This window comes from Scyliorhinus canicula, chromosome 11 (assembly GCF_902713615.1).
Source record: "Scyliorhinus canicula chromosome 11, sScyCan1.1, whole genome shotgun sequence".
Taxonomy (NCBI): Eukaryota; Metazoa; Chordata; class Chondrichthyes; order Carcharhiniformes; family Scyliorhinidae; genus Scyliorhinus; species Scyliorhinus canicula.
Window position 1 is genome coordinate 55429464 of NC_052156.1, and position 1052119 is coordinate 56481582.

General features: G+C 46.0%; 1 protein-coding gene and 1 non-coding gene across 6 annotated transcripts; one reads left to right on the forward strand and one right to left on the reverse strand.

Annotated features, from left to right (window-relative positions):
* Window positions 1–206692: 206692 nt before the first annotated feature.
* On the forward strand, window positions 206693–898188 carry LOC119973093 (chemokine-like protein TAFA-1). 5 transcript variants are annotated; one of them, XM_038810605.1, is made up of 5 exons: window positions 206693–206867; window positions 208372–208492; window positions 666001–666141; window positions 800806–800930; window positions 849292–849404. In XM_038810605.1, exons 1-5 carry the CDS (start codon window positions 206847–206849, stop codon window positions 849298–849300), a joined length of 417 nt encoding a protein of 138 aa, XP_038666533.1. In that variant the 5' UTR covers window positions 206693–206846; the 3' UTR covers window positions 849301–849404. The 5 variants fall into 5 exon arrangements, with proteins under 5 accessions (XP_038666533.1, XP_038666532.1, XP_038666536.1 ...); XM_038810604.1 differs by lacking the exon at window positions 849292–849404 and adding an exon at window positions 896530–898188 and having other exon boundaries at window positions 206700–206867; XM_038810608.1 differs by lacking the exon at window positions 849292–849404 and adding an exon at window positions 896530–898188 and having other exon boundaries at window positions 206702–207068.
* trnam-cau lies at window positions 328564–328636 on the reverse strand. Its single transcript has one exon. It is a non-coding gene; the product is annotated as a tRNA-Met (tRNA).
* Window positions 898189–1052119: the final 153931 nt, after the last annotated feature.

Genomic DNA, 1052119 nt, shown 5'->3' on the forward strand with positions numbered 1-1052119 from the left:
TTTTCTAAAATTGCTAACACCTCCTCCTTTTGAACCTCAATTCCATCTAGCCTGGTCGACTGAACCTGAGTGTTCTCCTCGACAACATTGTCTTTCTCCAGTGTAAACACTGACGAAAAATATCCATTTAATGCTTCCCCTATCTCCTCTGATTCCACACACAACTTTCCACTACTATCCTTGATTGGCCCTAATCTTACTCGAGTCATTCTTTTGTTCCTGATATACTATAGAAAGCCTTAGGGTTTTCCTTGATCCTATCCGCCAACGACTTTTCGCGTCCTCTCCTCGCTCTTCTTAACTCTCCCTTTAGGTCCTTCCTGGCTAACTTGTAACTCTCAAGTGCCCTAACTGAGCCTTCATGTCTCATCCTAACATAAGCCTTCTTCTTCCTCTTGACAAGTGCTTCAACTTCCTTAGTAAACCACGGCTCCCTTGCTCGACAACTTCCTCCCTGCCTGACAGGTACATACTTATCAAGGACACGCAGTAGCTGTTCCTTGAAAAAGCTCCACATTTCGATTGTACCCATCCCCTGCAGTTTCCTTCCCCATCCTATACCTCCTAAATCTTGCCGAATAGCATCATAATTGCCTTTCCCCCAGCTATAATTCTTGCCTTGCGGTATATACCTATCCCTGCCCATTGCTAAAGTAAACATAACCGAGTTGTGATCACTATCACCAAAGTGCTCACCTACATCTAAATCTAACACCTGGCCGGGTTCATTACCCAGTACCAAATCCAATGTGGCCTCGCCCCTTGTTGGCCTGTCTACATACTGTGTCAGAAAACCCTCCTGCACACACTGCACAAAAACTGACCCATCTATAGTACTCGAACTATTGTATTTCCAGTCAATATTTGGAAAGTTAAAGTCCCCCATAACAACTACCCTGTTACTCTCGCTCCTGTCAAGAATCATCTTTCCAATCCTTTCCTCTACATCTCTGGGACTATTCGGAGGTCTATAGACAACTCCCAACAGGGTGACCTCTCCTCTACTGTTCCTAACCTCGGCCCATACTGCCTCAGTAGACGAGTCCTCAAGCGTCCTTTCTACCGCCGTAATACTTTCCTTGATTAACAATGCCACACCCCCTCCTCTTTTACCATCTTCTCTGTTCTTACAGAAACATCTAAATCCTGGAACCTGCAACAACCATTCCTGTCCCTGCTCTACCCATGTCTCCGAAATCGCCACAACATCGAGATCCCAGGTACCAACCCATGCTGCAAGCTCACCCACCTTATTCTGGATGCTCCTGGCGTTGAAGTAGACACACTTCAAACCAGCGTCCTGCTTGCCGGTGCCCTCTTTCGAACTTTTAACCCTATCCCTGACCTCACTACTCTCAACATCCTGTACACTGGGACTACAATTTAGGTTCCCATCCCCCTGCTGAATTAGTTTAAACCCCCCAGAAGAGCACTAGCAAATCTCCCCCCCCAGGATATTTGTACCCCTCTGGATCAGGTGAAGACCACCCTGTTTGTAGAAGTCCCACCTACCCCAGAATGAGCCCCAATTATCCAGGAAACCAAAACCCTCCCTCCTGCACCATCCCTGTAGCCACGTGTTCAACTCCTCTCTCTCCTTATTTCTCACTTCGCTAGCACGTGGCACGGGTAACAACCCAGAGATAACAACTCTGTTTGTTCTAGCTCTCAGCTTCCACCCTAGCTCCCTGAATTTCTGTCTCAAATCCCCATCTCTCTTCCTACCTATGTCGTTGGTACCTATGTGGACCACGACTTGGGGCTGCTCCCCCTCCCCCTTAAGGATCCCAAAAACACGATCAGAGACATCACGAACCCTGGCACCTGGGAGGCAACACACCAACCGTGAGTCTCTTTCGTTCCCACAGAACCTCCTGTCTGTTCCTCTAACTATGGAGTCCCCAATGACAAGTGCTCTGTTCCTCTTCTCCCTTCACTCCACTACACCAGTCACCTACGAATGGTTAAGCCCAAAGGTTTGTCCATCCTTGAAATATGGACTGAAGGCTTTTAATACCAAAGTTCACTTCAGCGCCGTGTGAATATATTTCTCACAACATACCACAATACAACACATGCATCTATCCAAAGATCACCAGTTTTGCTATTGATGAAAAGGTAGCTGAGGACTACTTTTGATTTACTCATGCCAGATTAGACAGCTGACATCGCAGAACGAAAGCAACAGTCACAGATCTTGAGATGAGAATGTAACTCAAGGAAGCGCTCATTACAACAAGGAGAAGTAGTTTTAGAGCACAGCTACACCACTGGTGAGCAGTGGGTCCCTGAGACGGTATTGGCTCAGACAGGTCCGACATCCTACACAGTTCAAACGACAGATAAACTCATGTTGAGACGCCATGCAGATCAATTATTGTCAACATGCTTTTGTGTGCCAGTGCCAGAACTACCTCAACAGGTAAGTGTCTTCACTCTATCGGGCTGTGTACATTCTCATTCATCTGGGCAAGAAGAGATTGCATCAGAAGTACCTGCTACTACTAGTCATCCCTCGGAAAAAGGGACTTTACCGACTGTACGTATCCCAGAGTAGAGGTATCTACTCGAGAATTTGAAAATACATCTAAGATCGAGAATGACAAAGAACCAGAAGTGCGCAGGTCACAGCGAGAAATAAATGTCCACCTTATCATCTATCTATTGGCTATGTTATTACAATGTAATAATATGATGCCTGCACTTGTACATAGAGATTAGTTACGTTGGACCTTAGAAGTAAAGGGGGAGGGAAGTTATATATGTGGGTTTTGTAGTTGTGTGCAATGTTTCTTTAAGATCCGAATCATATGACATGCATGACGTCATCAGATACTTTGCGAGCTTTTGGGGAGTCCAGTGCCAAGTTTTGTCCAGTGAGACCTATTCAATTAACCTCTGTTAATCCTCCGGCAAACCTATATGCTTTGGCAATTCTATTTGTTTTGTACAACAGGAGAGATGTAATGGGGGGAGGTGATGAGGGGGAAGGTTGGGGAGGAAGTTGGGGAATGGGAGGATCGAGAAGGTAAGAGGCGAGGGATGGGTCAGAGAGGGATGTGGGATGGTTGGGAGGGAGGAGGTGAGGGGGAGGGAGGTGTATAGTGAGTGGGTCGGGGAAGGAGGAGGTGAGGGGGAGAGTCGAGGGAGAAGGAGAGAAACAGGGTGGGGGAGGGAGGAGATGAGGGGGAGGGTCAGGTAGTGAGGGACAGGTGGAGGAGGGAGGTGATGAGAGGGAACGTAAGGGAAGGTGAAAGTAAGGGGGATAGTCGAGGAGGAAGGTGGTGAGAAGGGGGTGGAGGTTGGGGGAGGCGAGGGGGAGGATCAAGGAAGAAAGAGGCGAGGGGAAGATCAAGGAGGGAGGGAGGTAGTGAGGGGGAGGTGGAGGGTCAGGGAGCAAGGTGGCGAGGAGGGGGGTCAAGGAAGGAGGTGGTGAGGGGGATGACCAGGAAGGGAGATGGTGAGGGCGGAGGGTCAGGTAGGAAGGTGGCGAAGGGGATGACCGGGTAGGGAGGTGGTGAGGGAGGAGGGTTAGGTAAGAAGGTGGCCAATGGGAAAGTTGGGGAGGGAGGTGGCGAGGGAGAGGGTCAATGAGGGATGTGGCAATTGGGAGGATAGGGGAGAATGTGGTGAGGTGGAGGTTTGAGGAGGGAGGTGGCGAGGGGAAAATTTGGGGAGGGAAGCGACAAGTGGGAGGGTCAAGGAGGGAGGTGGTGAGGGAGAATATCAAGGAGAGAGGATGTGAGAGGAGGATCGAGGAGGGAGGTGGTGAAGGGGAGGGTCAGGGAGGGAGGTGGTGAGGATGTGTGTCGAGGAGGCAGGTGGCGAGGGGTTGGGTAAGGGAGGGAGGTGGCGAGTGAAGGGTCAAGTAGGGAGCTGGTGAGGGAGAGAGTTGGGGAGCGAGATGGTGAAGGGGAGGGTCAAGGAGGGAGGTGGCGAGCTGGATGGTTGGGGAGTAGGTGGGTTCTGGAGTATTTTTTCCGGTGAGATGGGTTGTAGGGTATCTATTCAGTGGGGTGGGTTGTAAGGTATCTGTTCAGGTGGGGTGGGTTGTAAGGTATCTGTTCAGGTGGGGTGAGTTGTAAGGTATCTGTTCAGGTGGGGTGGGTTGTAAGGTATCTGTTCAGGTGGGGTGAGTTGGAGGGTATCTGTTCATGTGGGTTGTAAGGTATCTATTCAGGTGGGGTGGGTTGTAAGGTATCTGTTCAGGTGGGGTGGGTTGTAGGGTATCTGTTCAGGTGGGGTGGGTTGTAGGGTATCTGTTCAGGTGGGGTGGGTTGTAGGGTATCTGTTCAGGTGGGGTGGGTTGTAAGGTATCTGTTCAGGTGGGGTGAGTTGTAAGGTATCTGTTCAGGTGGGGTGGGTTGTAAGGTATCTGTTCAGGTGGGGTGAGTTGTAGGGTATCTATTCAGGTGGGAGGGTTATAGGGTATCTGTTCAGGTGGGATGGGTTGTAGGGTATCTATTCAGGTGAGGTGGGTTATAGGGTAACTGTTCAGGTGGGGTGTGCTGCAGGGTATCTTCAGGTGATGTGGGTTATAGGGTATCTGTTCAGGTGGGGTGGGTTGTAGGGTATCTATTCAGGTGGGATGGGTTGTAGGGTATCTATTCAGGTGGGATGGGTTGTAGGGTATCTATTCAGGTGGGGTGGGTTATAGGGTATCTGTTCAGGTGGGGTGTGCTGCAGGGTATCTGTTCAGGTGGGGTGGGTTATAGGGTATCTGTGCAGGTGGGGTTGGTGTAGCCATCTCAGATGGCCATCTGCAAAGAACCATGGGAATTATGGCCAACCCAGGACTCCGACAGACTAAGAGCTTGTGTGTGTATTTGCAACCCAGATAGCTAGACGTGATCGAAACCCATGCTCATTTGCATTCTAACGGCCCATTTCCCCAGAACAATAGGACTGCACTCAAGAAACCGATACAGATACAGACTAAGCGGCGCCATTCCCTTTACTCGGGGATCCCAAACAGCCAAGGTCAATAACCACTAAGGACACGCCCAGCCATCAAGGCACCCGCCCCTTTATTGGCTAAAATCGAAGGCAATGATCGAAGCCTGTCGAATTATTGGGTCCAAGTTAAGGACCTCCCCAAAGAGTTTAACTTAGGTGAAGTTGAACTTGTAGTGTTTTATGTCAAAGTAATCCTTGTGTGTAAATAAACCATCTTTGAACTTGAAATGACTATCTGGTTGTGTGGTCCTTTCATTGATATCCAGTAAAGCCTTGTGGTGGTATCATTTGATACCTGGCGGCTCTAAAGAGCATCATTATTAATTAGCAACATTATTCCGGTGCTGATTGGCAACATTATTGGTGACATCTGACAGGACTCGAATTAGAAGTGATTTTGTCACTCCGAGGGAACCCACAAACTTTGCAATCCAATTGCGTGAAAGAGAAAAAACCACAAGTGCAAGCCCATATCGACCAAATCACCAAATTTCGGAAATGTGTACTAACCTGCACGTGCACTAACTGGGATATAAAGTAAACTCGTTAGATTGTGTCAAAACTATCGAGGGAATTGTGAACCGGAAAATAGCTTAGGCCATACCCACAGTTCAAATCGCCGCCTTTTCCTACTGTCCCAAATTAAAGGTAGGGACAGAGAATTCAAAATAGTGCAGGAGAAATTAACGGTAGGAAACAGAGATTAAAAGTAGAGCTTGAGAGATTAGAAGCAATGGCCACAAAAGCAGCGGAACGTTTAATGAACCCACAGGAACCCGAGGTCACAGTGACCAACAGAGCAGAGCAGTGCCCCATTTGGGAAGAAGAGTTGGGGAAGTACTTAAAGGGGAAAGGATGGCCCCATTGGTCCAATTTTTGTTCAAATGAAGAGTCAGGTCCAGGAAGCAAAGGACAAACATGGTGGGACAACCTAACTGAGGTGCATAAGAAAAATGCAGCGTAAGTGCAAAAAGCCGATGGCAATAGTGTCCTGTTTGGCACAGTTGCGAGGCACAGAGGAGGTCGTGAGGACGCTCCGCAGGCAGCTAGTTGAAAAAGACGAGAAGAATGAGGGAAACAATACTGAAAGTGAAAAGATTATTGAGCAACTCCGGGATCAGTTGGCAGCTAAAGATAAAGAGATGGCTGATGTCAAATGGGCACACCAATCTTGTTTAGTTTACCGTAACAACTTTCAGACCCAGTACGATAAAGCCTACCAAGATACACAGTGCGCAGTCTTGGTACGAGAAGAGACGGAACAGCAAGGAGCACAGTTAACGAGACAATGCCCAGATTTAAAGGCAGCTTTACGAGCGCTCCATAGCTCCACTGCAGAACAAAGACAGAGCACAGTAGACCATGCAAAATGTGGACAACAAATAGAGAAGTTGCAGTCACTGCTTTCAGTGCAAAACGGATTTAGAGAAACCTTTGGACAAAATTTAGATGAGGAAGGTGCCCCCAATTAGCAAGAACTAAATGAAACCGCCCAGAGATATGTGGAGAACACAGAAAATCACAATAGAGGCCCCCATGCCCAGAAAAGGAAAGCACCCGCACAGGCAGCACACACTCTCATGAATCCGGTCACCACACAGTGCAAATCATTGGATTGGGAGGGGCCAGATTGCGTTTACACCACCCCATTATCCATCACCCAATTGAGAGATGCCTGCGCTAAAATTGATCCATTCAAACCCACCGCAGACCCGCATAATTTCTTTGAGAGAGCACAGTCTAGATGAAAGGGAGGAAGTTAAACTTGTAGTAACGAGCCTTGACCAGTCCATCAGCTCAACTTTACCAGAACCCCAGAATGTAGGAGGAGGAACCCTACAGGAGATGAAAACGGCCATTTTAGATGCGATCGGGTACAACAAGGGAGACCCAGTAGAAGGTTTAAACCGCTGTAGGCAAAAGAAGGGAGAGCATCCAACTGCATTTGCAGATCGCTTTTGGATCCATTTTAAAGCTGTATTTGGGGATTTGAACCGCGCACACTTAAATAACGACGACTAAATGGTCCCGCACTTTAGTCTCCCATGCCAAAGAAGCAGATCAAAAGGCTTGTGTGAATTACGACCTCGCAGACTCCACACACAATGAAGTTTGGGTTTTAAAGCGACTCTCTAGAGCTTGGGAACAATCCCTACACAGGAAGGCAGATCAGGAACAGGTAGAAGCAAATATGCACCCAGTTAGAACTAACCAGAACCCAGCATGGATAAATGAGCACCCCAGGGCACAGGCACCACGAGGTTGCTATAATTGTGGACACATGGGACATTACACCCGCGAATGCCGACAAAACCCCCGAACCAGCAATGCCACCAACAACCAAACGCCCCACCTAGGAACAATGTTAGGCCCATACATAGTGTTAGAGCCCGTTCAGATAATTCAGCAATCAACACCACAGATTGACGGTGTTCGGACTCCCCAACTTGGGTCTGCGACACACTCTGGGACAAATCAGGCAGACCAGTAGTCACAGGTACAGTCCAGGGACATCCAGTAGAATTTCTTTGGGACACAGGAGGGTCCCGCTCTTTAAACTCCTCCACAATGTTCCAGCATGACAAATGGCCCACCACAGACACCATCACCCTTAGAGGATTTACCAGACATGTACAGCAGGAATACATCACAGTCCCCGTAGATATTCAGATAGGAACCATAAGCACCAGACACCCCGTTATTTTAGTCAACGTGCCCCAAACAGCCGAGCACATTCTAGGAATTGATTTTATGAGCTCCCACAACCTTTACTTTGATCCCGTGAATAGATGTGTATGGAAAATGGCCAAAGCAGCGAGAGCCCCCGCTACGCTCACAGTAGGGGACTATGAACATAGGATTTGCTCAGTAGGGGACTATTGGTTTGATCCGCAAACAATTATTACAGGCCAGACAATTAGAGAGGTCCTCAGAAAACATAAAACTTCCTTCGCCCAACATAAACAGGATTGTGGGAAGATCCCAGGAATGGTCACAATTTCAGGTTCCGATCCTAAGCCACAGAAGCAATACGGTTTCCCACAGCAAGGCGAGGGTGAGATTTCAAAAGTCATCATTAGCTTATTAGATCAAGGAGTAATTCGGCTGGTACCCTCAACAAATAATGCCCCAATTTGGCCCGTGAAAAAACCCAATGGTTCTTGGTGACTGACAATAGACTACCGAGAACTTAACAAGGTCACGAGTCCCGAGACCATGCTCAAGCAGGGAGTACAGGCAAAGTACTTCACAGTGCTGGACATCAGCAATGGCTTTTGGTTCATCCCGCTAGACAAGACCTATCAATATAAGTTCACGTTCACATTTCAAGGGCAGCAGTATACGTGGACATGCCTCCCGCAAGGATTCCACAACTCCCCCTCCATTTTCCACCGACAATTGGCCAACGGACTTTCCAAATTTTCCCGCCCGAATGCCTTATGCAGTATGTGGAGGACTTACTCCAACAGACGGACACAAAGGAAGAGCATGTAAAGCTTCTTTCGGAATTACTAGGTCTTTTGCAATCCATTGGATGCAAGGTCAACTCCCAAAAAGCCCACATCTTAAAAGAAAAGGCCCTTTATTTAGGCACCATTATCATCCACGGGAAGAGAGAGATCGAACAGAAGCGAATTGAGTGAATAGTTAAATTGCCCCTGCCCCACAATCCCACTGCACTCCAGTCATTCTTAGGATTAGTTGGATATTGGTTAGGAATCTCAGAGTTCCTTAAAATGAACCCCCCCCATGGGAATGGCTTCCTCAGCACACAGACACCATCGATGAATTAAAACGCGCCCTGGGCACAGCCCCCGCTTTGCAAGTTCCAGACCCACACTCTCCCTATGCCATAGAAGTAGCAACCACTGCCCGAACCCTATTATCAGTACTCCTACAGGAAAGACATGACTGCTGAGGATCTGACGCCTATGCCTCACGAATTTTGGATCCCGTAGAGCAAGGATTTACAGCCTGCGAATGGCACTTGCTTCCAGTCTTTTGGGCAGTACAGTATTTTGCATACATCACAGGCCTTAAGCCAGTGACATATGCAAAACGGTTTTAACCGAGCACACCCCAACGGAGCTATTGTTAGATGGTAGGTTAAAGGACGGTTCAGTCAGCCAGATCAGAGCAGCTGGCTGGACACTGTTATTACAAGGAAGGGACATTACAGTCAAACGTACAAAGACCCACACATTTTTAGCAGATAACCTTCAGTATGCAGGGACCCCACATGAGTGCCTGATCATAGCAGCTCAACACCGCACAGGACCCTTTATTCCGAAGTCACTGCACACACGAGCAGGCAGTAAAACGCAGAATCCACACACCATAGACAATGCTTTAAAGATTTATGTAGACGGCTCCTGCATAATTGAAAGTGGAAAGAGAATAACAGGTTGTGGCATTTATGTAGAAGATGCACAGGGATATGCATTAGAAGAAGTCTCTCTAAAATCGCCAGGCTACCTAGGATCGCAAGATGCCGAATTTGCAGCGATAGCATATGTACTGCAACACCCAGATTCTTTCCCGACCCCCCCAGACATACATTCGGACAGTTTATATGGATGCAATAGTTTGACAGAATTCCTGCCCCTGTGGAAATCATGAGGATTCGTATCCATGATGGTAAACCTCCACCCTCAGCCCCGTTGTTGAAGCATATTCTTAGGACAGTTAAAGACCGCACGTATGGTATAATCAAAGTGAGAAGTCATCATTGTTCCTCCCCAAGTGGTAATGTAAAGGCAGACGCCTTAGCCAAGGCAGGATCACACCACGGTCACTTTTGGCAACCCCCGAAAGTGAACCAATACACGCAGTCCAGGTTGCTCAGACCAATATTGAGGATCTATCCCAGGCCCAAAAGGCAGTCAACACTCTCAAACAAGTTTTAGACGGCAACTTCCCAGCCCCCTACGACAAATGCAAGGACTCACTGACGGTACAGGATGGTAGAGTTTTGAAAAATGGAATTTATGTGGTCCCCACCCAGGACAGAAACCTGATAATTTGACAGTTTCATGACGGACACGGACATCAGGGGATAGACAATATCATTGCCCATTTAAGACCTTTGTGCTGGTGGCTCGATTTAAAATCCGATGTCACGCATTATGTTAAGAATTATTTAAGTTGTACACAGAACAATCCTGAAAGGTACTCCAAGAATGAACAATTGACCTGTTAATGGCCCTTGGACAAATTTGCAACTCGACTACATTGGCCCCCTCCCCCCTTGCAGAAATGGTTTCAAGTGCGTATTAGTGGTAATCAACACCTTTACAAAATGGGTAGAAGCATTTCCCTCCCGCACAAACACGGCAAAGGCCACAGCTAAGACTTTGACCCAACAGATATTTACACGCTGGGGACACCCCCACAGCATTGAGTCAGACCAAGACTTCCATTTCACTGGCAGAGTCATGCAAAATGTTTTAGCGATTTTTGGAATCAAACAAAAATTTCACATTGCGTCTCACCCCCAATCCAGCGGCATTGCTGAGAGAATGAATTGCACTTTAAAAGCACCATTATAAAGATGATGCTACAGAATAATACCACATGGGACACAGTCCTCCCATTTGCTCTTATGTTTATTCGGAACACCATTTCCAATTCCACAGGTTTCACCCTCCACACTCTCATGACCGGACCACCCATGAAAGGGATTGAATATTTATTAGGTCTCGATTTGGCAAGGCCCACAGTCACTGCCCTCACCCATGAAAAAGCGGTCCAACAAGTCACAGACAATATTAAAGCAGCACAACTCGCTGCAGCTGTCCGACTAGGCGCTAGAACAAAGCAGAGTAAGGCCTGATTTGACAAATCTGTCCACCCCGTAGAGTACACAGTTGGTCAGCAAGTGATGGTTTCCCTGTACAATCCCAGTTCGTTCCTCTCCCCTAAATTTGCAGGACCCGACCCCATTTCGGACAAAGTAAGTTTTCCCTTCTCTGCTTTTCATTGTGGTTTAAAGAATGCCCTTTGCCACAGCCTGTACACTCATCCCTTTACCTTCCGCAACCCTCTGGTCGTTGTGTACAAGATAACGTACCCCAATGGTAAAACTGGTTGGTTCCACATCAACCAGCTCAAAGTCTATGGAACCCAATGTAGCCACTCCCACCACATCCCCCTAGCAATAGCAGATGATTCTGCCCCGCCCATCGACAATCTAGTCCAACCCTTCCCCAGCCCTGACAGCATGTCCACGCCACAGACCCGACCTTGTCTCTGCCCACAGGTACGACCTTCCATCTTGAGCTTGACTCCGACGACAGCGCCAGCCTCACTGAATTGATCACGATCAATGACACTGGTACAACCTCCCGGCCCCAGTCACTCCAGCCCCCGGTACCACGACCAAGACAAGTTTGGCCCCCTATACCCCCTTCCACAGCCAGAGCCAGAGCCACCGCCACCGCCTGACAACAGTAACTTCCCCTTCACCGCCACCGCCCCTACGCCTCATGACAAACGAACTGCTTTTTGGCACCGCGACAACTCTTGTAAACTGGTTAGACATGACGATTCAGATTCCACGACGCCCCACGCGGCCGTGGTACAAAAACGGCAGACACAAGTCTGGCAACCAGGAGATGGTGATGATTCTGATTCTGATTCTGGTTATGGTAATCCTTTTACAACGCTTTTTGATACAGAACCTGAGGTGTCCAGATGATGAAAAAAAGACGCCGCATAAGAATTACGGTGTCCTACTTGCTGATGGAGCCTGCCCGCTTTTTTATTTTCCTTCTTTCTTTCTTCTTGTTACATGGTTTTAATTAATGTCGGCCTGACACCCAATTTCTTGATACAGTCATAGTTACTCTTCCGATGCCATTTTCTGACCAATGGCCGTTAAAGAACAATTGTTGGACCTCACAGGTGTTACAACTTCTTTCCGCTCGTTTAGGTCACCCAGGTAGGGAATAATGGCAATAATCCCAGCCCTGCCTGAGGACCCCAAATGCTTCCGGTCAGTTAAGCTCGGGTAGTGGAGCAACAGCACTGATCACCGCCCTACCCGGGGATTCCACCCATTCTTGCCCAGCCGCGGCCCACATGCACCTCACGTTCCCGTCACTTAGAATACTCTGGGATGGTTCCCTACACTTTGCACTGTCTTTGGCATGCCTAAGTTTTCCCTTCTCTGCTTTTCATTGTGGTTTAAAGAATGCCCTTTGCCACAGTCTGTACACTCATACCTTTACCTTCCGCAACCCTCTGGTCGTTCCCTGCCTGCTATTTACACGTTTGACACACTTGGTTGTCACATATGCTGCTACACGCGAACTACCTCTGGACCCTGGGATGACAAAACTTTATAAAACTGGCCGCCTGAAAATTTGGCTGGCTAAGTTGCGCCTCAACCACCACTGGTTGCAAGTAAAGAAAAGACGAATCGGAGAAATTGTCGGCCCACTCCCCGCATCGACCACAAGCTGCGAGAATCTCTGCACTTACAAAGACATTTTTTTGGCAATGTCTTGTCTCTCAAAATGTTATTTCCAAAAAAAATGAGGGAGTCACACATGGTGACGATTCTAATGGGTAATTGAAGTTAAGGAGAGAAAGACAAATAAACAAGATATTAACCGAAGATAATAACAGATATTATGCTTGCACCCCCAGGAATATACGGAAAACGGAAGACAGAAAACAAGATGAAGAGAGGACTGATGACCTACATTGTGATCATCGCTGGACTCCTACAACTGCGCACGTTACAAGCCTCTGTACCACACCAGCCCTGAACACCACAACACAGCATGACACCCGTAGCCCAGACACCACACCACACATAGAGATAGACACTGATACCCCCACTTGGTGCGACAACATTGCCAAATGGTACCCCCTTTCACACACAGTAGAGGCCCTTCTGGTAATTGCAATAATCCGCAGTGTCATCCAGAAACTTAGACTCTGCAAATGACGAAAAACAGCCTCCCGCTCCCTGATATATACACTCCCAGCCACCTTCTTTGGAGTTCACTCAACTCAACAAACACTGTAATCGCTGATAAAAATAAAGACCGTATACCTCTGTAACTTTGATAGATTAAGTAGAAATGTGATGCTGCAGTTTTGAAATCTTGTATTGTACATAAGTTCTTTTTGGTATTTGCCAACAGCATGACAGTAGTTTAGATAGTGATAGTTAGATGTTCCCTTGTGTGATTAAGTTAAACGTGTAATAGTGAAATATTTATAGTGACCCATTAGAAATTATGAATGTATGATGTATTATTGAATGTGTTAGGTAAATGTTCCAAACATAAGACAGGGTAGTGCAGAACCTGTCCTTGACTAAGGATAACTGGCACATCAGGGATGGATAAGGGATCAACAGTGTGATCCACCATGCTTTGCGTTCAGGATCAAGAGGACGGGATGTAGCCATCTCAGATGGCCACCTGCAAAGGACCATGGGAATTATGGCCAACCCAGGACTCAGACAGACTCAGAGCTTGTGTGTGTATTTGCAACCCAGATAGCTAGATGCGATCGAAACCCATGCTCGTTTGCAGTCTAATGGCCCATTTCCCCAGAACAATAGGACTGCACTCAAGAAACCGATACAGATACAGACTAAGCGGCGCCATTCCCTTTACTCAGGGATCCCAAACAGCCAAGGTCAATAACCACTAAGGACACGCCCAGCCATCAAGGCACCCGCCCCTTAATTGCTAAAATCGAAGGCAGTGATCGAAGCCTGTCGAATTATTGGGTCCAAGTTAAGAACCGCCCCAAAGAGCGCAAAACCCCAGGGGGATAAGAAGAAACACAGCCATGTGCTCGGTCTCTCTTGGATCCGGCCAATGCCAACCCAAGTGCAGCATAACGACTAGACAGACAAGTTCAAGACCAACGATTGCTAACAGACGGATGAGCCCAGGAGAAACAGAGCCACTTCTTCCACCCAGCGACGCAAGATCCAAACAAAGGCCTTGTCCATCTGCATAGAGCCGGTTGCCCTGAAATTAAGTAAAGGTTATTGTAGTTGTTAGGTGTAGTTTAACTTGTAGTGTTTTGTGTTGCATGTCGAAGTAATCCTTGTGTGTAAATAAACCATCTTTGAACTTGAACTGACTAACTGGTTGTTTAGTCTTTGATCGATATCCGGTAAAGCCTTGTGGTGTATCATTTGATACCTGGCGACTCTAAAAAGCATCATTATTAATTGTCAACATTCCTCCGGTGTCGATTGGCAACATGGGTCATAGGGTATCTGTCCAGTTGGCGTCAGTTTAGATTTTAGTTCAATGGGGATGATTTCTGCATGTGCACAGGTTGCAGGTGTCACCTTAATTGCGACTCAGTGGGAGTTTGGATCCCTTGCAGGAGTGGGGGGGTAGATTATCTTTGTTTGCTTGTTGTAGGGTGGAACTACAATCTTGCTCAGTTGGGAGAAGCTGATTTCCACTCAATGTATAGAGGAATGAAGAGAGGAATGAAGATCAGTTGGGCCACATTATCTGCTGATTTTGGATGGGGAGGTTTTGCCTCATGATTTTGGACCAACTTGTTTTTCAATTCCTTTCCTTGGTTCAGTTAGATGACCCCTGATGCACTTTGTCAGGTGCACAGACAGATTTTCAGTCTGCATCTCACATCCTTCGGACTCTCGATGAAAAGTAACTCCAGCTTCATTTCCTGCGGCCACATGTCTATCACTTTCCCAATCTATATTTGTGTGGTCATGGTTATTCTGAACTGTAATGCGTGTGGGAGATGGGGTCGGGTAGGGAATTGACTCCTCTATTAAGTAGCAGGGGTCTGTTGGGTACTTCATTGATATTTTGACTGGTTCCAATGAGAATGTAGAATGCGTGAAATTGTTTCTTTAATGTTGCTTGAAATTATCTATTTAATGTTGTGGGAAGACTGGCTCAACAGATTACTCCTTTGGGATTCCATTACATTTTGATGTACAGCAACAGAAACAGGCCGGTTGGCCCAACAGTATTTATCCACCACACTTCCTCCCACCATATTTCACCTCATCATCTCAAATTCCCTGGGGAGTACAGTCAGTGCCAAGTCCCTGACTCCACAGGTGGGTCAGCTGTACAGGTGGGTACAAAGAAGACTAGAAGAGCAATAGTGATAGATGATTTGATAGTTAGAAGTCTTACAACACCAGGTTAAAGTCCAACAGGTTTGTTTCAAACACGAGCTTTCGGAGCACGGCTCCTTCTTCAGGTGAATGGAAAGGCTTGTTCCAGAAATGTTTATATAGACACAGTCAGAGATGCCCCGGAATGCGAGCACCTGCAGGCAATCAAATCATCAAAGATGCAGAGAGAGAGGTAACTCCAGGTTAAAGAGGTGTGAATTGTCCCAAGCCAGTTCAGTCGGTAGGCCTCTGCAAGTCCAGGCTTGTTGGTGGGGGCCGAATGTAATGCGACATGAATCCCAGATCCCGGTTGAGTCCGCATTCATGCGTGCGGAACTTAGCTATAAGTTTTTGCTCAGCAATTTTGCGTTGTCGCGTCTCCTGAAGGCCTCCTTGTAGAATCCTGACCCGGAGATCAGAGGCTGAATGTCCTTGACTGCTGAAGTGTTCCCCAACTGGAAGGGAACAGTCCTGCCTGTTGATAGTCGCACGATGCCCGTTTATTCGTTGTCGCAGTGTCTGCATGGTCTCGCCAATGTACCACGCTTCGGGACATCCTTTCCTGCAGCGTATGAGGTAGACTACATTGGTCGAGTCGCACGAGTATGCTCCGCGTACCTGGTGGGTGGTGTTTCCACGTGTAATGGTGGTGTCCATGTCGATGATCTGGCATGTCTTGCAGAGATTACCCTGGCAGGGTTTTGTGGTGTTGTGGTTGCTGTTCTGAAGGCTGGGTAATTTGCTGCAAACAATGGTTTGTTTGAGGTTGCGCGGTTGTTTGAAGGCCAGTAGTGGGGGTGTGGGGATGACCTTGGCAAGATGTCCATCCTCGCTGATGATGTGTTGGAGGCTGCGAAGAAGATGTCGTAGTTTCTCCGCCCCAGGAAAGTACTGGACAACGAAGGGTACTCTGTCAGTGGTGTCCCGTGTTTGTCTTCTGAGGAGGTCGGTGCGGTTTTTTGCTGTGGCGCGGTGGAACTGTCGATCAATGAGTCGAGCGCCATATCCCGTTCGTACGAGGGCATCTTTCAGCATCTGTAGGTGTCTGTTGCGCTCCTCCTTGTCTGAGCAGATCCTGTGTATACGGAGGGCTTGTCCATAGGGGATGGCTTCTTTAATGTGTTTCGGGTGAAAGCTGGAGAAGTGGAGCATCGTGAGATTATCTGTGGGCTTGCGGTAAAGCGAGGTGCTGAGGTGACCGTCCTTGATGGAGACGAGTGTGTCCAAGAATGGAACTGAATTTGGAGAATAGTCCATGGTGAGTTTGATGGTGGGATGGAACTTATTGATGTCATCGTGTAGTCGTTTCAGTGATGTCTCGCCGTGGGTCCAAAGGAAAAAAAATGTCATCGATGTATCTGGTGTATAGCATCGGTTGAAAGTCCTGTGTGGTGAGGAAGTCCTGTTCAAACTTGTGCATGAAGATGTTGGCATATTGAGGTGCAAATTTGGTCCCCATGGCTGTTCCGTGCGTCTGGATGAAGAATTTGTTGTCGAAGGTGAAGACGTTGTGGTCTTGAATGAAACGGATGAGTTGCAGAATTGCGTCTGGAGATTGGCAGTTGTCGGTGTTGAGGACTGAGGCTGTTGCAGCAATGCCGTCGTCATGGGGGATGCTGGTGTAGAGTGCCGAGACATCCATTGTGACGAGGAATGTTCCTGGTTCAACTGGTCCATGGGTGCTGAGTTTCTGTAGGAAGTCCGTCGTGTCGCGACAGAAGCTGGGTGTACCTTGTACGATGGGTTTCAAGATGCCCTCGATGTGGCCAGAGAGGTTCTCACACAGGGTCCCATTGCCTGAAACGATAGGACGGCCTGGTGTGTTGGCCTTGTGTATTTTCGGGAGGCAGTAGAGATCTCCAATGCGGGGATCACAACTTCCCCAAAACTTCCCCAAAACAGCAAAAACTTATAGCTAAGTTCCGCACGCATGAATGCGGACTCAACCGGGATCTGGGATTCATGTCGCATTACATTCGGCCCCCACCAACAAGCCTGGACCTGCAGAGGCCTACCGACTGAACTGGCTTGGGACAATTCACACCTCTTTAACCTGGAGTTACCTCTCTCTCTGCATCTTTGATGATTTGATTGCCTGCAGGTGCTCGCATTCCGGGGCATCTCTGACTGTGTCTATATAAACATTTCTGGAACAAGCCTTTCCATTCACCTGAAGAAGGAGCCGTGCTCCGAAAGCTCGTGTTTGAAACAAACCTGTTGGACTTTAACCTGGTGTTGTAAGACTTCTTACTGTGCTCACCCCAGTCCAACGCCGGCATCTCCACATCATTGATAGTTAGAGGAATAGATAGGCATTTCTGCGGCAGCAGATTTGAATCCAGGATGGCGTGCCGCCTCTCTGATGCCAGGATTAAGGACTAAGGGGTACAGAGCACCCTGAAGGGGGAGGGTTAACAGCCAGAAGTTGTGATTCAAATTGGTATGAATGACACAGGCAGAAAGGGGGACGGGATCCTCCAACTAGGTAGGAAATTAAAAACTGTACCCCAAAAGTGTTAATCTCCGGATTACTCCTAGTACGATGTGCGAGTATAGGAGGATGAAGCAAATGAATACGTGACTGGAAAGATGGTGCATGAGGGAGGGTTTTGATTCTTTGAATATAGGGACTGGCACTGGGGAGATTAATTCTATACCGGTCAAATGGATTGTTCCTAATTAGAACAGGGACTGAGCCCCAAGTGGAGCATTTTGCTTGTGCTATTAGGGAGAGTTTAAAACTAACTTGGCATGAGTGTGGGAGGCAAAAGTTTTTTTGATTTTTGAAAATATTTTTATTGGCTTTTCTCATAATTATAAACAGTTGTTACTTATATACATTACATTTTTCTTGCCCGCGCTAATTTGCTTTATTTAAAAGTTAATATCAGAGAGGAATACCAAGTTGAACAGAGTACTGTGAAAGATTGATAGCTCTAGAAAAAGGAAGAGTGAGTTAATAGGTGGGATGAGATTAAGAAAGAAAGCGATTAAGTGAGATCAGGATTACTGTGCGTTTATGTGAATGCAAGGAATGTGATAAATAAGGCTGTTGAGTTACAAGCACAGATTGCCATGTGGAATTATGATGTGACTATCACAGAGTAGGTCAGGACTGGGTGCTAAATATTCCTAGATACAAGGTGTTCAGGAAAGATAGGAAAGGTGGTGGTATTGATTTTTAAAATTTATTCATGGGATGTTGGCATTTCTGGCTGGGCCAGAATTTATTGCCCATTCCTGAGGGCATTTAAGAGTCAACCACATTGCTGTGGATCTGGAGTCCCAGCTATGCCAGACCAGATAAGGATGACAGATTTCCTTCCCTATAGGACTTTAGTGAACCAGATGGGTTTTTATGACTGTAAACAATGGTTTCATGGTCATCCTTAGACTTTTAATTCCAGATTGTTTTATTTAATTCAAATTTCACCATCTGCTCTGGTGGATTTTGAACACCGGTCCCCAGAGCAGGGTTTCTGGATTACCAATCCAGCGACAATTAAGAAGATATTGTAGTGCTTATGAGATAGAGAATGTTCCAGAGGTGTCAAGGACTGAATCTATTTGGCTAGAGCTAGGGAATGAAAAAGGTGCTCATTACTCATTGTTATCCAGAAACCACCAGCTAGTGTGAAGGATGTAAAAGAACAAATTTGCAAGGAAATTACACAGAGGTGCAAAAATTTTAGGGTAGTTATAATGGGGACTTTGATTATCCAAGTGTAGACTCTAATAATAGTAGCGTAAAGGGCAGTGAGGGGCAAATAAGAGAAGCAAAGACAATGTACTAAGAGATTGGCAACCAACATGAAAGGAATCCCAAGTCTTCTATAGGCACTTAAATAATAAAAAGGCGAATGGGAAACCAGAAACGGGATTTACACAACATGGATAGAGAATTGGCAGTGACAGGAAACAGGGAGTGGTAGTTAATGGATGATTTTTGAGATGAAGGAAGATTTGTTGTGGAGTTACCCAGGGGTCCGTGTTCTTCCTGTTCCTGTTATATAATTGGGCAGCACGGTAGCACAAGTGATCAGCACTGTGGCTTCACAGTGCCAGGGTCCCAGGTTCGATTCCCTGCTGGGTCACTGTGCAGAGTCTGCACATTCTCCCCGTGTCTGCATGGGTTTCCCCCAGGTGCTCTGGTTTCCTCCCACAATCCAAAGACGTGCAGGTTAGGTGGATTGGCCATGATAAATTGCCCTTAGTGACCAAAAAAGGTTAGGAGTGGTTATTGGGTAACGGGGATAGGGTGGAAGTGAGGGTTTAAGTGGGTCGGTGCAAACTCGATGGACCAAATGGCCTCCTTCTGCACTGTATGTTCTATGCTCTATGTTCTATGTTCGATTAATGACCTAGGCCTTGTGGTAGAGAGTGCAATTTCAAAGTTTGCGGGATGATACAAAATTTGGAATCATTGTGAAATTTGGGAACAGTGCTAGAACTTCAAGAGGACATAGCATGTTGGTGGAATGGGCAGATGAAGATCAATCGGAAAAACACGAAGAGACAGTGGGCTGAATTCTCTATTCCCCCAGCCGCGTGTTCTCAGAGGCATGCCATTCGCTGGCGGCAGGATTTTCTACTCTTGTCGCTTGTCATGAGAGTTCCTAATGAAGCAATGAAGCCACTCCACACCAGCAGGAAAACCATGGGCGTGGGTGAGCTGCTGGCGGGAAAAGAGAATCCCAACGGACGGAGAATTCCAACCAAATAAAATAACGGGCGCAACTCTAAAGGGGGTGCATAGAACATAGAACGATACAGCGCAGTACAGGCCCTTCGGCCCACGATGTTGAACCGACATGGGAAGTCAAAAACTAAAGGCCATCTAACCTACACTATGCCATTATCATCCATATGCTTATCCAATAAACTTTTAAATGCCCTCAATGTTGGCGAGTTCACTACTGTTGCAGGTAGGCCATTCCACGGCCTCACCACTCTTTGCGTAAAAAACCTACCTTTGACCTCTGTCCTATATCTATTACCCCTCAATTTAAGGCTATGTCCCCTCATGCTAGCCACCTCCATCCGCGGGAGAAGGCTCTCACTGTCCACCCTATCTAACCCTCTGATCAATTTGTATGCCTCTATTAAGTCACCTCTTAACCTTCTTCTCTCTAACGAAAACAACCTCAAGTCTATCAGCCTTTCCTCATAAGATTTTCCCTCCATACCAGGCAACATCCTGGTAATTCTCCTCTGCACCCGTTCCAAAGCTTCCACGTCCTTCCTATAATGAGGCGACCAGAACTGTACGCAATACTCCAAATGCGGCCGTACCAGAGTTTTGTACAGCTGCAACATGACCTCATGGCTCCGGAACTCAACCCCTCTACCAATAAAGGCCAACACACCATAGGCCTTCTTCACAACCCTATCAACCTGGGTGGCAACTTTCAGGGATCTATGTACATGGACACCGAGATCCCTCTGCTCATCCACACTACCAAGAATTTTACCATTAACCAAATATTCCGCAGTCCTGTTATTCTTTCCAAAGTGAATCACCTCACACTTCTCTCCATTAAACTCCATTTGCCACCTGTCAGCCCAGCTCTGCAGCTTATCTATGTCCCTCTGTAACCTGCAACATCCTTCCACACTGTCTACAACTCCACCGACTTTAGTGTCGTCTGCAAATTTACTCACCCAACCTTCTGTGCCCTCCTCTAGGTCATTTATAAAAATGACAAACAGCAACGGCCCCAGAACAGATCCTTGTGGTACGCCACTCGTAACTGAACTCCATTCTGAACATTTCCCATAAACCACCACCCTCTGTCTTCTTTCAACTAGCCAATTTCTGATCCACATCTCTAAATCACCCTCAATCCCCAGCTTCCGTATTTTCTGCAATAGCCGACCGTGGGGAACCTTATCAAACGCTTTACTGAAATCCATATACACCACATCAACTGCTCTACCCTCGTCTATCTGTTCAGTCACCTTCTCAAAGAACTCGATAAGGTTTGTGAGGCATGACCTACCCTTCACAAAACCATGCTGACTATCCCTAATCATATTATTCCTATCTAGATGATTATAAATCGTATCTCTTATAATCCTCTCCAAGACTTTACCCACAACAGACGTGAGGCTCACCGGCCTATAGTTACCGGGGTTATCTCTACTCCCCTTCTTGAACAAAGGGACCACATTTGCTATCCTCCAGTCCTCTGGCACTATTCCTGTAGCCAATGATGACATAAAAATCAAAGCCAAAGGCTCAGCAATCTCTTCCCTGGCTTCCCAGAGAATCCTAGGATAAATCCCATCAGGCCCCGGGGACTTATCTATTTTCACCTTGTCCAGAATTGCCAACACTTCTTCCCTATGCACCTCAATGCCATCTATTCTAATAGCCTGGGTCGCAGCATTCTCCTCCACAACATTATGGGCGAAATTCTCCCAAAACGGGAGAAATCGTCAAACTGCCGTAAAACCCGGGCGGGTTTTACGGCATCGCGCCCCTTCCCGACGGGGGACCGATTCTGGGGGACCGGGCTAGCAGCCCGACGTCGGAGGCTCCGACAAGTCGGGCTTAACGAAAATCGTTAAACCCGCTTGTGGGACTTAGCGCCGGCTGACGCGTCATATGACGTCAGCCGCGCATGCGCAGGTGGGAAGACTCCACCCGCGCATGCGCGGGCGACGTCATCGCGTTTTTGCGCGAAACCCGCGCATGCGCGGTCCGGGTTGCCCCTCAGCCGCCCCGCGTATTGATACTGCGGGGCGGCGGAAGGACAAATAGTGCGCGGGCATCGGGCCCGCTGCCCGCGATCGGTGGGCACCGATCGCGGGCCCATGGCACCCTTGGCACGGCCGTGGTACTGCCGTGCCAATCGGTGCCATGGTTATTTTTTTCCAGGTAGTCACGACGTTTTTACGAACGGCAGGACCAGGTGTGTTTGCCGTTCGTAAAAAGGTCGTAAAGGGCTGGGACTTCGGCCCTTCTAACAGCTGTGAATCGCTGCCGGCCGTAAAAAAACGGCGGCAGCGATTCGTGTCGGGATTTCGGCGGGGGGGTGGGAGAATAGCGGGAGGGCGTCAAAAAAGTCGGGAAGGCCCTCCCGCTATTCTCCCACCCGTCGTGGGGGGCGGAGAATTTCGCCCTATCTTTTTCCTGAGTGAATACTGATGAAAAGTATTCATTTAGTATCTCGCTTATCTCCTCAGCCTCCACACACAACTTCCCACCACTGTCCTTGACTAGCCCTACTCTTACCCTAGTCATTCTTTTATTCCTGACATACCTATAGAAAGCTTTTGGGTTTTCCTTGATCCTACCTGCCAAAGACTTCTCATGTCCCCTCCTTGCTCGTCTTAGCTCTCTCTTTAGATCCTTCCTCACTTCCTTGTAACTATCAAGTGCCCCAACTGAAACTTCACGCCTCATCTTCACATAGACGTCCTTCTTCCTCTTAACAAGAGATTCCACTTATTTGGTAAACCACGGTTCCCTCGCTCGACCCCTTCCTCCCTGCCTGACTGGTACGTACTTATCAAGAACACGCAATAGCTGTTCCTTGAACAAGCTCCACATATCCAGTGTGCCCAACCCTTGCAGCCTACTTCTCCAACCTACACATCCTAAGTCATGTCTAATGGCATCATAATTGCCCTTCCCCCAGCTATAACTCTTGCCCTGCGGGGTATACTTATCCCTTTCCATCACTAATGTAAAGGTCACCGAATTGTGGTCACTGTCTCCAAAGTGCTCACCTACCTCCAGATCTAACACCTGGCCTGGTTCATTACCCAAAACCAAATCCAATGTAGCCTCGCCTCTTGTTGGCCTGTCAACATATTGTGTCAGGAAACCCTCCTGCACACATTGTACAAAGAACGACCCATCTAATGTACTCGAACTATATCTTTTCCAGTCAATATTTGGAAAGTTAAAGTCTCCCATAACAACTACCCTGTTACTTTCGCTCTTTTCCAGAATCATCTTCGCCATCCTTTCCTCTACATTCCTAGAACTATTAGGTGGCCTATAGAAAACTCCCAACAGGATGACCTCTCCTTTCCTGTTTCTAACCTCAGCCCATACTACCTCGGAAGAAGAGTCCCCATCTAGCAACCTTTCCGCCACCGTAATACTGTCCTTGACTAGCAGCGCCACACCTCCCCCTCTTTTGCCCCCTTCTCTGAGCTTACTAAAACACCTAAACCCCGGAACCTGCAACAACCATTCCTGTCCCTGCTCTATCCACGTCTCTGAAATGGCCACAACATCGAAGTCCCAGGTACCAACCCATGCTGCCAGTTCCCCTACATTATTTCGTATACTCCTGGCATTGAAGTAGACACACTTCAAACCACCTTTCATAAACCATAAGTCTATGAAAGTGACGGGACTGGTTGAGAGCACAGTTAATGAAGCCTACAGTATCCTAAACTTTATTAGTAGGGGCAAAAAGTCCAAGAGCTAGGAAGTTATGTTGAACTTGTATTAGATACTAATTTGGCTTCATCTGTGTCCAGTTCTGGGCGCCACACTTTAGGAAAGATGTGAAGGAATTGAAAAGAGTGCAGAAAAGATTCACAAGACTGGTTCTAGGGATGAGGAACTTCAGCTTTGAAGATAGATTTGCAGGAGTTCGGACTGTTTTCCTTGGAGAAATGAGAGGAGATTTGATCGAGGTATTCAAAATCATGAAGGGTATTTACAGAGCAGATAGGGATGAACTGTTCCCATTTGTGAATGGATTGAGAACAAGAACAGACTTAGGGCTGGATTCTTCCGCCCCACCCGCTGCAAGATCGCCACGGGCGAGACGCAGACAATGGAAAAGTCTATTGACTTCGGGGGGGATTTTCTGGTCGGCAGGCAGGCGCAGCCTGAGAATTCCGCCCTTAAGTAAATTGACTAAAGATGCAAAAATGACATGAACAACATTTGGAGGCTGAGAGTGATTAAGGTCTGGAATGCACTGCCTGAGAGATTCAATGGAAGTATTTAAAAGGAAACCAGACTGTTATCAGAAAAGGAAGAATGTGCAGGGTTACGGGGAGAAGGCAGGAGATTGCAACTAAGTGAATTGTTCATTGGGAGAGCCGGTGCTGGTATGATGGACCTCATGGCCTCCTTTTGCGTTGTGACAATTCTCCGATTCTATGATCCTTTATCCCTTATGTACATATTGAGTCCCTCCTCAAATCCATCTGTGCCATTCGCCTCAACCACAATAATAATAATAATCTTTATTGTCACAAGTAGGCTTACATTAACACTGCAATGAAGCTACTGTGAAAAGCCCCTAGTCGCCACATTCCGGCGCCTGTTCGGGTACACGGATGGAGAATTCAGAATGTCCAAATTACCTAACAGCAAGTCTTCCGGGACCTGTGGGACGAAACCGGAGCACCCAGAGGAAACCCACGCAGACACGGGGAGAACGTGCAGACTCCACACACACAGTGCCCCAAGCCGGGAATCGAAACTGGGACCCTGGAGCTGGGAAACAACAGTGCTAACCACTGTAAGAAGTTCCATAGTTTCACCTTCTCTGGGTAAAGAAGCTTCTCCTAAATTACTTGTGAAATTTACTAATGGCTATCTTATATTGGTAGCCCCTAGTTTTGGACTTCCCAACAGATTGAAACTCTGTTGCTCCCCTTCACAAGCTTACAGATGTCCATCTGACCACCTCCCAGAATGTTTTTTCAAGAGAAAGTATCCCCAGCCTCTTCAGTCTTTTCTGATAGCTGCACTGTTTCAGTTCAGCGCTGTGTGCTGTAGTCTCATCAAGTAATAACTGGTTAATGAATGTTCTCTCTTTTTCAGAAAGAGAACATTGCTTCCTTGATAACCTTCTGCTAGATTCCACAGAGGACAACCGAAAAGAGTGTAGACTTTCTGTGTGAATTTTATATTCAGTCTCGAAGTTTCAACCTTGCTGCTTAACTGGTTGATCTGAGAAGAATGTAAATAATCAGAAACTGTAAAGTTTGAAAGGTACTAAACAATGAGGAATGAATAGTGCTGCTCATTCTTTTATGAGAAAGATGATGGGCTCAATTTAACGGAAAAATTTCCAGTGCCACTTTAGTGGGTGACATTAGTGGACAGGCTTCTGGGCACAATCTGGAGGGCACCACATAGTTGCTGATGCACATCAGGTGAGGCAGGAACATCCAAGGGAGTCAGCAGTTAGAGATCTGCTGGATTCCAGGATCAGCTGAGTCCTGGTCAGATGCTGAGCCTCCGGACAAGGTTATCCCAGAACTGATGCAGATGCTGGAACACAGCTATGAGTTTTAGGAAGGATGTCAGCAACATTGCAGTAAATGCTGATTTGAGGAGTTCCAAAGGCTACGGGCACAGGAGATGATGCCGACAATGTTTGGCATTGAGGCCAATACTGCTAGGGTGGCGGCTTCAGTGGAAAGCCTGGAGCGCAAGGTCAGTGTCTTGAGTGGTGGTGTGCAAGGTATGGCTCTGTACATGACGGCCATGGCTGAGGGCCTTGTCAACATGACCCAGTTGATGATGGACATGCCGCAGATGCAAGTGGATATTGCCATGTTGACATGCGATTCCCCCACTCGCCGCATCCCAGGCACAGTGGTCCAAGATCAAACGCCCCTGATGCAGACCCAGTTCAGAGATGGGTGCCAGTGCGCTGTCAGCAGAAAGACAGGTGTTAAACTTTGGCACAAAATGGGGAGCACCAGAGCTTACTGTAGTGATATACATAACTGTATATAAGAACATAAGAACATAAGAACATAAGAACATAAGAACTAGGAGCAGGAGTAGGCCATCTGGCCCCTCGAGCCTGCTCCGCCATTCAATTAGATCATGGCTGATCTTTTGTGGACTCAGCTCCACTTTCCGGCCCGAACACCATAACCCTTAATCCCTTTATTCTTCAAAAAACTATCTATCTTTACCTTAAAAACATGTAATGAAGGAGCCTCAACTGCTTCACTGGGCAAGGAATTCCATAGATTCACAACCCTTTGGGTGAAGAAGTTCCTCCTAAACTCAGTCCTAAATCTACTTTCCCTTATTTTGAGGCTATGTCCCCTAGTTCTGCTGTCACCCGCCAGTGGAAACAACCTGCCCGCATCTATCCTATCTATTCCCTTCATAATTTTAAATGTTTCTATAAGATCCCCCCTCATCCTTCTATATTCCAACGAGTACAGTCCCAGTCTACTCACCCTCTCCTCATAATCCAACCCCTTCAGCTCTGGGATTAACCTAGTGAATCTCCTCTGCACACCCTCCAGCGCCAGTACGTCCTTTCTCAAGTAAGGAGACCAAAACTGAACACAATACTCCAGGTGTGGCCGCACCAACACCTTATACAATTGCAACATAACCTCCCTAGTCTTAAACTCCATCCCTCTAGCAATGAAGGACAAAATTCCATTTGCCTTCTTAATCACCTGTTGCACTTGTAAACCAACCTTCTGTGACTCATGCACTAGCACACCCAAGTCTCTCTGAACAGCGGCATGCTTTAATATTTTATCGTTTAAATAATAATCCCGTTTGCTGTTATTCCTACCAAAATGGATAACCTCACATTTGTCAACATTGTATTCCATCTGCCAGACCCGAGCCCATTCACTTAACCTATCCAAATCCCTCTGCAGACTTCCAGTATCCTCTGCACTTTTCGCTTTACCACTCATCTTAGTGTCATCTGCAAACTTGGACACATTGCCCTTGGTCCCCAACTCCAAATCATCAATGTAAATTGTGAACAATTGTGGGCCCAACACGGATCCCTGAGGGACACCACTAGCTACTGATTGCCAACCAGAGAAACACCCATATATCCCAACTCTTTGCTTTCTATTAATTAACCAATCCTCTATCCATGCTACTACTTTACCCTTAATGCCATGCATCTTTATCTTATGCAGCAACCTTTTGTGTGGCACCTTGTCAAAGGCTTTCTGGAAATCCAGATATACCACATCCATCAGCTCCCCGTTATCTACTGCACTGGTAATGTCCTCAAAAAATTCCACTAAATTAGTTAGGCATGACCTGCCTTTTACGAACCCATGCTGCGTCTGCCCAATGGGACAATTTCTATCCAGATGCCTCGCAATTTCTTCCTTGATGATAGATTCCAGCATCTTCCCTATTACCGAAGTTAAACTCACTGGCCTATAATTTCCTGCTTTCTGCCTACCTCCTTTTTTAAACAGTGGCGTCACGTTTGCTAATTTCCAATCCACCGGGACCACCCCAGAGTCTAGTGAATTTCGGTAAATTATCACTAGTGCATCTGCAATTTCCCTAGCCATCTCTTTTAGCACTCTGGGATGCATTCCATCAGGGCCAGGAGACTTGTCTACCTTTAGCCCCATTAGCTTGCCCATCACTCCCTCCTTAGTGATAACAATCCTCTCAAGGTCCTCACCTGTCATAGCAATACACTACAACTAAGTAACCACTCGAGGGAGCACCAGAGAAACAGGAAGTCAGCACACGCTTCACAGGAACAGCAGCTGGTGAGCAGGACACAGGCAGCCAGCTCAGATGTAACATAGTATAAGTGCTGGAGAGAGAACAAACTCATACAAATAAAGCATCTACTTCAACTGTAAGACTACGAGTTTTATTCAGACACAAGGAATAATACATGGTAGCAGGTTGCCTTCAGAACGCTTACCCGAAGGTTACTCAAAATGCAGACAAAGCAAGATCGAAAACAGAAGAAAACTCGTATGTGGGGAGACTTCGCTGAGTCAATGAAACTCGTTGGAACTCCACCACCGCTGAAAACAACCGGTAAGTTAAGTTGTAGATGGAAAATTTTTAAACAAACGTTTGAACTATATATCATAGCTAATGAATTGAGCACGGCCTCAGAAGAAATGAAAATAGCACTTCTACTATCAGGACATGAAGCTAGAGAAATCTATAACTGCTTTAATTACTTGAAAGGTGAAGACAACACCAAATTAAATGTAATGCTTAAAAAATGTGAAGATCACTGCAACACCAGTAACAATGCTGCTTTAAGACATTTTAGGGGCTTGTTTAGCACACAGGGCTAAATCACTGGCTTTTAAAGAAGACCAAGGCAGGCCAGCAGCACGGTTCAATTCCCGTACCAGCCTCCCCGAACAGGCGCCGGAATGTGGCGACTAGGGGCTTTTCACAGTAACTTCATTGAAGCCTACTCGTGACAATAAGCGATTTTCATTTCATTTCATTAATTTCAATTAGATGTAATGCTTAAAAAATTTGAAGATCACTGCAACACCAGTAACAATGCTGCTATATTCAATGCTTGGAGATGAAATTGCACAGCGAATGAGTGATGCAGAACTCAAACAATCATTATCAGAACAGAAAGGTTTAACGCTGGAAATCGCAATTGACAAGTGCAGATCGCAAGAAAAAAATAACTACGTTTTTAGCCAGAATAAATGCCGATAAAGTTCTTTTCCACGGGTCTGAAGAAGGTAAAATGACGTCTGAGCACATTTTAAACTACCCGGGGAACAAAAGACACAAATCTGAGTCTGCGCATGCGCAGGAAACCACAGCCGCGCATGCGCAGTAGGAAACAGCCGTTTTGGAAGCAGATCGTTCTGCACATGCGCAAGCTGCGCATGCGCAGTTGAACAGAAAGAGCACACAGTTCAAAGAGGGATCTGCACATGCATGAGCCACGCACGTGTGAGCCACGCATGCGCAGTTTCCATAAAAGGAACAGTAAGGAAAAATCGATTTGCACATGCGCATTCGATTCCTACACTTTACATCACGAGTGCCATGACATCAGATGACTCAGACCATGCCCACTTAAAAGGGGAAATGCCCGAAAATTACAAACGAGACTGTTAAAGACACAAAACCAACAAATTTAACCTCAAAAGGGACAACAATGCCTGACCTTCTTCCAGCAGTAGAACATAACTTTCGCAGCACCCTGGAACACACAGTTTGCACCACCCAAAGTGAAGAGCACAATGACAAATCCGAAACCAAAGAAGATGATTTGTTCATTGAATGTGAAGGGGACAATAACAAATCCGAAACAAAAAGATGATTTGTTTATCAAAAAATACAACTCAGACATGGCTGAGTTATTTGGATATGCCAATCATAGCATCAACAACAAGGTTGAAAAGCTCAACACGATTCTACTCATGGTAGATGAATCCAATACCTTGATGCAATGGCAGATCGTCGATACATTGGATGACAGCAACCTGTCAAATACACAAGAAGAAGAGAACGCCACACAGCGCGTACTGAACGACTCAGTTGAGAGAGCACGGATTGACTCCACAGAGAGAACACTGCACAGCTCCACACAGAGAGCAATGAAAGACTCCACACAGAGAGCAACACAAGCCTCCACAGAGAACTCATTGACAGACTCCAAAATGGAAGCAACTAAAGATTCCAGAGAGAAATCCATGCATGAACAAGACCATGAAAGTCTATCAACCTTTTCTGAACAACCAGAAGCAGACTATGAAAGTCTACCAAGCTCACATAATCGACAAGAAGACAATGTAAGTCTACCCACTGTATGTGAGACAAGTGACGAAGAAATCACAATTCCCATACAAGATGTGCAAGATCACAGTGAGACTGATAGATCTCAGCTCGTCTGTACAAAAGAACTTGACAATCAAAGCACAACCACTCATGAGTCTAGTGACACTGCATCAATTGAAACCTCATCTACTCTAAACTACCCACAAGAAAATTAAATCTTGAAGATTTTGACTCCAGAAGAGGAGCACCAAGAAACCAAAGATGATTCAAATGAACCAGAAATTACTCCAGAAGAGGAGCACCAAGGAAGCAAAGAAGATGAATCAAATCCACCACAAATGACTGATGTCAGCAAGATCAATACAACATTAGATCATTCTCAATATCCTCAAGAAGAAACGCTCAAATGAAACATCAGATACCACAAAGGACACTGACACCAATTCATTTGAGTATGACTCAAACTGTCCACATGGAACAGTCATTGAGCGCAACAAGAACAACAAAATCCACAAGAAGCACAACAGAAACAACAACAATAGCAACAACAAAAACAACAAGCAGAACAACAAAAATTACAACAAAAACAACAACAAGAAGTATAAAAAAGACAACAGCAACAACAAGCACGACAAAAACAACAAGTACGTCAACAAAAATAACAAGGATGAAACGACAGAAACAACAACAATGAAACAACAACCTGTACAACATGGGTACAACTCTGCATATAAAGGACAATGCAACAGCACACTCCAAAACAATAACAAGAGAACAAAGACAACCATGGCATGACAACAAATCACACAAATTCACATTTGCTCCGGAACAAACAAGCACACCAGCTTTCAAGGCAGATGACACACATCAGTGGTTCGACCATTTGAACACCTTGTGATGATTTGTTGCTAACGTAAAAATAAGAACACTGACGATATGCACAAAGAAATTACAATATCACCATCACCACGTCAACAACAGAAAAAAAACTCAACCGAATAAATTCATAAAGTTTGGACTCAATTTTTTAAAATTAAGATTGGACTCATAAATATTAATTGGCTTTGTATAATCATCAATATCGTCACAACTTGTACATATCATCATTTATCTATCTGTTTTGTACAATTTTCTTTAACAAAGTACAGAAAATATGTAAAAAGAAAAAAGGGGGATGTACAATGATATGCATCATTGTATATACACAAGGGGTTAATGTAAATACACTACAACTAAGTAACCACTAGAGGGAGCACCAGATATGTACATATATATAGAAAAACAGGATGTCAGCACATTCTTCCCAGGAACAGCAGCTGGTGAGCAGGACACAGACAGGCAACTCAAATGTAACATAGTATTAGCGCTGGAACGAGAACAAACTCATACAAATAAAGCATCTACTTCAACTGCAAGACTACAAGCTTTATTCAGACAAAAGGAATAATACACTTACCTCACAGCGAGTTATCATCACTATCTGCCTTGTATGCTGACAGTGCTGACACAGGCCCATCACCCTGGGGTGATGTTGCACAAACCCTGGACCTTGGGAGGAAGGAACAGGATAGTTGGGGGTGGAGGGGAGGAAGGAGGGAAATGGGTGGCGACAAAGGAGGGAATTGGGGAGAAGGAGGAGTTTGGGGAGGAAACAGAGGACTTTGGGGAAAGGATGGGAATGGGAAGGGTGTGGGTGAGCTGACGGACAAAGCCTCATGTTATGAGAATCTGGTGAGGATGAAGGCCTTCCTGGTCCTCTGGGCATTCCGGACCCTCGCCGCCGCCTGTCTTCCATCCTCTGGCTCCTCCTGAGGGTCTTTCCTGGGCTTATCATCCATTCCTTTCTAGTCTACCTCCTTCTCCTCCTTAGACGAGGCCACATATCCCACCTCCTCCAGCATGTTGCCCCGCTGTCGTGCCAAGTTGTGGAGGTCACAGCAGACCACCACAAAATGGGAGACTATCTGGGCATGTTAGTCAGTGCACCACCAGAGCCGTCCAGGCATCAGAACTGCATTTTGAGCAGTCCGATGGACCGCTCAATGACAGTGTCGATCGCAACATGGGTCTCGCTCTCTCATGTCTCTGCCTCGGGCTCCACCCTCTGCACGGGCTTCATCCGCAAGGACCTCAGCCGGTAACCCTTATCCCCCAACAGCCAACCCCTCCTCCTGGGGTGGTCCTCGAAGGTGCTGGAGATCTCCACATATCCCAGGATATAGATGTCATGTGCGCACCTTGGGAAGCATGCACAAATGTGCATGTTGTGGAGGTTGTGCCTCACACCAGTTGAACACTCAGTGAGTGGAACCCCTTCCTGTTAATGAAAAGCACTACTCGATTCCCTGGTGGCATGCATGCCATCAATTACCCCCTGGACTTGGGGCATCCCAGTGATGGAGAAGAATCCTGCAGCCTAGGCATCTTGGTGGACTTGACCCATCTCAAAGTCTATATAGTCAACTGCCCGGGCATACAGAGCATCCGTGAGCTTACAGATGTACTTGTTGGCTGTACCTTGTGAAATACTGTACAATTCCCCACTGCAGTAACCTTCACGGCCACCAGGGGTGGGTGTCCTCCTCCTTCATGGGGTGCCACGTCTGCGAGGTGCCACACTGTCTCTCTGTTGAGATGGAGTTTCCTGCAGCAGAAGCTGTCCATCATCATCTTGTGAGACTGACAATGGCTGTACACCTAGGGCCATCGCTGCATCTTCCTCCGGGTTCCTCCTTGGCCAAATGGGCAGTTGGGTCTTCAGGTTGTGCAATGGCCCCCTGCACATAGGGTGCTGTCACCAGCCTGCGTCAATGCTGCTGCCATCTCCGGCGTCTGGCCACCTGGACTGTCTGCAGCATCCCAAGGGCATCCTCTGCAGGACCGACACCACCATCCATTTTGGTATCTGTAAGGAACTGGAGGAGAGAGACTGACAATCTGTTCGGGCTTCCACCCCGGGACCTTCAAATTGCTCAAGCCTCCCCCAACCTTACGTGTTCCACCTTCTCTCAGAGTGCCATCCAGTGAGCCGGTTGTGCTGGAGAACCTCACTCTGTACACTCCAGCCATATCTGGAACCTCTGGACCCCAGATCCCTGCTGAGAACATTAGGGAGACTGTGCTCAGGTGTTCTCCCCAATCCTCATACTGACCCTTTGATCAGGAGAATATCCCCGGTGCTGAAGCTCAGCCCTTGAGTGTTTGATTGTTGGCTGCTGCCTCAATGATGCTGATACTTCTCGAGGTTAGGCAAACTGTTCAGGCTTCAAAGTTTGATTGAATGCGATGCAATAATTATCTTCTGAGACGTGACACGTGTACCCAAGAGAATCCACTTGAGAATATTCTGTTTATAAAATGGTCAACGGGAACAAATATTTGAAAAACAACTACGTAACATTCCACATATCACACTAACCATTAAACAACAAGGAAACATCACTGTTCCATATTGGTACTAATACAAAGCTAAATTGGCTCATTTTCACATAAACAACGGCATCACCTGACACAGTTTCCTCACCAGAAATGGAGGAGAAGCCTGAGAATGTGTTATCCTGTCCAGAACCTTGTCATAGAAATGATCTGTCCATCAATAGTGTGACTTGTTCCACGTCTCAGTGCCATTCTCCGTCCAGGAGCTGCAGCTGCGCAGACCCTCCCACACGGCTCAATCACACAGGAACCAAATCCAGGCATCTACATATTCCACTGGTGCTCAAGGTGCAGTTGAACACCCTTGACTTCCAGCATGTTTAACCCCTGGTGATGTGCCAGTTACATGCAGCACTCACCACTATAGCAACAAGGGCATCAGCAATCTGTGAAAGCATTTCTTCAACAACAACATCAGTTGGCCCATTCAGATCAACGTCTCGCACCTGGTATCCACAGCGGCTTTTTTGCTTCAAACTGGATTACCTTCTGGACTCATAAGTTCCCCTGACCCCAGTGTTCCAGGACCCAGGTATCTGAGAAAAATTGTTCTTCTTTCTGGCTGCAGAAAAGGAGTGAAACAGCAACAGCAGTCTCCAGGCATTGCAGCCACCAGCAGGAGCAAGCAGCAAACACAACCTGCAAATATTTTAAATTATTGACAGTATCACAATTAAAAAAAACAATACAATGAGGACACCAACCACTTGGCATCCAGAACACACTCAGCTCCCCCCCCTCCCCCCTCCTCCCCCCTCCCCCCTCCCCCTCCCCCCTCCCCCCTCCCTCCCCCCTCCCCTCCCCCCTCCCCCCTCCCCCCTCCCCCTCCCTCCCCCCTCCTCCCCCCTCCCCCCTCCTCCCCTCTCCCCCTCCTCCCCCCTCTCCCCCTCCCCCCTCCTCCCCCTCCCCCTCCTCCCCCCTCTCCCCTCCCCCCTCCTCCCCCCTCTCCCCCTCCCCCCTCTCCCCCTCCCCCCTCCTCCCCCCCTCCCCCTCCCTCCCCCTCCCCTCCCCTCCCCCTCCCTCCCCCCTCCCCCTCCCCTCCCCCCTCCCCCCTCCCCCTCCCCCCCCTCACCCCCCCCCTCCCCCCCTCACCCCCTCCCCCTTTCTCGCTAGGGAGCCAGTTAATCGCAGGAGGCTGTTACATGCCACTTCAATCTCACTAATGAGATGGATATTAATGCAAATTGCGGTTCATAATATGCCCACGATATTTGGGTTAGATCCAGAACTTTCCATCGGAAATGGGCAGGTTACATGGCAAACCTATTTGCACCCGGCGAGAATCTCAATTTTGGCCTTTCTGCATTGCACCAGGTGCGGTGCAGCAGGTGCAACGCCGTGGGTAAATCTCATCAGATAGCTTTGAATGTAAAATATAATGTATTTTTAAATTAGTCTTTTGAGTTATGATCACCTAATGTCATTTACAGTAAATGTAAGGAGCATGATAAACCCTCTCTTAAGACCTCAGGTCATCATTCAATTTGTATGTTAATATCGATGAGGCATTTCATGTTTAAACTTCTAAAAATTGTATTTCACACAGGGTGCAGCTAGGAGACCTGTTCTGCTAAACCTTACTGAGGGAATTAACAAAGAGAACAAAGAACAACGCAGCACAGGAAAAGGCCCTTCAGCCCTCCAATACTGTACCGATCATGATACCAACCTTGGCCAAAACCCTAAAAAACAAAAAGCAATATAAATCATTGTATACTCGTCGGCCTCTAGGACCTGCACCACCTCTGCTCACTGAAGCTGAGGTTAGGGACATCCTGGACGGTATTCTCCAATCCCGCGCCGGCTCGCCGATTCTCCAGCACCGATTTTCGGACACCTACGGGATCACCGCCGCGATCGGGCCTTGACTGGCTGAGGGCCCGCCGAGTTCAGCCGAATCCCACCGCCGTGGGTTACGTATGGTCCCACCCGGCGGGACCTCGGAGTTCTGTCTGTAGGGACCGTCCTGATGGGGGGGGGGACAGCGGGGAATCCGACCCTGGGGAGGGGGGGCTCCATGGTGGCCTAACCCGCGATCGGGGCCAACCCATCTCCGGGCAGGTTAGTTCTGCGGGGGCCTATGTTCCTCTGCGCCGGGCCCCTGTAGGACTCCGCCATCGTGCCCTGGAGCTGGCGTGGAGATGGGAACTCACACGCATGCGTGAGCCCGTGCCAGCCATGGCGCGCTTGCGTGAACTCATGCCAGCCATGGCACGCATGCGTGAACTCTCGCCAGCCGTGGCGCGCATGCACGGACTCACGGCGGTCGTGGTGCACCGGCGTTCGGGCGCCGGAGCTGCGGACACTACTCCGGCACTATACTAGCTCCCTAGGAAGGGGTAGATAGCTGCCAGCTTATGCCCGTTGACGCCGGAGTGGCTCGCGCAACTTTTCACGCCAGCATCAGAACTTGGCCGCAGGATTGGAGAATCCCAACCCCTACATAAAGAGTCACCATTCCCTCTTGCATCAAGGCCTTGGGCTGGATTCTCAGTCCCGCCATGCAGGGTGCTCCGTTACGCCGGCTGGTCAATGGGGTTTCCCATTATGGGCCAGCCCCACGCCGTCGGGAAACCTCTGGGCTTCCAGTAAAACGGAGCATCCCGACAGCGGAGAATCCAGCCCCTTGTTTAAGTTGGGTGACAGTTCATTCCCAAAATGACTGAACAGAAACTGTAGTGCGAGGACTGACCGTTGCTTTTTTGTGACCCTGTGTAATAAACAAACCTTCTACTATATTCTCTGCAGAGTCACAGTAGTCTGTTCGGGATATATAGCGTTAACTACATTTAAAAAATATCCAGGAAGACCACTGGGGTAATTGCAGATTTTATGAAACTATTTTTCAATCCTTTTAATGTTGTAAATGAGTCCAAACACCTAAGCAGAGATCCCCTTTGACATTGCATTCAATGTGAGATGTAGTCAGCATTTTAATTTGGTTGGTTCGCAAAGTGTTGGCTATAAAGATACCAATCTCATGTTGTACCATGAATACCTTCAGTTTTACTGTGATTGAAGATGAATATTACCATTAACGCAAGCCTTAAATAATATACTAAACAAGAAATATGGACATGTTGCCCCATGTTAGTCCAACAACATGGTTAATTGCTATTCTTTTAAATGATCAATGATTGTCAATTAAATGTTGGCACATTGAAAAGCGATTGCATTATGATTTGGTTAACCTTGAAGTGGGGTAACTAAAATAATACAACATTAATTGCTTTAAAGTAGGAAAATGTAGTTAGGATCATGATCAACTTTAAAACAAGTTATTAGAGCTCTTTCTCAGCATGATGATGTGCGAAAGTAACAATCACAAACTTAATGACCTTCACTGAATGGGGAAGCAAAAGTGAGATAAGAAGCACTGACTTCAGCCTTCCATTAGTTAAATTACAGCTGCAGCCAGTACAATGTTGCTTCAGAAATTTATAGTGTAACGGTGATAACCGAAAGATATAAATATGTTACACAGCCTTGATACCAGTCAGGCATTTTGTTGGAGCAGAGCTATGTCTCTCGAATATGTTTCTCAATAAAGTTTCAGTTATTGCAATTTACAGACTTGAGTGGTTTCAATCTATGGCCATAACAACCTATATTAATAAAATGGGACCACCCTAATCCCAATATTCCCTGACACATAAATTCCAAGGATTTTCTCATGTACATCTCAAATTCAATAAGGCTGACATTAGGGCCATAACTTCCCCTCCTGGATAAATAATGCCAATTTTAGCAGTTTTATTGAAGAAGCGAAAATAAAGTTGCAGAGGAGTTTTGGTTCCCCCCCACCCCGCAGTAGGTTAATTGAAGTTCCACTGCATCATCGGAAGGATCTATTCAGTCATAAGTCTCCTAAGTGGATAAATAGAAGAGTATAAATGCGAATCTTGGAAGAGGGGTCAGTGAAGGGGGTGGTGGTTGGGGGTGGGGGTTGGGGGTTGGGGGTTGGTGCGGAGGGAGAGTGGGGGACAATGAGGAACAGGAGAGAAATAGAGGAAAATTCCACTTACTCCAGATCCCTTTACACTCTTGATTCAAACAATGACAAGATCTGAATTCTAGATATAAAGTGAGAGTAATTGCCCTTGACAGGACTATGGCATTCCCCTCGGAGCCCTGATAATACTGCAGCTTACTGGTTGGAGCCATACAAGCACAAAATAAGATGATTGCAGTTGTTGGAGGCCAATAACATTAACCTTAGAACATTACTGCATGAGTTACGCATGTTAGTGTTCCAGGCCCAACCATCTCCAGCTGCTTCCGTAAATTATAGGCCAGGGTTTTACTGATTACCATGAGTTGAGATTTCTTTGGGGGGAGGGGAGCAGAAAAATTGCAGGGGGCCAGGCTGGATCAACTCCTCATGGGCTCCCACCACCTGAGAATTTGTTTTTTTTTGTGGATTATGCTTTCTTTCACTGTTTGCTTATTTTGACTGCTACATGAGCTATTAAGAGGATTAAGACTTTTAAAGTGGATATTCATATATTGTTTGTTTTGACAAGTTTATGACCTTTTCACAGACTTCCTGATGTTTTCATAACGCTTGTGAGTTCTGTATATCATGGATACTGAGTGAGTGATTTGGGGGAGGATGTGGGTGTATGGGAGTGAGGGAACATGGGATTATAAAGGGTGTGGGGATGTATGGGATATGGGGATTGAGAGGGTAGGAAGTGAAGGTTTAGGCCTCACACTCATCTTCAGAATTATACTGTTATATTTATATCAGTGAATGGAGGTGGGGCTTCTACCCGGTCCATGGTTTAGCTTAGTTGGCTAGACATAGAACATAGAACACACAGTGCAGAAGGAGGCCATTTGGCCATCGAGTCTGCACCGACCACCCAAGTCCTCACTTCCACTCTATCCTCATAACCCAATCACCCCTCCGAACCTTTTTGGTCACTAAGGGCAATTTATCATGGCCAATCCACCTAACCTGCACGTCTTTGGACTGTGGGAGGAAACCCACGCAGACACGGGGACAATGTGCAGACTCCGCAGAGACAGTGACCCAATGGGGAATCAAACCTGGGACCCTGGCACTGTGAAGCCACAGTGCTATCCACTGTGCTATTGTACAGTGCGGGATCAATTCTTGTACCAGCTGAGGTTGTTCAAGAAGGTCTGCCTTCTCAAACTTGTCCCTTGCCTGAGGTCTGGTGATCCTCATGTTAAATCACCACCAATCAACTCTCTCCCTCAAAGGGGAAAGCAGCCTATGGTCATTTGGGACTATGTCGACCTTACCATTAACTATTTCAGACAACATTGTTGGTGGCAAACGGATGTTTGTATGATGTTGTCTTCATTGCTCTCATGCTTTGTTTGTAGATCGGGTTAATGAATAAATTAAATCAAAAATATCCATTTCTAGACCCTAATTAACATTGGTGACATCTTCACTCAGCCTGCCCAGCAATTATTCTCATTTTCATCTTTCTGACCAGTATCAAAATCTTTCTGTGGCCAGGTGACAGCCTTAATATTCTTTAGCAGTGGTTCCTATCCCTGCAGTGTACCACAACCAATTTCAGATTCCCCAACTCAGACATTTTTAGGACAAGCACATTGCCCCAATTCCAAAGTACTCCAAAGCTCCAACTAGCCTCAGTTTAATAAAAACCTTACTAATGTGCCTCTGCCCGTCTCAGAGTCCTGCCTATTATCTATCACTCTATGGTCTCCTTAAAGTTTATGGGTTAGCACAGTTGCTTCACAGCTCCAGGGTCCCAGGTTCGATTCCCAGTTTGTGTCACTATCTGTGGAGCCTGCACGTTCTCCCCGTGTCTGCTTGGATTTCCTCCGGGTGCTTCGGTTTCTTCTCACAGTCCAAAGATGTGCAGGTTAGGTGGATTGGCCATGCTAAATTGCTCTTATGTTAGGTGGGGTTACTGGTTTATGCGGATAGGGTGGAGGTCTGGGCTTAAGTGGGGTGCTCTTTCCAGGAGCTGGTGCAGGCTCGATGGGCTGAATGGCCTCCTTCTGCACTATGATTCACGTGCTATCGTGCCGTCTATAAACAAACCATGATTGCAATGGGCAGGAATCGAACCCGGGTCAACTGCTTGGGAAGCAGCTATGCTCATCCCTATACCATCAATGAGACCAGGATATTAAGAATAACTTTTCCCCAAACTAAGGCAGATTAAAGTCAAATCTGGCACAGAAAGAGAAATAAAAAGATAGTTGAGGAAAAATACGAAGGAAGGAAAAGTTTTTAAAAAATGAATAATCAAGAAATCGCGACAATAGTTTATTTTAAAGGTATTTATGGTGTTAAATACCAGTCCTAACTTTTTGTGAGATGTTTACTGGGCAATTAGCATGAAAATATAGCAGTTTTTTGAAACTTATGGGGCATCGAAGGCGGACTGTTGTTTTCTAAAGGTGAACAGTGGAATGTAACCAGTCTCCCAGCAACTTGTGGCAATTCACAATTTATGAAGTATCTCTTTTTTTCTGTAAGTTGCTTTTCAACTTATTAATTACGACATATAAATTGAATCCTCATTATTTGGGCAGCAAAGTCTGGCTTAATGTCCGCAATAATTAACTTCTCATCTCATTTCTTTCAGCTATCGAACTTAGGGATGCATTACTGTGCATTAACACAGAATTTCTCCATGCAATCTTTGCAGAGGGAGTCCAGTATAACAAACATACTTGATATTATTTACATACTGAAATTTATAGATTCTAGAAAGAAACCATTAGTTCATTCATCCGCTAAATATGTGTTGCCTTAGTTTGTCATGTTGGAGTTGGGGTCAGGTCTTCCAGCCTGAATTTGTGTTCTCTATAATCGGACCTGCCTGGATAGTTCGAACTAGCCTGAAGTAGCAGCATTGATTGTGATAACAAATTCTCAAGCAATATGCCTGTTAGACAGAAGCTGAATTGATTTCATGAGCCTGTGCCCAAACATTTCAGACTCTTTGGTGCCAAAAGCTCAACTTTTACATTGTCAATAGTGAAACATAATAATACATAGCAGTGCAGCTCAAATAACTCACGAAGAATGCAGTGAACAACAGCCTTCGATGCTTTTTATGGCTTTACCGTTCAATGAACTTTCAGGCAGAATTTGTAGATTCCCTAGTGTCTTGAAGGAGAGCATATTGTAGGTATATTTCAAAATGTTCAATCGGGAATTGTCATTTCATTTCTGAATTCAAACAAAGTGTTACAAATTTGATTCCAAAAGGCCTGGGAGTGTAGGAGGTTATACAGTTCATTTAATTGTGCTTACCTTTTTTTAACAACTATTAGTTATAGAACATAGAACATAGAACAGTACAGCACAGAACAGGCCCTTCGGCCCTCGATGTTGTGCCGAGCCATGATCACCCTACTCAAACCCACGTATCCACCCTATACCCTTAACCCAATCCCCTTAACCTTACTTTTTAGGACACTACGGGCAATTTTTAGCATGGCCAATCCACCTAACCCGCACATCTTTGGACTGTGGGAGGAAACCGGAGCACCCGGAGGAAACCCACGCACACACGGGGAGGATGTGCAGACTCCGCACAGACAGTGACCCAGCCGGGAATCGAACCTGGGACCCTAGAGCTGTGAAGCATTTATGCTAACCACCATGCTACCGTGCTGGTAACATGGTTATCATAATTAATGTTTTGCTTTGTATTTAATCCAGAAAAAGTAAGAAATCAACGCTGCTTTAATAATTTCTTGTCCATGCAGTTCAACCACCGTACAGAGCATTTTTAAAAAATTTAAAGTATCCAACTCCTTTTTTTCCAATTAAGGGGCAATTTAGCATGGCCAATTCACCTACCCTGCACATGTTTTGGGGTGAGACCCACGTAGACAAGGGGAGAATGTACAAACTCCACATGGACAGTTACTCGGGGTTGAACCTGGGTCCTCAGTGCCGTGAAGCAGCAGTGCTAACCACTGTGCGACCATGCCGCCCGCCTGTACAGAGCATTTTATCAATCTCGTTTTATCTCTTACTTTGTGAAAATAAAACGGTAACAATATTCAGTTAGTATAATAAAAGCTGTGAGAAATGCTTTGAACCAGTTGGGCCACCAAATTTCCATCCAATTCTTTTATCAATATATTTTGCAACAAGACTTAAATGTATAAAATATTTATAAAAATACAGAAAAAAATATAGATCTGTGCTAAATTTCATGGTGAATAACTACATTAGGAAATATAAGTCTGCAGATAATAATCTGAATGGATGCTGTTTAATATTTATGCACCACAATCTTGTTCTGATCCAGATATTCTGATTGCAAGTCTGATTATTAGTTAAGCACTTAAAGATAAATAAAATTGATCCAAAATGCTGAAAAGATTTAAAACCTGTACATAATCACATTAAAAGCCAACCGCCTGGGAGATCTACTTGTTTTTTTGTATGAGGTGGCTTGGGATTTTTAATTTTGACCTGATTTAACATATTTTGTACTGAAATGTACACCTTTGGATTTAATTTGGAAAATGGAAGCGTGTCTACTGATTAAACAAATCATGTCTGCTCCACTTCACTTCCTTTCTGCTCCTTGAGTGCCACCGTCTAAAATTATAGCACGTAAATATTATTCCTCAGAAAATAATAGGAGATGATGCTATTTAATATTGATGAACTTGTAATAACCAGCATGGGACACGGTGTGTGCTCCTTGGGGTGTATGGGCTCCCCCGCTATGGGTGGGGTAGCGTGAGTGTACCTGTATAAAAGATTAGCCGGTGTGGAACTGACCGAGAAGAGAGTACCCGGTGACATTAACCAGGCCTCATGTATGTAACTGTTGTAAAATAAATGTCTTTACATTTTATCTCATTGGGGGCTCCCTGTGTCATATTAAACTGTCGACGAGAATAAAATTGGAGCTGTCAAAGTGCTACCTTTCCAGATGAGCCACCTTCACAAATTTCTTTTTAGACTACGGTACATAGTTGGTTGGGTGGCATTGTTCATGTTTGGGCAGGTAGTTGCTTTTGATAATGGTATGGATGTCTGGAATGTGATGCTTTTTCAGAGCCAATAATGTCACGGAAAATAAGCACGTGGCCAAGGTTATGTAGCCGGCCTGTGGAGCACAATCGTTTAGAGTGGTCCGGGGCCTTACATTTCCGGCAGCACCGGGCATGGTACCATTTGGTCTGCTCATCAAATTGGAGGTACAACATTCCCACATGACCCTGTCTAACATCATTTTACGATTCTGGCCTGATGCAGTGAAGTGGTTCGCTGGGGAATCCGTTGCCGAGTTTGCTGCTAGACTCCGGCGCATTTTATGAGTACAACATTGCATTGGCTGACATGCTCCATAACCGATTGGTCTGTAGGATGAACAACAGTGACATTTAATCAAGTTGATGAAAGTTACTGTGTGGCTGGAAGCCTGACAAATTGATACGCTAAGGGGTTGTTTGCTGCAGGAGAAGACAACTAGGGTTCTGATGAGATGCCATTCATTTCTGTCTTTGGCAGGTGGGGCTCTGCTCATCTGCGCAGTATATTAAATAAGGGTAACTACAAAGACATGAGGGAGGAGCTGACCAGAGTTGATTGGAAAACTAGCAGGGAAGACAGTGGAACAGCAATGCCAGGAGTTCTGGGAGGTTAGTCGGGAGATACAGCAGAAATTCATCACAATGAGGAGGAAACATGCTAAAAGGAGGACAAGGCATCCATGGTTGATGAGGGAAGTCAAGGACAGCATTAAAGCAAAAGAAAAAGCAGACAAAGTGGTGAGGATTAGTGAGAAGCCAGAGGATTGGGAAGCTTTTAAAAGCGAGCAGAGGACAACTAAAAAAGCAATAAAGGGGGAGAAGATGAAATATGAGTGCAAGCTAGCCAGTAATATAAAAGAAGACAGGAAGAGTTTTTTTCAATATATAAAAGGCAGGAGAGAGGCAAAAATACACATTGGACCACTGGAAAATGTGGCTGGAGAATTAATAATAAAAAACAAAGAAATGGCAGACAAACTGAATAATTACTTTGCATCAGTCTTCACAGTGGAAAACATCAGTAGGATGCCAGAGCTCCAGGAGAATCAGGGGGCAGAGGTGAGTGCAGTAACCATTACTAAGGAGAAAGTTCTGGGGAAACTGAAAGGTCTGAAGGTGGATAAGTCACCTGGACCAGATGGACTACACCCCAGGGTTCTAAAAGAGATAGATGAGGAGATTGTGGAGGCATTGGTGGCGATCTTTCATTAATCACTGGCGGCAGGAAGGGTCCCAGAGGACTGAAAAGTGGCTAATGCAACACCTCTGTTTAAGAAGGGCGGGAGGCAGAACAAAGTTCTGACACAGCCTGACTTCGGTCATTAGTAAGATTTTAGAATCCATTATTAAAGATGAGATCGCTGGAGTACTTGGGAGTGTATGATAAAATAGGACTGAATCAGCACAACTTTGTCAAAGGGAGGTCATGTCTGATAAATCTGTTAGAGTACTTTGAGGAGGTAACAAGGAAGTGAGACAAAGGAGAACCAGTGGACGTGATTTATTTAGATTTCCAGAAGAACTTTGACAAGGTGCCGCATTGGAGATTGTTAAATAAGTTAAGAGCCCATGGTGTTAAGGGTAAGATTCTGGCATTGATAGAGGATTGGTTGACTGGAGGAAGGCAGACAGTGGGGATAAAGAGATCTTTTTGAGGACGGCAGCTAGTGACGAGTGGTTTACCTCAGGGGTCAGTACTGGGACCACAACTTTTCACAATATATATTAATGATCTGGACGAAGGAACTGAAGGTGCTGTTGCTAAGTTTGCAGATGATATAAAGATCTGTAGAGAGACAGGTAGTATTGAGGAAGCAGGCAGGATGCAGAAGGATTTGCACAGGCTAGGAGAGTGGGCAATGAAGTGGTAAATTAAATACAATGTGGAAAAGTGTGAGGTTATGCACTTTGGAAGGAGGAATTTAGGCATAGACTATTTTCTAAATGGGGAAATACTTTAGAAATCAGAAGCACAAAGGGACTTGGGAGTCCTTGTTCACGATTCTCTTCAGGTTAATGTGTAGGTTCAGTCGGCAGTTAAGAAGGCAAATGCAATGTTAGCATTCATGTCAAGAGGGCTAGAATACAAGACCAGGGATGTACTTCTGAGGCTGTATAAGGCTCTGGCCAGACCCCATTTGGAGTATTGTGAGTGGTTTTGGGCTCCATATCTAAGGAAAGATGTGCTGGCCTTGGAAAGGGTCCAGAGGAGGTTCACAAGAATGATCCCTGGAATGAAGAGCTTGTCGTATGAGGAACAGTTGAGGACTCTGGGTCTGTACTCGTTGGAGTTCAGAAGAATGAGAGGGGATCTTATTGAAACTTACAGGATACTGCGAGGCCTGGATGGAGTGGACGTGGAGAGGATGTTTCCACCAGTAGGAAAAACTAGAACCCGAGGGCACAGCCTCAGACTGAAGGGACAATCCTTTAAAACTATTTCTTCAGCCAGAGGGTGGTGAATCAGTGAAACTCTTTGCCGCAGAAGGCTGTGGAGACCAATTCACTGAGTGTCTTTAAGACAGAGATACATAGGTTTTTGATCATTTTTTTTTTTTTTTTTTTTTTAAAATAATTTTTATTGAATTTTTCAAAATACAAACATTTTAACCCCCCCTACATTTACATTTAAATTATAACAAAACAAAGTCAAACCCCCCTACTTAACAAGAAAAAGAAAAAGAATCCCCCCCCCCCTACCCGCGCCCCCCCCCCCCCCCCCGCCGGCGAACCGACAGTCAGACCAACTTATCATTTCTAGCAGCGTCCTCGGGCAGGCCTTGCCCGTGCCACCGCCGCTACCGTACTTCCTTCGTCGTTTTTCCCCCCCCCCCCCCCCCCCCCCCCTCCCCCCCTCCCGCCCTCCCCTCCCCTCCCGGGTTGCTGCTGTCATGGCCTCAGTTTCTATCTCTGATCCAAGAGGTCTAGGAAGGGTTGCCATCGCCTGGAAAACCCCTGCACCGACCCTCTCAGGGCGAATTTGATCCTTTCCAATTGGATAAAGTTTGCCATGTCGTTTAACCAGGTGTTAACACTCGGAGGCCTTTCGTCCCTCCACTGAATCAGGATCCTCCTCCGAGCCACCAAGGACGCAAAGGCTAATATTCCAGCCTCCCTCGCCTCCTGTACCCCCGGTTCCACCCCAACCCCGAAGATCGCAAGTCCCCATCCTGGCTTGACCCTGGACCCCACCACTCTCGACACCGTCCCTGCCACCCCCTTCCAGAACTCCTCCAGTGCCGGACATGCCCAAAACATATGTGCATGATTCGAAGGGCATCCCGAACATCTAATACACCTGTCTTCACCCCCGAAAAACCGACTCATCCTTGTCCCCGTCATGTGGGCTCTATGCAGTACCTTAAATTGAATGAGACTTAGTCGCGCACATGACGACGACGAGTTAACCCTCTCCAGGGCGTCTGCCCATGTCCCGTCCTCTATCTGTTCCCCCAGCTCTAACTCCCACTTATCTTTCAGCTCCTCTACTGGTACCTCCTCCACCTCCTGCATAATCTTATAGATGTCCGAGATCTTCCCCTCCCCGACCCAGACCCCTGATAGCACCCTATCACTCACCCCCCTGTCGGGGAGCGCGGGGAACCCCGCTACCTGTCGTCTGGCAAATGCCTTCACTTGGAGGTACCTGAACGTGTTCCCCGGGGGGAGCCCAAATTTCTCCTCCAGCTCTCCCAGGCTCGCAAACCTCCCCTCTATAAACAAGTCCCTCAGTTGTCTAATACCCGCCTTCTGCCAGCTCTGGAATCCCCCTCCTGTGTTTCCCGGCGCAAATCTGTGGTTCCCTCTTAGTGGTGCCCCTATCAGACCTCCCACTTCCCCCCTGTGTCGCCTCCACTGCCCCCAGATCTTGAGGGTGGCCGCCACCACCGGGCTCGTGGTATACCTCGTGGGAGGGAGCGGCCATGGTGCCGTTACCAGTGCCCCTAAGCTTATGTTGCCGCAGGACGCCCTCTCCATGCGCTTCCAGGCTGCCCCCTCCCCTTCCATCATCCACTTTCGTACCATCGATGTATTTGCCGCCCAGTAATATCCGGAAAGGTTGGGTAACGCCAGCCCTCCACTATCCCTACTCCGCTCCAAAAAGACCCTTCTAACTCTCGGGGTGCCCTGTGCCCACACATACCCCATGATACTACTCGTTACCTTCTTGAAAAAGGCCCTGGGGAGGAAGATGGGCAGACACTGGAACAAAAACAAGAACCTCGGGAGGACCGTCATTTTAACTGACTGCACCCTCCCCGCCAGCGACAGCGGTACCATGTCCCACCTCTTAAACTCCTCCTCCATCTGCTCCACCAGTCTGGAAAAGTTCAACTTGTGGAGGGTCCCCCAGTTCCTTGCCACCTGCACCCCCAAATACCTAAAACTTTTAACTGCTCTTTTGAAGGGGAGCCTCCCAATTCCCTCCCCTTGGTCTCCCGGGTGTATTACAAAGACCTCACTTTTCCCCAGATTTAATTTATATCCCGAAAAGTCCCCGAACTCCGCTAGTATCCCCATTACCTCCGGCATTCCCCCCTCCGGGTCTGCCACATACAACAACAAATCATCCGCATAGAGCGAGACCCGATGTTCCTCCCCTCCCCTTGTCAGTCCTCTCCACCCCCCTGAACCCCTCAGTGCCATCGCCAACGGCTCAATCGCTAATGCAAAGAGTAAGGGAGATAGGGGACATCCCTGCCTAGTACCTCGATGGAGCCCAAAATATTCTGACCTCCTCCCGTTTGTTACCACACTTGCCATCGGAGCTGAATAGAGCAGTTTTACCCACTTGATAAATCCCTCCCCAAACCCAAACCTTTCCAACGTCTCCCACAAGTATTCCCACTCCACCCTGTCAAATGCCTTCTCCGCGTCCAGCGCTACCACTATCTCCGCCTCCCCTTCCACTGCTGGCATCATAATCACATTTAACAATCTCCGAACATTTGTGTTAAGTTGGCGTCCCTTCACGAACCCCGTCTGGTCTTCATGGACTACCCCTGGCACACAGTCCTCTATCCTGGTTGCCAGGACCTTTGCTAACAGCTTGGCATCTACATTTAAGAGGGAGATAGGCCTGTAGGACCCGCACTGGACCGGGTCCTTGTCCCGCTTCAAAATCAAGGAGATCAGGGCCTGCGACATTGTTGGAGGCAGAACCCCCCCCTCGCGCGCCTCATTGAAGGCTCGCACCAGCACTGGACCCACCAAGTCCACAAATTTCCTGTAAAACTCCACCGGGAACCCATCCGGCCCCGGCGCCTTCCCCGCCTGCATCTGGCCTATCCCTTTAATTAGCTCCTGCAGCTCTATCGGCGCCCCCAACCCTTCCACCAGCTCCTCCTGTACCTTTGGGAACCCCAATTTGTCGAGAAAGTTCTTCATTCCCCCTCTCCTCTTCGGCGGTTCAGACCTATACAATTCCCTATAGAAGTCCCTAAAGACCCTATTCACCTCTTGCCCCTTCTGCACTACATCCCCACCCCTCTCTCTCACTCCCCCAATCTCTCTGGCTGCATCTCGCTTACGAAGCTGGTGTGCCAGCATCCTGCTCGCCTTTTCCCCGTACTCATACGCCGCACCCTGCGCCCTTCTCCACTGCATTTCCGCCTTCCTAGTGGTCAGTAGGTCGAACCTGGCCTGCAAGCTACGCCGCTCCCTTAATAGCCCCTCCTCTGGCGCCGCCGCATATTTCCTATCTACTTCTAGGAGCTCCCCCACCAGCCTCTCCCTTTCCTGCCTCTCCTTCCTCTCTCTGTGTGCCCTTATGGAGATCAGCTCTCCTCTAATCACTGCTTTCAAGGCCTCCCAGACCGTCCCCACCTGCACCTCACCTGTGTCATTCGTACCCAGATAGTTCTCAATGCCCGTTCTGCACACCTCTTCGTCCGCCAACAGCCCTACATCCAGGCGCCACAACGGGCGTTGGTCCCGCGCCTCCCCCATGTCCACGTCCACCCAATGTGGTGCATGGTCCGATATCGCAATGGCCGAGTACTCCGTGTCCTGCACTCTCGGTATCAGCCCCCTGTTCAATACGAAAAAATCGATCCTAGAGTACACTCTGTGGACGTGGGAGAAAAAAGAATACTCCCTCGCCCTAGGCCTACCAAATCTCCATGGGTCTACCCCTCCCATCTGCTCCATGAACCCCCTTAACACCTCTGCCGCTGCCGGCCTCCTATTCGTCCTGGAACTCGATCTATCCAGCCCAGGGTCTAACACCGTATTAAAGTCCCCTCCCATGATCAGGCCCCCTGCCTCCAGTCCCGGGATGAGGCCCAGCAGGCGCCTCATAAAACCCGCGTCGTCCCAGTTCGGGGCATACACATTTACCAGTACCACACTCTCTCCCTGCAGCCTACCCCTCACCATCACGTACCTGCCCTCCTTGTCTGCCACCACCTCTGCCGCCACAAACGACACTCTCTTTCCCACCAAAATCGCCACCCCCCGGTTCTTGATATCCAAGCCTGAGTGGAACACCTGTCCCACCCACCCCCTTCTCAGGCGGACCTGATCTGCTACCCTCAAATGAGTCTCCTGCAGCATTGCTACATCAGCCTTCAGTCCCTTCAGGTGTGAGAAGACCCTTGATCTTTTGACCGGCCCATTCAGCCCCCTTACGTTCCACGTGATCAATCGGGTCGCAGAGCGACCCGTCCCTACTCCCTGTCGATTAGCCATGTCTTGTCCCTTGCTCGCCCCGGGTCATCCCTTCTTTTCTGACCCGCTTCCCATAGCGATGGCCCCCCCCCCCCCCCCCCCCCCCCCACCCCCCCCCGGCTCTCCCCTTCTCGTCCCTGGTCTTTCTAGCAGCAACCCGGTGTCCCCCCCCAGTCCCCCCCCCTTTCCCCCCCCCCCCCCCCCCCCCCCCCCCCCCTGGCTAGGACCCCTCCTAGCCGCGATGTACCCCACATCGTACTCCCGAGAGTCAGCTGGTCTCCGCTGACCCGGCTGCTCCTGCCACATTCCGACTCCTCCCGGTTCACCCCATCTGCGCCCGTGAAAGATCCCCTTAAAACCCCCGAGAAAGACCCGCATAATCAACCCGCTCCCCCCCGTCCCGTCTCCCCAACTTAACGATATACATACAAATACCCAATGGCAACTAAATACATAAATACTTAACTACATACTTAAATAACAAAATAATTAACTAACTATCAACTAACCGCGTGCCCAACCATCACCCTCCATCAAACAGTATAAATAACCGCAGATAACCATAACCCGAAAAGAAAAAAAAGAACCAAAAAACCCCCCCAAGCACCCAAAGAAAAAGGGTAAGAGGGGTAAATAACTAAGGGAAATTGGAAACGGGAAAAAACACCCCATAAGAAGCCAACGACCCACAATAGAGATTTCAACAGTACAAATATACAGAAACACCCAACAACTCGAAACCTTCAAAATATTCAGAAAAGTCAACCGTTCGAGAAAAAACACCCCAAACACTCCACGAAACTGTTACCCAGTTCCGACCTGGCCTGAAAAAGAAAAGGGCCACTTGCACAATCAAGAGTCCCCCGGCGGCTACGACCGCTGGTGCTCCCAGGTTTTAGTTCGTGTCCAACTTTTCCTCTTGTACAAAGGTCCAGGCCTCCTCTGGGGACTCGAAATAATGATGTTGGTCCTTGTAGGTGACCCACAAGCGCGCCGGTTGCAACATTCCAAATTTGATCTTTTTCGCGTGTAGCACCGCCTTTGTCCGGTTGTACCGGGCCCGCCGCTTTGCCACCTCCGCACTCCAGTCCTGGTACACCCTTACCGTCGAGTTCTGCCACTTGCTGCTTTTCTCCCTTTTAGCCCACCTCAGGACTTTCTCTCGATCACTTAGCCGCTGGAACCGCACCAGCACCGCCCTCGGGGGCTCGTTTGCCCTAGGCCTCCTGGCCATGACCCGGTATGCCTCTTCCAATTCCAGGGGCGCCGGACCGGCCCCTTCCCCCATCAGGGAGCTCAACATCTCCGCCACATATCCCGGGAGATCCGACCCCTCCAGGCCTTCTTCCAGGCCCAGGATCCTCAAATTTTTCCTCCTCATCCGAGTGTCCAGCTCCTCGAAGCGGCTCTGCCACTTCGTGTGGAGTGCCTCGTGCACCTCCACCTTTGCCCCGATGACTGTGGCCTCCTCCTCCCTCGCGGCCATCTCCTGCTGCAGATCTTTAATCGACGCCTCTTGGATCGCCTGGGCTCCCACCAACCTGGTGGCCGTCGCGTTCATGGACTCTAAGAGTTCCACTTTCATCTCCGTGAAAAAACGGAGGAGAGCGGCCTGCTGCTCCTCCGCCCATTTCTTCCACTCCTCCGGTGCACCGCCGGCCGCCATTTTGATTTTCTTCCCCCGCTTTTTTTGGGGAGCTGCTGCCGTTTTTCTTGCCGCTCCACTCCGGGTACCGACCATAAAATCGGTCTAGTTCTCCTCAGGGGACCTTCCCCCACCGGGATTCGTTTTTTCAGCGCCGTTGGGGCCCTCCAATTGGCCCAAAAACACCTTTGTTGCAGGAGCTTCCAAATGTGCGGCTTAGCTAGTCATAGCCGCAACCGGAACCCCGGTTTTTGATCATTAAGCGGATCATGGGTTATGGGGAGGAGGCAGGAGAATGGGGATGAGAAAAATAGCAGCCATAATTGAATGGTGGAGCAGACTCGATGGGCCGAGTGGCCTAATTCTGCTTCTATGTCTAATGGTCTTATGGTAATCACTGGCGAAATGCCCACCAACCAGTTCTACTCATCCGTTTGGTGGTGATCGACTGGTGCTGAAATGCTTTTGCCCTCCAGCTGTTGCAAGTGCTGCACTGGTTTCTTCTTCTTCGTCTTTCTCGGGATTTTCCTATTCTTTGTCATCTTCGCCTCCTCATCATCCTTCAAGAGGATCTTCAGACTTTGGGGGAGGGAGGGCGGTGGGAGGAATGTAATAAGCAGCACGGGACCTATGGTGTTGGGATGATTGTTTCCCCATGCTCCTCGGGGAATACGAGCTCCCAATTAGGGGCGGGGTAGCTTATCCATATCTGTATGAACAGTCGGCCAGTGTGGAATCGATGAACAAGAAAGTCGTACCCATTGAGGTTGACAGGGCCTCATGTATGTAACTGTTGTAAAATAAATGTCTTTATTTTTAATCTCACAGGGGACTCCCTGCTCCTTATTAAAGATCTACTACCTTATTCTGACACAAATACTCAAAATGTGTCAGATTAGTTTTTAAGAACTCCATGTGGCCTAAATGTATTCAGACTAAGGGCAGCACGGTGGCGCAGTGATTAGCACTGCGGCCTCACGGCACCGAGGTGCCAGGTTCGATCCCGGCTCTGGGTCACTGTCAGTGTGGAGTTTACACATTCTCCCCATGTTTGCCAACCCACATTCTCTCGACAACCCAAAAATGTGCAAGCTAGGTGGATTGGCCATGGTAAATTGCCCTTAATTGGAAAAAATGAATTGGGTACTCTAAATTTTTTTTAAAATGTATTCAGACTATGGGTCAGCAAGGGAAAGGACCTTGACAGGATCGCATCTAGCCTAAGCCTGTGTAGTGTAAAATAAATGTGATTAACCTTCAGCTCAAGTTGAAATAAAAGAATGAAAGAAGAATTCTGCAAGCAGACAATGCAGGCAGATCATCACGTGTGTTGTTAATTTAATGCTAGTGGTGCCTTTTTGGAACACCAGCCCTTGGCTAACTCCCTCAGGTGTGGATGGGGTCCCACTAATTCTAGATAAAGAGATCATCAACAAATTTCAGGTTCCTGGCTTCACAATTGCTTCTGGCTGTTGCTTCTTTTCTACAACAATTTGTTACCTTTTATCGTTGTTTCATGTTACAAATGTCCACAGGGAGTGGTGTGACAGGTGCTGAAGGACTTATTTTCTGACTTTAACTGCACAAACCAGTTTCTCCCAGACATAGTGCATGAGCAGCAATTCTCCTGGGAATACAGAATGGTTGAATGAACAGAGGCCAAGTAGAACAGGAAAAACTGACAGAAGACACAGGAGGATGAGACGGAGAAAGGTCCACAGCAGGAGCCTATGTCCACCCAGCATGTTCAGTATGCATTTCTCCGATCTGACCCTCAATGAGAAACGATTTGAGAGATGTCTGCACTTCAGTAACGATGTCCTTACCAAAATATGCTCTCTGCTGCCACCACAGCCCAGCTTTAGAGCAAGGTAAGGACCAATGGCTATGAAAGTGGCTTTTGCTGTGAACTTTTATGCGTTTTGTTCCTTCCAGACTGCAGTTGGAGATACTTGCAACATCGTACAGTTTTCTATCCACTGTTACGTATCGGAGGCCATTGAGGCGCTTTAGACAAAGAGAACTCACTGTTTTGGCAAGCCATGCTACAGTTGTATAGAACCTTGGTAAGGCCGCACTTGGAATATTGTGCATAATTCTGGTCACCACACTACCAGAAGGATGTGGAGGCTTTGGAGAGGATGCAGAGGAGGTTTACTAGGAAGTTGCCTGGCCTGCAGGGTGTTAGCTATGCGGAGAGGCTGAATAGACTCGGAATATCTTCATTAGAACGAGGGAGGTTGAGGGGGCTATCTGATAGAGGTGAACAAGGTTATGAGATGCATAGATAGAGTGGATGGGTAAGCACTCTTTCCCAGGGTGGAGGGGTCAGTCACTAAGTGACATAGTTTTAAGGTCCGTGGGGCAAAGCTTCGAGGAGATGTGTGAGGCTGCTTTTTTACACAGAGGGTGGTGAGTGCCTGGAACGCGTTGCCAGGGAGGTTGTGGAAGCAGATACATTAACAGCGTTCAAAAGGTGTCTTGGCAAAGACATGGATAGGATGGGTATAGAGGGATATGGCACAAAGAAGCTCTGAGGGTTTTGGCCAAGGGTGCTATCATGAATGGTACAGGCTTGGAGGGCCAAAGGGCCTGTTCCTGTGCTGTATCGTGCTTTGCTCTTTGTTTGTTTGTACATATTGTTCTCTCTTACCAGAGACAAGCAGGCAGAGCAAACACATGGCTTGGCTGGGTTTTCAGGTTTCTCCATTTTTACAAGGCCACAAAGGAGTCCACACAGAGTAGTTCAAAGAAACTTTGTTTATTTACAATAACTAGATCCCACTGGATCTGCCTTGCTGGTTCCAAACTTGCTGGCTTTATATACCATACAATTATGGATTGCATCGAATCCCCCCTTCCCCTTAACGGGGGAATTCGAATTCTGTTAAGGTTCATTGGGAAGTTAATTGTTCACACCCCATAAGATCTTTGTGGGTTACAGCACCCCTCTCCCCTCTAAAGTCCGAAGAATCCTCTGACGTCAGCGGGGAAGAAGGGCTCCGGACTCTCTTTGCATTAGTCTGGGGATTGTGCATCTGAGGTGCCGGATTGGGTGGCGTGAATCTGGGAGGCGAATGTCGCTTCTGAGACTTCCTGTCTGGTCCAGCGATCGCACGTCCCGCAATGACCAGGCCCGCCCTCAGCGGATCCTGGGGATGTCTCTCTTCGGAATAACTCACCCTTCAGCCCAACAGGTCAGGCCTTTATAATGTCAGCCTAAGACATGGTAGTGGTCCAGGGAGGGTTCCCGTGCCAGGAGGGGGTGCAAGGTGTTTACTTCCATGCCCTGTATTTCCTGCATCCCTCACTGTGCTTTCCCAGGACAGGGACATTTGTATGGCCTACTGTAGGTTCAGGGGAGGTTCAGCCAATTGTTTCTCCTGTGTAGCTGCATTATTAATGCCGCAAACTAAACGATCCCGTAACATTCCTTGCAGGAAGATAGCGTATTTGTAGAGCTCGGCAATCTTCCGCAACCTTGACACGTGCTCGGTGACGGATTCAACCCTGGTCCTCTCCGTGATATTAAAATGATGCCACTGTACAATAACGGACAGAGTTGCGTTAAAATGCTGCCTCACTCAAGCAATTTGTTGCTCAAAGCTTTGTGTGTGGGGCGCTGATGGGTACATAAGACTTTGTATCACTCCGAACGTAAGTGCACCACAGGCAATTAGCAAAATGACTGTCCGCCGATCATTCTCCGTGATATTGTTTGCCCTGAAAAAGTAGCACATTTGCTCCGCATATTGATTCCACAAGCATAATGAAGCAAAGTTTCCAACCTTTAACCAACAGGGACCTGGACGTGGCTTATCAGATGGTGTAGCAGGGTCAATAGCTATCCAGTTTGACACTCGTTGCCAGTTTTGTAAGGCCATTCTAGTTATTATTCATATCACATAGTATTTCCCAACTGGGTTTACCTTGCCGGTGCCAAATAGGCTGACTTTATATACCATACAACTATGGATTGTTTAGAGGTTCCCCTCTCCCTTAACAGGGTAGCTTGTATTCCGTATGGCTCACGGGGAAGTTCATTGTTCTCTTGTGGGAGAGGTGGCACAGAGGTTAGCATTGTTGCCTCATGGCACCAAGGACACGGTTCGGTCCCGGCCCCGGGTCACTGTCCATGTGGAATTTGCATATTCTCCCGTGTCTGTGTAGGTCTCACCCCCACAACACAAAGATGTGTAGATAGATGGATTAGCCATGCTAAATTGCCCCTTAATTGGAAAAAAATAATTGGGTACTCTAAATGTTTTTTCTAAATGTTCTCTCGTGGGTTCTAACATCCATGTGCAGGATGTTTCTGGCAGCACACGCATTGCTTTGCACACGCTGCATGCCAATCCTGTCCTGTATCAGAACTGAAATTCCACTACTTTAATGTCCAACTGGTGTGTAGCATAGGCAGTGAAGCATGTATGTCCATGCCTGGGACCCAGGCAGCAGTCATGATGGCTTCATTCTGCAGCAGTCCATTGTAGCAGTTGCAATTGAGCTAAATGTCAAAGAGTGCTGGGCAACAATGACGATCTAGTCATGATGTGGCTCATGACTCGGATGCACAACTCATCATATGTCCATTGCAAGCAATAAGACCCATGCTGCTCTATGAAATATGATCGAGTAAACCATATAAAAGCAAATTACTGTGGATGCTGGAATCTGAAAGGAAAGAGAAAATGCTGGAAAATCTCAGCAGGTCTGGCAGAAGCTCTTTTCTCTCCCTACAGATGCTGCCAGACCTGCTGGGATTTTCCAGCATTTTCTCTTTCGTTAGAGCAAACCATAGATGTGTTGAAATATTGCTTCTGCTGCATGTACCCTTCCGAGGAAGCACTGAAGTATTCAGCACACTGGGTATCAAGATTTGTGGTGGCCTGCTGTAGGTTTGGGAGAGCCTGGACCCCATGTTTCTTGCACCTGGCCCTTAAGAGGTACAGGCTGACTTTTGAATGGGGCACGAAGAATCTCCACCGAGTTTGTTCAAAACAAAAATGTATTTTAGTTTACAATTACTATTATATACAGCTCCAGGAGTTCCCGAGTGGGTTTTCTCCAGTCAGTGCCTTCCTGACCGACTCTATAGAAACTGGAAATCGTTAAAAGTCTCCCGTGTCCTTAACGGGGGGCTTGTATTTAGCAAGATCCACAGGGTAGTTAATCATCCTACCCCATAACACCCCTACAGGTTATAACACTGACTTTATTTAATGTAAGCTAGTTTTAAATGGAGATTGAGCCCTCTGCTGAGTCGTGCAGCCAGTCAGCAGAACCTTTACCACGAGGCAATAAGCTACCAGTTGAATTAGCAGACAGCACAAAATTTGGGTGGTATCTGCATCAGAAGAAATGGGCACAAATTAGTCCTGCATTGCAATACCCAGGCACTTTTTCAGGGGCTATAAAATTTTGCACTCTCAGTACTTTTAGTCAATGTGAGAGTGGGATGCAAGTCAGACTGAAGACATCAAACATGCTGGGGTGCCAAGAGGTAGATCATGATGATACGAACAAGGATCTTAAGTAGGAAGCCTAGATTATAAATGAGGTGGTCGTTGGATAGGATGAAGATAACGAATGTTATTTTTTTCAGAAAAGGGATGATGACAACACATTTCTTGACATTTGGTGAAATGGATATTATCTGAGGAAAGGGGAGGAGCTCCCAATTTTAGTTCAATGTTGATGAGCTGGTTGGGAACATAGACTTTCGGGGAAATGAGTTGACAAAGGTGGTTGGGATCATGGAGAGAAGTCACAAAATACTGTGAACTGAGGGCAAGGGAGCAAGAAAGCCAGTAAAGTTGACAGGATTGCTGATGTCTTGGCAAGAGCGCATTAAAAGAGAGGGAAATAGACAGTGGAGAAGGCTTTGGCGGGGAAGCCTTTTGGTCACTTTGTTGCAATAGCATGAGGTAGAAGATTTTGATGTGGACAAGGAAATGTGCCTTGTGAAGGAGAATAGTCTTGTCAGAGATCATGTACATGGAGGTGCAGATGCTTGATGTGATGGCAAGGAAGAGAGAAGGAATGGGTGTGAGTAGGAGAGCCAACGTCAATCTGAATTTGTTTGAGGGCAGGAGGAAGGAGTGGGCAGCACGGTAGCATTGTGGATAGCACAATCGCTTCACAGCTCCAGGGTCCCAGGTTCGATCCGGCTTGTGTCACTGTCTGTGCGGAGTCTGCACATCCTCCCCGTGTGTGCGTGGGATTCCTCCGGGTGCTCCGGTTTCCTCCCACAGTCCAAAGATGTGCAGGTCAGGTGGATTGGCCATGCTAAATTGCCCTTAGTGTCCAAAATTGCCCTTAGTGTTGGGTGGGGTTACTGGGTTATGGGGATAGGGTGGAGGTGTTAACCTTGGGTAGGGTGCTCTTTCCAGGAGCCAGTGCAGACTCGATGGGCCGAATGGCCTCCTTCTGCACTGTAAATTCTATGTAAATTCTATGTAAATTGAAAAATGCAAATACATTTGGATAATGGTCACTGATGATGAGAAGGTGTTTAGTACAGAGGCCACCTAAGGTCATAATTACATTATTAGAAAGTTGGACAATGGTAGAGATTTCCTTGATTAATGATGACACCTACTCAAGCAAAAATAAAAAGGGAAAAACTTGAAACTTGTTCCAAATACTGACTGATTTATTATTCTTTCTATTATTTTCTGATTTTGATGTACATTTTTGGGGGATTTTTTTGGATTACTTTTTACCCATTTCCATGGGTTTAGTTAAAGCACCGAAGGAAGAAGGTGAGATAGGGACATCACGGGACATAGTTTATTATGGGACATTTCTAGGTTTATGTGAGTGGGTAAAACAGTGGAAAATGGACTGACGGTGGTGACTATGCTGTGAACAATCGCACATTTAGCAGCTCCTACTCTTGGTGGTTTTTTGATGGCTTTTAAGCTGGATTTTCGCGGAACTTTTTTCTAACGTAGGTGGATAAAAGTGAGAGGAGGAGAAGGCGACCCCTATCCTATGGAATTACGCTCTAAAAATAATCGCAAAAGAAGGAATCAAAAGTTGGTTGGAAGTGAGGATTTGAGCTTGATGACTGCAACGGCAAAGAAGCGAGAATCAGCCCCGTCGGATCAATGGTCGATGGATCAGTTGGTTACATACCTGGATGAAAAGTTCACCCGGCACCGTAAGGAGTGTGCGGAGGACCTGACCAAGGTTGTAGCCTCGATTAAGGAGGTTGTTAACCGGATGGAGGTGACAATGAAGGCCCAGGGAAAGTCGATCCAAAAGCTACAGGAGCAGGCGACAGACCAAGAGGAGCAGTCCACTGGGATGGCACTGCAAATTGGCATTTTACAGGATCGGCAAAAGTGGCTGCTGGAAAGGATGGAGGACCTGGAGAATCATTCCCGCTGGCAGAACGTTCGGATTGTCGGTCTCATGGAGGGAAAGGAAGGATCGGATGCCGGTGCGTATGTGGTGAAGATGTTCGAGAAAATGATGGGGGCAGAGGCATTCGACAGGCCGTTGGAGGTAGACCAGGCTCACAGGGCACTTACGTGCAAGCCCCAGGGTCGTGAGCCCCCAAGGGCATTGGTGGTGAGGCTACACGATTCCTGGACAAGGAACACATCATGAGATGGGCTAGGGAAATGAAACGTTTCGTATGGGAAGAAGCCGAGTTCCGGGTTTACCATGATTTGGGATCAGAACTTGCAAAGAGAGGGCGAGTTCCAATAAAGTTTTTTTATAAATATATATATATATATATATATGTTTCTTATCTTGTGTACATAATGGTAATTATCGCTTGTTCAAAAACCCAATAAAAAAACATTTATAAAAAATAAAGTTAAAGCGGCGCTGAATGCGAAGGGAATAAATTTTGGACTACTCTACCCGGCCTGTCTTTGGGTAACCTACGAGGAACGGGAACTATATTTTGGCTCGCTGGAAGAAGTGGTGGGCTTTATGAAGGACAACAACCTGGGGGACCCATAAGGACTTAAAAAATAAGAAAACTGGTCGGTAGCGATTTAAATCAAAAAGCTCTGTGGTGCACTGTAACTTGCATTGTTCTGACCGGGAAGAGAAGGGGGGGATTTGAGTTATTTAACTTTGATCTTTCAGTGTATGTACTGAGGTACAGTTTCTTCCTTTTTGTTTGCGTTTGCAAAAAAAGGACACAAAAAAGGAAAATTTAAATTAAAAGAAAAAGGGAGGGGGTGAAGAAAAGCTTTCAAATTAAGATGGTCTAGGAAGGAAAGGCATCTGTTTGAGTTTTTACATGTATAATTTTTTTCTGTCTCTCCATTTATCCTGTTTGTTTACACTTCCAATGTTTGGGGCTTTGTTTGAAAGTGATGGGATTGATAAGGGTTCTAAAGAGGGAGGGGTAGGTCGTTGAGCTTGGACTTTAAATGGATGGTGTCCTTGCTTTTTGCGCTTGGCGCTATTGTTTTGTAAACTTATGTTAAGAGCTGGGGTGTAACGATCCAGCAACCGGTAGACTTTTAGGCATCGTGGTGGAGTTGCTAGGCTAGCTGGTAAGGCTGGCTCATGGAAGCGAAGTGGGGGGTGACCTGAAAAGTGACGAGATGGGGGGGGGGGGAGGGGGTGGGTGGGGGGGGGGGGGGACTGCTGATGATTAGGGGAATTCCAGGAGGCTGGGGATGGAGACTAGATGGCAATTGCCACCGAGGGGTGGATCTGGGGAGGTGCTGGCCATGGGCTAAGGGCTGGCATAGGAAAGGCCATGGCTGATCGACAGGGGAGGGGGGCAAGAAAACCCCTGACCAGACTGGTTACGTGGAATGTTCGTGGCATGAATGGGCCGGTCAAGAGGGCCCGTGTGTTCGCATACTTGAGACAGTTAAAGGCGGACGTGGCCATGTTACAGGAGACACACTTGAAGCTGGGGAATCAATTTAGACTGAAAAAGGGATGGGTCAGGCAGGTGTTTTATTCAGGTTTAGACTTTAAAACAAGGGGGGTGACCATCCTGATTAACAAAAGGGTAGCGTTTGAGGTGGGGAAAATGAAGACAGACCCGGGAGGCAGATTTATCATGGTGAGTGGGAAACTGGAGGGAATGGCAGTGGTGTTGATGAATATATATGCCGCAAACTTGGACGACGTTGCGTTTGTTAGGAAGATGCTGGGAGAAATCCCGGACCTCGACTCGCACCAGTTGATGATGGGGGGTGCTTTTAACACGTCTTGGATCCTAGGATGGACCGGACGAGTTCTTGGTCGGGGTAGGTATCAGCAGTGGCAAAAGAGCTGCGGGGGTTCATGGAGCACATGGGAGGTGCTGATCCGTGGAGATTTGAGAAGCCAAGGAGCAAGGAATATTAATTCTACTCCCATGTTCACAAGGTGTACTCCAGGATTGATTTTTTTGTATTGGACAAAACATTATTAGCGGGGGGAGTGGACACAGAGTATTCAGCAATCGTAGTATCGGACCATGCGCCACATTGGCTGGACCTACAGGTGAACACGGGAAACTCTCAGCACCCACACTGGAGGCTAGATGCAGGGTTGTTAGGAGACAATAAGATATGTGAGCGAATGAGGAAGGCCATTCGGGGGTATATAAAAACCAACGACACAGGAGAGACCACAGCTGGGGTGGTATGGGAGGCATTGAAAGCAGTCATCAGAGGGGAATATATTTCGATTCAGGGGATAGACAATACCATTGCTCATTTAAGACCTTTGTGCTGGTGGCCCGATTTAAAATCCGATGTCACGCATTATGTTGAGAATTGTTTAATCTGCACACAGAACATTCCTGAAAGGTACTCCAAGAAAGGACAATCCATAGGGCGAGGGCTGAACGGGCCGAGCTCGACAGGCTAGTCGGAGAAATCTTGCATGTGGATAGGAGATATGCGGAGTCTCCAAATGAGGAGCTCCTGAAGGAGCGTCAGAGACTTCAAATGGATTTTGGGCTCCTCTCCACAGGCAAGGTGGAGGGACAGCTGAGGAGGGTAAAAGGGTCAGAGTACGAATGTGGGGAGAAGGCGAGCAGGAGGTTGGCACATCCTGAGGAAGCAGGTGACGGCGGGAGAGATAGGGAAAACTAAGATTGTGAGGGGGAAAGTAGTGAGGGACCCGGGGACAGTTAGTGACTTGTTCTGTGAATTTTATAGCCGGTTATACGAGTCGGAACCCCCTGTAGGGGAGGAGGGAATGAACCAATTCCTGGAGAGGCTAGAGTTCACAAAGGTAGATGAGGAGCTGGTGGAGGTCTTGGGGGCCTAATTGGGCTCGGTGAAGTGATAGAAAGATTGGGGGCAATGCAATCAGGTAAGGCCCCGGGACCTAACGGATTCCCAGTGGAATTTTATAAAAAGTTTTCGGGGCTAGTGGGGCCGCTGTTAGTCAAGGCTTTCAATGAATCCAAGGAGTTGGGAGTGCTGCCTCCAATGCTATCACAGGCATCAATCTCTCTCATCGTGAAGTGAGACAAGGACCCGGAGAGTTGAGGATCGTACAGACCAATTTCCCTTTTAAATGTAGATGCCAAATTACTGGCAAAGATCTTGGCCACCAGAATAGAGGATTGTGTCCCGGAGGTAATAGGTGAGGATCAGGCGCGGTTTGTGAAGGGCAGGCACCTGACATCTAATATTAGACGGCTTCTCAATGTTATAATGATGCCAGCTGAGGAGCGTGAGGCTGAGGTGGTAGTAGCCATGGGCGTGGAGAAGGCTTTCGACCGAGTGGAGTGAAAGTACCTATGGGATATTTTAGGAAGGTTTGGGTTCGGGCAGGGATTTGTGGACTGGGTCCGGCAGTTGATCAGGCCCCTGTGGCAAATGTGAGAACCAACCGAACCCGGTCAGAATATTTTAATCTCAGGAGAGGGACAAGGCAGGGATGCCCGCTCTCCCCATCACTGTTTGCCCCGGTGATAGAGCCTTTAGCAATGGCCCTTAGAGCATCAAGTGCATGGCGGGCAATAGTGAGAGGGGGGTGGGGGGGGAGGGGGGGGGGGGGGGTGGAGCACAGGGTTTCTCTTTATGTGGATGACTTGCTGCTTTATGTTACAGACCCGGTGGGGGGGGTGACCAAAATCATGGAGGTACTGGGAGAATTTGGACAATTTTCAGGCTACAAGCAGAATATGGGAAAGAGCGAGATGTTTGTGATCCAGGCACGGGGACAGGAAAGGAGACTGAGGGAGTTACCTTTTGGAGTGGTGGCGGGGAGTTTCAGATATTTAGGGATTCAAGTGGCTAAAGAGTGGGAGCAGCTCCACAAGTTAAATCAGGGCAAAGTGGTCAAACAAATGAAAAGGGACTTCCGCAGATGGGACATGCTCCTGCTGACGCTGGCGGGGAGGGTCCAGATGGTGAAGATGACGGTCCTCCCAAGACTGCTTTTGTTTTTTCAATGCCTTCTGATTTTTGTCCCAAAGGCTTTGTTTAGAAAAATAAGTGTGCCGATTACAGGTTTTGTGTGGGCGGGGGAAACCCCGAGAGTAAAGAGGGCACTCCTGGAATGGGGTCACGGAGAGGGGGGCTTGGCCCTCCGGAGCTTTATTACTTAATGCTGGGCGGCCAATATATCGATGGTCAGGAAGTGGGTACTGGGGGAGGGGTCGGCCTGGCAGTGAGTGGAAGCGGTATCCTGTATGGGCACGAGTCTGGAGCCTTTACTAGCAGCGCCCCTGCCGTTTTCGCCGGCTCTGTGGTGGTGGCAGCCCTAAGAGTGTGGGGGAAATGGAGGCAGCACATGGGATTGGAGGGGGCATCAGTGTGGTCTCCGATCTGTAATAATCACTGGTTTGTCCCAGAAAGGCTGGATGGGGGCTAGAAAAGTGGCAACAGGCCGGGATTGAGAGATTTGGGGATTTATTTATCCAGGAGGGCTGTCCGGCCTTGGAGGCACTGGAGGAGGAGTTTGAGATACCGGGCGGGAATGGGTTTCGATAACTTCAGGTCCGGGACTTTGTCGGGAGGCAGGTTCCAAGCTTGAAAAGAGTTAATTCATCTTCCTCCTGTGCCAGACTTAGCCTGATCCAGTTCAAAGTGGTCCACAGGGCCCACATGACGGTAGCCTGGATGAGCAGGTTCTTTGAGGAGGTGGAGGATAGATGTGAGCGGTGTGGGGGTAGTCCGGTTAACCATGTGCATATGTTCTGCGCATGTCCGAAATGGGGGGAATTCTGGCAGGGATTTGCGGAAATCATGTCAGAAGTCCTGGAAGGGAGGTTAACCCTGAGTCCAAATCTGGCAATATTTTGGGTATCGGATGATCCGGGGGCCAAGCAGGGGAGGGAGGCCGATGCCCTGGCCTTCTCCTCCCTGGTGGCCTTGAGACAGATTTTGCTGGGATGGAGGGACCCGGAGCCCCCAAAGTCATGTGTGTGAGTCAGTGATATGGCAGGGTTTCTCAGTCTGGGAAAAATCAAGTTCGCCTTGAGAGGATTAACTCAGGGATTTGCCCGGGGATGGCAACCGTTCATCGACTTCTTCAAAGAAAATTGACTGCCAGCGGTGAGGGGGAGGGGGGGGGGGGGAGAAAATAGGAGGCATGGCAGTGTTAGATAAGGACAGGGAACTCAGTATACAGGTAGTTAGGAAATAGGGCGCTGGCTGTTGGGAACATTGTGTTTTTTTAGGGGTTTTTTTATTACATGTGTCGGCCCACGCGGTTGTTTAAGAAATGTTAATGTGTTAAATTGTGAAAATTTCAAATGCTTCAATAAAATATTTTCTGAAAAAAACAGTGGAAAATGAATTGCAATGTAACTAAGTACAAGGTCATCCATTATGGACCATATAAAGATAGATCTAAGAATATTTTAAATGTTGAAATGCCAGCAACAGTAAAAGTTTAGAGCGATTTAGAGGTGCAGATCACCAGAATGACACAAAGAAAAAATATTCAAAATGTCTAATGGAATGATAGCCTTTATATCTAGAGGATAGAATATAAAGTGGAGAAAGTTTTGCTATATCCATACCAAAGCTTGGTTAAAACCTGGGACGAAATTCTCCGACCCCCCGCAGGGTCGGAAAATCGCCCGGGGCCGCCGAAAATCCCGCCCCCGCCATGGCAGAAATTCTCCGCCACCCGGGAATTGGTGGGGGCGGGAATCACCCCGCGCCGATCGGCGAGCCCCCTGTGGTGATTCTCTGGCCCGCAATGGGCCGAAGTCCCGCCACTGGGAGACCTCTCCCACTGCCGAGGTTTGAACCACATCTGGTGGCAGGGGGATCGGCGGCGCGAGCGGGCCCCCGGGGTCCTGGGGGGAGCACGGGTCGATCGGACCCCGGGGGGTGCCCCCACGGTGGCCAGGCCCGCGATCGGGGCCCACCGATCGGCAGGTGGGCCAGTGCCATGGAGGCACTCTTTCTCTTCCGCCGCCGCCACGGCCTCCACCATGGCGAAGACGGAAGAAAGTCCCCCAGCGTGCATGCGCCGGTGGTGACGTCAGCGGTGCATGCGCGAACCGCGAAGGCCTTTCGGCCAGCCCCGGCGGCGGGCGGCGGGCGTCAAAGGCTGCTGGTTCCGGTTTTGGCACCAGTCGGCGTGGTGCCAACTGCTCCGGCGTGGGCCTAGCCCCAAAGGTGCGGAGAATTCCGCACCTTTGGGGATGCCCGACGCCTGAGTGGTTGGCGCCACTCCCCTACGCCGGGACCCCCCGCCCCGCTGGGTAGGGGAGAATCCCGCCCCTTGTGTTTGCACATTATATAATGTTTTGGCATTGCACGTTAGAAAGGATACCAGCCTTGGAAGCAATACAGTGCAGATTCGCCAGCAAGTTGCCAGGTCTCCAAGGGCAATTAGAGATAGGCAGTGAATGCTGACCGAGCCAGTGAACCGACAACTTTTGAATGAATTTTTTAAAAGGTTTAAGTTCTGAAGAGAACGTATTTAAGTTAGTGTTTGGTTCACTAAGACTTTTTAAAAATGTATTCATGGTGCATGGGCCTTGCAGGCCCATCCCGAATTGCCCTTGAGGGGATAGTTAAGAGTCAACCATGTTGTTGTGGATCTGGAGCCACATGTAAGCCAGAGCAGGTAAGGATGGCAGATTTCCTTCCCTAAAGGACATGAGAGCATCAACAGTGCTAACCACTGTGCTATGTGCTACCCCTGTACTTTCTTGCATGTAACACACATGGGCTTTGCACCCTGATTTGCACTAGCACAATTAGAAGGCAATATCTCAAGAAATCATCTTCATACTGCTTTGTTCCTGATTTCATTTTTTTCTTCGGTTGAAACAATCTATCTTCAGTTCTTCACAGTCCTGTTGCCTTGCCTTGCTCACAGCTAGAAAATGAAGGAAGCCCTCCTCCGTGAATTTGCGGCAAAAGCACGGACATACAGGGCGCGTGATGTCAGTGTACGTTTTGGGCACGTGACCTGCTCTCTGCTACTGTTTCTGGCTGAAAGGCTGCGTTGTTCCATGTAAAATTCGTTTGCAGCCTGCATTCTCAATTTAATAGCCAGCCGCGGCCTTTGGGTACTTCTCCCATGATTGGGAAAACTCTGACGCATGGCTCCGTGACCCTCCCGACACCTGCCTGCGACCCACCTGTGAGTCGTGACCCGCAGTTTGAAAAACCCTGGCCTCGGACAAGGGAACATAGCCAGATCATTCAGGAGAGAAGTTAAGAAACACTTATTCAGGTGTGAACACTCCCACAAAAAACAAACATTGAGGTTTCAATTCATCAGTATGCTGACATTTCAAACCTGAGATTGATAGATTTTTGCAAGCCATGGGTATGAAGGGATATAGGAATAAGGCAGTGGATACAGAGCAGACATAATCCCAATGGATGGCAGGATAGAATTGATGGGCTGAATGGTCTTCTCCTGTTCTGATGTTTCTAAATATAAGTGGGTGTAAAAACTTGCATGGCCAGTGGAAACATTTATGTGAAGCTCTGGGGGACACACAAAACCACTTTAAGGATGGAACGTGCTGATTAAGAACAATAGTTGGGAAAGTTCTTGAACCATTTATTCCCAGTGTTCCAACTGGGTTATTCTAATGTTTTCCATGGAGTATCTATCTGTTCCTGAAAATAGTCCAACGTCCTTGTCCTTTGATTAACCCTGTATCTCCCACCTCATGTCCTATTGTCTTGGAATGTGTGATCGTGTCATTCATTTCCTCTATCCTGTTAAAAAAATAATTCCTGTTTCACTATTTCTGAGATTTACAAGTTTTAGACTGAAGACAACTTATCAAATCATTTCTGATAGCACAGTGGTTTTCAACTTGGAGCCCATGGCCTCCTCTGGATCCATGCAAATGTTTCAAGGGGTCTGCTAAAAACAAGTACCGTGTTCTACTGACTTTGAACAATGTATAATTTGGAACACACTCCGATAAGTTGCAGCTGGAAACAAGAATGAGCAAAGTTTTAAGTGAAATTTGAAAGGATGGTACCAATGAAAGCTTTGGGAGGTAATGATTCTTCTGCATGTGTAATGACCCTCACGGACCTACAGAGATGACCCAGTTGATCTTCCTGTGGGACTCATTGAATACGAGCTGGGTCGAGGGTCAACAGCTGGAGCTCATAGCACCAACCCTTAAAAACCGCATTGGGACTACAGCCGATATGCTCAAATTGAAAAGGAAGGACTGGCGTGATCTTCTCAGTTAAAAAGTTTCACCAATATGTCAATGGACATAATTTCGCATTAATAACGGACCACAAGCCCTTACTCGGCCTTTTCGAAGATGATAAAACGATACCGCTAATGGTTTCAGCCAAGATCCAGTGATGGGCATTGCTGTTGGCAGTATACAAATATACTTTAGAGTATATATGTAGATTGAGCATGTGGAAGCCCTTAGCCGACTCCTGCTGCCTATATCCCCCATCCCCACTGTCGCGGACAAGGTTGTGTTGCTCTATACTTCATGGACACGTTACCTGTCACGGTCTCACAAATTTGTGCATGGACTCAAAAGGACCCTACATTAGCAAAACTGTGCCACATCATAATACATGGGGAACTACAAGAGAAACCACCAGAAAAACTGCGAGCATTTGCGGCGAAGCAACAGTAGCTTAGTGTAGAGGACGTTGTCCTCCTGTGGGAAGTACCTGTGACCACCTGAGGCAAGGCTAGAAAACTGTTTTGCAGGACTTGTACTGTGGACATCTGAGGGTTTCCAAAATGAATGTGCTTGCTAGGAGCGACGCGTGGTGGAAAAGGCGCAATGGCGATATTGAAAGGTTCGTGCAGCAGTGAGCAGCACACCAAGAACATCAAAAGCTCCCGCAATCAGCCTTGCTCCACCAAAGGAATGGCTGGGGCTCTCTTGGATGCCTTTGCATGCTGACTTGACTGGGCCCTTACTCGGGTCAATGTGTGTGCTGCTGATCGATGCCTAGTCTCAGTGGATGAATATATACCTGATGCCTTGCACCACTTCACTGCACCAATCATTCAGCATCGATGGTATTCCAGAGGTGCTTGTTAAGACCCTTTCACAAGTGAGGAATTTCGGGGTTCATGCATCAGAATGGGGTGAAACTCATTCAAATCACCCCTTATCGACAGTCTGGCCTAGCAAGCAGTGCGGACCTTTAAAAAACAAACTATGGAATCAGTTGAATCAGCTGGCACGTTTCTTATTTCATTATCGTACCAGGCCGCATGTTAGCACTGGGATAGCACCAGCAGAGCTACTGATGGGTTGATGGCTCTGAACCTGTCTACGCTTTACATTTCCCAACTTTGAAGGAAAGGTGGAAAAGAAACAAGGGCCATGATTCGGCGACCCCATTGTGCCTGGCGCAATTCCTGACGCCATGGGTGAATTGTGCGTGAGCCCCAAATTGGGCTCTGCACCAGGCTGATCCCGAGTCACGTGACTTGCTCCGCCTGCCGTGATTTGGATCCTACCCAAGTTGGTGGGGGTTGGTGGGGGAGTCCAAAAAATGCGGGGGGGGGGGGGGGGGGGGGGGCGTGGTACCTGAAAGGTGGGATGGGGGAAGATTGAGGCTGCCGGACAGGAGCCCTGATCTGCAAGGCCCTCATGGTGGGGAGAAACTCCCCGAGGCCAAATAAAATGGCAAAATGCCATTGGATAGTGGGATGTTTCTCGGCGCTGCAGCCGTCAAGAAAAACCCACTAAACATGCCGCCGACATGGCGGACCCACACAGCGAGCCCACGTGGAGTAAGGTAAGTACCCCCCAGTTCACGATGACCCGCCGATCGTTGGCTGCTGATTGCAGGCTTGACACCACTGAGGCCCCCCCCCCGGAGTTAGATTCTCCCCGACCCCCACCAGGATCGCCACCGCGGCCGCAGGTCTGAGCTCCCGCTGGGTGGTACCAGAAGATCCCGGCCTATATGTCTGGAATTTTGAGGACAGCACCAAGTGGATAGTACAGAACATAGTGTAGGAGTCAGACCCAATCTCCTGCATGATCAAAACCAGAAAATGGACTGTAAGCAAGCATGTGGACCATCTCAAAAGCAGGGAACCCACACCAGAGGTAACCCTGCCTGACAAATCAATCCATCACCCCTTGCCTACCATCTATCAACCAAGGACCACAACTCTCCAGGGAAGGTCCAGGTCAACGTGAGAGGGAAGATTCAGCAACAGATATGGATACGGAATCCTCAATACATTCAGAGGGCAGCATGGTCAGAGACGGACCTCCGACAGGACAACCCTGCCTGTCGTTGTGAAAAAGAAAATGCACAACAGCGGGCAATAATGTAGAGACTTCCTCTACACCCAGTGACATTGGGACAGAGGCCCATCAGCTGGAGTTCATGGATTCAACCCTTGGGACTGGCATAACCGGTAGTCCCAGTTGTAGTCTATGTTCTGTATGCCGTGTTGCAGCCTTTTCTTCTGACTGAAACTAAACTGCTGTTTTGATTCACCTTCTCAGGTCTCCCGAGCTTTTATACTATGACTGAGATGGCTGACTTTTTCTGGGTGCAGTCGCAGCACATCTAATCCATGAATCACCCAGGATCCCAGGGGCAAAACATAGGGAAGAGGTGAAGAGCCATTTGGGAGTTGGTACAGATATAGCACCAACATCCAGGCTCATTTCAAAACCTCATTTCAATTAAGAATTTTCATCAATTCAAAAAATGAAGGAAATTCTCACCTGAAGCATCAACTTTGATTCTCTCTGCAAATGTTGCCAGACCTGATGAGTATTTTCAGCATTTTCTGATTTTATTTTAGATTTCCAGCATTTAGAATAATTTGCTCAAGAATTTTCTTCACTGGTATAATGTGAAATTGAGTATTGTCTTTACTTGGAGTGCGTTTGAGGACTCGTTTCGAGATAAGTCCCAAACTCACCAGGACTCGGGTTAGCTGATTTTAAATCAAATTAACAGTAATGTTGAACTGGAATGTTACACCCAGAGACAGTTAATTTATTTTGCTGTTGTGGCCTCCAATGGATGACAAATGAGCCTTAATTAGAATCCACAGAATCCCTACAGTGCAGAAGGAGGCCATTCGGCCCATTGAGCTTGCACCGACCCTCCGAAAGAGCACATCTGCCCTATCCCTGTAATCCTGTAACCCTACCTAACCTGCACGTCTCTGGACAATAAGGGGTAATTTAGCATGGCCAATCTACTTAATCTGTTTATTTCTGGACTGTAGGAATAAACTGGAGCACCCGGAGGAAACTGAAGGCACGGGGAGAATATGCAAACTCCATGCAGACACCACCCAAGGTCGGAATCAAATCCGGGTCCCTGGTGCTAAGGAGCAGCTGTGCTAACCATGATGTCACTGTGCTGTCCATTCTTCTGCTTGGTGGGGTTAGCAATGCATTCCAGGTTCTATGGGTTGACAAGTTGATTCTACATATTAATCATGCCTTGACTAAATGGTGTGAACTGAAATTAATGTAGGCAGTCTTGCCTGGTAATTCATACCTACAATGTAATTTTGGGAGGTCTTGTGGTGTACTGGTAGCGTCTCTAGATCTGGGCCAGAAGCTCCAGGTTCAAGTCACACATCAGGCCTTGATGGCCACAGAAGGTGGGTGATAATGTGGTCAAATATATTAGTTATCAGCCTCTAAATCCTTTCAATACACCTGATGGTGGCAGGTGGTAAGAGTGGGAGAGTTTCCTGGTCAGTCATATTGCAGAAGGAAATGGCAAAGCACAGCATTACTGAAGTTCATGTTCGCCAAAACCCTCTTAGGGCCTGACAAGTAGTGGAACTTTAATTTAAATATAAATATAAGAACATAAGAACTGGGAGCAGGAGTAGGCCATCTGGCCCCTCGAGCCTGCTCCGCCATTCAATGAGATCATGGCTGATCTTTTGTGGACTCAGCTCCACTTTCTGGCCCGAACACCATAACCCCTAATCCCTTTATTCTTCAAAAAACTATCTATCTTTACCTTAAAAACATGTAATGAAGGAGCCTCAACTGCTTCACTGGGCAAGGAATTCCATAGATTCACAACCCTTTGGGTGAAGAAGTTCCTCCTAAACTCAGTCCTAAATCTACTTCCCCTTATTTTGAGGCTATGTCCCCTAGTTCTGCTTTCACCCGCCAGTGGAAACAACCTGCCCACATCTATCCTATCTATTCCCTTCATAAGTTTAAATGTTTCTATAAGATCCCCCCTCATCCTTCTAAATTCCAATGAGTACAGTCCCAGTCTACTCAACCGCTCCTCATAATCCAACCCCTTCAGCTCTGGGATTAACCTAGTGAATCTCCTCTGCACACCCTCCAGTGCCAGTACATCCTTTCTGAAGTAAGGAGACCAAAACTGAACACAATACTCCAGGTGTGGCCTCACTAACACCTTATACAATTTCAACATAACCTCCCTAGTCTTAAACTCCATCCCTTTAGCAATGAAGGACAAAATTCCATTTGCCTTCTAAATCACCTGTTGCACCTGTAAACCAACCTTCTGTGACTCATGCACTAGCACACCCACGTCTCTCTGCACAGCGGCATGCTTTAATATTTTATCGTTTAAATAATAATCCCGTTTGCTGTTATTCCTACCAAAATGGATAACCTCACATTTGTCAACATTGTATTCCATCTGCCAGACCCTAGCCCATTCACTTAACCTATCCAAATCCCTCTGCAGACTTCCAGTATCCTCTGCACTTTTCGCTTTACCACTTATCTTAGTGTCATCTGCAAACTTGGACACATTGCCCTTGGTCCCCAACTTCAAATCATCTATGTAAATTGTGAACAATTGTGGGCCCAACACGGATCCCTGAGGGTCACCACTAGCTACTGATTGCCAACCAGAGAAACACCCATTAATCCCAACTCTTTGCTTTCTATTAATTAACCAATCCTCTATCCAAGCTACTACTTTACCCTTAATGCCATGCATCTTTATCTTATGCAGCAACCTTTTGTGTGGCACCTTGTCAAAGGCTTTCTGGAAATCCAGATATACCACATCCATCGGCTCCCCATTATCTACTGCACTGGTAATGTCCTCAAAAAATTCCACTAAATTAGTTAGGCATGACCTGCCCTTTATGAACCCATGCTGCATCTGCCCAATGGGACAATTTCTATCCAGATGCCTCGCTATTTCTTCCTTGATGATAGATTCCAGCATCTTCCCTACTACCGAAGTTAAGCTCACTGGCCTATAATTTCCTGCTTTCTGCCTACCTCCTTTTTTAAACAGTGGTGTCACGTTTGCTAATTTCCAATCCACCGGGACCACCCCAGAGTCTAGTGAATTTCGGTAAATTATCACTAGTGCATCTGCAATTTCCCTAGCCATCTCTTTTAGCACTCTGGGATGCATTCCATCAGGGCCAGGAGACTTGTCTACCTTTAGCCCCATTAGCTTGCCCATCACTACTTTCTTAGTGATAACAATCCTCTCAAGGTCCTCACCTGTCATAGCCTCATTTCTATCAGTCGCTGGCATGTTATTTGTGTCTTCCACTGTGAAGACTGACCCAAAAAACCTGTTCAGTTCCTCAGCCATTTCCTCATTTCTCATTATTAAAACTCCCTTCTCATCCTCTAAAGGACCAATATTTACCTTAGCCACTCTTTTTTGTTTTATATATTTGTAAAAACTTTTACTATCTGTTTTTATATTCTGAGCAATTTTACTCTCATACTCTATCTTACTCTTCTTTATAGCTTTTTTAGTAGCTTTCTGTTGCCCCCTAAAGATTTCCCAGTCCTCTAATCTCCCAGCAATCTTTGCCACTTTATATGCTTTTTCCTTCAATTTGATACTCTCCCTTATTTCCTTAGATATCCACGGTCGATTTTCCCTCTTTCTACCGTCCTTCCTTTTTGTTGGTATAAGCCTTTGCTGAGCACTGTGAGAAATCGCTTGGAAGGTTCTCCACTGCTCCTCAACTGTTCCACCATAGAGTCTTAGCTCCCAGTCTACCTTAGCTAGTTCTTCCCTCATCCCCTTGTAATCTCCTTTGTTTAAACACAAAACACTCGTATTTGATTTTACTTTCTCACCCTCCATCTGTATTTTAAATTCCACCATATTGTGATCGCTCCTTCCGAGAGGATCCCTAACCATGAGATCATGAATCAATCCTGTCTCATTACACAGGACAAGATCTAGGACCGCTTGTTCCCTCGTAGGTTCCATTACATACTGTTCTAGGAAACTATCGCGGATACATTCTATAAACGTCCTCCCCCTGTGTGCGTGAGTTTCTTCCGGGTGCTCCGGTTTCCTCCCACAGTCCAAAGATGTGCAGGTTAGGTGGATTGGCCATGCTAAATTGCCCGTAGTGTCCTAATAAAAGTAAGGTTTAGGGGGGGGGTTGTTGGGTTACGGGTATAGGGTGGATACGTGGGTTTGAGTAGGGTGATCATGGCTCAGCACAACATTGAGGGCCGAAGGGCCTGTTCTGTGCTGTACTGTTCTATTTTCAAGGTTGCCTTGACCGACCTGGTTAAACCAATCGACATGTAGATTAAAATCCCCCATGATAACTGCTGTACCATTTCTACATGCATCAGTTATTTCTTTGTTTATTGCCTGCCCCACCATAACGTTACTATTTGGTGGCCGATAGACTACTCCTATCAGTGACTTTCTCGCCTTACTATTCCTGATTTCCACCCAAATGGATTCAACCTTATCCTCCATAGCACCGATGTCATCCCTTACTATTGCCCGGATGTCATCCTTAAATAACAGAGCTACACCACCTCACTTACCACCCACTCTGTCCTTCCGAATAGTTTGATACCCTCGGATATTTAACTCCCAGTCGTGACCATCCTTTAACCATGTTTCAGTAATGACCACTAAATCATAGTCATTTACGATGATTTGTGCCATCAACTCATTTACTTTATTCCGAATACTACGAGCATTCAGGTAAAGTACACTTATGTTGGTTTTTTTACCTGTTTTGAATCTTAACATCTCCAGTTTTATTCCTTTTGTTATTACTGGGCCTATTCACTGAGCTCCCCTCAGTCACTGTACCTTGTACTGTCACCCTTTTAGATTTTTGACTATGTCTTCTCTGCCTTGCACATTTCCCCTTACTTCCTTTTGCTTCTGTCCCTGTTTTACTACCTTCCAACTTCCTGCATCGGTTCCCATCCCCCTGCCACATTAGTTTAAACCCTGTGGCATCTGTGCCAAAATATCTTGGTCAATTCTTATGCACGTGAAGGAGATTGATATTGGCACCGAGGAAATTAATGATTAAACAGTTCATAGTCTGGCATAATGGCCTGGAAAATTCAGGGAGGGCAGTGGGCCAGCCCTGGGCATAAAATATGGGGGCCAGCACTCCCCTGCATTGTTGACTTACCTCACAGCTATTTAATTGGCTTGAGGCAGGACTCCCACCCATGTCTAGGAAAGAAATCCTGCCTTGAGTGCTGCCAGTCAGCAAATGGAAGCTCTCTAGATCCCAGGAGCTCCATGCTGGAAAGGAAAATGAAATGAAAATCGCTTATTGTCACGAGTAGGCTTCAATAAAGTTACTGTGAAAAGCCCCTAGTCGCCACATTCCGGCGCCTGTCTGGGGAGGCTGGTAGGGGTGGCTGCTGGTGGGATGACATCTAGTCCCCAGTGGAAATTGTCAATGGAGCCAAAAGTAAAGGTTAGTGGGGTTGTATTGACAGGGGCTAATTGCACATTTGATGTGGGTCTCTTCCGCCTCAAGTTAAATCCCAGTGTCAGCAGGAGGGAGACCCTTAAGTGGACATTGGTGACCCTTAATATTTCCAGTGGCTCCTGATGCCTCCCCTGCCATGGGTATAATTGTGGCATATTGGGGTAGGCAGGTTGGTGCTAGGAGCAGCGCCCATGGCATGACACCCTATTTTATATCCTTCCACCTGCCAACCCAGAGCCACACATTCCACCTCAGCATATCATTGAGCCCACTATTCTTTCCAAAACACAAGAGAAAAACCCTGCCCAGTGATACTTATTTTCAGAACTTATGACAGAACAATCTACTGCATGCAGTAACCATGTCAGTGAGAATATTGAGGTTAAACTGTCACCTCTTGTACAATAAAAGCTATTAGAAGAGCTCATTGACATTTCATCAGGTAGCTCCCTCAATATGAAGTTCAGAGAAGTGCCACTGGGGATATTTTGGTGTGAAGACTCCAATAAATGTTACACTGCTGCAGCACTGGAAATGTCGGTCTGCTATCATACTTATGCAAAGCTGAATTTTCATTAATGATGGCCCACACCTTCCTGGCTCTCCAGTGTCGGATTTAGAGGGTACCCCAAAGAATTCCTCTCGGTTGTTTCCAAGTAAGGCCGATAATTGTCCAGAATTGCTAACTTCCCCTGGATAATTACGCTGTGCTGCAACCATCTGACAAAGTCATTTAAATCACTAACTTTGATGGTTCTGCCAGTTTTACACCAATAGTCAATCTGAAAGAGTTAGAAGAAATAAAAACACTTCTAACTTCGACGTAACTAATTTAAACACCCAAACTGAGCCCCACACGGGACACCCCCCACAATCCAGAATCCAGCCCCTTAATTAATCAATCCCAAGGGTATACCCCCCCCCCCCCCCCCCCGCCCCCCCAACCAGGTAGACCCGCCTCCAACACTGGGGAGCAGACACACACAGAACAGATCTAACCACCCCCACACCCTGAGAAGATCCCGCCCACCACCCCCACACCCTCACCACCAAGTGGACCTGACACCACCCATCCCGCCGATCCAGACAAGCCAATTTTCATCCACTTCTCTGGACTCTTACCTTCTCCCTGGCCGTCAATTTTAGTTTTCCAGCAGCCAGTGCACTAAAAAAGGGGGCTTGGCCTCCCTGAGTTCACTGGAGTTGCGCCGTGCTGTGGCCTTCGGTCATTCTTTCGCTGCAGGCTCCAAGCAGCTCCAGCCAGCAGAGTCTTTCTGATCTGGTTTGTGCACTTTAAACCTTTGTAATTCCAACGGGCCATGACCTTGAGCCACTGGGTTGACGTTATGACCGTGTTGTTTTACAGGGAATCCATAGAATATTTACAACACAGGAACCCCAGGAGGAAAACGTTTGAGAACTCCTGTGACTCGGCATCCTTTTAACACACAAGTTTAGCCTTTGTTTAGATGGATAGAATGTATAATAAATCATTTGAGTTCTTTTGACTTTATGCTTCCGCTTATCCACTGTGAACCTTTGCCGCTTTTCAGTATACCCAAACCGTTAATAACAGCATCAGGGTCATATATGCACTTTTGTGAATTCTTAAGGCCCACAAACCACATTATTAATGCTACTTAGTGGCTGATAGTGGATTATAAATTATGTAGTAACAATAAAGTTCTGATAACTTGAAAGTAAGGAACAAATGCCATAGGCGGGCATACGTTCCCTTATTGTATAACGTCCCACAAATTTCTACACTTAACGGCAGTTTGATTTCTGAGCCCCTCAGTTTTGTACAGAAAGTTCTGGAAATGGTTAAAGTAGCAGTTTCTCAGCAAATCTGAGCTACAACTAATCACTTATCCTCGTGAATAGTCATTATGGTCTTTCTAGCCAATCATTTGGATTGTTCGCTTTAATACAAAAATGAAGTCAATCATTGATGACTCAAATCATTCTATTCATCATTAGAAACTCTATTAATGAATGCTACTAAACAACTGGTCAGATGGCAAAAATAATGCAAAGGGCTTGTGGGTGTGCTGAGGAAGTGAATGGCTTTGTATTATGGTGAGTTTGTTCTTTTCCTTCTTAGACAATAACACTGATTATCAATATGCTGTTAATGCTTGCTTATCCTTTCCTGGCGATTCTCTTTTTGGTCATGCTCAGTGTTCCATTATGTAGAAACAAAACTAGTGAAAGCCAATTCTGCAAAGGAACCCCCTCATAGTACCACTAATGCAGAAAAAAAATCTTATACTGTGGGGTTTTTCCTTTTATTGTTTGCCAAGCAGCAGTTCATGTACCTGATGGATGTAATAATTTTTCATGACACAACAATACATTCTCTTTTATTTGATATACTGGTTAATAGTTCACTCAGTCTCTGCTGGGACTTATTATTTTCTATTTTTGCTAGGAATGGATCAACATCTCCAAGCTGGAAAATATAAGTATGGATCCTTTTGTTTTCGATTTTGACTTTGCTGATTTCATCCACAAATGTAGAGTTGTTGGACCCATCGGGCTTTACTTTTAAAAGAAATTACCTGAATATGTTGCAATTCTTTCAGAAAAGCATCATATTCTTTTGTGAGCTTATCTTCATCTATGTCTTTAGAATGTCTTGTCTATCAAGGCATTGATTTAAAAATTTGAGCTGTCAGCACCTGTCTCTGCCCATTTATTCTCTGTTCTAATTGTACCAATTCCGAATGAGAGCTGGATGTTAAGAGACCAAGATATTGGATGTTGAACATAGAACATAGAACGTACAGTGCAGAAGGAGGCCATTCGGCCCATCGAGTCTACACCGACTCACCTAAGCCCTCACTTCCACCCTATCCCCATAACCCAATAACCCCTCCAAACCTTTTTGGTCACTAAGGGCAATTTAGCATGGCCAAACCACCTAACCTGCACATCTTTGGACTGTGGGGGGGGAACCAGAGCACCCGGAGGAAACCCATGCAGACACGGGGAGAACGTGCAAACTCCGCACAGTGACCCAGCGTGGAATCGAACCTGGGACCCTGGCGCTGTGAAGCCTCAGTGCTATCCACTTGTGCTACCGTGCTGCCCAAATGCTATGTTAACCAATAGATGCAAAATTCATTCATTTCTAGAGTATGAAAACCCGCTGATGTTTAAAAAAAAATAATATCTCGGGCAGCAAGGTGGCACAGTGGTTAGCATTGCTGCCTACGGTGCTGAGGACCCAGGTTCGAATCCCGGCCCTGGGTAATTGTCCATGTGGATTTTGCACATTCTCATTGTGTTTGCATGAGTTTCACCCCCACAACCCAAAGATGTGCAGGATATGTGGATTGGCCATGCTAAATTGCCCCTTAAATGGAAAAAATAATTGGGTACTCTAAATTTATAAAAAAGAATATCTGCAGAAGAAGTCAAGAGATTGTGGCAAAGGATTATGTTAGTGAACATGTTGTGAACACCAACTGAGCTGAGTACAGTTTCCAACCAGTCAATTCCGAATGTTCGCTGTGAGCTTTCAGAATGGCTTGCCAGTGGTTATTATCATTTATTTTTAAAATATGCGTTTAATGCCTGGCCAGCAATTTACGTTGCCCACTCCTAGTTTCCCTTGAGAAGATGGTGATGAGCTGCAGATCATGTGGTGCGGGTGCTCCTCCAGTGCTGTTAAAGAAAAATTTCCAGGATTTTGACCCAGCAATAGTGAAGGAACGTTGATATAGTTCCCAGTCAGAATGGAGTGAAGCTTGGAGGGGTACTTGGAGGTGGTGCTGTTCCCATGAAGCTCCTCCCACTTGTCCTTCTAGCTGATAGAGGCAGTTGCTGTTCAAGGAACCTTGGTGAGTTTCCACAGTGCATCTTGCGGATGATAAACATTGCAGGTCAGTGGATGTTGAAAGTGGTGGATGGAGTGCCAATCAAGTAGACTGCTTTGTGGCATAGATCAGGTCTGGCATAACCAGAAGAGAGCAGCGTTTTTTGCATTTTTGGAAGGGTGGAAGAGTTGGTGGACTTCTGACCTGCAGGCCACTTCTTAATGCTGGCCTGCCGGTTGAAAGGAGAGATGGGAGGTGGGATTCTCTCAACGGGCGGCTAAGTGCCGACGCCGGAGTAAAAACGGGAGTGTTTTACTCCGGCATCGGTGCCCATTCCGAGACCCCATTCTGCGGTCCACAGGGGGCTAGAACAGTGCTGGAGCGGCCTCCGGCGCCCCAGCTGCAGGTGCCGGCCTGAACCCGGCGACGCGGGGTCCGTGCATGAGCAGTTGAACCAGCACCAACTAGCGCATGTGCAGTGGCCTTCTTCCCCGCAGCAGCCCTGACGTCAACTGGCGCAGGGCAACAGGAACCAGCGTGGAGGAAAGGAAGCTGGGGTGCGGCGAGACCGGCCAGCCGATCAGTCGGTCCCGATCGCGGGCCAGGCCACTAAGGAGGCCCCCCCCTTCCCCCCGGGGTCGGATCCCCCCTCCTCCCCCCCCCCCCCCCCCCCACAGGCAGCACCCGGACCCTTCAACACCAAGGTCCCGTCGGCTCAGAGAATGTTAGAACGGCGCCGGCGGGACTCGGCTTTTTGGTGACGGCTGCGCGGCGCATCCGGCCTGGAGAATCGCCGCGCCGGCCCATGCTGGCCTGGGCCGGAGAGTCAGCGCATATCCCGACCAGCGCCGCGCCGACCGCGTGGGTGGCGATAGCGTAGATTCTCCGCATTGTGGAGAATTGCGTCCCGGCGTCGGTGCGACGTGGTGCGATTCGTGCGGCACGGTGCCGATTCTCCGACCCGGCGGTGGGGGAGGGGGGAGAATTCCGCCCGGGGCTTTTAGTGGTGGTGTGTGCACAGTACACCGGTAAGGCACCAGCTGCAATGTGGGTTACTGAGGTCCTCCAATATTTCGACACTGCCTAGATAGTCCTTCGGAAATAATCGAGGACAAAAAGGCAGGCCTTCTTTCTTTCTGGTGGGTGGTCTGTGGTCTGATGACGTATCCAACAGCAGTTGAGAGAGCTGACTGAGCAAGTCAATGCCAGCACCATTTTTCCTGGAACCTGGTGGCTGTGCATTTATAAACTTAATGGGTTTACCAGGATTGCCAAGGTGAGATTACTTTTCGCTTGTTTCTTACTCTCTCTACAGCACTAGAGCACTGCACATTTTCATTAGTACTTGCGATTTTTCCCTCCCTGCTTCACAAGCCTCATCTCCAACAACAATGGGAGTCTCAACTATAGTTCATCTGGTTTGGAATTAAACACTCAACAGCAACTTCCCTTTTCCCCACACTTGTTCCTTTTTCTTTGCAGCATACAAACTACACCCGGCTGCCTCACACATCTTTTCTCCTTTGCCTGGGATACGCGGCAGGATACCCCTACCCGAAGGGGCTAAAATGTAGGAGGAGGGAAAAAAGTCAATTGAAGAAGCAAACAATGAAGAAGAAGAATAACTACCTAGTATGGATAATCTGTTTTGAGATTTGGGGGCAAGGATCAGTTCTGAATTATTGCAATCAGAAAGCTATTGCAATGGTATGGAAAGTGAGAATGCAGAGGTATTCCCTACGATGTTCATTACAAAGACATTGTCAAATTCTCGGCCAGCTGTGTATCACTGAGTTTGGTTAAAAGATAAACTGTTTTGAAATAACATTCTTAACGCTGGCATTTGCATTTACAGATTAAGCATCTTTTTTTACATCAGATTAATGCAGAGGCCCATTATATTTGCATTTTTAAATAGAATCATTTAAATATTGCTGAGGTCTTCCTGATTCTGCATTGGTCAGATTGTTGTGACTTTCCTCCCATTCACAGTAATGGACAGAATATTACAGGCTCGTGACCACAGAAATCTATGACCATTAATTAGATTGCAATTGTTAGACGAACAGTGGCAGGGTTCTGGGGACTGGTTGGTCATTTATGGGACTGCTCATAATAATTGATGGTTTATTTAATTTTTCTCAGATAGTCTCAGTATGATGGTCTAATAGCCATAAAAAGAGGACAGTTCAAGGGATCTAAGTTTGAATGTCCAGTTTCAACTCACTTCACAATTTAGCACCCTCCAGGGTGTTTCCAGTTCTTAGATTATGGTAGTGGACGGCTTCATCTTATGGTGACCGTCACAGAGTGATACACAGTAGCCATGGGGAAGTCAGCATTGCAAACTGTGCACATTCCTTTTTTTTTAAATAAACAATTTTATTGAGGTAGTTTTTGGCTTTATAAACAGTTACAGACATCATCAGAAAGGAAGCAAAAAAGGCAAAAATGTGCAAACATCCACATACTTTCAATACTTCCACCGTAACATATTGCACAAGCCCGCTCCCCTCCCACCGGTACTACCCGCCATATTTTCCCTCCTGCTCTACTCTACCCCACCCCCCCTCCCCCCACCCCCCTGCTGACGCTCACTCTCCCGCAAAGAAGTCAATAAATGGTTGCCACCTCCGGGTGAACCCCTGCACAGATCCCCTCAAGGCGAACTTAATTTTTTCCATCCCCAGGAAACTCGACATGTCCGCAAGCCACCACTCAGTCTTCGTGGGCTTCGAGTCCCTCCACGCCAATAATATTTGTCGCCGGGCTATCAGGGAAACAAAGGCCAACACATCGGCCTCTTTCTCCCCCTGGACGCCCGGGTCTTCCGAAACCCCAAAAATTGCCACCCCTGGACTCATCACCACCCTTGTTTTTAGCACCTGGGACATGACCCCCGCAAATCCCTCCCAGTACCCCCTCAGCTCAGGGCATGCCCAAAACATGTGAACATGGTTCGCTGGTCCTCCCGCGCACCTAGCGCATTTGTCCTCTATCCCGAAAAATTTGCTCATCCGAGCCACCATCATATGGGCCCGGTGAACGACCTTAAATTGGATCAGCCCGAGCCTAGCACATACCGCGGTCGAGTTTACCCTACTCAGGGCCTCTGCCCACAGCCCATCCTCCATTTCCCCGCCTATCTCCTTCTCCCATTTAAGTTTCAGTTCCTCTGTCTGGGACCCTTCCTCCCTCATGAGCACCTTATAAATACCCGAGACTCTACCCTCCCCTTCGTCCCTCCCAGAGACTATTCTGTCTAGGATCCCCATTGGCGGGAGGCGCGGGAAAGATGGGACCTGTCTACGAACAAAGTCCCGCAACTGTAGGTATCTAAAATCATTTCCCCTTACCAACCCACATTTCTCCTCCAAGCTCCTCAAACTCGCGAAGCTCCCTTCCAGGAACATATCACCCACCCTTCCCGCCCCTGCTCGCCGCCATATTCGGAACCCCCCATCCATTCTGCCGGGGGCAAACCGATGGTTGTCGCAGATTGGCGCCCAGACAGACGCCCCCATCTCCCCCACATGCCTCCTCCACTGGCCCCATATCCGCAGGGTCGCCACCACTACCGGGCTGGTGGTGTACTTGGCCGGCGGCAGCGGTAGAGGAGCCGTGACCAGGGCTTCCAAACTGGAGCCCCTGCACGAAGCCGCCTCCACCCGCTCCCAAATAGACCCCGTACCCACCATCCACTTCCTTATCATAGCGATGTTGGCCGCCCAGTAATAATTGACCAGACTCGGCAAAGCCAGCCCTCCCTCGCTGCGGTTCCTCTCCAACATCGCCTTCTTCACACGCGGAGACTTTCCCGCCCAGACAAAGCTCATGATCAGCCCGTTAACTCTTTTGAAGAAGGACTGTGGGATAAAGATCGGGAGGCACTGAAAAATAAACAAAAATCGAGGGAGGATTGTCATCTTTACAGTCTGCACCCTCCCTGCCAGCAACAGCGGGAGTGCATCCCATCTCCGAAACTCTCCCTTCATTTGCTCCACCACCCTGGCCAAATTTATCTTATGCAGCCTGCCCCAGTCTCGTGCCACCTGGATTCCCAAATACCGGAAATTTTCCTCAACTAGCCTAAACGGTAGCCCTCTCAATCTGTTCTCCTGGCCCCTTGCCTGGACCACAAACATTTCACTCTTGACCGTATTTAATTTGTATCCTGAGAACTGGCCGAACTCCCTCAGCATTCCCAGTATAGTTCCCATCCCGGCCACTGGGTCCGACACGTACAGGAGCAGGTCGTCTGCAAAAAGAGAAACCCTGTGTTCAACCCCGCCCACAACCATCCCCTTCCAACCCTCTGCGGCTCTCAGCGCAATCGCCAGCGGCTCTATGGCCAGCGCAAACAGCAGCGGGGAGAGCGGGCAGCCCTGCCTGGTCCCTCGGTACAACGTAAAGTACTCCGACACTTCTCTGTTGGTCCTGACGCTGGCCCTCGGGGCCTGATATAATAATTTGATCCAATCCACCAATCCCTCCCCGAACCCAAACCGTCCGAGCACCTCCCATAGATAGTCCCACTCCACCCGGTCAAAGGCCTTCTCGGCGTCCATTGCCACCACTACCTCCACCTCTCTACCCGTCGGGGGCATCATTAGCACATTGAGCAATCTCCTCAGATTGGCCGCCAGCTGCCTACCTTTCACGAACCCCGTTTGATCCTCCCCAATCACCTCCGGTACACAGTCCTCCATTCTACCCGCCAGTACCTTTGCCAGGAGCTTGGCGTCTACATTAATCAGGGAGATTGGCCTGTAGGACCCGCACACCTCCGGGTCTTTACCCCGCTTCAATATCAGAGATATGGTGGCTTGTGACATTGTCGGCGGCAGGGTCCCTCTGTCCCTTGCCTCATTGAAAACCCTCGCCAAGACCGGGCCCACCAGCTCAGAGAACTTCCTATAAAACTCTACTGGGTATCCATCCGGCCCCGGGGACTTCCCCGACTGCATGGCCTTTAGGCCCCCCAATACCTCCTCTACTCTAATCGGGGCTCCCAGCTCTTCCACTCGCCCCCCCCCCCCCCCCCCCCCCAACTGTTGGGAATGTTAACCCGTCCAGAAACCTTTTCATCCCCTCCGGTTCTTCCGGCGGCTCCGAAGTATACAGCTTACGATAGAAGTCCCGGAATACCCTATTCAATTCTGCCGGATCCTCCACTTTGCGCCCCCCCTCGTCCCTCACTCTACCTATTTCCCTGGCCGCCTCCCTCCTCCTGAGTTGCTGCGCTAACAGTCTGCTAGCCTTTTCCCCATACTCGTACACCACTCCCCTCGCCTTAACTGTGCACATTCCTGATGGAAGGAGTGCAAAGGGAACAGGAGAATTCAATAAAGAAACAGGTTTGAAAAATTAAACTGTAAAATGAATTGGATTTAGAATTGCTTTATTTTTAGTTGTGACTGGAGACTTGGGAAATCTTTGTGAATCATCTGTATTGCCTTTTACCCAAACGTCAGATGTTCTCTTATTGTTCTGTGGTGCATTGCACTTACTACCATGTAGATGTAGTTTTTATTGCAAATGCAGCTTCATTGAAATATACAAATTTCTATATATTTCCAAATCATGAGTCAGTCATCACTGAGTCAATACTTTATAGGAACCTTTTTCTCCCGGACAGGAATTCCACAGATAACAATGACAGGACAAGAAATCTATTCAGGTAGTTCAAGAACAGCTTAATGGCTTTCCAATGTTTGATTTTTCCATTAACTTTCCCATTCCCACCCAGGGAGAGGATGTGAAGATATAGTTTAGACAGAGGATTGTGCCATTTGTTTGATTTCACAAGATAGTAGAAGAACCACGATTTAAAGGGAGCTTAACATTCTCGAGAAAATATCTAACTACAGCTGTAGTGCAATCACTGTCTTTGCTTTGCAACATAATAAATATTTCAACTGCCTTTATTTCAGGGAATTCGCCAAGCTGTTTTATTACACTCAGAAAGTACTCTTCGCACATAGTAAAAAGCAGATAGATTTTGAGTCCAAAATAAACTTCTGAAGCAGAATTATTCTGAACATAGTTGTCACTAAAAAGACAAAAGCAGTCAAGATCCCAAAATAATTCACAATGGGTCATACAATTTCTCTGGAGAAACCTTTTCCCTTGGAGGAGGGATCAATGACCAGGGGCATAGATTTAAGGAAAGGGGCACGAGGTTTAGAGGGGATGTGAGCAAAACGTTTTTTTACCCAGAGGGAGTCTGAAACTCAATGCGTGAAAGGGTGGTGGAGGCTGAGACCCTCATAACATTTATGAAGCATTTAGATGTGCACTTGCGATGCCAAGGCATGCAAGGCTATGGGCCAAGTGCTGGACAATGAGATTGGACCAGCTCAGATGTGATGGGCCAAAGGGCCATTTCAGTGCTGTAGATTTCTATGACTGCTTTGTGGAATGGATGGCACAGTGGCAAGGTGGTTTGCACCACTGCCTCCCAGCACCAGGGACCCAGGTCCAATTATGGCCTTGGGTGACTGTCTGTGTGGCATTTGCACATTCTCCCCATCCTCCTCAGGGAGCTCTGGTTTCCTCCCATAGTCCAAAGAAGTGAAGTTGAGGATGGATTGCCCCTTAGTGTCCAAAGATGTGCAGGTTAGATGGGGTTACAGAGGCAGGGTGATGGAGTGGGCCTAGGTAAGATGATCTTTTGGGAGGGCCGGTGCTGACTCGATGGGCTGAATGGCCTCCTTCTGCATTGTAGGGATTGTATGATTCTATGTTCTATGTGTAATTGCTTGTGTTACCATACAAACAAAAAGAACAGCTTGCATTGTTACGTTGATGTCAATATGGTGTAACTATCTTCACTGTTTTAAAAGGTAAGCCTATTTATAAGTCATTACTTCCTAGAAAGTTCAGCGTGACTCAATTAAATCAATAGTATTAACAAATCAAATGTTATCCAGCACCATGTGAAGAATTTTACATGGAAAGAATTGAAGTAAAGTGCGCCTTGTACAACTATGTGAAGGTCTTGTGGAACAGAGTGTGCTTGCCTCTGAGCCATTGCAGGACTTGATGGAAGCTGCCTTCATAGCATGATCAAGCAGGTTGACTATCAACTACAAAATCCTGCCAACATATGGCAACGGCAAGCAGTAAGCGCAGGGGAAATTCCTGATCAGCCTTGGGAAATCGGAACCTCTATCAGCACTGTCCAGAGTTTAAGGCTATAACATACATGTAAAAGTGAATGCTGCCACAGCAACTTGGACTCTTTGGTGGGGTAACGCGGAAGAGTGGCAGTTGGCTGGATATCCGGTGTGGATCACATTGGTGCCAACAGCATGGGGTTCAATCCCTGTTCTGCCTGGGGTGGATTTGGGAGCTGCCTCCTTGCAATACCTGTGATGAAGGTTGTGGCACTGTGGATTGGACTTGTCTTCGAGCAGAGAACTGAAGAAGAATTCAATGCTGCTACACATTCTGTTCTTTTGTTTTCAAGTTCTTTTTTGCTTTGAACAAAGAATCTGTTTGTGGTAGTATGGCTCCTTTTAAGGGGGCAGGCCTGGCAAGTCATGTGACGGGCTTGGGACCAATAATGTGGGAGCGTGTGAACCCTGGCCAATAGCAAGTTAGCGCGGGGCCCTAGGAACAGAATCACGGGAAATGTGAACCCCGGAACCATAGAGATACAACCTACTCTATTGTTTGCTGTGCCTTTATATATGTACCAGCCTTTGCTTTTCGTTAATAAACCCCTTTGTTACTACTGGAAGCCTCCAGGGTGTTGTCTCAAGCCACCACATTGGCAATGAAGTGAAGGATCGATCGCAGCTGGCAGTACTCCATGATTCGAGGATGGTAGGAAGGAGCAATTAGAAAAGAAAGACCAATGAGAGTGAGGAACCATCAAAGCATGAGCAAAAATGTATATTATTGGTAGACCTGACCCGTTTGACCAAGGGCTTGAAGATTGGAACCAATTCATCGAAAGGCTCCGCTATTTCTTCACTGTGAACGAGATAACAGGGGAAGGCAAGTAGATACTTCTGTGCCCCAAACGTATAATTACAATTTGATAAGGAACCTCACGTCCCCAGAGGCACCTGACTCAAATACTTTTTCCTAGTTAGTCAAGTTGGTCGAACCAACAGGCCCTCAATTATTCTCCAGCGGTATAAATTTAATTCCACTGTCAGGTACCCTGAAGAGTCCATCTCAGCCTTCCTAGCCAAGCTTCATCAGCTCGCTGAGCACTGCGGGTTTGGGAGCCCACTTAACGATATGCTGCACAACCGTTTGGTTTGTGGAATCCATAATTTCAACATCCAAAAGAAAATCCTGGCTGAAACTACCATAATATTGGAAAAAGTGATCAAGAGAGCTCAGGCGACAGACTGCGCCACTGAGCTCCAAAGTGTGGCCGAAGGGGAAGTCAATCAATTAAGAGGTGGTATGGCAGCAAGGTATGTAGCAGGGTCAACAGGTGCAGCAAGATACAATAATGTTTTTCTAAGTGAACTGGGTTGGATAAAACGCGTGAAGGCCAAAATTGATGTCAATCTGGATTTGACACCCAAGTTTCTTAGAACCAGACCAGTTCCCTATGCCCTTGAATCAGAAGGTCGAAGTTGAGTTTAAGAGATTAGAAGAATGGGCGTAATCAAACCGGTTCAGTTTTCCAATTGGGCAGCCCCCATAGTCCCGGTCCTCAAGCCGGACTGATCCACAAGAATCTGTGGAGACTACAAATTAACAATTAGTCAGGCGGCCCAGATGGATAGGTATCTGATCCCTAGGATCGAAGACCTCTATGTCAAGCTGGCAAGGATGATCTCAACCACACATACCTACAATTGGATTTGGATGAAGATTCCCAGATGCTCATCAAGATAAATACACATAAGGGTATATTTCAATACACAAGGTTGCCATTTGGCATAGCACCAGTGTGCGCTATCTTCCAGCGTATGATGGAAAACCTCCTTCAAGAGATTCCCAAAGTGATGGTCTATCTTGGTGACATTTTAGTAACTGGGACTACTCTTGAAGAGCATATGTCCAGCTGGAGGAGGTGCGAAAAAGGTTTTGGGATGTGGTTGTCTCCCTCAAATGCAAAATATGAACTTTCAGGCCTTAGGAGTGGCATATTTAGGATTCTGTGTAAATACAACAGGTTAATATCCCCTCAAGGAGAAAGTCAAGGCTATCTGTGAGGTCCCAACAGCCAAGAATATAACTGAGCTTAAATCCTTCCTCGGCAAGGTAAATTATTATGGTAGGTCCATTCTGAACTTAGCCACAACATTGGCAACATTACACTAGCAGCTAAATAAACACCAGTGGTGCCAATGTGAGGAGCCACAAGAAGAAGCTTTTTACTTGCTGAAGCAAGCTTTTCAATCTTCAAACCTTTTTGTTCACTTTGACCCTGGGAAAGCGATTGTTCGCACATGCAATGCTTCTCCTTATGGAATGGGCCAGTAGTATGCCACAAAATAGGGGATGGTTCTGAGTGACCTATCGTTATAATCACTGACCATAAGCCACTGTTGGGCCTTTTGAGGACAAAGCAATAACAACAATAGCTTCTGCAAGGGTAAAGCGTTGGGCCTTGCTGTTGGTGGCCTACAACTATGCCTTCCAACACAGACCAGGCACAAAGATTGCCAATGCAGATGCATTGAACCATCTGCCCCTACTGAAACGCATGCTACCTTCACCAGTACTCCAGGAGATCATATTGGCCTTGAATTTCTTGGACATATTGCTGGTGATGGGCGGACACATTTGGAACTGGACTCAGTAGGATCCCATATTGTTGAAAGTTAAGTGTATGATGGCACTATGAGAAATCTGAGCACCTTCACCTGCATTGACATGGGTGGACTAGGACAGATTGTTGGGTGATGTGCACACTTAGGAATTTGAAGCTGTCAACCATCTCCACCTCGGCACCACTGATGCAGACAGGGGTGTTTACAACACTTTGCTTCCTGACGTAGATGACCAGCTCTTTAGTTTTGCTCACATTGAGGGAGAGATTGTCATGGCACCATTCCACTAAATTCTCTATCTCCCTACTCTACTCCCTCCTGAACATGCTGGTATGCAGATATATATATGACGGCAGGAATTGATCACGCGTTTTATCCAACCCAGTTCACTTAGAAAAACATTATTGTATCTTGCTGCACCTGTTGACCCTGCTACATACCTTGCTGCCATACCACCACTCATCATTGCAATTTGATAAAGAATCTCACATCCCCAGAGGGATATAGTTGTTGATATTTGTTGATAAAATTTGTTTTCCTGTTTATGAGGTTGATGGCGGATTTTTATTATGGGAACTGTACAATGAGGATTGTTTAATCGATGAAGTGGGCAATGTCTTTTTCTTTGTCCTGGCCGGGGAATGCTCCACAACCAACAAACAAGTCTAGCAAACAGGAGTGAAATGGGGAGAGGATCTGCAGTCATTGAACTGGTTTGTTCAGGTTTGGCAGGCTTAGCGTCTGGGTTGGGGATTGTGGTTTTGGATCTGAGGTTTGGTTTCAATTTATGTATTTGGATGGGGTATTAGGTGGGAGTGGGAAGAAAGGGGAGGGGTTAGTTTACTGATGGTGATGGAAGGACTTTCTTTGTTTTACTCGAGAGTTGGTTGATTTGGCAGCCATCTTGGGAGAGCCTCTGGCCTGTACTTTTTGAATATTTACCGAGCAGCCCTGATGGTGGAAATGGCTGATTCCAGGATAGGGGGTGAGGTTGGGAGACCCGCAATTTGTTTTGTCACCTGGAACGGTGTCCCAGTGAGGAGGTTGAGGGTATTTGCTCACCTAAGGAATCAAAATGCTGATGTGGTGTCTTTGCAGGAGATTCACTTGTGGGTAAGAGATAAGACAAGCTTAGGAGGGGGTGGGTGGAGCATGTATTTCACTGGGGCTTTGATGTAAAGGCCCGAGGTGTGGCAAGTTTGATTAATAAGCAATAAGCGGGTGCCCTTATCGGTCACCAGAACTGCGGTGGTCAGTGGGTCTCTGCCGAATACATTGGTGGTATTGGTAAATATCTATGAGCCCAATTGGGACGATTTGGCATTCATTAAGAATCTGTTGGCTCCCATTCTAGATAGATTCCATTTAGTTCTGGAAGGGGGCTTTAATTGTGTGCTGGATCCTAAAGTGGACCGGTCCAGGCCTAAATCATTAGCTCTATCAGGAGTGGCAAAGGTGCTTCTGGCTTTTATAGAGGAAATGGGGGTGTGAGGCGGAGCGCAGGCTGTACCAAAGCAACAAGGAGTTTTCATTCTTTTTCCATGTGCATAAAATCAATTCCAGGATTGAATTCTTTCTACTGGGTCAGTACCTGCTCCTGTGGGTTAAACAGGTGGAATATTCGGCAATAGTAATCTCTGATCATGCTCCACACTTTGTGGACCTGGTGCTGGGTATGGATCCCATTCACCGCTCACTGTGGAGGTTAGATCTGAAAAATGAAAATCGCTTATTGTCACGAGTAGGCTTCAATGAAGTTACTGTGAAAAGCCCCTAGCATCTGGCATTATTCATGGAGAAGGCATTTTGTGAGTGCTTGTCTGTGACCATCGAGGAATATATTGGGTTTAACAGGAACGATTCAGTCTCTCCCTCCATATCATGGTACGCCCTTAAGCTGGTTGTAAGAGGGGAGAAGCTCCTGTAAGGTGCATTTAGGTAGGACTGTGAGTGTGGAATGGCAGTGGCTGGCAGTGCTGTTTTGGAGATGGATTACCGCTATTTAGAGGACCCCACTCTGGAATTGCTGGCAACTAGAAAGCAGCTGCAAATACAGTTTGATCTGGTGTCCATGGGAAGGTGGTGGGCCAGCTACGGTGCTCAAGGGGGGTGGTGTGGTAGTCTGTGGAGAGGTATTACGGTATCTAGTAATGCTGGACCACCATTGGTAGATAATGTATGCTTTCCATTGGTCGAGCCTGTATGGTAGCTCCGTCCTGCAAGGCGGGGTATAAGAGCCCGTGCCGCCCCAGCAGCTTCCTTTCTGTACGTGAGCTGCTGGGGGAAACATCTAGCTTATTAAAGCCTTCAGTTGGACTACAACCTCGCGTTAGTAGTCATTGATCGTGCATCAGGTGGTTTATGGTTTGTGAGTATGGGGAGAAGGCAAGCCACCTTTTGGCTTTCCAGCTGATGCAGCAGCTGGATTTACGGGAGATCGTACAGATTAGGGACGCTTGGGGCAGCTTGATTTCTACCCAGAGGGAGGTCAATGCAGCATTTGAGATTTTTTTTACAGGGATCTCCATAGGTCAAAGCCCCCAGGGAGTTGGTAGGACACGTTGGAGTTTCTAGATTAGATTTTCCTTCCCGATGATGGAGAGAGAGAGAAGGGAGGACAGAGTTGGAGGCTCCATTATGCCCTGAGGATGTATTGAAGGGAATGAGGCTGATGCAAATTGGTAAGGCCTCTGGCCTGGGTGGGTTTCCCATCATATTTTTTATTAAATTTGTGGGCCAGTTGGTGCCAATGATAGTAGATACGTTCAATGATTCTTGGCTCGAGGTTCATTGTCTGATACACTTTCACAGGCCTCTATCTCCCTCATCTTGAAAAAGGATAATGGGCGGGATTCTCCGCGAACCGGCGGGCGAGGAGTGGCGTGAACCACTCCGGCGTCGGTCCGCCCCAAAGGTGTGGAATCCTCCGCACCTTCAGTGGCTAGGCCGGCGCCGGAGTGCTTGGCGCCGCACCAACTTGCGTGAAAGGGCTTGGTGCCACGCCAACTGGCGCCGAAGAGCTTCTGCCAGCCGGCATGAGTTGGCATATGGGCGGGAGCGCCAGCCTGTGCTGGCGCCATCCCAGCGCATGCGCAGGGGGGTTCTTTTCCGCACCGGCCATGGCGGAGGTTGACAGCGGCTGGTGCGGAGGGAAAGAGTGCCCCATGACACAGGCCCGCCCGTGGATCGGTGGGCCCCGATCGCGGGCCAGGCCACTGTTGGGGCACCCTCCGGGGCAGATCCCCCTGCGCGCCCCCACCCCCCCCCCCCCCGAGGATTCTGCAGGCCACCCATGGAGCCAGGCCCTGCCGTAAACGGGCGACCACTTGGCCCATCGCAGGCTCGAGAATCGCCGGGGGAGGGGCGCTGCCAACGGCCCCCCACCGGCACGGCGCAATTCCCATCCCCGCCAAAACCCCGGCACCGGAGAATTTGGCAGCCGGCGGGGGGGGGGAGGGGATTCACGCCCCCCCACGGTGATTCTCCGACCAGGCGGTGGGGGTCTGAGAATCTTGCCCAATGAGTCCATGGAATGTGGATCAGAAAGGCCCATCTCTCTTTTGAATGTGGATGCCGAACTATTGGCCAAGGTGCTGGCGCCGCGATTGGATGCCTATGTCCCAGAAGTAATTGCAGAAGACCAGGCTTTGCTCAGGGAGGGCAGTTATCAGCTAATAGATGGCATGTGGTGAATGTTTTCATGTCACCCTCTCCAGCCCCGAACCAGAGATGAATATCTCAATGGATGCTGAGAAAGTGTTTGACAGGGTGGAACGGGAGTACCTTTAGAGGAGCTTGGGAATTTTGGATTTGGCCAGAAGTTTATTTCATGGGTTTGGCTATTGTATAGCACCCCTATGGTCAGTATACTCACTAACATGATGAGTTTGGGGTATTTCCTACTGAATAGGGGTAGGAGGCATGGTTGCCCATTGTCGCCGCTCCTGTTTGCGCTAACAATAGAACTTTGGCCATAGTGCTGAGGTCTTGGGGTGAATGGAGGGGGATAAAGCAAGGCGAGGGAGCATAGGGTATCTCTATCTGCTGATGACCTTCTCTTGTATGTTATGGATCCAGTCTCCTCTCTGGATAGAATAATGAAGCTACTGAGGAGCTTTGGTTCCTTTTCGGAGTATAAATTGAACCTGGAGAAGAGTGAATATTTTCCGGTTAATCCCCTGGGGAGTGTGTTGTTCCTCGTGTCTTAATAAAGCTCACAGTCTCAAGTGCGGAGAAGATGCTTTATTGTGGGTTCGTTCAGTTTCCAGAGCTCGACCTAGAACTACCTTCCAGTGCTAACTACCAGCTTTGCTTGCTGTGTGTGTCCTGCTTACCAGCCCCCCTGCTGTGAAGAGTGTCCTCACTTCCTGTCCTGATCTATTTATCTGGCTCTCCCGTGCTCCCTCTAGTGGTCGCTCAGTTGTGTTGCATCTGGTTAACTTGTGATCACCACATCCCCCTTTTTCTCTTAACATATTTTCTGAACATCGTTAAAGAAAATTGTACATCCTGTCCCAGTGTATTTATAGCTCTCCCGCTCGTGTTTGCTCTGTTGTTTTTGTATCTGGTCAATCTACGATCACCACATCCCCCTCTTTCTCATTACATAGTTTCTGTACATCATTAAGGAAAATTATACAAAACAGTAACTTATGATATGCGTATCTATACAAGTGATGATGCTATTGCCTTGGTTAACAAAGCCAATGTATTTATATGTCCAAACTTAATAAACACATTTATGAGTCCAAACTTGATGAATTTGTTCAGAGCTTTTTTTTTTTTTCTTTTTTTGTTGTTGATGACGTGGTGATATTGATATTGCAAGTCCACTGTGAATGTTGTTGGTGTTCCTTGTTATCTTAAGTACCCAATGCGTCATCCCGAGGTGTTTGCATGGTCACATCACTGATGTTGACTGGCATGGACTTTTTTTTTTTTTGTGCTTGTGGTGTTGATTTATTGTCTCATCCGCCTTGGATGCTGGTGTGCTTGCTTGTTCTGGAGCAGACGTGAGTTTGTGCAATTCGTTGTCATCCCATGACATGTTTGTAGTCTTGTTATCGTTTTGCAGTGTGCTGTGGCATCGTCCATCATGTGCCAAGTAGTGCCATTGTGTACAAGTCGTTGTTTCATTGCTGTTGTTTCTGTCGTTCCTGTTTTTGTTGTTTCCGTTGCCGTACTTGTCGCTGTTTTTGTCGTTTCCGTCTTTGTTGTTGTCGCTATCTTTGCTCCTGACTTTGTTGTGTTTGTTGCCATTCTTGTTGTTTCTGCCTCTGTCGTTGTCGCTATCTTTGCGCCTGACGTTGTTGTTTGTCTTGTTGCGCTTCATGTTGCTTTTATTCTTGCTGTTGTCGTTCTCGTTTCTGCTGTGCTTCTTGCTATTGTTGTTGGTCTTGTCAGGCTTCATGTTGTTTTTGTTCTTGCTGTGTTTCTTTTGACTTTTGTTTTTCTTGTTATACTCTATGAGTGTCCCGAGTGGATAATTTGAGTCATTGAGCATTCCGTCTCGCGAGTGGTGCGAATGATCTGATGTTGCATCGGTGCAGGTGACATCAATCAGTTGTGGAGAATTGGATTCCGCATCTTTGCTTTCTTGGTGCTCGTCTTCCGGAGTCAAAGTCTTCTTGATCACATTTGACGCGGTGTCTGTGGACTCTCGGCGCTCCTCTTCTGGAGTCCAAATCTGCATGATTTCAGTTAACGTGGTTTCTCTAGACTCTTGGTGCTCCGCTTCTGGAGTTAAAATCTTCATGATTTCTGTTGATGTTATCTCACTGGACTCCAGGTGCTCCTCTTCTGGAGTCAAAATCTGCATGGTTTCTTTTTGTTTGATGTCTCTGGACTCCAGGTGCTCCTCTTCTGGAGTCAGAATCTGCATGGTTTCTTTCGGCATTGTCTCTGTGGACTCCAGGTGCTCCTCTTCTGGAGTCAAAATCTGCATGTTTTCTTTTGGCGTTGTCTCTCTGGACTGTTGGGTGGCCCGACTCTGTGCTTCTGTACAGACAAGCTGAGAACTGTCAGTCTCACTGTGATCCTGTACGTTGAGTGTGATCACCTTGTCACTGTCTTCGCATGCAGTGGGCAGAGGTGCATTGTCTTCTTCTTGTTCCTGTGAGCGTGTTGGACTTTCATAGTCCGCTCTTTCTTCTTGTTCCTGTGAGCGTGTTGGACTTTCATAGTCTGCTTTTTCTTCTTGTTCCTGTGAGCGTGTTGGACTTTCATAGTCCGCTCTTTCTTCTTGTTCCTGTGAGCTTGGTAGACTTTCATAGTCTGCTTGCGGTTGCTCAGGTACAGCGGGTTTACCTTCATGGCCTTGTTCATGCTTGGTGTCCGCCCGGGAGTGTTTGCTTGCATCCCTGTTGGCGTCTTTCATCACTCGCACTGTGGAGCCTGTCATCGCTCGCTCCGTGGAGTCTTCCTGTGCTCTCTGTGTGGCGTCGTCTTCGTCTTGGGTATTGCTGTCATCCAATGTATCGACGAGCTGCCATGGCACCATGGTGTTGGATTCATCCACCATGAGTAGAGTCGTGTTGAGCTTTGCAACGGTGTCGCTGATGCTGTGATCAGCATGTCCAAATAACTCCTCCATGTCTGAGTAGTATTCTTTGAAACCCATTTCATCTTCGTTGGCTTCTTCTACCACGAGTTGATTCGTGTTGAACTTTGCGACCGTGTCGCTGATGCTGTGATAAGCATATCCGACTGACTCAGCTGTGTCTGAGTAGTATTCTCCGAAAACCAAATCATCCTGGTTGGATTCTTCTACCACGAGTTGATTCGTGTTGAACTTTGCGACCGTGTCGCTGATGCTGTGATAAGCATATCCGACTGACTCAGCCATGTCTGAGTAGTATTCTTTGAAAACCAAATCATCTTGGTTGGATTCATCTACCACGAGTTGGTTCGTGTTGTGCTTTGCGACCGTGTCGCTGATGCTGTAATAAGCATATCCGACTGACCCAGTCAGGTCTGAGAGGTAATCGTCGAAAAACAAATCATCTTTTGTTGTTTCGGAATTCTTTTTGTTCGCTTCACTGTGTGTGGTGAAGGCAGCTTTTTCCAAGGTTTTGTGCAAGTTGTTTTTCACTGTTGGTTTAAGTTCAGGCGTTTTTTTGTGTTCTGAGGCAAGAAAAATTGGTTTTACCACTTTAAGTGTCTTGTTTTCAATTTTCGGGCATTTCCCTTTTAAGTGGGCGTGGTCAGGATTCTCAGACGTCATGACGTCACGCGTAGGAACGACTTGCACATGCGCAAATCGGCTTTCTTTCCTTGTGCGGTTCGGTGTCCATTGCGCATGCGCGGCTTGCGCATGCGCATGACGGTCCGCGACGAAGACTTTTTTTGACTGCGCATGCGCGGCTTGCGCATGCGCATAACGATCGGCGCCGCGATCTTTTGTAAACTGCGCATGCACGACTTCCGGTTCCGGCGCATGCGCGACTTCCGGTTCCGGCGCATGCGCGACTTCCGGTTCCGGCGCATGCGCAGACGCGATTTGTAGTTCTTTGCTTACCAGAGACTGCAAAATGTGCTCCGACGCCATTTTATCGCGGATTTCAGCGTTTTTTCTTTCTAAAAGTTGTAAGTTACCTTTTCTTTCCGATCTGGACTGGATTTCAGCGTTTTGGCTTTGTGAAAAATTCATGTTATTTCTTCTTTTTGATCTGTACTGTGCATTCGCGATTTCCTGATCTTTTTGTGATTTTTTAAGTCTTGCATCACTCAGTCTCTGTGCAGGTTGGACTGTGAGCATGCCTTGCTGTTCAAATTTCTCACAGTACTCTTCAAATTTGTTTAGTAACGTTTGTAAGCTGTTCCTGTCTTCACCTTTTGAGTGTTTAAATCCATTATACACTTTCCTATTGACAGGCCCTTCGATGAGAATTGCTATTTTAATTTTGTCTGAGGCTTCTGCAACATCATTAGCTATGAGATAAAAATCGAACATTTGTTTAAACCTTTTCCAGACATTTCTTACATTACCAGTCGTGTCCAGCTGAGGTGGGTATCCATGCCACATCCTCGAATTAGCGATGTCTTCCCCAGTCAAATGTCCAGTATGAGATTTCCATGCCATTTTGTGCTTTCTGTATCTGCAGCTGAGTTGTCCTGTCATAAGCGTCTGAAATCACTCCTGGGTACCATGTGTTGTTCCTCGTGTCTTAATAAAGCTCGCAGTCTCAAGTGTGGAGAAGATGCTTTATTGTGGGTTCGTTCGGACTCACCGGGGCTGCAGACTAGGGTAAAGGCAGATGTTCTTGCCTTTGCCTCACTGATAACCCAGAGTTAGTCCTGTTGGGATGGAGACCTTCTGCTCTGTCCAGTTACTCAGCCTGGATGGGTGACCTCATGGAATTTTTATATTTGGAATAGGCCACTGACACCGTTAGGGGGTTGGTAGAGGGTTTCTACCTGAGGTGGCAGCCATTCCTTTCTGACTTTACAGAGTTAATCACCATCAGCTGTTATTGAGGGGGTGGGCAGAATGGTTATTAATATTGGGGATAGGTTATTTTTGTCTTCCTTTATGTGGGTTTTTATATGTTCGGCTGAGTTTTTATTTCTGTACGACATTGTACCATATGATATTCGTTTTCTGGGTGTTTGATGTTAATGTCGTATTTGTTATTAATGAAAATTTTCAATAAAATATCTTTAAAATGTATTGTAGTTGTAGTTGACCTACTTTTCCTCTCATGGCCTGAATCTTGCACTTGTCGGGCACATGGGGTCGGCAGGCCCAGAGGCAGACGCGAATTGTGCTTCTGGCTGAAATCAGCCCCCGAATGTGGTTTGATGCTGGCTGGCCTAATAACGAGAAAGGCTCAGCGCTGCCAGAGGTAGGGGCGGGAGGGGTGGAGCAGGAAGAGGGCTGACACCAAGAATAGTGAGGGTGCAGGAGCATGTTTCTAACAAGCTCCCTGGAGGCTGACAGCTGCTGTAGAGCTTCCACAGGGAGTTACAGACCTGTACAAATTAAATGAGATGAAAAAAATGCAGAAAACTGTGTCTATATAGCATATTCAAGTACGCAATGGCACAACTCAAAAAACCTCAGTCCCCAGATACCATTTTCTTATTATATTTCACCTTGGACATTTCATCCCACCGTGGATTGTGGTTGTAGCGAAAATGGGAAGGCCGCATGGCCAATTGGTCTGTCTGCCAGCTGTAAAAGTGGACCAGCCACATCAAATCACTTTCAATTGACTTCATAATGGGCTTAATTGCCATATAACTGGTGGTGGCCGCGTTTCCGACTGGAAAGAGGCCAGCCCAGTGGAGATATTGCACGAGTGCCGGATGATGTCGGGACGCATGCCCGACATCTTCTCGTGACATTTCACGTGCTGTCGGGTTGGGCACGTGTCCGCTTAGATGTTGTAAAATTCTGGCCCACGTGAATTTACCCATTCTGTACCGAACCATCTCCTGTTTGAAGAGAGTGCCAGGATATGGAATTTCCGATTAGGATTTCATTGAGATCTTTAAAGATTCGTTCTGTGGGCATCGCTGGCATTTATTGCCCATCTCTAATTGCCCTTGAAACTGAGTGGCGTCCAAGGTCACTTCAGGGGCAGCTATGGGATAAAATACACTGCTGGGGGTTTGGAGTCACATGTAACCCTAATAGGTGGTGATGGGAGCTGGTTTAGCACAGTGGGCTAAATAGCTGTCTTGTAATGCAGAACAAGGCAGCAGCGCGGGTTCAATTCCTGTACTGGCCTCCCCGAACAGGCGCGGAATGTGGCGACGAGGGGCTTTTCACAGTAACTTCATTGAAGCCTAGAGAAGGAGATGTATTACATTTGGTGTTCGAATATTTCACCAATAGTTGTATGATCATCACTTGAAATGAAAATGGAAACTTCACATTGTTGACAGACCACAGGCCCTCAACGGCTATTTTTGGGCAACACAAAGGTATTCCTTTGGCTGCTAGTAGACTCCAATGATGGCCTATAATTCTATCTGTACATTCCTATGAGCTCAAATACAGTCAGTCAGAATATCATGCCAATATGGATGCATCATCACGTCTGCCTTTACCAGCTGGTCAGATACTACCTAGTCATGATATTAATAATTTTTTATTATGCACAGATTAGGAATGATCCAGTGACTGTAGCTCAAGTCCTAAGACATATCAGCAATGATCCTGTGATTAGGAAGATACTGGAAATTGTATTAAAGGAGAGAATGGCAGGAAAACATTCAGAATTGAAACTGTCCATTTCCAGCAAACTCAAATTTACAGCACAGGGCGGATGTCTGTTGTGAGGGATGAGAGTAATTATTCCACCAAATGTGCGACAAAGAATATTAGAATAGTTACATAAGGACACCCGGGTATACGTTGAATGACGGAACTAGCACAAAGCTACCTTTGGTGACCAGGAATTGATGCCCAGATAGAAGAAAAAGCAGGAATGTGCTAGTCACGTTCATGGGTAAGGAACACATCGCGGTAATCCCTATTGTATCTATGGGAGTGGCTTCAAATTCTATGGCAATGTCTGCACTTTGACTTTGCTGATCCATTCGAGGGGCACATGCTCATGTTCATTATAGACGTACACTCCAAGTGTCCTGAGGTGGTCCTATTGAAGTCAACCACTGTGGACCAAGCCATTGAGAATCGCTGAGATTCGGAAAACAAAAGCAGATCGTAAGCGACAATAGGCCACAGTTTGCAGCCAAAGAGGTCGAAGTCTATTTAAAGATGTGAGGAGTTCAACATATAAAGTCAGCACCTTACCACCCATCCATGAATGGTTTAGCCGAAAGATTTGTCCAGTCCTTGAAACATGCACTAAAGATTCCAAGGCAAAGATTCACTTCATCGAGATGTGAACAACTTTTTAGCAACGTACTGGAATACAACACATGCGACTACGCAAAATTCCCTAGCTTTGTTATTGATGAAGAGGAAGCTGAGGACTACCTTTGATTTACCATTGCCAGAGGAGACATATGACATAGGGAGAATGAGTGTTAGCACACAGCTACACCACTAGTGAGAAGTGGGTCTCTGCTACGGTATTGGTTCAGATGGCCCCAATCACCTATGTGGTCCAAGCAACAGATAAACTTGTGCGGAGATGCCAAGCGGATCTATTATTATCAACACGCTTTAGTGTGTTGTTGCCAGAACTACCTCAAAAGGTAGCGGTCTCCCTTCCATCTGACTGTTTGATTTCCAGTCCATCTACAGAAGTGGAGATTGCATCATAAGTACCTGCTGCAACTAGTATTTCCTCAGAAAAAGAGACTGTACTGCCTTCTAGCGTAGGGACATCTACTAGAGAACTTGAAAATACATCTAAGGACAGACAATCAGTGAGAAATAAACCCCCATCTTATTGATTGTGTTATTACATTGTAATAATTTGATGCCTGCACTTGTGTACATATGAAAATTATTATGTTAAAATACTAGTTATTAGTTGTGTTGGATCTTAGACTTAAATGGGGAAAGATGTTACATTTGTGGATTATTGTGATTGGTTGCTTTTTTTAAAAAAATAGTCACATGACATGCGTGATGTTATCGGCGACTTCGCGGGCCATAGTCCTTAGTCTAGTACTAGCCTTTGTACAATGAAGACCTATTTAATAAACCTCTGTAAATGTTGCATTAAACTCACATGTATGAGCAATCTTTTTGTTTTGTACTGTTAGTCTATAGGTACAATAATAAGCCCTATGAAATATAACATATTAAGTAGGCCGTAAGGAAGGCTGATGTATGTGGCCCTACATAGTGAGAGAATGTGAGTACAGGAGCAGGGATGTCTTGCTGCAGTTATACAGGGCCTTGGCAAGACCATACCTGGAATATTGTGTGCAGTTTTTGTCACCTTATCTGAGGGAGAATGTTCTTGCTGTCGAGGGAGTGCAGTGAAGGTTTACCAGAATGATTCCTGGGATAGATGGACTGATGTATGAGCAGAGGTTGAGTCAGTTAGGATTATATTTTCTGGAATTTAGAAGAATGAGGAGGATTTCATGGAAACAGATAAAATTCTAACAGGACTAGATGCAGGAAGGATGTTCCCGATGGCGGTGGAGACCAGAACCACCTATGTATAAGGATACAGGGTAAACTATTCAGGACTGAGATGGAGAGAAATTTCTTCACCAAGAGAATATTGACCCTGTGAAATTCGCTATCATAGGGAGCAGTTGAGACAAAATATCGAATGTTTTCAAGACTGCAGCAGCTGCAGAGTTGAGAAAGACCCTGCTATCCAACGACACCTTGCCATTTCTTTTGCCCTTGATGAGGAAAGCCCAGTCAACGCCACATTTATATCATTTCCTGCACTGGCGAGCTCAGCTACTATTCGCAGATTGGGGCGGATCTTTCCACTCCCCTCAGCGACCCTACCGCCATTCCTCCCATTTCACCCAACTTGCCTCTTCCAGGGTACTCGAGCCCCCCTCGCCCCCCCCCCCCCCCCTCCTCACCCCACGTCTAATGGGCAAGGCACCCCTGGGCCAGACCCCTGACATGGGAAACCTGGCACTTGGGCACTTTGACACTGCCAACCTGGTACCCTAGCAGTGCCTCTCCCACCCTGGCAGTGCTAGGTTGGTGCTGCCAGGGTGCCTGGGTTGCAATGCCAAGGTGGCAGGCTGGCAATGCCAAGATGCGCAGGATCCAGTGGGAGTGCCAGGTAACCACCTTGCACAATCCCCGACCACCTGGGGGTCTCCAATGACCTGGAAGATCCCAACCCAGCTGCCGCTATGACCAGGTTTGTGTGGACCAGGGTTAAATGGCGCCCTGGAAAGGTATCCTAGGCATGGCGGTGAATCCCAGGTGCCGGAAGAATCCGGCAAATGCATATTTAAATTAGCCTAATGACTGTTTTAAACACGCATATCTGGATCTCGCCTCGCGAGAGCAAGATCCAGATTGTGACATCTCGCGAGATTCCGTTAAATCTTGCAAGACACTCCAAACGTCGCGAATCTCGCGAGAGGTCTCTTGTGAGATTTAACGGCCTTGTCCCGACACTGAGTCAGACACGACAAGAATTGCGCCCATCATCTCTTTTCACTGAAATAATTGGCTATTGGTTCAAGAGGGATGGCTTTAATTTCTTGAATCACGCGTCAGTTTCTGGGGAAGGTGGGATCTGTACAAGTCGGATGGGTTGTAACTGAACAGGAACGGGACCAACATCCTTGAGGGGAGGTGTGCTAGTGCTATTGGTGGGACGGGTGTTAAACTAATTTGGCAGGGGCCTGGGATACAGAATGGAGGTACAGTAGGGATAATGCACACCCAAATATAATAACTAAGTCAGTGGAGCAAAGATTGACATGTTAAGGCACAAGGGAATATGGCAAGGCTGGATATTTTATTTTAATGCAAGGAGCCTTACGGGTAAGGCAGATGATTTGAAGATGTTGATGAACATATGGGAGTATGATATTATTGATATCACAGAGACAGGGTCAAACGAGGGGCAGGACCAGCAGCTCAATATTCCAGAGTATAGAATTTTCAGGTGAGGTGGGAGTGAATAAAAAAGGATGTGCATTATTGATCAAGAAGGCAGAACCCGGATGTGGTCCAATCAATTTCCAACAGAACCAATTTTTGTTGGTAGGGTAAAGGGGGCTGGATTTGATTTGCACAGGTGGAAAACCTAAAATCAACAGAGTCATTTGAACTCAGTGCTGAATTCAAACTAACCCCATTTTGACTGTTGCAAGGACCTTAACATGTAGTGTGGGAGTATTGAATTAATGGAGTAGGCACGAGGTGGCAGTTCATGGTGGCTGCTGTCTTTCTTAGTCCCATGCTTGATGTGAGTGGTGTGTCTCAAGCTATATAACCACTTTTCTGTTTCTAACAGAGGACAGCATGGTGGCACAGTGGTTAGCACTACTGCCCAATAGTGCCAGGGACCCGGGTTCGATTCCGACCTTAGGTAACTGTGTGTAGTTTGCACATTCTCCTTGTATCTGCACAGATTTCCTCTGGGTGCTCTGCTTTCCTCCCAAAGTCCAAAGATGTGCAGGTGAGGTGGATTGGCCATGTTAAATTGCCCCTTAGAGTCAAAAGGTTAGGTGGGGTTACGGGTATCAGGTGGGAGAGTAGGCTTAGGTGGGGTGCTCTTTCAGAGGATCGGTGCAGACTCAATAGGCCGAATGGCCTCCTCTTGCACTCGAGGGATTCGATGATTCCATGATCCCATATAGACTAAGGCTAAATACCTCACCTCAGAAAGTACTACTCTGCCAAAGCATACAAAGGGTTAGGTAATATAATTAAGATTTTTAACCTTGAATAATTTGCATTTTTTAATAACTAATTTCTTTAACTTTACTTGAGATTTTGTGAACTGTATAGAAAACATGTGCGATTAAGTGGCAAAGGAAGCTTTTCATTGGTGAATCTTGCTGATGCAGCAAGTACGGATGATCTAAAAAAAGAGCCTTCCCATCAACAGAGGAGGTCTGTGTCATGGCCACAGATTTCCTGCCCAACTCCATTGCTATTAACACAATGTTTGAGAGCACAAAGTTGGCATGGGCGCATTTCAAAATTAAATTTCACTTATAAATATTTCACATTACATTGGTTTCACTTTATTCTTGTGTGCATCATCGTTATTTATTGCGACAAGCTTAGCCAGAGAGCTTAACGTGCTGGCACACCTCAGGGTTGGCATGCAGTGATACTTACAAAGGGGATAGGGAGAATTCCTTTATTATGGAAGAAGCAATGTGGTATTTTTTGTTCACTCTTTATTGCAGATCATGTTGGTGTCCAGTGTTGTAATCGCCACTCTGTGGGACATGGCTGGACTTGCAGATTCGGCTGGCCCTCTGTTATAACCCGACAGGGGGCCCAGGGGTCTGCAACATCAGAGTCCCTCTGGCCTCAGCTGAATATGATTTACCCAGATGAGGGGGCAGGGCTAACCCCCGCTTTTCCTAGGACTGATGGGGAGAAATACCCCGGTCCGGGTGGAGGCCGTGTGAGAGACCCTTCAGGGAGTAGGAGGAGTTGAAAGTAAGGAGAATAAAACTGAATGTTTCTACAGTAATCGCTTCCGAGTGTTCACTTGCCTGAGACTTTACAACCTCCTTTCTCTGCATTGTAAAGGACCGAAATCACTCTCAACAGGAACAACATGAAATGTTACAGGTGAACTAAATGTCCTGTAAGGACTCTGCCAGTCACCCTGAGATGTACACACATTTGGACAGTACTGACACCGCCCATTATGTGCCTCATTTTTTTTACCTTGACTGACTGTCCCCACACCCAAAACTCCAGGAATTTTCCCACTTCTCGCCACCATGCCTCTGACTCCACCCTCTGTCCTCCCCTCTTCCACCACTCCATGCCACTCCACATGTCCTCAACCCCACTCCACAATACCCCTCACCACTGGTTCACCCTTGCCAGTACCGAGCCTCCATGCAAGTTGCCATTTTCCTTCTCTTTTACCTTGTGATGTAGAGTTCAGCAAAGAAAATTTATCACCTTACACACAACTTCATAAGGCTGACTGGTGCCACCTTTAAATGACTGTTAACTGGGTTGCAGTCACTTCATTAAAAACTGTTCACTTCATTAAAAACTGTTTCATGCCAATAAGAATTCATGGCATGCAAATGTGTTAGAATTACAAACCCACTGTAGGCCAGCATAATGAGCAGAATTAGGCCACTTGGCCCATTGAGTCTGCTCCATTATTCAATCATGGCTGATACTTTTCTCATCCCCATTCTCCTGCCTTCTCCCCATAACCCCTGATCCCCTTATTAATCAAGAACCTACCTATCTCCGTCTTAAAGACACTCAGTGATTTGGCCTCCACAGCCTCCTGCGGCAAAGACCAATTTATTCCAAGTCTTTGCTTCCTGTCTGCTAACCAGCTTTCTATCCATCTCAAGACACTACCCGGAATCCCATATGCTTCAACCTCACGTAGCAATCTGCTGTGTGAGGCCTTGTTGAAAGCCTTCTGAAAGTCTAAATAAACCACAACCACCAGTTCCCCTTGGTCAACTCTACTAGTTATATCTTCAGAGTTCTAGTAGATTTGTCAAGCATGATTTCCCTTTCATAAATTCATGCTGACTTTGTCTGATTACACCACTACTTTGAAAATGCTGTGCTATGAAATCCTTGATAGTGGTATCTAGCAGCTTCTTTGCTACCAACGCTAGGATCCCAAGGAATCTGTGCTAGGACCCTAATTGTTCACACAATATATTCCACAAAAACACTGGTGACTACCACTTCATCAATCCGCCTAATTAAGTTACCCTGCATGCTATGTTACCTGTTATTACAGGTTCTATAAAATCCCTCCCATTGTATGGTGGCACAATGGTCAGCACTGCTGCCTCACAGTGCCAGGAACCTGGGTTCAATTCCGTCTTTGGCGAGTTTTCACAGTCTCCCCATGTCTGCGTGGGTTTCCGCTGGGTGCTCCAGTTTCCTCCCACAGTCCAAAGATGTGCAGGCTAGGTGGGGTTACGTGGTTGGAGAGATAGGGGGGGGGGGGGGGTTAGGGTGCTCTTTCAGAGCATCAGTGCAGACCTGATGGGCTGATTGGCCTCCTGCATTGTAGGGATTCTGTGTGTATGTAGGGGGAGAAAGAATTTGAAAACACTTGATTTTACTTGTTGCCAAAGCTTAGAATTTTAAAAACATCTTCAACTATTTTAGTATGCAGAATGAGTGACTTGTGCTTTCCAATAGATTTCCTCTGAGGATTGTTCATGTGTAGTTTGGGACTTGGAATTAGATTCTTGATGTATACTGCAGTCTTGAGACAGTGAGTTTGCCCATGACTGTAATATCTGAAATACAATGAAGAAATACATCAAATAACTTGCATGTGCTAAATAATATTACATACCTTACTCATACTGAGAGATGTGCCTCATATTTGGGAAACAATTTATCTACCACTTTTCCAAACTTGCTTAAAATGCAAATAACTTCATTTTCATCTCTCCAGTTCTCAATTATTGACACCAAAGTAATATTTTTGACTCTACATAATGGATTAGTAAAAATTATATGTAGTTTCATAGTTTCATTCATTTATTGTTCTGTTCAACTTTCTGCAAAATAGTTATTTGTTTCTGTTATTTACAGCTATATTTTCTCTCCTAATTTCAAACATTAGATTTGTAGTTTTTGCTGACACAACCATTAGTGCCTTTGATGTAGCACTGCACTGGGGGAGCGCTCCCCATTGTCAAGTCACCAATTGCCAGGATCCTGAACAGATTGCTATCTGTCATGTTTTGGAACTAGCTGATTTTTTTCTGGCCACAGACTCTGAGCACAAAAGCTGTATATCCATTCTGTCAGCCAGAAAACAGTGAACTGGGTGCCTTACCATACATCACAAGGCCAGAGGAATTGCTTTTACACCTTTACCTTGATTTACTTTCTAGGAATAGCTAGGGTAGCAGAGCGGGCTTTGAACTAAATAGTGGGGGCGAGGAATCAAGTGAGGGAAGATGTGTTAAATTAAAGCGAGAGAACAAGGCATGAGAGAAAGACAACAATAATGGAATTGATAATCTGATTGTGGCAGGAAGGGACGGAGTTTAAGAGTGTATAAGGATCAAGGGTCGCAAAGGTTGTATTGCCTGCCTGGTGCCAGGGTCCGAGACATCTGCTCTGGGCTGGAGAGGAACCTGTGGTGGGAGAGGAAGCATCCAGTGGTCATGGTCCATGTAGGCACCAATGACAGGGATAGAATGAGGAAGGAGGTTCTGTGCTGGCAGTTTGAGGAATTAAGCAGTAAGTTAAAGAACAGAACCTCCAAGGTCCAAGAACTGTAGGCTAATTAGATTGACATCTATTATTGGAAAGATGTTGGAGTCAATAATTGAAGATGAAATAGCTAATCATTTAGGAAAGCTGAATATGATCAAAGCTAATCAACATGGTTTTATGAAAGGTAAATCACGCAAAATAAATTTCCTCGAATTCTTTGAGGATGTAACAGGTAGAGTAGATAGAGGGGAACCTGTAGCTGTTGTATTTAGATTTCCAAAAGACATTTAACAAGGCGCCACATAAGAGGCTGGTGAATAAAGATAGAGAGGCTTTCTTGCAATTGTACAGGGTGTTGGTGAGGCCTCACCTGGAATACTGCACACAGTTTTGTTCCCTTACCTAAAAAAAGGATATAGTAACATTGGTGACAATCCAAAGGAGATTCACCAGGTTAATTCCTGGGATGAGAGGGCTGTACGATTAAGAGAGACCAAATAGTCTGGGTTTGGAAGTTAGAAGAGTGAGGGATGACCTGATACAAACATTTAAGATCCTTAAGGGGCTTGACAGGGTAGATGGTGACATATTTACACTGGTGTCAGAGTCTTGCGCAAGCGGACATAGCTACAAGATATTTACATACGGTCATTTACAACTTAGATGCGGAGAAATTCCTTTTCGCAGAGGATGGTGAATCTCTGGAATTTTCTGCCCGGAAGGATGGTGGAGGCTGGATCATTAGAAGTATTTAAAGTGGAGGTGCCCCCACGGTGCCTTGGCCGGCGATCGGGGCCCACTGATCCGCGGGCGGGCCTGTGCCGTGGGGCACTCTTTTCCTACGCGTCGGCCGTGTCAGCCTCCGCGATGGCCGACGTGTAGGTGAACCCCCCCCTGCGCATGTGCGGGGATGATGTCAGCAGCTGCTGACGCTCCCGCGCATGCACGGACTCGCGCCGGCCAGTGGAGTACCTTCGGCACCGACTGGCGTGGCGCCAAAGGCCTTCCACACCAGCCGGCGGGGCGCCAACCACTCCGGTGCCGGCCTAGCCCCTGAAGCTGCGGAGGATTCCGCAACATTGGGGCGGGCCGACGCCGGACTGGTCCCGCCGGGTATGGGAGAATCCCGGCCAAGATGACAGCACAAATGGAAGTAAAAAGATTTAATTGATGTGGTTGTAGGACGACCAAGTTTGAGAACTGAAAGTTTAAGCATATTTGACATTGAGGAAGGATAGGCAAAAAGGAAACGGAAGTGAGGTCGTGCTGCTAATAAAAGGTAAGATCAGTACATCAGTGAGAGAAGAACAACATCAGAAAATCAAGATTTTGAATCCTTAAATGGAGCTCAGAAACAGAAAGGGACAGTAAATATTTTCAGTTGTGTACAGGCCACCAAACAGTAGTAGTAAGGTAAGGCATGGTGTTAATCAAGAAATTAGAGGTCCACCCAACAAAGGTAATACAGTAATCACGAGGGACTTTAATCTACATATAGACTGGCATTATGACACCCTAGGCTAGTGCGCAGTCAATTCCATCCCTACTTGCCCCAGAGTCTCAGCACCAGTGAAAATATATTTATTTAAATACCCAAGGTCTTCGGTTGAGTCTAATAAACTACAGTCACTAGGTTTATAACTTTAAAACACGAGTAACCTTTTATTATGGACAGTGGGCTGGATTCTCCATTATTGGGACTATGTTCCCATGCCGGCGTCAAAACGATGGAGTTTCACGCCAGAAATACTGGCATGAAAGGGACACAAATTCCTAACCCTGCAGTGGGCTAGCAGGGACCCGGCGTAGATCTAACAGCTTTTACTGCAGATACGAGCCGTCACACTTCCGGGTCGAATAGCAACAAGCTGCTGGTTTTGATCTTCAGTTTCCACCTACAGATAGCTGCCAGCAGAGCGAGAAAACAGCTCCTTTCACTCCTGAGGTCTGTTCACTTTTGGAAGATTCTTTCAGAAATATCACCCAGCAGGAACCAACCGCTGACTGTTGTCAGGCATAACACTGTCCATGGCCAACCCATTGGTTGCCAATTAAGAAATCAGATTGATTCCCTCCAAAATCAGTTCCTCCCATCTACTTGGTGCTGAAGAGTCTGCCTTCTCTTAAACACAAAGCCTGAGAATACAGTACACTAGCAAGCTGTCTGTTTGAAACTTCTGATTCCCTCTCTCTACTTAGATGCAGATCTCAATTATTGATCCACGGACCAAAATAAAATAAAATAAATGGGAACAAAGGAAATAGACAGGAAGGATTCTTGGGGAAACCTAATTATCACTAATGCTGTGGAGGATGGATTGCTCGAATGTCGATAAGGTGGTTCAGTTTCCTACAATAGTATTTTGAGGAACCAAGAAGAAAATTGACTATTTTTGCTATAGTATTTTGCAACGAGAAAGGGATAATTAATAGCCTTGTTGTAAAGGAGCCTTCAGGGAAGAATTACCACAATATGATAGAATTTTACATTAAGCTTGAAAGTGATGCAGTTCAATACAAAACCAGAGTCTTAAATCTAAACTAAGGAAATTACAAAGGAATGTGGGCAAAATTGGCTGTGGCAGATTTGGAAACTACATTAAAAGTTATGATGGTCGATAGACAATGGCTAACTTCAAAGAAATAATACTTATTTTTAAAAAATGAATATAGAGTACCCAATTCATTTTTTTTTCAAATTAAGGGGCAATTTAGCATGGCCAATCCACCTACCCTGTTATATTTTGGTTGTGGGGGTGAAACCCACGTAAACATGGGAAGAAGGTGCAAACTCCACACTTACAGTGACCCAGAGCTGGGATCGAACCTGGCACCTCGGCGCCATGAGGCAGCAGTGCTAACCACTGTGCCATCGAGCTGCCCTAAATAATACATAGTTTACAGCAAATTTGCATTCCTCTGAGACACAAAAAAACAACAGGAAGGGCGATCCAACCATGGTTAGCAATATTAGATCGAAGGAAGTGGATTCTAAAATTGCTAAAAATAGTATTAAACTGGAGGATTGGGGGCATTTTAGAATTCAACAAAGGAGGACGAAGAAACTGATAAGGAAAGAAAAAATAGAATACCAAAATAAATTAGCAAGAAACAAAAACACATTGTGAAAACTTCTTCAGGTGTGGAAAAAGAAAAGGATTAGCAAAGACAAATGTGGATCCACTACAGTCAGAGCCAGGAGAAATTTATGCTGGGATAAGGACATGGAAAGGAAACTAAACAAACACAAAGCATGGTACAAAAAAACTCCCAGGAATATGAGAGAACCAAGAAACTAGTGAGCATGGAATACATTAGTGTCAGTAAAAATAATAATACTGGAGAAATGAATTGGATTTAGGACATTGGACATAGGAATTAGGAGCAGAAGAGGGCAATTCAGCCATTTGACCCTGTTCCGCCACTCAATCAGATCATGGCTCATCTCTTCCTGGTCTCAAACTTAGACTTAAACATGATAAATCCCCAGACCTGATGATGATTTACATCTCAGAGTGTTCAAAGAGGGAGGTAGCTATAGAATAGATATATTGGTGTTCCTGCAGATTGAAAGGTAGCAAATGTAACCCCACTAGTTAAGAAATGAGGGAGGGAGAAAACAGGAATAAACAGCGATTGGATTCTCCGTTCCTGAGACTAAGTCTTGATGCCGGGACAGGATTCATGGACTTCCACGACAGCAAAATTGCCACCTCACCTGAACCGATTCAGCGACTGTTCAGGGGCTAGCACCTGCTCCACCTGGAACACAATCTATTCCAATGAGAAAGGTTGCCGGATTCACCGGATTTGGGATTGACACTCAGGAGGCCGACAAGCTGCAGCACATATACACACTTCACTCCCCACACAAACCATCTCAGCCAACAAGATGTAACTGGTTGCCATGGAGCACGCCCATATGGCTGATGGGTTCGCTGGTGCCAGAGGGCACCTAGGAGGGTGGCCTCAGGTGGACACCCATATGACCTGTGGCCCTAGGTTCGCCGTGGGCAGTCAGCAGTGTGCCCAGCTGCGGCAATGGTGTTCTGTGCCTATCCATCCTGACCCCACAGCCCACCTCCTGGCTACCCCCCAGTACTCCCCCAATCCCTGGCAGAAGCCCCCCGGCCAATGGCACAACTGTCAGCAAACTATGGCGATGTTGGACACTTTCCATACCCGCTCTCCCCCCCTTAGCAGCTACGGTGAAATTTTATAAGCAGTTTACAGCGTCACTAGCACTGCATTCAGCGGAGATGCTCAATGACTCTCTGTCACAGGGGGGAATTGACAGCCACTTTTGTGCAAGTGCTATGTCCCTGATTCCAAAGAAGACGAGATTCTGGTGGAGTGTGGGTCTTTTAGGCATATTTCTTTACTGAACACCAATGAAAAGGTGTTCGCTAAGGTCTTGGTTAAGTGTCTGGAGGGTTGTTTGCCAGAGATAGTCTTCAAGGACCAGACTGGCTTTGTTAAGTGGCGACAGTTGTCAGCCAATATCAGGCGGCTTTTGAAAGTGGTTATGTCCCCATCTAGGGAGAAGGTGCATGAAGTAATCATCTCAAAGGATGCAGAGAAGGCTTTTGATCGGGTGGATTGGAGGTACCTCTTTGAGGTTCTGGGACAATTGGGTTTTGGGCAACTGTTATCTCCTGGATGAGACTATTATATACTGCTCCCATGGTGAGTGTCAGGGCTAATGCGGTGAGTTCAGGATATGTCTGGCTGTACAGGGGCAAGAGACCGTTAAAGCTGGCCAAGACAAAATTCAGATATCTAGGGATTCAGGTGACTTACAATTGGACCTTGCTGCACAATTTGAATGTGGCCAGTCTGGTGAAGGGGGTGAAAGAGGACTTGAAGAGGTAGATTTCCTTGGTTGGAAAAGTACAAACGATCAAAATGGACATTCTGCCAAGATTACTTTCAGTGTTCCAGTCTCTCCCGATCTTCCTCCTCAAAACCTTTTTGTTAGGGTGGACAAGTTCATCTCGGCCTTTCTGTGGGCGGGCAAGACACCCAGGATTTGGTGAGCCTTTCTGCAGCTGGAACGGCTGGCTGACCAAATTTAATATTCTACTATTGGCCGGTGAATATTTAGACGGTGCAATGGTTGTGGGGGGGGGGGGGGAGCAGAGGCCGGGGTGGTGGCAAATGAAAGAAGTCTCCTGCGTTGGGTCATGTTTTATTTTATAAATTTAGAGTGCCCAATTATTTTCTTTCCCACCCAATCCACTGAACCTGCACATCTTCGGGTTGTGGGGGTGAAACCCACGCAGACATGGGGAGAATATGCAAACTCCACATGGACAGTGACCCAGGGCTGGGATTCGAACCCGGGTCCTCAGGTTGTAGTCCCAGTGCTAACCACTGCATCATGTGCCGCCCTGGGTCATGTTTAAGGGCATTGGTCGCTGTCCCTCTCCCGTTTTCCCCGGCCAAATTCACAATGAACCTGGTGGTAGTAGTATCACTTAAAACCTGGAATCAGTATGATGACATTTTAGATTGGGGCATATGTCAGAAGCCATAGATTTGCATCTTCTGAGGGGATCGAGAGGATTTCCTTGATGGGGACAGGGCAACATGCTAGCACAGTGGTTAGCACAGTTGCTTTGCAGCTCCAGGGTCCCAGATTCGATTCCCGGCTTGGAATCAATGGGTCAATGTCTGTGCAGAGTCTGCACGTTCTCCCCGTGTCTGCGTGGGATTCTTTTGGGTGCTCTGGTTTCCTTCCACAGTCCAAAGATGTGCAGGTTAGGTGGGGTTGCGGGGATAAGGCAGGGGAAGGGGTATAAGAAGGACGCTCTTTCAGACGGTTGGTGCAGATGGGCTGAATAACCTATTTCTGTGCTGTAGGGATTCTATGATAGAATTGTCACCCTGGCATCCGAGTTGAATTTAATTTTTTTTTAGATCACCATTTACCAGGATGTCAGTATTCAATCTTGGCAAATCACAATCTATGACCTCATCCAAGAAGCATGGCTGTGCCTCTTCTGAGTTTCAGTCTCAACCTCATATATCTTTGAGCTCTGTGCGCGGTGCTGGAGTTTTAACTGGCAGAGTTTGCCAAAGGGTCCCTGCCTATTGAGTGTAAACACTGGGCTGTACTCACAGGAAATGATCTCTCCTGTGAGGAATGTATTGCACCGCAACACTGCAAGACTCTTCTGCTGGAAGGGTGAGGGACTGCTTTTCCTGACTTGGATTTCCCTGCTTCTTTGCGACTTGATAATCTGAACTGAAGGTTGGCATCTGGCCCATGTCGTAATCTCTCTCCTTAGGACAGTCTATCTGGATTGCCTTGTCTAGGGTGAGATCATCTTTGCCTGTCAGAGGTCAAAGTCTGAATCATCTGCAACATTAAGCACTATTTTGTTTCAGATCGGGACAGGCCGCGTGCAATGTGGTTGCTGAATCTCGCCTTAAAGTCTGGAGAGGACAAAATCTAGATTCATATCGGGTGTGAACCATTCTACAATTCAACCGGCCTGCTCTCGATGGCGAGATCCGGATCAAGCCCAGAAATGCCAAGAATATTGTTAACCCTCATTTGCATTCAGTTCAATATCATTAACGAGCTTGAAGTCGAATTCAGCAGCCTCCCTGGAATTACACTACTCCGCAGCTGAAAGTTACATGGGTATCGTTTCGTACTCCTTTTCAAAAACGTGAACCTGGCTCAATGACTTCTGAGGCAAAATCAGGAGGTGGGTACCCATTTCACTTTCCAGCATGCAGCTCCGGGAGGGGGGGGGGGGGGGGGGGTGGAGAGGGAGGGGGGTAAGGGGGGTAAGGGGGGGGGACCCTTCAGGGTGGTTGGGCTTGGTCGGGGGGGGAGGGGCTGAAGCATTCCATGTTGTGGCTTGCCTCTGCTGCGACTTCTATCCTGAAATTCAAGTTCACTCCCTTTGGCTGTGAGCAGCCTCCAGCTTCACAGCTGAAGGTGATTTCAAATGAGGACTTAGTCTTTTTAGGTGTGAGACACCTCACGCTCATCAACTCTCAAGTTCCGCTTCCAGGGCACATGTGCCTTGCCTCAAAGGATGATCAGTGCTTTGCATGTCCAGCAGACTGTGATGTTTGAACAGTGCGCCTGAACTCTAGCAGTGCCAGCATAATAGAGGCAACGGCCAACAACCAAACACTAAAGAGCAGGGCTTCAGAATTGAGGATCCTCTGGCGATGGTAGGGTAAGTGCATGGATGAGTGGAGGGCAGTTGAGCACGGTCTCCCAAATGTTCCCAGTCGAGGTCAGGAGTCTGGGGTCTAGTGGCTCCTGATGTGGCTGGGGGTGAGTGTGCAAAGCAAGGTTTGCCAGCTGGCTCACTGAATGGCATTCTGAGAGAAGGCAGGACAATAGTGGTAAGGGTGGTGGAGGCTTGGGAGATTTGAAGGTCTCAGGAAGGAAGCCATAACTTCTCACCAATCTCTCTCCTTCTTCAATTCCTTCCAGATATAAATATAACAATGTTTGCTGGATTGATCCCACAGAGGCTGTGCTGTGCTTGTGGTAGCTGAGGCGGGAAGACACCGTAGGAAGCAGCAGCGACAACGCTGGCTGGAAGCAGCACGTCACGTGCAGGGGGCTGCTGCACATTTTGAAGGCCACCCATCAGGCTGAGGAGGGGCCCAAAACAGGAGGCCAGCGATGACCCACTGGCATTCAATGAGCTGATGGACACCATGTGCCGCACAAGACTACGTCTCAGCAGAGAGACAGCGCAGCACCTGTGCCACCTCCTCATAGACATGGCACCCTATGGTGGAGGAGGAAAGATACTTATGGTGGCCGTGAAGGTCACTGCAGTCCGAAACCACTATGATACTGGGTTATTCCAGGGCTTGAGCGGGACCTGCGTGGCATTTCCTAATCTTCCACCCACAGGTGCATCCAGGAGGAATGGATGCCCTGTGATCCTGGGCATTAGGCTGTATCTTCCTTGAGCTGGACTAGGCCCACCAAGATGCCTGGGCTGCAGGAATTGCTGTCTTCACTGTGATGCCCCATGTCCAGGGTGCGATTGATGGCACGCATGTGATTCTTCGAGCACCGGGGCATCAGGAAGTGCCCTACATTAACAGGAAGGGGTTTCAGTCGCTGAATGTTCAGATCGTTTGCGACCACCGCCTCCGAATTATGCACGTGTGTGCCTACTATCCGGGGAGCGCGAATGACAGCTACATCCTGGGGCACTCTCAGATCCCCGGTGTCCTCGACGACCACTCCAGGATGATGGGTTGACTCATCCCACCCCCACAAATTCCTTCATCCCGCCCGCCCCTAACCCTCCCTCCCTTCCTGCAACATCCCCCTCCCTCTAGCCATTGCTGTCTCCCCTAAACACCCCCTCCTTCTCGCCTTCCACTTCCCCATTGCCCTCTACCACAACCTCCCCTCACTCCTCCCATTGCCTTCCTTACTAACTTTCCCCTTCCTCCCCCCATTGCATCTCCCCCGCCCCCTCCCCATTGTCCTCTCCCCAACTTCCCCGCCCTCTCCCCATTCCGCTCCCCCTAATTTCCCTGCCCTCTCCCCATGCTCCTTTCCTTAACCCCCCACCTTTCCCCTATTCCCCTCCCCATCATACCACCCTGGTCACCCTGGACCCCCTTCAAAGTTCTGTGTAACACTCCAGGGTAAAGGGCCTGTGTTAGCACTATCAGCATACAAGGCAGGAGAGTGATGTTAACTTGCCGTGAGGAAAGCTCTGGTGCTGCTCAGTTTCTGCTAAAGTTTGACTCCTGTCTTCTGACAGCATTCTCAGACCCATCCTCTGAACGAGGTCTGCATCGGAGGCTTTTGATATGGACCACTGTATCCGGAGGGGAGCAGAGAGCAATAGGGGCATAGGCACGGGCAGACCTGCTGTAAAGATTAACGTGACAGAGGCTTCACATGTATGAGGTTGACATGTTTTAATAGTGAGCATTTCACTGTGACAGATTTCCATACCTCCTCGCTACAGGTAATGACTCCACCCAGTGCCCACTCAGTGCTCCTCACTCTTCTTGATCTTCCGTGGTCTTCCCATATGTTTAGGTGTCCTCAGGATGTACATCAGAGTTGGAGGCAGCCTGTTGATTTCCGTGCCCTGTGACGTTTGATGCCCTTGGCCGATGTCCACTGGACGGCCTGGAGCCGGAGAAGGTCCCAGCCAACTAACCAGTGTCACTGGCATCATTGTGCCTCCCTGTTCTACCCCGTGCCCTTGAGATGTGCCCATGTCAGGGGGGGGGGGGGGGGGGGGGGGGTGGATTTGGAAGAAATGGAGACTGCCATTGTCCCCTTGGTTGGCAGACTCCGGGTTGGCCTCCAGCACTTCGTCCTCCCTGACGGTGCCCCTAGCGCCCTGGGGGACTCCATGGGAAGGAGGAGCAGCTGGAGTGAACTCCAGAGGCCTCCGAGTCATCTGGCGCTGCCAGTCCTGGAGGCTTCTCTTGTTTGCACTATGGTGTTGACACCGTCAGCGATGCTCCTCAGTGACGGGGCCATGCTTTGCAGTGCCTCCTACCATCCTACCTGATTGCTTCCCCCCTGTTTCCCAGCCATTCCTGGGGTTGGTGGTGAGGGATGGGGGAAGGGCGCATAAAGTTCAGATCGATTGTTTATGATATCACAAGGACATTTAGTGTGTCACCTGCACAAGCCACAAAACTGACTTGTATTGGGAGGTTTTATTTTTTACTAGAAACCACTGTTTTTGCAAGAGGAGGACATTTAACTGAAGGATTACATAGGATATTATTTCTCCAAGGGAAGCATTAAATGGTCAATTGTGCAGCCCACATCTTCCCTTCCTTTCCCATTCAGTGTAATTATCTTGGAACAGATAGAAAATAGGTGGTATTTCTAAACTACCCCCTCAGATGCTGGGTTACTAGTGGCGAAGTAGTCATCCACACAATAATTTACTTTTCAAGAATAATTCTTTCCTCGAGAGTGCAGACTCTACAAGACATGTGGAGACACACACGTAGGCGAGGCAACTACAGTTCTACACACCCACACTTATGCTAAATCACCTTCTACTGGATCTTTACTGTGGATGAAAAATCATCAAATCCACAAATCAATCACTGACTTACAAGAAAAACCACATTATCCACGGATCGGGATAGGGCATCCGCGACGATCAGCTCCTTACCCGGTGTGTAGACGAGTTCAAAGTCATATCGGTGGCGACGAAGAAGAATTCGCTGTAGCCGAGGTGTCATGTCATTTAAATCCTTTTTGATTATGTGGACTAAAGGCCTGTGGTCTGTTTCCACCGTGAACTTTGGCAGGCCGTATACATAGTCATGAAACTTGACCATTCCTGTCAGGAGACCCAAGCACTCCTTTTCTATCTGGGCATACCGTTGTTTGGTCGGAGTCATGGCCCTGGAGGCGTATGCCACTGGAGCCCAGGACGAGGAGTCGTATCGCTGGAGGAGCACCGCCCCAATGTCGTCCTGACTTGCGTCTGTGGATATCTTGGTATCCTTGGTTGGGTCAAAGAATGCCAGTACTGGGGCTGTGGTGACCTTCACCTTCAGCTCAAGCCACTCCGCTTGATGTGCGGGAAGCCACTGGAACACTGTCAACTTTTTTACGAGATGCCGGAGGGCTGTGGTGTGGGATGCCATGTTGGGAATGAATTTCCCAAGAAAATTCACCATCCTGAGGAAACGGAGGACCGCCTTTTTGTCCTCTGGGGTCGTCATGGCACTGATTGCCAGAACCTTGTCAGCGTCAGATTGCACACCCTGCTGTGAAATGTGGTCACCCAGAAACTTGATAGCGGACCTACCAAATGAGCATTTGGCCCTGTTGAGCTGGAGGCCGTTTTCATGAATCCGCTGGAAAACTTGTTTGAGGCGAGCGATGTGATCCTCGGTCGTTGTGGACCAGGTGATCACGTCATCCACATAGACTCGCACCCCCTCGATGCCCTCCATCATTTGTTCCATTATGCAATTAAATACTTCAGAAGCTGAGATGATACCAAAAGGCATGCGGTTGTAGCAATACCTGCCGAACGGAGTGTTAAACGTGCACAGCTTGACTGGACCCGTCCAGCTTTATCTGCCAGAACCCACGGGAGGCGTCCAGCCTGGTAAAGAATTTGGCTTGAGCCATCTCACAGGTTAACTCTTCACGCTTCGGGATCGGGTAGTGCTCGCGCATGATGTTGCGATTCAGGTCTTTGGGATCAATGCAAATGCGGAGTTCATCAGAGGGCTTCTTGATGCAGACCATGGAGCTGACCCAGTCTGTTGGTTCCATGACCTTTCAGATGATACCCTGGTCTTGGAGCTCTCGTAACTGCGTTTTCAGACGATCCTTGAGAGGAGCCGGCACCCGGAGCGGTGCATGGATGACTGGGATGGTATTCGGTTTGAGCAATATCTTGTAACCATATGGGAGCGTGCCCATTCCATCAAACACGTTGTGGTCTTGCGTGAGAATGTCGTCTATCTCAGCCTGGAGATTTACATTGGGCGAGGCAGTCGCCGGTGTTGAGGACATGGCATGGACGCGCTGGACCAGATTTAGGAGTTTGCATGCGCGAGCATCGAGGAGGAGGGATGCCCCAGGCCGGACGATCTCGAATCGTAATGTTGCTTTGATTGCCTTGTGAGATACACCAAGCTGACACGATCCACTGGCAGCTATGGCATTGAAATTGTAGTCAAGTAGCTGGCAGGCTGGTGGAAGAATGCTAGGTTGGTCTTGGATGCTGTCAAGGTCCGACTGTGCTATGAGGTTTGTAGATGCGCCAGTGTCCAATTTAAATCGGATGCGAGACTGGTTAACCGTGACGACAGCACACCACTCGTTATCAAGAACCACAGTGAGGATTGAAAGGCGGTTTGCAGGCACGGTGGAGGCCAGCTCGCGCATGGTGATTCTGCCCACCCGGTACGGAAACTCGAGGCAGTCAGCATCAGGGTCCGTTGGGCTGTCGGGATCCGAATCCTGCATGCCTTGTTGTACACAGCGGACACGTCTGTGCTGCAGCTGGGATCGCTGGCTGTTGGTCGGTGGAGCGGACCTGCAGAAGGCCGCGTAATGCCCAGGCTTTCCACGCTATAGACATCGCCGTCCTTTGGCTGGACATTGCAGCTTTAAATGGGCGGAGCCACAATTTGGGCACGTCATGACGCTGACGTCAGCGCATTCTGTGCGGTCGGCCGACGTTCGCACATGCGCATCGGGGTCTTCGGCCTCGTCGTTCACCTGGTCGTGGCGCGCATGCGTAGGGACCCTGGTAAAGCGCGCGAAACGGCCACTCTCCTCGATGCTCAGGCCTAGCATTTTTGCGATGGCCTGCACCCTTTCTGCCTCGTGGGAGACTAGTTTTGCATTTTCTGCAACCCTGATGCGGGAGTAACGATTCCTGGCATGCTCATGGACAACGCACATTTCGATGGTGATTTTGAAGAGCTGCTCCCGCAGGACCCCGAAAACAATCTGACCCCGGATCATGGAATCAGCCGTCGAGTCATAATTACATGACTGCGCTAGGATGCGGAGATGGGTCAAGAAGGACTGAAAAGGTTCATCCTTACCCTGAAGCCTATGTTGTAAGCTCTCATCCACCTCAATGTCGCAGTGGTTGTAGAATTTCAGCAGAACCGTCTTGAACTTCGTCTTGTCTTCGCCATTGGCAAACGTGAGCGAGTCATAGAAGTGGATGGCGTGGTCCCCCGCAGTCGACAAGAACAGCGCGATCTTTCTGGCATCCGATGCTGCCTCGAGGTCGGAGGCTTCGATATACAGGAGGAACTTCTGTTTGAAGACTTTCCAGTTGGTGCCGAGGTTGCAGGAGATCCGGAGTTGCAGAGGAGGTTGGATTTTTTCCATGCCGCTGGATTGCTGCGTGCTGGTCTTTCCAGATTTACTCAAGGTAGGTTCGTCAGAGTTAATAGCTCTCTGGTACCATGATGTGTTTGCTGTGCTGGTCTAACATCGACTGCAACTGAATGCAGTAAAACGAGAAACAGGCTTCCGACACAGGAGGTGGTCCAACACTGTTTCATTGAACCTGTTGATTGCTGTACATAATCTGCTGTGGGTTGACACTCTATTAACCTAACTGATAACCTCCTACTGGCTTAACCAGACTAGCTCTCTACCACATGGCGATGATGTTCATTGGCCTTTGCACTGTGACTATCTCCCAAGCCGTGTCCTGTGATAGAGAGAGAGCCTTAATGCCCTGTGGGCTTTATAGTGGTGGTGTCCTGTCTGGTGATTGGTTGTTCTGTGTCGTGTGTGTTTATTGGTTATCCTGTGTGTCAATCACTGCCTGTCTGCATCTCATGATATACATGAGTGGATATTATGATAATGGAGACTGTGCACAGGTGCCCTCCCCTGATCCACACACTCACCCTTTGGTTGCAAGGATATCCCCAGTGCTGAAGATCAGTTCTTGAGTGTTTGATTGTTGGTTGCTGCCTCTATGGTGTTGACGCTTTTGGAGCTCAGGAAAAGTTTGATTGAAATGCAATGTAATAATCATCGTCTGAGACATGGCATGTATACCCACGAGAATCCACTTGAGAATATTTTGATTATTAAATGGTTAGCAGTACCTTTATACAAAGGGATGAAATCCAAATGAAGTCCATAAGTCGCACTAAAAGGATAAGGCACCGTGCCATACACACACAAGTACCTTTCTGGTACAGAATATTGGTATAAACACAAAGCTGCAGCAGTTAATTTATTCAAAGAAACCTCACACGCTGTATCAACCCTCGCATGTCCTCAACAAAATGGAGGATCCTTGCTGTGTGTGGTGGATTTACGTATCAGTCTCTGTTCATTATCCTCTGTTGTACAGGCCTTCTTATATGGCCTAAGTTCATTGGAACCAGAGCTTGGTATCCACATGTTCCACTGGCCTTCAAGGTGCAGTAAAGCAGTTTTGATGTCCAGTGTGTTTGACCCTTGGCAACAGGCTAGTCGACATATTGCACTTACGACACATAATAAAATCACCAGAAACCCGCAAAAGCATTTCTTCAATACCTTCATCAAGTTACTCATTCAGATCAGTCTGTCAGTCTCTCTCTTCCTCCTGTAGCTCCCAGCAGCTGACTCCCCAGCCATGGAAAATTGCTCTGACCCAGAGCAGACCAGAAGAGAGAAAGTGCTCCTCTTCCCCTTTTCCAGCTCTGGCAGCAGGGCATCTTACTAACCTCCCTTCCTTTACTCTAGGCCATAAAAGCAAATAGGTGGCAGCAAACAAACACACAGCTTCAAGGCAACTGCAGCTGCAAGCAACAACGACAGCAAACACCGCTCATTCGGATCAATCTGCCTCTCTCTCCATTTCTTGCAACTCCCAGCAGGAGATGTCTCAGCAGTGGATAGACATCCGCGCCGATCGGCGGGCCCCCTGCAGGGATTCTCCGGCCTGCGATGGGCCGAAGTCCCGCTGCTGAGAGGCCAATCCCGCCGCCGTGGTTTCAACCACCTCTGGTGGTGGCGGGAATGGCGGTGCAAGTGGGCCCCCGGGGTCCTGGGGGGGGGCGCGGGGCGATCGGACCCCGGGGGGTGCCTCCACGGAGGCCAGGCCCGAGATCGGGGCCCACCGATCGGCGGGCGGGCCAGTGCCGTGGGGGCATTCTTTTTCTTCCGCCGCCGCCACGGCCTCCACCACGGCAGAGGCGGAAGAGGACCCCCCCTACCGCGCATGCGCCGGTGGTGACATCAGCGGCAGCTGACGCACCGGCGCATGCGCAAACCGCGAAGGCCTTTCGGCCAGTCCCGATGCCGGCCGGCGGGCATCAAAGGCCGTTGGCGCCGGTTTTGGCACCAGTCGGCGTGGCGCCAACCACTCTGGCGCGGGCCTAGCCCCCAAAGGTGCCGGGACACCCCCCCCCCCCCCCCCTCCGGCTTGGTAGGGGAGAATCCCGGCCCATATCTCTGTATCAAGGAAATCTAACATTCCTAGCCCCGGAGAGGTGTCTAATATCCTGCATCTGGGGAAATAATGTTCTCCTTTTTGTATTTACCACAGTCTAATCAAAGGGCTTAACCTTGGTACCTGGTAAATCCATCACTTTGCTGCCCAACCCCCTTTGCGTGTCTGGTATCCAGGGTCCTACTAAACCTTTCCCAGCCCAAATGACTAATACTACATAATTTCCTTAGTAATCTAGCTTGTCCATATCTCATATATTCCACCTATGGGTGGAAATTTGAGGTCTCACTCCACAAAGCAAGAAACCTATCAGGAAATTATGAAATCTTTGCTTGTGATTTTCCATTCGGTGACAGTAATGGGTGGCAAATTGTGCACAATTTTCTGATAAGCCTCCACTTTGTAAAGGCTCTGTTGGTAGTGTCAGAGCTTCTGAAAGTGCTTCCTTGTGTCCTTCTTCAATTGAGACATCAGTGCCACATTCCCAGCTGTTTCCTTGCATTGAAGTACACTGACACCTAATGATTAAAAGCCACAGGGGTTAAGTTCTGAAACTACAGAACGTTACTCTCATTCTCCGTATTAAAATTGAGATGCTTAAAATATTTTCTCTGACATCAAAATATTTCATTCCTTTTCTCGAAACGATTCAAGGCAGAAAAGTTACCTTCTGTGATTCTTTAATTCCTTATTGCATTTCTGAATGATCATCGGTCAAAAGTGCTGTCACATTTGGCTTGAAGATTTCTCGACCTGAGGAATACAGCAAAGGTTTTGAAATGAAAGGAAATGGAATGAAATGAAAATTGCTTATTGTCACAAGTAGGCTTTAAATTAAGTTACTGTGAAAAGCCCCTAGTCACCACATTCCTGCGCCTGTTCGGGGAGGCTAGTACGGGAATATATGAAAGCGACTGCTTCATTCCAACAAACTGCAAGAAGGATCTGAGGGAGCAGCGTGCTCTCATGGACTGTAAGTGTTGTCTTTATTTTGATACTACCTTTACTTAACAAATAGGTAATATCTTCAATGCTGAACATTATATAAGTGTAAATGGTTCATTGTTCTGTGTAGTTTCTTAATTCCTGAGATTATTAATTCTGTAATATTCAATTACTGGTTTGGCATGAGTTTTGCAAGATACCAGAATGATATTTGCCAAGTTAAGATATGAGTGTTTAATATTTAAGGATTCACTCTTCCACAAACCTTTCAAGTCTACTTTACCACTTGTTTGCACCAGCATAGTTTGAATAAGATTTCCAAGTTGAGGACTGGAATAGTTACAACTGAAGTGATCTCTTTCTGCCTTTCTTCCATCATTATACATCTCTCTGTGAACAACTAGAAGCTGCCCGAGAATTGTATGTTTTGTACAACTCATGCTCTTTTATATGCCTCTGCCTCAGTGGAAAGAGGTCATTATCTGAGGAATTCTCTTGCTGAAGATGCTAAGAGTCTGATGGATGTGGTCTCACAGGACAAACAGCTGCTAGTTATTATAGGGCTACACTTGTACCCTGTTGATTTACAAGACCATTACATTGAGCTGCATAATCCTTTAGAAACCTTTTGCACCATTTGAAAATAATACATTCGAAAGAATTAACGTATGCTTATTAGGTTGCATTCTCTGTGGGTTCTGTGGGTTCAATAAAGGGGATAATCATTCCTGAAATATCACCATTGCCTTCCATACCCTTTATTTCCCTTCAGTCATGTCTTCGCTGCAGTATCTAGATTGGGGCAGTAATATGAACATGTAGATGCACACATGACAGACACGAGTGTATGATTCTGATTGTCAGTATTTTAAGGATTTTCTTCCCCGTTAGCATTTGTTGAGACAGATCAACATGGGATTGGACCCCTTTGCTTCAATACCCTGATACCCATGTTGTGTTCCGAATGGAGTGATTCTGACTGCTACACATTTTCGGTTGAAATGCTCAAGAGAATTTTCAACTTGTGTGGGAGAACCAATTAGTGTCAGGGTGAAAGCTAAGCTGAGACTGAGACTGGAATTTCCCATTCTCCGATCACAGAGTTCAAAGGAACTCTGATGGCCAGGGATGTACTGATTTCCCACCAGAGCTCTTTGGGCCACACAATGCCTCTTATGTATGTGATGGGACATAATATAATCATATGCAAATGATGGAAATGTGTCACCCAACATATATTCTTTCATGCGTTGCAATAGGGGATGCCAAGAATGACACAGCGAGGATCATTGAAAATTGTAATGCCCCAGATGTCAATGCAATTGACCACGTTGATTAATTACACTGTGCTAGTGCCAAATTCAACAAAATATCTCAATTTACTCTGCAGCACACAGGCTCTCAGACACGTTACAAACCTAAAAGTCTCCTGCAACCAATCTTCCAAGCAATCTGACTGACTGAAAGCTCATTCCATAACCTGGAAATTCTGGGCCACAAGAGTGAATGAACACAGAGATGGTAATGCTGAAAAGTTTAAATATGGGTATTCAAAATTATTTTGAGAATAATATTTGGAGGCATGAATAGGAGACACTTCCTCCTCTGGTCACAGAAGCACTGGGGTAAATAGTGGGTGATCTGTATACTGATTACATAAATGCAAAATGGATGCGAGAGCAATTGCACACATTTTATGTTCCAGCTGACTCCAAAATGCACACTAAAATATTGAAGAAATTACCTCACCCAGTTTTGCTGTATGATTGCACTTTTTTCCACTTTTTCCCAAACAAATATATTTTGACTGGGTGAAAATATGACAAAGTTTCAAAAGATAATGTTTTTTTTGTAATCAAGCTGAAGTACCTTTCAACTAATGTGCAATTTAAGTCATTTAAATGTGTGTAACATTATTGCATTGATGAGAATTCTGTAAATTATTATGAAAGATACAATTTTTAATTGAACTCTTCCTGTAAGATTGATTTGAAGCATTGTTCAAAAAAATCTCTATTATTATCATCTATTAAATCATCGAATTCGTTGCGGGACTTCAGCAGGATAGGTGAGGGAAATTCCCCTCACAGAAGCCGGGGAACCCGATGTCAGGCAGGTGAGTGCCTGATTGGGACTTAATCCTAATGGTCCTCCTGAAACTGGCCATGGGCAGGTTGGCACCCGTTTTCCAGCCTCTGGACAGGCACCCCACCATAACCATGAATGTCCATCCTTTTATTCCCAATGTACTGAAATCTGAATTAATATGTTCCGAGTTCTTATTTCAACATTTCTGGCAATTAAACATGATGTGTATACGTGTATAGACTTCGAATAATATCAACCGAATATACTTAAAAGTATATGTCTATATATTTGTTTTTTAAACTATTCCCTGTTTCACTAATTATACAACTTCAACAGTGAGATTTGCACACTTGGCATAATTATAACTGGCTTTTTGAAAAAAAACCTATGGGCGCTGTAGTTCTATCATTGTGTTGTAATTCACCGACTGACCGTTAGGAGTCTCATTAGCATAGAAGTGAATTAGAGTCAGGTGACCTCAGACTGACTGGAGAGCTGGACGAGAGAGGTTGCTTGTGCATGATTGTACTGTTATTCATCCGTTGTTTTGTATTTAGTTAAACCACAGTTAATAAATTGTTTATAGCTTTAGCTACAAGTGTTCTTATAATACAAATCAGGCCATCCGACAAGAACATTACAGGCGATTCAGCAACCCCGTAGTGCCCGGCGCAGATCCGGGCATAATGGGTGAATTGCACGAGAGTTCCAAATCGGGCTCCCCACCAGACTGATCACGAGTCACTCCTCCCAGTGCAATCTGGATCTGTCCCTCGCTGGGCAATATCCAGATCTGCATATTTCAATGGCTGGACGCTGGATTCACCTGGCACCCGGGATTCAACGGCCGCGCCTGCGAGACCCCACCAGGTCGGTTTAGTGCTGGTCAACACAAACATGGATCATGCATAACTGCACCTCGGCTGAAGGGGGGGTGTCTCGCAGGCTGTTGGAGATCTCGAGTGGTCGGGGACAGGGAAGGGTGGTGCTCTGGAATTCCCTCTGGCACATGCGCAACTTGGCACTGCCAGTCTGGCACCCTGGCAGTGCCACCCATGCACTGATCGGGTGGCAGGTGGTATGGCCAGGGTGCCCTGGTGCCAGGCTGCACTGCCAGTGGTTTGGCACGGGGGCCTTGCCAATTAGAGAGTGGTGCAGGAGGGTTCACACAGGCCTCATAAAGGCTGGGTAGGTGAGTGGGGGTCAATATCAGGAAATCCCTCTAAGTACAGCGTCGGCGAAGAGAAATTCCACAAAGCCAAAACAAAATGGCACAATGCCGTTGGATAGATGGATGTTTCTCGGTGCCACAGCCGCTGAGAAACACCCAGCTAAATGCACCCAACAACGGCCTTAATTTTATATGCGCTTAACATCGTGCCCTGTATCTAAATAGCAAACTGATTTATAAAGCCTACCTAGTTTCCTTACAGGATTTGGTGTAAATTCAAATTCTGAATAGACTTATAGACTTATAGAACAGTACAGCACAGAACAGGCCCTTCGGCCCTCGATGTTGTGCCGAGCAATGATCACCCTACTCAAACCCACATATACACCCTATACCCGTAACCCAACAACCCCCCCCCCCCTTAACCTTACATTTTAGGACACTACGGGCAATTTAGCATGGCCAATCCACCTAACCCGCACATCTTTGGACTGTGGGAGGAAACCGGAGCACCCGGAGGAAATCCACGCACACACGGGGAGGACGTGCAGACTCCGCACAGACAGTGACCCAGCCGGGAATCGAACCTGGGACCCTGGAGCTGTGAAGCATTTATGCTAACCACCATGCTACCGTGCTGCCCCTGGTTTGGTTTGGGTTGGTTCTGTGCTCAAAGAAGCTCCAATTTCTTTCTCACAAATTAGTACTTAGCAGACTGAATTCTGACTGGCTCAAACTCTTTCTTGAGCTTGTGATCAGATGGCTGATGCTCATCCATTTCCAGGATCATGTGATCTATGTGAACTTTTCTCGCCTTTCCCTCAATTTCAGCATCTATCCTTTGCTTCCACTAACATAAGCCATCATTCCCATATGCCATATGTGTGATTTGTTGGTGTTTTGGAGATTGTTCTCTGCTCTGATCTGGGCCATGTTCTATATCAGTCAGCAAAGCATTGGGGCAAGTATCTCAACTTCAATTTCAGCGCAGTTTCGATCGCTCTCACTCAGCTTTCGCAGACACAAACATTTTCAAGCCACGATGTGCAAAAATGCACCTACACCTATTGATGTTTACCAAGCTTGTCCTAATCACCATTTCCTGTGCATGGTGGCTGACCACATCCACCCTCAGAGCTAATTTTAACAGCACAAATAAAGACAGGCACAAACCCTTGTTAATTAGCGGATGAGTTTATTGCATCATTGCACGATGCACATACTCTGGTAACCTGGATCTCACCAACACAATATCGGAATGTACTACAAGTTGGTTTAATCCAGAAATGTTTCAATTGATGCTCACTTGAGAAGTTACCCTGAAGACCAACCATTCTTGTATTTCTTCTTGTAATGCAACATCCACTCTGTCAGCCATGACCCAGGTATTGGATATTGTGCTGTTCTGTCAATTACCTCTAGATTGCACATTGAATCTTTGCAGCAATTTCCGAACACTTTATCTTTGTCTGGCATTTCTTCAGACCCTTCAGTCTCAGAAAAGGCTGCCAAAAAAATGAACTGAAATGCCTTTAGAATCTATATACAGACGGCAAGAATTTTTCATCTTCAATTTCATCTGCACTATAATTTTCTGGTCACCACGTTAGGTCAGCTTCCTACAAAAGGTCATAGGTTGAATAATTATAGAGGGGCGGGAGAGGCCAGCCCGCCGATCCGTGGGCCCTGATCGCGGGCCAGACCCCATCGGAGCCCCCCCCCCCCCCCTCCCCCAGTGAAGGAGCTACCCTCCCCTCCCGCACAGGCTACACACCCCCCTCCCGACCGTTCGCGCAGAGTTCCCGCCGGCAGCGACCAGGGGTGAACGGCGCCCACAGGACTCTGTCGTATCGGTGCGGCTGCTCGGCCCGTCCGGGCTGCCCATGGCCGGCGCCAAACACGCAGCGCAAATAGCGGCAATTCTCTGCACCTCGGAGAATCACTCGCCAGCGTCGGGGCGTCATGGCACGGTTGCGGTGATTCTCCAGCCCGGCGCTGGGCTCGGAGAATCGCCCCCTGATTCTTTGCCAATAAGGGCACGTAGAAATACAAACCATCCAACTAATCTTGAATTTGGGTGTGTAAATTGCTGTTGAATTTGCTGGCTGTACATCTGATTAGCACCTAATGGGGAATGGCACAAGTCCCGTGCTTGTTAGGTGAATTGGACATTCTGAATTCTCCCTCAGTGTACCCGAACAGGCGCCAGAATGTGGTGACGAGGGGATTTTCACAGCAGCTTCATTGCAGTGTTAATGTAAACCTACTTGTGACAATAATAAAGATTTTTATTATTAAGCATCTCAGTGATTGAACAAAGTGGCTGAAGACAAGGCAGAGGAAGAGTGGGATATATTTGGGAAGGTGGGAGGTGAGATATCTGAATGCTGGAATGCTGAGGTCTGTAGAGTTGAGAGAAACACTGGGCTGCATGACAGGAACTCAGAGAGAGAGAGAGAGACAGAGGAACCTTAACAGTAGAGGAGGGGATCCATCAGAGCAAGTTGGAGAGGGGAGAAAGAGCCGTATAATGCAATGAGGAAAACAAGTCTCAGTAGCCCAGGGAGGGAGAGAGACTAATCCAGGCAGGGCGAGAACAGTCCCAAGAGCAGCTCAGAGAAAAGATCCTGCAACGGATTACAGGAGTCGGCTGAGGTCCAACAAAAGGAAGACTCTGACAATTGAACCAAATGGGCACATCCTCATTCAATGTGGAAAGCCGTCAATTCTGGGTCTAGATTTTCACCCGAAGCATCCGCAACAAACAGGGAAGTATCCTGGCTTACCCCATCCACTTCAGGAAAAAGGTTATGAATGGAAGGATCTTCACGTAAGAGCGGAGGAGGTGAGCAGGTGGCAGGTGTCAGTGCAGAATGGTGTCGGGCGCATGAACCTCAGATGCAACTGCATCTTAGTTGTTCGCTTAAATATTAGACCCTCTAGCCCTTACGCTATGCACCACCCCTCATCACTTCACCCATTCCTCAAGTCCATACTTGGTTATTCATGCTAACCCATGCCTGTGACCCCTTAACCCCCCTCAGATGGGAATGGCTGGGGCTAACTAACAGGCAACTCATGCCACCCACCCTTTGTTTTTGCACCCTCCATGCCAACTCACTTAGTATTCACCATTGGCAGATCTCAGAAGCTATGCTGAGATTACATAAATTAAGTTCCAAAAACCTATTGCAGACTTCTCGATATAAGAAATACTTTCATACATGAAAGGCCATTCAATACAGTTAAGGCGGGATTCTCAGGCCTCATTACACTCTCACTCAAGCGAAACGAGGCCGGTAAATAGTGGAGCGGCCGAAAACTAGAACTGCGCCAGGAGCCAAACAGTTTGCGATACAACCAGCCCACTCCCAAGAGCAAAATCAGGATCTTGCCGTAGCGTGGTGAAAATCAGTTATCACCACTTAAGCCCCATTTCCAGACAATTAATGGGAGCAACCCCATTTCCAACGGCCTCCCATCATCCATCGGCCTCTCCAGCAAGTGGTCACGCTGGCGCTGATTAATACATTTTAAAAACATGAACCTGGTGGAAGGACTTCTGTGGGGAGCCGAGGAGATGAGTAGCCATAGATGCTCACAGACAAAGAGCCCTGGGGTGCTGGGCTTGCCGCCCCAGTGCTCAGCGAGGGGGATGCGGGACACTCGGCTGGGTGGGGGGGGTGGGGTAAGCCTGCGGAGGGGCTGGCCGCCATGGGAAGGCGGGCGATGCGCTGTTGCATGTGATGACCTTGAGACGCAAGCTACGCAGCGCCTCAGCCTTTCCCATCTGAGAGTGGGACATGTCCCACAGAGCCTCATCAAGGTCAGCCTGGTGCGAGGTCACATCCCCCAGGGTGCCGGACAATCTGCCGAGATCCTCAGCCATGGCCGTCACCGACTGCGAGACTCCTTAGACACCTTCACTAATGGTGCTGACTTTGTGCACCAGGCTCTCCACTGCAGTTGCCACCCTAGGAGTGTTGGTCTTGGTGCTGTGCATTGCCGGCGACATCTCCTGCGACGTAGTCTCTGGGACTCCTCCAATCAGCTATGGATCTGCTGGAGTGTCACTGACATCTCCCTCTGAATGTCCAGGCTGTACCCTATTGTCTCCATTTGCCTTGGGTAACCCTGCACCAAAAGCTCAGCATCAGGCTGGGACCCAGCTGGGTCCTGGGATCCAGCAGACCTCCGACCGCTGTCTCGCCTGGGGGTTCCTCCACCTGATGTGCATCAGTAGCTGTCTGGTGCTCAGCAGATTGTGCCCCAGGAGCCTGACAAGCGTTTCCTATTGAGGTGCGTGTCTCTGCGTTGGCAGAGGGTAGGGATGAGAGCTGTGATGCATCGATCGTATCTTCCTCGGAGCTCCCCTCGGAGGTGTTCTCCTGGGAGGTTGGAGAGAGATGGCCACCCGGGATGGGCCCGTGCCTTCGGCTGAAGGACTTCCGGGTGAATAGACATGTGGTCAATGGGAGGGATGGGTCAATTAGTAAGGCAATAACAACTCACGTTTGACAGGTCCTCTGGGTGGGGCCCAGTTGATCTCCACCTCAGTGGCTTCCGCCAACCTCCGCATTGGTGATTGCTCTGTCCTCGATCACCCCCGTCATCACCAGGGTCTGTTCCGCGAAGGTGCTGAGGATTTACGCTCCCCAGGCTTACAGCCGCCATCTCATCTCAGGTGACACTGGCCGCCCTGTGGCTCATCGTCCGGGAACCTCAGGGGAACAGGACATTCCTCCTGGCCTCCAATGTATCTAGGAGCGGCGCCATGTCCGCATCGCTGACTCTTGGACCCAGTCTTCTCGGTGTCATGGATGCAAGCTGACTGAGTTTGGCTGTGCAAGTGCTGTTTAAGTGCTGCTCAACCTTGTTAGCATGGGTGGCAAACAGGGTCCCGGCAAGTCGCCTGGCGAGCCTTCATTTACGACGAGACACCCGTGAGACCCCGTTAAATGGACCATTTAATGTTGAATAGCGTTGCTGGCCTCTCTGGGCTGAGAGCCGGGAGGCACGCAGCAATTCCCGCTCACCACCACACTTTGAAATATTTCCTCAGAATCGTGCTCTTAATTACCATAAAGTACTCGGGTTTTATTTAAAAACTCCCACATCAAAGACAGATAATCCTTTAATAACCTTTTTGAGCTGTCAATCAAATTATTGACCTGCAGCTCCCTCCCTACCACTATGATAATAGCAGGTTGTGGAAAGCATTTAGATTTATGTCAACATTATGATAGCATTTAGATTTATGTCAACAAACGTCTATTGAAACTGGGAACGACCCTGCTATCAAATGTGGCTCTTGTCATTTTTTTCTGGCCCAGGTCGGGAATGCATTGCTGAGGCTGCACTTACCTCATTTCCTGCACTGCCAAGCTGAACTGGTCAGTGCAGGAAGAGATTGGATGCCATTTTTAAATGCAGCCCGATCTGTCAAACCCCCCTCCAGACACCCCACCATGTCCTCCAGTGCCCCCCACTGCTCCAATCTATCTCTTAGGGGGTCATTGAGCCCTCCTTCACCCCACTTCTTGAGGGCAGGGCACCTGTGGGCCCAATACCTGGCACAGGCAACCTGGCACCAGGGCACCTTGGCACAGCCAGTCTGGAACTCTGGCAGTGCTCTTGCCAGTCTGGCAGTGCCACTGATAGACCGTGGCAATGCCAGCCTCCCGCCTAAGTGAGGCTTGGTCCACATTTGTGTGGAGCAGTGCTAAACAGCGCCACAGCGAGGTCTCCCATATGCGGGCATTCGTTCCTGTGCCTCGGAGGAATTGGGCGCTGATATATATAAATTAACTTAATGGCTGATTTAAATATGTAAATCTGGATTTTGCCATGCGAAATCTCAGGCACGAAGAGACCATTTGAATGTGCCCACTGATAAGCAGTTATTTTACAAACTGTAAAGGACCATTTAAATAACAAATAACTTGACAGCTTGACAGATCTACAGACCTCATGACTTATCTGAAAATTTGTAACTCCAACACTGCGGGATAATTCCTTTGCTGCAGCAAATATAGGATTCTCCAAAAATGGGGCTATGTCCCCACGCCAGCGTCAAAACGTTCCTTAAGAAAGTCCTGAGCGATTCTCCGGGGACCGAAGAATTGCTTCAGCGGCGCCGGTCCCGATTTCCGGGTAAACGGCCATTCTCCGCCACCGCACCGAACGCGATTTTGGCGTGGAGGCTCGGAGAATCCAGCCTCCGATCTGTTTGAATTTAGCACTGGGTTAAAATGACCGTGCTGAGTTCAGGTTTCCCACATGTGGGAGTCACGTCCTGCCTCTGATTTCCATCACCCCCTCCCCCCAGCTCTCTCTGTCACAGTGGCAAAAATGGCTTCTGCAGGATATGGAAACGGGGCTTCCAGGTGTGGAATCTGTCGCCATTTTGGATAGGCCACAGAGTCTCCATGGTTCTGCAAAAATCCAGACAACGAGTAGTTAATCTACACCAGAAATAAGTACTCAAAGGCACTGAGCTGTGTCTGAATTTGTAATGTATAAAGTTGTGCATTATTTGGTGAAATAATTATGCTATAACATACAGCTCAAACTGTATCTGTAATGTGGTAGAGTCACAGAGTCATAGTCAGTATGGCACAGAAGATGCTATTCAGCCTGTCGACTTGATGCAAGTTCTTTGTAGATCAATTCAATTCCCCCACTCTCCTCGAGTATACCTTTAGGTTTATTCTGCCAAGTGGCCATCCAATTTCCTTTTGAAATTATTCATCGTCTCTGCTTCCACCGTCATCATAGGAAGCAAGTTCCAGGTCATTACTATTCGCCGCAGGAAATATTTCAACTTCACAAACCTCCTGCATCTATTGCCCAAAAGTTTAAATCTGTGTTCCCTTTTTTCCAACAGCAAACAAATTAAGTAATGCGACCCCACTTTAAACCTTAATAAAATTATTGTTTTTTTTTAACAGTCTTTAACTCTTGTGGAGTAGGTTCTTAAAAATATTAATAGCTGACAGTCCCCGCAGCCTGCAAAGGTTAAACACTGTGGAGAAAGATCATTTTTTCATTGAGGTACAACATTTTTATACAGATTGTGAATAATCAAGAAATAAAAATGCTCTTTTACTATTTACTTGCACAAGTTCACAAGATAAATACAAAACACAAAGACTGCTTCATCTCAGTTCGTTCATTCAAAATGAAATAGCTCGTCTGTCCATCATTGTATCCAACTGGTTCTTGAATGCCTCAAGGGATTTTCCTCCATTACTTTACATGGAAGTCTATTTCATGTGTTGGTTAATCTTGATATGAAGGAATTCTTCCTTACATCAATACTAAATTTTTATTTCATCTCTTCTGCCTTACCTTGAAGTACTGCTTCAGATTTACCTTCCCCATGCCATTTAATATTACATATTGCTCTTGGATTTGCTCAACATTCTCTTCTTTCCGGACTAATTAGCCTGGGTATTTAGAATTCCCACAGTTCGACTCACAGACACAGAGGAGCAATTTTAACCCATTACCCTTCCAACCAATTTCCAGGCAGGCAAGGCGTGTTGGGGTGCATGCTACAATTAAAATATCATGAAACGTAACTGTAAACCCCCACCTATGCAAATGTTTAAGGTGCCAGTTTGTGAGGAGTATCTATGCATAGTAGCATAGTGGGGGCAGTACGGTAGCATAGTGGGGGCAGTACGGTAGCATAGTGGAGGCAGCAGGGTAGTATAGTGGTTAGCACAGTTGCTTCACAGCTCCAGGGTCCCAGGTTCGATTCCCGGCTTGGATCACTGTCTGTGCAGAGTCTGCACATTCTCCCCGTGTCTGCGTGGGTCTCCTCTGGCTGCTCCGGTTTCCTCCCACAGTCCAAAGATATGCAAGGTTAGGTGGATTGTCTGTGCTAAATTTCCCTTAGGTTAGGTGGGGTTACGGGGATAGGGTGGAGGTGTGGGCTTTAGCGGGGTGCTCTTTCCAAGAGCCGATGCAGACTCGATGGGCCGAATGGCCTCATTCTGCACTGTAAATTCTATGATCTATGCTCTATTTTCAAGATCCGGGACACTTCACCTGGAAAATAGACTCTCAGTGCAAAATTTTACTGGGACCAATTGGGCTCCTAAGGGCTTAGGAAACCTACCACTAAGGAGAGGTCGGTGCAGCTGGATGAGGCAGGTAAGTAATGTTATCCAGCACTGCTTGTGAATCAGGAGGAATGGGACTGTTTTCCTGGTCCCACAAGCAAATCCATCCACGATCTTTGCCTCCCTCGCTGCCATATTTCCATAATTTCCTCCCACCTCCTCACTGCCATTCTCTAATTCCAGACCTCCTCATCCATATCCCAGTCTTTCCTGCCTTCCAGGCTCAAAACATCTCCAGACTACTAAATGGGAGAAAGACATGCAAGAAATGGTGATGGTGCCTTCCTATTAAATTAGGTAGATGACATGTTTCTAGGGTTTGGGGATTTTGTCCCAGAAAACATTTCCTCCCCTCCAATCTGCAGGAAGTATCAGAGCAACAGAATACACTTTCCAAGTCTGTTCACACGTTTGGTTGCTTTTTGCTATGTTAAGTGCTGAGTTTGCCATTTTTTCCAGGTCTCTTTCCACCTCACTTTCATTTAGTTCTGCACCATTAACAGCATATGCATGTCATCCAATTTACCGTTCCATCTGTAATACCATACACTTATCTGTAATAACATTCACTATCTTCACATTTACGGAATTTATCTATCTCCTTTTAGAGGTCACCAAAGTCTTTTTTTTTACAAATCGGCTCCTCCAACCACTCTCCTAAAAATTGGCATAATTTGCTCCTTGTCAAGGTTATGTTTAGCTTTTGAATCAGAATTCAAGACAGGTTGATGTGATTGAGGGTCCCAGCACCTCTTCTGGATGTTTCACCCAGCCTTCCCTCTCACTAAGACATCTCTCTAACCAGTACTGCTGTCCCTTACCTTACAGGCAAATTTTATCTGAATTCCCACAGTTAATTCTTATCATACTTTTTGTGAGGGCTCTCATCAAAGGGTTTATGAACAGTTATAAACAACATGCTATAAGGTTTACCAAAGCAAACTTCTTCAAATGCCATAAATCATAGATTATCATAGAATTTACAGTGCAGAAGGAGGCCATTTGGCCCAACGAGTCTGCACCAGCTCTTGGAAAGAGCACCCTACCCAAGGTCAACCCCTCCACCCTATCCCCATATCCCAGTAACCCCACCCAACACTAAGGGCAATTTTGGACACTATGGGCAATTTATCATGGCCAATCCACCTGCCCTGCACATCTTTGGACTGTTGGAGGAAACCGGAGCACCCGGAGGAAACCCATGCACACATGAGGAGGATGTGCAGACTCCGCACAGACAGTAACCCAAGTCGGAATCGAACCCGGGACCCTGGAGCTGTGAAGCAGTCGTGCTATCCACAATGCTACCGTGCTGCAATATCAGGATTCTTCTATTCAGAAGCAATCTTGGCTCTTCGTTATTTTACAGATAATCCTTGTTTTATTCCTGATGATCGATTAAATTATCTTAAGAATTATTCATGTAAAATTAATGGGTCCATAGTTTTAGTAGATTAGATAAGTCAAATTTCCTGAATAGGGGTCTGAATTAACTTATGTCCAATTTGCAGGGGCATCACGGTATCACAGTGGTTAGCACAGTTGCTTCACAGCTCCAGGATCCCAGGCTTGATACCCGGCTTGGGTCACTGTCTGTGCGGAGTCTGCACATTCTCCCCGTGGGTTTCCTCCAGGTGCTCTGATTTCCCCCCCACAGTCCAAAGATGTGCAGGTTAGGTGGATTGGCCATGATAAGTTGCCCATAGTGTCCAAAGAAAAAGGTTAGCTGGGGTTACTGAGTTACGGAGATAGGATGGAGGCTTGGGCTTAAGTAGGGTGCTCTTTCCAGGAGCCGGTCCAAACCCGATGGGCCGAATGGCCTCCTTCTGCACTGTAAATTCCATGAGTCTATGATCCCAACAATCCACGACGCACGTAAAGTAACATAACATTTGAGAAATTTATTCTCTCATCTCTCTCTCTGTACCCAAAGCGGGCAGCACAGTGCTTAGCACAGTTGCTTCACAGCTCCACGGTCGCAGGTTCGATTCCCGGCTCGGGTCTCTGCCTGTGCGGAGTCCGCACGTTCTCCCCGTGTGTGCATGGGTTTCCTCTGGGTGCTCCGGTTTCCTCCCACAGTCCAAAGATGTGCAGGTTAGGTGGATTGGCTGTGATAAATTGCCCCTAGTGTCCAAAAAGGTTAGGTGGGGTTACTGGGTACGGGGATAGGGTGGAGGCGTTCCTTTTTTTTTATAAAGTTTTTTATTTAACACAAATTTGTAACAGTTACAGAGAGAAAAATGGCCCTGTTCAAAGAGCCTTAACATAGTGAAAACGAACAGTGGGAAAGAATAAACATGTTAATAAGTGTTGAAGCCAAAGATCCTTCCATAAGGCACTTTCCCTGCCAGCTCTGTTTGCCCATGCCACACGTGTTCAACTAAACTAATGTGGCCCTAACCCTCTTCCCCCTCCCCGCCCCCCTCCGCCTGGTCTCCCCTACTCCCCAAGGCCTGACCTGCCAGGTCAGCCCTGCGCTTGGCCCTAGCCCGCCCCGCCCTCCCTCCGATCTCCCTGGTGCCCCCTGACCTACGCTGGCCACACTGACCCCTGCCCTTGGCGCCTACCTGTCTCCCGTCCCAGCGCTCAGGCCCTCCCCCCCCCCCCCCACGCCAGGGACCCATTAACCTAATTGTATCCCACCGTGCCCTTTCAAGTCCCGTGACTAGCCCCTAGCCCATCCCCCTATCAGAGGCCCCGATCTCGCGCCAAAAGGTACCCAACCACAGGCCCCCCCCCCCATTGCCGTCCCCCCAAAGGACCCTAAATAGTGCGCCCTCCAGCCCCCACTCTCTGTCCAGGCTGAAAACACTCTTGGATAAAACATTACAGTACAGGATAGTTTAACAAACCGCCACCACACAAAAGGTCTGAGAGCCCCAAGTCCTTTAGTTCCAGTCCAGCTTCTTCTTTTAGTAAAAGTCCTAATCAGAGCAATTTTGAGTTAACAGGTCGCCGCCACTGTACAGCACTGAAAGAACTAAGTGCCCATTAGTTCAAGTCCAGCTTCTTGTCTTTAATAAAGGTCCAAACCTGTTCTGGTGTCTCAAAATAGTAGTGGAGTTCCTCAAACGTAACCCAAAGCTTTGCAGGATATAGCATTCCAAACCTCACCTCCTTTTTGTAGAGGGCTGCCTTTACCTTGATGAATCCTGCACGCCTCTTGGCCAGCTCCGTTCCCAAGTCCTGGTAAATGCGCACCTCGCAGTTCTCCCATCTGCTGCTCCTCTCCGCCTTGGCCCATCGCAGCACACGTTCCCTGCAGCAAGCCGGTGAAAGCGGACCACCAAGGCCCTCAGTCGGTCGCCCGTCCTGGGCTTCCTTGCGGGGGCTCTATGTGCCCCATCCAACTCCAGGGGTTGAGGGAAGGCCTCCGGTCCCATCAGCGCCTCAAGCATACCCGTCACGTATGCGCCCCCATCTGACCCCACGCAGCCCTCGGGGAGGCCAACGATTCGTAAATTCTGCCTCCTGGCTCTGTTCCCCAGCTCTTCAAGCTGCTCCTGCATCCTCCTCTGACGGGCGTTCAGCTCCTCCACCTCGTGCTCCAGCTCCGTTACTGTGCCCGCCTGACTGGAAAGCTTCACCTCGACCTCCCTGAGCGCCTTCCCTTGCGCCGCCTGTGTCTCGACCATTCGGTCCATCACCGCTCTCATCGGGTCCAGCGTGTCCCTCCTCAGCTCGGCGAAGCAGTTCTTGAAGAACTCCATCTGCTCCTCCCTTGGCCAGTGAGCCTCCGCTCCCCGGTCCCCGCCGTCCACCATGCTTGGCCGCCCGGCCTGGGGTCCCTGCTGCTCCCGCTTCGATCCTTGCCGCTCCACTTGACCACTTCTGGTCCAGCTGCCCATACCCCGGGAAGGAAGCCTCTTCCCTATCGTCTCCTCCACCGATTCAGGCTGCCAGGTCCCAAACAAGTCCGTTGACAAAGGTCCGTTTGCCCATCTCGGGCGGGAGCGATCCGACCTGCGACCTGTCTCCTCGAGGGCGCCACCGGAAGTCGGTGTGGAGGCATTCCTTAAGTATGGTACTCTTTCCAAGGTCCGGTGCAGACTCGATGGGCTGAATGGCCTCCTTCTGCACTGTAAATTCTATGATTCTATGTACCCCAGGATAAATAAAGGATGATGGTCAGACTTCAAATGCTGCAGGCCAATTCAGAATGGTTGGCAGCCCCATTGGGAAAGGTAGACATTGCTGAGGCAGCTGGGAGAATGCAAGACCACTTGAAAATGGAGGTTCCCTTGGAGAGGTTGTGTGTGTATTGGGGGGGTAGGGGTGGAGGGGGGGGGTTGCGCGTAGTGGGGGGGAGTTTAAAATTAAATGTCAGAGGGGCCAAGCTGGTAATCATCTCTGATTGTAGGAGAACCCCTCCAGTAGCAGGGTCTGGTCCACAGGTATGAATGTTTCTGCCCTTGATCCTTCTGAACTACCATAGGGAGGATCTATCCATTGGTGACCCAAAATGTTCCTCAATACTGGCCTTAAATACACAGACTGGCTGTCCACCACTTTGCAGCAGATAATTTGAATGTTGCCCAATCCCGAGGAAACATCCCTGGTGGCAGGAATGCAGCAGCAAGCTAGAGTGACATAGCCTCCAATTGTTAGGGCTGGGAAAAATCCTGTCCCTTATACTAATCCAGAACTTGTACCTTATTAATGTTAAAATGTGTAAGCATGTTAAGTTTATCTTCATCTGTGAAATATATAATGCAAAAAGATCGAACGATGGGCAACTTGGTTGGTGGATGTGATGTGAATAATGCAAAGGTTGCAGGTTCAATCCTCATACAGTCTATGAAATGTCTTTGAGGTAAATGTATTCACTAGCATGGTGGATTGGGAATATTGTCCAAATGGACTTTCAGAAAACCGTTGATCTGAGATGCACAAGATATGGTTGGCACAACGTGAAAGCATAGGGAAGTAACTTTGTGACATAGATTGGTAATTGTTCAGGAAATAACAAAGAGTAAGGATAAAGGGATGTGACAAGTGGCATTTTCCAAGGATGTGTACTAGGCTCTCAGATTTTTACTATATATACTTTTTAACTATATCTTAATGGTTCAAATGACAGAATGTTATTAGGGGCAGCACGGTAGCATGGTAGCATAAATGCTTCACAGCTCCAGGGTCCCAGGTTCGGTTCCCGGCTGGGTCACTGTCTGTGCGGTGTCTGCACGTCCTCCCCGTGTGTGCGTGGGTTTCCTCCGGGTGCTCCGGTTTCCTCCCACAGTCCAAAGATGTGCGGGTTAGGTGGATTGGCCATGCTAAATTGCCCGCAGTGTCCTAAAAAGTAAGGTTAAGGGAGGGTTGTTGGGTTACGGGTATAGGGTGGATACGTGGGTTTGAGTAGGGTGATCATTGCTCGGCACAACATCGAGGGCCGAAGGGCCTGTTCTGTGCTGTACTGTTCTAGTAATAGAAAGTTGTATATCCAGGTTTGAAGGTGAGATTAGATTAAGAGGCACAGCAGGTTGTTTCAATAGAAGGAAGACATTTCTAAAGGGACATTGAATTGATGCCCTCACTCAATTTCCAGCTTTAGAGATTCTAGTGGAAATAAAAGCTCAAGTAGAATATCCTGGAGAAAGCCTGCTGAATTTTTCTCTACCTGCTTCGTCAAACAAATAAGGCTGAGCTTATTCCTCCAGTATCAGCTTTTCAAATAATCTAGTTTTGTGTCTACTGACACCATATTGTTTTTCAGTACCTTGAAGAGAGATCTAACTATTATTCTACCCTAGGACAGCCTTCTCTTTGCTTGTAACCTTGGCTGAATTTTTGATCCATTTTTGACGAGACAAGACCACATTCAAGATCGGCTTATTTGGTCCGGTTAATATCTTTTTAAAAAATACATCCATTGGTTTACTCACAACCATTGCCCAAACTGAAGGAGAGACAAATATAACCGCTGACAATGAGTGATTGGGTTATGGAAGGCAGGGATTGACTGGCTCCATCGAAAGGCACAGGATTCTTCTCAGTAATCCAGAGGAAGAATGGGTAGATGTTTCTTAGGAGACAGGGCTCTGCATTATAGGTACAGCAGTTGACCCTAAGAAATCATCTCCTTTGCGGGGCCTTTCTGGCCATTCACACCAATGGGGCCTTCTGGTCCCGCTGATGGCGCACCCGTGCCACGGCGGTGAGGGGTGCATTCAACGGGAAATCTCATTGGCAATGGCAGGGCCAGAAGACCCCGCTATTAACAAATGGCAGGCCGCCTCCCACTGTTGCAAAACAAGTGAGTTGCCCCAAGCCAGTTATAAAAGGGAACCAGGGTAACTGTACTGTATGAACTCAATGAGTGCGCACCTCCATGCACCTTTACACCATTGTTTTTCTCATAGATAGACTTCAGCCCCAAATATGGTGCACCTTCAGCAGTTGAACCTCTGACTATTAAACAATGCTGCCCACATATTTTCACTACCCCATTGCGAACATTTTGTTCATTTCTGTGCCACCACAACAATATCTGTTGCAACATTTGGCATTCCTGTCCAACTGTTTTAAGACCAAGTGTAGAAGTGCTGGCTTCCAATGACTGGCAACCAACGACTTGGAACAATAACAGTTTATTGAATAATCTGAGAAACTCTTACATGCTGTGTGTCTGCCCATGCTCTAGGGGGAACGCATGTGCTACCAACACGTGACCCGTTATGTACCCACGTCAACCCAGCATCCGCCTGACCACCAGTCTACACCAAGCTCTTTGGGAACGGCTTTACTGTACTCGTCACCTGTTCAAATTAAGAGGAGGGATTCCCATCGTAAAATTTAATGCAGCTTACCTCCTGACTGCAGGCAGGGCTGTTACAAACAATAAGGTTCGTGGTATTAAAAATAATGGATAGAGAGAGGGGAACTGTGGAAGTTGCCCACAGTTTGAGACTGCAAGTAAAGTCAAAGCTCATTGTCTGTATGCCAAAGATGCTGTGCCCTTCACAATGCATTGCTTCAGTAAGAGAGTGGGAGGAGGTGGTGCAAGAGCTCACAATATTCATATGCACACACATCCACATCTTTAACACTGAAGCCTAAACTTATCTATTTTGAAACACTTCTGATGTAATCAAAATGAAAGCCCAAAACTGCGTGGACATTGTTTATTCTCCCATTTTCATAAGGTTGAGCACGAGGAGGCATTTGGTTTTATTCCAAATGCCGAAGATCTATATTCTATCTGTTTGAAAGAATGTGACAAATGGAACTGGTGATGGATTCAGCTATATATGGTTCAAAGGTTTATAAGGAAGCCCTTCAAATTATAAATATCAAACAATAGAGATTGTGGAGCAGAGTAAGTGGAACAGCTTCATGGCCGCGGTAGCACAACAAAGCAAGTGTCCTTGCCCAATGCCACCGCATTCTTTTCCTTTGAGTCTGTACTTGCTTATAAACTGCAAAATATCTGCTCCTTCCAGTTCTGGCGAACGGTTTTCAAGATGACACTCTGGGCGGAATTATCTTCAAAATTATCAAAGTCTGATTTCAGGTGGGGAAAGAGGCATTGATGCCACTGATGACAGTGTAAGAAGTCTGACAACATCAGGTTAAAGCCCAACAGGTTTGTTTTGAATCACTTGCTCTCAGAGCACAGCTCCTTCCTCAGGTGAGGAAGTTGCTGCGCTCCGAAAGCTAATGATTCGAAACAATGATTCGAAATTGCATTCAGCGAACGGCCACAGAATTCAAATTCCCGACCAAATCGGGTGGCGCCACTTTCACGATGCTCTTTCCCCTCCAAAGCAGTGTACTCTAAGAGTACGCTGCGCCACGTATCAACGGCCTCGGGCCATTGCCTGAAGCCCAGCCCCCGATGCCCCCCCCCCCCCCCCCCCCGCCCCCCCCCCGACTGGCCGAGTTCCCGATGGCGCAGGACGCGTGTGGTCTCATCCATTGGGAACTCGGCATGGCGGCTGCAGTCTCAGTCCGCAGGCAGGGGGGGGTACATATATTCGGGGCATGGGGCACTGTGGTGAGGCGGTCCGGAACACGTGGGCTGGTCTAAGGGGGAGACTATTTCGCGGGCCGGGTCTGCAAGCGGCCTCCGCCATGAAGCACAGTGTGGCCACAGACCCGGCAATTCTTCAGGCCGTATCGGCAACTTGCACCGGGGTGCTCTATGCTGCCCCCCTGCTAGCCCCCAGCAAAACAGGGAATCGGTGGCCATTTTGCGGCAGTTTTCCAAACGCCACCTTCCCACGCCGGCTTGGGGACGTAGCCCCAGAATTGGAGAACCCAGCTCAAGGTGTTCAGTCCAGGGCTTCCACCCTCTGCTTTGTGTGACCTTCCCAGGACATCGATGGCGTGCCTTCGCAGTGATTGAACTGATAAGTCATGTCTGTATCTCAATCAGAATGATAACATTCTGTAGAATTTGTGAAGGTGTGTGAGGCCATTCCCAACTTGGATTCACATGAATTGATAGTGGGTGGAGACTCGAACTTGGTGCAGGAGCCAAGATTGGACAGGTCACGGCCACACTCGCTTGTCCCGTCAGAAGGTGTTGGTTGGACTAATGCCGAAAATGGGAGGGCTGGACCCTTGGAGGTTTCTGCACCCAGGGCAGCAGGAGTACTCTTTTTTTCTCCTCGGTCCAGAAGATTTATTCGCGAATTGACTTTTTTGTTGTGGGGAAGGCTTTGTTGGCAGGGATTAAGGGGTCGAAACTCCTGGCAGTTGCGATATTGGACATGCGCCGCAGTGGGTGGATATGGTGTTGGAGGGGGTGGGGCAGTGCAGAGGCCGGGGTGGAGATTAGATGTGGGGCTGTTGGGAAACCGAGGGTTCTGTGATAAGATTGGGAAAGTAATCGAGGAATATGTGGGGCTCAATTGTACGGGGGAGGTTTCGCAGGTGGTGGTTTGAGAAGCTCTAAAGGCGGTGGTGAGGGGGGAGGTGATCTCACTTAAGGCAAATGTGGATAAGAAGGAGAGGGTGGAGCAACTAAGGGTAATACATGAGATGCTGGAGGTAGACAGGAGTTATGCAGAAGATGGGGATCCAGCGAAGTTGGAAAAGAGGAAGGAGCTACAGGCAAGTTTTGACCGACAAGAAATTTAATGATGGATTCATGGTGGAGTATTGCAAGGAATTTAAAGATAAGTTGGTGCCGCTCATGGGGGTGTTTGAGGAGGCAATAGGGAAGGGGGTCTTACAACAGACTTTGGGGCAGGCATCTATCTCCCTGTTGTTCAAGAAGGATAAGGATCCGACAGAATGTGGGTCGTTATAGGCCCATATCACTTTTGAATGTGGATGCAAAGGTGTTGGCGAAGGTATTGGCGGGTAGGTTGGAGGAGTGCCTCCTGAAGATGATTAGGTGAAGATCAGATTGGGTTTGTGAAAGGGAGGCAGCTATTTTTGAACATTAGGAGGGTATTGAATGTGGTAATTGCACCGGCGGAGGGGAGGGAGACAGAGGTGGTTGTGGCATTGGAAACTGAGAAGGCATTTGACCGAGTAAAGTGAGGGTATTTGATGGCAATTCTGGAGCAGTTTGGCATTGAACCATGATTTGTAGTTTGGGTAAGGCTGCTGCATAGTGAGCCGAGGGCAAGTGGCTGCATGAACAATATGAATTTGGGATATTTTGCTCTGCACCGTGGGGCCAGACAGGGATGTCCTATGTCTCCCTGATGTTCGCACTTGTGATTGAGCCGTTGGTCATCACTTTGAGGAGTTCGGAGGTGTGGAAAGGGATAGTGCAGTCGGGGGGTGGGATAGAGCACAGGGTATCTTTGTATGCAGATGACATGCTGTTGTATGTATCAGAACCGAATGGATCGATGGGGGGCATATTGGAGTTGCTTCGAGTATTTGGCTCTTTTTCGGGATATAAACTTAATTTAGAGAAAAGTGAATATTTTGTGGTGTCTCGGCCAGGTGTGGGCAGGGGGGGGGGGGGGGGGGGGGGGGGGGTGGGCTACAATTCCGTAGGTACAACATTACTAGTTTGGTGGAGAGGATGAAAGCAGATCTGACATGGTGGGATGGTCTCCCTCTGTCACTGGCAGTACAGGCAATTATAATGAACGTGTTGCCGCCTTTTGGCTATTTTTCAGTGCCTGTCGATCTTTCTGCCAAAGGCATTTTTCAAGGAGATTGAAAAGATGATTACCTCATTTATATGGGGGGTGGGAAGGTGGCTAGGATTAGGAAGGTGTTGCAGAGAGGACGGCAGTCAGGGGGTTGGGTCTTCCGAATTTACTATGTTATTACTGGGCGGCGAACGCGGAGGAGGTGAGGAGCTGGATTAGAGGGGGGGAACTCCCAGTGGGTCAGGATGGAGGTGAGTCTGTACAGGGGTTGGGGCTGAGGGTATTGGCAACAGCGCTGCTCCCGATAGCCCCAGGGAAATACCCAGGGAGCCCGGTAGTACAAGCAACATTGAAAATCTGGAGGCAATTGCGGAAGGACATTAGGCTGGGGGCAGGGTCAAGGGAAATGCCAATTTGGGGAAACACAGATTTGAGCCAGAGAAGTGGGATGGGAGTTTTTGGAGATGGGAGAAGGGAGTTAGGACACTAAAGGGTTTATTTCCCGGTTTGCGGGACTGAAGGAGCTGGAGGCGACATATGGGTTGGAGCAAGGGGAAATGTTTAGGTATATGCAGGTCCGGGATTTTGCTAAGACGGAGACACAGAGCTTTCCGGTGGCACCGGCCTCCACACTGTTGGAGGAGGTGCTGATGACAGGGGGAATGGAGAAGAGGGTGGTATCGGTGATTCATGGGGCGATTCTGGGAGGAGAAGGCACTGCTGGAGGGGATTAAGACAAAGTGAGAGGAGGAGTTGGGAGAGTGCATGGAGGAAGGGTTGTGGTGTGAGGTGCTCCGGAGGGTGAATGCCTCAACTTCGTGCGCAAGGTTGGGGCTGATACAACTGAAGGTGGTGTATAGGGTGAACCTCACAAAGACGAGGATGAGCCAACTCTTTGAGGAGGTAGAGGATGTTTGTGAGCATTGAGGGGGGTGGGGGGGGGGAGATCATGTTCATGTGCTTTGGTCCTGTCCAAAACTGGAAGGGTTTTGGTGGGAGGTTTTCAGGGTAATTTCGAAGGCGGTGCATGTGAAGCTTGAGCCGGGTCCTCTGGAGGCCATGTTTACGGTATCGGATCGGTCGGGGTTGGAAGCGGGTGCGGAGGCAGATGTTTTAGCCCTTGCCTTGCTGATCGCCCAAAGGCGGATCCTGTTGGGGAGGAGGTCAGTCTCTCCACCCTGTGCCGCGACATGGCAGGGGGATCCGTTGGAGTTTTTAACACTCGAGAAGGTGAAGTTTGAGTTGAGTCACAGGGTTGTGGTGGCGGTGGGTGGGGGGGGGGGGGGGGGGGGGGGGGGGGGGGGGGTGCGGTGTTGGACTGTGCATTTTGTTGTTGATTATGTATGGGTGGATGGTGGATTCCTGATTCCTTTTCTTTGATGTTTGCATTTAAAATGTTGGGGGCTGTTTGGGGGTTGGTGGGAGGAAGGGGATTGTTGACTAGGGGGTTTGACATTGTATTTGTTATTGTTGATTGTTTGTTGTTGGGTTTAAATTTGGATGAAAATGTGAAAAAGAAGAATAAAAAATTTTTTTTAAAAAGAGAATGATAACATCTGCCAGAATGTACTGGGCTGGCTTCACAGACTATGGCCATTCTCGCAGTGCTCTGTCTGCATATTTGAAGTGTGGCTGCCCCTCTCCATCCCAACAGCTTCTGGCTCTGTCTGTGGTTCTCAAGTGTTTATCTCACGTAGAATGCCATAGGATCAGGGGATGTAAAACTTTCGCTGCTTCATTGCCATGATCGATCTGGTCATTAAGAGTAAGGAAGCTGCCATCAGACAGGCAGGAGCCTCGGTGAGGATCTGTGGACTGTCTCACTGCAAGTCCTCATCATTTCCTGGAATATAGGGACAATGGGCAACTGCTGCCTTGTCACAGAGTTTGTGCCCTACCATCAAATGCCTGTGATACCCTCATCCACTGCCCATTCCCTCCCACTTCACCCTCCATCAACCTCCACTGAAGCCCCATCTTCTCCCCACTCACCCCATCTCCTGCTATTCACCCCATTTCCCCCCAGCTCACCACCATCCCCACCTATCCCCCACCAACTCCTCTTCCCCAAGAAGATGTGGCGTCGTTCTACAAGAGCTGAGCTCCCCGTGGCGCTCTGCCCGCTTGGCGAACGCCTTTTGAAACTAGTCGTACATCACGCCACTGTGCACATTTTATTTTCCAAGGGGGCATGATTTTGCGTAATGGGCCTGATAATGATATGCTAATGTTTTATAATGACATTCCCAACCTTGAACGGTGGGAACAGTGACCTGCTACTGATGCAGGGAGGGGAAATTGCAACCTGCTTTTACGTCAACAGGAAACATATCTAAGCCTTCTCACCACTAAATCGAAGAGGAGCAGAAAATCCCAGCCTCTTTTTCTCTCTCCATAGCTGCTGTCAGACCTGCTGAGTGCTTTTCTGTTTCTCGGTCTGCTGCACTGCAGCATTTGTTTTTTTCCTCTTAAATCTGTTGTTTTTCATTCACCTCAAATGTAACAATATCACAGGAACATCTGTCCAGCAGCAGTTTTGCTGTCACTGTATTACCATTCTTAGCTGTGCTCAAACATTTCATGCGGGTACCATGGTAACACATGAACTCATTTTCTTTATGTAGAGGCACTCCAGGAGGATTTTATCTGCCAGAAGAAACAAGCAAGATGGTGGTTCATCACAAATGCATGTCTTGCATTGCATAAAATAAAAGCTCATGAGGGTAACACATTGGCATGCGTTGAAGATTGACTAGCTAATAGGAAACAGAAAATTGGCGTAAATGGGTCTTTTCTGGTTGGCAGGTTGTGATGAATGTTGTGCCACAGGGATCAGTGCTGGGGCCCCAACTTTTACAATTATTATGAATGACTTGGATGAAAGGACTTACCGGCTGCTAAATTTGTTGGCCTCACAAAGGTAGGTAAGAAAGTAAATTGTGAAGAGGGCAAAAGGACAAAGGGACTGAGATAGGGTAGCACGGTAGCATTGTGGTTAGCACTGTGGCTTCACAGCACCAGGGTCCCAGGTTCGATTTCCTGCTGGGTCACTGTCTGTGCGGAGTCTGCATGTTCTCCCCGTGTCTGCGTGGGTTTTCTCCGGGTGCTCCGGTTTCCTCCCACAGTCCAAAGACATGCAGGTTAGGTGAATTGGCCATGCTAAATTTCCCTTAGCGTCCAAAAAAAGTTAGGAGGGGTTATTGGGTTATGGGGATAGGGTGGAAGTGAGGGCTTAAGTGGGTCAGTGCAGACTCGATGGGCTGAATGGCCTCCTTCTACACTGTATGTTCTGTATTCTGTGTTCTGTATAGGTTAAGTGAGTGATATAATCTGGCAAATGGAGTATAATGGAGGAAAATTTCCATTTCAGAAGGAAGAACAAAAAAGTAGCTTATTATCTAAATGGTGAGAGATTGCAGACTCTAAGATGCAGAGGGATCTGGGTGTCCTAGTGCATGGATCACAAATGGCTGCTACTGTATACAGATACCAGAAGTAATTAGAAAAGCTAATAGAAAGTTATTGTTTAATGCAAGGGGAATTAATTACAAAAGTAAGGAGGTTATGCTTCAGTTGTCTAAGGCATTAGTGCGATCACATCTGGAGTATTGTGTACAGTATCGGTCTCCTTATCTAAGAAAAGATGTAAATGTGTCAGAAACAGTTCGGAGAAGGTTTCCTACTACTAATAATAATCACTTATTGCCACAAGTGGGCTTCAATGAAGTTACTCTGAAAAGCCCCTAGTCGCCACATTCCGGCGCCTGTTCGGGGATGCTGGTACGGGAATTGAACCCACGCTGCTGGCTGTGTTCTGCATTATAAGCCAGCGATTTATCCCACTGTGCTAAACAAGCCCCTAGATTAATATCAGGAATGGCCGAGGAAAGATTGGAGAGGTTAGATTTGTATCTACTAAAGTTTAGAATAGTAAGAGATAGCTTGATTGAAATCTTTAAGATCTTGAGAGGTATGGACAACGTGGATGTGGAGATGGGAATTTGTTGGAGAATCAAGCACTAGGGGTCACTCGTTTAAGACAGAGATGAGGAGAATTCTTTTCTTTCTGAGGGCCGTGAGTCCTTGGAACTTTTTTCCTCAAAAGGCAGTGGAAACAGAGTCTTTGAATATCTTTAAGGCACAGCGAGATAGATTCATAGAATTCCTACAGTGCAGAAGCCATTTGGCCTTCAAGTGTCCATTAACCCTCTGACAGAGCACCCTACCAAATCGCCCTGTTCCCGTAATGCCACAACCCCACCTAACCCACACATCTTTGGACTGTGGGAGGAAACTGGAGCATTCTGAGGAAACCCACACAGACATGGGGGGGAAAGTGCAAACTCCACACAGTTACCCAAGGCTGAAATTGAACCTGGGTCCCTGGCGCTGTGAAGCAGCAGTGCTAACCACTGTGTCACCATGCCACCCCAAGATTAACAAGACAGTGAAAGGTTTTCAGGGTAGGCAGGAATGTGGGATTGAAGTTACAAACAGATCAGCCATAACCTTACTGATTGTTGGAGCATGCTCGAGGGGCCGAGTGGCCTACTCCTGCTCCTAATTCGTATGTTCATTTGTGTATGTACATACTCCTGAACACACAAACCACTAGTCAGCTGAATTAAACGAGGGAGTTCTTGATGAAGGCAACAAAAAAAAAAGCATAGGAACAGAAACAACTAAAATATGTCCAAGGCCCAGGGCCTGGTATTCTCCACTGCAGGCTTCATGGATTCTTACCTCCATGGAGGGCACTTTGCTAGTGAGTAGAACTTTTTTGTGCAGTTCTTTGAGAATTGACCAGGAGGAATATGGGAGTGCTACTCTGACATTCAGTGTTATAACGTAACAGGGATGGGGAAATATTACAATTCCATGGGCACTAGAGTTGATTAGATATTACAATCTGTTCACAACTATTTTTCACTTATGATTTGGAAATACTAGGGGATAAGTTTAAGACTAAGAATGGGTTTTGCAATCTGTGGAAACCATGGGTGAGATTTTAACTCTTTTCAAAACCCTTCTAATTTACACGGAGTAAAAAGGCTGCTGCCACAGGATTAAATAAATGGTAAGGAATGGATAGAAGCAGCCAACCAGCATAACTAGAATGGTAGCAGTAGTTTTGAGGCCCACCTTGTGACCCAGTTAAAGAGTTATAGCACCACCATTATGCCAAGTAGCACCCGTTGTGCAACAGTCAACAAACAATATATTAACTCATGGTGCCAGAAGCAATAAAAGGCTTTTTCATTTTAAAAAAATGATTTAAAGTTCATGATTGGCCTATGTAGCTGAGTGCACAATGCAAGACAGCCCTTAAATATAACCTCTACCCTTCGCCACTATTTTAGAAATGCATGGATGACATGAGAGCAAGATATTTCTGTGTTGCTGAGATGTTTTCCAATCTTAGAGATCTAATATGAATATGTCTCTCCCAATGACGGGTATACATAGTCAATATTCACCATCATATCCCAAGTCAGAGAATTCTGTTATTTCCTGAAATCAAGGAATGCCGAGGAGAAAATATACTCTGGCTGCTCTCGCTGGAGGATCTTTACAGAGCATAGTTAAATTCCCATCAATTGAGAATATTGATACACCAGTCTTTCTGTTTGTCCGTCATGCTCAATTATTTCTTCTTCCTCCTCCTCGGTCAAGACTTCAAGCTGACCCTTTCGTTGCACAGTTCTAGTGGAATTGTGCAAGATACAGCAAATGCAGATCATTTTGAGCACCATGTCAGCATTATGAGGAAGTCTCTCTGATGTCTTTGCAACCAGCTTTATATTCCATCAGGTTTCTTGTACTGGTCTGAACCTCATTGCATCTCTAATTGGACTCGTATTGCAGAGATGGTCATCTTCATTGTCATGTGCAGGGTCGTCCCTTTGGTCGGTCTTGTCTAGTGGTAGTGCTTAATGAGAAGGCATAGCTCGATAAATACTTGTTCTGTTGTGCAGATAGTATAGGGCAGTCTTTCAGATATCCCCAAGTCGTTGTGCCTTCAAGGACACTTAAAACTAAGTAAGAAGTCTTACAACACCAGGTTAAAGTCCAACATGTTTGTTTCAAGCTCCTTCCTCAGGTGAATGAAGAGGTATGTTCATTCACCTGAGGAAGGAGCAGTGCTCTGAAAGCTAGTGTTTGAAACAAACATGTTGGACTTTAACCTGGTGTTGTAAGACTTCTTACTGTGCTCACCCCAGTCCAACGCCGGCATCTCCACATCATGACTTAAAACTAAATCAGCTGACATATGGGTGCCTCGGGTTTAATCACATTTGCCTTTGTTCCCTCTGCCTGATTGAGTCATTTTCCAAACTCCAGTCTAGCACAGCCATTTATGTGGCAGGTAGAAAGGAAAAGTTGAACATTATTGTTGATACCAGTAACACAACCCTCAGCAGCAACAGGTGAAATATATGCGCTAAAAGAATGTTGCAATGCAAAAATGCAGCAGCATATACCAGCATCTAATTATTCACCAAAGATAATGCAGATACAGATGTGCATAGAGCATAAAAGGGAAAGCATTCAATAAAATGTTGTTCCTTCTTTTCAGAAACAGCAGCCTAAAGAGTAGAACAGGAACACCCTTTTACAAATGCATAAACATTGCCAAAGTATACAGATGAAAAAGATTACGAACTTCAGTGGAGGACCAATTTGTATATGACTGCCTATATTTAAGAGATCTAATGGGACACTTTGCAAAGCTTCAAGAACTTTACTCGCAGATAGGCAGAATACTTTGTTTCATTGGCAGTGACTCTGTATGACTCTCACATACATATACACAGAGATTCACACATACAGAGATTCACACATACACATAAAAGCATGAAAGAGAGCTTTAAGGTCAAAAACAAATTCGATAGGTGTAGGATTTTATATTTCACAACACTTCTCAGATTATAACATGTTTTTAACTAGATTGATTTAGAATGACTTATTTGCAATTATTTACCTGACTGAATATCCTGTTCTTACTATTTGATGAGTGTATACCAGTTGTGCAAAAAAGAATCACCAATTATTTTGAGCAATCATACTTTATATCTAATTGTAGTTTGCATATACCATATTGAATGAACACCTAAAACCTAAAAATTCTGTTTCTTCCTACTTCAGAGGCTGGGTGTTGTGCAATCTGTTATCGATGAAGTGTCATTGGTACTTTCTTACTCCGCAATGTAAGCATCTAGGTGATTTTTGGTCTCCAGCTCAATTACATTGAGCTAGTCCTTTCGTCCTTGCAGAAAACTTAAAATTACTATTTTACTGCTGACAAATTGAACAATAGGTATCATTCTTATCATTTCTACCTCAAGCAGAGTAAAGTGAAAAATTGAGCATTTTATGTGCATTCTGCACAGCCATCATTTCAATTTGATTGACACTGTTAACAGATAACTCATTGACTTCACATACCTGGAGAATTTATTAGCAACTTGGAAATAAGTACGAAGGGACATATAGAGAAACCCATAGGAGTCTTAAAATGGCATTTATCAGACCTGTCACATCTTTGCTGGTTATAATGGAAGCATTTCGGTTTCATTTTGCCATGTCTATAGAGAATAACATTTTGCAGTAAAAAGAAGAAATTTTTAACATTTATCATGTTTTCGAAATAAAATAGCCTGAAAACCAGGGACATTTTCTATTTATTTTTAATCTAATAGTATAATATGCAATTACTTAAGGTTTTCGATCATGCCAAGCAATGGTTGCTCTATGTTACTTAAATTGTCAGATATAAAATTTTAAATTTTAAATAAAAATCTTAAATGATCTATTGAAATATTTTAAGGTAAAAGTCAATTTGTTACTCATTTGAGCACATTGGCGCTGTGTGGCATTTCTTCAAAAATGTGCAGGTCAGATTATTTTCTCAATGCGTGTAAACAGTACATTTCTTTAAGAAATATTCCTTGTGTTCCTTTCTAACTCATCCCACATTCAGCCCATAATTTCATTGAATACTGCGTTCATCACATGAACAACATTAATCATGTTAATCAAACCTAATGGAACTTAATTCAGCAGAGCAATTTGCAATGAGCTAATTATGTTTAATGAGCCATCATTAAGCCACATATTGAGTATAATACAGGGCTCCCTCCACCACATGTAACTTTGAATGAACAAGGTGTCAAAATACCTCATCAAAAATTGTTAACAAGGCCTTCTTGAAAGCTCGTCCATTCCATACTGGGCAATTTTCTGCTATTTATACTAAACCAATTAATTAATTCATAGTGGGAGTTTTCTTTGACCTTGTATATCTTTTGCCATTGCTTGTCAGATGCTGCTTTAATCATAAGAAAAAAAATGTGAATAGGAGCAAATGATCACGATTATTTAACAAATATTTGGAAGAAGTGTGCACATACGTATGAGATATAATTTTATTCAACTTATACCAATAATGGAATCTTAGGAATTGGCTTTGTTCTGAGGACTAATTTCATTGGTTATGCATTTGAGTTTTCCACTAGGCAAAATAACTGCTGAATACTTCACAGCAGGCAAGGGCTCAGACTTAAATGCTTTTCACCCAAGTACCAATATGCAGAAAAATGCAAATACTGGAAATCTGAAATGAGAACAGAATATTCTGGAAACAACCGGCTGGTTATTTAGCATCTGTGTAGGAAACAGACAGGTTAACATTTTAAATGTAAGCCTTCATCACAACGGCGTTTTCCATCTTTCCTTTCACCCAAGGACTGACTGACATGTTCTATTTTACTTTGTAGTTTTCCCTTCTGCCTATCTCCTTTTTTATCTCATATTCTATTGTCTGCCTGATCCATCTCTTCTCTCCGACCTGTCTTCTTACCTGGCAGCACACCATTGACGTCTGATATTGGGGTATTTCCATTTGCCAGTTTTTTTTCACTCTCCACATTATGTGTACAGATCATTTTAAAAACAGAACATGATCTTAATCAGAAAAACGTAAAGGTTTTAAACAGAAATGGAGCATTGGGTGACACTGACTAACAGCAAAAGACTTGACATCTGGGTCAAGGAGGTGGTTACGTATCATTCATTAGCTCAATTCTCTGTAAAGTCGGTTGGTTATTATGCAGCCACTACTTTCATTATTGACTCTGAAGCAAGTTCTTACTACCTCAGTGGCAGGAATGTGAAATATAAATTATCACTGAATATTTTATTCTGGGATCTGTTAAAAAAGGAACGAAGATCAAATCATGCCACTGACTATAGATTAGTACTAATGACACTGGATTATGTTTTGTTTCACCAGCATTGAATACTGAAATCACATATGGCTGTGGCAATCACAATTAATTACAAGACTACACAATCATAAAAGAAAATCATTATCAGTAGAACATCCTTCGGTTGTCAGTGAATGAAGGACAATAGATGTGTTGAAGTGGTACCCTGATAAAACTGTAACTACAAGAGTATTCACTAATTAGTATTATGCCAAATATAATTGTTAAGATTTATTTACTTCATACAGTTAATGCTATTCCAGTGCGAGGCATATGGTAATCACACATAGTTACTAACAATGCTATTTTCTGCGTTTTCCCTTGGCATCATGTCAGCAAAGGAAACACATTTATAAATCATATTCGGTAATTTAAATAGATAGATGTTAGACTGTTTGACATAAGTAAGTCAAAGCAATACTGCCATTAATACATTGTGTAAAGTATTGGGTACACTTGAAGGAGCCATAAATCCAAGATTTTCAGAGGAACAGGATGATCTCATAACTTTGATAGGGCAATTAGAAAATAAAAAAGATGATTTATTTCAAGATGAGACTGGGAAATGTTACTGTTCAGTGGCCGCTTTTGCCTGCATCACGGGAGGTTAACATGCAGGTGTAAGCAAGCATTTAGGAAGGCAAATTGTATCTCAATAATATTGTTAGGATATTATTACAATGAATTTATTACCATTGGGTTTCAGTATAAAATAAGTCTTACCACAATTTCACAAGGGCGTATAGATGCCGCCCTCAATCAAATGCTATCTTGATGTTAAGAGAATTCACACTCACCTTATCTTCGGAATTGATTCTTTTTTCCATGATTGGTCCAAGGCTGTAATGAGATCTGGAGCATAGTAATCTTGCCTGAGCCCACATCGTACATTATTGAGCATGTTATTAGTGAGGAACAATACCATCACCATCCCCTTCCATTATTTCACTTTGATTGAGAGTAGACCAAGGGGGCAATAATTGGCCAGATTGGATTTGTCCATTTTGTGGACAGTAGACACATGGGAAATTGTCCACTCGGCAAGTTTTAACTTGTGTCGTGCTGTGTGGATTAGTGCTTGGACCTCAGCTGTTTTACTATCTATAATCAATGACTTAAACAAGGGACCGTATCCAAGTTTCCTGAAGATACAAACCTGAGTTGGAAAGCTGTGAGGAGGACACGGGTGATATAGATGGGTTAAGTGAGTGGTCAAGAAGTTAGCAGATGCTTAACTTCTGGGGAAATGTGAAATTATCCACTTTGGTAGGAGGAATAGAAAGCAGATTGTTTTTTAAGTTGAGAGACTAATAAATGGTAATAGTCAGAGGAACGTGGGGTTTCTTGTACACAAATCACAGCAAGTCAACATGCAGGTAGAACGAACAATTGATCTGCTATCTTTTATTGCAAGGGAGTTGGAACATAAGTAAAGATACCTTGCTGCTTTGGTGAGACCACAGCTGGAGAACTGTGTATAGTTTTGGTCATCTTACTTAAGGGAAAATTTACTTGTTTAACTCAAAGATCCACTAAATTGCTTCATAAGTGGAGGGGATTGTCCTACAAGGAGAGATTGAGAAGAGGAAGGCTATATTTCTTAGAATTTAGAAGAATGAGAGATGACTCCTTTCAAACACAATGGGCTGGATTCTCCAATTTTGAGGCTATGTTCCCACGCCGACGTGGGAACGGTGGCGTTTTACGACAGAATAAATGGTGTAAATCGGCCACCGATCCTCCTTTTGGCTGGGGGCTAGCAGCAAGGCAGCGTAGAGCACCGGGCTCTAGCTGCCAATATGGCCCGGAGGATTGCCGGGTCTGTGGCCTTGCATGTGCATGCACGGCAGCAGCCTGCAGCTGCAGCATTGTGCAACATAGCGCTGGCCGCCCGCAGACCCGGCCTGCGAAATTGTGCCGCCCCTTTGGCCGGCTCGCGTGCCCCGGATCACACACCAACAGTGCCCCCAGCCCCTGGCAAAGTCCCCCTGCCCGCGGATCGGCCCTCCCTCAGCTGTGGTGGTGCTGGACTGAGTCCGGTGCCGCCAGGCCGAGTTCCCGACGGATGAGACCAGACGTGACTGAAGCCATCAGGAAGTCGGCCAGTCGAGGGCGAAGTATTGGGGGATGGGCCTCAGGCAATGTCCTGAGGCCGATGATACAGCGTGAACGATGCTTTGGATGGGGCAAAGCATCGCTAAAGTGGCGTCACAGCCCCCCCTTTTGGTCGTGAACGGGGATTCTCCAGCTGACACCGAACGCGATTTCAGCGTCAGAGACCGAGGAATCCCACCCAACATTTTTAAGAGGATTGACAGGGTAGATAGTAGGAGGATGATTCCACTGGCTGGCGTATGTAGAACAAGCAATTATAGTCAAAAGATAAAGATTTTGGAATGTGCCAAGGAGACATTTCTTCACTCAAAGGGTAATGAATCTTGAGAAGTTTCTACCCCAGAGAGTTGGGTATATTTATGATAGTGATTGTTAGATTTTGGAGTCCTAAGGGAATGATACGGGATACGGATAGTGTGAGAAGTTGAAGCTTATTAAATGATTTTGTAGGTATTGAGAGTTGAGTGACCCACTCCAGTAATAAAAATGGAAAATGCTGGAAAGACTCAGCAAGTCTGACAGCATCAGTGGAGAGAGAAACAGAGTTAATAGTCGAAGGTCTCTGTCTTCACCGCGGCATGTTTCTCTGTGGTGGGAGGCGGATCTCCATTGGCTGGTGCCGGGATCTTCTGATTCTACCACTGTAAATGGGATTTCTCGTTGAATCCACCCCATGGTTCTGGAATACTCACAGCGGTGCTGTGCCGTCGGCAGGATTGGACGATCACACCGGCATGAAAAGCCAGAAGATCTCATTCAACACTTTTAAGTCTGTGGGCAGAATTCTCTCACCCTTGTACCATGGCAGCAGCAGGAACATGAAGTTTTTTATTCTGCATGGGAAATACAGCAAATCTTTTGGCCCTGACATCATTAATTATGCAACCGGGTGTTTTGCACCATCTTCCATGGCGGGGAAGGGCTGATGCCACACAATCTGCAATCATACCTAGGAGCCATATTGAAAGGACGGCAACATCACTGACCCACCTTGGGAGAATAAAGATGGTCCTACTGAGAAAGAAGATGGATCTCCATTTAGATTCTGAGGCTAGAAGATGCCCACCCCCCGTCAGAACACTGAAGCGAAGATCCACCAGTAGCTGCTCCCCTCACGCACTGCTGTGATGATCCAGGCTCCAGGGTTGCCAGTGGGCACCATCCTAAATGCCATTGTTCAGCTGAGTCCTGATATCTGCATTCCACAAGACATCTTTCGCACCAGTGTGTTTTCTCACTGGTGCGTGGAGGGTCAGGAGTGGGTGGCCGGGCCCTTGTCTGAATCCCATTAGTAGAATGCAAATAAGGTTAACACCAGGCTCCAACAGGTTTCCCAATCCACCATGAGGGGCACTATCAGAAGATCCCATGGGAAATTAACGGCGGCACAAGGCGACTTTGGGACTTACTGCAAAATACTTTGTCCCCCCCCCCCCGGCAACTAAACATTGAACCAACCGGGCTGGGCATGAGATAATTCCACCCTCATGTTCAGAGCACTGACCTACTCCAACTCCTATTTCTTATATTCTTATGGAGGAGGTGGGCATCCGTTGTTTAAACCACCTAAACTTATCAAATCCTATGATCCATTTTGAAACTTGTTGGTACCTAAATAGTGAATATATATTTTGTAATCCATCAGGATAACAGAAAGTTGTTCCATACTATTGTTAAGAATCCTGCTGATGTTGAAAGGGTAACTTGGAACATTGGTTCCTAGTGGTGTAGATTTTCATCTTGGTATACAGTGGGAAAAGATTTGCAAACCATGGAGAAACAGTCCAATTGTTTTTGGATCAATTAATGACAAATATAGCTCAACTTAAAAGAGAAACAAATGACTATAATAAACTACAACAGTGCACTTAACTACATTGATGGCAGTACACACACAGTATTACATGAAATTATCTCTTTGCTCCTAAACAACATTTCATATATTATATAAATCTATAAACTACATCCAGCACATAATTACCATGTACAGGTTATTTGTGCACGTTTGGGAAAACCGTTTTCAATTTCCCTTTCGATTCGAGTTTTTATAGCTTCCTATTTAGCAAAATTTTGTTTTCAGGGGAGACAGTTTTCTGCAGCTGGATGTGGCGCTGAGGTTAGCTGCATCTACTGTGTCCTTTCTTCAGTTATTATACGACTGGAGAATCCCACCCAGAGTATCTGATTGCAACTCTCTGATAGCCAGAACTAGGAAGCTTATTGCCGCACTTTGGCTCCAGCTGACGTTGAAGGGCTCTGTGAAATAACGGGCGGGATTCACCGCAATTGGCGAATTGGCCCAACGCCGGCTCCAAGAATGGCGTGAACCACTCCAGCGTCAGGCCAACCGGAAGTTGCAGGGGGTCGGAGATCCCGCCCCTCTGAACTTTAATACAAAATGCAGAGTGCAGTAGACTTTACATTTCTATTCTGTAAATTAAGGAGACCTGCATTTGAAATCATATTGTAATTATTCGAATGCTGAAGTAATCATAATTTTGCAACTCTTTTTATTTACTTTATATTTTATTTCTATTTTCATTTTAATGATTGCCTATGACTACGTCATGAAACTATCATCATAATTTAGTACTTGCCACCAGAATGCTTTTTCAATAAAGCAATTAAAACAATTTAGACCTGTGGGGGTGATATTGTGCCCGCATTCACCATCAGAGAGAACGCAACGCAGGCACAAAATCAAGAGTCAGGAAGGTGATTCCCGCCGGCGGGATCTCATTTCCTGATGTTTCCCATCCCCCATCAATGATGTAGCGAGGTTCCCGCACTCATTGACATACATTTTAATGGACTTACGTATTATTAAAGAGCCTATATGCCACATGATTCCCCCCCTCATGGATGTCACAACAGCTTCAGGGAGACAGGATACAGTCGAGGGGTTCCTGCCTAAGGTCATAAGAGACCCGTGTGGGGAGGGTTGGGGATGAAGAGGGGCATGGCTAGGTACTGTCCCCAGCTCTGCTCCAGCACAGGTTGGCACTGACAGGCTGACACTCCCCAACCAGTGGCGTACCACAGGGATCAGTTCTGGGTCCTCTGCTGTTTGTGATTTTCATTAATGACTTGGATGAGGGAGTTGAAGGGTGGGTCAGTAAATTTGCAGATGATACGAAGATTGGTGAAGTTGTGGATAGTGAGGAGGGCTGTTGTCGGCTGCAAAGAGACATAGATAGGATGCAGAGCTAGACTGAGAAGTGGCAGATGGAGTTTAACCCTGAAAAGTGTGAGGTTGTCCATTTTGGAAGGACAAATATGAATGCGGAATATAGGGTTAACGGTAGGGTTCTTGGCAATGTAGAGGAGCAGAGAGATCTTGAGGTCTATGTTCATAGATATTTGAAAGTTGCCACTCAAGTGGATAGAGCTGTGAAGAAGGCCTATGGTGTGTTAGCGTTCATTAGCAGAGGGATTGAATTTAAGAGCCGTGAGGTGATGATGCAGCTGTGCAAAACCTTGGTCAGGCCACATTTGGAGTACTGTGTGCAGTTCTGGTCACCTCATTTTAGGAAGGATGTGGAAGCTTTGGAAAAGATGCAAAGGAGATTTACCAGGATGTTGCCTGGAATGGAGAGTAGGTCTTACAAGGAAAGGTTGAGGGTGCGATGCCTTTTCTCATTAGAACGGAGAAGGATGAGGGGTGACTTGAGGTTTATAAGATGATCAGGTGAATAGATAGAGTAGACAGTCAGAGACTTTTTCTCCGGGTGGAACAAACCATTACAAGGGGACATAAATTTAAGGTAAATGGTGGAAGATATAGGGGGGATATCAGAGGTAGGTTCTTTACCGAGAGAGTAGTGGGGGCATGGAATGCACTACCTGTGGAAGTAGTTGAGTCGGAAACATTAGGGACCTTCAAGCGGCTATTGGATAGGTACATGGATTACGGTAGAATAATGGAGTGTAGATTAATTTGTTCTTAAGGGCAGCACGGTAGCATTGTGGATAGCACAATTGCTTCACAGCTCCAGGGTCCCAGGTTCGATTCCGGCTTGGGTCACTGTCTGTGTGGAGTCTGCACATCCTCCCCGTGTGTGCGTGGGTTTCCTCCGGGTGCTCCGGTTTCCTCCCACAGTCCAAAGGTGTGCAGGTTGGGTGGATTGGCCATGATAAATTGCCCTTAGTGTCCAAATTCTATGATCTATGATTAACCACGGCACAACATCGTGGGCTGAAGGGCCTGTTCTGTGCTGTATTTCTCTATGAACCTGGCAGTGCCAATCTGGCACCACCAATCTTACAGTGCCAACCTAGCAGTGCTAATGTGTTAGGGCAGTACCAGGGCGGGCTCTCTGGGGAGGCCATTTTGGGGGGGGAAGGTATTTCACATTATGTGTGGTGGGGAAGTGGAGAGCTCCAAGGCCTTTGAAGGGCGGGGACTTAGCAGTGACAAGATAGAGGCCTTTGAGGGGGGGTGGGCATTTGATGTGACTTTGCAGTGATGGTGAAGCGGGTACTGAAGGGGGAATTATGCAGTGACGGGTGATGAGTTGGCATGGGGGGGAGCGCGATGGCAATACTGCCACCTTGGTTTTTTTGGGGGGGAAGAGCCCTCGGTAATTGTGGGGTGGGGAGGACCCCTGATAATTGTGCCATTGAGGAGGAGAGCCCCAATACCTTTGTGTCGGTAAAGGGGGGGGGGGGGGGGGGGGGGGCTGGAGTTTACGGTCAGTTCTGATTGGTGCGTCCTTTAAAAATGGCGCCCTGATCTCTGTGTAGCCGTCCTTGCTGGCTCTATCAGGCCCCATCCCACCTGATTGACATTGTAAATCCTTTTTTTTGTCAGAATGCTAGAAATCTGGTCTGAAAACTCAAGATGCATCTGGAGAGATACACACCGGTTTTCAGTCACAGTCTGACACTCTGACAAAATTATGGGAAAATTCTGCTCTATATTTATCTAAATCTATCAATCCATGCTCACCTAGGCTGGGACATCATGTTGAGATACCAAATAGTCACAGAGCTCAGGATATTACAAATTTCTTTCCATCAATTACTTGGAAGTAATCTGTGACTATGAGATTGATGTTAGCAGCAGTGATTCTGTTTAGTTACTTTTGAACTTTATAGAGCTGGGATTGTCCTTCACTGAAATTTTGCTGCTTCCACCTAGGAAGTACGAACAACAGCAGCAGACATCAAAGTCACAAATTGTGGTCTTGATTCCCACTCCTGTCGTGTTAATCACCCTGGGGTAACACGGACTGCAACTGGATGTAGTTGTACTTGAAAGTAGACTTCAAACTCTGGTGTTGGTTCAAAACGCTTTATTGAACTTGTTAAGCAGTGCACACAGTTCGTTGTGGGTTTGACACTGTACCAATCTAAGTGTGCTTACTATAACTAACTAGGCCAGACTAGCTCTGAGCCACGTGTAGAAGGTGCTAACTGATATATATACCCTGACTGTCACTCCAGTTATCACCAGTGGAAAGAGGCAGAGTGCTGATGCCTCGTGTGGGAGACAACCTTCTCGTGTTCTGCCTGGTGATTGGTTGTGTTCTGTCCTGTGTGTTGATTGGCTGTACTGGGTGTCTGTCACTGCCTATCTATATCTTATTATGTGCATGAGTGCATATCATGACAACTCCCACTGCACATCAAAAGACAGATATATTCTAAAGTCTCAGCATACCAAAAGTGCATTGGATTTTGGAGATCCATAAGTAGTATCCTTACATTGCACCTTGATGCTTGTTATGACTATGGTAGGTGAGTAAATGGCTGTTTTGTCAAATTTCTGACCACCCTGGTTCACCATATGATATCGTCCTTTGCACAGCGAGGGAATTCCCCACCTGATAGTTAGGTTTCTTTTAATTAGTTTAATGACCAGGAAGAGATGTCACTTTCTTGGAAACTTTATGATTATTCATCTCTCTTTGAAGATTAAAGAAGTTTGAAAATGTCCATGGGCAGGATTCTCCATTGGCGGGATCCTCTCCTTCGCAGCACACTCACGCCCTCGGATTTCCCGATGGCCTGGGGGTGGCCATAATGGGAAACCCCATTGGCCGGCTGCCGGGACTGAGGATCCCACTGCCGGTGGGGGAGCACCACGCAAGAAAGTGTGTCTGGCGGGATGGAGGATCCCCATGGCTATGCAAATTCTACATGGCACCAAACAGTGTTCCCCCATTTTATCCTGTCCTATGTATTGGTCTTTTTCTTTAAGTCCATAAATAATCAGAATAACTTAGTTTCCTTCAGTGAAAACGTGTCAAATTACAAACCAGTTCCATAATTTTATTCTCCCAATCCTTCCTCCTCAGCACTCGGAATTGTTTCCAATTCAATCCAAAATACTTAGGTTGGCCCTAACTTCTGCAGTCTCATTTCAATAAATATTTGGACACAAGTTCCAGTCCCTTATCCTTGGATATTTCTTAATTTGTAAGTATGCTATGCAGAGTTGTCCAATGGTCTGGACTTTGCAGTTGGTGGTGGACCAGCTTGTTCATAGTTTATTATATTTCGAGATACCCAAAGATTTTTAGTGGATTTTTTGAGAGCAACTTTCCATCATGAATTGACTGATAGAGCACAGTACCCTCTGGAACCTGTGTGCAACAGTGTGGACCTTCAACTAATCAAAATGAAGAATCCTCACTGAGACAGGCAGAGTGTAAACCAGGAACCAGAAAGAGTCAGCTAGAATACGGAATTCAATGTAAAATCATGTACAGAAATACCGAAAAAAAAATAAAAAAGAGAAAGAAATATGGGATTAAGACAGATAAAAGCGACAGAATGAAAATGTATTAAAATGTATATATATGACTCACCAAAAATAATTAAAAGCTGCAAGAATGAGTCTCCCCACTTAAAAACGTTGATTTGCAGTGCCAAAGAGGCCACTTTTAAAAGTTCACATGCACTTAAATGGGCAAGGCCTAACTCTTTCAGCTGTATTTATTGGATAAGCACCCCAATTTCATATCTGCACATTTTAAGATTGAAACCAATCAGTGAAGTACCTCTAGAGCAGGTGCAGAGCAAATTGGACCAGAAATTCACAATTTTAGTCCTTTACTACTCCTGCACAGGAGTGGGATTCTCCCTTCGGGAGACTAAGGGTGGGATTCTCCCCTACCCGGTGGGGCGGGCAATCCCGACACCGGGAGTGGCATGAACCACTCCGGCGTAGGTCACCCAGAAGGTGTGGAATCCTTTGCACCTTCAGGGGCAAGGCCGGCGCTGGTGGGGTTGGCCAAAGGGCATAGGTGCCGTGCCAACCGGTGCTGAAGGGCATCCGTCGGCCGGCGCAAGTTGGCGCATGTGTGGGAGCGGCAGCATGTGCTGGCGTCATCCCAGCGCATGCACAGGGGGGTTTGTCTCCGCGCCGGCCATGGCGGAGGTCCACAGCAGCCGGTGTGGAGGCAAAGAGTGCCCCCACGGCACAGGCCCGCCCGCTGATCGGTGGACCCTGATCGCGGGCCAGGCCACCGTGGGGGCAGCACCCCCCACGGCCAGATCCCCCCGCGCTTCCCTGAGGACACCGGAGGCTGCCCGCAGAGGTCCCGCCGGTAAGTACCTGGTCTAATTTACGCCAGTGGGACCGGCATAAAATGGGCAGCCGCTCGGCCCATCGTGGGCCGGAGAATCGGGGGGGGGGCGCTACCTGCGGCCGCCTACCGGCGCGACGCAATGCCTGTTCCTTCCAAAACCCCGGCGCCGGAGAATTCGGCAGCCGGCAGGGGCAGGATTCACACCGCCCCTCGTCGATTCTCCGACCTTGCAGAGAGTCGGAGAATCCCGCCCTAAGTCCCCATGCCCGCTGAAAAACGGGCGGAAATCACTCCGGACATTTTCCGTGAAAGTTTGGAGGCGGGATTCTCCAACACTCAGCGCTGGAATCGTGACTGGTGCAGGGGCAGAGAATAGCCATTCACGCCAGAAATCCGGCGCAAAGGCGCTTCCGCAATTCTCCATGGACCAGCCAGGCATGTGCGGAAGACGCTGCGCCGGTCAGTGGCCGTTAAAACTGACCCCCGTGGCGATTCTCCATGCTCAATGGACCAAGTTCCGCCGAGTCCCACTGTTGTGGTTCAAATGTGGTCCCAACTGGCGGGACCTCGGCGTTCTAGCGGCACAGGCCATCCTAGTGAGAGGGCAGGGGGATCCGACTCCGGGGGGGGGGGCCTCCACGGTGGCCAGGCCCACGATTGGTGGCTACTGATCGTCAGGTGCGCTCATTCCGGGGGAGGGGGGGGCTATGTTCCTCCGCGCCGGGCCCCTGTAGGGTTCTGCCATGTTGCGCGGGGGGTCTGGCACGAAGATGGCCGCCGAGCGAATGCGCGGACCCACGGCCGGCTGCCTTGCGCATGCGGGGCTGCGCGAGTATAACTGCAGGGCCCCTGGAGCTGCGGGACGCACACTGGGGCTCTGCTAGCCCCCTTGAAGATGGAGAATCACTCCGAACTTTCTGGGAAAAAGTCCAGAGTGATTCTCGCCCGTTTTCCGGCGGGCGTGGGGTCTTAGTCCCCAGAAGGGAGAATCCCACCCCGGGCTGATGCTCCCTCTTCAAGGGGGCTAGCAGTGCCCTGCAGTTACGCCCGTGCGGCCGACCATGGGTCCGCGCATGCGCGCAGCGGTCGTCTTCACGCCATCCCCCGCGCAGCATGACGGAGCCCTACAGGGGCCCAGCGGGAGGAACATAGGCCTCCCCAGAATGAACACACCTGCCGATCGGTAACCCCTGATCGTGGGCCTGGACCCCGTGAAGGCACTCCCTCGGTGTTGAGTACCCCCCCCCATCCCCCCACCCCCTACGAGGATGGCCCCCGCAGCCAGAACGCCAAGGTCCGCCGGGTGTGACCACATGCGAACCACACTGGCAGGACCTGCTGGACCACAGTGGGCATTCGGCCCGTCGAGCGCAGAGAATCGCCGTGGGGGCCGCTTTCAACGGCCTCCAACTGGTGCTGCGTCCCCCACGCGCGCTCCTGGCGGGTCTGCAGAGAATCGCGGAAGCGCCATTGTGCCGGATTTCCGGCGTGAACAGCTATTCTCTGCCCTCCGCACCGGGCACGATTCCTGCACGGAGGGTCGGAGAATCCCGCCCCAGAAGTTTTTGTCTTATTTATATTCTAATAATTGCATTAGTCTTGCCAACACTTCTATTGCACCATTATTCCTATAATGCTGCAGTTTTCACCTGCCATTGTTATTTTCCCCAAAAGTCAATTATTTAAACAGTATAGGATGTGATCTAATGGCTGCGTTGTGCAGAGCGCAGATCCATGTGAGCCGGGGAGAGGCCGAATTGATTTCCAATCGAAGCGGCCCGCTCCCGTTGGCGTGATCCAGATCCCGCCTAACGTGGTGAGAAACCAATCATCACCAATTAAAGCCAATCTTCATATTGTTAACAGGATGGATCCCCTATCTAATGGTCTCACATGATTTAACCGCCTCCCCAGCGAGCAGTCATGAGGGCAGCCTTTCGCATACCTATTAAAAAATGTGAGACCAGCACAATGGCTGCTGTGGGGACTAGAGGAGGTGAGTAGCCATCTTAAAAATTGGTCAAACAGCCCGGGGCACTGGAGCTACTGCCCCAGTGCTCAGGGTAGGGGGGGAGCCACCGGAGCCACGGTCCTGAATGGGGTGAGGGTAGGGAACCATGGGTGGGGAGGGGCGGGGGGGTCATCCCTGGGCCGGCAGAGTGAGGGGCTCAGCACCTGCAGGTCCAAAAGGCCACCCCCCCCAGATTTTGTACATCCATACCAGGGGCAACTCCAGCCGCTACCTGTCCGTCCCACCGAACGCCATCGAGGCAGAGCCCTGTCCGTGGTAATATGGTGAAGGTCACTATAACGCCCTCAGACCATAGCGGCCTTCGGCTGCACAGCTGAAGGCTATTGCCAATAGGGAATTAGCATTGTTAGTTATATGAGCAAGTCACAGCTCTCAAGTGGATTTCCGTGGGTAGATGTGACGTGTCACAGGCGAGAGTTACTGCCTAGCAGCCCAATCAGACTGAGAGGCCATCTCGCCTGAACATTGGAAGCATCAACACCACAGTGATAGCAACCAACAATCAAACGCCCAAGAGTTGGGTCTCAGCACTGGGGATGTCCCTGCGAGGAGAGAGTGAGTGTGTGGATCGGGAAGCTAACCAGAGCTCGGTCCAAGGAATGTTCCCAGCAGGGGTCTGGGGTCCAGTGCATGTGCAGGGCGGGGCCCCCAGCACAACCAGCTCATTGGATGGCACTCTAAGAGATGGCAGGGAATGGGGGGAGGCCATAACTGATTTTCCATCTCTCATCCTCTCTAATTCCTTACAGATACCACATTATGGATGGTGTTATGCATCCCATAGCAGCTGCCCTCACGGTGCTGGTGGCATCTTCCCGGGACATCCCAGGGTGACTGGATGGCTCTTGAGGAATAAGGGGTAGTCGCTGAGGTCCTGACTAATGATGCCAGTAGGGAGGCCAGTTACCGATGTGGAGACAAAATATAACGAGGCCCATATGTTCACCCGGGCTGTCATTGAGCGGAGCATCGGACTGCTGAAAATGCGTTTCCAGTGTCTTGTCTGCTCTGGTGATGCATTGCAGTACACATCCCGGAGGGTCGCCCGCTTTGTAATGGCCTGCTGTGCTCTCCACAACCTGGCATAGTAGCGGGGCGATGTGCAGGAGGAGGAAGAGCAGGGACATGCAGTCCATCTGAGAAGGACGACAAGGAGCGGCCGGACCAGGAGGGGCTGAAGGACAAGCACAGGGAGAACCCGTGGGAGCAGTCGGAGGATGGGGGGGCAGGCAGCAGCATCAAGGGTCCAGCGCGCTCAGTGGACCAGGGAACCTTCATGCCTGTTTCTCATAGGACGTGTCTTCGCCCATCAACTCACCCCATCCCCCCTTCCCCCTTCCCACGCATCGTCCCCCCCCACCCACCTAAGCACTCTGTCCCTCCCTCCCTCCCAGGTTCTGTGCAGCATCATACCAAAGTGATGGGAAGCGCCGGTACTGTCAGCTGATCAATATACAAGGCATGAGGGTGAAGATAACCCGCTATGAACCGAGCCATGCTGTTTCTCTGCAGGCCACTCACGACCATCACCAGCACGTGGTGTGCTTTTGCAGGGGTGGGGGATTAGATCTCGGACTACTATGCCCACGGGGCTGGAGCTGGGGTAGGGCGGAGGGCAACGGGGTAGTGGTGAGTGCAGGCCAGCTCATAGCGTGGAATAGCATGACAGAGGCTTCACATGTCTCGGGTATATTAATAATAATCTTTTATTGTCACAAGTAGGCTTACATTAACACTGATATGAAGTTACTATGAAAAGCCCTAGTCACCACATTCCAGCACCTGCTCAGGTACAGAGACGGAGAATTCAGAATGTCCAAATTACCTAACAGCACGTCTTTTGGGGCTTGTGGGAGGAAACCGGAGCACCCGGAGGAAACCCACACAGACACGGGGAGAATGTGCAGACTCCGCACAGACAGTGACCCAAGCCGGGAATTGAACCTGGGACCATGGCGGTGTGAAGCGACAGTGCTAACCACTGTGCTATCGGTGTATAGTCGTAACCCTAACTGTCCCGAGCTACCGATAGTGTCCAGCTTGGTCCTGGGATTCAGCAGATCTCTAACTGCTGTATCCCATGGACGTTCCTGCCTCCACCTCATATGCATCAGCAACTGGTGGTGCTCATAAGATTGTGTCCCAGAAGTCCGTCCAATACCGACTCTGCACTGGTGGAAGGTGGGGATGACAGCTGTGACGCCTGAATGGAGGCATCCTCAAGCTCTCCTCCACGGTATTCTCTCGGAAGGCAGAAGGGGGGTGGGGAGCACCCCGGATTGGCCTGCACCATCGGATGGACATCCTGTGGGAGAATGAACATGTGGTTAGTAGGAGGGAAAGATCATTATGTCTGGCATGAACAATTCACCTCTGACAGGTTATCTGTTTGTGGACTGGTGGATCCTCACCTCTGCGGTGCAGGCCAAGCTCGACGTCAGTGACCGCTGTGTCCTCGGACATCTCTGCACCCTCGGGCATCTGTTCCTTGCAGGGCATGAGAACCCTGATATCGAGCACCTCACAGCCCTTTTGGGCCCTCTCCCTCTGATTTTGTGCCAACTTCTCCTGTGGGACAGAGAGGGCATTGTGAGCCGCATGCTTCATGGGGGTAGGGCTGTTATGTCGAGGCACCCCCACTGGGCATGGGTGTGGTGTGCTGGTGGGTGCCAGGGTGTGCTGGGGCACAGGTGTGATATTGTGCAAGGGGGAGGGAGGGGGTGGGAGTGTGGGGCCAACCTCCGGGTTGTCAGGGTGGCTGGTGGTGGAAGGTGGGACCGGTGCCAATGGGCCAATGCCAATTCAGCCATGTGGCCCGATTGAGGTTGTTGAGCTTCTTACGCCACTGTATGGGGATCCTCCTGGTAACACCCTGTGCAGGCGGCACCAGCTGATCTGTGGCTGACCCTCTGATTCCCTCAGGGGAACAGTGTGTCCTGTCGCGTCTCCACCATACCCAGCAGTCTGCTTAGGTTGGCATCTCTGAATCGTGGTGCAGGTCTCTTTTGTGGCATGCCTGCATGCTGTCTGGGGTTTGCTGGGAGGGAGCGGTTTAAGAGCTGCTCTACTTCATTAGTGGAAAGCTCGCTGGCACGGTCCAAGCAAATCAACTGCAGGACAGCCATTTCCGGGGAGTGGCGGGTGCCCCATGGGACATCATTACCGGTCCTAATTGTCGTTGGATACCGGTCGCGGTCTCATTGGGTCGACCGTCGGGAAACATTCGCCAAATCTCCCTCGCAACTGCACTTAGAGCATTTCCCGTAAGATCGCACCCATAGTGAGAGGTTGTTTATAGGAATTAAAACGGCAAAGTAATCACACATATGATTATGATAACAAACCTGACAGTTTCATGGTCACAACACTTTTATATTTAGTAGGGTATGTAAGGTAGGTTTTGCTTTTCAATATCAGAATGAATATTGATCAATATTGATATTGATATTGATATATCAATATATATATTAATATATATATATATATATATATCAATATATCAATATCAATATTGATCTATGATCTGCTGTCAAAATAACAGAAAGGTTAAGGGTTCTCACCATTATTTGTGTGCAAATGCTATAGTAACTTCAAGCAATGGTGGCTGCCTGATTAAACACAGAAATATGAAAGTTACTACCCAAGATATGCACTCCACATTAGGTCTGCACAATCAGCACATCCCCATTTGCGTTTGATTGTGTGAAGTTTCTGCACTTGTCTGTGCACATAAAATGACATCTTGCTCTTCTCTGTCCAACTTTTAAAAAAATTCCAGTTGAGCGGGGCCAATCCACCTACCCTGCACATCTTTGGGGTTGGGTGGGTGAGAGCCACGCAGACACGGGGAGAATGCGCAAACTCCAACCAGATATGGGATCGAACCAGGTCCTCAATCACTGCTGCCCACTAACTTTTTAATGCTATGATTAAGTGTTAATTAATACCAGTCAATGTATTGGGTACTGAAAGTTAACTATTAGTGCAGAGTCTCATTCCTTCAGATTTTAATTGTTAGAGATTTTACAAAATGCAAATTATAAATTACATTTATTTTTTATTTTTCCTCCTTCTCCCTCTTAATTCTTGTCTTTCACGTCCTGTACCTGATTTGAGCTTAAATTAAATCTGCTTTATTTTTTAAAAATTTAGAGTACCCAATTCATTTTTTTCCAATTAAGGGGCAATGTAACATGGCCAATCCACTTACCCTGCACATCTTTGGATTGTGGGGGCGAAACCCACGCAAACATGGAGAGAATGTGCAAACTCCACACGGACAGTGACCCAGAATCAAACCTGGGATCTCGGCCCCGTGAGGCAGCAGGGCTAACCCACTGCACCACCGTGCTACCGTTGCTTTATTTTCTTTCTCAGTCTTTGTGATGTTAATTGTTTCAGGGGAGACGGTGGTATAGTGGTATTGTCACTAGACTGGTATTCCAAAGACATGGGGTTGGATTCGCCGATCGCCGACACCAAAATCACGTTTGACGATCGGCTGGAGAATCTCTGTTTACGCCGGAATCGGGGGTGGCTCCGGTTTGCGATGCTCCGCCCCCTCAAAAACAGCATACTCAGGGAGTAGTCCACTCGCCGTATGGACGGCCTCAGGACGTCACCTGAGGCCCCCTTTCGATGCTCCACCCCCGATAGGCCGAGTCCCCGACGCGTCACTCACGTGTGCTCACACCGTTCGGGGACCTCGCGTATCTGCTGCAGACTGAGTCCTGTGCCACCATATTCGGTGGGGGAGCCGTTTCGCTGGCGAGGGGGCTTCGGTGGAGACTGGGGGGACTGGTATGGGGTGGTCCTGGGTGTCATAATATACATCTATGTATATAATGGAGTGCAGACAGGCAGTGATTGACACACAGGATAACCAGTAAACACACAGAGCAGCCAATCACCAGACAGGACACTACCACTATAAAGCCAGAGGGCACTAGGTTTCCCGCTCTCTCGGGACCAAACCTCTGAGACAGTCAGAATTCGTGACCTAGCCAGTGCAAACACCATGTGGTGGCTAGTAAGTCTGGTTAGGCTAATACCAGGTCTCCAGTCAAGTCAGCATAGTGTCAACCGACAGTTGAACATGTATAATAGTTAAGACGTTAAATAAAATTCTGTTGCATCTTCTCAAGTGTTGGAGTTCTGTGTCTCGCTACACTGCATCAAGTGCAGTCCACATCGACCCAGCCTGCCCAACACATCACTAGGGTGGCAAGGCTGGTGCAGGGGGGCAGCTTTTGCTGGCGCAGTCCGCATGCAGCCGGTGCCATGTTGCACAGCGTGACCACTGCAGGCCGCTGCCGTGCACATGCGCGGCCACGGACCCACCGATTCTCCTCCCGTATCCGCAGGTAAAGCTTTGGGCTTTATGCTGCGTGGTTCCTAGCCCCCCAATGGATGAAGGATCGCTGCCAGGGCGGCGCCGACTTTCTGGTCGTAAGACCAGACGGATCTTGCGACATAGCCACAGAATCGGAGAACCCAGCCCCAGGTCAATGCTCCAGACAGATGGTGCAATTTGAGTTCAATAGAAATCTAGAATTAAAAGTCCAATGAGGACTATGAACCTATCTGGTTTACGAATGTCCTTTCGGAAAGGAAATCTGCCGTCTTTACCTGGCCTGGCCTACATGTGACTCTTAATTGCCCTCTGAAATGGCAATTATCCTCGCTGTACTGTGATCAACTTGCCACAAAACAATTTAAAAACCTAAACTTGCAGAAGCCATTAGATGCCCTAATACAGCAAATTACATCTGTTAAGTGCTGTTTAAAATGTGCTGAACAGTATATATTTGGCACACAAAAATATTGTTCAATGTGTCTGATAGCTTAGTTCAATTATCTCTGCCCATATTTGGTCATTGTATTTTGCTTTTATGTTATGGCTGGGAAAATGTACATTGCAAAATTTAGATTCATAGAAAACACAGCAAACATGCAAAAATCACTGGGTTACCATCATTCCTGCAGACTATGAACAGATTTGTACCCAAAATGAATTAAAACACACCTAAAATTATAAATTATGAAACCAATAATTCTGGCAACATCAGATTATTGGCAGTTAAATCCAATCTGCCATAAAAAATTACTAGCATCTTTCATTATCGGCAAAAGGATTTTCATCACTTTGAAATTAGATGTTCACCTCATATCTCAACTCTTCCTTGTTAGTCTGTAGATAGGATATCTCTGCTATTTACATTTAATAGTATTTCTACCTCCTTTTGAGGAAAACAGCTCGATTTTAGGATTACATAAAATTAAAACATAGAAACAGGTCTATTGGCCCAACTTTCCATGTCATTGTTTATCCTTCACATAAGCAATGGTGCTAATCTTATGTTCCAGTCCTGTTCATCTCCATTTCTTTTATCCACAGCCTGAATCTTCATCCTGGAGTAGGTAGCGGGAGTTGGGAAAATTCCCAGCTTGACCTGCCCGCCTCAGGAAAGGCACAGTAGTGGGGCGTGTGCAGGCTGGAGTCGAGCTAGCCGGCGCGGTAAAATGTTCGGAGGCAGCCACAGGGGCTTCCAGGTGTTAATGCGGGCTGTTCAAAAAACCCACCTCAATGCTGTGGGACTTTGTCCAAGTTGAAGCAAAAACAGAAAAGCCCTCAACCCTCACACGACCTTGCCTCCCACACACTCCCCATCCATGCCACCTCATGCCCTTTCCATCCACCTATAGCCCTTCGTACCTCTCATGCAAATGTATGCCCCTTCACACACCAGGATTGCTTATATCTGCTCTGCCAAGGTATGCCACTCTTCCCACCCTCTACGTCCCCCTCATTTTTCATACACTATATTATTACATTCCACCTGTACCCATAACCCCACAAACCCAGTATGCCAAGCTATGGTAATCCACCCCGCCTCCATGCCCCTTCATGCCTCCAGTGCCAACCTGTGCCTCTCTATTCACCCCATGACTCCTCATACCCTCTGAGTCATCTATTATGTATGCTTGACCGAGAGGCCAGGCATCCATTACTCTTTTTTAAACAGCTGCACTCCAGAAAATATAAGATTCTGCCTCTCTCATCTCTGCAGTCAATTTCACAATTTTTATTTACACATGGTTAAGCAGTTTCAAGGGACTGTGGTTTCTGTTATTGGTACTTGAAAGAGTGTGGATGATTGACAGTTTTATTGCCTTGTTGTGAAATTGCCTTTTTTAAGCATAGTGGAAAATAATGACTGGATTATGTTTTCAAGTTTTTTTACACATCCTACTGTCACTATAAGTTTCATTGATTCTCTACAGGATATAATGGTCAATGAGCATGGAAGTGCCATAGATGGCATAGGGGGTATCAGGGGCCACAGGGGTAGGTGGAGCACCATAGTTCATTTAGAGGGCCGGCGCAGACAGGTTGGCCAAATTGCCTCTTCCTGCATGGTAACAGTTCTTGGCATAGGGTTATGGGGGTGGATAGGGGCCTCATCTTGGCACAGGAGTATGAGGAACTCATGGTTCAAAAGATCCCCTCTTGAAAACTATGGTTCACAATTCTGCTGATGGACCGTGAACCATAACTCATTAAAGACCTAGCCTGACGACAGGAAAATTGCAGGGGAATAGGACATGTCTAACTCCACAATGGAGCCAGCCTGGTCGGAAGTGCCAGATGCAGGTTTTTGACAGGGACCAAAAAGTGCTCTTTAACGTCATTCCCGGAAATCAGATAGCCCAGGAAATGGGATTGGGAACCCTGGAACCGCCAGCCATTTTTAATGGCCACCGACTCAGTGAAAATTTATCCTCGCATATCTAACTGAAACATTGGCAATGTTTCTGCTTCAATCACTAAGTCCAGTCATGCATTCCAGACTCAATTCACCTCATAAAATAGCATATTTTGCTCTTGGTCTTAATTTTTTTAACAATTAATCTTATGCCTGTGTCTTTTCATTCTGGATACCTTTACAATTGGCAACAGTCTGCTTGTATTTACTCTGTCCCACATCGTCATTACTATCAGAACATTCCAGAATCTCTTTGGTTCAAAGAAAAAAATGACTCAGCTTTTCAAGTTTTTCTTCACATTTGTATTTCCTCATCGTCGAGTGAAGCTAAAGTGTCTCAGTGTCCTCTGATATCCTGGGACCCAAAGTTGCTTAATTGTTTTTGAGGGAACTTCCTTTATTCTAAGATAAAGAGGCAGGCAGGTAATGAACTCTCAGGCTTCTGTCAAAAGCACGTTAAAGGTGGCTGCTTGTTACTTGAAGGTAACACATCAGCCATTGAGATAAACATTCTCTGACCTTCCCTTACCTTCTTACCTTTCTTTACTTTGTGGCTTGATTAGAATTGCTAACTTAATTTGAGGATAAGCATACATTCTGCCGCTCCACACATAGTGATGATGGTGCATCCTGTGCCCCAATGCAAGGCACAGCCACCTGGAGCAGTTTGAAAATCTACATCTTCAAATCTGCCTGTAGTTTGACCCAATTTCCTGACAGTGTGTTCTACACTCTTACATGCAATAGACACAGTTGTTACACATGATCTTGAACATGGCTGCTGTGAAAGAAAAAAAAAATCACTTCTATAAATCACAAGTGGGAAAAAGTTAAAGAAAATCAAAGGGCAAAACAACGCATGCTGTGTGAAGCAGCTGGCTAGAGCAACAATGGCATAAGCCCAGGAATAGATTATCATCCCTCTCCCTCAGGCGGAGAATGATGTGTGGCATGCAAGACCGAAAAATGAGAGAAAATATAATGAGAGATTTTAAATAACGATATGTTAAGGAGGAATAATAACTATATTAAATTGCACTGCTAAATTAAAATGATATGAGATAAGATTCTCAAATTATATAATCTGAGCAGTAAATATATTGCATTAATTATACAGGGCCTTCTGTCATTAAAAATAGTCATGCAATAATTAAAGAAAACCTATTGGCTACTTTAAATGGGATAAGCTTTCTGATTCTGGCAGGTTAAAATAAACTGGAGACGCTATTATTAAAGAACTATCATTGGTAAAATGTATTGCCCTTCAGGCCCATGTGGCTTGGAGCTCTAACGAAAATGAGAGATTCCCAATGTGCATTCCATGGTCCCCTATCCTCTGCTAATTAAAGATCAGAAAGGAAACAGATTCATTCTGCTGGTTGGCATCCAAAATGCAACTTACCACAGTTATTATTTTTTTAAATTCCTGGTTTGTGTGTCACGACAATCAAGCAAAAGTGTTTCATTGAACAATTATGTTAAAAGCACAAAAGATTTAACAATGTTCTCCCAATTGCCTCAACTTAATTCTCTGAACAAAGTCCCTGTCAGCTTTATCCTTCCTTGACCAAAGATAAATGAAGAATTTGAGTGATCATTGTTTATGTCAAATTGAACATTAGATTATGGACTAATAACTGTTTGAAAAAATTATAAATATCTGCAGAAACTCTTTGGTAAAATAACTAATGTCAAATTGATTAATAACAGAAACACTGATCTTCACTTGCCCAGTTGATCATTCCATAATTGTACAGCCCAATGGGAAACTGAGCCCTGGGGCTGGATTTTATGAGCAAGTATTCCTGGCCTCACCTCCCTTCCCTCCATGCCTTGTTAGCCCACCCCACCCAATGGAAAAGTTAGTTGTGAGGCTGTTGACTCCGAATCTGGATCCCGCCCGAGCAATATTATGAGAGGGGCAGCCTCAATTAACTTTTGCCCTCAGGGAAGAAGTCCTGCCCTGGAGAGCTGCCCAACAATTTGACTGGCTGGCAGCACTGTAGTGCCAGCACCACCAGGTTCAAGTGGTGCACATTGCTGGGGCTCCAAGCAGTCGCAAGGAAGGCGAGTCAAGGATCTCGGATTCAGAGGCAAATCTAGAATTTTGGACGGGCCTGGTTGGGAATCTCTGGGGAGTGCTGGGGGGTTTTGGTGTTGAGGATGTATTAGGGACTGGGTTAGAGGGACAGTGGATAGGTGGGGTGGGGGCTCTCCTCTTGGGGGTAGGGTATCTTCAATTGACACGGCGAGCGCCTAAAGGAATAACAAGGAGTAACATTCCTTTTTGCCTGGCAGTAACCCACACCGTGAAAGCTGTTGGGCTACCCACCTTGTTGCCCATCTTCTTCTGTCACACATAAGATAGTGGTGAAAGTGAAATTGGCTGCTTAAGGGTTTCAATAGGGTGTGTGGGCTGCCTGATATCTTCCCCACCCATCATAATTCGTAATAAAAGAGTCAGGTCTGGGTGGATGGTAAGACATTAGGGAGACCATCTGCCTTACCTTTCGAGCCTCTCTCCACGCCACCACCCCCCCCCCTCCGACCCTCGCCCACTCTTCAAATATACCAATGAGGATGGTACAATTCATACCATTGAGACTGGCTAGACGCAGATTCAGTCTCCAGCCTGGGCTGAGGTTGTTAATCTCAGGCAAGGATATAGCAGCTATATTAAAGAATGAAAATAGTTGGCCAGGGTTCAAAGTGCTGGTCGCAATCCTGTGGCTTCTGCTGGACTGTGCTCTATGTGTGGACACCAGGTGGACCGAGATTGGCGCATCTGTCATGTTCTCATGATCAAATGGCCTACTGACACCAACTGTCAAGGCTCACACATGAAGAATGGCAAGATACGGGAGAGTAGCCTCAGAAATACACCCCAATATCAATCAGCTCCTTCAGGAGAGGAGGGGTGAAAGTGGAGAGAAATAAGTTGAGCAAGGAAAACCCAGATTGTTGTAATTAAGCAGATTCTTAAAACGATGCACAAAATCATGCTCAAGAGGATTAGTAACTTGCCAACATTCCTATTTTAAACTGTACATGTTGTCATTTTGTAAGGGAAAGTATAATGATGTTCAAAGAAAACATCAACAACCAAACTGAAAAACCGCACATAAATCTTATTTTCTTGTTCACTGACAGCATCTCATTCAACCAGCAGATGAATCTTGTACTTCAGTGACATTATAATTACACTGATAGAACTACTGTAGGTCTTTGCCTCCTGTACAAACATTGAATAAAATTGACAGAAACGGGTAAATAATTTTGACAACTACATTAATATAGCAATGTTAAAATCTTCAAAGTACGATGTTGCTTTGTGAAACAGCAACATTAATTTGTTTTGGTGAAATGGCAACTTAATTACTCCTACTGCCTTATAATTCTCACTTCATACATTTCTGTATCAGCAATCACATTAATTTAATAATTAATGACAATGTTGCAAAACTATTACAATAAATCAATAAATTTTTATTCATGTATCCATGTCATCTGCATGCAAAGCATCATTTGAAATGATGAGCAACATTATTGATTCCTCTTGCTTAACTGTCAAAACCCATGTCAATAGAAAGAACATTTCAATGGCTTTACTTCTGCATTCCTCTGAACAAATAACGATATACAGAACTTGATTGCATCGAGTGAAAGAAGATCAGATAATTTGTAATATGGCTGACAGTTTAAATAGTTGTGTTTGTCAGTGTGCTTGCAGGCTTGGGCATTCTGAGAAATTGGTTTAATTCACTTTTATTAGACAGAATTTTGTTTCCTCTCTCAGACATTGGGGCAATTTTAACCAGACCCAGCTGCCATGAAACTGACGAGAATCAGGTGCAATTCAGTTTTACATCCCATCCATTTTTACTTTCCATTGAAGTCAAATATTGCATTGAGTGCAAAATCAGCATTCCACCTAATCTCATGGGTTTCCTCAAAGGCACATTAGATTAGAATTATCTCCATTACAAGGTGGAACAGTGGTGCAGTGGTTAGCACTGCTGACTCATGGCGCCGAGGACCTGGGTTCGATCCCGGCCCTGGGTCACTGTCCATGTGGAGTTAGCACATTCTCCCCGTATCTGTATAGGTCTCACCCCACAACCCAAACGCAGGGTAGGTGGATTGGCCACGTTAACTTGCCGCTTAATAAAAAATCAAGAATTATCTCCATTGCTTTTACACTGGGTCACTGCAGTACCAGTGGGCAACAGCAAGTTACAAAAAAGAGCCTTTGCGGCACCACTGTAGTGGAGGACCAGTGTTGTGCCATGTAAATTGCACGTAACTGATTTATGACTGCTTTACACTGAAACATTGCTATTGATCAATTTCCTTAGTCACTTGCACCACTACCAATGTTCGTCTGCTGAAATGCCCATTTTCATTGTTCCGCCTCATGTTCCAAAGATTAGTTCAGCTAAGCTTCCTGCAATAAAGCAGACCATGGATTGATGTAGATTTACATCCCAAATTTATGATGCAGCAGGATCAAGTTCACCTGATATCAATGCAATTGAGCAATTTCAGCTACAGGAGAGGCCCCAAACATTGTAGATTTATTTTAAGCTGTTGTGCAGAAACTTTTCTTGTAATTCACTCTGATTTCTTGGGCTGGATTATTGTCTGATGATGGAGGCGGGATTGGGTCAGGAAGCCCTTTTTGGAGACTTTCGACAATCCTGAACATTGGGTTGGAGCCTTGCCAATTGGTGGTGATTTTGGATGTTTCGGTTGTGCCAGAGCTGTGGACAGGAGCTGGGGCTGACGACCTGGCCTTTGCCTCACTGGTGGTAAGGAGGCAGATCCTCATGAGCTGGAGATCGACTACCCCGCTAAGCACCTTTGTGTAGCTGGGTGACATGATGGAGTTTTTACACCTCGAGAAAGTTAAGTTTACCGTGAGAGGGTCAGTGGAAGAGTTTTACCGCAAATGGTGGCCGTTTATATTGTACTTTAAAGAGCTAGTCGCTGTTAGCTGTTCGGAGGGATTGGGGGTAGGGTGGGTGTGGGGAATTTTGTCATTATGTTCTACTGTTGAAAAGGAAGATGGGAGTGCGGGGGGAGCTTTTACTGTTTAAATGTTAATCTGAGTTTTTGTAGGTTTTGTATTAAAGTTGTTAAAAATATTATTAAAAATATTTCCAAAAAAGGAATGACAAAAACTTAGAGTTTTCTTTTTGCAGTCATTTCATATTTGTAGTGCCTTCCCAAACCCTGCTACTTTTCTGTGGTACTTTTTCGGGTCAAGAAGGCTGTGGACCGTGACTCAGTACACTTTTTCTGAAGCTGGCTTCTCCATGATGAGGTCTGTGAAGAATTTTATTTTCGTTTCCCCCTGCTATTTTCATCTGCTGGTGTAGGATTTGGAAACCCTAAAAACAATCCACCTCATTAGAGAGTTTGTGACCACCGTGGGAGTTGCAAACATTCTGATGTGTTAACTGTTAGATATTTTGACAACGTCAAACATCACCCTACATGTGGAATGTAGAATAGTTTTAACTGCAGTGACTCATCATACAGTTCAGTCCTGATAATATAACTTTACCATTATGTTGACCAGCATTGTTTAAGTGTTGAGTACATAGAGGGCTTTCCCATTAGGGAAAAAGAAGTGACATAACGCATTCATAGCTGTAGAAAAATCTGTTGGTAACTCCTCTATTATGTTTTGGATGGAGGTCGTTATGTCTTGAAAACTTTACCTTTGGAAAAAAACGTTCTATTGTTGAAAGTTAAAACAAATAGAACCACCTGCTCCAATCCATTGATTTTCAGGAAGTCTGCTTCGAAATGGAAAACAAAAAGACAATTTGCTACTTAGAAAAAAGACCTTCCGTTTTTCAGTTTCAATTTTTTACATTTTCAAGAGTTTGTTTTGATAGTTGTGGTTATAATGAATACTTGGCTGAGTTTCAACAGCTTTACAACCACTTGGCTCAGCTGGGGGCTGTGTTCACAGTTTGATTGACATTTAAGATGCTGTTAAAGGATTAACTGTCTTTAACATGGTAAATGAATAAGCATTTGTTTGCTTTTATGGCATATTGACCACTTGAGATGGCTTTTATGACTGAAGGATTGTTTTCCAATATTGTGCGTTTGTATGACAGCCCAACAAATTGTTGGAAGTTTTTTTTGTAGAAATTCTTTCTACTTTAATATTTTTAGCTAGAGTTCTTTTGTACTTTAATTTCTCCCTCCTTTTGTTTTTCTTAGCCATTCTTTGTTTTTCATACTTTGTCGAATCTTCTAACCTGCCATTCATCTTCAAGAAATTGCACATTTCCTTCTCTCAATTTGACACTAACCTCAACTCCCTTTGTTCGCCACCTATGGCAGGATTTTCCATGCTCTGGTGGCATGTTTTGCAGTGGCAGAGGTGGCCTGCATGGCTGGATCCACTGGTACTTCTGCTGTCAATGGTGCTTCCCGTTTTATGTACCCCCCCCCCCCCTCCACTGCCACTGGGGAACCCGTGGCCAAAGTTCACTGTTGGTGGGACCAGAAGGTCCCGCTGGTGAGAATGGCTGCAAAATTCCAGCCCTAGAATATTCTTTCTCACTTTTCTGAGAGTTAGGAAATATCTCCTCAAATGTCTGTCACTGTGTCTCTCCTGACATCCTTAACCTAATGTCCCAGTTCACTTTAGCCAGCTTTGACTTCATACCCTCATAAATTGTCCTTCTCTAAATTCAAAACATTAATCTTAGCCCCACTGCTAACTCCCACGAACAGAGTGTGAAATTTAATCATGTTATGATCACTGCTAACCTTTGTTAGGTCATTAATTAATCCTGGCTCATAGCACATTATCAGAACTAGAAAAACCTGCCCTTGGTTGGCTCTAGCACATGCTGCTCTAAGTAGTTGTCCCAAAAGCACGATTAGATCATCTTCCAATCTGCCTTTGCCAATCCGATTCGCCCAATCTGTACGTAAATGAATTATCACCATACCTTTCTCACAGACCTCCGTTATTTCTTCTTGTATACCCCATCCCAGGTGTGCACACATCAACTAACTTTGTTTGGGTAGCAGAAAGTAGAATAATGGCTACTTGTGGGGTTTACCAAATGTGTTTTTGCCCGAAGCAGAACACAGACATTGGTGCCTGTTTGGCAGGAGCCCACAGCAAAAGGGCTCTCTGAGTTTGTGTGTTGTGAGAACTGTCCATTGTCAAAGTTTGATAATCTTACCCCTGCTTTCTTGTAGCCTGTCAGCAGTGGTGGCGTGGGAAGGATGCTGCAATTGCATGGTACTCAGGTCTAAGCATTCCACAGAGGCAATGCCAACTTGGATAACACGATGAGGACCAAAGCTACTAAAGGATCCCTATGCCACCAGCCTGTTTTGTGGCATTATCAGCAGCACTGTTCCCCTGGGTTTGTGGCATGTGTGATAGGGCTTGATAGCCTTAAGAGTGAACATCGAGTGCATATCTGTTACCTGAACCAAATGATTGTTGCTATAATGCAAGTAGAAATTGTTATATATTATATTTTATATTTGTGACAGGAATGTTAAGAAATGACTGGGTTAAGGTATATATTTGCTGCAGTAATATTAATATAGAGCATAGATTGAGATATGCAGATTGTGAGCAGGACTCTCCAATAATGGGGTTGTGTCCCCACCCCGCGAAAAAAGGGGCGCGAACCACTCTGGCGTCAACGGTTCCCGATAATGGCGAATGCTACCCTTCCTGGGGGGCTAGGTTGGCGCCGGAGTTGTCCCCGCAGCTCCAACCGCCGCGGAATGTCTGGCGCGAGTTCGCGTATGCGCAGAACGGCCGGCGTGATTCCGCGCATGTGCGAGGGTTCCCTGCTCCGCGCCGGCCCCCGGGCAATATGGCAAGCCATACAGGGGCCCGGCGTGGAGGAACATAGGCCGCCATGGAACCAGCCCTCCTGCCGATCGGTTGGCCCCGATTATGGGCCAGGCCTCCATAGGCTCCCCCCAGGGTCAGGTCCCACCCACCCCCCCCCCCCTCCCCCCCCCCCCGTCGCCCGTCCAGGACAGCCCTCGCAGACACACCTTCCAGGTTCTACTGTGTGCAACCTGAGTAACCCACGCCGGCGGGACTCAGCCAAACCCGGCGGCCACTCGGTCCATGGGAGCCCGGAGAATCGCCGGGGGAGGCACTTTCAATGGCCCCCGACCAGCGCGGTGGGAATCCCGTGGGTGCCTGTGAATGGGGCTGAATTGGTAAGCTGGCGCGGGGCGCAATTCTTGCATTTCCCCGGGGATTCTCCGATCTAGCACGGGGTTGGATAATCCCGGCCTGTGTGTCTGCAAAAGCTGTAATTAAGAAGTTGTAAAAGGTGAGATCATGATTGATTCTTACCATTTACATGTTTACATAGAGAGGGCTAATCGGTTATTATGATGATTTCTGGAGATTCTCTGGGGTAGATAATGTATGAGGGGTGGAATTTAGTCCTAGCTAAGCAGGACATGTGACATATTAGTGTGATACAGATGATATAATTAATGGCCAGAGTCAGGTCTGCCTATACTTTTGCAGTTAGCCATAGGATTTTAGTATGACAGGACAGAAAAATTGTAAGTTGAACAGCAGCAGTTTTGCCATATGCTGCTAGATTGAGCAGAATATGGTTCTGCTCCTTAAAGGGGATCTCTCTCCAAAAGTCTTAATACAACTAAGCAAGTGATCTGTTTGTTTGCTGTATTTAAAAGGAGCATTAGAACTGTATTAGTTGCTTAATTGGAGTTATTAGCAGGTAAGTTTAAGTTTTTCTTTGTGTTTGATAATTGTTTAACAGATAATTTCAAAGCTGTTTCCTTTGGTATTAATGTGGTTAATTCTATGTTTAAATTAAAATTTATTTTAACATAAAAGATACCTGTTGGTCAGAGTCATCTGGTGAAGTATTTTTCTCATAGTTTTACAAATAAACAAAATTGTTTGCGGTTACAATTTTAGCAGCAGATGCGAAAGTAAACTCAATGACCTTTCTTTTTTTCCCAACTGGTTAACTATTCATTGAAAAGCTTTTTCTTGGATGTTAATGGGAATAATTCTCTGTTAACAATAAAGTTTTTTTTAATATAAAAGATCCAAGCTGTCAGTGGTATCACTCCTGAAGTGAAGTATCCTTTCCTCACAGTTTACAAATTGAAAGATTGTTAGGGTCCCGTCCCATTTTGAAATATAAATTGGGGTTTGTTCCGGGTACCGTCACACAGCCATGATCTAAAAAGAACAAAGCTCCTGGGCAGGTTTGGATCTGTACTCCTGTGATTTACCCCAGCAAGCCTCTATTCCTGGCCATTTTGATGGTGAGCAGTTACTTGATAATCAATCCCAGCTTCTGATTTTAAAATGGTCATCCCATCTGGGGTGCCATTATAAGACTTCAGGGGCGGGATTCTCCGACCCCCGTCAATCTCGCCCCCGTCGTGTCCCAAATTCTCCGCCCCCGAGATTTGGCAGGGGCGGGAATCGCGCCGCGCCGGTCGGCGGGCCCCCCGCGGCGATTCCCCAGCCCGCGATGGGCCGAAGTCCCACCGCTGACTAGCCTCTCCTGCCGGCGTGGGTTAAACCGGCCAAACTCTTACCGGCGGGATTGGCGGCGCGTGCGGGCGCCGGGCGATCTGACCCTGGGGGGTGCCCCCACGGTGGCCTGGCCCGCGATCGGGGCACACCGATCGGTGGGTGGGCCTGTGCCGTGGGGGCACTCTTTTTCTTCCGCCATTGCCATGGTCTTCACCATGGCGGAGGCGGCAGAGACCCCCTCCCCTGCGCATGCGCCGGTATGATGTCAGCAGCCGCTGACGCTCCAGCGCATGCGCGGCTTATGCCAGCCGGCGAAGTCCTTTCGCCCCCGGCTGGCGTGGTGCCAAAAGCTCCGGCGCGGGCCTAGCCCCTGAATGTGAGGGCTTGGCCCGAAAAGGTGCGGAGACTTCCGCACCTTTGGGGTGGCCCAACGCCGGAGTGGTTCACGACACTCCAACACGCCGGGACCCCCCGCCCCGTCGGGTAGGGGAGAATCGTGGCCCTGGATCTTGACCTCTCTGAAACCCAGTAGGTATGGACACTGGATGCTTTGAATATCAAAATGAATTCATTGAGTTCAATTAATATGCACAAAAATGATAGCTGACAACCAGCAGTAGTCAATCTGTGGTGGCCTCTGGCTCTTGCTTCCAAAGGCTAAAGGGCACTGTGTTCTTCTGGATATCTTCTCTCAATGCATACTGACCCAGGACTCATCCTCAAACATTGACAATTATATCTCAAACTTTGCCTCTTTTATCCCTCTCGAGGAGCCATACCTTCTACAAGGTCGTCCTGGTTTTCAAGTAATCTAATTGGCTCTCACTGATCTCAACATTAACCTAAAATTTGTTAACAATTTGACACATACATCAAGCGGACGTTTCCGGATTTTCAAACTAGCATCAAAATCAGAGTCTATATTAGAACATAGAACATAGAACAGTACAGCACAGAACAGGCCCTTCGGCCCTCGATGTTGTGCCGAGCAATGATCACCCTACTTAAACCCACGTAACCCGTAACCCAACAATCCCCCTATTAACCTTACACTACGGGCAATTTAGCATGGCCAATCCACCTAACCCGCACATCTTTGAACTGTGGGAGGAAACCGGAGCACCCGGAGGAAACCCACGCACACACGGGGAGGACGTGCAGACTCCACACAGACAGTGACCCAGCCGGGAATCGAACCTGGGACCCTGGAGCTGTGAAGCATTGATGCTAACCACCATGCTACCGTGAGGCCCTATTATAACCTAAGTCATTGAGTTTTCATTTTCATTGTAGTTTCATGAGTGGTTGTTTTAGCTATTGGGTCAAGAACTCAATTTTGCAGATTTGCAGTTTGAAGCCACTTTTTATAACCATGTTTCAAAAAAGGTTCATAAAAAGGCATTACAGAAAGTAATTTCAAAAATCGTAATTCACTGTATTTCAAGAGGTTATTTAAATACATAATAAAGTTTAGTAAGAGAGCATTTTTGAGAACTTAATGCCCTTTGAAGGCATTATTTTGCAGTTAGCTCTCCCCTCCTAGGTAATTCGTTTTTTGTAAGATTCTTCTGTAGGAATTAAGTGTAGCAGTTTCAGTGGGATTTTCCACTCTCTCCCGTGGCATGTTTTCTGGTGGTGGAAGGAGCTCACCATAGGCCAGCGGTGGGATCTTCCAGTCCCGCTGATGTCAATGGCACTTTACGTTGTCCACCGATGATTCCACCAGGTAGCCTGCCAAGAGTGATCACCCTCAGCAGGACCAGGAGATACCAGCAGTGGGAAGGGCCAGAAAATTCAGTCTAGTGATACGGATTTAACTTGGATTAGGATCACTTTTTAAAATATGAGATTACTAATTAACTTTGCCTCATTGCACAATGCTGGACTTAAAATAATGTGATGGATATAAGAAATAGTCATATTATGTACTCTGTATTTTTGTAATAATGTTATTGAAGCCCAGGTTAAAATGCTTACAGGCAGTGGGAGGAAATTCTCCGTTGGCTGTCGCCGAAATCACGAAACGCGATTCAGAGGGGAATAGGTTCCATTTCTAAAATCACAGCGGGTACCGTCACTTCGACAGCGGAGTCAATGTGGTCCAGAACGCACGTAAACACTGTTTGCATATCATTAGCGGGTCTGACAGGCTATTCTCCATTGCCATCACGATGTTCTGTCTCCAATGGGCCAATTTCTTGACAGTGCGGTTTTAAAAATCATTAAACTGCTGTCATGGCTGCTGAGGGAGACAGATGGAGTACAGAAAGTGTTCAACATCACCATAGTTTTCTAATACGCCATAGTTTTCTCATAGTTATGCATCTGGCCGGGCTTCTGCCAGGGCCGGGTGGAGTAGCGGGGTGGCCACGAGGTGGGCTGTGGGGTTGGGTGGACGGAAAGGCAGCCATGCAGGTGCGCACACCACTGACAGCCCACTGTGAACTTACGGTCACAGGTTGAATGGGCGTATGTCCCCCAGGTGCCTTCTGGCCCTAGCCGACCCATCAGCTGCATGGGTGTGCTCCAGCGCAACCAGTGCAATATTGTTGGCTGGGATGAGTGCGTGTGGGGATTGCAATGTGTGTATGAGGCTGCAGCTTGTCAGTCTCCTGAGTGTCAATCACGGACCCAGCGAATCCCGCATCATTTTTCATTGGAATCGATTTGTGTTCCACGTGCAGCTAGTGCTAACCCTGCACAGTTGCTGAATCGATTCAGGTTGAACGCCAGTTTTGCTGTTGTGAAACTCCGCGAATTCTGCATCAGTGTCAACACTTGGTCTCTGAAACAGAGAACCCCCCATAGAGCTGTGATTAAATATGAGGTAATCAGTAATTTGTGCAGTGGAAGTGTTTTGCTAATAGATAGTAAAAATCATTTTACCTGTTTGCAGATAGCGAGCTAATGTAATGTTGTACCATTTCTGAGGCTGGCTAAACAAATCAAGGCACATCTCGTAACAAGAGGCAAAAGAATGCTGTGTGCTTTGAGAGCCACTGGTATAGCTAATGGGAGGGGCCAGGTCTGTGGACTAAGGTTGCGTCCAGGGCCCTAAGCTGAGTAGAAGGTTTTCAGCTTGTTTCTAAAAAATGTTTATCTCTCCACTACGGATTCCGCACCAAGATAAACAAGTATATAAGTGGTATTTGAAATATAGGGTTGATTAATTGAAATGTAGAGGCTCATTTCAGGGAGAATGTTAAGATGTTGCACCTGTTAACATAGAGCATAGAACGATACAGCGCAGTACAGGCCCTTCGGCCCTCGATGTTGCACTGACATGGAAAGTAAAAAAAAAAAACTAAAGGTCATTTAACCTACACTATGCCCTTATCATCCATATGCTTATCCAATAAACTTTTACATGCCCTCAATGAAGGCGAGTTCACTACTGTTGCAGGTAGGGTATTCCACGGCCTCACCGCTCTTTGCGTAAAAAATCCACCTCTGACCTCTGTCGTATATCTATTACCCCTCAATTTAAGGCTATGTCCCCTCGTGCTAGCCACCTCCAACCGCGGGAGAAGGCTCTAGCTGTCCACCCTATCTAACCCTCTGATCATTTTGTATGCCTCTATTAAGTCACCTCTAAACCTTCTTCTCTCTAACGAAAACAACATCAAGTCCATCAGCCTTTCCTCATAAGATTTTCCCTCCATACCAGGCAACATCCTGGTAAATCTCCTCTGCACCCATTCCAAAGCTTCCACGTCCTTCCTATAATGAGGCGACCAGAACTGTACGCAATACTCCAAAGGCGGCCGTACCAGAGTTTTGTACAACTGCAACATGACCTCATGGCTCTGGAACTCAATCCCTCTACCAATAAAGGCCAACACACCATAGGCCTTCTTCACAACCCTATCAACCTGGGTGGCAACTTTCAGGGATATATGTACATGGACACCGAGATCCCTCTGCTCATCCACACTACCAAGAATTTTACCATTAGCCAAATATTCCGCATTCCTGTTATTCTTTCCAAAGTGAATCACCTCACATTTCTCCACATTAAACTCCATTTGCCACCTCTCAGCCCAGCTCTGCAGCTTATCTATGTCCCTCTGTAACCTGCAACATCCTTCCGCACTGTCTACAACAGTTAACTGTTAAGGTATTTCTTTGTTGCTTCATTCTGTGTTCAAATTAAGGTTTGTTTTGAAATAACAGTTGTTTACTGGTCACTGTTATCACTCCTGTGGTGCAGTAACATGTCATCACAGTTTTACCGAATGCAAATAGTTGAGTTCTAATCTGGGATCTCAACCAAAATTGGGATTCCCATCTGCACCCATAACAGTAACTATTCCTAGTCCACGATTCATTTTTTCCAGGTAACAGTCAAAAAAGCATTGCAAAAACCTTTCTTGTACTATCACTGCCACAATGTCTTTGTGTTATCACCATAGCTCCAATTATTTAGTGAAAATACAAATAAGCACTTAGATCCTTAGGAACAAGGCCCACACACGGTGCTATGACTGCTGACCTGGCTCTGAATGATGCACATCACAGCAGATGAGCAGTGAGGGGGACCATCTGCTGGGGCTGGTTTAGCTCACTATGGGCTGGTTTAGCTGACTCGCTGGCTTTTAAAGCAGACCAAGCAGGCCAGCAGCACGGTTCGATTCCCGTACCAGCCTCCCCGGACAGGCGCCGGAATGTGGCGACTAGGGGCTTTTCACAGTAACTTTATTGAAGCCTACTCGTGACAATAAGCGATTTTCATTTTTTCATATGCTACTGGAAGGCCCCTTCAAGGTGCCTGCATTGACTAGGGAATTCTGCAGTGCATTCTAATGAGGGTGCAAAAATTAATTTCATTTTACGGAACGGCTCAGTCTGGCCATCCCTAGAAAGAAAGCTCTGGGACCTAAAAGATCTCAATCTACAGGTCCCAATGTCAGTTCAGATTAATCCTTTCCATGGGTGTTGCCTGGGTCGCTCACAGCAGAGGATTTTTGCAACTGGACATAGGGGGCTGAATTCTCGGCCTTCGGGAATCTCCGTTTTGCAGGCATCCCAAGGGTTTCCTGATGGCATGGGACTGCCCCACAATGGGAAACCCCATTGACCAGCCGTTGAAGCAGAGAATCCCGACAGCATGCCGCACCAGATTTCACGGAGAAACCCGACCAGGTTCTTTCATACACCCAATCAGTTGTAGATTTTCAGAAGGCATTGCGCATCCAAGTATATACCAATGCAAATGATGCCAAATTTCTTCAGTCACATGACCAAATGAGAACCAGTTGTCTGGATCATCCCAGTTTGATTGTGATATAAAACTGTAACAGGTCAGAGATGTAAAGTGTGCATCACAGCTCCAGGGTCCCAGGTTCGGTTCCCGCTTGGGTCACTGTCTGTGCGGAGTCTGCACATTCTCCCCGTGTGTGCGTGGGTTTCCTCCGGGTGCTCCGGTTTCCTTGCACAGTCCAAAGATGTGCAGGTTAAGTGGATTGGCCATTCTAAATTTCCCTCAGTGTCCAAAATTGCCCTTAGTGTTGGGTGGGGTTGCTGGGTTATGGGGATAGGGTGGAGGTGTGGGCTTGGGTAGGGTGCTCTTTCCAAGAGCCGGTGCAGACTCGATGGGCTGAATGGCCTCCTTCTGCACTGTAAATTCTATGATTCTAAGTGTAATCCAATACAAGAACAAAACAAGTGAACAAAAGAAAATAATCTAGCTTCAATTAAAAACTAAACCTAAAATAAAGAGGACTTTCAGCCAGGAAATATAAATAGTGAGATCGAGACATTTCTCTATTAAATTGCATTTCTGGCTAATAATGGAATTAGTGACTAGTCATGATTCATACTTTGCAAATTATAACTCTGTAAATGCACTTTGAAATGTAATAAGGAAATAGTCAAGGACAGACAGGCCTGCATAAAAATGAGATGCAAAAAAGTGCGTTGATAAACTGTGTATCAATGTTCAGTAAATGTTATGACTAGTGTTTACAATTCATCACTTTTTCCACCTCACAGAGCACAGCAAATGGCAGGTGGGTGATGTGGGACAGCAACGGGAGCCACTCAGTTGGAGTGGACTTAAGCATCTCTGACACCGTGCTCGCGGTAATGTTTAGCTGCACTTTCATGGTCATTGTATGGTAGCTGCAGACGTTTGTGTAAGGACAGTATTCCCATTGAATAATGAGAACCAATAATAATAAACACAGCAAGTGCTGGAAATACTCAGCATGTTTAGCATCATCTGTGGTGAAAGAAACAGAGTTCACTTTTTGAGTCCAACATGACTTCTAAACAACAGTGGACTTGGATTGTGTCTATAGGTATGTAAAAATAAACACCGGAATACTCCGTTGGCAGGATCCTCCAGTCCACTGGCAGGGCACCCCACCCCGCAGGTTTCCCGAAATTGTGGAGTGGCCATAATGGGAAACCCCACTGGCCGGCTGCTGGAAAGGAGAATCCTATTTCTGCAGGGGTGCGCTGCGCTGGAAAATGTGGCTGGCGGACCGAAGAATCCTACCCAAAGTGTTTGCTGCGACAAATGTGGATCCATTACAGGTACAGTCAGCAGAATTCACAGTGGGGAATCGAGAAATGACAGAGAAGCAAAATTATTACTTTGTGTCTGTTTTCACGAAGCAAGGTGCAAGAAATCTTCCAGGCATAGAGAACCAAGGAAACAGGAAGAATGTGGATGTGAAGGTAATTAGTATAAGAAGGTTGGAAAAATTGGAAAAATTAATGGAACTGAGAGTATGATTCTCCGGCAGCGTTGCACTCAAGCGAGAGCACAACATGGCTGGAGAATGCCGGGAGAGGTTTCCAGCGAGCAAGCTGACAGGCTCCGCATCTCGCGAGATTCTGCAAAATCCCATAAGACATCGGAGTTGTAACTCTGCCCCAAATGGGCATGACAAAACGGCTCTCCCGGAAATAGGTCATGCTGCTGGCTGGGGAGGCTTCCGCGAGGGCCGGGTGGACTGGTGGGGGCTGGCTAGTGGGTGGCCAGGGGGGCACTATTTAGCAGGCCAGGTCCACACATGGCCGGCGCCATGTTGGACGGTACAGCCGCTGCAGGTCATCGCCGTGCGCATGCGCGGCCGTGGACCCGGCCATTCTCCAGCCGTTTTTGGCGCGGGAGCTGGGTGTTTTACCCAGCACAGCTGCTAGCCCCTCGACGTTCCCAGGATCGGTGAGGGTTTGGTGCCAATTTTGGCATCGTAAACACCACAGTTCCCATGCCGATGTTGGCACTTAATCTCAAAAATGGCGATACCAGCAGGACTTCGGAGAATCACGGGGGGGGGGGGGGGGGCACGGAGCCTGTCGGGTGGCTCACTGCAAGCCTGTCCTGGCATTCGCCAGCCGTGTTGCACTGAAGCGTGAGCGCAATACGGTCGGAGAATCACGCCCGATATTATGCATCCCAGACTGATAAAGAGGGTTACTGTAGAGATGATGGATGCATTGGTGATCACCTTGCAAAATTCTATAGATTTTGGAGTAGTTCCTGAAGATGAGCAGCTGGAAAATGTCACCGCACTATTTGAGAAGGGAGGGAGGAAGAGAAAACAGACCTTGTTGGCCTCACATCAGTGGTAGGGAAAATGCTGGAATCTATGGGATGTGATAAATGGACACTTGTACAATCATGATCTGATTGGGCATAATCAGCATGGATTTACAAATGGGAAATCATGTGTGGCGAAGTTGTTGGAATTTTTTGAGAATATTACTTACAAAATTGATCAAGGAGAATTGATGGATGCAGTATATTTGGATTTCCAGAAGGCTTTTGATAAAGCCCCACATGCGAGTCTAATTAGCAACATAAAAGCACATGGGACAGGAGATAACATGCTGGCATGGATTAAGGATTGATTAACAGGTAGGAAACAGAGTAGGAATAAATGGGTCGTTCTTGTGTGGGGAGGCTAGTGGGGTACCGCAAGGCTCAGTATTTGGGTCCCAGATGTTCACAATGTATATCAATGATTTGGATGTGGGGACCAAATGTAATATTTCCAAATTCATGGATGATACAAAACTAGGTGGGAACTTTGTAATGAAGATGTGAAGCTACTACAGGAGGATTTGGACAGACAGTGAGTGGGCAAGAACATGGCAGATGGATTTTGATGTGGAAAAATGCGAGGTAATCCACTTTAAGAGAAGGAACAGATGTGCAGAGTATTTTCTAAATGGTAAGAAATTAGAAACAGTAAGCGTATAAAGGAACCTGGGTGTCCATGTCCATAAGTCACTGAAGGCTAACATGCAGCAAGCTATTAGGAAAGCTAATGGAATGTTAACCTTTATAGCAAAAGGATTTGAGTCGAGGAGTAGTGAGGTTATGCTTCAATTGTATAGAGGCTTGGTTAAACTGCATCTGGAGTACTGTGTGCAGTTTTGATCCCCTTACCTCAGAAAGGATAGTATTGCCACAGAAAGAATGGGGCCAATGGGCGGAATTCTCCGCTCCCACGCGGCATCGGGAAGGCCGTCGTGAACTCGGCCGAGTTTCACGACGGCCTCGGAGGTCGCTCCTCGCACCTTATTCAGCGCCCCCCCCACCCCCCCCCCCCCCCCAGGGGGCTAGGAGCGGCGCTCCGTAAATCTCGGCCACCGGGCCATGACACTGCGACAATGACGCGATGGCGGCGCCTAAGTGACGTCAGCCGCGCATGCGCAGGTTGGCCGGCTCCAACCCGCGCATGCGCGGTTTCCGTCTTCCCCTCTGCTGCCCCACAAGACGTGGTGGCTTGATCTTGCGGGGCGGTGGAGGGAAAAGAGTGCGTCTCTTGGAGAAACCAGCCCGACGACCGGTGGGCACCGATCGCGGGTCAGTCCCCTCCCGAGCACAACCGTGGTTCTCACTCCCCTCTCTGCCCCACACAAGCCACAAACAAACCTTTGGCGCCATGGTCACGATAGCAGCGACCAGGTGTGGTTGCCGCTGACGTGAACAGGTCGGGAACGTCAGGCCGCTCGTTCCATGCGGGCCGGAGAATTGCCGGTCGCCGAAAACCGGCGAGCGGTGATTCACCGAGCGGGGAGTGGGAAAATCGTGGGGGGTGCCAGGGCGGCATGTTGTGAGTCGCCCGGCCCTCCCGCGATTCTCCCACCCGGCATGGGGAACGGAGAATCGCGCCCAATGTTTCCCAGATTTGTTCTGGGGAATGGCAGGATTTCCTTATGGAGAGAGATTGGGCAAACTGGGGCTGTATTTTCCAGAGTTTTGAATAATGAGAGGTGATCTCATTGAAACCCACACTAAAAGTAATAGGCAGGGTAGATGAGGGTAAGATGTTTCCCCTGGTTGGGGAGTCTTAAACCAGGGGGCACAATTTCAAAATAAGGGTGATGCTACTACAGACCGAAATTAGGAAAAATTTATTTACCGAGAGTTTGGGAATCTTTGGACTTTTCTACCTCAGAGGGCTGTACAAGCTCAGTCGTTGTGTATGCTTAAAGCAGAGATTGATAGGTTAGGTGGATTGGCCATGATGAAATTGTCCCTCAGTGTTCAGCAATGTGCAGGTTAGGTGGGGTTACCGGGTTAGGCTGGGGGAGTGGGCTTAGGTAGGGTGCCCTCTCAGATAGTTTGGCAGACTCGATGGACTGAATGGCTTCCTTCTACACTGTAGGGATTCTATGGTTCTATTCTATGGATATATTTCTGGTTAACAATAATGTAAAAGACTAAGGGACCTCAATGACCCCATAGTGGGGTATGGAGAGGGGGAGGCGGACAAGGTTGGATGGCTGTGGGGAACGAAAGAGGAAAAATGCTGGAAAATCTCAGCAAGTCTGGCAGCATCTGGAGGGAGAGAAAAGAGCTAACGTTTCGAGTCCGATGACTCTTTGTCAAAGCTAACAGACAGAGAAAGTGGGAAATATTTATACTGTGGAGTGTGAATGAAAGATGAGTCATTGCCACAGAAACCCAGGGAAACCGGGTGCTAATGGCCACAGATACCAAGGGGAAAGAGTGTTAAAACGGCGATGCCACTTTCCAAAATGGTGCTATTTCTCTCTTGGATGGCTGTGGGGACAGGTCACCCTCATGCTTGGGTTGTGGAGAGGAAGAGTCACAAGAACATTTAATGATGGGCAGAAGCTGCCCCTCCGGGGTCAAGGATTGGGAGTGCTGCCCATGTCTGCGGGGGATCACGGTGTCCGTGGGTGGGGGTTGTGGCGGACCCTTAACCTCACTTTGAGTTCTGGCCACTGGAGGAGCCGTTCTTTCTGTCTATTTTAGTTGACCACTGCAACCAAAAATTCAAAGGGCACCATTCTCCCAAACAATTTCTAAGGGTGCGATCTTCCGGCCTTATTACACTTGCGCTCAAGGTAAAGAGGACGGTGAATAGCGGGAGAGGCCAAAAAAAACAGGAACCTCGCCAGGTGCCAAACAGTTTGCGATGCAACCAGCCCACTCCAATAGGCAAAATCGAGATCTCACCATAGAGTGGCAAGAAACTAATTATTACCACTTAAGTCCCATGTCCATACGATTAAAAACAGCCACCCTTTATCCAATGTCCTCCCATCATTTAGTGGCCTCCCCAGCAAGTGGTCACGCTGGCGCCGATTAGTACTCCTTTTTAAAAACGTGAAGCTGATGGAAGGGCTTCTGTGGGGAGCCGAGGAGTAGAGTAGCCATCTTTGCTCTCAGGCAAAGAGCCTCTAGGTACTGGACTTGCTGCCCCTGTGCTCAGTGGGGGTGGGGGTGGGGAACTCTCAGCTGGGGTGGGGGGGGGACCCACCGCAGGAGTGCGCTGCCATGGGAGGGTAGGAGGGAGGTGCTGGGGGGCGGGCAATCGCTTGTACCACCATCATGCCAAACCCTGGATTCCAACGCCATTCTGGGGACAACTCTTGTCCCTGCCTGTTTGCCCCACCGATCACCCATATCCCCCCCAACTGCTGAGGACTCTGGCTGGGCGGCTGAAGGCAATCACGAATAGCGAATTGGCAATCGTGGTTAAGTGAGCACTTGACACATGCCACATGGATTCCTATGGATTGGTGGGCCATGTAGCATGTGGGAATCATTTCCGAGCATCCCAATCACACCTTGATGCCTGAACACTGTGCTTGAACACTGCGGGAGGCAACACCACACACACAACATCCGAACACCCTGGGGATGGGACACAGCTCCGGGGACATGTCCACAGCCAGAGAGTGGGTGAGTGCCATGGAGGGTTTGTCTGGAGTGATGGGCAAAGGGTCCGGGGGCCAGCCTGCATTGAGGACGAAAGTGACAGAGGCATCATAATGATTGTGAAAGAGTTGTTTAATGTGCTGTACAATATCCCATTCCCAATAGTGCTGCCCCCAAGCCCTCCCAGTCCCCAACTGCACCCCCTCCCCACCTCCTATCTACCCCCCTACCCGATGCCCTCAGGGATGCTCACCGTGCCTGACCCCCCCCCAGCTCTTCCACTACATCTTGGTGTTTCCCCAGGATGCATATCTAAGGTGGTGGCAGCCAGCTGCTTACCTCGTCCCGTCGCCCTCAATGTCCCTGGTGGGTTTCGTCTGGGGGCTCTGGGGCCGGAGGGCCCCGGCTCACTTGTCGATTGCAAGTGCCACCCTGTCCCGTGTGCTGACCCCGAGACACGGCCTCAACAGAGGGGTGGGACTCAGGGGAGCAGGTGGCCACCGTCGCCTCTCCGTGGGATGAGTCCGGGTTGTAAATCAGCGCCCCCTCCTGGTCGGTACCCTTAGAGGCCCTGGGGTTCACTTTGGGATGGAGAGGCAGCTGGTTCAAGCTCCAGCTGCCCCTGCATCATCTCGCTCTGCCAGCCCTCGCGGTTCCCCATGGTCCGCACCATCGATGACCTCGGCGATGCTCCTCAGTGATTGGGCCATGTTCTGCAGCGCCTCTGCAATGCCCGCCTGCGACTGGGACAAGCTCCGCAGCACCTTGGCTATTCCCATCTGAGAGCAGGACATGTCTCGCAGAACCTCATCAAGGTCGGCCCAGCAAGGGAGGTGGGGGGTAGGCGTTAGTGTCTCCTCACTCGTGTTGCCCAGTGTAAGTCGTTGACCTTTTTATGGCACTGTAGGCCTAACCGCCTGGTCACACTCCCTGAACTGACAGTTATCACCACCTCATCCCAGGCAGCACTGGCTGCCGTGTGGCTCACCCTCCGGGACCCTTGGGGAAACAGGACACATCCCTTCTGGCCTCCACCACGTTCAGGAGCCTCCCCTGTTTAGCATCCCCGAATCTTGGGGCTCGTTTCCCCAGCGCCATTGTTGCGAGCTGGCTGGGGTTGGCTGAGCAAATACAGTTTAAGTGATGCTTGACCTTGTTAGTGGGGGGCTGGCGAGCATGGTCCTGGCGAATCAGCTCCTGCTTGTGGACGGACTGGAGGTGTTCTGGAGAACGATCACCCAGTCTGACTTTGGCTCCCCGATGTGGAGTAAACTGCATTGGGGGCAGCGAATTCAATTGACCAGATTGAAGGAGGTGCACATGAAGCGCTGCCTCACCTGAACATAGTGTTTAGGCTTTTGGATGGTGAGCAGGGAGGAGGTAAAGGGACAGGTGTTACACCTTCTGCTATTGCATGGGATGTTGCCATGGGAAGGAGGTGAAGTGTTGGAGGTAATTGAGGCGTGCACCAGGAAAATGATCCAATGCTGATTAGACGAGTGAGGGGAAAATGTGTTTGGTGCTGGCATTATGCTGGAGTTAGTGGAACTGGAGAAGATGATCCTTTCAATGTGAAGGCTGATGGGGTGAAAAAAGAGGACAAGGGGGATGTATCCTGGTTCTGGGAGGGAGGGGAAGGTGTGGGAGCAGAGGTGCAGGAGATGGGTCGGACACAGTTGAGGGCTCTGTTAACCACAGTGTTTGGGAAACCACGATGAAGGAAGAAGGAAGATTTGTCAGGAGCACCATTTTGGAATCTGGTATCATCAGAATAGATGCAACAGAGGTGAAGGAACTGAGAGAATGGGATGGATTTTTGGGAATGTGGAGTGTGAAGAGCTGTAGTCAAGGTAGCTGTGGGAATCGTTGGGCTTGTAATGTATGCTAGTGGACAATTTATCCCCAGAAATGAAGACAGAGAGGTCAAGGAAGGGAAGAGAAGTGTCAGAGATGGACCATATGAACATGATAGAAGGCTGGAAATGGGAAACAAAAGACAAGAAACTGGAAGTAAGTCTTGTTCAAGTCAAGATGCACAGTTCCAAATATAATGTGAAGAATCTTTGCAGGAATATTCACCTGGATACTCGTGATATTGAGATTGGGAAGGATAAATAGATAAATACTGCTGTTCTGAACAGGTATTAAGGATGAATACATGGCCATGAAAGCCTCGATATAAATTTCTCTGCTTGAGTAGCTTGATCACTGTAGAATGGAGTGCCAATACAATAAAGCTGTTGCTATTAGCCTTCTAATCTTTTCAGCAAAAAGGATCAAAGGCAGATGGTTGGAGTTTGTAGGGGTTCCAAAGGGTTAGTGAATGTTGTTTTGAGAAAGAAGGATGAATTATTAAAGGGATTTAAATACCAGCAGGAGACTGAAGCCAAGATATGTTACTGGAACTTGGTGCAGAATGGCATACAGTGAGTAAAGTTTTGAATGAGCTTCATGCTTACAGAGGGTGGAATGCAGGAGGCCAGGACACATAACCAAGTTGAAGTGACAAAAGCCTGAACCAGTGGAATATGGGCGGAGGTCAGGTGGAGGTGAGAAATTGAAGAGAAGTGGAAGTAGGCAGTCTTTGTTATGAGACAAATTAAGGTTGGTGGATTATCTTGGGATCCAAATTGATGTGGAGGTTATAAATGTTCCAGTTCGTACTGAAACAATGCGCCCAGTGGAAGAGATGTGTAGTTATTAGATATTATTATATAATCTAAATATTGTTGCTTTGGTCTTTCCAATGTTTAACGGAAGGAAGTTACGGCTTTCCTAAAATGGGATGTTAACCAAAGAGTCTGACAAGGAGATGGCAGAAGGGTAAAAAGAGATAGTGAAGGCATTAGAATTGGCCATCATTAGCAACTTGTACAAATGATGGAGAGGAAATATTACAGACTTTAAAATTAGAGGTTGTTTTGTTAAGATGATTAACAGGGCATGCAACATTGTGAAATATATCATTTCCCTTGATTTCAATAGCAGATTGATGCTTGGACAAGAGCAGACAAACCAATTATTTGATTCGCTGTATTAAACATCGGTAGCTGGTCTGGATAATGTGGAGGATCCTGTGAACCTGTGGAGTCATAAGCAACATATGGTTGACGCTATGAGAGTAGCCTGTCCTGCATATGGTGATAATGTTAGTGCCACAGTCAGTAGTAGCTTCAGGTGAGCCCATCTGTTGTGCACACAAATAGTGAAATGGGTACATCGCTCATGAATGCTCTCTGTGCTCACTTTGGAGGCTCTATGAAACAAAATCTTGGACACTATAGCCGCTGACGATTTCTGAAGACATTGCCATAAAATATTTGTTGGCCATCCAGACATCCTTTGAAATTATATTATGGGATGCTGGATAGTATGGGAACTCCATCTCAAGCAATTGCAGATGAGCAGTAGCAGCAGAGAGGTCACCTCTCAATCTAGCACCACACTCCACACAGTTCACATAAGCTGAACTTTAAAGCAAAATGCCCCAGAAGAACAGTACAAGACATTCCAGGCACAACTATCTCTACAAAACCATACACAGAAGGCCTTGCCATCATATGCTTCCACAGTTGCTGCTACCTGTGGAAGCAGTCCATTAGGTGGGTCACGCAATATGTCATCACATCACAGAAATTAAGGTAACAGGATTGCATTGTATCATACACAATGTACTAATGCGGTAAATACATATCTGACACATCTTTGCATAATTTGACTGCATGCATTTGAAATAATCTTCATGCATTCAAAATTCCCAGTCAGTAGCAAAATCTCAAAACCATACAAAGAAGATCACATAGTCAAGATCATTAGAAACATTTTACTAGCTCTAATGTTTATATGTCTGTAACACACTGTGCTGGTTTCCATTGGAAACATTATCCATCATTGCCTGCTTCGTCAGTTGCCTATGGACCACTGACTAATAAGCTGCTGGTTGAACGTACATTCTCCTTCCTCTTCATCCTTATCTAACTGCTGCTTCTCCTCATCTAAGTGATGTATCTAATGCCGTAAAATTGTGAACAATGCAATAAACTTCAATTATTTTGCAAACTATTTCTGTGTTGTAGTGCAAAGATCACCCTTTTCACCCAAGAGATCCAAGAATCAAAAAGATTATTTTAACACATTGAAGGCCTGCTAGGTCATTCTACTAATTTTCACAGGAGCTTCTGGCGGTTAATCGCTTCTGTGTTCTGAGGACTCTGTAAAGCTGTAAGTTATCAATGTCTCAATAATTATGCTGGAAAAATGTTGGAAAAATATCCCTTTCTGTTCCGATATGCCATAGCATCGTCCACAAGTTCAAAGACAATTGCAGGGATACAGTTGATTAAACCTTGTAGCTGAGGAAAGCTATCTCTTGAGGGAAAATTACAGTTGGTTTTCCTGGTGCAGCTGGTGTTTTTACAGGGATTGGATGCAGTTGTAAGAGGTGCAAAAAACAGCATCTGTGGCATCCTTGATTTCAGGGGGCAATGCAAATCGATTCAGTACAAATCTATCCCCCGATGGGAATTGGAAAGACTCCGAGATAAAGCTCAGCAAAGTACTGATGCTAAAGGCTGGATTCCCCTCTAAAGTAGCAGTTGATTATGGGGTTTTTGGGGGCAATGGTCAAGGGAGGGAAATGGCTAATACTGCTTCTCCTTGCACCTACCAATTTTTAAAAAGTCAATGGGCTGGGTTCTCCGCCCTGCCGCACCCCATTTCAGGTTCACCCCACTGGTGGGATGCTCCGTTACGCCGGCCAGTAGGATTTCCCATTGTGGGGCAGCTCCACGCCATCGGGAAACCCCCGGGCTGCCAGCAAAACTGAGCATCCCGCCGGTGGAGAATCTAGCCCAAGATCTTTTGGGAGTAATTCTAGTGGGTGGAAGTGCCCATTGAAATATTGGTGCCATATTCAAAACGCAATTTAAATTCTGCCTTGATGGCTGACATCAGATTTTCCAATACTTCTCCTCTGTGATCCATGCATTGTTAAGAATTCTGGTACATAAGAGACATTCATAGAATCATAGACTCCCTAGAGTGCAGATTGAGGCCATTTGGCGCATTGAGTCTGCACCGGCTCTCCGAAAGAGCACCCTATCTAGGCCCAATCCCCCACCTTATCCCCATTACCCCACCTAATTTTTTGGGATACTTAGAGGCAATTTAATGTGGCCAATCCACCTAACCTGCACATTTTTGTACTGTGGGAGGAAAACGGAGCACCTGGAGGAAAGCCATGGGGAGATGTGTGCAAAATCCACACAGTCACCCGAGGTTGGATTCGAAACTGGGTCCCTAGGCACTGTGAAGCAGCAGTGCCAACCACTGTGCCACCGTGCTGCCCACTCAACCTATCAAGGTGGTTGCTGACAGTTGGACATGCATTTAAAAGGAACTTCAGAGAACCTTGAATTCACGGGTAGCACAGCACTACTGCCTCACAACGCCAGGGGCCTGGGTTTGATTCCAGCCTTCGTTGACTATGTGGAGTTTTCACATTCTCCCTGTGACTTAATGGGTTTCCTCCGGGTGCTCCGGTTTCCTCCCACATTCCGAAGATGTCCAAGTTAGGTGGATTGGCCCTGATCAATGCGCGGGCCTATGGGGATATAGCAGGGGAGTGTGCCTAGGCAGAGCTCTTTCAGAGGGTCACTGCAAACGTGACGGACTAAATAACCTCCTTCTGCACTGTCGGGATTCTATGGAATGGGTTTGTTTTTCAGCAGTTGTTAGTGGTAGCTTTTGGTTATTATCAAAGCAGTGTTGCCAGATTATGCTCCACAGCAAGACATTTGGCTCCCATACAAGCAATGTTTATAAAACTGGAAGATAAAAGTCAACATCAGCAGGGTCAAAAATAATTAGTAACAGATCTGCCATATCTTTTGCACCCAGTTTGAAGAGAAAATTAGCAGAATGTATAACAAGTAACTGATCGAGTACTGGCCATTTCCTTGCTCTGCTCCAACCTGCTGATTTTAAACTTTACTTCTTGGGTGTCACTTGCAAACATCAACCAATCATCACACTCTGAACAGAAATTACAGTTTAACAAGTAATCGCCCTCATCATTCAGAAACCATGGAAGATAACATTTCTACATAGTTCCATATAGTAATTTCATCACTGGCCCAAGTGTTCCAGTAAAAATAAATGATTGCACTCCTTTCAAGTCATTTTTGGTCAGTTCCCATATTCAAAACAGAAAAAGATAGTGACAAACTTCAACTCATTCATTTCTCTAGGTCATTGTGTGGCAGGGGGATCATGAATAACTGCACATTGGGTTAATTAATAATCTGAAAGTATTCCAGGTGTGACTTATCATTAGGGCATCTCGACTTCCGCATTGGGAACATATTTGAGAGCAACTGAAATAAAGGTACAATAACAATTGCAACGATTGCGTGAGTTGTGAAGTCACGTGAGCTCCATAGGTATGGAAAAACTGTTGGTTATAGGGTTACCAGATTAAGAAGGTGATCAGACAGCTATGCATAATCTTTGTTTTCAACCAGCCAGCCAATTGTCAATTCAGGCAAATATGTTACCTCCTGCACCATGACTTTTATTTGTTGCAACAAACTTTGATGTAGCATCTTATCAAATGCTTTCTGAAAAATCCAAGTACAGTGCATCTATAGGCTCTTCTTTATCCACAGCATATGTCACTCATTCAAAAAACTCGAATAAATTGGTTAAACGTGATTTCTCTTTCATAAAATCATGCTGCCTCTTCCCAATTACCTTGAACTTGTCTACGTGGGGTGGCACGTTGATGCAGTGGTTAGCACTGCTGCCTCACAGTGCTGAGGAGCCGGCCTTGATCCCGTCCTCACATTAATGTCCATGTGGTGTTTGCACATTCTCCATCTAACTGCATGGGCCTCACCCCCACAACACACAAGATGTGCAGGGTCGGTGGATTGGCCACGCTAAATTGCCACTTCATTGGAAAAATATAATTGGGTACTCTAAATTTGTTTTTAAAAAAAGAACTTGTCTAAGTGCACAGCTCTTTAATGATCGATTCTCGCACCTTCCCCACACCAGATATCACTGGCCTATCCCCCCTGCACCTCCTGATCTATAGCTTTTACTGGAATGTTTCTTGTATCCTCTTTTGTGAATGTAGAACCAAAGTATCTGTTAATTTAATCCTCCATTTACTTATTACCTACTATTAACTTTCCATTCTTACTCACCAGGGGGCCAACAGAGACATAACTTACATTTTTTTCAGTTTAAATGCATGTAAAAACTTTTGCTATCTGTTTTTACATTCCTAGCTAGCTTCCTCTTGTACTCTAATTCATTTCTCCTGATTAACCTTTTAACCATTCTCTACTGTATCCTGACAAATCATCTGACCTGCTACCCTTCTTTGCACAGCTATATGTTTTTTGCCTTAAGTTTGATGCTTCCCCCAACTTCTTTAATTCGCCATGGATGATGGGTCCTGCTTTAGAATTTTTGTTTACAGCAGGAATTGTGAGTACTCTGAAACAGCCCCTTAAATGTCTACCACTGTTTTTATATGCCCCAGCATATCACCCCAGTTCGCTTTAGCTAGCTCAGCTTTCAGGCCCACATAGTTGCCCTTAAGTATGCTTAAAATATTAGTCTGAGACCTACTCTTCTTGTAAAATTCAATCATATTGTGCAAATTGCTACCAAGATGTGCCTTTACTCTGAGGTCATTCATTAATCCTGTCACATTACACAATTTCAAGTCTGAAATAACTTGCTCTCTGTTTAGTTCCAGCAAGTGTCTTTCTAAGAAACTATCTCAAAAGCATTCTAGAACTCTTCATCCAGGTTACTACTGCCAATCTAATTTTCCAGTTTATATGTAGATTAATGTCACCCACGATTTTTGTCATTCCTTTCTCACAAGCTCCCAATATTTATTCTTGTATACTTTGCCCTACATTGTGGTTACTGTGAGGGTTCTTGTGGGCTGCTCTCACTAGTGATTTATTTCCCCTACTATTCCTCATCTCCACCCAAACCGATCCCATATCCTGAAGCAGTCATCTCCAACTATTACACCAATGCCATCCGTGTTTAGTTATACTAACTGGAATTTGAATATATGCCTGTGTATACTATCATCAGGCAGTGTTTGATGTGTGGTATAGAAATCTTTCCATGGTCATAATGACTGGATAAAAGATATGGATAAGCCGAAAGCTCCTAGAGGCCCACAGAGATGCATCTATTTCTGAAGCACACATAACGAAAGGAACACGTGGGCAACCAAAGAGATTGTCAATGACTTATTTTAGTCGAAACATTCTTTCACATTTGGTTGATGTGACTAAGATTAGTGATTAGAAGCATACTCATGTCATTCTTGGATCTGAACAACTTCAAAAGCTTACCTGAATAATGACACTTCTCTCTCAGTATATGGAAACTCAAGATAATTAATTGGAATTGGAATTCTACACTGATCAGCTAAAGACTCTATTTGCATTTTTGATCATTCTTGCCCAATATAAAGGAAAGATTGAAAATTTCAAGAAATAAATATATAATCAATGAAATGTTTCCATGGAATCATAAGAGACATTTAGATTAAGAAGGCTCTTCTGCTATATTAAACCATCTTTCTCAAATACAATCCTTACCATCTTCCCTTTACAACATCTATTTTCCTTAAATAAATCCACAACATTGCCCACATTTAGGTACTCTTTCCCAACTGTTGACTGTAATTTGTGAGAAAGACTTGCATTTATCCAGCAACTTTCATTGCCACCAGATTTCCCAAAGTGGTTTAAAGCCATTTAAGCACTTTTGAGACAAAGCAACTGTTGCAATGTAGAAAATACTGCAGGCAATTTGCACAAAGCCAGCTCTCACAAACAGGAATGTGATCATTTATTTTATGATATTGATTGAGTGAGAAGTGTTGACCAGGGCAACAAGTTCCCTTCCTCTTTGTAATCATGTCAGTTTTACATTAAGGTGAGAGAGCTTCAGAGCTGGGATTAAAGCCTGACCTCCAACAGTGCAGAACTCCTTCAATACTGCACTGGCAGCGCTGCCTTGATTTTTGTATGAAAGCCCTGGAGTGAGACTTGAACCCGTAACTTTGTTTCCCAGAGGTGAAATTATTACCAACTGAGCCATGGCTGGCAAAAACGAATTCTTGACAGTTTTGAATTATGTCGAGAGAGGAAAATTGTCATTTTGGAGGAATTTGTGGGCATGTGAAATTCCTGGAACAGCAAAGAACAGTCTGTTGTAAAAACTCTGCAGAGCTGTGAACTTGGCTTCCAAGAGTGTGTATGCTGCAACATATGCAGTTTTGTAGGCAGCATTAATTTTTAACATACTTTTTTTGTCGAAGTGCGATTGGAGCATGAATTACGTCAGCTTGTCATGGATATTATGTGCAATGTGCTGAAAAGTTTATCCAAAAAATTTTTCAGTGGTGACAATGTCACATTAAAATTCAGTTTAACACCAGGCAATAAGCATTTTTTTTATTTACTACTGGAATATTCCAATTTCACCTGACATATTGATACACAACAGCATTTATGCATGAAATGTAATATTTAATCTGAAATGAACGATGAAGTAATTTTCTGGAAAGATCAGACAAGTCAGGTTGCCTTTTTACTGTGCGAGGAGTGGTACAAGCATCTTCAGCAGTGTAGTTGTGAACTTGGCACAGGAAATATCTACAAGCTTTTTTCCCCAAAATAATGGAAGTGTCAACTCATCGTCTGCCTCTTGCGGAAGGGTTAGACTAGTGGATGCTTGCAAAGTATTTCTTGGAATTTTAAGGCACCATTACTGCCTTGCATCCATTTTAAACAAAAATACACATTCAACGGCTTTTAAAATTCATTCCATGCTTTTAAACATTATCACTCAAACATCACAGGCAGGAAACCATGACGTTTAGTTGAAATTATGCTCACTCCTCTGTTACTACAAGTAGCTTCACACCATTGTGTGTAAGGCTTTGCTATTAAATTCTTGTGGTGGTCCCACAACCCCAACATGCATGAAGGAATTGAGTCTTCAGGAAATCCAATATATTACATGAAATATTTTCTATGGGGAAAAATTGCTTTCCCTTAAGTACAGCTTCACACATTGTTTGAGTCTCAGGCTGCTTTATCATCAGCCTGTATGTACATTCATACCAGATATGTGGCTAGGGAAAAATGCAAAGTTCCTTCATACCATCACATAAGTTACATAAATAAAATATGAATTAATTTTAAAATGGTCTATTTTTAAATTGAGTTACCAAATGGAACAAATCAAAGTCATCAGTGGGTTGATCCATCTTTCCACTAGTGAGGCAGATCCTAACCACTCATGATCATTTCATTCATCAGTTGTTCAGTTGTCCTAACTATAAATATCATAATTAATTGATGCTTCTGAGACTTAACTGATACGTTGGTAAGTCCTGTTATAAAATAATATTGGCGCGCGTATACGCTGGTGTAATAACATGTTAACCAAAATTATTAATTCCTTCACTGCTGCTGTCAAAGTTGGTCATTTTGGTACAGTCAACCTTGTAACCAATAGTGGAGAATTAAAGCAATAGCATATTTTCCGACTGATATCAGTGATGAAATATTTAGCAAGATGTTTATCTTTCGTTGTGGGATGGTCTCTCAAAGCTAATAATGATTCTTTCCCATGCCTTGCAGATTGAAAATAATAGCCTTCGGGCTGACGCAGACCATTAATTTCATACTCAATCTCTGCCCCGGAGATTTCAAGATGTTGGTCAGCTACATTTCGAGAAGGAAAATAAACAGTGTGCCATACTGGAGGAGCATTAATTAACTTTCAGTACTTATATTAATTTTCACACAATCAATGACAACAGATGGATTATTTTAATTTTGAAAAATACCCCTATTGGTGGTAGGGTAGGATAAGAAACAATGCAATATAGTACTCCTCAATGCTGGACATATGTGCACTCATTCAAAGCTTCTGTGTAATACACCTATCATAATTTACTGAAGGTAAGAGGATTATTTGTATTGCCATCTACTTTGACAAATACTACATGGTGTAAAACAATTGGAATACATTGTAGATAAAAATTGATTATGTGCCCACCTTTTTCATTTGTGCATTGTGGCATGTGCAGTACTTCTGGCGAGCAGCGAAAACCTTATAATATGAATCCAAGGAGTTTTGGAGAAATAAACACAAGCAAAAAATAAAGTAATTGATATAAAGGTTCCACATTACAGGCCTGCTGTTCCAACTTCTGAAAGGACTTGTTGCAACACTCCACAGAATAGGCAAACAATGAAAATGTTTTGCCTCAACATTCTACAATAGCAAAATCACCAAATTCTCCTATGTTTAAAAACTTGTATTCATCCATTAGTGTTTAGGATTTAGCCCGACTGAGCTGCAAAATCTGATTTGTCAATATTAATTTTTCAATTTCATTTCCCGTCCACGTGCATTATTTACTTGCATCAACTACTTTTAGCTGACAGATTATAATTATACAAAAATTCATTACGCTGACTGATCTCAACAATATGTTCCATGGCGGCTTGGGGCTACAACTGTGGTCTAGTGATAAAACAAGAAATAAAGTAGTTTGGTGCCAGTACATTTTCCCATGTTGTCATTGAATCATGTTTAATAGCTTCCTTCATGGCAGCTTTACCAATTTACTTGCAATGACACCCCATTCACCTCACGGTTCCAGATGCCCCAAAGGTTTATATAAATGACTTACATATACACATGCTGTTCAAAAAAGTCATTTTTTATTTCCCCAGTTCACTTTTGTTGGCTGCACTGCAGTTAATATTTACAGTTTACCATAATGCATAATAATGAGAGCAAACAGTCTAATTATACACCAGCTTTCATAAATGAATGACATTCTATTAGATTATGACTCATTAGTATTAATAAGTCCCTTTATAATGAACTGCAAAATGGTGAAATCTATTGCCATTCCAATTAACGCTACAGCTTTTGTAATGTGTTCATGGATAGATCCTCACAAGCCATAGTCTGTCTCAAAGTTGATTATGTGAAACCATGAAGATGTTACATCTGGGTTTACTTTTCGTGTAATTGTAGATTTGAATCAGCCAGCAAATGTAAAGCTTAGTTTATGAATTATTATCTGAAGCATGTGTTTGATCCATTCTGAATCACAATATTTTTGCTGGGGTGTTGTTGTATTAGGAGTCTGGAACTTGCAGTCCAGCTGACATAGTTACATAATTACACTGAATGTTGAGTTTCCAGCAAGTCACATATTTTTCGCAAATGTTTATTAGAATTACCCAATATTGTTATTGCATTTTTGCATGAGTGGGGGAGGTTGACTTACCTGCAAGCGGCAGGTGGCAGATTGAAGGAATTAAATGCTGATCTTTGTCCACATCTCAATAGCTGTCTAGAAGAGGCCTCCTAGCAGCAGATAGGGAGGGGGAGGGGGAGGGGGCAGGGGTGGCATTGTGCTCCAGACTAGTTTAAAGACCACTGCTGCCTACCTGGCTTCAGCTGCAGACCACTCTCTATGATAGTGGGCAAGCTGCCGAATCTATTCCATGCTGGGCGCCCCCTTCCTCACTGACCTTGACTGGCTTCTTGCTCCTGTTTCTGGGGCTCTTATAACTTGCCATTTGGCCATTAAATAGCTAGCTTGGGGAAACTCACAGACGAGTGACACTTTCCCACCCGCATTTGAACCTGATGGCGAGGTTATGAGGCCCAAGGGGAAAGTTATGCCCCAGCTTTTTATAGAATCATAGAATATGTAGAGTGCAAAAGGAGGCCATTCGGTCCATCAGGCCTGCACTGACCCTCTGAAAGAGCATTCCGTCTAGGCCCACCATCCCACCCTAACCCCGTTACCCCACCTAACCTTTTGGACATTAAGGGGCAATTTAGAATGGCCAATCCATCTAACCTGCATTTCTTTGGACTGTGGGAGGAAACTGGAGTACCCGGAGAAAACCCACTCAGACATAGAGGAGAATGTGCAAACTCCACAGTCACCCAAGGTTGGAATTGTCCCCGAGTCCCTGGCACTGTGAAGCAACAGTGCTAACCATTATGCCATCTTTACAACTTTTTACTACCCTGATCATTGCATACACAGTAATTATGGTGTTATTGGCTAATTATGACCATCAATCAATATCAATTATACCCCAACAGATGATGAGGAATTATCTCATTCCTTTGGAAACTGTATCCAAAATCATCTGTTCTTCAATAGATTGTTACACTTATCATTCCTAAATTATTCATATAATCTGTTCCAAAATATGGTCTGTATTTACATTCAATTTACATTGAATGCATCAGTATTATCTATTTCCACCATCATCCTCGGGAGTCAGGTCCATTGATTTACCAGGAACTCATTGAAATAACGCCTCCCCAGATTAGTTGCGAATTTATCCACTTTCAGGGGCCGGCCGTACGGTGTGATTCGACTTCTGGACAAGGGGAACAGCTTTGTGCAATCGTGCATCAGCATCCCAAAACGGGAACTATTATCATCTCGCAGCCTTCTCCATTCCAGTGAGAACATGTCCAATTTACATCACTGTTCCTCATAACCCCAGTCCCTCCTGTTGCTCCACTCGTTCTGATTGTTCTCTTCTGTATCATCTCAATAGCTGCAATGTTCTTCCTCAGCTGAGGTAACTATTGCACAATATTCCAAGCAATGATTTCTACAGTGGCAAGATTACTGTCCCGGCTCAATATTACACTTTTCATACATCTCAACATTAGATTTGCTTCACTCGCGGCCAGTAATCGATTGTTACAACTGGCACAAGAGATTAGTTTGAAGTGAATGAGTTTACAGATGAATACGCACAAACACTTGCGGTACTGACACCGTGCACTGATGGCCATATTCACATGACGTGCATTAATTAGTGATCAACTATTGAGACATGCTCTACATGTTTTTAAAAAGTGATGGACAAATTGGAGTGAGTTACCCCACATCCCCTTGCTAAAATGATGCGACTTATTGGCTGTAACTTTTTTAAAAAACTTTCTCAAATGCAGTGAAGTCCCAAAATACTCCTGAAGGGTCTGCTCGCGCCCCACACAGATCGAAAGTTGTTTGCTCCTTATTCTCAACCTTCCAATGTGGGATAGCCGCTTTTAGTTTTACCATTTCCCTCTCCTGGTGGACTGTCGATGTTGTTTCATCTAACACAGGGGGCACTTCATCAAACTTCCCGAGACGCCGACTTTGCCTCCAATACTTCTACACAAGTGAATCCAAAATCAATGGGAAATCCAATTAGAGATGATGAATAGATAGCAACTCAGATTGAAATTTTAATAATTGATTTGATAAGTAACATTTGACGGACCATTCGAGAGTGCAAATGCAATGTGTTTTTCGTAGGGAAATCAACTAAAAGTCAAATTTCCCGCGTTTCCTTGCTGATTCTAGTGTTGTGTCTTCATGGAAACATTGATATTTTGCTCCAAATAACCTATTACAAGATGCACATGTTAACCCTACGTGCAATCCCGCCACTTGAAAGGTGCCTTGCGGTGCAGGCAGCCGCGAATGTATTGATATAGCATCATGTTGCTGCAGCTTGGGCTGAATTACTGTCTAACTATTCCCGGTCCGGGTGGGAGCTCTACATCCTTAGCGGGGGGGGGGGGGGCAATAAGCAGCAGGCAGATAACTGCCCCATTATAAAGAGGTGCAGGGTGTCCCTCGCTCGCATCCGCACATCCCGGCATCAAACAACATCAACAACAACAAAAGTTCAATTCTGTACTGGAACAGAGGCAGAGAGAGAAAAACCAAACACAGAAAACACAAAACACACAAAAAAACATTTTGCCTTCTGGCCAGCTGACTGCGTAAGTGTGGAAATGTTCTGTTTTTGTCACACTAAGTTCCAGCCACTGCTCATTTATCAACTCAGTGAGCATCTTTCCCCACAGGGCCCCGGGGATACATCATCTCCGGAGCTATCACCATCTGATTTGCTTTAATATAAAACCAGATTCCCCCTCCCGCCCCCCACTCCCGCGGGAAAGGTGGATATTGCTGGCGGCACAAAATGGACATTGACAGCCAGACTCAGTGCTTTCGCAGACAGTCTCGCTTTAAGACGCGGTGTTACTGCCAATGAAGAAAGATGCCTGAAATTCAAACAGGGTTAAGTAGGAGGGAGGCCAAGGACAGTGCAAGCAGCGCGCTCTTTGGTTTCGGGTGATGAAGAAGTTGTGCTGTATCGTTTGATCTGCTGCTCCAGCCGCTTGGATTAACGTGCCAGGACATTTGTATCGACTTTGTGCAATGCATGGAGAGGGGTGATTGGGAGGTGAGGAAGGAGCGGGGATGCAGTTGGGTGTCCTTGACGAGAGGTAGCGGCAGCCACTCCCGCATGGGAAGCAGCTGGCGGCCTCTCTCTGGGCAAGTTCACGGTTCACATTTGGCTGGAAGCTGGGAGTGATAGTCCGGAGGAGGAGCTCCCTCCAGCCATCCCTCTCCCAAGGGGCGGCCCACTGTCTCACTCTTCCAGGTAAGGAGCGAGCGGGGCGAGAGAACCAAATCCCGGGGGTGGGGAACAGGAAACAATCCCAAACACCCACCCACACACAGACCGCTTGTGTCCCTGGGTCCGGGGCAGAGAGAGATTGGAGTTTAACACAAAAGGGGGAGGGGTTATCCCGGAGTCCAGCTCAATGAATGCAGTAAGTGGGACTGAAATGTGACTACATTAACACCTGAATAAACACACGGCTCCCGTGCACACAGAAAACTTGTGTTAGTTACAACGTCAGACATTACAGGACATTTGTCAACTTTGACATCCAGATTTCCTCTTTGACGCCAAACGAAGCGATAGATCTGGTCACTAAACTTCTGAATGGAATGGAGTGTGAGTGCTGAGTTAGCCGCTGTGCTGGGTCAGTCTGCTCCCTCCCCTCTCCCTCTGTGTGGGTTCCAGTGGATGCAGTTGATTCCGGAGGAGCGCAGGGGATGATGCTGACAGGCGGGTATCTCCCCCTTTAAGGGCTCAGGAGCGACGGCGGGACCGGGGAACAAGCAGACGATTTGAAGACTCTGAACAACAACCTCCCCACCCCCTGCCTCTCCGCCCCCCCCCCCCCCCCCCCGCCCCCGGAACCAGTGGTGCTCAGTTGAATCGTCCCGGCTCAAGTCATCTGGGCAGCTCAAGCACTCGGCCTCTCCCGCCCCGGGCAAACCTCCGTGGAAATACCTCCTGACACAGAATTGCCAAGCGACTTCCCGGGGGCCGGCCGCGGATCTTTCTGTTCATTCAAGCTTGACTTGTGCTGAACCATGGAATCTACCTCCAGAACTGAGTAAAGTGTCTGGCCTGGAGATGCTTCCAGCCAAGACGTGAGAGAGAGAGAGAGAGAGAATAATGTCAAGTATTTTCTGATAACCCAATTAGTCGGCAGCTATTTTTTCGCGGGGAAAGCACTGATGAAGCATCGGTCGTTGCGGCATTCCCACACACACTCGCCTCTTTCCCATAGGTGAGTGTTGCCTTCCTCAGTATTAAAGAGCGGAGGAGGAGAGCGCCGAGTCTGGAGCAGGCGTTTCAGCTTCTTAAAAAGCAGCTCAGCGAGCCCGCCAGAACCGAGCAAACCCCCCCTTTTCTAAACTTTGTCGGCAGTTCCTGCTTCAGCCATCGACCGGGGTTGGGGGTGGGGGGGGGTCTCTCACTTGCTCTTGTTGATATGCAAGGATTTTGATTCCCAGATTGAAGACGGGAGCTTGGAGCTTGCTCGGTATTGCAGTCTGCGGGGGAGCTGGAGACGGTCTAAGTTTCTTTCATACTTCCTGCTTTGCAGAGGGCCGCGATGCTATCGACAATGTCTCTGCTGCTCTCCATCTGCATCACAGCCTGCGCTTTGCTGCTCAGTCACGGAGCTCTCCCGCCAACACTTGAGCAACTTTATCTCCATCGGCCAGGTAAGAAGAGCACTTTGGGCCATGTGTAACTGGGCGGGGGGGATGTTGTGTGGAGATGGCCAGCTCCCGTCTGACCCGGTTCCTCTTTGCAAGCCAGCCAAGGCGATCGAAGCGGCGCGGAGAGATTGCAACTTTGAGCACATTGACAGGACGTTTGGGCAAATGGACAGAAAGATCCTGGGGGCACCGCTGGAGAAAAAAAAAGAATAGACGAGCGGTGGGAATGACCCAAATAGGGCGGGGAAATGGGAGCCGAGATTTGGAAAGGAGTGGAGCCAAAGGGAGGTTTGGAGGGGGTGGGGGAAAGAGAGGTGGGATAAGGGAGAACGGGATTAATTATTGGAATAAGGCAAGGTGCACTGGAAGATGCGGTACACACGCCTTGAGAAGCAGGGGTTCAAACACCGAGAGCTATTTTTGTGTGTGTGTGTGCAAATGTTTCCATATTATTTCTGGAAAGTGGACAGGATTGGGATAAAGCTGATCAAAAAGCTCAGCGCTTCCTGCTGTGAATGGCCGGCAGATAACAGCTCTGCACCAAGGCTGTCCAAGATTGATGAGATTCAACCCCCCCCCCCCCCCCCAGCAGCTCCTTCCTCCCCCCCTCCCCCCCCCCCCAGCAGCTCCTTCCTTCCCCCTCCCCCCCCCCAGCAGCTCCTTCCTTCCCCCTCCCCCCCCCCCCAGCAGCTCCTTCCTTCCCCCCCCCCCCTCCCAGCAGCTCCTTCCTTCCCCCCTCCTTCCCTCTCTCTAGATACAGTCCAATACATGTGAGTGCAATGTGACGTGCCCCCGGTCCTCCACCTGTCCAGCAATGAAGCGAGTGCCAGTTCAATGACAACCCATTGGTGCTAGTTCCCTTTCTGCTGCCGAATCAGCTGACACACACACACACACAGGGGAATGGATCAAACCGCGGCTGTAAACTCGCTCCGGGGACAATTCACCCGACACTGGCAGCTGACCACTGATCGATGGCAGCGGGAGCCTCTCGGCCCTTCCGGCAGATTATAGCCCTCCCGCTTCTGCCCAAACATTACAAAAGATCGGCACTGCATTTGGCAGAGGGTTTCCTGCATCCGAACATTATCGACACATCCTCGAACCGATGCTGTCCTCCTGTGTTTTAAATAGAGAGGGGGCAATTTGCAGAGCGAAAATCCATTGATTGACGTTATCGATTTTCACTGGGCGGGATTGGTTTGCATTGACATTTCCATGTCTGCACAGAGACAGGAAACTTTGTCCAGGGGAATTTAACAGTGGGAATAATTGGCGATCAGTATACTTCCAGGCTCAGTTAACAGGCGGAATTTTAACCTGTCTTATTTAGCACAGAAAATGCGGTAACCCCCCCCCCCCCCCCCCCACCACCACCTCTTCCCGAATACAAAACATCTACAGAATATAACAAGCATGAGGCATTAGCATTTACAACAGCAATGATCAAAGTGTAACCATTGCAAGACAAATGGGTCATTGGTATTTTTTTTAACCAGTAATAAGATTTCCACAAGATACAAACTAACTGACAAATCAATCGACACGGGCAGATGAAAGGTTTCTGTTGCGACCATTTGTTTGGTGGAACATATTAAACAAGTCGCCTGCTTCAGAGCCCAGAAATAGCGGCCACGGATGGACATGTTGGAGAGAATTACTGCTGCGCACATAGTTCAACTGACCAGTTGGATAAATGTGAGATCACCTTCACTTCTGAACTACAACCGCCCGGGTCCCAATCCCATTTCACAAGGGAAATCACAAGCTGGAACTTTAAAATGTTCCTTCGGGACAGACACCTCTCCGACCGCTACCTGTACCTTGCTACCTGCACCAGTTGACATTTTGACTGTATCCACATGTTTTCAATGTTTGTCCGAAATCCCCTCCCCTCTGCCAATAACTGACTCACAGGAGTGCAGTGAATTCCGTATACCTCTGTTCTCAAAGACAGATACCTGGGGAGACTCAGCCATACAGAACTCTGCTACCTGGGCGCATTCCTTCAGAAGCTTCTTCAAAATATCTTTGCCACCCCCAAATGATGTAAGTCAGCCCTACCCAATTCTCACTTCGCACGGCTGCATGTTGCCAAATCGGCGTTCACTTTGACAAATTCGCATTACTAAAGCTATACACAGTTGTTTGCTCCGAAGGATATATTTGCATTATACACCATACTTAGCTAGCAATAAGCGACATGCCTGTTTTTCAACAAGTGTTCTGATAATGTCAAAAACTCCAACAGAGACAGTTAATGAACATCACGATAAATCCCACATTCCATTCTAGTTAGTGGCAGGGTATTATAGATGAATGGTCAGCACCACTCATGGTAATTTAGGGCCAGAAGGTGTTTGATATCATTAACAGCATCACTTGGAGTGTCGCTGGCCAAATTCGATTTTGGTTAAGGGACTAGGACCACATATTTTAGCCATCAACTTATTTTTTTCCAGTCTGTTCATGGGACAGACTAGAGAAATCTCCGACTCTATCCTAGCTGTCACTGAGAACAGAGGTACATGGAACTCCCATGCACTGACCGCACTCCTATGTGACAGTCATTGGCAGAGGGTGGGGGGGGGGGGGGGAATTTGTTGCAACAGCATTGAAAACAAGTGGATACAGTCAGAACGATTACGCTCACTGATTGTTCATCTTGGAATTTAGATTTGAGAGATTTGGTTTAGTTTTACACAGGTTTGTGCGGCTGCGAGATGTATTTCTGGAGTTGGTAATTGAAACAGAAATCATGTCAGCATCTAATAGGTAACAAGAAAAGGCAATCAAAGAAAAATGGAGTTAAAGAGATATAGTAACAAGGCTAACATGTGCCTATTAGGAGGACTGCTGCTAGTGTGGATGTTAAACATCTGCCCCAATAGTTGGGCTGAATGGCATGTTTATGTAATGTAGTTGCTATGTCTGTAATTTTCCCTATTACATATATACAGGGTCAATTATCTAACATATTATAACATAAAACATGCTGCAATTATGTTGTAAATAAATAGCACATAAGCCATCTCAAAACCTAAAATCAAACTTGTCGAATAAATAATAATTCCCAGAAGCACATTTTTAAAAATGTATTTTTTCATGGATTGTGAATGTTACTGGCTAGGCCAATATTTGTTGTCCATCCTTAATTTTCCTTGAAGAGGTGGTGGTGAACCATCTTCTTGAACGGCTGCAGTTCATGTGGTCTTGGTACAACCTCAGGTCTGATAAGAAGGGAGTTTCCAGATTTTGACCCTGCAACAGTGGATGGGATATAGTTCCAAGTCAGGATGGTGTGTGGCTTACAGGGGAACTTAAAGGTGGTGATGTTCCCATGCATCTGCTGACCTTGTCCTTCTAGGAAGTAGTGGTCACAGTTTTGGAAGGTGTTGTTGAAGGAGCCTTGGTGAGTTGTTGCAGTGCATCTTTGTCTATGGTAATCACTGCTGCAGCTGTGTGTCAGTCGTGACCTTTTAAGGCGGTGAATGAGATGTAATTGAAGCAGGTTGTATTGTCCTGGATTGTGTTGAGGTTCTCGTGTGCTCATGCAGGAAGTGGAAAGTATTCCACCACACTCCCAAATGATGCCTTGTAGAAGGTGGATAGGTTTTGGGGAATCAGAAGGTCAGTTACTCAGCACAGAATTCCCCACCTTTGATCTGCTCTTGTAACCAGCTAGCCCAGTTCAGTTTCTGGTCAATGGTAACATGCAGGGAGCTGATGGTGGTTGATTCAGCCATGATGATGCCATTTTATGAAATGAAAAATGAAAATCGCTTATTGTCACGAGTAGGCTTCAATGAAGTTACTGTGAAAAGCCCCTAGTCGCCACATTCCGGCGCCTGTCCGGGGAGGCTGGTACGGGAATCGAACCGTGCTGCTGGACTGCTTGGTCTGCTTTAAAAGCCTGCGATTTAGCCCAGTGAGCTAAACCAGCCCCTATGTTAAAGGGTGATGGTTAGATTCTCTCTTATTGCAGTTAGTCATTGCCTGGCACTTATGTGGCGTGAATATTACTTGCAACTTATCAGACCATACATCACTGTTGTCTAGGTCTTGCTGCATTTGGACACAACCTGCTTCAGTATCTGAGGAGTCATGACTAGCACTGAACATTGTGCAGTCATCAGTGACCATCCCCACTACTGATCTTATGATCATGGGAAGGTCATTGAGGAAGTAGCTGAAGAGGTTTGGGCCCAGGACACTATGCTGAGGAACTCCTGATGTCTTGGGATTGTGATTTGTCTCCAGTAAATCCAACCATCTTCCTTTGTGCTAGGTAGGGCTCCAACCAGTAGAGAGTTGTCCCCAGATTCCCATGGACTCAATTTGTGCCAGGGCTCCTTGATGCCACACTCAGTCAACTGCTGCCTTGATGTCAAGTGCAGTCACTCTCACCTCTGAAGTTCAGCTCTTTTGTCCATAATTGAACCAAGGCTGTAATGAGGTCAGGAGCTGAATGGTCTTGGTGGACCTAAAGCTGAGTGTCAGTGACCAGGTTATTGCTGAGTAAATGCTGCTTTATTGCACTGTTGGTGACCCCTTTCATCTCTTTGCTGATAATCGAGAGTAGACAAGTAGGGTGAAAATTGGCCAGGTTGGATTTGTCCTGGTTCTTGTGGACAGGACATACCTGTCAATTTTTCACATTACCTGGTGGTTGCCACTGTTGTTGCTGTACTGAAACAGCTTGGCTAGGGGTGCAAATGGTTCTGCAGAAAAGGTCTACAGTCCTATTGCTGGAATTATGTCAGGGCTTTTGCAGTATCCAATGCTGTCATTCATTTATTGCTATACTGCGGAGTCATGAAATTGACTGTGAGGCTGGGAATCTGTGATGCTGGATACCTCAGGGAGGAGGCACAGTTGGATCAGATGGTTGCAAATGCTTCAGCCTTGTCTTTTGCACTGATGTGAAGGACTCTCCATAATTGAGGATGGGGATGCTTGTAGAGCCTCTTCCATCTTAACTTTTAGTTGCTTAATTGTCCACCATCATTCATAATTAGATGTGGCAGATCTTCAGAGCTTTGATCTGATCCATTGATTGTGATATTGTTTAAGTCTGCCTGGCTTCCACTGTTGGCTTGCAAATAGTTCCTTATTGTAGCTTCACCAGGTTGACACCTCATTTTTAGGTATGCCTGGCGCTGGACTTGGCATGCTCTCTGGCACCCTTTATTGAACAGGTTGATCACTGGCTTGATGGTAATGATAAAGTGGGGGAGTATGCTGGGCCACATGATTACAGGTTGGGTGAAAACATTTCTGCTGTTGATGGCCCACAGTGCCTCTTAGATGTCTGGTTTTATGTTGCTAGATCTGTTGTCCATCTATCTCATTTAACATCTTGTGTCGCAGTGATAGTGTACCTACCTTTAGATCAGAAGCTCTGGGTTCAAGTCCAATGCCAGGACTTGTTAGCCATGGAAGGAGCATTCATAATGTGGTTCAATGGGATTACGATCAGCTCATGAATTCTTTAACCACTTCCCCATTATTTCCCAAAGGAACAAATGTGGGTATGTGAAGATACACTTAAAATAATTAGCATGGTGGAAGTGCCACACAGCATAATGGAGGGTGTCTACAATGTGAAGACAGGACTTTATTTCCACTATGTGGTGGTCACTCTTGGCAATAGTATCAAGGCAGGATGTATCTGTTACCAATATATTGGTGAGGATGAGGTCAACTGGATTTTTCCCTCTCTGGTTTCCTCCGCGTCACCTACTGCAAGCCCAGTTTAGTAGCCATCAGGACATGGCATTTTCTATCAGTTGTAGTACATGGTTATAGACATTTAAATCACCCCGCCCCACCCCATACAGAGTATGTTCTGTGCCCTTGTTACCCTGAGCATTTCTTCCAATTGGCGTTCAACATGGAGGAGTACTGATTCATACTGAGTGGGGCTGGAGTGTGGGCTGGTCGGTGGGGCGAATGGTGTGGGGTGGAGGGCGGAGACAATGGTTAGGATAAATTATATAGAATAAGACAGCTGGCAGTGGGTTTGAGATTATGTTGTTAAGCATATCTCCTGTATCACCTATAGCAAATTATATCATTTAAAATCCTTGGTGTTTTTGCCTTGTGATACACTGTACCCGAGACATTTGCAATATACAATGCATAAATTACCCAAGTTATTGTCAGTAATTAACTATTGATTTTTCCCCCAAAATATTTGGAATGATTATAACACGATTGTTACATTTTCAGTTTGGATTTGATCAAATGTCAAATACATTGAGCACAGATGTTTACTACATGTACTAAAAAGTAATAGCTACTCTGAAATGATTTCAAGTCCAATCTTACCTGTAGTTCAGATGGTGGTTCTAATTATTCAGGTTTCCCTGTTGTAATTCCTGCCATTATTATGCCATGATTGAAGAGATTATTACCTTGCACTCAGTGTTGAGTATCCATTACTCTCAATATGATATTCTTCAAGCCTTATAATTAGGGTTTATCAAGTCAGAGTTTAGACTTGTTCATATCAGAGATCAGGCATAATGCATTCATACCTTATCACAAATGTTCACTGATCAGAACTTAGGAGCTTCTGGATAGTAGAGAATCTGTGCCACATGATAGCAATTTTACAAAGGTGATTTTGTGTTGATAAAATAAATATAGCTCATAAAGGCTTTGCATTTATAATGAGACTCCTTCCCGTTCAAAACACCTTGCCTGTTGGAAATAATTACATGACTTGTATCACAGTGCTGTCACAGATAAATAACGGTGATGTGATGGCATTTTTATACAACACCTTTGAACATAGTCAAATATCCCAAAGCACTTCAGAATAATTTCATGGGAAAAAAACCACACCCATCCCAAAAAAAGAGACAGCTGACTAAGAATCTTGGCTGAAGAGATGGGTTTTATGGAGAGTCTTAAAGGATAAGAGAGGGATAGGTGGAAGTTTAAGTGGATAATTCCGGAATTTAAGATCATGAGATCTGAAGGAACGGATGTCAATAGTGGGATGAAGAAAGTTGGATTTGGGAGATCAGAGTTGGAAGAATGCATAGTTCTTGAAGATTGTACGGCTGAACGAGGTTACAGTGAGAGGCAGGGAAAGGTAATGAGAGCAGGAGCATTTGTATTTTTTAAAAAAATAAGAGAATTTTAGTTCAAGACATTGGTGGGCCAAGAGCTCAATGTATGTCTGAGTGACCAGGACTGAATGTGAGTTATGATATGGGCAGCAGAGTTTTGATGAACTCGTATTAATGGAGAGGGAAAGATGTTAATGGAGAGTGGAAGATGGGAAACCAGCCAGGAGAACATCAGAATAATTGAGCCTCAAGGTAACATAAGTGATATGATATAATAAGTGATGATGGCAAGCAAACGTGTATATGTCCCACTCCATTAGTTAATTATAATCACTCTCCATAGGAATATTCATTGTACCTCACTGCTGACCATGACATTCTAGCTCTGATGTCTACATGCTTGAATTAAAACAGAAGGATTATTGCTGTGATCTTCCAGTCTCTGGATAGTGGACACCGGATCTAATCCTCAAGATGTGATTTAGAACCTCTTGGAAGTCCCGTCAGATTGACTCCTTTGGAATTCCATGGGAAGTTTGAACTCCCAATGGGTAATTCCCCAGCTCCCTGGAACCCACTGGAATATGTCTCCAACTTTGAGTTAGAATCGATGTCTTCAGGCTGTTACCTGAATAATTTCCCAGGAAACATTGGATAGAAAAATCTTTGTGTAAATCCTGAGTAACTTATACAAGTGACCCTCACTCAAACTGACCCCACCCACTAACCTTGTCTGTACTCGCCCCCATCATCTGACCTTGGTCTCTCCCATTCCCCTCCCAGACCACTGACCTGACCTCACTGCCCAGCTGCCACTTCACCCATCTTACCTACATTGCTCGCCCACCCTACCCTTATATGCACGTATCTTCTCTCCTTAGCTTTTCAAAGAAGTAAAGGGACATTTAAACTCTTTACCTGCCAGAACATGGCAGCAGTTGATGCTGTAAAAAGGGGGCAAGGCTTCTGTGTAGACTCCCTTCACTAATGTCTGATGTCTCCACATTTTCATGTGCTGATTAAGTTTGGAAGGATCCTCCTTTGGAAGATTGCCCCCCTCCAAAAAACGGAGGAAGGTAAGTAAGTATTTTTATGTTGGGGCTTGGCGTCCAATCTGGGTCAGAAGATTTGGGCCATTATTTTTTAACAATATAAATTAATTGAAGCTGCTTTGTGAAGTCACATCAGTGCCAACCTGACTTGTCAGTGCTGCTTCTCTATTTCAATGTTATAAAGAGTGGAAGCATCAGCTTTTCTTTCGTGTTATCTATGTTTAATTTTAAAGGTTTACTATGTGGTATAAATAATATTAAACCAAGAAATGCCAAACGTTGTTGGAAACAAGATTTTTCCCACACATATGAAACTATTACCATCCAACATCTGATTGTTCAGAAGAGTAATGACACACCGTAGCGCACAACCTAATTCAAGATAATGTATTTAACAGCTCGTTCAGAAGCAGTGCCACACAAGTTGTTCACATGGAACTGCTGGCTGTCTTTGCTTTTCCACAATCACTTAATGTTTGAATAGTAAAGCAAAATTATTATCTTGTGTCTTTTGATTTAGTCAGCTCTGTGTCCATAAATAAGTGCAAGATATGCTGGGACATTTATTACCATATTCTGTGTCCTTTATTGCTTTGTATGTTGAAATTCCTATGTCTATTGCTTAATTAGATTCAGCTTAAAACTCCGATGGATAATGAATATATTAGGTTAGTTACGTATTATGGAAAGCTCCATGAGTGAGAGTGATCAGATAACTTAATTGGTTACATAATTCACAGTGGTTATAGTTATCCAAGCAGCAGAAATATTTATTATATCTAATACAGACATCTATTGATTTGTAACAGTTTCCCAATAGGCAGAGCCAACCGAATTGTGTTGGAGTAATATAGTCTCAAATACAAAATAACAGAACATCGGCTTGTTTGCAAATGACGATCAGGGATATTACAAATGTAAATGGCTAATGTCTAAAATGTTAGAAAACACTTCATAACAGTATGCAAACAAAGCAGATGTTCTGGCGGATTAATCTGATCGTGTAAAATACCACACAACATTTTGCAGTATATTCATTGGCTGTAGAATTATTGAGACAATTGTTTTCTCTGGAGCAGGTAGTGTTTAGCTATTTTAGAAATGGCTGTTCGGTGTACACATTGTTGGTGCGAGCCTAGCAGTCCTATCTGAGGATGAAAATGTCATATTATATCTCCTGGTAATAGACAGAAAAGCAGCCTATTCGTTTCATATAGTGTTAGATCTTTTCATCATTTTATATTATGTTTCTGTTATTGAAGAGAATCATAATAGTTGGAATATGTTAAAAAGATTTATATGAAAAACAAGTATTAAATATTTAATAGAAATAACGACTGCATATGGAGATTATAATGACAAGTATAGATGTAGATTAGTGTGTCAGTAGTTGTAAAGTCAACATAGTCCCATATGACCATAGGCTGTTTTCCCCTTTGGGGAGGAGAGCTGACTGGATGTCATTTAAGCTGAGGATCACCACACCTCAGGCGAGGGGCAAGGTTGAGAAAGCAGGGCCTTCATGAATTACCTCAGCTGGTACAGGAATTGAACCTGCACTTTTGGCCTTGCTCTGCATAACAAACTAGCTGTCTAACCAACTGAGTTAAACTGGCTCCCTCAGTATTTTTATGAATAATGTGTGTTCTGAGAGCAAGAAAACATTGTCTTATGGAATATAACCACTTAAAGTTGGATTATGTTAAATTAAATGTTGCTTACCTTTGAGAATTGGGGAGAAGTTTCAGTTTTATCTTCTTGAACCTTTTTATGTAATCTTGCCTTCACCTGTCACAGTTAGTTCGTGATAGTGTATGGCAGTATGGATTATACATGATCTCTTGGAAGCAGCAGCAGGCTTGATGGTGTGAATGTTTTTTTTTCCAGTCTATTCTCACAAACTGACAGTATATTGAAGTATTAGCAGCAGCTGTCTGTTTTAACACTGGGATTCCTCTCCTGGCAAATGGTTACTGATGATTTGATCAACCTTGGAATATGGACACATAACATGTATGTTACTGGACTAATAATCCAGAAAGCCAGGCTTATGATCCAGATATACAAGTTCATATTTCACCACAGCAGCATTAAATGCAAACTTGAATTATTTGTATATATATATTAAAAGTTAGTCTCAGCAGTGGAGAAACTACCAGCATGTTTAAAATTAAACAAAATCTAATGTCCTATCGACTCTGGCCTACATTGTCTCCAGATTTACAGCAATGTGATTAATGTAATTACCCTCTGAAACCATTTAGCTAGATGCAAGAAAGTACCTCAACATCATCTGTCCAAGGGCAGTTTGGGATGGGCAGTAAATGCTGGCTTTTCCAGTGATGCCCATATCCCATGAATTAAAATAATTACATTTTACTATGTAAAATGAATGATCAATATTAGTTCATAGAAAATATTATTCAATATTCCTCTGATTCCTTCTTTAAGAATTACTTTGTGTTTTCTATGTGTGAGAGTGAGAGGCGAAACATCTTAGTGTGGGAGCGATAGTGCAAAAGTGAGGGAAGTTCTATGAGGTTGCTAATTTAGTTCTTTAAGTAATTACTTGTTCCACAAAATCATTGAAGTTTTGTACATGTCTAACGTCACAAAGACATGAGAGTAATTTCAGTTATTCTTCAACATTTAACATTCTGGAAGAATCATTATAATAACTGACTTTCTGCACGTTTTTATAATGCGGTTCAGCTGATACTGTGATAACACAAGCCTGTTGCACTTTGGGATATGTCGTGAATCGGAATGTTGGATTCTCTGTCCCTGCTGGCAGTGCACCCCTGTCCGTGCATTTCCCGGCGTCGTGGGGGAGCTTCAACAGAAATCCCATTGATCCATGGCGGGAAGATAGAAGCCCACCGCCAGCTAACGATGCGTCACTGAGAAACACATGGCTGGGGACCGGAGAATCCCACCCTTCAGCTTTGTACTCAAATCTGGCTATTTGGAAGACTGATTAAAACAAATCAAAATTATAATGCATACAAGTAAAAAATCTTTTGAATCATCTCAGAACACTCTCATAACGTCAGAATGCCAGAAAAAACGTAGTTGGTGGATCTTCTTTTACTGACACATTACATTCGCTGTTTGGTGCTATCTGCTCCAAATGCAGACATCCTCTCTCAATAAATTTAGCATTCCAGTGTAGCACACGTACAATTTATTATGGATCGAGTGAAGCCATTTGTCAGTGTGCAAAATATCCCAGTGCTCTGATCAGTTAGTGGAGGCCTAGGCAATGTTATGGCTCTTTCGCTGTCAAGTTGTCTCATCTCATATTGTTAGCATTCACTTAGGGAGAGTCAGCATGACAAAAATGTACCACTTTGTTTATAGCATCAAAATAATTGACATGAGTCTGCAGAATCTAATATAGTTATAAACATTGTTGAAATGTTAGATGTAAATATATGAGAAATATGAATTAACAAATCATGCAAGATATATTAATGAAACAAGGATTAACGCAACCTATCTCAGTAAATTTATTTAGTAAATGAATGAATGTTGTGGCAACAAGAGCAGGTCAGAGGCTGGGAATTCTGTGGCTGGTAAATAACTTGGCTCATTACTCCCCAAACCCTGTCTACCATCTACAAGGCACAATGTCAAGAGTGTGATGGAATGCTCTCCACTTGCCTGGATGAGAGCAGCTCGAACAATACTCCAGAAGCTTGACACCATCCAGGGCAATGCAGCCCACATGATTGGCACCTCATCCACCACCTTTAACATTCGCTCCCTCCGCCATCAATGCACAATGGTAGTGTCTACCATCTACAAGATGCACTGCAGAAACTCACCAAGGCTCCTTCAACAGCATTTCCAAACGTGAGCAGTGTTTTGTTATGCTCTTGACATAGCATAAGCTGCTTCCTTGATGTGCATTCTGACAAAGGAAGGTTCAGACTTGGAGATAACTTTAACACATTTATTAAACTGTTAACAATTCTCCTACTTGGATTCGACTCTCCTGTTAATCCTGCTATAGCTACTCAGACTATCTAACCAGTCTGCTACAATCCACGTGGTGGGTGTGATGTGTTCAATCAACCCTGTGTACTCACTAAGTGTCTCCACATGTGTGCTGTGTCCTTATATATGGGTTGGTGTAATGCCCTCCTGTGGTAGTGTCACCTGTGTATGTGTGTCTTGAATGCCCATTGGTCGTGTCCTATCTTACTGACCCATTGGTTGACTGTATTAATGTCATGATGTCTCTGGTGCTCCCTCTAGTGGCTAGCTAGGTGTAGTGTGTTCACATTAACCCCATGTTATTTACAATGTCCTAGTGTATCTACATTAACCCCTTGTGTATTTACAGTGATGCATATCACCACAACCAGTACCACACAAAACAACAAGGGCAGCATTTACAAGGGAACACCACCACATTGCAAGATCCACTCCAAGCCACATGGCATCCTGACTTGGAACTATGTTGTTGTTCTTTCACTGTCACTGGTTCAAAATCCTGGAAGTCTCGTCTAAACAGCACCATGGATATCCCGACACACATAGATTGTAATGGTTCAGGGAGTGGCATATCACCACCTTCTCTAAATAATAATAATATAATATAGTATAATATAAAGCAATTAGGGATTATAGTACTTTATCAAGTGCTTTTTGAAAATACAAATAGATTGTACTCACTGGTTCCCACTGCCAACTACAACCTCAAAAACCTGACAGATTTATCATACCCAATCTCCCTTTCATAAATTTGTGTTGACCTGCTTATTCATACCACAATTTTCTCAGTGCCCTGTTACCATATCCCGAATAATAAATTCTAGCATTTTACATATTACTGATGTCAGGTTAACTGGGACATTGTTTCCTGGTTTCTCTCTACCTCCTTTCCTAAATAGCATGATTATGTTTTCTATGATCCAATGCATGGGGATTGTTCTAGAATCTGGGGAATTCTGGAAGATTAAAACCAGTTTATCCATTCCCTCTCACCACCTCTTAAACCCCAGGATGTAGGCCATCAGGTCCAGAAATGTTTTTGATTTTACTCCCATTCATTTCATCAGCATTTTTTAAAGTAATACTGTATTTCTACTCTCACTAGTTTCTTTAAATTCTTCACTCTCACTAGAATCTTGGGCCCGATTTTCACGTGGAGGGTGGACTAATCCCTCCATCTCAAGACTGCTAGAAGCTGGGAATTTCCGGGGGTTCAGGTCTGCAGTTGCCTGGAGGTGGGTCTGTCACTAAGACAGAGTTGGAGGCAGGCTGAGTCCAGAGCAGGCAGATTAAAAGGGCCACCTCTGTTCCCAAATCACCTTGGCCTCGTGGTTCCAAGGCAATCAGTATCCCAACAAACAAAGTTGAACCTTCTGACCACTTTAAACAGCTACTGTTTAAACAAGGCTGTGATAACAAGGCCTCTGAGTTCTGGTCACAAAGTTGTTAATAGGAGACCATTAACGACTTTGTGACCAGAACTCGGAAGCCTTGTTATCACAGTTTAAAACCATTGAATAGCCCATAAATCTCCGAGTGATCAAACAGACATTTTGTTCTTACAGCTGCTTTAATGCACTTACAAAATGATCAGGCAGTTGACTTGTAGCCAACAGCCCATAACACCCATTGAATTAATAAACAAACTTTAGAACTGCTACCTCAACAGATGTCCAGATTGAATACGTAAAAGTAACTGGAAAATAGTTCTTTACACTTGGCCATCATTTCAGCTGTCTGCCCTTTCAGTATTGTGGAATATACAGTACCTTTATATCCATTGGATAAACTTTTTTGTTAACACATCTGAAGGCCTTTCCACATTTACAATGTTGTTCTTTTAATTACAGCTAGCTTATTGAACACTGATACAACCTTACTAAACACAGACACAACCTTAGTGAACACTGATACAACCAATGCATTTTGGAAGGTCTAATGCAGATAGGGAATATATAGTGAATGGTAGAACCCTTAAGTCTATTGACAGTCAGAGAGATCTAGGTGTACAGATCCACAGGTCACTGAAAGTGGCAACACAGGTGGAGAAGGTAGTCAAGAAGGCATACAGCATGCTTGCCTTCATTGGCCAGGGCATTGAGTATAAAAATTGGCAAGTCATGTTGCAGCTGTATAGAACCTTAGTTAGGCCACACTTGGAGCATAGTGTTCAATTCTGGTCGCCACACTCCCAGAAAGATGTGGAGGCTTTGGAGAGGGTGCAGAAGAGATTTACCAGGATGTTGCCTGGTATGGAAGGCATTAGCTATGAGGAGAGGTTGAATAAGCGCGGTTTGTTCTCACTGGAATGTTGGAGGTTGAGGGGCGACTTGATAGAGGTTTACAAAATTATGAGGGGCATAGACAGAGTGGATAGTCAGAGGCTTTTTCCCAGGGTAGAGGGGTCAATTACTAGGGGGTATAGCTTTAAGGTGTGACGGGCAAGTTTTTAAAACATAAATTTAGAGTACCCAATTCACTTTTTCCCAATTAAGGGGCAATTTAGCGTGGCCAATCCACCTAGCCTGCACATCTTTGGGTTGTTGGGGCGAAACCCACGCAAACACGGGGAGAATGTGCAAACTCCACACGGACAGTGACCCAGAGCCGGGATCGAACCTGGGATCTCGGCGCCGTGAGGCCACAGTGCTAACCCACTGCGCCACCGTGCTGCCCTTTGATGGGCACGGTTTAGAGGAGATGTACGAGGCAAGTTTTTTTACACAGAGGCTAGTGGGTGCCTGGAACTCACTGCCGGAGGGGGTGGTGGAAGTAGGGACGATAGTGACATTTAAGGGACATCTTGACAAATACATGAATAGGATGGGAATAGAGGGATATGGACCCCGGAAGTGTAGAAGATTTTAGTTTAGATGGTCAGCATGGTCGGTGCAGGCTTGGAGGTCTGAGGGCCTATTCCTGTGCTGTACTTTACTTTGTTCTTTGTTCAGTGCTCCAGCATTTAATGATGAACTGTAAAGGAAGAAAAACCATGAAACTTATCTTTTAGTCTCTTTGAACGTCCATCTGTGGCTCTTCGTCTACACAGATGTGCAAAATCCAACAGCTGCTAAAGTTTGGCTACTTCAATGGAAGTCAAAAAATCGTACCTGGCGTGGGATCTCAATGAGCCCACAAATCTGTCAGTTTCATCCTTAATAGAAGCGAGCAGTCTAGGGCCTGGTCCCTACCCCACCTTCTGAAAATGGCCAAGTGAGAATGGAGGCAGGACCAGTAGCTTCTTACTCTGTGGCCATTTTTGTGAGCGCCTCTTCTGTTTGGTCCTGATTGGGTCTTTGAAAATTTAGTCCTCAGTCTCCCACTCTTTCCAGAATATTGATTGTGTCTTCTACAGTGAATCTCTTGCAGTGAATACATAGTATTCCTTTAAAGTCTTTGCCATTTCCTTAGTCCCAAGAAATTATCATTGGTAATATGCCTCGAAGAAACCCAGGGCTGGATAATCTGGTGCCCTAGCCACTTATTCCTCGGCAGTGCACCATTCGCTGGTGGCAGGATTCTCTACTCCCACCACTTGTCAATGGGATTTGCTGTGGGGAGGGGCCGTTTTTTTTTTTTACAATGTTACATTAGAAGCTCCGTTGTTCGATTCTTTTTTAAAAATAAATTTAGAGTACCCAATTATTTTTTCCAATTAAGGGACAATTTAGCGTGGCCAATCCCCCTAATCTGCACATCTTTGAATTGTTGCGGTGAAACCCACGCAGACACGGGGAGAATGTGCAAACTCCACAGAGATAGTGACCCTGGAGCCGCGATCAAACCAAGGTCCTTAGAGCCATGAGACAGCAATGCTAACCACTGCACCTCTGTGCCGCCCTTCATTATAAGATTCTTGAAAGAATTCCAGGCCTTAATAGTTTTGGAAGATTGTAAAAATTGTATAAGTCAAGAATGGCATTGCTGGTTACTTGGTTGTGTGTTCTTTGCTTTTGCTTTTAAATAGATTGAACTATACATTTTAGCATGAATGATTGACCTTGTGATATTTAGTACTTTTTGTAGTGTACATGAGAACATTGCGATCATCCCATCTAGTCCTCTATACCTCATACTGTCGTAAAAGTGTAAATGTTAATCATCGTAACAGCATTACTTTATCATTAATCTCCTAATCACTTTCATACCCCACATTATCCAAAAAATGAAAAGTCTCTGAATTACTGCTTTATCTGCTGAAAGACTGAACTTTATTAAAGGGTGGCATGGTAGCACAGTGGTTAGCACTGTTGCTTCACAATGCCAGGGTCCCCGGTTCGATTTCCAGCTTGGTTCACTGTCTGCGTGGAGTCTGCACGCTCTTCAGTGTCTGCGTGGGTTTCCTCCGCTTGCTCCGGTTTCCTCCTACAATTCCCGAAAGACATGCTGTTAGGTAATTTGGACATTTGAATTTCCCTCTGTGTACCCGAACAGGTGCCAGAATGTGGCAATGAAGTTTCTCAGTAACTTCATTGCAGTGTTAATGTAAGCCTACTTGTGGTAATAAAGATTATTATATTATAAAATGCCTTCTTGGAGTGAACTATATGTACACTGTGTTTCCTGAGTTAGTCCCCTCTCATGAGGAATACTGATAGCTTTTATTGCTGTCCTGACCATCAGTGTTGTGTGTGCTACATAACCTGAGGCTAAATGCCCATGTACTAAACTGTACCTGCTGATGAATGTTTTGATGCATGGTGAGGGTATGTTGGGTAATACAAGTTAAAATCAGAAATGCCAATGAACTTACTGTAAAAGCAATTTACTTTCGATCACGGTGGAACAATCCACCTTAAGGAATTAGGAAGAAAAACAAACTGAGGGTCGGCCTGAACATTTTAAATTTCTCAGGTAAAAGGCTGGACTAATAGTTACTGAGGTGCTTCCACTGTGTGATGCCAATTTATCTGATTCTTGTCTTGGTTTCCTTTGACACTGGTGCCATTTTAAGCAACATGAGTTTTGGGTCAAGTCACTGACCTCATAGATTTGGAACGTCCCTGGTTGAATCAATTTTGTCAGTTTGCGATGTCTGTGCTGGCATGCAGCTTGTGATTATTGAAAAATCAAGGTGTCATGCATGAGAGACGGTTTGGGTGTGAGATCTGTGAGGCATGTTGAATGATTTGAAAAATGACAAGCCTCAGGAGGTCCCAAAGCATTCTATAACCAATTAAGTAATTTTACGATGTAGTCACTGTTGTAATGTGAGAAAACACCAGGCAATTTGCTTATGGTTAGGTCTTAGAAAGTGCATTGAGACAAATTGGAACATTGGTTAAGGAATAAACATAGGAGGAGACTCCTGTTTGAATAGGCTCTGTTAATGCTCACTTGAGCAGGCATATCTGGCTTTGAGTTCAAGTCTCATCCAATAGTAACAATTCCAACAGCACAATTGTCCCTCAGAACTGCACGAACCAGTCTTGATTATGCAATTATGTCTTGAGTGAGGCTTGAAAACCATGGGTGGGATTCTTCAATCATGGGACTATTTCCCACCTCCAGCGCCAAAACGCGGGCGTTTCACTCTGGACTTTCCTGAAGAAAGTCGAGAGTGATTCTCCTTTCTGAAGGGGGAATACCAGGGCCCTGGAGTACTCCTCGCAGCTCTGGCTGCGGATACGGGGCCCTGCACTTCCGGTCGGGAGTCCACGCATGCGCACTCTGGTAACCTTCGGCGGCCACCCTGTGCGACATGGTGGACTCTCACCGCGGAGCGGCCTCGAAAATATAGGCCCCCTCAGGATCATGCATGTCCGCGGATCGGTGGCCCCCAATCACTAGCCTGGCCGTCTGTCAAACCTCCCCTCCGGTGAAGGAACCACCATCCCCACCAGGGTGGCCGTGGACTGACTCCGCAGCCGCCACTGGCCATTCCCGACAGGCAAAATATGGCTAGAACCACACCGTCGAGAACTCGACCAGTTTTCGTCAGAGAATCGCCCCGGGGGGGGCTCTGTCAATGGCCCCCTATGGGCGCTGCATGGACCACGCGTGATTCGCAGTGATTCTCCAGGGACCGGAGAATTGCGGGAGCACTGGATTTTGGTGTCAACACCCATTTTCTGCCCCAGTGCTGATCGCGATTTCGGCATGGAGGCTCGGAGAATTCCGCCCCATAACTCTCTACTTCAAAGATGAGAGTACAATCACTGAGCATTAAAGTGGCAAAGATTAATGTGACCTGTTGTCCAAATATAAAAGAAAATGGCCCCCCTGAAAACCTGAATACAATCTAATGCAAGATATACCACATAGCCACCTGGCTTCATGGTTCAATTAAGTAATTTTGAAATGTAGTCGCTGCTGTGATGTCAGGAAACACCAGGCAAATCGTGCATTGCTAGGTCTTACGGTTCTAGTGGTGTGTTGGAAAGGAATGGTGAATTAGGGCTATATCAGTTGGTGATGATTGATGGAGTGTCTGTTTTGCGAGATTGAATCAGATGCAGGTCTACACTGTCAATGAAAATGGCACGGATCCATTTCTCTCAATAGAAATAGCATTGATTTAGAACTGGGACAATTGGGGGTTCCTGCTGCTCAGTTCAAATAATCTGTCATAACATAGACCAGATAGCAAAGATTTGTGCATGCACCATTTTTTGTGTAAGAAATGTTTTTCCTTATCAATCATGTTGTCAGACTTTTTGACAATGGAGAAAGCTTCAGAGTATGAAGTTTATTTGTTTGGAGTGGTAGTTCTGTGACTTGAGTATACTGTCAATTTTGTCAATTCTCATCTTAATAAGAAAGGAATATTCTGGAACAAAAATTGTCATTTTGATTTATATGACCAGCCTAACGGTTCAAAATTAAAGCAAATACGTAATTACCCACATCCGTCGATTCATTCCCTTGTTTCTGAGGTATTAACATTTTGGGTTGGAGCACTTTGGGGTATTTTCCTAACACCTTGCCCAAACCACCGGAACCCATCTGGAGGATGTTCTGTCAGTGCAACTGTAGATGGTGTGACCAGTCATGGCCCAATAGATATGGCACACCAACTAACACCTGTAAACCACCGGGGGTGGTAGTAATACCTGCGATATCCAGCGGTTTCCTGTGTAGGTGGCATACCTTGCCTGGGTGTCCGTCAAAGACAAGGTCTGAATCCCTAGTTTAATGCAGTAAAACGTTTTTTGTCCGACTATGGAGACTGTGGTGAATTATAAAGACTAATAATCCACACTGTATTGTACAACATGTGTTGAGCCTGTACCTTGTACTAATCATGTGTAGTTGCGCAGCTCTACCCATAGGGGGAGATGAGGAGCTTGTACTGGGCTCCAACCTTGGCTCCAACCATGGCTCCGCCCATGGCTCCTCCCCTAACTGGAAGTATAAAGGTTGCTGTTGTGAGCCTGCCTGCCAGTATCTAGAGTTCATCTCGTCACAGGCAGGCTCTGTTGTAAGATGATTAAAACCACTGTTCGCTTCTAACCACGTGTCGCGTGAATTGATGGTCTCATCAATTTAATCGTCTTAAGAAACAGTAAGGAATGACCATGGAATCATCCCTCAAACCTGATCGACTGGAACTCGACCCACAGGATGCAGAGGCGAAAGAAATGTTTTCACACTGGCTCCGATGTTTTAAGGCCTACCTGGCTGAAGCAAGCACTACAGAAACTACGGAGGAGCAGAAACTCAGCCTACTGCACGCAAGGGTGAGCCATCGTATATCTACTCAACTTAATTGTACCGGCTCATATACAGAGGCCCTGGCCCTACTCGACAGAATGTACGTGGGGCCCGTCAATGAGGTCTATGCGCGCCAGGCTCTGTTGTTAGATGATTAAAACCACTGTTCGCTTCTAACCACATATCACGTGAATTGATGGTCTCATCAGAGACCACCATTCCAATGTCCAATTCCATATGGAGCAGATGTCCATTCACTCACACTGCAGCTTTAATGGGGGCCACTCGGCGGGCTGCCATGCAATTCAACTGCAAGCAGTTGCCCTCCTTGTCCAGCTCAACTGGATGGAAAATACCAGCCCTAGGCTGACATCTGCCTCTGCAGGGTGTCTGGCCAACTGGTTCACTGGCGGGCTGTATTCCTGCCAGGGTTGGCCCATCTTCTGCACCCCTCACTGGCTTTCCTGGGATAGCATAATTTGGATGGCCTGCTGCAAGATCAGGGAAGGCACTGCTAGCAGTTTCTTCCGAGAGACCACATTGTCAATGCCTCAAACCAAGCGGTCAGGTAGCATTTCAGATAGGACAGTTCCATATTCACAGAATTCCAGGATTTTATGTAATCTCGACAAAAACACGGTGACCGATTCACTGGGGGTCCATTTGGCAGCGTTAAACTGGTACCATTGTGCTATAATGGATCGGGTCAGGTTAAAATGTTGCTCTACTAAAGCCACAAGTTCATCAAACATTCTATTGCCTGGGGATGCTGGGTATGTAAGGCTCTGTACCACTCGGCATGCCACAGGCAGTTAGCACTCGTTCTCTGTGATATTGTTGGCCTGGAAAAAGTAACGCATCCTTTGATTCCAATCATCCAGTCTGGCATCAAACACATCCAAACGTCCAAAAAGAGGCATGATGAAAGCAAATTACCAACCTGTATCCAAGCGGTATGGGGAGGTGGCAGCATTGATAGCTATCCAGTTTTTATCCTCATCGCCAGTTTTGTAAGAACATTAAAATGTCCATACCGGGTAGGTGGAAACAAAAAGTTACTTTATTTTACAGTCCAATTATATACAGCTCCAGGAGCTCCCTACTGGTTCTCTCTAGTCGGTGCCTTACTGGTCGACTCTATTTATACAAAGCCAAGTATTGTTAAGGCTCCCCTGTTCCCTTTATTGGGGGAACTCATATTCTGCAAGATCCACAGGGTAGTTAATCATTCCCAACCCATAAGACCCATGCGGGTTATAACACAATTGTTCACTTATATTTTGTGCTTGGCAACTTATTATACATGTTTTCTTCCAGTAGTCATGAGAATGGGAAAGATCTTCCATTGGACTTCACAGATGTTGACAATCTTTCCATTCAGAAGTATACTAGACTTTAGTACACAAATCTAAATAGCTGTGGCTATATTAATTGTTGTGAAGGAGAGAGCTCAAATGTACTGCCTTGAGGATTACAAGTCATTAAACATATTTTGGGAGTTTATTACATATTATTGTTTGAAATAAGCTGAGGGAATAATATTTATTGGTTGAGATTTGTAAGTGGAATGTGATTTCATAACAATACACTGCTAATGCTGTATTTTGGGAAAATCATACCAAATGTCTTCAATTCACACAAAAGACTTTCAAAAATTAACACAAGCAGCTAATTAAACAATATTTTGGTTGTGCAAGTACTCAAAGGATTTTCAATTGATTTGTCAAGTTTTTACAACAAATTTGTGAATATATATGGAAAATAATCAATTAAGATTTTCACTGGCAAATCTAGTAGGAGGTCTGGACACAAAATACTTAATGCAGTGATTTCCCCACAGACGCATGAATTTTTCAATTTAACATAGGTCATTTATGTGGCTTGAAGATGACTCTAGAATGTTAATAGCTTTAGTGGAAAGCACAGCATTCTAATCAGCATTTCATATTAACAGCTATTTTAAATTTACATGTTTGATTTTTTTTTTGGGTTGCAAGGCCATTGAAGCACTGGCTACAGTATGTTCACCTTGGATTACTTTAATCCACCTATGACAGCATTGTGCTGCTCAGAGCCTGATTTTCCTCGCTATTGGATTAATTCTCCCTTCATCTAACATAACTTACTTAAGACTTTGCTTCAGTGGACATGAGTTAATAACAATATTTTTGGCAGGTGATTGCTTTTGAGAGCAGCCCATATCTGAATTGTATACCAGAGGGTATTATTGAGATGTATTGCTATCATCCATTCTGCCCAGGTGGAGGACAAGGCAACAAAATATATCTTAACATGCACTGCAAACCCAGCAATATCCTTGTGCCACTGCAACCATTCAAATCTATTCCTTTCTTTCAAAAGGTAACTCACATCGTACATACCAAGATGACAAGATGTTCAAGATGTTAACTGGGGAGTTCTCTTGAATATTTGATTAATTATATTTACCGGCATTGGAATTGAGGTAACATGGGAAAGGCAGAATGTTCTGCAGCCTTCCACTGAATCAATCGGTTACCAGCAAAATGCTGTGGTTGCTGGAAATTGGAATTAAAAACAGAAAATTCTGACAATAGTCAGTACCTTGGACCGAAACTGTGGCGAGAATTCACAGAATTAACATTCCAAGTCAATGACCGACTGTCAGAATTTTTCTGGTTCAGTTGGGGACCAAGGGCAATGTGTCCAAGTTTGCAGATGACACTAAGATGAGTGGTAAAGTGAAAAGTGCAGAGGATACTGGAAGTCTGCAGAGGGATTTGGATAGATTAAGTGAATGGGCTCGGGTCTGGCAGATGGAATACAATGTTGACAAATGTGAGGTTATCCATTTTGGTAGGAATAACAGCAAACGGGATTATTATTTAAACGATAAAATATTAAAGCATGCCGCTGTTCAGAGAGACTTGGGTGTGCTAGTGCATGAGTCACAGAAGGTTGGTTTACAAGTGCAACAGGTGATTAAGAAGGCAAATGGAATTTTGTCCTTCATTGCTAGAGGGATGGAGTTTAAGACTAGGGAGGTTATGTTGCAACTGTATAAGGTGTTAGTGCGGCCACACCTGGAGTATTGTGTTCAGTTTTGGTCTCCTTACTTGAGAAAGGACGTACTGGCACTGGAGGGTGTGCAGAGGAGATTCACTAGGTTAATCCCAGAGCTGAAGGGGTTGGATTATGAGGAGAGGTTGAGTAGACTGGGACTGTACTCGTTGGAATTTAGAAGGATGAGGGGGGATCTTATAGAAACATTTAAAATTATGAAGGGAATAGATAGGATAGATGCGGGCAGGTTGTTTCCACTGGCGGGTGACAGCAGAACTAGGGGGCATAGCCTCAAAATAAGGGGAAGTAGATTTAGGACTGAGTTTAGGAGGAACTTCTTCACCCAAAGGGTTGTGAATCTATGGAATTCCTTGCCCAGTGAAGCAGTTGAGGCTCCTTCATTACATGTTTTTAAGGTAAAGATAGATAGTTTTTTGAAGAATAAAGGGATTAAGGGTTATGGTGTTCGGGCCGGAAAGTGGAGCTGAGTCCACAAAAGATCAGCCATGGTCTAATTGAATGGCGGAGCAGGCTCGAGGGGCCAGATGGCCTACTCCTGCTCCTAGTTCTTATGTTCTTATGTTCTTATGTTCTTATGTTACCGACCTGAAGAAGTAGCTTTTTCTCTCTCCACAGATACTGGCTGCCTTGCTCAGTATATCTACCATTTTCAGTTAGTAAAAATATAATTTTTGTGTACTTACTAAAATGCAACTCCTCGTCTTGATTTATTTTACTCCATTTGTTATACAAATGTAATTATTTTTTTAAAAGTTTGCCTTTAGAGTGCTGAATAGTGTCAATGTACAATGCCAATTGTTATGCCTTTTGGTTCGCATAAGTTAGAAATAATCACGCTTTAGACTCAAAATGCTAGAGCTTCATCTTGCTGCTCTCCAAGTGACTGGGGACTGATAGACTGATACATCACTGTTCTAGGCCAATCATCCGCGGATTGTTATTCCTCTCCTATTTTTCTGCGCCATGCTGGAGCTCCCCATTTTTGGCTGGGCCTTCCAATCCTGGTTTCTTCAAAATGCTTCCTCATAGTGTTGGTTCATCAGGGAATGATGAATAATGTCCCCAGTCTGGCATTAACTGCTGTATTCTGGTACATGCTCACGAGCACAGAAATGCTTTGGTCATTTAAACAGCTTTTCTGTGTGTTATTGAATGAGGTTATGGGTGGATGTGTAGGGTGTAAATGGATAGTGTGGGTAAGGTAAGTGACATCTGGATTAGATGGGTAGGGGGTAGTTGGGACAAGTTAGCTAGCCTTGTCTGGTCAGGTTTGGTCAGTGATGGATTGAACGCAGTGAGGGGGCGGAAGTTGGGTGATAGGGGCAGGTCCGGGCAGGTAGTGGGAGAGTTGGAGGATCGGCGAGTGGGGAGATACCAGGTGAGGGGGCTGGCCAAGCGGGTTGGAGTTCAGGGGAGGGGAGTCGGGTTATGGAAGCTAGTCAGGTTGGGTTGGGAGCTATCAGGGTGGAGAGAGTCATTAGCGGGTATAGTGGGGGTGGAGGAGAGAAGGAGGAGTAGTCAATAGTGCAGTTATCCAGGAGTTAGATTAGGATTTTTCTGCCTAAGATTTCCTGGGTAACTATTCAGGGAAGTAGATCTGAAATGTCCGAAGTCTCCAACTCTAACTCAAGAGTTGGAGATTTTTTCAGAATGTCTGAGGGAGCAGAGAAATTGTCCTTCAGAAGTTGCAACTTCCCAGGCAATTCCCATGGAGTTAGTACATTGGGATTTCTGAGGGGCACCAAAGCACAACTTGAGGGGTATTCTGACAGTATGGGGCGGGATTCTCCGACCCCCCCAGGGGGAGGTCAGCGGGCACCCCGCGGCGATTCTCTGCCCGCGATGGGCAGAAGTCCCGCCGCTGACAGGTCTCTCCCGCCGGCGTTGATTAAACCACCTACCTGACGGTGGGATTGGCAGCGTGGGCGGGCTCCGGGGTCCTGAGGGGGGTGTGCGGAGAATTCCGCATCTTTGGGGCGGCCCAACGCCAGAGTGGCTCCGGGGTCCTGGGGGGGCCAGGACCCCCCACCCCGCCAGGTAGGGGAGAATCCCGGCCATGGTCTCTGACCATTCGGAGTCTGGGAGATCTGGATCATTGATGTCCGGCACAGGACTGCAGTACAGCAGTGACTGTGGCACCTCAGGATCTATGTTCACAAAGCAATTTGTTCCCCAGTCTTTAATATGGCTCCACTTTTTTTATTTTTCCAGTTTAAAGTAATTTGTACTGGAAAAGTAAACCGTGTATCAAGTGTGTATGTGGATTCATATATAAAAGTAAGGACCTGTATTTGAAACAAATTTCACAGTTAGACTTGTTGGAAACCTTTTAGATATTATTATCTTCAATCAATCTGCAAGAACAATGAAGCAATAGCAAGCACTAATAATGATAGATGGACAGAATACTGGTATGAAATGGACTAATTGAGCATAAACTGATAAGAGTTCAGATTTCTGCCCCCATTTAACAGTTGTTTAAGTTTAATTTTCTGCAAGTAATATCTGACAGCCTGAGTTAATGGTTTGACATCACAACTTTATTTGTCATATTTATTAACGGGCAATGAATTAAACAGAATTATTTTTATGTGTGAAGATAATTTCCAAGCCATTTTAAACGGCAAACTGCTAAGCGCTGTTGAGTGTTGCAAATACTTTTATTTTTCATGGCAAAGTTCCCTTCAAAGTATCTCCTGAAGGAAGGGTGAAAGTGTCACCTGAAAATTGAAATAGAATTTCCACTGACCCTTCCATGGGTGCCCTTTGTGTGTCTCTCTATGAGGAACAGTCAGCAGTAAAAAATGGTAACTATTCATAAAGTTTAACTAGCACTAAATGGAAAGGTACCCTATTGTGCAAGAAAATGCTTAACATAAATTATGATCTAATTAACATTTGCATAATGATATAGACTTCCTACGGCTTGTAGTGCTAATTAGCAAATGACAAATGAGTAAGCATTAATATTTCATTACGATCTAAAGTACTAAAAGCAAGATTTACAATGAAAAGTAAAACTGGTCTGAGCAACATGCATACAAATAAAATATTACCAAGTGTTCAACATATTTTGGTTGCTTTCATTCTTCTGTATTTGTACTTTTTCGCTCAATATGTACTACTTAAAATAATTCATTTTCTCCATTTTTGTCAGAATGATTAATGGTTAAAAGTCCAGAGTTCATCAGTTATGCCTTAATAGTATAAAATTCCCAAAGGATAAACATAGTTTATAACAGCTAATACTGCAAGAAAACTAGCCATAATTAAAATTACATTACACATTATTTATTGTTATCTCACATCAAAACAAGAGTTGCAATGTTACAAAAATACGAATGCACAGTCACATTCCATTAAGCCAGTCCGACCATATATTTTGCGTTGATTCAAAAAACTTGTGATATCTGCCAAGAAGCAACCCATTCAACATTATAGAAACATAGAAAATAGGAGCAGAAGTAGGCTTTTACCGATTCGAGCCTGCCCTGCCATTCAGTGTGATCATGGCTGAACCTCTCTCTCAACACCATACTCCCATGCTCTCCCCATATCCTTTGACCCCTTAAGAGTCTAGAAATCTATTTCCTTCTTAAATGTGTTAAGTGACTTGGCCTCTGCAGCTTTCTGTGGTATAGAATTCCACAGGTTCATCAACTCTGAGTGAAGAAGTTTCTCCTCACCTGAGTCCTAACTGGCCAACCCCATATCCTGAAACTGTGTGCTAGAACCTCCAGCCAGAGAAAACAACGTCCCTGCATTCAGTCTGTCCAGACCTGCCATAATTTTAATGTGTCAATTACATCCCCTCTCTCATTCTTCTAAATTCCAATGAATACAGGCCCAGTTGATCCACATGACGTCTCATACTACTACCCTACCATCTCTGGTTAACCTTCTCCGCACTCCCTCTATGGCAAGTATATCCTTCTTTGATGAGGTGACCAAAACAACACACCAAAACTCCAGGTATGGTCCCACCAAAGCCCTGTACAGGTTCAGTAAGACATCCTTGCTTCTGTACTCAAGTCCTCTTGCAATGATGGCCAGCACACCTTTTGCCTTCCTAACTGCTTGTTATACCAGCCAGTTTGCTTTCAGTGGAGGTACAGATCTTGGAGATAATCTTATGAGGTTTCAACTGTTCATTGGTCAGATTATAACTGTAAGTGGTACAAAGAAAACACTTAGAAATTGCCAATGTTGGATCTTTGAACCTTCTAATATTCTCAGCGAATTATGTTTCATCAATCCTCTTACTAACATGGCATTTTACTGCTACTTAATTGCCAGTACATGAAACAGTAGACACAAGTTTAATTTTGGGATGCCACCTTTTGTAACTCTGGTGCTTGTGGTATCATTTGCAATAAGATACTGAGCATTATCATAGAGCAATGCATACTCTCAGAGATACTGAATGATATTAATCTACATGACATATTACTATCAACAGTCACGCTGGGTGTGTGGAGGTGCCTGTAGACTCTGGGGGGTTGAGGGAAAAGGCCCCGTGGCAACCTGGCAATGCCAAGGGGTAATGCCAACTGGGAAGTGCCATGGGTGCACAGGAAGGGGCAGTATCAAGAGGACACATTAAGGGGCCACTACCAAGGGGCAGATGCCGGGGGCACTGGTAGGTGGCTCTGGCGGGGGATTTACCCACCTCTGGAGAGGGTTCCTCTTCTGCGAGTGGGGGTTGGGGGAGTTCCCCTTGTCCGCTTGGGAGTCTGATCTCTGGGGGATTTCTGAATCCCGGTGTTGCCGGCATCTTTAGACGTTGCACCTCCAGTTGGCTCCCCCTCGCCAGCACTTTGAAATTGCACAGAGTGCTGTTTAATCAAGTGAAAAAAGGTATCTGTGAAGCTGGTGAGCTTCACACAACTTTTCTTGCCTGATCCAACGTTCTGTGCAAGTTTGGGAGAATAGCACCCTATGGTCGGGATTTACCAACCACCTCGTGTTTTTCGATGGGGGAGGCGTCTGTCAGCGGAATATACCGGTCTCGCCGTTGTCAATGGGCTTTCCCGTTGACAGCCCCCGCCAGTCGCTGGGAAACCTGTGCGCTGGCATGGGACCAGAATTTCCCACCGGCGTGACCAGCCGGTAAATCTCGCCTCATATTTTAATATTTCACATTCTCAAGGTTCCATCTCAATATGATCCCACTTGCTGAGACTGTCATGTTTACCTTGAGAGTTTTCAGCACTTGGATAGCAATGACACATTACAGAACACTAGCTTTTACCCCTGAATGACCATCATCTAATGTCAGAGTCAGGCTGTTGCTAATTTAATAATTGCCTCCAGCTATTTCTGGGTTACTTTGATTGGTTCTTAGGCCAGGTGATCACATGGCCTCGGTTTTTCAGACAAGATACAATGGAGTTGTTTCCTGGTGTCTCTTAATTTGATATTGAACAAGTTCTTTACTTGCTGAGTGCTGGACCCTTTAAGGTTATGATGTGCCTTTCCCAGAGACCTTTATCAGGAATCCAAAAGTTCCATTGTTAATACAGTTTGTCTGAAACTGCACTTTCTCTCACACACACATAGTTACAATGTTGTGCAGCATGGTAGAATAGTGGTTATCACAGCTCCAGAGTCCCAGGTTCGATTCCTGGCTTGGGTCACTGTCTGTGCGGAGTCTGCATGTTCTCCCCGTGTCTGCGTGGGTTTCCTGCGGGTGCTCCGGTTTCCTCCCACAGTCCAAAGATGTGCAGGTTAGGTGGATTGGCCATGATAAATTGCCCTTAGCATCCAAAGAAAAAGATTAGCTGGGGTTACGGGTTAGGGTGGAAGAGTGGGCTTAATTAGGGTGCTCTTTCCAAGAGCTGGTGCTGACTCGATGGGCTGAATGGCCTCCTTCTGCACTGTAAATTCTATAATTGAACTTAATCAGCTTTAAATGAAAACCCACACTATCTAACATGACTACTGATACGTGAATTGTAACTTCAGGCTCATTACACAATCTGGGAGGAGATGGTAATGTAGTAATAACGTCAACTGGACCAGAGGCCCAGACTAATGCTGTGGGGACATGGCTTTACATCTCACCATGGCAGCTGATGGTATTTAAATTCAGCTATTTAAAATCTGGATTTCAAGCCGAGGCTGAAATTCTCCAGCCATTACTCATGACACGATCATAGAATAGAATTCCTAAGGTGCAAAAGGCCACTTAGCCCATCAAATCGGCATTGACTCTCCAAAAGAGCACCCGACCTCAGACCACTCCTCCACCCGATCTCTGTAACCCAACCTAATCTTTGAACACTGAGTGACAATTTAGCATGGCCAATCCACCTAATCTGCACATGTTTGGACTTTGGGAGGAAACCGGAGCACCCGGAAGAAACCCAAGCTGACACAAGGGAGAAAGTGCACACTCCACACAGACAGTCCCCCAAGGGCGCAATTGAACCTGGGTCCCTGACGCTGTGAGACAAAAGTGCTAACCACTATGCAACCATGATGGGATCTTCTGCTCTTGCTGACAATGATCCCCCTGGTGCCCTGGCAGCAGAGAGTGCAAACAATGGGTAAACCTATTGACTGAAAGATCCCGCTGCCGTCAATAGTGGGCTGCCTCCGTTGTCACAATTCAAACTGTGGGAGTTGAGGAGGATGGGGTGTGGAGGAATCTCATCTAAGTCTCCGTTATGGGTGACCATGAAACTATCATTAGTCTCCTTTTTAGAGATGAAAATTACCTGGTCTGGCCTTCATGTGACTCCATACTCCAGGCAATGTGATTGACTCTTAACTGTCTTCCAAAATGTCCTGGCAAGCCTCTAGTTCAAGAACAATTGGGGATGGGGAGCAAATGATGATTTTTTTCAGCAATGCCCATATCCCATAAAAGAATTTTAAAAATCATCTGTTTCATGACTGTTACTATTTCAGTACAGCAATTTTAGTAATACATGTGGTCAATACAGAATATAAAATTATTTATTTAGCCACATATTATATCAATATGGCTTCCTTTACCTTGTTAGTTATTACAGAGGATACAGTATAAAAATTGTCCAGTTTAAAAAAAAACTGCCCAGGCCTACCTACAGTTTTGAATGTACCTTTAGCACAGCAAAAAATGTTAGGTTATTCATCTTGCACATTTGAAGGAATTCACTAACTCTGGAAAAAACTCCCCTGTCCCGAACTTGGTGTTCAGAAATACTGAACAATAAACAAGATGAGAAAGCCTGTCTGATTTATTGACAATCAATGATAGAAATAGAGTAAAAATGGATTGGATTACAATTTCCCTATTCATTAAACAACAGTAACAATGGAACAGGAGAGCAGAGCAGAGAGTATTAGTTCTAAACTCTGGTAACCTTCGCAAATGACATCTCACTTGGGTTTACAAGACGTCTTTTTTGGATTCATTTCAAAACTGTGGAGCAAATGGATTTATTTCTCGGGAAATAAAGAAAATAATAATGCCAGGAACCGATGAGTCAAAGCATAAAAATGCAAATAATTGACAGCTGTAGTCCTCAAAACAAAATATGTAGAAAACAACATAATTCCATAAACCACAATAATCAGAAGCCATTGCCAGTACAATAGCTAAGACATGTTGACCTTGTATTTACTCCTTCACTGTAAACTGTTTTCGAAATAATGGTGAATATATTTTTGAAGGACATCTGATTCAACACAACTTTTGTCATATAGATGAAAAGGCAACGGTTTTCCATTCACATATGATAATATTTGTCACCAGCATGAGGACAGTGTATCAATCTTGACCTAAATCTGTTACTTAAGTACCACACAAAGTACATACTAAATGCTGAAGTGCCTATTGCTTGCCTTCACTATCTTTAAGTTACGACAGAATATAATTATTTTCGGTCATGGCAGTCAATTTTCGCATCACAATAACTTTTCGCACTTTTCACTTTTTCAAATATAATAGGCGGAATTCCCCTCAGCCCTCGCTGGCAGGTAGGAGAGGAGGTAGAATTCGGCTGGAGGCCCAAAAATTGATTTTACACCAGTGTGAATTTATAGTGGGATTGTCTGCTGGTGTCCACCATGGTGGATCGGAAACCCACTGAAGACCTGCGTGAAATTCATTTGCATCCTGCTAATGGGATGCGGATGAAGGTCTGACCAACCATGCCTGATTCACCACAGGGGCAGTGGATAAACACACCGGTCTGGAACAACGCAGCATGCAGAAGTCAGGACTCGCCCGAGCAATGTCTGGAGCTGCCTCTGGAGGTCAGGATGGAGTTCCGCCCACATCCCTGAACCCTGAAACGCCACAGCAGAGGGTGGGGCAGCACCTCCAACTGGACCTTTTGGATTCCATGGCCTGGAAGGATCCATCTTCCAGCTTCAGATTGTTCTAGGAGCTCCATCGTCTTTCCCAGAGATCCACCTTCCTTCTTCAATAGTGGGTCAGTGGTGTTGGGCCTGGATAGGACGGTGGACTTCACACCTTCAGGCCTGCACGGAGTACAGCACCAAGTACCTGGTTGCATAATGAATGAGGTTGGGGCCAGAAGATTTGGTGCGTTTTCCTTTCAAATCTGCCACCTTCTGCACAATTGCAACATCAGGGAGTGGTATTGACAAGATTGCCAGTTACTATGAAGGTGACCATGGCAATGAATGTATGCGCATCTGGCGCCTTGCAGCCTGGAGCTTGGAAATATTTGTAACAGCTATAATTTGCTGCCCACTGTTGCGTAATGGAGATCACCGAAGCTCTCCTATTCATTGAAATCTAACAACATCTCATTCTATTTTGTGGAGTCATCAGTTGGAAACCACGTGATTTTAGATGGATTGCAGGCTTCCTCATGCTGCAGGATGTCATTGACTGCGTGCATATTACTTTGTAGGTCTCGCATGTCAGCCCTGCTGTAACAGAGAGGGATTCCAATCTCTCAATGTTCAGCTGATGTGTGGCTATACAAGGCTAATTTTGCAGGATATTGCCCCGTACGTGGTATGGTAGCCTAGAAATTATGTTACTGAACTAGAACGCAGAGGTCGAGAGGGTGGACTGTCACCATATTTTTCTGAAGTGTCAGCTCTGACTGAAAAGAGGCTTGTAACTCTGTAGCTTCACAGATCCTGAGCCTCTGAATAGCAAAAATGAATGGACATGATTTACGCCATCACTCTGGTGAAGCGGGGCGAGAGGTTGGGCACCATCTTTAAAGCACCCCAATCAGCACACAAAGTGAATGGCTCCCTGTACCCACCTAAACGTTGGGAGCCGCTCTCAAGCACTGGGGGCTACCCCTCCCCCCACCACAGCAGAAGCGATGGGGCTCTCCCTGTCCCCAAGCCCTTCTGCACCCACAATGACAACATCGGGGTACCCCCTCCTTCTCAGGCATTGGGCGACCCCTGGCAAAACCAACTTGCGCCAGTGGCACTACCCAGCCATGTCCCTCTCCCCCAGGGACTATACTTGCCTTTGCACCCCTGGGAGGGGGGAGAATCCTGTCATCTGAATCTCGTTTTCCAACACCTGTTGCAAACCTTGCCAACGTGAAGTCACCTCGGTGAGATTTAAATATTCAGTGAGGGGAGATCATGTGGTGGGGGGCTGTGTAATTGTATTTAAACATATTCATAAATATTAAAATGAGTTTCTTGCCCTTTGTGGGCATGAACCTCTGGAGAGAATCACATTTATCGATTCTCTCTGGATTTCCATTTTTCTGCTTCATTCTAATCTCCATCTCATTCATCAATAAGGGCGCTCTGGGTTTTATGTCTTGCCTTTCCCATTTGTCGGTATATACCTTGATGCTACTTGACTACTCTCTCTTTAAGGGTATCCATTGTTCAATCACAATTTTGCCTGTTAATCCATGATTCCAATTTATCTGGGCCAGATCCTTACCTCCTTGAAGTTAGTTTCTCCTGCAGTTGATTATTCTTACTCTAAATTGTTTCTTGCCCTTTTCCATAGCCAACCTAAACCTTATGATAAAATTATCACTTTATGTATTCCTAACCCTAATGTCACTTGTCCCATCTCATTTCCTAGAACCAGGTCAAACATTGCCTTCTTTCTGATCGGACTGAAAGCATGCTGTTGTACAAATTCCAAGAACACTTGTCCTTTTTTACCCCTTACACTAAATACTACTGTCCCAATGTATATCCTGATAATTAAAAGTACACCACTATAACTACTCAATAATTCTCTCACTGCTCTGTGACTTCATTCAAAAATTGTTCCTCTAAATCTTCTTCCCAACAGCTGGTGGCCTCCAGACTACACCATGAAATGTAATTGCACCTTTTTTGTTCCTTAGTTCCACACAAATAGATTCTGTCCTTGACTCCTCTGGGACATACTCTCTTGCCAGCACTGCAATGTTCTCCTTAATCAATACTGCCATCCCAATTCCTTTCCTTCATTTCTTGTCTTTCCTGAATACCTTGTTTCCAGAAATATTTTACGCTCAGTCCAGCCCTTCTTTGAGCTGGATCTCTGTCACATCATATTTTCACATGGTTCCCTGCACCTGCAACTTTCCAAACTAATTTACCATCCTCCGCGTGTTCAAAAACATGCATCATGACCCTAATTTAGACTTTATTACTGTCCCTCTTACACAAAAAAACATACCATTTCCTATTCTGACACTAGCTGTTTCTCCCAATATGCTTTGCACCTTGATATCCCTCGATCCCACACCTCTGCCAGGTCAGTTTAAAACCTCTCCATTCTATGAGCAAATAATCCAGGTTCTGGCTCTGTTTAGGCGCAGCTTGTCTGGCCTGTCCCCCCAAGAAGTGATCCCAATGTCCAAGGAATATAAATCCTACCCTCCTGCACCATCTTTCTGTTGGTTATCTGCTCCCGCTGCTTTTTGAGCATGTGTCTGCAGGGGTTTCTGCAAATCAAGGACATCTCTTAATTTCCATCTTCCCAACAAGGCCTCCAGTGCCTGAAAACTTTGGAGCCTCCTCTCATTGCATATTGTGCTAATCTTTGTTATTACCCAGATCAGATTCACCTGCTACATGAGTGCCATCATTTGCTCCAGCAAAATTGCACCTCTGATTTCAAGAACTGTCCATTAGCTTTAAGCTATGCAGGATAACTTGAACTGGTGTTGCCAAGTTATGACATTGGTTTTATTTTGCTATCCGTGCAGTCAGTCAACAAATTGGTTAGCAATTCAAATGTTGAAACATATTTGATTGTAGAATTAATTGAATGGGAAGTTTAAGAATAAGGAAATGATGAATGAGGTACACTTAATTGCGCCATGGTGGCAGAGTGGTTAGCACTGCTGCCTCACAATGCCAGGGACCCAAGTTCAATTCCAGCCTTGGGTTGACTGTGTTGAGTTTGCACCTTCTCCCTGTGGTTTCCTCTGGGTGCTCTGGTTTCCTCCCACAGTCCAAAGATATGCAGGTAGGTTAGGTAGATTGGCCATGCGAAATTGCCCCTTGGTGTCCAAAGATGTGTCGGATAGGTTAAGGGGCTATTGGGATAGGGTGTGGGAATGGGCTTGGGTGGAGTGCTCTTTCAGAGGATTGGTGCAGACCCGATGGGCCAAATGACCTCCTCTTGCACTGCAGGGATTCTATGTTAGTATTAGATCATTTTTAACTGAGCTCTGAAAAGATTTATTGAGTTTACTTTAGCACAGGATTTCCTAGTAGCAAAGCAACTGGATAACATCATTTGAAAATCCTGTACAAGGGTATAGTCAGAGATTAAACACATGTTTAAGACAAAGAATGCCACAAAACAAATTGAAGATAAGTCACTGGAGAGACAACACGCATCATATAGCTTCTCCAAATTCTTGGGGGAAAACACAGAGAATGGTCTACTTGTTCAGAAGGAAGTCATTAGAATTATTCACTGTCTGGAGAACTTTGGGAATTTTCTCCTTGATCACCATGAGTGGACAGATCAAATACATCTATCCATTTCAGTATGTCATTTCAAAGGTGTCTCTTTGAATTGATGATGGAAAAGGGAGCCAGACTTCAAAGCAAGTCTTTCTAGTGCTTGTCATTATAAAAATCATAAAATACTGCCTGTGGCGAATTATAAATACTAATAATCCACACTGTATTGTACAACATGTGTTGAGCCTGTACCTCGTATTAGATCACGTGTAGTTGCGCGGCTCTACCCATAGGAGGAGATGAGGAGCTTGTACTGGGCTCCACCCTTGGCTCCGCCCATGGCTCCACCCATGGCTCCTCCCCGTAACCGGAAATATAAAGGTTGATGTTGTGAGCCTGCCTACCAGTTCATCTGGTGTTCATCCCGTCACAGGCAGGCTCTGTTGTAAAACGATTAACACCACTGTTCACTTCTAACTACGTGTCGTGTGAATTGATGGTCTCATCAATTTAATCATCTTAAGAAACAGTAAGGAATGACTATGGAATCAGCCCTCAAACCTGATCAACTGGAACTCGACCCACAGGATGCAGAGGCTAAATAAATCTTTTCACACTGGCTCCGATGTTTTAAGGCCTACCTGGCTGAAGCAAGCACCACGGAAACTACGGAGCAGCAGAAACTCAGCCTACTGCATGCAAGGGTGAGCCATCGTATATCTACTCAGCTTATTTGTACCAGCTCATATCCAGAGGCCCTGGCTCTACTCGACAGAATGTACGTGAGGCCCGTCAATGAGGTCTACGCGCGCCACGTTTTTACTACTTGCCGCCAGCGCCCCACAAAATCGCTAGAAGAATTTCTAAGAGACTTACAAACCTTATCCCGGGACTGTAATTACCAAGCTGTAAATGCTGCAGAACATAGGGAACTTGCTGTCCGTGATGTCTTTGTTGCAGGCCTCAGATCCAATTACATGCGCCAGCGACTGCTTGAGAAGGGGCCGCAAAATTTAGAAGACACTGTTGAACTCGCTACTACTATGGAGGTCTCGTTTCGCAGCCTCACCTCGTTCCTCCGCGAGCCTGTCATATGCCCCCGACCAGTGACTGCCCCAAGTCTGCGCCGCGCGGCCACCCAGCCACTATGCTGCTCCAGCCTGCAATTTGTGGCCAGCCCCAGCACCCGCGGCGGCACTGCCCGGCCCGCAACGTGACCTGCAGCAGCTGCGGTCATAAAGGACACTATGCCAGAGTGTGTCTGGCAAAGAGAGCTCCAGCCTCTAACCTTCCCGCAGCTCAGAGCACTCGTTCCCTGAGTTCGCAGGCCCGCAGGCCCCGTAACGCTGCGGCCTATACCGCGACTCCGCCCCCACCCACCACGTGCGACCCATGGGGGCCGCCATCTTGGCGGACCCCACCACGTGGCCGGCCACGTGCAACTCATGGCCATCTTGGACACCATCTTCCTCGCCGCCCGCTACGTGCGATCCATGGGGGCGGCCACCTTGGGCTCCATCCTCTCCAAACTCAGAAACTCTGATCGAAGACTGCAACCTCAACGGGCATTCACCATGGGGCCACCGCAGCACAGCTGACCGAGCCGCCGACTACCCGAAACTCGGCGCAGTCACGTTGGACCAGTCGCGTCCGAAACACCTCCGCAGCTCAATGATGACCGTTCAAGTCAACGGGTACAGTACATCGTGCCTCTTCGACTCTGGGAGCACCGAGAGCTTTGTACACCCAGATCTGGTAAGACGCTGTTCGCTCCCTGTTTTTCCTGCACGCAAACTATCTCCCTCGCTTCGGGCTCCCACTCTGTTCACCTCCAAGGGCGCACTGACGCGACCCTGATGATTCAAGGCGCTAGTTACTCTAATTTTCAACTATACGTCCTGCCCGAACTCTGCGCCCCACTCTTACTGGGGCTCGATTTCCAGTGCAACCTCAAGAGTCTCACCCTCAGCTTAGGCGGACCCCTACCCCCACTCACCATAGAACATAGAACATAGAACATAGAACGATACAGCGCAGTACAGGCCCTTCGGCCCTCGATGTTGCACCGACATGGAAAAAAAATCTAAAGGCCATCTAACCTACACTATGCCCTTATCATCCATATGCTTATCCAATAAATTTTTAAATGCCCTCAATGTTGGCGAGTTCACTACTGTTGCAGGTAGGGCATTCCACGGCCTCACCACTCTTTGCGTAAAAAACCCACCTCTGACCTCTGTCCTATATCTATTACCCCTCAATTTAAGGCTATGTCCCCTCGTGCTAGCCACCTCCATCCGCGGGAGAAGGCTCTCGCTGTCCACCCTATCTAACCCTCTGATCATTTTGTATGCCTCTATTAAGTCACCTCTTAACCTTCTTCTCTCTAACGAAAACAACCTCAAGTCCATCAGTCTTTCCTCATAAGATTTTCCCTCCATACCAGGCAACATCCTGGTAAATCTCCTCTGCACCCGTTCCAAAGCTTCCACGTCCTTCCTATAATGAGGCGACCAGAACTGTACGCAATACTCCAAATGCGGCCGTACTAGAGTTTTGTACAACTGCAACATGACCTCATGGCTCCGGAACTCAATCCCTCTACCAATAAAGGCCAACACACCATAGGCCTTCTTCACAACCCTATCAACCTGGGTGGCAACTTTCAGGGATCTATGTACATGGACACCGAGATCCCTCTGCTCATCCACACTGCCAAGAATTTTACCATTAGCCAAATATTCCACATTTCTGTTATTCTTTCCAAAGTGAATCACCTCACACTTCTCCACATTAAACTCCATTTGCCACCTCTCAGCCCAGCTCTGCAGCTTATCTATGTCCCTCTGTAACCTGCAACATCCTTCCGCACTGTCTACAACTCCACCGACTTTAGTGTCGTCTGCAAATTTACTCACCCATCCTTCTGCGCCCTCCTCTAGGTCATTTATAAAAATGACAAACAGCAACGGCCCCAGAACAGATCCTTGTGGTACGCCACTCGTAACTGAACTCCATTCTGAACATTTCCCATCAACTACCACTCTCTGTCTTCTTTCAACTAGCCAATTTCTGATCCACATCTCTAAATCACCCTCAATCCCCAGCCTTCGTATTTTTTGCAATAGCCGACCGTGGGGAACCTTATCAAACGCTTTACTGAAATCCATATACACCACATCAACTGCTCTACCCTCGTCTACCTGTTCAGTCACCTTCTCAAAGAACTCGATAAGGTTTGTGAGGCATGACCTACCCTTCACAAAACCATGCTGACTGTCCCTAATCATATTATTCCTATCTAGATGATTATAAATCGTATCTTTTATAATCCTCTCCAAGACTTTACCCACCACAGACGTTAGGCTCACCGGCCTATAGTTACCGGGGTTATCTCTACTCCCCTTCTTGAACAAAGGGACCACATTTGCTATCCTCCAGTCTTCTGGCACTATTCCTGTAGCCAATGATGACCTAAAAATCAAAGCCAAAGGCTCAGCAATCTCTTCCCTGGCTTCCCAGAGAATCCTAGGATAAATCCCATCCGGCCCCGGGGACTTATCTATTTTCACCTTGTCCAGAATTGCCAACACTTCTTCCCTACGCACCTCAATGCCATCTATTCTAATAGCCTGGGTCTCAGCATTCTCCTCCACAATATTATCTTTTTCTTGAGTGAATACTGACGAAAAGTATTCATTTAGTATCTCGCTTATCTCCTCAGCCTCCACACACAGCTTCCCACCACTGTCCTTGACTGGCCCTACTCTTACCCTAGTCATTCTTTTATTCCTGACATACCTATAGAAAGCTTTTGGGTTTTCCTTGATCCTACCTGCCAAAGACTTCTCATGTCCCCTCCTTGCTCGTCTCAGCTCTCTCTTTAGATCCTTCCTCGCTTCCTTGTAACTATCAAGCGCCCCAACTGAAACTTCATGCCTCATCTTCACATAGGCCTCCTTCTTCCTCTTAACAAGAGATTCCACTTCTTTGGTAAACCACGGTTCCCTCGCTCGACCCCTTCCTCCCTGCCTGATTGGTACGTACTTATCAAGAACATGCAATAGCTGTTCCTTGAACAAGCTCCACATATCCAGTGTGCCCAACCCTTGCAGCCTACTTCTCCAACCAACACATCCTAAGTCATGTCTAATGGCATCATAATTGCCCTTCCCCCAGCTATAACTCTTGCCCTGCGGGGTATACTTATCCCTTTCCATCACTAACGTAAAGGTCACCGAATTGTGGTCACTGTTTCCAAAGTGCTCACCTACCTCCAGATCTAACACCTGGCCTGGTTCATTACCCAAAACCAAATCCAATGTGGCCTCGCCTCTTGTTGGCCTGTCAACATATTGTGTCAGGAAACCCTCCTGCACACATTGTACAAAGAATGACCCATCTAATGTACTCGAACTATATCTTTTCCAGTCAATATTTGGAAAGTTAAAGTCTCCCATAACAACTACCCTGTTACTTTCGCTCTTTTCCAGAATCATCTTCGCCATCCTTTCCTCTACATCCCTAGAACTATTAGGTGGCCTATAGAAAACTCCCAACAGGGTGACCTCTCCTTTCCTGTTTCTAACCTCAGCCCATACTACCTCAGAAGAAGAGTCCCCATCTAGCATCCTTTCCACCACCGTAATACTGTCCTTGACTAGCAGCGCCACACCTCCCCCTCTTTTGCCCCCTTCTCTGAGCTTACTAAAACACCTAAACCCCGGAACCTGCAACAACCATTCCTGTCCCTGCTCTATCCATGTCTCTGAAATGGCCACAACATCGAAGTCCCAGGTACCAACCCATGCTGCCAGTTCCCCAACCTTATTTCGTATACTCCTGGCATTGAAGTAGACACACTTCAAACCACCTACCTGAACACTGGCACCCTCCTGCAAAGTCAAATCTGTGCTCCTGACCTCTATACTCTCAATCTCCCGTACCCCAAAACTACAATCCAGGTTCCCATGCCCCTGCTGAATTAGTTTAAACCCCCCCAAAGAGCACTAACAAATCTCCCCCCCAGGATATTGGTGCCCCTCAGGTTCAGATGTAGACCATCCTGTCTATAGAGGTCCCACCTTCCCCAGAAAGAGCCCCAGTTATCCAGAAATCTGAATCCCTCCCGCCTGCACCATCCCTGTAGCCACGTGTTTAATTGCTCTCTCTCCCTATTCCTCATCTCACTATCACGTGGCACGGGCAACAACCCAGAGATAACAACTCTGTTTGTTCTCGCTCTGAGCTTCCATCCTAGCTCCCTAAAGGCCTGCCTGACATCCTTGTCCCCTTTCCTACCTATGTCGTTAGTGCCAATGTGGACTACGACTTGGGGCTGCTCCCCCTCCCCCTTAAGGACCCGGAAAACACGATCCGAGACATCACGTACCCTTGCACCTGGGAGGCAACATACCAAACGTGAGTCTCTCTCGCTCCCACAAAATCTCCTATCTGTGCCCCTGACTATTGAGTCCCCAATTACTAATGTTCTACTCCTTTCCCCCCTTCCCTTCTGAGCAACAGGGACAGACTCCGTGCCAGAGGCCCGTACCCCATGGCTTACCCCTGGTAAGTCGTCCCCCCCACAAGTATCCAAAACGGTATACTTGTTACTCAGGGGAACGACCGCAGGGGGTCCCTGCACTGACTGCTTCTTCCCATTCCCTCTTACAGTTACCCACCTATCTCCAGTCTTTGGTGTAACTACTTCCCTGAAGCTCCTATCTATGACCCCCTCTGCCTCCCGAATAAACACCATCTGCAGCCTAGTCACGCTGCGAATCTCCCCCCCTCCACTCTTTGCTAACCTCACTCCGGACTGCAAACCCGTAGCTACTCGCAGCAGGTGGTACAGCCTGCAGGACAGGGTGTTTATCAGAACCGAGGTCCGGAGGCTCCTACGTAAGGGGATCATAGAGGCCAGTAATAACCCCTGGAGAGCTCAGGTGGTGGTCATCAATACCGGGGGAAAATTCCGCATGGTCGTAGATTACAGTCAGACCATTAATCGGTTTACGATCCTCGACGCGTACCCCCTCCCCAGGATTGCAGACATGGTGAATCAGATCGCCCAGTATCGTATTTTCTCCACGGTGGATCTGAAGTCTGCATACCACCAGCTCCCAATCTGCCGGGAGGACCGCCACGACACGGCATTCGAGGCCGATGGCCGCCTCTTCCATTTCCTCCGGGTCCCCTTTGGCGTCACGAACGGGGTCTCGGTGTTCCAACGAGCAACGGACCGAATGGTGGACCAGTACGGACTGCGGGCCACTTTTCCGTACTTGGATAACGTCACCATCTGCGGCTGTGACCAGCAGGACCACGATGCAAACCTCCATCGATTTCTCCAGACGGCCCAGAAACTCAACCTCACTTTCAACAAGGAGAAATGCGTTTTCCGCACAACCAGGCTAGCCATACTCGGCTATGTCGTGGAAAACGGAGTCCTGGGCCCCGACACGGACTGTATGCGCCCCCTCTTAGAGCTCCCTCTCCCTCATTTTCCCAGGGCCCTCAAACGGTGCCTGGGATTCTTTTCATATTATGCCCAGTGGGTCCCTCAATATGCGGACAAAGCCCGCCCACTATTTAAGGCCACACTTTTTCCTGTCAGCTGAGGCTCGCCAGGCCTTCAACTGCATCAAGGAGGACATCGCCAAAGCAGCTATGCGGGCGGTGGATGAATCCGACCCCTTTCAGGTTGAGAGCGATGCCTCAGAGGTCGCTCTTGCAGCCACATTAAATCAGGCAGGGAGACCAGTCGCATTTTTCTCCCGAACCCTCTCTGCTTCGGAACTTCGACACTCCTCGGTCGAAAAGGAAGCACAAGCCATTGTGGAGGCTATACGTTACTGGAGGCACTACCTTGCAGGTAGAAGGTTCACCCTCATCACCGACCAAAGATCGGTTGCCTTCATGTTTGACAACTCGCAAAGGGGCAAAATTTAAAATGATAAAATGTGAGGTGGAGGATTGAGCTCTCCACCTATAAATACAACATTATGTATCGACCGGGGAAGCTCAACGATCCTCCAGATGCCCTGTCCCGCGGCACGTGCGCCAGCATGCAGAGTGACCGCCTGAAAGCCATCCACAATGACCTCTGCCACCCGGGGGTCACCCGGCTCGCCCACTACGTTAACGCCCGAAATCTACCTTTCTCCACTGAGGAGGTAAAAGCAATCACTCGGGATTGCCTGATCTGTGCGGAGTGCAAACTGCACTTCTATAGACCAGACAGGGCCCACCTGGTAAAGGCTTCCCGGCCCTTTGAACGCCTCGCTATCGATTTCAAAGGGCCACTCCCCTCGACTAACCGGAATGTGTACTTCCTGACTTCATCGACGAGTTCTCCCGCTTCCCTTTTGCTATCCCGTGCCCCGATATGACCTCCCACACAGTCATTAGGGCCCTGCATAGTATCTTCACCCTGTTTGGTTTCCCCAGCTACATACACAGCAACCGGGGTTCGTCCTTTATGAGCGACGAGCTGCATCAGTACCTGCTCGACAAGGGCATCGCCTCGAGCAGGACTACCAGCTAAAACCCCAGAGGGAACGGGCAGGTGGAGAGGGAGAATGCGATGGTCTGGAAGACCATCCTACTGACCCTCTGGTCCAGGAATCTCTCGACCTCCCATTGGCAGGAAGTCCTCCCACACGCGCTCCACGCTATCAGGTCCCTCTTATGTACCGCCACCAACCAGACCCCTCACGAGCGGCTCTTTGTTTTTTCCAGGGGCACTACCACGGGGCTTTGCTCCCAGCATGGTTGAAGACACCGGGCCCAGTACTCCTCCGGAAGCATGTCAGGGCACACAAAACTAACCCACTCGTGGAAAAAGTGCTTCTACACTCAAACCCCCAATACGCCTTCATAGAGTACCCTGACGGCCGTCAGGACACCGTATCCCTCCGGGGCCTAGCGCCTGCAGGATATAACACCACCACTATCACCGCCGAGGTACCCCTCACACTACACCCCACACAACTCGCCGCCCCCCACGTCCCCGCACCTACCAGTTCGCTACACATGTCCCGCGTGCCTGCACCCACAAGCTTCCAGCGCACCCACTTCCCAGTCGAACCAGACGGTACAAAGCTCGGACAGAATCACCCCCGGAGTCTGCCATCGTACCCCAACCGACCGTGATCATCCAGCCACCAGAAGGGGCTGCAACCCCGGTGCTCTGCCGATCACAACGGACAACTTGACCACCGGACAGACTCAATTTGTAGACTATTACCCCCGCCGGACTTTATTTTTTTCACAGGGGGTGAATGTGGTGAATTATAAATACTAATAATCCACACTGTATTGTACAACAGGTGTTGAGCCTGTACCTCGTATCAGATCACGTGTAGTTGCGCGGCTCTACCCATAGGGGGAGATGATGAGCTTGTACTGGGCTTCACCCTTGGCTCCGTCCATGGCTGCACCCATGGCTCCTACCCTTAACTGGAAGTATAAAGGTTGCTGTTGTGAGCCTGCCTGCCAGTTCATCTGGAGTTCATCCCATCACAGGCAGGCTCTGTTGTAAGACGATTAAAACCACTGTTCACTTCTAACCACATGTCGTGTGAATTGATGGTCTCATCACTGCCCTACCGATTGTTGAATGCGAAAGGTAAGATGTGACGGCTTGAATGTTACTTAACCATTGCAGTACACAGAGCGAATGATCCAAGTTTTACAACTAGGTTTATAAGAGCATAAGACGTAGGAGCAGAAGTAGGCCATTTGGCTCCGCCATTTAATGAGATCAATGCAGATCTGATATAATCTTGAGTTCCACTTTCCCACCGTAACTCCATAACCCTTGATTCCTGTACTGATTAAAATCTGTCTATCTCAGCCGTGAACATACTTAATGTCCCAGCCTCTACAGCTCTCTGTGGTAAAGATTCACTACCCTCTGAAACCCCTGCATCTCTGTCTTTGATTATGCCTCTTATTTACGATATATTTACTATGAAGAAAATTGTGGCTATACTTTCACACCAGGACTCATGTTGCTCAAGCTCAATTCCAAGGTATTTTATTTTTGAAATATAATTAATCCACTTTATGGCCTTCTGATATACTGTGACATAGGATATAATAATTGTGTTTGCCATCCTTACTCATGGCTAACCTATAAAATGTGCTCTCATTTAAAAACATAAATTTTTGAGACTCCAAAATTACCAATATCAATTTTGTTATTTATGGTTTAACTTGGCTTAATAGGCAATTGTTGCCTCTAACTTTTCAGTTTCTTTGTTTGGAGTCATTACACCTTGTGGAATCAAAGGAATCTATATTCCTGATGCCATCAACACAATCATATTTCCCAAGGCAACAATTAAAATGTTTGTTACGAGTACATTTATCTCCCCATTCCTTGTCTTAAGTAATATCCAATAGATTTTTTCCCCTGCACGACTGTATTAATTTATAGATGAGATAAGTTATGTGAAACCTTCTCCGGTTACATGGTAAACAATTTGGTGACTTTTATTTTCACAGGCTTAAACGATAAGAGTCAAGCCAAAATGCAATGAAGTGACATGATTAGTGATACAAAATTACTGATTTGGTCATAAGCAATGAAACTCAGCATTTTTATCATAAACAGTCAGATTTAGAAAATATTTTCATCTGAAGAGTCTGACTGTACCAATAGTTCTTTTAAAAAAAATTTAGAGTACCCAATTCATTTTTTCCAATTAAGGGGCAATTTAATGTGGCCAATCCACTTACACTACACTACACTAGTCCAAAGATGTGCAGGTTGGGTGGATTGGCCATGAAAAATTGTCCAAAATTCTATGATTAACCTAGGACAAACGTTCGGCGCAACATCGTGGGCCGAAGGGCCTGTTCTGTGCTGTATTTCTCTATTCTATTCTATTCTACACATCTTTGGGTTATTGGAGTGAAACCAACGCAAGCACGGGGAGAATGTGCAAACTCCACACGGAGAGTGACTCAGAGCCGGGATCGAACCTGGGACCTCGGCGCAGTGAGGCAGCCGTGCTAACCACTGCACCATCGTACTGCCCCCAATAGGTAGATCATAGATTTTACAGTGCAGAAGGAGGCCATTCGGCCCATCGAGTCTCCTGGAAAGAGCACCCTACCCAAGGTTAACACCTCCACCCTAACCCATAACCCAGTAACCCCACCCAACACTAAGGGCAATTTTGGACACTAAGGGCAATTTATCATGTCCAATCCACCTAACTTGCACATCTTTGGACTGTGGGAGGAAACCGGAGGACCCGGAGGAAACCCACGCACACACGGGGAGGATGTGCAGACTCCGCACAGACAGTGACCCAAGCTGGAATCGAACCCGGGACCCTGGAGCTGTGAAGCGATTGTGCTATCCACAATGCTACCATGCTGCCTGTAAAGAAGTTCTTTACATGTTCTTGTCACAGCTCCGACCATTTACAAATTTGTCAAGATACTTGTATATTATTTAGGATTAGAACATAGAACATAGAACAGTACAGCACAGAACAGGCCCTTCGGCCCTCAATGTTGTGCCGAGCCATGATCACCCTACTCAAACCCACATATCCACCCTATACCCGTAACCCAACAACCCCCCCCCCCCTAACCTTACTTTTATTAGGACACTACGGGCAATTTAGCATGGCCAATCCACCTAACCCGCACATCTTTGGACTGTGGGAGGAAACCGGAGCACCCGGAGGAAACCCACGCACACAGGGGGAGGACGTGCAGACTCCACACAGACAGTGACCCAGCCGGGAATCGAACCTGGGACCCTGGAGCTGTGAAGCATTTATGCTAACCACCATGCTACCCTGCTGCCCTTTGTGAAGCCAATTTATATCGGAACCGAGTTGCATGGTTAGGTTAACATACAAATATATTAAAATGGCAGTCAGAAAAAGACCAGCTGCTTTGTCAAGCCTATCCCACAGAGCCATGGTGTAATTCAACATCATGATCCACCCTCATGTTCCTATCCTCCAGCAGTCATGTAATCTCCAGGGAGAGGAAAGAAATATCATTAGCACTCTGAAGGCAGTCCCATTGTGTTCCAGGGGACCTTAATGATGTCAAGGTATATTACAAAACACTCCACCTATCTTTCATGTGCATTTACATCATCTTAAGGCAGGAATGCATTCCAAACCCTCTTTTGTTTTCAGTGAATGTGAACTTGCTGCACAATCCACCACTTATTCCAGATGCCATTGACACTTCACAAATACACAGTAAAATATCCTGTCATCTAATCCAGTCATGCATACCTGTTCTCTAATTCTCTCATGTCGGCTGAATTCAGAAACTCCATCCAGTCTAATAAATACTGCATCATATCTCCACTTTTCTGGAGTAAGTAGACCCAACTCCCAATGCCCAATCTGACAAGTAAGGACTTTTAAATTACGCATCAAACTAATGGCCTTCCTCTGAACATTTTCCAGGCCGTTCATCACCCAACAAAATTGGACATTTTTCTAGATGAGGCCTAATCATGTCTTTCACAAGAACATTGTAATGTTTGTCGCTTTATAATAGATTGTTCTAACAACACATCCCAACATGTGATTAGTTTTTACTACAACCTTGCAGCATTGATTATGAGCTTTTTAATGAATATTATGCTTCAATTTCTTTCCGAGATTTTAGTTTAGAACCTATGTAGTATTACATATGCTTGACATTTACCCACATGCACACTTGCCTGTTTAGCTCAGTTGGCTAGACAGCTGGTTTGGGATGTAGCGTGGGTTCAATTTACGTACCGGCTGAGGTTACTCATGAAGGCCCTGTCTTCTCAATCTTGCCCCTCACCTGAGGTGTGGTGAGTCTCAGGTTAAACCATCAGCTCTTCCCTTAAAGGGGTAAGCAACGTATGGTCATATGGGACCATGGTGACTTTACCTTACCTTACCATATGCATAACCCAATAGACTAAATATTATCTGGTGTATGTGAGCCTATTTTCCCCATTGCATCTCGATCTGAGCATTCAAAATTCTAACATTAAACATTTATTTTTGCTCTCTGCAAACTTGCTGACTGTTCCTTCAATTCCTTGATCCAGATCATTAATAGAGAGAGCAAAGAGCAGCAAATCTAATACTGTTCCCTGAGGTACATTGTTAGTAACTGGTCTACACTTAGAAGGCCCTACCTTCTTCCGACAAGAACACATTAATTCTTTGTGCAATCTACAATCTACTCTGTAATCCTGCAGTAAATTTAATCTTGGTGAAACACCTTGTCAGAACTTCTTGAGAATCCAAGTGTACTCTGTCAACTGGGCTACTTGCACTCGCCAATCTCATCAAAAATTAAATGAGTCATACATAACCTTCTTTTCCTGAAGCTAAGTGGAGACTTTGCACTGACCCCCATCTCTGATCAGCTGCTGATGCAACATATTTCTAATTCCATCTAGCAACTTGCCTAATACTGGAGTGAAGCTGAGGGCCCAGAATTTGCTGGGAAATTAATGGTGACTTGAATGTGTGTGAAGTTATTACTGTGCGTATATATTTACATAATATATATATAATATAAATATAAGGGAACTCATTGTCAACCTCCTCTTGAGCGTCCCAAAATAGTTGCATTTGCACTGTTAAAATGAATTAAAATCACTAAAGAAAGTTAGGTCTGGTATTTAATATGGGAAAGATCCTTTTAATGATGTTTCAGCAATGCTACTCATTGTTGGAAACAGACAAAAGAAACTGAAACGGAGTCTCATTCCTGCATTTAGTAAACTGTTCCTTGAAGTCTTTTAAAATTAGAATTTTAATGTCGAACCTTCTTTTCCTTTTGTTGCTTACTTTTTCTCAACTCAATCTTTCTGCCCCTCTCTTTCTGTTTGTCATTTAATTCTAACTCGCCCTATTTCCTTCTCCATCATTTTCCTCCTCCTTTATCCTGAAATGACATTAGCTAAGGAGATAGTCTGTGGGTCCTATCATTCACCATGGCCCCAGAGGCCTCCTTGATCCTGCCTCACTGCCTTCAACTCACCTTTCAGGCAATTTGCAGCACAAAATGTTTTGAACTGAATGGCGAGGAAAGAATTTAGCTCACAGGGCACACTTGAGAAGCTACGCTCCAGCAAATGCTGAACCAAACGTTTATCTTGTGTAAATATTCAAAAGGAAAACAGCGTTAGTCTCCCTCCGGTCCATGGAATAACCCCAACCTTTGGCAGTTGTTTTGTACATGAACCAGGGCTCGCAGTACACCCATCTCTTTGACTCTCCTAAGGTGAATGCCACTAGAACCAGCAATCCTATTTGATAATTATACTTTCTTGGATAATATCTAAATTCCCTTTGATAGTTATAACTTTAACATCAGCTTAATGGCAACAGAGCAGGAGTGAAGACTGATATAAAGGAGCTGTTTAAAGCCTTTGCCCTGGGAGTTTATCTGAGTACAGCTAAACATTTTACTGTTGCTACCACAGTTAATACCTCTTCTCCCCTAATCTTTTGCTGCTCTGATACCAACTTTGTTTGCCTTGAGCAGATCAAGGTGCTTAGCCCCGATTTCCAGAGAGTTACTTTCTTTTAGTCTGGAAAAAGCACTTCTTTCCAATCTGATGTACCCTTGCTCATAGAATCTTATAATGGTCTTCTTCTGGGCAGTAACCATTTGGTCTGTTGTCACTTTGCTGGCTCTCTGTAGAAGCAATTCACCTCATGCCACTCCACCACTATCTCCCCATCGTTCTGTACATTTCCCCTTTTCTGAATATAATACAATTTCCTCGTGAAAGCCACAATTGAACCTACCTCCACCACACTCTGAGGCAGTACATTCCAGATGCTAACCACTTGCTGCAAGAAAACATTTTTCCTTGCGTTGCCAAGGCTTCTATTGCCACTTATCTTAAATCAGTGTCCTCTGGCTCTCAATCCGTCCATCAATGGGCACAGTCTCTCTCTGTATTTTCTGTCCAAACATGGCATGATTTTGAATACCTCTAACAAATCTTCTCTCAACCTTCTCTTCAAGGAAACGAGTACCAGCTTCTGCAATCTATCTTCATAACTGAAGTTTCTCATCCCTTGAACCATTCTCATGAATCTTTTCTGCATCCTCTCTTACATTTAATGTGTGGTGCCCAGATCGATGCAATACTCCAGCTGAGGCTGTACCATTGTTTTACACAAGTTAACATAAACTCCTTGCTTTCATCCTCGATGCCACCATTGATGAAGCCTTGAATGCATAATACATTTTTCGCCATGCACTCAACTTGTCCTGCCACCTGTTGTGTTCTTTACTATTTAAAATTGTCTACTTCTGGTAGCATGCTGTTCTCTATTTTGCTTTACTAGGATGGCTTGGATGCGTAGTGCTGAATAAAGAACACAAAGCTTTGATAACAAACAAAACTATAAATTTATTATGCTACGAACTAAGATTTGTTCACATTCCTAAAATAAAAGGTTTTTATATTAAAGTATGCTATCTCTAACTAACGGAACTCTCTCAGGTACACAACTGCTCTTTATCATGCCTCACCATCTTCTCCCAGAATCCCCAAGTCACGTGATATATATATGACTGTTGTGTGATTCCCACTAATGGTAAAAAGTATTATTATTAACCTGTTAACTCTTCACATCCCAGTCAATATACATATCATTGCACCAACTTCAGTGATCTAGTGCATATGTACATCAGTGCCGGGATTCCTGCCCCCGCCGAATCTCCGGTGCCGGAGAATTCGGGACACGGTGGGGGCGGGATTGTCGCCAGCCCCCGGCGATTCTCCGACCCAGCGGGGGGTCGGAGAATCCCGCCCCAGATCACTCTGCTCCTGCACATCCTTTATTCGTGAACTCTTTATTTCATTTTTTTTTTTGCTTTCTACCAGAATTAATTCACAGTTCTCTCCATTGTTTTATCTGCCACTTGTCTACCCATTCCACCAATCTACGTACTTTTGAATTTGAGCCTAAGAAAGTTTGGAAAATGATGGACAGTGCCTTTGCAGTGTCCATTCTCACTTCTCTCAGGATCCTTGAATGTATCTCATCCGGTGCCTGAACACGTTCTTTAAGTACAGACAGCCTGTCCAATACCTTCTCCATATCAATTTCAAACCCTTCCAAGAGCCTGGCAAATGCAGCATCTTCTTCTTTGGTAAAGACAAATACAAAGTATTCATTTAATACCTCAGCTATGTTCCCTTGCCTCCCCTATTTTAGCCCCATTCCTCCTTTTGCCACCCATTTACTATTTACATTCCTATAGAAGGCTTTTGGATTACATTTTATGACCAGTTAGACACTTTGGGCTGAATGCAAACTCCAAAAAAGAGGTCGATAGGGGTTGTGTCAGTTTGTGCAGTTGTCTGAAAGAAGAATCCAATGTGCCTTAAACCCACCCAATTCTGTTTTTTACAGAGTATGAATGACGTGCCCCCTCATGAAAAATAAATTGATCCCTTATATAGTATAATGAGGCCCTTCATTTTAACAGTCATTCTACTTTTAACACATTTCAGTTAAGTGTTCCATGGTTCAGGAAATTCTGTAGTTACAACAAGGAGAGAGGGAATGAATCTTTGAAGTCAGTACTGCTTGTAGACCAGAAGGAACAGGTGTATTTTCTCCTAGTCCAATAATCTACCTAGTAAGTGCCAGTCTCACCCCAGCGATCCTTAATTCCACACTGCCCGCAACCAATCATCACTACTTGCTTCCCCAATTTATACCATTAGACCCCCCCACCTAACAATCTCTCACCCTCCCAATGCAACTACCTGCTTTTGTCGGTATTGGCTGTATCAACCAGGTTTCTCCACTAAAAGGCCACTAGTATGGCAATCCAGTTGCCTGTGGGTGGGAACCCAACAAACAAAAACTTAAAGGAACCCAACAGTTTAATGCAGAAAATATGTTTTTTTCAGTTTTTTTTCACTTCACAACAGACCCAGCATAAGCATCATCGCCAGGCCTAAATCCAGGCTTTTGACTGTTTTCTATCTTGTGCCCTGTTTTGACTCTCGGGAGATACGTAGATTCCTTTGTATAGAAGTGGTTCAAAAGGTTATTCTTTTTTGGTGATTTCCCCTTGATTATCTGCCTGTTTGTAATCATTCCTCTCAGCCATGGCTCAGTTGGTAGCATGCTCACCTCTGCGTCAGATGGTTCTGGACTAAAGTCCCACTCGAGGGACTTGAGTATAAGAACCTTGGCTGAGGCTCTATTGCATTACTGAAGGGCTGCTGCACTGCCAGAGGTGCCATCTGTTAGACGGGACATTGAAATCAAGGCATGGTCTGTTCTCTCAGGTGGATCTAAAAATTCCCATAACATTATTTTGAAGAAGAGCAATATACTGGCCTATGTTTATCCCTCCATCAACATCACAAAAAACAGATGATTTGGTCATTATCATACTGCTCTTTGTGGGAGATTATTCTGTGCAAATTGGCTACTGTGTTTCCAACAGTGGTTACATTTCAAAAGTACTGCATTTGTTGTAAAGTGCTTTCGCATGTCTTGAGGTTATGAAGGTGCAATATTAATACAAATCTTCTCGTTTGTGATAGTTTTGCAATACTGCCATCCTCCAAATAAATAAATAAAAATCAATTGAGCATCCACATATTTAGAATTGAATTTGATTTGGAGACAGGAAGTTATTTTAACAGAAGAGAGAGGCAATATTCTTTAAATATCTGAATATTCCCAACTGTATCATAGAAAATTACCCTGGTTGTCAACAATTGTCTGCTCGTCTCCTGCCATCAATTTCAGTATTGGAGTAGAAACTCCTTCTGACTAATCTTAGTAACAGACAAAAAATCATTACAGTTGTGAGATTATAAAGGTTTTGTATCTCAGATCCTAATTGTAACTGTTGTGCATTGGATGCTCTATAGAAATGGTCATTGAGGACTAGTTTACAGTTGGTTTCTTAGCCTCGTCTGTGCAGGCACATTTCCTTATATATTCCTGATTGCTAGAATTCAAGTCTTGGCTCCTGCAATATTTTTTACAAATGATTCAACTTTCAAAACCTCTTTTACACCCCGACTGTTAGCATTAACCTCACTGTCTTAATTTACATGCCCTCTCATCGAATCATTAATTTTCTCTACCCATTTTAAGAAGGTTTGTTTCATGTTTAGTCATGTTTTTAATGCTGATCTATTATGAAAGTATCCAAATGACCAATGATCACTACTCAGGTTAGGCCTACATGGTGGTTTTACTAAGCATGTGTCTTTTGAATAATTGGGCCTTTTAACCCGTTCGCATTCCACCTGCCTCCATCTTCACGTCAGATCTGGATAAACATTTTATTTTTATGTCCCGACTTTGGGTAGAATTGGCTTGGGCAGGTTTTACAAATGGCAGCTGCCACCAATTTTCAACGACATGGAATATGGAGTTGGTTCAATAGCCTACATGCAGATGTCCCGCAGAAGCAGACATTTCAGACCTTTCATAGTTTTCATGGAGGTGAGATAGGTTTTGGAAGGCGATATGTTTCACACCAGCACAGAGATGTCGTGAACCCTGGTTTTGAGTCAGGAACTGTATAAAAGTTGAGGTCAAAAGGAGGTGCCAACTTCACATTTCATAATGACGTGCTGCCATAAGGTAGCTATGTTTTTAATACTGTAGGTAATGTTAGGGCTTTGTTTTGAAAAGGCAAATGCCCATTCATAATCTGTTTGCCAGGTTGTCACTTCAGACATATGACAAGCTGTCAAGGGACTAAGCCACGTTGTGAAAGTGGAAAATACTTTAAATGTATTAGTGTACATCATCCACCAGACAATACTCTATTCTGCATTGTATTATAGTAAAATTCAGAGATGGTGGTGTGAATTCTTTGATTATTTTTCCTTAAAAGTTCAGCCCGGTTTTGCTGCTTCAAAGGCATGACAGATGGCTGAGCTTTTGGCTTTCTACAAATGTTTTAATGTATTCCACTTGGGAGGGTTTGTTGACATAGTGTTTCAATGGAATCACGTTATGATTGCTTACATGATTTCCAAACTCACTAATGGATTTAGCTTAGCAGGGTTTGTTGAAACAGCTGTTGAGCAAATGTGATCTTGTTTATTTTGACAGATTTATAAGCTTTTCAAAGACTTCCCAATATTGTAAGGCTTGTGTGTTTTGTTTATAGTAGATACTGGTTTAGTAGGTTAGGTGTTCTGGGCTGTGAGCAAAGGCTGGGGGATGAAGGTAGTATAGGGAAGATGAGAGGGCAAGGGGTTGATGATTATGGGGCCTGGTACTCAACCCTAGAACTGGGTGGATATTTCATTGAACAGAGGTGGGCCTTTTAACCTGTTCAACATCCCACCTGTCTCTATCTTCACATCGGACATGCTGCAGGGGAAAACAGGCCGATTCCACCGTGTTCCTGACTCCATGTCATGGAAAATAGCATCGGTGGGAACTGTAGGTCAGAGGTGGGATCACAACATTGGAAAATCTCCCAACTTCTGATTCCTGCCTCCCAACATGAAAATTTGGCCCATTGTTTTAACCTCAGTCAAAGCTTTGCCTGTCTGAATCCAATAGTAAGTCTGGTGTTCCAGTATTGCACGCAGACTAGATATGACATTATTAATGTATTTTCCATCTTTTAAAAAATTTCTTCTCATGTCACGTTTTGTTGTTGACAGTTAAAAATAATGATACAATATAAAGTTTTCAGTGGAGGATTAGGTTGATAATTTAGAATTTGTCTTCAACTCAGATGCCTGTACAATTAATGGTGATATAATATTTTGGTTATCGATCCACTGATTTCTGATCATCAGTATTCATCAAATTTTGCAAAGCATCAGATTGGCCTATGTGTAACGTTGGTCTCTGATCAATCTTCCTTTATGCAAAATGGTTAACTATAACACTGCAGGAACCATTCCCAGGAGATGGAGGTTAATTAGGAACTATATCTCTGCATTGGATTAAGTTGTTAAACTCTCTTAAAACAGTAGAGAATTTATGCCCTTCAATTTGGATTTGCCAAATTTTGGACTATGTTTTGCATCATTTTAGCTCTTTTTGTTTATGTGTAATAATTTCAATCCAAAGTATAATTGGAGCAGAACTGTCAAACTCCTTAGAAGTGGTTGTTTTCATTTAAATACTGTAAATATATCCCTTCCCTTTTTATCTCCATATAGTCTATCCAGCGCATACGTTGTTGGAGATGAAGCACAACTGCTCAGTGATTTGCTTGCTGGGGAACATTGCCATAGACAAATTAAGAAAATAATGTACATAATTAACGTAACTTCGTATTGATCTGCAACAGATTTTACCTGTTTCTATTTTCATTGCACTATTGTCTTTTCCTACCTGGTTTTAGTTTGTTTTGCATAAATGTAGAAAAATCAAGATGTGACCATTTTCAATCTTTGTGCCTATATCACAAGCTCAGGTTACATCGCCTAAACAGCATGCTGTTATACTCACAGCATGATTTAATTTCAGCTATGGTGGTAAAATGTGGAAAAATGATTTCTAAGGTTTTATATGGGCTGTCAAGATGCCATACAAATATCACAGTAACTACTGATTATAGTGCCATAAAACATCCACTTGATTGGCTGTGATTTATAACCTACAATGGTCAACGCTGCTCTAGTCAAATACAACACATAGCTCAGAACTCAATATCTTACTGCTGATGTTCACAGGAAATTCTAAAATTCTATTTGCTTTTTGCAGAGTGCAATGTTCCACTGTAAAATGTGCAGAATTTTTGACTATCCAGTTACAGAAATCAAAATGAACATAATATACGTGAAAGCTTAAAATACAAAATAAGTGTAGTAAATGTCCAAAGCATTGGCATTCATTGCAGCTACTATGTTTTAAAATTATTTTCAAACATTGTGAATTTAAGTGTAGAAATAGTCCTTCTACTGATTTTTCAGATGGTAATGGCGACACTGTCTATCCTCCACTGATGCGTCACTCTCTTGCTGTTTTGTGGGGTGATCTAATTAGCCTTTTTTTCACTGACCTAAATTCAGAGCCAGGCTTCCCAACATCTAAAATTGAAAATTCTCAACCTGTAGCTAAATCCTTCAGTGGTTTTGCTCCCCCACTATCTCCGTAACCACCTCCTCTGCTGCAACCCTCATCCCAATTTCTGCATTTCTCTGACTCTGATAGTGTACAGTATATCTTAATCGATATATTACTTTAGGAAGAGTGGCAAGGCTAGAATTTATTGTCCATCCTTTGTTGCTGTTAGTATTCCTTAGTAATCTTTCTTCGCTGAGTGCCCTTTTTCTCCGTATGCATCTGTGACATATCTTAGGACTTTTCAACATTAAGGCACTATGGAAATTGTGCTGTTAACACAGAGAGGGTAAAACGAAACAAAGCTAATCATCCTGAATGATCTGTAATTGATTGAGTCACAAATTATATTTGAAATGTAATCATAATTGAAACTATCTGGGTGCTCAATAATAACTGATGTACCAGATTTGGTATGATTTGTGACTTTGAAGGGGTTATCCAACATTTATCTTTAATTCCTATGGCACAATCAGCCTCATTTACACATTTTTTTATAGCTTTATGTAATTTCAATGAGTTAAGTGTTACATAGGTCTCATATAGAGAAAAGCCAGAAATGCAGTAAAAACATTGAAGAATAGTTACTGTCGTTCAATAGCCTGGATTTTATGATAGGAATAACAGTGAGAAGGTCAGTGATGAAAGTAATTATGGAGTAAATCAGCCTGTATCTGCACATGTGCAATTGAATGTAGAAATCCAGTGTTGCTTTCCAAGTTTCCTGGCTCCTCCACCGAGCCAGATAAATCCAGCAGTCAAATACATGACATCACTGTACTTACGTACTAGCTACGCAGTAATCACACCAGAAAAAGTTTGGGATTGGCCATTCAGGAGTAGGTAAATTTATAATGTGTGATATGTCTTAATCACTCCCAAACATCCTCTCTGGCACTGAAACTTTCATTTTACAACAATCTCATTCATGAAAAATTCAATTACTGATAGAGATTTTATGAAGATTAAAAAGTTCCTTTTTGTTTATTTTATTTTTTTTCTCGCTAACCCATTGTTCTCGTTCTCACTTCATTTTTTTTTGGTACATGAGTTTATATTAAATTGAATATTCTAATTTTTGTTTTCTGGTATTGGTTGTGTATCTCTTCTTGGTTGTCCTTCTCACACAAAACACAAATCTTCTGTAGAGTGTTATCTCTGAAAAAAATCTCCATACATTGTAAGTTGTAGCCAAAATGTCTGTGGAAGGTCTGCTGTCAGCTGTAAGCATAATAATTGGTGAAAGCCCTTCCATCCCTGCTGATCACAAAATCCGGCTGTACCTGTGTTAGCGGCATTGTGAGCTTGGGAGGAAGGTTTCTCGTATTTCATATTTCCAGCAAAGTTGTGAGTCGATATCAATAGTATTCATGATTTTGCTGCAAAAAGCAATCAGAGAGAATCTTCCTCCTCTGCTTATGATGTTGCAAAGAAAACAGAGCAAATTGTCCAGATAGAAAATGTGTGGTGATCTGTCAGAGATATCCATCACAAAATGACAAATTGGTTCAGTACTAGAAAACGAAAATGTCAACTTGGGTAAAGGGTCTAGTACGTGCTATCTCTATATTCACCTGATACTCTGGTGCTGATGTGCAAATTAGTGCTGGAAACATAGATTATTAGGTATCAAAGAAAAAATGTTCTGTACTGTAAAATCAGATTCCTATAATTGCTTTTGAAATATAATTTCCGCATTTGGATGTTAAAAATTCAAAGATTTAAAATATAATCTGTACTAACGTTATTCAGAAATTAATGATTTTCCTAAAGGCTAGTGAATGTAATAAATTAATCCTTCTGTAGGAAAAAAAATAGATCACATTCTAAATGCTATATCAAACATGAAGGACCTAAAATTCTGTGAGCATTATTGCACAAAGTAGCATGGAATTAGGAGTCAGACTGCATTTAGGCCAAGAAAATAATAATAATCCTTATTAGTGTCACAAGTAGGCTGACATTAACACGGCAATGAAGTTACTGTAAAAAGCCCCTACTTGCCACATTCGGGCGCCTGTTTGGGTACACAGAGGGACAATTCAATTCACCTAACTAGCACATCTTTCAGGACTTGTGGGAGGAAACTGGAGCACCCGGAAGAAACCCACGCAGACATGGGGAGAACCTGCAGCCTCCACATAGACAGTGACCCAAGCGGGAATTGAACCTGGGACCCTGGGGCTGTGAACAACAGTGCTCACCACTGTGCTACTATGCTGCGGGGGAGGAGTAGGGGGTGGAAACCAGGTACAGTATTGTTGCGAGAAGATGTGTGACAAAGCGCACGTGAATTCTTTTGCTGTAACAATGAAATTTAGAGTCCTTGGAGAAGTAAAACAGGCTGCTGGTTATCATGTTCTACGTGTCACTTAAGATGAAAGCAGTCTGGTCCTAGCTTCCAAACCAATGGATTCAGATCTCTGAGGTGGTGGTGGGGTGCGGCTTCAAAATGAAATGTGCGGTGTGTGCGCCACACTAAAATTGAGGCACCATGGAACATCTCTGAGGACTTGAGACAGATGGCAAGTGTCAAATTACAATCCTATATCACCCTTGGTGTCAATGTTGAAATAGAATTTGATACAAATCAACATTGCTTTGAGTGAATGACACTTTAAATGTCTACAACTGTCTTTCATGACCTGACTGTGCATCCAAAATTCTTCTTTGTCTGCAGGCCTCCAGGTCTTGGGGAATCATCTGGAGATGATGATGGCAAGTGGCATCCAAGATCTGCAGAGCAACATCTCTCAATGTATACAGAAACTAACTGCTACAGTCAGGTCTGCCTTTGTGCTGAACAGTGGGTGCTTGAGGTCCAGGGCCCTGAATGAGAGGAATGGCTAAAGTTCACTTTTGTGATGTTGGCCTCTCTCCTGATGACAGAGAATACTGGAAAGGTCACATGAACATTCAGATACCTGCTATAAGTGTCGTGGTAAAGGATTGGGCTGCTCACATAATTGCGGAAAGGACATTTCTGTACTATAGTAATCATCCAGCAAAGTGACATGATAAGGTTTTTAATGTTTAACAGTGATTCTGTTGGAGAGCATTAATTGAAGATGAGGCACTTTCTAATAGGACATAAGTGAAAATTATAGGAATAAATTTTGCGCATTTTCTGATCACTGATTATAAAAAGGTAGGGGGGCAAACTGCATCTTGTGGGCACTGAGGAAGGACTCTTAAAAGAAAAATGTTGAACTAATGTGAACAATTCATAAAAGACAATAACCCCAATGTTTACTGCCCGCCGGCAGTAATGGAAATTACATGCAGTAGGGAATCTTATGTTGGGCAAAAAAATGGTACTGGTGCCTTGTGATTCTCTGACACCTTGCTGGCGTTGGCATCAAGGTTTGTGCCCTGCTCCAGCGGACGGATGCAAATGTGTCATTTGAAACCATTTGCATCTTATTAATGGGCGAGACACCAGATTCTCCATAACTCCATGATGCTCCGGCACTGCTGCATTCTACACCTCTGACTGAGGCAGCAGGTATAAGGGACAGGTGAGTGGAAAGCAGAGATTTTTCACTATTTCTGCCTGGTCTCCACTTTAGCTTTCTAGGCAGTGGTGACTGATGGGGGTGGGGATCTCTGGTGAGAGGGAGGTCTCTGATCTGGGGGGATCTCTGATGGGGGAATTTCGGATGAAGGTGTCTCTGATATGGAGGTCTGGTGGGGGTGATTGATGGGGGGGATCTCTTGTAAGGGGGGAGGTCTCTGATCTGAGGGAATCTCTGAGGGGGCTTTGGATGGAGGTGTCTCTGATATGTAGGTCTGGTGGGGGTTCTGATGGGGGGGGGTCTGGTGAGTGTTTCTGGTTTGTGGGGGGAGGTCAAGTCACGCTCATGCGTATTTGTTGTGAGGGTGGGACCCAACTATTCCTGTGGTGGAGGGAAGATGCCCCTACTTGTCAGCAGGGGGGGGGGGCGGGCAGGATTTGCACCACAGGGGTGAAGGGAGCCAGCTGCCAGACCCGCTATTGGGCTGCCTGCTCAAAATGGCGACCAATAGCAGTTTTCAGAATGGAATCACTTGCGTTCCCCATCATGCATAAATTTGCATAGCAAAGGAGAGGGAATCACTTCTGGTTGCTGCTCCTAGCACCAGAGCAAACTAGAAGTGATTCAGCTCCAGTGGGTGAACATAGTCTCCCAAACAGGGAATCCAGCCCAAGGCATCTGCAAAGGGACATAGGTCCAATGAGTGGGCAAAACATTGGCAGAGGAAGCATCATTTGCAAAAATGTGAACCTGCCCACCTTGGCCAGAAGAATAGAAAAGCAGCATCTCATTTAATTGGAGGGACGTTTCAGAACTCTTGAGGTACAGAGGGATCTGGGTGTCCTAGTACATAAATCATGTAAAGCTAGTATGCAGGTGCAGTGAGTGACTAGGAACGCAAATCAAATGTTGTTGTTTATTGTAAGGTGAATGGAATAGAAAAGTAGGGATGTATTGCTAGAATTGTATAGGGCATTGAACCATAGAAAGGTTATGGTGCAGAAAGAAACTATTCAGCTCACTTTGTTTGCGTCAGCCAAAAAAGAGTAAAGAGAAACTAGCTGCTCATTTTGATCAATTTTTCAGCACCTGGTTCATAGCCTTGCAGGTTGCAGAACTTCAGATGCAGATCCAGGAACATTTTAAATGAGTTGAGAGTTTCAGCCTTAGCCGCCAACCTAGGCAGTGAATTCCAGATGCCCACCACCATCTGTATGAAAACGTTTTTCCTTTTGTCCCCTCTTATCCAGGGCAGCGTGGTGGCACAGTGGTTAGCACTGCTGCCTCACAGCGTCAAGGACCCAGGTTCGATCCCGGTCCTGGATCGCTGTCTATGTGGAATTTGCACATTTTTCCCTGTTTGCGGGGGTCTTGACCCACAGCCCACAAAGGTGTGCGGGGAGGTGAATTGGCCATGCTAAATCTCCCCTTAATTGGACAAAAAGAATTGGGTATTCTTGCAAAGGAAAGAAGACAGCAAATTTGAAGAAGAAAGTGACTTGGACTTTTCTAAACCTGGTGACTGAAATTATTCTGCAGCAAAGGGCCAAAGACTTCAGGTATTTTTATAAGAATTATTGGTTAATGCACTTGTGTTGTGACTCTGGGACCAGTGGGGCTGGAATTGATTGCACACTTGCGCAGGGTGCCACAGCAGAGTGAGGGCCCCAGGCGAATCTATTGCGCCTTACATTGCTAAACTGAAGCAATTATCAGAGTATTGTGATTTTGGAGCCTCCCTAAATGGCATGATATGGCATAGGTTCTTCTGCAGTGTGAACAATGGCACTAATCAATGCAAATTGCTTGCAGAGGTCGACATCAATTGTAAACAAGCAATGGAGATAGTGGCTGTCGAAAGCGCTGAAAAAAGAGCACAGAGCGCACAAAATGGCATCTTTAACCAGTTAGGGCAGGAACCTGCAGCCAGCCATAATGCTAAAACTACCAAAGCAGCCACAATGCAGGAAACAATGCAGCCAACAACAAAATAAAAAAGGTACAGAACAGTCAGTTATGCTTAAAGGGGAATGTTACTGATGTAGATGTAACCACATTCCTGAATCATATTGATTTAAGGAGGCTGAGATTTTATTGTCACGAAAGAGGACTTTTAATAAAGCAGTGCAGAGTTAAGTCAAGATCAGCGAGTAATCGATCTGCTAAGATGTTACAAGTATACAATGTGGAAGCGCCTATCACCCATGATTCTGGTATTCACTCTTTGTGTAACATGAAAACAGAAAAGATAGACCCTATTACTGTCCTGCTCTGGGTAAATGGGAAGCCTCTCAAGGTGGAAGTGGATACAGAAGCATCAGCCATCGTGCTGGGCGAGCATATATTTCTGTACCTAATAGAGGGGGTCCAACCATTGAAGAACACTTCTGCCAAGTTGAAGACTTTAATGGGAGAAGAACTAAGAGGCAACACAATGGGTCCTGTAAGATATGGACAGCAGTCTACCCAACTGCCAGAGATAATAGTGATGATTGAAGTACCAAGCCTTCTCAGCTGTGATTGGTTTAAAAAAATCAAGTTGTATTAGGTCAAGACTTTTAATTTGCAGGAGAGTGGACTGCCCAAACTGATGAGTAAACATGAGAGCATGTTCTGTGTTGAATTAGGCAAAATCTAAGGGCTACAAGCTAAGATTTATATAGATCCAGAGGCGAATCCCCGATTGTTTGTGCAAGGCCAGTACCATATGCCTTACGAAACAAAGTGGGTGAGGAAAATAGGTTGGAAGAACTCGACATTATCCAGCCAGTGTTTAGGTCTCGGAATGGACAGCACCTATAGGCCCATATTGAAACTGGACAAAACCATCTGCATTTTTGATGATTATGAGCTAACAGTTAACCAGGCCCTCAAACTGGATAAAAATCCAATCCTGAGAATTGAAGACCTGTCTGCAAAGCTGGCAGCAGGTAAATCTTACACAAAGTTTGATGTGATTCACGAGGTGCCAGCAACTCGAATTAGATGACATTTACCCTGGGTGTGTCACGATAAACACACACAAAGGTCTATTCCAGTATGCATGCTGACCTATTGGCCTGTGCAATATTCCAAAGGACAATGGAGAGTCTGCTACAGAGACTACTATGGATTGTAGTATAACTTAATGATGTCTTTATAACTGGATCAACAGAGGCCAAGCATCTTGCAAACTTAGAGGAGCTGTAAAAGAGATTTCAGGAGCCTGGAGTTCACCTCAAGAAGGAGAAGTGCATCTTTCAAGGCACTGAGGTGGCCTACATCCTGTAGAAGACAAGGACTAGGAGAGAAAGAATGTGCCTACCCCCACAAACACAACTGAACTCAATTTTTTTTTGGGGGGGGGGGGACATGGTAAACTGTTATGGAAATGTTTTATCAAACATATTGATGGTTTTGGCCCCTTGCATATTTTGCTAAAGAAACACCATCGTTGATCTTGGAAGACTCCCCAGGAGGAAGCTTTCAACTGAGTAAAATAATTGCTGCATTTCTCAAACTTGTTAGTACGCTTCGACCCATTGAAAGAACTGATATTGACCCTGCAACGCCTTTTCATATAGTGTTGGTCTGGTGTTGTCCCATGAGATAGATGATGACTCTGAAATGCCTATAGGGTATGTGTCAAGAATTCTCTCAGAGGCTTTAAAAGACTACTCACAAATCATTAAGGAAGGACAATCAATAGGCTTTGGCATCAAGAAATTTCACCAGTGCTTACATGGTAGACACTTTACCGTAGTTTCTGACCACAAACTGCTCTTGGGTCTCTTCAAAGAGAACAAGGCCATCCTGCCAATCACCTCGGCAAGAATTCAATGATGAGTGTTAATTCTGCCTGCCTATGAATATGATTTCAAGCACTGACCTGGAACACACATAACAAATGTGGATACTCTTAGCCTTCTACCCTTGCAAGAAAGTATTATATGTAATCCAGCTCCAAAAGAAAACTTCATGGCATTAAATTATTTAGACACATTACCAGTCTCGGAGAAGCAGATCAGAAACTAGGCCAATTAAGATTCACTTTTGTTCAAACTGGGAGACAAAATATTTGGAGACAAAATAGGATGGGTAAATGAGCCAGTTTCTGCGGAAATGAAGCCATTTTTTACCCGCTCGAATGAATTGAGTTCTCAGGATGGCGCCATACTCTGGGGAGCAAGAGTAGTCATTCTTGTACCATGCAGAGAGCTGCCCCTAACTGAATTATACTGTGCTCATTCTGGCTTCTCTAAGATGTAGATGCTTGCCAGGTTTCATGTGGTGGCCTGGTATTGGATGCTGTTATCGAGAACATAGTCATTGATGTTTCCGTGGAAACAAATAGTGATGAATCGCCTGTGCCACCCGTTCGTGCAGTTCCTGTTACCGTGGATCCTGTGGAAGGATCTCAGAAAACAAAATTGTGTCATTCTACAAGGAACAGAAAACCCTTCAAAGACTCGATTGATATTTGCACTTCATGTACATAGTGTTTGGTTAATACTGAGGACTGATTGAATTAGTTGATGAATATTGTATAAAGGACTTAAAGGGGGAGGGATATGATGATTGTCCTTTTAAGGGCATCACAGCAGAGTGAAAGTCACATAGCCTGCAAGGACCTATCATTTTTAAAAATAAATTTAGAGTACCCAATTCATTTTTTCCAATTAAGGGGCAATTTAGCGTGGCCAATCCACCTAGCCTGCACTTCTTTGGGTTGTGGGGGCGAAACCCACGCAAACACAAGGAGAATGTGCAAAACTCCACACGGACAGTGACCCAGAGCCGGGGTCGAACCTGGGACCTCGGCACTGTGAGGCAATAGGGCTAACCCACTGCGCCACCACGCTGCCCGGTAAGGACCAATCATAACTCAGAGTGTGGAATCACCCCATGGTGAGAGAGGCTTCGAGGCAGAGTCAGTTTGCGATCTAACTACACTAATGAAATCTCTGAAAATGCATTATTACATCACCTTCAGTCTATTCCATGGTAATTGACTTCTCAGTTCGGGAAACAAATCTTTCCCACTTACCATAGCTGGCATTCTTTCCAGAGGAGTTATGTTCTTCCTGTAATGTGGTGACCAGAACTGTACACAGAATTCTAGCTGTGGCCTAACCAGTATTTTATCCAGTTCCATCATGACATTCCTGATTTTCTTTTCAATACTTTGCCAAAAATTTGAAATCCTTCCATATGCTTTCTTGACCACCTTTTCCACCTACAAGGATCTGTGGACATGTACTCCGAGATCTTTCACTTCCTTAACCCCTCTCAATATCTTCCTGTTGGTTGAGTATTCCTTTGCTTTGTTTGCCCTCCCTAAATGTATTAACTCGCACTTCTCTGATTTTATTTGCTACTTCTCTGCCTGCTCAATTAAACCATTGATATTATTTTAGAGTCTACAGCTATCCCTGTCATTAGTAACTACGTGGACAATTTTGTGTCAAATTTCCCAATCGTGCCACCCACATGTAAGTCTAAATCATTCAAATATACAATAAACAGCAGGGACCCCAACACTGAGCCTTGTGGTACACCACTGGAAAGTTTTCCATTCGCAAAAACATCCATCGACCCTTTGTTTCCTGTTGATGAGACAATTTTGGATCCAACCTGCCACCTATCTCTGTGTCGCATGAGAGTTCACATTTCTGGCCAGTCTGCCATGTGGGACCTTGTCAAATGCCTTTCGGTAGACAATATCCACTGCACTACCCTCATCAATCCGCCTTGTTACTTCCTCAAATTATTTGATTAAATTAGTAAGGCACAATCTTCCCCCAACAAAGTCATGCTGACTACCGCTGCACAATCCGTGCCTTTCTAAGTGACAGTCTATCCTGTCTCTCAGAATTGCTTCCAACAATTTGCCCACCACTGAAGTCAGACTGACTGGCCTACAGTTTTCTGGAATCTCCCTCGCACTTTTTAAATAATGGTACAACATTTGCAGACTTCCAAAATGATCCTCAGAGCATCCATTATTTACTCCCTGACTTCCTTCAACAACCTGGAACACAATGTGTGTCCTTGGTGATTTATCCACCTTCAAGGATGCCAGTCCTTCCAGTACTTTCTTTCTCACTATGCTTTTTGTAGCTAATATTTAACACTCTTCCTCTTTAACTTTAATGTCTGAATCATTCCTCTCCTCAGTGAAGGCAGAGACAAAGTACTCATTGAGAACCCTTCCCACATCTTCTGAATCCGCCCACAAGTTACCATGCACATTTCTGATAGACCCTACCTGTTCCATAGTTATTCTCTTGCTATTATGTTTCAGTAAAATATCTCAGGATTTTCTTTGATGTTATCCACCAATATTTTTCCGTATCCTCTTTTTGCTTTCCTCATTTCTATTTTTACTTTTCTGTACTTTCTACATTCCTCTTAGCTTTCTACAGTCTTTTATGACTGCCAAGGGATATATTTTTCTGCTTTATCTTGGACTTCATGCTTCTGGATAACCAGGAGCTCTAGATTTGGCAGTACCATCCTCTTTCTTTGTGGCGGCATATCTACACTGTGCCCATAGAATTTCACTTTTGAATGCCTCCCACTGCTTTGACACAGTTTTTCCTTCCAGTGCCTGAGTCCCGTCCACTCTTGCCAACTCATCTCTCAGCTTTGTAAAATTTGCCTTACCCAGCTTTCACTTCTGTTCTATTTTTTGTCCTTTTCCATAATGCTGCTAAATCTATCTATGTTACGGTCACGGTCTCCAAAAACGTCCTCCACTGCTACTTCATCGACTTGCCCAGCTTCATTTCCTCAGACTAAATCTAAAATTTCACCCCCTCTCCATGTGCATGGTACACGGTGGCTAAAAAAGTTCTCTTGAATGCATTTCAATAATTTTGGGCTCTCTGTGCCTTTCACACTGCTTGTATCCCAATTGATATTCGGGTAGTTAAGTCTCCAATGATCACTGCCCCATTGTTTCAGAAATCTGTCTCCAGATTTACTTTTCTAACCTCCTGGCACTATTTGGGTGCCTATAATACGCCGTACCTGCCCCTTTTTTTATTTCTGTGATCAATCTACATGGCTTCATTTGATGCTTCATTTAGTATATCATACCTCCTCACAGTTGTAACTCATTCTTTAACCAATAACACTGCAATGACCCCCACCTTTTTTTATCCCCGACCTATGTTCTATGTTCTATAATAGTGTAGGTCAGATAGGCTTCAGATGGTTTCACAGGTCAGCGCAACATCGAGGGCTGAAGGGCCCGTACTGTGCTGCAATGTTCTATGTTCTATTCTGCCTGAAAACGTTATCCATGGATATTGAGCTGCCATTTTTACCCCTCCTTTAAAGTGATATCATGCCGCCAAATGTCTATCTGTGTTCACAGATCATTGACTTTGTTTGCAATGTTCCATGCATTTACATTAAACACTGCCAAATTTGTGTGGTGCTTCTGTTTTTCAGAGTCAGTCACTAAGTCTCCATCTTGTGTTCCCTGCTCTGAATTTGCTCTCAAGTTCTTACCCCCCTGCCAATCTAGCTTAAATCTCCCGCTGGCCAATTTCCCTGCAAGGATATTCATCCCAGTCCTGTCCAGGTGTGGACCATCCAGTCTGTTCAGGTCATACTTTTCATTTGCCTCAGAAATATGATGCCCTCCCTCCTACACCAGCTTTCCAGCACGTGTATAATCGCTCAATTCTCTTATTTCTATACTTGCTTGCAAGTGGGACTGGGAATAATCCTGAGATTACTGCTTCAGGGGTCCTGTTTTTAATCTCCTTCCTAGCTCTCTAAATTCTGCTTTCAGGGCCACATCCCCTTTTTTACTTAAGTCATTGGTAACAAGGTCAACCATGGCCTCTAACTGATCATCTTCCCCAAGAAGAATGTCCTGCAGCCACTTTGTGATATTCTGACTCTCAATATTTTGCATCCATATTGCCATTTGTGTTTGCAGCAAACCCGGGCACAAAATCAAGGCCAGTGAGTACTGTTGGCATCATCCTTATTTCTACTTCAAAATCCAGGCTATGCGGCTTTATATAAGGATGAATAAAAATGGAATCTGTCTTCCCATTCACTAACTTGATCCTCTTTTTCTTAATGGCCGGCTATAAGGATTGGGTTTTCCTGTTTCTGATTTACTTTTTCTGAGTTACAAAGCAAGGGCTCAGAGTGTGGTCAGGGGCGAACCCCTAATCCAGCTCCTTGCCTGCTCCAAAAACCAATTCAAATTCAAATTGAATCCACTTCATGGTCCCCACAAGAGAGACATACCAGATCTGAGCCAAAAGGCTGCTACACTTGATCTTAGCCAAAAAAACCCACAGCTGGCTGGACAAACGATCAACATTGCCACCAATATGTGCAGGGTAGGTGGATTGGCCACGCTAAATTGCCCCTTAATTGGAAAAAATGAATTGGGTACTCTAAATTTAAAAAAAAATAAATTAAAAAAAAACATTGCCACCAATTAACAGTGCAAAGTCAGTGGCCAGCTATCAAAGTGGTTTTAATCACATCTTTGTTACCCTGCTAATTGAGCAAACTTCTTGACACTTCAGTGAATTACAGGCTACCTGGTTGGCTGTGGAAAGTAAACTTCGTGATTGATTGGCTGGTTTTTCCTTCTACCCCTACAATGAAATTCTTACTTTATAAACACTTGCAGGAAAATTGTCGCAAGCTCTTAATTATCAGCTGTTTAAAACATTCTTGCTAAAGTACCAAATTAAAAATATCCTGTTGATTTTAAGGTTAACCTGTGAAATACTAGCACATCAATGTTTAAGGTGTTTGCATGACATTTTCTCCTGCTATTTTGGCAGAGGTGTTAACCATTTATTTTAAGTTCCATTAACATGTTAAGATATTTGGAAAATCTTTTCTTATGAACGAAATGTCATCAGGTTCACCAACACTTTCATGATGCGTGGATTTGTCTTTTAATAGAAAATCCTCTGAATTAATACAAATCAGCTTGGCCTGAGTCTTAATTACTTTATATTCAGAAGGATCACACTGATAATGGGTTTGCATTGGAATATACTGCTTTGACTGTCAGTTAGAATTGTTTGATGTGCAATATAATTTTGTTTGGAAGGAAGGGGTCTGTGCTCCATTCTAATAAATCGCCAGATTTTAAAGCTGCCTATGTTTGACGTGACAGATGTTGGAGGTGTAATTAATCTTTCAAATACAATTTTGTAATGATGAAATGGAGCAAGGATGGTAGCAGGAAAATGTACAAATTTTCAAGCATTGCAAATATTTCATGAGTTGGATGGTGAATACTGTGCCTGTTGCCTCCTACAATTAGAGCACTCATTGATTGCTTTGAGATACCGCTTACAAACATTTTTGCTTTTCCTTGCTGTGTTTCTGCAGATATTTCAATCCATTTTTATGATTTGCGAATTTTATTACTATTATTTGTGTATGGAAGACATTCTGTCCTAAGGACTAGCCAGAACAACAGTAAATTCTCACAACTTGAGCAGAGTCAGTCATCATTACTTTCTTATTTATTTTCTGTTTTATTAGCAGTCATAAAGGGTCATTTCCACAGAAGTGCACAATGCGTAAAAACAGCAATGGTGGAACCATCCTGTCTACAGTTGTTAAGACTCAACTGGGAATGTAGGATCATTACCTGGATTTACAACCAAATCCAAGCATAAATTTGGTTCTATTTCCATGTCTTTATTTAATGTTGATGGTAGGTTAAATCATTCAGGAGAACATTTACTCAATTAAACTATTAAAAAATCCAAATAAATCCTGTAATTTTGATAATTAGCCAGACTTGACTTTGCATAGTTCAGAAGAAAAAGAACATATGAAACCCCACAAAAACGTAACTCCTGTTTGGTAGTGCAGGAGCATCACATTTTAGAACTTAGTTAAAGAAGCTAATAATTACCTAAAAGAGATCAGCATTTGATCAAATGCCGAGTTGACAACAGCGGGCAGGCTTCAATTGACCCTGATTAAAATTGCCCTATGGCCCAGAATTTACTGCAGAAATTATGATGAGGCTGACAGCGCTCAATGTAAATTAGATATCAACTTGTGGCAACCACACATGCGTAGTTAAGCTGCTGCTCACAAACAGTGGTATCTCTCCCTGAGAGGCTTCTCATTGAAACACAGAACTGTATGAAGTTGGTCTCCTTGCATGATAATAATAATCTCTATTAGTGTCACAGTAGGCTTATATTAACATTGCAATGAAGCTACTGTGAGAATTCCCTAGATATCACACTCCGGCGCCTGTTCGGGTACACTGAGGGAAAATTCAGAATGTCCAATTCACCTAACAAGCATGCCATTCGGGACTTGTGGGAAGAAACCGGAGCACCGGGAGGAAACCCACGCAGACATGGAGAGAATGTGCAGACTCCGCACAGACAGTGACCCAAGCTGGGAATCGAACCCAGGTCCCTGGCACCGTGAAGCAAAAGTGCTAACCACTGTGCTACTGTGACTGCCTATTAAATTTATCAGAAATGTTAGGACGGGTTCATCCCAGTTCAAATCAATTTCTGATTGTGTGATAAGTCATAATTACTGCAAATCAGTTTACCTGCACTATATTTTGGAAGTCTGGAGCCTTATTCCTTCAGATTATAATCAATGTTGGATATTTAAAAATTATATAACTTTGACATTTTTTCTTTCCCTTTTACTTTTAGCTCAAACCAATTTTCCTTTGCTTCTCTTTATTTTCCTTTCTGTTCATGATTTGACAGTAATTTAAGAAAAAAAAGCTTTGGGCGGAATTCTCTGATAATGGGGCTCTGTCCCCTAGCCCGTGAGAAAACGGGGGCGAATCACTTTGGACTTCCCTGGAGAAAGTCCAGAGTGATTTGCCGATATGGGGCCCTGCAGGTCCATGCATGCGCACGGCGACCGCACTCAACATGGCGGACCCACACAGCCGGCCCCGACAATATAGGCCCCCGCTGATCGGTGGCCCCCAATCACGAGCCTGGCCGTCCTGGAGGACCCCCCCCCGGTGACTGATCCCCGCCCCCCCCGCCTCCCCCCCCCAACCAGGGTGGCCGTGGACTGAGTCCGCAGTCGCCACACCGAGCTCCCGCCGGGTGGATCCATGTGTGAACCACGGCGGCAGGAACTCAGTCAGTTGTCGGTGGAGAAACGCTGCGGAGCCTCTTTCAATGGTCCCCGACCAGCACCGCGCCGACCGCATGTGCGCGATTGCCGGCGATTCCCCTCTGTGCAGAGGCTCAGAGAATCCCAGCCCTTGTACTTCAATGGCACTTTTATGCCAAAGATGTTTATAACCAATGATTTTTGAAGTGTAGTCCCTGTTGTAACCTAGGGAATTTGGTAGAAAATTTGTGCACAGCAGGCTCTCCCAAATAACAATGTGATAACAGACAAATTATCTGTTTTTGTGATATTTATTGAAGGATAAATCAGTGCAGAAAAAGGCCATTCGGCCCATCGAGTCTGCACCGACACTTGAAAAGACCACCCTACCTGGACTTAATTCCCCATCCTGTAATCCGAAGAGGCATTATAATGTGGCCAATCCACATAACCTGCACATCTTTGGACTGTGGGAGATAACTGGAGCACCGAAGAAAACCCAACCAGACACGGAGAGAATGTGCAAACTCCACACAGACAGTGACCCGTGGTTGGAATCGAACCCGCGTCCCTGGTGATGTGAGACAGCAGTGCTAACCACTGTGCCACCGTGCCGCCCCGGATACACATTGGTCAGGGTACAGGAGAACAGCCTCCCTGCAAAATAGTGCCATGGGATATTTTACCTCCGCCTGAAATGGCCGATTGGGCCACAATTTAACAAATCGTTTGAAATAGATGCCTTTGAAAGTACAAAGGTCAGGACCTTTGCTGCCTAGACCTTGTTGCTGGTGCAGGCTGCAGTCTCTGAGGAAGGGGAGCTTGTGACCCCAGCTGCTGTTTTTGTGATTCCAACAGGGATTGTGGCCCACAGTTTGAGAAGCACTGCGTTGGAGTAACACTGCTGTTTCTCTGAAATATGGATAAATCAAGTAATCAGATACTTATAATCTTAATTCTAATCCATGCAACTGTGTTTAAATCCTTTAATGCCGGCACACACCTATAATTATCAGTCTTAACTCCTTGTACATGGGCAACATTCCCTTACTAATGTTCCCCGTCGCTTTAAGGATCAGGATGGCTGGATGATCAGTGGGGGTGCTCAGAATCCATTGAAGCATAACTTAATGTCTGGATTTCAGCATAATTGAGATTGCCAAACATAGCATCGCTGTTATGGCCTCCCATACAATACAGTGGAGAAGGAGGCCATTCGGCCTGTCATGTCTGCACAGATCTTCTGAAAGAGCAACCTACCTAGGCTCTTGCTCGTTGTGCTTTTACTTAATTGCTCTGTTTTATAGCCTTTGCTCTAGAGTTGCCAGGTATCGTTATGATACCACCACGAGGTTCAAAGCCAAGTGCTGATCAATAACTCAATACACCAGTTAGTAAGTTTCAAATCAAAAACATTTATTACACACAGTCAATCACTACTCATACATAAAACTCTACTTACTAGACTATCTTTAACACTAAAAGGCCTATACTTAGCTTTGGAAATGGCCCACCAGGTCAGGGGAACAATGGCCTTTCGTTCGATTCTGAGTCTGCAGGCTTCAAGCTGGTATGGACTAGTAGCTAGGAGCGTCTATCTCATAGCGTGCGTTGACTGGAGACTTACTTGGTTGGTGCAGCTGCTAGGCAGGTCTCTCCTTGTTGAGAGTCACGGTCAAGAGTTGTTTCGAGCTGCTGAGAGACCCTGCCAAGAAGGACGAATTGAACTTGGGGACTCTGTTTTATAGTCCCCAGGGGTTTCGCGCCCTTTTGGGCGGGCTCCGGACCTGGTCCAAATCACTTTGACCAAGTCCCAATCGTTTGGATCGATTTTTCCCATACTGGAGCTGTTCCCTGATCGCTGGGCGGTTCCTATGTGTCTGTTGGCCTTCCTTTGTCCTAGCTCCCGCTGGCGCCGGGGAGTCTGGTTTGGTCCCGATCGTTTCAATGTATCTAATTGTTCCTGGGGATTGCTCATTAATATGTAGATGGCTGCTGGTTTCGGTTCTGTCTGGGTTTTTGCAAGTCTTAATACACAGGAAACCTTGCACCTGCGTGTTACCCTGTGCCTGACCACTTTTCCCTGTATTCTTTGCGGGCCTCCATTTTGGAATCGGGAAGTGGCCAACCCAGGTGGCTACACTAGGCCCACTCCCCCACCTTATCCCCATTCCCCACCTAACCTGCAGATAGAGAAGAGAAATACAGCACAGAACAGGCCCTTCGGCCCACGATGTTGCGCCAAAGTTTTGTCCTAGGTTAATCATAGAATTTTGGATGATTGTTCATGGCCAATCCACCCAACCTGCACATCTTTGGACTGTGGGAGGAAACCGAAGTACCCGGAGGAAACCCACGCAGTCACGGGGAGGATGTGCAGACTCCACACAGACAGTAACCCAAGTCGAAATCGAACTTGGCACCCTGGAGCTGTGAAGCAATTGTGCTATCCACAATGCTACCGTGCTGCCCTTAAGAAGTTAACCTACACTCCATTATTCTACCCTAATCCATGTACCTATCCAATAGCCGCTTGAAGGTCCCTAACGTTTCCGACTCAACTACTTCCACAGGCAGTGCATTCCATGCCCCCACTACTCTCTGGGTAAAGAACCTACCTCTGACATCCCCTCTATATCTTCCGCCATTTATCTTAAATTTATGTCCCCTTGTAATGGTGTGTTCCACCTGGGGAAAAAGTCTCTGACTGTCTACTCTATCTATTCCCCTAATCATCTTATAAACCTCTATCAAGTCGCCCCTCATCCTTCTCCGTTCTAATGAGAAAAGTCCTAGCACCCTCAACCTTTCCTCGTATGACCTACTCTCCATTCCAGGCAACATCCTGGTAAATCTCCTTTGCAGCTTTTCCAAAGCTTTCACATCCTTCCTAAAATGAGGCGACCAGAACTGCACACAGTACTCCAAATGTGGCCTGACCAAGGTTTTGTACAGCTGCATCATCACCTCACGGCTCTTAAATTCAATCCCTCTGCTAATGAACGCTAGCACACCATAGGCCTTCTTCACAGCTCTATCCACTTGAGTGGCAACTTTCAAAGATCTATGAACATAGACCTCAAGATCTCTCTGCTCCTCTACATTGCCAAGAACCCTACCGTTAACCCTGTATTCCGCATTCATATTTGTCCTTCCAAAATGGACAACCTCACACTTGTCCATCTGCCACTTCTCAGCCCAGCTCTGCATTCTATCTATGTCTCTTTGAAGCCAACAACAGCCCTCCTCACTATCCACAACTCCACCAATCTTCGTGTCATCTGCAAATTTACTGACCCACCCTTCAACTCCCTCATCCAAGTCGTTAATGAAAATCACAAACAGCAGAGGACCCAGAACTGATCCCTGTGGTACACCACTGATAACTGGGCTCCAGGCTGAATATTTGCCATCCACCACCACTCTCTGTCTTCTATCGGTTAGCCAGTTTGTTATTCAACTGGCCAAATTTCCCACTATCCCATGCCTCCTTACTTTCTGCACAAGCCTACAATGGGGAACCTTACTAAAATCCATGTACACTACATCCACTGCTTTACCTTCATCCACATGCTTGGTCACCTCCTCAAAGAAGTCAATAAGACTTGTAAGGCAAGACCTACCCCTCACAAATCCGTGCTGACTATCCCTAATCAAGCAGTGCCTTTCCAGATGCTCAGAAATCCTATCCCTCAGTACCCTTTCCATTACTTTGCCTACCACCGAAGTAAGACTAACTGGCCTGTAATTCCCAGGGTTATCCCTATTCCCTTTTTTGAACAGGGGCACGACATTCGCCACTCTCCAATCCTCTGGTACCACCCCTGTTCACAGCGAGGACGAAAAGATCATTGCCAACGGCTCTGCAATTTCATTTCTTGCTTCCCATAGAAACCTTGGATATATCCTGTCAGGCCCGGGGTCTTGTCTATCCTCAAGTTTTTCAAAACGCGCAACACATCTTCCTTCCTGACAAGTATCTCCTCGAGCTTATCAGTCTGTTTCACACTGTCCTCTCCAACAATATGGCCCCTCTCGTTTGTAAATACTGAAGAAAAATACTTGTTCATGACCTCTCCTATCTCTTCAGACTCAATACACAATCTCCCGCTACTGTTCTTGATCGGACCTACCCTCGCTCTAGTCATTCTCATATTTCTCACATATGTGTAAAAGGCCTTGGGGTTTTCCTTGATCCTACCTGCCAAAGATTTTTCATGCCCTCTCTTAGCTCCCCTAATCCCTTTCTTCAGTTCCCTCCTGGCTATCTTGTATCCCTCCAGCGCCCTGTCTGAACCTTGTTTCTTCAGCCTTACATAAGTCTCCTTCTTCCTCTTAACATGACATTCAACCTCTCTTGTCAACCATGGTTCCCTCACTCGACCATCTCTTCCCTGCCTGACAGGGACATACATATCAAAGACATGCAGTACCTGTTCCTTGAACAAGTTCCACATTTCACTTGTGTCCTTCCCTGACAGCCTATGTTCCCAACTTCTGCACTTCAATTCTTGTCTGACAGCATTGTATTTACCCTTCCCCCAATTATAAACCTTGCCCTGTTGCATGCACCTATCCCTCTCCATAACTAAAGTGAAAGTCACAGAATTGTGGTCACTACCTCCAAAATGCTCCCCCACTAACAAATCTATCACCTGCCCTGGTTCATTACCAAGTACTAAATCCAATATGGCCTCCCCTCTGGTCGGACAATCTACATACTGTGTTAGAAAAGCTTCCTGGACACACTGCACAAACACTACCCCATCCAAACTATTTGATCTAAAGAGTTTCCACTCAATGTTTGGGAAGTTGAAGTCACCCATGACTACTACCCTGTGACTTCTGCACCTTTCCAAAATCTGTTTCCCAATCTGTTCCTCCACATCTCTGCTGCTATTGGGGGGCCTATAGAAAACTCCCAACAAGGTGACTGCTCCTTTCCTATTTCTGACTTCAACCCATATTACCTCAGTAGGCAGATCCCCCTCGAACTGCCTTTCTGCAGCTGTTATACTATCTTTAATTAACAATGCCACCCCCCACCTCTTTTACCATCCTCCCTAATCTTGTTGAAACATCTATAACCAGGGACCTCCAACAACCATTTCTGCCCCTCTTCTATCCAAGTTTCCGTGATGGCCACCACATCGTAGTCCCAAGTACCGATCCATGCCTTAAGTTCACCCACCTTATTCCTGATGCTTCTTGCATTAAAGTATACACACTTCAACCCATCTCTGTGCCTGCAAGTACTCTCCTTTGTCAGCGTTACCTTCCCCCACTGCCTCACTGCACGCTTTGACGTCCTGATCATCGGCTACCTTAGTTGCTGGACTACAGATCCGGTTCCCATTCCCCTGCCAAATTAGTTTAAACCCTCCCGAAGAGTTCTAGAAAACCTCCCCCCCAGGATATTGGTGCCCCTCTGGTTCAGATGCAACCCGTCCTGCTTGTACAGGTCCCACCTTCCCCAGAATGCGCTCCAATTATCCAAATACCTGAAGCCCTCCCTCCTACACCATTCCTGCAGCCACGTGTTCAACTGCACTCTCTCCCTATTCCTAGCCTCGCTATCACGTGGCACCGGCAACAAACCAGAGATGACAACTCTGTCTGTCCTGGCCTTGAACTTCCAGCCTAACTCCGTAAACTTGTTTATTACCTCCACACCCTTTTTCCTACCTATGTCGTTGGTACCAACGATCCGAGACATCCCTGGCCCTGGCACCCGGGAGGCAACATACCTTTCGGGAGTCTTGCTCGTGACCACAGAATCTCCTATCTATTCCCCTAACCATTGAATCTCCTATTACTATTGCTTTTCTATGCTCCCCCCTTCCCTTCTGAGCCCCAGAGCCAGACTCAGTGCCAGCGACCTGGCCGCTGGGGCCTTCCCCTGGTAGGTCATCCCCCCCAACAGCATTCAAAACGGTATACTTGTTTTGAAGGGGAACGGCCACGAGGGATCCCTGCACTGTCTGCCTGTTAGTTTTCTTTCCCCTGACTGTAACCCAGCTACTCTTGTCCAGTACCTTTGGTGTGGCTACCTCCCTGTAACTCTTCTCGATAACCCCCTCTGCCTCCTGGATGATCCGAAGTTCATCCAGCTCCAGCTCCAGTACCTTAACACGATCTCTGAGGAGCTGGAGTTGGCTGCACTTCCCGCAGGTATAGTCAGCGGGGACACCAGTGGTTTCCCTCACCACCCACATCCTACAGGGGGAGCATGCAACTGCCCTAGCCTCCATCCCCTCTTACTTTACAGAATTAGCTGCCCCGTGGACCAACTGGACCTCCGCCCTCCGACTCTGCTTCCAGTCAGCTGTACTCTAAACTCCTGGCTCCCTTCACGCTCTTTGATAAATATAGGAAATGAAATGTAAGGAGCACCTTACTCCCTCCTCACCTAACTCCCTCAGTCACCAAACTCTCACTGTAGCACTCAAATGCCACAAGCTCAGCACTCCAGTGCAAAAAAAAAGATCTTTGAACAATTTAGTGTGGCCATTCCACTGAACCTGCACATTTTTGGACTGTGGGCTGAATGGAAACCGATGAGGCTCCTCATCATTTCCACTTATATTCATATATGGATGGCAGAGAAGTAGGTCGGTCCATTGGATAGTTCAATTTTAAAAAGTCGATCTAAGAAAACTATCTCGCCTTTTTACGTTGATATTGAAAGCACAAGCTGTGGCATTTTGTTCCAGTTTGAAAGTTTTGCCATCCTGAGGAGAAGTGAACTGTACCATGCTACTCTAGTTGGAGAGAAAACAAGTACAAATAAACAGGTAATGAATAATCCAGTATTTTCTACAAAACAAAACCAAGTATATAATACTCTCTGTCAACAGTCACACAGTCTTACAGAATTGTCAGCTAACAAGATTTTTTTTGTTGTTTGCAGCCCCTGAAAAGCAGAGAGTCAGCAATAAATTTACCACTTACATATAAATTAAGAGTTGGGTGACAGAGTTAAAGGGAGAAACATGTCAAAGTTCACGTGGCACATATCAACTGCACGTGACTTTTGCTTCCTGGCTTGAGGTATTTGACCCACTTCGGTGCATTCGTGCCATTTGATTCATTTTACATGTCTTTTATTCAATACACATGGTGAAATTAGGGTTGGGATTGGGTGTTATCTTACTGCATTGCTCGTGCAAATAGAAAAATTCATTGGGAATGAAGTCCAGATGGAGGGGAAGAAATGAAAAGATCAAGAAGCTCAACACCTCATGAATATTTTAAGTGTATGAAATGTAAACGTGGGGTACAGATACTTGCAAACTCAATTTGCAATTAAACCCATTAGCATTGACTGTCTCAATGTACAAACATGAGTTACGAGCTGGAGGCTATTCACCCTTTGGAGCTTGCTCTGCCATTTGTTAAGATCACGATCGATATGATTTTGACCTTCACTTTCCCATCCATACCTTAAAGCCTTTGACCGACAAGGGAGTCAATTTAATTCAAAGTTCAGCATTCATCGCTACTGGGAAAATAAAATCTGGGCGAATGTCTTTCATTGTTTCGTTCGCTTACATAAAGTTGATATCTTTAAAGATGTTCTTGATGTCATTATATATCATAGAATCATAGAATTTATAATGCAAAAGGAGGCCATTCAGCCTATCGAGTCTGCACCTGCCCCTTGGAACAGCACCCTACTGAAGCCCACACCTCCAACCTATCCCTGTCACCCCACCTAATCGTTTTGGCCACTAAGGGCAATTTAGCATGGCCAATCGACCTAACTTGCACACCTTTGTACTGTGGGAGGAAACTGGAGCACCCGAAGGAAACCCATGTAGACACGGGGAGAACGTGCAGACTCCGCACAGACAGCGACCCAGCGGGGAATAAAACCCATGATCTTGTGAAGCAACAGTGCTAACCAATGTGCTACCGTGCCACCCTAATTATACTCAGATATGTAAAGAATATATCTAAATATTTATTATTTCTATCTGGATTTCATAACGTTATTTAATCAAAGTGTCTCATTTGATAATGTTTCCAAATTCATATAGTCACGGATGACTATAAGTTTTCCATATGTTTATAGTACCAAATTTATTTTTTTTCCAATTAAGGGGCGATTTAGCATGGCCAATCCACCTACCCTGTAGATCTTTGGATTGTGGGGGTGAGACCCTCTCAGACATGGGGAGAGTGTGCAAACTCCACATGGACAGTGATCTGGGGCTGGGATCGAACCCGGGTCCTCAGCGCCATGAGGCAACAGTGCTAACCACTGCCCCACCGTACTGCCCATCTGAGAAGTGAAACTAAAAGATTGGGAGTAAGAAGTGACAGAAAGAGGGAATACACACTGCTGGCAATATGATATTTGACAAGCATAATCGGATTGGATGATGACTCTTTTCACTTTCTAACTTCTTCAAAGGTTCACCTCAGAACAAAAATGAATTCAATCTCTGTTGCAATTGATGAGGGTAGGTAGAAAAACGACACATGGGCGACAGTGATAAAACGATGCTTCCTTTGCCCCAACTTTACAGTTGGTAAACAACAAGACTAGGCGTTTTGTTCCTCACCTTCCACTGATTCTCTTTTAATTGTTGGCGAGGGAGTGATTGTGTGTGTGTGTGTGTGTGTGGGGGGGGGGGGGGGGGGGGGGGGACTGGAGTGTACTGGCTTCATTAGGCTGCAGTACATCAACTCACATGTGAATTGATATATCATAAAGACATGCGCCTGTCGGAAAAATTAGTCTTCATCATGTTTTTTTGTCATTTGCACAGTTTAATCACCGAATACAAAGATGCCTTGCTTGACCCAAGGGAGCAGAAAATGAAAGTTTGCACAGCCTGGGCCTGTTTGAGCCTTCAGGGAGCATAGTCATGCACAGACTCAAGGGAGGCCATTTATTTTTTCCAGACAGCATTGAGGCTGCATCAGTCTCCACCAGGATTTCCTCCCATGAGCTGAGGCTGCCTCCAATGTGAAAATAATTCGCCGATCAGAGGCGCATGATTTCTTAATCCTAAAGATGTAAATGGGGATGTTAAGCCTCGACTAAAATGGTTCAGCAACAGGAGAATCTAAGAAATATTGACTGTGCAGTCTGGTTTCAATCAACTAAGAAGTCACCATCTTTGGATGATATTACAAATTGCCTAGCCACGGCATTCTGTAAAAAATTCACTTGAAGCATTGCTAACCTTATGATTACCCACACTGCCATATTACTCTGCACAATTACGATGCTACCACACATCATCCAATGGGACACCTGAAGGATTGTCAGGATAGTCTTTGTTGCAATTATAATTGTCACTTATCTCGGGGATTAACCATTTGCATGATCACAGCATTTCTGGCATCATCCTAAAGATTTACTTCAAGCACTTGATGATTTTTTCTATTAATATATGCTATACTGAAGCAAATAACCAATCCTTTCTTTTCATCATTAATATTGCTTATTTAACTTCCTATTAAAGAGGACAAGCTTGCTGATTCTAGTGCAAATTGCATCCATTTTGAAAAATATTTTGCCCCCTGGGTTACTGCTCAAACTCATTTGCATATCACTGAACAAAATCTGACATGGATCAGCGCAGTGAGACTACATTTTAGAATGTAATCCTTGACAAAAAAATTAGCTTTAAATATATTCCTTGTTATATTGACGAGTCATAGCTTGTTAAATTTAATTTAATCAAACAAAGTCAGCATGGATTTACGAAAGGGAACTCATGCTTGGCAAATCTCCTAGACTTCTTTGAAGATGTAACTCATAGAATTGACCAGGGAGAACTGGTGGATGTGGATTATTTAGACTTTCAGAGATTTTCGACATGGTCTCACATAGCGGATTATAAAGTGCATGGGATTGTAGGTAGTGTCTTGAGATTTAGCAGACAGGAAGCAAGAATAAATGGGTCTTTTTCCAATTAGCAGGCAGTGAGTAATGGGGTACCTCAGGAATCTGTGTCAGGACCCCAACTGTTCACATTATATATTAATGATTTGGATGAGGGAATGAAATGTGTTATCTCCAAATTTGCAGGTGACACAAAGTTGGGTGGGAGGGAAAGCTCGGAGGAGGATGCAGAGATGCTTCAGCGGGATTTGGACATGCTGAGTGAGTGGGCATATGCGGTGTAGTGTAGATAAATGTGAGGTTTTCCGCTTGCTATCAAAAATAGAAAGGCAGATTATTATTTGAATGAGTGTAAATTGAGAGAGGTTACTCAGCGAGACTTTGGTGTACTTGTGCATCAGTTACTGAAAGTAAGTACACATGTACAGCAGGCAGCAAAGTTGGCAAATGTTATGTTGGCTTTCATTGTGAGAGGATTTGCGTATTGGAACAGGGATGTTTTACTGCAATTGTATTAGTAAGGCCACACCTGGAGTATTGTGTGCAGTTTAGGTATCCTTATCTAGACTAAAGGAATCAAGGGATATGGAGGGGGAAGGTGTGATCAGGGTACTGAACTTGATGATCAGCCATGATCATAATGTATAGTAGTGCAGGCTCGGAGGGCTGAATGGCCTCCTCCTGCTTCTATTTTTTACGTACGTTTCTATGTAATTGATATAGCTGAAAACAAGATTATCACAAAGAAAGTTTTAAATGAGAGTCAAACCAGTGAAACTCGGGTGAATACTGAAAATGATTTTTAAAAAAGATATATGAAACTATTTTTTAGTTTTATTGGGTACAATAGTGGATTATTTGATAATATTTTTTAAATTCCAAAATGCACAAAATATACCTGTTCTTGTCCATGCATCCAAAAGATACAGCTTAATTTTTGAGGTTTCTTCAAAGGCCTACTAATGAGCATCATTAGTGGAGAGTAATAACTTCGACTTGGGCAATGGGCGAGGTTTACTGGTATTACAATGTTTCAAAACTAATGCAAAAAATAGCAGGAGTTCAAGTTGGATTGAATGCGCTTCACTTTTAACACTGATCTTTTGCACCATTCACATCAATATTGGTGGTATTATATCGAAAAACAGCACAATCGAGCGGAAACTCCATGCTCGTAACCTGCTTTACATTCCTTATGATTTTAAAAATAAATTAAATAATAATGATGTCAGGTAGCTTATCAATTTGTAGTTTTGTTCTAGACTTTTTTGATAAATGCTTTGATCTCTTGGATTCTATTCTGCTCATGGCCAACATGTCTAAGTTTATGCTTAAATCACCAAAATGAATGGGCAAATTTCAAGTTATTTTCAGTTTCCTCATGAATAATGTAGTTTAATTACTGTGGCTACTCTGTAACGTTACATATTTCCTACAAATCACCAAGCTGCTACGATACTGAATGTTAATAAATTACAATCATTTTGAAATCATACTATTTTCATGTTTAGTGTAAGTTGAACAACAAATTTGCAGCTTTTAAAGGGGTAATATTTTGAGAGCAATTTGTTTAATGCTCAGTGATGTGAATTTATTAGTAGGCACACTGTAGTCTTTGTCCTTTTAATAATTGGGTTTAATTGGTGATTTTCTACTTGGGCAGTAATGCATGATGTCTACAATTAATTATCAGTGCTCAATGCAATTTAGTAGCATTTTGTATTTGTAATGACAATTAATAAAACAACGCTGTTGCAAGAAGATTCCATTTCCAAAGGATTTGTAGTGAGTGTACTGACAAAATTCAGTATCATTCTGTTAAATCAACATTACTAATAGGTACAGAGACCTGTGCAATAAGCTGCAACCCAGTTCTTCACCACTTAAATGCTGAAGTTTTGTTTGATTTGCCCTAGTTCACTAAATAAAATGATGGCTTGTTTTGTTGGCCTAGTTTGTTATATATTCTTGGCACTTCATATATTTCATTTAATTATGTCACTTACCTTCCTATAGTACACTTCAGAAATATGATTTACTTCAGGAATCCCATGAGTAAACACACATTGATAGCTTTGACAGACAAGAGTTCAATTTTACAAAGGCAATTTGGGCCAGAATTAGTTGGAATATGTGTGTGTATCTTTGTGCTTATGAGGATATTTGCATATTATAATTTGCAACAATTTAAAAAGATTGTTAATTGCACCTTAATTGTGTTTAATTGTGTGCAGATGGTTGGCATTAACTGGAAGTTTGCTCATAGTCCTATAAATAAGGCGAGACTGAAATGTAATGGTTAGGCTAGTTGTTGTCTGTTTGGAATGTGTATCTCTGCAAATAAAAACTTATAAAAGTGTGTAAAATTGGAAATGGTTAGGAACTTAACCACCTGGCATCCTGGTAGTAGAGGATCAATGACGAAAGGGAGAAGTTGGAAATTGAAAAAATAATATTTGGACAGAAACCGACAATCAAAGTGGCTATTGTGGAAAATGGCAGAAAGCAAACGTAAATTGCCCGGGTATAGGGATGTTCTCACTGTCTGAACCACATAACTAGTGGAAGAATGAAGTGGATATGTGGTTACAAGTCACATCCTTATGAAAGGGAAACCAAGGTATGGTCTTGCTGCTGTCGCTTCCTGCAAGAAGTAAAATCAGAAGAATTTTGAGATGGATGCTTGTCTGTTGAATGGTGATGAAGATTTGACCCTTCCATGAGAGTTATTATATAAAATCGACAGAAACAATTGGCCCATTACTGCCTGCTAGCACGGGAAGCCACGGGCCACCGATTTCAAAAGTGAAATCTGCACACGTACCTGCACTCCAATGATGCGTCCAACCTTCCTTTCTCTTCGGCAGCCTGGGGTCTTTCAACGTCCCAGTCTGTGCAGGCTCCAGCACGACACAGATGAAGTGCAACCCCGTGTCGCCAGCTAGGGAGTGCCCATTGAGGGCAGATATTAAACCGTAGATTGAGATAGAAAACAACAGACAACTATTTTAACAAGTGTTTTAAAGCTATGTAGACATTGGTTTTAACAGTTTTTATTTGTGCTTTCTTTTAAACAGGCATTATTATTGTTGTTGGTTCTTAATTTTATTTTTATGATTAAAGTTGATTATTTATAAGTGAATATAAGTTTGGTTATTTGTTTTAAATCTGTGAAAATATTTGAGTCTGCACCATATTTTTATACAATTTAACATGTGGCAGGCTTAAACATGTTTGTATGTTGTAATTTAGATTATGGCTTTAAAAGCGCCCCTGGGCTTTTTGCTGTCACAGTCCTTGTAGAATCTGATTTTTTTTGGTTTATAGGATCATTGCTGTGCTGAAGAAAGCCATTCGGCCAATAAAGTCTGCACTGACACTCTGAAAGAGCACCCTTGCCCCAGTCCTATCCCCATAATCCCACCTAACCTTTAGACACTAAGAGGTAATTTGGCAAGGCTAATCCACCTAACCTGCACATCTCTGGGCTGTGGGAGGAAACCAAGGAAACCGGAAGAAACGGCGGGGGCATGATGGCACAATGGTTAGCACTGCTGCCTCCCAGGGGACCAGTTTCAATTCCGGCCTTAGAGGACTGTATGTGTGGACTTTGTACGTTCTCCCCATGTCTGTGTGGGCTTCCTCCTGGTGCAAGCTTTCCTACCATAGTCCAATGATGTGCAGGTGAGGTGGATTGGCCATGCTAAGTTGCCCCTTAGTGTCCAGGGATATACAGGTTAGGTTTCGGGGATAGGGCGGGGGGACTCTTTCAGAGGGTCGGTGCAGACTTGATGGGCTGAATTGCCTCATTATGCACTGTAGGAATTCTATTCCATGGTTCTAGGAAACCCATGTGGGCACATGGAGAAACGTACAAACACCACACAGTCACCCAAGATCTGAATTCTATGTGAGATATGTTTCTGCCTTGTTTACTTCAATTATCTTAATCATTTATAATTATCTCAATTAAATGTTGCGTTCTCATGTTTCAGTAAGACATTTGTAGAAGTTTGTAAAGTTTAATATAAAAGATTTATTAACAAAAATAATTTTATAAATACAAACTTTGAAACCAATTAACATTTAACTTAATGTTTAACTTCATCAGCTGAACAATGACATAAAACTGCCTCAACTTTTACAAATTTATTGCAATAAAATATATTTTCTCACTTAAACATAATGGTCCTGTTTATTTGGGAAGGGCAGGGGGGGGAGGGGGGAGGGAGGAAGGGGAGAAGGTGAGGGTTTTGACAATTGTTAACTGACAAGCTCAACATCTAAAAGCAGCAGCTGCTGAAGCACAGTGTCCTGGCACACATCTCCCCTAACATCATTTTGGGATGTCCTTTGCCAGTACCCTCTTAAGGGTGGGTGATTGATTTGTTGCACTACCTGTCAGACAGATAGTTCACAGTAGCTCACAGGAGGCTTGCATATATCAACTAAAGCATTAAACTTTGCTAAAGCATTTGAAGTAATCAAATTGTAAGCAACTCAGCTTAAAATATATTACAAAATCCAATTGTACTTTAGCTCTGAATCAGCTTGGAAGACAGGCGTGCTAACATTAGTGTCCTTGAAGGAGTCAATAGCAACAGTATCGAGTCCATGATAATCCAAAACCAACTCCACTGCAATGCCCATATGCTTAGGATGTCAGAGTTCCGACTGCCAAAGCAAATCTTCATCCAGCTCAAGGAAGGATCTCAATCAACAGGAGGAGAAAGGGAGCTCTTCGAAGTTATCATGTAGGCTTACGTCAAGAAATGGAACATAAACGTCAATGTCTGAGAGACTTTTTAGCAGAAGAGACCGACTGAGAGCAACCTCCTGCTTGACAACACCTGTTGGCAAGGGGAGACCCGGAAAAGGAGCCTGATAAAGAAATACCCATGACTTAGCGTCCGAGGACCGATGCCACCTTTTGGAAGCTCCTGCCAAGTGAGTGATTGAAGATGCTGCTCTAGCATCGGGCTCATCAGCCATGCAAGGACCCACAGAATCTGTGACCAGTAACACAGAGTATCTTAAGTGGACAATCATACAACTGATCACCCCATTCTATCCATCATAGTTTCTTTTATGGAATTAACAGCCTCATGACAAACCAAAGTTTAAAAAATATATATATCTTCCTTTCATTTTATTTGCATTTTAAACATATTTATAAAAACGCTAAGCACTAACAATATAAAACTTTAACCTACAAAAAAAATCTCCCGTTGTCTCCTGCTTCTGCCAGATTGAAATATTTTTGTGTGAATAAAAAAAGATGTAAAAACTCACCAAATATCCGGGTAGGTGGCCCAAGTTAGCACTGCAGCTGTATTTTTCATTCAGCAGCACAGAGCTTCAAGCTGTCGGAAAAAAACGTCCGGGAGTTGAACACCACGTGCTTTTAGCACACATACCTGAATGCCCGCACTTCTGGGTCATAACGCCACGCATGTACAGCGCACCAGCGACTTACAATCCCGAATCTTCCAGGAAGTTACCAGCCATTATCTGTTAAATTCCTCCAAGGCATGGTCAAAATTTGATAGATTATGGAAAACAAATGGTTATTCAATGGAAGAATATATCATGGATGTTTTCAATTTGTAAAGGACATTGAGAAAATCCAGTTTGAGGACCCCGGGATCAGCACTGGTGTTTAAATACTGTATTGTGCTCAGGTCTTTCACGTACATAGGCTTAACTGCTTTTCTACCCTCTCAGAAGGCGGCTCTGTTGGATCAGATGTTGGCACCCTGCAAAAAAAAACTTGGGGAAACAGACATTTCCTTCAACATTTATGGAACAAATGTGACCTTCCACAGCATGTGAGAATAAATGACTCATTAATTAACGGAAATCATCCAGATACTAGCTATAGGAGTCAGCACGATGGAAATTAAAGAAAAGCAGAAAAGCGTACCTGGAGATTTACCTAACATGGCAGTAGACAAAATTTGAACAAAAATAATGGGTGGACAAAAACCCTGGGGTGGCTAAAGAAGAGTTAATAATTTTAAGATTGACTCAGAAGGCAGAGTCTTGCGCCCCCCCCCCCCCCCCCCCCCCCCCACACCCCCCAATGGCATTTTATATAGTTCACCTGCCCCACCACCGGGAATCCTGCCATGAGAACTGCCACGGAACCAGAAGATCGCGCCAGCAGGAAAGGTCGGAAAATCCCACATAACATATTGTCAGGAAAATAAAGGTAGATTTAAGGGATTTATATTTGTAATAGTAAATATTAGAACTAAAGTAAAGTTTTTAGTGGGTTAATGTAATATTTCTGTTCCTGGAAGGGTAAAACTTATAGTTTGATTGATTTCATGGCATGTGTGGGGGTTAGTTAAGTTCCAACTGTGTTTTTATCGTGCTGAGAGAGGACTACCATGTGAAGAATAAATAGTAGCAGCAGGGGCATTGTTTAGCAATAGGGGCCCATTTCCCAGAATGAAGGGGTTTACTTTGTTCATAGTTTTAACTGGAACTCAGGGCATTTGGAGCCAGATCACGGAGGTGTGAATAACTTTTAACTCTGCCGGGGAAGCTGGACAAGACAAGAAAATTGCAAAGGTTCAGGTTTCCTGAGGAACAAGATACAGTTCAGAAAACCATGGAATTCAGACAGAAAGATTGTCTAAGAAGTCTGGAGTTAACTGAACTGAGAACAAGATATTATTCAGAAGAATCCAAGAAAGAGTAGAGGAAACTTTTATTGTGCTATAAACTCTAATGGGCACAGTGGTTAGCACTGCTGCCTCATAGCTCCAGGGTCCCAGGTTCAATTCCAGCCTTGGTGACTGTGTTGAGTTTGTATTTTCTTCCCACATTCCAAAAATGTGCAGGTTAGGTGGATTGGCCATGATAAATTGCCCCTTATTGTCCAAAGAGCTAGGTGGGGCTATGGGGGCTTTGGGGCTAGGGTGGGCTTAAATAAGGTGCTTTTTCCAAGGACCAGTGCAGGCTGGATGACCTTCTGCACTGTAAATTCTATGATTTATATTTGGAGAGAGAAGGAATTTTTTAATTGTATATTAATTCTGTGTTGAATTGGCTGCAGGTGGTGGGCATTAAATGGGCATCACCTGGGGATTCACATGCTCCTATAAATAGAAACAGACTGAAACTATGGTGGCTAGGTTAGGCGGTCCATATTTGAAATGTGACTCCCTACAAAGTTTTAAAAAGTGTTCAAAGATGGGCTCCAGTTCTATACTTCATTGCCCAGCTTTCTGGAATAGAATAAAATAGTTGCTCTTCAATACAACTTATAGCTGCCATTTTGATCTTGGAATCTTTCAGGCGGCAGGATGGCACAGTGGTTCGCACTGCTGCCTCCAAGTTACAGGGACCCAGGTTCAATTCCCACCACGGGTGACTCTTTCAATGGAATTTGCACATTTGCCCTGTGTTTGCGCAGGTTTCCTCCAGGTGCTCCAGTTTCCTTCCACAGTCCAAAGATGTGCAGGTTAGGTGGATTGGCCATGCAAAATTGTCCCTTCATGTGCAAAACGTTTGGTGGGGTTACTGGGATATGGGGATAGGTGGGGACTTGGGCTTAAGTAGGGTACTTTTTCTGAGGGATGGTGCAGACTCGTTGGGCTGAATGGCCTTCTTCTGCACTGTAGGTATCACTATTGCTGTGGGGGAATGGTCCATTTTCCCCCTCAAACATTTGATCTTTATTTCATCTGGTCACATTTAGGCACAGTACTTTAAATTTGAGACTGACCAAGCAGAATGATAAAGTGAACACCTCACATTTGCCAGTGCTGTTCTGGGGCTGGTTTAGCTCAGTTGGCTAGACAGCTAGTTTGTGGTGCAAAGTGAGGCCGGCAAGTGCGGATTCTTGTACCGGCTGAGACTTTTCATGAAGGCCCTGCCATTTCAAACCTTGCCCCTCGCCTGAGGTGTGGTGTTCCTTAAATCACCACCAGTCAGTTCTCCCCTTCAAAGGGGAAAGCAGCCTATGGTCAGCTGAGACTGTGGTGACTTTTCCTTACCTCTGAACTTAAATGCCAGAACTTTAGGTGGTTTTCTTTCTCGTTTTGCAGTCAGATCTTGTCCTGCATCGCTTCCACGTTTGTGGCAGCATAGCTGAGATTGATCACATATTCTGAAGAAGGTGTGTCCTTGCACCTAAAATCTTGTGTGATATATTGCAGTAGTTTCCAACATTAAGGTTCATCTGATTGATGTCAACAGTTATACTGTTAGTCTTAGAGTGTAACTTCTTCCATCCCTCAACAGTTTGGTGCTTCCACTAAAATGATTTGAAACACATTTCATTTGATTTGCAACCATGAGTGTATCAGACACAAACTTGTGGAGCCCAATGAAGTCTAAATCAGTCCTTTTGAACTGTGTGGATACAGAAACCAGAAATAGGAAAGAGTTGGATAGCAAAGCAATTCCATTTAACATTGAATCGTAATTGAAAGCTGGTTTTCATTAATCATGCATAGACTGTGAATTGTAGCACTTATATTAACTACTGGAGAAAGTACATATTTATAAGCATAAAAGTGCATCGTAAATAAATGCTAAATATTAATTCCTGAAAGCAGTAACTAGAAAAACAAATATATTTTTTAAATTATCCAGTGCAAAAGTCAAAACTATCTGTCAATAACACACAAAATAGTAAAGGTGTAAATGGTGTTATTGGTCAGAGGTTTTGTTATAAATGTAAATAAGGTTGAGAAGTCCTGAGGAGATTAATTGAAAATAATTAAACCGTGACCTTTATCCTTTGTGAACCAGATAATGAAACCTACCTCTAAACAGAGTTGCAGTTGCGTGGCTTTTAATTATTTTCCGATTCTGGAATTGCAATAATAAAATCTAACTTTTGACTTAATTTGGAGACAGATATTTTATGTAAACATCATGGGCGGGATTCTCCGACGCTCCCGCCAGGTCGGAGAACCCTGGGGGGGGGGGCGCTTGAATCCCGCCCCGCTGCTCTGACGCCAGCTGCCGCATTCTCCGCGCCGGTTTTCGGGTGGACGTGGATTACACCTCAGTGATCCCCCGAGGATCACCCCCCCCCCGGCAATTCTGCCAACCCCTCCGGCGCCGGCCTAGCGAATTCCGCAACTTCCGGTTTGCCTGACGCTGGAGTGGTTCCCGCTGTTTTTTACACCGGCGTCGGGCCACCTTGCTGATCCGGGAGATTCCCGCCTAATTTGTCCCATCTTTAAGCAGCTGCTGTGTTGGCAAGCAATTTGTTTGCTGTTTCAACATTTAGAAGTCCTTTGAACCTTTGCAGTCCCATTGTCCTGTCGTTATGATCTTGATAGAGATCAGTACCAGGATAAATTGTTTTTAAGAATTCTAAATGCCCGGGATGGCATGGTGACACAGTTGTTAGCACTGCTGTCTATGGCGCTGAGGACCCGGTTCAAATCCCGGCCCTGGGTCACTGTCCATGTGGAGTTTGCACATTCTCCCCATGTCTGCGTGGGTTTCACCCCCACAACCCAAAAATGCGCATGGTAGCTTAATTGGCCACACTAAATTGTCCTTTAATTGGAAAAAGAATAATTGGGTACTCAAAATGTTTAAAAAAAGAAAGAATTCAAAACCCCTGGTATTTACAACAATATTAATAATAATAATCTTTATTGTCACACGTAGCGTACATTAACACTGCAATGAAGTTACTGTGAAAATCCTCTAGTCGTCACAGTCCGGAGCCTGTTCGGGAATACTGAGGAAGAATTCAGAATGTCCAATTTACTTAACAGGAAGGAAACCAGAGCTCCCAGAGCGAACCCACGCAGACACAGAGAGAATGTGCAGACTCCACACAGACAGTGAACCAAGCGGGAATCAAACCTGGGACCCTGGTGCAGAAAGAAGCAGCAAAGTTCAAGGTTGAAAACAAATAATTTTTCTCCATAAAAATCAAAAAACATGAATCCTAACAACTGCACTCGATGAGAAATAGTCAGTAACGTTAAAAATAAACTTAACTATTTATGATCTAAACCATACTCCTGAAATTCGCTTTCCTGCTACAGCCATTAGACTTGCAATGTAACACTCAAATTCGGTATTTATCAAAAATTGGAAGAACAACAAATTTTGTCAATCTTGTCCCTTTGAATCTCCTCCAACTGTCTCATGGTTGCAAATATCCCATTTAACAAGGCGTCTCTAGCGTCTTAGCCACCTCAGGTCTAAGCTCTTCTGGCTCAAATTTTCTTTAATTCTAAAGTTCCCCCTCCATTCACACTGTTTGGCCATAACTATTATGGGCCAGGGTTTGGAAAACACCAAAGTATATCATGGAGTTCACCTGACCCACAACTTTTAAAAGAGTTTGGTTATGGGGAGCACAAGGGCCCACTTTACAGGTGTGATGCAACAGAGAACCAGAAGCATTTTTAAAACAAAATAATGTTTATTCTATGAACCCAATAACATTTTATAAACACACAGTAAACAGTTTATCAATGACCAATCCTGATAACCCCCCCAAAAGATACAATACTCTATAGATAACCCTTAATCCCTTTTTTAGCAACATCCATAAGTTAAACCTTTTTTACAAAGAAAGCAGGTTTAAATTCTCTACAGAACAGGTATTACTTTGAAATCATCAAGTGATCAGGAGACATTCATTTTCATGAAGAGAGAGATTAAACATACATCAGCCTGCTTCAAATGCAGCTCTCCAACAGAAAGCGAAATAAGACACATTGCAGCTCACAGCTCAAAACAAAAGTAAAAAGACAGACAGACAGCCAGCTCCACCCACACAATGACATCACTGCAGCTATTTGATAAACACCTATTTCTTAAAGGTGCATCCACCTGAGGTAACAGACATTCAAATCACTGCTAGGACTCCTTCAGTTAACAAGAGTTTTGCTCTCTTTTAGTCAACACAGAAAATTTCAACTGAACTTTGTTGGAGAGATGAAACTTGGTATAAAACATAAAGCTTCACTTCACCAGAATCCCTTTTATTAACAAAACAAACAGCAGTACAACCATGTGGATTCAGCTTGCTATCTACACTGGGAGTGCAGAGGATCTGACACTCCCTGTTATATACAATGAAGAGGTTCCCTGATTGGCCCACTAAATAGAGAACTCCTATTCCAATTTAGCCAATCTCAAAGGCCTGGTCTAAGTCATTACATGTTCAAATATGTGAAGCTGACGCAATAGCTACTGAGGAGAAGTGAGGTGAGTAGCCCTTTCCATATTCCGGCATGCAGCTCAAACGCACCAGAGCTGTTGGCCCAGAGCTCAGGGTGGAGGTAGGGTGGCCCCTTCAGGAGAGTTGGGGTTATTCTGGGGGGGTTAGGGAGAGCTGGCCTGCTGTGAAGATTGATGTAACAGACGCTTCACATGTATCAGGTGTGGCATGTTTTAATATTTTAACATTTTAAAGTGAACATTTTAAAGTGACAGACTTCCATTTCCCCCAGCTACTGATGGTAACCTCCCCCAGTGTCCACTCAGTGGTCCTCACTCTTTTTGATCTTCCATGGTATGTCCTACACCTAGGTGTGAGCTAGAGGTAACCTGCTGCTTTCGACATCCTGTGGCCTTTGATACCCTTGGCAGATGTCCTCTGGAAGGTCTGGAGCTGGAAGGCGCTAGCCGACTTATCGGTGTCACAGGTGTCACCGTGTCACCGTGTTCTGCCCGCTGTCCTGGAGATGCGCTGGTGTTAGGAAAGGAAGATTCAGAGGAACTGGAGACCATCGTATCCTCCTTGATGGCTGGCCCCGGGTTGGCCTCCAATGATTTCTCCTCCTTGAGAATGCCCATAGGGCCCTGAGGACCTCCATAGGACAGAGGGGCATTGAGCTCCAGAAGCATCTGAACCGTCTGGCTCTGCCAGCCCTGGAGACTACCCATTGTCTGAACCGTGGTGTTGACGCCATCATAGATGGGTCCTCAGTGACTGGGCCATGATCTGAAGTGCCTCGGCAATGCCCAGCTGTGCCTGGGACACGTCCCTAATCGACTGGGACACAATGTTGAGGCCCTCAGCCATGGTCATCACCGACTGAGCAATGCCTTGGACACCACCACTCAAGAGGTGGGCATCGTGCTCCAGGTTTTCCATTGTGATCACCACCCTTGCAGTGTTGACCTCAGTGCCACGCATTGCCTGCACCATCTCTTGCACCTGAAGGCTTTGGGACTTCTCCAATCTGCCTTGCAGTCGCTGGAATGTCACTGAATCTCCCAGCTCTGTCCTAGCATCTGCAGCTCAAGGAGAACCTTGTCCAGAGGCTCGATATCTGGCTGGTGTGATATTCTCTGCTTCTTGATAAGGATGGCTTTTATGTGTAGTTTTCAACAAAGAATATTAAGCTATGTTGATAAACAAAGCTAATTTATTAACACAACTTATAACTAAATTTAAATGTCTTCCCAAGTACAAAGATTGCTAAATAAACTAAACTATATCTATATAGATCTCCTGAACACACGACTACTCTCTCTCATGTCTGAACACCTTCTCCCAGAATCAAGGGTGTCATGTGATCTATGAAGTAACTTGAAGTAGATCAGGCCTGTCCAAACTTTCTCTTTTACTGGTTTATTGAGAGTTCCCGAGGGCCTTGTATAAATGAAATGCAAAATAGTGAATGTTCCATTTATATGAATCAGTTTTTCATACAAATATATTGCTTGAAGTAGGAATTTACAGGAATAAGAAGTTTTTTAAAATTAAGGCTATGCTGCAGAGTAGCATGATAATCATTTTTTGCAATTCAGCATTGATGATCTTTCTCGACACATGCAATCGACTATTAATGAAAAGCAAGTAAAGAACATAACTGGATTTCTAGTACACATGTGGGTCAGACAATGCCTGCCGGTGATTTTGTAACAAATTGCTTCCTCTGCTTTTGAGAAATATCCTTGCTTTGCCTGAATTAAGTCAGTTTTCATTGACGTGAATGTCAAGTAGGTTCTATATGTAGCAGGTGATCCAGTCTGGTTCACCACCAATATTCTTATCTGAGGGTAAGAGAGCTCCCACTGAGCCAAGATTGATACTTGTCAAGCCATATTCTCTGCTGAGGAAATAATCAAAGGTTAGTGACCGAATGCTTGCCAGCCAAGTTCTAAGGAACCATTCTGCCTCTAAATTTAACGTGAGGAGTCAGCTCCTGGTACACGCGTACACTCAACATCAGAACTATCAGATCATCTGGAGATTTTGTGCATTTGTAGCAATAAGGTAGCAAAATTGTAGCAATTTGGGGCCTCACGGTAGCATGGTGGTTAGCATCAATGCTTCACAGCTCCAGGGTCCCAGGTTCGATTCCCGGCTGGGTCACTGTCTGTGTGGAGTCTGCACGTCCTCCCCGTGTGTGCGTGGGTTTCCTCCGGGTGCTCCGGTTTCCTCCCACAGTCCAAAGATGTGCGGGTTAGGTGGATTGGCCATGCTAAATTGCCCGTAGTGTAAGGTTAATGGGGGGATTGTTGGGTTACGGGTATACGGGTTACGTGGGTTTAAGTGGGGTGATCATTGCTCGGCACAACATCGAGGGCCGAAGGGCCTGTTCTGTGCTGTACTGTTCTATGTTCTATAAGGGAAGTGATAAACAGCTTGGCAGGAAGGGACAGAGTATAAAATCTTAAGGTGAGCGAGTAGATAAGACCTGAGGTTGCAAAAAATGGTAAAGAGAGAGTCAAAGACATTGAGCAGGATTTTCAAGCCCTTCCCAACAGTGGGATCTTCCTGTCCCTCGAAAGCGACCCCTCCCATGGTGAGTTTCCCGGCAACGTGGCCAGCGAGTTACCTCCGCTGCAGGAAAACCTATCGCAGGAGGTGCTTGGAAAATCCCATCTTCTGTATTTAAATACACAAAGCATTTGTAACAAAAGAGATGAGTTGACATCTCAAGTAGAAATAAATGTCTATGATCTGATAGTCATTCAAGACATGGCTATAACTGATGACAGAGGCTAAGTCCTGAATATCCAAGGATATGTGGCATTTTGGAAGGACAGAAGAAAATGGTGGAGAGTTGCTCTATTAATTAAGGATGACACTACTACAGTACAGAGAGATGACTTTAGGTCTGGAGACCAAGGTGTGGGTCGAACTATTTTGGTCTCTCCCACCAGCAGGATCTTGCAGTCCCACTGAAGTCAATTGGCTTTTGGCTGGCTTGCCACGTCTGCTGCAACGGAGCCAGAAATCCAGGCCATAGAATTGGTTTGGGTAGAGGTAAGAAATAGTAAAGGTAGGAAGTCATTTGTGGGAGTCATTTATTGGCCCCCTAACAATAATCACACTGTAGGATGGAGCATACAGGAAGAAATAATGGAGGCAAGTTTAATCTATATATAGATTGGGAAAAACAAATTTACAATGGCAGCATGGAAGACGTGTTCAAAGTGTTTTTTGGAACAATTTCTCCCAGCTGCACATGCTACAGCCAACCAAAGAGTAGGTTATTCTAGCTCTAGTAATGTGTAATATGACATGATTAACATATGGCCTTATAGTAAAGGCATTTCTAAGTAACAGTGATAATACCATGACTGATTTTCACATTCAGTTCGAGGGGGAGAAGAGTGGGTCCAAGACTTATGTTTTGAACTTTAATGAGTACAATTATGAGGGCATGAAGACAGAGGGCTAAACTGGGAAATAGGATTAAGGGATACATTAGTGCAGATGCAGTAGCAGATGTTTAAGGAGATATTTCTAACATTAAGCAAAGAGACATTCCAATGAGAAAAATAAACTCCAAGGGAAGGACGTGTCTTCCATAGTTAACTAAGGATCTTAATGATGGTATCAAATTAAAAGAAAAAACATACAATGCTGTAATGATTAATGGCAGGTTAAAATATTGGGCAAATATTGCATAAAAAACAGTATAGAATGGATACAAAAAATAAGCAGGGAGGAATTAGAGGATGAGAGAAAGCAAGACAGCAAAACAAAAACAGTGAGAGTTTCTACAGGTATTCAAAAAGAGAGAAGAGTAAATAAAGTGAATATTGGTCCTCAACAGAGCGAGCCTGGGGAATTAATCATAGAAAATAAGGAAATGACAGATAAATTGAACAAATATTTTGCATCTGTATTCACTGTAGAAATAACATCCCCTGAAATGATTGTGAATGGAGAGGAACATGAACAATTACAATCACCAGGCAAAGAGTACTGAGAAAATCATCTGAGAAAATTATTAGAATTAACAGCTGACAATTCCCCAGGTCCTGATGGACTTCATTCTGGAGTCTAAAAATTAGTAGCTGCATTGGCTTTATTTTTCCAAAATTCCCTACATTCTGGAAATGTCCCATGAGATTGGAAAATAGTGAATGTAATTCCACTATTCAAGAACGGAGGGAGACAGGAAGCTGGAAACTACACGTCATTTAACTTAACATCTGGAATCTAGTATTAAAGATGCTACAGTGGGGTACTTGGAAAATTTCAATACAATCAGGCAGAAAAACATGATTTTGTAAAAGGGAAATAATATTTGATTAATTTATTAGAGTTCTTTGAGAGGTAATAAGCAATCATAGAATCATCGAATCCCTACATTGCAAAAGGAGGCTATTTAGCCATCGAGTCTGCACCGACCCTTCGAATGAGCACCCTACCTAGGTCTACTCACCCGTTCACGCTGGTCTATCCCTGTATCCCGATTACCTAACCTGCACATCCATGGACACTAAGGGCCAATTTATCATAGCCAATCCACCTCACCTGCAAATCTTTGGACTGTGGGAGGAAAATGTGGCCAAAGGGGAACCTGTAGATTTGTCCTACTTAGATTTCCAGAAGGCATTTGACAAGATAATCATGTCAAAAGTTACAACCCAAAATAAGAGCTTATGGTGTAGGAGGGCAACATATTAGCATGCATAGAGGATTGGTTAACTAACAGGAAACAGGGTAGTCATAAATGTATCATTTTCAAGTTTGCAAGATATGATGGGTGGAGCGCAGCAAGGATCAATGCTGGGGTCTCAACTATTTACAAGCGATGTTAACGACTTGGATGCCAGGATGATAGGACCGAATGTATGGTTGCTAAATTTGCTGTTGACACAAATATAGGTAGGAAAGTGAGGTGTGAAGATGGCATAAGGAGTCTGCAAAGGGAAGTAAATAGATAAGTGAGTGGGAAACATTTTGGGAGATGCAATATAATGTGGGAAAATGTCTGTTTTTGGCAGGAACCGCCGCATGTTATTTAAATGGGGAGTGTTTGCAGAATCCTGAGGTCAAGATGGATTTGGGTGCCCTGGTACATGAATCACAAAAGAGTGTGCAGGTACATGAATTGAATAGGAAGGCAAATATATTTCAAGGGCAATGAAATAAAAAAGTGGGGATGTTTTGCTACATTTGTACACGGGGTTGGTGAGACGACATCCAGAGTACTGTGCACAGTGGTGCTGTCCTTATTTCAGAAAGGATAGAATTGCGTTATAAGCAGTTTAGGGAAGGTTATCGTGACTGATTCATGGGATGAGGGAGTTATCCTGTGAGGAAAGGTTGGATAGGCTAGGTTTGTATCCATTGTAGTTTAGAAGGTGAAAGATGATCTTATTGAAACATTTAAAATCCTGAGGGGACTTGACAGGGTAGATGTTGAGAGGATGTTTTCCATTTATGGGAGAGACCAAAACTAGAGTACATTGTTTAAACATAAGCAGTCTCCCCTTTAAAATGGAGATAAGGAGAAATGTTTGAAGGCTGTGAATCTGAACTCTCTTCTCCAGAATATTCATTAAATATTTTTAAGGCTGAATTAGATAAATTCTTGATTGCCAAGGGAGTCAAAGGGTACAGTGGTTACAAATAAGACCACAGTCGTATCAATCATGACCATATGGAATGGTGGAGCAGGTTTGTGTAGCTGAATGAGCGACACCTCGTCCGAATACTTATGTTCATATGTCCTAAATGTAAAAGAATAGAAATAGTAGGAACAATTAATGTTTGAGAAATAAGTTGATCTGCATGTCCTGATAAAGCTGCCAAGGTGTCTAGAGGGGAAAATATATACAACATAAAATGGGTTGCCTCCTGCTACAACATTAACTTTGTGGGTTAACGCCAGTGTCAATCAAGGCATCAATCCCTCAATCCCAATAGTCAATGTAGGATTAGCTGTCCATCAAATGCAGAATTGCTTTGTGGAACAGATGGACATGCCCCATCTGTATAGCACTGGATTAAATTACATATGTTCTGTAGAAGATAGGCTAAATAGCCTTTCTACGTTTACGTTTTATGTTCTAATTGAAATATTCGCCAGAAGATGCTAATTCATTATGTTAAAGAGGCAGTAAACATGAAAACTAGTTAAATGTAAATAATCTTTCTTTTATTCATCAAAACTTGAAATTCAATTGCATAATGTTTGAATCTGCAATATTTTGAAAACTTTTGTATAAGGAAACTGAAGTTCCTTTTAATAATAATTATTATTTAATATGAAACTCTAACCCCATTAAGTAACATTTTGGGCTCAGTGATAGCATTCTTGCCTTTGAATCTCAGTTAACGTGTTAGTTCTCCGTTGGCCTCCGTTGCCCTCAGCAGATAGTTTTTTGAAGAATAAAGGGATTAAGGGTTATGGTGTTCGGGCCGGAAAGTGGAGCTGAGTCCACAAAAGATCAGTCATGATCTCATTGCATGGCGGAGCAGGCTCGAGGGGCCAGATGGCCTACTCCTGCTCCTAGTTCTTATGTTATTATGTTCTGAAATAATGTTGAATGTCCCATCTTATTGAGGCTCCACCTAGTATTTTAGGTGGTTGTAAATGGTCCCATAGCAATATTTTAAGAAGAAGAAGAAGGGAGTTTCCATTGAACTTGATTTATTCCTCAACTAAAATCACTAAAACTTGATAAACTGGCCATTTTTCTTATTACTGTTCTTAGCATATTATTGTTTACAAATTGTCTGCTGTGTTTCCTTACATTGACTGCATGTCAGAAGTACTGATTGGCTTTGAATGCTTTTGGACCCTTAGAGGTCAAAAAGGCTGTACAAAGTATGTTTTCCTTTCAATTTCTACCAAAGTGTAGGTGTAACCTTATTGTTTATGGCTTTATGTTCCAGCGCAAAGTTTCCAAACTAATCAAGCTCAAATTGGTATATTTGGTTACTTGTGCTCCTTCCATCCATCAGGCTACTCTTACTCAGTTTTAGGCTGGGCTACTTAAGCCAAGCAACCACCTAAATGCTGGCTTATCATCCATTGACTTCAGGTCTATTGAAGTAAAGATAAATAATACAACATCAATGCAGCCATCAGGCTGGTTGAGTACAATAGTGAGTGGTGACCATGTGTCACTGTAACACTGCCCGACCAAGTCAAACTGGTAACCCAGTCAATGCGATTCTTAAATAATAAAGGAATTATTTAATTTCATAACTGAGCTTAAAATAACTCTCAGATATGATAAAAAGACATTAGTTTACCAGTAGAATAAATGCCGTAAGTAGAGAAAATTCCATTTCGTTTTGCAATGTTGCGCAAAGACTGAATTTGAGCAAATGTTAAAAGTCCCATTAGCAATGTCTAAAATTCTGAGTAAATAAATATATAAAAGCACCTTCCTTTGCAAACATCAGTAAAGCACTGGATTGGTGTTTGCATAGTCAGTACTTGTGTTTAGAATGTGGGACAGTCTTCCAGAGTGAGAACTTATTGTTTAATAACACTGTGGGCATCGTAGTGAAATGACGTCCATTGCAACATTGTCATATTGAAATAGTAAACAAAAAAGATTTATCTCCAAATTATTTTGGTATTTAAGCAACTCCACTCTTTTTCCCCAGGTATTAAAGTCACAGATGCTATGTACTAACCCATCTGTGATGGCAGATGTGTTGGAAATAAATTGTGAATGAAATTGATGAATCTCCTCATTATAGGTTGGAGAAAAAAAAGTCTTGTGATCAACAATTTACATCTTCCATCCAAATATTCCAGTGACACATTTGCCAGGATTTACTTGATATATTAAATATGAAAGGTTTATGATTAACAATTCATATTTATTTATTTTTAAAGAATGCTGCAGACACATAACAATCTATTCTGCTACAGTTTCCAAAGGTTTACGAATTGTTCTGAACCTCCTCTGAACCTAACAATGAGTAATAGAAGCACATTGTTGGCCTGGTAGGTGCTATTTATCATTAACAGAAATACCTGATAGTGAAATTGCTAAATATTCCTTCAAAGTGTTTATTATAGAATAGAATAGAATATACTGTGCAGAAGGAGGCCATTCAGCCCATCGAGTCCGCACCGACCCTTGGAAAGAGCACCATACTCAAGCCCATGCCTCCACCCTATCCCAGTAAACCTACTTAACCCTTTTGGAAACTAACGGCAATTTTGCATGGCCAATCCACCTAATCTACACATTTTTGGACTGTGGGAGGAAACCGGAGCACCCGGAGGAAATTCACGCAGACACAGGGGCAACGTGCAGAAGTGTTCAATTCTGGTCGCCCGACTACCAGAAGGATGTGGAGGCTTTAGAGAGGGTGCAGAAGAGATTCACCAGGATGTTGCCTTGTATGGAGGGCATTAGATATGAGGAGAGGTTGAATAAACTTGGCTTGTTCTCACTGGAACGATGGAGGTTGAGGGGCGACCTGATAGAGGTCTACAAAATTATGAAGGGACATCTGGGATCTATCCAAAATCAGGGGCTGGTTTAGCACAGGGCTAAATCGCTGGCTTTGAAAGCAGACCAAGGCAGGCCAGCAGCACAGTTCAATTCCCGTACCAGCGTCCCCGAACAGGCGCCGGAATGTGGCGACTAGGGGCTTTTCACAGTAACTTCATTTGAAGCCTACTTGTGACAATGAGCGATTTTCGTTTCATTTCATTTCCTCCACCCCAAATGAATTCCCCAACGTGATATACTACAGTATTTTTTGTATTGCAAATCTGCCTTGAAAAGCTGTGCTTTCAATTTATGTAGAGATAATTAACACTCTACCTATTAAATGACAATCTTCTTCTACAATTCAAGTTTGAGATTGATTTCATTCAAATATCTAATCATATCAACAAAAGATGTTTGTCACTGCAGCATCAGGTAGAAATGCATATAATTTTCTGGACCTCTTTTTCTGTGCTGCCAAGTTTTTCCAAAATCTTTCCTTCTCAGGGATTATTTGCTCCCAGTAGATCATCGCAGTTAGCAGGTACTTCAGGCAGAACATAATTAAATTACTTGGGCTGTAAACCTGAGATCAATGTTCTTGATCAACATTTGCATAACGTATTCATGATAATATCATCTGAAGTCCACTCGCACCAACTGTTATCAGAAGAATTAATTATTATGACAACTTCTAAATTGCATCAGTGCTCTCGAGCTGGAAGAAAACGTGTCATTCACTTCAAAATACTGTATTGGTGTTAGCCGGCTCATCCAAAGGGTGCCATTGTTATTGTTGGAAATAATTGCATTCATACAGCTCCTTTTTATCCTCAGAACAGTGCTGAATTCTTCACAGCAAATGAGTTCCTTCTGAAATGTAATCACTGTTGTAACACAGAGAAACTTGCCAGTTCATTTACACATGCCACAATCCCATCCACAGCAGTGGAGTGTGATCAGATGACGTGCTTCCGTGATGTTAGTTGAGGGATACAATTAGGCAAGAGCACCAGGAGAACTTGCCCGCTGACTTTCTGTTGGTGCCACATATTTTACATCCACCTGATAGGACAGACAGAGCCTTAGTTTAACATCTCAGCTGGAAGAGATGAGTACATCATTTAGGCTAGTGCTTCAATGCTTCAAAGTCTCCTGAGTGGGAGTTCAACCTACAAGCTTCTGACTTCGAGGCAAGTATGCCACCAGTGAGCCAAGGTTGATGATTAATATAAAACTAGAAAAGGCTTGCAAGAATTGCAAAACAGGAGTCCTGTGTTCATCAGTTATTTTTGTACATTGCCCTTCCTGTATTATATGTAGGATACAAAGCTACAGAAATATTGATACTGGAAAGATATTCTGTGGGCCAATTTGTTGCACAACTTCTTTACATGAACGCACAATATCCTTGATTGTCCAATGTTAACTTCCTAGAACACTTTCAACACACAATGATCTGATTAAAGCGTTTCGACAGTACCTTCTCATTCTCAGCAAATAGTGCCTTTCATGTTGTCCCTTTAACTCTTTGATCACATCTATGTGATGAATACAGGATTTTAGATATAGTGGATGATAATCATTTGACAATGTGAGGGTTAAAGGCCTGAAGTTAGATTGTGTTTGACTGCAATAGTCATCTTTTAAAAAATAATCTTGTCTTGCAAGAGCAGAAAGCTTTTAGGAGCCAAAGGTGAAATTGCCCATTGTAAAAGCCTGGGCTAATGCCCGGGGTTTGATGAGGGAGATTCCCTGGGGAGTTGATGCGTTTTCAGCCTGGGGGTTAATTGGTTTTCATCTTGGGAAGATGATGTCATTGCTGGGTGGCGATATTCAGACATTTTGAGAAATATTTTGAGTTGAGTCTCGATCAGGCTAACACTGAGTCCACAAGTAAGGTATTTTGCTCTCACAGCAGGGTAGTTAAAAAAGATCAATAGTATTTAAAGCAGCGAAGACTTGGCTGAGGACAAGGGGAAAGCTGAAACAAATAGGTTGAAACAGCTTTTGAAGACATCCAGCCAGAGTCTGCAGGGGTTCTAAAAGGAACCAAATCTGTTCTGGGAGGCAAGGATTGCCCTGTGCCACTGCGATGTAGGATGGATTGAGAGCTGTATTTTTTTTTTCATTCTCACTGTTTAATTAGGAATTGAATCATATTGTTTAAGGGGTAATTGTAAGCTATTTTCAGGTGTGAGGTTGAAGATTTTAATAATGTATGAGTGATAAAGTTTTGTTTTACAATAACAAATCTCTACTTCTTTGTGCAATCATTCCCGGAGGGAAATATTCTTTCTGCCCAGTCTTACAAATATAAAATAAAATATTACGGTTTTGGTCCAGTATCATAGTCACTGTTGGGGTTTGGCAGGAGATCATAATACCTGTGCCTAGAATCAATTTTCTAAAATTCACTCATACAGTGTTCACTGTTGCTTCAGTGGCTCCTTTACATTGTATTCAATGGCACGTGTGTACAAGTGACTCCCAGTGCTGACACATTTGGAACTTGCAGTTGGATTCGTCTGGATACTGCTGTTCAAAATGTTCACATTTTGGCTGCTTAGCACAGGGCTAAATTGCTGGCTTTGAAAGCAGACCAAGCAGGCCAGCAGCACGGTTTGATTCCCGTAACAGCCTCCCCGAACAGGTGCTGGAATGTGGCGACTAGGGGCGTTTTACAGTAACTTCATTTGAAGCCTACTCGTGACAATAAGCGATTTTCATTTCATTTCATTTTCTGTTCGTATTCTTCACAATTGTGATGGTTTCCAGAAGGTCATCTATAATAGTCAAACATATGGCCAACCAAGACCCAGCAATATGGGGTGGAATCTTATCAGAAAATGGCAAAGTGTCAATTCCAGTGAGAAGAATGAGGTGAAATGGTGAGATTTCCCATGGAGCTTTGAGTCTCTTCGCCAAAAAAGTGAGTGGGCGTGGTTTATGCCGTCACTCTGGCAGCGTAGGGCCTCTTAGAGTGTGAAACCAGCTCCATACAGATTGGAATGCCGTGCAATGTTTATAAACATCTAGCATTTAAGTGCTTTCACTTCTTATTTTTCTTAGCAGAAAGCACTTAACTGTTTTTGATGTGGTGACAACCTGTCAATCAAAGCACAATGTCTATAAACATTGCATTTAGGTTCAAAGCAGACTCCTTGAGATGAATTCAAGCATCTGGCTGTCTGGAAGCTGTCAATTACAGGCTACCATAAGCTATTTCTCTTTGAACTGAATAGAATAGATGTCTTGCTGATCAAAGGATCTGAGGAGGTTTAAATTCTTGTGATGTGGCTTTGGCTTTCTGAGAAGTTACAGCTGCTGCTTTCTAGTCATCTGTCTGAGACAGCAGGTGTAATGCACAGATGAGTGATGATATTGTCACTGTTTCTTCTGTCTGGAATTCTCATCAGCTTCCAGGCAGGAGTGACTGGGTGGAGTGGGGGTGGGGGAGGGGGAGTTCCCTACTATGAGGTGGGGGTTATCTCTTGTGGGGGAATTCCATGTTATGGGGGGGTTCTCTGAAATGGCGGAATTCTCTGCATTGGTGGGTGGCAGTTATATGGGGTTCTCTGATGTGGGGGGTTTCTGGTAGGAGCCTCTGGTGGGAGTATCCAATGGGGGTCTTTGATAGGGGTCTCTGGTGGGGGTACATTCAAAGTGGCAGCCCAATAGCATGATTCATGACATGATCCCTTGCAATCACTTCTGAGCACAGCCCACAGCGCCAGTACGAACCAAAAGCGATTCAACTCCAGGATTAGAATATGGGGGTGGATTCTCCCAAAATGAGACTATGTCCCCACGCCGGCATACAAATGGTGGGGTTTTACTCCTGAAGTTCCTAGAAAAAAGTTGAACAAATTCAATGTCCTGCAAGGGGCTAGCAGGGCCTCGGAGTGAATTTTGCAGCTTTAGCTGCAGATATGGGCCCCCGCACCTCCAGTTCGGAGTCTGCTCATGTGCACGGCGATGGCCTCAGCAGTCGCGCGTGCTCAACAGCGGACTCAGACCGCGGAGCCATACTGAACAAAGAGACCCCCGATCAGCCACGCACCGGAGCTTCAACCCCCTGCACAGTTAATCCCTGGCTGCCTATAAGGGCTCCGATTTGGTCTCCGATTTGCCCGTCCCCGACTAAGGCAGCCGTGGACTGAGTCCGCAAGCACCACGCCAGCACCCCCGGCCAACAATAGGTGGTTAGTTCCATGCCGTAGGGAACCCGATCGGTCGGGAGCGGAGGATTGCTGGGCAGGCCTCTGACTCGGCCCCCCAGGGGCGCGGCGTACTCTGCGGGCACGCCGTTCTTCGCATCCTGGAGAATCGCCGTACCGGGCCCGAGTACGGCGCAAAAGTTGAATCTCTGCCCCCGCTCCGACTGTGATTACGGCACAGGGCTGCAGAGAATCCAGCCCATATTCTCCCAAACAGAGAATCCATGTTTGATAGGAAATGATCCAAAATAGTGGACAAAATTCAATGATTCACTATTCAGTTTGTGATATGTTCCTTCAACACAAGCATCAACCTGCTCAAGGAGTTTATTTCTTCATTATCCTTCAAGATGAACTAATTTCATCTGGACTATTGACTACCATATTTTGATTACATTTGATATAAAATAACAGTGGTTTAAAAGAAAGATTTTCAAGGTATTCAGCTGGAGATTTTGGTATGAGTTATCAATTATGAGGCAGTTTTTTGACCAAGCGTTACTATTTTGCCATTTAATAATCTTTATCTTTACTAGTGTCACAAGTAGGCTTACTTTGCAATGAAGCGACTGTGACAATCCCCTAGTTGCCACTCTCCGGCACCTGTTCGGGCACACTGAGGGAGAATTCAGAATGTCCATATCATCTAATAAGCACGTCTTTCGGGACTTGTGGGAGGAAACTGGAACACATGGAGGACACCCATGCAGACACGGGGAGAGACTCCACACAGTGTCGCAAGCGGGAATCGAACCCGGGGCCCTGGTGCTGTGAAGTAACAGTGCTAACCACTGTGCAACCATGCCACCCCATTTAGCTATATTGCCGGAAGGTCAAGTCAAGTTTACAATTTCTCACTGACGTGTCTGGTCTGTGCAGTTTGCTATTGTCAAGCATAAAAGTGAGCTCAAGATGCGGAATTCAAAAGCAGCTGGAACAGAAGTTTGTACCTTGCATCTGGTGAGCTGTAATGTGCACTGGTTCAGAAATGTTTTTTTCAATACTGTTATAAAACCATGTAAAAGCAGCAGGTGCTGTATTATATTAATAGCTCTTGAAACTTTGCACATTTGATTAAGAGTTTACATAAGCAAGCAATCTTATTGATAAGAACAGATTACATACAATATGTTAATACCTTTTTTACTCTATCTGCCACAGGAGCATCCAATTTCCAGTCACTTTGGGACCCTTTTGTCTATTATATTTAACAGGGTGGTACTATAAAGAAATTTCAATTTGAGCATTCTTATAAAATGGATCATTGTACTACCATACTTCACACAGACAGATGATTAATATCTTCCACGGTTCAAGTTTTCTTTCTCTAAACTTTCTCCACAGGTAATTGAAAGCCTATTCAATGCAAAGTAAAATTGGGTTTGTAATAGAAAATTCCATTTAAGAGAAAGTTTGCTGACTAACCCAAAAATAATCTGTGGACAGACCAGAACTCATTTTGTGCTAAATTTAAAGCCTAATGCTTTGTATGTCGGCTTGCTAATATGTTATTGATTTTAAATATACTGAAGATTAAGTTTAAATTTTTTACTTGCCTGTATGATTCAGAGATGAAGGTCAGAAGGGATTCGAGTAGCTCAGTGATTCTTTACTCATCAGTTGTTTTGAGGTCTGACCTTCTGTTCAGCTCGTTTCAGCTTAACTCTGGACTTTATAACATTAGTGCGATGAAATATGGATGAATTCATAAATTGAAACCTGGCTGACAGGAAACAAGAAATTGACCTCCTTTAACTTATGAAACAATTTAAGTCATTAGGAGAATACATACCCTTTCAACATATCTATGTTTTAATTTTTTATACTGTAGTTGCACTTGAGATAAGTTAACAAATTGTTTCTACAGAATATGGCATATATTGTGCAATATATAGTATGCTGGGGAACAAACCCTAAAAATGGCTTTCAGATATGGTACTTGACATTGGTACTTTGGTATAACTGCCTGGTACATTAATGTTTACTGACAGTTTGGCTCCGATGCTATAGTTTGAGCTGTCACAGTGGAATGGATTACCACATAAATCCCTCAATGAGTGCACAGGCTACACTGTAATATCGCCCTTTGGTCAAGAAGGTGGGCCAGACTCTGGAGAATTTGAATCTATAAATAAAAGAAACATGATTGCTGGGTAGCAACTTGCCTTTTAACTTGCTTGATGGTTAATGTGAAGACATTAATTGATGAATTGGCAGAGCCAATGGGAGACCTGGTGGCGGGGATTGGTTATTTGCAGCACTGATTTATGTAAGTAACATTGTTGAGAGGCAGTGGTGGAAGGTGCAGGTAGGAAAAAAGGTCATTGCAAGTGACCGGTTATAAGGGCACCTAACATGCCAAAGAGCAATATAAGTAACTGGTGCTACACTGCCATCATCAACTTCTTCCTCCTTGTCTCCTCAACCTTGTCCCTTTGCTCTCATTTCCTTCTGGATTCATCCTCAGACACTCTTGTGTCCTGTGCCTTGTTCCTCCTGCTGATCCAGATCTCATAGCTGGGCAATCTTGTGCAGAGATAGAAGACTCTGAGACCTTAGGATATGCATTCGGAAGGGCCAGATCTGAACAGATAGCTGAAGAGCATCTTCAGCATGTCAGTGACTTGTTCAAACACACATCTGGTGGTAATATAGCATTCATTACAACACTGTTGCGCTGCATTAGTCGTTAGTCCTTCATTAGAACTGTGAGTTGTGGCAAACATGCCAACAGTCATCTGAATTATGCATTGAGGTACCATCAATTGGGAGCTCCTGAATATATATCCAGTGTAGCCCTGGTTGGATCCAACAGCAATAACATTAAGGGTGGTTGTGACCTTGTCAGCCTTGGAGGGAGTACGTGGCCAGAAGGTCCAGCAGGGAGTAGATCTTCTAGGAGGATGCAGATATTATGACATGACGTTCTGAGTCACTGTTGTTTAGGCATTACCAAAGAAGTTCAGCCAGTACACCCTGTGACATGGGTAGTGGATCCAGCAAGCTGCATCCACTGCTGCTTACCTCTCTATTGTCCAGCTGCTGATCTCACAACAGCTGGATGCTGCTGCTGCTATTGGTGCTGTTGCTGGTCATACTGATCCTTGTCCAAGGGCCATCTTAAGACAGGCAAGGTTGCAAACATTCTGATGTGATTCAAAAAACTCTCAGCAAATGTTCAAACATTCTCTTCTATTTATTGGTAAGAAAGCAATATTTGCAGATGTTTTAATCAGCCATTTCACATGCCACTGTTTACCTGCCTCATTGACATGTTTCCGGAAACCTGGGAAACATTTGAAAGTAACGTTAAAGTTTTATGTCAAAATATTGCTCAAGTTGCACAATCAGCAAATGTTAATAGTCAACCCACTTCTTTAGAAAGTGTTACACACGACTTCCGGTGGCGGCTATGAAGGAGGAAGTCGCACATTTGGCGGCTCCTGCTCTGGTCGGACTTTTGGACCTTTTCCCCCAGTATTCTACCGGACTTGATATGCCCCGAGGGCAATGTTGGTGAGATTCCACAGGTACTTGGATAAGGAGCGCATTCTACAGTGGGCCAAGCAGACACGGAGCTGTAAGTGGGACAAAAGTATCCTTGGGGTTTACCAAGACCTGAGTGAGGAGGTGGCGAAGAGAAGAGCAGGCTTCAACCAGATTAGGTCGATCCTTTTTAAGAAAAAGGTGAAGTTCAGACTGTTGTATCCGGCCCGTCTCTGGGTCACGCACGAGGAACAGTACTTTTACTTCAAATTGCCTGAGGACGCACTGGACTTCGCGAAAAGGAAAGGACTGATGGTGGACTGAGAACTTTTGAACTTTGCTGCAACATTCTTGTTTTATTTTGTTTTTCTGTTCTTTTTTTTTTTAAAAAGTTTGTCGTTTTTTGTTTTATGAGAGCTGTTTATAATGCCTTTTGCATTGATTTGGGACCAGCGGTAGAGCTGAGTGAGTTAAGGTTTTCATTTGCACTGTTGGGGGATGGAGTTGTGCTTGTTGAGATTTTGGTGTTTTTCTGTCGGGCAATTGTGTGGGGATTGTTTTATGTTGGAGTTTGTTTCTATGAGCTGGGGGGATGGTGGGGTGGGAACAATAGGTGGGAGAATATCCGGCGCCAGGGATGGGGGCCACCAAGCTAGCTGGGCGGGCGAGCTCACAGAAGCGCAGTGGGGAGTGTGCATATGTTCGGTTTATTAAAGGGGTTGGGTTGCAGAGGGTTGTTACTGGGGGGGGGGGGGGGGGGGGAGAGGAGGGGTAAATGTTCTGCTGACGAGGGAGGGCCTTGGGCTAAGGGTCAGAGAGGAAGTTGGGGGCGGAGACTGCCTGGGGGCGGACCGGTGGAGGGGCATGGGCTGGAGGCGGGCCCAAAAAAGGGGATGGCTGATCGGCGAAGGGGGGTTCAATAAGCCTGAAAACTAGGCTGATCACCTGGAATGGTCGAGGGTTAAATGAGTTGGTCAAGAGGGCACATGTGTTTGCGCCTCTGAGGGGACTGAAAGTGGACATGGTAATGTTGCAGGGGATGCACCTTAGAGTAACTGACCAGATTAGATTAAGGAAATGCCGCGTCAGTCAGGTCTTTCACTCGGGACTAGACTCAAAGACTAGAGGGGTCGCGATCCTGATCAATAAGGAGATGATGTTTGAAGTGGGTAGAATAGTCTCGGATGTGGGAGGTTGGTACATTATGGTCAGTGGGAAACTGGAGAGGGTGAGGGTGGTATTAGTAAATGTGTATGTGCCAAATTGGGATGATGTGGAGTTTATAAAGAGGATGCTGGGGAAGATACCGGAACTGGACTCGCACAGGTTGGTCATGGGAGGGGACTTCAACACAGTTATTGACTCTGGCTTGGACCAGTCAAGCTCGAAAACGGGCAGGATGCCAGCAATGGCAAGGGAACTATGGGGGTTCATGGAGCAGATGCGGCGGGGCGGGGGAGGGGGAGGGCGTGGATCCATGGAGATTTGGGCAGCCGAGGGTGAAAGAGTTCTCCCTCTACTCACACGTGCATAAAGTGTACTCCCGGATTGATTTCTTTATTTTGAGTAGGGCATTACTGGCAGGGGTGGTGGACACGGGGCACTCGGCTATCACAATCTCAGACCATCCTCTGCACTTTGATTACCTGCAGGTTAGTGAAGTCAGTAACCAGCACCCGCAATGGAGGTTAGATGTGGGACATTTGGCTGACGAAGGGGTGTGCGAGCGGCTGAGGAAATGTATTCAGAACTACCTGCAGGTCAGCGACACGGGGGAATTTTCAGCACCGGTGGGTCTGGGAAGCACTGAAGGCGGTGGTCAGAGGGGAGCTGATCTCAATACGGGCCCATAGGGAGAAGGTGGACAGGGCAGTGACGGACTGACTGGTAAAGGGAATACTACAGATCGATAGGAGGTATGCAGAGACCCCAGAGGCAGGGCTTTTAAGGGAACGGCGGAGGCTACAGGCAGAGTTCGGCTTGTTAACTACAGGGAAGGCGGTGGAGCAGCTGAGAAAGGCGAAGGGGGCAATCTATGAGCATGAAGAGAAGGCCAGCAGAATGCTTGCACAGCAGCTTAGAAAGAGGGAGGCAGCCAGGGAGATAGGGAAAGTAAATGATGGAGATGGGAACCTGGTTGAAGATTCAGCAGGGGTGAATAAGGCGTTCAGGGATTTCTACAGTAGGCTGTACAGGTCGGAGCCCCCTACGGGGCTGGAGGGGATGAGAGACTTCTTGGAGGTGCTGAATTTCCCAAAGGTGGACGGGGAGCTGGCAAAAGGGCTGGGGGCCCCGATCGGGTTGTAAGAGATAGTGGAGGGTCTGAAGGCCATGCAGTCGGGTAAAGCCCCGGGGCCGGATGGGTGCCCAGTGGAGTTCAATAAAAAGTTCTCTTGGATATTGGGGCCAGTGTTGATGAGGATGTTCAATGAGGCAAGGGAAAGAGGGGTGCTGCCCCCGGCGATGTCACAGGCCACGATTTCGCTGATTCTGAAGCGGGACAAGAACCCGGAGCTGTGTGGATCCTACAGGCCGATATCCCTATTGAATGTGGATGCCAAATTGCTGGCCTCAATTTTGTCCTCCAGGATTGAGGATTGTGTTCCGGACATTATTGGGGAGGACCAGACGGGATTTGTTAAGGGTGGGCAGTTGGTGGCCAATGTAAGAAGGTTGTTAAACATGATGCCCCTGGAAGGTAGGGAGGTGGAGGTAGTGATCGCAATGGATGCAGAAAAGGCTTTTGATCGGGTTGAATGGGATTGTCTGTGGGAGGTACTGGGACGGTTCGGATTTGGGCGGGGCTTTATTGACTGGGTCAGGTTGCTGTATCAGGCTCCTGTGGCAAGCGTACGGATGAATAAGATAACATCGGACTATTTTAGACTGCACTGGGGGACGAGACAGGGATGCCCCCTCTCCCCACTAGCTATAGAGCCGTTGGCAATTGCTCTGAGAGCCTCAAGGGGCTGGAAGGCGCTGGTCGGGGGGTGGGGGGGGGGGGGGGTGGAGCACAGAGTCTTGCTCTATGCAGACGACCTGCTTCTGTATGTATCGGACCCAATAGAGGGGATGGAAGAAATCATGAGGATTCTCGGGGAATTTGGCCGGTTTTTGGGGTATAAGCTGAGTGAGATGTTTGCGGTCCAGGCGAGGGGACAGGTGAGGCGATTGGGGGTGCTGCCATTTAGATTAGTAGGGGGAAGCTTTAGGTACCTAGGCATTCAAGTGGCGAGGGAATGGGACCGGCTGCATAAATTGAATCTGGCCCAGCTAGTAGACCAAATGAAGGACGATTTTCGGAGGTGGGACGCGCTTCCGTTGTCACTGGCTGGGAGGGTACAGACAGTGAAGATGACGGTCCTCCCGAGCTTCCTGTTTGTATTTCAGTGTCTCCCCATCTTTATTCCACGGTCCTTTTTAAACAGGTCAACAAAGTGATCATTGGCTTTGTTTGGGCAGGTAAGACCCCGCGGGTAAGGAAGGTAATGCTTGAGCGGAGTCGGGGAGAGGGTGGGCTGGCGCTGCCAAATTTTAGTAACTATTACTGGGTGGCGAATATAGCCATGATCAGGAAGTGGGTGGTAGGAGAGGGGTTGGCATGGGAGCGTATGGAGGCGGCTTCATGCAAGGGCACCAGTCTATGTCCGTTGGTAACTGCGCCTCTGCTGTTCCAGCCGGCACGGTACTCCACCAGCCCCATGGTTGTGGCGGCTCTGAGAGTCTGGGGGCAATGGAGGAGACATGTGGGAGCTGAGGGAGCATCGGTCTGGTCCCCAATGTGTAATAATCACCGGTTTGCCCTGGGAAGTATGGATGGGGGTTCCGGATATGGCGCAGAGCAGGAATTGAGAGGCTGGGGGATATGTTTATAGAGAGGAGCTTTCCGAGTATGAGGGTGCTGGAGGAGAAGTTTGGGTTGGTGAGGGGAAACAAATTCAGATTTCTGCAGGGAGCGTCTCTGACATTTACAAGGAACTTATGGGGTCAGAGGAGACGCAGATCGAGGAGCTGAAGCGCAAGTGGGAGGAGGAGCTGGGAGTAGAGATAGAGGATGGTCTATGGGCGACCGCGTTGAGTAGAGTCAATGCGTCCGCAACATGTGCCAGGCTCAGCCTGATACAATTCAAAGTCATTCATCGTGCTCACATGACAGTGGCCCAGATGAGCAGATTCTTTGGGGTGGAAGATAGGTGTGCAAAATGTGCGGCAGAACCAGCGAACCATGTCCACATGTTCTGGACATGTCCAAAGCTGAGGGGATTTTGGCAGGGGTCTGCAGATGTCATGTCCACGGTGTTAAAAATAAGGGTGGCACTGAGTCCAGAGGTGCCGATTTTCAGGGTGTCGGAGGATCCGGGAATCCAGGAGGAGAAAGAGGCAGACATTCCAGCCTTTGCTTCCCTGATAGCCCGGAAACGGATACTATTAGCTTGGAGAGACTCAAAGCCCCCAAAGCCGGAGACCTGGCTATCAGACATGGCTAGCTTTCTCTGTTTGGAGAAAATCAAGTTTGCCTTGAGAGGGTCACTGTTAGGGTTCGCCCGGAGGTGGCAACGTTCTTCGTGGAAAATTAATCGTCAGCAGTCGGTTTAGCTTAGAGTAGGGGGTTAATAAGGGTAGGACCTGTAAGGAAGGGAGACAGCTTTTGCTCTATGTTTATAGTTTCATGTACATTGTTTATTTTGTTGTTGTTACAGTACCAAAAATACCTCAATAAAATATTTATGAAAGAACAAGAAAGTGTTACACACAACCACCTTAAGGTGTCCAAGTCAACCTAGATGTCAACAGGTTGGAGAAGGCTTCCCAATGCACTTATATTTTTGCCATCTTTAACCCCCGCCCTTGCACTTAAACCCATGCTCTTCTAGGTTAAATTTCCCCCTACATCTCTGACCAGAATGTCTTTAAGATCAATTTTTTAATGCCAAACCATTAAATCATATCATGGGTGCCAACCAATAAAATGTTACACACCAAAATATATGAAGGGACAAGAATTCATCTGCCTGGCAACAGTTTGCATCAGGTCTAGTTGCGAGTAGTTCGGAACCACTTTGATAGCTTTCATTACTACACTTGATTTAAGAAAAGGCTTCATTAGTTCTCAACAATGTGAACTTTCTTTGACACATTAAACAATGAACCTTATAAACCTGCAAGGATATTTCAGATACTTGAAAAACTTGCTCGGATTCAAGTCTGTCAATCATCCATAAGTGCACATCTTTAAATAACTGGTGCTTTTAAGTAATTATTAAATTTAGTGGAGTAGATTCTAACCTCATTATTTCTTGGCAGAAGTAACTTGCTGAATAAACTGACAGATTTGAAAATTAGGTAGCTTTATTACCTATTTAAAATCATAAATCGCAAATCTCAGTTAGGGCCAAAAATGAAGTTCAAAATCCTTGAGAAGCCTCATGGCTCAGTTTGTACGAGGACCACCTGGTGCGGAACCTGGTCAGGTTCGATCCTAGGTTTCTGTTCCATCAATCAACTTCTACCAGGACAGTGGTTAGATAAATGCAATTGGTCCCTGTACCCTCGATGGAGCGAGAAGGGGGTAGATATGCAATAGATCCTTACCCCTGGTCAGGGTATGATGAGTTTTGTCGGCAGCTCGTCATTATTTCCCCCAAAGTCTCTTCATTCTAACAATGTAGCTTCACACACAAAGAATGGCCCCTTAGAGAAGAACTGCCACCTATGTAACAATTGCCCCAGCAAGTGTAACATAACAGGAGGGGAGAGTAAATGGGAGCAAATAGAAAATAGCTTATTTAGGCATTTTATTCTGGATTTACCTCAGCTCTAAACATTCACATAGTTCACAAAGAATAACAGAGATTTACTGAAATACAATATTTCACTGAAATTCATTGTTACTGTCACAGCACCCTGGGCTAATGTATGGTCAATTCCAGCCCCACTTGACCTGGAGTTGCAACACAATGTTTTTAAATACCTGAGGTCCTTGTTGAGCCCAATAAAGTTTGCAGGCAACAAGTTTGTAATTTCAACACAATGAAACCTTTTATTATGCACAGTAGTATAATTAAACGGCAGAAAATGTAACTGCCTATCTAATATCCTTTTCCCAACCGCCCCTTCCTAATGTTATGGGCCAGGGTTTAGAAAACTCCAACGTAAATTAAATGAATGGAATTAAAATGAAATGAAAATCGCTTATTGTCACGAGTAGGCTTCAGTGAAGTTACTGTGAAAAGCCCCTAGTCGCCACATTCCAGCACCTGTCCGGGGAGGCTGGTACGGGAATTGAACCGTGCTGCTAGCCTGCTTGGTCTGCTGTAAAAGCCAGAAATTTAGCCGAGTGAGCTAAACCAGCCCCTGGCCTTTGTCATGGAGTTCACCTGACAACTGTTTATTAATTTTGGTTACGAGGAGCACAAGGGCTTACTTTTCAGGTGTTATTCAACAGAGGCCTTAAGCACTTTTAAACAAAACAAATTTTATTCTACAAATTCATAGAACATAGAACAGTACAGCATAGAACAGGCCCTTCGGCCCTCGATGTTGTGCCGAGCCATGATCACCCTACTCAAACCCACGTATCCACCCTATACCCGTAACCCAACACCCCCCCCCCCCAACCTTACTTTTTAGGACACTGCGGGCAATTTAGCATGGCCAATCCACCTAACCCGCACATCTTTGGACTGTGGGAGGAAACCGGAGCACCCGGAGGAAACCCACGCACACACGGGGAGGACGTACAGACTCCGCACAGACAGTGACGCAGCCGGGATTCGAACCTGGGACCCTGGAGCTGTGAAGCATTTATGTTAACCACCATGCTACCGTGCTGCCAATTCAGTTAACATTTTGTAAATAAACACAGTAAACATTTTTATCAACTACAAACATAAACCCCCCACACAGCTACAGTTCCCTATGTGTATATAACCCTTAATAACTTTCCTTTAAGCTGTTTCAATTTGATAACAACATCCACTAAACCAGGAAACCCTTTTACCAAAAAGCAGTAGGTTTGCATTTTTTCCAGAAAACAGTTATCACTTTAAATTATCAAGTGATCTGTACACCTTTTAACATACAGAGAGAGATAGAGAGCGAAGAATTCTTTTTTTTCTGAATCCAGCTTCCAACAGTGTAAACCGAAAGTAAAACTCAGAGCCACTGCCAGCTCCCAGCTCAAAACCCAGCCCACAGCCCAGCTCCACCCACACAATGACATCACTGAAGCTATGTGATAATAGAACACATTTCTTAAAGGGACATTCACATGACACTAACTACTCCCAATTTCTAAACATATACACACTCAGACAAACAACAGAGAGGAAATAATGGTGGAAAGGGATATAAAATATTCATTAAAATAAATGGATAAAGATAACTTTGCACTGAGGTGCCTTCTAGTTCATATCTTTCTGAAGTTCAGCTTTCATTTTTGATATTTCTCCCTTTTAGGCTTGAGATGGTTTCCTTTGGCAAGGTTGTCTACCTTCTCGGCAGACTCCGTATCATTCCAGGTTCACAGCATGAAGGTGGGCCAGGCTTGCTCAGCTTTTAGAACAATAAAGCAGTTCTTTCACTTCAGTAAGCAGGAGAGAGAGAGAGAGAGAGAAAGAGAGAGGGTGTTTCTTTCTCTTCCAAGGTCTAAATGTGTCTACCAAGCTCTCTCAGAAAGTATCATGCAGGAATCAATCACTGACCATTGTCAGGCAGAACGCTGTCCCTAGCCAACCTATCAATTGCTAGTCAATCAATTGAACCGATTCCCTCCAAACTTTATCCCAACAGCCACTCATTGCTGAGGAGATTGGCTCCACAAATCATAACCTGGGACCACAATGTCCTGACTAACAGGCTGCTTCAACTTTGAGTCTTCTGTTTAAAGGCACATTCCAGTTATGGGTCCACGGACCAAAATAATAAAATAACATAAAAGAAAATGGGACAAAGGAAATAAACAGTAAGAACTCTACATTGCATAAAAATATGGTTTACAAATAATTGGCATTCAAAACTTTTGGTCAAACAAATAATTTACCAGATTAGTTAAAGTAAGCATAAATACAAGTAAGTGGATAATGAAAATTCAACTGCAAATTAATTTATATCCCATGTCTGAATGGAACTCATACTGCACGATAAACAACCATTCTTTAAAATGTGACTTTTATAGCCGCTTTTCGGGAAGATACATCCGTTGGCCCAAAGTTTCTGATCAGCGTCAATGTTGTGTGTATTGCCGCTGTCCATGAAGATTTCTGCCATCTGCCCTTTTTGCAACCTGAGCTGGGACTTCTGATCCCGACTGCAGCAGCAGCAATGGGTCAGATCAGCTATCCATGTGGAAGAATGGCGAGCGGAGGAGAATATGGGTGATGAGAGGACACCTCCTTTTTTGACAACATTAGCTGTTGTAATTGGATAAGTATTTAAAGGTCTCAAATCTTTCAGTGGGTGGATGGATGAGTGAGTGGTTGGTTTGAGGGGAACCAGTCAAGTCAGATCAGGGAGATGCTTGTGCAGGGGGATGGGGGGGGAATCAGCATAGTGCTCATTTCAGTTATGCTGGCTAATCTCTGAGTTTCCAAGGTATGCACCCAGGGTAATTATACAGTTAAGTCCTGTATATCTGACCCTGAGTTCAGAGTGAGAGATTTTCCTGGAGGGTCCATGGGAGCAAATATTAGTCCATCAGGCGTTTAGATTTCTAGGCAATTTCACTACATGTGTGTACATGTCAGGACATCCCTTACCTCCTGATGTGCAGCTCACAACTTAAGTTCCTATTTTGATTCTATGACCACTGGAAGATGTGGGCCACTGTGTGGGAGAGGGATGGGCAACTGGTGAATGTAAATGGTCAGGTCTGTATCATAAATTTTAATATACAGAATTAAATAATTGATTACTTAAAATTCCACAAACTGTTTTAAGGCTGGGTTAAAATCCAACAAGTTTGTTTCAAATCATTAGCTTTCGGAGCACTGCTCCTTCCTCAGGCGAATGAAGAGGTAGGTTCCAGAAACATTTTTACAGACAAAGTCAATATATATGGCTGTCCAACACCGGCATCTCCACATCATGGTTTAAGACTGACTGAAGAACAGAACATAATGATATAACAAGGTGATTTGAAGTGGACCTTTAAAAATGGAGGACGGAATCCAGATCCAGAGGTCACACCTCCATTACTGACATCCCATTTTCTCTGGAAGGGGAAAGGCAGAGGGCATGTCTCACACAGATAGGAAACCCAAACTCAGCTGGGCCATTTGAGCTCAGTACTGAGTTAAAACAGATTCTTATTTTGCTGCAGCAAAGGCAGTATCCTGCAATGTGGAAATCATAAATTTATGGAGGAGAAATAAATACTCATGAAGTATGCATAAGGTATGCAGAGTAGTCAACTTATTAAAATCGTCAGCTCTTTAAAAAAAATGAAGATGAAATAGCCTGCCTGAGTCACTGAGAGTTGAAAACATCAGTATCAACAGTTTCAATAGCTGTTTGTTGGCATTGCCCAAAGGATTGTGATTATATTGTTGTTATTAATCGTTGGCTGTTTTCCATATGGGTAACAAATTACCCCAGAAGTGGTATTGTGATTTGCTGTTCACAGCTCAAAGTGTTAATTAAAAGATTAGGTGTCTTTGAGAGGTTATGAATCCAAGTCTATTAGTTTTGAAAAGGGAGAAAGTACTTTGGGATTTTTGAAGTTTTGAATAGGCGTTTATGAATGTAAGGTTTTTTTATTATAATAAAAATGGAAATAGATATTTAAATACTTATTTTATTTAATCTCAAATGGTTCCTTAATTCTGCTCATGGTGGATACTGGATGAGTTGGAATTTAGGATGTTAGGACAAAAAGAAGTGGCTGGAGGATATGAGTTAGTATTAAGTTGGCATGGGGCTATGAGGAGCCATGGGGCTTAGTGGGAGGCATGAGTTAACACGGAGGTTATATGGGGCCATGGGGATCTGATGGGGGAGCATGAATTGTTGCGGATGGGGAATGAGTGGTAAGGTAGTAAGGCATGCAGGGTGAAGGCTAGAGGGCTTAATATTTAACAAAGCAGCTGGGGTAAAGTCCCAGATAATCCAGGTGATCCTTTAAAGCAGCCCAATTCGGTACTTGACAACACCTGTGGCTGTCTCTGATCTTCCCCAGCGGTGACAGACCTGTCTCCCCCCCCCCCCACACCCCCCACCAATCCCGTCATTCAGGGCTGTTGTGAGCTGGGAAATTTCCCATTCCAGGACTTGGGCGTAAAAGCCCAGGTTGACACACCAATAGAATAGAGGAGTGGTGCACTGATGAGATGGTAACGGAGAGCCGACTTACTTCGTATTGAGACCTAAGGAAACCACATAATATGCTTTCAGAAAAGAGCATGGTGGTTAGCTTGGTGTCCTGGTCAATAAGTAACTCTCAATTCACATCACAGAAACAGATTATCTGATTATTATCATATTCCTGTTTCTGGGAGATTGCTGTGTGCAAATTAATAGCACGGTGGTTAGCACTGTTGCTTTACAGTGTCAGGGTCCCAGGTTCGATTCCCGGTTTGGGTCACTGTCTGTGCGGAGTCTCCACGTTCTCCCTGTGTCTGCGTGGGTTTCCACCGGGTGCTCCGGTTTCCTCCCACAAGTCCCGAAAGACATGCTGTTAGGTAATTTCTGAATTCTCCCTCCATGTACCCAAACAGGCGCCGGAATGTGGCGACTAGGGGCTTTTCACAGTAACTTCATTGCAGTGTTAATGTAAGCCTACTTGTGGCAAAAAAGATTATTAATTTTTCAAAGTTACTTGCTGCATTTCTTATATTACAACAATGACCACAGTTCCAAAGTACTATACTGGCTGTGAAATGTCACAGATGTCTTGTGGACCTGAAAGGTGCTATATAAATGCAAGTCTTTCTTTCTGCTGTCCTTGGAATATGAACTAATTAACAGAGCGTACTGTTCCTGCCACGTTATAATGATGCCTCTTTGTAACATAAAATTTAAATATAACATCCTTTGTGATGTTATTGGGGCCAAAGTAATGTTCAACTATTTTCTGTCTGCTGTGACAAGGTGGCAAGTCAAGTTTATTGACCTCCAGGAATTATTGACGTTATTGTTAACAAGTCAGATTTCGGCATTTGTTGTTCAAAGAGGAGCTGTAAACGTCCCCTTATCTACAGGCTGTCTGATTTTCTGGTCATTGAAACTCAGAAAATAGCCAAGCAGGCCAATATAATTGCTGAACTTTGCATAATTATTATCTCAACAGAGTATCATAAATGCATAAGGCCTGTGTGCTTATTTTGTACCAATTAGCATTTGATTTATTTATTAGTAGTAAATTTCTAGATTTCACATTGATCTTTTGTGGCAAATTAAGTGGTTTCTTTTACAGCGGTCTTAATGAAAGAATAAATTTATTATCTCCCTACTTTCTTTTTATAGCCCAGTTCTTCAAATGATACTTACATTTTGCAGTAAAATGATGGTTTTTGAAATCTTCAAAATAAAATCTGAAAATCGAAGCATATAATCATGAAATTAGTTTTTTCATGTCTGATAACATCGTAAATAATTTAACTGCTGTAATCTAATAAGGTCTACAAGCCACAAAGATATCAATGGTCATTTTACCGGAGAAGATTGTCATTACAGATGAGAAAATATTCACAAATAAATTAAAACATTTAAGAGGAAGTTCAGGTTGGCTAATTTTACGATCAAATAATACATGATTTGCGATCAATATTGTGTTGTAGCATTGAAAATGAGCTTAGTACAGAGAGCCCGATATTTCTTTTATAGTTTCTGTCAAGTGTTAGTGCTGGTAATTAGGCAATCTTGTTGGCCTAAGTCAGGGTTTTTCAAACTGTGGGTCACGGCCCGTGTCCCGCGGGTGGATTGTGGGCTGGTGTCGGGAGAGTCAGGGAGCAATTGGTCGCAGCATTCCTGAATATGGGAGTAGCGTCCAACGGCCGTGGACGTCTTTTAAATTGAGAATGTTAACCGTGACCAGCTTTTAAATAGGATGATGCAGTCTTACAGCCAGAAGAGGCAGCAGAGGGCAGGTCATGTGCCCAGCACGTACATTGACGTCACGCACCCTGTATATCTGTGCTTTGGGCACAAAATCACTGAAGAAAGATTCCTCCATTTGGATTAGATTTGGATTAAATTTGATTGGATTTTATTTATTGTCATGTGTACTGAGTTACAGCGAAAAGTATTGTTCTGCATACAGTCCAGACAGATCATTCCATACATGAAAAAACAGAAGACATATGATAAATACACAATGTAAATACATTGACACAGACATCGGGTGAAGCATATGGAGTGTAGTCCTACTCAGTCAAGAAGTTGTGTGGAGAGATCAGTTTGGTCCATAAGAGGGTTATTCAGGAGTCTGGAAACATCGGGGAAGAAGATGTTTCTGAATCTGTTAGTGCGTGTTCTCAGGTTTTTGTACTTCCTGTCCGATGGAAGATGTTGTAAGAGAGAATAACCTAGGTAAGAGAGGTGTTTGATTATGCTGCCCCCTTTCCCTAGGCAACAGGTGGTGTCGACAAAATCAATAGATGGGAGGCGGTTTTGGGCGACTGGGCTGTGTTCACGACTCTCGATGGCGTCTGTTGTGGACCGGTTGCGGCGGTAAGCAAATTGCAGTGGATCAAAGCAGTCTAGGAGCATTGAGTTGATGTGGCTCATGACCAACATCTCGAAGCATTTTCTTGCTGTGAGCAAGTAAGGCATCAGGACTGTGAAGAACTGAAGATGGATCATTTGAAACTAAGATATCAGGAACATAGCAGTGTAAAGATGATTTCTTGAGGTATCGCTTTGTTAATTGTGCCAGTGTAAATTGGGAAGCAGAGCCCATGGGTGTTGCTTGCAACTAAGTCACGCAGCAATTGCCTTCCATATTTTTATATAAACTGGCTGGAATTTTCTGACCGTCACAATTCACTTTTCATGCCAGCAGTGCAACCTTGCCTGTGGGTTTCCCGGCAGCATGGTGGGGCTTCAGAGGGAAATCCTATTGACAAGCGACGGAAAATCAGATTCCCACTGCCGGTGAACCATGTGCCGCCAAGAAACCCGGGGATGGGGAACGGAGAATCCCACCCACTGTTCCTTTTATTTGAGAGAACTTATCCCTCACCGCAGTAAGGAAGGTTAACATCAGAAAATGGAAATTTCTCAATTCATTAAGCACTTGGGTCAGGTACAGTGTGGCTAAATACGGAGAATGGTAGGGAAAAAGAAACGCAGAATTGCATTTTTCAATGTGACTTTTTTTCATTTCTCAAGCTATCCATCCCGCAGGGACAGTTCTATGCACTTGACTGATGCCCATTACAGTTCAGGAGAACCCTCTGTGGAGACTTCCTTTCCAGTTTAGACTGAATTTGAATCCTATTTACAGTGAAGTACGAAAATATACTGTGCCCCGTGTGAGGATCAAACTCACGACCTTCAGATTATGAGACTGACGCGCTACCTACTGCGCTAACAAGGCTCTGACTGGATTTGAATCCTTGCCCATCAGCCTAATCCATTGCCCTGTAATACACCCCAATGCTGCAGGGGTTTTTCATTTCCTGTTAATTCAGTAAGGGATAGAAGATCAAAAGTTCCGATAAGAGGACTTAGTACACTTCAACATTCCTCTTGATCCAATGTAACACACCATATATACCTAATTCAAAACATGTCATCTAATACTGGTTAGCCTTACAGACTGTTTCAGCAGTTATTTTTTGTTTCCTCTCAATAGTGCCCTAGCTCACAGGCCAAATGTTCATACTTTTATCCTACATAGAATTTGGAGGACATGTCTCATCAGGTATTGCTACACAGACATGTATCAAACGGAACTGTCAAATTTGTTTGCTCTGTATGATTTGAAACTGTTCTTCAACAATGAGTATCAGGATTATTGTCCAATATGGGCTAAGCACAGTCAGTTAAACACCTAACTTAAGAGCAATTTTTCTTTCAGCTCTTATGTTGGAGGAGATCATGGAGAAGTACTGGCTATGCCTATGACACAGTTGTTAAGTATATTGCCCAATCTACACCATTAATGTTCCAAATGTGAATGTGATCTGTACTGAGCAATCTGATTTTAACTGTGATAATGCAACGGTGCTTACAATTGGTTCCATTGTCTCTGGACTAGGAAAGGAAAAAATTATAGCCAGGGTTTATAATCCTGGGGCAAAATTCTCCGACCCTGCGGGGGGGTCGGAGAATTGCCCGGGGCCGGCAAAAATCCCGCCCCCGCCGTGGCCGGAATTCTCCGCCACCCGGGAATTGGCGGGTGCGGGAATCGCGCCGCGCCGATCGGCGTGCCCTCCACGCCGATCAGCGAGCCCCCTGCGGCGATTCTCCTGCCGCTGAGAGGCCTCTCCCGCCGCCATGGTTTCAACGACCTCTGGTGGCGGCAGGATTTGCGGTGTGAGCGGGCCCCCGGGGTCCTGGGGAGGGCACGGGGTGATCAGACCCCGGGCGGTGCCCCCTCGGTGGCCAGGCCCACGATTGGGGCCCACCGATCAGTGGGCGGGCCAGTGCCGTGGGGGCACTCTTTTTCTTCCACTGCCACCACGGCCTCCACCATGGCGGAGGCGGAAGAGAACCCCCCTACTGTGCATACGCCGGTGGTGACGTCAGTGGCTTGCGCGAACCGGCGAAGGCCTTTCGGCCCGCCCCGACGCCAGCCGGCGGGCGTCAAAGGCCGTTGGTGCCGGTTTTGGCGCCAGTCGGCGTGGTGCCAACCACTCCGGCGCGGGCCTAGCCCCCAAAGGTGCGAAGAATTCCGCACCTTTGGGGAGGCCCGACGCCGGAGTGGTTGGTGCCACTCCGCTACGCCGGGACCCCTGGGATTCAGGGGAGAATCCCGGCCCTGATTGGTAACCAATGGCACATTTTGGAAAGTATGCATTTGTAAATGGGGAAAAAGTCAGAGTTTTGATTGGTAATGATGCCCAACATGGGAACATACCATATAATGTGTCATGATATGCAAACATTCAACTAATGAACACTTAGAATAGGACACAACCAATGGGCAGTCAGGGCACTCAGAGGTGGCATCACCACAAGGGGGCATGACATAAACACTATAAAAGGGATGAGGCACTCATTCTGCCTCTTTCCACAGACAGACACCTAGAGAGTTAGACAGGGTTGAACAAAGTCTGGAGCATCCTTTAGTTTAGACTGCATCAAGTAGCCGGCTGTGTTATCCGAAACAGAATAACACAACATGATACCAGGAGTGACTGTTCAATCTGTTTAGTTCAAGTCAGCAAGATCCATGACAACTAGCTACTGAATACAGGCACTATGGACAAGATTCAGGCTCCTCATCAGCTCAGGACCACCAGCAATTTTAATGGCAACTATACGTGGAAGCATCCAACCTCAATGGCGCCACCGATGCTCGGAAGATAGCTCTTCTACTCACCACGGCGGGTGACCATGCGATAGAGATCTTCAACTCCTTTCATTTTTCCGAAGGGCAGGACAAAACGAAGTACCAAACCATCCTGGACAAATTCAACAGCCACTGCGAGGTGGACACCAACAAAATCTTCGAACGTTACATCTTCAAGCAGAGGATGCAAGGTAAAGATGAATCCTTCAACTCCTATCTAACCAACCTTAGACTGCTGCGCAATCCTGCAACTTTGGTGATATCCCTGACTCCATGATCAGAGACCAAATCGTTTTTGGAGTCCACTCTGATCCTCTGTGAGAGCAATTGTTGAAAATCCATCACATGACCCTGCACATCGCATGTACTGTGCACGAGCACTCTAAAAATCGCTATTCACAGTACAAAACGGCAGAAAGTGAAAAACAGGCCTCCCATGAGGTGGAGAGTGTTCAGGCCATCTCCCAGATGCAGCGCCTCCACATTGACAAAAGCGGCCATTTTGTGCCCTCTTCCCAGGGCCCGACGCATGCGCAATGCAATAGGGAACACGAAGCAGTCGAAAACCGCACTGCACCACAAGTAATAATTAATTTCAGAGACAGGTTGCTTGGCAGTAATCAACACTTATTACATAGTTTAAGATGTGATGGTTAGCTCAGTTGACGAGACAGCTCGTATGTGATTGAGAATAATGCTGACAGCGCGGGTTTCAATTCCCATTGCAACATGTCCATTTCCATCAGATAGGAAAAATGGGAGATCGTTACAAGTTCAGGTCTGTTTCAGGGGTATGACAGGAGTTTAACACTTTCAAAATCAGTCTGCATATTTTACATTCAGGAGGGTCCGAACTGTCCAAAATCTAACAGTATGATGGTGTAACCCAGATCTGCAACAATAGGAACTTGAGATTTTAAATCAAATTCTGCAAGTGCCCTCAGTCCCTTCTCCAAATGTTTCAAACGTAGACTTTAACACAGTTGGTGAGACAAAGCTGGATGGAACACATTAAGCTAGATGGAACACATACTTCAAATACAGCAAGTGACTATATAGAGCAGGGGTGGGCAAACTACGGCCCGCGGGCCGCATGCGGCCCGCCAAAGGTATTTCTGCGGCCCACCAAGTCATTAAAAAAAAAAAAAAAAAATTTCTTTAAAAAAATTTTTTTTTTTTATTTAAAAAAAAAATTTTTTTTTAAGGTTAATGGGGGGGGGGGGGGGGGCTGTTGGGTTACTTACTGGTATAGGGTGGATACGTTGACTTGAGTAGGGTGATCATTGCTCGGCACAACGTCGAGGGCCGAAGGGCCTGTTCTGTGCTGTACTGTTCTATGTTCTATATGAGGCGCCCAGAATCATAACCGGGTGAAGTAATTATTTTACTTACTATACTATGCGGCCCTTTGTGAATTGTGAATTTCTGAATGTGGCCCTTGCATGGAAAAGTTTGCCCACCCCTGATATAGAGCATCAGTCAAAATAAATTCAGCTTGGTTCAATCTCACTTTCTTTTTTAAAAAAGTGGGCAACACAATAAACCACATGGATTACGCGCCTTGCAGACTTCATATTTGCATTACTATCTTTCAAATTACATTCAACTGCAAATATATACACCTGCATCATAGTCCCTTGTTTAATCTTTCTTCCTGCCTGTAAGGCTGTCCTTTCTGTGTTTCTAGTCAGAGGGTGTGCTGTGAATCTGCCTTTTACCCCTATCATTAATTCATCAGTCAAACTGACAGTAAAGAAAGACCCACATTTATATAAGGCATTTTATGACCTCAGGATGTTCAAAGTGCGTTACAACCAATTAAATACTTTTGAAGTGCAGTTGCTGTTATAATGTCGGCAGCATTAGGAAAATTAGTTTGCCAGTTTGCTGTTTGTGACCTTGCTGTCTGGAATGAAATTAATAACCAGATCATTTGTTTTCAGTGTTCGTTGAGGGATAGATATTGACCAGGGCACTGCTGTTCTTTGAATACTGCCATGGGATCCTTCATTCCCATTTAAATGGGTAGACTGGGCCTTAGGTTTGCCACAGTGGCTGGATTGCCAACATGGAAAAACTTCTGACCAATACTCTTATTTTACTATGTTTTATTTTAGTATAACAAGACTAGTTCAGAGCAGTATTCTTCTTTACTAATCTTCATGGAGTTACAGATTTAATAAGGCTCGGAGAGACCAAATTAAGAAAAAGTAAACAACATTTATTTTACTACAGTATATACGTGAGTACCGGTAGAACCTCACCAGGTACTCTTTCTTGTCGGTTGGTTCCAGACTGACCAACCTTTCATATAAGTACGGGTAAGCTACCCTGCGAGGGAGCTCGTACTCCTCAAGGAGTAAGTGGAAAATAATCATCCCCACATTTTATGTCCCATGCTGGTTATTACAACAGATTATATGGGCGAGATTTTCTGGTTTTGCCTGTCTGAATTCCGGAAATTCCCGCCCAAGGCCAAATGGACCTTTCAATGATCTGTCAAATTGTCCCTCCCCCCTGCGATGATTCCAGCGGCGGATGGAACCAGGAAATTTACCCCTATGTATAACTATTAATGCAATCTATATCAACTAAGTCTTTGTTAATCTTTGTCAAATGGAAGGGAGTAATTATACTCCAACAATGAGCATACAACCACCAGAAGATTTTCATGCATATCTGTGCAATATATTCTGGAATCTGCTATGATGTCTTCATTCTGCACCAACCACATCTTCACCCATTGATTCTGCTTGGAGATCAGCCCAACTCCTAAGTAAATGGCTGATGACACCAGTGAGGAGCTATACCACTGAGGCAGAGCAAAGATGCAAGCAGACCCACGTGAGCACCAAAGTGCTCATTGACTCAAGCCCCTGAGCGGTTGAAGATGTGAGTCAGTGCCTGTACAGATCCGGGGGTGCCTTTCAGAATGCACCAGCGTGTCCAGAATGGTAGTGGCCTGCTGTGTATTTTCTAACATAGTGCTACACAGATGACTGGATCTGCAGGAGACATCTTTAGAAGGGGAAGATGAGGAGGAGCCAGAGTTATGTGTCTGACATGCCTGTAGCTACGAACCTATTTGCCAGAGAAGCCAATGACAGATTCTTCTGAGGAATGGTTTAGATAGACTAAGTATGTGAAATCTAATGGCATAAAAATGCTACACCTAGTATCTCCGGTACCTCTGCCACAGACCATGCCTAAAGTCAACATTCCCCTATCTCATTCACACATTTCGGTCCTCTTTCACTCTAATCAGTCCATTCTCTTCAAGCTTAATATCCATTTAGAAAGCAGAAGACAATAATGGAGATGCCTAGACAATGGAAATGATATAAAATCCATGATCCATTCACCTTTTCTAGTACATTAAGACAGTGAGCAGTATTTAATGGAGATGATGGAGGTCTTGCTTAATGGCTGGAGAGCCAGTGAGAGGGCTCTGTCATTTTCCAGTGGGGCATTAAGTGCCTCTTAGGCATTCAACTGGACTGTGGCAGGACCTCCCTGGGATCAAGGACCCGAGGGCAGAAGTCCTTCCACAAGAGCTGCTGGTCAATCAGAGGCCCGTAGCTCTATCAAGTGGCATCACCACTTGGCAGGCAGTAGCTGCTGCTAGTATTACACCTACCTGAGGCTAATTATCATTGCTGGATCCCAGACCACAGATATGTGATGGGGCAAGGGGGCCATGAGGAGGGGAAGGGAATAAAAAGAGAAAATTCCAGAAATTCTCAGCCGGCCTGGCAGCATCTGTGGAGAGAGAAACTGAGTTAATGTTTCGAGTCTGTGTGATGACTGTTCAGAGGGACTGGGTTTGGCAACAAGGACTGGGATGTGGTGCTTAGCGGACCACTCCTTCCTGATACTGGCTCCCATGATCAGGCACTGAGTGCCTTTGAACAAGGGGCCTCTGGGAACAGACAGGAAACCCCGCATGGGTTTGCTTGCTGTGCTCCTCGCAACCTTCATGGGTTAAGGCTCTTTAATTTCTCATGTGATGCCTCAATTGGCATTAGGCTAGACAGGTTATCCATGGGACTTCTGCCATGTATGGGGTGGAAGCAGAAAGGCAGTGAGTTCCACAACAGCCATCCTCTGACCTAATTGACGCCCCTCGCCCCCCCCCCCCCCACCCCACCATCACCACCAAGCTTTTACCAGGGGAGTCCATGTAAACTTCACCCAGTGACATTGCTATAATCATCAAAGTGAAACCCTTGTGCTGTTCAGAGGTCTGCTCTTTCCCCTTTTTTTATTCCCTCTGCAATGAAGTACCACTGAATTTGAGCAGAGCTACAGGTTGACTGCTTGTTTCCCCACTCAGTAAGTGGAGATCCTGTTGACAGAGGCCCCCTGGAATTTGACATACCTGTACAGGGAGAGATTTGGTCACCAGGCAAAGGGAGTTCTGATGGGAGGTCAATGGAGTCAATGGCATTATGATCACAGCAGATGCTAATTGTTGTGCAAACGGATCCTTTGCTTATGGACCATACACTTTTTGTTGTATTCCAAAAAATAGATGAAAACTACTAACCTTAGCAGCACGAAATGCCATCATAGGTTTGGGATTTAAAAATTAATAGTGAAATCTTTATTCATAAGGAGAAAACAAAACTTAAGCATAAAAGATTACAGTTACAAAGTTAGAATTAGTCTTACAAAGCATTCCCCCCGAAAGACTCTCCACATGATCAGACCCACAAGTAAAAACATTCCAGGCAACACTCCCCTACAGATGTTTAACAATAAAAGTCCAGCATATTACCCCAAGACAAAGCTGCTGTCATTACTAAGATGCATGCCACATGACCTCTCAACCACTTTTTCACTCTGCTGTGGAAATCTAAGACTTAAGAACAAGGCTGCTTGTTGCAGCCTGCAGACCTTTCTGGCTTGACATCTTTCCTTCAATATAATTTTTACCTTTCATCTAAGAATCCATTGTCCTCAACACTTCTTTAAACTACTTTTTCAAAATATTAACATTTTTAAATGTTTCCTCTGGTCCTCCTGTTTCGGATCAAATAAGGTTTAATAACCTTCCCATGTTTACTTATAAAAACTGTTGCAAGCTGTAAAAGCCTTTCACTGCCCTGTGAAATTTAACAGCAGGGTAGCATGGTGGTTAGCATAAATGCTTCACAGCTCCAGGGTCCCAGGTTCGATTCCCGGCTGGGTCACTGTCTGTGTGGAGTCTGCACGTCCTCCCCCTGTGTGCGTGGGTTTCCTCCGGGTGCTCCGGTTTCCTCCCACAGTCCAAAGATGTGCGGGTTAGGTGGATTGGCCATGCTAAATTGCCCGTAGTGTCCTAATAAAAGTAAGGTTAAGGGGGGGGTTGTTGGGTTACGGGTATAGGGTGGATACGTGGGTTTGAGTAGGGTGATCATGGCTCGGCACAACATTGAGGGCCGAAGGGCCTGTTCTGTGCTGTACTGTTCTATGTTCTATGTTCTAACTCTCCCTCGGTATCTCCCAGTGCAAATTTACAAACCTAATCTATTTACTTATAAAACACCTTGATCAGGCAAGTCTCAATATGAATACATGCATCTAGCACCTTTGTTTATTTTCCTTCAACTCTTGCAGACAACAGTCCCCATTAATCATTTGCACACACGCACACATACAGAATAACATAATTTCCCCCAAAATATATGAAAAAAATCAATTCTTATAGAAGGGATGGGAAGTGGGAGCTCCTTGAACAGATCCACACCTCCATGCACCTTCCCACCATTTCCTCTCTCATGGCCCACCCAGCTCCCTATGAACCAAGAGTTAGAACACACTTTTTTGTACTTCAGTGGAGTACTGAACAAGCAAGGCAAGGCTTTTCTTCATTCTGTTTAAACTAGCAGACTTGAGTGTGCAGGTTATTGCTGAGGGCCGGCATGCACTTAGTTGCCTGCTCCATTTGATTCTCTATGGAGGTGGTCACCCTTTCTATAGATGTAGAAATCAGAATAAAAATCTGAGATGACATTGCGTTCATGTTTGAGATGGACTCTTCCAAATTCTCCAAAGGTGTGTAGTGATTTTGGAAATACTTATGGAACTTGATATGCTTTCTGCTGCTGCTACACTTCAATTGTTCCATTTATGGCTGACTCCCAAGGCTCAGCACCCGTATCCAGCTGAGCTGAGCCTGCAGTGCCTTGTACCTGCTGACAGAGATCTTTCACTACTATCCCTGCCTCTAACACCTTCGTACTTGTGATGTGTCTCACCATGTGACAACCTAGCTATCTCCCTTGGAAGGTCCACTGCGGTGTACGTTTCTGTTCTGGGAAAGATGTGCACAAGTTGGGTGACTATATTTTCCAAGAGTGGGAAACCTTCTCTGGGGTCTCCTTTGCCACCTCCTGCACCAGCTCCTGTGTCATTCTTGAAGACCATATGGGAAATAAAAGAAATGAATTTGAACTGACCTGGGGAAAGGCTCAAATGTCACTTTTATGCGGATGTCGCATTTCAGTTAATGATGACAGCAAATCTATATTAATAATTGTTAGGTGCAAAGTTGCAATGGAATATATAATTCTGTCACCAGCTATGTGGAGGGGGAGTCCACATCTCTCCATTGCCAATGACCACCTGCTCCATGACCCTACTGATCTCCCGTCACCCGACTGATCTCCAAGGCTGCCTCCTCCACAGCGGACAGGGCAGCTGTGACTGCAGGGAAGCTCCCCTCCCCACACCCCTCTACCATACCCTGTCTCTCTTTTCAGGTCTGCCCTTGGTCCAGCAGGGAAACCCACATCCTCCCTAACTCCAGCTCGGTTATGCTTAAATAAATCATCTCCTGTTATCCTGAAAATAAATGAGGGCCACATAATGGGCCTGGGATGAGATAATTGATGGTGCTTCAGTTTGTAACAGATTGCATTGTGACACACTGCAAGGTGGCCCAGCTGCACATCCTCAATGCCTGTAGTTTTGTTTTTAACTTGTGGAAGTTCAGTTTATTTTAAAGCACAAAACTTAAATTGAAATCAATCACTAAAAACTTTGCATAAACTAAACAGTCCTGTAATTTTAAAATGTCATTTAAGACAAAGTATCATAACTTAGTTCCTTGTGATTCCTTTAGGCTTTCAGTGGCTCAACTCTTAATGAACAAGATATAGATTAATTCAAATTGTTTGTTTCCTTTGAAACTGGAGATCGGACCTTCAATTCTCTGGAAAGGCAATTTGTCAGCCTCTGGAGAATTTGGAAACATTTTTGAGAGTTTAATTTCATGGACTAATAGATAATGTGCAATGATTTTTTTTTTTGCAGTTTACATTGTATATGCAAAATAACATAAAATTGTGCTCTTTCTGAACCATTCAACTCTTGTGCCCATTGTGGCATGATGTTAAATAATGGTGGACTGTACTTTTGCACCTACAGATCTCATGGGACTATTTTGGGCTATTCCTGCTATCCTGGCTAATATGTGCCATGAATAAGCCAACGGTGGTTAATTGGTCACTCATCTCACTTCAGATGATGGGACATGGCAGGCGACAAAATGGCTGCTATGTTAACCTGCATAACTGTGACTGCACTTCAAAACAATTAATTGTTCACAAAGCAATTTGAGGCATGTGGTAGTTGGTATTAGGGGTATTACGGTACCCATCCTCGGCTACCTAGTGCATGAGGGAGTTTTAGGCCCAGATCCCGAACGCATGCGCCCCCTCATGGAGTTTCTCCTCCCACACTGCTCCAAGGCCCTGAAACGCTGCCTGGGATTTTTTTCATATTATGCCCAGTGGGTCCCCAACTATGCGGACAAGGCCCGCCCACTAATTCAATCCACGGTTTTTCCCCTGTCAGCAGAGGCCCACCAGGCCTTCAGCCACATCAAAGCGGACATTGCAAAGGCCATGATGCATGCAATCGATGAATCCCTTCCCTTCCAAGTCGAGAGCGACGCGTCCGACGTAGCTTTGGCGGCCACCCTCAACCAAGCGGGCAGACCCGTGGCCTTCTTCTCACGCACCCTCCACGCTTCAGAAATCCGCCATTCCTCCGTTGAAAAGGAGGCCCAGGCCATAGTAGAAACTGTGCGGCACTGGAGGCATTACCTGTCCGGCAGGAGATTCACGTTCCTCACTGACCAACGGTCGGTTGCTTTCATGTTCGATAATGCACAGCAGGGCAAGATAAAGAACGGTAAGATCTTACGGTGGAGGACCGAGCTCTCCACCTACAACTATGAGATCTTGTATCGTCCCGCGAAGCTAAACGAGCCTCCTGATGCCCTATCCCGCGGCACATGTGTCAACGCACAAGTGGACCGACTCCGGGCCCTCCACGAGGACCTCTGCCACCCGGGGGGTCACTCGATTCTTCCATTTCATCAAGACCCGCAACCTGCCCTACTCCATCGAGGAGGTCAGGACTGCCACCAGGAACTGCCAAATCTGTGCGGAGTGCAAGCCGCACTTCTACAGGCCAGAGAAAGCGCACCTGGTAAAGGCTTCCCGTCCCTTTGAACACCTCAGTATGGACTTCAAAGGGCCCTCCCCTCTATCGACCGCAACACGTACTTCCTGAACGTGATTGGCGAGTACTCCCGGTTGCCATTCGCCATCCCCTGCCCCAACATGACAGCAGCCACCGTCATAAAAGCCCTCCACATTATCTTTACACTGTTCTGTTTCCCCGCCTACATACACAGCGAAATGGGGTCCTCCTTAATGAGCGACGAACTGCGTCAATTCCTGCTCAGCAAGGGCATTGCCTCGAGCAGGATGACCAGTTACAACCCCCGGGGAAACGGACAGGTAGAGAGGGAGAACGGAACGGTCTGGAAGACCATCCTGCTGGCCATACGGTCATGGAGTCTCCTAGTCTCCCGCTGGCAGGAGGCCCTTCCGGTTGCTCTCCACTCCATCCGATCACTGCTCTGTACCACGACCAACCAAACACCTCACGAACATCTCCTTGTCTTCCCTTGGAAGTCCTCCTCCGGGACCTCGTTCCCAACCTGGCTGGCAGCTCCTGGATCCATCCTGCTCTGCAAACACGTGTGGGCGCACAAGTTGAACCCATTGATTGAGAGGGTCCACCTCCTTCACGCTAACCCTCAATACGCCTACGTGATTGACTAATTGCTTCATTTTGAATGTAAACAAATACTGTAAATAGTTGCGACATGTAACGAGGCAAAACACTGTACTGGTGTATACCGGGTACCACCATAACCTCAACCTCTACCACTGTATAACGTGAGACCACCACCCCAGCCGGACTCTTTTTTTTTAACAGGGGGTGAATGTGGTCATCGGTATTAGGGGTATTACGGTACCCAGGTTGATGCTGTAAGGCCATTGGTGTGGGAGGTACCTGAGACAGCAATATCATTGGTGAAGCCTGCCTGCTGGTTCCGCCCAGTAAGGTGGAGTATAAGAGCCTGTGTCTCCCTAGCAGCTGCTTTCTGTACCTACGCTGCTGGGGGAAACATCTCGTCCAATAAAGCCTTCAATTGTCATCCAATCTCGCTTCTGGAGTCATTGATCGAGCATCAAGGCATTTATGAAAGACTGGTGTGATGTTTAATTCATTTCCTTGACTACCTGCATGGTGAATTCCAATCAAGCTCCAGTGATAGGTTGAGCCTTAAAGGAGTCTCATGTATTTTCTTATGCGCAGCTGTAGGTTGACGTTGATAGAGACCTAGAAGAGGCCTAATAGCCTGACACCTACCTGGGTCACCCAGTGTTTTGCATGGTTTGGAAGAAACTTAGGAGGGAACAAAAAAACCTGAGGATAAAAAGAAACTTCAGAAGGAAGCAATTTTTACCTCACTTTTTCTAATGTAGAGGAAAGCAAAATATAATTGTTGGGGACTCAGTGTTTGGATGAGGCATCTTATCAGCATCTTATTTGTATATGCGCTCATTTGCCACAAGGAAACAATCTTGTAACAAGAGATTGCAATTGCCTCATTGTGACAATATCTCACTGTAAATGAATAATTTTGACTGAATGGAATCTGCTGTAAAATTAGAATAAATAAAGGATGCAGCAGATATCTTTAAATATCCTCAACAGTAGACTGCCCGTATAGGTGTCCCTCTATTCTGAAATGGTTTGGTTCATCAGTTCCATTCTATTAGCATAAATACAAAGAGTGAGAGGATGTGATTTCAGAGCATAAGAGATAAATTACACCAATATGACAATGTTAAAACAATCTGTATCTTTATTGTAGATAATGTAACAGCAGAAAAAGCAATACTGCAGCTACTTCTGCAGCTCACAATTTTAAATGGCAATAAATTGTATTAATGTTCTCTGACGTACAATGCCCTCGAGCAAATGCGCTAGTGAAGATTACAATGTCTGGAAGTGAGAAATTAATTTCTGTAATATTTTATTTGATAAAAATAGGCTGTCAGGGGCAAATAAATCATCTTGCAGAGTCTTTGGGCTTCCGACATGACATAAACATAGCAACAGTTTAAAAGTTATTGATAATTCTTCATAATTGTCATGCCAACGTCTGAACGTGTAATGTTTTGCTTCTTTACTGATAAAAGTAGCACTGAATGCCACAGAAGAACATAGAATGGAAGGATAAGAAAGGGTATCATCTTATCCAACTCTCTGTCTTTCAAATCAATTTCCAAACTGACCATTTTTCACCTTTTTCCTACCCCAATCCTAAACCCCTTTTATGGCTTTCATTTATTTCAATTCTTTTGAACAGTTTTGTTATATTTACTGTTCAATAGCCCAAAATCTAGACTTCTTGTTACCTATTTGGAATCCATTGCCATCCCTCTGTACAGGTGCAGTGAATGTATCCAGGGCTGTTGCAAGGATTTGAAATTTGAGACCTGTAACGACATTTTCCAGTGTTTGCACAACTTCCACCCTTGCATTATTTTTTTGTCCTCTTGATCTGCATGAAAAAATTTTGGGGATTAAGTTTAGGAGTGTCACCAGATCACTGCAGTCATTAAAAAATGTTATCCCTCTCCTCCTGAACACCCTGCTTTTCCACAAAACCTGGCATCAACTACAGGCCTATGTATTTGATTTTCAACAACTTAATTGAGCTCATTTTTAAATGTTCCGATCAAAGAATTCAGGCCTATTCTTTTGGGTGCTCCACTAGTCACAGCTGACTGATGATAGACATTGTTATTGATCAATCTGTTCCGTTTCAAATTTACACATTTTTCTTCATGCTAGTAACTTTCCCTTTAGTGGCAGATTTTTTTTGTTGAGGTATCTCATCAAATGCTTCCTGAAGGTCAAGATACTCAATAGTTGCAGTGTTCCTATCACCCTGTTACGTTTTCGAAGGATTTCAGTAAATTTGACACCTGATTTTCATAAACCAATGCTTTGCAATTATACTGTTCATCCCCTTTAAACATGTTTGAATTGGTTTCTTCATAATTGGCTCCAATATTTTTTTTCCTCACTGTAGATGTCAAGTTAACAGGCTTATAATTCTCAGCATCATGCTTCATAATAATTGGAAAATGTTCCAGTCTCCTAGTATTCTTTAAAGCAATAAGCTGCAGCAACTTGCTGACGCAGGTTTCCCTTAGTCCATATCTAATTTCTTTAACTATTGCATGGCTGCACATTCTTATGGTGCAGCAGCCAGAACTCTGAATAAAACTGACTGACAAGTAGTCCTTTGTTATGCAGTAGTTCTGATTTTGACTGATAATTTACTGAGAAAGATTATAGTTTCTAGAAAGTCGCAGCAGACATGGGGGCAAGGCCATTGTTTAAGTGATGGAAGAAAATTTGGCGTCATATTTCAGTTAGTATTATTTTCTGCTAAGGCATTTATTGTGGTAGAGATATTTCTATGTGAACTGAATTACTTAAGTGTAAAGAAAATAGAATCAAGCTTACTCTTCGGGCTTTTCTTTTTTCTATTTAGCAGCCCTTATCGAAAATCTTCCAAAATCAGTCTCTTTCATTTTCCTTACTGATATCCACAAATAAAAAGAAAAGCTCAATAGGCAGGTATTTACCCTACAGCGTGCATTGTCTCACTATTAGCAATCCCAACGATGAGTGGGAGAGGATCAGGATTGAAGAGAGGCACATAGGAAACTTGCCTTCAACCCATCTGACCACACCCCGTGCCTTTGACATCGGGGTATCTGAGTCCCGTCTTGGGAGGGATGGTGCATTTACATATTTAAATTGGGCTCCCACAAAACATTTAGGAGCCCCATTTCAAAGTTATTATTGCCGAATGACTATCCCAGGTTGACAGTAAAATGGAGGCTGGAACTGCTGCCTCTACAATTTAACTGCCTCTTTGAGCTCTCCTTAAGGTCTAAAAGCAGCTTGGGTTCTCGGCTCTGGCCACTCAAAGAAGTCATCTGCCTCGCTCATCAATAATCCCTGTTATGGGCACTACTAACACACCCAAATGCAGGCCTCTCCTGCCTCCTGAACATGAGATTCTCTCCCCAGCCATAGTTAGAACTATCATCTCTCTCCCCCCCCCCTCCCCCCCCCCCCCCCCCCCTCCCCCCCCCCCCCCCCCCCACCACCACCACGCCACATCCATATTTACTTTCAGTGACAACTTCCATGGTTCTCTGGCTGCAGCCTTCTGCTGTAGATGTTGGGCTGGATTCTTTGGTCCCCCCTGCCGCATGGTTTTTGGCGGCACACTGTTCATTGGTGGTGGGATTCTCTCTTCCTGTTGCTTATCAATGTGATTTCTTATTGAAGCGACCTTTTGCCGCTGGGAATTCTGCAGGCAGGGGTGCGCTGTCAGCGGGAAAAGAGAATTCTCCAGCCATTGTGTCACACCTGACAGTCAGCTTTCTATTTGTTAATAGATGGATAGAGACAGAGCCAAACAAATAGGTGCTGTATGGAATATTCCGCACAGGACCGATGGGGTGAGAATGCTTATTTTTCCATGCTCCTTGAGGAGTACAACCCACCACTAGGGGTGGGGGAATTTTCATTAGCCAATGCATAAAAGGTCGGCCAGTAAGGCTCTGACTACAACAGGATCCCAGAAGGGATCTATCAGGAAGTGCACATATCGTTTGTAAATAAAACTTTGTTTCTTATTTTACTCGGTGTTGACTCCCCGTGTCCTTATTAAACTGGTGACGAGGAATAAACTGGTTTGCTGTCGACACTGCGACCTCCCCAGCTGAGCCACCGCCACGGTTTTCTGGACCCGGGTTTGGATTTCTTTGATTCGCTGTGCCTCAGGGCAATTAGATGCATTTGACTTCTGTATTGAAGACTGGAACCAATATGCTGAACGAATGCATTATTTCTTCCGGGCAAACAATATCATGGAGAACGAGCGCCAGATGGTCATACTATTGTCGGCCTGTGGACCCCATGGGTTCGGCATGATCCAGGGTCTCATGTACCTGGTGACACTGGATATGCAATTGTTCGACCAACTCCTGACATTGTGACACAACACTTTAACCTGTTAATAATTGTTCAAAGTATCAGTTTAATATGGTGGAGAGGTCCACCGTTGAGTCCATCACCAAGTTCGTATCTCAGCTATGGAAGATACCCGGGTTTTGTGAGTATGGAACTGTTTTGTCCGATATGCTCCACTTCTGTTTGGTCTGTAGTATCAATAATAGGAAAACTCAGAAAACACTTTTCAGTGAAGTTTCCCTGACTTTTCAACAGGGGCTACAGACCTTCCTGTCCCAAGATAGCACTGAATGTGGTGTCTAAGAATACAAGGGATGGAGGTGAATGTTTTGAGGGTCGCCCCTCATGTGGTAACCCCCCAGCCTAGACCGAATGGCGCTGCGACTCTGGCCGAAGAGCAAGCCATCGAGATGTGCAATGCTCCTGGACTCGGCTGAAGGAAATTCCGGTGCGTGTGCGACATGTGAACGCCTGTCCCGGCATATTCGCAGGCAGCAGGAAGTCCAGTGCTCCAGGAGTCCCAGTTGAGGTTGGCGTCAGCCCCGGGGCTGGGCCTTGCATCTGGATGAGCCAGAAGAGGCAGTGGATGAGGCTGAGATGCAACTGAACTGTTTGGCGACACCCTGCATGGACCCTATTCTTGTTCCGATACCAGTGAATGGTCATATGCTCCAAATGGAGCTGGATACAGGAGCAGCCATTTCTGTGGTGGCACAGTTCACTTTTGATCTTATTAAACAATGAGTGCATACATTGTCTTTGGCTGACACAGCGGCTCGTTTGGCTACTTATGCAGGGGGATGACTAAATATGGTGGGATCCACCCTCACCTTGGTGGTGTATGGGCATCAGTCAGTGCGCCTTCCTCTCATTGAATGATAGAATTTACAGTGCAGAAAGCCATTCGATCCATCGGGTCTGCACCGGCCCTTGAAAAGAGCACCCCACTTAAACCCACACCTCCACCCTATCCCTGTAACCAAGTAACTGCACCTAACCCTTTTGGATACTAAGGGTAATTTAGCATGACCAATCCCTCTAATGCACATCTTTGGACTGTGGGAGGAAACCGGAGCACCCGGAGGAAACCCACGCAGACACGGGGAGAACGTACAGACTCCACTCAGACAGTGACCCAAGCTGTGAATCAAACCTAGGACCCAGGAGCTGTGAAGCAACACTGCTAATCACTGCTACCATGCCGCCCCCTAAGAGGCGAGAGTTTGTCTGGAATTTTAAGCTGGGTCCTCTCGCAAGCTCTCCATTATTACATCCAAAGCAAGAGTCATACCCTGAGACCAACGGACCACTGGTTCCATTCTTGTACAAAGAAAGTGCCCGAGCCTGTTGGGCCACGATTAGTTACACCAGCTGCAGCTGGATTGGCAGCATATCCTCCAAGTAGGGTCTGGAGGTCTGTATACAGCACTGAGCAAATCCCCGGAGGTTTGGACCCGGAAGCCCAGCCGTGATATTTTTGTGCCTGCCCGGACCCCTATGTTATAGTGGAGAAGCTTGAGATCGAAATTTGGCATTTGGAAAGTTTGGGCATCATTCAGACCAAGAATATTTGCAGAATCTCGTGGCAGTGTTGAAGTGGTTTTGTGGGGTCTGACTGCACTGTGCGAAGTGCTTGTTTTCCGCAAAAGAAGGGGTATATTTGGGCTATCCATTGACCGATAGAGCCTAAACCTGGTCGCCGAGATGATGTGGGCAATTCAAATGGCCCCCGCTTCGTGGGATTCTACAGAACTTTGTTCTTTTCTTGGACTAGTAGATTACTATAGGCGATCTATTCCAAATTTGCCTACCACCCTTGCTCTTGAAGAAGAGCCAGCCTTGGGCACAAGGCAAGCCCCCGGATGCTGTGTTTAAAAAAGTAAAGTGGCTCCTCTCGGGTGTTGACACATCTTGATTCTTCGAAACCACTATACATCACGTGCGATGCTTCACCATATGGCATTTGGACAGTTCTGTCCCATCGGATGTATGACGGCCATGACCATCCAATCACTTTTGCCTTCTGGACGTTGGTTGAGGCCGAGAAAAAATATGCCTAGATCGAAAAAGAAGGTCTGGTGGAAATTGTTGTAAAGCGATTTCATCTATGCGTTTGCGGCTGCCATTTATTTATCATCACCGATCACAAGTCATTGCTAGGTCTCTTACGTGAAGACAAGGCGTTTCTGCCAATAATGTCTGCAAGGTTTCAATGCTTGGCTTTGTTATTGACTGCTTACGAGCACTCGTTTTAGCACTGCCCAGGGACCCGGATTCTGCATGCTGAAGCTTTAAGCCATCTTCTCCTGCAGATCGAATCTGTGAACCCCTCCTAAGGCGGACAAAGTGATTGCTATTCTGAATTTCATGGACTCCATGACTGTCACTGCCTCATGTGTTCCTGGCCGGACACAAACCGACACTATATTTGCCAAGGTATGACATCTGGTGCTATACGGTGGGCAGCAGCGACAGCCACCAGGGAAGTTGGAGGTGTTCTCCTCAAAACTGTCGGAGCTGACAGTGGAAGATGGTATCTACCTGTAGGGCAGTAGGGTTGTTGTCCCGGTGAGGAGACAGGCTATCGTGTTGAAGGGCCTTCACAACGGACATCCCGAAGTGTCCAAAATAAAAATTCTGGCGAGAAACTACGCCTGGTGTCCCGGTTTGGTCACAGATATCGAGACGCTGGCCCAACAGTGTTCCATCTGTTAAGACCAACAGAAGCTCCCCCTTGGGAGTGGCCGGGGTACCCTTGGCCTCACGTACAAACTGCTGGAGGTTCACAAGATGCCATTGAACATTTCCCGGGTGCATCGAGCAATTGCTTATTTCTTTTTCCACCCACCGAATCCCTGAGGTACTCATTACCAATAATTGGGTTGTTTCCATAAGTGAAGAATTTGCTGCTTTTGTGAAAAACACCGGGATTCGTGATATCCACATCGCCCCATACCAATTGGCATCAAATGGTTTGGCAGAGAGGCCCATGCAGATGGTTAAATGGTGGCTCAAGAAACAGATGTTTTACTCGATGGACACGATTTAAACTCTCGTACAGGGCCACGCCACATGCAGTAACTGGGATAATCCCCGTTGAGATGTTAATAGGTCATAGGCTTAATACATGATTGAGTTTGATTTTACCGGACATCAGTGCAAAGATTTGCAAGGTAGTTGCCCAGTTCAACGTCGGCCTCTTTGATACTTCACACCTTACAACATGGTGTTCATTCGTAACTTCAATGACGGTACTCACTGGCTCTCTGGGATTGTTGTCGTCAAACAATATCAGTCACTTACCAAGTTCGGGTCCAGGGGCAACTTATGAGGTAGCACCTGGATCACATTCGCTTCCTCGTGAAGTGCCTCATAAGAAACCTGTCCTGGCTCCTCCAGCTCCATTGCCGAACCAGCCTACTCCAGTCTCTCTCGATGCCAATATGCCCGACGTTGTGTCTTCCGAGTCTGAAATGGAGGCACAGACCTCCTTAAAAAGCTGGCCATCCTTTTTGTTTTTGTCATTTTTAAAAAAGTTCAAATAATTAAAAAAATTAGAGTGAGACTCTGGTGAGCTGTGCAGCTCCCAAGATAAAATTTAAATCAGTTTTTAATTGTCTTTGGTCGATTGCAAAATTACTTTGTTTTTTAAATCACGTGGCAGGTCACAATACATTTCAACCCATCCCTTACAGTTCAATCCATGTATTTGCCTGAATTTTTCTCCCTACTTTAAGTGCGTATGAAAGAATGAAGGTTGGCAAACAGATGCACAGATGTCAATATGCTGAAAAATGAAAATCGCTTCTTGTCACGAGTAGGCTTCAATGAAGTTACTGTGAAAAGCCCCTAGTCGCCACATTCCGGCGCCTTTCCTGCGAGGCTGGTACGGGAATCGAACCGTGCTGCTGGCCTGCTTGGTCTGCTTTAAAAGCCAGCGATTTAGCCCAGTGAGCTAAACAATATCTGCTAACAGTGGCATTATTCTTGAGAAATTTCATTTGGTAGTTTTTCCTATCCCAAGAATTGTGCTGAAAGAAGATATTGAAGTTGATCTGCTCATCCATGTCAACAGGAATTCTTTTGAAGTTTAGCATGCACAGAATAGAAACTTTCTACATCTTTGGTTCTTGAAGGTTTCTTGAGCTTTCGACATGGAAATTATTTGAGTTTTGTTCAGTACTTTTTTTCATAAAATTCTAATAATACCTCAGACTTATGGGTGTAGCAAAAGTCTTGCCAATGACATGAAGCAAAAGTAAAAACACACTACGTTCTTCAAAACATCTAAAGGAATGCTTCTTCATCCACAAATAGTGCCGTGGATGTTGTCTAGTCACTCTTGAGGTGCCGATTTGTTCATTTGTCATTATTAGTTTCATCCATCTGTATGATATAGACATTCTTATTGTAGGAAATGTTCAAATCAGTGCTTTTACCTTTAAATATTTCTAAATGCCAACCGGCCCAACGAGATACTGTTCGCGTTCTACTTGGGAATCATGTGACTAGTTTCTGTATGTCATATTTATTGGCATAAAAAACAATACCTCACTAACTACTAACAACCCACACATTGTTGTTTAAATGAAAAGGAAATTTGTCAAATATACCAATGAGGCATGGTGATTCTGTTGTCAGGCCCCAATACTTGCTCCACCAGGGATAATTAAACTGTATATTCCTGATTCATTAATTCTGATAAATGTTACCATTACATCTGTACATAGACTAGTCCCCTTTTCAATATTACCATTCCTCACCAGTGTAACAACAGGAGTACACATCACAATTTATTTAGAAGTTAAGTAAAATAATACAGTAGCTGACCAGTCTACGCAGCCTTTAAGTTTATATTCTTCAAAAGCAAACAAAATATTTTGTGCTCAAACTGGTTACTGCCATGATTTTGGTATTATTTTTCATTCACCCATAGGATGCAGGCTTCACTGGCTAGGCCAGCATTTGTTGCCCACCCTTAACTGCCCTTGAGACGGTGGTGGTGAGCTGTCTTCTTGAACCACTGTAGATACAACCACAGTGCTGTTCGGGAGGGAGTTCCACGATTTTGACCCAGTGAAGATGAAGGAACGTCAATAAAGCTCCAAGTCAGGATGTTGTGTGACTTGGAGGGGAACTTGCAGGTGGTGGTATTCCCATGTATCTGCTGCCCTTGTCCTTCTATGTGGTTAAGGCCACAGCTTTGGATGGCGCAGTAGAAGGAGCCTGGGTGAATTGCTGCAAACAGGACAGTTCAGAATGCTAACCGTCAGAGCCAACTTTCAATGGGATGATTTGTTCATGGGTAGGAATGATTCTCAAACAATTTATGTTTGTCATTTATGAAAATACTGTTGATTTCACATCCAATTATGGGAGCATTCTACACAATCTGTGTTAATATCACACAGTTGTGCACACTAAAGCTCAGCATCGACTGAGTTAAAGTGTGTTTTTTTTTTCTTTTTGCAATCTTTCCAGCACAGCAGTGGGCACCCTGCAGGACAGAAACCATACATGACCCTTTCTAAAGCTTAAGTGTGGCGGTTTAAACCTTAACCGTATTCTGCGTGGCTGTAGCAGTGGGAGGTACGCACACAGGAAACACATTTTCTGTGAATTTGTGCAAGAACATTCTGACTAACCACTTTGTGGGGAGGACTGCTGGAGTTTATTAGGGAGGGGGGCTTGGCACAGCTAAATTGATGGTTCTGCAAAGTTGAGGGCAACATGGTGAGAAACAGAGCACTGGGGAGCAATGGCATTGATAGATAAGGAGGAAAGAAATGAATGAAATCTGATGACTTTGTTATGGATCAAGGTCAAGATGATTTTAACATCAGACAGATGACTTGTTGCTGACAATGGTTTGGGGATTTCAGGCTTCATATTGTTCTGGTGCTGAGATTTTCTGAGATGTAAGCACTGTTTAATTGGAGAGTAAGGAGTGAACTGAACCCTGCTGCAAAATAATGGGATTATTAAATTTAAAAAAATAAACACTTGCAAGCTATGAACTTCTCGACCTGTGTAATTTGATGTAAAAATTAACTGTCCTTAAAATAGAGATGAGAGCAAAAGACAAACGGAGCGAAATCATGTAGGTGTGCCTGTGAGTGTCAGAAATGCAACCAAGGCTAAAGGTGTGCCATGAATTAGTATAAAACGGGTATGCTGAATTTTATATTGGAGTTCCTTGCTATGAGATAGTGGGCGCGATTCAGCAGCCTCGTCACGTCCCACTTGGTGTTGGGATGGGACCGTTGAATCTCGCGAGAGGCCTCTCACGGAATTTGTTATGCTCAAACTGCCTTGCAACGTTTAACGGAATCACATGAGACCTTACTCTCACTGGGAATGATCCAGATCTTTATAGTTAAATGAGTCATTTGGCTCATTTAAACATGCGTTCACGGGATTCTCCCGGCTTCTGGGTCGTAATGACATCTGGGGAATCTCCCAGGCCATTAGAAACCATCGGGTGGTCGGGGATGGGGCAGGTGGAACCTTGGCACTCCGTCTAGCACCTGGGCACCTTGGCACTGTCAGCCTGGCATCCTGGTACTGCTGGCTGGCAGAGGCACTGCCAGACTGCCAGGCTGGCAGTACCATGGTGCCCTGGTGCTAGGATGGCACTGTCAGACGGGCCTTATCAAGTGGAGGGGGATGAGGGGGTGTTCCCGGGGGCCTCCACAATGGGCAGGGGGAGGTCGAACACAGGGTGGGGTGGGCTGAGAGAGGAGGTAGAAAGATTGGGCATTAAGACAAAATGGTGCCCCAATCTGTGAGGAGCCTTTTCTGATGGGCTCACCAGCAGGAAATTACTAAGTGTGGCCTCGGTGGAGAGAAACTCACCGAGGCCAAAAAAAGGACAAGGTGCCATTGAATAGCAGTGTGTTTCTCGACCCTGCAGCCACCCTGCTGAACATGTCCAAAACCTGACATAGATGTTTTCTTCTGTTGAATCGCGCCCAGTATCTAAATATCAAAAGTGCTGATCGTACGGTGTTCTATGGTTAGTTTACTTGCATGTGACTTTTTTTTAACTCAATCAAAGAACAAACCTGTTCTGACTGATGTTCATTTTTCATAGTACATGCACAGTTATGTTGCAGAGGATTAAAGACTTGCAGTTATATAACGCCTTGCATGACCCCAACGTTCCAACCAACTAAATACCTTTGCAGGATAATCGCTGTTGTCATGTAGGATAATGCAGCAGCCAATTTGTGCACATCAATGTCCTACAATTAGCAGTGAAATACGTGACCAGCTTCTGTTGGCTGAGGGATCAATGTTGGCCAAGACATGAGAATTCCCATGCTCCTCTTTGATTAGTATTGCGTGCCCTTTAAGGTCCACGTGAGTCAGCAAGAGGGCCTTGGCATAATGTCGCACCCAACCACTGACTTGCAGCACTCGCCCAGCATTGCACAGAAGGGCAAGATTAGATCATTTACTCAAGTCTCTCAAGTGTACTTTGGGTAGCTACCTTCATACATGTACACCTGACTTTAACTGGCACCAAATTTAGTGCCACGGTTCCTGCCGCTGGCAGGGACAGACACATCTCTCGCTCCTTTGAGTTTCAAAGGAACAGGACAATAGTTACATCAATTGTAAAAGATCAGTTGAACCGGGAGCAAAGTGAAAAGCGTTTGCTTGGGACCTAACACTTCATAGTTCCAAATAACCTATTGCTTATATCCTTAAAATTAACCACAGTTATGCCTAACAATGTTGCAAATGCAATGTTGAGGTAAATAATGCTGATTGTTACCTCTTCATTTTAAAGCTGAAAATCAATATCTACACTAGTTGGCATCATTAAAAGCACACAATTATCTTCTTGTGTCACCAAATCTAGAATCATGCTTGTTCTAGTCAACTTTGGGGCAGCAGGGTAGCATGGTGGTTAGCATAAATGCTTCACAGCTCCAGGGTCCCAGGTTCGATTCCCGGCTGGGTCACTGTCTGTGTGGAGTCTGCACGTCCTCCCCCTGTGTGCGTGGGTTTCCTCCGGGTGCTCCGGTTTCCTCCCACAGTCCAAAGATGTGCGGGTTAGGTGGATTGGCCATGCTAAATTGCCCGTAGTGTCCTAAAAAAAGGTAAGGTTAAGGGGGGGGTTGTTGGGTTACAGGTATAGGGTGGATATGTGGGTTTGAGTAGGGTGATCATGGCTCGGCACAACATTGAGGGCCGAAGGGCCTGTTCTGTGCTGTACTGTTCTATGTTCTATGTTCTATGTTCTGATGTCTCTAGTACTGATTAGCACAAAGTCCTCTGTATTTTAAATGCCATTAGCACTGATCTCTTTTCCGCCTATTCACCACTGTTGGCTGTGACCAGATAAACCTGAACTCCTGGTCTCACTCCCATAGCCCTTCTCCAATTATTTTGTTTTGCTTGAAGACCCGATTGTAATTGCAATTAAATTCCTTATGGAGGCAACTGAACCTATTTCTTCAAAATACTTCTGCAGCTCCTGGACTTCAATTTCAACCTGTCTTTGCACATCAAGGCTCCATTAATGATGGTTACTGGTGTTAAGGGTCCGTCTATCAACCATCAGCTCTTGACTGGACACATATGGCTGCCCAAACTCTTAAAATGAAGCACACTCTATTCCCACGCTAGTTATTATCTGTTGGGTAACAGTCATGGTCCAGGGTGGGGGGGCAACAGGATAGCCCCCTACGGGACCAGGATGCTCAGGCAAGATCTGCCATTGCCATGGACTGCAAGGCAACCATTTTGCTGTGCAGCCCACTGACCGCCCACTGTGGCCCCTGGTTGTGCAGAGTGACACCGGCCGTATTGGTGCCTCCACAAACCCCGCCTCCCCAACACTCCACTCCCCAGCCCCACCCACAACCACTGCACTGATGGTCGGTATCACCTTCTGCAGGTGGCTGGAATCCTCCAACTGAACCTGCAGACGCTGGATAGTTGCCGACACACCCTCATGTTGTCCCTTACTCTGCGACTGTCAGTGTCATCATCGGACTTATGCTCTGAGGTGTCTCGGGCTGCGAGTTGAGGGCTTCCGTCGCTGTCTGTATCCTCCTCCTTGCTGTTCTCCTCCTGGGGTTGTGTTTGGGGTCGGGGGTGAGGAAACCAGAAGGGTCCACCACGCCGCCAGGAGATCCTGCAAGACACAAGACAAGATGCATGATTAGATCACGGGTTGGGGTGGCAGGTGGTGGGAGATGCAGGGGTGGTGGTGGAGGGGGTGTGTGGGGTGTGGGGGTGGATGTGGGGGTGGTGGTCATGGAGGGATGGCGTGGGGGTGATGGTGAATGGTGGGTGGGTGGAACAGGGTGCATGCGGTTGGAGCATGTGTAGGTGTGGGGGTGGCGGAGGAGGTGTGTGGGGGTGTGATGGTGGAGAGAGTGGGAGTGTGGGGGTGTGGTCGTGGAGGTGTGGGTGGTGGTAGGGGTGGTGACTCACGTACCATGAGGTACTGCAAGTTAGAGGGGTCTCACTTGCTCACCCGATACCGACCTCCGCCTCGGTGACTGCTCTCTCCCCAGGCCCAGCGATCAGGTCCACTGCCTGCTGCGGTGAGGGGCTGCAGACCGGCGGTCCCTCTCCAGTCTTTTCCCTCTCCTGGCGGTTGTTGCCCGACCTCTCCTGGGGCAGGACCAAGACAGAAAACGCATAGTGTTAGACAGTCGGACACATGCAGCGCAGGGGGTGGTAGCTGGTGGCCTTTGTGGCTGGGGCACCCGGCCATGGGGACTGGTATGGGTGCTGGAATGTGGTCCTGGGTCAGGGTGTTGCCGCCCTCCAGGTTAGGGGTAACGGGTGTGTGTGGGGTGGGGGTGTTGGTGCCAGGGGCACAGTGCTGCCTACTCACCCTTGCCACCCTGAAGAGGTTGTGCAGCTTCCTCCGGCATTGCTAGCCGGTCCTGGCAGTGTTGCCCATGGCGCTCTTGGCGTCTTCCACCCGTGTCCAGGCCCGGTGCACGGCAGCAGATGACAATCTCTTTCTCACCCCCGGGGTACAGGGTAGCCCGCGATGGGCCGAAGTCCCGCCGCTGACAGGCCTCTCCCGCCGGCGTGGATTAAACTACCTACCTGACTGGCGTGATTGGTGCCGCGGGCAGGCTCCGGGGTCCTGGGAGGGGCGATCTGACCCCGAGGATTGCCCCCAGGGTAGCCTGGCCCGCGATCGGGGCCCACGGATCAGCGGGCGGGCCTGTGCCATGGGGCCACTCTTTTTCTTCCGCCTTCGCCATGGTCTTCACCATGGCGGAGGCGGAAGAGACCCCCTCCCCTGCGCATGACATCAGCAACCGCTGATGCTCCGGCGCATGCGCGGACTTACGCCAGCCAGCGAAGTCCTTTCAGCCCCGGCTGACGTGGCGCCAAAGGCTAGAAAAGGGCCTGGATTCTCCATTACCCGGCGGGGCGGTGGGTCCCGGCATGTTGGAGTGGCGGGAACCACTCTGGCGCGGGCCGAGCTCCTCAATGTGAGGGCTTGGCCCCTAAAGGTGCGGAGACCTCAGCACCTTTGGGGCGGCCCGACGCCGGAGTGGTTCACGCCACTCCGACACGCCGGGACCCACCGCCCCGCCGGGTAATGGAGAATCCAGACCCTTTTCTCCCAAATAAATTCAGAGTGGGGAAGTTTGCAGTGTTCTGTCCCATTCAGAACTCCTCAGATACTGAAACAGTTTGTGTTCATATGTGACATGATCTGTACGACATTCAGACTTGGGATGATAAGTGGTAAGTAACACACGTTCCATGCGAGTACCACGCAAAGACAATCTCCAATAAGAGAGAATTGAACCACCACCCCATGACATTCAATGGCATTATCATTGCTGAATCCCCCACCATCAACATCTTGGAGGTTTCGTTGCCCAGAAACTGAACTGAACCAGCTGTATTAGTTCTGTGGCTACAACAGGTCAGAGGCTGGAAATTCAGTGGTGTTTAACTCGCCTCCTGGCTCACCAAAGCTGGCCACCATCTACAAGTCAGAATTGTGATGGAATGTTCTCTGCTTGGCTAGATATTGCAGATCCAAAAACGCTCAAGAAACTTGGCACCATCCAGGACAAAACAGCTCACTTGATCAGCGTGCATCAACACCTGAAACATTCCCTCCATCCACAACCAACAGCACATTCTGCCATATTCAAGATGTACCACAGCAACTTACCAGGGCTCCTTTGACAACTTTCAAAGCCACAAACTCCATCATCAGGCAGTAGAAAAACGTTCAGGGGCAGCACGGTAGCATGGTGGTTAGCATAAATGCTTCACAGCTCCAGGGTCCCAGGTTCGATTCCCGGCTGGGTCACTGTCTGTGCGGAGTCTGCACGTCCTCCCCGTGTGTGCGTGGGTTTCCTCCGGGTGCTCCGGTTTCCTCCCACAGTCCAAAGATGTGTGGGTTAGGTGGATTGGCCATGCTAAATTGCCCGTAGTGTCCTAAAAAGTAAGGTTAAGGGGGGGGGGGATTTGTTGGGTTACGGGTATAGGGTGGATATGTGGGTTTTGAGTAGGGTGATCATTGCTCGGCACAACATCGAGGGCCGAAGGGCCTGTTCTGTGCTGTACTGTTCTATGTTCTATGTTCCAATACCATCAGCTGCAAGTACCCCTCCAAATCACACACCAATTTGAGATGGAACTATATTACCATTCCTTCAATGTCACTGAACCAAAATCCTGGACCTTCTCACAGCCTTGTGGGTGTACCTACACCAGATAGACTCCAGCGTTCAAGAAGGTCGCTCACCACCACATTTTCAAGGGAAATTAAGAATATGCAACAAACGTTGGCAAGGCTAGCAAAACTCAAATCCCATACAATAATGAGAAATAGTTCATACCAGAGAATAAACCGACCCTTATTGTTCTATGAACAGGAAGTTCTTGGACCCCAATCTAAATTCTTATCAAGAATTTCCTCTTACTTCCATTTAGGACAGAAATAAATTGTGATTCCATCTTTTCAAATCTCTCTCCATGAATCCAATTGGGAACAATGGTTCTGTTGTTTCATTGTCTGGGGAACTGCACTGTTTTCTGACAATTGTTCATTTGTTTTTGATCTCAGAGCTTTGTAAAACTGTTACAAACAGTGCAGTTAAATAATTGATGGTATGTATCACATCCTGCAAACATTTGAAAAGATATCCAGGGATATAATTAAAAACTATTCCATATAAACCACAGCCACATTATTGACTCCTCTGAGTCACATTATGGGTTTCCCCCAGACACATCATGGACATTTTCCAGTCAAGCATCCTCTGATGTTGTCTGTAAAGACACAGTGTGAATCGATGCCCACATGCTGATGAAGTGTTGTTTGATGGATGTATTGGCTTCTCAAAAATCTAACCTTTGACAGATTCATACCTTCAGAGAAGGTTGAAACCATTGCAAAGGTCTATTTCCTCCCAATTGCCTCTAATTTTGATATGGTCTGTGGTTTGTAGAGAATGGTGACTAAAGAAGAAAGATTTCCACCTTTGATCAAATCGTCATCACTCTTTGAACATTCTCCACACACTGCCCTTTCTGTCCACCTCTACAAGCTCCATTAAGATGGTTCAAATTAAAGACTGCATAATTAGATTCTTTAGCTTTAGATCAAAATGAACTGATGATCAGACACCTAAGCCAATTGCATCTCCTTGAGTAATTTAATGCTGTCATATTCCATGATGTTAAATATATAAGTGGTTTGAAATGAGATGTGCCTGAAATGTGAGTGCACCCATCTGAAGAATGAAGAACACTTTTTCAAGATATGTAATTTATTTTTCAACACCATTACCAGCACACCCCCCCCCCCCAACCAACAAACCAATTTTTCCTGTAAAAACTAGCTATTACGATGGGAGTAATTTAACAGAAACATTTCCAAGTGTAATTTTGTGTGTGTTTGGTGGGGTGTTTCTCACTGACTTTTTCTGTGCGATCCACAGCAGTATTTGCCCCGGCTTAATGGTCATTTTTGGGGGTCTTGGGGAACTTCTCCCTGGTCTTGCCTGCACTTAGAAATTGTTTCAGCAATGGGGAGCTGAACTCACCGGTGAGATCGGCTCCTCAGAGATCAAGCCTCCGTTTTGAAAGGGTGCCCCGTCTCTATTGAGCCAGAGGGCCCTCCACACCCCCACCCATTGGCAATATCACCCCGCACACATGGGTATTACCTCACACACCCCCACAGGTGAGGATACCCCATTGGGGAACGCTGAAGGCCGCCCATTTTCAGGCCTCACAACCCCCTCGCTTTTACCCCTCCAACCTTTAATGATCCCCAAATTTCACCCCTCCAACCTTTAGGAGGCCCCTTCATACCCCCCCTTTGCCCCCCCCCCCCCTCCTTGATACCCCATCCCCAATTTCATGGACATGGCACCTAGGCACTGTCACCCTGGTAGTGCCCCAGCCAGCCTGGCAGTGATACATGGACACATTGGCCGTGCCAAGGTGACATTGCCAAGATGCCAGCCTGGCACTGCCGAGGTTCCCGGGTGCCAGAGAGAGTTCCAGGGTGCCACCCTGCCCTGTCCCTGACCAGTCAGGGGTCTCCAATGGCCTGGGAGACCCCGCCGGGTGCAATTACTGCTGGTCCACTTTTGTGTGGGAATCCAGATCACAACATCTTGCTGAATCTCGCGAGGCGTTCCGAGCATCGCAAACCTCGCGAGAATGGCCTCATCGTATCACTAAGTCGGACACCTTGAGGACGTTTGATTGCACCTAATATCTAACTAATTTGCATTTTGTAGCCAAAACACGCATTATAAACTAATGACATGACACAGATTTTTGATTTTCCATGTGAACGATGTTTTTTTTCAGTTCTTCAAACTATCATAACAAATGCAATAATGGTTTACATCAATGCATTCTACAACATCTTCTCATTGTATCATTTGTCACACCAATTTCTAGCATTGTTATCTAACTTGTGATCCTATTCAGTGCACCTTAGTAGGTAAATGATTTAACGATAATTTAATCCAATTAAACATTTATATTTTAAATGTTGTAAGGTAAATAATTCAATGCTTAGGCATTTTTCCTGAATCTACCAGAAATATGAAACAAAGCTGAGGAATTATTGCCCTCTCCAGTAAGGTAGATGAGAAACTTTTCAGTCTCAGAATTATAAATCAGTCAATCGGGTTTACAATCTAATTAGGTTCTTCTTAGCATTCCAGTCTGAGGTATAACAAAAACGTACAATGTGATTTGATGCAAAATAGTGCAACAAAATCCTGCCAATGGGAGAAACATGAAAATACAGTAACATGAAGAGATATTGAATTCTACCTCAGTACATCCACTTGTTTTGACTAATAATGAAAGCAATGTAACTATCGTGATAAAAACTGCTTATTTGAAGTTGACATGTTTTATCAGCAAGAACAGATGAACATCTGTCTGCAAGTGATTACAAGACCAAATTACTGACAAGTATTTTGCGGATTTAAATTGAGTCTGCAAGATGTACTCTGGAGCTAAAATTGCTGTCCGATGGTTGATGTTCTGCCCCAGGGCAGATCTTAACTCAGGACTTACACAGGAGATTTTGATTCTTCAGCCACTCACTACAGAAGAGTAGCTTGTGATTTCTTATCGACTTTCTCACTTTCTTTTTTTGTCCTTTGGTGTACTTCTTGGTGAATTGCAACCAAGGCTAGAGATTAACATCTAACTTTTTTGACAAGGGGAAGGGTAAGGTGCATCACTGGTTAGCAATCCAGTATCCAGAGCCTGCAGTTGGGTCCCTGCTGTCGAATTTCTACCTAACAGTGACTCTGAGGTGGCAAAAAATACCAGTGAACCACTGGTTCAACGGGGCCTCACGGTAGCATGGTGGTTAGCATCAATGCTTCACAGCTCCAGGGTCCCAGGTTCGATTCCCGGCTGGGTCACTGTCTGTGTGGAGTCTGCACGTCCTCCCCGTGTGTGCGTGGGTTTCCTCCGGGTGCTCCGGTTTCCTCCCACAGTCCAAAGATGTGCGGGTTAGGTGGATTGGCCATGCTAAATTGCCCGTAGTGTAAGGTTAATGGGGGGATTGTTGGGTTATGGGTATACGGGTTACGTGGGTTTAAGTAGGGTGATCATTGTTCGGCACAACATCGAGGGCCGAAGGGCCTGTTCTGTGCTGTACTGTTCTATGTTCTATGTTCTAACCAATGGTTACTCCATCCAGTCAGATGCAAATATTCCGCTTGATGTCAACCAATTATTTAGACACCCTAGGCTGAACTTTCTTGTGGGCGTGGGGAATCCAAGGTCGTGACTAAATGTAGGTCCTGATGTTGTGCTTGATCTCAGCATGCTCGCTGGAGCAACTTTATATGAGACGCCCTCCTAATTGACCACCTCCACGGTCATTGTCCTAAGGACCAATAGGATGGCTCGCAGCAGTGCCCGGATGACAGGATCACCCAAAATTGCAGCAGAAGAGATAAGTGCAGTTGGAGAATGGGGAGTCATAGGGAGCACCTCAAAACAAGCCCCCCCTTCAGTGGTGAGATAGATAGCAAAGTGCCCCCCCCCCTCCCCCCAATGCTTCCAATTAAATTCAGCAAGCCATTACTCTCTGAGTGTAAAAGACTGCACGAGAATAATGGGGTGGCAATGATTATCTTCCCCATGGTTCTCACTGAGTATGAGCATCCCCGCTGAAGGGCGAGGGAACTCCATTTAACATTATATAAAAGGTCGCCCAGTAATGCACCGACTAGAAGAGACCTGGTTGGCATCACCGGGAAGTGTATATACTGTCATTGTAAATAAATCAAAGTTCTTTATTTTACTCTGTGTGGACTCTCCTTATTAAACTCACCTACCAGTGGGAGCTAACAGCAGAGGCTCTTGACACAGTCGCAACACTTGGAAAGTTGGATCACTGGTGGAATATGGTCCCTTGATTGGGGCTTTAATTGGTTTAATTGCTGGAAGCCTCTATGGAACAGTCTGCCAGTTCTTCCATGGCAGCCTGACCCTGGAGACCTCGCCCAGAGATGGGTTCTGCAGTGGCATTTCCCACTACTATCCAAGCCCACCATCTTCCCCCCCCCAACCACCCACTTGCTTCTATGGGACTGAGAAAATTCAGCCCAAGGATGGGAAAGTGGGATGTGGAGTTGGTGGGCATACCTCCCTTCCTTACCCCCTTTATTGGCCAGGAGAGTTGAAAATCAACCAATTTGACTTAAGTCCAAGGTTTGTCTCGCCCGCTAGCTGCCATTTTCTCTTCACCGACTTTCATCTTCACTGAGGCTTTTGCTGCAGGCAAGGGTCCTAATTGAAAGGTAAAAGTCTTGGCCCAATTGTGCTGCCAAATCCATTTTAACTCCAATTTCAGGAGGGGAGTGCAGGAGATGGAAGGTGTACCTGGTGCAAACACAACAGAAAAACTTGGTGGGAATCAGCCAAGGGACCAGAGGATGTTAAACTAAGGTTTGTGTTTTAATCTTCAAAAGGATTCCTTGGGGGCGACTTGTAGAGCAGTTCAGGAGTGAGGCTCGAAACCTTGAATTTCTCATTCAAAAGCATGAAGATTCACACAGAGCCAGAGGCTTATTCCAAATCCTCTGTACTAATACATTTCTCTCAACATATGACAACTCTTTGGATAGAGATTGCACAATTTTCAGCACCATTCACCACTCCTCAGATACTGAAGCTATCCGTCACCATATGCGGCAAAACTTGAACAATATTCAGGTTTGTGCAGATGTGGCAAGTAAAATTTGCACCATACAAGTGCCAGGCAAGACAATCTCCAACAAGAGAGCACCTAACCATCTCTGCTTGACATTCAATGGCATCACCATCGCTGAATTCCCCACTATCTACATCCTGGGGATACCATTGATCAGAAACTGAATTTGGCCAGCCATATAAATACTGTGGCTACACGAGCAGGTCAGAAGCTGGATATTCTGTGGTGAGTAACCCACCTAATTCCCCAAAGCCTGTCCACCATCTGCAAGGCACAAGTCAGGAGTGTGACGGAATACCTTTCCGTTGTCCTGATAAGTGCAGCTCCATCAACATTCAAGAAGCTGTACACCATCCAGGACAAAGTAGCTGCTTGGTTGACATCCCATGCACTACCTGCAACATTCACTACTCCACCACTGATGCGCAGTAGCAGCAGTGTGTACCATCTACAAGATACACTGCAGGAACTCCTCAGAGCTCATTCAACACCACTTTTCAAACCCCCAATCTCTCCCACCTTGAATGACAAGGGCAGCAGACACATGAGAACACTACCACCTGCAGTTACCTGCCAAGACATGAACAATACTGACTTGCAAATATATCTCCGTTCCTTCACTGTCACTGGGTCAAAATCCTAGAAACTCCTTCCTAACAGCACTGTGGGTGTTCCTATAGCAGATGGACTGCAGCGGTTCAAGAGGGTAGCTCACCACCACCTCCTCAAGGGCAATTAGGGATGGGCAATAAATGCTGACCTAGTTAGCAATGCCTACTTCTCTTGAACAAATGTTTTAAAAGCTACCGCCCATTTTTGTTACCTACAATTTCACACTCATCTTTGAATTAGGATGACAAATTGCCTCAATTTATCTTTTGTCCCCTCCAGGTCGGTGCAGAATATTCTCCTATTGGCTCAACAAGGGCCATGCTGCAAATGTATAGGTGCGTATAGTTATGAACCAAATCTGTTTGGGTGAAAACCTTTGGTGCATCCTCCCAATACTGGAAATGAGACAGCATAGCAATGTTGGACCATCACGTTTTCAACAATGAGTTCATGGATGTTCGTTACTTTCATGGATTCTCAAATGGAAGAAAGGGAGTAGGTAGAAATGTGGAATTGAGCCATGATCGTATTGAATGGAGGAGCAGAACGGAGGGGCCGAATGGCCTATTCCTGCTCCTGATTCCTATGTTGGTCTGGAGAATGGCACACCTACTCTTACATAGAACTCCAGCTGACTTTTCAAGCATTTCCAAGCTAATTGCCTGATCCCGATACATATAAACAAATGAATTGGGAACCAAGCTGTTTGATGAATTCTCAGGTTTGGACAGTCTGATAATTACAGAGTCAAGCCATTCCGATAAGCCCACTTTTCTCTTTGGTAGCCTGCTTACTATTTCCGTAATGTCTCTTTTTCCTTTAGTGAACTATATCAATTTTCTGTGGGTAAAATTCCCCAGAGAGCTTATCCTATTTATCAAGTTCTAGGTCAGCACTTATAGGCGTTGATACCTTATTTGGATGGTGTGCTGAACCAACAAACTTCTAACCTGTAGACAAATGAAGAAAATTTAAAATACTGTAAGTGTGAAAGAGATGTGCACATCAAGCTAGTTCGTATATTATTATTATTAAAAGTCAGAATAAGATAGGGTAACAATTCAGATTTCATCAAAACTAACCTCTTCAATTTTTTTTAAGCACTATTACAGCTTTGAAAAGCAATTCCATTGTGTGCAATTTTCAGAAAGGTCTAACCAATTTAACATAAATGGATGAACATCTCCATTAATATAGGAAAGGATCTGTTGAAAAAGACATACATTTGTACACTAATGTTCGCCCTGAATAATTTCAAACCCCTGTGTTTTCATGTTTCAACTTAGTGTGTGTTAAATGTAGGAAAATGTCTTCATGGATTGAAAACTGAAGGCAAATTTCAATACTCGAGCATATGTTTTATCGAAGGTATTTGTCATAAAATTGAAATGGCCTTTGAATGATTACATTTGCAACTCATTAAACATGACTCTAAAGATGTAGTATCGCTTACAATTATGTACAGACTATTCATGGAGTCTATCTGAAATGTTCTCATTAAAAAAGAAATATTTGACATTTAACAGGAAGAAACATTCCAAAAGCCTAAGAGAATCAATAACATCATTCCGTATATGATTTTATGTCTGACCTACTGTTGCGTCCCAGTGGTAGAAGTCAGTCACTTAGAAAATTTCGGCTCCACGAATGCTCCATGTAATTTAAGAGATTCAAATAAGGCTTCTTGGTCTGTTCCCCTCCCCTCACTCTAATACTTTATATTCATGATTTTCTTATGGGAAACAGTGACTAGAGGCAGGAATGTATCTTAGGGGTCACTGCTTTACTTCAACATAAACTTTGCAGTTCCACTCAAATTACACTTTTACTTCAATACCACACTCTGCAATGAGAAGTACACTATATTTGCAACCAACAACAGAAAGCAATGTTCCAAACAATGTTCAGAAAAGGAATATTTTTGATATTCCAAACGCCGCAGGATTTTCATCCTGTCAATAGTGTCTGATGGCCGATGCCTTTCTTAAAATTTATCTTTTAGAATTAAAAAGCTTTTTTTTGTTTTCAATCTATCAGACTTTATTCATTGTCGCTGCACCCATCTGGTACATATAGCTACATAGATTGATTTTTGAAAGCACTTGTTACAAGTAAGTACCTGCGTCATACGAGACATGACAAAATACAATAGACCAATTTGAATTCAGCAACACACAAGGGCAAAATGATTTTGCACCTCTTTGGAATAGTCTTTCATTTTCACATTTATACTCACTTTGGTTCCTCTGTTCAAGTCATTAATTTGAATCAAACGGAAAGTAATACAACAAATCTATTAAAAAGTTAGTCTGCTTATATCTCAGAAGCAACATTTAGGTAGACTTAAATGCTTCGAATGTTAAGTAGAGTGAATAATGTTTGGAGTATCAAAGCCCAGAGAATGTAACCAAAAGGAGCTCAAAATTGCTCCATAACAGATAATATTGCAAGTGTCCACTAAAAATTATTTGCATAATAACATATATATCATCTTCCACGATAAAGCACAATAAGGCAGCCTAATTTAATGCATTTTTTTCTTTCTTTGAAAAGGTATTTATTATTATATTCAAGAGTGGCAAGCATCTTTCAGAGTTTTGGTCCTTCACCTGCATATAATCTGATTTAAATGAAATAAAATTGACTTGAATAACCTACATGAACCATTTATTACCCTCATTTGTGTACGCTAATTGGTTTATGAATAAATCAAATGTTTTCGATATGCAAAAAAAATGTCAAACTTGCCTATTCGCATTAAGAACATTATTGCAGTTTGGAGAGCCTTCCCTTACCAGCAGCATCAGCAGAATATGCAATGTTGACCCAATAGGGGGAGGGGGTGGAGGGCAGCTAATTTTGTGGGTGCAGAAAAATTGAATAATAAGCCAATGTAAAATGTTACAGAAACGAAGTAACTCGCTTTTTACATTCTCTGATCGTTTGTGCATGTTTGGCCAATTCTGATGATAGTGCTGATTTTAATACTGTAAAGGAGTGAAACTTAATAATAATCTTTTATTATTGTCACAAGTAGCTTTACATTAACACTGCAATGAAGTGTGATGGTCGGTATTAGGGGTATTACGGTACCCAGGTTGATGCTGTAAGACCATTAGTGTGGGAGGTACCTGAGACAGCAAGATCATTGGTGAAGCCTGCCTGCTGGTTCTGCCCAGTAAGGCGGAGTATAAGAGCCTGTGTCTCCCTAGCAGCTGCATTCTGTACCTACGCTGCTGGGGGAAACATCTAGTCCAATAAAGCCTTCATTTGTCATCTAATCTCGCTTCTGGAGTCATTGATCGAGCATCATGAAGTAACTGTGAAAATCCCCTCGTCGCCACAGTCCGGCACCTATTCAAGTACACTGAGGGAGAATTCAGAATGTCCAAATTACCTAACAGCATTCTACCCCCATGTGCACATCTGGGGAAAAAAAGAGGAATTCATGAGTCAAGAGATTGAATGCTCTAAAGTATGTCATTTTCTACTTTAAATCACTATCAATTGTGGTTGATTTTACAGACTTAAAATCAGAACCTACAGTAAATTTCCCAATTCACATTATATTTACATTTTGTGCTATCACCAGTGCTCTCGACTTCTAAAAATATTGATATGTGATTGTTTAATCGCTTTAATGTAGTAAGAGAATCTATGATTAACAAAACCTGAAAACAATGGAAGTGACAAAGCGCTAACTATTTTCCACAAGTTATGATGAAGAAAAAATGGCCCAGATTTTCCAGTCAAAGTAACGGCGAAACTAATAGCACTCTGCTATTTATATTTCAATGGTATTGCAATTTTGGGCAAGGGACACGTGTGCAGCTGAACTCAAGTAACGAAATGTTGATGACCAAGATGCACCACTCCACCATTAGCTTTGCAAAAATAGTATCCTGCTGTCTGAACAGTGTGAGGTTGTTGCACCCATGCAGTAGAAATGAACAAAAACTTGCCATAGGTAATTACGTGTTGTCCAATGCAGCCTAAGTGCCCATTTGACAGCATTGTAAATGTTAATAATAGACCAACAACTTCTCTGACATGGAAAGTTAACTATTACATGCAGCCCTTCAGGTTTTAAGTGTTCCATATTTTAAAAAATATTAAAAAACATTTATTATTTTCCTTTACGTCTCTCAAACCAGTATTTTCTTCCTTTACTTTGGGCTGGAATTTATGTGGAGGTTGTGGCTCCGAGAACTGTTTAAAAAGTCAGTCAATTAAGTGCCTGAGGTTGTGGCTTCAGACCTGTAAGGGAGGGCATCCTGCTTCCAAGAACTGGCAGCCAATCAGATGGCCAGCAGCCTTCTAGTCCCAGCAATACTACTGGGATCAGGACAAGGAACAGTGATGGAGGCCAGAATTGAAGGTAAGTGTGGCAGCCTCACCGGGGCAGTCAGAGACCACCGTGGACAGGAGGGAGGAGTGTTGGTAAAGGGAAACTGGTAGATTTTTCAAGTGGGCAGGGGAGGAGAAGGCGGTCTGTTCCATTGGTGATTTACCGAGCAGGCTCGCCATGTGGCATGGGCACCCCCTGCCACTGTTTAAATTCAGTGACAGTGGGAGCAGCACCCTCAATTTGCCCAAGGACAGGTGTCCGTCTGCTACCTAGGCAGCTGTACGTATGATGTGTATGGAGGCTGATAAGTGACAGGCATGGTGTACCCCCACCTAATTTCTTTGCCCCCATCCCTGTCTATCAGTCTAGTCCCTGGGAATGGATTTTATTTCTTTATTGAATTCATGCATTCTAATTTACACCTCCCTCTCAGTCACGCGCTGTTAATTTCACAAACCTTCAGTTTAATGGTTAAGGAGATACACTGCTGTTTTCTCCATTCACTTACATCCCAGATGCCTTGCTTTTCACACTGCAGTAGTATCAATTCTCACTTTCAGTGTGCCACACAAAAATTTATAAACCCAAACATGCAAGGGCAAGCTTAATTAATGTCAGATGACCTGCTGTAGCAAATTACAGCGCTGTGTGTGGAATATATTTTATATTAATTTCATATTACAATTTTGTTAAAAGAAACTTAGTGCCAGATAGGAGAAGTGGCATGGCAGGGGTAGGGCCAGGAAGTCTTTCCTGCTGCGGAGGCTGACAGGAAACTACATTATGGGCTGGATTCTCCGATTCTGCGGCTATGTCTGCAGGATCCGTCTGTTCTTACGACCAAAAAGTCAGCGTTGCTTCCGCACCGATCCTCCGCCCGGTGGATGGGGCCGCAGAATGGCCGGGTCTATGGCCGCGCACGCGCAAGGAGGCAGCCGCGTCGTACAACATGGTGTTGGCCGCGCGCAGACCCAGCCTGCCAGAAACTGCCCCTGTAGCCCCCCTCGCCACCCCCAGACCACACCCACCAGTCCCCCCAGCCCCCATCGAAGCCCTCCCTGCCAGTGGAATGGTTCCCCCCCACCCCACCCCAAAGAATGTCCCAAATCCCCCAATAGCCCGATGCCGGCATAAAAAAAAGGCGCGAACCACTCTGGCGTCGGGCCAACTGGTAGTTGCGGAATCCCCCACACTTCCAGCGGCTGGGCCAGTGCCGGAGGGGTTGGCGCTGTCCCAAACGGCGGCGAAGGGCCGGTGCAAGTTAGCGCATGCGCAGAACCACTGGCATGGTTCCGCTCATGCACAGACCGGCTGGTGTATTCTGGCGCATGCGCAGGGGGGTGGCTTCTTTGCGCCGGCCATGGCGGAGCCCTACAGGGGCTGGCGCAGAAGGAAGGAGTACCCCCCACAGCACAGGCCTGCCTGCAGATCGGTGGGCCCCGATCGCGGGCCAGGCCACCGTGGGTGCCCACCCCGGGGCCAGATCCCCCCGCGCCTCCCCGAGGACCGCACCAGCCGGCCTACCAGCCAGGTACCGCCGTGTGGGACCATGTCCATTTCACGCTGGCGGTACAGTCCAAAAAACGGATGGCCACTCGGCCCATCAGGGCCCAGGGAATTGCCGGGGGGCCACTGCCAATGGCCCCCGACCGGCGTGGCATGATCCACGCCCCCCCGTCCTGAAAACCGGCGCCGGAGAATACGGCAGCCGGCGTGGGAGTGGCGGGTTGGGATTCACACCGCGCCCCAGGGATTCTCCGACCCGTCATGGGGGTCAGAGAATCCCACCCACGGGGTTTTTCTTCCAATGATGGTGCTATTGGGCACAACTCAGAGAAAACCCTGCAGTCAATGCTACCTGTGAGGTGTTGAATGCATTGTGAGACATGCGGCTCTTGATAGGACTTCATGAAATTTAAGGTATACTGCAGCTGGCTGTGCAGCTATTATATATACCTGGATCGTCAGGTTGAATTCACTTGTGAAATATTGATTCTGTTGCCACTGAAATTACAAATCTTGCCCATAGTGCGGGAATCAATATGCAGGAATTAAGGAAACCCCAATGTGGACAATCAGTGCATTTACAAACAAGAATCTGTCAGTTTGCTTTTGAAGTCAATACATCTTTTACATGCAGTAAAACTGCTTACTGTGAGGTTTGTTGAAGAAGTGGTGCCCAGAATTTCAAAAGGGTTACAATATATTTCATGTGGTCAAAGATTCAGTTAAAGTCTGACCTCTTTGCTGACAATACAGCAAACATACTTGCTTTATATCAAGTTACAAAAAAATCTCAATAATATCTGAGGCGGTGTAAAATTATGAGAAATGCACAAAATATATCTGCTCCATGTAAACATGCTGAATATGTTTAGAAGCATACAAACAACTAGAAAAGATGAAGCTGATGCATTGACAACCATCTTCAACCAGACTGCCTTTTTCCAGTGATAATCCATCTCAGCCTCTTCCTGAAGTCTCAACATTCCAGATGCCAGTCTTCACGCAATTCGATTCACTCCACCTCATATCAAAAAACGGCTGAAGGCACCAGATACAACAAAGGCAGACCGTGAACATCAGTATGGGAACAAAGAGGAGTATGGCTGCCGACCAAACTGAAAGTCTGTAGAGCAATAATTCTACCCAGTCTGCTCTACACGTGTGGGAATTGGACTGTGTACCAGCACTGTGCCAAGACGTTCAACCACTTACACTTGAGCTGCCTTCAGAAGCTTCCGAATATCAGATGGTAGGACATCAGGCATGGAGGTGCTCACCTGAGCTAAGCACCCACACCATATTGAGGCAGTCAACTGAGTTTGGCTGTCATGTAGCCAGAATGTCTGAAACTCACTTGCCAAATTGAATCTTCTCTGGAGAGCTTGAGTTTGGGGAGCATTCATGGCAGTCAAAAGAAGCACTACAAGGAGACTCTGAAGGCTTCAAGTAAGAGTCTTGATATTAACTTTGAGCCCTTGGAGAAACTCACCCAGGATGCCTACACCTGGCAGAGCCAAATAAAAAATAGTGTGGCTTTCTTTGCAAGCAAATGCATGTCAAGAGACAAAAAGAAAGCGCAAGGAGAGGAATAACAGAACTCCATCATCTGCAGCCTTTTGTCCTATTTACAGATGAACCTTCCAGGCACAGACCTGTGTTCGTAGTCACCTATGTACCAATGGCACCCTAGCAAACATCCCAAATGCAAATATGGACAAGAGAGATGGGCAATAAATGCTGGCCTGATCAGCAATGGTCTAGTCTCCTGAACGAATAAATAAAAGGCAGATTTTCTCCTCACAGTGGTTAGTACTACTGCCTCAGAGCACCAGGGAGCCAGGTCGAATTCTGGCCTTGGGTCACTGTGTGGAGCTTGCATTTTCTCCCAGTGTCTGTGAGGGTTACCTCCGGTTGCTCTGATTTCCTCCCACATCCAAAGATGTGCTGGTTAAGTGGATTGGCCATGCTAAATTGCCCCTTAGGTGAGGTTATAGGGCAGGGTGGACAGGCAAGTGGACATGGGGAATGTGCTCATTTGAAAGGTCAGTGCAGACCCAATGGGCTGAACACCCTCCTTCTGCTCTGTAGGGATTCTATGATTCTATTCTATGATTGCTGTTGGTGGAATTTTGCGGCGCCTGTCACGTTTCCAACATTACAACAGTGATGATTCTTCAAAAGGACCTCATTGGCTGAAAGCACGTTGACGTCATTGAAGAGCTTAACTTACAAAATATTTTTTCCCCCTCCTTTTGGCTAAATAGGTCACTGTGGACAGTTCTGGAACCCCGATTGAGACCAGCTACCTCGATACAGATGAGGGATTGAACCACGGATCTTTCTGACCTATATCGTTTAGCTCTTTGTCGGTTAAACTTGTTGAGCCATTACCAGAGCTGAAAATATGTTACTGGTGAGATTGAATTCTATGCCGCTGCGAAATTGACATTAAAAAAATTCTGTAAACGCAAGTGAAATTGAGAGAAGTCCGAATATGTATTGTTGAAGCTTCCATGATGTTTCCAAAAGACCAATGTACTTCACGGCTGCCTTAAAGCAAACCTATTCCCAAGCTGCCACCTGACACTAAGTAAACTAAGAGAATTAATAAAAACAGTTGCGGTGCAAAGAAAAATAATAGCAAAATGTGCAAATGACCCCAGCTGGTGTCCTACACATTTAACATTTTGATAACAGTGCTATGATTCAGCATGCACCAAATGATGATTTCATTTATTAAACATGGAAAATCCGTGGCTCTTGCAAAAGTAATCATCAAAGAAATTTCCTATCAAGGATCATGTAAAATTTAACAGCTCTTCTGGAATATTTCATTTCGTAATTTTCAGAATAAACCATCTGCTGTATGATATTGTGAGCTATATTCGTTTTGTCATTGTCGTTGTCATGGAACAATGTATTAGAATTCCAACTCACTGGCTTGTTGAATATACCTCATCTGGCTCAAATAACACATTTCTTACAGCCTACCAATGCTGAGAACCTATCTATCTACCTGTCTCATAGTTAATTAACATCCATCCAATGAAGCAAAGTAAATTATTAATTTTTGGAAACCATCTGTTCTTCTTAAGTTCTTGAAGTTATGTTAAATGTTTCTCTTCTAATAGTAATCTGCACATCCCCACCTGAATGAAATGTGTTCATCGACAGCTGGATATCACCCCACCAAAACGTTCATGTGATATAAATGTAATTAATATGTACAAAAGGGGAGACACTATTCACCCAACTTCGGCAGCATGCTTTAGTTGAAACCCATCACATTTCTGGGGCTGGCAAGTTATTGGTTCAGCTCCACTTTCTGACTTGATGATGTTTTTACACATTCAAAAAGGGGAGTCCACACCAAGTTGTACAAAAGATTATTTGGATTTGTATTTATTGTCACGTGCAGCGAGTGAAAAGTATTGTTCTGCGAATACTCCCAACAGATCACTCCATCCATGAAAAAACATAGGATATACGATAGATACACAATGTAAATACATAGACACAGACATCAGGTGAAGCATAAAATGAAACTTATTCCAAAGCTCCCGGGACCATTCCATGACACTAATGAAAAACAAGGAAATCTACTGCCATGGCCCACATTATTTTTTCAGTCAACACTGTTAAGTGTAAATTTGCTTTATTTGCCTATGCACCAACAGTCATAGAACATAGAACGATACAGCGCAGTACAGGCCCTTCGGCCCACGATGTTGCACCGACATGGGAAGTCAAAAACTAAAGGCAATCTAACCTACACTATGCCATTATCATCCATATGCTTATCCAATAAACTTTTAAATGCCCTCAATGTTGGCGAGTTCACTACTGTTGCAGGTAGGGCATTCCACGGCCTCACCACTCTTTGCGTAAAAAACCTACCTCTGACGTCTGTCCTATATCTATTACCCCTCAATTTAAGGCTATGTCCCCTCGTGCTAGCCACCTCCATCCGCGGGAGAAGGCTCTCGCTGTCCACCCTATCTAACCCTCTGATCATTTTGTATGCCTCTATTAAGTCACCTCTTAACCTTCTCTCTAACGAAAACAACATCAAGTCCATCAGCCTTTCCTCATAAGATTTTCCCTCCATACCAGGCAACATCCTGGTAAATCTCATCTGCACCTGTTCCAAAGCTTCCACGTCCTTCCTATAATGAGGCGACCAGAACTGTACGCAATACTCCAAATGCAGCCGTACCAGAGTTTTGTACAGCTGCAACATGACCTCATGGCTCCGGAACTCAATCCCTCTACCAATAAAGGCCAACACACCATAGGCCTTCTTCACAACCCTATCAACCTGGGTGGCAACTTTCAGGGATCTATGTACATGGACACCGAGATCCCTCTGCTCATCCACACTGCTAAGAATTTCACCATTAGCCAAATATTCCGCATTCCTGTTATTCTTTCCAAAGTGAATCACCTCACACTTCTCTACATTAAACTCCATTTGCCACCTCTCAGCCCAGCTCTGCAGCTTATCTATGTCCCTCTGTAACCTGCAACATCCTTCCACACTGTCTACAACGCCACCGACTTTAGTGTCGTCTGCAAATTTACTCACCCAACCTTCTGTGCCCTCCTCTAGGTCATTTATAAAAATGACAAACAGCAACGGCCCCAGAACAGATCCTTGTGGTACGCCACTCGTAACTGAACTCCATTCTGAACATTTGCCATCAACCACCACCCTCTGTCTTCTTTCAACTAGCCAATTTCTGATCCACATCTTTAAATCACCCTCAATCCCCAGCCTCCGTATTTTCTGCAATGGACGACCGTGGGGAACCTTATCAAACGCTTTACTGAAATCCATATACACCACATCAACTGCTCTACCCTCGTCTACCTGTTCAATCACCTTCTCAAAGAACTCGATAAGGTTTGTGAGGCATGTGAGTCACAAGACTTTAACTCATATTGTATGAAAAGCTGTGAGGGATGCTTCTGAGATCGTGATTAAGTGCTTTGTAAATGAAAATATTTACTTGATATCTCTGCAGTGATGTTGGTTAATGCCTGTGAGAAGAATGCAAGTTGTGACACATATTTGCTCCTAAACACTCCTGCAATTGCATCTACTATGTTGTAAAACAGGTTGCTTTTGTAATTTGCAATTGGTGAAAAATAATGAGCATTACATTACTGCAAATAGAGTGTGCGGGTAAGGAAGGTGTTTTAAAGAATGAATTTGTTACATCACTGAGGCAACAACAACTGGGGCAGCAGGGTAGCATGGTGGTTAGCATAAATGCTTCACAGCTCCAGGGTCCCAGGTTCGATTCCCGGCTGGGTCACTGTCTGTGTGGAGTCTGCACGTCCTCCCCCTGTGTGCGTGGGTTTCCTCCGGGTGCTCCGGTTTCCTCCCACAGTCCAAAGATGTGAGGGTTAGGTGGATTGGCCATGCTAAATTGCCCGTAGTGTCCTAATAAAAGTAAGGTTAAGGGGGGGGTTGTTGGGTTACGGGTATAGGGTGGATACGTGGGTTTGAGTAGGGTGATCATGGCTCGGCACAACATTGAGGGCCGAAGGGCCTGTTCTGTGCTGTACTGTTCTATGTTCTATGTTCTATGTTCTAAAGACAAAATGTGCAAATTACTGGAATTGTTCATCCTCTGATTCACTTCTACATATTCTTCAAAAACTGTTTCATAGAGCAACTGAATGAAGTGAATGTTTTGGAAGGCACAGCAGACCTCCAAATTGCCCGGATGTATTGTCTAAATGTTGATTACTATTTTTACAAAAATAGCCAGTGTTTCATGAAGTTGACAACACAAGTAAGCACACAGATCCAAATGGGAGGTCAGTGGTGAATCCTCACAGAGTAGGTCTTGCACACGTGAAATTCCTGTAATTTTCCAGGGTTCTGTTTCCGATCTTTATTGCACAAATTATGGGCTGGATTATCCGTTGCGAGACTGTCCCACTACCGCTGCTAGCGAGGTCGGAGAATTTGGCCACGCCCTTCACTGGCGACGGAATTCTCTACTCTCGCCATTTGTCAATAGGATTTCCCATTGAAGCTATCCCACGCCGCCAGGAAACCCACGGCCGGGGTGCACTGTCGACGGGACCAGAGAATGACCAGAGAATCCTACATATTTGTGGCTTCCTGTGATCCAAATCTTAAATCGAAAACTTCAAACCAAGATAAAGTAACGTGACATTTTAATTTTTATCACATCCAACTTGTCACCCCTCGGTTTTGTAAGAATTTTACTTTCTGATATCATTAAATCACTCAACAGAGTTTGAAAATAGTCACTGAACTCTGCGTATCAGTTATGATTAGTTGGAACTGAGTGATATGAACAATGTAGCACAATAAAATACCCTGGCATCAGCTTCAAAAACAATCAGAACACATTTCCCTTTAAATTAAAGATAGCTCCTTAAACTGCTGCACCGAGCTTTGCTATTTCTATCAATAGAAATTGATAACCATGTGATGAACATTGCTAGAAAAGTACATCTATAAATGCTAATGGTGCAAAATATGTCTTGGCTTATTTGGTGCATTATTAATGTAACAATACACTAAATAATTACAATTCACCATCTGCTTACTCGTACACATAAGTTTCTTCACCAATTTCTTTCCCCGATTGACTGGAAATCTTAAACAGAACCATTAGGAGCCACGGGGCTCAGTCGGGTTGATTTTATTTTTGGATTTACCATTCCATTCCTCTGAAGAGCTCCTCATCTGAACATACTATCTCAAATAAGCTGGCTGACATGAGGAATTCGCTGTGAGAGGAAACATGGTTGTCGAGCCACATCCTACCCGATGTGAAGCAGCAGCAGGTTACTGTATTAATGCACTAGTCACCAGGGCAATTCAATCTATATTTTTTCTTTTAAGAAAAAATCATTCAGTCTACAGACGCATGAGGCAATCCACTTCCAATTTTGCCAGAAAGTAAAAATATACCAACTATCTATATTTTGCAGACATGAGGATTAAATGGTGGTGATAGTGCAGGCATGTTTACACCTACATGACCCATTATGAAGTCGCAGCGTTTAGGGGAGATAGTGTTCCTCTTCTGGCCCACAGCCTATCATTCTCCCTTAAGCTATCATCAAAATATTACTTTTTGTGATAATGCCACCTCTACAAATCGTGCCGAAACAATGCAATTTTTCATTACAATACACTGCAACTATGCTGCAGCCAATAAACAGGATTAACATTGTGATTATTTTCCTGACTGGTGAAAAATCACACATTAGCAGTAGATATTACAGTGGTGCATTATTTATAGAGTAGCCGAATAATCATCTGATCTAATGTCATTAAAATAACATTTGTCTTTCACCAAATAAATGTTTTACATTACTTTTGCTTGTCTAAATATATTTAAATTGTTAATATAATAAAGACATACAAATTCAATTTGGCAAACTATGCAATGTATCTTTCCCGTAAAATAAACACAAACAGAATGTTTTACTGTATTCTATCACTGTACAATTTTACGTTAAAATGTAAAATTATCCCTTCTAATGTATTTAATTTAGTTTTGTCTCACATAATTACATATTCAACACAGTTTTAATTGGAGGTTCTATAATAAAGCTATATTGGCAAAAAAGCTAAAATTGCCTCTAATATTCTGATACGATGTGCCAATTTCAGATGCTAAAATGCTGCTCATTCAGGTGCCTATTACCTTTATGCAGATAAATAGAAGTGTTTCTCCAAAAGCCGAGGCTTCTATCCAATGCTCAACTTTTGTCAATGTTCCTGACATCTGCACTTTATCTTCCCTGTCGCATGTAAGACCTAACACATTTTAATTCACATTGTAACACATGTGTCTGCAGTCAATTCGCTTGCACATTGCATATTAAACAATTCAGTGCTCTATAACTTTTTTTTACAAATGCCAATTATTCACAAGGACCAGTTCAGTTTGACATGATGCATTTGCTAACGGCCTTTGCATACAGCTTTTGCATTCTGTTTTGTCCATTGAATTATGAGTCAGAGCAAAGGTTAATTATGCTTAATTGGACTTCATTAAAAAAGGGTAATGCAACATCTTGAACTCATAATTAGGAATAAGTACAGTGAAGCAGGCAAAACATTGCAAAATAATGAAGCAAAAAGTGTGCATCATCATGTGCTTCAGTTATTGGTTTGTTTATCCTCTGCCACATGGATTCGGATGAATAGTGATGTGTGCTGTGTAGCTTTCATGTTAGTTTTGTATGTTTATTGAACACTTATCATTAAGTTGTTTGATAGGAAAGGAATTTTGAATGAATAAATGCATTGAATTCTATAAACAAAAATATCTTCTGTGCATTTAATATTTATGGAAATTACATTTGTGTTTAAGCCAATACCCTTCAATGCTCCCATCCTAAAATAAGTTCATAGAAATGAGCAGAAGCATAAATAAACAGTTGTTCTTTTCTCATTTTACTTATTGTTGCCTTGTAAAAGACCAATTGACAACAATGCACATAGAATTATATGGATTATAAAAGCAACGGCAGAAGCGAGAAGGATTTTCTGCTCCACAGTGTGAGTGCAATAGCCTTTGGTTGGTTTCTTACTGTGTAATTGGAAGTCTGGCATCAAACTGGGGTCTTATAATGTCTGGCAGTCTTACATTTTACTTCTGGCAGTTCAAACCGATTAAAGTTTTATAAAGGAACAAACAAACTCTCAGTTCATGATGCAATAGTTCAGCAGTACAGATATCACTGTGGTTGTGCCCTGTTAATTGGTGACTGCAAGGTAAACCATGGCCAGAGCTTTCTGGCTGCTTACGAAGGTGGGATCTTCCAGTCACACCATCAGGACATCCCGCTGCGGGCTTCCCAATGTGAAAAACCATTTGGGCGGGATTCTCCGGTCTCCAAAGCCGAAATCGCGTTCGGCGATCGGCCAGAGAATCTCCATTGGCGTCGAAATCGGGGGCCGCGTGTCTTTTGCAATGCTCCACCCCTTCCAAACCAGTGTCCTTGTACGCCGTGCGCCGTCAGGACGTTACCTAAGGCCCTCCCCTGAAATCTGCCCCTGATGGGCCGAGTGTCCAATGGCGCGGGGTGTGTGTGCTATTTATTTTTGGGAACCCAGCGTGACGGCTGCGGACTGAGTCCAGCGCCACCACAGTCGGGGCAAGCCGATCCACGGGCAGGGGGGGCTTTTGCGGGGTCTGGGGGGACTGGTGGGGGGTGGTCTGGGGGTGGCGAACTTGACCACAGAGGAGCACTATTTGGCAGGCCGGGTCTGCTGTAGGCCGCCGCCGTGTGAATGCACAGCCATGGACCCGGCAATTCTCCGGCTATATCCACAGCTAGAGCTGGGGGCTCTGTGCTGTGTGCCTGCTAGCCCCCCCCCCCCCTCCCCCCCCCACTGTTCCCACGCCGGAGTCAGCACTTGGTCTCCCAAATGGAGTTTCCAGCTCTGTAGGTGTCCCAGCATGCAGTCTTACCTGGTGAGAATGTATATTGGGAATTCAGGTAAACGTTATAGTATGATTAAAGTACTGTCCAAAATTCTAGAGAAAATCATTTATCTATAATTTCCATTGCAATTTATAACGTACACAATGGATAGTCTGTGACTGGCTCTCCACATGTCAAGCACATACCACATAACAGTATTCACCTTCAAACCCTCCATTGACCCAACACCGTTAAACCATCCATTGACCCAACACCACCAAGCCCTCCGTTGACCCTATAATATCAAAGCCCACATCAACCCAAAGCCGTTAAAACATCCATCGACCCATCACCATCAAACTCTCCATTGACCAAAAAGAGACAAAGCATCCAATGACCCAAAACCATCAAACCCTCCATAAATCAAAGGTGTCAAACCCTTCATTAACCCAACATCTTCAAACCCTCCATTGACCCAAGACTGTCAAGCCTTTGACTCCCCATTGTGCCAACACCGTCAAACCATCCATCGACCCAACACCGTTAAACCCCACATCCACCCAACAACGTCAAACCCTTCATCAAACTAACAGCGTCAAGTCCTCCATTGACATAACACCATTAAACCCTCCATTGACCCAACATCTTCAAACCCTCCATAGACCCAGCACCGCAAAACCAATCATCAACCCAACATCGTCAAACTGTCAAGTCCCAAAACCTCGAACAGTCCACAGTTCCAACACCTTGAACTATTCACAGTCCCAAAACCTCGAATTATCCACAATTCCAACATGTTCAAAGCTTTCAAAGACACAACATTTTCAAACCCTCCACAGTCCTAATACTTTTGAACTCTCCATAGATCCAACAAACTGTCCATGGACCCAACACTGTTAAACACTTCATTGACTCAAGACCATCAAACTCTCCATTGATCCAACATCATCTAACCCTCCATCCACCCAACACTGTCAATCATCCATCAACCCAACACTGTCAAACCCTCTCTTAACCCAACATCTTCAAACCCTCCATAGACCCAGAACCATCAGACCCTCCATACACCCAACAACCTTAAACCCTCATTGACCCAATACCGTTAAACCATCCTTGGCCCAACAACTTCAAAACCTCCATCGACCCAAACCATTGAAATCATGAAAGCCTTTAAAGTCCCAAAATCGTGAACAGTCTACAGTTCCAACACTTTGAATCATTCACAGTCCCAAAAGCTCTAATCATCCACAATTCCAACATGTTCAAAGCTGTCATCGGCACAACACTTTAAAACCTTCCTCCCCTCAATAGAACTACAACTTCACCCGTCCATAGAACTAGTAGTGACCCACCACCTTGAAATTCTCCATGCACTAATATCTTCCATTCCTCCACAGCATCTTCGAACCCTCAACCCATCCAGCATCTTCAACCAATCACAAACACAATACGACTCCCCCAATTTTGCACCCAATGTTTCAATGGGCACTACAAGTCCCTTAAGGATTTCAAAACTTTGTATTCTACATCCTTGCACATTAATGATGCAAACAGCATCAGGCACCATGGGCTTGGATTCTCCACTGGCTGGATTCTCCATTGTGCCGACAGTGCATCCACGTCCGGGGATTTCCTGATGGTGTGGGGCTGCCCATAACGGGAAACCCCATTGGCCAGCTGGCAGAATAGAGAATTCTGCTGCCGGAGGGCGCACGCCCCAACAGGAAACTAGTGTGGCGGGACGTAGAATCCCGCCCATATTAAAAATGGCATCCACCAAATGTATGCAGAGGAGATATATTATGTGCATGATCTAGTAGCCCCGTTCGCCGTGGGCACAATACCCGTTATGGCCACTAAAGGGCTTTACGCCATAGCGTGCACCCACAAAGTATCCTCCCCCCTTGGCAGTGTGATGTTACGCCAGCGTGAATCGTCACCAGTTTTAAAAAGCAAACCCAATTGTGATGACCATTCCAGGGTGCAGGGGTGCCTGTAAACCCTGGGGGTTGAGGGACAAGGCTGGACATTGTCCCCTGGCACCCTGGATGTGCAGGGACAGCGCCAAAGGGACAGTGCCAAGGGGGGAGTGCCAAGGAAGCTCCAGCAGAGGGGGTAATCCTCCTCCTGTGGAGGGGGTTCCCCTTATGTGTGCAGGGGGTATAAGGGAGAGCCCCAATGCCTGTGAGGGGTGGGCATAATGGTAGTGAAGTGAGAGAGTGACCCCTATTCTTGTGTCATGATTACGGGGATAAGAGAGATGGATGAGTGCCCTGGATACCTGCTTAGTGGGGGAGGGTGTTAGCGGTTGCCCGCTGTTTGTGGGCGGGGGGGGGGGGGTACTCTGTTTCCGTGGGGGGTGGGGAGCACTATATTTTAAATGCAAATTGGGATGCCCTTCAAACATGGTGACCCAATGTTTGTGGAGCCAGCCATGGTAGCTCTATCAGACCCCACCCCTCTATAGTGATTGCATAAACCATGTCCCCAAACCTTCTGTGCACCAAGTGCCAGAAAATCTGGTCTGAAAACTTTGTTGTGTTTCTGGATAGCCTGACGCTCTCACAAATTTTGGGAACTTATGACACCATGAATGTGCAATGCAGATTTGATGCCAGTTCTGTCATTTCGAAGTTCTACATGTAACGGAGCTAAGACCTCATGATATATTTTCATGAAATATATATTAACGTGGTTACTTCCTAAAATTGTAAAATCTGGACAAAGACTTTACAAAGGCTGAAGCTATGTCTGCCTGTAATCCTGAACAAAAGGAATTTTCTGGCTGTGACCTTCAAACAATAGGAGCTAATGGAATCATAAAGTCACAGTAGGTTCACAGCACATCTAGAGGCTACTTGGCCGCAATGGCAACCTTTGTAACTGGCCAAACAATACTGTTTTAGGGATCAACTAGCTGGTGGGATGCAGCAGACAAGAAGATATTATTTATATTTTCTAATCTAGCAGTATCAAAGAAATTTACGCCTCATTACTCTGAAGAGATGATAGTGGACTACAAAGATCAAAGAATTAAACAAAACAGTCTAATTTTCCTGAGCCAGGCCTGGCTATTGGAGACCACTAGTCTACTAGGACAAAGGACCCTGCACTTTTCCTTTCAAATTCTTAATCGTTGAACATTAACAATCTTTAGAATACAGATAAAGGAATATACATCATTTGTCAAAGCCGAAGTGGGAATCATGTGACATGCTTCTATTAGCTGAAGAAGCCTTGAGAAACTGCAACCCAATCTGCCAATTTCTATCTAGTGAGCAATAGCTCAGAAAAAAACCTCTGTCCAGGTTTGAATACTCTATTTCCCCATCTACATTGTTTCTACTTGAACATCTGAACATCTATATCAGTGCCTACAAGACAAATCATCTGTACATGCCTATCCAATGATAATCTCTACTCGAAACGTGAATTATCCAGCATCAGTCTTTATCCTGCTGACATCTGTGAAATGGATTTTTGATTCTAGACTCCTGTGAAACAAAAAAGGTGGGCTTTTCTCTGCAACCCGCCGCGTGCTTTGCAGTGATGGAGGTGGCACTCCATAGGAGGGCAATGGGATCTTCTGGTACCACCGTAGTCAACAGGATTTCCCATTGAATGCACCCCTCTGGCCTAGCTATTACTGTCTGTTTTGGGAGAATGTAGTACACAGAACGGGAAACTTGGGGAAGGGATATGACGTCAAGATCCAGAAGATCCTAAGTCTTTTCTCCGTGTGCTTTTCCCTGCAACACTTTCTTTCTCAATCCCTGTTTTATTGTATGAGTTTACTGGGGGACTACTTCATAACAATCCCTCCCGTGTTTTGATTGTACATAAAAAAACAAACACTTGGAGTTTGCCCTATCTCAAATTTGCTTTGGGGTTATTAATAATTATTGGATCACATCAAAACTAAGGGATTGGGAAATACACCACTGCCTCGAAAGGGGGAAATCAAACTCAAATCACCGTTGTATTTACGTACAGGTGGTGAGATGAGAAATCAGGGCTGTTTAAATTAAAACCCCTCCTATCCATGACACACACTCCAGCCGATGTCCTTTCTTGAGCACAAACAGATGAAAATATGTTCAGCAGTTGGAATCACACACTACCAGTGCCACTAAAAGGGATTATCAAATATTTAAAAATTAGATGCTGGCTTATTTATTTGGCTTGCTGCTGCAATTCTGCACATTTCTGATGGCTTCCATAGTTTGTTTCAAGTTTCAAAAATCTACAATCTGCGATAGTTTTGGCTAACTTTAAAACTTCACCACAAACCTGCGGTCCCAGGCATGCGTGCACTAGGCCTTCCTGTTCAATCAGGCATTGTTAGGAGAATGTGCAAGGGCTATACAGAGCAGAACAAACTGTGAGGCGAGGGTGGAGGAGGGGAAGAAGGGCTCTCAGCTGGAAGTCCTATCCAACCAGTGTGTTCACAGAATAATTCACCTACCTGACACTGGTCAACAAACAATGTTTGAGATGTGAGTGCTTTATGATGGAGCCGTCATTGAAATTTGCCACATGCCACAGAAACAGCTGTAATATCGTTGCAGGGCAAGGATTTCATTGCCATTGGTTTGAGGGTGCCCAGGTTATGAATGCTTCTGACTCCTTCCTTGTAAGAAAATAAGGAACAGAAGCAGAATTTGGCCCCCCGAGTCTGCTCTGCCATTCAATTAGATCACCATTAATTTGGCTGTGGCCTCAACTCCACTTTCCTGTCTCCCATGTGGCGGGGGAGACCGGTGTGACCTTGCTGTTCTGACTTTGGACATTGGAGTGGGGCCAGAGGAAGGGCCCCGCCTACAGTGGGGCAATCCCTGTGGGTCACCAGCACAAACTGTCGACCTGGAAGGGTGTTAGGTTGCTTGATCGGCCCTGTGGATGAGAAGGGATATTCTTGGCAGGCTAGGGGCACAGCCTGAGCCTGGAGCATGGGCTAGAAAAACAGGAGGCCAGAAGCCTGGCCCTGAACACATTGAGAGATGGGAAGGTGAAGGTAAATAAGGAGATTCAGGCACTGTCCCTGTTTACAAAGGAGAAAGCTGCAGAGATGGCATGGTATGGTGGCACAGTGGTTAGCATGGCTGCCTCACGAGACCAAGGACCTGAGTTCAATTTCGATCTTGGGTGACCATGTGAAGTTTTCACTTTCCTCCCGTGTCGGCGTGGGTTTCCTACAGGTGCTCTGGTTTCCTCCCACAGTCCAAAGATGTGTAGCTTACATGGATTGGCCATGCTAAATTACCCCATAGTGACCAAAGGTTGGGTAGGGTTGAGGGGATGAGGTGGGAGAGTGGGCCAGAGTGCTCTTTCGTCGGGTCAATACCGACTCAATGTGCTGAATGGCCTCGTTCTGCACTGTAGGTATTCTATGGCTCTATGATTCTTCTATGAGTCTAAGCCCAAGTTCCTCTTAAAGCTAAGCAGGAGGCAGAGGCCGAGCGATGGTTTTTACATGCTGCACAACTTTGCCATCCTACGGGAACTACAATTCACAATATCTATCAGGCAAAAAAAAGCTGAAGAGATGGAAGAGGAAGAGGAAAGGAGTCTCATAAACATATGCATTATTTTCATTAACATTCTGACACCAAACAGGAGACTGATAGGTGCAGATGGTGGTCACTACACTCAGTTTCCAGAATTCAGTTGACAAGTTATTTAGAGTTATCCTTAAGGTTAGCCATTGTTAAATTGTGTTATCTGTGATTTTTTTTTCAGAACTCTCTTGATTAGAGGATGTATCATATTCTATGCTACATGGTGTTAGTCTCCTTAAGCACACAAGAATGTTTATACATTTTTAAATCTCTGTCCAGCAAATGATCTCTGCTTCTAATTTTTAATCCCTACTTCATAGGAGAATCACTCTTTTTAATCTTATAACTCTGTATTTATAGCTGTATCCCTTAATAATATGCACACATATTCCTTTAAGGATCTAGTTTTCCTCAAAGCTGTCTGCTTGGAATGATCGTGTGTGAGAACATAATAGATTATTTTCTTGCAGGTGATGCACCGCTGACATCATTTAACCAGATTCTTCATTATAAACAGGTGCTCACCTCCGAAGTCAATTCACATCTATATGATGCTGGCTATTTTTCATAAATATATATGTGAGGAAGAATGAAACTCCTGCACATTACACAAGGCAGGAGCTGTGTACAGACTGGATAGCATAGATGTACTCAAAGCCTTGTTGATTTGATGCATAACTTACAAATCAGTTATCCCTCTTCATTCAATACTGGATGCAAAAGAAAATAGACACATACAAACCCTTATTCACAATCTATCTGGAGAATAATGATCCATTCATCAAAAATCCAAGGTAAAACAATAGTGCTCAATTGCTTTGAGTTTTTCAGACTTTTGGAAACTATTGCAAGATTCCTATGCAATTTGAATCATTGATACTTGCAAGCTAATGGCCAAAACAAAGGTATACAAAGATAAATGTGTATATTTTGAAACTTATTTTATCTAGTCAGTAAAACCTATTCTAATCCATCGAATCCCTACAGTGCGGAAGGAGGCCATTTGGCCCAATGAGTCTGCATCGGCCCTCCGGAAGAACACCCTGCCTAGGCCCAATCGCTCGCCCTAGCCCTGTAACCCCACCCAACCTTTGGACACTACGGGGCAACTTAGCATAGCCAATTCACCAAACCTGCACATCTTTGGACTGTGGGAGGAAACCGGAGCACCCAGAAGGAATCCATGGAAAGAATGTGCAAATTCCACACAGACAGTCACTCGAGGTTGGGATCAAACCAGGGTCCCTGGTGCTGTGAGGCAGCAATGCTAACCATTGTGCCAACGTGCAGCCCAATTGATTGCACTCACTAATTTGGAGCATTATATCAGAGAAAGGCCCTCACTTAAAAATGCTCCTTTCAACATCAGCATAATTGTGACCCATTTCTGAAAAATGCAGAGGGAACAAAAACAAACTGTTGTCAGGTAGATTTATTTATCTGACCAATTCAAGTTATAATTCCTGGAAAAAAATAAAATACAGGTAGTTAATCTAAGTAAGCTTACAGTTCATTTTGCTGAAAGACTCTACTTTCCAGAAGCCCTCCAGCAGGAAAATTGGTGAAATAATAATTGTGCTTAGGCAATCCTCATAAATTGTGCTTGCTAGTGGACCCATTATCAAGTTAAAAATAAAACGCATTGTTGTCTAGTTACCCAAGAGTCTTGAATGCAAACTGTCATGTACACTTTCTGAGAAAATAATGGGAAGATGCTTAGTTTTACGGGAGGACTTTGCTGTGTACCAAGGAGTGAAAAAGCCTTCCAAAAATTTAATTTAACCATGATATAATTTAGCTCTAAGTTATTATTTAATTAATCAATAGTATAAATAGTGTTGCAGAAGTAATGGAGATTAAGACTTTGTTCTTAATTTACAGTAGAATTCTTAACATATTTGCATACAACCAGGATTTAGGTATTTATTCATCTTCTGATACAAACATAGTGTTTGCAGTTTGCAAAGAATCTGATTTTCTTTATTGTTTGTCAGAAATTTTCATGAAGTAAAAGGATTTTAACGTAAAGATGTGCAGGGTAGATGGATTGGCCACATTAAATTGCCCCTTAATTGAAAAAAATCAATTGGGTACTCTAAATTTTTAAAAAAAAAATTACTTCAGGCCCAAGTTGCCGGTTTGATCACTTGATCACCCTTTCCACTCCCCCAATTTACCTGATTCTCGCTCTGAATAATTTATAATTTCCAAGTATTTTTTCTTTTCATTTTGTCACACTTTACATCACAGAAAGAGGCCATTCAATCCATTGTGTCCATGCCCATCAATGAAGATCTGACTATACTAATCCCATTTTCCACGCTTGATCCATAACCGTGAAGATTATGACAGTACAAATGAATATCTAAGTACTTCTTCAGTGTCTGAATCAATCGCTTTTTCAGGGAGTAAGTTCCAGACTCACCCTTTGGGCGAAAACAGTTCTTCTCAATTCCCCTCTTAGCCATCTACCTCTTACCTGTGATCTATGCCCTTGGTTATTGACCCCTCTGCTAATGGAAAAAATGCTTTCCTATCTATGCCCCTCAAAATCTTATACATCTCTTATCAGGTCTCCTCTCAACCTCCACTGTTCCAAGGAAATCAGCCTCAGCCCATCCAATCTTTCCAAATATCTCAGATCCTCCAGTCCAGGTAACACCTGGTAAATATCCTCTGTACCCTCACTGCAAATACTCCTTCCAATAATGTGGTGACCAGAATTGCAAGCCATACTCCAGTTGTGGCCTAACCAATATTTTATATAGTTCCAGCATGACCTCCCTGCTCTTGTATTCTATGCCTCCTCTGATAAAGGCAAGTATCCCATATGCCTTCTTAACCATCTTATCTACCTTCCCTGCCACCTTCGGGGATCTGTGCATATGCACTCCATTGTCCCTCTGATACTCTGTGTAACTGTTCATAGTCTAATCCTTTGCCTTACCACCCCTCTTCAAGTGCATTACCTCACATTTTTCCGAGTTGTCACTGATCTGCCCATCTAACCAGTCCATTAAAATCCTCCTGCAGTCTACAGTTATCCTCCTCGCTGTTTTTGGCCGTACCAATTTTCATGTCATCTGCAAACTTCTTGATCACATGCCTACTTATTTTTAAAGACCACAGTATATCCATCATGCATTCCCTCCTAGATGCCTGTCGTGCTTTGTGGACTAGCCAGCTGAATTTGTATTTCCAAGGATGAGATCGATGAGTTTTTACATTATGGTTATCAATAAAATCACCTTGTGTTACTACGCTATTCATGGCTACTCATCTTTTCCACAAAGAAATCTGTAAAGAAGGCACACGTCTTCGAGACTAAAAGAAATTCCAGTTATCATTCAGGCGACAAACCTATTAGTCTGACCCTTATTAGATTTGACAAAAAGTATAAATATTTTAGATTTAACCAAGAGCAGCAATGCTGTGCATTATTTGTAGGTAGGCAGAATAAGCCAAAGGGAAAATAAAACCAGCTAATCTATCAAGTATAAAATTCTCACCTGGGGCACTATTGTCCCCTGTTTAACAGTGGTGCGATGGAGATTAAAACTGGCATGAGACTTCAATATAAACGGAAACAGCAGTTTATTTCCATTTCTGAACAGCTCTATTTTCCAACCAAGAAAAAAAATATGAAATTGGTACCGCAATGCCTTTGTCAAGGTTACAATTACTAGTTCTGTTGAGGTCTTGTTGGCATTTTGGAAAACGCTGGAGCAGTATTCTGTGGAGCAAAATGACAATGACCATGTAGAAGTTAGCACGCTTAGCAAGAGTTAATTTGACAATGGAGCCAAATTCTTTGGCAGGCTGTCTATTTAATGTGGATTTTGCTGTGATTGCTACATTAACTGGTTCAATGTCATCACTCAGGAGGGGCCCGCGTGGGTGTACAAGTTCTCCAGAAAACGAATCACCCACATCACCGACTACCATCAGGGCTTTTATACAACTCCTTTGCTGCATCTACTGCTGTGCTAATCAGCTGAGCAGTTTTCCACCCATGGGCTTTTGAACAAATGAGCTGTAAACTGTTTAAAAGCCCTGATGGTGTAGGTTGTGTAGGTGCTTAACTGCATATTTCCAGCTCCCCCATGGGAAATTGAAAAGATTAGCAATTTAAATAAATTATTACAGGTGCATAGGGGGGCCAGCTTAGCTCAGTTGGCTGGGCAGCTGATCTGTGATGCAGAGTGAGACCAACAGTGTGGGTTCAATCCCCGTCCTGCTCTATGTTATTCATGAAGGCCCCGCCTTCTCAACCTTGCCCCTCACCTGAGGTGTGGTGATTCTCAGGTTAAATCAGCTTTTCCCGTCAAAGTGGAAAGCAGCCTATGGTCATCTGGGACTATGGTGACTACATTACTGGTGCATAGAAGGCCAGACCTATGAAGAAACTAGTTTAAATATAATTTTCAATGAGTTTCATAAAGTGTGCAAATTTATGAAAAGAAAATCGCCGAAAACCTTGCTCCTTCCACTCGATTTGGGTTCTCCGGTCCTGCTGAATGTGAATGGGGTATGTTTATTAATTTTCAGAGCGGTAAATATTTTAATTCTGATGCTATTGATCAATCAATGGGAGTGAACCAGACTGTACAAAATTCCTATTCGTATACATTACCCTCGAGTGGTTTTGTGGCACTCAATGAACAGTATTAGAAGGTGAGTCCTGATTGGTCAGATTTCTGCCAGCAAGCCCAGTAGAATCCTATAGATCAAGTAGCTTTTTGAAAATCCAGATGTGGTTAATTGTATTTCTGATTAATAACTAGAATTGTGCAATAGGTAATATTGTGCAATTCATGATTACACAATATATGCATATGCACGTTTAACTTTTTTGTACATCTATTGGTAAAATGGTAAAATAAAAGGTCAATGTTCTCATTTTGTACTTTTACTTATTTTTTTCTGACAGCTTTATTTTAAAGCATTTAACGTTATGGCAGAATTTGATGAAGTAAATGAAGTAAATGTAGGGAAGGTGTTTCCACTTGTGGGGAACACCAAAACTAGGACCATAAAAATAAGATGGTCATCAAAATTTACCGTATTTACCTATGAGAATAATTTCACTGGGGGTCCGGAGGAAACTTCTTTACCAAGGAAGGAGGGGCAAGTGCCGGGGGCAGTGCCAGAGGGTGTTCCGTGTCCATTGGTCTATTGGTGGGGGCTGTGACTGTGGGACGGAGGTTGGGGGGGGGGGGGGGGGGGGAGGGGGAGCCTGCCCTGCCAGCGTGACGTTGTGGGACCTGCCTCCTGAATTTTCTTTTGACTCCATGTCAAAGATTGTGGTGGGAAAATCTGGCAATGCTAACACCCTGCTTTCCCGTCTGAGTTGACACTTCATCAAAAAATGGAAAAATCCAGTACCTAGAGTGGGAACAATGTACCAGAAGGAGTACTTAAGGTGAATAAGGGAGAGTTTAAGCAAGATAAGCACATGAATGTGAAAGAAATAGTAGGGTATGTTTATTTTAGTTAAATAAAGAGGGGTTGCAGCAGGCCTGTGTGGAAAATAAAAGCCAACATAGATCAGCTGGGCCACATATTTCGCTGCTGTGGGTTCAAGGTAATGCTTTTCCTGAATTTTAGTAAAGGCGAAGTATGCTTAAGAATTTAATGTATGCAAGTTAATTTCTACTAAAATTATTGCATGTGGATAAACCTGTGTCACTGTTGTCACACCTATGGCTGGCAAATATTGGACAACATTATTTAGGTCATCAAGGTATTTAATATTCTCTGTGATGGGTGCTATTTAACAAATTTCATCTGGCATGGCAGTAGCATTGGGTGGATAACATCATCCTGCGTTCCCCCCTCAATTACCCTGCTGTTAATATTATTATAAAGAGTACATATATGTGTGTATCAGGCAAGAACAGGATCTGGCTGTGACTTACCCCCACAGTAAATAGCTTGTCAACACTGTTATGGGCCAGGGTTTAGAGAACCCCAAAGTGAATCATGGAGTTCACCTGACCCACAGCTTGTAGTAGATTGTCGTATGGGGAGCACACTGCCCACTCAACAGATGTGATACAGCCAAAATGGAAAAGTATTTTTTAAAGCAAAACAATGTTTATTCTATGAACTCAAGTTAACCTTTTTAAAACAAACAGTGAACATCTTAGAAACCATTAATTCAAATATAACCCCCAAAAAGTGCAACACTAAGTAATGCTTACGCTGTCCGTTTAACATCCAGAAGACTTACAAAAAACATAACCTTTAACAAAAGCACATCAGGTTAAAGTCACTACTGAAAACATTTATAATTCTGAATTCACCAAATGATCGAGAGATAGACTTTTCATGGCAGAGAGAACAGCAGTACAGCTGCTTTGTCTGGCTTCAGCTCCAACACTGAAAACGAAACCAAAAAGACACAGACACACCCAAGCTTTTCTCAAAGTGAAACTAAAAAGCAGAGCCAGAGCTCAGCTCCACCCACAGTCTGACATCACTGCAGTAATATGAGCAGCCAAACATTTCTTAAAGCGATATTCTCATGACAACACCTAGTATAAGCTACGGAAAGACCGATAGTTGGGTGTGATTGAAAGCATGTCTGGTACACAAGGTACAAGCTGTGTGTGTGTGTGTGTGTGTGTGTGTATGAATGAGTGTATGTGCATGTGTTTATGTATGTATGTATGCGTGTGTGTGGAGTAGAGGGTGTTGGATAGTCAAGGGGATGGTTGGGAAGTGTGGGGGCTGGGGGTGTCGGGGTGGGGACATCCCATGGGGGTCTGGGATATGTTTGCTGGGTCATGGTCATGGTGAAATCCCAGGTGGGTGGGGAAGATGGGGAGGGGGGGAAGTAGGGAACTATTCCTGTAAGACAGTAAGAACCATCCAAAGTTTGTGAGTTATCACATTTTTGAATGGTTCCCAGTTCAGAGTAATTTCTTATAGGAGGTTTGAGCTTCCATGGCAATTGCCATGCAAATGTTACCTGGGAACTTTTAGGATGGGGGCAGCTCCCAGCACAACGTTGGGGGCCTCCCCAGATAACCTGCCCCAGAGTGCGGAAGTTATCAAGCCCATACTTGTTCCATATTTGAATGGATGGAAAAGGCCAGTAAGTTAGGTGAACAACTTTAAAGTAGGTACGCGAACAGAGAGACCTGGAGGTATTTTTGCACAAACCACAGGATAGGTTGACAAAACAGTTGAAAAACTTATGGGATCCTGGAGTTTATAAATTGTGACACAGCGTACAAAAGCCAGAAAGTTATGCTGAAGCTAGGGAAAACAAAAATTGTAATATGTATTGTGTACATATTAGAAGACATTGAAAAGGGTACTGGTGAAATTTGCAGGAATGCCTCCAGGGATGAGGAATTACTGTTAGTGGATAGATTGGAGCATCTGGGACTATTCTCCTTAGAGCAAGGGAGATTTCCTGGAGGTGTTTAAAATAGTGAAGGTTTTCGATGCAGTAAATAAAACAAAACCTTTATGCGATGACGGTTAGGATTGGGAATACATTGTCTCATGGGGTGATGGAAACATAAAAAGTAGCCATCAAAGAGAATTGGGCAATACTTGAAGGAGAAAAGATTTCAGGATGAATAAAACCATTTGAGGAGTGGGGCTATTGCATTGCTCCTTGAACGTACCATTGTCAATTATTTGGGCCAAATGGCAAATTCCCATTTCTCTATTATTCGAACGGTTGCACTACATATTAGTGTTTTAATATAGCATGTCATGAAACAAAATAATTGGGGGTTGCCCCTGTAATTCTCTTTGTACCAAGTTCTTGTGTTTGACTATTATCAGGGTGAGGTGAGGGATTTACGGAGAGAACAATAAATTCAGTTTGAATCAAGCCGTACTGCTATGTATACTTTTGATGCCTGTTTCCAGCTTCTGATTGTTCGAGACCCAAAACAAGTCAGTTTCCTGTACTTTCAGTGAAGCAATGGAGTGAGGCTTTGAACAAGAAATTGCCAGGCTGAAAGAATAACTTAGAATTATTGAAAAGTCTAATATACCACGAAAATTAGATGTCAAAATGGACCCATTATAATGTGTCAATACTCCACGAGGCGACCTTAAGTGCCATTGTCGAGCTGTTAGGTCCCCTTAACTCTCTATATTGCAGGAGATCTATTGTATCTGTATTTGTGTAGTAATGGATGCTCCAGAATCTGCCTTTAGAGAGCATTGTGACTGATTAATCAAGCAGATTTTGTAGCTAAGAACAATTTTCCACCTTTATAGCAGGATTAATTACGCCAGGTTTTTTGTGCATATTGGCCATAAAATTTGATGAGCCTTTCTTTGATGAAATTCTACCAAAACATATAGGGTACATCTGTAAGGTACATCATGTGCGCCTGCTAAAGAGTATTCAAGCAGCAATCAGGTGATGTTTAAACTATTTCCCAAAGCGCCTGTTGTATTGCTCTCCATATTGGTTCGTGGCACAAGTGTTCTGAAGCACAGAAACAGGACATTGCATCAGTGATTTTGTTATTAACATTAGAGACTTATTTGTACTTGAATAAGATATGATTGACCAAGCATACTGCTGAGTTGCATGGCTGACTCCAAGCTGCTGCTGTTGCTCTTCCATTAATGAGTTGTGTGACTGCCTGACTGTCTGCGGAAAAAGACTCTTTTTATTGGCAAGTAGGTGAACTCATCCATTCACAATGGGAAATAATTCAGGTAATATATATTTACAATGCCCAAGACCCACGCTCGTTGCAATGATATGTCTGTGCAACTGGGAGCTAAATAGTAGGATTCCAATGCTACAAGCCAAGTATATCTATTGTATATAGCTCCCATAAGCCAAATGTGCATCAACAGTGCGTTCTAAATTAATTTGTTTATACATTCTAAGCTGTAGCATATTTTATTCCTCTCCCAACAGCATTTTCTCTAAAAACAGTGAGCTAACAGGAATGCAAGCTGCAATTGGGTTCTTCTAATTAAAACACAGAAATATTGGGAGCAGTTTCAATCTGTGGCAGTACTATGCCACAGGTGATACTTGAATGGAAAGGAAACCTGACATCACTCAAGTTACACTCTATCTCATGGGCAATTTCTGCTCATGCATCAGCAGCTTTATTGTTCAATTTTTAAAGTCCATGCACCAGCAAATACCTGCCCAGAAACACGGCTGGGGCTCAGTTGTGGGGGAAGGCTATTGGTGGATATGGAGAGGTGGGTGGTGTCTATACCATTGTGGGGCAATGCCAGATGGCCTTGCAGGACTACCTCGAGCAGCCTGCAGGTTTCAGGCATGGACGGCAGCAGCTGGGATAGCTGGCTGACAGGAAACAGCAAGGGAACTAGTGAAGTGACAGGGATGGGAAGGCGAATGCCGTCTTCCTGAGAGAGGAGAGCAAGTTTGGCCTAAAGATGTTAATGTGAATTGCTTAGGGTGGGTGACACCTTTGTAACCATAGTAATTTTTTGGAGGGTAGTTCACTGGATTGTTGTGAGGTCCTGAAATGCACTGCAGTACACAGCACAGTGGCGGCCGTTTGGGTTTCCTGGCAACAAGCTGGCATTGGGTGGAACCAGCTAATGCTGTAGTGGAAGCTGAGATATCGACTACCAGATGCTGTGTCACGATTGGGTTCACGAGTGTGCGCGTGGAATTGACCCATGCTGGGAAGGATGGTCTCCAAGTCCTGTGACAATCCCTGTACCAGGTTGGTGCCAGACTGCTCCATACAACCTGCTATGGAGCACAGGCTAACTGACAAGCTTCCCAATGCACCAAACATTGTTTTGTGCACATTAATCAATGTTTTTTTCTCGACTTCCCCCATCAAAGACCTCAAATGAATCTTCTACAGATTGTGTGGCCTCACCTTTCAGTGAGATGACACCTGCACTATTCTTGCTTACTGTCATGATCCTGGCTCACAGCCCATCAGGCCATGTGTGCAGATCTCATCTCTTATCAATGCTCTAAGATACAGCCAATGTCAGTTTTTGAGCTGATGCATGCAGTATGAAAATGATTGGCAGTGTGTCTTCACTATTACTCTCTTCTTGGTGTTCTCCACTGAGATGCAGGTTTTGGGTATCGGACAAGGAAAAGGTGGCAGGGTACGGTAGTGGTGGAGGCGAGGAAGTGAAAGGTGCAGATGGCAAGTCCGATGAGTGTCTGGGATGAGGAGGTGGCGAGATGTGAGAAGGACAATTAAATATGTAACACCTTGCTCATGAGGCGGTATTTAATGCACACAACGGGGGTCTCACTAAAATCAGGCACTTGACTTGGCAGTGGAGGCCTTTCCTAGGCTCAAGGACCCCAGGAGCTGTAAATGGCTTGGCAGCTGGAGTAGTGGGTGATCCTGGCAATGTGCCCACCCAAGGCCCTGGGGCTCTCAGGGACCGAGGCCACCAATGAGTGATGGTGGGATAAGGATTGCAAGGGAGCGGGTTCAACACAAAGGCAGGGGTGTTGCTCTTAGCTCCCTACACCCCTTTCCTTATTTTGGGTCCTTGACCAGACCTTTGAATGAGGTATTTCACACACCCCCAACCCACCCAACCACCCAGCTGTCTCCTACCCTGCCCCAACAGGAAACACGCAAGCAATGCAGACAGGATTTGGTTTTCAGAATTCCTCTATGGGGATTCCATGAACCACCAGTAGGTGAATACCAGCTGTGGCAGGATGAGGCCCTTGGATTCCCATTTTCCGGCAATTGGTCGTTGGGTGGGAAGGTTGTTCACAAGTCTTCACATACTGGGCTTTATTAGGGGCAGAGACAGAAAGACCAAAGGTCTCCACCCTCCTGTCTGATGAAAAGTTCCAGCCACTACAAAACCTGTGGATGGAGGGTGTTAAACTCTATGCATGGAGTTTACAGGCTTGATTTGTTTACTTGAGATTTCTGAAATATTACAAAGAACAGAAAAGTTCCATCAAGAAAACGTTATTGTATCTCAAAGACAGATTCAATACCACCAATTGCATGCATTTCAAAGTTAGCTAGAAAAACACTACATTGTGAGCAATGTAACAGTAATGCTCCAAGAGATAGTCCTTATTAAATACAAACCCACAAGGTGACTGGCCAAGTTACCTCCTTCTTATTGCAACAGCGAGGTTCCTTTAATAACCACTTTTATATTTTTTTCAGTTGTGGGCAGGCTAATATGCTGACAGGGCCTCACTGTTTAGATAAACCTTTCTCAATACACATTATCCCAATGTCAGTTCTTTGATTGAAACATGGAGTTGAAGCCCGCCCTGACATTGTCCACAAGCTTCTAGAGCTTTCACACATGCGTTTCTCTTTGATCAACCAAGCTTTTTCCACAATTCTTTTGAAACATCTTTGAAGAAACCTTGAGAGCTTTCCTCGTTTGCATTTCCCTGTTAACAGCACTTCTGGTTAGTTGTTCACCATAGAATCCCTACAGAATCATAGAATACCTACAGTGCAGAAGGAGGCCATTTGGCCCATCAAGTTCCCACCTACCCTCTGAAAGGATACCTCACTTAGGCTCACTACCCCACCCTATCCCAGTAACCCCACCTAACCTATGGGTCAATTTTAACATGGGCAATCCACCTAACCTGCACATCTTTGGACTGTTGGAAGACATCGGAGCACCCGGAGGAAACCCATGCAGACCCAAGAGAAAGTGTAAACTCCATACAGACCCAAGGCCAGAATTGAACATGGGCCCCTGGTGCTGTGAGATAGCAGTGTTAACCATTGTGCCACCATGCAGCCCCTCATAGCTATGTAGCCCAAATAATTGTATCAGACTATTGAAACGATACAATGGTTCTACACACTCATTAACTGCATTCCAACAAGCATAATGACTTAACACAGCTTGGAAGTATGGTTGTCTGTTGTGTTCAGCTCACTTTTCTGACAAAGGGCCTTGAAGGTATTGTTTCCTGTCACAATCCAATGGCTCTTGTTTAGCTGTGAAAAAAAACAGCTTGCAGCTTTTTAGAAAGATACTTTATTTAAAGAAGTCGCTTTTAAACTTGCAAACCTGCTGGTACATTTGTTCAATATTTTGTACAACTGGCTAGATTAAACATGACTCTGCATCTCATCTAAACTGTCAATACTCCCAGGTTGGATAGCGCCACGGGGCTCAACCAACAGCTTCTGACGTTCGATGAGAATAGTACAGTTTCTTACAAGTATGAGGATACCAAGATTTTTAATGTCTTCAGCATTACTGCTGGCCAAAATCTCAGCTCTGGCCATCCCAATAATGGCATGTACCAGCTCGTCCATGGGGTTTGGGACCTGCAGGCATGTCTGGCTCCATCCAGTTAGTTGGTGCTGCCCTCAGCTGTGTGCACCCTGTCTTTCACAAGAGAGAGAGGCATATTAGTAAGTGTCATACAATCTGTTCAGCTGGTGTGGCTATCATGTTTGAATAACTGACAGGATGTGGGAGCTGTAAGATATGGTTGTAAGGTTTGCTGCAGTGCTAAGTTAAAAGGGTGGCGTGAAGCATGCCAATGTTAGGTCTTAGGCATGATTGATAGAGTTGGTAGCAGGTAAATGATGTATGTGTAATGAATTGAGCAGTGTCTGAGGCTGGTGTTGTGATTGGTAGGATATGACATTTGAAGTTGCATTCACTGAATCCAACTCTTCAGAGCTGAATCCTTGCATTGACCTCGAAGGCCACGTGGCCTTTTGACAGTGTCGGCGTAGGGCCTCCTTTACTCTTCTGGATACTGGGCATTGCACCTTCCTTCCACCTCCTCCACAAAGATCTCCAATAAATGTCTAAAAACCCTGGTCTGCTCTCCCACATTGTATTATTACCCACTCTTTGCCATGTCTCTTCAGCCATGACTCTAGGCATCTGTTCCAACCATAATGGGTCTCCCCTTCAAGAGGTGCAAGCTAGTATTAATCAGTGCTCACCACTCATGACATTGGCTCCCTACTGGTGTGTCCATCAATGAACAGCATGGTTACTACCGGCAGCATGGAGTTGGTGTACTACCTACATTAGACTCAATGGACACAGGGTTAGCTGCTCATTGTGATGCCTACTCCATGTTCCAGGCACAGTTTACATTATTTCCTGAGATACCCTGTCACCAGTGGTATCTTGAAATGAACACTTTGGATGAAATTTAAGGGTAGTCGTATCCTTAGCAGTTGTTTGCAGTGTTGTCTCTAATGGGTTGTAGAATGTGGCATAACTTCTTTTTTGGAAAGTCTCCACAGGCACTTAAGCTTGGATGGGAATATTTAGGAACAGATAAGAATACCTCTGCCTGTATATTCTGGTCGAGCCAGCAAAACGTCAGCCACCTAGAACATTATCAGAGCAAAATATTAGCCTTTTGTTGTATCTTCTCTTTTCTTTCAAAAAAGCAGGTACTAAAGAGTTCCCATTGAAGCTGATTGGGCCTGGTCTAAGGTGGTGGGGAGAGGGAGGTATATGTCCGTCCCACAACAAATGTCACAAAGGGAGCCATTGACAACAGCAAAATTAAAATAAAACTCTCCATACATATGTCAGAAATAAATTTCGCATCAAGCCAATAAACATTGATCCTGGATTATTTTGTTTTCTTTATTTCACTGCCTTCTCCAGAATACCGAACCTCCTTGGCTGTTCATTTTACATGAGCGAAAAGAGGGAATAGCTCATGTGACACAGAAATGATGGAGAATGATGTGCATGATCTCACGGTGTTACTTTTAATCTCAGTCGCACAAAGCAATCCAAATTTTAAAATTAGCACTTTCAGGAGGCACCAGTTACCACAGTGGATAAAGGAAACAGGCTACGAAAGTGGACCGAGGCTCAGTAGTTTGTAACTCGCTTCCTGACAGGAGATGCCTAATTTATGCTCATACACCAACCAATCCCAAACATAGAATAATCCTCCAGCAAAAATTACTTCAAATCCATCAGATAAGTTTATGAAAATCTCTTGCCATTGTGTGTTTCTGGGAAACCTATGAGAAAATGATTTCATTGATGTGGACTGTTTTTTTCATCTCATCCATCTATTTCCATACAACTAACTTCAAGTACAAGTAGGCCAAAACCCATAGGCATACATTTATCATTATTTGTTCATGGCTGTAAAATGATTCTATGGCCAGAGTTTTACATTGAAAGTGCAGGCACACAAATCGTGCAAGATGATGTCAGGCGCCTATCCCAGTGGGATCATGCACTTGTGCGATATTTCACTCAGTGAGCGTGATTTGGATGCATGCCTGCTGTCAATTAAGAAGCCAGTTAAAAGGATTAAACGACGAGTTGACTTGAATTTTGGGTTGGTTGTGCTTTATTTAGGTCGCCGCACGGGCAGGCAGCCAATCCATTTTTGTCTATTTGTCATCCACGAGTGGGGGATAGGAAGCAGGAGCAAAGGAAGGCTGCGTTGGTAGGACTTAGTGAGTGTTTGGTGCGGGCTTAAACTGAAGTACTGTGACCATTATTACTGCGTTCATGTGAGGCATATTTTCTGGACTTTCCAGGACATTTTAGCCTTGTAAGATCTCTCTGAGAATTTCAACCCATTGGCAGAGGCCAGCCCTAATTGCATACCAGCAGATGGGTATTGTTTACACAACAGGGGGCATCGCCTCTGAGGAGGAAGAGGAGGCAAGGTGGTCGCAGACATTACCTCAGAGGACAGGGGTGGGCACAGGTTGTTCAGGGGCAGCAGGAAGGGCAAGGAGGACATTCCCGGAGAAGACACTACTATCCAACTGCCAGATTGTACAGGCAGCAATTCAGCTACCTCAACTTGACAGAGGTTCCATGCCGAAGGTGGCTCCGACTTTCAGAGGAACCGTCACTTCCATCTGCCAGATGATTGGTCTGGAGATAGCCTCCAACTGGACACCCAATGCCTGTGGCTCTCAAAGTCACTATAACCCTTCATTTTTATGCCTCCGGATCTTTCCAGTCTTTGCGGAGTCTCCCAGTCAGCTGTGCATAGCTCCGTCACACCAATGGTGGATGCCCTATTCAGGTGGATAACAACCTTCATCCATTTCTGAATGTCCAAAGCTAGACAGGTTGAGCGAGCCAGAGGCTATTGCAGGGTTTCCCCGCATCCCCATATTCATGGTGCCATCGGTTGCACTCATGCAGCCATTAAGTCTCCAGCCAGTCTGCAGGGTGCCTTTGTCAATAGGAAGGTAAATCACTTAGAATCACAGAATCATACAGTGCAGAAGAGGCCCTTTGGTTTATCGAGTCTGCACTGACACGTGAAAAATACTTGACCTACCTACCTAATCCTATTTACCAGCACTTGGTGCATAGGCTTGAATATTATGGCATGCCAAGTGCTCATCCAGGTACTTTTTAAAAGGATTTGAGGCAACCCACCTCTACCACCCTCTCAGACAGTGCATTCCAGACTGTCATTGCCCTCTATGTAAAAATGTTTTTCCTCATATCCCCCAAAACTTTCTGCCCCTCACCTTGAATTTGTGCAGCCCCCCCCCCGTGACTGACCTTTCAACTAAGGGAAACAGCTGCTTCCTTCGCACCCTGTCCATGCCCCTCATAATCTTGAACACACTCCATGAATGTTCAAATTGTATACGATCATAGGACCCAGATTCCTACATATTGTGTCACTCACAAGTGCCAAGGCTTTTTGCAGCTGCAGCTGGCCTAAATGGCTGGTTGTTGGATGGCGAGGACTATCCTTGGAAAAGGTGCCTCATGACACCACTCTGGCATTGAGGACACAAGTGGAAAAAGATATAATCGCTCTCATGCCTCCACTGGCACGGCGGTGGAGAGGACAATAGGTCTGCTTAAAAACAATTTCTGCCCGAGAGTGTGTCGCTCATAGTCGTTGTATGTTGTGCTGTGCATTTTGCAGCTCTTTCAAAGGGGTAACCATTGGACCAGGAGGACACTGAGGCAAGTACACTCTCCAAAGAGGAATATTCCAATGATAGGTCTGATGGGGAGCCCAGGCTGGCACATGGTGAGAATGAGGAGCCAGACATGAGGATCCTTCAGGGATACAGGGAGGCCATGATTTTATGCTCTTTCAGCTGGGCTACCAAAGCTTGCCTTCCTTCTCAGCACCTCCTTCATTTCAGACAATACCATGCCATGAACACAATGTAACATCACTGCCTCTGCCATGAGATTTTCTGCCTACACTTGTGGAAAATATAAGACACTCAGGGCATTGGCCCTGAAAATCTTGATTCATCTTTATAACATAGATGTAGTCAATGATAAAAACATAAATGAGGACAAAAACTGAAGTCACCAGTGAAAATCCGTTCCTGTGCTCACTGTACCTTAAACTTAAACTTACATCGGTGGATGCTATGTTTGGTGCGCACCCCCTTCCCCCTGAATCTCCACTGACAGTGTCATGGGAGGCAGATTGCTGACTCTACTGTCGTGTTGATCTTGACTCTGGCAGGTGGGAGCTGAGCATCCTCTGCCTGAGACCGTGCGCTCAATGACATGCTGGGCATCTCTCAATCATCGTGGTTTCTAGGGGTGATGATGTGATTGGCTGAGGAGCGGAGGAGCTGCTTTCCTGATATGGAGCACCGTTAGATGAGCCCACAGAGATGACAGGCAGCTTGTCCACCAGCGTGACTTACGTCTGTACCTCCCTGTTCAGCATTGATAGATGGGCACCCAGCTGAGAGATTGGGTGCCTCATCCATCTCCCACACTGGCAGTGACCTCCTGAAGTAATTCATTATCTATGTGAGACCGCGTATGTCCAAATCAGGAACATCTGATTCTGCTCTCGAGCCATCTCTCCATTAGAGAAATCACTCTCTCCATGAAGGAGGCTATGCGCTTGGTGCTCGGGGTCAATGTAGTGCTCACATTCCATTTGGACTCTTCCATGACAGAGACCATTGCATGCAGACCCTCATGGATCTCCGTCAGTTCTCTCCATGTTTCCCAATGCACATCCACCATCTGTTGATGAACGATTCCAGAGGCTTGTCACCTGCCTGCGACTCGACTTGGTCTGGTCTAATCTCCAGTAGTCTTCTGAATACTGGTGCTCACGGAAGACTCTGCCTCCAGCAGCTCCTCATGTGAACAAGATGTGTCCTCACCATTGTGCACAACCTAGCAAGCAGAAGCCCTATTGATGTGACAGAATCTGTGCTCGTGCTTGCAGTGGAGAGAGGATGTGACAGGTGCAAATCTGTCAGTGGCGACTCTTCAGATGTCAGTGGAAGGTCCTAAGTGTCCTGGCTCTGATGGGTGGCTTATCTGGTGGAGCAAAACAATCGGCCAGTATTATTACTCATCATACAGTCAATGTTCATGCTAGACGGTCGGATGTGACTGTTATCAATGGCATTACAGTGGCTGAATCGCTGGGCACTCTTTATCAGAAGTCTTTATAAGGGATGAGACTATCCTACATTCATTCCACTTTCTGCCTATCCTGCTGTGACTAACCACTCTATAATTGTTTGGCATCCCATCACCAGTTGCAGATCGCTCTGCATTGTTGTGGCTTTTTCTTTACCAGAGCAAAGGTTCATTTATTACTCAACCCTCCATTTCCAAAACCATACAACGCTGTTCTACCTCCCCTCCTCTCCCAGCTGGTGTCTCTCCCAGGTGCTATTGCCATTCTGGACAGCTTCCTGTGCCCTCGCCCATCACCATCCTGACCCTATTGGCCTGGCAGTACCAAGTCCAGGAACGTTACACTCTCCGGCACTTAATTAGCCAGCCAATGTGATATCACAGGCGGGATTCTCCCCTACCTGGCGGGGCAGGGGGTTCCGGCGCCGAGGAGTGCCGTGAACCACTCCGGCGTTGGGCCGCCCCAAAGGTGTGGAATCCTCCGCACCTTCAGGAGCTAGGCCAGTGCCGGGATGGTTTACGCCGTGCCGGCCGGCGGGGAAGGGGCTTGGCGCATGAGCGGGAGCGCAAGTGTGTGCTGGTGACATCCCAGCGCATGCGCAGCGGGGGTTCATCTCCGCGCCAGCCATCGCAGAGGACGACAAAGGCTGACACGGAACAATAGAGTTCCCCCACGGCACAGGCCCGCCCGCTGATCGGTGGGCCCTGATTGCGGGCCAGGCCACCATGGGGGCACCCCCCCGTGGCCAGATCCCCCCACACCCGCCCCCGAAGACCCCAGAGGCCGCTCGTGCAGCCAGATCCCCCCCGCTCCCGCTGGAGAATTCAGCAGCCGGTGGAGGCGGGATTCACGCCCCCCCCCTCCCCACAGCGATTCTCCGACCCGGCGGGGGGGGGCGGAGAATCCGGCCCCATGTCTTTTCATTAATCTCAGGCGGAAGCAGAAAATAATAATAATAATCGCTTATTGTCATAAGTACGCTTCAATGAAGTTACTGTGAAAAGCCCCTAGTCGCCACATTCCGGCGCCCATTTAGGGAGTCCGGTAAGGGAATTGAACCCGCGCTGCTGGCATTGTTCTGCATTACAAGCCAGCTGTTAGCACAAAATACAGCTGCTTCCAGTTCCACCTGGCCTGTACGTCCAACATGGGTAAAAGTCTTGCCTATATAAATGAATTGGCCTGATCCATGTAAACTTAAATAACAGAGAAGTGGGCAGGGACAGTGTAACAGCAGATATAATTTCCTTTTGGACAAGATATTCTTTGCTAAATAATTTCGTAAAAGGGTATTTTTTTATTTGCCAATTAAATTCTAATATTTATTCCCCACAACTCCTGCATGTATGTAAGTAACTTTTCCCAAATCGTAGTCATTCTAGCCTTTATGAAGTGAGTTCAGAAAATTCGGTAAGAAATATGCAAGGACATGATTTTAATTCATCAACTTATCAACTAAGGTTCAAAAGGAGGGTCATATGTTTAATTGCCTTTGTTGATTGCTTTGACAACCATTTTCAGCCAGCACAAATATTAGCTTAATGCACTAGATTGCACTCTGACTGCTATTTCAGACGGTTGTGAATTTTTACCCTGCACTACAATAATCTCAGTGGACACTCCAATGCAGTGAATGCTGCTTTTAGCAGAGGTTCTGTCCTTCAGATGAGACATTAAATCGAGGTCATACCTGCCTCTGGATGTTGCAAATCATTCAGCAGTATTCAAAGGGGAGAGGTGAGTCCTTTTGTTATCACTGACATTTGTGAAACATGGCTGGCACCGAATGGCTGCTGTAATCGTCTACATAATAGCAGTTACTGGATTCCCAAAAAATGATCATTTAATTATGAGAAGTGAGGCCTGATATTTTGACAATGTGATAATGCAATTGCAATAATCGAAGTAATCATTTTTATCATGTTTGTGAGTGTAGATGAGTCATACCTGACTCAATGCAAGATGAATGTTAATGCTCATGAAAGATCAATCACATCTACAAGAAATTTTATTTAAATCCCAGCAATCTTAACAAAGTTGTGCTGTATTTTAAGCTGGCTAAAATACTGAGCTTGTATGGGGTGAAAAGTAAGTCCATTTATGTCACTTTACTGAATTGGTTCCAAATACCATCTGGCAAAAGACAAAAGTGAAGTCATATCTTTCCATTCAGCTTCTAATTTGTTAATCGTTAGTCACCAGTTTTGTTACTGTGAGATGCTGTTGTCCTTTATATCGCATCAATGGCACTTTATCAAAGAGCCATGAGATTGATCACTAGTGTCAGGGATCTGAATTATGAGTTATGAAGAAAGATGGGACGTTTCCTTTTCTCTTAAAGGAGGTAGCTATAAGACGATGATGTCGGGATAGTAAATGGCATGGAAGAGATTAATCCAGAATATTACTTCAAACAACCCAAGGGAACAAGGTCCAAATTAAAAAGAAGTAACTTTGGGACTGACGCCAGGAGGTTTTAATACTTGGAATTAATTTTGAATGGAGGTGAAAGATGCAGGTGAAAACACTGGAAGATGTTTAAGAAACAATTGGATGTGGCCATGAGTGAGGGAATGTCTCAGAGTTTTCATGCATGTCCTGTGTCAAAAACACAGTTTAATTTAACAATATATCCTTTTTTTAAACAATTATTCTGGGTCCATGATAAGGCTAATTCAATTACAGCTGTGAATTTACAGAAAAAGAAAAAATACTTTAAGATTTCATGCATTTTATCTTTCCTATTTAAAAGCATGGCACTGTGCCTTAGAGGCTTCTTGTTCTTTGCAGCTTATTCAGAGATAGAGGTGAGTCAAGCAGAAACTTGTGTTCCTTTACTGTCTGAACTGTATTAATTCTCCTAGTTCCAGGTAACTAAGGTTATGGCGAGTTCTACAATTTCTCATGACTAAGAAACTCCTTGGGTTGGATTTGACATGCCCCTGCTGGGCATTTTCTGGCAGAACAACCCCCGTCCATGTGCTGACCCCCATAATACCCTTGGCCTCAGGCAAGGCTAGGGGAGGTGGGGGTCTGCCTCCTAATCAACACCTCCTGGTGCCTAGATGTAGCAACACTGGTGAGTTTCTGCTCCTCGGACCTAGAATACCTGACGCTAAAATGCCACCCCTACTACCTTCCGCGGGAGTTCAGCTCCGTTATTCTGTCGGCAGTTTATACCCTACCCCATGCGAACGTGAAAATCGCACTAGACGAAATATTCACCACCACAAATAGCCTTGAAATGAAACATCCCGAGGCCTTGTTCATTGTAGCTGGGGACTTCAATCAGGCCAAGCTCAAGAGCGTACTACCAAGTTACCACCAACACGTCACCTGTTCCACCAGAGGCCCAAACATCCTGGACCACTGCGACACAAATATCAAACATGCTTACCGCTCTATCACCTACCCACACTTTGGCAAATCTGATCACAAGGCTGTGCTCCTGCTCCCGGCTTATAACAAAAACTGAAGCAGAAGAATCCGTCAAAGAAAGTCGTGATTGTTGGTCTGAGGAATCGGATGATCTCCTATGGGACTGTTTGGAGTCAGTGGACTGGTCAGTATTTAAAAACTTTGTGACCATCATGAACGAGTACGCCACTACAGTAACTGACTTCATTAGTAAGTGTGTAGAAGATTGTGTGCCAAAGAAGCAAATCCGCATGTTTCCCAATCAGAAACCCTGGATGAACAGGGATATCCACTGCTTGCTGGGTTTCAGGTGTTCAAGTCAGGTGATCCTGACCTATACAAGAAAGCCAAATATGATCTAAAGAAATCCATCAAAGATGCCAAAAGACAGTACCGGATCAAGCTCGAGTCCCAGGCTAGCCACGTGGACCCCCGCCGTCTATGGCAAGGTCTGCAAGACAGAACGGGCAACAAGATGAAGGCATGTAAAATCGCCGGCTCCAATGCACCCCTCCCCAATGAGCTCAATGCATTCTATGCACGCTTTGAGCAAGAGGTCAGCAAGAGCGAGCCCTCCACCCCAGAAGCCTCGGATGAACTTGTATCTGGGATCACCATTGCAGACGTTACAGCAGCCTTCTCAAAGGTCAACCCACGGTAAGCCACTGGCCCGGATGGGGTAATCGGACAAGCACTCAGGTCTTGCGCGGATCAGCTGGCGGGGGTATTCTCAGACACCTTCAACCTCTCTTTACAACAATCTGAGGTCCCTATCTGTTTCAAGAAGACGACCATCATCCCCGTACCAAAAAAAAGCCAAGCAGCGTGCCTTAATGACTATCATTCAGTGGCTCTGACATTCATCACCATGAAGTGCTTCAAAAGGTTAGTCATGGCACGAATCAACTCCAGTCTCCCGGATTGCCTTGATCCACTACAGTTCGCCTACCACTGCAACAGGTCCACAGCAGACGCCATTTCCTCCATAGCCCGGCAATCTACCCTGGAATACCTAGATAACAAAGACACTTATGTCAGACTCCTATTTATCGACTACAGCTCAGCCTTCAACACGATCATTCCTACGAAACTCATCTCCAAACTCTGTGGCCTTGGACTCGGCTCCTCCCTCTGCGACTGGATCCTGATCTTTCTAACCCACAGGCCACAATCAGTAAGGATAGGCAACAACACCTCTTCCACGATCATCCTCAACACCGGTGCCCCACAAGGCTGTGTCCTCAGCCCCCTACTATACTCCTCACATACCTATAACTGTGTGGACAAATTTCCCTTCAACTCGATTTTCAAATTTGCTGATGACACCACCATAGTGGGTCGGATTTCAAACAATGATGAGACAGAGTAGAGGAATGAGATAGAGAATCTGGTGAACTGGTGCGATGACAATAATCTCTCCCTCAATGTCAACAAAACAAAGGAGATTGTCATCGACTTCAGGAAGCATAGTGGAGAACATGCCCCTGTCTACATCAATGGGAACGAACTATAAAGGGTCGAGTGCTTCAAGTTTTTAGCTGTACAGATCACCAACAACCTGTCCTTGTCCCCCCCATGCCGACACTATAGTTAAGAAAGCCCACCAACGACTACTTTCTCAGAAGACTAAAGAAATTTGGCATGTCAGCTGGGACTCCCACCAACTCCTACAGGTGCACCATAGAAAGCATTCTTTCTGGTTGTATCACAACTTGGTATGGAACCTGCTCTGCCCAAGACCGCAGGAAACTGCCAAAGGTCGGAATGTTTCCCAGTTCATCATGCAAACCAGCCTCCCATCCATTGACTCTATCTATAATTCCCGCTACCTCGGAAAGGCAGCCAGCACAATTAAGGTCCCCACGCACTCCGGACTTACTCTCTTCCACCTTCTTCCGTCAGGAAAAAGATACCAAAGTTTGAGGTCATGTACCAACCGACTCAAGAACAGCTTCTTCCCTGCTGCCATCAGACTTTTGAATGGACCTACCTCATTTAAGTTGCTCTTTTCTCTACACCTTGCTATAACTGTAACATTATATTCTACAGTCTCTCCTTCCTTCCCTATTTACGGTATGCATTGTTTGTACAGCATGCAAGAAACAATACTTTTCACTGTATACTAATACATGTGACAATAATTAAAAAAAAGGTTGGTGTGCACCCAAATCAGTAGCTGGCCTGCCAAATGTAAATAAACAATTAAAGTCCATTCGGCTTGTTAGCAAGCCGTTGACCTGGATAATAAGTCATGCATGACATAATACAACCTGCATGAAAAGGCGGGCAGGAATAGGCAGACCATTTTGTTATGGCCAACAAGAGAAAAGGCAGGAAGTGGCGGGGAGGGGGCACCTCATTCAGGAGGTACCCTCTGTGCTATGGGCCACTCTCCCCAAGATGTTTCTCCCTCTTTCCTTCAGTGCCCCTCACCCATGTCTCCTCTCTTCCAGGGCTCCAGGATCCATCTTGCCCTAACATCCAGGAGGTACCTTTCTGGGGCAGCCATCCAGCTTCTTCGTGCTACATCTTGCAGTCCCATCAGCACTCAACATTAAGCTCTGGCACAGTGGAGATGTCTGGATTAGCCAGAGGCTCTCAAGGGTGGATCTTTCTCCCACTGGGGGCACCAAGTCCCACTCTCAAACAAATTAGCCTATCCACAATGTGTTGTGAAGGCTGGGTGAGCTTCTTATGGGCATGTTGACTTTCCTTCCAGGGGCCCTGCTCTCCCCCATCCCTCCCCTGCTTAAAATGCAGCCCATGTATTGTAGACAGCTCGTGGGAGGAATGAATTTAATGACCTCTGTCTCTTCGGTGGTGGGTTCAGAAGCAGTGAACTGTGTGACTGGGCAGTAAGGTGCAGTAAGGAGGTCTTACTACCTTTTTTTCTTTCTTGCAGACTGGGAAGACTTGAGGAGGGGGTTCCCATCCAGAGGCCAATTAAGGTCCTTTAGTGGTCACTTCAGGATCTCAAGCCCCCACCACTGGCATTTAATTAGCAATGGATGGGGACCCCCGCCATGCGGGCCTAATGCCAGGAAATCCTAATGCTCGGCCTGGATCCTGGTGGGGTGTTCCTCCTTGTGCCTGACGCAGGCAGCCATCAACGGGAGTGAACCGCCCATGGACTTGGAGTAAGCCCCCCCCCCCCCCCACCTTATGCATTATTGAACTCCATCACCCCCTCGCATGGGCGGAAATTCACTCACGTGAGCTGGGAACTTCAATGCTGACAAGTGCATCATTCAGATTAAATTCAATCAAGCCTCACAGATATGGCCACGTGAGTTTGCCACTGGTTTACCAGCCAGCGGACAAGCCCCTGTGGCAACCATTTAATTTCACCCCATATATTGAGGTACCCATTATTTGAAGTAAGTCACAGAATCAAATGTTCGAAGGCTTTAATGTGAAGAATTCAATTTATTGACTCGAACCATGAGCATCTAATACTGTAGCGAACATTAAATACCACTTCAGATAGCACGGTTTGATCTATCACTTCTGGAATCTTCAGGTAATAAATGAATTTTGATATTCCAATCAGCAACATAATGATCTGCTTGGGCCTAGTGATAAAATGAGGCATTCCATTCAATATTTCCTATTCTGAACACCTTTTCGTATTAATGGTAAGTATGGTTACAATCTGTATACATCTGTTGCTTTACTTCAATGTTGAAGAATTTCTGAAGGACAGTCAGATAAGTGTCTGACATGTATAAATTTCCTTGATTGATACTCATCAATGAAAAACAAATCACCCATCCATCTTGAACTTCCTTGTGAGAGTTTAAAGCTCCTATATAAAGGAGTCTCACTGTAATGGATTTTGCACTGATACCTTCATATCAGGCAGCATCTCCCCAAAAAGCCTATAATCTGCCTCTAGTACGCCATCAATACTTTTTTTAAAAATTTAGAGTACCCAATTCATTTTTTCCAATTAAGAGGCCAATCCACCTAGCTTGCACATCTTTGGGTTGTGGGGGCGAAACCCACGCAAATATGGGGTGAATATGCAAACTCCACACGGACGGTGACCCAGAACCGAGATCGAACACGGGACCTCCCCGTGAGGCAGCAATGCTAACCACTGGGCCACCATGCTGCCCCACGCCATCAGTATTTTAATGGTATGGATAGAGATTCACACTGTAATGGTTTCATTAATGTAGTGAATGTCACAATGTACATTTTTAATTATACTTTACCCAGTTATAATTTCTGCAGTTACATCTTCAATTAGATTAGCTAAATATACAGCAAAGGATTGTTGCTTCTAACAACGCTCAAGAAGATGAAATAAAACCAGAAAAAAGCTGGAAATACTCAGCAAGTCAGCCAGCATCCGTGGAGAGAGAAACCGAGTTAGTCAGCATGATTCAGCAGATTTGAGTTAAAGTCCGCTGAACGGTGTGTTTAGCGGGCTGTTTCTCGGCTGTGCAATTCAACTGCAGTTTGCTGTTTATTTTGGCCGCGAGGAGATTCTCTCGCCAAGGCCGCACTTGGAGGGATTTCCTGCTGGTGATAAGGCTGCCCTGATCCCCCCCCCCCCCCCCCCCCCCCCGCCTTCTGACCTCTCCCCTCAGCCCTCGAAACGTGAGGAGGCTCCCAGGAACCTCTCTCACCTCCCTCTACCTGACAAACCTGCCCCCAGGCCAGGTCCTGATAGTGCCAGCCTGGAACCTGGTCACCCTGGCAGTGCTCCTATCAGTCTGGCACTGCCAGGCTGCCTGGGTGGCACCGTCAGGGTGGCACTTCCTGAGTGGTCTCTGACCACCCGGGCTCTCCAATAGCCTGGGACACCCCCTCAGGTGCCATTCCACCTAGTCCAAGTTTGTGTGGACCATACTAAACGGCACCATGGTGAGATCTCCCAGGCGCGGCCGTTGAGCTCTGGGTGAACCCGATGAACGTTTATTTAAATATGTTGATCTGGACCACACTCAGTGAGAGCAAGATCCAGATCGCGCCATCTCACTAGATTCCGTTAAATCTCACGAGACGTTTCTATCTTCACAAATCCCGTGAGAGGCCTCTCGGGAGATTCAACAGCCTTGTCCCAACACCAAGTGAGGCATGACAAGGCCGCTGAATTGCACCCAGCATTTCAAGTTGATAACCTTATAACAAAAGTTATCTTCTGCTATTGTTGAGCTCTGCTCAGAAGGGGAGTATCTAAATCTTTATGTATTTGACAAATTTGATGGTATTTAATTTGACATCAGTGGGAATTGAATTTGGGAGAGACGTAGATGTGGCTTGTGATTCACTAATACCCATTGTGCACTATTGCATAGTCACAATAACCCCCAAAATCTCGCGTGGCTGTATTTTGCTGGGAGTGATGTTATGATCTTGGATGCTATTTTAGTTAGAATTTTTAGATGTAATTTCCTTTTATCACTGTTTCTGGCCTGAGTGGAAAGGACAGAGCAAAAAAAGTGCGCAGCAAATCTGGGACTGAAAAGCTGGCGGCATTGAGCTGCCAGTGAAGGATAAAATTAAAATTAGACAAGTCTAATTAAATCCATATCACAAAATTAAGCATGATGCTGGCCTTATCAAAGAAAGGCAAGGATATTTTGTTATCGCAACGTCAGTATGCCCGTTTCTTCAATAAGCCACCCATATTCAATATATTTTTATGGAGAAATGTCAATGGTGCATTGTAACACATGGCACAGGACCCCACCAAGGTGGATAACACTTGTGCTGAACCTTTGCTTTCGAGTCTGGAGCACAGAGCCAGGGAAGAGCTCACTGCACCTGGGGGGTGGGGGGGGGGGGTGCTGCCTGATGCAGAAGCAAGCTCTATGAAAGACCCACCTTGGTGCTTAAGGACCTGTAAGAAAAAGAATAAAATAAAAAAAGTCGTCAAGCCTGCATCCCTTACGCCTTCACATCCTCCCATACACTCCCCATGCCCCATTCATGTCAAGGCATGCCCTCTCTCTACACCTCATGGCCCCATGTTCTCCATGCCAACGTAAGCCCCTCTCTCAACCCCATGGTCGCCTCTAGCCCTAATGCTAACTTAGTGCCAAATAATACAAACCCATGCCCTCACCCAATCATCCTTTGTCCTAATATCCTCCATGCCAACTCATCCAGTATCCACCATTGGTAGAATTTGGCTTGCTGATAGAAAGTAAAATAAAGTTTGAAGTGTTTATTAGAACAAAAGAACAAAGAACAATGCAGCACAGGAACAAGTCCTTCGGTCCTCCAAGCCTGTACTGGTCATGATACCACCCTCGGCCAAAACCCTCAGCACTTCCTAGTGCTGTATCCCTCAATACCCATCCTATCCATGTATTTGCCGAGATGCCGTTTGGACGGCGTTAATGTATTCACAACAACGCCTTGCAGCACATTCCAGGCACTCACCACCCACTGTGTAAAAGCCTGCCTCGCACATCTCCTCTAAACTTTGCCCCACGGACCTTAAACCTATGCCCCCTAGTGACTGACCCCTCGACCCTGGTAAAGAGTGCCTGCCCATCTGTGCTGTGCCTGCTTGTGGGCAGCACAGTAGCATAGTGGTTAGCACAGTTGCTTCACAGCTCCAGGGTCCCAGATTCAATTCCCGGCTTGGGTCACTGTCTGCGTGGAGTCTGCATATTCTCCCCATGTGTGCGTGGGTTTCCCCCGGGTGCTCCGGTTTCCTCCCACAGTCCACAGATGAGCAGGTTAGGTAGATTGGCCATTCTAAATTGTCCTTAGTGTCCAAAAAGGTTTGGTGGGTTTACTGGGATAGGGGGATAAAGGGGAATATGGTGGAGGCGTGGGGTTTAAGTATTTCCAAGGGCCGGTGCAGACTTGATGGGCTGAATGGCCTCCTTCTGGGCTGTAAATTCTAAGATTCCATAATCCACTCTATCCATGCCCCTCATAACCTTGTAGACCTCTATCAGATCGTCCCTCAACCTCCGTTGTTCTAATGAAAACAGTCTGAGTCTATGCAGCTTCTCCATAGCTAACACACCCCAAACCAGGCAACATCCTGGCAAACCTTCCCTGCACCCTCTCCAAAGCTTTCACATCCTCCGGTAGTGTGGCAACCAGACTTGTGCACAATATTCCAAGCGTGGCCTTACCAAGATTCTATACAATTGGAGCATGACTTGCCAGTTTTTATACTCGATGTCCTGTCAAATGAAGGCAATCATTCCATATGCTTTCTTGACTACCTTATTGCAGACTTTATTTTTTTAAATGCTCATTCATAAAAGCCCATTCACTACATTTAAATTCCTTCAACTGCTTAATCCTCTATAAAAGGAAATATTTAATTAATGTACTTAATCTATTATAAAATTAGCTGTTGTATTCATAGTCACTACATCTAGAACTTTCTAACCACTTGGAGGTGTTAATCAAACCATGAACTGACAGGCATGCCACAGTGATTTTTTTTAACTTCAGACATTTTTTAAATTAAAGGGTAGGAGTGTTAAATGCCTCAAAAGCTTGATAGCTGCACAGACTTATACCTTTTTAACGCATATTCATGTCTGCCCTTACCAATCCAGTAAGGCACCTTACCTCTTCCAATAGGCACCTTACTTCCTTCAAATAGGTACCTGGATCTCTCAAAAGCATACCCCACCCCTCCAATTAACTCTGGCAGACCCTCAAGTGTATAAAATCCAGGAGTTGTGTTTTGGACACCTCATCAAGGAAAGTTGAATCTGTTTGAAGGCAGCTGCACTTTTCAATATGTAGCCACTTCGTTGAACCAGGAATGTGAAAACTACAATGTGTCCCTGTTGTAGGGTATTGGATACTATTCATTAGGTCTTAATGATTAATGAGGTGGTTGTATGTATTTATTAATTATGAGGACTATGTACATATATACAGGAATGGGTTCAAGCTAGGAGCTGTCTCCTTGTGTATATGGCGCTGTCCAACATCAGGCTGACCTCTAGATGTGGGTCACGTGTTCTTTTACATCACTATGTGATGTGGAGATGCCGGCGTTGGACTGGGGTGAGTACAGTAAGAAGTCTTACAACACCAGGTTAAAGTCTATATATATGTTTCTGACTGCAAATGTTCGCATTCAAAGTGTCGTCTTGCATCTTTGACTTTGTCTATATACATGTTTCTGGGACCCACCTCTTCATTCACCTGAGGAAGGAGCAGTGCTCCGAAAGATAGTGATTTGAAACATCACTGTGTGGGCAGTACTGTATTCAGACCCATTTTCTGTCCCCATGAAAATCTGAGCCGAGGAGACAAAACGGGATCAACAAGTAAGAGTGGTTATGTTTTCAAACTTGGATTTCAAATACTCACAAACAGTATGAGGAAGGGAGGTGTTCATATTAAAACAAATAGAAAGACAACATGCTAATCAGAATTCTCTAAACTTCTAAAAATAGGTGCTGGCAGGGTTTATTGGACCGTCACAGCTAATGTTGGAAACTGAATCTAAAATTCACTAAGGTAGCAGCACAAGAACAATCCATGAACACAATTTTTGCATTTACCCATGTTAAACACATGTTAAGAGATTTGTTCAGCTGTGAATGTATCTATGTGTGTAATCTGTTGTACCTACTCCCCCTGCTTCCGTATGTTTTCAGATTCCTATTTTAAATATGGTATTAAAAAATATGACAGAAATTGTTTTTCTCAAATTAAAGCAAATTCCAGTCCCCAGGGAGTTAATAATAACATCAAATAGTGAGATGTCAGGCCAAATCAAATTGGTTTGCCCTTTGTCATAGTAATTAGCTGCATTGTACTCAAGTCATCAGACTGGTAAAAATAAATTAATTTAAATCTGCTTTAATTGTTGTATCTAGACTACCCATATAAAAGAACATTGGATTTTCTTTTATTAATGAAATAAAATAATGGCTATCTCATGCATAAAGAACTGTGTCAGCTTTATGGTACAGAGAATTGAACTTATATCTGTGCACAAGGGAATTTTATTTCAGTTCAGTTTGATTGACTACACTATATAAAAAGAAAACTTGGTGTAATTTCTCTCCACTGAAAAGCAACACAATGCTATATATATATACATGCACACACGCATGTCAGTACATTAACGGTAATATAGATTAATATGGAGCACAATTCTAAATTGATTTATTTTGAGAAAAATATCATTATATAAAAGGTAAAGTGCTAAGCTTTCTGGAGAATGGATCTCAGTATAGAAAAAGAATAAATAGAGGGCAAGACATATAAAAAAGATTTGAGGAGAATCCATTTACAATGTTCAGTATCAATTCTATGGTTTGAAACAGAATATATTTAACTGCCAACTGGGATTTGTGAAGAATCAATGCGATCAAGTTTTCTGTTTGCTGTGGGTGGTTGAGATAGCCTTTTAGAAAAGGAGGCTTTCTGGGTTGAATTCAATATTGCAGACTGCCTTGAACTGTCACTTCTGACTCTGGGCGGGATTGTCCTTCCCGCCAGCCCCTGGAACCCCAGAACTTCTCTTTACAACGGTTATTGCACTTAGTCCCAGGCAAAAATGTTGCTCTTGGCCACTGCAGCATTATATCTGAGGGGCGCATGCGATCGGGATCGGGCCCCAGATGTCTGTTCTGGACCACATAGCCGAGGATGTCTAAGCGGTTCGTGCTGAACACGCACTTCTCCTTGTTATACGTGAGGTTGAGGAGAGTGGCGGTGTGGAGAAATTTGGCAAGGTCGGCGTCATGGTCCTGCTGATCGTGGCCGCAGGTGGTGACATTGTCCAGGTCCAGGTACGGGAAAGTGGCCCGCAGTCCGTACCGGTCAACGATTCAGTCCATCTCCCGTTGGAAGACCGAGACCCCATTGGTGACGGCGAAGGGAACCCTAAGAAAATGGTAAAGGTGGCCGTCTGCTTCGAAGACAGTGTATGGGCGGTCCGCCTTGCGGATGGGGAGCTGGTGGTAGACAGATTTATGGTCCACTGAGGAGAAGACCCGCTACTGTGCAATCTGATTGACCATATGAGATATGCATGGGAGGGTGTACGCGTCGAGCTGCATGTACTGATTGATGGTTTTACTGCAGTCAACGACCATGCTGTTTTTCTCCCCAGTTTTGACCACGACCACTTGGGCTCTCCAGGGGCTGTTGCTGGCTTCGATGATGCCTTGCTGAAGCAGCCGCTGGACTTCAGACCTGATGTAGGTCCTGTCCTGGGCACTGTACAGTCTGCTCCTGGTGGCGTCGGGTTTGCAATCCGGGGTGAGGTTTGCAAAAAGGGAAGGTGGGTCGACCTTAAGGGTCGCGAGGCCGCACACAGTAAGGGGTGGTAGGGACCCGCCGAATTTCAGGGTAAGGCTCTGGAGGTTGCACTGGAAGGCCAGTAGCAAGGCAGCGCAGAGGTTGGGGAGGACGTAGAGGCGGAAGCCGTTGAACTCCACATCCTGGACAGTGAGAGTGTCGATGCCGTACCCCCAGATCACCATGGAGTAGGATCCGGAGGCCAGGGAGATTCTCTGGTTGGCGGGGTGTACCGCGAGGGAGCAGCGCCTTACCATATCGAGGTGAATGAAGCTCTCAGTGCTCCTGGAGTCCAACAGGCCGGAGATCTCGTGTCCGTTGACCTTCACTTTAGTTGAAGCAGTCACGAGGTTGTGTGGTCGAGACTGGTCAATCGTGACCGAGGCGAGACGCGATTAGTCGGCGGCGGCTGCAGGCGATGAGCGGCTGGATGAGGTGCCCGACGAGCACGGGTCCTGAGTCGGGTAAGATGGCGGCGCCCACGAGCCGCACGTGTCGTGGGGGAGGCAAGATGGCGGCGCCCTGGGGCCACAAGTGTTGCGAGTCGAGCAAGATGGCGGTGTCCACTGGCCACATGTGGGGGGTGCCGGGACAATACGGCAGCACGGTAGCTTTGTGGATAGCACAATTGCTTCACAGCTCCAGGGTCCCAGGTTCGTTTCCAGCTTGAGTCACTGTCTGTGCGGAGTCTGCACATCCTCCCCGTGTGTGTATGGGTTTCCTCCGGGTACTCCGGTTTCCTCCCACAGTCCAAAGATGTGCAGGTTAGGTGGATTGGCCACGCTAAATTGCCCTTAATGTCCAAAATTGCCCTTAGTGTTGGGTGGGGTTACTAGGTTATGGGGATAGGGTGGAGGTGTGGACCGTGGGTGGGGTGCTCTTTCCAAGAGCCGGTGCAGACTCAGTGGGCCGAATGGCCTCCTTCTGCACTGTAAATTCTATGTCTAATAGCGGCGATTGAGTGGGCTTGGCACACTGCAGCGAAATGTCCCTTCTTGCCACAGGCCTTGCAGAAGGTGTTCCACTGTCGGGGGTGTTTTGACTGCCCACAGAAGTAGCATTTGGGTACACGGTGGGGCGGCCGTCTGCGGAGTCCACGATGCACAGTGGGGGTGGGCTGCGCGGTCGGGGGCATAGGCCTGAATGTTGTGTGATGCGACCGTAAGTGAGAGCGCTAGTTTTTTGGTCGCCGCGAGGTCGAGTGTGACCCCCTTTAAGAGGCGCTGGCGGATGTAGTCAGACCCTATGCCCGTAACAAATGCGTCTCTCATTCGCAAATTCGAGTGTTACGTGGCCGAAACGGCCTGGTAGTCACAGTCTCTAACTAGGGTGAGCCAGAAATCTTCCACCAACTCACCGGGAAGTTGGCGCCGCGTGGAGAGGAGGTGCCGAGCGTAGATTTTATTAGTCCGCTGAGCATAATTTTCCTTCAGGAGTGCCATGGCCTCTGCGCAGGTCGGCGCGTCCTGGATGATTGGAAAGACGTTGGAGCTCAGCCGTGTGTAAAGGATCTGGAGCTTCTGTGCTTCTGGGATTGGGTCTGGCGCAGACCCGATGTAAGCTTTGAAACATGCTAGCCAATGTTCAAAGTCCTTTTTGGCATTGTCTGCTTGAGGATGCAGCTGCAGGCGATCCGGCTTGACGTGGAGGTCCATCTCTGAAAAACTAAGTGTAATAAATTGATGCACTATCAGTTATGCAATGATGAGAGTAGGATGTAATTGAGGCTTTATTACACTGAGATGTGTGGCCTCCTACAGCAGCTGACAAAATGACTGCTGTACGGGGAGCACACACATTTATACTCCACCTACTGGGAGGAGCCAGCAGGTAGGGATCTACCCCCGTACCTGTAGTACAGGGGCCTTACCGCAAAGCACCTATATCAACATTCTATAAATACAATATTTACATCAGTGGTGACTACCACAACTTAATCATCTTGCCTAGCCTCCAGTTCCCCTTATCTCTTTACTCTGAATAGCAATGAATGTGAGTAGTATGTTTGCATGGGCTGTTATTACTAGCTGTTGAGCCAGCATCCCCAGAGCCACATTTGGTCGAGTATCTCATCATGACTGGGAAAGGAACCCTCATAACTACAGTGCTTGTTTTAAGATTAGTAAAGCATGTTAATAGTATATAAGCCTTCTGGTCCGACTTCACTGCTTAAAGTTTTAATTCTCTCCTTGGTAGCAGAAATATTATGCACCTGCTCCTTTTATAGGTGTTCTGGTTAGGTTTGATTACATTTTCTGGTGCAAGGTTGGTCACAAGCTGGCATGAATTTCCACTGGATTACACTGGGTCACTTAACCGTGCAAATGTGCAAAGGGGGGAAAAGATTTGATGCTTTGTCATTCCCACCTTTGGTTCAGGCAATTACATTGTTTGAAAGTAATTGCTTAATGATTATTCAGCGTTTAAAATAGTTGCGGCTCAGTGGTATCGTATTGTTTCCAAATGTAACCCAACACAACGCATTGATGGAAATTATGGTCTGGAACAAAATCACCCAAGTAAACTCTGTTAATACTGGCATCAGGCCACAAAAGCTTCCTTTTATAACTCAACAAACTAGGCTCTGAAGAAGTCAAACAACGAGTAAATGTGAATGCATGCATCACTTAAACTGATTAATTGGGTAAGAAAAATGCATGAAAACACACTAACCCATTAATGTTTTAGAGAACATCCAATAGCCAACTTTAAATTATCTGCCAAAAAGGTTTTAGATAACATCTTATTTTAAATTAACAGCAGAAACCCCGTATCATGTGGAAAGTGGTAACTGGGCATTGCTCAATTAAAGAATAATTTTAAAAAAATCATTGACATGGAGCTTATTTTGTTTGCATAGGTTTTCCCACCGCGTATACGGGTGAATCGCCGGAGAGTCGCAAATTGGGCGCAAAACCTCACAGCGCCCGATGCGACCTGGATCATGCCCTCGCTGAGCATGATCCAGGTAATGTAATTCAATGGCTTATTTAAATATCCCGCCACTGTATTCACCCGGCGTCTGGGAGTCAACAGCTGTGCCTGCGTGGCCTCAACTGAGCGCCGTTTAGGACTGGTTTCCACAATTATGGACCAGACAAGATAGCATCTCGGTGGTGGAGGTCTCACGGGCCATTGGAGCCCTCCCCCTACTAGAGCAAGTAGGCGGTCGGGAACAGTGAAGAGTAGTACCCAGGCAATACCCCGGCACGTGGGCTCCTTTGTGTTGCCAGTCTGGCACCCGAGCTGTGCCACACAGCCACCACCAGGATGCCTGATTAACACCATCAGGGAGCCTAGTTGGCACTGCCACTGGTCAGGGCCTGGGGGGGCCATGCCAATGAAAGGGTGGGTGATGAAGGTTTTGAGGGGGCCATAAAAAGATTGAGGGGATCTGAAAGGGGGGAGGGGGTTGTAGAGATTGGGGCAGCTGTTCAAAAATGACCCCCAATCTATGAGGAGCCCAAACTACTAGCAAGCTCAGCTCCCCAGTGCAGGAAATCTTTCTAAGTGTGGCCTCGACGGTGAGAAACTCCCCAAGGGTCCAAAAAATGGCTAAGTGCTGTTGAACCGCGGTGTCAATTTCCCACTGAAAAACACCCGGCAAATGCATCCAAAACTGGACGTGGAACTTTTTCTGGTGAATCGCGCCCAATATATAGAATTAAAATTTTGAAATATCTACTCCAATTTTATGGGTTCTGGAATTCATACTGGTCAAACCACAAACTGCAAATAAGTACCTAATGTTCAGTCATGAGCTCATGTGGGGAGTTAAATTATTGCTTTGTAAAAACAAAAAAGGCTTGATATTTGATTGATGGGAAAATTGTGTGATCCATTAGCCCCAAGGGTCTCTAGCTATGCACATTTCCCCCACTGTGCTTTTAGACCTGATACAATTAAAAACAAAGGGTCATGTTGCAACTCAAAATGGAATGATTTTGTGCCACTAGCTAATGCTATTTCCATGTATGTCAAACTCGTCGTTGGTTTTATTTGACATGCTTTGGTGCTCTGTAATAAAGAAAATTCAAGGCCATCAGGTCTGATTCATTTCTATTGTCTGTCTCCTTCCTTCTGAATCTTTTCAGCAACCCAGGGCACAAATTCACTGCAAACAAAACAGTCTATACATGAATGACTAGGAATCTATTATTTTTGTTTCAAAATCTCTATTCTGTTCTAAGATAGAACTTTGGGCGGGATTCTCCACCCCCCCCCCCCCCCCTCGCCGAGTCGGAGAATCGCCGGGGAGGGGGGGGGGGGGGGGCAGCGTGAATCCTGCCCCCGCCAGCTGCCAGATCCACCGGCGCCGGGGATTTGGCCGGGGTGGGAATTGTGCGTGCCGGTCGGCGGCCACTGGCAGCGGCCTCTCCCGGCGATTCTCCGGTCCACGTGGGCCGAGTGGCCGCCTGTTTTCGGCGGGTCCCGCCGGCATATGTTACGATGGGTACTTGCCGGCGGGACCTGGCTCCGCGGGTGGCCTTCGGTGTCCTTGGGGGGGGGGGGGGGGGGGGGGGGGGGGGGGGGGGGGGAGGGGGGGGCGCGGGGGAATCTGGCCCCGGGGGGGGTGCCCCCATGGTGGCTTGGCCCGCAGTCGGAGCCCACCGATCCGCGGGAGGGCCTGTGCCGTGGGAGCACTCTATTCCTCCATGCCGGCTGGTGTACCCATCCGCGATAGCCAGCGCGGAGATTAACATCCCTGCGCATGGGAATCCTTGAATTGGGACCCATCTGCCATTTTTAAAGGTCAGTGGCGTCTTCCCAACCCGTGAAATCCCAGTTTGATGAAACTAGTATGAACTGCAGAACAAAATCTCTCTTGATTCATTTTTATCAAAGCTCCATAAGTTTTGCTTTTAGTAAAGACATGTTTCTGGAGCCACATTTTATCATCTATGAAGAGTACAGTTTAAGGAATAAGATTTGATGCATGCAATCAAACTAGGAAATAAAATTCTGTGAAAATCTACCAGTAGGTAACATGCAAATACAAGATCCATTTATATGCAAATTGAAAAAAAAATCTAAATCTTCTGCACAATTTTTAAAGGTCAAATTCACAATGAAAGTATGTAAAGTCCTGTACCGATATCCAGACTGTCTTTAATAAAGTTACTCACGAAAGTCATGGAAAACAATGGGCAGTGTAAAGCCCATTATTGTAGGGACTTCCAGTGGCAGCCATGGAGTCGTCGCACATTTGGTGGCTACCGGTCAAGGTGGATTTTGGTGGTCTTTCTCCATACGTGTGCGTTTGTTTTGAGGGCAAAAGGTGCGTGAGTGCCCAGGAAATGTGTATGGACCAGAGGCTGAGAAGTGCCATGTGAAACAGAGAGCAGCTGGAGCAGGAAAATATTTGTGGTGTGCCACAGGTGAAGATGGTGGAGTGCAAGGAAGCAGTGCTGCCCACCCAGTGGTCGAAGGGGCAGCTGGTGGTGTTTTCGAATAGAAAATTCCAGCAGCAGTGGAAAGAGGCTCTGGAAGACCTGGCTAAGATGGTGGAACCGCTCAGAGCTGCGATTGAGGAGTGGAGCAGAGGCTGCAGGCCCAGGGCCTCGTGATCCAGAAGATGGAGGAGGCAATGGGGGAGTATGAGGAGCGGATGGCCCCATTGGAGACAAAGTTGGGGGTGGTTTTGGACAGCCAGAAGAGGCTGAGAGAGAAATTAGAGGACCTGATGAACCACTTCAGGAGACAGAACCTGAGGTCCGTTGGGATGCCTGAGGGCATTGAGGGGCTGGAAGATGGCAAGTATGTGATGAGGATGCTGGAGACATTGATGGGGAGGGGGCCTTTGGCCGGCACCTCGATGTAGATTGGCCGCACAGGGCACAGAGGAGGAGGCTGCAGGTGGGGGAGCCACCGAGAGCAATGGTGGTGGGGTTATATTGATTCTTGGACAAAGAAAATATCTTGAAATAGGCGAGGCAGAATAGCAAATGCACCCGATCTCCGGATTCTTTTTGCCTTGGCTATAGGGCCGTTGGCAATGGCGCTTAGGGTGTTGAGGGATTGGAGAGGGATTGATCGTTGGGGGGGGGTGCCAAGCATAGGGTTTTGCTGTATGCAGATGATTTTTTATGAGATATTTTGGACCCACTGGGCAGCATTGGAGGGATTATGCAGATTGCGGGGGAATTTGGCCAGTTTTTGGGAAATCAATGGGAAAGAGTAAGGTGTTCCCTATCAATGCCAAGGGGCAGGAAAGGAGATTTGGGGAGTTTCCAGTTAGGGTGGTGGAGACGAACTTCAGGTACCTTGGTATTCAAGTGGTGCAGAGCTGGGCTCAACTGCATAGACTGAATGTGGCTCGATTGGTGGAGGGGATAGAGGTGGGTTTTAAGAGGTGGGATGTGTTGCCGCTGTCACTGGCTGGGAGGGTACAGACAGTGAAAATGACGATACTGCCCAGGTTTCTGTTCATGTTTCCGAACCTCTTATCTTTGTCCCTATGTCTTTTTTTCCGGAAAGTGAATGGGCTGATCGCGGGGTTTGTGTGGGTGGGGAACGTCCCGCGGGTGCGCTGGACTTTTCTGAAATGCGGATGAGGGGGAGCGGGGCTGGCATTGCCGAATTTGATAAATTATTATTGGGCAGCGAATATTGTGATGATTAGAAAGTGGGCTGTGGAGGAGAGGTCGGTCTGGGGACGGGTGGAGGCGGCGTCGTGTAGGGGAACACGTTTGAGGGCATTGTTATTGGCGCCGTTTCCATTCTTGCCAGCCAGGTACTCTGAGAGCCCAGTGGTGGTGTCAGCTTTAAAGGTGTGGGCACAGTGTAGGCAGGATTTTAGGTTGCAGGGTAAATCGTTGTGGGCACCGATGTGCGACAACCATAGGTTGGTACCGGCGGGGCTGGACGCGAGGTTCCGGGGGGGTGGCGGCTGGTGGGGATTGAGTATTTCAGGGACTTGTTTATTGGGGCTGGAGGAGTTGGAGGAATTGTATCAGTTGCCCAGCGGGAATGGTTTTAGATACCTGCAGGTTCGGGATTTCGTGAAGAGAGAGGTGCGTTCCTTTCCGGGGCTACCACCTCGGGGGTTATTGGAGGACAAAATAGGGAAAGGGAAGGTGTCGGATATTTACAACGAATTGATGGAAGGGAGGGAAGTGGAGGATATTAAGCGCAAATGTGAGGAGGAGCTGAGATGGGATGTGGGAGCCGGGACGTGGGCAGAGGCCTTGCGGAGGGTGAATGCATCCTCATCATGTGCAAGGTTAAGCCGCATCCAGTTTAAAGTGGTGCATAGGGCACACATGACGGGGGCAAGAATGAGTAGGTTCTTTGGGGGATGGAGGATAGGTGTGGGCAGTGCGCGGGGGGGCCTGCAAATCATGTCCACATGTTCTGGGCTTGTCGAAGCCTGAGGGGGTTCTGGCAGGGGCTGTCGGACGTGCTCGGTGTGGGGGTGGCTCTGAGTCCTGAGATGGCGATTTTTGGGGTGTCGGGAGAGCCGGGAGTCCAGCGGGGGAGAGAGGCCAATGTGTTGGCCTTGGTCGCCCTGGTGGCCCGGAGATGGATTTTGTAGGGTTGGTGGGACTTGGAGCTGCCGAAAGCGAGGGTGTGGGTGAGCAACCTGGCAGAATTGCTGAAGTTGAAGAAGGTTAGTTCCTCTCTCTGGAGGTCGGTAGAAGGGTTCGTCCAGTGGTGGAAACCATTCATCAATTTTTTTCAGGGAAAATTGAGGGGTTAGCAAGGGGGAGGGGGCTTTTTTTTTGGTAGGGTGTTAAGGTGGTAAAATGGAGAAGGCAGGATGTGGCGAGGTGCTGGGGGGGGGGGGGGGGGGGGTGTTGGAGAATTGCGGTTGTTTATTTGGTTTATATGTTGTTCTTCTGATATTCTGTGTATATGTGTTAAATTCCTTGTCTAAAAATATTTTTTAAAAACCCACTATTGTACAGTACTGAGGGCAATGAACCAGGAGTCCTTGAGAATGCAATCCAGTCATCATGGATATGCTATAGACTCACCTCCCAGTGGTTACAAATTTGAATCCCACCATGGAAAGTTGTGAAATTGAATTCAAAAAGTAATTTGTAGTTTAGCCTTGAATGCTGCCAGAATGTTGGAACCAGCAAACAGTGAGAGCCTGCCAATCTGCCCCTGTCAGGCCTACATGTGCCTCCACTCTCAGATTATGTTGCCGATTCTTTGCCCCAAAGGTCACTGGAGATAGGAAACAACTATCACTTTGCCCAGGAAAAAGAAAATCTAAAAGTAATTTAAAATATGCCTGAGGATGATGATAGACTGGGTCATTTCTGTGGATGCACTATTGGAGTGGTTGCGGGGAGCAGAGACTAGTGAGTGAAAAGTGTCAGGATTTTTGCTGAGTTCTCTCTGTTTTCAGTTCTGACACAAAAAGCTAATATAAATAAACAGAGATTGGAGGAAGGTGTTGGTCAAGTCAGAATAAATTGACAAGGGCCTGGTAGATTAAATAAAAATCTGTAAACAGGCAGATTAGTGGCACGTGAAAATTAATCTACACAACTGTTGGTGCCAAATGGATGGTGTGGAGTTTGGTTGCCAATGAAGTTGAAAGCATCTGAGGGTATTAGTGATTTGACATGTTAAATACCAAATGTAGTGTGAGTAGCAGGAAGGAAAACAAAATGCTGAACTATATTGCTATACGAGTAAAGTACACATTTGAGAAGGTCATGCTAAAATTCCTGGTAGGAATGCACATTCAAGATTGTGTCCAGTTTTGGCCAAGGAAAATGCAAGAGGGATAATCAGGCCACGAGACTGATGCCATTGAATATTTGAGTTTTGAGGAAGAACTGCAGAAACTGGGCCTCTTCAGCTGCGAAATGAAAAGTTTGAGTAATGATTTTATGCAGGTGTATCAGATCTTAAATTGTAACGACAGAGTAAAGATTCAAGCCAACTACTTCAAGATGAATCATGTCAGGATGGAGAAGATAAAATGGACATTATCACCTCCTTCATCTGTATTTATTCCTGATTTTGTAGCATAAATCAGTTAGATTTCATAAAAACAACAATCCTCTCTTCTCTCTTTTCTTTACTGTCACAAGTAGGCTTACATTAACACTGCAATGAAGTTACTGTGAAACAATGGAAGCAACTCAATCTTTTTAATAACATTACTTCGATGGGGTTTTGATGTGGTGGTTTTAAAATATGAAGCTTTGAGTGGAAATAATAAGACAATTTTAATAAATGGTACATTAGAATCTACAAGAAGCTTAAATATGCTTTTACAATGGTCTCAGAAGAGTAATATTGTCTTGGATGCTTTTAAATTTAAGTTTTATTTTAATGGAGGAATAGGGTGATGGCCTGGTGATTTAACTCTGCTGTTGACTATTTATTATCAGGACTGCAATAGAAGTGGCAGCATCAATACTTGACCCTACTCGAAATTACATTGCCATCTCATTTAAATATTTATGTAGACCAGTGGTTAAAATAAAATCCTAAATTTACCACTGGATAGGAAAGATATTAGTTCATAAGTGAATTCATTTCACTGTGTTTTTTTTAATGTAATATTGTGTTTCAGCTTCACATTAATGTATTGGATAGCAATTGTATGCTGCTGCTATATTATTTTAGGAGTAATAAAATATAAAGCGGTTATACAATTACACTGGCGAACACATTCTGTGCTTCAAATTATAGAAAGGTAACTGCTCATTTATATTGGATGTATTTTTACCTTTCATTAACAAATGTTATGCTGTATTTTCCTTTCTTCCTATGGAAGTAGAACATAGAACATACATTGCAGAAGGAGGCCATTCGGCCCTTCGAGTCTGCACCGACCCACTTAAGCCCTCACTTCCACTCTATCCACGTAACCCAATAACCCCTTCTAACCTTTTTGGTCACGAAGGGCAATTTATCATGGCCAATCCACCTAACCTGCACGTCTTTGGACTGTGGGAGGAAACCGGAGCACCCGGAGGAAATCCACACAGACACGGGGAGAACGTGCAAACTCCGCACAGACAGTGACCCAGCAGGGAATCGATCCTGGGACCCTGGCACTGTGAAGCCACAGTGCTCGCCACTTGTGCTACCGTGCTGGAAAATAATTTCCATGGTGATATGTCTTTAAAGTTTTTGTGTCGTTTTGCTTTGTCAATGTTTAGTAAAAGTCTGAATGGTTTATTTCCATCATTGCCAATTTGCTGTAGATGGCGAATCATGTACATCCACTATGCTCAGCAATACATTATGCAATGGCGTATGTACAACCAATGGCAAAATTGAGATTCCAGGCTCCCCATTAGATCCTTTAATTGCAGAAGCCGTGAAGTGCACAATAACCCAAAACTACCCAGTGCTACAAATTCATTGCAGCAAGATTCAGAACATCGCTTTTCTATCTTTTACAACTTTACATAGGGTCCTTTAGATAAGTAATTGCTAGCTTGCACAGCCTGTGTAATGATAAAAGGACATATAAAGTACTGTAAAGCAGTATGGGGGAGTGGGAGCAATTTGCAACAGGATTAGATTCCGAACAAGTTTAATGTTTTTTGGCAAGACTTTAGTCACAGGAAGAAAAATTGACCGGGTTCACATGGAAGGAGGAATTAAATAATGTCAGAAAACTATTAAAAGGACAAAAGGCAGTGCAGGTGTCCCCTGCGGTCATCTCCCTGCAAAACAGATATACCGCTTTGGATACTGTTGAGGGAGATGGCTCACCAGGGCAGCAACAGCCAGGTTCATGGCACAGTGGCTGGCTCTGCTGCGCAGCAGGGCAGGAAGAAGAATGGCAGGGCGATAGTGATAGGGGACTCAATCATAAGGGGAATAGACAGGCAGTTCTGTGGACGCAATCGAGACTCCAGGATGGTATGTTGCCTCCCTGGTGCAAGGGTCAAGGATGTCTCGGAGCGGCTGCGGGACATTCTGGGTGGGGGGAGGGTGAACAGCCAGCTGTCGTGGTGCACATAGGCACCAACGATATAGGTAAAAAACGGGACGAGGTCCTACAAGCTGAATTCAGGGAGTTAGGAGTTAAACTAAAAAGTAGGACATCAAACGTACTAATCTCAGGATTGCTACCTGTGCCACGGCTCGGAAGGAGCGATCACAATATGGTGGAATTTAAAATACAGATGGAGGATGAGAAGGTAAAATCGGATGAGAGAAGAGCTAGAGAAGGTAGACTGGGAGAAAAAACTTTATGGTGAAACAGTTGAGGAACAGTGGAGAACCTTCCAAGCCATTTTATAAATTTTGCTCAGCAAAGATTTATACCAACAAAAAGGAAGGACGGTAGAAAGAGGGAAAATCGACCGTGGATATCTAAGTAAATAAGGGGGAGTATCAAATTGAACGAAAAAGCATACAAAGTGGCAAAAATTAGTGGGAGACTAGAGGACTGGGAAATCTTTAGGGGGCAACAGAAAGCTACTAAAAAAGCTATAAAGAAGAGTAAGATAGATTATGACAGTAAACTTGCTCAGAATATAAAAACAGATAGTAAAAGTTCCTACAAATATATAAACCTAAAAAGAGTGGCTAAGGTCCTTTTGAGGATGAGAAGGGAGATTTAATAATGGGAGATGAGGAAATGGCTGAGGAACTGAACAAGTGTTTTGAGTCGGTATTCACAGTAGAAGACACAAATAACATGCCAGTGACTGAGGCTATGGCAGGTGAGGACCTTGAGAGGATTGTTATCACTAAGGAGGTAGTGATGGGCAAGCTAATGGGGCTGACGGTAAACAAGTCTCCTGGCCCTGATGGAATGCATCCCAGAGTGCTAAAAGAGATGGCTAGGGAAATTGCAAATGCACTAGTGATAATTTACCAAAATTCACTAGACTCTGGGGTGGTTCCGTCAGATTGGAAATTAGCAAACGTGACACCACTGCCCACCACAGGTAGGCAGAAAGCGGGTAATTATAGGCCAGTGAGCTGAACTTCGGTAGTAGGGAAGATGCTGGAATCTATCATCAAAGAAGAAATAGCAAGGCATTTGGATGGAAATTGTCCCATTGGGCAGACGCAGCATGGGTTCATAAAGGGCAGGTCGTGCCTAACTAATTTAGTGGAATTTTTTGAGGACTTTACCAGAGCAGTAGATAACGGGGAGCCAATGCGTGTGGTATATCTGGATTTCTAGAAAGCCTTTGACAAGGTGCCCCACAAAAGGTTGCTGTATAAGATAACGATGCATGGCATTAAGGGTAAAATAGTAGCATGGATAGAGGATTGGTTAATTAATAGAAAGCAAAGAGTGGGGATTAATGGGTGTTTCTCTGGTTGGCAATCAATAGCTAGTGGTGTCCCTCAGGGATCAATGTTGGGCTCACAATTGTTCACAGTTTACATAGATGATTTGGAGTTGGGGACCAAGGGCAATGTGTCGAAGTTTGCAGACGACACTAAGATAAGTGGTAAAGCAAAAAGTGCAGAGGATACCGGAAGTCTACAGAGGGATTTGGATAGGTTAAGTGAATGGGCTAGGGTCTGGCAGATGGAATACAATGTTGACAAATATGAGGTTATCCATTTTGGTAGGAATAACAGCAAAACGGATTATTATTTAAATGATAAAATATTAAAACATGCTGCTGTGCAGAGAGACGTGAGTTTGCTCATGCATGAGTCGCAAAAAGTTGGTTTACAGATGCAACAGGTGATTAAGAAAGCAAATGGAATTTTGTCCTTCACTGCTAGAGGGATGGAGTTCAAGACTAGGGAGGTTATGCTGCAATTGTATAAGGTGTTAGTGAGGCCACATCTGGAGTATTGTGTTCAGTTTTGGTCTCCTTACCTGAGAAAGGATGTACTGGTGCCCGAGGGTGTGCAGAGGAGATTCTCTAGCTTAATCCCAGAGCTGAAAGCGTTGGATTATGAGGAGAGGTTGAGTAAACTGGGACTGTACTCGTTGGAATTTAGAAGGATGAGGGGGGGATCTTATAGAAACAGATAAAATTATGAAGGGAATAGATAGGATAGATGCGGGCAGGTTGTTTCCACTGGTGGGTGAAAGCATAACTAGGGGGCATAACCTCAAAATAAGGGGAAGTAGATTTAGGACTGAGTTTAGGAGGAACTTCTTCACCCAAAGAGTTGTGAATCTAAGTAATTCCTTGCCCAGTGAAGCAGTTGAGGCTCCTTCATTAAATGTTTTTAAAAATAAAGATAGATAGTTTTTTGAAGATTAAAGGGATTAAGGGTTGTGGTGTTCGGGCCGGAAAGTGGAGCTGAGTCCACAAAATATCGGCCATGATCTCATTGAATGGCGGAGAAGGCTCGAGGGGCCATATGGCCTACTCCTGCTTATATTCTTATGTTCTTAAAACATTAAGGCTGATGTGTTCATCGGTAATCTCTCAGGCTAAATCAAGAACTCAGTACTTTTAATCCAGTCCTTCTGAACTACTTTATATTATTAAAGTGTTGAGAAAAATTAAAGAACTCTGAGAACTTCAAGCATAAACCCTTTGAAACAATTCATTGATTTCCTCAAGTAATAATGAAACCTCCAGTTTGGCCGAACTGTTGAAATTAACTTTTCATTCTCCACTTAGTCAAATTTTGAATAGTTACAGAACCATTAAAGTCCAAACATTATTTATTCAAAACCAAGACATGTAAGACCTCACTTTGATAAATTGTGAAGAAAAAAATGTATTTTGAAATAAATCTTTGCTGCTTCAACTTTCGTCCATTGAGAGGAGAAAGTTGTATCAAAAACTTAAAACATCGTTCAGGTAGGTACAAGGAAGTAATCACAATAAAGGTTTAGTAGATAATAAAATCTGCATCTACTGTGAACAGAATGCAATGTGAGGAAAATGCACCTGGGATTAGCACTATATTAAGTCAAGAATAATCCTCACCAGAAATGCTCAATATTTTCAGCACTTATGGTACATAATGCACAAACAATTAGCAAACTACTTAATAGAGCAACACGGCAGCCTAACCATTAATCATGTACCAGATGATTTTTTTTTTAAAGTCGGATTGGTTTCCTTTCAAAGTTATCCCATGAAATATTCTGGCAAGTGTTGTGGATTTCTCTGAATACTTAAATCGCACAACGTATTCTCCTTTGCAGTATCAAGAGAATTCTACAAATGTAATTATAACAGAAACTAATGATTTTTCAGCAAGGGTTGACTCTGAGGTAAAGTAAAACATATCAGTAAAGCTGATCCTGAATTACTCACCAGGAATGTGCATGTAATTTTTCACATTGCTAGTTCTTAACACGGGGGCTGTATTCGCCGTTTGGGAAACTAAATCCCCACGCCGGCATTAAAACGGTGGTGTTTTACGCCAGGAAAGCTGGCGCAAAAGTCCACCGATTCCCTGCTCCGGGGGGTGCACGCAGTCAGGCAGTGTGGAGCTCCCAGCTGTAGCTGCCGATACGGCCCAGAGCATTGCCGGGTCTGTGGCCGCGCATGCGGACAGTGGTGGCTTGCAGCGGCCGCGTCGTGCTTCATGGTGGACACAGCCTTCGGACCCGGACCACAGTCCCCCGTTTCGGCCCCTCGTGCCCTGGACTGCCCCACCACAGTGCCCCCAGCCCCGAATAAAGCCCCCCTGCCCGCAGATTGGCCCTGCCCCGACTGTGGCAGCGCTGGACTGAGTTTGCAGCTGCCACGCTGTGATCCCAATGCATCCACCTCATCAGACGGCTCCACCCCCGATTCTGTCGTCATCGCGATTATCCGCCCCATTGCCGAATGCGATTTTGGCATCGGGGATTGGAAAATCCAGCCCGGGGTTTCCCAAATGGTGAGGTGTGACCCCCCTATCACAATTTGTGGATATTGTAAAGCATATATAATGTTACTACTCTAGTCACTAGATGGTGCTGTAGAGAAACCATATAAATATCACATGCCTCCTTGACTTCTGGGAGAGACCTGGAGAGAGTGGAAGGGAGCCAGACAGAGTAGGTGTGAGATAGTACAACTGATAGAATATTTTTATATTGTAGAAGTGTAGTGTAATATTTACTTATCGAATCTCTTAGTAATATGTTCAAATCTAATTAAGTGTAGTGTAATAAATTAGCTTTGTTTGTTAAACACTGCTTGCGGGTCATTGTTCACACTACAACCTTCACCATCCTGAACAACAAATCAAAGAACACAACATGGTACCAGGTGTGTTCACTAAAGGGTTTTAGTTAGGTTAGAAAGAAGATTGTTGAAAAAAAAAACTTTGTCCAGAAAGAAAAACACCATCACACTCTACAAGTCAGTCGCATCTAGACGCACCGAGTGAATGAAGCAAAAATGGAAGGTCTACAGACTCTTAAACACTTAGACTATGAGACATTGAAGCAGAATTAGACCACTCAGCCCATTGAGTCTGCTCTGCCATTCAATCATGGCTACTATTTTTCTCGTCTCCATTCTCCTGCCTTCTCCCACTTATTAATCAAGAACCTATAAAACTCTGTCTTAAAGACACTCAGTGATTTGGCCTCCGTGCCTAAATTCCTTCTTCCAAAGTGCACAACCTCACACTTTTTCACAGTGCATTTCATCTGCCACTTCATTGCCCACTTTCCAAGATATGAATTGGAAAATTTTTAAGCAACAATTTCAGCTGTATCTGTGCTTCATTTTTAGAGTCAGCCAGTGACCAACGGAAAATTGTACTGTTTCTCACTGTGGCTGGACCACAAGCCATAGAACTGTTCAATGCGTTTACTCTTGAAAATAGTGACGACAAGGCAAATTTTAATGCCGGAATGGAAAGGTTTGATCTGCATTGTAAGGCTCAAATCAATGAAACATATGGGAGATATATGTTTACAAAACGGTTATGAAAAGCTGGCGAATCGGTAGAATCTTTCATCGCGAGGCTCCGTTTAAGAGCGCTTATTTCAACAGCAACAGATTCCCTCCTCCATGACCAAATCGTGTTTGGTATAAAAAATGAAAAACTTTGTGAGCATTTGTTTAAGCAGTACAATTTATCGTTAGAAGATGCAGTAAATTTATGTCGAGCGAGTGAGCTTGCCACAAGCCAATATGCAGATATACAGTCCCGAAAAAAGGCATGAAAGAAGACAATGTGGCTGTGGTGCAGTTAAAGAAGTGGCGCACTGCAGCTGGCAGCCATTTTACAAATGACGTAAGCAGTATGATGACTTGTAAACGTTGTGGCCATGCCACCAAGGAAAAAATGTCCAGCTATCGGGAAATTGCGCAAACTGTGGCAAACTTAATCATGATGCATCACAGTGCTGTTTAAGCACAAAAAGCTTTTTTAACAAGGCCATGAAGATTAGAATCCGCAAAACGGATCAAATGAAGGAAACATTTCTCATTCTGATATTGACGCACAACAATATGACTTAGAAGACACATTCTTTGCTGATGCAGTCAACAAGATTGCTAATGCTGAAAAACGATATTTAAAGCAGATATCATCTGTTCATATGAAGAAAAATTGGAACATACCATTTAAAGTAAATGTGTCAAAAATGTTTTTCAAGTTGGATACTGGAGCTCATGCAAATTTCATCACTGAAGAATACCTCTCTAAAATACTGTGTTGTCCTCCAATTGAGGGACTACAAAGGCAACATCATTAGCACAAGAGGAACGTGTTGTCTAACAGTCAGCAACAATGATATCCACCTGCGAATGTTATTTAAAATAGTCGATGCCAAGCAATTGTCTCTACTAGGCATTGATGCTGAATCTTGTGAATAGGATTCACAGCACCAATCGATGTGTTGGTTCACAGCAAGGTGACAAAGAGGACATCCTTGCTAGGTTTCCAAATGTATTCACTGGTATGTTACCGTTTACCTATAAAATACAGCTTAAAGAAAATGCTACACCAGTAATACATCCTCCGAGAAGAATACCGGCCCCTCTCAAAGAGCGTCACAAGCAGGAACTTGATCATATGCAGAAACTGAACATCATATCCAAGATAGCTGAACCTACTGATTGGGTTAGTTCCATGGTCTGTGTGCGAAAGCCTAATGGAGATCTCCGCATATGTATAGATCCAAAGGATCTGAACAAGAATATCAGGAGAGAGCACTATCCAATTCCTAAGCACCAAGAGATTTCAGGAGAGATGGCACACGCAACAATTTTCTCTAAGTTAGATGCCTCAAAAGAATTCTGGCAGCTACAACTTGATAAATCCAGCAGAAAACTCTGTACTTTTAATACACCGTGTGGGAGATAATGGCCGGGATTCTCCAAAATCCCGGCTAAGTGTTGACGCCAGCGTAAACACCGGAGTGTTTCACGCTGGCAGCAATGGGCCCCTTGGCCCAGTGATTCAGTGGCCCACAGGGGGCCAGCATGGCACCAGGGTGCTGCACGCAGCTCCGGCACTGATACGCATCCCTGCTCTCCGGCGCAGGTCCACGCATGCGCGTGGTGGCCGTTTCCGTGCCGGCGCATGCGCATCATGGTGTAGAGACACAGCGGGCTCATGCAGAAGAAGGTAGTACCCCCCCCCAGATCACGCACGCCCACGGCCGAGGGTCCGGGCTCCCGCCGGGTGGTAGCATATATGAACCACGCCGGCGGAACTCGGCAGAAACTCGACCAGTCGACCACAGAGAATCGCCGTGGGGGCCGCTTTCAACGGCCCCCGACCGGCGGTGCATTGACCGCGCACGCACGACTGGTGCCGATTCTCCTGTCGCCGGAGAATCGCGTCCCGGCGTCAACGGCGATTCTCCGACCCGGTGCAGGCTCGGAGAATCTCAGCCAATGTTTCAATTGCATGCCTTTTGGATCATCTCTGCCTCAGATATTTTCCACAGAGCAATGGAAGCCATTACAGAAGGTATTTATGAGGTACAGGCGTGCATCGATGATATTATCATCTGGTCTGCAACACCAGAAGAGCACAATCCCAGACTACTACAAGTGCTACGACACATTGAATTGTAAGGATTGAAGCTCAACAAATCCTAGTGTCAATTTGGGATTTCCAAACTGAAGTTTTTGGGAGATCCCGGCCGGGATTCTCCGAGCCTTTGCCGGATCAGAGAATTGCCGGGGGGCTGCGTGAATCCTGCCATGCTGCTCCGATGCCAGGAACCGATTCTCCGGCAGCCGGAAAACCGGCGCCGGTCGCGCGCAGTCCATGTGGCGCCGGTCGGAGCCCGTTGAAAGTGGCCCCAACGCAATTCTTCGGTCTCGACGGGCCGAGTGCCCGCCAAGTTCCGCCGAGTCCCACTGGCGTGGATCTAACCTGGTCCTACCCCGGCTGGACCTCGGACTTCTGGCTGCGGGGACCGATCTGGTGGGGGAGGGGGCAGGGGGATCCAACCCCGGGGGGCCTCTTCGGTGGCCAGGCCCGTGATCGGGGGCAACCGATCAGCGGGCGGGCTAATTCCAGGAGGGCCTATGTTCCTTTGCGCCGGGCTCAGCCATGTTCCCCTCGGGCTGGTGCGGAGTCGACAACCCACGCGCATGCGTGGACCCACGATGGCCATGGCGCGCCGGCTTTCGGCGCCGGAGTCAGCGCGCAGCACTCAGGATCTGTTTACTCCCCCTGTGGTCCAGAGACTCGGGCGCCAAAAGGCCCGTTGACGCCGGAGTGCAACACTCCCGTTTTCTCGCCGGCGTCAACACTTAGTCCCAGGATGGGAGAATCTCGCATCTCATATCTGAGAATGGTGTACAACTGGACAGTAATAAATTTAAAGCTATACACAACATGGTTGTTCCGCCAAACAAAAAAGCAATCTTGAGAATGCTTGGGGTTGTCAACTTTCTTGGAGAGTTTATTCCAAATCTTTTGTCTCGGACGACAGCCCTTCGACAATTGATCAAGAAAAATGTTTCCTTTTCTTTGGCTTCACATCATGAAAAGGAATGGTCCGACGTCAAATCCACACTGACCTCAGCCCCAGTTCTTACATTTTTCGATCCAACAAAGAAGACAAAGATCTTGATGACGTGAGTCAAGATGGGATCGGAGCTGTTCTTCTACAGAAGACATGATCTGTGGAGACCGGTAGCATATGCTTCTGGAGCCATGACACCGACAGAACAATGCTGCACACTGATTGAAAAAGAATGTCTTGGTCTGGTGACAGATGTCTAAAAATGTCGCAATTATGTTTATGGTCTACTTACATTCATTTTTTTTTTATAAATGTTTTTTTATTGAGTTTTCATATTTTATATATGACAAATTACAAGTTATTAGAGAGAGAGAAAAAAAAAGGAAAACACAAAAATTTAACATGAATATTTACAGGTAAGCATCTTCATAACAATAATTGTGGCCGCCCCCTTTAGCCAGCATACATATTTTACATTCCCCAATATGGCCGAGGCACATGTTTATAGGCATTTATTTATAGTTTGGTTTTGGGCCTTGGCTTGCCATCAAACCCCCATACCGAGCCCGTAGCCCCCCCCCCTCCCCCCGGCTACCTTCCCCCGATTCCCGTCCATTTTCCCCTGGTTCTTGGCCACCCGACTATTCTTCCTCATGTACGTTGGCCACAAACAGGTCCCGGAACAGTTGCATGAATGGCTCCCACGTTCTGTGGAAGCCGTCGTCCGACCCTCGGATGGCGAATTTGATTTTCTCCATTTGGAGAGATTCCGAGAGGTCGGACAGCCAGTCTGCAGCTCTGGGTGGTGCTGCTGACCGCCAGCCAAACAGGATTCTACGGTGGGCAATCAGGGAGGCAAAGGCAAGGGCGTCCGCCCTCCTCCCCAGGAATAGATCTGGCTGGTCTGAAACCCCGAAGACCGCCACTATCGGGCATGGCTCCACCCTCACCCCCACCACTTTGGACATAGCCTCGAAGAAGGCTGTCCAGTACTCCACAAGTCTGGGGCAAGACCAGAACATGTGGGCGTGGTTGGCCGGGCCTCTCTGGCACCGCTCACATTTGTCCTCCACCTGCGGGAAGAACCTACTCATACGGTTTCTCGTTAAGTGGGCTCTATGTACCACTTTTAGTTGCGTCAGGCTGAGCCTTGCGCACGTGGAGGTGGAGTTGACCCTATGCAGTGCTTCGCTCCAGAGTCCCCACCCTATCTCCATCCCCAGGTCGTCCTCCCATTTCCTTCTTGTTGCGTCCAGTACGGTGTCGTCCCTGTCTACCAGTCGGTCATACATGTCACTACAGTTCCCTTTCTCTAGGATACTTGCGTCCAGTAGGTCTTCCAATAGTGTCTGTCGTGGCGGTTGTGGGTACGTCCTTGTCTCCTTTCGTAGGAAGTTTTTGAGCTGCAGGTACCGTAGCTCGTTCCCCCCAGCTAGCTGAAATTTCTCTGTCAGTTCGTCCAGTGTTGCGATCCTGTCGTCCGTGTATAGGTCCCTGACTGTCAGTGTCCCCCCGTCCTGCCTCCACCTTTTGAAGGTGGCGTCGGTCAGTGCTGGTTTGAACCTATGGTTGGTGCAGATGGGAGCCTTGTCCGACATTTTGTACAGGCCAAATTGCTGCCGCAGTTGGTTCCAGGATTGGAGGGTGGCTGTCACCACTGGGCTGGTGGAGTGTTTTTTGGGTGGGGATGGGAGTGCTGCCGTGGCGAGGGCCCGGAGGGAGGTTCCCATGCAGGAGGCCTCCTCCGCACGCACCCACTCGGCTTCTGGCTCCTGGATCCATCCCCTTACTCGCTCGGCTGTTGCCGCCCAGTGGTAGAATTGTAGATTCGGGAGGGCTAGCCCCCGCCTGGATTTTGTTTTTTGTATGACCTTCTTTGGGATCCTAGCATTTTTACTCCCCCATACGAACGCCATGATATGTTTGTCCAGCGCTTTGAAAAAGGCCTTGGGGATGTAGATCGGAATGGATCTAAACAGGAAAAGGAACCTGGGCAGTACGTTCATTTGATCGTCTGGACTCTCCCCGCGAGGGAGAGCGGGAGTGTGTTCCATCTTTGCAGGTCCTTTTTAACTTCCTCCGTCAGGCTGGTGAGGTTCCATTTGTGGATCCCTTTCCAGTCATGGGCTATTTGGATCCCCAGGTAGCGGAATTTATTTCGGGCTTGTTTGAACGGCAGGCCCTTTAGTGCTGCCCCCCCCCCCTTGCGGGTGTACTGGGAAGATTCTACTTACATTCATGATTGAGACTGATCATAGGCCGTTTGTGCGTATAATTCACAAGAGTTTATATGACATGTCACCCAGATTGCAAAGAATGTTAATGAGACTAAGAATATATGGGACGGGATTCTCCAACCACCCGGCGGGAATCGCGCCATGACGGTCGGCGGAACGGCCACTCACCGCGCCTTCCCCCCCGGAGATTCTCTGGTAAACGATGGGCCAAAGTCCCGCTCATTCTATGCAGGTCCCGCCGGCGTAGATTAGAGTAGGTCCCTTACCGGTGGGACCTGGTGGCGCGGGCGGGCTCCGGGGTCCTGGGAGGGGGCGCTGGACAATCTGGCCTCGGGGGGTGCCTCCACGGTGGCCTGGCCTGCGATTGGGGCCCACCGATCCATGGGCGGACCTGTGCCGTGGGGGCACTCGATTCCTCCACGCTGGCCGTGTAAGCCTCCACAATGGCCGGCGCAAAGGTGAACGTCCCCCGTCCCCCCCGTCCATGCTGTTGACGTCAACAGTCGCTGACGATCCCGCGCATGCGCAGACCCGCGCCGGCCGGCGGAGTCCCTTCGGCCCCAGCTGGAGCGGCGCCAATGGCTTTCAACGCCAGTCGGCGGGGCGCAAACCACTCTGGTGCCGTCCTAGCCCCTGAAGGTGCGGTGGATTCCACACCTTTGGGGCGGCCCGATGCCAGAGTGGTTCCCGCCACTCCACTGCGCCGTTTCTGCCCACCCCACCGATTCCTGGAGAATCAAATTAAGACTAATTAAAAAAGAAACTGCAAAGGATGAAGTTTGAAGCGCATCACATGACTGATGGATGGCCAAATGCAAGCTGTTCAAGCTTCAGAAGTGTTAAAGATGACCTCTCTGTGGTAAATTGATTTTACTCAAACTTGATAGAATTGTCATTCCTACAAAGTTGAAAAGACAGATTCTTACCCAGATCCATGAAGGGTACCAGGGTTTTGAGAAATGTAAGCGACGCGCGAGACAATCCATATATTGGCCATGCATAATATCAGACATTGAAAATTATGTTTCTGAATGTGACATTTGTCAAAGAAACAGAAAGAGAAATTCACAATGATGGATATTGTAAAAATTCCACGGTCTAAAATGGGAATAGATGTTTTCTACTTTCAAGGCAAAGACTACTCGCCATTAAATTATCCAGACGAGATAAAACTTACAAACTTCAGTTCGAAGTCAGTCATCAAGGCAACTGAAGTTTTTTTCAAGACATGGGATACCATTGACAATTGTAATGGACAATGGACCTTATTTCGACAGTTGGGAATGGACTGAATTTTCAATCATGTCACATAAAGCCCTCTATATCCCCAGTCCAATGGAATTTACAGTGCAGAAGGAGGCAATTCAGCCCATCGAGTCTGCACCGGCCCTTGGAAAGAGCACCCTATTTGAGCCCCACACCGCCACCCTATCCCCTTTATCCATGTACCTCAGTAACCCCATCTAACGTTTTTGGAAACTAAGACAGCTTAGAATGGCCAATCCACCTAACCTGCATATTCTTGAACTGTGGGAAGACACCGGAGTACCGGGAGGAAAACCACGCACACACAGGGAGAATGTGCATGCTCCACACAGACAGTGACCCAGGCTGGGAATCGAACCTGGGACCCTGGAGCTGTGAAGCATCTGTGCTAACCACTAGGCTACCTTGCTGCGGAAAAGCTAGAAAGGTGTGAGTATCGTGAAGACATTGGTGAAGAACCATTACTTATCTAATCTCCCAGTAATATGTTCAAATCGAATTTAGTGTGGTGTAGTAAATTATTTTTGTTTGGTAAACACGGTTTGCTGTTCTTTGTTCACACTACAGTCTTCACCATCCTGATGAATAAAAACAAAGAACACAACCAACCCCCCCCCCCCCCCCCCCCCCCCGCTGTAATACCCCGCACAGGACCTACGAGCTAGGAATGCTCATCTTCCCCATGTTCCCCATTAGAGGCGGAGTATCTCAATTACCCACTATATATAAAGTTAGCCAGCAACGCAGTGACCTAGAAGAGCCCGGTAGGCATCCACTGGGAAGTGTGTATATATTGTTTGTAAATAAAACTTTGTTCTTATTTTTACTCGGTGTGGACTCCCCGTTTCCTTATTAAACCCCCACCCTTCTGCCCCAAACTGCTGCGAGGCCACTGTAAATGCTGCCGTTTATTTTAAGGATGGACTTGGCCCAATTGACTAATCTTTGATGTCTGATTCTTTCTCCAAAACAACCTGAGGGTGGCACAGTGGCGCAGTGGTTAGCACTGCTGCCTCACAGCGCCGAGGACCCGGGTTCGATCCCGGTCCCCCCCCGGGTCACTGACCGTGAGGAATTTGCATATTCTCCCTGGTTCTGCGTGGGTCTCAGCCCGACAACCCAAAGATGTGTAGGGTAGGTGGATTGGCCATAATAAATTGCCCCTTGGTTGGGAAAATTAAAATAAAAATAAAAAATGATTTTATAAACCTTCAGTTTAAATAGCCCTCAGGTCTCACAGCTTTTACCACCACCTCTACCCTCCCCACAATACTTACACAGCTCTCCACCACTCCCCCCCCCCCCCCTCCCCGCCCCCCCCACCCCGCCCCCAACCTGGTTCTTACAGCAATTTTCAAGTTTGGGGTCGCAGTGGGAAAACGTTTGGGAAGCAGTACCTTAAGACCTCATGTGAGTTAGTAACTAATACATCAAACTGTTGAGAAAAGGAATACCACGAAGACCAGTACTACGATGTCCTAGCCATGTCCTAACATGCTTGAAATTGCACAAATTAATGTTATATTACCATAACACGTTAATACTTCGCATGTATTTTGTTTTTGAATCACCAGAAACCTTGATATTTTTGTTTGATTTTCTGTCATGCAGAACTCGGTAATATTTGTATCCAAATCACATTGTAATGATGCAGGCAGAATATTCCAGCTGTGCCCTGAAAATTGATACAATAATTTAAAACCACATAGCAACAGTCCAACAAGGTAAAATGGTGCCTTAACCCCCAAGGTTTAGCAGCAAGTATGTGACAATTAAGTTTTACCATTTGTGAAGGTGACCTTCCTGATGCTCGTTCCTTGCTCTCATCAATGTTTGTCCAATATGACAAATCAGGTAGTAGTTTGCAATAAGACAGTTTGATTGATCAGGGTCTGTCAAATTAATGCAGGTAGAGGTAAGCCAAGCCAAAATACAAAACTGCATGATATAACAAATAGATGTACCATTTTGATATCTCTGAATAGAGCAGATACCATGATATCTGGCTTGGATAGTCTGGCATGCAGGGCTAGAAAAATACTAGATAATGAATTACTTGTCACTCAGAATAGATGTAGAATTGAAATGGGAACTGCACTTAACAGTGGTTTCAGGAACATAAAAATATATCTCTGAATTTATTGAAATAAAATAGTGCTTTCACCTCTTACAGTGTAAAGTCTCAAAAATACCATGACTAATTCTAAAATTCTGGAAAAAAACCCGCTTTTACTTGCATTTTAAATATTTTATGATACTCTTATGAAAAGCATAGCAGGCTTTCCGAAGGTGTCAGCAAGCTGTGGCTATGCAGATATGTGTCAGTGCTTTATTTGTTCAAGTTATGATGTGGTGCTCTGTGGTAGAAGATGCTTCGTGTCTGTCACTCACCATGATAGCTGTTACTCTATTAAACTCACTGTAACTCATCAAAAAACACCATCTGTGAACATTATACTTGCCGACCACCATATTAATTTAGCTCACTTATCAGATTTCCAGTTAATAGTGACGAGTAAACACAAGTGAGAATGTACACTTTCAAGATATTCTTTGAACCCTCCCAATTATAAAATATGAAAGATCTGACAAGGTCTAATTTTGAAATTTTCACCAAAAATAACTACTTGTTTTCTGAGATTGGTAACATAACTGAATTAAATAGTAGTGCAAATAATTTTCTTATATATCCTGGTATTTAAATGTAAGCACAAATTATGTCAGTTGATTTCATTCCGTATGAAACATTTGACCCCACAGAAATAAAACTGACACATAGTTCCGAGTAATGGCTCCTATTATCCAGGACATCCCTGGAGATTTATGCTATTTGAAACAGTCTGAACTATGACTCACAATAACATCTTCACTCCTGGAGTATAATGCAACTTTTAAATTTCCTCTTCCTATTAATTCTAACTTTTAAGTGTAGCTGCTGCTGATTGTTTTTTTTTGCTGTGCTGTTGTAGAGAGCCATCAAAAAACACTGGGAAAGATTTGTTTCCTATTGAGACAAATGGAAAATGAGATACTAAAAGGGCAACATGCTGAACCTACCTTCCAGGCATGAAGAATCACTGCAGGAACTGCCTAGCAGGAACATGGTGGTGATTGCATTATATTAACAAGCTTCTGCTATTTCCAAGATATTTAAAGTTATTGGAACATTACAAAGTGCTCCCATGCCAGGGCTCATGATAAATAATGAATTTCATTATTAATATCCAGTTGTGTGACACGTCTGTGTTTAAACTGAGTGCACAAGGTTGTTGACCTTGAATATTGTAGAATATTGCATTAAAGCAACTCTAAACCTGTACTGATGGTGGATGTAACACCATTGTAACATTTCACAATATTTTAGTTCTATTTAATAATTGGTTGGGAGAAAGTGGTCTGGCTGTTTCGTTCCAACTTACAGCCAACAGGTGGTAGAAGCTGAAATGCTGTGAATTTCAATGGTCGAAAGATTTATTTATGGGCATTATTGGCCTCTATGGCAAAGCCGATTAGAGGTATTCAAGTTAAGGTGCGACAGATGTATGTTGAAAATTAATTGGACAAGGAAATAGATCATGAGAAGGTCCTTGAACTAGGACAAAGAAAAGTCGATGAGGAAGCTGACTTGACATAGACACATTATTAAAGAGTGACAAAGAATGTTACTGAAGTCATTGTCTGGAAATGTTGATAGCAATAGATGGAAAGGAAGGTAAAGAAGAATGGGTATTGTGATGGGATGGGAAGGTTTAATTACAGATACTGATACAAATCCACTTGTGCAAAGGCTGGAAAGTATGTAGTCCGTTGATAGTTAGCTTCCAGACTGGAGAAGGCAAGTCGAAACAGAGATCATAAGATAAGGCCAGAGAATTTATTTAACAGATAAGTTGTGAAGAGATGTATAGGATCAGGAAATGACAAATGTGGTAGATTCTTCATGCTAGTCTTCACACAGGTGAAATTTGCAATCTTATTCAAACCAAATCATTTATAGGGGTGACTACAAACCTGTGCTCTGTCTCCCAGCAGGGGCCGGGGGGGGGGGGGGGGGGGGGGGGGCGTAACAGGGGGTGTAGATTGGAGGTAGGGCTCTAATGTTACAATTATAATTCTCAGATTCCCTGTGAGCCCTTGGAAGATTGCAGTCACCCAACACACGTAGCTATCAGCAAAAATGTGTTAAGAAGAATTAAATATCCACAACCGAATTTGAACACTGTTCAACACTTATTAGCAGTTTAAACAGAAGATACTGAGCAGCTCATTAATCAGCTACTTGGGATGCTGTGCAACACTGCTTATCTGCTTAACAGTGCTGCTGATTGACACTATCACAAGCTGATAAACCGGGGTAGGCAACGGGATGAATATAATGATAATCCAGCATAAACAGATTAGTGCAACCGATGGAAAATCCACAGATATAATATAAATGGTTTCTGGACATTGCAATTTGCGTGCTATAACTGCACGACAGGTGACAAGTAAAGGTGGGTTCTGCTGTTGTTAGAGATCAGGGTACCTCAAAATTGTAAATCAGTCAACCTGACATCTGTAGTGGGAAAAAACACTTGTGAGCATTTAAGTGATTCTGCATATTACTGAGCAGTTTATCATTGAAATTCAAGTTACATTTTGTTTCTTTTGTTGCTGTGGCTTAAAAACTTTTCAATTGATTAAATCAGCTGTGTTTCCATGAATATACTTTGTAATTGTCATCCTGTGCTATGCCCATGCAAAGTTTTCCAATTGGTCTATGAGTCTTTTTGTTATCTAACCATTTGTCTTTCTGCTTTGAACTCGCTTTGACATGTTGTGGTGATGGTATGTTGTCTTCTTTTCCCAAATGGAGATGGACAACCAGAGCCACCATTCTAGCTCTGAGGCCTTAACAGTTATGGCATTACGATGATTGATGTTTAATCATTGTGCTTGTCAGCAGTAATGTTGAAACCTTGGGCAAACTGCATGTCAATAACACTGATGAGGAAACAACCAAAATAATTATTCACATCAGTGTCACAGTATTGGCCAGTTTGTGAAGGCCACAGAATGGAGTTTGAAAAAACAAAGATTAGATTTTGAATAAAAATCAGTTTTATAGACTTAGAGTTCATATAGAGATAGATGCGATACTGACAATGTCAATTTCACTGGCACCCCTGCATGCACAAAGTTTTCCGTCTGATTTGGGACTAAATCTCCCAAGTGTCCTGATTCGGATTTTGAAAGGACAACTAGCAATATTGATTAAGGGGAATATTTCAGTTGTTATGCACCCCATGGAGACCATTACCTTTTAAAAAGTCTTCCACTTATTAGCTGAAAGAATGACATGTCAAGATTTTGCACAATAAAATACTTTCCCTGTATCAAATGACTGAAAATACATATTTTCTCATATGAGCAACAGATACTTCAAACAGTGGAAATAAACATTTTCTTGTTATTTAGGACTCTTCCAAGAATAAGTCTCACTTAATACTTACTTCCAGCTTCTAGTGGGCTGATTCATGTCTACTTTCCCAACGGATAATTTATAATCCTGGAATTCTCTCTCACTGCTGCTTTCTCTACTGCTGCTTCCTCTATTTCCAAGCTAGGCAAATCTTCAAACCTTTTTAACCCCTCACACACTAAATCTTCAAAATGAGTGCAAGCTCCCTTCTACGTTCTGTACAGTGATCATTTTATCTTTTCATCCTCTCCATCAGTTGGCTGTAGACCACATGAGACTAAACTGCAACTGTCTTCTATCTGTAATATTTCTGGGTTTGTCAGGAAACCTGCAACTGTTTCTGAAAATGGTTTCCTCTATCCTCTTCTCCAAAACAGTGGAAATATTAACATTTTTACTTTGTTAGAAAGATAGTCAGTTATCACTGCCATTCATCTTAGAAGTAAAGGGATAGATTACAATATAACTGTCTGCAACTTGACATCACTACCGACTTTCAGGGAATTTGGGGAGATGCAGGGAAAAGGATCCCCTTTTAGATTTACAACAGTTGTCATTGGCCCCCAAGCATAATTACCTTTCACCTTTCTCTTTAAAACTATCTGAGGATCTTCTTCTGATCTCAAACAATTTAACCACCCAGGCAGACTCCGGCACAGGTCACATGACCCCTGAATAAGGAGACCAAAACTGTACACAGTATTCCAGATGTGGTCTCACCAATGCACTGTACAGCTGTAGCAAAATAGCCCCACTTATATATTCCATTCCTCTTGCAATAAACAACATTCCATTTGCCTTCCTAATCATGTGCTGTACTTGAAAATCCAAATCTACCAAATCTACCACTGGTTCTCCTTTATCTATTCTGCCAGTTACGGCCTCACAAATCTCCAGTCAAACATGACTTCCCTTTCAAAAATCCATGTTGACTTTAACTAACCCCGTTGGTATTTCTTAATTCTGCTGATGTCACATCGTTTACAATAGTCTCTGGCATTTTCTCCATTACTGATGTTAGGCTAACCGGTCTATATTTCTATTTTCTTTCCCTCCTTTTTTAAAGAGTGTGGTTATATTTGCCACTCTCCAATCTGCCGGACTGTTTCTACAAAATCATGGAAGGTGAAATCCAACACTAGCACCATTTCCAAGGCCACTCCTTTAATACCCTGGGATGTATCAGGCTCTGGGATTTATCGGCTTTCAGTCCCATTAATTTCTCCAGCTTGTTTCTAGTAGCATTCATTCCCTTCAATTCCTCACTCTCACTAGACCCTTGGTTCCTTAGCATTTCTAGGAAGATATTTGTGTCTTCCTCCATGAAGACAGAACTAAATAGGGCGCGATTCTCTGCAAATGCGGCGAGTAGTAAAGGCTGCCATGAAACTGGCCGTGTTTCACAGCAGCCTCCGCGCCCCCTCCCTGGACCCGATTCTGCCCCCCGGGCGGGTCTAGCAGCGAGGCCCCGTGAAGCACGGCATCGCGGGCTTAGCGACCGTCTCTACGTCCGCGCGCCAAGCGTCACGCCGGCTGACGCGCACGATGATGTCAGCCGCGCACGCGCGGATTGGACGGCTCCAACCCGCGCATGCGCGGGGCCGTCAACTCCCTCGGCCGCCCCGCGGACTGATCCTGCGGGGCGGCGGAGGGAGAAAGAGTGCGTCCGTTACGGATGCACTGGCCGCGATCGGTGCCCACCAATCGCAGGCCCATGCCCCCCCTGGCTTGGCCGTGGTACTGCCATGCCAATCAGGGCCCTGGATGCCCAGAAGGGGCATGTTGCTGCCGTTTTTACGACGGCAGCAAGCAGGCATGTTTGCTGCTGTAAAAACGGCCGTAAAGGCCTGGGAACTCGGCCATCGGCCTGGGGAGAATCGCTGTTCGACGTAAAAAACGGCGAGCAGCGATTCATGTCGTGGGGTGGCCGTGGGGGGGGAGAATAGCGGGAGGGCGTGAAAAATGTCAGGGACGCCCTCCCGCTATTCTCCAACCCGTCGTGGGCAGCGGAGAATTGCAACCAAGTATTTGTTTAATTGCTTTGCCTTTTCCTTGTTCTCTATTATAAATTCACCTGTTTTGGATTGTAAGGGACCTACATTTGTCTTAATCTTTCTTTTTACATACTTATAAAGGCTTTTACAGTCCGCTTCTATGTTCCTTGCAAGTTTACTCTCATACTCATATTCTTCCCCTTTTAATCAATCACTTGGTTCTCCTTTGCTGAATTCGAAACTGTTCCTAATCGTCAGGCTTGCTACTTTTTTTCAACAACTTTATATGACTTTTCTTTGGATCTGATACTATCCTTCATTTCTCTTGTTAGCCATGGTTGGGCTGCTACTGAGAAGAATCTGAAAAATAATATTTGCAGGAAAATTGCAGAGAGGTAAAGGAATTATAGATTAGTATTAACAGGGACTTTAATTACCCTCATATAGACTGGGATAATAATAGTGCAAAGGGTAGAGGGTGACATAATCCAGAAGCCAGATGGTAAAGGATACAACATGAGACACTCTTTACGTGTGTTTGTAAGCATTTATTTACAGACATAGATATTCCAAACATGAAAAAATGAAAATCGCTTATTGTCACGAGTAGGCTTCAATGAAGTTACTGTGAAAAGCCCCTAGTTGCCACATTCCGGCGCCTGTCCGGGGAGGCTGGTACGGGAATCGAACCATGCTGGTGGCCTGCTTGGTCTGCTTTAAAAGCCAGCGATATAGCCCAGTGGGCTAAACCAGCCCCTCATACATACATACTCCAGAACATACATGTTCTAACCCAGCATCCACCGTTTCACGAGCACAAGTGAATCCTCAGTTAGTCCAACTATCTGCAATACAATGCAAATCCAATTAATCTCTGCATTATTGAATGCATTTTGAGATGACATATATTACTTTTCATGACCTCAGGATTCCCCAAAGGTTTTCATAGTCAAGGAAGCACTTTTGCAAGTATAATCACTATTGTACTATTGGAAACTTTAGAACCATTTTCAGACCAAATCCTACAATGGAATAAATGACCAGACAATTTGTTTCTTGAAATGACTTTGATAGAGGTATGAATTTTGGACAGGACAACTTTCCTGTTCTTTAACTCATGGTTATGGAGTACTGGACATCCATCTGAGACAGCAGACAGGCCCTGATTTAGGGCACAATTTAATGGCTGTTTTGGGCTTAAGCGAGAGACATTAGACTGCGGGAGAGGTTGAAAATGAGAACTGTGCCGGGCACTGATTGGTCTGCGATCAAACTTGGTCTGCTCCCATTGGGAAAATCAGAAACCTGCTGTAACGTGGCGAGAATCCAATGACGACCACTTAAGGCCAATCTCCATACCACTAATGGGAATGACAGTCTCCCGTGATCTAACACCCCCCCCCCCCCCCCCCCCCCCCCCCCCGAGTGAGAGGTCACCTGGGTGCCGATAAGTACACATTTTTAAAAACGCGAAGCTGGCAGAAGGGCTGCTGTGGGGATTCGAGGAGTTGAGCAGCCATATTCACTCCCAGGGAAGGGGCCTGAGAGCACAGGGGTGCTGTTCCAGTGGGTGGGGGGGGGGGGACACCATGGGATGGTCTCGGTCGGGGTGTCCCACCATAGGTGGTGGGGGGTATACGGAGCCGGTGTGTGCCTGCCCATGAGAGGGTATTGGTGTCTCAACGCCTGCGAGTCTGCCTCTGTTGCCCCCTGGATCATGCGTACCCTCTCCGGGGGCGATTCCAGCCACAAACCTCCCCTAATTCCCACTGATCGCGGGGGCCTCTGCACGCGGCTGAAAGCTATTGCTAATTCAGAATTAGCAATCGTAGTTAAGATCGCACTTTATAGCTCGCAAATGGATTCCCGTAGGTAGGCGTGCCATTTAGCATGTGGGAGTTATTGCCTTGCATCCCAATCAGAGCGTGATGTCTGGACACTATGCCTGAACACCACGGGAGACAACAACATGGATGCAGAAGCCAACATCTGACCACTCAGGGGCTGGGCCCCAGCATCGGGGACACTTTGGCAACCAGACGGTGGATGTGTGCACTGGGGAGGGGACCAGCACCCAGTCCAGGAAGCATTACGTGCGGGTGTCTTGGATACAGGGTGCTGGGACTGGTCAGTAGGGGCCCCGGCTGTGGCCAGGGGTGCTTGGGCAGGGGGTGATGGGCAGGAGGGAGGGCGGAGGAGCAATGGGGGAATGAAGGGTCCTGGAATAGAAGACACTGCTGGTTGTCTGTCTCACACCTTCTCCAATTCCTCACAGATATTGCATGGAATGGATGATGTCTTAGACCCGGTGGAAGCTGCCCCCATTGTGCTGCTGGCAGGCCAAGCAGCCAGACGCCACAGAAGTTGGCAGCAGCTGCATTGACAGAGGCTCGAGATGGCAGCCCATGTGCAGGGCCCCGCCCCACACCCTGAGACCCCGGCCACCCATCAAACCAGGGATGGATCCAGAGGGGGAGGCTGGCTGGCCCAAGGTGTACAGCTGTTGCTGGTCTTTCAAACAGATTGTGGACAGCATGTGCCGCCGGAGGCACCGCCTCAACAAGGGCACGGTGCGGCACCTGTGCCATGTCCTTACAGACTTGGCATCACGTGGAGGAGGAGCATACCCACTCCCAGCAGCCCTGAATTCTTACACATCAGGAGCATTCCAGGGCTTGAGCAGGGACTTGTGTGGCATCTCTCAAGTTACAGGCCACAAGTGCATGCATGAGATCACGGATGCCCTGTTTACCTGAACAGCGAACTATATAAACCTTGACATGGACCAGGCCCAATAAAATGCCCAGGCAGCAGGATTCACCGCCATTGCCGGGATACCCCAGATCCAGGGGGTAGTGGATGGCATGCATGTCGCCTTGCGCGCAACAGGGCCATCAAAGAGTGCCCTACATCAACAGGAGGGGGTTCCACTCCCTGAACGTCCAAGATGCAAACTCACAGGACCATCCAGAGGTTGGAGGACAGGTGGCAGCGACACGTGTCCTGCAAGCCTGGAGGGTCATTGAGGCCCTCATCCTTGCCCGCATCACATAGGAGGTGGCCTCATCTGTCATTCTCCCCTCCCCTTTGCCCTCTCACCTCCCCTCCTCCAACCCTCAGCCACCCTTTTCCCCCTCCACTCCCTCTCACTGTGAAACATTACTACATTACATTACTCCTTGGTGATGGGACTGTGTCAGCACTATCAGCAGGTCAATTTTGAAAGCGGGGGACTGGTGATGATAACCCGCTGAGAGTTGAGTGCCGGTGTTCCTCAATCTATGCCATAGTCTGACTCCTGCCTGTCTGACAGGATCAGCTCAGGCTGCCCCTGCATCATCTGGTTCTGCCATTCCTGGCAGTTCCTCAATGTCTGCAGCATGGTGTCGGTGCCCTCACCGATGCTCCTCAGTGACTGCGACATGTTCCGCAGCACCTCGACTATGCCCATCTGAAAATAGGACATGCTCTACAGTGCCTCATCAAGGACCCACAGTGGCTGGGACATGCTGTTGAGGTGCTCAGCCATGACCATCACTGACTGGGTCATGCCTTGGACACTTCCACTCATGATACCAACGTCATGCACAGGCTCTCCACTGTGGTCAGCACCATAGCAGTGTTGGCCTCTGTACCACGTATTGCCGGAACCATCTCCTATGCCATTAGCCTCTGGGACTCATCCTATCGGCCATGGACCTGCTGCAATTGCTGACATCCCCCTCTGAATATCACGCCCGTACCCTAGCATCTGCATCCGCTCGGGGTAAAGCTGGTCAAGAGGCTCAGAATATGACTGGGATCCAGCTGGGTCCTGGGATCCAGCGGACCTCTGACTGCTTCTCACCTGGGTGTTCCTGCTCCACTTAATGTGCACCAGAAACTGTGTGGTGCTCACCAGAATGTGCTCCAGAAGCCTGACCACCACTGTCACCCACCAAGGTGTGTGTGTCTGCACTGGTGGAGGCGGTGATGGGGAGTACGGGGGATGGGGAGATGGGGGGGGGGGGGGGGTAACGGTGCACAGGTGACACTGCTGGAAATGGGTAGGCCAGGGCACGGAATGGTGCTGGGGCGGGAATGGTGCCAGGTGCATACTCGGTGGGGGCACAGGTAGCCGGACGGGGGCGGTCCCAGGAGGCCGGCGCCAATCCACGCGTGCGGCCCAGTGGAGCTTGTTGACTTCCTTATGGCACTGGGTGCCAGTTCTCCTGGTCACGCTCTCCGAGCTACCACTTCCTCCCAGGCAGCACTGACTGCCCTGAGGCTGACCTTCTGAAACAGGGCATCCGATCTAATTCCAACAGTCTGGCCAGGTCGGCATTCCTGAATCGTGGGGCTGGTCTCGGTCACATGGCTGCGAGCTGTGTGGGGTTGAATGTGCAGGAGCGGTTTAAGCGCTGCTCTCCCTTGTTAGCGGTGGGCTAGTGAGCGCGGTCCTGGCGAATAAGTCGGCAGGACAGTCACTTGCGGTGTGAAGCCCGTGGGGTCTCATTAAGTGGACCACTAAACGTTTTATAGCGTGGCGGCCTCGCCAGGCCGAGCATCGGGAAGCTCACAGCAGTTCTCACTTGCTACCACACTTCAAAACTTTTTTCTGCTAAATTGCACCCTTTAATGTTTCAGCTAAAAGGCAGCATTCCCTTGATATTGCTCTGAAATATGATGTAAGATTACTGGAATGGGTTTGAACCTGTGAATTTTCTGACTTTGAACCCATTGAACTCAGCTGAGATCAATAATTCTAAAGTCAATGTTAGATTTGTGATTTAATCATCACCAACAAATCAAATTGCCTCACGTTAATTTTTCAAAAAAATTGGTTTAACTTTGATTGTACCAACACAACTTGCATTTCATGACTCGCCTCCATTAAACCCACAGGCATTGTTGTCAGTGTAAAGGTTTATTTATCTTTAAGTTTAGTTTGTCTTTAAATTGAACAAACAATATTAATTGATAAGTTTAGCCTATCAGCAATACACATAGTCATTAAGAAAGTGATGAAAATAAGAAATAAACTGCAATTGTTGGAAATCTAGAAATTCTAAATACACAAGTTTAAGGAGGAAGATAATTAATTAACGTTTCAGTGTGATCTTTCATCATTTTGCTATAGGTAGCATTAATTCCACACATACCTAATCTATAATGCTTCAAAGATAATTTGGGTATGAGAAATCATGATGGAGTAATATATTAACATGCCACTGACTGAAGTTAAACAGATATATGCTCCTGAAAAATATTGTTTTGAAACAGCATTCCCCCATGGACATTTGAAAGAACATCAAGCGTTCAAATCCAGAGAAATTTGCACACCAGCCATTTTAAAGACCACTGTTCTTGTAAAGCTGTTTTAATTCAATAATCGAATTTTAAAAATTATGGCCTTGGAAGTGTTCGGACCAGAACCCCAGATTTTGTAATGATTACAGACCAGAACCCCAAAATTGGTATGACCAAGTTCGGGACCAGCAACCATTTTTTTGTTTAAGTAGATGAAATGTGAAATCCTAGATTTTTACAAAGAATAAAGACACAGTTTCAGACAAACAGAATTTTTAAAATATGTACAATAAAGCAGGCAATTCCATCTATCTGATACTCTAACATATAGGACTGACATAGGGTAAACATAGGGTAAACAGGCAAACTGTAAAAAAACATACCAGAAACTGCACATTAAATGGCAGACACAACAGAAGTAGGTTCTCTGAATTTCTCAGCGATGCAATCAGATGATAGTCATTATTATGAGTTACAGCATCCTTTAAAAACATGGTCTTGAGGAATTTCAGTTCCTCTTCTTTTAAGGACCAGTTCTGTTCCATCCAAGGTCCAAGGGTACAATCCCCATCCAAAATTCTGATCCAGATCTTTTTCAAATCTGCTCCAGATCCAGTTTTCTTCATCTAGTTTCCCAGCTGAGCTGACCCACTACCAAAACTGCATCCCCATGTGATGACCAGGCTGCACAGCAGCATCTAAACACAGGCATGGTCTCAGCTTCTCAGCCATGCTGCTGCCAGCAACTGTTTCTGTGCTTCTCCGAGCCCCACCTCTCCGCTTCAACAAGCAAATACTATATCTGGCCTTCCTTGAGCCCCAACTGTTAGCTCTCCAGAAGATAAACTCTGCCTCAGGTTTTTCTTTTCCCAACTGCCAGCTTTCTAACAGGCAGCTTCCCTTCTACTCCACTGAGGTGATAAGTGCCCCAGACTATCTCGAGCGCCAACTTCCCAGCAGCACAGAGCCAGTGATCTTGCACTGCCTTGTCAGGTCCCAACCATATTCCCTGAACCTCAGCTAACAACTGCTATGGCTCACCACGAGACTGATCCTGCTAAACTCCTCTCTGTTCGTTTTTGTCAGCAAAACCCCTGGTCACCTGGCCATACCCGCCCTCTAGGGTCTTCAATGATATCAGATCAGTCATCATCCTGGGACCTTCCCAATCCCCCCACTCCCACCACCCCGACCTCCGTCTCCTCTCTCTCGTCCTCCTCCAACGCCACACCACTTGACATTCACTTCCTAACCCAATCAGTGGTTTGACTGCACGTGGAAAATCAGAAAGCAAGTGCAGCTCACATTCAGCGGCTCCCTCTGTCGCTCTCTGTTGGATTCTGGGTTTCTTGTCCGAAATTGGATCCTTGGCACTTGCTTTTGAATTGATCAGAATACCACAATGAAATATCATTTCAAGTCTTTGCATAATTTCCAAATATGTTCAGCTGTAAAGAACAGAAGAAACATATCTTATAAACTTAAATGTAATTCTCCCTTGTGTCTATAATGGAGGATTACACTATTATGCTGGGCAGAATAAAAACCACTTTCCTGTAGCATTGTATTAGTCTCATGCTGAATTCACTAACCGTTGAATACCCCTTATGTCCTTTCCGATAGCTCCAGCTGGTCATGTAAATGTAGATCATCCTCGGTGGCATAGCAGGCGACCCTTAATCATTCCACTTAGTTCTTCACAGTCAGATAGGACATCTGAGCAGTTTCAGCATGGAACAAAAGTAATTGAGAAAATAGGATGTACTTACATAACCATAGAAGAATACCTTTTTTATTTTATTGCAAAGTAATCCTACATCTTTAAAGTTCTGACTGCTTTTGTTCATGTTTAGGCTAATTTGATCTTTATTTTAAATTTAAAAAATAAATGGTAGTATTACTCAGCAGGCCAGGCAGCATCCTGTGGAGAGAATCATAGGGCGTGATTTAATTAAAAGGAAGAGTGCTGTTTTGGGTGCTTTTAGTGGGTTGGCACGGCACCAACCCCTCCAGCACTGGCTTAGCCCCCGGAAGTGCGGAGGATTCCGGTCGGCCTGACACCGGAGTAGTTTGCGCCACTCTTGCAGCCGGCGTCAGACCATCCGGCCAGTTGCGGGAGAATCCCGCCCCAGTTTGTTAACTTTATTCATGCATGGTATTTGAAATATATTGGTTTTCTTAATTAGACTATACTGGCAGGTTTAGGAAGTAAGTTAAGGTTTTCTGTTTAATTTAAGAACTGTTGTAACTGTTAACAGTAGAACCATTTCTTTGTTGCTAATGTATGTTTTCTGATACAATTACTTGATCTCTGAATTCTTCTTTTGTAATTCTATTAACTTTCCTGAACTAAAGATATTAGCTTCATCCTCCACCTGGTCTTGATCTTTATGAACAATCGGGTCAAAGATTGTTTCTGATAACTGAACCTCAGCCTCCCCATCTTTACTCTTTGATTTCTCCTCCACCTGTCTCAACATGTAGCTTTGTGATCTTGTTACCACACAATCTGGAAATACTCCAGGGTATGCTTCTTGGAACACCTCAGTTGTTTGACTTTCTATCGGCTTTTCAACCACAGTAAGCATCATTCCCACCTGTGATCCAGCTATATCATTACCCATGATAAACTGTATGCCAAAAAGGTCCTATCTCTCATACTCCTACCACCACTTTCACCAGACTCTCTAACATTACATCACAAATAAAATGTTTGAAGAGACCTGACACTTGCTTACCAACAACTCTGAACAGGCTAGACACACTTTTTCACCTCTTTAGCTGCAACCTTTTTGTCACTTTAATAAACCCCATTGCTTCATCCCATACTTTTCTGAAGCCACCAACACTGCGACTTTGTGTGTCCAACTTTATTACAATGATAACATTTAAGTCATCATATCTCTTTCCACTCTCATAAGTTTCCTTTTCAACCTGAGGCAAAATCTCTTTAATATCACCCAACTGTGCCTTCTTTGCCTTGATCACCTATGGATTTTTCATTTCCCCAGTTTCTGTCCTTCAGAGACTGAAAATAATGTTGAAAACCTGAACTTGATTTGTTAACAAAGTCAAAATTATCTGCCATCTCTATAGCCTGTCTAGCAGTTTTAACCCTTTTCTCTTACACATGAGTTCTCACTACTACAGGAAGTGAATCTTTAAATTCCTCTCGAATAAACATTTCCCTGAGAGCTTCATAATTTAGATATTTTTAATGCTTTTATCCACCTATCAAAAGTATTGTGTTTGATTCTTTCAAATTCTATATTCATCTCACCTGGTTGTTTCCTAATATTTCCAAACTTCTGTCCATAGATATCTGGCACGAGTTCATATGCATTTAAAATGGCTTTTCTCACCTCGTCATAATCCCTAGATACCTCCTCCGACAATGATGCAAACACTTTGCTAGCTCTACCTAATACCTTTGATTGAGCCAATAATGCCCACCTGGTTTTTGGCCAATTCAACTACTTTCTCACATGAAAAATTCTTCCACATGTTTCTTGCCAAACATTAGCAATGCTTGAACATATTTAAACATATCCACACTCGGATTTCAACTTAAAAAATCCTCCCTTTCGACTTTGCTCATCTTCTGTCTTTAACTCCAACCTTTAAATTGATATACTTTATGCCTTTCCAACTCCTTCTCATTTCAGGTCTATTTTCTTTCTCTTCTTTCAAATTCTTTCTCTTTACTCTTTTCTCTTTCCTTCTTTGCCCTTTCTTTATTGCTATGTCTCGTGCCATTGCCTCTCTCTTTTTTCCTTGTCTGTCCTTTCTTTTTACTTTTCTCTTGACCGTGCCTCTCTCTCTTTTTCCTTTGCTTCTGCCATTGCCTCGCTATCCCCTTTTCTTTCTCAGCTCTCTCTGTTTCCTTTTCTTTTAATTCCAGTTCTCATTTTTTCAGTATGTTGTAATTGTTTAATTTGCAACTGAGTCTTAGCTAATTCCAGCAATTATTTCCACAGTTTGGGGCTGTGTATCTGGCCTCCCTTACAACTTTAAACGCTAAGCTTTAATTACCTCTAACGTCCTTACCACTGCAGGTAAATTTAACTGCAACTTGTCTGACAATTCCAAAAGGTTTGTTTTAAGCATCTTTTGTACACCACCTGGAACTATTTTTTCAACAGTGAGAAAACACTGAGCCTCTGAAAGAGCCATTTTACAAGTCACTTCCTATTAAACTGGCAGAGTACCAACACCTGTAAACAGCTGCTCCTCACACTTACTGTCCTTAATTTCAATAATCACAAGCCAACCAGGAATTAGACTTTTTAAATAGGAGGCGATCTCCAGATTTTGTTAGGATCGCAGATGAGAACCCAACTATTTGCAATTTATAAAACTGTGAGGAAGCTCCACTGCGCCACCATGAGTGACAACACTGGCCCATAGATATCTTTTATGTTAAAACAAACCTTAATTTAAACACAGAATTAGTGTGTATACCAGAGTGAGTGTGATTACATTAGAAATAATGTATTAATGAGGAAGTGGAAACCTTTACACATTCAGGCAGATGAGAAATGGGTGGAGGTTCATCAAGTTATATTACCGGTGGGTTAGAGAAAAGAGATGTTGCAGGTAGTGCACAAAGTTCCAGTAGGGAGGCATATAGGAGTAAGGAAAACTCAAGCAAAAATACAAAAAAATTTTTTATTGGCCTGGGCTGCATAAAGATGCAGTTGAATTTTTTGTCATACATGTCAACCAGCGCCCTTAATACCCATTCGAGCATTAAACTATGGTCCTACTTGATTGCGAGGGATCTAATCAGTGTTTGTTGACTAGAATGGATGTGTCTACTAGATTTCTGGAGGCCATTTCATTATGAAACATTACAGCGCAGAGAATTGAAGATGATCTAATCAGATCAAGGATCAAATTTTATATTGAGGTTATACAGGGAAGTCATGGATAGCTTTGGGATAAAGCAATTTACATGATCCACATAGCATCCAGAGTTACAGGGAGTATTAGAAAGGTGGCACCAAAATTTAAGGTCCATGTTGAGGGTCTATATTCAGAATTAGCCAGAGAATTCGGATAAAGGAATTCCATTTGTCCTATTTACAATTAGGGATGTACCTAATGAATCAACTAAATTAAGACAATTCAAATTGATTTTTGGTCATGAGGTAAGAGGACAGCTTAAATTTGTTATGGAGAAATTGGTGAGTCAGAGTTTTGGACTATGTGTCAAACTTTAAAGAGAAAGTAAATTAGGCTGGTGAGTTGAAAGCATTTAAAGTTGTCACAACATGTGATGAAAAAAAAGGCTGTTAAGAAATAAAAAACTCATAGTTTTGTAAATGGGGAGAAAGAATTAGTCTTATTTCCAGTCGTATGCAAAGCAAGAATTAGTGGGCCTTATCAAATTGAAAGGAAATTTAGTAAGGTGAATTATTTGGTAAGATCATCAGATAGAAGAAAAACTCAGAGTTTGTCACGTTATTGTGCGCAATAGGTGTTTTGACAGAGAAGGAAATCAGGAGGATGTTAGCAGTTATAACTCAGGGAGAAGAGTTGAATCCAGATGATTCTGAACTTTCCATTCCTCAAGTTAGATTGGACGAAGAGAAAATAATAAGAAATTTGGATAAATTATTGAGTTACCTTCCAGAGGAAAATCAGGGTGACCTGAAAGAGTTACTACTATCACATAGAGCTATATTTGGGAACAAAAATAAGAAGTACAACGGTGATTATATATGATGTGGATGTAGGAAGTTCTGTTCCAATTAAGTCTATATCACTATAGACTGAATTCATTAAAGTTGGCACAGATTCAAAAGAAGATTGACAGCATGCTAAAGAATTATATCATTGAAGTGAGTTACAGTGATTGGAGCTCACTTATCATGATGGTGCCAAACCAGATGGAATACAACAATTGTGTGTGGACTATAGGAAAGTCAACGCATTGACAAAGTATTTTTCATATCCTATTCCTCATATGGCAGACTGTATTGAAAAGGTGGGACAAGCAAATTTCATTGCCGAACTTGACTTACGAAAACGATACCTTTATCAGGCAGGGTGAAGAAAATGTTGGTGTTTGTAACACCAAGTGGTCTGTATCAGTTTAGATTTGGAATGAAGAATGCATCAGCAACATTCCAAAGACTAACCAATAAGGTGATTTCTAACCAATAGGGTCGTTTCTGTACTAAAGAATTTGCAATGTACATTGACGATCTTTTGGTGAGAAAATATAATTACAGATGCTTTATCATGGCTTTAAGATGTGAGAAGAATGGAACATTCTGAAGTGGACTTTACTGATGTTTAAATTTTCATGCATGAATACGATGAGATGTATCTTATAGTGTAATAGTAGCGTTTAATAATGAGTAGTATTTAAAGTTGAAAATGCTTTGGAAAATGAAACCATCTTTCCATATTGCTGGTTCGTTTATTTTAAGGAGGGAGCTGTGATGAATGTAAGACGTCTAATCTAATTTCTTTGCAGTAATGTTATTAAAACTTGGGTTAAGATGTATACAGACAGTATGACTGCTAAAGCTGTAATCAAGATGTCGTAAAAGTGATGAAATCATTTATTTGCTGGTGAAATGTTCTGCTAATAGATCTTGAGAACCATTTACAGATAGCTAGCCGATGGAATATTGTTTATCTTTGAAGGACCCCCGGGGTGTAGATGATTTATGAGGGATATTGTGTTTTGTCCTGGCTAAACAAATCAAGGGACAGCTTGAAAAGACAGTTAGTCATAGACCTCTCACCTGACCAGAGGTGTTTCAGTTTGGTCCTGAAGGCTTCTCCCCCCAAAGATTCTACACATAAAAAAGCAAGTAGAAACCTGGGCTGGGATTCGCCCCTACCCGGCGGGGCGGGGGGTCCTGGCAGGACGGAGTGGCGTGAACCATTCTGGCGTCTGGCCTCCCCAAAGGTGCGGAATTCTCCGCACCTTTAGGGGAGAGGCCCGCGCCAGAGTGGGTCCCGCTCCGCCGGCCAGCGCAAACGGCCTTTGGCGCCCCGCCAGCCTTCGCCGGCCGACGAAAGTCCGCACATGCGCTGGGGCATCAGCGGCTGCTAACGTCATCCCGGCGCATACGGAGGGGAGGGGGTCTCTTCCACCTCGCCATGGTGGAGACCATGGTGAAAGCAGAAGAAAAAGACTGCCCCCACAGCACAGGCCCGCCCGCGTTCGGTGGGCCCCGATCGCAGGTCAGGCCACAATGGGGGAAACCCCCGGGGCCAGATCACCCACATCCCCCCCCCAGGACCCCGGAGCCTGCCCGCGCCGTCAATCCTGCCGGCACCAGAGGTGATTTAACCCACACCGGCGGGAAAGGCCTGTCAGCGGCGGGACTTCGGGCCATCGCGGGCCGGAGAATCGCCGCGGGGGCCCGCTGACCAGCACGGCGCGATTCCCGCCCCCGCCGATTCCCGAGTGGCGGAGAATTCGGGACACGGCAGGGACGGGATTGACGCCGGCCCCGGGCGATTCTCCGACCCCCTGGGTTCGGAGAATTCCGCCCCTGATTGTTAACTTTATTCATGAGTGCTATTGAATATGTATTGGTTTGCTTATTTGGAATATAGTAGCAGGTGAAGGAAGTAAGTTACATTTTCTCTTGTGCTTATTAACTGTTTAAACTGTTAACAGTAAAAATATGTCTTTGTTGCTAATGTGGTTAACACTGTGTTTAAATTAAGATTTATTTTAACACAAAAGTAACCTGTGGGTCAGTGTTAGCACTTTGGTGGTGTAATAACATGTCCTCACAGTTTTAGAAATTGCAAACAGTTGGTTTCTCATCCGGGATCCTAACATTCATAGGAATAATTAAATTCACTATTTTTATTTTGTTGAAAATATGTATATGATAAAGTTTTGAGACAAATTCATCACACCTCTGGTGCCACAAATGCAAATTTCTATTCATACTTTTTGGATAAACTATTAAGTTTCAGAAACTTACGTTGCATGTTTGATTTACAGAGCTGTACATTCTGGAGAAATTATCATGTTTATTTCAGTATAGTTAACCGCATCGGCAGAAAAGCTAAAATTGAACTTTTCAACATCCATAGGCTGCTTAACCAAAAATCCAAGCTGGTGTTCATAACGCCATTGATTATTATTTCAGCCTGTTCTTTTTTAGACTATTGTTTATATAGAGTGGTATTGCTATTTATTTATTTGATAACATTTACTCAATATGACATGACAGATATTTGGTGGGAAGGAGTTCTGACATTTTGAAGAATAAAAATTGGCTGATAGTGGTTCCTTATATCATTTTTTTGCTTTCAGTATGTTTGCATAAAGGGATAAATCAAGACCATCTTGAAGTGGCCACATCTCCATTGTACATTGAGACTATTTAGAAGAGTCATTGCATGTGCCTACAGCTTTTTATTGCATCTCACTAGATGGACTGCTTATACACCTGAAGTGAATTTTCTCTTTTGCAGTAAATGCAGCGCAAAATCACCTTTGTGAATCACAGAGTAGACAGTTTTAGATATGTTTGGGAAGATATTCAAATCCACTGTTCAAATGCATGTTGTGTGAGACTGTGATACAGAACTCTGCAGCTCTGCAAAATGTGCAATGGTTATTTCTGAACAGTTAGCCACAAAAGAGGGAAAAGATAGAACGTGACTTGCAGAAGTCTGCGTTAATAGGCAGAGCATAGTGACCATTGTTTTGTAAGATTATATTGGGATGTAAGGTAATTTGTAATAACTGGGACTGCCAGTTAATTACAGTTAATTTCACAAATTAACACATTGGATGCAGAGGATGCATGGAGAGGAGGGAGCAGGGCAAGGTCAGGAACAAAGCACTGGGTGGAAAAGTCTGAGGGAGCTGAGTAGGGGTGCGAAGGGCTCTGGGGAGAAAAAATCATTTCAAAGTAGTGTTCATGGTCAAGCAGAATGTCATCCACACAGTAACGTCACTCCACACAGAACCTTCACCAAAGGCTGGGAATGACTTGGAAAAATAACTTTTCATTATCTTTCCTTCGGTTTCAGTGATTTTTGAGCACCTCTAGCTGTCTCTTCATCATGTTATTAAAACTAGCATGTGTATCAACGAATACTCCTTGTTCTAATAAATCCAGTTTACAATCAATCTCTGTCCAGGCAGACCAATTGCACCTGGTTACCATATTGGCATAATACCCAAAAGAGATACCGTTCTAACCATCATTCTTGGCAGAAACTATAATAATAAATCTGGCATTTAAAAAAGTATATTCGTTTTTCATGCAATGTGGGTATCACTGACAAGCCCAGCATTTATTTACCATGTCTAATTTCCCTTGAAAAGTTGGTAGTGAGCTGCCTTCTTCAACCGTTGCAGTCAGTGTGGCGTAGGTATACCCACAGATTTGATTTTGATTTGATTTGACTTGATTTATTGTCCACATGTACCGAAGTACAGTGAAAAGTATTTTTCTGCGGCCGCGGGAACATACACAGTACGTACATAGTAGACAAAAGAATAATAAACAGAGAACATTGACAAATGGTCAATAGTACATCGACAAACAGTGATTGGTTACAGTGTAAAACAAGGGGCCAAACAAATACATGAGCAAGAGCATAGGGCGTTGTGAATAGTGTTCTTACAGGGAACAGATCAGTTCAAGGGGGAGGCGTTGAGGAGTCTTGTAGCTGTGGGGAAGAAGCTATTCCTATGTCTGGATGTGTGGGGTCTTCAGATGTCTGTACCTTCTGCCTAATGGAAATGTCTGGAAGAAGGTAATGCCTGGGTGGGAGGGGTCTCTGTGCTGTTAGGGAGGGAATTCCTGGATTTTGTCCACAGTGAAGGAATGGCAATGAAGACTAGAATTCTCCAATCAGGGGATGAGGTCCTGTGGCAGGGGTGGGAACAAGGATTGTTTTCCACTGTGGTGGCCGGCAGAAGAACACACCAAATCTTCTGGCCCCAACTTCATTAATTCTGCACCTGATATACTGCACAGTGTGTTTGCCATTTTTCATGATGGTGCCTTATTTGGGTACCAAACTGAAAAGATGCCAACATCACTGACCCACGATTGAAGAAAGAAATAGGACCTCCTGAGCAAGAGGATGGATCTCCAGGAATGCTTTAAGGCTGAAAGATGGGCCCTCTCTCGAGCACTGAATCTGGAAGGTCTACCTGTGGATGCTCCCCCACCCACTGCTGTGATATTCCAAGGTCCAGAATGCCACCATGGCGGCATGAGCAGAAAATATCACTGTAATTTCATGCTGGCACTGACTTCTGCGCCTCCTGCCATATTCGTGCCCAATATCAGCCATCGAACATACCAGCAGAGGCATGGGAGAATTACGCAAAAGATTCTGAGTCAGGATGGTGAATGACTTCGAGAGTAACTTTCAGGTGGTGGTGTTTCCCTGCAGCTGCTGCCCTTGTCCTTCTCGGGGAAAAGGAGATGTGTTTGGAAAGTGCGGTCAAAGGAGCCTTGGTGAGTTGCTGTTGTTGCACTTTGTAGATGGTACACACTGCTGCCACTGTGTGTCAGTGATGGGTGGAATGACTTTTGCAAGGTGGAGCAGTGTCAGTGAAGCAGTGTGCGTTATCCTGGATGGTGTTGAGCTTCTTGAGTGTTCTTGGAGCTGCACTCATCCAGGCAAGTGAAGAGTATTCCATCACACTCCTGACTTGTGCCTTGTGGTGGACATGCTTTGGGGAGGAAGGAGGTGAGTATTTGCTGCAGGATTCCCAGCCTTTGGGCTGCTCATTTACCTGTAGTTATATAGCTGCTCCAGTTCAATATCTGGTCAATGTTAATCTCTGGGATGTTAACAATGGGGGATTCAGTAATAGTAATGCCATTGAATGTTAAGGGAAGATAGTTGAATTATCTCTTCTTGGAAATGATCATTGCCTGGTACTTGTGTGGCACAAATACGAACAGAAGAGCTGGGGATTGGCAACTCAGTCTCTCGAGCCTGCTCCGTAATCCCATGCGATCATGCCTTATTTTATCTCGGCTTTCCTGCCTGCTCCCCATATCCTTTCATCCATCTAATTAAAAACTTATTTATCTCTTCCTTAAATGAGTTTAGTGTTCTGCCATCCACAGTATATAGGCTTAGAGAATGCCACAGATTCATCACCCTTTGGATGAAGTCATTCCTCCTCATTTTGGTTTTAAATCTGCCACCCCTTAACTTAAAACTATGGCCTTTTGTTCTAAAATGTCCAACAAGGGGAAACATCTGCTCTAGATCTACTATGTCAATCCCCTTCAGAATCTTATATACCTCAATTGGATCTCCTCTCATTTTCCTAAACCCTAGTGAGTTTAGGCCTAAACTGCTCAATCTCTCTTCAGAAGGCAAGTCCTTCATTTCTGGAATTAATCTAATGAACCTTCTCTGAACTGCCTCTGATGTATTTCTGTTCTTAAGTAAGGGGACCAAAGCTGCACAAAGTACTCCAGATGATGTCTCACCAATGCCCTGTACGGCTGCAACAGCACCTTCCTATTTTATAATATATTCCATTAGCGATGAAGGCCAAAATTCCATTTGCCTTCCTTATCACCTACTGCACCTGCAGATGAACTTTCTGCGATTCATGCACGAGGACACTCAGATGCCTCTGCATCAAAGTAATTTGACGTTTCTCGCCTTTTAGATAATAAGTTGCCTTTTTATTCCTTTGAACAAAATGAATAGCGTCACACTAAATCCACATTACATTCCATCTGCCAAATATTTGCCTACTTACCTAACCTATCCACATCCATTTGCAAATGTCTTACTTCCTCATTGCAACTTACCTTCCCACCCATTTTAGTGTCATCTGCAAACTTCACTACAGCACCTTCCATCCCTGCATCCAAGTCATTATTTTCGATTTTAAACAGTTAGAACCCGAGGACCGAACCCTGTGGCACACCACTAGTTACAGCTTGCCAACCAGAAAATGACTCATTTATCTCCACTCTCTGCTTTCCTCTGGTTAGCCAATTCTGTATCAAAGCTAATGAATCACCCCAAACCCATGGGATCTTACCTTGTGTATTGACCTTTTGTACGACACTTTATCAAATGCCTTCTGGAAGTCCAGGTATACTGCATCTACTGGGCCCTCATTACCCACTTTGCTTGTTACATCTTCAAAGATGTTACTTGCCACTTATCAGCCCAGGCCTGAATGTTGTCCAGAACTGGCTGCATGCAGGCAGTATCTGTATTCAGTATTTAAATACTTGGCAACACCAGTGGTAACAGTAACAACTACATATGTGATTAAAACCAAAATTAATTGAGATTAACATTTTTAATTGTTGGATTAATAATTATTGATACTTTTGATTGCTTGGAAGCGCAGTTACAACATGGTACAATGCATTATGTCTTTTTAACAAATCAATAAACTGAAGCTCCGTCTGCCCTCTCGGGTGGATAAAGAAGATTTCAGTGTCTATCCCAGAACCAACTCCACTAAAACAGCTTTTTTGGTCATTATCTCACCAATGTTTGTGGGACCTTGTAGTGCACAGATTACCTGCTGTGTTTCCTTCATTGCAGCAGTGACTACATTTCAGAATTACTTAATTGGTGCAAAGCACTTTGGGATGTTCTTCGGTCATGAAAGATAATATGAGGTACTCGTGGATAAGGATAAGAGTAGTTCTCGGGTGAAGGTGCTAAATTGGGGGAAGGCTAATTACAACAATATTAGGCTGAAACTAAAGAACTGAGATTAGGGGCGGTTGTTTGAGGGTAAATCAACATCTGACATATGAGAGTCTTTCAAACGTCAGTTGATTAGAATTCAGGACCAGCATTTTCCTATGAAGATGACGGGTAGGTATGGCAAGTTTCAGCAACCTGGGATATTGAGGAATATTGTGAGCCTAATCAAAAATAAAAAGGGAACATTTGTAAGGTCTCGAAGGCTGAGAACAGACAAAGCTCTTGAAGAATATAAACAAAGTAGGAAGGAACTTAAGCAAGAAGACAGGAGGGCTAAAAAGGGTCATGGAAAGTCCTTCACAAACAATATTGAGGAGAGTCTCAAGGCATTTCATATGTAAAGAGCAAGAGGGTAGCCAGGGAAAGGGTTGGCCCAATCATGGAGAGAGGAGGGAACCTATGCTTGGATCCAGAGGAAACGGGCAAGATACTAAATGAGTACTTTGCATCAGTAGTCACCAGAGAGAAGGACTTGATGGATAATGCGACCAGGGAAGGGTGCATAGATATTCTGGGTCATGTAGATATCAAAAACGAGGAGGTGTTGGTTATCTTAAAAATCATTAAGATAGATAAGTCCCCGGAACCTGATGGGTTCTGCCCCAGAATACTGAGGGAACAAGACAGCAAATTGCTGGGGCATTGACAGAAATCTTTGTATCCTCTTAGGCTACAGGTGACATTCCAGAAGACTGGAGAATAGCCAATGATCTTCCTTGTTTAAAACGGGTAGAAGGGATAATCCAGAAAATGATAGACCGGTGAGTCTTACGTCTTACGTTGGAAAAGATTCTAAGGGACATGATGTACCCACATTTGGAAACAAATGGGCTTATTAGCGATAGGCAGCATTGTTTTGGGAAGGGGAGGTCTTATCTCACTAATTTGATCAAGCATTTTGAGGAGGTGTCAAAGAAGATTGATATAGGAATGGCAGTGGACGTTGTCTACACAGACTTTGACAAGGTCTTTGACAAGGTTCTTCATGACAGTTTGGTACAAAAGGTAAAGTTACAGGATCAGAGGTGAGCTGGCAAGGTGGATATAGACTTGCTTGGTCATAGAAGACAGAGGGTAGCAGTGGAAGTGTGCTTTTCTGAATGGAGGGCTGTGACTAGTGGTGTTCCACAGGGATCAGTGCTGGGACCTTTGTTGTACGTTTTGAGGAAAATGTAGCTCATCTGATTAGTAAGTTTGCGGATGAGACAAACATTGGTAGAGATGTGGATAGTGAAGAATATTGTCAAAGGTTACAGCAGGACATAGATCGATTGGGGACTTGGGCAGAATAATGGCATATAGAGTTTAATCCGGATAAATGTGAGGTAACGCATTTTGGAAGGTCTAATTCAAGAATTATACAGTGAAAGGTAGAACCCTTTGGAGTATTGGCAGGCAGAGAGATCTGGGCGTACAGGTCCATACATCACAGAAAGTGGCAATGCAAGTGGATAAGGCAGTCACAAAGGCATATGGCATGGTTGCTTTCATTGGTCGGAACATTGAGTATAAAAATTGTCAAGTCATACTGCAGCTGTACAGAACCTTAGTTTGGCCACATTTGGAATATTGCGTACAATTCTGGTTGGCATACTACCAGAAGGATATGGATGCTTTGGAGAGGGCACAGGAGAGGTTTACCAGAATGATGCCTGGTCTGGAGGGTATTAGCTATGAGGAGAGCTTGGATAAACTTGGATTGTTTTCACTGGAACAATGGAGGTTGAGGGACGACCTGATCGAGGTTTATAAAATTCTGAGTGGCGTGACAGAGTGGATAGTCAGACGCTTTTTTCCAGGGTGGAAAAGTCAATTACTAGGGACAGAGATTTAAGGTGCAAGGGGAAAAGTTCAGAGGCAGGTTTTATACACAGAGGATGGTGAGTTCCTGGAACGCACTGCCAGGGAGGTGCTGGGAGCAGATATGATAGCGACATTTAAGAGGCATCTTGACGAATACATGAATAGGATGGGAATAAAGGGAAGTGCAGAACGTTTTAGTTTAGACAAGCATTATGATTGCCGCAGGTTTGGAGGGCAGAAGGACCCTTTCCTGTGCTCGACTGTTCTTTGTTCTTTGAATGCAATTCATACTTCTGTGTCCCTTTAATGCCACAGAGACTAAATGTTGTCATGAAAGACTTGGTGAGTTTATTTAAAGTTTAAATGCTATTCAGGTTGCAGGACCTAAACTAGAAGCTTTGCCAAAGGGTCATCTGGACTCGAAACGTTAGCTCTTTTCTCTCCCTACAGACTTCCAGCATTTTTTCTTTGGACCTAAACTAGCTTTGTTTACTATTTTTAAATCTGTTTTTCAATTAAGAAGGTGTCAGCACTGTAGTTTTTCTCCCTGCATTTTCCAATTGACTGCCTTGGTTTCATTAAACTCTTCCTTTTGACATAAAAAAATGTTGAGCATGTCACTTGAAGAACGATGGACAGTAAATGGAAAAGAATAATAGACAGGAAACATACCTGGAATTTCAGTGGTGTTTCCCCAGCTATGATATTGGTCGAACCTGCAGAGAAACAACATAAGTAGCCACTTTCACTAGATTATTTTGTTTCTCATGGGGTTCTACTAACCTTGCATTCAAAGATTGCTGGAACCATAATAGAAATTGATGGCCCACTACCTTTATGATATAGAGATAGAGGGTAATTTTATAGCAATGCTTCCATTAAACCTTTTTACTTCCAGAGCTGTGTCTAGCATTGAGATAAGTGAACTGGGTGCCTGGTAAAAAGCACCATTAATAACATTAACTAGAAGACCCGACAGACGTGTGTTACCTAAAGTGTGCATTATGATGTGTCGTATTTTGAAGTCAGATTATTAATCTGATTGGGACATCAACATGCATGAATTTGAAAAGAATTACATGAGAGTTTAATATCACACACAATTTGTGTCAGCCTTTTCTATAAAATGTCTGGTATATTTGACAAATTCATTCAGCAGAAAGCAATATCTACAGCTATTATTTTATATATATTCTACAAAATTACATTATAACCTTTAAACAGAAATGGTTGGAAGAAATGCAATTGAATTTTAATGTAAAGGCTGGAACATGTATTCTTTCATTTTGATAATTTTGAACTCCATTTCATGTCGACTTAAGGGTAATATTACGACTTTGTAAAGGGTGTCATTATTTCAAATACTCTATCTTACTGAAGTGCCTATCTTGTCTCAGACAGATACCAGTTAAGCTACAGGAATCAAACTAGCTTTAAATGGATCACATAAACCAGAAGTAGAGGCACCTGGTGAAAATCTTCAGTGCATACAGTGTGGTTAAATTGGGACACATTTTCTCATAATGCACTGTTGATAGCTGTGATCCAAACACTGAGGTCAAAGGTTCAGGGGGTAAAAGTTGATGACCCCTGACAATGGGTGTGGGGATCACAGTCGCGCAATTACCCCTCTCTGCCTGTTGCATTTGATACAAGCAGCAAGCAAACTTCATGCTGCCTGTTCATTTGCTAAATGCTCAGTTGTGTGGCTGTGCACCGCATCAGAGGACGTAGAATTGTGCGAAGAGAGCATACCCACAGATAGAATGCACTACCTAAAGCCAGCATGCACCTCTTATAGGGGAGGTGCATTCTCTTTGGAGCAGGTACTGGAATTGTTTATTCAAGACAATCTGAGCTGAATTATGGTCCAATAGGTGAGAGAATGCACTCTAAAGTCCTCTAATTCTACACTCAAACTCTTGGTTGAAGAGATATCGTGGAGGAGAGAGATAAAGAATCCAGAAGGACCACAGACCCTCGAGGTGAATGGCGTGAAGGTAGTGGGACCAGATAGCCATGGTAGTTTAGCCCTGTGGACTTGGATGCAATGGGGTGAAATTTTTAATAACCTCATGTGAGTGGTCAAGATCAGTGAATGTATCTTCAAGTGCCATATTCTACTGACCACACCACGAGCCTTTGGCACTGCTCAACGAACCACATATCTTTCATTCATCTATCAACAATCTCTGTTAATGATGACTGACATCTAACATTCATTGCAACACTTTGCGATCAAAGACTTAGCACTGCTGTAAATCGCCGCAGTCCTTGCGGTGTAAGTGCACCCACAGTGAGATTAGGCAGGACGTTCTAAGGGCGCGATTCTCCGCGAAGGCGGAGAGTCGTGAAGGCTGCCACCAAACCGGCCGTGTTTCACGGCAGCCTCCGCGCCCCCTCCCGGGACCCGATTCTGCTCCCCGGTCGGGGCTAGCATCGCGGCCCCGTGAACTCCGGCATCGCGGGCTTAACGAATTTCGCTAAGCCAAAGTTAGCGACGGCTGACGCATATGATGACGTCAGCCGCGCATGCGCGGATTGGACGACTCCAACCCACGCATGCGCGGATGACGTCATCCGCGCATATGCGTCAGATCCGTGCATGCGCGGTCCGTAATGCCCCTCAGCCGCCCCGCGGACTTATCCTGTGGGGCGGCTGAGGGGCATTATGGACTTAAGAGGACTTATCCTGCGGGGCGGCGGAGGGAGAAAGAGTGCGCGGGAATCGGACCCGTGGTGCGGCCGTGCCAATCGGTGGCATGGTTGTGCAGAACATCACTTTGCGGCCGTTTTCACGAACTGGTATAGCAGGTGTATTAAAAATCGTGAAAACGGCCGTAAAGGCCTTGGAAATCGGCCCATCGGCCAGGGGAGAATCGCTGCTCGCCGTAAAAATTTGCGCCGCCCGCTATTCTCCGCCCCGTCGTGAGTGCGGAGAATCGCGCCCTAAGATTTTGACCCGGCATCACTGAAGGATCCGCAATGTATTTTCGAGTCTGGATGTTGTGCGTGTATTCCCAAGTGCTTGCTCTCCTTATTCTTCTAGGTGGTGGAGCTCATGGGTTTGTAAGGGGCAGTCAAAGGATCCCAGGCAGGTTGCTGTAGTGCATCTTGTTCCACACTGATTCCACTGAGTGTGATGGTGGAGAGAGTGAATGTTTAAGGTGGCGGATGGGGCACCAGTCAACTCTGTTCTGAATGGTATCAAAACTCTTGAGTGTTTTTAGAGCCGCACTCATACAGGCAAGGGGGGATCACACTCCTGACTTGTGTCTTGTAGATGATGAACAGGCTTCAGATGATGCAGAGGAGAGTCAAGAGGTGAATTACTTGCTGCAGAAGTCCTGGCCTCTACCTGCTTTTGTAGCTTTTCTGCTGTTGATCCATTAAGTTTCTGGTGAATGGCAACCCTCAGGATGCAGATTCTGTAAGGGTTCTGTTTATTCCCCTTTTTCCCCTTTCTTTTATATTGCCTTATCATTTTTGATCCATGGGTGATTAATGGACATGTGTCTTTAAGTCAAGCAGAAAAGAGGAATGAGGAATTCAGAGGTTACAGGAGAGATCACTCTACAGGAGACCTGAGACTTTTTAGCACCAGGAGAGAGAGATGGGATGGGACATGGTTTGATTGATTGACTGGTGGCCAATAAATTGGTTGAAAGACTGTATTCTGCCCGATAACAGGTAATTGGAATGATTGGAGTGAGTGGAATGATTTTCAGAGACCCAAGGAGCTCAGTTTGGGTCTTAGATTTGCTCTCTCTCCCTTAAGCAAAGTTTGAAGAGCAGTTAGGTACTAAAAATCACCATCTGAAACAAAGAAGGCGATCTATCAGCTGCATCGTGCTGGGCGTGGAACCGAGCATGCTGATTAGATATCAGGAGAGGCTGAAATGAGGAACCACTCAGCAATGCCCACCTGAGACTGGGACATGCTCCACAGTGTCCCGGCAAGGTCTACGTGAGACTGGGACATGCTCCACGGTGTCCCGGCAAGGTCTACGTGAGACTGGGACATGCTCCACAGTGTCCCGGCAAGGTCTACATGAGACTGGGACATGCTCCGCAGTGTCCCGGCAAGGTCTACATGAGACTGGGACATGCTCCACAGTGTCCCAACAAGGTCCACCTGAGACTAGGACATGTTTCGCAGTGTCCCGGCAAGGTCTACATGAGACTGGGACATGCTCCACAGTGTCCCAACAAGGTCCACCTGAGACTGGGACATGCTCCGCAGCGCCCCGACAAGGTCTACGTGAGACTGGGACATGCTCCACAGTGTCCCAACAAGGTCCACCTGAGACCGGGACATGTTTCGCAGTGTCCCAACAAGGTCCACCTGAGACTGGGACATGCTCTGCAGTGTCCCAACAAGGTCCACCTGAGACTGGGACATGCTCTGCAGTGTCCCGGCAAGGTCTACGTGAGACTGGGACATGCTCCGCAGCGCCCCGACAAGGTCTACGTGAGACTGGGACATGCTCCGCAGCGCCCCAACAAGGTCCACCTGAGATTGGGACATTACCCCTAGTGATTGGGGCATTTTCTGTAGCGTCTCGGCAGTGGCCATCTCAGACTGGGACATGCTCCGCAGTGTCTCGGAAAGGTCCACCTGCGCCAGGGACATGTCCCTCAGCAACCCGGACATGTAGTCGAGGCACTGAGCCATGGCCATCACTGACTGAGCTATTCTTGGACACCACCAATAATGCTGCTGATGTTGTACTCCAGGCACTCCACTGCGGTCGCCACCCTAGCAGTGTTGGCCTCAGTGCCACATATTGCCATTGGGACTCCTCTAATCGGCTACAAACTGGCTGAAATGTTGTTGACATTCCACACTGAATCGCACGGCTACACCCTATCGTCTGTGTGGTGAGCAGATTGTGCCCCAGGTGCCTGTCCTTTACTTTCGCCCACCGAGGTGGAGGATGGGGATGACAGCCATGCCGCATTGATGGTGGCATTCTCAGAGATCTTCTCCAAGGTGTTCTCCTGGACTGCAGGGGTGGGTGGAGCACCCCGGATGGTCCGGCACCAACGGATGGAGATCCTGTGGGAGAATGGAGATGTGGTCAGTCAGAGGGAAGGATCATCATCCTGGCATGAACGACAGACACGTGACAGGGCATCTGCTTGGGGGCTGGTGGATACACATCTCTGCACTGTAGGCCAACATCTATGTCGGTGCCCGATCTGCCCTTTGCCACTCCCATGATCGCTATAGTTCATAGAGGGTGAAAAGCCTGAGGTCCAGTACCCTTCTGCTCATCTCGGCCATTTACCATCTGTTGTGGGCGAACCTCTCCTGCGGGGACAGAGGGAGCATTGCTTCATGCATCACCAGTGAGAGGGGTTGTGGCGGGGGATAGGTTTGTGCACCACTACTGGGCATGGGTGGGATGTGAAGGTGGGTGCAAGGGTGCGCTGGGGCACATTGCGGTAATATGTTTGGAGGGGGGGGGGGGGGCGATGCCAGGTGCAGGGTTCTCGGGGAGGACCTCTGGGGTAGCAGGTGGGACCCATGGCAGGGGGTCGATGCCAACTCACCCAAGTGGCCCGGTGAAGGTCGTTGAGCTTCTTGCGGCACTGGGTAGCGGTCCTCCTGGTAACACTCCTTGAGCTGACAGCTGCTGTCACTGCCTCGCAGGTGACACTGGCTGCCCTGTGGCTGACCCTCTGAGACCCTCGGGGGAACAGGGTATCCCCTCTGGACTCCACCACATCCATTAGTTTGGCCAGATCAGCATCCCCAAATCGTGGAGCTGGTCTGCATAGTGGCATGGCTATGCATGATCTAGGGTTTGCTCTGTGGGATTGGTTTAAGTGTTGCTGCCCCACATTAGCGGGGAGTCGCTGGGCACGATCCCGGCGAAACAGCCTGCTATTTGCGGCGCGAGGCGTATCATTAAGTGCCCTAATTAACTTTAGATGTATGTGACAGCCTCGCCCATTCGGCTGGCCGGAAACACCTGACGCTTCCAGCTCGGTACTACACTTAGGCACTTTCCCGCTGGATCACACCCCAAAGTCTCTTTTTTCCTTTTACTTATGATTTTTACCCCTCTCCTCCCCTCTATGTCTGTCTGTCTTGTGTGTATGTGTGTAGAGGGCGGGGGAGGGCAAGTTAAAGCGGGGAATAAGAATTAGACAATATTTCACCAGTTGATTTTGCTGTGTATTTTATTCTAATTCTTGTTATAAATAAGCAGTAATTGTGTTTGCATTTACAAACATGGTGACTGTAATTATTGGGCAGCCAAGGGCCAAAGACTTAGGGTATTTTTCAAAGAGTTATTGATTAATTCACATATGTTGTGACTCCAGGTCAAGTGGGGCTGCAATTGACCACACACTAACCCAGGGTGTCATAACAATGCAAATTGGACATTCACCTCTAGACCATGGTGGAAATCCCTGACATTGACATACACCGACTGATTATGGGGGGGAGACTTTAACTGCGTGCAGGACCCACTGACCGGGTGAAAGACTGGCATGGCTAAGGAATTGGGAGCAATTATGGAGCAGATGGGGACGGTGGACCCATGGAGGTTCCTACACCCAGGAGAAATATAATTTTCATACTTTTCACAAGTGCACAAGGTGTACACCCGTATCAACTTCTTTGCAGTGGGGAAATCGGTGCTTCCAGGGATCATGGGAGCAGAATACTCCACGATCGTTATCTCCGACCACGCTCCACACTACATGCATGTGAGGTTGGAGACAGGCCGTGCCCAGAGGTCCACGTGGAGGCTGGACATGGTATTCCTGGTCGACAAGGCCTTCTGCCTTCATGATACATCTGGGGTATGAGGGTTTCCAGAAGGGTGGACTGTGTGGGCTGCCAGGTGACCAGAGGCCTCCTGAGCATTTAAATGACACAGGCAGCACTCAGCTGTGTGAGCAGCCAGGATCCTGTAAGTAGCACCAAAGGGGTGCATTTAAAAGACAGACTGCAGCAATGGTGATCTGAGCCAGGCCACCCCGATCCCGAGGGACTTTGCACCAAGTCACTTCCCACTACTGCCTCGGCCCAGGCAGCCATTCCCCAGCAAGCACAACAGTTTTCAATGGTTATTCAGTTTTGTTTTAGCCTCCTGCTTCACCCTGCAGCTATGACGTCCAGGGCACCTTTGTAAATACTTGCCATGATTCACGCCCATGTGACTTATACCTGAGAGGAGCGGAGCATCGCGAAAGGGCAGAGCATACTATGCCCAACCCGCTAATCACATTTAAATGCATGCAAATGCCGGTTTTGCATGCCACGTCTGGGCAAGGCGCAAATCTCATTATCGCCACCTGCGAGGGATGGTAGCACGGTAGCATTGTGGATAGCACAATCGCTTCACAGCTCCAGGGTCCCAGGTTCGATTCCGGCTTGGGTCACTGTCTGTGCGGAGTCTGCACATCCTCCCCGTGTGTGCGTGGGTTTCCTCCGGGTGCTCCGGTTTCCTCCCACAGTCCAAAGATGTGCGGGTTAGGTGGATTGGCCATGATAAATTGCCCTTAGTGTCCAAAATTGCTCTTAGTGTTGGGTGGGGTTACTGGGTTATGGGGATAGGGTGGAGGTGTTAACCTTGGGTAGGGTGCTCTTTCCAGGAGCCAGTGCAGACTCGATGGGCCGAATGGCCTCCTTCTGCACTGTAAATTCCATGTAAATTCTATGGCGCCTGAATGCAGACCCCGATTTTGGCCGCACACCCAATTCTCCGCCCCATCGCGGTTCGAGTTGCAGCGTTGCAAGGCGGAGAATTTCGCCCATTATTTAAATATTCAAAATCTTCAGCAGAGCAAATGAAATTGAGTTGATAAAGTGTTTGAAGACGATAACAAATTCTAAATGAAGGGGAGACAGGTTAAAGAAGAGGCAAGTTAACCATTTTGATTTAATTACTGTACGGTGAGTGTGTGGAAGGAAGCAATGTCAGATAGTGTGTGAAAACAAGGCAAAGAAAATTGAATAGATATTTGAAGAAATAGATAATGAGCGATGTTACTTTTTGCAGCAACGTTTCAGCCCTCTACTTACCAAGTCTCTTTAACACACAATTAGAATGTGAAATCTTCTCAATAAAACATGCAATTTAAGCATACAACCTGCATGAAGGTTAGAAAAACAGAGTTCCTGTATTCCACTGGCATCAAAGCTCTCAAAAGAACAAGCTATTTACAATGAATATTCACAGCTGATGCTTTAGCTCCTTGTTGCTGCCCTGCTGTCCTTCCTCTTTCCAAGGCTTCTCAAACACAAGGGTGAAGCTAGTAGTCTGACTAGATATCTAACTCCCCTTCCGAGTCCAGCCACCGTCAGAGGCTTCAAGCTATACTATTCATGCCCTTGTCTCCCATCACACTACAATTTACAAGTCCTGGACTTGCTGCTTTCTCCTCACCTCAAGGCACCTTGCACCACCCCTCAGCTTGTCAAAAACACAGCTCCCTGCAGCGAGGGGCCCACCTGCTCGGTGCTGTCCCCCACTTCACCATATGGTAGCTGTTATAACCCCAATGGAGGTCCTGGGATCAGGACTATACGATTTCCTGTGACCTCGCCGGAATATGATCTTCCCTTTAAGACAGGCAGCTCTTCCCCGTTGAGGAGGTGGGGTTTCCCCTTTACATGGAGAGCCCTAGTTGTATAAAAATCCCAGCCCAGTTGCAGGTTGGGGAAGGAGACACTTGGAGGAGTGGAGGAGTACTGAAATTGTATTGAAATAAATCTTGTTCTGTAATTTCTACTTCCGTTCATGTGTTCTGCCTATCGCGGATTCAACAGTAGCAGAGGACTTGCTACGTGGGCAGCACAATAGCACAAGTGGATAGCACTGTGGCTTCACAGCATCATGGTCCCAGGTTCGATTCCCCGCTGGGCCACTGTCTGTGCGTTCACCCTGTGTCTGCGTGGGTTTCCTCCAGGTGTTCTGGTTTCCTCCCACAGTCCAAAGACGTGCAGGTTAGGTGGATTGGCCATGCTAAATTGCCCTCAGTGTCCAAAAAGATTAGGAGGGGTTATTGGGTTATGGGGATAGGGTGGAAGTGAGGGCTTAAGTGGGTTGGTGCAGACTCGATGGGCCGAATGGCCTCCTTCTGCACTGTATGTTCTATGTACATCAACACAATAGAAAGTTGCGCAAAAAGGTTTCTTGAAATTTTAATCACTTTGACCTCGTCATTCTATTAGAACTTGAAGACCAGTTCTAGATTGTATGCACTATAATTGCTAAAGGACTAATAAATGAAGTTCAAAGTCATGGTTTATTTTTCAATTAATGGGCAATTTCGCTTGGCCAATCCACCTACCCTGCACAGCTTTGGCTTGTGGGGGTGAGACCCACACAGGCATGGGGAGGATGGCCAAACTGCACACGGACAGTGACCCGGGATTGAACCCAAGTCCTCGGCGCAACGAGGCAGCAGTGCTAACCATTGCCCCACCATGCCCCTATCCATAGTCAGATTAATCCTGTTCCCTTTATGTATCATCCTATTCTTGGTCTACGATGTTTCCCAAAACTCAGCCTCAGATAATTTACTTGAGGGAAAGACACAATTCATTATGAAGCCTGTCCCTTAAAAGTAATTTTCTGAATTATTCATTTTGAATGAATTGAAGAGTTTCTAGCCATGTCCTCGGACAAACTTATAGTTTACGTTTCACTCTAGAAAGGACTGAACTCCAGCTAGTCACTTGTATTTACCTCAATTTTCATGTAAACTTGTAATATTTATGCCTGCTGTCTTTATGACAAATTGCAAATCTTTCCGTTTTTGAAGGTGCGCTGAAATTGTGTAATTGTGCAGCAATATTTCACATGATTGGGTTATCGTTCTTAATCAAATCATCAGTCAATTCCATGAAGAGGCTTCCTCTTTAACCCTTTGTTAACTGCAATACAGCAGAGGTGAACAGATAAAAGCGTATCGGGCACTGTCATACTTCCACTTGTGTCACTTAATCAAGGACCATAGCTCCATCTTCAAGCAGTAGTTCATTTTAAACACAATGGCTTGTGCCAGTAGTCATCTGAGCTAAAAAGCTCTATCATTCATCCAGCACAATGTGCAGTGGATTGAATTCAGCCCCGACTTCACAGTGGATCAAATTGCATGGTGTAAAAGGCTTCATTCTAGTCCAAAATTTCCACTCTTGTTTGGAGTCTTGTAGCAGGTTGCAACATACTAATGTGCAAATAACTACTGTTCTTCTATAACACAACAATTAACTTTGACTTGCACCACATGTCTCCCGGCAACAGGATATCAGGATAGCAACCTGATATTTGCGATGAGTGCCTGCCTGGACTACTGCTGTTCCTGTATTGTACAGACCCTTGAACAGAAGTGGTCTGTTTTCAATCTTGTGCTTGAGATAAAAATGAAATTAGTAACATATAATGAATAACTTATTCTTAATTTTACAAAGTGATTCCTTGTCTAAAGGTAGTTCTCTCTATCACTGCTGAGCAGAAAAGATAAACTGGAGACAAAGGACTGAATCTTGTTTCCCAAACGTGGCTGGGTTATGATCATCTCAGAGATTAAAATGCAAAGAATCTGTAACGGGAACTGAAATTGCCTCAAACCCGTTTGCTCCCAATTATAGCAGAGGTGCAACGGGGGAAGGAACCTCCTCAGGGGAAGAAGATTGCGCATTTAAACATTGTTATAAGACTGCATGCCTTCAATTTAACCAGGATTCTATTTTTAACTACAGGTGGCTGACTATCCCAAGCTTTAGGAAATTTGGCAGTCTATAGGGAGGTGAGTGAAAAGAGCTCAATCAGTGGAATCGGTGTTTTTCTACCAGTATTGGGAGCCAGAAAGAGCAGGAGCATTTCCTTCAAGCCAACGTGTTGCCCAGTAACCACCCCAATATGAATGCCACCATCTGTCTGCTTGCCCATGCCACAGACCACCATTGACCCCGGATCACTAACAGCCCCGACCACCATCTTCCCCTCTAAAGCCAATCTGCAACCCCCCCTCCACCCAATCGCCATCATCTGCCTTACCGGTGTCAGATTTCCCCCAACCATGGTCTACGACCCCTGACTACCATCAGGACTCCAATCACCATTCGGACCTAGTACCCCATGGATCACCCAGAAAGTCCTTTACATAATCATTACTGGAAGCTACCCTCCAATCCAGACCCACCTGTAATCCGCACCCACAGCAATCCGAACGACCATGCAACCTCCCTTGCCTGATTCAGTAGACCTCACCCCCACAATACAGAACTACCATTCCTGTCCAATAAACTCCACCAAAATACTTACCTGCTCTCTTAGACCCCCCCCCCCCCACCCCCCAGCCACAATGCCTTCCCCCTTCCAGTCAGACAGCCAGTGGGCATGAACCTCACTTAATGGACTCCTCCAGTCCGAATTCTGTGGGATCTTCAGCAAGCCCTTTCTTTTGGGTTTCCCAAACTCACGACAGCAAACCCACCCCAACCTCACCACCAGAACACCAGAACACAATTAACATCCAAGTCACAGCCCCAGGCATTGGCCAAAGCTGAGCTTTATCTGGCTCCTGCTTGACCATAATTGGAACAGGCTGATGTGATTGAACTTCTCATTTTCCCGCTGCATCCTGTGTGCAGCCTTGGTGTCTCCACACAGGGGCACGGAGTGGACCAGGGAAGAAATTATATTCAGTCCTATTTTCAAGCATTGGATCTATAAAGTTTCTTTTTGCACTATATTAATAGTGTTTTAATTTATCATTTTTGATTTGTTAACAATTGTTTCAATATATTGCACAAATAAGCTAAATTAAAATGATTGAAAAAGCACTCACAGGGACTAATTTTCAATTATAGTTCATGTCACGTAGGTGTAGTGCAGGGAAATCAAATCAGCCCGGGGCCTAGTCCGTGTTCATAGTTGGGACTTATTTGAATTTGAACATCCATTGAGAACTAGCTGGAAGCTCACCAACCGGGAGTGGAGTAACTGCTCTGCAGAGCTGAGCCACAAGTTAAACTTTGGAATGAGGATGTGGAGGCAATCCTAAGGGGATGAATGGCCATTTTGTATAGGGACAAGTAGAATATCCATACACTTGCCAGCCCGACAACAATCAGTGACACTGAGAGTCTTTGCAGTGCTTTCAGAGCAGCTTGTCATTTTATGTAGTTTTTTTTTTCAGAACTGAGATATAAGTTTACAAGGAGCCACATTTTGCTCTTTAATTGATCTCATTTGTTGACACATAACAGTAATCACCCTGCAATCACCCTGAATTTGGATTCTTAGATAAATTAATCATTTCAATAATGGGATGAAACTAAATTAACCAGAACCCAATCTTAATATCTGAGAATTGACCTGCAGCCTCCAAGCTATCCACGGGTAATGTCACAGGAGATACTTGAATTATTTTCTTAATTTTACGTTTTATTTAAATCAAAATAATTATTTGGAAATGCTACGGTACAGGACCGACTTGGTGTCATGGTGAATGGTTTGATTGATCTGTGTTTGATTATTAAGCCGGTTCTCTAATCTATGTGACTGTACTTGGTTGCTTCAGCCTGTGGGTCGGGCAAAAGAGAAGCTTCCAGGGAAAGAAATTGGGTTTTGGCACACAGCCTGTGAGAATCTTGTAAGTTCTATGATTATAAATAAAACTACTGTGGATTTGGGACTTGTGTCATCTCTGCATTGCTCTGGATCAATCAGACATGTTAGATACACAGCAACCCAAGAATAACATGCCATTTTGCACCACTGATAATGTGTCAGAGTGGCAAGAAAATCTTTGAAGTGGAAGTAACGTTCCTTAAGGAGTTGGTGAAATAGTGGTAATTCAAGAAGGGTGCAAGGAACAGCACCAACTGCTGTACATGAACTTCTTTGGTTTCACAAAAGCCTTTCACTCTGTCAACTATGAAGGTTTATGGAGTATCTTCCTCAAATTGGGATGGCCTTAAAACTTTGCACCATCCTCCACCCACTCTACGATGGCATACAAGGGTGGCACGTTAGCACAGTGGGTAGCACTGTTGCTTTACAGTGCCAGGATCCCAGGTTCGATTCCCGGCTTAGGTCACAGTCTGTGCAGAGTCTGCAAGTTCTCCCCGTGTCTGCGTGGGTTTCCTAAGGGCGCTCCGGTTTCCTCCCATAGGTCCCGAAAAACGTGCTCGTTAGTTGAATTGGACATTCTGAATTCTCCCTCTGTGTACCCGAACAGGCGCCAGAATGTGGCGAGGAGGGGCTTTTCACAGTAACGTCATTGCAGTGTTAATGTAAGCCTACTTGTGACAATAACGATTATTATTATTATTTTAACCTGTGGAACCATCACAAACCCTATCATGCACCAACATGGTGTGATTGCACCAACTCTCTTCTCCATGTTCTTATCTACTCAACCTTTCATGCACCACCTGCCCCACATGTGGTCGAGTCTACTGAGACAGAAGACTTTTGGACTGGTCTATTTGGCTTGCAGTTGCAGGAGTGTCGCTGACACTGTCTCCTGGTATTCCCGGCTCTGCTGTTGCATCACCAGCAGCCGATGGACGAACGTGTCCAGAGGCATGGCACCTGGCTAAGTCCTGGGAAACAGCAGACCAGGCCTCTGACTGTCCAATCCTTGGGACATTCCTGCCTTCATCCAATGTGCATCAGAAGCTGTGTGGTCCCCACCAGATAATGACCCAAAAGACTGCCTGCTGATTGCCCATTGAGGTGTGTGACTGCACTGGTGGATGGTGTGGGTGATAGCCATGACGCTTCTTCACTGTCCTCCTCTGACATCTCCACCGAGGTTGTATTGAGGGTGGGTGGAGGGACACTGCTGGTGGACTAGCCAGGCTGATTGGGTGATGCTCGTGCATGGCAAGGGACATTGTTTTAATATATGACCAGGTCAATGGCTTGGGATACATTGAACTCACTTGAGATTGGTCATAGTGTGTCAGAGTGGCAAGAAAACCTTTCCAGTGGGAAATAACATTGGATAAACCTGTAGTGGCTCCTCACTTTTCTCTCTCAGGTCCACCTCACTCTCCGCACAGGCCTGCTCCTCACCTGCAAGCCTCTGGTTTGCGGTGGTTTTAGGCAAGCTTATCCGGCAAGGAAACAAATGTGAATAATGTGAGCTAGCCATCTAGCAGGTCAGTTTTCAATGAGACCTGGAATGTGTGGACACTGCACATAATCAGCGAGAGGTTCTGAAGAGGATTGCCAGGGGGTGTGCTGAAGCCTGTGGGAGATGGGGTGCTGGGGCACTCCTAGCTAGCAGTATGTGGAGTTGAGGTGAAATTCTGAGGGGTGACAGCAAGGTGGAATGCAGAGAGGACACGCCGAGTAGGTTATTGATCTTTATGCGGCATTGCATCCCCGTTCTATTGTGCAGACTGCTGGCACTGATCAGTACTGCGACCGTCTCCCATGTTGGACTTGTTATCTTGCTGGAGGGTCTCCTTCCAGGCCGAAGGTGCTGCTCGTCTCTCCTTAAAGGCATCCAGCATATGGGTTGGGGCCAACTTCCTCGCTGCCATCTGTTTGGCTTGTATGAGAGCAAGTGCTGTGGAGCAGTGTAAATGCAGCACCCCTTGATTAAAGTGCTCAAATTTTTCCCCCGGAGTGCCTAAAATTGCGGTCCACATCACTCCGCTAGGTCGGCAGTTTTCGGGTCAAGATTAGCACTTAGCCATTTTGGGGGGAGGGGGGGAAATTCCATTGTATATTACCGTTCCTTCACTGTCATTGAGTTAGAATCTTAGAACTACCAACCAACATCACTGTAGATGTACCTGCACTAGATGGATTCTGTGGAGCCTTTTGCCACATAAGATGATGATTCGCACCATGGTGGTCAACACTGGTAAACCTCACCTGTGTAGTTTAGGAGCCCTGTTCTGATGTAGCAGTCTTTGCCACATTTGCCTCAGGCAAAGGCTGTTGTCCAAGAAAGTGCATGATTCACTAACCTTTTTTCTCAGGACCCACTACCAAACTGAGAATATCATCCAGGACAAACAAGCTCGCTTGATTGGCATGCTATTCACCATCTTAAATAGTCACTCCCTCTCTCAGACTGCTGCACAAATTGGCAGCAGTATGTACCTTGTACAAGATGTATTGCAACATCTCACCAATGCATCTTCAACAGCATCTTCAAACAAATGACCTTTGCCAGTTAGGGCAAGGGCAACAGACACATGGAAGTACTATAGTTTCACCTCCAAGCCACACACCATCCTAACTTGGAACTATATTGTTGTTCCTTTACTGTCACTGGGCCAAAGTCTGGTACTCCTTTCGAAACAAACAGCACTGTGGGTGTACCTCCACAACATAGGCTGCAAAGTTCAAGAAGACAGCTCACTCCCACCTTCTCAAGGGCAATTGGCTATGGGCCAGCAAGGAGATTGAATAGCAATTTCTTCCAGGCCGGAATTGCATAAAAGATAGTTGCAACCTTAACATTGTGTTCACTGGAGGCAATATGTGATGCTTAGATGCAGAAAGAAACATCTTGAATATTAATGTAGATGCAACTAGCACTCTTAGCATATGGTGCACATAAAACTATACTTTGGTTCGATGTTTTCCAGGTATGGCGTTATCCGATTCTCCTGCTCCAAATCACTGGAGTAACAATATACTGAAGCAAAACTTCATTATTATTTTATGTTCAAATCAAACTTTATTTTTCTTCGTAAAATTGAACAATTTTCTTCAGATTAAACAAGTAATATTTAACAGGAAAATTAAATCAAGTGAAATTTTCTTATCTCATGTTGCAAATTGGTACATGCATTGCTAACACAAGGAGCCTTGATGTGCAGCATTGCTCCCTGGTAAATCACAACTCATTTCCTTTTTTTAGATTAAACCCTTTTACTTTGCTAAAATCCAGTCTACTGTGAATTGAAATCTATTGCGTGCACATAAAGTTCAGATAAAATTGAAAACTATCTGTACATCTCGTTTGGCCATTGAAAAAAGATGAAAATTTGCTAATGTTGTACAAAGAGGATCTATTAATTCCTCGTTTGCTATAAGGCACCTTGCACACATCATCAACATGCAAAGGACTGTGCATGCTAAAAATATTCTAACTCAATGACTGAAATATTCAGTAATGCCAACCTCACTGTCTCATAAATCATGAGGCAGGCTCTTAAATCTCTTGATATTTTATATAAAAATCTTGAGTTTTTTTCCAAGCATAAATCAATACAGATTGATGGTTGGTTTATAAATTTCATTGGTAGCTTATTTTAATCTAACAGGTCAGAGTTCTTTACGTAAACTACGTTGGTGCACCTGAAAATGATTTATGAAAATCTTTTTTAAAATCCTCGTTGTTTTCCCCTCACATGTTAAATTCAGGAAAGGCCCTCCCACCGCAGTGACTATTCACTGAAGTAACTGCCTCGAGAAGATGAAACCTAACCCTTGTGTCCTAGCTTAATGCATTAAAAATATATTTGTCGACAGTGAGCAATTATCAGCTTCAAATTTGAGTTGTTCAAAATATGATAGAGGCAGTTAAGTTAACACAAATGTATGAATAAAAGATGACAGATAAAATAGCCATCCTGCCTGTCCTATGCAATTGCAATATCTTATGTAACACTAGATATATATCTGCATCTGCCCATAACATGTAAAGATTTCAATTTTAAGATTAAGTCAGCAGTTTTTTTTTACCATTTACATTTGCAACATCTTAAAATAATTTCACATAACAAATGGACATTATGGAGAATAATATACGCTAGTGAACAGTACAGTTGCACTGATTTTTTTTAGTACCAATGGTTAACAGTTCGTAATTCTGTCATAAACCTTATGGAGGGATGCACCTCAAAGTGCTTTACATTGAAGAATACAAAAGAGTAGGTGATAAGCAGGAGGGAGATTTTATAAATAAAGAGTAGCTAGAGAAATGAAAGGCACAACAGAAGAAAATGAACGCAGGAGGTTTCTAAAGCAGAGAAGTTGGGGGGGGGGGGGGGGCTGGGTAGAGAGGGCAAAAAACTCTAATGGCTCAATGAGAGGCAATTAAAAAGTGAAAAACAGTTCAAAGTTTGGTTTTAGATTGGAGGGAGCAGGTAGGAATTTGAAAACTAGGCCAAAAATGTTAGTCAATTTCATAGGGCTTCTATCATTTCTGAAGCCAGAGAGGAAAAGAGAAAGATGGCTAGCTCCCAAGCCCCCTCACCTCACTATCTTTGGCAAGCTCTAGCTGATTACACTGATCCCTGATGCTCTAGCTCACCTTTCCCTGCAGCTTTGGGTCTTGCAGAGGTGCTCTCTGTAATCGATTCACCAATCATCAGACAGAGTCAGCAATCTAGTCCCAACCCTGAGCAAATGCCAGCAGCAGGGAAACTGCAAGATGTTTTGGCCACTCGCGAAATCAGAAGTGAGGCTGGATTTGGCTGAGAAACATCTCTCATGATCAAATCGCGAGAGCTGTCATATCCGATCATTGCACTTTCATGTCATTGCTATTTGGGTATCATATAGCCCACAATAATCTGCCACGTTAAATATTTTTTATAATGCAATTTACAATATTTACCGAAAAGAAAAGCGAGTGCCAGGTTAAATACGCATACAACATAATGAAGGAACAATTGGCAATAAATAGCAAAAAATTCAGAAGGCGAGGGTGCGAATGGGATCCCAGAAGCTGTAATGACATCCAGTCACATGGCAACCTGATGTCATCGTACTATAAAAGGAATGTTAAGTAAGCAATTTCAAATCGACTCGGCAGAGAACAGCAGGTTTTTAACACTTGTGTTTTATTATTAGACACACCAATAAGTTCTCCTGGGAAGAATAAATGTTCCAAAGGATGTCTATGGGGAAAGTTAGATGCCAGATGCTGAAGCCAATAGAGAAAAATGTCTAATTAAAGAAAACCCAGCAAAAAGCTATTTTCAGTTTGCTTTTATTATCTGGCCTTTCAGTGTTTTTAACGTGGGTAGAGAAGAACTATTTTTCCAACAGTTTATGAGCAAACTGTATACATAGGCCATACTGTTATACTTTTCGATACAGCAAAGTATGTGACTCATTTAGGAAAGTCTAAGAAATAGGTGAATTTCTCTTATTTGGAATTCTGCAAAAGAACCAAAATATGACATAGTAATGCTGCAAATAATATTTTAAAATAATTTAACCATCCAAGCAAGTTGAGTAAATAAAGTAAACTAAGAAAACTGCTGAAAAATGTGACACCCACCACTGCACTCTAGGCAGACGTCCTTGAGCCCATTGAAGTTGGCACTCACATAGTTCTCATCTTAGGTAGTGGGAAGATGCTCTTTCCCCCACCACATTGTAGTTTTACATTCTCCATATCAGGCTGAAGACATGTCACCAATGAAATAATATAGCAATCCAATGAAGTATAGTTTATGCTTGGAACCAGAAGACAGGAGGTTGTGTTGGCCTCCTTTGTAGAGGTAATTTTATTATTTTAACCTAATTCTACAAATCTTCTAGCTCTTAAAATACAAATTTGATGTCATCAGAGTTGTCTCATCTTTACTCCTACGCACGGCAACTTTGGTGACATCGACACAAAACAAACAATAAATGAAACATTAAGTCTTTCCTTTAATCACTGAGTAATTGCCTTCCGAGAAATTAATTGAACCGTAATCTAAACCAACTGGATCTTTGCTTTATTCAATTTAACATCAGTGTGTTACTGTAAAAGCCATCGAGATAATTTCACATTTAGGCAGATGATGTATTTGATTATTATTTGCTCTGTTTATGATGGTTTAATTGTCCAATAAGATAACTGAAGCTGTGTACTCATTGCCGGTTCTAATAAATCATAACGTATATTTGAAAGAATCAAAGACAAATTCTAATCTGGGGGTTTTTTTATAACCTAAATGTAATACTTCTTGTGATTTCTGTGATTCTCATGACTTTGCAGGAGTGAAATAGCTGGGTTTACAGTATTACTCAGCCATAACAAAATACTTGTTATCCTTATTGATGACCTATTCATCCAAATAACTAAATAATAATTGTTCACTTAAAACCAATCATTTGAGACAGTTACTTAAAAGAAATGCATTTGAGAAGCACAGCATTGTTGTTCATGTGAAATGATATTTTTGGATATCAGTCTAAGTGTGTTACTTTCCTGAAAGGGTTAAACTAGTTTGTGAGTACAGTATGATGCTTGTACTTCACTGCGAATTTTCAGTTCCATTTATGACTTAATACTTCGGTTACAGTTCATTAGGCAGCTAATGTCTTATGCCATACCATTATTTGAGTCATGCTGATCTGCATTTTCTCTTGTATTCCTAGCCAGATGTATCATTTTACCCTAATGTTCTGCAGCAGCAAGATGCTATTTGTTAATACCGCATGTGTGACACCTGTTAAAAACCAATGTGGATACACAATAGGGCAGGCTCCAACATAGAGACCGTAATGTATCTTCAGTCTTGTACAACAGCACGTTACTGCACATTTAGCAGATATCCTTTTGTTACTTTGGACCTTTTTGTTTTACTATTTATGCTCTTAAAATTTGAAATAGAAATATACACACAGTCTTTTAAAAAAATAGATTTTTATTGGTGTTTTCCAGTTTTTACAGAGCAACAGCTCATTTGTATCTGGTATTTACAAACAAGTTTGTGTCTTATTTACACCATTTTTCACATGAGGTCCCCCCCTTCCCTCGCTGGTTGTTTATTTCCCCTCTTAGTGTTGCTGTCTGCCCTGGACACCCCATATTGTGCTCCACCTCTTTCTGCAGGGGCTTTTAGTTTTTATTGTGAGGGGCGGGGGGGGGGGGGGGGGGGGGGGGGGCTACGTGGCCCTTCTTCCCCTCCTCCCCTGGTCCCCGAGCTTCGTTTTGTGCTTCCCTTGAGTTCCCTTCCTTCCCCTTCCCCCTATCCCTTTCTCGTGTGTGCTTTCCCTTCTTCCCCTCCTTCCCTTGTCCCTGTGCTTCCCTTGAGTCCCCTCCCCTCCCCCCTGCCCACTTCTCTTGTATGTGCCTTCCCTGGCTTCCCTCCCTCTCTTCCCTCTTCTTAGTCGGTGTTGGCATCGAACAGGTCTTGGAACAGGCCGATCAATGGCCCCACGCTTTGTGGAAGCCCTCGCCCAACCCTCGGATGATGTATTTGATCTTTTCCAGGTGGAGAAATTTTGCCAGCTCTGCCAGCCAGTCCACAGCTGTGGGTGGTGCTGTTGATAGCCAGCCGAGCAGGATTCTCTGGCGTGTGATTACGGAAGCAAAAGCCAGGGCTTTGGCCCTCTTCCCCATGTGTAGCTCTGGCTGGTCCGATACCCCGAATACTGCCACTCTTGGGCACGGCTCCACCCTTACCACCACAACCTTGGACATTGCCTCGAAGAAGGCTGCCCAGAACCCGGCAAGTCTGGGGTATGCCGAGAACACGTGGGCGTGATTTTCCAGGCTGCTCATTCACATTTGTCCTCCACCTCTGGAAAGAACCTGCTCATGTAGGTTGGCTCTGTACATCACTTTAAACTACATGAGGTTTACCCTAGCGCAGGAGGAGGAGGAGGAGTTGGCCCTGTTCAGTGCTTTGGTCCAGAGTCCCCACCCACTTCCGGCCCCAATTTGTCCTCCCATTTCTCTCTGGATTTGTCCAGTGGTAGTAGTCTTGCACTGTCCAGTAACTGTCCATATATGTTCCCACAGTTCCCCCCTCCTTACTGTCTATGTTATGCTATGCTATGGGGCAGCACAGTAGCATAGAGTTTAGCACAGTTGCTTCACAGCTCGAGTCCCAGGTTCGATTCCCGGCTGGGTCACTGTCTGTGCGGAGTCTGCACTTTCTTCCCGTGTCTGCGTGGGTTTCCTCCGGGTGCTCCGGTTTCCTCCCACAGTTCAAAGATGTGCGGGGTAGGTGGATTGGCCATGCTAAATTGCCCTTGGTGTCCAAAACATGTTAAGTGGGGGTTACTGGTTTACGGGGATAGGGTAGATACATGGGCTTCAGTAGGGTGCCCTTTGTAAGGGCCATGAGACTCGACGGGCTGAATGTCCTCCTTCTGCACTGTAAATTCTATGAATTTATGATTCTATGTTGATTTGTTCCTCTTATAGAGTGTCTCTATAAAACGGGATGAGGTCCTACAAGCGGAATTCAGGGAGTTAGGAGTTAAACTAAAAAGTAGGACCTCAAAGGTAGTAATCTCAGGATTGCTACCAGTGCCACGAGCTAGTCAGAGTAGGAATGTCAGGATAGATAGGATGAATGCGTGGCTCGAGAGATGGTGCAAGAGGGAGGGATTCAAATTCCTGGGGCATTGGGACCGGTTCTGGGCGAGGTGGGACCAGTACAAACCGGACGGTCTGCACTTGGGCAGGACTGGAACCGATGTCCTAGGGGGGGTGTTTTCTAGAGCTGTTGGGGAGGGTTTAAACTAATGTGGCAGGGGGATGGGAACCAATGCTGGAAGTTGGAAGGTAGTAAAACAGGGACAGAAACAAAAGGAAGTAAGGGGAAAAGTGCAAGGCAGAGAAGACATGGTCAGAAATCCATAAGGGCGACAGTACAAGGTACAGTGACTGAGGGGAGCACAGTGAATAGGCCCAGTAATAACAAAAGGAATAAAACTGGAGATGTTAAGATTCAAAACAGAGGTAAAAAAAACCAACATAAGTGTACTTTACCTGAATGCTCGTAGTATTCGGAATAAAGTAAATGAGTTGGTGGCACAAATCATCGTAAATGACTATGATTTAGTGGCCATTACTGAAACATGGTTAAAGGATGGTCACGACTGGGAGTTAAATATCCGAGGGTATCAAACTATTCGGAAGGACAGAGTGGATGGTAAGGGAGGTGGTGTTGCTCTGTTATTTAAGGATGACATCCGGGCAATAGTAAGGGATGACATCGGTGCTATGGAGGATAAGGTTGAATCCATTTGGGTGGAAATCAGGAATAGTAAGGCGAAAAAGTCACTGATAGGAGTAGTCTATCGGCCACCAAATAGTAACGAGATGGTGGGGCAGGCAATAAACAAAGAAATAACTGATGCATGTAGAAATGGTACAGCAGTTATCATGGGGGATTTTAATCTACATGTCGATTGGTTTAACCAGGTCGGTCAAGGCAACCGTGAGGAGGAGTTTATAGAATGTATCCGCGATAGTTTCCTAGAACAGTATGTAATGGAACCTACGAGGGAACAAGCGGTCCTAGATCTTGTCCTGTGTAATGAGACAGGATTGATTCATGATCTCTTAGTTAGGGATCCTCTCGGAAGGAGCGATCACAATATGGTGGAATTTAAAATACAGATGGAGGGTGAGAAAGTAAAATCAAATACTAGTGTTTTGTGTTTAAACAAAGGAGATTACAAGGGGATGAGAGAAGAACTAGCTAAGGTAGACTGGGAGCTAAGACTTTATGGTGGAACAGTTGAGGAACAGTGGAGAACCTTCCAAGCGATTTTTCACAGTGCTCAGCAAAGGTTTATACCAACAAAAAGGAAGGACGGAAGAAAGAGGGAAAATCGACCGTGGATATCTAAGGAAATAAGGGAGAGTATCAAATTGAAGGAAAAAGCATATAAAGTGGCAAAGATTGCTGGGAGATTAGAGGACTGGGAAATCTTTAGGGGGCAACAGAAAGCTACTAAAAAAGCTATAAAGAAGAGTAAGATAGAGTATGAGAGTAAACTTGCTCAGAATATAAAAACAGACAGTAAAAGTTTTTACAAATATATAAGACAAAAAAGAGTGGCTAAGGTAAATATTGGTCCTTTAGAGGATGAGAAGGGAGTTTTAATAATGGGAAATGAGGAAATGGCTGAGGAACTGAACAGGTTTTTTGGGTCGGTCTTCACAGTGGAAGACACAAATAACATGCCAGCGACTGATAGAAATGAGGCTATGACAGGTGAGGACCTTGAGAGGATTGTTATCACTAAGGAGGGAGTGATGGGCAAGCTAATGGGGCTAAAGGTAGACAAGTCTCCTGGCCCTGATGGAATGCATCCCAGAGTGCTAAAAGAGATGGCTAGGGAAATTGCAGATGCACTAGTGATAATTTACCGAAATTCACTAGACTCTGGGGTGGTCCCGGTGGATTGGAAATTAGCAAACGTGACACCACTGTTTAAAAAAGGAGGTAGGCAGAAAGCAGGAAATTATAGGCCAGTGAGTTTAACTTCGGTAATAGGGAAGATGCTGGAATCTATCATCAAGGAAGAAATTGCGAGGCATCTGGATAGAAATTGTCCCATTGGGCAGACGCAGCATGGGTTCGTTAAAGGCAGGTCATGCCTAACTAATTTAGTGGAATTTTGTGAGGACATTACCAGTGCAGTAGATAACGGGGAGCCGATGGATGTGGTATATCTGGATTTCCAGAAAGCCTTTGACAAGGTGCCACACAAAAGGTTGCTGCATAAGATAAAGATGCATGGCATTAAGGGTAAAGTAGTAGCATGGATAGAGGATTGGTTAATTAATAGAAAGCAAAGAGTTGGGATAAATGGGTGTTTCTCTGGTTGGCAATCAGTAGCTAGTGGTGTCCCTCAGGGATCAGTGTTGGGCCCACAATTGTTCACAATTTACATTGATGATTTGGAGTTGGGGACCAAGGGCAATGTGTCCAAGTTTGCAGATGACACTAAGATGAGTGGTAAAGCGAAAAGTGCAGAGGATACTGGAAGTCTGCAGAGGGATTTGGATAGGTTAAGTGAATGGGCTCGGGTCTGGCAGATGGAATACAATGTTGACAAATGTGAGGTTATCCATTTTGGTAGGAATAACAGCAAACGGGATTATCATTTAAACAATAAAATATTAAAGCATGCCGCTGTTCAGAGAGACTTGGGTGTGCTAGTGCATGAGTCACAGAAGGTTGGTTTACAAGTGCAACAGGTGATTAAGAAGGCAAATGAAACTTTGTCCTTCATTGCTAGAGGGATGGAGTTTAAGACTAGGGAGGTTATGTTGCAATTGTATAAGGTGTTAGTGCGGCCACACCTGGAGTATTGTGTTCAGTTTTGGTCTCCTTACTTGAGAAAGGACGTACTGGCGCTGGAGGGTGTGCAGAGGAGATTCACTAGGTTAATCCCAGAGCTGAAGGGGTTGGATTATGAGGAGAGGTTGAGTAGACTGGGACTGTACTCTTTGGAATTTAGAAGGATGAGGGGGGATCGTATCGAAACATTTAAAATTATGAAGGGAATAGATAGGATAGATGCGGGCAGGTTGTTTCCACTGGCGGGTGACAGCAGAACTAGGGGGCATAGCCTCAAAATAAGGGGAAGTAGATTTAGGACTGAGTTTAGGAGGAACTTCTTCACCCAAAGGGTTGTGAATCTATGGAATTCCTTGCCCAGTGAAGCAGTTGAGGCTCCTTCATTACATGTTTTTAAGGTAAAGATAGATAGTTTTTTGAAGAATAAAGGGATTAAGGGTTATGGTGTTCGGGCCGGAAAGTGGAGCTGAGTCCACAAAAGATCAGCCATGATCTAATTGAATGGCGGAGCAGGCTCGAGGGGCCAGATGGCCTACTCCTGCTCCTAGTTCTTATGTTCTTATGTTGTTATGTTCTCTCGGGCCCCTAAGGTAGTTGGCCGTCTCCTTGCAGAGAAAGTGTTTAATTTGGAGGTTCCTGAGTTTCTGTCCCGTCGGCAGGTCCAGGTCCTCCGTCAGATCGTCCAAGGTCGCAAGTCTGTCCCCTGGGTAAAGGTCCCTTATGTTAGCATAACCCCCCCCCCCCCCCCCCCCCCCCCCCCCCCCCACCCCGCCGTCCTGTCTCCATTTACTAAAGGTGGCATCAAGCATAGCTGGCGGGAATTTGTGGTTACCGCAGATGGAGGACATCTCAGTTAGACCGAAATGCTGCCTCACTTGGTCTTTAGTGTGGCTACTACCACTGGGCTGGGAGGGTACTTGGATGAGTGGGATGAGAACGCTGCCATGGTGAGGGCTCGGAGGGTTGTTCCCTTGCAGGAAGTCTCCTCCAGCCTCAACCATTCCATGTTCGGTTCTTGTACCTATTCCCTCACCCTCTCAGTTGTGGCCACCCAGTGGTAGTAGTGTAGATTTGGCAAGGCTAGACCGCCCATGTTTTTACCCCTTTGCAGCGTCAACTTTGGGATCCTCTGGGTCTTGCCTCCCCCACACAAACGGCACAATCATTTTGTCTACATTGCGGAAATAGGCCTTGGGGTTGAAGATTGATGTGGATCTCAACAGGAAGAGGAAGCTCGGCAGTACGTTCATCTTGATCGTCTGCATTCTCTCTGCCAGGGAAAGCAGGAGTGCATCCCATCTCTGTAGGTCCTTTTTTACTTCCTCTGCCAGACTGGTCAGATTCCACCTGTGGATCTGTGTCCAGTCATGGGCTATCTGGATCCCCAGATAGTGGAATTTGTTTTGGGCTGGTTTGAATGGGAGTCCACGAAGCTCTGTCCCTCCCCCGTTCAAGTTCACCGGGAATGCCTCGCTCTTGCCTGGATTGAGTTTATAGCTTGAGAAGGCTCAAACTCTCCCAGAAGTTGCATGATTGCTTTCAGGCCATTCTGTGGGTCCGAGATGTAGAGGAGAAGGTCATCCGCATAGAGCAACACTCGTTGCTCCCTGCCCCCTCTTCGGATATCCTTCCAACGTTTTACATCGCGCAGAGCGATCGGCAGTGGTACGATTGCTAGGGAGAACAAGAGCGGCGACAGTGGGCATCCCTGTCTTGTGCCTCTGTGCAGCTGGAAGTATTCAGAGCTGTTAATAATCTTTTATTAGTGTCGCATGTAGGCTTACATTAACACTGTAATGAAATTGCTGTGAAAATCCCCGTGGTGTTAGTCCGAACACTTGCCTTGGGGGAGTGGTACAAGAGTTCCACCCATGAGGTGAATCCTGCCGCCAGCCCCAAACGCTCTAGTACCTTGATGAGGTACTTTAATTCGACTCTGTCAAAGGCCTTTTCTGCGTCCAGGGAGACAATCACCTCTGGTGTCATCTCCCCGAAAGGGGTCATTATTACATTCAGCGGCCACCTGATGTTCACAGTTAGCTGCCTACCCTTGAAAAAGCCCGTCTGCTGATACTGGCCATGATATCTCTGATACCCCAAAAAAACAAGGACCTGACGGAATGTGGATCATACAGACCCATTTCACTGCTTAATGTAGACGCGAAGATACTCGCAAAAGTCCTGGTGAAGAGACTGGAGAACAGCGAACCAGAGCTGTCGCAGAGGACCAGACGGATTTTGTCAAGGGTAGACATACAGCCGTTTTTAATATAAATGCTGATCTGCTTTAATCTAACGGTAATAGAATACTTTAAAATAAAACAGTAAAATTTTATGGCAAATTGAGAATTTTGATAAGATACACACCTTTGAAAAAGCTATTCATTGTGCAGGCTCTCATGTATATGGTAATGCTTACTTACTGATTGGTTTATTGCACTTACCACAGGCAGCTAGGTTGAACTTCTGTTTGAGATGTACACTGCAATCTCTATTTGGCTCATCTGGGATAATATGAATTATGAATAAGCTTTAGGGTCTTCTTATCACTTTAATTCTGTTCCACCCAGGCCTCAATGAGATTTAAAGGGCAGAATGAATGAAACCATGTTGGGATTACTTGAATTTATTTGTCTGCAAATAACAAAGAATCACCAAATGAAAATGTCAGTTTACGAGTGAGGTTCCCCGGTCTCCCCTTGGCATATTTCGCGGCGGGCGTGATCGGCCTGCGATTGGCCAGTGCCGGGATCTTGTAGTTCCATTGAATCCGCCACACGCTGCCTGGAAACCCGTGACATAGGTGCACTGTCAGTGGGACCAGAAGATCCCGCCGGCGTAAACAGTCTGAAGATCTTGCCCTATGATTTTGTGCCGTCTTCTAAGACACGGGTGTATTATTTATTTGAAAGCATACAACCATAACCTATAGTTAAGAACACCAAAAGTGATCACGTGAATCTGATCAACAAAATCGGAATGAACAAACAATTTAATGCACTTTGGGAATGGTAAGAGCATGATGACAGTCTAGCAACTAATACATTGAACAATCTGATTAACAAAGTATTGGATAATTGAAGAAAATAACTCACTTGCCATTCTGGTTTTTCCTGTGTATGTAAATTTTAGCAGTAAAAATTAATATTTCATGTGAACTATTTTTTAGGAGTCAAGGCCGAGATTCTCCCCTACCTGGCGGGGCGGGGGGTCCCGGCGTGATGGAGTGGCGTGGACCACTCCGGCGTCAGGCCACCCCAAAGGTGCGGAAGTCTCTGCACCTTTAGGGGCCAAGCCCTAACATTGAGCGACTAGGCCCGCGCCGGAGTGGTTGGCGCTCCGCCGGCTGGCGGAGGAAGTACGCGCATGCGCCGGAACGTCAGCGGCTGCTGATCATCCTCACGCATGCGCAGGGGAGGGGGTCACTTCCCCCTCCGCCATCGTGAAGACCATGGCGAAGGCGGAAGGAAAAGAGTGCCCCCACGGCACAGGCCCGCCCACCGATCAGTGGGCCCCGATCGCGGGCCAGGCCACCATGGGGGCAATCCCCGGATCAGATCGCCCTGCGCCCTCCCCCTAGGACCCTGGAGCCCGCCCGCGCCGCCTGCTCCCGCCAGTAAGGTAGGTGGTTTGATCCACGCCAGTGGGACCAGCATGACAGTGGTGGGACTTTGGCCCATTGCGGGCCGGAGAATCGCCCGGGGGGGGGGGGGGGGGGGCGCTGACTGGCACGGCGCGATTCCCACCCCCGCCGAATCTCCGGTGCTGGAGACTTTGGGACACGGTGGGGGCGGGATTGACGTTGGCCCCCGGCGATTCTCCAACCCGGCGGGGGGGTCGGAGAATCCCGCCCCAGATCTTTCAGTCTTTTCCCCATCTTTCTGTTTGTGTTTTTGAAAATCAGGTTGCGTATTCATTTGTGAATCTTAAATTTACTCACAGCTTAATACATTCCATGTGTAAATGGCTTTCCATTTATCAATCAATATGGATAATGCTTACAAACAAATACTGGATTTAGAATTTTACATATCCGCCATCAACATGTGATTTCAAAAAATATATTACATTAAGAAAACATTGGTTGTTTTATAATATTAACAATCCAAAATCTAAAATGAGTGGCAGCTGGACTGTCACCCTATTTTTTGTGAACAGTTTTCCAGCAGCATCTTTCTCCTTTTTATCTCTCGATATCAGCCTCCCCGTACCAGCCTCCCCGGACAGGTGCCGAAATGTGGTGACTTGGGCTTTTCACAGTAACTTCATTGAAGCCTACTCGTGACAATAAGCGATTTTCATTTTTTCATTTCATATTCCCTTCCTTTCTTCTGATCCGCATACCACAACTGGAAAGGGAGAAAGAGCTAACCTGGGTAATTACAGGCCTTAAGGACAATTTCAGTGTCTTTAATAGACACAGTTACCATATACCTAAATAAATGACCATAGTATGAAGCAGCCAGCATCAATATCAAGAGGAAAGATTGTGCTTGACATATCATACAAATGTTTGAGGATATATAACGTGTGATAAATGGAGCAATTGCAGTGGATGCAGTCTGCATTAATTTTAGGAAAGGCAGTGACCACACAGAAGATTACTAAAGATGTCTGAAGAATATGGCACGATATGGAAAATAATGGATTATAAATTGGTGAGACGAGAGAAAACAGAATAGGCCAATTTTTCAGAATGGTTAGAAATAAGTAATGTAATCTCACAAAGTTAGTTTAGGTTCGCTGTGGGTATCAATGGTTTGGATGCCGCTGTGACACTTGACATTTTCAAATGGTGCCAATGTTACCAGTGGTGTCATTCATTCCTTTTTTTTTTTTTTTCTTTTTTTTTGAAAAATTTAGATTAGCCAATTATTTTTTCCAATTAAGGGGCAATTTAGCGTGGCCAATCCACCTACTCTGCACATTTTTGGGTTGTGGGGGCGAAACCCACGCAGACACGGGGGAACGTGCAAACTCCACACGGACAGTGACCCAGAGCCGGGATCGAACCTGGGACCTCAGCGCCGTGAGGCGGTTGTGCTAACCACTAGGCCACCGTGCTGCCCTGTGTCATTCATTCCTTAGGAGACCACAGAAACCTATATCGGGATGCTGAAAAGACGGAGAAATTGACTAAATTGTGGTTGATGAACTTCGTGTCAGTAAATGTGAGGTGATACATTTTAGCAAAGCAAAATCAACAGCAGTAATTATACAGTACTCTCAAAACTCCTCATCAAGCATATAAGTGTCATCTGTGCTCTGGCCAAAATGCCACCATACTTCATATAGTCTGGTCATGCTTCAGTTTGACGCTCACATAGCATGCATCTTGAAATCCATGTCCATACATAAGGGGGTTAAAAAAAATAACTTTGTTCATAGACAGAGGTGGTGTAAACCTTTGTTACAAATATTCCCATTCTTAGTCATTTAACTTCACCCTTTTAGAAAATGTTATAACACGTTTCTATCAGTAAATTTCTATATGTTCTGATGTCTTATTTAAACATTAATAGTCCTGAAAAAGATCGGAACAGAAATTTACCCCTATCCATTGTCCAAATGGATCCATTATTCATCAATGCTTTGCAAGGAAATAATGAAAGAAGTCCGAAAGATTTTTCATTCATATAGTGTGTGACAATATGCAACCAATGAAGACATGCTGTCACAGTCGATTTTGATACGCTGGGCAGAATTCTCCTATTTTCAGATGATGGACAAGATTCTCCGGGAATATTTGTAAGTGTGATGTGGAGATGCTGGTGTTGGACTGGGGTGGGCACAGTAAGAAGTCTTACAACACCAGGTTAAAGTCCAACAGGTTTGTTTGGAATCACTAGCTTTCAGAGCAGTCACCTGATGAACGAGCTGCGCTCTGAAAGCTAGTGATTCCAAACAAACCTGTTGGATTTTAACCTGGTGTGGTGAGACTGTGCAGCTGAAAGTATTCAGAGCTGTTTGTGGGCAGCACGGTAGCACAGTGGTTAGCACAGTTCCTTCACAGCTCCAGGGTCCTATGTTCGATTCCTGGATTGGATTGCTGTCTGTGCGGGTTTCCTCCGGGTGCTCCGGTTTCCTCCCATAAACCAAAATGTGCAGGTTAGGTGGATTGGCCATGATAAATTGCCCCTAGTGTCCAAAAAATGTTAGGTGGGGTTACTGGGTACGGGGATAGGGTGGGGGCATGGGCTTAAGTAGGGTGCTTCTTCCAAGGGCCAGTGCAGCCTTGATGGGCTGAATGATCTCCTCTGTCGTGTAAATTCTATGATTCTTGCGATTTCTAAGTGTGGTAGCGAGCTGGAAATACCGCGAGCTTCCTGGCGCTCGGTTCAGCAAGACCAGCAACGCTAGTCAATATTAATTGGTCCACATAACGAGGCCTCACGAGTGTCTCGTCGCAAATGAAGGCCAACCAGCTGATTTGCTGGGACCGTGCTCGCCAGCCCCCTGCTAACAAGGTCGAGCAGCACTTAAGCAGCACTTGCTCAGCTAACCCAAGTCAGCTCGCAACAATGATGCCCAGGAGACCAACCCCAAAATTCAGGGACACTTACTTAGGGAGGCTCCTGGACACAGTGGAGGCCAAGAGAGTCCTGTTCCCCTTAGAGTCCCTTAGGATCAGCCACAGGGCTGCCAATGCTGACTGGGATGAGGTAGCGGCAGCTGTAAGCTCTGGGTGTGTGACCAGGAGGACTGGTCTCCAGTGCCAAAAAAAAGGTCAACGACCTACACCGGGCAGCACGAGTGAGTAAATACCAACGTCACCCCCTCCGCAAGATATTTCTGCCTCCACACGAGAATCCACCCCACAACTCACCATGCAATCCCCAACCCTCCCTTCACCCCCCCACTCTCCGTTCAACCCATCCCTTCAAACCCCCCACCCCCCCCTCCCCACCCCCACCCACCACCGTGAACCATGCATGTGGCTAACAATGCCCTCCCTGCGTCTCCTCGGGAAAAGCTCTCCAACAATCGCTGGAAGAGGGCCCAGATTGGCAGAGGGGTGCCGGACTTAAGAATCCTCACCCACTTCGAGGAGCGGGCCGAGAGTGGCTGAGGTCAGGGCGGTCATCCATACTGACTGACCCACCCCTCCCACTGACCACATGTCCATTCTTCTGCAGGCCCTCCTGACGATGGCACTGGCCCATCCAGGTTGGCTCCCTCTCCAGCCTCCCATGGAACGACCTCAGAGGGGAGCTCCGAAGAAGACACAATCGAGGTGTCACAGCTGTCACCCCACCCTCCCCCAGCGCACATACACAAACCTCGATGGGAAGCGTTAGTGGTCAGGCTTCTGGGGCATAATCTGGTGACACCACACAGCTGCTGATGTGCATCAGGTGGGGGCAGGAATGCCCAGGCGACACAGCAGTCGGAGGTCTGCTGGAACCCAAGACCCAGCTGGGTCCCAGCCTGATGCTGAACCTTTCGAAGAGATATTCCCGGAGCTAATGGAGACATTAGGGTGCAGTCAGTGCATTCAGAAAGAGATGTTAGCAACACTCCAGCAGATCCATACCACCACCGGGATCTTTGCCTGTGAGCATAAATGGCTACACACCTCCTCGGCTCCCCGCAGAAACCCTTACCAAAGTTCATGTTTTTAAAAAGGAGTACTAACTGGCGTGACTCCTTGCATTGGCCTCCACAGCTAAATGTTCTCGCTGCCTTCTCAGGTTGTGTATCTGGACAGTCTCCTGCTCCCCATGAATACAGGACATTTCCCGTAACTCCTCCATCAAGGCTAACATTGTTGGGATGCTGAAATCACATGAAACACTAGACAGTTTACATGTTGCAATTCAACTGCGCCCTGTTTTGGATTCAGGCCCCATCATCTTAATAGGATTCAATATGTGCCTGCTTACTGTTCTTTGCCATGACCTTTGGACCTGGTAAGACTGTCAAGGAAGGAATGGTTCTTGACTAAGATTTTTCATGAGTGTTACATATCCTGCACAACATTTCTCTGTCTTGGACTAAGATTAATAAAAAGTGGCACCCCATTTAAAACATACCTTCCAGCTAAGGAAATATTTATTTCGGTTTGCAATGCTCTGCCTGATAGCTGTAAACACACTTGAGATGTAGTTCTTTATTTTCTTACTTTGACCTCTGTGCCACATCCTGCAGCTGATAGATGAAGTCCATTTGTGCTCAGCAGATACTATATGTAAATCATTGTGAGCAGCCAGACAATTTTGTTCAGACTTGACAAGTGAATATTAAGAATGACATCTTTATTTCTACAGCAGTGGAAGTACAGCAGATCTGACATGTGTTTTTGAGAAAGCCAATTTTAAATGACACTCGGCATTTATGATAAATAACATTCAAACCACCCGCTCTATTATTCAGCATTTAAAAATACACCTCTAACAAAATTATTTTAAATCTAGTTTTGATGAATGAGTTTACTACATCTTGCCTCTTTTGGGAGAGTATATTTTTGGAATATTAATGTTTTACTAATTCTGATAAGCACAGTGAATTTAAGGCAGGTTTGTGTTATATTGATTGCAGAGCAACAGCCCAGATGTGTACTGTAAATAATTTAAGGATTCATTAGATCTCATAAACAGTGATAGCAAAGTTAGGGGATGTTGTTGACGGATGTGGCGTGTATGTCCTGTATTCACTGGTATATCGAGGGAGTGCATTGTCATGTGGGTGATCTCCTTACCTGGTTCAGTGTCGTGTTTTGTTTCAGAATGCCGCTGTGAGCATCTTCTGATGAAGGTGCTACATAAATACAAGTTTTTGTTGGTAGCGGTTTAACAATTAGTTGCGTTTTGCATGGAGATTACAAACTATTAATTTTAACTATTCTGGCTATAATTGACAGATGATGGTACAATAAATTCATATTATACTTTTTGACCTAAAACACTTCAAACTAGGGGGGGTTTCTCCAGTACCCCCAGCCACATGATTCTCAGCAAGAAGCGGCTTGCCGTTTGCTGACCGTTCACTGGCGGGAGGATTTTCTGCTCCCACCGCTGTCAATGGAAATGCCAATTGAAGCCACCCCACGCCGCCGGAAAACCCATGGACGGGGGCGCACTGCCGCGGGACCAGAGAATCCCATCGCCAGTGAACGGCTGGAGAATTCCGGCCTATCATATATTTTTTGAAGTAGTTCCATTCTGTACCAATAATATATGATAATATGCAGTGAGATATGCAGCATTTTTGGTTGAGGGAAGAATTTTGGTCAGGGCATAAAGGAGAACACTTTATTTTTTTCAGATAATGTATGGCATGGTGGTACAGTGGTTAGCACTGTGCCAGGGACCCTGGTTCAATTCCGGCCTTGGGTGACTGTGTGGTGTTTGCACTTTCTCCCCGTGTCTGCATGGACTGCCTCTGGGTGCTCCGGTTTCTTCCCATTGTCCAAAGATGTCCAATTTAGGTGGATTGGCCATGATAAATTGCCCCTGAGTGTTACACAAATGTTTTGAATAACATTGTTAAGAACATAATAAATAGGAGGAGAAGTAGGCTACTCAATCTTTTGAGCACACTCCACTATTCAGTGAGATAATCGCTGATTGTCTATTTCAACACAATTTTCCTGCAATATGTCTATCTCTTGATGTTTTTAATATGTAGAAATCCGTTGATCTCAGTCTTAAACATACTGAATGACTGAGCCACCACAGCCCTCTGCCGCAGAAAACACCAAACATATACTACTCTCTGGCAGGAATATTCCGGCCATTGCCACCGATGGGATCTTCCCTTCCCATCGGCAGGATATTCCGGACCCGCCGATGGCGCGGGGTGCATTCAACAGGAAACCCCACTGACAGCGGCAGGACCAACTGATCCCACCAGCAGCCAAAAGCAGGCCGCCTCAGATACCATGAAACACACCACGGGGTCGTGCGGAAAATCCCTCCCTCTGAGTGAAGAAATTCCTCATCTCAATCCTAAATGGCTTGCCCCATATTCTGAGACCACCCTAAATAATTGTTAGAAACAAAGAACAATACAGCACAGGAACAGGCCCTTCGTCCCTCCTTCTGTGCCGCCCATGGTAAATGCCTAAACTAAAACCGTCTGCACTTACGGAGTAATTATAATCATTGTTGTTATCGTTATCATTATTTTTCCTCCAATTCTTGGATTCGTGGCCAGAAAAAAGTCTCCATAAGCAGGTCAAGTCTCCAATGGTAAATGTTTTTGGTTTTGTACATTCCGTGTGTGATTTAGAATGCCAAGGTGTAAGAATTAACCTCCATCGTTGTGTATCAATTACACAAGATGCTAGAAAATTACACGTTATCAGATTGCGACAGATTGGCTGGGTCAAATGGCCTGTTTCTGTGCTGTTTTTCCCATGTACTGTATATAAGCTAACACTATCTATTCAGTTTTTATTTACAGCTTAAATGATGATCTGAAAAAGTTACATCAAAGGATAATCAGAAGAATAAAATTAACATAATTTAACAAGGGGTTTACAGACAGTATTATTTTTGGAACAAATTCACTTCAGCACCTGATGAGCAATAGGCCTCTTAAATGGAAATTTGAAGTTTGTGTCTTGATAAATCATTTAGATACATCATTGCATTTGGACAGTGCAGAACAAATTCGACCCATGATAGTCAAATCTCCTGGTGAACCTGAAGCAGAGTAGCCAGAGCTGTAATTTATGATGTTCAATGGTTTCCGTATTATATCCATTCCCTTAACACAAACAAAAGACTAAAAGGTTACCAGACCTCGCACCTTGTGACTTGGAGAGCTATTATAAGAATTAGTCGTCTTCCAATTTGGATATGCTAATGTTTCGTCTAAGCGTAGCTGTTCTCCAAGTAACATTTCCATTGTTAAATTCCAATTTTAATCTAGACATGCCTGAGGGAAAAAGTGCATGTGGAGTGGGGAGTTAAAATGCAAAAGGTAGATGGTTGCCATTGCATTCCCATTCTGCTTCATTTGCTGAGATGCTAACAGCCTGCAGGCCACCCACCACAGGTAGATGAGGGTCTAATTAAGAGGTGTGAATGTCCTCAGTGTAAATCCCTCCACTTGGCAATATCACACAGTTACATAATGTAAAACGAGGAACTCACCATGTGTAGAATCTCAGCTATGGGCTGCACAGCTCAACACTCAGTAAAACACTACAGAGAACATCAATTAAGCAAGGCATTGATTGGAATTGTCTTCAACAAAAGAAAGAAAACAAGTGAGAGTACTCTATATGCAGTACAAACAGTTTACCAGTTACCAGTTAAAATGCATCTATGCAGTATGAACTCAGTCAGCCACTGGAACATTTTAAGATATGAAAAGGATAACAGTGATGTTTTCAATAATTGCAGGTAATGTATTACTATGAAAATCATGAAACAACAAGTTTGAAACAGTAACAAAATTGTGTTAAGGAAATGTGTTGAGCTATTGAACATGTTGAATATCACATCTTGTGCTGGCTGAATATTCTCAAGGGCAACTCCCATGAGCCAAAATAATTGAAAATTAAGAATTAACAGTCATGTAATTAAATTGTAGCCTTTGAACCTTTAGAGACTAAGGTGGAATATTAAATTCAGCTCACAAGGTGCTTGAATGGCACGGAAATTCCTATTGCAAACTGCAACTGCATACTGTAATAGGCTTTGACAGGCCCCTAATTACCAGACTATCTGGCATATTAAAAATCATAAATAGTCTGGTAATAATATGCCACACAATAATAGCTAATAAACCCCACAAAATTAAAAGGTACGATTATCTACCTACATAATCAGTGTGTGTAGGGGATTGTGGCAGAGTGCTGAGGACCTCATTTAACACTGAGAATAATTAAAGAAACTTGACTCCGATTGTATCTTCAGAGAAAGAAATTTAGAATTCTACAATGTTCATGTTAGATTATCATAAAGCTATGAATAAATTGTAGACAAGTACTAAAATGGCAGTAACATCTAATTGTGTTCATTACCTCAGCGCCCACTAGTAAAGACCCAACAGCGGTAATGTTAGAACCTACAGAACTGGAAAATATTAAATGCATTTGAGCCTGTAAATCAAAGACTGCAGTCATTTTTACAGTCATCTTGTAATTGTTGCTTCTACTTTGACAGCACAACAATGGAACCTGTTCTGTACGTTCAATCCCGTTGGTAGTCTGGCATTTGTACCACCCAAAATCTACATTAGGGACTAAATAACAAATTGGTACAGAATAACATTAAAAGTAAATGTCACTTTACTATAATGATTCCTTATCATTATTTAAGTAATTGAGAGTTCTGTCGTGAAAGGATGTCTAGTTTGTTTTTTTAGATAATCATTTGCGTTTTTTTATTTCCAACTGCCAAAAACGACTACAACCTAAAGGGTGCATGTACACAAAAACAGTTGTTATTAATTAGTGCAATATGAAGGACTATAGCCATTGGACAGCGTTGTTTAAAATTTCTCCTTCTCTGCACGTCATTAGTTGGTTAATGCGTTTTCTAAATGACTACTAACTGCTTATGCCTAAAGGCCATGGTTGTGTATTTTCCATCTCTAATGAAGGCTGGTTTCAGGGCCTTCACAGACAGTACTACAAACCAGCTGGAGCAACCTGTGAAATCCCTGCTTGTTCTGTTTTAATTTCCACAAATTAATTTAATACTCTGAATTCCTCTGCATATTGTTTGTTTGTTCGACACCTGGTTAGTCTTCCCACACAATCTGTTTGTCATCAAGTGTATTTGCCCTCCGAGCTGGGCAAGAATACTTGGGCCACAATTCAGAATTGTATTTTGATATCCTAAGTGACTTTGCTTTATTTCAAAATTGATCCAACGCTTGGAGTACAAGTCATTAAAAATATAAGTTCTGCTGGGTTTACACAAACCTTTCACACTGCTATCGCAAAAAAACAATAATCCCAGCACTGCAGGTGGAAATGAGGGTTTCTTAACTGATTGGATATTTTGTCACCTTGAGCTGCAGAGATGCAATCAACCATCCAGGATACCCTAAAAAACATATTGATCAACACGCATTGATATCATAGAGGAAAGGGAGGGGAAAGTAACTCAATTTGACTTTTTGCACATTTATATCCATTGTACATAAATTATTCTGTAATGAGGAGGAAACTGTTTGAACTAAAGAAAAAAAACAGTACATTTATTTTCATGGGAAGCTAATCTGACCACGCAATTTCATCTGCCTTTGAGCTTTAATTTCAAACCACTTGATACCATCTCCTGTGATTTTGTTTTACTTTAGAAGGACTCATGAATATCCACAGAAAAAAAATGTATCTGCTTCTGGTTCAGTTCAAGATGCCAATTGAATAGCATTATAAATTGAAGCCTTTGGCAAAATTGTCTACTTATCAGCAATGCAGACCATACCTCAAGGTTTCATTTTGAAAATTATTTTTTTTTCAATTTGAACATAATAGTGAACAGATGAAAAATGTTCAATACGCATTCCTTAACAATTTGACAGATATCAGGTAAGTCCAGATGGCTGAATGTGGACATTATTTAGGTATGAGATATACTGAATTCTTTATATGCAATGCAGCAAAACTACAGTGAAACACTGGATGGTACTCAAAGTTTCCAAAGACATGCCACAATAGAAACAGTCATAAATAAGGCTGGGAGCAGGAGGGAAAGGAATGAACAAAATGATGTTCACCTTTCAGGATTAGTGGCTCGTCTTTTTCCTCAGTGTGCACCGTAGTCAAATCTCTCCTTATCCTTTGAACACTGGGATGCTCGGGTTTGTCAGGAAATGTCCTCTGAAAATTTTCATTCCAATCTTGGATCTGTTAAAAATAATGCTTCCGTTATTGTGATTGCTGTCATCGCATTAATCCCAGGCATGTTTGCCATCAATAGCTTCCAGTTCATTGGAATTATTTTGGCCTCCTTGCCAAAAATATGTATGTAATATTGTCAACTGATGGATTAGATCACTCGGAACCTTAAAAGTTCAACCCTTGATTCCCATCATCCAGCGCTTCCGCTGTATATTCTGTACAATGCAATCACCCAGGTTCCTTTTGATCCTTGTTCCCATGTTTTCCTTGGCAAATCCACTAATATGTACAATTCCTAATGCAGGATTGGGACTTCATAATCATGATCAGTTATTTCATATATATTCTGATACCTACAACATAACATAACAGATAAACCTTTAGAAACATCAATAATATTACGCATCTCTGTTGCCTCACGCCATCTGCAACTGAAATCATCACACATTCTTTCATTGTCTGCACAGCAACGTACACTTTTTGTTTTGCAATACGTGGACTCAATAATTTATTTTGCACGGCTGTGCAAGCATGGTGAATTAAAGGGGTCAAATTGTGCAAAGCTTGCATATGAACATCTTAGTTGCTTTCTTTTCATGTTTTAATATTTAGGCTAATCCAGGTAAGGACAGAAGATTTCTTTCTCGATAGGGCATGAGTGAGCCAGAATTTTTTAGTGACAATTAATGATAGTTTCAAGGGGCGGAATTCTCCGACCCCCGGGTCGGAGAATCGCCTGGAGCCGGCGTCAATCCCGCCCCCGCCGTGACCCGAATTGTCCAACCCCGAGATTCAGCGGGCCCCCCATGGTGATTCTCCGGCCCGCGATGGGCCAAAGTCCCGCCGCTGACAGGCCTTTCCCGCAGGCGTGGTTTAAACCACCTCTGGTACCGGCAGGATTGGCGGCGCGGGCGAGCTCCGGGGTCCTGGGGGGGGGGGGGGGGGGGGGGGCGATCTGACCCCGGGGGTGTCCCCACGGTGGCCTGGCCCTAGATCGGGGCCCACCGATCGGCGGGCGGGCCTGTGCCATGGGGGCATTCTTTTTCTTCCACCCCCGCCATGGCCTTCACCATGGCGGGGGGCGAAAGAGACCCCCTCCCCTGCGCATGCGCCGGTATGACGTCAGGAGCCGCTGATGCTCCGGCGCATGCACGGACTTACCCAAGCCAGCGAAGTCCTTTCAGCCCTGGCCAGCCGGCGGAGTCGAAACCACTCTGGCGGGGGCCTAGCCGCTAAAGGTACGGAGAATTCCGCACCTTTGGGGCGGCCCGCGCTGGAGTGGTTCACGCCACTCCGACACGCCGGGACCCCCCGCCCCGTCGGGTAGGGGAGAATCCCGGCCCTTGTCACCATTACTGAAGCTAGTTTTCAATTCTATGTTTTTTTCATTAATTGGTTTTAAATTCCACCAGCTGGTGAAAAGCCTGGTGGGACGACTGGGGGACCACTAGTGATTCCCGTCGGCTTCACTTTGTGCTGATGGGTGGGAGAATTACAGGAGCCAGGTGAATTTGGCTTAACCCCAAATTGAAATATGCTAATCACGTTCACCCCCAACGATGGTAGAAATGGGTTTACATCGCCGGCCAGGTATGGGGAGAATCCCGCAATGTAATTTACGCCTGCATGAGAATCGCCTCCATTGATAAGAATTTTAAAACTTGAGGCATTGGGGGTCACGTGATGTGAGCAAGAAAGTACTCGGGTTTTCGTAATCTCTGGCTCTGCTCAATTTTTAATACTTTATTTTATCCTCGTGCACATTTTATATTTTCCTTTTCCTGGGTTAGATGGCTTGCCCTGTGTCCCTGGATGGTCCTGATTGCTGTTTTATAAAGCAGAGCTGAGATAAATCTGAAAAATCACCTGTTTGTGGCGGTCGGAGTGGGTTGGGTTGGCGGCCTCTTGATTCAGTGGTGCTCTGTGCATTTAGATGATGGCCGCCATTGGAAGTCCTGTTCTGATTGACGATCTCGGCTTCGGCGTGCAGGTCATTGGGGCTCACTTTGAAGAATTGCGAGGTATCTTTAGGAGTACGGAGGAGGCACATGAGAGAGTTCTTACAGGCGAAACAGCACCTTTCTTGGTCAGATTCAGGCAGCACAACGTATCACCTTCAAGGCCAGGGATCGGTTTGGCCCTCCGATCACTGGTCCTATTTCTTCCTGTTCGCAATGCTCGTCACCTGGCATGGTGGAAGTGATTGGGTGTCGTGCTTCGATCGTTGGAATCCTTGAGAGATCCTGAAGAGTGTTCATTGATCGTGTCTTGACCTCTGACTTCTTAAGTAACATGGATGGTGTCTTTATCGTGCAATTCTGCTATAATCCTGGATGTTACTCCCTTGCGATTATGTTGTTGATTATTTATTTACTGTTGTCTTTTTCCTGCAAGAAGCTGTGTGATGTGGACGTGAGGGCGAGTGTCATTGATTATCATGTTCCAGCAAAACCATATTGAGTCAATTGTGTGAAATGTGGTCTGTGCACAGTTTTACTTCTTTTTGTTACCGTGTCTTATAATCCTTGTGGTTGTGGGAGGGGAGTGCTTTATTGTCACCCCTTGACTCATTTAGAAATAGGATGAGTGCAGACAGGGCAGGATGAAGGTGGGTGGTTGGGTTTGATAGCGTTAGTTCAGTCCTCACTGAGATTGAGGATAGCCCCCCAAATAGAGCTAATCCATGTCGGTGTTTGATTTATTTATTTTTATTTCGGTTATTTGAATTTAAGGATCCATGCCTTTCTCCTTCATTGTCCTAGGCAGATTCTGTATCCTGGGTAGGATTGGATTCCATCTGTTTCTTCCTTGAAGTTGAGTTTCTACTTTGGGTATCCCTCTTTATAGTTATTGGAATGAGTAGATTTAGTAATGGTGCCTGCTGACATGTGGTTGGTTAACCGATGGTTGGTTTGCTGAGGGGAAGATTTGTTCTGGGTATCCTCTGTGCTGGCGACTGGTATTGAGCAGTGGTGTATCATTCTGGGTCAGTTCCAGCGTACCTCACTTGGGTTTTTTTTCTCCTTTTTTCCTCTGTTTCTAATCCTGATCTCATTTGGTGGTTTGCAAGAGGTTCCTCTGGTCATACTGCAGGGGAGGGAATCAGCTCTCCCTCCTAATGGTGGCTCTCCTCCTCAGGAACCCTGGTTGGGGTTGGCATAATTATGTTTTTCTTCTTAGTATAGTAGGGTTGGTGCATTGCCCTGGATGGGGTTGGAGAGGTGGAGGTCCAGCTGGGGTGCAGGTCTTGGGGAGTACTCGAGGTCCTGGGGCTATAGTTTCCTGTCTGTCAGGATGTGCTGGGCTGGGCCAGGTCCAGTGCTGTAGCTAGTATCCTGTTCCCCCCCCAGGGCTTGGGATGTCCCTTCTCGAAGGCATTTATTAGGGACATCCTGAGAGGTTTGGTTTTGCTTCTTTGGTGCCTGGAAATGAGCCAAACCTGTGCTTTGGTGGATATCCAGTTATCCCCCCGAGGGAGTAGGGGAGGCAGTATAATTGGTTGAATAAGGAACCTGTTCTCTTCTTCATTGATGGGTGCTTGGTGTGTGCTAGGGAAATACGGAGCCTGTGTTGGGTTCTGATCCTTAGTTCTAGCTCTTTCTTCCTTCCTATTCCTTCTTGGGTGGCCTTGAAGGTTTGATCATAATCTGAAAATGTTGTTTCTCGTCCTCTCTACATAATTGGATGGAGTGATGTTGGTTCTGCACTGGACCTGAGATTGGGGATAAGTTGGGTTGTGTGGTATATATGTAACTCCCCTTAGGATTGAGGCTTTTGCATAGTTTCTTTGTGTTTTAGAAGGGTGGCTATGAAGAATCCGTGCTTGGCTCCTGCATGGGTGCAGATTACCAAATCATGGAATCCCTAGAATGCAGAAGGAGACCGTTCGGCTCATCGCGTCTGCACTGACCCTCCGTAAACTAATCCACTCCCCGCCCTATCCCCATAACCGCACCTAACCGTTGGACACTAAAGAACAGTTTAACGTGGTGAATCCACCTAACCCGTACATCTTTGGACTGGAGGAGGAAACCAGAACATCCGGAGGAAACCCACACAGACATGGGGAGAACATACAAACACCACAGACAGTCGCCCAAGTTTGGAATTGAACCGAGGTCTCTGGAACTGTGAGGCAGAAGTGCTAACCACTGTGCTGGGATCCGAAGGAAGGAGACTTTGATGGGTCATTGATGCCTTTGGTGCTGCTAGAGTTGAGGGGGATGTATGATGTTGCGTGCCTGAACGTGGTGGGGAAAGCTTATCCTGAAATTCTCGTAGTAATTGCGAGCTGACACAATGAGGGAGGGTATGCACCATTTTACCCTGTTTTCATGGCCTCATCCTGTTTCCGCCTTGCTCTCTGAAATGGCTGTAGAGGTATCTCGTTCTGTTTAATGATTATATCGAGCCAGTTGTGACGTTATTGGCCCTTCCTGTACTCATGTATGTTGAGCCATTTTTTCCTTTCTTATGGTGATTTTGTAATTTTGTCGTGTCATGTTCTATAATGTAAAACCTTAATGAACATATATTTTTTTCAAATCGGGCATTGGAAAAGCAGGAGCCAACGTAAGTCAACAAGCACAAGGTGGAACTTGGTGTGGATTACGTTACAGGCAGCAGAGCCTTGGATGAGATCATGTTTACACAGGGTGAAAGATCGGCTGCCGGTCAGAAGATCAATTGAATATTGGATCGAGAGCAATGTTGCCTCCAGGTTCCGCCTCAGCTGTGGGCTCAACCCTCCCTATCTCTGTAACTTCATTCCAGAGCTCTGCGTTCTTCCAACTCTAGCCTTTTGTGCACCCCTCGCATAATTTACTCCACACTGTCTTCAGCTGCTTCGACTTCAAACTCCATAAACCTCTCTGTCTCTTCATCTCTCTCTTCCTTTAAAATCTCTCTTCTTAAATCGTACAAATTCACTAAGAGTCGCCTGCCCCAATTCTCCTTCTTTGGCTTAGTGCCAAGTTTTGTCCAATTATGAAAGTGCCATGCAACATTTTCCTTTCTTTGATTTTCTATATAAATTCAAGTTGTTGTTTGGGGAAAGGTGGCTAAAGCTATTGCAGAGTGTAGTACTGATCTTTGGTCAACACTAAATACAAAGGTGATTAGTGTCAGATTAATATTGTGCTCAAATCAATACTGTACTGATCTTTACTTGTTCATGTTGAATTACTTCTATTCAGACACCTTTCCAATTTTTTATTATGTAATAGGTTCACCATCCATTCATTGGACATGTGAATTGAGCATTTATTATTGATGTTGGGCTAAACCTGCTGTTCCATTACAATGTTTGAATAGCCACTTGGTATAGCTGAAAAGACAGCATGTTGCTGAAACCTTTCATTTTGTACCCATCAGGACAAACACAAAAATGGCAAGTTTTAAATGCTCACAATTCATTCTATAGGAGAGAAAGGTGCTTATTGGTTGCCTGTCAACTCTGACTGGCCAAGTTCTTGCTATGGCAAAATTAATGGGGAACTCTCTGCTCCCCAAGCTCCTGGGTAATTTGAAAAAAGGTACTCGGCTTAAAAATGTTCCTTTTGTTTGAAAAGAAATGGATCCTTGCATATAAAACTATGGGGCGGGCTTCTCCCGCAACTGGCTGGATGGCCCGACGCCGAAACCAAGAGCGGCGCAAACCACTCCGGTGTTGGGCCGACCGGAAGGTGTGGAATCCTCCACATTACAGGGGCTAGGCGGGCACCGGAGGGATTAGCGCTGTGCCAACTGGCGGCAAAGGGCCGGCGCGAGTTGGCGCATGCGCAGAACCGCCGGCGTGTTCCTGTGCACACGCAGGGGGTTCTTCTCCGCACCGACCATGGCAGAGCCCTACAGAGGCCGGTGCGGAAGGAAAGAGTGCCCCCACGGCACAGGCCCGCCCGCAGATCGGTGGGCCCCGATCACAGGCCAGGCCACCGTGAAGGCCCCGGATCCCCCCCCCCCCCCCCCCCCCCCCCCTCCCCCCCGCCGAGGACTCACCTAGCTGGCCTACAACCCGTGATGGACCATGTCCATTTCACGCCGGCGGGACTGGCCGAAAACGGGCATCTGCTCGGCCCATCGGAGCCTGGAGAATTGCCGGGGGACCCTGCCAACAGCCCCCAACCGGCGCGGCATGATCCCCGCCCCCACCTGAAAACCAGCGCCGGAAAATGCGACAGCCAGCGTCGGAGCAGCGGGATTCACGCCGCCCCCCGGCGATTCTCCGACCCGGCCGGGGGTGGGGGGGGGGGGTCGGAGAATCCCACCCATGTTGTTTCTAGCAAGTGTAAACGAACCACATTATGACCTTGACTGATCACCTTAAATTGTTTGCGAGTGTAGCTATTAACACACTCAGGATTGTTCAATAAGTAATGCTCATTCGACGAATCACATCCAACGGTAGATATTTTGCTTTGGGTCTTACAAGTGCAAAGTGCGGGCTATATTTTATCCATTACAAATAACAAGAGGAATGTGTTGTTTGATTCGCTCAGCCAGAAGGGCTCTGTACCTGGCATCAGGTTAGCACTGAAATTCATACATGACATTGCTTAGTTGTGGTAGGCAGAACATCGTTTTGGACAGATGGCAGCATCCTGTCAGTAGAAAATACCTCCAGGCGGAGCAACTGCAGAGTAGCAGCATGAAACAGATTCCTCAGCCTGTTGATCAATTTTTTTCGATACCTACCCTTTCCAGAGTCACTTGATATAGACCGGGCACTTTTTAGATCCAAAACTGCCAGCCAAGGAAAATTTTCATGATACATAGCAAACAATTATCTGATCAGGATAGCGTTTGTCCCACACAATAGCTTTGATGCACTCTATCTCTGCGTGAAGCTTAGAAGGTGGGCAAATGCCTAGGGCCTAGGGCAAAGGATAAGTCCTCCGAACATATAAACTGCCCACTCGCCATAAGGGAATTGTTTTTGAAAGGTGCGGCACGAAAAAAACAGATGTGAAAGAACAAAACGTTACATCGATTTTTGAATTTATTATTTTTGTACGCCGACTTTTTGTTACCTTTCGGGAGTATAAAAAATGAGAGAGCAAATCCATGCAGATAACCTACCATTGGACAGAATTGAACAGGATAGGCGGTGCATCACTTACAAAAATAACAGGTCCAAGGGGACTTCCAACAGGCCCTGTTGGGTTGATCATAATCCCAATCATAGAAATGACCTTCCTGGATACACAATCTTATATGGTAAACAGGCCAATTCCAAACTCCACTGAGAACTCCAAAATGACTGTTAGAAGAGAAGGAACCATTTGCAACATATTTGTATCAAAATAGTCAAAGTGAAAGGCTGAGTTTAGTTGTAATTGCAGATGATCGAGCATTTTCTGTGTGAAGTGTCACAATTTTTGTTTCTTTTATGAGAGCGTCAGTTTGTTGTTCCGCTGATTTTATTGGTGTGCCTGCAGTTGCTAGGGAACGAAGGGTCTGGCGGGAACTGGGAGCAATGTCGGGCGCAGTCAGGAATGATTAAGGCTGACTATGTCAAGTGCACAGAGCTTGCACCAAATTTCTTGTGCGTTTTGTGGAAAATAGTTCTGGACAGCTTGTTATTTAATATCAAGGTATGGTTCTGAACGTGTAGGCTTGTTGTTAAAAATAAAGCAGCAAATGTGTTTTTACACAAATTATCACAACTTCAGTCACATCTTGTACAATAGATCTTGAATCATAAAAGTGGCTATTTTCTGATTGTAACAGTTGAACACTTAGACCAATGGTATTTGTTTTTGTTGATTATGAAAGCATCTCTATCATTTAGATACTGATTAAAGCCTACAGTTAGTTAACTGCTTAATATTTATTTAATGTTTCTGCTGCAATACTATCTGAATGCCAATTATTAATATGCATCAGTGAAATTCCACTTCAAATATATCAACATCTTGTTTATAAAGCAAACACACTTTTACTACTAAATCTACTTGGGTCTAATTGCTTCATAAGTTTAAAGTGACAAGATGAACAATAATTAATGTATATTGAGGTAAGCCCATAATTCAAATGCATGTTTTCATATCCATAATGATGCTCAAAATGATTAATCTTATTAAAATGACTTTTTGCCTAAATGACTTAGATGAAGGCCTGCTATTGAACTCCTCTATTGTAATAACACAAATATGAGCTGCACCCATACTAAAGACCACTAATCACAGTGGGAGTTTGATGGTACGCTGTGTTTCTCAAAGGCTTCCAGCCTGCGTGGAAGTCTGACAAATCGAATCATGTTAATGAACCACAGCAAACAACTCGTGTTGAAACATCTGTAATCACAATATGCAAATGCTGTCTATCAGGAGATTGTACACATGAGAGATAATACCCAGCTGTTTGCAGAATCTTAAAATATTTTTTTTGTTCCAGGTTTTCTATTCATATCAGTCAGCCATGTTCAGATATGAAACAAAATGTTCAACACATGAAATAAAATGTTCCGTTTTCACCTGATAGCACTAGTTGACAAAAGATGTGAACAATGTTGAGTTATTCAGCTGGTCTGGTGAAATACACCTGAGGTCCTGCTGTACAGTGAAAGAATGAAGGTCAGAGTTACTTGAATGAAACCAGAGACAATACAAAGCTCAAGAGAACACAAGCCATAATAAAGGTGTGACAGGAGATGATTAATTATATTTCCTGTGAATATCAAGAGAATATGCATGGTGAAATAATCCTGTAACCTGTCTCTTTGTAATAAAGGAAAATATATCATGATCAAGACAGTCCTTCGTTATTAAGCAAAAATATTACATCGCTATACAGTGGAAATACTACAGTATGTTCACAGATTTAAACATTTTAAAGGATTAATTTAATTCTTTAATAATTTATTACTTACAGAATCATTATTTTATTTCCGAATGAAATATAGCAGATAATCCTATTATACATGGATTAGTCCTCTATATTAGTGACTGTAGGTCAATACTCCAAAGATTAATTAGGCTTTCAGTGGTACTCAGTTGCTTGTTATGAAGATGACACAGTTCCACAGGTTCTGGTTCATGGAAATTAAATTCTTTACTGGGTAATCCCAACACAGAATCTTCCTAGGCTCTCTTGACAGGAGGTCTTCAACAAGACATACTGGAGATATACCCACCGGCAAAGCATTACTAACAGCAATTATAAAATTAACAGTCAAGAGATTTTTATCCTGGGAATGCTATCTAAGTCTCTCAAATGTAACAATTTTAAGAACATTGTTTATGCCAGAATTCTGGTGAATAAAAACGGATTTAATAAAATTGCCCATCAAATTCAAGTGACCATTTGGTACTTTAAAATGAACTCATTTTCATGTTGGCAAACGCAACTACGGATTTGGCCATTTCACACATGAGTCAAAAGTTGTTATGCCATTTTCCATGTGTTTTAGACATTAATTTCTATTTACTGAGTTTCTGTAAAGTAAAACACGGCTGGTATTCTGGAGCCTAAATGCTTCCGCCTGAAGAGAATGGGAACTGGTCGCCACTGGCGTTAGGAGCAGTGCCTATGAGTGAATCTCACTCCTTATCCATGTGGATTTATGCATGATGGATTCCATCACAATTTGGGTACTAGGCTGCCATTTTGAGCGAGCTGCACCATCACAAAATCTGCCAGCAGGCCTCTCACAACATGGGTGGGATTCTCCGAACCCGCGCCGGGTCGGAGAATCGCTGGCGGGCCACGCGAATCGTGCCACGCCGCTTCGATGCTGGGACGTGATTCTCCAAGGTTGCGGGCCACTCTACGCAGCCCGCGCTGCGGTTCTCCGGCCCGGATGGGCCAAGCGGCGGCCGCCGCCGTTCTAACCAGCTCTGAGCCGGCGGGACCTCGGCGTTGAAGGGCCGGGTGGGGGTCTGTGGGTGGTGGGTGGGGGGGGGGGAGGGGGAGGGGGTCCGAACCCCGGGGGGGGGGGGTTCTGATGTGGCCTGGCCCACGATCAGGGCCCACCGATCGGTGGGCCAGCCTCACTGTCTCCCGGCTTCCTTTATTCCGCGCCGGCCCCTGTACTCCTGCGCCATGTTGGGTTGGGGCCGCCACGGACAAGGGAGACACCGCGCATGCGCGGAAACCACGCCGGTGGGACTGCGCATGCGTGGGTTCGCGCCGGACCCACTGCGCATGCGCGCAGCCCCCAGCGCCCATTCCACAGCCAGATCAGCAGCTGGAGCGACGTGAACGCTCCAGCAACCTGGGGCCAGAATTACTGATCCTGGGGCCGTGTTGACGCCGTTGGGAAACCCGACATTTCTGACAGCGTCAACACTTAGCCTCAGGACCAGAGAATATTGCCCCATAAATCCTGTTCCCCCTTACTGGCAAAGAGAGACCCCTAACACGGGAATAACTGGTCACCCCCCCCCCATACCATGCTTGAATGAGGGTGACCTAACATCGACCCAACACCCCTCCGCCATCAGCCACCCCCTTCTGTCCCCTGGAGTTGCCAATGGTGCACGTCCCCCTGGCACAATGGTACCTACACTCTGGCAGTGGGGGTCAGGAGAACAAGCCATAGGTCATGTGCCCCTCTGCTGCTGTCAGGCTGTTGGAGGGAGGGGTCCTCCAAGGATCCTGGGGATTGTGTGGGCTGAAGCTGTTGGTTCGGGGTTGATCCCGGGACATCCTCCTAAGTTGAGGTCCTGTATCTTGTCTGCCTCTTCCAGCCCTGGGCAAGCCGAACATCACCCTAGGCAGGCTTATCTCAAGCAGCCCTCTGTTGAACAACGTCCTCCTGGTCCGATTATTTAAAATTCTGACGTGATGACCTCAGCTTGAACTGCTCTGCTTGACAGCCGAAGAGTAGTCCAGGCAGTTCAGTGGAAAATGAAAGAAACACTTTCCTTTTCTGAACTCTTGCTCCCTCAGACAAAGGCCTTTAAAACAGTAACTGTTACAGGTGTCAGTGGCTTCGTCACAAGCCCACAACACTGGAAAAGGCTTCAAATCCTTTGACACCCTTTGAAATGAAAAACGGCCATTCAATTTCACAGAGCAATACCTTCCAATAACCTGTCATTGACAGTTTAATCGTCCAGACAGAATTGCTTGGTGGATTGTTTATTTATCTTTCCCTTCAGGCTTGAATGCATCTCAATTACCCTGCTTTGATGCTAACCACAATATTTATAAACACACTTGCTATGATTGACAGCTCCTCACCACATCAAAGAAGCTAAGTGCAATGCTGTGTGAAAAGAGGAGTGAAACCACTCAGCAGGAAAAGCAGCATTGAGACCGATGATGGCAATACTGGCTTTTTCCCCCATGTAGTCCAGGACATAAGAAAATAAATTGCATTCATGATGTATGGCTGGCAGGCAGCCTTTGATTCACTTGCCCCACCATCAAATCAGACACTTAAAGATCACCCAGCACACAACTAGTAAACCAGGTAACGAACTTCACCCAGGTGCACCACCCAGCACCCCATTACCATCAAGCTGGTGCCCCCGTCATAAAACTGGCACTGCCTTGGGACTACCCTCACCCACTGAGCGCTGTAATCACCTCTGTGTCTTCCTGGAGGTACTGATAACCAGGTGAGTTCCTGAGATCAGTCATGCTTCACTCCATTCTGTCATCACAATACTGTGGATGGATCTTTTTGACGTTGCGAGTGCCCCCACGATGGCCTCGCCCGCGATCGGGGACCACCGATCTGCAGGCGGGCCTGTGCCATGGGGGCACTCTTGCCCTCCGCACCGGCCACTGTCAACCTCCGCCATGGCCGGTGTGGAGAAGAACTGGGACGTTGCCAGCACACGCTGGTGCTCCCACGCATGCGCAAACTTGCACCGGCCGGCTTCAGCGCCAGTTAACATGGCGCCAAGCCCTTATGCGCCAGCTGGCATGGCGCCAAACACTCCGGCGCTGGCATAGCCTCTGAAGGTGCAGAGGACTCCACACCTTTGGGGCGGCCCAACGTCGGAGTGGTTCACGCCACCCCTTGGTGCCGGAGTGGCCCACCCCGCCGGCTCGCAGAGAATCCTGCCCCAGGTCTCTTCTGGCAGGAGAAGTGACAGCCGGGTGTAAGTCTCTCTCTGTTACCTTGCTAATTTATGCATGGTGAGGACTCGCCGGATTCTGTCGGAATCCCGGTTTTGGGCCGCTATTTTGCACAGGTGGCCCGATACCGATGTCCGGCGGTGATCCCGTCTTGCCCACAATACAAATCCTGCTCCTTCGGCTCCTACACTGACAGGTAGAAGCATCCTGCTCCCTCCATACCAAGGGAACAATGGGTCACTTCCCCCACAGCAGGTATGCATGAGGGTGACCCTCCAGCATTGACACCCCTAGCACTCCTATCAGTCACCCCCAACAGAGACCCCCATTAGAAACCCTTGCCTGAAAGCTGAGGAGCAGTCTAGACAATATAGTGAAAACAAAAGCAGCTAAGTGCTTTCTGCTGTGAAAAAGAGAAAGTGGAAGCACTTAACCGCTTTTGGTATGGTTAAGGATCTGTCAATCATAGCAAGAGTGTTAATAATCATTGTGGGCAGCGACAAAGCCGGGTAATGGAGATGCATTTTACTCAAAGGGAAAGATAGATGAACAATCCAACAAGTACGTATCACTGGAGTAATAAAACGAAACGTCATTGGCTAATGCATATATATTACTGTGTGAAATTGGAAGATTTGCATTTCAAAGGCTGTCAAGGGAGTTGAAGCCCTTTGAAGTGTCTTGGGAATTTTAAGAAGCTTCTGACACTTGTGACAGCTGCTGCTTTAAACATTTGTGTCTGTGCAGCAGATGTTAGGGAAGGGTAAATGAAAATGCAATGAATTTTTCACTGTCCTGCTGGACTGCTCTTCAGCTTTCAGGCTGGGGTCTCTGATGGGGGCCTCTGATGAGGGTCTGTTGGGGGTCTCTGATGAGATCGCAGATGAGAATCTCTGATTGGGGTCCCTGTCAGGGGTCTGTGGGGAGGTCTGTTTGGGGGGTCTGATGCAGGTTGAAAAGGGGATTGGGCAGCGAGTTCGACAAATTCATCACCCTCTGCGAGAAGTAGTTCCTCCTCGTCTCAATTTTAAATTGACCGCCTTTAAACCTACATCTGTGACCTCTCATTCTAGATGGCTCCACAAGGGAAAGTTTGGTCTACGTTTATTTAATCAATTCCTCGTAGTATTTTATATATCTCGATCAGATCCACTCTCATCCTTCTAAACTCCAGCGAGTATTATATGCTTAAACTGTTCAATCTCTCCTCATACATCAACCGTTTTATCCCCAGAATCAATTTGGTGACCCTCCCCTCAACTGCCTCTGATGCCACCACATCTTTCCTCAAATAAGGAGACCTAAACTGCATACAGTACTCCAGATATGGTCCCACCAACACCCTACAATTGCAACAACACTTCTCTATTTTAACCTCTAGCCCTTTTGCAACAAACGCGAAAATTCCATTTACATTTTTTATTGCATGGTATACCTGCATATAGACTTTCTGCTATTCATGAACAAAGACACTCAGATCCTTCTGCCCACACATGTTGTGAATCTGCTTTCCATTTAGATAATAATTTGCCTTTCTATTTCTCGGCCAAAATGAATAACCTCACTTATCCACATTAAACATTTATCTACCAAATTTTGGCCCATTTTCCTAGCCTATGTATATCCATCTATAAACTTTTTTTTCCTCTTCACTGCCTGCTTTCCCACTTATTTTAGTATCATCTGCAAATTTTACTATGTTACACTCGGTCTCTGTTTGCAGATCATTTCTATAGATTGCGAACAGTTGAGGTCCGAGGACTGACCCCTGCGGCACCCTGCTAGTTACAGTTTGCCAGCCAGAAAAGGACCCATTTATCCCAACGCTCTGCTTTCTGTCAGTCAGCCAATCCTCAATCAAATCTAATACAATCCCCTGTGATCTCACCTTCTGGGTCAGTCTTTTTTACAGCACCTTGTCAAACACCTTCTTGAAGTTTAGATATACTACATCCACAGGTTCCCCATTATCTACCTTGTTTATTATATCCTGAAAAAACTCAAGCAAGTTTGTCAAGCATGACTTACCCTTCATAAAACCATGCTGACAATGATGGACGGAGCTTTGTCTTTCCAAATGTTCAGTCATCTCCTACTTAAAGATTGATTCCAGCAACTTCCTCACCACAGAGATCCAGCTATGTGGTCTATAGTTTCCTACTTTTTGCCTCTCTCCCTTTTTGAACAGGGGTGTCACATTAATGTGTTTCCAATCCACTGTGATCTTTCCAGAATCCAGGGAATTTTGAAATATCATAACCAATGCATCCACTATTTCTGCTGCCACCTCCTACCTCCTTTAATACCCTAGAATGCCGGTCATCAGGTCCCGGAAACTTATCTGCCATTAATCCCATTAGTTTATTCAATACCATCTCCCTGGCGATGGTTATTGCATCAAGTTTGTTTGAAATTAACTGCAGTTTTTGGAAAAAATTTATTATCCTCTACCGTGAAGATAAAGGCAAAATATTGGGTCAGTGCCTCCACCATCTCTGCGTTCCCCATTATTACCGCACCAGTATCGTCCTCTAAAGGGCCAATATTTACTTTAGTTATTCTCTTCCTCTTTATGTACTTATAGAAGCTTTTGTTATCAGTGTGTATGCGTGTTGCTAGTTTCCCTTTGTAGTTCACCTTAGCTCTATTGATTTGATTTTTAGTAGCCTTTTGTCGAACCTTAAAGTTTGTATGTTTTTCAGTATGGTATGCCCTCGGTTTTGCCTTTATGTTGTCTTTGACTTCCTTTTAAAAAAAAATTTTTTCTATAAATTTAGAATACCCAATTCATATTTTCCAATTAAGGGGCAATTTAGCGTGGCCAATCCACCTACCCTATACATCTTTGGGTTGTGGGGGTGAAACCCACGCAAACACGGGGAGAATGTGCAAACTCCACACGGACAGTGACCCAGAGTCGGGATCCAACCTGGGACCTCGGTGCCGTGAGGTAGCAGGGCTAACCCACTGCGCCATCGTGCTGCCCTCCTTTTTTAACGATGGAACATTTTTCTCCCTTTTGCAATTCCTCTTCGTCTCAGGTATATACTTCAATTCAGAGGTATTTACTATCTCCCTGAACATCTGTCATTGTTCCTCAACTGTCCTTTCCTCAATAATTTGTGCCAAGGCTACTTGGGCCAATTCTTTACTCAGGCCTGTAAAATTACCTCAGCCCAATCCTATGGCACTCAGTCTTCTCTCACTCAATCTGAATTTGAAATTTTAGCATGCTGTGATCACTCATTCCGAGAGGATCCTTAACAAGACTATTTATCAACCCTTCTTCATTACATAATATGAAATGTAAAATAGCCGGCTCCCTGGTTGATCCGTTGGAGTCAGATGTAACGGTATTACAATTAAATAAGGGTAACTACAAAGACATGAGGGAGGAGCTGGCCAGAGTTGATTGGAAAAGGAGACTAGCAGGGAAGGCAGTGGAACAGCAATGGCATGAGTTTTGGGGAGTTATTTGGGAGGCACAAGCAGAAATTCATCCCAAGGAGGAGGAAACATGTTAAGGGAAACACAAGGCATCCATGGTTGACGAGGGAAGTCAAGGACAGCATAAAAGCAAAATAAAAATATATAAAAGGAGAGAGGCAAAAATAGACATTGGACCACTGGAAAACATGGCTGGAGAAGTAATTATAGGAAACAAAGAAATGGCAGATGAACTGAATAGTTACTTTGCAGTCTTCAAGGTGGAAGACACCAGTGGGATGCCAGAGCTCCAGGAGAATCAGGGGCAGAGGTGAGTGCAGTGGCCATCACTAAGGAGAAGGTTCTGGAGAAACTGAAAGGTCTGAAGGTGGATAAATCACCTGGACCGAATGGACTACACCCCAGGGTTCTAAAAGAGATAGCTGAGGAAATTGTGGAGGCATTGGTGGTGATCTTTCAAGAATCACTGGAGGCAGGCAGGGTCCCAGAGGACTGGAAAGTGGCTAATGTAACACTGCTGTTTAAGAAGGAAGGGAGGCAGAAGACGGGAAATTATAGGCTGGTTAGCCTGACTTTGGTCATTGTTAAAATTTTAGAGTCCGTTATTAAAGATGAGAACGCAAAGTACTTAGAAGCGCATGGTAACTGAGGACATGGTAACATAGGACTAAGTCAGCACGGCTTTGTCAAAGGGAGGTCATGTCTGACAAATTTGTTAAGAGTTCTTTGAGGAGGTAACAAGGAATTTAGACAAAGGAGAACTAGTGGACGTGATTTATTTAGATTTCCAGAAGGCCTTTGACAAGGCGCCGCATAGGAGACTGTGAAATATGTTAAGAGCCCATGGTGTTAAGGGTAAGATCCTGACATGAATAGAGGATTGACTGACTGGCAGAAGGCAGAAAGTGGGGATAAAGGGGTCTGTTTCAGGATGGCAGTCGGTGATGAGTGGTGTGCCTCAGAGGTCTGTGTTCGGATCACAACTTTTCACAATTTCCATTAATGATCTGGAAGAAGAAACTGAAGGCATTGTTGCTATGTTTGCAGATGATGCAAAGATATATAGAGTGACAGGTAGTATTGAGGAAGCAAGGGGGCTGCAGAAGGATTTGGACAGGCTAGGAGAGTAGGCAATGAAGTGGCATATGAAATACAATGTGGCAAAGTGTGGGGTTATGCACTTTGGAAGGAGGAATTTAGGCATGGACTATTTTCTAAATGGGGAAATGCTTAGGAAATCAGAAGCACAAAGGGACTTGGGAGTCCTTGTTCACGATTCTCTTAAGGTTAACATGCAGATTGAGTCGGCAGTTAAGAAGGCAAATGCAATGTTAGCATTCATGTCAAGAGGGCTAGAATACAAGACCAGGGATGTACTTCTGAGGCTGTATAAGGCTCTGGTCAGACCCCATTTGGAGTATTGTGAGCAGTTTTGGGAACCTTATCTAAGGAAGGCTGTGCTGGCCTTGGAAAGGGTCCAGAGGAGGTTCACAAGAATGATCGCTGGAATGAAGAACTTGTCGTATGAGGAACAGCTGAGGACTTGGAGTTGGACGTTGCACGTTGGAGTTTAGAAGGATGAGGGGGGTCTTATTGAATCTTGCAGGATACTGCGAGGCCTGGATAGAGTGGACGCGGAGAGTATGTTTCCACTTGTAGGAAAAACTAGAAGCAGAGGTCACGATCTCAGACTAAAGGGACGATCCTTTAAAACAGAGATGAGGAGGAATTTCTTCAGCCAGAGGATGGTGAATCTGTGGAAATCTTTGCCGCAGAAGTCTGCGGAGGCCAAATCACTGAGTGTCTTTAATACAGAGATAGATAAGTTCTTGATTAATAAGGGGATCAGGGATTATGGGTAGAAGGCAGATAATGTGGATGAGAAAATATCAACCACGATTGAATGGCGGAGCAGACTCGATGGGCCGAGTGGCCTAATTCTGCTCCTATATCTTATGGTAACAATTCCTCATACACTCGATGAAATTTTCCTTGAGGCTACCCTTGCCAATTTGATTAACCCAGTCACGATCCAAGTTAAAATCACCCATGATTACCGCTGTGCCCTTCTCACAAGCCCTCATTGTTTATTGATTTATACTATGCCCCACTTTGGAAGTATTGGTCGGGGGTTTGTAAATCTCCTACAAAGGAGATTTTTCCCTTGTTTTTTTATTTCCTCCCAGATCGATTCAAATTTTGGCCCTTGGTGCCAATAGAATTTCTGAATGAAACAGCCTTGATGTCCTTTAACCAATAAAGCAACTGCACCCCTATTCCATCCTGTCCATCCTTCCAGAATACTGAGTACCCTTGGACATTCAACTCCCAGTCCTGGTCCTCCTGTAACCATGTTTCAGTAATCCACACCAAATCATACCCATTTGTCCCCATTTGTGCCATCGGCTCATCGACTTTATTCCGAATACTGCATATAACATCAGTGTGGTTTGTGACACCTCCCATCTCATTTCAACCATTTTCCTTTTTTATTGATTGCTGTACGTGCATGTTAGCTTTTAGTGACTTACTCCTCCCAACTTCTTTCTTCATGTCAACATATCCTTATACTCCTTTTTTCTTCATTTGCATCCCTAAATTCTTCTTAAATGTATCTGTGTTAATTGCTTCAACCATTGCTTGTGGTCGCAAGTTTTGCATTCTCACGACTCACTCTCTTGAGTTTAAAAAAAACCTCCTCCTGAATTCCTTTCTGTATTTATTAGTTTAACTGGAACTAGTCATTCCCTAATGTAGCCAGCATGTCATCTGCCCTATCTTGGATGTTGTCCAGGTCTTGTTGTGCAGCTGACCTGGGCTGTTCCCCTATGGGAGGAACCGAGAGAAGGTGAACACTGTATAATCGTCAGCAAACAGTTCCATTCCTGAACTTCTGCCAAAGAAATAGCCTTAGATTAAGTAACTGAAGATAGTTGGTTTAAGGAAGCTGCCTTTAGAGATTCCAGTGACCGTCTCCAGGGACTGCAGCAATTGATTTTCAATGACCAAGATCATCTTCCTCTGCAGCAGATTGAATAATATTCAAGCATTGAGGACACAGTTGGGGACATTTCAGCCCTCGGGACTCAACGTACAGTTTGGCAGCTTTAGATTTTGACCTTTCTCCTCCATCCTAAACCCCTTTACTTTTGAAATATCCCATAGAGGTACATCAAATATTCCACACCTGCAACTCCCTCTATTCTAGCATATACAGGATTTTGCTTATTTTAATATTTAAACATTGATAACTAATCAAAATCACACATCCTTCAGAGGCATTGCTCCAATATAAACAAGGCATTTATCGATGCCCTTGTTAGCTCAGAATGTTCCACTTCCTGTCTTGAAGTAAGGTACTCCCAGTGGCACTACCACTACCAGAACCTCACTGGGCCACTGTTTCGTTCTGGTGACAGGTTAGTTGAGAACGGCTGCCAACAGTGAAAACATATCAGACTAACAATCTGTTTTTCACAATACTAGAATTGGGACTTATCTCACATCGGTGAAGGCTTGTCATTAGTCGGGTCAAGGTACAAATATTACTTTTGTGCACATGCAATTGCTTGGAAGCTCATCTTAGTGGTTTGCGAACAAAACTTGCATTCCAATGTTGCAGCTGCTTTAATGGGCCTCCTTACTGTATTGTCAGCAACAATTCAAAATACAGGCAGAGAAAATTGTTCCACAATATTCGAAAAATTATTAACTGGTAAAATCTGAAAGACAAACTCCAAACTTCCAAGGTTTAATGCGCTAGTAAACGACCTGAGTACCCTTGTGCCTTTTTCCCAATGCAAAGGACTTAAGAGGAATCAGCTATGATCTGACATTATTTCAATTATTGGTATTGTGCTCCAGGCATATGTCTGTCAAGCTGCAAAACATCAGTGGTTGTGCTCAGTTTGTTAATATCTCCCATCCTATTTGTCCTTTACATCATGTGCAGAAACTTAGCAAAGAGTTCTGAATTAAATAATCACAATGTTATTTATTTGGAGAACAAAACTGCTGGCTAGATTAAGCTTTGGCAAGATTACATTGTTAAAACTCAGGTTAAAACGCAGGATATCTTCAGAGGTTTCTGAAGAAAATAATTCAGTGGTTTTTGCTTGACTTGCATGCGTTAGTTCAGGAAATGACACTTCAATCAAAGCTTTCACAAAATTATGGAATTATAAAACTATTCAGATAAAAATATGCACTACCAAATGAGTCAGCCTAAAAACACATAATTGTGCATCCGCTTTGTATTCAAACATGAAAGATATTGTTCAAACTGTTTTCTGTGATGTAATAGAAGAGTAATCAGTGAATCACTGAATTAAATTATACAGTCAAACCATCTTCTGGGAATATAACTATTGTATTTAAGTTGATTATCAAGCATTATATAGATGTATTTTAAAACATTTTCAACGGGATTCTCCGTTCATGAGACTAAGTGTTGAAGCCGGGGCGTGATTCATGTTTCAATGACCGTTGCGGGTCTAGCACCGCCGCCACGCGGAACACAATCAATTCCAATGAGAAACAGTGCAGGATTCGCCGGGTCCATGATTGATATGCGGTAGGCTGACAAGCTGTAGCTGCATGTACACAATACACTCCCCACACACACGCATTCAAGCCAACAAGGTGGCACTGGTTGCGTGGAGCACGCCCGTCCTGCTGATGGGCAGGCTGGGGCCATAGGATGCTTGGGGGGGTGTCATGGAGGCACGCCCATACAACCTGTGGCCCTACATCACAGTGGGCAGTCAGCAGCATGCGCAGATGCATGGCTGTCTTGCAGGCTGTAGCAATGATTCTCCATGTCTGTCCACCCCAAACCCACAGCTCCTCCCCCAGGTCATGGCAGAAGCCCCCTGGCTAGCAGCACGACAGACAGAAAACTATGGCAATGTTGGACATTTTCCTTATCCCTTGTCTCTCCTTCAGCAGCCATGGCACCTGTTTCATGGTTTTTAAAAGCACAAGTGAACCTTGCCATTGGGAATTCACCCCAGTGGAGGGGGAGGATCTTGGAGGCCCTAGACAATTCTGGGTCAGGCCTGCTAATGATATGCCAATGGCATTTACTGTACAAATTGAAGCTGCTGACAAGGCACCATAGAATTGCAATTTTGGTGTCAAACTGGGGACCTCCATAATTTCAGCGTCAAAACAATTCACTGCCCAATTGCGTTTTCAAAATTGGGCATCTGCCAACGGAGATTCCCGCCCTTTAAGTCTCATTAAATGTCAAGTGCATTAACTCTCAAAGCGTGAAGGGTACTGAGTGGTTCAAATTCCTATTTACTGAAAGCTACATTTTGTTTCTAAAAGCAAATAGTATTTATAAATGTAATTGCATTCAATAAAAAACAACCCCAAACTACAACATTAACCAATCAAGACCCCTAACAAACAAATTTAATGAACTTGAAGCCACCTTGACAATTTATGTTCACTTTACTGGGTGAGTCAAAGAAAAATCAAATTTGTAACATGAGCACGTAAAATAAAATATAAAAATTATTACTACATGTTATGGATCAGAGTAACACCTGGCTGGTGTAATGTCACTTGTTATACGCAATGATGTCAGCCAGAGTGTTTTGCGGGTGTTTCTGGAGTTCATCATTATACCCCGTTTGAGCAGCCACTTGTAAATAAACAATTGCACTATGTTACGCAAGCTCGGCGTGTGTCACCTCTGACCCTTTGGGCGTGATTCAGTGATTCCAATGCACCCGGCATGGATCCAGGCGCAACTAGCGAATGGAGATCAGCTCGCCAACAGGAAATCGATTTAAGTGCGGTCTTGGCAGAGTGAAACTTCCCGATGCTAAAAACACGGCAAAAATGCCGTAGGACAGCGGGATGTTTCTTTGCTCTGCATCCACTGAGAAACACCCCACTAAACACACTATTCAGCAGACTTTTCCTCGAGTCCACTGAATTGTACCCTTTCCTTCTGCAGTTACACAAAGAATATGGCACCATAGCTATCCATAAATTTAACACCCCTTTTTCCAAAGTCTCGCCCTAACAAGGCACTTGCTCCTCTCATGACATTGTTATGCTTCCACCCTTGCAACTGGGAATCTTTAACTCAATATGGGGACTATGTATTGGTGGATTCAGGCCAATTCCCAAGGTTTTACATCTGGAAAGTGGGACTTCTTTCCAGGAATCCTGCCCCCATTCCTGATGCTGGCATGAGATATCGGTGCTGGTAAAGAGTCTGCATTCCTGGGCTGCCAGCTCCATTGTGGGGGTAGGCATCTCATATCTCTCTGCAAATTTTCTTGTAGTTGGGTCAGCTTCTTGAGGACCCCTCAGATGGATTCCATGGATCCACTCCCCTTGCATCCACCTCCATGCCATTTCAATCGCTCCCTTACATCCTCTGTGCCCACTTACCAGTCCGCACGATAAAACCAATGAGCCACCATTATAACAATAATAAGTCTTGAAATGCAATTTTTAAAAAGAAAATTCAGTCATCTGTGGCGGGATTCTCTGACCCCCCCCCCGCTGGGTGAGAGAATCACCCCTGCCGAATTCTCTGGTGCCAGGGATTTGGCGGGGGCGGGAATCGCACTGCGCGTTCGGCGACCGCTGACGGCGCCCCCCCCCGGCGATTCTTCAGCCCGCGATGGGCCGAGTGGCTGCTCCTTTTCAGCCGGTCCCGCCGGCGTATGTTATGACAGGTATTTACCGGCGGGACCTGGCTCCGCGGTCGGCCTCCGGGGTCCTCGGGGAGGCACGGGGGTGATCTGGTCCCAGGGGGTGCCCCCATGGTGGCCTGGCCCGCGATCGGAGCCCACCGACCCGCGGGCGGGCCTGTACAGTGGGGGCACTCTATTCCTCTGCGCCGGCCAGCGTAACGGTCCAGGATGGCCGGCGGGGAGATGACCCGCCCTGCGCATGTGCTGGGATGACGCCAGCACACGCTGGCGCTCCCGCGCATGCGCCAACTCGTGCTGGTCAGCGGAGGCCCTTCGGCGGAATCCGTACCTTGAGGGGCTAGGCTGGCGCCGGAGTGGTTTGCGCCGTGCGGGCTGGCGCGTATTGCGCTTGGCGCCATGCCAACCGGCGGCGAAGGGCCTCTGCTGACTGGCGCGAGTTGGCGCATGCGTGGGAGCGCCAGCGTGTGCGAGGATTCCGCATCTTCGGGGCGGCCCGACTGCCGGAGTGGTTCACGCCACTTCTTCACGCCGGAGTTGCCCACCCCACACACACTCATCCCAGCCAACAAGATGGCACTGGTTGCGCTGGAGTGCATCCATCCCGTTGATGGGTCAGCTGGGGCCGGCGGGCTCCGAGGGGGGTGGCCTGGTTGGGGGGGGGGGGGGGGACGGGGACACCCAAAGGACCCAAACCTCCGCCCTAACCTATTCTTCCCAATCACTATTGTTCCCTGTCAACCAAATTTGAGTGCTGCCTGATGGTGTCCTCAAACATGGATGTTATTGCTAAAACACCCAGCTCTCCGCTGCCACATCCAAAACTATCCATTATCTTGTCAATTATTTGCCAGGTAATCAAAAGAAAAATTGAAGAAAATGGGGAAGGAGAGAAAATCAATGACAACTTAAATTTTCTTGCTTAAGTTCTCAACCTTTTCCTTTCATGTCGGTCTCCCTCATTCCAGACATTCTGCACTTATCAATAGAAATGTCAAAGTCAAATCCTTGACTTCAGGATCCTTCACATTACTTCATTCCAAAGCTTCTCTCCCTGTCAGCTCATCACCATCTCTCTCAGTCACAAAATTCCAGGCATTTGTTCTCCTCTATACCGCAACATTTGCCTCCAACACAGTAGGTTATTTTGAGCCCGCATTCATCATCATCATAAATGGTCACATGGACCCAAAATCCCGAGAATCAAGAAACAAAATTTTCACCAGTAAGATCACATTTCTGATTTTTGCCACCTCTTGTTAGTGATGCAACGAGGTTCCCGTCCTCATTTCAATATATTTTAATACATTTAATCATTAAAGGACTTCCCAGCCAGATGATTTCCCTCCTCACTGAATTTTGATACCTCGCTGATGTAACATCACAACATCGAGGTTTACAACAGCAATATAAGAATGGGAATCAGTCGCGGGAAACCCTCCAAGATGCCAAAGTACGCATAGCCTCTGGGGGGGGAAAGGGACATGCCCCGCCCGGGCACTGCCCTGGCACTATCCTCTTGCACTTCCCCCAACAGTGTCAACCTGTCAGTGCCAACCCGTGCTCGGAGGAGGTGCCAGGTTGACACTGCCAGGTTGGCATTGCCAAGAGTGCAACCTCTGGGGAGCCCCATGGGGAGAGTTCCCCTTATGTGTGTTGGGGGGAGGGGGATTGATGCCTGTGAAGAAAGGGGGGTGAATGTCCCAATCTACAGTGTTTGTGGTGGTATGGGGACAGTGCCCCTAATACTATTGTGATGATGGGGGGAGGGGGGTTGTGGTGTGGGAAGTGTGCCTCTCCAGTACTTCTGGGGCAGTGGTGGGAGGGGAGAGAATGCTCCGTGGTGGCGGAGGTGGGTCACCCCAATGCTATTAGGGGGTTCCTCCGTGTCTGTTGGGAGGGGGGGGGTTGGTTAAGTATATTTTTAGTGCAGATTTGGGTGGACTTTGAAGATGGAACACCGATCTCTGCAATTCAGCTTTTCTGGCTCTGTAAAGGCCTGCTGGAGTGATGACGCAAATCACATACCCAGATTTTCTGTGCACTGAGTGACAGAAACACCCGGCTGTGAATCTGAAGATACACGTCAGTTTTCAGTCAGAACCTGGTACTCTGACAAATTGTGGTAAAGTTCTGTCCACAGTTTATGTTGGTTGCCATCCTGCTCCATAACTTGTCTTTATGAAAGTTAAGGGGATGACATTGATTACATGATAGAATCATCTAACGCACTGCATGAGGAAGACCATTCTACCAGAATTCCATCGGTAAAGGAGCATACGTGAGAAAGGAAACATTTAGAACAAAGATGACATGAAAGGAAGGCGAGGTTTATTGGGAATCAAAAATCAGAAGCTAGAAAAAGAGTTGGACAGAAATAAAGAAAAACCGAGAGCACAGCTAGAAATATGTGAAAAAAGAGAAAGAATAGAACACAATTGAAGATGTGAAAATTGAAGATCTAGACAGCAGAGACAATTATAGCAATACTTTTTTGGGCTGTGCGCAATACCATGGATGAGCACCTAAAGAAACATAAAATGGATGAAACATAAAAAAAACCGCTATTCATTTTTCTTAGAAAAATAATTGGACTTGTCTTTGTGATTTCTATTGATAAATACAAAGCCAGGAGAACTTTGAAGATAACACAATGAAACCAATTGTGTATTAATGTATATTTACTTACATAGTTCTAGGAATACTTGCTTTCCTATTGTATTATGGCAGGCATTACTGTGAATAAAATCTTACTTTATTACAGCGTTTGACCAGTTTCAGCTGATGGCTTCAAGGAGTAGAATTAAATTAGAAGGTGGATATTTAATTATTTATTGTTTATTTTAAAGCAGCAGCGGAGTAAGTAAAGCAAGATATTTCTTTAATCACGGTAATCACATTCTACAATAAATCTATTATGCATTCTCATCTAGTTTATACAATCATAAATCGGAATCGAATTTGTCAACACGTTTTCTCAACTGAACCCAACTAAATTAATGTTGCTCAATGTCAACATGTCAGGATATTATTAAGGAAATGATTAATGAAGTAAAAAGAAAAGAAAGACTTGCAGTTATATGCCTTTTATTACAACAGATGTGCCAAAGCTCTTTACAACCAATAAAGTACTTTTGAATTGTAATCATTATAATCAATGCGAAAAGGCAGCAGCCAATTTGCACACAGCATGCTCCATGGAACAGTGGTGTGATAATGCCAAAATAATCTGTTTTTTTTGTGACATTGATTGAAGGACAAATTTTGGCCAGAACAGTTGGGATAAACTCCCCTGCTCTTCATCGAAATAGTGCCGTGAGATCTATCATGTTCAGCCAATAGAGCAGACAGGGTTTTGGTTTAATAGCTCGACTGAGAGAAACAACTTGCAGCAGTCCAGCATTCCCTCAAGCCTACACTGGAGAGTTAGCCAAGACTTTTGTACTGAAATCTCTGGAGAGGGACCTGAATCCACAACTTTTAGTCTCAGAGGTGAGGTTGGTACCGACTGAGTAACGGCTGGTTTTGAAAGATATTACATAGTAGAAATAAAATGTAATAAATAGGACGTGCTATTTTATCTCAGTCCATCAGATAGATTAAATGAACACTAAGCAATTAGATTAACCACAAAGATGATTCAATCACAGAGTTTAATATGGAACATTTAATTAGCTGCATGCCATGTGTCCAAACTTGATCGAATATTGTCAGGATCAACATGTCAAGCATTCAGCCTGAGCAATGGAGCGATAGGTGTAATTTTATATCGGTCAAGCAACTGATTTCTTTAAAGAGTGGGAGAAAAAGAGGTAATAGATCAAACAGTAGATGTAACTGTGATCAGTTAGTCATAAAAGAGGAAACTGCGAACATTTACAGTCGGCAATAGTTTCAAATTAGTCTGCTTAGTTTCCTATCAGCCACTACATAAACTGCTGCATGGATGGTGTCTAGCAAAAGTGATCTTTGTTTCAAAATGGTAAAACTAAGATTGACTTTTTTTGCTCGTCTTTAGAGAAACTGGCTTGATTTAAGGAACAGCTCGGAAAACCAAAACAGAGCATGAATGTGGCCAATCGTAAACTTACACATAAGAATACTCAGGAAGATGTTAAGTTGGTTTATGAGGGAGAGTCTAGAAGATTGTGGAAGTTGGCAGAACAGTCCAAAGATGTACGGGTTAGGTGGATTGGCCATGCTAAATTGCCCGTAGTGTCCTAAAAAGTAAGGTTAAAGGGGAGGTTGTTGGGTTACGGGTATAGGGTGGATACGTGGGTTTGAGTAGGGTGATCTTTGCTCGGCACAACATCGAGGGCCGAAGGGCCTGTTCTGTGCTCTACTGTTCTATGTTCTATGTTCTAAAGCTCCAAACTAATCACATTTATGATGCTGACATATTCTGTAAATTGAGATCAAAACCTCACGATAATACTTTTTCAGTTTCATTGGGCAACAGGCAACAATGAATAACAGGTTCTGAAACTTCATAAATGACTACTGTTCTTTATGTACACAGAAAGCATTGAGAAATACCCACATTAAGTGGGGCATGGTAAGCAACCATTTGGTATCCATGTCAGTAGCAGCTCTATGCAATCACACTTCTGTGCCCCATTGTCTCTGAAAGCAATAAACCCAATTTTAATACAAGTTCCCAGCACGGATTCTGGCTCATCAGGGTTAATTAAGTTACAGGTACAGTAGACCTCTCTATCCTTTTGCACTTTTCCAATTGGATGTACAGATTCCTCTGATGTTTTTACATTATACTTGGTAGCAAGGCACATTCACAACTAACAAGGGGACATTCTTAACGCCAGGAACAATTGTAACAGATAAAAGCATGTTAAATAAACATAATACAAGTACCATAAAACTCATGTCTTTTATTTTTTCTTGAGACTGTCATTGTGTCAAAGGCCTGGGAAAGTGAATGGTTCCTGATGATGTGTGAACATTTCCTGTGGTGTAAAGGTTGAGGCAAGGATGGTTGACATCTTCTATTCGTACTTTCTCGGGATTAATAACATCCATTGATCCGATAAGTGAATTCCACACCCTGTGCACTTCATAGTTGTCTCGCCACCCAGTATCTACGTGAGTGGCAGCAGAGCACAGATGAGGTAACAATGCATTCCCCATGGCAGACAAATTGGTTTTGTGAACACACAGGCTCCCAGATGTAATCCTCTAATATTTCAATAAACTCATAAAATAATCTGGTAAAATGAGTTTAATGACAAGTCAAAAAGCCTGTTTATTTTTTTACCTTTGTATATCTGTGGGCAGCATGGTAGCATGGTGGTTAGCATAAATGCTTCACAGCTCCAGGGTCCCAGGTTCGATTCCCGGCTGGGTCACTGTCTGTGCGGAGTCTGCACGTCCTCCCCGTGTGTGCGTGGGTTTCCTCCGGGTGCTCTGGTTTCCTCCCACAGTCCAAAGATGTGGGGGTTAGGTGGATTGGCCATGCTAAATTGCCCGTAGTGTCCTAAAAAGTAAGGTTAAGGGGGGGTTGTTGGGTTACGGGTAGAGGGTGGATACGTGGGTTTGAGTAGGGTGATCATTGCTCGGCACAACATCAAGGGCCGAAGGGCCTGTTCTGTGCTGTACTGTTCTATGTTCTATCTGAACAAAGGAGCAAGTTGAGACTTTTTGAATCAAAAACTTCCAAGAATAGTTCCCGTAACAAAATAACAGAAACATGCTCCCATTCAAAGAAGTGGATTCAAGAATCACTTTTTGGTTTTTCTTTGGGCCAGCTTCTAGCTGGGAAGAATCAATTACTTTATTTGAATTGCAACTCAGGCCGGGACCTATCTTTTTGGAGCCTTTGCTAGGTCTGGCGGACGCTGTTATTCTCCCGTTTTGTCAATTTTGACCCCAACAAGCAGAATATCACTTTCTCAAATAAGAACACTGTGAACAACTGCTGAAATGTAGAAATCATCTATCATTGTGTCTAACAGACACCCCACCTGGAAGCTAATCTAAATCTCAGTCAACTGCTGCAGTGTGAACTTCAATTCTTTGAGGCCTATGTTTATTTAACATCGTAGTAGCCTTTTAGCATGTCTTGGTTTTCATAAGGTTTGTCACAGTCAGATATCACAAAACATGACAACTGATGTAGGTCTTTGATAGACACTTATGTTCTCCTGAGTTTCAGTCCTTGTTGAACCTGAGCTTCCACATGCAATGACCCTCACTATGCACAGATAGATGATATTATTGTGCACCTGGGGCTGGTGTTTTCTGAGCAGTGCATCTTCTATTAATCTGTAGCTCCTGGATTATTTTGCATTTCCATGATTCGTTGGTTTTCCACCATTCCCGCCAGTGGGATCTTCTGGTCCCGTCGAGGGAGACCATCCACCTTGAGTTGAAGGGTGCCAACAACGGGAAAACCCATTGACAGCGGTGGGACCGGAAGATCCTCTTGCCAACCACTGAGAGGCCACCTCCATAAAACATGCCGCAGAGGTGGGGGAAGCATGGGGGATCTCCCATCCATAGCTATTTAATTGTCATTAACTGTTTTGATAAACATCACCTTAATTGTCCCTGAAATATTCAGTGTTATTTATAACAGGAAAATGAGGAAGGGGTTTGCACAGTCCTGATTTAATTAGTAAATGGTCAACAGCTGCTGAAGCTGTCTCCAAAATTTTGTCGGTGGGAATCTCCGTTGCCCGACGGCGATATTATAATCGGCAATCAGACGGAGAATCCCTTTTTACAATCAAATCGGGGCGGCGCCTGTTTTTGGATGCTCCGCCCCTTCCAAAACGGCGTCATCGGGGAGTACATGGCACACCGTTGGGACGGCCTCAGGACGTTACCTGAAGGCCCTCCCCCGATGCTCCGCCCTCGATGGGCTGGGTTTACGACGGCGCGGATCACTTGTGCTCTCAGTTTTCGTCAACCTCGTGTGGTGGCTGCGGACTGTGTCCAGCGGTGCCACAGTCGTGGGGTGGGGGTGGGGGTGGGGGGGGGGGGTGGGGGGCGTGCTGCACCACTGGCCAGGGGACTTCGGCGAGGGACTGGTCTGGGGTGGCGAGGGGAGATCCAGGGGGGCATCATCTTGCAGGTCGTGTCCGCGCGTGGCCAGTGTCATGTTGTATGGTGCGACCGCATGCACGGCCACGGACCCAGCCATTTTCCGGCCGTTTCTGGCGCAGAGCCAGGCGTTTTACCCGGTGCCACTGCTAGCCCTTTACTGGTCCTGGAATCGGTGAGGGTTTGCCGCCAATTTTGGCATAGTAGAACACCACAGTTCCCATGCCGGCATCGGCACTTTGCCGCAAAATTGGAGAATCCAGCCTTATGCTTCTGCTTCAGTACCAATGTTCCTTTTCCTTCTTCTACAAGGCTGAATCAGACCAACGTTTCAGTTCTTGTTCCATATGTCAAAATGTTTCCAGTAACTCTTTTTCACTCCTAGACAGTATGAGGGTGGAAAATCCTCTTGTTCTGTATTTTAGTGGCATACTGTGATCATTGCTCCTCTAAACTTTCTTTTTAACCCTGTGTTCCAAATATAGTATATTGCACGATGTCCCTTCTATTTTTAAGATTTATTACTCCGCCTTCTCTACTAAGTCATACCAGCTGGAAGGAAATGCTAAAATCCTTGGGCTGGAGTCTCCGACCCCCCGTCGGGTCGGAGAATCGCTGGGGGCTGGCGTGAATACTGCCCCCTCCAGCCGCCGAATTCTCCGGCACCGGATATTCGGCGTGGGCGGTAATCGCGCCGCACCTGTCAGCGGGCCCCCTCGGAGATTCTCCCGCTGCTGTAATGCCGGTCCCACCGGCGGGAATTAAACCACCTACCTTACCGGCAGGACCAGGCGGCGCGAGCGGGCTCCAGGGCCCTGGGGGGGGGGGGGGGGGGGGGGGGGGGGGGGCGCCGGGTGATCTGGCCCACGATCGGGGCCCACCGATCCACGTGCGGGCCTGTGCCATGGAGGCACTCTTTTCCTTCCGTGTCAGGCATCAGCCTCAGCGGAAGTGACCCCTCCACTGCGCATGCACGGGGATGACGTCAGCAGCCGCTGACGCTCCCGCGCATGCGCGGACTTCCGCTGGCCAGCGAATTCCCTTCAGCCCCGGCTGGCGTGGCACCAAAGGCCTTCCACACCAGCCGGCGGGACGGGAATCACTCCGGCGCGGGCCTAGCCCCTCAAGGTGAGGGCTTGGCCCCGAAAGGTGCGGTGAAATCCGCATCTTTGGGGTGGCCCGACGCCGGAGTGGTTCACGCCACTCCATCCCGCCGGGTAGGGGAGAATCCAGCCCCTTATCTCTTTCCACATACAAACTACAGCTTTTAAAAACTCAACATTTGTATCGTTGTTTTTTTGTTATTTACAGCACAGAAGGAGGCCATTCAGCCCATCGTGTCTGCACCGGCTCCCAAAAGAGCTAGCCAGCCAGTCCCATTCTCCAGCCCTATCTTCGTAGCCCTCTAAATTAATCACTTTCAAGTATGTATCCAGCTCTCTTTTGAAACCTCCTATGGAATCCGCCTCCTCCACTCTCCCAGGCAGCGCATTCCAAATCTCAACAACTCTCTTGAGTAAAGAGGTTTCTCGTCAAAGAACAAAAGTACAGCACAAAAGTACCCATCCAGATGCCTTTTAAATGTTGCTCATGTGGCTGCTTCCACCACATCCTCTGGCAGTGCATTCCAGGCACCCACAACTCTCTGCGTGAAAAACTTTCCCCCTCTCACCTCAAACCTGTGCCCCATTGTAATTGATACTTCCACCCTTGAAAAAAGCCTCTGATTATCCACCCTGCCTATTTCTCTCATAATTTTGTCGACCTCTATCAGGTCTCCCCTCAGCCTCCACCTTTCCAGTGAAAAAAATCCAGGATTATTCAACCTCTCCTCATAGCCAACACCCTCGAGACCAGGCAACATCCTGGTGAGCTTTCTTTGCACTCTCCCCAAAGCTTCCACATCCTTCTGATAATGTGGTGACCAGAACTACAGGGAGTACTCCAAATGCACCCTAACCAAGGTTTCATATAGGTGGCATATGATTTTCCAACTCATGTACTCAATACCTCGGCTGATGAATGCAAGTATGCCACATCCCTTCTTAATCACCTTGGCCACCTGTGTTGCCACTTTTAAGGAACTGTGGACCTGAACACCCAGATCCCTCTGCATGTTAATGTTCCTAAGGGTTCTGCCATTTACAGTATAATTAATACACATAATTGATCCTCCAAAATGCATTATTTCGCATCTGTGCAGATTAAATTCCATCTGCCATTTCTGTGCCCAAGTCTCCAATCTATCTGTATTTTGTTGTCTCCTCTGACAATCCTTGACACTATCGGCAACTCTGCCAATCTTCATGTCATCCACAAACTTACTAATCAGACCATCCACATTTTCCTCCAATCATTTATATATACTACAAACAATAGAGGCCCAGCACTGATCACTGCGGAACACCACTAGCTACAGATTCCCATTCTGAAAAACACCCTTCCTTTGTTCCTTTGTTACCCTGTCAAAATTGTTCCTAATTTTGAACACCTCAATGAAGTCACCTCTTAATCTTCTCTGCTCCAAGTAGAATAAGCCCAATTTCTCTTATCTTTCCTTGTACCTAAAATTCCTTGTTCCTGTTATCATTCTAATAAATCACCTCTGCTCTCTCTCTAGGGCTTTAACATCATCTTCTATAATTTTCTTAATAGCTCTACATCTCTAGGTTCTCATTACAAAATTGAATCAAATGCCTTTGTTTTTTGAAGGCCTTGTTCCTTTATGAACATAATCTTTTACATTAAAGTTTTGGGATCCACCTTTGTTTGTACTTTAAAGTCCTTTTTTAGTGATGTGTAAAACTGTTGTGTCATGCTGCCTGAGGAGAAAGAGCAATGATTTAAATTAAGCTGTTAACATCAGTTTGACTTACTAACATAGGGTTCTAAAGACAGTTTCGATATGTGGGGGTGATATTCAGATTGGCATCAGTGTAATTACATGTGGCCTGTAATTGATTTGTAATGCAAAGCAAATCAGAATGATAGATACAACATTAGAAATGTATTTCCGTAAGAAAAACTATTCCAGCATCTTGTCTCCTGTGAGAATGAGCACATACCACCTACTGTCAGTATGAACAACCTTTTAATTAAGAGCTTTTTGTCAATCCTTGTATCTCAATTACAAAAACTGCATTGTAACAGCGCAGTCACATTGTTAAATAGCTCATAGCCTCTGAAAATTAGATAATATTGGTCAACCACTCATTAAAAGCTAGGTATCAACTGAGTTGGAGGATTTCTTGGCATAATACGCAAATCCTTACATGCACGTGAGGTTCCCTTTGGATTGTGGAACCCCTGGTTTGAATGGATTTTAGTTACTGTAGTTGGTATCACATATTTGACTCGAAACAATTGTATTTTGATGTTTCTAGGACCTTCAAGTAGTTATGTTTACCTGCAAATATTATGAAGACCAAAGGTCTGTTGAAGCAAAACCTGAATTGTGTTTGTGTAAAACTGTGGTCCCCAACCTTTTCCTTTATGGGAACCACTGATCATCATCAAATGCTTTCGCAGATCACCGCATAGGCCGGCCTTTTGAAACATTGGGCGGAATTCTCCGACCCCCTGCAAATCGTCCGGGGCCTTCGTAAATCCCGCCCCCACCTTGCCCGGAATTCTCCGCTACCCAGGAGTCGGCGGGGACGGGAATCACACCGTGCCGGTTGGCGCCCCCCCCCCCCCGCTGGTCGGCGGGCCCCTCGCGGTGATTCTCCGGCCCGTGATGGGCCGAAGTCCGACGTGGTTTAAACCACCTCTGGTGCCGGCGGGCGGCGCGAGCGGGCCCTGGGGTCCTGAGGCGGGGCGTGGGGGCGATCTGACCCCGGGGGGTGCCCCACGGTGGCCTGGCCCGCGATCGGGGCCCACCGATCGGCGGGCGGGCTTGTGCCGTGGGGGCACTCTTTTTCTTCTGCCGCTGCCACGGCCTCCACCATGGCGGAGGCGGAAGAGACCCCCTCCACCGCGCATGTGCCGGGGTGATGTTAGCGGCCGCTGATGCTCCGGCTCATGCGCGGACTCACGCCGACCAGCGAAGGCCTTTCGGCCAGCCCTGACGCCGGTCGGCGGGGTGCCAAAGGCCGTTGGCGCCGGTCGGCGGAGCGGGAGCTACTCCGGCGCGGGCCTAGCCCCTAAAGGTGCGGAGGATTCCGCATTTTGAGGAGGCCCGATGCCGGAGTGTTTCTCACCACTCCGGTATGCCGGGACCCCCCGCCCCGCCAGGTAGGGGAGAATCCCGGCCATTATTTTTTATATAATCTATGGTTGATGGGTGTTGACCTTATATAATATTTCAAGAGGGGTATTAAAAACAGTTATTTCTAATAGTTTATGATGCACACTCGCAAATACATGGCACTCGTCACAGCACATTGACCTGGAATAGGCCCACCAGTAGAAAATAATTATGCTTACCCCTTATTGAGAAGGCTGATGTTGCTTCACAGAGATCAAATACTGGATGTTAGGTTTCAGGGATGACGGTCTCAATCAGAGATCTGGTTCAATGTTAAGTTTATTCTGACAATTGTTCTTCAATACAACAAGCCCTTAAAATCCAGTTTTGGAAAGGTAGGTTATGGGAAAAGGCTTCAGAAACTTTTACTGCTTTTGGAAATTCAAAGGAAACTTTAAGCCAAAGTTCAATCAGGTGGTTCTGAGAGAAATCCAGCTTTAAAGCACTGTCACAAGACCGTTCTATACGGCTGACTTACTCTCTCGAGGTCAAGAAGAAAGAATATGTTGGTTGCTGCCCAGCCCTCTCACTCTCAACTCTGCCTGGCTATCTGGCCTCTCGCTCTGGCTGAGTCATCTGGCTCCTGCTGATTACTACTTCTGATTCCCCCAGACATGATGCTGATGCTTGCCTGGCATTCTTCGCTCCTCCGGATTGCTGTGATGCTCAACTCTCACTCAGGTGGCCAGGCATCGAGCCTTGACGACTGCGTGCCCTCCTCGCTGGCTACCGGCTATCTGACCTCTGTTCCTTTTGGCTGGCTGCCCACCAGAGCAAATGCCAGAAATCTGGCTGCTGCTTTGCACCTTTACGCAATGAAAATTCAGAAACTTCACACCAATTCAGGGAATCCGTGTCTGAACTGCTTCAAGTCTTGACCACCTCTCAACGTCTGGCAAACTGTTTTCCCGCTCTCAAGGGGGTCCACCAATCAGAGCCCAATACTGTTCAGTATTGCCTGCTGATGAACGTATCAGGAAATTTAGAAGTTCAAAGGCTCTGATTGGTGTTCCTGTCATGTTCCCATCACAACAGTCACCTCTCCATATGATACCGAAAGTAATTGCGAAAATATTTTAACAAGGATTAGTGTGCTAAACGAGGTACTCGTCATTTTTTTCTCCGCAGACATTTTATTTTTCCATGGACATTTGTTTCCAATGGACCGATTTTTTCTTCAACGGACACACAGACCTGGTGGTCTGTGGACCACAGATTGGAAAATACAGGGCAGCACAGTGATGCAGTGGGAGGGCCCTGCTGCCTCATGGCGCCGAGGTCCCAGGTTCGATCCCGGCTCTGGGTCACTGTCTGTGTGGAGTTTGCACGTTCTCCCCGTGTTTGCGTGGGTTTCACCCCCACAACCCAACGATGTGCAGGCTAGGTGGATTGGACACGCTAAATTGCCCCTTAATTGGGAAAAATAAATTGGGTACTCTAAATTTATTTTAAAAAGGTTGGAAAATACAAGTGCAGAATAATCCAACCATGTCATTTAAGACCATAGATGCTTAAAGTTTAATGTAACCTGGTTTAAAACCAGGACTATTCAGGTTTAATGGGTAGCATATGTGCTTCTGAGGCAGCAAGTTGTGGTTTAAAATTCCACCACTAGATTTTAACTCATAATGTAGTCTAACCCAGACTGAAGGACTGTTTCACTGTTGGGAGTTGCTGCCCTTCACATGAGATGTTAAACTGGGGCCATGGGCACAGCTAGACATTAAAGATCCTGTGCTATTCAAAGGAAAGCAAGGAGCGATCTTGTTCTGGCAAATATTCCTCGCTCAATCAAATTACTAAAATAGCTTAACTGGCAATTCATCTTGCAATGTGAAAAATAGCTATGACATTTGCATGCATAGCAGTCACTGCACTTCAAAATAATTCATTGTCTGTGAAGCACTTGGGAACATTTCTGTGAAATATAAGATAATATATGAATGTAAGCCTCTCCTTTTTGACAGAACGGAACTAAGTCCTCTCGATTTTCCTGAAGAGCAGGAGATGAGACTGAGAACCGTTACACCTCAGCGCATTTTAATGTCAGGTCAATGTTCCACAGGCACCCATTATACAATGGGTCACAGTATTTAATTGAGGCTGTAATGAAGTGGTGATTAAAGCAGGGATGTTGAGTGAAATCATTGCCTCACAGCGCCAGGGACCCGGGTTCACTTTCGGCATTGGGTGACTGTCTGTGCGGAGTTTGCACATTCTCCCCGTATCTGTGTGGGTTTCATCCGGATGCTCTGGTTTCCTCCCACAGTCCAAAGATATGCAGGGTAGATGGATTGGCCATGCTACATTGCACCTTAATGTTCAAAGATGTGCAGATTAGATGGGGTTATGGAGCTAGGGCAGGGGAATGGATCTAGGTAGCATACTCTTTCAGAGGGTTGATGCAGATTCGATGGGCCAAATGGCCTTCTTCTGTACTGAAGGAATTCTATGTTTCTATAAATTTAGAGTAGCCAATTATTTTTCTTTTTCCAATTAGGGGGCAATTTAGCGTGGACCATCCACCTAACCAGCACATCTTCGGATTGTGGGGGTGAAACCCACGCAGACATGGGGAGAATGTGCAAACTCCACATGGACAGTGACCCAGGGCTGGGATTCAAACCCAGGTCTTCAGCGCCGCAGTCGCAGTGCTAACCACTGCGGCACATGCCGTCCATGTTTCTATAGTTCTATTGTCCTTCTGAAATAGGCGGGACTATTGACAGGTTGGGAATCCAATTAACTAATTTGTGTACCTAGTTGTGGCATTGCCAGTCTACCTCCAGTTTGCCTGACCAATTGGCGAGGACAGACAGGATGAAGTGTCAATTCTATCAAAAGAAATATTAAAGAGTAACAAGAACTCAACAGCACTTGAACATTGAGGCTGCTGCAACAATAGGAGCAGAGTGGGAACACTGTGCTCCCGCACCCCCCACTCCCCGGGACTCTCATTCTTACTTGGAAATCTTGCTGTGGGACCTGAGAGACTGCAGTAAGGTAAACTTTCACAAGGACAGGAGGCAGAGAACAGCCTCTCCAACCATGCAGGCATGAATCGATGTGGCTGATTAGGACAGCATCAGAAATATAATGCCTCCAGTCTGGAGACAGTAGGATCTAGGAGCTTGGAACGGCAGGAATGGCTTAACAATTTGAGGTGCAAGTCCCACATGCTGACTTTCTCAGACTTTTCCTGCACAGTGCACCTAATAATAATAATAATAATAATCGCTTATTTTCACAAGTAGGCTTCAATGAAGTTACCGTGAAAAGCCCCTACTCGGCACATTCCGGCACCTGTTCAGGGAGGCCGGCACGGGAATTGAACCCGCGCTGCTGGTCTTGTTCTGCATTACAAGCCAGCTGTTTAGCCCACTGTGCTAAACCAGCCCCACGCAATACCCCAGCACAACACACTCTGCAGCTCCACATCCCTCTGCTGACATCTTTTTCTGAGCAGCTAATACTCACACCTCACCCTCAGCCCACTGCACCCTTGCACCCATGCTAGACAGCCAGCCTCCACAAATGTTGTCCTTCAGTCCTCTCCACATGTACTATTATTGAACACTTAGACTCTTTGCTTTCTCTTCCTGTAGGAGAAGAGAGGGCGTGACTTGGTTTGAGGAAGAACAGTGGGCGGGATTCTCCGCCGGCGTGATTCTCCGTTTTGCTAGCGCCCAGGGGTTCCCGATGACGTGGGGCTGCCCCACAATGGGAAACCCCATTGACCGGCCATCGTAATGGAGAATCCCGCCGGCGGGTCGGGGCAGAAATGTGGTGTGGCGAGGCGGAGAATCCAGCCCAGGGTGTTGGCCACTGGGCAGTGATTGCCCACTTACTCCACAGGGAAGGAGATCTTGATCCAGGAGGCTGCAGATGTCAGCATTGACCCACAGAGAGAGCCAGAGCTTCCTGAAGCACTAGTGCTCTGAGAAGTCAGGAGAGCTGTTCCTCTGCCTGTAGGCCCTGTGTGGGGGTTTCACCTGCTTCCAGCTGGATCTTAGGGTCTATCCTCTCTGCTCTGAGAGTATGGAGAGGAAGAGAAGGTGGCTGATGTTGCTGCTGGTATTGCTCCTGCTATTGCTGGATTTGGCCGGTGCCCCCTTATTGGAGGTGTAAGGTTCAGTTGCATCAGCTTTTCCCATACTGTGGTGTAGGTTGGCAAAGAGAAGAGCAGCTGAATGTGAATGAAGTGCTAGAATGGTGAAATGACTTCCCAGAAGTTAGAAGTCACCTATCAATCTGTAAAAGCACTCTCTCAGTGGAGAAATGCTTCGAACAGCAATCTCTCACCTGGTCATGGTTGCGGCTCTTCAGTTTCACCAGTCTATACTATCCCAGTTTGCTCTTTCCACTATGCATTCACCTCAGTGATCCTGGTGAGTTTCTGACAGATCAGTGAACAGGTCCCTTGGTTGGGAAATCCAGAACTGAGGGTTCAGATAGTTCTTAATTGATTTTACAGCTTTAAAAAAAAAAAATTTAGAGTACCCAATTATTTTATTTCCAATTAAGGGGCAATTTAGCATGGCCAATCCACCTAACCTGCGTATCTTTGGGTTGTGGGGGTGAAACCCACGCAGACATGGGGAGAATGTGCAAACTCCACACGGACAGTGACCCAGGGCCGGGATTCGAATCCGGGTCCTCAGCGCCGCAGTCCCAGTGCTAGCCACTGTGCCACATGCCGCCCTGATTTTTCAGCTTCTTAACTACATTGTGATTACAATCTGACAGATCCAGGAGGATTCCTCGCTCGTCATCATACCTGCCTGGATGATACAGGGAGGCAGTGGCTTAGTGGTGGTGTCGCTGGACTAGCAAACCAGAGACCCAGAATAACGCTCCGGGTATCCAGGTACAAATCACACCACTGCAGATGGTGAAATGTGTATTCAATTAAAATCTGGAATCAAAGCTGAATGATGACCATTTTGATTCTCGTAAAAACCCATCTGGTTCACTAATGTTCTTTAGGAAAGGAAATCTGCTGTCCGTACCTGGTCCTGGCCTACATGTGACTCAGACCCACAGCAATGTGGTTAACTCTTAACTGCCCCCTCAGGGGCAATTTGGGATGGACAATAAATGCTGGCACAGCGTGCGACACCCACATCCCATAAACAAATTTTGGGATTCAATTCTCCACATGCACTGATGCAAATCAACTTCTCCTTGCCTAACAAAACACCCCGTATTATCTAAGGACCACAGCTGGCACCAGCCCTCTTGTTACCCCTCTGACGCCTTCCATTGCCTCCCTCTCAACAGCAGCAAAACCTCTCACAGCAGATGGTAGGGTGGTGGTCTAAGGACTGTAATAATATGCACCCATGCACACCATGAGGTATAAAACAAGCAGTGACAGACACCCAGGTTAGCAAATCAACATACAGGACATAACACAACCAATCACCAGACAGAACACCGGGGGGGGGGGGGGGGGGGGGGGGGGGGGGGGCTTCCAACTATAAAACACATGAGGCATCAGCACTCCGCCTCTTTCCACTGGTGACAACTGTAGTGACAGTCAGGGTGTACAAATCATTAAACACCTTCTACACGTGGATCAGATCTAGCCTGGTCTAGATAGTTAGAGTTAGTTTACTTAGAGTAGTAGAGAGTCAACCCACAGGCAGCTGTGTGCATTGTTACAGAAGTTCAATAAATCATTTTGAACCAACGCCTACTTTCGGTACATGCTTTATCGTTTATCTGCATCGTGTTGCAGTCCGTGTTACCCCAGGGTGAATAACACGACAAGGACTACCAGCTATAACCAGTCTCTTCACTGTTATAGTCTGCACTGCTCTAGAAAATGAACAGTTAATGGGTTAAATTAACTTCAGTAACCCTGAAATGTAGTAAAACCTAGGTGTTTGCATAATGAGGGTTCTGACAGTTGAACACAACAAGCCTCTCATTAGGCTGGATACATGTAAATACATGAGTGAAGGAATAGTTGCAGTTGACGGCTGAAGAGTACCGAGCAATCTCATGAGCATTAATGATTAGCTCTTGAAACACTTACACAGACACAGGGGAACAAGGTTGTTTGCGACATAAATGCTTAATTAAGTGCATTCTTGGGAGGTGTGGCTGGTTCTTACTCTGCCTAATCTATTAATGACAATAACAACTTGCAGTTATATAGTGTGCCTTAATACAGTAAGATGTCTCAAGATATTTCACAGCAGCATTATGAGACAAAATATGAGTCCCACAAAAAGATGTGACTGGTCAGACCAAAAACTTGGTCAAAAGAGGCAGGTTTTAAATGAAACGACAATGGATAGAGAGCCAGAGTGATTTAAGAAGTGAGATTCGGAGATTAAAATTGAGGAAGCTGAATGGCAGAGCTAAGGAATTTGGAGTAATGCAAAGATCTCAGAGTATCTGTGGGAGTTAAAGAGATGGTGAGGGCATGGAAGGATTTGAACACGATGATGAGAATTTTAATTTGAAGCAATGCCAGACCTATAGGCTAAGGGGAAAAAAGGTGTGAGCTAGGATATAGGCAACAAAGTTTTGGGTGACCTCTTCTTTATGTCGGGTGATAAGCAAGACACCAGCCAGGGGAGCATTGAAATAGTCACATCTGCAGGTAACAAGGACACAGATGAAAGTTTCAGCAGCAAATGGGCTGAGTGGAAATGGGCAATGTTATGGAAGTGGAAGTAGCAATCTTGTTGATGGCGAGGACATGAGGTAGAAATCAGCTTATGGCTGAATGGGGATGCCAACATTTCCAGGCTGGTTCAGGCACACACAGTGGTTAGGGTATGGAGTTTGTGGCAGGGCTGAAGACAATGGGCGCGATTCTCCCACACAGGGAGAAATCGTAAGGCTGGCGTCAAATCCGGGCGGATTTGACGCCAGCCCCCCCCCTCCCCGACCGGGAACCGATTCTGGTCCCCGGTCGGGGCTAGCATGCCGCCGCCGTAAACTCCGGCATCGCGGGCTTAACGAATTTCGTTAAGCCCGCTTGCCAGAGTTTGCGCCGGCTGACGCGTCATATGACGTCAGCCGTGCATGCGCGGATTGGAAGACTCCGACCCGCGCATGCGCGGATGACGTCATCGCGCATTTGGGCGAAACCCACGCATGCGCGGGCCAGGATGCCCCTCAGCCGCCCCGCGAAGTGATACAGCGGGGCGGCGGAACGACAAAGAGTGCGCGGGTATCGGACCCGCTGCCCGCGATCGGTGGGCACCGATCGCGGGCCCATGGCACCCTTGGCACGGCCGTGGTACTGCCGTGCCAATCGGTGCCATGGTTTTAAAAATTGGCACTTTACGGCCATTTTTACGAACGGCCAGACCAGGTGTGTTTGCCGTTCGTAAAAAACAGCCGTAAAGGGCTTGGAACTCGGCCCATCGGCCAGCTGAGAATCGCTGCTGGCCGTAAAAAAACGGCGGCAGCGATTCGTATCGGGAGTCGGGCGTGGGGGGGGGGGGAGAATAGCGGAGGGGGGAGAATAGCGGGAGGGCGTCGGACTAGTGTGGCCGTAAAATTTTACGACCCCCGCTATTCTCCGCACCGTCGTGAGTGCGGAGAATTGCGCCCAATGGCTTTCATCATCCTGATATTTAACAGAAGGAAATTTCTACTCATCCAATAAACCTCTGTCACAGAATGGCTCTTTGCCAAATGCTGGAACTGGTGTTGGCTACCTTGACAAATCAGTTTCAGCTTTCTGTTGCTGTCCTCCTTGAACCCTCCATCTGTCAATGCAAAAATTGCATCCCTCCTGCCTCTTACCTCCTGCAGGGGCATTTCCAATGCAGCATCTGTGAAACCAGAAACTCTGTGCCCTGCAGCAGGTCTATTTGTATGGTACAAACAACCAAATTCCAAGTTTTCAGTATAACATTTTCTCATCGCATTTGTACTCATAAGCTACTGCAAGCATTTAAGTCTGACTGCTGCATATTTCCCCACAGAGTGAAGGACGTTCCCATACGAAGATGAGATGGTCTTTGAAAGGATTGTATAGATGTTACTACCAACAAATCTGTCTGTGACATTGAACATAAAAAACACTTATTTTAAAACTTCTCCCTTATTGGAACCTACAATAATGGGTGGTATGGTAGCACAGTGGTTAGCGCAGTTGCTTCAGAGCGCCAGGGACCCAGGTTCGATTCGCGGCTTGGGTCATTGTGTGGAATCTGCACGTCCTCCCCGTGTGTGCGTGGGTTTCCTCCGGGTGCTCCGGTTTCTTCCTCCAAGCCCCGAAAGACGTACTTGTTAGATGAACTAGACATTCTGAATTCTCCCTCAATGTACCCGAACAGGCACCGGACTGTGGCGACTAGGTGGTTTTCACAGTAACTTGATTGCAGTGTTAATGTAAGCCTACTTATGACACTAATAAAGATTATTGTTACTATAGAATTATCATGCACATGACAAAATGCAAGTCGATTTAATGATGGGATTGGCGAAATAATTTTTCATAAGAATTTGTGAAATGTTTCTGTCCACAAACCCTTCAAATTTTCTTTTCAGACGTTTATCCAACCACTTTTAAATAGCATAGGGAGAAATCCTTGTCTTAAAGCAGCCCCATTCTAGCTGGTTTAAGGCATCACTCTATCTTCCAATTGTAGTGGATGTCTGAACGTCTGTGCTTCATTACAGGGAAGGTTATGTTGTGCTGAATATTCCTGGTGTTGAAGCGACGGGTAAGAGGTGGAAATAAAGGGACAGTAGCAACGTGGATACAAAAATGGGCTGAATAATACGAAGCAAAGAGTATTGTTCAACGGATATTTTTGGGGCTGGAGGAAGGTTTGTAGTGGTGTTCCCCGGGGGTTGGTATTGGGACACTTGCTTTTCCTGATAAATATCAATGATCTAGATCTTGGTGTACAGGGACAACTTCAAAGTTTGCAGATGGCAAAAAACATTGAAGTATTGAGAACTGTGAGGAGGGCAGTGTAGAACTTCAAAAGGAAATAGATATGTTGGTGGAGTGTGTATTATCATAAGTGTAAGAACTGCAAGGGTTAATGAAATGCCTACAGTAGCCACCAGAGGGAGCTACCATTACAAGTAAATAAGGCATTGATGCTGAGCCTTGTGGGGGAGAGTAGTGCAGGAGTTAGCTAGAGCCAGACAGAAGTATAGATAGTGTGAGTAAGAGCAGATCATAGTTTATATCAGTGTAGAGATTAGTTGTAGATGAGTGTAGTTTATATGTTAATAATCAACTATTATTTTGGAGTACCCCAAATTAGTAGTGTGAATAAATGTATAGCTTTGTTTAAGTTCAAGCTATTTTGTGGCCTTTGTAACACTACGCCAACCATCCTGAATTTAGCAACACAAAGAACACCACAGAGTAGGCAGATAGTTGAAAATTAAGCTCAATGTGGAGAAGTGCAAGGTGATGCATTTTGGACAGATAATACAAAGTAATGGGTACAATTCTGAGAGGTGCAGGACAGGTGGACCTGCGTATATACATGCATAGATTATTGAAGGTGGAAGGATAGGAGGAGAGAGCTGTTAATAAAACAGGTGGTCTTCTGGCCTTTATTAATAGTGGCACAGAGTACACAAGCAAGGAGGTAATGCTGAACTTATACAAGGCATTAGTTGGACCTCAGCTGCAGTACTGTGTACAGTTCTGGACACCACACTGTAGGAAGGATATGAATGCATTGGAGAGATTGCAGAAGACATTTGAAAGAATAGCTCCAGGGATGAGAAATTTCAGTTCTGAGGATTGATTGGAGCGGTTGGGACTCTTCTCCTTGGCGAGAAAAAGGCTAAGAGGAGATTTGATAGAAATGTTCAAAATCATGAGAAGGATGGACAGACTAGATTGTGAGAAACTGTTGCCACTCATAAAAGGATCAAGAATGAGAGGGCACAGTGATTTGAAAAAGATGCAAATGTAATGTAAGTAAAAACGTTTTCACACAGTGAATAATTTGGATCTGAAATGCACTTCCTGGAAGTGTAGTGAAGGTAAGTTCAATCGAGTCATTCAAGAGGGTACTCAATGTTTACTTCAATAGTAACAATGTACAGAGCAGCACAGTGGTTAGCACTGCTGTCTCACGGCACGGAAGACCAGGGCCCAATCGCTGCCCCGGGTCACTGTCCGTGTGGAGTTTTCACATTCACCCCGTGTGTCTGCATGGGGCTTATCCCCACAACCTAAAAGATGTGCAGGGTAGATGGATTGGCGACACTAAATTGCCCCTTAATTGGAAACATTTTTTTAAAAACAATGCGCAAGGGTACGGGGAAAAAGACAGGAGAATGGCACTCATTCATGATGCTCATTTGAAGAGCTGGTGCAGGCACAATGGGCCAATTAGTCTCCTTCTGTGCTGTAATGATTCTGTGACTGGGAACAAAATCTGAAAATAGTGCGTCAGGTAGCTGGCCCATCCCATTCCTGCATCTAAGTGCAGTATGAGTGTAGAAAAGGCTACTCAATGGGCAGAAATGGGCGGTCCATTATTGGACCAAGTGGGGGGGGGGGGGGGGGGGGGGGGGAAGATACCACTGTGAACTTCCCGATGGCAGCAGAGCTCTCATTAAGCCCAGAATTAACAGCAACACCTCTACATCACTCCAGCACAGACAATCCTGTGTAGTTCATCCCAACACTGATTGTCTGGCAGAACTAGGAACCTTTATAGTTTTTACTTTCCTGCAGGTAGCATTTCCATTTTGCGGTGCCCTCATGGTCTTCTGCCTGTCCCAGTATTGCCATCTCTCCCCACGGGGCAGTGGGTCCTCTGGGCACTGGGCTCCAATTCACTGATGCATCTGCCATCCTGAACCAGATCAACCCCGCTGGAACAGATTTCTTAATTGGCTGCTTCTGGGAAGATTGTAAGAAGTCTTACAACACCAGGTTAAAGTCCAACAGGTTTGTTTCAAACACGAGCTTTCGGACTGTTCCCTTCCAGTTGGGGAACACTTCAGCAGTCAAGGACATTCAGCCTCTGATCTCCGGGTCAGCATTCTACAAGGAGGCCTTCAGGAGACGCGACAACGCAAAATTGCTGAGCAAAAACTTATAGCTAAGTTCCGCACGCATGAATGCGGACTCAACCGGGATCTGGGATTCATGTCGCATTACATTCGGCCCCCACCAACAAGCCTGGACTTGCAGAGGCCTACCGACTGAACTGGCTTGGGACAATTCACACCTCTTTAACCTGGAGTTACCTCTCTCTCTGCATCTTTGATGATTTGATTGCCTGCAGGTGCTCGCATTCCGGGGCATCTCTGACTGTGTCTATATAAACATTTCTGGAACAAGCCTTTCCATTCACCTGAAGAAGGAGCCGTGCTCCGAAAGCTCGTGTTTGAAACAAACCTGTTGGACTTTAACCTGGTGTTGTAAGACTTCTTACTGTGCTCACCCCAGTCCAACGCCGGCATCTCCACATCTGGGAAGATTGCCTTCAATGTCCAGCTTTCAGGTTCCCGACCCACAATTGATCCGACTTCGAAGCCCCGTGACCTCAGCAAAGCCCAGCAGGGGCAGCACGGTGGCCTAGTGGTTAGCACAACCGCCTCACGGCGCTGAGGTCCCAGGTTCGATCCCGGCTCTGGGTCACTGTCCGTGTGGAGTTTGCACGTTCTCCCCGTGTCTGCGTGGGTTTCGCCCCCACAACCCAAAAATGTGCAGAGTAGGTGGATTGGCCACGCTAAATTGCCCCTGAATTGGAAAAAATAATTGGCTAATCTAAATTTTTTAACAAAAAAAAAAGCAAAGCCCAGCCGATCGAGTCTCCAGCATTCCTAGTGCAACCTGATGAGAGGGTGTTGGGCAGGACCTCCCATAAAATAAATTGTATAAAGACCACAGAATTTGAAGATAAGATCAGGCTGTTAAAGACTCTGATCATTTTGTTTTCTCACTTCTCCTTGGCTTTTCTCTGATCTAAGTGCTAGTTGCTGTTACTTAAGCGGCACCTATTGGCACCAGGAATTCTTGAAGCTGTCTTGGTTGGAGGGAAAATGTGATGTGTAGAACAATGTCAAGCAGCACAGTCTATCCGAAATCAGCTCGGTCCCCTTCCCCTCACATCACATTCAAATATTTGTAGACAGTGATAGCAAATCTCACTTTGGCCTGTGTTCGCCCACTTTCCCGTCAGAAATCCCCTGTGGTAGTACTATGAGATGCGTATGTCTGATGAAACCTCGCGCTCTGTGGTTCTTATGAAGCTTCCACATCAAAACATAGCATAGTTTACTGTAAAAAAGCATGCAAGAACTGGTGGGCCAAGAACTGAACCTGCCAAGTGCCATCAACCTTTTCTGTAGCCTCTTGAAAACCCATACATGAAGATTAGGGTAATCTTTTTTCTCAGCTTCACAGTCAGGACGTTATAGGATGTTGGAGTTTTCCTTCCGTCATCTAAGGAGTCAGCGGAAAACACATTCCTGCCAAGCAGCCATTTTACACACAAATACACCACACATGGGCTCAAAATGGGAGAATTCCACCCCTTAGTGCCAGGAATTCAGGACCAGCTAAGTGTTGCAATCTCAGGATCGGGTTTGGAGATGAGGCCCAGTGGGGTGGGCAGAAGGAAGCGTGTGGGTGGTGATGGAGAGGCTGGGAGTGGGAAGGACAATTAGGCTATGTGCGCCCAATATTAAAAGGAGGCTGCTGATGGAAGTGCCACTTTCTGGCAGCCTGCCAAGCCTGAACGGGATTATGTTTTGAGCTCCCCCCACCCCTCCCGACTATCTCTGAACTCCTACCACCAGCCTGAGACTGGGTGGGAAGTGGTCCTTATGTGGTCAATAATTGGACACTTAAGGGCTTCTATTGGGGCAAGTGCTGGCTGGTCGATTCCTCGCCTGTCTCAGCATGAAATTGTGGAGAGGTCAGGGCATGCAGGAGCCCAGTGGGAAACCATCCCAACAGTTTTAGAGCCGCCCTTGCCCTCAAACCTGTTGGCAGGAGAAAATTCTGCCCCTAGATTTGCACAGCAGAAATTCAAGTATGCCATCTGTTGCATGCACACAAGGAGCTATCATGCAGCATACAGACTGTATGTGTGAGGGACGATAATGTTTAGCTCTGGCCTGATAATTGGTTACACGTTTTTGCAATTATATTTTCTGGGATGGTTCTGTCGGGTGTATAGAGGAAAATCTTTCGCATCTTGTGCAGCTCCACCTCAACATCAGCAGTGTTGGGACTGCACACTGGTATCATTTTCAGGAAAGCTGGGGAATTCATGTAATTTCAGATGACAAGGCAGCACTATGATCATGCTGCACATTTTTATCATGTTGTAGATTTTGCGAAAGTTCAGGGTGCAATAGATGAGACATATCTACCTTTGCAAATTTCACAGCGAATCATTTGGCCAACCGGAATTAAACTTCACTGGGACACGGCAGGAGTTGGAGAACAGATGAACCAGTGTGAAAGTAGAATGGAGAATTACACTGGCAGGCCAATGGATGCTTGGGCCATGCTTGTGGACTGACTGGAGTTGTTCCATAAGGGAGTACACAATCTGCATTTGGCCTCCCCAATGTACAGCAGATTGCACTGTGAGCAGTGAATACTATATTAATTTTAGTGTAGTTATATGTAGGATTGATTTTGCTGTATGGTGAGGGCAGGAGGGGAATTATTCAAAAATGTGTCTCCCAAATTGAGGTCGTTGGGAGTGTCCTGTGCAACATTACCAGTCCGAAAGGCCTCAACCGAGAAATCGTGAGGAAAGTGGTGCCAACTGCTTTAGCCACTTAGACGGTGAAACAAGATGAAATGGAGCCTTTTGAGGACTGTTGCTCAACTGCTAAAGGGGAAACATATATCTTAACAATTAGTGAATCATTTACATCTTTTCATTTTGTCATCACTGTCATTACTCTACCTCCCCTGCTTTTGAAATGGATTTTAGGGCCATACATTCCGAGCTCCAGGACACATATAACTTCTGGGTAACTACTGTACAGACCCACTCCAAGCCCCCAAGGAACTCCCAGAATCCCCCCCAAAACCCCAAGGGGCATCCCACACACCCTGACTCCCACCCCCTCCACAGGGACCTCCATGGCATTTCTCCCCCCAGCCCTTCCACCCCATGAGACTCCAACCTCCACCTCCGTGGGACTCTTCCTCCCCCACGGGGACAGACAACTCCCCCTCACCCCCGACAACAAAGCTTGACTCTGACCCGCTTCCCAAGCGTCAGTGCTGCCGCCTGATTCTCACCCATGTGGTATTAGCATAACTATCAGCATTACTAGGGTTAATGTAGTACCATAAATAGTCGCTAGAGGGAGCTGCAGATACTACTATATAAACAGTGATGCTAGACCTCAGGGGAGGAGTAAGCAGGAGACAGCTAGTGAAAGGTCATCAGAGCAGTTAGTGTGAGATTATAGTTATACCAGCTAGTGAGATTAGCAGTAGGTGAATGTAGTTAGATGTTATTGATCAATTATGTATTGTAAAAGGACTAAATGTTGAAATCCAGTTTAGTAGTGTAAATAAAATCATAGTTTTGTTGAAGTAAAAGCTATACTGTGGCCTTTGTGGAACACTACACAATCCATCCTAAATAAACAACACAAAGAACACCACAACCCCTACCTCCCCACCCTCCCAATGCCAGGCCTGAATCCCAGCTCCCACACACCCTGCTCCATCCCTCTGTTAAGTCCCAACCCGATTCGCTACAACGGCAAGCCCAAACACAAGCCTCCTCCCCACCCAGATCCTACCCACTTCGCTTACACACTTACTTTCTCCCTGGTTTATCAAAGACCCTCGATCTGGCTGGACCTGTTAAACCTATCTGCTTTACGGCAGCTAATGCTGTAAAAAAAGTGGTTGTGGCCTCCTTCCATCTTGACTGAAGGCTTCAGGAGCAGGTAAAGGATCCCTCAGGATCAGATTTCCTGCTCCTTCACATCAGCTTCCGCTTGGTGTCTAAGCACGCCCTTCTTTAACTTGTGTTGCTCCTGGGTGAAATCAGAAGGCCATCATTATGAAACCTGATTGATAGATGTTGCATTATAATTGGACCTCAGTGTCTGAAAGCCAGGATGCAGGATTCTAGCTCACTATCCCCTATTTCTTCCAGCATATGTTTCCCTGGGGGAAGAGGCTAAAGGCGATTCTGAACCACCTCTGAGGTGTGGGACTGTCAAAGATTTCAGGACCATTGTCATGTGCTCTGTTAATGTCTGCATGAATGGAAAACTTCCCTGATGTCATCTGCAAAAGCCGATGCATTAGGTTGAATAGCCGCAAAAGTATGTATATATATATACACACATTGTTCCCTAATAGTTGCAGGGCTTAATATGAATGAGGTCGATCTGTGAGTGCTGAAGCAAGCAAGTCTCATAAGTAGACTGTGGTAAGATGCGAGAAGAGAAAGGTTAACAAGCGGGATTGGTGTCAAATTAGTAATCAATAGCTCTCTCGGTAATAAATATTGAACAAAGAAATTTAATATGTGGCATGTGTGACTGGGAAAGGAAGTACTAATGTCATTTAGTGTAATGGTGTAGCAAACAAATGTACTCATGTTACTATTCTTTCCAGGGGAAGTTAGTACATCATGTTAGGGAGATGTAAGTAAGATAGAGTGCAACAAAGCACTTTAAGGATTTTGATCTAAAAAACTTACAACAAAGATGACAAACATATGACACCCAATGACCTTTGACATATTTTTTTCACTATTTACCTGGACTAGGAAATTATTAGAATTGTCTCACACCCTGAAATATATTTTATAAAAAAACTGTCCTTTACTAACCAGCATTTATCCGAACAGCCATGTCACATTCAAAATAAACACTTAAAGCAATAATACATATATTTTTAAAAGCATATTATCATACATTTTAAGAAGTTTAGTTTATCATAGATTATGGCATTAATCAACCCAGTGTATAAGATGACCCCATTATTTAGACATCAAAAATTATGCTTTTGTATAATAAGCCTTTTGTCAGTTATAAAATGCTACACTTACAATCATAGGGGGCCTCATTTTTGAACACCAGAATTTTTTATTTTACTCACCTCGAGTTTATGCGTTGTATCAAGCAGGGAAAATGGGTTATGTTGTGAAGATGTGTGGGAGTTTGAGGAACACCCACAGAGGGCAAACCTCACATGGCATGGCAAGTGAAGTATAAAAATGGGCCCATTCGCAAAATGAATGAAGTATGAAGCTGCTTTCAAGTTGTAACATTTGCTAGCTTGGCAAATAAATGTGCTGCAGCAAGGGATTTCGGTTAGCGAAAAACCGGTGAGAGAATGGAAGAAGTAATCCACCTTGAAAAAGACGCCAGTGGCCATATATGCCATGAGTACAGGGACCTATAAGAAACTTGTATTGGAATGGGTCCATGAAAATTGCCAGAATAATAACAGTGTTGCACTCGAGTAGATGTTTTAGGGTCACAATACTAGACTTTCTAAATATAGTTTCAGTGATTGTTTGTGAATTCTGCTGATGATTATTTATCTGTAATAGTTAAAAGAAATATTATTAATCTGACACAATTTTTTATTTACTACAATACTCAAAACTAACATATTTTATGAGTGGCTATAAATATTAATAATTATAAATTCCTTCTCTAGTGTTTAGTTACTTGTCGAAGGCAATTTTAATCGAGCAGAAAACAGACAGGAGGCTAATTCAAACCACTTATGTACCTTCCCCAGCCTTGGGATATTGTAGTTGACGGTTCTGCGTTTTAACCTGCCTAACTGAGCAGGCAATAAAGACTCTTGGACAAAGCCGGTGGGATCCTTTTTAATATAGGCATGTCAATAAAATTCCCCGGGTCACATTTCTGAACACTTTCTAGCTCACATTATTACTCACCTACAAAAACTGGCCCCTTGTAAAAATTAAGCCACTAATTTCTACAGACCTATGGGCAGAGCTATATCCACAATCTTGGGGGGGTTCTCCGTTGCCCGATGCCAATATCGTACTTGGCGATCGGGCAGAGAATCCACTCCAACTGCCAAATCGGGGCTGGCACCGGTTTGACACCGGTCAGCCATGCAACGGCAATAGCACATCATTGGCAGGCCCTACCGCGATGCTCCGCCCCTGATGGGCTGAGTTCCCGACCGCGTGAGTGATGGGTGGTCTCAGCGGTTGGGAAAACAATGTTGCAGCTGCGGACTGTATCCAGCGCCGCCACACTCGGCCAGGATCCGTGCTGCTGACCGGGGGGCCTTCCGCAAGGGCTGGGGGGACTAGTGGGGGATGGCCAGGGGGTGGCCTATGGGGTCGCAGATGGCAGGTCAGGTCCGCACATGGTAGGCGCCATGTTGGACGGACCATTCTCCGGCCATTTTCAGCGCAGGTGGTGAGAGTATCAGCCGGCGCTGCTGCTAGCCCCTCACCGGTCCCGGAGTCAGTGAGAGTTCGGCACCGATTTTGGCATCATAAAACGGCCGCAAATTCTCCGTTTGAGCTAGCTGAAACGGAGAATCCAGCCGCTTGTCTTTCCATTGCTTTTTATGGGCTAAAATCGGGGTTGGATTCTCCGGTCGGCGACGCCAAAATCGCTTTCGGCTATCAGCCAGAGAATCAAAGTTCCCGACCGAATCAGGGTGGTGCTGCTTTCGCGATGTTCCGCCCCCTCCAAAGCGACGTACTCTGTGAGCACGCATCGAGGGCCTCTGGACAGTGCCTCAGGCCTGCCCCCCCAATGGTCCGTCCGCGACCGGCCGAGTTTCCGATGGCGTCGGTCGAGTGTGGTCTCATCCTTTGGGAACTCGAATGGCGGCTGTGGACACAGTCCAGCGCCGCCACAGTCGGGGGAGGGCCGATCCGCGGGCAGGGGGGGGGACTTTATTAGAGGCTGGGAGCACTGTGGGGTGTGGTCCGGGGCGCGCGGGCTGGCCAAAGGGGGGGACTATTTCACAGGCCATGTAGCACGGCGTGGCTGCTGCAGGCCGCCGCCATGTGCATGCGTGCCCAAGGACCCGGCAATTCTCCGGGTCGTATCAGCAGCTAGAGCCGGGTGCTCTACGCTGCCGACATGTTAGCCCCCAGCCAAACGAAGGATCGGTGGTCGTTGTACGTCATATTTTCTCACATAAAACGCCACCATGGAGTCATAGACCCAGAATCGGAGAATCCAGGCCTAGATTTGTGAAGGAAAATGGGATGGGCGCTGGACGCCGATCCATTTCTGATGCTCCAGCCCCCCACTGGCAGCGGGATCGGGTTTCACGGCCAACGCCAATGGGAGGTTGCAAATGGGTCAGTAGGAGGGCCAGAGCGTTGCAGTTAATTTGGCGACTGGCGCAAAATTTGATTTTGGCCGGATGCCCGATTTTCCACCCGATCGCAATCCATGTTGCTGGCATCGTGGGGCAGAAAATCTAGACCGATGTTTGCCAGCGGGGCTGAATTGGAACTCCATTTTGAGTGGGAGGCCCAAAAGAGAGGTCTTGCAGCTGGCCACCCTCTCCCCATTCTGCATTGCAAAGTAGCCCCCGCAACCTAAGGACTTTCTGGTCTCCCCTTCGCCCAAGTACAGGGTTGACCCAACCTGCTCGCTGCCTGAATAGGGGACCCCCCTGAGACCCCTGAATAGCGGGACTCCCCACATAGATCCCCTGAATACGGGACCCCCGGAGACCTACTTATTAAAGGGACCCCTCACAGATGCCCCCTGAATAGGCAGATCCCCACAGAGACCTCCTGAAAAGGGGGATCCCCACAGCGAACCCGTAATACAGGCCCCCTCGCAGAGATCCCCTGAATATGTGGACCCCCCACAGAGACCCCAACAATAGTGGGCTCCCACATAAATAGAGGAAGCCCCCAAGAGACCCCCTGAATAGGGGGATTCCTAATGACACCTTGAACAGGGGGACCTCAGAGACACCCTGAATAGAACCACCCCACACAGAGAACACCCCCCTCCCGCGACCCCTTGATGAACTGGATCCCCCCAGAGACCCCTAATTAAAGGAACCTCTCCCACAGACCACCTAGAAAAGAGAACCCCAGAGAGCAGTCCAGATAGGGCAGTGAAAAAAACTCATAGTGGGATGTGATTGACAACTTCCACAAACACATTAGTCAGTCTTGCTTCATTCATCTCCCCTCATGGATGAGAAACTCTGAGGTGCTGTAACCACAATGTTTACAAACATCAATCACGTCAAAGAGAGTTAGGTGCTGTCAATATCCAGCTCAGCACTCCAAAATCACTCAAGCTGAATGGGGTGAGCGGTGATTGGAATGCACTTAACTCTCTTTGAAGTAGTTAATGTGTGTAAACATTATGGTTACAGCATTTTAGAGTTATTCACCCATAAAGGGAGATAAATAAGCAAGGGCAGCACGGTAGCACTGTTGCTTCACAGTGCCACGGCCCCAGATTCGATTCCCGGCTTGGGTCACTATGTGCGGAGCCTGCACATTCTCCCTGTGTCTGCTTGGGTTTCCTCCGATTGCTCAGGGTTTCCTCCCACAAGTCCCGAAAGATGTGCTGTTAGGTGAATTGGACATTCTGAATTCTCCCTCGATGTACCCGAACAGGCGCCGGAATGTGGCAACTGGTGGCTTTTTACAGTAACTTCATTGCAGTGTTAATGTAAGCCTACTTGTGACAATAAAGATTATTATTATTATTATTATTAAGGCTGACAGCTCGGCTTGTAAAAACTGTCAATCACAGCCCACTAAAGAAATGAATGAATGACTTGCAGCTGAAGGATCTGAGGGGTTTAAACATAGGTCACATATTTACTCTTTCCAGGAATGGACATCATGGTGCTTCCTTTATCTGAGCCTGTAGGTGTATTTCCCAGGTGAGTGTTGCAACAGTAGATTTTTCACTGCCCCTGTCTGGACTGCTCTTTAGCTTCCAGACAGGGATCTCTTTTATGGGGTATCTGTAGGCGGAGTTCCTTTAGTTGGGTAGTCTCTGGAGGGATCCCTTTAATTAGGGGGTCTCGGGGGGGGGGGGGTGTTTGCTTTAGTTAGGGCATCTCTGGGGTATGACCCTTTAGTTAGGGTGTCTCTTGGGGGTCCCTTTAGTTAGGGCGTCTCTAGGGTATGACCCTTTAGTTAGGGTGTCTCTGGGGGGGTCCCTTTAGTTAGGGTGTCTCTGGGGGGGTCCCTTTAGTTAGGGTGTCTCTGGGGGGATCCCTTTAGTTTGGGGGTCTCCCCATCTAGGGGATCTCTGTTGTGAGTATCCCTATACATGGGGTCTCTAGGGGGGTCTCCATATCTAGGTGATCTTTGTGGGGCTTTTCCTGTTTCTGGAGGTCTCTGCGGGGGAAGGTAGAGGGGTCTTGTAGGGGAATGGTTGGCAGGTCGTGCACTGTGGGGGGAGGTGGGAGGGTGACCCTCGGGTAGACTTGGGGGAAACTCCCTTAAGTGGTTACCCCCTTGTTTCACGACGAGGTCCATAATTTCAGGGCCCCACTAGTAAATACTAGTAGTAATCCGCACCCATGTGATTTCTGGCCCGGAGGAGCGGAGAATCACAAGGGCCTGGAGATTCTGGTGCCGGGACCGCTAAGTGGATGAAATGGGCAATTAGGACCAATTTGGATCCATTACATTTTGCCACTGGTGCAAGAGCACGAACCCTGATCCCGCTGTTAGCAGGAGGCCGGATCATAATTGTCGGTTCAGTGCCGGCGTGAACCTCGATTTCGGATGGATGCCTGATTCTCTTGTGGTGGAACAAAATAATTAAATATCAGTTTCTAATTCAGTTATCCAGGGCAAAGCTTCTGCTGTAGCAGAGTGGCTAAATTGTAAGCTGCTGCCTGTAAAATTCCTCAGAGCAATGACATGCTCCAGAATCTGTTTCGGAGCTACACAGTCACGTAGCATCCGCCATGGCCGATTCAGAAGCAGTTTCTAGTTGTCCATCGTTTGAGAGGAAGATTTGATCCTCCAGGTTGTAGTGTGGATTGTCTATAAGGAATCCGCTTGGTATGTCACAGATAGTCACAGCATAACATCATCAGACATCACGCTGAAAGGAGAGCACTGAAAGTCATTGGCGATGATCCAGAATAACCTTGCAAATATGAAATGATTTGGTGATGGATTTGTCAGGTCGGTCTGGAATGGCTTGTCTTCCCTGATGTAACAGTTGTGGATCTGGACACTGCATCGTCCTATATCTATTGTATACCTATTCTTTTCAGGTTGTCTGCAACTAAATTGTGTCATGGTATTAGATTTGTCCTCAACTATGGCCGGGATTCTCCTCTACCCGGCGGGGCAGGGGGTCCCGGCGTGATGGAGTGGCGTGAACCACTCCGGCGTCGGGCCGCCCCAAAGGTGCGGAGGTCTCTGTACCTTTAGGGGCCAAGCCCTAACATTGAGTGGCTAGGCCCGTGCTGGAGTGGTTGGCGCTCTGCTGACTGGCATGGAACGCCTTTAGCACCACGCCAGCCGGAGCTGAAGGGACTTCGCCGGCCGCTGGAAGTCCACACATGCGCTGGAGCGTCAGCAGCTGCCTCCGCCATGGTGAAGACTATGGCGAAGGCGGAAGGAAAAGAGTGCCCCCTTGGCACAGGCCCGCCCGCCGATCGGTGGGCCCCGATCGCGGGCCAGGCCACCGTGGGGGCACCCCCCGGGGCCAGATCGCCCCGCACCCCTCCCAGGACCCCGGAGCCCGCCTCCACTGTCTGCTCCCGCCGGTAAGGTGGTTCGATCCACGCCGGCGGGAGAGGTATGACAGCGGTGGGACAGAGAATCGCGGGGGGGGGGGGCAAGCCGGCCGGCGCGGAGCGATTCCCGCCCCCGCCGAATCTCCGGTGCTGGAGAATTCGGGACACGGCGGGGCTAGATTGACGCCGGCCCCCGGCAATTCTCCGATCCGGCGGGGGGTCAGAGAATCCCGCCCCATATGTCTGAGGGCCAGTCTCCCCTCTCACCTGACCAAGAATTTGATGCACAGCAGGTGAGTACCTCCCCAGTGCTATAACCTGTATTCATTTCTCAACCAAAACCATAAAAAGTTGAGTATCCAATCATTATCACATTGTTGTTTGTAGAATTTTGATTTGTTCAGATGTTCTACCACATTTCCTACATTACAACAGCGTCGACACTTCAAAAAAGAACTCTTTACTGGGCTATAAAAGTCCTGTAATCATTAAAGTTCTGCTTTAAATGCAAGTTTCTTTCTTTGCATGCGTCAGATGTTTTTCATTCAATGATCATTCTAATGTACACTGAATGATGTGTACCCCCCTTGCCGACATCCTTATAGTATCGTTCAAACAATACTAACAAATGCACTTCAAACACCAACTCACAAATAAGCAGAACCTGAGCTTTATTCCATATATGCTTTCCACGATCTCAGTGGCTAATGTGCTAATAAGCACTAAGGTAGTGCCAAGTCATTATTTGTTTCCTGCAGGGTCGAGGTTCACTGAGAGTTAGTCCAAGACGTAATTCTCTCGGTGAATTCAAAGCTGTGATGGAAGTGAAGGGTAGTGACCGAGACTAATATCTTCACCAGCTGTACAAACCCCCCGGTGCAGTACATTAGACGTAATCAAGTGTTTCACATTAAAGTTTTAGTATCTGGAGAAGGTGCCAAAGAAGGATTGGCTTTTTAGCAGGTGTACTTTAGAGCAGCACTTGTGGGAGAAAAACAATTCTCTACACTAATGGACCTCCTGCTGTTGTTTCCTTCATGGCTCAGTTGGAAAGGAGACGGGTAATGATTTTAACTTCCCGTACCCCTGTAGTTGATGGAGCAAGTCAACGTACCACTCTCCTGCTTCCATCCAGCTCACTCCAATTTCTAAATTGCAGGTGGCAAGGTCATCTGCCCCCTAGCTGGCCTGAAATTGCCCTCAAGCGTTATCATAGTAATCTTGATGACCTGCCAGTACCTGTTTAGTCTCCATAGACAGCTCTCCCTTCTGCATCATTGTATAGGGTTGCCAACTTACCTGCAGCTGCCTCTGATAAGGGACGGGATCAGGGGGAGGACAGTGGGAGCTGGACCAATTGTGGTTGGCAGCAGACATCAGGGTCACTGCAGAGTCAGGGGGAGCACTTCAGTCAAATTAACTCCAAATAATTTTCAAATCACATTGCCAGGAAATACAATCTGGTCTGCTTATCATTCCTGTTTTTGGAGTGTATAATATGTCTAGACGGTTGAATTAAGTCCTCAGTACTCGAGTAAAGGATGCATGCCCATTGCTTAATCTGATTTCTCAGTGCCTTCCTTGGGCTTTGGCAGCAGTAAGTGATTTGCCTCATCACTCTCGCTTTCCCAAAGGTATTAATGTCATTTTACAGACTCACAAATGTAAGGCCACACTCAGGATAATTCTCAGTAACCGGATGCCGACTGAAGTTGCCAGCAAACAAATGTTGATAGTTATTTTGACTGCCTATGGAAGAAAGGAGAACACTTACCTCAGTAAATAGTCAGTAGGGAGGCTATTTAATATGATTTTTTTATCACACTGACCACTCCGCAGGTTATATTGTCTCAGAATAATCCTACAGTTGATATCACTGATATCACTCTGCCGTTTTCAACCATAGAATAACAATCTGTGCGACACAAATTTGCCATTGAGTGTTTTGCTTAACTCCACATAGAGGCACACGCGCTAGAATGGGTGAAATGCATAAATTTCCTTCTTTTTTTATATAAATTTAGAGTACCCAATTAATTTTTTCCAATTAAGGGGCAATTTAGCGTGGCCAATCCACCTAGCCTGCACATCTTTGGGTTGTGGGGGCGAAACCCACGCAAACACAGGGAGAATGTGCATCCTTCTTAAGAGAAAAACAATTCTTTGGAACTGTGACAGCGTAGTGTAACTGAAGTAGGATTATTACAGGCAATTAAAACATCTATTTATTAGCTTCATCCATTGTATATTATCGGCTTGTCAGTTATGGCACAATATTAAAGAGGGTCTAAGGCTTATTTAGCAGTGTCGAGTGAAAAGTTTTGTTCTCATTTAATTATGCCGAAATGATACAAAGAAATGTTAAAAAGAAAAATAATCTGAGTCGCTTTGCATCACCCAACCAGAGCTGCATGTTCTTCTGTTTAATGGCTTTGGAGAAAAATGGAGTGATACTAAACAACTGCGTCTAATGCACCCACCAGGAAAATGTTAGGATCCTGTGCAACACTTTTTACACGCATCTGATTTTGTTCTCAATTGAATTCAGTGGACAACAATATTGTCGGGGGTATAAAACTAGCATTCCTCCTGATCCTATTGATTTCCTGCCTAGCGGGTTAAGTTTCAATTACCCCCATAATGTCAGTGGAAACAATAGGTAGACCACATAAAAACAAATTGTTTATTTGTCCATGCAGAAAGCTGATCCGAGAAAGCTGAAACACCAGCAAACAGGATTCAAAGTATACCGAGGCAGTGGGAGAATTTGCCCTTAAACAAAATCAATGCTCAGGGTGGCAAATTAGAGAAAGGTTGCTCCCTTACCAGGAGATGAGAGAATCTGTGAGGAGCTGCTCCTCCAATCACAGGCTGCTTCTCCCTCACGTTTGCTGCTGATAGGCTCACCTGCATCTCACTAATGAGCCCTTCAGCAGAAAACATAGCACTGAAACAGCCTATGATTGGAGGAGCCGTGGGCCTTTGTGGTGGTGCATGAGCAGAATAGTAGTGGTGAGAGAGACTGTGGGGGTCAGTGGTGGAGAAAGATACACTTCGGGCATCAGTGGTGCAAATAGAGAGAGAGACTGGGGTTCAGTAGTGGAGAGAGAGAGAGAGAGAGGGAGACTGCAGGAGTCAGTGGAGGAGTGAGAGACACCGTGGGTGTCAGTGGTGGAAATAGAGAGAGACACTGTGGGGATCAGTGGTGAAGAAAGAGACTGCGGCGGTCAGTGTTGGAGTGAGAGACTATGGGTGCCAGTGGTGGAGAGAGGGAGACACTGTGGGGTCAGTGGTGGAGAGAGAGAGAGAGAGACTTATCTTCTCTGTTTTAAGACAGTAAAAAGAGTAGTAACTGCCTGCTGAAATTTTCCCGCTTTGTGTTTATGCGATGAAAGCACATTGGGCGAGATTCTCCGCAAATGCGGAGAGTCGTAAAGGCTGCCATGAAATTGGCCGTGTTTCACGGCAGCCTTCACGCCCGTTCCCGGGACGCTATAATTTGAAATTAGATTTTTTGAAAAAAGAAAAAAAGGGATAAACCTATGGTTGATAAGGGAATAGTGTAGATGGGCTTTAGAGTGGTTACACAGGTCGGCGCAACATCGAGGGCCGAAGGGCCTGTACTGTGCTGTAATGTTCTATGTTCTATAACCTCAACAGTCCATTGAAGGTGTGTTCAGCATGCTGGCTTTTTGTGTAGACGTGTGTGTTAGTAATTTTGAAAAAATAATGTTCGCTCATGTCTGTTGTTTTCCTGTGTCAAATGAAATACTCCAGTCTGTAGGAAATTAACACTTTCCTTTTGTGCTGTGGCTTTACATTTAGAGGAGGTGTGTGATTCTTGAGGATATTGATGAATTCTTCTAATGCAACTTCTGTGAGAGTCTAAATACGCCAGATGTCATTGAATAGTACACATTTCTTACCCATAGCTGTGCGAAGTTAAAATTAATTAATAAATTTAAAATAATTTTTTGTTAAATCCAAGTGTTGTAACAGGATTATAGCTTCATCTGGTCTGTCAGGCTGGAGAAGTGTATTTAGGACAGCCAGCATACATCTCTGATTTTGGGGGGAGATGGTTAGCGAGTTAACCACTTTTCTAAAGTGGTATTTGTCTTTCATGTAACTCGGATGCTTCAGTGATTCAGGGTTCCAGCCTATGAGTTGGATACTCCGCTCTCTGCTGGCGGTTGCGAAGTTCCCAATGCGGCGGAGAATCCAGCGGCGGAGAAAAGGTGCCACTCCGTTTCCGATGCTCTGGTCCTCCGCTGGCACCGCAATAGAGGTTTGCGCCATGGGCTGTGTGGAGGATGGAAATGGGTCATTAAGACCCATTTGCTTGCCATTAACAGGCTGGGCACCATATTTTCTGTGCCCTTGTGATTCTCCAGTCCTCTGGCCCGGAGTCACGTGTGCGTGACAATTGTGTACCTGATGTAATGGACCTCGCAGTGAGCCAAGAGGGTAGCTCTTTAGAGGAGTGCGGTAGCATTGTGGATAGCACAATTGCTTCACAGCTCCAGGGTCCCAGGTTTGATTCCGGCTTGGGTCACTGTCTATGTGGAGTCTGCACATCCTCCCCGTGTCTGCGTGGGTTTCCTCCAGGTGCTCCGGTTTCCTCCCACAGTCCAAAGATGTGCAGGTTAGGTGGATTGGCCATAATAAATTGCCCTTAGTGTCCAAAATTGCCCTTGGGTGAGGTTACTGGGTTACTGGATTATGGGAATAGGGTGGAGGTGTTGACCTTGGGTAGGGTGCTCTTTCCAAGAGCCGGTGCAGACTTGATGGGCTGAATGGCCTCCTTCTGCACTGTAAATTCTATGAAACACTATGAAAGGAGTGTCTCCAAATGCATCAAAGGAGTTTGAAGAGTTTTCATGTGCTAACATATAGGGAAGTCACTCGGGATGGGTATTTATTCCAGAAAAATTATTTGCTGGCATATCATGGATGGGTAATATTATAGGACATTTAGTTCCTAGATCTGTTAAATTGATTCTTCAAAAGAATCAAACAGAATCAAAGTAATAGCTGCCTTGGGTTTTCTTGTATTTCATTGCATTTTTAAAGCACATTAGGAATAAAGAACTCAATAAGGAGATTGTTCTGGCGAATACCAAACTCAAGCTATTTTCAAAGGCTCCACTTTCTTCCTATTGCCTGCCTTTTTCAGATCCTCCATAGGGTCGTAGAGTTTTACACATGGAAAGAGGCCCTTTGGCCCATCGTGTCTGCGTCGACCATCAAGCACTTATCTTACTAATTCTATTATCCAGCATTTGGCCTGTAGCTTTGTATGCAAATACATTTCAAGTGCTCAACTAAGTACTTCTTAAAAGTTATGAGGGTTCCTGCCTCTGCCACCCTTTCAGGCAGTGAGTTCTGGATTCTAACCAGCCTCTGGGCAAAAACATTTTCCCTCGCATCTCCTCTAAACCTCTTGCCCATTACACTAAATCTATGCCCCCTCGTTTTTGACCCCTCCGCTAAGGGGAAAAGTACCTTCCTATCCACCCGATCTATGTTCCTCATAATTTTGTACACCTCAATCAGATCCCCCCTCAGCCCGCTCTGCTCCAGGGAAAATAACCCCAGCCTATCCAATCTCTTTTGATAGCTGAAACAATCCAGCCCAGGCAATAGCCTGGTGAACCTACTCTGCATCCTCTCCAGTGCAATCACTTCCTTTCTATAGTATGGTGACCAGAAGTGTAAACTGTACTCCAGCTGAGGCCCAATCAGTATTTTGTGCACCTTCAGTATACCTCTCTGCTCTTATATTCAATGCTTCATTTTATAACGCCACCAAGGAGTCCACACCGAGTTCAAAGGAACTTAGTTTCTTTACAATAATTATATACGTCACAAGGTAGATCCCTTCTGGGTCTGCCTTGCCGGAGCCAAACTGGCCAGCTTTGCATAACACACAACTATACATTGTTTAGAGATCCGCCGCCCCCCCTTAACGGGTGAGCTCGTATTCTGCAAACTTCACGGGAAGTCAATTGTCCCCACCCGTAAGACCCTTGCGGATTTTGCACACCAAGCTCCCTTTGATCCTCTGTACTTACTCGGGTCCAACCATTCATTGTATATTCCCTTGTCTTATTAGTTCTCCTAACATCCAGGGCGGGTTTCTGTGATCCTGAGGCTAAGTGTTGACGCCGTCTGAAACGCCGTTGCGTTTCTCGACGGCGTCAACACAGCCTCAGGATCAGCAATTCTGGCCCCTACAGGAGGCCAGCATGGCACTGGAGTGGTTCACGCCACTCCAGCTGCTGATCCAGTCATGAACTGTGCGCCACGGGATCCGCGCATACGCAGTGGCACCAGCACCAATGCGCGCGTGCGCAATGGCTCCCTTCAACGCGCAATGGCTCCCTTCAATGCGCCGGCCCTGAACGCAACATGGCGCAGGGCTACAGGGGCCAGTGCGGAAGAAAGGAGGCCCCCAGCCAGAGAGGCCGGCCAGAGGCTCCCCCCCACGTCGGAGCCCCCCCCGGCCCGCAGGCCGACACACGACCCTTCCACGCCGAGTTCTCACCGGCTGAGAGCAGGTGTGGACGGCGCCGGCGGGACTCGGGTTTTTTATGACAGACGCTCGGCCCATTCTCCACAGAGCGGAGAATCGCGTGCCAATGTCGGGGCAGCGTGGCGCGATTCGCCTGATCGCGGGGATTCTCTGGCCCTGCCCCGGGCTGAGAGAATCCCGCCCATATTGTCTCACATGTTTCATGGTTAAATTTCATTGGGCACTCTTTTGCTCATCTAACCAGCCAGTCTATATTGTTCAGTAATCAAAGGCCTTGCTCCTCACTATTTACCATACCACCAATTTTTATGTCATCTCTGAACTTACTTATCCTACCTCCTACATTGACATCCAGATCTTTAATGTATACTACAAATAACAAGGGGCCCAGCACCGACCCCTGCAGAACACCACTGGACACAGGCTTCCAGTCACAAAAGCAAACTTCAGCCATCACCCTCTGCTTCCTACCAGTAAGCCAGTTTTGGATCCAGTTTGCTAAATTGCCCTGGATTCCATGGGCTCTCCCTTCTTCATCAGCCCACCATGTGGGACCTCACCAAAAGCCTTACTTAAAGGGGCAGCATGGTGGCTCAGTGGGTTAGCACTGCAGTCACACGGCGCTGAGGCCTCAGGTTCGATCCCGGCTCTGGGTCACTATCCTTGTGGAGTTTGCACGTATTCTCCCCGTGTTTGCGTGGATTTCGCCCCCACAACCCAAAGATGTGCAAGATAGGTGGATTGAACACGCTAAATTGCCCCTTAATTGGAAAGTATTAATTGGGTACTCTAAAAAATTTTTTTAAAGCCTTACTAAAGTCCATGTAGGCTACATCAATCGTACTACCCTCATCTGCGTACCGTGTCACCTCCTCAAAACATTCAATCAAATTTGTATGACATGATATCCCTTTGACGAAACCATGGTGATTATACTTGATTAATCCTGGTCCCTCAAGTGCAGATTAATTCTGTCCCTCGGACTTTTTTTCCAGTTGTTTTCCTACCACTGAAGTTAGATTAACTGGCCTATATTTTCCCGGTTTGTCCCTACTGCTCTTCTTGAATAATAGCACCATATTAACTGGCCTCCAGTCCTCTGGCACCTCTCAGCTAGAGATTTGAAAATCTTGATCAGAGCTGCTGAAATCTCCTCCGTTGCTGCCCACAGCAACCTGGGATACATCTTATCTGGCCCCGTGGATTCGTCCACGTCGCGTTGAAACTGTTAATATCTACTCCCTCTTTAAGTTGTTTCAGTAAATTGCAATGCGCCTCCCTGATTTCTATACCTACATCATCCTTCTCCGTAGTGAACACAGATGCAAAGTATTAGTTTAAAACCTCACCTGTGTCTTCCGGTTCCACACAAATTGCCACGTTGGTCCCTAATGGACCCTACCCTTACCCTGATCAACCTCCTGCCCTTAATATACTTATATAAAACATCTTTCGATTTTCCTTTATTTTACCCACCAGTGCTTTTTCATGCCCTCTCTTCGCTCTCCTAGGGCTGGATTCTTCGACCCCTCTCCGGGTCGGAGAATCGCCGGGGGGGGGCGGCGTGAATCCCCCCCCGCCGTCTCTCAAAGTCTCCAGCACCAGACATTCGGCAGGGGCGGGAATCTCGCCGCGCCGGTCGGCAGGCCCCCCCCCCCCCCCCCCCCCCGGGCGATTCTCCGGCCCGCGATGGGCCGAAGTCCCGCTGCTGTAATGCTGGTCCCGCCGGCGTGAATCATAGGGGAGGGGGTCACTTCCGTGTTGGCCATCGTGAAGGTTATGGCCAACACAGAAGGAAAAGAGTGCCCCCACGGTGGACCCCGATTACGGGCCAGGCCACCGTGGGGGCATCCCCCAGGGCCAGATCGCCTCGCGCCCCCCCCCCAGGGCCCGGAGCCCGCCCGCGCTGCCAGTCCCGCCGGTAAGGGAGGTGTTTTGATTCCTCAACAATGTAAAGGGCCCAAGATCTAGCCTACTAGTTTTGCACTCCTTTAACCTCTGTTTTGCATCTGGAAACTGAGCCTTTCCGCTGATGTAAAGCAAAGGCAAATCAACCCCAAGATGTACTGTGAATCCTATACAAGCTCCAGTATACAGTCTATCTCAGTAATGGTTAATTACGGTATGTTATTTTCTAGAAGGGAAGAAAGGGAAGATTTCAGATTGTGACCTGTTTGCAGAAATACCGTTAAGGAGAATAATGTTTTAAATACGCAAAATGTGGACATCATAACCAAAAGTATATTTGTTATCATTCAATTTTGAACGTACATCTTTTAAAAAAATTAAGACAAATAAATAGTAGCTTACAGTGTAAATTTCTTTATATTCTGGAGTTCGCGGCCAAAAGGCACAGAGGGCAATCTCTACCATGAGCAGGGCAAGGAGACAGGTCTTAAATCCAGTTTAGCCAGCAAACTGATCCACGGCAGCTATCCAGCCAACCAGTCTGCATGACCCTTCCTCAGCGCCAGAGAGGCAGATATGGTCTGCTCAGACCCGGAAATAGGCAGAGAATTCAAAGGGGTTGTCTTTAAGATTTTTAACTGACCCTCACATTCTCAAAATATGACAATGGTTTATTAATTTTAAATTAAATTTAAACGATTGCTAAAGAGGAACTGCAGCACATGAGCTACAAGCTTGCACATATGTATGGTCAGAGAATCACACAGGATGGAAGGAGGCCATTTAACCCACCATATCTGGGTGGGCCATTTAAAATTATTCCCACTCCACTCTTCTTTTCCCATAATCTTGCATATTTTTCCTTTTCAGTGTATCCAAATCCCTTTTGAAAGTTACCATTTAATCTGCTTCCATCAGCATTTCAGAAGCTGAAAAACAAATCATAACAACTTGTTAACCTGCGGCCTTTGGTCTATTATCCTGTATCTGCATCCTTCTGCTTACAAACACCTCCCTGCCTGGGAGTCAGTTTCTTGTTGCCAAGTTATTGTCATGTGAAAGTACCTTGAAGATATGGGGGCTTATAAATGGGTGTGTATATAAATATCTTTAGTGAGAGTATCTTTAAGAAATGGGTGTTTACTACTGCAGTGATGTCAGAGAGCGGGTGGAGCTGGGATGTCTGTCAGCATTTTACTTTCGTTTTTGAGCAGGCCGTAGGGTGTGTTATAATTTCGTTTTCAGAGCTGGATAGCTGCAGTCACAGCCAGATGGTGTCTGAATCTCTATGTAATCTAAAGACTGTAAATCGATTCTGGTGATTTAAAACTAATAACAGTAGTGACTTTAACCTGATGTGCTTATGGTAAAAGGTGTTTTAAGCCTTATGGATGTTATGAAGGAAAGCTTAAAGGTTTACTTAGTGCTGTAGTCTTTGGGGGGGTTGTATTTTAATTAATGGTTGCTAAGATGTTCACTGTATGTTCAAAAAGGTTAACTTGAGTTCATAGAATAAACATTGTTTTGCTTTAAACAATACCTTTCCATTTCTGCTGTACCACACCTGTAGAGTGGGCCGTGTGCTCCCCATACCACAATCTATTAAAAGTTGTGTGTCGGGTGAACTCTATGATACACTTTGGGGTTCTCTAACCCCTGGCCCATAACATTATGATTATCTCCATTTTGGCAAAGGTTGAACACATGTATAACTACATTAATACACTTCTCACCATTTGCATAGATCAAGTGGCTTGATAATGGCTTTAGAAATGTTGAACCAGGGTATCACAATTGGCTTCTACCTTTTCAATACCATTATTGAAATAGCATCTGTTGTGCAAATTTCAAAACTGCACTGCACTTTTATTAGCAGTATGTTAATCATGATGAAATATTGGTGTTTCACCAATTCTACATGAAAATAAGTAAAACATAGCCTCAAGTGTCTTGAACGCTAAGTGTGTCAAAACTATTGGAGCAATGAAAGCTACACAGGAGATGTTGGAACACCTTGCATAACCAGTGTAATGCACACACATACAAAAAGCATTTCTAATTATGGTCATAGTTTAGTGAAGCTGAACATGTGTTCTCTCTGCTTCACCGACTCTCTTGTTAAGGTTTGTCATCCTATTTGTTCAAATGGCATTTTTAGAGGATTCCATTTGTCTCTTTTCTCAATCTTTGTTGAAGGTAATATCATTGATGCTCTTTTAAAAAAAAATGCTGGCATCTGGTGTGATTAAACATAAACCTCACCAGCATGCTTAAATTGACCAAAGAAAGAGGACATTCCTCATTCATCAAAAACCCTTGCATGCAGAGTACAGCCTAAATGATTCCATGACATGCCTCTTTGCTCATGCATTCATGCAAGCGTTAATTTATTATATTGTCCTGTCTAGGGAAGGCCCATTAAGTGAAGCTCATTTGAAGCACAGATGGTTGAAAATAGCTTAATGTCTGCCTGGTGGCCACAAATAAGTGACTTCTGGAAAGCTTTAGCCTTTTGGAGAACAGAAATGTAGACAGGGAGGAATGAAAGACATGTTTATCACTTTGATAAACAACTATTCCTTTTGCTGCAGGATACTCTACATAACTCAGCAGAAAAAAAAAATTCAACTTAATGCGCATCAGTGTCAGTAACCATAGTTAGCTGTTCCGTTCCACTACTTGGGAGGGGGAATACCTCAATCAATACATTTATCCAACACTCAGTTAAATATTAACATTGAAGGATTTCTTGATCTTATGCTCACAAAGCTTCTGCATTGTGTATGAAAATTGCTTTTGTGCGTAACAAACTGTTTTTCTATATTCATTCCTGGGATGTAGACATCACTAGGTAGGCAAGCATGTCTTGCCCATCTCTAATTGCCCTTGAGAAGGTGATGGTGAGCTGCCTTCATGGTTCACTGCAGTCCCTGTCATGTAGGTACATCCAAATGCTGTCAGAAAAGGAGCTCCAGGATTTTGACCCAGCAACAATGAATGAACAGCAATATAGTTCCAAGTCAGGACGCTATGTGGCTTGTAAGGGAACTTGCAGGTGGTGCTGCTCCTATGCATCTGCTGCCAGTGTCCTTCTAGGTGGCAGAGGTCACAGGTTTGAAAACTGCTTTCAAAGGGGCTTTGAATTCCTAAGTGCATCTTGCAGATGGTACACACTGCTGCCGCCATGTGTCAGTGGTGGAGGGCAGGTGAATGATTAGAGTAATAATAGTAGTGGATGTAGTGTAGAGCAGTGGAAGACGTGACAGTCAAGTGAGCTGCTTTGACCTGGATGGTGTCAAGCTTCTTGAATGTTGTTGGAGCTGCATTCATTCAGACAAATGAAGAGTATCCCATCACACTCATGTTGTAACTTGTGGATGGTGGACTGGTTTTGGGGAGTCACTCACCACAGAATTCCCAGCCACTGACCTGATCTTATAGCCACAGTATTTAAATGGCTGGTCCAGTTCATTCCCTGCTCCAAGGTAAGCCTGAGGTTTTTTCAATAGAGGATTAAATGGTGGCAGTGCCATTGAATATCAAGGGGAAATGGTCAGAATCTCTCTCATTGGACATAGCATTTGCCTGTCACTTCTGTGGTGTAAATGTTACTTATCAGCCCCGGAATGTTGTCCAGGTTTTGCTGCATTTGAGCACAGACTGTTTCAATAGGTCATAGTCTTACCATAAGAAGTAGCAAATTTAAAATGGATGAGGAGAAACTATTTCTCCCAAATGGTTGTGAATCTGTGGAATTCACTACCCCAGAATGCGGTGGATGGTGGGACAGTGAGTAAATTTAGGGAGGAGTTAGACAGATTTTTAATTGGTAATGGGTTGAAGGGTTATGGAGAACCTGTCAGTTTTCTGTCAGTTAAGCCGGGTGATATATTTTCTGCATATTAATTTAGGAGAACGTGATGAAAAATTCCAGTGTTAGTCTACTGACAAGCATTGCTTGTATTATTAAACCTATTGAAAGTTAACGCTTGCGCAGCAAAATTGCAGTAATGAATTGGACAGCCACATAAGTATATGTAGAGTAATTGTTGAAATATGCAACAGCTTGGAGTGTTCTGCTGCCTGACATTTGATGATGGAGAAGCTCAGGCATAGGAGCGGTCAGCCTAAGATAAATTAGACACACACCACCTGGACTCAACAAGGGCCCATTCACTTGGTGCGCTACATGGCTATGATGAAGATCAATGTCCAATATTACCATGAAAGCTATCACTGATCTTTTCTGTCTGATAGAAAAGTCTTTTCAAGCACAGGTCACCATCTACACTGCACAAGTAGCAGCAGTTAAAATGACATAACCTGGAACATGTGTGCCTCAAGTGACACTTAATGAATGACTCAGTCAGGAACAGAGAAAATGGGGAAGACGGGAGGGCCGCAGAAGCGGACGTGCGCACGAGACGACAACGTCAGCGAACTCCGTCCGGAAGATGCAAGGGACAACACCATGAACGGATGCCTACATAAGTGTGTAAATAACTTTGCCAAGGGTACAGAACTGCCGCTGTTGAGCAGGGGCATTATTCTATCCGCTGACACAGCGGGGAAAATTAACACTTCAGCAGCAGCAGCGTCCTATTGGGGGGGCGGGGGGCAGGGATGAGTGCCCCGATGGGAGGGGGTGGGAGGACTGAGGCGCGTGGGGTAATGTCTAATGGATTGCTGATGTATATTCTCTTTATGCACTATGTTAATGTTCACTAATTTGCTGTGTTCAGATTATTACTATTTAATATGTGATGTGACCATCAATTCACTAGAGACATGATTGGAAGTAAACTGTGGTTTTAATAGTCTTACAACTGAGCCTGCTTGCGACCAGAAGAACTGAGAGCAGGCTCACGGCTGCAGCACTTTATACTTCTGATAGTGGGAGGGGCCACGGGCAGAGCCAAGGGTGGAGCCCTGTACAAGCTCCTCATCTCCCCCTATGGGCAGAGCCGCGCAACGGCTCACATACAGAGCCCACAAGGACATAATACTATGCAATGCAATACTGGATCTGGATTGGCGCAGGCTGGGAGGGCCGAAGGGCCTGTTCCTGTGCTGTAATTTTCTTTGTTCTCTTTGTTCTAATACAGTGTAAATCACAATACAGTATGAATTCACCACTTTCACCCCCTGTAAAAAAAATCAAGTCCGGCGGGGGTGACGGGTCTACAAGTTGAGCCGGTCCGGTGGCCGAGTCGTCTTTGGGATCGGCGGAGCACCGGGATTGCAGCCTCTTCGGGTGGCTGGGTGGTGACGATCCGTGTGGGCATGACGGTGGACTCCGGGGGTGTTTCGGTCTGAGCTTCATGCCTGACCGGTGCGAGCAGGTACTGACGCAGCTCGTCGCTCATGAAGGACGAACCCCTGTCACTGTGTACATAGCTGGGGAAACCAAACAGGATGGAGACACTGTGCAAGGCTCTGATGACTGTGTGGGAGGTCATATCGGGGCACGGGATGGCAAAGGGGAAGCTGCAGAATTCATCGATGACGTTAAGAAAGTACACATTTCGATTGGTCGAGGGGAGTGGCCCTTTGAAATTGATGCTCAGGCATTCAAAGGGCCGGGATGCCTTTACCAGGTGGGCCTTGTCTGGTCTATAGAAGTTCGGTTTGCACACCGCGCAGATCGGGCAATCCCCGGTGATGGCTATTACCTCCTCGGTGGAGAAAGGCAGATTTTGTGCTTTGATGTAGTGGGCGAGCCGGGTGACCCCCGGGTGGCAGAGGTCATTGTGGATAGCCTTAAGGCGGTCGTCTTGCACGCTGGCGCATGTGCCGCAGGACAGGGAATCTGGGGGCTTGTTGAGCTTCCCCGGTCGATATATGATATTGTAATTATAGGTGGAGAGTTCGATCCTCCACCGCAAGATTTTATCATTTTTAATTTTGCCCCTTTGTGAGTTGTCGAACATAAAGGCAACTGATCTTTTGTCGGTGATGAGGGCAAACCTCCTACCTGCGAGGTAGTGCCTCCAGTGCCGTAATGGCTTCCACAATGGCTTGAGCTTCCTTTTCGACTGAGGAGTGTCGAAGTTCCGAAGCGGAGAGGGTTCGGGAGAAGAAGGCGACTGGTCTCCCTGCCTGATTCAGAATGGCGGTAAGAGCTACATCTGAGGCGTTGCTCTCCACCTGAAAGGGAACGGATTCATCCACCGCCCGCATGGTGGCTTTGGCGATGTCCTCCTTGATGCAGTTGAAGGCCTGGTGGGCCTCAGCTGACAGTGGGAAGTGTGTGGTCTTAAATAGTGGGCGGGCTTTGTCCGCATACTGGGGGACCCACTGAGCGTAATAGGAGAAGAATCCCAGGCACCTCTTGAGGGCCCTGGGACAGTGAGAGAGAGGGAGTTGGTCGGGGCCCAAGACTCCGTTTTCCACGACATAGCCAAGGATGGCTAGTCTAGTAGTGCGGAAAACGCATTTCTCCGTATTGTAGGTGAAATTGAGTTTCTGGGCAGTTTGGAGAAATCGGTGGAGGTTGGCATCGTGGTCCTGCTGATCATGGCCGCAGATGGTGACATTGTCCAAGTACGGAAACGTGGCCCGCAGCCCGTACTGGTCCACCATTCGGTCCATTGTTCGTTGGAACACCGAGACCCTATTCGTGATCCATTCGGCTCCAATAAATACCATGTCCTGCAGGCTATACCGCCTTCTGCGAGTGGCTACGGGTTTGCAGTTAGCAGTGAGATTAGCGAAGAGTGGAGGGGAGTCGATTTTTAGAGTCACTAGACTTTAAAGTCTAGGTAGGGGTCCGCCGAAGCTCCAAGTGAGGCTCTTGAGATTACATTGGAAATCAAGTCTGAGTAAGAGTGGGGCGCAGAGGTCGTGGAGTACGTACAGCTGGAAATTAGAGTAGCTGCCGCCCTGAATCATTAGGGTCGTGACGGTGCGCCCTTGTATGTAGACCGAGTGCGAGCCCGAGGCGAGGGAGATAGTTTGCCATGCAGGGAAGATAGGGATCGAACAGCGTCTTGCCAGGTCAGGATGTATGAAGCTCTCGGTGCTCCCAGAGTCGAAGAAGCACGGTGTCCTGTACCCATTGATTTTAACGGACATCATCGAGCTCTGGAGGTGCTTCGGACGTGACTGGCCCAACGTGACTGCGTTGAGTTGCGGGTAGTCGGCGGCTCAATCAGCAGTGCTGGAGTGGCCCCGTGATGAGTGTCCGCTGAGGTCGTAGTCGCGAGGTTCGGTTCGGTTGATGGCCAAGATGGCGGCCCCCGTTGATCGCACGTGGTGGGTGATGAAGAAGATGGCATCCAAGATGGCCACCCCCATGGATCGCACGTGGCGGGCGGCGAGGAAGATGCCGTCCAAAATGGCGGCCCCCATGACTCGCACATGGCCGGCCGCGTGGGGGAGTATTGCCAAGATGGCGGCCCCCATGAGTCGCACGTGTCGGGCGGAGGCAGAGCCGGCAGACACGCTGCAGCATTACGGAGTCTGCGGGCCTGCGAGTTTGGGAGGCGAGTGCTCTGGACTGCGGGGGAGTTAGAAAGTCTCGTTTTGCCAGGCATACTCGGGCATAGTGTCCTTTGCGACCGCAGCTGCTGCAGGTCACATTGCGGGCCAGACAGTGCTGCCGTGGGTGTTGGGGCTGGACACAAAAATGGCACACTGGTGCTCCATAGTGGGTGGGTAGCCGCGCGACGCAGGCCTGGGGCAGTCGCTGGTCGGGGGCCCACGATGGGGTCACTTGGTCCGCGGGGAATGAGTTCAGACTGCGGAACGCGACCTCCATAGTCGTAGCTAACTCTGCCGTGTCCTCCAAGTTCTGGGCCCCTTTCTCAAGTAATCGCTGGTGCACATAGTTAGACCTGAGCCCTGCAACGTATACATCACGGACAGCGAGTTCCATATGCTGGGAGGCCGTTACAGCCTGAGAGTTGCAGTCCCGAGCAAGGGCTTTTAAGTCGCGCAGGAAGTCTTCCAGCAACTCTGCGGGGGGCTGGCGGCGTGTAGTGAAAATGTGCCGCGCATATACCTCATTTATCGGCCGCACGTACAATCGGTCGAGCATAGCCAGGGCCTCAGTATATGAGGTGGTACAATTGAGTTACGTAGAGATATGATGGCTCACCTGTGCGTGCAGTAGGCTGAGTTTCTGCTCCTCTGTATTCTCGGATGTGCTTGATTCAGCCAGGTAGGCCTTGAAACATTGAAGCCAGTGTAGGAAGATTTCCTTCGCCTCTGCAGCCTGCAGGTCAAGTTCTAGTCGATCAGGTTTGAGTGCTGATTCCATAGTAGTTTTCTTCAAGTTTTCTAAGACTATTAAATTGATGTGACCATCAATTCACTAGAGACATGATTGGAAGTAAACTGTGGTTTTAATAGTCTTACAACTGAGCCTGCCTGAGACCAGAAGAACTGAGAGCAGGCTCACGGTTGCAACACTTTATACTTCCGGTAGTGGGAGGGGCCATGGGCGGAGCCATGGGCGGAGCCCTGTACAATCTCATCATCTCCCCCTATGGGCAGAGCCGCGCAACGGCTCACATACAGAGCCCACAAGGACATAATACTATGCAATGCAATACAGTGTGAATTACAATACACCACAATATGGAAAATTTTGCAAAACCTTAATTTTTAAAAAAACAGCAGCAGCAACCCGGAAGGCGGTGGGGTGGGGGGGCGATTTATTTTCCTTTTTGTAAGGGGCGCATCCTCTATCCTGTTTTGAATTGTGTGTTAATTTGCTAAACTGTTTATCATTTAGAGGGTTAAGTTGTTCTGTTCTGTTGGCATGTTGCCCTTCTTTCTTTGTATTATTTTCCTTTTTGGAGGGTTTTGTAAACCTATTGAAAAACTTTGAATAAATACATTTTTAAAAAATGAATGACTCAGCAACATTATTGCAGGTGTTGCTCGTTCTGGGTGAGTGTGCTTAACACTCAATCTGGCTCTGTTCCGTTCCTTAGCTGTGGAGTTGCCAGATATCGTTAAGATACCACCACAAGTTTCAAGTTCAAAGCAATAAATCCATACACCAGTTAGTAAGTTCAAATAAGAAACGTTTATTATATTATAGTAATCTACTAATCATGCATATAAAACTATAAGACTAGGCTAATCCTACCACTAATAGGCCAAATACTTATCTGGATAAGGGGACAGCCGGATCAGGGAACTACGGCCTCTAGCTTTGTCCTGGGTCCGCAGGCTTCCAGTAGTTATGGACTAAAGGGGGTCATTCCTTGTAATCTTCCATTTTGTTTTGGGCAGTGGCCACTTCAGGTGGCTACACTCCCTCCTTGTGATCCTCATGAGGAATCATGAAGGATCACCCAAGTTCGGTGTCTTTGTGTTCCCTGATCTCAGCGAGTCTTATGGCCTCTATACTTTCCTCATTATGGCACAAAATTTTATCTATCAGTCTCTGGTTGGCACTATGTCAAAGGGGACATGCATTACGAGGGAACCTCTGACTATCCTTTGTAAACTACACTCCCTTACACATTTAAACATTCTAACTTCCTATCCTTAAAACATTATCATTATTACATTCCATTTCTGGCTCGGCAGTCGAGCTCAGAATATTACAAAACATCAGAAAAGGTCTTTATTTACAACAGCAATTTGAAAATTAAATAATTCATTACACATCAAGGGGTTGGGGGATTGGTGGAAGCCGAAAATAGGGGATTGTACTCTGTATATGGTCGAGGCACAAGAGCAGGAGGCTCTCCTTCTCCATTTTCTTAACCTAAGTTACTTGGCCTAAAGGGCAGCACGGTAGCATGGTGGTTAGTATAAATGCTTCACAGCTCCAGGGTCCCAGGTTCGGTTCCCGGCTGGGTCACTGTCTGTGCGGAGTCTGCACGTCCTCCCCGTGTCTGCGTGGGTTTCCTCCGGGTGCTCCGGTTTCCTCCCACAGTCCAAAGATGTGCGGGTTAGGTGGATTGGCCGTGATAAATTATGCTATCCAGAATTCTGCCGTGCTGCCCACGGGAGGGATATGATAGGGAGTACCAATTCATTAATTTTGTGCACCAGGTCTGGTCATCACTGTTCATTACTGGGCTTTGAGAAGTCGGTGTCTGGGAAACATTAACGGCGGGGGTCATAGGGGAGAAAGGGTTTGCGTCCGCGCGCAAAAATACAAAATCAATAACTAAAAACATATAGGTCTTCATCGCGGTCTTCTTTCTTCTCTTCCTTCTGTCCTTTTGTATTGCTGATCTTGCTCTGATCCCTCCTTCGAACGTCCGAAAGCTATGGGATCAAGCATATGGGATCTGTAAATGATTCGTTTAATACCTTTAATGCTAGTGTATCTGTCCTCTTATTCCAATTGTCCCTTAAATGAATGGCCAAGTCACTCCCTGTGACTCCCCTCATTTTTTTTTCAAAAGCGAATTTAGGACCAGACGTACACTGTACAACTGTGCCACTGCGAGCCTCCTCGCAGGTTTTGCGATTTACCATCCCAATGTTCCTGGATGTAAATAGCATAAGGAGTGGCAGCCGAAGGGCTACCTCAAACAAAACAAATGAAAACAAACTTTAGAAATGAGATATCCGAATGAGTTGCGTATGGGCCGCGACAGGTAAGATTTGAATGGAAACCCCGGGTAGGGCGTGCTGTGCTGTACCCGAGCTTAGCTGACCAGAGGGGGGGGTCCTCAGACAGGACGGGTCCTCAATGCCGTTTCTCCACTGCCTGAGAGACCTGGAACGAACGGGTATGAATGTGTTCATTGTGGATTTGCTGCCTCTATTCCCAGAGTAGAGGGGCACCTAAAAAAATGGAGAGCCAAGATGCTCCTAGTTGGGTGAAGGGTGAAGCCTTAAGTTGGGCTCCAGACATTGCAGCTGAGTCAAGTTCTCAGAGATTTCTGCGGACAAACGTAACGTGCATGTAAGGTGGTCACAGGCTTTTCAGCTGAAAACAAACATTTAATAAATATACAAACAAACATCACCAACATGCGTGCAAGTTCCATCAGAAAGGGCACCGTTTATCTCTCAAGCGGTTCCTCTTTCTACATCATCTGGATACCTCAATTCTCTTCATTCTCTGCAAACAGGGTCGCAAAGGGGTTGCCGTGTCGGGAGTCAGACTCAAAGTCATCCTCTTCTCCCGGATCCCATACCCTTGTATGGATCAGGCATGCAATTTTAGCGTTGTGTGACCGGGGGTCACTCTCGTCATTTCGGCCAAGTCTCCAAGAATTGTCCCTGTGCCAAATCATGGGGTCTAAATTTGTATGAACGTCTTCGGGGTCGTCATAGTTGGGCGGTGGGGCTGGGTGTGGGTCTGGAGTTTTAATATAAGTGATCTCCAAATCACTGTAGTCGGGGTCGTAGTTGGTGTGTGGGGGGTCTGGTGTATTAGGGCAGTAGAGAGGTGTGCTGTGGCTGTCGTCAAAGTCACAGTTGCTGTCTCTGCTGTGGCAGCTTGTGGGCGTTTCAGGGTGTGGTCTGAAGTCAGTGGGCGGATTCGAGGTCGAGTCCGATGTGGTGCTGGTCTGTGAGGGGGAGGGTGGAAATGTGTCTCTTGTGGGTGGGGCGTGGTGTTCTGCTGTGTCTAGCAGGACATGGTGTGAGTGGTTTGACTGTGTTCCATAAGCCTTTAACTGGTTAATATGGAACCACACAGTCTTCCTGTTGGGGTACTTGATCTTATATACTGATGGGCTGATTTTGTCCGAAATTGAGTACGGGCTGGAAAATTTGGGGGCCAAATATGTGCTGGGGTTATACACAGATAACATTACCTGTTGCCCAACCTGAAATTCTGTGGTATGGACAGTCCTGTTGAAACAAGCCTTGCTCTGTTTCCTCTTCTTACCCAATTTTACTGCGGCTGCTAACTGAGCCAACCTTACAGTTTCAAATAACTGTTTTACTGCTGTCTCGTGTGTGAGGGCCGTCACTTCTGGGCTGGTCATGTCAAGTCCTAAAAGGAATTCAGATCCTTTCATAGGGCGTCCGGTCATGAGTGTGTGTGGGGTGAAACCTGTTGATGCTGAAACAGTATTTCTTATGAACATAAGTGCGAATGGCAGCACTGAATCCCAAGTTGAATTGTTTTCCTGGACCAACCTTCTAAGGTTTTAGACTCCGATTCATGCGTTCTACTATTCCGCTTGACTGGGGGTGATACGCAATGTGGAAATTTTGTTTAATGCCGAATATGGTCAGGATGTTCTTCATGACCCGTCCTGTAAAATGAGATCCCTGGTCTGATTCAATACTTCTGGGGAGTCCCCATCTAGTAAAGATGTGGTGGGTTAGGATCTTTGCGGCTGTCTTTGCTGTGTTTATACGAGATGGGAAAGCCTCTACCCATTTCGTAAACGTGTCTATGACCACCAGAACATACTTATAGCCATTCCTGCAAGGGGGCAATGGACCTATAAAATCGATCTGGAGGTTAGTCCAGGGGCCATTAACGAGGCGAGTGTGGCTGAGTTGTGCCTTCTTTGAATACCTTTCTGGGTTATTCTGTGCACAAATCAAACAGTTCTCTATGTAGTGCGTTACATCGTCTCTTAAATTGGGCCACCAACAGAGCTGCCTAAGGTGGGCTGTGGTAGGGTCGATCCCTTGGTGTCCATGACCATCATGGAATAAGGCAATCATTTGATTCCTGTCTTTCTCAGGAACCACATACAACTTGTCTTTGATAATCACACCCTCATGTGTGGTCAAAGCGTGTTTGAATTTGTCGTACTGGGCCACAAAGTTTCCTTTTAAAATCTCCAGGAGATTTTCGTTCTGCCTCTGTGCCTGTACTAAATCCTCTATGTCTGTCTGTGAGACCTGAACTGAACTCACAGGGGCGCTAGCTGGTGCGCTAGCTGGGGGTGTCCAAAAATGACCTCGCCTGGAATCTGCTTTAGCCAGTGCGTCACATTTCCGGGGGGGGATGATCGATGGTGGCTTCTATCTTTAATAATGCCATACGTCCTATCCTTTGCCTGTTCTAGGATATCGCGGAGCAATGGGGCTGATGGAAGGGGCTTCCCGTCCGCGGAGACAAAATCTCTTGTCTTCCACAGGGGTAGAAAATCTGTTAAACTGTTACAGACATATAGACTGTCCGAATATATGTCTGCTGGGCTGGGGAATGAATCTGGGTGGTCCACTATGTACGCTATGGCCGCGAGCTCTGCTGCCTGCGCGCCTAAGTGACCGGGTAACTTTAATGCTAACTCCTCTAGTGCACGTCCCTGCGCATCTTCCACATAAATTCCGCATCCTGTAATGCGTTCGCCATCTAAAACTGTGGATGAACCGTCCACATAGATCCGTAGGGGTGCACACGTGTCTGTGTGCTGGGGGCTCTGGCTTGAATTCCCTATCTTCCTGGGGGGCGTCTTAGCAATGAAGGGTCCTGTGTGGTGGAGGGGTGCTACTATCTCGCAATCATGGGGGTGTCCTGGATACTGTAGTTTGTCCACTAAAAATGTGTGTGTCCTGGTCCGTTTAACTGTTATGTCCCGTCCCTGTAACAGAAGTGTCCACCTACTGAGGTGTTGTTTGGGTTTTCCAATATTTGTTTGCTGTCATTATTAAAGTACTTCATTATAACAATGATTACGTATATGACCACATTTGGACCACTAGAATGGTTGGAGGTTTCCAGTTTTTGTTCACATGGACTGTGTAATCTAAAGATACCCAGCTTTCAACAAATGAAATATTTTGTGAAATACTTCAGATTTCTCAATGAATGTAGATCAATACCTTGCATGTTGTTTGACTATTGATTGTAAGAATCTGAGATTGAGATCAAAGGGCTGCTAAGCGGAGAGAATGAGGGTGAGTGGAGATCTGAATACGTTGATACAATATGGCCTAAACACTACCAAGGGTGAAGGTTGAACCGACAATCTTTTTGGAAACAAGGGTCCTCTCACTCCAAATTTTTTTGTGATATTTGAAGCTTCAGAATAAGCGACTGGAGAGGGCAGGTTGAGAGAGTGGTTAATAAATCATACAGTACCCCAGGTTTTATTCATAGGAGCATGGAGTACAAGAGCAAGGAGGTTATATTGAACTTGCATAAGACACCAGTTAGACCTTAGCTGGAGTGCCATGTCCAGTTCAGGGCACTGCACTTCAGAAAAGATGTAAAGACATTGGAGAATGTGCAGAAAAGATTCAGAAGAACAGTTCCAGGGATGAGGGGCAGGAGTCTCCCAATGGGAGTCTAAGTGCCGACACCGGCGTAAAAACTGGAGTGTTTTACTCCGGCGTCGGCGCCCATTCCCAGACCCCCATTCTCCCCCTTCCGTGCGGCTAGCAGAGGCGTCACGCAATTTACGGGGGCGGGGCCTCGGCATGGCATCAGAGACCCGGCGCCGCGTATGCGCAGTTGGGCTGGCGGCAACTAGTGCATGCGCAGTAACATTGCGGAGCGCTCCGGCCCCTCACCAACATGGCTCTGGGGTTCTGGGGCCGGCCGCGGAAGGAAGTAGTCCCGGGGGGGGAGAGGCCGGCCTGGTGATCGGTGAGCCCCGATCACGGGCCAGACCCCATCAGAGGTCCCCACCGGGAACGGAGCCCCCCCGCCCGCCCCCACAGGCCGCCTCCCAACCCTTCGCGACAAGTACCCGCCGGCAGCGACCAGGTGTGGATGGAGCCGGCGGGACTTGGCCGTTCACGCGCTGCCGCTCGGCCCATCCGGGCCGCAGAGTCGCTGCTTGCCGTTTGCAGCGATTCTCCGAGCGGCCCGGCGCGATTTGCGCGGCGCCGGTTTCGGGGGGGTGGGAGAATCGCGTGTGGGTGTCGGGGCGGCGTGGCGCGACTCGTGCAGCGCCCCGGCGATTCGCCCACCCGGCGTCGGGGGAGGGTAGAATACCGCCTGGGGAATTTCAGTTACTTTGGTAGATTGGAGAAACTGAGACAGTTTTCATTGAAGAAGAGAAGTTTGAGAGATTTGGCAGAGGTATTTAGAACCATGAAGGTACATAGGGGAAAAACTGGCCCCATTCGTAAATTTGCTCAATTGGCGAGCTGGTGCAGACTTGATGGGCTGAAGAGCCTCCCGTGTTGTAACAATTCTGTGATTCTCTGATTCGAGATCTGAGAGCACAATGTCAATTTCACCAATGATACACATTTCTGCTGATCTCTGGGACCAAAACAATCAAGCACAGGTTTAGTGATGATATGTAAACCCCATGCATGCTGGAATAGTAACAAATATAATTGAGTTATGTACACTGTTACAGTTATAAATAACAAAACAGGACAGAAGCCTAAAAGGATCAGATAACTCTGTATCAGAAGACAGGGTAATTACAAAACTCCCAGTGCATTAGGGATATTTCCTCTGCAGACCCATCAACTTGCAAAGGTAATCAAATGACAGATCATTATAACCATTTCAAATTAGTAATCCAAACTACTCTATTTCTTACATTTATAAATGACCTAATAGTACAATGTCTCTGTAAATTCTAAAGTTATTGTGATTAAGTTTTGAAAAAGAGGATGAGAGAAAAGGCTCAGGTAATAGTGTGTTGGAATTCCAATGCTCAGCATTACAAAGTGTGAAGGTGTAAGGTTTAATCCACTATTTCATTCGGATTTGAACTTGAATGTCAGGTTCTTGAGTATTCAGAAAGCACTAGCTTGCCTGGATAGTATCTAATACCTTCCAGGACATTTCAAAAGAAGGAGTATTGGTGGAAGTGAGAGTACAAGTGCAGGAAAACAATAGATAGAAAAATGGTCAAAATTTAACAAAAGGAGATCCCAGTCGTGCCCGTTATGGAACACTATAGCTCCATCTGCGTACGAGGCGACTATAAGCTGGTGGTTAACCGTGCCTCCCAATTGGATTGCTACTCCCTCGCGTAGAGGATCTATAAGCCAAGTTTAGTGGTGGTCGCTCATTTTTCAAAACTTGACATGAGCCATGTGTTCCTCCAACTAACTTTGGCTCCCAACTCCAGACATTTTATGAACATCAACACATATGGCGAAGTATATGAGTATACCCAGTTACTTTTCGGGGTTTCCTCAGCGTGCGCCATTTTTCAGTGGGTGATGGAGAACATCCTGCGGGGGTTCTTGGACGATGTGTTGATCACAGGCTTGTTGGACGAGGAGAATTTGGAAAACTGTGGTTGAAGTTCCCCAGCAGTTTGAGGAAGCTGGACTTCACCTCCGGAGGGAAAAGTGTGTTTAATGCGACTCAAGTTACCTACCTGTGCTTTCCCGTGGATTGCCACAGATTGCACTCTGTGGAGGAAAAGGTGCTGGCTATCCGTCAGACCCTGTTCCCAATCACACAGTGCTCGTTTTTGGGCCTTGTAAACTATTATGGCAAGTTTATACTGAACCTCACCATGTTAATGGCCCCCTCTACCATCTGCTAAAAAATGGGAACAGTCCCAGACACAAGGGGCGGCCTTCATGTCAGTCAAACAGCAGCTGTCGCCCTCCCGCCTGCTGATCCACTTTGTCCCGCCCAAGCTGCTCTCGCCAATGTATGATGCTTCTCCCTACGAGTTCGGGGCTGTCCTCGCCCACCAAATGGACGATGGATCGGAGCGCCCCATTGCATTTGCATCTTGGAAGTTGCCCAATGAGGAGAAAAACTATGAGTAGGTCAAAAAAAAGGGTGGTTTTTGGAGTTAAAAAATTCCATCAATATGTCTACAGCCATTCTTTCACTGTTTTCACAGCTCACAAGCCCCTACTGGGCCTTTTCAAGGAGGACTGAGCAATTCCCCCCATCGCTACTGGCAGGATCCAGCACTGGGTGCTATTATTAACCACGTATAAGTACACGTTGGAGCACCGTTCCGGTACCAAGATTCCACACGCCGATGCATTGAGTCACCTCCCTCTCCTCACCGGGTCACCGGCGCCAACCCATGAGGTCATTGCCGCACTCCATTTAATGGACTCTCTACCAATCACGGCATCCAGAATCCGTGGTTGGACCCAGACATACCCACTGTTGTCCCGGATGTGGCACATCATCCTGTATGAAGCCCAGCGCCGTGCATTGCCGAATGTCTTGAAGGCTTTCACCACCAAGGTGCTGAAGCTAAGCATTGAGGAAGGTGTCATCCTGTGAGGAACGCATGTGGTAGTACCCAAGCAGGGGCACAAGCTGCTTTTGCAGGACCTCCATTACCTAGAGGAGTTCAAGATGAAAATGCTGGCCCGTAGCTACGTTTAGTGGTCAGGATGTGATGCAGACGTAGGGAAGTTGACACAGCATAGTCGCACAGTGCCAGGAGGACTATAAACTGCCGCTGACAACGCCGCTCCACACATGGGAAATGGCCGGGCCGTCCTTTGTCCCACCTCCACATAGACTTTTCGGGATCATTCCAGGGGGAAATCTTCCTCATGGCCGTAGATGCCCACTCGAGGTGGATGGAGGTCCACAAGATGCAGGTGATGACCGCTCGGTGACCATTGAGTGGCTGCGACAGTCATTCAGCTCGCATGAAATAAAATACCTGAGGGGCTGGTTTCAGAAACCAGAATGGCTTTCGCAAATGTGGAGTTTGGGGCGTGCATGGTCTTGAACGGAATTCACCATGACCCTGGTGAATTCCGCACCCTACCACCCGGTGTCAAATGAATTAATGGAGTGCGCTATCCAGACTTTTAAGCTTGACAAGAAGAAGCAGTAAGGCGGTTCCTGGGAGACTCGACTAGCGCATTTCTTATTTTGCTACTGAATGACGCTGCATGCCATGAGTGGGTCGCACCGGCCGAATTGCTGATGGGTCACTGACTCCACACTTGGCTGAGATTGGTTAGCGCAGACATTTGCGGGAAACGGCGCTGTAGCCAGGTTGATGTACGATCAATTACACAAAGACGAGAGTTGGATGCAATTGAGGCTTTATTACACTAAGATGTGTGGCCTCCTACAGCAGCTGGCAAAATGGCTGCTGTATGGGGAGCACACATATTTATACTCCGCCTACTGGGCAGAGCCAGCGGGCAAGGAACTACCCCCGCACCTGTAGTATAGGGCCTTGCCATAAAGCACCTACATCGACATCCTCTATATACAATATATACATCATAGAACATAGACATAGAACAGTACAGCACAGAACAGGCCCTTCAGCCCTCGATGTTGTGCCGAGCCATGATCACCCTACTCAAACCCACGTATCCACCCTATGCCCGTAACCCAACAACCCCCCCTTAACCTTACTTTTTAGGACACTACGGGCAATTTAGCATGGGCAATCCACCTAACCCGCACATCTTTGGACTGTGGGAGGAAACCGGAGCACCCGGAGGAAACCCACGCACACACGGGGAGGACGTGCAGACTCCGCACAGACAGTGACCCAGCCGGGAATCGAACCTGGGACCCTGGAGCTGTGAAGCATTTATGCTAACCACCATGCTACCGTGCTGCCCTCAGTGGTGACTACCACATTCACTCCCTGTTAAAAAAATTGAGTCCGGCGGGGGTGGTGGAGAACTATGTACAGAAAGATGTGTTTTAAAAGTACAGATAATATTACAAATTCAGGCGGTCCGGAGCCTTGATCTGTTGTTGAGAGCGCCGCAGTGCTGGCCGGGGACTCCAGCGTCAGTTTGGTTTTCGGTGAATCCGGGAGCGTGTTGAAATCCTCTTCATCCCCGCTTGTGAGCAGGGGGAGGACGGTTTGTCCTGGAGCAGGGGCTGCGGTGGGGTGCGCCGGGTGCGTCAGGGGTGTGTGTGGAACCAGCTGGTGCCAGGTCCCTGAGGGAGACTGTGTCTTGGCGGCGTTCGGATATACTACTTAGGCGTACTGCGGGTTGGCGTGAAGTAGCTGTACCCTTTCAACCAACGGGTCCGCCTTGTAGTGTCGAACGCGTCTACGGAGGAGAACGGGTCCTGGAGCTGCCAGCCATGTCGGGAGCGAAACCCCGGAGGTGGACTTCCTGGGGAAGGCAAACAGACGTTCATGGGGTGTTTCATTAGTCGCGGTGCACAGGAGCGAACGAATGGAATGAAGGACATCGGCGAGGACCTCCTGCCAGCGGGAGACCGGGAGATTTCTGGACCGTAGGGCCAGTTGGACGGCCCTCCAGACCGTCCCTTTCTCCCGCTCAACTTGCTCGTTTCCTCAAGGGTTGTAGCTAGTCGTCCTGCTCAAGGCAATGCCCCTGTTGAGCAGGAACTGGTGCAGCTCATCGCTCATAAATGTGGATCCCCTGTCGCTGTGGACGTAGGCGGGGAAGCCAAACAGAGCGAAGATGGTGTTGAGGGCTTTGATGACGGTGGCAGACGTCATATCGGGACATGGGATGGCGAAGGAGAATCTGGAGCATTCATTGCCCACACTGAGAAAGTACGTGTTACGGTTGGTGGAGGGGATGGGCTCTTTGAAATCCACGCTGAGGCATTCAAAGCGGCGGGGGGGACATCACCAGGCGCGCACGGTCTGGCCGGTAGAAGTGCGGTTTACACTCCGCACAGATTTGGCAGTCTCTGGTGATTGCCCTGACTTCCTCGATGGAGTAGGGCAGGTTGCAGGCCTTGATGAAATGGTAAAAACATGTGACCCCCGGGTGACAGAGGTTGTCGTGCAGAGTTCGGAGTTGGTCCGCCTGTGAGCTGGCACATGTACCTCGGGATAGGGCATCAGGGGGGTCGTTGAGCTTACCGGGGCGATACAAAATCTCGTAGTTGTAGGTGGAGAGCTCAATCCTCCACCTCAAGATTTTATCGTTTTTGATCTGGCCCCGCTGTGTGTTATTGAATGAAGGCAACCGACCGTTGGTCAGTGAGGAGAGTGAATCTCCTGCCGGCCAGGTAATGCCTCGAATGCTGCACAGCTTCAATGATGGCTTGGGCCTCTTTTTTGACGGAGGAGTGCTGAATTTTGGAGGCATGTAGGGTGCGGGAAAAGAATGCCATGGGCCTGCCTGCCTGGTTGAGGGTGGCGGCCAGAGCGACGTCTGATGCATCGCTCTCGACTTGGAATGGTGACGTCTCGTCGACCGTGTGCATCGCGGACTTGGCAATGTCGGCCTTGATATGGTTGACGGCCTGGTGAGCCTCGGCCATCAGGGGAAAAACAGTGGATTGAATGAGTGGGTGGGCCTTGTCCGCGTAGTTTGGGACCCACTGGGCGCAATAAGAAAAGAACCCCAGACATTGTTTGAGGGCCTTGAAGCAGTGGGGAAGGGGGAGTTCCATGAGGGGGCGCATGCAGTCGGGCTTGGGCCACAGAACTCTGTTCTGGACCACGTAGCCGAGGATGGCTAAGCGGTTCATGCTGAACACGCACTTCTCCTTGTTGTAGGTCGGGTTGAGGAGATTGGCGGTGTGAAGAAATTTGACAAGGTTGGCATCATGGTCCTGCTGATCATGGCCACAGATAGTGACATTGTCCAGGTACGGGAAGATGGCCTGCAGTCCCTACCGGTGAACCATTCGGTCCATCTCCCATTGGAAGACCGAGACCCCGTTGGTGACGCCAAAGGGAATCCTAAGAAAGTGGTAAAGGCGGCCACCTGCCACGAAGGCAGTGTATGGGTGGTCCGCCTTGCGGATGGGGAGCTGGTGGTAGGCAGATTTCAGGTCCACAGTCGAGAAGACCCGGTACTGTGCAATCTGATTGACCCTACCAGATATGCGTGGGAGGGGGTACGCGTTGAGCTGCATGCACCGATTGATGGTCTGAAACGACCATCCTGTGTTTCTCCCCAGTTTTCACAACTACCACTTGGGCTCTCCAGGAGCTGTTTCTGGCCTCAATAATGCCTTCCCGAAGCAGTCGCTGGACTTCGGACCTGATGAAGGTCCTGTCCTGGGCGTTGTACCGTCTGCTCCTGCTGGTGACAGGTATGCAATCCAGAGTTAGGTTTGCAAATAGAGAAGGTGGGTCGACCTTAATGGTCGCGATGCCGCACACAGTTAGGGGTGGTAGGGGCCCGCCGAATTTCAGTGTTAGGCTCTGGAGGTTGCACTGGAAGTCCAGGCCAAGTAGCAGAGCAGCGCAGAGGTTTAGAAGGATGTAGAGGCGGAAGCCGTTGAACTCCATGCCTTGGACAGTGAGAGTAGCGATGCAATACCCCCGGAACACTATGGAGTGGGACCCGGAGGCCAGCGAGATTCTCTGGTTAGCGGGGTGTACCGCGAGGGAGCAGCGTCTTACCGTATCGGGGGGTGAATGAAGCTCTCGGTGCTCCCAGAGTCCAGCAGGCAGGAGATCTCGTGCCCATCGACCTTCACTTTGGTTGAAGCAGTTGCAAGGTTGTGTGGACGAGACTGGTCAATCGCGACCGAGGCGAGACGCGGCTGGTCATCGGCGGTTGCAGGTGACGAGCGGCCGGGTGAGGTGCCCGGGGGGCATGGGTCCTGGGTTGGGTAAGATGGCGCACGTGTTGGAAAACAAGATGGCAGCACCCGTTGGTCCTGGATGGTGGCGCCCACGGGCCACGCGTGTTGCGAGTCGAGCAAGATGGCGGCGCCCACTGGCTGCACGTGGTAGGTGCCGGAACAATAGCGGCGACTGAGCGGGCCTAGCACACCGCAGCGCAGTGTGCCTTCTTGCCACAGGCCTTGCAGAGGGCGCTCCGGGCTGGGCAGTGCTGTTGGGGGTGTTTGGACTGCCCACAGAAGTAACATTTGGGTCCCCCAGGGTTGGTTGGCTGCTCCGTGGCACAGGCGTGGGGTTGGCTGAGGGCGGTCGCTAATGGGGTCCACGATGGGGCAGGCATCTGCGGAGTCCATGATGCACAGAGGGGGTGGGCCGCGCAGCCGGGGGCGTCGGCCTAGATGTTGCGTGAAGCGACCGTAAGTGAGAGCGCTAGCTTTTTGGTTTCCGCGAGGTTGAGTGCGGCCCCTTCTAAGAGGCGCTGGCGGATGTAATCGGACCCTATACCCGTAACAAATGCGTCTCTCGTGAGCAAATTCGAGTGTTCCGTGGCCGAAACGGCCTGACAGTCACAGTCTCTAACTAGGGGAACCAGGGCACGCCAGAAATCTTCCGCTGACTCACCTGCAAGTTAACGACGCGTGGAGAGGAGATGCCCGGTCTAGAGTGTGTTAGTCCGCTGAGCGTAGTTTTCCTTCAGTAGCGCCATGGCTTCTGCGTAGGTCAGAGCGTCCTGGATAAGTGGAAATACGTTGGAGCTCAGTCGCATGTAGAGGATCTGAATCTTCTGTGCTTCTGGGATTGGGTCTGGCGCAGACCCGATGTATGCTTCGAAACAGGCTAGCCAATGTTCAATGTCCGTTTTCGTATTGTCTGCTTGCGGATGCAGCTGCAGGCGATCCGGCTTGATGTGGAGGTTCATCTTCTGAAAACTTAGTGTAATAAATTGATGCATGATCAATTACACAAAGACGAGAGTTGGATGCAATCGAGCCTTCATTACACTAAGATGTGTGGCCTCCTACAGCAGCTGGCGAAATGGCTGCTTTAAGGGGAACACGCATATTTAGACTCTGCCTACTGGGCGGAGCCAGCAGGCAGGGAGCTACCCCCGTACCTGTATACAGGGCCTTACCATAAAGCACCTACATCGACATCCTCTATATACAATATATACATCAGTGGTGACTACCACACAGGTCAGGACCAAGGCTGATGCAGGCCAGTGTACGCATGTTTGCGCATGTTCACCCTTGCTGATCTGGTGCACATCTGGAACTTTGGAGAAGGAACCACATGGATTCCGAGCACCGCATTGGCCCATTCAGAGCAGGTCTCATATCGAGTGTGGGCGCTCAAAGGGTGGTGAATTTGTGGAATTCTCTATCTCAGAGTGCAGTGGATGCCAGAACACTAACCATACTTAAGGAGGATATTGATAGGTTTTTAGTTGGGAGGGGGCTGAAGGGTTATGGGGAGTGGGCAAGGAGGTGAAGAAGAGGCTGAGATGAGATCAGCCATGATGGTGTTTAATGATGGAGCAGGCTCGAGGGACTGAATTGCTCCTGCTCCTTTCTCTTATGTTCTTATATAAAGTCGGTGGACATTATGATGCGAAATCATGCGATACAAAAAATTCTAAGTTTGCACGCAGTCAGAGCTGGATTAAGCCATCAGGAGGGTGGTTCTATCTTAGATGGAAAAACCCATGAAGGGGAAGGTAAAAACAATCAGATCATCCTCGTATGCATTATTGGTTCTGCTAGACGTATATATGTGTGAATGACAGAGGAAGATTGGATTGGTTTTAACTTAAATTCTGCCTTAAATAATTGCTGGTCTATTAATTCTTCGGATTTTCTATTCATCCACATGATGTGGGCATCATTGGCAAGGCCAGCATTTCTAGTGTACCCTAATTGCCCTTGAGAGTTGGTGGTGAGCTGTCTTTTTGAATACAACTGTTTGGCTTGCTATGCCATTTCAGTGGGTAGTAAAGAGTCAAACTGATTGTTGTAGGCCTGAAGTCATATATAGGTCAGACTGGTTAAGGATAGCGGAGTTCCCTCTCGAAAGAATAGCAGTGAACCAGATGGATTTTTACGACAAGCCAATAGTTTCATGGCCATAATTACTGGTGTTGGCTTTTTATTTCAAATTGATTTAATTAAGTTGAAGTTCCCCAGTTGCCACAGTGGGATTTGAACTCATGTCACTGGATCATTATTCCAGGTGGCTGGCTTACTTGCCCAGTAACATTACCACTATGCAACCGCAACCCAAATTAATTTTAATTAATTAAGGTTAATACCTTAGGAATAGCTACTTGCCTGCGGTAGCAGAGGGCTGCAATACCATAGTCATCAACTTTAGTGAAGAAAAGGTCAGAGGTAATAATTAAAGAGGACTTTTGGTATGCGTACAGTCTATTAATTATCTTAGCTTTAATAAGAACGTAAGAGACAGGAGCAGGAGAGGCTTTAAAGCTCCTCAAGCCAGATCTGCCATTCAGTATAATAAAGATTTGTCTTCTGCATCAACTTCACTTCTCACCCAATCTCCATATCTCTTGATTCCCAAAATTATATCCATCTCAACCTTGAATTTGCTCACTGACAGAATCCACAGCCCTCTGGGTCAGAGGATTCCACAGATTTGCAACCCTCTGTGAATTAATAAATTTCTCCTCATCTCTGTCCTGAATGGCCGACCCTTTGTCCTGATACTGTGACCCCCCTTCCTCTTCGACACCCATCCTTTCATTAACTACTTTGTCGAGTCTAAGAATTGTACATGCTTCATAGAGTCATAATGGAGCTTGAGGAGCGACCTGATAGAGGTCTACAAAATTATGAGGGGCATAGACAGAGTGGATAGTCAGGGGCAAGGTTTAGAGGAATTGAACAAGGCAAGTTTTTTACACAGAGGGGAGTGGGTGCCTGGAACCCGCTGCCGGAGGAGGTGGTGGAAGCAGGGATGATAGTGACGTTTAAGGGGCATCTTGACAAATACATGAATAGGATGGGAATAGAGGGATACGGACCCCAGAAGTATAGAAGATTTTAGTTTAGTCGGGCAGCATGGTCGGCACAGGCTTGGAGGGCCGAAAGTCCTGTTCCTGTGCTGTACTTTTCTTTGTTCTTTGTTCTTTGACCCTTTGGACATCAACATTTCCCAATCCCTCACCATTTAAGAATTATTCTGCATTTCTTTTTTCACGACAGTAGTGGATAACTTCACAATTGTTCGCATTATATTCCATCTGCCATGTTATTTCCCACTCACGAGTCTGTCTAAATCCCCTTAAAATCTCTTTGTATCCTCCTCACAACTCACACACCAACAAGCTTTGTGGCACCAGCAAACTTGGAAAATTACATTTGGTCCCTACATCCAAATCATCGGTATAGATTGTGAATAACTTGAGCCCAAGCACTGATCCTTGAAGTTCCCTAATTGTCATAGTCTGCCAACCTGAGACTAAACACATTTATTCCTACCCTCTGTTTTCTGTCCATTAATCAATGCTCAGTTGGTATCTGCTCTCACTAAAGCTCTGTACAACCGCAACAAGACTTTATTCCTGTACTCCAGTCATCTTGCAATAAAGGCCAACATGCCTTTTGTCTTTTTAATTGCTAGCTCTATCTGAAGATCAACACTTACAGATTTCAAAAAATATTAAAGAAACATTCTTATGATCAAAGCGAATAGTTCCACACTTCCCGTCATTACTCTCTATCTGCTATCTTGTTACCCACTCACGTAACCTTTCTGTACCTCTTTTCAAATTCTCTGTGTCCTCCCCAAAACTTAGCTTTCCACCAGCTTTGTCTTATCAGTCATTAATATAGATGGTAAATGGCTGAAGCCCCAGCACTGACCCTTGCATCACTCCATTAGTCTCCACCTGCGAACTTGAATATGTCTCATTTATGCTCACTCTCTGGTTCCGGCCCATTAACCAATGCTTTATCCATGCTAATAAATTACTACCAATTCCATGAGCCCTTATCTTGCCTATTAATGTTTAACGTAACACCTTATTGAATGCTTTTTGGAAATATCTATTGTTTCTTCTTTGTCTACCCTATTATATCCTCATAAAATCTAATAAATTTGTCAAACAGGTTTTGCCTTTTGTAAAGCCATGTTGATTTGGTCCAATCATACTATACTAGACTTACGTAAGATTCCAGCAATTTCCCAATGACTGATGTTAGTCTAACTGTTCTGTAGTTCCCTATTTTCTCTCTCCCCTCTTACTTAGAAAGTGATGTAACATTTGCCAAATTCTAATCTGGGGGGACCATTCCCAAATCTAATGAATTTGGAAAATCACATGCAATATGTCTAGACCCCGAGGCTGTTAGCCATCAGGTTCCAGTGGTTAGTTCCTTAAGTTTCTCCAATACTTTATTTCTGCCGATATTAATTACCTGAATTAATTTGCTCTTCTTAGCCGGCAGGTTACCCTCTATCTCTGATATGTAACTTATGTCTTCCACTGTGAAGACAGACACATGTTCAGTACACTGTCATTTTCACATTCCCGATGACACTTTCTCCTCTCTTCCCTTTTTTATCGGGTGCTTCACAGGAGCAGTACAAAACATTACATGACTGAGTCATATAAAGAGATATTATGACCAAAAGCTAAGTGAAAGAGGTAGGTTAAGGAACTTCTTAAAGAAGGAAAGCAAGATAGAGGGGAGAGGTGTCAGAAGGGAATGCCTAAACCTAGGATCCAGGCAGCTGGATGGTGGAGTAATTAAAATTGGACATATTTAAGAGGCTAGAATAGAATTCTGCAGATGGAGGAGGTTGCAGAAATGGGGAGGGACAAGGCCATGCAGTGATTTGAAAACAAGAATGAGAACTCTCAAAATCAAGACAGCGCTTCACGGGAGAAAATGGAATGGGCGCTGCAAACAGGGAGATCAATGTTCAGTTCCCATCAGAAGGTTCGAGGCATGTCAAGCTCTGATCAGCTGGGCACAGATACGAGCACTTGGGGGTCATGCATGAAACAAATACTTGTGAAGCAGCAATGTTCAGCTTTCACAGAACCAGTCTTGTTGAGACTTAAGACGCAGGCTGCAGAGTTTTAGTTCAAATTTACAGTATGTAGGAGCAGCAGCCCAGGAGCACATTGGAATAGTTAAGTCCAAAAGTAACAAAGGCATTAATGAGGGTTTCACATGCATATTTTCCATTGTTGCTCTACAAATACTTGTTTTATGCAAGTTCCAGCTCCGCCCACATGACAGCTGTTTCCACTCATGCGTTCTCTGATTCGAACTCCCAAATGCTGGCTGGCAACGGTTGCTACTTTCTCATCGGGCAACATGCACTTGGTACCCCCCCGATGCTCCTCACTATGCAGATGAATGGCCACAGGAAGCATGCGTAATGTAGTTCTAAATATGGGTGTGGCGCTAACAATTGCACACAAAGACTCGAATCGGTACAAGAGAGGCTTTATTACCGTGAGATGCTATTCCTTCGGCTACAGCTGTAGAATGGCATCACAGGGGAACTTATGAATATTTATACTGCTCCGTGTGGGCGGAGCTAGCCGGCAGGGGCTTACCGGAAAACCTGTAATACAGGTACTGTCGTACATCCCCTAATGCAAGCACACACATATATATACAATGGTAGATCACCACAATGGGCAGAACTGAGAGCTGCAATGAATCAGATAGGTCCTGCTACCTCATCCATGCCTGTTTGGGAATGGTGATTGACTTTTCAGTTGTGGGCGGGTGTGCAATATATGTTGGTACGTGAGTGGCTGTGAGCGACATGAATCAGAGAACCCCCATTTTTGACCCATCTTACCTTTGGGGGCTCTGTGTTCGAGCATGGTGTGATTTATCGTAAATTCTTTTTTAAAAATAAATTCAGAGTACCCAATTCATTTTTTCCAATTAAGGGGCAATTTAGCATGGCCAATCCACCTAGCCTGCACATGGGTTGTGGGGGCGAAACCCACGCAAACACGGGGAGAATGTGCAAACTCCACACAGTTAGTAACCCAGAGCCGGGATCGAACCTGGGACCTCGGCGCCGTGAGGCCGCAGTGCTAACACACTGCGCCACCGTGCTGTCCTCATTTATTGTAAATTCAACCCAAGGGCAGCAATTTCACATCTCCCATCCATATGGCAAATCTTTCTTCCCTCATACTGTATTTTATTCCTGCAAATACTCTTGCCAATGTGATCGTTTTTGAGATCCCGTCAAAGAACCATCCTTCATTTCAGTATTAGGTGCGTCAAACTGCCTGTCCTCCTTGATTGGTCAGGAAACCTGGAGGTGGGATGCTAGTTAGTTTGCTCTGGGGAGAGGCAAATCAGTGATTGAACTGGGCATGGAGCTGCGGTCATGGCCACCTCAGCTTCATGACCCAAAAATGGGGAGGTGGTGGCGTAGTGGTATTGTCACTGGACTAGTAGTCCAGCGACCCAGAGTACTGTTCTGGGGTCTCAGGTTCAAATGCTAAAATTTGAATTCAATAAAAATTTGGAATTAAAAATCTAATGATGACCATGGAACCATTGTCAATTGTCGTACAAACCCACCTGGTTCACTAACGTCCTTTCGGGAAGGAAATCTGCCATCCTTACCTAGTTACCTGGGGCTTTGACAAAGAGTCATCGGACTCGCAAAGTTAGCTCTTTTCTCTCCCGACAGATGCTGCCGGACTTGCTGAGATTTTCCAGCATTTTCTCTTTCGTTTCAGATTCCAGCATCCGCGGTAATTTGTTTTTGTCCTGACCTGGTCTGGCCGACATGTGACTCCAGACCTATAGCAATGAGGTTGACTCTTAACTGCTCCATAAGGGCAATTAAGGATGGGCAATAAATGCTGGCACAGCCAGCGATGACCACATCCCATGAACGAATCTAAAAAAAAATTTAAATTTAAAAAATTTAAAAATTCTGTCTGGGTCTAAAGGCAGGATTTATCGGCCTTGTTGTCCCCGACTTGGTGTTGCGACGAGGCCATTGAAACTCGTGAGAGGCCTCTCGCAACGCTGGAGATGTCTCCGGAGATTCAGCTGAATCTGGTGGGGGGGGGGGGGGGGAGGGGGGGTTTGTTGGGTTATGGGTATAGGGTGGATACGTGGGTTTGAGTAGGGTGATCATGGCTCGGCACAACATTGAGGGCCGAAGGGCCTGTTCTGTGCTGTACTGTTCTATGTTAAAATCGGGTCAGTGTGGACTCTCCCACCTTAATATCATTTTCTTCTTTGCCCTGGATCAGAGGTTTTTGTTTTAATTGAGAATGGCCCTTCTGAAACTCAGATACACATCATCACCATCCTATAAGAACTGGCAATAATTGGTTGCAAACATTGCACCACTCACTTTCCACTCAAAAAGGATTAAAAATTTGAGGATGACATGTGGCGCAGTGGTTAGCACTGTGACGCCGGCGCTGGGGACCCGGGTTCGAATCCCAGCCCTGGGTCACTGTCCATGGGGAGTTTGCACATTCTCCCCGTGTCTGCGTGGGTTTCACCCCCACAACCCAAAGATGTGCAGTTAGCTGGATTAGCCACGCCAAATTGCCCCTTAATTGGAAAAAAAAAATAATTGGGTACTCTAAATTTATGAGAAAAAGAAAAGAAGTATTCAAAGTTTGATAAGTCAAATGTACTAAAACCCTTCACTCGTGCAGACATAACTATCAATCACAATAGAGTAAATTGTAGAAAATGGTCCCTGATGATTTTGTTTGTCCTCTTTCAGTATTCAAATGGGGATAATTTGATTTTTATGCAGGCATTCCCAACTGGCTGAACACCTGTGGTTCTTCATTTGAACTACTTCAGTATCTTTATTCCAGCTGATAAAAGCTCTGATTCACAAATTTCCAACAACAATAAGACGGCATGGTATCTCTGAGTAATCTGTTCACTGCAAGAATGTAGTTATTATGTTATCAATCATAATAATCAAATTCTGGATGCATCAGGGGATTTTGATTATAAATTGAGGCAGAATGTTTTGACCTTGTTTGACTACTTATTAAATTGCATTTGGGATGTTCGGAGTAATTTTACAAATTTATACTCTTGATGGGGAACACTGCTTGCCAGGTGCGCACATCAGGAAATTTGGCCCTGGTGGTCAGTGCGTCCTCCAGGACTTTCAATCTACTCTTGTGGAGCTTGCTTACCTTCAGTCCCTGAGTTCACAACCTGCCCCCAGCGAGTGAAGCTCAGCATCCTATCATGTAGGATGCTGCACGGTAGCATTGTGGATGGCACAATTACTTCACAGCTCCAGGGTCCCAGATTCGATTCCGCTCGGGTCAGTGTCTGTGTGGAGTCTGCACATCCTCCCCGTGTGTGCGTGGGTTTCCTCCGGGTGCTCCGGTTCCCTCCCACAGTCCAAAGATGTGCAGGTTAGGTGGATTGGCCATGATAAATTGCCCTTAGTGTTGGGTGGGGTTACTGGGTTATGGGGATAGGGTGGAGGTGTTGACCTTGGGTAGGGTGCTCTTTCCAAGAGCCGTTGCAGACTCGATGGGCCGAGTGGCCTCCTTCTGCACTGTAAATTCTATGATAATCTATGATGTACAGGAATGGGTGCCCTCTCCTCAAAATTGATGATAATTCAAAGAAAAAAATGATTCAACAGGATTACAAAATCTAATTTATCGGATGTATTTTTAAACATTATTTGATGGGATGTGTGTTTCACAGGCAAGGTCAGGTTGCCGATCCCTAATTTTCTTTGAATGGAGTAGTTTTTGCCAGGTCATTGCAGAGTCAACAACATTCCTATGTACCTGGAGTCACATGTAAGCCGAACCAGGGGCGGAATTCTCCGACCCCCCGCAGCCCGGAGCCTTCGTAAATCCCGCCGTGGCCGGAATTTTATGCCACCCGGAAGTCGGCGGGCCCCCCGCGGCAATTCTCTGGCCCACGATGGGCAGAAGTCCCGCTGCTGTCAGGCCTCTCCCGCCGACGTGGTTTAAACCACCTCTGTGCCGGTGGGAGCAGGTAGCGCGAGTGGGCCCCAGGGTCCTGGGGGGGCGCGGGGCGATCGGATCCCCGGGGGGTGCCCCCACGGTGGCCTGGCCCGCGGTCGAGGCCCACAGATCGGCGGGCGGGCCTGTGCCGTGGGGGCACTCTTTTTCTTCCGCCGCCACCACGGCCTCCACCATGGCGAAGGCAGAAGAGACCCCCTCCACCGTGCATGTGTCGGTGGTGACGTCAGCGGCCGCTGACGCTCCGGCACATGCGCGGACTCACGCCGGCCGGCAAAGGTCTTTCGGCAAGCCCCGACGCCGATCGGCATGGCGCCAAATGCCGTTGGTGCCAGTCAGCGGAGCGGGAACCACTCCAGCGCGGGCCTAGCCCCTAAAGGTGTGGAAAATTCTGCACCTTTGGGGAGGCCCGATGCCGGAGTGGTTGGCGCCACTCCGCTACGCCGGGACCACCCGCCCCGCCGGGTAGGGGAGAATTACGCCCCAGATAAGGACAGCAGATTTCCTTCCCTCCAGGACATTAGTGAATCAAATGTTTTTTTATGACAATCAGTGATAGTTTCATGGTCACCAATACTGAGACTAACTTTCAGTTATGGAGGGAAGTCTATGGTCGGGGATGGGGGGGGGGGTGGGATTTGAACCCATGTCCTCAGGGCATTAGCCTGGGAAACTGGATTACTTGTGTAATAACATAGCTGTCTCCACCCCAATTCTAATGAATTAAGGGAGGACATGATTGATTTTTTTTCATTAATAGTGAAGAGCATAGATAACCATGTGATTTAGGGCAACATGGTAGCATCGTGGTTAGCACAATTGCTTCAAAGCTCCACGTTCCCAGGTTCGATTTCCAGCTTGGGTCATTGACTGTGAGGAGTCTGCATGTTTTCCCCGTGTGTGCGTGGTTTTCCTCCGGGTGTTCCGGTTTCCTTACACAGTCCAAAGATGTGCAAGTTAGGTGGATTGGTCATTCTAAATTGCCCTTAGTGCCCAAAAGAAAAGGTTAGGTTGGGTTCAAGGGGATAGGGTGGAGGTGTGGGGTTTATGCAGAGTGCTCTGTCCAAAGGCCGATGCAGACTCGATGGGCTGAATGGCCTCCTTGTGCACTGTAAATTCTATGATTCTATGATTTATTTACCATGAGTGGAGTACTAAAACGAGTATCAAAATGGCAAGCTCAAATTAGATTCACGATTAGAATTATAGGTCTTGTAATAACTGTTACAAGGCCCATCGGGGTACCCTAATTGATCTCATAGGACTCATGGAATATGGGCTTCCCCTGGCGGGTGGAGACTCATCCCACTGCGCCTCATAATTAATCTGTGCAAAAGCATGCCTGGACAAAGACCGTGGTGTTTGTAGTCCCGACTGGGACTTATACTGTGTGTATATGCTGCCATAGCGGCTATGTCTTTTGACCGTGACTAAACTAGCATTTACTCATCTACTCCGCTTCCAGGATCTTTATATGCCCCAGTATTCTTCCCCCCTGCCCTAAAATGTGCCCCACTTTCATGACCTGGACCTGCCATTAGTCTGGTGCCTCAAAACCACAGTAAGTTTGGGAAGAACTGAAACCACCTGCCCAGGGTTGTACCCTGGAGATGGAGAATGGAGCGATGGAACCAGTTTAATTGACAGGTGAGCTGACCAACTTTGGGTAAGGTGATGAGTTGAGCATTTGGCGATATATTTGCTCTAAACATTAGTCAAAGAAAGAGTGTAAAACATATGCAGCGGACTTCCTTATCTCTGAATATGATAGGGAGGAGGATGAGAAGGATGGCTTAAGGTTTGACAGCTTCCAGTGAACAAGACCAGCAAGAAAAGTGACTGTGTATTAGGACATCAAAAAGGTTAGTGCATCTTATTATTTTTCCGAATTTGGTGATTGTCCCTTTAAGGGCAATGCAGCAGAGTTAAGAGTCATCTGGACTGGTGGACCAAAATGGACCACCCCAGGGGGAGGTGTTCTCTTCGGCAGAGGTATTTCAGAACTAGCAGCAGACATACTGCTGCTCTTGTAGATCACTAATTTCCCTTTTCGTTCACTGATGAAGTCTTTGAAAAGTGCATCATTACAAGTCACTGAGAATAATATCTTCGCTTCATGTTTGCAAATAGAACCACTTAACATTTAATTAAAACATCAATCCTTCCATCTTTCAGAAGATTGGAAAACCACACAAGGATCACAATATTCAGTTCATTTAACAAAAGGTCTTAATCCTTATACCCTCGAAACTGCATTGTTGTGTGCCTAGATATTCGTCAATAAACTGTTGATTGTGAAGGATGTAGTTCTGCCTATCATAGGTTGATGACGATATCCTGAAAGAATATCGAAGGCAAAATTAAAATTTGTACTACCCTTTATTTCCATATGGCCCCTGGCCCTACACTCATCCCTAGAGCATCTCAACAACAAGGACTCCTACATCAGACTCCAATTTATTGACTACAGCTCCGCCTTCAACACCATAATCCCAGCCATACTCATATCAAAGCTCCAAAACCTCTGACTTGGCTCTCCACTCTGCAACAGGATCCTCAATTTTCTGACCAACAGCCCACAATCAGTAAGAATGACAACAACATCTCCTCCCTATAGTCCTCAATACTGGGGCCCCACAAGGCTGCATACTTAGCCTCTTCCTCGACTCCCTGTACGCACACGACTGCGTGACAAAATTTGGTTCCAACTCCATCTACAAGTTTGCTGACGATACGACCATAGTGGGCCGGATCTCGAATAACGACGAGTCAGAATACAGGAGGGAGATAGAGAACCTAGTGGAGTGGTGCAGCGACAACAATCTCTCCCTCAATGCCAGCAAAACTAAACTAAAGTAATTGACTTCAGGAAGCAAAGTACTGTGCACACCCCTGTCAGTATCATCGAGGCCGAGGTGGAGATGGTTAGCAGTTTCAAATCCTTAGGGGTGCACATTCCAAAAATCTGTTCTGGTCCACCCACGTCGACGCTATCACCACGAAAGCACAACAGTGTCTATACTTCCTCAGGAATCTAAGGAAATTTGGCATGTCCATATTAACCCTTACCAACTTTTACAGATGCACCATCGAAAGCATCCTATCTGGCTGCATCACAGCCTGGTATGGCAACTGCTCGGCCCAGGACCGCAAGAAACTTCAGAGAGTCGTGAACACCACCCAGTCCACCACACAAACCTGCCTCCCATCCATTGACCCCATCTACACCTCCTGCTGCCTGGGGAAAGCGGGAAGCAAAATCAAAGACCCCTCTGACCCGGCTTACTCACACTTCCAACTTCTTCAATCAGGCAGGAGATACAGAAGTCTGAGAACACACACAAACAGACTCAAAAACACTTCTTCCCCACTGTTACCAGACTCCTAAATAACCCTCTTATGGACTGACCTCATTAACAGTACACCCTGTACGCTTCATCTGATGTTGGTTCTTATATAGTTAGATTGTATACCTTGTGTTGCCCTATTATATATTTTCTTTTATTCCCTTTTCTTCCCATGTACTTAATGATCTGTTGAGCTGCTCGCAGAAGAACACTTTTCACTGTACCTCGGTACACGTGACAATAAACAAATCCAATCCATAAGCTCACTGACTGGTTGTGCTCCAGGTGCAAGCATGCCTCTTCTACTTCAGAACCTTGGAAATCCCTGGGCAACTGAAATGGATTAAAGAGTTGCATTTCCTCTGTTGTGCGTTTGGGAATTGTGCATTTCTTGGACGGAAAGGAAAGGAACATTTTCAACAATTCAATATTTTTATTCTTAAATTGGTATGTGTAAAGGACCTTCATAATAAATAGATAGCCTTACATTGATTAAGTGCTTCAAAAGGCATTGGATATAAATTTGGTTAAAAATGGGATTAGAACGATTCTGGGGGAATTTGTCCGTTTTTCGGGATACAGATTGAATATGACGAAGAGTGAGATGTTTGTAGTCCAGGCAAGAGGTCAGGAGGGTTGGCTGGGGGAGCTACGTTCAGGTTAGTGGGGGACAGCTTTAGATATCTGGGGATACAAGTAGCGCGCGACTGGGGCCGGTTACACAAGTTGAACTTGTCCCGGCTGGTTGAGCAGATGAGGGGCGAGTTTTGGAGATGGGATGCGCTCCCGCTGTCACTGGCGGGGAGGGTGCAGATGGTTAAGATATTGCCGAGATTTTTATTTGTGTTCCAATGCCTCCCGATTTTCATACACCAGTCTTTTTTTAAAGGATCAACAAAATCATTTTGGGCTTTGAATGGGCGGGTAAGTCCCCATGGCTGAAAATGGTGATGCTCGAGAGGAATCCGGGGGAGGGGGTCATGCCCTGCCAAATTTTAGTAATTATTACTGGGCGGCCAATATTGCGATGATAAGGAAGTGGGTGGTGGGGACAGGGGCAGCTTGGGAGCGGATGGAAGCGGCCTCATGCCGAGGCACCAGCTTGGCGGCGCTGATAATGGCACCATTGCCGTTCCCGCTGGTGAGATATTCCACCAGTCCCGTGGTGGTGGCAGCCCTGAGGATCTGGGGTCAGTGGAGAAGATTTGTTGGCGCAATGAGTGCATCGGTTTGGTCCCTAATATGTGACAACCATTGGTTCACTCCGGGGAGCTTAGATGGGGGATTTCGGGTGAGGCACAGGGCGGGGATTGAGAAGATGGGGGACCTGTTTCTGGAAGGGAGCTTTCCTGGCCTAAGTGCACTGGAGGAGAAGTTTGGGCTGACAGCAGGGAATGATTTCAGATATCTACAGGTGCGGGACTTTCTGCGCAGGCAGGTACCATCCTTCCCACTCCTGCCACGAAGAGGGATTCAAGATAGGGTAGTGTCTCGGGGATGGATGGGGGAGGGGAGCGTCTCGGACATCTACAAAGAATTAATGGGGGTGGAGGAGACACTTGTAGAGGAGCTGAAGCGTAAATGGGAGGAGGAACTGGGGGGTGAGATGGAGGATGGCCTGTGGGTGGAGGCGCTGAGCAGGATCAACGCGACATCTACATGCGCAAGGATCAACTTGGTCCAATTTAAGGTGGTGCACCAGGTGCACATGACAGCGGCCCGGATGAGTAGATATTTTGGGGTGGAAGACAAGTGTGTCAGGTGTGCAGATGGACCAGCGAACCATGTCCACATGTTCTGGGCATGCCCAAAACTTAGGGGACATTGGCATGGGTTTGCAGATGTCATGTCCAGGATATTGAAGACAAGGGTGGAAATGAGTCCAGGGGAAGCGATCTTTGGGGTGTCGGAAGACCCAGGTGTTCAGGAGGAGAGAGTGGCAGATGTTCTGGCCTTTTCGGTTAAATAGGCAGGCCTTGGAGGGACGGATGTCGGCAGTTGCTTTTTTGATTACTCTTCTTTGTACTCTATTGTTTTTTGTGCTGTGGTTGTTTGTTATGCCACAAATTCCTCATTAAAAATTGTTTGTTTAAAAAAAAGAATGGGATTAGAAGGTATAATTGTAAAGAACAAATTAGATGTTCAAGTACTGTGGAATTCCATAATTCCCAGTCTGTGGAAAATAATCTGGTTTATGGGATATACCTGTTAATAAAACAATACCCTAGAACATTTGTTGCGTTTTGTCTGATAAGTGGTAAGTAACATTCATGTCACGTAAGTGCCAGGTGATGACTATCTCCAACGAGAATCTGACCATCTCCCCTTGACATTCAATGACATTACCATTGCTGAATCCACCATTATCTGTGGAATAATTGATAGTAGCTATGCCGAATGATGCCACTCACTGAGAGACAATGAGCCATTATTATCTCTTTGAAGAGGACGTTCTCTACACTTGGCATTTTGGACACTGGCATCTCTAACAAAGGGCCATAATTCACCAATGAGTGTTTTCAATTCTTCACAGCATCATATGGATCTGTGCATGTCACAAATTTGACAAAGTACCCTCAGTCTCACAGAGAAGCTGAGTGAGGAGTAAATGACTTACTAAGGAAGAATGATGACATTGAGCTCATTGTGCTCAGTTATCGCTCTGCATTGTTGCAAAATGCTTTTGCTCGATGCGAGCTTCTGAAGGCTAAAACCCCAGCTTAATTTCCTTGTCCACACCTAACTACCAAAGGTCAAATTGGAAAACCATGATCGGGCTAGAAAAAAGGCAGAAACTTACAGAGCAAGTTAAACCCATACTTTTAACCAAAGATAAAGAGCTCATGACCTTTCCACTTTCGAAAGGGGAGAGGTGATATGGGTTCGAGACCAGGGTATAAGGTCTGTATTCGAGAAGCTACAGCAACTGAGATTGCAGCTGGTCAAGAATCAGTCAGACATCATTTGAAGGAATAGAACTGCCCTGATTTCAATCCACAGAAAACTATTAACAGGGTGAACTAAACCTCAGGAGAATGTCACAATTACAAAGCTACAAATAATGGTGCCAAGGCATGAAAACCCTCTGATGCAAACACATTCCTAACAAAATAAAAATTATTATTCTAGCTTCAAGCTTTTCATGGGTCGAATTACTTTCAAGAAGTGGACAGCTTATTCCCATTTCACCTTCACCATCTTAAGCTTTTAAACCCTTCAAAATCCACAAGATTAGATCAATTATTGGAAATTGGAGCTGGGCTCACTGTTAAATCATTGACCCAAATTATCAATGTATCTTCAATCCTTGCTATTTTCTCAGATGAATGCAAATTGGCAAAGTTTAAAATTCTGCGTAATGGTACTGTGATGGAACTCTTATGTTTGTATTGAGACCTTTCCAAGCTTTGTGAAATTTTTTTTGTTTATAAATATTTTAACCATTGTGTTAAAAGCGCATGCGCGGTCTCGAGTTCCTCCACAATTTCTAAGAAAAATTAGGATCTATCAATCCAGTTTTCACTCTGGGATCTGACTTGTCCAGTATTAACATTAGCTAGGATTGTAACAAATTGGGGGTTCGTTCGAAATCAAAAATCCATGGATTTAAGTGGGATCTGTGAATCCTTAAAATAGTATGTGGATGTATGGGTGTCAGGACAGGATTTGATCTGAAGTACATTGCCCTAATTAGAACTCAAAAGTGGCATGGCCTGCTGCTAAGACTTTTTTTCTGGGAGTAGAAGATACAACTGTGGATCATTTGACATCCTTCACGAAGGCTACATGAAGAGAGTTAGCAGATAAATTTAAGGCAGAAATAAAGGCAGGATTTCATAATGATGATGTGACTGAATGAATTACCCAGCACTTAGAGTTAAAAGAAGGGAAACCAGAAACTGCTGGAGTTAGCTAAATTTCAGTCGCAAATGAAGCAACTTGAAATGGATAAAAAATGGAAAACGTGAAAAATAGGAAGAAAAATTGAACTTAAACTCCAGAGAGAGAAGTTAACAAAAGAGGATAAGGAACTATGGAAATGTGGAAGTGTGAATTGGAAAGAGAAAAAGAAATCTGTTGACATGAACTGACTAGAAAAAAGCTTCAGTTACAGAGCAAAAGAGAGGCTAGTAGTTTGGGTGAGGAATTGAGTTTTGATATAAGGAAGTGTCTTCACCTGGTATCTAAGTTTACAGAGCATAGAATTGGAAAATATTTCACCCCAATTGAAAAGATAGTTCTGAAGTTGAACGTCGCAAGAGTCCTTACCAGAGACTCATGATACTTGAAACTTTTCGCAGATTCAACGGAACCTCATGAGGAGCCGCGATCTAAATCTCGCTGGCGAGCGAGATCCAGGCACGCATATGATTCATTTAAATATCCGCCTGCCGGATTTACCCAAGGTCAGGGATCCACAGGAGTTGATGCACCTGGATGGTCGGGCACTGGGCAAGGTGCTCCCCAGGCATTTCTCCTGGCACTGGGCTGTATTTAAAAATGGTGCCCCGATCCATGAGTAGTCTTGCTGAACTGGCGAGCTAGCAAGTCAGTGCAGGAAATTACTTAAAAGAAGCCTCGATGGGGAGTTCCTCGCCGAGGCCAATAAGAACCGGTAAAGTGCCATTGGATAGCAGGATATTTGCGTTCAATGGACTTTAATGTGCACTCTTGGTCTTTAATGTTATAAAGCCCCCTGAAAGGTACGGCTATGAATGCGTGCGCTAGTCTGTCAGAACAGCAGTCTGCAGATGATGAAGTGGTTGAAAGGGCAATTCTCAATGTTTCTGAGCTAGTCCTTGAAGCTCATTGATTAAAATCTGGTACCATAAGGAAAGAGCCTAATCAGAAGTTTGTTGAATTTGCAATGCAAATTAAAATGCTTTGGGATCCTGCTTATTAAAGTTGCAACAGACTTTTAATAATGTGAAGGGAATTATGATTATAGAAGAATTCCAAAATAGCATTCCATAACCATTAAGACTTACTTAGATGACACCATAAGACATATGCGCAGAATTAGGCCATTCGGCCCATCAAGTCAGGTCTGCCATTCAATCATGGCTGATATGTTCCTCAATCCCATTCTCCTGCCTTCTCCCCATAACCCCTGGTCCCCTTATTAATCAAGTACCTATCTATCTATGACTTAAAGATACTCAGTGATTTGGCCTCCACAGCCTTCTGCATCAAAGAGTTCTACAGATTCACCACCCTCTGGCTGAAGAAATTCCACCTCATCTCAGTTTTAAAGAATCGTCCCTTCAGTCTGAGGCTATGCCCTCGGGTACTAGTTTTTCCTACTCATGGAAACATCCTCTCAACATCCCCTCTATCTAGGCCTCTCAGTATCCTGTAGTCCCAATAAGATAACCCCTCATCCTTATAAACTCCAGTTAGTACAGACCCAGAGTCCTGACTGCACCTCATGTGACAAACTCTTCATTCCAGATCATTCTTGTCTCTTAACTTATTTAACAGCCTCCTGTATGACACCTTGTCAAAGGTCTTCTGGAAATCTAAATAAATCATGTCTGCTGGTTATCCTTTGTGATCAGCATCAAGTATCAAAGATGAGCATCAAGTATCAAAGATCCGAGATGCTTCAGTTTTGGTTGATATCAATGTTACCTCACACAGACAGTTGCATGTGAGGAAATGCTCATTTCAACAGGGAACTTGGAGGAATAGAAAATCTGGTTCTGGAAAAGGTATTAGTTCTAAGGAACATATCAGGACACCAAAATGATAAAGGAGATAGGCTGGAACCTGAAAAGTGATGTAAAAGAACTGATCTGCTTCCATTTCAATAAAACTGAACATTCAAAAGCTAATTGCTAGAAATTAATTGGGAGACCTATAACAGTGATAGACATACCTAAAGAATATTTGAAAAATTAACTTGGGGAAGGAGAGAAGTAACAAAACATTAGCCACAATGTAAATGTAATCCATCACTGACAAATAGTGGCAGCTGTGTGTACTATCTACAAGATACAGTGCAGTAACTCATCAAGGTTCCTCAGCCAGCACTTTCCAAACCCACGACCACTACCATCTAGAAGGACAAGAGCAGTAGATACCTGGGAACCCCACTACCTGGAGGTTCCCCTCTAAGTCACTCACCACCCTGACTTGGAAATATATCACCGTTCCGTTGCTGTCGCTGGGACAAAATCCCTAACAGCACAGTGGGTTACCTACACCCGAAGGACAGCAGTGATTTAAGAAGGCAACTCACCACCACTTCTGAAAGGCAACTAAGGATGGGCAATAAATGCTGGCCCAACCAGCGATGGCCACATCCCGTTAATGAATAAAAAAAGTAGTCTCAGAATTTACCAATGGAGAGGGATAATTCCTTTGACTAGTGAAGTAAATTTGGAAAAACAAATTATGGAAGGGTGTAAATATATTGGGCTGGATTCTCTGATTCTGAGACTAAGTTCTAACACCGGCGTGGGAGCGGTGGCCTTTTGCGACCAAAAAAACAGCGGGGGCTAGCATGCAGGCAGCATGGAGCACCCGGCTCTAGCTGCCGATACGGCCGGAGATTTGCCGGATCTGTGACCGCGCATGCGCACAGCGGCGACCTGCAGCGGCCAAGCCGTGCAACATGGCCACCGGCCGTGCGCAGACCTGGGCTACCAAATAGTGTCCCCCATTGGCCAGGCTCGCCAACCCCGGACCACCCCCCACCAGTGCCCCCAGCCCCCGCCAAATGCCCCCCTACCCGCGGATCGGCTCTCCCCCAATTGTGGCGGTGCTGGACTCAGTCCACAGCCGCCACGCCGAGTTCCCGCCAAACGATAGCATGAGACACCCGCGCCGTCGGGAACGCGGCCCATTGGTGTGGAACATTGGGGGGAGGGCCTCAGGTAACGTCCTAAGGCCATCCATACGGCTACTTCAAGAGTACGCCATTTTTGGGGGGTGGGGGTGGACTGAGAATTGTAAAAGCAGCGCCACCCCTGATTTCGGTGCCAACATGGATTCTCTGGCTGCTCGGTGAACACAATTTCAGCGTCGGAGACCAGAGAATCCCGCCCATTGTTTAAAGAAAAGATGTATTCCTTTATTCTTGTATATGGAAGTAAACCAATAAAAATATTGGGAGACACCGGAACAAGTCAGTCCTTGATAGTGGCTGCTGATGCAATTTATATTCCAGAAACTTTGATGAAGGGAAAAGTATTGATGGGATTCATGATCAAGTTTCCTCATGGAAGGTCAAATTATGAAGTAACTTAACAATCTCATTGCTCTTTTCATGATGAGGTTCTAACAGTTCATCAGCTTTGGTTTTTAATTTTGCATTCGACCAACTATCCCAATTCATCAGCATAGAACAGAAAATTCTACGTCCGAAGGATGAGTTTGCCAATGAAAGACAAAAATTGATGAGAACAATTGAACATCAGTCACAGGAAGTAGAACAATTGAACAAGGAATTGAAATGTCTGAATGATAAAATTGTGGATGCAAACTGTTACAGATGTAATTGCTTTTAGTTTACATATTGAAGGCATAGATTTTTATTGGGTAATGATTTGGCGAGATAATGACATGGCGACATCTATAATGCACCAGATGCTTGATCATAATTGATCTTATCAAACTCCTAAAAGTGAATGTGGCCAAACTGAGAAGTTTATTCCCGATGAGAAGCAATTGATGGGAAACCTCATCAGTATACAAAAGAAAATTCTACATCCGAAGGATGAGTTTGCCAATGAAAGACGAAAATTGATGCGAACAATTGAACATCAGTCACAGGAAGTTGAACAATTGAACAAGGAATTGAAATGTCTGAATGATAAACCTGTAGATGCAAATTTAACAAAGGTAGATCTTCAATTAAAAGTTGATGAACTTGAATCCGCAGAAGTCTCTTTGTGAAAAATGCCTTGAACATGAAAAGGAATTGCTGATCAATCAGGAAGTTGGTTGAATGCAAAATTAAAAACCAAAGCTGATGAACTGTTAAAACTTCATCATGAAAAGAGCAATAAGATTCTTGAACTCCAATACAATTTGGAGAGCAAAAATAATGAAATGTATGTTATCGCAGAGCAGATCCAGAATTTAAAAGAAGACAGGGAAAACTTTGAGACATATTGAGGATTTAATGTATATAATTGGCTCATCGCATCTGCGCTGGTCAAAAACAGTCACCTAACAATTCTAATCTTGTGTTCCAACACTTGGCCCAAAGCCTTGTATGTCTTGACAATGCAAGTGCACATCTAGATACTTCTTAAATGTTATGCGGGTCTCTGCCTCCACCACCCTTTCAGGCAGCAAGGTCCAGAATCCCACCATCCTCTGGGTGAAAAATATCTTCCTCATATCCCCTCACCTTAAATCTATGCCCCCTGGTCCCTCCACCAAGGGGAGAAGTTTTTTCCTGTCTATCTATGGCCCTCATAATTTTATACATCTCAATCATGTCCCCCCCCCCCCCCCCCCCCCCCCCCCTCAGTCTCCCCTGCTTAAAGGAAAATAGCCCCATTCTATCCAATCACTCTTCAAAGTAATAACTCTCTGGCCCAGGTAACATCCTGGTAAATCTGCTATCACATCCCTCCTATAATGTGGGCCCTAACAGTCTCCCATGTGGGACGCTATCAAAATTCTTGCTGACATCCAAGTAGACCAAGTCAAATGCATTTCCTTCATCTACACACCTGATCGCCTCTTTGAAAAATTCAATCAAGTTAGTGAAGTTAGCCAGACATGACCTCCCCATAACAAAACCATGTTAATTATTCTTGATCAATACCTGCCGCTCCAAATGCAGATTAATTCTACAGTTCAGAATTGCTTCCAGTAGTTTCCCACTACTGAGGTTAGACTGGCAGATCTGTAATTGCCTGGTTTAACCCGTCCTTCATTCTTAGTTTCCCCACCACTGAGGTTAGACTGACTGACCTATAGATTCCTGGTTTATCCCTTCCTCCCTTCTTGAATAATCCAGTCCCCTGACATATCTCCTGTGATCAGAGAGGAATTGAAAATTATTGCCAATGCCCCTGCTATTTCCTCCCTTGCCTCACTCAGAAACCTGTGATACATTTCATCTGAAGCTGGAGGTTTGTCTACTTTTAAGCCTGACAGTCCAGTCAGAACCTCCTCTCTGTCTATGTTAATCTCTTTAATTTTATCACAGCCCTTCTCGCACTGATTTCTATACCCACACCATTCCTCTCACGAGTGAACACCAACACAAAGTATTTGTTTAGAACCCTACCTATGTCCTCTGACTCCATCCACAGATTACAACTGCGGTCCTTAACATACTTGAAAAACAATTTAGGATTTTCCTCTATTTTCCTCACGGTAGCATGGTGGTTAGCATCAATGCTTCACAGCTCCAGGGTCCCAGGTTCGATTCCCGGCTGGGTCACTGTCTGTGTGGAGTCTGCACGTCCTCCCTGTGTGTGCGTGGGTTTCCTCCGGGTGCTCCGGTTTCCTCCCACAGTCCAAAGATGTGCGGGTTAGGTGGATTGGCCATGCTAAATTGCCCGTAGTGTAAGGTTAATGGGGGGAATTGTTGGGTTACGGGTATACGGGTTACGTGGGTTTAAAGTAGGTTGATCATTGTTCGGCACAACATCGAGGGCCGAAGGGCCTGTTCTGTGCTGTACTGTTCTATGTTCTATGTACCTGGCAGTATACTTTCATGTCTCCTTTTTGTTCTCCTAATTTTCGTTTGAAGTTCCCTGTTGCCATTCTATACTCTTGTAGTGCTTCTGATGTTTTGAGCCCTCAATATCTGCTGTAAGCCTCCCTATTTCTCCTGATCCAATGCTGTATATGCCTCGATATCCAGGGTTCTCTGGATTTGTTGGTCCCACCCTTTTTCTTTATGGAACATGTTGACTCTGTATTCCTCCTATTTCCTTCTTGAATGCGTCCCACTGTTCTTTCACAGATTTATTTAAAAGTGTCTGATATCTGATTTAATTAAAATTGGCTTTCCTCCAGTTTAGAACTTTGATGTCATGCCCATCTTGTCCTTTTCCATAACAATCTTGAACCTAACAGAGTTATGATTACTGTCTCAAAATGCTTCCCCACTGGCACTTGAACCACTTTCCTGGTTTTGTTATCTAAAATCAAAACCAGGACCATCCCCTCTCTTGTAGGACCTTCTATGTCCTGGCTTAAAAATCTCTCCTGGATGCATTTTAAGAATTCTGCTCCCTCTAAACATTTTCCACTAGAGCTACCCCAGTTAATGTTGAGGAAGGTAAAATCCGGCACCATCACTACCCTATCGCTTTTACACTTCTCTGAAATTTGATACATATCTGCTCTTCTATTTCTCTTGGACTGTGATAGGGTCTGTTGAACACTCCCAGCAATGTGATTGATCCTTTTTTTTAAAGTTCTACCAATGTAGCTTCAGAAAGAGCCTTCTAAAATGTTGGGCCCGATTAAACTAAATGGGAACAAAGTCCCAAAGAGAGCGTGTTTAGCCACATGTTACCCGGCGCACGCAGCGCTAAGAAACACACTATCAAACATCACTTGGCTTAGATATGGGGCCTCAGCGGGGAATGTGAGGCCACACATAGCTCCACTTTCTATGCTCGCCGGAGCTCCTCAGTGCAGTGGGAGATTGGGATGGCATTTTTAAATGGCATCCCAATCTCTGGGATCCCTGACGTCCCTTGACCCCGCCCTTCCACAAGTCCTAAATCTCTATGAGGGGCTCCCCAGGCCCGCTCCAACACATGTGCAGGACACCCTCAGCTGATCGCCATCACGCAAAAGATGCAAGCTTGGCAGAGTCGTTCTGACACCCTGGCAGTGCCATCTGGGAACCTTGGCAGTGTCAGATGTGCACCCAGGTGGCACTGCCAGGGTGCAGGTTGGCAGTTCCAGGTTGGCAGTGCCAGGGTGCTCAGGTGGCACCAGTGCCAGGGTATCCCCCTGCCAAAAGGGCATGCACCTGGGGGTCTCCGATCCCCTGGGAGATCCTCATGATTGCCATTCCGTCTAGTTCTCGTTTGAGGAGCCAGTACTTAATGACACTCGCCCGAGGTCTCTGAGGCAAATGGATAGATCTCAATGCCTTGGGTGCCTTGGGAAACTGCACATTAAGTGTGACTAGCTCTAATATGCAGGTGTTTCCAAAATGTGATCCCGCCCACAATGGGTGGGATTCACATCACAACATCTCGTGAGACCTCATTAGATCTTGCGAGGCATTGCGAGCTGGGTAGATCCCAGAAGCAGGATCTACTGTCCCTGCTTCTACTGTCCATGTTGCGCTGTGGTACGGTGCTTTTCAGGTGCAACATGGACGTTCGATTGCGCCCATTATCTCTCCTTTCTGCTGTAATTGATTCCCTGATCAAAATTACAACACCACCTCCTCTTTTACTTCTTTCCCTATCTCGCCTGAAGATCCTGTATCCTGGAATATTGAGTTGCCAATCCTGCCCCTCTCTCAATCATGTTGTCTCAGTGACAGCAATGACATCGTACTCCCATGTTTTAATTTGTATAGGGTTACGGGTATAGGGTGGATACGTGGGTTTGAGTAGGGTGATCATTGCTCGGCACAACATTGAGGGCCGAAGGGCCTGTACTGTTCTATGTTCTATACCCTACTTTTATTAATTATGTTACTTTATTATAATGACCTTGACTTTCACTTATTTGTGTTGTTTCTAAGTTAATCTCTTCCTCCAAAAAAAAAACACACTTTTCAAACTCACAACCGTTTCACTGTGATGCTGGCTGTGAAACCACTGAGAAAAGGAATCCAACCTTGGTGTTTCTGAAACCCAGCGGCACTCTGCTCCTGCCCAGACTGAGACTGAGCTCACACTTCACCTTCACCCAGTTTCACCTAACGCTTGTTTAGCCAAGTAGCACTCATAGTGAGCAGACTTGAATTGAAATGGGCTTGGGAGAAGCCCTGAAGGTGTGAGAAGGCAGCCAAAGCTTTGTGTCTCTCTGCTGCGGGCCACTGGGACAAAGGTACCCCTTTGAAGCAACGATGTTCTGCTTGGCATGGCCAAAAGATCTGAAATTGTGCTTGAACGGTGATGCTTGAATGTATTCAGAAATCCAGGGAAAACAGATCTTGGAGGGTGAGATTGAAACACTGTAAGATGGGCCATTGTTGAAACCACCCAAGTATAAGTGACTTTTGGAAAGAATTCCATGGCGAGATCTTCAAACGTAGAGACTAGAAACTCCCATGAGAAAGTTGAAGTTTCAATGGGATTTGTTGACTCACAATAGTCTGCATGGGTTGTTAAGAAATCCATGGATTCTGCTTTGGCCACACCTGTTATTTATTGGGGAGTGTTCAGTATGTATCACAGTAAGAAGTCTTACAACACCAGGTTAAAGTCCAACATGCTTGTTTCAAACACTAACTTTTGGAGCACTGCTCCTTCCTCCGGCATCTCCACATCACAGTATGTATCAGAGAGAGAAGACAGGAATTTTAAGTCAACAAGGTTATTGGGACAATAGTTAACTGAATAATCAGTTATAGGACTCAAGTGAAGTTCTGCGTTTAGCAGAGGTGTTACTACAAGACTGAGTTTAGGGAATTAATTTGCATGCTCGGCAGTTGAAGAAACAGTGAGTTTAAGAATCCAGTTTTTGGGTTTCTCAGGAAGAGAAACAAATTGGGTAAGAAAGCTCAAATGAATTACCAGGAATTAACTAGAAGAAAACCATTTGGAACTGTGTCAGTCCCAAGCAAGAAGCCTTTCTGTCAAGCTAGTGGTAACTCTTCTTGTGTGTTTGTAAAAGTTGTGCTAAGTAAAGGAATAATGTGACTTTGAATCATTGTCATGTGTTTGCATTGGGCTATTTTCAACCTTTTTGTCTGGTATAGTTCAGTTAATTTTCCTTGTTTTATATTTATTCGACTTGGAAAAAATTCACCAACAGACTTTTTCGAAAAAAAAATGGTTAGGATCTACCAAGCCAGGTTTCACTCTGTGATCTGATATGTCCAGCATAATATCATAGAATCATAAGTGCAGAAGGAGGCCATTCAGCCCATCGAGTCTGCACCGGCTCTTGGAAAGAGCACCCTACCCAAGGTCAGCAACTCCACCCTATCCCCATAGCACTAAGGGCAATTTTGGACACTAAGGGCAATTTATCATGGCCAATCCACCTAACCTGCACATCTTTGGACTGTGGGAGGAAACCGGAGCACCCGGAGGAAACCCACGCACACACGGGGAGGATGTGCAGACTCCGCACAGACAGTGACCCAAGCCAGAATCGAACCTGGGACCCTGGAGCTGTGAAGCGATTGTGCTATCCACAATGCTACCGTGGATCAGCTGGGATCGTAATCGTAGCAACATCACAACTTCTAGTAGCCACAAACAAATTGAAGGAGACAAGATTGGAGGGGCATTTGATTGGCCAGAATGTTACTTAACATCTCTATCAGATTTGAATTACTAATTCAGATTACTTGGATTTGCTTATGCCAGTGTTTTTCAAACTTCTTTTCCGGGAATCCATTTTTGCCAACCGGACAACCATCGGAACCCAACCCGGCCGTCCTTCGCGACTCACACCGCCCGACCTTCGCGACCCACGCTGACCGACCTTCATGACTCACACCGACCGACCTTCGCGACCCACGCTGACCGACATTCATGACTCACACCGACCGACCTTCGTGACCTATGCCGGCCAACCTTTGCGGCCCACACCGGACGATTTTTGCGGCCCACGCCGGCCGACCTGCGTGACCCACCATTTTCTCTTACCTTGTTTGTTGCTGACACAAACAGAGAAAATGGGCGGAATTCTCCGCTCCCACGAAAAATCGGGAAGACCGTCATGAACTCGGCCGAGTTTCATGACGGCCTCGGAGGCCGCTCCTCTCACCTTATTCACCCCCACCCGGGGGGCTAGGAGCGGCCCTCCGTAACTCTCGGCCGCCGGGCCTTGACACTTGCGTCAAAGCGGCGCGCCGAGAATGATGCGGCAGGCGCGCCTAAGTGACGTCAGCCGCGCATGCGCAGGTTGGCCGGCTCCAACCTGAGCATGCGCGGCTGACATCACAATGGCTGATGGCTCAAACCCGCGCATGCGTGGTTGCTGTCTTCCCCTCCGCTGCCCCGCAAGACGGCGGCTTGATCTTGCAGGGCGGCGGAGGGGAAAGAGTGCGTCCCTTTGAGACGCCGGCCCGCCGATCGGTGGGCACCGATCGCAGGCCAGTCCCCTCCCGAGCACAGCCGTTGTGCTCACTCCCCTCTCCGCCCCACAAGCTTCAAACCAGCTTTTGCCGCCAGGCTCACGACGGCAGCGACCAGGTGTGGTTGCCGCCGTCGTGAACCGGTCGCGAACGGCTGGCCGCTCGGCCCATCCGGGTCGGAGAATCGCCGGTCGCCGTGAAAAACGGCAAGCGGCGATTCTTCCGAGCGGGGGGGTGGGAGAATCGCGGGGGGCGCCAGGGGGACGTGTCGTGAGTCGCCCGGCCCTCCCGCGATTCTCCCACCCGGCGTGGGGAGCGAAGAATCCCGCCCAATGTTTAGGGTCCCTTTAGCCCCAATGGTCCCTTTGGCCCCCGAACTTAAAAAAAAAAGGCTGTGACCATAGAAAAAAAATGCGGCCGCACTGTGCATGCGTGCCTGATCTTCAGTACGCAGGCACATAGTTATGCGCATGCACCCAGGTACCGATGATCTGGCACGCATGCGCAGTGCGGGCATATTTTTTAAATCTGTTCTTGGGCTGGCTGCTGCGGCTGTTGTGCGTGGATTTGCGCAATCAGGAGCGCTGCGACAGATGGCTCCGCGACCTTCCCGACACCCACCCGTGATCTACCCGGTCGCGCTCCCGGGTTTGACAATGCCTGGCTTATGCCACAAAATTCCAATGGTGACTTTGTGACTGTAAAATTAAATAGGAGCCTGAGGGACTCCCAAGATCCCCACGAAGATCTAACTTTCTCCAGGGCGTACAGAATCATAGCATCCCTACAGTGTAGAAGGAGGCCATTCCCTGTCACCCCACGTAACTTACAGGTCTTTGAACACAAAGGGAATATTTAGCATGGCCAATCCACCTAACCTGCACATTTTTGGACTTTTGGAGAAAACCAGAGCACCCGGAGGAAACCCATGCAGATACGGGGAGAACATACAAACTCCACACAGACAGTCACCCAAGCCTGGAATCGTACCTGGGTCCCGTGGCGCTGTGAAGCAGCGGTGCGCACCACTGAGCTACCATGCTGCCCCTAACATACAGATGGTAGAAATCTCTTCTCTGGCAGGAATAGATTGAAAAAATAGTTTCCAAAGGTCACAACAGTGCTTTCACTAAATTTGCAGTTGGGGATAGCATTGGATGTGCATTCCACGCCAATAGCAGTTGGTAAAAGTGAGAGAGATTCCAAGTCAGCCAGGTGATGGAAAGAAAGTTGGAGCCTCTATCTTCACTATTCAAAGCTCGAGATGTAAAAGCGCATGTTGCCACAGCAACTCGGACTCCCTGAGTGATCTGTAACACAACATCACCACGCATACATTCAGTGAATGGTGATGACTTTTGAGCTGGCAACAGAAATATATCACTTATTGCTGCATTGTCACTTGAGTAGGAATATGTTAATAGCTCACAATGTAGGAGAACCTATTCACATTCTCTTGTAGTCTTTAAACATTGCACATGAAGGTTGAGCGGTTCCGAGGTGTTCTATACAAAGACATTTTGAAAAGGTGGCGTCAGACTAGCAAGTGTTGCACAAGCTCTTTTCTAGAGTTTCACACTGTGCCTTTTGTGCACTGACACTCAAGATCGACTGTCATTTTTGTATTGATGTGCACTCAACATCATTGCCATTGATGTGAATGCGGTAGCAGGGCTGAAGTCGAGGTTGTAGATTCTACATTGTAAGTTGTAGATCGGTTCTCCTCTTCCAGAAAATTTTGATAAATATTCATCATTGATTTCCCTTCTTACCTAAAAAAAACCTCAGATTTTATTTCAGACCATTTTTCTGAATTAAGATAAATTTAGATACTTTATCCGGAAGAATTATTTTTACTTGTTCTTGATTCTGAAAGCTCTATTCAGCAATCTATTTGAAAGAATTTTTGTAATTTCTCTTTTGAAGAATCCTGTAACAACTGAACAGTTGTAGGGCTCATGAAAGGGATTGAAGAAACAAGATGTTCGATTTATACAAAAAATTTATACTTTATTAGTTGAATTGGTATAATTTATAAGACACGCTCTTTGTACATGGTCAATAATCTAAGGGTAGGTAATTAGGATCAGAATCTTTGAACAGGAATTGAGAATGAAGAGCAAGCTTTAATTGTTTGCAATTATTGGCAAAGTACAGTACTGAGAAATAGCACAGTGGGATCCTTCAACAGTAAATTATGAGTCAGTTCTCAAATGAAAAAATGGGACATGGGAGACCAGTCAAGAAGATGTTGTGTTGCCATACTTGGACTTTAAAAGGCTTTGATTATGAGAGGTAGAGAAGAATGATGGAGTTACTGTGTTGAAATGCTTTCACTTTCTGGTTAATAATGTTTTTCAGTGAGAAACTGTTAGATTATTCTTCATTTCAAGCTACTGGGAGTGTACTAAGCCTGGAGATTTACAGGGCACTTAGGGTTAAGAAGCAACGAGGGAATGATTTTCAAATAAGAAATGGCCATATCATTTTCTACAAAGCTAAGGTAAGGTTTGGAAGCAAGACAGAAACATGAAGGAAATTTGAACTTGGAAAGTAATTGGGAGGGGATGCAGGTATGTGTGGTTGTTTAGAGAAGGGAAAATATGGTGGAAAGCTGGAGATCAGACATGAACCCTCCACCACCACCCCCACCCACCCCCATCCTGGGACAGATGGCTTAATGACTGTGATTTAACCCGGAATTCTGGTTTAAACTAATGGCGCACAGCTCTGCTGGACTTTTAAAAATTATTTTGTGGGAAGTGAGCATCACTGACTAGGCCAGTATTTGTTGCCCACTCTTAATCATAATAATCTTTATTAATGCCACAAGTAGGCTTACATTAAGACTACAATGAAGTTACTGTGAAAATCCCCTAGTCGCCACACTCCGGCTGCTGTTCGGGTACACTGAGTGAGAGTTCAGAATGCCCAATTTACCTAACAAGCACATCTATCATTCGAATCATAGAATCCCTACAGTGCAGAAGGAGCAGAAGGAGGCCATTTGGCCGATCAAGTTTGCGCCAACCCTCTGAAAGAGCACCTACCTAGGCCCAATCTCCGTAACCCCACCTAACCTGTGGGCACAAACGGACAATTTAGCATGGCCAATCCACCTCATCCGCACTGTGGGAAGAAACCGGAGCACTTGGAGGAAACACACGCAGACACGGGGAGAATGTACAAACTACTCACAAAGTCACCCAAGGTCAGAATTGCCCTGGAGACGATGGTGGTGAGCCATCTTCTTGAACCATGATATTCCAATGTTGCAGATACACCCATTGTGCTGTACAGAAGGGAGTTCCAGGAGATTGACCCAGTGACAGTGAAGGAAAAGCAATATAGTTCCAAGTCAGGATAGTGTGTGGCTTGCAGGTGGTAGTGTTCTCATGGGTCTGTTGCGCTTTTCCTTCGAGAAGATCAAGGTTGCAAGTTGGGAAGATGCTGCTGAAGGAGCCTTGATGAGTTGCTGAAGTGCAGCTTGTAGATTGTACACATTGCTGCCACTGAACTGGTGGTGAAGGCAGTGAATGTTTAAAGTAGTGTATGGTATGCCAACCACACACGGCTACTTCACCCTGGATGGTCTCAAGTTCTCTGAATGTTTTTGGAGCTCCACTCGTGCAGGAAAGTAGAGAGTGTTCCATCACACTCCTGACTTGTGCCTTGTAGATGATGGACAGGCTTGGGGAGTCACAAGGTGAGCTTCGACTGTTGACCTGCTTTAGTAGCCACAGTATTTAGATGGCTGGTCTAGTTAAGTTTCTGGTCAATGGTAAACCCAAGGATATTGAGGGTGGGTAATTCAGTGATGGTAATGCTGTTAAACATCTGTGGGATATGATTATATTCTTTCCTGGAGGTCCTAGCAATTGTGTGGCATGTACACTACTGACTACTTATCACTTCAAGTCTGAATATTGTCCAGGACTTGCTGTACGCAGGCACAAACTGCTTCTGTATCTGACAAGTCACAATGGTGGGTATAGGAATGGCAAGGAGAGTCCAGCGGGAGACATTCACTCAGCTTTACAGTGGTACATACTTCTGGCCCGGTTACACATTACCGGGTCCTTATTCCTTTCCCTCGGCTACTACAAAAGCGGACTCATTGCACAAATGCTGATTAATTCCCGGTCCAATCAGGACAGGGGAACAATCACCCCTGCTGGGTGAACCTCATGCATGTCACATGCAGGTATTACGCCTCACCACCCCGCAACACCTCTGGAGTCGCCTTTCAACAGGTTTTCGGACTTTGGACGGGGTAGGGGGGTAGGGCAGACGGGGATATGCCTCGCCTAACATTATGTCTGGCCTGCACCTGCACCAGGCACACAGGGCAAAGTTTCTAAGAGCCAAGCCTGGGGATGATGCGCATCTTGGCAACTGAACCATCGACCCAAGGTCTTACCAGCACAGCATAACCTCCAGCCACAGAGGGACCGGGTGGGGCAGTCAACATCCAGCTCCACACTCTGTAAACCCCTAATCCCTGCCAAAACATCAGTTTACAAAAGGGGGAGGGATTTATACGCCCACCTAAAACATACAGGGAGCTGTTGCCCCAAAAGTTTGCACCGTATTAATATAGTTGAAGCATAACATAAATAAAACACAGTCCTGCACAGAACATCACAAGAGCAGGTATCACACCCAGAACACTCAGTCAACTCAATGTAACCAAAGTCAGTCACACGCATATCAACTCAACAGAGTCTCTAGGCTCAAAACTTGTAGCCATCCAGCAACCATCAGCATCTATGTTGAACATTGCCTTGTACTGCCCATTTTCCCAGCGATCGCAAAACAGTCTCTTGCAGTCTCTTGCAACCAACACCACACTCACAACTTGGAGACGACTGTCTAAGGGAGCGGCAGCAAACTCACAAATGGACACCTGGATGGACCCAAAGCCGCAGCAAGCCAGCAGCGTAATTGGACGGCAGATGGAGATGAATGAAAATGTCACATGATCTCCACCAGAAGTCACCTCCAACGATGCAACATCCGGTACTTGCAGATATATCAGACTTCAGAACATACTCAGCATACGTGCTCCATAAACCTCGGCATGACGCTCACCTTCTGTCTCAACAGTAACAAAATCAGTCCGTACCTCAGTCCACACAGTCGTAAAAACATTTTCAGGGAGGTGGCTGACAGCTCCAATCCCCCTCGTCGCCAATATAGTAATGACAAGGGGAGTCCGGTGAGTTCACAGGGAGATTTTTTTCAGCTTTACAGCGGTACATACAATAATAATAATAATAATAATCGGGCCGCACAGTTGTTAGCACTGTTGCATTACAGCGGCAGGGTCCCAGGTTCGATTCTCAGCTTGGGTCACTGTCTGTGCGGAGTCTGCATGTTCTCCCCGTGTGTGCGTGGGTTTCCTCCGGGTGCTCCGGTTTCTTCTCAAAAGACATGGTATTGGTTAATTTGGACATTCTGAATTCTCCTTCTGTGTACTTGAACAGGTGCCAGAATGTGGTGCACAGTAACTTCATTGCAGTGTTAATGTGAGCCTACTTATGATAATAAAGATTATTATTATCTTCATTAGTGCAAGGTATAACCCTATCAGAGGTGAGTTTCCCCTGAGTCCCATTGATTTGAGTTTTGCTCGAGCTCTGTGATGCCTCATCAAATGCTTCCTTGATGCCAATGACAGTCACCCTCACCTCACTTCTGGGGTACAACGCCTTCATCCATATTCGGACCAAGGCTGTAATGTGGTCTGGAGGTGAGTGTCCGGGGGGAAATACAAATTAAGCATCACTGAGCAGGTCATTGCTGAGTAAGTTCTGACTGGTAGCAATGTCAACAACATCTTCAATCACTTTCTGAAGATCGTCTGAAACCTCAGGGTCATGGCACAATGGGGATTAATTTAGTTGTGAAATTGACAGGCTGGAAAGCCTTAAAATAATAAAACATGACAGTTACGTCTTTGCCGAAGGTGAAAGGCTTTTCCTCACAGGACTTGCTCTGAAAGTGAACTTGTGCTGCTACGGAGGTCATTTCCAAGACTTTGAAGGCCATTCCTGCAACCTGTGACTTTTTTGACATTGATCTGAATTTCTCAGATTATCGGCCTTCTGAATCATAGAAGACCTACAACGTAGTAGGAGGCCATGCAGCCCATCAAGTTTGCACCTACCCTCCAAAAGTGCCCTAACCTAGGCCTACTCCCCCCCCCCCCCCCCCCCCCCCCCATCCTCGTATCCAGACTTAACTTTTGGATAATCCACCTAATCTGAACATTTTTGGACTGTGAGAGGAAACCGGAGCAGTCACAGTCACCCGAGGTGAGAATCAAACCCAGGCAGCAGTGCTAACCACTGTGGCACTGTTCAGAGATGTGTAAGCAGCTTATGCAGCCTGACCTTCGAAAGTGGAGGAACAGGGGTCAAATAGCATGGAATTGATACAAAATATTAAGTTCCAAGTTAATTTGGGTAAACTCACAGTGAAACATCTTTTTATAGAGACCAAAGCTAGCTTGTTAAAACGACACGGTGAACTGCCTTCATGAAAATGTGAATCCACCAATAAGGACACATACCTAAAAAACGGCATTCTATAGCTCTTGCTACTACTAGGCTATGGGCCAAGTGCTGGCAAGTGGGATTAGGTGGGCAGGTCAGGGTGTTTCATGCGTTGGTGCAGACTCAATGGGCTGAAGGGCTTCTTCTGCATTGTAGTTTTCTGCAATTCTGAGATCAGTGATACATTAGCACTTAAAATACCACCCCTGATAATTAAAACCCCAATCCGATAATGCCGGTTCTCAAGTCTTATTATTTTGCTGGACACTCTGGGCAGGATCTTCGGTTTGGGACACAAATGTTTTCTGTTAGTTTCACTGCTGACTACTTCAAAGATACTCAAGTGATGGCAGATAAATGGAAAGCAATTAACTCTCTTTGATGTGGTCTAGGAGCTGTCAATTAGAGCTTCATGTTTATAAACATTGCAGTTAGTTTCACAGCTGACTACTTCAAAGTCACCCAAGTGTGAAAGGAGATGAATGGAATAGTGCAGACAGCTGGGTTAGCGTGGAAGCTGCCAATCACAGCCTAGTAAAATCAGTATCAAAGAGAAAGAATTAATGCCTTGCAGATTAAAGATCTGAAGGGGTTTAAAGCCAGCTGATTGGTTTTCTCTTTCCAGAAATTGACAGGTGCTACTTCCTCTGCCTGAGCCAGAAGGCGTGTTGCACAGATGAGTTTTAAAGCAGAGATTCTTTTCACTGTCTCTGTCTGGACTGCTCTCCAGCTTCCAGAGAGGCGTCTCTCTTCTGGGGGCTTCTAGTCAGCGATCTCTTTTCTGGAGGTCTTCCGTAGGGGTCTCTCTCCTGGGGGTCTCTGGTGGGGGTTGCTTTAATTAGGGCATGTCAAGTGATCTTTAATTAGGGGGTCTCTTTAATGATGGGGTCTCTGGTGTGTCTCTTTAATTAGGGGGTTTATGGAGAAGGGGTGGTGAGGGGGACTGGTCGGGGTGGGGTGGGCAGGTCTTACATTGTGAGGGGGCAGGGTGCTCCTCTGATGGACTTTGGCGACAACTCCATTGGTCCACCACGAGGCCCACCATGTCAGGTACATGCTTGTCAATACCTGCACCAATTCTTGCCCACGTGATTCCTGGCCCAGAGGACTGGATAATCATGAGGGCTTTGAGATCCTGGCCTGTTTATAGGATAATCCATTTGGGTTCTCCTGCTGGTGCAGAGCATGAACCTCCATCTCGACACCAGCAGAAGCAGTTGCCAATGCCGTTTTATTTTATTCCCAACGCTGAATTCTCCGCCGCACCGAGAACTCTGCTATCGGCGGCAGTCAGTAGTGAATTCATCCCTGTCTCATGGCAAAGCAGCATTGATCAACATGACTGTTATGTAAAGTCTAATTTTCAGAATAAGTTCAAAATAACATTTCCTGGCAATTGAACGGGTGTCCTCATTTTAATAGGTCGCTTTCACCAAATATAGGATAGTAATTATGTGTGATCTATTATTGATCAAACGAACATCTTCTGCGTAATTATTTATTATACAACCCCAAAGTTCATTGTAAATATCTCAACCCAAACCTAAATTTCCAGATTTATTAGATTCTCGTAGATTGCCTACAGACCTATTCTGAACCTAGCCAATATCATATTCTTGGGGTACAAGGATTGGATTGGATTGGATTGGATTTGTTTATTGTCACGTGTACCAAGGTACAGTGAAAAGTATTTTTCTGCGAGCAGCTCAACAGATAATTTTTTTTCATATAAATTTCGAGTGACCAATCCAATTTTTCCAATTAAGGGGCAATTTAGCATGACCAATCCACCTACCCTGCACATCTTTGGGTTGTGGGGGTGAAACCCACGCAAACACGGGAGAATGTGCAAACTCCACATGGACAGTGACCCAGAGCCGGGATCAAACCTGGGACCTTGGCGCCGTGAGGCAACAATGCTAACCACTGCGCCACCGTGCTGCCCAGTTCAACAGATAAGTACATGAAAAGAAAAGGAACCAAAAGAAAATACAAAATAGGGAAACACACGGCACAAAATGTAACTAGATAACACCAGCATCGGATGAAGCATACAGGGGTGTAATATTAATGAGGTCAGTCCATAAGGTGGTCGTTTAGGAGTCTGATAACAGTGGGGAAGAAGCTGTTTTCGAGTCTGTTCGTGCGAGTTCTCAGACTTTTGTATCTCCTGCCCGATGGAAGAAGTTGGAAGAGTGAGTAAGCCGGGTGGGAGGGGTCTTTGAATATGCTGCCCACTTTCCCCAGACAGTGGGTGGTGTAGATGGAGTCAATAATAGTAACAGCACTTTAATATTTGATGGATATTCTAAATTTATTTTAAAATGCTAGTTCTATAACAAGCATAAGCCAAGGATTCTCTTATAAAATTCAGAACCAGCTGGGGGTTGTCCGGAAAGATATGAGGGAGTGAGGGTCCTGTGCAGGCGGGGACGGTATGGGGGGAGGGGTGTCTCTTGGGAGGTAGAAGGCTTTAATTCTTATAACGTTTATCTGAGTAACTTTTAGTGTTGCCCAGCTGGAACCCTCCAAAGTTTACGATTTAAATCACAATTTTGGACTGTTCCCAGTGAAGAGCAATTGCTCAAGAAACGTTTGTCCTTCTGGTCAATTGCCATGCTTATCCTACCTGTGAATTTCCATGAGGGATCCCCCAGTGCATCTTTGTGCTACTCCCCATATCTGATGCTTGGTAGCTTGGAAGTTACACTGGCCGGGATTCTCCCCTCCCCGGTGGGTCGGGGGGTCCCAGCGGGATGGAGTGTCGTGAACCACTCCGGCGTCGGGTCGCCCCAAAGGTGCGGATTTCTCTGCACCTTTAGGGGCCAAGCCCTAACCCCGAGGGGCTAGGCCCGCGCCGGAGTGGTTGGCGCCCCTCCGGCTGGCGGGAAAGGCCTTTGGCGCCAGGCCAGCCGGGGCCGAAGGGACTTCGCCGGCCGGCGGCTGCTGACGTCATCCCCGCGCATACGCAGGGGAGGGGGTCACTTCCGCCTCCGCCATTGTGAAGGCTATGGCCAACGTGGAAGGAAAAGAGTGCCCCCACGGCACAGGCCCGCCGGCCGATCGGTGGGCCCCAATCGTGGGCCAGGCCACCGTGGGGGCACTCCCTGGGGCCAGATCGCCCCACGCCACCTCCCCCATTACCCCAGAGCCTGCCCGCGCCGCCAATCCCGCCGGTAAGGGAGGTGTTTTGATTCCCGCTGGCGGGACCGACATGACAGCAGCGGGACTTCGGCCTATTGCAGGCTGGAGAACCGCCGAGGGGGGCCCGCCGACAGGCGCGGCGCGATTCCTGTTGCCACCGAATCTCTGGTGCAATCTCTGACTTCGGGAGACGGCAGGGGCGGGATTCACGCCGCTCGCCGGCGATTCTCTGACCAGGCGGGGGGTCGGAGAATCCAGCTCACTATCTCCTTTATGGGACTTAACCAATTTGTAATTTGTTTCTTTTATAGAAACACTAAAATTTCATTCTTTCTTATTATAAAGAATTTGTCTGCCTGCTTAAAACTTTAATGATCTTATTTGGACTTGTGTACCAAAGACACATAGATCACCACTCCAATTCTCTTCTGTTGAAAGAATATTTGCATTCACCTGGACCTTTATAATATCTGGGAAAACAGTGAATTTAAGAAATTGCTGTAAAAAGTCTATCAAGTTGAAGATAATGATTCTGGTTGATTGCAATCGTTCAGAGGGTGAGCAAGGTTCATAATCCAGTTACGTGTCATTGAGTCTAGCTCCCTCTGAATGAATTTGGGAATTGAATAGAAGGTACATCACACCTTAATGAACTTCAACTCCATAGCACTACCTTGAATGAAGAGCAACACCAACAGCCCCATCCTCAGCAGGAGTAACCTTTGCATGAACAAGAACAAACATCTGTAAGGGGTAGCAGCTGCCTTCTCAGTCACCTGCACTCCACAATCGATAGGGGATGAAATCAGAAGTGATCGCCACAATACAGGTAGAGGACCAGCATTCTGAACATGTGTCAGACTTTGACTTTCTCTGCAGCCCTTTGATGACATCTGCCACCACCCAGAACAAGACCCCCTTCCCACTGGACCACAGGCATGTACATTGGCAATGGTGGTCAAGTTCACCATAGACCAAAATTTATTTGCCTCTGTTTCCTTACAGGAACCTGTTGGTGACATCTGGGAAATATCACAATCTTCTGCCCACAAGTACATCAATGTCTTGTTTACGATGGCTGCCACTGCTTCCATTTTCCAGTTGATAAGATCAATCAGAACAGGCGGGTCCTCAGTATTGCTGCTCTGCTTGAATTCCCACAGGTTCAGGGAGTCATTGGCTGCACCCATGTGACATTCAAGGTGCCCTCAGATCACCCAGGCATTATTCATTAATTGCAAGAGATTCCACTCAATTGAATTGACATTCATCTGGTATCCAACCACTGGAAGAGTATAAAGTCTGCCTGTGTAAAATATTCATCAGGATCCCATGCTGACTTTATGCAACTATCAAGTCTGCCACAGATCGTCACATTTTCAAGCAAATGCAATGGATCCCTCCTCGGAGCCGAAGGGTGCCGTCCCATCATGCCGTCAGGATCTGTCTGATGACACCTCTGAATCTTCCACTTTTTCAGTGGAAAGGCACACCAGAAGCACATTAATGTAAGAGTGGGCATTGAGCAAGTCAGTGACTTGCTGAAGAAGCAATATGGGCAGACCCTTCAGTATGTATTTGCAAGCATGCTCAGGATGATGGTGGTGAGCAGTGCATTGCTCCAAGTGGCAGGAGGAGGAAAGTGACGACCACTCTAAATCTTTGAAGAAGCAAGAGGAGGAGGTGGAGGAAGAGCTGATGTGGCCAGGGAGCATGCAACCGCGCACCTAACTGCCATAGATGCCTGAGGTGCCATTACAAAGACATTATTCAGCTAGTGTTGGGTTTTGTAGCTATGTGAAACATTACCACTATGCTGTCCCCCCCCTTCCCCCATGCCCCACACCACATCTGCCCCAACACAAAGCATTTTCACAGTCAGTAATCCTTCCAGTTTATTGTTACCCTCTGCTTATCTTGTACTCCTGTCATACCCATTCACCTCAAGGTTGACATACACTTAGTAGGTGATGAGCAACAATGGAGATGACAGGATGACGGAGTCTTGAAATAAAGTTCATGGTGCAAATAGCTTTACAAGGATTCAACACATTAACACACATTTAACAATGAAATGATTTTTCTCGTGAAACTGGAAAAACTTTATTTTACTTTTCCTATTCCTTATAAATAGTGCAACCCTGATGGTTACAGCAGAGTTAAAGGCAGCCAACACCCTTTCTTGGTCTGACTGCTCACATGGTCATGAACAATATCCTTTGGGTTTTGGAACCCCTGAGTTGCAAGGACTGTCCCCCCTTCACATGTGTAGGTGCAGACTCAGTCATCAGGACAGGAAGCAGCATACACGAAACTGCCTGAGGAGGGGGAAAGGGAGATACTTGAACAGAATCCCCACTTCCACATGCCCTTTTTCCATCTTTCATCTCATGACCCACCAACACTTCCCTCCTCACCAAGAAGACACTTTGCTGCACTTCAGCAGGGTGCTGAACGGCCAATGCCATTCCTGTTTAAAGTGGAACAGTGTGTGTGCAGGTACTGGTCAGAGCCAGCATGCCTCAGTTACCTGTCACATCAGATGGTCCAAACAACTGGTCATTCTTTCCATGGAGCTGAACATCAGTGTGGAGGTCTGAGGCACTCATTCTGGAGATGGAGTGCTCCAATCTCCCTCCAATGGTGCATGGTTCCTCTGGAAATGCAGTCTGAAACTTGCACACTTTTTATTGCTCTCCACGATCAATGACCGAAAAGGTTAATCATCTCTGTCCTGCTGACTAGAATTTGGAGGATCGGGAACCCTCTGACAGGAATTCTCCACTCCCGTCCTTGTCTCCAACCCTGCTCATTCTCACTTGGACCTGCTGCCAAGGTTATATGTATGTGAGCTGGTGGTTGCAGCATCCTCAGAGCATGTATCCTCGGATAATTTCTCAGCCTTGTCCTGCACTCTCTCCAGTGTTATGCTTGAATGAACCTGTGAAAGATGAAAGGCATAAATTAGACATGACAAGGAGAAAAGGTTCAAAGTCATCATTGTGCAGATGATCATATTTCAGTCAGTTCAACGTGAGTAATTATTGCAAGTCATGTGGCTGTGTGATGTATAATTCTGTCACAGGTATCTGGGAGACCCTTCTCTCTCAATCTTCAATGGCCAAGCATTCCGAGTCTGCTGATTTCTCATACCATGTGATGATTACTGGAGGTTCACCCATTCTCTGCTCCTCCTTGGAGCTCTGTGGTTTCCACTCCTGTAAGTAGACAAATCCGAGTTATGAGTGTGAGAAATGCATTACAGTGAGAGGACGGAAGGGCAATATTTGCGGAGAGTGGCTGTGAATGATGGGTATGAGATGGCACTAATACTAAGCTCATGGTCTTGTGGCAACCAGATGGAGATGTGCAGAGGCACCTTGGGAATGAGGGAACATAGAAACATAGAAAATAGGAGCAGGAATAGACCATTAGGTCCTTCAAGCCTGATCCATCATTGATTATGATCATGTCTGATCATCCAAATCAGCACTTGTTCACGCATACTCCCATATCCTTTGATCCATTTACCTCAAGGAGCTATATCTAACTCCTTATGGGAAACGTACAATGCTTTGACCTCAGCTACTTTCTGTGGTAGTGAATTTCACAGGCTCACCACTCTTTATGTGAAGAATTTTTTCATCATCTCAGTCCTAAATGATTTACCCTGTATCTTTAGACTGGGACCCCTGGTTCTGGACTCTACCGCCATCGGGAACATCCTTCTTTCATCTGCCCTGTATAGTTCTGTTAGAATTTTATAGGTATCTATGAGATTTCCCTTCATTTTTCTAAACTCTAGCGAATATAATCCTAACGGATTATAGTCCTCATACGTCAGTCCCACCATCCCAGGAATCAGTCTGGTAAACCTTCACTGTACTTCTATAGCTAGAACATCCGTCCTCAGATAAGGAGACCAAAATTGAACATAATATTCCAGGTATGGTCTGGATTCTCCACTGCCCGCCTCCTGTAGTGAGCCCCTGTGTGGTAGAGAATCAAACAATCAAGATTGGCGCTGTGCGTTAGCAGGTGCCGGTCCAAGTGCGATGCTCCAAGTTCCATGACTGCACAACTACAGGAGGATGTAAATGAATGCAAATAGTTTTAATGAAACGTTTGCATTCATTTAGCAGGTCCATCACACTAATCTCTGGCCTTCCGTGATTCTCAGGTCCCCTGGGCCGGGAATCAAATTGGGTAGGTTTACTACAGGTCTCACCAAATGTGAGCCTGATGTGGTGGGCCAAGGTGGGTAACTGCTTAAGTGAGATGGCCCCAAATTCCATCCGAGGGCCACCCTCGAGCACGTGTTAGGAATGCACTTACCGCTCTTTGATGTGGTTGATGTTTGTAAACATTGGGGTTTCAGCACTTAGTGTCACCCATCCATGAAGGGAGATAAATGAATCAAGGCTGCAACTGTTTTGTGGAAGCTGTCAATCACAGCTCACTACTAGAATTGAATGAATGGCTTGCAGCTAATGTATCGGAGGGGTTGAAACATAGGTCACAGCTGTTCTCGCTACAGGAATGGACATGGGGAGCTTCCAGGTGAGTGTTACAGCTGTATTTTTTTCACTGCCCTTGTCTGGACTGCTCTCTAGCTTCCAGACAGGGGTCCCTTTCTCTGCGGCATGGGGGGGATCCCTTTAGTCAGGTGGTCCCTGTAGTGGGTAATCAGAAGGTGGAGGGCTGCTTTGTGGTGTGGGGGTGGTGGTGGAGGACTGATATACATTGCAGGGCGAGGGGGGTGGCCAGCCACGGGACTTCAACAGAAGGCCACCTGCTCGAAATGGCGGCCCGATAGTGGGGCGGTGCCGACATTTTGGCCGTAAGACCAGACGCTTCACCTGGACATAGCTTTCAAATTTGGAGAATCCAGCCCAGTCTCCCAAATGGAAAATCTCGCCAAGGTCCTGTATAATTACAGCAAGATATTCTGCGCCTGTACTCAAATCCTCTCGTTATGAAGGCCAATATATAATTTACCTTCTTTACCGCCTGCTGCACCTGCATGCTTATGCCCAGCAACTGGTGTACAAGGGCACCCAGTCTTGTTGCATATTCCCTTCTCTCAAACTTTAGCTATTCAGATAATGTGCCTTGCTGTTTTTACTACCAAAGTTCATATTTATCCACATTATACTGCATTCGCCATGCATTTGCCCACTCACTCAACTTGTCAAAATCACACTGAAGCCTCTCTGTATTCTCCTCACAGCTCACCCTCCCACCCAGCTTTGTGTCAACTGCAAATTTGGAAATAATGCATTTAATTCCCTCATCTGAATCATTAATACATATTGTGAAAAACTGGGTTTCCAGCATTGATTCTGCCTACCCCCACTAGTCACTGCCTGTCATTTGGAAAAAGACCTGTTTATTCCTACTCTTTGGGCGCAATTCTCCTAAAGGGAGACAAACAGCAGACGCCGGAGTGAAACCCGGAGTGTTTCACTCCGGCATCGGAGCCGGGCCTTGATGCATGCGTCAAAGCGGCGCACCTGGAATGACGCAGCCGGCGGTGCCTAAGTGATGTCAGCTGCGCATGCGCAGGTTGGCCAGCGCCAACCTGCGCATGCGCGGTTGCCGTCTTCCCCTCCGCTGCCCCGCAAGACATGGCGGCTTGATCTGCGGGGCAGCGGAGGGAAAAGAGTGCGTCTTTTAGATTGGGCACCGATCGTGGGCCAGACACCTCCTGAGCACGCCTGTGGTGCTCGATCCTCCCTCCGCCCCCCACAGGCCCCACATGCAGCTGTCGTGCGATTGGCGCACCAGGTGTGGTTGGCGCCGGCGTGAACCGGTCGGGTTCGGCAGGCCGCTCGGCCCATCCGGGCCGGAGAATCGCTGGTCGCCGTTAGAAACGGCGAGCGACGATTCTCTGAGCAGCCTGTCGCAAAATGCGACACGCCATTTGGGGGGGGGGGGGGGGTGGTGGGAGAATCGCAGGGGTTGCCAGGGCGGCGTGGCGTGATTCGCCCGGCCCTCCCGCGATTCTCCCACCCGGCGTGGGGGTCGGAGAATCACGCCCTTTGCTTCTTGTCTGCCAACCAGTTTTCTATCCATTTCAATACACTACCCCCAATCCCATACGATTCAATTTTACACGCTAATCTCTCAGGTAAGACTTTGTCAACAGTCTCTGAAAGTCCAAATGAACCCCTTCCACCGGCCCCCTTGCCAACTCTACTAGTTACATCTTGAAGAATTCCAGTAGATTTGTCAAGCATAATTTCTCTTTCATCGATCCATGCTGACTCTGTTCGATCCTGCCACGTGTTCCAAGTGTTCTGCTGTTAAATTTTATATAATGGTCTCCAGCATTTTCCCCACTACCGACGTCAGGAGGAGTAAATGAAACAATAATGAGGAATGAATGCAGCAACAGGTTGTGTTGGTCTGAGGAATTATTTGTCGGAAAAGATCTCACTCATTTTTCCTGCCTTCATGAACTCCTTGAATCACTTTGAGTACTTTATCGATGGCACCTCACTTACTACTAAAGTTGACAATCTGGAATGCTTTCCTGTGCCTCAAAATGGATGACTGGCTGAACACATTACTCACAATATTAACTTCACATGTAAACTAGTTTCATCCAGGTGAGGTGGGGCATAATGGTCTTGTCATTGGACTAGTAATCCAGTAACCCAGGATAATGTTCTCAGGACATGGCTTAGAATCCCACCAGGGCAGATGTGGTAATTTGAAATCAATAAAAATATGGAACTCAAAGTCTAATGATGACCATGAAACCATTGTTGATTGTTGTTAAAAAACATCTGGTTCACTAATGTCCTTTAGGGAAGGAAATCTGCCATCATTAGCTGGTCTGGCCTACATGCGACTCCAGACCCAGCAATGTGGTTGACTCTCAGCTGCCTTATGAAATTTTCATAGAATTTACAGTGCAGAAGGAGGCCATTCGGCCCATCAAGTCTGCACCGGCTCTTGGAAAGAGCACCCTACCCAAGGGCAATACCTCCAGCCTATACCCATAACCTAGTAACCCCATCCAACACTAAGGGCAATTTTGGACACTAAGGGCAATTTATCATGGCCAATCCACCTAACCTGCACATCTTTGGACTGTGGGAGGAAACCGGAGCACCCGGAGGAAACCCACGCACACACGGGGAGGATGTGTAGACTCCGCACAGACAGTGACCCAAGCCGGAATCGAACCTGGGACCCTGGAGCTGTGAAGCGATTGTGCTATCCACAATGCTACCGTGCTGCCCACGGAAGCTTGTGGAGCAAGCTTCTCAGTTCAAGGGAAATTTGGGATGGACAATAAATGCTGGCCTAGCCATCGATGCCCACATCCTGCAAATTAATTTTTTAAAAATCCATGAGTGAAGAAGCATACTTCTGCTGCTCAGCTCCTCAAACAGCTCCAGACACTCCTTCCTATTTCTCAGAGGCTAGCATCTTTCCCCTGTCCGGTAGGAAGCTCATCTCTCTTTGGCCCCTTAAAGCCCATAGCATGACCTGCAAGGATGTGTCAGAGAACTGGGGAAACGCTTGCTCATGTTAAGACTCCACCATTGAAGTTGCTGTGTCCTGACAGTTGGTAAACGTGGAAGTGGTTTATTCTCCATGTAATATCAAGGAGCAGCTGAATCGGGACTCTATTTCTGTGGTGTAAAGAGGTAGTTTTGGTGATGGGCTGAATCTGGGCATTGAAGCGTCCGAGGTGGATTTGGCCACACTCAGCCTGAGTGAGCCATCAGAAAAGTAGAGAGATCAGGAGCCCAAAGCCTAGAGCCAGCCAGCGAACACCATTGGTTGGCACTTCAGAATGTGACCGTAGCAATGGAATGCAATTGGCATGGCATCTCGATGTATGTCAAAATGTTGGAGCTCAGTAGAATTGTAGATTTAGCTGTTTCAGAATCAGGGGCGGGATTCTGAAAAAACCGGTGGGGCAGGCAACTCTGGCCCGAAGGAGTGGCGTCGGGCAGCCCCGAAGGTGCGGAATCCTCCGCATTTTCAGGGGCTAGGCCGGCGCTGGGGTGGTTTGCGCCGCGCCACGCCAACTGGCGCTGAAGGGCCTCTGCTGGCCGGTGCGAGTTGGCGCATGTGCGGGAGCGCCAGCGTGTGCTGGCTTCATCACAGCGCATGCGCAGGGAGGTTTCATCTCCGCGTTGGTCATCGCGGACTGTTACAGCGGCCAATGTGGAAGAATAGAGTGCCCCCACGGCACAGGCCCACCCGCGGATCGGTGGGCTCCGATCGTGGGCCAGGCCACCATGGGGGCACCCCCCCGGGGCCAGATCCATCCGCGCCCCACTGAGGACCACGGACGCCGCCCACGCAGCCACGGTAAGTGTAAGTACTTACAACCAGTAAGTACCTGTTGTAGTTTACGCCGGTGGGACTGGCCGAAAACGGGCGGCCACTTGGCCCATCGCAGGCCAGAGAATTGCCGGGGAGGGGCTGCTGCCATCAGCCGCCGACCGGCGCGATTCCCTCCCCCGCCAAATTCCCGGCGCCGGAGAATTCGGCAGCCAGCGGGGGCGGGATTCACGCCGCCCCCCGGCGATTCTCCGACCCAGCAGAGGGTCGGAGAATCACGCCCCAGTTGATGTTCAGCTGATGAATTTGCTTGAACTAATTATAACAAGCATAACTAATATTTAATGTCATTGTCCAGTAAATGAGAGAGAACACAAACAGAATCTTTGGACAAGGTCATCACAAGGGAAATGCTGCTCCTGTGGGAACTCGCCAAATGCTCGAGGATTTAAAGCAAATTACTTTGAAGGCTAAAGTTGATAATTAGTCCACTGTTGTAACTGATATATATCAGTGAACTTTCTTAAACAAAAACAGAAATGAGGCAGATTTAGCTAATTTGGCCCAGAATTATCCCCAAGTATTTAAAATTAGAAGTGTATAATTATGCGGATAACACTATACAAGTGCTATTCCAACAATACAGGGAACAAAATAATGACATCTATTTTTTAGCAGTAATCACATATATAATTTTGACTACAGATTTGCTCTTGAATTTAAATATATCAAATATATTAATGATATCCACACCCCGTTTTGCTGTTCTTTTATGGTTCCATGCATTTATTGCAAGTAGCAATAAGTATGAATTTTGTATGGCCAAGTGGTGGTGAACACTCTTATTGAGAAACACAACGTCTTCATGACTAAGCACCCACAATGGAATGAATAAAAAGCCAGTATAACTCCAGGATAAATCCTTAAAACTTTAAATTGGACCCCTGTATATACAAAATCTACCTTTTATCCTGAAATCTATAATATTTCATTTATCTGACTATATCGTGAGAAGATTCAATGAGTCACAATGCAGTATAATTAGCAGTTAATGGAATATGCCAACATAAGACCCCACAAATTGTGATTGCCAAAATATTCTAAATCATCAGATCTCCTGGGCAATTGAAGTAGAGCAGAAAATATGCTGCTGAATCAAAATGACCTGAAATTTCTTCAAAATAGATTTCTACAGGTTGAATTTCCAGCTTAGGAAATTGACCAAAGATGAAATTTAAGAAAAATAAGATGATTTCAAAGCTACATGACTTCTCAATGTCAAACTGGGTTCAACGTCACTGCCACAGCAGAAGGCTTAGTGGGTGGGGAAGGAGGAGTCCTGGGAACATTTGAGAAGGTGCTAGAATTTCTCATCTCAGGAACTCAGCCTCCATGTACACACAAAATCTGATGGAAAGGAAGCTTATGTTGTGGGGGATAAGTCACAGATTGTCATTTTGAATTGTTTATTCCAGTGCAAAACTTTTGAAAAAACCCAATAAAGAGCTTTTAAAGTCAAATTAGAGTTTTCGCCTGTAATATTATTTTACTGTAGCTTCTCTATTGTTCGTACAATGATGTTTTCTTATGAATCATCTTACTACAGCTCATCAGTAGTGTGACTTGAACTTCTATTGAGAGACATTTTGATATGCTTAGTTGATGCCAGCATCTATTTTGTTATTTTGGAATTAACCCATTCAGTGTTGGCCTTAGATTTTACTGGAATACAGTTTTTCCCTTAAAATAAATCTGTAAAACTCTTTCTCTGAAAACATCAGGATTATTCTAAGAGGTGACATGAACCATTGGTTATATTTATATTGATTGTTCTAACCAATGGTGTATCATGTAGCGAGCAACGTGAATTAGATACTTTTGCCTCACCTTTCAGATTGCATCATATTTGCACCACAAATTGCTGGAAATGTGAATTGGGAATAGCAGCACCATGTTCATGTAGCTCCTGAAACCTCATGAATATTGGTTCCAAAGTTCTACGTTATCAGCCAAGTAAATTTAAGGGCAAAGAAAGAAACAGGGCCAACAATGGGGAGGGAAATAGGAAATAGAACAGAAAAAGATATAAAAGGAGGGAGAGAAGAACAGAGGACTGTGAGAGAGAAAAGGGGGAAAGAAAGGGAAAAGAATGAAACAAGTTAAAAAGAACAAGCAAAAGAACAGGACATTTAAACTTAATTGTGTTTCAGAGGTAAATAATAAATGGTCAGGCATAGGCCTGAAAAATGTATTCATATTCCTACCCATATATTATATCCTAACATTATTTTGTGAAATAAATTTGCAATTCTGAGTGTCAAAACAGCTTTGCATCCTGAAATTATTTCCTTCCGACATTTACAGGAGTGTCAATAGCAAGACTGCCACAAGAGTACTGCCAAGACACATTTTTTTAAAGAAAGTTTTCGAAACCTCTAGAAATAATACTCAAGGAGCCTCCACTGCTTAATTTGGTTTATTTATAGGCCTCGAAAATGGAGATTTTTTTTTTGGTCAGGATCATAACTCACAGCATTAGCAGGATCATTATGACATGCATTACCAGGCTCAAATGGCAGTGGCAAGATTAATTTGCATTTACAATGCAAATCTGGCAATTACATGACATGTAATTGATTTCAATCGAGAAGCTCATGATTGTACTTTTCTCAGTTTTTCCGAGGCTAGTGGCAGAGCAACACAAATCATCCAATTTGTGGCAAATTGGAACTAATAGCATATATTATCTACTTCATAAATTGTTGGATGTTTTGCTTACTAATAATGATGGGTGCGGTTTGTTGTATTACTCTTTGGTAAAATATTGTTACTCTTTGCTTCGTAATCCAGAATGGTCTGATGGTGGGATTCTGAAGAAACCACCAATATTTAACTTGAAGCAAAACTGATTTATTGATTAATAATTGTGTAGTAATCCACGGGAGGCAGGAGTTCCGTCACCACACCAATATTTATTTACAATAACAATATTACAGGAACAGCTACAAACAGTGCTGCTAGCAGTCCAGTCAACTTAAGACTGGCTCACAAAGCCTACACAGGTGATTATATGGGCCCCCTCAATGAGCTATCAGTGAGGGAGCTCATACTCCAATTGGCCAACCAATAAAGCCAATTGGAGTTCATTACACCCCCCCCCCCCCCTCCCAACAAGGTCCGAGGAATTCCTGCCAGCTGGCATTCCTCTGAGCTTCTTCCTGCTCCTCATGTCTGGGTCTGTCACCTGTGTCGATCGCCGGGTCGTTCTCCGAAGTGGGCGGGGTGTACCTTATAGGTGCCCCTCTTTTCCTTGACGACCTCCTTGGAAGTTGTTCTTCCTCCTCCTTGGGGAGAGAGGTGTTGCGGCGGCCTCGTCGAACGTGTCCATCTCCGACTCTGACGACTGGATGACGGGGTCTGGATAAATTGCTCGGGGCTGGGGTGTGGGTATCCTTTCCGTCTGGGCTATCCCAGTTTGAGGCGGTCCTGCTTCGCCTGCCTCCAGGTGTGGTTCCGCTGCCCTTATTTGGTCTAGGTGTTTCTTCAGCACCTTACCTCCTATCGAAACCTCATAGGATATGGGCCCTGTTTGGGACTCTACCGTGCCTTTGACCCACATTGGTCCATTCCCATAATTCTTGACCCAAACCGGTGCCCCCACCTGGAAATGTCTCTGCTGCCGACTATTATCATGCCCCCGGCGTTGGGCCTCCTGTTATTTCTCCACTTTCCCCGTTAAATTTGGGAAAAGGAGACTCAGCCTCATTCGCAGCCGCCTTCCCATTAAGAGTTCAGCTGGCGGTATGCCCGTAGTGGAATGCGGTGTGGTCCTGTAATCAAACAGCCAGCGGGAGAGCTTTGTGTCCATTGACACTGCCGGCTGCTTCTTGAGTCCCGCTTTAAGTGTCTGGACCGCTCTCTCTGCCAGGCCGTTGGTCACTGGATGGTAAGGGGTGGATGGTAAGGGGCCGTTTTGATGTGACGGACTCCGTTTTCCTTCAGGAATTTTCCAAATTCCCCACTTGTGAATGCCGTTCCGTTGTCCGACACCAATACCTCCGGAGGTCCATGTGTTGCAAACGAGACCCTGAGCTTTTCAATTGTCGATGCTGTGCTTGCCGCGTTTACCCGGTGGACGTCCAACCATTTGGAGTGGGCATCCACTATCATCAAAAACATTGAGCCCATTAAAGGGCTGGCGTGGTCAATATGCAGGCGGGTCCACGGTCTGCCTGGCAATTCCCACGGGTGCAATGGCGCCACTGGTGGCACTCTTTGACCCTGTTGGCACTCCTGGCACCGACCTACCAAGGCTGCTATGTCTGTGTCCAAACCTGGCCACCAAACGTAGCTTCGAGCTAGCATCTTCATTTTAGACACCCCTGGGTGTCCGTGATGTAACTCGGTTAAGATTGCTTGACGGCCCTGAGCTGGGACTATTACCCGGGCTCCCCATAATAGGATACCGTCTTCTACGGTTATTTGGTCCCTTCTGCTCCAGTATGGGTGCATCTGGGGCTCCACTGGTCTTTCCAGTTCCCCTGTTAGCAGTAAGTGCTTCATCTTGGCTAAAACTGGGTCTTTTGCGTCCACAACCGAATATGTTGTGCGTCTACTGGTAGGGTGTCCAAAACATTTAGAGTCATTACTGTCTCCTCGACTTTTGGTATTTGCGGCCGAGTGTCCGGGAGAGGAAGTCTGCTCAAAACATCTGCATTTGCTTCTCACGTTCCTGGTCTGTGCTCCAGGACATATCTATACGCTGCCAGTAGCAACGCCCAGCGTTGGATTCTAGCTGATGCAATCGGGGTATTGACTTGTCTTCTTTTAATAACCCTAATAACGGCTTATGGTCCGTCACTATGGTCAATTTCCGCCCGTACAGATACTGGTGAAATTTTTTTACTGCGAATATCACCGCCAGTCCTTCCTTCTCGATTTGGGCATACTTCCTCTCAGCCATCGCCAAGGTCCTCGAAGCACAGGCTATTGGCCGTTCTTCCCCATTCCTTCCTCTATGGGCTAAGACGGCTCCTATCCCGTAGGGGCATGCATCACATGTGACCACCAACTCCTTCCTTGGGTCATAATGCTCTAGGACATTTTCGGATGACAGCTGTTCCTTAATGTCCCTAAATGCTTGGTTTTGGCGGACGGACCATTTCCATTTTGCCCCTTTTTTAGTAGCTGGTGAAGGGGTTCTAGGATGGACTCCCTATTTTCAATAAATTTTCCATAATAGGTTACCAACCCTAGAAATTATCGTAACCCCTGGACTGTGGTGGGAGCTGGGGCTTCTTTTATTGCCCTTACTCTGTCTTCTAATGGATGTAAGCCTGACTCGTCTACTTTATATCCCAGGTACATCACTTGTGGGGCCAGAAAAACACATTCCCTTTTTAGCCATACACCTGCCTTTGCGAAACGCCTGAGCACTTCCTCCAGGTTCCTTAAGTGTTCCCTGTTTGTCCTACCCGTGATTAAGACATCGTCCAAATAAATCACCACCTGCGGTAGTCCCTGCAGAATATTTTCCATCGTACGCTGGAATATAGCGCAGGCTGACGACACTCCGAAAGGTAGCCTAGTATAACGAAAAAGGCCCTTCAGGGTGTTGATCGTAGCGAACTTCTGGGAGTCCTTGTCCAGTTTTAACTGCAGGTAGGCATGGCTCATGTCCAGTTTCGTGAACAAAAGCCCACCTGCCAATTTGGCATATAGGTCGTCTATTTTCGGGATTGGGTATTTGTCCAGCAGTGGGTATTTGTTTACCGTCTGTTTGAAATCTCCACAGCGACGTATCGAGCTGTCTGGCTTCAAAATTGGTACCACCGGCGCTGCCCATTCCGAGAACTGTACTGGTCTGATAATGCCATCGCGCCGTAACCTTTCTATTTTGTCATCTACTTTCTTCCTTAATGCAAAAGGTACCGGCCTGGCCTTACAAAATTTCGGAAGGGCTTCTGGGTCCACGTGCAAAGTTGCTTTGGCGCCTATGATTTCCCCCAAACCTTCCTGGAAGACCTCCGGGTATTTTTGGAGTACTCCACTCAACTGCCCGCTTCCACTCTGGAAAATTTGCATCCAATCTAATTTGAGATCTTTCAGCCAGTTTCGTCCAATTAAGCTCGGTCCGTAGCCCTCTACTATCATCAACGGTAATCTGAGCAATTGTTTCTCATATTCCACGGGTACATGAGTCATGCCTGGAACCTCTAGGGTTCCCCTGTGTAGGTTTTAAGTTTTGTCGATGTTTTTGTTAGGGTTAGTGGCTGGAGTCCATCTTCGATTTTTCTAAATGCTGCCACTCCCATTACTGATACGGCCGCACCCGTGTCTATTTCCATTATTGTCGGCCACCCGTTCACCCGTGGGGTAATCTTAATGGGTTCTGCTTTCTTTGTTGCAATATTATATAATTGTTCCCCTTCGGAGGAGGATGGGGCGTCTAGGTTGTGTACTTCCCTGCGTCCCCACCTGCTATTCCTCTTTTGCCACCTCCTTCTAGGGTTTTGGTCGCTGTTACCCCACTCTGTCTGGTGCCAGAAACGGTCCTTCTCTGTTGGGGGAGCCTCAGCCGGTACTTCCCTCTGTCTCCAGTTAGTCCTGGCAGACTTGGGGGGCAGTTCTGGGGTTTTCCTTTTTCCCTCTATTCCTCAGGCTTTTCCTGAGAGCGGCTACCTGGTAGCAGGACCCGTTGTGGTAGTCCCTCTCACAGGTATCCACCTCCATTGGCGTGCCCTGTAGTTCCTGCGCCCCACTTGCTGCCTTTTCTAGGGACAGTGCGAGCTGTAACACCTGCCTGCAGTCTAGCTCCGTTTCCGCCAACAGGCGTTTCTGTTTTGTAAGGTCGTTTATACCACACACTAACGGTCCCGAAGCATTTCATTTAGCGTCGGGCCGAACTCACATTTTTCCGCCAGCCTTCTCAGGCGGGTCAAGAAATTCGTGACTGACTCCCTGTCTTCCCGCTTCGCTGTGTAGAATCTGTACCTACACAAAATGAGGGGTGGTTTTGGGTCGTAGTGCTTTTTCACCAATTCCGTTAAATCTTGGAAAGTTTTCGTGTCCAGCGCATCGGGATAAGTCAGACTACGTATAATGGCGAAAGCTGAGGGTCCGCACGCCGACAGCAGGATAAGCTGTCTCCTTTCGTCCGTCAGTATATCATTTGCCCGGAAGAAGTAACACATTCTCTCCACATACTGGGACCAGTCCTCAATAGCTGGGTCGAATGCCTCTAACCTTCCAAAAAATGGCATTTTTAAAATGGCAAGGCTTACCCTCTGAGTGCGGCAACTGGTCTCCGCAAAATTCTTAGTTTACCTCGTCGCCACTGTAGTAATCCACGGGAGGCAGGAGTTCCGTCACCACACCAATATTTATTTACAATAACGATATTACAGGAGCAGCTACAGACAGTGCTGCTAGCAGTCCAGTCAACTTAAGACTGGCTCACAAAGCCTACACAGGTGCTTATATGGGCCCCCTCAACGAGCTATCATTGAGGGAGCTCATACTCCAATTGGCCAACCAATAAAGCCAATTGGAGTTCATTACAAATTGATTAATATTGAGTTTGCACACAGACCTATAACAAGTAATCAAGCAATCTATATTAAAATAATAACTAATTTAAACTACACGTGCTAAACTATTCTGTGATTTATCTCTCTAACACTCTACTGTCTAGTCACTCCTGGTTGGAAGAGACTCAAGATCCTGAGTTCTCCTATTTATAGTGAGATCTAGTGTTGCCCTCTAGTGGTTGTGTTACAGTGAGATGTAATCATAAACACTTTACTTGTCTATATATATATATATATATATATATATACATACCATTACACGGTTGAATGGACATTTTAAAAATCATTTTTGGGACATCATTTAGTACATATTAGAAATGTGACATATTAGGAACATCAGAGCAGGAGTAGACCTTTCATCCCCTCTAGCCTCTTCTGCCATTCATGGCTGACCTTCTACCTCAATGCCATTTGCCCACACTATCCTCATATCCTTTGATATGTTCATTATCTGGAAATCTGTCAATCTCTGTCTTGAACTTAATCAATGACTGAGCCTCCACAGCTCAGCCATAAACGGCCTCCCATTTTTATTTATTCTGAGGCTGTGTCTCCTGGCTCTAGACACCCCAGCCTGGGGAGACATTCTTCAAATGCCCACGCTGACAAACCCTTATATGGCTATCCCAGTTCAGTTTCTGGTTAATCATAACACCCAGAATGTTGGGGTTTCAGTGATGGTAATGCGATGAATGTCAAGGGCGATGGTTAGATTCTCTCTAGTTGGACATGGTCATTGCCTGGCACTTGCCACTTGTCACCCCAAGCCTGGATATTTTCCAGGTCTTGCTGCAGTTAGACATGGACTGCTTCAGCATCTGAGGAGTCACAATAGTGCTGAACATTGTGCAGTCATCAGCGAATATCCCTCTTCTGATCTTCTGATCTGACGTGCAATAGCAACCCACCATCCCTTTTTGAGATCTCAATTGAATCTGCCTCCAGCATACTCTCAGGTAGTACATTCCAGATCCTAATCACTCACTGCATAAAAATGCTTTTCCTCATGTGGCCATTGCTTCTTTTGCTAATCAGTGTCCTCTACTTCTTGAACCTTTGGCGAATGAGAAAAGTTTCTCCCTATCTATCCTGGCCAGATTCCTCATGATTTTGAACATCCCTATCAAGCTAACTTTTAACCTTCGCTTCTCCAAGGAAAACAACTCCAGTTTCTACAATCTATCCATGTAACTGAAATTCCACTGCCTTGGAATCATCCTTGTGAATCTTCTCTGCACCTTCACTAATACCTTCACGCCTCCCAAAAGTGCAATGCCCAGAATTGGGTACAATATTCATATGCTATATTTTGTGCTATATTCCCCTATTTATTAAGTCATGTTATTATTAATGACTTTCTCAACCTGCCCTGCCACTTTCGATGATTTGTGCACATATACCTTCAGATCCCTCAGCTCCAGTGTCCCCTTTAGGATTGTACCCTTTATTTTATTTTGCCTCTCCTCATTCTTCCTTGCAAAATAAATCACTTCACACACTTATGCGTTAAATTTCATCCATCGCTTGTCCACCCATTTCACTAACCCATGCTATCAAGGTTAAGGATACACGGAAGAAGGACATTGATTGATTAAGTACCTGGAGCAAATATAAAGAGAGTATGCTGGACTACTGTGCATTTGTTAGGGAGGAGGCAGACATTTGTAATGTGTACATAGTTCTAGTATTAAGTAGAAAGATTGGTGTCTGGTTTCCTACTTTACCATCTGGCATTGGAGTAAATTAACATGGTAGCAGAGAATGGTTACCGAAAGGTGGAGATTGGAAACTTAGATTTTTTTTCAGATAGAATATTGTAATCTGAGTTACTTGTGTGAATAATGGCTGGAAGCAAGTGTAAATTGTCAGGGTATGAATACCCAATGTTCTTTAAATCCACAGCTTAAGTAGTGAAAAAATTAGGTGGCTGTGTGGACATGGGTTATGTTGTTACCAAAGAGGAAACAAGGTAGATCCTTGACATTGTTGCTTCCTAACAAAAGTAAAACCAGAAGCAATGTATTTGGTGAGCTGGATACCTGTCAGTTGAAGATTAAGGAAGGTTTGGATCTCCTATTAGTTTGAAATTTAAAAGAAAGATTATCTATTAGATGCCCAGGAGGCATGGTCAGACTTTTATAGATTTTGAAAGACAGACGGTCATTCCACAGATGAATATATCATGCATTTAAATAGACTGTATAAAAAATGAAAAAAATTCAATTCAGAAATTTCTTATTCACTGCTCACTTTTCAATTTTTGGATTGTGTAAAATCTCACATATGGTTAGATCTTAACTAGAAGTCTCAGAAAAAGACACACTTTTGCTTCAAATGTCTGTTGCATTAAAACTATTATTGGAGACAAATAATTTCCTGCAGCTTTGATGGCACAAATCGGAAATTCTGTGGTTTCACAAGGGATGGAGGACGCAATGCTTGTGGCCTTTCAAGATCGTTCAGATATGGGGTGCAGGTGACAGCTCAACAGAAGGGCTGCAGACAGAAGGAACAATGACAGAAACATTTTTAACAGATCTGGCAGACAAAAGATTGGAGTAACAATAATAGATGCATGAAACCCAGGAATGCTCAGGAATTGTTAACGGATACTTCAGATGCAATTCACAATATCACTACGTGATGAGCTGCCCAAAGCAGAACAGGAGGGTTTGTAAACTGACACATGATGCAGGGAGTTCGGGAGATGATGATAATGATTAGCCTGAGGAAATTGTGCTTCTCACAAGAATCTTTAGTCTGAGTGTACCAGGGAACCGGTGGATGTGCTGTACTTGGATTTTCAGAAGGCATTTGATAAGATGACTCATCAAAGGTTATTGCTGAAAAGAAAAGCTCATGGTTTTGTGTCAACATATCAGCATGGATAGAAGATTTGCTAGCTAACAGGAATCGGAGAGTAGACATAAATGGGTAATTTTCTGGTTGGCAGGAAGTGATAAATGGTGTGCTGAGGCGTCAAAGTTTTACAATTTACCTCAATGATTTGGATAAAGGGACTGATGGTACGGTTGCTAAATTTGCTGATGACACAACTTAGGTGGGAAAGTAAGTTGCAAAGAGGATATTAGGAGGCTATATAATGATATGGACAGATTAGGTGAGTGGGCAAAGATCTGGCAAATGGTGTATAATGTGGGAAAATGTGAGGTTTTCCATTTTGTCAGAATTAATTTTTAAATGTATTATCTAAATGGTGAGAGATTGCAGAGCACTGAGATGCAGAGGGAGCTGGGTGTCCTAGTGCAGCAAGTAATTAGCAAAGCTAATAGAACGTTACATTTTATTGAAAGGAAATTAAGTAGTGAAGTTATACTTCAAATATCCAGGGCATTAGTTGTTATAACCTGCCTGCTTACCATTGGCTGGGTACTAATGACAATCCCACAATCCTGTGGGAGTACGACTTGATTGAAACAATTCTCCGCTCCGCTGACCAAGTTCCCGCGCCATCGTGAACAGGGCCAGGGCACAACCTATTCTGGCCCCCACAGGGGGCCAGCACGGTGCTGGAGTGGTTCACGCCAACCCGCGCATGCACAGTTGGGGCAGCTCAATCCTGCGCATGCACAGTTGGGCCACACCATCCTGCGCATGCACGGGGAACTTGTTACGCGCGTCGGCCCCGATGCAATATGGTGTGGGTGTTCAGGGGCAGGCCGCGGTGGAATATAGGCCCGGGGTGGGGGGGGGGGGAGAGAGGCCGGCCCGACAATCGGTGGGCCCCGATTGCAGGCCAGACCCCTTCGGAGCCCCCCCCCCAGTGAAGGAGCCACCCACATCCCTCCCACAGGCCGCCCCCCGAGCGTTCCTGCAGAGTTCCCGCCGGCAGCGACCGGGGTGGACGGCGCCGGCGAGACCCTGTCATGTTGGAGCAGCCACTCGACCCAATCCGGCCGGAGAATCGCCGCCCGCCGTTTGCGGCGATTCTCCGAGCGGCCTGGTGCGATTCGCGCGCCGCTGGTTTCGGGGGGGGGGGGGGGGGGGGGAGAATCGCGTGCGGGGGCCAGGGCGGCGTAGCGCGCTGCGATTTGTGAGGCGCCCCGGCCGGGGGGGGGGGGGGGGGGGGGGGGAAATACCGCCCATGAGATCCTGAGGATTTTGACAGGGTGGATGTGGAGAAGGTGTTTCCTCTTATGAGACAATATAGAACCAGGAGCCACTGTTTAAAAATAACGGGCCGTCCATTTAAGACAGAGATGAGGAAAAGCATTTCTCTCAGAGGATTGTGATATCAAAGTGAAGTTGAATCACACCCCTCGCCAGATATCGGGACCTCAGCAGACACATGGAACCCCCCAAGCGTCCAACACAGAGGATGAACCTCCCCTCACCACTGAATGGTTGGGTCCCCCCTCGCCACAAAAAGGTGACCCGACCCACTCCCCTGCATCCTCACCGGGTTCGGGGCTCCCCACCCCCCCTCCCCATTCCAAGTTTCCACCTACCCCACTGCTGTGCAGGTACAACTCCTCCCCTCCAGCGTTGCACCCCCACAACTAATGGGAACCCCCCCTCCCAATGGGGGTCCCCTTGAAGTACCGTCCCCTCGCACTGACAACCGGGCAGTGCCGGATGCTATGCTAAGACCATGCCTAGCCATACCCTCACCATCCGGGGGCTTTACTCACTCCTGCTTTTGGAAACCAGTGGTAACACACGCAGGCGGGACATACGGCGAACCTAGGAACAAGGCGTAAAGCCATTCTTGAATATTAAAATTCATTCAAATTTATGGTAATCAGTTACTTGTGGGGACAGGGAAGATCTCAAAGTGAGATCTCTCCGGCGCAAATCCTGTTATGGCTCTCTCGTGCGAGTTAGCAGTCATATTGGGATTTGTGTCCGGGGCGAACGGGGCTCGATAAAGTAACATTGACAATTTGCTGACCCTTCTTGTCACAGATTAAAAATGCCACTAAAGATTGCAGATGTAGTTGACACTGAGTATATAAGGTTTATCAAAGTGATTATGGAAAAATGGCCCATATTTAACACGTATCGGAATATGCCATCATGGCCTATTTTAAGTCTCTTACAACACAATTTTAATTAAGTCATGCTACAGACGTAAAGATGTGGAACAAGGACAAAACATTTTCCCTTTACATTTTATAGGCATAGCAACTAGATTCAGTCTTTCTACAGTAATACATGAAAAGGACAAAAGGTTGATTACAGATGAAATTATGGGAAAGGGATAGGACCGGACTGGGAGCACTGGCTGAACCTCTGGCAGGGGAGGATTTTACAGACATGTGTGAAAATATGAACACCACAGCTGAAAGCCCTTTCAGTAATGAACTGTGTGAAGTGAATCATTCGGTAATCGATGAAATGCTCCATTAAGTGTCTATACTTTCTCAGGAAACTGAGGAAATTTGGCATGTCCACATTGATTCATCAATTTTCACAGATGCACCATAGAAAGCATCCTACCATGGCTGCATCACAGCCTGGTATGGCAACTGCTCAGCCCAAGACCATAAGAAACTACAGAGGGTCATGAACACAACCCAGTTCATCACGCAAACACGTCTCCCATCCATTGATTCTGTGTACACCTCCCACTGCCTTGGGAAAGTGGGCAGCTTAATCAAAGACCCCTCCCACTCGGTTTATTCACTCTTCTAACTTCTTCCATTTGGCAGGAGATCAAATATTCTGAGAACACACACTAACAGGTTCATAACAACTTCTTGCCCACTGCTACCAGACTCCTGAATGACCTTCTCATGGAATATACTTCACACTGAGTAGTATTGCACTCCGTATGCTTCACCTGATGCCAGTGCAACAATTGTTGAAAGACAATAGTTCATCGATTAAGGTCCATTCAAATCAGTTAATTTGGATTATTATAAACCTTCAGAATCTGCTAAACTAATATAAGCCAATGAGGCCACCCTCTATCCCTTATAGTTATGAGTTTGACAGGTATATGGAACAGAATGCAATAGATAAGTGACTGGATGGCGGAAGCTACCAGCAAGTTCAAATATTGGCGAAATGTCCAAGATGATGGACAAGAGGTAAAATCTGTGGTCTGGCAAAATGAGGTGAAACAGTTAGAAAATACAATTCTGATAACGGATCTGGGAGTGATTCTGACACTAGGAAACAATCACGTACCAACAATGGAACTTCTGATCATGGGAGGGAGTGATCCTGAAGCAGTAATTCAGAAAGGTATGGGAGGACAAATAGAAGCCATAGCTTCACTCGATTATGCAATGGAACATGGATTACAGAACAATCTAACAAGACTTCTAGAAGTAGAAGACCTGATGACCGGATGCTTTAGGTGGCTGCCAACAAATTAGAAGAAAATTAAAAGAGAAGCAAAACAAAAAGAGTTGAATATTTGGAAGGAATTTGGTGTCTACTCTAACTTCGCAGATAGGGTAAAACTAGCCTTATCACATAGAGTGATATGTATGGAATAAGTAATCCCTGATGGGGCATATGAGGCTGAAGTGAGACTAGCTGCTTGAGGTTTCAAAGAGAGACTTAGAGATCAAAATGTTAGAGTGGACTCCCCCACAGTGGAAAAAGTAGTCATGAAAAATATCTTAAATCTGTTGGTCACATACTTGTGAAAATGTAAGTCATTGATATAACGGGTGTATTTTTACACGGTGAAAGATTTCAGAGAAGTGTTTTTGAAACCATCTAAAGAGGCCAGCATTGGAAGGGATGGTATGGAAATTAAGCAATGTGATTATGGGTTGAATGCTGAATCAAAGGTATGGTACTTCTCGGTTAAGTCTACTTTGCTGAAAGTAAGCTGTACTCAAATGTAGACAGATCTACCAATGTTCTACTAGTACCACCCAGAGAAACTTTTTAGCATCTTTATGATGCCTATGGATGATTTTCTATGGGGAGGCTCTGTGGCATTTGAGCAATTTGTTATAAATGGGATTAAACTGGAATTTAAAATTGGAAGTCATGCTTCAGGGGGCTTTAAATATATAGGCTTAGACAGTAAGCAGAGCAGGTCAGGCATAACCTTGAATCAACAGCCATACCTAGAAAGTGTTAGTCATATCCCAATAAATCATGTTAGATTGCCATAAAGGTGATCTTACATCTAAGGATGAATAGAGCAGTTAAGAAGCTTGAGTGGACAAATAAATTGGCTATATACTCAAACAAGACCCAATGCCAGTTTTGATGTATTGGAACAAAGTACGACGATGAAACACTCTACAACTGAGGATGTCTTAAAGGCAAATAAAGCATAAAAGAGATTAAATACAGATAAATGCTTATTCAAACTTCCAGCCTCGGATGGCCCAAAGGACATGAAATTAATCTTTAGTTATGCTTCATGTGCCAATCTTTGTATTGGTGTTCAAGTGAAGCTAGCTTTATAATATACTTGATGGGAAAAAATGTAAAATGTTGTCCCCTTTCCTGGGAAGCTGCGAAAATCAAAAAGGTGGTTAAAAGTACCTGAGCTGTGGAAACCATTGACTCTATAAACAGTAGTGCTGAATTCTCCATTCCTGAAGCTAAGTGCCGGCACGAATGAAGTTTCCGCGGGAGTTTCACGACAGGAAAACTGTCACGAACCCCTCACCGAGTCTGGTACTAGTGAGGGGCTAGCACTGGCGCTGTGTGAAATGCCCACGGAACATGCTGAAAACGGCCGGAGAATCGGCGGGTCCCAGGCCGCACATGCGCAGGGCTGACGACCTCCACCGGTCGCGCCGGAAAACATGGCACCGGCTCTGCTCGAACCCTAACCCGCCAACCCTAACCCCGCATCCCACCATCTGTCCACCCCCACCACTCTCGCTAGCCCTAGGAGACACCCACCCCCATCCAGCGGCACAGATCCGGGATGAGCGCGGTGGTGCTGGACACTGTCCGCAGCCAGCACGCCGGGTTTCCGACCGCTGGGACCACGCATGGCCCACACCGTCGGGAACCTGGGGCAGAACATCACGATTGGGCCGGCTGATGATGTCGGTTTGGAGGGGACGGAGCATAGTGGACCGGTGTCAAACCGGCACCTGCCCTGAATCCGGCGTTGGAACCCATTCTCCGCCCGATCGCCGATCCCGATTTTGACGTCGGGTTACAGAGAATCCAGCCCATGAGTTTTACTTCTCAAATATTTTAAGGGAACTTCTCCACAAGAAGCATTCTGATAATAGTTTGCCCATTGAATACTATGGAGATAATTGTGGGGTAATGTACATTTGACAAAGGATGTGACTGAGAAAGGTTAAGGATTGACCTTGCTCTTATAATAGACATGCTAGAAAGTAAAAAGACCTCCAAGATAAAATAGGTCCATGCAAGTCACCAATTGTCAAAATGCTTTACAAAAACAAATGCTTGCACAAAAATTGGAAGTCCTAGAAGTGGGATGTTTTGTATTATGATATGATACACAGAATATGGAAAACATTTTTTTTCTTTTAATTTCAATTTGATTTGAAAAATTGCTTGTGTATTATTAGTTTTATTTAAATCAGAGTAGAATATGTTAATTGTTTTATCAAGATTAAGGATACACAGGTTAAGGGCATTGACTGATTAAGAACCTTGAGCATTTATAAAGAAAGACTGCTCGGGACCGGGTGTTGGTTAGGGAGAAGGCAAACATGTGTAATGTTGCATTTTGTAAATAAATCCAGTATTAAATAACAAGATTGGCATCTGATTTCCTACTTTCACCATCGTCTTTGGAGTGAATTAGCACAATGGCACGGTCGAACAGCCGTATTGCTCCTGACTTGGTGATGTGACCAGGCCGTCAGATCTCACCAGAGGACTCACCACAGATGTCTCGATCTGGATCTCACCTTCGCTGGGTGGCACTGCCAGGCTGGCAGACCTGACCAAGGCCAAAATAAATTGGCACAGTCCCATTTAATAGCAGGGTCATTCCCATGTTGCAGACGTCAAGAAAAACACCGCTATATGCTACCAAAACGGGATCCTGTTTTTTGCGTATTAAATCGCGCCCAAAATTTCCAAGTTTTGTACCATCTTTAAATTTTGAAATTGTGCCCTGTACAGGACACTGAGGCTGAACCATTAATCTATATCAAGAATAGAAACAGTCCTATCACTGAACCCGGGGGAATCCTACTGTATACCTGCGTCAATTCCATTACAAGCTGTTCTGAAAATGAGCCAGAAATCATGATGGCACTGATGTTTGTGGGACCTGAAGGAACACAAACACTCCTCTTGGTCCAAAAAGTATATTTCCACCACTGGCTGCTACAGGATTGCCTTCTCCACCTACAACCTCCTTGATATTTAATTTTCAGGTGAACTGTATGAAGGAGCAACTGTATTTCCCTCTCCCCTCACCTTCTTGGTGTGATTATTATGCTGAGTCTCAGCACTCCTTGAGCACTGGCGGCTCATTCATCCAATTCCAAAGAGGTCTAACTTGAAACTGATTTGGTACTCTAGCCAGTGCCATTAGATATCCAATGCATCACTCCTTCCTCCAATTCCCTTGTATGCTCTTCAAATGAACTTCTATCTGGATTAATTTAGTCTCGTCAGTGGGGGGGCTTTACATTTGTGTAGTCACCTTATATTCTAAAGCTCATCTGGATGATATGTTGCACAGTCCTCGTCTCAGCTGGGTCTAAGCATGGATTTCTTAAAGGAAGCAAATATGGAAGAACAAGAAACCTCAGATGGCCTGCAACTACCTCTCAATGTTCATTATAGACAATCTTTAGCAGCATAATAATGAAGGCAGACACAAAATAAATTCTGCAAAATCTAATAAAACCTAACTCCTCAAAACTCTTCGTTGTGAAGTGGCTGCAGGTGCAGATGTTCCCCTTTCCCAGTGACTTCTAGAACCTTTACTGTTGTAGACAAAACCTCTTCCTCAATCTGCTGAACTGGGATGACTAGAAATAGATATCCAGGGTGGGAATCTGTGATCCTGAGGCCAAGTGTTGACGCCGTCGGAAACGCCGTCGCATTTCGGCGGCGTCAACACTTGGCCTCGGGATCAGCAATTCTGGCCCCTACAGCGGGCCAGAACGGCACTGGAGCAGTTCACGCCGCTCCAGCTGCTGATCCTGTCGGGAACTGGCCGCCACGGGATGCAAACATGCGCAATGGCACCGGCGCCAATGCGCACAGGTACTGCCGCTAACGTGCACATGCGCAGTGGCTTCCATCAACGCTCCAGCCCCAACGCAACATGGTGCAGGACTACAGGAGCCGCCGCAGAAGAAAGGAGACGGCAGCCAGAGAGGCCGGCTCGCCAATCGGTGGGCCCCGATCGTGGGCCAGGCCACATCGGAGGCCCACCATGGTGTCGGACCCCCCTCCCCCCCCCCCCCTCCAAAACAGGCTGCCCCCTGACCTTTCCACGCCGACTTCCCGCCGGCTGCAAGCAGGTGTGGACAGCGCCGGCAGGACTTGGCGTTTTTCTGACGGCCGTTTGGCCCATCCCGGGCCGAGAATCAGCTGGCCGGCTGCGTAGAGCGGCCCCCGACCAGCGCCGCGCCAACCACGCTCTGCGGAGATACGCATGCCGCCGTCAGGACGGCGTGGCGCGATTCGAGCTGGTCGCGGGGATTATCCGGTCTGGCACCGGACTGAGAGAATTCCGCCCACAATATTCCAGGAATTTTAGATGTTTCTAATGTTTTTCTTAATAAATAATTATTTACACCTGATGAGTATATTCTAATTTATTCAGCACACTTTCAATAATGTGTAGATTTGTTTTTCATTGGCGTTTGAAATTTTTAATTAATTCAAGGGATGTGGGCTTCGCTGGCTGAGCTAGCATTAAATGCCCAACATTAATTGCCCTTGAGAAGGTGGTGATGAGTTGCCTTCTTGAACTGCTACAGTCCAAATGGTGGAGGTACACCCACAGTGATGTTAGGGAGGGAGTTCCAGAATTGGACCCAGCGACAGTGAAATATTAAGTCAGGATGATGAGTAGCTTGGAGGAGAATCTCCAGGCGGTGGTGTCCCCATGTATCTGTTGCCCTTGTCCCTCGAGATGCAGTGTATTTTCTAGATGGTACACCCTGCTGCTACTGTGCATCGTTCATGGAGGGAGTGAATGTTTATGAAAGTGATGCTAATCAAGCGGGTTGCTTTGTCCTTAATGGTGTCAAGCCTCTTGAGTGTTGTTGGAGCTGTACTCATCCTGGCAAGTGGACCCTCTTTCATCACACTACTGACTTGTGCCTTCTGAATTGTGCACAGGCTTTGGAGAGTCAGGAAGTGAGTTACTTGCTGCAGGATTACTCGCCACTGACCTCTTGTAGCCGCAGTATTTATATATGAACATACAAACAAGGAGCAGGAGTAGACCATTCAGCCCTTCGAACCTGCTCGTGGGCAGGGCAGCATGGTAGCATGGTGGTTAGCATAGTTGCTTCACAGCTCCAGGGTCCCAGGTTCGATTCACAGCTTGGGTCACTCTGTGCGGAGACTGGACGTTCTCCCACTGTCTACGTGGGTTTCCTCCGGGTGCTCCGGTTTCCTCCCACAGTCGAAAGATGTGCAATTTGGATGGATTGGCCATGCTAAATTTCCCTGAGTGTCCAAAAAGGCTAGGTGGGGTTACTGGGTTTCGGGGATTGGGTGGAGGCGTGGACTTAAGTGGGTGCTCTTTCCAACGGCCGGTGCAGACTTGATGGGCCGAATGTTCTCCTTCTGTACTGTAAATTCTCTGATCTATGGATCTAATAAGATCAAGGGTGATCAGATATTAACATCAAATCTGTCTCCCTCCTACCTCCGATAACCTGTCAACCCTTTCTTGCCCAGAATTTATCCACCTCTGCCTTAAAAATAGTCAAAGACTCTGCTTCCACCACCTTTCCAGGAAGAGAGTTCAAAAGACTCACAATCCTCTGTGACAAAAATTTGAGTCATCTCTGTTTCTCTGTTTTAAATGGGTGACCGCTTAATTTTAAAGAGTAGGCTCTAGTTCTAGATTCTTCCACAACAGGAAACATCTTATCCACATCCACCTTGTCAAATCCCTTAAGATGTTATATATTTCAATCAAATTGTCTCTTACTCTTCTAAACTCCAGTGGATAGCCGTCCAACCTTTCCTGATAAGACAGCCCACCTATTCCAGGTATCATTCTGGTAAATCTTCTCTGAACTGTTTCCAATACATTTATATCCTTCCCTGAATACGCCATTCAGTGCTCACACCAGTGCCCTGTACAACTGTAGCATCGCCTCCTTACTTTTGTATTCAATTCTGCTGGCAATAAATGGGAGCATTCTATTCGCTTTCATGCATTAGGACACTCAGATCCCACTGTACTTCACAGCTCTGCAATCTCTCATCATTTAGATAACATGCTTCTTTTTTATTCTCACTGCCAAATGGACAATTTCACATTTTCCCACATTGTAGTTCATTTGCCAGACCATTGCTTGCTCATTTAACCAATCTTTATCTTTTTGTAGCCTCCTTATGTCCCTTTCACAACTTACTTTACATCTATCTTTGTGTCATCAGCAGATTTGGCAACCATCCCATCATCCAAGTGATTTATATAGGGTGGAATTCTCCTAAAGAATGACTAAGGGCGGAAAGCTTACCAGAATTTGGCAAAGTATCAGGCTCAGACTGAAAACTGGCATGTAACTCTCCAGTTGAACAGAACAGTTTTCACTCCAGAGATTGAGCAATTTTAAAGAAAAAAATGAGTGAGTGTAGTTTGCACCATCACCCCAACGGGGCATGTGAGAGCCGGCCACCAGCTCTACTGCGATCGGGGCACCATCTTTAAAGAGCGCCCTGTTCATAATTGAGACTTAGTAGCCCCTGCCCCCACCTCCTGACGATCATCGCCAGCATTCCCCCAACCTCCCACTCCCACCATGGAAGTATTGCCGGCAATCCCCCCTCAGTGCCTGCTCTCCCCCAAATAAAATATAAATGACACCCTCATGGGGCTCCCACTAGAGCCCTCACTTGGCACTGCCCCTGGCACTTCCCCCAGCACAGGTTGGCACTGCCAGGTTGACATTGCCAGAATGGCACAATGTCAACATGTGCCAAGGGACAGTGCCAGGGCACTGCCAGGGTATGTCCCTCTCCATCTACTCTCCACCCCGGGGCTACACATAGCTCAACACAGCTAAAGGGATCCCCTCGACTGATTCATGTTTGGCCAAACCTGATGTGACCATGTAAGAATATTTGGTGAGGGGGGTGTCATGTGGCGGAGGGCCCTTGAATTACATCTAGATGAATTAAAATTTATTCAATGACATTCACACCCTTTGTGAACATCGTGACATCACTGGCGAGGGGTGGGGAAATTTGGGAAATGCAATCTCTCTGGAGAGAATTTCACCGGAACAACAGATTGTGATCTTTCCACTTTGTAATCTATTTGGAGCCAGGGATGGAAATGTGATGTGTGGGACCAAAGGATGCCGGCAAGGCCAAATCGTCAGAGATCAGGGCCCCCCGATCTCAGAAATACGTGGCAGCCCAACCTTCTCGCCAGCAAAGACCACCCTCCCAATCACTAATGTCAGGACCGAGTGAGTGGCAGCTCAGTGTGGGGTCGCCAAAAGCCTCCCTGAGCTCCCCACTTCAGGCCAACTTGGCAGTGCCCTCTGGTTTTCACTGCCAGGTTGGCATTGCCAGATTTGCACTGCAAGGGTGCCAGGGGCCACTGCCAAGGCTCTGACCAGCCTTCTCCCTGACCACCCACGGCTGCAAAGGCCTCCGAGTCCCCCAGCGTGATCATCATATCTATCCAGAGAATTCAATGGTAACTGGGGAAGGTCCTTATTGAGGAACCCTTGCACTTTAGTGGCTGAGTTGTGCCAGCTTCCTCAAAAAAGGAAAAGTACCTCCAGTGTAGGCATGTGTTCAGGGGTCTGATATTCAACGTAAACGACCAAGTACAAAGGGATAAAGGAGGCATACTGCAATATGAAAACCACAGAGCCGAATGAAACTTCAAGTGAAGTGAAATATTTCACCAAGGAACAATCTGCAGAATGGCTCTGTCCTGTGAGAGGATTTTCAGGACAGACAGGTTGCAGCTGTGCTTTGCCCTGTTATTTAGAATTTAGAACAGTACAGCACAGAACAGGCCCTTCAGCCCTCGATGTTGTGCCGAGCAATGATCACCCTCCTCAAACTCACGTATCTACCCTGTACCCGTAACCCAACAACTCCCCCTTAACCTTACTTTTTAGGACACTACGGGCAATTTAGCATGGCCAATCCACCTAACCCCGCACATCTTTGGACTGTGGGAGGAAACCGGAGCACCCGGAGGAAACCCACGCACACACGGGGAGGACGTGCAGACTCCGCACAGACAGTGACCCAGCCGGGAACCGAACCTGGGACCCTGGAGCTGTGAAGCATTGATGCTAACCACTATGCTACCATGCATAACATGGAATGTTAAACATGAAAGAAAATAAGCTTCAATGTTTCACAGACGCAAAGCGACCCCCATCAAGGAACAGAAACCTGACGTGGCCCCCTCCTGCCCAGCCCGAGTCCTCAGCCCCTCCTTCCTTGAAGGATCCCCTCACCCCACAGCTGGCCTCCGAGGCTGTACCATTGTGCTCCCTGCAAGTAAGTGGAGAGGAGTATTCACCACCTTGCTCTCCCTCAGAGTCCATTGCACCTGGTCACCGCCTTTAAGGATCAGTATTTGTTAACACCAGAGTGAGTTCCCGCTGGGGGAGGGGAGTGGGCAGGACAATACAGGGAGGCTGCGGCATTCGACTTTAATCTCACTAATGAGATATAAATGAATGCAAATTAGCTGTGATCAATTCCTTGCCCTTTCTGAGTGTGATTCTGATAATGCCGAGTGCAAATCCTGTTTTGGGGCTCTACAGCAATTCTCCCAACATAGCAGGATATGCGGCAGCGCATCGCAGCTGGAGAATTGCCCCCCTAAATTATAAACAGTTGAAGTCCCCGTGTGGCACACCACCTATTACCTTGCCAACCTGAAAAGGAACCATTTATGTCTACACTCTCCTTCCTGTTAGCTAATCTTGGGCGAAATTCTCCGACCCCACGCAGGGTCAGAGAATCGGCCGGCGGCGGCGTTATTCCCGCTCCCGCCGGGTTTTTAATTCTCCGAGCGGCCAAACACCGGCGTTGTTCAAATCCCGCTGGCAGCCTCTGAAAACAGCTGGCGCCGGTGGGATATCATTGATTTTTAACAGACAGACATTCTCTGTGCCGGATGGGCCGAATTCCTGCCGACGTGGCCACGGGTCACGTCGGCGAAAAACAGAGTAGCTTTAAAATGGCGTCAACCATTGGGGTAGCGGCGTTGGAGAGGGGTGGATGGGATGGGGGTGGATGAATGGGGGGGTGGTTGCGGCGTTGGGGGGGGGTTGTGGCATGGGGGGGTTGCAGCGTTGGGGGGGGGTTGCGGCGTTGGGGGGGGTTGCGGCGTTGAGGGGGGGTTGCGGCGTTGAGGGGGGGTTGCGATGTTGGGGGGGGGTTGCGGTGTTGAGGAGGGGTTGCAGCGTTGGGTGGGGGTTGCGGCGTTGAGGGGGGGTTGCGGCATTGAGGGGGGGTTGCGGCGTTGAGGGGGGTTGCGGCGTTGAGGGGGGGTTGCGGCGTTGAGAGAGGGGGGGATACCGGCGTTGAGAGAGGGGGGGTTTGCGGCATTGAGAGAGAGGGGACGGGTACCGGTGTTGAGAGAGAGGGGGGGGCGACATTGGAGGGGGGTAGGGGTGGTGGGGAGGGGGGTAGGGGTGGTGAGGGGAGTAGGGGTGGTGAGGGGGGTAGGGGCGTTGGAGGGGGTAGGGGTGGTGAGGGGGGTAGGGGCGTTGGAGGGGGTGGGGGTAGGGGCGTTGGAGGGGGGTAGGGGTGGTGAGGGGGTTAGGGGTGTTGGGGGGGGTAGGGGCGTTGGAGGGGGGTAGGGGTGGTGAGAGGGGTAGGGGTGGTGAGGGGGGTAGGGGCGTTGGAGGGGGTATGGGCGTTGGAGGGGGGTAGGGATGGTGAGAGGGGTTGGGGTAGGGGGCAGCGGCGTGCAGAGGGGGGGCGACAGTGCATTGGCCCCGGGCATCCGTCACCCCCCCCTTCTGCACACCGCTGCCCCTACCCCAACCCCCCCACCACCCCTACCCCCTCCAACGCCCCTACCCCCTCACCACCCCTACCCCCCTCACCACCCCTACCCCCCTCACCACCCCTACCCCCCTCCAACACCCCTACCCCCTCACCACCCATACCCCCTCCAACCCCCCTACCCCCCCTCCCCACCACCCCTACCCCCCTCACCACCCCTAGCCCCCTCCAACACCACCACCCCACCACACCTACCCCCTCCCCACCACCACCACCCCCCTCCCCACCACCCCTACCCCCCTCCCCACCACCCCTACCCCCTCCCCACCACCCCTACCCCCCTCCAACGCCGCCCTCCCCCTCTCTCTCAACGCCGGTACCCGTCCCCTCTCTCTCAACGCCGGATCCCCCCCCCTCTATCTCAATGCCAGAACCCACCCCCCCCTCTCTCAATGCCGGTACCCACCACCCCCCCCTCACTCTCAACGCCGGTACCCACACCCCCCCTCTCTCTCAACGCCGGTACCCACCCCCCCCTCTCTCTCAACGCCGGTATCCACCCCCCCCCCCAATGCCGGTACCCACCCCCCTATCCTCTCCTCTCAACGCCAGTACCCGTCCCCTCTCTCTCTCTCTCAACGCGCCACTTCCGCAGCGGGTGAAACTGACGCGTATCGCGTCAGTCCACTGCTGGCCCTTTCGGGAACGGAGATTAACGGCTTAAAAGAAGGCCCCGACGCCGGAGTCATCCGCATGCTTTTGCCCGCCAGAAATGGGCGTCACGCAGGTCTTCGGAGAATTTTGCCCCTGATATCCATGCAAATATATTACCCCTCTACCGTGAGATTTTATTTTCTGAGGTAATTTATGACTAGTCCAGTTTGGTTTCTGGTCAGTGTAACCCCCAGGATGTTAATGGTGGGGGATTCAGTGATGGTAATGCCATTGATTGTGAAGGGGCAGTGGTTAGATTCTCACTTGGAGATGGTCATTGCCTGGCACTTCTGTGGCACAATAATAATAATCTTTATTGTCACAAGTAGGCTAACATTAATACTGCAATGAAGTTACTGCTGAAAGCCCCGAGTCGCCACATTCCGGCACCTGTTCAGATACACAGAGGGAGAATTTAGAATGTCCAATTCACCTAACAGCACGTCCTTTGGGACTTGTGGGAGGTAACCGGAGCACCCGGAGGAAACCCAGGCAGACACGGAAGAGCGTGCAGATTCCACACAGACAATGACCCAAGCCGTGCTGGCCTAATGTTACTTTCCACCTTTTATCCCAAGTCTGGATATTGTCCAGGCCTTGTGTTTGGATATGGACTACTCCAGTACCTGAGGAGATGCGAATGGTGCAATCATCAGTGAAAAACCTCCACTTCTAACCGTATGATGAAAAGAATGGTATTGATGAAGCAGCTGAAGATGGTTGCCCTAGGACACTCCCTTGAGGAACTCCTGCAATGAAGTCCTGGAGCTGAGATGGCTGACCTGCAGTAACAATAACCATCTTCCTTTGAGCTAGGTATGATTCCAACCAAATGTTTTCAACAGATTCCCATTTACTCTAGTTTTTCTAGGACTCCTTGATGCCATACTCAGTGAAATGCAACCTTATTATCTCCCGTCACGCCTGGATTTCAGCTCTTTTGTTCATATTTGAACCAAGACTGTAATGAGTTCAGGAGCTGAAAGGGCCTTGCAGAACCTAAACTGAGCATCAGTGAGCATGTTATTGTGAAGAAACTACTACTTGGCTGCAACGTTGATGACACCTTCCATCATTTTACTGATGATCAAGAATAGACTGATGACATTGTAATTGGCTGGGTTGGATTTGTCTTGCTTTTTGTGTACAGGGCATACCTGGGCAATTTTCCACATTTCCGGCCTTGTGGCTGTACTGGAACAGCTTTGTTAGGGGTGTGGCACATTTCAGAGCACAAGTTTTCAGTACTATTGTCAGAATATTGTCAGGGCCCATAGCTTTTCCTGTATCATGTGTCTTTAGCCATTTCTTGATATCACGTGGGGTGAATCGAATTGGCTGAAGATTGGAATCGGTGTTGTTGGGGGTCGCTGGAGGAGACCGAGATGGATCATCCATTCAGCACTGCTGGCTGAAAGTTGTTATGAATGCTTCAGCCCTTCCTTTTGCACTGATCTGCTGGGCTCCCCCACCTTTGAGGATTGCAATACTTGTGGAGTCTCCTCCTCCAGTGAGTTGTTGGATTGTCCAACACCACCATTCATGGCTGAATTTGGCAGAGCTTAGATCTGATCCGTTGGTTGTGGGATCGCTGAGCTCAGTCTATCACTTGCTGTTTATTCTGCTTGGCACGCATGTCGTCCTTGTTGTAGTCTCACCAGGTTGACACCTCATTTTTCAGGGTGCCTGGTGCTACCACGAGCATACCCTCCTCCACTCTTTGTGGTGATCTTTGTGTTGCTAATTTTAGGATGGTTGGCTTAGTGTTCACAAAGACCATAATAGCTTTAAATTTATTAACACTACTTATTTGGATTCAACACTAACTCCTATATAATACACGGTTGATAATAAACATATTTCACTCATCTACTACTAATATTGACATTATTACATTAACTATGATCTGCTCTCACTCACACTATCTTTCCTTCAGTCTGTTCTCTAACTTTCTCCTCAACCTCTCACCCACAAGGCTTAGCATCAATGTCTTATATTCTTGTATATCTAGCTCCCTCTAGTGTTTCATTTAGACATTTCATTAACCCTTACAGTTCTTACTTAACTGTTAAGTCACATTTGTGATGACAGATGAATAGTTATTACAGTCATTTCAAATTTAATCTGTCCGGTGGTCTCCTGGTTCTAGTTGATCTTCTCCGTAGCTTCGTCAAAGTATATGTTTTCTTCTAAATAGTCTTGACGCATTGGTGACAATGATGGATTAGGAAAGTCAATGTCTTTGAAGATGGCATCCTGAGCAATAATGTTGTGAGTTTGAGATGGAACATGATTTTTTTATTTTCAGTAATGCTCTTGGGGGCCTCACGGTAGCATGGTGGTTAGCATAAATGCTTCACAGCTCCAGGGTCCCAGGTTCGATTCCCGGCTGGGTCACTGTCTGTGCGGAGTCTGCACGTCCTCCCCATGTGTACGTGGGTTTCGTCCGGGTGCTCCGGTTTCCTCCCACAGTCCAAAGATGTGCGGGTTAGGTGGATCGGCCATGCTAAATTGCCCGTAGTGTCCTAAAAAGTAAGGTTAAGGGGGGAGTTGTTGGGTTACGGGTATAGGGTGGATATGTGGGTTTGAGTAGGGTGATCATGGCTCGGCACAACATCGAGGGCCGAAGGGCCTGTTCTGTGCTGTACTGTTCTATGTTCTATGTTCTTCTATTTCTTCTGAACATTGAACCTTGTTCTGTCTGAACCAAGTACAATTTGGGTGCAACTTGTCTTAAAACTTTAGCTATGTGTTGCTATCCACCATCAGGATTTTGTATACGTATGTAGCCACCTTCTTTTAATTTTGATAAAGGTTTGGTGTGCTTGTCGTAGTACTCTTTTTGTTTTTGTTTCCGTAACCTTAGGTGGTTATGTATTTCTTGATGATCCATATTTTGAACAGTGATCTCTGGTAAAGTGATGCAATTTTTTCTTCCCATCAACATCTGAGCAGGCGATAAAGCTGATGACAATGGGATAGCTCTGTATGTCAACAGTCCAAAGATAGGTCTTTGCTGCCTTCTGGTCCTGCTGTTGTCAGTGGAGTTTCCAATGGGGAAACCCGCAATGTGGATATGTTATCAGCAGGGCTGGAAGATTCTGCTGGTGTGAATGGCTGGAAAATTCCGGCCTATGTCTCTCTGATCCTCATTTTGTATTTACATTTTTAATAAAATTACTCATCTACTTTCTTATCCTCCTTTCCTGAAGGCATTGACCCCTCACTGGGATCTGAGTAAAGCAATTGCCAATCACTTCTTACAAGTGGTTATTGTTCCTTTGTAAGCCATGATGGTGAGCTCCTCAATCGTGCAAGACATCATGGGCGCGTTTCTCTGAGCGTCAAACCCAAAATCCGGGTGGGATTCTCTAAGCCTCCTTGCCGAAATCGCACTCAGCGCGGGGACGGAGAATGGGTGTCAAACCCGAAAACGGGTTCTAACCACGTTTTCCTGTCGGGAACGGCCAGAGGCGACTGTGGAGTCAGTCCACGGCCGACCTGGTGGGGGGCGGGGGGGAGGGGGGGCGGCCTCACTGATGGCTGGGCTATCAATCGGGGGGGCTACCGATCGCGAGCACGTGCGATCTCGGGGGGGGGGGGGGGCTATCTTTTTGGTGCCAGTATGGGTCCGCCATGCCGCGCAGTGCGGCCGCCGCAGGCTGCCACCGTGCGCATGAGCGAACCCCTGACCGGAGGTGCAGGGCCAGTATCGGCAGTGGGAGCAGCTGCGAGGACTACTCCGAGGTGCTGCTAGCCCCTTTCAGGTAGGAGAGTTACTCTGGACGTTCTTCAGAGTGATTCGCCCGCGTTTTGACTCTGGTGTGAGGACATAGCCCCATTATTGGAGAATCCCGGCCCATATTTCAGACTGCTGTTGGCCTCATAACAATGCACGCAGAGGTGCACCTTTACCAAATATCCTTGCCCTTCTCACAAGAAATTTGTTCTATGGGAGTTATATTTCTTGTTCACCAGACGTTTTAAGCTGGCTCCATATTGATGGCAAGAGATCATGCCCCAGGAGTGTTCCACATCTCAAAGGTCCCAAACAAAATTTGGGGCCATTATGTCCAGATAATTTTTGAATGTTTCTTAGTAGCCTCGTTTCTGCAAACATCTTTAGTGACCGAGGTGGTAATATCCTTCGTGATGGGAAGATAAGTGAAAAATCTTTGGCATTAAAATGGCTTCAAGATGACATACCTGCTGATGAACATTTGAAAATCCTTAGGTAATCTTATATCTGAACAGTAATGTGTGCATATTTCCAGGGCAGTGTTAGTGATGACTGGACATCTAGCTCCACCAATGAAACTTTCAGAGTTAAACTTGACACTAAAGGCTGCAAGCTTTGGGTTGTCAAGTAGTGGAAAGTTGCAGTTTAAAGTGACTGAACTCCAGCAACATCTCTACGCACAATAAGCATTCCAGGTTTTGGAGTATGTTCACGAAAGGAAAGTGTGTGTCTTCGGTACGAGGCAACCAGAAGGTCTCCAGTTGCAGACTATTCAGTATTTTGGTTTGGAGATTTTTTAATTTCCTTTCATGTGATGTGGGCATTGTTGTCAAGGTCAGCAATTGTTGCCATCCCCAATTACTCTTGAGAATGCAGTGTCGAGTTGTGTTCTTGAACTTCTGTAGTCAATCACGTGTAGGGACAACCACAGTGCTGTTAGGGAGGGAGTTTAAGTGAAGGAATGGCAAGATAGTAATATAGTTCCATGTTGGGATGGAGTTTGGCTTGGAGGGGAACCTGGAGGTGATCGTTTTCCCATGCATCTTGCACCCTTGTCTTTCTAGGTAGTGAGTTCATGGGTTTGAAAGGAGCTTTCAAATAAGGCATGGTGTTGCAGTGTATCTTATATTTCCCACTGTGCATCATTGGTGGAGGGGCTGCTATTTTAAGATGTTGGATGGAATGCTAATCAAGCAGGGTGCTTTGGCCTGGATAATGCTGAGGCTCTTGAGTGTTGTTGGGGTGTTAATTCCTGGTTAATTTGCTGTCAGTCTAGATTCAATAAAATCTGAGATGGATTTGCAGGTATCATATCATTTAATAATAACTAACTTGCAAGGCTGACTCAATCCATAGAGCCACAGGACACACATACTGTCTTCTGCAGCTCCCAGGATAAAGAGAAACTCAGAACAAAGGAACACTGGAGATATACTTCAAATCACATCAAGATTCGCATACAAACTCCCCATTGGTCATTTTACACACCTCCTGACCTGGTCATATATCCTAATTGGCTCACTTATCCTGGGCACATTTTTAACCCAGCATCCTTTTCACTATTCTCCATGAGGCTACCATCCCCCGAGCCATACTTTGCTTTCCTCTTTGTTCTCTGTCTGTGAACACATTGCCCTCAGGGTCCTACTGTCCATCATATTCGTTTGCTCACTTCCTCAGGGGTTGCACTCATCTAGGTACGTGGAGAGTATTCCATCACTGTGCTGGCTTGCCACTTGTAGATTGTGAACAGACTTTAGGGAGACAGGAAGTGAGCTATTCATCATAGATTTCCCAGGCACTGCCCTGTGTTTTCAGCCAAAATATTTATTTGGGTGGTCCAGTTCACTTCCTGGTCAATGGTAACCCATAGAATGTAGATTGTGAGGGATTCAACAATGGCAATGCCATTGAATATCAAGGGGAGATGGTTGGGTTTCCTCTTGTTGGAAATAGTCATTACCTGGCATGAATGTTACTTGCCACTTATTAGCCCAAACCTAAATTTTGTTTAGATCTTGTTGCATATGAACATTGGGCAGCACAGTAGCACAAGTGGATAGCACTGTGACTTCACAGCGCCAGGATCCCAGGTTCGATTCCCTGCTGGGTCACTGTCTGTGCGGAGTCTGCACGTTCTCCCCGTGTCTGCGTGGGTTTCCTCCAGGTGCTCCGGTTTCCTCCCACTGTCCAAAGACGTGCAGGTTAGCTGGATTGGCCATGAAAAATTGCCCTTCGAAACCAAAAAGGTTAGGAGGAATTATTGGGTTACGGGGATAGGGTGGGAGTCAGGGCTTGAGTGGGTCGGTGCAGACTCGATGGGCCGAATGGATGTACGAGGCACGTTTTTTACACAGAGGGTAGTGGGTACCTGGAACTCGCTGCCGCAGAAGATGGTGGAATCAGGGACGATAGTGACATTTAAGTGGCATCTTGACAAATACATGAATGGGATGGGAATAGAGGGATACGGACCCAGGAAGTGTAGAAGATTGTTGTTTAGTTGGGCAGCATGGTCGGCACAGGCTTGGAGGGCCGAAGGGCCTGTTCCTGTGCTGTACTTTTCTTTGTTCTTTGTTCTTCTGCACTGTATGTTCTATGACTGCTTCAGTATTTGAGGAGTAGCAAATGATGATGAACATTGCGCAATCATCAATGAGTATCCCACTTCTTATCTTATGATGAAGCAGCTGAAGAAGTTTAGGCCTAGGGCCTCTGAGGAGCACAGTGATGTTACTTGTTCTGCCAGATAGCTGACTAAGCTTTTTTCTCTTCACTCTGTATTGTCCTCACCACCTAGCTAATTTAAAATATTTTCACCTCTCTGTCTCCCACACAGGCCTTCACATAATTTAACACTTAAATTGCGTTTTCTTTTTGTTTTCACTTGTACTGAGTCAGCTCCATTTAAAGTGACAAGTTATTGATGTTTGGGAACTTTTCCAGCCTTTTAATATTGTATGAAACCCTTATACATTTTTGTGGACTAAACAGTTGATATTAAGGTTAAAATACAACATCATAATTCATAAAGCAACCAAATGGAATCATGTATTAACTTCATACTTTTGCTGTCACAGCCTAAAATTTCAATTTTATCTGGACAGTTCGATCCACAGAATGTGAATGTGACCTTTGTGAAACCTGTTTGGCAGAATTTTGAAAAAGAGGCATTGAAACTGAACTTGGCTGTGCATTTGACAGACCAAATTGAGTAAGATTATCTAAACCTTTCAATCTTTCAAGCAGAAACGTGGAATCTTTTTAGTTATCAGTATTGAAGTTCTCCAATAAAAACCTTATTATGTTCCCCTTTTATATTAGATCAAAAATGTCATTAACTTTGCTTCCAATTTCCATCATTCTCTTGCCTTCACATGGTCCATCTCTGACTTTTCCCTTCTGTTCCTTGAATTCTCTGTTTCTGTTACTGAGGATAGAGTCGTAGATGTTTACAGAATGGAACAGGCCCTTCGGCCCAGCTTGTCCATGCTGCCCAGTTTCTATCACTATGCTAGTCCCACGTGCCCGCATTTGCCCCATATCCCTCTATACCCACCATGCCCATGTAACTGTCTAACTTTAAAAAAAGAAACAATTGTACCCGCCTTTACCAGGGCCTCTGACCGCTTGTTCCAGATGCCGTGAAAAGATTTCCCCTCTGGTCTCTTTTGTATCTCTTCCCTTAAATCAATGCCCTCTAGTTCTAGACTCCTCTACCTTTGGGATAAGATGTTGACTATCTACCTTATCTATGCTCCTCATTATTTTATAGACCTCTATAAGATCACCCCTAAGCCTCCAAGCTCCAGGGAAAAATGTCCCAGCCAATCCAGCCTCGCCTTATAACTCAGACCATCAAGTCCTGGTAACATCCTTGTAAATCTCTTCCACACTCTTTCTAGTTTAACAATATCCTTAGTCTGTCAATTGATACCTACTATAGGCCCATTGACTCCCCCAGCTACTTTGCTTCCTACCCTATATCTTGTATTCCATTCTCCCCGATTTGCCATTGTATCTGTTCTGGTGAGACCACTGCTACTGTTTAAATAAAGGGTTTGTTTAGATAAAGGATCTGGATCGGCGCAGGCTGGGAGGACCGAAGGGCCTGTTCCTGTGCTGTAATTTTCGTTGTTCTTCTTTGTTCTTTGTTCTAAATATCTCCCTTTGTCTTCAACTGAGGATTCCCCTCCATCAGTGGTTAACAGGCCCCTTGACTGGGTCCATCCAATTTCTCACACATCTGTGCTCACCCTTCCCTTCCCACCCAGCGCTACAATAGAGCTTCCCTTTAGCCTCACCTTCCACCCCACCAGTGTTTGCATTCAATGGATTATCATTCACCATTTCTGCCATTTACAGCTTGAGGCCACCAGCCACATCTTACCCCCTTTCAGCATTCCAAAGGGATTTTCCCCTCTGCAACACCCTGGTTCACTCATCAATCACCCCAATATTGCTTCTCTTTCATGTGGCACCTTACTATGCAAGCTTTGGAGATGGACTACCTGCCCTTCCATCCTGCCTGTCCAGGCCCCCAGACACTTTGTCCAGGTGGAGTAGTGATTTACTTCTCCTTCCTTAAGTTTAGCATTCTGTGCTTGCTGCTCACAATATGGTCTCCTCTATATTGGGAGATGAAATAGAGATTGGGTGATTGCTCTGCAGAACACCTCTCAAGTCTGACAGCATGATCCTGTGCTTCTGGTTGTCTGCCTTTTTAATTCTCTGATCCAACTGACATCTGACCACTCTGCCCTTAGCCTCCTTCACCATTAAGAAACAACACGTCACCTTTCAATTAGACTTCTACAGCCTTCCATTTTCAATATTGAGTTGAATGGTTTCAATTTTTTCAGAAGGCATCTACTGGGAATGGTTCTGCTTTCCCATTTATACCTCCTCTAGAACAATTTTATTTTTCATTACTTGTCCCATTACCATTTCATTTTGCTTTACACCATAATCCCTTTTGTCAATTATGTCCCCCTATCGCCCATTCAATCACAGGTCTTCCCCTTTGTTCTTACCTCTCATGCTACTCTTTCTCTGCATCATGCACATTTAAAACCTGTCACGCCTGCAACATTTTACAGTTCTGATGAAAGGTCATCGACCTGAAATATTAACTCACTTTCTCCCTCCAGAGATGCTCCAGACCTGCTAATTATTTCCAACACTCTCTGGTTTTTTTTTATCCCTTCTTGCATTAAATGTCCAAGCATGACAGTAAAATAAGATTCTTCTTTAGAAGTTGGTGGCTTCAAAATTGTTCAGCGCAGCTGACATATTTTATAGCTGCTCAATTCTGTGTGAATGAAAAAATACAAATTGACTATCATCATTTGAATGGCTGAAGAAATTACAATTGCTGTTTAGTGCATTAACCACAACCTATCAGACCGTTGGCCATAGTGCTGAACTGGTGCTGAAATTATGTCAATATTGAAACCATTTATTTAGCTCATCAAACAATCAGTTGTAAAGCCAGTTGTAAAGTTTCCATTGCTGTAGTGCCTCTAGGTTGTAACGTCCTACTGAAGTGGCAAGGAAATCGATCAAAACCAAGAGCATGAAAAAGAAAGATTGACTTGCTAGCTTAAGCAAATCGTGATCTTTTATATGGTCCTTGAATTTCGAAGTAATGATGTGCTGCAAGAAGACTTCAATTTCACATCATGTAATTCCAGAACTATATCTCTGTTAATTCAAAATTCTGCAGATTCATGTCACATATGCCGTCTCCCTGGAATTGTTAATGATGTTTATAATGAAGGGGAACATATTGCACAAGTTAAGTAAGAATTAGTATAATATTTAAATGACCAAAAGTCTGTAATAATGTTCCCATATAATCCCACTGTCTCTGAAATCTCCGACAGTGATATGCATCAAACTCTTAATCGCTAATCCCTGCTTCGAACTAAGATTAATATTTCTCTCTGTTCACTATTGAAGCAGAGGTGTCAACCCGTTAGCAACAGGCAGAGAAATATAATTTGAATGCATTCAATGATTGCACCTTGATATCAATAACAATGTGAAGGGTATGTTTCTCAAACAGAAATGAACTATTTTGCTGTTTTTTATGGGGCATGAACCTCAATGTGAAAAGAATAACTAATTGATAACGATCTAAAATCGCTTAACATGTAATGCCATTTAAATAAAATAGGATGCTGGAAATTCAGCTAAAACATAAAAATTGTCAACACTAAAGAGAAATGAACAAACTGTATGTTTGCAATAAATCACAACGCTATTCTTTATGTTCAGACTCAGTGGCTGATTAATTTGTTGACATATTAAGCATTGTTGTTGGCTTTGGAACACACTCAAGGCTCTCCTTCATTGTGAAGTTAAGTATGCAAGCTGCCTAGCAGTCAAGGCCAGTTCTGTAAAATATGCATGCAAATAGGAACTGTCTAGTTATATTGCACAGAACAAAATGACAGATCTTGATGTATCACATGACTTCTGCAATTTTTCTTAACTATTTGCTTTCTACTTTAAGATGCTTCAGATTTTGACATGCCTTATTCTCAAATCAGAGGCTATTAGCAATGGTTTTAGAATTAGTATGTATGCTACAAACATGTTCAACGCATTGCAATTTTTTTTTTTTAAATAATTTTTATTGAGAAATTTTGATTTTATACAACAATAACGCACCTTAGTAAAATACCGAAAATAACAATAATATAACAATCATATACATTTGCCCCATCCCCATGAACAACCCAGCATTTTAACAACAACGCAAATTAACACACTATAAAGTTACAGAATAAACACTACAATAATGCACCCCCCCCCCCCCCCCCCCCCCCGGGATGCTGCTGCTATTGACCCAGTTACCTATCTCTGAGCCAGGAAGCCCAGAAAAGGCTGCCATCGTTTATAGAACCCTTGTATTGATCCTCTCAGGGCAAATTTGACCTTTTCCAATTTTATAAATCCCGCCATGTCACTGATCCAGGTCTCCATGCTTGGGGGCCTTGCATCCTTCCATTGTAACAGAATCCTTCGACGGGCTACTAGGGACGCAAAGGCCAGGACACCGGCCTCTTTCGCCTCCTGCACTCCCGGCTCCACCCCAACCCCAAAAATCGCGAGTCCCCACCCTGGTTTGACCCTGGATCCAACCACCCTCGACACCGTCCCCGCCACCCCCTTCCAGAATTCTTCCAGTGCTGGGCATGCCCAGAACATATGGGCGTGGTTCGCAGGACTCCCCGAACATCTGGTGCACCTGTCCTCACCCCCGAAGAACCTACTCATCCTAGTCCCGGACATATGGGCCCGGTGCAGCACCTTAAATTGGATGAGACTAAGCCTCGCACATGAGGAGGAGGAGTTGACTCTCTCCAAGGCCTCCGCCCAAGTCCCATCCTCTATCTGCTCCCCGAGTTCCTCCTCCCATTTAGCCTTCAGCTCCTCCACTGACGACTCCTCCACCTCCTGCATTACCTTATAGATGTCAGACACCTTCCCCTCTCCTACCCACACCCCCGAAAGCACTCTGTCCATCGTCCCCTGCGAGGGCAGCAAAGGGAATCCTTCTACCTGCCGCCTAGCAAACGCCTTTACCTGCAGGTATCTGAACATGTTCCCCTGGGGAAGGCCAAATTTATCTTCCAGTTCCCCCAGGCCCGCAAACCTCCTGCCAATAAACAGGTCCCTCAATTTGCTGATGCCCGCCCTTTGCCATCCCCTGAATCCCCCATCCGTGTTCCCCCGCATTGCAATTTTTTAATAATCAAGTTGCAATTTGACCTGTTTCTCTATTAGAACTTCCCTTTTGTCTTTATTGTACTCAATTAAGGCATAAGTCATTTTCTGAACAATAGTGAACAAAATTGTTTTCTTCTTAATTATTGACGGACACTGTAATTTATTTTTCTTCCCCTTTAGATGGAGGTACATGTGAAGTAATAGCAGCTCACAGATGTTGTAACAAGAATCGAATTGAAGAACGATCACAGACTGTAAAGTGTTCCTGTCTGCCAGGGAAAGTAGCTGGGACAACCAGAGCCAGACCATCTTGTGTTGATGGCAAGTAAATTAAATCAATAATAATGCAATTTAAAAATCGCAGACACAAATGTGTTAAATATAATGCTAGTCAGATTTCAGGCAGTGTAATCTGTACAGTGGCAATTTTTGATGAACTTGCAAACTTATACTTAAATGAATTAGCAACGTAAATGAGTCTTCAGTCTTTGTAATTAATCACATAAATATTGAACTCTGAAGGAGTAAACAACAAAATCTAATAAGAATAGCCATTTTTTTTAGAGCTAAAGAACAGTAACTTTATTCTAAATTGTCTATTATCCTGTCTCCTTACAAGATGGAGGTAACTTGAAGCTCCCTGTGGCTATAGTACCCTGTGCTTGAGATTCATTTCAATTTACAGGGAAATGAGTGCTTTTTCCAGAGATGTAAAAATGGTCCAATATTGTTACCTTGAGTTCTGACATATCCAAAGAACAAGATGTTAATTTAGTAGATGTTCTGCTCACATTTTGGGCCATATCTTGCTGGAGCCACGTATTTTGCAGCATAATCCACAATATAATGCAGCAGATATAATTTGTATTGTAACATCTTGGAAGTACAAGCCAGTAACAGTATGGTGAGATCAGCCAGGATGATTCTCAATACTGGGACCAATTGTCGACATAACTAATGATATTTAGGAATTACAAAAGAAGAACAATGGACAAGGAGGGGAAATTATGCTAAATCAAATAAAGAAAGATAATTGAGTAGAGAGACAGAAAGACAGAATGGAAAAATGAAAAAAATATATATATTTCTCCGAAATGAATTTATTCCATGCAGAAATGCAGTTAAAATTGTTCCACTCCGAGTTGTTTGTTCATGGGACAGTTAAGAGTCAACCACATTGCTGTGGGTCTGGAGTCATGTATAGGACAGATCAGGTAAGGACAGCAGATTTCCTTCCCTAAAAGAGATTAGCAAGCCAGATGGGTCTTTAGGACAATCAACAATGTTTTCATGGTCATCACTAGACTTTTAGTTCCAAATTTTCATTGAATTCAAATGTCACCATCTGCCATGGCGGGATTTGAACCTGTACTCTGGGTCTCTAGATTACTAGTCCAGTGACAATACCACTATGCCACTGCCTTCCCCGATGTATCTGATTAGACTGAATGGTCTTGATAACAAATGTGAGACATACCCAAAGCATTATCTGTAGTATTTTAATGAAGCCATCTAATTGTAATATTACTTCTGGGACTAGCATCAAATGCATGAGTCCCAGATGTGGTGCAGGTCAGCAAGACTAATTGCAACTGGACTATCTAAAGGGTCAATTGATTGAGAACTTAGAGGAGATAGGAGTTTGCACAAAGAGAGGGTGAAGTCTCTCAATAGATTTACGATGCCAAAGACTGTGCCTTAATTTAACAATGCTTCATTTGATGCACTGCTGAGTACAGTCAGCAGTAAATACATACTTTTCCTCAGCAAGGCATGGTGGAGCATTCTGTCACACAGCAGGATGCAGTGCAGGAAGAGCTTTATGGCCTAACCAGATGTGAGTGTAGTTGGACATTTTCTTACATCCTATTTGTTGTGTTGTGAGGCAAGCATTGAGGCAGTGCTTAATCAGAGCAATTTAGAACAGTACAGCACAGAACAGGCCCTCCGGCCCTCGATGTTGTGCCGAGCAATGATCATCCTACTCAAACCCACGTATCCACCCTATACCCATAACCCAACAACCCCCCCCCCCCCCCCTAACCTTACTTTTTAGGACACTACAGGCAATTTAGCATGGCCAATCCACCTAACCCGCACATCTTTGGACTGTTGGAGGAAACCGGAGCACCCGGAGGAAACCCACGCACACACGGGGACAGACAGTGACCCAGCCGGGAATCGAACCTGGGACCCTGGAGCTGTGAAGCATTTATGCTAACCACCATGCTACCATGCTGCCCCAAAATGATTTATCTAACTAAGAAGAACTGTCTGCACAGAATGGTACAACTACTACACAGGCCTTATTCCCATGACTCCCGGGCTAACTTTGACCAAAGCGCAACAGTGAGATTTGCACCTAAACACTTGATAGGCTAACATTCACGCACTACGTCCCCACGGGCACAGGTCCTGTCATGTGTTCTGCGAAGGATCGCTCCTTAAAGGGACTATACATTCCTCCCCCCCTTAAGTTTCCTTACAGATCCCTGAAATACAAAAACAGAAAAACTCTTATTTATATTTATATACAGACAAAGGCAGTTACAGCAAGGGAGCCCAAAACAAAGTTCATAAGGTAAGCCCACCAGGTGACTTCCCAACTCTTGCCAAACATCTCAACTTGGCAACTGGCTCTTCCAGATTGAAAGCATCCAGGTCTTCAGCAAATGTAAGCAAATGAGTAGAGTATAACATAGGGGCTGTATAGACTACCTGTTCAACCCCTCCTGTGACTCCTGATGATTCCCTTTGAGAAGATCTCAGTTCGAACACCACCGTCTCAGCAAATGGGATCGGGTCTAGCCGCCCCTTTGTGGGGATGACAGTTTCTCTCCTTCCTCAAATGATCAACGTGTTTTTTCACTTCATATCCCTGTAAGTCTATGACATAAGATGTTGGCCCAGTCCTCGCAACAACTCTCATAAGTAACCATTCTAGTCCTCCACCAAAGATCTGCACATACACTAAATCTTCCATTTGAAATCTGTCCTTCTTTGCTGTATCATAGTGGCCTTTCTATGAGGCTTGCTTAGCTTCCATCCTTCCTGATAAATTTAGAAAAATCAGACCAATAAGGACCTGAGACGCCTACCATCTACAACTCAGCCGGGGTGACCCCAGAGGTGGCATGTGGGGGTGAATTGTACGAGAGCGAGAAGTCTGTGAAATGCAGGAGTCGTTTTCATTGATTCTTTGAAAGTTTGGACAGCTCTTTTGGCCAGGCCGTTTGATGAGGGGTAGGAGGGGGTCTGTCCTTATGTACTTATACCCACAAAGAGACCCGCAAGGTCAATGTGGTGGCTCATCCATGGGCCCCCTGGCTGCTCCCATGTCTGAAAACCTGCCGCAAGCGGAAGGTTGTGTTGAGACTGATGCTGCTCGCATTGATTGATGATAATTTTGATGTCCTTGCCAATCTCACTATTGTGGTAACCACCCCTGTATCAACCTCTATTTTAAGTGGATGGCTGTTGACAACAAGGACAATCTCAGTTGGGGGTGTTTGCCATAATCTCAGCATGTTAAGTTTGTATATTTCTGATTTTTCTTCAGGGTGCTCCTCAAACTTGTTCACTGGAGTTAGCATCACTTTTTTTGGGAACGTGGAGTAGACAGTCTGACTCTGCATCTGGCTTGTGGCTGACCTTACATTTTACATTTGAAACAAGTGAAATCCTTACACTTCTGTCTTGGGAATGCTTTCCCCACACCGGTAATAGGCCTCTAACCCTTGTGACTGCCAGTTACTTTTCCTCTTTTCTAGCTCCACTGCTCCCTCGTTTGGGATCCTCGAGTGGCCGCCGCTTCCCTCCATAACTGGTTAGACTGTAATTCGAAAGAGCTTTGTTTAGCGCTTTCAGTCACTTGAGCCAGCTCAACCACTTTGTTCAAGGATATCTTGGTTTCTGCCTGAAACTTCTTCTGGATTTTTAAGTTGTTGATCCCACAGGCCAATCGGTCACTCAGCATGTCGCTGAGAGAAGTACTAAATTCACAGTGTTCTGACATTTGTTGAAATCTGGCTACAAAAGCAGATACTGTTTCTCCGCTGCATAATAATAAAGGGTCAAGGATTGTAATGGTCCGTCACTCATTGCACCAGTTAATCAAAGGACTTGGAGTCCGGCGCCTCTGGGGATGGTAAGCTTCGCACGAGATTGTACGTTTGCATGTTCTCCCCATGTCTTTGTGGATTTCCTCCGGCTGGTTCGGTGGATTGGCCATGCTAAATTTCCCCTTAGTATCCAGAGAGATGAAGGTTTGGTGTGGGGTTATGGGGAATGGGATGGGATTGTGGGCATGGGTAGGATGCTCTTTCAGAGGGTCGGCGCAGACTCAATGGGCCAAATGGTCTCCTTCTGCACTGTAGGGATTCTATGGGCTTCAGACTATAAGTAATATAACTTCCTGTTTCTTTTCTGCTGAGATTCCATTGGCAGCGAAAACATACCGTGGGTTTTCGGCACTTTGTCCCAACTTTCGACCTCTGGATCAAACCAATCAAGTTTCCCGACTGCTGACAAACTTTTATCTTTCCAGTACTCTGACAGACTCTTCTCCCCCTTCCAATGTTTGATGAGTTTTCTTCAACTGGCTTGATTTATTCTCGTCGCCAATATTGCATTGCGAGGCAAGTGACGAGGCTAAACCACAACGGTGATTTATTTAACTGAGAAAAGCTATATACACAGAACAGCACAACTACAAATCAGGTTATGTTCCCACAACTCCCAGGCTAACTCTGACAAAACCCCAACAGCCAGATCATTGGCTAAACATATGATAGACTAGCATTCACCTGCTCCATCCCCATGGGCTCAGGGTCTGTCACATGGCCTGTGAAGTATTATCCTTAAAAGGGCCACACTACCACACTAATAAATACAGCAGGTGTACTCTTCTGGCTTCTGAAGCCTATTTCATCACCTGTTTACCTTGTATGTGTATCAGCCTTCGCTTTCTGTGCACTTCCTCACATTCGCCGTCTGCCCACTGCTACTCACCCTCATCCTTATGCAGTTTTCTGTTTCTCACCAAAAATACTATCCTTTGGGTGAAAGCGATATTACTGTCAGTTGTAGGCCTATCTGTCCCTGTTGCAGGATAAGGAGTCGAGTGCACATGGGCAAGGGGCAGACCTGGATCTGGGGCGGGATTCTCTGACCCTCCGCTGGGTCGGAGAGTCGCCGGGGGTCGGCGTGAATCCCGCCCCCGCCGTTCTCCTAATTCTCCGGCCCCCCAAAAATCCGCGCCGCCTGCCTCAGAGAATGGCGGGGTCCGGCGTGTCTCAATGGGCCCCGGGGCTGACCGAATTCTCTGGCCCACGATGGGCCAAATCCCGCCCGTCTGTTGCTGGTCCCGCCGGCGTAAACTGGAGTAGGTCCCTTACCGGCGGGACCTGGTGGCGCGGGCGGGCTCCGGGGTTCTTGGGGGGGACGCGGGGGGATCTGGCCCCGGGAGGTGCCCCCACGGTGGCCAGGCCCACGATTGGGGCCCACCGATCCGCGGACAGGCCTGTGCCGTGGTGGCATTCTATTCTTCCGCACCGGAGTCTGTGGTCCTCCGCCATTCCCGGTGCGGAAGCAAAGCCGTCTGCGCATGTGCGAGGATGACACCAGCACACGCTGGCGCTCCCGCGCATGACCAACTCAAGCCAGCCGGCGGAGGCCCTTCGGCGCCGGTTGGCATGGCGCCAAGCCCCTTTCCCGCCGGCTGGCGGGGCGCACACCACTCCGGGGCGGGCTTAGCCCCTGAAGGTGCGGAGGATTCTGCACCTTTAGAGCGGCCAGACGCCGGAGTGGTTCACGCCACTCCGTCCCGCCGGGACCCCCCACCTTTGGTCTTCCAAATATTTTGCAGTTTACAACTACAGATGAGGAAGTGTTAGAAATCAGTAGTGCTTTGACAACCCCGACAATCAGATATGCAGAGATTCTGACCTTGCAGTGACCTGCAGGTGCTGGAATTAAATATCAGCAATCCACATGCCATACAGCCCTCAGGCATGTAAACTTCATTTCACTGGTGAGTCAAATCTTCATAACCTTGTAACATTTTTTATCTTGCAAGACAATTCATATCTTTTCTCTTCGCCCGACCTTCACACATATATTTGCGGTCAGTGGACTTCCCAGAATTTCAGAGGAGCTGATTCCCTTTGAGGGTGCACCATCAGAAGATTCCTGCTTACCACATATCAGGACAGATCCTCATATTTCGATGGGTCCAGTAAAAGTGTTTATTGGCAACTAACATGGGCAACTTACATATAGACACAGAGTCTCTAATATAGTTGTTAACAATATAGCTCCTGGGCTCTCTCTGACCAGGACTCCGCTCCCTGAGACTCACTCTGATCTCTCACTGCTCTATCGCCGCTCCCACAGGATAGGCCCTGAGCCAGTCATGTGGGTCACAAGGGTACGCCTTGTATTTTCATTTTTCCGTTAGGCAGGTAGTTGGAACTGACTCATTACGAACAAATGAGAAAGAGCAGACAGTAGTGTTGGGGATGCCCGTGGAGAGTCTACATCGAAGGTCCAGCCTACTCGAGGTTTTGCTCAGCTGGATACAGCTGCTGTACCTCAGGAGTAATTGAAGAAATGAATAAGCACTGAGGGGCAGCAGAAAATCCATGACATATTGATAAACCTTCCAAACACACTGGAGTGAATTCTCCACCTCCCCAGCATGTGTTTCTCCATTCCCACTGCTGACCAAAATGTTTCCCATTGTAGCCACCCCATGCTGCAGGGAAACCCACGGGCAGGTGCACTGCCAGCGGAATGGAAAACCCCGCCAGCGGAGAATTCACCCCACTGTCTACGATTGTGGAGAAAATTGAACAGTCCAGCTTGTATAATAGATGAATGTCCATTTACCAAATCAGACAACAGATCACATTCTCTGAATCACAACTATTTTATTGTTATACTATAGTTCAGTGCAAATAGCAGTTTGCGCTCTTCCCCTCTGGATTCACTTCCTGTCCAGAACAAAAAAAAAACATATTGGGGGAGAAACCAACTAGAAGCTGGTCCTAGTTTATTCTTAAAGGGACCTGCATTCCTAACATTGTCACAACGCAAGCATTGCAAGGATGTTTCCTTCCATGGAAAAATTGGCTCGTCAGTCAACATCAATTATGATAATCAAGTGAGTCCATGTAGACTTTGGCCACAGTCTGTGCAAACTCTGATGCTAACATCTCTGGATCCTAAAATAGGATGACAGGCATTTTAGTCTTGGTCTTGGAATTCATGTCACCACCAAGCTGCTCTCCAGAGAGAAAGGCAGAAAGAAAATAATTATGAAGTGCCTTTCATGACATCTCACAGGTGATGTGGCAGTTTCAAAGGGTAGTCACTGTTTTTGTGTCAAAAACTGGCTACCAAGTTGCACACAGCAAAATCCCAAAAATATCAACAGACAATGAACAGTTCTTCATGTGGTAGCATGGCCCCTTGGACCCACATGACTGGCTCAGGGCCTATCGTGTGGGAGCGGCGAACCCCGTGCAGTGAGAGTTCAGAGTGAGTCTCAGGGAGCGGAGTCCTGGTCAGAGAGAGGCCCAGGAGCCATCTTGTTGACACCTATATTAGAGACTCTAGGCGGGGCGGGGTGGCGTGAACCACTCCGGCATCAGGCGGCCCCAAAGGTGCAGAATCCTCCGCACCTTCAGGGGCTCGGCCTGCCCAGGAGTGGTTAGCGACCCGCCAGGCAGGGGAGAGGGAAAGGGGCTTGGCGCCACGCCAACTGGCGCCGAAGGGCCTCCGCTGGCCGGCATGAGTTGGCGCATGCACGGGAGCACCAGCGTGTGCTGGCATCATCCCCGTGCATGCGCAGAGGGCTTTGCTTCCACAGCCTCCGGTGCGCAAGGATAGAGTGCCCCCACGGCGCAGGCCCGCCCGTGGATCGGTGGGCCCCGATCGCAGGCCCGGGGCCAGATCCCCCTGTGCCCCCCAAGAACCCCGGAGGTCGACCGCGCTGCCAGGTCCCGTCAGTAAGGGACCTACTCTAATTTACGCTGGCGGGACTAGCAAAGAACGGGCGGGGCTTCGGCCCATCGCGGGCCTGAGCATTCGTTGGCCCCGGGGCCCATTGAGTCGCGCCGGTCCCCGCCAATCTCTGAGGCGGGCGGTGCGACTCACGCCGGGCCCACTTTTGGGGGGCGGGAGAATTTGGAGGGGACGGGGGCGGGATTCATGCCGACCCTGGCGATTCTCCGACCTGGCAGGGGGTCGGAGAATCCCGCCCACTGTGCCTATATGTAAGTTACCCATGTTAGTTGCCAATAAATGCTTCATTCATTATTACCGTTTATCTGGTATTGCCTCAAGCCACCACATTGACAATGAGTATAAACCAGGTCCAGTGCAATCATCGATCCAATTTGGGCAAGGGGAGCCTCCAAGGTGAAGACAGAGTCAGAAAGTGTCAACGATACCAGAAAACAGTGAGTGAAAAATTCTCATGATTAGGAAATTGGACCCATTTGACCAGGGGGCCAAAGACTGGAGCCGGTATATTGAGCGACTCCATTACTTCTTCATTGCAAATTAAATAACGAGGGAGGATAAACAGAAAGTTATCCCATTAACAGCTTGTGGGCCAACAACCTACAACCTCATATGAAATTGACGTCCCCAGAGCGTCCTGACACAAAGCCCTTTGACCAGAGGGTGACGTTATTCAGGAAGTATTTCAACCCTAGACCCTTACAGTGACACAAGTTCAATTCGGCTGCCAGGGACCCAGGAGAGACTACGTCCACTGCCAGACTCAGGCAAATGGCCGAGAATTGTGAGTTTGGTGCAGCACTACCCGACAGACTACATGGTTGTTTAGTGTGCATTATTAACAACATAAGTGTGCAAAAGAAGCTTCTGTCTGAAATGAAGATTAATATTAATAATAGTAATAATAATCTTTATTAGTGTCACAAGTAGGCTTACATTAACACTGCAATGAAATTACTGTGAAAATCCTGTGAATACCTTAGATTGAGATCGACCAGGTGACCAAGTGCGCTGAAAGGGACGGGTATGAGCTTCAAAGTGTGCAAGAGGGAGTGGTGAACCAATTGTGGGGTGGTAAGGCTGCAAAACACACAGCCAGGTCGACAGGCACAGAGGAAGTTCAGCCACTATCCCAGGAATAGGACCATAGTCAGTGGGTAGGAAAGAATTTGAGTCATCAACCCAGGAGATGACTGTTATCAGTGTAGGGTAGATCGATCCCAGGAATTGTACCGCTGCAGAGAGTTTATTTGTTTTCGGTGCAATAGGAAGGGCCATATCCAGGCACGTTCCATGCCCTTCAGAATGCGGCAGTTCCAAAACAAAGCAGCTAACCACTGCACCAGTGAACAAAGTGGAGACAAAATCAGATGAGAAATCTGAAACATACACATTAAATGTGGTGAGAGTGAGGAAAACAGCCGATTTTGAGATACTGCCCATGGTAAATGGAAGACCGCTTATGACAATCGACACTGGGACATCAACTACCGTTGTGGGTGAGCAAATGTTTAAATATCTTCAAGGAGGTGTTCAGTCTTTGGACTTGAGTGAGGCAACAGGCAAGTTGGCAACATATACGGGGAGACCCTAAATATTTTGGGGACAGCTGTGACTCCAGTGTCATATTAGCAACAAGGTGCACAGTTACCCATGATCATGGTCGAGGGACATTGACCAAGTCTGACGGGGCGAGATTGGTTGCGCCAAATTCATTTGAACTGGTGGAAAAAAATTTAAATCCCAGATAGTGTCTTTCAGCAACTCTTGAACAGATATAAGAAGTGTTCCAGAATTGGGTTGAACAAAGGGAGTAAAGGCCAAGATTTATGTCAACCCAGACTTAACACACAAGCTTTTTCGAACAAGAACTTAAGCCTTGCACCAAAATGTAGAAGCTGAACTTAACACCTGGTAGAACTGGGAATCATCACACCTGGGCAGTTTGCAGAGTGGGGCGTCGCTATCATTCCTGTATTAAAGCCAGACCAGTCCAGACAAATGTAAAATAAACCAGGCAACCCAAGTAGATAAGTAACCAATTCCATGAATTGGAGACTTTTATAGAAACATAGAAAATAGAAGCAGAAGGAGGCCACCCAGTTCTTCAAGCCTGCTCTGCCATTCATTATGATCATGGCTGATCATCCAACTCAATAGCCTAATCCCGCCTTCCCCCATATCTTTTGATCCTCTTCGCCCCAAGTGTTATATCTAATTGCTTCTTCAAAACATATAATGTTTTGGCCTTCACTATTTTATGTGGTCATGAATTCCATAGACTCACCACTCTGGGTGAAGAAATTTCTCACATCGCGGTCCGAAATGGTCCACCTCGTTTCCTCGAACTGTGACCCCCACAATCGGGAACATCCTTCTGGTACCTACCCTATCGAGCCCTGCTCGAAATTTGTAGGTTTCTATGAGATTCCCCCCTCATTATTTTGAACTCCAGTGAATAAAATCCTAACCGACTCAATCTCTCCTCAGATGTCTGTCCTGCCATCTGAGGAATCAGTCTGGTAAACCTTTGCTGCACTCCCTCTAGAGCTGGAACATGCTTCCTCATATAAAGAGACCAAAACTGCACACAATATTCCAGATGTGGCCTCACCAAGGCCCTGTATAATTGCAGAATTGCAGCCAGACGTTCCTACTCTTGTACTTGAATCCTCTTGCTATGAAGGCCAAAATGCCATTTACCTTCTTTACCGCTTGCTGCACCTGCATGCTAACCTTCAGCGAATGGAGTGTGAGGACACACACATCTCATTGCACACCCCCCTCTCCTAATTTATGGCCATTCAGATAATAATCTGCCTTCCCATTTCTGTCCCAAAGTGGATAACCTCAAATTTATCCAAGTTATCATTCATCTGCCATTCATTTGCCATGGTCAAATCACACTGAAGGATCTTTACATACTCACACAGCTCACCCTCCCACCCAACTTTGTATCATCTGCAAATTTGGAGATATTACATTTTGTTCCCTCATCCAAATCATTAATATATATTGAGAATAGCTGGGGTCCTTACGGTACCCCACAAGTCAATGCCTTCCATTTGGAAAAAGACCCATTGCTTCCTACTCTTTGTATTCTGTCTGCCAACCAGTTTTCTATCTGACATAACCTCCACGAGGATCAAGGGGAAACAATCATTGATCTCCCTGTAGAACTGTGGAATATGAGCTTCCTGGGTAGTGGGCGGAGGCCAATCCCACGGGCTTTTTTTAAAGAATCCCTACTATACAGAAGGAAGTCATTCGGCTGCACCAACCTTCTGAAAGAGCATCCTACCTTGGCCCACTCCCCTGCCCTATCCCTGTAACACTACCTAATCTGCACATCTTTGACACATTGTAGGATGTTGTTGAAAGCCTTCTGAAAGCCCAAATAAACCACATCCACTGGTTCCCCCTCATCAACTCTACTAGTTACATACTCAAAGAATTCCAGTAGATTTATCAATCATGATTTCCCCATCATGAATCCATGCTTACTCTATCTGATCCTGCCACTGTTTCCTCAGTGCTCTGCGAGAAAAATATTTGATAATGGATTCTAGAATTTCCCCCACTACCAACGTCAGGCTTGCTGGTCTATAATTCCCTGTTTTCTCTCTACCCACCTTTTTAAATAGTGAGGTTACATTAACTACTCTCCAAACTGTAGGAAGTGTTCCAGAGTCGATAGAGTCTTGGAAGATGACCACCAATGCCTCCATTATTTTTAGGGCCATTTCCTTAAGTACTCTGGGATGTAGATTATCTGGGGATTTATCAGCCTTCAATCCCATCAATTTCCCCAACACCATTTCTCTACGAATAATGATCTCCGTCAATTCCTCCCTCTCACTAAACCTTGCATTCCCAACATTACTTATATATTATTTGTGAAGACTGAACCAAACTTTATATTTAGATGTTCAGCCATTTATTTGTCCCACATAATAAATTCCCTTGTTTCTGACATACATAAGGGACCTACATTTGTCTTCACGAATCTTTTTCTCTTCACCTACGTATAACACTGTATGTTCCCTGTAAGCTTACTTTCATACTCTATTTTCCCTTTCTTAATCAATCCCTTGGTCCTCCTTTGCTGAATTCTAAGCTGCTCCCAAACCTCAGTCTTGTTTTTCTTGGTCAATATGTAAGGTTCTTGCTTGGTTCAAATACTATCTCAAACTTCCCTTGTTAGCTATGTTGTGGCTACCTTTCCTTTGTGCCAGACAAAAATAAATAATTGCTGCTGCTCCCCTGCACTACTTGAATGTTTGTTATTGCCTATCTACAGTCATCCCTTGAAGTAACATTTCCCAATCAATCATAGTCAATTTGCTCCTCATATCATCGTAGTTTCCTTTTTAAGATTCAGGACCCTAGTCTCAGAATCAATTATGTCACTGTCCATGTCATATTATGGTTGCTCATCCTCAAGGGGTCTCGCACAAATAGATTGCCAATAATTCCATTCTCATTACACCATACTCAGTCTAGGATGGCCTTGTCTCTAGTTGGCTCCTCAACAAATTAGTCCAGCAAACCATCCTGTGTACACGCCAGGAATTCCCCCTCTATTGTATTGTGAATCATTTGATTTGCCTGATGTACATGCAGATTTATGCAAAGTTAACGGTGACCTCACAGATACCAAGCCTGACCACAATCATGTGTACTTGCAATTGGAGCTGGATGAAGATTCCCGGAAGTATGTGAAAATTAATGTGCACAAAGACCTGTTTTAATACACTAGATTAACTTTAGGCATCCCCTCCCCTGTGTAATATTGCAGTGCATCATGGAGAATCTCCTTCAAGGCATTCCAAATATTGTGGTCTACCTGGATGACATGCTGATTACAGGAACATCACATAAGGAGCACCCAGCAAGTCTAGAAGAGAATCTGAGACGATTCAGAGATGCTGGAATCTGACTCAAATGCGAGAAGTGAACTTTCCAAACTGGTGAGGTCACTTACCCGAGGGCTCAAATTGGGCTCAAAAGGCCTGCACCTACTTGAAGACAAATTGTGAGCATTAAGAGAAGTCCTGGCACCTAAGAATGTGGCAGAGTTAAAGTCCTTCTTAGGGATGATAAACTATTATGGCTTGTTTTATTCCCAATCTCACAACAACATTGGCACCATTGCAGGCCCTCTTGAGGAAACGCCAGCGTTGACATTGATAGGGACCACAGGAAAAAGCCCTCTTCCAACACGTTAAGCAAGTTTTGCAATCTTTGAATCTACTGGTTCATTTGACCTGAGAAAACATTTTCACCTGAGATGCTTCGCCGTATGGGATACAGGCAGTTTTATCCCTTATAATGGAAGATAGCTCAGAGGGGCCAATTACATTTGCCTCAAGAACGCTTTCCGATACTGAGCGTAAATACGTGCAATTTGAGAAGGAAGGCCTTGCCATAACCTCCGGCGCCAAGAAATCTCACCAGTATGTTTATGGCCAAGGTTTTACAATAATAACGGAGAAAAAGTCCCTGCTGGGGCTCCTTCATTAAAATAGGCCGAAAACGGCAATTGCCTCTGCCAGAGTACAAGTGAGTCTGGTTGCTGGCGGCCTATGACTACATCTTTCAGCATAAGCCAGGTACATGGATTTGGAATCCTGATTCATTGAGTCTGCTCCCACTTCTGATGAAACTAACACCCCCGCCAGTACCTCAAGAAATCGTCTTAGCATTGAACTTATTGTAGATCCTGCTCATTTCAGCCAGCCACATAAAGAATTGGACACAACGGGGCCCAGTCCTGACCCAGGTAAAATGCATGATTTTGACTGGGTGGTAGCACAACAAACTTGACCAATTAAAGCCGTACTTCACTCAAAAGCAAGGGTTCAGTTATGAGAATGGAGTCATACTTTGGGGTTCCCGTGTGGCAGTGCCTCCTCCAGCTCAAAAAGCCCTTGTTGCAAGAATTACATTGTGCCCATCTTGCCCAGACAAAAATGAAAATGCTCGCTTGTAGCTACATCTGTTGGCCTGGCTTAGACAAGGACATTGGAAACATGGTGCCCAGGTGTGACCCTTGCCAGACACAGCAGACACTGCCCCCTGCATCCAATCTTCATGTTTGGGAGAAGCATGGACAGCATTAGACAAGGTTACATGTGGACATCACTGGTTCTTTCATGGACAAGATGTTCCTTGTTTTGGTAGACACCAATTCAAAGTGGTTGGAGGATCAAGAAATGGGAATGACATCAGCGGCCATAGTAGGGGCTTTGCAATGGATGTTTGCCACCCATGTTCTTCCCAAAGTAATAGTGTTGCTCAATGGTACCCCCTTGACTGGTGAAGATTTTCAGCATCTTGTTGGAACGAATGGCGTTCATCATACTCGGACTGCCCCCTATCATCCTGCCTCAAACGGGCTTGCAGAGAGAGCTGTACAAGCTATGAAGAAGCAGTCCAGCTGAATACTACATCTCAGGTTGGCTAACTTTCTTTTGTCTTACTATTCAACCTCCCCATCCCCCCATGCTACTACGAACATCACACTGGCAGAAATACTAATGGACCGTCGTTTCAGGATCTGGTTGGATTTGGTCTTCCTAAATTTGGCAGGAAGGGTGGAGGCATATCTGTCCTCCCAGAAGAAACAGCACACTTCATGAAAAGGGGGCAGATCTTTTGCGGTAGGTGACCTGGTCCTCGTCAGAAACTTTGCCTCAGGCCCACTATGGTTACCAGGCCAGATCATGTCTAAGTTGGGGCGAGCTTCATATGTAGTGGACTTGGGTGGCAAGACAGTTTGGAAACACTTAGACCACAAGAGAAGCCAATGAATCACAGCCCCAATCTCGGAACAGTTGGAGCTGGAGGCCAGCATCCATGCCCCTGTGGCAGAGCCGGAACAGAGGGGATCCAAAAGTCTCAAAGAGGCCCCATTGCCAATCCAGGAACAAGCTACAGAAAGGAATAATCCTGCAGGGTTGGTGGAACCTCAGGGTCATTCTGCTAAGAGTGACAACTTTGTTATCTCCAAGTTGGGATTAAGATGATCTTCGAGACCCAGGAAATTTCCTGATAGATTAACATTCTGATGGACTGCTTGGACACTCTTTCCTTTTTGTTTCTCAGTCTTATATAACTATTGCACAAAGCCTACTTGTGCGTCTGTTAATTTAAGGGGTGAGGAATGTGGTAGTCCGACCCCTTCAAAGGTGTGCCCTCATAGTCCATGTAATTGGCTTGGGGCCTATCATGCAGGAGCGCACACATCTCAACCAATGAGGGATAGAGAGGGTCCTGGGGAGCGGAGTTCCAGTCAGAATGAACCCGGGAGCCAGAGTGTTAGCATCTCTATTAGAGATTCTGTGCCTGTATGTAAGTTGCCCTTGTTAGTTGCCAATTAATACTTTGGTCTTCATTACTATCGTCTATCTTGTATTTCCCCGAGCCACCACACTCCAAAATAGTGCCGTGGGATCCAAGAGAGCAGATGTCAATTCATTTTAACATCTGATCTGACAGATGGCATCTTCAACATTGCCACACTCCCTCAGCACTACACTTGAGAATCAGTTGGATCCCTCGATTATGAACTAAACTAACTATTTTCTGGTTTGGCAGCAACATTTTCGCCAACAGAGCTGCAACAGTGGCTAAGCCATGAGAGGGGTGATAACAATAGGACGTACAGAGGTGGGAGCTCTACTTAAAGCCAATCCCACTTCTCACCCATTTTCCACCTCCCACCCCACTCCTCAGCCAGGACCCAACATGCTGCCTCCCCTCCCATTGACCCAGTCTGCTACTGCAGTGGTGCAGGCAGAGCGATTTTTGGCAGAATCCCCAGGGATTCTAACACAGGGATAACATCAATAATGAGCATCTAAATGGTCCACCTATGGACCTCCAGAGCCTCCCTCTACCACTGCAGAAGCCACAGGTCCTTGTGCGGCAATAGGAATGATTGGAAATACAAAAGTAAAGATTTGTAGTTTTGCAAGGGTATGCACATGGATGTTTGACTAAACATCATAAACTTAACATTTTGAAAATCAGGTGAACTGTATTACTTTGCATTATTTTCTGATGTTGCAAATTCTTGACTGCCCGATGATCTCACCCTTTCAGCTGCTTGTTAACGAAGACATGAATTGACAGGGACCAATGGGGGATGTAGAGTGAGTCGATGGTTGGTTACAGGGCTGCTTTGTGTCAGTGGGATTGGGTGTGGGGGGTGGTAGGTGACCCTTACAGCTGTAAGGCAACCCCTGGCAACAATACGAGTGGCTGGTACTGGGCACCATCTTTATCCTCCTCTTCTTCGTCATCATTGGATTTATCTGCTCAGTACCCTGTTCCTCCAGTAGCTCCAAACCTCACTGCTGTACAATATTGTTCAGAGGACTATTTGTCCAGACATCTGAAGCATATCTTGAACATACCAATTTTTTACTCAATTACACATCTGGTGGTCACATGGTTTTTATTATTTTGTTCTCGCGCTTCATTGGTGAGGTTGCTCATCATCAACTACGTTTGTCTCCAGTAGCCATTCCTTAATTCTGAAGAGGTCAGGAAGCTTGGACTGCCACACTGCATAAACATCATGGCAGCTGCCAGTGGATTTAGCGCTCACTTGCATCACTCTTCCTCTGGTTACATACTAGCTTAAGCAGAATCTTTAGCAGTTTACAAGTACTCCTGGTTGATCTAAGGATATGTGGATTGTCATGTGTATGCAGTCAATGACACTCTGCCTCTTTGTGAAATCAGCCAGGGATACAAAGCCAAATGGTTGTTCATTCATAACACATGCAAAGTTCATAAGTGCTGCTCCTACAAAACAATCCATCAATTATGAATTTATGTGCAGCAGACTGGGAGATCTTGGATCTGTCTCCCATAATGCTCTGAATGGATCTGGAGGCGAACGATTTGATGAGGGCGGTGATTATTACAGCCATTGGTAACATGTGAACACTACCAGGTCCAACAAGGTGTTGGTATTCTGGGAAGTTGTAAATGTCAGCAAACTGATGCTACAATCTCAACCTCTGGCAATTCTGCTTTCCTGAGAGATCAAGGAAGCCGAGCCGAAGCCTGTACATCTTGTTAATCTTCTATGACCATGATCATTCTATCGGTTCCCTCTCTGCTGGCCATCTGCAGATCTCTCCATAGCTGGCTGTCATTGCTGCTGATGGTCACCTTATTCGAGGTGTAATCTAAGGACACAATGGAACTGTACATCCTGATCTTGAGGCTCAATACCTCCAAAGTGCAAAAATCAGCCTCTCCTTCCGAACGCTTTCAAAAAACCCTGTTTCCCAGTGGGAGGTACGAAAGCCCCCGCAGTGAGCACGGAGCATTTATTGATGTTGTATTCCTGACTTGCATTGAATCCCATGAAATGCCTTTCATTCTTCTCACATTAGTTTCAATGGCAAGTTTCAGGAAGCCTGGGAAACACATGCAAGTGCTGTGAAATTTAAATGGTAGTTAAAACATTGTTGGAATATAGGCACTTAAATGTAGTTGTTGAGCTGGCTCTCCAGAAGAAGCTATGCACATGCAGCCAAAGGCACCCGAGTTCATCCCGGAAGCTGGCAGGTAGAAAGTGATTTCCAATCACGCTTCAGTTTTCAGACTTAACTCCCAGAACTTTACCTAAACCCACGCGCTTGTCAATGTCAAAATACCCCTCAATGTATCAGTACAGGACATGACAGTCAGATCCTCTTTTGGAATGTAACAGAAGGTATTAATTGTGTTTTGTCCATTAATCAGGGGAATATTTTACTGAGTTAATGTTCCTGTTAACTAAGTGGGAATAGACACTCATACCCAAAATGTACATTTTATTGAGCGATTGAAGATAACCAATTCTCTATGGAGGAGAAATGTAGGTGGCTGCATACAAATGATTACATTTTATCTGACATTATATCCCTAAATAGGACAGTTTGGAGATTTTAATATCTTTTCTGAGCTTCAATTACCTCTGAACCAGCCTGCACTGCCAGCTGCTGAACAATTGCTGGCTTAGGTTGGGAGCTAAACTCTGTGTGTTTCCTCAGTTGCCACTTCAAACAATTATCATGTGTGCCATTCTAGTCAGGTAAACTCTTGATATAACTAAACTGGTGTCATTTGCATCGACACTTACACTGATATACAATTTGTATCTCAAAGTGATTTACAAGAGAAAAACTGGGCAAAGAAAATGAAGGAATTTGGTCAGGGAGTGTCATGACGTTCTGCATGAAATATCAAAGCCCTGAAATATCTCAGGAACATGATTCTCCTGTCATAACTTCAGGAGGAGACTGGTGGAACCAGTGATAATTGGCATAAATGGGACTTCTGTTTTTCCTCTTTGGGTTCCACGATTCTCCAACCAGAGTAATGGCAGCTGAATGCTTGAACTCTCCGTGGAATTTCAAGACATGCAAAGCATCTTCCCCTTGACTCAGGTTTATGTTTATGCACACATTTATGAGTTTGACATTGACATAGGGTAGCACGGTAGCGTGGTGGTTAGCACAATTGCCTCACAGCTCCAGGCTCCCAGGTTCGATTCCCGGCTTGGATCACTGTCTGTGCGGAGTCTGCACGTTCTCCCCGTGTCTGCGTGGGTTTCCTCCGGGTGCTCCAGTTTGCTCCCACAGTCCAAGGATGTGCAGGTTAGGTGGATTGGCTATGCTAAATTGCCCTTAGTGTCCAAAATTGCCCTCAGTGTTGGGTGACGTTACTGGGTTATGGGGCTAGGGTGGAGGTGTGGGCTTGGGTAGGGTGGTCTTTCAAAGAGTTGGCACAGTCTCAATGGGCCAAATGGCCTCCTTCTGCACTGTAAATTCTATGACAACAACAGAAGCCTCCATGCAAAAGCACAGTTCGAAAAGATTATTTTTCTTAGGGGGCATTTGAAGAGTGCTATGGTCAATTAAGGAGTGGTTGAATAGCTCCCCTCTCATACTGCCTCTCAGTTGACCAAAACAGGTGTTTATTTATAGAATTGGTTTATCAATCTAATGGATTTAAAAAGAAAAAAAATTCCAATTAAGGGACAATTTAGTGTGGCCAATTCACCTACCCTGCACATCCTTGGATTGTGTGGGTGAGGTCCACACAGACAGGAGGAGAATGTACAAACTCCACACAGACAGTGACCCGGGGCCAGGATTGTATCCGGGTCCCCATCGCAGTGATGCAGCAGTGCAAACCACTGCGCTACCATGCCACCCCAAGCGAATAGATATTTAACTCTTTGAGTGCTGTGACTTTAAAAGACGTACACAGACAGGTTTTCTTGTAAGTTTTTAAAGGGAAGTTGTGCAGGTCAAGAAGTCACAGCCTGAGTGAGTGAGGCACATCCAGAGTGGGAATTGCAACTTGGTAATTTGGTGCAGTGAGATAATCAGGAAAGGTAAGTGGTAAGTCTAATTTTGCAGTTTTTCAGTTAAAAATGCAGTGTGTAGCTTAGTGTCTGATTGGCTGAAGCTGCTCCCACCCTAATTGCTGAGAGGCAGTTATCTGTCAGTCACCTGAGGCCTGTTTAGGGGCACAAAGGTGCACATTGTATTCTTCTCTTTGAAATTTAGGTAGTTTGAGTCATCGGTTAGCTGAGGTTTGTATAAAAGACAGATAGAAAGCGCACTCAGTAAACTTGTGCAGGTCAAGAAGACACAGCCCGAGTGAGTGATGCAAATCCAGAGTGGGAATTGCAACTTGGTAATTTGGTGCAGAGTGGGAGAAGGAGCATTTTTTCTACTGTTTTGTTCTCTCTCTTTCTTCTGGCCTGTGAGAGAACCAGGGAGCATCTGAGACCCTGGGTGAGTTCTCCCAGTGAGCCAGAGAAGGCACAACCAAGAGTGAGTTTGGGAATTTGAAGCTAGGTGGGAATTCGAAGCTGGGTGGGGAGGAGGTGCTGGTAAGTGACTGGTAAGTAGTTTTTCTTTTCATTGTCTAATTTATTTATTTTTCTTTCGTTTTTTGAAATTGTAGTTGTATAAGTTTACCGAAGGTTTAAGACATGGCAGGAGATCCCAGACCCATGTCATGCTCCTCGTGTACGATGTGGGAGCTCAGGGACATATCCACTGTCCCTGGCTCCTTCACGTGCAAGAAGTGTGTTCAGTTGCAGCTCCTGTTGGACCCCTTGACGGCTCTGGAGCTGCGGATGGACTCACTTTGGAGCATCCGCGATGCTGAGGAGGTCGTGGATAGCATGTTTAGCGAGTTGGTCACACCGCAGGTGAAAGTTACTGAGGGAGATAGAAAATGGGTGACCAAAAGACCGAGCAAGAGTAGGAAGGCAGTGCAGGTGTCCCCTGCGGTCATCTCCCTGAAAAACAGATATACCGCTTTGAATACTGTTGAGGGAGATGGCTCACCAGGGGAAGGCAGCAGCAGCAAGGTTCATGGCACCGTGGCTGGCTCTGCTGCGCAGCAAGGCAGGAAGAAAAATGGCAGGGCTATAGTGTTAGGGGACTCAATCGTAAGGGGAATAGACAGGCATTCTGTGGACGCAATCGAGACTCCAGGATGGTATGTTGCCTCCCTGGTGCAAGGGTCAAGGATGTCTCAGAGCGGCTGCAGGACATTCTGGGGGGGGGGGGGGGGTGAACAGCCAGCTGTCGTGGTGCACATAGGCACCAACGATATAGGTAAAAAACGGGATGAGGTCCTACAAGCTGAATTCAGGGAGTTAGGAGTTAAACTAAAAAGTAGGACCTCAAAGGTAGTAATCTCAGGATTGCTACCAGTGCCACAAGCTAGTCAGAGTAGGAATGTCAGGATAGATAGGATGAATGCGTGGCTTGAGAGATGGTGCAAGAGGGAGGGATTCAAATTACTGGGGCATTGGGACCGGTTCTGGAGGAGGTGGGACCAGTACAAACCGGACGGTCTGCATCTGGGCAGGACTGGAACTGATGTTCTAGGGGGGGTGTTTGCTAGAGCTGTTGGGGAGGGTTTAAACTAATGTGGCAGGGGGATGGGAACCGATGCAGGAAGTGGGAAGGTAGTAAAACAGGGACAGAAACAAAAGGAAGTAAGGGAGAAAGTGCAAGGCAGAGAAGACATAGTCAAAAATCAAAATGGGCGACAGTACAAGGTACAGTGACTGAGGGGAGCTCAGTGAATACGCCCAGTAATACTAAAAGGAATAAAACTGGAGATGTTAAGATTCAAAACAGCTAAAAAAAACAACATAAGTGTACTTTACTTGAATGCTCATAGTATTCGGAATAAAGTAAATGAGCTGATGGCGCAAATCATCATGAATGACTATGATTTAGTGGCCATTACTGAAACAGGGTTAAAGGATGATCACGATTGGGAGTTAAATAACCGAGGGTATCAAACTATTCGGAAGGACAGAGTAGATGGTAAGGGAGGTGGTGTAGCTCTGTTATTTAAGGATGACATCCGGGCAATAGTAAGGGATGACATCGGTGCTATGGAGGATAAGGTTGAATCCATTCGGATGGAAATCAGGAATAGTAAGGCGAAAAAGTCACTGATAGGAGTAGTCTATCGGCCACCAAATAGTAACGTTATGGTGGGGCAGGCAATAAACAAAGAAATAACTGATGCATGTAGAAATGGTACAGCAGTTATCATGGGGGATTTTAATCTACATGTCGATTGGTTTAACCAGGTCGGTCAAGGTAACCTTGAGGAGGAGTTTACAAAATGTGTCCGCGATAGTTTCCTAGAACAGTATGTAATGGAACCTACGAGGGAACAAGCGGTCCTAGATCTTGTCCTGTGTAATGAGACAGGATTGATTCATGATTTCATAGTTAGGGTCCTCTCGGAAGGAGTGATCACAATATGGTGGAATTTGAAATACAGATGGAGGGTGAGAAGGTAAAATCAAATACTCGTGTTTTGAGTTTAAACAAAGGAGAATATAATTGGATGAGAAAAGAACTAACTAAGGTAGACTGGGAGAAAAGACTTTATGGTGGAACAGTTGAGGAACAGTGGAGAACCTTCCAAGCGATTTTTCACAGTGCTCAGCAAAGGTTTATACCAACAAAAAGGAAGGACGGTAGAAAGAGGGAAAATCGACCATGGATATCTAAGGAAATAAGGGAGAGTATCAAATGAAGGGAAAAGCATATAAAGTGGCCAAGATTGGTGGGAGATTAGAGGACTGGGAAATCTTTAGGGGGCAACAGAAAGCTACTAAAAAAAGCTATAAAGAAGAGTAAGATAGAGTATGAGAGTAAATCTGCTCAGTATATAAAAACAGACAGTAAAAGTTTTTACAAATATATAAAATAAAAAAGAGGGGCTAAGGTAAATATTGGTCCTTTAGAGGATGAGAAGGGAGTTTTAATAATGGGAGATGAGGAAATGGCTGAGGAACTGAACAGGCTTTTTGGGTTGGTCTTCACAGTGGAAGACACAAATAACATGCCAGTGATTGATAGAAATGAGGCTATGACAGATGAGGACCTTGAGAGGATTGTTATCACTAAGGAGGTGGTGATGGGCAAGCTAATGGGGCTAAAGGTAGACAAGTCTCCTGGCCCTGATGGAATGCACCCCAGAGTGCTAAAAGAGATGGCTAGGGAAATTGCAGATGCACTAGTGATGATTTACCAAAATTCACTAGACTCTGGGGTGGTCCCGGTGGATTGGAAATTAGCAAACGTGACACCACTGTTTAAAAAAGGAGGTAGGCAGAGAGCGGGAAATTATAGGCCAGTGAGCTTAACTTCGGTAGTAGGGAAGATGCTGGAATCTATCATCAAGGAAGAAATAGCGAGGCATCTGGATAGAAATTGTCCCATTGGGCAGACGCAGCATGGGTTCATAAAGGGCAGGTCATGCCTAACTAATTTAGTGGAATTTTTTGAGGACATTACCAGTGCATTAGATAATGGAGAGCCAATGGATGTGGTATATCTGGATTTCCAGAAAGCCTTTGACAAGGTGCCACACACAAAAGGTTGCATGAGATAAAGATGCATGGCATTAAGGGTAAAGTAGTAGCATGGATAGAGGATTGGTAAATTAATAGAAAGCAAAGAGTGGGGATTAATGGGTGTTTCTCTGGTTGGCAATCAGTAGCTAGTGGTGTCCGTCAGGGATCAACATTGGGCCCACAATTGTTCACAATTTACATAGAGGATTTGGAGTTGGGGACCAAGGGCAATGTGTCCAAGTTTGCAGATGACACTAAGATGAGTGGTAAATGAAAAGTGCAGAGGATACTGGAAGTCTGCAGAGGGATTTGGATAGATTAAGTGAATGGGCTAGGGTCTGGAAGATGGAATACAATGTTGACAAATGTGAGGTTATCCATTTTGGTAGGAATAACAGCAAACGGGATTATTATTTAAACAATAAAATATTAAAGCATGCTGCTGTGCAGAGAGACCTGGATGTGCTAGTGCATGAGTCACAGAAAGTTGGTTTACAGGTGTAACAGGTGATTAAGAAGGCAAATGGAATTTTGTCCTTCATTGCTAGAGGGATGGAGTTTAAGACTAGGTAGGTTATGCTGCAATTGTATAAGGTGTTAGTGAGGCCACACCTGAAGTATTGTGTTCAGTTTTGGTCTCCTTACTTGAGAAAGGACGTACTGGCACTGGAGGGTGTGCAGAGGAGATTCACTAGGTTAATCCCAGAGCTGAAGGGGTTGAATTACGAGGAGAGGTTTAGTAGACTGGGACTGTACTCATTGGAATTTAGAAGGATGAGGGGGTATCTTATAGAAACATATAAAATTATCAATGGAATAGATAGGATAGATGCGGGCAGGTTGTTTCCACTGGCGGGTGAAAGCAGAACTAGGGGGCATAGCCTCAAAATAAGGGGAAGTAGATTTAGGACTGAGTTTAGGAGGAACTTCTTCACCCAAAGGGTTGTGAATCTATGGAATTCTTTGCCCAGTGAAGCAGTTGAGGCTCCTTCATTAAATGTTTTTAAGGTAAAGATAGATAGTTTTTTGAAGAATAAAGGAATTAAGGGTTATGGTGTTCGGGCCGGAAAGTGGAGCTGAGTCCACAAAAGATCAACCATGATCTCATTGAATGGCGGAGCAGGCTCGAGGGGCCAGATGGCCTACTCCTGCTCCTAGTTCTTATGTTCTTATCGTCTTTAATACCAGGTAGACAAAAATAATAAAAATGTTCCAGTACACACTCACCCATGAATCCAAGAGACCCACACACACACAAGAAGTAATTTACTCGGAGGGAAGGTGGGTTAAATTGATTAAAAATATCCAAAAGAAACCCAATCATATATGGATCAAGTAGATTGTTATATTGGTTGGTTGGTTTCAGATCGTTTTTCAGTTTCTGCTCAGGGTTCATTTAAAGTCTTGATGGACAACATCTGTCTTTTTCTCTGAAGTCAGCAACTGTTTGGTTTACACTGAAGATGCTCCCTGCGATATTTGGTGGGTCAGATAGAGGCAGAACACAATGTGCTGAACAGCTGGAGGAAAAGAAAGGGACCATAAGTTCTCTTCTTGCTGGTAGCCACTCACAGTCTGTCTGTCTTCGACTCTAGAAAATAATTTATTTATTTTTGACACCAAGGATTAGCATGCTAGCACAGGACCTCCATTCACAAACTGGACAGTTACTAAATATGGTCACAGCAAACTGGGGATCCCTCATTCCAGGTTCATTTTAAAAAAGTGATTAGACTGAATGGTCAGTAGAACGGCTGGCTGGTCGATGTGGACTGCACTTGATGTAGTGAAGCGAGAGACAGACTTTCAACACTTGATGAGATGCAACACAATTTTATTTAACATCTAAACTATTATACATGTTAAACTGTGGGTTGACACTATGCTGACTTGAATGGAGACCTGACACTAGCCTGACTAGACTTACTAGCTACCACATGGTGTTTGCACTGGCTAGCTCACGATCTCTGACTGTCTCAGAGGCTGGGTCCCGAGAGAGCGGGAAAACTGATGCCCTCTGGCTTTATAGTGGTCGTGTCCTGTCTGGTGATTGGCTGATCTGTTCTGTGTGCTTACTGGTCATCCTGTGTGTCAATCACTGCCTGTCTGCACTCCATTATATACATGGATGTATATTATGACAAGGTCCATTGTCCAAAGTGCTTGAGTTCAAAGCCCAGTCTGTATCCATCTGAACTGACAGGTTATGTCTGGATGTCTGTTCGTTGTACAGCAGATGGGCCATTTACACTAAATTGTCCTGCTGGGCTATTCCCAGCCAGTCCAGCTACTTTTCGATAGCTTTGTAATTTGCCAGAGTGAATTATGTAAAGGTTCTGCTAATTTGAGAACTGTTTCAGTCATTAGTTGTCAGCCTTTTTAAAACTTAACCTGTGAGTTCAACCGACTCAATAAATAAACTGATTGTTGATATAAAACATGGCAACATGACTGAAATATCTGATTCTGATGATGATGTATAAGGAATAGGGAATAATCAATAATAAGTAACCAATTAACAAAATATAGGACTGGTATTCACAGAAGGAAAAGTGGCACAGATAGCAAGGAATAAGGTTTAAAGCAATTTTCAGAAAACAGTGATGATTATGAAATTGAATAATTGGGGTGTTTGAAGACATTGGCATTGAGGTTGTGCATGAGCGGACATCAAGAACGGAGTTTTGAATTAAAAGAGAGCTTTTGACAAATTAATCCCGGAAGTGCTGAGGCATGGACTAGTGTTTCACCAGTAATGGGATATGTAAAGGTGTAAACAGTCAGTGTACTAGAGATAATAGACCATTGTTTCAGGAATACATCATACGTAAGGTAAAAATATTCAGATAGAAAAAAACACCAAGTTTTTACAGATTAAGTTTAAATCGGTAGCAACATGGTTGGGTTAGAGCAACAGTGCACCACAGAAGAGATTATCTCTAAATGGTTATGCACACATACTGAGTTGTTTGTGTTGGGACCTTAGTGGCAGCTTTACTCTTAATCTTTTCCCTATCTCCACGGTTTTATCACTGGTCCACAGTATCCTTAATTCAGGTTGCGTTTTCCCCAAACTGCTTATACAGAAATCCAAAGATAGACTTTTCTTTTATTAGTGATGGAACATATGCTTTCTGGATCATATTACTTTGCCTTCCAGATACACACAGAAAGGATTTTACACAGTTCTGCAAATCAACAATGTATTAAATGCCTCATAATAGTTTGTGTTTGGTTTGTAGGGATTAGACAGTTGGGTTTCTGTACTTATTCTGCAGTGGCATGCTATACACGTGCCTAGGAGTCCATTATGCAGGCCACTTTATATCTGTCACTTTCCTTCTCCTTCAAGAAGAAAGCAAAGCTGATCTACTTAAACTTTGCCAAGAGCAAAGACACATAAACAACAAGCATAAACTCTATAATCTGCATTGTCTTCAGAATTGGAGTTACACTTCAATTCTGCTGTTATTTTGCTAGACTCCTGCTCTATTTATAATACATTATGTATCGGTAAGTCTCTACTCTTTGGCTTGTAATGGAAAAGGCATACGTAATACGTGGTTGAGAGCCACATGAACCTGCATTGGAGCTTCAGATAATGGGAAGGTGCGTAAATGGCCTGAAACGAGAGGAAGCCAGTGTGTGAAAAGCAAGGAGGCTGAGGGGAATGCTTGATCTGGATCAGGAAATGCAGAAAAAACTCAAGCTATCCCCGATGGGTGAGTGTTACATGGGCTGCAAACATCTTGGAGTGAATGTCTCTGGGGTTCTCTAGTAACGTAGTTGGAAGAGTGACAGAAACTGGGGCTTCCACAGCTCTTCCACTGAATGAAGAGGTCACTCACAGAAATTCATTCTGCTATATGGGCCCAAGGACATATGTTACCATTGATATCAAGGTCTATTAATGTCTATCTACTGAGAAAAGGCAGAGCTGAAAACCAATACCATGTAATTCCATTAAAATATCATTGCTTTGTGAATGATTATATACATATGGTCAACATGCCACCATCAAGAATGTGGATTTAGAATTTTGGAACATTAGCAAGTTTTGGTGTATCTAAACATGTATGCTAATACCATGACTTAGTATCCCCAGCATGTCATCCATTAATCAACTGTATTCCTTGTAAATGATGATACAAAATTTTACAATACTCACAGGTAGCTTTTGGCTTATTGGCAGCTGAAACTTCAGCTGTCACAGCCATAGCTTTCAAGATAGGCAATCCTCCAATATGCCAGTCTGTTGGTTCTGGGGAAGGAATAGGATGATCTAGGGAGGAATGTGGGCAAACAATTGAAGGCATCTTGCCCTTACCCAGCTATTGGCAGTAACAGCCACAAGTATAGTTACCCAACTATTTTTGAAGGTACACCTTCACTAACAATGCAGTCACTGGAATACCGTACTTTTCGAACTAAAGTGCATCTGTAAAGGAGAAAGAGTAATAAATAGTGACATCAGCTGTGCATCTGTAGAACGCCTTCCTCACCTCTCCCAGAATTAGGAGTTACCATTATTCAGAAAGTGAGTAAATGCCTATTGGCAAGGTTCCCCTTGTGGCTCCATTTCTTCCTGTTGTTATTGGATCATTTTCTTGTAAGCTATAAGACATAAATATGTTAAATTTGGAAGATCATAAATTGTGCCAAAGATCCGCTTTAGCAGTCCTTGCATGCGTTTTTGAAGCTCAAATCAGAAATTTCAGCACCCTGTCCAGTGTCACACAACTTTTGAGCCTACTTGGTGTTCCTACTTTTTGTGATTTATGTATGATATTGGGAATATGCTTTGTGCCAGTGCGCTCTGCAGCAACAACGATATGTAACTGTTAATTGGCTAAAAGCCTGTCCAAATGATTTCTACACCTTACTGAAACAGCACCAAGGTGAGAGTGAACTCTTGTTGACAGTCATCATAATGGCATGCACTGAAAGTAATGCAGAAAATCTCTTGTGCATCTGCTCCAACAACCTTTGAAAGATTGCATTGTCTTGGTCTGCCACCTCACACAGGTGTTTCACACAAGTACCTTCCTTCAGAACTGCAGAAAATTATAGTACTACTCCTATCACCTTTGCTGCTAGGCAGATGTGCCGTCAGCAAAAATGAAATTTAGGCTGTATTTTACATGGGGGAGGGGTGGGATACCCCATCTTAAACATTGGTAGTGAGCCCACCTGCACTCTGCCTCTCATCTTACAGTCATATTTTGACCATCTAGTCATTAATTGGCTTGAAGTGGACTTATGCCCTCATCCAAGAAGAACTGCTGCATCCAAGAACTACTTCCATTGTTAGGGACTTTTCTTTTTATTGCCCTTTTTTCCAATTTATTTTATTTTACCTTTATTTATTTTTTGGTCTGGGGACCGTTAATTGAGATATACTTTCAAGTTGACGGATGTGGTGGTATGACTAGGAGGTTTATGGTACCTATCTGCCATTGGTGCAGAGCACTCGCTGCCCATTGGCTCAGGCTGGTCATGTGCCTCTCGGCTGATTGGTTGAGGCTAGTCATGTGACTGCTCACCGATTGGTCGAGAGGCAAGTAGTCCCGCCTATGAGGCGGGGCATAAGAACCCGTAGGACCCAGCAGTCGGCCTTTCTCTGTAAGTCGACTGCCGGGCTCACAACTAGTTGATTAAAGCCTAACATTTGGAACTTCATCACGACTCGAGTCCAATTGATGGTACATCAACGGACGCAGTACTGAATCAAAGTTTCAAATAGCTTGCCCACTGGAACACCATGTCCTCAGGTTTTGTATTTGGGATGGCGGTACAACACTGCCTTGGCCTTTTTGAACTCTGCCTGTCTCTCGGCCAGCTTCGCTTCAATGTCCTGATGAATCCGGATTTGGTTTCCTTTCCAATCGCAATCCCGCTGTGCTCTGGCCCACCTCGGGATCTTTTCCTTTTTCTGGAACTTGTGCACATGCACAATCACTGCCCGCAGTGGCTCCCCTGCTCGTGGCTTCTGCCGCTGGGACCTCTGGGCCCAATTCACCTCCGGGGCTTTGTCCCGCACCAACCTCACCAGCATTTTCATGACATTGCACTTGTTCCCTCCACTCCCTCCAGTAGGCTCACAATCCAAGGATGTTGCCCCCCGAACCTGTATTTCTGTATTTACTCGCAGCATCTTGCACATGTCCCCCAGGATCACCTTCTCCATTTCCAGTGTGACAATCTGGTCACTCTGGTCAGATACCACCTTCTCCACCTCTTGGATTGTCACCCCCTGCACTTCCAGGCTCTTTTTCACCCTCTTCTCCACCTGTTCCAGAGTCCCACGAAAAGGTGCCACTGCCCCCTCAGTCGACTTTGACTAGTCACTCTGCATTTTTTTACTCTGCTGCCAAAATTCGTCCTTAATGAATCTCATCAACTGCTCCATTGGCAGCTTACCAGTCGACGACCACGCTTCCCCCTCCACCATTTTTCAAATTGATACTGTGCCATGAGTTTCCTCCAATTCTTTAGCCAGGGATCTCATTGTCTTCTGTTGAGTTTGATAACCCGCAGATATGGCCATCCGGGGGAGAACTGATCCCTCTCCACACAACTTTTCCGTCGGAATTACCAAAGTCCGGGTAAAAGGGACCAGAACCAAGGCCTTCAAACAGGATCCACCCTCTGTGCGATCACTTTCTATGACCACCACCGTAAGTCCTAAGGAATAGATAGCTGGGAATGTTCCACGATCTCCTTCTCAGGCCAGGATGGAAGGATTAAGGGTCAGAGGTGCTACACAAAATCTCTTACTGGAGAGGGATTTTATTTTTCCCCCTGAGAGTTCAATGGTGTTAGTGAATGGAATAAGTGGAGATTATATCCCAGTTCCATTGGATTTTATGAAGTCCACTCTTTCTAATCATTTTCTAATGAGAGATTTCCTATACCTAGGACACATCATTTGCAATTTTCTCCACACTGAAATTACTGGATAGCACGCCAATTCACATCCATTCTTTCTCCAGAGAGCCTTTTGTTATCTGCTGGACCAGCACACAATCCCTCAAATGTATAAGTTCTGCTTCCTTTACTTTTCCTTCATATTGGTGGATCCAGTCAGAATTTGTACTATTTAATTATCAAAGGGTAGCACTCCACATTGACTCCTAGTTTACTAAATGTGTATCTTCCCCAGGAGTTACAATCCTTTACAAGCCAAAGAGGTTCTGCTTCCAACGACTTCACTTTGTTACTTGCCTAGTCCTCTTACAGGCAGCTACTATGACAAGGTCCCTGGATCAGATGCACTCAGCCCTAGGTTACTCCTTCAACGATTTGGCTTGGGAATCCCAATTGGGTTTAGCAAGACTTCATTATAACGTTAACAGAATCAATCACACACAAAATATCTAAACAGCATTTAAAAAAAAAAAATTTAGACTATCCAATTCATTTTTTTCTCATTAAGGGACAATTTTGTGTGGCCAATCCACCTACTCTGCACATATTTGGGCTGTAGGGGTGAGACCCGCACAGACATGGGGAGAATGTGTAAACTCCACATGGAATTGAACCCGGGTCATCAGCGCTGTGAGGCAGCAGTACTAAGCACTGCGCCACTGTGTCGCCCATCTAAACAGCAATTAATCGAACCAAGGTCAGTGTTCATTAATATGTACTGATGTACAGCAGTGCAATTAAGTAAATCTCAGTCAAATCTGTTGTGTTGTGTTGTGTTCTGCTCATTTATACCCCCTTCCTTATGGCTCAGTTATGCATGCATGGTCTTGCCCCCAAATTTATCATACATTGCCTGATTGGCTCCACACTGTCTAACTTCACCATCTAGTGTCATATACAGACTGCTGTGTCTTGTTTGTGTAGAATTAGGCATGTAATTCCTCGAGCTGTCAAAACACAGTGATATAAAACAGAGGAAACTAAATAAAAGGTCACTGAGATGAAAAGTTAACTCTGGTTGTCTCTCCAAAAATGCTGTAAGACCGACTGAGTATTTCTAGCATTTTCTGTTTTTATTTCAGACTTCCAGCATCTTCATTATTTCGCTTTTGTATGTAATAAGATAAGGTGTTAAGAGTGAATGAGGTATAAACCATTTAGCAGTTAATGAAATTAAGGGCATTTAATTAAGGATACCTAACCGTTAAAGAGGTTAAATCCATCTGATGACGGTTTAAAGGGTTCTTGTGGGACAATAGTCTAAACAGCTCATTCTTCATATTTTAACAGTTCCCAACTTGTGGTGAAGTACTTCTTCTGATATATCATATTGTTCCCTTAATAAAATTCACCATCATCGGATCGGAGGAAGGCTTCCGCAGCACATGGGAGCAATTTACCAACCTGATTGAGGACCTGTTCCTGACCAGCAACGAATAAGAGGGCTGGGGGTGAGGTGGGGGTGAGGTGGGGTGGGGGGGGGGGGGGGGGGGGGGGGGGTTGCTGTTTAAGGGCTGGCAGCTCTCTAGTAATATCAGAAGGCTGTTAAATGTGGTTATGACTCCATCAGGGGCGGAGTGCCAGAGGTTATTGTTTCTATGGATGCGGAGAAGGCCTTCGATCGGGTGGAGTAGAGGTATTTATTTGAAATTTGTTTGGTCTGAAGTTTGTATGTATCCCCGGTGGCAAGTGTACATACAAATGGGATGAGTTTGCAGAGTTTTGGACTGTACAGGGGAATGAGACAGGGGTGTCGGTTATTGCCCTTGCTGTCGCGCTGGCGAATGAGCCCTTACCGATAGTCCTTAGGGGACCAGTGGAGTGGCAGGGGATTGTGAGGGGGAGCAGGGAGCACCAGTGTCATTGTACGCGGACGACCTATTGTTGTTTGTGTCAGATCCACTTGAAAGTATGGGTAGGATCATGGGAATATTGGAGAGGTTTGGGGTCTTCTCTTGGTATAAGTTAAATGTCAGGAAGAGTGAGGTGTTTCCAGTGAACACGGCAGAGCGGGGCCCAACCTGGAGATGTTGTCATTCAAGTTAGCGAGGGAAAGGTTCAGGTATTTGGGGATTCAGGTGACAAAGGAATGGGCTATGATGCACAGGTAGAATTTGACAACTTTGGTGGAGGAGATTAGGGGGGATTTTAAGAGATGGTATACGTTACCTAACACTGACAGGGAGGATGCAGGTGGTAAAGATGAATGTGCTGCCTAGGTTCCTGTTTGTTTTAAAGATGCTCCCTATCTTTCTCCCGAAGGCCTTCTTCTGGAAGTTGGAGACAGTGATCTCAGAGTGCATACGGGCAGGGAAGGTGCCGAGGGTAGAGAGGGCTCTGTTACAGAGGCAAAGACAGAAAGAGGGTTGGTGTCAACAAACTGGATGCACTATTATTGGGCAGCAAACGTGGAGAAGGTGAGATGATGGTGGGGGAAGGGGGAGGCTGGAGTGGAGCTAGAGGGAGCCAAGTGGATAAAGATTGAGCAGGAGTCCTGTTGGGGATCCAGTTTGAGGACAATGGTGACAGCTTCGCTGTCATTAGTTCTGGGGAGTATACGGGAAGCCCGGTGATAACCGATTACTGGGGCCATGTTAACTGGCTTTGTAGCTGTATATATGTTTCCTATGTATTCATACCTGATTACTCTGTTTTCCCTTTCATCATTTTATTTTTCTGTTTGTCTATTTTTTATTCTTCTGCCTTTTTGTAATGCTGTCACAATCAAGTGCAAAAACCAAAAAATATATTTTTAAAAATAAAGCTGCCATTTTATGTCTATCTTTAAGCATTGCATAACACTATGTCAAAAGACGAAACTGAGCAAACCTCCCAGTAAAAAGTGAAACAAACCTGTGCATAATGCCATTGTTGACTACCAGATGATTCAATGTTTTATATCCACTTGAAATGTAGTTACTGTTTTAATATAGGAATCAGGTAATTTGCACACTGCAACTTCCACAAACGGCAGTTGAATAATTAAGAGATAATCTGTTTTTGTGATGTTGATTAAGGAATAACTATTGGCCTGGACACGGCCGGAGTTCTCCCCTAACTGGCGGGGTGGGGGGTCCTGGCATGTTGGAGTGGCGTGAACCACTCCGGCGTCAGGCCGCCCCAAAGGTGCGGAATTCTCCGCACCTTTAGGGGCCAAGCCCTCACATTGAGGGGCTAGGCCCACGCCGGAGTGGTTCCCACTCTTCCGGCTGGCGTGAACGGCCTTTGGCGCCACGCCAGCTGGGGCCGAAAGGACTTCACCGGCCGGCGTAAGTCCGCGCATGCGCCGGTGCGTCAGCGGCTGCTGACATCATACCGGCGCATGCACAGGGGAGGGGGTCTCTTCCGCCTCCGCCATGGTGATGGCCATGGCGGGAGCGAAAGAAAAAGAGTGCCCCCACGGCACAGGCCCGCCCGCCGATCGGTGGGCCCCGATCGCGGGCCAGGCCACCGTGGGGGCACCCCCCGGGGTCAGATCACCCCGCCCCACCCCCCCCCAGGACCCCGGAGCCCGCACGCATTGCCATTCCCGCCGGTCAGGAAGGTGGTTTAAACCACGCCGGCGAGAGAGGCCCATCAGCGGCGGGACTTCGGCACATCGTGGGCCGGAGAATCGCTGCGGGGTGCCCGCCGACCGGCATGGCACGATTCCCGCCCCCGCCGAATCTCGGGGTGGCTGAGAATTCGGGACACGGCGGGGGCGGGATTGACGCCGGCCCCGGGCGATTCTCCGAGTATCAGCGCCCTGTTTATAATCTAATTATAATAATAATCTTTATTAGTGTCACAAGTAGGCTTGCATTAATACTGCGTTGACGTTACTGTGAAAATCCCCTATTTGCCACACTCCAGCGCCTGTTCAGGTACAGAGGGAGAATTCAGAATGTCCAATTCACCTAACAGCACATCTTTCGGGATTTGTGGAAGGAAACCCAGGCAGACATGGGGAGAACTTGCGGACTCCGCATGGACAGTGACGCTAGCCACGAATTGAACCCGTGTCCCTGGCGCTGTGAAGCAACAGTGCTAACCACTGTGCTACCGTGATACCTGAGTGATAATGAAATATTCAGTGACAAGTGGCAATATAGATGCTGGCCTAGTTTCCCATCTTGAGTATATTCCTACTTGATGGATATGTCACTCGACCCTCTCATTGTGCTCAAGCATGTATAGTCATTCTTGGCGATGCATTATGAGTGCAAGCACCTGCAAAGGTCCGGTTGCTTCATGTCAGTCACCTTGGTGATTCGAGTTCACCAAATGCTTAATCTAGGTCCTCATGTCAGAGGTTTCGGCAGTGATATGTCCACCTTAAAGCACTGTGACCGATCAATTACGGCTGAAACCTGCCTCCACTCCCTGCCACTGCTGTTTCTTTTTGCCACAAGTCCACCTGATACCTGGGCAGCAGGGTGGCACAGTGGTTAGCACTGCTGCCTCACTGCGCCGAGGTCTCAGGTTCGATCCCGGCTCTGGGTCACTCTGCATGTGGAGTTTACACAATCTCTCCGTGTTTGCGTGGGTTTCGTCCCCACAACCCAATGATATGCAGGGTAGATGGATTGGCCGTGCTAAATTGCCCCTTAATTGTAAAAAATGAACTGGGGACTCTAAATTTATTACAAAAAAGGTCTACCTGATACCTTCATTCCGATATCACATATGGTTTGAAAAAAGCCTTTCTGTCGCTTGACAAGGAGTTCCCAGTTAAGATTAAAAATTGAACATGTCCCACTATGCTACAGACTTATACCACATTAGAACTTTTTGATGGTTTTGAAGGAAAGGAAAGAACAAAATGTATTCTTTCCTGCTCAGCTGAGTCCCAGGCTGGGATTCTCTGTTTTCACTGCTGCGATCAGGAATCTCGACTGGGTGGTGAATGGAGCGTTGGCCGAAAAACGGGACAAGCGCCAGGTGGCAGATTAGTTCCTGTTCTCTGCTCCCCCACTGCTGGCCAAGTGCTGGCTGCCTCGCACCGCATGAGCTTGCAAACCACCGATTTGCATGCATTTCAATGTAATTAATGGGCTGGAAGCCTGGGGCTGGTTTCTCCGAGCCTCCGTGCTGAAATCGCGTTCGGCGTGGGGGGGCGGAGAGTGGTCGTGAATCTAGAAATTCGGACTGGCGCCGCTCTCCGGACCCCGGAGAATCGCTCAAGAATCGCGCATGCGCGAATTACGCAGCGCGGGTAGGAGGCCAATGACAGAGGCCCCACAACGCCGCAATTCTCCACGCGCAACAGGCCGAGTTCCCGACGGCGTGGTTCTAACCACCTATCGGCCATCAGGAACATCGGGTAGTGGCACAGACTCAGTCCGCGGCCGCCCTGGTGAGGGGCGGGGGGGATCGTTCACTGTGGTAGGGCCTCATGGACGGCCAGGGGAGCAATCAGGCATCACAGATCTGCGGCCACGCGCGATCGCGGGGTGGCCTACATTTCTGGTGCTGCTCTGCGGTGCGAGTTCGCCATGCCGCACAGGGTGGCTGCTGCATGCCGCCGCCGTGCGTACACGCAGACTCCTGACCGTAAGTGTGGGGCCCGTATCCGCATACAGAGCTGCGAGAAGCACTCTGGGACCTTGCCAGTCCCCTGCAGATGGGACTCAGGACTTTCTTAAGGAACATAATGGGACATAGCCCCATTATTGGAGAATCCAGCCCCTGATTCTTCACCCCCTGGATATGCTCCACCCCTCCTATCCGGGCGTCACGCAGGCGTGACGGTGCGAGAATTTAAAAGCGGGGCTCAGGCACCGGTTGTGAGGGGGAGCAAGGAGGTACGAAAATTTTCCCAGGCTGGAGCTCTGGGAGGAGTGGGGACCAACTGAGTGGCAAGGGTGGGAACTCAGGCTATCCCCTCGGGATTGGAGCACCCTGGCAGAACCTCCCCATAGCACACCTTAGGTGCACAGCTGCACATCAGAGGAAGTGGGGGATTAACAGAGCTAACCCCAAACAAAGGACACTCGCATTGGTGCTGCTGGAACACCCGGCAAGCTGTCACGTTCAGAGTAACAGCTTCACCAGAGAGACTGTCAGCTAAACCACTCATAAGGATCAAGCGATGTCTCCAAGCCCTGTCGGTGTACAACACCCCATTGTTACCAAACCATATGAATCCATCCATCCCAGACCTGCACAGGAAACCTGACCATCTCCTGCTCACAGGCTATGTGCAGAACCCTGGCTCCACATCACACTGGATTAGCAAAGGGACACATCCCTCGGTTATCCCCATCTGTAGGGACTGCCTGCACACCAATGTCATAGCTTAGAGCCGCATGCCTGCACAGCATGAATATATCTACCACACAACTAGCTGCCACCCTTCTGCTCACTCAATGACCACATCCACACAAAGCCCCTCTGGGAGAAACAGGACAGGGACTACAGGGCCCATCACTAAGACCTGTCAAGGCAGCCACCAGTACCTCAATTGACAGAGATGGACAAAGGCTTCCCACATCAAGGGCCGGGTGCCAGTCACTCATGGGACCAGGAATGCAATGTGAACTACACGACCTTGAATGGGCCAGATTGGGGGTGGGGATTTGTTGGGGGTGGCACAGCAGAATAACTCAGGGTGACCATGTAATTTGGTGGCTTTGGATGTTCAGGGTAATCGTCACTTTGCTGATGGTCTCTGTCTCCCCCCCTGTCCAGGCAGAGAAATGGAATTCAGAACTCAAATAGCAATGGGACACTGTCTGTGCGGAGTCTGCACGTCCTCCCCGTGTGTGCGTGGGTTTCCTTCGGGTGCTCCGGTTTCCTCCCACAGTCCAAAGATGTGCGGGTTAGGTGGATTGGCCATGCTAAATTGCCCGTAGTGTCCTAAAAAGTAAGGTTAATGGGAGGGTTGTTGGGTTACGGGTATAGGGTGGATATGTGGGTTTGAGTAGGGTGATCATTGCTCGGCACAACATCGAGGGCCGAAGGGCCTGTTCTGTGCTGTACTGTTCTATGTTCTAATGCTAGCCACTGCTGCCACAGTGGATACACAGTGGTGAGGGTGCCAGGGCCAGCCCAGGGAAGACCCTGCATGAGAGGAGCCTGCCCCAGAGTGGCAAGGGCCAGCTGGTGAGGCTCAAGTGTTGACCATCCACCAGGCCAAGAAGGCGTTGTTGCCACGTTTATACCTTCCAAGAGGTACCGGACTATGTGTGCCACTACCGACTCCAACTCACCAAGGGGTCTGTGCCACACCTGTGCCAGATGGTGGTGCACCTGGCACCACGAGGGTCAGGAGGAGGAAATCCATTCCCAGTGGCCATCAAGTTGATGGTGGCCCTAAATTTCTATGAATCTAATTCATTCCAGGGCTCGAGTGGGCTTTCTAGCTGGTGGCATGTGTAGGCAAAGCTACTAGTGAAAGAGGCCATGACATGTGGTGGGGTTCCTGGAAGTTGTGTTCAGATGGTTGTGGCATATGGGATGTTACTGGCATATATGGTATTGGTGGAAGATGTGAGGTTCAAGGACAGGAGTGAAGCTTGGGGTACACAGATGGTTACTAACCCAAGCTGCTGAAAGGAGGTCATTCAACTTTTTCCTGCATTGCATGCCAGTTATCTTGGTAAGGCTACCAGCACTCACTGCCTGTTTCACATACCCCCAGGTTTTACTCATTACAGATGGCTGCTGTCTCCGTCCCAACCTGGGGAAGAGGTTTCTCCTCAATGACATCCATGGTCCAGAAACCGGCAGAGGGTCTTTCAGCTGCCATTCTGTTGGCTACTATGAGAGTGTGGGCTGCGTGGAGCACTAAATGCTACTTCAGCTTGTCAACCTCTCAATGGGCTTTCGAACCCAAGTGAATCTGATGCCTGGGGATTTGGGATTAGGGCGGGATGCGCATTGCCAGTGTGCTGGCCCATTAGTATCCCATGAATTGTTCCGTGCTAGTGCTCCGAGCAGTATCATGAACTTGATGCGCTTCTCTGCTGGCTGGAACATGAGACCTCCAAACAGAGAATCCCAGCCCGAATGTCTATGTAGACTCAAGTTGGCATCATCCACAATTTCCAGGAATTACAATAATTCAACGTTACAACTGGCAGCCTGTGTATCCACGTGTAAAAGCATAAGACTCTTGAATGTATCTACCATTGTCTGTCACTCAATAGCCCACTTTCAAGATCTAACCATGGCAACTAAACATTGTCCAGAAAACAATAATCACAGCTCCTTTTTGGATTCATACATTTTGCATCACATTCAAGAACAGAGAAAGATTGCACATATAATGTGCACAAGACAAAAGCTCCATACCGTTCAGATATTTTATTCACTAGTTACTATACCTGTTTGGAAAACCTGCGCAGTGGAAATAATGGTCAGCTTGCTGCTGCGCTCAAACGTTCCTCATTTTAATGCTGCTGCGCATTTCTTCCAAGGCATCCCAATTCCAGCTTTCACAAAAATGCACAGTGCAGTGTACCTCTGGGAATTCAATCAGAGCAGATTAGATTTGAGAGAAGACAGTGCCCTTTTTACGGCACTCGCTGCTGTATGATAAATTTAAAGGTCCAGTCTAAATGTTAATGAACGAATGAGTGGGTGAATAGGCAGGCGAGGAGATAGGTAAGTGGGTATGGTGGGTTAGGTGGGTGACGGGCTAGGTCAGTGAGGGGAGGGCGTTAGGTTGGTAAATGACGAAGTGGATTTGGTGGATTCGGTGACCAAGTGGGGAGATGGATAGTTGGGCCAGGTCAGCAGATAGTTGGGTCGGGTTGGTCAGGTCAGGTTGAGGGATTTGTTGGCTGGTTGGGTCAGGGAGGAGTCCGGTTGCCAGAATAGTAGTTGGGTGGTCGAGGCAGGAGGGATTGTGGTTGGTTGGGTTGGGGGATAGTTGGCTGGTCTGGAGGGGCATCAGGTCTGGTCAGGTTTGGATGGGGGTTAGTTGTGTGGGTATTCAGATTGGAGATTAGTAGGGTGGTTGGCAGTAGTCAGACTGGGTTGGGGATGTGGTTGCGTGGTTTGGGAGTTATCAGGTCGATTTGGGAGGTTAGCTGGGTGGTCAGGCTACTTGGGTGATCGTCAAAATAGTTGGTGGCAATGGGTATGATGGGGGAGTCAGTTTCATAGTTACCCAGGTTTTACATTCGGGTCAGGACAAATTCCGGTCCTATGAAAGTTGACTCCCGATTTCGGGTGCCCTGGCGGTGGGTCGGTGAGCCATGCAAAATACGGGAAGACTTAGGCGGGACCACGATATTCCATCGGCAACCAATGGTGAGCTTCCGCGGCAGTGGGAAAACACTCCATGAAGGGGGGATGGGAAATCCTGGCCTAGGGTTGAACTTGTCCAATATTTCCTGGTTAATATCCAGGTAAATACCAGGTGAAATGGACAGGGGAGGGGATTGATTTAAACTGTGCTGATTTCCCCACTCTCTGCCCTTCCATAAATACAAATTTGCTTTTTTAATCCTCAATTCCCCCTTAATAATGGTGGCAAATTTTCCCTACCCCTTAAATTTGGAAATGATCCAGTCCTCTATTCATAACTCATGCAGTAAACCTGAGGTAAGATGAAAATAAAGGGGTTGGTTTTGTTCCACACACACACACACACACACACACACAAGCACACACTCTCAAGAGGGGTTTCGCAACAGTAATATCCTGCATAAGATTATCCCCCCATGGCGCTCACAGAGTACGAGGTCCCCGCTGAGGGGCGGGGGATCTATATTAAACATTGTATGAAAGGTCGGCCAGTAAGGCACCGACCAGAGAAGGAACCCAGGTAGTGTATATACCATTACTGTGAATAAATTGAAGTTCTTTATTTTACTCGGTGTGCACCACCAAGTCCTTGTTAAAACAACGTCCACCTCTTTGTACAACACCAACACAATATATGGGGGACAAGGAAAAGGAAGTGGGTTCAGGGATCGACAGCTTGGGAATTTACAGGTGTCCAGAGTCCAGAATCAGAAGGCTGCTCGCTGGAATGTTCCTTCCAAGGGGAAATTGACTGGTTATAGAATGCTCCGTCATCCCAGAGAAAGATTCTCATGATGGGAGAAGGCATGTAGAGTTACCTGGAAATGAAAAAAATGAAATGAAATGAAAATCGCTTATTGTCACGAGTAGGCTACAATGAAGTTACTGTGAAAAGCCCCTAGTTGCCACATTCCGGCGCCTGTTTGGGGAGGTTGGTACGGGAATTGAACCGTGCTGCTGTCCTGCCTGGCCTGCCTTGGTCTGCTTTAAAAGCCAGCGATTTAGCCCAGTGTGCTAAACCAGCCTCTGGAGGCACTAGTTCGAAGGTTCCAGCACTTGGCAGGTTTGATGATGGTCCACGTTCTTTCTGTTGCCATTGGCTTGATGGTAGATAACACAAGGTGTTGCCGGGAGTTCTGTTCACAATGGATGTCAAAACAGTAACTGCCGGAATTCAGTTCCAACAGACAATATCACAATGAGCTTGGGGGAGGTCATGTGACATACCTCCTCAGTGTTGGACACAGGATGACTGGAATCTTGAGGTTTAATTGGAGTCCTTTTGTCTTTCGAGGTTCTGGTGTCGGATTAACTAACTGATGTTCCCTTTGTCGAAGCCATTTTGTTGGGACTGCTAATGCAACATTATGGGAGATTAAAACTTCCTTTGTTTGGAATTAACTGGACCAGAATCCCCATCCCCTGGCGATTGTTACTTTAAAACTGCAGCACAGCATTAGGTGACCAGCAGGAGACATGTTGTTAGCTCAGCAATTTTCCGTTTTTAACAGCCAGAAAAAAATAGACTTTATAAAGTAGTAGCTGATGAATATATATACATTTGTCATGTCTCGACTGTGACACAGGAAATTGTCAAAGTCTCCAGCTCGAAGCTAGAGTCATATGCAGAGAGTCGCTGGGATCTGGGAAATTGCCCATCAGAAGTTCAACATTACTGGGCAATTCCCACAGAGGTCTTTACATCCGAACGTCCATAGAATCCCAAAGTGCTTCTTCAGTCATACATCTGGGGCGGGATTCTCCAATAATGGGGCTATGTCCCCACGCCGGTGTGAAAAGCGGTGCCAACCACTCCGGCATCAACGGTCCCCAATAATGGGGAATGCTCCCCTTCCTAGGGAGCAAGGTCGGCGCCAGAGTCGTACTCGCAGCTCCAGCCAGCATGGAACAGCCGGCGTGAGTTCGCGCATGCGCGGAACGGCCGTCGTGATTCCGCGCCTGCACGGGGTTCCCTTCTCCGCGGCGGACCCCGGGCAATATGGTGGAGCCCTACGGGGGCCCTACAGACGTAGAGAAACATGGAACCAGCCCGCCCGCCGATCGGTAGGCTCGATCGCGGGCTACCCCCTCCCCCCCGGGGTCAGACCCCCCATCTCTCCGGCGCGAGGTTGGAGAATCCGGGCCCAGTCTCCGGTGACCCAGAGGCCGGAGCGTTTAGCCCAATGAAAATTTCAGATCATTCGTGCAAGCTTCCACATATTTCTGTTTCAATATGGTAAATTTTCTCTCTGCCTCCCCTGAAGGTATTAATAGATCATGCAGAGATGGGATTCTATGACTGACACGAGCTTTCTCAAATGGTTCTTAATAAGAATGTATAAGAATGTATGGACTTGAATAGTAACTATCAGCATTATGCTTGACTACAGGTGGAATCCTGTTCTGTCCTTAACCAGTCTCCATGCACGCTTGAACCCAGACAAATATTTTTCAATGGTTGTCACCTGGGATGAGCAGAAAGTTCCAAAACCATTCCCCCACCCTCATCCTCACCAACTTTCCCTATTTAAAAAAAAACGGCTGCCTAATTATGAATGATTAAATCAACACTGACTATATTGTCTTCCTAGTTTGTATGCTTGTGGAGTCCTCTTACCACCTGATTTATCAGGAGAGCATTGGGCAGATTACATAAAAACATGCTGCTGATAAAGAATGTCTGACCCGCCAGCAGCAAATATTGGATACTACAGGTGTCGCTGTGCATAATTTTCCATCCACTTTTCACCTCCTAATATTCTGAAAGTCAATTTAATTTTGTCACTTAATTTTTTATATTGGGCGGTGCATTGACTGTAAACTATCAGGGAAATTCTGCTTATCTTTGTTGTTGCCATTGTTAAATAAACCTAACATGGGGTCACTGTCCGTTGGAGTTTGTACATTCTCCTCGTGTTTGCGTGGGTTTCGCCCCCACAGCCCAAAGATGTGCAGGGTAGGTGGATTGGCCACACTAAATTGCCCCTTAATTGGAAAAAATGACTTGGGTACTCTAAATTTATAAAAAAAAAACAAATATTAACATAACATAGTGGCTCGTTGGTTTAGGGGTATGATTCTCGCTTTGGGTGTCTCGCTGTCGGAATTTGCGAGAGGTCCCGGGTTCAAATCACGGACGAGTCCTTCGATGAGGTTTTCCATTGGTCAAGCCACATGTTCGGGGCAGCAGGATAGCATGGTGGTTAGCATAAATGCTTCACAGCTCCAGGGTCCCAGGTTCGATTCCCAGCTGGGTCACTGTCTGTGTGGAGTCTGCACGTCCTCCCCCTGTGTGTGTGGGTTTCCTCCGGGTGCTCCGGTTTCCTCCCACAGTCCAAAGATGTGCGGGTTAGGTGGATTGGCCATGCTAAATTGCCCGTAGTGTCCTAATAAAAAAGTAAGGTTAAGGGGGGGGTTGTTGGGTTATGGGTATAGGGTGGACACGTGGGTTTGAGTAGGGTGATCATGGCTCGGCACAACATTGAGGGCCGAAGGGCCTGTTCTGTGCTGTACTGTTCTATGTTCTATAACACAACAAATATTTTTTTTTCCATTTTGTTTCCTGATTTTCATTCCTCAATCTTTAAATAACATTGACGCTGACTGTCATCCCTCAATCTCTCTCAAGTCAATAAATAACAACTGCTCTGAATTTCTCCTCTCAGTCAATAAAATCTGCTGCAGATTTCTTCCCTCAGTTATTCCTATCGGTCAATAACGTCTGCTGGGAATTGATTCTTGCATTTGATAACCTTTTATAATCGCACCCAAAGAGATGTCGCAGGGGAGCATGGACAGCGAACTTCACCAGAACTGTGACCATATCACAGTTGAACTCAACCATGTCCTTGCCCCACCATTCACCTACATGCACCCGAACACTCTCAGGGATAGTAATTGGGATGTGTTAATGTTTTTTTTTTCTCCACACTGAGATAATTAACAGAACCTTCACTGCTTTCCAACAATTACTAATTAACTCAACATGGACCAAAGATCAAAAAAAGAGAACTACTCAATCAACATAGTTCAGTGCTAGAGCGCTTAAAGATCATTTTTTCTCTTTAGAGATTCCATTGCCTGAATTGCTGATAAGGCATAGTTTCTGGCTTCCCACAATTTTCAATCCATTAAAATGAATGGACATTATTGGGCTGTGAATTGGGCACTTCCTTGAAATCTCAGTGCACATTTCCAGTGCACAGGTTTCTCTGCCAGAGGCATACGCCGATATTGTTTTAAGACTTTGAACCATGATAGAGATTTAAATGGCACCCTTTTATGCTTGAATTGAAATTTTCCTGTAAAACATACTCTGTTGAAATTTATTATTTTTCAATAATCTTTATTGTCACACGTAGGCTGACATTAAGAATACAATGAAGTTACTGTGAAAAGCCCCAAGTCGCCACATTCCGGCAATTGTTCGGATAGACGGAGAGAGAGGTCAGAATGTCCAAATTCCCTAACAGCATGTCTTTCGGGACTTGTGGCAGGAAACTAGAGCATCCGGAGTAAACTCAGAGACACGGGGAAAATATACAGACACCGCACAGACAGTGCCCAAGCCGGGAATCGAATCTGGAACCCTGGTTCTGTGAAGCAACAGTGCTAACCACTGTCCTACCGTGCCGTTGTGGGTGTTGTGTTCTCAGTCTTAATGTGGTTGTCCCAAATTTCTAGCCGGCCTCCGATCTGGGAATCACAATTTGAATTTTCCATACCAGACTAATATATGACGTAGACTCCATTGGAGTGTAATGTGTTTGTATGTCCAATACACTAGGGAGGTTAAGTTCTGCTGTTGGCGAGGAAAAAAAACAGAATGCAATCTAAATCCAAGCAACTTTCATCAGCTGAGCATTATTTCTCGGTTACCCACATCAATATTGTCAGGTCTTGGTGATCACAAAACATGACTATGGGTGGAATTCAACCTAGTTTGGTGGTGGATGAGAGCAGAGAATCAACTGGAGCCAAAAAGTCAGAAACTCACCGATGTAAAATCACAATGCAATTTGACCTGCCAAAGGCAGGGGGGGGTTGTAGAAGGAGGAGGGGGAAGGGCAAGGGTTCACGATGACAGGCAGGGGGCATGGATGGATGAAGGAGATGAACAATGAAAGGTAGGGGAAAGACTGAAGAGATGGGAGCTGGATCCCGACAAAGGCGGCATGAAAAGCACATCACAAAGGGAATCAAAGGGATGCCACATTGTTTACTGGAACGATATGCATGAAGATTCCAGATGCCATGGATAGAGGTCCAAGTGGGGCATAGTTGCTTTACAAGTGATGGACTCGGTGTGCGAGTGGTTGAATCTTCTTGAGGCTGTTCGCCTTTGACTCTAGATTTCTGTCATCTTGCATTGTCTGGATACGTGTGCTGGAGAGAGTGCTATGAATGTGCTGAATTGGTGTTTAAATATAATGCCCAGACCTTTAAACCCACCAGCTGATAGCAGGCAGATGAAAATTGCTTATTGTCACAAGTAGGCTTCAAATGAAGTCACTGCAAAAAGCCCCTAGTCGCCACATTCCGGCACCTGATCGGGGAGGCTGGTACGGGAATTGCACCGTGCTGCTGGCCTGCCTTGGTCTGCTATAAAGGCCAGCTCTTTAGCCCTGTTCTAAACCAGCCCCTGAATCTGCTACTGGCCTACAGGTGACACAAAAGGGAATTTGGCTGTGCATAATTAATTAGGTTCCAAATGCAGAAGTTGGCACGGGATCCTGCCATTCTGGCCAACAGGATAGGAGCTGCCCACGAGCGTCTCCAAATTAAAGAATTTTTCCCTCAAACTTAGAACTTTTGTAGTTACTTCAAAACTCTATAATGTTCTTCTAAAGAGAATGGTGTGGATTCTCCAGTCCCCCAGCCACTTGTTCTCGGCAGAGGGAGATGGGGCAATGTTTGTTTGCAGTGGGATTCTCTGTTCCCACTGCTGTCAATACAATTCCCATTGAAGGCACCACATGCCGCTGGGAAACCCACAGTGGGGATGGGAGGCAGAGGGGGGAGATTTCATTGCTGGGACAGAGCAGAAAATACTGCTGCCAACAAACAACCAGAGAATTCTGGCCGATGTGTCATTCCCTGTTATTTATTTTACAATTATGCGATTTATAAGATTATTGTGTCTTGGGACTTTATCTTTAAATTTAGGGTAAATGAAATGGGTCATGTGATCTGTTCGGAAGTCTGTTGATGATAAGTTAATGTGATTTGATTGTTAGAGATCAAAAAAAGGCTTAGATTTTTTTCCTTGGGAAGGAGGGCAAGGAAACAATGGCAACACTCTCTGAATTCTCAATGGAGAATATTAAATGGAGATTATTTAACCCAGAGTGATGTTGAAAGTATTAGGTTTTATACAGTTGCACTATAATCTGTGTATTTACATTTAGGTTGTGAGATATTTGGGATCAAGGCTAATTAGCCTTTCTAATTATAGACAGGGTTCACACACCATGTGGAAGAGGGCAGATAATCCTTTTTGAGATCAGGTCACAGGTTTCCTTAAAAATCAATGAATATCACAAAGAGACAACAGTTATGAATGTTCAGTGGAGAGAAGAGGCTCCATGACTTTGTGAGATATGGGAGAAAAACAAACTCAAGTTGAAGAGATACATCCTGCGGCCATATAAGGATTCCAGGAAATTTATCTTGTCACGGTCAAAATAGACTTCAACAGTACTGGTAGATTTAAGACATGCTGCAAAAATGGAGGAAATGCTTGGAGGCAGTCACTTGAAGTTGGTACATGGTAAAACAGGGAGAGAGGAAGCTGTTGGAAGCTGGGAGCAACTGAGGACTGTAAATACTGTAAATCTGTTGGGAGTGAGATATGTGACAAGTATAAAATAGGACTGTTACTCTCTGTAGTTTCAAGTACAAGTTGCGCTACAAAAAGATAATGGCTGGGATTGTCCCCTACCTGGCGGGGCGGGGGGTCCCGGCGTGATGGAGTGGCGTGAACCACTCTGGCGTCAGGCCGCCCCAAAGGTGCGGAGGTCTCCGCACCTTTAGGGGCCAAGCCCCAACATTAATGGGCTAGGCCCACACCGGAGTGGTGGCGCTCCGCCGGCTGGAGTGGAAGGCCTTTGGCGCCACGCCAGCTGGGGCCGAAGGGACTTCATGCACCGGAGCGTCAGCAACTGCTGACATCATCCCCGCGCATGCGCAGGGGAGGGGGCCACTTCCGCCTCCTCCACGGTGAAGACTATGGCAAAGGCGGAAGGAAAAGAGTGCCCCCACGGCACAGGCCCGCCCGACGATTGGTGGGCCCCGATCGCGAGCCAGGCCACCGTGGGGGCCCAGATCGCTCCACGCCCCCCCCCCAGGACCCCGGAGTCTGCCCGCGCTGCCTGCTCTCGCCGGTAAGGTAGGTGGTTTGAACCACGCCAGCGGGAGAGGCAGGACAGCGGCGGGACTTCGGCACATCGCGGGCGGGGGAATCGCCGGGGGGGGAGGGGCACGCCGACAGGCGCAGAGATGGGCGGGATTGACGCCGGCCCCCGGCGATTCTCCGACCCGCCGGGGGGTCGGAGAATTTGTTCCAATGTAAATTTTAAAATGTACAATTTTGTTGTAATTCTTTCAGATATCAACTGGAAGTTCTGATTTCTTTTCAAAAGTTATATATCTTTACAGAGATTAGAACACATTGAAGATCGATAGATTTTTGAAGATAATAAATCATATTTTGAATCATAATTGCATGATCTAATAGCACCCAGTTGAAACAACACTTATATATTTCCGTGATATAATGGCCGGGATCCTCCCTTCTGGGGACTAAGTCCCCACACCAGCGGGAAAACCGGCGCCAACGACTCCAGCGCCCAAGGTGAGGAATTTTCACCTTTCCAGGGAGCTAGGTTGACGCTGGAGGGGTTGGCGCCGCTCCAGCCGGCGCCGATGGGATGGCACGCACATGTGCTGAATGGCCGGCGTGATTCCTCGCATGCGCAGACCGGCCGGTGAATTTTTGCGAATGTTCTCTTCTCCCCGCCCGGCAATATGGCAGTGCCCTACCAGGCCCGCCCGCAGATCGGTGGGCCCCGATAATGGGTCAGGCCACCGTGGGCCCCCCCCGGGGTCGGATCCCCCTGCGCCCCCCGAGGACCACCCCCGCATACTCACCTGCCAGGTCCCACCGTGCATGAGGTCAGTAATTCACGCCGGCGGGTCTGGCCAAAAGTAGGTGGCCGCTGGCCCATCGGGGCCCGTGGGGGGAGGGGGGGGGGGGGGGGGCTGTCAATGGCTCCCGACCGGAGTGGTGGGAATCCTGCCCCCGCCTGAAAAACGGCGCCGGAGAATACGGCAGCCGGCGTCGGGAGAGCAGGACGGGATTTGCGCCTCCCACCAAGGATTCTCCAACCCTGCGGGGGATCGGAGAATCTCGCCCAAATGTCTTGATACAGCGGTGTCGGATTCATTTTGGGCAGGTATTGGTGCAAAGATGAAAGCTTTCAATGAAGCTCGCCGTATTCTATGATTCAAGTGCCAAAAGGTACCAAGGTTAGAATTACGGAATGGCACCAGAGATCTACTGTTTAACATTCACTCATATGGGGCGAAATTCTCCGACCCCCAGCAGGGTCGGAGAATTGCCTGGGGGTGCCTAAATTCCCGCCCCCGCCGTGGCAGAGATTCCCCGCCACCCAGGAAGTGGCGGCGGCGGAATCTCGCCACTCCGATCGGAGAGGCCCCTGCGGTGATTCTCCGGCCCGGATGGGCCGAAGTCCCGCCGCTGGGAGGCCTCTCCCGCCACCGAGGTTTAAACCACCTCTGGAACGGCGGGCTCAGCGGCGCGAGCAGGCCCCCGGGGTCCTGGGGGGGCGGGGGGCGATCGAACCCCGGGGGGTGCCCCCACGGTGGCCTGGCCCGCGATCGGGGCCACCGCTCAGACTCCGGGCCAGTGCCTTGGCTGCACTTGGCTGCGGAAGAGAACCCCAGCTGGCCGCTGACGTCACTGCCGGCGCATGCGCGGACCGGCGAAAGCCTTTCGGCCAGCCCCGCTGCCGGGGGCGCCGGTTTTTTGCGCCGGTCTTCTGGTGGCAACCGCTCCGGCGCGGGGCTGGCCCCCAAAGGTGGGGAGAATTCCCCACCTTTGGGGAGGCGCGACCCCTGAGTGGTTGGCGCCACTCCTCTACTCCGGGACCCTCCGTCACGCCGGGTAGGGGAGAATGCCGCCCAAGCTCTGCAATCCTGGAAATTTGAACACAATTTCTAAATCTATACCTTAAGGTCTGCAGCAGTTCAAGAAGGCAACGCACCAGCACCTTCTGAAGGGCAACTAGGGATGGGCAATAAATGCTGGCCTGAACAACGAATCCCGTATCCCATCAATTAATTTTTTAAAAGTTAATAAGCATATTTCAGAATTCGAGTAGTATCTGTGAATCCCCAAAATAGACCAGGGTGGCAGGTCAAATTTAAGTTTGATGTTCGGACAGATTTAATAACAGTTCCATCTTTTTTTTCCTCTATCATTGTTTGACTTCTTTTGTGTATCTTTTGCTTCTTAAAATTGTTGCTTCCCATGTTAAAACCTTGGTGTAATCTTCACATTTTTCGAGTAGGATGACTTCCTGAAACTCTTGAATTTACTGTAGCATCAAAATAAAAACATGCTTGATGACTTGGCAAAATATTCCAAGAATTCGATGAAAATTAAAGGTTTAACTGAAAAATATAACAAACCAGCAAAATAATAATCAAGTTACTAAAGTTGGGAATGTGGGCAGAGCAAGTAAACTTGGATTCCTGCAGCAAGGAATTTATTGTTGTCACAAACTGGTTTGTAGAAATATTAATTAACCATTTATAGATGGTCATTAAAAATTCAAGTATAAAAGGTTACATAGCATAAAATAATGCCTCAAGTGACTGTCATAATTAAATAAATGAGTTATGCAGAGCTATATATTTTAACAGATGATTTTAATGAGGAGAGGCGCAGAAGATTTTTTTAATTAAGCCGTAGCACACTGCTTTCAGTCGGAATCAAAAAAAGATTTTAATGATTTTAATGAAAAGTAGCATTCTTTTGTGGTGTCCCCTGTGCATTAATCTTATCTGAATTATAATAGGATTTTCAAAACCCCTTTCCAACTTTGGCACTAATTTTTCTCAATTTTACACCTTTATCCATTATTTAACAAAACCACACGTGTACAACACTCAGTTTGTACTATAATAACCTGATGTATTGTTATGGCAAGTGTCCCACTTCCAGCTATATTTTCCTTTTGTTTGCTATTGTTAGCAAGGCAAACGTAAAAGTCCACTAATGTTTGCTGAAAAAAATAGCAAACAGAGGAAATATACCTCTGTGTTTTGTAATTCAATATTTAGTTCTGATCTTTTCACTAATGGAACTGGGGAATAAAATGCATCCCAGAAAAACTTCTGAGGCAGGATTCTGCGGTCCCCCAGCCGCTTGTTTCTTGGTAGTGTGCTGTTCACTGGCGGCAGGGTTCTCTACTCCTGCCACTGGCCAATGGGATTTACCATTGAAGCTACCGCCGGGAAACCCGTGGGCAGGGGTACGTTGCCCGCGGGAACGGAGAATCCCAATGGCCGGAGAATTTTAGTCCTAGTCTCACATTATAAACATGTTCACTTTGAAACTGTGCACTGTAGTTCTATGCTTGTGGTCTAATTCGTATTTACATAATTTCCATCTCTCAAGGTCTGGATCAAATCCTTCCCTAATCACCTATTCTGTACTGAAAGCAAATTCAATTCAATTACCTAATTCTCATTTATATTGTTGCAGTATCCCTATGTTGATAAGCGCTATTCCCAAAGCATTTTTGATTCAACAAGCTGATTTCAACAATAACGCAAAACGCTTGCTATCCTTGCTGCCTGATCTGCCGAGTATTTCCAATATTGTATGTTTCTATTTTAAGTTGGAATATATACTGCTTCAAATGCACCTAGTTTTGGAAGTTGAATAAAACAGCTCGTTTAAATTTCCCTTTTGATGTAACGATTCCTTGTTTGAGAGATATGGGCATGCATATTAACAATGTTTAATAAGAAGATTATGAATGCACTTATTAATTCTAAATTATTCACATCACAAACCCAAGCAAATTCCAATCTAACTGTTTGAAAGTGTAAACGTCTGCTTCCATGATTAATCTTCAAAAGTGCAGTAATCAATTTATTTATTTCGTTGGAGTAAAAGAATGTGATTTAAAATCCAATGAGTCAGTTCCTCATCCTTCGCATTTTACCCGAGCCTAGATAACCAGAGATCTCAAGGCCTGAAATTATTAATGTGCTGTATATATGAGTAATGAGCATCATTTGCAAATTGTTTCACATTCCTAGGAATATCTATGGGTCCTGTTCTAGTGGAGCACCAGTGGAAACAGCGAAAGAGAACTACATTTTTCAACTTTGTATATCTAGAAAACTCCATAAAGCCCATAGTGCTTTTTATGTTGTTACTCAAAATTACCTTGACTATGAAAGCCCAACAATGCATTTTTTTAATGTTCAGACTTTTCTGAAGAACTCTATTCATTGTTGCATGACAATGGTTAGTAATTAATAAAAGTAATTTATGGCTGATGGATAACAGAACTGTTTTTGGACAAAATTGATGATCAGCTGCAAGGTTATATAACAGACCACAGATTGAGATTTTTTCCTTACATTTAGGAATGTTAAATGTAAGAAGTATAGAACGCACCAGTAATTGAACATTCAATTTAACCTTTTAAAAATAATTCTTGATTTTAGTTGTAACCAACAAAACCATTCTAAACTGGTTTACTCCCACGGGAGCCCTTTACTCATCCAGTAATGATGTTTATCCCCTGAAAGGTGTGTGGGGCGGCTACACCTGAGGATCCAAATTAGCACAGGTTGATGATGGCTGGATATCTTTATATATAATTGTAACTATTGTGATATTCATGCCTCTTCCTTATAGTTAGAATACATAGGTTTGAATTTTACATGAAAGTCAAGCCCAAAGTAGGCGTGGACAGGAACAGATATGAAAGCCTCTCCCACCTGGGATCACGATGTTAACATGATATCACGCTGGCTGATCAACTACCAGCAATCCAGCATGAAACGTTCTCTGAAAGGCTGAGCATTGCCTGGGAGGTGGGAAGAGGGCAAACATGGAGAAAAGGGAACGTGTGGACTGGTGCTTCCAATGTGTGCCGTCAGGGAGACAGCCGCTGCCGAGATGTCTGAGAGAACTGCTGATCTGAGAAAAATAACTATCCGTGGAAAAACCAGGCCACGAGTGTGCAGCACAATCATACACAGTCCCAAGGCACATTTGTTAATTTTATTGGAGCCTTGACATTTCATCCCATTCTGGATCGAGGTTGTATCTTAAACGTAAAGGTCGTCTGGCCAACCATAAAAGCAAACAGGCAATATCCTTGGGTTTACAACTGACCAGAAAAGCGACTGGACTAGCTATATTAATACTGTGGCTAAACGAACTCGGAATCCTGTGGCACATAACTCACCTCCAGACTCCACAAAGCCTGTCCACAATCTACAAAGCACAAGTCAGGAGTGTGATGGAATACTCTCCACTTGTATGGATGAGTTAAACTCCAATAACATAAGAAGTTTGTCACTATCCAGGACAAATAAGCCCATTTGACTGGCATCCCTTCCACAAACGTTCACTTCCTCCACCACCGAAACACAGTGATAGCCATGTGTACCATCTACAAGGTGCACTGCAGGAACTCACCAAGGCTCCTTAGACAACACCTTCTGAATCCACAACCACTACCATTTGGAATGACAAGGGCAGCAGCTACATGGAAGGTCCCTCCAAGCCACTCACCATGATGACTTGGAAATATATCTTCGTTCCTTCACTGTTGCTGGGTCAAATTCCTGGAACTCCCTCCCTCATAGCGCCTTGGTGTACCTGTACCACATGGACTGCAGCGGTGCAAGAAGGCAGCACACCACCCTCAAGGGCAATTAGGGATAGGCAATGAATGCTGGCCTAGCCAGTGACGCCCACACCCCTTGAATTATTCTTTTAAAATACAGGTAAAAGGCTAAATATTTTTCAATCCTACATGATTAGTTCAGAATAAATGTTTGTGCAGAATCTCACTGAAATCAAAGTTATTCTCTGTACAGGTGGCAGCAGTGTAGCTGAGTTGCAGCAGTTTGTTCTGATAATGCTGGTTTACAGCCAAAGAAAAAGCAATTCTCAATTTTCCTACATTTGCAGAATATTGCACAGTGGATTTTAAGGAAAATGAGAATTAATAGTGTGCTAAAAACATGACTCTTCTTTTAACTAATTATTAATTCATGAATGATTTTAAAAAACAATTTAGAGTACCCACTTATTTTTTTCCAATTAAGGGGCAATTTAGCGTGGCCAATCCACCTAACCTGCACATCTTTTGGGTTGTGGGGGTGAAACCCACGCAGACACAGGGAGAATGTGCAAACTCCACACGGACAGTGACCCAGAGCCAGGATTTGAACCTGGGTCCATAGTCTCAGTGCTAACCACTGTGCCACCGTGCTGCCCTCATTCATGAATGATTTAAACAGTCATGGTTTAACCTCCAAAACAGTCAACATTAGTGATCAGGGAATATTAATTCATTTTGGCTCCATTGCTATTACAGAATAGCAGAATGATAAAAGAAGTGAAATTGGACAGTGATGCAAAATGAGCAGTATCACCTCTGTGGCGAGTAATATACTCTGGGTGACAGGGCAGTACGGTGGCACAGTGAGTAGACTGCAGCCTCACGGCATCGAAGTCCCAGGTTCGATCCTGGCTCTGGGTCACTGTCCGTGTGGAGTTTGCACATTTTCCCTGTGTTTGCGTGGGTTTGGCCCCCACAACACAAAAATGTGCAGCGTAGGTGGATTGGCCGTGCTAAATTGCCCCTTAATTGGAAAAATGAATTGGGTACTCTAAATTTATTTTAAAAATATATATACTCTGAGCGATATCGTGTTCACTGATGTCGATATCGGATGGGATATGTAACTGGCAATAGATGCAATACAGTCCATTTTGCATCCCCACCCAAATCAAATTGTATTCCTCCACCATGCCCTGCTGTTCTAGAATTCTAGAATTTATAGCAGTAAGAATGATAAATTAACTGCCCTAACAGGTTAATTCTATGTAGAACAGACAGGTTTATTTATTTCAACACCCTCTGGGCTGGTTTAGCTCACAAGGCTAAATCGCTGGCTTTTAAAGCAGACCAAGCAGGCCAGCAGCGCGGTTCGATTCCCGTACCAGCCTCCCCGGACAGGCGCCGGAATGTGGCGACTAGGGGCTTTTCACAGTAACTTCATTGAAGCCTACTTGTGACAATAAGCGATTTTCATTTCATTTCTCTAGTTTTGGTGTTTGGCTGATATTCTTCTCCTTCAAAAGGAAGCTGAAATTTGTTGAGTTTTTTCAATAATTCCTCCTCTATGGTATCATTACTAATTCGATTGCTAGTATTCTGTCAAGAAGCAGGGTTAATTAGTAATGTCATAGTAAAAGATCCACTGGGAAACAGTGACCATAATACCATTCAATTCCAATTTGACAGTGTCATGTTGCAAATGCAAACAAAAATCTTAAACTTGAACAAAACCAATTAAGTAGGTACAAGGGCTGAACTAGCTAAGGTTAATTGAGTAAGTAGACTAAAGGGTACGGAGATAAATTAATAGTGGAAAACATTTAATGAAACAATTAAAAATGTTCAACGAAAATGCATTCCATTGAGGAACAAAAACAAAGCAAGAAGGATCCATCTATGATTCACTCAGCAAGTTATGGATAGTATTAGATTAGGTTATAAATAGAAATGGTTTCAGTAATTCAGATTTTTATTATGTGTACTTGGGGTGTGGTATAAGTAAGCTTAATTTTCATTTCTCTATTTGTATGCTAAGAAACGGTTAAAGCTTCAATTTAACATCATGTTAAACAAAGGTGGCTGCTGCTATATAGGTTAAGTTTCACTTTAAAATTTGCCTGCTTTGTAAAATGTTTTATGAAGCCATTGCTTAGCAACCAGAGAGGCACACTGAAAAGCAGAAACACTTGAGTTTCAGCTTTGAACCAGGTAACCTAGAGGCAAGAAGCATGCCACAGAAACTGTCAGTATAGGGCAATACAGAGGGACAGAAAGCAAGTCCCAGAAGCTAAAGGAGAAAGTCCAAAATTACCAAGAAGTGTGGACAAAAGAATGTCCCTGGAAGACAATTGGGTCAAAGGAACAAAGATATCTGGATAAGGTCCTGTTTGGTGAAGTTAAAGCAAAGAGCCATAAATTTCAAAAAGACAGCTGGATGAAGCAGATTTAAAGTCGGCTAGCAAGAAGGCAGACATCTGTAGTGATCCTAAAGTTGGTGACACCTTAATTCATCCTGTGAAGCAGTGGTGTTCTGTTGGCTTGATTGGGCACCAGAGAGATTGTGTGTAAGCTTGAATGCACGTGGCACTCCAAGGCAGTGGAATAATGAAAGGAGAGGTTGAAATCCTGGATATGGATCCTTGTTGAAAGCACAGTGAGAAAACATTGTTTAGGAGAAGATTTCAAGCCTGTTCTTTGAGAGCAGAGTTTGGAAACCCTTGTGTGAACATCAGAATTTTAGTCAAACAAGTTGGCTCACAATGTGACGAGCATCTATGGGGATCTGATGAGAAATCCACAGAAGTTGTTTTGCATAGTCCCTTTCACTTGGTTTCAGAGTGTAGTGTGTCTAACTGCCATTTACCTCCTGGTTTACATGGAGAGTGCACTTACTGGGAAGATTAGAGAATTATGTTATTGTTACAAGTCTGAATTTACCTCTGAAGGTTTAGCTGGAGTGAAGGAATAGTTTATTATAGTTAATCTTTCCTTGTTTAATAAATATTTTATTATTTTGTTAAAAGTTACATATCAGTTTGGAGACTCTGTTCTACACAAAACAAAAAAGTTAGGATCTATCGAGCCGGGATTTACTCTGATACCTGACTTGTCCAGTCGTAACATTTGCTGGATTTTAGAAGAATGAGAGGTGATTTCATTGAAACCTTCAAATTTCTGAAGGGGCTTGATAGGGTGGGCAGTGAGACATTGTTTCCATTGGCAGGGGAAATCCAAAATACAGGGCCACAGTCTGCGGATATGGGGCCAATCATTTAGGACTGAGATGAGGAGATATTTCTTTACTTAGACGGCTGTGAATCTTTGGAATTCTCTAGCCCAGAGGGTTGTGGCTGTTCCACCGTTGAATACATTTCAGGCTGGGATGGCCAGAGTTTTGGCCTATCAGGAAGTTAAGTGATATAGGGAGAAGGCTAGAAAATGGAGTTGGAGCCTTGGATCAGCTTGATTATAGCAAATGGCAGTGCAGGCTTGATGGGTTATGTTCCGATCTGTTATGTTCTTATGCCCACAGTGTTGATGGTAATTGAGTAATGTTTCTACACACTTGAAATGTAATAGTTCCACCTATTTGAAGTGGTGTAGAAGCATTTGTATTGCACTACAGATCATAAAAAATGTTATAATTTTCCTATCCCTCATGCTGCAATGACCCTGCCCCTTTGCGTGATAATGTGTACATGATTCCTTGTCAGAAAAAAAAATTCAGGCTTTTTAGGCTTCACCCACTCTCATCCCTGCAGGTAGACCTTCAAACAAGTTCAGTGGACTGAAAACCTTCAGTGCATTAACTGGGTGTTTAAAATGATGTTGAGATGTACACATAGTAATGTTGAGTAGTCCCGTAGGATGAGTGCATAAATTATCAGGACATTTCTCAACTTTTGTTCTTACTTTTATTTCTCCCTGCTGCTTTCTGGCAGCGGTTGTACTTTGCCATTTTTCCTGAATAGCTCCAACAGTACCACAATCATTTTTTTCAAAAGGAATTCCTGTATATATCTTGTTATGAAGGAAGAAGAAGAGAATCAATAGAATGATGCCAGCAGGTCAGGCTATATAAGAATCCCTGGACAGACCCCATCAGTACATCCACATGACAGAATGCAGATAGTGATGTATCCAACTCTATTTTTCAATGGAATTTTGCCTGAGAAAACTACAATTTAGCAGTGACACACTACATATGACTGCTTTGAAATAATATAAGCCTTATACAACATAAGCCAATCAGTTGTCCATAGATGCGCAAAGTAATTGACAGACAGCAGCACAGTTCAATTCCCGTATCAGCCTCCCCGAACAGGCGCCGGAATGTGGCGACTTTTCACAGCAACTTCATTGAAGCCTATTTGTGACAATAAGCGATTTTCATTTCATTCATTTCATTTTTTTCCCCTTCTCCGATGACAACTCACAAAAGCATTTGACTGTTTATGGAGTGTCAGAATACCCAAAATTCTAGGTGTTTATAGGTTGTATGCAGATAGCCCTATATGCTTCATTATCTATTGCAACTATAAAATGGGAAAAAATACTGGGGGGGGATTTTGCATTCCCGTTTTTGGGAGGTGGGATCAGCAACAGGAGCGGGAAATCCGGCAGGAGTCCCAAAACGTGGTTCACACCAGCGGGATTTCTTGTTCTGAATGCCCCCCCCCCCCCCCCCCCCCCCCCCCCCCCCACCGCCAATGACGTAGCGGGAATCCCAAAATAATTAAACATTGGAATCCCCAATAGAATCGAATACATTCTAATATAATTATCAGGCCTTTATGCCTGATTGTGTGTTACCGTACCCCCACCTCATTAGATTGTCCATTCACATTGATGTTAGAGCACGGCAACATGAATCACAACAAGTCCCCTGTGAGGTGCATTTGCCAAGCAGAACCCACCAGAGAGCTGCAGTTGAGTACATCCCCCAGTGGGGAGAGAGTGATGCCCAGACAGTACCCTGGCACTGACTCTCGGCACTTCTGCCCACCGGCACCGCCAGTGTGACATCATGGGATCAGCCCCTTCACTTTTTACAAAGTCCCTGACAATATGGTGGAGGAAACTGCCCTTGGGGCCAACAGCTTCCAAGCCATTGTTCCCACCAAAATCAGAAAGTTCCACCCACACAATTCTGTCAGTGTCAAGCTTATCTGCAATCAGCTGTGTCAGATTATCTAAGACAATGGGCGCAATTCAACGTTTAAAAAAAAAAATCTGTCTGATTTTGGCCGTGTTTAGTGGGGTTTTCTTTTGGCCACTGGGAGATTCTCTCTGCCGAGGCCACATTTGCGTCATTTCCTGTTGGCGAGCCCAGCGGAAAAACCTCCTCGCAGTTCGGGGCACCGTTTTGTCTGCCTGTCCTGATCTCCCCTCTCCCCACTTTCAGCACCCTCAGCTGTTTTTAAAATCCCCCTCCCGCCCACAATCTCAGAAAGGCCCCTGGGAACACACCGCTACCTGCATTTTTGAGGGACTATCATGAAAGGTGGAAAACATGTGCAATGGCTCTGTATCTAATTTTTTGTGTGAAAGTGATGAGTTGAGTGAATGAGGGTGTCGCATTTAAATCTCTGGGGCAAGTGTGGGATAATAAATACAATTTATTTTTAAACATCTCCAAAAAGCTTGCTGCTGGAAGTATTTAAACAGGAACAACTCTCCGATGGTAAGAAAATACACGTGCACCTCCAATACAAAATGTTTTGATCATGGACAGTAAAGAAACACATACATTTTGTCTGTGATGCACAGCAATCCAATTTTTCGCTCTTTATTTTCTGGACCGTGTTAACTTTTATTTAACAGGTAGTAGAAGATCAATGGGCAGCAAGGTAGTACAGTGGTTAGCACTGTTGTTTCACTGTACCAGGGATCCGGGTTTGATTCCCAGCTTGCGTCACTATCTGGGCGGAGTCTGCACATTCTCCCCATGTCAGCGTGGGTTTCCTCCGGGCGCTCCGATTTCTTCCCACAAGTCCCGAAAGATGTGGGGCTGGATTCTCCGATCCTGACGCCGAAATCGCATTCAGCGACTGATTCTCCCCTATCCGCCGGGGCCCGGCGCCGAGGAGTGCCGTGAACCACTCTGGCGTCGGGCCGCCCCAAAGGTGCGGAATCCTCCGCACCTTCAGGGGCAAGGCCTACCCCGGAGTGGTTTGTGCCCCGCCAGCCGGCACGGAAGGGGCTTAGCGCCACGCCAACCGGCGCCGAAGGGCCTCCGCCAGCCAGCACGAGTTGGCACATGCGCGGGAGCACCAGCGTTTACTGACGTCATCCCCGCACATGTGCAGAGGGCTTTATTTCCGCACTGGCAATGACGGACCGCTACAGCCGCCGGTGCAGAAGAATAGAATGCTCCCACGGTACAGGCCCATCTGCGGAACGGTGGGCCCCGAATACGGGCCAGGCCACCGTGGGGGCACCTCCCGGGGCCAGATCCCCCTGCGCCCCCCCCAAGAACCCCGGAGGCTGCCCGTGCCGCCAGGTCCCGCCGGTAAGGACCTACTCCAATTTACGCAGGCAGGGCTGGCAAAGAACGGGCGGGATTTCAGCCCATCGCGGGCCGGAGAATTTGGGCGACCCCGGGGCCCATTGAGTCATGCCGGTCCTCGCCATTCTCCGAGGTGGGCGGCACGATTCACACCGGGGTGAATTTTGGGGGGCCGGAGAATTCGGAGGACGGCGGGGACAGGATTCACGCCGACCCCCGCCGATTTTCGGACCCTGCGGGGGTCGGAGAATCCCGTCTGTGTCCACAGTCTCCATACTTTGGCTGAGGCCTGCCCTGCGATGCTCCATCCCCGACTGGCCAAGTTCCCGATGGTGTGGGACACGTGTGGTCTCACCTGTCGGGAATTCAGCGTGGCGGCTGCGGACTCAGTCCAGCACTGCCACAGTCGGGAGAGGGCCAATCTGCAGGCAGGGATGGATATACTCGGGGCTGGGGGCACTGTGTTGGGGTGGTCCGGGGCACGGGAGCTGGCTGAAGGGGGGACTATTTCGCAGGCCAGGTCCACGAGTGGCTGCCGAAATGATGCACGGCGCGGCCGCTGGAGGCCGCCGCCATGTGCATGCACGGCCACGGACCTGGCAATTCTCCGGGGCGTATCGGCAGCGAGAACCGATATGCTGCCTCCCTGCTAGCCCCCAGCAAAACAGGGAACGGTGGTCGTTTTGCGCCAGTTTCCTGGTGTAAAATGCCACCATTTTCATGCCGGCATGGGGACATAATCTCCAAATCAGAGAATCCAGCCTGTGCTTGTTCGGTGAATTGGACATTCTGAATTCCCCCTCAGTGTACCTGAACAGGCGCCGGAATGTAGAAACTAGGGGATTTTCACAGTAACTTTATTGCAGTCTTAATGTAAGCCTTCTTGTGACACTTATAAAGATTATTCAAGGTTAATTTACATATTAGCTGCCTTGGCATCCCTCAAAGTGTTCCTATTGCATCCGGGATAAATCATCCTGGACAAGCAATAGGCACATCAGAAAATATACTCAATTAATGATAACAGCATAATTTAAGACAAACCTTTGGAGGACAGATCTATGAAGCCATTGAGACATGTGCTTTTCAATTTAAAAGCAAAATGTTAAAATCAACACCAAACACCATTTGATTTCTCACACTACACATAAATTAGTCAGAAATAAATGTTTTATACCAAAAATAACATCTGGTAATTTTGAAATAAATAGTTGAAAGGCCAAGTTGAGTATCAGAAGAAAATCATTTGTTTGGGGCACCGCAACGATTTTAAATTTGCCAGAGAGAGAGATAAGGGGCGGGATTCTCCTCTACCCAGCGGGGCGGGCGGTCCCAGCGCCGAGGAGTGGCATGAACCACTCCGGCGTCGGGCAGCCGGGAAGGTGCGGAATCCTCAACATCTTGAAAATGAAAAATGAAATGAAAATTGCTTATTGTCACGAGTAGGCTTCAATGAAGTTACTGTGAAAAGCCCCTAGTCGCCACATTCCGGCGCCTGTCTGGGGAGGCTGGTACGGGAATCTCCAGGGGCTAGGCTGGCGCCGGCGGGGTTGGCGCCGCGCTAGCCGGCGTCAAATGGCTTGGCACCGTGCAACCGGCGCCGAAGGGCCTCTGCCGGCCGGCACATGCGCGGGAGCGCCAGCATGTGCTGCCATCATCCCAGCGCATGCGCAAGGGGGGTTCTTCTCCGCACCAGCCATGCGGAGGTCCACAGCAGCCGGTGCAGAGGGAAAGAGTGCCCCCACGGCACAGGCTCTCCCGCGGATCGGTGTGCCCCAATCGCGGGCCAGGCTATCGTGGGGGCAACCACGGGACCAGATCCCCCCGCGTCCCCGAAGACCCCAGAGGCCGCCCGCAGAGCCAGGTCCCACCGGTAAATACCTAGTCTAATTAATGCCGGCGGGACCGGCCTAAAACGGGCTGCCGCTCGGTCGCCGGCGGGGAGGGGGGTCGGAGAATCCCGCCCAAGATTTACATTTTCCTGAAATAGTGAACAAAATTCTTTTAAATTTTATATTGATCATAATCCCAAGTACTTCATAGTCTTTGAGGACAAAAATGAGAATGACAACGTTTATGAAATTGTGGATTGCTTTGCGTGAGTGATTAATTTAGCCTGGCATCTATAAATACATGCTGGAATCTTATCACTTAATAACTATCACAAAGTTGCGATTTTAACCTAACCTAGCTTGGTGAGGCAGGAGATTCATGGTGTTGCCTTTTACGTTCAATCGTATTCCCATCACTGAATCCCCTACTGAATCCCCTCAACACCTTGAGGGTCACCACTGATCGGAAATGTAAATGGACCAGCCCCCAAATAATGTGGCTACACTTGCAGGTAAGAGGCTGGAAATTCTGCAGTGAATAACTTACCTCCTGACTCACCAAAGCCTGTCCACCATCCACAAGACACAAGTCAGGAGTGTGAGAGAATACTCTCCACTTGCCTGGATGAATGCAGCTCCAGAAACACTCAGCAACTCACCGAGACTCCTTCAACATCATCTTCCCAACCCACAGCCATTGCCACATAGAAGGTAAGGGCAGGAGATGCAGGGGAACAATCCTATCTCTTTTTCCATGAGAGGCTTTATTTAACTAATCTTAAAATGTCCACCTCCAGAGGCAGCCTCATGATATAGTCACACAACTATGGAAAGACAGAGGCGTCAATCAGACTGGTTACATTTCAAAACCCAAACACCCCCCCCACTCCGCCTTTTCACACTGTCCTTGCACATGAAACACAAGTCACACGCTATCCTGACATGGAACTATATCGCTGTCCATTCACTTGCTGAGTCAAAATCCTGTAACCCCGTTCTTATCTGATGGACTGCACTGGTTCTAGTACACGGCTCACCAACACATTGTCAAGGGCAATTATGGTTGGGCAAGAAATGCCTTGTCACAACACTTGATCTCGCAAAATTATATATAAGATGCCTGGTTCTTCCCCTACAAAATAAGTGATTTCTCATTTAACCATTTGAAGCTACTGATGCAAGGCTTGAGGAACATCGGGGCTCATGCATTATAAGAATGCAGACTGAAATCAAATATTACAATATAAAAAATACTTTGTCACTTAATGTCAGTAGGCTTTCTGAATCTAATGATTGCACCGATTATTAGAACTCTAAGCTATTATAATTATGTGGCTGTGTCTTTTTCAAAGCTGATGGTGATGAGAGGAATTATGCAAAAATTCTCGGTTAGTTCAGACAAAGATGGCCCCTCACCCTTTCTAGATACCCAGCTCTACTGCACCTTCATTACAAAATTAATATCCAATTAAACAGGTGAATAAGACCTGATTTTAATATGTAAAGAAAACTCTCAGTTGATAAGTTGCCTCTGTTGCATCCCTCTTTGCCACTAGCGCACTGGACCAAACTTCCGTTCAAGCTCCTATCTGCCCTTGTCCTAAACACTAATTTCTCTCCTATGTCCCTCCATGCCCCCTCCTAGCTCATCTTGGCCATGAGACCCACCTCTTGCTGCCTCGATCCTGTTGCCACTAAATCGCTGACCACTCAACTTTCCCTCCTACCCCGTGTTATGTTTCTTAAAAGAATGCTAGAAGTCATTCAGCAGTTGAAGGATGGTTTATTGTGCTCCACAATAAATTACTTTGTTAGCTTTTACTTACAGAATGGCACTTGTAAAGATACTGGGCGCGATTCTCCCAAAACGGGAGAAATCGTAAGGCTGGCGTCAAACCCGGGCGGGTTTGACGCCAGCGCGCCCCTTCCCGACCGGGAACCGATTCTGGTCCCCGGTCGGGGCTAGCAGCCCGACGCCGCAAGCTCCGGCATCACGGGCTTAACGAATTTCGTTAAGCCCGCTTGCCGGAGTTAGCGCCGGCTGACGCATCATATGACGTCAGCCGCGCATGCGCGGATTGGAAGACTAACCCGCGCATGCGCGGATGACGCATTGCGTATTTGCGCGAAACCCGCGCATGCGCGGGCCGGGATGCCCCTCAGCCGCCCCGCGAATGGATACTGCGGGGCGGCGGAAGGACAAATAGTGCGCGGGCATCGGGCCCATGGCACCCTTGGCACGGCCGTGGTACTGCCGTGCCAATCGGTGCCATGGTTATAAAAAGCGAGTTGTTCCCGCCGTTTTTACGAACAGCCAGACCAGGTCTGTTTGCCGTTCGTAAAAACAGCGTAAAGGGCTGGGACTTCGGCCCATCGAACAGCTGTGAATCGTTGCCAGCCGTAAAAAAACGGCGGCAGCGATTCGTGTCGGGAGTTGGGCGGGGGGGGGGGGGGGGGGGGGGGGGGGGAGAATAGCGGGAGGGCGGGAAAAAATGTCGGGAAGGCCCTCCCGCTATTCTCCGACCCGTCGTGGGGGTCGGAGAATTTCGCCCACTGCTTTTCTATGCTCTGCAACTAGGCCTAACCACACTTGCAGCCCTGAGCTCAACTTCCGTCCTGTCCTGCTCCCCTGTCTCTCCAGCCAAAATGAGCGAGGGCGGGCCTTCGGCGTCACTCTTATATGTCCCCATGCTGCCCCCTGGTGGTACTTCCATTTCCCATCAGCCCCTCTGTACACACTCAGGCGAGGATCACTACATCCCCCTTTTTCGCTTTTTTTAAAATTTGCAGAGCTGTAACTAAACACAAATTCAAACACAATTAGGTTTATATACAAAGACAAGGCAGAGCAATGATATTGTCAGTCCATGTTCATAAGTTTAGATGGTTGGGTGCACGTCTGATCCGGGTAGACCTCCTGAGTGGGCATGGAGATCCAGAGTCTTTTACGTCCATTTGGACACCTGCTGCTGGAGTTCCAGGATGTTGCATGACAGCGTCCTGCAGATCTAGTGTTGGAAATACCTGTCGACGAGGTTTAACTTTTAGAATGTCTCGGCGATTTCGTCGAAACAGTGTTCCATCGTCAGACTGCACAACGTAGGATCGTGGCTATATTTGGCGGAGAACCGTCGTCATTTTAGACCAGCCCCCAGCCGGGTATCGCAACCTCACCGTATCGTTGATTGCCAACGGATGCAGTACTTTTGCCTGCTGGTCATAGTGCTGCTTTTGCACTTGACGTTGGTGATGCATCTTATCCATGGCAGGCGAGTGATCGGGATTGGTGAATTGTAGTGCCGGTAATGTTGTCCGCACATCTCTGTTGAAGAGCATTTGAGCCGGTGATAGTCCAGAGCTCAAAGGTGACGAACGGTATGACAAGAGGGCCAAGTGAGTGTGTACAGAAGGTCGTCTGGAGTCGAGAGGCTGCAAAGTTTTCCACAGCCGTGCGGCTGGCCTGTTGCTTTTGCTGGTTGCGTTGGTTCTTTCTGTTCAAAGAAGCTACTCCTGGTACCATGTTATGTTTCTTAAAAGAATGCTAGAAGTTGTTCAGCAGTTGAAGGATGATTTATTGTGCTCCACAATAAATTACTTCGTTAGCTTTTACTTACAGAATGGCACTTGTAAAGATACTGCTTTTCTATGCTCTGCAACTAGGCCTAACCACACTTGCAGCCCTGAGCTCAACTTCCGTCCTGTCCTGCTCCCCTGTCTCACCAGCCAAAGTGAGCAAGGGCGGGCCTTCGGCGTCACTCTTATATGTCCCCGTGCTGCCCCCTGGTGGTACTTCCATTTCCCATCAGCCACTTCTGTACATACTCAGGCGAGGATCACTACACCCCGCATGTTAGTTGGTATTCTCAATCGTTCTCCATTTACAGGGGCAGCCCCTGTTTCTTTCACAACCAGCCTGTCTTCAAATAAACAATCTCAACCCCACATTCCTTGCAAACTACCCTTGCATCTCCAACCTCCTTTTCCTCTTAAAATTCTTGAACAGCTTGTCACCTCCTAACCTGTTCTCATCCTTCCTAAAACTCTATGTTTAAATCCCCCCCCCCCCCCCCCCCCCATCAGATGTCCGTGCTTGCCACCACACTGAAATAGCTCTTACTGTAGTAAAAAACTGACATCCTATTTCACTGTGACAAAGGCAAGCTTTCCTTATTGTCCTTCTTGACCGGTCTGTGATCTTTAACGTGGTGGACTACACCATCCTCATTCCATGCCTCTTTGCTGTTGTCCAGCTCGGTGGGACTGCTCTCACCATCTATCTAATCATAGCCAGAGAATTATGTGCAATAACTTATCTTCCTGCTCCTGTATAGTCACCTCCAGTGTCCCCCGAGTATCTATCCTTGACTCCATTCTATTTCTCATCTATATTCTGCTCCTCAGCAACAACATATACATTGATGACACCCAGTCCCGACTCCTCCACTGTTGCTAAATTATCAGACTACTTGTCTGATATGCAGTACAGGATGAGCAGAAATTTCCTTTCAATTAATTATTGGGAAGACTAAAGCCATTGGTTTTTATCCCTGCTCCAAACTCTATTCCCCAGCTATTAACTGCATCCTTCTCAGATTAGCACTGTAGCTTCATAGCGCCAGGGTCCCAGGTTCGATTCTCTGCTGGGTCACTGTCTGTGCGGAGTCTGCACATTCTCCCCGTGTCTGCGTGGGTTTCCTTCGGGTGCTCCAGTTTCCTCCCACAGTCCAAAGATGTGCAGGTTAGGTGGGTTGGCCATGATAAATTGCCCTTAGTGACCAAAATAGGTTTGATGGGGTTATTGGGTTACAGGGATAGGGTAGAAGTGAGGGCTTAAGTAGGTCGGTGCAGACTCGATGGGCCAAATGGTCTCCTTCTGCACAGTTTGTTCTGCATTCTAAAGAGGTTTGAGTTAATTAAGGAGAGCCAACACAGATTTGTAAAATGCAGATTATGCTCAACTAAATTAATTGAATTTTTTGATCAAGAAACAGAGCAGATCTCTGAAGTGAATACAGTGGATGTCCTCTATATAAATTTAAAGAAAGCATTTGACAAGGAACCACACAAAAGGTTGGTAGCAAAATTGAGGCTCATGGAATAGCAGGGTCAGTGTCCAATTGGATACAAAAACCTGGCTTAATGACAAATACAAAGCCACAGTAGATGGTTGTTTGACTAACAGGAGTGTGATGGACAGTGGTGTCCCCAAAGGGTCAGTGTTCAGACTACTGCTTTTTACGCCAAATATAAAGGACTGGCATCTTGGAATACAGAGTTAACTTTGCTGATAAATCTAAACTTGGAGGAGCAGCCAACATTAAGAATGATACCAATCACTTGCAACAGGATACAAGGTAGGCTAGCAGAATGGGCAGGTTAATGGCAGATAGAATTTAATACAGGGACATGTGAGGTAATGCATTTTGGCAGAAGTTGGTTTCATAAATAGAAGTATTGAGGACAAAAGTAGGGAAGTTATCCCAAACCTTTATAAGGCTCTGGTTCAACCCCAACTGGGGTATCGAGCTTAATTCTAATCACCACACTTTAAGGCGAATGTGAGATTCCGAGAGAGGGTGCAGAAGAAACTTACCAGAATGGTGGCTGGGATGGGGAATTTGAGTTGGTTAGGTTTGAAAATCTGGTATTGTTCAGTGAACAAGGTGAGAACAGCTTGGTAAGGTAGACAAGAAAAATCTCTTCCCACTAGCTGATGGTACAAGGATGAGGTGACACAGATTGAAACTTTTAGGCAAGAGATGTAGAGGAATGTGAGGATGAACCTTTTTGTGCAGCGAATGGTGGTGACCTTGAATTTGCTGCCCGTAAGGATGATGGAAATACAAGCAAGCAGCAATTTCAAATAGAAATTGGCTGGGCACTTGGAGGAAATAAACTCGCAGGGTTACAGGGATGGAGTAGGAGAGAGTAACTGACTGGATTGCTCTGCGGGGATCTGGCATTGACTCAGTGGGATAAATGGCCTCTTTCTATGCCATAAATAACTCTGATTCTATAATTCTGATATTTGGTCTTGAGGTGACTTCCGATCTCATATTAATGCCATCACTAAGATTGCCTAATCCCGCCTCCGAAGCATCAACCAACTTTGTCCCTGTTTTAGCTCATCTGCTGCTGAAACCCTCATTCATGTCTTTGTTATCTCCAACGATTCCAATGCATTCCTGGCTGATCTTTCACATTCAACCCTCAAAAGTGACGTCATTCAAACCGTCACAGCCCACGTCTTAATGAGTATCAATTCCTATTCATATGCTCGTTGACCAGCAGTGGCTCCCGGAGAAGCACCGTCTTGATCTTAAAGTTGGATCCATGTTTTCCAATCTCTGCATGGCCACAACCCCCCCCCCCCCCTCCCTATTTCTGTGATCCTACTCAGCACCCCAACTATCTGGAATATCCTGTGTTCCTCTAATTCAGACCTCTTCAGCTGCCTGGGCTGTAACCTCTGCAATACCCTCTCTACACCTCCCTGCCTCTCTACCTCATGCTCCTATTTTAAACCAAGGCAACAATGTGGCAGATGGCGTGTGTGTGTGTGTGTGTGTGGGGGGGGGGGGGGGGGGGGGGGGGGGTTTGAGATTATTCGCTTTGCTAGTAAGAATAGAAAAGTACAATTTTTGTTAAATGCAAAAACCTGTAAATATTGATGTTCAGAGGGATTTGGAAATACTCATACAAGAAAATAGAAAGTTAGCGTACAGGTATAGGAAGATAAATAATATGTTGGCTTTTATTGCAAGGGGAATGTAGTGCAAGAATAGGGGGCAGGATTCTCCGTTGACTAACGGCAAAATCGGGAAACGCGACTGGGTTGGGAATAGGTTCTGAAGCCAAAATCACGGAGGGCACCGATTTGACACCAAATCGCAATTCTCCGTCACTTCGACAGCGGCGTCAATGCGGTCCAGAACGCATGGACAGTAGACACAATTTGCATATCATTAGCGGGCCGCACCCAGTATTTTCCTGGGCCTCCACGATTCTCGCCTCTGATGGGCCGAGTTTCCGACGGTGAGATTCACTTGTGCTTTTAGACAGATGGCTGCTGAGAGAGCCTCTCTCAGTTTGCTGACAGTGGTGCCGCTGGCTGGGGAACTTCTGCCAGGGCTGGGGGAATAGCGGGGGTGGCCATGATGAGTGTGCATGGCGATTGTAATGTGTATATTAGCTTATCAGCCTCCCAAATGTCAATCACGGACCCGGCGAATCCTGCACCGTTTTTCATTGGAATCGATTGTGTTCCATGTGGCGCCAGTGCTAGGCCCTGCACAAACACTAATCGGTCCAGGTTTGGCACTGGGTTTGTTGTTGTGAAAGTCCATGAATTTTGTGCAAGCGTGAATACTTAGTCTCAGGAACGGCGAATCCCGCTCAGCAATTTTTGTTACAATAGCACAATGCTTTGGTAAGACCACACATGGTGCACAACTGTATCGACCTGAGTGTTGAAGCCATGTAGATGCATTGTAACATGTAGCGAGATTATGAGCTTGGTGCAGTTATATATTTGTCTTACTTTCAGCTGTCTTCTCAAATCCCTGAGGAACAGATTTCTTCCCATTTGGCACAGAAGAGGTTTATCTTCCTTCACTGCATCTGACAGGAACACTTCAATCACTTTCAGACTCTCACTCCTCTGATTCATTCAGCTCCTTCTGCTGTGACATCTCTTCCACTAGTCCACCAAGCCAAGTCAAGTCTCCCCCCCAAATGCTCCTTCTACCCTACCACTGAATGGCTTCCTCTTTCTCAAAGTGGGTATCAGTAACTCATAAGATGCAATGGTGTTCAACTGGTTGAGATGTGATGAATGTTCAGGGCGGCATGTGGCGCAATGGTTAGCACTGGGACTGAGGTGCTGAGGACCCGTGTTCGAATCCCAGCCCAGGGCCACTGTCCGTGTGGAGTTTGTACATTCTCCCCATGTCTGCGTAGGTTTCACCCCCACAACAAAAGATGTGCAGGATAGGTGAATTGACCATAGTAAATTGCCCCTTAATTGGAAAGGAAAAATAATTGGCTACTCTAAATTTAAAAAAAAAATGAATGTTCGCAGCTGATCCTTGAAAGGAGCCAGAAGCAAAGAGGATTAAGGCCACAGTGACTTTGATGACTGCTGGCAGGGCATTGACTACTGCTGGGGTGGAACGGTGGCACAGTAATTAGCACTGCTGCCTCACGGTGACGAGGACCTGGGTTTGATGCCGGCCCCAGGTCACTGTTCGTGTGGAGTTTGTGCGTTCTCCCCGTGTCTGCCCCCACAATCCAAAGATGTGCAGGGTAGGTGAATTGGCCACGCTAAATTGCCCCTTAATTGGAAAAAAAAATAAATGGGTATTCTGATTTTATAAAAAATAAATTATGGCTCATGCTCTGAGGTGCAGTTTCAGCGATGAGGTCCATCTGCCTGGAGTTGCATTTTCCTGCAGCGTTGGGTCTCAGTCATCTTCAGGTAACTCTGTCTTCGACAGTAGATCATGGCTATGGCCTTTGTTGCCTTCCTGCCCTCCTTTACTCTCCCATGCCCTCCTGCTGCTCGGGGTTCAACCTTTCCCGTGGACCATGTTGCTCCCTCATTGCCACTAGACTCAAAATCTGACAGCTGCAGTCTTTTTGGACAGGTCCTATTGCAATTGTCAACCTTTTCCCACAATTCTGTGGTGGTAATGACACCATTCAATGCCAAACTACTGGGTGGCCACTTATTCCACTACCTGGAGGAGACGGATGGCAAATATTCAGTCTGGGTGCAGATAAAACCATTCTAAAGTTTTCAGATGACCCAAAACTTAGTAAGGTAGTAGATAGTGAGGATGATAGTTATAGATCTCGGATGACTTAGGCAGGAAGGTGACTTGGCAGATGGAGGTCAACATGGAGGACTGTGAAGTAATGCAATGTGGGAGGACTAGTAGACAGTACACTAGAAATGGCAAAACATTGGAAATAGTAGATGAGCAAAGAGTGAAAATCTGTGGAGAAAGAAACAGATTTAAGACTTCAGGACATTGACCTTTCATCAAAATTGACTTAAAAAGGAAAAGCTTATCTGATGAAAAGTCACTCAGTACCTCTTTCCACCAATGCTGTCTGGGCTGTTGAGTACTTACAATGTTTTATGGTTTTATTTCAGATTGACAGCATCTGCAGTATTTTGTTCTTGACTCAGTTGAGCAGAAAAACCTTGATGCTCATATACACAAAATCTTAAAGGGACAGGGCAAGTTGACAAGGTTTTTGGGTCAGCTATTGGGTTTCTAACTAGAGGGACAGAGTACAAAAGAATAAGGGTAATGGTAGCATTTTGTAAATCACTCAGTTAGAGTATGTTGGCCAATTCTGTGCATTATGGTAGTACCAGAGGTAGTGTTAGGGGCAAGTACATTGGTAGTGCCGCGTTGGGGCTTGCATGGGGATGGGGTGCGGGGGTACGGGGGAGGGGGTTCCATTTGAAATTTTGTGCACTGAGGCGGCATTTAAAAAGGGCGTCTTGATCTTCAAAAAAGCAAAGGTGCTGGTGACCTGCCCCTTATTCCTAACAATGATGGAGAAACGCCGCTTTTCCCGCCCACTGCGCACTCTGTGGAAAAAATGGTACAATTCTGCCATTTATATTTTATTATGGTGTTAGGTTCCATAGCCCATAACAGAAGGTTGTTACATATTTGCAGAAGCTACAGTACCTGTAACACAGTCTGATATTAACTTTGCTTCGATGCACAATTCCACATTAATTACACAAATCCATTGCGTTTTCCAGACCATTTCAATTCTACTTCAGTGAATATTTCTTTCCAATATCTAATCTCTATTAGTATCTGCTACTCTTAGCTTTTTGAAACATTCCTGTAAAGGAACCTTCTCTCTCTCATGTACTTCGCAACACTGTACCTCACAAAATATATGTGAAATATGTTGTGCAGTATTATCAGTTGTTCGCTTCTCAATATACGGAACGGTGCTTCACCATTCAAGGCAAGCGTTAATGTCTCGATGGGAATGAAGTGTTGACTTTTCCTCTTATCTTCATGCAAAATGTATGAAGCTTGTAACAATAACAGATTGACGTGAAAGCATGTTTTTAAAAGAAGTGCGTAAACCTCAAAGTTGCAGGTTAAGAATGTAAAATTAGTGAAGCTTTATTTTGTAACAAAACAAATAGTAATTTTCTTAATCTGATGATTCTCAAAATTTCACAAACGAATTCTGCCAGAATGTTGTATGGCACATTTGATGGACTCCATTAGATCTTTTCATATGAAATCTTGAAAGCAAAGCTCCTCATGTTGAAATGGATGGATATTAATATACACAACATAAGGTACATCTTCCAGCAAAATGTCTAGAATAGTTCATCAAATGTTACAAAAATAATTGACACATTTGGATGGGGGAATGCAGTTGATGTAGTGTATAAGGACTTCAGTAAGGCTTTTGACAAGGTCCTGTATGGGAGACTGATCAAGAAAGTAAAAGCCCAGGGGATCCAGGGCAATTTGGATCCAAACTTGGTTTTGTGGCAGGAGGCAGAGGGTAATGATCAAAGGTTGCTTTTGTGGCTGGAAGCCTGTATCCAGTGGTGTACTACATCAGTGCTGGGTCCCTTGTTGTTTACAGTGCACATTTATGATCTAGATGTGAATATGAGGGGAATGATCAGTCGAAGTTCGCAGATGACACAAAAATTGGTGGTGTAAATGGCAAAGGGGGAAGTCTTAAATTACAGGATGATATAGACGGGCTGATCAAATGGGCAGAACAGTGGCAAATGTAATTTAACTCTGAAAAGTGTGAAGTGATGCATTTTGGGAGGGACTACACAATAAACAGTAGGACGCTAGGAAGTACAGAGGACCAGAGGGACCCTGGATTGCATGTCCAAAGATCCGTGAAGGCAGTAGAGCGGGGAGATAAGGTAGTTAAGAAGCTATATGGGATACTTGCCTTTATTTGCTGAGGCATAGAATATAAGAGTAGAGAGGTTATGATGGAGGTGTGCTTAATGCTCATTAGGCCACAGTTCGAGTACTGTGTGGAGTTCCGGTTGCTCTAATATAGAAAGGATGTGTTTGCACTAGAAAGGGTGCAGAGGAAGTTCAATAGGATGTTGCCTCGGCTGGGGCATTTCAGCTATGAAGAGAGGCTGAATAAGTTGGGGTTGTTCTCCTTAGAGCAGAGAAGGCTGAAGGGGGACACATTGAACTGTACAAAATTCTGAGGGACATAGATAGGTAGATAGGAAGAAACATTTCCCCTTAGTAGAGGGGTCAATAACCAGGGACATAGATTTAAGGCAAAGTTAAGGAGATTTACTGGGGATTTGAAGAAAAACAAGCAGTCTCCAGGCCCTGTAAGGTTGGGATCTGGGAGTTGGGTGGGAGGAGGGTGCAGGTGAGGACGGGTCTCAAGGTAGGCAGGGAAGGTGGGGTCCTAGGGTGAGGAGTTATCGGGAGCTGCCTTGAAGGAGAGGCTAGGGAGAGGGGAGAAGGCCTTGCAGCAGCGCCAACCTTAGCAGAAGAATGTTCAATGTGGAAAGGGTGTCTTAGGAGGGAGGTCCCTCCCCCACCATTTCCTCTCAAGGCTCAAGCTGGGTGACCTGCCAGGCATCCCACCTACTCTTGAGCTCCCCCTACCAGGCTCAGAATTGAATCACTGAAGGGTCTCAAATTGGGGAAAGGGTGGGTGGGCGACTGTTTGAAAAAGCAAAATTGGCCAAATTGAAATACAAGTCTGAACAACTGCTCACTTTCCTGCCACCTGCCCCTGCCAGCTCAGGAGAAAATCTTCGCAATGTCCAGGGCCACAAATACCTCTCGGCGAAATAGTAATTTATTATATTCTGTGTTCTCTCGAGTTTAGAAAAATGAAAGCTGATCTCATTGAAACATAAGGGGCGAAATTCTCCGCCCCCCACGACGGGTGGGAGAATAGCGGGAGGGCCTTCCCGACATTTTTGCCGCCCTCCCGCTATTCTCCCCCCCCCCCCCCCCCCCGCCGAAGTCCCGACCCGAATCGCTGCCGCCATTTTTTACGGCTGGCAGCGATTCTCAGCTGTTAGATGGGCCGAAGTCCCAGGCCTTTCCGCCGTTTTTTTTTACGAACGGCAAACACACCTGGTCTTGCCGTTCGTAAAAACGGCGTCACAAACTCGCTATTAATAACCATGGCACCGATTGGCACGGCCGTGGTACGGCCGTGCCAAGGGTGCCATGGGCCCGCGATCGGTGGGCACCGACCGCGGGCAGCGGGCCCGATGCCCGCGCACTACTTGTCCTTCCGCCGCCCCGCAGTATCCATTCGCGGGGCGGCTGAGGGGCAACCCGGCCCACGCATGCGTGGGTTTCGCGCAAAAACGCGATGACGTCACCCGCGCATGCGCGGGTTGGAGTCTTCCAAACTGCGCATGCGCGGCTGACGTCATATGACGCGTCAGCCGGCGCTAACTCCGGCAAGCGGGCTTAACGATTTTCGTTAAGCCCGTCTTGCCGGAGCCTACGGCGTCGGGTTTTTGGGCTCTCCGGGAGTAAAGGCAGGGAGAAAGTGGATTTGAAGGCCAAAATCAGCCATGATAGTATTGAATGGCAGAGCAGCCTCAAGTACGGTCTTTCCCTACTATTATTTCTGGTGTTCTTGAGCATCTTTTAATATTGTATGTTTGATTCACGTGCAATCTGTTCAATATTAAGGAGCCCAAATGCAGATGGGGTGATCATTTTGTTGAATAATGGGCTGTATTCTTCGTTTGAGAGACTAAATAGTGATGCCGGGACTGAATCCCGCGTGTTCCACATGCACAGTAGAGGCGCCGGTCCCAGAGTGATTCAGGCCATCCTAATAGGCTAGCACCAATGCCACGTGGAACTGATGCAGTTCTAATGCATGCTGCATGTGATTCGACAGAGTCAGGATCGGCACTGGATAGCCTGACAAGCAGGAGCTGCATATAGGCACTCCATTCCTCACACACCCTCATCCCAGACAGGGAGATGGCATTGGTTGCGCTGGAGCTCACCCATCCCGTGGATGAGTCACCTGGAGCCAGAGGGTACCTGGCCTGGGGAGGCGCCAATACAACCCATGTGCTAAGCTCAGAGTGGACAGTCAACGATGTGCACAGCCGGATGGCTACCTTTCAGGCTGTGGCAATGGTGGCCCATGCCCGTCCATCCCAATCTCACGGCCTAACTCCGGGTTACTTCCCACTACTCCCCTCTGCCCTGGCAGAAATCCCCCGGCTGGCGGCACAACAGTCAGCACACTATACTGATGTTGGACACTTTTCCTGACCAAATGGACGGGTGTGCAATGCAGAAAAAAGATGAATGACCCATTCCGATCATAGAATCCCTACAGTAGAGAAGGAGGCCATTCGGCCCATCACGTCTGCACTGACCTTCTGAAAGAGCCCCCTACCTGGGGTCAGGCCCCCACCCTATCCCCATAACCCCACCTATCCTTTTGGACACTAAGGGGCAATTGATCATGACCAATCCAGTTAACCTGTACATCTTTGGACTGTGGGAGGAAACGGAGCAACTCAGCGGCTGGAGATGCAAAGGCAGAGCCGGGAATACCAGGAGGGGATGTCAGCGACACTCCTGCAACTACAAAGCCGAATGGAGTCCCAAAGAAATGTTGCTGCTGATTCATGGCGCCCAGGGCAACACTGCAATGATGGCATCCACAATGGAAAGCCTGGGGCAAGAGGTCAGATCCATGACGGGGGAACCCCAAAGCATGGTTCAGTCCCTGAGGACCATGGCTGAGGACTTCAACGGCATGTTTCAGATAATGGCGGGCGCCAGAACTGGCAGTGCCAGAAGACATTGAGGTTTCTGGAGATCACTCCAGCTGCCCCTCTGTCCCATGGAGCAACCCAGGGGCACACAAACACCCGGAGAGAAAAGGATCCACTGGAGCGCAGCCTGGGGCATTTCACCCTGGAGACCCTGGGAGCGACCAGCCAATCTGAATCTCCTCTTCCTGAGAATGGTGCACCTCAGGCACAGTGGGCAGAACAGGGTGATCTGAAAATATCACCAGTATCACCTGAAAATGGGCCGGGGTCCTCCAGATCCAGGACCTGCAGAGGATGGACACCAAGGGCATCTCAGGCAACAAGGTGTGGAAGACAGCAGGGCGCCTCCACCTCTGATGTGCATCCTAGGAACACACCCACAGCCAGACGTAGTGGGGGGGTTTACATTTGTAAGGAATTATAGGGGCACAGTGAGAGCATGAGTGAAGTTAGACACAGGTTATTAGGCGTCATTATCACTTGTGATATTTGCACATGTCACTGAGTTACGCATTATTGTTCTTCATCACCTTAACACCTCATAATCTTTAATTCTCCTTCCAGTGATATTCTGCATTTTTCCCCATTTGGACAGAGTTCTTCTCACTGGCCCTCAATGTCCACCAGACAGTTAGGTCCACTCATTGTGAATGTTTCATTTGCAGTGATAAGACTCAGGTATGATACAGTGAACCCGAGACCCTCACCCCTGGTCCCCCTCTAGTTCTAAGGGACAAAGGAATATAGGGCTGAACCTCACTCAGACAGAACCAGGAGGTCAGCGTGTTGGCAGCAGACAGACAGGAGTCACACGTAACCAATAGGTGCATAATAGACCATTCCTCACTGCGAGTCATCATCACCCTCCTGCATTGACTGGGCAGCAGGCATTCAAGGAGTCCCCAGCTACCAGCTTTATCACCCTGATGAGTAAAATTTCTGAAAACTTCATCTCCTGGTCACAGAGTAGTCACAACGTCCTTGAGGGGCAAAGGGGGCATGTTGCTTTGCCGGACAACATTCTGGTCCTAATCTATGAAGCAGGAGGCAACAAGGGCATCCATAGCCCTCATTCCCATGTGGACCTTTGCTCCGCCTGGCCTCCATCCACCAGATCCTCAGTGGCCTTGTCCTCAACTCTCCCCTGAACATCTTCCTCATCTGAGGACATGTGCCACTCCTCCAAGTCTTCCTTATGTAAGTTGTTGACCCCTGCAGAGCCAGGTTATGTAGGGCACAGAAGATCACCACAATGTGGGGGACCCTCTGGGGGTTGTACTGGAGGGTCCCACTGGACCCATCATGGCAGCGAAAATGCATCTTCAGGAGTCTGATGCACCGCTCTGTCACAAACCAGCTAGCACTATGAGCCTTGTTGCACCAGCCCTCTGCTCCGGTCTCTGGTCTCTGCATTGGCGTCATCAGCCAAGACCTCAGGGGATAGCCCTTGTCACCTACTCGCCATCTGTGTAGCCTGGAATGATGCTGAGAAACGCCAGAGATCTGTGAGTGCCCGAGGATGTAACTGTCGAGAATGCTCTCTGGAAAACGTTCACAGACCTGCACGAATGACATTTGGTGGTTACACACCTGCTGCACATTGAGGGAGCGGAACCACTTCATGTTTATGAAGAAGACTCACTGATGGCACGGGGTGCGTAGAACGACATAGGCATAGTTGATCACCCTCTGCACCTGTGGCAGACCAGCTATGGTGCCGAATCCCATAGCCCTCTCATCTTGCTGGGCCTGGTCCAGGTTAAAATCAATAAAGTCCAAAGACCAGTCGACTTTGTCCCCTTGGACTCCCTGGTATATTGTGGAGATAGATGTGATATCATAGAATTTACAGTGCAGAAGGAGGCCATTCGGCCCATCGAGTCTGCATCGGCCCTTGGAAAGAGCACCCTACTCAAGCCCATGCCTGCACCCTGTCCCCCTAACCTAGTAACCCCACTTAACATTTTTGGACACTAAGGGCAATTTAGCATGGCCAATCCACCTAACCCGCACAGTTTTGGACTGTGGGAGGAAACAGGAGCACCCGGAGGAAACCCACGCAAACACGGGGAGAACGTGCAGACTCTGCACAGACAGTGACCCAAGCCAGGAATCGATCCTGGGACCCTGGAGCTGTGAAGTAATTGTGCTAACCACTGTGCTACTGTGCTACCTGAGGTGTTCACCTCCTTACTCTCGCCATGGTGCCTGGTTCCCAGTTTCAAAAAGCAAAAGTAATTTCCGCCAATATGATGTCATGTTTTCTGGGTGTGGAAATTCAGTGAGGGTTGAAGGTGTGACAATAACCAAGCTAAATATATGATGATGGATTGAAATTTATGCAAATCAGGTGCCTGGGCATGAACCTGATCGTGTCATCAGTGAGTGCCCTGGAAGATCATGTCCCGAAATCCCATTTTTGGCCACTCGCAAGATTTAGAGGCCATTATGGGATTTATGGTCCCACCTGATATCAACAAATTCCAACCAATGCCACTGCTTGCATTTTTTTCTTTTGAATTTTCTTTTTCATTACCAGGTATTGCCATGATTTTGCTGTTGACATTAAAGCCACCTCGAGGCCCATAATTTTGTTTAATTACTTGTGTTTTTACCATCTCGTTTTGCATTGCACCGTCGTCCCTTTTGTCCATTCAAATCACTTGCCCTCCATCCTATTATAGCCCCTTGCTTTGGGCTTTCGTACCCTCTCCCCTTCCCATGCCCCTGAATGAATGCGTTTAAGTCCTGACAGATCTGAAGGTTCATTGATCTGAAACATTTGTTTCTCTCTCCATAGATTTCACCCGGGCTGCTGAGAATTTCCAGCATTTTCTGTTGATACTTTAAATTCCAGCATTCCCAGTATTTTACAATTTTATTTTGGTGGCCAAACTGAATTGTTTGTGCACTGTTTATCATAAAGGAAGAAAAGTGGTTATGAAAATTCGACTCGGTTGGTATTGCATTAGTTGCATTAAATTAGAGATTTATCAAAATACAATGGGATGGAAAATGTCCTTTATTGACTGCTTCCTGCAAAGAACATTCTGTGTTTTAACAGGAATTACATTAGTGTGTCAGCCACACTTGAAAAAAAACATTATTACCCACAGTGATGCATTGATTAGTTCGAATAGTAAAGCTGCAGTTAAAAGAACTCTAAGACTTTAAACAGAATTAATTTCTGTTGTTAATTTGTATTACAATTAATCAACAGAGCACAGCGGAAAGTAAGGTCATTACCAGATTTATTATTTTCAAATGCCACAATGGCAAATAATTTTCTTTACAGTTGGTTTAATTGTCATGCTCTTGGTAGAGATGAGTGATGTGTTTATTGTCATAAGAACTAGGAGCAGGAGTAGGCCATCTGGCCCCTCGAGCCTACTCCGCCACTCAATGAGATCATCACTGATCTTTTGTGGACTCAGCTCCACTTTCCGGCCCGAACACCACATCCCTTAATCCCTTTATTCTTCAAAAAACTATCTATCTTTATCGCAAAAACATTTCATGAAGGAACCTCAACTGCTTCACTGGGCAAGGAATTCCATAGATTCACAACCCTTCGGGTGAAGAAGTTCCTCCTAAACTCAGTCCTAAATCTGCTGCCCCTTATTTTGAGGCTATGCCCCCGAGTTCTGCTTTCACCCGCCAGTGGAAACAACCTGCCCACATCTATCCTATCTAGTCCCTTCATAATTTTATATGTTTCTATAAGCTTCCCCCGCATCCTTCTAAATTCCAATCAGTACAGTCCCAGTCTACTCAACCTCTCCTTGTAGTCCAACCCTTCAGTTCTGGGATTAACCTAGTGAACCTCCTCTGCACACCCTCCAGCGCCAGTACGTCCTTTCTCAGGTAAGGAGACCAAAACTGAACACACCAGGTGTGGCCTCACTAACACCTTGCACAATTGCAGCATAACCTCCCTAGTTTTAAACTCCATCCCTCTAGCGATGAAGGACAAAACTTCATTTGCCTTCTTAATCACCTGTTGCACCTGCAAACCAACTTTTTGCGACTCATGCACTAGCACACGCAGGTTTCCCTGCACAGCGGCTGTTTTAATATTTTAGCATTTAAATAATAATCCCCTTGGCTATTATTCCTACCAAAATGGGGAACCTCACATTTGTCAACATTGTATTCCATCTGCCAGACCCTAGCCCATTCACTTAACCTATCCAAATCCCTCTGCAGACTTCCGGTATCCCCTGCACTTTTTGCTTTACCATTCATCTTAGTGTCGTCTGCAAACTTAGACACATTGCATTTGGTCAGCATCTCCAAATCATCTATGTAAATTGTGAACAATTGTGGGCCCAATGTTGATCCCTGACGGACACCACTAGCTACTGATTGCCAACCAGAGAAACATCCATTAATTCCCACTCTTTGCTTTCTATTAATTAACCAATCTTCTATCCATGCTACTACTTTACCCTTAATGCCATGCATCTTTATCTTATGCAGCAATCTTTTGTGTGGCACCTTGTCAAAAGCTTTCTGGAAATCCAGATATACCACATCCATTGGCTCACGTTATCTACTGCACTGGTAATGTCCACAAAAAATTCCACTAAATTAGTTAGGCACGACTTGTCCTTTTATGAACCCATGCTGCATCTGCCTAATGGGACAATTTACATCCTGATGCCTCGCTATTTCTTCCTTGATGAGAGATTCCAACATCTTCCCTACTACCGAAGTTAAGCTCACTGGCCTATAATTACCCGCTTTCTGCCTACCTCCTTTTTTAAACATTGGTGTCACGTTTGCTAATTTCCCATTCGACGGAACCACCCCAGAGTCTAGTGAATTTTGGTAAATTGTCACTAGGGCATCTGCAATTTCCCTAGCCATCTCTTTTAGCACTCTGGGACGCATTCCATCAGGGCAGGAGACATGTCTACCGTTAGCCCCATTAGCTTGCCCATCACTACCTCCTTAGTGATAACAATCATCTCAAGGTCCTCACCTGTCAAAGCCTCATTTCCATCAGTCACTGGCATGTTATTTGTGTCTTCCACTGTGAAGACCGACCCAAAAAACCTGTTCAGTCCCTCAGCCATTTCCTCATCTCCCATTATTAAATCTCCCTTCTCAACCTCTCATGGACCAATATTTACCTTAGCCACCATTTTTTGTTTTACATATTTGTAGAAACTTTTACTGTCTGTTTTTATATTCTGAGCAAGGTTACTCGCATAATCTGTCTTACTGTTCTTCATAGCTTTTTTAGTAGCTTTCTATTGCCCCCGAAAGATTTCCCAGTCCTCTAGTCACCCACTAATCTTTGCCACTTTGAATGCCTTTTTCTTCAATTTGATACTCTTCCATATTTCCTTAGATAGCCACGGTCGATTTTCCCTCTTTCGACCATCCTTCCTTTTTGTTGGTATAAACCTTTGCTGAGTCATGACATGCAAACATGCAGCTAATGAACACATAGAATAGGACACGACCAATGAGCAGTCAGGACACTCAGGGGTGGTATCTCACTATTAAAGGGATGAGGCACTCACACCCCGCCTCTTTCCACAGACCAACATCTACAGAGTGAGACAGGGTGTATCCTCAGCATCACACCCCAGCACGTGGCTTAGAGCAAGGCTGGTTCAGTTAGACTGAGTTACTACATTTAGATTAGCAGAGAGTCAAACTCATTGAGAACTGTGCTAATAGTTCAATAAAACACATTGAACTCACTTTAAAGTCTGGAGCATCTTTTACTCAAAACTGTATCAAGTGGTAGCTTGTGTTATTCCAAATTACATAACACAACATTAATCAACAGAGCACAGCGGAAAGTAAGGTCATTACCAGACTTATTATTTTCCAATGCCACAATGGCAAATAACTTTTTATACAGTTGGTTTAATTGTCATTCTCTTGGTAGAGATAAGTGATGTGTTTATTATTTTGTGTTTTTTGGAATCCGAAAACCCAGACGTCTACTATGAGAATGATGCCACCATTTCAGCGTTTTAATCAAAATAATCTTACGACTCAAAAATCAAAGATCATGAATACTAATAACTACAATCTATCTTGAATATCCAGTTACATTGAATATATTAAAAGGACATTGAACGCAGATGCTCATACATTTAACTGGACTGCTTCATTCAACTTTCCTTTTACGGCTAAATGATTAATGCCCCCAATAAATGTGTCATAATATATACACAAGTATATGATGGTACACAGACAGGCAGTGATTAACACACAGGATGACCAATGAACACACAAAACACTGCAGCCAATCACCAGACAGGACACAACCACTATAAAGCCAGAGGGCACTAGTTTTCCCGCTCTCTTGGGATCCAGCCTCTGAGACAGTCAGAGCCCGTGAGCAACAACTAGAACATACACCATGTGGTAGTAAGACAGTCTGGCCAGGTTAGCCTCAGGTCTCCGGTCAAGTCAGCATAGTGTCAACCCACAGTTAAAGCATGTATAATAGTTAAGAGTTCAATAAAATCGAGTTGCATTTCTTCAAGTGTTGGAAGCCTGTCTCTCTCACTGCTGCAGTAAATGCAGTCCTCGCAGACCCAGCTTACCCAACATATCAAAATGCAAGTCAGGAATTTATCAGAAAATGGTCCCAAAAAATCAGACCCTTTTTTCTGAGTATGCTTCAAAGATTCGCGTACAATTTGAGATTTCTTGGGCTTTCCACTTATTTATGACAAGGTTGTCCCTTCAAATTTCCTCCAACCATCCCAAGATTGCAGCCTCCCCATTCAGTAATGGCATTGCTATTGTCCTGAAGCGCAACCATCTCAGGTCAGAACTCTCCTGAGGCTCATATTCTTTAAGTCTGGAGTCTAGCATCTGAAACTTTTTCTCCCTCTCTCTCTCCCCCCCCTCTTGTCAGTTTGGCTATCCCAGAAGTCTAACTCACTGTTAAGAATTCTTCAGTTAACGAGAAGTTTAAACACATTTGAGCTAGCACACTGAATTTCAAATGAACGCTGCTGGGAAGAGATGTTCATTGTTCTACAGCCAGGTTGTTTTAAAACTAAAAATTCTGCTCGAGACCAAAGCCACAACCAAAATCGAGTAACCTCTATAATGGACTTCTTGTTGACCCTATGTTTATCTTCAAGGCAACTTGATCACACAATCATTTACTGGCAGTCAGGTGCTTTACATGAAATCACCCGCTAGAGAAACCTACCTTTTAAAGTTATCAACAGCACAACATGAAATGTAATTTCCTCTTCCCTCAAAAGCTCTCTTCAGATACCATGCTCTAAGAGGACATTGGTGACCATGGGCCTTCAATTTAATCTTGCTCTCGGGGCATGGATCATTTTCATTGGTGTTCATTCATCCAGTTTATGAAGCTCATTAAAAATATCATTCTTTGTCCACCTCAATCTCTTTTACCATTGATCATTCCTATCAGCATCAGACTTTCTATATCATGTCTTCTAATTATGCGCCCAAGAAATTCAGCTATCTCTTGTGATCTTGTCCAGCAGAATTATTTTGGTCTCAGCTTTTAGTATCACTGCTTAATTAGTCATGTGACTTGTCCAAGATATCGTCATTAAAAACAGGGGCCGGTATTCCCCCGGAATCGGCAGGGCGGCCCGTACCAGCGGCAAAGAGTGGCGTGAACCACTCCGGCGTCGAGCCGCTCAAAGTTGCGGAATCCTCCTCACTTCCGGGTGCTAGGCCAGCGCTGGAGGGGTTGGCGCCATGCCAACCGGTGCCGAAGGGCCTCCGATGGCCGGCACGAGTTGGTGCATGCGCAGAGCCACCAGCGTGCTCTGAGGCATACGCAGAACCGCTGCCATGTTTCCTGCGCATGTGCAGGGGGTTTCTTCTCCGCGCTGGCCATCGCAGAGGGAACGAGTGCCCCCACGGCACAGGCCCGCCCACAGATAGGCGGGCCCCGATCGTAGGCCAGGCCACCATGCCGGATCCCCCCCCACCCCTCCAAGGACTCCGCTAACCACCCTCCAATCCAGGTCCCGCCGGGATGGACCATGTCCATTTCACGCCGGCGGGACTGGCCAAAATCGGGTGGCCGTTCAGCCCATCGGGGCACGGAGAATTGTCGGGGGGTGGCTGCTGCCAACGGCCCCCGAACGGCATGGTGCAATACCTGCCTCCGCCCGAAAACCGATGCCGGCGAATTTTGGCAGCCGGCGTCGGAGCGACGGGGCGGGATGCACGTCGAACCCCCCCCCCCCCCCCCCCCCCGGGCGATTCTCCGACCCGACCGGGGGGGGGGGGGGGGGGGGAGGCAGCGGAGAATCACAACTCTGTTGCCTCAATTCTTCTCTGCATTGCTTCACTGATCGTCAAAAACTCACTTTCATATGTCAAACCTGGTGTGATACAGCACTGTATTTTGATGGCTAATTTTGAGTTGATCCTAATTCTTTGAAAAGCATCTTTGGGCATTCCAACCCTTTGTCTTATTTCTTTGTCACACTTACCACCCGATGTTTGTTTTATAAATGTAGATTTCCCAATTCATTTTTTCCAATTAAGGGGCAATTTAGCATAGCCAATCCACCTACCTGCACATCTTTGGGTTGTGGGGGCGAAACCCACACAATCATAGGGAGAATGTGCAAACTCCACACGGACAGTGACCCAGAGCCAGGATCGAACCTAGTACCTTGGTGCCGTGAGGCAACAGGGCTAACCCACTGAGCCACCGTGCTGCCCTTCCACCTGATGTTTCACATACTCCCCAGGTAACATGATTGGTCTACCTGTGCAACCTTTTCATTCTTTACGGTGATCTTACATTCCGGTATGATTTTTTTTGGCACTGCTGGAGATTTTGTTTTCTTACAATTTATGACCAACCCTTGCTTCCCACTTCCACTCACTACTCTACTCAAAATCTTTTACAGCTTCACTTCAGAGTTGGCAATAAGAACGATGTCATCAGCGTATCTTATATTAGCAAGGTCTTTTGATGGGCCATCGCACAATCAAAATGCTTGCACTTTTTTCTTGAAAGAAAAGTATTTGTCACTTGGGAAAAATATTCGGGTCTCTCCTCTACTGAAAACCTTCCACAACGTCCTGAAATGATCAATGTGTATATTTTAGAATATATTTCTATTTTAAAATAAAACTTGGGAATCAAAATAAATGAAGATGCAAATTTGCCCCTTTGATTTATCTCTGTGAGGATTACTACCAACAAAAAGGGTAATTTCCAAATTCAACTATGAGCACACTTCAAAAAATACTTCAAGGGATTTTGAGGTGGTTGGCAGTCATGATAATTTTTATTGCTTTACAATAGGTTGTGATCGGTTGTTCTCAGCTCTCTTCTGTAATCATTGATAGCATTTTGGTTATTGAGTCTAGTGCCTAGCCATTTGGTTCTGGTTATATTATCTTGTGTGCACAAAACTGAGTTCCAAATTCCTCACGTACAGTGTTACATGCCTCCTTCTGTGCTGTAAGCTCTCAATGATTCTATGAGGATAATTTTTATACGTTTACTGGGACGGGCATTATTTTCCTCTCTTATGTGTAAAGTGCTGAGATATGAACTCAGTAAACAAAGGTAGAAACAAGCTGTTGAGAACTCATTGGTTTCTAATATCTGCAATGTTTGCCAAAGTTGATATAAACACTTGGGGCGCAATTTAACTAAATAAGAACAAAGTCCCATAGTGAGCGCTTTTAGCCGCATGTTTTCCAGCACTCACTGTGGCGAGAAACATAACGCCATCGAACAGCATTCAGGTTAGATAGGGGGCCTCAGCGGGGAATGTGCGGCTGAGGCCCATAGCCCCATTTTCTGCTTTGAGGAGCTCCGCTCGCCAGAACACCTCAGTGTAGCGAGAGATTGGGACCCCATTATTAAATGGCGCCCTAATCCCTGGAGCCCTCAACATGACCACCCCCCAAGTCCCCGACTCACTGTGAGGGGGTGCCCCTTGGCCCGCAGCACAACCCATCCCGGCCCCCCCTACACTCCGCCCAACACCCGTGTAGGGCACCCCCTGGCCCAATTGCCACTGTGTGAAAACTGCTAGCTTGGCATCGCCAACCGAGTGCCCCAGATCCCCTTCCAGCTGGCCATGCCAACCTGGGCACCTTGGCAGTGGCAGGCTAGCACCCAGGTGGCACTGCCAAGGTGCCAGGCTGCCATTGCCAGGGTGACCAGGTGGCACCAGCAGTGCTAGGGTGCTACCCTGCCCAGAGGACATGCACCTGGGCACCTCCGATTCCTTTGGAGACCCCCATGATTGCCATTCCATCTGGTCCCTGTTTATAAAGACCAATACTGAACAGCAGTCGTCCGAGGTCTCCAAGGTGAAGGGAATAGATCCCAAAGCCTTGGAAACTGCATATTAGCTGTCTCACTCTAAAATACAGAGTGGCCAAAAAGTGATTTACATCACAACATCTCAGGAGATTTTGTTAGTTCTCGCCAGGTGATGTGGGCCAGGTAGATCACGGGAGGGGAGTCTCCTGCCTTCTATTGGCTGGCCAAATTGCACCACGGCACGCTGCTTTTCAGGCACAGTGTAGCCATTCGATCTCGTCCATGAAGTTTGCTGCTTTTGCCATCGCCTCATCCAGTCAGACACAGGCAGTCCAAGTCTGAACAAAGCAATGTGAAAACGTTCCGATATACTTGTGGTGGAATATAGTGATGAGGCTGCTGACATATCCAACCACTTCCTCGCTCTCAGACCTAAGCCTTAAAATTTACACTCCACCAGTGTAAAACAAGCAGAGAGGAGCTTTCCCTTTCACAAATCTCAGAGATGGATTGGAAGACTGGAGTTTACACCTCCGGAACCTGCTCCAGATCGCCATCTGGAATGTTACCGTAGTGTTGTGTTTAAAGGATGCTCAATGAAAACCCAAACAAAATCATCCCTTTCCTATCTTCTGCTCCGATGGAGCAAGCAGGCCTCTCGGAAAGGTAATCAATCCTCTCCAGGATTGATTATGTTTCCCTAGTAACGGTTATGGGTTTCATTTCCCATAACAGGAATAATGGCAGGTCTCAGTTGACATATTGCAAAGTACAATTTCACTCATACTTTGACCCCTGATTGCAGTTGTGTTCTAGACAAACAGAATTAATTACCTGCATTCCATGTTATTATTTCTTGATCTGTCCCCTCATCATCTCCCACATTTTCTAAAACCTTTGCAATATATAACAACCCCTAAATGCCTCTTAACCAATACGAATCTTGACATCCTAAATCGTGACAAGAAACAATGGTACCAATGTAAATTGTGATGCCGGGTGCTCTGGTCGATGTGTCTGCTCTTGCTCCTGTTGTAGCTCACTGGTTTAATCATCGGAGAAGTCTTACAACACCAGGTTAAAGTCCAACAGGTTTGTTTTGAATCACTAGCTTTTGGAGCTCTGCTCCTTCCTCAGGTGAATGAAGAGGTGGGTTCCAGAAACGTATACTCACTGAGCTAAATCGCTGGCTTTTAAAGCAGACCAAGTAGGCCAGCAGCATGGTTCGATTCCCGTACCAGCCTCCCCGGACAGGCGCCGGAATGTGGGCTTTTCACAGTAACTTCATTGAAGCCTACTCGTGACAATAAGCGATTTTCATTTCATTTCATATATAGGCAAAGTCAAAGATGCAAGACGATAGTTACTGTCTTGCATCTTTGACTTTGTCTATATATATATTTCTTGAACCCACCTCTTGTTTCACCTGAGGAAGGAGAAGTGCTCCGAAAGCTAGTACTTCGAAACCAACCTGTTGGACTTTAACCTGGTGTTGTAAGACTTCTTACTGTGCTCACCCCAGTCCAACGGCGGCATCCCCACATCATATCATCTGAGAGAGAGAGTGTGGGGTATATTTGTGAATGCATAAACACAGTTTTACACTTTGCTTTTACCTCTGAATGTAATTAGCTGAAAAACTGTTATACCAAGGGTGAGAGGATACAAACATTGGTGACACTTATTCTGCAAATCAGGAGAAGATAGTATGAATTGTGTATGCACCATCTGGTGTGCCCTTCCCTAACAACTCATCGGAAAGAGTGTCTTCAGCTATCTCCATGCTGACTAAGCTAATAACCTTAGTTCAAATGCTGCGATGTACTTTAGCTTGTACCTCCATCCACCCATCAAATCAGCCTTTAGTCGGCTTTGTTTTGTGATAGGACATTAAAAAAACATTGGGATGACATTGTTCAATTATATCTATATTTCTAATGCTACAAGAAGGAATTCCTTCAGGCTAAGCTGTCACTGTTATGTCTTGGGGGTTTTATTCTGCACGTTTTTATTGTATAGTGGACTATTCTTAAAAGTGAGTTTTATCTCCTTATAAGTTGATCAGAATGCTTACTATCTCTGATAGGTCAGGAGATTTTATCAGAAATTCCAGGAAAATAAACAGAAAAATATTCTTTCATTTTTCTGAGCTGCAAGGTTTATCCAGTGCCTGTGAAAATTTCAGTTCCCATGTTCAAAAACAGAGTAGCAATATTTCAGAGCTTCAGTGCCTGAATTTATTGAAGGCATGATGAACCCATGAATAAATTTTTGGAATACAATTTATATTTACAACAGCAGTTGGACTATTCTAACTGCTTGAATTACGAAAACCAAATAGTTAAAATTGCTCATACCACACATTTCACAATTAACCTTTGTCATTTTTAATCATTTTTTTCTTATTATAGTTTAACCAACAATGGGAGCTCGTGTCTTTGAAGATTCCAACCACACGCCCATATTTGAACAGTATTAAATGCTGCACAGTTATCAGATTTTATGAATTTGGATAACTTCAAGTTAAATTTAGAAAAGCTGTCCGTCATGCACATTACCGAAGAAATTCAAAAGTATTTTTGGTTGAATTATGTAATTTGGTTACTTCCTCAAAGATAAGGGGTGAATTTTGCTGTTACCAGGAAAGTCATGTTGCTGGGGCTGAACGTGGGAGATAATACAGCTTTGATTGGAGACATGACCCAGTGTAATTGCTTCCCTGGATCATGGGGGGCCCATAAAGGAGGGACCCCCCCCAGAAAGTGACTGCCCCCTTGTGGCGTTGGGCCCTCCCGACTGAGACAAAATGTCCATGGAGGTAAGAAGTGTCCCTTAATTGGCTACCTAAGTGGCTCAATTGGTCTCCCAGTGGCTGTCCATGCCTGCAACCTTCTCCCACCGGCAATATGGCATGATAGCAGGAAACGTCGCTCTCCCCACCTTTTTAACAGTCTTCCCACTTCCCACCTGAAAGATTCACCCCTATCAATCAGAGGCCCTTGCAACTGTAATAACCCCCACGAGGCCCACAGGGATACGCTGATTGATCGCCCTGTGGGACTGATGGAATATGAGCTTCCCCAGTAGTGTGCAGAGACACACCCAGCTGGGCTCATAAGAACACGGGCAGCAGGGTAGCATGGTGGTTAGCATAAATGCTTCACAGCTCCAGGGTCCCAGGTTCGATTCCCGGCTGGGTCACTGTCTGTGTGGAGTATGCATGTCCTCCCCCTGTGTGCGTGGGTTTCCTCCGGGTGCTCCGGTTTCCTTCCACAGTCCAAAGATGTGCGGGTTAGGTGGATTGGCCATGCTAAATTGCCCGTAGTGTCCTAACAAAAGTAAGGTTAAGGGGAGGGTTGTTGGGTTACGGGTATAGGGTGGATACGTGGGTTTGAGTAGGGTGATCATGGCTCGGCACAACATTGAGGGCCGAAGGGCCTGTTCTGTGCTGTACTGTTCTATGTTCTATGTTCTAACACAGTATGAAGTCCAGCCCAGTCAGGGACCGGAATGTTGGTTGCCCAATGGGAATGTGTATATTTACTGCCATAGGCAAACTTTTTGTGACCGTAAATAAATGGCGTTCACCCTAATGTTTGGCTTCCTGGGTCTTTATAGCAACAGTGTAATGTTTTTGTCTGTGATGTGATTTGATTTAGCAGCGTTTGTTTTATAAATTTAGAGTATCCAATTCATTTTTTCCAATTAAGGGGAAATTTAGCATGGCCAATCCACCCACCCTGCACAACCTTTGCATTGTGGGGGCAAAACCCACACAAGCACGGGGAGGATGTGCAAACTCCTCACGGACAGTGACTCAGAGCCGGGATTGAACCTGGGACACAGGCACCGTGAGGCAGCAGTGCTCACCACCGCACTGCCAAATTGAGCAGGTTTTAATTCCTCGTCGATCTAGACTGAATTAAGGATACAATTACCTGTTACGACCAGACAAAAAGAGTTCATTGTCTCAAGACATACAATCCATTTTAAAATCTGCAGCATTTGCTCATGTATTTTCAGATTGCCCTGTTATCCACAAGTTATCCTCCTTTTCCTCCCAAAGTTATGGGGTGGGATTCTCTGTTTCTGAGACTATGGGCGCGATTCTCCGCAAATGCGGAGAGTCGTAAAGGCTGCCGTGAAACCGGCCGTGTTTCACGGCAGCCTCCGCGCCCCCTCCCGGGACCCGATTCACCCCCCGGTCGGTGCTAGCATCGCGGCCCCATGAAGAACGGCATCGCGGACTTAGCGAGCATTCGCTAAGCCCGGTCGCCAAGACTCACGGCGGCTGATGTGCACGATGACGTCAGCCGTGCATGCGCGGATGACGTCATCGCGCATATGCGTCAAACCCGCGCATGCGCGGTCCGTCATGCCCCTCAGCCGCCCCGCGGACTGATGCTGCGGGGCGGCGGAGGGACAAAGAGTGCGCGGGTATCGGACCCGCTGCCCGCGATCGGTGCCCACCGATCGCGGGCCCATGCCACGGCCGTGCTAATCGGTGCCATGGTTGTGCAGAACGGCACTTTGCGGCCGTTTTCACGAATGGTGAGAGCAGGTGTGTTTAAATTCGTGAAAACGGCTGGAAAGGCCTGGGAACTCGGCCCATCGGATAGGGGAGAATCGCTGTTCGCCGTAAAAAACCGGCGAGCAGCGATTCGTGTCGTGGGGCGGCCGTGGGGGGGGGGGGGGGGGGAGAATAGCGGGAGGTCGGGAAAAATGTCGGGAAGGCTCTCCCGCTATTCTCCGACCCGTCGTGGGGGGCGGAGAATCGCGCCCCATGTGTTAACGCCAACAGAGAATTCACGGACTTTCACAACAGCAAAACTGGCGCCGCACCTGGACCGATTCTGCTACTGTGGTTAGCACTGGCGCCCCGTGGAACACAATGATTCCAATGAAAAATGGTGAGGGATTCACTGGGTCTGTGATTGACACTCGGGAGGCTGACAAGCTACAGCCCATACACATTAAATTCCCCACACACACTCATCCCAGCCAATAAGATGGCACTGGTTGTGCTGGGGTGCATCCATGCAGCTGATGGCTGGGGCCAGAGGGCACCCAGGGGGGTGGCCATTAGGGACACCTGTATGACCCATGGCCCTAAGTTCACAATGGGCAGTCAGCGGCATGCACAGCTTCATGGCTGCCTTGCCGGTTGCAGCAATGGTGTTCTGTGTCCATTCCCCTGACCCTACAGCCCACCTCCTGGCCACCACTCGCTATTCCCTCCGGCCCTGGCTGAAGCCCCCGGCAAACAGCACAACTGTAAGCAAACTACGACAATGTTGGACACTTTCCGTACCCTCTCTCTCTCCCTGAACAGCCACGATGCAAGTTTTATGATTTTTAAAAGTGCACATGAACCGCATCGTCAGGAAAGTGGCCCACAGCAGGAAGGGAATCACGGAACCCCGGAGAATACCAGGTCAGGCCCATTAATGACACACAAACTGTGTTTACTGTAGTTGTGTTCCAAAACGCATCGGTGCCGCTGTTGAGGTGACAGAGAACCGTGATTTGGCGCCAAATCGGCAATTGCCGTGATTTCGCATCGGAACCGATTCTCTGCCAATCGCGTTTCGCGATTTCGGCGTCGGCCAGCGGAGACTCCCTCCCATGATACTTCATATTAATTTATTCCTGGAATCTTTAGGTATTTAAGCCAATTTTGATGCAGTTGATAATTCAAATCAAGGTAACTTGAACTTTACTATTAGGTTACTGTCTGAACCCTCCAGAAATCCTGCTTTTCATGGTGAAGCATGAAATAGTGAAGTTGCATGTCATATAGTAAGAAGTCTTACAACACCAGGTTAAAGTCCAACAGGTTTGTTTCAAACACGAGCTTTCGGAGCACGGCTCCTTCTTCAGGTGTAAGATGAATTCAAGCCGTGCTCCGAAAGCTCGTGTTTGAAACAAACCTGTTGGACTTTAACCTGGTGTTGTAAGACTTCTTACTGTGCTCACCCCAGTCCAACGCCGGCATCTCCACATCATGCATGTCATATAGAATGAAGTATATACATGCCATATAGAATGGCATATATGCATGTCATATAGAATGACATATGTACATCATAGAAGCAGTCCATAAAGCCGTACAGTCCATGCCACCATTTATAATCAATTTGCGACTGCTCCCTCTCTGCTTCATCTCACCCCGTCAGCCTTAGCTTGTATTCCTTTCTTTCTTGTGTACATTTTCTGCTTCCCCTTGAATTCATCTTATACTATTCACCTCAACTACTCCTTGTGGTAACAAGTTCCACATCCTCAACACCCTCTGGGTCAAGATATTTCTTCTGAATTCCCTATTTTAATTTCTGGATGACTATCTCATACTGCTGGACTCTAGTTTTGTCCATCGCCACAAATGGAAGTAAGTTCTGTGTTTACTCTATCAAAAACATTCATACTTGCTCATTTTCAAAAATGTTGCAATCAAAAAAACAGGGGTTAGTGGACAAGTTGAGCAGCCATTATTTGATTGTTCTGATTTACTTACTGAACATGCATTTATGGCCCATTCAAAAGAAGTGGTGATTAAACAGTTCATTAGCTGCATGAAGTGTGAAAATGATCATTAGTATAAGTACACACTAATTGAACCAGTTTCTGCTGACTGAAGTTTGGAGAACGGTCAAATTTATAGGGCTATGTCTTAGCTATAGAGACTTAAACCTCGAAGTACAGGTGTCTGGATTTCCATCCAACCCTATTTGGAATGTGCTATCCAAGGGAATGTTGTCCTAAATGCATGAGAAATGGATTCTACATTCTGTGTATTTTAGGAAGGAATTTTATAATGGTTTACATTATTCACCACTGTTACTTGTGGTTTAAATAACCGTTCCTGTCATAAAACTCTCTTCATCTATTCTAACTAAATCTGAAAGACATTGTGCCACTAACATTACCTTCACTACCTCTCCTTGTGATAAATCATAATCTGTAAAACAGTGTTTTAAAAAAGATTGCTTGCAAAAGTTGCAGAATTAAATCTGCAGGAGTAGTTTGATTTTTCACAGAATCACAGAATAATGCAGCGCAGAAGAAGCCCTTCGGCCCATCGAGTCTCCAGCAACACATGAAAACCACCAAGTGGTTTCAGAACCACTATCATGAATTTACAGGACCAGAAATCATTTTTAAATAAAACAATCAACACAGAATTTAAATTCAGAATAGGAAGCAGGAACAATATCATCTTTTCAAAGAATTTCAAACTTAATATTTTTCTAATAAACCTTTGGTATGTTTTAGTATGGAAAACATACAGTATATACTTTAGGAATGGTCAATCTTGTGTAAAAGTCATCTACCCACAATATTTGGACAAAAAAAATCATTCATTTTTCACATATCTTATGTATAAGTTCACCCCTGGCTTTTAGCCAAAATACCCAAATTCTTTGTATCTGCCACTCACTCGCTGCCGAAGTCAAACTTGCCCTGGTGCAAACCGACCTGTCAGAATCATATAATAACACACCATTGGAGGTAGCTGTTCAGTTTCTCATGTTTGCGCATGTCAGCGATGACGTTAAGGCCAATATGTCACTGCTGCGTGTTGCATTCCCACCTATCCCACCCTTTAATATGGTAACATGGTGACAAGAATAAACGGTACATACACATCCCAGTTCAAACTTAAAATCATTGAGATTACAGAGCAGACAAATCATTGTGGCAGTCGGGGAATTCAAGGTATTGATGAAGAACATTAAAGATTGGAGGAAGCTCTCCACACAGTTGGAAGACGATAGAATATAGAACATTGCAGCGCAGTACAGGCCCTTCGGCCCACGATGTTGCACCGTCCTGTGAAACCCTTCTAAAGTCCCTCTACACTAATCCCTTATCGTCCATATGCCTATCCAATGGCGAGTCCACTACTGTTGCAGGCAGGGCATTCCACGCCCTTACTACTCTCTGAGTAAAGAACCTACCTCTGACATCTGTCCTGTAGGCGCAATTCTCCGCGGTCACGAAAATACGGAGAATAGCGGGCGGCGTAAATTTTTACGGACATGCTGGTCCGACGCCCTCCCGCTATTCTCCCCCCCCCCCCCCCCCCCCCCCCCCCCCCCACGCCCGCCTCCCGACACGAATCGCTGCCCTCCGTTTTTTTACGGCGAGCAGCTATTCACCCCTGGCCGATGGGCCGATTTCCAAGGCCTTTACGGCCGGTTTTATGAACGTAAAACACACCTGGTCTGACCGTGCGTAAAAACGGCCGTAAAGTCCCGATCTGGGGAACCATGGCACCGATTGGCACGGCAGTACCACGGCCGTGCCAAGGGTGCCATGGGCCCGCGATCGGTGGGCACCGATCACGGGCAGCGGGTACTTACCCCGCGCACTCTTTCTCCCTCCGCCGCCCCGATGGATTCATCCGCGGGGCTTCTGCGGGGCATAACGGCCCGCGCATGCACGGGTTTCACGCACAAGCGCGATGACATCATCCGCGCATAGGCGGGTTGGAGTCGTCCAATCCGCGCATGCGCGGCTGACGTCATCTGACGCGTCAGCCGTCGCTAACTCTGGCTAGCGGGCTTAACGAAATTTGTTAAACCCGCGATGCCGGAGTTCACGGCTGCGCGATACTAGCCCCGACCGGGGAGCTGAATCGGTTCCCGGTCGGGGGGGGGGGCGGAAGCTGGCGTCAAACGCGCCCGTTTTTGACGCCAGCTTCCCGAGTTTTCGTGACTCGGGAGAATCGCTCCCTATATCTATCTCCCCTCAATTTAAAGCTATGTCCCCTCATGCTGGACATCACCATCCAAGGAAAAAGGCTCTCGATGTCCACCCTATCTAATCCTCTGATCATCTTGTATGCCTCAATTAAGTCCCCTCTTAACCTTCTTCTCTCTAACGAAAACAGCCTCAAGTCCTTCGGCCTTTCCTCATATGATCTTCCCTCCACACCAGGCAACATTCTTGTAAATCTCCTCTGTACCCTTTCCAATGCTTCCACATCCTTCCTATAACGTGGCGACCAGAACTGCACACAATACTCCAAATGCGGCCGCACCAGAGTTTTGTACAACTGCAACATGACCTCATGGCTCCAAAACTCAATTCCTCTACCAATAAAAGCTAACACACTGTACGCCTTCTTAGCAACCCTCTCAACCTGGGTGGCAACTTTCAGGGATCTATGGACATGGACACCGAGATCTCTCTGCTCGTCCACACTACCAAGAATCTTACCATTAGCCCAGTACTCTGCCTTTCTGTTATTCCTTCCAAAATGAATCACCTCACACTTTTCTGCATTAAACTCCATTTGCCACCTGTCAGCCCAGCTCTGCAGCTTATCTATGTCCCTCTGTAACTTGTAACATCCTTCTGCACTGTCCACAACTCCACCGACTTTAGTGTCATCTGCAAATTTACTCACCCATCCTTCTACGCCCTCCTCCAGGTCATTTATAAAAATGACAAACAGCAACGGCCCCAAAACAGATCCTTGTGGCACACCACTAGTAACTGGACACCAGTCAGAGCATTTCCCATCAACCATCACTCTTTGTCTTCTATCAGCTAGCCAATTTCTGATCCAAACTGCTAAATCACCCTGAATCCCATGCCTCTGTATTTTCTGCAATAGCTACCGTGGGGAACCTTATCAAACGATTTACTGAAATCCATATACACCGCATCAACTGCTTTACCCTCATCCACCTGTTTGATCACCTTCTCGAAGAACTCAATGAGGTTTGTGAGGCACGACCTACCCTTCACAAAACCATGTTGACTATCTCTAATCAAATTATTCCTTTCCAGATGATTATACATCCTGTCTCTTATAAAGCTTTCCAAGACTTTTCCCACAACAGAAGTAAGGCTCACTGGTCTGTAGTTACCGGGGTTATCTCTACTCCCCTTCTTGGACAAGGGGACAACATTTGCTATCCTCCAGTCCTCTGGCACTATTCCTGTAGACAAAGATGACTTAAAGATCAAAGCCAAAGGCTCAGCAATCTCCTCTCTAGCTTCCCAGAGAATCCTAGGATAAATCCCATCCGGCCCAGGGGACTTATCTATTTTCACACTTTCCAGAATCGCTAACACCTCCTCCTTATGAACCTCAAGCCCTTCTAGTCTAGTAGCCTGTATCTCAGTATTCTCCTCGACAACTTTGTCTTTTTCCTGTGTGAATACTGACGATGCTGCAAAATGTATCGAGGAAACTCACCAGAATGGACTTTCAGTTTCGCGAGGATCTATCCAAATCTTTGACTTGAAAAAAGAAAATTAAGCACTTCAGATTTCAAAGACAGCCCTGGATGATGTACCAAGCTTATAAAGATAAACAATTTTGTTCTGTGACAGAAGACCAAGATCTCACAACGTCGCCCAGCAGAATATGTTGACAGACCCATCGCATTTCAGCGGTTTATAATCAACCATTAACAAAAGAATAGACACAGGTTGACCTCTATTGGGAACATCAGTGAGACTGCCATTAATCGCGACATGCCAGTCAGTCAAATGATGAGCAAAGCTGGAGAGAAAACAATTTTAGTGAAGACAACTGACCATGAAAAGAATAGATTCACAGTCATGCTGTCTAATAGGACAAAGCTTAAGCTGATGTAGATATTCGTGAGAAAACTAATCCCAAAGCAGCAATTCCCGAAAGGCACCCACAATCACAGTTGTTTGGGTGGATGAAGGTGGCTTGAAAATAGTTTGAAGTTTGCGACCAGGAGGATTACATAAAGAAAAAGTCTTGTCACCTGGGATATGTCTAACTCAGTTCAAGCAGTTGGGCTGCATTTTAAGTGCCCCCCGCCAGACTTGATTCTGGAGGTGGAGACACGCAAGATAAGATGGGTGCTCACCCCACGACCTTGCTACCCATCATTGAGCTCACCCCCATGATATTGGAACTAACAGTCCTGCCCTCCGTATTTAAATAAATAATCAAAGATCAACTGAGCTTATCAACAAGTCAATTGACCCTGATAATACACTTCCCATGCCATAAAATGGTTAGCCTGGACAGTCGGGCTGGAGTGGGCAGGTTGCTCTATTAAGAAATTTTTTCGGAGAATAGGAAAGGGGGTACTATCTTCAGGTGGGGGGCCTCATTTCCCATCGAGGGGAAGCAGGCCCCGTTAAGACAGTAACCTCTGACCTGCCTGCTATAAAACCCAGCTCTCCAAACCCCCACCCCGCGGCTCCCCTCTCTCCCTCCCTCCTTCCCTTCCTCCCTTGCTAAACTGCCTGAACCCTCCCTGCCCAAGACTGGACTTCCCTGGCTCTGGGATTTATGGGTCCTCTTCATGTTCCTGGTTGCAGAGCAAGCAGCACTCATTCATGAGCACTTGGTGCTTCCGGACTGCTGGAGCTGCCAGCCAATCAAATTAGTTGGTAATGCCCCGACGACAGAACTACCTTCCCAGGGAGGGGCATGATGCGACTATCAATTCATTCAGAGACACGAGTTGAAGTAAACTGTGGCTTTAATCGGCTTACAACTGAGCCTGCCTGCGACTATGCTGAACTGAGGGCAGACTCGCGGGACCGCAGCACTTATACTTCCAGCTGGGGGCAGAGCCAAGGGCGGAGCCCTGTACATGCTCCTCATCTCCCCCTGTGGGCAGAGCCGCGCAACGGCTCACAGATGGAGCCCACAGGGACACAATAATGTACAGTGTGAATTTATAGTGGTTACACATTCACGACATTCACCCCCTCACCACATTCACCCCCTGTTAAAAAAATCAAGTCCGGCGGGGGTGACAGGTCTATAAGTTGAGTCGGTCTGACGCCTGAATCGTGCGTTGAGACCGACGAAGCACTGATGTTGCAGCCATTTCGGATGGCTGTGGAAGGATGTTCGGTGAAAATCCGAGGGTGGACTTCGGGGGTGGTTCTTCCAGAGCTTTGTTCCTGCGGACCGGTGTGACGGGTGGAAGGGGGCGCGGGAAGCAAGTAGGTGTAGGGGCACAGGGCGTGGGAAGTCGGGTGGGGTGGAGTGTGGGGGGTACCTCGGCGATAGTGGTAGTGGTAGTAAATCCTGCAGGTGCCAGGTCCCGGAGGGAAACGGTGTTCTGTCGCCCATCGGGGTGTTCGACAAACGTTTAGTGGGGGTTTGAGTGCAGGAGCAGGACCCTCTCTACCAGGGGGTCTGTCTTATGTGTCCGGACGTGCTTCCAGAGGACAGGGCCCGGTGTCCTCAACCAGGATGGAAGTGAGGCCCCCGTGGTTGTGCCCCTAGGGAAGACAAATAATCAATCATGAGGAGTCTGGTTTGTGGCCGTACAAAGGAGGGACCTAACTGCATGGAGCGCATCGGGGAGGACCTCCTGCCAGTGGGAGGTTGGGAGATTCCTGGGCCGTAGGGTCAGTAAGACGGTCTTCCAGAACGTCGCGTTCTCCCTCTCCACCTGCCCGTTCCCCCTGGGGTTATAGCTGGTAGTCCTGCTCGAGGCGATGCCCTTGCTGAGCAGGTACTGACGCAGTTCATCGCTCATGAAGGATGAACCCCTGTCACTGTGGACATAGCTGGGGAAACCGAACAGGGTGAAGACACTGTGCAGGGCTCTGATGACTGCATGGGAGGTCATATCGGGGCATGGGACGGGAAACGCGGGAACTCATCTATAATGTTGAGAAAGTAGATGTTATGGTTGTTCGAAGGGAGGGGCCCTTTAAAATCAATACTCAGGCGTTCAAAGGGTCGGGATGCCTTTACCAGGTGGGCCTTGTCTGGTCTATAGAAGTGCGGTTTACACTCCGCGCAGATCGGGCAATTCCTGGTGACGGCTTTAACCTCCTCGGTGGAGAAAGGCAGATTGCGGGCCTTGATGTAATGGGCGAGCCGGGTGACCCCCAGGTGGCAGAGGTCATTGTGGATGGCTTGTAGTCGGTCGTCTTGCGCGCTGGCGCATGTGCCACGGCACAGGGCATCTGGGGCTGATTGAGCTTCCCAGGACGATATACAATATCATAATTATAGGTAGAGAGTTTGATCCTCCACCGCAAGATTTTGTCATTCTTGATTTTTCCCCGCTGCGAATTGTCAAGCATAAAGGCAACCGATGTCTGGTCAGTGATGAGGGCAAACCTCCTATCAGCGAGGTAGTGTCCCAGGTGCCGTAGGGCTTCCACAATGGCTTGGGCTTCCTTTTCGACTGAGGAGTGTCGAAGTTCCGAAGCGGAGAGGGTTCGGGAAAAGAACGCTACTGGCCTACCTGCCTGTTTCAGAGTGACAGCGAGAGCGACCTCTGAGTCATCGCTCTCCATCCGGAATGGGACGGATTCATCTACTGCCCGCATGGCGGCTTTGGCGATGTCCGCCTTAATGCAGTTGAAGGCGAGCCTCGGCTGACAGTGGGAAGAGTGTGGCCTTAAATAGTGGGCGGACTTTGTCCGCATACTGGGGGACCCACTGGGCATAGTATGAAAAAAATCCGAGGCACTTCTTGAGGGCCTTGGGACAGTGAGGGAGAGGGAGTTGGAAGAGGGGGCGCATACGGTCAGGGTCGGGTCCTAGGACCCCGTTTTCCATGACGTGGCCGAGGATGGCTAGTCTGGTTGTGCGGAAAACGCATTTCTCCTTATTATATGTGAGATTGAGTTTTTGAGCGGTTTGGAGAAATCAGTGGAGGTTGGCGTCGTGGTCCTGCTGGTCATGGCCGCAGATGGTGATGTTATCCAAGTACGGAAACGTGGCCCGCAGCCCGTACTGGTCCATCATTCGGTCCATTGCTCATTGGAACACCGCAACCCCGTTCGTGACGCCAAAGGGAACCCGGAGGAAATGGAAAAGGCGGCCATCTGCCTCGAATGCCGTGCCATGGCGGTCCTCCGGGCGGATTGGGAGCTGGTGGTATGCAGACTTCAGATCCACCGTGGAGAATATGCGGTACTGGGCGATCTGATTTACCATGTCTGCAGTCCGGGGGAGGGGGTACGCATCGAGGTGCGTGAACCGGTTAATGGTCTGGCTTTAATCAACCACCATCCGGAACTTTTCCCCGGTTTTGACGACCACCACATGAGCTTTCCAGGGGCCATTACTGGCCTCTATGACTCCTTCACGTAAGAGACCCGGACTTTGGATCTGATAAACACCCTGTCCTGCAGGCTACACTTCCTGCTGCGAGTGGCTACTGGTTTGCAGTTGGAGTTGAGATTAGCGATGAGTGGAAGGGGGTCAATTTTCAGAGTTGCTAGACTACATATAGTGAGTGAGGGAAGGGGTCCGCCGAAGCTGTGTGTTAGGCTCCTGAGGTTGCACTGGAAATCCAGTCCTAGGAGGAGGGGGGGGGGGGGGGCGCAGAGGTCTGGGAGCACATACAGCTGGAAGTTGGTGTAGTTGGCGCCCTGTACTGTTAATGTCGCAATAGTGTGCCCCTGTATCTGAACGGAGTGCGACCCCGAGGCGAGGGAGATTGTTTGCTGTGTCGGGAATATTGGGAGCGAGCAGCGCCTTACCAGATCTGGGTGAACGAAGCTCTCGGTGCTCCCGGAGTCAAACAGGCACGGTGTCTCGTATCCGTTGATCTGGACGGACATCATGGAGCTCTTGAGGTGCTTTGGCTGCGACTGATCCAAAGTGACTGCACTGAGCTGCGGGTAGACGTTGGCATGGTCGGCGGTGCTGGAGCGGCCCCGTGATGATTGTCCGCAGAGGTCGTAATCGTTGAGTTGAAATCAGCGGGCGATGGCCAAGATAGCCCCATTGATCGCACGTGGCGGGCGACGAGGAAGATGGCGTCCAAGATGGCCACCCCCATGGATCGCACGTGGTGGGTGGTGAGGAAGATGACGCCCAAGATGGCAGCCCCCATGAATCGCACATGGCCGGCCACGTGTGGGAGGATTGCCAAGATGGCATCCCCCGTGAGTCACACATGTTGTGCGGAGGCGGAGTCGGCAGACACGCTGCCACATTGCGGGGTCTGCGGGCCTGTGAGTCAGAGGAGCGAGTGTTCGGGTTAGGGTTCGAGTTAGAGTTTTTAGCTTTGGCCAGGCAGACCTTAGCAAAGTAACCTGTCCGCCCGCAACTGCTGCAGGTTGCGTTGCGGGCTGGGCATTGCTGCTGGGGGTGTTGGGGCTGGCCGCAAAAGTGGCACGATAGCCCTCCATGGTGGAAGGGTGGCCGCGTGGCACAGTTCTGGGGCAGTCTCTGGTCGGGGGTCCACGATGGGGTCGCGTGATCGGCTGGGAACGCAGTTAAACTTTGGAAAGTGACCTCTAGTGAGGTCGCTAGTTTTACCTCCAGGTCCTGGGCCCCTTTCTCGAGAAGACGCTGCCGCACATAATTGGATCGGACCCCTGCAACACACACGTCTCTGAGGGCGAGTTCCATGTGCTGGGAGGCTGTCACGGTCTGGAAGTTACATTCTCGTGCTCAAGCTTTACGGTCGCGCAGATGGTCTTCTAGTGACTCTGCAGGGCGCTGGCGGCGAGTTTTAAAGATGTGTCGCGCGTAGACTTCATTCACGGGCCGCACGTACAGGCGGTCGAGTATCACGAGGGCCTCAGTATAAGAGTCAGTTACATCAAGTTGAGTTGAAATACGATGGTTCACCTGTGCGTGGAGAAGACTGAGTTTCTGTTCTTCTGTAACAGAGGAGGTAGTTGATGCAGCCAGGTAGGCCTTGAAGCACCAAAGCCAATGCAAAAAAATTTCCTTTGCTTCTGCGGCCTGTGGATCGAGTTCCAGTCGGTCAGGTTTGAGGGCTGATTCCATAGTAGTTTTTAAGTCGATTAAATTGATGCGACCATCAATTCATTCAGAGACACGAGTTGAAGTAAACTGTGGCTTTAATCGGCTTACAACTGAGCCTGCCTGCGACTATGCTGAACTGAGGACGGACTCGCAGGACCGCAGCACTTATACTTCCTGCTGGGGGCGGAGCCAAGGGCGGAGCCCTGTACATGCTCCTCATCTCCCCCTGTGGGCAGAGCCGCGCAACGGCTCACAGATGGAGCCCACAGGGACACAGTAATGTACAGTGTGAATTTATAGTGGTTACACATTCACCACAGGGCAGGTGTCCCAAACTGCCCCATTCAGCTCTCGCACAGCACATTATAGCTGTCATGGAACGGTTCGACACTCCGCTGTCTTTGCCCCTGGGGGTCGGCGGGTGGTGGTGGGATTTGTGTTCCCTCTCGCTTCCTCATTGTATCTTGCTCATTGTTGCTAACATTTGATCACAAAACAGTGATATTGCAGTGATTGTCAGTTGTCTAACCAGTCTTATTCAACCATCGGATGTCTTTCTAAACAAGCCCTTCAAGAACAGCATGAGAAAATGGTGGAATGACTGATTGATTGCAGGAGGAAAGATGGTGACCAAAGCAGCATATGGACTCTGGCGTTAGCAATCCCACGTGAATGGGTTGCGGAGACCAAGGATGAAATCAGAGTAGAGATTGCCATCAAATCATTCAAATGGCAGCATGGTGGCGCCGAGGTCCCAGGTTCGATCCCGGCCCTGGGTCGCTGGCCCTGTGGAGTTTGCACATTCTCCCCGTGGTTTTGTGGGTTCACCCCCACAACCCAAAAGATGTGCAGGGTAGGTGGATTGGCCACGCTAAATTGCCCCTTAATTGGAAAAAATGAATTAGGTAATCATTCAAGAAATGTGGAATACAAAATGCACTTGATGACACAGAAGATGTGGGATGATGTGGTCAATGATGATGTGATTTTTGATCACAGTAAGAAGTCTTACAACACCAGGTTAAAGTCCAACAGGTTTGTTTCAAACACGAGCTTTCGGAGCACGGCTCCTTCTTCAGGTGAATGGAAAGGCTTGTTCCAGAAATGTTTATATAGACACAGTCAGAGATGCCCCGGAATGCGAGCACCTGCAGGCAATCAAATCATCAAAGATGCAGAGAGAGAGGTAACTCCAGGTTAAAGAGGTGTGAATTGTCCCAAGCCAGTTCAGTCGGTAGGCCTCTGCAAGTCCAGGCTTGTTGGTGGGGGCCGAATGTAATGCGACATGAATCCCAGATTCCGGTTGAGTCCGCATTCATGCGTGCGGAACTTAGCTATAAGTTTTTGCTCAGCAATTTTGCGTTGTCGCGTCTCCTGAAGGCCTCCTTGTAGAATGCTGACCCGGAGATCAGAGGCTGAATGTCCTTGACTGCTGAAGTGTTCCCCAACTGGAAGGGAACAGTCCTGCCTGTTGATAGTCGCACGATGCCCGTTTATTCGTTGTCGCAGTGTCTGCATGGTCTCGCCAATGTACCACGCTTCGGGACATCCTTTCCTGCAGCGTATGAGGTAGACTACATTGGTCGAGTCGCACGAGTATGCGCCGCGTACCTGGTGGGTGGTGTTTCCACGTGTAATGGTGGTGTCCATGTCGATGATCTGGCATGTCTTGCAGAGATTACCCTGGCAGGGTTTTGTGGTGTTGTGGTTGCTGTTCTGAAGGCTGGGTAATTACCACCAGGCGGGGGGTTCCGGCGGGATGGAGTGGCGTGAACCACTCCGGCGTCAGGCCGCCCCAAAGGTGCAGAGACATCTGCACCTTTAGGGGCCAAGCCCTAACCTTGAGGGGCTAGGCCCGCGCCAGAGTGGTTGGCGCCCCGCCGGCCGGCGGGAATGGCCTTTGGCGCCATGCCAGCCGGGGCTGAAGGGACTTCGCCGGCCGGCGGAAGTCCGCGCATGCGCCGGAGTGTCTGCGGCTGCTGATGTCATTCCCGCGCATGCGCAGGGGAGGGGGTCACTTCCACGTCCGCCATCGTGAAGACTATGGCAAAGGCGGAAGGAAAAGAGTGCCCCCACGGCACAGGCCCACCAGCCGATTGGTGGGCCCCGATCGCGGGCCACGCCACCATGGGGGCACCCCCCGAGGCCAGATCTCCCCGCGCGCCCCCTCCCAGGACCCGGAGCCCGCCCGCGCCGCCTGTTCCCGCTGGTAAGGTAGATTGTTTGATTCACACCGGCGGGACCGGCATGACAGCAGCGGGACTTCAGCGCATCGCGGGCCGGAGAATCGCCGGGTGGAGGGGGTCAGCTGACAGGCGCGGTGCAATTCCCGCCCCTGCCGAATTTCTGGTGCCGGAGACATCAGGAGACGGCGGGGGCAGGATTCACGCCGGCCCCCGGCGATTCTCCGACCCAGCGGGGGGGTCGGAGAATCCCGCCCCATATTCTAGGAGTTCTGCAATAACGAGACAATAAGAGAGAGTGGATTTCTCTAAAATGTGACTCATGGAGAAGTTGTCCCCCACCCCCTCTACCATTTGACTACAAATTTAGCCTTAGAAACTTGACTTTGTCACAAGTCTGTACGGTATTATTTAATAAGGAATATATACTGTGACACTTGAAACAAAATAAGCATGACGATAAGGAAATTAATCGTCAGATTTATTTTTCTAACCGTTTCCAATTTTCCTTCATTTTTTTGGCTGACATTCATTTATTCTTACATTCTTAATGTTTGAGAACATGGAGTAGGTAATAGAGCAATTGAAATTAGTTGATGGTTATTCAGAGCAAGAGATAATGGTGTACAGAAAACACAAAGCTGTGACTTTTATTCTGAAATCGAACTATCACTAGGTATCATAAATAATGCGTATGGTGGCAGAACTTGGGCGGGATCCACCGCCATCAGTGAATTGGCCTGACACCGGCGGCAAGAACGGCGCAAACCACTCCGGCGTCGGGCCAACCAGAAGTTGCGGAATTCTCCACACTTCCGAGGGCTCGGCCAACGGCGGAAGGGTTAGGGTTATGGCGGCGAAGGAACTGCGCGAGTTAGCGCATGCGCAGACCGGCCGGCATATTCTGGCACATGCGCAAGGGGGGTGGCTTCTCCGCGCCGGCCATGGCAGAGCCCGACAGGGGCTGGCCCGGAAGGAAGGAGTGCCCCCACGGCACAGGCCCACCCGCAGATCGGTGGGCCTCGATGTGGGCCAGGCCATTGTGGGGGCCCCACCCACCCCTGGGGCCAGATCCCCCGTGCCCCCCCCCCCCCCGAGGACCGCACCAGCGGCCTACCATGTGGCACCATGTCCAATTCACGTCGGCGGGACTGGCCAGAAAGCGATGGGCACGGCCCATCGGGGCCCAGAGAATTGCCGAGGGGGGGTGTGCTGCCAACGGCCCCCGACCGGCATGGCGTGATCCCCGCGCCTGCCCGAAAACCGGTGCCGGAGAATACGGCAACTGGCGTTGGGGCATCAGGGTGGGTTTGGCGCCACCCCCTGGGGATTCACTGACCCGGCGGGGGGTCGGAGAATCCCGCCCATTATATTATTTTTTTTTTTTTATAAATGTTTTTATTCAGTTTTCATATTTTATATTGAACAAATTACAAATTGTTAGGAGAGAAAAAGAACAAAAAAAAAAAAAAAAAAAAAAACAAAAAAAAAGAAAAAAAACAACAAACAAACACGCAAAAATTAACATACATATTTACAGGTAAGCATCTTCGTAGTAGTAACTGCGCCCGCCCCCCCCCCCCCCCCCCAACATGTTTATTTAGTTTGGTTTTGGGCCTTAGCTAGCCATTGAACCCCCGTACCGAACCTGTAGCCCCTCCCGCTACCTTCCCCCGACTATTCTTCCTCTTGTACATTGGCCACAAATAGGTCCCGGAACAGTTGCATGAATGGCTCCCACGTTCTGTGGAAGCCGTCGTCCGACCCTCGGATGGCAAATTTGATTTTCTCCATTTGGAGAGATTCCGAGAGGTCGGACAGCCAGTCTGCAGCTCTGGGCGGTGCTGCTGACCGCCAGCCAAACAGGATTCTACGGCGGGCGATCAGGGAGGCAAAGGCAAGGGCGTCCGCCCTCCTCCCCAGGAATAGATCTGGCTGTTCTGAAACCCCGAAGACCGCCACTATCGGGCATGGCTCCACCCTCACTCCCACCACTTTGGACATAACCTCGAAGAAGGCTGTCCAGTACTCCACGAGTCTGGGGCAAGACCAGAACATGTGGGCGTGGTTGGCCGGGCCTCTTTGGCACCGTTCACATCTGTCTTCCACCTCCGGGAAGAACCTACTCATACGGGTTCTTGTTAAGTGGGCTCTATGTACCACTTTTAGTTGCGTCAGGCTGAGCCTTGCGCACGTGGAGGTGGAGTTGACCCTATGCAGTGCTTCGCTCCAGAGTCCCCACCCTATCTCCATCCCCAGGTCGTCCTCCCATTTCCTTCTTGTTGCGTCCAGTACGGTGTCGTCCCTATCTACCAGTCGGTCATACATGTCACTACAGTTCCCTTTCTCTAGGATACTTGCGTCCAGTAGGTCTTCCAGTAGTGTCTGTCGTGGCGGTTGTGGGTACGTCCTTGTCTCCTTTCGTAGGAAGTTTTTGAGCTGCAGGTACCGTAGCTCGTTCCCCCCAGCTAGCTGAAACTTCTCTGTCAGTTCGTCCAGTGTTGCGATCCTGTCGTCCGTGTATAGGTCCCTGACTGTCAGTGTCCCCCCGTCCTGCCTCCACCTTTTGAAGGTGGCGTCAGTCAGTGCTGGTGTGAACCTATGGTTGTTGCAGATGGGAGCCCTGTTCGACATTTTGGTCAGGCCAAGTTGCTGCCGCAGTTGGTTCCAGGATTGGAGGGTGGCTGTCACCACTGGGCTGCTGGAGTGTTTTTTGGGTGGGGATGGGAGTGCTGCCGTGGCGAGGGCCCGGAGGGAGGTTCCCATGCAGGAGGCCTCCTCCGCACGCACCCACTCAGCCTCTGGCTCCTGGATCCATCCCCTTACTCGCTCGGCTGTTGCTGCCCAGTGGTAGAATTGTAGATTCGGGAGGGCTAGCCCTCCCCTGGTTTTTGTTTTTTGTAAGACCTTCTTTGGGATCCTAGCATTTTTACCCCCCCATACGAACGCCATGATGAGTTTGTCCAGCGCTTTGAAAAAGGCCTTGGGGATGTAGATCGGAATGGATCTAAACAGGAAGAGGAACCTGGGCAGTACGTTCATTTTGATCGTCTGAACTCTCCCCGCGAGGGAGAGCGGGAGTGTGTTCCATCTTTGCAGGTCCTTTTTAACTTCCTCCGTCAGGCTGGTGAGGTTCCATTTGTGGATCCCTTTCCAGTCATGGGCTATTTGGATCCCCAGGTAGCGGAATTTATGTCGGGCTTGATTGAACGGCAGCCCCTTTAGTGCTGCCCCCCCCCCCCCCTTGCGGGTGTACTGGGAAGATCTCACTTTTGCTCATGTTGAGTTTGTAGCCCGAGAAGGCTCCAAACTCTTTCAGGAGCGCGATGATTCCGTCCATGCTGCTTTGTGGGTCCGAGATATAGAGGAGCAGATCATCCGCATAGAGTGAGACTCTGTGCTCTCTACCTCCCCTTCGGATCCCCCTCCAATTTTTTGCTGCCCTGAGCGCGATTGCTAGCGGTTCAATTGCTAGTGCGAACAGCAGCGGGGACAGTGGGCATCCTTGTCTGGTGCCCCTGTGCAGCTGGAAGTATTGGGAGTTGGTATTGTTGGTCTGTACACTCGCCATGGGTGCGTTGTACAGGAGCTTTACCCAAGCGGTGAACCCTGTTCCAAGCCCGAACCGCTCCAGTACCTCTATGAGGTATTTCCACTCGACTCTGTCGAAGGCCTTTTCTGCGTCCAGGGAGACGATCACCTCTTGTGTTCTCTCCCCGGAGGGGGTCATTATCACGTTCAGCAGGCGCCTGATGTTCGCGGTAAGCTGTCTACCTTTGACAAAGCCCGTCTGGTCCTCTGTGACCACCTCAGGTACACAGTCTTCTAGCCTCTTGGCTAGGATTTTGGCCAGTATTTTGGCGTCTGCATTCAGCAGAGATATGGGTCTGTATGACCCACATTCCGTTGGGTCTTTGTCTTTCTTAGGTATCAGCGAGATTGAGGCCTGTGCTAACGTGGGTGGCAATGTGCCCCTAGCTAGCGAGTCTGTGAACATCTCCCGCAGGTGCGGGGCCAGCGCTGTCGCAAATTTTTTGTAGAAGTCCGCCGGGAATCCGTCCGGTCCCGGCGCCTTCCCCGCCTGCATGGAGCTAATGCTGTCCATGATCTCTCCCAGTGCTAGTGGTGCTTCCAGATCCCGTTTTCTGCCCTCTCCCACAACTGGTATGTCCAGTCCGTCAAGAAACCGGTTCATCCCAGCCTTCCCCGTTGGGGGCTCTGAGGTGTACAGCTCTTGGTAGAAGGCCTTGAAGGTTCTGTTAATCCTCTCTGGTTCTGTTTCCAACGTGCCTCTGGTATCTCTGATTTGCGCAATTTCTCTGCTGGCTGCCTGCTTTCTCAGCTGGTGGGCCAACAGGCGGCTGGCTTTGTCTCCGTGTTCGTATAGGGCCCCGCGTGCCTGGCGGAGTTGGTGTACTGCTTTCCTGGTGGAGAGCAGGTCAAAGTTCCTTTGTAATTCTTTCCTCTCCGCCAGGAGTTCTACGGTCGGGGCCTCGGAGTATTTATGGTCTACCTCCAGTATGGAGTCGACCAGCTTCTGCCTAGCCACCCTTTCCTCCCTATCTCTTTGCGCTTTGTAGGCTATGATTTCCCCTCTTAGTACGGCCTTAAGTGCTTCCCAGAACGTGGAGGGTGAGACCTCCCCGTTTTGGTTGATCTCAGTGTACTCCGCTATGGCCCGCGCTATCCTTTCGCTGAAGGCCTTGTCAGCTAGTAAGGCACCGTCCAACCTCCATTTGGGGCGCTGGGCCCTTCCCGTCTCTAGCCGCACATCCATGTAGTGTGGGGCGTGGTCTGATATCACAATTGCGGAGTATTCCACCTTGTCTATCTCTGGAAGCACCGTTTTCCCCACCACAAAGAAGTCAATTCTGGTGTACACGTTGTGTACTGGGGAGAAGAAAGAGAATTCTTTCTCCCCCGGGTGGGCGAATCTCCAGGGGTCTACTGCTCCCATCTGCTCCATATAGTGACTGAGTTCCCTTGCCATGTTTGAGGTTTTCCCCGTTCTGGGGTTTGATCTGTCCGTCGTTGGGTCCTGTACACAGTTGAAGTCCCCCCCCATGATTAGTCGGTGCGTCGCTATGTCCGGGATTTCTGCCATGGTCTTTTGGATGAAGCTCGTGTCGTCCCAGTTGGGCGCATACACGTTAACTAGGACTACCGGCGCCCCATCCAGGGCCCCGCTGACCATGACATACCGTCCCCCTGGGTCCGTAACCGTCTTTGTCGCCCTAAACATTGTCCTCTTGCCAATCAGGATCGCCACCCCCCTGGCCCTTGCCCCATAACAGGAATGATAGGTTTGTCCCACCCAGCCCTTTCTTACCCGCAGTTGGTCCTGCTCCCTCAAGTGCGTCTCTTGGAGGAAGACTATGTCGGCCCTCATGTTTCTAAGGTGGGTGAGGACTCTAGATCTCTTCACTGGGCCATTAAGTCCCCTTACGTTCCAGGTGACTATTCTGGTGGGGGGCTTCTGCCCCCTTGCTCCTGTGGGGTTAACCATATTTGTCCGGTGGACGCGCCCCTGCCCTCTGGGGTTTCCCTTTGTTAGGGGGCCGTCCAGGATGTCCACTATCACTGCTCTCCCCATGCGGTCGGGTCCCTGCGCTCCGGGGTTCCCCCTTGTCCCGGGGACACCCGCCATGGCCGTCCACTGTGTGTCCGCCACGCGGGTAGCCCCCTGCACTCCGGGGGGCCCCTTCACCCACAGACCGTACTGGGTGGGTGTTTGCAGCAGTTCCCTGTTTCGAGCCCTTGTCTGTGGCACTTTGTGGCCCTATTCCCTTTCTGGCCTCTTTTGTCCCTTCGTCCCTGCATTTCCCCTCCCTGGTCTCTCGCCCCCCGAGTGCCCCCCCCCCCCGCTCTATCCCTTTCGGGGATACCCCTGTGTACCCCTCCATTGCCCCTCTCTCCCCCATTCCTGTCCCCATTTGCTCTCCCACCTTTGATGGGTGATCCCCCCCCTCCCCTGCCTGGCGCCTCCCCCCTGTTGGGGGTGCGCTGCGGCCCTGCTCTGTTGCGCGCCCCCTTCGCTAGCTTTCCTGCTAGCACGGTGGCTCCCCGCTCGGAGGTTGCTGTCCCCCTTCCCCTCTCCCCTCTCCAGTACTCCCGTTCCCTCGTGCCGGGGCCTGGCCTCCCACCTGGAGCGGGCCCTTGGGCATTGGGTTGTTTTTCCTGGGTGCTCCTGCCAGGGGGGAGGGGGCTGGCTTTGCCTCGCCCCTCCCCACCCCCCCGTCGGCATGACGTATCTCCTTGCCATGGGCCCCTCGTCCCTACTTCCCATGGCGTTTTTCCAGCCCGTGCTCCTCAACGAATCTATTCGCCTCGGCAGGGGCTGTAAAGAAATATTCCTTGTGTTGGTATGTGACCCAGAGTTTTGCTGGGTACAGCATACCAAAACGTACTTTGTTCTTATAGAGAGCTGCTTTCGCTCTGTTGAACTCCGCCCGTCTCTTAGCTATGTCCGCTCCAAAATCCTCGTAGATTCTGATGGCGTGCCCGTCCCAATTGCAGGCTCTATTCTCCTTGGCCCAGCGCAGGATTGTCTCCCTATCCCGGTACCGGTGCAGTCTGGCTATAACTGCTCTCGGTTTTTCCCCTTCCTTGGGCTTCGGGCGCAGTGACCGATGAGCTCTGTCCATTTCCGGTGGGGTGGGAAAAGTTTCCCGCCCCACTAAGGAGCCCAGCATCGCAGCCACGAATGTTGTGGGATTTCTACCCTCTATCCCCTCTGGCAGGCCCACTATCTTAATGTTTTGCCTTCTCGAGTTGATCTCCTGGTCGTCTACCCTGCCCTTCAGGCTCCCCTGTGTTGCACTCAGTTTCGCCATTTCCCTCTCCAGGGACATGACCCGGTCGCTCACGTCAGTCGCTGCCTTCTCCAGCTCTTTAATGGTTGCCCCGTGGGCTTCCAGTATCTTCCCTTGGGCATCCACTTTCTCCTCCATTCTGGTCAGAGCCTGCTGCACCCCTGACATGGCCCTGGTCATTGCTGCCTGTGCTGCGGCCTCTGTGTCTGCTTTTAACTCTGCCTTGATTGCCTGCAGCTGCTCCCTCACCACCTCTGCAATGGCTTCCTTCCAATTCACGCCCCCCTCTAACCCCAGGGGAGAGGTTGCCCGCCCGTCCAGCCCTTTTGGATGCGGCGATACATTCTTCCCGCTGCTTCGCGTGTTGACTCGTTCGCCCAAGCTGGTTTGCCCTTTGCCCCGTCCACCTCCGGTGCCCCCTTTCTCTTGGGTCCCTTCTGGCATTTTTTTCTCCCCCTTCCCCTTCATCGTTTCTTCTCTCCTTGTTCTTCTTTTCCCCCTTTTCCGCACCCTATTTTAATTTTATTTATATATATATAAAAATATATGTATATATTTTTTTTTTTTAAATGAAAAATTTATTTCCTCCCTTCTTTCCTTTACCCCTTTATTTCACCCCTTTTCTCTTTACCAGTTTTCTTTTGGGTTTTTATTTTAAAAAAAAGAACAGAAATATAAGTCTCTTTTTTCTTTTGTTTTCTCTCTCCACTCGCCCAGGAGAGAGAGAGAGAGAGTCCCCCTTTGTCCTTGCCACGTGGTGGTCACTGCAGTTGGGGGGAGGGGGAGGGGCGAGTGGGGCTGCTGGTTGGGGGGTTGGGGGGGGGGGGTTTGTGTCCCCGCTGCTGGTTGGGGGGGGGGGGGGGGGGGGGTTGGTGTCCTCGCTGCTGGTTGGGGGGGGGGGGGGGGGGGTTGGTGTCCTCGCTGCTGGTTGGGGGGGGGGGGGGGGGGGGAGTTGGTGTCCCCGCTGCTGATTGGGGGGGGAAGGTGGTGTCCCGCTGCTGGTTTGGGGGGGGGAAGAGGGCCCGCCGCTACCGCACCGTTCCCGGCCCGCGTGGGGGGGGGGGGGGGGGAGAGAGGGGTTGGACCTGCCGCTGCTGGGCCTCCCTGTCGCCGTCGCTCCTCGCCTCCGCCTTCCGCCGCCGCCCGCTCCTCCTCAGCTGCCGCCCGCTCCTCCTCCGCTTCTCCTCCGCTTCTCCTCCGCTGCCGCCCGCCGCTGCCGCCCGCCGCTGCCGCCCGCCGCTCCTCCGTTGTCGCCCGCTCCTCCGCCGTTGCCGCCCGCTCCTCCTCCGCCGTTGCCGCCCGCTCCTCCTCCGCCGTCCGGCCTGTCGGGGGGGTTCCTTCCTGGCGCTTGCGGGAGCCCCTCTCCCTGCGACCTCCTCGCTCGCCGCCCGGAAGTCCTGGCTCCTTATATTATTGGGTTAATAATCCAGAGAGCTGAAAATGTGAAATCAGTTTTTTAAATAATTAATTTAAATAAGTGATTATGGAACTGTCACATTGTCTGGTTTAGCAACAATATTCAGAGAGGGGGATATGTGACTCCAGTCCCACATCAAAATAGTTATCTTTTAACTGCCCTATAAAGTAGCCTGCAAGCCACTCTGTTGCATAAAAACTAAAAATGGACCAGTAAGGTCGATGACTGCAGAGCCTGCTTGACCTGGTCGAAAGACTTCCTCTGGGAATCTTCCCACTTCCAAAGTTGGTGCATTTTTCTAAATTGATGCAGGGGTGCCAAGATGGTCGACAGGTAGGACAAAAAGCGGCCATAAGACTTGATCATTCCAAGAAAAGACTGAAATTCCGATGCACTCGTTGATTCCGGAACCAGTTTTATTGACTTTACTTTATCTTCAACCGGATGAAATCCCCTTCACAACAACTCTGAAACTTAAATATGTCACCTCATCAGTCTGAAATGTGCAATTCTCCCGCTTTAACCAAATGCCAGCTTCTTTAAACCTCTCAAGGACTTCGTCCAAATTCACTTTGTGTTCCTCTTGTTTTGCGTCTGTCACTGGGACATCGTTCAGATACACAACCATCTTCAGAATTCCCTACGAAAGGCTTCAATTGTGCGCTGGAATATTGCACAGGCCAATGAGATACCAAATCCAGTATATTGGGTAATCTTGTATATTGGAACAAGCCTTTTTGGATATTTATAGTAACAAGTTTTCTTGATTCATCTTCTAGTTCAATCTGATGATACGCTAGGCTTAAATCTAACTTGGTGTATTTAAGGCCTCCTGCCAATTTAGCATATAAATTTTCTATCCTGGGTATATATTTATCTACATTAACAACCCTGTCCACCGTCAATTTATAATCGCCACAGATTCAGACTGTGCGGTCCAGCTTCAACACTGGGACGATGGTTGCTGTCCATCCTGAAAAGTTTACTGGAGTAATTATCTCCAGGTCGTCCAGATGCTTAACTCTATCTCAATTTATGGTGTAGAACATAAGGCACTGGTCTGGCATGAAATAATTTTGGTGTTGCTTGTGTCTAATCTTAGATCTTTGCCGTCACACCTTTGATGCTGCCAACTTTCTCTGGAAGACTTTGTGGTATTACTGTAAAAGTTCCTGGAAACTCCCATCAGAGATATTGAATATTTTTAACCAATTCAATTTTATTTTCTTCAGTTAATCATGTCCCATGAGACATGGCATCTTTCCCTCCACAACAATCAAAGGCAGCTGGGTTGACTGACATTGGTATAAAGCCTATGTCCCAGAATAGGTGGCTAAGGTAACAGAAGTACCGCTGAGATTCACAGGTTGCCGTCCTCCCCGCAGGTCTGTTCACCAACCACTGTGGCAGTTGCCCCTGTATTGACCTCCATTTTGAGTGGATGGCCATTGATGATGAGGGTGATCTCAATGAGGTGTTTTGCTTAATCTCACCGTATTAAGATTGTAGACATCCTGAGCGGGATTCACCGATCCTCCGCGGCGGAATTGCGCCCTGCGCAGGGGCAGAGAACAGCCGTTCATGCCGGAAATCTGGCACGCCAGCACTTCCGCGATTCTCCGTGGACTCGCCAGTCACGCGCACACGGTCGATGCGGCGCCAGTCGGGGAACATTGGAAGAAGCCCCTGCGGCGATTCTCCGCGGTCGACTGGCTGAGTTCCCGCCAGTGTGGTTTGCATCTGGTACCACCCGCCGGGAGCTCAGACCCGCGGCCACAGTGGCGGTCCTGGTGCGGGGCAGGGGGAATCTGACTCCAGGGGGGAGGGCCTCAGCGGTGGCCAGACCCACAATCAGGGGCCACCGATCGGCAGGCCATCGCAATCTGTGGGGGACCTATCTTACTCCGCACAGGCCCACTGTGTGGGTCCGCCATGTCGGTGGCGCCTGAGCCAAAGTGGGCCGCCGCACGCATGCGCGTGCCCGCTTCCGTGCGCATGCGTGACAGCGTGGCTGGCCAGCATGGCCCCGCCGGCAGCCAGAGGTGTGGGATGCACGCCGGGGACCTGATAGCCCCCTGGAAAACGGGGAATCACCCCGATCTTTTGAGGAAAAAGTCCGGAGTGATTCTCCCCTGTTTTCCGACGGGCGTGGGGACTTTGGCCCCAAAAGGGAGAATCCCGCCCAGATTCTTCGGGTGCTTCCTCAAGCTTGTTGACTGGAGTCGCCATCATTTTTTAGGGAAACTTGTATTCGACAGCCTGCCTCTGCACCTGGCTTTTCAAATTACATCTGAAACAGCTGAATTCTTGATACCTGCATCTGTCCCTGGAGTGTCTCCCCCACAACAGTAACAAACCTCTCTGCCAAATTCACAATTTGCCGACATTTGTCGAAGTCTGACTACAGAAGCAGATACTGTTTCACCTAGACCTCTGATGGCTGTATGAAACTGCTATCTCTACATAATAATGGAGGGTAGGGAGTTATAATGGTCCCTCAGTAATTGGACAAATTTATTAAATTAGTCCGGAACCTCTGGAGATGTTAACTTTCCATGTAGTTGCATGCTCATGGGCCACAAACAGTAAGTAATAATATTTTGTCTGTCTTCCGCTGATATTTAATTGACAGTGAAAATGGATTGAAGCCTTTCGACATATTGGCCCCAACTTTCAATCTCCCGATCAAAGATGTCAACTTTTCTGAATAGTGGCACCACTTTTCGACTGCAGATGATCTTTTACCTTATTGGTAATCTGAGAGATTCTTCTCCTGTCCTTCCAAACTTTCAAAGATTTCCTACAACTGGCTTGTTTCGCTCAACACAACAGACATTTATTGAATTAAGAAGAACTATATACACAGGACAGCCCAACTACAACACAGGTCTTGTCCCCACGATTCCCGGGCCAACTCTGACCAAGCCCCAACATCCAGAACCACGCCTAAACCCCTGATAGTTAACGTTCATTCACTCCATCTCCATGGGCTGAGGCCCATCATCTGGCCTGCAAAATATCACCTCTTCAAGGGGCCATGCTACCACAGAGACAAAATCCCATTACCCACTGTGAACCCCTTGCATTGTACTGCATGGCAGATCCCCAATGCTAAATAGGATGGATTAAGAAGAGAATGTTCAATACTGTGAGCCATCAGCAACAGCAGAATCATATTAACCCCAGAATCTGTAACCTCAACAACAGGAATGTTGGTTGCATATCCCTGTCTCCTCCATCATCATCAAGCCAGTAGATTAACCCTTGTTCAATAAGTAATATAGAAGAGAAACATCAGAAACTGTGATGCCAATTGAAGCTGCAGCTTTAGGATTAGCTATGTGCTGGACAGAAATCTGAAGATAATGTTCCATAATTAACCACTTGCTAAGCTGTTCCACTGCAGTTGCCACAGTGGTATTCCTAAAACTATGAATGATTACCCAGATGTGTCCTGACAGCAAAAGACAGGCCAAAATCCAAACCAGCCAATCCCCATCCTATCAACCTGTTGCCAATCATCAGCAAAGTTATGGAAAAAGTAGTTAACAGTTCCATCATGCAGCTCTTATCCTTCAATAAAGTGCTCACCAATGTTGAGTTTGGGTTGTATGAGGGAACGCTTGACTCCAGATCTCATTCCAGCCTTGGGTCAAACATGGACTCAAGACCTGAATTCGCGAGGTGAGGTGAAACTGACTGCTCTTGATGTCAGAGTAACTTTCGACTGAATGTAGCACCAAGGAGCCCTAGGAAAACGGAACTGAAGGAGAATCGGGAGGAAGATTCCAGTATCATATATGCTACACAGGAAGATGGTTGTGGTTATTGAAGTGGCTAGCACTGTCGCCTCACAGTGCCAGGGACCTGGGTTCAATTCTGGTCTTGGGTGACTGTCTGTGTGGAGTTTGCATGTCTCCCCATGTTTGCGTGGATTTCCTCCCACAGTCCAAACATGTGCAGATTAGGTGGATTGGCCACGCTAAATTGCCCCTTAGTGTCAGGTAAGGTGGGCATGATGTGGAGATGCCGGCGTTGGACTGGGGTGAGCATAGTAAGAAGTCTTACAACACCAGGTTAAAGTCCAACATGTTTGTTTCAAACACTAGCTTTCGGAGCACTGCTCCTTCCTCAGGTGAATGAAGAGGTATGTTCCAGAAACATAGATATAGACAAACTCAAAGATGCCTGACAATGCTTAGAATGCAAGCATTTGCAGGTAATTCAGTCTTTACAGATCCAAAGGTAGGGGTAACCCCAGGTTAAAGAGGTGTGAATTGTCTCAAGCCAGGGCAGTTGGTAGGATTTTGCAAGCCCAGGCCAGATGGTGGGGGATGAATGTAATGCGACATGAATCCCAGGTCCCGGTTGAGGCCGCACTCATGTGTGCGGAACTTGGCTATAGGTTTCTGCTCGGCGATTCTGTGTTGTCGGGCGTCCTGAAGGCCGCCTTGGAGAACGCTTACCTTGAGATCAGAGGCTGAATGCCCTTGACTGCTGAAGTGTTCCCTGACTGGAAGGGATCATTCCTGCCTGGTGATTGTCGCGCGATGTCCATTCATTTGTTGTCGCAGCGTCTGCATGGTCTCGCCAATGTACAACACTTCGGGACATCCTTTCCTGCAGCGTATAAGGTAGACAACGTTGGCCGAGTCACACGAGTATGTACCGCGTACTGGTGAGTGGTGTTCTCACGTGTAATGGTGGTACCATGTCGATGATCTGGCATGTCTTGCAGAGATTGCCATGGCAGGGTTGTGTGGTGTCGTGGTCGCTGTTCTGAAGGCTGGGTAGTTTGCTGCCAACAATGGTTTGTTTGAGGTTGCACGGTTGTTTGAAGGCAAGTAGTGGGAGTGTGGGGATGACCTTGGCAAGATGTTCACCTTCATCGATGACGTGTTGAAGGCTGCGAAGAAGATGTCGTAGTTTCTCCGCTCCGGGAAAGTACTGGGCGACGAAGGGTACTCTGTCGGTTGTGACCCGTGTTTGTCTTCTGAGGAGGTCGGTGCGGTTTTTTGCTATGGCGCGTTGGAACTGTTGATCGATGAGTCGAACGCCATATCCCGTTCGTACAAGGACATCTGTTCAGCGTCTGAACAGATCCTATGTATACAGAGGGCTTGTCCGTGGAGATGGCTTCTTTAATGTGTTTAGGGTGGAAACTGGGGAAGTGGAGCATCGTGAGGTTGTCCATGGGCTTGCGGTAAAGCAAAGTGCTGAGGTGACCGTCCTTGATGGAGACAAGTGTGTCCAAGAATGCAAGTGATTTTGGAGAATAGTCCATGGTGAGTCTGATGGTGGGATGGAACTTATTGATGTCATCATGCAGTCGTTTCAGTGATTCTTCGCCGTGGGTCCAAAGGAAAAAAATGTAATCGATGTATCTGGTTATAACGTCTGTTGAAGTTCCTGTGCGGTGAGGAGGTCTTGTTCAAACTTGTGCATGAAGATGTTGGCATATTGAGGTGCAAATTTGGTCCCCATGGCTGTTTCGTGCGTCTGGATGAAGAACTTGTTGTCGAAGGTGAAGACGTTGTGATCCAGAATGAAGCGGATGAGTTGCAGAATTGCGCCTGGAGATTGGCAGTTGTCGGTGTTGAGTACCGAGGCTGTTGCAGCAATGCCGTCGTCATGGGGGATGCTGGTGTAGAGTGTCGAGACATCCATTGTGACGAGGAATGTTCCTGGTTCAACTGGTCCATGGGTGCTGAGTTTCTGTAGGAAGTCCGTTGTGAGGTGAGGTTACGGGGTTAGAGGTATAGGGCGGGAGAGCAGGCCTGGGAAGGATGTCCTTTCGGGGGGTCATGCAGACTCAATGGTCGAATGGCCTCCTTTTGCACTGTAGGGATTCTATGGAAAGTCAATCATAGAATTATAAAATTCTATGGTGTAACATGGTGTTGGTACACCCACAGTTTTGTTAAGCAAAGACTGCTAGGATCTTGACCTAACAGCAGTGAAAGAACTTTGACATAGTTCCAAATCAGGATGGTGCGTGGCTCGGAGGGAAACTTGTAGGTGGTGGTGGTGGTGGGCCCATGCTCCTGTTGCCCTTGTCCTTCTAGGTGGTAGAGACCATGGGTTTGGAAAGTGCTGTCAAAGGAGTCATGGTGAGTTGCTGCTCGGAATTTTGTATATGGTAGACACTGCTGCTTCGATGATGAAGGTAGTGAATATTTAAAGCAGATAATGGGGTGCCAGTCGAGCAGGCTGCCTTGATAGTGTCAAGCTTCTTGAATTTTATTAGAGCTTGCACCCATCCAGGTATATCATTTGTGGATGGCAGACAAGGCTTTGAGGGGTCAGAAAGTGTGTTACCCAATCCGGAATTCCAAGCCTCTGACCTACTGTTCTAGCCACAGTATTTAATTGGCTGATCCAGTTCAGTTTCTAGTCAGTAGTAACCATCAGGATGTTGATAGTGGGGGATTCTGCGATGGTAATGCGATTGAATGTCAAGGGAACACAGTTAGATGCTGTCTTGTTTAAGATGATAATTGCCTGGCACTTGTGTGGCACAAATATTACTTTCCACTTAACAGCTCATGTCTGAATGCTGTCCAGGTCTTGCTGCATATGGACACAAACTGCTTCAGTATCTAAGGAGTTGCGAATGGTACTGAACAGTGTGTAATCATCAGTGAACATCCCCCTTTCTGACCTTATGTTGGAAGAAAGGTCATTGATGAAACAGCTGAGACATTCTAGGATTTACTCATGGAATAAATAAATATAGCTCAATTAAAGGAGTTACTTGTATCCAAAGACCAAATTTAATATCAATTTATGGCAGTTTTAAAAATATATTCCACACTTAATTACTGTTTTGTATTGGGGTTGAAGCAACACCATTTTTGGCTCTACTTTGAAGATTCTGGGCGGGATTCTCCCTCAATTGGCGGGGCGGCCTGTACCAGCGGCAAGAGCGGCGCAAACCACTCCGGCGTTGGGCCACCCGGAAGTTATGGAATCTTCCACACTTCTGGGAGTTAGGCCAGCGCTGAAGAGGTTGGCGCCGTGCCAACTGGCACCGAAGGGCCGCCGCGAGTAAGCGCATGCGCAGGACGGCCGACGTGTTCTGGCGCATGTGCAGAACCGCCATCTTCTTTCCTGCACTTGCGCAGGGGGTTTCTTCTCCGCACCGGCCATGAAGGGAGCCTTACAGAGGCCGGCGGGGAGGGTAGGAGTGCCCCCACGCAGATCAGTGGGCCCCGATCACGGACCAGGCCACCGTGGGGGCCCCTACTGGGGCCGGATCCCCACGCTGCCCCCTTCCCCCCCAAACCGCCCTCCAAGCCAGGTCTCACCGGGATGGACCATGTCTATTTCACGCCGGCGGGACTGGCCGAAAACGGGTTGCCGCTCGGCCCATCGGGGCCCGGAGAATTGCAGGTGGGGCCGCTGCCAACGACCACCGACTGGCACGGCGCAATCCTCTCCCCCGCCCGAAAACCGGCGCCAGAGAATTCGGCAGCTAGTGTCGGAGCGACGGGGCGGGATTCTCGCTGTCCTCCCCGGTGATTCTCCAACATGGCGGGGGGGGGGGGGGGGGGGGGGGGGGGGGGGGTCGGAGAATCCCGCCCTCTTTCACATCATTGAAAAATAGTTTCAGATGAACATCCATGTAAAAGTGGCAATTAACTCTGATGTCAGATACAATGGTGTGTTACAGTTCACTCAAGGAGTCCAGGTTGCTGTGTCAACATTCACCTTTTACAAGCTTTTTGTATCTGAAGCAATGGATAGTGATGTCGAAGGCTCCAATTTTCTTTCCATCACATGGCTAACCAGGTATCTCCCCTGCTCTTACTACCTTCCATTAGCGAGATTTGGAAGAATTTGGTTGTGTTACGCATGTACCTTCCTTGGCCATCCAGTCCTTGGTGGCACTCAAAACAAAAGCTTTTGGCGAAAACGCTGGATGCTATCCACTCCATCACAACCTCTCAATCATTCACTAGAAGTAACCAATCAATATATAATGGTACCAACAGGCCTAATTGTGTATTATGCTATTATCCCAGCTGATGTTACTGCTGTACAATTAGGTCCCAGGATGGAACTCTGACTCGATAGATCATAACCTTTATTTTTTTTGTTTAAAAATGTGGATGAAGTTATTTATTAAACAAGAAAGTATTAACTATAATGCTATCCTCCTTCGTCTCACCTATCTTAACAGGTGTCCACAAACTCTCCTTTTAGAATTCCTCTACCTTGCATTTTCGTGTGCATTCAAACTTCCAAAAAATCTCTCAGGTGTCTAACCATGCCAACAGTACATTATTGTTTCACAGGCTGCAGTAAGATGTCACACAACGTTTGATTTACCTCGGATGGCTTTAAATCTGGTTCTTGCAGCTATCTCTGTCTCTGCGTTTTACTTGAATTCTCCTGAGCAGGACCTTGTTCAACTTCTTTGCATTGTTCTTTCTTTGGCTAAACTGTCTTCCTGACAAATTCTTTTTGTCCTCAACTCCCTGGTTTCTAGACTTCCTTTTGTTCTTTTGGGAAGTCTGCTTTCTCGAGCTCCCCAGTCCTTTCCAGCTTCACCCGAGTCCAGCTTAGGACTAACTCAAAAGTTCTGTCTATCATAGAGTGGCCTAGAGTTGCTCAGCAACAACTTAATTTTCCTTTGAGCCCTATTGGTTTTCATGTCGTAAACCTTATCACCATGCAAGCATCGAAATCAAACTGAAACCCTTTCAAATATAGGAACACAAAATTAAAATTATTTCAAGCTATATCCTGTTTCCAATATCCACAAATGCAAATATAAATTACTTAAAACAATCTCTGTATCCTGACAAATGGGATGCATTTCACAAGTAGTTGATTATAAGTCACTCATGTTATTTCAATGTTTGTACAATAGGTCCGAAAGCTACATTTAAATATTAATGCAGAGTAAGCAAGCCTCCTCTTCTGAAGCTTTGCTAGTTGAGAGTGAGGACCAGATATTGTTTCAGTAAAGTGTTCTAACCCCCGTTTTTGACTTCCATTCTGCTGTGGGAGCACAGCCTCACTGAATTTACCCTAATATTTGCTGGTCGCTATCCAGCTTCAGAAGGACATTGATACATTGCGAACAGAATCAGAAAATATTTTTTCAGTCTTCATTCACTGAAGAAAAATTGAAATGCTAGATTAACCATTGTCTTGAGGAAGGAATAATGGAAATACAAACAATTTTATTTAACTTGTTTAGTGAATACTGAACTATAGGATATTAATACTAACTTTTTAAATATAAATTTAGAGTACCCAATTAATTTTTTCCAATTAAGGGGCAATTTAGTGTGACCAGTCCACCTACCCTGAACATCTTTGGGTTGTGGGGGCAAAACCCTCGCAAACACGGGGAGAATGTGCAAACTCCACACGGACAGTGATCCAGAGCTGGGTTCAAACCCGGGACCTCGGCGCCGTGAGGCATCAGGGCTAACCCACTACACCACCATGCTGCCCTATGTTAAGACTAACTTAACAAATTTACTCAAGATTATTGGAAAATACAAAACATATTTTGAGTAAAATATTAACATTAGAAATTGAATGGCAGATTTTCAAGGTGAGTATAGACAGAGGTTGCCAAACACACCATGGTACAAATTGATCTCCTAATGCTAGGACAATGTAAATCTTACCTGCAGGAAACAGTCCACTAAACTTCAATAATGCACCTGAAATGACAAGTGTACAGCTCGAACAATTTTGATATAAGGAAGGAGCCTTCTGAATATTTCTGTTGGGAAACTAAAGAAATTCTAGTCCATGATGCATGGTTCATTATAAGTGGGATGCATGAGCTGAGTGGACTTCTATTGCATTGTTGTATCCTTGTATTCACCTTGTCAGTTTGGTACAACTGCACTTTTTAATTCAGATCTGCTAATCTCATTATCATCTTCACAGATTTTGTGGGTCAGTGATGTGGAATAATATCCTTAACTAGTTTGAACCTGTGACACTGTCCGACTCAGTTTAATTTGAAGTGGTATTTCAGATATAACCTTTTCATGCACCACAGCAACTCACTTGAACTTCTTTAGCAGCAATTTTCAAACCCGCAACCTCTACCTAGAACAAGGACAACACATGCAATGGGAACACCACCACCTGCAGGTTCCCCTGCAAGTCACACATTTGGGATGATATCACAGTTTGTCCACTGTTGCTGGGTCAAATTTGGGAACTCTCTCCCTAACAGCACTGTGGTTGGGTGTATCTACATCATATGGACTGCAACGGTTCAAGAAGGCGACTCACCATCACCTTTTCAAGGGAAATTAAGGAAGGACAACAAATGCAGACCTAAGCAAGGTCACCCACATCCCACAACATTTTTTTTTAAAATCCCGAAGCTATCTTTTAACCCTCTCTAAGACTGTCTACCAGATGGCATCTTTCAAGGTCGAAGGTTCCATATTGCCCCAGTCTTTCGTAAGAAAGTGAAACTCTCACACTTGGACTCTGACTGGAGGTTCTGTTCCCCTCTGCTTCTGTTTCCCTTGTGTCTCACGTGACAGAACTGGACACTAGTTCTTGCCACTACTATGAACAAGGACGATTCCAGAAGGTAGAACTATTAGGAAAGATTAAACAGGTTGGCCACTTTTCTCTAAAAAATAGAATATAGAGAGAACTCTATAGAGGGCTTTAAAGTGATGAAGGGGCTGAATTATGAAGATATTTTGGGGAAAGGGTGTTCAACAGTAGGGATCATAAATATAGGATATTCACCAATAGGGAATGTGAAGAAACTCCCTCAACTAGAGAGTGTTGATAAGGCAGACTTGCTGGAGTGGTTGAGGTGGATAGCATAGATGCCTTAACAGTGGAGAATTAGATAGGTTACTTTTATTTTGTGGGAATCTGAGTATTGCGGGCAAGGTCAGCATTTGTTGCCCATCCCTAAATGTCCTTGAGAAGTACCCAATGGAGAAACAAGTAAAGATTTATGCCGATCAGCTAAGTTGAAGTAGGGCGAGCAAAAGCTGGAGTGAAGCATGAGCACTGGTTTAGACCATTGAATGGGCAGCAGGGTAGCATGGTGGTTAGCATAAATGCTTCACAGCTCCAGGGTCCCAGGTTCGATTCCCGGCTGGGTCACTGTCTGTGTGGAGTCTGCACGTCCTCCCCCTGTGTGCGTGGGTTTCCTCCGGGTGCTCCGGTTTCCTCCCACAGTCCAAAGATGTGAGGGTTAGGTGGATTGGCCATGCTAAATTGCCCGTAGTGTCCTAATAAAAGTAAGGTTAAGGGGGAGGTTGTTGGGTTACGGGTATAGGATGGATACGTGGGTTTGAGCAGGGTGATCATGGCTCGGCACAACATTGAGGGCCGAAGGGCCTGTTCTGTGCTGTACTGTTCTATGTTCTAATGGCCTGTTTACATCCTGTAAATTTCATGTAATGCCCACTCGAGAGGTATTAACAAAAGTTAATACTTTGGTTTTTCTCACTATGAATTATTTTTTTATCATTAAAAAAAGTTATGCAAATAATTTAAAGAAATGAAACTATTTCATAATACCTGGTTTCCAACCGATCCAGATTCTGTTTTTGGGTAATCTTTTCCTGCCAGCATTTGAGGTTAGTTTACAATGTGATTTGTCATTAATGATCTAAAGTTAAACCTTCTAAAGAGACCCATTAGAATCATAGAAATCACAGCGCACAAAGAGTCTCTTTGGCCCAATATATCTCTGCAGCTGTTGAATCTTGAACTGAAAATATTTATATTAATCCCTTGTCCCTGAAGTTTTAGAATATCCTTTTATATTTTTCTTATCAAACAACTTTCTAATCCCATTTTAAATGTTCATGTGTCCCTTTGGGTCCTCTGTGTGAATGTACATATTTTAAATCCTCCCTTATTTTTTGAGTCATACACCTCAGTCAATCCCATCTTCTTACCAATTTATCCAACAGTAGAAAGGATCATTCTCATAATACTCAAATTCCCTATACCTCCCCCCTTAAGTTTACTCTGTTATAGTGGGAAAATATTTGACCAGAAACATAAGCTAGTATTATTTGAGTGAACCTTCACTAGGTTTTCTTTCTAAATCACTAATAATCTTCCTAAATACAGTGCTCAGAATTGCATACGATACGATATTCCAACTGGTACCATAAACAGTTCTTGACAAATTCAATATTGTTATTGTATCAATATTCTGTTTTATAAGAGTCAGATTCTCATTTCCCTTTTTCATGACCTTTTCTCTCTGTGCCCTCGTCTTTAAAGATCAATGCATCCGTATCCCGAGTTTTCTCAATTTATTCATCATGTTAAAAAATATACCATTCAGAATATTGCAGTCAAGAGAAACATGTTGCCAGGGCAGCACGGTGGCCTAGTGGTTAGCACAACTGCCTCACGGCGCTGAGGTCCCAGGTTCGATCCCGGCTCTGGGTCACTGTCCGTGTGGAGTTTGCACATTCTCCCCGTGTCTGCGTGGGTTTCGCCCCCACAACCCAAAAATGTGCAGGGTAGGTGGATTGGCCACGCTAAATTGCCCCTTAATTGGAAAAAATAATTGGGTAATCTAAATTTATTTAAAAAAAGAGAAACATGTTGCCAAAGCTTTCCATCTTTCATCAGGACAAACACAAGAATGCAACATTTCAAATAATCACAACAATTCTTACCGCGGGAGAAAAGGGCTGAAGATTGGTTGGCAAGTCAACTCTGATTGGCCAAAGCTTTGCCGTGGCAAAAGCAACCGGGAACTATAGGCTCCCCGTGCTTCTGAGTAATTCAAAAAAGGTGCAAAGCTTGAACAAATTTGTTTTGTTTACAGAGAATGAATCCCTGCATATGATTGTATGTTGCTTCTAGAAAGTGTTTTTGTCTTGCACTTATTCCTTTTCTCCTGTGATGTAAATCGTGTGATCATTTGAAATTTGGCATTCTTGTGTTTGTCCTGATGGCTGCAAGAGGAAAACGCTTCACACTTTAAAAACTGCAAAGTGGCTTTAACTAATGCTAGACTCGCACAAAACTGTGCCCATTACTACATGTGTAGCCAGAAAAATCATGTTTCACACTGGGCTGCTTGGAGCTGTCTGCATAAATGTATTTAATTACGCCTCACGATTCCCACACCCTCAAATCTGTCATATCAAATTTTTAGCCATCCATCAGCTTTTCAGATGTGACCAAGGTATTGAGGAGGCACAGGATAAATACTGAAGCCAAAGGAACTTTAAATAAAGGTTTAATTTTCACTTTAGCCGAACTTCGCTAGATACCAGGGTGAGTGAAAATATGTTTGAGGTCATAAGGAGCCAAAAAGTCATCAATGAGAATAATCTTATAAATCATGGCAGCTGAAATATCTCAGTAAGAAACAAAAAAAATGACACAAATTAATGTCAGCTACTTTTCTAACTATAAGGCTACATTTATGTTACAATCTGTAGTCTAAGGGGCAGAGCTCATGACCCAACCATCCTCAGCTACCTTATGAATGGCATTCCCTCTGATATGGAAACACTATGACCCATCTTGGACTGAGTCTCAAGAGAGGTTTTCTCCAACAAAGACTTATTTGACCTTGACCAGCACATGCATATTTCACTTCATCAGACATGTGTGTCTGACTATGACTAGGATCTGATCTACGTTCTGGCATGACTTATGTTTAAGTAACAATGTACATTCCCCAATCCAATTCATCAGTCCAATTTGATTCTTCTCAGCTTCCTTATTCTTGTGAATGCGTCTCTAATTCACTTGTCTCTCAGTCCGGAGGAAACAATCTCGAACACGTTCGTACTTCAGAATATTCTTTATTGCGATCGGGGCCGCTCTCTAGGTATTCCGGGGAACCACCTCGGAGAGTGCCAAAGTATTGCTCAAAACATCCTTTTTTTATATGTATTATTAGGGGGCTGTCCCTTACATTCACTTGAGCTCGCCCCCATTACAAAGCATAAATTTGTTATTGCCATAGTTCCAATACATGATTTTACAGACTTTGAGGTTATCTATTGGCACATGAGTATGTAGCAGTTTTAGCTCTTAGCTTAATTAGCAGGTGTTAGTTATAGTTGCAAGTGGCTCCCACATTTCATATCCTGTCATCCAGCCATGCTCCTTGTTTCTCAAGGCTATTCAGCTTATAGCCATGAGTCGGCTCACGAATTCAAATATCAACTCCCTTATCTCAACAAGTTCATTCTCCTTCAATGGCTTCAATAACAAGCTCCTCCACTTGTGATTTTCCACTAATGTATCCCATTCATTCTGGTTCTTTCTGGCTCTTAACCCTTGCTTCACATCCTCATTCTTAATGAACCTCTGAAGGTAAAATATGATCTATATGGACAAACCGAACCTTTCCTCAACGAAACAGATTGACTAAATAGGTGTGAGAACCATGGGCTGGATTCTCCAATTTTGAGGCTATGTCCCCATGCCAGTGTGGGAATGATGGAGTTTTACGATACAAAAAATGGCTTAAAGCTTCCACTGATCCTCCATTTGGCTGGGGGCTAGCATGCCGGCAGCATAGAGCACCCAGCTCTAGCTGCCGATACGGCCTGGAGAATTGTCTGCTCCGTGGACATGCATGCACACGGCGGCCACACCGTACTACATGGCGGCAGCTGCTCGCAGACCCGGCCCGCGAAATAGTCCCACCTTTGGCCGGCTCACGCGCTCCAGACCACCTCCCCCCCCCCCCACACACACTCACACAGTACACCCAGCCCCAGAAAATGCCTCCCCTGCCCGCGGATCGGCCCTCCCCCAATTGTGGCACCACTGGACTGAGTGCGCAGCCGCCATGCCGAATTCCTGACGGATGAGACCACATGCGACCGACGTCATCGGGAACTCGGCCGGTCGGGGGCGGAGCATTGAGGGGCGGACCCCAGGCAATGTCCTGAGGAGGTCGATACGTCGAGCGAGAGGGCGGAGCATCGCAAAACCGGCTCCGCCCCCGATTTGTTTGGGAACTGTGATTCTCCGGCCAATCGCCGAACACGATTTTGGCATCGGCGACCGGAGAATCCAGCCCTATATGTTTTCAGAATTCTTCCTGGTGGCCAATTCAACTACTTGTGATCAGATTCTTCACTCTAAACTTCTGGTTCAACTTCAGACTTCTTTCTTCTCACTTTACACCTATCATGACTCTCTGCCTGGATTGTTTCTCTATTTTCCTGACCATGCCACAAGTGGTTTCAGAAATCTAAGTCTTGTTCTGAGCTGTCTTCTAAGAAACAATTTAGTTAGTGTTCTGCTGGCAGTAGTGTGAAGTGTACTGTGCTAGGTAAACAGAAGGTTTGCCCATCTGTGAGCCAATTAAACTGATGTTTCTTCAGACTAACATTTTATGCAGATGAAGATGCTTAACAATTTGTATTGTGTGCTCTCCTGCTCCATTGGAAGCAGGAGTAGACAGTGTGTTTTACCCTATTCATTCTCATAAATTGTGAAAACTCTTCTGAACAAAGCTGAGGACTATGGAGAGACGCAGTTTCCTCTGGGAAATTGTAAGCAGAAAAGAAACTACGCAAAATATCTAGAGTTTTGCTGGCTGTTGTTTGATTCAGCGGAAACCCTTCAACTCAGTTTGAATGGTTATCCACCACAATGAATACATGTCACTCTTCAAGTTCTGTGGAATTAGAGTCATGTAGCCTCTATCACACTCTAGATGACCATTTCCATGGTTACAACGGTACTAATAGCAACTTCTTTTTTACAGCTTGACATGCTGTACACTGTTTCACTTTGTGAGTCTTTATCTACCCTGGTCACCAAAGATAACTCCTCACCAAACCCTTCATCAAATCCATCCCTAAGCATTGATCATGAAGATCACAAAGCAACTGCGATCTATACTTTTCAGTTATAGTTCTGGTCCCTCACATGACACAACCTTTATCAATTGAGAACTCGGGCTATATTCTCCGAACCCCCCCGAATCGTGCCGTGCCGGTTGCACCCCCCCCCCCCCCCCCCCCCACCCCCGGCGATTCACCAGCCCGCGATGGGCCGAAGTCCCGCTGCTGTAGTGCCGGTCCTGCCGGCGTGAATCAAAACACCTCCCTTACCGGCGGGACTGGCGGCGCGGGCGGGCTCCGGGGTCCATGGGTGGGGCGCAGGGTGATCTGGCCCCGGGGGTGTGCTCCCACGGTGCCCTGGCCCGCGATCGGGGCCCACCGATTCGTGGGCGGGCCTGTGCCGTGGGGGCGCTCTTTTCCTTCCGTGTTGACCATAGATTACGCGATGGCTGACGCGAAAGTGACCCCCTCCCCTGCGCATGCATGGGGATGACATCAGCAGCCGCTGATGCTCCGGCGCATGCGCGGACCTCCGCCAGCCGGCGAAGTCTCTTCAGCCCCGGCTGGCGTGGCGCCAAAGGCCTTCCACGCCAGCCGGCGGGACGGGAACCACTCCGGCGTGGGCCTAGCCCCTCAAGGTGAGGGCTTAGCCCCTAAAGGTGCGGTTCCGCACCTTTGGGGCGGCCCGACGCCGAAGTGGTTCACGCCACTCCATCCCCCCGCCCCGCCGGATAGGGGAGAATCCAGCCCCTCATTCTTGTGTTTCAAAAAATGGGCTGATTTTTAAAGTCACCTTCAGTGTTCACCACCCATTTGCAATCTAGTTGTATGCCTTTGGCAATATGGGGTCCCCATGAGTTGTTCTACCAGTGCCGTTGGTTGTGACTGGCAACTCATCGATATGCAAAAAGAAAACTAATCTTTCCTGCTGTGTTGTACTTCTGATGGTGATGGTAAACTAGACATCACATCAGCATTACAATGATCTTCCAATCATTTGTATTTAATGTTGAACTTTTAAGCAGACAAATTCAAAGCCTATGCCTGCATTGGGGCTACAGTTAAAATATACCCTGGAGACAAAGAATAAAGAAAATTACAACACAAGATCAGGCCCTTCGGCCCTCCAAGCCAGCACAGACCATGCTGCCCGCTGAACTATAACCCCCTGCCCTTCCAAGGACCATATCCCTCTATTCCCATCTTAGTCATATATTTGGACTTTGGATCATGAATAGCGAATAGCTGTTAATGACAAACGGTCAGTTTCAATTGAAATATATCATATATATTCCAAACATCAAAGGCACTGCTTAATGTTATATCTGAGCATAATTTTGCTCACTGTCACAGAGGATGTGGGAGACAAATGCAATCCATCCTTCCTCTCCACTATCCAATACATGAGGGATCACAGCACCTTGTTCATATGGAAAATATCATGGACAGAATTTTTATTTCTTCTGACCATCTGTGATGAATGATTTTTTTGAAAGGGGTGTGTGTATTATCTTAACCTCAGAGCGATTGTATCAATTTAGATAATGGCAACAGCAAGCTTTTTTTGTGTTGTTTAAAATAAAGGGTGGCACCAGGGTTGCTCCAGAGGACGGCCGACAAAGGGCACCCAGGTCACTGGCCAAGATATGCAGCAGGCTGCCTCCACTTCTGATGTGCCACCTGGGGTCTATGGTGTGGGGCGCGGGCATTGGAAGTGGACATGGGTCAGGGCCCCAGGGCAGTCAGAGGCCACCCTTGGGGTCGCCCTCAGAGGTTGCAGGGGACGGGGTCAGAGATCTGGGGGCACCATGAGATAGGGCCGACCTAGTGAGTGACCCATTACCGCATATAGCCCTGATACCCAACCCCGTCCCCCCCTCACCCCCCGGACACTGTCCCTACCCTGCCACCCCAGGGGTTCGAAGGGACCGTGAGATTGAATGGCCAGCCTGTATGCACGGATCACCTGAGCGGAACGAGGCCAGGAGTCAGACCTCATCAAACGATCTGGAGCATCAGAGCTCATCGTCGAGTGGGCTATCATCATCCTCCATCCCATGGACCAGACGCACTGACACTGCCAACCCAGGGCCAGCTCCCTCTAGTGAAGCAAGTGGGAAGCATGAGGTCTGTCATTCATCCTCCTCCTCCAGCATGTCATTCCTCTGCTGTATGATGTTGTGGAGGATGCAGTAGGGCACCACGATATGGGAGACCCTCCTCGGGTTATATTGGAGGGTCCCAACAGAGGGGTCCAGGCACCTGAACCGCATCTTCAGCACACCTATACACCGGTCAATTATGCTCCTGGTCACTGCACGGGTACCTTTATAGCAATTCTCCTCATTAGTCTCTGGCCTCCAGATAGGCGCCATCAGCCCCGACTGGTTGGATAACCCCTGTCACCCAGGAGCCAACTCCTCATTCGAGGGAACGCCTCGTAGGTGCTGGGAACCATCAAGTATCCCAGGATGAAGGTATCGTGCATTCTGCCTGGCTACCGGACATTATGTACAGCTGGTGGTCACACACCTGGAAAGTTTTGCCTCCTCAGCTCTAGCTTCAGGCTTTGAATGCTCACTACCTGCTCTGTTTATCTGAAGGGAGTTCAAGCTAAGATTTGAGAGAGAATTCCATCCCTTCTGCAGCGAGTTTCAAAAAGGTTCTGCTCAGCTCTGCAGTTCCAATCAAAACCAACTTAGAAAAACAGTCTAACAGAGAATGCCTACTGGCTTAGCTGAGGAAAGACACAGCCTTCAACTGGGGTCTCGCTTCAGGGAGAGAGAACTTAACGCCTTCTTCAGCTATCTCTCAAAAAGCAAAACAGAAACCAGAGAGCCACCCAGCTTATCCAGAAGCTTCTGAAGGGTTTCACCAATCGCAATTGACAGCAGGGGTTTGGCCCTAGCCAATCGGCTGTTGGCCAAGCCTGTCAAAATGAGTCATCACTGATGTCAGAGCACATCCTGCTACTGTTTTTTTAAATTAAAGGTGGAGGCCCCAGCAATGCCCAGGTGCAGAAATTATAACAGCCAAAAGAGCAGAAATTAAAAGGGAAACAAGAGTTCAACGAAATTTCACAAGAGGGTTCCTTACAATGAAAAAACAAACGTCAATTTAACTTGAGTGCTGTTAACCAGTTTCTTGCGAACCAGACCAGTTTTTAACTTTGCACAACAATGATAGGCAGTTTTGCACATTGCTCATTGTATGTGAACGGAAGTGACACTACCACTTATGGGAATTTTTTCTCCTCCATAGCTGAGCTGATATTGAATTAACTTTTCACAATACTGCAACTCAGAAATCACACCAACTGATGCATCAGTGTCAACCACAATGTCTACTGGAACTCTATACAATGCTACTTGGACCATGATGCCCTGCAAATGTCCATTGGACATCCTGACCGTCTGGATCTCAATTCACCCCTCATTGATCTGGTGCTGTTTGATGATCTTATGCCCTAATTGTCTTTTCCACCAGCCCGTGATCTCTCTGTTGACCTTCTTATGATGTGTCTTGGTGAGATTAGCCTTCTTTATGCAGCTGTAGCACTCTGCCTTCACAAATGGACAATTCAGCACTGAATGCTGGTCGAAGCACCAGGAGCAGGATTTTGTTGTCCCACTTTTGTTGCCAACTGCTGTCTGCTTACTTATCTACAGCTTATTTTCTTCAGCAGATGACTGCTGATTGTTAATTCTAGTATCTCTTGAGTTATACTCTGCCATGTACATGGACAATGCTGTTTGACAATTTATGTCAAAAGTTGACTTTGGCAATGTTATCAACTTCTTGTGAAGGCATTCACTTTTTAAACCACAAAATATCTGTCCCACAACACTTTCCTTTGAAATTCACCAAAATTATAATGGACAGTTTTCTCAAAGCCATGCTAAATGCTCCAATGTTACTTGCTCCAGAATGATAGTTTACTACAATTTCCAAAGGTTTGAAATTGCTGCTTTTGCCATCTCTAATTCCAACCCCATGACTGACTGAAACTCCTGCCTATACCATTAGACTAACCAATTGCCTCCCAATAACCGGCAAGGTTTCAAAGTGCTACTCAAACTTATTCAAAATGTTCAACAGCGGCATCTCCTACACTTCTGGTCCTGTGTCAATCAAAGTTATCAACGTTTTCCTTTCTTCCACTGCTTGGTTGACAGGAGATTATCAGGATTTTTATGATATTGACAACAGTCAAAACATTTTTTAACCACTCCACATCCTGATTGAAAGACTGTCATTAAATGTTGTACTCCCCCAGTTGCCCAACAAAAAGCTTTGATGATTTGTCCACCCACATGTACAGCAGTCTATTTTTCACAGAAAAACACTCACAAGTTCCTTGGTTCATTAGCTGGAGGCTTCATTGGCCAATTTTGTATGACAAGGAAATTTGCAATCCCACACTTCTCGCCAAACTGTGATATCTTCTCAGAACAAAAGCATTTCTTTCTACAACATGGAGTCTGGTACAAATGTGAACTAGTTTCACCTGGTTTGGTTTATATACATGCACACACAACTGGCCATTATAGGGTGCTATTACAGCTCCAAATACTAGAATTCCCAGTCATAATGGGAACATCATAACCACAAAATTGAAGTGGTTCAACGTCAAGGCACACCATTACCCGCTCAAGATAACAAAGGAATTGTGGCATTCACCCACAACCCGAGAAGATTGTTTTTTAATTTTTCAAATTAAACTTCTTATGTGGTAGCTTAACAAGTACCTTCCGAAAGTCCACATATACAATACCATACCTTTCAGAAGAACTAATTCTGCCAGGAGTGTTTGTACCTCTATGATCACAGCTAGGTTGCTTCATAGAGCACCTCCACACTGAGACAATCCCTCTTTTCTCCACTACAAATCAATCTCTCCCACCTTAGCCAGTAGCCAAGTTTTTAAAAATTCATTATGAGATGTGGGCATTGCTGGGTAGGCCATCATTTATTGCCCATTTCTAGTTGCCGTTCAGACGGTTGGTGGTGAGTTGTCTTCCTCATCCGCTGCAGTCATGAGATGTAGGTACACCCACTGTGCTGTTAGGGAGGAAGAATTTATCAATGTTAGAGAGCCTCCCAGTGGTCCTCGGGCCTCAGGAGCTTGCATGTCACCCTTAATTAGACAGCAAGCCTGCTTCCTAAGCATTAATGGGCTGACACTGCAAAGATTGAGGTGAATGTGTTAGGAACATGCATTGTGAGGTCAGGTCCCAGGCCAGAGCCCGTCAGGTTCCTGATCGCAGAATGTAAACCCCATGCTCTACCTCTAAATGTCGGATTCTGAAAACTAAGCCTACCTTCTATCATATGAAACTCTTACATAGAGGTATGCTTCAAACTGCAGTAAGCACACGACCATTGTGGTGATATGATTTGCATAGCTGTCTGCCATTGGTGCAGAACACCGGCTTACCATTGGCCCTGGTCGGTCGTGTGCCTCCCGACCGATTGGTTGAGACCAGTCATGTGACTGCTCTGCGATTGGTCGAGAGGCTGAGTTAACCACGCCTCCTTACCGAAGTATAAATAGTCGAAGCGCCCGGCGGTCGTCCATTTTATTGTAGACAACCGCAGGGCTAAGTTCTAGCTTATTAAAGCCTAACTTTTGTATAGCAACTCGTCTCTCGTGCAATTGATGGCTCATCAACCATGGTGTTGATACCAACTAATTTGACAGGTCATATGGCCTCTGAAATTCCCAAGTTCAGAATCTCGTTGACAAGCAGCCAAATTCAGCCTGATGAAAAGAGGAAGTGCAATGTCTCACTTTATTAAGCATGAATAAAGCTTCGAGCTAATAGGTAATCTAAGGGTCACATACTGCAGACACTGCGCAGTTTCACATTTATTTTCTCTGGGTGCAAAATTATTTAATGCTGCGTTGCCACTTAAAATTCCTCTGGCCAATCCACAAGCATCTTAACGAGACTTGTGAGAACCGCGTCCCCTTAATTGAAGGGATTGCTAAATTAATTACATTTGTGTCACAGAAAGGCTGAAAAAATGATCCTGTCTCATAATCTTTTCATAAGCCATATTTAACTGTCTCCCCACGACTGCCTGGAACTCTGGTTCTTTATTTACATTGTATTTCAGCATGGCAATTTTCTGTCGCGGGAAGTGGAGCAAGACAATAAAAAAAAAGCTATTACAGACTGCAATTGCTGAGCCAGGGAACTTCTGTTATAGAACAAACCAGGAATAAAATTACAATTTCTCTATTCTCATAGCTTATATAAACCATATGTTAGATACCAAAAGCATGTTTAAGCACATTTGTAAGGGGAAACACTGAACAGCACTCCCAGTTTTTGAACACCATAACTGAACAAACCAAAATAAATTATAACATTGTACTTGAAGCATTGTGTAAAAGCCAATTTTTCAGATATTTTTAAGACTAATAAATGTTTACTGCATATGGAAATTAACAGCAATATATTTGCATTATGAATATCCTTTGGGTGCCATTTTGTTAGCATCTCTCTCTTTAACAATGAATAATGGCTTATTCATATCCTCATGATAGATTTAAAAACACATTATTGATGGGCTATATTTTTCCACATTATTAGCTATGATGATACATTAAGTGTTCAGAAGTAAGGAGTATCTGAATAAATCTTAGTGTAAAAAGTAACTCGGAAATACAGCCTTTTTGTTTTGTCCTGTTTGCTTCAATTCTACACTATTAATAGGACAGACCTATTACATTTGGATCTAGTTCATTCTTGTTTCATGGAATTTGTAATGAACCATGCAGGGCTATTTTGGCCATTGCAGCAGCTGCTCCCGACTCTTAAGTGTCGTGGCTTTACACCACCATTCTGGTGGACTCCATTTCCCAATGACATTTGTAGAAAATGGGCAATTTCAATTTAATGAGGAGCTGCTGGCTGAAAATAATTTTGCTTCCTCTTTCGAGTTCTACTCCTTTCATGTGCCAGCATGATCGTGAAAGATATAATTTCCTATTCTCATTGCCGTTTGGAAACGGCTGGTGACATGGATACAGCCCTTCAGCTTTATTCCAGGCATGTTGCTGAAGCCAGCAGAACAGATACATTGCCATTTCCAAAGCAAGTCACTAATATGAACAGATGCAAGATCTATAATGGTCTTTGTATCCTGTTTTGAAAGGATGGAGAAAATAATGCCTTTTAAAGTAAACCTCTACTTCAGTCTGCTGTGGTTTATTCAAATAAGGTGTTGGTGTTGGCCAATGGCCCACAACCATCCTGCAATAATTAAGTTACAGCAGAAGCGTTTTCTAAAACAAAAATCCAATTGAAGCTCAATTTATTTGCTTTTTCAGATGCTGACCCACACAAACTATCAGAAGATTATTACAAATATTTTTGACATTCTTGCTTAAGTACAAGTAATTGCAATTTTTAATGGAAGTAAGATTACCTCTTGATTTTCGTCTGTTAACTGGAGAAAAACAAAGTAACTTGAATATTCTATCACAACAGGTACAGATTTGTAGGGGTGTGTGGAATTTACTAAGCAAAGTTTGGAGCAGTTTAAAAAGGCTAGTAATTTAAATCTGAAAACTAAGTCGAGGGTGGATGGAAATTATAAATCTAAATTTATAACACTTCTCTTCTATGTTGTACTATTACCCCAGCTGAAGGTGAGATATGTAACCTGGCAGCGCGTCATAGACGACTATTAATATTGCTTAAAATGCAATGAGCAATCATGGCCTATGTTAAACCCTGCATTCAGGACAGTACAATGGTGCAGTGGTTAGCACTGCTACCTCACGGCACCGAGGACCTGGGTTCAATCCCAGCTCACTGTCCGTGTGGAGTTTGCACATTCTCCCCGTGTCTGCGTGAGTCTCACCCCCACAAACCACAAATGTGCAGGGTATGTGGATTGGCCATGCTAAATTGCCCCTTAATTGGAAAAAAAAGTCTGCACTCCTCCACTATCTCTGCACCCCCCCTCCCCCCCGCCCAACATACCCCATCACCACACCCTGCCTTCCCCCCCTCACCCCATCCTGCGACCCCCTACAACCTTTCTTGCTTCTCTGGGCGAAAACAAACTGAAGTTGTGTATGAAACCATATATTATCATTCAATAACATTGTATGAATGCACCATATAAACATGTTTCCTGGGAAAGTGATGTCCTGCAATTCTACCGAATGCAAAACAAAGTTCTGTTGATCCACAACAAGAGAAAATAAGCTGAACTACTTTATATAGTGGATTTAAAGCATGGAAATGACTATGACTGTTGAAATTGATTACATGGTGGAAATTTGAAATTGTTTACATAGCGGATACTTAAGACCGTGCATATGTATGCATGATCACATTGTCGGACTCTGGTGGGACCAGATTAAAGTAAAATATATGCATTGAATATTTCTCTTCCCTAGCAACATGGCAGATGCACCTCTTAGTAAATGTGAAAATATCAAATCATTCTCAATGCTTTAAAAATCGGTGTTTACATTTTACACACTGTTAAGTTTAGTATTATGTTATCACAAAGACAGCTTAGAAAGAGTATAGAACAGAATATAATGAACTAAACATTTCCTTGAACAATGATTCATTAGCCATTTCTTTTATCTGTTCCATTACCTTCTAAAGCTTCCATTGTTATTGGAAAATGGTGGTGCGAGATGGAACCCTGTGTAGAGGGAGAGGAGTGCAAGACATTACCAGATAATTCAGGATGGATGTGTGCTTCTGGCAATAGAGTTAAGACCACAAAGGTAAGATTGTATTTAGATGTATTTAGATCACATGGAAATTGCTCTGGCATTTTAAAGACAAACTGAAAATCTTAAACAATTGAATAAAAAGATGAATAATTGAAGGTGCCTGCTGTTTTCCAATCCAGTCAGGTAATTTGGCTGTCATATCTTTTTTTAAAACATCTAATGTTGCGTAAAACTTCTGTCTCTCAAAGTCTCCACTTGTCAGCTTTTCACACTATAACCTTCTGCCAACATATCTGCTTTGTCAGCGCTTGGAGCTGTGGAAATATGCGGGGCACAGAACATTAACAGAAAATTGGTTGTTGTGGGTGAATAAAAATAATTCACTGATTAACATTGAGAACAGATAAGCAATGGATTCAATACATTCTAATATTAGAAAACAATTTTATTTTCTTGTACCCCACTGCTCCGAACGCAGTCATGTACACCTCGTATGAGATATACATATATATTATACAGAATTGGCCTTCTAATTAAGTAGGTAGGTTGACATCTATCTCCATTTCCGAGTTATGAAATAGTCTAATGAAATTTAGGTGGTTGCAAGAGGAATGCTCACAGGAAAAAAAGATTTTTAACACTTCATTTGCTGCATTTTCGGCAATTTAGATTTATGTTATGGTAAACAAGTGAAAAAAAAGTACTAGTTTTTTGACACTAGTATACCGAACAGGCTCCGCAATGTGGCGACCAAGGGACTTTCACAGTAACTTCACTGCAGTGTTGATGTCAGCCTACTTGTGACAATAATAAATATTATTGTTATGATTATGTCCCGCTCTCAGGTGGGCATGGCCGAGGTGCTGTGGAGCCTGTCCCTGTTGCAGCTGGGCATGGCTAAGACACTGCAGAGCATGCCCCGCAGGACCTCATCATAGTGGGCTAAACAGTTGGCTTGTAATGCAGAACAATGCCAGCAGCACTGGTTCAATTCCAGTACCGGCCTCCCCAGAGAAACCCACTCAGGCATGGGGAGAATGTTCCGACAGTGACCCAAGCTGGGAATCGAACTAGGGTCACTGTCCGCGTGGCGTTTGGACACTCTCCCCGTGTTTGCATAGGTTTCGCCCCCACAATCCAAAAATGTGCAGGGTAAGTAGCTTGGCCATGCTAAATTGCCCCTTAATTGGAAAAAATGAATTGTGTGCTCTAAATTTACAAAATAAAAACAGGTCTCCAAACCACTTGATCCCTGCCCGTTGCCACCCTGAAATCTTGCATCTATGATCACCGCAAATCGGTGCCCACACCGAGGCACCTTCCAACATCAAATGCTGCCACCACTGTCCCCACGCCCACAGGTCCGCCACTACCACTTTGGCCGGTGAGGCACCGTCAACAATGCCCCCAGACACATACGCCTGCAAGAGGCTCCCTCCAAATGCCCCCAGGCCGACCCCTCTCCAAATACCCATTTCCTTACCATAGCGATGTTTGCTGTCCAATAATAAGTCATTATGTTTGGCAAGGCCAGCCCGTGCCCCCGTTCCAACAGGACCTTTTTAACCCGTGGGGTTTACCCCACCCACACAAACCCCGAGATCAACAAATTAACTTTCCGAAAGAATGATTTTGGGACGAAGATCAGGATGTTCTGAAAAACAAATAAAAGCCTCGGGGGCACCATCATTTTCACTGTCTGCACCCGCCCCGCCAGCGCCAGTGACACAGCAGGCACATACCATCTCCTGCAATGCCCTCATCTGTTCCATCAACCACGCCAGATTCAATTTATGAAGTTGTTCCCATCCCCGCGCCACTTGGATACCCAAATATCTGATGCTCGTCCTCACCACCTTAACCAGCAGCTCTACCAACCTCCTCTCCTGCCCCCTGGCCTCGATGGGTAGACGTCACTCTTCCCCATGTTTAGCCTGTATCCGGAAAACCGGCCAAACTCCTCTAAAATCCCAATAATTCACCTGATACCTCCCAGTGATTCTGAAATATAAAGCAACAGGTCGTTCGCATATAGAGAGACCCTGTGCCATGCCCCCCTCCACGCACAACCCCGCTCCAATCCCTCGACACTCTAAGTGCCATTACCAATGGCTCTATTGCAAGGCAAAAACCAATGGGGAAAGTGGGAACTCCTGCCTTGTCCCACGGTGCAGCCCAAAGTACCCCAAGCTCACCCGGTTCATCTGTATGCTCATTACCGGTGCCCTATACAGCAGCCAACCCAGTCCACAAACCCCTGTCCCAACCTGAACTGTCCTGAAACTTCCCACAGATACTCTCACTCCACTCGATCAAACACCTTCTCCGTGTCTATAGCAACCGCCACCTCCACATCCTGATCCTCCGGTGGCATCATTATCTTGTTCAATAATCTCCTGACATTCGCCGACAGTTATCTCCCCTTTACAAACGCTGTCTGGTCTTCCCCTACCACCCCCGGCACATAGTCCTTAATCCACGAGGCCAAGATCTTTGCCAACAATTTGCCGTCCACATTTAACAACAAAATTAGCCGGGAGGACCCACATTGCTCCCTAATTTGATATTAGGATATTGACACCTGCGATAATGTAGAGGGGAGCTCCCCCTTATCCCTCACTTCATAATATGCTCTCGCCAGCAGGGGCCCCAGATCCCCAGCAAATGTCTTATAAAATTCTGCAGTGAACCCATCCAGGCCCGGGGCCTTCCCTGCCTGCTTCACCCCCTACCCCTCCACCAAGTCCTCCTCCACCCTGGGAAACTCCATCCCATCCAGAAATCGCCGCATTCCCTCCCCCTCGGCTGGTTCATAGAGCCTCCTATAAAACTCCTCAAAAGCCCTATTCACCCCATCGGGTCCAGCACCACCCTTCCCCTCCCGTCCTTTACACTTCCAGTCTCCTGAGTTGGTAGGCCAGCATTCTGCTCACCTTCTCCCCGTGCTCATACACTGCCCCTCTGCCCCTCCACAACTACTCTACTGCCTTCCCCTACCAACATGAAGCCTCCCCATCTGAAGCCTCTCCTTCAACAATCCCACCTCCGCGGCCTACGAATACCTCCTGGTGCGAGTCCAGGTCTGGGATCTTCCCCAGTGCACGCCCATAGGCATTCACCAAGACCACTGGCATCCCCTTCAGCTTCCCACTCACCATCACAAAACTTCCCTCCTGAATCTGGCACAATCTTCCCCACCTCAAAAGCCACCCGCTTGTTTACCAGCACTGCCAGCCCCCCCCCCCCCCCCCCCCCCCACCTCAAAGCCACCCGCTTGTTTACCAGCACTGCCAGCCCCCCCCCCCCCCCGCCGCGTCTACATATCTAATCCTGAATGAAAGACTTGTCCTACCTTTCCTTTCCTTAGCCTAGTCGGGTCCCCTATCCTCAAGTGTGTTTTTTGCAAAAATGCCACATCCCCCTTAAAGTTTGACTGGCCTGTTCAGTGCCCCCCCCCCCCCCCCCCCCCCCCCCCCCCCCACCACCTCTCCCCGGGCCGATCAACCATATCACTTCTTGGACCAACCCCCGGCTTGTGTCACGCAACCCTCCAGGCCCCCCCCTTGGGTGTCCACCGTCACCACGTCCTTTCTTGCTGCGGCACAGCAACCACACCTTTGTCAGCAGCACCCCCCTCGCTCACCCCCCTCACTTCCCCTCACCTCCCCAAAGCAAAACAACAATCACATCCCCCTCTGCTACACTAACCACCTGGTTACCCCCCACAGCACTTCCGTTAACTAGCACGCCCAGCTAGCCCTGGCAGTCGACCCATGGCGCCAAACCGCCTACCCCCACTTATACGCCACCCCCCCCACGCTCGCACACTTCCATATCGAAAACAGCAATGAAATAGGAAAAAGGTGCGCTCACCCTCCATGTTTCCCAAATAACCGCCACAGATCCCAACAGGGCCTCTCCAAAAAAGAGAGGTTTTCCCATAATCAACAAAGAAAAGGCATCAAAAATGAAAAAGGCAGAAAAAAACCCAACATCCCCTCACACCTCCTCCACAGTTCAATGTCCACCTTCTCCTGCCAGTTCATCAAAAAATCTATCGCCTCCTCTGTGTCTCAAAATAACGTTCTCGGCCATTGTGAGTCACCCAGAGGTGGGCAGGGTACAGCATCTCAAACTTCACCCCCTTCTTAAAGAGGGCAGCCTTCATTCAATTAACCTTGGCTCTCCTCTTCGCCAGTTCCGCGCCCAACTCCTGGTACGCCCGCACCTCATTACCTTCCCAGGAGCACCACCTCATCTGTCTTTTCCATTGCATTGTCTTCTCCTTGTCGAGGAATTGGTGGAGCTAAACCAATATTGCCGTCAGCGGCCCGTTCGCCTGTGGTTTCCTCATCAGCGCACTACGCACCCGGTCGACCTCCAGGGGCAGGTCAAAGGCCCCCTCTCCCATCAGCGTCTGCAACATCTTGCCTACATATGAGCCAGCATCTCCTTCCTCGATGCCCCTCGTGCTCCTCCACTATCTCCTCCACCTTTTGAATAGCCTGGCCCTCAGACTCCAGCTACTGTTCCATCTGATCAATTCCAGCTGTTAGTGGTTCCACTGCCTTGACTAGGTCTTGTGGGCTTCCCTCTTCTGCCAGGTGAACTTCTCATTTAAGAAGTCCACCAGCTGCTCTGTTGGCATCGAGGCTGGTATGGCTGGCCCTTTACCCTCTTCCATCTTCACGTGTAGAGCACAAAGAATTTCTTACTCCAACAGCTCTCTTCTTCTCAACCCACTTCTTGTCCGTGAATCCATCCACCAGCACCACCAGCGAAGTTAACTTCTCTCGACCACCTCTACCCCTTTTTCCACCAAAACATCCATTCGGTAAACGGGGAAAAGGGACCAAAAAAACTGCCTCGAGCGGGAGCTGCCAAATGTGTGACCACCCACTCCATGGCCGTCACCGGAAGTCCGGTCCAGTTCAGATTTTGATCAATGCTGACTCTCAGGATATTGACGATGGGGGCTTCAGCAATGGCAATAGCGCTGAATGCCAAGGGGAGATAGTTAGATTTACTCTTAGAACAATGAACAAAGAAATTTACAGCACAGGATCCAGCAGAGGGCAGCAGAGCAGAGCTTCTGATTGGCTGTTCCGGGGAGATTTGCATACGTGCAGTGCGGTCAGCGTAAGTTGAAGGTGGTTTGTGAAGGGGCTGTTCTCGAGTGACAGCTTTACCCGAAACACTACTTACGTAATGTCTCCCACCCATCCTCCTCCTCTAACCAAAATAAAAAGTTCTGTCCGTTGGATTGCTAAACTAACAAGTTTTTTATTTTTATTTTTCAGTAGTTGGGAAGTTAGTTCAGTGGGAATGGAGGCTAGGGCAGTTGAATGTTCCTCCTGCAGAATGTGGGAGGAAAGGGTCACCTCTAGTGTCCCTTCTGACTACATCTGCAGGAAGTGCACCCAACTCCAGCTCCTCGAGAGCCGCGTTAGGGACCTGGAGCTGGAGCTGGATGAACTTCGGATCATTCGGGAGGCGGAGGAGGTTATTGAGAGGAGTTATAGGGAGGTAGTCACACCTCAGGTAAAAGAAGAAGGTAGATGGGTTACCGTCGGGAGGGAGAGGGAACCAGCAGGCAGTACAGGGATCCCCTGTGGTCGTTCCCCTCTATAACAAGTATACCGTTTTGGATACTGTTGCGGGGGACGACTTACCAGGGGTAAGTAATAGGGCACAGGTTAGAGGAACAGACAGGAGGTTCTGTGGGAACGAAAGAGACTCACGGTTGGTGTGTTGCTTCCCAGGTGCCAGGGTTGTGATGTCTCTGATCGTGTTTTTGGGATCCTTAAGGGGGAGGGGAGCAGCCCCAAGTTGTGGTCCACATAGGTACCAACGACATAGGTAGGAAGAGAGATGGGGATTTGAGACAGAAATTCAGGGAGCTAGGGTGGAAGCTGAGAGCTAGAACAAACAGAGTTGTTATCTCTGGGTTGTTACCCGTGCCACGTGCTAGCGAAGTGAGAAATAAGGAGAGAGAGGAGTTGAACACGTGGCTACAGGGATGGTGCAGGAGGGAGGGTTTTGGTTTCCTGGATAATTGGGGCTCATACTGGGGTAGGTGGGACCTCTACAAACAGGATGGTCTTCACCTGAACCAGAGGGGTACCAATATCCTGGGGGGGAGATTTGCTAGTGCTCTTTGGGGGGGTTTAAACTAATTCAGCAGGGGGATGGGAACCTAAATTGTACTCCCAGTGTACAGGATGTTGAGAGTAGTGAGGTCAGGGATAGGGTTAAAAGTTCGAAAGAGGGCACCGGCAAGCAGGACGCTGGTTTGAAGTGTGTCTACTTCAACGCCAGGAGCATCCGGAATAAGGTGGGTGAGCTTGCAGCATGGGTTGGTACCTGGGATCTCGATGTTGTGGCGATTTCGGAGACATGGGTACAGCAGGGACAGGAATGGTTGTTGCAGGTTCCAGGATTTAGATGTTTCTGTAAGAACAGAGAAGATGGTAAAAGAGGGGGGGGTGTGGCATTGTTAATCAAGGAAAGTATTACGGTGGTAGAAAGGACGCTTGAGGACTCGTCTACTGAGGCAGTATGGGCCAAGGTTAGGAACAGTAGAGGAGAGGTCACCCTGTTGGGAGTTGTCTATAGACCTCCGAATAGTTCCAGAGATGTAGAGGAAAGGATTGCAAAGATGATTCTTGACAGGAGCGAGAGTAACAGGGTAGTTGTTATGGGGGACTTTAACTTACCAAATATTGACTGGAAATACTATAGTTTGAGTACTATAGATGGGTCAGTTTTTGTGCAGTGTGTGCAGGAGGATTTTCTGACACAGTATGTAGACAGGCCAACAAGGGGCGAGGCCACATTGGATTTGGTACTGGGTAATGAACCCGGCCAGGTGTTAGATTTAGATGTAGGTGAGCACTTTGGTGATAGTGATCACAACTCGGTTATGTTTACTTTAGCAATGGGCAGGGATAGGTATATACCGCAAGGCAAGAATTATAGCTGGGGGAAAGGCAATTATGATGCTATTCGGCAAGATTTAGGATGTATAGGATGGGGAAGGAAACTGCAGGGGATGGGTACATTCGAAATGTGGAGCTTTTTCAAGGAACAGCTACTGCGTGTCCTTGATAAGTATGTACCTGTCAGGCAGGGAGGAAGTTGTCGAGCAAGGGAACCGTGGTTTACTAAGGAAGTTGAAGCACTTGTCAAGAGGAAGAAGAAGGCTTATGTTAGGATGAGACATGAAGGCTCAGTTAGGGCACTTGAGAGTTACAAGTTAGCCAGGAAGGACCTAAAGGGAGAGTTAAGAAGAGCGAGGAGAGGACACGAAAAGTCGTTGGCGGATAGGATCAAGGAAAACCCTAAGGCTTTCTATAGGTATATCAGGAACAAAAGAATGACTAGAGTAAGATTAGGGCCAATCAAGGATAGTAGTGGAAAGTTGTGTGTGGAATCAGAGGAGATAGGGGAAGCGTTAAATGGATATTTTTTGTCAGTGTTTACACTGGAGAAAGACAATGTTGTCAAGGAGAACACTCAGGTTCAGTCGACCAGGCTAGATGGAATTGAGGTTCAAAAGGAGGAGGTGTTAGCAATTTTGGAAAATGTCAAAATAGATAAGTCCCCTGGGCCAGATGGGATTTATCCTAGGATTCTCTGGGAAGCCAGGGAGGAGATTGCAGAGCCTTTGTCCTTGATCTTTATGTCGTCTTTGTCGACAGGAATAGTGCCGGAAGACTGGAGGATAGCAAATGTTGTCCCCTTGTTCAAGAAGGGGAGTAGAGACAACCCTGGTAATTATAGACCTGTGAGCCTTACTTCGGTTGTGGGTAAAATGTTGGAAAAGGTTATAAGAGATAGGATTTATAATCATCTTGAAAAGAACAAGTTGATTAGCGATACTCAACACGGTTTTGTGAAGGGTAGGTCATGCCTCACAAACCTTATTGAGTTTTTTGAGAAGGTGACCAAACAGGTGGATCAGGGTAAAGCTGTTGATGTGGTGTATATGGATTTCAGTAAGGCGTTTAATAAGGTTCCCGACGGTAGGCTATTGCAGAAAATAAGGAAGTATGGAATTGAAGGTGATTTAGCGGTTTGGATCAGTAATTGGCTAGCTGAAAGAAGACAGAGGGTGATGGTTGATGGCAAATGTTCATCCTGGAGTTCAGTTACTAGTGGTGTACCGCAAGAATCTGTTTTGGGGCCACTGCTGTTTGTCATTTTTATAAATGACCTGGAAGAGGGTGTAGAAGGATGGGTTAGTAAATTTGCAGATGACACGAAGGTCGGTGGAGTTGTGGATAGTGCTGAAGGATGTTATAGGATACAGAGGGACATAGATAAGCTGCAGAGCTGGGCTGAGAGGTGGCAGATGGAGTTTAATGCGGAAAAGTGTGAGGTGGTTCACTTTGGAAGGAGTAACAGGAATGCAGAGTACTGGGCTAATGGCAAGATTCTTGGTAGTGTAGATGAACAGAGAGATCTCGGCATCCAGGTACATAAATCCCTGAAAGTTGCCACCCAGGTTAATAGGGCTGTTAAGAAGGCATATGGTGTGCTAGCCTTTATAAGCAGGGGGATTGAGTTTCGGAACCACAAAGTCATGCTGCAGCTGTACATAACTCTGGTGCGGCCGCACCTGGAGTACTGCGTGCAGTTCTGGTCACCACATTATAGGAAGGATGTGGAAGCTTTGGAAAGGGTTCAGAGGAGATTTACTAGGATGTTGCTTGGTATGGAGGGAAGGTCTTACGAGGAAAGGCTCAGGGAATTGAGGTTGTTTTCGTTAGCGAGGAGAAGGCTGAGAGGTGACTTAATAGAGACATATAAGATAGTCAGAGGGTTAGATAGGGTGGACAGTGAGAGTCTTTTTCCTCGGGTGGTGATGACCAACACGAGGGGACATAGCTTTAAATTGAGGGGTGATAGATATAGGACAGATGTCAGAGGCAGTTTCTTTACTCAGAGAGTAGTAGGGGTGTGGAACGCCCTGCCTGCAACAGTAGTAGACTGGCCAACTTTAAGGGCATTTAAGTGGTCACTGGATAGACATATGGATGAAAATGGAATAGTGTAGGTCAGATCGGCTTCAGATGGTTTCACAGGTCAGTGCAACATCGAGGGCCGAAGGGCCCGTACTGCGCTGTAGTGTTCTATGTCCTATGTTCTAGGAAGAGGCCCTTCGGGCCTCTAAGCCTGTACCGACCATACTGCCCCTCTGAACTGAAACCCCCGACCCTTCCGGTGACCATATCCCTCTATTCCTAACCTATTCATGTATTTGTCAAGACATCCCTTAAAAAGTCTCTATTGTATCTGCTTCTACCACCTCCGCTGTCAGCGAGTTCCAGGCTCCCACCACCCTCTGTGTTAAAAACTTGCCTCGTACATCTCCTTTAAACGTTGCCCCTCGCACCTTAAACCTATGCCCCCTAGTAATTGACTCTTCCACCCTGGGAAAAAGCTTCTGACTATCCACTCTGCCCATGCCCCTCATAATGTTGTAGACCTCGATCAGGTCGCTCTCAACCTCCATCGTTCCAAGTTTCTTCAACATCTCCTTATAACTAATGCCCTCCTAACAGGCAACATCCTAGTAAACATTTTCTGTACCCTCTCCAAAACCTCCACATCCTTTTGGTAGTGTGGCGACTAGGATTGAACACTAGGGGCGGAATTCTCCGCTCCCGCGAAATATCGGGAAGGCCGACGTGAACTCGGCTGAGTTTCACGACGGCCTTGGAGGCCTCTCCTCTCATCTTATTCACCCCCACCCGGGGGGCTAGGAGCGGCGCTCCGTAACTCTCGGCCACCGGGCCTTGACGCTTGCATCAAGGCGGCACGCCAAGAATGACGCAACGGCAGCGCTTAAGTGACGTAAGCCGCGCATGCGCAGGTTGGCCGGATCCAACCCGCGCATGCGCGGCTGATGTCACAATGGCTACCGGCTCAAACCCGCGCATGCGCGGTTGCCATCTTTCCCTCCGCTGCCCCGCAAGACGTGACGGCTTGATCTTGCGGGGCGGAGGGGAAAGAGTGCATCGCTTTGAGATGCTGGCCCGACGATCGGTGGGCACCGATCACAGGCAGTCGCCTCCCGAGCACGGCCGTGGTGCTCAATCCCCTCTCTGCCCCCACAAACTTCAAACGAGCATTTGGCGGCCATGTTCACAATGGCAGCGACCAGGTGTGGCCGCTCGGCCCATCCAGTCCGGAGAATCGCCGGTCGCCGTGAAAAACGGCAAGCGCCGATTCTTCCGAGCGGGATGGTGGGAGAATCACGGGGGGGCGCCAGGGGGGGCGTGTCGTGAGTTGCCCGGCCCGCCCGCGATTCTCCCACCCGGCGTGGGGAGCGGAGAATCGCGCCCTCGATTCCAGTATGCCCTAACTAAGGTTCTATGCAGCTTCAACATCCCTTGCTAGTTTTTAAAGTCAATGCCCCAGCCAATGAAGACAAGCATGTCGTATGTCTTCTTGACTACCTTCTCCACCTGCATTGCCACTTTCAGTGACCTGTGTACCTATACACCCAGATCCCTCTGCCTATCAATACTCTTAAGGGCTCTGCCATTTGCTGTATATTTACCATCTGAATTAGACCTTCTAAAATGCATTACCTCATATTTGTCCGGATTAAACTCCACCTTCCATCGCTCCACCCAGGTTTCCAACCGATCAATATCCTGCTCTATCCTCTGATGGTCCTCATCGCTATCCACAATTCCACCAACCTTTGTGTCATCCGTAAACTTACTAATCAAACCAGTTACATTTTCCTGGAAATCTTTTGGGCTGGATTCTCCGCAGCCATGTGTCGAAATTGCGGCTGGTGCAGGGCGGAGAATCCACTTTCACGGCATAATCGGGCCTGGCGCCGGTCCGGCGATTCTCCAGGCCCGGAAATTGCCATGACCCCAAAAATTGGCATTTTGGGAGAATCCAGCCCTTTATATATATTACAAACAGCAAGGGTCCCATCACTGGTCCCTGAGGAACGTTACTAGTCACAGCTTTCCATTCAGAAATGTACCCTTCTGCTGCTATCCTCTGTCTTCTGTGATGGAGCCAGTTCTGTATCCATCTTGCCAGCTGACCTCTGATCCTGTGCGACTTCATCTTCTGTACCAGTCTGCCATGAAGGGCCTTGTCAAAGGCCTTACTGAAGTCCATGTAGACAACATCCACTGCCCTACCCTCATCAATCACCTTCGTCACTTCCTTGAAAAACTCAATCAGGTTAATAAGACACAACCTCTCCTTTACAAAACCTTTCACTAATACATCCACTTATTTCCAAGTGGGAATAAATTCTGTCTCGAAGAATCCGCTCCAATAATTTCCCTACCACTGATGTAAAGCTTACCGGCCTGTAAATCCCTGGGGACGAGTCTATCTTAATGTTTTTTCAAGACCCTCAATGCCACATCCTTTTTGATCTCAACATGACCCAAACTATACGCCCTTCCCCAGAATCATCATCCACCAAGTCTTTCACTTTGGTGAATACTGTTGCAAAATACTGATTTAATACCTCGCCCAATTCCTCTGGATCCACGGATAGATTCCCTCCCCTGTCCTTGAGTGAGCCAACCCTCTACCTGGCTACCCTCCTGCTCTTTCTATATGTATAAAAATCCATGGGATTTTCCTTAATCTGACTGACCAATGACTTTTCGTGACCCTTATAGCCCTCCTGACTCCTTGCTTAAGGTTCTTCCTACTTTCCTTGAATTCCACACTTGCTTTGTGTGTTCCCAGCCTCCTGGCGTTGACAAATGCTTCCTTTTTCTTTTTGACGAGCGGATGTTGGAGATGGTCGTTTCCTGGAACTAGTGTAATGCACATGTTATTTGCCACTTTTCAGCCCAAGCCTGAATGTTTTCCAAGTCTTATTGCATATGGACATGGGCTGCTTCAGTATTTGAGGAGTCACGAATGGCATTGGACATTACCAGCGAACATCTCCATCATTGATGAAGCAAATTAAAACAGTTGAGCCTAGGACACTACACTTTGGAGCTCCTACAGTGATGTCCTGGGACTCAGATGATTGGTCTCCAACAACCATAACCACCCTCCTTTGTGCTAGGTATGATTCCAACCAAAGGAGACTTTTCTCCTTGATTCCCATTGACTTTAATTTTAAACAGTGAGGAGGATAATAATGAACTTCAAGAGGACATAAATAGGCTGATGACACTGATGGACACAAGGCAGTTGAAATTCCTTAAAGGAAAGTATGAGGTGATACATTTTGGTAGAATAAATAAGGCAAGAAAATGCAACCTAAACATTATAGTTTTAACAGAGAAGCAAGCAGAGAGAGAGACCCTGGGGTGTTTGTGCCTGTTTGTGACCGGGTGGAGTGACTGCCCTTGACATCAAGGGGGCATTTGACTGAGTATGGCATCAAGGAGTCCTAGCTAAACTGGAGTCAATGGGAATCAGGGGGAACATTTTCTGCTGGTTGGAGTCCTACCTGGCACAAAGGAAGTACTTTCTTTGGTTATGGTGGTGATTGGACGTCAATCATCTTAACTCCAGGACATCACTGCAGGAGTTCCTCAGGGTCGTGTTCCAGGCCCAACCATTTTCAGCTGCTTCATCAATGGCCTTTCATTTCACAGATTATCAAGATGAGGGCAGTTCCTTCAAGGAGATTAAATAGAGGGAGCATGAGTTGATTCGGAGTAAACAGGACTGACCGGGGGCGAAATTCTCCGACCCCCCTGCAGGGTCGGAGAATCGCCCGGGGCCGCCGAAAATCCCGCCCCCGCCATGGGAGAAATTCTCCGCCACCTGGGAATTGGCGGGGGCGGGAATCACGCCCCCGCCAATCGGAGAGGCCACTGCAGCGATTCTCCAGCCCGCGATGGACCGAAGTCCCGCCGTGGGAGGCCTCTCCCGCCGCTGAGGTTTGAACCACCTCTGGTGGCGGCGCGAGCGGGGTCCTGGCGGGGGGGGGGGGGGGGCGGGGCGATCGGACCCCGGGGGGGTGCTCCCACGGTGGCCAGGCTCGCGATCGGGGCCCCCCCAATCGAAGGGCGGGCCAGTGCCCTGGGGGCAGTCTTTCTCTCCCGCCGCTGCCACGGCCTCCGCCATGGTGGTGACGTCATGGACAGCTGCCGCTGACGTCACCACCGGCGCATGCGCGAACCGGCGAAGGCCTTTCGGCCGGCTCCGGCGCCAGGCGTCAAAGGCCGCTGGTGCCGTTTTTGGCGCCAGTCGGCGTGGTGCCAACTCGCTCCGGCGCGGGCTTAGCGGGCAAAGGTGTGGAATTCTCCGTACTTTTGGGGATGCCCAACGCCGGAGTGGTTGGCACCACTCCCCTACGCCGGGTAGGGGAGAATGCCCCCCGCCCCGCCGGGTAGGGGAGAATGCCGCCCCTGCACTGTAATCTTTCAGACGCAACAGTGCTGTGCTACCATTCAGAATAGTTAAAAACAAAGAAACGCCAATTCCGACAGAGCCCTATCCTTGCCCATTTGGACAAAACTTACACCAACCAGTGGAATGGGCCCTACAGTTTTTCAACCAGTTAGATGGTGAGATCATCTTTATGAGAAGAATTCTATGATCACACCGATATTAGACATAGGGCGCGATACTCCGCAACCATGGTGGGTGGGAGAATAGCAGGAGGTTCGCTCCCGCACTTCCTGCTATTCTCCCACCCCCCCCAAAATGGCGTGTCCGGTTTTGCAACACGCCACTCGGAGAAATGCGGGCCGCCGTTAATTCTCCGGCCCGAATGGGCCGAGCGGCCTGCCGTTCCCGACATGTTCACGACAGTGGCAACCACACCTGGTCGCTGCCGTCGTGAACATGGCGCGCCAGGTAAGTGTGGGGCCTGTGGGGGGCGGATCGGGGATCAAGCACCACGACCATGCTCGGGAGGGGACGGGCCCGCGATCGGTGCCCACCGATCGTCGGGCCGGCGTCTCAAGAGGACGCACTCTTTCCCCTCCGCCGCCCCGCAAGATCAAACCACCACGTCTTGCGGGGTAGCTGAGGGGAAAGACGGCAACCACGCATGCGCGGGTTTGAGCTGTCCAACCCGCGCATGCGCGGCTGATGTCATTAGGCGCCGCCGCCACGTCATTCTTGGCACGCCGGGCCTTGAAGCCAGGAACAAGGCCCGGCGGCTGAGTTTCTCGGTACGGCCCTCCTATCCCCCCAGGGTTTCACGACGACGTTGGGCCTTGCGGAGAATTCCACCCATAGTGAGTAATTTGAAGTTTTAAAAAATCTATTTCTTAACACATCATGTATTAAATAGAATCAGTTTTATTAGTTATCGTTTAAATACAATACTCCATCACCCACAGTTTTGCCCCAAAACAATCACATATCTACTTCTTCAAATGGCACAAATGTACAGTCATATTGGAGAATGTTGCCCTAAAATGGAATAATGGAGGGAGCTGGCTCATCAATTGCACTGGATCAGTAAGAGGGTGGTTGTGAGTGGAATAATTTTGTTAAAGTCAATGCAGCACCAAACATGAAATGTGCGCACCCTGCATTAATGTTCTGTGCGCACGCCATGAGGACTTGGAAGGCACAATATGAATACAAATCTATTTTTTTTGTAATTGATATTTAATTTCTTGGTTTCTCTCTCCCACCCTGCTTAAGTAATGAAGTGACACTGATTATTTTCCAATCCAATGGGGAACATTCATGAATCTAGAGAATTCTGCAAGATCATGATTAATGTGTCTGCAGTTTCCTCACCTACTTATTTTAATAAGCTCGGGCGGAAACCATCAGGTCCTGGAGATTTGTGCACTTGGGAAGAATTTAATTTATATGAGTGGTGCATGAAAATAATTGTCCCATTTATTGAGAATAATCATCATGAAAAAATAATGGCATAAATTGGAAAGCTGAAGTTTTTCTGAAACATTACTATAGCGAGGGAATAGTGAAAATCTAATTCTTAAGTACCAAGACTTCCCTAGGATTTTGCCCAACTTGTGAAAATTCCTTGATGGCAATTATATATCACTTAAGCAGTATAACATGGTAATCTGAGGTAGACATATAAACCAATTTTTAGACTCTTATTTTGAAGGAGGCAAGATTATTATTGACAAATTGATTTTTTAAATGGTTTTGAATTGTAACGTTGGTGTGAAAACTTTACAGTATAACAGTTCATCTGTCATGGTCCCTTTATCCAAAAAAACATGTTGATGATGGAATATAGAAAACAAGAGTATAGCATTTAGCTCCTCAGGCCTGAATGGCATTCATTTAATTGGATAATGGTGAATATGGATCTCAATTCTATTTACCAGCCTTAGTTCCATATCTCTTGATTCCCTGGTCCAATAAAAATAATATTCTAAATTCAAGTTAGCATTGATTGGTTTTTGAATGATATGATGCATTATTTATAAGACATTTTATTTGAAATATCAATGTCGACCAATATTGAAATGGATGGTTTATTGGAGAATTTATCATTGTAACTGAATTATGCTACACCCACAATTGTAACATCAGGATAACCATCTCACTACAAGGTGCAAACGAGAATTGTCATTCCTGTAACTAAATATGTTTTATGTAGTATTTCTTTTTAGTGTTATGTCGTCATTCAATTTTAAAGTATGCCCTGGAACATTGTCCAGGAGAACAATAGAAGTTTGCAAAAGGAAATATTTGCAAGTTGATTTTAACATGACAACGATTTGGGCAAAGTTGCTGAAAAAGTGCAAACAATGAAAGTCAGGCTAGTATCTCCTCCTCCTCCTTCAGGTTCCATGCCCTAAGAGGGTGTTGGTGGCCATGGATTTCCATTAAATTGGTCCATGCTTGTGCTTGGTAAAGTGATACAGCAGTTTGCCATTGCCTTCTGCAATATGGCTGACCAGGAAAATCTCCCTACCATCAGGTATATTTACAGATTGATGATCAACCTGTGTGGCCACATTTATAAATGCACCTTCCGTGGTCACAAAGTCCTGAAGTGGGACTTGAACATGGATCCTCTGGCCCAGAGATAGACATGCTACACTGTGCCATAAAACCTCCTGTTCAATATCTCATACAATAAAAAAACTCATGCCTTAAAGACTAATAAAAAAGGCATTGTACAAGTCTCAGCCCAGCAACACGAGGTGACCCTAGTGACCTTTACTCAGTAAGGCTGGTCTTAAAGTGACAACCAACATGTTCCTCCCCTTTAACTCCTTTTTCTATCTTTATTTACCAAATTACTTTATACAGGTGAATAGAAAACACTATCTAAATCTGAAAAATAATTACGTTTGTACTTAGTCATGAATTCTAATTACACACTCTATGCATAGATTTGACAATTGTAAATCCAGCCTTTGAGGAGGTTTTCTGTTCCTGGTAGAGCAGCATAATTCTGTAATTTGAGCTGGTTCCACAGTATCGACATTAACATGAACTGTAATAATCGGTGTCAATGAAGACATCAGTTATGTCTATAACAGGTCGCTCAGGTACTTTAGTGCTTATGGGTTTGAAATAATTTCTTGATGGCAAACTGACTGCCAGAGTGTTTACTCCGCAAATGGTCCATGCGTTTATGAACAATCCATCCCTCCATGTCTATTTGGTATGAAAGGGCCCAGTGTCAGAGATAATTCCTTGAATCCAATTTGGTTTATTCTCAAGGTTTTTCACATATAAGGCTTCATCTATAATAAATTTAAAGCTTCACTATGCGAATCATGGCTTGTTTTCTGATTACCTTGGCTGGTCTCTACCATCGCTGGTAAATTTGTAAATATGAGGCTCCATTTCATTCTGAGATGATGGTTCATTAGCAATTCTGCTTGGGGAACTCAAGTTGTTGCATACGGAGGGTACGGTAGCAAAGAAGGAAGCGTGAAGCTTTGTTTTCCAAGGTAGCTCCTGATAGTTTCTTTCGGCAGAATCAAAAGTTTGGATGGCTCTCTAGGCTAGTGCGTTTGATGCTGGATTGTAAAGCTCAGTTCTGACGTGTTTAATACCATTGAGACTGGTAAAGTTTTGAAATTTAGCACTTGGGAATATGTATCCATTGTCTGATACAATCGGCAGGATTCTCCGATTCTGAGACTAAGGACATGTGTCTAGTCTTACGACCAAAAAGTTGGCGCTGCCCGCGCAGCGATGCTCTGCCCGGTGAGGGGCTGGCAGCCACGCCACGTAAAGCCTCCAAAGCCCCCCACCCTCCTCCGGCCAGTGGAACGACTCCTCCCCAACTGCAGCAGCGTTGACACAGACCGCAACCACCACACGAGGTCCCTGAAAACTGTGAGCACACACGACCGACGCCATGGGAAGTTGGCCCATAAGGGGCGGAGCATCGGCGGAGGGCCTCAGGTGATGTCCTGAGGCCGTCCCAACAGTATGCGGTGAACTCAGTGATTACGCCGTTTTTGAGGAGGCAGAGCATCTGAAAAACAGAGCCGCCCTCGATTTCGGCATAAAACGGACTCTCCGGCCAATCGCCAAATGCGATTTCTGCGTCAACAATCGGAGAAGCCAGCCCACTGTGTTGATGCCAACACAAAATTTGTGGACTTTCACGACAGCAAAACTGCCGCCACACCTGGACCAATTCCGCTACTGCTAAGGGACTAGCACCGGCACACAATGGAACACAATGGATTCTAATGAGAAACAGTGTTGGATTCGACAGATCTGCAATTGATGCTCAGGAGTCTGATAAGCTGCAGCAGCCTGTACACATTTTACTCCCCACACACACACAATCCCAGCAAGAAGAGCAGCTTGAAGCTTCACCAACGGCAGGTTGGATACCCTCCTGGATGTCGATGAAGGAGAGGCTGTTGACCCTGTACCCCGACTCGGGAAGGAGACTGCCAGATGCCACCCTTCCTCGTGCCTGGGTGCAGGTGGCAGAGGCGGTCAGCGCTGTAGGCAAAATAGTCCGGACCTGCAAGCACTGCTGACAAAAACTGCACAACCTCCTCAGGGTGGCCAGGGTGAGTAGGCAGCACTCTGTCTTTGGTACTAACCTGCGTCCCACATACCTGTAAACCGACCCCTCCCCCAACCCGGAGGGCGTACCCCACCTTGCCCCACATGCCGGCACCCATGCTGGCCTCCACGGCCAGGAGCCCTGGTCAGTGAGGCCACCAGCTGCATAGGCTGCATGAGTCAGACTGTCAAACACTGTCGTTTTCTGTTCCCCGCCCCCCACCCCCAGGGGAAGGCCATGTACAACTGCTGGGAGTAGGAGAAGACCAGAGGGGGACCACTGGACCTGCATCCCCTTACTGTGGCCGGACAGAGGACCCTGGACATGGTTGGTGGCCGGGTGGAAAGGGAGGTTGGTGAGGTGGCACTCGGCCGCGGGCAAGGAAGTGAGACCCCACTTAGTTACGGTTCCCCATGACACATGTGTCAAACCCAACCCCTCCAACACCACCCTCACCCCAACACCACCCCTACTGCCACATCACCCTCACCCCAATACCACCTTCACCCCCACATCACCCTCACAACAGCCTCACCCTCACACCACCACCCTGCACCCCCACCCACATGCCGACCTCTGTGGTGACATGCATATCTGTATGTAATTGTACATAGTTGCACCAATGTATATATCTGTATATAACAGCACCAGCGTATATGGCTGATGATCAATGCATGTAGTGACAGTCATGACCTCCTGCCAGTAGGTGGAACCAGTCACCCATGGAGACACATATATATATCGCGGAGGGCGGACAAGACATCAGCACTTAGTAGCAGGATGAACAATGAACCAGTCGCATCTCACTGTCAGCCACAGTAACTTAAAACATAATTGTCTGTATATTGAATTGCATGGTTACCTTTCTGTGTGTCAAGAATAAATACTTATTGCCACCACACCCATGTTCTATGTGTGTTTTCGTAATCAGGGGAGCCACAGAACACAACAACCCCCAGTCCCCACTTGTTTTTACTCATTTCTATGGAACAGAATTTGGAAAAGTATTGAATTATTTTACATGAGATTAGCCACACGAGTGGGGACTACATGAGCAAAATTGGTTTCCGGTCTACTCATGCATCTTGTCATGTCCTACAGGACCTTCTGGGGATGGAGTGGGTCCATCTGTCGTCTCCCACCCCCAGCCATGGCCACAGCCGGAGTACCACCATGAGCCCAGCTGTGATGTGGAGAGCAGCTCAGACACCAGCCCACTGCCCGAGACTCAGGAGACCCCGGAGCTCAGGTCGGAGGATGACAGGGATTTTTCATCACAGCTGTCTCCAACACCCTCCACCTCCCAGAGGCACTCACCTCAATTGGGCATGTCGGTGAAGAGGTTCCTGGGATACTTTCTAGTGCTATCATGGACCTGAACGTCTACACCACGAGATCCATCCAGGTGCCAAGTGGGGACCTGTCTGGGATCTCACAGATCTCGGTGCATAGGTGCATCTGCATCATCACGGAGGCCCTATATGCCCTGGCGGCCCAATACATCCACTTTGATGTGGATCGAACCCATCAGGATGCCCGGGCAGCGAGGTTCGCCGCCAATGCCGGGATCCCCGGGTCCAGGAGGTGATTGATGGGATGCATGTCTCCCAACGAGCTCCTACAGATAACAGTCCGATCTACCCAAACCAAACGGGGTTCCACTTCGATGAATGTGCAGTTAACCATCATACACGTCTGCTCCATCCCCAGCAGGTTCTGTAAGACCCAGGAAGCGTGGGATGCGAGGGTGAGGTTTGGAGGCACCCATACAGCCAGTGCCACTCTGCAGAACCAGGGGCCAAGGTGGGTGGTCTGTGGGTGCACAGCAAGATGGCCTCGGTAATGGTGTTCCAAGACTGGATACCCCCCAGTCCCGTGAGGGACCACCCCGGGCCATTCGGTCCGTTCCCCCGCCCCCCCTTACCTCGGCCCTCGCAGCCCCCCCCCCCCAACCCCAGCAAGCCCAACCAGTGTCCGGCCCGGCAGCCCACAATTCCTCCTCTCTGTGCCCTATCTCCTCTCTCTCTCCTTCATCAGCCACCCCCCTGGTTTCACAATTTTTAAAATCACAAGTGAACTGTGCGATCGAGGGCTCGGATATTCGGATATCGGAGGAGAAGAATCATGGAGGCCGCGGAGAATACCGGGTGGGACCGCTAATGATATGCAAATGGTGTTTACTGTACGTGCATTCCAGTATGCATTGACGCCACTGTCGAAGTGATGGAGAATTGTGATTTGGTGTCAAATCGGCGCCCGCCGCCATTTTGGCATCGGAACCTATTCTCCGCCAAATCGCATTTTTCGATTTCGACGTCGGCAAATGGAGAAACCTGCCCCATGACTTTGGGTAATCTGTGAGTGGAAAAGCATTGGCATAACCTTTTGATTGTAGAATGTGATAAGTTGACTTGTCCTCAAATATCTCCATCCATTTCATGTGAATGTCGATCACGAGCAAAAACATTGTACCCAAGAATAGACCATGGTGGTCGATATGGATTTGTATCTATGGTCGGCCATGCCATTCCTGAGAGTTTAGTGAGGCTGCAGCTGGCAACCTGTCGGCACTGCTGACAATGCCTGATTAGCTTTTTGATATCAGCTTCAATGCCAGGCTCCACACATAACTCCTGGCAAGAATCTTCACCTTAGAGATGCCAGGATGAGCACTGTGTCATTTAGTTTGGAGCAAATCTCTGCCTTGTGCAGGAACGACTACTCTTGATCCCCAGAGCATGGTGGCATTCTGAAAACTCAGTTCACTTCTGCTGGTAAAGAATGGTTGCATTTCCTCAGAAACTGGCGTGTTTACCCATTCTGTAAGTATCTTGGGCGGCATTCTCCGCTATCCAGCCGGGCGGGCCGTACCGGCGCCTAAGTGTGGCGTGAACCACTCCGGCGTCGGACCTTCCGGAAGGTGCAGAATCCTTCGCACCTTCAAGGGCTAGGCCGGTGCCAGCTGGCACCGAAGAGCTTGGCGACGCACCAACTGACGCCGAAGGGCCTCCGCCGGCCGGCGCGAGTTGGCGCATGCATGGGAGCGCCAGCATGTACTGGTGTCATCCCAGCGCGTGGGCCATGGCGGATCATTACACCGGCCGGCGCGGAGGGAAGGGGTGCCCCCACAGCACAAGCCCACCCTCGGATTGGTGGGCCCCGATAGCGGGCCAGGCCACCGTGGGGGCCCTCCCCCCGGGCCAGATACCCCCACATCCCCCCCAAGGACTCCGCAGGCCGCCCACAGAGCCAGGTCCCGCCGGTATGGACCTGGTGTAATATACGCCGGCGGGACTGGCTGAAAACGGGCGGCCACTTGGCCCATCGCGGGGCAGAGAATCACGGTGGGGGGCGCTGCCAACGGTTCCCGACCGGCGACCAGAATTGAACACTATACTCCAAGTGTGGCCTAACTAAGGTCCTACACAGCTGCAACATGACTTGCCAATTCTTATACTCAATTCCCCGGCCAATGAAAGCAAGCATGCCTTATGCCTTCTTGACTACCTTCTCCACCTGTGTTATCCCTTTCAGTGACCTGTGGACCTGTACACCTAGGTCTCTCTGACTTTCAATACTCTTGAGGGTTCTACCATTCACTGTATATTCCCTCTGTACATTAGACCTTCCAAAATGCATTACCTCACATTTGTCCAGATTAAACTCCATCTGCCATCTCTCCGCCCAAGTCTCCAAACGATCTAAATCCTGCTGTATCCTTTGACAGCCCTCATCGCTATCCACAATTCCACCAACCTATGTGTCGTCTGCAAACTTACTAATCAGATCAGTTACATTTTCCTCCAAATCATTTATATATACACCAACCATTCCCCAAAACGATTTGTGCTCAGTTATGTTTGTGGTCGAGGCACCCCCATGATCACCTTGATCTTTTCTTCCATGGGGTGTATCCTTGCATGTCTACATGTTGCCACAGATGGGTCAGCTCAGTGGTTTGACATGTGCACATCTCTTTCTTGAGGCACACTCCAGCCTCCTAAAACCTATTTAACACCTCTTCTAAGTTTGCTAGATATTCAGCCTGTTGTTTGTCCAGTTATTAGGACATAGTTAAGGTATACGACGATCCATGGTAGTCCCCGTAGTAGACTCTCCATCGTCTTTTGAAGTATTGCACATGCTGAAGACATGTCAAAACACAAGTGTGTATACTGGAATCGGCCTTTGTATGTTTAGTGTGACATAACCCCAGGAAGTGTTATCTAATTTGAGTTGCTGGTACGCATGACTCACATTCAGCTTTGTATATGACTGGCCTCCTTCAAGCTTTGCTCACAGGTCTTCAATTCTTGGAATTTTACTCATCAAGTGTAGAAGTCAGTTCCAAGGGCAGGGGTACCTGCAGTATATATCATATGTATATTAAATATGCATTATGTGTTATTACACTGAGAATGCATAAATCCTAATTAGAATGGAGCTTAATTTGCAGAGGCATCATGGGGGCTTAACTGGGTCATTCTTGAAGAGGGTCGGCTCACACAGTAGATAGCTGGTTCAGCCAATCTCCCCTTATCAGGAAGCTGTCTCTGAGTAATGGAGCGGGCTAACAACGTAACAACGTCAGGATAAGGGAGTCTCAAACCTGTGAGTTGTTGTGAAGATCCAAGGACAGTCCATAAGGGTTTGGTAAACATCACGCAGCCTCATCATGTCTTGCAACCAGTTCATTCCGTATGGAATCTATAATCTATATGATTGGCTTGTGCCCAGCCAAGATAGCTGAGTAACTGTTTGGAAACTGTATAAGTATTGATGATGATGATTTCTATTGTTGAGTGAAGAAGCGCATGGTGGGCCTGCTCCCCGCTGGCGTAATCAATAAACAATTTGACGTTTGAAACAGATCCGAATGTTGAGTGATTCTTCCGGATTCATTCCCGCTAACACCAGCTTGGCGGTCTGATTAATTGTTTGTTTACAATCGCTGCAAATGCGGACGGCCTTTTCTGGGTTCAATAGGGGAACAGTGGGTGCTGCCCATTCCGCAAACTGAACCAGCTGGTTGATTTTCAGTTCTTCCAACCTGTTTAACTCAGCATCCACTTTTTCTCATGTGGCATATGATACTAATCGTGCCCTAAAGAATTAAGGAGTTTCCTCTGGATCAAAGTAAATCTTAGCTTGCAAGCCTTTGATTTTGCCTAACTGGTCATGGAAGACGCTGTTTGCATTTTGTAAATTAACTCTGGTAGTTCCCCCAGCCTGTACTTGAAAATCTCAGCCCAATTCAACTTGATTTATTTAAGCTAATCTCATCCCAGAAGGCTTGTTACTTCATTCGTTACTATTATTACCGAAGATGTGGAGATGCCGGCATTGGACTGGGGTGAGCACAGTAAGAAGTCTTACAACACCAGGTTAAAGTCCAACAGGTTTTTTTCAAATCACTAGCTTTCGGAGCACTGCTCCTTCCTCATCTAAAAGCTAGCGATTTGAAACAAACCTGTTGGACTTTAACCTGGCGTTATAAGTTCTTACTATTATTACTATTATTACTGAAAGCTGGACAAACTGCTGTCTATAGTTCACAGATAATATTGTAGTGTCTTTTACTTTTTATTACTTCTCCTATGTACATCTTCAACTTAGCAGAAATGCCCTCCAAGTCCAATGGTTGAGCACCCTCTCTCAGGTACTGAAATGTATGCTCACCCATCAAGGTGGTCAATGCCCTCGTATCCACTTTCATACTTAGCGGTTTCCCATTTTCACAGAGTATTACAGTAATAGGGTCTGGCTTGACTGCTTTAAAATTAAAAATAAAGTAAATATCAGAATCAATGATGTCAGGTTCTTTCACATTGTGTATGCGTAGCATCTTGGCTGATCGATTACATGACAGTGTTGACTTAGCTCTACACTGTTTTATCAAATGTCCTCTTCTGTGACATGATTCAGAGGCTTGGTAACATTTCCCCTTAACAAGCATTGTCTGATTGCCTCCACTATATCTTTTAGTTTTGCAGTTGACTGGAATTGTTTCCCACTTTGCGGTTGATTCAATAGTTTTGGTACCATGGTTGCTGCAGGTTCCCACCCTAATTGATACCTTAAGAAGAATCACAACGCCAGGTTAAGGTCCAATGGTTTATTTGAAATCACAAGCTTTCGGAGTGCTGCTCCTTCATCAGGTGAAGTGGAGGCTGGTTCATAATCATGACGCTCGATTCATTAATCGACAGTTCTGACGAGCCTCAGCAAAAAAGTACACTGACCTCCTTATTGACTGGCCTCATTAACACTACACCCTGTATGCTTCATCCGATGCCAATGCTTATGTAGTTACATTGTATATCTTGTGTTGCCCTATTATGTATTCTCATGTATTTTCTTGAATTTTGTTTAATTCCCTTTTCTTCCATGTACTGAATGATCTGTTGAGCTGCTTGCAGAAAAATACTTTTCACTGTACCTCGGTACACGTGACAATAAACAAATCCAATCCAATCCAATCAGAATACGAACAAGGGACACGACCGACAGAGTGCCCTTCGTCAGTCAGTGCTTCCCCAGTGTGGAAAAACTATGACATCTTCTTTGGAGCCTTCAACAGGTCATCGATGACGATGAACATCTTGCCAAGACCATCCCCGCACCCCCACTACTTGCTTTCAAACAACCACCTAACCTCAAACAGACCATTGTTCGCAACAAACTACCTAGCCTTCAGGAGAACAACGAGCACAACACCACATAACCCTGCCATGGCAACCTCTGCAAGACATGTCGGAACATCAACATGGATAATACCATCACACGTGAGAAGACCACCTACCAGGTACGCGGTACATACTCATGCGACTCGGCCAACGTTGTCTAACTCATATGCTGCAGGAAAGGATGTACCGAGGCATGGTACATCGGCGAGCCTTTGCAGATGCTATGACAATGGATGAATGAACACTGTGCCACAATCGCCAGGCAGGAGTGTTCCCTTCCAGTTGGGGAACAGTTTAGCAGTCAAGGGCAGTCAGCCTCCGATCTTCGGGTAAACATTCTCCAAGGCAGCTTTCAAGACACACGTCAACGCAGAATTGCCAAGCAGAAACTGGTAGCCAAGTTTCACATGCATGAGGACGGCCTCAACCGGGGTCTCGGATTAATGTCACATTACACATAACCCCCAACATACTGCCTGGGTTTGCAGAATCTTACTAATTGTCTTGGCTTGAGACAATTCACATCTCGATTACCTGTGATTATCCCTCATTTCACTCATACTGTTTGTTCCTGTAAAGACTTGTTTCCCTGTAAAGACTCACATTCCAACATTCTTTACATTCTAATCTGTAATTATCTTGCAATTGTGTCTCTTATATATGCTGTGATTGTGAACCTGCCTCCACTTCACCTGATGAAGGAGCAGTGCTCTGAAAGCTTGTGATTTCAGATAAACCATTGGACTTTAACCTGGTGGGTTGTGAGACTTCTTACTATGCCCACCTTCACATTATAATTGATACCTGGCAACATTTTGAGTGTTTTGCAGCTCCTTTTAATCTTTTTTCTCACTTTTGATGGCCAGCACTATCTCTGTTGCCTGTTTAAAATCTATGTTAACTCCGGCTAACAAATTGCACTGTACTGCATTGTAAGCTCAAGTCACAAACTAACCATTCCCACAGCGTTTAATTTTGAGTCGCTCCAAAACCACGATGCTCCAATAATTGCTTTACTTTAACAATGTGCTTTCATTTAACAATGTAAGTCGCGATCAAACCGCCTGGGGCTCTCACCCTCAAATTAAATTTGAATCTCTGGATTATGACTGATGCTTTGGGTTGAAAATGATATTTCATTAAATCCATGAGCTTACTGAATGATTTGGAGTCGGGCATGCGTGGGGCTTTGAGACTCAGAATAAGATTGTAGGTCTGACTTAAACAGATGCTCAGGAGAATTGTCTTGCATTTTGCCTCCTCCCCTATTTCGTTTGCCTGAAAATAAAACCTGAAATGCTCAATGTATTGACTGCAGTCCTCAAAAGACAAGTCAGATGGGTCTATTTGCTGAAGAGAGGCATTCTGGTGAGCATATATCTTTCCCTTTAGTCTTTGGTCAAAATGTGATACTCACAGGTATAGGGCTAGAGGCCGGATTGTTTATCCTCATCACCAGATGTGAAGATTTACTCCTGGAAGCTTCTTAAGTTAAACAACAAACTTTATTTACACGGTTGTTTCATTAGCTGCATGCTTTGAGTTAGTCCATGGTACACTCTTTCCAACTAGGAAGACTTTTTCCGTTCGAGAGATTCCCCACTCTAGCTGTTAATTGGTTGTTCAGACCACGTGACCCTTACTCAGCAAGGCTGGACTTAAAGTGGCATTCTCTGTAACATCATTACTCAACATGATGGAAAACGAGTGCCAAAAAAGACTCAAGTTGAGCTGTGATGTTGTGACAAACGGTTATCCCATGGTGCGGCAGCAACTGGGGCCACAATCCATTGACTCCCATGACCTGCCAGTGACTGTGAAGGTAACTGTCAAATGGAACCTCTTTGCCTCAGGCATTTTCCAGGGCTCAGTCGGAGACATGGCAAGTATATTCCGGTCAGCAACACACAGGTGCATTAAGGAAGTGACTAATTCCCTTTTTGCTCATGGGGGGGGGGATTACTTTAATTTCCCCATGGATCTGGTCATTGAGTAAGATTATTAAGCCTCACTTACAGTCACACTTAGATGGAAACTGAAAGGTACAAGGAGCATCTTCGTGCCTGAGCATTTAAACCTGGACCCTTGTGTGATGCAATAGAGAAGGCAGAAGCTCTCATTTGTCTCACCAATCAGACCACTCATTTCTCCTGCTGAAGCCACTTTGAGATACAACTTAGCATGCTGTCTTCAATAGTACTGGTAAGAAGCTAACTCAGATTTTTATCATTCCCTTTGAGTTCTCTATTGCACATGCACACACAGAGTCATACAGGAGTGACTAGAAATGTATTGGACAAGTGTTCAAACATAATATATACAATGTGAAAGCAGTAATCATGGTGAACCCATTAGTGCTCGAGGCAAGGTGGCACCTTGTGCTCATGCACACTTCCATGATGTCCTCCCACCAGTGTTGCCTCAGAGGAGGTGGAGGCAGGTTGCTCATTTATCTGACCAAAGGGCAATGATAAGTGTGGTAGCCTGCCTTATCATGCAGACGCTCAGTAGTGACCTCTTTCAGACTGCAGCCCCTGCAACTCTACATGGGCAGCCATGGTCACTGGCACACGTGGAACAGATTAGAGCTGTGGCAGAAGGTGAGGATGCTGAAGAGCTCCATTAGCAACTTCACTTTCCTCAGTTACCTCCACAGCCCTAGGTTGGCTTTTACGTGAATTCGGTAGAGTTGGCTGCTGGTAAGTAGCAGTTGTCCACTGCAACAACTGCTGGGCCAACAGTGTGATTGTCCTGTTGGGTACACAGCTCCTCATGTATTCCATGAATGTCAGCATTCATACACCGAGCGGGTTACTCCAGGATAACAAGGGAGCCTTCTATCCTTTCTTAAGCGCAACCTATTGACTCCGAATGTTGCTGCATTGGCCAATTTCTCATGGTCAAAGCTCATGCAGCTGAGGTGCCAGGACAACGTGGTGTCATGATCACAATGGACTCCTCAATTTACAGTCCAAAAGCTCCTCACTGCCTCAGGGAACTCCACCAGATGGCCACACATCACTTCCTGATTGGATAAATATTGTGCCTCAAAAGTTAACTCCTAAGCTCCATGTTCCTGCCTCTTGGAACATCATTGTGACTTTCCTCCCTCCTCTCAGGGGGTCTGTGCACAGAAATCTCTGATTCAGACACCTCCACCTGCACTCTGGTGCAGTGACTTACACCTTGTTCCACTGACTGTAAACACTCGCTATATCCATCTGAAGTGCCTCTGTCTGAGTTGACGGCATTTCGGCTAGTACGATGTGATGCAGCCTCCTGGATATCTCTTCCTCCTCTTGTTGCCTGATGGATGAATGGACCTGGGGAAAACACAAAATGAAATATTTAGATATAGGCCTTCTCATTGTTAAAGCACATTCTGATGCACACTACTGCCTCAGCCATCCTTCCACTGCCCTTATGACACAACCCTATTATTGCATTCCCTCTAATGCCAAAATCCCATTCTGCTCAGCAAAGTGACAGCATGGCCTCCACCATTACCTCCATGTGCCAAGGTAACACCTCCTTTATCACCTACTATCGGAGATTCACCACCATCAACAGCCAGCAACTCCAGAACCTTTGGAAGTTGTGTGCAGTTCTGTAGGTCTCATGAAGACGTTATGAGGTTGGATTGCTTAAAAGCCAGTGTTATAAACTAATTGTAACTATATACATATAAAATAAAAATGTAAATGTTGCCACAGCCCCAAAGACTGCTCTCCCTTTTGAAAGCTGACGGGCGGTGATTTAACCTGAGGGTCACCACTCCTCAGGTGAGGGACAAGGTTGAGAAGGCTGGGCCTTCATGAATAAGTTCGGGATAGTAGGTCTAAGCTGAGAGCTGTCTCCATTCTTGTCCTTCTGTCCAGTACAAGACTGCACTCTAGATTATTTCTTTACATCACACTGTGGGCGGTACTCTACCCAGTCCCACGTCAACCCTTTCCATGACACTTATGGCTGGTTTAGCTCAGTGGGCTAGACAGCTGGTTTGGAATGCAGAACAAGGTCAGAAGCGCGGGATCAATTCCCGTACCGGCTTATCCGAACAGCCGCCGGAATGGGACACCTAGGGGCTATTCACAGTAACTTCATACTTGCGACAATAAAATATTATTATTAAAGATTGTGACCGGAATTCTCTGATAATGGGGCTATGTCCCTACGCCCACATGAAAACAGGCGCAAATCACACTGGACTTTCCTGGAGAAATTCCAGAGTGATTCTCCATTTTGCTGGGGGCTAGCAGGGCCCCGGAGTACTCCTCGCAGCTCTGGCTGCCGATACGGGGCCCTGCACTTCCGACCGCAGGTCCGCCCATGCGTGCGGCGGCCGCCTGTGCTATCTGTGCCCTATGCTGCTGCAACCACAACATGATTTTATGTCACTCTCCTATATAGTGCATGTGGAAATATTACTCTTTAATGTGTCTGTGCATCATGGTACGTATTCATATCTGTTTGCCTGCATCTATACAAGTTGCTTATATAATGCTCTGCTTCAGCATTGACGATTATATGTGCCATGTCTCGTATCTTATCTGCAGCATGCAGACGTGACCCTTCCCTTGGACCTTTATGTCTAGGAACCCGGCTACCCACCTTGCCAGAGCACTCAACACTTTGCTGCACTGAATCCACAATCTTCTGTGTTCACAAGTGGATCTCACTGCCTTCCCAATCTGTACTCATGCTTCTTGTCTGGGCCTGATCCCTTTTGATGTGGCTGATCTGTGAATAGTTCATAGAATCACTACAGTTCAGAAGGATGCAATTTGGCCCATCGAGTCTGCACCAAACCTCTGAAATAGCACCCTACCTATGCCCAGACCTCATTTTATCCCCATAGCCCAGAAACCCCACCTATCCTTTTTGGATACTATGGGGCAATTTAGCACGGCCAATCCACCTAACCTGCACATCTTTGGATAATGGAAACTGAAGCACCCGGAGGAAACCCACGCAGACACGGGGAGAAAGTGTAAACTCCACACAGACAGTCACCTAAGGTTGGAATCGAACCTGTGTCCCTGGCGCTGTGAGGTAGCAGTGGTAATCACTGTGCCACCATGCCACCTGAAAGATCTATGAATTAATTAGTTAATTAATAAAAATTTAAGGTGAGAAAGGTAATGAGCAACTCAAAATGCATTGCTATGTGTTATAACCCTCACGCCGACCATGGGAGGTCGCTGATTGATCTTCATAGAATAGGCGTTTCTGTGTTTAGCAGGCAGAAGCTTAGCAGGCAGAGGCCTGCTCATAAGGGGCTCATCAGCGGGGCCTTAAATGTCGACCGCAGACCTGGATAGGTAGTTTGCAAAAGTCCTGGGCTGGGACATTTGTTTTGTAGGTCGTGGCTCTGGCTTTATTTGTGTTGGAGAATAAACCTGCTTTGCATTTCAGCTTGTGACTTCTGGAATGGTTACGCTATGATTCACTTTTGTGGGCTTACTTACACTAACCACACACGTTCCCTCCAAAGCTCCTAATGTGCTCCCTTCATCAAGACTGACGGGGGTAGGGGAGTGGGGGGGGCTAGTTTATATAAGCACCCAAGGTACCCCACCTGCACCGGGCCCATCTCCAAACCCCTTCTACTTCTGCAGATATCAACCACAATTGTTCTGTCAGCCCAAAACCATCCCCGCAGCAACCCCCCCCCCCCCCCCCCCCCCCCCCCCCCCCCGCCACCGCCCCACCCTGCCCCGGACCCAAAATTTGACCTGCAAACAGAAGTTTTTAAAAGTCGGGTTTGTCGACATATATCTGGGACTTCATGCTTCACGAAGCCTGCTTCTCCGCAATAAAACATTATATTCTGGAAAATCACAGCCGGTCTATGTGCAAATAAAAGGAACACCTTGTTATTCAGTCACAGATTAGTTATCATGCAGAGTTTCTCTCAATTAAATGTTAACTGATCTATTTTCAGATGCTGACAAATCTGGAGGCACTTTCAGTGCCTTGTTACAATTTCAAACTTTAATTTTTTTCTTCCCATTATGGCTCTTCCGTGAGATGTGACTGTGGACATGTGACAGAAGGTCACAGTCCTTCCCCATAGATTCCCCTCTAAACACCTTTTTGTCCTGTTCACTGAGAAATGGTACAAGTGAATGTATCAGCGAATTGCACAAAATACAAGAGAAAGGTATTGTTGGGATTTCAGAATCTTTAAACATCACTCATAATAATTCAATGAGAGGTTCAAGGCATGTCAGTTTTTGTTCAAGTTGTATTCTTTGAGGTGCCCTACTTAGCATTGTTACTCAAAAGTCAAAGCCTGTTGACTCATTGAACTTCACCTTGAATCTCTCTCCTTGATCCTGCAAGACCTATTGTTAAGAGATGTATTGTCTTTTTGTGGAGTCAGGAACGCTACATCTATATTCGTGAGTAACGAAGGAACACTCTGATCCAATTCAGTGTCTAGCAGATGTCATGAATTTTGCAATTCAGGGAGGCATGGTAGCACAGTGGTTAGCACAGTTGCTTCCCGGCTCCAGGCTCCAAGGTTCGATTCCCGACTTGGGTCACTGTCTGCGTGGGGTTCCTCCGGGTGCTCCAGTTTTCTCCTACAGTCCACATATGTGCAGGTAAGGTGGATTGGCCATGCTAAATTGCCCTCAGTGTCCACAAAGGTTGGGTGGGGTAATTGGGTTACAGGAATTTGATGGGGGTGTGGGCTTGGGTAGGGTGATCTTTCCAAGGGATGGTGCAGACCCGATGGGCCGAATGGCCTCCTTCTGCACTGTAAATTCTATGATTCTATGAATTCATTTGATTGCAAAGAACCACATTATGGAAAGGGTAGTTGAGATTCTCCCTTCTGGGGACTAAGTCCCCATGCCGGTGGGAAAACTGGCGCCAGCCACTCTGGTGACAACGGACCCCTAGGTGAGGAGTTCTCACCTTTCTGTGGGGCTAGGTTGACACCGGAGGGGTTGGCGCCGCTCCAGCCAGCGGCGAAGGGACAGCGCTAGTTCGCGCATATGCAGAATGGCCGGAGTATTTTTGCGGATGCGCGGGGGGTTCGCTTCTCCGCGCCAGCCCCCGGGCAATATGGTGGAGCCCTACAGGGGCCCGGCGTGGAAGGAAGAAGTGCTCCCATGGAACAAGCCTGCCCGCAGATCGGTGACCCCCGATCATGGGCCAGACCTCCATGCCCCCCCCCCAGGGTCAGATTCGCGACTCCTCAAGGACCGCCCACGCATGCTCACCTGCCAGATCCCACCGTGCGTGAGGTGAGTAATTCACGCTGGCAGGACTGGCCAAAAATGGACTGCCGCTCGGCCCATCGGGGCCTGGAGAATCGCCGGTGGGGGCCGCTGTCAACGGCCCCAAACCAGTGTGGCGGGAATCCCACCGCCGTCCGAAAAATGGCGCCGGAGAATACGGCAGCTGGCATTGGTGCGACGCGGTGGGATTTGCGCCTCCCCCTGCGGATTCTCCGACCCGGCGGGAGGTCGGAGATTCCCAGTCCTCCGAGGTGGTTGCAGTGATTGCCATCATCACAGACATTAGTTTACCTATCATGATTTCATCGAATAGTATGCTGTGTTCCAATGGGGACCAAGGTACTGTGAACAGATCATAAAATACTACTTGCAATTGTTAAACAAATATCTATCATCCGGCTGTTCAAGGAAAATATTTATTTGTGAAAAATTAAAGTATATATTTTCCTTGAATCACCGACCCTGCCCACCGGGCTGGAGAATCACCGGGAGGCGGCATGAATCCCGCCTCAACGCCGGCTGCCGGATTCTCCAGCGCCGGTTTTTCGGCGGGGGCGGGAATTGCGTTGCGCCTGTTGGGGGCCGTTGGCAGTGGCGCCCCGGCAATTCTCTGCTCCGCGATGGGCCAAGTGGCCGCCCATTTTCGGCCAGTTCTGTCGGCGTAAAACAAACAAGGTACTTATCAGCGGGACCTGGCTCTGCGGGCGACCTGCGGAGTCCTCGGGGGGGGGGGGGCGCGAGAGGTTCTGGCCCCGGGTTGGGGCCCCCACGGTGGCCTGGCTCGCGATCGGGTCCCACCAATCTGCGGACGGGCCCGTGCCATGGGGGCACACTTTCCCTCCGTGCCGGCCGCTGTAAGGGTCCGCCATGGCAGGCATGGAGAAGAACCCCCCTGCGCATGCGCTGGGATCACTCCAGAACATGCTGGTGCTCCCGCGCAGGCGCCAACCCCGTCGGCACCAGCCTAGCCCCTGAAGGTGCGGAGGAATCCGCATTCCGGCGGCCCGATGCCAGAGTGGTTCACGCCACTCCTCGCCGCCGGTACGGCCCGCCCCGCCAGATAGCGAAGAATCCCAGCCTTGGTATTTTCATTGCACAGTTTGACAATTAATAAAGTGTATAAAGTATAGCAGGTATACGTTATATGCTGTTGCGTGAATGTGAAGGAAGAACAGCAGAAAAACAAATTGAGAGCAATATGCAGCATAATTGGTATGCATTAAATATCCTGTATTACTTATGGTTGCTGCATTTAATTATTGAACTCCAGATGCTGGAACGCTCAGCTGAATTTTTCATTTTGAGCAACTGCTGGGTATCAGGTTAAATGAGTTGTTCTTTATATCAGATATACAAATTACTAATTAGGGTTTGGAGAATTAGTGATGATAAACTACTCTGGAGATGAATAGGATGCAAAAACACAAATAAAGAATGCTAGAATCTTGAATGGAACTTTGTCATTTTCCAAACATCTATTTAAGTATCGTACCAGCATAGTTTCAAAATCATGCACCACAGCATCTGTGTCAGTTTGTGTTAAATATTGATCAGTGTAAAATAACTTAGGGGGCTAAATTGAGAGAAGCTGAAAACAGGGATAGGGTAGCGATTTGTGATTAGCCCACATCAGCTGACTGCCATTCAGCAGAAAGGCCCACTTCACACTGCATGCCCATCTCCATGATCTCGGCACCCAGCTGGTACAACATTACGCAGTTCATTGGCTGGACACATCACCAGGGCCAAGATTTTGAGTGATTAGCACCACTAACATAAAAAAAGGGCAAATGTTGGAAATACTCAGCAAGTCAGGCAACATTTGTGGAGAGAGAAATAAAGTTAATGCTCTAGGTCCTTTCATCTTAACCCACTATTTTGCACTCAATGGTTCCTGCAGCATTTTGCTTGTGTTCCACGTAAAGCTAGTCAGCACCTCTTAATAGGGGAGGTGCACTTTGGCTGTTGGGTCACTATTGTGCATGATGAATGCGCATCCACCCATAAATGCGCATCGGTTTCCTCTGAATTCAAATTGATAATCAAGCCTCGTCTGTTGGGAGATGGAGGTACTCCAGAAAAATAGCCAAAAGGCAGTGGAAGCAGATAACCATGGGGGCCAGGTTTCAAGCCCCAGTGACCTGGCTACAGTGCCACAAGATGTTCAATGAGCTCATATGAATGAGTGAACACATCTTCAAATGACAGAGCAGCTATTACACCACTAACCTCAGCTACTGCTCATGTTAGTACATCCCTATCACTTATTACCAACAATCTCTGACAATCAAGATTCATATCTCACATTTGCTTCGGAACCAATTCATGTGCATCCCGAATAGCCTTTTTTACCGTGTCATACTTCTTGGACTTCCGCGTGGACAGGGAAGCATAAACCTCCTGTGCCCGCCCCATCATTTTACTCTGCATTGGTCGTGTCCACTTTTCTCTTGGCCACTTCGTTTGGGTTGCTATTTTCTCAAGAGGCCTAAAAATGGTTTCTATCTCTTTCTCATCGAATTTTTGGAAGGCCCTGCATAAATTTGAACATATCACCACTGGCATCTGTTCTAGAGTTCTCTACTTTCTGACACCTTCCCACTAATTTCTAGTGCATTAAGCTGGAAGTCTCATTATTTTTCCTCTTCCTCTCTCTTTTTCCTCTCTCTCTCTCTCTTTCTCTTTTTCTCTTTCCTCACTCTTTTTCTTTTTTCTTTCTCCTCATTTCCATCTCCATTTCTTTTTGCTTCATCTCTATTTCTTTTACCCCTTTTTGCCTCAGCTCCATTTCCTATTTTGGTATCTCTATCTCTTTTTCTTTTTACGTCAGCACCGTCTACCCTTTTTAATTTTCTCGCAAGCTCTAACTGCAACCGGACTCTCTTCAACTCAATTTTCCCACCAAAAACTGTCCCGACACTACCTTGTGGGCTCCCCTGTGTTCCTAGCAGCTCTTTCAAATTTAAATGTTGAGCGATTGCTTCAATTATCTCTGCCTTCCTAGCTCTAACTGGTACCTCTATTTTTAATTCACCTACCAGGTCGACTAGCTTATGTTTGCGAAGATCTTTTAAATAAACCAGAGTTAAGTCTTCCACCTTAAGAAAATGCTCAGCAGCCTCCCTATTCGTCCTGTTACATCACTGAAACTCTGGTGCCTCTTTTAAATTTATACTGTAACCCAAATTCGGCATCTACCATTCCAATAAATGCCGGGCCTGAGACGCCAATTTATGTTACGCCACCCTGGGCAAGTGCACAGTCAATTCCAACCCCACATGCCCCAGAATCATAACACAATTAAACAATAATTCTTATAAAATTCCTGAAATCTTTGGCCCTTGGCTGCCTAGTAATTATAGTCACCAGGTTTGTAAGTTGAAACGCAATTAGTACTTATTTATCACTGGAACAAATATGAAATATACAGTAGGCACAGCTGCTTAATGTTGAGCTAAGACCTGACTCCCCTTTAACTACCCCGCTCACTACTCACAAGCACAAGGCAGACAAACACAGAAGAGGGAAAATGTGGAAAGATAACAAGGATTAAAGTGGAAAGATAACAGCCCTTGCTCCTGATGATGAGTCCTTTACAGTATGGGTGCAGATTAAAGTCTCTGGAATACAGCAAGTAATGATCTTCTTTGCAGCCCAGCAGTATATCTAGCAGCTTTTCCAGCAGAGGCCTCTGCTTTCACCTCAGCCTGTTCTTAAGGAGAGCTATCAGATTTTGGTCTCTGCTTGCACATCAGCCTCTTTCTTGCAATGAGAGTTATCAGATTCAGGGGCGGGATTTTCCGACCCCCCATAGGGATAGAGAATCACCGGGGGTAGCGTGAATCCCACCCCCGCCGTCCTCCAAATTCTCCGGCCCCAAAAAATTGCCCCAGTGTGAATCGCGCTGCCCACCTCGGAGAATGGCAGGGACCGGCGCGACTCAATGGGCCGCGGGGCCGCACGAATTCTCCGGGCCGTGATGGACCGAAATCCCGCTCGTTTAACGAGGGTCCCACCGGCGTAAATCAAGGTTGGTCCCTACTGGCGGGACCCAGCTCCGTGGGCGGGCTCAGGGGGGCGCAGGGGGTTCTGGCCCCAGGAGGAGGCCTGGCCCGCGATCGGGGCCCACTGATCCGTGGGCGGGCCTGTGCCATGGGGGCACTCTACTCCTCTGCATCGGCCGCTGTGGTCCTCCGCGATGGCCGATGTGGAGATGAACCCTTCTGCGCATCACGCCAGCACAGTGCCTGGGAAGGGGGTGGGGGTGACGGCTGGAGTTGTGGATTCTGTTGGCCAGTTGGCAGAGCATAAAAGGGGTGTCATATTTGGGGGGGGGGGGGGGGTGGCTGAAGTGCACAAGGCACTCCCTGAATGATGCTTACCGGGTAATTTCTCTTCCTTCTCCCCTTTGTTCGTATAGGCCTTTAAAATCAGCCTCCACATTTTTGCCCAATTGCCCTCTCAAACAGTGTTGTGGCATGAACAGCATATTATGCAGGACAGTATGGTTAATAGGCTTATTAATGAGCTTAAGTGACCCTTAATTATTTATTTGAATAAGGCAGCTATGTTGTCGATTTTAGTGCCTGCCCACCTCGCTTATTATGGGAGCGAGCACGGGGGCATGCGGGAATATGATAGACTGACTTATGTTACGTGCTCATATCACTAAAAACATGCCCTGCAGAGGCAGTAAAACTCAAAGTCATTGTAGCCAGTTGCTGCTTCATACCTTCTGACTCTAACCCTCTATCTGGCAATTATCTGGGAGTGAACCAGACTGCTTGCAACCTTGGTGTAATATTAGACGCTCAGATGAGCATCCGACCACAGACCTGTGTATTCACGAAAGACCACCTATTTCGATCTCTGTAGCATCAATGCCACCTCGCTTCTCTCCACAAAAAACACCAAAGGAGATTGGTTAACTTATTAAAAAGTAAACCGTTCATTGAGAAAGAATGTATCAGCTTCACACATAATAACAAAACGCTTTCCTGCATGTGATTGAAAATGGAGGGGCAGCACAGTGGTGCAGAGGGTTAGCCCTGCTGCTTCATGGCGCCAAGGTCCCAGGTTCAATCCCGGCTCTGGGTCACTGTCTGTGTGGAGTTTGCACATTCTCCCCGTGTTTGCGTGGGTTTCGCCCCCACAACCCAAAGATGTGCAGAGTAGGTGGATTGGCCACACTAAATTGCCCCTTAATTGGAAAAAAATTAATTGGGTACTCTAAATTTATGGGGAAAAAGGAAAATGGAGACCTCTGTTTGATATTATCACATTGCTCCTTGACCTATGGGTATGTGATACTGAAATAAATGCATTTTCCCATTTGCAAGCGGCTTTTAAAGAAATTGGAATTTGTTCTGCAAACATACTCAGATGCCAAGAGTAGGACTTCTTAACAGTTTGGAAGCAGGCAATTTCTGAAATGGTAGCACCAATGGTGTTGTCTTTCAGACTGTCTAATTTAGTAAATTGCTGTTTCCTCCCAGTTGTGTTTTGTTGCAGTTCTGAAATTTCAGCCAACCAAATGTAAGAATGACATGTACATTATCAAGTGTGATCTATTAGCCATGACAGAAAAATGTTGCATCGTGCTCAAGAATGGGAACAAGATATTCCAAGGGTACTTGGAATGTTTCAAAAAGACAAGCAGAATTGAAAAGTATTGGTTCATTAGTTCTGGTAATAAAGGATGACAGAAGCAATGAGGAAGGATCGTGGACTGGAAGAACATATGTAGAATCAACCTGAGTAGAAGTACAAAATAGCAAGGGGCAAAGAACACTGGTGGGAGTAACTGACAAGCTCCTTCACAGCAGCTACACTGTTGGATTGAGTATTAATTCTTTTTAAAAAGGAGACAGTAACAAAGGAAATGCAAACATTGTGGGGGACTTTAATCTGCAAATAGACTGGACAAATCAAATTGACAAAAGTAGTTTGGAGCTGGTTTAGCACAGTGGACTGAACAGCTGGCTTGTAATGCAGATCAAGGTCAGGTCTGTGGGTTCAATTCCCGTACCTGGCTCCCTGAACAGGTGCCGGAATGTGGCGACTAGGGGCTCTTCACAGTAACTTCATTGAAGCCTACTTGTGACAATAAGCGATTATTATTGTCTTGCCGGATGAGTTCAAGGCATGTATTTAGGACAGTTTCCCAGACTAAAATATAACGGAATGCTGCGGAATGAGACAGGTTTTATTAGTAATCCTATAGTAAGTGATCATCTAAGGAAGAGTGATCATAATATGGTTCTCATATTAATGAATGAAAATCGCTTATTGTCACGCGTAGGCTTCAATGAAGTTACTGTGAAAAGCCCCTAGTCGCCACATTCCGGCGCCTGTCTGGGGAGGCTGGTACGGGAATCGAACCGTGCTGCTGGCCTGCTTGGTCTGCTTTAAAAGCCAGCGATTTAGCCAAGTGAGCTAAACCAGCTCACAAGAGTAACATAAGAACATAAGAACTAGGAGCAGGAGTTGGCCATCTGGCCCCTCGAGCCTGCTCCGCCATTCAATTAGATCATGGCTGATCTTTTGTGGACTCAGCTCCACTTTCCGGCCCGAACACCATAACCCTTAATCCCTTTATTCTTCAAAAAACTATCCATCTTTACCTTAAAAACATTTAATGAAGGAGCCTCAACTGCTTCACTGAGCAAGGAATTCCATAGATTCACAACCCTTTGGGTGAAGATGTTCCTCCTAAACTCAGTCCTAAATCTACTTCCCCTTATTTTGAGGCTATGCCCCTAGTTCTGCTTTAACCCGCCAGTGGAAACAACCTGCCCGCATCTATCCTATCTATTCCCTTCATAATTTTAAATGTTTCTATTAGATCCCCCCCTCCCCCACATCCTTCTAAATTCCAATGAGTACAGTCCCAGTCTACTCAACCTCTCCTCGTAATCTAACCCCTTCAGTTCTGGGATTAATCTAGTGAATTTCCTCTGCACACCCTCCAGCGCCAGTACATCCTTTCTCAGGTAAGGAGACCAAAACTTAACACAATACTCCAGGTGTGGCCTCACTAACACCTTATACAATTGCAACATAACCTCCCTGGTCTTAAACTCCATCCCTCTAGCAATGAAGGACAAAACTCCATTTGCCTTCTTAATCACCTGTTGCACCTGTAAAACAAATTTTGCGACTCATGCATTAGCACACCCAGATCTCTCTGCACAGCAGCATGTTTTAATATTTTAATCATTTAAATAATAATCCCTTTTGCTGTTATTCCTAGCAAAATGGATAACCTCACATTTGGTAACATTGTATTCCATCTGCCAGACTCTAGCCCATTCACTTAACCTATCCAAATCCCTCTGCAGACTTCCGGTATCCTCTGCACTTTTTGCTTTACCACTCATCTTAGTGCCGTCTGGAAACTTGGACACATTGCACTTGGTTCCCAACTCCAAATCATCTATGTAAATTGTGAACAATTGTGGGTCCAACACTGAACCCTGAGGGACACCACTAGCTACTGATTGCCACCCAGAGAAACATCCATTAATCTGCACTCTTTGCTTTCTATTAATTAACCAATCCTCTATCCATGCTACTACTTCATCCTTAATGCCATGCATCTTTATCTTATGCAGCATCCTTTTGTATGGCACCTTGTCAAAGGCTTTCTGGAAATCCAGATATACTACATCCATTGGCTCCCTGTTATCTACTGCACTGGTAATGTCCTCAAGAATTCCACTAAATTAGTGAGGCACGACCTGCCCTTTTATGAACTCATGCTGCGTCTGCCCAATGGGACAATTTCCATGCAGATGCCTCGCTATTTCTTCCTTGATGACAGATTCCAGCATCTTCCCTACTACTGAAGTTAAGCTAACTGGCCTATAATTACCCACTTTCTGCCAACCTCCTTTTTTAGCAGTGGTATCACGTTTGCTAATTTCCAATCCTCTGGGACCACCCCAGAGTCTAGTGAATTTTGGTAAATTATCACTAGTGCATTTTCAATTTCCCGAGCCATCTCTTTTAGCACTCTGGGATGCGTTCCATCAGGGCCTGGAGACTTGTCTACCTTTAGCCCCATTAGCTTGCCCATCACTACCTCCTTAGTGATAACAATCATCTCAAGGTCCTCACCTGTCAAAGCCTCATTTCCATCAGTCACTGGCATGTTATTTGTGTCTTCTACTGTGAAGACCGACTCAAATAACCTATTCAGTTCCTCAGCCATTTCCTCATCTCCCATTATTAAATCTCCCTTCTCATCCTCTAAAAGACCAATATTTACCTTAGCCACTCATTTTCGTTTTATATATTTGTAGAAACTATTACTATCTGTTTTTATATTCTGAGCAAGTTTACTCTCATAATCTGTCTTACTCTTCTTTATAGCTTTTTTAGTAGCTTTCTGTTGTCCCCTAAAGATTTCCCAGTCCTCTAGTCTTCCACTAATCTTTGCCACTTTGTATGCTTTTTCCTTCAATTTGATACTCTCCCTTATTTCCTTAGATATAGACGGTCGATTGTCCCTCTTTCTACCGTCTTTTCCTTTTGTTGGCGTAAACCTTTGCTGATCACTGTGAAAAATTACGTGTAAGGTTCTCCACTGTTCCTGAACTTTTCACCATAAAGGCTTTGCTCCCAGTCTATCTTACCTCTTCTCTCATCCCATTGTAATCTCCTTTTTTCAAGCACAAAATACTAGTATTTGATTTTCCCTTCTCACCCTCCATTTGTATTTGAAATTCCACCATATTGTGATCGCTCCTTCCGAGAGGATCCCTAACTATGAGATCATTAATCAATCCTGTCTCATTACACAGGACCAGATCTAGGACCGCTTGTTCCCTCGTAGGTTCCATTACATACTGTTCTAGGAAACTATTGCTATACATTCTACAAACTCCTCCTCACGGCTGCCTTGACCAACCTGGTTAAACCAATTGATATGTAGATTAAAATCCCCCATGATAACTGCTGTACCATTTCTACATGCATCAGTTATTTCTTTGTTTATTGCCTGCCCCACCATAATGTTACTATTTAGTTGTCTATAGACTCGTATCAGTGACGTTTTTGCCTTACTATTGCTGATTTCCACCCAAATGGATTCAACCTTATCCTCCATAGCACCGATGTCATCCCTTACTAATGCCCGGATGTCATCCTTAAATAACAGAGCTACACCACCTCCCTTACCATCCACTCTGTCCTTCCGAATAGTTTGATACCCTTGGATATTTAACTCCCAGTCGTGACCATCCTTTAACCATGTTTCAGTATTGGCCATTAAATCATAGTCATTCACGGTGATTTGCGCCATCAACTCATTTACCTTATTCCGAATACTATGAGCATTCAGGTAAAGTACACTTATGTTGGCCTTTATACCTCTGTTTTGAATCTTAACACATTGATCAGGGACCTCACCTAAGTTATTTTTCCTCTTAACTTTTCTCCTAATTTTCCTTGCCGTTGAACCCATATCTTCATGTAACAACCTGCCGTGTCGCTTTCCATTTATGTTTTTACTTCCCATTTTATTCCTTTTAGTATTACTGGGCCTATTCACTGAGCTCCCCTCAGTCACTGTACCTTGTACTGTCGCCCTTTTTGTTTTTTGATTATGGCTTCTCTGCCTAACACTTTCCTCCTTACTGCCATTTGTTTCTGTCCCTGTTTTATTACCTTCTGCCTTCCTGCATCGGTTCCTAGCCCCCTGCCACATTAGTTTAAACACTCCCCAACCACTCTAGCAAATAGACCCCTAGGACATCAGTTCCAGTCCTGCCCAAGTGTAACCCTTCCAGTTTGTACAGGTCCCACCTCCCCCAGAACCGGTCCCAATGCCCCAGGAATCTGAAACCCTCCCCCTGACACCATCCCTTCAGTCACGTATTCATCCTATATATCCTGTTATTTCTACTCTGACTAGCACATGGCACTGGTAGTAATCCTGAGATCACTACCTTCGAGGTCCGATTTCTTAACTTCCTTCCTAGCTCCCTGTATTCTGCTTTTAGGACTTCATCCGTTTGTTTTACCTGTGTCATTTGTACCAATGTGTACCACGACCACTGGCTGTTCACCCTCCCCCTCCAGAATGTCCTGTACCCGTTCCGAGACATCCTTGATCCTAGCACCAGGGAGGCAACATACCATCCTATAGTCTTGTTTGCGGCCACAGAAATGCCTGTCTATTCCCCTTACAGTTGAATCCCCTATAACTATTGCACTGTCACACTTATCACCCGTCCCCTCTGCAGCAGAACCAACCGTGGTGCCACGAGTTTGGCTGTTGCTGTTTTCCCCTGAGAGGCCATTCCCCTCAACGGTATCCAAAGCGGTATGTCTGTTCTGCAGGGGAATGGCCAGAGGAGAGTTCTGCATTACCTGCCTCGCACTCTTGCTCTGTCTGCTGGACACCCATTCCCTTCCTGCCTGCGGAGTCTGAGCCTGCAGTGTGACCACCTCTATATGTGCTATCCACAATGCTCCCCGACTCGTGGATGCTCCACAGTGTCTCCAGCCGCCGCTCCAGCTCTGAAACTCGAGCTTCCAGGAGCTGTAACTGGAGACACCTCCTGCACACATGCTGAGCCTGTGGACTGGAACTGTCCCCAGCCTGCCACATGGAGCAAGAGGAGCAGACCACACCTTGGAGCTGTCCTGCCATGATTTATTCCTTTCAATTAAACTTCTGAAATTAAACTTTAGAAAGATGTTTTTGTGTCGGATTATATCCAATCTCCTGTACACTAATTAGCTTTATCCCTGAGTATTTATCTTGCTTGATCTGACAACAAATTAAATAATTATTTCACTGAAATTAAAAAAGTTATTTAATTGAAATTCAAAAAGTTATTTAAATCAACTTAAAAATAGCAATTTAAATCAACCCAAAATAGTTATTTAAGTGAGATTTAATAATTAAAAAATATTCATTCAAATCAACTTAAAAATAGTAATCTCAGTCAAATTTTAAAAATAGTAATTCAAATCAACTTAAAAATAGTAATTTAAATCAAATTAAAACCAGTAACTCCACAAATATTCAAATTTAGCCCAGTCTGCCTTTCAGCCAATCAGGTCATAGTCACCTGTGATATCACTTTACTGGGTTTTTTTCAATTTTGAAATAAACAAACAGGCACGTAGCTGTCCTACCTGCAGCAGTGTCCCGCGCAGGTCCGCTCCTCTCTGCTCCCGGAAGGTGAGTGAAGGCCTTGAGCCTGGTGCTGCCTTTATCCTCTCCCCTGCAGCAGTATCCTGCTGGTCCGCTCCTCTCTGCTCCCGGAAGGTAAGTGAAGGCCTCGAGCCTGGTGCTGCCTTTATCCTCTCCCCTGCAGCAGTGTCCCGCGCAGGTCCACTCCTCTCTGCTCCCGGAAGGTAAGTGAAGGCCTCGAGCCTGGTGCTGCCTTTATCCTCTCCCCTGCAGCAGTATCCTGCAGGTCCGCTCCTCTCTGCTCCCGGAAGGTAAGAAGGTACATATGCAAGTACCTGGAGTATTCAACTTAAATAAACCCAATTACATAAGTATGAAGGGTGGGTGGCAAACATGGTTGGGAAAGTAGATTAAAACATACCATGATTGGCATACAATGGCAAACATTTGAAGACATTTCATAATTCTCGACAAGTATATATTTAATTGAGATAAAATCTCCAGAGGAAATAATATTAGATTAATGGAAGTGGTTTATAATATTGTCATGGGAAGTGGTAAGCCTGAAGAATAGGATATGTATTTAAAGTAACAATAAGCATAAAAACACATTATAAGAGCTGCCGCAGGTATGCAAAAGAAGAACCAGGCAACGTGCCTCCATGACTACCGTCCGGTAACCTCAATGTCTGTCATTATGAAGTGCTTTGAGAGGTTGGTCATGAGACACATCATCTCCATACTCTCAGACTGCCTTGATCCAGTGCAATTCACATACTGCCACACCGGTCCACAGAAGACACCATTTCCCTGGCCGTACACTCATCCCTAGCGCATCTCGACAGCAAGGACTCCTACGTCAAACTCCTATTCATTGACTACAGCTCCGCCTACAACACCATAATCCCAGCCAAGCTCATATCAAAACTCCAAAACCTAGGACTTGGCTCCTCCCTCTGCAACTGGACCCTCGACTTTGTGACCCATAGACCACAACCAGCAAGGCTGTGTACTTAACAGCCTATACACACATGACTATGGCAAAATTTGGCTGCAACTCCATCTACAAGTTTGCTGATGACATGACCATAATAGGTCGGATCTCGAACCACAATGAGTCAGAGTAGCGGAGGGAGATAGAGAACCTAGTGGCATGGTGTAACAACAACAATCTCTCCCTCAACATCAGCAAAACTAAGGATTGGCCATTGACTTCAGGATGTGAAGTATCGTAAGCCCCCTTGTCTGCATCAATGGTGTTAAGGTGGACACATCACCAACAATCTGTCCTGGTCCACCCACATCAATGCTACAACCAAGAAAGCACAACAGCACCTATACTTCCTCAGTAAACTAGAAATTCAGCATGTAACATTAGCTCTTACCAATTTTTACAGATGCACCATGGAAAGCATCCTATCTGGCTGCATCAAAGTCTGGTATGGCAACTGCTCGACCCAAGACTGTAAGAAACTACAGAGAGTTGTGAACACAGCCCAGTCCATAACACAAAACCGCCTCCCATCCATTGACTCTGTCTATAGCTCCCACTGCCTGGGAAAGGAAGCAGCATAATCAAAGATCCCTCCCACTTGGGTTATTGTCTCAGGACATTGCCTGAGGCCCGCCTCCCCAATACTCCGCCCTCGACCTGCCGAAGTCCCAACGGCATTGGTCGCGTGTGGTCTCATCCGTCGGGAATTCGGCGTGGTGGCTGCGGACTCAGTTCAGTGCTGTCCCAGTCGGGGGAGGGTCGAACTGCGGGCAAGGGGCTGGGGGCACCATTGAGGGTGGTCCAGGGCACACAAGCCACCAAAGGGGGGGACACTATTTCGCAGGCCGGATCCGTGAGCGGCCAGTGCCATGTTGCACCTTGGCAGTGACATACTGACACCAAGGTGGCACTGGCAGGGTGCCAGGCTGGCAGTACTAGGTTGTCCAGGTGTCACCAGCAGTGCCAGGATGCCACCCTGCCCAGAGGGCAAGCATCTGGGGGCCTTCAATCCTTGGCAGACCCTACAAGTGTCATTCCATTTGGTTCCCATAACGCAAGATCGTGTTATTAGAAGTGGGATCTCCTGCCATATACCAGCCGCGCTGGTTTTCAGGCGCAACGTAGCCGGTAGATCTCACCCACTTTGGTCTTGTGTCAAAATAAAAAACTATTGGTCATGTCTACTTTAAGAGCTGGAGAAATTGTTTGATATGACCTTGGAGATGGACCCTGTGTTTTTGATTCTGGGGCATTCGGATAAATGTATAATTGGTGATAATGAGAAAAGGTTGTATAATCTTTTAACATTTGCAGCACGGAAAAATATTTTATATTCTTGGAATAATGACAAGTCACCTTCTTTACAGAATTGGCACCAAATTATTTGGAACTTCAGGTACCCAGAGCATCTTTTGGGTACGCTTGATATGCTGCTCTAGAAGTTGGAAGTTACGGGCCATAATGATTAGTCAGAGTCAACATGATTTTATGGCCAGTCAATCAGAGTTTTTGAGGCTGAATGTTAGTTAACGGGGAACCATGGAATGCAGTGTATTGGGTTTTTCAGATAGGATAAAGTACTACATGAAGGGTTGTTGAAGACCATAAAAGTTCAGAGTTGGGGGTAGTAAGTCAGCAATGGATTGAAGTCAGCAAAGAAAGCAAAGAGAACTAAAAAGGTAATTTAAAATTGGAAGGTTCCTACTTTATCCACCTTGCTGTTACATTTTCAAAGAACTCTAATAAATTTGTCAAACACAATTTCCCTTTTGCAAAGCAATATTGACTCTGCTTGATTGTATTCTGATATTCCAAATGCCCTGTTATTACTTCCTTAATAATAGATTCAAGCATTTTCCCAATGACAGATATGAGGCTAATGGACCTCTAGTTTCTGCTTGCATATGACATTTTTCAGCCCTTGAGACCTTTCCAGAAGATAGGGAATTTTGGAAAATTGCAACCAAGGCAGCCATTTTTTAAAAACCTTAAGCTGAAGGCCATCAGGTCCAGGGGACTTCCCAGCCTTAAGTTTACCCTTCCTTTTTTTCTTGTGAAAATAATTGTTTTAAAATCCTCCCTCCCTTATTCTTCTTTTTCAATGATTATGGGATTAATTTAGTGTCTTCTACCATGAAGTCAGAAACAAATTATTTGTTCAAACATGGAAAGAGAGGACGAGGTCAAAGATCATTGATGATCTTTTTGAATGGTGGAGTAGGCTCGAGGGACTAAATGCCCTACTTCACTTTACTCTTACATTCTTATGTATTTCTACGGATTTGTAACGGCACCAAGTGATATTAATCATCCAGCATTATCAAGTCAAATGATGACAAAAAATCCCTTCCATCCCTGAAGGAACAAGTATCCTAAAAAATCAGCCTTTTAGCCAAGAGAGTAATTTGAAATAAACAGTATGCAAAGAACTTGATGCTGGGATTTGCTGGCACTCTACATAGCCATATCACTGCAGTGCTGCAGTTTCTGAATGCATTTGAAACTATATTGACACATCATTTAAATATTTATATACTGCCTCACTGCAAAGTCATTTTTCACTGAAGCATAGAATGGCAAATTCTGCAGTAAAAGTAGTGAAATTTGTCATTTATAGGAATTATAAATAAAAAATCCAAGATTCTCAAAAATTGTATCGAAAGAAAGAATTGTGTCATTACATGAGAACGAATAAATAAATTGGTTCTTCATTTTAGGTGCCATGTGGATTGATGGTGTTCAATACAAAGATGTAAATTCTTTCTCACAAAAGGCAAATTAGTAATGCGTGTGCACCAACAACCAATTATACAGTTTACTGTAACCTAATCAATGAAATTTGTGCTCTTCTTCCATATGGAACTTCAATAAATGCTCAAAAAAACATTAATTCCTTATATTGATGTTCATACATGAGATCATGCTTCAGAAATATTTCATGATCGAAAACATGTCCATCTTAGTCTTTATGAAATTAGATGTTATTTGGAGATTTGGGATAATAAGACATGCAATAGCTACAAATCTACAGAAAAGATTAGCAGAAAACGAAACAGTGACATAACAACATATTCTCAAAATTATATTAGCAATCTGCCTTTCTTAATTTGCTCTGTAGAAAGCTAATGGCTCTGAGATTGTCAGGCATCTGCTACCCATCTGTTATTGTGGGTGAGAAGCATATAAAGCATGGTAGGTACCATTAAAGAAAATCTCAGACTTCCAAACCCTATTTAATATCCTGTCTGCGGCTTGAACTACTGTCACATCATCATCCAACAGCAAAAGGGCAATATGCTAATTGTTCCTCAAAAAGTAGTTAATGGTGTTATGAAGTTAAGTGACAAACATTCCTTTCATTCCTTGCTATACTGTGTAGTTAAAATGTTGAAAAAGATGAGTGCTAGGAATGAATATTTTGTATGCTACTTATATGTTGCCTAAAGTTTGGTTGTTTCCTTTCATTGTTGCCTGCTGAATATTCAATTCAGTACATTTCTAAAATAAACTATAATTTCTCCAAACTGCAAAAAGCTTCAACCAACACTGACTGCTCTGTAGAACTCTTTTTTCCCCTCAATCCAATCCCTTGGAGGTTCTTCACAGCCGTCAAAATGATCTCCTGACCAGAAGTATATTCTGATGAGATGTTTGCCTGGATTTCCAACCTTAGACTTTATTTTGAATGACAATTTGGGAGAGCTGATCAGTGCCAAGCCTCCTCATTAATACTCAGATCAGGGTTGCTGCTGACAAGACTTGTCAGTTCCCTGCTGTTCCTCACTTTCTACAAGGAGGAAATACTGTAATCAGGAAAACCTTACCACAGTTCTATCACAAACCCATGGTATCAGGTTAATTCATAGTGTCTGAGTTTCTGCATCTCTGTATAACTGTGTGCATGTCTACATACATGTGTGCAGGAAAAGGAAAGTATGCGATATGCTTTATATTCATCTATAAGACTTTTCATCATTCTGACAACATCATTATCCATCAATAAGATTGATGTGCTCCAATTGAACTATTTGTCCTGCAAGTTATAATTTTCCATTCCCCCATTCCTTTTGTTATTAATCTATAGTTATCTATTTGCTTTTGAAAGTGGACCACATCTGTTTACAGATTAAGATTGAATAATTGAATAAAAGTTTCACATTTTTTATGGTTTGAACACCTGGCAAGAAGGTATTACTATTCTTGTATTTAAATGGCAATTAAAATATTCGAGCTGTTCTAAATCCCTTCCTATAGTCTTTAGCTGCAGGCATTGAAAAGCCTTTGTTTTACCCCTATCTTAGATCACCTTCCTCAAGGGACTGGATTTGTAAAGGTTCAGGTACTCTGATGGTATTTTAAAATCCTATGTCCTGTCGTCCATATTAGTTCCTCTAGTATCGTGTCTCTTTGGGGAATAGCCACAGTTTTTGGAATCTATTCATGGCTTACAACACTTCAAAATACTTCATTGGCTGCGAAGCGTCCCAAGGTCATGAAAAGCATCAGATAAATGCAAGTTCTTTCTTCTTTCTTTCACTAAAGATTTGAGCTAAAATATTATGTTCTATAGTCAAAAGGTCATGCTTTAAAGTGCTTTTGCATTGTACAGAGCTGCTCAGATAGAAGCAATGCTGTATGTCTTTACTCTTCGTAATCTGCATTTACACTGGGAGAATTTCAGACCATTACAACCAAAAGATTTATATCACAGCTCCCAGTTCCTGCAGATGCATGTGCAGGCTAGCAACTGGGAAATCTATTTTTGGTCTTTATGTAGGACCCTAGTGCATAAAATTGGGCTATGTATCACGAGCACAACCAGTGCTATGGATGTCATATGCTCTCCAAGTGGGGTGCACAGTACCTGCGATTCCACTTCTGGTACAACCCACATGAGGTCCCATGATGAGAATTGTGCTCCAATGGGCATTCCAAGTGTGTGCCGGAAGCTTCCCAACTATGGCCCAAGATTTACAAACTTGGCCACACAAATCCAAGCAATATACCTACTGTTACTCACTAAAGAACATTCATGCAACTGAAAGAGAGACCAACCATCAGTGTTATTCAAAGGGCCAGCTATCCAGTTTGCTGGTCAGGAGATTTAGACTAACTTCTGCTATTGGGGAAGTACATGGACTGTTTTTGGACGTGTTATAGGGAGTTATTTAATTTGACAGAGAGTATTGCTGCATCCTCACAGGGAGGGCAGAGGAGTAGGTGACCTGTCCACGCAATCATCGCAACAGAGAAATGAGCAGAATTTTACAAACCCTGCCAGTGGGTTTGCAGAGTGAGGATGGGGCCTTAAAATTCCCTGTGTGGTCTTCCTGTGACCCACCCGCCCCCTCCAACCTCTCAAATATTTTACACAGAGCCATCGAGTTGAGGCCCTTAATTGTCCAACTATTGGCCACTTAAGAGCCACTTCCTACCTGGCTGCAATTTTTAGGCAGGAAGAGACCAGGGGTGAAGGGGAAGACTAGCAGATTAGCATGCTCAGGCCTCATGTTGGGGATGGGTTCCATTTTGTGGCAACCCCTTGCGCTCCCAGGGCCTCTCATCCTGTGCACACTTTGAGCTCCCCATACTTTCTTTGTCCTGGGCTCACACCATATAGACTTGCGGGACTAGATGACATCACTCCGGGTGGTACTGCTGAAACTGCAGAGCTGCCAGCCAATCAGATTGAGAGAGTCAGTGAGAGGCAGTAATCCCACTACCAGCCAATTAAGACTCCACGGAAGATTAAGTGGCTGTGGGGCAGCTGACATTAGCCAGCATGTGTTTCCCACCAGCTTTATCGGTGGTGGGGAGGACAGTCTTTGCCAAGTTGGTGGTGACAGGAATAGTTGGTTCCTGGACAGGATCAGGCAGCTCTCTGGTAGGCCGGTGAATGCATCCAGCATCTCCGTGTGTGCCCTCATCTGTGTTTTCCTGTATGCCACCCTAACAGACTCCTCATCTGTGTCTCCCAACAGAAACAATCTGCAAACTTGCCCTCTTATGAGTTGTGGGTACAAATTATCCTTTAGCTCTAGCCTGGCTGCAGCCCGGAAATTCCCCATATGCAGATCCCAACTCTGTGCCAGCCTCTATGTGTAAGAGCCTGCACGGGGCCTACGGGGTGGGAATCATTATCTTCCCCGTGACCCTTGCGGAGTACGAGCTTCCCCGCTAGGGACAGGGGATCACTATTGACCTCTGTATAAAAGGTCAGCCAGTACAGCACCGACCAGAAAAGGAACCCCAGAGGGATCTACCAGGCTGTGTATATATTGTGCTGTAAATAAAAACTTTGTTCCTTTATTTTACTCCGTGTGGACTTCCCGTGTCCTCATTGAACTATGGTATTTGCAATGCCAGTATCTGAGCAGTTGGCTGAAAATGTCTGTTCAAGTCGGATTATCAGTCCTATTGTGTTGTTCTCTCTCTCTCACTCTCTATCCCTGGATGGACAGGTGGCATGTGTCTGCAAACAGAAAGTCCAAAATGTGAAGGCTGATGTGAGCGAAGTAGGGTGGGGTATAAAACAAGCCATATTGACACCATCACCTGATGCCAAACAGTAGAATGAGGGTGCGGTGGAAGCTGAGGAGAGATATAAGGTCACAACATACTGTCATCCTCAATGTTCTCTGCACTGCCGGATGCCACTGGCTTTGTTGCAGTTGGCGCCATGATGTGGAGAACTATCGTCCTCATCGTCCTTGGTCCTCATAGTCCTGCCCTGCTTCCACGAAATAACATAGAATTCCTATGGTGCAGAAGGTGGTCATCCAGCCTATCGAGTCTGCACCGACCCTTGGAAAGAGTATCCTACCTAGGCCCACTCCCCTGCCCTATCCCCGTAATCCCATAACCCCATTTTACCTGCGCATCTTTGGACACTAAAGGACAGTTTTTCATGGCCAATCCACCTTTTACCTGCACATCTTTGGACTGTGGAAGAAAACAGAGCACGCAGTCACAATGAGCAAGTAAAAACTCCACACAGTCACCCAAGGCTGGAATTGAACCCGGGTCCCTGGCGCTGTGAGGCAGCAGTGCTAACCACTGTGCTGCCGTGCCGGCCATAGAAGATATAGACAGGTACAGGAATTGAGCGCATGCCTTTAACCTTGCTCTGCATCACAAACAAGCTGTCCAGCCAACTAAACTAAACCGGCCCTGCAAACCTTGTTCTGCTAGAGAGAGGGCTGAGTGCCAGTCACTGGATTGTTTGGTGTGCCTGGCACAGATGAATAGCTGCAGGACCCAGCAAGGAACGGATGTGAGGCTCGCATCCTGGAATCACAGATAGCATCATTTTAAACTTTGTCAGGGTTAGGCAGACTATCTGGATGTTAGGCCTGAGGCCAGAGAACTAGGACTGGGCTCGTAATCCAGAGACCCAGGGTAATGCTCTGGGATCCGGGTTCGAATCCCACCATGGCAGATAGTGAAATTTGAATTCAATATAAAAATTTAATTTTAAAAAGCCTGGACTTAAAAGTCTAAAGATGACCATGAAACCATCGCCAATTGTCCTAAAAACCCATCTGGTTCACTCACACCCTTTAGTTAAAGAAATCTGGCAGCACAGTAGCACAAGTGGCTAGTACTGTGACTTCACAGCGCCAGGGTCCCAGGTTCGATTCCCTGCTGAGTCACTGTCTGTGAGATGTCTGCACGTTCTCCCCGCGTCTGCGTGGGTTTCCTTCGGGTGCTCCGGTTTCCTCACACAGTCCAACGGTTAGGTGGGTTGGCCATGCTAAATTGCCCTTAGTATCCAAAAAGGTTAGGAGGGGTTGTTGGATTATGGGGATAGGGTGGAAGTGAGGGCTTAAATGGGTTGGTGCAAACGTGATGGGTTGAATGGCCTCCTTCTGTACTGTATATTCTATGTTCTATTTATGCCTGGTCTGGTCTACATCTGAATTGAGACCCACAGCAATGCTTTTGACTCTTAAATGCCTTCTGAAATGGCGTAACAAGCCACTCCGGTATATCGAACCGCTACAAAGTCAAAAAGGAGTGAAACTAGATGGAGCACCTGGCATCAACTTCAGCGTGAGAAATGACAACAATACACCCAGCCCTGTCAATCCTGCCAAATCCTCCTTATTATAATATTTGGGGGCTTGTGCTAAAAGTAGACCTCTCTCATATTCTAACCAATCAACAGCCTGACATAGTGATACTCATTGAATCATAGCTTACAATGTCCCATACATTATCACCACCAGAGGTGGCAGCATAGAGGAATGTAGTCGGGATCGAGTGACCCTGGGAGTCCTTAACATTGACTCTGGACCCCATGAAGCCCTCAGTTGATGAATCAGTACTCCTCCATGTTGAACACTAATTGGAAGAAACACGGAGGGTGGCAATGGCATACAATGTACTCTGGGTGCGGACTTCAATGTCCATCTCTGTGATGGTTTTAAAATGAAGCCTGCAGGCGTCAGTTTCAAACAAACAAAGAGCTTTATTCAGAAGATATTAACACTACATGCTGCTATGTTACACTGACCGTTTGCCTGCGCATACACAGATGATGTGCCTCTTAAAGTGCTCTTGTCTACTGCAAGGCTGCTAGTGAGGAAGCACTAGGAATACAATGAAGACACAACAATCGGCAAGCGTGGGTCAATAGCACCACGGCCGACCAAGCTGACATGGTCCTAAAGGACACTGGGAGTTCTCCCAGTGAGCCAGGGAAGACACAGCCAAAGTGAGACACAGCAAAGAGTGAGTTTGGGAATTTGAAGCTAGGTGGGGAGGAGGTGCTTTTTAACCCTGATAAGTGCCTGGTGAGTAGTTCTTCTTTTCATTGTCTAATTTATTTATTTTTTTTTTCTTTTGTTTTTTGGAATTCTAGTTGTATAAGTTAACCTAAGGTTTAAGACATGGCAGGAGATCCCAGACCCGTGCCATGCTCCTCGTGTGTGATGTGGGAGCTCAGGGATACGTCCACTGTCCCTGGCTCCTTCACGTGCAAGAAGTGTGTCCAGTTGCAGCTCCTGTTAGACCGCTTGATGGCTCTGGAGCTGCGGATGGACTTACTTTGGAGCATCCGCGATGCTGAGGACGTCGTGGATAGCACGTTTTGCGAGTTGGTCACACTGCAGGTGAAAGTTACTGAGGTAGATAGAAAATGGGTGACCAAAAGACAGCAAGAGTAGGAAGGTAGTGCAGGTGTCCCCTGCGGTCATCTCCCTGCAAAACAGATATACCGCTTTGGATACTGTTGAGGGAGATGGCTCACCAGGGGAAGGCAGCAACAGCCAGGTTCATGGCACCGTGGCTGACTCTGCTGTGCAGCAGGGCAGGAAGAAGAATGGCAGGGCTATAGTGATAGGGGACTCAACCGTAAGGGGAATAGACAGGCGGTTCCGCGGATGCAATTGAGACTCCAGGATTGCCTCCCTGATGCAAGGGTCAAGGATGTATCGGAGCGGCTGCAGAACATTATAGGGGGGCGGGAGAGAGGAGGTGAACGGCCAGCTGTCATGGTGCACATAGGTGCCAACGATATAGGTAAAAAAAAACAGGGTGAGATCCTATAAGCTGAATTCAAGGAATTAGGAGTTAAACTAAAAAGTAGGACCTCCAAGGTAGTAATCTCAGGATTGCTACCAGTGGCACGAGCTAGTCAGAGTAGGAATGTCAGGATAGATAAGATGAATGCATGGCTCGAGAGATGGTGCAAGAGGGAGAGTTTCAAATTCCTGGTGCATTGGAACCGGTTCTGGGGGGAGGTGGGACCAGTCCAAACCAGACGGTCTGCACCTGGGCAGGACTGGAACCGATGTCCTTGGGGGGGGGGGGGGGGGAAGAAGGGTTAAAACAAATGTGGCAGGGAGATGAGAACCGATGACACTAAGATGAGTGGTAAAGCGAAAAGTGCAGAGGATACTGAGAGTCTGCAGAGGGATTTGGATAGGTTAAGTGAATGGGCTAGGGTCCGGCAGATGGAATACAATGTTGACAAATGTGAGGTTATCCATTTTGGTAGGAATAACAGCAAACAGGATTATTATTTAAATGATAAAATATTAAAGCATGCCGCTGTGCAGAGAGACCTGGGTGTGCTAGTGCATGAGTCAAAGAAAGTTGGTTTACAGGTGATTAAGAAGGCAAATGGAATGTTGTCCTTCATTGCTAGAGGGATGGGGTTTAAGACTAGGGAGGTTATGTTGCAATTGTTATGTTGCAATTGTATCAGGTGTTAGTGAGGCCACACCTGGAGTATTGTGTTCTGTTTTGGTCTCCTTACTTGAGAAAGGACATACTGGCACTGGAGGGTGTGCAGAGGAGATTCACTAGGTTAATCCCAGAGCTGAAGGGGTTGGATTATGAGGAGAGGTTGAGTAGACTGGGACTGTACTCGTTGGAATTTAGAAGGATGAGGGGGGATCTTATAGAAACATTTACAATTATGAAGGGAATAGATGCGGGCAGGTTGTTTTCACTGGCGGGTGAAAGCAGAACTAGGGACATCGCCTCAAAATAAGGGGAAGTAGATTTAGGACTGAATTTAGGAGGAACTTCTTCACCCAAAGGGTTGTGAATCTATGTAATTCCTTGCCCAGTGAAGCAGTTGAGGCTCCTTCATTAAATGTTTTTAAGGTAAAGATAGATAGTTTTTTGAAGAATAAAGGGATTAAGGGTTATGGAGTTCGGGCCGGAAAGTGGAGCTGAGTCCACAAAAGGTTAGCCATGATCTCATTGAATGGCGGAGCAGGCTCGAGGGGCCAGATGGCCTATTCCTGCTCCTAGTTCTTATGTTCTTCTGTTCTTATAAACAAAAGGCAGTAAGGGGGAAAGTGTGAGACAGAGAAGACATAGTCAAAAATGAAAAAGGGCGACAGTACATGGTACAGTGACTGAGGGGAGCTCAGTGAATAGGCCCAGTAATACTAAAAGTAATAAAACGGGAAGTAAAAACATAAATTGTAAGCGACGCGGCAGGTTGTTACATGAAGATATGGGTTCAATGACAGGGAAAAGTAGGAGAAAAGTTAAGAAGAAATATAACTTGGGAGAGATTACTGATCGAGGTGTTAAGATTCGAAACAGAGGTATAAAAGCTCATAGTATTCGGAATAAGGTAAATGAGTTGATGGCGCAAATCATCGTGAATGACTATAAATTAGTGGCCATTACTGCAACATGGTTAAAGGATGGTCACGACTGGGAGTTAAATATCCAAGGGTATCAAACTATTCGGAAGGACAGAGTGGATGGTAAGGGAGGTGGTGTAGCTCTGTTATTTAAGGATGATATCTGGGCAATAGTAAGGGATGACATTGGTGCTATGGAGGATAAGGTTGAATCCATTTGGGTGGAACTCAGGAATAGTAAGGCAAAAAAGTCACTGCTAGGAGTAGTGGCCACCAAATAGTAACATTATGGTGGGGCAGGCAATAAACAAAGAAATAACTGATGCAAGTAGAAATGGCACAGCAGTTATCATGGGGATTTTAATCTGCATGGTGATTGGTTTAACGAGGTTGATCAAGGCAGCCTTGAGGAGGAGTTTATAGAATGTATCTGCGATAGTTTCCTGGAATAGTATGTAATTGAACCTACGAGGGAACAAGTGGTCCTAGATCTGGTCCTGTGTAATGAGACAGGATTGATTAATAATCTCATAGTTAGGGATCCTCTCGGAAGGAGCGATCACAATATGGTAGAATTTAAAATACAGATGGAGTGTGAGAAGGTAAAATCAAACACTAGTGTTTTGTGCTTAAACAAAAGAGATTACAATGGGATGAGAGAAGAACTAGCTAAGGTAGACTGGGAGCAAAGAACTTTATGGTGAAACAGTGGAGAACCTTCCAAGCAATTTTTCACAGTGCTCAGCAAAGTTTTATACCAACAAAAAGGAAAAACGGTAGAAAGAGGGAAAATCGACCATGGATATCAAAGGAAATAAGGGAGAGTATCAAATTGACGGAAAAAGTATATAAAGTGGCAAAGATTAGTGGGAGACTAGAGGACTGGGAAATCTCTAGGGGGCAACAGAAAGCTACTAAAAAAGCTATAAAGAAGAGTAAGACAGATTATGAGAGTAAACTTGCTCAGAATATAAAAACAGATAGTAAAAGGGCGCAATTCTCCCAAAGGGAGAGAAACAGCCGATGCCGGAGTGAAACCCGGAGGGCGCGATTCTCCCAAAACGGGAGAAATCGTAAAGCTGGCGTCAAACCCGGGCGGGTTTGGCGCCAGCGCGCCCCTTTCCGACCGGGAACCGATTCTGGTCCCTGGTCGGGGCTAGCAGCCCGACGCCGTAGGCTCCGGCATGACGGGCTTAACGATATTCGTTAAGCCCGCTTGCCGGAGTTAGCGCCGGCTGACGCGTCATATGACGTCAGCCGCGCATGCGCGGATTGGAAGACTCCAACCCGCGCATGCGCGGATGACGTCATCGCGTATTTGCGCGTAACCCGCGCATGCGCGGGCCGGGTTGCCCCTCAGCCGCCCGCGAATGGATACTGCGGGGCGGCGGAAGGAGAAAGAGTGCGCGGGCAGATCGGTGCCCACCGATCGCGGGCCCATGGCACCCTTGGCACGGCCGTGGTACTGCCGTGCCAATCGGTGCCATGGTTATGAAAAGCGAGTTTGTGACGCCGTTTTTACGAACGGCCAGACCAGGTGTGTTTGCCGTTTGTAAAAACGGCGTAAAGGGCTGGGACTTCGGCCCATCGAACAGCTGTGAATCGCTGCCGGCCGTAAAAAAACAGCGGCAGCGATTCGGGTCGGGAGTTGGGCGGGGGGGGGTGGGGGAGAATAGCGGGAGGGTGGGAAAAATGTCGGGAAGGCCCTCCCGCTATTCTCCGACCCGTCGTGGGGGTCGGAGAATTTCGCCCGGAGTGTTTCACTCCCGCGTCGGAGGCCGCTCCTCGCCTCCTATTCTCTACCACCCCCACCCCCCGCCAGGGGGCGAGGAGCGACGGTGCGTCAATTTCGCGCGCCGGGCCTTGACGCTTCCGTCAAAGCGGCACGCCCAGAATGACGTGGCCGGCGGCGCCTAAGTGACGTCAGCCGTGCATGCGCAGGTTGGCCGGCGCCAACCCGCGCATGCGCAGTTGCCGTCTTCCCCTCCGCTGCCCTGCAAGACATGGCGGCTTGATCTTGCAGGGCGGCGGAGGGAAAAGAGTGCGTCTTTTTGAGACGCTGGCCCGACGATCGGTGGGCACCGATCGCGGGCCAGACACCTCCTGAGCACACCCGTGGTGCTCGATCCTCCCTCCGCCCCCCGCAGGCCCCACACACAGCGGTCGCGCGCAGTTCACGCTTGCACCGCCCAGGTGTAGTTGGCGCTGGCGTGAACCGGTCGGGTTCGGCAGGCCGCTCGGCCCTTCCGGGCCGGAGAATCGACGGTCGCCATTAGAAACGGCGGGTGGCGATTCTCCGAGCGGCCTGTCGCAAAACGCGACAAGCCATTTTGGGGAGGGGGGGGTGGGAGGATTGCGGGGTGTGCCAGGGCAGCGTGGCGTGATTCGCCCGGCCCTCCCGCGATTCTCCCACCTGGCGTGGGGAGTGGAGAATCGCGCCCAAAGTTTCTACACATATATAAAACAAAAAAGAGTGGCTAAGGTAAATATTGGTCCTTCAGAGGATGAGAACGGAGACTTAATAATGGGAGATGAGGAAATGGCTGAGGAACTGAATAGGTTATTTGAGTCGGTCTTCACAGTAGAAGACACAAATAACATGCCAGTGACTGATGGAAATGAGGCTACTACAGATGAGGACCTTGAGATGATTGTTATCACTAAGGAGGTAGTGATGGGCAAGCTAATGGGGCTAAAGGTAGACAAGTCTCCTGGCCCTGATGGAATGCATCCCAGAGTGCTAAAAGAGATGGTTCGGGAAATTGAAAATGCACTAGTCATAATTTACCAAAATTCACAAGACTCTGGGGTGGTCCCGGCGGATTGGAAATTAGTGAACGTGACACCACTGCTAAAAAAGGAGGTAGGCAGAAAGCGGTTAATTATAGGCCAGTTAGCTTAACTTCGGTAGTAGGGAGGATGCTGGAATCTACCATCAAGGAAGAAATAGCGAGGCATCTGGATGGAAATTGTCCCCTTGGGCAGACACAGCATGGGTTCATAAAAGGGCAGGTCGTGCCTAACTAATTTAGTGGAATTTTTTGAGGACATTACCAGTGCGGTAGATAACGGTGAGCCAATGGATGTGGTATATCTGGATTTCCAGAAAGCCTTTGACAAGTTGCCACACAAAAGGCTGCTGCATAAGATAAAGATGTATGGCATTAAGGGTAAAGTAGTAGCATGGATAGAGGATTGGTTAATTAATAGAAAGCAAAGAGTGGGGATTAATGGGTGTTTTTCTGGTTGGCAATCAGTAGCTACTGGTGTCCCTCAGGGATCAGTGTTGGGCGCACAATTGTTCACAATTTACATAGATGATTTGGGAACCAAGGACAATGTGTCCAAGTTTGCAGACGACACTAAGATGAGTGGTAAAGCAAAAGGTACAGAGGATACTGGATGTCTGCAGAGGGATTTGGATAGGTTAAGTGAATGGGCTAGGGTCTGGCAGATGGAATACAATGTTGACAAATGTGAGGTTCTCCATTTTGGGAGGAATAACAGCAAAAGGAATTATTATTTAAATGGCAAAATATTAAAACATGCTGCTGTGCAGAGAGACCTAGGTGTGCTGGTGCATGAGTTGCAAAAAGTTGGTTTACAGGTGCAACAGGTGATTAAGAAGGCAAATGGAATTTTGTCCTTCATTGCTAGAGGGATGGAGTTTAAGACAAGGGTGGTTATGCTGCAATTGTATAAGGTGTTAGTGAGGCCACAACTGGAGTATTGTGTTCAGTTTTGTTCTCCTTACCTGAGAAAGGACGTACTGGCGCTGGAGGGTGTGCAGAGGAAATTCATGAGGTTAATCCCAGAGCTGAAGGGGTTGGATTACGAGGAGAGGTTGGGTAGACTGGAACTGTACTCGTTGGAATTTAGAAAGATGCTGGGGGAACTTATAGAAACATATAAAATTATGAAGGGAATAAATCGGATAGATGCTGGCAGGTTGTTTCCACTGGCAGGTGAAAGCAGAACTAGGGGGCAAAGTAGATTTAGGACTGAGTTTAGGAGGAACTTCTTCACCCAAAGGGTTGTGAATCTACGGAATTCCTTGCCCAGTGAAGCAGTTGAGACTCCTTCATTAAATGTTTTTAAGATAAAGATGGATAGTTTTTGAAGAATTAAGGGTATGGTGTTCGGGCCGGAAAGTGGAGCTGAGTCCACAAAAGATCAGCCATGATCTCATTGAATGGCGGAGCAGGCTCGAGGGGCCAGATGGCCTACGCCTGCTCCTAATTCTTATGTTCTTATAGCTGTGAAGCTGCATCTGCAGAAGGTCGTGAGGGAACATCATTCTCATCAATCTACCTGTTGCAGATGCATCTGCCCCATTCACTCCAGTTTTGCTCGGGCCCCTTGATGCCACACTTGGTCAAATTATACCTCGATGTCAAGGGCAACAATTCTCATCTCACCTCTATAGTCCAGCCAGAACTAACCCCCACACAGTCCTTGTGAACAGTCCCATCTTCACATTGAGGTTACCTTCTGTTGTATTGTGTTGTACTTGCCACCCTGCTAAATAGGATAGACTTTGAACAGATCCAGAAACTCAAAACTGGACATCCAATGTGATGCTGTGGGTCATCAGCAGCAGCAGAATTGTACTCAACCACAACATGGCCTTGCATATCCCGCATGAGTATCACTATCAGGCTGTTGCATCACTAGTTTGTGGGACAGCTCTAATTTTGGCACAAACTGGGGGGTCCACACTGGTTCAATGAAGAGTGCAGGAGGGCATACCAGGAGCAGCACCAGGTATACAAAATAATGAGGTGTCAAGCTGGTGAAGCTACAGCACGGGTACTTGCATGCCAAAAAGCAAAAGCATCATCAATAGGCAGGGAAAAGCAACCCTAACAACCAACAAATTAGGATCTGCAATCCTAACACATCCAGTCATGAATTATGGTGGACAATTAAACCACTAAACTGGTGGAGGAGACTTCACAAGTATCTTCATCCACAATGATGGGGGAGCCCAACACTTCAGTGCAAAAGACAAGACTGAAACATGTGAAACCATTTTCAGCCAGAAGTACTGAGTGGATGACCATAGCATTGCAGATGCCAGCCTTCATCAAATTTAATTCATTTTACGTAATATCAAGAAACAGCTGAAGGCACTGAGTATTGCAAAGGTGCTGGGCTCTGACCAGTGAATGAATACCCCATCAGTGTACTCTCAATCATAAGTAAAGTGATGCTAAGTCAGCAATAATCTGCACACTGATGTTCAATTGGAGTTCAACCAGGGCCATTCAGCTACTGACCTCATTTCAGCCTTGTTCCAAACATAGACAAAAGAGTTGAACTGAAAAGGTGAGGTGAGGGTGATTGTCCTTGATATCAAGGCAACATTTGATCAAGTGTGACATCAAGGAGCCCTGGCAAAACTGGAGTCATTGGGAATAAAGAGGAAAATCTTTCCTTTGTTTGGAGTCATACATGGCAGAAAAGAAGTTGGTTGTCAAGACATCACTACAAGAATTCCTCAGGGCCCTTTGCCAAATCATCTTCAGCTGTTTCATCAATGGCCTTCCCTGCATCAAAAAGTCAGAAGTATGATGTTCACTGATGATTGAATGATGTTCAGCACCATTTGTGACTGCTCAGATATGGAAGCAGCCAGTGCCCATATACAAAAAGACTGGGCAATACAGGCTTGGCTGATAAGTAGCAAGTAAATCCAAGACACAAGGGCCAGTCAATGACCGCCTCCATCAAAGGTTGCCTTACCGGCTGAGATTATTCATGAAGACCCCACTTCTCAAACCTTGTTCCTCACTTGAGGTGTGATGATCATCAAGTTAAATCACCACCAGTCAGCTCTCCTTCTCAAAGGGGAAAGCAGCATATGGTCATCTGGGGCTATGGTGACTTTACTTTTACTTTTACCAACACAAGAGAATTGAACCATTTCCATTTGACATTCAATGGCATTGCCATCGCTTAACCCTCGACTATCAAATTCATGGAAGTTACCACTGTTCCGAAAGCGAACTGGACCACTTGTATCAACATTGTTGTTATAAGAGGAGGTCAGATGCTGGGAATTCTACAGTGAGTAACTTAGTTCCTGACTCCCCAAAGCCTGTCCACAATCTACAATATTCAAGTGAGAGTGTAACGGAGTACTCACCACTTGCTGGATGAGTGCCGCTCTAACAACACTCTAGAAGCAAGACACCATCCAGGACAAAGCAACTGCTTTATTGGCACCCCTTCCACAAACATTCAGCCCCTCCACCACCGATTCACAGTGGCAACTGTGTGTACCATCTGCAAGATGCACTGCAGCAACTCACCATTGTTCCTTTAGCAACACCTTCTAAATCTACAACCAGGAAGAACATGGGCAGAAAATTTCTGGGAACGTCACCACCTGCAAGTTCTCCTCCAAGGGGAACACACCATCCTGACTTGGAACTATATTGTTGTTCCTTCACTGGCTGGGTCAAAATCCTGTCATTCCTTTCCTAACAGCACTGTGGGTGTTCCTACACCACATGGACTGCAGCAGTTCAAGAAGACAGTTCACCACTACCTTCTCGTGGGCAATTAGGGATGAGCAACAAATACTGAACTAGCAATGACGCCCACATCCCGTGAAATAATTTTTAAAAAGCAGGCATGTTGTAATTCACCAGTAATGGCTGTTCAGGAAGCTATGGCACTATTGGCGCAAGTGAAAAGCATGTCAAGATGTTGCTCCATGCCTCCAGTGACATTCATTTACATTACAGCATTGCCATTGAAGTTGGAGTCACCAACTATCATAGTTAAGTAACATAAATGTAGCACTAGGAGATTGCTTCTCTCATTGCTAACACTTACTTTAGGATCTATTGTTTAAAAAAAGTCAATGTATCATTCGCCGTACATTAAGAAGAACTTAGCAGTAAACAAACTCAACTTTACATTGGCAAAAAAAATAAGGACTACAATAGTCACCCTGTTACATTAGGAAAGTTACATATATCTACATTCACCAATGAAATAATGATTGCAATTCCAATGATTCATATTCTACCTTTGAGACCAATAATACATCTGTGAAACGATTTGTGTCTGCCTCCAGAATTTTTATTGTCACAAATATGACTGTCATCCTAGTCAGCATAAAGGGGACAGAAGCATGAGGAGGAACAGTAAAGAACAGGTAGACAATGGATTTTACAAGACATAATTAATCAACATTAAACCTTCAGACAGTAAAAACATGCTTCCTGCATTAGTCTATGTAAAGGGTAAAAAACAAATTCCAGAAAGTATGGAAAGAAAACAGAAAATGTGGGAACTATTCAACAGGTCAGGCAGCATCGTGGAGAAAGAAACTGAGTTAACAGGCTGAGCTATATGAGGCACCATTGTACCTGTTCCACCCCTCGGCTCTGTTTTAAAAAGTCAGGGGGAAGCACACCCAGGTGAAGGATGGTTACCCTGCAACCATTTAATGGGCAATTCACTGTTAATAGGCCGAATGCCAGATCACCACCCTTCAGGGGCAGAAGGTTCTGCCACAGAGACCTGCCAGCCAATCAGTGGGAGTGTTTGTGTGTCAGGTAGTGCAGTTCAGCAAGTTGGGGTGGGGTCTGGGATTTGACAGGCCATGGGAGGAGGGGAACCTGGTTTGGGGGGGGGGGGGGGGGGGGGGGTCAGAATGGGAAGGAAATTCCATGAGTGCACACGATCAATTAAGGAGGAACAAACCCTTGCCCACCATCTTCCCGTGCAGGGAAACCTGGACTCTGGCTGATCTCGGTGGGTCTCTCCCACTGCTGATAAAATTGCGGTGGGGGCAGATGCAGGTGGATAGCAGGCAAGTAGCCTGTCCACAGGGTTTAACGTGTTCCGCCACCACCTGCAAATACGCGAGCAGGATAGCGTTAAATCAAGCCCCATGTTTCAGATCTGTGCCCTTTCAGCACAATTATTTATTGTCATGACAGGTCATTGACCTGAAACTCTGTTCATCTCTCTGCAGATGCTACCAGTTCTGCTGTATATTTATTGCACTTTCTGTTTTTACATTATACAATATTTATAAATAAATCAGGCGATTTTGAGATCACACATTCTGCCCGGAGAAAATCGTTTGGGTTTTTCCATTTCCACGCTCCGTCTCTGGAGTAGTGCAAACCATGCATCAGAAGTTCAGGAAACTCATTTTCATACATTAGCATGTCATTCGCAAGCACTCTATCCAGACTTTCCTCCCGCCTTACGGAGTATTCACCGGGCACCAGCATGGTGTCATGCTGGTGTCATTTACAACAGGTCTACAAAAGCACGAACCTGGTGGCTTGACCTGTGGATATTTGAGGTGAGCGCTCTGGGAACCATGGGTCTCCAGGCTCTTCACTGCTCAGGAGAGGATGTGGGAGATACAGGTAAGCCGGGGCTGGGTTCAGTCACTGAATCTTGGAGGGAGTGGTCACTAGAAGGTCTTGCCTTCCATTCACCGGGGTGTCCCTTGTTTTAAGGGTGTTTTAAAGGCATCACTTCCTGTGCCCTCCTTGCCAGGCTTGCTATGGCCAAATCACCACTGAGTGGGTCCCCATTCTTGGTGGGGGCTAGTGAATACAGAGGTTCAGCACTGGGGCGGCTGTAAGGTTCCTGGGTGGGGTCCCATGAGAGGCAAGGCTGCAAGGGCAGAGGTGGGGTTCTCAGGAATGGATTGCACCCCTGCCTCATGAGGAATTAAGACTCTCTCACTTGGGGAAGCCCAACTGAACTGACTAGAACGTTATCCTCAGACACAACTCTTGAGGGCCCTCTTGAATATCAATTCCACTTGTCTCTGACGTTTGTCTCTCAGGCATAAGTATGAAGGGCTGTCAAATAGGAGAATGAGGGTGCCCTCTGGATATATGTGGGCCATGCTAATTGCAGGCTTCACCCTAATCAGCTGTGGCTCGTCTGTCGACGAGGCATTAGTTAGCTTGATATGCAATTTCAGCCTTCATTGACAAGTCAATTGTGCAGTGAAATGTGCAGAGCTAATATTCACTGCCATCTATTGCCGTCCTTCACTTCCTTGCTCTCATCCCTCACCCAGACACTCCTTGGCGAGTCTTGTCGTTCTGAGGCAAGGCGCCCAATGGAGGTCCCTCTATGGAGGACCCCCCCTTTAACATAGGGGACCTGGGGTGGAGGGTGTTGCATGCAGCAATCACAAACAACCTTGGGTTGCATAGGTTCATGAACTCCCAAGATGCTTGCCTTTTTTGCAGCATGTGTCTATAAGTTGTTTTGAACTGCACTCCCTTTTTAGTTATTTAAAAAATCTTTTGTTGCTGGTTTGTTTGCACTTCAGCCCCATGCTCCTGATCTATGGGTACCCATTGTGGAGAGAGACAGGGAAGGAGGAGGACCTCCTCGTGAATCTGCTCCTGGACCTGGCCAAAATCGCCATTAGCAGGTCCAAGCAACGGACAACCAAGGGGGCCATCCGACCCGACTGTCTGTCCCTGTACCACGGCTACATTTGCAGTTGGGTGTTCCTGGAGAGGGAGCATGTGGTGTCAAAGGGCATCATTGAGGCCTTCCGTTCTTTGTGGCTTATTAATCACATTTTGGATGATGTTTTAAGTTTCGTTTGTGATTTGTTTTTTGTCTTGTTATGTTCTAGGTGTAGCATAAGCGGCTTCCTTGTGGTGCACTTGACAAAGGAAGGATCAGACGTGGAGATAAATTCAACACGTTTATTAAACTATGTACACTTCTATAAATTTGGTTCGACACTACTGTTAATCCTACTACAGCTACTCAGACTGACTAACCAGACTGCTACAATCCACATGGTGGGAGTGATATCAAACCAACATTGTGTCTCTACTCACTGACTGTCTCCACTGGAAAGAGGCAGATCATGTGTGTGGTGTCCTTTTATATATGAGTTGGTGTAATGCCCTCCTGTGGTCGTGTCACCTCTGTGTATCGTGAATGCCCATTGGTCGTGTCCTATCTAACTGATGTATTGGTTGAGTGTGTGTGATGTCTCTGGTGCTCCCTCTAGTGTCTAGCTAGTCTACATGTATTTATATTAACCCCTTGTGTATCTACAGTGGTGCACATCACCACATCCCCCCTCCCCCTTTTTTATATGTTACATATTTTCTGTACACTTTAAGAAAATTGAACACAAAACAGGTAGCTAAGTTACAAGTCATGAGAACAGTGATGAAACAATAAGTCCAAATTATTCGTGTGAGTCCAAAAACCATCAATCATCATGGTCAAATGTCGCTCTAGGTGGGTTGGTGAATTTGATGGTGGCAGGTCCTTATGAACGCCATCAACGTCCCTGTGCCACAGGAACCAGGAAATGGTCAAATCACTTCACTGTCTGATTTGAAGTCCCTTTTTTTTTTTGCGATGTTTGTGATGGTGATGTTGGATGCCATCTTGTAGCCGATATGGTGTTGGCGTGAAACTAGAGCCTTGCATCTGATAGGAATATGCCGTTTGGCCAGGCTGGGGTGCAGTAAATCCTGGGCTGTAACTAAGGCATCCAGTCTGTAGTGCATATTGCGCCTGCAGTAGTCCTCCTTCGGTCATGATTCCACTCGTGGGCAATCCGTGATGCTGGCCTGGTTGAGATGATGCTGCATAGGCTGCTGGCTGCTGCATTACTGAATACTGGGTTTGTCCAGCAAAAGCTGTCATTGGCTGTGGGGAACATTGGTGAATTCCTCTTGGACTGTAGTCACTGCTTGTTATTACTGACCCAGTGTAATTGTCAAGTGATCCATCTGCTGTCACCCTGAGTGTGCCATCACTGAGGTTGCGGCACTCCCTGTCTGGAGTAAAGTCCGGCTTACATGAATCAGTCGGCATTTGGTTGCTCCCCATCTGGAGTCTGGTCTGTGTTAACCGAGTCAGTGTTGGTTCGTTGGTGCTCCCTGTCTGGAGTCTTAGCAGGTTCACTGGAGTCCGCTAAGATTTCTTGAAGCTGCACGTCTGAAGTTGGAACATGCAGGAATGTATTGACTTGTAGAGAGGTTCGAGCGAATGAGGTTGGAAGTATCATGGTGTCACCGGAGTCACCAGTGGTGTCACAATGAGCGTCGAGTGCCTCTGTGCACACTAGCTTGAGGTCTGTCACTTTGCACATCTGGCTTGGGAAGTGGGATGCTGTCGTCACTCGTCTCACATACTGTGGGTAGAGCCTCAGTAGCTGCTTGCTGTTCACTTGGGTTGGGTAAATTGTCAGAGTCTTCATTTGGTGGCGCAACCAATGTGGGTGGACCGTCATTGTCTCGCTGTTGTTCTTCACTTGGGCTTGAACTGTCACCGTCGCCTTGTTCTGCATTGGAGCATGATAGACCGTCATGGTCGTCCTGCTGTGCGTTGGAGCGTGGTGGACTGTCATGGTCTTCTTGCTGTTTACTGGAGAATGGCAGACTTGCATCATCTGCTGCTAGTTGGCATGAGGAGGATGCTAGATCCTCATGGTCTTGTTCCTGCAAGGACTGCGCGTTGGAGTCTTGCGTTGCTTCTATCGTGGAGTCTGTTCATGATCTCGCAGCAGAAGCTGGTGACACTGGAGTCACGTCTTGTGTATGCAAGGACTGTACTCTGGTGTCTTGCGTTTCTGCAATTCTGGAGTCTGTCCACGAGCTCGCTGTGGAGGCTTGTGACACTGGAGTCACTTGTTCAGGCAAGGACTGCGGTGTGAAGTCTTGTGTGTCTTCTTTCGTAGCGTCAGGAACCCTTAGCGGTGCGTGGACCACGCTCTGTGTGGCAGCAGGCCACTCTCTGTGGGCTTGTACCACTGTCTGTCTCTAGGTTTCAGGCTGCAGCATAATCCTGCACTCATGAGTCGGGATGTCGTAGATGCTGTGCTGAAGATCCTCAAATGGGAAGAATGAGCCTGCGTCGGATTTAGTACGGAGGTAGCCTCCCAAGTGAAAGGTTCGTCATAGTCTTCTAGGACCATATCATCACTGTCTGCGTCGGAGCTGGCATGGGGCTTGCGAGGTCCAGAGAAAATATAAAGGTCGGTCTTGAAGTATTCTAGGTCGGAATCATCGGTTTGGGCGTAGATAGCTGCTTGTTGCAGGGTTCTTTTGGAGGTAAGTTTCATGTTGTGGTTCAAATGGAGGCATTGTGCAGCCATTCCAGGTGAAAGAGGGTTGTTTTACGGCTTTAAGAGATTTTTTTCTTTGATTTGGGACCTTCCCGTTCATGTGCAGTTCCTTACAAAGATGGCCGCCGATCAAAATCGTTCTCTGCTCTGGAATATCAGCCTCTTGGTAAGTACTGACGTTTCTCTTGCCTTTTGCTTGCTAGTTGGAGTGTGTTTTCTTCACCGTATTTGCCGAATTTTTCCAGGACTGCCTGGAAGTTGCTCCTGTTTTGCCTTTTGGAGAACTTTAATTTTTAAAGATTTCTTCTGCTCCGGCACCAGTGATAGTGAGCAGAAGCTCTGTCTTTTCAGCATCGGCCACGTCTTGTAGGTCGGCTGCTACCAGAAAGAGTTCAAACCTTTACCGGATTACCCGCCAGTTTTCGCGGTGATCACCGTGGCACTGGAGCTGCTGCGGAATCCTGATCTCGAACATCTTGTCTGGGTATTGTTGCTGGTTGTCACTGCACGGAGAGGTATGGCTATGTGGATTGAAACAGTTCACTCCTGGTATCATGGGCGGAATTATCCACTCCCGTGCGGCCTCGGAGGCCGCCCCTCGCACCCTATTCACCCCCCCCCCCTCCCCAAGGGGGCTAGGAGCGGCGCTCCGTAACTCTCGGCCGCCGGGCCTTGACGCTTGTGTCAAGGTGGCGCGCCAAGAATGACGCGACGGCAGCGCCTAAGTGACGTCAGCCACGCATGCGCAGGTTGGCCGGCTCCAACCAGCGTATGTGCGGTTGCCGTCTTCCCCTCCGCTGCCCCGAAAGACGTGGCGGCTTGATCTTGCGGGACGGCAGAGGGGAAAGAGTGCGTCTTTTGGAGACGCCAGCCCGACGATCGGTGGGCACCGATCGCGGGCCAGTCCCCTCCTGAGCACGACCGTGGTGCTCACTCCCCTCTCTGCCCCCTACAAGCCACAAACAAAACGTGGCGCCATGTTCACGACGGCAGCGACCAGGTGTGGTTGCCGCCGTCGTGAACCGGTCAGGAACGTCAGGCCGCTCGGCCCATCCGGGCTGGAGAATCGCCGGTCGCCGTGAAAAACGGCGACCGCCGATTCATCCAAGCGGGGGGGGGGGGAGAATCGCGGGGGGTGCCAGGGCAGCGTGTCGTGAGTCGCCCGGCCCTCCCGCGATTCTCTCACCCGGCGTGGGGAGAGGAGAATTCCACCCCATGTCTTGTTATGTTCTAAGTGTAGCATAAGCGGCTTCCTTGTGGTGCACTTGACAAAGGAAGGATCAGACGTGGAGATAACTTCAACACGTTTATTAAACTATATACACTTCTATAACTTGGGTTCGACACTACTGCTAATCCTTCTATAGCTACTCAGACTGACTAACCAGACTGCTACAATCCACATGGTGGGAGTGATATCAAATCAACCCTGTGTCTGTACTCACTGACTGTCTCCACTGGAAAGAAGCAGATCATGTGTGTGGTGTTCTTTTACATATGAGTTGGTGTAGTGCCCTCCTGTGGTCGTGTCACCTCTGTGTATCATGAATGCCCATTGGTCGTGTCCTATCTAACTGATTTATTGGTTGTGTGTGTGTGTGTGTGTGATGTCTCTGGTGCTCCCTCTAGTGTCTAGCTAGACTACATGTGTTTACACTAACCCCTTGTGTATTTACAGTGATGCACATCACCACATTTTTGTTCAAGGCAGTACCCCTTAAGAGGCTGCCCGTTTTGCTTTGTCCCTCTGTTTGTTTGATTTAGTTTAATTGGTTTGCACAAAATAGTGGAGTCCCAAGCATTGAACCCCAATGCGCATAAAAGAGTTTACACCACGCAGGGTACAAATGACGTTTTTGAGAACGGTAAGGAGAAATTTGCTGGGATGGTGGTTAAATGGAGCCTCCCAGTGATTGCAGTGATTACGTTTCCATGGGGCGAGCGAATCAGCGGGTGGCTGCCAAGATTGTGACATGATTCAGGTGAGGGAAAAAAAATTCTCTAGTGGACTCAAAATTCCGCGAGAAATCCGGCCGATGTCATCAGCGGAATGTGCACCGTTTTTCCCACCTGAACTGAAACTTTTGCCATTTTTTGGTAAAATTCCGCCCATCTTTACTTCCCGTTGTACAACTTTGTCAATTATTTTTTGACAAGCTAAGCCCCTGTGCTCTCAGTTGTGGGTTTGTGCTCACGTAAAATCGTCTGTCTGATCCAACAATCACATTCTGCAAAATCTCAAATTGTTTTATGCAGAAGTTATCTTCTGCAGTTTTTTTACCTCAGAAATTAAGGTTAACATGCAGGTTCAGTCGGCAGTTAGGAAGGCAAATGCAATGTTAGCATTCATGTCAAGAGGGTCCGATTATAAGACCAGGGATGTACTTCTGAGGCTACATAAGGCTCTAGTCAGACCGCATTTGGAGTATTGTGAGCAGTTTTGGGCCCTGTATCTAAGGAAGGACGTGCTGGCCTTGGAAAGGGTCCAGAGGAAGTTCACAAGAACGATCCCTGGAATGAAGAACTTGTCATTTAAGGAACAGTTGAGGACTCTGGGTCTGTACTCGTGGGAGTTTAGAAGGATGGGGGGGATCTTATTGAAACTTACAGGATACTGCGAGGCCTGGATAGAGTGGACGTGGAGAGAATATTTCCACTTGTAGGAAAAACTAGAAGCAGAGGACACAATCTCAGACCAAAGGGACAATCCTTTAAAACAGAGATGAGGAAGAATTTCTTCAGCCAGAGGGTGGTGAATCTGTGGAATTTATTTGCCGCAGAAGGCTGTGGAGGACAAATCACGGAGTGTCTTTAAGACCGAGATAGATAGGTTCTTGATTAATAAGGGGATCAGGGGTTATGGGGAAAAGGCTCGATAAGGGGGATGTCAAAAATGTCAGCCACGATTGAATGGCGGAGGAGATGGGCTGAGTGGCCTAATTCTGCTCCTATGTCTTATGGTCTAAATGGAAATCCTTAAAGTTTGAAATAAATGTTTAAAAATAAATCTTGCAAATCTTATGGGGATGAAATTTAACAAGGCACAAAATGGGGGGATTTTTGGTTTTGTGACATATAAAACAAAAAAATATTGGATCAGCTGCACATACCTCTCAATTTCCATTCCCTTTGCTTCAGTATGGATGCAATGTCTAAAAGGGTGATGTTAGCAGATTCAAGGATGACTTTCAGAAGGGATCTGGGTATCAATGTGAAAAGTAATCATTTTCATTTTAGGGCTATGGGGAAACAGCAGACAAAATGAAACCAACTGAATAGCTATTTCAAAGCTTCAGCAAAAGGTATAATCAAAGCTGAATAGCTCCTTTTGTCCTGTACAACTCTGCGAGCAGAATTTTACTGTCCCCAGGGTTGTGGCTTGACAGTCTTGCTAAATAGTGAGCAGCCACGTTGGGACAGCTCTTTGAGGCAGCCTCTCTGCTGGGGCATTTCCCAATGGCAGGACATCAATGCAGAGTGATTGCCCATTCCAAGGAGGCGGGCAGTTAATTTACTTATGAGAAGGCCCTGATGGAGCCATTTTATGGAGCTGATGATGGAACGTCTTCCCCAACTACCTCCCAATCTTCAACCCCCTCCCCCCGCCACGTAAGGAGGTCATCCACTTCAAAGAGGCAGCAACCCTAATTCTCCAAGTCCCATAAAGTGGGCCATAAGTCAAAGAAAGCGACCCCTGTAGCCCTAACCATCTCCTTAGAGGGGTTTCCCCTCCAACCCTTGGCCCCCTTTTCATTTCCTCCTTTAACTGTTGGAGGCTTGAGTTTTCCTGCCTGACCCTGCTCTTCTGGTGGCACTACTGAAATGTGCCACACAACTCAGCTCCATGATTCTATGAGGGAGTATAAATATGTGTCAACCCTTTGTAGTTTTCATGAAGTTGTGGACAGAGGTTGTGAATTTCAATCCTGAAAGCGCCATTAAAAATCTTGAATAAATTTCAATAAAGATGATGTTTGGCTAATGCAGTCACTTTAACAATTCTATTGTTACCGAACAACAAATCTGACTCACTGTGAGTAATATCATGGGCTGTCTCATTGCAATATATTAAAACATCTTCCATCTGTAGATGCCTCCAGTGTGAATTTCTGTGTCCACATTTATATTATAAACATATCACAATGTTATTAGTGATGCCTCAGTAGTCTTTCTGTTTAACATCAACCAGCTACTCAACACAGTCAACAGACAAACTCCTCAGCTTTAACTAACTATATGACTTTGCTTCCCAAATGGTTGTAAGTTTTTCTACAGCTCTAAATAATAATGCCCAATTAAAGCAGTATTTGAAACCAAAGATAGCATATATGGCTTTGAAATGGCTCATGTTGCTCCCCGACTGGGGTCAGGATGGAGATAATTCCACACCTCTTGCCCCTACTCCCCCATTCCCTTTGTTACCACCTGGCCTATATTTATTTTAATTTAAGATCGAGTGGGTCTCATAGCTGCAAATTCACTCCTGGTACTGCCTGGGTGGTGCATTAAAAAACACCCCCTCGTCCCTACCACAACCACAATCACCATGATCTCAATGTCAAAATAAATATATTTGTTCTTCCTTTTAGCCCTTAATTTTCATCCTTCTCGTCCCAATCAGGAGCTGCTATTCTTTATTGGGTGCATTTCACTTCTACCACTCAGTTTAAAAAGGTTCAGCAATCAGCTTTACATGTTACCCACCATTGCGTGTAAACATATAGGGCTGGATTCTCCATTTCTGAGACCAAGTGTTGATGCCAGCGGAGCACATGTGGACTTCCATGACAGAAAAATCCGAACAAAACCCTCACCGTTTCCAGTACCATTGAGGGGGCTAGCAATGGCTGCGAGTGAAACTCCCGCGGATTGGTCCAAACACAGCCGGAGAATGGCCGGGTCCCGGTCGCGCCATACAACAAGGCGCCGGCCGTGCGTGACTCCAAACCGCGACCCCACGGCCCACCTCCTGGCCATACCCCACCAGTCCCTCCTGGCCGAGTGTGGCGCCGTTGGATACTGTCCGCAGCCGGCACGTGGGTGCCCGCAAGCTTGGGAGCACACCTGGCCCCTGCCGATGAGAACACAGCCCATTGAGGGTGGAACATTGCGATGGACCGGCCTGTCGTATTAGGTACACTGGTCTAACACTGGCTGCAACTGGATGCAGCTTAGATCAGAAAGATATTCCAGACATTGAAGTTAGTTCAATCAGGTTTATTGAACTAATAGCACAGTTTTCACAGTTCTCTGTGTTCGACTCTGCTAACTTAAGTGTGGTTACTCCGTCTGACTGAACCAGACTAGCTCTTAGCCACGTGGTGGAGGTGTGAGATTGTAACAACACCCTTGACTGACTCTCTAGATGTTGATCAGTGGAAAGAGGCGGAGTGTGAGTACCTCATGTCTTTTATAGTCAGATCCCACCCTGAGTGTCCTGCCTACTTATTGGTCATGTCCTGTTCTCTGTGTCCATTAGCTGCTTGTCTGTATATTATTATGTGTGTGTGTGTGTGTGTGTGTGTGCCTGCATATCATGACACGGCTGATGATGTGCCAACGGCGTTGAAAATGGCGTTCGCGTGCGTCACGATGACGCCAGTTTGGACGTGGCGAAGCATGGTGGATCGGCTTCAAACCAACACTGGCCCCTATTCCATCGTCCAAATCCCTTCTCCGTTCGATTGCCGATCACGATTTCGGCGTCGGGCTATGGAGAATCCAGCCCATAGCCAATGAGTGACCACATGTGTGTCTATATAGTATAGAGTGGATTCCATCAAGACCTGGCTACATAATGAGCTGGAAAACAATTGCAGGTATTAACTGTGGGATATATTCTGTGTGCAGTAGTCACCACCAAATCATCTTAATGCTACTGAGTGCTTTAAAACAGTTTCTTCACTTTGAGTTTATTAATTGATTTGTCAGCTTCTCAAATTGTCTGGCCCTGACAGCCTGATGCAGTTGGTCAGATACATGTCTATGGTACAGCCGGTAAGTAGTTGTCATATTTAACAGCTGTTATTCAGCAGTTTGTAGGACCACTTTCAAACTAACTATTGTTTAGGACTAACATTTGATTGAAGTAGCAATTTAGGCTGATGAAACTGTTAACTATATGGATTAATTGTTTCATTCTAAAATCCAGGCTGTGAAAAGATTTGACAAAATCTGTGGTGTGAAGTCTACGGCAGGTATTAAATATGGTTTATTGACCAAAATTACAATAGATTCCCAGAATACTAGTGCATTTTAGTCAATACTAGCTGTTGTACATTTTGTGAAGTGTCAGTATAATCAATAAACTAATATATGCTCACTGCACTGGTGAAATGCATGTTTCTTGGTCAATACAATACACAGATAAGGCATTGAAACTGCCTATTGTTATCAAGTAAGTGAAATTACCTCTTAGTCTTACTTTCGATTCAGCACTTATCCCAGCATATACAGAATTAGAAATTCAATTGGAATTTAATTTGCCAGCCTTCACCCTCCAACCTGCTTTTAAGTGAACAGACATATTCCAAGATATTTGAAACCTTGTAAACAATAGGGATACACAGTTCTGTGCAGGGTTTTGCATGTTTCAATTTCCAGTGCATTTAGTATTCTTCTAAAAACATCTTTATGATTTTCATGTTAAGAGATTTTATCTGGCAATTTTTGTGGCATATTTCTTACTTTCTTGGAGCTTAATGGCCTGTTTCCATCATACCCACTGATAGTCTAATGGTGAGCATCTGGGGCTATGGCTCCTGGATAGTTTTATGCACCTGACTTGCTGATCATTATGCACTTTGTTTATTTTCAGTGCAAGCTTCAAGTTTGAACCATGTACTGAGCAAAATAAGATCAGCCATTGGAAACTGGCTGGCACAGAGAAATTCCTCAATAAATATTTAGAGATCAGCCACATTATAAACTGGTTCATTTGAAAATGACAAGTTACAAGTGACTAAATTAACCTTCTTCAAGCCATGAATAAGACGAAAAGCAAAACAGTGAAACTGGCATGGTCATGGGGATGAAACGCACCTATTCTGATGAAATTGTTTTTGTTGCGTTGTTCGTGTACCAGTCTTCATACAAAAATTGGTACTTTCCAGGTTCCCTATAGATTAATATTCAAAATGCAACTTCTTTAGCTGAAAGATTTTTATCACCAGAAATAGATTGCCATTGCTCTTTTGACTCGATTCTACAAGTCACAGCTAACATCAGTAAATTACATACAGCGTCCCCTTGTATACTGCCGCTCCAAATGACAACACACATAATTGTGCGATCGTCGAAAGTCTAAGCAAATTGGCCCTTAAATTCCAGGTTCCCCAGCATCGCATTGAGGGAATACCCCGATTATGCACTGGGAATCCCTCTCAGAAGTTCCCACATAAGGGTTTTCATGGCAATTGCCCAGAACACCCTCCCGCCCCCACTTCAGGACTGACAACTTCCTCAGAAACGGACTCCCCTCCTCCCGGACTGCCCCCCCCCCCCCCCAACCCCCCCCCAATGGTCTAACGCCCTCCTCTCTCAGACTGATCTTCATCGGTCTGATCCCGCTCCTCCCGGACTGACTCACTCACTACGGCCCGTCCCCTCCTCCCTGACGCATGCGGTGCGACCCGATTTGATCCACCCCACCAGACTAATACTCCTCGGGTCCAACCCGCTTACGGTGTAACCTTTTGCAACCCTTCTCCTGACTCCCACCCTGGGGTGATTCAGTCCAACTCCCCACTGGAATAGATGGCCCCTCCTACCGGGCTGACCGAACTCCCAAACTGCCCCCCCCCCCCCCCCACGCCACAGATGACCTCCCTGTTAATCCAACCACCCTTCTCCCGGCCTGACTGAAAGACCCCCCCCCCCCGTCAAATCCGTTTCCCGTGCCCCCTCACCCAGTCCGACCCCGCTCCCACCCTCCCCCACTTGTCTGACATTCCCCCCTTCCTGGCGTGCAGAGGTCCCCCCCCCCGTGGCGTGCAGAGGTCTGGTGATGCCCGGGGCAAATCTTGATTGTATGCCCCAAAGACTCAAGTATAAGGCCTAATATACTGAGAAATATTATGAGAAAGGAAAACATTTTGAATATATAAACACAGATGAAACAGGAAATAAACGCTTTATTCGATTTTAATATAAATCAATCAAATTTATTAAGTTCTTTTCCCCAAATGATACCTCCTGTCAAAAAACACCTGATTTACATCAGCTGTGAGAAATTCTTTTTCAATGCTTATTAAAGCCAGGTTGGTCAGTCGCTCCTGTGACATAGAAGACCTCAGATATGTTTTTATTAATTTCAGTTTTGAAAATGACCTTTCAACTTGCAACTGAAAATGCGATTGTAAGCAGTAATCTGTATGAAACACACAGCGTCGGAAAGACATCCCTCCCATACTGCAGTAAAGACTCCAGAGCATCTTTAGGATCAGGGGGAACTCTATTCCCTCCAGCTCGAAGGAGCATCACAAAATCAATAATTTTGTCATATAACTGAATTGCAACCACATCATTGTCATAATAATTTGCAAAGTCTGAACATTCCTTTTTTAATTTCTCTCTTTCTTGTTCATCTTCAATCACTACTGAATTCGAGTTCAGAAGAAAAGAAAATCGGTCACTGAGTCTTTGAAGACGGACACTGCGGTCTTCAATTTCAGTTTTTAATCTGTTCACAATCTCTACCATTACTCTATTCATTTCTTCTTGTGCCGTCAGTCCACTATCTCTTGCTGACTCTCCAGGCATTATTCTTCTTCTCCTTGTTCGTGCAATTGGTATTCCCCAATTTTCACAATATTCATTGGCTAAATCTATTGCATTGTGGATAATTTCATCATTCTTCAAATTCAAGATATGAATAAGTCCTCTCAGATCACAAGAAGCTTCATGGAACCCCATTTTCGGATCCTGCAAACGTTTTGAGACTTTCTCCACTGATGATAAAACTGAGTACCAAAAATTTAATAAAGCTATAAACGGGAACTGTTGAATAGAGTTCAGTAGCGATCCTGCATCAGATTTAGTTTCCCTTGAAAATTCTCCTCCCAGCAGGTGTTGAAGGCTTGCAATAACATTGTCACACTCTTCGTGGATTACTTGCACAGCATCATGGCTGGAACTCCATCTTGTGTCACACTGTCTTTTCACAGTCCGAGTGACAAATGATTTTAACACTTCCCAACGAGAAGTAGATGAAGAAAAAAAAGTCAAGAGTTTTTCTAGAATGCCAAAAAATGTAACAACAACAGGTTGCACCTCACTTGCATGGACACAGGCCAAATTGAGGCTGTGGTTCTCGCAGTTCACAAACACAGCTTTTGGGTTAACTTCAAGAATTTTTTGTTGAACACCTCCTCTCACTCCAGCCATAACTGCTGCGTTATCATATGCTTGACCACGACAGTCATTCATGGAAATTTTGTCTTCTTCCAAATTTTCCTGAATTTTATTTACCAGGCTGACTGCATCTCTCTTGTTGACTTGAAAAAATTCCAGAAATGTCTCCTTTATTTCTACTTTTCTGTTTTCATCAATATGAACGTAACGCAGAATTTCAGAAACCTGATCTTCATGGGCAATATCTGGAGTTGAATCCAGCATTATGCTAAAATAATTTGCGTCCTTCATTTCAGAAATTATATTTTTCTTGACAGTTTCACCAAGAAGATTGATTATTTCGTTTTGAATTCTGTTGGACAAGTAGGTGACACTTTTTGGTTTCTCTTTCCCTCTCTGCAAGTGTTTTGCTAAGATGTCATCATATTTGGCCAAAAGTCTGATTGTTGCTAGAAAGTTTCCTGTATTTTCACTGACTGTCTCCCCTGGCTCTGATAACCCAGATATTCCTTCTCCTCGATGTCCACGATAGGCCAGATTCTGTTTTGCCAGAAAGGATATAACCTCGACAACCCGTTCAGTTATAGCTTTCCATCTTTTCTTTTCAGCAGACATTTGCTGTTGAAGTTCAGCATCTATCGTAGTTGAATGATGGAGTCGAACTACGAGGTTCAGGTATTCCCTCATGTGAGCTCTATGAGAAGGGCTTTTCTCATGGTCAGGTATTGTTGGATTTAATTTTCTCCAAGTGGAGAAACCGTCTTCCTTTCCAAAGTTTGACACAGACGACAAATGCTCCTTTGAAAACAAAAAGCAAACAAAACAGTAGCATGCTTTCCGATATGGAGAGTATAACAACCATTTTCTCTCCACAATTTCTCCATTTGTGGAAACTTTATCAAACCACTGTTTGGAAAATGATCTCCCATCCTTCTCAGCAAATGGACCACTTTTATTCTGATATCTTTCAGGGCCATGTTGTAATATTGTCATCTTCAAATGATCTGGAATCGGTTTCTTCAAACAGCCAAAATCGCTTCTTTGCAAAAATATGCTAAAATCTTTATTTTCTTCACATGGATCATCATCCTGACAACGAGACTGAGGAGAGAGAGTATTATGTTCTGACCGAGCTGAATCCGTATCAGAAAAATCCTTCTCTGCACCCACATCATCTTTTACTTCTCCAGGTTCTCCTACTTCTTCTTTACTTCTTTTTATCCATGCATCTAATGCCCCTCTTTGATGGGACTCTTCTTCAATTCTGGCCCTCTTTTTTTTCCTGTTCTGTGCTCCACTCGGTTGTACACGAAATATTCGTAACATTTCATTTTCTATCTCAAAAACCGTAAGACGCATGAGAAAATGGGAAGAAAATGGTAAACAATCGGTCAGTTGCAGATGGATAAACCATATTTCATTTCTTTGTTCCTTCGTATCAAATTATTTCACACTGATTCTCCACTGATAATTTTGTGCAATTTATATCATAGACTTGCAAATTAGTGGTATCTGTATTCGAATATTAGCATGTTAAGGAATAAATGTCTCCTATTCCGAGATTAAATGCCATAGCAGTCCTCTGATCATCCAGGCTTCACTCTTACTACATCCCACGTAAATATTTCATTAAATATCACCAAAAACCTATAAAAAACGTAGTTGCACCTTGTTCTAGAGCTATTCACTGACCTGAGTAGATGCACAAAAAGCTGAAGAAAAGACGAGTTATGACTCAAGGAAATGCAGGAACGAACAGCCACGTCTGCTTGTTGCTTTTTATGGTTGCACCACGTACATCATGCGCATACATGTGGGGGGATGGGGAGAAGCACCATTTTCTCTAGACAGAAAGGGTACACCATGTTAAAGGAATAAAGGGCTAACAACTGCCTCTGCAGTGTGGTGAGCCTCCAAAAATTGATTTATCACCGCAGAAATTTTTTAATTACTATCTTATTTCCTTCTCTGGGGCAGCAAGGTGGCCTAGTGGTTAGCACAACCGCCTCACGGAACTGAGGTCCCAGGTTCGATCCCGGCTCTGGGTCAATGTCCGTGTGGAGTTTGCACATTCTCCCCGTGTCTGCGTGGTTTCACCCCCACAACCCAAAAAATGTGCAGAGTAGGTGGATTGGCCACGCTAAATTGCCCCTTAATTGAAAAAAATAATTGGGTAATCTAAATTTAAAAAAAAAAAAATTTTTTTTTAAATTATTTCCTTCTCTGACTGGATGCCCCCATCCAATGGATGCCCGGGGCCAATGCACCGTCCGTCCCCCCCCCCCCTCTGCACGCCACTGCCCCCCCCCCATCAGACACTCCCCTCCCCCCATCTTTCCTTGATTGCCTAAGCTTTAAAACTTCTTGCTCCCATTAAATTGTTCCTCCCCGTTACATCATCTACTGCCATAAAAAGGAGTGACTTACCTCTCTGCACCCAGTTACTCCACGATTGGATGCTTGGGGTGCGCTTCACTGCTCTTATCTCACCCAGCCTGAGTGAGGAAGATTAGATGCAACCAGAAGCTTCAGAATCCCAGCGAAGGTACGCCCGGCGAAAATGGCAATCCAACAGAAATTGCCTTTTTGTAGAATCCCATACAAAAATCCCAACAATTTGCAACTTCTAAGACTGAGGGAAGACTACTAAACCATAGGAGTGAGAGCACAGATTCATATGTATCTTTTATGGTGAAATGTAATTTAAACACAGAACTAACCATATTAAAAACAAAGAAATAGCTTTGCAAGTAATGGTTAAAACAGTTCTTAGAAAGGAAAAAAAACCTCACAATCTACACGTGCCACTGTGTAATCCAATTAAGTGACCAAATACAGTTCAAATGCCACTTATAAATCAAGTTCACAATTCGGGTTACTTGCTTCTCTCTGCAGACCTTTGGGGATAGACACTTTCAGGAACCCCTTGAAAAAACCTTCTGTCTTATCAGTCACTTTTGTTCAATTTAAAATCCTATGACAAAACTGCAAAATGAACTACAGACAGACCTGTCTCCTCCCATTAATTACATTATCTGTATGCCAATCATAAGGCACTCCAGTCTCCTCCCACTAATATGTCCCATGCCCTGCATAGATAGGACAAAACACAATCCTTCAAATTATCTACACCCAAGTGGTCCTCCAAATATAAAGTATATTCCATTAGCCATCTTTCTGTCAACAAGTAAACGGTTAATCAATGATTACCTCACTTCTATGACCTTTAATCACAACTTCAGCAGATTTACTGTCTGTATATATTTGAATCCAGGGTATTATGATCCTAGACCAGACACCAACATTTGCTAGGATACTGAGCAGGAACGTCAATCACTTTTAAAAATTTGTATAACTGTGAGGAAAGGATTTTTCCACACACAAAGTTTTCAACTACTTTTAACACAACACTATAGCTTACAATTGCCAGTTAAACAATGCTTAACAATAAACTGAAACACCTTAACTCATAAATGCTACCTTCTTTACCTCAAATCAGGTAAAATCCACTTTTCAATAAAGTTAGAAAACGCAGGGTTACTTGCCAGCATCTGGATAAAGAATTCCTTTCAAAGTCTTCTTGAAGGGAGAGAGACATCCTGTCAAATTGATGCTAAATCCCTGACAGCCTTCTGCAGGAACTATTGTTCTGCTCAAAGCTATCAGCAACACTGAAATAAACTGCCTGCGAGAGATCTGGTACAGACCTGGCTCCTCCAATTAATTACCTCATCCCCTTTCTACTCAAATTCCATGACTTACTTAAGTTTAAACAAAATCTAATTATCTACTCTCCACAAATCATAACAAAAATGCATTAGCCTCTCCTTTTAAATATAAGCATGCTTTAAAATAATGCTGATCACATTTGATAACATCTTAATTGCACCTTTTTGCAGCCACAGTGTCTGTATTTCTTTTAACCCAGACATTTAAAACCATTACTGCATCAGATACAATATATATACTGACTTCTTATATTCTTACAAGGATTTTTATAGCATTACTTCAACAAATATAAAATAGAATATACTGAAATTTTCTACATTCATCACACTCTCTGCAGAAGTTATGAGCCATGTATATACCTCTAAGGAAAAAATGCAAATTATTAAAATACAATATTTTTCTGCTAATATTTTCAGATTTTATCTTCCTTTGGCCACAATTAAAGTAAAATATGATCAACTGTTTATCCATTTAAATTATTTTTACTTTAGCTGATATTTTGTACCAATAATGAAAGTCTTTTGAAACATGCCCAGTCCTGGCTATGAAGGTCTTGCGGCACAGTGGATAGTGTCCCTGCCTTTGGGTCACAGGACCAATCCAGGACTTGATGGTCAAGGGATGGTGCATGCATAATGTGACCAAATAGATTGATAATCAATTTTAAAATCTTTCCAATACACCTGATGACAGGTGGTAAGAATAAGAGTTTTCTGGTCAGCCATACTGCAAAAGACAATGACAAACCTTGCAGAAATTTACTCAATCATGGACCAATCTAGTGAAGTCCCAAGGTCGTTAATGCCATCTTGGGACATGATACCTGAGGGAGGAGGATGATCAATGCGGGCCACCTCAAATAACATTTAACGTAACAATAATTGTTTGATTGAATACAGGGGAATCATGCTGATGATGACTGACAGTGAAAGGATCCCAATGTGCTTATGTCACAAGGCCATCTCATTGAGTTATTTTTGAAGAAAATGGATCACAAAGAAACATTTTGAATGTTTTGTACGTGTGGGATAAATAACATTTGTCTTTGACAAATGGGGAAATATGAATATGGCAAAATCTATCTGTCATGAGGTTTTCAGCCGCGTAGTCCAGAGACCTGGACTAATAATCCAGAGAATGTGATCTTGGGGGTCACAGGGTAGTTTAGAATTTGTAATCAGTTTCAGACATCTGGAAATTAGAAAAAGAACTGCTGACAGCAAAAGTGCCCATGAAGCTGTTGTATTGTCATAAACACCCAATAGGTTCACTGAATGCCCATTGGGGTAAGATTTTTACTGTCTTTGCTGTTGTGTTATGTTAACATAAGCTGCTACTTGATTTAGGCTTTGCTGAAGGATGCTCCAGACTCTGAGATAAGTTCAACATATTTATTGAGCGATTAACAATGCTCCTAAATGAGTTCGACATTCTGCTAATCTGACTCTAGCAAATCAGTCTACTCTGCTAACTATACAAGCTTGCTCTAGTCCACGTACTAGGGTGTGATGTTGCTCTTAACCAACCCTGTCTTCCTCTCTAGGTTTCTGCCGGTGGAAGAGGCAGAGTGTGTGTGCCTTGTCGTTTTTATAGTGGTCATGTAGTGCCCCCTTGTGGTAATGCTACCTCTGGGTGTCCTGATTACCCATTGGTTGTGTCCTGTTCTGATGGCCCATTGGTTGTGTGTCTGCATATCATGACATTTACCAAGTTCAGCCTATATGACTTCAGATGCACACCAATTTTTTATACAGCCCTCTGAATTGCCCAAGCATGCCTCTCAATTGTAAGTATGCCTGGGCAATAAATGTCACGTTCGCCAGCGATGTCCACATCCGAAGCATTAATTTATTTTCTAATCCATCACAGGAAGATCTTGTTCCTGCGTTGGCAGTGTTGCTCCAATTTAAGGAACTATGTATGCTTGGTATATGGATTACATTTTGAAGCTCCGAATCTACTCCAATGCAAGCACTGATCTTTTACTTCCTTCAGTAATAATTCACCAAATATTCAGGTTTAGTGACCTTTCAAAATCAAATCCAAGGATAGAAAAGCATGTTTGACAAGACACAGATAAAAGTATGTCTACTTCATAATCCAAATCACTTGCTATCTAATAATATTTTATTTTGTGCCCTGCTGCTTTTGCAGGTTGAGTGCCAAACTAAGCAAAAGGTGGTTCACTTGGGTCAAAAAAGTTGGAAATACATTTTTTAAGAAAACGGTCTGCTTCATACTAAATTAAATATGTTTGCACGTGTCGACCAATTCTCATTAATACAATAATAAGACAAGATGAGGGAACATTTATCACGATGCATATTTAGCAATCAACGGTAAAGGAATGACATTCACCCTTCAGCTTGAATAAATCTCCCCACAAGATTTAGCAGCCTCTGGCACATAGAATTCCTCTTTTCCGATGTAATTTAAATTTGCTGCCATCCACAGAGGAACTGTTGGCTGTTTGAACAGAGCAGGTAGCAGATATATTGATCAACCAATTAGATTGCTATCTCATGCACCACCTTAAACCTTCACTCCCTCCACCACCAGCACATAGTGGCAGCAGTGTTGATCATAGACAAGATGCAACAATTCAACATGAGTCCATAATCTCTATCATTTAGAATGATGAGGCACATGAGCACATCAGCACCTGCATTTACCCCTCCAATTCACACGCTGGCTTAGAAATATATGATTTTCCCTTCACTGACGCTGAATCAAAATTCTGGAACTCGTAACAGCATCCCTAACAGCACTATGGGTGCACCTAGAGCACACAGACTACAGTGGTTCAAGAAGACAGCTCACTACTACCTTTTCAAGTACAATTACAGAAGCTGACATCTTGATCATAGCATCTACATCCATGAGCAAACAATAAAAACAAACTGAAAAATTCTGACAGATGGCCAAGAAGGATGTAAAAATCACCAAGTATATATTCAACTTAAATCATTGTACAGAAAATAAAATAAAGTTTGGGACTTACGCATGGGACTCACGGAGAAACTTAAATAGTAAAACATTAACTTTAAATAGATATATTTTTATTTTCACTGATTTAAAAATAGCTGCTACATTTTGAATTTTCTTCCAAGGGAATAAGACTCCACAATTGTAAAATTAGTTTTACAGGGCTAGGCAGGTTGTTCATCAGCAATTATAATTTAATATGCAGTTAAAGGTTTAGTTATTCCTGACAAAGCAAAGTTTAGTTTTTCATTGTTATTTACATGAAGAATAATGGGTAAACAGTACAAACACTGCAAGAGTGAACCACATTGAGGAGTATGTGATTACTGTCACTTTTTTTTAAAAAATCAGCATCAGGAATCACTTTGATGCCATTGGTTGACCTAATGTACCAAACAAATGCACCCAAAGCAGCTTTGCCATTAGTGAGGTAGGGGGAGGGGGGGAGTTGACTTGTTTTTACACGGAACCAGGTGGCAGGTAAGGCCTAGAGTGGTGGGGCAAGCCTAGTGGGGCTGCTAACATGTTAGCATTGGGTTGTATTTCTTCGCTGAGCCTAGACAGAGCATGAAGGCTTTTCCTAGGCACATTTTTGAATCATTTTGTGAGCAGCATCCAACCATCCCATTATGGGTCTTAAGGCTGCATGTCACTTTTACCCTGTACAAATAAGGGCCAAGAGTTGAATTTGCCTCATCCATGGTATTACAGAAATATTACTGATATATGGTTGGGGACAGATAGGGTGAAAGGAACAAAAGTACATGTGGCTAACTTTTATATTAAGGTGTAAAGGTCAGAGGCTGGTCTACCTCTGTTTGGCCAGCCTCACCACAGACATTTAACAGTTGTTAATTGGCTTGAGGCAGGCCTTCCGCCCACATGGAGTCTGAAATCCAACCTCAGAAAGCTGCCAGCCAATCAAATAACCCAGCAGTTGTGGAGCTGGTGACACAGTAGTAAGGTCACAGTTATCCAGTAACCCAAGTCTATGCTCTGTAGATATGGGTTCAAAGCCCAGTCGCTGCGACCGATTGAATTTAAATTGATAAAAATCTGGAATTTAAAGATAGCCTCAGTAATGGTGACCTTGAAACCATAGATAATTGTCGTAAAAACCAATCTGGTTCATTGATGTCACTTCCTTTAGTGAAGGAAATCTGTTGGCCTATCTGGTCTGACCTACACGTGAATCCAGATCCACAGCAATGTGGTTGACTCTGCGATGGCTTAGCAAGCCACTCAGTTGTATCAAACGGCTACAACGTCAAAAAGGATTGATGCCCGACCAACCACTTGGCGCCGATTTAGGCGCCAGAAATGAAAAGGGCAAACCCAGCCTTCTCAACCCTCTAAAGTCCTCCTGACTAATATCTGGGGGCTTGTGCCAAAATTTGATGAGCTGCCTGACAGACTGGTTAAATAACAGCCTGTCCTGGTCACACTCACTTTCTGCAGTGGAGCTTGGACTTGGGTTAGGGCAGTGGCAGGGTGCAAGAGGGTGGACAAGACAGGCAACGGGAGGGGGGGGGGGGGTGGGGGAGTGAGGGGTTTTTTTGGGTGTTCACTAATGAGCACAGTGGATCCATAGAAGAGGCACCCCACCTTTGGTCAGCCACCTCTGACCAGTGAAACTTGCCAGTTTACGCATTGACATGGGCTTCACCCGCCATGGGTAAAATGCCAGTGGCAGCCTGAACTGGCGCTCCTCCCCTGCCCCCTGCTGCTGGTAGAATTGCAGCAGGGTCAGGCGGATCGGTGCCAGTAAACAGCAACCATTCCATGGCACCCAATCTTTTGCACATCCTGCCCCAAACTCCTCCCCCCACCCCACCATCCTCCACACCATGAGCGGCAAATGAGACAAAGTGAAACAAAGAGATAGGCATCCTTATGTACAGAATCAGATGGGAACATTTCAAAGGCTTGCCCATGTTTTATTGTGTTCTAAAAAGCCATCTGTGCTGCTTCAACTTTGGTGTAGGCAGCAATTTGTTAGCTGGCCAATAATCTGTATTCAGAAAAATTCTCATTCTGATGTTACAGCAGCTCAAAATCCTAATTACTAAATTGGACCAGGTTTTAGTTCTCTGTCTCAGTGTTCCACCTTGGTAACTTTGCCTAGTAACTGTTTGGCTCTGTGTCCAATTCAAATACTTGTGCACAATCAATACGTATTCACATTTAAAATCAAATGGCTCCATTGGAATTGTTTTGTGTGCGGCATTCTGACTTCCAGCTGGAAATTGAATTGATGTGAAATAAGCAGAGTTTTTGGTGCAGGAGTTGCGTTTTGAGATTTGTCTGAGCCCATTCAGATTTAGGGATGTAAACTTGACCCGAGCAGCACTGCCATTTCTCCTGAGGCATCTGCAGGCAAGGCAGCATTTGGAGAAGGCAATATGGACCAACAAGCCTGCTCTTCTTAAAGGCAGGCTGTACCTAAAGGGAAGCTGCCAAAACAATTGCTGCAATATTTAATATTTGTCAATGCAATGGAAGAAGGGTCTATTTGCTCTTATGGGAAGAGAGAGGGGTCTATAATGATGGATGCAGCACTGGAAGCATTAGTGGTGCAGATGTTCAGGGGAGAGACATCATAGGTCACAAGAAGGGGTGGGGGAGTGGTGGCTGGCAGGCCCAAAAGGATCATGCTCAGAATGAGGTGGGAACAAGTGCCCAGGAAGGACAAGTCATGGAGTCTGGACCTGAGGACCGAATGACCTCACATGGGTGGTCAAGGTCAGTTAATGCATCTTCACACCCACCATACTATCAAACTCTTACGTTACATAATGTATCGACTCCCATCACTCACCCAGCAACACTACTGAGCACTCAGTACTCATGCCTATCATCCAGATACTGCTCCTTACCCTCACACAGTCTACTCTCCTCAATAACCCCCGTTCCCTTCTGCCACAAAGCTCCTGCTATTTAGCAGCACTTTATACGGTTCTACACAACCACTGACATTCCTCCTTCTCTCTTGCAGGAGATGGTGGCACACAATACAAGGAAGCTGAGCTGAACTGGTGGGAGACAAGGACATGTGTATCCCCTGAGCCTAATGAAGGAGATGGCTCTCAGCATCATTGAGCCAGGATACACTGGGGTCAGTGGCATCCATCATCACTGAAAGCATTAAGGATGATGGTATGTTCCTTCCTTATGTCCCTTCTCAATCCCAATTCACCCAGCTGTCTAGTGTGATGAGCAAGTTGTTGATGTTGTGAACATGGACCTCTTGCTTCTTACCCATACATCCAACTTTCTGACGTTCATCCTCCAGAGTTCCTGCTTTCAGACAACCAAGGTGTGCTGCATGCCTGACCTCAGGAATTCCAGGAGGAGAGAGAGCAGAAGTGCAGCACTAATTAAGAGGCCTCATCTTTTGATCTGACATTCACAGGCATCGGGCGAGAACTTCCAACAGTTCACACCGGCAGCGCACCCCAGCTGTGGGTTTCCAGGTGGCATGGTGTGGATTCAATGGGAAATCCCATTGACAGCAGCGAGACCAGAAGATCCTGCTGTCAGCCAATAGCGAGCTGCTCCCCTCCGCTGGGAAACAGGCGGCAGGGTAGCCAGAGAATCTTGCCAAACAGCTCAGAATCTGGCATTGCATTTAACTTGGAGATGTGTATAAATTTGGGATCAATACAAGGTGAGTCACTGGGTATGAGCGGGCTGCAGGAGGCCAGGGCTAAAGGACCATCTCACCAAAGGGCGAGGTGACAAACAAATAATGCTGCAGAGGACTCTGAGGACCACATTGGGACAGCATACAGGACATCTGAATGGCTTTGAGGACTGAGATGTTGGGTACATTGGCTACCCTTTGTTGGTGCCTCAAGGGACTTGGAGGAGTCTAGCTCCAATTTGACAGCTTACCCTTCCCACAATACCTGCTCCAATCCACTGCTGCAGACATAGTGGCACTGTTATCCCACTCCTGTACCTGTTGCAACATTTGAGGGAATTTTTCCTAGCCCCTCGGACATGCCTTTGGAGGAAATGGGAAAGTAACTGAAAATCCCATTGGAACGGCTCGCTGATGTGAGCCACCCTGTGAGCTTATGTCTCAGGGGCTAACTACTACTGGAATTGGCAAACTGCCCAACAGAGGCAACAGGCAATTAAAGTAATTAAGGCTTCAATCAATGGCGATTTTATGAGACTGATGTAAGTTTACCTGCGTCACATGTGCCCTTTTGTGTCAGGAGCCCAACAACGCTTTGGGGGTGGCCACTCAGCAAGAGGATAAAGGGCAAACAGAGGCACTTGTGAATGTTGGTATTAGAAAATGCAGAGCTTAAAGGGGTGCAATTGTACCCAAATTCATTTTTGTGGAGTGGTTCTACCTCGAAATGGGAGGATCCCCACAGCTCTGGGTTTTGTTTTTCATTGTACTCACTGGACTTTCTGAGAATGCCTCCATTTTGAGGAGGTATCCAGGTCTCCAGTTCTTCAATAGCGCTCGCGTCTCCTTCAAGCCCTCCCATGGGCCAAGTCCCACCCCTGTTCTGTCTGTCATCCTTAATTACCAAACATGGAAGCTGCTGTTGAACTTGCATCGGCGGGCACATTGCTGAGAAGCGCAGGCCTGGAACTAACCAATGTTCCCGATGCTCACGGGAAAATCTTTTTATGCACAGATCGCACACAGACTGTGCGGCCACCCAACTACCCCTCCCAGCCTTTCACTGTGATGATGAGGCATTACCATCTGTCAAATCGAGCAATTTACCACAACACATCCAAAAACACTCCAGAGTACCTGCAGATGCAGTGCAAATGGAGAAGTGCCATTTAAATAAAATTACAGCAGGTCCCCTCTCGCAGTTTCATGCTTTTGGTCCCCTGAGTAAATTACGCGGGCAGTGTGCCAACATTCATTGCACTGGTTTGCGATCCTGGCATCTCATCAGCCAGTTGGACTGTGAGAGATCAGGATAGCACTGAACCCACATCAGTGTGCTCCCTCAAGGAATGCCATGTGTGCCACTCAGGGAGCAGCCAAAGATGCAGGGGACACAAGTAAAATGGTGCACGGCCTCCATTCCACCACCACAAGCAGGCCTAATACCAGTTCAATTCATTTTCCTAACTTACAAAATACAACTACAACTTCATTATAATTAGGGGTGAAACCTTTCAAAATGTGTCATTCCAGTGATATTCTCTTAAAATGCAGCTGAATGTAATCAAACAGTTTGCTATCGTCAACTCAGAGTGTGTTATTAAATGCTGCAGTTCAGTTTATGACATTGATACAGAAATGGGATTTAGAATAATATCAACAAGACTAATGTGATCTGTTGTTTGGAATTACGGCAGATATATTAAGTGGCAATTGATGAGTAAAACAGAAAGTAGGTAATCACAGGCGGTCACACTGGGTAGTTAGCTACAGGGCACATGAAATATTGATTCATCTCATTTTATTTTTCTTTTTTCAAAATTTCTCATGCTGTTATTCCTCCTTTAAATTGTAGTATTTTGTGCCAGTGGAGCTGTGTTCAAGTTAATGTTATATTGTTTGTGTACAGAATGGGAATGACAAGACCGTTTGCATCTGCATAATGAGCAGATTGTTCATTCTTGTATGAAATCATCCTCTTATCAATTTGCTTATCACAACATTGAAAGAACCCTGTACAGTTGATTCGAGCAAAGACCGTCCCTCCGACATAAGGTCAGAAGAGGGTATGTTCACTCATCATAGATTGCCTACAGTGCTGAAGGGGACCATTCGGCCCATTGTGTCTGAACCGACCCTCCATGATCGCACAGAATACATGATTGCCCCTGAAAATGCTGGAACAGTCCATGACTACATGAAGCAAGACCTGGGGCGTGATTTAACGGAAAAAGTTCCAAGTGTCATATTGAACGCTGCTTCCCGGGTGCTTCCCAAAGGCCGAGCCAGTGAGACCCTGGCCCGTTTTCAACGGCAATTAGTGCTGGAAATGGTCCCCCGTGAGCTTCACAGCAGAACTGTCTGTCCCACCAGCTGATTCACCAGGCTCGCACCCGGCAGCCCCCTGCTAACAAGGGGGAGGTGCTCTTAACGCTCCTTCTGGAAACACTGCCAGACAGTACACAGGCATGGCACCACGGAGACCTCCACTTCTGGGGATGCTGACCTGGCCAGGCTGCTGGGTGCCATGGAGGTGTGACGTGGTTGACCGAGGGGAGCAGTCACCGAAAGCGAGGTTAGCCTGCACCGCAGAGGTGAGGATCCACTGCTCCATTCACCCAGATTACTTGCCTCAAGTGAGTTGTTCGTGTCAGATAAAATTATGCTTCCCTCTCACTGACCACGTGTCCATTCTCTCAGAATCTACGTCTGATGGAGCTGAAGCTTCCAGAGTTGCCCCCCCCCCCCCGCCCTGGGCCTCTGGACAAGGTTATCCCGGAGCTGATGCAGACGTGAGGGTACGGCCGTGAGATTTGGGAGGGGATGTCAGCGGAACTCCAGCGAGTGCATAGCCGATTGGAGGAGTCCCAAAAGCTATGGGCGCAGGAGGTGGCGCTGGCTAGAGTCTAGAGCTCAGTCCTGCTGCCCCTCCATCCCATGGCGACCCCCAGAGCCTTACAGGCATCGTCTGGGAGGAGGGAACGCTGGAGACCGACCCGGTGCCTGCCACCAGAGAGACGACGCCGGTCTCCACCTCACCCAGATCCACCTTCCTAACACTGGTGCATCTCGGGGTCAATGCGCAGGACAGGGTGTCACGGCGATGCCAGTTACACAGGTAAGTTAGCCGGGCCCCCCAGAGAACATCCGTCAAGGACATCAAAGGTCACAGAGCGTGAGAAGCAGCAGACTGCCTCTACATCTGATGTGCATTCTAGGAATACACCTAGACGTTGCAGCAGAGCACGAAAGACGAAGGAAGTTAAGGATCACTGAGCGGGCACTGGAGTAATGGGGAGGTGGGGGTGGTGCACCATCTGTAGCAAGAGACAATGGATGATTTGAATGTTCACGATTAAAACATGTTACACCTGATACATGTGCAGCCTCCATCATGTTATTCTTCATGATAGGCCTGCCTGCACCCCCCACCGCCACCTGTCCTTCACACAGTGATTCTAGAGCAAGAGCCCCCGATGCAGACCCTGTGCAGGTGATGGGTGTGAGCGTGCTGTCAGCAGAAAGCCAGGAGTCAGACTTTGGCATAAGCTGAGGAGCACCAGAGCTTACCTCACAGCAGGTTATCACCACTCTCCTGCCTTGTACCGTGACCGCTGACAATGTCATCACCCTGGAGTAATGTTACACAGACCATGGGAGGGTGAAACAGGGTAGTCGGGGAGGGTGAGTGTGTGGGAGATTTGTGGGGGAGGAAGGGGGGGAAATGGGTGGGAGGGAGCGGAATGGGGTGGGTGTGGTCCATGGGAGGAGGGGTGAATTGGGGGAGTTGGGGGGGCATGGAAGGGGGTGAGCTGACAGAAAAATCCTAGTCCCATGAGAAGTGGGCGAGGATGAGGGCCTCCTTGGCGCTCCTGGCGTAGCAGACCCTCCCTGCCACCTATCGTCCTTCCTCCGGCTGCTCCCATGGATCCTCTGATTCTCATCCTCCCCAAATGAGGTTGCATATCCTTCCTCCTCCTCCTGCAGCACGCTGCCCCAATGCTGAACCGGATTGTGTAGCGAAAAGTAGACCACCACAATTCAGGAGACCTTCTGGGGGGGTGTACTGTACACCACCAGTGGTCCAGGCATCAGAACCACATTTTGATTAGGCCCATCCGCCGCTCAATGACAGCACGGGTGGAAACATGGGCCTTGTTATATCAGGTCTCCACCTCGGTCTCTGACCTCCGCACTGGCTTCATCAGCCCCTTATCTCCAACAGCCAAGCCAGCATTCTAGGGTGGTCCTCGAAAACACCGAGGATCTCAGAATGCCCCAGGATGTGGCTGTCATATAGGCCCCCTGGGAATTGTGCACACACGTGCATGCTCTGGGGGTGGTGGCCACACACATGTTGATCATTCAGGGAGTAGAACCCCTTTCTGTTAATTAAGGACACACTATGATGCTCCAGTGCCACATGGTGCCATGTATTATCCCCTGGACCTGGGGCAGCCCAGCGATGGCAGAGAATCCTGCTTCTGAGTCATCTTGATGGGCTTGGTCCAGCTACAAGTTAATAAAGTCAGCTGCCCGAGCATACAGGGCATCCGTGATCTCACGGATGCACTTGTGGGTTGTAACTTGGGAAATGCCGCAAAGGTCCCTGCTCGAGCCCTGGAATGAACGGGTTGCATTGAAGTTCAGGGCTGCAGTGACCTTTACGGCCACCGGGAGCGGGAATCCTCTCCCTCCATGAGGTGCTAAGTCCACAAGTACATGACACAAGAGCTGCATCATATCCTTGTTGAGACAGAGCCTCCCACGGCACATGCTATCTGTCATCTCCTCGTGCAATGAACAACGCCTGTACACCTTATGCCGTCATCGGCGTCCCTGCAGGGTCGCTCCTTGGCCTGACTGGCAGCTGGGTCTGTAGGATGAGCGGTGGTTCCCTGCACATGGAGTGCTGCCTCTAGCCAATGTCAATGCTGCTGCCGCCATCTCCGGCATCTGGCCATCTGGGCTGCCACCAGCACCACGAGGGCATCCTCTGCGGGACTGACACCACCATCCATTTTGGTTGCTGTAAGGAATTGGAGAAGGATGGAGACCGACAAACAGTTACGGCTTCCACCCCGGGACCCTCGTATCCCCTAAGCCTCCCCCAATTATACGTGTCCAGCCTTCTCTCAGAGTGCCATCACCCAAATCAGCTGTACTGGAAGACCCTGCTCTACACACTCACCCCCAGACACTGCAGGAGCCCCCCAACTGTGAACCCCTGAGAGGAACACTCGGGAGACCGTGCTCACGTATCTCCCCTGATCCACACACTGACTTTCTGGTTGCGTGGATATCCCTAGTGCTGAAACCCAGCTCTTGTGTGTTTAAGTTTGGCTGCTGCCTCTGTGGTGTTGACGCCCCCAGGGTTCAGGGAAAGTGTCCAGGCCTCACAATTTGAATGAAATGCGAGGCAATAACCCTCATCTGAGGCATGGCATGTGTACCCAGGAGAATATTCTGTTTATTAAACGGTTTATTAAACAGCTCCAACAACACTCAAGAAGCTTGACACCATCCAGGATAAAGCAGCCCTCATGATGAGCACCAAAGCTCCCACCTTAGACATTCATTCCCTCCACCCCCAGTGCACAGTGGCAGCAATGTGTACAATCCACAAGAAGCACTGCAGCAACTCACCAAAGCTCCTTGGTTAGCGCCTTCCATGACCTCTACCAACTGGAATAACAAAGGTAGCAGATACATGACAACTATTTAATCTCCAAGTGCCCCTCCATATCACACGCCACCCTGACTTGGAAATATATCACTGTTGCCTTGCTGTCCTTTGGCCAAAATAATGTAACTCCCTCCCTTGAGCAGCACTCTGGGTGTTCCTACATCACATGAACTTCATTGGTTCAAGAAGGCAGCTCATCACCATTTTATGAAGAGCAATTAGGCATAGACATTAATGTTGACCTTGCCAGTGACACACAAATGAACAAACGAAAGTAGCATACCACATTAAGGCTTGCCTCTGTATTAAGGCAAGTCTTACTCTACCAACTATAAGGGTCTTAAGTGAAATAAGGTTGGTGAACATCAGCCCATCACACAAATCTGCTCCTAACTCAGCATAAAGAATCAGGCTCATTCTGACTGAGTATAAGGATGACTTGGGAAATGGATGTTTTTAATAGTAATACATTAAGACGTGTTAAGATTCCTTGGGCTGGATTCTCCGATATTGAGGCTATCTCTGGAGAATGTGTCTAGTGCAACAATAAAAAAAAGTCATGCGAGGCCCCAGGACCTCTGACCGGTGAGGGAGTAACAGCTGTACCACGTAAAACACACGGCTGGAGAATTGCTGGGTCCGCGGCCACGCATGCCCACAGTGACGACCTGCAGCGGTCGTGCAATGACCTGACCTGCCAGATAGTGCTGTCACCCACCCCCCCCCCCACACACCAGTCCCCCCAGCCCTCGCCGAAGCCCCTCCCCGGCAAGCAGCATCCCCCCCCCCCCCCCCGACTGTGGAGGTGCTGGACACAGTCCTCAGCTGGCACACCAGGTTCATGAAAACTGAGAGCACATGTGGCCCACGCCGTTTGGAACCCGGCCCATCGGGGGCGGAGCATAAGGGGAGGACCTTCAGATAACATCCTGAGGCTGTCTCAATGACGAGCGGGTGTACTCCCCGATGACGCCGCTTTGGAGGGGGCAGAGCATCCAAAAACTGGCGCCGCCCCCAATTCGGTTGTTCAAAGGGATTCTCCGCCCGATCGCCAATTATGAAATCGTCGTAGGGGAATGGAGAATGCCATCCCTTATCTCTCTTGAGGGAAGTTAACCTGTCTTCCAAAAACAAAAAGTTTAACATTTAAGACAAAAGACATCTACTCTGCTTTCTTAGTTTGATTTAAATAGCTCAGTGTCAATTAGTGAAAGCAGCAAGCATGTAAATAGCCTTTGATTATTTCTTATTTTCAACCATTTGTACCATTGGCAAATTATTATTTCCAAAACCTAGGACTCAGAGACATCCCAAATAGGTGAAAGAGTTACTAAGATTATATGATTATATATCAAATTTTTGATACAATAATAATAATCTATAATATTTATGGTACTTTCTCCACAATAAATAGTTAGTATTTATTATTCAAAGGTTGCAAAGAAATGAGTTTACATCACACTGTGTGATGTTAACTGCAATCACAATGACCAGAAAATTTCTCAGAGTTGTTTCACTAGCATGGGGCTGAACTGCACCGTGGTCTTTGAGATTCTGACATCGGGGCCTAAAGCTGGTCCCAAGCCTAAGCCTGCCAGCAGCAGGACTGACTCAGTAATTATATCCCAGGCAACCTCCTAGCAGGCTGCCTGCAGGCCTCCAATTTAATTAGGAATGTTGGGCAGGCTCCAGGCCCAAACAGAGGGGCCAGCAACTTTGAAGCCTTAGCTATGCCACTGGGAGAGGGGTCACTGCTAAGTCAGACAGAAGACCTCAAGACCTCAGTAAGTAAATTAAAAAGTGAAATATTCCAGTGGTCAAGGGTCAGAGGGAGGATCCTTCCAGGAATATTGTTGAGGCCACCTCCATTAAGCTGGTGACCTCCTCAAGTGGTGGCGGTCATTACGCCATTAGCAAATTGTAGGCGGCTCCTTAAATGGCCCTCACAGAATTTTTAGTGCAGAAGGAGGCCATTCGGCCCACTGAGTCTACACCGACCCATTAAAAGAGACCCCTACTTAAGCTCCACACCTCCACCCTATCCCCATAACCCAGTAACCCCACCTAACCTTTTGGGCACTAAGGGGCAATTTATCATGGCAATCCACCTAATCTGCACATCTCTAGCAGAGTGGCACCATTCTCCCTTTCACATGCAGGATCTCTGCCACACTTCGAGCAAAGTTACAGTGGTGGAATGGGACCAGTTTCAAGAAACTTCCCAGCCATCATACCTTTGCATAAAGTTCCTTTGTCTGCTACTTAGTAAAGGATTGTAAATTTTGTAAACGGGCTGTTAATTCAATTAGAATAGCAGACAGAGGAATAAGCATGTTACGCTTGTCAGACAGTGCAATTTCATGAATAAAACGATATGACATACAACTCATCTGATAGCAGTAACAGCATTTCAGCAATACAAGAATATCATTTTTAGTTTTCTCAAAATACTTTAAGCCAGAATTTCTCACTAGCCTGTGGGGTTCATTTTCAACTTACCAGCATTGCTGCTTGGATGCCTATTATAGAAACAGCCCAATTTCTCTTTTTATTGATTTGAATGGAAAAGAAGATCAGGTAGTTTTATAATGGCCACCCAACCCATAATACCTGTCTTATGTTTCAGTAGTAAGTTGAAAATTATCCCTTGTATATTCCATAAGTTTACTTTGGTGATCAATATTAGAAATTTGGAGAAATGAGGCAAGCATGCATGTTGTAAAGGCTAAAATTGTTTTGGTTCTCAAAGGGTTAACTCCAAATATCTGCGCAACACAATAAAAATGCTAGTTATCAGGCACATATTAATCGAAAGAGGGCTTTTCTGGAAAGCTCCATTTAAGCTTCACTTAAAATCACCTCATTAACACGTCATACGTAATATTTTTCTATGTGCAACTCATTTTTTAGTGTGTAATGAAATAAGGCTGACAAATAGTTTAACCTTGTATTGAGTAAATAAATAACTGTGCTTACTCTTAATAAAAAGCTCATGAATTTTCTTTTCTATTTAATTATTTAGATCCATCCGAGAACCTAAAACCCAGACTCCGGACTATTCTCAATGATGGAAGACAGCCATTATGAAGGACAGTTAATTGAAACACTGCAATCACATCAGAATTTACAATATAAAGTGCAATACCATCAGAAACATTCCTGGACCAGCTAGATGTGGTACTTGTACACTGACTGTTCTTCACCCTTATTGATGATGGTACCTACCTAGACAATGTAAAATCGACTATTATTCAGTGAGCAACAATAAGATCAAATATCCAATGGTCACGGATATTGACCTTTTACCCTGGAGTTCTACGCTATGATACAATTTTTACATCTATCATTAATGGTTTATCTCTGATCCACCATCATTATGTCACTATACAATCAAAAATACAAGTTGCCATGGAGTTGATACAGTTCCTCTCTTCAGCGGGTATATGTTGCTGACTGACTATATTAAATTCTGTTTCAAAAGATGTATCACAGAGAAGCAAGCTGAAATAGGAAACAACATCCAACGCACTTGGAAAACAAATGCTTCATTTCTATAGAAGATGTGGTTCGATTCTGCAATCAATTACAGCTATTTACATAACTCCCATATGGTTCAGTTCCATCAAGCACTAATAGCATGCTGGCTTTGCTCAATATACCCTGTCTAACCAATGTACAACAGTATGAACAACTACAAAAAAATCACTTCTGGAATTCACATGGGATGTTACAAAGAGCCTGTTCCAGCTTTTCCAGATGTGAAACAGCAGGGTTATAACCAAAAGATACTGATATGCATTGACAGTACCAGTTACTTTGCGTGGTCATTGTAATCCATGGGTTTCTCTCTTTGTATTCAAGAGAGCTGTACATATGTCTGATTACTTTGTATTATTAGTATGGTCTACAGTAAATTAAACTGTTTACTCTTACGGTGGTTGCTCATTTTTACTGGGAGATTAAAAAAGTAATTATCCTAAACTTGAAGCTTGAATGTGCAATAAATAATACACTACTCACTGAATCGTATAAGAGGGAGTCAATCTAAATCGGAACAACTTGGGCATGATTGAAGTGATTTAAGTGGGGAGAGCTGACGGTGCTTTATTCACCCAATACATTCATCATTCAGAGTTATTTAGCTTAATAGAAAGGTGACGTCCTGTGTGACATTTGTATTGCAAAGCATCAGAAGGCATACTTGTTGAAACAGTATCGTTTTGCAGTGGTCTGAACTCTCCATAGCATTCTATCAGAGTTAAATATTTTCATCCCCTTCAAGATAATTTTTTTTCAGTTGAATGTTTGACATTGTATTTATAAGAATACAATAAGATCTGTGCCACATCCTAGGCATTTGCTTCTATTAAATATTAAGTTCTCAAATTTAATTGAAGTTAATTAATTGACATTTAATTGAAAACACCTGCAGTACTCGTCACTCCTGTAGGGGGAGCAATGTCAAGCATTTTCAATGTTTAATATGTGCCGTTGTGTGACATACAATAACTGGTATTTTATATTAAGAGACCAATCATCCTGCGGTAGCATAATTGGGCCACCAGCTTCTCGCAAGTTGCTCAAAATGCACTCTGATCTTTTTTTCATCTATCATTTTTCTCAGTAAGCAAAATTTATAGTGTCCAAAATAAATGATTAATAAAATACATGTATCACAATAGCATGGTTACTTTTATTCATTGAATTGTCTTTTATGTCTTTTGATGACTTTATTAAAGTTGTGACTTCAAGGTCTCTGCCTCTCCCAAAAGCCTGGGTTTGAACTTAATATTTTTGCGCACACTTGTCTCTCTAAATCGTCCAGTGTGTGCATGCAATGTGCCTAATTTTCAGGCTACATCAGCAGCATTCAATTAGTCTACTGATGGAATATATTTCTTTAAATTGAAGCATTACTTACTCAGTTATTAATTTTATTTTTAAAGAACATAATTAAATTGATGTTAAAACACAAAGAAGCTGTATGAGTGTGTTTGAGACTGAAATTAGCTTTTTGCAAAGGGAAGGGAGAAGAGATTGGAGATGTGAAAGGGATTGAGATACATCGGATGTGAAGAATGTGGGGAAGCACAAAGGATGCTGTTGGTGACATTTTCCCCCATTACCGAATGTCAAACACGGCCAGACCATACCATGTATCACCCAAAATTCAAGGGCAGAGAAAGATTGCGAGAAACATAAAAAAGTTTAGACAGAAGCAAATCATAGAATCGTAGAATTTGCAGTGCAGAAGTAGGCCATTCAGCCAATCGAGTCTGCACCAGCCCTTGGAAAGAGCCCTTGTAACCCAGTAATCCCTCCTAACCTTTTGGACACTAAGGGGCAATTTAGCATGGCCAATTCACCTAACCTGCACATCTTTGGACTGTTAGGAAACTGGAGCACCCGGAGGAAACCCACGCAGACACGGGAGATTGTGCAAACTCTAGACAGACAGTCACCCAAGGTCAGAATTGAACCCAGACCCTGGAGCTGTGAGGCAGCAGTGCTAACCATTGTGCCACTGTGCCACCTCTAAGACATGTTTTTAGCACCTTTCTCTTTCTGACCAATAGTTTTGATTGAAATAAATGTGAAAAATAATGAACATGTCTCATAAACTTTACTGACATAACATTTATACAATCTGTTTCATTCTAAGAATGATACAGATTATCTGTGAGAGAGAAAAATGGCAAATGTTCTGCTTACACATTTTTGCTTTGTGGTTTTATCCTTAAGAGGCATGTCAATTGAAAAGAGAGAGAGATCGGATTCAGAGAGTCAGCATGGACTCAATGTCTGTGGTGGGAAGCTTCATGGGAAATCTTCCCACCCTGCTGCCAATTGAGGCCCTTACATAGGTAATTAATTTCTACTTAAGGGCCTTATCCCATTGCTGCTAGCATTAACCCAGCAGCGACATGAGGCCCTGAAGTGGGCATTAATTACAAACTTGTGAGAGCATCTTGTGGTTTCCAGATGGGGATATCCCTCGTTCGAAGATACCTTATTGAGGGACTGACATTGGGAATGGTGGGCATTGACAGCTAACTCCTTGTCTTTGTCGCTGACCTAATCTTCTTCCTCCATGACCCCCACCCATAAAACCCCTCCAATTAGTTACTGCATCTGGTCTGGGTCGCTCCATAATCCTGAGCCTCCAGTGGATGCCATTCCAGCAACAGCCACTCCAGTCCCTTGTCTCCGTGAAATTGCTGAGCAAAGGATCTGACAGCTTCTGATTAGCAGTCAGCTCTCTAGGATTACTTGCCCTCAGGACCTTGATCCCGGGAGGTCCATGCATGGCCTCTCAACTGCCTGATGGTTGTGATTCAGGAGGCTTTCCCCAAAGGAAGCATTTCGGGTCACATACTAGCTCTCCATTTCTTCCACAAGTTTCATCCCTATATGAGGGTGGTGAGAGAGAGAGACAGATAAATGGACAGGAGTCAAAGGGTTTGAAAAAAAAAAATAGTACAGAGAGTGGTGGATATCAGATAGATTGGAGTCAAAGGGAAATGGGCCTGAGAGAAAGAGAGAGATATTGGAATAGGAAAGATGGATGAGAGGGAGATGGATGAATCAGAACGAGGTGGATGTGAGAGAAGGAATTGCGAGCCTAAAGGGGATGAGTCAGAAAGACGATGAATCGGAGAGAGATGTGTTTATAAGAGTCAGACTAGGGTCAGAGAGAAAAGAGGTGAAAGAGAAGTTGTTTTGTAAGGCTGCTTCTATTTTTTATTAAAAAGTGGATTTTGAAGCTAACAAATGATCCATTCGCTCCATTTATTGATAGACCTGTTCACATACCCCTGTGATATTCTAATTTACCTTTGACCAAGAGAGAGAAACACACAAACATGAACAAAGGGTTGTCTTTTCTTCCTTGCTCTAATTTGATTTATTTCTTACAATCTTGAAAACAGAGCTAAACTTCTTTGAGGTAAGCAAGGGAAGAAAACTGATTGAGGTTGAAAGGGCAATTATCCTCTCTAGCCTCTGCCTAAGTAAGTGGGAGAGGGGTAGAATGGATGACATTTAAGTTTGAGTGACTGTGGAGTGAAAATGAGGGAAGATACAGTGGTTAAATTGTCCATTCCAAGGGCAGTCGGTAAGGGTAGTGATGGGAGTGAATTGTGGTAGGAAAATGAATGGTTATAATGGAATAAGTGGTTAGGGATCACAACGCAAGCAAGTGATTCATTGAATGGAGCTTCTGTGGGCCACAATTTTCCCAAAACTTCCACCCTGAATGCTTTACAGAATTTGTTTCCTCACTATACCATTCCACACTATCCACACAACAAATAGAGAACAAACTAGAGGCAGCACCAAGAAAGGGACAGAGAAGAAAAATGGATTAGGGGAATGAAGCACCATCGAGTAGAAAAGGAAAGAAGGGGAAGCAGTAAAGAGACAAAGTGAGCCCAATATTAATCTGAAGGTGGCTTCCTCAAGGGGGATGGGGTGTGTGTCTGGGGGGGGGGGGGGGGGGGGGGGTGGAGAGAGAGAGAGAGCAGAAGTCAATCGAGTGGGTCAGAGCTTGTTATCTCAATTATACTGTGCTAATTAATTTTGATTTCCAAGTTTTGCAACTCTGAGCTGTGCTGCGGGCTTGATGTGCACCCACAGGAATTCAGCTGTATTTAAAGGGACAAAGAACAAATTAAATTGAAGCTGTTCAGGATGGAGAGAGCAAAATCTGATCCAGATATAATGATACTTCACTGGAATTCACTGGAATTTTTGCAAGATGGCATTGTTGGAGGTGAGCAGCAGCAGATTTATGTCCACGTCTAGGGTGCACTGTAGCAAGCAGTTCATTGACCCAACTAGATCAGGAAAAGTGAGTGCATTTGCTGATTTGACTATATCCTGCACTTTAAGCCCTGACCCTTTTCATTCTTTCTTGCTTGGTTGTACAACCCTTACCAATGACCATGGCCGGGATTATCCGACCCCGCGTCGGGTCGGAGAATCCCCGGGGGACACAAGAATCGCCCCCTTCGCCCCAACGCCAGTTTCCCGATTCTCCCCCACCGATTCTCAGGGGCCCATGGAATTCCCGCCATGCCGGTCGGGGGCCGTTGAAAGCGACCCCCCCGGCGATTGTCCAGGTCCCGATGGGCCGAGTGGCCGCCGAGTCATGCCGGCGTGGGTTACTCAGGTCCCACATAGTAGGACCAAGAAGGTGTGTCTGCAGGGGCCGTCCTGGAGGGGGTGGGGGTTGGGGGATCCGGCCCCGCGGGGTGGGGGGGGGGGGGCTGGCCCGCGATCGGGGCCAACCGATCGGTGGGCAGGCTGGTTCCATGGGGGCCTATGTTCCTTCGTGCCAGGCCCCTGTAGGGCTCCGCCATACTGCCCGGGTGCCGGCGCGGAGAAGGGAACCCCCACGCATGCGTGGAATCACACCGGCCGTTGCACGCCGGCTGGAGCTGCGGGGACCACTCCTAGCCCCCTAGGAAGGGGAGCATTCCCCATTATTGGGAACCATTGACACCAGAGTGCCGCTTTTCACACCGGCGTGGGGCCCCATTATTGGAGAAACCCGCCCTTCACAGCGCCAGAGTCCCAGGTTCGATTCCCCGCTGGGCCACTGTCTGTGTGGAGTCTGCACGCTCTCCCCTTGTCTGCGTGGGTTTCCTCTGGGTGCTCCGGTTTCCTCCCACAGTCCAAAGATGTACAGGTTAGGTGGATTAGCCGTGCTAAATTGCCCTTAGTGACCAAAAAGGTTAGGAGAGGTTATTGGCTTACAGGGATAGGATGGAAGTGAGGTCTTAAGTGGATCAGTGCAGACTCGACGGTCCAAATGGGCTACTTCTGCACTGTATGTTCTATGGGGGATCACTAATTGATCTCACCGTAGGCTTCGTGGAATATGAGTTCCTGTGTTGAGTGGGCGGAGGCCCACCCAGTAGGGGTTCACCAGCGAGACCATGAATATCAACCCCCAGGCCGGTAGTTCCCGATAGCCCTGGGCTGGGACATTTGTTTTGTACTCTGCGGTTGCGGCATTATTTGTGTTGGAGAATAAACTTGCTTTGTGTTTTAGCCCGCACCTCCTGGAATTATTACATTGACGACGAGGATGAAGCACGGATTCTGAGTAGTCTTTTTAAACATCAGGAGGCAACTCCGGTAAGAAAGAAAACAACCCAAAATTCCTTTCTTTGGACAACTTGAGTCATATAAAGCAAACATAGAGGACTGGGCCCAGTGTGCTGAGCGCATGCTCTGTATTTCTCATGCCAACAGCATTGAAGGGGATGAAAGACAAAATCAATCCGAACAGCATATATAGCCATGACATTTAGCATTATAAAACTTTTAACCTCCCCAGTGGCCCCTGACACTAAAATGTTTGATGAGCTCATGGTTCTGGTGTGAAACCATGATCACCCAAAGCAGTCCATAAACCTTCAAACTTACCGTAATTCTTTAAAACAGCTGGGAGGACCCCAAGGGAACCCATTATGGAATTTTTTGCTAGATTGCAGAATTTGGCAGAGTACTGCGAATTTGGCCCGTCTGTAACTGAGATAGGACCCTAAGACCATAAGACTTCGGATTACATCATTCAGCCCATCGAGTCTGCTTTGTCCTTCAATCATGGCTGATATATTTCTAATCCCCTTTGTCCTGCCTTCTCCCCATAACCGCTGCCCCCCTTATTAATCAAGAACCTATCTATCTCTGTCTTCAAGACACTCAGTGATTTGGCCTCCACAGCCTTCTGCAGAAAAAAGTTCCACAGATTCACCACCCTCTGGATGAAGAAATTCCTCCTCATCTCTGTTTTAAAGGATCATCCCTTTAGTCTGAGGTTGTGCCCTCTGATTCTAGTTTTCCCTACTTGTGGAAACATCCTTCCCACATCCACTCTATCCAGGCCTCTCAGTATCCTGGAAGTTTCAATAAAATCCTCCAATGGGTACAGACCCAGAGTCCTCAACCACTCTTCATATGACAAGCTCTTCATTCCAGGGATCATTCTTGTGAACCTCCTCTGGAGCCTTTCCAAGGCCAATACAGCCTTCCTAGTTACGGGGCCCAAAACTGCTCTCAATACTCCAAATGGGGTCTGACCTGAGCCTTAGACAGCCTCGGAAGTACATCCCTGGTTTTGTAATCTATCCCTCTCGACATGAATGCCAATATTGCTTTTACCTTCCTAACTGCTGACATTAACCTTAAGAGAACCTGGAACTAGGATTCCTAAGTCCCTTTGTGCTTCTGATTTCCTAAGCCTTTGCCATTTAGAAAATAGTCTGTGCTCCATTCTTCCTACCAAAGTGCATAACCTCACATTTTTCCACATTGTATTCCATCTGCCACTTCTTTGCCCACTCTCCTAGCCTGTCCAGGTCCTTCTGCAGCCCCCCCCCCCCCTCCCCCCACCCCCCGCTTCCTCAATACTATCTGTCCCTCTGCATATCTTTGTATCATCTGCAAACTCAGCAACAGTACCCTCAGTTCCTTCTTTCAGATCGTTCATGTATATTGTGAAAAGTTGCGGTCCCAACACCGACCCCTAAGGGACACCAATCGTCACCGCTGCCATTCTGAAAAAAACCCTTATCCTCACTCTCTTCCTTCTACCAGTCAGCCAATCCTTTATCCATGCCAGTATCTTAACGGCAATGTGATAGGCTAGTGTGTAGGATTAACAACGGTACAACCCTGAAAATATTACTGGTGGAGCCCAACCGAGACGTCAAAAAGACTGGAAATAGCTTGGCCCCTGGAAAATGCTGAGAAAGGGACGCAAGAAATTCAACGGGTGACATACAGTAGAGCCCTCACTTTGGGGGAAGGGTCTTGGCATTGAGAGAAGCCAGTGTACCCAGGGAAGGCACACATGCCTCACCCACCATCAACCTAACATTCCTAGGGACGCAACAACTTCAATGGATGACGGACAGTAGCGCCCTCAGGTTGGGGGAAGGGTCTTTGCATTGAGAGAAGTCAGCCTCCCCGGGGAAGGCAAGCATGCCTCACCCACCATCAACCTAACTTTCCTAAAGGGCATCCTGATGTTTTAAAAAAAGACCAGATAACCCTAGAAGTACCCAGAAATCCTCCCCAGAGGATCACAAGTGTCAGCCACAGGGCTACTGTAGGTGCTGTCGAAGGGCACCACCAAGAAAAGGATGTCAGAATCAGCAGTACTCATGCCGCCCAGGCCGGAAGCCAAAGCCACCTCAGGTGATGCCTTGGAAGTATACCAGCCCTCAGATAATGGAAGGATGCATTTAAACTGCATCATCACTACAAAGGTCGCCCGATAAGGATAAGGCTGCTATGCCATTCCATAGAGATGGAGGTGGATATTGGAGCTACCACCTTTGTCATTGGGGAACAGACATTCCAGCATCTCCAAATGGGTATTCAGGCCTTACAACCTAAGTGATGCTAGGGCCAGGCTAGCCACATACACAGGAAGATTATGAGGACCACCGTGACACCGGTAACTTATGGACAGCATGACTCCCATTCATAGTCATGTGAAGATCAGAGCTGAGTCTCATGGGCAGGGATTGCCTCCAGGAGATCCAACTAGACTGGCTGGAATTTTTTTAATTAGGGATCAGTGTGTTGTACGAGGTTATTAACAAATACCCCAAAGTATTCCATGAGGGTTTTGGTGAAGTACAAGGAATGAGGGTCAAGATCTATGTGCATCCCAACACCTTACTGAAATATTTCAGGGCTCGGCTAGCCCCATACTCTTTGCTTGTGAAGGTAGAGATGGAATATAGAACATACAGTGCAGAAGGAGGCCATTCGGCCCATCGAGTCTGCACCGACCCACTTCAGCCCTCACCTCCAGCCTATCCCCGTAAGCCAGTCACCCCTCCTCACCTTTTTGGGCACTAAGGGCAATTTAGCATGGCCAATCCACAGAACCTGCACGTCTTTGGACTGTGGGAGGAAACCGGAGCACCCGGTGGAAACCCACACAGACACGGGGAGAATGTGCAGTCTCTGCACAGACAGTGACCCAGCAGGGAATCAAACCTGGGACCCTGGCGCTGTGAAGCCACAGTGCTAGCTACCGTACTGGAAATCGAGCAGTTGGAAAGCTTTGGGATAATAAGATCAATACAGTTCGCGGAGTGGGCTGCATCAGTGGTCCCTGTCCTCAAGCCCAACAAGTCAGTCCACTTTTGTGGAGATTACAAATTTATAATCAAAAAGCTTCATGACTGGATCGGAACTCCATACCACCTATACAGGATTTGTATGCCAAATCGGCAGATGGTTAAACCTTCAGAAAACTGGATATAAACCATGGCTTCCTCCAAATCAAACTAGTTGAAACATCCAGAAAGTACATTTCAGTTAACACCCATGAAGGCCTATACGCACACACACACCTGTTCTTCAGAATCTCATTGGCATGTGCCATCTCTCAGCGTATCATGGAAAATATTCTCCAAGGGATGTCGAGGGTGGCTGTATATATCAATGATGTACTACTCACAGGGGCCACTGAGCAAAAGAATATAGTGAACTTGGAGGAGATTTTGAGGTGATTTTTCAACACAGGCCGATGTCTCAAGAGAGGGAAATGTGCATTCTGTGCAGGCAAATTGATCTACATCGTGTAGCGGATTGATAAGAAAGGACGACACCCCGTGGAGGATAAAGTCAAGGCTGTCAAGGAGGCGTCAACCCTGCAAAATGCAAGAGTTAAAATCCTCTTCAGTTTTGCTCATTTTTTTTTTGAAAAATATTTTATTGGAGGTCTGATAAATTACTATGGGAAATACATCCCAAATTTGGCCGCCTTATTGTCACCTCTGCACATGTTATTGATAAAACATCAAAGGTGGTCACGGCAGGGTAGTATGAAGCTTTCACGAAGTTAAAAGAGTAGCGGCTGTCCTACAATATACTGGCACATTAGGACCCCAGAAAAGAATGAATATTGACGTGTGATGTCTCTCCATATGGAATGGGTGCAATCCTCTCACATCGAGGGGAGGGTGGCATGGAGAATGTCTATCGCTGACATTTTGTAATAACAAGCCTTTCCTGGGCCTTTTGAAAGAAGACAAAACAATTCCCTGCCTCGGCTCGGATCCAACATTGGGCCTTGATTCTGGCCGCCTATAAATACTCCCTTGCGCATTGCCTTGGAGCGTGTATTGAAAATGCGGTCAGACTGAGTTGCCTCCCGCTGCCCATGAGCTAAGCCCCTTTGCTGACATTGGAAGAAGTCGTCGTGACGAAACTTGTTAGATACCTTGTCAGTATCTGTGAAACAGGTCAGAGCTTGGACTCTGAAGGACTCCACATTGTCCAAGTTACACCATATGATCCTCAGTGGCGGGATCAAGGACACACTCTGATATGAAGCCCTTCCTCATGAAAAGACAAGAACTAAGTATTGAAGGTGATATTCTCCTGTGGGGATTCTGGGTAGTTGTCCCCCACCCAGGTGGGTGCCCAATTCTGATGGCGTTACAGAACAGTTTGCAGGCCCGAGCTCAATGCAGATATCAAGGACTTGGTGAAGCAGTGCTCCTTGTGCCAGGAGAATCAGAGGCTCCCACCTACAGCCTCCTTACACCCATGGGAATGGCCAGGAAGACCATGGGTGCGGGTGCACATAGACGTCTCTGGTCTATTCTTAGGATCAATGTCCCTCATTATGGTCAATACCCATTCTAAATGGCTGGAAGTACAGCGCATGGCCTCCACAAGTTCTCACACAAAAGTAGAAAAACACAGGCAAAGTTTTTGAACCCACGGCAAAGCAGAGGTCCTCGTAACCAATAATGGTGCCACCTTTACCAGTGGGGAGTTCCAGGCATTCTTGAAGTCGAACGGCATCAAGTACATCCGGACTGCATCGTGCCACCTGTCGTCCAATCGTTTGACAGAGCGGGCGGTACAGACATTCAAGAACAGAATGAAAAAACAGCCAGCAGCTTCCATGGACACAAGTTTGGCTTGACTTATTGATGAGACGATGACTGCATACCAGGCCGAGCCTGCTATTTCCCAATTTGGTGGGGAAGGTACAGTCCAAACAGGAGAGTCAAAAGGATGCCAGGAGGCCCAAGAGAAAATTTAAAACAGGAGGTGCTGTACATGTATGGAACTTCAGGAATGACTCCAGTTGGATCCTTGGAATTATGTTGGAGGAGACAGGATGAGTGTTCTATAAAGCCACGGTCCAAGGAAAGGTCATGAAAAAGCACCTGAGGGGCAGGGAGCCCACTCCAGTGGAAACTACGACCCCAACACCAGTCGCGACCACCTTTGGCACAAGGTCTCAGCCCATGGGGGATGCTCGGGTCACTCCCCCTGATAGTGAAGATTCAGGATCTATGATGGAGGCTTAGACTTGTATCCCTCCAGAGGCCAGCAACAAGGACGAGCCCTCTACCGTAACCCTCAGGCACCTGCCGAGGAAGAGGAGGTCCCCAGTTCGCTTCACACACCCCAATCCAGCTCCATCTATCAAAGACCCAAGGCCTAGTGCCAAAAGAAGGAAGAGGCCCCTTTGCCGTGGGAGTGAAGGGGATGCAATGAACTTGAAGGGGTGAGGGCTATTATAACCCTAACAAAGATGACAGGGGATCGCTGATTGGTCTCCTGATGGGTTTCGTAGAATACTGTTCCCGTGTTGAGCGGACAGAGGCCCGCCCAATAGGAGTTCACTAGCCGGGCCTTAAATTTCAACTTCTTAGTCCGGACCGTTAGTTCCCAATAGTCCCAATAGGGGTTTACCAGCCAGGCCTTAAATTTCAACCTCTTAGTCTGGACCGTTATTTCCCAATAGTCCCGGGCTCAGACAATTGTTTTGTAGGCCATAGTTGCGGTTTTATCAGTGTTGGAGAATTAACCTGCTTTGCCTTTGACCCTGCGCCTTCTGGAATGATTACATTCAGCGTTCACCATCACATCACTACTCGTCCACACACAACTTTCAGCAGCCTTACGTTTCTTTGCAACTTTCCACTTCCCTATTTACCCATCCACCATTGACATTCCCCTCAATCCTTATTTAACTTAATGCAAGTGTCTCAGTCACTCCCACCAAATGCATTGCATCCATCTGGAAAATTCCTCATTTTCACTCTTTCATAGGTGTGTTTATTTTCCCTTTGTCGGAGAAGAGAGTACAAAATACAAAGATAAGGGACAGGGCTGGAGTTCAACAGTCAATAATATTGTAGTTCCCAGTTCCCGAAGACAACCTGCTGATAAATAGGCCACAAATCTCAGTCCGAGATGGCGAGAAAGGAAGCTCAGGGAAACCTGGTGACATGTTACAAATATTTCTAACATGCAAATACTAATTTCATTTCAATGGCTGAACCATGTGAAAGACTGTGTATGGTGATTGTCAAGATGATGACTCTAACAAGGCAATGGTATCCATTTGTTATTTCTTTGCTGAAATTCACACATACAGCAAGTATTGCAAGGCATCCTTGAGAGTAATTGTTCACAGAGTCGCAATCACTATCACAGGATCTTTAGCCATGCACCAGCAAAGGCACCCACACTTCACTAGATGCGACTAGAGAGTTAGTTGTGTTTTAACCTGGTAAGTCACACCTCTGCACAGACACTGGTGGCAGGGACAATGGTGGAGAGTTTATAACAGGGCTAGAGGCGTCCAGGCCTGGGGGCGGGGATGGGGAGTTGGGGGGGTTGCGCAAGATGCAAAACACCAGACCTGTGCTCTAACCGGTCCCAGACTCACGCTACAGACGATGGCCAATGACGAAAGCAGAAATTCTCACCAGGAGATGGTCACATGTTGGACAAGAGACAGGCAGTGATTTTCAGAGAAGGATTCACATGCTGGGCAGTTCACGGACGATGGTTGACAGTGGTGACGGGATCACGTGTTGGGCAAGGGTGGTCCAGCTATGGAATGCACATGTTGCAGTACTGTGGTTGGTGACTGATAATGATAGAGTCAATGTGTAGAGTACCTCGCAGGCAAAGTCAACATTTGGCGGAGGTTACATGTTGGACATGATGAGACCCGGGAGCAGCTGGGGTCTGAGGAAAGGTGAGCAGCCACAACCAGTAAAGAATGATGGAGAGGGCAGCGGGAGAGATGGGGTATAAAGGACCCATATTTCTCTCCCTGAGTGGGATTGGAAAAGGGTTGGTGGTTGTGGTGGCAGAGGGAAAGTGTGGCAACCCAATCCAAGCTTCAGGCAGTTGTACACAGATGTCAAAGTCAGGTGGTTTTGTTGAAAAGGAGAATGCTAGAGATCCACAAGCAACTTTGTGAGCTATCGAAAAATATGCCAGGCACACTGTGAACGGTTATGTTTCACACAATGTGAACATTTGTAATATTAAAGCATCTGGGGCAAGGATGTTAACACCTAGGATGATGTTGGGGTGGAAGGAATAGTGAGAGGGGGTGATGGGGTGTTAAGGGGAACGGTGGATAAGACCAACACAATCGCTAGTAGATTGGTGGTGCAGCGAATTGCAAGAGTGTCTGTGAGTGAGAGCCTGGCTCCACGAACCTTCAAGGAGAACCCTTGAGAGAACCCATACAGGCCGCGCAGGCTTTGGTGCAATTACCTGCCACCTTAATTTGGATGACAGATAGCTGAAATGGAATTCAATGCTTCCCCCAAATCCTAAGGAAAGCTCGGAGTGTGGTGAACCACTGTGTACACCTGTATTAGGGGATGTAAGGTAGGACCTGTACTACAGGTTCGCCGGTAGCCCCTGCTGACTGGCTCCACCCACAAGGAGCCGTATAAATATGCGTGTCTTCCACTGATCTGCCATTTCACCAGCTGCAGTAGGAGGCCACGCATCTGACTGCAATACAGCCACAGTTCTGAGTCTTTTGTGCAATTGATCGTGCATCACGGAGGCAGGGGGGTTGTTTGATTGGGTGATAAGGTGCTTCCTACTGACTCCCTCCATCAAGTGTTAAGCAGGAAGGGTGGAGGGCAGTCAGTTCTCCAACTGATTGCCATGTTTCCCATCACATTCACTAAATTCCACTCCTTATTTGTGGCCTCATGGCATGTGAAAGGTCTGCACCATTCTGCTCTCTAGCAGGGGGTTGAGAGAAGGATGTAGGATGATGGTGCAAGGAGCCATGAAATGGGGCTGCATTCCATGTACTTCCCCCTCTCAGGCCCATGCCCTCTCTCACTCAGCCTGAAAACAACAGGCTGCCATATTTCCCAATGGCTGGGTCTGCTGCTGCACAGAAATAGGCAGATCAGTCTTTGGGAGGGCCTTCAGAAGTTCCAAAACCCAGGGGGCTCAGGCGTAGAGCGCATTTCAACAGTCTGCGCAGGGGTATGAACAACCTGTCTCCACCTCTGCTGAAGCAACATGAGATCCAGCATGTAGAAATGGGAGGAAACATCGCTTGAGGAAATTGTAAGGCTTTTTAAAAAATAACATCACATAAAATTTAATGATTCATGCCATGTCTAGATCGTGCCCGCGATTGTGACCTGAGGGCCAACTCGCCCTTTTATTTATTTTATGATGTATGTCAATACGTGCCAAAACCCATTGGACAGATGTGTAATGCGTGGATGAGCAGTTGAAGAACATATTAATGGCAGATGCGATGCTGGTCGTGGAAGCAGGCTGCATTCTGTATTAATTTGTTACGTTTCACACAATGTGAACATTTGTAATATTAAAGCAACTGGAGCAAGGATGTTAGCAGCTAGAATGATGTTGGGTATCTCATCTCTACCCTTCCTCATCCTCCTAATGGCCTCTGCATCCAAAGATGAGTGATGAGCTCTTTCATAGAGTCAGACGTCTAGAGAACGGAAAAGGCCCTTCGGGCTATTGCATCTGCGCCGGTCAAAAACAACCACCTAAGTATTCAAATCCCATTTTCCAGCACTTGCCCACAGCCTTGTGTGCCTTGGCATCGCAAATGCACATACTTGTAAAATGTTATGATTAGATCCAAACTCCCACCACCCTCTGGGAAAGAGGATTTTCCTCACATTCCCTATAAACCTCCTGCACCTTACCATAGATCTATGCCCCCTAGTTATTTGTTCCACCACCAAGGGGAAACATTTTTTCCTGTCTGCTCCAGCTATGCCACTCATACTTCTATACATCTCAATTATGTCACCCCCTTGGCCTCCTCTGCTCAAAGGGAAACAACCCCAGTCTATCCAATCTTCCTTCATAACTAAAACTCTCCAGCCCAGGCAACATCCTTGTAAATCTCCTCTGCACCTTTTTCAGTTCTATCACCTCCCTCCTATAATGTGGATTCCAGAACTGCACACAATACTCTAGCTGTGAACTAACCAATGTTTTATGCAGTTCCAGAATAACCAGAACTGTTTCATCCACCTACTCTGCTACCTTAAGGGTCCAGTGTACATGCACACCAAGGTCATTCTGATCCTCGGTGCTTCTCAAGGGCCTACCATTCATCATGTATTCCCCTGCCTTGTTTGTCCTGCCCAAGTGCATCGCCTCACTCTTATCCGTATTGAATTCCAATTGTCACTGATGAGCCCATCTGACCAGATTATCTATATCCTCCTGTAATCTAAGTCTATCCTCCTCATTATTTACCATCCCACCAATTTTCGTATCATCCACAAACTTATTGATCAATCCTACATTCAAGTCTAAACATTTATGCGAACCACAAACAGCAAGAACCCCACCGCTGATCCCTGACGGACCCCAGTTAACACAGGCTTCCTGTCAGAAAAGCACTCCTCAATCATCACACTCTGCTTCCTGCCACTCAGTCAATTCTTGATCCAATTTGCCAAATTTCCTTGGATCCCATGGGCTCTTACCTTTGCTATCAGTCTCCCATGTGGGACATTATCAAAGACTTTGCTGAAGTCCAAGTAGACTACGTCAAATGCATTTCCCTCATCCACACACCTGGTCACCTTTTATGGTGTCGCAGAGAGTCCACATTGAGTTGTACCAAAGAAACTTATTGTTATTTACAAGGTTATAATACAAGGTGGCACGGTAGCAAAGTGTTTAGCGCTGTTGCTTCACAACTCCATGGTCCCAGGCTCGATTCCCGGCTGGGTCACTGTCTGTGTGGAGTCTGCACATTCTCCCCGTGTCTGCGTTCTTCCACATGCTCTGGTTTCCTCCCGCAAGTCCTGAAAGATGTGCTGTTCGATCATTCGGACATTCCGAATTCTCCCTCTGTGTACCCGAACAGGCGCCAGAATGTGGCGAGTAGGGATTTTTCACAGTAACTTCATTGCAGTGTGAATATAAGCCTACTTGTGACAATAAAGGTTATCAATATATTAATGTACGCCTACTTATGACAATAAAGATTATTAAAAGATTATTAAATTAAAAAGGCTTCCAGTAAGTCCCAACCGGGTCTTAACAGGTCGGTGCCAAACTGACCGACCTTATATACAACATAGATTGAGTTTCCCCCGCGCCCTTAACGAACGAGCTCAGACTCTGCAAGGGGCACATGGAAGATAATCATCCCCACCCTGTACATCTGTGCAGGTTGTGACATCACCTCTTCGAAAAATGCATTCAAGTTGGTCAGATGTGACCTCCCCTTAATAAAACATGGTGACTGTTCTTCATTAATTCCTGTCTCTCCGAATGCAGATTAATTCTGTCTCTCAGAATTGCTCCCAATAGTTTCCCCACCACTGAGGTTAGACTGACTAGCCTGTAGTTTCCTGGTTTACCCCTTCCTTCCTTGTTGAATAATGGTACCATATTGGCTATCCTCCAGTCCTCTGGCACCTCTCCTGTTACCAGAGAGGATTTGAAAATTATTGCCAACGCTCCTGCCCTGGTTGGAGATTATGGAGGCCCCGGAGAGTACTGGGTCAGGCCGTTAATGATATGCCAACGGTGTTTACCTAATATGCGGAGTGGAACGAATTGACGCCACTGTTGAGGCACCAGAGAATTGCGATTTGGCGTGAAACTGGCGCCCACCACGTTTTCTGCGTCAAAACCAATTCTCCGCCCAATTTCATTTCCTGATTTCGCCGTTGGCCGACAGGGAATCCCACCCGTAATGTTAGTGCTCATATGCTACTTTTACTGGATTTAATTGACCTACTTACAGAATTAAGATTGTAAACATTTTGCTAGGATCTGCCCTTATAGCAAAGTTCTTCAGGCTGAAATATTAATGCAGGTTTATTTTTTCAAATTCCCTGAACTGATGTTATGGATCTATTTAAGAGTTATATAGTTTATTCAAGAGTTCACAAATAACCTGGAAATTAATCTCTTCCTTTTTCTTTGATGCTTACAGTTATTTATAGTTAATATCAATTTCGATTCATCAATCTGAATATAGATTAAGGATTAGCAATAACACAACTCACAATGATGTTACATTATGCATGTATGATTAAATCCCACTTTAAACTCACTGAAGTAATAAAAGCAGTTTAATCCACCATTATATAGTAAATATATTAGTAAATTAGTAAAATTGTAACCAGCTTTTAAAGCACACAATTGCTTGTATTATTCTGGAAAGTTGAACACTTTTCAGTAATCATAAACTGGGAAATTTTCCCAATCTCTTGAATTCAAGTTTGGAGGTGTGGGAGAGGCCAAAAAAGTTTAGTTATAAAATTGTCTGCTTGCCAGCGAGTTGCCGCCTCTGGCCGTGTTTCGCTCTGTGCCTGCAACGGCAAACCAATTAAATTGGTGAAGAAATCAATTTTCAGTGATTTCTCCAGCTCAAGGCAATTTTGACAGTGACACAAGATCCCCGCTTTGGCAGAAACTCAGCCATTAAGAGTAGCGGGAGATTGGAGCTGCATGAGATTTCAAAGCTTTATCATGTTTGCCAGCTAGATATGGCAAGGAAGACGTATTTCCTGCAGTCCGGCATCTCCGATAGTACTGGGATTGATGTGGCCCCTGCCACTCCCCTGATGATGATGGCTGCTCCTTGTGTCCCTGCCACTCCCGGTGCTTGCCGCTCAGCAGCACCCTCGCCGGTGATACTGTGAGGCCTGCCAGCTGCTCAAGAAATGGATTGTTTTGTCCTGTGTTGTGTCTATGGTAAAGATGCACACAAAACATCTAGGGCGGGATTCTCCAACCCCCCTGCCGGGTCAGAGAATTCCGGGGGGGGGGGGGGGGGGGGTAGCGCGAATCCCGCCCCGCCGCCCTGATGCCGGTTCCCATATTCTCCGGCGGCGGGGCGGGATTCATGCCACACCGGGGGCCGTTGGCAGCGACCCCCTCGGCAATTCTCCGGGCCCCAATGGGCCGAGTGGCCGTCCGCTTTTGGCCAGTCCTGCCAGCATGAATCAGTCAACTCACATACCAGCGGGACCTGGCAGGTAAGTTGGCAGGGGCAGTACTCGGGGGGGAGCGCGGGGGGATCCGACACTGGGGCCCCCCCCCATGGTGGCCTGGCCCGCAATTGGGGCCCACCGATCTGCAGGCTGGTCTGTTCCGTGGGGGCACTTCCTCCTTCCGCGCTGGCCCCTGTAGGGCTCCACCATAACCAGCGTGGAGAAGAGAATCCCCCGCGCATACGCCAAAATACGCCAGCCGGTCTGGGCATGCACGGAAACACGCCGGAGAATTCCGCTCTTTTGGAGGCAGTTGATGCCGGAGTGGTTGGCGCCGGTTCTCCCGCCGGCGTGGGGACTTAGACCCCAGAAGGGAGAATCCCGGCCCTAGTTCTTTGACTAGTGGCTGGTTTAGCACTGTGGGCTAAACAGCTGGCATGTTATGCAGACCAAGGCAAGCAGTGCGGGTTCTACCATTCACTGTATATTCCCTACCTGCATTAGACCTTCCAAAATGCATTACCTCACATATGTCCGGATTAAACTCTATCTGCCATCTCTCCGCCCAAGTCTCCAAATGATCTAAATCCTGCTATATCCTCTGACAGCCCTCATCGCTATCTGCAATTCCACCAACCTTTGTGGTGTCTACAAACTTACTAATCAGACCAATTATATTTTCCTCCAAATCATTTATAAATACTACGAACAGCAAAGGTCCCAACACTGATCCCTGCGGAATACTCGTCACAGCCCTCCAATCAGAAAAGTACCCTTTCATTGCTACTCTCTGCCTTCTATGACCTAGCTAGTTCTGTATCCATCTTGCCAGCTCACCCCTGATCCCATGTGACTTCACCTTTTGTACCAGTCTGCCATGAGGGTCCTTGTCAAAGGCCTTACTGAAGTCCATATAGACAACATCCACTGCCCTACCTACATCAATCATCTTTGTGACCTCCTCGAAAAACTCTATCAAGTTAGTGAGACACGACCTTTCGTTCACAAAACCATGCTGCCTCTCTCTAATACATCCATTTGCTTCTAAATGGGTGTATATCCTGCCTCAAAGAATTCTCTCCAGTAATTTCCCTACCACTGACGTAAGGCTCACCGGCCTGTAGTTCCCTGGATTATCCTTGCTACCCTTCTTAAACAAAGGAACAACATTGGCTATTCTCCTGTCCTACGGTACATCACCTGAAGACAGTGAGGATCTAACGATTTCTGTCAAGGCCTCAGCAATTTCCTCTCTAGCCTCCTTTAGTATTCCTATTTCCTTAGTTTCCTGAGGAAGTGAAGGTGTTGTGCTTTCTTGGTCGTAACGGCGACGTGGGTGAATCAGGACAAATTGTTGATGTGAACACCGGCAAATTTGAAGCAGTCAACCATCTCCATCTTGGCACCATTGGTGCAGACAGGGGTGTGTATGACACTTCTCTTCCAGAAGTCAATGACCAGCTCCTTAGTTTTGCTGACATTGAGGGAGAGATTGTTGTACTTGCACCACTCCGCGAGGTTCTCTCTCTCCCTCCTGAACACTGATTCATCGTTGTTTGAGATCCGACCTACTATGGTCATGTAATTGGCAAATTTGTAGGTGGAATTTGAGCTGACTTTTGCCACACTGTTGTGTGTGTACAGGGAGTATAGTAGAGGACTAAGTACGCAGCCTTGCGGGGCCCCGGTATTGAGGATTATCATGGAGGAGGTGTCAATGTTTATCCTTACTAATTGTGATCTATGCGTCAGGAAGTCGAGGATCCAGTTGCAGAGGTAGGAGCCAAGTCCTAGGTTTTGCAGTTTTGATGAGAGCTTGGCTGGGATTATGGAGTTTAAGGCAGAGCTGTAGTCAACGAATTGGAGTCTAACGAAGGAGTCCTTGTTGTCGATATACAAAAAGATTAGGTGGGGTTACTGGGTTAAGGTGGAGGTGAGGGCTTTAGTGGGGTGCTCTTTCCAAGGGCCGGTGCAGACTCCATGGGCCAAATGGCCTCCTTCTGCACTGTAAATTCGATTATTCTATGATGACCCTATGCTCCAGTGGTGAGCGCAGGCCCAGGGAGATGATATCTGCTGTGGACCGGTTGTGGTGGTATGTGAATTGCAGTGGATCAAGACATTCTAGAAGTAAAGAGTTGATGTGTCTCATGACCAATCTCTCAAAGCGCTTCATAATGATAGATGTCAAGGCCACCGGATGGTCGTTGAGGCATGTTGCCTGGCTCTTCCTTGGCACCGGTATAATGGTGGTCTTCTTGAAGTAGGTCGGAACCTCGGAACGGAATAGGGAGAGGTTGACGATGTCCGTGAACACACCTGCCAGTTGGTCCATGCAGGATCTGACTGCAGGACCAGGGACCACATCAGGACCCATTGCGCTACATGGGTTCATTTTCAAGAAGGGAGATCTGACCTCTGAGGCTGTGACGGTAGGTATGGGTATGTCCGAGGTTGCTTGCGGCAGTTGACAACCGTTTGTTGGTTCCCTGCTCGAAATGGAGCATAGAATGCATGGAGTTCATTGGGGAGGGATGCGCTGTTGCTGGAGATTCTACTCAGCTTCGTCTTTTCATAGAATTTACAGTGCAGAAGGAGGCCATTCGGCCCATCGAGCCTGCACCGGCTCCTGGAAAGAGCACCCCACCCAAGGTTAACACCTCCACCCTATCCCCATAACCCAGTAACCCCAACAAACACTAAGGGCAATTTTGGACACTAAGGGCAATTTATCATGGCCAATCCACCTAACCTGCACATCTTTGGACTGTGGGAGGAAACCGGAGCACCCGGAGGAAACCCACGCACACACGGGGAGGATGTGCAGACTCCGCACAGACAGTGACCCAAGCCGGAATCGAACCTGGGACCCTGGAGCTGTTAAGCGATTGTGCTATCCCCAATGCTACCGTGCTGGCAGTCCATTATGTTGTTTATGCCTTGCCACAACCGACGAGAGTCCGTGACGTTAGTCTGTGACCCTAGCTTAATCTGTTATTGCCTCTGGCATTCCTGATGGCTTTGCAGAGGTCATACCTGGATTTCCTGCATAGGTCAGGGTCGCCTGACTTAAATGCCTCAGACCTGGACTTCAGTAGGGAGTGGATCTCCCGGTGAAACCATGGTTTCCGTCTTGGGACGCTCGTACTACATCTTCAACACACTTACTGATGAAGTCTGTGACGGTGGTGGCATACTCGTCCAGGTTGGTCGCTGAGTTCTTGAATATGGACCAGTCCACTGACGCCAAGCAGTCGCATAGGAGCTCTTCCGTTGCCTTGGACCAGCATTACACGACCTTCATAACCGGATTCTCCTGCTTAGGTTTCTGCTTATATGTCAGGCGAAGGAGCACCGTCTTGTGGTCCAATTTTCTGAAGTGTGATTGGCGGATGGATCGGTAGGCGCCCTTGATGTTTGAGTAGCAGTGGTCAAGGATACTGGGGCCCTTGGTGGGACAGGAGATGTGTTGGTGGAATTTTGGCAGTACACTCTTAAGGTTACAATTGTCTGGACATTTTTCATAAACACTTGCTATGAGTTAATTTTACCAGCTTCAAGCTTGCAATCTGGTTTTCTGTAATTTCTCAGCTGAATTGCCTCGTTGAAACAGTCACAGAGAAAAAATACTGCCTGGCTGGCAGTACAGAAATATGCTTCTTTCTGGTTGATCCACTCATTATGGTGTCAGATGTCATTATAAACTATTCAGCTTGCTTGTCCAGGCTACACTGTAGAGAGTAGTGTAAATTGAGTAGTTATGACCTGCGAGAGAAAATTATAAATGGCACACAAGTCTACGAATGATAATATAGTTGACCAGCCTGATTGTGGGATAAAGGACAATTGCAGCCGATTCTCAGGTTCTTTTTTGATGAGTGAGTTGGAAGAAATGGATATTTTTAAGGTTACTGCAATCAGTGTCACAGCAAGAAGCTGCACAATGCTCCCAAAAACGCAATAATGAGAGGAGACTGGGAGCATTAAACAAGAAGCTGCTCCAATACAAGGACATAAAAGACCGCAGAAGCTGGAAACCTGAAAAGAAACATACAGCAGGCCAGGTAGCACTTCTGTAAGGGCTAGAAGTTTTGTTTCAAATTAAAACCCTTCATTAGAACTGTGTGGCAGTGGGGTGGAAACTTGTGCAATAGGTCAGAAGGTGAAATAACTGAGGGGAAACTAGAGATTAGGGCCATTAAGAATCAGAGGAATAGAAGGCAGGGAAATGTTGCAAAACACAGTGGGACTGGTGGTCTGAAGTGCATTTGTTTCAATGCGAGAAGTATAACGGGTAAGGCAGGTGAACTCAGAGCGTGGATTATTACTTGGAACTGTGATGTTGTTGCCATTACGGAGACTTGGTTGAGGGAGGGACAGGATTTTCAGCTAAACGTTCAAGGATCTAGATGTTTCAGGCAGGATGGGGGGGTGGGGGGGGGTGGGGGGGGGGTGTAAAAGGGGTGGGGGAGTTGCACTACTGGTTAAGGAGAATATCACAGCTGTACTACAGGAGGACACTCCAGAGGACTCATGCAGCGAGGCTATATGAGTAGAGCTCAGGAATAGGAAGGGTGCAGTCACGATGTTAGGGGTTCACTTTAGGCCTCCCAAAAGCCAGCGGGAAATAGAGAAACAGACATGTAGACAGATTTTGGAAAGGTGTACAAACAACAGGGTTGTTGTGGTGGGTGATTTCAACTTCCCTTATATTGACTGGGACTCACTTAGTGCTGGGGGCTTGGACAGGGCAGAGTTTGTAAGGAGCATCCAGGAGGGCTGCTTCAAACAATATATAGAAAGTGCAATTAGGGAAGGGGCTATATTGGACCTGGTATTGGGGAATGAGCCCGGCCAGGTGGTCGACGTTTCAGTAGGGGAGCATTTTGGGAAAAGTGACCATAATTCAGTAAGTTTTAAGGTACTGTTGGATAAAGGTAAGAGTTGTCCTCGGGTGAAGGTGCAAAACTCGGGGAAGACTAATTATAACAATATTCGGCAGGGACTGAAGCATCTAAATTGGGGGTGGATGTTTGAGGGTAAATGTGGGTGGCCTTCAAATGTCAGTTGATAGGAATTCAAGACCGGCATGTTCCTGTGAGGAAGAAGGCTAAATATGGCAAGTTTTGGGAACCTTGGATAACAAGGATATTGTGAGTCCAAGTCTAAAAGAAAAATAAAGCGTTTGTAAGGGTTAGAGGGCTGGGAACAGATGAAACCCGTGAGGAACATAAGAAAAGTAGGAAGGAACTTGAGCAAGGAGTCAGGAGGGCTCAAAAGGTCATGAAATGTCATTGGCAAATTGGATGAAGGAAAATCTCAAGGCTTTTTACACATACATAAAGAGCAAGAGGGTAGCCAGGGAAAGGGATGGCCCACTCATGGACAGGGGAAGGAATCTATGCATGGAACCAGAGGAAATAGGTGAGGTGCTGAATGAGTACTGATGCGCGATCAATGAACACAGAAACGAAGGAGTAGTCCGAATCAAAGGCTTTAATCTACAAGAAGTGTGCCCAGCAGCAGGAGTACAGAAAGAACGATGGCTGCTGGGTAACACGGGTTCTTATACTCCGCTTCATAAGTGGAGCTACCTTCCTCTCGACCAATGAGAAGACAACACTTGGGCCAATGGGCAGCGAGCCTTCTACACCAAACGCAGCTCACACTCCCAGGTACCGTAGTACCTCTAGTCATACTACTACATTCACCTCTTGTTGAGAAAGGAACCGGGGGGGGGGGGGGGGGTGCTTTTTGAGAAGCCGGGGAAGGGGAGGGGGGCGTCCCGTGCGGGTGGGATAAGATACTGGTAGTATGACTAGTGATATGGGATCATACCTCTCCAACGGTGGCTGCCCACTGGCCCGTAACTGTATACAGGGACGTGTTAGCACATGGTAATTATTTACAGAGTCGGAAAACAAGAGAACAAACAAAAAAAAGTCCATTAACAGTTCATATCGACTCGATCAGCCGATCGGGGGCCTTGGACGTCCTCTGCGACCTGCGGAGCTTCGTCGGAGATGTTGGAGATGTGGGCGTCCATGACTCCGGGAGTGATGATCCGGTCCTCATGGATGTTTCCATACCCCTAAACGGAGCTGGTGAGGGCCGGGCCGTGGGGGGAGGCGTTTGGTCCTCTAGGCGGTGCATGTGAGGAGGTCGGCGGGCCAGGGAGGGGAGCACCTGCGGGGAGCAGTTGCGGTTGGGGGGGGGGGGGTGGGGGGGCTGGTGCTGGGGGCGATGGTGGGGATCCGGCGGGCGCCAGGTCCCATAGGGAGACCGTGTCCTGTAAGCCATCAGGGTACTCCACATACGTGTATTGCAGGTTAGCGTGGAGCAGCTGTACCCTCTCGACCAACGGGTCCGACTTGTGCGCCCGCCAAGTCAAATCCGCAGGATGGGCCCGGGGGCAGCCAGACAGGTCGGGAGCGGGGTCCCTGAGGAAGACTTCTTGGGGAAGACAAGAAGGCGTTCATGAGGCGTTTGGTTGGTAGATGTGCAAAGTAGTGACCGGATTGAGTGGAGGGTGTCTGGGAGGACCTCTTGCCAGCGGGAGACTGGGAGATTTCTGGACCGTAGGGCCAGCAGGATGGTCTTCCAGACCGTACCATTCTCCCTCTCAACCTGTCCGTTACCCCGGGGGTTGTAACTGGCCGTCCTGCTTGAGGCAATGCCCTTGCTGAGCAGGAATTGACGCAGTTCGTCACTTATAAAGGAGGACCCCCTATCGCTGTGTGTGTAAGCGGGGAATCCGAACAGGGAACAAATGGTGTGTCGGGCTTTGATGATGGTGGGTGTGGTCATGTCAGGGCAGGGGATGGCGAACGGGAAGCGGGAGTACTCGTCAATCACGTTAAGGAAGTACGTGTTGCGGTTGGTAGAGGGGAGGGGCCCCTTGAAGTCCATGCTGAGGCGTTCAAAGGGATGGGAAGCCTTTATCAGATGCACTTTTTTGGGGCGGTAGAAGTGCGGCTTGCACTCCGCGCCGATGTGGCAGTTCCTAGTGACTGTCCTGACCTCCTCGATGGAGTAGGGCAGGTTTCGGGTCTTTACAAAGTGAAAGAAGGGGGTGACCCCCGGGTGGCAGAGGTCCGCGTGGAGGGCTCGAAGGCGGTCCACTTATGCGTTGGCACAGGTGCCGCGGGACAGGGCGTCGGGAGGCTCATTCAGCTTCCCAGGACGATACAAGATGTCGTAGTTGTAGGTGGACAACTCGATCCTCCACCGCAAGATCTTGTCGTTCTTTATCTTGCCCCTCTGTGCATTGTCAAACATGAAGGCCACAGACCGTTGGTCTGTGAAGAGGGTGAACCTCCTGCCGGCCAGATAGTGCCTCCAGTGTCGCACAGCTTCTACTATGGCCTGAGTTTCCTTCTCGACCGAGGAGTGGCAGATTTCGGAAGCATGGAGGGTACGGGAGAAGAAGGCAACGGGTCTGCCCGCTTGGTCGAGGGTGGCTGCCAGAGCTACATCGGATGCGTCGCTCTCGACCTGGAAGGGGAGGGACTCATCGATAGCGCGCATCGTGGCCTTTGCGATATCCGCTTTGATGCGGCTGAAGGCCTGGCGGGCCTCCATCGACAAGGGGAACGTGGCTGTTTGGATGAGGGGACGGGCTTTGTCGGCGTAGTTGGGAACCCACTGGGCATAATATGAGAAAAAGCCAAGGCAGCGCTTGAGGGCTTTGGGGTAGTGGGGGAGGGGGAGCTCCATCAGGGGGCGCATGCGCTCCGGGTCGGGGCCTCTCACTCCATTTCGCAGTACGTAGCCGAGGATGGCTAGGCGGTCGGTGCTAAACACGCATTTGTCCTTGTTGTAAGTCAGATTCAGGAGGTTTGCGCTTTGGAGGAATTTGCGGAGATTGGCGTCGTGGTCCTGCTGATCGTGGCCGCAGATGGTGACATTATCGAAATACGGGAAGGTTGCCCGTAAACCGTATTGGTCGACCATTCGGTCCATCTCCCTTTGGAAGACCAAGACCCCGTTTGTGACACCGAAGGGAACCCTTAAAAAGTGTTAAAGCCGCCCGTCCGCTTCGAATGCAGTGTGCTTGCGATCGCTTGCGCGGATGGGGAGCTGGTGGTAGGCAGACTTGAGGTCCACCGTGGAGACCTTGTACTGCGCGATCCTGTTGACCAGGTCAGATATACGGGGGAGAGGGTACGCGTCCAGCTGCGTAAAACTGTTGATGGTCTGACTGTAGTCTATGACCATCCTATTCTTCTCTCCGGTCTTTACCACCAAAACTTGTGCTCGCCAGGGACTGTTGCTAGCCTCGATGACCCCTTCCTTCATAAGCCGATGGACCTCGGACCTGATGAAGACCCGGTCCTGGGTACTGTACCATCAGCTCCTGGTGACGACAGGTTTGCAATCCGGGGTGAGGTTTGCAAACAAGGACGGGGGATCGACCTTGAGGGTCGCGAGGCTGCAGACAGTGAGGGGGGGCATAGGGCCGCCGAATTTAAATGTTAGACTCTGGAGGTTACACTGGAAGTCTAAACCCAGGAGTGTGGCCCGCAGAGGTGGGGGAGGACGTAGAGTCTGTAATTTTTAAACTCCCTCCCCTGGACCGTGAGGTCTGCTATACAAAACCCCGTGATCTCCACTGAATGGGAGCCAGAGGCCAGGGCGATTGTTTGCTTGACCGGGTAGACAGAGAGAGCACAGCGTCTTACCGTGGTGGGGTGGACGAAACTCTCTGTGCTCCCGGAGTCCAGCAGGCAAATCGTCTCGTGCCCGTTGAGCAGTATCCTTGTTGTTGCCATAGAGAGGGTGCGGGGTCGAGACTGGTCCAGAGTGACTGAAGCGAGTCGTGGCAGATGGAGTCGTCATCGGGCAGTGAGAAGTCACCCGCGGGGTCCTCGGTGCCGATCCAAGATGATGGCGCCCGTCGGTCGCACATGGTGTGGGGTGAACAAAATGGCGGCACCCGTCCTCCGCACGTGGCGTCGGAGGCATAAAATGGCGGTGCCCAGAGGTCGCACATGGTGTCGGAGGCATAAAATGGCGGTACCCAGAGGTCGAACGTGGCGTTGGGGGATGGGGGGCAGCGAGGTCCGCTGGCCACACGGGGCCCCTGGAGAGAGAGAAGGGGGAGTCCCGCGGTCGCTGCCCGAGACCGCAGCGACTGCCTTGGTCTGGCAGATGGCCACCAAGTGGCCTTTCTTCCCGCAGCCCTTGCAGGTTTCAGAATGGGCTGGGCAATGTTGTCGGGGGTGTTTCGCCTGGCCGCAAAAATAGCAGCGGGGCCCCACGGGTTTTTCGGGGCGTTCTGCAGCACAGGCCTGGGGGGGGTCCGAGTCCATGGAGGAGAGAGACGCTGATTTCCACACTGCCTAGGGGGCCGCCACGTGGTCAGGGGCGTATGAGCGTGCGTTTCTGTTTGCGACATCTAGGGAGGTAGCGAGGGACCGTGCCTCCGTGAGGCTCAAGGTTTCTCTTTCTAATAGTCTCTGGCGGATCTGTGGGGACTGCATGCCTGCAACAAAGGCGTCTCGGATGAGGAGTTCCGTGTGCTCATTAGCAGACACTTGTGGGCAGCCGCAGTTCCTCCCCAGTACAAGGAGGGCACGGTAAAAATCGTACAGTGACTCACCAGGGATCTGCTGCCTTGTGGCTAGTAAGTGCAGAGCGTAAACTTGATTTACCGGCCGGACGAACTGTCCTTTGAGCAGGTCCATGGCCACGTCGTCGTCGGTCGTGTCCTCGATGAGCGTGTAGATGTGGGTGCCGGCGCACGAGTGGAGGATGTGTAGCTTCTGCTCCTTCGTCGGTACGTTTTCCACGTACTAACGTAACTGTTGAAACAAGCCAGCCAGTGCTTGAATGCGGCTGCTGCATTCGCTGCGTGGGTGCTGAGTCGTAGACACTCCGGCTGGATGCAGAGCTCCATCCTTTAAAACTTGTCGATTAAATTGATGCGCGATCAAAGAACACAGAAACGAAGGAGTAGTCCAAATCGAAGGCTTTAATCTACAAGAAGTGTGCCCAGCAGCAGGAGTACAGAAAGAACGATGGCTGCTGGGAAACACGGGTTCTTATACTCCGCTTCGTAGGTGGAGCTACCTTCCTCTCGACCAGTGGGAAGACAACACTTGGGCCAATGGGCAGCGAGCCTTCTACGCCAATAGCAGCTCACACTCCCAGGTACCGTAGTACCACTAGTCATACTACCACAAGTACTTTGCATCAGTCTTCACCAAAAAGAAGGACTGGCAGATGATGAGTCTGGGGAAGGGTGCGCAGATCGTCTGGGTCACATTGACATCAAAAATGAGGGGGTGTTGGGAATCTTGAAAAACATTCTGTTAGGTAAGTCTCCAAGGCCTGATGGGATCTCCCCCGAATACTGAGGGAGGCAAGGGAGGAAATTGCTGGGGCTTTGACAGCAATTTGTATCCTCACTGGCTACAGGTGAGGTCCCAGAGGACTGGAGAATAACTAATGTTGTTCCTTTGTTTGAGAAGGGTAGCAAGGATAATCCAGGAAATTACAGGCTGGTGAGTCTTACGTCAGTGGTAGGAAATTATTGGTGAGAATTCTTCAAAACAGCGTTTACTCTAATTTGGAAGCAAATGGACATATTAGCGAGAGGCAGCGTGGTTTTGTGAAGGGGAGGTTGTGTCTCACTAACTTGATTGGGTTTTTGAAGGAGTGACGATGATAATTGATTAAGGTAGGGCAGTGGATGTTGGCTACATGGACTTCAGTAAGACCTTTGACAAGGTCGCTCATGGCAGACTAGTACACAAGGTGAAGTCACACAGGATCAGAGGTGAGCTGGCAAGATGGATACAGAACTGGCTTGGTCAAAGAAGACAGAGGTTAGCAGTGGTAGGGTGCTTTTCTGAATGGAGGGCTGTGACTAGTGGTGTCCCACAGGGATCAGTGCTGGGACATTTGCTGTTTGTTGTATATATATATGTTTTAGAGGAAAATGTAACTGATCTGATTGGTAAGTTTGCAGATGACACAAAGGTTGGTGGAATTACAGATAGCGATGAGGACTCAGAGGATACAGCAGGATGTAGATCGGCTGGCGATTTGGACAGAGAGATGGTAGATGGAGTTTAATCCGGATAAATGCGAGGTAATGAACTTTGAAAGGTCGAATACAGGTGGGAAATATACCAGTAAATGACAGAACCCTTAAGAGTACTGACAGGCAGAGGTATCTTGGTGTAGTGGCCCATTGCTCACTGAAAGTGGCAATGCAGGTGGAGAAAGTAGTCAAGAATGCTTATGGCATTCTTGCCTTCATCAGCCAGGGCATTGAGTATAAAACTTGGCAAGTTAGGCCACACTTGAAAAAGTGTTCAATTCTAGTCGCCACACTACCAGAAAGATGTGGAGGCTTTGGAGTGCAGAAGAGGTTTACCAGGATGTTTCCTGGTATGGAGGGCATTAACTATGAGGAGAGGTTGCGTAAACTCGGTTTGTTCGAACAACGGAGATTGAGGGGCGATATAATAAAAGTCTATAAATTTATGAGGGGCATGGACAGAGTGGATAGTCGGAAGGTAGCTTTTGACAAGGGTGGAAGAGTCAATTACGAGGGGACATAGGTTTAAGGTGTGAGGGGTAAAGTTTAGAGATGTGCGAGGGACGTGTTTTACACAGAGGGCAGTGGGTGCCTCGAACTCGCTGATGGAAGAGGTGGTGGAAGTAGGGACAATAGTGACATTTAAGGGGCGTCTTGACAAATACATGAATATGAGGGATACGGACACCAAAAGTGTTGAACAAAGAACAAAGAAAATTACAGCACAGGAACAGGCCCTTCGGCCCTCCCAGCCTGCGCTGATCCAGATCCTTTATCTAAACCTGTCGCCTATTTTCCAAGGATCTACTTCCCTCTGTTCCCCGCCCGTTCATATATCTGTCCAGATGCATCTTAAATGATGCTATGGTGCCCGTTTCTACCACCTCCACTGGCAAAGTGTTCCAGGCACGCACCACCCTCTGCGTAAAAAACTTTCCACACACATCTCCCTTAAACTTTCCCCCTCTCACCTTGAAATCGTGACCCCTTGTAATTGACACCCCCACTCTTGGAAAAAGCTTGTTGCTATCCACCCTGTCCATACCTCTCATAATTTTGTAGACCTCAATCAGGTCTCCCCTCAACCTCAGTCTTTCCAATGAAAACAATCCTAATCTACTCAACCTTTCTTCATAGCTAGCACCCTCCATACCAGGCAACATCCTGGTGAACCTCCTCTGCACCCTCTCTAAAGCATCCACATCCTTCTGGTAATGTGGCGACCAGAACGGCACGCAGTATTCCAAATATGGCCGAACCAAAGTCCTATACAACTGTAACATGACCTGCCAACTCTTGTACTCAATACCCCATCCGATGAAGGCAAGCATGCTGTATGCGTTCTTGACCACTCTATCGACCTGCGTTGCCACCTTCAGGGTACAATGGACCTGAACTCCCAGATCTCTGTGTACATCAATTTTCCCCAACTCTTCCATTGACCATATAGTCCACTCTTGAATTAGATCTTCTAAAATGCATCACCTCGCATTTGCCTGGATTGAACTCCATCTGCCATTTCTCTGCCCATCTCTCCAATCTATCTATATTTTGCTGTATTCTCTGACAGTCCTCCTCACTATCTGCAACTCCACCAATCTTAGTATCATCTGCAAACTTGCTAATCAGACCACTTATATCTTCCTCCAGGTCATTTATGTAGATCACAAACAACAGTGGTCTGAGCACGGATCCCTGTGGAACACCACTAGTAACCTTTCTCCATTTTGAGACAATCCCTTCCACCACTACTCCCTGTCTCCTGTTGTCCAGCCAGTTCTTTATCCATCTAGCTAGTACACCCTGAACCCCATACGACTTCACTTTTTCCATCAACCTGCCATGGGAAACTTTATCAAACGCCTTACTGAAGTCCATGTATATGACATCTGCAGCCCTTCCCTCATCAATTAACTTTGTCACTTCCTCAAAGAATTCTATTAGGTTTGTAAGACATGACCTTCCCTGCACAAAACCATGCTGCCTATCACTGATAAGTCTATTTTCTTCCAAATGTGAATACATCCTATCCCTCAGTAACTTCTCCAACAGTTTGCCTACCACTGACGTCAAGCTCACAGGTCTATAATTCCCTCGATTATCCCTGCTACCCTTCTTAAACAAAGGGACAACATTAGCAATTCTCCAGTCCTCCAGGACCTCACCCACGCTCAAGGATGCTGTAAAGATATCTGTTAAGGCCCCAGCTATTTCGTCCCTCGCTTCCCTCAGTAACCTGGGATAGATCCCATCCAGCCCTGGGGACTTGTCCACCTTAATTCCTTTTAGAATAGACCAAAACTTCCGCCGTCCTGATGCCGACTTGACCTAGAGTATTTAAACATCCATCCCTAGCCTCAACTTCCGTCATGTCCCTCTCCTTGGTGAATACCGATGCAAAGTACTCATTAAGAATCTTACCCATTTCCTCTGACTCCACGCATAAATTACTTCTTTTGTCTTTGAGTGGGCCAATCCTTTCTCTGGTTACCATCTTGCTCCTTATATACGGATAAAAGGTTTTGGGATTTTCCTTAACCCTGTTGGCCAAAGATATTTCATGACCCCTTTTAGCCCTTTTTATTGCGCGTTTGAGATTTGTCCTACTTTCCCGATATTCCTCCAAAGCTTCATCAGTTTTAAGTCACCTTGATCTTATGCATGCTTCCTGTTTCATCTTAGCTAGTCTCACAATTCCACCCGTCATCCATGGTTCCCTAATCTTGCCATTTCTATCCCTCATTTTCACAGGGACATGTCTGTCCTGCTCTCTAATCAACCTTTCCTTAAAAGACTCCCACTTTTCAAATGTGGATTTACCCTTAAACAGCTGCTCCCAATCCACATTCCCGAGCTCCTGCCGAATTTTGTTACACTCAGTCTTTCCCCAATTTAGCACTCTTCCTTTAGAACCACTCTCGTCTTTGTCCATGAGTATTCTAAAACTTACGGAATTGTGATCGCTATTCCCAAAGTAATCACCGACTGAAACTTCAACCACCTGGCCGGGATCATTCCCCAATACCAGGTCCAGTATGACCCCTTCCCGAGTTGAACTATTTACATACTGCTCTAAAAAACTCTCCTGGATGCTCCTTACAAATTCTGCTTCATCTATGCCTCCAACACTACATGAGTCCCATTCAATGTTGGGGAAGTTAAACTCTCCCATCACAACCACCCTATTGCTCCTACATTTTTCTATAATTTGTCTACATATTTGTACCTTTACTTCACCCTCGCTTTTGGGAGGCCTGTAGTAAAGTCCCAACAATGTTACTGCACCCTTTATATTTCTTAGCTCTACCCATATTGCCTCAGTGCTCGAATCCTCCATCGTGCCCTCCTTAATCACAGCTGTGATATCATCTCTGACCAGTAATGCAACTCCTCCACCCCTTTTACCTCCCTCTCTATCCCGCCTGAAGCATCTATACCCTGGGATATTTAGTTGCCAGCCTTGACCTTCCCTCAACCAAGTCTCAGTAATACCAATAACATCATATTCCCAGGTACTAATCCAAGCCCTAAGTTCATCTGCCTTACCTGCTACACTTCTCGCATTAAAACAAATGCACCTCAGACCACCTGTCCCTTTGCGATCATCATCTCTTCCCTGTCTACTCTTCCCCTTAGTCACATTGAGTTTATTATCTAGTACCTTACTGGCTTTAGTTGCTGCCCCTTTACTGACCTCTAACTTCCTAATCTGGTTCCCATCCCCCTGCCACATTAGTTTAAAACCTCCCCAACAGTGTTAGCAAAAGCACCCCCGAGGACATTGGTTCCAGTCCTGCCCAGGTGCAGACCATCCGATTTGTAATGGTCCCACCGCCCCCAGAACCGGTTCCAATGTCCCAAGAAATCTGAACCCCCTCGCTCCTGCACCATCTCTCAAGCCACGTATTCATTCTGACTATTCTTGAATTTCTACTCTGACTACCACGTGGCATTGGTAGCAATCCTGAGATTACTACCTTTGAGTCCTACTTTTTTACTTATCTCCTAACTCCCTAAATTCTGATTGTAGGACCTCATCCTGTTTTTTACCTGTATTGTTGGTGCCTATATGCATCATGACAACTGACTGTTCACCCCGCCCCCCCTTCAGAAAATTCTGCAGCCGATCTGAGACATCCCTGACATGTGCACCCGGGCGGCAACATACCATTCGGGAGTCTTGCTTTCGACCACAGAACCGCCTATCTACTCCCCTTACAATTGAATCCCCTATGACTATAGCCTTTTTCCTGCCCTACTGTACAGCAGAGCCAGCCATGGTGCCATGAACTTGGCTGCTGCTGCCTTCCCCTGGTGAGCCATGTCCCCCAACAGTATCCAAAATGGTATACCTGTTTTGGAGGGAGATGACCGCAGGGGAGACCTGCACTGCCTTCCTGTTTTTTCTCTGCCTTTTGGTCACCCATTCCCTTTCTCCCTCAGCAATCCTAATCTGTGGCGTGACCAACTCACTAAACGTGCTATCCACGACCTCCTCAGCATAGTGGATGCTACAAAGTGAGTCCATCTGCAGCTCCAGAGCCGTCATGCGGTCTAACAAGAGCTGCAGCTGGACACACTTCCCGCACGTGAAGGAGCCAGGGACATCAGCCACATCCCTGAGCCCCCACATTGAGCAAGAGGAGCATAACATGGGTCTGAGATCTCCTGCCATTTTTCATCTTAAGCTTAACTTAGTCCTACTATAATATCAAATCATAGATAAACGAAAAAGGAAAAAAAAATTGAAGGTAAAAGATAAAAGAAAAAATAGAAATAGAAAAACCTTACCTTATCAACACACCTCAGGGAAAAGAAAAACTACTTACCAGTCACCAGCCAATCACATACCTGCTGGCTGTGACATCACGGTTCAACTTCTTTCTACTTCTACCTGCCCTTGAGTCTCCCTCTTAATCTTTACTCGGCTGGGATCCTTACAGTGATTGTTTTTTTTTTGGTTAGAGGAGGAGGTAGGGAGGGATACACAGAAGACGTGTTTGGGGTTTAACTGTCACTTGACAACAGCTCATCCACAAACTACCTTCTGGATATACTGACCAGAATGCACTGATGCAAATTTTCCCCGCAATAGCCAATCAGCATCTACGCTCTGCTGTCCTTTGCTGGCCCCCTATCCGGCCCCATCGCTCCATGCCCTGCCTGGCTACAGTATAAATCTGACCCCATTTCCAGTTCTCTCCAGCTTTGACAGAGTCATCCAGACTCAAAACATTAGCTCCCTTTTCTCTCCACAGATTCTGCCAGACCTGCTGAGATTGTCCAGTATTTTCTGTTTTAGTTTCAGATTCCAGCATCTGCAGTAATTTTCTTTTATCTACAACTTTGCACCCGCAAAATTACTCTGATCTCCCTACAACTTATCTTGATAATGGCAAACGGCTTTCAGACCGTACAGTTTTGACATGCCTGAAGCAAGGCAGCTGCTTCTTTCTGCCCTATTACTTCTTGCATTTGGCCAGCATTATGCAAATGAGCCTGAGGAGTTGAATAGCCCATGCTGCAAACTGATGAATTTGGGCAGGGCTTTCCCTTACGTCTTATTCTTTTTGGTTTAAAATGCAGACCCAATTAACTACTCCCTCTTATTCTTCTATTTGACATTTGCAAGCTTCTGCTTTAATACTAACTTCCATAAACTCAGATCAAACTACAGTTTCCACTTTCACTTTGGGAGGAGGTCCTGGTGATGTAGGATCTATATACTGACATTTTCTGAAGGGGCTGAGAGAGAATGGTGCCTGAGAGAGAATGACCCCTTTGTCAGAGCACCTACCAGTGACACTGTCTGAACACTTGGCATTCACCTCCTTCTCTCCCTGGTCTCTGTGGCTCATAGATACCTTGGGCGCGATTCTCCCATATGGGGAGAAATCGTAAGGCTGGCATCAAATACGGGCGGGTTTGACGCCAGCCCCCCCCCTTCCCGACCGGGAACCAATTCTGGTACCCGGTCGGGGCTAGCATGCCGACGCCGTAAACTCCGGCATCGCGGGCTTAACGAATTTCGTTAAACCCGCTTGCCAGAGTTAGCGCCGGCTGACGCGTCATATGACGTCAGCCGCGCATGCGCGGATTGGAAGACTCCAACCCGCGCATACACGGATGACGTCATCGCGCATTTGCGCGAAACCCGCGCATGCGCGGGCCGGGATGCCCCTCAGCCGCCCCGCGAAGTGATACAGCGAGGCGGCAGAGGGACAAAGAGCTCGCGGGCATCGGGCCCGCTGCCCGCGATCGGTGCCCACCGATCGCGGGCCCATGGCACCCTTGGCACGGCCGTGGTACTGCCGTGCCAATCGGTGCCATGGTTTTAAAGATCGAGAGTTTACGGCCGTTTTTACGAACGGCCAGATCAGGTGTGTTTGCCGTTCGTAAAAACAGCCGTAAAGGGCTGGGAACTCGGCCCATCGATCAGCTGAGAATCGCTGCCGGCCGTAAAAAAACGGCGGCAGCGATTCGTATCGGGAGTCGAGCGTGGGGGGGGGGGGGGAGAATAGCGGGAGGGCGTCTGAACAGCGTGGCCGTAAAATTTTACGAGCCACGCTATTCTCCGCACCGTCGGGAGTGCGGAGAATCGCGCCCCTTGACTGCATTTGTTTTCTATTATTTTCTTTCTGGTTCACCCATGGTGGCTTTATTTCTGCCATTTATCTACATCCTATTTGGTACCCAAGCACTTTATAGATCGTTTTGTTTCTCCTCCGTGTATGGAGTGTTTTTCGACTCCATCCCTTTGCTGTTTTCCTTTCTGAATGCTGACCAGCTGCAGTATTTTCCATTTTGAATGAATGACAGCCCCACATGCGCTTGCCAATTTTTTGTTCACAAATGCTGCCTGACTTGCTGAGTGTTTCCAGCATTTTCTGCTTTTGTTTTGATTTTAGAAGGATGTCTGATTTAACAATTTGATAATTCAATACTCCACCAATATCAGCATAGTGTTTCATCTTTGGCATTTCTGCATTTTGTCAGTGTTATCTTCATTAAGATCCTAATGAGTATAGTCTCATTTCAGACAATAGTTTGTTCCAGTGCACTCTGTTTCTATTAAGCACTGTTAATTGCCTGATCAAGCCATTACTATCTCAGTAGAATATGTGCTTTTAAAAATGTATTCATTTGCTGGATGTGGGCATTGCTATTAAGGGCAGAATGTATTTGTACATCTTTAATTCTTTACCTCTGGGAAGGCAATGGTGAGTTCTTCTTGAACTGGTGCAGTATGTGTGTTGCAGATACTCCCACAGTTCTGTTGGAAAGGGAATTTTAGCATTTTGAGCCTACGGTGAGTAAGTTTCAGCAATATACTTCCAAGATGGTGTGTGATTTGGAAGTGTTGGTGCTGGTGTGTTTACATAGATTACATAGAATTTACAGTGCAGAAGGAGGCCATTCGGCCCATCGAGTCTGCACCGGCTCCTGGAAAGAGCACCCTGCCCAAGGTTAACACCTCCACCCTATCCCCATAACCCAGGAACCCCACCCAACACTAAGGGCAATTTTGGATACTAAGGGCAATTTATCATGGCCAATCCACCTAACCTGCACATCTTTGGACTGTGGGAGGAAACCGGAGCACCCGGAGGAAACCCACGCACACACGGGGAGGATGTGCAGACTCCGCACAGACAGTGACCCAAGCCGGAATCGAACCTGGGACCCTGGAGCTGTGAAGCGATTGTGCTATCCACAATGCTACCGTGCTGCCCGTGTTGGTCTTGTCCTTCTAGTGCCACTTGATAGCACAGTCAATGCCACCTTCCATCACTTTGCTGAGGATTTGGAGTGGGCTGATGGAAATGTAATTGGCCTGATTGGATTTATCCTAGTTTTTGTGGCCAGGGTAGGCCAAGGCAATTTTCCACATTGTTGGGTGGATGTCAGATCTGGGGTGGGATTCTCCCTCCCGCCACACCTGTTTACTCGACCCGCCGGCAGTGGGATCCTCTGTCCCGACAGCTGGCTAATGGGGTTCCCCATTGTGGGTACACCCATGCCATCAGGAAATCCCGGGCGTGAGTGCACTGCCAGCAAAGTGGAGGATCCCACCGACAGAGAATCCAGCTCCTGTTGTTCTGCTGGAACAGTTTTGGTAGAGACGCCACTAATTCTGGAGGACAACAGTCAAGTTGTTGGAAAAGCCTGTAGACTTTGCTGTATTGATTGGACTCAGCCACTTCTTCATACCAGATGGAGTGAATCAAATTGGTTGAAGGCTGACATCTGTGATACTGAGAGCCTCAAAAGGAGGTGGAGATAGATCATCCACATGGCACTTCTGGCTCAAGGTGGCTGTGAATCTTTAACCTTGTCCTTTGCAATCATGTGCTGGGATCTTTCGGAATGAGGATCACGAAAGGGCCTTGTCCATGCATTAATTGTTCAATTGTCCACTTCCATTCATGACGCAAGAGGGCAGAGCTTTGAGCTGATTTATCTGTTGTGGGATCACTTAGCTCTAAAGCAAGCTGCTTCCACTTTTAGTGTTTTGTGGCCCAATTTTATAGTTCAACAGGTTGACACTTATGCTTGCTCCAGGCAAGCTGCTCTACACTCTTCTATAAGTCAGGCTTGATCCCCTGGCTTGATGGCAATAGTAGACTATGGGATCTGTCAGGCCATGGCTGTCAAGTGATGTACTATTGATAGCTCACAATACCTCATGGATGCTCATTGTTGAGCTGCTAGTTCCACTGATAAACCTCTTTTGTAACTTTTCTGAGGCCTTTACATCTTTCCTGAATTATGGAGACCAGAATTTTCTATAATATCCCAACTGAGGCCCAACCCCTGATTTGCTAACTGCTAACATAATCTCCTTGATTTTAGATTGTATTTCTCTATTAATACCATAGAATCCCTACAGTGGAGAAGGAGGCCATTTGGCTCATCAAGTATGGACCGATCCACTGAAAGAGCACCCCACCTAGGCCCACTCCCCCACCCTATCCCTCTAACCCTGTAACCCACCTAACCTTAGGGGCAATTTGGCACGGCTACTCCACCTAACCTGCACATCTTTTGACTGTGGGAGAAAACCGGTGCACCCAAAGGAAACCCATGGAGAGAAGGGGAGAATATGCAAACTCGACACAGACAGTCACCCAGGGCCAGAATTGAACTCAGGTCCCTGGAGCTGTGAGGCTAGAAAATTAGATAAATATCTTTTTTTCTTAATAAATCTATGCACGCTTTACTTAATTATTCTGCACTTTATGAAGTGACTATTAATTTTATCCCGAATTATAGTTGGGTGCTCCACCCCCTCTAACAAACATGAACCCCAGCCCCAATAGGGCTCCCCAGAAGAAGGTGCCAACTTATGCCAGGGGCATTGCCTGGGCATGTCCCTCTCCTCTTGGAGGCAATACTTACCACTGCTCCCTTAGGGGGGTCACCCTCAACTGATTCACATTTTCCCAAAACCTGTTGTAAACCTTGCGAACGTGACGTCATGTTAGCGAGGTATGAATATTCAGTGAAGGGGGATCATGTGCTGGGGTCTCGGTAATTGTTTTGAAATGTATTTAAACTAGGTTCCCGCCTTTCTGGGCGTGAAGCTCATTACATCACTGGCAAGAGATGTGGAAAACACAATCTCGCCAGTTCTGTTCTATTTTACGAATCTCGTGGGAATTTCTGCCCATGTCGCCGCTCTCACTGATGGCTAATCTGGTTTAAAATCACAAGCTGTATCTATTTTAAGTAAAAATAGCCTTTCTCCTTCTCAACTGTAAATATTTCAGGTGTACCAGTTACCTCCTTTCTTACCTTGGGCTTGGGTAGCACTTGTTCCTTTGTAAATACAGTTTCTAAATGCTCATTTAGTACTTCTGCTATTTCTCTTGCTTCCATGTGCAAGTTACCTTTAGTGGACGCAATTCACCCAAAAAACGTCTATGTCCGGTTTCAGGCAGGTTTAGTGTGGCGTTTCTCAGCAGCTCCTGCGCCGAGAAGCATATCGCTATTCACAGAACTTTCCTATTTTGTTTGGCCTCGGGGAGATTTTCCCCGCTGAGTGATTTCCAGGAAAGGCTCCTCGCAGATCGGGACACCATTTTGTACGGCTGCACCAATTTTAGAATCCTTACAGTGCAGCAGAAGGCCATTCGGCCCATCGGGTCTGCATGGCCATCGATAGAGCAGCCCACTTTGACCCTATCCCTATCATGCCCTGTCCATACTGAAAAATGAAATGGTAAGCAACTGTTATTTTTTAATCTAACACTCAAAGTTATCTTGATATCAATCCTGAATTTTCATTTTACTGCTATGAAGCTGTGTCTCTGCTTTCACAAGTTAATTTAAAGTAATTTTCTTGATTTACATTCTCCATACAGTTTCCCATGAAATATATTTCTGTAACATCCCTCAATGCCTGTTTTCAAAGCTGAAAAGCTAAAGGCTGCAATAAGAAAGAGAAAATGCTGGAAAATCTCAGCAGGTCTGGCAGCATCTGTGGGGAGAGAAAAGAGCTAACGTTTCAAGTCCGATTACTCTTTGTCAAAGCCTACCTTGTCAAAGTCATCTGACTCGAAACGTTAGCTCTTTTCTCTCCCTACAGATGCTGCCAGACCTGCCTCTTTTGTTTCAGATTCCAGCATCCGCAGTAATTTGCTTTTATCTAAGGCTGCAATATTTGGATCGATGGCAGTTTTTATTTTTCCGCAACAAGTTTTGGCACCAAATATAATACCTGGCGCGCACACATTTCTTGAGCACGCTGCACTGGATGCCATTTTTGCTTTGGACATTAGCGCACACCAGAGTAGGCAGATTGTGATGTCAATCAGCATGTAACACCGAGCTGTGTCAGCAAAACCATTTTGGAGCTCAAAGCACAAGGCTTTTCTTTACCTCACAGCTGAACGCATGTTCAGCAGCAAGCTGAATGGTGTATTACAGTTCACTCAGGAAGTCTAAATCTGCAGCTATGGTAGTGATACCAGTAAGAAGTCTTACAACTCCAGGTTAAAGTCCAACATGTTTGTTTCAAACACTAGCTTTCCGAGCACTGCTCCTGCCTCAGGTGAATGAAGAGGTAAGTTCCAGAAACATATATATCGACAAATTCAAAGATGCCAGACAATGCTTAGAATGCGAGCATTTGCAGGTAATTGAATCTTTACAGATCCAAAGGTAGGGGTAACCCCAGGTTAAAGAGGTGTGAATTGTCTCAAGCCAGGACAGTTGGTAGGATTTTGCAAGCCCAGGCCAGATGGTGGGGGATGAATGTAATGCAACATGAATCCCAGGTCCCGGTTGAGGCCACACTCATGTGTGCGGAACTTGGCTATAAGTTTCTGCTCGGCGATTCTGCGTTGTCCTGCGTCCTGAAGGCCGCCTTGGAGAACGCTTACCCGGAGATCAGAGGCTGAAAGCCCTTGACTGCTGAAGTGTTCCCCAACTGGAACGGAACATTCCTGCCTGTTGATTGTTGCGCGATGTCCGTTCATTCGTTGTCACAGTGTCTGCATGGTCTCGCCAACGTACCACGCTTCAGGACATCCTTTCCTGCATATTATGAGGTAGACAACATTGGCCTAGTCGCACGAGTATGTACCGCGTACCGACAACTGCACAGAACCCCAAATTGCATATTTAAACAGCTTAACATCCACTTCAAGTGGGCCTCCTGAATAACTAAAAGTTTCCAATATTAATATGCTATCCAATACATGAAGCTCAAAGATCTCATGCTTATTTTATACTAAATAAATAGGCAGTCGGAAATTGAATTTATTCCCATGATAGATGTTTGACACTTGCATTAGGATATTGGTCTTGGCTCTCTGCTCACTTGTTGTTTGAGGTGCATCCCTGAGCAGGTGCTCCAGGAAAATATGTTGCTGATCTCAGAGTTATTTATATTAAAGATGTAGACTCCATAATCTATCAAGGAAGTTCAGATGAAATGAGCACACAGCTTAGCTACTTTTCCTCTCTCAAGACTTATTGCAATGTGGGGATAGAGGCAACCTCTCTGCTGCCTAGAAAAATATACTTTAAAAATCTGATGCCTGGATAAGACCACACTCAGGAAATGCTTGCATGGTTCCTGAGATTGAAACACTGCCATGACAATTTTGGAAGTCGAAACCTCGCAGTTGTGTCCAGTGTTGAAAGTTTCACATGAGCACCTTGATTACCTGCCCCCATCCCCAGCCCTGACTGCCCATATAGGTGTGTGAATCCTTTGTGAAGTGATCTGCACATACACCAGGGACTACAGCACAGATGTAACAGCCACGGCATCACTAGAGGGCAGCACCAGAGGCGGGTCTAAAGTCCTACCCAAGGGAGCATCCGCCTCTTTTAGAAGCACAGGGTTAGTGAGCAGCAGCACAGGCAGCTTACCTTAGCTTCTCTTGTTTTGCCTCTTGACTGTATAACATCTGGTTGAGCTCTGGAGACAGAGCAAACGTACTGAATAAAGTATTTGTGTTAACTGGAAGTCTACAATCTTCATTCAGACTTAGAGAATAACATATGGTACTCAGCAGTGATTTCGGAAAAGCTAGCTAGGCACCAGCAAGAGAAGAAAAACTTGCACCTGACATTCAACTAAGGAAGGCTTCACAGCATTTGGACCCTTCGGAAACCAATCGGCAAGATGGTCAACTCAAGCTCCATGCCTGCTCAAAACCACCGGTAATATTCATTCCAATTGGAAACTTTTCATACAACAGTTTAATATCTATCTGGAAGCTAAGGATCTGACCACTGCGTCTAATGCTAGAAAAATAGCCTTGCTTTGATCCCTGGCAGGGTCACAGGCATTAGAAATATATAATTCCTTCACTTACTCAGAAAGGGAAGACAAGGGCAAGCTGGAAATAATAGTAAAAAAATTTGAAGACCACTGCCAATCTGAAGGAAATGAAATCTTTGAAAGATTCAAGTTTACCTGGCGGCTGGAAAAACCTGGAGAATCTTTCAAAAGTTTTGTAACAGATTTAAAGTTGCTGGCTTAGACCTGCAACTATAAAAACTTGCGTGATTCCCTCATCAGAGACCAAATAGTAAATGGCATATCTGATGAAGGACTCAGAAAATCGTTGTTAAAACGCAAAGACCTAACCATAGAAATGTTTATGCAAAAATGCTCTATACATGAGAAAAGTAAAGAGGAGTATTAAAAATTTGCTTACCGGGAACAAGGCCTTCACCATGAGGTCGAAGCAGTCAAGGTGGTGGTTCAGGCATCCAGAATGCACTCCTACCTTGGTAATCCCACGCACGCGCACCAGGATACGGGGAACGCGCATGACATGTCACCGCTGCGGCCATGCCCACTTAAAAGGACAATGTCTGGCTTCAGGACAATGTCTGGCTTGTGGAAAACACAACCACTTTGCTTCACAATGCAGAGTTGCACTGCAAATCAGAACCACAAGACAAAAACACACGAACTTCAACGTAAGAAACAATAAAAACAACAGTGATTATTCATCAGACGAGGACAACTTCGCCTCTGACAACACGCTTGTCATGGACACGACTGAAAAAATTGAGGAACATTGTGCAACGATCACCACGCCTCAACCGGTCAACAGCATTGACTCCAGCAGTGAGTGGACTGCAACTGTGCAAGTCAACTACTTTCCATTAGTGTTCAAGCTGGACACTGGGGCCTCAGCCAACCTCCTCACTAGCAAGGATCTCCACTCGATTCCAGAAGACCATGAAATGATACCCCCTGCATGTAGGCTGAAGGACTACAATGGAAATCAGATCGCCTCAAAGGGATCATGCCATCTCCAAGTGGACAACAAGACGATACGCAAGCAGCTACGATTTGAGATTGTGGACAATGATAAATCCTCACTGCTAGGCGCTCAGGCCTGCAAAGGTTTGCGGCTGGTACAATGCATCTACATGCACACTCAAGATCTATCAAGCCTGGAAGATGAAATCCACCGCATGCTGCAAGAATACCCCAGCGTATTTAAAGGTATGGGCACCCTACCCTGCCAATACATGATTCTGCTGAAAATAGACACCACACCTGTCATTCAGCCGCCCAGGAGGGTTCCAGCTCCGCTATGAGAGAAGTTGAAATCAGAACTCGAAAGACTGCAGTCACAAGGCATCATATTGCGAGTCACGCAACCAACGGAACGGGTCAGTTCTATCATCTGTGTCAAGAAACTTTCTGGAGATCTTCGCATCTGCATTGACCCAAAAAACCTAAACCTAAACCAAAACAGGGAGCACTACCCCATCCCGAAGCGTGAAGAGATCATGAACAAGATGGCGAATGCTCGCATCTTCACCAAAATTGACGCCTCACAGGGATTTTGGCAGATACAGCTCGATGACTCGAGCAGATTGCTGTGCACGTTCAAAACACCATTTGGACGTTTCTGCTTCAATCGCATGCCCTTTGGCATAATCTCTGCGTCAGAGATATTCCACAGGATAATGGAGCAAATGACAGAGGGCATCGATGGTGTCAGAGTCTATGTGGACGACATAATCATATGGTCCACCACAGAAGAAGACCACATCTGTCGCCTGAACAAGGTGTTTCAAAGGATTCATCAATACGGTCTGAAATTGAACCGAGCAAAGTGCACATTTGCACAGAAGTCTGTAGCCTTTTTGGGCGACACCATATCATCTCAAGGTGTCAGTGAAGGCAGTGCTACGATTTCTGGGCTTCGTCAATTTCCTGGGCAAGTTCATTCCAAATCTGTCCACAAGGACAGCAGCCTTACGCAACCTCATATGAAAGACCACTGATTTTAAGTGGACACAACATCACCAGAATGAATGGGTGGATCTCAAACAGCAATTGACAAACGCACTGACCCTCGCCTTCTTCGACACAACCAGGCCAACCAAGATCTACACTGACGCCAGCCAGGACGGGATTGGTGCCGTTCTTCTCCAACAGAACGACCAGTCTGACTGGGTCCCGGTGGCAGACGCATCCAGGGCCATGACTGCAACAGAGTGTAGATATGTACAAATCGAGAAAGAATGTCTCAGACTCCTCACGGGGATTCTGAAGTTCCACGACTACGTATACAGCCTTTCCACATTCATAGTGGAAACAGACCACAGACCGTTAGTCCACATCATAGACAAGGATCTGAACAACATGACACCTTGTCTGCAACGCATCATGATGAAGCTGCAAAGGTATACACCCTAGTATACACCCCGGGAAAAGACCTCGCCATTACCGACACACTGCCCAGATCAATCGACATGGACAGCTCACCACCAGCATTCATCAGAGAAATCAAGGCCCAAACACAGCTCTGCACGGAACATCTTCCCGCTTCCGATGAGAAGCTCCGACTAATTCGACAGGAGACTCAGAAAGACGCAACCTTACGGAGAGTGCTGCATGGTTGGATGAGGGGGCAATGTCCACAATATCAAAATGTCAAGTCAGAGCTGACTGAGGTTGATGGCCTCCTGCTAGGCAATGCGCAGATTGTCAATCCGTCCACTCTACGTGCCGGGATGCGACACAAGCTTCATGAAGGCCATCTCGGAATCGAAAAATGCAAAAGGCAAACACAACAGGCTGTGTACTGGCCCGGCATGAACCAAGACATCACTAACATGGTCATGACATGTGACACCTGTCAAAGACATAAATCCGCGCAGTGCAAAGAACCACTGCAGCAACACAAACTCACAACATCGCCATGAACAAATGTGAGCATCGACCTATTTCATGCCACAGGTTGTGATTCTTCCTGATCATGGATTATTATTCAAACTATCCAGAGATAATGAAACTCCCTGATCTCACGTCCTCATCTGTAATCAAGGCATGCAAGGAGACATTCTCACGACATGGAATCCCGCACGCGGTGATGTCTGATAATGGTCCCTGCTTCGCAAGCTGGGAATGGAAAGAGTTCTCAGACAGCAACAACTTTCGTCATGTGACATCCAGTCCATGCTACCCACAATCAAATGGGAAAGTGGAAAAAGGTGTCCATATCATTAAACGTCTCATCAGCAACGCAACCGATTCATGCTCCAACATCAACCTAGCTCTGTTATCATACCGAGCAACCCCATTGAGCTCAGGACTGTCGGCAGTGTAAATGCTCTTCGGTAGAGACATCCGGACAACCCTACCGGCAATGCAATTCCGAGACCCCGGCAATGCACCGGTTCTCGACAAAATGCGGGAACTACGCTCCAAACAAAAACTATACTACAATCAACACGCGATCCCACTCAAACCACTGACAACAGCTGGCACCATCAGACTCAGGGACCCAGAAGGAGGATGGTCTGATCCAGCCACGGTGATCAGACAGACGGCACCGCGGTCCTACATTGTCAAGTCGGCAGCGGGAATACTCTTTCGGCGCAACCGCCGGTATCTATTAAAGATTCAACCCCAAACACCGGTATTTCCCACACTGGACCTGAACGAGTCCATTCGTCAACAGGACGTCCCACACCACACAACGCCAGACAACACTCACGACGACATCAAACCATCATCACCACTCCAATCATTAAGACGCTCCAACAGAAGCCGCAAGGCACCCAACCAACTAGATTTATAAAGAAAATGCAAAACCAAAACAGGACAACAACGGACATTTCTCACAATGGACTCATATCACAGTTAATTCACTCTGTATAACCATTATTATTTTCAAAGTGTACAGATATTCTTATTCCCATTCAACCACCTGTTATGTACAGTTTTCCTGAGACCAGCACAGAAACCATGTCAAGTAAAAAAGGGGGATGTAGTCATCTGCACATCAGCACATACACCAGGGACTACAGCACAGATGTAACAGCCGCAGCATCACTAGAGGGCAGCACCAGAGGTGGGTATAAAGGGTCCTACCCAAGGGAGGATCCACCTCTTTTAGCAGCACAGGGCTAGTGAGCAGCAGCACACAGAGACAGCTCAGCACAGGCAGCTTACCTTAGCTTCTCTTGTTTTATCTCTTGACTGCATAATGTCTGGTTGAGCTCTGGAGACAGAACAAACCTACCGAATAAAGTATTTGTGTTAACTGGAAGTCTACAATCTTCATTCAGACTTTGAGAATAACATACTTTGCTCCTGGGCCCAACTTCCATGTTGGGATGTGGAGGAGCTGATTCCCAAGTATCGTCATCCCCCCAATCCCCCACCAACACTTCCAAAATCACCACAAAATTGTCTCAGAGCGCAGAAAAATTCTGGCACATTAACTTGTTAAATATGAATACTTTTAACACTAATTTGTAAGGTAGCCTTGTAGTGCTGCAGAGGCACAGATGAGTGAAATGCTATGTAGAATAATAAGGCGTGTAATTTATGATGCCAGGTTCCAAGCTTGCAATCCCATTCTATTTCATGACCAGTTGTAGACCAATTCCATCAACATGACTGATCAAAATTACGGGAAAGAAAGTGAGTAAAACTGTAATTATTTCTCCAGCACTATATATTCCAGTCAAGTATAATAGTATTTGTGTGTTTCATCATTTCTTCTTATAATTAGTATTTTGAAGGTCCATGAACACATAACAAAACTAAGAGATCAAAAACTGAAGAGATACAATCAGATTACATCAAATGTTTTGTTTTAGAGTGCAAACCTTCTGATTCCTTTTGGACTATGGTTTTCTCCTTACTGTTTGTAACGAAGTATCAGGCTGTTCCAGAGGTGGGCAAGGGGTCGTGGCTTTAGTTAAAAAAATCGGAGAGCTTTCTTTAAGATGTCGAATAAACAACGGGATGTTTGGGTATCAGGTTTCCTGCAAGTTTAGTTGAGCCAGTCAGAATAATAGAGTCATGGCTCTCACACTGAAACCACACCATTAACAAAGTTTTGCAGATTTCAGTGCATTAAGGTACATTTCAGGCACCCTAGTGGCTGAACAGCAACTAGCTCTCAAGTTGTGCATCTGCTCCAATACATTCAAATACACACAGGTGCAACTGAATGAAATAATGCAATGTAGAATGCAAGTTCTAAATCACGGTAAGTAAAGAAACATATAGTCAGTGTGCAAAAGGAAAATTACAGCAACTAGCCTTTATATTCATAATAATTTTAAGTGAATCTTCAGTTACGACAATTTTTCCAAATCAAGCCGTTTCACTTTATACTTTTAATTATTCAGAAATAACTTCTTAGGCTCCATTTTATCAACTCCTCTGAGAATAACAATGAGGTCAATTGAAAACTTAAAAATGGAGATTGATGGATTTTTATTCGGCAAGTGTGTTCAGGGATGTAGAATCACGTGTAAGGTGCAAATCAGCCATGATGTAATTGAATGGCAGAACAGACTCCAGAGGCTGAATAGTCCACCATATTCCTAAATTCAAAAGTCTCCATGAAATCTTGTGCGGACAAATGGCTATAAATATATTCCATAATGAGGCTTGTACTGGCTGCACTCCCAGTAGTGGTGTGAGAATACTTCCATTTCAGTAATGGGCTTTTGCAACAAAGAGATGAGAGTACTCAAACTTGAAGTTACATTTATATTTTATAACAATGATCATTAAAATCCGTATTGCTGGAAACCAAAGTGCTAGATATTACCCCGGCTGACATAGATTGTGTTAGCAGGATATAGGAAGTTGCAATTAAACAGATTTCAATTTGGATAATCAATCATGATGTTTATCTGTGTCGTTGATCTTGGAAATAATACATTAGGATATTTCTCGAGAATGAATACGGCATCCATTCTGGTAGATAGCTTAAATTTACCTTGAACGTTGGATTGCATTGGCTGGAGTAATGTGTGTTCTCAGCCATAATGGAGACAAATTGGTTTTGGAGAGAGCACAGAGGGTAGTCAAACAGGTACTACAGATTAAGCACCTGAGGGCATTGTTATACCATATTAAATAGAAGTCTCAAGGGAAGACTAACTGAAGTTTCAAGATTCTAAATTGTATAGGCTAAACCATAATATTATTGTTTGACATGCCACAATCTAGATAGCCAGAGGCCATGAATTCAAACTACTTAGCATCGGAATGAATGTGTCAAACTGCTTAGGCAAACGGGTGAATCTGTACAATATGAGCAAATTCAAAATGGAGCTGGATCATTTTAATAGAATAAATTATTGAGGCCAACAAGAGGCTGGAGGAGAATAGTTATTTTTTAAGCTTTGGGATCAGCCTGATGGGTCTACAATTGTCTTTTTCAGTCCCACATATCCAGATGTTCCTATGTTTTGGCATGACACCTCAAATGGTCAGGTTAAAAACAATTCAGGGTCACGTTGTCGCTCAATCATTACATCCACTTATATTTCCCCTCAGTTGTTTGTTTATAATCTACATTGCATCTATTCTCTGGAATAATTTGGGATGGCTCTAATTCCTTGGAGGATTGTAACTTTGAAGTTCACCACCATGTCCACTATATAGAGGTTATATTATATTTTCAAGTCAGTATTTTCCATATCAGTGCACTCCCACTCAAAAATACGAGGTTTTGTTTTGTGCCGTCACATAAATCAAAATGTTAATTCTTTTATTTGGCTGAGAGCCATACAGTCAGTGGCGGACTGGCCAGGGTGTCAGCTTGCCCGATGGCAAGTGGGCCCCTGATGAAGTGGGCCCCTAATATCAAATAAAAATGCAATAAAGAAACAAACACAGACAACTGTTTTAGTACTAAAAAGGAATAAGAAAAAAAAGAGAACAGGACACAAATAAGCAGTGCATGAAAAGGAACGAAGCAGGGGAGGTAGTGGAAGGATGTGGAATAGGGGGGCCCGGGTCGGGCATAATTAAGGAAATTCCATGTTTTCAGCAAGAGTGTGTAAATTTAAAGATAAAGTTACAATTCGTGATTTGAGATGGTCGGCAACCTCAAAGGATATCAAGCAGTAGTCTTGGTTCAGCCGGTACATCGGTCCGGGGCCCGGAGAGCCAAGAAGGGGCCCGTGAATCTCTGAACGGCCCTTAAAAATTATAATTAATTAGATAAATAAATTTCCAACTTCTTTCCTGAGATTACAAATCGTAAATCTATTGACATGCTTATCAATGATACAAGATTCAGAAAAGTTTGATGCAAAAACAAAACATGAAGCAAATGTTTTACTTCAAAGTCTTCTAAAGTTTGAAACCATATTGACAGCATTTACTTACTTGTATATTTGAAATTACAACCCCGTTATCAAGTTATCTACAGACAAGTGGTTTAGATATGTTTACTGCATGGAGTTTGGTTGATTCAGCTACAACAAAGTTGAAGGAACAGACAAGAACATTTTATAACGTTCACAGCAAGGCTTTGGAATTTGTAAATAAAGGTAATGACAGGATTTCACAGATGAATATGGATGCAGCACTTGCCCATCATGTGTACTAAAAATTCTGGCATCCAACAGACTTCATGACAAGGCATATGATAACCTTTATGAACTTTATAACGTCATCTGCACACTATCAGTTACTCAAGTCCAATGTGAGAGGACATTTTCAAAGCTAAAGATCATAAAGACAAGGTTAAGAAATTCGCTGTCTGAGGAGAATTTGGAATCATACATGTTGCTATCCATTGAAAAGGAATTGTTAGATGAATTGGATGCAGAAGCAATTATTGGCAGATTCGCACAATCATCTAGCGAACACAAACGATTGCTCTTAATATAGTGGACTGCATGCAATGCTCTATTGTGCTTTTGAACTATCTGTTAATGTGTAAATTGTGCAGTAAACTATTTAAAAATATCAACCAATTACTTAAAATTTAAATAAATAAATAAAAAATTCAATTATAACATTCTGTATTTACATTTGGTATCTACTGCCAGTAATATGTACAGTACATGTACACTGTAATTACTAAGGAATACACATTTTTTCCACAAAAATTTTAATTGTACCTTTTTTCCATATGTACTTTTTGAAAATGTTATTTATTCGTTATGAAAATTAAATGATAGCATTGTAGTTGTGGGTGGGCCTCCTTTGTCTCCTGGCAACCAATATTTTTAGACCCAGTCCGCCACCGCGTACAGTTGTGGTTGGCATGGTGGCACAATGGTCAGACCAGCTGCCTCACAGCACCAGGGGCCCAGGTTCAATTCCGGCTTGGGTGACTGTGTGGAGTTTGCACGTTCTCACCGTATCTGCGTGGGTTTCCTCTGGATACTGCGGTTCCCTCCCACAGTCCAAAGATGTTAGGTGGATTGGCCATGCTAAATTGTTTCTTAGTGTCCAAGGATGTGCAGATTAGGTAGGGTTACGGGGATAGGGCGGGAGAGTGCGCCTCAGTAACGTGGTCCTTAGGAGGGTCGGTACAGGCTCGGTGAGCTGAATGGCCTCCTTCTGGACTGTAGGGATTCTATGATTCTACGAATGGCATCGGAAAGACAATAGCATACATCTTATTTTCCCACTGTCAATGCCCTCAACCCACTGCTGTTTCCATTTAATTCCAGGAGAGAGCGATCAGAGTAACCACCTGTTTCAGGCAGCCCCTCAATAATATATGCAAATAGGCTAAGGTGAATCCATATGACCCCAAGGCAATTAACTACTACCAGCAGGTGGAGCATATCATTGGTGCTGACGAGTTGGATCATTACTCCATTGTGGAGAAGTTAATATTTGAGTATCTAAAGGGCGGGGGCGGGGGGGAGACAGACAGACAGACTATTCTCTTTTTTTCAGTAAGTGGGGACCAATCTTCTGGACAGGTCTAAGTAGTTGCAAATTCGGAGAAAATTCTCTCAATAACTGATACTGGTTTTGAAAGTTGAAGATAGTAAAAGTAGTAACTAATTCACTTTTCTATTTAAAATATGGAAATTACCTCACGGAATACAGTTTCCGTTTTCCTTTGTGGTGTAAAATGCCTTATTAGCTATTGATTAGGATCTTTTCGCTTGCTATTCAGAAGAGTTGAATCTTAGAGATTTTCAGTTTTCACCTGAACTGGGGTCTCTGCCTTAGAATTTCCATACATTTTTGGTATAGTTCCAGCCAATAATCAGGACATGTTTTTTTTTTGGTAACGGTATAAAGTAAAAGCCACTTTCATTTGCTTTCTGCTATAGAGCAATCCCTAGCATCCCTGTGTGCTTACACAGGGCACGATTCACTGGACAAATGTCCAAGTCCGGTTTCGGGTACGTACGGCGGGTTGTTTCTCGGTGACTGCAGTGCCGAGATTGACACTGCTATTCAAAAGCAGTTAGCCATTTCTTTGGACCTCAGCGAGTTCCTCCCCGTCGATAACAAACTTCGGAATATTTACTGCATCAGGAGCTGAGTGCGTCAGCAGGACCTGCTCCTCCGAGATTGGGGCACCATTTTGAACAGCTGCCCCGTTCTCTATACCTCTCCCTTTCAGGACCCCTCCTTCACCCAGGGCCGGCTCAAGGTACCAGCAACTCGGGCAGTCGCCCGGGGCGCCATGTGCTAGGGGGCGCCATCAAGGAGTGCGGGTCCCGCGCATGCGCAGTTGGGCTGATGCCAACCAGCGCATGCGCGGTGGCCGCCCTCCCTCAGGCCGCCCCGCACAAACATGGCGGATGGATCCAGGCTCGCCGTCCCCCCCCCCCCCCCTCCGGCCTCCCCCCCCCCTGGCCCCCCCCCCCCCCCGCCCCCCCCCCCCGGCGCCGCCCCCCACCCCCCCCCCCCCGGCCCCCCCCCCCACCCCCGTCCGGCACCGCCCTGCCCCCGCCCCACCCCCCCCCCCGAAGGGCGCCGAAGTTCAGCTTGCCCGGGGCGCCAGCAACCCTAGGGCCGGCGCTGCCTTCACCCCCTCAACCTTCCTTTTGCCCCCTCAAAGCCCCCTCGCCCCTCTTTCCATGGGAAATGACCCCAGGCCCTGACACCTGGCAGTGCCAACCTGTCACCTGGGCACATTGTCATTGCCAGCCTGACACCTTGGCAGTGCCCCATGAGCCTTGGAAGTGCCAGGTTGGTGCCTCCAGGGTGCCCATATGGCTCTGCCAGGGTGCCCAGCTGTTGGATACTACACTGCCTCTGCCCATGAACACCCAGTGGGCTCTAATGGCCTGCAACACTCCTGAGATGCCATCATGCCTGGTCCAGGATTGTGGAAACCAGTTCTAAACAGCACCTGGTTGGGACTTTGCAGGCACAACTATTCACTCCCAGGTGCCGGTAAATGCGACGTCTGGATATTTAAATGAGCCGAATGGCTCATTTTTCTAATCCTTATTATGTCACAAGTACGCTTACGTTAACACTGCAAAAACATAGTTATCTGGATCATGCCCAGATTCTAATGAAGTCATTCTGGACTTGCAGGTGGATTGAAGGAAAGTCTTTGGGTACAATTTCCCCATCGTGTTCCGCCCGATCACGTATTCTAATGTGTGCCAGTGGCACTCCAGCTTGAGTTTTCTGTTTTGATTCCCACAAAGCAATTTCTGTAGTTGGAAACAACATTTTGCAATGCTGGCTTCCCTATTCTCCGGCGCCGTTTTTCGGACGGCAGACGGATTCGGACGCCGGCGGGATTCCCGCTGCGCCAATCGGGGGCCGAGTGGCCGACGAGTTTTGCCCAGTCCCGCCGGCGTGAATTACTCACCTGACACACAGCGGGATCTGTGTGGGGGCCGTCCTGGGGCGGGGGGATCTGACCCCGGGAGAGACCCCACGGTGGCCTGGCCCGCGATCGGGGCCTACCTATCGGCGGGCGGCCTGGCCCCGTGGGGGCCTACTTTACTCCGCGCCGGGCCCCTATTGGGCTCGCCATATTGCCCGGGGACTGGCATGGAGAAGGGAACCCCCACGCATGCGCGGACATACGTCGGCCGTTCCGCGCGTGCGCAAACCTGTGCCGGCACTTCGGCGGCAACTGGAGTTGTGGGAGCCACTCTGGCGTCAACTTAGCCCACTAGAAAGTGGAGAATTCCTCACTTTCGGGGGCTGTTTATGCCGGAGTGGTTGGCGCCGGTTTTCATGCCGGCTTGGTAACATAGCCCCATTATTGGAGAATCCCGCCCTCTGTGTTCGATTTTGCAAACATGTTCGGGACTGGAAGTGGGCTTCAGTTTCAGGTCGTGAACCCAAAAGTGGCCATGGAAGGAAGTCAGGCACAGTCATCCCAGATGGGCTGATTAAGAATCCTCCTTCGGAAACCCTGTCCAATTAAGGGAAACGGCGCATCCAAAAGGAGGGTCCAGAGCAATGCCCAGCCAGAGAGAGGTGGCGATTCTGATGTAATTAAGAGAACACGAAGGCATCTCAAGATTGACAAAACTTTGAAAAATGTAAAGCAAAGTGTTCTCACAACTGCCAGGCCATCAGTGCGGAGGGAGAACCCCCTCCCTTACCCCTCTCCCTTACCCCCCTCCCTCACCCCCCCCTACCCCCACCCCCTATCAACATCACTTACTAAGTACCAAAGTCGCCCATTTTTTTCCCTAACTGCTTCACTTACACTTGAACATGTTAAATTGCACCAACCACTATTCCGCCCACTGACATATTTTGTCTAGCTTTATTTGGAGCTTCTGGTTTGCCTTCTCCGATTCAGCTGCCCCTTTCAAGTTCAGTGCAATCTGCAATTTTGACCAATTTAAAATTGAGCTTCAGAATTCAATCATTGTGTCATTAGACACAGTAGAGATCTCAGACTGGTCCCTGAGACACCCAGCAAACAGCACTCCCCCCAAACCCCATGCCCACCAGCATATGTCCTCCACCAAGAACCCATTTCTTCCTATCATTTGGACAGTTTTAACCACACTTTCTCTGAATGACTGGTACTTTAAGCTTAACTAATTTTTCATACACCACGTTGTCGAATACTTCAAACTTGTTTCAAAACAAAGCCAGTCATTTTCTGCTTTGTTTTTTTTTTCAAATCTTTCACAAATTTAGAGTACCCAATTATTATTTTTCCAATTAAGGGCCAGTTTAGTGTGGCCAAATCATGTACCTGTGCATCTCTTTGGGTTGTGGGGGTGAGACCCATGCAGACAGGGGGAGAATGTGCTAACTCCATACGGACAGTGACCCGGGGCCGGGGTCGAACCCGGGTCCTCGGCGCCATGAGGCAACAGTGCTAACCACTGCACCACCATGCCGCCCCTGCTTTGTTTTTTTTATGATCTTGTTCACCTGGGCTTGGCTTTTCTGCCCCCTGGGCATGTCCTCCGGTGGTAGAGGTGGCTTACCATTGGCCACCAGTGGGATCTTCCAGTCCGGTCAAGGCCTGTGGCATTTTGTATGACTCGCCTGCCCCGCCACGAGGAGACACCTTTGGCGGGATCGATCGATCCTGCTGGCAGGAAGGCCTGGAAAATTCTGCCCCGATCGCTTAATGACAGGAGACAGACATTTTAAAATAAGCTGCCTTCATTTATTAGTCTCCAATGAGTCTAATCAGATAAATTCCCATATGAATTAACAGTGACCTTAGAGGTACAGGCCAGGGTACAAATTTAACCTGGGTGTTTGTGTTAAAGGCCTTCCTGACATTCAATTCCACTGTCCATTATCTCTGAATATTGAGCGAGACATGTAAAAAGTGTCCTCTGCACAATGCTCCAATTTGTTTCTCTCAGTGAGTTGTACGACTTTAGAACTCTGCCTCAGTGTAGACGGGGTCATTGAATATTTTTAAGGTGGAGGGAGACCGATTCTTGTTCGCCAAGGGAATCAAAGGTTATCGAGGTAGAAAAGAATGTAGAACTTGATACACAAACAATTTAGCCATGATCTTGTTGAACGGTCGAGCAGGCATAAGGGGCTGAAAAGGCTACTTCTGCCTTTATTTCATTTGCCTCTATGTTCAAGCATAATTGTGCCCTATCACCCAAGTCAAGTTTCCACTCTACTTTTCTAGACAGAACTCCAGTTTAGCAGCTAAACATCAAAATTTGTTCCAGGTCGCTAACCTCACCTCCAAGTATACATGAACAATGCAGTCCAGCTGCACTCTATATATTCAACTGCAGTTCAGAAAGGCAAAATTGTAAACTGATGCTGGAACACTTGCCGAACGCAGTAATTAATGCAATTTGGTGTTACTGACTAGTGCTACATACATTCATAGTAATAAGTATGTTGATCTCGCATTTCTTTCAAGAACATTTTATTCTTTCAATTTCAGCAACAACCACACCAGGTTTTCATTTACAGTACATCAGAAGAAAGTATTAACTTGACATATGGCTGGCAAATGCCTCCTACATGAGAAAATGCTCTGTCACTAGCGTCTTATTTCTGCTTGAGCATTTTCATATTCCTTCTCCAACAGTCCCAAGCTCCACTAATTTGACTCTGTGATATAATGACAGGAGGTGTGCTTGAGACAATGCAAAAGGGAAAATGTCACCTCTTTACTCCTCCCAAGGTGAAGCACTTTTCTATCTTTCAGTGTTCCATTTACAGTGGCTTCTGATTATCTTGTAAAAACAGTCTGACTTTTGAATGGAAATGCTTTTTGGTTGAGTTGCTATGTTTTGAGTGCCTCTAGAGGTACTTAAACAGGACTGTAATGGCTTGACTTCACCTTGCATTTATCTACAACAGTGCAGTGAAGCAAGAATTGTCAACAGAACTGTGCATCTGAAATGTGCCGAAATTGCATTGTGATTTGACTATTGACGCACTTTAATGAGCATAAAATACCAAGACTGACATAGGGTGTTCAATATAACCAGAGTAAAGAGAGCATTTAATCACACGTTTTTGCATCCATTACAATGAAAAGAGATCAACCAATAGTTTGGAACCAAATCACCATCGGCTACCAACAGATTTCCCTCTCATGTTCCTGCTGAAAATGTTGCTGGAATATGAGGGGTGATCACACACCAGTAAAAGTCCCAAGTACCTATTCGTTACTTGTGTGCCCAGAATGTTTAATTCGTCTATGGGCTGTGGGTGTCTCTGGTTGGGCCGGCATTTACTACCCATTGCCAATTGCCCTTGAGAAGGTACTGGTAAGCTGCCTTCTTGAACAGCTATAGTCCATGTGGTGTCGGAACACCCACGGTGCTATTAGGGAGGGAGTTCTAGGATTTTGGCCCAGGGACGGTGAAGGAAAGGTGATATTGTTCCATCTCAGGGTGGTATGTCACTTGCAGAGGACATGCAGATGGTGGTGTTCCCATGCCTCTGCTACCCTTGTCCTTCTAGGTGGTAGAGGTCACAGGTTTAGAAGGTGCTTTCAAAGAAGCGTTAGAGTGCTCGGGACCTTGCAGTTCTATATAATTTACAACAGTGACATCTGCTGTATTGAGGAGAATCAGGGCTACACAAATATTTCTGCTCAGGAGAGAAAAAAAATTGGTTATGAATTCAGTACATCAGCTCAAAGATTTGTTTTGCCACCACACCCTAATGATTCCAGCATCATGTCAATGAAAGGAAGCCAGATTTCTCCGGGTCCAAAACGTGATGTGTCTATTGTTCATGGTCAACGGTTGTTGTCTATGGTTCTTTGTCCGTAAGGATCATAAGATAGGCTACTGTGTCCTATGTAAAGTTTGTGAGTTGACCATTAACTGAGGTGTCCACATTCCAGAATGAAAATTCAGGATCTATGGCCTCACCTAAGAAGAATTGTTATGTGTCCTCCTGGTGTGCTGTCTCGACTTCATGCAGTCTCTTGGGATCTTCTCTGCGTTTTGATATTTTGGCTTTACCCAGCTTCCAGAAGTGTCCTATTCAGTTGGGCTGAAATTGCAGACATTGGTCACACCTATGAGGACACATTTTTACAGAGCACGGACATGGTCACATTACTGATTGCTTAGGGTGTTGTTTCCCTTGGCCTGTAGTCTCCCCGAGTCTGTGCTGTTTACTAACTGGACAACGGGGTTTGCTTTGCCCCACAGTTAGCTTTCTCTACTTAATACATATCTGTGCTACAAACAGATTTCAGATCACCTGACAATCTGGATGGAGGTCTGTGGAGGTCTTATTTTACCTTCTAATAAGAATCGGTAGTCCGGTTGGTGGGAGTTGTCAAAAATACGACTTTATTATTATTTATTACTCACTGGTATACACTTGAATAAGAACAGAATCGCCACCCTATCAGTATTGGCCTCAGCACCATGAATTGGCGGCACCATCTCCTATCCTGAAGCCTTCAGGACTTCTCCAAATGGCCTTGCAGTCGCTGAAATGTTGCTAACACCCCTCCAGAATCTCACTGCCATGTCCTATTATCTGCATCAGCTTTGGGAGAACCTTATCCAGAAGGTTTCCATCTGGCTGGGACTCAGCTGTGTCCTTGGATTCAGAAGACCTCTGACTGCCATCACTCTTGCATGTTCCTGCCTCTACGTGATGTTTATCAGCAACTGTGTGGTGCTCACACATAGTGCCCCAGGCCTGTCCACGAATATCACCCACTAAGACTGCAAAAGCCTGCTCTCTGCACCAAGATTTCCAAACTCCATTCCCATCGGGTGATGGGGGCACGTGACCCTCCCAAAGTTAAAGGGACCAACTAATACATTCCTCCCCCTTTAAGTCCCCTATTTTACAATGCATGGAATGGTTAGACCATTAACAAAACACCATTACTGAGAAACACTTCTTTTTTCCAGTCCATCAAAAACTCAGTCTGTCAGGGGACTTTCTCTTCTTCTGGGAGCCATGTAGCTCAACTGACTGTGGCTCGACTGTCGAGATAGATTCTGCTGCAATTATCTTACTCGGACTATCCTCTGGAATCTGTGTCTCTCTTTCTATAGTTTCAATGAGAGTAGCACTTTGGCCTGCCACTGTATCATCAGCCACATCATCTCTTGATCAAACCACAACACTATTTTAGGGCACAATTGGATTAGGCAGCATCACTGGCTCTCAGGATGGCATCCGCCTTCTCAAATGGCCCAATTTTGTCTTCATTAACTTGTCTCGTATTTGCACCTCATGTGATAGTGGCTCCAGTAACCCATTTTGGACCACGTTTTCACGAAGATTGGGCCATCTATCTCAAAGACACTCTCTATGTTCCTCTTTAGACAAGTCTGCCTTGTCTTCATCCTCCCCGCCAAATTCAGAACTAGGAGGCTTAATCTGTTCCTTAAGCGACGGCCTAGTAACAACTCAGCTGGAGCTATGCCCATTGTAGTATGTGGAGTGGTTTTGTAAGCCAGGTGAAAATGTGCCACTTTAGTCTCCAATGGAGCAGGGGATTGTTTTTTCATGTCAGCCTTGAATGTTTGGACAGCACATTCAGCTAACCCATTCGATGAGGGGTGGTCTGATACCTTGAGAATTTGATTAATGCCATTCAAGGCCATGAATCTTTGCAACTTGGCACTAGTGAATGTTATGCCATTACTGAAACTAGCACCTCCAGCCCACCGTGAGTTTTAAAGCATTGATGTAACTTCCCAAGCATAGCTTGGGACATTGTAGGACATTGAAAGCCTTTGAATAGGTATCCACCAGCAACAGGAACATTATGCTCATAAGTGGGCCAACATAATCAATGTGGATTCTTACCTATGGCCAACCTGACCATTGCCAAGGGTGTAAGGGAGCTGTAATTTCTATTGTTGTTGGCGCTTGACATACTGTTTTACCATATGTTGTATGTCTGCATCAATCCCAGGTCACCAGACGCAGCACCTTGCTAACGTTTCCATATTTGATTTGCCCGGATGGGCACTATGTAACTCTTCTGGTAACAACTGCCTTTCTTCTTTTGGGATGGACACTCTTGATCCTCAAGGGATGACACCATCCTCACAACTAAGCTCATTCGTTCTGAGCTGATATGGCTTCATCTCTGCAGAAGCTTTCATGTCTTTCCAACCATGCAATTTCGTGTACTTGATCTTTGACAAAAAAGGGTCCCTGTTAGTCCAGTATTTGACTTGCTGTACTGTGACAGGCAAGGATTGCATAAAGTTGCGGGCTATCACAAACTATTCTGGTACTAAGGGGGGTGATGTGCTTTCAGGAAATGGATGGTGACTTAAGGTGTCTGCATTGGCTATGTGAGGCCCCTGGTCGATGTGTGAAAGTATGTAGACCACACAGGACGTCCTCTGAAATGTCTAACTTAGTGACTGCTGTGTTTGTTAATTTTTCATACTGTAAATTTTGATTGTTAATGTTATACTGTGTTTCATTGCAGGAACCTCTGATGTAAAGTAGGAGGGAAATGTTGTGCATTCATTGTTGCTCCTAGTTGGAACAAGGGTACTTTAAGAGTTTGATCACAAGGCGTACTAATGACATTCAAGGCAGTTTGGGCGGTCTAACAGTCTATTCTAGCAGCCTGTGAGAAAACACCTTTCCAATAAAGCTCTTGTTTGTTTGTACCTTTGTGGTGTGCAAGCCTCTCCTTTAAAAATAATGCACTTTCCTTTGGTCTCTGCAGACAGCCTTCTGCTGCATGTTTTTCCATTCCCACCTGTCAATCCCAGTGGCATTCCCACTAGTCTCCGGCAGGGATCAATTCTCGGGTATTGAAATAATAGTTTATGTCAATGCAACAAGGCAAGCTTGTATTCATCCTCCCCCATTATCCACACCCGAGATAGAACCAGGATTTCAGTCATACTGAAGATGGTACTCTATCACAATGAACTATGTCACAGTGCAAATCCACTGAAATAGCATTGTTCTACTTAAAATCAGTCTCAATCAGTCAGCGTATTTCTTAGAATAGCTGATGTAGTCAATTTATCCAGCAATATAAAGGTATGTCCAGGATAGTATGCCATTAGAATCCTAAGAGACTGAGTTTAAGTCTAATTGGGTTTGACTTGCATAACCTGTTGTACAGTTGATTGCTCTCCACAAGGGAATCATTACTGGACAGGTCCAAAATACATGGAAGAACATGTCATGCTATGTGACACATCTGGGACGGCAAAGGATATTTTACTCCAGATAACAGATGTATAATAAAATCTGTAAAGTAACTCGAATTGGATTTCCATCTGCTCAATACAAGTTGAAGTATTATGGACATAGAGCAGCATTTCCTCCAATATTTGTTTCCAGTCATGACAGTTCTGTCTTTCTCTCAAGTTCCTCTCAGGGAGTTGTTAATAGGGCCTGTACTTGATTTGAAGACAGAAAGTGACAAGAAATATGCCATAGATTTTATATTGTATTTTTGCATCATTCATAAGAATAAATTTATCAGTGAGATGTGACAGTGCAAGGAGATAAGAGACTTGACAATTCGACGAAGGGAGAAATTAAAGCTCTTAATGATGATTTTGAAATTGTGAATCATTTTAAAGCTGACAGTTTTACAGGATATTACCATGCTCTCTACCTTCTCCCAATTTAATGAGCTCTAATCAGTGCTGAAGTGATAGGGCTCTCTTTTAGAATGCAGGTTTCCTCCATAATCCAAATATAATTGATTTGAGGCTCTTCTTGATTTCCAAGGGCGAGGCTAACTGTTTTATTAATTATGGATTTCCTATGGAATGGTAAACAACTTAATAGCATTTTAATTAAGAGACTCCCATCAATGCGCCCATCCCCATTCTCACACTCAAACCATAACATTGCATGACAAAACGCAAATTCACATGGTAAAATTGTGAATTTTGGGTGTGATTAATGGCTGCGTTGATCCCGGCATAGATCCATGCGCACTGGTTAAATCGGGGGTGAGGCCAAAATCAGGCGCCAATCGCTTCACGATCTAACCGGCCCACTCCTGTTGTCAGGTTCTGGAACCCGCCCAAAGGTGGTGAGACACAAATTGATGCCAGTTAAGAGCAACCGCCATATCATTAGCGAGATGGAAGCCCAATTTAACGGCCTCCCGGGAACTAACCAGCTCCCAGTGAGAGGTCACGTAGACGCTGTTTACTCCTATTTAAAATTGGAACCTAGCGCAATGGCTGCTGAGGAGATTGGAGGAGGTGAGTAGCCATTTTCATTTTTGGATATGCAGCCCAGGAGGGGCACTGGACCTTCTGACCCGGCGGGGGTGTTGGGGGGGGGGGGGGGGGGGGGGGGGGAGAGAGAAGCCAGGGGGTGGGGGGGGGGGGGGGGGGGAGAGAAGCCAGGGGGTTGGGGGGGAGGCCTGGTCAGGGAGCTGGACACAATCAGTTGCTGATGGTGCCGCTGGGCTGGGGGTTAAGGCCTCAGCGCCTATGGGTCCTACAGGCCATCCCCCACATTGTGTATACTCATAACAGGAGCAACCCCAGCTGCCGCCTCTCATTGTCCCACCAACAGTTCCAGGACAGAGCCCTGTCCGTGGTAATATTGTGCAGGTCACTTTATCTCCTAACCTCATTACATCCTTAGTTCAAACATGGACCAAAGAGCTGACTGCCAGAGGTGAGGTGAGGTGAGAGTGACTGGCCTTGACATCAAGGCAGCATTTGACGGATTATGGCATCAACGAGCCTCAGCTAAACTGGGGTTAATTGGAATCAGGGAGGAAACTTTCTGCAGGTTGGAGTCATATCTGGCACAAAGGAAGATGGTTATGGTGGTTGGAGGCCAATCACCACAGCTCCAGGACATCACTGCAGGAGTTCCTCAGGGTAGTGACCTGGGTCCAACCATCTTCAGCTGCTTCATCAATGACCTCCCTTCCATCATAAAGTCAGAAGTGGGGATGTTTGAGGATGTCTGCACAATGTTCAGCAACATTTGTGACTCCTCAGATAATGAAGCAGTCCTTGTCCAAATGCAGCAAGGTCCGGACAATATCCAGGTTTGGGCTGACAAGGGGTAAGTTACATTTATGCCACACAAGTGCCAGGCAATGACCATGTCCTACAAGAGAGGATCTAACCACTGCCCCTTGGCATTCAATGGCATTACCATCGCTGAATCTCCCACAATTAACATCCTGGGGTTACCATTGTTCAGAAACTGAACTGAATTGGCCACATTAATACTGTGGCTACCAGGGCAGGTTTAAGGCTAGGAATCCTACGGCGAGTAACTCACCTCCTGACCCCCCAAATCCTGTCCACCATCTACAAGGCACAAGTCAGGAGTGTAATGGAATACTCTCCACTTGCCTGGATGAGTGCAGCTCCAAAAACACTCAAGAAGCGCAACACCGTCCAGGAAAAACATTCAAACCTTCCACCACTGACAAACTGTGGCAGCAATTGTGTATCACCTGCAGTATGCAATGCAGTAACTCACCAAGGTTCCTTAGACAACACCTTCCAAACCCACAACCACTACCATCTAGAAGGACAAGGGCAGCAGATACCTGGGAACCCCACCACCTGGAGTTTTCCCTCCAAGTCACTCACCGCCCTGACTTGGAAATATATCGCCGCTCTTTCACTGGCGCTGGCGCTTAATCCTGGAGCTCCCACCCTAACAGCACAGTGGGTGTACCTACACCTCAAGGACTGCAACAGTTCAAGAAGGCAACTCACCATCACCTTCTGAAGGACAACTAGGGATGGGCGATAAAAATGCTGACCTAACCAGCAACGGCCACATCCTGTAAATGAAATTTTGTTAAAACTCCCCCTGACTGTCACCAGCCCCTAGCTTCACAGCTGAACGATATTGCTAATAAGGAATTGGCCTCGTTAGTTATGAGAGCGCTTCACAGTTGCCGGATGTGTTTGCTGCTTGCTCCTGCTGGTGGCTGCAAATGCCTGGAGCTGCTGTTGCTGTTTCCTTCCTTTTCTGCAGCCCAAAAAAAGGATGATTATTTCCAAGAAACCTGGATCCTGGAACATAGGGCTCAGGGTGACGTATGAGTCCAGGGGGCAATCCGGTTTGAAGCAAGAAGATGCTGCATGACCTGGTGTACGACATTGATACAAATAGGCCACCTGATGATGCCATTGAAGAAATTATTTCACAGATTGCTAATGTTTTTGTTGCTGGTGTGATGCGTGCTGCATGTAACTGGCACGTTACCGCGGGTTAAACACGTGGAAGTCAAAGGTGTTCAACTACACCTTGAGCGCCAGTGGAATATGTGGACACCAATATTTGGTTCCTGTGAGATCGGGCCGTGTGGGAGGGCCTGCACAGCTGCATCTCCTGGACAGAGCATGGCAGTGATACGTTGAACAAGCAACACATTGATGGTGAGGGCAGCACAGTGGTGCAAGTGGTTAGCACTGCAGCCTCACGGCGCTGAGGTCCCAGGTTTGATCCCGGCTCTGGGTCACTGTCCGTGTGGAGTTTGCACACTCTCCCCATGTTTGCGTGGGTTTCGCCCCCACAACCCAAAACATTTTCAGGTTGGGTGGATTGGCGACGCTAAATTGCCCCTTAATTGGAAAAAATGAATTGGATATTCTAAATTTATTTTAAAAAGTAACACATTGGTGGACTGATCGTTTCTGCGACAACGTTCTGGACAGGATAACGCATACTGTGTGTTTTATTTGTGTGAAAATTAGCTAATATAGCTTTGTTGTACCAATATGGAACTGTGATGTTTCCTTGTTGTTTAATAGGTAGTGTGATATATGGAATGTTACGTAGTTGATTTTCAAATCTTTGTTCCTGTTGACTGTTTAATAAACAAAATATTCTCAACTGCATTCTCATGGATACACGTGCCATGTCTCAGCTGGGTTTTATTGCCTAGCATTTCAATCAAGCTGTGAGGCCTGGGCACATTGGCTGAACCCTGGGGTCGTCAACACCACAGAGGCAGCAGACAGCAATCAAACACCCAAGAGATGGACTTCAGCAGTGGGAATATCCCTGCAACCAGAGGGCAAGTGTGTGGTTTGGGGAGGAAGGGGTAGAGGGTACCTAAGCATGGTACCCCAGATGCCCCCGGCAGGGGTCTGGGTTTGAGGGGCTTGTGCTGTGTCCAAGGGTGAATGTGCAGAGCAGGGATGTCCAGCACAACTGGCTCAGTGGATGGCACTCAGAGAAGTCGGGACACATGAGGGTGGGGGAGGCTTGGGAGATTTAAGGGTCCCGGGGTGCAAACCCTAACTGATTGTCGGTCTCGCACCTTCTCCAATTCCTTACCGATGGAACAATGTTGATGGTGTCGTTGACCCCGCAGGGACAGCCTCACGGTGCTGGTGGCGGGCCAGGGACTGGAGGAGGAAGCAGCAGCATTGATGCAGGCTTGAGGTGGTAATCCACATGATGGCAACTGATGGCAAGCCTTGCACACACTGGGGGCATCAGGAGTGCCCTTAATTAACAGGAATGGGTTCCACTCCCTAAATGTTCAATTCGTGTGCGACATGTGTGCATGATTCCCAGGGAGCATGCATGACAGCTACATCCTGGGACACTCGGAAATCCCTGGCATCTTCGAGGAGGACCCCAGGGTGAGGGGGTTGCTGTAGGGAGATAAGGCGTACCTGCTGAGATCCTGGCTGATAACGGCATTGTGGAGGCCGGAGACCAATGCGGAGAACAAATATAACGAGGCCCATGCTGCCACCCGTGCTGTCATTGAGAGCTGCATCAGACTACTCAAAATGCGGGTTCAATGCCTGAACCGGACTGTGGTGCACTGCAGGGTCTCCCACTTTATAATGATCTGCTGTCCCCTCTATAACCTGGCACAGCAGTGGGGTGACATGTTCGAGGAGGAGGAGGGACATGTGGCATCATCTGAGGAGGATGAGGCTGAGCTGGACTAGGAGGGGCTGGAGGACGTCGAGGACCCGCGGGAGCAGCCAGAAGAACGACAGGTGGTGGCGCAGGTCCAGTATGGCCGGAGGGCCAAGTAGGCCCTCATCCTCCCCCGATTCTCACAGAACGAGGTTTTGTCTGTCAGCTCACTTTCCCACCCCACTCCCCCCTCCTTCGCACAATCCCTCCTTCCCCCAATCCCTCCTTTTGTGCAGAATACCTTTCCCCACTCCCCCCAACTCCCGCCGATCACCCCCTTCCCTCCCCCCATTTGCCGACCCTCTCACATTCAACACTACCACCCCCTCCCAGACTATCCTGTTCCACCTTCCCAGGGTCTGTGGAACATTACCAAAGGGCGATGTGCCTGTGTGGCCATTGTCAGCTATATCCTTCTCCCGCAAGGGTCTTACTGGGTAGGGATGATCCACTACCCTTTGGAGCTTGCAGAATACAAGATCTCCCAATAAGGGAGCACAGTAAGAAGTCTTACAACACCAGGTTAAAGTCCAACAGGTTGGTTTCAAACACAAGCTTTCGGAGTGCAGGTTTGAAACAAACCTGTTGGACTTTAACCTGGTGTTGTAAGACTTCTTACTGTGCTCACCCCAGTCCAATGCCGGCATCTCCACATCATCCCAATAAGAGGGCAGGGAACCCTTAACAAGTTAATGTCGCCCCACAGACGTGAGGATCCACTGCCCTTCACTCAAATGATCTGTCTCAAGTGAATTGTTTATGTCAGACAAAGTGATCCTTCCCTCTCACTATTCATATGTATATATAGAGTTGGCCAGTCAGGCAACTCCTAAAGAAGACCTAGTCAGGAACTACTGTACAAAATAATTAATACGTTAAATAAAATAACTTTTATTTTTCTCTACAACTCAGTGTGGACTCCTTACATTGCCCCTTACAAAAGGGACAAAGAGAGGGCATTGTGAGCCATACACTTGATGGGTCAGGAGATCTATAGCAGGTGGCATGTGTGGGGATCGCACGTGAGTTGTGCTGGTGGGTTCTGAGAAGCAAGCATGAAGACTGGATGTGGCAAGGGCTGCGAGATGTCAGCCAGAGATTTGTTGGGGGGTAGGTTGGGAAATTGAGAGGTGGCAGGTGGAACTGATGCCAGGAGAGAGAGGCGGTAACTTATCCTTGCAACTCGGTGGAGGTCATTGGTCTTCTTCCAAAAGTGGACTGTGGTCCTTCTCGTCATGTTGATTACACTGACAGCCGCTGACCCTGTCTCCCAGGAGGTTTTGGTGACCCCGTTGCTGGCTCTCCAACGCCCTAGGGGGAACAAGATATCCCACCCCGCAACGATAGTGTCGGAAAGGCTGGCCTGGTTGGCATCCCCATAACGAGGAGCAGGTCTGCATGCTGCCATGTTTGTATATTGATTGGAGTAAGTGGTGAGGGAGTGTTTAAAAGCAGCTGCCCCTTGTTAGTGGCAAGCAGCTGAGACACGAGTTCATCGAATCAGACGGCGAGACAGCCAATAATGGCGAGAAACTTGTGGGGGGGCTCATTTTCGGCACTAAGTGCCATTAAATACGGGCCGCAATCTTGGCAACGTGGCGTCGAGAGACACCCCGCCGATTGTACCCAAAATGACAATTGGAAATGTTTCTGTTAAATCGCGCCTATTGTTACCAATGTGTAATTTTCCATTTAAACTATTGGTGAAATATTATTTCAGAATTGAGCTTAAAAACCATTGTAGGCAGTATTATGCCGTCTAATGTGGTGTTCCTGCAATTTACCTTCAGGAGGTAATCTAATTCTGCTCTTTCCAATTTTCTTGATTTATCAGGGGAGGCTTATACTCTTTAATGGAATTCTAGACAAGCAGGTTTCTTTTGCAGTGAAAGCCTTATTTTGCTGAATGCTGGCTTTATTGGCCTAATGAAATGATATGTTATGACTTCTTTAACAGGACATTGGAAACCTTACATTTAAAGTAAATATGTTAATATTAAAATATGAGTTATCCTGTGGTAAATTTATAAATTTAGGATCTGACAATAATTATGAATTAAATACTCTTTCAATTATTCTTATTGTGAGGAAAAAAACACACAAAAGTGTCATCCAAAATGGTTGTGCAGCAACGGAGTGCACGTCGGGCAGCACGGAAGCACAATGGTTAGCACCGTTGCTTCACAGTTCCAGGATCCCAGATTTGATTCCCAGCTTGGATCACTATCTGTGCGGACTCTGCACGTTCTCCCTGTGTCTGTGTGGGTTTCCTCTGGTTGCTCCGGTTTCCTCCCGTAGTCCAATGATGAGCAGTCTAGGTGGATTGGCCATAATAAATTGCCCTTAGTGTCCCAACAAAAAAGGTTGGGTGGGGCTACTGCTTTATCGGGATAAGTGGAGGTGTGGGCTTAAGTAGGTGCTCTTTCCAAGAGCCGGTGCAGACTCGATGGGCAAAATGTCCTCCTTCTGCACTGTGAATTCTATGATTCTATGAGTGATTGCATGAAAAAATAGGGCTTTGGTATTTCTAAAACAAAAATCTTATTATGAATACAATATTAAACATTTTAACTTCACACACAAAAAGAACAGCTTACAATTACCCCTTAACACTACAACTCAATATGCCATTAAAAGACAAGAAAATAAACTTTCAGCTCTCAATCTATCTTGAAATCAACAGGGCATTGTATTATAAAACAGATTTGGCTCATGTTAGAACCCCTTCAGGCTTTGGCTGAATATCTTCAAAAAGTTGGTTTTGTTTGCGTGTTGTTTGCGTGCTTCTTCCTTGTCTCTAGACAAGACTACTCTGCTTTACATATCATTACTCTTTTATCACTATCCTATTGTGAGGGAGTTGTGGACTCAGTATCAGACAGATTAGACTTCACCCTTTCTCTCTCCCCAATCGTTCTCCAAAACTAACTGCCTCTCTGCATTCCTTGGTTCCACACAGCAATTACCTCATCTCTCAAAGCTGAAAAACAAATAATCTCTGCAGGCAGCAAAGCACAGTAACTCCCCAGGGAATTCCCCAGCAAAGCCACATTTCTTTGGTCAATTTCACCTTTTGGTTCTGAGAAGCTCACAGGCCTTGACAAAACAAAATTCTTTTTAAAAACATGACCACTACAGTCAAACAGATGCGAATCCCATCCTGACGCCCCTACGCCGGCTTCCCTATTCGCCGGCGTCATTTTTTTGGGAGCCGGCGAGATTCCCGCCACGCCAGTCAGGGGCCGTTGACAGTGGTCCCTCCGACGATTCTCCGGGCCCCGATGGGCCGACAAGTTTTGCCCAGTCCTGCCGGCGTAGATTACTTACCTCACACACGGCGGGACCTGGCAGGTAAGTGTGCGGGGGCCATACTGGGGGGGGGGGGGGGATCCGACCCCGGGGGGGGAGCCCCCATGGTGGCCTGGCCCGTGATCGGGGCTTACTGATCGTCAGGCAGGCTGGTTCCGTGGCGGCCTTCTTTCCTCCGCTTCCGGTCGGTCCGACACTGGAGTGGCTTGCACCGTTTGTTACGCCGGCATTGGGCACATCGCGCGGATTCGGGAGAATCCCGGGTCTCCTTGTTGATAGTCAAATGTTTCTTTCAGCGAATGTTTACATTTCCAGAAAAATGGCTGATTGGGCTTTCAATGCCTTCATCATCTTCCTGCAACAGTGCAGCAGCAACACCCACATCACTTGTATCAATTGCTAATTTATATGGCTTGGCTTAATTAGGTGTCATTAACACTGGTGTGATAGTTAACACAGTCTTCAGATTATCAAATGCCTCCTGACATTCTGCTGCCCACTGAAATTTTTTGTCATTTGTAAGTTCAGTCAGTGGAGCAACCAATCAGCTAAAATTTACAAATTTCCTCCAGAAACCACTCATGCCCAGAAATCTCAGAATTTCTCTCCTCACCGATTACATTGGAAAATCTCCAATAACATTCATCTTCACATTCCATGGAGCCATCTGATCATGGTCAATTGTATGGCCTGAGAAGACTTGAATTTCACTCTCTGCCAAATTTACCACCAATCCAGCTTCCTTTAATCGATCGAATAATTAAAAAGAATATTCCAAATGCTCCTTCCATGTTTCACTGAACACCACAAAATCTTCAATATATACTGCACAATTGTTTAGATCCGAGATGACCTTGTTGGTTGTCATTGGAATGTTGCTGGCGCATTCTTCATTCCAAATCCATGACCTTAAATTGCTACAGACCATTTGGCATCACAAAAGCCAAAACTTCCTTTTGATAAAGTTATTTGCCAGTATCCTTAAAGTAAGTCAAGCTTGGGAATAAAATGTTCTTCTAAAAACAGTCTTCCAAATAAGGACTAGCTTACAAATGTGACTTTAAATCTGCGTTGACCTTTCTATAATCCACACGCAATTGTTATGTTCCATCCAATTCTGGTACCATGACAATCGGTGAGCTCCAATCGCTGTAACTCACATCAATGAGATCATCTTAAAGCATGTTATCAATCTCCTCTTGTACCTGTGCTAACTTCAGTGGATTGAGTCTGTGTGGATGTAGTTTAATGGGAATAGCATTTCCTGTATCCATACCCTGCATTATTACTTTCAGACTTCACAGTTTATTTCCACATACAGCTCTAATTGACTATAATTACTCTTTCAGGTCATTTTGATTTTCCTACGGTAGATAACTCAATAATTCGTGCCAATTATTCAAGTTAATTTCAGGAAAGTCAAGTTCAGAATCATCTGGATTTATCTCTTCTCCATGGTCTATAATGACAAACTTCCTCCTTCTTTCCTTCTCTATCAAAATACCTTTTGAGAACATTAACATGACACACTTTGAGTTTTCCTTCTATCTTGTGTTCTTTACAAATAATTCACATCACTCAATTTTCTTTCAATTTGATAAGACCCACTAATTCTTGCATTTATTGTTTCAACTACCATTGGTAACAATACCAGTACTTTCTCCCCACTAACAAAACAAAGATTTTTTGATTTCTTATCCGCCTCTTTTTTATCACATGTTGGGACAATTTTAGATATTTCCTAGCCAACTCACCAACCCGAGTTGATTTCTCCCCAAGTTTGACAACAACGTAGTCTCTGACCGCTGACTCACCAATTTCTCTCTGATCCATTTAATTGATCCTATCACCTCATGACCAAAACTCAATTTGAATGGACTGAATTTAGCTGATTCATTAGGTGCAGCCCTAATTGCAAATAGTACAAATGGAATTCCTTTATCTCAATCTTCTGGGTCATCTTGACTATAGGTCCACAACATGGTCTTTAGAATTTGATGCCATATTTCTTATGCCCCTTGTGATTCCGGATGATACACCGTTGAGGTAAGTTGCTGTATTACTAAACTATCCAGAACCTCCTTGAATAATTAAGACATAAAATTGGATTCTGATCTGATTGAAGTTCTTGTGGCAGTCCATATCTCGTAAAATGTTTGGTCCATTCCTCTGCAACCCTCTTAGACATAATGCTTCTGAATGGAATTGCCTCCGGAAACCTAGAAGACACATCCATTATGATCAACAGATACTGATTCCCACTTTTGGTTTTCAGCAGGGGTTCCAACCAATCAGTTAGAACCCTAATAAAAGGTTCCTCAAATACTGGAATGGGTATTAAAGGTGATGGTTTGATTACCACCTGAGGTTTCCCTATTACCTGATATGTGTGACATGCATGGCAAAATTCAACGACATCCTTATGCAGTCCAGGCCAATAAAATTATTTTTGTATTTTTGCTTGAGTTTTCCTTACTCGTCAATGACCACCTATTGGTACCTCATGTGCTTTTTTAAAAATATTTTTATTCTCCACGTTTTTAATATTTTCATCAAATAAACAACAAAAGAAAAACAAATAGAAAAACAAGCTCAATAACAATTTCCCAGAAACAGCACCCCCTCAATATACAGACCAATATATCTACTTGTGCATTCCAGGTCAAAGGTTAACAGTCAATCAGTAAGCAGTGCAACAATACAACAGCAACCCCGCTCCCCCCTCCATGTTCAATGGCAACCTGTTCTCGAAAGTGCATAATAAACAGCCACCATGAATTGTAGAACCTTTCCCTCAACCCCCTCAGCTCAAATTTCATCTTCTCGAGAGTCAGAAATTCAAGTAGGTCCCCCTGCCATGCTAAGGCACAAGATAGAGAAGCTGACCTCCATCCCAACAGGACCCGCCTCTGTGCCATCAGCAATACAAAGGCTACAAAAAATCTGCCCCTGCACCCAACTGCAGCTCGGGCCGCTCTGGCACCCCAAAAATGGCCTCCTGGGGCTCTGGTTCCAAGTTCACATGCACTACTCCCGAGGTGATATTGAAAACCTCCCTCCAATACCCCTCCAGTTTTGGGCAGGGACCAAAACATATGTACATGGTTCGTGGGGCCCCTCCCACAACTCTCATATACATCCTCCGCTCCTTCAAAGAGTCGGCTCATCCTCGCCCTCACGGGTGCGCCCCACACACTACCTTCAGCTGTATCAGCCCCAGCCTCACGCATGAGATTGAGATGTTGACCCTTTGGAGCATCTCACACCACAGACCTTTCTGTCCACTTCCTTAAACAATGCCTTCGACAAAAAGGCTGGCAGGCACTGAAATAGAAACAGAAATCGCGGCAACACATTCATTTTAATCACCTGCACCTGACCTGCCAGTGACAGAGAGAGATTGTCCCACCTTGCCAACCCCGCTGTCTTCCGCCCCACCAAACAAGACAAATTGTATCTCGGAGCAACCCCCCCAGGTCCTGCGCCACCTGCACCCCCAAATACCTGAAGTGGGTTGCTGCCCTGTGAAATGGCAGCCCTTCCACTCCGACACTACAAAATATTCAGTCTTCTCCAGGTTTAATTTATATCCTGAAAAACACCCAAATCTTCAGAGAAGTCCCATTATGTTCGCCACCAACGTACGCAGCTCTGATTATATATAACATTAAATTGTCCGCTTACAAAGACACCCTGCGCAGGATTCTCTGTCCCGCCATACCAAATTTCTGGAGCGGAACGTCGTTGGCATTCTCCATTTCGCCGGCTGGTAAATGGGATTTCCCATTGTGGGCAGCCCCTCGCCGTTGGGAAACCCCTGGACTGTTGGCAAAACAGAGAATCCTGACGGCGGAGAATCCAGCCCTTTATGTTCCATTAACGCCCCCACGTACTGCTCTCTTCCACGCGATGGACAAAGGCTCTATCGCTAATGAAAAGTATCGTCTTGCATCATTGACTTTGTCTGTATATGTGGTACCCACCTCTTCATTCACCTGTGGAAGGAGCTGCGCTCCGAAAGCTAGCGATTCGAAACAAACCTGTTGGGCTTTAACCAGATGTTGTAAGACTTCTTACTGTGCCCACCCCAGTCCAACGCCGGCACAGCCACATCATGGTTAATGCAAATAGCAAAGTCTATCCTCGAATAGACCGTGAACCGAGAGGAAAAAGAAATACTCCCGCCCCCTTGGGTGCAAGAACCTCCTCGGGTCCATCCCTCCCTTTACCACATAAGCCTAGTCAGCGCCTTCGTCCTCCACCCCACCCCCCGAGTGGGCAAGTGTGCGTGGCTGCTACCTGTCTATCCGTGGCTCTTGTACCAGATTCTAATCCCCTCCCACTATTAGCTCGCATGAGTCCAAATCTGGAATGGCCCCAAGCATCTTCCTCACAAATCCTGCATCATCCCAGTTAGGGCCATACACACTTGCTGACGCCACCAATCTCCCCTCAAGCGCCGCTGTCACTATTCCATATCTACCCTCCCTGGTCCACCACCACCTTCTCCATCGGGAGCCTCACTCTCTTACCCACCAAAACTGCTACCCTCCCAAGCCCTACTGTCGAACCCTGAATGAAATACTTGGCTTACCCAGGCCTTCCTGGGCCTCACCTGATCTTTCACCTTCAGGTGAGTCTCCTGTCGCATGGCAACATCAGCTTTTAAGCTTTTTAGGTGCGCAAACACCCTTGGCCTTTTCACTGCCCACACCCCCCCAAACCCCTCACGTTCCACGTAAATATTCTTACCGGAGGTGGCTCATCCCCCCCTCCCTCCTATTTGCCATCATCATAACTCCGGGCCCTGCCCACTGGGCCTGCCCCCCCCACCCACCCCTTTGTTGCCATTGAACCCCTCCCTCCCTCCCTATCTCCCCTATCCACTTCCTCTCGAAAACACCGCGCCCAGTATCATACCTCTCACCCACATTTCACACCTCCTAGGCCCATCGAAACCTGTTCGACCAGACTCCAAAGTTTGCACCCCCTCTTCCCACCACATACCCGTTCACTAGACAACTTGAGCTTTCTAGTGTAGAGGCCCTTGCCCAGGCACCACTCCCCTCCAATCCCTTCCCCCCACCCGGTCCCAAGAAAACAAAGAAATTCCCTTCAAACACACAAACCCCAGAAAATCGCCATCACAAAAAATTCCAACTCCTACCTTACCCAAACGGGTGACTTCACCCCATTTAACACATGGAACAACATCAAATAAAATATAGAACTATATATAATCATCCCCCCTCCCCCCCTTCAGTCCAAACCAATCCTCAGTCCCATTTCTCATTTTTGCCCCAATCCTTCTGCCTTCGCAAATGCCTCGCTGCTTCTACCATCTTGAAGAAAAAGATTTTGGAGTTGTAGGTCACCCTCAACTTAGCTGGATACACTACGCTGAAACTGCACACCGTTGTTGTATAGTGCCTTCATCACTCAACTGAAGGCCACCTGTTTACTCAATAACTCCACAGTGAAATCCTGGCAAATACATATACTAGCTCCAGCCCACTGCACCTCCTGCTTCTACTTCGCCCAATTCAGGACCTTCCCCTTCATCTGGTACCCGTGAAAACACACAATTACCGCTCTTTGGGCTCATTCGCCTTTTGTTTAGGCCTCAACGACCAATGAGTCTGGCCCAGTTTGTACCGGGAGGGATCTTCCCCCTTCCCCAACAACTCTGCCAACACCTTGGCAAAGTACTCCGTCGGCCTCGGGCACTCCACCCCTTCGGGCAGGCCCACAAATCTCAGATTATGCCACCTGGATCTATTTTACAGGTCTTCCACCTTCACTCTCCGACCTCTGTTGGTCTCCGCCACCCTCTGCAGCTCCTCACCCATCGAGGTGAACTGATCACTGTGTTGCGACAAGCCTCCTCCACTCCCTTCAGTTTCTCACCCTGCTCCCGCACCTCGGCCGATGGCTCTGACACCTCCACCTTCACTGGGGCAATTGCCTCCTCGACCTGTACCTTAATTGCTGCAATCTTCTCTTTCCTCATCACCTCCATGTGCTTTACAAACTGCTTTTCAAATTCTACACCATCACTTTGGTCATCTTTTCTGCCGTGAACGGTGTGGCCCCACCCAGCGACCCAACCTCCACCATCATTAGTGCTGGAAAGGGATAAGTATACCCCGCAGGGCAAGAGTTATAGCTGGGGGAAGGGCAATTATGATGCCATTAGACATGACTTAGGATGTGTAGGTTGGAGAAGTAGGCTGCAAGGGTTGGGCACACTGGATATGTGGAGCTTGTTCAAGGAACAGCTATTGCGTGTTCTTGATCAGTACGTACCAGTCAGGCAGGGAGGAATGGGTAGAGCGAGGGAACCGTGGTTTACCAAAGAAGTGGAATCTCTTGTTAAGAGGAAGAAGGAGGCCTATGTGAAGATGAGGCGTGAAGTTTCAGTTGGGGCGCTTGATAGTTACAAGGAAGCGAGGAAGGATCTAAAGAGAGAGCTAAGACGAGCAAGGAGGGGACATGAGAAGTCTTTGGCAGGTAGGATCAAGGAAAACCCAAAAGCTTTCTATAGGTATGTCAGGAATAAAAGAATGACTAGGGTAAGAGTAGGGCCAGTCAAGGACAGTGGTGGGAAGTTGTGTGTGGAGGCTGAGGAGATAAGCGAGATACTAAATGAATACTTTTCGTCAGTATTCACTCAGGAAAAAGATAATGTTGTGGAGGACAATGTTGAGACCCAGGCTATTAGAATGGATGGCATTGAGGTGCGTAGGGAAGAAGTGTTGGCAATTCTGGACAAGGTGAAAATAGATAAGTCCCCGGGGCCGGATGGGATTTATCCTAGCATTCTCTGGGAAGCCAGGGAAGAGATTGCTGAGCCTTTGGCTTTGATTTTTATGTCATCATTGGCTACAGGAATAGTGCCAGAGGATTGGAGGGTAGCAAATGTGGTCCCTTTGTTCAAGAAGGGGAGTAGAGATAACCCCGGTAACTATAGGCCGGTGAGCCTCACGTCTGTTGTGGGTAAAGTCTTGGAGAGGATTATAAAAGATACGATTTATAATCATCTAGATAGGAATAATATGATTAGGGATAGTCAGCATGGTTTTGTGAAGGGTAGGTCATGCCTCACAAACCTTATCGAGTTCTTTGAGAAGGTGACTGAACAGGTAGACGAGGGTAGAGCAGTTGATGTGGTGTATATGGATTTCAGTAAAGCGTTTGATAAGGTTCCCCACGGTCGGCTATTGCAGAAAATACGGAGGCTGGGGATTGAGGGTGATTTAGAGATGTGGATCAGAAATTGGCTAGTTGAAAGAAGACAGAGGGTGGTGGTTGATGGCAAATGTTCAGAATGGAGTTCAGTTACGAGTGGCGTACCACAAGGATCTGTTCTGGGGCCGTTGCTGTTTGTCATTTTTATAAATGACCTAGAGGAGGGCACAGAAGGTTGGGTGAGTAAATTTGCAGACGACACTAAAGTCGGTGGAGTTGTAGACAGTGTGGAAGGATGTTGCAGGTTACAGAGGGACATAGATAAGCTGCAGAGCTGGGCTGAGAGGTGGCAAATGGAGTTTAATGTAGAGAAGTGTGAGGTGATTCACTTTGGAAAGAAAAACAGGAATGCGGAATATTTGGCTAATGGTAAAATTCTTAGCAGTGTGGATGAGCAGAGGGATCTCGGTGTCCATGTACATAGATCCCTGAAAGTTGCCACCCAGGTTGATAGGGTTGTGAAGAAGGCCTATGGTGTGTTGGCCTTTATTGGTAGAGGGATTGAGTACCGGAGCCATGAGGTCATGTTGCAGCTGTACAAAACTCTGGTACGGCCGCATTTGGAGTATTGCGTACAGTTCTGGTCGCCTCATTATAGGAAGGACGTGGAAGCTTTGGAACGGGTGCAGAGGAGGTTTACCAGGATGTTGCCTGGTATGGAGGGAAAATCTTATGAGGAAAGTCTGATGGACTTGAGGTTGTTCTCGTTAGAGAGAAGAAGGTTAAGAGGTGACTTAATAGAGGCATACAAAATGATCAGAGGGTTAGATAGGGTGGACAGTGAGAGCCTTCTCCCGCGGATGGAGGTGGCTAGCACGAGGGGACATAGCCTTAAATTGAGGGGTAATAGATATAGGACAGACGTCAGGGTAGGTTTTTTACGCAAAGAGTGGTGAGGCCGTGGAATGCCCTACCTGCAACAGTAGTGACCTCGCCAACATTGAGGGCATTTAAAAGTTTATTGGATAAGTATATGGATGATAATGGCATAGTGTAGGTTAGATGGCTTTTAGTTTTTGACTTCCCATGTCGGTGCAACATCGTGGGCCGAAGGGCCTGTACTGCGCTGTATCGTTCTATGTTCTATGTTTCCAGTTGCCAGGCTGTCCCGTTCGCTCGACGGCAAACCTTCACTTGTCCCCTTCTTACCGGCAGTAGAAGACCTGCGTCTAGTTTTCGGAGCGGTCCAAACCAGACTTTTCGATGCCATGGAGGAGAGGCGGGTGACAATATAACCATAAGAGGGAGACCCCCCGAGTGCCTACACATAAGCAGTACCCACACATGCCAGCTAACATCAACCCCCAACTACCAAGTGTTCAACTCACACTGTCTCCTTTGTGTTCCGGGACAAGCAGAGAGCTTAGAATAGAAGATGTAGCCACCTGGGGTGGCCACGTCCCGATTTCAAAATGGACACTTGCAAAGAGTAAAGGGAAAATTGGACAGTGCTAAGGAAACAAGCAGGTGCAAGGTTTGCCTGTGGATTGGAACTTGCAGCTCCCGGACAAAACCGATACTACAAGCCATTAGCATAGTAATGAGCTATCTCCGGGGACAAAAGAGAAACATTTAAGCAATCGGTACCAGGGCAGACTCCCCGGCGCCAGTGGACTAAAACAAAGGCAGGCCAACGGCCACCTAGGGGCCGCCCAGTGATCAAGCAATGACGCCTTTATTGGAGAGAATCAATACAAATGATTGGGATATGGTCCAATTAATTGTGGCCAAGTTCAGGAACCGCCCAGAAGGGCGCGAAACCCTTTGGGGTATAAAGAGGAGTCCCCAAAGACAGATCGCTCTCTTCTTCTTCACCTTCACCTTGGCCTTGGCTCTCAGTGACGAGAGGCCCGCCAAGCACCAGCCAAGTAAGTCTAAGGTCAACGCACGCTACGAGATAGGCACTCCTAGCTACTATTCTATACCAGTTTGAAGCCAGCAGTATCAGAACCGGACAACGGCCATTGTTCCTCTGACTGAGTAGACATCCGAAGCTAAGTATAGGCTTTTAGTAGTTGTTGTAGTTTAGTGAGTAGAGTTTGTGCATGAGTAATAATTGACTCTGTGTGTAAATAAATGTGCATTGATTTCAAACTTACTAACTGGTGTATCGGGTCATTGATCAGTATTCGGTTTTGAACCTTGTGGTGGTATCAGAAAGATACCTGGCAACTCTTGAGCAAAGGTAATTAAAACAGAGCAAATTAAGGAAAAGCATGACGAGCAACATTTCCTGGCGACTCTGGTGAGACTTGATTTAGAAGTGGCCCCACCACTCCGAGAGAACCCAAAATTTGAATTAGAAATCCAATTGGAAACAGGAAAACCACAAGAGTTTAAGCAATACTGATCAAGCCTCCAGAATTCGGAAGTGTGTTATTGCATGCGTACTAACAGGGATACAAGATATACCTGAGAGATTCTGTTGCGTAAAACTGTCGGGTGTTTTGTAGGCCGGAAATCAGCGTAAGCCGTACACGTGTTTACATCACCGCTTTATCACCCCCTGTTCCAAATTCAGTAACGAACCGACAGATAGGAAAGATCGCAATGAAGGCAATGGAACGCCTTATGAACCTCCAAGAATTTGAGGTCGCAGCGACCAGTAGAGTAGGACAGTGTCCCGTTTGGGAAGAAGAAATTAGGAAGTACCTCAAAGGGAAAGGATGGCCCCTTTGGAGCGAATTCTGTGCAAATGAGGAAATAGGTTCCGGGAATATAGGACATACTTGGTGGGAGAACCTGACAGAGATCCACAAGAAGAGCTTGGGAAAAGCTCGCAAGCCGATGGCAATCGTGTCCTGTCTGGCACAATTGCGAGGCACAGAGGAGGTCGTACGGATGCTCCGTAGAGAGATAGAGAGAGATAGAACCAGTAAGGTAGACGTGAGCGAGATTGAGAAGGAGAATAAAGAGTTAAGAGAGAAGCTAGCAGCAAAGGACATTGAGGTGGATGATGCCAAGAGGGCACACCAGTCTTGTCTGGCGCACTTAAGCAGCTTCCAGACCCAGTATGACAAAGCCTATCAGGACACACAATGTGCGGTCTTGGTAAGACAGGAAATCGAGCAGCAGGTAGAAACATTGCAAAAACAGTGCAATGATTTAAAAGCAGCCGTACGAGCACTCCATGCTTCCACAACGGAACAAAGGCAGAGCTCAGTAGACCATACAAAGTGCCGAAAGCAAATTGCAGAATTGCAATCCCTGCTTTCTGTTCAAAATGGCTTTCAGAGCACATTCGGACCCCGACTAGACCAGGTAAAACGCCGCACATTGGCAGGAATTAAATGAACCAGCCCATAGATACGTACATGGAGCATGTTACCAGGAGAAGCCCCAGAAAAAAAGAGCATCCCAACCCCCCCACTGAACAGGCAGAACACACCCCCATGATCCCAGTAACCACACACCGCAGGGCCGCAGCAGAAGGAGAAGCAGATTTTCTGTACACAACCCCCTTAACCGCGACCCAATTACGGGACGCGTGTTAGAAAATTACACCGTTCCTCCCCACTTCAGACCCCCACCAATTCTTCGCGAAGGTTAAACAGCAGGCCACCATGTACGGCCTGGACGAGAGAGCAGGTGAAGCTCACAGTTTTAAGCCTCGACCCTTCAGTCAGGGCAGCCCTTCCCGACCCACAGAATGTAGGAGGAGGCACACTCCAAGAGATGCACACAGCAATCCTTGATGCGATCGGCTACAACAGAGGAGACCCGGTAGAAGGCCTGAATAGATGCAGGCAAAAGAAGACAGAGCATCCTACAGCGTTTGCTGGACGCTTGTGGATTCATTTCACTGCAGTTTTTGGAGAATTAGCCCACGCCCATTTGTCCCCAGATAACATGGCAAAATGGACTCGAATCTTGGTCTCCCATGCAACAGAGGCAGGACAGAGAGCTTGCACGAATTACGACCCCTCAGATGAGGCCCACAATGAGAAATGGGCTTTGAAAAGGTTATCCCGCGCTTGGGAGCAATCCGTTCAGAACAAGACCACATTTAAGAAACCCGAGGAAGAGCAGGTAGATGCAGACATGCATACAGTTAAAGCGCACCAGAGCCCCGCATGGATAAATGAGAGTAGGAACAGCCCACCCCAGCCCAAATCACAGGAGTGTTATAACTGTGGTCAGTTAGGACACTTTGCACGAGAGTACAACCATCACAGAAACAACAGAGAGGCCAACAGACAGGCACCCTAAATAGGAATAGGACAAAGCCTATCCATAGTGTTAGCGCCCGTTCAGACCATGGAGACATGAACGGCACAGACTGACGGTGTTCGGGCTCCATAACTTGGGTCTGCGACACCCTTTGGGACAAGTCCGGTCGACTGGTCGTAGCAGGCAAAGTCCGGGTCAGCCCGTAGAATTTCTTTGGGACACAGGAGGGTCCCGCACCACACTCAATTCCTCCACAATGTTCCAGAGGGACACGTGGCCCACAACAGACACCATCACCCTCAGCGGCTTTACAGGTCACTTACAACAGGGACACATCACAGCCCCTGTAGTAATACAAATCGGTAACATAACCACCAAGCACCCCATAGTGTTAGTTGATCTGCCCCACACAGCAGAACATATTTTAGGGATCGATTTCATGAGCTTCCACAACCTTTCCTTTGATCCAGTCAATAAATGTGTTTGGGAAAATGGCAAAGGCATCACGAGCCCCCGCCACGCTCACAGTAGGAGAGTATGTAAATAGGATTAGCTCAGTAGGAGACTACTGGTTCGACCCGTGAACCATTAGTGCAGACAAACAGGTTAGGGCAGTCCTGCAAGAACACAAAGTAGCATTTGCACAGCACAAGCATGAGTGTGGCAGAATGGCTGGCTCTGTGCAGATTACAGGTCCTAACCCTAGACCCCAGAAGCAGTACGGATTTCCCCAGGAAGCAGAGGGAGAAAGTTATAGATAGCTTATTAGACCGGGGCGTACTGAGATCAGTAGCCTCCACTAATAATGCCACAACATCCGTGATCTAATTGCTGTTATGCCTGAATACTTAACACTCTGGGTAGCCACTGCACTATCTCTGAGTGAATGCTCAGACTTGAAACCAATACCAGTATCTCCTGTCTCTCCCCATAACCAAAGTTCCTCATCCTTGGCAACAGTCGAATAAATTTTTGCCTGTATTTAAGTAATATATCCCTGTATTATTACGTAATACATTTAGTAATATATCACACCAAACAGCACACTTGATTGCTCCCCCTTCCACAAACATTCAAACCCTCCATCACTGACAACCAGCGGCAGCAGTGTGTACCATCTTCAAGATGCACTGCAGTAACTCACCAAGGTTTCTTAGACAGTACCTTCCAAACCCCCTACTATTTAGAAGGATAAGAGCAGCAGATACCTGGGAAGCCCACCGCCTGGAAGTTCCCCTCCAGGTCACTCACCACCCTAACTTGGAAATATATCGCCGCTCCTTCACTGTCTCTGGGGCAACCTTCTGGAACTCACTCCCTAACAGCACAGTGGGACTGCAGCGATTCAAGAAAGAAACTCACCACCACCTTCTGAAGGGCAACTAGGGATGGACAATAAACCAGCAATACCCACATTCCGTAAATTGCTTTTTTTTTTAATTAAGAGTACAACAAAAGATAAAATTGGTGACAAGAATTGAGGCAAGAGAAAACTGATGAAGTACTAAAATTGGCAACGAGAAAAGTACAAACGGAGACGAGAGTGGAGTAGAAGATTCTGGGAACCGGACTCAACCCTCGCTCACAGGAAAACCGCTGATGCAGAGAGGTTTGAAAAAAATGAAACACTGCCGTGAGTAAGCAGAACAAAATTTCAAACCTTGCCTGCCGTTGGAAGTGGGTAGGCTTTAGGCTGCAGGTGCCACGTACGTAACAAAGTGATACGGACTGCAGGAGCATGGATTCAAAATTCTTTCTAATTCTGTGCAGGTTCCGACACAGATAAGACAAATCTTAGTCCAGCCAATATAAGTTTTTTGTATTTTGCATTGCGGATTAGGAAACCGATTGTTACACAAATTAAAACAATAAACGGAAGGGAGGCATATTGAAAGATGGGAGCCAGTGTTCAAAATGGCGGGCAAAAGTGACGCCATGGATTCAGTTGATGAAGACAGTAAGACTTGGAACTCATAGGAAGAGATTTCAACTTTATCTTATAGCTAATAAAACACTGGAGGACCTAATGGTTGCGACATTACTGAGTTTGATAGGGTGTAAGTATTCATGCTACTTAGTCCACCCAGAAAAGCTGGGAGTTATGAGCTGCAATGAATTGATGAAGATTCTAGAAGAGTATTCTGGAAGAGCACAATGGTTTTGGTTCCACCGCCTTTGCCAGGAAAAGATGAAAGCATCATACAGTTAGTGGTGACACAAACTAGCTCGCAAAATACTGCAAGTTTGGTGCAACACTGGATGACACCCTTCTTGATAAGCTGGTATGGGGACTCCACTACAAAGTTATTCAGAGGGAGCTGCTTATTGTAAGCAGCTTAACTCTTAAATCAGCTGTCGAAATTGTTACATCAATGAAGCTAGCAGCAAAAGACGCTTCATAGATTGGAGTTGGAGTGAAAAGTTACAAGATAAAGACCGCCAAAAATATGTCTGCAAGGGCACAACTATGTCATCGATGTGCACAAGTTGGACACTTAGCAGTGGAATGCTGGTAGAAGACTTATTTGCTGGACTTCCTGGAGGTCAGAAGATCTATCACAGGTGTATTTACAAATGAATGTGGCTGCAAAATCACAACTGTTAATCATTATCATGATGCACAAAGGTCTGTTCCATTACAGGAGACATCCATTTGGGATAACATCTGCACTTGCTTTTTTCAGCTATCTATGGATCAAATACAGAGTGGGCTAAATGGGATTCAACGTTATCTAGATGATGGGTGTGAATTACCAGTGCTCTGTCAGTGTCCGCAACTGGACCCTAAGAGACCCTATTCTTTCAAAGGTTAAACGAATGATACAGACTGGCTGCTGTTACGAGAAGTTGAATAGCTTAGGTCCTACTTAACTCGTCAGGACGATTGGATATGTGAAGATGGCATGATTCTGTGGGGATCACAGATGATCGCCCCATCTCAGGCTAAGGGACCCTTCCTTCAAGAGAGATATCGTGCCCACCCAGGACAGACAAGCATGAAGATGTTGATGCAGAGTTACGTCTTGTGGCCAAGCATAGGTAAAGCCATTGAAGAACTAGTACAACAGTGCTAACACTGCCAAATGCAGCAATCTTTGCCGCCTTCTGCCACCCTGCACCTTTAAGAATGGCAAGGTCGCCCGGGGACCATGGTCCACGTTGCTTATGCGGGCTTGTTTATGGGCAAGTTATTTTTGGTGTTGGTGGATGCCCACTCGAAGTGGCAATCAGTTCAAGGGATGAGGACCACTATCTCGGCGGCCGTGGTAGATGCCTTTGCCAAGTGTTTGCCTTTCTCGGGCTTACCGAGTTAGTTGTTTTGTACAACAGCATCCACTTCACCAGCAGGTGATTTCCAGGTTTTTGTGGAAGCCACTGACATACCACACACGAGGACGGCCCCCTATCACCCAATGTAGAATGGCCTGGCTGAGAGGGTCATCCGAATTTTCAAGAATGCCATGAAAATGCAATCTGAAAAACCCCTTCGCCAGAGGTTGGCTAATTTTTTGTTGTTATATAACTCAACCCCTCAATCAACGATGGGCATCACGTCAGCTGAACTGCTCATGGGTAGTCGGTTGATATCCCGATTGGATCTTGTGTTTCCAAATTTGGCGGGGGTGGAGGGGGGGGGGGGGGGGGTGGGCTGGAGGCACGCCAGGCCTCCCAGAAGAGTCAGCGGCCAGAGCAAAGGGGTGACAGGCAGTTCTGAGTTGGAGAGCCAGTTCTGGTCCATAATTTCACTTCATGTTCACCTTGGTTAGAAGGACATGTTGTGGTCCATTCAGGGTCAGTTACTTATGAGGTCAATATGAATGTAAAGACCGTCTGAAAGCACGTCAACCTCTTGAGAACCCCAACTGTGAGTCGATAAGCCTAACTAGTATTGTGACTACTCCAGTAACTCTGCAACCGAGGGGAATCAGGGATTCTGGTTCTGCTCAATCAGCTGCTCCTGCCGATGCCAGAGAGGCCACCTGTCTCCTGAAGTGGCACCAGTTGTTGACCACTTGATCACCCGAAAGAGTGCCGAGCCTGTGGCAAGGCTACAGAGGTCTGGGAGGTCTTCGGACCGATTTACTTTTTAATGGACTCTCTTTCCCCTGTTGTCTCTGTTAATATTTGTAACTTCTGCATATAATTTTTGGGGTAGTTGTAATAATGTTCTTAAGTGGGGAGGGATATAGTACATGGCTCCTTTAAGGGGACAGGCTCCACAGACCACTTGACTGGCTCGGGGCCAATCACACGGTACTAAACAAATCCCGGCAATGGGGAGTTTGGGTAGGGCCCTGGGAGCAGGACCCCGGTCAATGTGGATCAGGGGGCTGAAGGGTTAAGACCTGTTGTATAGTGTTCAGTGCCTGTTACTTAACTACCATTGCCTTTCATCAATAAACCCCTTTGGTAACTACTGGAAGCCTCCAGTGTGTGTCTCAAGCCACCATAGAGTGGTGCAGTTGTCTTGCACATTATGCCTTCAGGAGAGAAATGACCAATAGATTTTGCTTCATGAAATCTTACTCGCACAGAAACAAATTACCCTCAGCTAGAAAAAGAAGCTTTCAGCATCATCTTTGGTGTTAGAAGGTTTCACCACTATCTTAATGGACATAATATGACACCCTGGGTTAGTGCGCAGTCAATTCCAGACCCTACTTGACCCCGAGGCACAACACAAGTGAATTAACCAATAATTCTTGGAAAAATACCTGAAGTCTTTGGCCCTTGACTGCCCAATAATTGAAGTCACTAGGTTTGAAAATGTAAACGTAACTATGTTTATTTATAACAATATCTGTAATGAAATGCGCAGCAAATATAACTGGTTAACTATTATATAACTCCTAATTCCCTACTTTAACTTGCCCCTCACGATCTGCACGCGTCAACGGCTGCTGATGTCATCCCCGCGCATGCGCAGTGGAGGGGGTCACTTCTGCCTCCGCCATCGTGAAGACTATGACGAAGGTGGAAGGAAAAGAGTGCCCCCACGACACAGGCCCGCCCACCGATCGGTGGGCCCCGATCGCGGGCCAGGCCACCGTAGGGGTACCACCCCCCCCCCTCCCCAGGACCCCTGTGCCCGCCCGCGCCGCCTGGTCCCGCTGGTAAGGTAGGTGGTATGATTCCCGCCGGTGGAACAGGCATGACAGCGGCGGGGACTTCGGCCCATCGCGGGCTGCAGAATCGGCGGGGGGGGGGGGGGGGGGGGGGGGGGCCGCCGATAGGTGCGGCACGATTCCCGCCCCCGCCGAATCTCTGGTGCCGGAGTCTTCGGGCGACGGTGGGGGCGGGATTCACGCCAGCCCCCGGCGATTCTCCGACCCGGCGGGGGGTCAGAGAATCCCGCCCCTTATTCTGGACACATGCAAAACCCAATCTGAACCCTCTTCCTTTTTTCCTTATCCACCATTTATTGTGTGAGTGAAAAGTGGATCAAGCCTTTCTATTTTATCTTCCCTCGAGTTTGGATGTAAGTTATCGTCCTTCGAGTTTGGTATGCAAGTTATTCCTAGAGGATTGGAAATTCAAAATTTAAGAGTTGTGGAAAATACGGCATAATTTATTTATTTTATTTTTTTAATTTTAGAGTACACAATTCATTTTTTTGTGTTCAATCCACCTAACCTGCACATCTTTGGGTTGTTGGGGCAAAACCCATGCAAACACAGGGGGAATGTGCAAACTCCACACGGACAGTGACCCAGAGCCGGGATCGAACCTAGGACCTCGGCGTCGTGCGACTGCAGTGCTACGACTGTGCCACCGTGCTGCCCTCGGCATCAATTATAAAGGGGGAAATCCAATTTCTGTTTATGGACACGTAGTGAGTGAGGAAATCAGGGAAGTTTAAGTTGACCTCTCGCCTGTCCATAACACTATGCACACAAGATCAACTACAATATTCTCAAATACTATTTCCATCGCCATAAATCTTCATCCGCCAGGCACGCGCATCGGTGGACCCGGAAGGGAGACCCGATCATGATTCTCGCCATGATCGGCCTGAGTCGGAGATTTCACACTGGTGGGCTGGGCAGGCTCAAAGAGGATGGCCCTGAGAAAAGGGAAGGTGCAGGCTGACGCTACTAATGTGCCTCCTCAGGGGGACAGCCAATGCGGAGCTGCCTCAGAGAACTGCAGACCTGTAAAAAGTAAATTGCAATGGAGAAACACTGCAAAGTGTGTCTACACGTTCAAACACAAACCTCAATCTCTTGACACTTATTTAAATTTTATTTCAGCCCTGACACTTCATCCCTCCCTGGATCGAGGTTTCAGCGAAAATGTAAAGATCGCCTGAACAATCCGCTCGCCCGACAACTGCAAAAGCAGACGAGCCATGTAAAATTGTGTTCAATTGGCCCTTTGATGGACTAAATTGGCGGCTTGATTGTCGGTGGGCCGCTTCTGACTCCCGCAACTGTGGCAACTGAAATATTGTGCAAATGTGTGATCACACCAGGATTCACACCCAACATCTCCTCACACAATTTCACACACTTCAGGGTCAGGGCTCACCCGCCCGAGGAACATAACATTTTGGCCCATTACTCCATCAAAGAACCCAATCTATTCTAACAAACAGATGGTAATTTTATTAGCCCATTCTTTTCCAAATGTCAATTGGTTTTGTTCAGAATTATTTGTCTCTGTGCGTTTCCTTGGTTTGGTCAATTTATCTGTGTTGCTGTAGATGATGGGTTCTGAGACTTGCTATATCAAAGAACATTGCGATCCCAAATGTTAGGAGGAGAGAAGTATTTTCAGATGGTAAGATAAAAGGGAATAGATTCTGTACATATTGCCACTTTCGCATCACTGTGAAGTAATTTTGGGTGCACATCAGAGTGGCAATGAGACCATTGAGTGCAATAAAGCCTTAAGACATGAGACCACATCAAGAGGCTTACTCATATTAGATTGAGTCCTCACTGAGTTCTGTATAGATCCAGGCTTAATAATCTCTTCTCCTTCCTCTGACCGACCAAGTTATCCGTGATCTTCACTCCCGTCATCCTCTGGCAATCCAAGTCAGCCATGGTGTTCACAACACCTTAGAGAGGCTGTTTCTTTTCCCTTAAGAAAAAAAACACTTCTGTCATAATATAGAATTATTTTCAATTCCAAAAGCATTTCCAAATGCAGCCCTCAGCTTGCTATATTTGTGCACATAAGACCTAAATATTAGAGCAACACATATATATTTATGCTTGTGTGGTTAGTAACCTATCTGCTAGTGGCAGTAAGACAATTAAGGTAATTATAGAGGCAATTAGTTCTGAATTAAAAAAGAGTAAATGAGGGCAAAGTGAAGGGACCATAAAGTGACATGGAAATGTCACATGCTTACATAGGATGCTGAACTATTCTAATATGTTGCACCAAAACCATAATGATAGTTATCTATGTGGGCTGTTGTTGGATTGTTGCATGGTCATTTTAAGAGTCTAGCGACGTGATAGTCCGGGACCTCATTGGCTACTTTGCAGGCTTTCTGTCAGTCTTGTGCAGTTCACGGCATCTAATAAACCTCTGTTGATTATTGTGTTCAACATTTCCATTATTTATCTTGCAAGTACAATACACAGTAATAACCATGAAACTCCCTTTTTGAAACAAAAAGCAAGAATCTGTATGAAATAGGTTAGGCTAATTCTATGGTGGCCTAGAGGTATTGGAAACAAAGGACTGGGGCAGGATTCTCCAATAATGGGCCTATGTCCCCAGGCCAGCGTCAAAACGCGGGCGTTTCACTCTGGACTTTCCTTAAGAAAGTCCAGAGTGATTCTCCAATTTGCAGGGGGCTAGTAGGGCCCCGGAGTGCTTCATGCAGCTCTCTTGCGGATATGGAGCCCTGTACTTTCCGTTGGGAGTCCACGCATGCCCCGTGGGACATGGCGGACTCACACCACGGAGCAGGACCAGTAACATAGGTCCCCTGATATCGCGCATGCCCGCGGATCGGTGCCGCTCGATTACTGCTCCGGCCGTCCATGAGGCCCCCTCCCGGTGAAGGATCCCCCTGCCTCCCACCAAGGCGGCCGCGGACTGAGTCCACGAGTTCCCGATGGATGAGACCGTGGGAGGCCCACACTGTCAGGAACTCGGCCAGTTACACTTGGAGAATCGCCACAGGGGCCTCTGACAATAGACCCCTGCCGTGTAGACCGCGCGCATGTGATTTGCAGCGATTCTCCGGTGACCGGATATTGGCGTCAACACTCATTCTCCGCCCCCTGCACTGATCACAATTTCTGCGCGGAAGCTCGGAGAATCCCACCCCGAAGTTTGTCTTGAATAGGCATTCAAAACTGTGATCAATGAAAAAATTCATATCACAAGATATAAATTAATATTCTAGAATATATTTAATTTGTTATAAAAGTAAATTTAATATTTTTTACTGACAGTTGGGAAATCTATACATTTGACATAAGTCATCATTCAGTGACAAGTGGCAAAACAGACGTTAAATCACAGTATGTTGTAATGTGAGGGTCCCTTTAATAAAAGTGTGTTTTATCAAATGGCTGCAGTGATGTCACTGTGGGGGTGAATCTGGGTTGTGACTCTGTCTTTTACTTTCGTTTTGAGCTGGAAGCTGCTTTGTGGCTCTGCAGTTTTTTTTGGTATCGTTTTCAGTTGGGGAGCTGCATTCAAACCAAGAAGGTGTATTTTGGTCTCTCTCTCTCTCTGCATGCTAAAGAATGTCTTCAGACCACATGATAACGTCAAAGTAATACCTGTTTCTGTAAGAAATGCAAACCAATTGGGTGTTTGGCTTATGGATGTTGTTAGGAAAGTTATTAAGGGTTACCAATAGAGTACTGTATATTTTGGGGGCTGTATTTGTGTTGGTAGTTGATAAGATGTTAACTGTGTGTTTATAAAATGTTAACTGGATTCATAGAATAAACATTGTTTTGTTTAATAATACTTAAGATCTCTGTTGCATAACACCTGGAAAGTGGGCCCGTGTTCTCCTCATAACCAAAATCTATTAAACGTTGTAGGTCAGGGAATCTCCATGGTATACTTTGGTATTCTCTAAACCCTGGCCCATAATAAAGTCAACTTTAATTGACTAGTCTTGAGATCAAGGTCCTGATTGCCTCATTAACATAACCATTCAAGGAAAATTCTACATCAGCACATTCTACAGCTAAATCAAACAATAATCATCAAATTATACCCAGAGATGAAGAGTTAGATATATGTCACCAATAATCCTCACTGATAAAAGCAATGCTCCAAATTTTAATTTTTAAGTCCCTGACAGCCCTTTCCGTTTGCACATCATTTTAGTTTTGCATCTTACTGTTTTTCCTCTTTCTGAAGTAAGTATAGTAAGAAGTCTTGCAACACCAGGTTAAAGTCCAACATATTTTTTTCAAACACTAGCTTTCGGAGCACTGCTCCTTCCTCAGGTGAATAAAGAGGTATGTTCCAGAAACATATATATAGACAAATTCAAAGATGCCAGCCAATGCTTAGAATGAGAGCATTTGCAGGTAATTAAGTCTTTACAGATCCAGAGATGGGGCAACCCCAGGTTAAAGAGGTGTGAATTGTCTCAAGCCAGGATAGTTGGTAGGATTTTGCAAGCCCAGGCCAGATGGTGGGGGGTGGATGTAATGCGACATGAATCCCAGGTCCCGGTTGAGGCCGCACTCATGTGTGCGAAACTTGGCGATAAGTTTCTGCTCGGCGATTCTGCGTTGTTGTGCGTCCTGAAGGCTGCCTTGGAGAACGCTTACCTGGAGATCAGAGGCTGAATGCCCTTGACTGCTGAAGTGTTCCCTGACTGGTAGGGGACATTCCTGCCTGGTGATTGTCGCACGATGTCCGTTCATTCATTGTCACAGCGTCTGCATGGTCTTGCCAATGTACCACGCTTCAGGATATGCTTTCCTGCAGCGTATGAGGTAGACAACGTTGGGCACCTGGTGGGTAGTATTTTCACGTGTAATGGTGGTATCCATGTCGATGATCTGGTACGTCTTGCAGAGATTGCCATGGCAGGGTTGTGTGGTGCGGTGGTCGCTGTTCTGAAGGCTGAGTAGTTTGCTGCAAACAATGATTTGCTTGAGGTTGCGCGGTTGTTTAAAGGCAAGTCGTGGGGATGTGGGGATGACCTTGGCAAGATGTTCATCTTCATCGATGACGTGTTGAAGGCTGCGAAGAAGATGTCATAGTTTCTCCGCTCCGGGAAAGTATTGGACGACGAAGGGTACTCTTTTGTGCCCCGTGTTTGTCTTCTGAGGAGGTCAGTTCGATTTTTTGCTGTGGCGCGTTGGAACTGTCGATCGATGAGTCGAGCGCCATATCCCGTTCCTATGAGGGCATCTTTCAGTGTCAGTAGATGTCTTTTATTCACCTCCTCGTCTGAGCGTTTCCTCTGTACACGGAGGGCTTGTCCATAGGGAATGGCTTCTTTAATGTGTTTAGGGTGGAAGCTGGAGAAGTGGAGCATCGTGAGGTTATCCGTGGGCTTGCGGTAAAGCGAAGTGCTGAGGTGACCGTCCTTGATGGAGACGAGTGTGTCCAAGAATGCAACTGATTTTGGAGAGTAGTCCATAGTGAGTCTGATGGTGGGATGGAACTTATTGATGTCATCGTGTAGTCATTTCAGTGATTCTTCGCCATGAGTCCAAGGAAAAAATGTCATCGATGTATCTGGTGTATACGTCGGTTGAAGGTCCTGTGCGGTGAGGAGGTCTTGTTCAAACTTATGCATGAAGATGTTGGCGTATTGAGATGCGAATTTAGTCCCCATGGCTGTTCCGTGCATCTGGATAAAGAACTTGTTGTCAAAGGTGAAGACGTTGTGATCTAGAATGAAGCTAATAAGTTGCAGAATTGAGTCTGGAGATTGGCAGTTGTTAGTGTTGAGGACTGAGGCTGTTGCAGCAATGCCGTCGTCATGGGGAGCTGCTGGTGTCGAGTACCGAGACGTCCATTGTGACGAGGAATATTCTGGTTCAACTTGTCCACGGGCGCTGAGTTTCTGTAGGAAGTCCGTCGTATCGCGACAGAAGCTGGGCGTACCTTGTACGATGGGTTTCAAGATGCCCCCGATGGAGCCAGAGAGTTTCTCACACAGGGTCCCATTGCCTGAAACGATAGGACGGCCTGGTGTATTGGCCTTGTGTATTTTTGGGAGGCAGTAGAGATCTCCAATGTGGGGAGTAAGTGGGATGAGAGCACGTAGGGTGCACTGAAGGTCTGGATCCAATTTCTTGATCAGTCTGTTGAGTTGGCGGATGTGTTCCTTGGTCGGATCTGTGGGTAGCTGTCTGTAGTGTTCCTGGTTGTTGAGTTGTCGGTATACGGCTTGGCAGTAGTTTGTTCTGTTCAGTGTGATGGTGGCCCCTCCTTTGTCTGCTGGTTTTATGACGATGTTGCGGTTGGTCTTGAGAATGCAGATGGCATTGCGTTGTGCTTGGGTGACGTTCGGGGCAGCCTTGTGAATGCGACTGATGAATCTGGCATTAACGCGACTCCTGACGGCTTGAGCATACATGTCGTGTCTAGGGCAGCGGGCTTCCAGAGGGGTCCAATTTGACTCTTTCCTCTTCGGTTGCTGCACCGCAGATCTCTCGGTCTGCTGTTCCGGTTCATTGGTATTCTCCTTGGGTTCGCTGTCAGCCTCTTGGGGTCTGTGCAAGAATTCCCGGAGCCTCATTCGCCTGATGAATTCCTCCATGTCTGCCGCGAGACTGATGGGGTCCATTTTGGTGGTGGTGCAGAAATTGAGCCCTCTGCTGAGGACTTCGATTTTGTCTGGTTGAAGGGTGTAGTCCGACAAGTTGACAATAGATTTCCTGTATTGTTTTCTACTGTGGTAGCGGGGAGGCTTGGTTGCTGCTGGTTTCTCGGGTATGCCGAGTTTCTCAAGCTTCCTGTTCTCGGTGTGCATATAGGTGGCATAGTATCGTTGTCTCATCTGTTTGGCGGTGTTCCGCAGCTGGTCTGCTGCGTCCTGAGCGCAAGTTGAGAATATGGCCTCTTTAGCTCACTGGGCTAAATCGCTGGCTTTTAAAGCAGACCAAGCAGGCCAGCAGCACGGTTCGATTCCTGTACCAGCCTCCCCGGACAGGCGCTGGAATGTGGCGACTAGGGGCTTTTCACAGTCGCTTCATTGAAGCCTACTCGTGACAATAAGCGATTTTCATTTTCATTTCATTTCATCTTGGTTTCCAGGTTGCATCGTCTGCTGTAGAGCTGGCATACAAGGTGGTTGAGGAGTGTGAGGGAGGAGCGAACGGCAGAGTCTCTCAGCGTAGTCTGTGTTACAGGTCGACTTGAGTGGGTTTGTGATCTGTAGCCCTTTCGGGATCTTGTCTGCTTTCTTGCATCTTTGTAGAAACTTAATGTCAGCGTCTATATGCGCGATCTTCCTGGAGATCCTCTCCACTTTGAGCCGGCAGTTTGCGGTGTCAATGGTAGCCATGATGTGGAGGTGCTGCCGTTGGACTGGGATGAACACAGTAAGACATCCTACAACACTAACAAATTACAAAGTCCAACATGTTTGTTTCAAACACTAGCTTTCGGAGCACTGCTCCTTCCTCAGGTGAATGAAGAGGCATGTTCCAGAAACATACATATAGACAAATTCAAAGATGCCAGACTATGCTTAGAATGCAAGCATTTGCAGGTAGTTAAGTCTTTCCAGAGCAAGAGATAGGGGTAACCCCAGGTTAAAGAGGTGTGAATTGTCTCAAGCCAGGACAGTTGGTAGGATTTTGTAAGCCCAGGCCAGATGGTGGGGGATGAATGTAATGCGACATGAATCCCAGGTCCCGGTTGAGGCCGCACTCACCTGTGCGGAACTTGGCTATAAGTTTCTGCTCGGCGATTCTGCGTTGTCACGTGTCCTGAAGGCCGCCTTGGAGAACGCTTACCCAGAGATCAGAGGCTGAATGCCCTTGACTGCTGAAGTATTCCCCGACTGGAACGGAATATTCCTGCCTGGTGATTGTCGCGCAATGTCCGTTCATTCATTGTCACAGCGTCTGCATGGTCTCGCCAATGTACCACGCTTCAGGACATCCTTTCCTACAGCGTATGAGGTAGACAACGTTGGCCGAGTCGCAGGAGTGGTGTTCTAACGTGTAATCGTGGTATCCATGCCGATGATCTGACACGTCTTGCAGAGATTGCCATGGCAGGGTTGTGTGGTGTTGTGGTTGCTGTTCCTTCAAACAACCGCGCAACCTCAGGCAAAACATTGTTTGCAGCGAACTATCCAGCCTTCAGAACAGTGTGAGAACACCACCCACCAGGTACACCGTACATACCCATGCTGTGGTTACTGGGTTAGAGGGATAGGGTGGAAGTGTGGGTTTGAGTGGGGTGCTCTTTCCACGGGCAGGTGCAGACTGGATGGGCCAAATGGCCTCCTTCTGCACTGTAAATACTATGATTCTATGAACCAATATAAATTAGTTGTTTAAAAAAAGTATTTGGCAGTGAAATTTGATAAGATTCAAAAACCTAAGGTGGGATTCTGCCATACCCGGCGGGGTGGGGGTCCCGGCGGGATGGAGTGGCAGGAACCACTCCGGCATCGGACCACCCCAAAGGTGCAGAATCCTCCGCACAGTCTGGTGCTAGGATGGCACCATAGTGGTTGGCACCTCGCCGGACGGCATGGAAGGCATTTGGCACCGTGCCAGCCGGGGCCAAAGGGACGCCGCCAGCCTGCGCAGATCCGTGCATGCGTGGGAGTGTCAGCGTCTGCTGACGTCATCCCGCACATGCGCAGAGGGAGTCTCCTTCGCGTCGGCCATTGCGGAGGTTTACATGGCCGGCGCAGAGGAATAGAGTGCCCCCACGGCACAGGCCCACCCGTGGATCGGTGGGCCCCAACCGCTGGCCAGGCATTCACGCCGCCCCCCCCCCCCCCCCCCCCCCCCCCCCGGCGATTTTCCGACCCGGTGGGGAGTCGGAGAATCCCGCCGCTCATTCTGCTTGCTCATTTAAAAGTTTATAGTACATAAATGGCACTCAGTGCAATGTTGAACAACTACCTACCATTTTTAAAAATGTATTTTATTACAAACATGTATCAAAACAGGTTACAGCAAATAGGCACCCCAGGAAATATACCCCAACAGTCAACTATACAGTCTGTACAGACATTTCCCCTTTTTCACCCCCCCCCCCCCCCCCCCCCCCCCCCCCCCCCCCCCACGACGTACAGCCCCTCACACATGGTCATAACCATCCCCCACCTTTCCTCAAACCCTCTTGAAGAGCCTCTTAACTCATTCTTTATCTTCTTTAATCGCAGGAATTCGTACAGGTCACCCAACCAAGCCGCTACCCTCAGCGGTGATGCCAACCGCCACTCCAGCAAAATTCGCCATCGCACTAGGGTTTTATGTAGCTCCAGCATAACCACCTTGCTCACCTCGGCCAAAAAAGGATAGTATTTCATATCTCTTCCGAACCACCTTATCAACCTGCCCTGCTGACAGTAGATAACTGAAAGTAGTTGATGATCCCTTTGAATAATGCTGGTGGTGGAGTCCTTCCTGCTGCTGAGTGCAACTGACATGGCATTTGCTGGAGAGTAGGTGTCAATTCAGTATTAGATGCTGATTGTCACGATTTGCCCATTCTTTTCACTTCCAATGGATACTCCCTGCACTTGTTGATGCCCTCAACAAAAAGGCATCCTGGTGGCTTGCACAAAAAGCCATCGTCAGTGCCAAAAAACAGGCTCCACGCAACCGAATTTTGCAATCTTAGATTTTAACATATATTATTCCAGATGATTTAACTTTAATAGTGAAAAGAAGGAGCTAACTTCAAGATAAAATGCCTGCCCTGGAAAGTTTATCAATTGTTTACTTTATCACCCGTCAATAACCAATTGTGCGCCCAGTTATGATGGTCTATGTTTCCAGGTTTAAGATCCTGTATATAGTTTGCAAGAACAGCAGTTCTCTCTGTTGAACAATACTAAAAATTGACTCCAGAGGTGAAGCATTTCAGCTCATACAGAGTTATAATTAGGGCTCAGCTTTCCTTTGAGACATACTCACAAATTTTCATGTGGACTTCCAATTAACGTGGGTTTCAATGGAAAATAACTGGAGTAAACCCTCTTAATTCAATTTTATGGAGTCATTAATTAGTGCATTGACCATTAGATGTTTCAATTTCAAAGTGAAAAAAACCTTTAATTAAATAAATCATTTTGTATCAACTTACAAAAACATCCTACAAAGGCAACCATTTCTTTCTGAACCATCTCATTAACACTAGTGTGATAACAAATATTAATTGATAATACTTTTTAATTGAAACATTTGTGTTTGTATTTGATAACCATAAATATAAGATGAATGCATTAGTTATTAAAACTAATATTCTGTTAAATGAGCGGCATATTATACCAACAGTGGCATCTTCAATTTTGAACAAAATCAATTTTGAAATATAGAATTAAATATATCCATCATTGCCATTCAATATCCATCATTGCCTTTAACTCCAGTTAAAGTTCTACACTGAACGTTAACTTGTCTTATCCCTTTTCTGTATTTTCAAATTAATTCACTAGATATGGGTGTCACTGGCAAGGCCAGCATATATTGCCCCAACCAGGTGATGGAAAGTCACTTCTTGACGCACTGCAGACAATGGAGTGAAGGTACTTGCACTGACGGTGCAAGAATGGCAAAATCCATCATGATCTATTCTATAACAATCATTTGAAATTAGTGTCCAGTATTAATGCCTAATTGTATTTATTACTGTTAGGGAATTTATATTCCCAGATTGTTTCTGTGTGTTTTTGACATGGCGACCCTATCCTAATTTAAAGGACTGCAACTGCTTACATGATTGGAGTTTCATTGGAAGCACAGAGTGGCAGGGGGACAGACTGCATGTGCTTGGTTGCCAGAATATTTGACAGCCTACTCAGAGAGGGTGTGAAAATCAAACAATGGAACCAGGGTTTTGGGCACGAAAAAGAAGCCATGGCACAAGATTAGTCCGGAGCTGAAGAGGTGGCAGCTGAGTTTCTGGCAGTATCTCGGTGCAGCTGGTACTCAGAGAAGCCAGGGAGCAATGGTGGCTCCATTCTGCTCAGAGGTTTGGGGCTCAGACAAGCCTTGGTACAGTTGAAAGCCCAGCAAAGCTGAAGTGCTCTGTCTGCTCCGTGAAGCTGGCAGTTGGGACAACGAGAAACCCATGGTGAGAATGGTGGTCTGCTCAGTACAACTAGATAGTTGGGCTTGTGAAGCTAGTTAAAAGCTGGTGTGAAGCCTGGCCACGCCAGTGGGCCACAGATTCAGATGAAGTGATTGAACGGCTAGGAGATGAGCAGTCATTGGAGCAGTCTGAGCTGACAACTCATTGCAGGGAGAAAAACAAGGGGGCATCCAGGCTCAGCTTGAGCTGCTATTAAGGGAAATCAGAGACGGTAACCTCAAAAGAGAGGAGCTGAAATAACTTGTGAGGAAGACAGGGATTTTCAGATTTTTGAGACTGCTGTTTGGGTGCGTTTCTGAGAGAATTCAGAGAAACTATTTTGGTTGTGTCTGCCACTTAACACTTCCTATTAATCCTGGATATTAGAGTAAAAGGTAGCTGATATTGCCTGTTTGTTTTGTTGACTCTTGTATAGTAAAAATGTTTGTTTAACAACATGGAATCTTGTGGTGTCATCTGTTGGGAGAGAAAAGAGCTAACGTTTCGAGTCCAGATGACCCCAAGGGTCATCTGGACTCGAAACGTTAGCTCTTTTCTCTCCCTACAGATGCTGCCAGACCTGCTGAGATTTTCCAGCATTTTCTCTTTGGTTTCAGTTTCTAGCATCCACAGTAATTTGCTTTTAATCTTGTAACATTATTCTCTTAATACGTAGCTAGGACTTCAATTTTCAGCTACTGTAAACCGAAGGTTATTGGCCCCTAACCAGATTGTATCATTACTGATCTAATGTATGAAACATATAGTCATGTCAATACATGTGAAAATTCAACATTAGGCTCAGGGTAGACTTTTTGTAGGTGGTGGAAAACTGGTAGCATCCAATTGCCCGGTCATTATATACCCCACCTACTTTTCATCTTCATTTGCTTTAACAACAAAATAGAAGATAAAAGTTGGAATTAGGTGACTTTTTTATGGCTGTATGGTCACCATAATAGGATATTCTGTGGGCAAAAAGGATGTACTATTTATGATAGGATTTGGCTGCAACTTGAGAGACAACATTGACATTGGAGTTGCAAGTGTAAATCAATATATTCAACATTTTGCACCAACAAACTTTCAGCTTACTCATATAATCATATTTTATTTTCAATTCTGAGCATCATAACTATTAGAATGAATAGCAAAGGCGTTTTATTTGGGGAAAAAAATATGTTAACTTTATTTTTGCATCAATGTTCATTCTGCTTCTGTTTTGCAACATTCAATTAGGACAGAATGATAGAAATATTACAATAAAAATGGAAATGCTGAAAAGACTTGTATGGGTTGTACTTTATGTTTTGCAGTTACCCAGTTCTTATTTTCTTCAAGCATCACAGGTGACCAACTTTCTCCAATAAGCTTTGTGTCCAGCATGAACAATTCAATACTTTTTTTTATTTTCATTCATTTTAACAAGGGCAATGGAACAATTTATCAATTCCCTTGTCCAATTAATTCAATAACCTTTTCTCATGATGAAATGCCTGCCTGCCTGCATATGTCTGAGTTTAACAGTTTTTGTCTGTTGTAGGAGAGGACTAATACCAGAATTGTGGAGACTTTGTCACACTTCAATGAATAATTCTAATGCTTTATTGAAAGTTCACGCAGCCATCTTCAGCCATCTTCAGTATCAGTCCACTGATTAATTGGTCTTGCACTATTCATCTTGGAGGATTCGCACTCTGCTGTTTCTCATGTCATAGCACAAACAGTGATTCACTTGTGGTACAAAAGGATGTAAAGGTGGTTTGAGTTGTGTCTATTACATGACAGAGACTTCAGTATAAAATGCAACTCATATAAACTTAAGGGGCGCGATTCTCCGCACTCACGACAGGGCGGAGAATAGCGGGCGGCGTAAATTTTTATGGCCACGCTGGTCCGACGCCCTCCCGCTATTCTCCCCCCCCCCCCCCCCCCCACGCCCGCCTCCCGACACGAATCGCTGCCCGCCGTTTTTTTACGGCGAGCAGCGATTCACCCCTGGCCGATGGGCCAATTTCCAAGGCCTTTACGATCGTTTTTATGAACGTAAAACACATCTGGTCTGACCGTTCGTAAAAACGGCCGTAAAGTCCCGATCTGGGGAACCATGGCACCGATTGGCACGGCAGTACCACGGCCGTGCCAAGGGTGCCATGGGCCCGCAATCGGTGGCCACCGATCGCGGGCAGCGGGTACTTACCCCGTGCACTCTTTCTCCCTCTGCCGCCCCCGCTGTATCCATTCGTTTTTGACGCCAGCTTCCTGAGTCTTCGTGACTCGGGAGAATCGCGCCCATATGTAAGATGACAAGTTCAGTAATAATTCGAGTTAAAATAACTTGACACCAAAGTGTTCAATAATGAGACCTAACTGTTATTTAGTACCAGTAAGTTTGTTGTACAACAGTTTAACGAAGACCAAGACATGTTTCTTGAAAACCTGCAATTAAAGACAAAGACTGTAAATAAAATTGTGTCAAATACCTCGAGCTCTATCTCAATTATTTTTTTTCCATTATCTAGGAAATAATTCCAGAAAATACTGACCATTCTACAAAGGTCAGCCCCTGCTCTCGCTGACATTTAGAAAAGTCTTGCAGCAGAGAGATGTAAAATACGGCACAAGCATGGAGAATATCTACTTGGACAAGGCATCAAAGGGTGCACGATGCCCAAGGCACCATATTCCAACAGTGTTGGTGTTTTCAGAAGGAGAAACCTAGAGATTATGTAAAGCTAACCAAAGCTGTTACTGTCAATGTCCAAAACTGCTGGGAGGGAAAACTATGAAATATCATCACATTTTCTTTTTAAACCTTCCTGGATTTTACTTTCTGTATTTTGTTGGAAAGTTGGTAATAGTTATTGGAATTTATTGTCTTTTTTATTCATACATATTCACCAGAATAGGTCGATCTAAAAAGAGAAACATATTCCTATCTCAGCCACCATTAACCCCATTGTGTTACTTTTAAATTGCATCCCAATGGTAATGAAGAAACTGGGTTACTCTAGTTGATCTGCTCGACACAAACCAAGACCTCGTTGGTTAATTTGTAGCCTAAGATAACAAATTTAAATCACTGTGGGTTTAGATTGATGCTATGTTAAACGGTTGCAGTATCTTTGTATTAACTTTTACCACCTAAATGTTAAGATTTATTCATAAATAAATCACCAGCATATACTGGCATAACATATCAGTGTTAATGAAACACCTACAGTCTGATTTATCACACAATTAATTTTTTCACTACTTCTGCAAGAAGGCATGATTTTTTACTTTCATGAATCACGTACTGAAGTATTTGGATTTCTTCTAAATTGTATTTTGTTTTTTTTACAGGAGAACAAAATGTTTAACAATTGAAGAAGGTCTTTCGACCATCTCAATTCATCTAGTTGGAACAACCCACATTGCCCGATCTAACTTATTCAAAGGCATCTCTAGTCCTCTCTAGTACTCTATCTAGAAGTATATCTAAAAGTGTAGGTCATTCTTTCTCTTCGAGGAACTTCTTAATATATAATCCCAAATTTTTATTTTGCTTGTTTAGATTTGTGTCTTGTTGCCTTACTCACACAGTTCAATTTAAACTAACAGCCTAAATAAGTCATTTGCACACACTTCTATCTTAAGAATCTTTATAAAATCACCCCTCAGAAGCCTCCTTTCTGTGCTGTAAAAATGTCTCTCTAATCTTTACTCAAAAGTCAAAACCGAACACTATACATCAGGGTTATTGGTCTCCTCTGCACAGCCTTCAGATCTTAAATATCACAATTGTTCCCCAACAATCACATGCAGGCTGTATTGAACGTATGATCTGACCACAGCATTCCACTGTTTTGGCTGTATAGTTCAATATTTAATTATTGTTGTTGATTGCTGTTCTGCATTGGCTCAGCATGCTGAGCATTAAGCCTACTCTTTCAACCTCATCCAAAACTATATAAGTACTATCCATGAAATAAAAATGTTGTCTATTATTCTTTCCTATATCCGATACTTTGGGTGCGATCGAATGGCCTCATCGCACTTGATTCAGTGATGCGACGAGGCCATTAAATCCCGTGAGAAAAGATTTGTGATGTTCTCGCGATCTAGATCTGGGACTGGATTCTCCGAGCCCTGCTGGGTCAGAGAATCGCCGGGGGGGGGGGGGGGGGGGGGGGCGTGAATCCCGCCCCCACCGTCTCCTGAAGTCTCCGGCACCAGAGATTCGGCAGGGGCGGGAATCGCGCCGCACCTGTCGGCGCCCCCCCCCCCCGGTCATTCTCCGGCCCGCGATGGTACTGATGTAATGCCGGTCCCGTTTAGCCCCTCAAGGTTAGGGCTTGGCCCCTAAAGGTGGAGAGAAATCCGCAGCTTCCCGCCAGGAACCCCCGCCCTGCCGGGTAGGGGAGAATCCAGCCCCTAATCCTTGCAGTGTGGGTAGTTAGGCTCAGGCATAAAGGCACCGGGGGAGGGGGAGGGGGGGGGGAGGGGTTCCCAGGCCTCCTGAAATGTATCAAATTTAAATTTACTTTCAGAATACCTTGAATGGATGGAAAGGAATATCAGGTGTTGTGTATAATGGACAACCAATTAGCTACCTCACAGCTTACATCACCACCAAGTTAAAAAATTAGTCCTCAGGTCTTCGATTTATATTCGCAACAGTATTGGTCTCGAACTCAAGGTGGTTAGTCAGCCAGGATCTTCTTCGTTGAAATCCATGTTGACCACTGTTTACTAGGTTGTTATTGCAAAGTTACTTGTACCATTATCTTCAACGTAATTGAAGATCATGAAGTTTGTAGTTACCTGTGTCACTTCTTCCTATCTACTGGTATTTCCTTAGCATCCGTTGATTCCCTTGTAATGGTTAACAGTGCCTCACAAATGTTCTCACAAGTCTCTCTCACCAATGTGGAGTACGAACCATCTATGTATTCATTTGGGGCTCAGCTTGTTTCACACTTAATTCTAATTTATATTGACCCCATGAACAATATCCTTGTTACATATTTTCATCATGGGTGTGTTGTTCATGTCTTTGTCTGTGAATACTTTGAGGAAGTAATCATTCACAATACTTCATTTCTAATGCTCATCATCCGTTTCAAGCCCATTTGTTTTTTAATGTTCTCAACTCTTTTCTGATACATCACTCCTAGTAAAGGAGTTTCTTTCTTGTTCCTGCAGGTATGCTTTATCTAGTTCACTCCTAGCCTCCCCAATCATCCTTTTAACTTGTATCAATAATGCGTCTTTCTTACTGCAGGATTTGCAAAGACCATTGTTTTTCGTCATTTAACTTAACATCCATGCCTTAGATGTGGCACATTATTTTTTAAATGTGTTCCATTTGCCATCTACTGAAATGTTGGCAAATATTCTCCTCCACCCATTTGTTTCAATTCTTCTCTCAGCCCTTCAGAAGTTATAAACCTGGCTTTGTTCGATTTGATTTAGGATCATGTTAAGCTTCATCATTCTGTGGTCACTGTCCCCCAGGAGTACTACCAGTTCTATTTTCTGTACATTGTCTGAGTCATTTATGAATATCTATGAGCACTGCCTCATGTGGCTTCCCTTCAGTACTTCGTCAGAACACAGTCATGCATTATATTTATCAAAGTCCAAAGATGTGCACGTTAAGTGGATTGGCCAAGCTAAATTGCCCCTTAGTGTCCAAAGGTGTGCAGGTTAGGTGGAGTTATGGGGATACAGGGATAGGGTGGGGGAGTGTGTCTAGAAGGTCTGTGGTGATTCAATGGGCCGAATGGTCTCCTTCTGCACTGTAGGAATTCTATGGTTCTATTCCACCTCTGACAGGTTTTCCCAGTATATGTAATTTGATTGAAGGGTATTCGAATAACAGTCCTAACTCCATGCACTTTTTTTTATCTCTTGATGGAGTAAATTTTGTTTTCCATGTTGACCTGGTGGACTAGCTCGAACTCGTGATGCTCATTTGCATAAATTAACATTAAAGATTACTAAACAGAGGATAAAAGTAAATTACTGCAGATGCTGGAATCTAAAACCAAAATAGAAGATGCTGTAAAATCTCAGTAGGTCTGGCAGCATCTGTAGGGAGAGAAAAGAGCCAACATTTCAAGTCCAGCTCTGACAAAGCTTTGACAAAGGGTCATCAGGACTCGAAACGTTAGCTCGTTTCTCTCCCTCCAGATGCTACCAGACTATTGAGGTTTTACAGCATTTTCTCTTTTGGTTACTGAACAGATTATTTTTTCAGTGGCTTACCCACTCCCACAGGATCAATTTTATAATCTCTCAGTTGTCCTTAATTGACATATTTAATTACACCACCTTCTTACCATTCTGGTAATCCTACATCCCTGAATATTACATTTGCTTCTATATTTTGGCATTATCCATGGGCAGGATTTAACTAAATGGGAACAAAGTTCCATAGTGTTTGGTCATGTGTTTCCCAGTACTCGCAACGGCAACGCTATAAAAGGACTCCCCAGGTAGATAGGGGGCCTCCTCTGGGAACGTTTGGCCAGGGCTGCACACAGCCCGTTTTTTTGCACTGAGGAGCTCCGCTTGCTGGAACTCCTCAGTGTAGCAAGAGATAGCTATTTTTAAATGGTGTCCTGATCTCTGGAGCCCTCAAAGCGATCCCATGCAAGCCCCAATGCACAATGAGAGGGTCCCAAAGGCTCACCCAACATCCCTGCAGGACACCCCCAGTCCAATCACCACTGTGCAAAAAATGCCAGTTTGACACCTTGGCACTGTCCCTGCCAATGCTACCTGGGCACCTTGGCACTGCCAGGGGACACCAGTACTGTCAGGGTTTCACCCTGCCCATAGGGCATACAACTGGAGACCCCCACATGTGCCGTTCCATCTGTTCCCCGTTTGTGAAGATCAATACTGATTGGCACTCGCCCAAGGTTTCCAAGGTGAAGGAGGTACCTCGGGAAACTGCACATTAAAATGAGACCAGCTGTCTCGCTTTAATATGCAGATTTGCCTAAAAGTAGCAACGTGTCGTGAGATTGCATTAGATCTTGCAAGGCATTGCGAGCTGGGTAGATCCCGGGAGCGGGGTCTCCCGGCTTCTATTGGCCATGCTGTGCCATGTCGCACTGTTATTCAGGTGCAGCGTGGCAGTTCGAAGGCGCCCCATCTTTTTGAACAGTAGAACAGAAAGCAAGTAAATATGATAATTGAGAAAATATTATGATAAATAATTCATATCTGCTTTATCTAGGCTTGCTGACCATATCAATGTTCTGACCATGCATGCCTGGCATTCTAAAGTTGACAAATACTCTCCTCCAATCTATTGTTTTGATTTTTTTGTTATTTCCCTTATATTGCTTTCCTCTGTGTAATGTTTCAAATTACCGCTAGTCACCTTTCTATCTTTCTTCAAGTGGCAATATGTTCTGCTGCACACTCGGCAGTCACTGAAGCAGCTACTCGCTATGCATTGACGGGCATGAAATACGCATAAATTGGATAAGCAGACAAAACACGATGTTTTCTCCATGTGAGGCACCAGAACAAAGCTAACAACTCAACTGAGAAATTTTAAACTCACATGAATAAAAAAGTGGCATATTTTCTGCCCCCCCCCCCCCCCTCCCCCCGGGGCCCGGAAATGTAAAAGGTTGAACATGAAAGCTATAAAAGAAATCTGTGAGGTGTGATCCAAGGGGATTGCTGGAATCTGCACCAATTCCAGTACAACCAATCAGAAGTTTGTGAAGCCAGCTGGAAGGCACTCTTTGGAATAGCACTTAGTGTACCTTTGGCATTAATCTGCCCAATGCAATCATAAAATATGCTATCTGCCCACCATGAGGGGAGGGGTCCCAAAGGCTTCCCCAAAGGTCCATCGTACCTCCTTTCCATTTCGTGTGCAAAGAGTTTCTTTTCCCAGATGTTTAAGTTAACTTTTTCTTCAGCATGGGTCCCACTTGTGCCATCTGCAGACTGGGCATGCTTCATCTCACTTGGCATACCAGCCAACAATAGTCCAGCCTGACAAATGTTGGGGAAGCAGGAGCCCACAGTATAGAGGTGTGTGTTTCCAGGACTGTCCCCCAACAGCATTAGCCTAGTAAAGGGTGGCCAAAGGTTACAACGCCTTATAAGAGTGATTGGAAAAACAGATCCCTCTTGTTTTCTGATGAGCTTTCACATAGTCACAGTAGAATTTTAATTGGGACACAATAAGACTCCCCCACCCCACCATCACCCCCCCCCCCCCGCCTCTCCCCCCCCCCCCCCCCCCCCCACCCCCATCCCCCCAGACTTCAAAATCATGACTCGAATAGTGAGTACAATTAACATCCAAATAGCTTGAGATGACTCACTTCCTAAGTCGGTAAATGGGAAATGGGGGGAAGTGACTTGGAGAGGAAAGAATATCAACACACAAACACAATTTAAAATATCAGCTTCAAAGAAAGAGCAAATTCTTTATTAAAAAAGAGTAGCAGCATTCATGCTGAGGGATTTTGTCTCTTTTTGTTTTGAGCTGTTGTTTAGCACTGTTAGTCAATCCACGGTTTAATCATACCATCAGACTGGAAACAATATTGTGCCTGGATTTACTGATGTACCCATGAATAACGAAAATCAAGTCTGCCAATAAAAAATAGGCTTTTCAATTTGGTAGCCAGCTATTATTTTTTTCACCTTACATACTTATAAATATGTCAGAAGGTTCCACAACTGAATGAACACCATCACTATTTATTTTTCTGGTCTCTATTTAAGGAAACACTCTTTAACATCTGATACAACCAAGACCACTGGGACTGCAAAACCAGGATTGCATATCTTTCCCAAGTTAAACAATACTTCAACTCTAATAAATCTGTGCATCAATCAGAAAACAGTCTTCTGACAAAAGGTACCATGAAACCAATTTATAAAATACTTGAATGTATGTGCATGTAAGTGATTGCAAATATACTTCCGTGGTACCTAAAGTTAAAATCTCATAATTTAGCCACATATAAACTCAGGGCAATGATTTTGAGCCCACATTAGCCATTTGCATAAACGGTGGCGATGACCCAAAATCTCACAAGAGTCAAGAAACGAGGTTCTTGCTGGTGAGATCTCCTTTCCCATGATGTAACAAGGTTAGGGTGGTGTTATATTCTTTGTTGTAGCTGCTAAGAGAAAGATCAGAGGCGGCACATGTCGGGTTTATAAACAGCATCTTGTAAAAGCGAGCAGAGGACAACTAAAAAAGCAATAAGGGGGGGAGAAGAATAAGTATGAGTGCAAACTAGCTAGTAATATAAAGGAAGATCGGAAGAGTTTTTTCAATATATAAAAGGTAAGAGAGAGGCAAAAATAGACACTGGGCCACTGGAAAATGTGGCTGGAGAAGTAATAATGGGAAACAAAAAAATGGCAGATGAACTGAATAGTTACTTTGCATCAGTCTTCATGGTGGAAGACACCAGTGGGATGCCAGGGCTCCAGGAGAATCAGGGGGCAGAGGTGAGTGCAGTGACCATTACTAAGGAGAAGGTTCTGGAGAAACTGAAAGGTCTGAAGGTGGATAAATCACCTGGACCGGATGGACTACACTCCAGGGTTCTAAAAGAAATAGCTGAGGAAACTGTGGAGGCATTGGTAGTGATCTTTCAGGAATCACTGGAGGCAGGAAGGGTCCCAGAGGACTGGAAAGTGGCTAATGTAACACCCCTGTTTAAGAAGGGCGGGAGGCAGAACACAGGAAATTATAGGCCGGTTACCCTGACTTCGGTCATTGGTAATATTTTAGAATCCATTATTAAAGATCAGATCACGGAGTACTTGGAAGTGCATGATAAAATAGGACTGAGTCAGCACGGCTTCATCAAGGGGAGGTCATGTCTGACAAACCTGTTAGAGTTCTTTGAGGAAGTAACAAGGAAGTTAGACAAAGGAGAACCAGTGAAACATGATTTATTTAGATTTCCGGAAGGCCTTTGTCAAGGTGCCGCATAGGAGACTGTTAAATAAGTTAAGAGCCCATGGTGTTCAGGGTAAGATCCTGGCATGGATAGAGGATTGGCTGATTGGAGGAAGGCAGAAGGTGGGGATAAATGGGTCTTTTTCAGGATGGCAGCCGGTGACTAGTGGTGTGCCTCAGGGGTCGGTGCTGAGACCACAACTTTTCACAATATACATTAATGATCTGGAAGAAGGAACTGAAGGCACTGTTGCTAAATTTGCAGATGATACAAAGATCTGTAGAGGGGCAGGTAGTATTGAGGAAGCAGGCAGGCTGCAGAAGGACTTGGACATGCTAGGAGAGTGGACAAAGAAGTGGCAGATGGAATACAATGTGAAAAAGTGTGAAGTTATGCACTTTGGAAGGAGGAATGGAGGCATAGATTATTTACTAAATGGGGAAATGCTTGGGAAATCAGAAGCACAAAGGGACTTGGGCGTCCTTGTTCACGATTCTCTTAAAGTTAATGTGCAGGTTCAGTCAGCAGTTAGGAAGGCAAATGAAATGTTAGCATTCATGTCAAGAGGGCTAGAATACAAGACCAGGGTTGCACTTTTGAGGCTATATAAGGCTCTGGTCAGACCCCATGTGGAGTATTGTGAGCGGTTTTGCACCCGTATCTAAGGAAGGATGTGCTGGCCTTGGAAAGGGTCCAGAGGGGTTCACAAGAATTATCCTTGGAATGAAGAGCTTGTCGTATAAGGAACGGTTGAGCACTCTGGGTCTGTACTAGTTGCAGTTTAGAAGGTTGAGGGGTTATCTTACTGAAACTTACAGGATACTGCGCAGCCTGGATAGAGTGGATGTGGAGAGGATGTTTCCACTTGTAGGAAAAACTAGAAGCAGAGGACACAATCTCAGACTACAGGGACAATGAAATGAAAAATGAAATGAAAATCGCTTATTGTCACGAGTAGGCTTCAAATGAAGTTACTGTGAAATGCCCCTAGTCGCCACATTCCGGGGCCTGTTCGGGGAGGCTGTTACGGGAATCGAACCGTGCTGCTGGCCCGCTTGGTCTGCTTTCAAATCCAGCGATTTAGCCCTGTGCTAAACAGACAATCCTTTGAAACAGAGATGAGGAGGAATTTCTTCAGCCAGAGAGTGGTGAATCTGTGTAACTCTTTGCTCTTTGATCAGTAAGGGGATCAGGGGTTATGGGGAGAAGGCAGGAGAATGGGAAGAGAAAAATATCAGCCATGATTGAATGGCGGAACAGATTCAATGGGCCGAATGGTCTTATTCTGCTCTTTTGTCTTATGGTGTTATGATGGCAACCTCTGGCCACATCGAATGCACATCAACTATAACCAAAAACATGTGGCCTTCTACTGGTCAGATATAATCAACTTGGATTCTTTGCCATGGCCTGGTAGGCCATTCCCATGGATGCAAAGATTGTGATTAAATTAAATTTCTCAATGCAGCACAGGATTGGCATAACCCCACTTTCTCTTCTATTTGGGCATCCAACCCAAGCCACCAGAAGTAGTTTCTTTCCAATTCCTTCATTCTAACCGCCCTTGTGCAGTTGTTCCTGGATTCTACTTCGTAGACATGGTGGAATAATTACTCTAATACCTTACAACAATACTCCATTTTGTACTATCAACTCAAGATGCCTGGTAAGTTAATGTTTAAGGTCTGGATTCTTTTTGCTCTTGTGTTAGCGTGCCTTCTTGAATCATGTCCAACACCTTCCCCATCACTGGTCTGTTTGAGTAAATTTTGGCACCTGAGAAGGCATTATCGGAATACTTTCCACATGAGACAGCTAGAATATGTCATTGAAGTGTTCATCAGATTTGTACTTAGCTTTTTGGTTTTGTTGATATTGCAGCGGCATCTAGACAAACCGCCCGTGTGCTGTTCAGACCTGCGACATTTGATGACATAGTCGTGTGCTGACAAGATTAACGTCCAATGTTGTAATTGATTAGCAGCGAGAGAAGGGCTCCCCTTATGCAGGCCAAAAATTGTTTGTAAGGGACGATGGCTGGGCAATAGACTTAATTGCCAGTCAACTAATGATGGAATCATCAAATACCAAAAATAATATTGGGAGCTTTTTTCTCAAGTTGAGCATAGTTGGACTGAGTGCTAGTCAACATCCTGGGAGCAAATGCTATTGGTCGCTCTTTACCTGAGGACATTATATGTGAGCCAACTACTCCAACCCCACAAGCAAGCTGCAGCTTCAGTTTTGGGTTGCAATGGACCAATGACTCCAATTCCTGTCATTTATTTTGACATGTCATTAAGCATCCTCACAATCTTCCTTCCAGGGCTAAGCTTGTTTGTTACAAAGCAACACGTGTAAAGGCTTTAACCTTGTTACTAAATGCAGTACAAACATTCCATAGTAATTTAATAATCCTGGAAATGACCTTAACTGAGTCACGTTTTGCAGTCGTGGAATATCCAGGATCTCCAATGTCTTTGGTTCTTTGCACAGACTGCCTTGGTCAATGATGTGTCCAAGAGAATGAATAGAAGATTTTTAAAATTCACACTTATTTCTTAACCCTGAGATTATGTATTTGCAGCCTTGCAAGAGTAGCTTCCAGGTTCTCTACATGTTCTACATCTTTTGAACCTGTAATCAAAATGTCATCCTCGTAGCATTGCACACGCAATAGTCCACTCAGGATATGATCTATAGATCATTGGAAAAGAGCCGGTGCTGACGTTATCCCAAACAGAAGCCTACGACATTGAAACAGGCCTTTGTGTGTTACTATGGTCAGTAATAGTTGAGACTCAATACCTAGGTTGCAGATAGGCTTGGAGGAGATCAATTTTGCTACATTTTTGGCCACCTGGGAGGCAAAACACTCTTCGATAAGTTGTAGAGGGTACTGATCAGCACATAATAAAAGGTTAATAGTTGTCTGTAAAGCCCCGCATATTCTTACTGAACCAGTCATTTTAAGACAGGGACAATTGGGGTGACCCAATTGTTGGTGGTAACAGGCTCAATGACCCCTGTCTTCAGTAACCTCTCAGGTTCTTCTTCCACTTTACATTGAATAGCATAGGGGACGATACGTACTTTCAGACAGGCACGCTTTCCGCCTTTATTTTGAGTTTCACTTCAACGCCAGTCATGGATCCAGGTCACTCCTCAAATACCTTGCATACTTTCTCAGAAGTTGTTGAAGATCATTCATAGAACCAACAGGCTGCTTCACGATGACACAGTTCAGCTGAATCTTCCTTAACTAAGATCTCCCAAACAATTCTGGAAAGTTTCCTTGAACAATCTGAAGAGCCAACTCTATTTTCTGCTCTTTAACTTCCATAGTCATCTTGATGAAGTCCTTCAGCGGCACATCCTCCTCAGTATACGTCCTCAAGACGTATGGCAGAAAAATGGCAGATACTTCAATTTCTGATGGTATATCGTCGATTCATGCCTCATGGGGAGGTGGTGGTGTAGTGGTATTGTCACTGGACTAGTAATTCAGAAATCCAGGGTAATACTCTGGGGTCCCAGGTTAGAAATCTACCCTGGCAATTGGTGAAATTTAAATTCAATAAAAATCTGCAATAAAAGTCTAATGATGACCATGAAACCATTGGTTATTGTCGCAAAAACCCTTCTGGTGAGAAACATAGAAAAAACAGGAGCAGGAGGAGGCTATCCAGCCCTTCAAGCTCACTCCACCATTCATTATGATCATGGCTGATCATCCAACTCAATAGCCTAATCCTACTTTCACCCATACCTTTGATCCCCTTCACCCTAAATGCGATATCTAATTGCTTCTTGAAGCCGTACAATGTTTTGGACTCAATTACTTCCTGTGGTAATGAATTCCACAGGCTCACCACTCTCTGGGTGAAGACATTTCTCATAATCTCTGTCTTAAATGGTCTATCCCATATCCTCAGACTGTGCCCCCTGGTTCTGGACACACCCACCATCGGGGACATCCTTCCTGCGTCTACCCTGTCCAGTGCTGTTAGACTTTTATAGGTTTCTGTGAGTACCCCCCTCACTCTTTTGAACTCCAGCAAATACAATCTCCTTGTACGTCAGTCCTGCCATCCCAGGGATCAGTCTGATAAACCTTCGCTGCACTCCCTCTGTAGCTAGAATATCCTTCGTCAAATAAGGAGACCAAAACTGCACACAATATTCCAGGTTTGGCCTCGCCAAGGCCCTGTTTAATTGCAGCAGGACATCCCTACTCCTGTACTCGAATCCTCTCGCAATGAAGGCCAACATACCATTTGCCTTCTTTACTGCCTGCTGCACCTGCATGGTTACCTTCAGTGACTGGTGTATGAGGACACCCAGGTCTCGTTCCCCTCTCCTAATTTATGGCCATTCAGACAGTAGTCTGCCTTCTTGTTTTTGCTACAAAAGTGGATAACCTCGCATTTATCCAAATTATACTACATCTGCCAATCATTTGCCCACTCACTCAATGTGTCCAAATCACATTGAAGTATCTCTACAACGTCCTCACAGCTCAACCTCCCACCTAGCTTGGTGTCATCTGCAAATTTGGAGATATGACATTTTATTCCCTCACCTAAATCATTAATCTATATTGTGAATAGCTGGGGTCCAAGCATCCATCTAGTCACTGCCGATCGCTGCGGTACCCCACCAGTCACATTCATTAATGTCCTTCAGGGAAGGAAATATGCTGACCTTACCCGGTCAGGCTTACATGTGACTCCAGACCCACACATCAATACGGTTGACTCTTAACTACCCTCCATCAAAATGGCCTAGCGAGCCACTCATTCAAAGGCAATTAAAAATGGGCAACTAATGCTGGCTCAGCCAGCAACGCCCACATCCCAAGAACGAATAAATATATATATATATATATATATATATATTCATACCTCGCCTACTTGACGTCTTGCAACAGGTTTTTAAGAACTTGAAGCAGTTGAGGGGAACCCGCCAGGGCACCAAGGTAATTATAGCCCCTGGGGGAAGAGGAACATGCCTGGGGAGTGCCAGGCACTCTGAATGCGCCAATCTGGCAGTGCCAACCTGGCAATGCAAGGGGGAGGGTCGTCTGGGGAGCAACATTGGGGGGTCCTCCTTATGTGTGGTGGGGTGCAGTGTGTGGCCCCGTGCTTGTGGGGTTGGGAGGTGCATGCACCAATGTTTGTCAGGTGGAGGTATGTCTTAATGCTTGTGTGTGGGGGAGGGGCTGCCCAGATGCTTGTTGGTCAGGGAGGTAGTGTGCCCCCTCTATAATGGGGGGAGGCCGCATGCTTTTGGAGGGAGGTGTCATAATATCCACTCAGGTATATCATGAGATGCAGACAGGCAGTGATTAACACACAGGATAACCAATGAACACACACGACACAGAACAACCAATCACAGACAGGACATCACAACTATAAAGCCCACAGGGCATTAAGACTATCCCCCTCTCACAGGACACAGCTACTGAAATAGTCACAGTGCACAAGCCAGTGAACATCATCACCATGTGATAGAGAGCTAGTCTGGTCAAGCCAGTAGGAGGTTATCTGTTAGGTTAATAGAGTGTCAACCCACAGCAGATTAAACAGCAATCAGCAAGTTAAATAAAACAGTGTTGGACCATCTCCTGTGTCGGAAGCCTGTTTCTCGTTTTACTGCATCCAGTTGCAGTCGATATTAGACCAACTCAGATAACACATCATGGTACCAGAGAGTTATTAATTCTAATGAACCTACATCGAGTGAATCTGGAACGACCAGCACGCAACCATCCAGCGGCATGGAAAAGATCCAGCCTCCTCCGCAACTCCGGATCTCCGCCAACCTCGGCGCCAACTGGAAAGTCTTCGTACAGAAGTTCCTCCTGTATATCGAGGCCTCCAACCTCGAGGCAGCATCGGATGCCAGAAAGATCGCGCTGTTCCTGTCGACTGCGGGGGATCATGCCATCCACATCTATAACTCGCTCACGTTTGCCGATGGCGAAGACAAGACGAAGTTCAAGACTGTTCTGCTGCAATTATACAACAACTGCGACATTGAGGTGAATGAGAGCTTTGAACGGTACATCTTCCAATAGAGGCTTCAGGGTAAGGATGAACCTTTTCAGTCCTTCTTGACCCATCTCCGCATCCTAGCGCAGTCATGTAATTATGACTCTACGGCTGATTCCATGATCCGGGATCAGATCATTTCCGGGGTCCAGTCCGGCTCCCTGCAGGAGCAGCTCCTCAAAATCAAACAGTTGACCCTCTCCGTCGTCATTGAAATGTGCGTTGTCCATGAGCATGCCAGGAATTGTTACTCCCACATCAGGGTGGCAGAAAATGCAAAACTAGCCTCCCACGAGGCAGAAAGGATGCAGGCCATCGCAAAAATGCAAGGCCTGAGCATTGAGGAGAGTGGCCGTTTCGAGCGCTTTTCCTGGGTCCCTACGCATGCGTGCCACTACCGAGTGGACGAAGAGGCCGAAGACCCTAATGAGCATGTGTGAATGTCGGCCGACTGCACTGCGCATGCGTGATGGCGCACGGAACGCGCTGACGTCAGCATCATGATGTGTCCAACTTGTGGCTCCGCCCATTTAAAGCGCCAATGTCCAGCCAAAGGAAGGCGATGTCTAAAGTCTGGAAAGCCTGGGCATTACGCGGCCTTCTGCAGGTCTGCTCCACCAACCAACAGCCAGCGATCCCAGCTGCAGCACAGATGTGTCCGTTGCGTACAACAATGTATGCAGGATTCGGATCCTGACAACCCAACGGACCCCGATGCCTCGAGTCTCCATATCGGGTGGACATAATCACCACACGCAAGCTGGTCTCCACCGTGCCTGCAAACCACCTTTCAATCCTGAGTGTGGATCCTGACAACGAGTGGTGTGCTGTCATCACGGTCAACCAGTCTCGCATCCGATTTAAGTTGGACACTGGCGCATCTGCAAACCTCAAATCATAGTCGGAACTCGACAGCATTCGGGACCAACCTAGCATTCTTCCACCAGCCTGCCAGCTCCTTGACTACAATGGCAATGCCATAGCTGCCAGTGGATCGTGTCAGCTAGGTGTATCTCACAAGGCAATCAAGGCGACATTACGATTCAGGATCGTCTGGCCTGACAAGGCATCTCTGCTCGGTGCTCGCGCATGCAAACTCCTAAATCTGGTCCAGCGCGTCCATGCCATGTCCTCGACACCGGCGACTGCCTCGCCCAATGTAAATCTCCAGGCTGAGATAGACGACATTCTCACGCAATGCCACAACATGTTTTATGGAATGGGCATGCTCCCATATTGTTACAAGATATTGCTCAAATTGAATGCCATCTCAGTCATCCATGCACCACGTTGGGTGCCGGCTCCTCTCAAGGATCGTCTGAAAACGCAGCTACGAGAGCTCCAAGACCAGGGTATCATCTCAAAGGTCATGGAACCAACAGACTGGGTCAGCTCCATGGTCTGCGTCAAGAAGCCCTCTGGTGAACTCTGCATTTGCATTGATCCCAAAGACCTGAATCGCAACATCATGCAAGAGCACTACCAGATCCCAAAGCGTGAAGAGTTAACCTGTGAGATGGCTCATGCCAAATTCTTTACCAAGCTGGACGCCTCCCGTGGGTTCTGGCAGATACAGCTGGACGAGTCCAGTCAAGCTGTGCACGTTTAACACTCCGTTCGGCAGGTATTGCTACAACCGCATGCCTTTTGGTATCACATCAGCTTCTGAAGTATTTAATTGCATAATGGAGCAAATGATGGAGGGCATCGAGGGGGTGCGAGTCTATGTGGACGACGTGATCATCTGGTCCACAACGCCCGAGGATCACATTGCTCGCCTCAAACAGGTTTTCCAGAGGATTCATGAAAACGGCCTCCAGCTCAACAGGGCCAAATGCTCATTTGGTAGGTCCGCTATCAAGTTTCTGGGTGATGACATTTCACAGCAGGGTGTGCAACCTGACGCTGACAAGGTGCTGCCAATCAATGCCATAAAGACCCCAGAGGACAAAAAGACGGTTCTCCGTTTCCTCCGGATGGTAAATTTTCTCGGGAAATTCATTCCCAATATGGCATCCCGCACCACGGCCCTACGGCATCTCGTAAAAAGTTGACAGTGTTCCAGTGGCTTCCCGCACATCTAGCGGAGTGGCTTGAGCTGAAGGCGAAGCTCACCACAGCCCTAGTACTGGCGTTCTTTGACCCAAGGATACCAAGATATCCAGAGACGCAAGCCAGGACGGCATTGGGGCGGTGCTCCTCTCGCGATACGACTCCTCATCCTGGGCTCCAGTGGCATATATCTCCAGGGCCATGACTCCAACCGAACAACAGTATGCCCAGATTGAAAAGGAGTGCTTGGGTCTCCTGACAGGAATGGTCAAGTTTCATGACTATGTAAACGGCCTGCCAAAGTTCACGGTGGGAACAGACCACAGGCCTTTAGTCCACATAATCCAGAAGATTTAAATGACATGACACCTCGGCTGCAGCAAATTCTTCTTCATCTCCGCCGATGTAACTTTGAACTCGTCTACACACCGGGTAAGGAGCTGATCGTCGCGGATGCCCTATCCCGATCCGTCACCACGCCGTGTGAACAGGCCGACTTAATTCGCCACATTGAAGCACAGGTGCAGTTGTGTGCCAGCAACCTACCAGCCACTGATGAACGAGTTGTCCAAATACGCTACGAAACTGCCAAAGTTCCTCTACTGCAGCACATGATGCAGCACCTCGCCCACGGCTGGCAAAAGGGGCAGTGCCCCCAGTTCTTCAACGTTAAGGACGAGCTGACGGTTGTTGAGGGGATCCTTCTTAAACTAGATAGAATCGTCATTTCCCAAAGCATGCAAAACATGGTGCTCAGACAGATCCATGAGGGTCACCTTGGGGTAGAGAAATATTGACGCAGAGCTTAGCAGGCAGTTTACTGGCCAGGACATTGCCAACACGGTCCTCAACAGCACAACATGCCAGAAGTTTCAACCAGCTCAGCCCAAGGAAACGCTGCAACAGTACGAGATCGTGACCTCTCCGTGGTCCAAGGTGGGGACAGCCCTCTTTCACATAAATGGGCGTGATTATGTGCTCTTGGTCGACTACTTCTCCAGCTACCCGGAAGTGGTGAAACTGTCGGACCTCACGTCCAAGTCAGTCATCAAAGCCTGCAAAGAGACGTTTGCCAGGCATGGGATACCACTCACGGTACTGAGTGACAATGGTCCATGTTTCTGCAGCCAAGAGTGGTCCGACTTTGCACGACCCTACCACTTTAGTCACATCACATCCAGTCCCCATTACCCACAATCAAACGGGAAGGCCGAGAAAGGGGTCTATATTGTCAAGCGGTTGCTGTGCAAGGCTGCAGACTCAGCCACAGATTTCAATCTGGCGCTATTGGCATATAGGGTAACCCCTCTGCCGACTGATTTGTCTCCGGCGCAGTTGCTCATGAACCGCAACCTGAGGATGACTGTTCCAGCCATCCATGTTTCAGACCTTGACCACCTCACGGTGCTGCAGAAAGTGCAGCGATCCAGGGACCAGCAAAAGATCACATATGATGCTCATGCCATGGATCTGCCTGCACTGGCTCCAGACGATGTTGTTCGCGTTCAGCTGCCTGAGGGAGGTTGGTCAGCCCCAGCTGTTGTCGTCAGACATGCTGCTCCCAGGTCTTTCGTTGTCCAAATGGCTGATGGCTCCATTTTACAGCGCAACAGGAGGGTGCTGTGTAAAGTACCCTGCCCACCACCTGACCGCACTTCTCCACATGTCATCATGCCTCCTCCGGACATCTTGCACCATGAGGCCACCGAAATGGCAGCCATCCCGCCTGTCCAGGTGCCAATGTCCCGCCCACAACCTCTGAGGCAATCGACAAGAATTCGTCGCCCGCCACAAAGACTGAAATCTTGTAAATTTTGTTCAGTTTGTTCTGTATCTGTACAATAGATACCTTCCCATGTACATATGTTCATTCATTCACCACTTGTACATCGTCATACATGCATATATAGCCACGTTCCAAAATTTATTTTAAAAAGGGGAGATGTCATAATATCCACTCATGTATATCATGAGATGCAGATAGGCAATGATTGACACACAGGATAACCAATGAACACACAAGACACAGAACAACCAATCACAGACAGGGCACCACCACTATAAAGCCCACAGGGCATTAAGACTCTCCCTCTCTCACAGGACACAGCTACTGAGATAGTCACAGTGCACAAGCCAATGAACATCATCACCATGTGGTAGAGAGCTAGTCTGGTCAAGCCAGTAGGAGGTTATCAGTTAGGTTAATAGAGTGTCAACCCGCAGCAGATTATGTACAGCAATCAATCAATAAAACAGTGTTGGACCATCTCCTGTGACGGAATCCTGTTTCTTGGGCAGCACGGGTGAATTGTGGATAGCACAATCGCTTCACAGCTCCAGGGTCCCAGGTTCGATTCCAGCTTGGGTTACTGTCTGTGTGGAGTCTGCACATCCTCCCCGTGTGTGCGTGGGTTTCCTCCGTGTGCTCCGGTTTCCTCCCACAGTCCAAATATGTGCAGGTTAGGTGGATTGGCCATGATAAATTGCTCTTAGTGTCCAAAATTGCCCTTAGTGTTGGGTGAGGTTACTGGGTTATGGGGATAGGGTGGAGGTGTTAACCTTGGGTAGGGTGCTCTTTCCAGGAGCCGGTGCAGATTCGATGGGCCGAATGGCTTCCTTCTGTACTGTAAATTCTATAATTCTATAATTCTCGTTTCACTGCATCCAGTTGCAGTCGATGTTCGACCAACTCAGATAACACATCAGGAGGGGCATTCCCCGAAGATTGTGTGGTGACCCGATGCTGTGTGGGTATGCCCCGAAGCCTGTGTGGTGGGGGGGAGTCACTTGATGCTGTGTGAGGGTCCCTCGTGTCCGTGGGGGAGGAGAAAGCTGATTTTTCTTGCAAATCGGGGAACCCTTTAAAGATGGCGCCCCAATCTCTGCTTTCTCAAGTCCCGCCACAGTGACAATGTAGACCGCACCCCAAGACTTTTTTGCACAAGTTGTACTAAAATCCGAAGAGCTGCACGCCAGTTTTCTTCCCTGAACCAGCACTCTGTGCACCGAGAAGAAAATGCCACCCATTGAATGTAGCATTATAAAAAATGATTGGTCATTTTCATATTGTACAGCAAACATTCCTGATTTGTCGTAACCTTGTTGAACGTGTGACAAGCGTCTATGTTCTAACGTACACTCTTCTGTTATAATAAGAAAAGGAAAAACTATAGGAATGTAATGTTGTTATGTTATACGAGTCAGGAATTGAAGTAAATTTAAAACCAAAATCATAGAATTCCAATGAGCAAATATTGATTTAAAATGCAGTTCTGAAGATTTTGTTGTCCCCAGAGTAACAAATAGTTCAAGGTTTTGGAAACCAGAATTTGTGAAGTCTAATGGTTTCCACGATAAAAATATTTATACCATTGTGGGAGTAAAATATTGAACTATATTTTCATACTCAATTGTCTCAAACTGGTATAATTTACTGAACCATTGAAACGGGGATACTATGCTGAGTTGCATACAATTTGTTGCACAAGCTCACTATGTACTTCCAAATATTAACAATTTGCTATCCAAATGTGCATCCTGGTAATTATCTAATCCCATAGCTCATAATAAAACTGTTTAGAAAATAGAGTTTGGGAAATTTCAGTTACAGGCAGTTAGTGGCAACACCATGTGACAATAAATTTCCCTGTGGTAATCTGTAGGTTGATGTGTGGTCATGTATAGATTTAACCTAGCATTGTGATAAATTATTAGACGGATATCTGTTTATATTGTCAAGCATTTAATCCCTGTTTATGATATGTTCAAGGTGGTGGATGATATTTTCTGGGAGAGGGATAACAGAAACTTTACATGTCGTTTCATTTAGTAAACAATACAGTTGTCAAATCAACAATGGGTCAAATTATTGTACGCAGATCCGAGGGCGAGTGTACAAATGAATGAAATGAGCTCGGAGTGCTTTCCACTACATAGGGGAATGAAACAGGGGTGCCCCATGTTCCCTGTACTATTTATTTTAGCAAAGAGCCCTTGGCCATTGTGCTGAGGAGCTTGAATAAATAGAAGGGTATAATGAGAGGGGGGGGGGGGGGGGGGTTGCAACATAGGGTATCATAATACGCTGACTATTCACTTTTAGATATATTTGACTCAATACCTATCATTGGAGACATTATGGGGCTACTAAATGGTTTGGAACCTTCTGAGGCTATATATAAGTTACATTTCGGAAGAAGTGTGTGCTTTTCAATCTCAACACTGAGGGAGGGACAAAACATTTTGGGCAGTAACCAATCCCTTTCGGGACTTGGGGGTACAGGTGGCTTGAGACTGGGCTCAGATTTGTAAATTAAATTTTACAAACCTAACAGCAAGTGTTAAAGAAGACTTACAAAGATGCAATAGTCAGCCCCTATCGCTAGTCGGCCGAGTGCAAGTGTTAAAAATGGACATTCTACCATGACTTTTGGTTTTATATCAGTGTCTCTTGGTCTTTTTATCGAAAATGTTTTTTATGGGGATGGACAAATTGATCTCTTTGTTTATTTGGGCTCGAAAAGTCCTTAGGGTTCATAAATCATTGCTTCAAAGGGAGTGACAACTGGGCAGCCTAGCTCTGCTGAAACTTATGCACTATTATTGGATGGTGAGCACTGAAAAGGTTCAGTGCTGGGAAAGGGAACCCGACACGGTGTGGGTGCAGATGGAGGAAGGGCAAGAAATGAATCGGGGTTATGGGCGCTGGCTACATCGCCAATCCTGTTGATGCCGGTGAAATATTCAAACAGCACGGTTGTGGTGTCAACACTGAAGATATGGTAGCTGCTTTTGCAAACATTTTAAGTTAGGGACAGAATCAAAACTGATTCCAGTCCAAGAAAACCATCTGCTTGAACCTGCAAAAGTAGACGCTGGGTTTCAGGACTGGGAGGAAAAAGGAGGGCTCACATTGAAAGACTTTTTTCTGGAAGGTCATTTTGCAACATTTGAAGAATTGAGGGAGAAACCCGAATTCCCAAGGAGTGAGGCTTTTATATCATATCATAATTTACAGTGCAGGTATACAAAGATACGGGCTTTTGAAAAGAAGACCTTCCTTATGTTCCCAGTGTTACTCCCTTCTTCTTTGCTGGAAGAGATATTGATGGTGTTGGGGATAGAGGGGGTAGTTACCTCGGTGGTTAATGGGAAAATTATGGAAGCAGGATCAGAATCCTTGGATAGGGTGAAGGCCAAATTGTAGGAGGAATTGGGGGAGACATTGGAGGAAGAGCTTTGGTGCAAAATGTTATGGAGGGTGAATGCATCGACCTTGTGCGCGAGGTTGGCACTATTACAATTGAAACTAGTTCACAGAACACATTTGATGGAGGCGAAAATGAGTTGTCTGTTTGAAGGGATTGACTTCATTTGTAAAAGATGCGGGAGGGGGCTGGCCAATCACGTGCACATGTTTTGGTCATGCTTAAAACCGAGGAAGTTCTGGAGCATATTCTTTAGCACTATATCAACAGTGTTACAGTTGGACATAGAACCCTGTCCCCTGGGAGCCATATTCGGGTGTCGAACTTGCCAGAGCCTCCAGACAGCTGCAGAGGCAGATGTCTTAGCCTTTGTCTCGCTGGTGGTGAGGAGGCGGATCCTAATGGGTTGGAGGCCAGTTTATCCATCCTGTGTCTCAGTATGGCTGGGAGATTTAATGGAGTTTCTAAGCCTAGAAAAGGTTAAATTTAGTTTAAGAGCAAATGAGGGGGTGTTTCACAAGAGATGGTGTCTGTTCATATTTCACTTTAAGGAATTAACCTCAGTTAGCAGCTAAAAAGGTGGGGTGGTAGTTAGTTAGTTGATTTATTTATTTTCAGCTTGAGGGAGGGATTGTTCAGTATTAGTTAAATATGTGTAATGAAAATTATGTAAAACATTTTTGAAAAAGCTAAAAAAATACTGATTAAAAAAAATAATGGGTAAGACATTCTCTGGCCAAGTTTGCAATTTTGTTAGACATTTTCTGCAAATACATTTAAAATGTGAATATATTTAATGACCAGAGGAAAGAGGCACGCTTATCCCAGTTCTTTCTAATATATTAATTCACAGCTCTAGTACAGCAAAATATTCAGTACCAATTTACTGTCTGCAGAATTCATCAGCAGAATTTTCTCATCTCTTCTGCCTGTGGAACCGATAGCTTATTAATTCTCCTTCTGTGAAATGAAAACTGTATTGAAGAGTTTCTCATCAAGTGTACTCAAATTGCTTCAAGGTGGCATTCATTTTGTGTGTTGTTTGTAAATTGATGTCGCTCCATAAGTTTGAACATGAATGGTCCCTCAGATATTGTACAATTGTTTCATAATTCCTCATTATGGGCGGCATGGTAGCATAGTGGTTAGCACTGTTGCTTCACAGCGCCAGGAACCCAGCATCGTTCCCGGCTTGAGTCACTGTCTGTGAGGAGTCTGTATGTTCTTCCCGTGTCTGCGTGGGTTTCCTCCGGGTGCTCCCGTTTCCTCCCACAAGTCCTGAAAAACATGTTTGTTTGGTGAGTTGGACATTCTGAAGTCTCCCTCAGTCCATCCGAACAGGCGTAGTAGTGTGACGACTGGGGGATTTGCAACTTCATTGCAGTGTTAATGTAAGCCTACCTGTGACACTAATAAAGATAAAGATTAATTTATCAAATCCCCAAATGTGACTATTATCAGTACCATTTCACAAAGAGGCAGTGGCATTTCGACTACTGGTCATCATCAATACAATTGCAATTGATAATAATTGTGTTCTGACATCTTGGTCTTGCACAGATGATTAAGTAAAATCTTCGGCATAGAAATAAAAGCAAGTACATGAAAATGACAAAAGAAATATTGGGTAATTCTATTTACCAAAAAAGCAGACAAAATGCAAATAACGAATGAAACTGCAATGTGGGAAGATTACATTGAAAGGCTTTGTCCAGTAAGATTGCCCTGAATAAGTAGAGTAAGAAGTCTTACAGCACCAGGTTAAAGTCCAACATGTTTGTTTCAAACACTAGCTTTCGGAGCACTGCTCCTTCCTCAGGTGAATGAAGAAATATATTCCAGAAACATATATATAGACAAATTCAAAGATGCCAGACAATGCTTAGAATGCGAGCATTTGCAGGTAATTCAGTCTTTACAGATCCAAAGATAGGGGTAACCCCAGGTTAAAGAGGGGTGAATTATCTCAAGCCAGGACAGTTGGTAGGATTTAGCAAGCCCAGGCCAGATGGTGGGGGATGAATGTATTGCGACATGAATCCCAGGTCCCGGTTGAGGCCGCACTCATGTGTGCGGAACTTGGCTATAAGTTTCTGCTCAGCGATTCTGCGTTGTCGCGCATCCTGAAGGCCGCCTTGGAGAGAGCTTACCCGGAGATCAGAGGCTGAATGCCCTTGACTGCTGAAGTGTTCCCTGACTGGAAGGGAATATTCCTGCCTGGTGATGTCGCTTGATATCCGTTCATTCGTTGTCACAGCATCTGCATGGTCTCGCCAATGTACCACGCTTCGGGACATCCTCTCCAGCAGCATGAGGTAGACAATGTTGGCCGAGTCGCACGAGTATGTGCTGCGTACCTTGTGGGTGGTGTTCTCACGTGTAATAGTGGTATCCATGTCAATGATTTGGCATGTCTTGCAGAGATTGCCATGGCAGGGTTGTGTGGTGTCGTGGTCGCTGTTCTGAAGGCTGGGTAGTTTGCTGCAAACAATGGTTTGTTTGAGGTTGCGCAGTTGTTTGAAGGCAAGTAGTGGGGGTGTGGGGATGACCTTGGCAAGATGTTCATCTTCAAAAGTGGCGTGTTGAAGGCTGCTAAGAAGATGTCGTAGTTTCTCCGCTACTGGACGACGAAGGGTACTCTGTTGGTTGTGTCCCGTGTTTGTCTTCTGAGGAGGTCGGTGCGGTGTTTTGCTGTGGCGCATTGGAACTGTCGATCGATGAGTCGAGCGCCATATTCCGTTCATACAAGGGCATCTTTCAGCATCTGTAGATGTCCGTTACGCTCCTCCTCATCTGTGCAGATCCTGTGTATACGGAGGGCTTGTCCATAGGGGATGGCTTCTTTAATGTGTTTAGGGTGGAAGCTGGAGAAGTGGAGCATCGTGAGGTTATCCATGGGCTTGCGGTAAAGCAAAGTGCTGAGGTGACCTTCCTTGATGGAGATGAGTGTGTGCAAGAATGCAACTGATTTTGGAGAGTAGTCCATGGTGAGTCTGATGGTGGGATGGAACTTATTGATGTAATTGTGTAGTCGTTTCAGTGATTCTTCGCCGTGAGTTACATTCACCCCCACCATCTGGCCTGGGCTTGCGAAATCCTACCAACTGTCCTGGCTTGAGACAATTCACACCTCTTTAACCTGTGATTATCCCTCTCCCTGGATCTGTAATGATTTGATTACCTGCAAATGCTCGCATTCCAAGTATTGTCCAGCATCTCTGACTTGGTGTATACTAAATGTTTCTGGAACATACCTCGCCATTCACCTGAGGAAGGAGCTGCGCTCCGAAAGCTCGTGTTTGAAACAAACCTGTTGGACTTTAACCTGGTGTAGTAAGACTTCTTACTGTGCTCGCCCCAGTCCAACGCTGACATCTCCACATCCTGAATAAGTAGGATAGCAAATCATGGGAGTAGATACCCCCCATTAATCTGAAGCTAAAACAAACATCTTACATTTAATTCTATTGAGGAAGTGATATATTTGTTTTTAATATTTCAGTCTGATTTAATTAAAAGGGGCCATATTAGCAAAGAGGTACTGTCATCCAATGGGAAAAGAAAACAATAATTCATTTCTGAACACTTGATTCCTTTCAATATAAGTCACGATTAACAATATCCCCAGTTAATCCTAATATTTTAAAACACCATTGATTATCAATGTAATCTTTAAACTGCATTATGATATATTCTTAACAGTAACCTTTTATAAAACATAAAAATTAATCATCCAAAGAGAAAGTTTTAATCAATATGTAACAAAAAGAGAAAATGCAGTTACATTAAAAACACCAATCTTCGGCTTAGTGGTTAGGAGGAACAGTATTTAATCTCTCACCTAAACAATTGATTAATAAAATGTGAGCATGAGTGAAGGTGTAACACCATTGAATGCAGTAGAGTTCCCTTGTAGATGAAGTACAGCAGTATTCCCCTGGGGAGCTGCTGTGAAGTTGTTTCTGTGAATTTCCACACTTCCAGATGGAAGCATAAACAAACTGAACAGCAAGATGGTGGGAACTTTGATAAGCCACAAGTAGGTAGCCTTAACAGCCAAGTCTGCAGGTGTGGATGTTTGGATGGTGCTACCAGGTAGACGTGCTTCATTAGCCACCCAAAATTATTATTAGACAAGCATTCGGAGGCTGCAACTGGCTAGCTATATTCATCTGACCTAAATGCAGTATTTAGAACTATTAGCTGTTATTCGATATCAATTACTCAGAACAAAAGTATACTTCTGATTGGTACAAACAAAATACTTGCCTGATAACCAAAGTTATAATTACAGTTGCAATGCATCGCCATTTTATGGATACAGCTTCCCTGTATGCTTGAATATGCCAGTGAAGAGGCAGCACAGTGGCGCAGTGGTTAGCATTGCTGCCTCACGGCGCCGACGTCCCAGGTTCGATCCCGGCTCTGGGTCACTGTCCGTGTGGAGTTTGCACATTTTCCCCGTGTCTGCATGGGTTTCACCCCCACAACCCAAAGATGTGCAGGGTAGGTGGATTGGCCATGCTAAATTGCCCCTTAATTGGACACAATGAATTGGGTACCCTGAAGTTATTTTTAAAAAGAATATACCAGTGGAAAAAGAATCCTATTGATGTCTGGTCTCTTGCGTTGATGATCAAGTCAGATAACCGGTAGATCTGTAACAAAATGGCGACGAAGATGGGAACTGCCCAGGCCAGTTATGAAGGCAGAACTATAGTTTTGTGAGTATTGTCTTTGATTATACTCCCAACCGAGTACTGTGCATAAAATTAACAGGCGATCAGAGGGGTGGATCCGAGCTGAGAAGAGACAAGGCAGTGGGGATTGTAGGTGAATGCCCCGAGAGTCTTCAAAAGAATCGCGAGGATTGGCGTTAGGCATTGATAAGATGGATGCCAAAATGGCGGAACTCAAATTCACTCCAGAATGAGGAGGTGAAGGGACTATGTCCCTCCACATGGCAAAATACAAAAACAGGGGTCGATCTGCTCCTATAACTTATGAACAGACACCCTGCTTCCCCGCAAAAAGCAGCGAGACAAATGTTTTGACAGGAGTTATCTATCCTTATCAAAAACTGATATATTGAAAAAAATGTGTTCATAAATCACATATAAGCTTGTGTTAAACAATTCTTGAATCCATCTCTGAGTCGATTTGTGACTGGGCCTCAGTCAGTCATAGGAATAGCTAAAGATGGAGGACATGGTTGCGATTATTCAGTTAGTTAAAGTTAAATGTAACAAATGAGTTTGTGTGGAAAGGAAAGTTGGAGTCCATTAGAATTCGCATTTGAAATTCATTTGTTCAAGTAATCAATGGCAGAGAGATAAGCTTGGCCGTGATCCAATTTGACCTTCTCAAAATATTGGAGCTAAAAAAAAAGAACTGTTAAGTTTTCTGTCAAACTTGGTGAAGTAACGATCATCAGAAATAAAAAATTGCTTTAAAGGAGGAAAAGGATAAACAAAAGAGATGAAATGTGGGCAAAGTTGAGGAATAAAACAGAGTTTAATATTGTAAGTTTAAAATTTAGCTTTTGGATTGTTAGAGGAGTTTTCTTTTAAATTATGTAAAATTATGCAATTGCATGCCAAGTTTCTCCGCCCACCTCTCGCCCTTTAGATTCTTTAGAAATGCTAACCCTTTCAAGTAGCCAGTTTATTTGTTTTAAATCACATTTGTGTGTCTGTAAATTATGTGTGTCTGTGCTAATGTATAATTGTGGATTTATGTGAAGTCAATGACCAATTAAGTGTGGAAATTTAATCATCATCTGGAGCAATTTGGAACAAGTGTGAGAATGTTATTGTGTTATCACATCAAGGAAGTGTTGTTGCAACTATACAAGGCATTGGTAAGACCGCACCTGGAGTATTGTGCACAGTTTTGATCCTCTTATTTCAGGAAAGATGTAGCGGCTTTGGAGGCAGTTCAGAGGAGGTTCACTGGATTGATTCCAGAGATGAGGGTTTTGTTGTATGAGGAGAGATTGAACAGTTTAGGTCTGTACTCTCTAGAGTTTAGAAGAATGAAGGGAGAACTAATTGAGGTATACAAGATGCTAAAAGGTATGGATAAAGTAGACATGGAGCTGATGCTTCCTCTTGTGGGGCATTCTAAAATGAGAGGTCATAATCTTAGAATAAGAGGTAGCAAATTTAAAACAGATTTGAGGAAAAACTACTTCCCCAAAGGGTTGTGAATCTGTGGAATTCGCTACCCTAAAGTACAATAGATGCAGGGACAGTGAGTAAATTTAAGGAGGAGTTAAACAGATTTTTAATTGGTAATGGGTTGAAGAGTTATGGAAAACGGGCAGGACGGTGGAAGCCAGGATGGGGTCAGCCATGATCACATTGAGGGTGTCCAGCTTGGGAGGCTAAATTGGCTAATCCCGCTCCTAGGTCATGTGTTCTAGGGAGGAGATGCTCTGGCTGATATCGCAATCCAACTCTTGACCTGCAACATTGCAGGCAGCAGGTGAGGATCATATCAGCCATGATAGAATGGCAGAGCAGACTCGATGGGCCAAATTACCTAATTCTGCTCCTATATCTTATGAATTTAACACCCCCAGATAGAAAACAAAGAGTTTGCAGGTGGTAATGTGTGAGCGTGAGAATGCTTTGTGAGATTTTTTGAGTATCAACACAGAATAGGTGATGCCTATAAAATTAAGCATTGGAATTATATGGGTCAGAAAATGCAAGTTAAATTATAATGAAGGCGAATAGAGGATGGTGTATTTTATTTTAATCAAGGGATTAAAAGTTTGTGGTGCTCTGTCTCTTGAAGAAGCTACAACTGCAAGAAACTGCTGAGATTAACAGTTTGAAATTATGAGCTGTGAGAATCTTTGAATGTTTGTAGATTTTTAATATCTTTCTGGGGAATTAACCTTGGGCGGAATTCTCCGCAAGGCCCGATGCCGTCGTGAAACCTGGAGAGTTTCACGATGGCGTCGGAAGCCTCTCCCGGCCCCCTATTCTCTCTAGACGTGTAATCATTTATATTTCAGATTAATGAACCTAGAATCATGACTACTGGCTGGAATCATAATTCCTGGATATTTTGATAAACCTGCAGGAATTTTAATCTGAATATAAATTCACACAAGTGAGTATGAGATAGTTTCATTTTATGGGGTTGTTGGAATTTGGGATATCTGAAATTGTTATGACCAATCCTGCATTGGATAGATCTTGGACTTAAATGTCTTGTCAGGTACAAAGAATCATTCCCAACATAACTAGCACAATGAAAAAGGAACACTGAGATTGGATACGAAAAAAAAGTTTAAAAGGAGAGGTTATTAAATAAAAATGTGGCTCTTACCGTGTCCTTTTTAGATTAAAATAAAAGGGTGGTGATGTAATGACTTCCATTTGAGAACTTTTGCTCCACTCCTTTTCAAGTTGGCAGATAATTAACTTGTCTACAAACAGCTGAAGATGTATTTATATTTTTACAGGAATTGGTGATTACTAAATGTTAGAAGTTTTTGAATTGTTAGATATGCTCAAGTGAATTAAGCCATTTTTCCACAAACAGAATGGATCCTTTGTGTTTTGCTTTATAGGTAACTGCAAGTGTAACAAGGGCGGGTAATCTCCGGCCTTTACGATTCACTTTTCCCACCACCAGAAATCCCCCACCCATGTGTTTTCTGGCAGCGTGGGGTGACTTCAATGGGAAATCAATGATATGTGGAGTGAGAAGCAATAATTTTGAAATCTTTTGGTAAGATCACAAGGAATTCAAGAATGCGTGGCATGACACCTGGGGCACTGCGTCAATTTGCAGATGGCTGTTCAAGGTTTTGTAAGTACTCAAAATAATGTATTGAATTCTCAGGCATGCACACTATTTGACAAACAAGATGGCATGAAATGGTTAATGGGGCCAGCAGAGTGAAACAACACCAGTAAATGATCAAGGCACTTACACATAATCCATGGAGAAACCGATTTTAAATCAATTGGGATAGAATTAAACACACTAATCACTGTCAAAATGAGCAAAATTTAAGTGAAAAGGTAAATAATTTGGATTGGAGCAATTAAGGACCTGGTCGCAAATAAACCTGGTAAGGAGTCCACAAGATGAATACTGATGAATGGAGATTTGGAGAATATTTTCATTCCATGAATGATGTTATTCTGAATGATATTGAGTAAGATGATCTGCAGGTGGAGAGTGTCAGAGAGAAAGGAGCATCAGTCTAAATTGACATTATTCAGAGATCACATTCAAATTACTGTAGTTTATGGAATATAATGGAATTTAACACAAATTTTGGGAAGAGGAAACTGAAATTGGAAAAAGTGATTACTTGTTGCATAGATCACCCCACTCAAGGGCTAGAGAAAACAAAGAAAGTGATAATAATATTAATGAGACAGGGGATGCGGAGTAAGATCTTGCCCTGTGAAAACTGGAACCTTTATATGCATGACTCACAAATTGAAGATGTGTTTAATTCACAGAGGAATCAATGAATGAAATCAGTAACATAGCAAATTGTCGTATTTCATCTTTTACAATTGATAGCAGGATTAGTAAATGGTTTGTGAGTTACAATGATACTGGTAAAACCATATTAGTCCACTACTCACACGAGAAAACATAATGCGATAACTTTGACACATTGCAGTAGAGTTATTATGTGGGACAACTCAGCCTCAAGGTAGAGAAATTTATATTAATTTATTAATTCCAGTTTAGTTGACACACAATCTACCTACGTCACCTCAATATGATTTTGTACTGAATTCTGGGCCACAGGCATCATACTCAAAATTGAAAAGAGATAAAGAACATTTGGCCTTAAGTCAGTGATGCGAGCATCAAGGTTGAACAATTACCAGTACGATCTATCCAATTCCCTCAGAATTAAAATGATGAGTTCAGTTCTCAAAATTCAAAGTCCTCTGTGCAAAGAAAAACAAGTATTAAATCATTCAGTTTTGTGTATCAAAATATGTAGTTTAAATTTTGATGTTCAATAAAAGCTATTTTATTTCACAAAGTTTTATCAGTTTATCAGTTTAAGTTCTGTAATTGGCTTTTGTAGCTAAATTTTGTAACTAAATTAACTTTTAATTATTTTACATTTTAATATCTGTTGAACATACTGTATGTTTAGCAGACCAATCATAATAATAATCTTTATTAGTATCACAAGTAGGCTTGCATTAACACTGCAATGAAATTACTGTGAAAATCCCCTAGTCGCCACATTCGCCTGTTCGGGTACACTGAAAGAGAATTCAGAATGTCCAATTCACCTAACAAGCACATCTTTCGGAACTTGTGGGCGGAAACCAGAGCACCCGGAGGAAACCTACGCAGGCACGGGGAGAACGTGCAGACTCCGCACAAACAGTGACCCAAGCCGAGAATCGAACCTGAGGGAGTGCAGCGATGGTTTACCAGGCTGATTTGTGGGATAGCGGGTCTGTCATATCAAATCAGTTCGGATTACATTCATTGGAATTTAGAAGAGTGAGAGGGGACCTTATAGAGAGTTATAAAATTCTAACAGGGTAAATTCAGAAAGAATGTTCCTGAAGATGGGGAAGTCCAGAACTAGGGGCCATAGTTTGAAGTTAAAGGGTAAATCTTTTAGGACTGAGGTGAGGAGACGTTTCTTCACCCAGAGAATAGTGAATCTGCGGAATTCACGACCACAGAAAGTTGTTGAGGCGTAAACATTGTGTAATTTCAAGAAGGAATTAGAAGTAGCCCTTGGGGCTAAAGGGATCAAGGGATATGGGGAGAAGACAGAATCAGTGTTTTGAACTTGATGATCAGCCATGATCATAATGAATGGTGGAGCAGGCTTGAAGGGCCGAATGGCCTCCTCCAGCTTCTATTTTGTATGTATGTTTCTATAATCACACTGTGGGCTGTGGCTTACAATTAGCTAATGAATAGTAGCTTTCACTGACCAAGGTGTATATTGAGTGTGGAACTGATGTCCATTGTAGTGCCTACTGTTCAAAATAGAAAGGCTATGGGAGAGGAGCTGTCAACTGCTAATTTGGCCTGTTTGGGTAAAGCCAAGGGTCAAAAGGGGGACTGAAGCAGTTAAATTCATTGAATGCAGTTGAGTTCCCCTGTGGGTGAACTGCAGCAGAATTCCCATGGTGAGCTGCTGTGAAGTTGTTTCTGGGAGGTTCCGACACTTCCAGATGGGCTGCATGAACAAGCTGAGCAGGGGCACCCACAACAGCCAAGTCTGCAGGTATGGATGTTTGGATGGTGCAACCATGCTCCATTAGCATCTGAATACTCTAATTAGACAAGCATTTGGAGGGTGCAACTGTTTAACTATATTTAACAACATAAATCTATTATTTAGAACTATTAGCTGCAATTGGATATCAATGACTTCAGAATAAAAGTATACTTGTGATTGTTTATACCGATTACTTGTATGATAACCAAAGGTATAATTACTGTTGCCATGTATCGCTCAGGGAGTCTGTGCACCATTTTGTGCTTACAGCTCCCCTGCATGCTTGATTAAATTGGTGAAAAAATAATCCTCTGTGCGTCTGATCTCTTCTGTTGAGGAACAAAACCAATGTGACTGGATTGCTGCTAGTTCAGTAACAATGAGTTTCATATTAATTCCATAAAAATAGAACACGTTTTGATCACGATGTTCCAAAACTGATGTAGAGACTGTGCTGCATAAAACTAATTAAATTATCAACTACAACAGGTCCCTTGATTCAAATATATTGTTACCTCTGCAGCTTGCCAAGCTTTGCTTCATTTGTGAAAAACAAGAAAATGTGATGAGACAGTTGTAAACATATTTCCATGTTGCAGCGTACATCATGTTTCTCAATTTGGCTGCAGTTACCCTCCGCTACTAACATAACGCCTTCAGTACCAGTGTTAAGTACAATCCTGCCCAATTCTCTTACCTTTTATTTCATGAACCTTGGAAATATCCCACATGTAATCATCTCTGCGATATTTTCTCAAACTGAGGTGCACTGAGACCTATGGGTCCCTAAAAGACTTTCATGAGGATCCGTGAAATAATCAAACAGAACACGAATGAGTGGCAACTGTGTTTTGGCTTGGTGTGACCCAGGAGGTGGGATTGGTTGCAAATGCCACATGTGCAGCACATAGCAGGTTGGCTATTTCATCTGGTAGGGAAGCACACATAGAGCAGCACAGCAAAAAAACCACAGTTCTCAAGGTTGGTAGTGGGTGCCAGGTGCACCAAGTATTAGAAAGGGTGCCAAAGTACATGGGCTGGATTTTCCGTCCCCGCGTCGGCTGCAATTTTGGCGAGGGGCTGCGGAGAATCCACTTTCAGGCCATAATCGGGCCCAGCAATGGTCCGGCAATTCTCCAGGCCCCGAAAATCGGCTGACCAATGAGTACGCCATGCCGCCGGGGGGGCCATTGCCAGAGGACCGCCCAGCAATCCTCCGCTCCCGGCTGGTCGAGTTCCCGACAGCATGGAACTAACCACCCATGACCGGTCGGGATTCTGAAATGAAATGAAATGAAAATCGCTTACTGTCACGAGTAGGCTTCAATGAAGTTACTGTGAAAAGCCCCAATCGCAACATTCTGGCACCTGTTCGGGATTCTGGCGTGCACTGCGCCACCGGGAGGCCATTGCCAGCGGCCCACCCAGCAATCCTCCGCTCCTGAGAGGCTGAGTTCCGGACGGGGGGGATCAGAGGCCAGAGGGGGCCTTATAGACAGCTGGGGATTGAATCTGCGTGGTTTCAGGCTCGGGCACGTGGCCGATTGGGGGGGGTCTCCTTTCTGTCTGTGGCTCCAAGGTACGAGTCCGCCATGGAGGCCGCCACCGTGCGGACTCCGAACCACAAGTGCTGGAACCCGTATCCGCAGCTAAAGCTGCGAGATTGTAGCCACCTAAAATGGACGCTGAGCTACAAAGTAAGCCAAGCGCTAAGACTGCAGGGAAACAGGCAGTTTAGCCAGAACAGCAGTCTGCAAAGAGAGCATTTTGCATTCTGCAAGTAGCAGAAACCAGTTTGGGCTCAGGTGAGAAGACCTTAGCTAGGTGCAAATGGCAAAACGCTTTGCATGCTAATGAGGCAATCAGACCTGAACACCCACACAATGGAAACATTTGATTCTGAATGGACATATTTGAATCAAGGCCCAGACATCGAGGCACCAGAAACCTCCAAACAAAAGGGCATAAGAAACGCCCCCCCCCATCACGGAGACCCCCTCGCATTGGGGAATTAAAACAGTATCGATGAGGAATTGACCCAATAGATATCCAAAGGTTAAAGCCCGCCCAAGAAGAGGGAAGGACAATGGGATCCCTATAAAAGACAGGGACCTCGTGTTGTCCGGTCTGTTATTCCGTGCTCCGGCCCTGACCAAGACCTTGAAGATACACTCTGACTCCAGCCGTCGAGCACCAGCCGCCGAACCGTAAGTGCCAGTACGACGCTTGCTACGCGAACTAAGCCCGCTAGAACCCCCAGTGACCAGAACGCTTGCTGAAGGTTGCAGCCCAAGACCAGGACGAAGGCCTCGCTCCCTGACCTTGCCTGTTCCTGTTAGATAAGTATTCTGATTACTTTAGTTTAGTCATAGCTTAGTCTCTTAGTGTGTGCATGAGTATTTATTATAACTGTATAATAAATATTATCGTTTGGACCTTACTAATCGGTGTATCGTCTTTATTACTTTGAACTTGACCTTGGAATACTCGTGACGGTGTCTATACGGCACCTGGCGACTCCTAAACTGAATAAATACATAGAACAGAGCCTAGTGGTGTTAAGCACTTGGAAGTTAATACACCCCAATAAACGCGTTTTGCCCACATACCAAAACGTGCAACATTTAGTGGCGACTCCCTGACGGGACACGGTTGTAAGTGGTACCCCCACACCGTCCAGGACCCTGAAATTTGAATTAGAACTCCAGATTACAGAGAAAGTAAGAAAGTAAAGAAAATCACGAGTATTCAAGGTGTTCAAACTAATAAGCGTAATTCGGAAGTGTGTTTTAGTGCATGCGTACTAACAGGGCTGTAAGGTAAAACTGAAAGCATTTTTGTTGCGACAAACTTTCGGCAGTTTCGTGAACGGAACATAGTGTAAGCCGTACCCGTTTCTTGAAACACAACCCCAGCAACCCCCTGTTCCAAATTAACTAAAAGAGAGTCAGAGAAAATGGCCATGCAGGCAATGGAACGTCTGATGGATCCAGAAAGGTTTGTGGTCGCAGCGACCAGCAGCAGTAGCAGGGTAGGTCAGTGTCCCACGTGGGAGCTGGAACTCCGCAAATATCTGCAAGGAAAGGGATGGCCCCTTTGGAAAGAGTTTTGTTTGAATGAGGAGACAGGTCCCGGAAGTATAGGACATACTTGGTGGGAGAACTTCTCTCAAATTCACAAAAAGAACCTTAGTAAAGCACGTAAGCCGATGGCGATTGTGTCCTGTTTGGCACAATTGCGAGGCACAGAGGAGGTCGTCAGGACGCTCCGGGCAGATTTAGAAGAAAGGAACCGAATGAGTAAGGTCGATGTCAGGGACATTGAGAAGGAAAATCTGGATCTAAAAGGGAAGTTGACAGAGAAAGGTAGAGAGGTGGATGATGCCAAGAGGGCACATCAGTCTTGTCTAGCCCATCTCAGCAGTTCCCAGACCCAGTACGAAAAGGCTTATCAGGACGTGCAACGTGCCGTTCTGATAAGAGAGGAATCAGAGAAGCAGGTGGAGGCTTTGCAGAGGCAATGCTCTGATATCAAAGCAGCTTTGAGAGCACTCCATGCTGCAACCACAGAGCAAAGGCAAAGTACTGTGGATCACGCGAAATGCAGGAAACAGATTGCAGAGCTGCAATCGCTGCTTTCGGTGCAAAATGGGTTCCAAAGCACCTTTGGAACCCAGTTAGATGGAGAAAATGCCCCAGATTGGCAAGAATTAAGTGAGACAGCGCAGCGTTATGTTCAGGGAACATGTGCGCCAGCAGCGCAACAGAAAAGGCAAGCACCCCAACCCCCTACAGATCAGATCATAACCGCACCCATGAATCCCGTAACCACGCAGAGAAAAGCTATAACAGAAGGCGCACCAGATATAACCTACACCACCGCCTTAACTGTAACCCAGCTCAGGGACGCATGTGAGAAGATCACTCCGTTCCTCCCCACCGCAGACCCCCACCAGTTCTTTGCTAAAGTAAAACAACAGGCGACCATGTACGGCCTGGATGAGAGAGAGCAGGTTAAGCTCACCGTGCTGAGCTTAGACCAGTCAGTAGTAGCAGCCCTCCCCGACCCACAGAACGTTGCCGGAGGCACCCTAGAAGAGATGCACACCTCCATTTTAGATGCCATAGGGTATAATCGAGGTGAACCCGTGGAAGGACTTAATAAGTGCCGGCAGAAAAGATCCGAACACCCCACAGCATTCGCAGGAAGGCTGTGGATTCATTTCAACGCAGTTTTCGGCGATTTAAATAGAGCGCATTTGAACCGGGAAAATATGGTCAAATGGACGCGCACTATAATCTCACACGCGACAGAGGCAGGACAGAGCGCTTGCAACAGTTATGACCCCTCAGAAGAGGCCCATAATGAGAAATGGGTCCTGAAAAGGTTGTCCCGCGCTTGGGAGCAATCAATTCAGGGAAAGAGTAAGGTTAAATCCCCAGAAGAGGCTCAGGCTGCAGCAGATATTCAGGCAGTGAGAGAGCACAAGAAACCCGCATGGGTAAATGAAGGGAAGAGCAGCCCACAGCAGAAAGGACAGGAATGCTATAACTGTGGACAGTTAGGGCATTGGGCAAAAGAATGCAATGCACCCCAGCGATCTCAGAGAGGCCAGCAGACAGGCACTCTGAACCGCAGTAAGGCAAAACCCATCCACAATATAGCAGTACAATCAGGACCCACCAATGTGGATGAGACGAACTGACGGTGTTCGGGCTCCCCCACTTGGGTCTGTGACACACTATGGGATCCATCAGGGAGACCCGTAGTCACAGCGAGAGTAAAAGGGAAGCCCATAGAGTTACTTTGGGACACAGGAGGGTCCCGCACCACCATTAACTATACGACCACGGCACACGCAGACACGTGGCCGACCTCATCCACCATTACACTTAGCGGGTTCACAGGACACTCGCAGCAGGGACATATCACAGCACCCGTAGCGATCCAGCTAGGGAACATCTCAACCAAACACCCCGTTGTTTTAGTAAATCTTCCCCGGACAGCAGAACACATCCTGGGGATAGATTTTATGAACGCTCATAGCTTGTCGTTCGACCCAGTGAACCAGTGTGTCTGGCGAATGGCTAGATCAGACAGAGCACCAGCCACCCTCACAGTAGGAGACTACGCTAATCGGATTAGCGCAGTGGGAGAGTACTCATTTGACCTGACTACACTCCACACCGACAGACAAATAAAAGCCCTACTGAACAAACACAGGACAGCATTCGCCAGTCACCGTCATGACTGTGGCAGAATGACTGGACCAGTTCACGTTACCGGACAGGACCCCCGACCACAGAAACAGTATAGATTTCCCCTGGAAGCAGAGGTGGAAATAGAAAAGGTGATAGGAAGCTTATTGGAGCAAGGTGTGCTCAGAACGGTAGCCTCGACCAATAATGCCCCTATTTGGCCAGTGAGGAAGCCCGATGGATCATGGCGTCTGACCATCGATTATCGGGAACTCAACAAAGTAACCTCCGCAGTAGCCCCAACGGTAGCTACTAGTCCCGAGACCATGCTCAAGCAGGGACTCAACTCCAAATACTTCACGGTATTGGACATCAGTAACGGATTCTGGTCAATACCATTGGCAAAAGCGTGCCAGTACAAATTTGCCTTCGCCTTCAAATCACAGCAGTATACGTGGACATGCCTCCCACAAGGATTCCACAATTCCCCCTCCATTTTCCACCGACAGTTGGCAAGTGGTTTAGAGAAATTCTCCCGCCCCGAATGTCTGGTACAGTATGTGGACGACCTACTACTGCAGACAGACACAAAGGCAGAGCACATTACGCTTCTGGCCGAACTCCTGGAACTGTTGACTTCAATTGGATGTAAAGTTAACCCAAGAAAGGCCCAGATTTTGGAAAATAAAGTGATGTATTTGGGAACAGTCATCACACACGGCAAACGCGAGATCGAATTCAAAAGAATTGATTCGATTGTCAAATTGCCCCTTCCCCAAAATGTTTCGGCCCTCCGGTCGTTTTTAGGACTGGTTGGTTATTGTCGGAACCACATTGACGGATTCGCGACAAAAGCCGCCCCACTCTCAGACCTCCTTAAGAAAGGAGCCCCCTGGGAATGGCTTCCGCAGCATACAGAGGCTGTGGAGGAGTTAAAAAGAGCCCTTAGCGCAGCACCCGCGCTGCTAGTCCCAGACCAACTTTCCCCCTATGCAATAGAGGTAGCGAGCACCGATCTGACCCTCTCGGCCGTGTTGCTTCAGGAACGGCACGAGCAGCTAAGACCAGTGGCTTATGCCTCCCGACTGTTAGACCCGGTAGAACAAGGATTCTCTGCCTGTGAGAGGCACCTCCTTGCTGTCTTCTGGGCAGTACAATACTTCTCCTACATCACCGGACTCAACCCCATTACTATTCTGACCGAGCACACCCCCACACAGCTACTCCTAGACGGTCGACTGAAGGACGGTTCAGTTAGCCAGATTAGGGCAGCTAGATGGACACTACTCTTACAAGGACGGGACATTACAGTAAAACGGACCCGCACACACACATATTTAGCAGACAACCTCCAATACCCCGGACAGCCCCATGACTGTGAAATTGTAGCTCCCCTGCATAACACAGGACCCTTTATCGCAAAAACACCCCCCAGGAAGATAGGGAACCCAAAACAAAGTCCCCAACCCACAGACACGTGTGGACCCCTGAGGATTTACGTGGACGGTTCCTCCACAGTTTTAAATGGTGAGCGTATCACAGGATGCGGCATCTATGTAGAGGACGCGCAGGGGCGCGCTCTCGAAGAGATAGCTTTAAAGTTACCAGGCCACTTAGGCGCGCAGGCAGCAGAGCTCGCGGCCATAGCGTATATAGTGGACCACCCCGCTTCTTTCCCCAGTCCAGCAGACATATATTCAGACAGCTTATATGTCTGTAACAGTTTAACCGATTTTCTGCCCCTGTGGAGGACACGAGGTTTTGTCTCCGCAGACGGGAAACCCCTTCCATCAGCCCCTCTACTCCAGCATATTTTAGAAAAAGCGAAGGACAGGACCTTCGGAATAATAAAGGTACGAAGCCACCATAGGTCATCCCCCCCTGGGAATGTAAAAGCCGACGCACTGGCTAAGGCAGGTTCCAGGCGAGGACACTTATGGACCCCCCCAGCTAGCGCACCAGCTAGCGCCCCTGTGAGCGCAGTCCAAATCTCACAGACAGATATTAAAGATCTTGTAGCAGCACAGAAGCAGGATGAGGATCTCAGGGAGGTTTTCAAAGGCAACTTTGTGCCAGAGTACGAGAGATTTAAACACGCACTGACCACACATGAGGGTGTGATCATAAAGGAACAACTTTATGTGGTCCCGCAGCAGGACAGGAATACAATGATTGCTTTATTCCATGATAACCACGGGCACCAGGGAATTGATGCAACCACGAGGCACCTCAGGCAACTCTGTTGGTGGCCTAATCTCAGGACTGATGTAACGCATTATATTGAGAATTGCCTTATTTGTGCACAGAATAACCCGGAGAGGTATTCTAAGAAGGCACAACTTCGGCATACTCGCCCAGTTAACGGCCCCTGGACAAACCTCCAGATCGATTTTATAGGGCCATTGCCCCCTTGTAGGAATGGCTATAAATACGTTCTGGTGGTCATCGATACCTTTACCAAATGGGTAGAGGCATTCCCTTCTAGAACAAATACAGCTAAGACAGCTGCAAAGATCCTGACCCACCACATCTTCACGAGATGGGGTTTACCCCGAAGTATTGATTCGGACCAGGGATCTCACTTTACAGGACGGGTCATGAAGAACGTCCTAACAATATTTGGAATAAAACAAAATTTTCATATTGCGTACCATCCACAGTCCAGCGGGATTGTGGAGCGCATGAATCGGACTCTAAAAACTACCCTGAGGAAAATGGTACAGGAGAACAACTCCACATGGGATTCAGTGCTCCCATTTGCACTCATGTTCATAAGGAATACTGTTTCCACTTCCACAGGATACACACCACACACACTCATGACCAGACGCCCTATGAAAGGGACAGAATTCCTTTTAGGACTGGACATGACCAGCCCCGAGGTGACGGCCCTCACACACGAAAAGACGGTTAAAGACTTGGTTGAGACTGTGAGGTCTGCACAGATTGCAGCCGCAGTTCAGCTAGGGAAACGCCGTCAACAACGCACAGCTTGTTTTAATAAGACCGTACACCCCACAGAATTCCAGGTTGGGCAACAGGTAATGTTATCTGTTTACAACCCCAGCAGTTTTTTGGGCTCCAAAATATTCCGGCCCATACTCAATTTCGGATAAAATTAGCCCCTCAGTTTACAGGATAAAATATCCTAATGGGAAGACCGCGTGGTTCCATATCAACCAGTTAAAGGCATATGGAACACAGGCCAACCATGCTCACCATGTCCTGCTAGACGCAGCAGAACACTTCACCCCACCCACCAGAAACACTTTTCCACCATCCCCCTCACAGACCAGTTCATCAACGGACTCGCCCACGACTCCGCCCACAGACCACGACAGACCACGCCCCGAAACGCCCACAAGCTGCCACAGCAGAGACAGCAGGACAGACACTGACTCTGAGGACAGCGACAGCACACAGCCATACAGCCCACACTGCACCAACTACGACCCCGACTCCAGTGACCCCATGGACGTCACTTACCTTAAAAACCCAGACCCACCACCCGACCCCGACTACCCCGACAACACACTTGACACAACACTATGGCACAGGGACAATTCATACAGACTTGTCCGCAATGATGAAAGTGACCCCCGGTCACACAATTCGAAAATATCATGCCTGATCCACACAAGGGTGTGGGATCCGGGAGAGCAGGACGACACGGTGTCTGAATCCCGACACGGCAACCCCTTTGTGACCCTGTTCACAGAGACAGAGGAAAAGTGAGGTGTCCAGATGATGTAAAATAGGAATCGTTTGAGGGAAACGATGTCCTTTCTGATGGAACCTGCACGTATGTTTGTTTATCGTTTTATGTTTGTTTGTCTTTCAGGAATGTAAATGGTTCAGTTGGAGGATGGACATCTTCTTTTCAGCTGAAAAGATTGTGACCACCTCACATACACGTTAGCTTGTCCCCCGATACCTTTGAGAACTTCGGTTCCAGAAAACCAGTTTGATTGGAGATCTTTTCAAAGTTGTAAGGCTTGTAACCACCTTACACGCACTTTAGTTTCTCTGCCGAAACCTCTGAGAACTTCTATGGTGAGCAGCTCACCTTATCGTCTGAAATGTCTGAAGCCCAGCTCATTTCCCAAAAGGAGCATCTTGGCTCCATTGTTTTTAGGTGCCCCTCTATTCAGTGAATAGAGGCTGCAAGTCACGGTTAACACATTCGTACCCGTTTTAATCCAGGTTATTCAGGCAGTGGACAAACGGCACTGAGGACCCGCCCTGTCTGAGAACCAACCTTGGTCAGCCAAGCTCGGGTATGGCACAGCACGCCCTACCCGGGGATCCCATCCAAATCTTACCCGTAGCGGCCCATACGCAACTCATTCGGACGTTTCTTTCAAAATTTTGTTTTCATTTTTCGTTAGGTAGCCCTTCGGCCGCCATCCCACATGCTATTTACATCCAGGAACATTCGGATGGTAAACTAGCAAAGCCTGCGAGACGGCTCGCAGGAGAAGGATTGTTAGGTGTATTCTGGTCTTCAAATTCGCTTTTGAAAAAAAAAATGAGGGGAGTCACAGGGTGTGACTTGGCCAGTCATTTTTAAAGGGTCAATCGGAATATAAAAGACAGATGCACTAACAGGTAAAGATCTTAAACTGTGTATTGACAGATACTGTGCTTGATCCCATAGCTTTCGAAGGAAGAGACAGGGATCGAAGCAAGGATTGTCCATACAGGAGGAAGAAAGAAGGAAGAACAAGTTGCAGATGATGGAAGCTCACCTATTGCTTTTAACTGTTATATCTGTTTGTGTGGAAGCAAGACACGTTTCCCCCACAACCCCCACAGTAAATGTTTCCCTTACAGCCACTCCCCAGTGCTCAGCTCTGATCAGTGAGGTTCAGACCTGGTGCACAAAATTTATGACATGGTACTCCATGTCATACGTAATCGAATCACTACTGGTGATTGCGATCCTCGTTATACTTGTACAGACCCTCAGGTTGAGGAAGTGGAAGAGGAGAGCCTCCCGTTCCTGCCCTTCCGTCTATGGAGTTCGATCTCCTATTTTCCGATTTCATCAATCCCCTTTGCCCCATGATGAATAAAGCACTGTGTAATGAATAAAAAAAAAAAAAAATTCGACCCTGTATTGTATTGTCCTGTACTCGACTGCCGAGTTAGGAAGTGTGATGTTGTGGTGTGAATGGTTAAGGTTTTAGAGTGTGAGGAAATGTTTAAGTTAAGTTAGGGATAATTGTGATAGGTAGAGGTTCCCAGTTTATGGTAATGCATGTCCCCTTTGACATAGCGCCAAGTAGAGATGTAAGGTAAAAATTTTTCTTCCCATAGTTTAAGATAGAGTAGCCCAGGAACTGGCAAGAGGTCAGGGGACACAAAGAAGGCAACCCAGATGCACTCAAGGCAACGTACATTGTGATCCTTCACAATATTTTGATTGTGAGGATCACAAGGAGGGAATGTAGCCACCTAAAATGGACGCTGAGCTACAAAGTAAGCCAAGCGCTAAGACTGCAGGGAAACAGGCAGTTTAGCCAGAACAGCAGTCTGCAAAGAGAGCATTTTGCATTCTGCAAGTAGCAGAAACCAGTTTGGGCTCAGGTGAGAAGACCTTAGCTAGGTGCAAATGGCAAAACGCTTTGCATGCTAATGAGGCAATCAGACCTGAACACCCACACAATGGAAACATTTGATTCTGAATGGACACATTTGAATCAAGGCCCAGACATCGAGGCACCAGAAACCTCCAAACAAAAGGGCATAAGAAACGCCCCCCCCCATCACGGAGACCCCCTCGCATTGGGGAATTAAAACAGTATCGATGAGGAATTGACCCAATAGATATCCAAAGGTTAAAGCCCGCCCAAGAAGAGGGAAGGACAATGGGATCCCTATAAAAGACAGGGACCTCGTGCTGTCCGGTCTGTTATTCCGTGCTCCGGCCCTGACCAAGACCTTGAAGATACACTCTGACTCCAGCCGTCGAGCACCAGCCGCCGAACCGTAAGTGCCAGTAGGACGCTCGCTACGCGAACTAAGCCCGCTAGAACCCCCAGTGACCAGAACGCTTGCTGAAGGTTGCAGCCCAAGACCAGGACGAAGGCCTCGCTCCCTGACCTTGCCTGTTCCTGTTAGATAAGTATTCTGATTACTTTAGTTTAGTCATAGCTTAGTCTCTTAGTGTGTGCATGAGTATTTATTATAACTGTATAATAAATATTATCGTTTGGACCTTACTAATCGGTGTATCGTCTTTATTACTTTGAACTTGACCTTGGAATACTCGTGACGGTGTCTATACGGCACCTGGCGACTCCTAAGCTGAATAAATACATAGAACAGAGCCTAGTGGTGTTAAGCACTTGGAAGTTAATACACCCCAATAAACGCGTTTTGCCCACATACCAAAACGTGCAACAAGATTTACTCCAGGTCCCTGCTAGCCCCCTGCAGGGCATTGAATTAGGTAAACTTAGCCTCATTTTAGGAGAATCCAGCCCCATGTTCCCCCCAGTGTTATGAGTGATGCATAATAATGTAATTTAGATGGAGGGGACTCTGTGATGACTAATCCATTTGTTAGGGATCTTAAAACAAAATAACTTGCACCAACATACTCAGAGATAAATTATTAGTTTCTTTCTACTCAACATTTACACTGCAATGGTACATAAATCCAGATTCAGAACCACTCATAATACAGAAATAGGCTGGTGTCTACCATAACTAGGGACTACTTTTTTTCAGTGCCAGCTTTGAAAATCTGTTTATGTGAAGTAAAATTTCAAAATGTCTGCAAGGCCATAATGACAGGGTTGAGGCCACAAAGTAAGCAGTCGAATAGGTTGTTTCAAAGAAGGAACTTCTTTATATAAATAAGTAATGAAGTTAACAACAGCAGTAACTCAGGAGAACAGTAGTAACAATAATAACTGTGAAAACAGGAGCTCTTGTAAAACAGGTCTTGCTTACAGGTCACCTCTTGTGGACTGAAAAACCCACTCAAAGTACGCACAAGACCAGAAACCTCAACAGACACCTGTAAACAATTACATATGAGAAATGATTATAAGACAATCTGTACTCAAAATTACACTCTGTAACACTTATCCTTCCTTAGCTATCAATCCCCCATCATGACAGATATACAAAAGTAAGTAATGTCTTAACTATACTAAGTCTGACAATCTACCCAATACCAGTGGTGAATGTAATGTTTTGTTGGATGGCCTGATTTAAATTTCAAGAACACTTGTAGCTAAAGCTATAAATGATTTATTAGCATTAAATGTGGGTAAACTATATAGAAAACAGCAGATGAATAACTGTATGATCACCCACAAGCAACCTCTCTCTCCAGCTCCCATTAGCCAGTCTGTTGTTACTGTCTCTAACATTCACTTATAGTCTAGTGAGAGTCTTAGTGGTCAGTTGGTGAATTACAGCACAACCACAATATCACTACTTCCCCTTTCCCCTTATTTGAAGGAATAAATTAATACATTATCATCAGTATATTTACATGTGATGTCAACATGAGCCTATGAGTCTAATAGTATAAATTTAAAAAAAAATTTTAAACTGGTTTAACAAATATATATGTATAAATATATGCATATATACATGCATAGTATGTACAAATAGTCCAAATCTACAAATTGAGTCAATCAGGTTTACTTCTGACTCTGGTTGGTCATCTTAAAGTTTGATCTTACTGCTCAGAACTTGTAGATTCAATGTTCTCCATGTCATTCTCATGCGCAGGAACTGCAGGGGCCTCACGGTAGCATGGTGGTTAGCATCAATGCTTCACAGCTCCAGGGTCCCAGGTTCAATTCCCGGCTGGGTCACTGTCTGTGTGGAGTCTGCACGTCCTCCCCGTGTGTGCGTGGGTTTCCTCCGGGTGCTCCAGTTTCCTCCCACAGTCCAAAGATGTGCGGGTTAGGTGGATTGGCCATGCTAAATTGCCCGTAGTGTAAGGTTAAGGGGGGGTTGTTGGGTTATGGGTATACGGGTTACGTGGGTTTAAGTAGGGTGATCATTGCTCGGCACAACATCAAGGGCCTGTGCTGTACTGTTCTATATTCTATATCTGACACTGCAGCTGACATTGATTCTGACGTAGGTTCATCATCCATCACGTTGTTGTGAAATCTTCTCTGGTTTTCAAGAGTGACAATGTTTTCTGAAAACCAACCCATTCTCTGTCTGTACATTGCAGGCCTGAGGTTCTACTGCTTCAAGTACAATGGCTTTTTTCAACCAATTGCCTGAATCTTCTACTCTTACAATGTTATCACTACTTAGAGATGCTAAAGTTCTCGACACTCTATCATAGAATTGCTTTTGTTCTGCTTTAATGCTTTGAATTTCCTGCATTCGCCTCCTTTTCTAAGTATGGAAGTGTGGTACACAACCTTCTACTCATGAGTAACTCTGTTGGCAATCTAACATGGGTCAATGGTGACACTCTATAACTCAGTAGTGCGAGAGATGGATAAAATTGACTGTCCATTGCTTTCTTCAACAATTGCTTAACAATATGTACATCTTTTTCGGCTTTTCCTTTGGCTTGAGCGTACAACGGACTCGACGTGATGTGATTGAAATCATACATGACTGAATTGTTGCCACTCTTTACAGCTAAGACATGGACCATTGTCACTCATGACAACTTGCGGAATTCCGTGTCTAGCAAAAATTGACTTGGTACGCAGCATGCTTGACAGTAGAGCCAGTTCGGGATAGTTAAAAAAATAGTCTATGATCATTAAATAATCTTTTCCTCGTAGGTTAAAGAGATCCATAGCTACTTTCCACCATGGTGCCATAGGGCAGCATGGTAGCACAAGTGGCTAGCACTGTGGCTTCACAGTGCCAGGGTCCCAGGTTCGATTCCCCACTGGGACACTGTCTGTTCGGAGTCTGCACGTTCTCTCCGTGTCTACGTGGGTTTCCTTCGGGTGCTCCAGTTTCCTCCCACAATCCAAAGACATGCAGGTTAGGTGGATTGGCCATGCTAAATTGCCCTTAGTGTCAAAAAAAGGTTGGGAGGGGTTGTTGGGTTGCGGGCTTTGGTGGGTCGGTGGAGATTTGATGGGCCGAATGGCCTCCTTCTGCACTGTATGTTCTATGTTCTATATAAGTCAGATATTTACATAGGTTCATTTGTTTGCTTTGCAAAATGCGTCTGGCATGTGCCACAACATTTTTCAATCCCTAGATGTCCTCATATATCCCCTTTAGTACATTTGTGCGAAGAGATTGAGGTATAAATATAGTGTTCAAATGGAGCACCACTCCATTAATGATACTGAGTTCCGACCTTAAATTGTAGAACTCCATATATTGACCTCTGGTCCATTGTGAGTTGATTTTTCATAGAATTTACAGTGCAGAAGGAGGCCATTCAGCCCATTGAGTCTGCACCGGCTCCTGGAAAGAGCACCCTACCCAAGGTTAACACCTCCACCCTATCCCCATAACCCAGTAACCCCACCCAACACTAAGGGCAATTTTGGACACTAAGGGCAATTTATCATGGTCAATCCACCTAACCTGCACATCTTTGGACTGTGGGAGGAAACCGGAGCACCCGGAGGAAACCCACGCACACACGGGGAGGATGTGCAGACTCCGCACAGACAGTGACCCAAGCCGGAATCGAACCTGGGACCCTGGAGCTGTTAAGCGATTGTGCTATCCACAATGCTACCGTGCTGCCCACAAAGATGATGATGTTCCCCATCATCTCTTGAAGAGCTTGATCCTTCCTGGTTTCTTCTTGGATCTCACGTAGTTTCGTATCTGATACCGGCAGCAGTGTGGAAATAAGATTGACATGCAGATCTACATCTTCAGCAATTTCTCTACTCATACTTTGTACCAGTGCTCTCGATAATACATCTGCGAAGAACAAATATTTGCCTGGCATGTAAATGAGATTGAAGTCATAGCATTGTAACTTCATCATGACCCTTTGAATGCGCGGAGACATCTGGTTGAGATTTATTTTGATGATGTTAACCAGAGAAGGATGATCTGTCTCAACTGTGAAAGTTAGAAGCCCATAGACGTGGTCGTGAAATTTCTCCAAACGCACAACTAAACCCAGGCATTCTTTTTTGATTTGGGCTTACCTCTGCTCTATTGTTGTCATGAATCATGATGCATTCCTGTAGATTCATTCATTCAGATTCTCTGCAGTTCCAGAAATACAGCACTCACAACCTTTCTGGAGAAAACATGGAGAGATAGAGAGAGAGAGAGTCCTTCCTCCTGTGCTTTCAGGAATCAAACTGAGCTCCTTGGGACTCTGAAATTGATTCCATTGGGACAGGATCCGGTCACCACCTGCTACCAGGCAGAGTACGGTCTTGTGGACCAATTCATAAAGATACATGTCCATTAATCACCCATAGATCAAAAATAATAATAATAGTAATCGCTTATTGTCACAAGTAGGCTTCAATTAAGTTACTGTGAAAAGCCCCTAGTTGGCACATTCTTGCGCCTGTTCAGGGGAGGCCGGTCCGGGAATTGAACCCGCACTGCTGTCCTTGTTCTGCATCACAAGCCAGCTGTTTAGCCCACTGTGCTAAACCAGCCCCTGAAACCAGCAAAATAAAAGAAAGAGGAAATAAAAGAATAAACAGGAAGGCCCTTGCATACTTCCTCCCTAAAAGAATGAAATGTCAGGGCACGGATGTTTCATTATGAGGTATGCAAGACATAAATCACAAACACACATCCATCCAATCCATCCCCATTGTCTAAATTCCCTTCCCAGCCTCTACATTGGTAACTACTCAGCCCTTAAATGCACAACAAAGCATCCACATTATCCTTTCCTTGAATGTGTACAATTTTAAAATGAAACTATTATAATAATAAATTCCAATCATTCCAGGTATAAATGCAAGCGATTATGGTCTGTACAAACAAAGCTTTGCTGATTGACATGTCGGACATGTACTTCAAAGTGCTGAAGAGCTAGTAGCAATGCTAAGGCTTCCTTTTCAATGGTGGAATATGTTCTTTGGCACAGACTTAGTTTTTTCCAAAAAATATCCCACTGGCCTCTCTATTCCTGCATCGCCGTTTTGTAGTCGCATTGCCCCTACCCCCAGGTCACTGGAATCTGTGGCCATTTTAAATGGTCTGGAAAAGTCCAGGGTGGCCAGGACCAGTTCATCCACTAACATCACCATCAGTCTCTGAAACTCTTTTGGCATTCAGTGAAATCAGTGTTTTTGCTTGTTTCTGCAACATCTCCATCATGTACTGCATTTCAGTCTCTAACTGGCCAGTCTTTATGGTTTCAGTCAAGACGGACGTGACTTTTTTCGCTCAGAGTTTCTTGTGTCTGCATCATTAGTTAATTGAGTTTCCTTTGGTGTTTCTCAGTCGACATTCTTTCTGTATTTTTATTAGATCTTCTCTCTGTTATTCTCCTGCTGATAGGTTTACACCTTTGATTTTAGAACTCCCTCTGATATCCTCAAACAGTGCCTTGTTTTCATTCTCTTCATCAAAATAAAGACAACATGCTTCCCTTTGTCGGTTCCTGACTGTCCAAATCAGAGAGGAACCCTGAATGGGTTTCTTCTGCATTTCTGTGACTTTCAGTCCCTTATGCAATGCAGCTAGTCTTTTCTGATTGTTCAGTGAAGGTTTATCCAAATTTCGAGAGTTTTCTGCAGCCAAACTACAAACATTGACAATACTGTGGGAAATATTTAGTTCATTCTTAAGCAATTAATACTCTTCAACCTCTTCAGTTTTATATTCTCTCTTTTCCTTCACATGTTTATTTTCAGTGACAAGTAAAGCTGAGGGTTCAATCTTCACAGAGTTGGTTGGCTGTATATGCACTATTCTTTGCTTTACAGCCGTAACCTCCTCTTAGAGTCTTCATAATCACAGTTCTTAGCTCCAGTTAGTAACACAGACTGAAACTATTTGATCTTTCCAGGTTTCAACTGTTCTTTACTTTCAGAATCAGAGGACAGCATGTTACTTGTTCCGTGAACTTTCTGGTTGTCGTTAAAAGATGCAGTTGCAGAATCACTACATGGTTCTCCATCCATCTTAGTCTTAATTTTCAAAAGGAATCGATTACTGATTATTTCACCTCCTTTGCTATTTGCTTCCTTTACTTTGAAGAGGCACCATGGATCTTTAAAAAGATGTGGGTTAATTAGCTTTTTGCTTGGTGTCACTTCACAGTCTTTGCTGTCCTCGTCCTGACGAACTGATGCCATTCCATCATGTATATTTTCCTTCAAAACAGGCATGCTCTGGGAAATATTTGCATCTGGAGTGGGTCACAATGGTTTACTGCAAGAGGTTGCAATAAGTTACATTTTAAAAAGTCCAACTCACTTTCTTCTTTTGATTTTTTAACTTCTTTCCTAGCTTTGGAAGAATTGCTTGCCATTTGTTCAAGATCAGGTATCTTCGGTAGCAGTTATTTATCATTACTTCATAATCAGAACTGAAATTGGATTCAGAACTCTCACCTGACTCTTCATCATCTATATTAGGTATTAGATTCAAACTCCTCTTTCTTTGGATCGCCTTCAATCTCGGCATTCTCAGAAACTAGTTCTCTACTATATTTTATCTTTGATGATGATGAGGAATCATTCCCGCAGAGATAATTTTGTCAGTGTCAGCAGAATGAGATTCACTACCATTATCATTTGATATGTGATCAACGTCTTTCAACATTTTTTCTCTGAGTCAATTAATGCCCAATGAGTTTTTCTAATTCCCACATGCCCTATCGTTGGTATTACATGTGCAATCTGCAGTACCTTCCTCAGACTAGATGTTCTCGTGGGCAAAGCTACCACCTTCACTCCTGCCAAAGCATTCCTGAAAAGTAAATCTACTCCATCCACTGGGAATTTCTTAACCACTCTGACAACTACTGAACCTGACACTAATCACACTCCAATTGTACTTTATACATTGGAACAGGGATATAATCTCCACTTATCCCATTCGCCAATATCTTTGCTTTCATTCAGCTCTCTGAAGGGAAAACCAACTACTTCTCCAGTAAGAGAGTTTGAGTAGCACCTGTGTCCTTTAGGATAGTTATGGTTTGGCTACATCAATTGAGGAAAAAGGGGTGATCTTCCCCTTAGACACATTCTAAGATTAAGCTCTCCTCTAATTTCTAGCATCTTAAACTGGATGTCTCTCTCTTTTGCCTTTTCCTCTCTTTTGCTTTTTCCCCCTCTCTCTAATTCCAATCTCCTCAGTTCAATTTCCATCTCCATTTCTTTTTCTTTGTGCTTCATCTCTATTTATTTTCGCTGCACCTCCCTTTCATGCTCGAACTGCAAGCGAATTCTCTCCAGCTCAATTTCCCCACCAAAAAATGTCCTTGACGCTGTACTACTTTGTGGGCTCTCCTGTGGTCCTAACACTTTTCAAATTTAAATGTTGAGTAATCACTTCAATTATCTCCACCTTCCTAGCTCTATCTGGTACCTCTATTTTTAATTCCACTGCCAATTCGAGTAGCTTGTCTTTTCAAAGCTTTTTTAAATAAACCAGAGTCAAGTTGTCCACCTGAAAAAACCCTGAGCATCTTCCAGAGCCATCCTGTTATATTGCTACAAACCTGGTGTTCCTTTTTTAATTTATACTGTAACCCAATCTTTGCCATCTACCGTGCCAAAGCTTGATCCGAGCCCCCAAATGATGTTATTACACCCTGGGCTCATGCGCCGTAAACCCCCCTCCCCCCCCCCCCCCCCCCCCTCCACCAACTTGACCCAGAGTCACAAACACAAGTGAATTAATCAATTATTCTTTTTTAAATACCCAAAGTCTTTGCCCCTTGGCTGCCTAATAATTACAGTCACCAGGTTTGTAAATATAAACACAGTAACTTTTATTAATAGCAAGAAGTGTAATGAAGTATGCAGCAAATAAAATAGGTTAGTTATTATCTAATTCATAATTCCTCACTTTAAATTGCCCCCCACCCACCCGCTACACACATGCACAAGACAGGCAAACACAGAAGGGGAAGAAAGTGGCAAAAAAATAAGTAAAAGGAAAACAAATCAGTCTTTGTTTCTGATGGTTGGTTCCAGCACCTTACTCCTCTTCTAACTCTACTTTCAGTCTGAGGCAGAAGTCAAACTGAGCTCTTTGGGACGCGAAGAACTGAGCTCCCTGGGACTCTAAAACCATTCCACTGGGTCAGGATCCGATCACCATCTGATACCGGGTAGAGTATGGCATTTTGGGCCAACTCATTGGCCTCCAGTCAGTCGATCAAACCAAGGCCTATCCCTTCACTCTCTCTAGTGCTAAAAAGTCTGAAGCTCCTGTTCAAACTAGCAGAGACCAGCAGAGTGATCTCTCCAAAATTTCTGAATTCCTCAGAAGATACACGTCCATTAATCACCCATGGATCAAAAATGATAATGGTCAAATAAAAGAAAGGGAAATAAACAGAAAGGACCTTACATTTACCACATTCCAATCTGTAGGAACTGTTCCAGAATCCATAGAATCTTGGAAGAGAATGACCAAAGCATCTACTATTTCAATGGCCACTTCCTGGAGCACTCTGGGATGTAGATTATCAGGCCCTGGGGATTTATTGGTCTTCAATCCCATCAATTTCTCCAACACCATTTCTCTGCTAATATTGTTTTCCTTCAGTTCCTCCCTTTCACTAAAAGCTGTGGGCGAAATTCTCCGCCCCCCACGACGGGTGGGAGAATAGCGGGAGGGCCTTCCCGACATTTTTGCCGCCCTCCCACTATTCTCCCACCCCCCCCCCGCCGAAGTCCTGACCCGAATCGCTGCCGCCGTTTTTTTACGGCCGGCAGCGATTCTCAGCTGTTAGATGGGCCGAAGTCCCAGCCCTTTACGCCGTTTTTACGAACGGCAAACACACCTGGTCTTGCCGTTCGTAAAAACGGCGTGACTAACTCACTATTAATAACCATGGCACCGATTGGCACGGCCGTACGGGTGCCATGGGCCCGTGATCGGTGGGCACCGATCGCGGGCAGCGGGCCCGATGCCCGCGCACTACTTGTCCTTCCGCCGCCCCGCAGTATCCATTCGCGGGGCGGCTGAGGGGCAACCCGGCCCGCGCATGCGCGGGTTTCGCGCAAAAACGCGATGACGTCACCCGCGCATGCGCGGGTTGGAGTCTTCCAAACTGCGCATGCGCGGCTGACGTCATATGACGCGTCAGCCGGCGCTAACTCCGGCAAGCGGGCTTAACAATTTTCGTTAAGCCCGTCTTGCCGGAGCCTACGGCGTCGGGCTGCTAGCCCCGACCGGGGACCAGAATCGGTCCCCGGTCGGGAAGGGGCGCGCTGCCGTAAAACCCGCCCGGGTTTTACGGCAGCTTTACGATTTCTCCTGTTTTGGGAAAATCGCGCCCTGTGTTCCCCAACATTTCTGTATATGTTAATGATGTCCTCCTTTGTGAAGATGGAACCTAAATATGTAGTTAGTGGGTCAGCCATTTAATTGTTCCCATTTATAAGTGCCCTGTTTCTGACTGCAAGGGACTCTACACGTGTCTTCACCAATTGTTTTCTCTTCACATATCTGTAGAAACTTATCCAGTCAGTTTTTATGTTTCCCACAAGCTTACTCTCATACTTCATCTTCCCCTTCTTAATCAATTGCTTGGTCTTCTTTTTCTGAATTCTAAACGGCTCCCAGTCATCAAGTCTGGTGTTTTTCCTGGCCAATTTGCATGCCTCTTCCTTGGATCTAATACTATTTTTAATTTCCCTTGTAAGCCACCTTTCAAATTTTACTTTTGTGCCAGACAGAAATAAACAACTGTTTCAGTTCACCCATGAGCTCTTTGAATTACTGTTACCAATCCACCATGATTCCTTTAAGTAACACTTCCTGATCCGTCATCGCCAACTCGCGCCTCATACCATTGTAGTTTCCTTCATTAAGATTCAATACCATAGTCTCAAAATCAACTACGTCACTCTCCATCTTGATAAAAAATTCTATCTTATGTTGTTCATCTCCAATGGGTCTCACACAACTAGATTGTCAACTATTCCTTTCTCATTACACAGTAACCAGTATACGATTCATTCTACCATTCTTTTGCATGGATTTTTGAAATAATTTATTTGTGAATGTAGTGCCATTATACGACACAAGCGAATCAGGTCGGCCATGAGTTGAAAGGATTTGTCATAGCTTCACAATTGTCATAGGAGCTGTAATAGTACTCATGATTTATGCCTCCAACCATTTTGAATGCACATTTATTACGACCAAAAACACATGGTTCATGAACGGTCGCGCAAATTCCACATGCAGTTTGGACCACGGCCGATCAGGACACCCCCAAGGATGAAGTGGTGCCGGTGGTGCCATTTTCTGGTTCATCTAACATGCCAAACAGAATTTCACCTTGTTCTCCAAGTCCAGGTCCACAATAGGCCACCAAACCATGACCTGACTAGATTTTTAAGCTAGATGCACCTGGATGTGCACCTGAATGAGCCTCATGAATGTCCTCCGCAAATTGCGAACGACCATATATGCATCCATCCTGCACAGTTAACTCCCGAGCTTCCTTAACTCTTCAAACTTTCTCCTCCACAAGAGATACATTTTGTGCAGTGATTCTGTGGCCTAGATACTCCACACTTCATGCCTGGAAAATGCAAATGCTCCGCTTCAGACACAGTCCCACCTCTGAAAATCTTTTTAAAATCTGAACCAGATTGCTGAGGTACTCCACCTCAGTCTTCCCCATAATTAAGATGTCATACAAATAGACTGTCACCTGAGAAATGCCTTGTAACAGGTCCATTGTCCTCTGAATGAACACCGGGCTGGAGGATGTGTCAAAACCAAAGGATTGTACTTGAACAACCCTTTATGTGTGTTGATAGTCATGTGCAGCTTCAAATTCTCCTCCAGCAAGAGTTGTTAATATGCCAGGCTCCTGCCCAGCTTTGAAAACATCTTACCTCCCACAAGAGTTGGGAACAAATCTTCCACCCTCGGCAATTGATAAGCATCTAACTTGGAAAACTGAGGGCAGCACGGTGGCCCAGTGGTTAGCTCTGCTGCCTTATAGTGCCGAGGACCCGGTTTCAATCCTGGCCCCGAGTCACTGCCCATGTGGGGTTTGCACATTCTCCCTGTGTCTGCATGGGTCTCAGCCCCCAACCCAAAAAGATATGCAGGGTAGGTGGATTAGCCAAGCTAAATGGTTCATTACTTGAAATAAATTGGGTCCTCTAAATTTAAAATGTTTTTAAAACCTTAGAAACCTGGTTAAGGGTGAGCTTGTAGTCACCACATATGGCACTGCACCATTATTTTTAAGGAATGGTTGGAGCTGCTCAACATGAACATTGTATAGGCTCAATGATTCCAAGGCTTTGCAGCCAATCCAACTCCTCCTTTTTCATTCTCATGGTATAGGGCACTGTCTTGGGCTTGGAAAAGTGAGTAGCAGCCTCAGGAGCTACATAGAACTTCACAGGCGTACTGCATAATGTACCCAGTTCCTCTTTGGACACATCCGGATACTTCACGACAACATCTTCTGTCCACATCATGTGCTTGATCTCATCCCACTTCAATGGACTTTTACTGAACCAGTCCTGCCCACGCAAACTTAGCCCCTTCCCTTTGACCACAAGGAGGCATGCCCTTGTTTCTGGACAATTATACACAAATAAACTTCCCGAGCAAAGGTATGGACTCTCCGGTGTACATCTGCCGGAGTAAGGGCTGCCGCTTGGTTAGAGCCCCATGTCGACTTGTAGGTCACTTCACAAATTACAGACTTGGAGGCTCCTGTGTCCACCTCCATCTTGATTTGCTGACCATCGACCACAACTGCCGCAAAAATAGGCTCTGCTCGGGCCTCATTCATATGAAACATTTTGTAAATATGCTCCTTTGTCTGCTCTGAGATTTCTGCATGGTATATAGCTGCTTGAGGCTTCCACAAATTCAAACTTTCTTGCTCAACCTTCACCTCGCCTTTCACACCCTTGCATGCTCGCTAAGTGCCCTATCTTCTTGCATCATTGACAGACAGGATCCAGAAACTTGCACGGATTTGCATAGCGAGACCACCATTAGCCTGATGAATATGTCTAGCATTGCTGGAATCCATTTCCGTGTCCCGAGAAACTTCCAGAGCCTTCTTAAATGTCAGTGTGGCTTCACCCAACAATCAACGCTGAATGCTGTCCTCGTTAATGCCACAGACCTGTCTACCGCTCAGCATAAAATTTAAAACTACTCCAAAATCACAGTGTTCTGAAAGCTGGTATAATTCTGCCACAAAGCCAACTACTGATTGGCCTGCTTTTCGAAAATGGCTATGAAATTTGAATCTATGAACTATTACCAAGGACTTTGGATTTTGGTGATTCTGGACCAGAGCAACTAAAACTGCAAATGAAATCTCTCCTGCCTTTTGTGGTGTGGCCAGATTCCTCATCAATTTATCAGTCTTCGTCACACACACACACAAACACACAGAGGAGAAACAAGTGCTGTTTTGCCTCATCTTTTATTCCATTTGCTAAAATGAAATGCTGCAATTTCTCCATGTATTCAGCCCAGTCCTCGCTTCTCTCATCAAACTCACTGACCACCCCAAACATAGCTGTGGTGCTGCTAACTTGAAATTCAATCAAATAAACCCATGATGAAAACTAGCTGCTCACTGAATGCAACACCGTGTTGCCACGCTCAGCAACGAAAAATGTTGTATTCTTTTCTTGTCATTTTCTCCTCATCGCCAAAAGATTTGAGAGCACAAAGTGGGTAGCCAAATGCGTTGTTTAGAAGAAGGAATGTTTTTATATAGATAAATAATGAAGTTTAGCAATAACAGGAACAACCATGAAAACAGGGGCCGAGATTGTCCGAGTCTCCGCCCTGCAATCGCGCATGCCACGGGGGCGGAGAATAGGGCGCCAGACCCGCGATCGGCTCTGATGCCTTTGCGCGACTCTCCGGGGACCGGAGAATCGCCACAATCGCAGGCGCACAGTCGGCGCGGCGCTGGTCGGGGGTCATTGAAAGAGGCCCCCGCGGCGATCCTCCGCCAGCAACTGGCCGAGTTCCCATCAGTGTGGTTCACTCATGGTTCCACCCAGCGGGCATTCGGAGTGGCGGCTGCAGACTCAGTCTACGGCCGCCCTGGTGGGGAGGCGGGAGGATCCGTCACCCACCGGAGGGGGCCTCCAGGATGGCCAGGCTCGCGAACAGGGGCCATCAATCAAGGGCGTGCGCAATCTGGGGAGGTCCCATATTGTTGGGGCCGGCCCGCTGTGTGGGTCCGCCATGTTGCACGGACCCGCGGCCCGAAGTGTAGGGCCCCGTATCGGCAGCCAAAACTGTGTGGAGTACTCAAGGGCCCTGAAAGCCCGCTTCAAAATGGAGAACACCTCTGGACTTTCTCCAGGTAAGTCCAGAGTGATTTGCGCCCGTTTTCTCATGGGTGTGCAGACATAGCCCTATTATTAGAGAATTCCACACAGGAGCTCCAGTAAAACAGGCTGAAAAAGCCCGGCCAAAGCTCATACCTGCTCAGAACCCTCAACGGACTCCAGTAAAATAATTACATAGGAGAAAGGCTTATAAGAACATTCTGTAATCAAAATGACACTCTGCAAGACACTTAATGCCCTGTTTTCTCCAAATTTCTATCTTCCTCGCTGAGAGAAGGGGCTGGATTCTCCGCACTCATACGACATAATCGCATTCAGCGATGGGGCGCAGAACCTGTTTTCCCGCACAAAATCAGGACCAGTTCCGCTATTCTCCGCCCCCACCCCAAGTATCCACCACCTCAGATCATTGCCTGCGGCCGCGCCGCTATTCTCTATCCGCGACCGGCTGAATTCCCAACGGCGTGGTTCTAATCTGGTCCTTCCGTTCAGGAACCTCGCATGGCGGCTGCGGACTCAGTCCGGGGTCGCCACAGTCTGGGGAGGGCTGATGGAGGGTGGGGGAAGTGCTTCATTCGAGACTGGGGGCTATGTCTGCAGACGGTCAAGGGCAGGCGAGCGGCCGATGCGGGGCACTATTTTGCCGGTCCAGGTCCACGGACTGAGATCGCAATGGAGGACAACGCGGCTACTGGAGGCCGCCGCCGTGCACATGAGCGGCGTCTGACCCGGAAGTGTAGAAAGACGTATCAGCAGCTGGGGCTGCGAGCTACACGACAGCTGCCTGCTGGCCCCACAGCAAGACGGTAAATCTGTGGCTTTTTGACTCCAGATTTCCTGGCGTAAAAGACCACAGTTTTCACAACGGCGTGAGGACTTGATCCCAAAAATGGAGAATCCAGCCCCTAATGTATATTGGAATATGACTTCCAGACACTTGATTTTCACAGTAACTTCATTGCTGTGTTAACATAAGCCTACTTGTGGCAATAATAACGATTATTATTATCCAAGTAATCAACTGCATCCATGAGTTTAAGTAGCAGCTACCACAGCCATTCGACTTTGGCTGGATGCTGACATTCCCAAACATACTTTTTACAACAGGAGTCGCTAAGTAGAAACTAGCAACTATTTTCCTGTCTGACCTTTCTTCACCAGTCCAAGAAAACTGAGAGAAATTGCAACAACCTCCAGTAATACCTCAGTCATAACCATTTAACTTAACACCATAGATCAAATCAAGTTTGATCTATATGGCTCAGTTTCACATTAGGCAAGAGGACATGCTTCAAGTATTATTGTAAACATGGCTAGTTTCCTGGACTCTTCAATCACCTGACGTATCTCTCACCCCAGCTCACTGCCACTTTTCCTACCTTTCTTTAGTCCTACCTCAGTCTCATTAAATAGCAATGGTGGTTTGTTTGCATGTTTATATTTTATCGCTGCTTTTTATTTTAACGAGGTACCGTCAGATTAAAAAACTACATTGACCCGATTTCAAAGTTAATGACAGCAAAACTACCAGCACTCATTGTCATTAGTCCTCTGAAACTGACAGCAACTTCAGGAGTCCACACATGCACAGTTAAAGACAGAGGTTCAGAATAGTATCCAGGGTTATTTCCATGTCTCACCTCAGGTTTGCTGGCTTTCCTCCAAACTTTGCCTATTTAAGGCAAACTTTGCCTACC

Coding starts and splice junctions, on each gene's coding strand:
- LOC119973093 (XM_038810604.1), top strand. CDS start 206,847: ATGGAGAGGGGTGATTGGGAG. Junction 206,868..208,371: donor TGGAGAGGGGTGATTGGGAG/GTGAGGAAGGAG, acceptor CCTGCTTTGCAG/AGGGCCGCGATGCTATCGAC. Junction 666,142..800,805: donor CAGACCATCTTGTGTTGATG/GCAAGTAAATTA, acceptor TACCTTCTAAAG/CTTCCATTGTTATTGGAAAA.